The sequence below is a fragment of the Pan troglodytes genome, chromosome 1 (assembly GCF_028858775.2).
Source record: "Pan troglodytes isolate AG18354 chromosome 1, NHGRI_mPanTro3-v2.0_pri, whole genome shotgun sequence".
NCBI lineage: Eukaryota > Metazoa > Chordata > Mammalia > Primates > Hominidae > Pan > Pan troglodytes.
Window position 1 is genome coordinate 67,162,068 of NC_072398.2, and position 1,084,010 is coordinate 68,246,077.

Sequence of the window (1,084,010 nt, forward strand, 5' to 3'; positions counted from 1 at the left end):
CCTAAACTATAAGGGCTCTGGGTTTCAAGCACAAAACTGGGCAGCCATTTGTGCAGACACAGAGCCCAGCGATGTCTGGAATGCCAGTGAGACAAAACCATTCACTACCCTGGAAAGGGGGCTGAAGCCAGGGAGCCAAGTGGTCTAGCTCAGTGGATCCCACCCCCTTGGAGCCAGCAAGCTAAGATCCACTGGCTTGAAATTCTCAGCACCAGTATAGTGGTCTGAAGTCAACGTGGGATACTTGAGCTTGGTGGAGGGAGGGACAGCCACCATTACTGAGGCTTCAGTAGGTGGTTTTCCCCTCACAGTGTAAACAAAGCCGCTTGGAAGTTCCAACTGGGTGGAGCCCACCACAGCTCAGTAAAGCTGCTGTAACCACACTGCCTCTCTAGATTCCTCCTCTCTGGGTAGGGAATCTCTGAAAGAGAGGCAGCAGTCCCAGTCAGGGGCTTATAGATAGAATTCCCATCTCCCTGGGACAGAGCACCTGGGGGAAGGGGTGGCTGTGGGTACAGCTTCAGCAGACTTAAATGTTCCTGCCTGCCAGCTCTGAAGAGAGCAGCAGATCTCCTAGCACAGTGCTCGAGCTCTGTTAAAGGACAGACTGCCCCCTCAACTGGGTGCCTGACCCCTGTGCCTCCTGACTGGGAGATACCTCCCAGCAAGGGTTGACAGACACCTCATACAGGAGAGTTCCGGCTGGCAAGTGCCCCTCTGGGATGAAACTTCCAGAGGAAGGAAGAGGCAGCAATCTTTGCTGTTCTGCAGCCTCCGTTGGTGATACCCAGACAACCAGCGTCTGGAGTGGACCTCCAGCAAACTCTAGCAGACATGCAGCAAAGGGGCCTGTTAGAAGGAAAACTAACAAACAGAAAGGAATAGCATCATATCAAAAGAAAGGATGTCCACACACAAACCCCATGTGAAGGTCACCAACATCAAAGACCAAATGTAGATAAATACATGAAGATGAGGAAAAAACAGCACCAAAAGATTGAAAATTCCAAAAACCGGAAACCTCTTCTCCTCCAAAGGATTGCAACTCCTCACTAGCAAGTGAACAAAACTGGACGGAGAGTGTTTGACAAATTGACAGAAGTAGGCTTCAGGAGGTGGGTAATAACAAACTCCTCCAAGCTAAAGGAGCATGTTCTAACCCAATGCAAGGAAGCTAAGAACCTTGAAAAAAGGTGAGAGGAATTGCTAACTAGAATAACCAGTTTAGAGAACATAAATGACCTAATGGAGCTGAAAAACACCGCACAAGAACTTCATGAAGCATACAAAAGTATCAATAGCCAAATCGATCAAGCAGAAGAAAGGATATCCGAGATTTAGAGATCAAAATACACAAGTGTCAATAGCCAAATCAATCAAGCGGAAGAAAGGATATCTGAGGTTGAGATCAACTTAATGAAATAAAGCAATAAGACAAGATTAGAGAAAAAAGAATGAAAAAGAACACCACAAAGATACTCCTAGAGAAGAGCAACCCCAAGACACATGATAATCAGATTCACCAAGGTTGAAATGAAAGAAAAAATGTCAAGGGCAGCCAGAGAGAAAGATTGGGTTACCCACAAAGGGAATCCCATCAGACTAACAGCAGATCTCTCTGCAGAAACCGTACAAACCAGAAAAGAGTGGGGCCCAATCATTCTTAAAAGAATTTTCAACCCAGAATTTCATGTCCACCAAAACCGTGCTTCATAAGTGAAGGAGAAGTAAACACTTTACAGACAAGCAAATGCTGAGAGATTTTCTCACCACTAGGCCAACATTACAAGAGCACCTGAAGGAAGCACTAAATATGGAAAGAAAAACCGGTACCAGCCACTGCAAAAACAAACCAAATTGCAAATACCATCAGTACTATGAAGAAACTGCATCAACTAATGGGTAAAATAACTGGCTAGCATCTGAAATTCACATGTGACAATATTAACCTTAAATGTAAATGGGTAAATGCCCCAATTAAAAGACACAGACTGGCAAATTGGATAAAGAGTCAAGACCCATCGGTGTGCTGTATTCAGGAGATCCATGTCACATGCAAAGATACACATAGGCTCAAAATAAAGGGATGGAGAAATATTTACCAAGCAAAAAAACAAAAAAAGCAGGGGTTGCAATCCTAGTCTGAGATAAAACAGACTTTAAACCAACAAAGATCAAAAGAGACAAAGAAGGCCATTACATAATGGCAAAAGGATCAATGCAACAAGAAGAGCTAACTATCCTAAGTATATATGCACCCAATACAGGAGCATCCAGATTAATAAAGCAAGTTCTTAGAGACCTACAAAGAGACTTAGACTCCCACACAATAATAGTGAAAGACTTTAGCACCCCTCTGTCAATATTAGATCAACGAGACAGAAAATTAACAAGGATATTCAGGACTTGAACTCAGCTCTAGACCAAGCAGACCTAATAGACACCTACAGAACTCTCCACTCCAAATCAACAGAATATACATTCTTCTCAGCACCACATCACACTTATTCTAAAAGCGACCACATAATTGGAAGTAAAACACTCCTCAGCAAATGCAAGAGAATGGAAATCATAACAGTCTCTCAACCACAGTGCAATCAAATTAGAAATCAGGATTAAGAAACTCACTCAAAATTGCACAACTACGTGGAAACTGAACAACCTACTTCTGAATGACTACTGGCTAAATAATGAAATTAAGGCAGAAATAAATAAGTTCTTTGAAACCAATGAGAAAAAAAGACAACATACCAGAATCTCTGGGACACAGCTAAAGCAGTGTGTAGAGGGAAATTTATAGTACTAAATGCCCACAGGAGAAAGCAGAAAAGATCTAAAATTGACACCCTAACATCACAATTAAAAGAACTGGAGAAGCAAGAGCAAACACATTCAAAAACTAGCAGAAGGCAAGAAATAACTAAGATCAGAGCAGAACTGAAGGAGATAGAGACACAAAAAACCCTTCAAAAAATAAATGAATACAGGAGCAGGTTTTTTGAAAAGATTAACAAAATAGATACACCACTAGCCAGACTTATAAGAAAAGAGAGAAGAATCAAATAGACACAATAAAAAATGATAAAGGGTATAACACTACTGATCCCATAGAAATGCAAACTACTATCAGAATACTATAAACACCTCTACAGAAATAAACTAGAAAATCTACAAGAAATTGATAAATTCCTGGACACATACACCCTCCTAAGACTAAACCAGGAAGAAGTCAAATCCCTGAATAGACCAATAACAAGTTCTGAAATTGAGGCAGTAATTGATAGCCTACCAACCAAAAAAAAAAAAAAAAAAAAAAGTCCAGGACCAGATGGATTCATGGCCGAATTCTACCAGAGGTATCAAGAGGAGCTGGTGCCATTCCTCCTGAAACTATTACAAACAGTAGAAAAAGAGGGGCTCCTCCCTAACTCATTTTATGAGGCCAGCATCATCCTGATACCAAAAACTGGCAGAGACGCAACAAAAAAAGAAAATTTCAGGCCAATATTCCTGATGAATGTTGATGTGAAAATCCTCAATAAAATACTGGCAAACTGAATCCAGCAGTACACCAAAAAGCTTATCCACCATGATCAAGTCAGCTTCATACCTGGAATGTGAGGCTGGTTCAATGTATGCAAATCAATAAACATAATCCATCACATAAACAGAACCAATGACAAAAACCACATGATTACCTTCATAGATGCAAAAAGGCCTTCAATAAAATTCAATACCCTTTCATGCTAAAAACTCTCAATAAACTAGGTAATGATGGAATGTGTCTCAAAATAATAAGCTATTTATGACAAACCCACAGCCAATATATTAAATGGGCAAAAGCTGGAAGCATTCCCTTTGAAAACTGGCACAAGACAAGAATGCCCTCTCTCACCACCCGTATTCAACATAGTAGTGGAAGTTCTGTCCAGGGCAATCAGGCAAGAGAAAGAAATAAAGGGTATTCACATAGGAAAAGAGGAAGCCAAATTGTCTCTGCTTGCAGATGACATGATTGTATATTTAGAAAACCCCATCGTCTCAGCCCAAAATCTCCTTAAGCTGATAAGCAACTCCAGTAAAGTCTCAGGATACAAAATCAATGTGCAAACATCACAAGCATTCCTATATACCGATAATAGAAAGCCAAATCATGAGTGAACTCCCATTCACAATTACTACAAAGAGAATCAAATACCTAGGAATACAACTTACAGGGGATGTGAAAGATCTCCTCGAGGAGAACTACAAACCACTGCTCAAGGAAATAAGAGAGGATACAAACAAATGGAAAAACATTCCATCCTCATGGATAGGAAGAATCAATGTCATGAAAGTAATTTATAGATTCGGTAGTATCCCCATCAAGGTACAATTGACTTTCTTCACAAAATTAGAAAAAACTACTTTAAATTTTATATGGAACCAAAAAAAAAAGGCCTGTGTAGCCAAGATAATCCTAAGCAAAAAGAACAAAGCTGGAGGCAACACGCTACCTGACTTCAAATTATACTGCAATGCTACAGTAACCAAAACAGCATGGTACTGGTACTAAAACAGATATATACACCAGTGGAACAGAATAGAAGCCTCAGAAATTACACCACACATCTACAACCATCAGATTTTTGACAAACCTGACAAAAACAAGCAATGGGGAAACAATTACCTATTTAAAATGGTGTTGGGAAAAGTGGCTAACCATATGCAGAAAACTAAAACTGGACCCCTTCCTTACACTTTATAAAAAAATTAACTCAAGGTGGATTAAAGAATGAAATGTAAAACTTAAAACCATAAAAACCCTTAGAAGAAAACCTAGGCAATACCATTCAGGACATAGGCATGGGCAAAGACTTCATGACTAAAACACCAAAAGCAATGGCAACAAAAGCCAAAATTGACAAATGGGACCTAATTAAACTAAAGAGCTTCTGCACAGCAAAAAAAGAAAAAAAAAAAAAAAGAAAAACTATCATCAGAGTGAACAGGCAACCTACGGAATGGGAGAAAATTTTTGCAATCTGTCCATCTGACAAAGGGCTAATATCTAGAATCTACAAGAAACTTAAACAAATTTACAAGAAAAAAACCCATCAAAAAGTGGGCAAATAATAGAACAGACACTTCTCAAAAGAAGACATTTATGTGGCCAACAAACATATGCAAAAAAGCTCATCACTGGTCATTAGAGAAATGCAAATCAAAACCAGAATGAGATACCATCTCACCCCAGTTAGAATGGCTATCATTAAAAAGTCAGGAAACAACAGATGCTGGAGAGGATGTGGAGAAGTAGAAATGCTTTTACACTGTTGGTGGATGTATAAATTAGTTCAACCATTGTTGAAGACAGTGTTACAATTCCTCAAGAACCTAGAACCAAAAGTACCATTTGACCCAGCAATCTCATTACTGGATATATACCCAAAGGATTATAAATCATTCTATAAAGACACATGCACATGATGTACATGTATGTTTATTGCAGCACTATTCACAATAGCAAAGTCTTGGAACTAACCCAAATGCCCATCAATGAGAGACTGGATAAACAAAATGTGGCATATATACACCTTGGAATACTATGCAGCCATAAAAAAGGATGAGTGCATGTCCTTTACAGGGACATGGATGAAGCTGGAAACCATAATTCTCACCAAACTGACACAGGAACAGAAAACACTACATGTTCTCACTCATAAGTGGGAGTTGAAAAATGAGAACATATGGACACAGGGAGGGAACATGACACACTGGGGCCTGTCGGGTGGTGGGCTAGGGGAGGAACAACATTAGGAGAAACACCTAACGTAGATGACGGGTTGATGGGTGCAGCAAACCATCATGGCACGTATATACCTATGTAACAAACCTGCGCGTTCTGCACATGTATCCCAGATCTTAAAGTATAGTTTTAAAAAACCAGGAAAATGATCTTAACAGACATTTATCTTAAAAAGGCATACGAATGGCCAGAAACATATGAAAAAACACTCAACATCAGTAATCATCAGGGGAATGCAAATCAGAACCATGATAAGGTATCATTTTACCCCGTTAGGATGGCTATTATCAACAATACAGACAATAATACATGCTGGAGAGGATATGGAGAAAGGGGGACTCTTCTACACTGTTGGTGAGAATGTAAACTAGTACAGCTACTATGGAGAACAGTGTGGAGGTTTCTCATAAAACTACAAATAGAGCTACCATATGATTCAATCCCATTACTGGACATTTATCCAAAGGAAAGGAAAGGAAATAATTATATTGAAGAGACCCCATGTTTATTGCAGAACTGTTCATAATAGCCAAGATAACAAATCAACCTAGGTGTCCAACAACAGATGAATGGATTAAGAAAATATGACATGTATACACTGTGGAATACTATTCAGCCATAAAAATAATGAAATCCTGTAGTTTGTGTCAAAATGGATGGAACTAGTGGGCCCTATGATAAATGAAATAAGCCAGGAATAGAAAGTTAAACACCATATGCTCTCACTCATGTGGAAGTTTTAAAAAGTTGATCTCTTTTTTTTTTTTTTTTTTAGTATTTATTGATCATTCTTGGGTGTTTCTCGGAGAGGGGGATTTGGCAGGGTCACAGGACAATAGTAGAGGGAAGGTCAGCAGATAAACATGTGAACAAGGGTCTCTGGTTTTCCTAGGCAGAGTACCCTGCGGCCTTCCGCAGTGTTTGTGTCCCTGGGTACTTGAGATTAGGGAGTGGTGATGACTCTCAACGAGCATGCTGCCTTCAAGCATCTGTTCAACAAAGCACATCTTGCACCGCCCTTAATCCATTTAACCCTGAGTGGACACAGCACATGTTTCAGAGAGCAAGGGGTTGGGGGTAAGGCCATAGATTAACAGCATCCCAAGGCAGAAGAATTTTTCTTAGTACAGAACAAAATGGAGTCTCCCATGTCTACTTCTTTCTACACAGACACAGCAACAATCTGATTTCTCTTTCCTTTCCCCACACATCCCCCCCTTCCACTGGACAAAACCGCCATCCTCATCATGGCCCGTTCTCAATGAGCTGCTGGGTACACCTCCCAGACGGGGTGGCGGCCGGGCCGAGGTGCCCCTCACCTCCCTGACGGGGCGGCTGGCCGGGTGGGGTCTGCCCCCCACCTCCCTCCCAGACGGGGCGGATGGCCGGGCAGGGGCTGCCCCCCACCTCCTGGAGGGGGCGGCTGCCAGGCGGAGACGCTCCTCACTTCCCAGATAGGGCGGCTGCCGGGCGGAGGGGCTCCTCACTTCTCAGATGGGGCGGCCAGGCAGAGACGCTTCTCACCTCCCAGACGGGGTGGTGGTCGGGCAGAGACACTCCTCAGTTCCCAGACGGGGTCGCGGCCAGGCAGAGGCTGCAATCTCAGCACTTTGGGAGGCCAAGGCAGGCGGCTGGGAGGTGGAGGTTGTAGCAAGCCAAGATCACGCCACTGCACTCCAGCCTGGGCAACATTGAGCACTGAGTGAGCGAGACTCCGTCTGCAATCTCGGCACCTCAGGAGGCCGAGGCTAGCAGATCACTCGCGGTTAGGAGCTGGAGACCAGCCCGGCCAATACAGCGAAACCCCCTCTCCACCAAAAACATACGAAAACCAGTCAGGCGTGGCGGCGTGCGCCTGCAATCCCAGGCACTCGGCAGGCTGAAGCAGGAGAATTAGGCAGGGAGGTTGCAGTGAGCCAAGACGGTGGCACTACAGTCCAGCCTCCGCTCGGCATCAGAGGGAGACCGTGGAGAGAGAGAGAGAGGGAGCAAAAGTTGATCTCTTAGAAGTAAATAATAGAGTAGAGGATACTAGAGACTGGAGAGGCACAGATTTGTTAAAGGATACAAAATTACAAGCAGATAGGAGGAATACACTTAATTGTTCTATATCACTGTAGGGTGACTGTAGTTAACAATAATATAGTGTTTTCATGAAAAAATGCTTATCACTGGCCATCAGAGAAATGCAAATCAAAACCACAACGAGATACCATCTCACACCAGTTAGAATGGTGATCATTAAAAAGTCAGAAAACAACAGGTGCTGGAGAGGATGTGGAGAAATAGGAACACTTTTACACTGTTGGTGGGACTGTAAACTAGTTCAACCATGGCGGAAGTCAGTGTGGCAATTCCTCAGGGATCTAGAACTAGAAATACCATTTGACTCAGCCATCCTATTACTGGGTATATACCCAAAGGATTATAAATCATGCTGCTATAAAGACACATGCACACATATGTTTATTGCGGCACTATTCACAATAGCAAAGACTTGGAACCAACCCAAATGTCCAACAACGATAGACTGGATTAAGGAAATGTGGCACATATACACCATGGAATACTATGCAGCCATAAAAAAGGATGAGTTCATGTCCTTTGTAGGGACGTGGATGAAACTGGAAACCATCATTCTCAGCAAACTATCACAAGGACAGAAAACCAAATACCACATGTTCTCACTCATAGGTGGGAATTGAACAATGAGAACACTTGGACACAGGAAGGGGAACATCACACACCAGGGACTGTTGTGGGGTTGGGGGAGGGGGGAGGGATAGCATTAGGAGATATACCTAATGTAAATGACAAGTTAATGGGTGCAGCACACCAACATGGCACATGTATACATATGTAACAAACCTGCACGTTGTGCACATGTACCCTAAAACTTAAAGTATAGTAACAATAAAATTTAAAAAAACACACAATAATATAGTGTTTCAAATAGCTCAGAGGCAGATACTGAATGTTCCCAACACAAAGAAAGGATAAATGTTTGATATGATGGATATTAATTACTCTGATCACTATACATTGTGTACCAAAACACCAGTATATACCTCATGAATATGTACAATTACTATTTGTCAATTAAAAAATTTTGTAAATGTGCCGTCCAAATGTCAGCTATGATTATGGCTACATTTTGCTGGGCAGATGGATCCCAATGCTGCCATGTAAATATTCAGAGCCTGGAACCTCTTGTGAATTTTAACATCCTTAGCTTGGCTCATTAGTCTTATAGACTTTATTTTGAATTCTCCCTTCTGAATGAAATTTGGTATCCTAAGAAAAACTTTTTGGTCCCCCCTGAAAAACTCTGCTGATGCAAGGACCATGTCTTTCTCATTTCTTTAGTCCCCTACGGCATGGCATGATGTCCGATACATAGTACATGCACTAAGTGTTTGCTGACATGATGGTCCAGTCGCAACGGTGAATTTTGTTAGCAGTCATCATGCGTTCTCAAAATAATTCTTTTGTAATCATGGCTCACTAGAAATTTAGTGACAAATAGCTTAAATCCAGTAGACAAACTAAATTGTCTACTCCAAATATTACAGGGGAATAACGGCAGAGGATGAAGTCAGATGAATAAGGCTTCTCTCCTTAAAGATGATTCCTCTCTAACATATTTCTGAGTTAACACAATACGCTATTTGTTTTTCAGTACTACTTAATCAGTAGGTGTGCAATCTAGTGGATACTAGTTTATAGATCATTGGAGAAATTATTTCAGATATTTGAATTAAAGACTTTTCTATGTTAAAATGTTCAAAGCATGCAATTATGGAAGACAATCTGCTTCAGAAAACGAAGCATACACTCAGTGCTAGTGGCTCGTAAGAAAGGTTCTTTGTGTATCTTTCTCAGAGGTTGGTGAAGCTGGGACTTGAAGTTAAAAATAAAAATTTCCGCCTAATCTCCATTACTACAAAACTGAAAGTGCAAAGTGTAAGATACGAGAACTTTTACTATCATATCAGATATATATAACATATATATATAAAATGATACATATGTAAAATATATAACAATTGTCACAGTGAATTTTCACTGCCTCTTGCCCACAAGTCGGTACTATAAAAGCTAAGAAAGAAAACCTCTAAAATTAAAGGACCAAGTCATCTACAAAGCTGGGGTGCTGTGTGTGTTGGGTGTGTGTGTGTGTGTGTGTGTGTGTTTCTGACCCTGCATATTACTAGTAAATACCCCAACATGAGGTATAATTACCTCATAATTCTCACTGGCAATCTTGAGCATTGATCTTTGCTAAAATAGACCAACTAATATCTAATGATGAGGATGTCAGAGAATCAAGCAAAGGTAGCAAAAACTTCGTATAATTAAGAAGACAGCAAACTATGTGAGGAAAAGATGTAAACATATAAAAGTTCCTTTAATTTAGTTAACTTCATGAAACAGTTCTAAGTATCACTTATCAGCTTTCAATGTATCTATTTGTTACATAAGCTATGTTTTTGAAGACGCATCAATCCCAATGGATTCTTCTCTGTGGATTTAATAAAAGATTGACCTAGAGAAGCACAGAGAATAATAATTACAGTAAAAAGTAATAGCATTAATAATCCACCTTGAATTTATACAAGGACTTTCTTATGTCAAATGCAGAGCATTCCTCATATTCTCCCATAAATACACAAAATTTAGGCAACTTAGGAGCTAAAACAGTGTTTTCACAGATGGAATTAAGTTTAAATAAGTTAACTGACAACATTGCACATGGTGCCTGTGGATGAAATAGGACAAATAATTCCCAATTTTTTTCATCAAGCATCTTTCAAATAGGTTATACTTTTCTCTACTAGTACACTCCAATGCTTTGCTTCACTAACACATTTCTCTCTTTTCTTTTTTTACCCCTATTCCCTGTAAGAAATTAGGTACACATATCCTTTCATTATGTTTGTTGAACAAGCAATAGAAACTAAAGTATGCTGCTGGCATTAAGGTAGTTTCAAATATTACGTATATTTAAACAAACAAAAATGCAACCTTGGGATCCACTTGATTAGTAAAATTTCAAGAATGTAATATAAACACTCAATTTTACTAGCTCCAAATATTCTGATGGTGACCCTAAGTTATTTCTAAATTCTGAGACTATAAACACTTCCTCTTTCTGTCTATGTATATTTTTAAATGGCTGCCCCAAGTGGAAGTTAGCAGTAGACAAATTATGAATCAATGAAAAGAAAATGTATAACAGTATGTGAGAGACTCAAACGATGAGCATACAACTGTTGCAGGATTTAGAGGACTTCAGGAAGCCATTCAAGAGCCTTGAAAGTTAACATGAAGTCTATGAATTAATAGCAAAAAGTCACAAAGGGAGATAAGGTGAAATGAAAATCATAAAATGAGATTAAAAAGTAAGAATTTTGTAAGAAAATTGTAACACAAATATTATACATTAAAATTTACTGTCAGACGCGAAGAGCAGAATTGAAATTGTAGAGAACTGAATCAGCAGATGAAACGGAAGATTTTGGAATTCAGATTAAAAGGACAAAGAGAAAAATGCTGACCAAGAATATTTTGAATATAGATGGTGGAAAATAGCACAGTATGTGGATAATAGGTATTTTTGGATGAAAGACCAGAGTAAGTGGAACTGATGTAATTGTTCAAGAAATAGAGAAAAGTATTTCCATTATCTGGTTGTGGGGTAGGAGAGCACGTGTTTGCATGCAAGCTTTAGACAAATGAATCACTTTAAGAGATCATATCTAGATATAGCCTGACCAATTTCTTTTTAATTTAAGAAAATCTTACATACATCCAAAGATAGACTAAGAATAAAGAGAAAAAAATCAGGCTGAGGTTTTATTTTAAAAAATCTAGAAAACTCAATTTTGAAAACATTGTGGAGCTTCCAAGTCAATGAGAATTTGTGAGGCTACAATCTGGAAAGAAAAACTTAAGGGGATAAGCCCAGCATTTTGTGTCATCTTACTTCGTAAGATATTTGTCAATTTCAAAAGCAGCTGAGTTAAGATTTATACCCTATGGGAAATCATGAATTAGGAACGACTCCCAGAGAGACGTAAGACTACCTTTGAATCATCTAAATATCTGATGGTAGTAAGTGATCTGGGATTGTTAGTACTCCCAGAGTCGTGGCCCATGGGAAGAAAATATAAGCTGTTTTTGAAGGAAGATAAAAATATCATCCAAAGCCTCAACTATTTATAAAATTTTTCATTAATGGTTTTCAGAACTTAGTCAAATATAGCCAGGTATATGAAAACAGAACACTTAAGTGAAAACAAAGAGAAAATAAAAGCAGACAATAAAAACAAATCCATGAAAAATACATATAAGGAAGTTATAAGGGAAGTTATAACAGACTTTAAAATAGCTTTGATTACTGTGTTGAGGGAATTAAAAGACGAGGGGAATTTCTGAGAACCAGAAACTTTATTGAAAGTAAATGGAAATTCTAGAATTGAAAAACACAGCTGTAATTAAAATTCTGGGTTTAGATAACAACTGAAAAAAACAGATAAGACAGGTAAGAAAAACAAGGTAAGAGTCAAGGAAAAGTGATGAAATAATGGAAAACTTTAGAGTCACACAGGTTATGATGAAAAGTTTTAACATACAATTTTAATCTCAGAGGAAAATGAGGATGAGGATAGAGGTGATATTTGAAGCAATTATGACTGATAATTTTAGGAAACTGAAGACCTCAACCTACATATTGAGGAAGTACTATGAACTTCAAGCAAGATCAATACAGACAAAAATACACAAGGAACTTCAAAATATGCCAAGAGTTGATGATAAAGAAAAATTCTTAAAAGGAACTTGTGCGGGGGAAAATCAGGCTGAATCATAGCAAAGGAAATGAATAAAGGGAAGGACTGATAGACTTAATTATATTAAGATTGAAAACTTGCATGTGATGAAAGCAACATGAACAATATCAGAATACAAACAGGACATTGGGAGTATATATTTTATAACATATGACAGATAAAGTATTAGTATTTTCTTATAAAGAAATATTTCAAATCAGTAGAAAGTAGGCAGGGAACATAGAGAAAATATTCAAACTTAATAGACATCGAGAAGTGCAAATTAAAACATTTCATTTTCATCTGTATTCTTTTCTCATGCTGCTATAAAGAACTGCTTGAGAATGGGTAATTTATACATGAAAGAGGTTTAAGTGACTCAGTTCCACATAGCTTGGAGGGCCTCAGGAAACCTACAATCATGGTGGAAGGGGAAGCAAACACATCCTTTTTCACTTGATGGCAGGAAGGAGAAGTGCCACATAAAAGGGGGAAAAGTCCCTTATAAAACCATCAGATCTTGTGAGAACTCACTATCACGAGAATAGCAGCATGTGAATAACTGTCCCTATGATTCAATTACCTCTCACAGGGTCCCTTCCATGAAATATGGTGATTATGGGAACTACAAGATGATATTTAAGTAGGGACAGAGCCAAACCATATCATTTGCCCTGGGCCCTCCCAAATCTCATGTTCTCACAACTCAAGACACAATTATGCCTTTCTAACAGTCCCCAAAAATCTTAATTCCAGCATTAACCCCAAGTCCAAGGTCTCATCTGAGACAAGGCAAGTCCCTTTTGCCTATAGGCCTGTAAAATCAAAAGCAAGTCAGTTACTTCCTAGATAAAATGAAGGTATGGGCATTGGGTAAATATACCTGTTCCAAATGGGAGAAATTGGCCAAAACAAAGGGGTATAGGCCCTATGCAATTCCAAAATCCAATAGTGCAGTCATTAAACCTTAAAGTTCCAAAATGATCTCCTTTGACTCCATGTCTCACATCCAGGTCATGCTGATGCAATAGGTGGGATCCCACAACCTGGGGAAGCTCTGCCCCTGTGGCTTTGCTGGGTATGGCTCCACTCGTGGCTGCTTTCATGGGCTGGCATTGAGCATCTGCAGCTTTTCCAGGCACATGATACAAGTTGTCAGTGGATCTACCATTCTGGGGTCTGGAGGATGCTGGCACTCTTTTCACAGCTCCACTAGGCAGTGCCCCAGTTAGGACTCTGGGGACTCCAGCCCCACATTTTCCTTCCACACTGTGCCAGCAGAGGTTTTCTTGAGGGTTCTGCCCCTACAGCAAACTTCTGCCTGGACATCCAGGCATTTCCATACATCTTCTGAAATCTTGGCTGAGGTCCCCAGACCCCAGTTGTTGACTTCTGTGCACCTGGAGGCCCAACACCACGTGTAAGCCACCAAAACTTGGGCTTGCACCTGCTGAAGCAATGGCATGAACTGTACATTGGCACCTTTTAACCATGGCTGGAGCTGAAGCAGCTGAGACTCAGGGCACCATATCCAAAGGCTGCATAGAGCAGGGGGGAAACTATTTGGCCCAGCCCAGGAAACCATTTTTCCCTCCTAGGCCTCTAGGACTGTGATGGAAGTGGCTGCTATGAAGGTTTCTGGCATGTTCTGGAGATATTCTCCCCATTGTCTTGGTGATTAACATTTGGCTCTTCATTACTTATGAAGATTTCTGTAGCAGGCTTGAATTTCTCCCCAGAAAATGTTTTTTTTTTTTCCTACTGCATCATCAGTCTGCAAATTTTCTAAACTTTTATGTTCTGCTTCCCTTTTAAACATAAGTTCCAATTCCAAACCATACCTTTGTGAATGCATAAAACTGAATGCTTTTAAGTGGACCCAAGCCACCTCTTGAATGCTTTGCCATTTAGACATTTCTTCCACCAGATACCCTAAATCATCTCTCTCAAGTTCAAAGTTCCACAGATCTCTAGGGTGGGAGCAATATGCCACCAGTCTCTTTGCTAAAGCATAGCAAGAATCACCTTTATTCCAGTTTCCAACAAATTCCTCATCTCTGAGACCACCTTAGCCTGGACGTCATTGTTCATATCATTATTAACATTTTGGTCAAAGCCATTCAACAAATCTCTAGGAATTTCCAAACTTTCCCATGCCTTCCTGTCTTCTGAGCCCCCCAAGGCTCTAGGAAGTTCCAAACTGTCCCATATTTTCCTGTCTTCTTCTGAGCCCTCTAAACTGTTTCAATCTCTGCCTGTTACCCAGTTCCAAAGCTGCTTCCACGTTTTTGGGTATCCTTATAGCAGCATCCCACTACTTCCTGGTACCAATTTACTGTATTAGTCTGTTCTCATGCAGCTATAAAGAACTGCCCAAGACTGGGTAATTTATAAAGAAAAGAGGTTTAATTGACTCACAGTTACACATGGCAGGGAGGCCTCAAGAAACTTATAACCATGGCAGAAGGGGAAGCAAACACATCCCTCTTCACACGATGGCAGGAAGGAGAAGTGCCAAGCAAAAGGGGAACCAGTCCCTTATAAAACCGTCAGATCTTGTGAGAACTTACTATCACAAAAACAGCATGGAGGTAATCACCCCCATGATTCAATTACCTCCCATCAGGTCCTTCCCATGACAAATGGGGATTATGGGAACTAGAATTAAGATGAGATTTGGGTGGGGACACAGCCAAATCATATCACTATTATATCTACAATATAAAATGGTAAAACCAATTTTGGCATGGACATAGGAGAATATGAACTCATTTCTGGTCAAAACCATAAATTCAGATAAATTTTTTCGATAGCAATTTAGGCAAGGTGTATCATAAGTTTTAAGTGTTTAACTCTTTGCTCAACAATCTTTTAGGATTTTTACCTAAAGGAAATGTTTAAACAAGTATAAAAAGGTAGGTACAAAATCCCAATTGCAATATTAAAAAATAGCTCAAACTGTAAATATCAATATCCAATTTGGGTTGTTTATAATGAATTTCATAGACCTCAAGACATTCTTTTTTGTTTTTTAAGTTCAGGGTTACAAACGCAGGTTTGTTACACAGGTAAACTTGTGTCATGGGAGTTTGTGGTACAGCTTATTTCATCACTCATATATTAAGGGTGGGGGCTTAATACCTAAAGAAAGGGGCTATACCCTAAAAATAACCTAGTATGCATTAGTTATTTTCCCTGATCCTCTGAAAGACCCCCGTCTGTGTTGTCCCCCTCTATGTATCCATGTGTTCTCATCATTTAGCTCCCACTTTTAAGTGAGAACATGCAGTATTTGGTTTTCTGTTCCTGTGTTAGTTTGCTAAGCATAATGGCCTCCAGCTTCATCCATGTCCCTGAAAAAGACATGATCTCATTCCTTTTTATGGCTGTATAGTAATCCATGGTTTATATGTACCACATTTTCTTTATCCAGTCTATTGTTGATGGGCATTTAGGTTGATTCCATGTCTTTGCTATTGTGAATAGTGCTTCAATGAACATACGTGTGCATATGCCTTTGTAATAGAATGATTTATATTCCTTTGGATATATACCTAGTAATGGGATTGCTGAGTTGAATGGTATTTCTGTCTGTAGGTATTTGAGAAATTGCCACACTGTGTTCCACAATAGCTGAACTAATTTACACTCCCACTAACAGTGTATAAGTGTTCTTTGTCTCCACAACCTCGCCAGCATGTTATTTTTTGACTTTTTAATAGTAGCCATTCTGACTGGTGTGAGATGGTATCTTATTGTGCTTTTGATTTTCATTTCTCTAATGATTGGTTATGTTAAGCTTTTTTTCATAGGATTGTTGGCTTCATGTATGCTGTCTTTTGAAAAGCGTTCATGTCCTTTGTCCACTTTTTAATGGGGATGCTTGTTTTTTTTCTTGTTAATTTAAGTTCCTTGTAGACTCTGGTTTTTAGACTTTGTCAGACGCATAGTTTGCAAAAATTTTCTCCCATTCTGTAAGTTGTCTGTTTACTATGTTGATAGTTTCTTTTGCTGTGCAGAAACTCTTCAGTTTAATTAGATCCTATTTGTCAATTTTTGCTTTTGTTACAATTGCTTTTGGTGTCTTCATGAAATCTTTGCCCATGCCTGTGTCCTGAATGGTATTGCCTAGGTTGTCTTCCAGGATTTTTATGGTTTTGGGTTTTACATTTAAGTCTTTAATTCACCTTGAGTTAATTTTTGTATATGGCATAAGGAACAGGTCCAGTTTCAATCTTCTGCATATGGCTAGCAAGTTATCCCAGCACCATTTATTGAATGAGGAATTCTTTCCCCATTGCTTGTTTTTGTCAAGTTTGTCAACAATCAGATATTTGTAGGTGTGCAGTCTTATTTCTGGGTTCTCTATTCTGTTTCATTGGTCTATGTATCTACTTTTGTACCAGTACTATGCTGTTTTGGTTACTGTATCCCTGTAGTATAGTTTGAAATCAGATAGTGTGATGCCTTCAGCTTTCTTCTTTTTGCTTAGGATTGCCTTGGCTACTCAGACTCTGTTTTTGTTCTATATGAATTTTAAAATAGTTTTCTCTAGTTCTGTGAAGAATGTCAATGGTCGTTTAGTAGGAATAGTATTGAATCTATAAATTGCTTTGGACAGTATGGCCATTTTAACAATATTGATGCTTTTGATCCATGAGCATGGAATGTTTTTCCATTTGTGTTATCTCTGATTTTTTTGAGCAGTGGTTTATGTTCTACTCGTAGAAATATTTCATCTCCCTAGTTAGCTGTATTCCTAGGTATTTTATTCTTTTGTGGTAATTGTAAATGAAAATTTTTCCTGATGTAACTCTTGGCTTGACTGTTGGTGGTGTTAGAAATGCTAGGATTTTTGTACATTGATTTTGTATCCTGAGACTGCTAAAGTTGTTTATTAACTTAAGAAGCTTTTGGGCTGAGATGATGGGGGTTTTCTAGATAAAGAATCATGTCATCTGCAAACAGGGATGGTTTGTTTGGATGTCCTTTGTTTGTTTTTCTTGCCTGATTGCCCTAGCCAGAACTTTCAGTACTCTGTTGAATAGGAGTGGTAAGAGACAGCATATGTGTCTTGTGCCAATTTTAAAGGGGAAAGGGTTCAGCTTTTGCTCATTCAGTATGATGTTGGCTGTGGGTTTGTCATATATGGCTCTTATTATTTTGAGGTATGTTCTTTCATTACCTAGTTCATTGAGAGTTTTTAACATGAGGGGATGTTGAATTTTATCAAAAGCCTTTTTATGTATCTATTGAGGTAATCATGTGGTTTTTTTGTCATTAGTTCTGTTTATGTGATGAATCCCATTTATTGATTATGTATGTTGAACCAACCTTGCATCCTGGGGATGAAGCCTACTTGAGCATGGTGGATAAGCTTTTTGATATGCTGCTGGATTTAATTTGGCAGTATTTTGTTGAGGATTTTTACATCAATGTTCATCAAGAATATTGGCCTGAAGTTTTCTTTTTTAATTGTATTTCTGCCAGGTTTTGGTATCAGGATGGTGCCAGCCATCTAGAATGAGTTAGGGAGGAGTCCCTACTCCTCAATTTTTGGAATAGTTTCAGTAGGAACGGTACCAGCTCTTATTTGTATATCTGGTAGAATTCAGCTGTGAATCCATCTGGTCCTGGGCTTCTTTTCGTTGGTAGGCTATTTATTACTGCCTCAATTTCAGAGCTCATTATTGGTTTGTTCAGGAATTCAATTTCTTCCTGGTTCAGTCTTGGGAGGATGTATGTTTCCAGGAATTTATTCATTTCTTCCAGATTTTCTAGTTTATGTCCACAGAGATGTTCATAATATTCCCTGATGGTTGTTTGTATATCTGTGGGGTCAGTGGTAATATCCCCCTTGTTGTTTCTGATTGTGTTTATTTGCATCTTCTCTCTTTTCTTCTTTATTAGTCTAGCTAGTGGTCTACCTATTTTATTAATTTTTTCAAAAAACAAGCTCCTGAATTTCTCAATCTTTTGAACCGATTTTTTGTGTCTTTATCTCCTTCAGTTTAGCTCTGGCTTTGGTTATTTCTTGTCTTTTGCTAGCTTTGAGATTTGTTTGCTCTTGGTTCTCTAGCTCTTTTAGTTGTGATGTTAGGTTGTTAACTTGGTCTTTCTAACTTTTTGATGTGTGCATCTAGTGCTATAAATTTCCCTCTTAAGACTGCCTTGGCCAGGTGCAGTGGCTCATTCCTGTAATCCCAGCACTTTGGGAGACAAAGACGGGCAGATCACAAGGTCAGGAGATCAAGACCATCCTGGCTAACACAGTGAAACCCTGTCTCTACTAAAAATACAAAAAATTAGCCAGGCATGGTGGTGGGTGCCTGTAGTCCCAGCTACTTGGGAGGCTGAGGCAGGAGAATGGCGTGAACCCAGGAGGTGGAGCTTGCAGTGAGCGGAGATCGTGCCACTGCACTCCAGCCTGAGTGACAGAGCGAGACTCCATCTCAAAAAAAAAAAAAAAAAAAGACTGCCTTAGCTGTGTCCCAGAGATTCTGATACATTGTATCTTTGTCTCATTAGTTTCAAAGAACTTCTTGATCTCTACCTTAATTTTATTATTTACCCCAAAGTCATACAGGATCAGGTTATTCAATTTCCATGTAATTGTATAGTTTCAAGTGAATTTCTTAGTTTTGATTTCAAATTTGATTGTGCTGTGGTCTGAGAGGCTGTTAGAGTGGTAAGCTGGATGAGAAACCCCAAGATCCATTGGTTTGCTGTCAAGAAACCCATCTCACATGCAGTGACACACATAGGCTCAAAATAAAAGGATGGAAAAAAATATAGATAGCAAATGGAAAACAGAAATAAGCAGAGGTTGCAATTCTAATTTCTGACAAAACAGACTTTAAACCAACAAAGATCAAAAAAGACAAGGGCATGACATAATGGTAAAGGGTTCAATTCAATAAGATCTAACTATCATAAATATACATGCACCTAACACAGGAGCACTCAGATTCATAAAGCAAGTTCTTAGAGACCTTCAAAGAGACTTATATGCCCACACAATACTACTGGGAGTCTTTAACACCCCGTTGACAATATTAGACAGATCATCAAGACTGAAAATTAACAGATATTCAGGGCCTGAACTTAACACTGGATCAAATGGACCTCATAGATATCTACAGAGCTCTCCACCCAAGAAAACAACAATATACATTCATTTCATTACCACATGGCACTTACTCTAAAATCAATTACATAATCAGAAGTAAGACACTCTCAGCAAATGCAAAAGAATTGAAATTGTAAGACAGTCTTATATTTCCAAATTAAATGCATGCTACAATTGATATTGAAGGCCACCTACATTTGTCTGGTAGAATAGTAAATTATAATGTGATTGTCATTACTTTTACATGTATGAACCTCATTGAAGACTATAGTTTTACACTGAGTTGTCTTTTTAGTTAAGTTACTTGTCTTGGTATAACACTAACCATTGAACTTTAACTTATTTTGAAATGCCTCTTCATTGCATAAAACATCCCAAAAAGATGTCTGTATGATGACAACATTAAAATAAAAAGGTTTCCTGCAAATAGAAGATTGCATGTTATATGCTAAGCAATGTGATAAAAGATGGTACCATCAGATTTCTTGTACCAAATAGAATTTTCAAAACTAGGAAAGCTCTGACCAATTCATGTGTCTGGAAGAAGTGCTGTCACTCAGGCTCTGTCCAATAATATGATTAAGGAAATAATAAAAATTTCCAAATGGGAAATGTAGACAAAATCCTGGCATTACATGGTCTACTTTGAAATTATAGTATTAATTCTAATGTTGCTAAAAAGATCAATGTTATAAACATAAGTTATAAAAGTATATTATTCTTATGTATGATTGCTAATGACTAAAATGTTTCATAATTTTTTTTAAACTTCAGATGAAAAGACAACTTAAAGTTTTTATTTTAATATTAGAATATACTTATACAGACAAATGTGTTTTATTGTCTACTAGTAAACACAAAACCACTTTTATGTCCTTTAGTGTGATGTCCCTTTTTTCCCAATAAGCTGTTAATAAATTAATGGTAATGTCACAATCTCAACTTCATCTTATAAATGGAAAACTATATCCTAGGAATAAAAAAATCTGAAATTATTAATATTAAAGTATTGTGTTCATTGCTGGTAGTATTTGTATATTATTTTTCTTTGCCTGATAAAACAGGTTGATTTTAGATTCTAGAAACAGGAAATTCTGGAAAAAAATGGAATACAACCTAGAAAATTTTGTAACCTAAGAATTTTGTACAAAGCTAAGCTTTCTTTTCTTATGTGTCAGCAATTTGAAGATATTCTAAGATGTTTAGGTACTCAGAAAATGTCCTACTCATGTATATTACTTTTTATAAGCTACATGAATATTTTTTCCCAATGAATAATGGAGCAAAACTGAAAGCTCGAGGTTAGGGAGATCAGGATATAAAAAGAAAAGCAGCAATGACTACTTAAACCAGTTAAAATAGAGATGTCTAAATATTTGCTGTTTATATGAACATAAAATTTAATGAAAATTTCAGGCCGGGCACAGTGGCCTGTAATCTGAGCACTTTGGGAGGAAGGTGGGTGGATCATTTGAGGTCAGGAGTTTGAGGCCAGCCTGGCCAACATGGTGAAACCCTGTCTCTGCTAAAAAATACAAAAATTAGCTGGTCCTGGTGGCACGGGCCTAAAATCCCAGCTACTTGGGAAGCTTGAGGCAGGAGAATTGCTTGAACCTGAGCGGCTGAGTTGCAGTGAGCTGAGATCGTGCCACTGCACTCCAGCCTGGGCAACAGAGCAAGACCTTGTCTCATAGAAAAATTAGTGAAAACTTCAAATAATGCTTATCAAAAGAGATAAAGCATATAAAATAATTGCATAATAAAAACATGGATAGAAAAACTTGAAATGTAATAAAAAACGTAGAAGTTGGTGATCGAGGGGTAGGGTGGAAAAAATGGCATCAAATATGGTAGTTTTAAAAATATTGTTGAACTTCTTAATCTAATTTTAAAGAAATATAAGTTAACACAATGCTTTTGAAAAGCTTATGGGAAGCCAATGGCATAATTAGGAACTGCTTATACCCTTTGAAAACTATAAATAATAAATGCAGAGAAAATATAATTTATCAACAGAAAAGAAAATTTTAAAGTATGGAATGCTACAAAAGAACTAAAACCAAATATGAAATTTATCAAAATAAATGCAAATTATTAATAGATGAAGTTTTTCATTAAAATATAAAGACATTCAGATTGGGTTTTTGAAAAACCCACAACCTATATCCTTTATTCCTAGGATATAGTTTTTCATTTATAAGATGACATTGAGGTTGTGATATTACCATTAATTTATTAACAGCTTATTGGGAAAAAAGGGACATCACACTATAAGACAGAAAATTTGTTTTCATTTATTTGTTTTTACTAGTAGACAATAAAACACATTTGTATAAGTATAATATTAAAATAAAAACTTTAAATTGTCTATATCTTATTTATCTGATACTTATTTAAAGCAAAGTGGCAATAAAATTATGAACATGCCAAAAGCATTTTATGCAAATGCAACTAATAAGGAAACAGTGAACAATATCAATATCAGATAAAAAAAATTTTATACATTTTTACACAGAGAACCACTATATTAACAAGGATGTAGTTCTCAATGAAGCCGAAACTGTCATAAACCTTTATGTACCAAATAACATTGCCTCAATTTGTTTAAGGGTAAAATGATAGAAATACAAGAAGAAGCAGAAATATAGTAATATTTCGACATTTTGCATTTTTAACAGGCAAATAATAAGGATATAATTGAATAATATGTATATTGCAATGTATACCCTACATATCAGAGATCTTTATAGAAAACCATCACATTTTACTGAAGAACAAAGATTGTCTTCTGCAATTAAGAGAATATTTAATTGATCACATATTAAGCTACAAAGAAAAAATCACAATAAATTCTAATATTTGGCCACAATCTCTGACCAAAATGCAGTGGACTCAGCATCATAAGTCATTAAGAAAATGCTAATCATAACCACAATGAGCTACTCCTTCATACCCACTAGGATGACTAAAATAAGAAAAATATCAATTATTGGGCAGAATGTGGAGAAATGGTTGGACTATAGAATGATACAGCCACTTTGGAACACAGTTTGACAGTTCCTCAAAATGTTAAACATAGAATTGTAATATACCATATAATACAGCAATTCTACTGGTAAACGTATACAGCAAAGAGGAATAGTTTTTGTGTGTTTTTATTCATGCAAAAATTTGTGCACAATAGTTAATAGTAGCATTATTCATAATAACCAAAAAAGGAAACAATCCAAATGCCCATCAGCTAATGAACAGAGATAAATGCAGTAAATTCATACAATGCAGTACTATTCCAGCCATAAAAAAGAATGAAGTATTTATTCTTGCTGCAACATAGAAAAGCCTTGAGAACATTTTGCTAAGTAAAAGAAGCCAGACAGTAAAGGCAACATATTATATAATTCCATATATATGAAATGTCCCTAACAGGAAAATCTATAGAGATAGAAAATAGATGAGAGGTTTCTAAGATGGGAGTGGGGTGGGGGTCTAAGGAGATTAGGGAGTGATGGCTAATGGATATAGGTTTTCTTTTCAGAGTGATAAAAATGTCCTAAAATTAGATGGTAGTGATTATTACATAACTGACATACAAAAAACAATTATACACTTTAAAAAGGTAAATTTTAGGGTATGTGAATTATATCAATACAGCAGTTATAAAAATGTAATGCAACTAGAAATCAAGTATTTTTTAAAAGAATCATAAGAAACTTTTAAAAGCTTTTAATTTTTGGACAATAGAAAAAACTAAAACTTCAATAATTAGAATTTTTAAAAAATAGAACATTATATATAAAAACAAAGAATATAGCTAAATCTGTACCTTAAAGGGAAAATTCATGGTGTTAAGTAATTATAAAACAAGAAGTAATGAAATAAATTTATCCAGGAAAACAAAAATCAAGAGACTATAAAACAGAAAAATGAAAGGCAGTAGGCCTGATAAATAAGTCCAACAACATGATCTTTGAAAGATCACTAAAATAGACAAACATCTGGAAAAGCAATAAGTCCTTTTCAATTTACTCTCCTTTGGTTACCCCAGGCTGTAGATCACATTTTTCACACTAGCTGGGGAAGAATCAAACTACCTTCAGTTCTTTTACTGACAAGGCATCGTATAAATCACAACTTAAAAGATTGTTCCTTTAACTATAAAGTAATTAAAATGGACATTTATCTGATTTTTCTATATTTTGACAGGAGAGAAACACCAGACAGATCCTCTACCCCTTTCCTCTCATAAAGCACAGATTAGGTGACTCGTATCTGTCACAGAGTAGTCAGTGTCAGAGAGGGGATGAGTGTCAAGCCTTCTAGCCCCTTGGCTGTCATGCTCGCTTTTAAGTGGCTCCTAACCTTTATGGGGTTGGACAGCGTCATACAGAGCTTTGAAAACCAGAGGAAAGCTAAGCCTTCTCCCTAGAAAAAATATATCCACATCCCCTTGTTTACTATGCCAGTGAGGTTCTGTGCCACCCATGTGTCCCATTCGATACAGAAATGATGAGAGTACATAGTTGGACAGTCCAACTAAGCCTCTGAAACTTAAGTTTTTAAGTTTTCGGTTATTAAGTTTTTTAGTCTCAATACCCTTTTACACTCTTAAAATGAATATCCAGGACTCCAAAGAGCTTTAGTCTATGTGGGGGGGGGGGGGGGGGTAACGTCTCTCAATACTTAACCATATTCAAAATTAGAAATTTTAAAAATATTCATTAAAAATAACAATTCTTGGCCTGGCGCGGTGGATCACGCCTGTAATCCCAGCACTTTGGGAGGCCTAGGCGGGCGGATCACGAGGTCAGGAGGGCGAGACCATCCTGGCTAACACGGTGAAACCTCGTCTCTACTAAAAGTACAAAAAATTAGCCGGGCATGGTGGTGGGTGCATGTAGTCCCAGCTACTCCGGAGGCTGAGGCAGGAGAATGGTGTGAACCCGGGAGGCGGAGCTTGCAGCGAGCCGAGATCGCACCACTGCCCTCCAGCCTTGGCGACAGAGCGAGACTCCGTCTCAAAAAAAACCAAAAAAACAAAACAACAACAACAACAAAACCAATTATTACATACACATAATAACGTATTTCAATAAAATAACTGTATTTTCCAAAAAAGTAATAAATGACGTTTTTTAAATTTTGCAAATCTTTATAATATCTTGCTTAATAGAAGGCAGCTCCATTCTCATATCTGCCTCTGTTTGAGTCTCATATCTGCCTCTGAGGACAGTGTAGGTCACATAGCCCTGGGAAGACTCCAGTGTACCCTTATAAGGGAATAAGAAGCCAAAGGCGGAATATGTCTTAGTATTACTATAAAAATAATTCTGACTTTGCAAAATCCCTAAAAGGTTCTTGGGACTCCCTGGACCACACTTTGCGAACTGCTGCTCGAACTCTATAAAGCATTAAGCCTTCAAAAGGTTCATAGACATTAAACAAAAAGAAAGAAAAAGGCTGCATACTCAAATGACATTGAGAAAACAGGTTTCCTTTTTTTAACTTTTAAGTTCAGAGGTACGTGTGCAGGTTTGTTATATGGGCAAATTGCATATCACGGCGGCAGGGGGTGCTGGTTTACAGGTTATTTTGTCACCCAGGTAATAAGCATAGTACCCGATAGTTTTTGATCCTTTGCCTCCTCCCACCTTCCACCCTCAAGGACACAAGATCATGTCCTTTGTAGCAACACAGAAGGAGCTGGAGGCCGTTATCCTAAGCAAACCAACACAGGAACAGAAAACAGGTTTTTATACCACAGGACTTGTGAGGCTTCCTGTTCAGGAGCACTAGGAAAACTACAGGTGCAGAAAAGATGGAGGAGCTACTGCATTACACAAGATTGCCATTGGATGGCACTGCGGTTCCAGTCACAGGCAACCGGAGGCTCTGCATCAGGAAACGGCCCCTAGCTTGTGGAGGTCCACATGCCCCAGAGAGCTGAACTTACACAGGACACTGTTTTTGCTTTTTTTTTTTTTTAAATAGTGATTAAAGATTTTCAGAGAGGGCAACATAAGCACGTTTCTTCTCAGTCCAGTGGGTGTTTTCCCCTTCACCCCCAATTGTGGGCTTTCAGGTTGTCAAAATCAACAGTGAGGTTTGAAAGTACCTTCCAAGTTCATGACTCAGATTAGGAATCTGAGAAAGTCAAATGTGGAGATGACAGAGGCCCTGACCACAAAACATTAGTTATATGTAGAGGTCATGAAGAAACCAAGATGTTCTCAGCTAATATTCCCAGATCTGGCTAATACTGAGTTAATTTTACAAGAGTAAAAAATTAACTGGACTCCCCGAGAATATCTGCATTGAAGAGGGCAGCGCACATGAGGAAAAAGCTGTCCTGAGAGACCAAGGGCTCAGAGAGATGAGGGCTCCCTTCAGGTGCTAATAGGCTCTGCAAGAAGCCACTCAAATGATGGGAGAGCCTGATGGTGGTGGAGGAGTGACACACACTCTGGTCCATGGTGAGGCACTCAGCCTGATGGCAGTGTGGGGGTGACACATGTCCTGGTTCATGGAAAGACACAGAGAGAACCTGATGGTGGTGCGGGGGTGACACCCTGGTCCATGTTGAGGCGCTCACACAGAGAGCCTGTTGGCAGTATGTGAGTGATACATGTTCTGGTCCATGCTGAGATGCTCACACAGGCAGCCTGAGGGTGGTGTGGAGGTGACACATGTTCTGGTCCATGGTGACATCCTCACAAAGAGTAAGCCACTGGTGAACCATGAGCCGTCACTATTTTTCTGGGTTCTGCTGCTCTGTGCCAGCTGTCTAGCCTTGAAATTGGCTCTGGCTAGAACATCAGCATTCAGAGGGTGGAGAAGGCCTCAGAACAAAGGTCTGGAGAAGGTTAGTGGCTGGGATATTTTTCAGGGCTTCAGTGTAGCATCTGAAGAGTGTTGGGGGAGAGTGTAGGCTTGAGAGGCCAGCTCCTGGCAGGTCTCAAGGAAATCTAGGCAGGCTGTGGAAGTTGGTCTTTGTCTTAGGGGTGGTAGAGAGCTACTGAAGGGTTGTAAGTCAGTGCTCTTGGATTTGCTATGTTCCAAAATGTTAATTGCTGTGATATGGAGATACAATTCATAAGGTGGTCAGTGACTATTAAGAGAGACAGGTATATACGTATAACTGCTTATACTTTCCTTGTGCTAGTTATTAACATCAACTTATTTAATCCTCTTTTCCTCCCAGTGAGGTAGGAAGTATTATCACCTCTTTTCTCTAGATGGGGAGACAGAGGCACAGAGCATTTAAGGGACTTTCCCACCATCTCACAGTCAATAAATGGTAGAGCCAGGATTTGAACCCAGTGAGTCTGGTTCCAGCAGCTATTTAACTACCCCATTATACTTCCTCACTAATTAAAGGGGGAAATGGCCTTGGAGTGCTGTAGCTAGTTTGGAGACATCACTTGGGTACAGTGGGAACCCAAAGGAAAAAATGTCAAATCCTATTGGTATTGGGGTAGAGAAAGAGAGGGTGCAGTAAGACAAAAATTCATAGCTTGTGCTGAATCTGCCAGTGGAGTTTGTGTTGATTAAGTATATTGTGGGGTGGGGGAGAAAAGTGGGGGGACACTTAAAACACAAGAAGCAAGGCTTGTCTCAGTACTGTAGGTAGTTACCTTTTCCAGAGTCTAAGGAACTTGTAGCCACAGGTAAAGCTGGCCTGGTGATGACAGGGCGACATACCCCATGCAAAGGAATTCATATTTGTTACTAGTAAGCTTAGGTTGTTAGATTCAATCCATTATTTCATACATGTCAAGATCATTTAGAAGGCTGCCTTTTCCAAATATTAGCCTTTTTGGGGTTCTGACATGGAAACTTGATAAAAATGTCATCATCCAATTCATGGTTTAAAATACTGATTTGGGACAGAAATCAGTTAGGGCAGAACCCCTGAGCAAAGGACATAAACCACAGCTTATGGCTAATCAATCAGTTACATAGTCACCCCACCATATTGTCGCCTGGTCCACATCTTCGTCTTATTCATAGCAGCAGCAAGAAGACAAATATTTAACTGAAATAAAGAGATCCTGTGTGCTCAGCTTTCTTGTATCTTTCAATCTCATAATCACACTGGATAAGAAAGAGGGATTCTGGTGTAACTTCTTCATGAACCCATGTTGATTTTTTATGATTATTCCTTTTGTCAAAATTGTTCATTTTAAAGTCCATTCTAGAATTTTACCTCAACAATGAGCCATTGCTCTTTCTTCCTTCCAGAAACCAGACCAACATTTTTCCATTTTAATAGCCCAGCCAATCTTCCGTTTTCCATAGTTCGGTTTGAGACTTCTCACAATGCCCTGGGAAGTGATCCATCTGGGTTGAGGGCATGCAAAGCCCTTCATGATCTGGATTCTGCTGGCCTCTCCCAGGTCTCCTAACTCTTCCACACTCCAACGCCCTAGGGCAACTCTGAGTGTATTCCCCACTGTGTCACATGTTGAGTATTTGTAAATACTTGAAGATGATTTCTTCCTTCTCTCCACCCAGGGAAATCTTTTTAAATTTAAATGTTATATGGGTTCTAAGAAGTCAAGTAGTTGTAAGCCTTATTATGAAAAATAGCAGATTCCTGGCCTTCCCCTTCTCCATCCTTCTTTCCCACTTCCCAGAGGCAACCACTTTTGATTGCTCTTTGGGCATTTACCTCCAAATTGTTAAATAACATGTTTCTACTGCCGACCTCTTGATTTTTCATTTTAGGAATTATTAAATTCTCACTATGAAAGATGAAGAATTAGCTCTCTTTAACACCTCCCTCACCCACCTCCACATTTTTTTTCCCAAACCTCCCAGTAGGCTTATATCATCATTTTAGTTAGATCTGTATTCAGTGTTTACATAATTATGACTGTATTCACAGCATGTCCATGTAGTGTAAAGGATGATTACATTTTCTTTCTTGTACAACATTTAATATTCCTTGGAGTTAATAATTGTCTTATTTCTTCGTTTGTGCAGTTTTCTGTTCACCTACCACTAATTCCTACCTAGACATTCTTCCATATATGTACATTTCTTCTCAATATATTTAAACACATCAGATATTCCAAGAAGTTCATCTTCTTGGGAGCTTTCTAGATACTCTCTGTGCTTCCTCTCCAGTCTGTGCTACCTGCACTGCATGCCTGCTGAGCAGCTATCTTCCTGAGTTCCCTTCTTCATCATCTTAGAATTCTCTTTCCCCCTTCCCCTCTCCTATGTTAGATTCCCTGTTTCCTGGATCCCATGTCATCTTGTCTTTATTTACTCCCCGTCTTTGTCAAACCATATCCTGAAGTAGCCTCCTGAGAAAGATGTATGGGTGATAAATGTTTTTGAAAACTTGCAAGCTGAAAGTATATTTATTCTGTTCTGACTTTTGATTGACAGTTTGCCTATGTATAGAATCCTAGATTGGAAATGATTTTTCTTCAGAGTTTTAAAGGCATTGCCCCATTTTCTTTACTCACTACGAATCCACTGACAGCAGCTCCCAATGCCTTTCTCTTGGATTACGCACTTTTCTCTGGAAAAAAAGCGTGGATTAGTAGTAAGTGAAGAAATGAAAACTAAGCAAGTCTGATGCCTTTTTGGTTCTTGATCCTTTGTATCTGACTTCCCTGAAAATGTTTCAGGGGCTTCTCTCTGTCCTTCATGGTATGAAATTTTACAATGATGTGCTTTGATGTGAGCCTGTGTTCTGTCATTGTGCTGGTTGCTTGGTGCACCTTATAATCCAGAAGTTAAAGTCCTTCAGTTCTGGGAAATTTTCTTGAAATATTTAATAATTTCTATTTTTGCCATTGTTTCTTTTAGAAATTCTTTAGTATTCCTAGGCTGATTCCCTAATTTCATAATTTCCTGTTTTCTCTTTGTTTTTTTTATTCTATTCTCTGTTTTCTTCAAATTATCTTCCAAATATTTGTCAAGTTTTTATGCATTTCTAAGAAATTGTTAATTTTTGGTCCTCTGAATGACCTACTTCTTTCTAAATCATCCTGTTTTGTTTCATCAATAAAACTTTCTCTTCTCTTTAAGGATATTGAAAAAATATAGATAGATAACATAATCTATATTATATATATCAATACATATAACATATCTTAGATATTATGTATAATATATAATAGATATAATGTTACTATATAGCTTATATATAGTAATAGATATGTTATATATAATATATAACTATATATTGTAAAATATAAGATATATATCTTTTATATAATTATATATCTTATTTCTTCTCTATATGCTATATATATCTTTTATACATATGAGACCTATACATATATATATGAGACCTATACAATTTTATATATATGTAAATTGTATATATAAATATGAATATGTATATATAAAATTATACAGGCCTCTTTTCCCTGACTTGTCTTGATTTTCTTCTAAATTCTTTTTTTTCCTGTTTTTGGAGGGAGGGGGAGCTTTGCTTTCAGAGGCTTTTCTCCAACACCTGGAAATTCTGGGCTGTCCACTCTAAAGAACTCTATGCTTGTGAATGGGGCCTGTTGACTAGAAACAGCTTCATCAGCTGGGTGATGTGACCCTGCTGTTATATGGTGGCACCCTTTATGTCTTTTCTCTTGGACTAGGCAGTTTTCTCTCTTTTCCTAGAGAGAATGAGCCTGGTGCTGATGTTCTGATTGCAGAAGGCTCTGACAGTTCTATCTGCAGACTTTCCCTGAATCCCTGCTTTCAGGACAACACTTCAGCCCTCACTGTACCTGATGGCCCCAACCTGGAGTCCCTCTAGTTCATCCTCTCCCAACTTCTGCCATGGTTGAGGAAGGAGAGCTATCTGCATGTGTGGTGGGGAGGGTGGTTGTGGGGAGAAGGCATCATGGGGTCAACTTTGAGATGCTTCTGCTTTTAGCTTCACTTTCACCTTCATGATTAGAGACATCTTGTACCTTTCTGGGGTTCTGCGGTTCAGTCACTTCCACTGCCAGTTAAGATTTCAGTCTTCTCAGCTCTGTAGAGTCGTTATCAAATGCCCATCTGCTTTTCTTCTTCAAAATAAGTGTTTGGTATTGTTTCTTTTCCTGATCTCCTTGTCTTTAAATATTTATTCCTTAAAGAAAAAAATCCCTGTGTTGTTTTTTGGTAAGGTTTCAGGAGATAGTGGGGATAATGTGCATTCATTCCACTAACTCGAATAGGAAGTACACAGCTATTTTTCAAATTTTTGTGTGGCATGATCTCCTGTTAGGACACTTGACTGCCCCCACACCTGTAGGATCAATGGCTTCCTTCTTTATAGCACCTCTGTATCTGAACCTTGTACATACTTATTTAGTTGCATATGTAACATGATTACATAAGAAGTTTGGGTCTTCTTACTGGACGATAAACTGCTTGAGTGAAGTAGTCCTGTTATCTATTTTTACATCTTCAGAATCTAGCAGAGAACCAGGTACTTAAATGTTTGATACATGGATGTTGAATTGAGCAGAAATTGAATGGTATTTTCTATAAGCAGACTCAACTGCAAAGGAATGAGTGGCTCAGTTGTCCTGCCAGCAGGAAGCCCCTAAATGTGAGGGTATTTTCCTAGATCCTATTTCATCATTCTTAGGAATGGTGAGGAGCGGAATTGCAGACTGAACCTTTCCTAAGCGATATCCTTCAAACCTGGGACATGCATTGGGCTTAGTCACCTCCCTCAGGAACAGGGTATTAAAACTAAGGGCATTGAAACTAAGCGTGTCCTTGGAACAGGCATAAATTGAATTGTTTTTGTCTGTAAGTTAGGATAAGCATGGTGTCCTGGCCCTGGAGGGATGGTGTTTATGATCATCATCTCTCATGTATGGGAAGTAGAGTGTGAAAGAGTGGGTGTTGCATCTTCTCAAGGCTCCTTGAATGTTCCTTGTCCCTAAAACACACCTAGTTCATTCTAATAAAGGCCATATTTCCAAAGGCAAGGCCATTCAAAGCTGGGCTGTGTTGAAGAGCCTTGGCAGCTTATAAGGTCTGGTCTGCAGTGGCATAGACAGGGATCTTGGCTTCAGATTTCCCTGCTAAGAATCTAGCTAAAAATAATATAGTAGGACACCCTCCTTGCTCTGAGTTGGTCAATAACTCTGCCTCTTCCTCAACAGGCAGGTTCAAGAAATACAACTCAGGTCAGTGACCAAGAAGCCATCCAGCAACTGTGTCAATAAGTTGGACCCTGTTCTTTCAGTTGGAGACTCTAGGTTGTGGAAAGGTGGCCTGGGATAGTAGCCTGAACCTCTGGAAGGTACACTAAGTTAGGAAGGTCTTCAGAGGGAAAGGAAGCTTGGAGGGGCATAATTCCAGGCAGCATTAATAGGCAGTGGCAGGCTATAGGGCAGAATCAGAGACAAGAGACAGCAAAAGCACACCTGGAGACCAATTAGGTACATCCAATCTGATGGGTGAGAGGAGAATGGAATGACATTGAGCTAAAAGGAGCATGTCTGGACCAAACACCCAAGTCTTAGCAGTACTTCTCTCTTCTTAGCTATTCTGGCTTCAGAAGTGTTGTCTTAAGATCTCATGCTCCTGTTTGCAGCTAATGCCATCTGCATTATGGCACTTCTCTCTGCATGACACCTCACCATTCATCGTGGTGACAATGTTTAGTCAGGACCTGTTCAGGCAGGAGAAAGAATCTAAGAGAGAATAAGTAAAGAAAAAAAAAAGATACTATTTTCTGAGGAATGGGTGTGTTTATACCTCTCTCTGGGGGAAATAAACCTGTCAGGAATCTGTTGGCCTATTTGGGTCATTGATATGATGTTGAATGCTGACATATAATCCAGGCAGCCTTGTAGGCCTGGATGATTGACCATTTTGACATATACAGATATGCACATGCTGGAAGAAACTTGACTTTCATAGCCAGAATGGCAACATATGGGAGTGGGGGGAATGGCAGTTCTAAAATGGACAGGCACAAATCCTCCCTTGTCTCCTCTTCATTTGCTTATTTTCCTTCTTTCTTTACAATAAATTTAAACAATAAATGGAATTTGGACATGGATCTGGACATCACTGAATTGCAAATATGTGATTACCCTTAGAAAACCCAGAGAGTCTTGGAGAAAAGGTCAAGCAAGGCCAGGAATTTTTCCAGTGGCCTATGAGACAATCTGGGCTTTTGTACTCCTTCAGGTGATTCTTCCCCGTCAACTGTCATGGATGAGAATGGGGCATAGAAGTTAATAAGGCCCAACTCTGCCTCTTATTAACCATGATCCTAGGCAGGTGAACTCACCTCTCAAGGTGTTAGTTTCCACACTTTGAAAATAGGAACACCTGCCTCATAGGCTGATTATGAAAGTGATCAAGAACATGTAAATAGCAAGCTTCACACAGAGTTTGGCATCTCAGTGCCCAACATAGGCTATGAAATAATGTTGATTTTATTACTGCTCTCATGGCTAGAGGGCAGCAATGGTTTGCCTGTTGGCATTCTATCTTATGGTCAGGCAGCATGGGCCATTCCTTGGCCACTCTATGGAGATTATCTGAACTTGGCCAAAGAAGTAAGTCTTTTAAAAAGAGGGAGTAGAAACTCCCTAATAACATTGTAGGTGTTCTATAAAGAAGTCACTATGAAAGCACTTCATTAATGCTAACCTTAGCTATTGGTAATGTTTTCTGGGAAGCAGTGCAATGGTGCACACAAAGTGTAGACTCAGATAAACATGGGATCTGATTCGACCTCCAGCTTACAAACAGCTTCACTCCGATCAAGGGCACTTTCACTCTGTGTGGCACTGGGGAGTTTTAATCTGTTTAAATGTTACTATCAATGCTTTCCTTGTAGGTTGTCACTAGAATTAAAGGAGGTAAAATATATGGAAATACCTTCAGTCTGGGCAACATGATGAAACCCCATCTCTACCAAAAATACACACACAAAATTAGCTGGGTGTGGTGGCACACACCTGTGGTCCCAGCTATTCAGAAGGCTAAGGTGGAGGATTGCTTGAGCCTGGGAGGTGGAAGTTGCAGTGAGCTGAGATCGTGCCACTGCACTCCAATCTGGGTGACAGAGTGAGGCCCTGTCTTGAAAAATAATAATAATAAATATCTTGCCTAATACCTTGCATAAGGAAGGCATTCCTTGATCAATGTTAGCTTCCTTCCTTCCCATGGTTCCTCTTCTATTACCTACTCAAGAATCTCTGGTGCATAATTTGAAATTCAGACATCAGGGCAGACAAAAACACTGAGAGATGATAGAATCAAGATTAAATAGCATCTTAATAGGTTAAGAGATTGAGGCTGAAAAAATATAGAACAACATTTAACAAGGCTGTCTGTGAAAATGACATTTTGTATCAATATCCACTTAGTACATAAGTGTATGATGGATTTGTGTGAGTTTAGGTGTGTGTGAGCACAGCTCATACCCAAAGCTTTAGTGATAGAAGCACCAAACACTAATTACTGGAATTCCATGGGTCCATTGTCGTCAGCCCTGGTCAGGCCATCCAAGGGAATGTGTCACATCTGGGAGCCATGGTTTTTAAAAAGGAACCCTGATATGTCAGAGCCTTTCCAGGGACATGGCCAGAGTGAAGAGTATCCTTAGGAATGGCTGAAGGAACTGAGGAACTCTAGTATGAGAAATAGAAGATTAAGGGGAAACATGACAGCTATCTCTTTTTTCAATTGAAGGATTTTATAAAAGAGGGAATGAATGGGCAATGTGTTATACAAGGAAAAAAACATGAAATTGCAAGTCTCAAAAAGACAATTGTGAATCCCAAAAGCTTTTATTTGCTCATATGTTCATTCATGTATCCAGCAAATATTGATTGAATTGAGTGCATATTTGGTGTTAGACATGGTGCTCTGTAGGCAGGGATATGCTGGTGAATATTTAACAACCAGCTCTCCAGGAAAGGAAAAAATTCCTGATTTATATAATTTGCCAATTTCTGTGGTGTAAATACTCCCTCCATGGCTGATTACAAGCTACTAAAGTAAATGTGGAAACTGGGGAGAGCTGCTCAATTGGTTTTTCCAAGCTGGAGAAAGCTGGCTTCAGCACAATCCTGCCTATGTAGGCTCTGGGGATGCAGAGCTCAAAGGCACAGACTTTGCATTTAAGAGACCTACAAGCTAGTGGTAGAAACCACTTCATCCAGCTGTGACCTAGGAGTGCATTTGGTTCTGAGAGAAGACCCATACCTGAGTGGGAGGGTGTGACTTATTGGGGTTGGCTACAGGGAAAAGCAGAGGGAAGGGAATTCCAGACAGAATAGCTACAAACCTGTGCAGCTAGGAGGAGAGATGATAAACACGGCCATGCAAGTTGTCCAGTTTGACTGGAGCAGAGAGGACAAGGCTGATTCAGGAAGACTGACATGAGAGCTATGTGGTAGCCAGAACACAATCATGAATTTGGGCCTAATTTCAAAGGCAGTAGGAAATGGATAAAAGATTTTTAACAGGGAAGTGGTGTGATATTTACTCTGAGGGAAGCATAGAAAAATGTATTATGTCAGGTCAAGGATGGAGATATCGATTAGAAACATGCCCAGATAGCTGACAAAAAATAGTAATGGTATGAAGTATTGACTTAAAAGCATGAGATCTAAAATTTGGAAAAGAGAACTTTATTTCTTCTGAGGGGTTGCAACCTGCAGGCTGGGAAGTGAAGCCTCCTGCTGAGACCAAAAGCAGGCACTTAGAGGGGAGGAAAGGTAGAACAGGAATTTTATGCCAAACAGGAAATATACATATTCAACAGGTTTTAGGAGGAGCTATGAATATTCATAAAGGGAGGTCATGCAGGCATGGCAAGGAAACATACATGTTACAGACATCCCAAGTTCAGTTTGGGGTAGAGACGTAGCATTAAAATACAGTAAAATTAGTCTCTATACATCAAAAGGTGAAATTTAGGACACAGGTGCTTTGTTGGGCACAAGCTTCATAAACCAGCTGGACCTAATTTGTGGTTGGTGGTCATTTATCAGGAAAGAATACTTTGTGAAACTGATTAGTGTCACCAGGAAACTGCAAAAAGGGAGAGGAATTGGCCATAATATCAAGTGGTTGGCTGAAGTCAGCAGAGGAGTGAGTTTTCCACTCTTTGTTTTCCAAGGCTGGTTTCTATTTAACTCTTAGGGAAAAAAATCTGGCAAGTTAGCAAGGAAGGAGGGTGTACTGAGAGGCATGACCAACCTCCTGTCCTGTGATGGCCCAGAAATTTAGTTTTTAAAGTTTTTCTGGAGTCTTCTTGGCCAAGAGGGGTTCATTCAGTCAGTCAGGGAACTTAGGATTTTATTTTTGTTCCACAGAAGGTAGTGACATTGGAAAATAGGGAGGGTACACATCTAAGTAATGTCAGAAACATTAGATGGGACAAGGAGAGAGAAAAATAGGGCATGGTGAATAACCGGATCTGCAAAGTAAGAGGGAATGATGAGTTAGGATGTGCAGGTTGGTGACAGTGACATTCATCTTGTTAGGAAAGAGTTCCTACAATAACTAACTTGGTGAGCTTTTTGAAAATGTCAATTCCTGGGCTTCACCCTAGAGGCTGAGGTGGAGTGGGGCCTCTGAATCTGTATTTTAAAATCACCCCAGTGGAGTCCACTGCATAATTCTGAGCCCATACTTTCATTCCTTATGTCCCAGGCATTGTTCTAGGTGCAGGAGATGCTGTGGTGAATGAAAGTCCCTGTCTTTTACAGCCTTTAAGTAGGAGAGACAGAAAATAAAGCAAATATATACAATAATGTTTAGGTTCCAATACATTCTATGAAGAAAACACAGGATAAGGGGATGGAGATTGTTGGAAGGTGAGAATAGGGTTGCTATTTTAGATAAGGTAGTTAGAGAACCCTCTGAAAAGGTGACAAGGTGAGACAACAATAAGTAAAAAAGTTTGAGAAACACTGAGTTACAAAATATAGAAATAGTAACAATGGAATTGATCAATGGCAGGGATAAAGGAGTGGTAAGTTCTGTTTTGGGCATGAGTTAAAGCTCTCTGTTAGAGATCTGAGTAGAGATAACCAATAGATCGTTGCATAGAACTGTTCAAGGCTCATAGAACAGATCTGGTCTTGGGATCTAGTTTGGGAGCTATCAGGCTATGGGTGGTAGTTGAAGCTGTGAGAGTGTATGGAGTAAGAATAGGAGCTAAGAAAGAAACCCAGGGAGAGAATGCTCTTCTGAGGCAGGTAAAGGAAAGGACCCTGGGAAGGAAAATGAGAGGCAACAGAGAGGTGGGAAGAAAACCAGTAGGCAGTGCTGCCAGTGAAAAAGAAGGGTTTGAGGAGGGAGACGCAAACATGTTCAAGAGCTGCCCAGAGGTCAGATGAGATAGTGTTTGGCAAGTGAAGATAATTTTCCATCTTGATGAGCAGCTTCAGAGTGGAGGTGGTGGGACTTGGAATATAACAAACAGAGGATTCAACGGGAGGTGAAAAGTGGAGACAGTTGTGGTAAAACTGCCCATTGAAAAAGCAGAAGAGAAGTCATGCAGTGGTGAAAGAAGGGCAAAGGAATGAGGGAGAATTTTTTAAGTTAGACTTGGACATGTATATTTGTCAAGGGAAAAAGCAGGGCTGGGCCCAGTGGCTCATACCTGTAATCCCAGCACTTTTGGAGGCCGAGGTGGGTGGATTACCAGACCCCAGGAGTTCAAGGCCAGCCTGGGCAATGTGGCAAAACCCTGTCGCCTCAAAAAATACAAAAAATAGCCAGGTGTGGTGGCATGCACTTGTAGTCCCAGCTACTCAGGAAGCTTAGGTGAGAGCATCACTTAAGTCCAGGAAGTAGAGGATATAGTGAACCGAGATCATGCCCACTGCACTCTAGCCTGGGTGACAGAATGAGAATGTTTCTCAAAAAAAAAAAAAAAAGTCAATGAAGGAAAGATGATAGAGAGAGGGGGGAGATAATTAAGACACTGACAAAGCACAGGGACTGTGATCTCTTCCCTGAGATCAGAAGACAGGGTGGATACTCATGCAGATGTGGTGCTAGGTAGGTTTGGGAGGTAGTGGATTTCCAACCCAACAACCTTTATTTTACTTGACGTGAAGGTTAAAGCCATTTGCAAATAATGAGGCAGGTAGGTGGTCTAGGCAGGCGGGGGAGAGTGGCAAAAGTGTGGAGGGCGTGGACTTAAAAATAGGTTAGTGAGGTGGGAGGACCACGGTGTGATGGTTGGGTCGTGGCTGAGCCAAGTTGAAGGCCCTCACTTCGAGGGCCGCCAATCTGCCCAAGAATACGTGTTTATCCGACAAAATTCAGTATCTCAAGGAGTTTAAAAAGGTGGAGAATTAGATAGATCTGGTGTTGGGGTTTTGCTGTATGAGAAAGGACAAGAAAGGAGAGATAATTGACACTTTTTAAAAATTATACTTTAAGTTCTGGGAAATGTGCAGAACGTGCAGGTTTGTTACATAGGTATACAGGTGCCATGGTGGTTTGTCGCACCCATCAACCTGTCATCTTCATTAGGTACTTCTCAAAATGCTATCCCTCCCCTTACCCCCCACCCCCCAACAGGCACTGGTGTGTGATGTTCCCCTCCCTGTGCCCATGTGTTCATTCAAATGCCAATTATGAGTGAGAACATGTGGTGTTTGGTTTTCTGTTCTTGTGTTTGCTGAAAATGATGGTTTCCAGCTTCATCCATGTCCCTGCAAAGGACACAAACTCATCCTTTTTTATGGCTGCATAGTATTCCATGGTGTATATGTGCCACATTTTCTTTATCCAGTCTAACATTGATGGGCATTTGAGTTGGTTCCAAGTCATTGCCATTGGGAATAATGCTGCAAAAAACATAAGTGTGCATGTGTCTTTATAGTAGAATGATTTATAATCCTTTGGGTATATACCCAGTAATGGGATTGCAGGGTCAAATGGTATTTCGGTTTTAGATCCTTGAGGAATTGCCACACTGTCTTCCACAATGGTTGAACTAATTTACACTCCCACCATCAGTATAAAAGCATTCCTATCTCCAGCATCTGTTGTTTCCTGACTTTTTAATGATCACCATTCTAACTGGTGTGAGATGATATCTCATTGTGGTTTTGATTTGCATTTCTCTAATGACCAGTGATGATCTTTTTTTCATGTGTTTGTTGGCCGCATAAATGTCTTCTATTGAAAAGTGTCTGTTCATATCCTTTGCCCACTTTTTGGTGGGGTTGTTTGTTTTTTTTCTTGTAAATTTGTTTAAGTTCCTTGTAGATTCTGGATATTAGCCCTTTGTTAGATGGATAGATTGCAAAAATTTTCTCCCATTCTGTAGGTTGCTTGTTCACTCTGATGATAGTTTCTTTTGCTGTGCCGAAGCTCTTAATTTAATTAGACCCCATTTGTCAATTTTGGCTTTTGTTGCCATTGCTTATGGCGTTTTAGTCATGAAGTCTTTGCCCATGCCTATGTCCTGAATGATATTGCCTAGGTTTTCTTGTAGGGTTTTTATGGTTTTAGGTCTTGCATTTAAATCTTTAATACATCTTGAGTTAATTTTTGTATAAGGTGTAAGGAAGGGGTGCAATTTCAGTTTTCTGCATATGGCTAGCCAGTTTCCCGAACACCAATTATTAAATAGGGAATCCTCTCCCCATTGCTTGTTTTTGTCAGGTTTGTCAAAGATCAGATGGTTGTAGATGTGTGATGTTATTTCTGAGGTCTCTATTCTGTTCCATTGGTCTATGTATCTGTTTTGGTACCAGTATCATGCTGTTTTGGTTACTGTAGCCTTGTAGTATAGTTTGAAGTCTGGTAGCATGAGGCCTCCAGCTTTGTTCTTTTGGCTTAGGATTGTCTTGGCTATAAGGGCTCTCTTTTGGTTCCATATGAAATTTAAAGTAGTTTTTTCTAATTCTGTGAAGAAAGTCATTGGTAGCTTGATGGGGATAGCATTGAATCTATAAATTACTTTGGACAGTATGGCCATTTTCACGATATTGATTCTTCTTATTCATAAGCATGGAATGTTTTTCCATTTGTGCCCTCTCTTATTTCCTTGAGCAGTGGTTTGTAGTTCTGCTTGGAGAGATCCTTCACATCCCTTGTAAGTTGTATTTGTAGGTATTTGATTCTCTCTGTAACAATTGTGAATGGGAGTTCACTCATAATTTGGCTCTCTATTATCAGTGTATAGGAATGCTTGTGATTTTTGCACATTGATTTTCTATCCTGAGACTTTGCTGAAGTTGCTTATCAGCTTAAGGAGTTTTTGTGCTGAGATAATGGGTTTTCTAAATATATAATCATGTCATCTTCAAACAGAGCTAACTTGACTTCCTCTCTTTCTATTTGAATACACTGTATTTCTTTCTCTTGCCTGATTGCCCTGGCCAGAACTTCTAATACTAAGTTGAATAGGAGTGGTGAGAGAGGGCATCCTTGTCTTGCACTGGTTTTCGAAGGGAATGCTTCTAGCTTTTGCCCATTCAGTATGATATTGGCTGTGGGTTTGTCATAAATAGCTCTTATTATTTTGAGATATGTTCCATCAATACCTAGTTTATTAAGAGTTTTTAACATGAAAATATGTTCAATTTTATCAAAGGCCTTTTGTGCATCTATTGAGATAATCATGTGGTTTTTGACATTGGTTCTGTTTACGTGATGGATTACGTTTATTGATTTCTGTATGTTGAACCAGCCTTGCATCCCAGGTATGAAGCCAACTTGATTGTGGTGGATAAGTTTTTGATGTGCTGCTGGATTTGGTTTGCCAGTATTTTACTGAGGATTTTCCCATTGACGTTCATCAGGGGTATTGGCCTGAAATTTTCTTTTTTTGTTGTGTTTTTGCTAGCTGTTGATATCAGGATGATACTGGCCTCATAAGATGAATTAGGGAGGAGTCTTTTTATATTTTTTGGAATAGTTTCAGAAGGAATAGTACCAGCTCCTCTTTGTACCTCTGGTAGAATTTGGCTGTTAATCTGTCTGGTTCTAGGCTTTTATTTGTCGGTATGCTATTAATTACTACTTCAATTTCAGAACTTGTTACTGATCCATTCAGGGATTCAACTTCTTCCTGGTTTAGTCTTGGGAGGGTGTATGTGTCCAGGAATTCATCCATTTCTTCTAGATTTTCTAGTTTATTTGCATAGAGGTGTTTATAGTATTCTTTGATGGTAGTTTGTATTTCTGTAGGATCAGTGGTGATCTCCACTGTATCATTTTTTACTGTGTCTATTTGATTCTTCTCTCTTTGCTTCTTTTTTAGTCTGGCTAGTGGTCTATCTATTTTGTTGATATTTGCAGAAAACCAGCTCCTGGATTCATTGTTTTTTGTTTTTTTTTTTGAAGAGTTTTTCATGTGTCTATCTCCTTTAGTTCTGCTCTGATCTTAATTATTTGTTGTCTTTTGCTAGCTTTTGAATTTGTTTGCTCTTGCTTTTCTAGTTCTTTCAATTGTGATATTAGGGTGTTGATTTTAGATCTTTCCCGCTTTCTCCTGTGAGCTTTTAGTGCTATAAGTTTCCCTCTACACACTGCTTTAGCTGTGTCCCAGAGATTCTGGTATGTTGTGTCTTTGTTCTCATTGGTTTCAAAGAACTTATTTCTGCCTCAATTGTGTTATTTACCCAGTACTCGTTCAGGAGCAGGTTGTTCAGTTTCCATAAAGTTGTACAGTTGTATGCGTGTATAGTTGTGCAGAGTTGGCAGGCAGGAGCATTTAAATCTGCTGAAGCGGTGCCCACAGCCACCCCTTCCCCCATGTGCTCTGTCCCAGGGAGATGAGAGTTTTATCTATAAGCCCCTGACTGGGGCTGCTGCCTTTCTTTCAGGGATCCCCTGCCCAGAGAGGAGGAATCTACAGAGGCAATCTGGCTACCATGGCTTTGAGGCACTGTGGTGGGCTCTGCCCAGTCTGAACTTCCAGAGGCTTTGTTTATGCTGTGAGGGGAAAACTACCTACTCAAGCCTCAGTAATGGTGGGCACCCCACCCCTGATCAAGCTCGAGTGTTCCAGGTTGACTTCAGAATGCTGTGCTGGCAGCGAGAATTTCAAGCCAGTAGATCTTAGCTTGTTGGGTTCCATGGGGGTGGGATCCACTGAGCAAGACCACTCAGCTCCCTGGCTTCAGCCCCCTTTCCAGGGGAGTGAACAGTTCTGTCTCATTGGCCCTCCAGGTGCCACTTGGGTATGAAAAAAACTCCTGCAGCTAGCTCGCTGTCTGCCCAAATGGTGCCCAGTTTTGTGCTTGAAACCCAGGGCCCTGGTGGTGTAGGCTCCCAAAAGAATCTCCTGGTCTGTGGGTTGTGAAGACCATGGGAAAAGCGTAGTATCTGGGGCTGGATAGCACCATCTTTCATGGCAGGGTCCCTTACCACTTCCCTTGGCTACTGGAGGGAGTTCTCCAACCCCTTGTACTTCCTGAGTGAGGCAACGCCCCACCCTGCTTCTGCTCACCCTCCATGGGCTGCACCCACTGTCTAATCAGTCCCAATGAGATAAGCTGGGTACCTCAGTTGGAAATGCAGAACTCACCTGCCTTCTGCGTTGGTCTCACTGGGAGCTGCAGATCAGAGCTGTTCCTATTTGAACATCTTGCCTGGGAATTCCCAATTGACACGTTATGTTTTATTTTTTATTTTTTTGAGACGGAGTCTTGCTCTGTCACCCAGGCTGGAGTCCAGTGGCTCAATCTCAGCTCACTGCAAGCTCTGCCTCCCAGGTTCATGCCATTCTCCTGCCTCAGCCTCCCGAGTAGCTGTGACTACAGGCACGTGCCACCATGCCCGGCTAATTTTTTGTATTTTTAGTAGAGGTGGGGTTTTACCATATTAGCCAGGATGGTCTCGATTTCCTGACCTCTTGATCCACCCACCTTGGCCTCCCAAAGTCCTGGGATTACAGATGTGAACCACCGCGCCTGGCTCCCAATTGACACTTTTAAAGTAAGCTACCTGTGCTTCTGGAAGGGCAGCCTGTTATCATGGGATGGCCATTTGGTCCAACCCACCCTGTAGGTGTGTCTGGTCTGATCTGAGGACTGTTGGCATCAGAATCACCCTGGAGTTTGTAACATGAGCAGTGAATCTCTGAGGGGCAGAGCCTAGGAGTTTTCAATTTACAAGCTTCCTATACCATTCTAATGTATATAACAATTTAAATATTGCTGCTTTCTGAGTCCTAAAATCCCTCCCCAGCATCCTGATACATCACTAGCCCCATTGCAGTGCCCACAAATGAACAGCAGCAGGCAGTAGATGATGCTTCTGGCCAGCAACTCCAGAGGAAAGCCTCCTCTCCTCTCTCTCTCCTTGCAGTGTAGTTATGTCAGTCCCTCAGCTTGACCAAATGCCCCAGCAATGCCCTTGCTAGCTGCCAGGAGTGCTCTGTATCAATATCTATCAACACCAAGAGGGGATCCCCCCTTTCCCCTCCCCTGGCATCCTGCCCACAGGCCCCTCAGGTCCTTTGCTTTGTCCAGGTCTTCCCAGCACAGCTGCAGAAATGTAAGATGGCCCCACAAGTTCCCTGAATAGCTGAGGGGGTCCAGCCACTTGCCTTGCTCCTGGAAAGTCCCTTCCCTGGCTGTGCTCTTTTCCATTTTCCCACTGGCTCTGCCCCTGCAGCTTCAGCAAATCCCACTCCCCCGCAGCTCCCAGCCACCCCTTCACAGACCAGAGAGCTGAGAATCTAAGAGGCAGAATTAATTAGGCAAATGTCATGCGGGCATGAGTCACCAAGGCCCTGAGTATTTTAGTGGATTACAAATGGGAGCCCTCACAGCAAGAAGGACCCTGAGACAGTGTCCGCCACCCCCCATAGGTGCTGATCCCTGCTTGTGGATCAGTGCTGCAGGCAGTTTTCCGGAGACCCAGCAGATTTCCAGCCAGGACTGGGTGTGGGCAGGGGATGTGACCCAGCAACTGAGGGAATCCTTATCAGTCTTTTGGATCATTGGGTGCTGAAATATGCAACCAAGTGAAACCAGAAGCTTGTGTAGGCTATAAAACTGGGAGTATTCTCAGTGCCGAAGAGAAACTTCATGCAGGCTGTAAGGAAACCAGCAACCTGCCCATCCTGAATGTCTTTTTTGATAATTTTCTAGACTCAATGAGCCATATTCTTATCCAGTTATTCTCTAAGATGGGGAGCAGGGGGCATCAGGTAAGTGACTGCCATGTTCTCATGGGATCCCCTGGCTTATAAGAAGAGCTGAGACCTTTTCCCCCAGAAATCTGCCCTCTTGCACCCCATCCAGTCCTCCTGCCAAGCTCACCCTGCAGATCAGGCAATAATTGTCAAAGTAACATAAAGACCAGGAGGAATCTTCCAGATGGATTTTTCCCACCTTTCAATGAGTTTTATTCATTTACTCATTTAGCCAAATTATTGAATATGTAGCAGTATGCTACATACTGTTGTCAAATGAATCTGCCATGAATCCTGCTCCTGGTAGTTTTAATCTATGAAGGGAGTCAGAATGTGTTCACCCTAAACTATAATACAAGGTAGAGTGATGAAAATATCTAAAGAGATATAGGGGTTGTGTGTGGGAGGGGGCATGGTTATGACTGATCAGAAGGAGGAGAGATTATATCAAATTAGGCTGCACTAAGAATACAAACCTTCAGTTAAAGGATGAATGAGAACTGGAGACCAATAATATACAACACAGTGACTATAGTTATTAACACATATACCTGAAGTTTGCTAAGAAAGTAGATCTCAAGTATTCTCATCACAAAAACATGGTAACTGCTTGAGGCGATGGATATGTTAACTTGCTTGCTTGTATTAATTATTTCATAGTATAGACACATATCAAAACATTACATTGTATACCCTAAATATGTACAATTTTTATTTGTCAATCATATCTCAATAAAGCTGGAAAAAATTACTGGGAGGTCCCAAGGGAAAGCTTGCAGCGGGAGGTAGTGTTTGAAGCAGTTGGACTTGCAAGCATGGCTCTCCAGTCAGAGAGGCTGGACCTCATCTCTGAGTGCAAAGAGTTTGTGGCTGGCAGAGCAGGACGAGTGGTAGAACTTCATTCTCCTGAATCCCACTCCAGGGATATTTAGCCATTAGATGGTAAGTTTTGATCCAGCAGGCAATTCAACCTAACACAATTGATGAAGTATTTACAACACTCAGTACCAAGCTGGGTCTGATGAGGTATCTTTCCTCAAAGAACTCCAAGCCCAGAGCAATCAAAAACTTCTTGGTAATAGGCTAATAATAGTAATAGGCACCACCTTCTCCCTGCCCACACAAGTGAGGCCTTAGGAGTCTCTTTTTCTTCTTTTGAGACTCTCCCTTTCCTCCTTACTTCCTACATTGAATTTATCACCAATTATTGTTGGTTCTGCCTCATTAAAAATTCTATCAATATGTATTTATTGGACATCTCTGTTAGGTTCTGGGAAACAAAGATGAATAAGGCACAGTCTCAAGGAGTCCATGATTAATGATGGGGGCAGACTTGTAAACCAAAAATATGGTGCGATGTGATATGTGAACAATACATCACAGCAGAAGTGCTGTGGGAACACAAAGGGAGTCATGAACTCAGCCTGGCAGGGATTCAGGATGGGTGCCAACAAATGGTTTTCTAGTTCATCCCACCCCTCCAGCCCCAATGCCATATGTGCCATCACTCTAAGCTTTTGACAACTTGCAAATGTCTCTTAATGGTCTTCTTGTCTCCATACTGGCCCTCTGCCTATATATTCTCCACACTGCTGCTGGGTCTTTTTAAAGTGCAAACTCACCTGTGACACTCCTCCCACTACTTAAAGCTCATCAGTGGCTTAGGATAAAACCTGAATGCCTGTTCTAGTACACAAGGCCGGTAACAATATGGTCTCTGCTTACTTTCTCAAACTTTTAATAGATATTAATCCTTACCCCAGCAAACAAAACATCCCCACTTATTTATAAATACCTTTGCACATGCTGTTCTCTTGATCTAGAATCCTCTCCCTACTTATCCCCCTGAGGAATCACCACTTTTCTTTCAAGACTTCATTAAAGCTCACTTCCTGAACCCTGCCCTCTGGTCTTTAGGCATAATTCCTGGCTCCATCTTTTGTCTCTTCTTGGTACTTCAAACATTCTCTATTACCCTCATCTCTCTGTTCTGGACAGCAATGGTCCGTTAGACACAAGCTTATCCCCAGATAGTGAGCATTCTGTCGACAGAGGCTATGTCTTACACATCTTTATACCAGTCCGACACATAATAGGCACTTGATAAAAGACTGTCACATAAATGTAATTAAATAATCGGAAAAGAAGTGTGTTATCAGAGACTTTAGCTTTAAAGAAAATCATCTACAAATTAAATGGAAATTCTGTGGAAAGCAACTGGGAAACTAAAAGTATATTGAGATGACTTGGTCTTGGCATTACCGCTTAATTTTTACTTTAAGATTTTTCCTTCATCTATGATGAACAGCACATAACTTGAGACACCCATTTATTGCTAAAACAAGGCATTGGGTATTCCATTGCTTCAGAACATCCCAAGAGATATGATATGCCATGTCCTCTGTGTTCCAAATCTGGCACTTTCATTAATAGCTTTGTGATTTGGATGATTTAACCTCTCACAGTCTTGGTTTCCCTTATGTAATAAAATTGTCAGCCTGTGGTGAGTTCAGTAATGTTGCCTGTATTTGTCCGTTTTCACACTGCTAAAGAAGACATACTCAAGACTGAGTAATTTATAAAGAAAAAGAGGTTTAATGAACTCACAGTGACATGTGGCTGGGGAGGCCTCACAATCATGGCAGAAGGTGAAAGTCACATATTACATGGTGGCAGGCAAGAGAGAACTTGTGCAGGGGAAACCCCTTTATAAAACAATGAAATCTCGTGAGACTTATTCAGTATCATGAGACCAGCACAGGAAAGACCCACCCCCATGATTCAATTACCTCCCACTGGGTCCCTCCCATGACACATAGGAACTGTAGGAGCTACAATTCAAGATGAGATTTGGGTGGGGACACAGCAAAACCATATCACCCCCTAAAATATATGTCTACCTAAGACCTCAGAATGTGACCTTATTTGGTAAGGGCCTTTCTAGATGTAACTAAGATAAGGATCTCAAGATCATGATGGATTAGGATGGCCACTAAATCCAATGATAGGTTTCCTATAAAAGATAAGAGATGCAGGTACAGAGGAGAAACATAGAAAGACCTTATGAAGAAAGGAGAAATTGCAGTGATATACGTAGACGTCAAAAAAATGCTGGGATTCCCAGCAGTCACCAGAAGCTAGGAAAAAAGGATGGAAGAAATTCTCCATCATAGTCTCCAGAAGGAGTCCACCATGCTGGCACCTTTGTTTCAGATTTCTGGCATCCAGAACTGTGAGAGAATGAATTTCTGTCTTAAGCCACCTAGTCTGATAACTTATAATGGCAGCCACAGGAAATGAATACACAGCCTTACCTGGCCCACAGAGTCTTGAGAAGGTCAAAGGAGCTGGTGTACATGGAGATGCTGGGCCACAGAGCTGGGGGTGGAGGAGCTGAGCTCTGAGCCCAGCCCCAATCTAGCAGAGCAGCTCTTTTTTCTCTGGATCTGAAGGGAGTCTGTTCTAGGTCCCAGGTGACCTTTCCTCTGCAGAATACACTGGCCTCACAGGAGAAACATGCTCAGCTAGGCCTTTAGTGCTTCCTTGAGAAGTAACTCCCTCTCTTCAAAGTGTTTTGAGAGCTCAAGCCACAGGTGCCCTGACGACAAAGGTCTCAGGCTCTGATCCTTTTGGTTACTTCCGGAGGATGTTTCGTTCATCATCAATTTCTGGCTCTCGGGCCTAGGTTAAATTTATTTAGTCTATAACTTTGTTCTCCTGGCTGCTCAGCTGGGCCCCTCTGAGCACTTTGGCCTGAGTTGGTAAGGGACCTGGTTACCTCCATCCCCCAGGATGACTGAGTTTTCATTATTATATACAGCATCCCAGACTCAGCAGACAGGCCCTCTATAAATCGGCACAGTTATTATGTTGCTGCCAAGGAAGCCTGCCTCAGCACCAGCCTGGGCTTGGCCTTGAGGGTCAGGCTTGAGAGTACCATTTGCAAAGCAACCACTGTCAGCATAGTGCTGGTGTTGATGCGGGGTCTTGAATCCCAAGGAGGGGTTTGCAAGGGCAAGACAGGGCCGGATGCTCATAGGAGGGTCAGGGAGAGACCGCTTGCTGGAACAGGAAGGTTGGGGTCAGGGCTGAAGCATAAACTCAGTCATCCAAGCTAAGCATACAGCATAGAGGGCAAGGACAGAGATGGAGTAGACCTCAAGAACCCCATTATTAGAAGGGGGAATCTTGGGGAAATGGTACAGAGGAACAACCAAGCAGACCTGTGGTGAGCATTGATTCTAGGTCATGGTTGTCAGACGAGTGATTTGGAACCCAATGCAAAAGCCCATTGGCTGTGGTCATTGTGGGAGCAATGTCATGAAGTGAGGGGGTTTGTGCAGTTTCTAAACTGTACCAGATGGAGGCTAGGGAGGCCTGACAATACTTAAGTTGTCAGTCCTTCCACATACTGATAGTTTCTTTTTTACCCAGCTGATGTTTGTCCTCATCATTAATTGTTATGAGGACAAAGGAGAGACTACAGGCAAGGAGACAAGGAGAACCATTGAAAGGCAAGGGCCAGGCCAGAGATAATGGTGGCTTAAATTATGATAACAGTGAAGGCAGGGTAGAGAGAAAGAATAGTTGGGATATTCTCTGTGGGTAAAATGAATAAATAAAATGAAAAGAGGATTAGTTATGAGGTGTAAGAATAAGAAGGGCAACAAGGATGACTCCAAGAGTTGTCATAAGCACATGTGTGAATTGCAGGACTATTTCTTGAGCCAGGAAACATTGAGGTAGTGAAGATTGGTCTCCAGGGATATAACTTGAGAGTTTGGTTTTACGCGTGTTAGCTTTGAGATGTCTATTAGACATTCAAGTGTGAAAGTAACAATAAGCATTGGATACATGGGTCTGGATGTGTGGAAGAGGCTGGATTCTGAGGTGAAAATTTGGGAGTCCTTGATAGATAGACAGAACTGGATGATGTCATTCAGGGAGTAAAGGTGGGTACAGAAGAGACCCAAGGACCAGAGGCTCTCTTCTACATTTAGAGATGTGGAAGAACAGGAAAATCCAGTAAAAGAGAGTGTTATTTTATACCTGGTCTCCCTTTTTTCTCACCTGCCTAGCCCCTGTAGGCATTTGGGTGGTTAACAGCACCAGCCCTGGAGTCAGACACACTCAACTTAGAGACCCAGCACCATCTTTTAACAGTGTGAAAATGTTGGCCAGTTATTAACCTCTCTTCAATTTTTCTCCTTCTTTTTTCTTTCTTTCTTCCTTCCTTTTTTATTTCTCTCAAATTTGGATAGTAGCCCCTACTTCCAAAGGAGTTTGTGAAAATTAAAGGTGAAAATACATCCAAATTACTCAAAATCTGGCACACGAGAAGTGCTCGTTAAATTTTAGCTATTGTTAACAATGCTATGAAAAATGCTTTATAAATTATAATGTGCTGAGAGATTCTACTGCTACTACCATCATTATTTTACAGATTCTCAGAACCTGTATATTTTTTGGGTCCATGATCATTAAGATGACTTACCAATACACATGACATCTTAAATAAGAGAATCTGAAGATGTTCTCTCAGTGACCTTGACAAAGCTCATTTAATTTGTTCCTGGATACTTCTGTTTTCCCAATAATATGATCATTTCACATGCTTAAAAAGCAGAAGAAGGCTGAGGTAGACAGGAGAGGTTTTCCATGATCAGCCTCCAAAAGTACAGCCAAAATAGAGTTTCAAACTCTTTAATGAGATTTCTGAAACAGAAAATTCTGGAAGAAGGTTTACCAAGGCACCTCTGCAATTGGGTGTGGCATTCTCTGGGGACTATCCTACCCTCCCCAGGACTTTATGGAAAACTTGAGGATTCTTTAGGAACATCAGCTTCTCTTCCTGGTGCCTATGAAAATAGGAACAGCAGCAGGTCTCCGCTGATTTGAGTGAATGGTCTGCTGCTGCTGATTTCAATAATTAGAGTGCGAGAAGCTTGGCTAGGGATCTGGAAGGCTTACAGAGAACAGGCATCCTGGCCCAAAGTCAGATACCTCAATTCCTTCCTGGCATTCCACTAAATTCTGTCAGAAGCTGAGCCATGTCTCATGGCTGAAGAGTATCCAATTTGCCACCAGAATGGCAACTGGAAGTGAAAACATGCCTCTTGGAACCTATCATAGCCTCCGACGATCTTTTATTTTCACAGAGTAAGGGGAATAGAGGATATTCTAAGTCCAGTGGAGTTACCCATACAGGCAGTGTAAGGGAGAAGGCAGGCAGTTTTGAAGTCTGAAGCAGGAAGCAACAGACACTGAGTGCCTCAGACCCAGCTCTTCTATGGCAAGAATTCTCTGTTCTAAAAATCAAGATGGTTCCAAATTAACCCAGAGTTTTAATTTTACATTATCTATTGGCTATTAACCAGCTATTCTAATGACCCATTGTCAAATTGTTTAATAATTCAGTCAGTATGGAACAGTAGTTCTTATCCCTGGCTGAACTTTAGAATTTAATGGAGAACTTCTGAAAAATATTGTTACCCAGATCACACCTTCAAAGATTCTGCTTCAACTGGTCTGCTGCCAGCCCCAGTAACTGATATGTTTTTAAAGCTCCTCTGGTGATTCTGTTTTGCAGCTGGGGCTGAAAGGTACTAGTATAGAGAATACCTAGCCCAAGCCTAATTGTTGTAACTATTAAGATGACTGGCTTGATCTGGCTGCTGTTGGTTGATTGATTTCTCAGCAGTTGACCCACAAGAAACAATTGGCTATTCACACATGACCTGGGGATCCATAACCCCACCTTCAGCAGAGACTTAGAGACTTAGAAATCCTTCTTCGAAAGAGGAAGTCATGTTCAATCCAGGGAAACTAGCCTCACATACAAAGATGTGTGAATTCCAGATCCACTGCTGAATTTGAATATTTTAATTTTTAGATGCAAATCAGAGAAAATGGAGCATTCCCAGGATGAGTCAGAGCACCTCACTCTGAAAAAAAAAAAAAAAAAGCTTAAGGCAGGACCTTGGAGAGAGACATACCTCCTCAGCAGAGAAGAATCTAGCAGCTCTCTTCTATAATAATTACATTTTCTAGTTCTCATATTTGATGCTTTGAAATCTAGGGCTTTCCTCATCCTGTAGGGACTGCCCCTCCCAGGGTTAGCCAATTCCTAAAGATGGTAAAGGACTGGGCTGCAAGCCTGTGTTTTACATGCAAACCATCCAATCCAGAGCCCACATCCCCAACTATCTCCTCTGTGCAGTTCTCACATGCAATGCCACCATTCCCCTGCCCTACTCACCCCAGGACCAGAAGCCAGAAAACTAGGAACATCCCTAGAAACCACTAAAATTATTCAAACTAGCCCATTCTAAGGCTGCTTACCCTGCCTTGGCCGTTTCTTCCCAGAGAAATTACAATAAAAGCATTTCCCATGTTTTCGTTCCATTTCTTCTGTCTCTCTACTGACCCTGGTACATTCTTGCGTGACTCCTCCTTTTGCAGTATGTTACTATAACAAGTTCTCTTTTCAGTGGTAGTTGTCTCCCAATCTATTGGCCTTGCAATACCAGAATAATAATTATAATAACTTCTTTCTTAAAACACTTTCCCGAGTCTGGAAAAAGAAAAAAAAGGAGTCAAGCCAAAAGCAACTAGGAAGGAAATGACACTCTTGCTCTATGGGTTGCGGGGTTTGGGGTGGAGGGGTTGTGTTGAGAATTGCCTTGGAGATCCATGAGTTTTAAACTGTAAGAAGGATCCCAACATTGAGAACTTGGTCAATGGATGTTTACCTAGCAGAACACTGCCCTCTCTGGCAGAAGCCTTTGTTGCTTCTTTCCAGGTAGAAGTCAGTAAGTCAATGGTAAACCGCATGTGTCAAGGAATCATTGATAAATGTGGCTGAATTATACTGTATTCGTCTGTTCTCACACTGTTATAAAGAACTACCTGAGACTGGTTAATTTATAAAGAAAAGGGGTTTAATTGACTCACAGTTCCACAGGCTGTACAGGAGGCATGGCTGGGGAGGTCTCAGGAAACATACAGTTATGGTGGAAGGGTGAAGGGGAAGCAAGCATGTCTTCACATGGTGGCAGGAGAGAGAGAAGGAGGAAGTGCTACACACTTTTGAACAACCAGATCTCAGAACTCATTCATTATGAGAAGTGCAAGGGGGAAATCTGCCCCCATGATTCAATTATTTCCCACCAGGCCCCTCCTCCAACATGTGGGGATTACAGTTTGACTTGAGACTTGGATAGGGACACAGAGCCAAACCATATTATATGCTAAAGGAAGTGTGCCAAGGACAGGTCATCCAATTAGTACAAAACAACTGCCATAGCAAAGCCCTCCTTGGGGCAATTTTGGAAACTTAAGCAAATTGTTCTTTGTGAAATCCGAGTTCAATGACTATCAAGGGGAACTTTGGAGGTATGAAAACGGGGGAAAGTGTCCCAAAGGACTAGCATGCAGCTGGCAAGGTACATGTGGAAAGAGAGTGAGATTAGACTACTAGGAGCCTTCTCAGTTTCTCTTGAGGGCCAAGGGCAGGTAAGAGTGTAGTAAGTGCTATTAATAACAAGACATAATGCATTAGCATCTGAGTCATGTGGAAATGAAATGCTACCCTCTTCTTTGCCCACTGTCTCTCTGTGTTGCTGTTTCTAGCTACTTGGCACTTGGGATTTTAGGAGTCCCACACACACAAAAATTTGAAAAATGTGAGTCTTTGTCCCAACTTGGTACATAGCTCTGATTCAAATGATGTACTAATAGGTTTCCCCCGCTGAGAGTTGGTTTCTAGAGCTTCTCGTAACTTAATAAATCTGGTGCTGAGTCTGAAAATGTGGGCTCCCATTCCTCAGGACCTGATTCACACTAGATCAATCTGGCTTCTCGGTTCCTCATTTTCCTCATCTAGTAAATGGAAAATATATTTAATTATCTACTTATTATATTGAATATTGAATGCATTTATATATGCAAATATTAAGAACAATGCTTAGTGCTTACTACTTAGTAAGCATTCAATAAATATTAGCTCTTATTAACCACTAAGAAAACTAGAAGGTGCTAAGATGCTAAGAAGTAACTCACTTGATTTTGTGAAGGGTAAACTGTTCTTGGACCTCACATGAAAGGTGGAAATAATCAGTTATTTGTCTCAATTTCAGGAATGCTCAGGGTATGCCCCACAGGTCTCAGAAGCTATAGGTTAAATCAAGGTCTACTACTTTAGGAGTATTGTCAAAGTAAGATTGTTGAAGCTCATCTCACCCCCTGGGACCTGACTAGGGACACTTCACCTCCCTCAGAGTTAGCCCAGTTCTGGGAGCTCAGAAATCTTCAAGGCTGGGGTCCCGGTAGCTGTGGGAGTCCATTTAGAAAATGGACAAGAGCCAGGCTCAAAATCCATTCTGAGATATAGTAGCTCAGGACTCTGGAAAGCCTTCTTCCTCCCTTCTTTGTCCAGCTAATTCCTTTGCCCTTGAGAATGTGATTCAGGTCAGTTCCTAAGAGAAGTCTTCCATAACTGGCTCAGACCAAATTTGCTGTCCTTCTAGCCTTACTTCTGCTCTAATATTGCCCTGCCTCTCAGCTTGAATGGCACAGTTGAAATAAAACAACATATTACAGAGCACTGTACAGTCATTTTTCTGTTGACATATCTGTCCCATGAATTAGGCTGATTTGATCATGAGCTCCTCAAAGTCAGGGTCTTTGTCTCATTCATCTTTGTAGCCCCAGGGACTGTCAGAATGCTGACACACTGCACAGTAAACGCTGTACAGTAAATGCTAGGATAAGTGAATGAATTAGAGAAGCTACTCTGAGCATCAATCTAAAAGTGAGAGAAATAATACTTCACAGTATTATTGTGTGGCTGCAGTGAGATACTCTCTAATTGTGTACAGGATAATTATAGCCTAGGTGTATCCTAGTGCTCATTGTCTGATACCAGTATCCCTTCAATCAGTGGTTATTTCCTTCCTTTCCCCCAGGGTTCTTTTTTGAAGGTGACTTTGCCATCAGGGTCTCTAAGTCTGTCTTCCAGAGTATCTGGGAGGTCTGTATCCCCATGATTGGAAACCTGGCTGGGCACCTCACCCATAGTCCTCCAAGTGTGTGAAGACCTGCCTTCCTCCACCTCAGGGCAACTTTCTTAGACTCCTTAGCCACACATTCCCCAAATTATTATCTGAGACTTCTTATCATGGATACTTATCAAGGATTATTTCAGAGCCTATATTATTTCTTCTAAAAAATTGACGCTCCTCCTCCTCAAATTCAGTTAAATATTTTGGTGAAAGCCTCAGCGATTAGGAAGATGCTTACCAGATACAGCATGACCTCGCTAGCACTTTTTTGGGCTCCAGGACTATTTCTGGACAGAAAAAGAATCATTTACTTGCACTAAAGGGCACCCTGTTTCACTGTAGCTATTTTAACCTGTCAGAAATATGAGCATTACTTTTTCTCTTCCTACTCCTTTTTATCAAATAATTTCCATCATATATTTGACATGGCCACTTGTAATGGAGGCAGCCCCTGGCTGTGGGCAATGTTGCTTAGTCAGTCATCAGCTCTCTAACCCAGGAAGGATGATGGGCCTATGTGATGGATGGCGGTCTGGGGAAAAATCAACCTAACCATGCCCCTGGGCATTTCCAGATAATCAAGTATATTGTAGATGGCTCTGGAATGGGATCTATATTCCCTCTATGGACTGTCATACAATACTACTCCTGCCACACTAAGACCTTTGGAGGAATCTCAGGACTTAGCAGTTCTGCAAGAAGAACACAGCTGGAGAGCATTTGCCTCCATGCCTTCTACTTGCCATTTGATGCAGGCTTGTTGGCATGCTGAAGATGATGATGCTGATTTGCAGCTGTACACCACATAGGAAACTGCAATGAACTGCGAGGTGCTGCAGATGCTGAAAGTGCACCTAGCTTTCAAGTTTGCCTCAGGGCTCCAGAGGATGCTAGGAGTGATTGATTGTAACACAGTGAGGCAGTCACTGTACCTGCCAACCTGCCAAGCATCTGGGTGCACACTAAAGGGGGGCCTGCTGCCTGGTGGTGGTGTCAGGAGTTTGATGAAAATACTACCTAATGATCCCGTGACATGGCACAGGACATAACTCCCATGTCCCGGCTACATGGTAAGTGTGGTGCCACATGTGCTAACACCACCTAACTTCCTGGATTATACAAGGGCACCAGTAACAGAGCTCTTGTTCTACCCCTCCTAGAAACTAGCATTACACATCCCAGCATATTGAGGTGGGCTTCTCAGTGATTACTTGCAGCAGAATTCTGCTTTTTGAAAGACACTATTAAGGCAATAAAAAGCCACACATTGGGAAAATATATTTGCAAAGCCTATATCTGATAAATAACTTACATTTAGAATATATAAATCTCAAAACTCAAGAAGTAACCAAGTTTATAAATGAGCAAAATATTTGCACAGACACTTCAAAAAAGATACACAAATGGCATTTAAGCACATGAAAAGATGTTCAGTATCATTAGTCGTGAGGGAAATGCAAATTAAAACCACAATAAAATATTACTACACATCTTTTAGAATGGCTAAACTTCAAAAGACAGAATACCAAGTGTTGGCAAAAATATGAAGGAACTGAAACTCTAATCCATTGCTGGTAGGAATGTAAAATAATATAATGGCTGTGGAAAACTTAGTTTCTTAAAAAGTTGAACACATGCCTGCCATGTGATCCAGCTATTCCACTCCGAGGTATTACTCCAAACAAAAGCACATGTCCATACAACAACTTGCTCACTATTCATATCAGCTGAATTTGCACTAGCTCTAAACTGGAAACAATGCAAATGTCTACCAACAGGTGAATAGATGAACAAATTGTGGCATATCCATACAATGAAACACTACGCTGTCAAGCAATAAAAAGGAAGAAGTCATTAATACACACAACCACATGGATGGATCTCAGAATAACTATACCGAGTGATAGTAGCCAGGAAAAAAAGAAGTACATACTACATGATTTCATTTGTATGAAATTCTAGAAAATGCAAACTAATGCATAGTGACAGAAGCAGATCTGCGCATGCTTGGAGATAAAGATGAGGAGAAAGGCACAAGGGAGGGGATCGCAAAGAGGGATGAAGAAACTTTAGGGGGTGACACATATGTTCGTTATCTTGATAGTAGTGATGCCTTCACAAGTATTTAAAATGGCAAAATTTATAAAACTGTACATTCCACATATACACAGTTTTCAGTATGTTAATTATACTTTAGTAAAACTGGAAGTGGCATCCCATGGGATACTTTTCCTGTGCATAGTTAGCAACAGTGATAGCATAATATTCCTGCCATGGGGACTCCTGGGTGTTCTGGGTTAATGGGGCACCACATGGTGAATCTCCAGATCATTCTGAGCCTGCAGATTGTTTTTGAGGTAAGAAAACATCCATGGAATTATCTGTTGATAGCTTCGGTCACTCTGCCACACATGCAACCTAGTTCTGTGCCCAGTTCTCATGGGAACATGGTTTAGAGCCAAGCAGCTTCTAGTCCTTAAAGGAATGAAAGGGATCAGGATATGCCACCCCTGCATATGCTACTTTGGAAAAGGGATAGTTTTGAGATGAAGGCAACTAAGAACCTACAAATGCAGAAAGAGATTTCTGCCCTTATCTGCTTAAAAGCAAGGCATAAATTCTGTGAAGGTTTTCCCCTGTACCAGGAAAAGAAGAGGAGGGACTCTTATCACCAGAGACAGAGAGTTGACACCAAGATGAGTTTGCATAAACAGGTTTACTAAAATAACCCTTACATTCATTCCCTAATTTATTTCCTAAGTCACTTCCCCATGATTTATTGTCCCTCAAAGTCCAAACTCCCTTTCCTTTGTTAAAATTGTCTTTAAATCCCTGATTCTAACTACTTCTTTGAGTCTCACTTTTTTCTGTGAACTCCTGTGCATGTAAACATTAATGAAAATTATGTGCTTTTTCTCTTATTAATCTGTCTTTTGTCAGTCTAATTTGAAGGCCCCTAGTCATTAGTCATTGAACCTAAAAGGGTAGAGAAGTTTTTCCTCCCCAATAGGAATTATGAATCAAGTGGAAAAAGCAAATTAGCCTCAGCATATAATGATTCAACATAAAAAATATATTGCTTGGTAGACTTCGCTCTTGGTTCAATTCCATATGCTGATTGAAATTATTTCATGATGTATAAAAAGGGATGGAAATACTTATCCTGCCCCTTGTGGAGGTGCTATAAGCATAAAGTAATTAGATAATTGTCGGAATGTGTTTGATAATTACTCTCATTTCAGATGTTTTAGATGCATACAAAAAGAAGCAGGAGGTTGAAGACTGTGTGGTTAAAGTCTGTTGTGTCTGTCCAACAGCCTTCCCTTCTCATGGTACCAGCCTATCCTCTTCTCCTTGAAACTTTCTTTTCCAGGCACTCATGTGCTTATAGGGAATTTTAAATTTTCATATGTTCCCATAACCTAACTTCAGGGTCCCTAGTGATTTCTTTTAGAAGTGAGTGCTGGTCCAAGGCAACCCTGTCAGGGTCCTTCCCTGTCACTCTTCAAACTGGCGCTAAAATAATAGTGGTGATTATTTTCTGGAGGTAAAAGCTATGAAGTGTGAGGGCTGGGCACTATCCATGGCATCTGCACTGCTTTGTGGAGAAAGCTGAACTGCAATAAAAGAGAATACAGAGAGGAAAGAGAGAGAGAGATGCCGATGGCAGTCCAGGTTCTGTTTCCCGCCTGAGGCATCCCTGCCCCTCCTGTTGTTTGATTATTCAACTCTTCTTTTGCTTACATAGATTATTTTTGTATTTTCCCAAAAAACTCACCTTTTTGCCTAACAAGTTTGAGTTGGGTTTACGTCACTTGCAACAAAAATTTTTACTTCATAAAAACAGAGTGGGAAAAATTTTCACAAAGATTCATTTCAGTTAACTATTAAGCACTTACTATTTGCCTAGTGCTTTCACGTATATGTCATAAAATCTTCTTAGAATGGTGATGTTATTTCTCACATTTTCCAGATAAGGAAACTAAAAGTAAGAAATATACAGCAAATAATAGATAATAGAACTAATAACAATCAGAGGCCAGGTGTGGTGGCTCACACCTGTAATCCCAGCACTTTGGGAACCAAGGCAGGCAGATCACTTTAGCTCAGGAGTTCAAGACCAGCCTGGGCAACATGATGAAATCTCATCTGTACAAACAACACAAAAATTAGCTGGGCCTGGTAGTGTGCACCTGCAGTCCCAGCTACTTAGGGGGCTAAGGCAGAAGGTAGGATCGCTTGAGCCCAGGAGGTCACAGCTGCAATGAGCCGTGTTTGTGCCACTGCACTGCAGCCTGGGCAACAAAGCAAGACCCTGCCTCAAACAACAAGAAAAAATCAGATCCAGGACTCAGTCTGTCAGTTCCAAAGTCACTCACATTCTTCCCACTATATATACTATGCTGCTGTGAATAGGGCTCTTCCAGACCAAGTCTTACCTACCTTGGTATTTTCTACACCTTGCAAATTTCTTATGTGGTAGTTACTTTACACGTTGAATGAGTGAAGTGTTAAGCTTAATTAGAATTGTTCTGAATTCAAAGAGCTAGGATAGGACCAAGCAAGATTAGGTAGTCTCTGCAAATAAGGCATTCTATGTAATTGATGTATTACTCAAAATGAGTCTAAAATTAAGTTTCCCTGAACCTAGTAATATTTTAAACATGGAAAAGAACTTGCTTCTTAAAGGAACCTATGATAAATCTTTTTAAACAATAATTATGCCCTATTTTAACTTGTGAATAAATCTAGATTTTCCCATAATAGGTCTATTTAAATCAGAAATTGCAGACCAGTAGCCTGTGGGCTAAATTTGGATTTCAGATATGTTTTTTTTTATTCAGCACAGTGTTTAAATACTGAAATAATTGCCAACATTTAAAAGCAGGAGTTTTTACATAAAACTCTGAGTTTGTGGGGCTTTTTTTTTTTTGTAAGTGGGATGATGTCACACTAAGCCTGTCAGCATGTAGCATGTGACAGCAATCAGCTGAGTGAAGGAATGACCACCACCTTTGGTCAGAGCGAGGCCACAGTCCTCCTCTGATCCTCACACTGTACTTACCTCCCTGTGTGCATTTACATTAGAACTCTTGGATGAAGATGCGTTCTATCTCTCTAGGTCATGTAGAGCATGGGAAGAGCACATGTAGGTGGGAAGGGTTCTGTCCCACAGGTTTCCCAAGGAACCCCCAAATGAGGGACTTATCAGAAGTGCTAACAAAAGGCACATGTTTTCCTGACTACCTGGCAATCTGTATTTGGTAAGTGCCATAAGTTACTTCTCATACTGTTTCACTTGGTAAATAGTAAACTTGGCTTTCTCTCTGGCATATGCACCAGCAGTAGACTCATCGCCTAAATTTCTTTCCAGAAATCTTCCCTAATGGCATTGAAATGCAAATTAGAATAAATGCAAAACCAAGACTTTGGAACCCTGGCAATTAGCAAATTCATTTTTTGACTCGGCAAAAAAAAAAAAAAAAAAAAAATGCTGGTGGTGTAGGAAATTACTCTGTCACTTTTTTAGGTTTCTGGACTGTTCTTTTGTTTTGTTTTCTTAATTTGGCTTTGGTTTCTTGTGATGTATCCCTAATGAAGTTAGCAAAATGGATAAGAATTAAGATTTTTTTAAATTCCCTTCCTCTCTTCCATGAATTACTTCCCTAGACTGTGTTCAATGCCTACATGTCATATATATCAAAACATAGACATTAAGCCTGTGGAATCAGAGCCAGAATAATCAAGCTCTCACACCTACTAGAACACAGCTTATTGGTAAAGTTGGTTAATTCTTTGTATTGGCCTTCTTAGAAGACAACTCAGAAGTTAAACATGTAAGCTTTGATATCAAACAGCCTAGCTCTGCATTCTGACTCTATAATTTACCGTTCGTATGTTCTTGTGCAAGTAAGGAATGCCTCTGTGTCTGTTTCCTCAACTTTTGTACAGGAATGATGACTATAGCAATCGCCTCAGAGGATCATTGCAAGTATTATAATATCAAACTACATAATTTTCAATAAGTGAAATACATAATTATGCAAATATAAGGTACAAAATGTATCAAGGATTAATTTGAATTATTAATGATGGAACCAGGAGGATGATAACACTGGTGTAAAGGAAGATACAAGAAACTTGGAAAATAGAAGCACCAGAATAAGATTGGAACATTTTGACAGAAAACTGGTTAATGTCCTAAGTAAAAGCACTATGATCGTTAGGATTATCTTTCCTATCAGACAAAAATAATTTGCAAAAATCATTTGTAATGTTTGATTTTCTAAAAGTTAGAAACTAACTTTACAGAGCCTGGGATCTGATTAGTAGTAAATGGTAAGTCAAAGTTACTTTCTCTCGAGAATCATATGACCCTTATGCAAGTTTGTTGGACGTTGCTCTGTACGTCTTCAAAAGGTCATGATGTAGCCTTTTTACCTTACTTCCAAGTTTTTGGTAATTTTACTTAAAGGATTTAATGCAATAATGCTCATAAAGCCATTGAAATAGTGCCTATGTTCAGTAAGTATTAGATATTTTCATCATTACTTGCAAAATGGGGAAAATGTTTATGGCCCACATGGTGGTATTGTAGAAAAAACTGGGTTCTTGTCACACGACCAGGAAAGATTAGGCACGCAGACACTTTAAAGGGTGAGGGGTTACAGGATTTATTGGGCAGAAAGGAAAAAGACTGTCAGCAAAGCCAGAGAGGTTCCTGTTAACAGGCCGCCATCTCACAGATTGAATTCCAGGTCACCATCCAGGAACAGGAGAGGCCAGGCTCCTCCCCACTGCAAATGGCACGAATTTCCCAAGGCCTCACCCCATCCTCCCAGTGTGCCAGCTGGCCAGAGGTTCTCCAGGGGCCCCTTTTAATTACTTGGCTGTCTTGGTGGTGGTGGTGGTGGTTTTCTGTTTTATTGTCATTGATTTTTAACAAACAGGGTCTCACTCTGTCACCTAGCCTGGAGTGCAGTGGTGCCATCTCAGCTCACTGTAGCCTCAACCTCCTGGCTGGGCTCAAGAGATCTTCCCACCTCAGCCCACCCCACCCTGCCAATCCCACATGGTTGTTGAATTAATCTGTATAAGGTCTTAGCATCATGTCATCCACATAATAAGTACTCAATAAGTGTGAACTGTTGTTATGGTTGCTGGAATGTCAGAAACATATAATCATACTACAGTATAACTGTATTGGGAAACTATGATATGAACTTTACACATGATTACAAATTCTGGAAATTCTCCCACTATTAACATTTTTAAAATGTGCCACGTTCTAGTAGTTTCAATGCCAATGCTTTGTATTCAAGTGTCCTTAATTTTATTTTATGCTAAGAGGAACACCTTAAACTCTTTACAAGAAAGGCTCTTTTCGGATTAATCAGTCTGTCAATCAACCAGAAGTCCACTGAGTCATACTCTCCAATTTGGCTTCTGTGTTCTATTTTATGAATAAATTTTCGCAGGGAGAAAATGTATTATCCACTTTTTTGTAAATAATGTTGAGTGACTGCATCTATATCTAACTTTTCACAGAAACCTTTTGCATTAGACATGACAGATTTCTTGTCTCAAAATGTCTCATTAATGAGATCCATGATCTTTACTACCACTGTCACTACACCCACTCCTTATCTCCAGAGAATACCCAAGATCTGAAAAGTATCTGGTGAGAGATGAAATACCCAGATTAAATAATAAGAACACTTTTTTCACAGTCTGTGTTGGTTTCATTAGCAATATCTACACTTATTGAAAACTGGCCAATATTTAGAGCTATTTCTCAATAATGAATGAGTGTAGAGGCAAGACAGTTCTTTTACATTCACATCCAACTATTATCAAGCACCTACTCAATGCAGTATTCCACCACATCTGGTATCTCATTTAATTTACCCTGAGGGCAGAGACCATTCTGTGGGTGGACTGTTTCACACTCAGCACAGTAATAGGATTGAATATACCCTTTGGGCGTGCAAATATTGCAGCTTAGAGGTATTTGGGAAACTCCAGGAAGAAAAGAAAAAAGAAATAGGCCATAGGAGCTACTTTGAGCATCTTTACATAAGCTGGTTACAGCTATCAAGGATCATAAAGCTTGGAATCTCATACCTATTTAGAGAGGCTGGAAGGTAATTAAACACCTTTGCACCAAATCTACTTTCAAAAAAAAGTGGAGAAGCCAAATTGCTCAGCTTGGAGAATCTGGACTGCTCCGCCCTAAGATTCCAAGAAATTGACAAAATCTGTAAAATAAATATTTAATTATCTCCAAATTATGTGCCATTAATAGGACTAAGAAAGCCATTCAGCCTTTTAAGAAAGCAAACTAAGTCAATTGCTAAAGTCCTGGATCAATCAGCAAATATATTTGAGACCAGTTGCTTTCCATCACTCTCTTAGGCACCCTGTATCTTAGATTAAAAGATAAAAGTAGCACAACTGTAGAGATGCAGCATTTATGTCTATACTGAGCCTTTAATAGCTCCTCACTTCATATGTGTAAGGAAGGAAAGACTTTTCCTCTACCCTCTTGGGGTAAACCAAGGGTATATGAGACAGGTCTCAATCAACTTAGAAAGTTTATTTTGCCAAGGTTGAGGACACACCCATGACACAGCCTCAGGAGGTCCTGACAACATGCATCCGGGGTGGTTGGGACACAGTTTGGTTTCATACATTTTAGGGAGACATCAATATATGTAAGATATACATTGGTTTGGTCCAGAAAGGCAAGATAACTCAAAGCGGGGGCTTCCAGGTCATAGGCAGAAAAAAGACAAAAGGTTGCATTATTTTTAGTTTCTGATTAGCCTTTCTCTGAATACATGATTTATAGGAATAGTCACTTATGCCTTAGTCTGGCTTAGTGAAACAATAGAGCAAAGGAGACAATCAGATATGCATTTGTCTCACGTGAGCAGAGGGATGACTTTGAGTTCTGTTTGTCCTTTGTCCACAAGGAATTTCTTTGTGGGCAAATTGTGAGGGAGGTATGTAGCTTTTTATCTTTGTAGTTATCTTATTTAGGAATAAAATGGGAGGCAGGTTTGCCTGACATAGTTTCCAGCTTGACTTTTCCCTTGGCTTAGTGATTTGGGGGTGCCAAGATTTATTTTCCTTTCACATTAGTTTCTGTTCCTGGGCCTTTGAATTAAACAGACGTAAGACACCTCAGCAGGAGAAAAAGCATACAAATTTTATTTGATGTTAATATTTTTATGTGGCATTGGGGATCCATAGAAATAATTTAAAAATCCAAAGAAGAAGTTATACCTGTGGGCCTATATACATTTTAACAAAGAGTAATAGATTTTGCAGCCATGACAAGAAAAAGGAAAAAGGGACTTAGGCTGGAGGCAGTAAGTTGTAGGACAGCAACTAGGAAATATATAAGGAAACTAATGGAAGATAAGTGTGATTTTAGTGAGGTTTATTTGTACAGACTCATCTCTGTGTCAACTCCCTGTTTCTAGAGATAGGAATCTTTTCTTCCTGGCACATGAAGGGCCCCTTTCCCAAAGGAAATTTTTGCCCTACCTTTTAAGTAGAAATGGGGAGAGTTGAGAGCCCTTTATCCACTCTTTCTCATTGTCTTCAGCTCAAAGTAATCAATATGGCAAAGTGGCATATCTTGGGGTAGTGTATTCTGATTCCCTTCTAATGGTTTTAAGTTGCAGCATCTTTCTAGTCAATTTCTTCTATCTCCAACTTATCTTTATTACACCCAAAGCCCAGTATCCAGAAGTGACCACAATATTCCAGGTGTGTTATAACCAATATGGAGTATAGAAAAGCCACCACTTTCTTTTTTCAAATACCATAGTTCAGGTCAATGCTATCAAAGTTGAATCAGTTCTTTGGCTGACACAGCTCAGAGTACTGACTCATCCTCAGCCTCTTGTCACACAATTCCCAAAGTCTCTGTCACATGTGCTGTTGCTAAGCTCCTTCTCCTCCACCCTTGCTGATGCAGATGCTTTTTTTGGAACAAAGAGCTAACTCTGGGACTTAAATGGGTATTCTTAGGTGTGGCCTCTGTATTGTTCATTCAGGTAAACAATTTTTATGAGTACATTTGCTGAAAGAGAAAACATAGGAAGAAAAGCAGGTGTTTTCTTGGTTTCTTGGGTGAGTTATAAGTTCTATTTTGCACATGATAAACTTGGATTGGCAACAATGGAGACGTCAAATATACAGTTGAAAATGTTAATGCTAATTTGAAGGGCAGACCCAAGCTAGGATTAGAGATTTGGAAATTATCAGTAGATTGATGGGAAGTGAATAAAAGGGACAGGATGAGAGGTCCAGGGGTAAGAAAAGGGTGTAAGAAACTCCACCACATAGGTCTTGGAAGAGAAAGAGGACTCCACAAAGGAAGAAGAAAGGGAGTATCCCGACTTACAGATAGAAAACCAGCAAGGAGGTCTCAAGGATGGAATTGTCAATTGTTTCAAATGCTGCTTAGAGGTCCAGTGTATTTCTTTCATTACAATTCTATTATGCAAACTTTAGCAAGTATGTCACAATATTCATTCAAACAAATTTATATCTACATGCTAGGCATTCTTCTAGGTCCTGGAGCTAAAGCAGGTAATAAAGCAGACTTGCTCTGTGTAAGGCAGATTAAAATATTTCAATAAGACTGAGGTAAGACAGAGTACTCTCTTTCTATAGTTGGAAAATCAGCTTCCTTTTGTTTCAGCTAATTTTGACCATCTTAATAAATAATATCAAGTTTGCATTTTGTTTTCTTCCCCAAAAGGTAACATGAGAGACCTTGTCAAATGCTATATTGCAATCTGTGATGGTAATATTGTCAACTTGACTGGATTGAAGGATGCAAAGTGTTGTTTCTGGGTATGTCTGTGAGGGTGTTGCCAGAGGAGATTAACAGTTGAGTCAATGGACTGGGAGAGAGAGACCAACCCTCAATCTGAATGGGTACCATCCAATTGGTTGCCAGGATGGCTAGAAAAAGCAAGCAGAAGGTGGAATTAGCTGACCTGCTGAGTCTTCCAGCCTTCATCTTTCTCCCCTACTGGATGCTTCCTGCGCTTGAACATCAGACTCCACGTTCTTCAGATTTTGGACTCTTAGAGTTATACCAGTGGTTTGCCAGGGGCTCTGGGGTCTTCAGCCACAGACTGAAGGCTACACTATTGGCTTTCCTACTTTTGAGGTTTTGTGACTCAGACTGAGCCACTACTGGCTTCCTTGCTCCTCAACTTGCAGACGGCCTATGGTAGAACTAAACCTTGTGATCGTGTGAGTCAATTCTCCTTAATAAACTCCCTTTCGTATATACATATATCCTATTAGTTTCATACCTCCAGAGAATCCTGACCAATACAAAATCTAAATGTAGTAACTGTCTTGTATTTTCCTGATCTCCTGGGGTAGCAGTATCTATGGCTAATTTTTCTACTTTGTGGGGGATGGAATTGTCAGAAAATCAGTTTGAAATTTGTCAGATACTTGAATTTTAGTCAACTAATTCAGCCCACAAGTTATTAAATATTTACTGAATATCCACCTTTTGTCAGGCACTGTTCTAAATACTGGGATACTCTGGTGGACAAAACCAACAGGGACCCTAACTTTTCACAGAAGGTAGGGTAGTACTTAAGAGCATGGACTGGGTTTAAAGCTCTTCTCTGTCACTTACTAGTAAATTATTTCCTCTTTGACCCAATTCTATTATCAATTAGGGCTCAGTTTCATCAAATGTAAAATGGGGATAATGATAGTAAATCTATTACATGGTTATTAAAAGATAAATTTTAAAAAGGGTAAAATGATTCTCATACAAATGTAAAATGTAAAATGAACATGTATTAAATATTTATATCATAAATGAGGAAACTAGTAAGATGTTACACATAAGTCAAAAATATGTACACATGTATATATGCACACATACGCTGTGCAATATATATATATACATAATCAGAAATGCTAACGTTAATGCTAATTTGAAGGGCAGACCCAAGCTAGGATTAGAGATTTGGAAATTATCAGTATATTGATGGGAAGTGAATAAAAGATAAGAGGTCCAGGGGTAAGAAGAGAAAAGGGTGTAAGAAACTCTCTTGTCTGTAAAAAGACACAGAGCTGCCCAATATCAGCAGGGTGATAATCAATTGAATTTTACTGAACATGAGAAGTGACATCTGAGGCAGGTAGGAATTAACCAGATGATAGTGGAGAGACAGTAGAAAGGGGAAAGAGGACTGCTAAGTCTGGAGGTGAGTGTGAGTTTCAAAAATTTGGGGAATCGAATGCAGCTTAGTCTGATGGAGTACAGAGTTCAGGGTGAAGGGAGAAAATGGTCAGAAATTAAAATAGAAGACCTTAAAGAGCCTTGAGCACCATGTCTAAAAATTTGTGTTTTAAGAGCAAGAAAGAGATATTGAAAGTTTGGTATACAGAATTGGTAGAAAGTGGTGTGCATTTTAACAAGGTCTTACGGTTGAGGTACAAAGAACTGTGTAGAAAGAAACCAGACTGAAGGGAGGAAGACAAATTCTTTTTTTCCCAGTAATCCATGCTAGAGATGGTGATAGCCTCAACCAGGGGCTAAAAGTAAGAATATATAAAAATAGAATCAAAATTATATATGAAGTAGCCCTGACTTAGTGATAGATTGTGATGGGTGAAATGAAGAGAGAAGGAGAAATTCAAACTGCAACCCATGTTTCTAACTTGGGTACCTGAGGAGATCATGTTGTCATTCTCTAGGATAATAAAAAATAGAGGAGACAAGTTTTGGAGGGGAAAATAAACTGAGTTTTGGACATGTAGAGTTTGAACAGCCTATGGGGCATATAAATGGAAATGTTTAGTAAGTATTTCAGATATGAAGTTTAGGGCATTGAGGCAGTTTGGGGTCATTGCGATATAAGAAAGAATTGAAATAACGTTTGGGATAGCTCACCCAAGGAGACTGAGAAGAGAAGACCTAAGAAAAAACCCTGAGGAACATTAACATTTAGAGGATGGTAGAGAAATAGTACCTGCTAAGGAGATGAGAAGCAACACTGGACAGGTCTCTGGAAAGCTGGAGGAGTGCAGAATGGCTGAAAATAATGTTTCAGGAATGAAGAAGGGAGTGGTCAATAATAATACTAACACTTAGAGAGTGCTTACCCTGTGCCAGGCACCCCTGTGCTAAGTGCTATATACACAGAGCTCGTCACATCCTCCCAACAATCCTATAAGGTAAACACCATTACTAACACCCTCATATTCCAGGGAAGAAAACCAAAGCCAAGTGAAGTTAGAGAACTTACTCAAAGGTAATAAAAGGAGTAATCAGAGACAGACTGTGGCACTGTGGCTACAGAGTTCATGCTCTAACCACTATGCTATACTGCATTGTCACACACCACAGAGGCTGAGAAGGTAGGACATGAGAAGTGTTCATTAGATTTAGCAAGAGAGTTCCTGTCAACTTTGGTAATAGGAACTTTAATGGCATGAATTGGAAAGACATATTTGAGTAGAAGAGTGAGTGGGAGATAGTTGTGTTATGTGTGTGTTTTAAGAAGTTTAATTGTAAAAGAAAGGTGAGAGGGTAATATCTGGATGGGAAGAAGGGATAAAGGGAGAAGGTGTTATGGCTTTATATGTTGTTTCTGTGTTACACGGGAAGAAAGTTAACATCATTTAACAATAAATGGCAAGAAACCAGTAGGGAAGAGGTGGTTTAAGATACAGGGGGAGAAAAGGGTAACCTATAGGTGAAAACTTCTGAGAAAGAGGTCGCATAGGATCCAGAGACCTTTCCCTCTCTAGAAAGAGAAAAGTAGAAAAGAATGACTAAGGATGCAGGTTCATTTATGGATCTAGGGGCCAGAATTGGAGTGAGGTTACATCTGATGGAAGAGAGAAGTCCAGATATTTTGAAGGGCCAGAAATTGAAAAGAAGTAGAGAAGGTATGAAACAGCCTTGTGAAGATGGGGAAGTATAGAAGGAACCTACAGAAGAACAATTGGGAGGCGCTGAGAGTCCACTCATGGCTGGAGACTCAGATCAGAAAGTCCAGATCGCAATCGTTACAATAAGGACTAGTCAGCAGTTTCTCAGACCTTACCTTATCCAAAGCCCTGACCACAGGTTCCTCAGGCCTTCAGCTTTTTGCCCAAGGCCGCCACAAACCCTGAATATGTATCCCTAGGTTTTTCCTGGTGAAATCATCCCTGCAGTTGTCAATCACAGGAATGGGAGGCTTTTAGAGTTCAGTAGGTCTCTACAGGATCCTTATCACACCCAAACACACTTCTGGAAGACAGCACGTCCCTCCTACAATATTGTTCATGGAGAACGTTTTGGAGGGCAAATATTTGTCTTAGTATTTTGAAAGAAAAGAAAGACTAAATATCTACCTTGAGCTGGAAAACTTTGTCTTTTTCTGGTTTCCACTGAAAGAATAAACCATTTTCCATCCCTGAAAATTGCAAATGAAGTCTGAAGGGAGAGAATGTATGTATGCCTGTCTTACGGTTTTATAAAATATTTCCCACAAAAACCAAACATTTTGCAGTTTCACAATTCTAAATGTATTCTAGTCTGTTGCAGTAGGTATGTTTAGAGGATAGATGATAGCCAGATAGGTATCTAAGCAACTCTTCTATGACTGACTTAAATTGGGGAGCTGCAAGTGGGATTATAAAGAACACAGAAACATCCTAAAAAATTATCACAAGGTCAAACAGCATTGCCAGTGGCTTCTGGCAAGGGACTGCAATTGAGCACCAGAGCTGCACTGGAGATAAGACACCTCAAGGCCTCCACGTGATGTTGTCAAAGTGATCTCAGTTAAACTCTTTAGAGGGGTCATTCTTTCTCCTCTCCTAACCCATCCCCACTTTAAATAAGTGGTATTTCATTGTATGGATGTATCACTTTAACCATTCATCTGTTGATGGACATTTGGGTTTCTTCAAGTTTGAGACTATTCCAAATTAAGTTTCTATGAAAATTCATGTATAAGTCATTATATGGACGTATGCTTTAATTTATCTTGGATAAATGTGTAGGAGTGGAATAGACAAATCACAGTAGTTGTATTTTTTAACTTTTTAAGAAATTGTGAAACTGTTTTCCAAAGTGGTTGTACCATTTTACATTCCCAGCAGCAGTGTATAAAAATCACAGTTCCTCCCCATCCATCTTTCTCAGTAGTTAATATGGTCAGTCTTTTTAATTTGAGCTACACACACACACACACACACACACACACACACACACACACTCTTCAAGTTCTGGGATATAAGTGCAGAAACTGCAGGTTTGTTATGTAGGTATACAGGTGCCATGGTGGTTTGTTGCACCCATCAACCCATCATCTTATGTTAGGTATTTCTTCTAATGCTATCCCTACCCTAGGCCCCCACCCCCTCAACAGGCCCCAGTGTGTGATGTTCCCCTCCATGTGTCCATGTGTTCTCATTGTTCAACTCCCACTTATGAGTGAGAACATGTGGTGTTTGGTTTTCTCTTCCTGTGTTAGTTTGCTGAGAATGATGGTTTCCAGCTTCATCCATGTCCCTGCAAAGGACATGAACTCATCCTTTTTTATGGCTGCATAGTATTCCATGGTGTGTATGTGTCACATTTTCTTTATCCAGTCTATCATTGATGGGCATTTGGGTTGGTTCCAAGTTTTTGCTATTGTGAATAGTTCTGTAATAAACATATGTGTGCATGTCTTTATAATAGAATGATTTATAATCTTTTGGGTATATACTCAGTAATGGGATTGCTGGGTGTCAAATGGTATTTCTGGTTCTAGATCCTTGAGGAATTGCCACAGTCTTCCACAATGATTGAACTAATTTATACTCTCACCTACAGTGTAAAAGCGTTTCTATCCTCTGCAGCATCTGTTGTTTCCTGACTTTTTAATGATAGCCATTCTAACTGGCGTTAGCTGGTATCTCATTGTGGTTTTGACTTGCATTTCTCTAATGACCAGTGATGATGAGCTTTTTTTCATATGTTTGTTGGCCGCATAAATGTCTTCTTTTGAGAAGTGTCCGTTCATATCCTTCACTCACTTTTTGATGGGGTTATTTTTTTTTCTTGTAAATTTAAGTTCCTTGTAGATTCTGGATATTAGCCCTTTGTTAGATGGATAGACTGCAAAAACTTTCTCCCATTCTGTAGATTGCCTTTTCACTCTGATGATAGTTTCTTTTGCTGTGCAGAAGCTCTTTAGTTTAATTAGACCCTATTTGTCAGCTTCAGCTTTTGTTGCCATTGTTTTTGGTGTTTTAGTTATGAAGTCTTTGCCCATGCCTATGTACTGAATGGTATTGCCTAGGTTTTCTTCCAGGGTTTTTATGGTTTTAGGTTTTACATTTAAGTCTTTACTTCATCTTGAGTAAATTTTTGTATAAAGTGTAAGGGAGGGGTCCAGTTTCAGTTTTCTGCATAGGGCTAACCAGTTTTCCCAGCACCATTTATTAAATAGGGAATCCTTTCCCCATTTCTTGTTTTCATCAGGTTTGTTGAAGATCAGATGGTTGTAGATGTGTGATGTTATTTCTGAGGTCTCTGTTTTGTTCCTTTGGTCTGTATATCTGTTTTGGTACCAGTATCATGCTGTTTTGTCATTCAGGAGCAGGTTGTTCAATTTCCATGTAGTTGTGTGGTTTTGAGTGAGTTTCTTAATCCTGAGTTCTAATTTGATTGCACTGTGGTCTGAAAGACTTTGTTATAATTTCCATTCTTTTGCATTTGCGGAGGAGTGTTTTACTTCCAATTATGTGGTTGATTTTAGAATAAATGGTACGTGGTATTGAGAAGAATGTATATTCTGCTGATTTGGGGTGGAGAGTACTGTAGATTTCTATTAGGTCCACCTAGTCCAGAGCTGAGTTCAAGTTCTGAATATCCTTGTTAATTTTCTGTCTCATTGATCTGTCTAGTATTGACAGTGGGGTGTTAAAGTCTCCCACTATTATTGTGAGGGAATCTATGTCTCTTCATAGGTCTCTAAGAATTTTTTTATGAATTTGCATGCTCCTGTATTGGGTGCATATGTATTTAGGATAGTTAGCTCTTCTTGTTGCATTGATCACTTTACCATTACGTAATGCTCTTGTCTTTTTTGATATTTGTTGGTTTAAAGTCTGTTTTATCAGAGACTAGGATGGCAACCCCTGCTTCTTTTTGCTTTCCATTTGCTGGGTAAATATTCCTCCATCCTTTTATTTTGAGCCTGTGTGTGTCTTTGCATGTGAGATGGGTCTCCTGAATACAGCACACCAATGGGTCTTGACTCTTTATCAGATTTGCCAGTCTGTGTCTTTTAATTGGGGTATTTAGCTAATTTACATTTAAGATTTATATTGTTATGTGTGAATTTGATCCTATCATCATGATGCTAGATGGTTATTTTGCACATTAGTTGATGCATTTTCTTCATAGGTCATTGGTCTTTATATTTTGGTGTGTTTTTGCCATGACTGGTACCGGTTTTCTCTTTCCATATTTAGTGCTTCCTTCAGGAGCTCTTATAAGGCAGGCCTGGTGGTGACAAAAATCCCTCAGCATTTGCTTGTCTGTAAAGGATTTTATTTCTCCTTCACTTATGAAGCTTAATCTGGCTGGATATGAAAATCTGTGTTGAAAATTCTTTTCTTTAAGAACGTTGAATATTGGCCTCCACTGTCTTCTGACTTCTAGGGTTTCTGCAGAGAGATCTGTTGTTAGTCCAATGGGCCTCCCTTTGTAGTTAACCTGACCTTTCTCTCTGACTGTCCTTAACATTTTTTTCTTCGTTTCAACCTTGGAAAATTTGACAATTACGTGTCTTGGGGTTGCTGTTCTTGAGGAGTATCTTAGTGGTGTTCTCTGTATTTTCTGAATTTGAATATCGGCCTGTCTTGTTAGGTTGGGGAAATTTTCCTGGATAATATGCTGAAGTGCATTTTCCAACTTGGTTCCATTCTCCCCATCACTTTCAGGTACACCAATCAAATGTAGGTTTGGTCTTTTCACATAGTCCCATATTTCTTGGAGGCTTTGTTTGTTCCTTTTCATTCTTTTTTCTCTAATCTTGTCTTCATGCCTTATTTCAGTGAACTGATCTTCAATCTCTGATAGTCTTTCTTCTGCTTGATCGATTCAGCTATTGATACTTGTCTATGCTTCATGAAGTTATCATGCTGTGTTTTTCAACTCCATCAGGTCATTTATGTTCCTCTCTAAACTGGTTATTCTAGTGAGCCGTTCCTGTAACCTTATATCAAGGTTCTTAGCTTCCTTCCATTGGGTTAGAACATGCTTCTTTAGCTCAGAGGAGTTTGTTATTACCCACCTCCTGGAGCCTACTTCTGCGAATTCATCAGTCTCATTCTCTGTCCAGTTTTGTGCCCTTGCTGGAGAGGAGTTGTGACCATTTGGAGAAGAGGCATTCTGGTTTTTGGAATTTTCAGCATTTTTGCACATTTTTTTTTTCATTTTTGTGGATTTACCTACCTTTCATCTTTGAATCTGATGACCTTTGAATGGGGTTTCTGTGTGGGGGTCCCTTTTGCTGATTTTGATGTTGTTGCATTCTGTTTTTTAGTTTTTCTTCTAACAGGCCTCTCTTCTGCAGGTCTGCCGCAGTTTGCTGGAGGTCCACTCCAGATGCCGTTCATCTGGGTATCACCAGCAGAGGCTGCAAAACAGCAAAGATTACTGTCTGCTCCTTCCTCTGGAGCACTGGCCTGATTCCAGCTGGAGCTCTCCTGTATGAGGTGTCTGTCAACCCCTATTTGGAGATCTCTCCCAGTCAGGAGGCATGGGGGTCAGGGACCCAGGGACCCACTTGAGGAAGCAGTCTGTCCCTTAGCAGAGCTGGTACGCTGTGCTGGGAGAATCCGTCTTGTCAGGATCAGCTGCTCTCTTCAGAGCAGGCAGGTGGGAGAGATTAAATCTGCTGCTGATGTGCCCACAGCCAACCCTTCCCCCACGTGCTCCATCCTAGGGAGATGGAAGTTAATCTGTAAGCCCTTGACTGGGGGTATTACCTTTTCTTCAGAGATGCCCTGCCCAGTGAGGAGGAATCTAGAGAAGCAGTCTGGCCACAGCTGCTTTGCCATGCTATGGTGAATTCTGCCCAGTCCACACCTCCCAGCCTCCTTAGCACTGTCAGGGGAAAACCGCCTACTAAAGCTTCAGTAACGGTGGGTGCCCCTCCCGCTTCCAAGCTGGTTCGTCCCACGTCAACTTCAGACTGCTGTGCTGGCAGTGAGAATTTAAGCCAGTGGTTCTTAGCTTGCTGAGCATCATGAGAGTGGGACCCACTGAGCAAGACCACTTGGCTCCCTGGCTTCATCCCCCTTTTCATGGGAGTGAACGGTTCTGTCGCTGGGGTTCCAGGCACCACTGGGGTACAAAAGAAAAAAAAAACTCCTGCAGCTATCTCAGTGTCTGCCCAAACAGCCACCCAGTTTTGTGCTTGAAACCTGGGGCCCTGATTGTGTAGGCACATGAGGAAATCTCCTGATCTACAGATTCCAAAAACCGTGCGAAAAGTATAGTATCTGGGCAGGGTAGCACAGTCCCACATGAATTCTCTTGGTTGGGGGAGGGAGGTCCCCCTGGCTCCTTGCACTTCACAGGTGAAGTGACGCCCCACACTGCTGTTGCTCACCCTCCATGGGTTACACCCACGGTCTAACCATTCCCAGTGAGATGAACTGGGTACCTCAGTTGGAAATGCAGAAATCACCTGCCTTCAGTGTTGGTCTCACTAGGAGCTGCAGACTGGAGCTGTTTCTTTTTGCCCATCTTGGCCCCAGTCTTTTTTTTTTTTTCCTCACTCTGTCTCCCAGACCGGAGTGCAGTGGTGCAATCTCGACTCACTGCAGCCTCTGCCTCCTGGGTTCAAACGATTCTCCTCTTGAGTGAGTTTTTGGTAGTTTGTGTATAAGGAGCTTGTCTATTTCATCTAAGTTATGGAATTTATTGGCATAAAGTTGCTTGTAATATCTTTTTACTATCCTTTTAATATCTGAAGGATCTGTGGTGCTGTATTTTCTCCCATTTTTAATATTGGTGTTTTGAGTGTTTTTCTTTTTTCCTTATCAGTCTTGCTGAAAGCTTATCAATTTTATTAATATCCTCAAAGAGCCAGCTTTTGATTTTGATTTTTCCTTTTTTTGTTTTTGATTTTATTTATTTATTTATTTTTATTATACTTTAAGTTCTAGGGTACATGTGCACAACGTGCAGGTTTGTTACATAGGTATACGTGTGCCGTGTTGGTTTGCTGCACCCATTAACTCATCATTTACATTAGGTATTTCTCCTAATGCTATCCCTCCCCAAGCCCCCCATCCCACGACAGGTCCTGGAGTGTAATGTTCTCCACCCTGTGTCCAAATGTTCTCATTGTTCAATTCCCAACTATGAGTGAGAACATGCAGTGTTTGGTTTTCTGTCCTTGCGATAGTTTGCTGAGAATGATGGTTTCCGGTTTTATCCATGTCCCTACAAAGGACATGAACTCATCATTTTTTATGGCTGCATAGTATTCCATGGTGTATATGTACCACCTTTTCTTAATCCAGTCTATCGTTGTTGGACATTTGGGTTGGTTCCAAGTCTTTGCTATTGTGAATAGTGCCACAATAAACATATGTGTGCATGTGTCTTTATAGCAGCATGATTTATAATCCTTTGGGTATATACCCAGTAATGGGATTGCTGGGTCAAATGGTATTTCTAGTTCTAGATTCCTGAGGAATCGCCACACTGACTTCCACAATGGTTGAACTAGTTTACAGTCCCACCAACAGTGTAAAAGTGTTCCTATTTCTCCACATCCTCTCCAGCACCTGTTGTTTCCTGACTTTTTAATGATCGCCATTGTAACTGGTGTGAGATGGTATCTCATTGTGGTTTTGATCTGCATTTCTCTGATGGCCAGTGATGATGAGCATTTTTTCATGTGTTTTTTGGTTGCATAAATGTCTTCTTTTGAGAAGTGTCTGTTCATATCCTTTGCCCACTTTTTGATGGGGTTGTTTTTTTTTTCTTGTAAATTTGTTTGAGTTCATTGTAGATTCTGGATATTAGCCCTTTGTCAGATGAGTAGGTTGTGAAATTTTTCTCCTGTTTTGTAGGTTCCCTGTTCACTCTTAAGTCCAGGACCAGATGGATTCACAGCCGAATTCTACCAGAGGTACAAGGAGGAGCTGGTACCATTCCTTCTGAAACTATTCCAATCAATAGAAAAAGAGGGAATCCTCTCTAACTCATTTTATGAGGCCAGCATCATCCTGAAACCAAAGCCTGGCAGAGACACAACAAAAAAAGAGAATTTTAGACCAATATCCTCGATGAACATTGATGCAAAAATTCTCAATAAAATACTGGCAAACCGAATCCAGCAGCACATCAAAAAGCTTATCCACCATGATCAAGTGGGCTTCATCCCTGGGATGCAAGGCTGGTTCAACATACACAAATCAATAAATGTAATCCAGCATATAAACAGAACCAAAGACAAAAACCACATGATTATCTCAATAGATGCAGAAAAGGCCTTTGACAAAATTCAGCAACTCTTCATGCTAAAAACTCTCAATAAATTAGGTATTGATGGGACATATCTCAAAATAATGAGAGCTATCTATGACAAACCCACAGCCAATATCATACTCAATAGGCAAAAACTGGAGACATTCCCTTTGAAAACTGGCACAAGACAGGGATGCCCTCTCTCACCACTCCTATTCAACATAGTGTTGGAAATTCTGGCCAGGGAAATTAGGCAGGAGAAGGAAATAAAGGGTATTCAATTAGGAAAAGAGGAAGTCAAATTGTCCCTATCTGCAGATGACATGATTGTATATCTAGAAAACCCCATTGTCTCAGTCCAAAATCTCCTTAAGCTGATAAGCAACTTCAGCAAAGTCTCAGGATACAAAATCAATGTACAAAAATCACAAGCATTCTTATACACCAATAACAGACAAACAGCCAAATCATGAGTGAACTCCCATTCACAATTGCTTCAAAGATAATAAAATACCTAGGAATCCAACTTACAAGGGATGTGAAGGACCTCTTCAAGGAGAACTACAAACCACTGCCCAATGAAATAAAAGAGGATACAAACAAATGGAAGAACATTCCATGCTCATGGGTAGGAAGAATCAATATCGTGAAAATGGCCATACTGCCCAAGGTAATTTGTAGATTCAATGCCATACCCATCAAGCTACCAATGACTTTCTTCACAGAATTGGAAAAAACTACTTTAAAGTTCATATGGAACCAAAAAAGAGCCCGCATCGCCAAGTCAATCCTAAGCCAAAAGAAGAAAGCCGGAGGCATCATGCTACCTGACTTCAAACTATACTACAAGGCTACAGTAACCAAAACAGCATGGTACTGGTACTAAAACAGAGATATAGATCAATGGAACAGAACAGAGCCCTCAGAAATAATGCCACATATCTACAACCATCTGATCTTTGACAAACCTGACACAAACAAGAAATGGGGAAAGGATTCCCTATTTAATAAATGGTGCTGGGAAAACTGGCCAGCCATATGTAGAAAGCTGAAACTGGATCCCTTCCTTACACCTTATACAAAAATTAATTCAAGATGGATTAAAGACTTAAATGTTAGACCTAAAACCATAAAAACCCTAGAAGAAAACCTAGGCAATACCATTCAGGACATAGGCATGGGCAAGGACTTCATGTCTAAAACACCAAAAGCAATGGCAACAAAAGCCAAAATTGACAAATGGGATCTAATTAAACTAAACAGCTTCTGCACAGCAAAAGAAACTACCATCAGAGTGATTTGCCTATGTTAATCCAGCCTTGCATCCCAGGGATGAAGTCAACTTGATTGTGGTGGATAAGCTTTTTGACGTGCTGTTGGATTTGGTTTTTTGGTATTTTATTGAGGATTTTCACAATGATGTTCATGAGGGATATTGGTCTAAAATTCTCTTTTTTTGTTATGTCTCTGCCAGGCTTTGGTATCAGGATGATGCTGGCCTCATAAAATGAGTTAGAGAGGATTCCCTCTTTTTCTATTGATTGGAATAGTTTCAGAAGGAATGGTCACAGCTCCTCTTTGTACCTCTGGTAGAATTCAGCTGTGAATCCGTCTGGTCCTTGACTTTTTTTGGTTGATAGGTGATTAATTATTGCTTCAATTTCAGAGCCTGTTATTGGTCTATTCAGAGATTCAGCTTCTTCCTGGTTTAGTCTTGGGTGGGTGTATGTGTACACGAATTTGTCCATTTCTTCTAGATTTTCTAGTTTATTTGCACAGATGTGTTTATAGTATTCTCTGATGGTAGTTTGTATTTCTGTGGGATCGGTGGTGATATCCCTTTTATCATTTTTATTGCATCTATTTCAGTCTTCTCTCTTCTTTATTAGTCTTGCTAGCAGTCTATCAATTTTGTTGATCTTTTCAAAAAACCAGCTCCTGGATTCTTTGATTTTTTTTGGAGGGTTTTTTTTGTGTCTCTATATCCTTCAGTTCTGCTCCGATTTTAGTTGTTTCTTGCCTCTGCTAGCTTTTGAATGTGTTTGCTCTTGGTTCTCTAGTTCTTCTAATTGTGATGTTAGGGTGTCGATTTTAGATCTTTCCTGCTTTCTTTTGTGGGCATTTAGTAGCATAAATTTTCCTCTACACACTGCTTTAAATGTGTCCCAGAGATTCTGGTACATTGTGTCTTTGTTCTCATTGGTTTCAAAGAACATCCTTATTTCTGCCTTCATTTTATTATTTACCCAGTAGTCATTCAGGAGCAGGTTGTTCAGTTTCCATGTTGTTGTGTGGTTTTGAATGAGTTTCTTAATCTTGAGTTCTAATTTGATTGCACTGTGGTCTGAGAGACAGTTTCTTCTGATTTCTGTTCTTTTACATTTGCTGAGGAGTGCTTTACTTCCAATTATGTGGTCAGTTTTAGAATGAGTGTGATGTGGTGCTGAGAAGAATGTATATTCTGTTGATTTGGGGTGGAGAGTTCTGTAGATGTCTATTAGGTCTGCTTGTTCAACTCAGCAGAGCTGAGTTCAAGTCCTGAATATCCTTGTTAACCTTCTGTCTTGTTCATCTGTCTAATATTGACAGTGGCATGTTAAAGTCTCCCATTATTATTGTGTGGGAGTCTAAGTCTCTTTGTATGTCTCTAAGGACTTGCTTTATGAATCTGGATGCTCCTGTTCGGGGTGTGTATGTACTTAGGATAGTTAGCTTTTCTTGTTGAATTGATCCCTTTACTGTTATGTAATGGCCTTCTTTGTCTTTTTTGACCTTTGTTGGTTTAAAATCTGTTTTATCAGAGACTAGGATTGCAACCCCTGCTCTTTTTTTTTCTATTTGCTTGGTAGATCTTCCTCCATCCTTTATTTTGAGCCTATGTGCATCTTTGCACATGAGATGGATCTCCTGCATACAGCATACTGATGGGTCTTGACTCTTGATCCAATTTGCCAGTCTGTGTCTTTTAACAGGGGCATTTAGCCCATTTACATTTAAGGTTAATATTGTTATGTGTGAATTTGATCCTGTCATTATGATGTTAGCTGATTATTTTGCCCATTAGTTGATGCAGTTTCTTCCTAGCATCAGTGGTCTTTACAATTTGGCATGTTTTTGCAGTGGCTGGTACGGGTTTTCCTTTCCATGTTTAGTGCTTCCTTCAGGAGCTCTTGTAAGGCAGGCCTGGTGGTGACAAAATCTCTCAGCATTTGCTTGTCTGTAAAGGATTTTATTTCTCCTTCACTTATGAAGCTTAGTTTGGCTGGATATGAAATTCTGCATTGAAAATTCTTTTCTTTAAGAATGTTGAATATTGGCTCCCCACTCTCTTCTGGCTTATAGAGTTTCTGCTGAGAGATCAGCTGTTAGTCTGATGGGCTTCCCTTTGTGGGCAACCCGACCTTTCTGTCTGGCTGCCCTTAACATTTTTTCCTTCATTTCAACCTTGGTGAATCTGACAATTATCTCTCTTGGGGTTGCTCTTCTTGAGGAGTATCTTTGTGGTGTTCTCTGTATTTCCTGAATTTGAATGTTGGCCTGCCTTGCTAGGTTGGGGAAGTTCTCCTGGACAATATCCTGAAGAGTGTTTTCCAACTTGGTTCCATTCTCCCTGTCACTTTCAGGTACACCAATCAAATGTAGGTTTGGTCTTTTCACATAGTCCCATACTTCTTGGAGGCTTTGCTCGTTTCTTTTTACTCTTTTTTCTCTAAATTTCTCTTCTCACTTTATTTCATTAATTTGATCTTCAATCACTGATAACCTTTCTTCCACTTAATCAAATCGGGTATTGAAGCTTGTGCACATGTCACGAAGTTCTCGTGCCATGGTTTTCAGCTCCATCAAGTCATTTAAGGTCTTCTCTACACTGTTTATTCTAGTTAGCCATTCATCTAATCTTTTTTCAAGGTGTTTAGCTTACTTGTGATGGGTTTGGGGTTTGAGCATCTTTCTGTTTGTTATTACTGACCTTCTGAAACCTACTTCTGCAGCTTGTCAAAGTCATTCTCCATCCAGCTTTGTTCCACTGCTGGCAAGGAGCTGTGATCCTTTGGAGGAGAAGAGGCACTCTGGTTTTTAGAATTTTCAGCTTTTCTGCTCTGGTTTCTCCCCATCTTTGTGGTTTTATCTACCTTTGGTCTTTGATGTTGGTGACCTATAAATGGGGTTTTGGTGTCGATGTCCTTTTTTTTGATGTTGATGCTATTCCTGTTTGTTAGTTTTCCTTGTAACAGTCAGGCCCCTCAGCTGCAGGTCTGTTGGAGTTTGCTGGAGGTCCACTCCAGACCATGTTTGCCTGGGTATCATCAGCGAAGTCTGCAGAACAGCAAATATTGCAGAACAGCAAATATTGCTGACTGATCCTTCCTCTGGAAGCTTCGTCCCAGAGGGGCACCTGCCTGTATAAGGTGTCAGCCGGCCCCTGCTAGGAAGTATCTCCCAGTTAGGCTACACGAGGGTCAGGGACCCACTTGAGGAGGCAGTCTGTCCATTCTCCAAGCTCAAACACTGTGCTTGGAGAACCACTGCTCTCTTCAGAGCTGTCAGACAGAAATGTTTAAGTCTGCAGAATTTTCTGCTGCCTTTTGTTCAGCTATGCCCTGCCTCCAGAGGCAGCAGGCCTCACTGAGCTGTGGTGGGCTCCTCACAGTTTGAGCTTCCCTGGCTGCTTTGTTTACCTACTCAAGCCTCAGCAATGGCAGATGCCCCTCCCCCTGCCAGGCTGCTGCCTCGCAGGTCAATCTCAGACTGCTGTGCTAGCAGTGAGCAAGGCTCCGTGGGTGTGGGACCCACTGAGCCAGGCACAGGATATAATCTCCTGGTGTGCCATTTGCTAAGACTGTTGGAAAATTGGAAAAGCACAGTATTTGGGTGGGAGTGTCCTGTTTTTCCAGGTACCATCTGTCACAGCTTCCCTTGGCTAGGAAACAGAAATCCCCTGACCCCTTGCACTTCCCAGGTGAGGCGATGCCCCACCCTGCTTTGGCTCACCTTCTGTGGGCTGTATCCACTGTCCATCCAGTCCCAATGAGATGAACCAGGTACCTCAGTTGGAAATGCAGAAATCACCCATCTTCTGCATCAGTCATGCTGGGAGCTGTAGACTGGAGCTGTTACTATTTAGCCATCTTGGAATGGAATCCTGTTTTTTATTGTGTTAATAGCCACTGTAATATTTATTTTTATCTTATGCTTACTTTGGATTTAGTTTGTTCTTTTTATAGCTTCTTAAGATAGAATCTCAAGTCATTGACGCAAGATAGATCTCAGGTCATTGATGCGAGATCAGCTCATTGATGTGAGGCTATTCTAATATATGCATTTGATTTTCCCTATTTACTTCTTTAGTAGGATCTTAAATATTTTGATCTGTTATGTTATTTTCATTCAGTACAAAATAATTTCTAATTTCCCTTTAGACATCTTCTTTGTCCCATGGGTTATTTAGAAACTCATTTTTGTTTCCAAATATTTGGACATTTTCCAGATATCTTTCTGTTCTTGATTTTGTATTTAATTGCAATGTGGTCAGAGAACATGAGAACATGCTTTGTATGATTTTTTTCATTTCAAGTATACTGAGACTTGCTCTATGAGCCAATGTATAGTCTATCTTGGTAAATATTCCTCATGTACTTGAAGGGAATATTTACTCTGATATTGTCAGCCAGAGTATTCTATACATACAAATTTGTTTGAGTTGGTTGATAGTCAAGTCTTCTATATTCTTACTGATTTTTATGGGTTTGTTGGTTTGTTTGAGATGGGATCTCACTGTGTCACCCAGGCTGCAATCTCAGGTTACTGCAATGTCTCCCTGCTGGGTTCAGGTGATTCTCCTGCCTCGGCCTCCCAGGTAGCTGGGAATACAGGCTCACGCCACCACGCCTGGCTAATTTTTTTTGTATTTTTAGTAGAGACAGGATTTCACCATGTTGGCCAGGCTGTTCTTGAGCTCCTGACTTCAAGTGATCTGCCTGCCCTGGCCTCCCAATCTGCTGGGATTAGAGGCACGAGCCACCATGCCTGGCCTATGTATTCATATTCTATCAAGTTTTGAGACAAAGTATTGGAAGCTATTGCTACAATTATGGACTTGTCTTTCTCCTTGAAGTTTGGTCAGTTTTTGTTTTATGTATTTGAATTTGTTATAAGATTTATAAACATTTAGAATTGTTATGTTGAACTGACCCTTTTATTATGTTTAAATGGTCTTTTTATTGTTGGCTGCATGTATGTCTTCCTTTTAAAAGTGTCTCTTCATGTTGTTTTCCCACTTTTCAATAGGTTTCTGGGAAAGAGGTGGTGTTTGTTTACATGAACAGGTTCTTTAGTGGTGATTTCTTAGATTTGGGTGCACCTGTAACCTGAGCAGTGTACACTGTACCCAATTTGTAGTCTTTTATCCTTCACCCCCATCCCACCCTTTCCCAAGCCCCCAAAGTCCACTGTATCATTCTTATGCCTTTGCGTCCTCATAGCTTAGCTCCCACTTATGAATGAGAAACAGGTGATCTTTGGTTTTCCGTTCCTGAGTTACTTCACTTAGAATAATGGTCTCCAATTTCACCCAGGTTGCTGTAAATGCCATTGTTTTGTTTCTTTTTACGCCTGACTAGTATTCCATGGTGTGTGTGTCTATATGTAAATATGTGTGTGTGTTTGCAAATATGTTTGTGTATATATATATACACACACACACATATATATACATACATATATATACACACAAAAACATATATATATATACACACACACTTGTTGCTTGATGGGCATTAGGGCTGGTTGCATATTTTTGCATTTGTGAATTGTACTGCTATAAACATGCATGTGCAGGTATCTTTTTTGTATAATGACTGAGCTCAGACTCTCCTTGGGCAGGGCTTGCTACAGCTGCTATGGCAGATGGGGATGTGGTACCCAGGCCAATGGAGTTATGTTATGGGGAATTATGGTTGTGTCTGCTGTGTCACACAGGTCACCAGGGAAGTGGGGAAAAGCCAGCAGCCACAGTCTTCACCTAGTTCCCATGCAGCCTGCCATGTGAAAGGCCCATCTCACTCCCGCCATGTCCCCGCAACAGCACCAAGTTTATTTCCAGGCAGCCAATGAGCAGGGCTGAGAACTTGCCCCAGGCTACAAGCCTCCCAGCTGAGAAACCAAGCAGATTCACAGTTCCTTGGCTATCCCATGGAGCCTGCAGCAGCAGCTCACCTCCTTCAAAGGGTCTGTGGATTTTCTCAGTTTTCCTAGTATGTTCCTGTGGTAGTTATTAGAGTAAAAATTCACAATGTGAGTCTTCACATGCTGCTCTGTCCATCTGAGTGGGAGCTGCCCGTTAGTCCTGTCTCCTATCTGCCATTCCCTCCAACCCTTTCCCACTTTTTAATGTTTTTTTTTCTTGTAAATTTAAGTTCCTTATAGATGGTGGATATTAGACCTTTGTCAGATGTGTAGTTTACAACATTTTTCTCCCATTCTGTAGGTTGTCTGTTTACTACGTTGCTAGTTTCCTATGCTGTCCAGAAACTCTTTAGTTTAATTAGATCCTGTATGCCCATTTTTCCTTTTGTTGCGATTGCTTTGGTGTCTTTGTCATGAAATCTTTGCCCATTGTTATGTCTAGGTATTGCCTAGATTGTCTTTGAGGGCATTTATAGTTGTGGGTTTTACATTTAAGTCTTAATGCATCTTGAATTAATTTTTGTATATGGTATAGGGAAGGGGTCTAGTTTCAGTCTTCTACATAATGCTAGCCAGTTATCCCAGCACCATTTATTGAATAGGGAATTTTTTTCCCATTTCTTGTTTTTGTCAGGTTTGTTGAAGATCAGATAGTTGTAGGTGTGTGGCCTTATTTCTGGATTCTCTATTCTGTTCCTCTGGTCTATGGGTCTATTTTTGTACCAGTACCATGCTGTTTTGTTTACTGTAGCACTGTAGTATAGTTTGAAGTTAGGAAACATGATGCGTCTAGCTTTGTTCTTTTTGCTTAGGATTTCCTTGGATATTTGAGCTCTTTTTTGGTTCCATATACATTTTAAAAAAATTTTTTTTAGTTCTGTGAAGAATGTCAATGGTAGTTTAATAGGAATAGCTAACAATCATATGAAGAAAAGTTTTTCTTCATATGATTATAAGAATGGCTATTATTAAAAAGTCAAAAAATGACAGATGCCTGTGAGGTTGCAGAGAAAAAGGAATGGTGTACCCTGTTGGTGGGAGTGTAAATTCATTCAACCATTGTTGAAGACAGTGTGGTGATGCCTCAAATATTTAAAAACAGAAATTCCATTCTACCCAGTAATCCCATTACTGGTTATATACCCAAAGGAATATAAATTATTCTATTATAAAGACACATGCACGTGTATGTTCATTGCAGCACTATTGACAATGTCAAAGACATGGAACCAACCTAAATACCCATCAATGGTAGATGGGATAAAGAAAATATGGTACATATACACCATGGAACACTGCGCTGCCAGAAAGAACAAGATCACGTCCCTTTCAGCAACGTGGATGGAGCTGAAGGCCATTATTCTAAGCATACTAATGCAGGAACAGAAAACCAAATACCACATGTTTTCACTTTAAGTGGAAGCTAAATGATGAGAATACATAGACACATAGAATGGAACAACAAACACATGGACACATAGAGTGGAACAACAGACACTGGGCCTGAGGGTGGAGTGTGGGAGGAGGGAGAGGATCAGAAAACATAAGTAATGGGTGTTAGGCTTAATACTTGGGTGATGAAATAATATGTACAACAAACCCCCATGACACAAGTTTACCTATATAAGAAACTTGCATATATACCCCTGAACTTAAAATTTAAATTTAAAAAGTGATCTTCTTTATCTCTGTTAATATTCTTGTTATGATATTAAAACAATCCCTCCAACCTTCTTGTATTTTTTTTTCCATAGATTACTGGGGTACAGGTGGAGTTTGATTACATGAGTAAGTTATTTAGTGGTGGTTTGTGAGATTTTGGTGCATCCATCATCCGAGCAGTACACACTGCACCCTATTTGTAGTCTTATCCCTCACCCTCCTCCTACCATTTCCCCCAAGTCTCCAAAGTCCATTGTATCATTCTTATGCCTTTGCATCCCCATAGCTTAGCTCCCACATATCAGTGAGAACATACAATGTTTGGTTTTCCATTCCTGAGTTACTTCACTTAAAATAATAGTCTCCAATCTCATTCAAGTCACTGTGAATGCTGTTAATTCATTTCTTTTTATGGCAGAGTTAATATTCCATCATATATATATATACTACAGTTTCTTCATCCACTCATTGATTGCTTGGCATTTGGGTAGGTTCCATGATTTTGCAATTGCTAATTGTGCTGCTATAAACATGCATGTGCAAGTACCTTTTTTGTATAATGACTTATTTTCCTCTGAATAGATACCCAGTAGTGGGATTGCTGGATCAAATGGTAGTTCTACTTTTAGCTCTTTAAGGAATCTCCACACTGTTTTCCGCAGTGTTTGCACTAGTTTACATTCACACTAGCAGTGTAGAAGTGTTCCTTGATCACTGCATTAATGCCAACATCTACCATTTTTTGATTTTTTTATTTTGGCCATTTTGCAGGAGTAAAGTGGTATCGCATTGTGGTTTTGATTTGCATTTCCCTGATTATTAGTGATGTTGAGCATTTTTTCATGTTTGTTGACCATTTGTATGTCTTCTTTTGAGACTTGTCTATTCATGCCCTTAGCCCACTTTTCAGTGGGATTGTTTGTTTTTTGTTACTAATTTGAGTTTCTTGTAGATTCTGGGTATTAGTCCTTTGTCAGATGTATAGATTGTGAAGATTTTCTCCCACTCTGTGCGTTGTCTGTTTACTCTGCTGGCTGTTCCTTTTGCAGTGCAAAAGCTCTTTAGTTTAATTAAGTCCCAGCTATTTATCTTTGTTTTTATTGCATTTGCTTTTGGGTTCTTAATCATGAAATCCTTGCCTAAGCCAATGCCTAGAAGGGTTTTTCCAATGCTATATTCTAGAATTTTTATAGCTTCAGGTCTTAGATTTAAGTCCTTGATCCATCTTGAATTGATTTTTGTATAAGGCGAGAGATGAGGATTCAATTTCATTCTCCTACATGTGGCTAGCCAATTATCCCAGCACCATTTGTTAAAAAGGCTGTCCTTTCCCCACTTTATGTTTTTGTTTGCTTTGTCAAAGACCAGTTGGCTGTAAGTATTTGCCTTTATTTCTGGGTTCTCTATTCTGTTCCATTGGTCTATGTGCCTATTTTTATACCAGGGTCATGCTGTTTTGGTGACTATGGCCTTATAGTATAGTTTGAAATCAGGTGGTGTTATGCCTTCAGATTTGTTCTTTTTGCTTAGTCTTGCTTTGGCTGTGTGGGCTCTTTTTTGGTTCCATATGAATTTTAGAATTGTTTTTTCCAATTCTGTAAAGAATGGTAGTGGTATTTTGATGGGGATTGGGTTGAATTTGCACATTGCTTTTGGCAGTATGATCATTTTCACAATACTGATTCTACCCATCCATGAGCATGGGATGTATTTCCATTTGTTTCTGTCATCTATGATTTCCTTCAGCAGTGTTTTGTAGTTTTCCTTGTAGAAGTCTTTCACCTCCTTGGTTAGGTATATTCCTAGGTATTTTATTATTTTTGAAACTGTTGTGAAAGGGGTTGAGTTCTTGATTTGATTCTCTACTTGGCCACTGTTGGCATATGGAAGAGCTACTGATTCGTGTACATTAATCTTGTACCCGGAAACTTTGCTGAATTCACGTATCAGTTCTAGGAGCTTTCTTGAGGAGTCTTTAGGGTTTTTAAGGTAAACAATCATATCATCAGCAAACAGGGAGGGACAGTTTGACTTCCTCTTTACCAACTTGGATGCCCTTTATTTCTTTCTTTTCTCTGATTGCTCTGACTAGGGCTTCTAGTACTATGTTGAAGAGGAGTGGTGAGAGTGGGTATCCTTTTCTCGTTCCAGTTCTCAGAGGGAATGCCTTCAACTTTTCCCCATTCAGTATTATGTTGGCTGTGTGGTTTGTCATAGATGGCTTTTATTTCATTGAGGTATGTCCATTGTATGTTGATTTTGCTGAGAGTTTTAATAATAAAACGATGCTGGATTTTTTTGAATGCTTTTTCTACATTTATTGATATAATCATGTGTGTGTTTTTTTGTTTTTAATTCTGTTTATGTTGTATATCACATTTATTGATTTACATATTTGAAAGCATTCCTGCATCCCTGGTATGAAACCCACTTGATCATGGTGGATTATCTTTTTGATATGCTGTTGGATTCAGTTAGCTAGTATTTTGTTAAGGATTTCAGCATCTATGTTCATCAGGGATATTGGTCTGCAGTTTTCTTTTTTGGTTATGTTCTTTCCTGGTTTGGGTATTAGGGTGATGCTGGCTTCATAGAATGAATTAGGGAGGGTTCCCTCTTTCTCTACTTTGTGGAATAGTGTCAAAAGATTGGTACCAATTATTATTTGAATGTCTGGTAGAATTCTGCTGTGAATCTATCTGGACCTGGACTTTCATTTGTTGGTAATTTTTAAATGACCATTTCAATCCCACTGCTTACTATTGGTCTGTTCAGAGTATCTATTTCTTCCTGATTTAAGCCAGGAGGGTTGTATATTTCCAGGAATTTATTCATCTCTAGGTTTTCTAGTTTATGCATGTAAAGGTGTTCATGGTAGCCTTGAATGATCTTTTGTAATTCTGTGGTATCAGTTGTGATATCTCCCATTTTGTTTCTAATTGAGCTTATTTGGACCTTCTCTCTTCTTTTCTTGGCTAATCTCACTAATGGTCTATCAATTTTTTGTTTACCTCTTCAAAGAACAAGCTTTTTGTTTCATTTATATTTTGTATTTTTTTGTTTCACTTTTATTTAGTTCCGCTCTGATCTTTGTTATTTCCATTCTTCTGCTGGGTTTTGGTTTGGTTTATTCTTGTTTCTCTAGTTCCTTGAGCTGTGACCTTAGAATGCCAATTTTTGCTCCTTCAGCCTTTTTGATGTAGGTGTTTATGGCTATGAACTTTCCTCTTAGCACCATCTTTGCTGTATCCCAGAGGTTTTGATAGGTTTTCTCATTATTGTCATTTAGTTTGAAGAATTTTTAAATTTCCACCTTGATTTCGTTTTTGGCCCAATGATCATTCAGGAGCAGGTTATTTAATTTCCATGTACTTGCACGGTTTTGAGGGTTCCTTTTGGAGTTGATTTCCCATTTTATTCCACTGTCATCTGAGAGCATGCTTGATATAATTTCAATTTTCTTAAATTTATTGAGGCTTGTTTTGTGGCCTATCCTATGTTCTGTCTTGGAGAAAGTTTCATGTGTGGTTGAATAGAATGTGTATTCTGTGGTTGTTGGATGAAATGTTCTGTAGGTATCTGTTAAGTCCATTTGTTCCAGTATAGTTTAAATCCATTGTTTCTTTGTTGACTTTCTGTCTTGATGACCTGTCTAGTGCTGTCAGTGGAGTATTGAAATCCCCCACTATTATTGTGTTGCTGTCTATCTCATTTCTTAGGTCTACTAGTAATTGTTTTATAAATTTGAGAGCTCCAGTGTTAGGTGTATATATGTTTAAGATTGTGATATTTTCCTGTTGGACAAGGACTTTTATCACTATATAATGTCTCTCTTTGTCTTTTTAAATTGCTGTTGCATTAAAGTTTGTTTGTCTGATATAAGCATAGCCACCATTGCTTGCTTTTGGTGTCCATTTGCATGAAATGCCTTTTTCCACCCCATTAAATTTATGTGAGTACTTATGTGTCAGGTGAGTTTCCTGAAGACAGCAGATAGTTGGTTGGTGAGTTCTTATCCATTCTGCTGTTCTGTATCTTTTAAGTGGAGCATTGAAGCCATTTACTTTCAATATTAGCGTTGAGATGTGAGGTTCCATTCCAATCATCATGCTGTTTGTTGCCTGTTTACCTTGATATTTTTGTTTTTTGTTTTTGCTTTTTAAATTGTATTTTTGTTTAATAGGTCCTGTGTGCTTTATGCTATAAAGATGTTCTGTTTTGATATCTTTCCAGGATTTGTTTCATGATTTAGAGCTCCTTTTAGCAATTTTTGTAGTGGTAGCTACAAGAATTCTCTCAGCATTTGTTTGTCTGAAAAAGACTGGATCTTTCCTTCATGTATGATGCTTAGTTTTGCTGGATACAAAATTCTTGGCTGATAATTGTTTTGTTTGAGTAGGCTGAAGATAGGGCCCCAAACCCTTCTAGCTTGTAGGGTTTCTGCTGAGAAATCTGCTGTTAATCTGATAGGTTTTCCTTTATGGGTTACCTGGTACTTTTGTCTCACAGCTCTTAAGATTCTTTCCTTCAATTAACTTTAGATAACCTGATGACTATGTGCCTAGGTGATGATCTTTTGTGATGAATTTCCCAGGTGATCTTCATGTTTCTTGTATTTGGGTGTCTAGGTCTCTAGCAAGGCTGGGGAAGTTTTCCTCAATTATTCCCCCAAATACATTTTCCAAGCTTTTAGATATCACTTCTTCCTCAGGAACACTGATTATTCTTAGGTTTGGTGGTTTAACACAATCCCAGACTTGGAGGCTTTGTTCATATTTTCTTATTCTTTTTTCTTTGACTTTATTGGATTGGGTTAATTTGAAGACCTTTTCTTTGAGCTCTGAATTTCTTTCTTCTACTTGTTCAATTCTATTACTGAGACTTACGAGGGCATTTTGCATTTCTATAAGTGTGTTCAATGTTTCCTGAAGTTTTGATTGTTTTTTCTTTATGCTATCTATTTCCTTGAATATTTCTCCCTTCACTTCTTGTATTGTTTTTTGGATTTCCTTGCATTGGGCTTTGCTTTTCTCTGGTATCTCCCTGATTAGCTTAATAACCTCCTCAATTCTTTTTCAGGTAAATCAGAGATTTCTTTTGATTTGGATCCATTGCTGGTGAGCTAGTGTGATTGAGGAGGGGGAATGTTAAAGAGCCTTGTTTTGTCATATCACCAGAGTTTGTTTTCTAGTTCCTTCTCATTTGGATAGTCTCTGTCCAAGGGAACGTCTATGGCTGAAGACTGTTCAGATTCTTTTGTCCCTTGGGGTGTTCCCTTGATGTAGTACTCTCCCCCTTTTCCTATGGATGTGGCTTCTTGAGAGCCAAGCTGCAGCGATTGTTACCTCTCTTCTGTTATCTCTCTAGCCACCCACCAAGTCTACCAGGCTCTGAGCTTGTACTGGGGGTTTTCTGCACAAAATCCTGTGATGTGAACCATCTATGGATCTCTCAGCCATGGATATCAGCACCTGTTCCAGTGGAGGTGGCAGGGAGGTGAAATGGACTCTGTGAGCATTCTTAGCTTTGGTGGTTTAATGTTCTGTTTTTGTGCTGGTTGGCCTCATGCCAAAAGGTGGCACTTTCCAGAGAGCATCAGCTATAATTGTATGGAGAGGAACTGGTGGTGGGCAGGGCCCTAGAACTCCCAAGAGTATTGCCTTTTGTCTTCAGCTACCAGGGTGAGTAGGGAAGGGCTATCAGGTGAGGGCAGGAATAGGTGCGTCTGAGCTCAGACTCTCCTTGGGTGGGACTTGCTGTGGCTGCTGTGGGGGGTGGGGGTGAGGTTCCCAGGCCAATGGAGTTGTGTACCTAGGAGGACTGTGACTGCCTCTGCTGAGTCATGCAGGTTGTTAGGGAAGTGGGGGAAAGCTGGCAATCACAGCCATCACCCAGCTCTCACGCAATCCAAAGGGCTGGTCCCACTCCCACTGTGCGCCCCCCCCCCCCCCAACAGCATCAAGTATGTTTCTAGGCAGTGGGCAAGTAGGGCTTGAGAACTTGCCCCAGGCTACCTACCTCTCAGCTGCAAAAGAAAAGGGCTTTGGTTCTTCCCCCACCTATGGAGTCTGCATGTTGGATTCATGCCCTCCCCTGAGTTCTGGCCAGGAGGCTTCTTGCCCCATTCAAATTGTTACAAAGTTCAGCTGGAGACTTCTTCCTCCCTGTATCATTTTCCCCATGCCTCTGTCCACCCTCCTGAAGGATCCTTGTGGTGCCAGGAAGGAATGGCCTGCTTGGGGACCCTGCAAGAGTTCCCAGGGCCTTTCCCACTGCGTCCTCTGCCACTGTATTTTTCTCAGCATTCTAAGTTGACTCAGCTCCAGATAAGGTCAGAAACTTCTCCCACAAACTACACCTTCAGTTTCCCTAGTGGGGATGTACACTTGAGAGTGAAGGATCTCCCTTTCCCACTTTTGCAGTTTGGGCACTCACAGTATTTGGGGTGTCTCCCAGGTCATTCAGGAGCAATCCACTTCCTTCAGAGGGTCTTTGGGTCCTCTTGGGATTCCTGGTTTGTTCTTGCAGTTGTTCAGGAGCTAAAATTCACAATGTGAACCTCCACATGCTGCTCTGTCCATCTGAGTCAGAGCTGCAATCTAGTCCTACTTCCCATCTGCCATGATGATAGATGATTACCACACTCACACTAATCAAAAGAAGGTCAAGTCCCTCTGACCTTCTTTTGATTAGTGTGAGTGTGGTAATCTTTTTCCATCATTTTACTCTTAAGCTATTTGTGTCCTCATATTTGAAGTATATTCCTTGTAGTCAGCATACAGTTGGGTCTTACTTTTTATCCAATGTCATAATCTCTGCCTTCTAGTTAGGGCACTTTGACCACTTATATTTAATGTGATTATTAAGATGGTTAGGTTTGGGTCTATTATATTATTTGTTCTCTATTTGTTCCCTATGCATCCCCCTTCTCCCACCTTTTCCCCCTATATTTGCCACCTTTTGGAATATTTGAATAGATTTTATTATTTCATTTAATCTAATTTTTTGGATTATTAGCTACATCTCTTTTTTATTTTAGTATTTGTTTTAAGGTAAATAATATACTTCTTTAACTTATCAGAGTCTACCTTCACTTCATATATAATAGAAGAAATTTACGATAGTATATTACTTCCCTTCTGAACTTTATGCTATTTTAGTCATCTATTTTACTTTTACAGATGTTTAAAACTGTAATAAACTAAATACCACAATGTATCATTTGTGTCTAAGCAGCTAATTATTGTCAAAAGTGACTTAAATAATAATATATATATATTTACCTATGTAGTTACAATTTCCATTGTTCTTAATTCTTTTTTACAGATCTGTATTTCCATCTGGTATTACTTTCCTTCTGCCTGAAGGACTTCTTTTAACATTTATTATAGTGCAAATCTGCTGTAAAAGAAAAGCTGTAACATTCTTTTAGTGTGAAAAAATATTTAGCCTTAATTTTTGAAAGCTATTTTCACTGATTATAAAATTCTAGGTTGATAGTTTTTTTTTTTTAGTATTTTGAAGTGTGACATCACTGTCTTCTCAACTTGCATTGTTTCCAATAAGATGTCCGTTTTCTTTTTTTTTTTTTTTTAAGATGGAGTCTTGCTCTGTCGCCTAGGCTGGAGTGCGGTGGTGCGATCTTGGCTCACTGTGAGCTCTGCCTCCCGGGTTCACGCCATTCTCCTGCCTCAGCCTCCAGAGTAGCTGGGACTACAGGCGCCCGCCACCACGCCTGGCTAATTTTTTTGTATTTTTAGTAGAGATGGGGTTTCACCACATTAGCCGGGATGGTCTCGATCTCCTGACCTTGTGATCCACCCGCCTCGGCCTCCCAAAGTGCTGGGATTACAGGCTTGAGCCACCATGCCTGGCTTGTTTTCTTTTTTATCTTTGTTCCTCAGCCGTTAATGTCTTTTATTCCTCTGGTTGCCTTTAGGATTCTCTATCATTGGTTTTGAGCAGGTTTCTTATTCAATGTGGTGTAATTTTCTTTAATTTTTTGTGCTTGGGTTTTGTTGACTTCCTTGGATCTGTGTCTTATTGTATTTCTCAAATTTGGGAACATTTCAGTCATTTTGTTCTGTAAATATTTATTATAACATTTTTTTCTCACCACTCCTCCCTCTCTGTCTCTGTCTCTGTCTCTCTGTCTGGGTATTCTAGTTTTAAAAATATTAAGCTGCTTGAAGGTATCCCATAGCTCACTGCTGTTTTATTTTTAATTCTTTTTTTCCTGTGTGTTTCATTTTGAATAGTTTTTGTTGCTCTGTCTTTATAGTTTACTGATCTTTTCTTTTGCCATCTCTAATCTGCTATTTCCAACTAGTGTGTTTTTATGTTAAACATTGTCATTTTCTTCTCTAGAAGTTTTCTTTAAGCTTTTTTCATAGAAATATCTCTAGTTACTTTTTGACTTATATAGAGTACAGCCATAATAACTGGTGGTTCCATGTCCTTGTCTGCTAACTCTAGCATCTGTGTCAATTCTGGGTTATTTTCAATTACTTGACTTATCTCCTCATTATGAGTTATATTTTCTTGCTTCCTTTTATGGCCAGTAATTTATTTTTGTTGTTGAATGCCAAACATTGTGAATTTTATCTTGTTGACTGCTGGGTATTTTTGTATTTCTATAAATACTCTTGGGCTTATATACTCTGGAATATAGTTAAGTTACTTGGAAACAGTTTAATTTTTTTCTGTCTGATTTTAAGTTTTGTTAGGCAGGATTGGAACAGTTATCAGTATAGGACTAATTATTCCATACCACTGAAGCAACAACCTGTTTGACCTACCCATTGACCTTTGAATCTTGAGGTCTTCCATTCTGGGTATTAAGAATAGGTGCTATTTTTGGCCCTATGTGGATGCTGGATGCTGTCACTTCTAGTCCTTTTAGACAGTTCCCCCAACCCAGTCTTAGGTAGTTTTCTTATACATTTTCAATATTCAGTTGAATATTCAAGGGGTATATTTGCACATATCCAAAGTGCTCACACTTTCATTCTCTCTCTTTGTAGCTCTTTCTCTCTGGTATTCTGTCCTTAGAATTCTACCAGCTTAATCTCACCAGACTCTGCTTTCTCCTTCCAGCTCAAGCAGTCCACTAGGCTCCACTCTGCACCAGAGCCTAGAAGCTTTCTCAGGTTTCTCAGGTAGTAAGCTTGGGATAATCAATGCTTACCTAATGTTTTTCCCATGTCTCCAAGATTATTGTCCTTCCTTTTTTTTCTATGTGAAGTGCCCTGTAGAACATTGTTTTATATACTTTGTCCATTTTTGGCTATTTTAAATGGGAGAGTATCATGATCTGTTATTCCATCTTAGCCAGAAGTGGAGGTCTCAGATATTCTCAGTAAGTGTGGGATTGGGCTCAACGCAGTGACTCTGAGGAGCAATCAAACTTGAGAGCCACTGCTTCAGGTAAAGAACCACCTTAGTAAAAATGATATTTTCATTTCCATAATCAAACAAGCAACACAATATAGGCAAGCTTTATTTTCCTTCCTCAATTATCCAATATTAGAATCGATTTCCTTTCTGCTGCTATGGCCCTTTGTTTAGTCTAGAGAATAATCAGTCTTATATCCTTCCCTTTCAATGCTAAGATCCCAGGAAGTGCTTTTTTCATTGCCCACTTTGTTCTCTAAGTTACTGCTTTTCTCCCTCACATATAGTTATGGTAAAAACTCACCATAACTCTTTGAGGAAGATAGGTGTCAGTTATAAGTTGCTGTATTTTGCAGACTGAACAACTGATGCCACAGGGTTAGTAAATAGCACAGGTCCTGCTATAGTTTTGATATTTGACCCTCCAAACCTCATGTTGAAATTCAATACTCAATATTAGAAGTGAGCCTAATGGGAAGTGTTTGGGTAATAGGGGCAGATTCCTCATGAACGTCTTGGTGCCATCCTCACAGTAATGAATGAGTTATTGCTCCATTAGTTCTCATGAGAGAGAGTTGTTATAAAGATCCTGACACCCCCCTCCCATCTCTCTTGCCTCCTCTCTCACCATCTGCTCTCTGCACAAGCCAGCTCCCTTTTGTCTTCCACCATGAGTGGAAGCAGCCTGAGGCCCATACCAGAAGCAGATACTGACATTATGCTCCTTGTACAGCCTGCAGAACCATGATCCAAATAAGCCTCTTTTCTTTACAAATCACCCAGCCTCAGGTATTCCTTCATGGCAACAAATGGACTAAGAGGCTGAACCCCAATTAGAGGCAGATATAACAAGGAAATCTCTGGCTTCCCGGGGGAGTTCATAGATTTTATCAGAGGAAGGTATGCAGCCCTTGAGGGAAGACTCACTATAGCCAACTGCAGCTTGAGACCTGGAAACTAATGTCCTTTGTAATTTTGCCCAGGTGAGTATTGCTGCAAAAGCTATTCTTATCCTCAGGCTCTAATTTGAGATGAAAGCCCAGTGGTTTTTCTGTCTAGTTCACCACTTTAGCTGTCACTTCCCCATCTGAAATTCCAGTTAGAGATTTTTTTCACCTTGACTGAATTTGTGGGTAAAAAGCGTACCCCAAAAGAGCTTCATAATCTCCTCATTGTCCCACATTCCAGATTCAGGGGATTCCATTGGAGAAGGTGTGACTCATTCAGGCTAATATTTAAATTAAATGTTTATGTAATATATATTAAATGTTTATTAGACTTTTTTTATAAATGAGGACACTTAGACCCTGATGAATTATATGGCTATGCCTGTTCAGAGAAAGCTCTATGTTATGCAGAATTAAGTGCTTGCTTAAGACCTTGAAGTTGCAAAACATTAATCTCTGGCTTCACATTAGACTGCAACACAAGGTAAAATAAAAAATACCCCTAAGTGGGTGTTTCAGACACTATTATATAAAACTGCTAGAGGGGTTACCAAACTCCACCCCCTTATGAAAGGAATTCATTAACTGCTGGTCAGATCAAGTGGAGCACAGTCAAGTTAAGCTATGCTGAACTCAGCAATGTATGGAATAATTTCTAATTCTACTAGTCAGAGTTGTTTGTTGTTGTTGTTTTCAAGCTATCAGAACTTTGATAACTAAAATGAATCTAGTTATTTTATATGTATTAAGCACCATATATAATTTTTAAAAACTGAAGTATCTATAAGGTAAACTTAAATAAAAAACAAGCCTATGTTCATCATAAGTATGTCTATAAGTAGAAATGTGCAAAGGACAGAAAACTTGAATCAAGTTATGCAAAAACACAAAGAAGGAGGCGGTCTTTAGAGGAATGTTTTACCTCCTGTGTGAGTTTTGTCTAGGACTTGACTACTTCAAGTTACCTCTAATATGTGACTAGAAAGTTCAGAGCTAGAATTATCAGTTCTTGGTACTTAGTTGGGTGGCTGCCAAATACACACTGAATGAATTAATGAAAGAAGAAAGGAATGAGACTCTTCTGTCTGGTTTCTGCCTGAATCCCTGGACTCCTCACCTGTCTCCTCCACTGTTACCATCCTTTAGATTCCCTGTTCCTCTTGTTTTGTCTGAGTCATGACCACTCATTCTTGCTTTCAGGTCTTTACACAAGCTGTTAGCTTTGGCTAAGCAATTCTTCCCCAGATCTCAGATCAGCTGGAGCACAGTCAAGTTTAGCTATACTGAACTCAGCAATATATGGAATAACTTCTAGTTATTCTTTCTTGTTGACCTTTCCTAGCTTCCAAATCTAAAATGGTTCATTAGTCACCATATCACATAACTCTCCTGATTTTCACCTTAGTATTTTCACCACCTAGTATTTTTTCTATATATTTCTCTATCTCCTTTACTAAAACACAAGCTCTATAATAACTGATGTTTATATAGACCTTGTAACCTGGCACCATTCTAAGCACTTTACATATTATTTTTTTCCTCAACTTTTATTTTAGGTTTGGGGGGGTACACGTGCAGGTTTGTTACATGGGTAAGTTGCATGTTGCTGGGGTTTGGTGTACAAATGATTTCATCACCCAGGTAGTGAGCATAGTATCCAATAGGTAGGTTTTTTTTTTTTTTAAATCTTTACCCTCCCCTCACTCAAAGTAGGCCTCAGGGTCTGTTGTTCCCATTTTTATGTCCATATGCACTCAAGGTTTAGCTCCCACTTATAAGTGAGAACATGTGATATTTGGTTTTCTGTTCCTGTGTTAGTTTGCTTAAGATAACGGCCTTCAGCTGCATACATGTTGCTGCAAATAACATGATTTTATTTTTTATGGCTGTATAGTATTCCATGGTGTGTACATACCACATTTTCTTTATCCAGTCCATTGTTGGTGGGCATTTAAGTTGATTCCATGTATTTGCTATTGTGGATAGTGTTGTGATGAACATACAGGTGCATATGTCTTTTTGGTAGAACAGTTTATATTCCTTTGGGTATATATCAAGTAATGGGATTGCTGGGTCAAAAGAGAGTTATTTTTTAAATTATTTGAGAACTCTCCAAACTGCTTTCCACAGTTGCTGAACTAATTTACATTTCCAATAGCAGTGTATAAACATTCCCTTTTCTCTGAAGCCTCATCAACATCTGTTGTTTTTTGAACTTTTAATAATAGCCAGTCTGACTGGTGTGAGATGGTATCTCATTATGGTTTTGATTTGAATTTATCTAATGATTAGTGATGTTGAGCATTTTTTCACATGCTCATTGACCATGTGTATATCTTCTTTTGAGAAGGGTTTTTTCATATCCTTTGTCTTTTTTTTTTTAATGGGGTTGTTTTTTGGTTGTTGGTTTAAGTTCTTTATAGATTCTAGATATTAGGCCTTTGTTGGATGCATAGTTTGTGAATAATTTCTCCCATTCTATAGGTTCTCTTTATTATGTTTCTTTTGCTATGCAGAAGCTCTTTCATTTAATTATGACTCGTCAATTTTTTGTTGTTGCAATTGCTTTTGGAGACTTCTTGAAATCTTTGCCAAGGCCTATGTCCAGAATGTTATTTCCTAAGTTTTCTTCTAATGTTTTTATAGTTTTAGGTCTTACATTTAAGTCTTTACTCCATTTTGGGTTGATTTTTTTATATGGTGAAAGGAAGGAGTCCAGTTTCAATCTTCTGCATATAGCTAGACAATTATCCCAGCACCATTTATTGAATAGGGAGTCTTTTCCCTATTGCTTGCTATTGTTGAGTTTGTTGAAGATCAGATGGTTGGTTTTAGGTGTGTGGTTTTGTTTCTGGGGTTGCTAACCTATTCCATTGTTCTACGTATCTGTTTTTGTACCAGAACTATGCTGTTTTGGTTACTATAGACTTGTAGCATAGTTTTGAAGTCAGGTAGTGTGATGCCTCCAGCTTTGTTCTTTTTGCTCAGGATTGCTTTGGCTATTCGGGCTCTTTTTTGGTTCCGTGTGAATGTTAGAGTAGTTTTTTTTTAATTCTGTGAAAAAATGACATTGTTATGCTTAATAGGAATAGCATTGAATCTGTAAATTGCTTTGGGCAATATGACCATCTTAACGATATTGATTCTTCTTGTCTACAAGCATGGAATGCTTTTCCATTTGTTTGTGTTGTCTCTGATTTCTTTCAGCAGTGTTTTGTAAATCTCATGGTATTTAAATATAACAACATGTTTAATCCTAACTACAATGCTATGAGATTAATATACTATTATTATCCTCATTTTACAGATGATGAAACTGAGGCAAAGTTGCTGATGAAATGGAGGCAGGGAGAAATTAGACAGCCTGTTAGTAAATGGCAGGGCAGGGCTTCAAACCAGGCAGTCTGACTCCAGAGCCTGTTCTCTTAACCACTCTCTTTGCCACCTCCTGCACAGAGTTGGGGACTGCTAGTCAGGGCCCTCTAAGAAGCAGACATCAAGATGGGGTTAGAGATGTGATATAGTTTAGATGTCTGTTACCTCCAAATCTCATGTTGAAATGTAATCTCCAATGTTGGAGGTAGGGCCTGGTGGGAGATGTTTGGGTGTGGCTGTGGATCCCTCATGAATGTCTTGGTGCTGTCCTCATGATAGTGAGTGAGTTCTCATGAGACCTGGTTGTTTAAAAGTGTGTAGCACCTCCCCACTTCTCTTGCTCCTGCTCTCACCATGTGAGATGCCTGCTCCCTTTTTACCTTCTCCCATGATTGTAAGCTTCTTGAGGCCCTCACTGAAGAAAAGATGCTAGAGCCATGCCTATAAAGCCTACAAAACCTTGGGCTAATTAAAAATCTTCTCTTTATAAATCACCCAGCCTCAGGTATTTCTTTATATCAACACAAAAATGGCCTAATACAAGACACAATAGACATACTGGGGGAAACACCAGTAAGGGAATATGGGGAAGAAACCAGAGAAAGCTGGAAAACAGGTTAGACTATACTGGAGTTCTGACTCTTGTGAAGGAGGGAAAGTAAGAAAGACAGACCATGGATTGCAGTATAATTTTAAGAAAGTTTCTGGAAGGCCAAGGAGTCCCTAAGCCAAAGTCATTCATTATAGGAAGCCTACATCTTTCAGGACCTGGCCTATCCTAGTACCTCAGCCATGTTCAGTTAACAGCTGGAAGCAGATTATGGGAAGTGTAGCCTTGGCAGGAATATTGTGACAGATTTCAGAACACAACAGCTGGGGGTGTCAGTGACATTCCCTGAAATAGGAGATCTGAGAGGTGCATTTTCATGGTAGCCACAGGGACATTGTCTTGTTCACTACCATATCTCCAGTGCATATACCAGCATTTTACACATGGCCGGCACTCAAATATTTGTCAACTAAACAAATTTACATATTCCTTGGATTATGCAAAAAGTACTCAATGGCTGACTATCTGTGAACAAATAAATGAATAAATTAACACAAAAAATAAAAACAAGTCTCTTAACTCCTTCACAATTTTCCCACCACCATTGCTGCTCTGGTGGAAAGTAAGAGTGGGCAAACTGGGCTTAGGATCACAGGAGATAAAGTTTATCTGCTTCACTCTTTCTTCCTGGTGATGCCCCACTTAGGCAGTGATTTACGAAGACAAGTAGCTTCCCCCAAGGAAAAGAATGAGACTTGGCTGTTGTTTGGGCAGGTACATTTACAGACACTTCAGACCTGCACATTTTAAGCACTTAATCCACGTGAAATAATGATACTTCACCCTCCTGAATCCATTCCAAGCTGGCTAGATATATCGCTTTGTGTAATGTTTCACAGAAGCTTCAGATTGGGGCTCTAAGGCTCATGAGTTCCTTTTTTTCTTGGCTTAAAGCAACAAAAATTTATTCTCACAGTTCTGGAGGCTAGATGTCTGAAATCAAGCTGTCAGCGGGGCTGTGTTCCCCTAGGGCTCTAAAGGAGAATCCCTTCTTGCCTCTCCCCAGCTGCTGGTGGCTGTTAACAGTCCTTGCTTGGCATTTCTGGACTGCATCATTCTAGTCTCTGCCTCTTTTGTCACATGGTGTCTTCTCTGTGTCTTTCATCTCTGTATCCAAATTTCCTCCTTGTTTTTTCTTAAATTTTATTTTTAAATTGTGGACAAAATACTTAATATAAAATTTACCATTTTAACTATTTTTTTAGTGAATAGTTCAGTGGCGTTAAGTATATTTACATTGTTGTACAACCACCACCATCTATCTCCAGAACATTTTTTCATCTTCTCAAACCGAGACTCTATACGAATTAAACAGTAATTCCTCATTGTCTCCTCTCAGCCCCTAGAAACCACCATTCTACTCTCTGGCTCTATGAGTTTGACTACTTTAAGTATCTCATGTAAGTGGAGTCATTTGCCTGTCATAAGTGGTTTATTTTACTTAATGTAATGTCCTCAAAGCTTATATTTTAGCATGTTGTCAGAATTTCCTTCATTTTTAAGACTAAACAATATTCCATTGTATGTTGTGTTAGTCTGCTAGGGCTGCCATAACAAAATGCCACAGACTGGGTGGCTTAAAAAACAGAAATTTATTTTCTCGAAGTTCTGGAGGCTGGAAGTCCTAGATCAAGGTGTTGGCAGGTTTGGTTTCATTTGATGCCTGTCTCGTTGGCTTGAAGATGGCTACTTTCTCACTGTGTCCTCACATGGTCACCCCTCAGTCTGTGTTTTCTGTGCCCTAATATCTTCCTATAAGCATACCAATCACATGGCATTGGGGCCCACCTGTAGAATCTCACTTTACCTTAATTACCTCTTTAAAGGCTCTATCTCCAAATAGTCACATTCTGAGGTACTGGGGGACTTTAACATATGAATTTTAGGAAGATGCAAATTCAGCCTATTCTATATGGTACAGTTATCAAAATCAGGAAATTAACATCGATATGATTTTATTATGTATTTACCAGACCTTGTTCAAATGTTGCCAATTATCCTATCTCATTTTCCTGATCCAGGATCCAATCTGAGATCACACATTGCATTTAGTGGTTGTCTTGTCTCTTTAGTCTTCTTTAATCTGAAACAGTTCCTTGATCTTTCTTGTTTTACTTTAACATTTTTCAAGAATACTGTTCAAAATGTTATGCAATATTCCTCAATTTATATGATGTTTCCTCATGATTGGATTCAGAAAAGGCATTTTTTTTTCAAGAATTCAACAGAAGCAGTATCATGTCCTCCTCAGTGTATCATATCAGGAGGCACATAATGTTGACTTGTCTCATTGCTGGTGACATTATCCTTGACAATTGGTCAGCATAGTGTCTGCCAAGCTCTTCCACTGTATTTCCCCTTTTAAATAAGTATCTTATGGTAAGATACTTTGAGACTATGTAAATACCTTTTTTCTCATCATATTTTGTCTACTAATTATAGTTTCTATTGATGATTCTTGCCTAAATAGCTGTTACTGAGGTATTTGCTGAATGGTGAACTTCTCTTTTCAGCATTCCTTCTACATTTATTAATTGGAGTCTCATAAAAAAAGTGTTTTTCTTTCTTTACCATTTATTATTTATTTATATAAGCATGGACTCACAGATTCTTTTTATTCTATGAGTGATAATTCATCACCATTATTCATTTTGTTGCTCCAATTTTTCTGATCACCAGGAGCTCATTCAATTAGCTCCAGTGTCCTTTTGATATGGCCCTATCATTCATTGAGCGCTTTTAGATCTCTGGCACCCCAAGATGGTGGAGGCTCATCTTATACTTTCCCTGTCCTAGCCCTGGAGTGTGCCTTTTCTTCAAGGAGTCCTGGCTTCTTTTACTGACAAATGATATTTTATTGAAAGCATTCCTTTTTTCTAGAGAATAAGTGTTAGGTTCATTCACTGATATGTAGGTATAATTGCTCCTAGTCCTGAGAAGACAGGCCTATGAAATACATGTATGAATATATACACACACACATATTCCTATAACTATTTCTCTATCTAGATGCATTTTCAAACCTTGAGCTAGTACTGATACCTCCAGACAAGGTTTTTTCTAGCCTTCCCCCTTTTCTTATTCACAATGCCCTTCCCTAACAAAAACCAACCTATTATTATTATTAATATCATAGGCTGATTCATAGAATACATGCAAAGTAATTTCAGGATACGTAAGCCTGTGGAAAACAAACCTAACTAAAGTACAATATTTGTGCACAGTTTTTCTTTTGTCTTTGACCTTAAAAATTTATAGTCAAACTGATGTTTTTTAAAGTTAATTGGTTGGTTAGCTACAGGCACCACCCCTTCAGTGTGGTTATATTACAGTCACACACCACAATATGATGTTTCAGTCAACAATGAACCACATACACATCAGTGATCCCATAAGGTTATAATACCATATTCTTACTGTGTCTTTCCTGTGTTTATATATGTTCGGTAGGCTATACCATCTGGGTGTGTGTAAGTACACTCTATGATGTTCATGCAAGACAACATTACCATTTCTCAGAACATATCCCCATTGTTAAGTGACACATGACTGTATTTGTAATGGAGTGTGGCTCATTCTTTTCCATTATGTCCTATTTGAGGTCTCCTTCCCCAGTTTGTTAATTATTATATTTACTCCAAGTCTGTGAGAAATTACCATAGTTCTAAAAGTCATATATATATATATATATATTTTTTTTTTTTTTTTTTTTTTACTAGAGAAGTGTCACTCCCCCAGTCCCTTATACTCCATTCCCCTTCTTTTTCACCTGGTTTCTACCCACAGTCTGTAGCTAAACACTCTTATTAGTTTCTGGTTTGCCTTTTCTGTTTCATTTTTTCACAAATGAACAAAGTCATGTGTATTTTCTTATTCCTCCTTTCTTATACTCAAAGTAGCTTACCACTGGCACTTTTGTGTAGGTTGCTTCTATTCAACTAACATTCTATGCTAACAGTTACTCTTTATCAGTTCATAGATAACTCATTCTTTTTACAGCTGTATAGTATTGCACTGTGTGGATGTACCATAGTTTATTCATCACTTTGCTATATTTTATTCTTTAAGTTATTTCAAATACTGAACAATTACAAACAATGCTGCCATAAGTAATATTGTACATGTGTATTTTCATATTGCTGAGGTTATATTTTTAGGGTAAATTCTTAAAACTACTTCTCACAATTGCTTCGACTATTTTGCTGGGCCAAGAGGTAACTGCATATATATATTTTAAATTATGTATTGCCAAATTCTCCTCCAAAAGAATTGTACTAATTTATATTCCCACCATCAATGTAAGAGGGAGCCATTTCCACATGGCACCACCAACAAAATGCCTTTTGTTGTAGTTTTCACCTTTCTGATAAATGAGAAATGGTATGTCAGTGTAATATAATTAGTATTAAATTAATTTGCATAAAATCTAATGAGTGAACATTTTTTCATATGTTTGAGGGTCATTTTGTATGTTTTTGTGAGTTGCCTATTCATGCCTTGCCTATCTTTATATCAGGATTTTAGTCTCTCCTCTTAATTTTTATGAGACATTTACATATTAGGGATATTAGCTTTTATCTCTGATATATGTTGCAAATATTTTCTCTTGGCTTTTCTCTTTTGACTTCAGTTATGGTGCTTTTTTTGTCATGTAGTTTTTGGTTTATATACTAAATTTATCAGGAAGGTAGATTATTTCAAAACAGTACCCTACATGGTAGTTGAAAGAATTTCTAGGAAAGAGCTTGAGATAGAAAGTAATCCCTAATCTTCACTATTTAAATGACTGTCATGTTAAAGGAACAGACTTATTCTGTGTTTCTCCAAGGGAAAGCACTAGGTTAAGTGACTTGAAGTTAAAGGAAACACCTTCTGCCATTATGCAAAAAAGGGCTTTCAAGTTACATGTGACCCTTGTATTCACAAATGGCTTGTTCTGTATCACTAGGAGAATTAAAAGTTTCTGTCATGATGTCTGTTATTTAAATGATTAAATATTAGCACTTGGTACAAAGTGAGATGCCGGTTAGCTGGAATAGTGAGCCTAAAATAAATTTTCAAGAGCTGGGGGTGGGGGGATTATAGGAAATGTGACATTCAATAACAAAGCCAAACTAAGGTAGAAAAACCAAGGAAGTCCAGAGTTACACAAAGCAAGTCAGAATGCATAAATAGAAAGGAGGCTGGACCAGTTCTGGAAATGTGTGTTCATATCCTTTATGATTTACATGGGTTCTTGCTGCATGTCTGTCTAGGTGGGTTGAGAAAACCTAAACCATACCAATAGACACTTTGATTCATTTTCATATTCTTTCAATATTTCTTGAGCATCTTTATGGCCCCAACGCCGTCAGGGTGTTTGAAACATCGCAGAACAAGAAAACATTTTCTGTTTCACAAGGCATGCAGTCTTAGCAACAGTTGCTTACCAGCTGTGAATCTGCCTACTGGAACTTTGTCCTGGGCCAAATTTTTGCACCTAGCCCATAACAATATCAGGAAATGTCATTCCACGGAAATTCAGGTGACTTTCCTGGCTGGGCTGACCGGAATTAATTACCATACCTTTCATTCCAAATACTAAGAACATTTTGTATGATGTAATCATCATGACTATCCTAGGAAAAGTGTTTTCAGTATCTCCATGATAGTTTTGAAAGGAGGTGATAAGTTAGAGAGTAATAAACATCCCAGGTTTGGTGTGAGTCAGCAGAGGACCCAAAGCAGGACCAAAGACCTCGTACTCAGAATCTCCACTCAATGGCTATATCACACAGCAGGAAAATTTGGAATCCTTGTGCTTTGTTTCCATGACAACACACAGAGACATCCCTAAAATTCATGGAATAGGGAAAAATTGCTTGAGACATCATGCTATACTTTACCCTAAACTATACCCTATAGTGTACCTCTAGCTACATTTCTCTCAACCCTCAAATTTAAACTGTGGGCTTCTGGAACATGGAATAATTGAATGTCATACATTCTTTCAACCTCAGAGTTGGAAGGGTTCTTACAGTTCACCCACTCCAGTATCCTGTACTATGATGGCCCAAGGAGGTCTTCCCAAGATCATAGCTGTTTGATGTTATCTCAGGGTCTTCCACATTCTGCTCCTGTGTACCTCCTCTTCTTTGTCTCAGGATATTTTCCTCCTGTTCTCTATGATCTAACTCATCTGAACTTCCTTTAATTCCTCATGTGTGATGTTCTCTTTTGCCGCTAAAACTTCACCACACGTGTTTCCTACTGTTTGGATTACTTTTCCTTTACCTTTCCCTGGATAACTGTCACTTAACTTTCTCATCTTCACTTAACTCTCAGTAAGTAAAAGTCCCTTCATCTATGCCCCCATAGTATCTTTCATATCCCTCTTGGAAATGCTTATATCTGCAATTACATGTTTAGTGCTTATCTCCCCCAATGAATTAGTAAGCTATTTTTGTCTTATTTGCCATTGTATCTCCAGAATCTAACCCAACATTTTTGCACATACTGGTTACTCAATAAATGTTAGATTGAATGGAAACCAGGGCTCAAATTTAGTTTTTCTGTTCCTAGTACGACTTTATTTCCACACTACAGCCCTGCCTCCTGACTGAACATTCTTTTCTTATGGATATGTTAAGGGATAATTGACAAGGACTAAGTATTTGCTCTGAGGATCATATGGTTACTTATGGTACTTACTTGACTAAAGAAAGATATTTGAAAGATTAAGATGACTCAAAGTTAGATGGATGTGGCCTCACACAGGATTATAATGTAAACAGCCATTTTCCAATGTGTAGGGCAAAGATACACATTTAGTTTGGTCAAATCCTGGATTACAGCAAATGTCATCCTGGATTGTCTAGCTAACAAGATCAGTCCATCAGCTCTGTCATTCAATGGTGTAATAGTTTGCCCTTATACCCACGGGTTCTTGTGAATTCATGAATACTTGTAGCAATTCAAGAGTACTTGGGGGAAATTTGAACAAAGTTTCATTTGTTTACGGGCTCTAATAAATCAAATATGCTTGTTTAAAACTAAATGTTTAAACGGGACAATAAAATCTTAGGTAGAATATTAATACATTTTTCTATTTGTTTTTTCTTTATATAGAAGTTAAAAATAATGGAAGTTAATGAGATTGGATTGTAGACATTTAGTTCACTCATGCATTTTAGAGTACAGTTAAACAGTGTTCTGAAAAATTAAGCGACTTGCCTATGTCCACATGAATAGTAATAAAACTGTGCTGTTTTTCTCCTCAATGTGCTACAGTATGATCATGTTTTTGTGTATAGGAACATGTGCAGATTTAGATATGCAAAAAAATCTTAAGGAAGTTGATATCACACTTAGATTTAGGCACACATTCATACATGAAAAATAAACAAATAGACAATACCCATGGCTCCAGACTAACATAGGACATTTGACCTCATCATAATCATCAGAGAGGAAGCTAATGTCACAAATGATGCTTGTTACCTGTGGGATTCTTCTGGAGCAATGTTTAAGAAACCAAATTCTGTTGGATTGGCGGTATGGAAACATTCTGTGAGTCCTATAGGGAAACTTTCAGCTACACAGGCAGCCATTGGCCCTGATCATGATTTAGATAATATTCAATATTTCTGAAAGCACTTTTGCAGGCATCCCAGGACTTTTCATTGATTAGAAATTTGTTTCAACAGGCCCTGAGGTTTACTTTTGATTTACAAACTCTTCCTTCATAGAGAGAGAAATTCAAGTGTGCTAATATGATTTTTGAGGGGATAATCAGTCCATAAGTCAGGATAGCCCACTGACTTATTTTCATAGCACTTTGTATCTATAAAGCTAAATAAATAGCAAACATTTTTTCACTGTAGAGGAAGATAACATTGTTATTAAAGTAACGACTATTAGTCCCCTTGTCTCCAACTCTCTGCTACAGGCATAAATATGCTTGTTTCATCCACCAGTCACATATTTAATTAGAGGCATTTGTTATCTCTGATTGACACTTGAATATGTCCTAAATTTATCCTAATGAATAGTCACCAGTCTCCCAACTATTTGGGCCTTCCAAGCCTTCATCTCATTTAAGGAGATGCCAAGCTCATTCCCATAGGGCTAGACCAGCACTGTTGAATAGAACCTTCTGTGATGAAGGAAATGCTTTTTATCTGCACCATCCAGTATGAAAGTCACTAGATATGTGGCTGCTGAACACTCAGAATGTAGCTAGTGTGACTAAGAACAAAGTTTTGTTTGTTTATGGGCACCAATCTGTGAGTCAGCAGAGGACCCAAAGCCGGACCAAAGACCTCATACTCAGAATCTCCACTCAGTCTGCTTACCAGAACTTTGTCCTTGGCCATATTTTTGCACCTAGCACATAACAATATCAGGAAATGTCATTCCACTGAAATTCAAGTGACTTTTCTGGCTAGGTTGACTAGAACTAATTACCATACCTTTCATTCCAAATACTAAGAACAATTTTGTATGATGTAATCATCATGACTATCCTAGGAAAAGTATCTTTTAAATTTTTAGTATTTTTTATTTTTATAGAATTAGGGGGTACAAGTGCAATTTGGTTCCATAGATATATTGCATAGTGGTGAAGTCTGGACTTTTAGTGTAACCATCAACTAAATGGTGTACATTGTACCCAAGAGGTGACTTTTCTTTCTTTTTTTTTTAATTTATTCTAAAAAAATGTGATACATGTGCAGAACATGCAGATTTGTTCCATAGGTATATGTGTGCCATGGTGGTTTGCTTCACCTATTGACCCATCTTCTAAGTTCCCTCCCCTCACCCCCCAGCCCCCAACAGGCCCTGGTGTGTGTTATTCCCCTCTCTGTATCCATGTGTTCTCAATGTTCAAATCCTACTTAAGAGTGAGAACATGTGGTGGTTGGTTTTCTGTTCCTGTGTTAGTTTGCTGAGGATGATGGCTTCCAGCTTCATCCATGTCCCTGCAAAGGACATCATCTCATTCCTTTTTATGGCTGCATAGTATTTCATGCTGTATATGTATCACATTTTCTTTATCCAGTCTATCATTGATGGGCATTTGGGTTTGTTCCATGTCTTTGCTATTGTAAATAGTGCTGCAATAAACATACATGTGCATGTGTCTTTATAGAAGAATGATTTGTATTCCTTTGGATATATACCCAGTAATGGGATTGCTGGATCAAATGGTATTTCTAGTTCTAGATCCTTGAGGAATCCCCATACTGTCTTCCAAAATAGTTGAATGAATTTACATTCCTACCAATAGTGTAAAAGCGTTCCTATTTCTCCACAGCCTTGCCAGCATCTATTGTTTCCTGAGTTTTCAATAATCATCATTCTGACTGGCATGAGATGGTATCTCATTGTGGTTTTGATTTGCATTTCTCTAATGATCAGTGATGTTAAGCTTTTTTTCATATGGTTTTTGGCCATGTAAATGTCTTCATTTGAGAATTGTCTGTTCATGTCTTTTGCCCATTTTTGATGGTTTTTTTTTCTTGTAAATATGTTTAAGTTCCTTGTAAATTCTGGATATTAGACCTTTGTCAGATGGGTAGATTGCAAAATTTTTCTCCCATTCTTTAGATGGCCCGTTCACTCTGATGATAGTTTCCTTTGCTGTGCAGAAGCTCTTTAGTTTAATTAAGTCCCATTTGTTAATTTTGGCTTCTGTTGCAATTGCTTTTGGTGTTTTAGTCATGAAGTCTTTGTCTATGCCTATTCCCTGAATGGTATTGTCTAGGTTTTCTTCTAGGGTTTTTATCGTTTTGGTTTTTACACTTAAGTCTTTAATCCATCTTGAGTTAATTTTTGTGTAAGGTGTAAGGAAGGGGTCCGGTTTCAGTTTTCTGCATATGGTTTGCCAGTTTTCCCAGTACTATTTATTGAATAGGAGATCCTTTCCCCATTGCTTGTTTTTGTCAGGTTTGTCAAAGATCAGATGGTTGTAGATATGTGGTGTTATTTCTGAAGTCTCTGTTCTGCCGCATTTGTCTATGTGTCTGTTTTGGTACAAGTACCACGCTGTTTTGGTTACTGTAGCCTTGTAATATAGTTTGAAGTCAGGTAGCATGATGCCTCCAGCTTTGTTCTTTTTGCTTATACTTCTCTTGGCTCTACAGGATTCTTCTTTGATTCCATATGAAATTTAAAATAGTGTTTTCTAATTCCATGAAGAATGTCAGTGGTAGTTCGATTGGAATAGCATTGAACCTATAAATTACTTTGAGCAGTATGGCCATTTTCATGATATTGATTCTTTTTATCAATGAGGATGGAATGTTTTTCCATTTGTTTGTGTCCTCTCTTATTTCCTTGAGCAGTGTTTTGTAGTTCTTGAAGAGGTCCTTCACACCCCTTGTTACCTGTATTCCTAGGTATTTTATTCTCTGTAACAATTCTGAATAGGAGTTCATTCATGATTTTGCTCTCTGCTTGCCTATTGTTGGTGTAAAGCAATGCTTTTGATTTTTGCACATTGGTTTTGTATCCTGAGACTTTGCTGAAGTTGCTTATCAGCTTAAGGAGTTTTGGGGCTGAGATCATGGGGATTTCTAAATATAGAATCATGTCATCTGCCAACAGAGACAATCTGACTTCCTCTCTTCCTATTCAAATGCGCTTTATTTCTTTCTCTTGCCTAATTGCCCTGGCCAGAACTTTGAATATTATGTTGAATAGGGGTGGTGAAAGAGGGCATCCTTGTCTTGCACCGGATTTCAAAGGGAATGCCTGCAGCTCTTGCCCATTCAATATTTTATTGGCTATGGGTTTGTTACAAATGGCTGTTATTATTTTGAGGTATGTTCCATCAATACCTAGATTATTGAGAGTTTTTAACATGAAGGGGTGTTGAATTTTATCAAGGCCTTTTCCGCACCTATTGAGATAATCATGTGGAATTTGTCATTGGTTCTGTTTATGTGATGGATTACATTTATTGATTGGTATATTTCGAATCAGACTTGCATCCCAGGGATGAAGACGACTTGATCATGGTGGATAAGTTTTTTTGTGCTGCTGGGTTCGGTTTGCCAGTATTTTATTGAGGATTTTTACATTGATGTTCATCAAGGATATTATCCTGAAGTTTTCTTTTTTTGTTGTGTCTCTGCCAGGTGTTGGTATCATGATGCTGGCTTCATGAAATGTGTTAGGGAGGAGTCCCTCCTTTTCAATTGTTTGGATTAGTTTCAGAAGGAATGGTACCAGCTCCTCTTTGTATTTCTGGTAGTATTCAGCTGTGAATCTGTCTGGTCCTGGGCTTTTTTTGATTGGTAGGCTATTAATTACTGCCTCAATTTCAGAGCTTGTTATTGGTATATTCAGGGATTCAACTTCTTCCTAGTTCAGTCTTAGAAGGGTGTGTGTGTCCAGGAATTTATCCATTTCTTCTAGATTTTCCAGTTTATTTGCATAGAGGTGTTTATATTATTCTCTGATGGTAGTTCTTATTTCTCTGGGGTCAGTGGTGATATCCCTTGTATCATTTTTATTGTGTCTATTTGATTCTTCTCTCCCTTCTTTATTAGTCTAGCAAGTGGTCTATCTATTTTAATTTTTTCAAAAAAACACCTCCTGAATTCTTTGATTTTTTTGCAGGGTTTTTCATGTCTTTATCTCCTTCAAGTCTTCTCTGATCTTAGTTATTTCTTCTCTTCCAGCTTTTGGATTCGTTTTCTCTTGCCTCTCTAGCTCTTTTAATTGTAATGTTAGGGTGTGAATTTGAGATCTTTCTAGCTTTCTGATGTGGGCCTTTAGTGCCATAAATTTCCCTCTAAACACTGCTTTAGCTGTGTCCCAGAGATTCTGATATGTTTTCTTTGTTCTCATTGGTTTCAAAGAACTTCTTCATTTCTGCCTTAATTTTATTATTTACCCAGGAGTCATTCAGGAATAGGTTGTTCCATTTCTGTGAAATTGTGTGGTTTTGAGTGAATTTCTTAATCCTGAGTTCTAATTTGATTGTACTGTGGTCTGAGAGACTGTTTGTTATGATTTCAGTTCTTTCCCATTTGCTGAAAAGTGTTTTACTTCCAATTATGTGGTCAATTTTAGAATAAGTGCCATGTGGCACTGAGAAGAATGATTATTCTATTGATTTGGGGTAGAGAGTTCTGTAGACATCTACTAGGACCACTTGATCTAGAGCTGAGTTCAAGTCCTAATATCCTTGTTAATTTTCTGTCTCATTGATACTGACAGTGGGGGTTTAAAGCCTCCCACTATTATTGTGTGGGAGTCTAAGTCTCTTTGTCAGTCTCTAAGAACTTGTTTTATGAATCTGGGTGCTCCTGTACTGGGTGTATATATGTTCAAAATAATTAGCTCTTCTGGTTGAATTGTTTCCTTTACCATTTGGTAATGTGCTTTTTTGTCTTTTTGATCTTCATTGGTTTAAAGTCTGTTTTGTCAGAGACCAGGACTGCAACCCCTGATTTTTTTTTTTTTTTTTTTTTGGTTTCCATCTGCTTGGTAAATTTTCCTCCATCTCTTATTTTGAGCCTATGTGTGTTTTTGCATGTAAGATGGGTCTCCTGAATACAGCACACCAATGGGTCTTGACTCCTTATCCAGTTTGCCAATATGTCCTTTAATTGGGGCATATATCCCATTTACATTTAAAGTTAGTATTGTGTGAATTTGATCCTGTCATTATGAGGCTATTTGGGTATTTTGCACACTAGTTGATGCAGTTTCTTTGTAGTGTCATTGGTCTTTATATTTTGGTGTGTTTCTGCAATGGCTGGTACTGGTTTTCCCTTTCCATAGTTAGTGCTTCTTTCAGGAGTTCTTGCAGGACAGGCCTGGTGGTAATGAAATCCCTTAGCATTTGCTTGTCTGGAAAGGATTTTATTTCTCCTTCACTTATGAAGCTTAGTTTGGCTTGATGTGAAATTCTGGGTTGAAAATTCTTTTCTTTAAGACTGTTCAATATTGGCCCCCAATCTCTTCTGGCTTGTAGAGTTTCTGCTGAGAGGTCTGCTCTTAGCCTGATGGGCTTTCCTTTGTAGGTGACCTGGCCTTTCTCTCTGGCTGCCCTTAACAGTTTTTCCTTCATTTAGACCTTGGAGAATCTGATAATCATGTGTCTTGGGGTTGATCTTCTTGTGGAGTACCTTACTGGTGTTCTCTATATTTCCTGAATTTGCATGTTGGCCTGTCTTGCTAGGTTGGAGAAGTTCTCCTGGATAATATCCTGAAGTGTGTTTTCCAGCTTTTTTCCATTCTCCCTGTCTCCTTCTGGTACTCCAATCAATCATAGGTTTGATCTTTTATGAAGTCCTATATTTCTTGGAGGCTTTGTTCATTCATTTTCATTCTTTTTTTTCCCTATTCTTGTCTGCATGTCTTATTTCAGTAATGTAGTCTTCAAACTCTGATATCCTTTCTTCTATTTGGTCGATTCGGCTGTTGATACTTGTGTATGCTTCATGAAGTTTTCATGCTGTGTTTTTCAGCTCCATTAGGTCATTTATATTCCTCTCTAAACTGGTTATTCTAGTTAGCAATTCCTCTAACCTTTTGTCAATGATCTTAGCTTCTTTACATTGGGTTAGAACATGTTCCTTTAGCTCATCATAGTTTTTTATTACCCATCTTCTGAAGCCTACTTCTGTCAATTTGTCCATCTCATCCTCCATCCAGTTCTGCACCCTTGATGGAGAGATGTTGTGATCATTTGGAGGAGAAGAAGCGTTCTGGCATTTTGGGTTTTCTGCATTTTTTCATTCATTCTTTCTCATCTTCATGAATTTGTCTAGTTTTGGTCTTTGAGGCTGCTGACCCTCAGATGGGGTTTTTGTGGGGACCCATTTTGTTGTTGTTTTTGTTGATGGTGTCATTGTCACTTTCTGTTTGTTTTTCTGTCAATGGTCAGGTCCCTCTTCTGTAGGGCTGCTGCAATTCGCTGGGGATTCACTTCCAGCCCTATTCATCTGATTTGCTCCCATGCCTGGAAATGTCACTCAGGGAGGCTGGAGAGTAGCAAAGATGGATGCCTCCTGCTTCTGGGACCTCTAACCTCAAGGAGCATCAACCTGATGTCAGTAGGATGCTCCAGTGTAGGGTGTCTGACAAACCCTGTTGGAGGGTCTCACCCAGTTTGGTGGCACCAGGAGCAGAACCCATTTAACAAAGCACTTTGTGCCTTGGTGGAGATGATATGTTTCGCTGAGGTGAAACCCACTCATCTGGGCTTCCTGGATTCCTCAGAACTACCAGGAGGAGAGGCTAAGTCTGCTGGTTCACAGAGACTGCGACCACCCCTCCCCTAGGCCTAGGGAGATCCTAATTCTGTCCCTGAGCCTCTGGCTGGAGTTATTGGAGATCCTGCAGGGAAGCCCCACTCACCGAGGAAGGATGGGTCAGGATTAGAGCTAAAGAGGCACTCTGGCCACAGACTGCCACAGCCGGTGTGTTAGTTTGTGGAGGCAAGTCTTTGGACCAAGCCATCCAGCCTCCCTGGTTCCAGCAGGGGAAAAGCACAGCCTGCAGCTATAGAAATGAGTGCCACCCTTCACCCACCCAGGGAGCTTAGCACGTTAAGTAGTTGTGCATCCCAGTTCTGGCTGCTGCCTCTCCCCCAGTGAGCTCAAACGACTTAGACAGCTGGCAGCCACAGCCGGTGCTTGTTGCCCCTACCCCTGGGAGTTCAGTAGGCTCAAGCAAATTCCAGCTGTGAGGCTGTAAGTATCTGTGCATTCTAGGGTTGGTACGCTAGGCTCCAGTGGTGTGGGTTCACGAGTGGGGTCTTCCAATCCATGGGTTACACAGTAAAGCATAGTTTCCCTGGCTGGGTAGCAAGCTCACTCACTGCCTCTCTTGGCTTGGGAGAGAGGGTTCCCCTTTCCCATGTGGCTCTCACATGGGCTGCTGCACCACACTGCTCTTCCTTCTCTCTCTCAGTCATGCCAGCCTTCTAGTCAATTTTGATGAGAGAACATGGATACCTTTGTTGCCGGTGAAGGATTCACATGCTTATTATGGTTTTTTTTCAATGGGCGCCTTGGAACACCACTGCTTCTAGTGGGCCATCTTGGCCCCACTGACCAGTAGGTAATTTTTCATCCATCACCCCCTCCCACCTTTTGGAGTCTCCAATGTCTGTTATCCCACTCTGTATATCCATGTATACCCATTCTTTAGCTCCCACGTATAAGTAAGAACATGTAGTATTTGATTTTTTTGAGTTGTTGCACTTAGGATAATGGCCTCCAGTTTCATCCATGTTACTGCAAAGGACATAATTTCACTCTTTTTTGTGGCAAAGTAGTATTCCATGGTATATATGTACCACATTTTCTTTATCTAATCATCTATTGATGGACACTTAGGTTGATTTCATAACTTTGCTATTGTGAATAGTATTGTGATAAACATACAAGTGCAGGTGTCTTTATTATATATGTATATATATAAAGTGATTTTATACATACATAAAATGTGTGTATATATAGACACATGCACACACAACACATATATATACACACACACACACATACACACACACATACACACACACACACATCAAATGATTTATTTTCCTTGGGGTACTCAGCAGGGGGATTGCTGGATCAAATCATAGTTCTATTTTTAGTTCTTTGAGAAATCTCCATACTGTTTTCCTTAGAGGGTTCATTAATTTACATTCCCACCAACAGTGTATAAGTGTTCCCTTTTCTCTGAATCCTTACCAACATCTGTTGTTTTTTGACTTTTTAATAATAGCTATTCTGACTGGTGTAATATGGTATCTCATTGTGGTTTTAAGTTGCATTTTTCTGATAATTAGTGATGTTGAACATGTTTTCATGTTTTTTGGCCACGTGTATGTCTTCTTTTGAAAAAGTGTTCATGTCTTTTGCCCACTTTTTAATGGTTTTCTTTTTTCTCGTTTAGCTGTTTGAGTTCTTCCTAGATTCTAGATATTTTTCCTTTATCAGATGCATGGTTTGCAAATATTTTCTCTCACTCTCTAAGTTGTCTGTTTACCCTGGTTATTTCTTTTGCTGTGAGGAAGCATTTTAGTTTCAGTCCCATTTGTCTATTTTTGCTTTTTGTTAATTTGCTTTTAAATAGTTACCTGTGGCTAGGGGCCACTTTATTACTTATTGGTAACAGTGAGTATGGATGATCACTTTTATCCATATCCCACTTGCCAGAACCCATTCTTATTGTTCCAACATAACTGCAAATTATACTGGAAAATGCAGGCTTCTGTGTGCTTGAGAAAAACAGGTTTGGTAGTGGACAGCTAGCAAGCCTCTTCATGAACTGCCCATCTGATCAGAGAAGTCTCTTTCATTCTTGCTTTTATACATAGGACATGCTCTCCAAGGGCATCACCAAAACCCCCTCCCTCAAGTCCCTGCATCCAGCTTAAAGTTCAAGAATCCTGATAGTTGTACAGTCATCCTTTCCATCATATCTAAATGTTGCTTTTTTAAGCCTGGCAACTCATGAAATAAAAAAGTTATATTCCCTTCCCCCCAGTATACAATGATGGAACAGAGGTAGGATAACCACAATAAGTACCCTTCAGAAAGGGAAAAAGTAGAGACACTGTTCAGTTACTTGTTTGTAACACTTCTGGAATCCTGTTAGGCAGATGTCATAAGGGTTCCTTAGCTATGCCCTGACTATGGAAATAACTCTCTTGTTCGTTATTCTCGATGGCTCCTGATTTCTCTCAGAGGCCTCCTATTATATGTAATTTTTCTTAACCACATATGAAAGTACAGGGAGTTTTGTGACCAAACCTAGAAGTGATGCATATCACTTCCAGACACATCCCATTGGTGAGAATCTGATGGCCTCAATGTAATTCCAGAGGAGGGTGGGAAATGTAGCATTTCTTTGTGCACAAGAAGAAGTTGGATTGATGAGCATCTAGCCTGTCTCTGACCACTGAAGATGTTCCAGGAACTTTATCATTGTTATTCTCACAACAATACTATGCAGAAGGTGTTAGCCTCATTTTGTGGGTAGGAACTAGAAAGAGCTAACACTCTTAGTCATGCCACCTTTTGTTGCCCAAAATTAAGAGTCTCCATCACAAGGCAAGGTAGCTATCAGGGAAGGTTACCTGAATGCCCTTTAACAAGCTGACTTCACCTAAGTCCAGGTTTTAGCCATCAGTTTTGAACACCTGAAACCTGTTTTGGTTTTCTGAGAGTGAGTGAGTCTTTCAGGGGTAGCATTACGTTAGTCTCACATGAGTTAATGTACATATTACTTAAATTATTTATGAACTTATGAAAAGAAATATAATTGTCACATGGGTTTTAATATCATGTAGGTGTGATATACTCTTTTTCTGAAGGCTGGTAATATTCAGAAATGGGTGATGGCATGAATGCCAGGGTCACTGGAGAGGATTTCAGCAAACACATGGCCACTTGCCTTCATCGTGACACACTTGCACCTCCTGGAAAGTTTCCTAGGTGCGGACAACCTCTCTTTGTCGTTATCCAATTGACCACATTCATTATAAATAGGCATGTTTTTCTGGACAGCTAAGTGTTCCAGGATTAGGCAAATAGAACAGTGTGTTTCTTTAGATGGGGTCCCACTCTAGCTAAGGTGGCTTGAAACTCTTCAGTGCATTATGAAGGGTCCTTTACCAGTGGGAACTCTCCAGTTTGCAGTCAGACTTTCTTCTGTCCTAGACAGTGCTCGAAGACTCTGCCAGCACTGGCCTCTGGCTTTGTATTTTCTACCCCTTTTATGTAGTTGAAGTCATCCCTCTATTTATTTTTTTCTAAGTTTCTCTTGCTGTTCATCCCTATCCTGATTGCCATATGCTTTCTTGGACATCCAAGAAAGGTTATATATAACCTGAATGGACGTCCATTCAGGTTATAGTCAAATCTTGCTGTCTTTTAAGATGACTTTACATATCTCTGCTGTAACTTATTATGTCCTGTAGGCCGGACATGGTGGCTCATGCCTGTGATCCCAGCACTTTGGGAGGCTGAGGCAGGCAATATAGTGAAACCCCATCTCTACTAAAAATACAAAAATTAGCGGGACCTGGTGGCACCTGCCTGTAGTCCCAGCTACTCGGGAGGCTGAGGCAGGAGAATTGCTTCAAGCTAGGATGCAGAGGCTGTGGTGAGCCAAGATTGCGCTACTGCACTCCAGCCTGGGCAACACAGCGAAACTCCATCTCAATAGTAATAATAATAATAATAATAATAATGATAATAATTCTGTAAGGCAGCTTTACCTCCTTTCCAAATTCTGGATGGTGTCTTATTTTGTCTTCCTGACCCCTGTGCATTATAACAGAGAAAGCATGGCATGAAAGAAGTAAACAACTTCCCTCTGCTTTGGGATTTCTTCTCATTTTCTCTAATGCTATGATGATCAATTTTCATACATGGGGAAACCTGAGAGGAATATATTCTTTTAAGTCAAAGATGACAGATTTGTGGTGTTAGCACAGTTACTTGCCTCCCCTGTGTCCATGGCAGGTGGCACTGATGGATCATGGCTGAGTAGTCATCTGTAGTTTGCAGTCAATATAAAACATCCCTCTTTAAGTTTTGTTCATATTTGGAAAAGACATAGATTCTCAGTATATTTTAGGATTATCTGAGTCATAATTTTCTTAAGACATTGGTTAATTAAAGGATAGAGAAACTGAGTTGAAGAGAAAGAAATCAGTGAACTCCAGGGGACATTCAGATTCTTCTCTGGGGGAGAACATGGTCCTGGGTGGGAGGTAAGTCCAGATTAATCCCAGGAACTCTTCTAACCCTGATATTCTAGCAGCTTTATGGTTCTTCTTAGGCTTCTCAGCCACTCTTCCTGAGGGTAAATCTATGTCCAGCAGCAACTCCAGGTTTGTGATTTATTTTTTTCCCCCACTGGACTCCCTGCCCTCTGCTGAGATTCCCTTCCCTCTGAGAGCTGACTCTCACTTGATCTCTGCATACACCATCTTCATAAATGTCCCAGATGGAGCAGCACCCCTGGATTTTAGAAACCGTTTTTCATTTTATTTTTATTATTATCTTAGTGTTTCAGTAGAAGATGCTGTTTGTGAGTTGCCTGTGTAAAATGAATAATGGCTCATGGAATAAAGAGATAATCACTTAAGGCAGCCTGTTGTGCACACTAACCATACCAGCGTAGGCAGTTGTAAAGCATCAAATAAGCCGGAATAGACTTGTTAAAGAACTCCTCACTATGCTCAACTCAGTCATTCCTAGGACTCAGTAGCATACTGGAGCTTGTTGGCATTGGCTTATGCAAGCCAATTGTTCATATCTCTTCCCAAACCCCACATTAAGTAATCATGCTGGTTGCTTGAAATTGAACATAGTGGGAGGATTTGTGCTATGAGTAATGGATAATGCTATAAGTCGATGTGTGTTTGTTTCTTCCTTGAAGAGCCACTTGTTAGATATTTAGCAACACACCATTGTCCAAGGTTATGGTCATGACATTGCTTCAGTTCAGTGATTTCAGAAGAGACTAAAGATAGAGATCTAGTTACCTATATCTCACAGGGAACCACAAAAAAGATGCTTAATGAAGTCTTGTTGCATTATAAATGTATAATAACTATAGTGTGGATATAAACAATGTATAAATACAACATTGATATCTCATTTTTCTCTATATATTCCTATGATGTATTTTGAAGAATCTTCTTAAAAAATGTTTGAGATTGTATAAACTAACTTATAAAACTCCTCCTTTATTTTTCACAGTCAATTAATGAAATTCAAATTTCATTAGAATTAGTGGATGTTCCAGCTTCCCAATTTCCTAAAATGTGCTGCTATCTTATTTAAATAAAAAGTAATATAAAGGGACGTAGCAGTTATTAATATACTGACACACAGTTTTCATTAGAAAACTGGAAACCATATCTGCATCAACTAAAATATAATTTTCAAAAGTTGCAAAAATTAGTTTGGGAATTTTTTTGTTTTTTTTGACACAGTCATACTCTGTCGCTCAGGCTGGTGTGAAGTGGTGTGATCTTGACCCACTGCAACCTCTGGCTCCTGGGTTCAAGCAATTCTTCTGCCTCAGCCTCCCCAGTAGTTGGGATTACAGGCACTTGCCACCACACCCAGCTAATTTTTTGTATTCTTAGTAGAGACAGGGTTTCACCATGTTGCCCAGGCTTATCTTGAACTCCTGAGATCAGGCAGTCTGTCCGCGTCTGCCTCCCAAAGTGCTAGGATTACAGGCATGAGCCGCTGTGCCCAGCTAGTCTGGCAATTTCTCAAAGAATTTAGAACTACCATTCAACCTAGCAATCCCATTATTGGGTATATACCAAAAGGAATATAAATTATTTCACCATAATGACATATGTATATGCGTATTCATTACAGCACTATTCACAATAGCAAAGACATGGAATCAACCTAAATGCCCACCAATGGTAGATTGGATGCAATGTGGTACGTATATATCATGGGATACTACACAGCCACAAAAAGGAATAATATCATGTTCTTTGCAGCAACATGAACAGAGCAGGAGGTCATTATTCTAAGTGAACTAACACAGGAACAGAAAGTCAAACACCGCAGGACTTAAGAGACAAATTCTTTCTAGAGAAAAGGGGGCTACCACAAACAGACTGTCCCTTCCTTTGCCAGATATTGAAGTGGAATAAGGCAGGAGACTAAAAAGCTAAGCTTAAAACCTCTGAAAGGAATAATAGAAGCACATGCCATCTTTCAGGTGGAAGAAAGATGCTCACTAGACTACAAAAAGCCTTGGAGGGCTAATCTTGGGGTATAGGGACATACCAGAGGTAAACTGAGTCACAGAAAATCTTCAAACCAGACACTATTCAGTAGAAAGCCTGACCAGATTGAGATTATTAACCATATACTCAATAAGCCTAACAGACAAAAAGGGAGAACAATAGCTATAGAACTTATCATCTGGTGTCTTTATGGCTTATTTATGAACAATAGGTATATTAAAATTAAAAGTTACTGAAAATGCAAACAGGTTAGAAAATAGCCAAAAACAAGGAAAGAAGAAGAACAAGAAGAGGGAAAGAGGAAGAGAAAGAAGAATAAGGAAAGAAGATCCACAAATGATCCAGATATTGGTGTTAACAGACAATAACTTTAAAGTAACAGTGATTTATGGTAAACAACATAAAGAGGACCAAATGGATAAAACATGAAACATTTCATCAGAGAATTGAAAACCAATGAAAGTGTCAGGTGGATACTCTAGAACTAAAAAGTACAAATTAAAAATTCATTGATCTTAAAATGTCATTAGTTTCAACAGTAGACTTAGACACAGAATATAGAATTAGTAAACTGAAGATCAAGAGATAATACTCAAATTGAAATTGAAGCACAGCAGATTAAAAATTTTTAAAAACAAGAGAGTAACAGATGCGTGGAACTCAGTTTAAAAAAAAAATTGTAGTAGGACGGGAATGGTGGCTCATGCCTATAATCCCAGGACCTTGAGAGGTCAAGACAGGTGGAGGGCTTGAGCCCAGGAGTTCAAAATCAGCCTGGGAAACCTGGTGTAATTTCACCTCTACAAAAAATACCAAAAAATAGACTGTGGTGACATGTACTTGTAGTCTCGGCTACTTGGGGGCTGAGGTGGGAGGATCACCTGACCCTAGGGAGGTAGAAGCTGCAGTGAGCCATGATCACACCACTACACTCCAGCCTGGGTGACAGAAGGAGACCCCATCTCAAAAAAAAAAAAAAATCATAGGATTACATATAGGTCCCAGAAGAAGAAGAAAGACAGGTTGGGGCAAAAGTAATAACCGAAGAGGTAATGGATAAGAATTTTTCATTCATCAGTGAATGAAAGTCTTCAATTCTAAGATCAAAGCGTTTAGCACATCCCAAACAAGCTAAGTCCAAAGAAAACCAACTATAGCACATACATTCAACCTGCTGAAAACCAAAGACAGAGATAACCTTAAACATAGCTGGGGGCAGAGCGAAGTGGGAACTGCAGATATCACTTCCAATGTAACAACAAGATTAAGGGCTGACTCTTCAACTAAAACTCTTTAAGCCAGAGGCACTGAAATGACATCTTTAAAAAAACTACGTCCAGAGAGAATATCCTTCAAAAAATAAAGGTGAAATTTTAAAAACCCCATAAATTCACATTGATACCAATTAATAAATGACTAAGAAGGAAAAGCTGTTTCTGATGCTAGATAGCCAATGAATTTAGAAAGAAAAATGTAATTAAAAAATTATCATGGGGTATGGTGGCTCAAGCCTGTAATCCCAGCACTTCGGGAGGCCGAGGCGGGCGGATTATGAGGTCAGGAGATTGAGACCATCCTGGCCAACATGGTGAAACCCCATCTCTACTAAAAAAAAAAAAAAAAGCAAAACAACAAAGATTAGCTGGGTGTGGTGACATGTGCCTGTAATCCCAGCTACTCAGGAGGCTGAGGCAGGAGAATGGCTTGAACCAGGCAGTCGGAGGTTGCAGTGAGCCAAGATTGCACCACTGCACTCCAACCTGGCGACAGAGCGAGACTCTGTGTCAAAAAAAACCACAAAAAACAAAAAACAAAAACAAGAAGTGGGGCTGGGGGAGAAGACAGAGAGGGAATGATATGATAAATGCAAAGAAGTAATCATTTGAGGAATCTAGGTGAATATAGAAATTCTTTGTATTATTTCACCTTGTATTACTGCTTTGAATTTTTGAACTCTGAAATTCTGTCAAAATAAAAATTTAAAAGAAAATTACGGTAAAGATTTTTAGACAAATAAAAACAGCATTCACTGCAAGCAAATAAGCACTAAAAAAACAATAGAGGAGGTTCTTAAGGCTGTATTAAAATAATCCTATTGGAATCATGGAATTATTTGAAAGAATGAAAACAACAGGAGATGGTAACTAAAAATGCTTTTTAAAATGATGATGATGATATAAAGTCCTATGAATTTTATTACATATGTAGCTAAACTATATATCACAATAGTACAAATGGCAAGAGATTGAAGTTAAATACAGTTAAGCTTTTGTTTGGGAGATTGCAAAAGTACTAACTTAAGATGGATGCTAAATACGTAAAATATGAACGTTGAAATTTGTAAGGTAACCACTACAAGATGTTAGCTATAGGTTTTTCATACATGCTGTTTATGAGATTAAGAAAGTGTCTGTATATTCTTGCTAACAGATTTTGTCAGGAATGGAGGTCAGATTTTGTCATGTGATTTTTCTGCATCAACTGAGCTGATCACAGGGTTTCACTTTTATAGATTATTAATATGATTAATTACATCACTTTATTCCAACTTTTTATTTTGGTAAAATACATATAACATAAATTTACCATCTTAACCATTTTTAAGTGTACAGTTCAGTGGTATTGACCATATTGATATTGTTGTGTGACTATAACAACCATCCATTTCCAGTACTCTTCTTATCTTGTAAAATGGAAACTCTATAACCATTAAACCATAATTCCTCATTCCCTCTTATCCCTAGCCCCTGGCAACCACCATTCTATTATCTGCTTCTATGAGTTTGACTATTCTAAATACCTTATATAAGTGGAATTGTGAAATATTTATATTTTTGTTACTGGCTTATTTCACTCAGAATAATGTCCCCAAGGTTCATCCTTGTTGTAGTATTTGTCAGGATTTTATTCCTTTTTAAGGCTGAATAATATTCCATTGTATGTATATACCACGTTTTGATTATTCATCTGTTGATGGACATTTGGGGTTGGTTCCACATTTTAACTATTGTGAATAATGCTGCTATGAGCATGAGTATAAAAATAACTCGTCTAGACCCTGCTTTTAAGTTTTTTGGGCATATGCCCAGAAGTGAAATTGACGGTTCATGTAGTGATTCTATTTTTAATATTTTCAGGAACTGCCCTTTGTTTTCCACAGAGGCTATCCTATTTTACATTCTCACCAATAGTGCACAAGGATTCTAATTCTTCCACATCCTCACCAACACTTGTTTTTTCCTGTTTTTTTTTTTTTTCGACTGTAGATATCCTAATGGGTAAGAGGTGAGATATAAGCACAAATTTTATTCACATTTCTCTGATTATTAGTGAATTTGATCATCTTTTTATGTGCTTGGATATGAGGGTGATCTGGCTGCAGCATCTGTCTCCCCTTTGATTGCCAGTGTTGATTTGGCTGATCTGGCTGGCTAGGCAGCTATGTCCTTCCTCTGTCACTGCTCCATGTGCGTCCCTCTCGAAGCTGCATGCTCAGTCATAGAGGATGACCATCCCCGATAGAGGAAGACAGGACAAGGGTATATGAGTAGGAGTAGCTGCGCTCCCCTGCTAGAACCTCCAAACAAACTTTCGTGTGCTTATTGGCCATTCGTATATCTTCTTTGGAGGAATGTCTGTTCAAGACTTTGACCATTTTTTATTCAGGTTGTTTGATTTTTGTTTATTAGTTGTAGGAATTCTCTATATGTTCTGCATATCAATTCCCTATCAGATATATTATTTGCAAATATTTTCTTCCATTCTGTGGGTTTCCTTTTTACTCTGATAGAGTTTTTTGATGCACATTCAAATTTTTTTATGAAGTCCAATTGTTTTTCTTTTATTGCTGGTTTTTGTGATGTCATATGTCAGAAATCATTGCCAAATCCAGTGGTATTAATATTTTGCCTTATGTTTTCTTCCAAGAGTTTTATAGTTTAGCTCTTATGTTTAGGTCTTTGATTCATTTCACGTTAATTTTTGGGTATGGTGTTAGGTAACAGTTTACCTTCACTCTTTTGCATATGGATATTCAGCACCTTTGTTGGAAAGACTTTCCTTTTCCCATTGAATGGTCTTGGCACTATTCAATGTTTATTTCTGGACTCTCTATTCTATTCCATTGGTCTATATGTCTGTATACTAGTACCACAGTTTTGATTACTGTAGATTTGTGGTAAGATTTGACATCAGGAAATGTGAGTCCTCCAGCTTTGTTGTTCTTTTTTGGGATTGTTTTGGCTATTCAGAGTCCTTTGGAAATCTATAAATTTTAGAATGAGTTTTTCTATCTCTTCAAAAAATGTCATTGGGACCTTGATAGTGATTGAATTAAATCTGTAAAGCACTTTGGGTAGTATTGATATCTTCATGCTATTGTCTTCCAATTCATGAACATGGGATGTTTTTCCATTTATTTACATCTCCTTTAATTTCTTTCAGAAGTGTTTTGTAGTTTTAAAAAATTTTAATTGACAAATAACAATTGTATATATTTATTAGGTACAGTGTGATGTTTTGATACATGTATATATTATATAGTGATCAAATCAGGGTAATTAGTATATTCATCATTCAACCTTTTTTTGTAATGAGAACATTCAAAATTCTCTCTTCTTGCTATTTTGAAATACACAATACATTATTGTTCACTGCATACTCCTTACTGTATAATAGAACACCAGAACTACTTCTTCTTCTCTAACTGTAATGTAGCTGTTGACCAATCTCTCCCCATTCCCACCTTTTCCCTGCATTCTCCCATCCTCTGGTAACCACTGTTCCAATCTCTACTCTTAAGAGGTCAAATATTTCAGATTCAATGTATAAGTGAGATCATGTGGTATGTGACTTTTGCACCTGGCTTATTTCCCTTAACATAATGTCTTTCAGGTTTATTCATGTTTTTCCAAATGACAGGATTTCATTCTTTTTTATGGCTGAATAGTATTATGTTGTGTACATATATCACACTTTAAAAATCCATTCATCTGTTGACAGACACTTGATTTCATATCTTAGATGTTGTGAATTTTTGCTGCAATAAACATGGGAGTAGAGACATCTTTTTAACATATTGATTTTGTTTCCTGTAGATGTATACCCAGCAGTGGGATTTCTGAATTACATGGTAGTTCTATATTTAATTTTTTGAGGAACTTCCATACTATTGAATATAGTGGCTATACTGACTTACGTTCCCACCAACAGTGTATAAAAGTTCCCCTTTCTCCACATCCTTGCTGGCATTTGTTATTTTTTGACAGTTTGATAATGGCTCATCTCTTTAACCAGAGTGAGATGATATCTCACTATGGCTTTGATTTGTGTTTCTCTGATGATTAGTGATGTTGAGCACTTTTTCATGTACTTGTTGGCCATTTATATAATTTATGTGTCTTTTTTTTTAAATTGAGGCAAAGTATCACTCTGTTGCTCAGGCTTGAGTGCAGTGGCTTGATCTCGGCTCGCTGCAGCCTCTGTCTCCTGGGTTCAGGTGATTCTCATGCCTCAGCCTCCCAACTAGCTGGGATTACAGGCACATGTCACCACGCCTGGCTAATGTTTTTGTATTTTGAATAGAGACAGGGTTTCATCATGTTGGCCAGGCTGGTCTCAAACTCCTGACCTCAGGCGATCCACCCACCTTGACCTCCCATATTTCTGGGATTATAGGGTGAACCATCATACCTGACCACGTCTTCTTTTCAAAAATGTCTATTCAGATCTTTTATCCATTTTAAAATCAGATTTTTAAAATTAATTTATTTTTGCTACTGAGTTGTTTAAATTCCTTATATATTCTAGATATTAACCCCTTGTCAGATGCATCGTTTGCAAATATTTTCTCCCCTTCTATAAGATGGCTCTTCACTATGTTGATTGATTACTTTGCTGTGCAGAAACTTTTTAATTTGATATAATTCAATTTGTTTATTTTTGCTGTTGTCTGTGCTTTTGAAAGGTCTTATCCAAAAAATCCTTGCCTAGACCAATGTTATAAAGTGTTTCCCCCAGGTTTTCTTCAGTAATCTCATAATTTTGGGTCTCCCTTTTAAGTCTTTGATCAATTTTGAGTTGATTTTGTATATGGTGAAAGACAGGAATCTAGTTTTATTCTTCTGCATATCCAGTTTTCCCAGCATGATTTATTGAAGAGATCATTCTTTCCCCAATGTGCACTCTTGGTACCATTGTCAAGAATCAGTTCACTGATTCTTGCATGGATTTATTTATGCATTCTCTATTATGTTTTATTGGTCTATGAGTCTGTTTTATGCCAATACCATGCTATTCTAGTTACTATGGCTTTGTAGTATATTTTGCAGTCAAAGTCTGATGCCTCCAGCTTAATAATCAACCTTCTAAATTCTTTTTCTCGCAATTTGGGGATTTCTTCTTGGTTTGTATCCATTGCTTATGAGCTAGTGCAATCTTTAGGGGGAATTAAAAAACCTTGTTTTGTCATATTACCATGACTATTTTTCTGGTTCCTTCTAATTTGTCGTACTATGTCAGAGGGAAGATCTGGGGCTCAGGGGCTGCTGTTCAGATGCTTTTATCCCAAGGGGTGCTCCCTTGATGTAGTGCTCTCCCCGTTTCCTTAGGGATGTGGCTTTCTGAGAGTTAACTGCAGTGATTGTTATTTCTCTTCTGGATCTAGCCACCCAGCAGAGCTACCAGGCCTCGGGCTGGTACTGGGGGTGTCTGCACAGTGTCATGTGGTGTGAACTTATCTTCAGGTCTCTTAGCTATGCATACCAGCACCTGCTCTGGTGGAGATGGCAGGAGAGTGAAATGGACTCTGTGAGAGTCTTTAGTTGTAGTTTTGTTGATTGCACTAGTTTTGTGTTGGATGGCCTCCTGCCAGGAGGTGAAGCTTTCAAGAGAGCATCCACTGCTGTAGTATAGGGAAGATCAGGGAGTGGGCGGGGCCCTAGAGTTCTCAAGATATTATATCCTTTGTCTTCAGCTACCAGGGCAGGTAGAGAAAGACCATCAGTTTGGGGCAGGGTTAGGTGTGTCTGAGCTTAGACTCTCCTTGGGTGGGGTTTGCTGCAGCTACTGGTGGGGATAGGGGTATGGTTCTCAGGCCAATGGAGTTATGTTCCCAGGGGGTTTATGGCTGCCTCTGCTGTCTAATGCAGATCACTAGAGAAGTGAGGGAAAGCCGGCAGTTACAGGCCTTACCCAGCTCCCACACAGCCCAAAAGGCCAGTCTCACTCCCACCCACCCCCTACCTCCCAACAGCACTAAGTTTATTTCCAAGCAGTGAGTGAATAGGGCTGAGAACTTGCCCCAAACAACCAGCCTCCTAGCTGAGAAAACAAGCAGGGCTTCAGGTTTCACACCTCCCAGCCTACAGTGGCGTCTGTGCTGTGTCTGCACTCCCAATGCACCCCCTACCCCAAGTTCTGTTCAGGAAACTTTGTGTTTGGGTGAAATTGTTACAAAGTTTAGCTGGAAGTTTCCTTCTTCCTCTGGTCTTTTCACAGATCCTTTGGCAGCCCTTCTCAAGGACCTCTGTGAGACAAAATCAGAAATGGCTTCCCTGGGGACCAAGAGAGCCCACAAGGCTCTTCCTGCTGCTTCTTCTACCCCTGTATTTTGTTTGACTCTCTAAATTTGTCTCAGCTCCAGGTAAGGTCAAATCCTTCTCCAGTGACCTGGACCTTCGGGTTCCCCAGTGTGGGTATGTGTTCGGGGGTGAATGATTCCCCTGTCACATTTTTATGCTTTGGGCACTCACAGTTTTTTGGCTGTCTCTCATGGCCTGCAAGAGCAATCCACTTCCTTTAAAGGGTCTGTGGATTCTCTCAGCTTTTTTGTTATGTTCCTGCAATAGTTCTTGGACCAAAAGTTCATGATGTGAGTCTCCACACGCTGCTCTGTCCGTCCAAGTGGGAGTTGCAATTTAGTCCTGCCTCCTATCTGCCATTTTTCTTCCCTGCCTTTTTGTTTGTCTTCTTTTGATAAATGTCTGTTCAGATCTTGTGCCCATTTTAAAATCAGATTATTAACTTTTTCATAGTTGTTTGATCTCTTTATATATTCTGGTTATTAATCTCTTTATTTCTTTCTCTTGCCTAATTGCTCTGGCTAGGACTTCCAATGCTGTGTTGAACAAAATTGGTGAAAGTGAACATCCTTATCTTTTTCTGAATCATAGAAGAAAAGCTTTCAACTTTTCTTAGTTTAGTATGATGTTAACTGCGGGTACATCATATTTGGCCTTTATTATGTTGAGATATATTTCTTTTATACCTAATCTGTTGCAAGTTTTTTTTTATGATAAAAGGATGTTAAATTCTACCAAAGACTTTTCTTCCTTTATTGAGATTGTTATATTATTTTTATCCTTCATTCTGTTAATGTGATGTATCACATTTATTTGTGTATGTTGAACCACGTTTGCATTCCTGGAATGAATCCCACTTGTTTATGGTGAATGAATTTTTTAATGTGCTGTTGAATTTGAATTGCTGGTATCTTGTGGAAGATTTCTGCATCTATGTTCCTCAGGTATATTGTCCTGTAATTTTGTTGTTGCTGAGGTGTCTTTGTCTGGTTTTTGTATCAGGGTAATGCTGGTCTCAAGAATAAATTGGAAGAATGTCCTCCTCTTAAATTTTTTGTAATAGTTTTAGAAAAATTGGTATTAATTCTTCTTTAAATGTGAGGGAAGCCTTCAGGTCCTGGGCTATTCTTTGAGAAAAAGGTTTTCATTACTGCTTTAACATTAGTACTTTCTATTGGTCTGATTATGTTTCTATTTCTTTCTGATTCAATGTTGGTAGGTTTTATGTGTTAAGAAATTTATTCATTTCTTCTAGGTTTTCCAATTTGTTGGCATATTTGTTCTTAATAGTCTGTTATGAGCCTGTTTATGTGGTATTTGTTGTGGTGTTTCCTTTTTCATCTCTGATTTTGTTTGAGTTCTGTCCCCCCTTTTTTAGTCTAGCTAAAGGTTTATCAATTATATTTATGTTTTCAAAAAGCCAACTCATCATTTCATTAATTTTTTGTATTTTAAAAAATCTCTTCTGCTCTGATTTTTATTATTTCTTTTTTTTCCATTAATCTTCAGTTTAGTTTTTACTTTTTTAGTTCCTCTACATGCAACATTAGACATTTACTTATGGTCTTTGTGTGTCCGGGAATTGGTGGGTTCTTGATCTCACTGACTTTAAGAACCAAGCTGTGGACCCTCGCGGTGAGTGTTACAGTTCTTAAAGGTGGCGTGTCCGGAGTTTGTTCCTTCTGATGTTTGGATGTGTTCGGAGTTTCTTCCTTCTGGTGGGTCTCGCTGGCTTCAGGAGTGAAGCTGCAGACCTTTGCGGTGAGTGTTACAGCTCTTAAGGTGGCGTGTCTGGAGTTGTTCATTCCTCCCGTCTGGAGTTGTTCATTCATCCTGGTGGTCTTGTGGTCTCGCTGGCCTCAGAAGTGAAGCTGCAGACCTTCATGGTGAGTGTCACAGCTCATGAAGGCGGTGCGGACCCAAAGAGTGAGCAGCAGCAAGATTTATTACAAAGAGCGAAAGAACAAAGCTTCCACAGTGTGGAAGGGGACCCAAGCGGGTTGCCGCTGCTGGCTCGGGCAGTCTGCTTTTATTCCCTTATCTGACCCCCACATCCTGCTGATTGGCACATTTTACAGACAGCCGATTGGTCCATTTTACAGAGAGTTGATTGGTCTGTTTTGACAGGGTGCTGATTGGTGCATTTACAATCCCTGAGCTAGACACAGAGTGCTGACTGGTATATTTACAATCCTCTAGCTAAACATAAAAGTTCTCCAAGTCCCCACTAGATTAGCTAGACACAGAGCACTGACTGGTGCATTTACAAACCTTGAGCTAGATACAGGGTGCTGGTCGGTGTGTTTACAATCCTTTAGCTAGACACAAAAGTTCTCCAAGTCCCCACTAGATTAGCTGGACACAAAGCACTGATTGGTGCATTGCCAAACCTTGAGCTAGACACAGGGTGCTGATTGGTATGTTTACAAACCTTGAGTTAGACACAGAGTGCTGACTGGTGTGTTTACAAACCTTGAGCTAGATACAGAGTGCTGATTGGTGCATCCACGAACCCTGAGCTAGACACAGAGTGCTGATTGGTGTGTGCATATATAATCCTCCAGCTAGGCATAAAATTTCTCCAAGTCCCCACCCAACTCAGGAGCCCAGCTGGCTTCACCTAGTGGATCCTACACCAGGGCTGCAGGCGGAGCTGCCTGCCAGTCCCACACCACGTGCCTGCACTCCTCAGCCCTTGGGCGGTTGATGGGACCGGGCGCTGCGAAGCAGTGGGTGGCACCCATCGGGAAGGCTCGGGCCATTCGGGAGCCCATCGCTGGGGGACTCCGGCATGGTGGGCTGCAGGTCCTGAGCCCTGCCCTGCAGGGAGGCGGCTGAAGCCCGGCAAGAATTCAAGCATGGCGCCAGCAGGCTGGCAGTGCTGGGAGACCTGGTGCCACCTCTGCAGCTGCTGGCCCGGGTGCTAAGCCCCTCACTGCCCGGGGCTGGTGGTGCTGGCCAGCCGCTCCAAATGCGGGGCCCACCAAGCCCATGCCCACCCAGAACTCGCGCTGTCCCACAAGCGCTGCGCGCTGTCCCACAAGCGCTGCGCACCGCCCTGGTTCCCACCCATGCCTCTCCCTCCACACCTCCCCGCAAGCAGAGGGAGCTGGCTCCAGCCTCGGCCAGCCCAGAGAGGGGCTCCCACAGTGTAGCAGCAGGCTGAAGGGCTCCTCAAGCATGGCCAGAGCAGACGCCGAGGCCAAGGAGGTGCTGAGAGCAAGCGAGGGCTGCCAGCATGTTGTCACCTCTCAATCCCCCTTCTAAATAGGACACCCCAACTGCTGTTGTGAATTTGTCCGATGACCGCTCTAGCTACTTCCTGCTGGATGGGGCAATGAAGGGACCCTGCAGTTGTAGGGTCCTCCAGAGGGGAGCTCTCTAGGCCAGTGAAAGTGCCAGTGGGTCAGTCCAGGGGTCCTTGGTAGAAGTTGTTAGTTGAACTCATTTGGGGCTCCATTTGTAAGACTATCTGTGGCTTGATGGCCTTGATTCTAGAGGAAACAAATTTGAAAAGAAGGCTAAAAATACAGGGCTCAAAGGCGAGTAACAGCAAGATGGCTGCCATGGGACCTAGAAAGGGGAGAAGCCATGTTGCCCAACTCCAAAGGTTGGTATAAGAGTTTGAAAGGCATTGTCTGATTTCAGAAGGCTTTTCCTGTAAACACTGGGTGGCATCTCATACTATCCCTGACTGGTTAGTGTAAAAACAACACTCTTCCCCTAAAAAGGTGCAGAGTCCTCCTTTCTCAGCAGTGAGGAGGTCTAGGCCTTGGCAGTTTTGGAGAGTCATGGCTGCCAAAGAGTCTATTTGGGATTGTAAAGTAAGGATAGATTTTGCTATTTCTTGCAAACTGTCTGAGAAATCCTTTGAGAGTGTGTGGTAGTAGGAAAATGAAGTAGATAAAGTGGCTATTCCAGTTTCTGTAGCAGTAGCTATTCCTAACCCTATAAGTAGGGGTATTAGTTGTATGGCTCTGTGCTGACAGACTTGAGCTTTGAGGAGTACTGATAAGGTCTGATTTCCAGGGGCAATGTTAATGTTGGGACTTAGAAAGACTAAGGTGCAGGTGCCTGTCCAGTTAGTGGGGAGGCAGATATAGGTCGATGTTCCACATAAGAAGAATATACCTTGGCTGGGTAGACAGAACTAGTTATGCATGTTAAACAGGTGTGTGAGTTTGTTGTTTTCATTTTCCCATACTCCTAGAGTACTTGCCAAGGTAGCTCCAGTGAGTGGCTGGAAAGGGGTGTTGGGAGCAAACTGAGTGGCTCCCTGTGTTCTATTTTCCCACTGGAGAAAAGAAGTTTTGTATCCACTAGGAACCATTTGAGAGAATGATTGAAAGAGGGGATAAGAAGGCATTCACTAGTGGTGGGGGCGCTGCTGGAGGGTGGGGTCCAGGGGTGAATGGTCATGCAGGGAGTATGTTTGCCATTAGAAAACCTGGACTGTTTGTTAAGCGGGGAGGAGGTGATGATTTTGGGGGGCCCTGAGAAGCAGACAAGCCATCTGAATGGAGCTGTTTGGGTGACTCAGAAGTTACTATGATCAGTTGGGGCTTGAAGTCGTAGGATGTAATTACACTCATGCGGTAGTAGGTGCCCCAGGGGCAGGCCTGATAACAGGTTGCATTGGATGCATAAAGGGGCTTGGAAAGTTAAGATAGTATTCATGGTTACAGGGCCTTGTATGGGTTTTCATTTCTTGTGTAATAGGTGAGGTTGGAAATGTAAGAACGTAAAATTTGGATTGCACGTCATGTTAGGGTATTCTTGGTCCATCAGATATGGGGAAGTCAGCTAATGATTGCATATTTAGAAGTCAGAAAGGGTCTTTTTCCTTCATAATGAGGGTGATAGGTTAAGTTGGTAAAGACCCAGTTTTTTGTGGGAATGGGAGTGGCAATGTAGGCAGAGATTGATAGAGAGATACAAAGCCAACAGTCATTTGCCAGGGAAGGATTGGACTGGTTTAACAGAGAGCGAGTTAAGTTGAGAGCCTTGTAGAGGTAATTAGGAGCTAGTGGAAGGGGAGGGGTGATTGTATGAGGTATCCAAGGAAGCAGGAGGGACACATAGGCAAAGAGCAAATAGGAAGGTAAAGAGGGTACTCTGGAAAATGAGATCATTTTATCGAGTCTGAGTTAGAGGTAGGAGTAAATTGCTGTCAAAAGGAAGGAAGATAGAAAGAAGGTTGATGTGATTAGGATTTTCATCCTGGCAGGAGCTACAGTATATAGTCCTATCACAAACAGTATGGTTAGTATGCTGTTTTCACTTATTTTTTTTAAGGAGGAAGGGGTCTTTCCTCAGGATCAGTGGTAGGAGGCTTTTTAGTCTGGAATGTTTCCTTCCGAAATAGGAGGTGCAAGTCCTCTAACGGTTCACAGGTGTATGGAGGCTGGTCTGGCTGATCTTGGGATTCCTGAGCTGATGGTCCCGCAGGTTCCTCAGGGGATGTCCAAAGTTTAACTCGGGTGTGGTGAATCCAAGATTCCACTCCTGCCACCTTAACTGCAGTGGGAGTAGAGAGGATTACCAAGTATGGTCCTTCCCACAAAGAGTCCATAGATGGGGAGGTAGAGGGGAGAGATTTGACCAACACTAGATCTCCTGGTTGAAACAACTCTGTTCTCTTTTCTCTGTGACATCCTTCAGGTAGGTTTTTAAGGTTTTGTTGATATTATGCCAAATGAGTTATATCTTTGACCAAGTTGGCCATTTCCTGATCAAGTAGGAGGTCATTTGTGAGAAAAGGTGGTCCATACAGCATTTCATATGGAGTGAGCCCTATTTTGTGAGAAGAATTTTGGATTCTCAACAGGGCCATGGGCAAAAGAGTAGACCGTGGGAGATGAGTTTCTTGTGTTAGTTTCCTTAAATGCCTCTTGAGTGTTTCATTTGCCTTCTCGACCTTCTCTGAGGGAAGATTTCTTAGTTACGTATTTAACTCCTTACTAGTTATAGGTCTATCCAGATTTTCTATTTCTTTGAAGTTTCATCTTGGTAGGTTTTGCATTTCCTCAAATTTGTCTATTTTATGTAAGTTATCCAACTTGGTGGCATCCAGTTGCTCATAGTACTATCTTCTGATTCTTTTTCTTCGTGTAGAATTAACAGTAATGTCTTCACTTTCATTTCCAGTTTCAGTAATTTGAATCTTCTCTCTCTTTTTTCTTAGTTCATCTAGTTAAAGGATTGTCCATTTTACTGATCATTTTGAAGAACTCACTTTGGTTTTGTTGATATTTTTTCTCTTATTTTTCTGTTCTCTCTCTTTTTTTCCACTCTATCTCTGCTCTAATCTTAATTATTTACTTTCTTCTGCTAGCTTTGGGTTTAGTTTGTTGTCCTTTCCCTAGGTGATTTCATTGTAAAGACAGATTATTGATTTGAGATATTTCTGGCTTTTTTAATGTAAGCATTTATAGCTATAAATTTTTCCCTTAGCACTGCTTTTGCTGCCTCCTGTAAGTATTGGTATGTTGCAGTCTTATTTTCGTTCATCACTAAGTATTTTCTAATTTCCCTCATGATTTCTTCTTTGATTCATTCATTTTCTAAGTGTGTGTTGTTTAATCTCCATACTGTCCATTTTTGCTTCACATATTTGATGGTCAGTTATTAGGTGCATAAATGTTTATAATAGATATAATGTTATATCTATTATGAAATATATGTTATATTTTCTTGCTGGATTAAATATTATATACAATATCTTTCCTTATCCTGTCTTTTTTTGATTTAAAGTATATTTTGCCTGATATTAGTATAGCCATCCTTGCTTTCTTTTGGTTACTATTTGCATACAATATTCTTTTCTATTTTATCACTTTCAGCGATATGGATATCCTTATGTGGATAGCATATGGTTGGATTTTTTTTTTATTCTGACAATCTCTTTTTGATTGTATAGTTTAATCTATTTACATTTAAAGTAATTACTGATATGAGGAACTTCTGTCATTTTGCTACTTTTTCTTTATGGCTTATAGTATTTTTGTCCCTAGTTTCCTGCATTACTATCTTCTTTTGTGTTTAGTTCAATTTTTGTAGTGAAACATTTAAATTATTTCTTATTTTCTTTTTTGTATGTTGTTTAACCATTTTCTTTATGATTGCCATGAGGATTACACTTAAAATCCTAAGGTTGTAATACTTTAATTTTAATTTATACCGGTTTAACTTCAATAGCATATGAAAACTTTTCTTTTTTAACAGCTCTGTTCTCACCCCCTCAGTTGTTGATTTTATACAATTACATCTTTATACATTGTGTGTTCAGAAACATAAATCAGTCAAATTTTAAATGCATTAGTTTCATAAGTTAGATAATATAAAGTTATAAACTTAATAATATTAGCTTTTAGACTATTTAAAAATATATATTAGTCTCTTAAATCATGTAGAAAACAAAGAGTAGAGTTACACACCATTGCTTCAATAATACTAGCTTTTATAATTGCCCATGATTTGCCTTTGCTGTGATAGTTATTTCTTTTCATCACTTCAAGTTATTGTGTTGTGTTCTTTCATTTCAGCCTGCAGGATTCCCTTTGGCATTTATCCCAAGGCAAGTCTTGTGATAATGAACTCTCAGCTTTTGTTCATCTGGGAATGTTTTAATTTCTCCTTCACTTTTGAAATACAGTTCTGCTGGATATAGAATTCTTGGTTGACAGATTTTTTTTTTCCTTTTAGCTCTCTGAATATATCAGCCCACTGCCTTCTATCCTCCAAAATTTATGATGAAAAATCTACTAATAATGTATTGAAGATCTGTTATATGTGAGGAGTCACTTCTCTCTTTCTGCTTTCATGGTTCTTTGTCTTTCAGCAGTTTGATTATCATGTGTCTCACCATAGGGCTTTTTATCTTCATTGTACTTAGAGTTGGTTGAGTTTCTTGGGTGTTTATATCTTTCATCAAGCTTGAAGTTTCACCTACCACTTCAACTATTCTGTATGCCCCTTTGGCTCTTTCTCTCTCTTCTTCCTGGAACTTATTATTAGTAAATTGGTCTGCTTAATGTTGGCCTACAGGTCCCTTAGCCTCTGTTTACTTTCCTTCTGTCTTTTTTGCTTTCCTGTTGCTCAGACTAAGTAATTTCTATTGTTCCAACTTTAGGTTTGCTGATCCTTTTCTCTGCCTGTTCAAATCTGCCTATGGACCTCTTCTAGTAAATTTTTCCTTTCAATTATTGTACTTTTTAGCTCCAGAATTTCCTTTCGGTTTCCTATTACATTTTCTATCTCTAATATTTCCATTTTGTTCATACATAATTTTATTGATTTAGCTCCAGAATTTCCTTGGTTTCTTATGTTTTCTATCTCTAATATTTGCATTTTGTTCATACATAATTTTATTGACTTTCTCTACTTCTCCACATCTTCCTCTAGTTCTTTGAGCATTTTTAAGCTAGCTGTTTTTGCCTACAAAATCCATCATCAGGTCTTTTGACAGGGACAGTTTCTGTTGATATTTTTTTCCTTTGAAAGGGCTATACTTTCCTATTTCTTTGTATGCCTTGTGATTTTCTGCTGTTGAACACTGAACATTTGAATCTAACAATGTGGTAACTCTGGAAATTTAATTATCTTTCTTTGCCAGTGTTTGCTGTTTTGTTTTTAGTTATTGTAGGCAGTCTCTGGCCATAGTTCAGCCTGAGGTATAAACTTAAGGCTTTTTTGCTAATCCTTTGGGATATCTGTCTTTGGGAGGCATGGTGACTTTCTACTTATGCCTCATATGTATGGTTGCTTTTGAATGACCTAGTCTTCAATATCTGGGTCCCTGTCAGGGAAAAGAAAAAATAGAGAAGGGGGCACTGCAAATAAAGGAGGTGGCAAAGCAAAGCACTAGATCATTAAATACTATGAAAGTCATTTCAGCCAGAGGAGGAGGGTCTTGAAACAATGTAGTGGGGAGGTGTAAGAACATTGGCTGTCATCTCTTTGTCTATATCTCTAAGATGAGAACACAGATCTTCACTGTTGGAAGGACATTGTACTTTTGCCCACCTTGGCTCCCACAAACTGTGCAAGCTACTCCAGGAAAACATGCACAGCTGTCTCCTACAGGAATGAGGAGTGGAGAATTAGGAGTAGCTACTAATTTGCTAAGAGCTGAAACTAACTGAAATTAATTGTAATTTATTGTCTAAAGCTTCCTTTGGACGTTACATGCTGTCAATAGACTTCAGTTTCAACATTTTTACATCAGACAGATTCTACCAGTGTAATTGTTGTCTAGGTGGGGAGACAGATTTCTGGTCATTCCTACTCTGCATCTTCCCATAATTCTATGTTAATTGATTTTTGCATGATGAACTAATCTCACATTCCTGAAAAAATTTCACTTGATCATGACGTATTATTATTTCTATATACTGATGGATTTAATTTGCTAAAATTTTATTTATAACTTTTGCATTAATATTTATGAGGATAGTAATTGGTAGTTCACTTTTTGTAATGTTTTTACCTGATTTTAACATCAATTTAGTAATAACCTCATAGAATGACTTGGGAAGTAGTCCATCCTTTTCAATTTTCTGGAACAGTTTGTATAGTATTGGTATTACTTAACCAGCGAAGCCATGTGAGCTTGGGGTTTTCTTTATGGGAAGGTTTTTAACTACAAATTTAATCTAAGTTGTCAAATGTATTGAGATAAATTTATTTATAATATTCCCTTATTAGGTTTTTAATATTACTAGACTATGTAGTAATGTCTTCTATCTAATTATTGATACTACTTGTTCATATCTTTTCTCTTTCTTTTCCTAATCTGTCAAGCTTGAGATTTATCACTTCATCTCAAAGAACCAGCTTTTCATTTTATTGATTTTTTTCCTATTTTCTATTTCATTAATTTCTTATCTGAAATTTACTTTCTTCTACTTCCTTCAGATTTAATTTGTTCTTCTTTCTCTAGTTATCTAAGATGGAAGCTGAGGTCATTGATTTGAAGCTTTTCCCCTCTTCTAATGTTGGCATTAATGCTATAAAATTATGGCATCTCACAAATTATATGTAGTCTTTTCATTTTCATTAATCTCAAAATACATTTTAATTTCCCTTTTGATTTCTTCTTTGACGTGTTATTTAGAAGCATATTATTTAGTTTCCAATTATTTGAGTGATTTTCCATAAATCTTTTTGTTATTGGCTTTTAGTTTCATTTCATTGTAATGAAAGAACATACTTTGTGTTAGCTGAATATTTTTTAATTTCTTGAGGCTTTTTAATGGCCCACAGTATTGTCTATTTTGATAAATATTGCTTGTTCATCTGAAAATATCTCTTCTATTGTTGTTTAATCTTCTATGGTCTTCAACTACGTCAAATAATGAGGGAGGTATTCAAGTCTGCAATATCCTTACTGATTTCCTGTCAGTTTTATCAACAAATGTGAGAGGAGTATAGAAATATCCAACAATAATTGTGAATATGCTTATTTATTCTTGCAGTTCTATCAATTTTTGTTTTATGTGTTTTGAAATTCTGTCACATGGTGCATAAACCTCTATGATTATTTCTACTGGATGAAATGACCCCTTCAGCATTATAAATTAACTTCTTTCATTCCTAGTAATCTTTACTTTGCAATCTATTTTCTTTAATATTAGTATTACCACTTCAGCTTTTTAAAAACTATTATCAGCGTTGCATATTTTTCCTCCTTTTATTTTAAATCTACTTCTGTCTTTATATTTGAAATGTGTTTCTTATAAGCAGCATAAAGTTGAGCCTTAAATTTCATTTTAATCTGACAGTCTCTCCTTTTAATTGGTGTATTTAGACCATTTAATATAATTCTTGAGATGTCTAGTTTTAATGTATCATGTTGCTAGTGTTTTCTGTTTCCCATCTGTTTTTCATTTTCTTCTTTTTTCTGCCTTCCTTTGGATTAAGTTAGTATTTTTACAATTCCATTTAGTTTTTTATTGGTTTATTCACTATAACTCTTTGCTTTGTTATTGTAGTGGTTGCCTTAGGGTTTGTCATGTATGTCTTTAACTTATTCTTTGTCTATTTTCAAGTGATAAACCGTTTCTAACAGGATATAAGACACTTATAATACTACACTTTCATTTCTCCCCTCATTTCAGGAGAGGAGACTTACAGTAGACTTACACTAGTAAGTCTATTTACTTACAATAGACTTATAGTAGTACACTTTTCATTTCTCCCCTCCTGAAATGAGAAATGAAAAGTGTACTACTGTAAGTCTCTTGTCATAAATTTTACTTTTACAGATGTTGTAAAAATACATTATTTCTTTGATTTAAAACTTTATCTTTAACAAATATTTAAATAATAAAAATACTATATATTTACACATGTAGTTATTTCCAGTGCTTTTCATTTTTTTTGTGTGTAAATTCATATTTCTATCTGGGGTCATTTTCCTTTTGCCTGAAGGACCTCCTTAAACATTTATCTACTGTGTCTTTCAGCTTTTGTAAATCTGAAAGAAACTTTACTTAACCATCATTTTAAAAAAAAGTTTCACATTTTAAAAAATTTAGTACTTTAAAGATGTTAAGCCATCTTCTATCTTGCAATGCTTCCAATAAGAAATCAGCTGTCATTCTTTTATTTGTTACTTTGTCTATTGACTTTTTATTTGCTGTGGTAACAAATTACAAGAAACTTAGTAGCTTAAAACAGTACAAATTTACTTCCTTTCAGTTCTGGAGGTCAGAAATCTGAAATGGACTCATGAGCTACATTCTTTTCTGGAAGCCCTAGGGGGAAACTTTTTTTTTTTTTTGCCTTTCCCAGATTGTAGAAACCTTTCACATTTTTGGCCCCTGGTCCCCTCTTTTGCCTTCAAAATCAGCAACATTAGGCCATGTCCTTCTCACACTGCCATCTCTGGTCCTCTCTTTTGCCTCCCTCTTCCACTCCTAAGAACTCTTGTGATTACATTGGGCTCGCTCAAATCAACCCAAATAACCTCTGTATCTTAAAGTTAGCTGATTAGCAAACTTAACTCTCTCTTCTCCCTTGATTCTTTCTTGCCATGAAACCTAACATTTATAGGTTCCAAGGGTTAGGACATGGATATCTTTAGGAAGAAATTGTTGTGCACACCACACTCTGTATGTATTATGTCTTCTTTTCTCTAGATGCTTTTGAGATTTTCTTATATCACTGACTTTGAGCAATTATATGCTATGCCTTGGTGTATATTTACTTCTGTTTATTGTGTTTGTGTGGTTCATTTTCTTGTGTTTGTGATTCATTTAGCTTCCTGGGTGAGCTTATAGTTTTCATCAACTTTGGAAACTTTTCAACCATTATTTTAAAAATGTTTTTTCTGTCCCTCCACCTTAAAAAATTCAAGTTGCACTTTAGTTTGGCTTCATAAAGTTGGCCCAAAGATCACTGATGCTCTATTCATATTTTTTAATTTTGTTTTTTGCATGTTTTCTATTTACTATGTATGTTTTAAAATCACTAGTCTTTTCTTCTGCAAAATCTAATCTGCTATTAATCTCACCCAGTTTATTTTTCATCTCACACTTTGTAATTTTCATCTCCAGTAGCTCAATTTGGGTAATTTTAATGTCTTCTATGTCTCTTCTTAATGTTTTGAACATACATAACACAGTCATAATAATTGTTTCAGTGTCCTTGTCTGCTAATTCTAACATCTCTGTCAGTTCCAAGTCAGCTTCAATTTTACTAATTTATCTCATGAGTTGTACTTTTTGCTTCTTTGCCTCATGAAGATTTTTGATTAGATGTTGGAAACTTTACATTTTATTTTGTGGGGCACTGTATATTTTTGTATTTCAATTAATATCCTTGAATTCTGTTCTGGGTTGTTTTTATGTTACCTGGAAATAATTTGATCCTTTAAAGTTTTGTTGTTAAGATTTGTAAGGCAGAATTAGAAATGTTTTCCTAGGACTAATTGTTCCCTATTATGAGTTAAATACCTTTTGGGAAATATACCAAATACCCCATTAATCTGGTTTTTCATTCTAGTTTCTTGCATTGTCTTATCACAAGACATTGTTACCTGTAATCATTTGAAATGGGTTCTTCCCAGCTATGGTTAGTTTTTTCATATGCATGGGCTGATCAGTATTCAGTTCAATTCTCAAGGGGAAATCGCTACAGAGCTCCAGGGTTCTCTTTGAAGCTCTTTCCTTTCTGGTACTCTATTCTGCCAGTGTGAACTTCCATGGTCTCCCACAACCTCTCCTCTCCTCTCCTCAGCTCAAGGACTTCACTGGGCTCCATATGGGTCCCCTTCTCCCAGCCCTGAAACCACGGCCTGCAAACTTTCTCAAGAAACTGTGCTGGGGCTATCATAGTACTCACTTCATTTGTTTCCTGTGTCTCAAGGATTACTCTTCTTCATTGCCAGATATGCAGTGTCTTACAAACCATTGTTACCTATAGATGGTCCTTTTTTTTTTTTTTTTTTGGTTGTTTGAAGTTAAACATAGACCCTATTATTCCATCTTGGATGGAAGCAGATGTTTTTATAGCCTCACTTTTTGGAAGTAGAATTATTTTACATTTAGGGGTAGGGGAGAGGAATGAAATTCTAGAAGTCATATGGGCTGCCCTAGAGGAAAATACTGTTCCCTAGCATTTCTCAGCAGCAGACATTATTTGGCTTCTCTTTTACTAGCAGACTCTGTAGTATCCAGATTGGATCCTCCGTCTGCTTTTGTGTAATGCTGCAACTTTCTGGGAATCATGCTTCCTGGTTGCATATTGTGGGTAGAGAGCCAGAGTGAGCCTAATATTGATAACTAATGAGATAGCAACACAGCATTTCATTATAATATATCCTCCAGAAAGAATATTAGAAAAATCATTCAGAAACATCTCTTTCTGATATATCTGGATTACACAGGCCTGTAGCATAGATGAAGGGCAAAATTATTCAAATAGTATTCTTATAGTCCCCAGTGTTTTCCCCCTGCTCAACAATAGTTTATTCAATAATTGTATTTAAGGGATATGACCAGAGATACTTATTCATCATCCATGTATCCACTAAATGAATATTTATTGAGAACTTACAATGTGGCAGGCAGTAGCTGGCACTTTCACCCTCTCAGGTTGTATATATGTGCCTCTTTCTAGCATTTTAAACCTTATTACTCTTTCCTATGTCCTAGAATTATGTATATGAATGTTAATGTTCTCATCTGATTTGTAAGCTTATTTCATTCAAAGTCCCTTCCTTATTTGACATCTGTGAATCCCTCATAGCCCTTAGCACAGTTCCTAGAATCTAGAAAGGTGTCAATAAATTATTGCCATTTGAAATGAACTTTTTTAAAAAAACTTATTTCCATAGGTTTTTGGGGAACAGGTGGTATTTGGTTACATGAGTCAGTTCTTTAGTGGTGATTTGTGAGATTTTGGTGCACTCATCACCTGAGCAGTATACACTGAACCTAATTTGTTGTCCTTTATTCCTTACCCCCTTCCCACCCTTTCTCCCCAAGTCCGCAAAGTCCATTTTATCATTCTTATGCCTTTGCATCCTCATAGCTTAGCTCTCACTTATGAGTGAGAACATATGATGTTTTGTTTTCAATTCCTGAGTTACTTCACTTAGAATAATGGTCTCCAATCCCATTCAGGTTGCTGTGAATGCCATTAATTCATTCCGTTTTATGGCTGAGTAGTAATGAACTTTTAAATACACATCTGCATTTGTGGTTTTAATGTGTAGATATATACGCTACTTGTATGTGCGCGCATTTCCTACTTACAGCCTTATAGCTTTCGCACAGGAAACAATTTTAAGGAGACAGTATGGTTCTTTCTAAAAGTCATTCCTTCTAAACAGTAACAGTTGCTGCTCTGCAAGTTTGATCAAAACAAGGCAAGAGTGCCCTAAGAGGCCCTAGTTGGTGAGTTTAAAAGGAAGAGGGTTTTATTTCTTATAAATATGAATACTTGTAAAAAGGAAGTTTTTTTACAAGTATTCATATTTAATACTTGTGCTTGGAAATTATGATGCTAATCATTTACAGTGAAGGACATAGCCATCCCTATGGATGCACTACAGCTTTAGGCTGAAAGGTAGCAAGAGGAGTGCAGACATATACAAATATTACCCATTTCCCCCAATACATTTCAGCTCAGACTGAATGATAACAAATGAGAAAACTTTTCAGCAGAGGTTATTTTTACCTTTATTTAGGCCCTATTGACTTCTCCATTTAGTTATTTGATAAATTTTACCAGGGCTGGGAATCAGTTTTTGGTCTCTACCTTTATCTTTTCTGTAATACTCCTCTGCACACATTCAGGTCTATATCAATGAATCTCAGGCTCACAGGGAGGGCTGATCATTGTCCAGGATAAAAGGACTTTGGGGAACACCAGGATGGGTTTATTGCTTGAAACTAATTCTAAATCTATAGAGTTAGAGGTGCACATCAAAACCTCTCTCAAGACATGAGGCTGTCATTATTCTTATCTCCAAAATATTACAAGAAAAAAAAACTATAGACCAATATTTCTCATAACCATAAATGTAAAAATCCTTGATAAAATATTAACAGATTTGAACTAAGCAATTTATAAAATTAACCCAACAATATTTGATAGGATTTAATACAATCCAGATAATAATCATAACAGGCTACTGTTGAGGAAATTGACAAGGTGATTCTACAATTTATGTAAAAATACAAAGCACTAAGAATAGTCAAAACAATTTTGAAAAAGAAAATGTTGGGCTAACACTATTTGATTTCAAGATTTATTATAAAACTATCAAGACAGTATGGTTGGTATAAATATAAACTTATAGAATAATAGGACATTATAAATATTCCAGAAACAGACCCACATGTATATGGTCAGTTGATTTTTGTTTTAACAATCCAATATAATTGAATGGAATAAGTTTAGTCTTTTGCTTTTGTTTCTGTTTTAAGGGTGCTAGAACAACTTGATATCCATATGGGGTAAAAAGGAGCTGCAATTCTTAATACCATAAACAAAATATACAAAATGTTTGTCCTATAAGAAAATATAGGAGAAAGTTATCACGGTAGGCCAGCAAACTTTCATCTGTAGTCTCCTTGTGGTAGGCAGAATAATGGCCCTCTGAAGATGTTCACATCTAATTCCTCCAACCTGCATGTTACATTATTACATGGCAAAAAGGAATTAAGGGAGAGGGTGGAATTAAGTTTGCTTATTGGTTTACCTCAAAATAGGGAGATTATCCTGGATTATTTGAGTGGGCCAAATGTAAAACCAAGGGTATTTAAAAGCAGAAAAGGGAGGCAAAAGAGAGAACCAGACAGATAGCAGTATGAGAAGGACATGGCCAGATGTTGCAGACTTTGAAGACAGAAGAGCGGGCCATGAGCAAAAGAATGTGGGAGGTCTCTAGAAGCTAAAAAAGGAAAGGAAATGCATTCTCCCCTAGAGTTTCTGGAAGGGAATAAACCCTGCTTACTTGTTGACCTTTGCCAGGTAAGATCCATGTTGGCTTTCTGCTCTATAGAAGTGTAAGATAACAAAATTTGTGTCACTTTAAGCCACTAAATTTTTAGAAATTTGTTATAACAGCAATAGAAAACTAATATACTCCTGCTGAAGACAAACTATTGAGCAGATTCTAATACAGACATGGCCATGTTCTGTGCCATATGACTCCTAATCCCAATTTAGCTGCAGCTAATTTATGCATGAAAGACATCTCAAATAAAAGCTGCTCATCTATAGTTTGGCCAGTAGCCCATTAGATGTTGCTTAAATTGGGTTAATCAGGGTTTTTTTTACCCCCCCTTGAGCTTTTGAACTCTGCAATATGAGAGAATCAGAATTACATAAAAAAAAGAAGAAAGAAGTGGAAAGACCAGGGAGAATCAGCCATGGGGAGAGTAGCTGAGTCATGCTGATGGTGTGGGCTGGGGACACGGGGTTGCCTTGAATGGATGCCTGCTTCTAAGGGGTCAGTTGTTAGCCTATCTGCCAGGTCACCAGAATTCTGCAGACTACAAACTTTTTCCAGTCTCAGTGGCATCTGGTCATATGGTCAAGATTACTGCTATTCTTATGTCCAGAGATAGCCTCATGAAATTGCCTCCAGTACTAGTGCTAACCTGAGTGGATGTAGCTATTCTTTGCAAGCAATAGAGCTTAAGTAATGCTAGTATCTAGAATTTCAAAGGCTCTGAATGGTGGGTGATTGTTTGGAATACTTATGCTTTGTTTTTATTTTAGTTAAGGAAAGGCCTAAGAAGCTATAACAAAGACCTCAAAGCATAGGAGTTTGAACAAGTTATAGGTTTATATATTTCCTCATTTAACAATCCAAAGTTAGGCAGCCAGTCATCATAGGTCAGACAGTACTACCTTACCCTACACGATCATCCAAGAACTTTGTTTCCTTCTACCTGGCTGCTTCCCCATCCCTTGGGCATATTTTCCACCCTCACCTGCTCCCATTTGGCTTACCAGCACCATATCTGCCTTCTAGCCCAAATAAAGAAGGGAAGAGGAAAAAGTCGATTGTAAGCATTTCTTTTTAAGAAAGTTGTATGTATCACTTGCACTTTTGTTCCCAGACCAAAATGAGGGTCAGGCTGCTTATTCTTGTGGCCCAATAATGAGATGCAGATGAACTGGGAAAGAAGAGAGTTTATTTCTGTAACCAGGTACAGGTTACAGGGAGAAGGCCTGGAAAATACCGCCAGAAAAACTCAAAAATGACAAAGTTTTCCATAGCTTATATACCTTCTAAGCTATATGTCTATGTGCAAGTGTGCATTTATCTAAAGACATAGTGATTAATTTCTTTTAATCTATAACCAAGATCTGAGTCCTGAAGACCTCCTTCTGGATCCTTAGTAAATTTTCTTAACCTAAATGTGTCCAGGTGCTGGGGTGATTACCCTTATCTTGTCTTCTGCTAAATTATGGAGGTTTGGGGAGTTCCTTCAGACCCCCAGTAAACTTGTTCGTGGAAGTCTGGAGAGTTTTTTCAAAACCCCAGTAAAACTCGTTTAATTCTAAACGGGCCCTGTTAAGAATTCCTTCATTGTCTTGTTATCTTAGTTATCCTGTTAAGGCCCAGGAAAGGTGTGGGCAAAACTCTTGGTGGGCTTTTGTTACATTCCAGCCTTTGTGTAAGGGCACTGGCTCTATCAGCTTTTAATATTTAACTTAACCACTCAGTCAGTGCTGAATCAGTTGTTATGGAGGCCTGCATTAGTAAGACCAGGCCTGCCACACTTTGATTCCACTGGTGAAAACTTAATCACTGTCTACATCTAGCTCCAAGGTGGGCTGGTCAATGCTGTCTCTGGTTTGGTAGTCATGTGACCTAAAATACCAGTGAGAAAATTCTGTTCTTAGAAGAAGAAGGGAGAACAAATATTGGGAACAATCATCAGTTCCTTCCATGGTTTCTAATGTTCCTCTGAAAATATTATTACTCTATGCTAGGTCCCTGTTGTGTCAGAAATAAAAACTGTTGAAGCATTAACACAGTCCTTGCCTTTGTGTAGCTTACATTCTAGTAGAATGGATTGACCAATTATAATTTGGTGCGATTCTATAATATGGCGATAACAGGGAAAGTACAAGGTACTATGGGAGTACATAGAAGAAGTGCTCCACCCAGACTTATTTGCCATTGGGGAAGATTTTTTGCCTCAGCTCCTCCTGAAGGTTGAGTAGGAAGCTGGCAAAAGATAGTTGGGAAAGATTTTCAAGGTAAATAAAAATGCATGCCTCAGTCCAGAGGTGAGAAGAAAGCATGTTGCAATAAAGAAACTGAAAGGTCAGTGACTCTTTTATATCACTCTAGCATATTCTAAGTGAATCATCCATTTCCTTCAATTAAACATTTTAGTACCTATTATTTACTAAGTGCCATTATGGGCACTGGCAAACTTAAATGACAGAAAACCTTGTTTTTAAGCCAAGAACTGCCATTCGGTAGCTGTGTGAACTTGAGTGAATAAGTTACCTCTCTGAGCTTCTTTTTTGTTTCCTTTTCATTCATTAAATAAGATCAGACTATCTCTATTTTTTCTCCCAGGTAAAACATCCGATCATGAATAATTTCAAAGATATCTCATTCTAACCACATTCTTGATGCATACTGAACTGCTGGCAGAGTATATGTACAAATACAAAATCTCACAGCCTTCAGAGTCATGAAGGATTACCCTAGTAGAAGGTCAGAATATATAGGATTACTTTATATACAATAAGATTAGCAAACACTGATTGAGAACCAGCTCTGTCCTAAATATTGTGCATATTAATCTATTTAATCCTTGTAAGAATCATGTGAGGTAGGAACAATGATTGTCTTCATGTTTCACATGGAAATGACTTTCCCAGGGTCAGGAGGTAGTGAAAGCAATATTTGAACCCAGCCAGTTTGGCCCCAGAGTCTTTGCTCTTAGTTGCTATGCAAAATTGGCATAGTAATAAATAAATGGCATAAATAAATACATGGCATATTAATATTGTACACCAGGGTCATTTAGTCTCCAAGTAGTAAATCTCCCTCTTTATTCCTCATTCTTTCATATTGAGTTCTTATAATATTTAGTACTCACTGGACAGTCATTACTATACAAAGTAAATGTCCTGTAAATGGGTGAAATTAGTAAATAAATTGATTAGGACAATGCCTAAAATTTGATTATGTTTTTGAGGTGATGAAAACATTCTAAGGTTGTCAGTGGTGATAGTTGCACAATTCTGTATAATAAAAACCATTAAATTGTAATTATACATGGATGCACTGTGAGATATGTGAATTGTATCTCACTAAAGTTGTTAAAGGACAAAAATGTTAAGGCAAAACTCTACAATTCATGAATAAAGAATGTTTTATTGAAAAAAAAATGCTTTTCTTTGAAACATATGCAACCCAGTCTGTAGGAACTGTGGCTCAAGAAGTTGGTTATCATACTCAGCTCCAGCTGTTATAACACATTACCACAGACTGGGTGGCTGAAACAACATTTATTTCTCATTGTTCTGGAAGCTAGGAAGTCCAAGATCAAGGTGCAGTAGATACGGTGTCTGGTGAGGGCCTGCTTCCTGGTTTGCAGGTGGCCATCTTTTTTTTTTTTTTTTACATTTTTTCAAAGCAGCTTTATTAAGATATAATTTACATACCATAAAACCTATTTTATTTTATTTATTCTTTTTTTATTATACTTTAAGTTTTAGGGTACATGTGCACAACGTGCAGGATTGTTACATATATATACATGTGCAATGTTGGTATGCTGCACCCATTAACTCGTCATTTAACATTAGGTATATCTCCTAATGCTATCCCTCCCCCCTCCCCCCACCCCACGACAGGCCCCGGTGTGTGATGTTCCCCTTCCTGTGTCCATGTGTTCTCATTGTTCAATTCCCACCTATGAGTGAGAACATGCGGTGTTTGGTTTTTTGTCCTTGCAATAGTTTGCTGAGAATGATGATTTCCAGCTTCATCCATGTCCCTACAAAGGACATGAACTCATCACTTTTTATGGCTGCATAGTATTCCATGGTGTATATGTGCCATCTTCTTGTTGTGTTGCTTATGTGGTGGAAAGAGTACTAGCTACCTTTCTGGCCTCTCCTTGTAAGGGTATTACAGTGGTTTGATTGATGGTGCCACTCCAAAATTCATGTTAAAACTTAACCTCCAATACAAAAGTATTAAGAGGTGTGGCCTTTGGCAGGTCACATCTGCCATGAAGTCATGAGGGTGGAGCACCCTTATAAAAGGGCTGGAGGTTGAAGGGAGCACTCTCTTGCCCTCCTGCCTTCTGCCATGTGAAGACACAGCTATTAGATGCCATCCTGTAAGAGACAGCAGCCCTTACCAGGCACCAATGCTGGTGCCTTGATCTTGGACTTCACAGCCTCCGCAACTCCAAGAAATAAATCTCTGTTCTTTATAAATCACTCAGTCTATGGCATGTTGTTATAGCAGCACAAGTTGACTAAGACGGATACCCATCCCATTTATGAGGGCTCTACCCTCCAGATCTAATTAGCTCCCATTGGCCTCACCTCTAAATACCATCACACTGGAGTTAGAGTTTTAACATATGAATTTTGGGGAGACACAAACATTCAGTCCATTGCATCAATCATACCAATGTTTTGAATGGATTGTCTCCACATCTTCACTTGGCTTCAATTTATTGTCACCATTGCTAAAACAATTCCCAGTCCACACCTGGAAGGTAAGAGGAATGGATGCTTTCTCCCTCCATATTCTGGATGGGGCCCTTTTCACAGGGTGAAAGATTCCACAAAGATTCCACAAAGATTGTGGAAATCTTTGTGCTTTTCTGTGGGTCTGTGGGTCTCCTCCGTTCACCTCACCCAGTTCTAATGATAGATGCTGCATGGGAGGAGATGGGGTGGGGATGAGGATCTGGGTTCAGTTCTGGATGATGCACTTTAAAAAGACAGTAATGTTGTAAATCACACCTGGAGGAGAACTAGGAGTTTGGAAAGGGGGCTTGACACCTGAATAAATTAGGGATGTATAGCCTAGGTAGGTCTTGATAACTTTTTCCAAATATTTGAAGAATTGTCTTCTGGAATAGGAATTAGACTTAGGTAGCTCCAGAGGACAAGTCTATGAGCATTATTAGATAAAAGTCACATGGAGGAAGATTTCTGAAGACTAGCAGTATGCGTTCAGATATAAAAACAAAAAATAAAATGGGAGAAGACAGACACAGAATAAAACAACATGAAACGGGTCGCATCCCAAATTGCCAGCTTTTTAGTTAAAGCCAGCTTAAAATACCACATTAGAAAGCTTACCCTTTGCCCTGAAATTTAAGGACTGATTCTATATGCTATGGAAAAACCAGAGATGAGGCATACTGACATGAAATGCCTTGGGTCCAAATCTGTAAACTGCAAATTTGGGAGCCTGAATTGTTTTATTATGTCTAATCTCAGGTTCCTTTAAAATTAACATCCCCTGCCCTGGCTGAATCAGTGTGAGGTCTCGGAACCTTGTATACAAAAGCAGACTGGCTCAAAGCAGCTGGTGCTTCTAAGAAACTTCTCAAGAAGGAAAACAAGACATTACAGCTTCTGTTCCTTTGAAGCTGGCATCAGCTACTCACAGAAAAGAAATGCCAAACCCTATAAATATGGCTACATCTAGTGAAGTCTCTATTTTCTTTTTGTCAAATATTTTCTGAAATGATATTTTCGAGAAGGATAACATGATCAGACAGGCGCAAGGAAAGGGACCATGTAATCCCGAAATGCTATAAATGAAAATAAATTTGAACCAGGAGTGGAGTGCATATTTGAGGCGTTATTTCAGACCAGTTTGCAGTTGCGTATTGTGTGGCTTCAGGCAACATAGACTTCTTATCCATAAAATGAGCTGTAATTAAATCCCTGCTTTCCAAACATAGGTCCTTGGACCATGTATAATCAGAGTCATCTAAGGTGCTTATAAAATTGCAGAATTTGGGACCCTACCTAAGACATATGGATGGAATCAGATTTTTGCAATAGAACCCAGACATTTACATTTTCAATAAGCAGCCCAGGGGGTTCTGATACACACTGAAGTTTGAGAACTACTGGATCAGGTAGTTACTAATATCCCTTTCATCCTGCACATTTTCTCATTCAATGATTTTTCACCAACTGTGGAGAACCTGGAACATCATTCAAGCCAAAATTTGGCCTTGCATCTTACTCTTTGTAAGGAGAGCAAAGATGACCAATTGTTGGTTTCCAGTGAACTAAGGGGATTCCCAGGTTGTAGGATTTTCAGTTTTAAAACCAGGACAGTCTGGGTAGACTGAAAATGAATCAGTCACACCACGAGGACCCAGTTACGGTGGCTTCTTATTCCAGTGCAGAGACCTACCAGTTCACAAAAGTACCAGTAATTCTCTGTCCAGCGTGCATTCAAAACAAGCTGAGGATTATTTTCCCGGACACTCTGTTTAGCAAAAGGTCAAGCTGCCTTTGTTTACCCCCTGGCCTGAGGATCAAGTCAGAAACCATGTTGCTCACTCTACAGTCCATTTGCTCCCAGTGAAGATGGAGGTGGGTGGTCTTCAGTCTCCGAGGAGTTGTCAAGGAGGTTTTAATCGGCAGCTCCCAGCCATCTGTACAGCTCTTAAGATCAGCAAACGTGAGTCATCTCTGCTGCATCCATGCAAACCACCCATGGAGAGTTCGACCTCCGCCTATTTCTAGAGAGGCATTTAACGAAGACTGACCTAATTCAAGCAAAAATAGGTCTTGATTAGTGTGTGACTAACCTGCTTATTTCTCTAATTAAAAAAGAGCCTTTCTTCTATGCTTAGTGACTAGATTGTGATGCTTGATAATGGTAAAGTTGCCAGTTACCATTTTTCTTCTTTTTCTTCTCCTTCCTTTTCCTCTTTTCCATACCTTTTTTTCTCTCTCCCTCTCTTAAAAAAAACAAAACAACAACTTATGCTGGTATCCAATTATGCTGCCTGAGAACCTCTGTTATTTCCTCAATCTTGCAGAGCAGCTGCCATTCAGAACTCTAGTTATTGCCCAAGGTTAAAGTCATCTCTTCCCAGTTCAGATCTGAGTGGCAGCTGCTTCTCCCCACAGACACGAATTCAGTGTGCAAAGACCCACCTGGCACCAGGAACTCCTTGTTAGCTCAGCTACTCCACTGCTAGCCGAGGGAGCATTACCAATCTCCCCAGGAAGCACTCATGCCCATACAACATGGCTTATTTTAAATTGATTCTAAGAATCAGGGAGTTATTTAAAACTTCTTTGAAACTGTTCACAATTACAGTCTATCTATGGAGACCCTCTCCTTTATTTTTATGACGCACACCACACTGAACAAAAGAAAAGTGATTGAAAAAGATAGTTTCCAAATGCCTGGAAAATAAGAAAGGTGATCTGATAGGTCTGGGGCAGAAATATAACAGGGAAATAGAGTCCCAGGCAAAGGGACTTAATACAAGAGAGGACTTTAAGTAGAACTGGTTAACCAGTTTTACCACAGCCACTAGTTTGCTTCTCCTTAGACAAATATTTGAGGTGAGTTTCACTTTAAGATATGCTCCTGGAAATTGTTCATGCATCAATTTATTAACACAATCCTATTTTTAAGGGACCATTATTGTGTTTTAATGAAGCAAAGACTGCTTTGATGACATACATCAAACTTCTATAATTTATCTCAACCACTGGCCATGATTCTATGAGAGGATTTTCTTACTAGAAAATGAGACTGTGGTCTGATTTCTTTTGGTCCTTGGCTCATCCTGTGAGAAATGTTCTGAAGAAGCTGAAGATGTTCATGACAGAGCTGTATATGCCCTTAAGGGAAACTTGAAAGGTATCGTACGGACAGTCCCTTGGGTCTCTCAGGGCAGTGCAGAATCAGCAGGGAATGTCTGAAGGCTTCACTAGGGCTGGTCAAACTGACTGCCTTCCACTGGTGGGTATAGACATGTGGAGCTTATGTTGCTGAAAGAATTAAATGAGACCCTCTGTGGTAGGCTAAAAATGGGGGAGATAATCAGGTATCCAGAGGGTCTGGTGTGACCCTTACTCATTCATGTTTTCACTGTTAGCTGTGTACCCTCTCATGCAGAATTCAGTGGCCAGAAGCTTGTATCTTGGTCTTGGATAATACAGTTATTCTGTATTTTGAGTTTCTTCCTTATTCAGGTAAGTAAACCTGGTTTGGTTTATCGATGTGTTGTCTGTGCCTAGTCTCCCCATGATTTAATACTTGCCATTGCTGTTTGCCAATACAGGGATGGTGTGAAGGCTAAACTCTGAGAAATGGCTTGTAAGCTCTCCCTTCACTCTCCAGCCTGTCCTTTAACAAACTCTCTCAAAGATCTGCTCTTGAACTAGAGCAAGATACCTCCTCCTGCACCTCTACCTGACATCTTCGCCCCATCCGTATGGCCCAGCCAACCCCTGTTATTCTTTAGGCTTTGTCTCAAATAGCAGTTCTCCCTGGAAGCCATTTCTGACTCCCCAAGTTGCTTTGAGGGGCTTCCATAGTACCCTGAAAATTCCTCACCCTCACAAAGATTACACCATGGTGCAGTGGTTTGTTTTCTTATCTGTAGCTTCCATTAGGCTGTGAACAACTTAAGGACACTGCTTCATCTGGCTTGCTTATTAAAACCCTAGTGCTTGGCACCATAGTAAATGGTTAATAAATACATTCAATGAATGAGTGAACTAATAATAATAGCAGTCATGTTTTATTGCATAGCAGCTATGTGATAGACACCATGCTGGGCGCTCTCTCTCTCTCTTTCTCTCTCTGTGTGTGTGTGTGTGTGTGTGTGTATGTGTGTAATCCCTAATCCTAAATACAACTATGCAAGGTTAGTCTTGTTATCCTAATTATACAGTTAAGGAAATCCAGGGTTACAAGCTAAGTAACCTGGCTGGGGTCACTGTTAAATGCATAGCTAGAATTTGTACCCAGGTCTACCTAATGCCTTAGGCCAGTGTATTTACTGAGCTATATTTATATAAGTTGCCCTTTTCTCTTCCACCCCACCTCCCAGATAGCCACACTGTATTCCCATCATTGTCAAGCCATCTGATCCGGTCACAGAGGCAAGCAGTATTTCCAACATGCCAGGAAATCAGCCTGGATTCCGTCCTCTGTTTCCAGGCCTGAATAGTTTGATCCAACTGTCATAGCTCGCTCTTTGAATTACTTTGATGAAAATAGTTCATTTATGCCTGGTCTTTCCATGATACCACCTGCTACTGTTGCAGGGGTTATAAACAGGCTCGGTTTGGGACTGGAGGATGTAAACACTCAGATTTTTTGGTACCCTTTTCAAGGGAGAGGATACACAGCTTCCATTAGGTTCCCAAAGGAGTCTTCTGGACACATTAGCAAAAGAAGCCTCCTGGGGTGTGTTTCAGTTATTTTTTCCTTCTTTTTTGGACGGTTGTGCTAGGGTTGCTGAGGCTACCCTCAGGAGCCTAATATGGCAGTCCAGGTTCACAGGATACTTTCTTGGCCTCTGGAAAACCCATTTTAGAGTTTTTCCAAATGTCAGATCCCTCACATATGAAATAGACTCTGGCAGAATCAATACCTAGGCTCTCCCTTAAGCCAACATTCTGGGCTCTATGATTCCTGTGTGTTGTAGAATCATTTAGATCAGCAGATGAAGGCTATAGTTATTATTGTTGATTTTAAACACACACATGATTTTGCCTGCAGAAGCAGAGGATGGGGATCTGGAAGCAGTGCCCCGAGGCATGGGAGCCCTCCTTCTGGATGGATTTACAGTGCTTGGCTTCAGTCTCACATTGTTTTGCCTTCTGGTATCCTGAATATTCCCCTGGCGATCTCCTGGAAAGGGTTTCTCAATTTATTTATGTCCAGAGTTGATGTTTTATGAACTAATCATTCTTTATTGACCACTTAGGAATGGTCTTTAAACAGAATTATTATTATTTTTCCTTTTTTCTAATGGACTAACAGGCCACTGACCCTAAATGTATGGTTCACTTACATGTGCCGTCAATTTGTGAGTTACTTGATATTTCAAATTGCCTTGAATATTGCCGTGTTTATAGGTGTACAGTATTTTTAATGTTGCCATTAACTTTATTGCTACTTTTACAATTACTATCTCCCACTAATGTTTCTCCCATTTTGTTATTAAATGAATATGGAAATGAGAAATGAAGAATAAACAAAATTATGACTTGTTTCTCAGGCAAGAGTGGCGGCATTATTTTAAAATAGCTACATAGTAATGATTTGCTTTTTAAATGTATCCCCCTTTCCTTAGAAACTTGCCTAAGGATCAACTCGTCCTCTGTGTTTCATTAACAGAAGGGGAGCACCCACCAGTGTATTCTCAGCATGTGGCCCTGAAAGATTCAGTTTCTCAGATGTGGTGGGTTTGGGGAATGCACTTGTATGTGGTGCTAATGATGACAACGATGGTGAGACCTGACATTTATCAGATGCCTATTGTGGACAGACACGGGCTATTCTCTTCATACACAATAATTTGTTCACTCTGCCTAACCACCCTATGGGGTTGTCGCTATTATTGTTCCCATTTTAAAGGTGAAGAAAGTGAGTTTTAGGTTAAGTGGCCAACGCAGGGCCTCACAGCATGTAACTGGTGGTGCACAGGTTGGACCTCAGTTGGTTCTATTCCAGCGCTTGCATTTGTAGCCTCTATTCTTTTCTTTTTGTTGCAGGTGTTTAAGGAGTTCCCGGGCTATGTGTGCCTGTGACTAGTCCCAATATTTTGTGGTTAAATATTTTAAAAACTGAAATCCGGGTCTTTAGTTTGGGAATTTTCCCAGCTCATTAGCAAAGTAATGTGATAAGTAAAGACAAGTTTCTAATATCCCAGAGGCAGGACAGAAGATTTAGGAACGTAATGTGTAAAGGTAACCAATAGATGATCAGATCATAGCACAAAAACACTCAAGAGAAACTCAGAACAGTGTCTATTTTTCTTTATATCTGTTTCATAGTGCCATTAGCCTGTGGAAAACTGTGGACCTGAGTTCTAGGTTAGAAGAAAACAAGAACAGAAATCATCAATCCATGTAAATGGCTTACAAACCAACTTTTGCCCAAGAAACCAACTTATTATCTCATAAAAGTGTGAAGTTAAAGGTTGTCAGATTCTAACTCCAATGGTGATAGAAGCCACAGGAAAGAAATTATGATTGAAAAATAACATAAAATTTAAAAGTTGTAGAGAATCTTAGAAATTTCTAAAATCCAGCCTGCAAGGACCTAGACCTCCCTGAGAGATGACCACATATCACATTTTTGGATGTTTTTAATCATAAGAAAAATCCTAGCTAATAAAGTCATATATCTTAGGGCTCAAGAAAATATCTTGGCTCAAACTACAAACTTAGGGGACTTATTTTGGAATGCTGGTTTCTATCTAATTGATAAAAGCGTTGCTCAGATTAAAATAATTAACACTAGGATTAGGTGAAGATATCTCCCCAAGCAGAATGAAGCAGACAGTTCTCGGAGTGGCAAATCAAATGGAGGCCTGGGCCTGGGGCTTGCTGCTTTCCCTGTGGCAAGGGAGCGATTGCAGTTAAACGGGGAGTGATGTGGACAGGAGGAAGAATGGACAGTATCTCCTAAGAGTCTTGGGAATCAGCTGCTTCCTGAACTTGGCGGCTGAGCTGGTGCCCTATAATCCCCCCACCTTTTTTCAGAGGAGGCTGGTCATAGTTTTTCTGGTCACAGAGCCCTGTTGTTCCATAAGGAAGTTCTCTGCCTACCTTGTTAAACTCCTCGCTTGCAGATCAGGACAATGTCCTGATTAGAAAATCTGTTTATCTCTTTCAGGGAATGAGTTTGTATGGAATCTTTAAAAAAAAAAATGTTATCCAAGGCAGAGAACATTTTTTTTCCTTTTTTTTTTTTTAAGAGATGAGGGTTTCACTCTGTCATCCAGGCCAGTCTCGAATTCCTAGCCTCAAGCAATCCTTCTGCCCTAGCTTCCTGAATAGCTGGGGTAACACATACGAGCTACCACATACAGCACAAAGTGCATTTTTTAACAAAAGAAAACCTTTCAGAGCCAGGATGTCCTTGGGACTTTGAAAGCCTCCTGAATTCCTCCTGACTGGTCTGAGCAGACCCCAACTAAGCGCAGCTGCAGCGCCTGCTGCCAGCTTACCCTGAGGGTCCTGGCAGGCTTCACTCCCATGATTTCCCTTTCTGGTAGCAGCAAAGAAACACATCAAGTGAGGGAAATCAGGCCGATGCATTCTTTACAACAAGGTTTTATTTATTCTTTTCTTTTATCCCCCCCAAAACATTAAAGTTTTTCATCTTTCTTTTATTTTTAATGGTTTTCCTTTTGGATCCAAACGAGCATCTATATTACAGGATATCCGCCTGGTCAACATGCAGTGCTGAACTGTGGCTTTAGGAGAGATGCACCGATACTCTGGGTGGGCCAGCATCAGCTGCCATTCAAACACCGTGACTGCAGGGGTGTCAGGCTGGCACACCACAGTGGATGCTGCCCTAAGGAGGTGTCTTGTGGGGCATGACTTGCACGTTTTAGAATGCAGGTAGCAGCATTTTAACAGCCTGAGGCAGAGCACCCAATTTCCCTCCTGATCTCATCTTACATGCTCATCCTCTAGGAGCAAAACAAAGAGGGAATGGCCTGACCATGGACCCCGAAGGACAGAGGGTGTGGACCCTGTAGTCCACCTCCTTGCAATGTTGTTATTTGAGGCTAGAACCAGTGCACCCTGCAGAGTCTGAAATCTGTTCCTGATGAAGCTCATTCCCGTCCCACTCACTGGCCCTTCTCCCATCCCATGGTATTCTCACCACTAGGAAGTTAACATAATCTCTCCTTTATTGGTGCTACTATGTTGAAGAGTTGCTAAAGTCATAAAGATTGTCTTCGAGCCGCTTTAAAGCAAGAACCTCTTTCTCTCCATCTCCCAGGTCTGGAAGAAAATTTTGGGAATCTATTAATCCTCTGAGGCCTTCAAAGCCACTACCCTAGGTGAGTTTAACAGAAAGAACTTCTCTGAATCCAGTCTTGTGCTAAGAAGTTTACCCATATTCTAAGTGAAAAAGAGGATCCAAGGTTACACATCTCTAAGTCTGTCCTCTTCTGGGACCTGTTACTTTCTACCTCACTTTGCTTTTGTTCTACAGCTTGTCTTCCTACCCTCTACTCCATTGTCCCAGCCATGAAATGCCAAACACATGTGGTGCATTAGGCTTTTCTCCTCCATTTGTTTTTCTGGATGAATTCAAATCTTGGACTCAGTTTGAGCGGAGTTGGACTGCCCTCTAATATCATAAAGAGGCAAGTTCCTCTGCAATTGCAGCACTTAGGGTAGCTTTGTATAAATTTTGACTTGTTCACAAAACAACAGGATAGAAAAACACTGACTAAAGTTCAGCCTGCAGGCTAAGTATATATCCCAATTGGTAGCCATTAAAACTCAATACCTATGTTTTTACTAACTCCACTGGGATCTGCTTAATATTACACAACTCCATATCAAATGTAACTAAGACCACAACTACTGTCTACCTTAACTGGCAGTTATATTACATTGTTTAGCCCTCATTTCATATTACCTTTATTTTTAAAAATTGATTAATGGCACTTTAAAATTTTGGAGTGTGTTTTTCTTGCTCATCCCTTATAAAAATGTTCAACAGATTTGCTTTAAGTGGTGGTTCTTGTGCCATATAGGCCATTGCCATAAAAAAAAAATTAGAGTACTGGAAGGAAAACTATTGAGTCATCAAATAAAGTCAAATTTGGATTTGGTATATTTGATGATTTCGTTTCCTTTTCAGTTTTGGGGCCATCCTCTGAGTGAAGTGAAGAGGAAGTGGCACAGCCTGGTATAAAGTCTAGGGTCTGGTTGTAGAATGTAGACAGCAATCCATTCTCATCTCTGGCAAACTTGTAGGACAAAAAGAGAAAAGATTCGTTCAGATTTCCAATGCTGGGTTGGAGAATATGTCTGGGTGACAATCTATGACTGGTTTAAGTTTGCACAAAGAGAAGGAGACATAAGGAAGCTCAGATCATGAAAACCCAACTTTCTGGATTGAAAAAAAAAAGTCTAGGTTTTTTTTTTTTAATTAGAGAGATAGCAAGAAGAATAAGGGAAAATGGGAAGAATAGAGTGAAATTAAAGCAAATCCTGGATTCAGATTCCATTAAACAGGAAGTTTCCTTAAAAAAAAAATCAAATGCTTATAGCAATGCTGAGAATTTCATAGGTACTTCATGGGATCTAACAAGTGAAGATTTTTCTAAATTGCTTTGTGGAGACTAAGTGCTTTAAATTATGAATTATTAACTTAACAGACACTTTACATCATGAGTTAGCCAAACATTCATGTTTCAATTGACAAGGGAAAGAAAGTGAAGAGATGCTTGCTGAAGGCACAAGTTTGAATACAGAGAGCTGGAATATAAAAAACTATTGATTTCCAATAGTTTTCATTTATCAGATTACTACACTATTGTAAAAATTACCTTCCTAAGACATAAATTTTGTATTGGTTAAAGATGTCCTGAAAAAATTCTGTACCTCCTTGGCTTTCACTGAAGTTTTGGGGCAGTTTTTCATTAATTTGGGTTATATTTTAAGTCCTTAGGAAAAGACAGAGGCCAATTTAGACAGAAAGAGAAAGACGACAAAAAGGAGACCAGAGAGAAAAGACAGCTGGTACTATAACCTCAGATTTTTGACTCAAATATCATATCACTAAATTTGATGGCAATCACTTCCTAAAGAGAAACAGATTCAGAAACATTGCAGATCACCAAGGTATCCTTCTTTGCTATTCCAGAATAGGTCTGTTACAAGAAACCCAGCCACCAACCAAACCACCCCAAACAAATAAAAATAAACATAAATCCCCACACCTCTTTTGACTTGGTCTACTCAACTCTTTCATACCTCCAAAAATAAAAATGCAAACCTCAATAATGTATTTACAGGTAGCATGGCTTATGATAAAATCTCCTTTTGCATTTAGAAGTTCAAGATACTAACTCCCCTAACTTACAGCATGCGGAGAGAGGGTGGGTGGAAGAAAGCAAAACTACGAAAACAGAAGGGCAGTTTGGGGGTGTCCCAGCCTCAAAAGCCATCAATTGGACTTTGCTGTGAACCCCATTCATACTTCTCAGCTATCTTGAGTTTTGTTTAGAGAGGCTTTTCAGGCCCTTTGGGCAGGCTGGGACAATCTATGAATTTGTTCTCTTTGGCTTGGTGTGACCTCTCTGGGATGCATAAACCTCAGAAGTTTAAAGCAGAAAGGATTCAAGGAAAGAAAAAGATGGCCTCCGGAAAGCAAAGATAGTTCTGTTTGTCCTTTGTCCCTTAAAGCGCTATGTCTATGTACTCTGACTGGGTGGGCTGTAGCACCTAACAGCTGACAAAACACCATAGCTCTGCAGCCGAGCCCTCCCTCCACAGACAGCAGAGAAGCCATCAGCTGCTGCTCTATTTGGGGTAGACCTGGCTATGATGTACAGGGTGGTTCAGGAAAGAAACAACAAAAGACAAAAAGGCAAAGCTGGTGCTACAGGCAGTACTTATTAATGTAGGATCTCTTTGATCACCTTCTTACAAAGGTTAGGTCACAAGCCCTGAGTTAATTTTGTTTGGATTTTGTTAAAATAAGCGTCTCAATGTGGAGATATTTTAAAGAGAAGTTATCCAAACCTGAACCTGATTCCATAGAGACTCTTTCTGGAGTCAAACCATCATTCCCTGTCTGGCCACTTGCAAGGGACCCACTTCTTCCTTCTTTCCTGCATCATAAAGTCCTCTCCTGTACCTCCTGGACGGTGCCCATTGCTCTGGGATCTATGAGGGAAGGACTTGTAGGCTGGGGGAGAGAGCTAGTGGGGAAGAATTCACCCCAAGGCATGGCAACGCCTCTCACCAGGATTCTTGGCATACGCTAACCCTAGGCCTCTGAGGATCTCAAAACATAACAGACATGAAACTGATGAACAAAAATAGCAGTAAAAATTCCTTAACCTTCAAGTCTCAAAATCCTTGAAAGGTAGCTATTTGCTCCCCTTCTGCTGTACGTTTGCTCTTTCTTTACATACAACCTCATAATATTTATATCTTATAAATGAGCCGAGAAATATCCCTCAACCTGTCCCTGGCCCCAACCACTAAAGAAACACTTTGTCCAAAAAAATGAAACATCCAGAGGGCTGAGAAGTAGGATGTAATGAAAAATTGAGAACAACTTTTTAAAAATCAAAATTATATGAGATTTTTGTTGCATTATGCCAGGAGACCTCATTTTCCTGCAGTGAGCTTTTATCCAGTAGGTGGGCATTGTGTCCACCCCCACACCCTACACCTTGTGTCAGTTGTCTTGCGAGCAGCACCAGGTGAGTTCCAAACCCTATTTCATTAGAATGCAATATTCCCCCCATAGCTGAGAGAGTGGTGGAGTCAGTCAGGCAAGCAAATAAGCTTGGATTGGGTGGAATTAACCATCTCAGGAGCTGGATCAGCGCTAACATGCAGCAAAACAGAGGCTGGGATGGGAGAACAGAGGGAAGACGACCCTCATGCTCACCACATAGGCTCTATGGGGTTGGGAGGAATCTGTGCAAAGAAGGGAGATACTGGCTGAGAGGTGGATTATGGGGACTTCTCTTTGTGGCCCCAGAGTCAAGAGAGGTCAAAATCTAGAACATTTGGACTTCAGCTTCTGGGTAATGTTCTTGGTGATCTCAGTGCCCTATGGAGACATTGAATAGGAACTACAAGTGAAGCCCAGAAGAAAAACAGTTTCTTCAGCCAGAAGGGCAGCAGAGACCCCCACTGACAATTGTGTTCATGACTCATGTGGAACCAAGGGGATGCTAGCTGGTGCCAGCCCTTCACGGGGCAGGAAATTCTATGCTGACCCTGGCTCAGGGGCACCTTGGCTGGAGCCCTGCCCCTGTCCAAAGGTCGCTGGCACTCTGTCCTCTAGGAGATGGGGAGACAGACACAGAGAAAGAGACAGCATGCATTCCCTACCTGGAGTCTGTCTGGAGCCTTAAGTGAAATGAGGGGTAACTAAATGCAAACCTACTTAGAACATCTCCCTGCCTTGGTTTCCTTTCCTCCTCCTTTTACCTTCCTCTATCTTGGCTTTGCTCTTGTTTTGAGGAGATGGTGAAGACGAGTCATATATTAGCAAGAGAAACTGAATATATGACTCAAGAGTCTTCTGAGGTGGACCACCAGTGCCCAAATTTGATCTTGTGGTATATCTCAAACACTGGTTGTAGTCTTCTTTTGCATGGAATTTCTCAGATGCTGCTGTAATTAACCAGAGAAAAGAATAGGTGTTGGGGTCTATAGGGGCCTCTTTTCAAGGGAGGCAGACTCTGACACCCAGCAAGGGAAGGCTGGCATTGACTTTTGTTCAGAGGCAGCAGAAAACCAAACAAGATGATGAGTTTGTGACTCAATGGAAAATTATTTTATTTTCTGGTCTTAATAGAAGAGTAAGTGCAGGCTGAGGGAAAAGAAACCCAATTTCTTGGTCAAGGGAAGGTGAATAAAAGAAATTCACTGGTAATAGAAAACCCAGGTGGTCAGTCAGGTGACCGCATCTGCAGTGCTTTCCAACACTTTATTCAGGACTCAAATACCTGTGTGTATGAGTTCAAGGAGTTCAGGAAGATTTCCTGGCACAGTAAATTTAGTGTTGTTTATACTATTTGCAGGCAAATTCCATTTCTGGAAATTGCTCTGCCAGCCTGCATTTCTCCTCTTGAAATGGCATAAGGTGTCACTAAAATTCCCTTTCTCAAAACACCATGCAATAGACTCGCTGGCTCAGAATGGTCGTCCTGTTGTAGGCCTCCCCCTAGGGAAAGCTGTATTTCCGAGGTGGAAAAAGCAATTTTGTGCACACAAAGCAGCCCATAGCAGCACTTTGGCATGAAATGATGCTGAGCAGAGGAAACTTTAAAAGCAATACAAGGCCCAGAATCAGCGTCTTACGTAACGATCACACCTGTTAGGATCAGGGTGCTGTATATCACATTCCCAGCCACCCTCAAGCACACATGTGCTAAGTGGGAGAGGAAAATGAAGACAAAAGAGGGTCTGGGAGTGGGAGAGCTCTGTCTCTGCCTCACTGGCCTCCTCTGTTGGGACAACTTTGGTTTGGGGGCTGACCGTGGGTCATAAAGCTCCATCAGTATCAGAAGAGAAGGCGGGGCCATGACAAATGATTCTCCAGCCATGTGGTTGAATTTGGCTTTTCAGGGCTGATGCAGCTATTATATTTCAATTTAAAAAATAGAGGGAAAAGAGGCTCCTTCTAAGAAAAATAACAACTCTGGATTGCTCCTGCCCAAGAGGAGGAGTGTGTCTGGGCTGGAGGAGTGTTTATCCACTGAGTGCTCAGTGCAGGGCAGATCAGGATCCTGGGTGGCAGGCTCCATCTGTTCCTGGTGGGGGAAGGGGGGCCCCGTCGGGCACCCATTCACCTGCTGTGATGGCACTAAGGATGAACTTAAGGGAAAGGTACATTTCCACCAGATAAAGCCAGTGATGTGTCCCCTCCGATGGAGCTGTATGCCATATACCAAAAGAGCACTGGCTTGGCAAGAAAGGGCTCTCTTGCTCACTGCTTCTGCATTTGGGCCATTAGGAATGACAGAGTGGGACTGTCAGCCCCAGCTCTTACTCTGGGGAGGGGTGAAGCCCCATCTTGGCCCAGGGGCATATTCAAGGTGACCAGGGCCCCAGTCTTGTCATCCTGTATGATGAGGCCCCACTGGAGCCTGCTTTGCTAGAAGGAGCAGCCCAAGTCTAAGCTGAGGTATATTTACTAATCACCTTAAAGCATCCTGTCAAACTGACCTGAACCCCACACCAGCTGCAGAAGCTGCAGTCCCAACGGTCCCTCCTCAGGGGAGGTCCTCAGTAAATCCAGACTTTCACAGAAGCTTATTTCAATCTATCAGCCTTTCCCATCTTTACAGAAATCCCTACCCAGTGGTGGGTAGCCTACTTGGATATGTGTGTTCTGCCCTCTCAGAGGAGTGGCAGGGAAGGCTGGGCCTCTGGCACTTGGCCTTACTGGGCTTGGCACAGCACTGGCCTTGCTGCCTCATGGACCAGAGTGTGGGCTGACCTTCAGCCAGGAGGTGCTGGTGTGGTCGTAGCACTGTTACACATATTTAATTGCTTCCACACTGGTTGGAAAACAGACTCTGTTTTGAATCTCTTAGGTGGCCCCTGCTACTGTACCCACACCCTCAGGGTTCCCCCATGACTGGCATCTAAAGAGCCAATGGCTGCAATAGCATGGGCTCCGGCACTAGGACCAAACCCCACTTACATTGATGCCATAGCGGTTGTTAAATACTTTTATCTTCACCCTTACCAGAGCCTCAGGCACCTTTGTGGACCCTGGGGGACTTCCTGACCTGTCCTAAGTCTCAGCACCTACTGTGTGGGTGACAGGCCTCAAGGATGGGGGGCTATACCCCCCAGCACCACCAGTTCTGTTTCTCTGTCTCCCTCATGGTAGGGGCTGCCGGGCTATGGCTTTTCTTGTCCAGACCAGCCCTTGCTGCTGTTGCCTCAGCACCCTGACCCCTTTCGCTTCGGCTTTCTCCTCCCTCCCTGGCATCCGATGTTCCTGACTTAGCCTGTGCTGCCCTGGGGGAAGCAAGCCACAGGGTTATGCATGAGATGCTGCTGCAGTTGCCCTGGTGGCAGTGGTGCTGGCTGAGGCGTAAGAGCTGGTGAGGGAGGAGAGTCCTCTCCTATGGTCTCCACTACTCCCCAGTTAAGAGCCAGAAAGTCTTCCAGGCTTCTCAGGGCACTGAGTGTAGACATAGGCCAGCTAGATCCCTCCACAGCTTTTAGAAAAGTGGGAAGGGGCAAGGGGAAGCAAAGCCATCCTCGTGTCCCTTCTCCCGCAGTAATAACCCTCCACGTTCCTGGTATCTTTCCCCAGCAAAGAGGCAGAACTATGGCAGTGCCCATCTTGCAAAGGGGAATAAAGCAATTTGGTGGGTTTGACTGGTGTTCTGATTGTCCTTTACTTCCTCTTCTCTGATAATGCATGGTGTCCTTCCATCTTCCTTTTCCCTCTTCCTCCCCCCCGGGCCGCACTGGCTTCCCAATTCTGTCTTGGTTTTCTCCATGTGAGAGAAGAGCATGCATCGGAGGGGGGAGCAGCCTCTAGCATTTGTCATCTTCTTCCGTGTCACTTAGCAGGTTGTTGACAGCCCCACACATCATGCCTGGCCCAGGGCCCCCGCGCCTCCGCCGCCGATAGTGCCCGTTGGGCATCTGCCAGCTATGCCGCAGGGGTGGGGCTGAGCCGATGGTGTTGGAACGGCCCAGGCTAGTAGCCACGGCTGCTTCGAAAGTGAGCGTCTCCTCCTCACCACAGTCTGAGGCATGGGAGTCTTCGTGCAGGGCCAAGTAGGGCTCGGAGATGTAGCGCTGTGGGGAGGCATGTTGGCTCTGCTGGGGGTGCGGAGAGTTGGAAGACTCGGTCAGGCAAGCATTGTTGCTCTCCAGTGCTTGGGAGGTCAGCGGGGAGCCCTCCTCGCTTCCATCAGCAGGTGGAGAGATGCTGCCCGCGTGTCGAATCAGGGAGCTGTAGGAAAGGAGGGGCCGGGGCTTTGGCGGGACGGGTGGGAGCTGCCGACGACTTCTTCTTGGGGTGCTGGTGTCAGAGACAGAGGGGATGGAGCTCTCACTTAGGGAACCTGTGCCCTGTATAGCAGGAGAGACATGGCATGTTAGATTGGGCTTGGCATGATCCCTACTTGCAACTCTGTTAAGAGAGTCCTTGGAATCTGAATTCTGTCAGGGAGAGGCCTGAGCTGGAGCTCCCTGTAGTATTCACATCCACTCAGGGAAAAAGGGATTGAAGAGATTAAGGAGTCAAGAACATTTAGACCAGGACATCTCAGACTTTGTGCATACAAACCTCTGGGGATCTGGTTAAACTGCAGATGCAGGCTCAGAAGATCTGGGGCAAGGCCTGAGATTCTGCATTTCTAACAAGCTTCCAGGTGATGCTAGGGGTGGCAGGTCCGTGGAACAAGCACTTGGACTACTAAGGAAGCTCTACATATGTAACAAGGGGCACACTAAAAGAGAGACTTTAAACTTGAGAAAGACAACTCTGTGGAAGGTGAACAAATGCTGGAGTTGCTCTGTCTGGGAAACCCTTATTCCTGCCCATGTCTTCTGTGGTTTGCTGAACTCAGCTTCTGTACCTGATACACTCAGTTGTTGGCTCAGGCCATACTTGCCCTCACCTATTCCCAAGGGAAACTGAGCCCAGGTTTTGGGAAGTAAACCTCCAGGAGAGCATTTCTTAAGGTATGTGTGACCTACGAACCTCCTGCTGAGAATCCTACAGAGGGGTCTTTTCAAAGGCAGACTCCTGGGTCCTTCAGGCACCAGGAATGTGCAGTGCTAGTAAACTTCATGGGTTAATGCTGTTCGGCACTAAAATTTGAAAACTGTTGTTCTAGAAGGGAAACCTCTTGACTGCTGTGTCTCTAAAGGTTTGCATTAGCAGCCCTGCCTTTTCTCCGCTGATCGTTTCTGTTGAGGGGGTCTCCTATTATGGGTCAAAATGCCATGACTAGAGATAGGGCTGTAGTAAGGAGTAAAACAGAGTCTATGAATGTTTTCATACAGATCTGATAGTTATTCCTTAGGCACCAAGCTGGTGGTTCAGCAAAAGGCATGATCTTGCTGGGACGGCTGCAAGCTAGGTAAATGAGGGTGAACTGCTCTGACTTGTGAATCCTGGGCTGAGAGATGAATCACAATTCTCACAAATACTGAGGATCACAAGATGGTCAAAGGAAACTTTCTGGCTAAAGGACCATCCTCTCCTCCAAAATCTGGCTGTCAACCTATTTATATCTCTGGTTTCTGAAGGCTGGAATGGAATGACCTCTAGACACCATCTTTTTGGGGGAAATCTGGTTTTCTGTGAATTCAGATCATCTCTGAGTACACAAGCATTGAGCAGCTAACCTCTATGCACTATAGGTATAGCTTCCTGTGAAATTCCAGTCTTTGTGGGTACTTGAATGCGTTTGCGAAATGCTCACGACTTGCATCTAATGATACAGCCCACCCTCCCCTGTCCTTCTGCTGTAGACTGGCTTCCTCTCTGCGCTCACCTGTCTGTTGGGCGTCTGTGACCTGCCCTCACTGGGTGACCTGGATTGACGGCGCTCTGGGGACTCCCAGTCAGCCTGGGTCCCTCGCTCTTCTGAATTGCAGCGGGAGACATCAGGAGAGAGAAGATGCTTTCGCTCTTTTGACCGTCCCCGCTCCCTGCCCCCTGAGCGGTGAGTGTCAGACTTGTGGCCTGTGAGAGATGACAAAAGCACTTGGTTATAACTCTGTCCATTCTGACCAATGATGATGAAGGGACTTCTCTCCAAGTATCACATCACAGCCTGGGGTTGGGCCCTCAGAGGAACCACATGTTTGTGTCCCCCCCAAATTCAAATGTTGAGGCCTAATTTGTTCCTGATGGTATGGTATTAGGAGGCAGGGTATGAGGGTGGGGCCTCCATGATGAGATTAGTGCCCTGATAAGAAGAGGCCTGAGAGTGCTTGCTTCCTATCTCTCTGCTCTCCATCATGTGAGAATAGAAAGAAGACAGGGATCTGCTGGCACCTTGGTCTTGGATTTCCCAGCCTACAGAACCATGACAAATACATGTTATTGAATCCACCCAGTCTGTGGTAATTTGTTGTAGCAGCCTGAAAAAAGATAGGCCCCTAAAAGAATCCTGGCTTCTCCAGGTATGTCAAAAGATGATCTGAAAGGGAAGCAGGGGAGACAGGGGAGAAAGGCAGGCTAGCAAATTACCTATTTTGTAAGCAGGTAAGTTTGCAAGGTGCCACTAGAGACACATATGTCAAACAATGCAATCTATTCTGTTTCTATTTATGCTACACACAATATAGGATCTTGGTTAACAATATGGCTCAGGAACTCTATCATAAATATGGCTGCATAACTTTTTGGGGGGAAGGTGGCACCAGCAGAAGGGAATTAAGAAATTTCTATGAACTAAATAATAACACACCTAACATAATGCCATGGTGAGAAGTCCAGGATTGAAATGAAAGGATCCCAGTGCTAGTCCCAGTTCTGCCACTTAATGGCCCTATGACATGGGACAAGTCACTGCTTTTTCAACTTTGATTCCTTTATCCAATAAAACAAAATAGTTGAGCCAGACTAATATATATAGATATATATAGATATATATATATTTTTTTAAAGCAAAAAGCTTAAAAGAAATTCGGGCCAGGTGCAGTGGATCACGCCTGTAATCCCAGCACTTTGGGAGGCCTAGGCGGGCGGATCACGAGGTCAGGAGATTGAGACCATCCTGGCTAACATGGTGAAACCCCGTCTCTACTAAATATACAAAAAATTAGCCAGGCACGGTGGCGGGCGCCTGTAGTCCCAGCTATTCAGGAGGCTGAGGCAGGAGAATGGTGTGAACCCGGGAGGCGGAGCTTGCAGTGAGCCGAGATCACACCACTGCACTCTAGCCTGGGCCGCAGAGTGAAACTCTGTCTCAAAAAAAAAAAAAAAAAAAAAAAAAAAAAATCAAACACAGGAAATAACTCCAGGTAGCACTGTTTAGGTTGAAGTGGAATTGGTGGTTAAAGTTCAGTCCTCACAGTGGGTCTCTAATACAAGCCTAAAAAGCCCCAGTGGTTTTGTAGAAGGCTATTTGAAAAGCTCCCTCAATTCTAATGATTTGTATAGCCCTGCTCCAGAAGGAAGGGATTGCAACAGCCTTTCTGGTGAACACAGAGGAGGGCTTTGGCCTGTTTCAGGATGTAAGTCAGATACAGGAATTCCCTTTGGTAAGGAGCATCCTTCACTTTCTTCAGCCCTTGTCTCTGAATTCTTTTCTGGTTATCTATAGTCCTTGGAGAGTAAGTCCAGGGCAGGAGCCCACTGCCTGATGAAAGAGCTGGACACTGAAGACCTCCTCACCTGAATCAGAGTTCAGGCGGTGGGCTGACAGCCGCAAGGAGGAGTGGTAACTCCGGCGACGGGACTTGTAGGTATTTTCACTGCTTCGCTCCATGGAGAATTCCTCCAACCACGAGGAATTTGAACGCTTATCCCGAATAGTGGAAAATGAACGTCTCATGGAGCTAGGGTCTGTCACCACCTGGAAATACAAGCCCCCAGAAAAACACAAGGTATGGATTAACGATTGAAAAGATCTAAAAGGACAGAAGCACCAAGACTGAGACGTTAAGGAAGGCAAATTGTAACCCCTGGAAATGGTAACTTCCCTTGAATCTCTCTTGCTCAAACCTTAGCTGGTGGAAACTGTTCAAGAAAGCATACTTACATTATGTTAATATAGTCACTGGAAATGGTCCAGGATCTTTTCTTCCTGTAGCTGAGTGTACCAAGGCAAAGCCATGCGGAATGCAGGCAGGAACTGTGCAAGCTCCCATAGAGCCCTCTACCATGGGGCACAGCCAGGCTGCAGCAAATACTGTGCTGCTTTGAAACATGTGAGGGCAATTGTCTAAGAGGCCATCCCATCCATGAAAGAAGCATGGCTTTGCTTTTTTTTTTTTTTTTTTAAACGCCCTTGGCAGAGAAGGCCCTGCCCTGCAGCACTAGAGCCTAGGAGAGCTTGCAATTTAACAAGTGCTAAGAATGTATCACTCTCCCTCTGCTGCCATCAATCCCACCTAGCCCCGTTTTAAATTCTGGCATTTTGATTTGCCACAGATATTAAAACAAATCTACAAAAACTTCTTGTCTCTGTCAAAACCTGATGTAAGACAGACAGACAGGAAAAAGAAGCCAGGAAAACAGACAAAGAAATGAGGTGTGGCCTGCACTGGTTAGGACAGACAGTCCTGACACAGACCTGTGTGTGTAAGTAACTGCATATGTGCTGGAGGAGTCAGGAAACAAAAAAAGGATGGAGAAGTACACAGAGAAAATCCTGGAAAATATTTCTTGCATGGCTGGTTGAATCTTGAGAATGTTTAACCCGTCCAGAGTGAAGTATGCAATTTTGTTCGCTGGGTTGTTGTGGTTAGGGGGGTCATTGAAAACACCGGAGAAGCAGGCTCTATTAGAGACGACCCATGAGCCAGCTTTTATTTATAGGGAAGGGGTGCGGGCACGTCAACGGCTCACCTGCAAATATCAGATATTATTCCATAACCCAGCTAATACAGCCCGGATGCCACTGCATTAATGTAGGTGGTTGCTTTTTACCTGGGGATCCACAGTCAGACGTGGCATAGAAGATGCCCTCCCAGATCCCGCATGCTCCTGGGTGTCCGAAGGAAGGTAGATGCCATGGTTAGAGGGCTGCACGCTTTTTAATTCACTAACCTCTGGCTCCTGGAAATAAACACACAGCCAAGCTTGTGGGACTTGGTTCCATCTCATTGCTTCTCACGTCCAGTGGACAATTCAGCCTCCTCAAGAATGGCTTTCAAAAGAGAGACTTGCAGCTTTAAGGTCTCAGTTGTATGTATATGTGTGTGTGTGTTTATGTGCACCTATGTGCTATATGTTCCAGACAGGAAGCTCTAGCTGGGATTGAGTACTGAAGGTCACCTATTTTTCTGGTGTAGATTCCTCTTTTTCATCACTAAGCAACGATTCAGATTTTATTGTTTTCTGCAACAAACACTGTTTGGTATAATACTTTTCAGATATGTGAAGTTCGCTTTCTAAGAAGTGATAGCATTGGATTTATTCTTTTAATCTGAAGAAGCCTTTTATCAATTAAATAGAAACCAGTTTTCTAAGGGAAGTAAACAATTTCTGATGTCAAATACGTCTTCTCAAGCCTTAAGACACGTGACTTTAAGAGTTTTCTTTTGATTGAAACCATCCAAAGATGTGGTGGGTGGCTGTCAGGGATGCCCTGAGTGACACAGTCCCATGGAAGGATGATGCAAGCCACTTGCAGAATTTTAAATGTCCAAGTAACCATGTTGTAAAAGGTGAAATTTAATAACATTTAATTTAGCTGAATATATCCAAATATTAGCATGTCAACATGTAATCAATATAAAAATTAGTTTATATTTTATCTGGACTAGCCACATGTGGCTAAGAGCTATTGTTTTGGACTGTGCCAGCCTACAGTGTTATCAGGTTGGACTGGAAATCTCTAAGGTTCCGTCATTCTTGTTTGGCAGTTGTGCATGCGCTATACAGATAGCTAGTATCATTGCATAAAGAGCTGTATGAGAGACGTTTACGTGGGCTACCTAACAAAAAGACCTAAGAACATCTTGGGCAGATGGAGAGCGTACCAGAAAAAAGCTATTTTATATTTAGGATTTTATATTTAGGAAATGACACCCTAAAACATGTAGGGCATTGCCCAAAGGAAAGAGTGTCTGGGACCCCCACCTTAGCCTATGTGACCATTTGGCTGAGTGGTTTCTGGTGTGTATGGCAGGGGTACTTTCCCAAGACATGTGCTATGGTGCACTTGAGGGAGTTATAGTGTTTGTAGTACATGCTTTGTATAGCACACAGTTCTGACTCCGGACAGACGTGGTAACAACACTGCAGTCTACAGGTATCAGAGGTGGTGTGAGACGCACACTCCATATGCACACACACAATCATGGCCACGCCTGGGGACATGGAGCAGCAGCCCCGAGGGATGGGCAGAAGTACACAGTGTTGAGTGTGTAGCACAGGCCGACACCTAAATTGAATTACACACACTGGTACTGACAATGAGATGAACACATATCCAAAAAGTCCTGGCACTATGGCTCAGCCCTGGGGAACCCGCAGAAATGATGTCATAAAGTCTCCCTGTGAAAGAAAGGACACATTATTGCGATTTTTTTCCCACTAGACACATCGCCAGGCAGGCAAAATGCTGTGAGGTCTTTTTAAGAATCAAACTATCTATAGTTTATTATTCCACAGGTGTTGGTGCTAAGTTCCTCAGAGGGGAGGGCAGAGAATGACTCTACTAGTTCCTACCTGCCTCATCAAGAACACCCTCAGGCAGTCAATTGCTCAGCCCTGGGGGCGTCTGGACTAACTGTCTCCCCCACACAACCATGCACGATTCTCTGTCTCAGCACTCGCAGGAGATAGAAGCACGCATTTGTTTGAGCTACTGAGTGTTTTTCGCCCTCTGTGGGGGTGCCCATTCCATCACACATCATTCAGGGTGGCTCTGAGGTACACAGTAGCAGCGGGGAGGGATCAGGAGAGAAATGAAGGGGAGAGAAGAGCCACAGATGAATCAGAATTTAAATGATATGGAACTCACTTAGTACAAGCTGTCTGTACAGACTTTTGCAATGGTTGGGTTTTGTCTTTTTTTCTCTTCAGTCCAGTGACTGCTTGGGCTTCAATTCTAAGCTAAGGTTGGGGTGGGGGACCTTGAGCTCATGGCTCCTGAACTAGGAATAATGGTAAAGTCAATGATGTTTAGGAACCATATTTTAGCTTTGTATTAGCTAAGCCAAAACTTGAATCTCTCCTCTCTTCTTCAGGCTTTCACTTGAGTCAATAGGTCTCTCAGGAATTGCTTTTTTATTTGTTTTTGAGACGGAGTCTTGCTCTGTCACCCAGGCTGGAGTGCAGCAGCGTGATCTCAGCTCATTGCAAGCTCCACCTCCCAGGTTCATGCCATTCTCCTGCCTCAGCCTCCTGAGTAGCTGGAACCACAGGTGCCTGCCACCAAGCCTGGATAATTTTTTTTGTATTTTTAGTAGAGACGGGGTTTCACAGTGTTAGCCAGGATGGTCTCGATCTCCTGACCTCATGATCTGCCCGCCTTGGCCTCCCAAAGTACTGGGATTACAGGCGTGAGCCACCGCGCCCAGCCAGGAATTTCACCATTTATGCTAATAAACTCATTTTGGGGTCAGGGAAGTTACTTTAGTGGCCTGTTAGAATGTCTTTGAATTGTGACCAAAAGGGACAATGTGCCTGAACCCACACAGAGCAGAGGTAAGACAGTCTTCTGTGCCTCCTGGCAGGCAGCTCGTCACTGTGGCACATGCTGCTGCTAGGTTCTAGAGGAGGTGGGCATCACTAAGGAATGGCATGGGGCATTTGTGTGTCCCACAAGCAGTACCTAACTACACTAAGAGGCAGGGTTGGTGTCACTCATTCTCTGGTGATGCATCTTCAAGCTCCCCATCAAAGGCAAGATTTTATAAGTGACTTCCGGTCTTACACTTGATATTCGGGCATAAACTAAGAGGGCTTGGCCTAAAGCAATTTAAGTTCCTGCTGCAGGGAAGGGACCTCTGGGACTGTAAAACCTGAAGAGGGAACATTGTCAGAGCACATGAGAAAGTGGGCTAGAAAAGGGCTAAGGCAGGACACCTCCAGGGCAACTGGCTAAACTACCAGAATGGATTTTCCTGACAGACCATGACTATGTATTAAAATTAGTGAGAGGGATCAGGAAACCAAGGAAGTATTTTTGAGGTCATATAACTCATGCATTCACCAGAGACTGCCGTTCTTGGAACTGTCCATCATCGGCGGGGTCCATACAAGCCAACTGGAATATATCCTGGGGAGAGAGTGGACTCATCGAAGGGTATCCACTCCGGCCACTCCTGAAAAGCAATGTCAAATCCAGAGGTAATGAGGGACAGTCATGCCACTAGCAATTCCCACCCCAGCAGGGCAACACCCTTTAGCCTTGACTGGCTTTTGTAAACCTAGTAACTTACATGTGGCTAGTCCTGAAATTAAAAAAAAAAAAAAAAGCACCAGAAGAGACAGAAACTGATGTTTTCAACCTGCATCCTGCCTTTGGAACCATTCATTATTCTGCCGGGGGCTAGCATGTCTATGACATCATTTGTCACATTCAGCCATATGGAAGAGCAACACTAGATTGTAAACCTATTTCTGTTCAGTTTCCCCATTTGGCGGAAAAACACCCTAGTTTACACAGTGAACAGTTTGTTTAAATATTAAGCAGCCATGGACTTTTTAAAAATTTTCCCTACTCGCAGTAAGAATATGGTCTTATTTTGCCAACATCCCTGGCCAAACTAAACAATTCAGTCCAATTCCATTGCCATTTATTGAAGGACTACTTTGTACCATACATTAAGTCTGTTGGTTCATGAACTGAGAAGGATTTCAGAGGTGGTGGGGTTCATGAACTGAGAAGGATTTCAGAGGTGGTGGTGAGGAGTTGAAAACCTCTTGGTTGATGGCAATGTAGGAAGAGGTTTAAATGGTGGTGAGAAAAGAGGATGGAGACAAAGTCTGCCCAGTTGTTTAAGTTGTTTAGAGGCCTCCAAGGGAAAAGAATGCAGAACTGGCACAGTAGGCTTGTTATTAAACCACTGTCTAGTACTTCCAGACACTCTTAACCTGACGGGATCCACTGGGCTTGTTAGGAGAGAAAGAAGCAGCCAAGCTTTCTGGAGAATGTGGTGCCTGTTGCCAAATTATTGGCTGACTGCCACCAGTATGGTAATAGCTACCATCTGACCTGCTCAAGAATGCAGAGTGAGCTTCCAGATTATGGGAGGAAGGACTGGGGTCAGTGGTTGGGCAGCAGCTCTCTTTGTGGTGGAGTTAGGAGGGAGAGATGGGACACCATCTCTTTTAAGTCTACTGCTGATGACTCTGCATCCAATGGAAAACTCAAGGCATGAGCAAGGTTGCCAATTACTTAAAAACAATCCATAGGAATGTTTTTTTAGATTACAGGAGAAGATATGAAGAGCAGAGAATCACCTAATCTGTTCCCTTGCTTCCAATGAGAGCTTTTGCTGAGTTTTCACAGCTGCTACAGAGTTTTTACAGTATTTAAATGACCTGCCTAAATGTCAGTCATCTTCCCCACTTGTGGCATCTCCTGAGAACCACTGGGAACAAGATTGAGCACAGCTAGTATAAGAATGAGTTCTCGGCTTTGCACTGTGTTTCACACCTGTACTCTCAGCACTTTGGAAGGCCGAACTGGGAAGATAGCTTGAGCTCAGGAATCTGAGACCAACCTGGGCAACAAAGCAAGACCTGTCTCTACAAAAAAATTAGCCAGCAGTGATAGCACGTGCCTGGGGTGGTCCCGGCTGCACAGGAGGCTGAGACAGGAGGTTCACTTGAGCCTAGAAAGTGGAGGCTAAAGTGAGCCAGTTGTGCCACTGTACTCCAGCCTGGGCAACAGAATGAGATCATGTCTCAGAAAGAAAGAAATGGGTTCCTTTTTGTCCTACAGAGAGTAAATAATTATAGAATCCTCACTAGAGGGAGAGGACCCTTGGAATCACTTAATAATCTCACAGAGTTAAATAACTGGAAACCAGAGTGATCTCCTACTTTGAAAACCTTGTCAAGCTGGGGCATAAAGTCCAGAATTCTGAACACAGCCTCCCTCACGATCTGGTCCCTACGTCACTAGCCTCCTCTTGTACCACTTTCCCCTTTGCTCCCTGAACTCCAGACATGGCGGCCTTTTTTAGTTCATTGGATAGGCTAGGCTTGTTTCTGCCTCGAGATTTTAGTAGAGGCCACTCTAAGAGTGCAGAACACTTCTCTCCAACTCCCCTACCGCTCTGTAAACTCTTTCTAGCACTTATCAGAACTGTAATTAAATCACCGAAAATGCAACTTTTCTTCTTTCCAATAATCCTCTGTTTAATGTCTGGTTTTCCACCATATTTGAGGGAGTGACCCTATCTGTTATGTCTACCACTATACCCCTAGATCAACCTCTACTGAACAATGCATGGCTCTAGAAACACAGATGGTTCTGAGGAACCAGCCTGCTGTTCCACCAGTGTCCCCATGTCAGGAAATGTACCAACATGCACCCAAAGGCTTCACCCAGAATCCTTTGCTTCCTCCTTCCTCTTTAGTCCAAGTAGCAAATCAATCACCAAATCCTATCCAGTCTTATCTACCAAATATCTCACATCTGTCTTCATCTCTATCCTGCTAGTCCAAGCTACTATCACTGATAATTTACACAACTGCAGTAACCTACGAAATGGTGTTCCTGCCTCTAGAAATGCTTCCCTCCAATCCATTTAGCCTACACTGAATTCAAGAAAGCACACATCTGATCACAAGATTCTGATGCATAAAACCCCATTATCCAAAGACAAAATCCAACTTCTTTATCCTGCTTATAATGCCCCCAAAGTACTAGCCCCTGTGTATCTCTCCAAATCCATAACTTAACACATCCCCTGAGCTCTCCATGCTCCAACCATCATGACAGTTTTTAGGTTCCTTAAACTTACCATACTTTCTCTTACCACTCTTGAAGAGCTTGTCTTCAAGTCTCACTCAAATGTTACTTCCTCAGGAAGGCCTCTCTAAACCCTCAAACTGAGTGAGCTGTTTCCATGACATCACAACAGCCCACCCTTCAGCATTGTTTGCCTGTATTGCTCTTGTAATTTCTTCTTCCAGATTTGTCTCCATGGGGACGTGTTCTCTGCCGTAGCCCCAGTGCCTAAGTCAGCTCTGGGGACATATTGGCTCTTAATAAATATTGGTAAAAATCAATGAGTAAATGGATCAATAAATACATGGAGAAAAGCCAGAGTGATCCTATGGTGGTGGGTTAATTTGTAAAGCAAATTGTAGATAAACAGAGATTGCAATTTAGGGGGTGGTGTCCCCCATTTCTAAGCCAAGGACTGCCAAAACAAAAACAACTCAAGCACTTTGGGAGGCCAAGACAGGCGGATCATGAGGTCAGGAGATCGAGACCATCCTGGCAAACACGGTGAAACCCCGTCTCTACTAAAAATTAGCTGGGCATAGTGGCGGGTGCCTGTAGTCCCAGCTACTCGGGAGGCTGAGGCAGGAGAATGGCATGAACCCGGGAGGCGGAGTTTGCAGTCAGCTGAGATTGTGCCACTGCACTCCAGCCTGGGCAACAGAGTGAGACTCCGTCTCAAAAAAACAAACAAACAAAAAACAGCGTAAACCCTTCCAGTGAAGAGGTCCCACTCTTCCACTCATACTTCTTTCCCTCCCTCCCTCCTACACAAGCAGAAGATAAACACTGACTTGTTTTCTGTGGACAGGAGAATTCACACCCTGTACTTCATAACATCAAATTATTAAAAAAAAAAAAAATGACCTTGGTCATGACTCTCATCCTTTTCTTCTCTTCCAAGGATGTTGGACTTTGATCTCTGAAAACAGTGCTTTTCAAAAACAGTCCAGCCCCACAGGCAGAAAGAAATCAATGATCTGAGCAATTCCAAATGACTCGGACAGAAGTCTCATTCCCAAGCCCTAAGTATCACTCTCTTAGTAATTAACATAAGCGATTTGGTGTTTCCTGGTTTTGTAAGAACTGGGACTTTGTTAAACCCAATCACAAAAGCTCATTTACATTGAGTAGAAAGACTTGTGTTCTTTAGGTATGCACTAAATGCTTGCTGATGATCGAAATATAATGTTATGAGATACATATGCTATAGTAGATTAATTGGGGCAAAGGCTTATCACTCAGAAGGATGGGAAAATTCCTTAATTTGTGTTTTATTTTTACTCCTATTATAGAAAAAGTAAGTTCCCTTTCTGAATAAGGTCCCTTTTGTTCATTAAAGAAAACATGGTATAGTGAAAACACTCTGGGGTCAGAAATAAGGAACTTAAATTCCAGCTCCACATTCTACTAGCCAGGACTTTAGGCAACGTAGTTAACCTCAGTTAGTCTCCAGTTTCTTCATGTATAAAGTGGTGATATTAATATATACCTCCAGGGTATAGTAGGCTGCTAGAGTGGGAATCAAGTGAGATTCTGCAAATAGTGTCTCTAGAAGTGTCAACCTCAGGGAAAGCAGTAACTGCTGGTTCTATTCCCCTCTTACACTCAGCCAGCATGGCACCTGTGAGGGAGGCTCTATCTTCCAGCAGGACACTAGATCCACGGGGAAGCGATAATCAAGAATTAGTTGTAGTTCTGTTGTGAAGAAAAATAATCTCCTCTATAAGACCCAAGTATATTAAAAGACAAGTCAAACTCCCTTCCTCTATTGTTCATTCACAGTGATCGCCGATGTTGACCACAGTGCTAAGTATGCTTAGTCTGCTTTTCTCTTACTCCTGCTGAAAATCACTTTAAGATATTCAGAAAAAGGATCACTCAAGCTCAGAGTATTTGTTCTTGGGCCCTTCTGAGCAGTGAGTTTTGGGGTCTGCACAACAGCATGGGTGACAGATTGCAAGCAGCCATGCCAGGGATGTTTTGGTGCTACTCACAGGCCTGAAACGGGGTCCTGCTGGAGGTAAGGCAGGGCTTTGGCATTAGCAATGATCTCCTGAGGCAGAGATGAAGGCTCCATGCGCTGGAACATGGGGGCATTTTTCTGGGTAAAAAGAGGGAAGAAGAAGGAAAGAATTCCAATGACTACGGAGTTTGCTGTGGGGAAAATAAAATTAACATGGATAATACAGGCACATAACTTATCCCTTGTTTGACCATTTTAACCTTCGATCCACTGGGTTTCTAATTCCACGTCACTAGAAAGTTCTTGGGCCCCGCACCCATTACTGCTGCTTCTAAGTCCTTGCCGGGCACTATGCCCCAGGGAGGCACAGGCCTATTCCCTCCTGCAACCCCTCATGGCCCACCCACTTAGCAATGCTGGCATTGACTTTCACCTGTTCCTCCAGCTGCTGCCTCTGCTTCTTCACCTTACTCTGCTTATAGTAGTCCATGATCATCATTGCTGCATAGATTTTGCCCACAGTCAGGTCAGAGGCTAGAAACACAAATGTGGCATGATGGTGAACAGGGAGTAGATAATGGGAGAGAGTGAGGAACCTCTAAGCTTTGTTACCCACTCTCTGGAACAGGTCTGCGCTATCAGTCACCCATTCATCCAATGTATATTGAGGGCCCCCATGGTGCCAGGATCTGAGGATGCAGAGTGCATAGATCCCCTGATCTGTCCTCAGGGGGCTTGCATGCCCACCTAGTGATGGTGATGATACTGAGGATAAGCAGTACATGAGTAAGCATCACGCCTACCATTCTAAATCTCTATAGCTAAGTGACAACATCCTTTCTCCCATGAGGGTTTGCTGAGCAGTATTATATGGAGGGAGAGAGCTATACACCCAGGAAGTCTCATCCACAACCACAGTGACCTATCTTAAAGAACATGTTTTATCCTTAAGTCCCTTTTGTCCTTATTAATTGAAAAGGGCAAACTTTCCTTATCTCTTTGATCACTCTGGGTTCCCCCCAAAGACGTAGTCTTCACATGCTGGGCCCACAGTGACAAGGATACCCAGGAGAAGACCCGAACCTTTGGGCATGGGCACAAGCAGATCCAGCATCTTCTGGGATAGGTGAGGCCAGATGGCTAGGGTCTCCTTTTGTAGCTCTGAGTCTAGCTGCTGCCTGTCTGCACCACCTAGAATAAGATAAATTACTAATAAATAGAATAGACCCAGAAATAACCAGGAGTGAGGGAGGAGGTGAAGGTAGGAGCTGAATCAGCAGGGCACCTCATATTTTAAGAGGAAATCTTGGCCCTAAGTGACAATGGATCTTGCAATACCAGGTCTTTCTGCTGAAGAAGCAGAACACATTTTGGCTCCCTTTTTCAGTGACTCAGGGATATCCTGCCAAGAGATCTGAGGCCCTCAGACTAAGAGCAACTTCCTCATTCATTCTAAAAGCCTCCCAGGTGCTCAATACATCAGAGGAGAAAATAACAATAGCTGCAAGTACGTTCCTCTGCCTTCTTATCCATACATCAATCCCTCCAGCAACCCTAACTCCATAGTCTGAGTGACCTGATTTTAAAAAGGATTTAGATTGCACAAGAGCAGAAAGGCTAAAGGTCCACCTGGAAGTAGTAGTAAGCCTGTTCTCTCCTAAATCAATCATTAGAAATCAAGAGGAATAAAACACTCCCATGGCCTCTATGACAGCATCTTCTGCCACAGAAGCCTCTCAAGACTTCAGAGAAAATAAACCATATACAGAAAAAAAGGACAAAATTAACCTCTGGTCAATAAATATTTCTAGAATACCTATTGTGAGCCAGACACTGAAGATCATATACTTTTAAAGCTGAAAGAAGCCCTAGAGATTATCAAACCATTCACTGTACCAGAAGGAAAGGGCAATTATTAGTTATTGAGTCAGATACTTGATGTTCAGATGACTGCATTGTTGTGTCCTTAGCTGGATAGATGACAGTTCAAATATCTCCATCCTGTGCCACCTGCATGAGTTGTTCCAGAATTCCTCCTTCCCACCTCCCTTCCTAAGCTTACCTTTGGCAATTTTAATGTCCAGAGCTGTCCGGATCAGAGCCATAAGTGTGGAGGTGAAGTGGACCGTCATGTCCTCAGCTACTGGCATGTTCATCAGGACCAACCTCTGTGTGAAAGAGAAAAAAGAAACAGCAGGCAAAAAAAAAAAAAAAAAAAAATTGAAAGACATCTCAGTGAGAAAGGAAGAAAAGGGCAGAGGTCAAATGCACAGACGAAAAAGAAGGGCAAGGATCCCCATCCCCTGCCCCAGTCCTTCTCTCCCTGCTTCTCACTTAAGGCTCATTTGCTGCTGTTTTGTTGTTGTTGTTGTAGTTTGTTTGTTTTTTCTCCACCAAGGGAATGATGCCAAATTCCAAAGGGAAGGGGCTTCCCTAATCATTCAGTAAGGCCCCCCCATGGAGTCCTAAGAATGTCTTTATTAGGGATGGGAAGTGAGTTCTAAAAGAAGTGGCTCAAGGAAAGGAGTCAGCTCGGGGAGGTGGCTCCATTCCCTGTTCAAGGCTGCTCCATATTTCCACTTGTCCCATGAATACCCCCTGAAACTCATATGGAAATACAGTGAGAAATGAGATTTTGCTTTGCTTATCTAACTTGAAAGATGCATCCTGGTGCCCCCTTTTTGAGTCTTTAATAGATGAAATTTGCCCGCACATGGTTGAACATGCATAAGTCCAACTTGTCTAAAGGATGAGGTGGAGCAGGATGGACAAGGGGGAGAGTGCAAACAGGCTCTGGGGTAGGAGGATGGGGAGAGCGGAGGAGACAGAACGAGGAAGGGTGGCCCAGGCAGGAGCAGAGTGGGCAGGCCTTGTTCCCCTCACCCAAAGAAAGGGATCACACTGAAATGGCCAAATCCACTTTCCAGAGAGTATTTTGCTTTTGGAGCTCTTTAACTTTTCCTCCAATCCCCGCTCCCCTTCTCCCACCAAGCTTCATCCCAGAAGTACAAATTCAAGGCCACATTCTACCACCTGGTACTTTTGGATGTGGCCATCGTGAGCAAAAAGGATGCCAGCCCCTAAGCTGTGCACGAGGAGCCATGTACTGGGGGGAATGAGGGTCCCTAATGGCCATGTTCCAGTGAGATGCTATCTGGGGCCATACAACGTGAGGTAGCAGCAGGAGAACGTCCTCTGGCAGAACCACCAGCCTGGCAGAGAGGGAAGTACCTCTTCCCAAAGAAGGGTCTCTAATGTTCCATTGCAGCATCCTGCCTAAAGCTGATGCCACATGGTGTCTTAGAGTGGAAAGCCAGTTTCTTGTTTGGATTTGAGTTCCATCTCTCTCCCACTTCTTTAAACATCTAGAGAAGTGGAAACATTACTATGATGTGTTCCTAGGTGAATGAAAGAGCTCCAGAGTTCTGGGTCAGTCTAAATAGCAAAGGGGAACTAACAGTAACTATTACTAATGGGTGGCAAAACAACTCATGTCCAAAAGCTATGAGCACCCCAAGGGCAAGTGACTCCCAGTGTACAATAATCTCTAAACAGCAAGCCATGGGGGAATCCACCCATAACTCTGGGGCCAGGCCCCATAACTATGTTATGCCAGTAAGTCAAATTTAATGCTGAATACAACTTGTGCCCATTATTTCCCTTCCTTTTGAGTATTTCCAAGAGAATGGGGTAGCTGGGCTAGTGGAATAGAGCTGCATTCCTCAGTCTATCACAGGATGGAAGACAGGTTCCTCTTTTCTTCTTACACCTAGAAGGAACCTATGCCATTCTTCCTATGTCATGGGTGAAAACATTTGTTATGAGTTTTCCTCTCTCCTAAAAATTTCTTGTTTAAAGGAATTTTCCTTTCTCCTAACAATTCCATGTTTAAAGGAATTTCTGCATGATTTCCTTATCTGATTGAAGATATTTCTTTGCATATGAGCACTGATAGCTGTTTTGCTGTAGGCTTCCTTCTTGCCCATATATGCCATCCCACAGGCCACCACTCTGCCTCCTCTAAAAGGAAACACACCACTTAACACTGCTTGTCAGGTAACTCACTCACAAGAAGCCACACAGTTGTAGAAACACAAAATATCACATAAAAAACCATGTTGAACAGTATTAAAAACCATTCCTTGTATTGTCTCATGAGTTCGTCCTCCTGGGAACCTTCCTGACTCTTCAGTCTCATCGTGCCTTTCCTCCTTAGTTCCCTCCTCCGCCTCCCCAGCCTGGCTTCCTCCCCATGTTCTGGCCTCCCCACAACTAGATCCCATTTCCTGTTGGTCTCTAGCCCAGAACAAAGGAAGGGGTGGTCTACCTTATATGCCACTTTGGAGGGACATCTCTTGCCGAGGCCTAGCGGAGGTGACATGAGAGTCAGCATTTCATACATCTCAGTGTAATGGATGCGGCCACTGCTCATGGAGGGTGGTGAGTTGGGATGGGGTGGGTTAGCGGGGCAGTGGGGTGGCAGGGAAAGGAGAAGGAAGTGGGGAGAAGGATGCAGACAGGTAGGAGAGGAGAATAGGCATTCCCAGAGAGCAAAAACGAACAAAATACAGAAAACAGGAGAAGAAAAACAAAACAAAATGGACAAACGGGAAAAGAATAGGAAACCTGTTAATCAAGGCAAATCGTAGACATGACTCCATCCTGGTGCGGTTTATATCACGCCCCACACAGACCCGGGAAAACTGGTGGCAACCTTCAGTCCCTATGACTCTCCATGGGAACAGTCACGGGGTCTCATTTTCTCCTCGATTAGCATTCCCCTGACTTCCCTGTTCACTTCATCCCTCCCCAATACAACACAGCTTATTTTCAATTCCCAGGGCTGTGTGTGAGCGGTATAAACCGGATAGACGGTGCTCCAGCCATGGGTTGGAGTTTCTGACCCCGGCTGGGGCGCTGGCCTGGAAGTCAGGCTGTTCTCCACTGAACCCACAGGCAGAACGTCGTGTATCCCCCCTCTGGTGTGTGTGTGCAGCAGGAGGCGGCGTCTTGCACTGAAGGTGGTGGGCTGTGCTTGCTGCTCAAAGAGTTGGCCCCGTTGCTTCCACCTGGCTCTGTGGACAAGACTGCTCTTTATTCCCCAGCATGTGCCAGGTCAATGGCATGCTGGGGACAGAAGAAACAAAAACAGGAGGAGGAAGAGCATCTTGCATGCCATGCTACCCTCCCCAGCTCTCCCACATGCGGCTGCGGGTTTCACCAGGGTGGAGTTTAAAGAGTCTCAGCAGAGGCAGCTGTCCAGCCTCCTGAGTATGGAATCACCGTGTCACCATCCCAAGCCAGCTCTATCCCATTGTCCAGGCTGGCATCCTTCCTGAGCCTAGGTCGTCTTCCAGCTGCCTGGGCAGTGCTATGCCCCAGGGAGCCCATGCTTCCCTCCACTTGCACCAGGAGAGGGTTCCTTACCTAGCAGGCTTGGCCTTACATAGGGGCTTAGTAGAGCCATTGGGATACAGAGAATTCCCTGGGTATGGCAGATTTGAGCAGGGAGGTCCTACTCACCCCTGAACAATATCCTTGGTGTAACTGACAAGAAGTGACTTGGAAACTATGACAGCCCCCTCAGATCCCTCACAGCAACCCATGGCAGGACCCTAAGGTAGGGACTCTCTCAGTAGTGCTTCATTCACTGTGATCTTCCCAGACTCTCTGAGCTATTACTACCTTCTTCCACACAGCACCAAATCCATGCCTCTTTTACCTACTCTCACCTCTTGCCCTAATTCTTTGTTTCTCACCCCTTCTGTCCTATAGCTTTCATAGTCATTCTGACCAGACCATCCAGGAGCTGGGAGGGTGGGATCACTAGGATCATACTCCATACATTACATATGGGACGATGAGGCTCTTTTGCTAAAATGAGGCTTCTCCATCTCCAGTGAAAAGAAGCCAGAATTCTTTTGCTGGGTTAAAAATATTTCTGCATTCTATAGAGAAAGGAGAGGTCCCTCTGATTAACTATACAGACTAAGGTGGACCTGTGTGTGTGTGTGTGTGTGTGTGCGTGTGTGTACATGTGCATATACACACATACATGAGTGTGTGCATGTGAAGAGAGCGATCACACTGGTCTTCATATGAAGTTCTTAACTCTTCTGCCTTTTCCCCAAAGTATGCCCTTATCTTTATATAACAGCTGCTGGTTCTGGAAGGGTTTGGACCTCTTTAAACTCAAAGGAAAGCAACATGAAGGTTCCCTCATGTGGCGCAGTGGTGGTGGAGCAGAGGACAGAGAGGAGGGGTTAGATGTTGCATCCCACGGCAGATCATGGCTGGGGACTGGGAGGCAAACCTTGCAAGCCACCCTGTAGGGGCAGTTCTCTCCCAGGCCCAGAGGAGGCGAGATCACCCGCACTAATTTGTACATATCCTTATACGGGATCCTGCCGCTGTAAAGGAAGCACAGGTGGGTTAATAGGACACTCAGAGAAGGGTGGAAAAGAAATGACAGCTTAGCCATGAAGAGGATGGCTGAAAGAGGTCAGAGCAGCTTCTTTCCTTGGGCCTGGCAAAGCCAGACCAGGAGAGACTGAAAACAGTAAGCACCAGAGAACCATTACCTTGCCAAACTGCACTGCTGCAATTTTCTAAGGAAATCAGAGCCTGGTCAATGCCAAAGGGAACTGCCTAATGACCAAGAGCACCCCATTTTACCTATCTGGACCATACCTGGCCAGATGCAGACACAGCCCTGGCTCTAGCTAGGCTTCTAGGAACAAAGCCTGCCAATTCACAAATGACTCAGACCGCTGTCCAGAGCAGATGTCAGGCTGCCTTGAAGTGGACTGCAGAACTGTTTGCTTTTCACAGACACTGATTACAGTCAGTTACTCAGACCCACTTTTCAGGGGCAGTGGGAAGTCAGTGGCTTTCTGCAGTCTGGAAGAGACAAATTTCCCATTAGGCTAATTAGCAAGGAGCACAGTTGGCATGAGGGAAATCACAAAGGGCTTTGTTTCTCTTTGTGACAGATTTTTCTGCGTTCAGCTTGGGCAAGTCTTCTTTACTCAGTAGGAGCCTGCTGAGGTCTGTGTTCAGAGAGCAGCCAGGGAGGAAGCCATGGACACTCTCCCCGCAGCCCTCTTTCTGCCACTCAGCCAACAGCAGCTTGGCTGGAGCCAGTCAGAATTCTAGCTATCTTACCAACCCTTTTCCCAGGAGCCCATTAGAGAGTACCAGCTTCCTATGGAAGGGATAGAATTAATGATTAATTTTCAGTGGCTACAGCATCTTCTCTGTCAGCGTCCAGAAAAAGAAGCAACACCCAGGGATCTGCAGGTCTGTATACACCCTGGAACAGACCAGGGTTTCCGCTGGAAATTGTAAGCACAACATCTCCACCTCTGTGCATTCAGTCCTTGCTTGCAACTGTATGGAGACTATTGCTTCAGCTCAGCTTTACTCTTTCTAGGCTTTTTGAAATTTGAGGGTTGATTCCTCCTATTCTTCCAGATAGCAGCTCATCAGTACCTCCAAGTCTCTCAACTCTTGAGAGGAGGTAATTTAGCCAGTTGTCCTTTCATTTTGCCCTAGTGAGATTGGGAAGTAGGTGGGTTGGGAGTGGCTATAGACTGACATTTTTTGCAACTGGTTTCAGCCCCCCTTTTGAAGACATTGGCTCACATTACTTTTGTTAGTCTTCCTCACCCACCTTATAAAGAAAGCCAACCAAAGTCTAACTAGAATGAATTACACTGTGAATTACAAAGCACACAGAAGAAATTCTTCTTTGTCTTTATGCTCTTTCCCAGTCCACACGTCTGAGTCTCATGATTCATCCTCATGGAATCATTTCTTCCCAGCAACTGGAATAAGTAGGGAGGAGCATGTTTTATACACACAGCGTTTGGATCCCAAGATAAGTGAAACCACAAGAAGCTGGGGTTTCTGGAAGCCAAGGATACCTGAGTGAGCCCAGATGAACAATGGACTTTTTTGCTCACAGTTGGTTTCTCCTCTTGGGTGAGTGAAGAGGTCCCTTCTTAGGCTCCCAATCCCATAGATATCCATGGTAACAGAGGCTGATTTTCTAGACATTCCAATTAGCATTCCCGTGTGGTTATTGTCGATTATAATAACAGTTACACACGATTTAATATCATCCTCACAAACACCTTGCAAGTTATGTAGGTATCACGATCACCATTTTACAGGTAAAGAAGCCCAGAGTGGTTACGTGACTTGTCCAAGGCCATGGAGCTGAAGACACGCAGGCCTGGCTGCCTTCTCCTCTAACACACTGCCCATTGCTTTCTAAGATCTATTTATTAGAAAGTAAGACCAGAAAGAAAAAGCTGTTGCTCAGCCATTGTAATAGGAATGGATTTAGATAACTCTGTACCCTAAGTCATTAATAATTAATGAAGGAAAGAATTCTGATTCACCCTTCTAGTCTGTAAAACAGTGACCCAAGTTCAACAGCCTCACCAGAGGATAGATTTTTGGGAAAAGTCTCTGATTATGAAGGGGGTTCCAGGTGGAAGCAACTTGGTCCATGCCTGTAAAGGATAACATTTCTTGCAGTATTTTTCAGAGGGGGACCAGAATGGATAGAGGATTGGTGAGTTAAGACCCAAAAGCTAAAATGACCTGGAACAGAACAGTTCCTTTGGAGTAAGCATTCATAGAACTCTCACCTTGTCCTCAGCCATGAGGGCCAAAATGCTGCCTTTATACTCCAAAGCAGGGATTAGCAAATGTTTCTGGCAGTAAATTTTTTGACAGTAAAATATATAGGTTGTTGCAAAAATGGCCCACAATTACTTTTGCTCCAACCTAATATTTCTGTAGTAAATACTTTCAAATTTGAGGACCATACCATCTCTGTCACAATCACTCACCTCTTCCTTGTAGTATGTAAGCAGCCAGAGACAATACGTAAACGAATGGTTGAGCTGTCTTTCAATAAAACTTTATTTGCAAAAACAGACAATGGGCTGAATTTTGCCCATGGGATGTAGTTTGCCAATCCCTGCTCTAGAGCCTAGAAGGCACGCTATCACTTCAGAACTACTAAACAGCAAAAGAGACAGTAAAGAAGTTATCTTCACCAATTCCTACCATTTAATTTAGTTCCATGTAATAAAAATCCACAAATGTTTAAGGAAACAGTTGGAAGAACAACTTATTTGGTTTTTAAAAAATAATTTCAGAGTTATATCCAACTGTATCTGTTGAGAGGAACGAGAAAGAGAAAACACTCACAGTCACTGATCATGGTGGCCAGATGTCCAGCTGGCCAAAAACCCTTGTCAAACCCCCTGATAACTCAAAGGAGTCCACTAACCATTGGCAGAAAAAGATTATTGGAAAGTTCTCTTGGGATTGAGCCAAAATAATCTGAGGTGAGGACTGGATGATGAGACCAGCCCACAAAGGGAAAACCCTGTCACAGAAGGAAAGAGAGGGGAAAGGAGGATACAGAAGTCTTTGGTGACTGGCTTGATACCAGAGCCTCTTCTATGGGCCACAATCAAGAGGAATCTCCTTTCCTTCTGTAACAGGCAGGCATTTGGGTGGCTCCAATTCCAACCTCTTCCCTGGGAACTCCAGAGACCTTTGCTCTGGGCCCCGCTCGGGCGGCCGAGGGGCCTACGCACCATGCTGCTCGGTCATATTCTGCCCAGACGCGGACAAACTCGTCCAAGTGGTGAGGCCCCAGGATGGAGGAGTCCCGAGTCAGGTACTCAAAGTTGTCCATGATGACGGCCACGAACAGGTTGAGCATCTGAAGGGCAAGGGGAAGAAGAGGGATTAGGGGAAACCTAAAGCAGAGCTCAGGAAGCAGAAGAACAGGCTTCAGGGCAAAGAAAAGAATTCAAAAGTTTGTAGGCCTGAAGTTCCTAGCTCAAGCACCACTGATCTTGCTGAATGCAACACGTTTTCATTATTTGTACCACAGTTTCATTGTGTGAGCATTCTTACTTTACATTTCTATGCCACTTCATATTTGTAGAGTACCCCACAGTCACTTTTATTATCTGTTCCATTTATTTAATTGTTACTGTGGCAGCAGAGGGAACAGCAGCAGCCATAACATTCTTGAGGGCTAGAGGAAGTCAAGGCCAGATGCTAACCTTCCCTTCCCAGCCTCTCCCTTCATTCTTGCTCCACGAAAGCAGCCAAAGAACAACTGGTAAGATGTTTTACAGCTGACAGCATGGCCTACTGTTGTGATGACTTTAAGCTGTTCTTGGCTCTTAAGCAGTTTCTAAGTCCCTACTCTTCCACTTATTTGTTTAGCCAGCCTTTACTGTGCACCTACTATGTTCCAAACAGAGATTCAGGTGCCAGAGATGTGAGATAAGAAAGTTCTTGTCCAGAGGTATATTCCCATGCCCAGCACAGGGCTTACAGCACAGCAGGGCTTCACTAGATGTGGTTACTTGAATGCTCTTCAAGACTTCTTTGATACTGAGTAGAGACTGTGATGTAATGGAAACATACAAATGGACAAATTTTAAGAGCCATGAAAGAAGCACATGCAGGTTCCAGTGGGGACAGAAAAGAGTATGAAGGCAACTTCTCCTGGCTGAAGAAAAAATGTATAAGAGGGTTGATGTTTGAGTACTGTTCACCATATAGACATGGGCATGGAGGAGGGTGTTTTAGCAAAGGAGCCAGAACAGAGGTATGCAGGGACAGGGAATAGTCAGGGATCTGCAAGGAGGGCGGAGCAGCTGGATCCAAGTGCCGGATCACAGAAGCATCTCATACACTGAGCTAAAGAGTGTAGACCAGGATCAGTGAACTGGTCAGATAGCAAATATTTTAGGCTCTGCAGGCTGTGTGGTCTCTGCTGTAACTATTCAGTTTTGCTGTTGTAGCACCAGACAGACCATTTGTATACAAATGAACACGATGGTTCTGGTAAAGCTTTGTTTATGGACATTGAAATTTGAATTCCATGTAATTCCATGTCATGAAACATCATTCATCTTTTGTTTTCTTTCCTCAACCATTTAAGAACGTAGAAGCCATTATTTCACAGGCTATACAAAAACAGGTGGTAAACCTGATTTGTCCCAAGGGCTATAGTTTGCCAACCACTGATCTAGATTGTTCTGTAAGCAACAGGAACTACTAAAGGGGTTTAGAGAGGAGAGAGATAAAGTGACATTTGCATTCAGAAAGAACTCTTGGTAGCAGCATGTAGGGTGGGTGGGAAACCAAGGGAGGATGTTGCAGTACTCCTGAATCTACCAGGGGCAGGATGACAGCACAGACCAGAGTAGAGAGTTAACAAAGTTGGAATCGACAGGACTTGATGTTCAACAGCACTGTTTCCTTGTTTCCTGGCTGCCCTGCTCACCCATTCACTGTATTTCTGGCCCAGGTTCTTGGCTGTTCCCAGTTAGTGAGATTCAGTGGGATACCCTCCTGTGACCCAGGCCTCAACTAGTCATTAAACCCCATTTCCCTGGGCACAGTGGTTGGTGATCCCATCAAAACCAATAAAATGGTATTGAATCTTCTGGGCAAAATAGTTCTTCCTGTTGCTCTTAAATGTGTGAAAATGTGAGGTCTAGAGCTGCCGCTACAGCCATCTTGAGATGTTGATATTTGCACTCACAAGGATGGAGCAAGGTGGAGGCAGAGATCTGTACATAGAGAGAAACCTGGACCTGGTGATATCATCTGAGCCCCATATCAAGCCTGCTCTGCCCCAGGACTCCTCATTTACAGGAGCCTGTAAAATCCCACTTTACTGAAGCGGATTTAGCTGGGCTTTCTGTCTCTTGTAAGTGAAAGGGTCCTGCCTGATAGATAACAACTGGTGGGAAAACTGGAGTCTCTATTGTGGACCCCCAGGCCAAGTGGCCAGGTGCACAGAGGTGCCAGATATGCAGACAGGGTGTACAGGATAAGGAGACAGTGTGGAGGAAGGACATGGTTGGAGTCTTTCTACAATACAGAGACTGCTGGTCATACCTAACAGCCAGACTCTTCTCTTCCTTCTTTTCTCCTGCTGCCTAGAGTAGAGATGGATGGCTGGAGGTCTAGGTGTCTTCTCTTCCATGAGGATGAGGGACACACCACAGAGGTGATGGAGCAGAAAGCAGGAGTAGGTCTGGGGCCCCAACACCCCTTTGGAGCCACCATAACCAGACTGCCTGCCTTCCTCCAGACTTCACTGATGTGGAAGGGAAATCAGCATCCCTCCTGGTTAAGCCACTGTTATCTGGAGATTTCTGTCTCATGCAGGCGAACCTAATCCCAACATGGGCCTGTCTGTCTTTCCGCCTCTGAGGTTGGAGCCACAGTGAATTTGTTCAACTACTACCTGGGCTATAAAGGGTTTTCCATGTATCCAGACATTTCTTTTGTACACTTTTCAGGGTACCTATTATTAATGTCAATGAAAACTATTAGCACTGTTACTGCTTTTCATTTGAAGAGTCATTAAGAGTGTAGCGTGTGCAGTCACACCTATTACTTGTTGTTACGCTTGCTCCAACTCTTTGTGAGGCAGGTTTAATTACCATCACCCTTCAAGGACAGAATTGCTTTGGATTCACATTTTTGTTCTTAGCTTCCAGCACAAGGCCTCGGGCACATCGTAGAGGCATCAGTAAATCTCTGTAGAGTGGCTGGTTTGAGTTGAGAAGCTGTGTGACTTGTCCAAGGTCACAAAGTCAGTCTCATATAGATCTGAAAGCAGATCATCTCGTACTGAATATAGCCTCATTAAAAATAACAGTAATGTGAATTATGCAGCACCCTCTGTCTCAAAATTCCAAAAGTACCTTTAAGGTCTCTAATTAATTTCCAGTTATATCTTTGGTTTCTTTTAAATATTTATTATGAAACACTTAAACCATATAAGATAAAAGTAAGATGTCCACATGCGCTTCTATCTGCTCCATTTCACCCTAGCAGTGAGCACTGATTCCTGGAAGCTGTGAGCTGGTTTCACCCCTTGACTACGGGTGACTGAGGGATGGGCCTTGCTGAGAGTGAACCTCACAATGGCCACTCAATAAAAATGTGCTGAAGATGTGAATAAATGGAAAACTCCCATCAATAGCATTATTCTAAATTTCAGGGGGTTTTTTCTTTATACATTATACTTCCATATTTGTAAATAAGATACTGTTGTATATTCTTTTCTTTTTATTGAAAAACCTTTCATATACATAAGAAGGAAGTATATTAAAACACATGGATCAGTTCATTGTGTATAAAATGTTCCTATTATTAAGTCATTTTTTTCCTCCCATTTTATAGATGCTATAAAAGGGAAAGTGTCTTGGCCAAGGCTAGCAGAGGAACAAAGCCAAGACTACTGCGTGGGCTGCCCACATCTCCCATTAGCTCCCTCCCTGCCACACTGACCTACAGGCAACACTTAATGGTCTTTCTGTAGCCCACCCCCCTCACTGGAGAGCTGGACATGTGGGAAGTTTCAGTCCCCTTGGGATCACTTGCAAGGTAGCAATGCCTGGACATAAAACAATTAATTCACTTTTTGAAGCATGGCCATGAAATTGACCACTTTTCAGTGGCATCACTGTCTTAGTTTTAGGTTTTTGTACAGCCAGTGGCATTAGCAGTGTTGTTGAGCTGAGGAATTTCAGAGTGACCAGAAACACTAAACTGGCCCTTTTATTATTCTATTTATCACTGCTTGTCTGATATGCAGGGTAGAAGTTTCTGGAAGTGGGTGTGCTGAGTCATGCTTTCTCCAAAAGAGACTTCAGAGGCACGTAGGGCTTCCCACCACTTTATAGGTGGGTATGCTCCACATATACTACTCAATATTTACCAACACCCAAAGCAATCAAGCAATCTCATTCTTTCTCATCTATCAGCTGGTCAATTATCATCAAATGTAATAACATTACAAGTCAAGAGAGAACCACATTTATTCCATTACCATCATTCTACTCTTATCAATGCCATAACCTTGCATTTTCAAGGTACCTTTTCTCAAGCAGTTCAAAAATCTCCCAAAGTGAAGATATCCGTAGACCTACCTATAAGATAAAATACCTGAGGTATGATGACAAAGGATTACTCTGAGTGTCCATAGATTCGATATGAAGCGCAATGCACTTAAATATGCTCACCTTCCCTTTTCACAACAATCTTTCCCTAGAAGCAACAAAGACTTTTCTCAATCATTGAAAGTCACCCATCCAGGAGTCTGACAGGCACTCTAATCTCCAAGAGTTCTCCAGAGGATGATCTAGTTCTTAACCTGGGTGTGGACGTGAGTGTGAGTGTGTGCATGGTGGGGGTGTGGAGAGAGGAGGGGAGGGAAGCACAAACATACACTGAAGCAAACATCTCCGGTCTATGTATCAGAGGGTTAGGGGTAGGATGGGATGGGCCACATAGCAAGGCAAGAGCACAATGTTGCTCACCAAGAAGGAGCAGAAGAAGATGAAGGAGACAAAGTACACGTAGGCCAGATCGGTGCCGCAGCGTTCGTTCTCGTTCTGCCCTGATGGTGCGGTGGTGTCAGGCTCACAGCCCTTCTCCCCAAGGCATGACAGCATAATCTCCTGCCAGGCTTCACCTGTGGCACTCCTGAGCCCAAGAGACATTTTGGTTAGCAGGAGCAGCTCTGCAGATCCTATCACATTCTTGGTCCTCTTTCCCAATTTCCCCATCCTCGCTCTTGTCTGGGCCCAACAGGCTCCCATTTTACCCAGTTGACCCCTTCTAGTGCTTTCCATGCAGAGATAAAGAGTCCCACTGAGGTCTGTTTTGGGTTCTGCTACCCCATCCACTGCGTCTCCATCTTTTATGGGGTCTCTGCTACTAGTCATGGGATTCTCTAAGACCCAGCATAAACCTGGCTATCCAAGGTTTCAGCCCTTAAGTGGAATTTGGTCTGCAAACACTGTCCTGACATTCCCCCCTCCCAAACCCTTGCAGGCCATGTTGAAGTCAAAATTTGCAAATTAACTGCTGAGCCAAAGACATTGATGAAATTTTCTCCCACCCAAGTATTTAGCAGACCCAACCCTGCTTAGCTTCCAAGATCAGACAAGATCAGGCACATTCATGGTGGTATTGCTGTAGACAAGACAAAACTTTCTAATGTTATAGGGGCAGTTTGGCAAAGACATTGCCTGTTCCCCTTTCTACTGACAGGAGCAAAGGAAGTGGAATAAAGATACAAAGGGAAATGGGAGGAAGAGGCAGACAAACTCTCTCTCCCTCCATCAGGAGAACCCCAGCTATGACAGTTACGCATCCAGGTACCTGAAGAGTAGCATTAGGGACCCAAAGAAACTCCGGAAGTTGTTGTGCCGGTTGATGTGACTCTCCTCGTCTAATTTTATGTTTCCAAATACCTTGAGGAGCGAAACAACAGAAAACAATGAGCATTACCAAGCTGTGTGATGTGTCCAGCACATGAGGGTTGGCAAAGCCACTTGCATGGCTCTTCCCGATGACCTACCCCTGAAGCAGACAACTCAGACCCAGAGAGCTGCTGGATACTGTGCTTTTGGGCTGATATGCAAGAATAATTATCCTCCACTGCTCTAGTGCAGCAAAGGGGACCCATACAGCAAGGTCCGAGCATAACGTAGAACACAAGCTCTTTTGAAGTCATTCTGCCTGAACATAGTTCCTCCTACACCTAATCTGGTCTTTTATTTCCATGGTACCTGTCACCATGGTACTCAAGCGTCTGTCAAAGACATTATCTCACAGCAGGAGTGCACAGAAGGAGCTACCCCTCTCTTCCTGTCTCAGGTAGTCATGATGGGAGCATTCAGATTTGCAAGAAGACATCATTTATGGCTTGGGCAGATGCCACCCTGCAATTTACAAGCAGATCAGGTTAGAGAGTGGCATCTCTATCTTCCTTAGATATGTTTCTATCCATTGAGTCACATCTTAGAAGGTCTGTATGTCATTAATGTAGAATCTATGAGATTGAACACACATATATCCACATGCATATATTTATATATGTCCACATGTATCATCCAACAGACCCAAATCCCATCCAAAAGGAAACATTTATGCAGGAGCTAAAATGAAGTCCAGGCCAATAGGATGGAGAAAGTCGGGCCAACTGGGCACTTTGAAAAGGAAAACAGAAAATGGCTTTGGGCAGATTCTGGGTGACAGAATGAGATTTGCTGATCTGCTGCTGGCTACTGAGCTTAGAATGTAATCACTGTGAACATTCAAAAGAGGGAACACTCAGAGATCTTTATCCACAGAGACTGAGTAATGATGAACTCCCAGACACAGCACTGCCTGGAGCCAAGGTCAACCCCTCCACTCTTCAGATGAAAAGGAGGCTTTCACATGCACCCTCCTTCCCCAACCACATTTTGGGTATCAGGACCTATTCTCACAAGTCAATGTTGAGACAATCGAGGACTTACTGGGTTACTTTTCCAGTCATTTGAGACAATTTTCAGCCTGCATTGAACATGCTTCAGTTTATCCAATGTATGCTAAATGGAACACATTTTCCCCCTCACAGTTTTTAGAATGTGCAATTGAGGAACAATCTCTGCCCCCAGCTATTTTGCTCAAGTAACTCCCACTGACACCTGCTCTGGGAATTTGTTCTCAATGCTGTTTTTCAAAACCCAAATACTACTTGTCTCTCAGGGAGAATGGAGGTGGCAAGTGAGGCAGCAGCAGAGAAGAATGGAAAGAGAAGAAGAAGCTAGAGGGCCCCAAAGAGACAAATAGTAGCATTTAAAAAATCCCACCCAAGCAGTCAAATCTAATTAACTCTGGATACCCCAGGAGGGCACTGACATTTATCCTTGCCCTGTTCACATTTCCTGCCCTCTTCTTCCCTCTTGGTTTGGAATTCATGATTTATCCCTGATTCACCACAGACATACAACTTACAGTGTCTTTTTTCCCTATGACACTTCTGGAGGTATCATGAGTTGAATTCATTATGATTTTCTCAAACACCTCATCCAATCACAAACTAACTGCAGAGCACACTGCGATTTTGCACAAAGTATGTGTGTAATAGTCCAAGAAACCAAAACTATTTTGAATCTAAGATAATTTAAGTCAAGCCGGGCATGGTGGCTCACACCTGTAATCCCAGCACTTTGTGGGGCTGAGGTGAGAGGACTGCTTGAGCCCAGGAGTTCAAGACAAGCCTGGGCAACACAGTGAGACCTCATCTTTACAAAAAAAAAAAAACCAAAAAGCAGAACAAAACAAACATAATTTAAGTCAAAAACACATATTTATTGTGAAGATGTTCTTAAATTTTTTGTACTTTTTTTTTTTTCAACTTTTCACTTAGTCCTTGTCACTAACTTAAACCTCCATCAACAGGGTATGGAAGAGAAAGAATGGATGCTGAGACCTCATAGAAAAATCTCATGAGAGTATAGATTTAAATCCATTTCAGTTGGGATTACAGAACTTTAGAACTAGAAGAGACTTGTGAAGGTCTCTAACCAACACCTCCACTGTACTGGTGAGGGAGTTAAGGTGCAGAGAGATACAGTGACTTCACCAAGTTCACACAGTTGTTCAGTGAAGGAGCTGAGGCTGACAATCCCACTTCCTGACACCACGTAGCCACAGGGCTCTTTCTCATCCCCAGCAAGTTACTCCTCCTTTCTAACTTCCGATTCTTCTGCAAAGGTCCCTTTTTCCAAGGCGCCTTTGAAAGTTTGGAATAATAATGGTTTTTCTCATAGACATACCTTGTTGCTATTAATATTTTTCCAAAAGCTTGTCTCTGCCCTTGCGTTTATTTGTACAGATCCCTCAGTTTTGTTGTGACTATATTAGAAACAGTCTCTCTAGCAACAAGCTCAGGTGTCTGCTTTGTGCTTGGTGCTGTGTCTCTGTCATAGACCAGGATGGGGATGGCCAGCTCAAAGCAAGTCATAGCAGAAATGTCATTCATGTCTCTGTGGAATGGACATAGTGCTAATATCCTTTGGAAAGAAATCTGAGGGGAATAAGATGTTAGACCGTACAGTTATTGTGAAGACTACAATTTCATAATTGAACAACTTCTACCTCCAACTAGAGGGTAAAAATAAATACTTGTGTCTGCTTGTCTGGTGGGATGAGACACAGTATAGAGTTATGAACATGGGCTAGGGAGCAGACGGAGCTGATTTTACAACTCACCTCTTTCACTTACTGTCTGAGAACTTGAGCATGTTATAAGTTACTTAACTATGCTAAGCATCAATGGAGACAATGAAACTCACCTATAAACGTTTTCACATTACTCAGAAACATTAGTCATATGTCTTGTCTGGACATGCTCGCTCTCTCTTCCTTTCACTCCCTCCCTTTCTCCCCCCTCACTCTCTCTCTATGCATACATTTAGTACAGCGTCTTGTACACCAAGGAATTTAAATAATGATAAACAGCATTATCACCATTATCAGAATCAACAATATTCATACCAGATCAGTACTGGAGATGGTGTTATTCTAGTTTATTTTGTTTGAAGATGAAAAGGGGTAAGAACTATTTTGAGCATAGGCAAAAAGAACTTAATGATAACCAGACGAAAAGAATTATAATGTTTCCAACATAAATAAGATATAAATGTTTGAGGTGATGGATAAAGCAATTACCCTGATTTGATCATTACACATTGTATACGAGCATCAAAATATCACATGTACCCCAAAAATATCTACAATTATACATCAATAAAAAATAAATTTTGAAAAAATAATTTAAATCAAGCTTTCATTTGGCTCTTCAAGAATATTTTAATTCCAGAATCAAATATATTGGAGTTAGACAGGACTTCATGAACGCTACAAAGCCAATATGAAACTTCAGCAGGAATTCTATTTCCAACACTGCCAACATGATCATTAAATTCCTACTGAAATATCCTCAGTGAAGGAGAACTCACTACTTCTCAACCAAGTCTTACACATTTTGACACTTGACATTCTATTGTATTTTTAGAGAACAAAATTCTCCAGTAATAGAGTTAAAGAATGAAACCAAGAAGTACAGGCAAGAGAGAAGAGTGAAAGGAAGAGACATTTCAGAAAGGCTCCGGAAAAGGCTGCAGACACAGCAAGGCTGGGACACTCCAGCAGCAGCTCCAGGTGGCAACACAGTTGGGAAGGCAGCCGGCAGGCCCAAGGCAGCCAGACTGCCTGACTGCAGGAGGCTGTCACATAGCCGAAGTTCTATGCTGGGATCTAGTCACAATATCTCCAAGTCAGAAAGTTAGCCCTCTGGAGACAAGCAGAAAGCCTGTGTCTCCAACCAGATAGGTTCATGGGATGTGCTGCTGGTTATTTACAGTAGGAATTCACCCACCAAGAACAACCATCATCTTTGAAAGATCCTTTGGCTTCTTCTGCTTAGTAGGCCTCTGGCTACCTGCATAAATACCTGGGGTGGGAAAACAAGGGAACTGTCCAGGAAGTTGCATGGCCTAATTAGCTGGAATGTGGCCCTTGAGTCTCCCTGGGAATGAACGGGCTGCCAGGAACTCCATGAGTTGTTCACAGTAATGTATCTTAGGGCATAAATCTCAGCCAGTCAAGACTGTGTAAGTATAAGACTCTATAAGACAGCCATGACTATATGTGGTGATTTGGTGTCACCATTTACAGGAAGAACTAACATCTGACCTTCTTTTAGGCCAAGTCAAAATACCAGAGATCCTGAGAAATAGACTCTTAGTCTCCTGGGGGATCTTTCTGGCTAAGAACAATGGTGTCATCTTTGCTTTAGTTCTATGGCTGTCACCACAGAAGCCCAGCTGCTTATGAATTAGCACCATGATCTGACAACCTGAGATGAAGCCCCTGTACCAGACTACCCTGAATACTTAGGCAAGCTAAAATGGGGAGCCACTGCACATGTGAAATTCCCAAGGTCACACTGTGACAAGACCTCAGGGGAGCACCCTTAGGCAAGAAGGGATTCAAAGCATCTTCAAGTCTTGCATGCTTAGGTTGCTAAGCCAGAGATTATCTGGGTAACAGCTGTCCCCCACCGGGCCCTTGATTTACCAGCTCACCTGCATCCCAATGATGGCATAAATGAAGAAAAGCATGGCAATTAAAAGGCAGACATAAGGGAGGGCCTGGAAGGAAAGCAGAGATAAGACGTTAATCAAAGAAAAGCAGCACCCAAGCTCAACAACCTGCAGTCACCGGCAGTACAGGATCTTGCCTGGAGGCTAATGCAAACACAGACTGGGACTCCCTATTCCCTGGGGTTGTTCTGTTTTGAGGTGCAGTACTTTCTCAGGCATCCTTGTCCTCTGACAGATAGGTAAACAGTTGGCCAAAGGGAGGCTTAAAATTTACCTCTATCAGGAAGATTCACTCACCCATAAATATAGCCCATATCTAGAAGGAAAGCTGGGAAAACTTCCTGGGCTTGGGGTTCATCCCACTTGCCATGCAGAAAATTAATAACCTAGCAATTGTGATGCAAATTAAATATGAAGCACCTAGCTTTGGCTTCCAAATCCCTGTATTACCCCCTCCCACTCCCATACCCAAAGTGGCACCCATAATGAAGAATCTGGAATCAAAATGAAATGACTGGGGTCTCACTTGTTTGTAAGTTCCTAGAAAGGTCATTCATTTTCTGATGAAATGTCATTTCCCAGTGTTTAAGCCTCCTGACGTTTTATTATGTTTCATGCAAAAGCATGGTAAGTTAGCCACCAAAAAACTCTGCCATGAAGCCATGTGGCACAAAATTCCATACTGTGCATGCTTATTGCCACTTTGGGATAACATTTCAGTTTTAGAGGTGAGGGTCAAGGCAAGGAGATGTGAGGCAGGGAACTGGCCTTGGTGCTGGAGGAGGATGCAGACATAGGACAGTTTGGATTTGGGGCCAGAGTGGGACACTGTAATTTTGCGTTGATCTCAGCGCTGCCAGAGAAGTCCCTCTTCTTTACCATCCACTAAGCTCCCTGGCAGACAGTGCTACGAGGAGTCTCCACCCTGTCTTGATTGTGCACACCATGAATCCCAGGAGATCAATTGAGGCTTTCAGACTGCATGAGCAGGGCAGAGCTTTTCAACAGCACTAACAAAATGAAGAGCCCTATGAGACTATTTACAACTTGAAGAGAGGCTAAAATTAAAATGCAACTGAAAGTGGGTGGGAGAATTCCCTCTCCAATGAAGTGTTGATTCCTAGGCTCTGTGATGGGGGTTGACTACACTTTAATGGGCAATGTGGACCTCCGCTACAGAAAGCCAGAAGGAAGGACAGGGTTTCTTGTGCCTGCAGTGCTGCTACCTTTCATCTTTACCTTCTGCCCTTATTCTACTGTCTCCACTCTAGTCCCTAGTTTATCTCTCCCTACTCCCAATGTAGGGAGAAAAGCAAAGATTCATTCTGTTTTCCTTTCTTGTCATGTTTATACATTCTAACACAAAATAAGGGAAAAGAGGGAAGAACTCTAGAGTAGGGGTCAGAGGTAGAAAACTGGATGCTGTTTAGGGGAGGGTGGGGGAGGTATAGGCAATGGCGATGCTGTTTATATCATGTGGCTCTCTGCTTTCTATTTGCAGAGGTAGCCTTTGTTAATCTGACTTTTAAAAATCAAACTTCTATACTGTGTCACAGAACTGTTCTGAAAAGGAAACATCTATCTATAACACAGTGTCACCTGGAGGCAAATTCACCTGTCTTCCCTGTTCTCTGTAGTATTTGCTGGAATAAGCCAACCATTTGGCCATCAATTTTTGACAATATTTTCTTTGCCCTCAATAGTATATGGTTTCTCAGAGACTTGGTGATTGTGATAATATGACAGGATGACACATATTTCTTAAAAGACTAACCACTGAAGTTTGTTGGGCAATCCTCTAAAAAAAAAGGTTTTAAAAGCATCTTGTGTTTCCAATTCTAAATCCAAAATCACCTGAGACTCAGAAAATTCTCACTAAGGTTTTAGATTTATCCTCCATATATAACTTTAGAAAAATAGTTTTCATTGAAGTGAGGCCTCGTGGGAGTCATTACGCCAAACACTTGCTCTGGATATGATAAAAAATGTCAAGGTCGCTCCTAGGAGCCAGAACATCCTTAAAATTGATCTCACATCTCAAAATCCCAGGTCCTCGATGAAGAAGTAAATCAGTAATGATGGATGTGGGGAGAAATCCTTTTCCAAGTGATGAGAAACCATGAATTCACTGGCTTGCCTTCTTTAGCTTAATTTTTAATTAAACTATACATAATTAAAATAAGAAAGTCAATTTGGTGAATTCATAATTTCTCATCTTTGAATCACTTAATTCCATCAAATTTATTTTTAAACACATTCACTGAAAAACTCATTTTAGTAAGAACAGGCATTTGAACAACATTTAGGCCCCCCAAAGCTTAAAAACAACTAATTTATGATATTTGCTAGAGTCCAAAGATATTTCAGTATGTTTAAGAAACTTTTACTCAAAGTCTGGGTCTCAGCTGTCAATTTTTTACTTATATTTATCATATGTACACCTCTGTACAGCTCCACGAGACTGTGCAGAGGAAACACATCATATTAACCTGCCCAGATGTCCCGATTTATTTGTAGGACACAGAGGTGGCCATTAGTATACCCTGTGTTCAGTGGCTCAGGAAATAAACACTGATGAAGACAAAGGTGGGGCTAAGTATGAATCATCTCTCTATGAAACACAACTCAATGAGTCCTTTGAAAAACTTTCATGTGAAATAAAAACACCCAAAGTTCCTGAAAATGCAGAGGACATCTGACTACAGATGGCTGGCTCTTTACATGGATGGGGTTACTCAGGACTGTCTGGAATCTCTATGGATGAAGCACATCTTATAAAATGTGTCCCCTGCCTCAGCAGACAGAGAGGATGCCTGAGTCACAAAGTCAAGGTGTTTTTCTAAAATAAGATTCTATCCAGTAGACATAAGCTGATCCCAGTCAAGCCAAGCTGCGCTGTAACTAAGAATTGCAGTATTTACTGAATGCTTCTAACAAACACCCGTTCTACTAGCTTCAGCTTCCCAGAGGTGAAGGGACTTGGGTAATGATGCCAGTGTTGCCTGGCTGTACTGTCTGATATGACAACCCTCAGAGAGGATTTGCTGGTACCTCTTACCTTAAAGGACTGCACAAAGGTCCACAGCAAAATGCGTATGGTATAGCCCTGACGCAGGAGCTTTATGAGGCGGGCAGCTCGGAAGAGCTTCAGAAAGCTCATATTGAAGCCACTGGTGTTCACCAGCTGGTGGACCAAAAGGAAACATATAATTAGGAACATTATGGTGATTTGGAAAAATCTAAGCACTAGTATTTGTGTATTTATCCCTCATTCCAATAAATGGGACACAGTCTCTGTCTTTGTTAACCCCAATTCCAGCTGATGGGCTGGCCAGTGAGGCCCATCTCCTAAGCCTTCCCATGCCTGCTCTCTATCCCCAGGTAGAAGGGTAAAGGATGTACTGGAGAAGGGTACCCTGCACACAAAACCAGCCTCCCTAGTCTTCTACTGAGTGGCCTGAAGTCTGCACTTAGATGCCAAAAAGAGCAGATCTAGGAACCCCTCTAGCACACGCTGGCCCTCTAATATTCAAAGAGAGTTACCCTGAGCTCTCCAAGTCGTCTTTAGAAGGAACAAGTTTATGGAAAAAATACAGGTCTGTGAATTTTGAGGGCAAAGATACTGTGCCTCCTTTGAGAATCTAGTGCAACGCTATGCATGCTAGCTCTCTTCTGACACCGTCTATTCCACCTACCCCATTAGAGGTCTGCTGCCTGAGTCAGGCAAATCAACAAAGCCTTCCCGGAGATCCAGTGCCACTCCCAAGTTTGCATTCCCTGGCTGATGCCGAGCAGCAAGGGAGTAAATTCCCAACACTTAGAGGGGTACGCATTTGCTTTGGTGGGTTAAAAATGGACTGAATATACAGAGGAGTTTTAAAAATGCTACTCCAGGACCAAGCTTACAGACATGGATCTTATAAGCCATTCACCTTGCTGTCTGTCAGGATAATTTCTGTGATACTGCCAATCACGGTGATGAAGTCAAAGATATTCCAGGTGTCTCGGAAATAGTTCTGCCAAATGAATTCAGTCATAGGAACATCAGAAAAGGAAAGAAAAAAAAAGGAGAAAAGACATCTTTCATTATATAACTTTGTTTGTCCCTTGGAAATAAAACTTGTCAATTCATGCATAAGTTCACTCTTACTTTGGCTTCAGTTTCCCATTTCTAACCAGAGATGCCATTTCTCCTTTACTAATCTGGAAATTTCTCATTTGGAAAGCAGTTCTATCACTATTTGAAGACTTTATTTTTGAAACTGTCACCAAAAGCTCGTATGTAAAAAAATGTTTTTTTCAATTTTTATTTTTAACAAATATTTATGTATTTAAAAACCTCTATGGAGGCATGATTGAAAAATAAAAAGCTATCCATATTTAATGGATATATCTTGATGGGTTTGGGGAAACGTTTGTACCTGTGAAACCATTGCCATGGTCATACAGCTATAACTTTTAAATTATCTCTATTGCATCAAGTGCCCTATAAAATACAGTCTGACTTTCAACTATCAACAAAAGTCACACAAGTCATAAGTGACTGAAGGTTACAGATGTGTCAAAAATCTCCTTCTAACTCCATTGAGCCTTTTCAAACCAACTACTGATTGGTAATAGGATAAATAGACTTCATCTTTCCACTCTTTCTCTGCTGTTACATCTTTTGAGGAGATGTAACTAAGTACAAGGAAGCAGTAATACAATGAGTGGGCTGAAGGAGATATAAAGAGCCTGGAAAATCCACCAACCAGATAACACTCCATTTAACAGGAAAGGGTGGACTATGCATCCATCTCCTAGGCTCAGATGAACACAGACCTTAGACTATGTTCCTTTAAAAACAAACAAAAAGGACACTTGAATCTCAAAAACAATTCACTTGCTTGCCCCTGGGACATTTAAAGGGCAGTCTGTAACACAGAAAACAGAGATTTAAATCAACAGAATAAAGAAATTCAGAGGAGACAGAGAAAGTACAAAGAGGAGAAAATTTCAAACACCTGTAATTGATATCCTCAGCAAGATCACAGGACAATGGATTATTTTATTCTATCCTTGGAATAAAACACAAGAGACTCTCAGAGCACTGCAGAAGTATACTCCATCCCAGCCTCACAACTAGCATCATTGAATTCCTACATGAGCCAGACACTAGGCCAGGCCTTTGGCATTCTTTCAACTCATTTATTCTTCTCATGGATCCTAGAGGCAGGGAGTGAAAAATATCCCATGTTCATAGAGTCCTGAATGGAAGAGTTGGCAAGAGGAGTTGGGGGAAAATACCCAATAAAGAAAGAAAAGGAATGTGGAGAGAGAGAAGTTACATTTAATGAACACCCACTCAGAAGGTTATGAACATCACTTAATTGGATACATACAACAAAGTAGCTAAGGCCATAAGGTAGCTACTGTTATCTTCATTTTATGTATGAGAAAATGAGGCTGAAAGAGGCCTTATTACAAAGCCACATATACCTATGGGGCATATGGACAGACTGAATCACACAGTTTCATAAATTCACTTTCCATTAGAATATTTAGTCTATCAGTGGTGGAGCTAAATTAAGTCTCTGAATTCCTCAATTCTCAGGGCTCTCCTATTGTCCAACCTGGGGTGAACTTCCTAATTCTTGGTTTTAATTCTTTCTAAACCTTGGTGCATGGATCTAGGTCTCAGAGGACCAGAAGCTCTGGATTCCAGTTAACAATGCTTTACAATACAGAATAGCATGCTGTGGTATAGACTAGAACACTGGTATATGGTATAGAATAGTACAGTGCAGTGTAGACTAGATTATTGTGAGCTTTGAAGTCAGATAGAACAGGGTCTGAATCCTGGCCCTACCTCTTACTAATCTTAGCCAAAGTATTCAACCTTTCCGAGCTCCAGCTCATCCATAAAAAGGAGAAAATAAGAATGCTTATTTAATATATTGTTATGGAGAGAAAAGCAATATGTAAAGCATTTGGTACTTAATAGCCAACCAATTTTTGTTACATCTTTCCCTCTTTTTCTTTTTCCCTTCCCTTTTTATTCCCATTTTGCCTTGCAATTCTATTGCCTTTCATTGTGTAATCTTTAAGAAGCTATACGATTTTTCTGAACTTCAATTTCCTCATTTAAAATAACAACAACAATAATGGCAATTATGATAGTGACATCTGCCATGCCTATTTCAGAGTCACTGAGAAGATCTAACGAAATAGTATATATTACAATATTCTGAAAGCTTAGAGTGCCTTAACAATGTAAAGACTTATCAGAATTAGTGGTACCTTTTACAGAGTGAAAATCCCCCTAGACCTTGAATGAAAACATGGGGGTAGGGTGGGAAGGAGGCAGGCTTCAAGGGCCGAATCTAGTTAAGGCTGTGAGTATATATTCAGCACTCACCATAATTAGACACATAATGGGACTTAAGTCACAGACAATGTCAATACCACATACAAGTAATCAACATGCATAGAAAAAATTTCCCTGTTGTGGTGCTTGCGTCTCACTCTCTCTCAGCTCCCCCTGCTCAGGGCTAGACTGTATTATAAAGGCATCTTTGTTGGTAGTAGTTTCTTTTACTTTTTTATTTCCCCAAGTCTCAAAACACTCAAAAGGGAGCCAGGCAAACACAATGCAGCCAACTGCAATTGGTTCCCTTAAACTCTCCACCCAAAATGATCAAATTAATGGTTTTTCAAAGAACCGCTGGGAGACCAAAAGCAGCCCCCATAATCAACACTCACAATTATCGAACCCAGCCCAGAGTCTCTGTTAAAGCTGCTACCAGACAAACACTTATTCAGATAATGAGCAAAGTTCTCCTCCTTGCAGGGAAAGCCATACACACATGTAATTTGAAATGGTAGCTCACATCCTAAGTAAGTGTGAAACAGCTGTCACATGGGCTTGCATCCCACTGAACTCGCTGCACACACTGAAGCAAGTTGGGGGGAGGGTGGCCAAGGGGATTATCTTGTTTATAGGGCACTGAAGCAAAGGGCTAGATTTTCTTAACACTCTTGAGGACAGATGCAAGAATTTTCCCAACAATTATAATTATTAATAGTAGTTGAGAAGAAAAAAGAGGGCTCATGGCAGAAAAATTCATCATCCCCAAACCTCCTCAAACTTAATTCCAGAATCCTTCCCCTTGCACTCCATACACACACACACACAGACACACCCCTTAAAGGTCATAAGCCTTTATAGGCATAAGTAATAAACACCTATTTTCTTTGGCAGAAATTACTCTTCATGTTACTAATGGCAGAAGGACTAATAGGTAAAATCTATTATTTGCTATGTTTGAGGCTAAGAGAGATAGTTATTTTCCCATTTGTGTTATAAAACTGTTATACCTTTTACCAGTAAATAAGCACTTGAAGTTTATTAGTCCAATCTTTGGCTTCCTCCTTCATCTACACATAAATTGCAGTTCTAGTGAAACTCAATGATGGCCGCCTCTGGACTGCTGACAGAATTTCACAGGACCAGGCTGATGGCTGTGGCTTCCTTTGCCCTTTCTCCCAGCTTCCTCACACATCATCTTGTCTCTACGGCAGTTTACTGAGCAGTCAAAACGAGCCTTCATCTAGGTGGGTGATTTCTGGAATAGCAGTAACCACCTCCCCTTCAACAAAGACTGGGAAGGCACCCAACAGAAAGAGAAAAGCCCAGTGCTGGGAAGGATTCAGCAACATACCAAAAAGCCAAAAGCGATGACCTTCAGGACACATTCCAGGGAAAACACCATGGTGAAGGCGATATTCAGGTACTTCAGGGCCAGCTCATAGGTACAGGGAGCAGAGTAATACTGCCAGGAAGAAAAAAGAAGAGAGAAAGAATCACAGCCTTAAGGTAAGAGGGGGAATACATGTCCCTGAGGTTGGCCATCTCTCATTCCTGCCCTGTGGGACACTCTGGTGTGTGGTACAGGAGGAGAGATGGACTTCGAGTGCTGGAGAGGAGAACCACATATTCTACCCAACAAAACAAAGGAAAACACAGACCCACGCCCCACCAGACTTAATAGCAAAACAGCCAGTCTTCCTAGAGATGAGGGTGGGCAGGGAAGAAACATTTTCTAGAGTTAGTTACTGGAGTTAGTCATTTAGTATTAAATAGGATGAGCCTCTCTGAATACTCCAAGGCTCCTTTAGACCCCGTGATGATGGATCTCTGTCTCCTGATTTTTCCACCCTTGTCTGAAGCTGCCTCCCATTGCCATCTCAGGTCTTGGGAGCCCCTGGATGGCTACTATAGTCTGCACTGCATTTTGCTCAGTGGACCTCCAAAGCCCCAGAGGTTGGGTTATTGAACAAAATAAGATCACAAAAGGATTCAATGATGGAAAAGTAGGTAAAGCAGTGATGGGCTGGGATGTTGGGGTGTCTTCCCACTTGCCCTGGGAGGGAACCATCGCTGGGGCTCAGTCGGCTCTTGTGCCTCTCTCCTCTCACCTTCATCATCAGCACAACGGTATTCAAGGCGATCATGGCCATAATGGTGTACTCAAAGGACGGAGACACCACAAAGTGCCACACGCGGTACTGGAAGGTGTGTCTGTTCTGCGGCATGTAGCGGGTGAGAGGTTTGGCGCTGATGGCGAAGTCGATGCACGCCCTCTGCAAGAAAGTCATGGTTATTAGCACAAATTCAAATCCCCTAGATCTACCATGGCAGGCTCTGTTCCATGCTCAGAAGAGGAGGACGGTGAATGGGAAAAAGGGCAGGGCTGGGCAAGTAAAGATGGCAACTGGGGTCACTTGGACAAAACTACAGACAAGGCATCACCTTAAAGGAGTACACAAAACTGGAGGTGTTGCCACATGGAGTAGGGACTTCACGGTTATTAAAAAAGTCCTTTACACAGCATGTGGCTGAGCTATTTAGGCAGGAATCCTTCCTTGATGTCCTTAGTCAGAAGTAAAGATCTACCTACCTATGTATTTCTACAGCACTTTATGTCGCATTTCTCTTACAGTCCCTAACAGTTTCTAGTTCAGTTCCATCGAAAAAATAAAATAAAATAAAGAAATTTCAAAAACAGCTTTTGAAACGTTACGATGTGCCAGAACTATGCTTGTTGCTGGAAAAGCTGCGATAAGACACATTCCCTGCCCTTACAGCAAGTACATGGCATGGAAGGTCACAGTCAGATAAGCAGATATCTGAAGTTATCATTGTTTTCTAGACTATGTGCACACAAAGGTAAAGACTGCATGTTAAACATCTTACATATCTTCCAGATCTCCGTGCCTCATACGTGGGCCTTAAACAGTGCTTGGAAAATGTTTATTTAATGGCTGAATAATTACTTTTCCCATCTTCTCTCTATAATTCTTAATCAAGTTAAGAAAATGCAGTCCTCCTTTCTTACATTGCTGGCCCAAGAATCCTTTCTGGAGCCCCTGCTGCTCCCCACTTTAGACCAATTGTCATTACCTCATTCTTCTCCAGGCTGCACTCCTCCATCATCTTATCCCCTTGCTCCTGGAAGGTGATGATGATGAGAGCCACAAAGATATTGACAAAGAAGAAGGGGAAGACCACAAAGTAGACTACATAAAAGATAGACATCTCCATGCGGTTGCTGCGGCTTGGGCCTCGGTCTTCCTCTGTCACATCTACAGAGTGCTGCAGAACTCTATGGGGACAGAACAAGAGGGCACAGATGGTGGATGACAGTCTTGGCTTCATTAGGAAATGTGCCACCTATTATAATTTTTTATCTGACTTCTTTGACTTTGCAGATCCTCCATTAATTTTTTTTGAGTCCAAACCCAAGTTGTCATATCCTGCTATCAACAATCCACTTCTCTTTCTAGCCTCTGTTCCATCACGCACTCAACTCCTAAGCAACAGAAGGACACCATTTCATAGTTTAGGTTGTCATGTTCAATACAAAGAGACTCCCAGATTCCCATTTAACATTTTGCTGCCAAGTAGAACCTGTTGCCACCAGAGAGTGGTGTCTTAGTCATTGCTAAGTCTCTGAGAAATTAGCTTTCAACTACGGGCAGCATAAGACCTGCATTCTGTGGTCTTCCTCATGATCACAGGAAGTGCCTTTGGGTTTTGCCAACTCATTCTTAACCCTCAATCCTCAGGCTTTCAGGTGCTGGGCCCCCCTGGAGGATAAATCTGTCTATAACAGCTCTCAGGAATTCTCCTTATGGGTACAGGGCTGTTCAAAACTCATTTGTTCCATAGAAGTCAGATGGCTCCACTTGACTCCTCAATAATTGGCTAAAACATTAAGAGTTTCAAATATTTTCCTGATTTGCTCACCCACTTCTCTATTTTTGCCTGAAGAATTTTCATTCTTCCTCTTTTCTGCCTGTGTCACCTTCTCAAAACCCCTTACTTTCCCTGATACAGTAACAAAGCGTGAGCCTTGTTCACCTTGAGTCAGCTTCTCAAGGCAACCAGGGGTCCTATCACAGCCACAGACAAGCATGACAACTCAATCACTCACTGAGGCCATCCTTCCCCTGTGGAGACGGTGAAGAGGGTCAGCAGGGCCCAGATAATGTTGTCGTAGTGGAATTCATGGCGCTTCCATTCCCGGCCCTTCACCTCCATCTTGTTTTTCTCATGATCTACATAGTTGCCTCTAAAACCAGAGCAGAAATGAAAGAGAGCCTCCTCACTATAGCTCATTCTACAGAAGAGTCAGCAAATTCTACAGGCCGCAATAATGTGGGGGTAATAATGATCACCATACATGTGTAAGGCAAAAGGAATTTTATTAAAGGAAGGTATTTTTACCATGGAGCAAAACTGGGATTTGGTGCCCAATAGATACAGGAGTAAATCCTAACCCTTTCACTACTGGCTGTGTAACCTTGAGCAACTTGCTTAAACTTTCTGAGTCTTAGCTTCCACTTGTATAATAAGCAAATAAAACTTATTTCAATAGCTGGTTATAGGGGTTTGAAATGAAAACTCGAGTGTAAAATGTCATGGTACGAGATATTTTACACTCAAGTTTTCATGTCTGACACAAAAGAGGCACTCAGTAAAAAGTTGATTGATTCCATTTTGTCTTTTTGCTGAAAGAAGGGCAGAGATGGGTAAGATAGAAAGGAGGGAGGGTGGAGCTGTGGTGGTGGAGTGGGATCATCAGGACATGCTTTAGCAAAATCAAGTGGAATGTGCTGGTGGCACTTACATGCACTCCTTCTCTGTGTCCTTGGAACTGTCCGTGCAATAAAAGAACTTTCCCTTGAAGAGCTGAACTGCGATGACAGCAAAGATGAACATGAAGAGCTTGTACACAATGAGTATGTTGAAGACATTCTTCAAGGAGGTCACTACGCAGTCGAAGACGGCCTGTGGACAGAGCAAACAGCCCTGCTGTGTGAACCCTGTGATGGTCTGCATACTTGCCTAGAGCCGAGCTGGGCCATACCACCACTACCCAGCCCCACCAAGAAGTTGTCCCAGGAGAGAATTTCCTGCTAAGAGGTGAGGTGGTGCTCATGAGATTAAGGGCTGGCTTCTAAGCTGGTTATGACTGCAAGGACCTACCACCTGGGATGGGAACACATGTTCTGAAACTGAATGTAGACCCAACGCAGTAGAAATCAGATGATATCAAGCAAGGAATGCGGTCCTCTGTGTGATCCTGGTACGGGTACTCCACTTAGTGTGAAGCATAGAAGTGTATAGCTGGAAGGAATATTTGAGATCATTTAGCCCATTTTAGTCTTTAAATAGCTTGTGCTTTATTTGGTGACGTTCTTAGATTCGATTTATATACTGATTATGTATTGTTTTCTCCTTACCTTTCTAAAAGGATCAGGTAATAATACACTATCATCTTTGTTCATTTCACTAATATTTCATAGCAAGTTCATACATTTATGATTATATTCAGCACTTCATGTAAATGTTCTCTAGTGAAGGTGGCTGCATTTGGGATGAAGACCAATAGAAGTAATGTGGGAAAGACCAATACACACCTTCTCTTAGAGATGGCGAGGCTGGGTAGATAGAACTAGGGACTTACACTTCAGTTAAAAGGCAACAGACCTCCAGAGACCTCCACTCTAGGCCCTAAGCTGTGAGGAGTTACATGGGAATTCAATACATTGCAGGGCATTTTCAGGTTATTTTCTAGGTTTTTAGGTTTAGCTCACAGGACAATCTAGCCCCATGGTGGTGCTGCATTTGTGCAGTTGCTTCTTTGCAGCACTGGGTGAAGCACTGCTGGTTTAATTAGTTCAACACTGCAGGGAATGTAAGTGACAGGCACCCTTGTGGAATCATCAGAGCCACCTACGTCTCTCTCAGGTTATGGAGCTGCAGAGCGAGGAACTAGCCCTTTCTAATTTAACAGAATTAAGCCAGGTTGCAGGGTGCTTTCTCTGGCCTATTAACTAATCTCATCAAGCTTGTCTGCACTCTCCTTGAGGCCCACTGAATCCTGCCCTGCAGGATCACTGACAATACTGATAAGGGTCAGGGCCCAAAGCAGCCTGGCCACGCTCTGTGTGTGAGGCAGAACCCAATGAGCATTTATGGGCAGGAAGGTGGTAAGAAACAGCTGACACTGTGAGAAGTGCTTCCTCCAGGGGGGAAGGCGGGGTAGCCAGGGAGGACAGCAGTCGGCCAGGCCACTTCCTTGGGAGCATGGGTGTCTCTCTCTGGGAACCCACGCGGTGGGCCAGGGCCCTGGGCTCTGAAAGGTAGCCAGGTTTCAGTCACATCGGGGCCTCTCAGAAGTGACTTTTCTTCTGTTTCACAAACCTAGTTAGATTTGCCTCCTCTCTGCAGAGCTAAATGGCTGAAAGGGAAGCAGTGCTATGAGGCCTGAAGGAGGTCTGGGGTAGAGTGGGCAAAGAGCATCAGAGGTGATGAGAATTCAATAGGAAGTGGGAATTGAGAAGCAAGGGAGAGCCAAGTGCACAAGAGCCCTCCCCAAGCTGTGTCCTCCGTGGCAGGCTTGGGAGAGCAGGCCCAGGCATTCCAGAGGAACTGTTGAGTTTTCTAACAGGGACCACTCACGTCAGTTCATTTTCTCCACACCACAGATGTATGAGTTACAATGTGTCCTCATTTCCCACGTGAAAGAAAGTCAAAGAATAAGTAATTTGCCCTGGGTCATATAGCTTCTAAGTCCTAGAGCTGAGCCTCGCACTCAAGTGGGTTCTTTTTAATGTTGACAGGGGTTCTCAAACTACACTATATTCTAAGAGTCACCTGGGAAGCCCGTTTAGGAGGCGCACTCCAAGCCCCTCCCACAGGGAGTCTGGCTCTATTGTGTTGCGGTTGTCAGCAATCTGGATTTTAAGAAGTACCCAGGTGATCCTGATGCAGGTGGCCTATGACCCACACCTTGAGAAGCACTGCATGATTCCATGTGATGCTGAAGTTAGGGAATTGAGTCTGCTTGCTGGGAAGTATTCTGGTGTAGCCCCTGAAGATGGGGCTTGACTGGCTATGTGGCCTGAGCAGCAGAAAGACTTTGGGGCTGGAAACCAGGAGCTCTGGTCCTCTCCCTGGCAGTGGCTTGCTGTCATTCACAGGAATTCAGAGAGAAAGAACTTTCCTCCCATGGAGCCTCAGCTTCCACTAACAGCAAAGTATGCGGGGTGGGGCAGGTGGGCTCAACAGTCTAGCAGAATTGTGTGATAGAGTGCAGGAAGCTTTCCTGAGAGGCAGGGAGACTCGTGGAAGGTGGAGCCCCAGGGGAGTTGAGGAGGGAGCATAGTAGACAAGGAGAAATCTGGGTAAGATACCTAGTAAACGTCCTGGCAATAGGAAGAACTTAATTCATGTCAGCTCACTTCCCATTTCTTCTCTGCCTCTGCCAAAAATGGACTGCATGTCCTTGGACAAGTTACTGACCTATCTGTGCCTCAAAATTATGAAGGGTAGGGCTAGAAGAGCCTCTTCTCCTCTTGAGTTATAAGAAAAAGAAAATGTCCCAGGATACTCGGCCTTAAAAAATATGCAGACCAGAACACACAGAGGGATCCCGTTGCTTCCATTCTGGTGTTCTGGGTCTGCACTGGGGACATAGGAGGCCCCAGGACAAAGCCACACAGGATTCCCTCTTGGATGACATATCACACCGGAGAGAAGATACCATCTGGGTCTGAACTTAAAAGGAAAAGCTTTCTTATAGATTTCTTGGGATGTTGGTTATTTTCCTTTGAAACTAAGACCTTTAGCTCAGGCAGATGAAAAGAACTTCGATATCCGTGTGAGGAAAAGGAATATTCCCAGAACAAATTCTCCAAAGGCAGGCCAGCCATGGCTAAAGAGAGAAGACGGGAGAAGGGGATTTGATGGGAACAAACTCTGTAAACACTACCTTGAGCTTGGGCAAGCGCTTGATGGTTTTCAGTGGCCTTAGAACTCGGAGCACCCGCAGAGACTTGATGGTCTTGATGTCCCGTCCTTTGTTGGTTCTGCAGGGGAGAGGCCCCCAGGGAATCATATGGAATGGGGGAGAAATAAAAATGACATTCAAACTATGGCATTAGTAACAACAGGCTAAAAGGGGAGAGATGTATGGGAGAGATGGAGGCAAGAAGCCAGAAACTGAGTCAGATTTGACTCCAGGGACATCCTGCGAAAAATGCTTCAGGAATATTCTCAAATCACTTCCCAGTGTGCACGCATGAACACACATACACATGCACGTACACACTCATATATACACACACAGAGGAACATACAGGCACACAGAGGCATCCATGCACATATGTTAATAAACACTTCCTTCCCTAACTACCAGTCTAATGCTGCTGATTACCACACTGGCACAATGAAAACAGAAGACATATCCACTAGGGAACGTGAGCAGTAGCCCACTTCAGATCCCTACTGTGCCTAATCCAGTGCTTGTCAAATGATAGGTTCTCAAATGATATTCGCTGAATTGATGAACCCACAGTTGAGAGCAAGTCTCATCAGGGCACTAGACTTAATCTGGGTTTGTCACCGCTGCACAGTTCATTAGTTCAGGAGACAGCAAGGTGAGGCAGGGTGGCAGACATGACACTCTCACTGGGCCACGTGTTCCAGAGAAAGCATGTCATGCAGGCTTCTAGCCAGGACCTTGGCTCACACCCCAGTACCTCTGTGTGGCTGGCTGTTCCCGCAGTCCCTTCCATTGCAGATGGTGTGTACCTAGCACAGGCTGCAGAGAGCCACTCAACTGGAGGAGGCCCAAACTGCAGGCCCAGCCTACCTTTATCCTGGCCCTACAGCTATTGATCCTCCCTAGTCAGCCTCTTGGAAATGTTTACTCCTAATAGTGACAGTATGTTTCTCTTTTTATTTTTAGGAATAAAATGAACAAATAAATTTGCATTTCTCTTTCTTCTCTGTTCATCCCCTGAGATATTTGCATTCAATTCAAATAGTTGTCATTTATAAAACACACAAATGGTGGAAAACAAGACTCTAAATAGTGGAGTCAGGCTCTGTCTCTTTCTTCATGTTGACCCAGATTACTCTTACACCAACAATCTGAGGAAATGGGGTCCAGAACATCAGGTGGAAACTGCAAGGCTTCCGGCTGCTTTCCCCCCGACCTGCCTGTGATACCTACCCCCCACCCCACCCCCCTGACAGGGAGATAAAAGTCCATCCATTCTTTCACAGAAAACAAGGCCAAAAGATATTTAATCGAAATGAAGGAATGCTGACTTTGCCCAGAATGTTTATTTTAAGACTCTCTTAATGATTATAGGCCATGACCTACAAGTCACTTTTATTCAATCCCAGATCTGAATATAAATAATCCAAAAGCCTTGCACTGATATGGTCTTTAGCATCCAGAGACTTTGGCATGTTTTACAAACGATTTCACTGCATTAGGCTCATCTGTCTACATACCTAAAAGAGGCAACATATGAGCCGAATACATATCCAAACCAATAAGAATGACCATTTCCCAAGAAGGCTTGGTGACTCCTAATTTTGATCCCTTGGATATAAATAAAAACTGACCACTCTTTTCTCAGTGCGTGAGCCCCTCCCCTCCCAACCACACTTTCTCGCTCCTCCAACTCATTCCTTGTATCGTTTACTTCAAAGATAATCGAACATATTTACCCCAAAGCGTTCCTATGGAGGATCCAATCAGAGAGCAGTAGAAAATCAAAATAAAACAAAACAAAAAAATGGGGTTGGGGTAGAGAGAAGAAAGACAGTCAGAACACTTCAGGGAGAAAAGAGAACCTTACAATGATAGGGAATCAGAGCAGCACAGGCCCAGGGGACCCCACCCACAGCCTTGGCACTTAGAGTGTCCACACCTTTGTGAAAGGAAGGGCCAGCACACCATTTGCTCCATTGCCACTGTCCCAGCCTGCAGGGGCGAAGGCCCTCTGCCAGCACAAGGGACAATTCTACATAGACTTCTGGGTATTGTGTGTTATTTCCATGGAGTCTGGTTTAACTGCAGTTTTCTAAGTGCAGGCGTTTACTTTCATTTCCTATGCAGTCTTCAGACAAACTCTGTTTCCAGTGAATTTATAAGAAACCAGGCTGCAGGAACTATATGCCCACTCTGGGCCAGAAATTCTCTCACACACTGGCATAGTTATGCTTATAAAGGGTTTCATCTAAAGAGGGACACGCAACCACTCAGAGAGAGACTCACTGATGTCTCTTAGAAGCTCAGAGGAGCAACACCATTAAACCAACTTGAAATAAGGGAGGGAGGCATTTGTCTGTCAAGATCATGATGTCACACCAAAGTTTGCCTTTTGATAAATTAAATGACCGCCAGTCCATTGTGAGCATACTGTGCAGCTTGAAGGTGAAAAATCATCCCAGTTCTACTGGTGAGGCATTTAAAATAAGTCAGGGCATAAATATCTTCAAGATAGAAATAATGACAACTTCTAAATTTTTTGAATATTTATTTATTCTGGGCCAGACTCTGTGCTAAGCAATTTTAGTGCAAATCTTTATTTAAACCTCCTAACTTTAGCACATAGGAATCACTATCCCCATTTCACAGAAGAGATTCAGAGAGGTTGAGTGCCCGACATCAGCTGGCAGAGCTGGGACATGAACCCAAGCATGTATGATGATCAAAGCTCTTGCTCTTAACCACTAAGGCTCTGCATCAGCAGGTTTTAGTTCAAGGTTCTGTCAAACAGCACAGTGAATTTCTGAGCTGGCAGAGATCCCTGAAATCCACCCAACTGCACAGGAAACTGAGGCCCCAGGAGGAAGTGCCTTGCCTAAGATCATTCACTGAGTGAGTTTAGAAACATAGGTGAACCTGCATCTCATGATTCCCTATCCTGGCCTGCTGCTGAGAAGAAGTGCTCATAATTCAGGTTTTGGTTCTTAGTTGGACATTGTGATGAAGGTTACTTTTTTTCTTTCCTTTCTTAGTTTTTGCCAACGTATGGCAAACCTATGTTCCACTACTGTATGTCACAAGCAAAGACTTCTAATGGTTATTTTACTCAACAAATGATCCCATATTCAAAATTAAATTAATTTTCACTATAAATGCCAAATGAATGATGACTTGGGAATTAGACCCAAGGCCTTATAAACCTTAAATCCTTAATGTGATAACCTCTAAATGTTCAGAGGACAGAAATATCTTCCCCAGCATCTTCTCACATATAAGACAGGGCATATGGTAGGTCAGCCAAACACATCTTTATTCATCCATATACCAAGCATCTGTGGAGTCCTTAATATATGTCAGGCACTGTTCTGCATACTGGATATACAGTTGTGAACAAATGAGGTTGCCAACCTTTTGAAACTTACCTAGTCTAGTAGGGAAGATAGACCTCAAGTAAACAAGCACATAAATAAAAGTATAACTGCAAGCTGCCATAGGAAAAATGAAATCAATTAAAAAATTTACCAAAATAACCACAAAGGTTTCCCTTTCCCCAGGCTACATTTGTCTTAAGGAAGAACTAAGGGATAATCTTTCATATCTCTAAGATGTAAGAATAGGGTGGGAGATCAATATATGGGCAGGTGATCTAGGATCACACACCCCAAGCTTCTGCCTTCTGCTTAGCTCAAGTCCTTATCTCGGAGACCTTTCTATCCTGCAGCATCTGAAAAGGTTCTCAGAGGTCATGCTCATAGACATGCATCTTCTGCGGGAGGGCCCAATATTTCCTGCTCCTCCCACACACGTGGATAAAGGGTATAATTTGCTCTCTTGAATTAATTTCCCCCCAGAATCCTAGTAAAACATCATGGTATAATTCATTGTATTACTACATATACCATATAAGGCATGTTATAATGCAAACTCACCATTGTCCCTTGTTTTGGAAAACAGGGTTCCTTAATGGTACACTCTAATCTTAACAGCTGAACGTGGCTGCCAAACCACTGGGGGGGCTATTTGTCACATCCTAACTCCCACAGGTCTGAGCCAAGGATAGCAATCAGACACAGGCCAAAAGTAAAATAAAAAAAATAAAATTAGTCATTGCTCTATGCATCTTTCATCAGGTCTCTTACTGCAGAGGAGCCATTGAAAAGCTATGAATTGGAATAGCTGCAGAAAAATATGCTTTCATCCTCAGTTTTGTTAACAGGGGCAAGATTTAACTGATTTTAAAATTGCCATTTGAAATGAAAAGAGTACTGAATAACAAAGCCCTGGAGTCAAGAAAAGCCTCAACAATTTAGTCCCATTAGTTAAAATATAATTTACACATGGACTAGGCCAAAGTACTGCTCCCAAATCCATACATACAAGAGTGATTTAAGCCATTATCAAAGCCAACAAGATCGCAAGGAAGACATTTCACCAAACTAAAAGGATGAGCTCTTCAAGTACCTTAATTGAGGCACACTGTTTAGGAAATAATTCACGTGCATTTTACAAATCATTTAAATGTAATTGTTCGATAACACTTTGCTAGTCTCTGATACTAAATTATAATCAGATGTTTTTACACTGCCTCATTAATAAAATTTCTATCAGGTTCAAAAATTGACTCTAATGTTAAAATCTAAGGACAATTCCACATACTAGGATGCACTGGTCTCACTTTAATTGGGACTCAGTTGGGCCACCCATTTTACCATTTATTTTCTATTTATTTGGTAAGTTCCTGGCTGCTCTCCAGCAAAAAAAAAAAAGACAGATTTTTCTTGTTTCATCAGTAAAAGACGAGAATTTTCCAGCTCAATTGTCAAGCTGCCCTCCAGATCTTTCATGTGTAATTACTCATCATTCAATGTAATCCTGCTCTTCACCTCCCAGCCCCCTCTTCTCAAAGGACATGCTCTCAAGTTGATTTCTGCCAGGAACTGATTCTCCTCCCATGAGGGCAGAGCAGGGACATCAGGATCTAAAGAACCCTTCTGTCCTTTAAGTGCCATGGCCTTCTGCCCTACCCCATGAGTGGGGAATAGCTCAGGGATCTGAAGGAATCTCTTGCCTCAGGGAATGGCCAGGCTTGCAGGAGTGAAAGGTAGACGGAGGGGTCATGCTGTGAGGAGCCTCGAGTGTCTCACTAATGTGTCTGGACTATTATTTGGTAGGAAATAATAACTATCATTTATTATACAATTACTAAGTCCTTGGCACTATAGCAGACATTAAATACATTTTACCTTATTTAATGCTTATAGGACCAAAATATTATTTTGAATCCCCATTTACAGATGAAGAAGCAGAGGTTCAAAGTTAAGGCAGTTAATAATAGGGCTGGGATTCAGGCCTAAATGTGCCTGACTCTGAAACCTATGCTCTTATTAGTGATGTTAGAGTGCCTTTCAAATGGGAACCACTGGAGCGTTTTAACCAAAGAAGGAAACAGTAAAAGGACCAAGTACTTCCTGATCTCAAATACTAAGCTATCACACTCCCTGTAATCAGTTTAGGGTCTATGAGGGTTCCTAGGAAAAAAAAAGTTACAGATGAAACAACAAGATGGACAAGTTCAGGGATGACCTTCTCCATCTACCCATAGGTCTTGTCTGTCACCAGGTAGAGACAGAAGGATCTGTAGGTTGAGGAGAGATCTATACCAAGCCACTGCTCTTAGCTTACAGGGGTTAATTGCTTGGAGCTAACTAGAACATGATGTGTAGAACGGCGCTTAACATAATGGAGACAACACTGAACTTCAAATCAGAACACCAAGGTTGCTCAAGAACTGGCTTTGCTATTTACTAGTCAAATGAGTCAGACTAGTCAAACCTCAGGCAATCCACTTCTCAACTGTAAAACAGGACTGTTCGGTGATAAATAAAATAAAGAGTGTGAAAGCACTTTAAAAATTCTAAAGACCCATGGGGAAGTTTCCCCTTTTGCACTGGCAGTGCCTGTCTCTCTAGGATCTGCAGATAAGGATATGTTCATCTGCTTCTGTGAAAATTTTAAATTTACCACTTTGACATTGTCACTGCTTAGCGGCTATCATTTGGGGTTTATTTTTCCTCGTGGTCCATGCCTCAGCATTTCTTGGGGTCACCCTCGAACCCTCAATCCATTGTTATTCTGCCATCTTTCTTTGTCATGTGACCAGAGCACTAGCTCTATGCTAAGTGGTGCATAATCCTTTCCCTCTTGCACATGGACCTCAACGAGCTCCTCACACACACTCCCGAGAGCCTTTTGCAAGCTTTCTCCTTTGCTATACACAGCACCATACTCCAACTGACAGGTGTTTTTGTCCAAACACTGAGAAGCAGCAGGAGAGAGCAGAGCATCTAACTGTCTCCTAGCAGTTTTATTATTCAATCTGGTGAACAGTGGACTTAGTTGTCTCTTTTGTCTTATTCTAAACATACCCAAAGACACCTCATCTGCTGATCTTTCTAAGAAGGCCTTGGAGCTGGTGGAAGTCCACCCAATACACTTGTCCCACTGAAGACTAATTTGAAATGCTAGGCTGTGCCCCTGTGCATGTGGATTAGGAAGGTGGCTGGCATGATCTGTGTTGATGGTCCCCAAGTCCCATTATGAAGTCTTCCGACTCAAGTTACTCTAAAATCTACTTTTAAATCTGGAGGGCACTATGAGGAGTTTCCACTAATCCAGCAGTACTGGGCTCTTCCCATGGTTGTGAAGGCTCACAGGGTGCATTTTATATCTGGGTCTAGTTGGTTGTTGGTTACCGTGTGGATAGGGCAGTGTTCCCTGATTGGATCATTTCATTTTGCTTGGGTCTGTGGCCACGGGCTGAGATCCCATTTACAACCAACCATCTCCCAATTTCATGCTGTTAATTAAAAAAAAAAAAAATACTTGGGTGTTCACACCCATTGCCTCCATAAGATAAAGGTCTCAAAGTGAATATTCTACAGGCAGTTCCTCAGCAGTACCAATGTCACATGCAGCAGACAACACATTTTCCAGCGTTCACTAAAAAATATGCATGCTGAGACTTAATGCCAAGAGTAGGTAGACTGAGGACTTATCTCCTTTCAGACACTCACTCCCTCCATGTGGCTGCCACTCTGTCCCTCCTTACTCCCTCCCAAACTCCATTTTCAAGGCAGCTATGATATAGTAGTAGGCACCTCAAAAGTCCATGGGCATTGATCATCCTTAGTGTCCTTGTCTGGGCACAAAAATCAGATGTAGTCATTCTTGAGGTGACTTTTAAACTGGAGTGTCAGGAAACAACATCCTCCTATCTGCTTACAGTTGGAAATTTCCAATTCCTTTTCAGCTGGCCTCCTAAATCCACAGTTAACGGGCTACTTGACGGCTAAATTTAATTTTAATCCTTCGTTCTCTTCCACAGAACAGGGGCACTGGATGGCCTGTCTGGCTCAGTGGTAAATGGATCTTCTTTGCATGAAGCAGGACTTCGTCCACTTTTTTTGCCTCCAAGATTAATGTGCAGTCACTGCTTCCTTTGGAAGACTCCCCTTTCAGTTTGAAAAGAGGGAAGTTCTGTCAAGAAAGAAGACCCATAGGCAACGCTGGAGGTTTGAGGGGACTGCCTCAGACACAGGCAGGTAGTGAAGAATAGGAGAAAGAAACAGCCAGGTTTAGGGTGAAATGTTTGTCTGTTGTTTCTATGCTGTGCTGAGCGTGAGTGTGTACGAGCATTTTGGTGCTGAATAGCCACCTCTTTCTTACATGTGCACATTCTCACCTTCTAAAATACAAAATCCCACAAGCAAATCCAGAACCAGAGGACCATATTCTCAAACTCCCAGCCTTAAACAATCCTCCCACCTCAGCCTCCCGACTCGTTGGGGTTACAGGCATGAGCCACCATGCCCAGCTCCCAGAGGAACATATTATGTGGCTCCTTAGGATCCTTCCAAATCTAAAATTGTCCATGCCTGTGTATATAACTCTGCTGCTACAGCTACTGCTGAATGCATTCAATGGACCTTATCCATCTCAGTGACTAGGGCAGAGTGTCAAGTGTCAGGAAAGTGACATACTTCAATGAAAAGAATGTAATAAAAGCTAATGTGGGAACTCCAGTTCCTTCTGGCATCAAGAGGCAGATTGACTCATGTTTTTCGTTTCTGGCTAAGGACTGAATAATGAAAGGCCAAGTGCGGCTGTGAGCCAAATCTCCTGAGTGCCAGGGAGTCCTGACCTCACCCCATGCCCTGCTACAACAGCAAATGGCAATGGGAAGCTTTGGCGTCAGCCGCCGGAGAGCCTGTGTAACTGACTGATGCACAGGCCATGGTAAATTCCGAGGTGGGGGAGGAGATGGGAGCAGAATTGCTAGTTATTTTTCTATTAAACCATCTGTGCTGACGAGCAATTATAAGCTGTGAGATGACTACTTAGAATCCAATCCAGGAGAGCTCACCTGCTCATGTGAATTGAGCTAGTCAAGTAACGTGTTGTAGAGCAGTGGAAATGGAGAGGGTGAGAGTCCTGGGTTGGAGTGCAGGTGTCACACACAGAAAGACACACATGCACAGGTGTCCTGGTCCTCTCCTACATTTCTCCAGAGATGCTGTCCCTGCCCACCTGTTTGCCCAAGTCACTTCACTAAACATGAAACACATGAAACATGAGGGTTCTGTGAGGTTCATGAATGTAATCTGTGTAGTGGTTACGTGACCTCCCTACAAGGCAGCTGACTTTGGTTGGGGAGCAGGGTCCCCCAAAGCAGGGGAATGTGCCTCATGTGCAGATCCCCAGAAATGCCAAGGCTGTAACCATCTTTGCCTTCCATGCAGGAGTCTGGGAAGCAGCAGCGATGGCAACAGGGTGTGTGGAAACTAGACAAAGCGGTTTCTGGTCCTTTCACATAAAATCACACAAAAGAATCCCTCTTCTTTGGAAAGAAAAAAAGAGGAAGGTTTCATAGATCCAGCCACTCACCAGACTTTTCTTGAAACCTCAAAGTACAGAAGGCACAGCTCTGGACATTTATAGTCAGCAAACACTCTGTCTCCATGTGGCCCAGAAAGTGGGTGTTGTGAGGGCAGCGGAATAACGAAGCCCTGAACCCAACCTTTGCCAAAACTCTGCCCACCTCCCTGCAGGGACGCTGGGCTTAAGGAAGGAGACCTGAGTGTTCTTATAAATGCCTTATAATGTAAAAGTGAATTGGAAAGAACAGAAAAGTTGCAATGTGGGTAACTTTCCATTTATTTTTTTATCCACTGCTCTGCCCACACTTAAAATAAATCCAAGAAGAAAAATAAATAAATGAAAAAATCCCCTTCCCTTCCTCCTCAAAAGTCAATAAAGTTCCCTAATGGAATTTTCCAGGTTTACATTATAAACGTTCCCTTAACTTGATGTATGTAGCTGTGGAGAACAGTCTTCTCTTCAGCCACTGCATAAACAACATATATGCTTGTAGAAAACATACATGGTGGCAGGCACACGCCTCGGCAGGAGGGCTCAGGGGACACCACAGCTTTGTTTGAGAATTCAGCTAGAGGTCACTCCCCCCACTCGGTGAGGGGCTTTGCTCCTGGGAGTTGGGCCAGGGTCTGAGAAGGCTCTGGCTGGGTGGTGGAAGGAATGCCATGTCAGCCCTGGTTTCTGAGGAGCCACAGAAAGATGCTACCATGGCAACCACCATAGCTCAAGTCTATTAAGCAATAGGCTTCACAGAAGCCTCCTCACTAAGTCATGGTTCAATTTCAAGAAGGACAGAAAGAGACTGGGACAGGAATAAGGTTATTTGAATGGTGGACATTATGGGGCAAATATATGGGATATGATAACGAAAGTTGTAAACACAAGGAGAGAGATACTTGACAAGCCTGCAGACAACCCCACATTTGGCTTTCTGCTGGCCTGAGCCCCTGACCATGAGAAATCTAGGCTCAGTGACTTCTTTCACTCTCTGCCCCAGGCCAGGCCCTCTCTCTGCTGGCAGGTGGGACTCTGGCTAACTCCATCAAAGTGATGGGAGAGCTGAATTCTCTGGTACGATTAATGAGGAAAGGAACAGGGCAGAGTTAGAAAGCATGGGTGCATGAGTGAGAGAAAGCATTACCTGGACCTCCCTCAGCAAATGTGACGAAGGCCAAAGGAGGGGGAGTGGGAACCTGCTCCATGAGCGGAGAAAGGGGAGAGGGAATGGGCATGGCAAGCTTGGGAAGTTGAAGGCAAAAGAGAAAATGGATGGAGAAGGGTGAGCAAGTATCATCTATGTTTCAGAGAAAATGAAGAGAGAGTTCAAGAAGTAACATGACTAAAAGCAAGTGATGGATCATAACTCTCAATCCATCACATAAGTGTGGACCCCAGAACGAGGGGGTTCCTGGGGGCCCCTGCACTGTACCTGGTCTGAGGACCAACAGAGAGGCTTCAGCTCCGGGGCTGTTAAGGCTTCCCCTGCCACCAGCACCAAAGCCACCACCGCCACGTTTCAAAGGGCACAAAGAAAGAACAAGACAGATGACAGCTCTACCGCACATCATCACTGCTCTGGGTCTCAGGAGAGATGTCTGGACTGTGGACAATGGGCAGGCATGCAGGAGCTCCCTCTAAAACACACCTCCTCCCACACTGGCACCAACACACCAGCCTGGTTACCAGGCACACGGGCATAGGCGAGGGGGGTGTGTCTGTATAAAACAACTAGGTCTTGGGCCAGCCTGCACACATCTATCTGTATACATTGCGCATCAATATGTACTTGCTCCTATATTTGGATTTCACGATGTGATAAGAGAATGGAAGGATGAGGAGGGGAATCAACATGTATTGACTGTTCACACTACATCAGGCCCCGTCCTAAGCACTTTACACACATTATTTTATCTGCATTTCAGAGATGAGAACTGAGGTTAGGAGGGTTAATATTTTGCTGTGTGGCTCAAGGACACAAAGCTGGAAAGTAGAGGGGCTGGGATTCAAACAAGAGCCCGTCTGGTTCCACAGCCCAACCTTTCCTGCCACTCTGTCCTGTTATGCCAGTGGGCTCTGTTCTTCCTAAAGATCGGGTGGGTTCTTTCCTATATGCTTCTATCTCTTTGTCCTTTATACTTCAAAGAGAGACACATGATTTTTAGAGATCAAAATAAGAAGAATGATACAGTGAATAATCTATGCAAATGAATTTGTAAAATGAAAAGGGAACTTGACCTTTTAAAAACCTAAGGATAATATTTATCTCTAACAAAAAAGGTGGGTCTCCTTAGGGCAAAGGCAGACTTTAATCCTTCTTTCCAAGAAGACGGAAGAGGAGCTGGAAGTCCCTCTTTTGGAGCCAGAGCTGCCTTTCCTTTCATTGCACCATGAGAATCCAGACAGGGCCCAGATGCTTGAGAAAATACCCCATGCTTCTGTAAAATTTCCTCAAGAACAGTCCAGCCACATGTGACAGAAAGCTTTCTTTTTGTGGGGGACAAAGGTGACTGCACACAATGGAATTAACATGTGCACAAGGGGATAAGGGACACTGGAATTACCTTGATCACCAGCCCATTTTAGAGTCACAAACTATGCTCAATGTGGTTTTCTTTTGAAGGGTCTCTCATGGCTGAGGAAGCAGTGGACACAGTCCAGTTCCAGGGTCTGGGAGATCCTACACTCCTAGCACAGCTGGGAGTGTATCTTGTAACTCTCCTCAAGAGAGAGAGCCCTCCACTATCCCCACCCCCACCAGGCCACTTGAGAAACATCTGGTAATTTTTATCCCACCTGTTTTTCTGCCAGAAAGGATAAGAGACAGCAGCTGACAGTGCTTGAAGAGAAGCTTGGGGGAGAAGCACTGTCAGCTTCCCTGTGTTTCTAAACATTTAGAAGGGTAAACCCTTCCAAGGGTGATCTCTTTCTAAACACTTGGAAGGGCAAACCCTTGGAGGGTAAACCACTCAGAAGGGTAAACGTATGAAGATACTGTGTTCCTTTTGCAGCTGCCATCAATGACAGAAGCTCCTGAAAGCTCTCCTGCCTCACTACACAGTGTAGCTAGCCTTGCTTAGCCTAAAGATGAGGCTTCCACTTGTACTCAGAGAGACTTGAGGGATGGCTCTGAGAATTCTGTTGTGCCTCCTGGAAGAGGCTGAAGCTGCTCAGGGCGAACAAGGTACAGACAGAGCCCTGAGGATGTCATTCATCCTACTGGGACACTCTATACACCGGGTTAGGAAAAAGGCCCTGAAAGCATCCCATTTCCTAGTTAAACCCAGGAGGGCTAGAAGAGCCCTTTCCTTGGCTAGATTCCACAGGAAATGTCAGAATGTGATTGAAAACTGGCTAGAGCTGGATCCATGTGCAGGGGAAAAAAAAAATCCCACAAATATTATGAACATGATTTTGTTGCCTGAATGGTTTAAGACTGTTTTCCTAGGTATGTTATCAAGGAAAGTTTGGAAAGCCTTTCCTTTTGGAGATTAAACATATTATTAGGTTTGTGCAAAAGCATGGTTCTGGCATCCCTGGAAGAGCTCTCGTTTACACCTGCTATGAACAGAAAACCTCACCATGCCTAGGATTCTGTGATCCTCAACTTTGCTCTACCCTCTGCATCTTTCTTTCAAGCTGCTTCCTTGATTGACACACTCAAGAAAGAAAGGGCCCATAAGCTGTTCCTGGGTCCATTGCTGAATGCATGGAAACACTGTCCACACTGTGAGTGCCTGCCCATGCTTACTCATCTCTAGGAAAGGAATTCCTAGGGCCTCTGACTTCTCCCTCCTGACGCTCCCCTACTCCTGCTTCCCCCATTCTGCCACTCAGGTCACGTGAGCTGGAGCTGCAAGGCACTCAGGAGCTCTGCTGGGGGCGACTGGGGAGCAGATTTCCAGCGGGGGCATTCTTTGGCATCACCCTGCATGTTGCATTTCTGGAAAGGGCTTCAAATCAACTGGAGTCTCCAGGAAGAGGGGAAGGAAGGGAATCAAATAAGAAAAGAGTCACTTACGCCAGAGCAAAGGCCACCAGTGCGCCAACGACCACCACAAAGTCCAGGATGTTCCACAAGTCTCGGAAGTAGGACCCATCCTGCAGGATCAAGCCTTGGTCTATCATCTGCAGAAGGATATGAACAGCCACAGTGAGCCAAGAAAGTGTGGGCAACACTTGACCTGAGCTCTGTTCATCATGGCAGTGCCCCCACTGCCACTGTCTCCACAACCAACCCTACGCTAGGACCTGGAGAATGAGAGGTTAGGTCCAGCAGGCTTTCTCCACATAACTGAGTCCTGAGGCCCCCATCTCATAGTCACCCAGGGTTCACTAGACTCCTTGGTTGTCACAGAACCCTGCCACATTCCTCCTTCATTTATGGCTCAGAGCACTGGGCATTGCCACATATGCACAGATGGGTAAAATCCTGGATGGATGAGGCTGGGAACAAGACAGACTATGGAGTGTTGTGGTGGCTGGGACTAGATGAAGCCCAGGAAGACTCATCTCTACCTAGCCCTTTGCCTTGGCACACACCCAGGCTCAGCCAAGACAAGCACTGGGGAGGGGAGTGCAGGCCCCAACCCTGTCTGCATATCTGTTGCCTGCCTCCTACTTGGGCCATGTCCACAGGCCTGCACCAGTACAAACACATCCACGCAGCCATGTCTTGCTGAGACAGATTTCTTCAGGATTCTGAGGCCAGATAAGGGGCGGCAGAAGCTCTACTGAGGGCTGCCATTGGCTGGTAGGTGGTAACACTGAGGAAGGGCTCTAGCCTAAGGAGCAGACAGGTGACCCATCTAAACCCAAGAGCCCAGGTTTTCTCTAGAAGTTTTTACCTTTATAACCATCTCAAAGGTGAACACGCCCGTGAACACATAGTCAAAATACCTCAGGACCTGAAAGACACATATGGTGGAAGGAAATGACCATGTGTGGCCAACAGGCTACTACATGAGCTCCCACCTGCCAGGACACATGCATTCGTGCACGCCCACCCTGGCCCTCACCCACTGCACCCTCAGAACAAAGGCTTGGAATTAGAGCCACTAGCTGGACTGAGAGAGAAATGCCAGAAGGAGGGGCATGGGCCCTGCTGGAGCCATGTGACCCAGTGGCCACTCCTTGGCTGCTCCCTCTCATTGGCCAGAACTTAGCATTTTGGGTCTGAATTGCCCACATACCTGTCCCTTAGTTCAGGCTCGGGACCTGAAATCCTTGTCAGCTCCTGTCCTCCTCGCGTCCCTCAAGTCTCCTGACACATACCCGTGGGACCCCAGGAGAGGCCTTGGCCCCCTGTGGTGGAGCTGCAGCTGCCAGCTTCACACACACCATCCATGACCCTATATTAGACCCACATCCAAGCCCATGGGTGGCTGCAGAGCCCTGCAGAGCCCTGGCCGGTTTGGGGCAGAGCCTTGTAGTATGTTGGGCTAAGAAGGGGCTTGTCTGGGAATGGTTCATACTTCGCCCTGAGGAACAGGAGTGGGCAATTTCCAACCCTTGCTCATTCCCCAGAAACCTTGCTACCATCTCGGTTCACCTCCAGTGCTGGGATGGGGTGAGCACCAGAGCACTACAGAGGCTGGCACATGGCCCCTGTGTACCCACTTTGTTGCGCTCCGAGTTGGTCAGGACGGGGTCCTCTGCCGCCAGGGCGATGCTGCTGGCTGCAATCACCAGGAGGATGCACATCTCAAAGTAGCGCAGGTTCACGATGTAGTGGCAGGCCCTCCGGATCCTGCGGGCAGTGGGCATGGCTGAGCTGGCCCACTCCCCACCACGCCCATGCCCTTACTCCTCACTCCCGCATACACATATTGGCCCCTTCCAGACAGCCAGGCCCTTGCCAAAGGAAGCCGCCAGGGAGAGCAATTTAATTTCTCAGCCACCACCCTTGATTTAAAGCCCCAGTGGAGGAAGGTAATCAGATTGGTTAGAGGCTGCAGCACGCAAGCCAAGATACATTATCCACAGACACGTCTGAGCCATGGGGAGCAGCCAGCATCAGCCTACCAACTCAGGGCAGCTGCATAGCACCCTCTGCTGTATCTTGATGTCTACTCTCCCACTGTAAGGAAACTGGGACATCCCAAGGAAATTGCAAAGAACCAAAAAACATAAAAAGAGATATTGATTCTAAAATTCCTGACGAAAGCAGTAATGAGTTTTCATAAGCCCCAGGTTATTCTGGTTAAAGTAACTGTATTCTATATTCTGCATTCTAGCCATGGATGGCTCACATGCCTTAACTCAGGTTGCTCCCTTCCCAGAGCCCTGCTGGAACGCTCTTCCCAAATTCCATCTTTCCTGAATCTAACCTTCCAGACTCCGCTCTGTCACCCCCACTTCATGTCCCTGCCTCTGCTCTGAGTAGCATGCTCAGAGCAGACCATTTCAAAACTCCACATGTAGAGCAGTGTGACCAAAACTCTCAACTCCAACAGGTGATCTGGTCATTCTAGGCTCCACATTCTTGGCTCTATCCACTTCTGGAATATTTGGTGGCAAAATCTCAAGTAGATTTCCTTCCTCCCTCCACACTACCTACTGACCAAAGACTGGTAAAGAGTTCCTTTCCAATGACATTTCTCATGCTCTCCTGTCGATGTTACTTTTTCAGCTATGGGCACAGAGTTCAGAGGCTGACTAACTTACCAACCCACCTCACTTAGGGGGCACCTCAGATGCTCAATGTCTGGCCATGCTCCACCAGGAAGGCTTAAGAAGATGGCTGGGCCCCCATCCTTCCTCTCCCCTTCACCCTGCCCTGCCTCACACCTGGCCGTTTACCCTAGCACTAAAGAGGGAGCAACGCGAGGGTGGCTTACGGGTTGGTGGTGCTGAAGATGAACATTGAGCTGTGGGGCACCATGGCTTTGCCTGTCTCACGCTTCTCCTTCTTCTGCTTCTTCTTCTCCACCTCCTCCTCATCCTCTCTGATCTCTGCCTCCTTCAAGGGACTGGCTTCCCCATCCGTCTTGTTGCTAACTGCAAGAGGAACACGTTGAAATCTTCAGAAACCATGAGGCATGTGAAAATGGCACCATTTGTGTTTAGTTGGGGATGAAAGGAGAGGAGGAGAAAGGGCTCCAGGGATGTCCCTAACAAGGTGCCCTGCAGGCACTGGGGGTATTTACTACCTGACACTGAGTTAAACTCCTCTTCTCTTCTTATTTTTACCCTCCCCAAATGTTATGAGAAATAACCTTTTATGTCATATAAATGACCATGATCATGTTTCCACTTTTAAGGTTGAACTTTTACAGTCTGATAAACAACATGATGTTTCTGTTATAAAATTCACAAGGTTTAGATTTTATATCTAAACTCTGGATTCTTTGTACATGCTCACTTACTGAATTTTCCCACTGAGGGGTATACCCTCAGTGGCATGTATTATTACTCCCATGATACAGATGGGAAAACTAAAGTTCTGGCAATTTAAGTACCATTCCTAAGGTCATACAGCTGGTATGGGTTCCCAGTTCAAAATCCTATAGCCTTTCATTGAATCACCCTGCAATGGAAGATTTCAAGAAATCATGACTCTGTTTGCAGCAGGCTTTCTGGCTGTGCTTTTTTTGGCCATGATTAATGTAGAAATGAGAATGCAATATTCATGTGAGTATAGGTCCATGACTGCATCCAAGGATTGGGAGGACGAAGGAGCCAGAGGTCGAGGGGAGCTCTCAGCTGCTGCTCTGTTTCCATACTCAAGACATGGTGTAGGTTAAACTGGCAGGAGGCTGAAGCTGTCACAGTGGGGAAAGGGCCCCAGTCACCCTCGCCCACTGCTCCCTGCTCATTGAATGACTCCACCCTGGAACCCTGTGTCAGCAGTGGACCTCGGTGGTCCTGGCCCATGCCCAGGCCTCCTAAAGAGTAAGTCATAAGAAGTATCCAAAAGCCTTCCTATCACATGCTTTTACCTATGACCAAGACCAAAGACTAGCTCTGGAATTACAACAGAGGGAGAGTAAAGCTTTATGTTCTTTCTCATAAAAGAAGGCCCAAAACACTTCTTATGTATTAAAGCAAACAAACACCAAAAGAGCTGTGGGTCTGGGATCCCGAGACATGCCCAAGTCAACTGAAGCATGCACTGGACATGGGAGATTGCACTTTCTGAAGTAGCAGTGGCACGTTGACTATAGAGAAGATGCGGAAATGGAGAGGGAGCCATGGAAGAAAGAAAAACAGGGAGGGGAAAGATTGTCATGTGAAAGAGTAAATACAGAAAAAGTAGAGGAAAACAGCAAGGCTGGAACCCTGTGGTCACAATTCAGTGATTGCGGGGCAGCAGGTGGGATTAATGCACGGAGATCATGAGGCCAGAGCAGGGATGGGGTATGGGGTCAGGGCAAGGATAGGGTGTGGAATTCATAATGCAGGGATGAGGTGTGGGGTCAGGGCAGGGATGGGGTATGGGGTCAGGGCAAGGATAGGGTGTGGAATTCATAATGCAGGGATGAGGTGTGGGGTCAGGGCAGGGATGGGGTGTGGGGTCAGAGCAAGGATAGGGTGTGGAATTCATAATGCAGGGATGAGGTGTGGGGTCAGGGCAGGGATGGGGTATGGGGTCAGGGCAAGGATAGGGTGTGGAATTCATAATGCAGGGATGAGGTGTGGGGTCAGGGCAGGGATGGGGTGTGGGGTCAGAGCAAGGATAGGGTGTGGAATTCATAATGCAGGGATGAGGTGTGGGGTCAGGGCAGGGATGAGGTGTGGGGTCAGAGCAAGGATAGGGTGTGGAATTCATAATGCAGGGATGAGGTGTGGGGTCAGGGCAGGGATGGGGTATGGGGTCAGGGCAAGGATAGGGTGTGGAATTCATAATGCAGGGATGAGGTGTGGGGTCAGGGCAGGGATGGGGTGTGGGGTCAGAGCAAGGATAGGGTGTGGAATTCATAATGCAGGGATGAGGTGTGGGGTCAGGGCAGGGATGAGGTGTGGGGTCAGAGCAAGGATAGGGTGTGGAATTCATAATGCAGGGATGAGGTGTGGGGTCAGGGCAGGGATGGGGTGTGGGGTCAGAGCAAGGATAGGGTGTGGAATTCATAATGCAGGGATGAGGTGTGGGGTCAGGGCAGGGATGGGGTATGGGGTCAGGGCAAGGATAAGGTGTAGGATGAATACAGGGATGGGATGTAGGGTCAGGGCAGGGGTGGGGAAGTGCTTTTTTTTTGGCTGTGTTTCCCTTTAGGACACCATTGATTAACATTTGTTGCCTAAGGGAACTGTGATGGGGAGAACTTGTGGCTAAAAGCTCCTAGGAGAAAAAGAGTTGATAAGAGCAATAGAATCATATAAAATGTTAGTACAGGGAAAGGCCTCAGAGATCATCTAGTACAATGCTCTCACTTTACATATGACAAACTGAGGCCTCAAGAGATGCAGAGATTTTTCCAAGATCACTCAGTGAGCAGAGCCATGGTCCACTCCATCAGAGGCTCCCTAACTTGCCGGGGCAGCAGAGCACCTGGGAGACCCCAGACAACACCATCAAATATTCATACACCAAAGCAAACAGCTGAATATCTAACTGGGCACAAAGTCACAAGTGATCACTCTGAAGACTTCAGGGTGGTCACAGGAACAAGCCTGGGGAAATTTTATGGGAAAAATTTAAGATGAAGAGAACGCTAGCTTATTTTTGTTCTGCACACTGGGAGAAAACTGCCACTCATTTTTACTTCTTGAAGGATGATTTACTCCTCCTGGTGGTGCTTTCCATGTGGCTTTATTGTCATGGCCCCAGCCCCAGATGGGATAGGAGTTGGGGGTGGAGGGGAACAGGGACTGTGCTCTCACTGTGCACCACGGTTGAGTCCACCAAGGGGTCCACGTCGGGGATGGCGACGGTGACGCTGGTGCTCTCAGTGGTGGCCTTGTCCGTGTTGGCCGTGATGCAGGAGAGGTCGGGCTCGCTCTGGCTGATGACCCGGCCCATGTCTAGCTGCACATTCCCCAGCAGGGCCTGCTCACTGCTGCCTTCTGGCTCCTGCTCCGTCAGCACCACGTGCTTCCCCACTTCCAACTCAGGATGGGGCAGGACTAGGGGGGTGTCAGCCTCATCAAGGCCTCCTGCCAGCCCGGAGCCTCTGGACACCATCAGACTGTTGGTCCTGTGAAGAGAGAGGAAGAGAGAGCTGGTGCTCAGACGCTGTCCCCAAATGGCAGGTGTGCCTGGCACAAGGGGAAGGCGGGGAAGCTCAGGCAGCCTGGAAGGTACAAGGCCACCACTGCCTTCCACCCCACCCAGACAGGCAGAGAGGTGCTAAGACCCACAAGCCATGGCCACTGCCTTATTCCCATCCTTCTATCCACGACCCACTTCCAACAGGCCCTCGTTTTTGGGGGGACAGAGCCCGCTGCCTGTTATATTTATTCATACCTCACAAAGTGTGTGTCAGCATCATTTCCATTTTATAATAGGAGAAGAAACTGGAGCTCAGAAAGGCTTATATTGAGGAACACCTAACAGCAGTCTGTGTGCCATCCATCTGGGAGCCCTGTGACTCACTCACCTCCTTAAATCCTGGGCTCTCTCTTCTTGGATCGTTGGCTCCTTGGCACCATGGTTGCCCCTGAGCTCATGGTCCTTCTCCCCTTCAGTGGGCATGGCTTCATCCAGACTGCGTTCCTGGCTGGCAGACCTGCTCCGGGAGGCTGAAGAGGACTCCTTGCCTTCTGTCCTGACGCGGCGATGCCGGCTGCGCCGTTGGCTCTGCCTGTGCCTGGCCCGGTCCTCAAAGGTCACCACAGCCTCTCCTCCCCCTGCCTCCTGCTGAGTCGGGTCACAGTTTCCATGACAGGGCCTGGCCAGCCACGGTGGCTCCCGCTGGCCCAGGGACAAAGGGGTCCTCTGGTTGTCCAGGGCACTGGATCGGTCCCCTCCATCCCCCTTGAGGGACCCCCCACGGCTGATGCGCTCCTCCTCGAACTTCTCCAGGGCCAGGCCCAGGGCCAGGCCCTCAATGGCCCTGGGTCGCCGATAAAGGCTGGGGTGGGCATTGAGCGGGTTGAGGGAGCTGAGCGGGTTGAGGGGGTTGAGCGGGTTCATGGTCGGTGCCTCCTCTCTGTTGAGGGCCTCCTGGCTGGACATCTGCATGTGCTTCCTCAGCTGGCTGGTACGCTGCTCCCACACGGACATGTGGTGCCGGCGCCTCCGCTCCCTCCTGCCAAGGGGAAAGGGCAGGGCCGCAGTCAGAGCCCGGAAGCTGCAGGCAGGGAGGGTGGCCACAGGGGCCATGTGAGAGGGCAGGACACATGGTGGGGGCAAATGGGAGTGCCCAGGACCTGCAGACAGGAAGCACAGAAAGATGCGAGGAGCAGGCGGGCCACACGTGAGGAGCTCATCGGGCAGGTGCCTCCCAGCCCAGGTACTTTCCGCTCCAATCCCTGCTTTGTAGTAGCTGAGGGCTGGGTAGGCATCAACCCTGGGAGGAGTTCCAAGTCCCCAGGGCCTGCTGGGGCAGCCGTCCACAGGCTTACCACGTCTTCACTCCCCTGCTCTCCTTGCTTTCGGGGCATCTGCTTGTACACACTCAATGGCCCTTGATTCAAGGTCAAAGGTCTTTCCTCCTCCTCTCCCCCTCATCTCCCTTCCCTCTCAGGTTACAGCCCGGGATAATGAGGGCTGAAATGGTCAGATACCATTGAAGGGTAAGAAGAGTGCCAGGCAGACTTATTACAAAAAGTCTTGATATCACCCTCAAAAGTAAGAGTGCTAGGAGTCTCTTCCACAATAGCTAATAAAAGCCAGAGAAGGCTAAGTGCAGAGACCACCAGCAGCTCATACTCAAAACTGCGATCGAGCATTTCAGCCCAGGGGCCTAGAGGAGCATTCATGGGGCAGCAGGAAATCATGAACATGACAAGTGCGGGAGAGCACATGGGAGAGGGCTCGCTGGGCGGAGGGGGAGTTACCTCCTCCCTGCGCCTGTGCCTGTGGGCGCACACCTACAAACTGTGAAGGGGACACGCGCATGTACCCACACGCATCCTCGCTGAGGCCCACACATAGCTGTACACAACTACCTACGTGAGAGGTATAACCACCAACACTAACACAACATATACCCACTCACAGGCCAGACTGAAGAGCGAAAAACACACAGTTCACAAAGGTAGACACACGCTGATATAAGCAAATGTTGAGAGGTGCAGAGGGCATATCCACAGATCATGTGAACGGAACACACACACACACACCAAGCCACACACTGACATGCACACCCAGTGCCACTTTGTCTATGGCAAGGACAATGACACATTGTCCCACGCCCACACGTAACCACTCACAAACACGCAAACTGGTACACACATACAGGTGGCTGCTGCGTGGCTCCCACATCGACATGTGGTGTCTTCTCCTTCTGTCTCTTCTGGGGAAGAAAAACGGACAGGTTCAGTTCACCCCAACCTCTAGGAACCTCAAGCCCCACAGCCACCAGCAGATTTCCAGAGGGAGACAGGGAGTCCTCTGTGTGGCCATCAGGTCTCCACGTGCCTGCTTGCCTTCTGTAGACTCCCCACATTCGATTCTCCAATGGAGTGACTTTCGATTCCTTGCTATGTGCAAATACATGGATCTAGTTTTTGAAGCACACATGCAGAGGCACACAGGTTATGCCATTTCACATGATCCACAGCTCCAGATGCTCAAACACCATGCCTCATAGGCACGCAAACTTCCACCTACACATCCTTCAGATTCCTATTTTGGAAATCCTGTAGATGTTGCTGAGTAGTTTTCTTCCCCTCCCCCGAGTCATTTCTAGGGCTAGCATAGCACATTCATTGGGTGTGGCTCCCCAGCTCATGACTCCCATAGCAGACCCTGACCCAGCTTCACAAAACATGCAGGGGAGCAAGTGCTCTGCCATGCACGATGTCAAGGCTACGAAGTGGTCCATGGTCAGAGGCAGCACCATCTTTCCGTAGGCCACCATCCATGTACTCCAGGATGTGAGCAGTGACCTCTGCCTTTGAGCAACGCAGAGGCCCTGGCCATAGACCCTGTTCTATGTTCAGCTGGGCAGAGCAGAGTATTGACCTTCTTAGCTTTGTACAGAGAAAACTCTCTTCCATATGCATGTTGTGTCCTTACAAACACAAGGTTAGAATGGCAACGTATGAACTGTGCCCGCAAAAACAGACAGGATGCCTGGTAAATAAGCTGTCAGCACAGGTTCAGTGCTCAGCTAGAGGACAACACATCTGGGCTATCCTTGCAGTGAGCCTGCCCCAGTTACTGGCCTGATGAACTCAGTCCAGCCCAGTGGGCCCTGCTTGGACCTGGGATGTTGGCAAATGCTGTTCCTTTCCCGATAAAGCTGATGCCCACCCACGGAGAACATGCTAGGCAAATTAATCCCCCTCAACTGCCATCTTTCACATGTCTGCAGAAGAGCCCCACACAAGGGTGGGACTGAGGGAGCAGAGGCAGTTGGTCTGAGGCCCACTCTGGGTGTCTGGAAGATGCACAGTGCACATGTGTGTGGCCACCCAGGAGCACCCACTGATGCAGACATCATTGTGGAGAAGCCTGTGAGCTCCTCAACTGAATACAACCCTCAGCATCAGTGACCTGCAAAGCAACAAGGCACAGGTGGGGGCGGGAGAGCCAAGAAGCATGGGTAGATACAGAAGTAGAAGCGTACGCTTTAGACAGGCAGCATGCACACCTGCTAGGAAAAGCACATCACACCATCTATTTGCAAATTCTCAAATATTCAAATACCAGCTATCCAGAAGCATGTGTGTAAGAGTGTACATACGTGGAAGGATTCTTTCACACACACAAGCATGAGCATTCTCTCTACTCACATATGCACAGATTCAAACTTACATTCATACCTAAAATCATACAGAGAAGCATCCACATGTCTCCAACTCATATGAATGAGACCTTGTGTACGCCTCACAATAGCCCTTGTGGGATAGGAAGGGCAGGTGGCATTCTTCTCATTTCAAAGATGAGGAAATAGAGGTTCTGAGATCGGAGTGGTTTTCTCTCTGAGGTCACAGGGTATATTAGTGAGACAAATATAACTAGCACTCAGGCACTTTGCTTTTTAACAGTGCTTCTTCTGTGTTTCTTCATGGATAGCCATGTTTGCACTTAAAGTGTAGTCGGAAATCAGCAGTTTCGCCTTAACACCCAAGCAGGGCATGAACACCTGAGCAAGGCATATACAACTGAGCAGAGCACACACACCTAAGCAATGTACGCACACTGGTGCAGGGCACACACACCTGTGCAGAGCACACACACCTTAGCAGGGCACATACACCTAAGCAGTGTACACACATCTGTGCAGGGCACACACAGCTGAGCAGGGCACACACACCCGAGCAAAATGCACACACACCTGAGCAGTGTACACACACCTGAGCAGGGCACACACACCTGAGCAATGTTCACACATCTGTGCAAGGCACACACAGCTGAGCAGGGCACACACACCCGAGCAAAATGCACACACACCTGAGCAGTGTACACACACCTGAGCAGGGCACACACACCTGAGCGATGTTCACACATCTGTGCAGGGCACACACAGCTGAGCAGGGCACACACACCCGAGCAAAATGCACACACACCTGAGCAGTGTACACACACACCTGAGCAGGGTACACACACCTGAGCGATGTTCACACATCTGTGCAGGGCACACATAGCTGAGCAGGGCACACACACCCGAGCAAAATGCACACACACCTGAGCATTGTACACATATCTGTGCAGAGCACACACACCTGTGTAGGGCACACACACCTGGGCAGAGGACACACACCTATGTAGGACACACACACCTAAGCAATGTAGACACACCTGTGCAGGGCACATACACCTGGGCAGAGTACGCACACGAGCAGCGTGCACACGTCTTTGCAGGGCACACACATCTGTGCAGGGTACATACCTGAGCAGAGTGTACACAGCTGAGCGGGGCACACACACCCGGAGGTGGCTCACACCAGCAACGCCAACCTCACAGCACATGTACAGCACCAAAGCCCGGGTCTCTGCTGGTCTTGGATGTTTGCAGCACGTCCTTCCACCTCACTGTGCCCTGGTGCACACTCTGCTCAATTCCCACGGCCCTGCCTGTGCCTACCCACATTTCATTCATTCTTTCATTCCAGAAATAGTGAGTTTCTACTCTGGGCCAAGCGTTGTCCCAACTCACATCTCTCTAAACCCACTTCTCCCCCAGGCTTCCTCATCTCAGTAAATAGAACCACCCACTCCTAAGTGACAGCCAGTCCTACCCATCCACATTTTTGGATACCTGTGTGTATGTGTTTTTAACCCAAACTCATGAGTTCAGGGAAGGTGGAGTAGAAATTACTCAAGGCCCAGAGAATATTCCAGAGAGGAATATTCCCTATCAATCTTTGGCATTTCCCTATCAACCTTTAATGATTTGGAAGGGAATTTTTCTCTTTCACTCACAGAAGAGGGATCCAGGGGCCAGGCATTTGTTACGAAAGGCAAAGGCAAGATGATGGCCGTGCAGGAGGGAGGTCCCCCGCTTCAACACACAACCCTGGCATGCCCCACAAGGCAAGGAAGAGGCTGCCTGGGAGCCCTTCACTGGAGCTCTAGCCAACCAAGGGCTCCTCCCTTACTAGCTTCAAGTAACAATGACAGGGTCATTGCCAGGATAGACTTCCACCCCCTTGGGGGTCTCGGACCCTCCCACAGATGCCCCAGCACCACTCACCACTCACACAGTCCTCATGCAGGCCCCGATGCAACAACAGGAGTTATGTGGTTCTATGGTCACTTCCCAGCCTCTTCTCCAACACCCCTCTGTGTCACCACGCAGAGACCAGGCCACGCAGGGCCCAGGCCGACTACCTGTAGCTCTACCACAGGTCCAGGCTAGATCCCTGAAGCAGTGGACTCACCACTCTCCTTTATCACATCCTGTTCTCTCCCTAGTCCACTTCAACTGGGTTCTGTTCCAACCTGGCCACGAAAATGGCTCTTGTAAGGTCACTAACAGCTTTCATTTTGCCATATGCAGTGGTCCCTTTTCTGTTCCTCATTGTATGTGATTTTTCTACAGTATGTAGCACCGGCACCCACTCCTCCTTCCTGCAGTTTTCCTTCACAGGTTTCCAGCACACTATGCCTCCTGTTCTTTCTCTTGCCTCCCGGCTGCACTCCCTTGGTCTCCTTAGCTGGTTTCTCGTCTTAAGCAGGAGGAGCGCTGTCAGCCTCTGTCCTCAGCAGCTGGGTCTCTGGGTCATCTGACCCATACTAATGACTTAAATACCATCTAAATGCGAATAACCTTCCCCAATCATTGTTTTAATTCTGACTTTTCTGAGCTCCAGATGCAGGTAACCAATAGCCAGTTCAATACTTGGATGCCTTAGAAGTATCTCAAAATGAACTTTAGATTTCCAACAGTTTCCAGGGATACAGTAACTACCACCACTCCCCAATCCGTTGCTTAGTCCACAAAACCTTAAAACCTGGAATCGATTTTTGTTTCTTCCCTTTTATTCATCCTCACCCCTGCCACGTTTAATCCATGAGCTCATCCTATTGGCTCTCTCTCCAAACTACCGACTGAATGGGATTACTCATCTCCTTCACTTCCCCCACCCTAGTCTAAACCCCCATTACCTCTCACCTACTTTACTCTGAGAGCAGACTCTTTCCCTGCCTCCACTCTGGCCCCTACAGTCGGTTATGCTCCATAGAACAGAGTGACCTTTTTAAAAGTGTAAATCATATCCTATTCATCCTTCCACTTGAAGTCCTCTTGTGATTTCAGCTAGAATAAAAGCTAAACTCTTCCACCTGGACTTTAAGGACCTCCGAGTTGGCCCCTGCCCGCTCCCCGGCCCTTTCTCTATTTCCCCTCATTAATTACACACCAGTCACACTGAACCTTGCTGGGAAACACTCTTCCTTCAAAATGTCACATGACTGTCATCTACACACTTAGGTCTTGGCTTAAACAGCTCCCCTTCAGAGAATCCCTTCTGGCTTGACATAAGCTGCTCCCACCCAGCTCCTGTACTTCTCCACCACAGGACCCTGTTTCATTTACTTATAGCACCTGTCACTATCTGAAATGATGTGCATGTTTATTATCTATCTCACTCACTGAAATAACAGTTCCATGAAAACAGACTCTGTCTGGCTCACTGCTGTATTCTCAGGAACAGTTCCCAGCATGGAGTAGGTACACTGCTATAACCAATCGTTCTGTGAGTTGATGAATTGGCTGTTAGCACAGGAGCTCAGGGATCAGTGAAGGGGGCAGCTGACTCACTCGATCGAAGGCATGTTGGGTGCAGACATCGGGCTGACCTCCTTGGCCTTCTGCAGTGCATGTTTCTGGTTGAAGGCCTCTTCTTCCTCCTGTTCATCCTAGACACAAAGCAGAGATGGCTTTGCCTGGGATCCCCAGGAAGGAGAGTAGCTTCCCTTGGCTGCTCTCCTAAGGAGGAGTTCTGAATACCAAGTGAAGTGAGGAAGACACAGGAAGAGGATAAACAAGGCAGCGAGATGTTAGGTTGGCTCAGAGACTTCTGATGGCCAGAGGCCAGGCCCCTTGAGAGTCAGTAGTCTCACAGCTACAGCGTGGCCAGCAATCCTTGTCTCCATCTTGGAGCCATCCACAGGTTGCTCATGAGAACCAGGAGAAGTCTACCCCAACCCCTAGCCCTCAGTGGAGCTGGCTATGGCTGTGGAGGTCAGTGGCAGGAGCTGACACTTCTCAGATGTCCTACAGTGTCTGGAAGTGATGGAGCAGGGGCCTTCCAGGCAAGGACCCCGCCGAGTAAAGTGCTGAGGCTGAGTGCCCCATTGTAGTGTCTTCTCTGCACAGCTAAGTGGGTGCTTAGGCCAAGATCTCATCCCTTCAGCAGCATTCCTGCAAGTGTCCCCTCTATGTATGAACCCAAGGAAAACCAGCTCAGGTAAAATGACTAGAGCTAATAAGAGCACATACATCTTCAGAGCATGCTATGGTTTTCACAGACGTTATTTTACTTGATCCTCACAGTAATCCTGTAAGGTACACAATGCAGATATGGCATTCCTGTCTCATGCATGAAGAAACCAATGCTAATAGAGATCAGGAGTCCAAGCAAAGCCAACACAGCCAATGGCAGGTGTGGGACTCAGACCCAGTTTCTCAGCTACTAAAGCTGGTATTTTTCCTACCATATATGCAGATAAGAAGACCCTCAAGGATGTAGAAAGATCATCAGAGAATGCATGGAAGAAGCTCAGAAATGTCAGCAGGATGCTATGCACCTCTGCCCAAAACCAAATTGGCACCTTCTGTGAAGAGAAGGGTTTTTACTCATCTCTGTAGACCATCCCACTGCTGTTAATATTACCTCCCCACACTGGGGAAATTAATCAGAGAAAAGAAGGGAACAGTTCTGTGAGAAATTTAGTATCTGGCTTCATTGAAATTTCCCCAAAATGACCTTTGCCTACTGGAATATCCCAACAGCCATAGCCCAGGAACTGTGATGGCCCTGATCTCTCTCCCACCAAAACCCAAAAGGGTTAAGTCATGTGATTCAGGTCACACAGCCGCAGGTTGCAGTAGCAGAGGTGGAACTTAAAACCAGGGCTTTAGAATTTTCTTGACTCTCCATGATGATCCTGGAAAGGACTCCTTTGAGGGCTCATAGAAATTAAGATGTTATTTTCTGTGTTCCTTGAGGCCCCCTGGGCTAGGTTGAGGCTCACCAAACTCAATAAAAGTGAACCAGCCTTCCGTCATGGGTGTGTGGCTCTCCAACTGTCCAGAAGTTTCCAGAAAGGGCCTTCCTGGCAGGCCTGAGTCAGACAATGTAGACTTTGGGAGAGAGTTCCAAAGGCCAAAGGGTACCACCCAATGGCACTAGAGAAACATCAGATCCCCAGAAAACAATGCTTACCTTGGTCAGTTCCTGGGCGTTGGCGAGATTATCCACAGCGATAGCCAAGAACACATTCAGTAGCGTGTCTGGGGTGATGAATTAAGGATGGGCAAATAAGAAAAGCAAAAGTCTTCAGCAAGGCTGAGAGGCCACCTGATAATCTTTCCTTCCTGGGACACTAACAGGAACAGAAGCTACCCTGAAGAGTCACTTAAGCAGGGGCTGTGAGAACAGAGAGGGAGATGTTGTACAACTCTGTTGAAAGGAGAAAGAGGATATTTCTTCCCTCCTTCTGCATATCATCTCTTTACCCAGGATAAAGAAATACTTGAATCAAACCATCTGGGGGCCAGATGGGGTGAGGAAAATTACGATACTGTGAAAAATTATTATTTGGTCTTTAACTGTGTTTCCTGGCATACAACTCTTTAAATCCTTAGAAACTCCAAAGTGTTATCTGGTAGCCCCTAGGTAGCTTCTGGATGGGGGCTGGTCACCAAACCAAGGCATGATTAGAGAGTTGGAACTTTCAGCCCTACCCCCACAACCCCTGGGGAGGGGTGAGGGGCTGAAGGTTAAGTTGATCACCAATGACCAATGGCTTAATCAATCATGCCTATGTAATGAAGACTCCATAACAATCCAAAAGGACAGGGTTCGGAGAGCTTCTGGATAGCTGAACATGTGGAGGTTCCTGGAGACTGGCACTCCCGGAGAGGATATGAATGTTCTGTGCCCATCCCCCATGCCTTTCCCTCTGCCCCTCTTCAACTGCATCCTTTGTAATATCCTTTATAATAAACCAGTTAATGTGTTTTCCTGAGTTCCGTGAGCCATTCTAGCAAATTAACCAAACCCAGGAAGGGGGTTGTGGGAACCCCGAATTATAGCCTTCAAAACACAGGTAAAGTAACCTGAGGCATGCAATTGTCATCGTAAGGCAGGGGCAGTCTTGGGGATTGAGCCATCGACCTGTGGGATCTGATGCTATCTCCAGGTAGATAGCGTCAGAATTGAATTAGAGGACACCAATTAGTATCCACTGCCGGATTGCTTGCTTGTTGGTGAGTAAAAAAACCCACGCATTTGGTTACAGAAGTCTTCTGCATTAATTGTTGATGAGTAAGGGAACAGAAAAAACACTTTGAGTTTGTTCAGCCACATTCAAAAGGTCTTTAGACAGCTGTGGCCTCTACCCATAGCAATAACAACTAAGAGAATCACTGAACGAGATGTGTAGGGAGCTCAGTATGGGAGCTCATCTCCCCATTCTGGGAGGCTGGAATTGAATCCTACCTAGACCAATGGGCGTCACACCATTCTGTCCTTAACGACAAAAAGAATGAGATTCCAGAGCCCCTGTTACTGAGCATCTCCCAATAATGAGATGCTAACTTCTCCCATTCTTCTTGTGAGGGTCCTGAAGGGTTCCACATTTCATTTAACAAAATGTCACACAGCAGACATGATTCACTATGAAATCTATTCCTATGCCATACTCTAGTGCCTGAAGTCTCAATTTCCAACTCTCTTCAAAGCCTATGTGTTGTGGAACATAGAACTGTTCTAGCATCAAAGCCCAGCTCTGACTACCCCCAGAATATCAGGAAAATGATGGTGCCATTGGGACACATGGAGCTTCCATGTCTGTGACTTACTGCCTAGTGTTCTTTTCATGAGTTTCTCATATTGAGCTTCTAGTCTGTCCCAACCTCTAGATGTATTCAGGGCAGAAAACGTAAAACAGCATGTCTTCTCTATGAAACTATGGAAAATGCAAAAATACACCTGCGTCCCATGGTTCTGCCTTTCTGTTCTACTAATCCCAATTCATGGCCAACCCAACTCCCCAAAAGCATCTAACAGTTGTATAGAAGTTTGTAATTATAAATCACATGCAAATAAATTATCTCATTTAGTATTCACCACGAACAAAGGAGATAAATATTATTATTCTCCTTTCAGTTGTAAAAAATAGAAGCTTGAAGTCATTAAGTAACTTTCCCAAGGCCACACAGCTGATACACAGAGTTGCTGGGATTAAAACCTAAATTTCCTGTTCTAGATCTTGTGATTGGATAGGGCACTGGAGTTAGATGGAACTGGACTTTAGTCTCCCTTTACAATTTAGTAGTTATTTTACTCGAGATATTTTTTTCTCTGTCTTGTAAGGATTAGATGAAATAGTGCCTATGAAGCACTTAGTTTAAGGTCTCACGTACAGCCCAAATACAATACATATTTGCTATAATTAGCAGTAATAGCATTAATCCTAACACTAATTTTTTGGGATCTTACTATGTGGCAGGCTCTGTTCTACATTAGCATGTAATTAATTCATTAGTGGTATAATGTGCCTCTTTCAGCCTACAGTGATCTCTGCTTTGTCTAATGTTCCCCAGCTCATAGTACCTCCAACCATTCAATGTAACAGCCTCCTATGTTATTCTTTGCATACACTACAGATTTGGATAATACTCTATCTTGTTATGTTTGTATTCTTTACCCAACTAGTACATAAAGTCCTTCAGATCAGGATCCTTATTTACTTTAGTACACCAAACAATGTCCACGCCCCTGTCCCACCAACCCAAGCTCTAGCACCACCACCACCAATGCCTCCTCAAATGCTGGTCCAGGAAGGCAGGCAGCTTGAGGAAGTGCATCTTAAAAAGGATACAGTTGCCAAACAAGGTGAGCACAATGAAGTAGATGGCAGACCACATGCCTGAGCTGACCCCACCCTGGGAGCGGATCCCATTGTACATCACCTCATTCCAGTCCTCACCCGTCAGGATCTACACAAAGCAAATGACAGGCGCATCAGAAACCTGGGCTGGAGGAGAAAATGGGGCCAATGCCAAGGGCAAATTCTGGGCCTGGGTCTTTTGCATCTACCCCCTTGCTTGACAATCTTGCCAAGGAGTTAAGAAAAAAAAAGTCATTTCCATAAATAATCCTAAACTTTTTTTTCGTATGGAAAAGAATTTTAGGCATTGAAAATGGAAGGAGAGCATCAAAGGGAAAGATTCTGTTCCTCCAACTACAGAGTGTCTCCCACCTCCAGTTTTGCAAGGTCCTTGTGGAAATGACACAGATCAGGTGGTCTGGTCATTACCTAACTGTCCTCAGAGCTGCCCAGATACAGGGTCTGGAACAGCAGCATGATTGGAAAGAGCCTTGTGGGCTGCAGTTCAGGAAACGGGTTGTGGTCCAACCTCAGATTCTGGCCAAACAGTATTTTTCTTTAGGCCTAAGACACTATTGATTTTGAGTTTTCCCCATGATTTAAACGGTTGAGTTTTGGGGGGAGTAGGGATGGAAAAGAGACCTTGTTAAATAAACACCATTTAATGGATACCTCATTAAATGGGTTAGAAGATGCCCCTAGATTTCAGAAAACCATAGATGTGATTCTTGGCTGAATGCCTCAGACTCAGTGTCTCCTGCAAACTCACAGGTGTGAGAGAAGGACAGTGAGATGGTCCCAACAGAGCTCTCTTACTATTGGTAAGAACAAGCCACAGAAGTTCTAGGGATTATTGTAGTAATGACCGCTCAACTAGAAAGAGTGCCTCAATCCCCTGGGAGGAGCCTGGAAAGGAAAAGCAGAATTATCCTGAAACTCATCCTTGTCTTGCAGTGTGCAGTCCAAGGGACCCCATGCAGCACTTGTGAACCGTCAGCTGGCCTCATACCTGGAACACGGTCATGATGGCTGCAGGGAAGGTATCAAAATTTGCCGAAGGAGTCCCATCATTAAAGTTAAACCTGAAAAACAAAATTAGAGAAAATAATGAAATGAAAATCTCACATACCAAGTTTTCCATTCCCCAAGATCACAGCTTTCATCACTTCTTTTCTCCTTTCTTCTACAACCCCCCTCTTCCCTACTTTTTCCCCATTCCACATAACTTACAAAGACTGTAACAGTGACTACTACTGATAAACTATGCACTTTGAAGAATGTGCCCACGCTGCACATTTCAGGGACAGCACCAAAGAAATGGGTCCCCGGAATGAGAACCCTGTACAGCATGAAAGGAATAAAAGCAGAGACGTTTACTCCACCTATGAACTCACTCAGTGGTTAATTCAGGCCATGGGCAAAGGCAGACAGGATAGTAACATGGTGATTGAGTTAATGACCCTAGCCCAACACAGGCTACGACTGGGTTTTGAGCCTCCTTTGGATGGAAAGCTTCTGGGCACTTACCTGCCTCCAAATAACTGCATTCCTAGGAGAGCAAAGACAACGATGAAGAGGAAGAGGAGGAAAAGCAAACTGATGATAGACTTCATTGAGCTCATCAAGGAGACCACCAAATTCCGTAGGGAAGCCCAATACCTACAAAACCCAGACAATGTGACAGCTGTGAACACTGCATACCAAGTCACCCACCAAGCCCAGCTCAGCATATGCCTGGTAGTCTATGAAATAAGCTGCATTTGTATATTTGTAGGAAGTAAAGAGGGCAGAAACCTATTGCTCCCCTTGGGAATGTGGCACCATAGATATTTTTGGTTTAATCTTTGGAGAAAAAGGAAGAGCTAAAGAATAGAAAAGGGGTGGGGCAGGGAAGGGATACTTTCCCCCTAAGGGGGAAAGAGAAGATGGAAGAAAATACAAGGCAGAAAAAAGGTTCTACTCTCAAAGTCATTGGGAAAAGTCCAAATTCTGATCACTTACTTGGTTATTTTAAATATTCTTAGAAGCCGGAGGGCTCGCAAGACACTGATTCCAAAAGACGTACCAGGTCTGAAGATTGCCCAGACCACTTCAAAGATACTGCCCACTGTGACCTAGAGAGGCAATGCCAGCCACAGTGAGAGGAGGAGGAAGAGGAGAAGAGGGGGCATTCTAGCGCCCAGCACACCATCAACAGCTCTCAGTGGGGGATGGGGAAATAAAAACTCTCCTCTCCCACCAGCCCTACCTTCAGTAGAACTACCTATGTGGGAAGCTGCCACCTCTCTCCCATTGCTCTCCAATCCCCTTCCTAACTTTAATCCTTCACACTGTAGATTGGCTTACTGACTCCTGTCCTTGGTGAAAACTACAACAGCTAGTTGCTGCTTCTGCTGCTCTGACAAAGGAGTGGTACTCAAACGAAGGAAACTGATTAGTACAAGTTGCTTCTCAATACAGAAATCTCAGAGAAGGTCTATATTCTCTCATCATCCTAAAATTTAGTGCTAAAAAGAACGTTTTGGTCCTTGATATAATAAATATCTTTCAGTCATGGAGGTCTTGCATCCCGCAATGTGACAGTTCATGGTGATGTAGGATCTGATTGCTGCAAGATGCAGCAATTTCAGATGAACATTTCTATTTCCTTTATTTTAATTATATATTTATTGAATGTCCACTATGTTCTAGATATTGTGCTAGGAGAAACAACAACTATTAATCCTGACAGCAATGCCGAAAGGTACGGACACAAAGAAACTGAGGTTAAAGTGATCTCTCACTAGCTGTTATGCCTGAAAATTGCCCGTACTCAGAACCATATGTTCCAAGTTAAAATGTAGATTAGCAAGTGTTCAAAATCTTTAGCACCTAACTGAAGCTTTGGCAGAAAAAGTAGTGGGATTGACAGAAAGAGAAGTGGTTCAGGAGCCCAAAGTTCTGCGACCCAGTTCTGCTGCTAACTGGGTATATGAACTTGGGCACGGTAGCTTCTATTTATTCTTGTGTAAATGGGAAGGCTAACTCCTGAAATGAAATGTAGTTCATAGGACTCCTGTAAGCGGCAGGGGACAAAAATAAAAGATACGTGAAAGCACCTTGAAGTGTTAGCACAATGTATACATTTAGATATCCATACTATGTAGAAAGTAAACAGCTGACTGAGATATTCTCTGTGAGGACTTGCTAATATAAGGGTGTGTGTGTGTGTGTGTGTGTGTGTGTGTGTGTGTGTGTGTTTGAATGAGGGTCTATCTAGATAATTATCCCAATTTTAAACTGAAGTAGAAAAACAAATATATAAGCTTCTCTTTCCTACGGAACCACCTCTAAAATCAAGTCCTTTGTCCTTTTCAGGCTTCCCCCAAGATAATAAGTGGTTCAAAACTCTGGCTATGGGTAGCTTTGTAAACTCTCACGGAGCTATACACTTAAGTGTACCCTCTATAATGTATGTGTTACATTTTAATAAAAATATTGAAAATCAAAGAGCTCAGAAAAACAAACAAACCCTGCATGGGAAGGATTCACTCGCTTCTGAATTCCCTTTAGCTAATCTTATCTATTCCGCTTTTACATATTCTGATTTCAGTGCCTCATGCTGAGTAAGGAGCAAGCTGCTTATCTAAAACCAGGGCATATCAACACGAAGCAGGAGCAGAGGCAGGCTTCCGAGGACTTACCCCAAAATCAAAGCAGTTGAATGAAGAGTGAAAATAAAGGCGAGGCCCCATGCCATACATCTTCAGGGACATCTCCAAGAGGAAGAGTCCCAGAAACAGAAATTCTGCATAGTCTGGAAGTATTAAAAGTAGAGCATTGGTTCCACATGTGGGGTGGGCTCATGCACTTCTCAGCTAACACACCCACCTACAGAGGATCTCACAACAGCACACGTCAGGACATTCGGTGGCCACATCAGGCCAGGGCTGGACAGAGCCTAATGATGTCCGAGTACCCTCTGACCCAGGCCGAGTCCCAGGTGCACTCAAGAGATCAGCATTGCTCTCTTTCAATAGGTAGGCCCGTCACTGGTCTTTATATGGTAGAGGGCCCTCAGGGGGAAAGAGAGGACTTACTATGGCTTTGATCAAAGAGCTGGATTCCTCCCTACATGCCTGGCAGGGACAGGCCCCTGACCCTCACTCACACCCAGTGGCAGTCTAATCTGGAGCTGACCTATAAGCTCTTCTTCTGGTCTATTTGAGATCTCCATTGCCCTGAGAACTTCCTGCCCAGAATTTCAATGATCAAAACTCCTGATCATTGAGTCTCCTTAAGAAAGGAAGTGAAGGCTTTATGGTACCCAAAGGTATAACGTTATGCTATCTTGTTGATTCATCAACAATGATCTGTTTACCTAAAGAATGAAAGCTGGAAACAGTCATGAGATACTCCAGCCCCCTTGAGGACGATGTGGCCTCCCTCACAGCGTGAAGAGGTAGAACCTTTCCTAGCAGGGTGCTTTGCTGTCTTGCGTTCACACACACATCAAGCTGCCCCACATGGGGACCAGCAGAGGAGGCTTTAGAGAGAGGCTTTACTTACAGAGGAGGTGGGTGAGCCACTGGGGCTGGTTGTGATGGACAATGGCCACACAGGCAGTGTTGAGTGCCACAAGGCTCAGCACAATCCAGTAAAACACCTGGGATTTAACCATGTGGCGAATGGAGATGCGCAGAAGCCTTTCCTTGTGCCGGAAATAAGAGACCCCATCTACCTTTGCACTTTTGATACTGGCTCGGGCCAGAGGTGTGCCTAAGAGGGAGAAGTAAGGAAGAATGAGACTGCAAAATATCCTGTGGTCCGGGCCAGGGAGCATTCGAAGGGCAAGATGGGCTGCTCTAGTCCCAGGGCAAGGTGACTGCCACATTGCAGGTGTGGGGAATCCCCATCTTACGGGCTCAGTAGTTTCTATAGGCAGTGACCCTGTTTTTCCTCTCTGGGCACTCTCAGTCCTAAGAAATGGAAAGATTCCCCAGGCAGGACACCAGTGTCTTGAATCTTAATAGGATCGTGTTTATGTTTTTAACAGATTGGGCTTCTTTCTGCCCTTTCCTTTTAAAATAGCTTCAAGCACTGGAATTCTTCTGCTACACTGGTGATATTTCTACCACTGGTGGCACAAAACAGCAATGAACTTTGTAAGTCTCTTCTGCTTTTGAGGATGGAACAAGACCTTTCCCTTTTTCTGGGGAGGAAAAACCTGCCATCAGCCAGAATCTCTAGGAGCACCTGAGATGGAACACATAATGTTAAATAATTGCCAATCAGAATTAGTTTAAATTTCATATGATGGAAGTAGGTGGGGGCTACTGTTGTTAAGCAAATGGCTTCAAGATCTCACATCCGTGTCCCTGGAAGCAACAGGTCCTCAGGATCCTTTGAACAATGTCCCAAAGTGGGTTCTCATCATCACTCCCAGGAGAGGGTGGATACTTCTGCAAATGGAATACATCTGCCACACCTGAAAAACTTGGGTTGGATTCTTAGCCCTAAATCCCATGTTTCATGTGAATAAATAGCATCCCCAGGTCCTTTTTTTTTTTTTTTTAAATAAATCATTGTAATCTAGATTCGATTTCCACCCTTTTCCTTAATTACGTTCCTAAATTCTGGACCCTTTGGATTCTTTCCCTCCTTGTGGTGCTTCTCAAAAGACAGGATCTTCCTTTTCATGGGAGATTCAGAGCAGTAAAAGATCTAACTGGATCCACTCACCCACAGAGGAGATATCAACACAGTGCTCATCACTGGAGTCTCGAGTCATGGCCTCTGTCCGGCTCCTCTTGATGGTTGCCCTTCGAAGCACTGCACCAGGGAAAGGGAAGACCAGTGAGAGGCCACAAGTACACCCAGACCATTCTGGACAAAATTTTGAGGAATGCAGGCAAGATGCCTTGTGTGAGGCCCCTGTAACACAGGCATCTATCTGCCTTTAATACCTGAGCCAGGGTAACAGAAATCAAGGATGTCTACCGGACCGCAAATGCTGTGCTCACCAGCACCTTCCTGCAACACAAGAGCTCTGGAAGCCATGCTAGAGCCTATCTAAATGCAGGAGGTAAACAGGCACTCCGTATCCATCTGTCCTGGCTCTTCATCTACAATGCCACTTCCTGGTAATGAAAGTGGTCTCAAGGTGATCCCCACACATTTTAAGAGAAGGACCCTTTAGATAGCATTGGTTGTAGGATGGCCTTTTCCTTGCTCAGTATCAATCACATGCCCTGGAACAAAGCAACTCTTGGGTTTCATTTTCATCACTTTAAAAGGCATTTAAATCTGTGACTCAATTCCCTTCATTTTAAAGCATGAGGGATTTTATGACAGAAAGACTCTCATTTCAAATCCCAGAACACCGTCTTTCATTTCTTTCTCCCCTTTTGATCAAGAGAGATAGCCATCGCCTAAGAGGGGCAAATGCAACTGGAATAAGGCATCAGAACATTTCCTTACCTTCTAAAGCGGATGTTCCAGCATTTTTATTTTCTTCAGCGAGCATGACTTCCTCTATATGGAAACAAATGGTTTGGTAAATTATCTGTAAATGCCAAATTATTCTGCAAGATGAAAATCCCTCAGGGACAACTTCAGCTCAGGGCAACAGAGAGAGAGCAGAGTTCAGAGCCTGTCACAGGCACCAGCATCAGAAAGAAAGCAAGTGTCACAGAGGGTGCACAGAGAGCTCCTGAGAACAGAAAGGAAGCCTCGGGGAGGGGGTGTTTGGGGTAACAATCGGCTCTCTGTCTGATACTCCTGTTCAGGAGGATACCTGTGAGAAGAGAGGAAGAAGCTAAAATCCTTGATAGGAATGAAAAATTTCCATTTCTGTTTTTAATTCCACCCAGCTTCCTGTCTTTCCTAACTCCTTGAACTTCTAGCAGCAACAGCTTCCTTAGCTTCTCTTGCCAGTGGCCATGGGTTATAACATCTACACCCTCATTCAGGAGCTGAGCCCATGTTTTGGGCTTTATTCTATGTCTCTGAGGAGGAGTCAGAGGAAGATGCCCAAAGGTCCTTGGAGACAGGAGGGGGGCTTGTGAGTTTCCTCCTGTCCCCATCGCTTCCATCCTTTGTTGGTTGACCAGAGCCTGAGCCAAAGAGGCTTGGGCCAATCATGAATTTGTCCCTAAGATAAAATTTAAAAAGTATTTGGTTTTTGTCTCTGGTTCCTGGCAGTCTTTCATATGCTAATGAAATGACTCATGGAGGAGAGAGGGGCCCTGGATACGTTAGAGGAGGTAGCTTGTAGCCAGAACAAACAGCCACAGGACTGGAGGCTAGAACTTTCAGCCTCCCCCTACTCCCACTTCTAGGGAGGAGGGGCACTAGAGATTAGTTTAATTGCCAATGGCCGATGGTTTAATCGAGCATGCCTATGTAATGATGGGCATGCTAAATGTTGGGGTTCCGCATATTGGGGTTCAGGAGGCATCTGGGTTGGTAAACACATCAATGAGCTGGGAGGGTGGTGTTCTCAGAGAGGACATGAAGCTCTGTGCTCCCCACCACCATACCCTGCCCTATATACCTCCTCCATTGGGCTGTTCCTGAGTTGTATCCTTTATAATACAGTATGGTTTTTCCAAAGTTCTGTGAGTCATTCTAACAAATTACTGAACCAGTGGGGAGTGGGGTGACGGTTGTGGGAACCCCAGATTTGTAGTCAGCCAGGCAGATATGTTGGTTGCCTGGAGATCCCACTTTTGGCTGCCATCTAAAGTGGGGGCAGTCCTGTGGAACCGAGCCTTTAACCTGTGGGGTCTATGCTAATTTGAGGTAGTATTTAGTGTTAGAATTTAACTGATTGTTGAACACCTAGTTGGTGTTAGAGAACTGAAGGACTGGTTGATGATGAAATAATATATTTGCTTGTTGTTCTAAAATGACACCAGACAGTCCCCTGTACTCTTCCCACTTGGTGTCCCCAGGAGCAGTCCCATACTCTACTGAGGTGTCATCATCTGAAGGGGAATATTTTCTACTAAGACTTGTTAGACCAAACCTCACTAGCATCCCTCCAAGTGCATCAACAAAATAGCCCTTCTCTCCCAAGTCTGGTGGGATCCTGCATGCCCTATGAGGAGTGACGGGATGAGTTTGAGCTCAACCCATAGGCCAGGGAGCCAGAGGCCTCGTTAAACATTCCCTAAGATCCCAGCTGCTGGGGGAAAGCTAGCTTCAGACCCTACTAAACAATGGTTTAATTTAAACACTTTTAACAAGTAAAAGGACAGTAGGAGAGGTTAAAGTCATTACCGTAATTCCAGCTACAGATAAAACTGAGAGTACATAATGTATTTCCTAGGGAGGGGAACATTTTAAGGCTGGGATGGTACTCACCGGATGGCCATTATTACAAAGTCATAAATGTTTGCTTTCTTTTTTAAGTATAGCCTCTGGCAAAATGCTAAATTAACAGGTTAAGTGTTACTGGTGAGGCACTCCTTCCTGCAGACATAAAGGGTTTTTAAGTCATTTTATAGCACGTGTTTGGAGGGCATCATTTAAAAATTAGGAACTTGTTAAAATACCTCATAGCAACTTTAATTATCTTAGCCAGACAGTCACTTTTGCTGTGCACAGTGTCTGGGCTTTGGGGTGAGCAGATCTGGGGACCCCCCAGGACAGATGGAAGGTGTGTGGTGCTGCCAAGATCTCTGGGAAGCACTCAAGGGCTCTGGATTTGCTGAAGCCATCCCCCTTCCTCCTCACCCCATGCCTTTTGCCAAGTTCGCTTTAGAACTTGAGTGTCTTTCCAGGGAAATGTAACCCATCTGTCTCTGATTCACTGGTGCTCCATTTGTAAAGGGAAGGGCCAGGAAGCACACTTTGACGTCGCAGTGCGTCTTTTTTCTTAGAAGGAGGAGAGAGCTGGCTTTGCCAACTGGAAGAAAGGGAAGCCTTGGAATTCTGCAAGTATTTGAAAAGCAGAGCCCCAGCGAGCAGCATACCCTGCCACCTGACCTGTGTGGGGTGGCCAAGGCTGGGCGGGCTCCTTCCTGGGTCTGCTGCCAGCTCTCTTAGTGGTCTGTCAGATGGCTCCTCCGCCGAGAAAGCCAAGGACAGCTGGGACCATCAAGCTGCCTTCCTGGCCTAGAGGCAAATCTGCTTGACCTCCCATGGTAAGCCTGAATTACCATTCTGGGAAGCGGTAGGGGATATTCGTGTCCACTTCATCCCTACACAACAGCCTTGGAGGAGAAAGGGCGAAATGCAACTATAGTCAACACACATTGCTCATGTTTCCAGAGGCTACAAGGGAGTGCAGATCGTAATCATACAGGTACCCTCTCAACCCTTGGAGGTCACCAAAAGTTGACTGCAGAGCTTAGAGAGGGTTTTTGTGTGTTGGCAGTCACAGTAAGTGTTATAGTGTCATTCCAAAGCTCCTACAGAAGCATAAGGCTCAAGCAACTAAGCACTAAATCATACTCCAAATTTTTCCTCTGTGACCTCACTTTTGTGCTATGTTTTCTATTAGGAATAGAGAAAAGATACTGTCATACGTGTAGTTTTTATTTAAGAAATCACTTGTTCCTCTGGAAGAAAATGAAGATATATAATACTAATGCAAACCAACCTTTAAAATAATAAAGAAAGCAAACCCGTCCCTTTTATTGACAAATATGGGGGTGATTGATGCCCTTCATAAGCATCTGAGCCACAGCCAAACTTGAATCTGGTGGCTCTGTGGGTTAATGAAATCATGATAGGTTTGGACCTATTCTCACAGGCAGCTGAGAACTATTCCTAATGTTGAGTCGCAGGGTAAGAACTGATGACAGCTCAAGGCTTAGGAAAACACCTGTTCTCACCATTATCTCCTCCCTAGACGGCGGCACTACTAGTCCCTCTGCTTCCAGCCTTATCCTTCTATGGTCTATTCTCAATGCGGCCGGCACGTCAGTCCTCTGCTCAAAACCCTCCCATGGTTCTTGTGTCACTCAGAGTGAAGCCCATAGCCCTTACAAGGCCCCATAAGGTCAAACATGATTGCTGCCCACTTCCCCCATGACAGCCGTCACTCTGTCTCCTGTTCCTCCTCCCTATTCCTTCCCCCTTCTGCTCCTTGGGCACCCCAGCTCACTCCCATGTTAGGTACTTGGCGCTGAAATACTCCTCTCCCAGAACTTCCTCTGGCTCACTCCTTCATTTCTTCAAGTCTACACACCAATGGGCCCACCCTGACCTCCTATTTAAAACTGTGGCACATTCTATACCCCATACCCCTAACTTGATCAGTTTTCCCATCATATTTACCACCTTATCATTGTCTTATAAGTTACTCATTTATTATTTTGTTTATTGTTGCCTTAGCCAACTAGAGAGCTTTACAAGAGAAGAGCTTTGGTGAGCTGGTTGACTGTTTGGCTCACTGCCATATCCCAAGTGCTTAGAACAGGGTCTGGCACAAAGTAGGCACTCAATAAATATTTGCTGAATGAATGGACTGCTGTGAGCACCAGGAACGGTATTACAAAACGCCATCAGCCCAGTCTCAGCTCCAGGATTGGGTTATGTTACTTTTACTCAGTTCACCTTGCTAAGATGCCTGCCTTAAGGTGTTGGGACAGTTTGATAGACAGGACAGTTAGACCCCAGAGGAAGAAAGTGGGATGAGCAGGGAACCTTAAGAGCCAACCAGGCATCCAGAGTGTCTCTCTTGTCTTGTCTAGGCTGCCCCTTGAATGGGAGCATTGGGAGTGAGGGGCCAGCCCTGATGTCTCTGCAGCCCACTCACCAGCCTCCTGCAGCCCCCCAGGCCTACCTGCTTTGTCTATCCAGGCACGGTAGCCATTCAGCTCACGCTCAATCTGCTGCTGGCGCCGCAGCTTCATGAAAGCCCTTCGGTTCTCCACTCTCTCTCTCTCTTTGGCAAATTCCCTGTGGACAAGAAGGATAAGATTCACTGGGTTTGGATAGGGCCATGACTAAGGGAAAGAGTGAATCAAGCAACAGAGAGAGAGCATCTGAGCAAGTACCTCTATTAAGCCCATGTACCCTTTCCCCTGACCCAGGCTGCAAATATGACCTCCTTACAATGTTACACAGAAACACACCTCATTCAGCCTCACAAAGGAAGCCTTCCCAGACTAGCTGCATTCCAGTCAGGACCAACTGATTGCTTGCTCTGTTTTGAAAGGTATGTTCTTAGCCATGTGAGAAACTAGGTTTCAAAATGCCATGTTCCACCTCTTCAGCTACAACAAAAACCCTTAACCCTCTGAAGGGCACAGCTACTCTTTCTCCTTTTGATAACAATAGTGATTAACGTATATTGACCAATTATGATGTGTTGGCCCTTTATCAAGGTTTTTACACCCATTAACTCATTTCATCCTCACGACCATCCTATGAAGTATTAATACTATTAAAATTCCCATTTAACAGATGGGGAAGCCAAGGTTTATTGAGGTGAAATGCCTTGCTGGGATTTGAACCCTAACCACAATGCTGTGTTGCCTCTGCTGTCCTGTACTCTGGTGCTCAATAAAAGCTGCCACTGAAGATCAATGAGCCTGATGACTTCAAAGGCTAAAATGCTATTCAAAGTTGACTGATGTCAGTTAAATAAGAAAGGAAGGGACGTGAGAAGGACACCTGACTCCCATAAAGCCAGTGGGAAGGTGGTGGGGGTGGGGTGGAGGGGAGATCATGAGGCAGAGGGAACACTCAGGTGAGGGTCAGGGTCAGGAAGAAGATAGAGCCCATGACGGGCTCAGGGGGCCAATGCCACTCCGTGTGACAACAGGAATGAGAAGGCTACAGCTCCATGGGAGAAAGAGAAGAGAAGAGGACTAAGGGCTCCCTGGTAGAGAAGAGGAGGATCAAATTTATTGGGTGAAAGAATGGGGATAAATAAATCACAGTTTGCTAACAGGTTCCTCCAGAAGCCACCTCTAGCAATGCCTCTCTCATCACCAAACACCCTTCCAGGCTAGGATGCCCTTACCAGTGCAGTGCCTCCCAGCCATGGCTCAGGTGTTCTCCTACTACCTGGGAAGCTGTTCTACTTATTAAATGTGATCCCCATAAAGAGCTGCAGGCCAGGCACAGTGGCTCATGCCTGTAATCCCAGCACTTTGGGAAGCTGAGGTGGAAGGACTGTTTGAGCCCAGGAATTCGAGGTTACAGTGAGCTGTGATCGTGCCACTGCACTCCAGCCTGGGCAACAGAGCAAGACGTTTAAAAAAAAAAAAAAATAGAGCTGCAGACTGAATCTGAGGGAGTCCAGCACCCACTGTAAGTCCTGCCAGTTTCTCTGTCGTGTCTAGGAAAGAAGAAATGAATGAGGGGCTGGGGGATGGGCCCCAGCTACAGTGCAGGGAAAGGGAAGACGCCAGTCTACCATAATGCCAACAGACACCTGCTCGTGTCACACCTGGCCCTCCTGCCAAAATAGAGCTGGTGTCCTTGGGTACAGCCACCTGCTTACAATCAGGCAGAAGGTGTAGGGAAAGGCACATTGGAAGGACAAATTCTCCTGTGCTTGGCTTCAGGTTCATTGGGTTCTGCTAAAGGTGCTATGGGGGAAGGGAAGGAGAGAGTCAAAATGAAGAGCGACCAGGGCCAGTGAGGGCCAGGGTAACTGAATTCAAGCCCTGGGATGCCTCCTTTCTACTTTCTGAATTTCAGAAATTTGAAAGTAACAAGGGGCTGGCTTGGTTCATGACATCACCTTCCACCAAAATTCTTACCTTTGGATTTTTGCTTCTTTCAGTCCCTCCTGTCCAGTTAGTACCATTGTCCAGTTGGTTCTACCTTCATAAAAGCACTTGAATTCACCCTGCCTCTCCATCCTCACTATCTTGGTCCATGATCTCATCCTTCCCTGCCTGGACCACTGCAATAGCACCCGGCTGGTCTCTCAACCTCCTGTCTCTTTCTCCTCCTTTCACCCATCTCACACTATCAACGTTATCTTTTTAAAAGGTCATTCACTGGATCTTACCACTTCCAAACCTCCAGTACTAACCATGGCAAGTAACATGTGTACAGCAAATCTTAATTTACCAAGCACCTTCATACATTTTGCTCATTTAATCTTTACAACCATTCTGAGAAGAAGGTAGAATAGGTATTTTCATCCTTAACTTAAAAGTTATGCAACTTGATGGAGTTTAAGTAAGAAACAGAGCCAAGATTAGAACCCAGGCCTTTCTCTTGTAAGAGCCCAAGTCCTTCAGGCACCACATATTTGCCTAGCCCAATGGCATTTTTATATGTTACTTTACCTTTTCATAGGTCTGCGTCTTGATTTCTCAACCCTGGGGGAATCCAGGGAGGTTTAATAAGAAGGTGATATTTTGAGCAAGACCTTGAAAGAGGAGAATTGAAGCAGGCTATGACCGGAGGAACATAATCATCCTTGAGCATCTAGGATAAGCATTATGACCAACATATCCATTTTCCAGCTCAGAAAACTGAATCTAAAGGGACTTAAGTGGCCCTCTGAGAGGGCAAGTGTCTAAGGACACATAGCCCCTCAGAGGAACCACAACTCTCAGATCTTCTAAATTTCATCTCTTTCTACTCTATTAGCCCCTCTTCTATGGCTTCCATCACCCTCTGCTCAATGAAGAGGATGAAGCCTTCAAGCGTGACGTTCAAAGTCTTACACAGTTGGAGCCAAACCTTTCTCTTCAAGCCTTATCTCCTCCTGCCATCCCTATCCACCCCCTGCCTGCCTACAGCCCACCACAGCCACACTTCAACTACAGCACATCTCCCACACTTACTGAAAAGGCAGGATGGGCGTTCAAGGCTAGTGCACAATGCTTATCTGCCTGAGTCAAAATCCTTCTTCAAGGCCAGGCTGAAATGTTGCCTCTTCTGTTTGGGTCCCACCATCACTGCACCCCAACCTTCTGGCCTCCAGTCTACCTCTTCCCCATCCCTTTAGAGCTCATCTTGCAGTCAGACGTTTACTATGGTCAGCTGTATGTCTCTCCTTCTATGTAAGCTTTTTGCAAAAACATTGTGTGCCTTACTCAACTTTCTATCTTCCTAGACTAGAATAGGCCTACCACATAGTATATGTTCAGTAGATTTTTTTTAATGACAAATATCCAGGCTAACTAGGAGAAGTCATAGTTCTTCCCTGACTCCCAGAGGCTTAAAAGGAGGAGTACTCCATCTCTGCACTGACTCAAAGGGAGCAGGTGAACTAGGAGCAACTCCTGCACACTGCCACCAGTTTCTCTTCATTTGACTCCACTATAATCAGTGTAAATTAGACTATGAAGAATGGGGTATGTCATCTCTATAAGGCCCCCAGAATGACGATGTAGCTTGATTTCTGGTAGGATAGGCCAACAAACCCCCGTCTAACCTCCCTTTATCTAACCTCTTCTGGTTCCAGGTTAAGCGCTGTTTCCACATGCCTCCTTGTGTTTGGAAGTTTCCTGGATCCGGGTCTCACTCGCTGGGTTCCCTGCTCTTCTTCGCCATTGTAGGCTCCCTTTCCTCCCACCCTCCCACCTGGCATCCTAGCTGGAACTCACAGTCCCAGAGCCCAACCAATTTGGCCAAGCCTCTTGGCTAAAAGAAGTAAAGCAACAAATGTGCACCACTGGGAGTACCTCCTAAGCAGCTCCAGCACCTTAATGGAGGATGTGGGGGACCTTCTTTATGATGCTTTATCAAGCAGCCTTTTCTGTTTTGTTCTTTCATTGGGAACCTGGGTAGCAAGTCCAGCACCTGTGTCTTTCCTAACTCTTACAGCCCCTCTGCCCTCGCTGCTGTAATTGTTAGTACCCATGGCCTGTCTCCCTGACTAGTCTGCAGGCTTCATGAGGTCAAGTAAAGCCTTCATGAGGTCAAGTATCACATTCCAACAAGGGTCAGAGAAGCTTAACCCAGTGTCTGGTATGATAGATTCCATAGATTATAGAAATAAAATATCAAGAACAGCTAATGTTCATGTAACACATTTAAACTTGTTAAATTTACAAATCATTTTCATGTAAATTATTTCATTTATAGTTTCAAAAGCCCTGCGAGATTCAAAAAGATTACTTGCCCAAGATAATCCAATTAGCAAGAGGCAGAGACAAAATTCAAACTAATGTCTTCTTCCAGGTTATGTGCTGTTTCCACAATGCCTTAGCTGTCTTCCCTGCTATCTAGAAGTCAACATTTAAAATCTACAAGAGGGATTTCATTTCAGCCCAAGGTTGAGGAAAATAAGGATATTAAAACAGATGGGTTTTGTTTTTCTTTAAGGGACTATCCTTTTCATTGAGACAGTAGCATAAAAATCCATTGCTCTGTGTTGGGTTATTAAAGGCCTAGAATAAAATTCATAGCGTTAGTCAAGCTAGTGATATACTGCTTGATTTTGTGTCCATTTATTCATACACATATTGCATTCTGGAGAGAACAGGAGCAAATAAGATTCAGCTTCATAAACCTTAGATTTAACATGCCCATCAGGCTCATGGGTATATATGTGGCCAGACCTGCGAAACAAAGCATACTCCTTTAACTGGTCCCTCTCTCCTCTGAGGATCTGAGTACCCTGTCCTCTTCACAGAGGATCCTGGGGTTATTCAGATAATGATGCATATTACCGTTATTTAGTTTACCAGACGACTGCTGAATTCCCCCATTGAAAGGCAGCTCATAGCAGGGCACTATGAATATCTTAATTTATCCAGTTCCCTTGGAGCAAGGCATAGAAAATGTAAAAGGGGGAATCTGGCCTATAGAAGAAGAGTGTTCATATTCCCTAAGGCCGCTTGGCAACAGCCTGTGGCCTAAGGTAAGAGGATAGGTAATTGGCTCCTTTTCATTTGTTCTATCCAGGGTTTCTACACCGAGAGATGCAACAGAAATCAAGAAGGGATGCATCTAGATTTCAGAATTCCAAACAAGGGGAACAAAAACAAATCCCCATGTGATGCAGCAGAAACACCACCATTCTATTTTCAGAGCTGGGGATCTAGGTATCCTCTGCTGCTTACAAACTGGACAGTCACCTTGCTGTCTCAATTTCTTCATCAGTAAGAGTTGACATTAGGACCCACATAAACCCTAGGCTCATAACCAGAGGCAGGGATAGATCTGGTTGACTCTGAGAGTCCTGACTAGATTCCCATAAGAGATTGTACAGTGACACAAATCCAAGTTGTGTTTCATTCCCGATACTTCTCCTTACCCAATTCTGTCATCCTTAATTTTAGGTTGCTCCTCCAGCCCCAAACTAACCTGTAGGTCCCCTCACATACGGCTCTTGCATACAGGGAAGTAAGGTGAATTGGAGTTAAGCATGGATGAGCCTCTACTCTAGATGCTACATATGTATGCAAGGTTTGGGTTTCTAAATTTCAGTCATGGAAACTAAGAACAAGGTGGATCTCTTTGCCCTGCATGGTTGAGCACAGTTTTCTTTTATCCTGGTTACTACATTTGTATTTGTGACTGCTTTTTTTCTGCAGCAGTTTACATGAGAAATATAAATTGTAAAACTCAACTATTCATACACAGCTAATTCTATATAATTAATCAATAAGATGAAGTGGAAGAATTACATAATCTCATACAAGGTAGAATGCCCAAAACATTTATCATGCGTGCCTGGAGGGAAGAGGGGAGAGAAGACAGAGACTTCTTTGAAATCATTTTAGGTTATTATTAAAATTAGTATTTTATGAATGTATGAACCTATAAGGAGCCACTGCTACAGACAAATCACAAAGTGGCTAATTTCTGCCTTAATGAAGTAACTGGTTTTAGCCCATAGGCTGATACTAGGAGGGTCTTCGGTCATTCACATTTCTAGACTTGATTATGCTGTTGCTAACTCTTGGGGATTAGAAGTGAGGTTGATGAAAGCCTAGCTCCAGCCTGAAATGTCTGCCCATGTTATGTGACCCCAGAGTCAGTCACAGGGCACCTGGACTGGTATCTCGATGCTTGTCTAGCGATGAAGATGTTCTGGTAGGTCGGCTGGGGTAAGAAAGCCTCGGTTGGAGGACTGCTTGACTCATGTTTTAGCCTCTCGCTCCAGACCTCTCCTCCCAGCTCCATGCAGGGAGCTTTGTTTACTGATGCACAGCCCCTCGCTGCTGTCATGACAACCAAAAGGAAGACAAAGTGCCAGGATGGGCTGGCCTGTGTGACTCAAAGATCTGTTTATCCACACTACTGTACACACTTGCATGCTTCATCACACACATTGGCATGGAAACACACACTCATCCTGGCACAAGCAGCATATGTACACACACTCTGCCAAGCACACAAATGGCCACATGGTCATATTCCTATTAATCTTCAGAGTCCATGTTTCAGAGAGCTTTGCTACCCATAGGGAAACCTTGCCAAGGTTCCTGTAAAGTCTTTGCTTTAGGAAGGAGGAATTTGGGTTAGACATCAAGAAAAACCTCTTCAACCCTAAATGTTGTGAAACTAACAGAGAAATTGGAAGCAAGATTGGCAATTCTGTGTTGGCAGTGGTTTCATTTCAGTGCCATTGGAAAATGGGTTGGGGTTAGGGTGAGCCTCTTCAATGTTTCTATATTTTCAGTGTTCTTACGAGCCTGGGGAACCATTTCTCCCATTTTTCAGAGAAGCAAACACAGCCCCAGAGAAGGTAAACACCTTACTGAAGGTCATAGAGTTCAGCAGTATTAAAGTTATTTATGCTTTATCCCTTGACTTGTTCCAGAAAGGATTTAAGGAGACTTAGGTTGTCAATAAAGGCCAAAACAGAAGCTAGCCCTCTAAATCCTATCCATTATTGACTCTAATAAGCAGGATGGGTGATGCAAATGCTCGACGACATCATATGGGGTCATTCTTCCTTAGAATCTGGAGCTTTCGGAAGGCTCCTCCTATGAGCAGAAATCCTTCCCTAAAGTGGTTAAGGCAAATAAATGGCATTACATGAAGTGCTATATCCCACTCCTACTCCACCACCTTATGTCCACGGCAATGGAAGACAGACCAGGAGTCTCACAGACCAGGATATCAGGCGAGGGGAACCTGACAGATCACCTGTCCAAGACCGGCTTTCCATAAGCAGGGAAACTAAGGCATAGAGAGAGGTCAGATGACTTGCTATTTCCAAGGATTAGGGCGGTGGCGGCAGATCTAGAGCATCACGTTCCAAATCCAGTGCTATTCCACAGCTTCATGACATTTCAGTTATGAGAACTCAAAGAAGATTATTCTTTTAGGAGCTCAGGGAATGACTGGTCTTTTTTCTTTCTCTTCTCAATATTGAGATCTCATTTATTTGTTTGAGTAGACACAGGGGAAGAAAAGCATGACAATTAATGTAAGGGAGATAATGAAGGAACTGGAATATGTTTCCTGTTTCGGTTTTTAACCTTGAAGTTGGTGGAATCCAGAATGTTAAAGTATAATGATTAAAAGCTCTGAAGTTGTACAGACCTGGGTTTGAATCCTAGCTCCATCGTGGTGTGATCTGGGGCAAGTTCTTAAACTAAATCTTAGTTTCCTCATTCATAAAATTAGGAATAATGATCATACCTATCTCAAAAGGTTGTTGTGAGGATTAAATGATAGAATGTGCAAGGTATAGTAGGTGCTCCAAGTAGCTGTTATATTACTGACTTTTCTGAGAATGTATCATAATACAGATAAGCTATTATCAAGGCCTTTATTTTATATATTCATTCCACCTCCAAAATACAATTTATTGAGTGCCTACTACATGGTAGGTACTGTTTTAGAATATGAGGATATAGTAGCAAGTATAATTGGGCATGCTGGTATGCACCTGTAATCTCAGATACTTGAGAGGCAGAGGAAGGAGGATGGCTTGAGGTCAAGAGTTCAAGACCAGCCTGGGCCAGAGAATAAGACCCCCTTCTCAAAAAGAGAAGCAAATCTTTGTCCTCAACAGAGCTTACATTATACTGCAGGAGAAAAACAATAAACAAGATAAATAAGCATAATAAACAGAATGTTATAAACTGATAATTCCTCAGGGAAAAATAAAGCAGAGAAGTATAGTAAGTATTGGGTGTCGGGGAGCTGGAATATTTGGTTGAGTGGCCAGGGAGGGCCTCACTGAGGTGGCTTGAGGAATGACATGAGAGATGTGAGGAAGTGAGCCATGCAGACATCCGGGGAGGAGGATTCCAGGCAGAGGTGATGACCAGGGCAAAGCTGTGGGGCAGAAGCATCTCGCAGGAGCTTTTGAAGAACAGAAAAGAGCCAATGTGACTAGAGTGGACTGAATACATGGAAAAAAGGTCAGAGTGGTAGCAGGCAGTGGGGAAGTGGAGGGCCATCATGTAGGGCCATAGATACCCTATAAAGATTTGAGTTTTACTTGGTGTTATTGGGAAACGATTGGTCAGTTGCAGCAGAGGAGTCCCACAACTTAAGTTTGCAAAGAATGTCTCTGGTTGTCCTGTTGAAAAGAGACTGAAGGGGATTAAGGGTGGAAGCAGGGAGATCTTCCAGGTTGTATCCAGATGATGGTGGCCTTGGCGAGAGTGGTAAAGTATAGCTCATGAGAAACAGTGGGGCTCTGGATAGACTGTGAAGACACAGCTAGGAGGACTTGCTGGCTGGTGGACGAGGAGTGTAAGAGAGACATGCATCCAAGATGACCCCAAAGTTTTAAGCTACAGCAACCAGAAGAATGGAGTTAAACAAACCAGGATGGAAAAGATAATGGAGCACGTTTGGGAAGAGGGAGGATCAGGAATTCAGCTGTGTATATAAGTCAGCTGGATATCCTGACACGTTTATATTAAAGATCATTAAGCTCAATAGCACCAAATTCTCTGTCATCCACACAATATGTGCCAGCTGCTTCAAGGATTATCTGCTGTGAATGAAACAGAACCATCCTAGATGCTCTTTCTCTGCCACCCTCCTTCCCCTCTGCTGGCACATGCTAGAAAGATGTTAACTGATTATTCAGTAAAACATCATCAATAAATTGTTGTTGATATTGCTGCAAATAAAGTTTAAAACAAAACCAAAAAACCCACAAATATTCTTAGATGCTACACTATTTCATTATAACTGCTTCATGAATCCCTCCCATAAGTGGGATGATCACAGAATAGCATGTACTATGAATATTGAAAAGTTATGAGTTCTCACATGGTGGTCCTTAAAACCTTTTAAGAAAAGGGCTAGGGGACCACACTTTCATCTCTGTTTCGCAGTTTGGAAAAATAAAGGCTTTCAAGAGTGTTGAAAGACAAAGAGTTACATGGCAGAATTCAGATCTACTCTGTTTAATTCTCCGCCAGTCTGCGCCACCTCATTGTAGCACACAGATACTATCAAGGCATGAACTCAGAGGTGTACATGCTGCTTTCTCTCTGTCTCTGCATATAACACTGTATGTTTCAGTCACAATATTTCAGTGGGTTCAAAGCCCCGTGGTGCAGGAAGAATGAGCCACAGGGAAGTAAGAGCATTTCATATTCTTCTTTCTCCTCCATCTACACCCCCCACAGCACTCTAATTACAGTCTGAAAGAAGCATCCTAACAGAACAAATGGCTGTGTTCTTCTCAGAGACACATTTCGCACTCCTCTGAGAAGGCACAGCAACCAGCTCCCTCCCCAAAAGCTTTGGAGGTGTCTGAGGAGAGGTGCAGCTGTGTTCAAGGAAGAAATTGAGAGTTTATTACCAGGTTGAAGCTTTGTACACTTCACCCTGTGTGGGCATCTTTCCCCCTTGTAAAAAGTTTTGCATTTCCCACATTCCTTTGTTCAACATCCCCAGATAATTTAAACATCAAAGATTCCTCTCAGGAAGGCAAAATGTCATGGTTCATCACCAAAAGGTTCTTCCTTATGAAAACAAGTCCTTTTATATGCTTTGGGATGGTCAAGTGGAACCAAGGAGAAGGCCCAAAGCTCACAGAAATGGGATGGTGGAGATGGGAAAGAAGAGCCAAAATATGAGGGAAAATGGACCAGGGGGAGCTCCTGAGGAGAGACTCGAAGTGAGCGGAAGGAAGTTTAGAGGCTCGGTGTGGGCTAACGCACCAAACGTGACTCAATACACAGAAGGACTAGCCTGGCCTTTCCACTCGCTGTCCTTTCCAGGGATGCAATTAAAATGGGATGGGATGTATAGGAGTTTTGATTCACACAGTCATTAATTCACATCTTCAGGGTATCTTAGAAAGTCTCTTAGACTTAGTTCTATTTTTCAGGCAGGAAAATCCAGGCTTAGAACAGCAACTTGACTTACCCATATCACACAGTCTGTACTAGAAGCAGCTGTACCTCAACTATTTCCATTTCTTGGAATTGTCTCATTTCTCGTTGGTGACCCTATGATGCTGTAAGCTCTGCAAGGGCAGAAACTGTGTAGATTGCTCTTGTTCATGGTTATGCCTGAAGTCCCAGCACAGACAGGCTGTCTGGCAACTGTTTACATCATGAATAAGTGCACCACACACTACGGGCAGCCACCAGACAAGAAGCAGTTCAGATTTGGGAACAACAGGAGAGAATGGAGTGGAGGGGGCACACACCTGTGCCTTGACCTAAAACAACTGAGGTTAGCTCAATTCCAGGTCAGTCCTGAAGCTGTGTGGGTCCAGGGTCTGTGGACTCAACAGGGGTTTGGGGCTCAGTGGATCTTTAGACTTCAGCTTATCCTTCCAGGAGAGGCCTCTTCTCTTGGGCTTCCATGACACCCACTCTTTTGTTTGATTCTTCTCAATCTCCTTCACTCCTCCTCTAGACATTGGAGTGCCCCAGGGCCCAGGCATAGGTCCTCTCTTCTAAAACATTCTCCCTCCAGGTGACGTTGCACGGGCCCATGGAGACTTCCAACATCATCTCTATGCTGAAAGCTACCGAATTTTTGTCTCCAGCCCAAATTCACCACTGAGCTTGAAACCCAGTTATGTAACTGTCAACTTGACATCAGCTACTTGGATGTCAAATAGGCATCTCGGATGTAACATGGCCAAGTGATTTCTCCCCAAACTTCTCCTCTAGTCTCTCCCACCTCAGTAAATAAAACCACCCAAGTTAGGGGTCATTTTCCCTTCTTCCTTTCTCATCCCAACCTCAGCCCAATCCATAAGCAATTCCTGGCAGTCTTACCCCTTTTCTCCAAACCCACTGCTGTCACCCTAGTCCAGGCTACTGCTGTCTCCTGCCTGGATGCTTCTTGCCTTCAGTTGGCTGCAAGAGCGCAGTAGCCTCCCTTACTGACTTCACATTTCCATCTTTGTCCCAATCCCCCTATTTCCTTCATAGCAGGAAAACAGGGTGACTTGTGAATTCAAAATACATCATGCTATCCTTCTGTTTAAGACTTTCTGCTGGCTTCTCATTGTTAAAATACAAACCCTTTATTGTGGCCTATGAGACCCTCCATAGATCTGCTCTGTCTCTCTTCCCGACCACAGGCGTGGGATGGGGGAACTTTCCTGATCACAAAATTAAAATTAATGGCCCCATTACCTGCTGCACTCTACCACATTAACCTTTTTATTTCATTAATAACATCTGTCCCTAAAAGCTACCTTGTTCAGCTATTTGGTTTTTTGTCTTTGCTCAAGAATATAAGCTACACAAGAAAAGGATCTCTTCTGCCATGTTCACCATCATATCCTCAGAACAATGCCTGGTGCCTAGAAGGAATTCAAGCAATATTTGTTGCATGAATGGATAAAGGCATCAGAACATTCAGAAGTACATATTCTTTCTTCTGGAGGTTACCTCTATGAGTCACAACCACTGCAGATCATATCTACTGGTAATGTAGTCAATCTAAGAATTCTCTACCAGGACCTTCTGAAAACAAGCTGTACACCTATTCTTTGACACTCTATATGAACTTTCAAGACTATTCCAAAGCTGTAAAGCAACATCATGGCAGGAAATTCTTCACTATATTCAGCTTAAATATTTTCTGCTGCAATTGAGACTTTGTCCCTCTGTAGTCTCAGTATCATTTAAGTTGACTGTTATCATCCCTTACTTAGAAGTCTTTCTTAAATTGAGGATATTTAATAAATCACCAACTTCTTTAAGCCTGTCTTACAGTTAACCTAAGTTCTTCATTAAAATGCAATTAATTGTTACCTTATTGAAAATATCCTTATCTATTAGAGATAAATGAAACAAAAGCTGGTGACATACAAGCAAAGACATTTTCTTACTAGATGGCTGGCCTGTCATGGACACCAGTGCCTAGGGCTGTGGTAGGCTATGCACTTTTCCATGAGGATTCGTACAATACATATACAATGACAGTGACAAAATGCCATGAAAGACGATTAAACCTGTGGTATTGTAAAAATAAAAACTGTATTTGGACTCATTACACCTATCTTTGAATCAGACCACAGGCAAGTTATTGAAGCTTTCTGAAGTTCAATTTCCTAATAAATGGCATTGATAAAAACTGCAACTTCACTGAGCTGCTGCATCAGCAAGCCCATGTGAACCAAGGCACCAGTCATGGCGCCTAGTATGGTAGATCTTCAACAGATAAGAGTGGACTCTGAAATTCCTAAGGAGCTGCTCTCTTAAAGTACAAAGTACTGTCAGTTGACAACCCTTATTACTTTGTGACCTTGAAATATTAACTCAAATCAGACATTTGCATCAAGGATAATACAAATCAACACTGGAAGGGAAGGAATACTGGTGAGGTTTAGAGAGGAGGAGAGCGCATCTTTTGATAAAGTCTATGTTACTGAACACGTGTAGACTGTTAGACAACTTCTGAACTCTAGCTGTTCACCTCATAGATTCTAAATAACTCTACCACCTTCAGGAGAAGACATTTTTACATAGGACCTTTTATGTGAAGATTTCCTTCAAAGCAGACTCTCCAGAGTTTGGAGCCATCAGAGACATGCATGAGGGTGGAAGCTTCCAGCTTGGACCATAACCCCCACCCCAGCATAGACTTCTAAATACTCCTAAGTCCCTTGCCTTAGCAAAGTCCACCCTTATGTATTTATAGGCAACAGTAGATCTGCTCTTCACAGAGCAGTGTATGAAGTATCGGTCAAAGTGTGAACCATGGACCAATGCCTATCTGCAAACTATTTCCAGTCCATAAGATAAATTCAGAAATTAAAAGCACTAGTAACTTCTACAATAATTTTACAGATATTTGATGTCTACCAAATATAAGAATAAAAATTGATGGCTGTATTTTATATCTGTTTATATTTTTCATTTCAGTTTTCAGGTAATTCTTTTTATAAACAAATGCATTTTACAAAAGTATAAACACACAGTAGACTGGTAATGTTTAGAAGCAATTCTTCGACACGGATAGTTTGAAAAGCACTATCTGGAGCAAAACCATTTTTTTGCAGCTGGAAGATGTGGTATGGAGATCATCATACTAATGACCACTTATTTTGTGTTTATGATGTACCAGACGCTCTGCTGAAGTTTGTAAGCACTATCTGCTTTGATTTTCACAAAACTACAAAATACCTGATACTAGCTCACTTTTTAAATGAAGCCAAAGGATGTTTAAGAATCTGTTCAAGGTCATACATCTAAGTACTGACAGAACAAGGTTCTTCTGACCACAGATAGGTCTAGAGAGGCAAATAGAAGCCAGGGGACCTGTGCCACCTGAGGCCCTTAGGATTACATCAGCAACATTTCACCACAGCTTTTCAGTGTATTTTCCTCTTCTTTCTTCCTGTGTGTTTCCTCCCCTGCTTTTGTTATTCTTTTTCATCCTATTTTTCCCCTTCTGTATTCTCTTCTGCCTCTTGTCTCTGAGGATGTACTCAGATGAAAGGATAGGACCCGAGGTCAGAAAAGCCCCTGAACTCCACTACAGAGTATCTCTTCCTCATCCTGCTCTATGGAGTGGAGAAATGAGGCTATAAAGAAGGCATTAAATTCACATTCTTATTATGTGCAGGAAGCAGGAAATTCACATTACCCTTATTATCAAACAGTAATTACTAGAAATGGATTCCTATGAAAAACACTAGTTGTCACTAGCATAAATAAAATAGTCAAATTCTTTTGCAAGTAATCACGCTCTACCAATAAACACTGATCTTTTTTTAGATATCTTATATCCAAACATTACAATGAACCCAAGTTAAAATATTACTCCATTCTTATCTGAAAATACATCTTATCTGCAAACATTATCTGTGCATACACGTGTCTACATCTGCAGTCATGAAAATGTACATGCATACACATGTGTATACATACACCTGGTCACAGCTCCACTTACAGGAAGGCTGATGCCTAAAGAGATACACCAGGCCAACATTTTTTCCCCACAGGTTTAATCTACTCCTTTGCAATAACGACTCCTCCCTGGGAAACTAGTAAGTATAGGCTTTACTTCTGAAGGGGTAACTATAGAGAATTTGGTTATATAATTCTGTTTGTGTGAAATAATGTAATCACTATGATACTATAGTATATTTCTACCTAATGCTGCTCAGAAAAATGTCATATTTTGCAGAGAATCTGAAAAGTCAAAGAACTGACTTCTACTCTGGCAGAATAAAACACCAGTGTTCTGAAATAACTTTTACACAAAACACCCAGGTGCTAGATTGACAAGCATGATAATTAATGCATTCCTAAGCTTACAAAAAAGTGATGGAAATCTCCAAGGTCAAAAAAAAAAAGATACATGTTACGTAAATATTGTCTCCTAGTCTGTGTCTTGTTTTTATTCATTTTCTTAATGGCATCTTTTGATAAACAAAAATTGTTTATTTTGACAAAGCCCAACTTATTGTTTTGATTTCATTGTTTATGCTTTTTATATTGTATTCTGTCCAAGAAACATTTGTCTCGCCTGAATTCGCAAAGATATTCTCAAATTAATTTTAATCTACACAGAGAGATAAAGGTCTAGATTCTTATTTATTAATTTATTTATTAGAGACAGGGTCTAGCTCTGATGCCCAAGCTGGAGTGCAGTGGCGCAATCTCAACCCACTGCAACCTCCGCCTCCTGGATTCAAGCAATTGTCATGTCTCAGCCTCCCGAGTAGCTGGGACTACAGGCACACACCACCACACCTGGGTTATTTTTGTATTTTTTGTAGAGATGGGGTTTCGCCATGTTGGCTGGTTTCAAACTCCTGACCTCAAGTGATTCGCCCACCTCAGCCTCCCAAAGTGGGATTACAGGCATGAGCCACCACACCCAGCTGTAGATTCACTTTTTTATATGAATATACAGTGGATATAGCAAAATTTATTAAAAGACTTTCCTTTCCCCCTCTAAATTGAACTTGCATCTTTGCCACAAATCAACCACCAATATACATGAGGGGCTCTCTAATCTGTTCCAGTGGTCTATTTGTCTGTTGACAGCAATACCATATTGTCTTGATTACAGTAGCTTTACAGTGGATCTTAAAATCAAGTAGTGTAATAAGTCCTACAATTTTGTTCTCTTTTTAGAATTGTTCTGGGCTCTCTAAAGCCTTTGCCTTTCCATATCAAGTTTTGAATCATCTGTCTAGTTCTTCAAATTAACCTGCTAGAATTTTGATGGGGATTTTATTTAATCTCCATATTGATTTAGAGATAATGGATATCTTAATAATATTAAGTTTTTCAATCCATAAAGATACCATGTCTCTCCATTTTTCAAAAGACTAATTTACTTCAGCAATGTTCTGTAGTTTTCAGTAGAAAGGTCTTGACATCTTTTGTCAGATTTATTTCTAGATATTTGATTTTTTTGTTATTCCTTAAATATTTAACATCCATTTTTAGTTAATTTAAATTTAAATTTAACTTGGTCATTGCAAGCATATATAATCCAATTAATTTTTGTATGTTGACCTTGTATCCTGTGACCTGGCTGAATTCACTTAATTAGCTCTTGTAGTTTAGAGTCTACTGTTAGATTTTCAAAATACATAATCATGTTATCTGTGAAAAAATTGGTTTTTATTTTTTCCTTTCCAATTTATGTACCCTTTATTTTCTTTCCTTTCCTTATTAATATGGCTCAGATGTACATAACAACATTAAAGACAAGTGGTAAAAGTGAAAGTCCTTGCCCATTTCCAGATTACAGGGAAGAGGGATTAATATTTCATTAAGTATGATGCTGGCTGTAGGTTTTTTATAGATGCCTGTCCCAAGCTATTTTGTGCCACTATAACAGAATACTTGAGACTGGGTAATTTATAATAAACCAAAATTTACATGGCTCATTGTTCTGGTGGCTGAGAAGTCCAAGATCAATGGGTTGTATCTTGCAAGGGCCTTCTTGCTGCATCATCTCATGGCAGAAGGGTGTAATGGCAAAGCCTATGCAACAGAGCATGGGAAAGTGGGATGAATTCATCCTTTTATCAAGAACCCACTCCCACAATAATGGCATTAATCCATTCACGAGGGCAGAGCTGTCATGACCTAATCACCTCTTAAGGGTCCCACCTCTCAACTCTGTTGCACTGGGGATTATAACACATAAACTTTGGAAAACACATTCAAACAATAGCAATGCCATTTTATCAGACTGAGAAAGTTCTTTTCTATTATTAATTTACTGCAAGTCTTTATTATAAAGGACTAGTAAGTTTTAAGTTATTTTTGCACATGTTAAGGTGCTGTATGCTTTCTCCCTCTTTTACTGCTAATGTAGTATATTAACTTGACCGATTTTCAAATGCTAAATCAACCTTGCATTCATGAATTAAACATCACGTGGTAATGACATATTATCCTTTATATTTTGCCAGATTTAATAATATTTTCAAGGAAATTTGCATTTACATTCATAATGGACATTGTTATTTTCTCATTACATATTTGTCAGGTTTAAGTAATGGGGTTATGCTGATCACATCAAATGAGTTGAGAAGTGTTTTTCCCCCTGCCTCATATCCTAAAGGGGTTTGTGAAGGATCAGCATTATTTCTTCCTTAATGTTTGGTAGAATTGACTGGTAAAACAATGTGGCCTACAGTTTTCTTTGTGGGAAGTTTTAGAATATGAATTAAATTCCTTTAACAGATCTGTGTTTATTTAGATTTTAAATTTCTTCTCTTAGTTTTGGTAATTTTCTTTATTTCAACTTTTATTTTAGATTCAGAGGGTACATGTGCAGATTTGTTACATGAGTATATTGTGTGATGCTGAAGTGTGGGATATGAATGATCCTGTTGCCCAGGTAGTGACTATAGTGCCCAACAGTTTTTCAACCCTCTACCACCTCCAGTAGTACCCAGTGTCTATTGTTGCCATCTTTATGTCCATGAGTGCCCAATTATTTAGCTCCCACTTATAAGTGAGAACATTTGATATTTGGTTTTCTGTTCCTGCATTAATTCACTTAAGTTAATGGCCTCCAGCTGCATTCATGTTGCTCCAAAGGAGATGTCATTCCTTTTTATGGATATATAGTATTCCATGGTGTATATGTACCACATTTTCTTTATCCAATCCACCATTGATGAGCATCTAGATTGACTCCATGTCTTTGCTGTTGTGAATAGTGCTGCAATCAACATATAAGTGCATGTGTCATTTGGGTAGAACAATTTATTTTCTTTGGAATTATATACCCAGTAATGGGATTGCTGGGTCGAATGCTAGTTTTGTTTTAAATTCTTTGAGAAATCTCCAAACTGCTTTCCACAGGGGCTGAACTAATTTACATTCCCACCAACAGAGTATAAGCATTCCCATCTCTCTGCAGCCTTGCTAGCATCTGTTTTTTGTTTGTTTTGTTTTTTTTTTTTTTTTGCTTTAGTAATAGCCATTCTGACTGGTGTGAGATGGTATCTCATTGCGATTTTGATTTGTATTTCTCCAATAATTAGCAATGTTGAGCATTTTTTTCACATTTGTTGGTTGCTTGTGTATCTTTTAAAAAGTGCTTTTCATGTCCTTTGCCCATTTTTTAATGGGGTTGTTTGTTTTTTGCTTGTTGAATTGTTTATGTTCCTAGAGATTCTGGATATTAGACCTTTGTTGGATGCATAGTTTGCAAATATTTTGCATTCTCATTCTGTAGGTTGTCTGTTTACTCTGTTGATAACTTCTTTTGCCATACAGAGCTCTTTAGTTTAATTAGGTCCCACTTGTCAATTGTTTTTTATTGCAATTGCTTTTGAGGACTTAGTCATAAATCTTTCTCAAGGCTGATGTCCAAAATGGTGTTTCCTAGGTGTACTTCTTGGATTCTCATAGTTTGAGGTCTTATATTCAAATTTTTAATTCATCTTAATGTTTGTATATATTGAGAGGTAAGGGTCCAGTTTCATTTTTCTGCATCTAGCTAACCAGCTATCCCAGCATTGTTTATTGAACAGGGATTCCTTTCCCCATTGCTTAATTCTGTCAACTTTGTTGAAGATCAGATGGCTGTAGGTTTGCAGCCTTATGCCTGGGTTCCCTATTCTGTTTCATTGGTCTATGTTTCTGTTTCTGTACCAAGACCATGCTGTTTGGGTTACTGTAGTCTTATAGTATAGTTTGAAATCAGGTGGTGTGATGTCACTGGCTTTGTTCCTGCTGCTTAGGATTGCTTTGGCTATTTGGGCCCTTTTTTAGCTCCATATAAATTTTAGAATAGTTTTTTCTCATTCTGTGAAAAGTGACATTTGTAGTTTGATTGAAATAGTGTTGCTTTGGGCAGTATGGCCATTTTAACAATACTGACTCTTCCAATTCATGAGCATAAAATATTTTTCAGTTTTTTGTGTCATCTATGATTTCTTTCAGCAGTGTTTTGTAGTTTTTCTTGTTGGTAGAGATGTTTCATCTCCTTGGCAGATGTATTCCTAGGTATTTATTTTTTGTGGCCATTGTAAAGGGGATTGTGTTCTTGATTTGGTTATCAGTTTGAACACTACTGATGTATAGAAATGCTACTGAATTTTATATTGATTTTGTATCCTGAAACTTCACTGAAGTTGTTCATCAGTTCCAGGAAACTTTTCATGAAGTCTTTAGAGTTTTCTAGATGTAGAATTGTTATTGTTAGCAAAGAGAGATAGTTTGACTTCTTTTCCTATTTCAATACCTTTCATTTCTTTCTCTTACCTGATTACTCCAGGTAGGACTTCCAATAGCATGTTCAGTAGAAGTGGTGAGAGTGGGCATCCTTGTCTTGTATCAGTTCTCAAGAGGAATGCTTCCAGCTTTTGCCCATTCAGTATGATGTTGGCTGTGAGTTTGTCACAGCTGGCTCTTATTATTTTGAGGTATGTTTCTTTGATGTCTAGTTTGTTGAGGGTTTTTATTATAAAGCAATGTTGGATTTTATCAAAGGCTTTTTCTGTATCTATTAAGATGATCATATGGTTTTTTGGCAATGTTTTGGTATTTTGGTTTTCAAGAAACTTGCCATTTTATCCAAGTTATTGAATTTACTGGCACAACATTATTCATAATATAACCTTAATTATCTGATTTCTGTAGGATCTATAGTGATGCCCCCCTTTTCATTCCAGATTTTGATCATTTGTGTTGTTTTTCTTTAAAATTTAAATTTCAAAGATAGGTTACAGGACAGAGCAGATAGCAGAACAGAAAATGTATGTAAAATGTAGTACCTAAAAAAATTAAATAAGTAAAAATCTGACCAAATATGTACAATATCTACATAAGGAAAATGACAAAACTCTGATAAATAAAATCAAAGAACTAAATAAATATATATATATACACATATATATTTTTAATGCAGTGCATAGAAATAAAGAGATGAGAAAACTGAAAGTGAGGCTAATAGAAATGTTAGGTTGAAGATCTTAAATAAGTCAAGTCAGAGTTTCATAAAATGAGAAGAGACAAATGATGAGAGAAAATATTTGAAAAGATAATACTTGATTTTTCAAGAATGAAATACTCAGATACATAGATGCAGTGAGCACAATGCATATAAAAGCAGGATAGCTAAAAGGAAACCCATAACTAGCACCATTAGAGTAAACTCCATAACACCAAGATAAAGTCTTTAAAGAAGCCTAAGAAATTTAAAGAAGTCATCTATGTAGAAAATCCAAAATACTTGATAAAAAAAAAACTAGAACAAAGTCTCAGGATACAAAATCAATGTGCAAAAATCACAAGCATTCCTATACACCAATAATAGACAGAGAGCCAAATCATGAGTGACCTCCCATTCACAATTACTACAAAAATAAGAAAATACCAAGGAATACAACTTACAAGGGATGTGAAGGACCTCTTCAAGGAGAACTACAAGCCACTGCTCAAGGAAATAAGAGAGGAAACAAACAAATGGAAAAATATTCCATGCTCTTGGATTGGAAGAATCAGTATCGTGAAAATGGCCATACTGCCCAAAATAATTTACAGATTCAATGCTATCCCCATCAAGCTACCATTGACTTTCTTCACAGAATTGGAAAAAACTACTTTAAATTTCATATGGAACCAAAAAAGAGCACTTATAGCCAAGACAATTCTAAGCAAAAAGAACAAAGCTAGAGGCATCATGCTACCTGACTTCAAACTATACTATAAGGCTACAGTAACCAAAACAGCATGGTACTGGTACCAAAACAGATATATAGACCAATGGAACAGAACAGAGGCCTCAGAAATAATGCCACACATCTACAACCATCTGATCTTTGACAAACCTGACAAAAACAAGCAATAGGGAAAGGATTCCCTATTTAATAAATGGTGTTGGGAAAACTGGCTAGCCATATGCAGAAAACTGAAACTGGACCCCTTCCTTACACCTTATACAAAAATTAACTCAAGATGGATGAAAGACTTAAACGTAAGACCCCAAACCATAAAAACCCTATAAGAAAACCTAGGCAATACCATTCAGGACACAGGCATGAGCAAAGACTTCATGACTAAAACACCAAAAGCAATGGCAACAGAAGCCAAAATTGACAAACATGATCTAATCAAACTAAAGAGCTCCTGCACAGCAAAAAAACTATCATCAGAGTGAACAGGAAACTTACAGAATAGGAGAAAACTTTGGCAATCTATCCCTTTGACAAAGGGCTAATATCCAGAATCTACAAAGAACTTAAACAAATTTACAAGAAAAAAAACAACCCCATAAAAAAATGACCAAAGGATATGAACAGACACTTCTCAAAAGAAGACATTTATGCCGCCAACAAACATATGAAAAAAAGCTCATCATCACTGGTCATTAGAGAAATGCAAATCAAAACCACAATTAGATACCATCTCATGTTCAGTTAGAATGGCAATCATTAAAATGTCAGGAAACAACAGGTGCTGGAGAGGATGTGGAGAAATAGAAACACTTTTACATGGTTTGTGGGAGTGTAAATTAGTTCAACTGTTGTGGAAGATCGTGTGGCAATTTTACCCAGCAATCCCATTACTGGGTATATACCCAAAGGATTATAAATCATTCTACTATAAAGACACATGCACATGTATGTTTATTGTGGCACTGTTCACAATAGCAAAGACTTGGAACCAACCCAAATGTCCATCAATGATAGACTGGATAAAGAAAATGTGGCATATATACACTGTAGAATACTATGCAGCCATAAAAAAGGATGAGTTCATGCCCTTTGCAGGGACATGGATGAAGCTGGAAACCATAATTCTCAGCAAACTATCACAAGAACAGAAAGCTAAACACCGCATGTTCTCACTCATAAGTGGGAGTTGAACAATGAGAACATATGGACACAGGGCGGGGAACATCACACACTGGGCCTGTCGGGGGGTGGGGGGGTTAGGGGAGGGATAGCATTAGGCGAAATACCTAATGTGGATGATGGGTTGATGGGTGCACAAACCACCATGTCAGGTGTATACCTACGTAACAAACCTGCGCGTTCTGCACGTGTACCCCAGAACTTAAAGTACAATAAAAAATTATTTGCAGAAAAAGAAATTAAAAACACAGTGTCATTTTCATTTGTACCTAAACAATTAAATAAGTAAGAATCTAACCAAATATGTAGAAGATCTACATAAGGAAAACTACAAAACTCTGATAAATAAAATCAAGAATTAAATACATGGTGAGCCATTTCATGTTCATGAATAGGAAGACTTAATATGGTCAAGATGTCAGTTCTTCCCAACTTGATCTATAGATTCAATGCAATTCTAACCCAAATCCCAGCAAGTAACCTTATAGATACTGACAAACTGATTCTAAAGTTTATAAGGAGAGACAAAAGACTCAGAATGGTTAACACAACATTAAAGAAGAACACAGTTGAAGAACTGACACAACCTGACTTCAAGGCTTATTATAAATCTACAGCAATCAAGATCATGTGGTATTGATGAAATAGACCAATGGAACAAATAGACCAATGAAAGAGAATAAAGATCCCAGAAAAAGATCCACATAAATATAGGCAGCTGATCTTTGACAAAGGAGCAAAGGTAATACAATTGAATAGAGATACTTTCTTCTCTATGGTGCTGGAACAAATGGATATCCACATACAACAAAAATGAATCCAGACACAGACCTTACACCCTTCACAAAAATTAACTCACAAAGTATTATAGATACTATGATTTGAATGTTTGTGCCCCCTCCAAACTTCATGCTGAAACTTAATCCCCAATGCAACAGTACTGAGGTGGAGCCTTTAGGAGGTGACTAAGCCATTAGGGATCTATCCTCATGAATGGGATTAGCAACCTTATAAAGAGCTAGAGGAAACTAGCTAAGTCCCTTTGTCCTTCCATACCTTCTGCCATGTAAGGATATAATATTCATCTCATTTTTTTCTTTTTGTCTTCGTACCATGTGATAACACAGTGTTAGCGCTTTCTGCCATGTGATAATGCAGCAAAATGGCTCCATCCTGGGAAAAGAGATCCCTCAGCAGACATCAAATCTATAGGAGCCTTGATCTTGAAATTCCCAGCCTCTGGAACTGTGAGAAATACATTTCTATTATTTATTAATTACCAAATTTAAGAGCACATTGAAAGGACCATTCACCATGATCAAGTGGAAATTATTCTTGGAACATAAGGATGATTCAACATATACAAATCAGTAAGTGTGATACACCACATTAACAGGATGAAAGATAAAATCATATGATCATGTCAATAGATGTATAAACACTATTTGACAAAACTCAACATTCTTTCATAATAAACCCTCTAAAAAATTAGGTGTGGAAGAAATGTATCTCAGTATAATAAAGGCCATATGTGACAAGCCCACAGCTAACATCATACTCAATGGCAAAAAACTGAAAGCTTTTCCTTGAAGATCAGTAACAAGACAAGGATACCCATACTTTTGCCACTTATTTTCAATATATTACTGGAAGTCCCAGCCAGAGCAATTTGGGAAGAAAAAGAAACAAAAGGCATCCAAATTGGAAAGAAATAAGTAAAATTGTCTTCGTTTGCAGAAGACATGATGTTATATACAGAAAACCGCAAAGGCTCAACCAAAAAAACTATTAGAACTAATAAATTCAGTAAAGTAACAGGATACAAAATCAACATAAAAATGAGTAGCGTATGTATACACTAACAACTATCTGAAAAAAAAATTTTAATACCATTTACAATAGCATCAAAAAAATAAAATACTTAGGAATAAATTTAACCAAGGAAGCGAAAGCTCTGTATACAACACTGATGAAAGAAATGAAGAAGAACAAATAAATGAAAAGATATCCCATGTTCATCAACTGGAATAATTAATACTGTTAAACTATTCATATTACCTAAAGTGATCTACACATTCAATGTAATTCCTACTAAAATTCCAATGACACGTTTCACAGAAATAGAAAAATTAATTTTTCCATGTCCCTACAAAGGACATGAACTCATCATTTTTTGTGGCTGCATAGTACTCCATGGTGTATATGTGCCACATTTTCTTAATCCAGTCTATCATTAATGGGTGCAGCACACCAACATGGCACATGTATATATATGTAACAAACCTGCACGTTGTGCACATGTACCCTAAAACTTAAAGTATAATAAAAAAAAGAAAAAAAAAGAAAAATTAATTTTTACCATAAATACCCAGAATAGCCAAAGCAACCTTGAGCAAAAAGAACAAAGCTGGAGGCATCGCATTACCTTATTTCAAGCTCAGAAATAAATTTGCATATTTACAGTCAAGTGATCTTCAACAAAGGTTCCAAGAACATGCAATAGGGAAAGGACAGCCTCTTCAATAAATGGCATTGGGAAAACTGGATAGATATCCACATGTGGAAGAATTAAACTGGACTCTTATATACCCCATATGTAAAAATAAACTCAAAATGGATTAAAGACTTACACATAAGACCTGAAACTATAAAACTACTAGAAGAAAACATAGGGGAAAAGATATTTTGCATTGGTCTAGCAATGATTTTTTTGAATATGTCCCCAAAAGCACCAGCAACCAAAGCAAAAATATACAAATAGGATTGCATCAAACTAAAAAGCTTCTGAAACAGTCAACAGAGGAGACAACTTACGGAATGGGTGAAAATATCTGCAAACTGCACATCTGATATAGTTTGGATGTGTGTCCCTGCCCAAATCTCATATTGAAATGTAATTCCCCAATGTTGGAGGGGGGCCTGGTGGGAGGTGACTATATCACAGAGATAGATTTCTCATGAATGGTTTACTACCATCCCTCTTGGTACTGTCCTCACCATAGTGAGTTAGTTGTTGTGAGATCTGGTCATTTAAAAGCATGTAAGACCCCCAACTTGCTCTTTTGTGCCTACTTTCACCATGTAACATGCAAGCTCCCACTTCACCTTCCACCATGATTGTAAGATTCCAGAGGCCTCTCCAGAAGCAGATGGTGGTGTTATACTTCCCACACAGCCTGCAGAACTGTAAGCCAATTAAACTTCTTTTCTTTATAAATTACCCAGTCTCAGGTATTTCTTTATAGCAATGTAACAATGGCCTAATACAGGGGTTAATATCCAAAATATATGGGAAACTCAAGCAACTCAATAGCAAGAAAACAAATGACATGACTAAAAATTGGCCAAAAGATCTGAATAGACATTTCCCAAAAGAAGACATGCAAATGGACAATGGGTATATGAGAAAAGGTTCAATATAATTGACCATCAGGGAAACCCAAGTTAAAGCCACAATGAGATATCATCTCACAACTGTTAGAATGGCTATTATCAAAAAGCCAAAAGATAAATGTTGGCGAGGATATGGAGAAAACAGAGCTATTGTACACTAATGATGGGAATATAAATTAGTACAGCTACTATGGAAAGAGTATTAAGGTTCCTCAAAATATTAAAAATATAACTACCATATGAACCAGCAATCCCACTTCTGGGTGTATATCCAAAGGAAATGAAATTGGTATATCTGAGAGTTATCTACACTCACATGTTCATTGAAACATTATTCACAATAGCCACAATATGGAATCAATCTAAGTGCCCATAAATGGACAAAGAAAATGTGGTATACATTCAACAGAATACTATTCAGCCTTTAAAACAATAAAAATTCTTTTGCTGTGCAGAAGCTTTTTAGTTTAATTAGATCCCATTTGTCAATTTTGATTTTTGTTGCCATTGCATTTGGTATTTTATTCATGAAATCTTTGCTCATGCCTATGTCCTAAATGGTATTGCCTAGGTTTTCTTATAGGATTTTTATGGTTTGGGGTCTTATGTTTAAGTCTTTCATCCATCTTGAGTTAATTTTTGTATAAGGTGTAAGGAAGGGGTCCAGTTTCAGTTTTCTGCATATGGCTAGCCAGTTTTCCCAACACCATTTATTAAATAAGGATTCCTTTCCCCATTGCTTGTTTTTGTCAGGTTTGTCAAAGATCAGATGGTTGTAGATGTGTGGCATTATTTCTGAGGCCTCTGTTCTGTTCCATTGGTCTATATATCTGTTTTGGTACCAGTACCATGTTGTTTTGGTTACTGTAACCTTGTAGTATAGTTTGAAGTCAGGTAGCATGATGCCTCTAGCTTTGTTCTTTTTGCTTAGAATTGTCTTGGCTATAAGTGCTCTTTTTTGGTTCCATATGAAATTTAAAGTAGTTTTTTCTAATTCTGTGAAGAAAGTCAATGGTAGCTTGATGGGGATAGCACTGGATCTATAAATTACCTTGGCAGTATGGCCATTTTCACAATATTGATTCTTCTTAGCTATGAGCATGGAATATTTTTCCATTTGTTTGTTTCCTCTCTTATTTCCTTGAGCAGTGGTTTGTAGTTCTCCTTGAAGAGGTCCTTCACATCCCTTGTAAGTTGTATTCCTAGGTATTTTATTATTTTTGTGGTAATTGTGAATGGGAGGTCACTCATGTATTGGCTATCCTGAGACTTTGCTGAAGTTGCTTATCAGCCTAAGGAGATTTTGGGCTGAGACGATGGGGTTTTCTAAATATACAATCACATCATCTACAAACAGAGATAATTTAACTTCTTCTCTCCTATTTGAATACCCTTTATTTCTTTCTGTTGCCTGATTGCCCTGGACAGAATTTCCAATACTATGTTGAATGGGAGTGGTGAGAGAAGTCATCCTTGTCTTGTGCTGGTTTCCAAAGGGAATGCTTCCAGTTTTTGCCCATTTGCTATGATATTGGCTGCAGGTTTGTCATAAATAGCCCTTATTATTTTGAGATACGCTGCATCAATAGCTAGTGAACAGGCAACCTACAGAATGGGAGAAAATTTTGGCAATCTATCCATCTGACAAAGGGCTAATATCCAGAATCTACAAGGAACTTAAACACATTTACAAGAAAAGAGAAACAACACCATGAAAAAATGACCAAAGGATATGAACAGACACTTCTCAAAAGAAGACATTTATATGACCAAGAAACATATGAAAAAAAGCTCGTCACCACTAGTCATTAGATAAATACAAATCAAAACCACAATTAGATACCATCTCATGCCAGTTAGAATGGCAATCATTAAAAAGTCAGGAAACAACAGGTGCTGGAGAGGATGTGGAGAAACAGGAATGCTTTTACAGTGTTGGTGGAACTGTCAATTAGTTCAGCTCTTGTGGAAGACAGTGTGGCAATTCCTCAAGGATCTAGAACCAGAAATACCATTTGACCCAGCAATCCCATTACTGGGTATATACCCAAAGGATTATAAATCATTCTACTATAAAGACATATGCACACATGTTTACTGCAGCACTATTCACAATAGCAAAGACTTGGAACCAATTCAAATGCCCATCAATGATAGACTGGATAAAGAAAATGTGGCACATATACATCGTGGAATACTATGTGGCCACAAAAAAGCATGAGTTCATGTCCTTTGCAGGGACATGGATGAAGCTGGAAACCATCATTCTCAGCAAACTAACACAAGAACAGAAAACCAAACACTGCATGTTCTCACTCCTAAGTGGGAGCTGAACAATGAGAACACATGGACACAGGGAGGGGAACATCACACACAGGGGCCTGTCAAGGAGTCAGGGGGTGGGTAGGGGAGGGATAGCATTAGGAGAAATACCTAATGTAGATGATAGGTTGATGGGCGCAGCAAACCACCATGTCATGTGTATACCTATGTAACAAACCTACACATTCTGCATATGTATCTCAGAACTTAAAGTTAAAAAAATCAAAATTCTGTCATTCATGACAACATAAGTGAACCTCAAAGACATTATGCTAAATAGAATAAGCTAAGCACAAGAAGACAAATATTGTATTATCTCATTTATATGTGGAATCTAAAAAAGTAGAACTCATAGAAGCAAGGAGTAGACCAGCAGCGCCTGCTGGTTACCAGGTGCTGGAGTGGGAAGGGGAAATGGAGAGATGTTAGCCAAATGGTAAAAGTTGCAGTTAAACAGGATAAATTCTGGAGGTCTATTATATAGCATGGTGACTAATTAATATCAATGTATTGTATATTTGACAATTACTGAGAGTAGATAGCAAATGTTCTTACCACAAATAAATGAGAAGTATTTGAGGTGATAGACCAATTATCTTGATTTAATCATTTCACAATATATACATATATCAAAACATCACTTTGTACCTTGTAAATATGTACAAATTTTGTCAATTATAAGTTAAAAAGGATAGGGGAAAAGAGCAATTGGGCATTATCTTGCAGAGTTAAGCATGCAAATGTCCTATAGCCCCAGAAAATTTCCAGAATCTTCATAGCAGTGTCACCTGCATTAGCAAAATTCTAGAAGTGGAGAGGGGATAAATAACTTGCAATACACTTACACTTCTGCTGTGTACAATTCTGCACAGCAGCGAAAGTGAAGTGAATGAACCAACCTCTATAAAAACATACACTGTATTTTACAATTCATATAACATTTAGTGATATATTGCATAGGGAAATATACACAAGTAGTAAAACTAAATGATAAGCAAAGGGATAATAAATACTACCCTTGAGTGGGAGGGCGAGAGATGCAGGAAAGGCAATTGGGTTTCCCTGGCATCAGTAATGTTCTATCACTTAAGCTTCATTGTTAGTGCCCAGATACTCATTTCATTTGTCCCACATATATGGAACAAACCATATGTAATATATATATATTCTTTTGTGTATATGAAATATTTCAGACAAAATGATGTTTGTAAGTCAATGAACCATAAGTCACGAAAACACAATGCTTCATGGTTATGAGGGAATTGAGTTATATTGAATAATAAGAGAAAAAACACTGAACCAGAAGGAATAAAGCTGGTTTCAAGTTCTGCCTCTGGCATATTCTATGTGATTCTAGGTAAATCATCAATAAGCCTTTGTTTATTAATTTAAATAATGGGGGAAATAATTTCTTTTAAAGTTATAGTAGGAAAAAAATAAAATATATATATGGAAAATGCCCTGGAATCTGTAACAAACCATATACTATTGTAGATGAATACAAAGACCCTAAAAGCAAACAGGTTATAATTTTTCTTCCAGTCCAAAGAACTGCGTGTCCATTGGCTGTATCCTTTTATTTGTCCCAATGCCCCTTCTTTCAAAAGTCATAAAATCACTCAGAAGCCATCTTTATTTTTCCCTCACCATGTGCAGAGGTGAGCCTCTGGGGCTCTCAGACCCAGCTGCCTTGCATTCACTTAGTTAGAAACTTAGGCATGCCTTCTTCCTGAGCTGTGCGTGTAACACCTTCTCAGACTTAGCCAGCTGAGGGGTGAACTGGACAAGACAGAAGAAGTGTGGTGACAGCCCCCCAAGCTGTCTAAATCAGTAAATAATAATCCCAACTCCAAGTGGGGGTATGAAACTTGTCCTGAGTGACTCCCCAAAGCATAAAGAGTCATAGATCCTATTGTTCATTAAAAAACATTAAAAGGCAGGACAGAAAACATGAAAATCCCAATAGAAGACTTTTGGTGGGAAACTGCTGTTATTCCCCTTGCTCAGGCACCTGCTGCCCCAATGACTCCAGGGTCTCGGCTCCCATCTGCCACTGGAGGTTAGATGGTTCATTCCTCCCTTCAAATGAAGTCCTTCTGTGCTCCTCTCTTGAAATGTGTGAATTATGGGGAGCTTGAGAACCACCCCCACCCCACCAGTCTCATGTTCCCAATCACATCAATCACATTTCTCTTGCCAAGGACATAACAAAAGACAATATCTACAGAGCCAGTAGGAATACAATAAAAATTGGCACCACATGTCACCCAGGATCTCTGCCTGTCTTTGAGGTGAGCTACAGAAAAATCCAAAAGGTCAATGCAGTCTTTTTAGAAATCTCTTTGCCCCTCACCCACAAGCCTGTTTTCCAAACACCTCCATGCAGGGAAACTCTTCACATGAAGGTGCTGCAAGCATCCCCACCATGTCTTGGCCTCTGAACACCATGTCCTCACTGGATTAGGAGGGCCTTGTAATTCCTACTATCAGTGATCCAAGCTGTATTATCTGGATATCTATGAAGATTAAAAGAGCCTCATCACCTTGCTACGAGCCATAGCAAGTCAGTGTGAAAGGCCAAAACTCAGACATGAAGCCATCCCTTAAAACACTTGGTTCTGGCCAGGTGCAGTGGCTCACACCTATAATCCCAGCACTTTGGGAGGCTGCTGCAGGCAGATCACCTGAGGTCAGGAGTTCGAGACCAGCCTGACCAAACATGGAGAAACCCCATCTCTACTAAAAACACAAAATTAGCCAGGCGTGGTGGCGCATGCCTGTAATCCCAGCTACTCAGGAGGCTGAGGCAGGAGAATCGCTTGAACCCAGGAAGTGGAGGTTGCAGTGAGCCAAGATCATGTCATTGCACTCCAGCCTGGGCAACAAGAGTGAAACTCCATCTCAAAAAAAAAAAAACAAAAAAAAACCTTGGTTCTTACTGGCCTCCAAGCCTCTGTAATTGGATCTAATGAGGAATGACGACAATAGCTTAGCATCAAATAAAGAAAAAGGGATAACAAGGATGGAAATCAAATATCAAAAGGTTCACCGGACAAGGATAGGTAGACATAGGGTACTGACTAGGAGTCAGGGGCCTGGATTCTGGCCCTAATCTACCCCTCACTGTCTCTAGGTCTTGGTCAAGACTACCCTGGGGAGGCAGGGACTGGGGGGGGTGGGTGGCTTCATTTTAACTGCAAAGTGCTCCCTGAGAGCCTTTCTAGCCCAAGCACTCTACAGGTCTAACTCAAATGAAACCCAGTGTTAGTTGCATTTGATGGCTTTCAGGAAGTAAAACTTAGAGAACTAGGATGCAGGAGATAAAAAATATAAAGGACAGGGTCATTTTATATACAACATAGGAAACAAGTGGGGTACAAATGAGTAAGTATTGAGAAACCAGAAATAATAAAACTATGAGATATAGGTGAAGTATTCCAAAAGGTCTTCCAGACAAAGTTTGAGAGTGTGCCTTAACAATAGGTCTGTTTGTGCTTTCCCCACCAAAATTAACAGAGCACTTAACTCATAGTAGAAACTTTATGTTTATTGAATAGGTGAGATCAGGACTGAGAACATCTTCTAGAAATGGGTTTAAGATTTGCACAACTGAAAACACCTGGCCAAAACATGGCAATTTGAAATATTATTGAGAAAGTTCTGAGAACCTTCCAAAAGTAAAAAGGAGATACTCCAAGAGGGGCCCAGTCAGTGGGGTAAGGTGACTGACCTCCAGTAAGGAAGATGGTGCAATGAAACTGTTACTGGCAGAAGATAGACCACACTGGGTTAGTTATTCACATTCCAACTCGGTTCCCTCAACACTTGTACAAGGCATTCATAACATAATACTTGACTTGAGAGGTATAATATATATGGTTGCACAACAACTTGTTATGAGGACATGAAATAACACATATAAAAATCATTTAAAAACTTAATTCCGTCTCAAAAAAAAAATAAATAACTTAAAGGTGGGCTATGTGCTACCTAGGCAAGGCAAAAAAAAAAAAATGTTTCCTTTGTAAGCATGCTCCTGGGAGGAAAAATTCTCCATTTGTTCATCAAATTCTCCTAATTAGTATATACTATGCAGCAGACATGATGTTGGATGTTACATATAATACTTTCAAATGTCAGCCACTTTACAGTTTGAAAAACTTACAGAGAATCTCAAGAGTAACTCAGTCTTTACAATATATTAAGCCCCCCAAAGCCATATGTACTCCTTTAATTCAAAGGCTGTCCAATCACAAATCAGAATTACCCTGTTTATTTTCTGTAGCATGTCACTAACAAGGCAAAAAAAAAAAAGGATTTAAAAAATCCTTTATTTAGGAAGAACATCCATCTTGAATGGGAATATGGCATTATCACCAAACATGAAACAAAGCAAATCAGCAAACCAAATGAAGACAAGAGAGAAAGTTGACAATAAGAAGCAATAGGGAAAGACTCCATATTCAATAAATGGTGCTGGGATAGCTGGTTAGCCATATGCAAAAGATTGAAACTGGACCCCTTCCTTTCACCATACACAAAAAACAACTCAAAATGGATTAAAGACTTAAATGAAAAACTTAAAACTATGAAAACCCTAGGAGAAAACCTAGGAAATACCATTCTGGACATTGGCCTTGGCAAAGATTTCATGATGTAGACTCCAAAAGCAATTGCAACAAAAACAAAAATTAACAAGTAGGACCTAATTAAATGAAAGAGCTTCTGCACAGCAAAAGAAACTAACAAAAGAGTAAACAGACAACCTACAGAGTGGGAGAAAATATTTGCAATCTATGCATCCAACAAAGATCTAATATCCAGAATCTATAAGAAAATTAAATCAACAGTGAAAACCAAACAAGCCCTTTAAAAATGAACAAAAGACATGAACAAGCACTCCTCAAAAGAAGACATACACATGGCCAACAAAGCATATGAAAAAATGTTCAACACCACTAATCATTAGAGAAACGCAAATCAAAACCACAATGAGATACCATCTCACACCAGTCATAATGGCCATTATTAAAAGTCAAAAAATAAAAGATTTGACAAAGTTGCAGAGAAAAGGGAACGCGTATACACTGTTGATGAGAATGTAAATCAGTTCAGCCACTGTGGAAAGCAGTTTGGAGATTTCTCAAAGAATTTAAAACAGAACTACCATTTGACCTAGCAAACCTCAGCAAGTCATTGTCATACTTCCCCTAGAACCTGGCCTGAAGGAGCAATCTGTATATATACCCAAAGGAATATAAATTGTTCTACGATAAAAACACAGGCATACATATGTTCATTGCAGCACTATTTACAACAGTAAAGACATGAAATCAACCTAGATGCCCACCAACAGTGGACTGCATAAAGAAATTGTGGTGCATATACACCATGGAATAGTATGCAAGCACAAAAAAGAATGAAATCACGTCCTTTGCAGCAACATGTTGCAGTTGGAGGACATTATCCTAAGTGACTTCATGCAGAAACAGAAAACCAAATGCTGCATGTTCTCACTTATAAGAGGGAGCTAAACATTGAGTACACATGGACAGAAATAGGTTAACAATAGATATCAGGGCAAACTTGAGGATGAAGATCAGAGGACAGTGAGGAATGATAAACTCCCTATTGGGTACTATGCTCACTATCTGGGTGATGAAATCATTTGTACACCAAACCTCAGTGACATGCAATTTACCTATGTAACAAACTTGCACATATACCTCCTTGAACCTAAAATAAAAGAAGAAAGAAAGAAAATCTGATCTTAAAAAAGTCTCTTAAACCCAAGCATAAGAGCATGGAACACAATGCTGCAGGAGACTGAAAAACTGCAAGCTAAATACAATTCAGTAGTAAGTGACTGAGAACAAAAATAAGAAGTTCCAACTCTTCCACTGCCTGTTGTTGAACCTGTGGGAACTGGTTTTTTTCCAATAATTCAGACAAGAATTCTATCCAGTGCCATTGCATAAAGTGCCACTTGCTAGACTGGAAAATGCAAAGATGCATAAGATGCCCTTGCTGTACTCAAGTCAATCTTATCTACCAAGGAGCCAGACAAGTAAACCAATATAAAATGTCATATGCCATAAATGGGACATGGATAACATAGGGAAGGGAGGGGCTCCAATTCTATGGAAGGAACTGGGGAAGGTATTCAGGGAAGAGGACACTGCATGTTAAAGGATAAGTAGAGATCAATGGCAACACCAGTGATATGGTTTGGATCTGTGTTCCCGCCCAAATCTCATGTCAAGCTGTAATCCCCAACACTGGAGGTGGGGCCTGGTGGAAGGTGACCGGATCATGGAGGTATTTCTCATGAATGATTTAGCAGCATCCCCTTGGTGCTGCTCTTGTGATAGTAAGTTCTCATGAGATCTGGTTGTTTAAAAGTGTGTAGCACCTCCCCACTCGCTCACTCTCTTCCTACTGCTCCTGCCATGTAAGACGTGCCAGCTCCTGCTTTAACTTCTGCCACAATTGTAAGTTTCTTGAGGCCTCCCCAGAAGTTCAGCAGATACCAGAATCATGCTTACTGCACAGTCTGCAGAACCATATGCCAATTAAACCTCTTTTCTACATAAACTACCCAGTCTCGGGTATTTTTTTATAGCAAAGTGAGAACAGACTAATACAACCAGCCATTGAGGAAATATAGGCTGGAGGGTGGGATTTGCTGGGAGGGACAATGAGAGTTCAGAGGTGGCCATACTGAGTCTGAGATGCCAGCAACCAGCTTGGCAGAAATGTCTCACCCTTCTTGGTCCTCCAGTTTCCTCACCTGTGATAAGCAAAACTGACAAGAAGATAGTCAGCATTCCTTCTAGTTAGAGCATCTTGGAGGGTCAGTTTTTATCATCAAGTCCTAAATGTACTTAAAAGTATTGTGTATCCCATCCTCTTTGGAAGGAAGCTAAGAAAAACCTGACAAAGTCAACTGAACTATGGTCACACGGGGTCCCAGCGTCAGACCTTGACCAGGCAAGAGGCGCTCCAAAGGGCAAGGGTCTATACCCACTATGGGGTCATCGTTAATCGGATAGTCATTAACGCTGCTCACATAATACTTTTGGCTCCCAGCCTTCTTGGCCCCCAACATTGGATGTGGCCACATGACCAGTTCTGGCAAATACATTTAAGGGCAAATATTGCATTGCCAGGGTAAGGACCTCCAGAGCTCTTTCCCCTTTCACAGTTATAGAAAGTGTGGCTGAAGAGAAGTAGGCAAGAGAGTAGGAAGTGATGAGGTCAGAGAGAAGCTGCTTCCCCATCCCTGGTTCTAGAGGAAGAAAATGACTTGCCCAAAGCCCCCAGCCAACCAGATGATAGGCACAGAACACAGCAAAAAATAAAGCAACCCTGTGAGGTAGGTATCATTATCTTCCTTTTATAGATTGAAAAACAGAGTCAATGAAGTTAAATAACTTACTCACAGCTGGTAGGTGGTAGACCAGCATTCAGATCCTTGTCTGGTTCTGTTCAAATACAACCCCATTCCCCCAATGACTTGATGTGATTTACTTCATTCTGTGGGTTGTAGGAAATAGTCTAAGGTTTTTACATAAGGGAGTAACATGATTAGGTCTATTTTTAGGAAAATAGCTATGTTTTTGCCAAAAACTAAAGAGGAGGAAGGGACACCATTTGGTAGGCTATGGCAGAAACCTGGGTGTGACAGGATCAAGGATACTGGAAATAAACAGGAGGATGGGGAGAGCAACAGACATTTCACAGAATAAAAGGGAATTTGCAGACCAGATAAGGATGCTCCAGGAATTCCAAAGGCCCCCCAAGATGGCCAAGTGGGTTTTTGGTAGGGGAAATTAATTTGGTTTGTGGGATGCTAAGCTTGAAGTACTTCATTTGAATCTACCACACAGTTGAAAATACGGCTTTGCAGCACAGGAGAGGCAGAAGTTGGGGACATGGATCTGAGGGTCACAAGGACACAGAAGGCTTAGGGCAGTGGTAGGCAATCACGCTCAGAACGGCTCCCTGTGGAGAACCACCCAGAACCCAGAGAAAAAGAACACATCCAGTTCTCCTCAACTGTTCTTCACCCTTGAGGGGAGGCACGGCCACATGACTCATTCCCTAATGAAATGTGAGTAGAACTGTCACGCACCACCCTAAAGCATTTAACTGACAGTGCTCCCTCTGCAGCCTTTCCCTTCTCCCAGGGCGACTGCACGGGTACTTGTTGAAAAGGTAGCATTGGAAGACAATGGAGTGTTCCTCAGCCTGAGTCCCTGTGTGACACCTGGGAAGCAACTCTGACCTAGCACCTATGGCAACAGGGCTGAAGGTTTCTCCTACTGATGCTGGGAGGGAGTGGTCAGACACATAGGAAGTGAGAAATGAGAAATCTAGGGGAGAAGGAAGGTCTCAAGGAACTGGCCAACGTTTTCAAGCGCCCCAAGGAGGTGAAAGAGCTTCAAGGCTGAGAGACCACTGACTGGGAACACAGAGGATAACTGAGGACAGGGATGGGGTGTGGTGAAGTGTGCTGCTGCGTGGACCGATGTCTGGCAAGATGTAAAAAGCACTCTCGGGAGGTTTTCCCTTTTTGGCTCTTCGTTTCCGGAGGCAGGGCGTGTGAGAAGCAGGGTGGGCTGGGCTGGTCGGCATGTGCATGAGAGAACATGTGCGGGTGGAACACACAGTTCTTGACTTTCCCGGCCCTGTGGGTTGGCAGCCTACACGCTGCTCACTGTGGCAGTTTTCACTCACTCAGGCCCATGTGGTTGTCACATCGTTGGCTTGTGCTCTCACCCCAGATCACATCCTTCACCCTAATGGTTGGAGGCTCATGCATCATAGCACGTCAGACCTGGCTCCTTGAAAGTGCCTAGCCACTGTCACAAGAAGGACATAGGAACCACACTAACAGCCCATTCTCTGCCCAGGGAATACCTCTAGTGACATCTCCCAAATGCCCATTTTGATTCCCCTCATTCACTGCTTCCCTTCCACCCACTGGTTTCTCCTGGGTCTTGACTCTTGCTGTCTAGCTGCTGAGATTGGGGACTCTTTTTTTTTTTTTTTTTTTTTTTGAGACAAGGTCTCACTCTGTCACGCAGGCTGGACTTCAGTGATGCAACCACTGCAGCCTTGAACTCCTGGGCTCAAGCAACCTGCCTGTCTCAGCCTCCCGAGTAGCTAGGACTATAGGTACACACCACCATGCTCTGCTAATATTTTTTATTTTTAAAGTTTCTTGTCAAAATGAGGTTCCGCAATGTTGCCCAGTCTGCTCAAGTGATTCTCCCACCTCAGCCTCCCAAGGCACTGGAATTACAGGTGGACTTAACTTTAGAAGATCAGCCTCACCCAGACTTTGATGCCCTTCTGAACATGGATTTGTCAATTCTGCACACTTCTATGGCAAGTAACAGGTTGCCTGCCTGCCCTATGTTCCCAGGCCACTGTCCAGCCTGGCCTGCTGTTAGCCCAGCCACTGATAGGAGGAGGACAAAGATCTCAGAATCCCATCACTGCAGTGCCATCCTGATGGGTAATATGCCTTGTGAGTGTGGCCTCTCTGTCCTCCTGAGACCAAGCCAGCTCTAAGGACACTGGAAGTAACCGTTTGTGAAAGGATACCTTGTGGCCCATTTCCCTCTTTCACGTGTTTACATGGAGCTCCCTGGCATTATGTCCTTATCTGCCCCCTGGCTGCCCAGGAGCCCTGGCCCGAGTTTGCCTTCTTCTAATAGGACCGTTGCTCTGTGCATTTTCCGAGGGGCAGCAGAGTGTAGGACAAAGCACGTGAGCTTTGGATTAAGAGAGACCCAAGTGAAAAATCCTAGTCCCCAACTTACTAACTGGGGATCCTTGGGGAAGTATGCAAGGCTCCTGCAGTTCACATTCCACCATGGGTAATATGGGGAAACACAGCCTGTCATACTGAATTGTTATAAGGAAGAGATAATATACAAAACCTAGCACATTGTAGTTATCCAATACATTTTGTTAACTTTCCGGCTATTCTTTTCCAGATTTCTTCATCGTTTACGACTCTACTCCCTATCTATTAAAATGACTCTGTCCTGTCTGAGTACCTCTCTCCTGGGACTCTGTCATCCTTAGGTGCCAGTAAGTGCGTCATGCAAAGGTGTGAAAGACCATGAGGAAGAAAATGTGGAACTTTCACCAGATATCATATTTGTAGTTATCTAGAGGCTCTTAAAAAGCCTTAACTCAAAGATAAAAATGAATAATAGAAAATTCATGTTTCACAGGAGGCTAGTTTAAGAGGTTCTTAATAGTTATGTGTTACTGAACATCTCTTATGTGCCAGGCACTGTGCTAAGTTCTTTGTATTAATTACATCATTTAATCAACAAAAACTCCATGAAATATTATGATCCCCACTTTCCAGGTGGAGAAACTAAGTCTGAGAAAGGTTAGAAAATGTGCCCAAGGTGACACAGCTAATTAAATGAAGAATGAGGATTTGAGCCCCGTAATCCAAAACAATGCTAAATTGCCTCCCTCTTTTCCTAAGAGGTCCCTCCAAAACCTTCAAATCAGGGTTGTTTTTGTATGTCTGTATTTACCCCAGCCTTTTCAAATCCTAATACCAGTATTCAGTGTGTCCTTGTTAGTTCAGTATGTCCTTGTTAGATACATACATGTTAGATAGATGTGCAGCAATACAATAAGAAAAGTCCTAACAGGCGGTTAACACTTTATAAACAGTACCTGTTTTATTATCATTATTGTTATTATATATAGCCCATTGCTACTGCTCCCAGACAGTGGTGCCTTTTCAGGTGAATGGTGACTTTGTTTCTGATTTCTCATTTATCTAGAAGATAACAACAAAAAAGCTCTTTTAAAAAAATAACATGCATCCTGATATCCAATCTCAAAGCCATGGTCTGGGTAGAGTAAACACTCTCTCAGTCCTCTTTTAGAGACAGCCTATCCTAACTTCTGTGCTGGGCAAGTCTGCCACAGTTCAGAGTGGCTGGCAGAGGGGCACCACTAGAGCCCTCATGCTGGGGCCACTCAGAGTTCCTAGAAGATTAAAGTTGAAGAGGCAGCAGAGAACCCAGACAAGCAAGTGTCCTCATCCGCAGAACAGGCCTGCAAGCTAATCTTCCCCAAATACTATGTCCCGCATGGTCATCCTGCCCCCTCCATCCAGCACCCACAGTAACTCTCCTGCCTTAATTCCCTCTGCTGTGAGGCCCTCCATGATCTAACCAGACCTAACTAAACCAATGATGTTCCCACCACTCTCATATTCAATATCCTTTTTATCCCACAAATAAATTAGGGCCTGTCTCAAAGTTGGGGATCATCCTGTTATTCCTAAAACTTCTCCCCCAAAACCCACTCCATGACACCCCTGGGCTTATATAAGTTCCAGCTACCTTTCAAAGCCCTGTTCAAATCTCACCTCTTCTACAAAACTGCTCTTACATGATAGAAACCACAGTGGTATCTCCAGCCCAGAATGCCTATTTCAGGGATCACCCATATGAAAAGATGTGGGAGGTTTCAGCTTTCTGTGGGAGGAAATAAGCCCCCAAGACAAAGGACCAGGTTTCATACTTCTTTTGAATTCTCCTGTGTTTGGTGATCAGGAGATTGCACACTAGCCAAGTGTACTATGAACATAATTTGTGTTTTGTGACTACTCTTTTCCAACTGACCTGCGATATAAATATCTAAGGTGCTACAATTGCTGGATGTCTTGAAGGTGACAAAAATCACATCTGAGATTGTATTGTATCATTTAAAATTACATGTTTAAAGGGGGAAAAGACTTTCTAATCATGTATAGCAGTGCTGTGGGGATCAATATACAATTTTCCTTTTATTCCCCTCCTGATTATGAAACAAGCTGAGACACGGGATATACTGGAGTTAGATAAATAAAGACAAAAAATAATCAGTTTCATTTCTGATAAAGCAAGTTGGAGAACATGACTTTAGATCTATCATCTATCTTCTAGATCTATCCTGAGTGTATACCCCGGAATTTTGAACCATCCAGTCATAGGAACAACCACAGAAGCCCAGTCCTACCCTATTACAGGGCACTGTCCCAGAAGCTACAAGCAAAAGGGAGTAGAGAAGATATGTTCCTGGAGGGCCGGCCAGTTCTAAAGAGGAGGAAGAAGCTGAGAGGAGCACAGCCAGTTCTTCTAAATTCATCTATTACAATTCAGGAGGAATGAGCAAAGGATGAAGGCAAAGGCCTAAAAAGTGTTTTCTGGAGGAAGTTCTTCCACCAAGAAACATAACAGAGAAAAGGAGGTTCCCCTCACTGACTAATGGTTCTGAACTATAGGAAGCATTATGCAAATATTAACTACTTAAGTGGTTAACATCTGAAAGAAGCTAGAAACTTAATAGATTTAATCTTTGCTGATACACAGAACTCACACAATGATTTGCTTATTTCACTGAGAATTGCTGTCCTCCATAGGGGATATCAGTTCACTTATACATCATCCATTCAACTTGACATGTATTGCCAAACAGCTATTCGTTGGAGTCTAGCCGGAGCACATATATACTAAGGAGGGCTTCATGCTTCAGCTGGAACTAAGCACTCATTCATTCAACATATATTAATTACTGTGTGCCAGACACAGAGCTTGGTGGTAGAGACATCATAATGTACACCCTAGATAGTCTCGTGGGCAACAATATCAAACAAGCACAAGGGGGCAGCAGGATCCCCACATTCAACCAGTTCTCAGAACAAGTGCCTTAACTGATGGATTGGCTCAGATGCTGTTAAACACCGATTATATTATGGAAACGTATGTAGTGCAATGTCCTGGCCATTATAATGAGGAAAACATGAATACGACTTGAACCAGGACAAAGGATACCAAGGGATATCTTCATTAAAATACATTTTTAATAATAAATAATTCTATGATGCTGTGGGTGCATTTCCAATTTGAGTATGGTGGGCAAAAACATCATTACCTACAAATCCTTCTTGGCTTTCACATTCTGCACTTCTCAATGCTTCCTTCTTTTGTATAAGCCTCGCACAGCTCTGGGACACTTTGCTGGGGAGAAGAGCCTTATAGTTCTAATGAGTGCCCAATAATGGGGATTTTACCTTCTATACCATGGTGGTAAGAGTGACACAGCACACACTGTCACTTGGGCTACAGTGAAATTCATTGAAAAGAGTAAAGCTGAGCTATAAGAAAGGGCGGGTGGGAGGGAGGAAAGGGAGAGAAACAGAGCAGGAAGACAGCCTGGCTTGCAATGGGTTCTCAAGCACAATGCACTTCACACACAATGCATGAGGTCTTTTTTGTCAAAATCCCTTAGCTGCGCATTGTCCAGAGCCCGGGAGGCTGCAAAGGCATTCCAACCCCTGACGGCAATCCCGCAGGCTCTGCCCAGGTCAGCCAGGAGCAAGCAGCTTTGACACTCCCAACACACAGAGGGTGACAAGAAGGGCTCACAGCCTCTTCAGATGTATCCTTTGCTTCATGATCACTGTTTTATTATTTTTATTATTTTAATTCTTTCCCTTTTGAGCTTCTCTGCCTTCCCATGCAAAACTGGTTCAGAGATGCCACTTTTGGAGCTCATTATGTTGTCATGGCAACTAGAATTTTCAAAGTTTATTTCTCCTCCTCTTCTCTCCTCCATGAACTCTCCTTCCCCATCCCCTTCTCTTAACACATATACGTTTTGCATAAGAAACAAAACATGGAAGAAAATAAGACCTATAGCAGCACCATCAGGTAAATTTTTCTCACACGCTATTTTCTCACACTCTCTTAGCACAGCATGTCCCTACTGGGTACGTGAAATTACCCCTGTTCCCACTGTCTCCAATTAATATTCTTAGACTCCCAATCACCCATGATGTTTCGGAGCAAGGCCTTGGGTAGCAGCCATCAGCTGTGCCTCCTCCTCTTTTCCTCCTCCTCTCTTCCTGCAGAGAGAAGCAGATATATTCCTTCCTGCTTATATAAACCACGAACATGCTGTGTCTTATTTGTCATTTGTTAGTCCCTGAAAACAACAACAACTGTGGATGAGGGAAAGTGAAAACACCTCAGATGCACTTCACAGGGGATCTCTCTGGAGACTGGAGGAATTACAGTTGGCAAAACAAAAGGAAAGGAAATCCCCAAAGAAAATTTGCTAAATTGATTGTTTAATTATAACACTAACCTTTGCTATCAAAGACCAGGTGAGACAGAGAGGGAAAAGGAATCGAAACAGGAATGAGAGAGCCTGAACTTCCACACTGAACATAAGCCACCTAAGAAAGGCAGTCACCCTGCCACCTGGGGGACACTCATGCCCTGGCACGCTGAGCTGGCACCTGCAGGTGAAATGCTTGTTTGGTCCACAGAGCTGCTAGAGGGGTGGCACTCTGCAGACCTCTGCTCTCTCTGTGCTGGGGTGTAGAGAGAGACTTGAGAGAGATGGTCAGGTCAAGCCTGTGGCAGAGTCCCTCTGTCCCCCTGAGAGCCCACACCCCTGCTGCACTGCCCTCGCAGGAAGAGGTCAGATAACTGGCCCAGAAAACATGGGAATTCGCAGCTGAGGGGGCATGGAACATTCAGATGAGGCCTGGTCTGTATTAGGGGGACTGTGTCGAGGGGCTGTAAGACAGAATGACCCTCTGGCTACTGAGATCCAGTATTTTTAATTTATGGGTCTACTGAATTTAAGATTAAACTCTGTGACATCAGACATGATCAATGAGTATTTTAATTGAGACTCTGCTTATTCTTTTTTTTTTTTTTTTTTTTGAGATGGAGTCTTGCTCTGTCACCCACACTGGAGTGCACAGTGGCGCGATCTCGGCTCACTGCAAGCTCCGCCTCCCAGGTTCACGCCATTCTGCTGCCTCAGCCTCCCCAGCAGCTGGGACTACAGGCGCACGCCGCCATGCCTGGCTATTTTTTTTTTTTTTTTTTGTATTTTTAGTAGAGACGGGGTTTTACCGTGTTAGCCAGGATGGTCTCGATCTCCTGACCTCGTGATCTGCCCGCCTTGGCCTCTCAAGGTGCTGGGATTACAGGCATGAGCCACCGCGCCCAGCCCTCTGCTTACTTATTCTATCATTCATCATTGGTAGCATAAGGAGAGCCCCAACTGCTTAGGTCATAAAAGCTCCAGACTCTTGTATTGCCTAAATTGGCCCTAACAGGATTAGTTGTGTGGCTGGGGAACTGAACAATAATAACGGGAACATGGTACTCTACACTGAGGAGCAGGGTGAAGGGCAGCAAGGCTGTGCAGGACAAATGCACGCTGGGAGCTGGGATAAAATAAAATGGTGGTTATATTGAGGAGAAACAGGCAACGAACAAGAGCTGGCAGAGCGGGTGTTGGGGTGTGCACTGCTGGGTGGGGTTGGGAGGAGGAAACTGTGTTTCAGGAGAGGGGTGGGGTCATGTCGACTGTAATTTCCAGGACTCTAGCTGCCATGTGGGTTGGGACAGGAATGTCCTGCCCAGCCCATGGCTTCCATCCCCTGGCCCTATAAGGGATGTCCTCTTTCTGGGCAGTGGACCATCTGCTCTCCGGCTCACTCTAGTCCTGAATTCTGTTGTCACTCTGCTTCTTCTAACTCACTAACCTTGGAAAAGCTGTTCCTGGCACATAGTAGGTGCTCCACAAATGTTGAATGAATGATCTACTCCTTGAATGTGGAGCAAGAGCATATGCTCTGGATGCCACCCCATATCCCCTCGGGCCAACTCTGGGTTCTGCAGCTGCAGTGGACAGGCCTTAAACACTCACACAGGTATGTGACAGTGCCCACTTTGAGTGCTTACATCTTCCTGCTTCTCCACCTACGGAATTTCTCCAGGCACTGTTAAGTCCACAAACAGGGCAGCCCCAAAGTGTCATCACTCAAGGATGGACAGGGATTGATGGATGGGGGAAAAATACATACACACACACACACACACACACACACATACTCATATACATACATACATAAACATACAGATACATGTATCTATGTCCCAGTTTCCCAGCTGCTTGGTGGAGCAGGGCTGAGGTACGTTCTACATGGTTCCTTCAAGGGTTCCCAGTGGATTAAGCCTCAGCAGTTCATACTGACAACCCTCTCAATTAACACATAACTTTTTGGCTTTTTCCCCTTCTCTGCCTCAATTTTCTCACTTGCTCCCTTTTGCAGCCAATTCTTTTCTTGGGGTCGTCTTTCAGGGAACCCAGGCCAAAACCCCATATGTGAGCTAGTTAAGTCCAACAAATAACTCCTCCCTGACCGAAGGACAGGGAAGAGAAAAGGGGAACATTAAACTAAGGGACAGCAAAGGTGCATGATCTCAAATACAAATGCCACCAACTTCTCAAATTTTGCCAGGAGAAAACCTTGACCAGGTTTGAAAGACTCTATGGATAAGAAATGCCTAGAAAGCAGGGAAAATGTTTGCATTGTCTGTGAACATGACCAGCACAGCGCAACCTTGCAATAGGTATCTGCTACTGTTTCTGAGGGTAGTGCAGAGGAAAGGGGGCCAGAAATGAATGACTGAAGGAAGACCTTACTCTCTGGAGCCAGACAGTCTGGGATACAACTTGGCCTTGGCCTCGAGGTTCCCTCTGACCACTTTAGGTCCTTTCTTCCCTCCTATTCATAGATGTTTACAGAGGGAATTTAGAAGGTGAAGATATCAATAAAAGCACAGTCTTGGTTTCCAGATCATTACCTTTGGAAGAAATATTAAGTTACTTAATCCACTAGGGCAACTTTCCCCACTAGTTAATGCAAAGACATCCTTTTTTTCAAAAGTTACTTTATTTTAGGTTTGGGGTACATGTACAGGTTAACTCATGTCACAGGCATTTGTTGTACAGATTATTTCATCACCACCCAGGTATTAAACTTAGTACCCAATAGTTATGTTTTTTGCTCCTCTCCCTCCTCCCACCCTCCACACTCAAGTAGACCCCACTGTCTGTTGTTCTCCTCTTTGTGCTCATGAATTCTCATCATTTAGCTCCCACTTATAACTGAGAACATGAGGTATTTGGTTTTCTGTTCCTGCGTTAGTTTGCTAAGGATAACGGCCTCCAGCTTCATCCATGTTATTGTAAGTGACATAATCTTGTTCTTTTTTATGGCTGCATAGTATTCCATGAGTATATGTACCACATTTTCTTTATCCAATCTGTCACTGATGAGCATTTAAGTTGATTCCATGTCTTTGCTATTGTAAATAGTGCTGCGGTGAACATTCACATGCATGTGTCTTTACAGTAGAATGATTTATATTCCTCTAGGTATATACCCAGTAATGGGAATGCTGGGTCAAATGGTAGTTCTGCTTTTAGCTCACAAAGGCATCCTTTTTAACACCCCTGAGTGAAGAACGAAGTCTTCCACACAAGTTAATTATGCATTCAAGGTCCTATTGCTCCGGTTTTTGTTTGTTTGTTTGTTTGTTTAGCCCAGTTGGTTGGTAAATCACATCTTCAGAGTAACTGACACTGGCCACTAGAGAAACACAAGCATCATTTCTCCTGTAGGGAAATAGTGTGGGAGCCGTTATGTCAGGTGAGGGAAGCGTATCCATAGAATCACACGGGGTCAGATCAATGCAGACTGTAGAAGTCTGGCAGCAATTCTCTCAAGTCTGATTGTTTTTTCTTTCTAAGACAGGAATCAAAGTTGCTATCCAAAGCCTGCTCATTTTCTTCATAACATTTCCCATTATTTGTGTTATTTGCTTGCTTGTTTTCTGTCTCAGCCATGAGAAAAATAAAGTTCATAAGAGCAAGGGACTCCATCTTCTTGTTCACTATCAAACTCAGAGTGCCTGACATATTGGTGCTAACAAATGTTTGCTGGCTGGACGCAGTAGATCACGCCTGTAATCCCAGCACTTTGGGAGGCCAAGGCAGGAAGATTGCTTGAGCTGAGGAGTTTGAGACCAGCCTGGGCAACAAAGTGAGATCCCACCTCTACAAAAAATTAGCCAGGTGTGGTGATATGCACCTGTAGTCCCAGCTCCTGGGAAGGTTGAGGTGGGAGGATCCCTTAAACCTGGGAGGTCGAGGGTACAGTGAGCTATGACTGCACCACTGCACTCCAGCATGGGTGACAGAGCAAGACCGTGTCTCAATAATAATAATAATAATAAATGAATAAATGTTTGTGATTAGATATTTTAGTAAGTGATCCAAGAAGTATTTCTCCCCCTTACCACCTTTTACTTTAAAAAATTAGTCTGTACCTTCCTCCTTCAGCTCTTGCTCACTAAGGTATTAATTGCTCATAATTAGATCATCCCTTCCTCATATTATATTTGGTCACTGGGTACCTTGATCTAAATAGAACATACAATGTGAAAACACAGGGACAAGAGGATGGAGGAGAAACTTCTCTGTGAACAGCACAGAAGGTAGTGGGGTGGGGGCATGGGGAAGGGAAGTCATGTCCTACTTTAATGCCATTTCAGTCAACTCTGCCGAGGGTGGGGAGGCCTCTTTTGGTCTGGTCAGCTTCAGCCTGAGGACGTGTCAGCTGCTAAAAAGATTAGCTATCAAGTTGAGTCTAATATAGGTAAGAATATGTGGCCCTTTAACAGGTTTTGGGGCTCCTCCAGTTGCCCCAAATGCCCTCAAATGCCATTCATTTCCTAGGTTCTCTGTGGAACACGGCATCTCAGTGCTCTCTTGCATAGTAGAGTTAGTTTCTTCAACAGGAAAGAGTAATTTCAATATTTTGCTAAATGAAGAATATTTTGGGACACAATGATAATTAAGTGTTGAGAATGTAGTGATACACTTGACACCAAGGGGAAAATAACTTTTAATTCAACTACAACTCTAACAGCTTCTCAACTTAACAGCTAGAAATGCCAAGCACCCAGTATATAACCAAATTGTAAAGACTCTGATTATCAGCCGGGGAAATTGGGAGGTATTATTTCAGCCACCTCAGTGTATACATGTCTGCAAGTGCACAGAAAACATGTCTAATTATAGGGCCTCAGCTATGGACTATAACCTCAGAATGATGTGGGGCTCTAATGTTATTACAAATTTCCATGTGGCAAAGCCAATTATTATGAGGTTCTATAGACCAGAAAAAGAGACAAGTTTAAACAAAAACATATTTTTTTCTAATCTGGAAAAGCCCAAGATTTTGGTATCAAAGCTATAGTGAAGTGAATGTAGGAGATAAATTATCATGGGGAGGGGGAAAACCATTCAAAAGGCCTTCACAACAGCAACAATTACACTGGGATCACGTCCATCATGCTGATAACAAATATTCCCTCTTTCTCGATGTAATGGAGACGTTCTTGGAGTGGCACACTTCTTGGAGTCCTACTACAAGTGCCTTGTGCTCTGCTCTTCAGCTAATATTAAACTTGGGTTTCAGGGGAATTATACACACTGAAAACAATGCTCAAAATCTCAGGAAAATGTCTGATGAATACAGACATCACAAACAGGAAGTTGGCCTTTGATTTGTTCACTTGAGGCCATTTACTGGGAGCTTACTGTGTGCTTGTTAATTATGCTTGCTAAATGCTGGGGAAAAGAAAGTGAACTCACCATGATGCCCTTCTTCGTAATCCTGTGAAAGGGACAAAGACCTCCACAAATAACTATAAAATAATGTAACGAGTGCTCTAATAGAGGAGTATATATAGTGCAATGGGAACCCAGATGAAGAAACTTGACCTTGAAGGATGAGTCAGAGTTCCCCAGTCAAATACAGCAGTGGGTGGAAGTGGCTGTGGGGGTTGGTTATTTCTAGCCAAAGAAGTGATTACCTGGGAAATCCGGGAACAGTGAGCTGTGTGGCCAGGCTAAGGCAGAGGAATCTTTGAATTGAGGCTAGAAAAGTAGGTTGCAGCAAAGCTTTGAGAGGTCTTGCAAAACAAAGAACATTAATTTGGACCTTTTCTTTAATGAATTGATGGTGAGTGAAGCTAGCAGTTGAGTTTTTGTGATTAATCTATTTGTTTTAAAGTCTTTAACTGCTAAAATTAAAAGTTATTAACTCTGTATTCAACTTTTCTACCCAACCAATGTTGGTTTTGTTGTTTATTTTTTTCCTGAGAACTTACTGGTCCATAATTTTAAAAACATGATTTAATAATTATTGGTCTACCTTATTATAATTTTTTTTGAGACAGGGTCTCACTTTGTTGCCCAGGCTGGAATGTAGTGGCACAAACACAGCTCACTGCAGCCTCGACCTCCTGGGTTCAAGTGATCCTCCTGCTTCAGCCTCCTGAATAGCTGGGACTACAGGCACATGCCACCACACCCAGCTAATTTTTTTTTTAAAAGAGACTGAGTCTCGCGTTGTTGCCCAGGCTAGTCTCAAACTCCTGGTCTCAAGCAATCCTCCTGCCTCAACCTCTCAAAGTGCTGGGATTACAGGCATGAGTCACCATGCCCAGCCTGGGTCTACATTATTGTCTTATAACTTTGAGATAAATTTGTTAATTAATAAGATACTTATTAATGTTCATTGTATATTATTTAATTTTCTAAGCCCACAGGTAAGAATATGGAAAAACCAGAAGTCTCATGCATTGCTAGCAAGAATGTAAAATGGAACAGCCACTCTGGAAGACAGGTAGGCAGTTTCTTATAAAACTAAACATGCACTTACCATATGGCCCAGCGACTGCACTCTTGAGCATTTTTTCCCAGAGAAAGGAAAATTTATGTTCACACAAAAACCTGTACACAAATGTTCTTCATAGCAGCCTTACTTGTAGTAACCCAAACTGAAAAAAATTCACATGTCCTCCAAGGAGTGCATGGAAACAAACCGTGGTATATCCATACCATGGAATACTATTCAGAAATAAAAAGGAATGAACAACTGATACATGGAAAACCTGGATAGACTTCAAGGCAATTATGCTAAGTGAAGAAAGGTCAATTTCAAAAAGTTTTCTATCCTATGATTCCATTTATGTAACATTCTTGAAATGACAAAATTAGAAGAATGTGTTGGCAAGGGTAGAGGATAGTAGGTGTGGCTATAAAGGGTAGCACAAGGGGTCTTATGATGATAGGACAGTTCTGTATCTTGATTGTGGCAGTGGTTATGCAAATTTACACGTGATAAAATTACATGGAACTACACACACAAATGAGTGTATGTGAAACTGGTGAAATCTGAAGCTCTACGGATTGCACCAATGTCAATTTTCTGGTTTTGGTATTGTGCTACAGTTATGCAAGATGTTACCATTGGGGGAAACTGGGAGAAGAATACATAGGACCTCCCTGTAATTGTTTACAACTTCCTGTTGATTCTATAATTATTTCAAAAAAAAAGTTAAAAAAAAAAAAAAAAAGACAGACACGTCCTCCACATTGCCAGCTTCAACAGCTATTTTTTAGTCAACTGTGTATTGGATCTCTATGACTCATTCAGCACTTGGGGTCTTCTCATTCCTTTTTGAAACCCTGTACTTCTTCATCCTCTATGATGTGATGTTTCTGGTATGTCCTTTTGAAAATCTTAATATTCTCTTAAATGGTGTTTCTAGAAACCTCTATCTGTGGCTGTTTTTTCTTCTCTACCTCCCCTCCATGGATAACCTTATGTATTTGTACCATTTTCTCTATTGTGTTCTGATAGTGTATCATATCTTTCCTCCCTCTTTTCTTAAGACACAGATATTGGATGATCCTATCTACTTGTTCAGGCCTCTTGAACTTCAAACTTTCTAAGTCTAAAATTAAACAAACCTTTCTCTCGGAATAAGAGCTTTTTTCTTCTTCTATTATTCATGTCAGTAAATGGAACCAAAGTTCTCCAAAACATTTGCAACTGAATCTTGGGATCATATACTAGGTGATCTTCCCTACTGCTTACAGCCAGTCATTCATCATGTCCTGACTATTTTACCACTTAAAATCTTCAGCTGGTTTTCACCTTACATTTCAGCCATCAGTGCTTGAAATCCTCATTTTCTGTCTGGAACTAGAGCTTTATTACAATCTTATTACTTATCAATCATCTTTTTATCACCTTCCTGAATCCTCTATATAATCAATCTAAAATTCAAAACTAACTCATTTGTTTTTGGAAGTTATTAATAAATTATAGTGGTCAGTGTATTTTTATTTTTACAAATTCAAACATATCAATTATTTCCTTTATGGCTTATTGATTTGCATAATGCTTAGAAAGGTCTTCTCCCTTGAAGTTTTTAAATTGTCTGTGTTTTCTTTGAATCCTTTTATGATTTAATTTTTAAAATGCATGTACTAGCTCCACCTGCAGTTTATTTTGATATAAGATATAAGATGGGGCCCCAACTCAATTTTTGTCCTGCCAAGTAACTAGCCAGTCACACAATTCACTGAATGATTTATCTTCAATGATTTGAAATGACACTTTACACTTATATATACTGTAAATTCATATATATACACACACATACACAATATATGTCGTGTGTGTGTGTGTGTATATATATATATATTTGGTTCCTGTATTCCTATATTATATCACATCATTTCAATTATTGTAGCTTTAGAATATATTTTACTCCCTATATAAAAAGTTCCTGTTCCTCATTGTTCTTTAAGGAAATGTCTTGGCTACTCTTATACATTTACATTTTCAGATAAATTTTAATATAATTTAGTAAAAACATTGTTTACATTTATCAATATCACATTAAAGACTAAAGTGGAGAAAGCAGACATCTTTGTAATTTGAAGTATTCCTTTTCAAGAGCAGGGTTTGTCTTTTCATTTACCTAAATCAGAATATATGTCCTTAGACTCTCCCCATATTGGAAAGCAACTTTTATGAGGGCAGGGATTTTTGTTTTGTTCCCTGCTGTATTCCTAACATCTAGAATACTGCCTGGCACACAGAAGCTCAACATCTATTGAAAACTGGTTAAGTGAATACATAAGTGATTCTATCATTTAGGCAATGGGATCCCATTATAAATAACTAAGGTATACAAATTCTATAATTAAATGTCTGGTTTGTAAAGACTGTTTTCTCATGAATAGCAGGCTGCATTACAGCAGGGAGAACATTTAAAAAGACAATTGCTATAGTCCAGGACATAGTTTTATGAAACTTAATCAGTAGGTCTTGATGAGCAATTAGGCCCAGAGAATAAGTGAGGAGAAGATACCAGGATTAACTCAGGTTTCTATCTTGGATAACAAATGTGATAAAAGAATCACAGAAAGAGTAAAAGAAAACCAGAGAATATAGAAAGAATAGAGAGTGTGTTTAGTGATGAGGAAAAGAAGTTAAACAATGAATTCTGTTTGGGGCATCCTAAGCTTAAGACACCTAAGGGATATCTAAGTGAATATGTACACTTCGGAGCTTAGTAGCAGATTGGAACATTAAATCCAGGTCTGTCTCTTAGCAAAGCCATCTTTTTAAATTTTTTTCATTTGTTTTTATTTTTTAATTGGCACATTGTAATTGTACATATTTATGGGGTATAATCTGATGTTTCGATACATAAATATGTTGTTTAATGATTAAATCAGGGTATTTAGCATATCCATCACTTCATGCATGTATCATTTCTTTGTGGTGAGAACAATTAAAAGCCTCTCTTCAAGCTACTTTGTAATATATAATGCCTTACTGTTAACCATCATCACCTACTGTGCAATAGAACACCAGAACTTATTTCATCTATCTAAAAAGCCATCTTTTTAAACATTACTTCATGTTATATTTTACTAAGTAGAAGTTATCTCCTCCTCTGAAAAACAAATAAAACTAGATTTTAAAATGGAACATTCTTGAAATAAGTTTAAATGTAGTCACTGTGCAAGGCAAATTCAGAGAATGGCACAATCATCTATTGGGTTCCTTAAGTACTAAATGAAGGGACAAATCCTGGAGTATATGAATTGCAGTTTGCACATGAATAGAAAACATCATATACATGTGTGAAAATGTGTGTGTATGTATGCATATATGGGTGTATATATACACAGATATGTACATATGTATAGATGTATATGTGTGTGTGTGTGTGTGTGTGTGTGTGTATAGGTATATAGGTATACAGGTATCAGAGTGTTAGATTTACCTATACTAAGTTAGAGCATGGCTGAGGAGCTACAAGGATGTTTCAGTTACCTAAGAACTTGGTTAACCAGAAATTTCATGTGTGAAAAATTCAACAGAGAACGGAGGCATTTTTATATTTGGTTATTGTCTTCATATCCAAAAAGGCACCTAATGAAGTCCCAATCTAATTGTCAATGGTTTGCTTTAAAAAGGATAAATGCTTGTAAAACAGTACCTTGTTTTGATTATTTATGTTGATAGTTCTACTTACTGATTTCTCTATTCCTTTTCCCTCAACACCTTCACCCTGCCTCTCACATGCAACCGTTCTGGATAGGATTCTTGGCTTCTCCCAGCTATGACTTCACCTCTCCACCCCCGCCATACCTCTGCAGCCAAGGATGCTCTCACCTTGGCTGAGCCCCCAGAACCACCTATCCTGACACTGCCTCTGCTTCTCAAGGTAGATAACAGCAAGAGACACTAGAGATTAATTTTTGAAAGGAGACAGAATTTTAATTAATACAAGAAAATCAGAGCCTTTTTCCCCCCAAAAGCAGCTGCATTACATTTCACATTCACATTTCACAGCCCATAGCGTTATCAATACAGGGCAATTTCAGGGTGTTGGTGCTGATTGTACTTCTTCCTAATAATAAAGTCCTAAAATGGGGGTAATATTACATAAAATATAGATTACATGTGCAACAGAAAAATATAAGCTCCATGGAGGCAGGGATTTTTGAATCCCCAGCATCTAGAGAACAGTGTTTGGCACTATCTGTTGAATTAATCAACTCAAAAGAGCACTTTGTTGTTGTGCTGGGGCATGTGTGTAAATCACATCTCTGTTGTGAGTAGAAGCTGAGCAGCAAAGGTCCCATTGCAAATGCCCACTCCATAGGGGAAGCACTCCTTTGTGGAACAAGAGCACTGGACTGGGAGTCCTAAAATCACACTTACATTTGTCATTTAGGGCATGTCACTTGCCCACTTCGAGCTGCAATCTCCTTGTTTGTAAAATACTAATATACTTCTTAGGATTATTGTGGGAATCAAACACATGAAATGCTTTATAAACCAAATGCTCTAAAATAAAAAAGAATAACTGTTTTGTCTTTTTCTGCTTCCAACAGCCTTATTTGCCCACAATTGCCTATAGGATAACAGCTTTAACAATCCTTTAGAAGTGATTATTCTGAAAACATGCACCACATATGATATAAAAGGTTAATATCCTTACTATGCAAATAATCTAAATTCATATGAAAAAGATAAATATGCCAATTTATGGGAAAATGGGCAAATGGTATAAGGAATTAACTCAAAGAAAAAAATATTAGCAATGGCCAAGTGTAAAAATGTCCAACCTATCATAATTACTTGTCTGCAATGCTTGTAAGCTGGGATCAACATTCCAGAAAGCAAACAGCTTCTCTGCAGGTTTTTCGAGGATCTCCAGTACCAGTGATTATGCTCCTGACTTTTAAGATGCCAGCCTCTTCCTCAGTTCTCTGCAATACTATCCTCCAGGAGGTCATAGGGGGGCATGGCATTCCCTAAGAGGGTCCTGATGTTACTCGGTTTCCCTTCAATTCATCAATCATTTCTTGAACACAAAAACAAGGCACTAAGATATCAGGAGCGATCCAAATACATGGAAAGACATCCTCAGCAGAAGAAACAAAACTTAATGGGTGACAGAGACATCTGTGACTCCAAAGCACAGGAAGATAGTGCATCCAGGAGAAGGGAGGAGAGCTCTGCCTCTCATTAGACTGTGCACCCTTAGGCAAGACTCTTAGCCACTCTCAGTCTCCATTTCCTCAATTATAAAATGGGGTTAACAACAGTACCTGCCTCATAAGGCTGTTACAAAAATTAATTGAAATAATGTATATAAAGCATTTACCATGGTATCGGGCAGATGACAAGGTTTCAATAAATATTACATCTTATCTTTAGTAGTATTAAATTATATAACAATTCCATGATATTACTATGAGTGACAGATTCTATAACAAACAGGCATATAGTGCTATGGGAACATGTGGGAGAAAGATTTTAATACTAATTGTAAAATGAGATTGGGGGGTATAGACCTGGAAAGATCTTGTGAAAGAAGCCAAAGTTAAAACAAGCTGAGAGGGATGAGCAGGAATTTAACAAAGAAAATTAGAGGCTTACTCCAGATCACATGAGCAGAGAATAGAAAGCCCCAGGTACTCCAAGGAACTTCAAATGGTGGAGTGTCCAAGCTGATGGCCTCATGTGGGGCCCAAGGGCACAGTCTGTCTTTGCTGTTCCCTGTAGGGTGCCATGGATGGTCAGCTCTACAAGTGGTATCTGAAAACATCTGAGCTCATGCTAATTGACTCAATGGGAGTACTTGGTAGGTAAGAATGGCTCTTTCCCAGCCCCACCTACTGAGTGTAAACCAGGCTCTTGAGAAAGAAATCTGCTACTAACAGCTAACATTTATTAAGTAATTACTATCACCCAGGTATTAAACACTTAACATGTATTATCTGATTTCATTTCCCCGGTAATCTTATATGACAAACACCAATATCCTTATTCACAATTGGGTAACTGAAGGTACAGAAAAGTGAAATAATTTACCTAACATCATTGTCATAGCTGGCAAGTGATAGGAACAGAACTCAAACCCAGCTAGACTGTCTAGAGTCTGTATTTTACTACTAGGCTATACATAGGGCATGGAGGAAAAAGCACCCCAGACAGGGAGCCAGGGCAGCTAGCTTCTAGCCAAGGTCTAACACTAAATAGCTGTCTACAAACTGAGCAAGTCATTTCACTCTCCAGCCGAGTTTCCTCCACTGTAACAAGGAGGCAGGCACAAACGACACTTAGAGTCTTGTCTTCCTCAAATAATTTTTATCTCACCCTAAGATACAATTTTCACAACTGATACACTAAGCAGTGTCTTGGGGAAATGCAGATTCTCTCAGCAAGCTCCCATAAGCTTTTTATGTGACCCCCATGGTCACACAACTCACCCAGGAAAAGTCCTTCTCATCAGTGTAGGAATTATGAACACCCCACTCTGGTCATCATAGCAGGGTATCATACAGGAAATTTCTGTCCACAGGACTGGGAAGTTACATGTGCCATGGCCGTCATGGAGGACCTGTTCATTTTCATCAAGTTCTGCTGTACTAGATGACAGATAATTTCCTTCCATAAAGGTCATTTAAACTATCTGGAGGATCTGCTTAAAAGCATAGGTGTTTGTGCCTGGTAGATCTCAGTCCAAATTCTGAATCTACTGCTCATGAGCTTTGTTCACTTTGGCAAATTACCAAGCATCCCACAGTATCTCTATTTATAAAAGGAAGTTAGTACTTCCTCATATGGTCACTGTGAGGATTAAATGAGACAATATGTGTCATGTGATTGGCACAATGCTTGATGGGTAGCACAGTCTCAAAAAATTATAGCTTACAAGAAAAACAACTTAAAACAAACCCTACTCTACTCCTGTGAACTGGCCAAAAGTCATGAAGTGTGTTACGCTTTCTCATACTCAACAGGTCCAAAACCTGCCCTCTTTCCCTTAAGACCTACCCTTTGGCCTGTGTTCTCCCCCAGCCACCTACAGTCTCAATTCAGAAACCTAAAAGCAATCCAGAAGACTTCCCTCTGATTTCCACACCAAACCCACTCAGACATACCCACACAGTCCCGAATCCTGCAGATCCGACACCTGGCCCCCAACACCTCCTGGAGCTGTCCTGTCCTTTCCGTCCCCACCGCTGTACTTCAGCCCCGCTGCTTCTCTGCTTCTCCCCTGAACTGCTGCTCCTCTCTGTTTGCTTCCAGTCTTGCTTCTCTATGTACCTTCTCCAGGGTGATCATCTTCAAATGCAAATCTAGCCATCTCCTTATCTAACAATCTAAAACCTCCCACAAGCTTCTGGAATCAAGCTTAAACGTACCAGCTTAGCCCAAGAAGCCCTTCTCGATGAGCCTCTGCCTGTGCCTCTGTGCTAGAATGTGCTTCTCCCTTGTGCTCGCAAACTATCGCTGGCTCTTCAAAGGCACACACCACTGTCACCTGCTTCAGTTGGCCTTACCTGATCCTTGCCCCTTCTAATTTAAATGCTCCCCTGTTGCTATCTCTTCCTAGACTCAAACCCCTTGAGGGGTAGCAGCTCTCTGTCCTTGTTTGACCTGGTATCCCTAGCCCCTAGCAGTGAGTCACATACAACAAGTACTTAGTAACTCTTGCGTGAGTCAGTCATTGACTTTCTACTGGTTGATTCCAGTGTTAGAATCCCAGCAGAATTACTCTCCCTTATGTTAGCCAGTCACCTTCAATGTCAGCCAGCCTTGGGAGGAGCAGATGTACGTCAAACTAATACCCACCAATTCCCCTCAGAGATCTCATCTGGAACACTGAGCTGGGCATGAATAATTTCCTTCTTAAGACCAGGAGCCATTCCTGTCTCAGGTCAGGCATGGGAAACACTCAGGAACCACCTCCTAAGATGCAATGGCACACCCAACAGGAGATGCAAGGTTTAACACTGAAGTTATAGTTGTTAATATGCCCATTGTGGCCAAGACCTAGGTCTTATTCATCTTTTTATCCTCAACAATGCCTTGCAAGATAGTAGGAACCCAAAATTAGTGACCTGCATATATGAATCTCAAAAAAAAATTAGCTTTGGGGAGGGACTAGCCTTCTGGACTATTTGAACTTAGAGTCCCATTACATGTATTTTTGAAATATTTCCATAATTAGTCTACAATCTCCTCATTTTACCCATCTTTGTATTCTAAATGTCTAGCCAGGTATCTTTTGCATAGCAGACACTCAATAAACACTTGCTGAATCGCACAGAATCAGCTTGCACATGAGTTGCTAGCAAGGCAGACAGCTGTAGTTTTGCTTGTCGTGGGAGCCACTCTATGCATTCATGAGATGCAACCAGAAGAATTCCTCCTCTACTATGGACACTTCACCACTTCCCATTAGTCTTAGGGCAACAGGACCTTGACAGTGGGTCTTGGCATCTTCTGCCCTGTACACATACCGGGTCACATTGTATACGTGAACATCAGTGTGTGTGAATTAGTGTGTACGTCAATGCACATACACATTAAAACTTGCACCAAATCTATATGGTCAAGATGATATTCCAGGCTTACCACTGGCAGCATATCTCTGGGTATGCCACCTCAGGTGTCAGTATCCCTGAGTAGAGGCTACGTAGTGTACACTAAAATAAGCACTAACTAGAAGTTGAGAAATTGTAACCTCTGGCCCCACCTCTGCCAGTAAGTAGTTGGAGATTAACTAAACCTCCCTCTTCTCATTTCCAAATAAAGATACTGTCCACGTACTGCATGGAGTCATTGCAAAGAACAAATATGATCACAAAAGCAAAGGTGCTTTGAAAACTATGGCATGCTTTACACAAGAGAGCTCACATTGCTCCCCATACATATATGGAAGCAGTCTCTGGTCTGACTGTCCCTGCTCTGGTTTTGAGACAGCTCAACTGCTTCCCCATATTTACCTTTCCCTGTCCAGAAGCCCAGGCAACAATGGATGGAGACAGTGGGATGGCTCATGGTCATTTCTGTTTGTGTTAGCCGCTGCCCTGTAGCCCCTGATGGCATTTCAGGATGTGCTTATGCAGCCCTGCTTTGTTTCCATGGAGACAGGAAGCTCTGCTTCTCTTCATGCCTAAGCTAATGGTTTTCATCAAATCCCATTTCCTTTGAGACAAGTAAAAATGCTACAATGCTTCCATCCATACTTCCTCTTTAAATCTGAGCTGACAAACATGCCTCACAGCCTTCCTCCCACCAATGCCTGTGCCCCAGAGGCAGGTGCCCCAGTCATTTCCACACTTGGCATCCAGGGGTCCCTGAGCACCAGTGGATGTGGCCTGCCCCCTCTCACATGGACTCTCTCCCTCACTTGCCCAACCTAGGAGCCATGTGTGTTCCCCCTTTAATTTCTGTCTCTCTCTGCTCTGGGAACAGCCTTGGTACATAACATTCAGCTGCCTGCAGGTCACAAGAAATCTGCTCCCTAGGTTTCCAAGCTATTTCCCAGGCTGCTTCTGAATTAAATCCCAACTAAACCCCCACTCTAAGGAGAAAGCTCACAATCTTTCCAAAGGCATGTGAGAGACAACCAAGCAGAAGAGAGAACCCACAGCCCCTCCTGTACACAGGACTGGCTGCTGCTGAACCCCCTGCAGACACCAATAAAGCCCACCCCAAACTGTGCTGAGCTTCAGAATGAGAAAAAGAAACCAGGTCAGAATGATTTCAGTCCCAGCCTATAAGGCCCCTATTGTGAACACTCCTTAAAATGTCAAAATTTATTCATATCAGCTGTTTCCAGCTGCCACTGTCACTTCCTAGGCTTCTCCAGAAGTGCTAAGAAGGCATCTGCCATCCCAGTTCCATGACATCTAATCTGTGCAGGCCATCTCCCAGAGGAGCCCATGGCCCGATAGCTAGATCAATCGAACATTCACAGGCCGTTAAGCAGGTGATGCCACCTGGACCTAAGAGGCTGAGAAAATGTATGTTAATATTATCGAAGGATATAGGCAGCTAATAAGAGCTAAGGGCTACTCCATGCCAGACCCTGGGCTAGGGTTTTGTATATGAGAGAGCTATTGCTATCCCATTTTACAGAGGAGGAAGCAGGCTCAGAGTAACTTATCCAAATTCGCAATGCTAATAAGTGGTTTCTTACAGGGTTAGGCTTCTCACCCATGAATGTCAGATGCTAAAGCCCATGCCTCTTCCAATGTACAACTGTTTCCCATGCAGAGAAAGATGTAAGAGAATGAAAAGATGTGATTCCAAACCAGAGAGTCCATGTGGTCAGACACAAGGCACTGTCCAGTATGGTAGTGTTCTGTTCCATTTCCAGCTCTGTTAAGACACAACTCGAACCTATACTGGAGCCTCATCCAGAACACCAGTGGCTTTTGTTGGCACCACATCTACTTTTCTCCCCAAATATATAGTAAGAATCTGTCTTAAATTTTCCAAACTAAAATATATACACACTTAGGACAAAGAATATCAGATAAGATTACACAAACATGACATTATCCTCTCAGTAGAAATACAAGAGGAGAGCCTGTGGTCAGGCTTCTCTGGGGGCCAGAGTTATGGAAGGTGCACATTGGAGTTGTAGGTACTGGCTGGCTGGAGACAGTAACGTCTAGCAGTGCTTGGGCACGAACAAAGAATGCCAACAAACACTCACTGAATGAGTAAATATAGAAGAAATCTCTTATGTCTTAAGACTCTCCACTCAAAATAAACATTATTAAAGTTCTTCTTTACGATGTCTTCAGTTTTTTCACAAATTACCACCACAGGCTCTTAGTACCACGTCGTTGGATTACTATGGTTGTTTCCTGCTTAATCCTACTGAATCTGGTCTCTCTCCATGCCAATCCTTCCCCCACGGATGTTAGATGAATATTCTTATATACGCCTTTCGTCCTACACTTTTGTGTGTGTGCAATATTTTTACTTTAAAATTTAATTTCTATTTTTTCAAAGTAACACATGTAGAATTTAAAAAGTCAAATAATTTTGAAAGACTTCTAATGAAAAACTGGCAGCCCTCTGCTTTACCTCTCCTAACCCCTGAATTTCACTCCCCAGAGGCAACCACTTTCAACTCTTTTACCTGTTTCTTCTGGTATTCATTTCCAAATTTCTAAATATTATACTTAAAAACTGAAATGTCTTTATCTTTCCATTTTAGATATTGCCTAAATACTTCCTTACTGTGGAACCTAAGATTTCAGTCTTTGACTGAAATCTCCCCCTCCCTTTCCCCTCCCCATATTCAGCCTCCTCCATCCACTTAAGGTAATCACAGCACTGTAAGGGGCTATATCAAAATTCGGCATCAGCAACATAAATTTGGTTGACAACTGAGCTGAATAGAGGACCTACTTACTATGCTTATATTTCTTACTGGTAACAATTTCATATTTCATGGAATTAAATGCTTAGAGTGTTTTTTTGTGTATGTGTGTATATACAAATACATACATATATTCATACAGTCATGTATGGCTTAACAAAAGGGGTACATTCTGAGAAATGCATTGCTAGGCAATGTTGTTGTTGTGTGAACACCAGAATGTGTACTTACACAGACCTAGATGGTATAGCCTACTACATACCTAGGCTATATGCTGTAACCTATTGCTCCTAGGCTGTAAACCTATACAGCATGTTACTATACTAAATACTGTGGGCAATTATAACACATCATTAAGTATTTGTACATCTAAATATATCTAAACATAGAAAAGGGATAGTAAAAATATGGTATAAAAGATTTTTAAAAATGGTACACCGTATAGCACTTACCATGAATGGAGCTTGCAGGAAGTTGCTCTGGGTGAGTCAGAAAGTGAGTGGTGAGTGAATGTGAAGGCCTAGGACATTACTGTATGGCACTGTAGACTATCAACACTGGACACTTAAGCTACACTGAATTTATTAAAAACAATTTTATTTCAATAAATTAATCTTCACATACTGTAACTTTACCTTATAAACTTAGAAAAAATTTAACTTAGACTCTTTGGCAATAATGCTTAGCTTAAAACACACATTGTACAGCTGTACAAATATATTTTCTTTCCTTACATCCTTATTCTATAAGCTTTTTTATTCTTATGTTTTACTTTTTTTACTTTTTAAAATCTTTTGTTAAAAGTGAAGACACAAACACACACACTAGCCTAGGCCTGCACAGGGTCAGGACCATCAATATCACTGTCTTCCACCTCCATATCTTGTCCCACTGGAAGGTCTTCAGGAGCAATAACACACAGGGAGCTGTCATCTCCTATGATGACAATGCCTTCCTCTGGAATACCTCCTGAGGAACCTGCCTCAGACTGTTTTACAGATAACTTTTTAAAAAATAAGTAGGAATAAACTGTAAAATAACAATTGAAAGTAAATACCAAATCAGTAATATAGTCATTTACTGTCGAATACTATATACTGTACATAATTGTATATGTTCTACTGTTATATGATTGACAATTCAGGGTTTTTTTACACCAGCGTCACCATAACCATGTGAGTAATGCATTGCACTATGATGTTAAGATGACTATGACATCACTAAGCCACAGGAATTTTTCAGCTCCACTAAATCCTGTGGGACCACTGTTGCATATACATCAGTCATTGACTGAAATGTCATTATGTGGCACATGACTGTATATAGTTTTGGCAAAACCATGAGCTCTTTTGAAAATAATAACACACATTGGGGAATACATTAGTTTTATTTTTTCTTACAGATAGCATTTTTAGAGGCCTCTGTCACCCTACTCAAATCTTGATACTGCTTGATACTCTCTAGGCTTCTGTTATCCTAGACTTCCGTTCATCACCCTGGGAATCAATTCCTCTTCTTTCTCTCCTCCATCGAATCCCTTGTTTCCATGAGTATCACGTTCTTCTCTTTCTTCAATTACTTCCTTATTTTTAGTGACTCACATTCACCAGTAACTTTTTCAAAATAGATATCTAAAAATATTGTGATTCCATCCTAAAAAACAATTGGTATTCGAGCTAGGTATAGAATTCTATCTTGAAAATTATTTTCCTTATGAAAGTTTTAAGAACTTATCTATTTGTTACTAACTTTCAGTGTTGCCATTGAGAAGCCCAAAGCTATCCTGATTCCTATTTCTTTGTAGATAAATTCTATCTCCTTCCTAATTACCAGGCACTTTCAGAATATTTTTTAATCTGATACTCTGAAATTTCATGATGATTCACCTTGGGGTGCTCACTTTCCATTAGTCATGCTGAATTTTCAGTGTGTATTTCATTATTAATTAAACTCATTTGTTCTCTTTTACCTCCATACCTACCTTATATCACCCTGCTATAAAAATTATCATTAAATTAAAATAAAAATTTTAAAAAATTATAATATATTCAAAATGTGCCTTTGATTTGAATGTATTTTCACAAACTGTATATTTTGTGTGCATGTAGTTTTATGTAAATGGTATCATATCACAGTGATTCTTGTTTTCACTAAAATCTATGTTCTTAAGATATCTTATGTTTCTTTTTTTTTTTTTTTTTTTTTTTTGAGATGGAGTCTCGCCGTCGCCCAGGCTGGAGGGCAGTGGCGCGATCTCGGCTCACTGCAGGCTCCGCCCCCTGGGGTTCACACCATTCTCCTGCCTCAGCCTCTCGCGTAGCTGGGACTACAGGCGCCCGCCACCTCGCCCGGCTAATTTTTTGTATTTTTAGTAGAGACAGGGTTTCACTGTGTTAGCCAGGATGGTCTCGATCTCCTGACCTCGTGATCTGCCCGCCTCGGCCTCCCAAAGTGCTGGGATTACAGGCGTGAGCCAGCGCGCCCCGCCCAAGATATCTTATGTTTCATGTGTACACAGTATTTGTTGCTCTGTGCTACATAGGATGCCACAGTACATACTGCTACATACTGTGCCATGGTATACATCCAATATTTTACCTATATAATCTCCCAGTTATGGACATCCAAGTTGCCTCCAACTCCCCACTACCATGAAATAATGCTGGAAAGAACATCCTTGCATCTGCCTCAACACATCTTTTAATCTGGCAATGTGAGTCTTTTGGCTCTGGGAACATTTCTTAGATTTTTGTTAATTTCTTCCTTTCCATGTCTCTGTTCTTTTTATAGAACTCCTATTATAGTTAAAAGCTGGATCAATCCTATTTTGCTGTTCTGTTTTGTAGGTAATTTCATCAATTTTATATTCCAAACATGTATAACATTTATATTTTTATTACATTCTTATATTTTTACATTATTTCATTTTTATATTTAATGTAAATATATATAAGTATATATAGTACTTTGTAAAATGAATGTACATTTTACATTAATTTCCAAGAGCCCTTAACCTCTAAATTTTTTTTTAATTTATTGGCCTGTTATTCTGTAAATGAAATGGTTTCTCTTCTATCTCTAATAGCAGATACAGCTTTTAAATGTCTTCTACTCCCTGCATTGTTCATATTCCCTCAATTACCTTTTTATAATTCATGATTTTGTTTTTTGTTCTTTTGTGTTGGGCATTTTCCTCAAATGCTGATGATCCCTAGCTGTGTGTTCATATTTAAAAGCACGGCACAAAAGCCTCATTGGCAACTCTGTATGCAAGCTTGGAGCTTGTAGAATGGTGAATGTAATGGGATGACTGGGAGCCCCCCAAATGATTTGTTCACATCCTAAGTCCTGGAACATGTGAATGTTACTTTATTTGGAAAAATAATCTTTGCAGATTATTAAGTTAAGGATGTTCAAATAAGAGATCATCCTGGCTTATCAGAATGACCCTAAATCCAATGACAAGTGGCCTTATAAAACTGCACAGACATTGAAGAAGAGGCAATATGATCACAGAGGCAGAGATTACAGTGACGTGGCTATAAGCCAAGGAATGCCTGGGGCTGCCAGAAGCTGGAAGAGGAAGAAAATCAATTCTCCTTTAGAGCCCTTGGAGGGATCACAGCTGTATTAGTCCATTTTCATGCTGCTAATAAAGACATACACAAGACTGAGACATTTACAAAAGAAAGACATTTCATGGACTCACAGTTCCACGTGGCTGGGGAGGCCTCACAATCATGGCAGAAGGTGAAAGGCACATCTCACTTGGCAGCAGACAAGAGAAGAGAGCTTGTACAGGGAAACTCCCTTTTATAAAATCATCAGGTCTCGTGACAATCATGAGAACAGCACAGGAAAGACCCACCTCCATGATTCAATTACCTCCCACCAGGTCCCTCCCACAACACCTGGGAATTGTGGGAGCTACAATTCAAGATGAGATTTGGGTGGGGACACAGCCAAACTATATCAACGGCCCTACCAGATTTTGGGCCTGTACCCTTCAGAACTATAAGAAAATGAAGTTTCTCTCACAGTTTTAAGCCGCGGAGCTATGGTAATTAGTTGAAAGCAGCCATAGGTAATTAATACAGTGAGTCTTACCAAAGGTGATGAGGTAGGAACCTGTTTCTCTGGTCTCTCCCAAATATCAGTATAAATTTGTCCCTTCTCTTCAGACAGTTCCCCAAAAGAGGAATCCTCTCAACTCCTACCAGACTGCTATGTTTTTAAGAGTCAAGCAGGAGAAGTGGGCTGGACTATGCACATTCAGTTTGTAGACTTTCATTTAGCCCTCCTGTTTTCAGTACAACATATCAACCCTACCCTCAGGTGTATCTGATGGTACAATTCCAAGCTTCTCTGATTCCACATCTACAGAGATTAAGTCTCCTAACTTTTGCTAGGATGGGAGTTGGGTGAAGCAGGTATCTGTCAGCATTGCCTGGAGGTTATAGTGGGGTGGGGCAGGAAGTCTAATGTTCCTTACAAGGACTTTGCATCAATCCTCTTGTTTTTAGCACCATGCCTACCCCAGCTCTCAGACCTACCTGGTGTCTCCAATTCCTGAGCCTTTCTAGGGCTCCGAAGAACAATCAGTTTGCTTTTTTACTGGTATTCCCTAAACAATTAAACTTCAGCTTTCCTATCACTGTCTGTTGCCAATCTTTTCTATGTTCAAAAATGTTGTTGACATCTTTCATCTCTTGTCATTCCTCTTGTTCTCTTTGTCCTAGTGCCCTTCTTAAAATTTATTTTCTGTGTTAGTGGAGTTTCAAGAAATGACCAACTTAGTTCAATCTGCCATGTTTAAACAGAAGTGCCACCTTATAAATTTTCATTTGAAGAACGTATGCCACTCTGACAAAAAATTAAGTTCAGTTTTGCTTAGAAAAATATAAGAATCTCTAAAATATATCCCCGTCTCAGCTATCCTAAGATGTTACATTATAATTTCTTCACACTCCATGACAAGTCCCATTTTTTCATCTTTGCTTATGGTGTGATGTTCCCCTTCCTGAAATGTTCACTCCCATATAGTCTATGTAATCCTACTACATATTTCATAATCCAAGCAAAATCTCAATCCTTGATGAAACTATCCCTGATGACTTCAGATTACATAGATTTGTCCTTTCCCCAAAACAAATGATTATACCTTGTATAAGTCAGTAAAAGAACTCATATTCTCTGTTTCATGTGTATCATCCTCTTGGCAAAACATGTTTCCTAAGGAGAGGAACCACACCTTATACTTTGTGTGCTCCTGGCGATGCTTACCATGGTATTGGACCCCAAATAGTTGCAGATTTGTATAAACTAATTCAAGCCACAAATATGAGACTTGATGCCCAAAACACTACAGAGTAAGAAACTTCTGAGGCACAGCCTGTGTCTAGTTCAATTTTATTTCCCTAACAACCAGCACCGTGTTTGACATAGGTCTCTGACTGCTGAGTTACTGAATGAAAGCATGGATGAATAAATGAACTCTCACTACATACTGTGTTCAGTGTTGTGCCTGACGTCAAGACTTTTTAATTCCTGAGAATAATCAAGATTATTAGAATGACGGTTCACTACTGCATTCCCAGCATCTAGAAAGCATTTGGCACAGAGGAACTGCTCGGTAAGTGTCTTCTAAATGAAGGTTAAATGAATGAATCTGCCATGAGTCAGGAGGCATTAGTTTACAGTTAGCAGTCAGCAAATGAGTTAAGAAGAGAGAAACATCTGGCTCACCCGGAAAGCACTCCCAGGACTAGGTTGAGAACAAAGAAGGATCCAATGATGATGAGGGGGATGAAGTACAGCCAATTCCAGGTGGCTCCTAAGGCATCATTGGTCTGAAAGAAAGAAAAATGGTTCCTTAATACTTAAAGCCGTCTTCCATAAGTAAAGCTTACATTCTTGCAGCTGCACAGAGGGTGATGTAAAAACCGCAATGCAATACAGTTAAATATTGCCTTACTCCATTCCCAATTTGGTATTACCGTGAGTTAGCTCAAAATCTCCCACGTACATAATGAAGAACACAGCATCAGCCTCACCATAATATACTGAGTTGGAATATTCTCACACTCTTGCTTAGCACATGAGAAGACAATACAGAAAGGTCAGATAGTTTTCCAAGGTCACGCAAACAACCACTGGTTTTATAGCATTTGGTAATGTGGGTTCTAAGCCTCTGCACACAAAATTGGGCAAATTCTCAAAAAGACAAAGGCAGGCTGTGCCCAATCTATTCCATGGATGCTAGCAAAGGCCTTGACAGGGTTATTTGGAAGACATTTTAGGGTCCTCTGCGTCTTGCTCAGCCCTTGACCCACGCTCAGCTTGCTTTCTTCCATCATAGTACAATAGCACAGAGCTGGCCCAGGCCTGGCCCCAGCAAGGCTCTGGCCAGAACAAGGAATAAATCTGGATTTGAAGAGTGATCTCTTGCACTCTAATGTTAACACTCAGTGAATTAAAAAATGCCTGCAAATCCATATTCTGGATTCTCGAATCACGAATAGATGCAAGACCCTTGAATGGTCAGGGATTGAGGAAGAATTATATCTCATGACTTAAACAAAGAAGCAATTCTTAGCAGGATATCTTATTAGAACCTTGAAATAGAGCTTGGGAGTCTCTCTAAAAGCTGTACCACTCAACTAAGGGTTCTCAGTCTTCCCTTTGACTCTTCCTCCCCTGACAGCACCTCGAAGTCTTTCCAAATAGTCTTTCTGAATTGCATTTCACATATGCAGGGCTTTGAAATCCCTTCGACCCCCACTCCACTCTCTCACACACAAACTCTAAGACCCATTTGAAACTTACAACAGATATTTTATCTCTACTTCACTGGAAAAACAAGGCCAAAGTCAAATGCCATGCCTAAAACTCACAAGCTAAATTAGTAAAATTAAGACCAGAACTCAGAATTTCTATAGCAAAGTATTTCTTGTCCCTCCAATTTACCTTTTCCCCCTCTCACTACTAAATTCTGAAAACATATTTTGATTCATTGTCCCCATGCTTCCTGTGGACTTCTGTGACATTCTCTTGTTTTCTTCCAAATTATCTCATTTCTGTCTCCCATTCAAATATTGCGGTCCACAGAATATAGCCTCTTATCAGTCATGGAAGCTATCACTGTATAGTTGATTCATCCATTAACAACAGCTTAACTTTTATTTTAAGTTCAAGGGTACATGTGCAGGTTTGTTATATAGGTAAATTCATGTCAGAGGGGTTTGTTGTACAGATTATTTCATCACCCAGGTATTAAGCCTAGTACCCAATAGCTGCTTTTTTCTTGGTCCTCTTCCTTCCCCCACCCTTCACCCTCCAAAAGACTCCAGTGTGTTGTTCCTCTCTATATGTCCATGTGTTCTCATCATTTAGCCCCCACCTATAAGTGAGAACATGCAGTATTTGGTCGTCTGTTCCTGTGTTGGTTTGCTAAGGATAATGGCCTCCAGCTCCATCCATGTTCCTGCAAAGAACATGTTCTCATTTTTTTTAAGGCTACATAGTATTCCATGGTGTATATGTATTGCATATTCTTTAACCATTCTGTCATTGATGGGCATTTAGGTTGATTCCATGTCTTTGCTATCATGAATAGTGCTGCAATGAGCATATGCATGCATGTGTTTTTATAACTGAATGATTTATATTCCTTTGGGTTGTAAGCAAACCCAGTAATGGGATTGCTGGGTTGAATGCTAGTTCTGTTTTGGGGTATTTGAGGAATCACCCCACTAAAACAGCTTCTAAGGCAATCTCCTTTCACCACACTTGTGTCTTTTTTTTTGCCTCTACACTATTCAGAGAGAGATAATTGCAATTGAAGCAGAATAAAAGTTAAAAGTAAACAAGAAAACACTTTCTGAATGGGAAGGGACAGATGCAGGGACCTGCCAATTTCAGTGTGTAAGATGGAGCTCTTTGGTTCAATCAGGTCTGGTCAGTTAAATACAATCAGGGAAGATGTGGGCCAGACCTCAGAGAAAACTCTTCCTGAATATTAGTAGAAAGATCCAAAGGAACTAGATTCCAAGAGTTGTTGAGGGTTTTAAGGGAGGTAGGAAGCCGTTTTCTCTGAGATCGTTAAGACGTGGACCTTCCCTATGAGCTGAAAAATGAATTGCAATGATATTTGTATAGCTAGCTCTGTGTTTATTCGTGATTACAAATCAGTCCTTCTGTAAGGCTGGCTAGCTCTGATGATTCACCAGTAAAGCTCCAGATTAACAGGGTTTATTCACTCTATGGCTTAGCCAGTGGCCAAACCCCCCAGCACCCCAACATTCCTTGGCAACAAAAACTGAGTCTACACCCAGCACCCAGATAGGACTTTGTTGCCAACAAACATTAGCAGGTATCAGCAATAGCAATGATGAAATTGTGACTTTTAAGATAATTTTGTTCTTAAATAATTGAGCTACAGTTTGAGGGTGGCTCAGAGCAATTTCACTTGGGTGACTACTTGCCGGGGATGCTGTAAAGAGGATGTCCAAAATTACATTGTTCTCATTGCTAGAGATCTGTAAGAAGTTAGTGTATTTTGTGGAAAAGGGGCTTCTGTAACCAAAGAAATTTGGGAAACAGCAGATTATATTTTCTTCTGAGCCCATGAGAAGATCCACAAAAAAAGAACATTATTTACCTTGTTTATTCCACCATTTCATAAACACTTTTGATTATAGTGAAACCCTCATTTTCAGAGAAAATCTAGTAACACATCGAAGAACATAGCCTATGAAATGTAGGAACTACAGTGGGTCAGAATCTGGAATGTGTTTCTCAATTCTATAAAAAACCAATGACGAGCAGTGTCTTTTGATTCAGCATTTTGTGAGTATGTTTTGGTGTTGCTTCAACCTATATTCAGGCAGAAACCTTAACTGTCTGCTCATTTCTGTATCTGGCACCTAACAAAGGGTTTGGCATGCATAGATGGTCGACTAATCAAAAAACGTCCACAATTCTAATATGAAGATTTTCCTGTTAAAAATACACTGATACAATTCATTCTGATAGCCCCCTCTCAATCTGTGGAGATTTCTCTGAATTGCCGCAAACATTATCCACCACAGTGGGGCCTGCTGGATGAAAAAAGAGGAGGATGGGAACTAGAAGGAGAAAAGCATAGCTGGGAAGACACCAGCACCAGCAAGGCCCTGGGGGGTTCTTGAAGATGACTGACAGCTTAAAAGGTTCTTCTGGAGAAAGCAGCTTGACAGCTCCTGTAGGTTATTCACACACCTGTTAATAGGCTTGCCCCACCCTCTCCACACCTTGCTCCTCTCCCTCCTGTTTCATTCTTCCTGGCCAACTGGCTTCCACTCCCCTTGCATGTTTGTCCACGGGTCAGTGACACACCCCGTAGGACAAAGGGACACACCTCGGCAGGAAGCAGGCTAGCAAAGGAATGCATGCTTCCCTTTTTCAAAATGGCACGGTTCTTTCTGATGCCAGTTGGGGCTTCAGTCTCCTTCTGATTCATCATTATTAAAACAAAATTGTCCAGTGTAGGAGAGACAATGACTCAAGTGTCCTTTGAGATTAAAAAAGCAGCAGCAACCGACAACTCAAGGCAGCAAGTACCCAGAAAGCACGTGAAGTGGAAGTCGGGGTGAAGCTGCCAGTTCAACCACAGAGTTGTGACTGTTTTCTCTCTCGTGGTGTGCACGTGTCTGTCTCAGCAGGAGGTGCAAGAGAGGAGGGTTGCCTGTGAGAGGGAGAATCACTCATTCTCTCTCTACAGCATCCCCCCCAGCTTCTGTGACAGAGTGGCAGTTCTCGCAAACTCCTTTCATGTAAGACTTGCACTCTATTTTCCCCAGCGACTCTTCCTTCAGGAACACGGGACAGCCATGCTAAGTACTCCAATCAAGATTCTGGCCCCAGGAGAACCTTCACAGCCCTGACCTCTACTGTGGAGCAGCTAAGGGAAACCAGGGCCCTCCCTGCAAAGAATGCTGCCCAGAAAACGCCAGCCCCTCCATCCCACACCACTCATGCAACACCTACTATCAGTCAGGCATCACAGGAGAGTGCTTCTCTTTGGTCAGTGTCCTCTTACATGGGGCACTGATGCTCCTCCCATCTCCCAACACCCTCCCCACCCAGCCCTTCCCTAGACTGGCACGCTGGCTGCTCTCCATCTTCCTCACCTGCCGATCCCCTGAGTGACACACATGCACACGTGTGCACGACGAGGGTGATGACAGAGAAAGCAGTTCGGGGGCGGCAGCCCACCTGCACAGGAGTGCTCAGCGGGTACCAGTCCTGACATTGTGGGAATGTGTTCCTTTGGGAACCTGACTGATGGGGGTGGCGAGCTCACCCACTCCCTGCGTAAACAGGCACACATGGTAATTATCACATTAATCTCCAGGGGACTGGGGGAGATGCTGCAAGGTGGGGTGGGAGGAGGATTGGAGAGAAAGATGGGGATAGAGCAAGCAGGAGGAAAGGGGCCCCATGGGTCCCCTGAGCTGAGGCTATGCAGGCAGGGCCCAGCCCCCAGCCCCAGAGACAGGTCTCTAACAGGGTTCCCCAGGGCTCCATGGAAAACATTGTCCCTGTCTGTGCACCCTCTTCACAAAGCAGCTGTAACCTGGGAGGCTGAATTGCCTATGATTGAGTGGGGAGGCTGAGTGTGTTGGGGCTGGGAGTAAGGCAGATGCTGATTCCATGGTCCTTTCAGAAGCAAAGGGTCTCTGGGGAACACCTGCTCCAGAGGCTGTCAGCAGCACCTGCTGGTTAGATCAGGGCTGGCCTAGGCAGGGCTTCCTCCACTGCAGCACTGCCAGCACCTGTGGAGAGACAGTTCTGTTTGGTGGGGGCTCTTCTGTGTGTGCCTTAGCAGCATTCCTGGCCTCTACCCATTAGAGGCCACTAGTACTTCTCCAGATGCAGCAATCAAAAATTGCCAAATGTTCTGGGGGACAAGATTACTTTTGATTAAGAACTGCTGGACTCAAGGCTCCATCTCGAGGAGAGATCTTCGGCTTCCTTAATTATTAACTGAGCTCAGGTCAGGAGATGGTTGGAGCAGCCAACATAGGCTAGCAAAAAAGCCAGGCCATTCATCTCTGCAGAAGCATCTGTCCAAAGCCTCTGCTGACCACTCCCACGGAAAGGAAAATTCACAGAGCAGTGAGTGGGGAAGGAAAGAGGCCAGGAACTGATTCAACTGCTTCACACCTTCCCTCACAGACACATACCTGGCCTCCTGCACCTCACAGGCCAACACACCCTCCCCTAGGCTCCCATTTCCTCCAGCACCAAGTATGACAGCTCCTGTCCCACCCCGAGCGAGGGACTTGGATTCCATGTCTTGGAGCTGAAATGCCATATTTTTTATTCAACACATTCATGGGCCACCTACTATGTGACAGATAATTTTCTGTGTGTTCAGGACGATGAGCAAGACAGTCTCAGTCCCAGCTCTTTGAAACTTGTGATCTAATGGGGGAAACACCCATGAAGCAAGTGAGCACACAAATGTAACTTTAACTGTGGAGTGTGGTCAGTGCTATGAAGGGAGCACAGGGAACTGGGGCAGGTGGGCCTGCATGGGTCCAGGAGGTCAGAAAAGGATGTGCTGAAGTTTTCAGGGAAAACAATAACACGGGAGTCTAAGAAACTACCTTGGCTGAGACAGCAGAAGCCAGAAAGGCAGTGAAAAGATTAATTATGGAGGTAGAAGAAAGATGAAGAAAAAGATTAAGATGAAGACATGCCAAGAAGTGGGGGACCTATAAGAAGAAAAAAGAGGGTGGGGAACACCCTCTCAGAATGAACTGCTACTACCTTGCAGTAGCAGCCCCCTGGAGCTCTGTGTGGATGTTATGCTGAAATGCAAGTCATAAAGGTACCCCGGATTTTGTCAAAATATATATCACTGGACAACCAGCCTCTAGATAACCTTAAGGTCTTCCTCACATCCCTTCCTAGGCACTCTATCCCCCACCCCAAATGTAACATCATCCCAACTTTTAGAACAATCACTTAGATTGACCTAATTGGAAATCCCATCTGAACACTTTCCTGCATGTGCTGAGCCATCCACAGGAATCAGCCACCCAGGACAGCCCTCTCTCACCCTACTCCTGCCTTCCTCCCTGCGCAGCTCTCACCAGTAAGGACGTGGCAGGCTCTGTGAAATTCTGCCCATGTCTCATCCCCCAGCTGCTACGTAACTGTTGGCTGCTAATAACTCACACCTGCCTTGCTCCTGTACGCTTTTCAGATGCTTACCCTTGCCTGACAGACCAGCTTCACCTGGAATGTTATTCCTGCCTCTGCTGGTGATGATGGGGGGCTGTAACAGATAACTACCTAATGTAGGAGTTATCAATGGCCCGGCCCTTTTGCCACTGGGTAAGACAATTGCTGTGGTGGAATTCACACTTTGGGCTGCCCATGGAACCAGGCTGAGGCTTTGGCTAGTTTTTCCCTTGACCTATCCTGCTTCCCTCACATACCTTTAGGTAACTCCTAAGAGCAGTCCCTCATTAAAACACTGCCACAAGAAGCTCAGTTTCACAATCAGTTTCTAGGGAATTTGATTTAAGGCATTCTATCAGGGTTTTGACCCACCATACAAAGCTGGCAACACCCCTCCCCTGAGTCACACCAGTTGGATGGTGTTTCTACCTCAAAGCCACGGTATGATTCCTCTGACCACACCCACATTTTAGGAAAAGGATACAATGTACAGCATACCCCACACATCACTGGGCAATTAAATGCCTATAATGGGTTTCCTGCAGACTAGGAAATCCAGTCATACTCTTGGAAGAGGATGATGAGAACAAGTCATCCAACTCATCATTCCATAGGAGAGGAAACTGAGCCCCAAGGAAGCAAAGCGACTTCCCTGAGGATCCAAGCAACTTATCGGCAGATGTGGGGCCACAATCTAGAACCAAAATGGGTCAACTTCTTGCAAACCCTTGACTCTTCATGTCTGCTTTAGTTCCAGAACTCTTAAAAGCAATCCTACCCATACTATTACTACCTTCTAGGGCAGAACAAAAGACAGATAGGACAGTCACCACTAGGATCTTACAGCCAGAAAAATGAAAGCTGTCTTCTCAGCCCCCCAGGCAAGAGGCAAAGGTTGCGGAGCAGGGGAAAGAATGAGGACCTAGAGCTCCAAGTGAAACATAGGCACCTGCTGCCACCCAGCCAGGAGGCTGAGACTGTCAGGCCCAGGAGCAGGGCGTTTCACTGTAACTTGGAGTCCTGAGTATATTTAATAAACATACTAAGTCTCCCCACACAAACAATCTCCGGAGGCAGCATCTGGCTTAGCCAGGGGCCGTTATGAGTAAGCAAGGCTTCCCACACATTCTGGTCATTCAGAATCCTCTGGACTTGATGCAGCCACCATCTCCCCGCTGCCAAGAATGTCAGTGATTGTCACTGAGGATGAAGCAGTGCCTTAGTCCAGAACCACGTTTCACCACCTATTCTTCCCCTTCTTTTGCCAGTGGGAAAATGCAGCAGAGTGTTTGGCAAAGAGGAGGAGCACAGAAAGAAACACTCCTCCACCCAACCTACAAGCAGCCACACGATGCTACTGAGACCAGGGTCAGGAGCTCTGGCCGGTCAGCTGCAAGGGCTGGCATGGCCCACCCCAGATGTGGGCAGTCCTCACCACTGGCACTGGGCAGGCAGGTACCCGTGTGTCAGTGAAAACCCATCCACACTCCTGGGAGGACAATTCAAGAGCAAAGAGCGGTGCCACATAGGACTACGAAGGCTGCCGTGGCAGGGTCTGCAAAACTGGGCACCTCCAATATGGGCAGGGCTCAGGGTCCTGCTGTGCTTAAAATCCCTCTGGTTAAATCCTAGTAATTCCAACATTGATGTCATGTGATATTTATCCTGTCCCTCCCCTCTCCCTTTCTGAACTCTGACACAGAAGCCCAACAGGGAGATGCCAGATCCTCTAAAGACTTTAAGGTCTTCTTGTAACTGCTGGGGCTGATGTGGGTTACATAGGGTTTAATATTTTATTCTCTCTACTTTTGTGCATGACTGAAAATCTCTATAATAAAAGTTTTAGGGTTTTTCTCCAAAATAAAATTAGTTTAAATAGTTCTGGGTCATGGGTGGATTTTAAAAGAGAACATTTTTTAGTCAAAATAGTGAAAAATGTTATTAATAATAGTGATGATAACCTGTGGGGGGAGTGAGGGGGTAGAAATGAGTTATTCTTAAAAATTATTTTTATATTTTTGCAACTATCATGCAATAACAAAGTGTTGTTTTAGGGTTTGAAAAAACAATGATTATTAGAAAAAAATTAAAAAGAAGGCCCTCTGCTACTGCAGCCCAGGGTGCTGGGGAGGCAGATGCTCTGGGGGGCCAGGATGGAGGCAGCTGACCCTGTGCTGGGCCATCCAGGCTGGGATCCCGCTTTGCTTTGGGAAAAGGCCAGTGTGTTGCTCTGACACCACTCCCACTGTATGCAGATCAGCCAAAGCAGGTGAATTTAAGAGAGGATTAAAGAGAACGTGCCCAGTGGTGATGAGCTAAAGCGCATCACCCCTTTGCCCCTTCTACAGGGCTTGCTGATGAGAGATTTGTATTCTTTAAAGAGGGGCAAGCACCAGAAAGGGCTCTGAAAACAAGAGGGGAGGTGAGTATCAGAAAGGCAAAAGAGTACAGGAGGCTTCATATATCCTCTATTGTGAACGTTTTGTGCAGTGCCCATCCTATTCCAGAAAGAACATGCTGGATAATACCAAGGTAACTGCTCTTCAACCAATCCCTCTCTGATTCTCCACTTTGTCCTATGGTTGTCAGGAATCAATCCTTCTGGTCGCCATCATTTATTGCTTTTCCTGATGTTCCCCTCTCCCCTCTTACTAACAAATCACTATTTCCCACTCAGTCTAATATGAGTACTCTAACCTTTATCATCTTACAGATTCTAGAGCTGGAAGGAATCACAGCTTCTTGCACAAACCCCTCATTTTACAGAAGAACCAAGGTTCAAAAGCCAAGTGACTGCCAAAAGGTACTCCACTTATTGGTTACGGAAGTAGAACCAGAATGCAGGACTTCTGACCTCCAATCAACTCTGCACAGTTCTTCTGTTCTGTCTACTCTGTTTAGCACCTAATTATATACAGCCCTGCTCCCTCTTATTATTTTGTACATAATTAGTGTTGCCCCAGGCCAGGCGCGGTGGCTCACGCCTGTAATCCCAGCACTTTGGGAAGCAGAGGCGAGCGGATCACAAGGTCAGGAGTTCAAGACCAGCCTGGCCAAGATGGTGAAAGCCCGTCTCTACTAAAAATACAAAAATTAGCTGGGTGTGGTGACGCATGCCTGTAGTCCCAGCTACTCAGGAGGCTGAGGCAGAAGAATCGCTTGAACCCAGGAGATGGAGGTTGCAGTAAGCCGAGATCACACCACTACACTCCAGCCTGGGTGACAGAGCGAGACTCTGTCTCAAAAAAAAAAAAAAAAAAAATTAGTGTTGCCTCATGATCTCATTTGAAAGCTACCCGAGGTTGAAGACCATGATTGTCTCTCATTTCCTCTGAAGGTGAAGACCACTGAAATCAGACCTGCAAACACTGCCATTTAATGAAGATAGGAGCAAGGATAGAGATGTCATGTAAGGCTTCCTGAGACTGTATTTTCACCCAGATATGAAGTGGAAGGTGGATTCAGATGGCCAATCAACAGAGGAAGACATTCCAAGGAGAGAGAAAGAGGTGGGAATGCTAAGGCCACAGTGGGCTGCCTTTGGTGGCAGCAAGCAAGGCAAGGTAAGACCTGAAGGATCAGATCATGGAGGACCCTGAATGGTGGCATAAATTGTTTGGATTTGCTCAGTCCCCGTGAACTCTTCCTTCTTTCTTCTCCCTCCTGTCCCCTTACTCCACCAATTACGAGTCCTCTCATACTTGAAAACACTGCTAAGCCGCTATAAGGTTTCCCCTAAACATGTCATTCTACTTCACTCCAGAATTCCCCCAGCAATTAGGCACACCTCACAGTAGCATAAATATTCATTCAACACTTTTGAGTGTGTACTCTGCACAAGATGAACGAGAAAGGAAAACAGTTCTCAAGGGCTTTGGTATCCATAAGAAGGCTAAGTCGTGAGTATAAATACCTATAATAGAAAACAGAACATTAAGTGCTGCACTCAGGCATTTATTTGCACTTATTTATGGACCTTCTTTATATGTGTTCTGTCTCTTTTACATATTGGTCCTCCATTCCCATTAGGGCTGAATGTTTCTTAAAGACAGAACTGCATCTTGATTTCTGTGTTCACTCTACAAATGCCTATAATATTACTCCACAAACAGGAGATTCTCGATAATGTTGTTTACTAATAGGAGATTAGAAACCTGCTGGCATTCTTCTGCTTCACAAGCCTATATAAGTTTCCTTCTCTGGAAATAAATATATCACCTGTAAAATGTCATCTCTGTTGACATACAGCAAGTACACTTAGCTCACTCAAATATTCAGCACAGCCTACAAGGGCAGACGCTCAAGAAAAAAGCTTCAGATAATCATTTTTCTTGGCTTCCATTCTTCCCTCCTCAATGAATTCTGAGCAGAAGGTGAATTAATTTATCATTGAACATCTCTGTTTTAATTAATGATTGTGTATCAAACACTATATAAGTCTGGTTAGCCCCACTGGTTTCCTGAAGAAGCCCCAGGACACTTAGTTTCGTTTATTCTGTGGCCACAGGAAACACTCCTATTCCTTAATAAAAACAGGTTGAAAGCAAGGAATCATGGCTTGTAAGTCTTTGTATCTCCAGAACCCAAGACAGCATCAATGGAAGACATGCTCAATAAGTCTACATCAGCGTTGATGCAGTGATAATGAAATGTCAGTCCTACATGCCTATTAATCACCTGAAGGCCTGAGGGTACATGGGCGAGTCACTCCAAGATGGCCCTATGAGGTCAGTTTCTCATAGCACACTGAGCTACAGATGTGCACAAAATATCTTCCCATCACCTCTTTGACAGACCTTGGGGACAGTCAGTCCCCAGGCTGGTCAGTTCCATTTGTAAGTAGCCTCATCCACTTCCCGTAGTGCCATATAATTGTTATTTATAGAAATCACTGTGTCAGGCAACCATCTGTGAGGGACACTGATGCCGAATTCCTCCCTTGAGTAGGTGCCTGTATCAGACAACAGATGTGGGGTTCCTTCCCACTCAGACTCCATATTTCTCATTTTGCTTCTCTCTCTCTCATGGACTCTAACTCTCAGGTTCCAATTCTGCCATTCCCAACCCCCTTCTCTTTTCTCATCTCTTGATTTGTGATGATTTGTACTCTCTTATTCACTCTCCTGCTGCCCTCCTAGAAATTCATCTTGGTTTTCCTCTTTGCCCAAAGATACACAAAGCTCATTCCAAATGAGCATCCCCATTAGTTTGGGGCACAACAAGGTTAAAACAAAACAGAGATAATAAAGTAATCATGTTCATTGTTTCTCCAATCTAGGAAACATCGGAAAGAATCCCTTTTTACTTTGACCACTTTGCATAGCTCTCTCTGCCGTTCATTAGAGTGGAATGTAGGAAGAGCAGTGAAGATGGGAGAGCAACACAAGAATGCACGTAAGCTGTCGGAAGGCAGAGCTGACCTAAACCCATGCAGACCTCTTTCTGGAAGTACTAAGAAGACATAATTAAAACATCTTTATCTGAACATTTTCCTGTCACTTAGACCCTAAGGCTCCATGTATCAAAGGGGAGGAAAATAATAATGGTTTCCACTTGTTAAGCATCTACTCGGCTGGGCGTGGTGGCTCACACCTGTAATCCCAGCACTTTGGTAGGCCAAGGTGGGCGGATCACGAGGTCAGGAGATCGAGACCATCCTGGCTAACACGGTGAAACCCCATCTCTACTAAAAATACAAAAAAATTAGCCGGGCGTGGTGGCAGGCACCTGTAGTCTCAGCTACTCAGGAGGCTGAGGCAGGAGAATGGCGTGAACCTGGTCAGCGGAGCTTGCAGTGAGCCAAGATCATGCCAATGCACTCCAGCCTGGGAGACATAGCGAGACTCCATCTCAAAAAAAAAAAAAAGGCCTCTACTCTACTCTAAGCTGGACATTGGACCAGGTGCATAGCATACATTAATCTTCACAACCATATGCAAGAGAGGGGCTATTGCAATTGTACATGTAAAAAACTGTATTGGTTTGTTTTCACACTGCTATAAAGAACTGCCCAAGGCTAGGCAATTTATAAGGAAAGAGGTTTAATTGACTCACAGTTCAGCATGGCTGGGGAAGCCTCAGGAAACTTACAATCATGGCAGAAGGGGAAGCAAGGCACCTTCTTCACAAGGAGGCAGGATGGAGAATGAATGTAGGAGGAACTACCAAACACTTATAAAACCACCAGATCTTGTGAGAACTCACTCACTATCATGAGAACAGCATGGGGGAAACTGCCCCCATGAGTCAATCACCCCCACCTGGTCTCTCCCTTGACACGTGGAGATTGTGAGGATTATAGGGATTACAACTCAAGATGAGATTTTGGGCAGGGACACAGCCAAATCATATCACAAACCAACAAGCAACAATAACAACACAACCCAGGCTCAGAAGGCACAGGGTATGTGCCCAAGCTCCCACAATAAGCATGTGAAGCTGGGTGAAGATTCAGAATCCACACCCAGCTTGGGCCTCTCCTCAAGAAGCTATATTGTATTGCCTGGGTTAGAGGGCAAGGGGGTTAGAGATAAAAATAGCAATGTTTTAACTTACAATATATTTGAGAAGGGAGCGATGGATGCTGGTATTTACAACAATGCCAGCAGAGAAAATAGTTTCTAATTTCATATTGTAATCCTATTCCAATGTTGTGTTGCTTCAATTCCTTTGATATCTACACCCTAACTTGGCAATTCCTTCTCTGCTCTGGATGTCAGATAAGGTTGGAAGACTGTCACAGCAAATTCCCTGGCTAGTTGTACAACAGCCATTCTGTTGCCAGGGAGATCTTGTAAAGTGGGGCAAGTGATTCCCAGGCACAGCTGGTTTCATTCTTCAGAGCAGGGAAGAGTTGTCATTTCTAACCAACACATCTTGCCCTGTCTCTCCCCTGCTTAATACCTTGAAATGGGAATTTGCCCATGCCAATCCCCTACCATGACTGACCCAACCTAGCCTCTCTAGCTCATCTGTCTCTCACAGCATCTGCCTACCTGTATACCAAGTCACACAGCCACATCCAGCTTCTTGCAATTCTATGCCACATTCTTTCCTATGTCTACATTATTGCTCATGTTGTCCCCACTGCCTTTTCCACCTGAAGAGCCTCCACTCAATCCCTGACTGAATGTTACCTTCACTAAAAAACCTTCCCAGAGTCAGTCACTCCCTTATGCCCTGCACTGAATTCCACCATACCACTTAACTGCAACATAATCATTGTGGGCTGGTATGTTGTTCACTTCTACAATATTTGACACCCTCAAGAACAAGAAGCAGGTTTGCTTTGTCTGTTTCTGGCCCAGAACCCAACTTAGCTCTCAGTAGGTGCTCAGCAAGTGTTTGTTGAATGAATAAACAAATAAGTGAATAAGCTGAATGTATGGCTCCGATTAAATCTGAGACAAGCAGAAAGGGTGAAAGACAGAAAGACACAAAGACACACAGAAAGGAAGGAAGGAAGGCAGGAAGGAAGGAAGGGAGGAAGGAAGGGAGGAAGGGAGGAAGGGAGGAAGGGAGGAAGGGAGGAAGGGAGGGAGGGAGGGAGGGAGGGAGGGAGGGAAGGAGGGAGGGAGGGAGGGAGGGAGGAAGGGATTAGAAAGATTTCCCCAAGAGTTAATTAAGTGCCTAGGGTTTTGTGGTTTTTTTCCCACCACTAAAATGGCAAAACTAGTAGATGATTAGAGGGGCTTTATCAGGGATGATCACTTAATAACCCCTTCCCAGGTATATCTTGCCACAAAGAACTTCTAATCCTCTCTGTAAGAGGAAAGTCTCTATCACTCTTATCTCTGATGAGCTCAGGAAAGGATTAAAACAAAACTGGTAGATTCTGCTTTCTCATATAGCTACAGTCTCAGCTGTGAAGCTGGGTCTAAGAGACAGAAAAGAGAGACTTGACTCAACATGAATGTGGACTGTGGTCCCTGTAGAGCCCCAGACAAAGATTGGGAAACTCTCTCCCTGATTTCCAAATAACAAGAGGAAACCACTTCTCTCAGGGATGGGGGTGCATATCGAAGAGGGGAGAGGGCAGCCTCTTTGGAGAAGGTTCAGAAAACACAGCCTCTTTGCTGATGGGCATTGCTAGGAAACGCTCTGATAATGCTGACAGCACCAGCCCCGTGGCATTTGGGCCTGAAAGTGACCCTGGTTCTCTAGATGGCAAGACTGGTCAAGGCTAAGCTTGAAACTCTCACACCCCAGCCTGAGGGTTCTGCCTTCCTCAGCTGTGTCAACCAGAGACTGTAAAGCCTCAGTCCTGACAATCCCCCTCCCTCCTCCAAAACAAGTGTCATGGTCCAAATCCTGGCCATCCATCAGGGCCTTTCTTATATTCCATTGGGGTGCACTGATTCTCCGACAGCCAAGTAGGGCTGCTTCCTCTGACTGGTGCTCCAAGGGGTTTTCAGGCCTGCTTTGGAATTCTCTAATCCCCACATTGAGGTCCAGCCCCCATCCATTCTCTTGACAAAATCCTGGAGATTTATTTAGTCTGGAAGATATCAATTTCTCTAGGCCAATTCTGTGATATTCAGCATCAGGTCAAAATATGTTGGTAATAAGAGTCAATGTGTTTTGGAGTAATTACTATATATGTTTTGACTACATTATCACATTTCATCTTCTCAGTAATCTGCTGAAGCAGAAACTAGTACTATAACCTTTTCCTCTGATGAGGAAACTGAGGCACAGAGTGGTTAAGTAACTTGCCTGAGGTTGCACAGATAATAACAAGTCAGGACTATATCCCTAGCAGTCTGACCCCAGCACTCTTAACCAATATGCCTTGTATGTGGTACAGTATCTGAAACATAGTAAATGCTCCACAAACATTAGATGTTAATATTATTATTTAAATAGGTTAAGCTCAGTTCCCTTCAGGCAATTCTTGGCAAAGAAAGAAAAATAAATGAATAGGTCATTATTATTTATATTCCTATCATCTAAATATTTTACTTGCCATGAGCAAGGAGTTGGTTGTATACTTTTAAATCTCTTATTATTTGCAGGTTATTACAATACTTATCACCCCATATAATAATTACTTATTTACTGTGTCTTTTGTACAGATCTGTGAACTCTTAGAGGGCAAGGTTTTATGTTTCTCTAGGTAGCTAGTACCTAGTACAGTGTTTCACACTGAATAGATGCTCAGTAAACATCTGTTCTATGAATGGATGAATGAGCTAATCAAATACTTTAGAATCAAAATGCAGAGGAATATTCCAGCCACAACCAAATCGAATTGGGTAAACATAGTCTAGAGCAGTGGTTCTCAGAGTGAGGCCCCTGGACGTGCAGTGTCAGCATCATTTGGGACCTTGTCAGAAATGCACTTTCTTGGGTCCTAGTGCAGAGTCCAGATCAGAACTCTAGAGGAAGCTCAGCAATCTGTGTTTTAATAAGCCCTTTAGGTGATGCTTGCTAAAGTATAATATAAATAAGAAGTCTACCATGAGTAGCTTTAGCTGCTACATTGATGTATCATAACTAGGAGTAAAAAAAGAGAGAGAGAGAGATCTGGGGAAGGAGAAAGCTTGAGGTTGAGTGGGGAGGAGGAAAGATGACAGAAGGCTGTGGGGAGAGATGGAGAGGGAGGAGAAGAGGAGTGGGTGACAAGGAGATTGATTCACCTTGCAATTGCCTCTGAATCAAATGGGTTCATGATCTCAACTGGTTGCTGCCATAGCAACAGGTACAGCCCCTCCCACAACCCCTTCTCTAGGATGACCAGGCATCAGACACACCTACACTGAGTCCTGAAGCCTGCAGAAGGATGTAAGTTTCAGGAGTTGGAAAAACAGAGGGGAAAGCTTAAGGGAGGATCTTCCCACTTGGGCTCTGGCCCCAGTAGGGCTCCTGGAAAGGCTGCTTCATAGCATAAAGATAGAAGAAAGCTGTTCTGTCTCAACAAGCGATGAAGACATATCTGGCTGAAAGCCAGTGTAGAGGTGCTGGGGTGTGTCCTCTGAACGCCAGGTCATACCATAACCGAGTCTGGCTAGGATGGCATGGCTTCCCTGTGGGACTTCTTGCAGGAAAAGAATGATCGGCTTATGAGGAAAAGGAGAGAGAGCCCATCATAGAGGCAGGGTTAGAAGCAGAGGAAGGCACAGCGAAGTGGGGGTTCAGAGAACAGGGATAGGTTACTCCAGAAGCCAGGTGAGGGGACATACCTGGAGTAGGAGAACAGAAGCAGAACTCACACAAAAATTCAAGGTTGGAGGCTCTGATAGGCTCCTGCCTCTGTGGATAATGAGGAGCAGAAGGCTCACAACACTGTCACTGGCCTTTGCTGGAGTTTCTAGGGCACCCACAAGGCTAGCATACACATAATTGGCCTCCCGAATAAAGCCAAGATGGGGACTGCAAGAGGAGGACATCAAGATAAGCAAACTGCACAATGCTCTACATGTTCGATGGAAATAACTTAGTAAAAGCAAGTTTACAGCCAATTAGACATTAAAAGTAAGATATAATTGCTGTTGCTATGTTTGTTTCCAAGAAGAAATGTGTTATGATTAGACTAACAGGCTAGTGTTAGAATTCTGAGCAAACTGCATGGAAGACAGTCTTGCTTTCTCTCTTGCCTCTTGAGAGAGGGAAGCAAATGAGAAAATGCTGAATCAATAAACTATGGCTATGTTCAGAGTATCTGCCCTTAGATAATCTTTGTGCAGCCTTGAACCCTTTTGCCAGGGAGGGGAGAATGTGCTGAGAGATTTCTCATACCTGATTTCTTTTAATCCTCATAATGACCCAATGAAGTCATCATTATCACCCCCATTTTAAAGAAGAGCAAAGTGAGCTTAGAGGTGTGAACTGACACGTAAGTCATAAAATGAGAGCTAGAATTCAAACCCACATCTGCCTAACTTCAAAGACCACGCTCACTGACCCACAACAAAGGGCATGATCTGTCCACATTAATGGAAAGGGGTGCAAACTGGTGGGCCATCAATTACCCAAGGTCTGTGATGCCTTCTCCAGCCAAAACTGGGTATCTAACTGGACAGGTTATCTCTGTGAGACATCATAGGCTAATAGGAAAACCCTGGCCTTACCTCTTTCTTCTTTGTTCTGTGACATCGGGTAAATCCCTTAACCTCTCCATGCTTTAGTTTCTCAATTTGTACAATGGGAATGATAATTCCTATCATGGGATAGCGCTTTGAAAATTACATGTGAAGTACAGTTTGAGGCCAGGCACAATGACTCATGCCTGTAATCCCAACACTTTGGGAGGCCAAGGCAGGCAGATTACTTGAGGTCAGGATTTCAAAACCAGTATGGCCAACTTGGTGAAACTCTGTCTCTACCAAAAATACAAAACTGAGCCGGGCGTGGTGGCAGGCGCCTATATTCCCAGCTACTCAGGAGGCTAAAGCATGAGAATCGCTTCAATCTGGGAGGTGGAGGTTGCAGTGAGCTGAGATGGTGGCACTGCACTCCAGCCTGGGTGACAGAGCAAGATTCCATCTCAAAAAAATAAAAAAGTGTAGTCCGACAGTTATTAATAATTCCCCTCTCCACCTCTCTGCCTACCATGGTATTCATTGTGCAGTTCACTTCTCTGCCCCTTAACTGCCTTATCTCTACATTGCATGAATCAGAAACAGTGCAGCGAAAACACTCTGCTCAAGCTATGGCAAGCAGAAAGCATTCGGTAAGTATTAGCTATGGTGATAAGAATGAATTTGAATGCCTGGAGTGGATACCATGATATTATACTCAGGTTCTGCTTTCAGGGCAGACACTCTTATTCCCTAGCTGCTGCACCCTTCCTTGGAAACTGCCCCTTGCCTCGATTAGAGATACCTCTGAAGGGACATCCAGTTCTGGTGGTGCGAGTCAGCCTTTCCTCTGTTCAACTTTGGCTTTTTTGCATCCTCAGGTGTATCTTCCCAAAGCACACTTCGATAGACGTTCTGCTTGCAATTCTCTTTTGCAGACCTGACTTCCAGGGAAACCAACCTAAGATAATACCTATATCATATAGGGTGCTAATAAAAAGTAATTGACAACAGTAATAATATTCTCCAAACTCAAAAAGACTATGGTATTTTTTAGGAAACTACTGGAAGCTTTAAAACATTGTTGGCTGGACTGTGCATTCTTTGAATACATGGATTGTGTCTCGAATGTCTTTATGTTTCCTCCAAGTGCCCTGTAGATGGCAGATGCTCCAGAAACATTTGACTTGTACAGGTTCTATTTCCATTTAGCCCAGAATCAAATCAATCTGCATGGGTCCAGGGGGTACAAATTTCATTTCCACGGTGTTGACACATGTGACTCATAACTGGAACACACAGAGGCTCAGCAATAAGGAACTTTATAAATGAAATTCCTCTGACAGGACAACTTTGTAAAACTGGGCCAAACAAATCACATCAGGAAGTGGGTTATATATGGGCTATGACTGTCATTAATTCTTTTTAAATTAAATATTAAATATGTAACAAAGCCCAAATCTGTAAATACAGGTGTTACTGACCTGATCCCCAGCATCCTAGCAAGAGGGGCATAAGCTCCTTGGGGGCCAGCCAATCCCCAGCAGCAGGCTCCTTTCAACACCTGCTCCCACCCCATGCCTTGACCAGGGTGACACGGACAGCCAGTGGCAGCACTTGGAATAAAAGCCAGCTCCCTTACTCCCAAACCTGTATTCTTGGGTTACTCTATACCCTCTATAAACTGGCTCCTCTGGAAATGTATGGATAGAAGAAAAGAGGAAAGGCACAAGCATTGCTCATTCAGTGCAAAGAAACAGGTTAGTTCCCCACTCTTGCTATCCCTCAGGGATATCTCTGTGGAGACTACAGGGTGAAGAGAAGTTGAGAAAAGAGGTGTCATATGAAGAATGTGTAGCTGCCAATATTGCATCAGCTTATTCAATTCAAGGTGAATCTGGTTCAGTCTGAAGTCTTTGGGGCTACACTGGGATGAACTCTTTTAGAATATCAGACAGATTTGTTGCTGTTGATACCATCTCCTGCACTTCGTGCCCTAATTCTGAACTCCCCTGAAAATCTGAGTTCCAGTGGGATCTTGAGATCTACTTGAAACCTGAGGTAAATCTGATCTCCCTGGGCTTATGGAGTCTTCAAAGGGATCTAGGAATGCCCATGTGGATCATGTGTCTCCCACAAAGGATCTGTCAATGCAAAAAAGTGGTCAAGCCCGGGGTTCCTCAGCTCTCTACTTTCAGCTTGCAATGAGGGAATAAAATGGGCATTTTGCCAGTTGAGCTTTCAGTCTAGTCCCTGGAAGCTGAAGATCTATCTCCTCCTCTTCCTCCCTCAGGTGCTCCAGGGTTTACTTCACACTGACAAGCACCATCCCACTGAGGGGGCAGGCAGGAGGCCTATCTCACCACCCAGCCATACTGCAACAACGCCCTCTCCTTCTGGGAATACGGCCCAGGCACTCCTCTGGAATCCTGAACACACTCCAGGCACCTTTCTTCTTGCTGAACACCACCTATGCTCAGAGCACGATGCTGGGGGAGCACACTGTGAGAGGACACCTCTGGTATCAGGCAACTTAAGATATATTCAGAGAGACTGAAAACTGCAAGGATTCAAGGCATAGCAGATGATATACAGGCAAGAAAAAAGACATTTAGAGAGGGGGATAGAGCCTGAAGGTTTGAATGGTCCTACAAGACTTTCTCAAAAGTCATCACCCTGGACCTGAAACATCAGAGCTCTTTCCAGAGTAAGTCTATTCTCAGAGGTCTCCAACAACAGCCCAGACTAATCAGCACACGGCCTGGGCTGCAGGACTACCTATAGTTACCTAATTAACTGAGGATCATGCACCTGGCTGGCAGCTCGGCCACCCTGGGCACCAGGCCGAGAAAGCTCCCCTATTCTGCAGCTATGCAGCGTCAGGCCAGGTTTGTTTGTTCTTGGAGAGTAGGCCTTCAAAGAGCCCTGGGGCTGAGGGTGAAAAACCCAGGGCTCCTGCCAGCCAGGCCTTCCAGCTGCCTGAGAGCAATTTCAGAAGGTGCGGCCAGCCTGGCCTGGGAGGAATTAGGTCAGGGTCAGAAAAAACAACACTTGGGAGGTAAGCAGAACTTGAAACCAGTACACATGGACAGCCTCTGTTGGAGACCTCTGGCTGAGAATAGACTTACTCTGGAAAGAGCTCTAATGTTTCAGGTCCCAGGGTGACGACTTTTGAGAAAGTCTTGTAGGACCATTCAAGCCTTCAGGCCCTATCCCCCACTCTAAATGTCTTTTTTTCTTGTCTGTGTATCATTTGTTATGCCTTGAATCCTTGCAGTTTTCAATCTCTCTGAATACATCTGAAGCTGCCTGATACCAGAGGTGTCCTCTCACATGGTGCTCCAAGCATAGGTGGTGTTCAGTAAGAAGAGAGGTGCCTGGAGTGTGTTCAGGATTCCAGAGGAGTGCCTGGGCCGTATTCCCAGATGGAGAGGGCGTTGTTGCAATACAGCTGGGTGGTGAGATGGACCTCCTGCCTGCCCCCTCAGTGGGATGGTGCTTGTCAGTGTGAAGTAATTGACAAATGTTTTCTTTTTAAATAATAACCAAAGTAAGAGATGAATGAATATTAGGTTTTAAGGTGGGGGGGCATGTTAATTACACTGCTTTGTCCCATGCATGAAGACAAAGCCCTCAGGAAGAGGTGGAGAGTTCATCTCACCTGGCACCACAAAATTGTTTTCTAGCTGGTTTGAACAACACTATGGCAAGACAGTAGCAGAAAAAGTGTACTAATCTGTTCTTAATTTCTAGGTACTTATTTTGTCTTTGTACATTAAATTACAAAGGCAATATGTATACAACTGCATACAAAGATGTATATAGAAAAAGTTACTTGCCCCCACCCTCCCCCCATTCCCATCCTGCTGTGGTAAGTGCTTACGGCCCGATGTGTTTTCTTCCCACCTATCTTCAGGCACATTCAAACTTACACATAGCATTTTGCTATTTTTTTGAATGGGATCATACTATACACATTACTCTGTAAGTTGCTTTTCTTATTTAAAAAACACACTGTGAATGTGCCTCCAGGACAAGCACCTAGATCTAAACTCATTAAAGTAGACCCACACAGACGCACAGAACCACAGGTAGGCAACATTCCACTAATCTTCCTACTAATGTTAGCCAATCTGATGGATAAAGAATTGGTCCGATTTATTGCTTTAATTTGCATTTTTCTGAGTTTTAGCATCATTTCAGGTGTTTATTGGCCATATGGTTTGCCTTTCCTTTGAATCGCTTACTCTCTTCCTTTGTCCATATTTCTATATGTTGTCTTTTCCTTATAAATTTATAGAGGCTCTTTATATATACTTATATTAGAATTTTTTTTACATGTCATTTTTCTCAGTGTATTAATCATTTGTTGACATTACTTATGGTGTCCTTTACCATAAAAAATTTGTAATTTCTATATAATCATTTTTAATGTTACTAAGTCAAATATGAGAGTTCCCACTAAAACTGAAAATATTCATGTTTTTTCCCTCTCAATCTTATTTAGGGGTGCCCTCCTACTTCATGAATATAGATTGAACTTACAGATTGAAGTAAGACAATTCACACTACAGAAACTCCACAAGTGTATTTGATAGAAAAGTTGAGAGAGAAATAATAGTGAAATAACCCCTCCCTGGCCATTAGGGAAATACATGTTGCAAACAACTTTTCCCCACAACTCACTCCATGTAGAAGGCTAAGCAAAGATCATCAGCTGCTTCACTGCTTGTCCTGAGACTGAAACTCCTCAACACCAAAGTCCCTCCAGTTAGTTAATCCCAAACCTGCCTCTGATCCTGGTCTTCCTTGGATGGGCATCACCCAAGCAAGCACCTCCTCACATCTTCAGATCCTTCAGTAACCCCTGCCCTGGGAAGCCCTCCCCAGACAGAGGGACTCCGTGCTACCACAGCTTCTCTGTACTCCTAGGATTTGCATTTACCATTTCCTACGGTAATTGTTTACCTGTCATTCTTACTTATATTCCCAGTCCCTATCACTGGGCCTGAGACATAGTATTTACTCCTTAAGTAGTTGCTGAAAGAAAGTGAGCAAAGAAAAAAAGGCAAGAAAATCAAGAAAGAAGCACTAAAATCCAAATCTGAATGTTAGCAGTTAACTGCCAACTCAAGATCAATCAGTAATGAATGTTAAACACTGCTGAAATTACAGGGAAAGTTAATGAAGGAGAAAAAAGGATTCCATTTACAAAAAGCTGATTGACACACAAGATTTCAAGAACATGCCTGGTTCCTAAAGAAAGGCCCGCCTACACTTCGGGGTTGCAGGGCTGTCTTTCTCTCGCTACCATATTTCACTCTAGGACAAATGGGTTTTGGTCAAAGTCTAAATATTCACTTTTTAGACTCCTAATGAGTTTTGGAATGATCACTATCATTCAGCCCTAACTGCAGCCAATTTTCTCTGAGTTAATCTTGACATCAACACCCCACCTAAAAGCCTTTTCTATGATAAAAAGAAGATTCATGTGATAGCATTCACACTTCAAGCTCACATCTTCCAGAAGTGATATATTTTTGAATTGACTATAAGACTACAGAGAAGGCACTGGCAATGAGCTCCTGGGAGAAAGAATTTCAACTTTTTAATAGAAGAATGATAATCTAATTATACAGAGTCCTTCTTGAGAAACAGAGCCACTGTATCCACTCTGTAAACCCTGGACATTTACTCTGACTTGGTCTCATAAGGTCCCTGAGTGTGAGTTTGCTGACGAATCTAAGAAAATGGAAAGTTCTGAGGCACCCCCAGTGATCAGTCCTGAATCAGCAGCTGAACACGTGCATTTGCAGTAGGGCAATCGAGGTTCTCACTTAGGACAGGTTCCAAAGGTTATCGACATTGACTCAAGAGACACACAGTCCATCTCAACTTCTTCATCTCATTATCTCATCATCTTCAATAGCTTCTGGGTGATTTTTTTAGCTTTTAAAAAATATGACTTAACTAATCCTATTTTTTAAAACTCTAGCTTACAGCATTAAAGAATATTTCCAATGATCTCAAATGCCAATTTCACAATACAGAAATAATTACTTCACTTTAATACTAAAATGAATATGAACTAAATGCCAATAACACGGGGTGGGAGAAGGTTAGAAAGAGAAAGCAGAGGTGGGTGGAAAAGACATGACACTAAAACAATGAGATTATTGTATCACAATTCTAAAAAGTTTAGCAACCTGTAGCCTCACCCACTGAATAAGCATGTTAGTGACACAATTTAAACCTTAATCTTCCTAATTTGTAATAATTAAGAACACTTGGGAAGAAGCCTGGTGCTTATACAGCATTCCCTTACCCTGAACCACTGTGCTGCCCAGTGAATTCCCTCTGACCCTCCTGAAGCCAACATCAGTGTTCCCAACACACTGTTCTCATGGTGGCCTTCCTCTGCTTAGAACCCTGCAGTGGCTCTACTTTGCCCACTAGTTAGACACCATGACACAACAGTCTGGGCCTCATCCATTTACTGAGCCTTATCTCCCCCCACTCCTAAGGAGGATCCCTCTCAGAAACATTCACGGTCCTTTGATAATGCATTACATTTTCCAGATACAGGTACCATTTCCTCTTCCCAAGATGCCCCATTTTCATATTCTGTCAATTGATAACTCTTCCTATAAGACCTAGTTCAATAGCTTTCCCTTCTGTGAAACATCTTGCTCTGTGAACAGCTCTCCTTCTTGAATCAGTTACTGGTAACCCCTGCAGTACCTGTAACATTGTAAGTGGTAAATAAATATTTATTGAATGAAATGGATAAATGTTCACTGAAATGAACTGAATTTTGAAATTCTTCCTTGTTCTTTCATCTTGCTAGAGCATCTATCATTCTTTTTTATAGGATTTGTTTCTTCTAATTATAAAAGTTATATATGAACATTTAGAAGTACAGAAAAGCATAAACGGGAAAACAAAAATTACCCACAATCATTACCTAGAGATAACCACTCTCATTACCCTTTTAATTGCACATTTTACACCAATGCAATTAAGAAAATTTGTGTAGCATGGAAGTCCTACGCCCTGGGCATGTTTTCCTGAATTTAGATCAAGTAGCATACTCTACACTAACCCAGCATTTGGTTGACCAGAATCTCTGCTAATGAGCACTCCTACTTAACAGTACAATGAAAGCAAATGTTCTTGGTGATGACTACAGAGCCCCATAAGTTTCTGAAGTGCTTTCTCTTCATGGAAGAGAAAGTGAATCATAAATTCATAGAGCTTTACTGCTCGGAGGGACCTCAGAGAACGTCTATACTTACACTACCTATACTTCCTCCTCTGCATTTGCTGACATGACTAACAATTCCAGGTACTTTTCGTAGATGGGTTTGGACACGGTCTCAGAATCTTTCTCCAGTAAACCATGTCCATACACTGAAAACTGCATGCAAGGTAAATCCAGTTGTCATCTGAGAGTCCATGGCCTCACCTTGTAAATGGTGAAAGGCCCTGAGAGAGGCTGAGTAACTTCCCAAGGTTCAAAAGTCCATGAAAGGCACAGCAGAAAGCAGAACTCTCTAACCTGGCTTTAGTGTTCTTTTCTTTTTTTCACACATCTAAGACACGAGATTAGTTCTACAGGCATACCTCATTTTACTGTACTTTACTGCACTTCACAAATGTTGCATTTTTTACAACCCTGAGTCCAATAAGACTACGGATGCTATTTTTCCAACAGCACATGCTCGCTTCGTGTTTCTGTGTCACATTTTGATAATTCTTGCAATATTTCAAAATTTTTCATTATTATTATATCTGTCATGGTGATTTGTGATCAGCAATCTTTGACGTTACTATTATAATTGTTGTGGGGTGCCATAAGTCATGTTTATGTAAGTTGGTATGCTTAATTGATAAATGTTGTGTGTTATGACTGCACCATTGACCTGCCATTCATTCCCCCATTTCTGTCCCTCTTTTTTGGCCTCCCTATCCCCTGAGACACAACAATATTGAAATTGGGCCAGTTAATAACCCTAAAATGGCCTCTAAGTGTTCAAGTGAAAGGAAGACTCACACTTCTCTGACTTTAAATCAAAAGCTAGAAATGATTAAGCTTAGTGAGGAAGGCATGGCGAAGGCTGAGATAGACTAAAAACTAGGCCTCTTACACCAAATAGCCAAATTGTGAGTGCAAGAAAAAGTTGTTGAAGGAAATTAAAAGTGCAACTCCAGTGAACACATGAATAAGAAAGCTAAATAACCTTTTGCTGATACAGAGAACGTCTGAGTGGTCTGGATGGAAGATCAAACCAGTCACAACATCCCTTTAAGCCAAAGCCTAATCCAGAGCAAGAACCTAAGTCTCCTCAATTCTGTGAAGGCTAATAAAGGTGAGAAAGCTGCAGAAGTTGGAAACTAGCAGAGCTTGGTCCACGAGGTTGAAGGAAAGAAGCCGTTTCCATACATGAAAGTGCAAGGTGAAGTAGCAAGTGCAGATACAGAAGTTACAGCAAGGTTTCCAGAAGATTAAGATAATTGATAAAGACAGGTACACTAAACAAAAGATTTTCAATGTAGATGAAACAGCTTCATATTGCAAGAAGCTGCCATCTAGGACTTTCATAACTAGAGACGAGAAAATTGTAAGTAGAGAAGACGACGTTTGGCTTCAAAGACTCAAAGAACAGGCTAACTCTCTTGTTAGGAGGTTAATGCAACTGGTGACTTTAAGTTAAAGCCAATGTTCATTGGCCATTCCAAAAATCCTAGGGCCCTTAGGAGTTATGCTAAATCTACTCTGCTTGTGCTCTATAAATGAAACAACAAAGTCTGGATGACAGAACATCTGTTTACAGCATGGTTTCCTTAATATTTTAAGCCCACTGTTGAGATCTGCTTCTCCAAAAAAAAAAAAAAAAGATTCCTTTCAAAATACTGATAATGCACTTGGTCATCCAAGAGCTCTCATGAACATGCACAAGGAAATTAATGTTGTTTTCATGCCTGATAACACAACATCCATTCTGTAGCCCATGGATTAAGGAGCAATTTCAACTTTCAAGTCTTATTACTTAAGAAATGTACTTCATAAGGCTATAGCTGCCATAGTGATTCCTCTAATGGATCTAGGCAAAGTAAACAGAAAACTTTCTGAATAGGATTCACCATTCTAGATGCCATTAAGAACATTCATGATTCATGGGAAGTGGTAAAAATATCAATATTAACAGACATTTGAACAAAGTTGACTCCAACCCTCATGAATGACTTTGAGGGGGTTCAAGACTTCAGTGGAGGAAGTAACTGCAGATGGGGTGAAAACAGCAAGAGAACTAAAAATAGAAATAAAGCCTGAAGATGTGACTGAATTGCTGCAATCTCATGATAAAATTTTCATTGATGAGGAGTTGCTTTTTGCTTTTTGAGATGAAATCTACTCCTGTAAAGATGCTGTGAACGTTGTTGAAATGACAACAAAAAATTTAGAAAATTACATAAACTTAGTTGATAGAAGAGCAGCAGGGTTTGAGAGGATTGACTTCAGTTTCAAAAAAAGTTCTACTGTTGGTAAAATGCTACCAAACAGCATTACATGCTATAGAGAAATCTTTCATGAAAGAGTCAATGGCTGCAGCAAGCATCATTCTTCTCTTATTGCTATAGTTTGGAAATTTGACCCTCCAAATCTCATGTTGAAATTGGATCTCTAGGGTTGAAGGTGGGGCCTAATGGGAGGTGTTTGGGTCATGGGAGTGGATCTCCCATGAATAGCTTGATGCCTGGTGCCATCCTAATGATGATGAGTTCTCCATTCTTGCTCTATTAGTTCTGTCTAGAATTTTTAAGAGCCTGGTACCTCCCTCCCCACTCTCTTGCTTCCTGCTCTCACCATGTGGCAGGCTCCCCTTCGCCTTCCACCACGAGTGGGAGCAGCTTGACGCCCTCACCAGATGCAGACGCCAATGCCATGCTTCTTGTATAGATTGCAGAACTGTATGGCAAATAAAAAGCTTTTCTTTATAAAATATCCAGCCTCAGGTATTCTTTTATAGCAAGAAAAACACACTAAGACGTTTTCAGACACTGCCACAGTCATCCCAACCTTCAGCAACCACTACTCAGATCAGTCAACAGCCATCAACATTGAGGCAAGACCCTCCACTAGCTAAAGATTAAGACTTTCTGAAGGCTCAGATGATTGTTAGCAATATATTTCTTATTTAAGGTATGTAGATATGTTTTTTTGACACGATGTTATTGCACACTTAATAGACTACAATATAGTGTAAACATAACTTTTATATGCACTGGGAAACAAAAATTTGTGTGATTTACTTTATTGTCATTCACTTTATTGCAGTGGTCTGAAATCAAACCTGCAATATCTCCAAGGTATGCCCATATATTGTTTGAATTTAAAATGTATTTTATTGCTGTTCAATTTTTTCAAAATTTGTAATCTACGAAATCTATATAATGTTATTTTATTTAACAGTAATTTCTAAATTTATGGGCCCAAAAAATACCCATCCTCAAATTATTTAATCATTTAATCATTCAGCAAACATTTGAGAACTTTTTCTGTGCCTACTCTCTGTTAAATTCCAGCAAACAAAAATTATATAAAGTGTGGTCTTTTGTCCTTAAGGAACTTATTTTGTTATGTATATGTGTACATTAAAGATTTTAAGGTACACTATAATACATACCAAATAAGTAATACAGATGTCAAATGTTACACAAATTTTGAAAAGGGGTTTACCATTGTGGGCCAAATTAGTTAGGGAGAGCCTTCTGGAGATGGCGGTTTTAACTGAGGGGTTGCATAATTGGAAAGGTGGGAATGGGGTTGGGGAATGTTTGTTGAATGACCAAATGGACTTCAATTGCAGCTGATGATGATTAATAATCATTGTGTCCCAGTTATAGTATCTGATTTGAGAAAAAATGATTGTTTTTCTTTTCCTAATTAGCCTAATAAAAGAAATTAGAAAATTTCCTTCACCACAGGAAGTCCAACTGTGAGGGTGTGTTGCTGCTGAAAGGTGCCCAGAAAAAGCTCCTAAGCATAAGTGGGCTGTCGCGGTTTTTTTAAGCAACACTTCAGATCTCTCCCTTGCATCTTCTGGATCCAGGCTCAAATAGACTTCCAGAAAAGGTGAGGGAAGGGAAGTAGAATTAGGAGAGCAAGGACAACAGGACAATGAAATGTGGAGTGGGAAGAGCTTCCCCAGGATTATGATCGGAATTGTGTCTCCCACCAAAATTCACCCCAAGGCCATAACTCCCACTATATTTGGAGACAGGGCCTTTTAAAGAGGTGATGTGGTTTAAAAATCAGGTCAATAGGGTGGGCCCTAATCCAACCTTACTGGTATTATTACAAGAAAAGTAAACTTGTACACAAAAGATGCATGCACACAGAAAAAGAACATGGGAGGACACAGCAAGAAGGGGGCCATCTGCAAGCCAAGGAGAGAGGCTCAGGACAAAACAAACCTGCCAACACCTTGCTCTAGGACTCCCAGCCTCCAGAACTATGAGAAAGTAAATTTCTGTTTAAGCCAGTAGTCTGTGGTGTTTTGTTACGGCAGCCCTAGCAAATATACCCACCAACTACTCTGACATTACCTTCATAATCAGAAGAGGTTCCATCATGAAAGGGCCCTGACTCAGTGAAAGAACAGCCCTCTACTAAGCCAAAAGCTGGACTTCCCAGAGTTTCAAGCAATTACAGAAGACTCGCAGGGGAAGGAAATGAAAGATCTAGCCTTGGATATGCCAATGCTTCCTACAGCATAACCTAGGCATGGAAATAGGCATGAGGCAGCTCTGATGGACCAGTGCCATGGAGAGTTGGTGGAGTCCCTGTTGACCTAACTCATCCAGGAGCAGGGAGTAGGGACTCTGCTATTCTTGCTACTCAAGGACAGTTATTATGGCCAGGGGCATTCTTGGCAGTGACAAAGACCCCATACTGGATGTCTTAGCTCGGCAGGGTCTTGTATGCCCCTTGAGGAAGGGATGCACTCATGGCTGCATCAGGTATGACCCTCGCCACAGCTGACAAAGCTGGCTCAGTAACTAGAGGTTCCCCTACCTATGTATTGTAGAGATACTGAGCTTGGCACAGTGCAAGGCTAGGTAGCACAATAGGTCACTCAGTCTCTCGGCACCTTGGTTTCCTCATTGAAATTGAAAGATGGCTGATAACACTAATTTCATAGGGTTGTAGTAAAAAAACTCAAGTGTGATACAGTCATGCTTTAAGCCATTAAGGAGCTCCATAAATGCTAACTAGCTTGGCAGTTATTAAATTTATTCACCATATCTCATTCTGCTTATCTATGTTCTGTCCTCCCTTATTGACAGGCTGACTTGCAATGTGGATATGTGTTTTATATTCACAGATATACCTGGGATTATTACTGTTGAATTTTTTTCTGTCTCCCTTTTACATGTATTAGAGAACCACGGACACAGTAAGCATTTACCAAGCACCTAATTGGTGAATGTACAGTCGACTCTGTATGTTTGAAAATGACTCCATGTCTTTCTGTTAACCCATACTGAATTACCTTTAACACTCTCCACTCTTTTCCTGGTTTATGGTTTTCCTTCACTTCCCCACAAGTCACCCCATAACCCAAGCCATCTGGTGCATTGTTGCCAAGATATCCTTCTAGAACACTATTTTTAAAACATCAACCTCTCATCCAAAACCTTCTATACCTCCTGATTGCCCATGGGGCAAAGTCCTAAGTCCTTGGTTTGACATTCAAGGCCTCACATCGAATAGCAACAGCCCACACATTTTTGTCACTGCTTTCCTAAATGAATCTTCCACTCTGTTCAGTGTGATCTCAATGATGCCAGACGATAAATATTTCCTAAATAAGTAGATGGATATTTGACTAGCATCAGCCAAATAAACTTTCCATGTATTATGTAACTCTATCTCCTTGTTTTTTTCCATGCTTTTTTTCCCTCCTGGAGTGTCTTTCCATCTTGGGGCCATACACATGGATTGTGACATTTATGGTGCTGTTTAGAGTTGTTTATGTACAACCTGCACAACCACACTAGGAAGCCCTCTTCCTCTTTACTTATTTAAGTCTTCCCACTCCTCAAAGGTCAGCTCAAGCCCAATCTCCTATGTGAATGAGCCTTTCCTGACTTTATGGCACCTAGGATTTCACTCAGAATTTCTCATGACTCATATGAACTATTTCATGCCTCTGTTGTCTGGCACCTTCCATCTTGCATTACTATTTGAATTTTCATGTAAGTCCACCAGATAAGTTCCTTAAGGGAACCCTCCAAGTCTTCTACTTCTTTGCACCTCCATTACCAACCATAATGCCATGAGTATAGCACAATCCATTTGGGGCTCCTTGGAAAGAAACACCTTATGACAAGTTGAGAGCAGCTGTGTTCTCAGGGTTTCCTAAGCACATGATCTCCAGCCCATTGGTCAACTCTACCTAAGTCTCACCTTGAGGTGAATGTATCACAAGAAAAACAAGAAATGAATTCAATTGCACGTGTATGCCCATGTCTCAACATGTGGATGAGGAGTGCCTACATGGTGAAATGACATTATCCAGGTGAGTTTATCTTCATATCTATAATAGCAATCAGGATGTCTTCCCCTTCACAGAAAGGATGATAGCAGAGCTGACTCAACACCCAAGGCTGCTTTCCTGGCAGTGAGGCTGGCTTAAGCTGATCCACCCCCTTCCCTCACCAGCTCACCTGTAGAGTTAATACATACTTGCTCTACATGGCTATCTTGGATTAGTAGCCCTGAAGCTAATCAATGACCCCCAGAATATAATAGAAAACCCTATCTTGGCCATATACTAATAAAACTCATGACATCAGCTTTATTCACACCTAATTCTCATGGTCTTAAAAACTATATACTACAACAATGCAGATATATATGTATTTTTTTACCACAAACTTCTCTGAATTCAAGTCATTTTTCTACCTGCCTACAAAAGATCCTCTATGGATGTCTAGTAGCCACCTCCAACTTCACGTTTAAACCTGAGTTCCTGATCCTTCCCCCCTCCCCAAGAAAACACAAACCTGCTCTTCTCACCATTCTCCACAGCTTAGTTAATTACAATGCCATCCTACCAGCTGCTCAAGCCAAAAGCCTTCAAATAATCATGACCCTCCCCCTTTGTCTCGCATATCCCATGTCAGGTTCATCAATAAATCCATCAGCCTTTCCTTCCTTCAAAACCTACCCAGAATTTCACTCCTCCTCACCATTCATACTGCTACCCTCTGGGCTAAGCCACCATCATCTCTCACTCATATTATTGCAATTGCCTCCTAACTGGTCTCCTTACTTCCATCTTTGCCCCCTTTCAGTCCATTCCCAACAAAGCAGCTAGGGTGACCCTATTCAAATGTAAGCTGAATCATGTCACTGACCTCTTTGAAGCTCTCCAAAGGCTTCCTAACTCACCCCAAGTTAAAGTCAAAGTCTCATCATGACCTACAGGATTCTACCTGACCTGGCTCCCCTAGTTGATAAGCTCCATCCATATGGTTCTCCTAGCTCCTCCCTGACCTCTCTAGACACCCTCCTTCCTCAGGGCCTTCACACTTGCTGTTCTTTCTCAAAATGCTTGTTCCCCAGATGTTCATATGGCTTAATCCCTAGCTTTCTTCAGGTCTTTATTCAAAAGTCAACTTCTCTGTGAGGCCTTTCCTAACTACCCCATATAAAAGTACACCATCAGGCCCTCCTACCAAAACCGACCCCGTCCCCTTGTACTGTATCACCATCTAATGCACTATGTATATGATTTATCTGTTTTATTTTTACACTGTAAACAATGTAAGTTCCATGAGGGCAGGGATTTGGATTGTTTTGTTCCCTGATGTATCCCCAGTATTTAGACCAGTGCTTTGTATATAATATTGATACTCAACAAAAATTTGTTATATGAATGAACCCTCAACTAATAAACTGAAATCCATTTATTTTACTTGTTATCATGTATCTATGAATTTAAAAACTGATAATTTTTGTAGTACTTTAGGGCCAGATTAACCAGATGCTCTGGAGAACAACTTAAAGTGTAACATAAATGAATTTTCAGCAGCTGTAGGTATATATTTGGTGTTTACTCAGCAAATATTTATTGAGCACCTACCCTGTACTACTCACTGAATTAGGTGCTGGGAATACAACAGTGATCAACGTCAATATAGTCTTTGACCTTTGAAATTCACAGGCTAGCAGAATCAGATTCCAACTTCTTCTTCAAATAATGAAACATCTCTGGATTTCAATTGTATTGTCTATAAAATATGGATGAGGACACTTCATCTACTGAAGGACAAAGGACTCAACCAGATGGTTTCTTTTTTCTTTTTTTTGAGATGGAGTCTTGCTCTGTCACCCAGGCTGGAGTGCAGTGGCACGATCTTGGCTCACTGAAACCTCCACCTCCCAGGTTCAAGCAATTCTCCTGCCTCAGCCTCCCGAGTGACCAGGATTACAGGCACGCACCACCATGCCCAGCTAATTTTGTATTTTTTAGTAGAGACAAGCTTTCACCATGTTGGCCAGGCTGGTCTCGCACTCCTGACCTCAAGTGATCCACCTGCCTTGGCCTCCCAAAGTGCTGGGATTATAGGCATGAGTCACCACGCCCAGCCCAGATGATCTCTTGAAGTCCCCTCTACCACTGTGACTCTCATCTGCCATGCCCACCACCATCTCCTTCCCTGGTGTCTTCTTATTCTTCCCAAGAATGCTTCTCTCTAGTTCATCTAGTCCCCTTGTCTCACATATTCATACAAATACAGACATACAGCCAATTCATAGTTGGTTCATCTGTAACATTCAAAACAGCACCGTAGGCGAATTAAATGTCATGCAGAGACTCATTGTCTACATCTTTGGGCCTCTGAAGCAAGGCAGGGGGAAAAAGCCATATCAACTTTGGAGTCTTTGAAAAAAATAAAAGGAACCGACAGGCAAATCCAAAAAGCTTTTCTTCCTACACCGAAAATAAACTCCTTCAGCTCTGGGGCTCACCCAGCTAAATGTGGACAAAACAGCAGTCACCCAGATGACATGCAAAGCCCTAATGGCACATCCAACGGAGTCATTTTGCTAATACCACATCGCTCTGTCACTGTCATAACTTTGTGCCCCTTAAAATACCAGGAGTCATTTGGGCTCTTTTGTAATGAAGAGAGGTGTGGGAGGCAATCTTTCTGTGAGAGAACATTGAAAAGGAGGGGTTGTTGGGAATGTTGGCAAAGAACATGCTATATACTTAAGCTTGTGGCACCCCTCACTGCTATAATTGTGAGTGATGGAGGTGGGAAGAAGGAAAGCAGAAGTTCTTGATAGGGGGATTGGCATGAAACAGATAAGCATGAAGACTGGTTAAATCATCGTCAGATAGGGAATACACAGAGAACAAAAGTCCTCAAGGGAGTTGCACCGATTCACTTGTTGCAGGACAAACTCAGATTCCTGATGATCTCTGTCCCACCTTCCGCCCTTGACAAAGACCTCAGTGCTCATTCTCTCGTTCATTCAATATTTTCTGGTGGAAGACTTAGGATGTTCCAGCTACTATTCCAGGTACAACATACCATGATGAGCAAAACAAACACTAACAACTCCCACTAGGAAAAAAAAAAAAAGCTGCTCATAAGAAATACACCTTAAATATAAAGATATGCATGGAAAAGTTTGAAACAGAACAGCATATTAAACCCCTCAAATTTAGAAGGAAATAAAGAACATAAATAAAAACAAAAATAAATTTACAATCCAGAAAAATCAACAAAACCAAAAATTGGTTCTTTGAGAAGACTAATGAATTTGATAAACTTCTAGCAAGACTAATAGATATAAATAAATAAGAGGGAGAAAGCAGAGATTATCACCATCAGGAATGAAAAAAGGACATCACTACAGATCCTATGAATGTTTTAAAAGATAATAAGGAGACATTATGAGCTTTATGCAACTAAATTTGAAAATAAGAATGCAATGGATAAATTACTTCAAAAAATAACTTACAGTAATTGACACAAGAAGTAGAAAAGCTTAATGGTTATCTTTCAAAGAAATTAAATCTGTAACTTATAAGAGACATAAAAAAGACAAAACAAAGAAAGTTTGAACCTCATTAAATTTTTTTCTGCATTGATTCCATGATTCCCCCCACCTCCTTTTTTTTGTTTGTTTTGTTTTGTTTTTTTGAGATGGAGTCTTACTCTGTCACCAGGCTGGAGAGCAGTGGTGCGATCTCAGCTCACTGCAACCTCTGCCTCCCCGGTTCAGGCAATTCTCCTGCCTCAGCCTCCCGAGTAGCTGGGACTACAGGTGTGCACCACCACACCCAGCTAATTTTCGTAATTTTTTTAGTAGAGATGGGGTTTCACCATGTTGGCCAGGATGGTCTCAATCTCGACCTCATGATCCACCCACCTTGGGCTCCCAAAGTGCTGGGATTATAGGAGTGAGCCACTGTCCCCAGCCTATTCTTTCAACATGGTAAATAACAGATTGATTCTCCACTGTGTTAAATTACAACTTGGTAGAAACCACAATAAAAAACAAAAAATAAAAAACAAAACAAACAAACAAAAAACCTCCAAGCCCAGATATCTCCATGGGTGAACCCTAAGGAAGAAAATACTTCAATCTTACAAAATCTTCCAAAGAGTAGAAAAAGACAGCATATCTAGCTTGTTTCATTAAGGAAACCTAACCTTAATATCAAAACTTCACAAGAGCATTGCAAGAAAAACAAATTATAGGCCAGTTTCTATTGTGAAAACAGATAATGCAATCTTAAAAAATCAAACCCAATGATATAGAAAAAACATATCACAAGAAAGGTGATGTCACTCCAAGGTTGCAATGAAAAATCAATGTGATTCACTATATTAAAAGAATATAGGAGGAAAATCATGATCAATGCAATAGCTGCAGAAAAAAATTTTAGTAAAGTTCAACTTGTGTTTATTAAAAACACCTAACAAATTAGGAATAGAAGGAAACTTTCTTAGTCCTAAAAAGGGTGTCTATAAAAAACCTACAGCAAAGATCATGTTTAATGAGAAAACAGTGAAACTTTTCCATTGAGACTGTGAATGAGATAAGAATTCCATTATTGCCACTTCTATTTAATTTATAACAAGGTCCTAGCCAGTATAATAAGATAAGAGAAATAAAAAGGGCATAAGAATTGGAAATGAAAAATTAAACTACCATTATTCACAGATGACAGGATTATATATATAGAAAATCCAAAAGAATCTTCAGATACACTACTAAAATTGGTAAGTGAATTTATCAAGATAGCTGAATATGGCTAAATTAATGTGTATATTTATATACTGGCAACAAAAACTAGAAAACAGAACTTTAAAAATAATGCCAATTATGATAGCATCAAAATGAGTTTAATAAAAGATATATCAGCCAGGCATGGTGGCTCACACCTGTAATCCCAGCACTTTAGGAGGCCGAGGCGAGCAGATCATGAGCTCAGGAGTTCAACACCAGCCTGGCCAAGATGGTGAAACCACATCTCGACTAAAAATACAAAAATTAGCCAGGCGTGGTGGCAGGTGCCTGTAATCCCAGCTACTCCAGAGGCTGAGGCAGAGAATTGCTCGAACCCGGGAGGCAGAGGTTGCAGTGAGCCGAGATCGCACCACTGCACTCCAGCCTGGAGTGCAGTGACAGAGTGAGACTCCATCTCAAAAAATAAAATAAAATAAAAGATATATCAGACCTCTACACAAAATAGTATAAAACTTTAATGAGAAAAAGTATATAATGAATGGATGACTATATTACCTGCATGAATGAGAAAACTCAATATTATTATAAAGATGTCAATTCTCCCCAATATTCTATAGATTCAATGCAGTCCCAATCAAAACCCTAGCAAGAGTTTTTTTAGTAAAAATTGACAGGATAATTCTAAAGTACATACAACTGATCCTTGAACAACACATGTTTGAACTGCATGGGTCCACTTATATGCAGATTATTTTCAATAAATATATTGGAAAAAAAATTTGGACATTTGCAACAATTTGAAAAAACTTACAGAACTGTGTAACCTAGAAATATCAAAGTTAGGTATGTCATGAATGTGCAAAATATATGTAGATATTAATCTATATCATTTACTACCATAAAATATACAGATTATAAAAAGTTAAAATGTATCAAAACTTATCCACACATTTACAGACTGTACATGATACCATTTAGTTCAGAGAAATGTAAACAAATGTAAAGATGCAGTATAAAGCATAACTGCATAAAATTAACTGCATGTGTAACTGTACTACTGCCTGTATTTTTGTAGCCACCTCCTGTTGCTATTGCAATGAGCTCAAGTGTTGCAAGTATCTGCTTCAAACACCATGTGACAATAATCATCTCTGAGTGAGCAATTGTCTCCAGTAAATTGCATGCTGTAGTAAAAAGTGATCTCTCATGGTTCTTGCATAGTTTTCACTGTGTTTAGAGCAATACTGTAAACCTTGAATAACATCATGGGGCCCATAAGAAATGTCACTACTAGTGATGCTGGAAGTGTTCCCAAGAAGTAGAGAAAGGTCATGACAGTATAAGAGAAAGTTAAATTGCTTGATATTTGCCATAAATTGAGGCCTACAGCTGTGGCTACCTGCTATTTCAAGACAAATGAATCCAACATGTGGATCATTGTAAAAAAGAAAAAAAAGAAAAGAAAAGAAAATTGCAAAGTAGTTGTAGCAGCTACGTCAGCAGGTACAAAAACCTTATACTTTTTGTGAAATATCTTTTTATCTCATATTAAAAATGCAGCTTTTACATGGGTGCAGGATTGCTATAAGCAAGGCATACCTATAGACTAATTTGATTTGAAAAAAATTGAAGTCATTATATGACAAAGGAAACGGAATGTGAATTATCTAAAGCTGGAGACGTTAATGCCAGCAAAGGATGGTTTGATAATTTTAGAAAGATATTTGGCTTAAAAAAATGTCAAGCTAACAGGATAAGCAGCTGCTACCAACCAAGAGGCAGCAGAGGAGTTCCCAGGCACCAGTGAAAAACATCATCGAGGAGGAAAGATGTCTACCTTAAGTGGTTTTAATGCAGACAAAGTGCCCTATTTTGGGAAAAAAATATGCCACAAAGGACATTTATTAATAAGGGAGAGAAGTGAGCACCAGGATTTAAGGCTGGAAGGAATAGGCTAACTCTACTGTTTTGTGCAAATGCAGTTAGGTTTATGATCAGGACCTTCCTGATAAAGTACCCATAAAGTTGCTAACCCCCAAGCCTTGAAGGGAAAAGATAAACACCAGCTGCCAGTCTTTTGGTTGTACAATAAGAAGGCCTGGACAACAAGAACCACTTTTCTGGATTGGTTCCATCAATGCTTTGTCCTTGAAGTCAGGAAGTATCTTGCCAATAAAGGACTGCCTTTTAAAGTTCTTTTGACATCACATAAAGCCCCTGGCCAAGCAGAAACTCACAAATTCAACACTGAAGGTGTTGAAGTGGTCTACTTGTCCTCAAACACAGTCTCTAATTCAGCCTCTAGATCAGGGGGTCACAAGGACCTTTAAGGCTCATTACACGTGGTACCCTAAGGAAAGAATTTTCAATGCTATGGAAGATAACTCCAATAGATAAAATATAGAAGCCTGAAAGGATTATACCATTGAAGATGCCATCATTGTTATAGTAAAAGCTGTGAAAGTCATCATGCCCCAAACAATAAATATCCACTGGAGAAAACTGTGTCCACATGTTGTACATGACTTCATAGAATTTATGACAGAGCAAATCAAGGAAATCATGAAAGATATTGTGGATACAGCATAAAAGATTGGGGATGAAGGGTTTCAAGATATGAATCTTGGAGGAAATCAAGAGCTAACAGACACCACATCAGAGGAACTAACAGAAGATGACTTGGTGAAGATGAGTGCTTCTGAACCAGTGCCAGATCATGAGGAAGAAAATATAGAAGCAGCAGTCCCAGAAAACAGGTTGATATTAGACAATCTGGCAGAAGGGTTCTGATTATTCAAGACTGATTTTTGTCTTCTTTTATGACATGAGCCCTTCTATTACACAGGCACTGAAACTAAAGCAAATGGTGGAAAGAGGATTGGTACCATATAGAAACATTTTTGAAGAAATGAAAAACCAAAAAAAAAATTATGAGGTTTTTCCATAAAGTTACGCCATGTGTGCCTGCCATCCCTTCCACCTCCTCCACCTCTTTGACCCTTGAGACAGTAAGACCAACCCTTCCTTTTCTTCCTCCTCCTCCTCAGCCTACTCAATGTGAAAATGAAGAGAATGAAGACTTTTATGATGATCCACTTAGGCTTAATCATAGTAAATATGTTCTCTTCCTTATGATTTTCTTAATAAGATTTTCTTTTCTCTAGCTATATTAAGAATACAGTATATAACACATATATTATATAAAATACGTATTAATGGACAGCTTACGTTATCAGTAACACTTCCAGCCCATAGTAGGCTATTAGTAGTTAAGTTTGGGGGGGTCTCAAAAGTTATATGTGGATTTTTGCCCAGGAGGTGGTCAGCACTCCTAGCCCTCATGTTTTTTAAAGGCTAAATGTATACATAAATGCTGAGAAGAAAAAAAAATAACCAAGACAAACCTGAAAATAGAGAACAAATTTAGAAAAATTACATCACCACATGACTTTTATTATAAAGCTACAGTTATTAAGAAACTGTGTGGTATTTGATACAAAGAGATACAATGGAATAGAACAGAGTCCGGAAGCAAACTCATACACACGTGGTCAGGATATGGTTATGATAAAGGTGACAGACAGTAACAGAGAAAATAAAGACTTGTAATAAATAGTGCTAGGTCAATTGGATGTCCACATAAAAAAATAAATCTTAACTCCTGCTCACAATACACATAAAAATCAATTCCAGGTGGATTGGAAACTAAATGTGAAAAATAAACCAATAAAACTTCTAGAAAATAAAACAGGAGACTGTCTTTATGACCTCAGGATAGGCAAACTTATTCAGTCAACCTGACAGTTATATGTATACTCAAAAACTGAAGGAGGGGGTATCTTGTGTGGGATTGTAGATTGCAGTAGCTGTATAGCAAAGAGCCGTTATGAATATGATATCTCTGTGCATGAGTCTACCCTCCATGGAACTGTCCCAGCTGTCTTAAAGAAAACTCAGAGTCAAGTAGCACCAAACTGGAAAAGGAATGGCATCAAGGACTATTGCCTACAGGCCAGACAGCATTCTCCCAGGAAGCCTCTAGTGAGAGGCTTCCCTGAGTAAACTCTATCTACTCCAGAGTCCAACCCTCAATGTCAGTTGCTCACAAACCTGATTCATCAGCCCTGACAGTTGATTGTTTCTCAGGTCGAACTCACTACACCTGAGCATTCCGATGAAAAATAAAACCTTGCAAAGACCAGGGCCCACATGAGCTCAGGTGAACCCATCACCCTCTCACAGGCAAGCCTCCTGGGAAGTCAATTTGTGATTGGAAGATGGATCAGAGCAAGGAGAGTGCATCACATGACTGAGATAGTCAGTGGCATTAGGCTGCAGTAGCATGGTTCAGCCTGCTCCCCTCCAGAGAGACCTGAAAGTCCAGCCCTTGGACGGAGCTCTCTCTTCCCTACAGATGTTGGGATGGGTCCTACCTATTCTTTCCTCTGGTGCTCTTTCCCTTGCTTCCATACGTGGCCAGGCCATGAGAGGGTCATGCTTTGTTTGGGTATGGTAATCTCAAGTGTCGTGTTTTCTCCTGGGACAGGAAGACTCTGTAGGGTGACTTGACAGTCTCTGCTCTTAGGTGCATTGGTGCATTGGCCTTCAGATGGAAATCTTCTCTTGCGTGTTTTTTTAGAGAATATCTTTTTTGCCTTCTGTATGTATCAAGGGAAAAGTTTATTCTCAACTAGAATTTCATCAGAGATGATCACAGAGAGTTGGTTGCATACTAGAATGACCATATACAAGTGGTCTTTATCTAAGAACTGTAACATAAGCCTGTTGCCCAAGAAGAAATCTGCCAACCATAGGGTCTTTCAATATTATAGCTTTAAATACACTATAGTATCTATGGCAGTAAACATAACTCAGCCACAGTGCAAGGATAGGGTCAGAGGCTGAGATCTGCTTTCTAAGTCAGGAAGCACCCTTCCCCTATTGAATCTACAAATTATCTAGTGGGATAGGGCCTCCGGAGGTAGATCCACATCATGCATGAACTCACTTCTGTGTACCTCAGGTCTATCTTATCCTTGAGGAAGAATGGCAACTGTCTTGACAGTAGAGGTGCACCTGCCCAAAACCCACCATCTGCCTGCTGATGTCTCACATTCTTTTGATAATTGACAAGGTTTTTCATTCTCTGATTAGAGGTAAGCACTCAGAATGAATTGCTTCTGAGAAAAAAAAAACACTGACTTAAAAATCAAGCAAAAATGGAAGTAACTGAAATTAGAATCTTTCCTTAGAGCAGTGCCCACCATGGTACCTAGCACATAGTCAGCATGCAATAAAGATCAGTTGACGAAATGAATGAAGGAATCAATGGGGATAAGAATTTGCTAGTGGAGACAGTGAGAGGTAGAAGTGTGTTGATGGTGGTGATGGGGGTGGAGAATTTTACGAAAGGTTCTAAGGGAAAGGACAAAAGGGCTGGCAGCTAGAAGGCATGCCTTACTATCTCACAATTTTGCCAAGGCCTTGCTTGTTCATAATCATGGAAATGGATTAGTATCAGAACCATGCCCTGTTGGAACTACTACACAGCAGGAGGCATGTCTTTCAGAACTGGTAGAGGCTAAGATCATGGACTGAGCTGTGACTTTGGTGAGTTATTAACTCTTCTGTTTCCCCATCTTAAGAAAAAAAAATTGTAGTAATGTTAGATTGCAAAGTTGTAAGAGTTGGAAATAATGAACTTAAGCCCTCTACATAGTGCCTAGCACATATTATAATAGTAAAAGTCCAACAAAAATAGCTACTTCCATTGTTTTTATTTATATTAGAGCAAAGCTGCATGCTGTTGTGCATGGGGCTGAGCTGGTCCTCAAAATTCCTCACTGGAATCACCCAAGATGCTCCAATGTGGCTGAGGAGCTCACCACAATGCAAACAGGGATTTCTTGAGCCTCAGGACATCACTATTGACATTACTACCTGAGTAAGTAGATGTCTCTGCAAATAAGATCTTAGATGATCAAATTCACAAGGCCTGATTTCAAATTTTTCAACAAACTTAAGCATAAGCAACAATGTTTGGATCAGAACTTTTTGCTGTATTGCAAGGAATAATTAACAATATTCAGCATGTCCAACTTCAAAGCCAAAGACAGACCACACTGTATTCTCTAGCTGTCTTTTATAGACCATGCAAAGTAGAAAGTGCTGCAGACAAAGACATAGCACTTGGGCATCACCCAACAAGTCCTCATATACGTTCTGTAGATCATCCAATTACACAAAGATATTTGGGAGGAGTGTTCTCAACCTTAGTATGTTTAGGTTATTGGTTTATTATTGGGATGGGAATGAGGAAATAGCTGGAAAAATTATCTAATTGGTACTTATGTGCAGGGACAGTGAAAAGACTTGCCTTCAGGAAGTATGCACAGTCTACAGACTCTCTCTGTAATACTGGAGGCAAAAGGCTTTTATCCTTTCTCTTGTACAACATAGGGAGCAAACTGTCATGGCTTTTACAGTAAGAGGTCAGGAAGATGCTTTGTGCACACCAAATGGACCAGGCTTTTCCCACTGTTCTTCATCATCCAATGAATACTGTGTTGGTGTCCAGGGGCCACAAAACTGGATAACAAGACATGGGATGGGGAGACAGAGGAAGATGGAGATGTGCTCTGTCCTGGCAATACTTCTCTAACTCCAGCCAATATGCTGGGAGTTAATGCCTAGGAGCTATGTCCAGAAGGAACACTCCCTTGACGATCCTGGTTTTGCCCACTGGAGTTTCAGATCCAGCGTACTGCTTGTCAGCTGTATGGGCAAGTTACTCATGTTCAGCCTTAGTTTAGTCATCTACAAATCTAGGCAAATCATAGAAAATAGAGTTCTAGCTCACACAACTGCTGTGAGAATAAGATAATGCACGAAGGAGCTAAACATAGTGCTTAATGACATGAATAAATGATGATTTGCATTGGTTTATTAGCAATTTTCTCACAACTTGCACACAAATAGCCAAGCAAAGCCCTCATCAACTCCCCACCCTGTGTTTGAGCTCCTTCTGCCACACTGAAACCAGTGTGCCTTTTCACTCTGTTCTTTTCCTTCTCTTTCTACTCTGCCACATTTAGGGCCATTATTCCCAATCCTTCCCCATACTTGGCTGTTCTTCTGTTTAACATCCTCCCTCAAAATTCATCCTTCCCAAACATCTTGACTTCCTTCTCACACTACCAACCCATACAAAACACACACAAGCCTCTCCCTCTCAAAGCAAGAGGCTTGAAAGGAAGGGAGCAAAGAGGAGGAACAAGCAAGCCCACTGCCATTCTTTGTCTAGGGCCCGCCTTCCCTGCAGTTATGTTTTATTTCCTGTTCATCTTATTTCAGGCCTACGCCCAGGGGGCACCGCCAGCATTTCACTTTCTTTCCACGTGACCCTGATGGACCTTTTGTGTTTGGCAGACATTAAATAAGAATTGGCATTACAACAAAGGTAGAGACTGGCAGGAGGTAGCCCTGCTGGGCAAAGCATTCATTCAGGTGCTAAGGAAGAAAAATGTTCTCTCCCCATTTCTTCTTCCTAAGCTGAACTTTCCTTTGTGGATACTGGGGGCCCAGCTCTGGGTGTGGCCATCTCTTCTGATGCTAAAGCTGTCTGTGTGGTCCAGGCTGTGGCAGAAGATTGAAATGGTCAGGAGACACCCCTGCCCCAGCCCTGTAGGCCCAGAAACCTCTGACGGTCATTCATGAGTTGCAGTAATAATATACAATCAATAAGGAGAAATGTGGAAGAAACCTTCAGAAATAAGGGAAGAGGCAGCAGTGACAGTAGCAGAGATGTCCCAAGGAAAAGAACAGAAAAGCACGGGTCACAAAGCCCTGGCACATGACTAGAATAGAGGAGAGGGAGAAGGTGGCATCGAGCAAAGCAATCCTGCTCAGAAATGCCAGGCTTGGGGCTTCTCTGTGCCCTGGGGTCTCCTGTAGACATGCCCTTGCATTCAGTCTCATCCATTCCCAGTGGTTCTTGTGTTCACCCGGCGCTCTCCATTCTCACCGGTGGTCACAACAGTGTTCTGGTCATTCCTTGCCTCCCTCTACTCACATACCTCTGCCCAAACCATTTCTCCAGACAGTTTTCATAATGGACCTCCTCTGTGGAAACAACTGCTGTAGCCCCCCTTGTCTGCAGGATAAAGCCCCGTCTTCCAAGCCTGACAATCATGGTTTGGTCATTCCTGCCAACTTCTTAAATCCTATTTCCCACTAATTTCTTCAACTGCTCCATATTCTCCAGCCTTTCTGCTTTTCTCCCATCATTATCCTTACCTGGATATCCTCATCGTTCCTCACTCCTCCCTGTCTTCCCAAATCATACCCATCCACACTGGTTATTCTCCACTTACCTGCCCCTCCCTCACCTACTTTCCACCCTTCTCTGTGCCCTGAGAAGTGAGGCCCTACAAACTGCATCATCCGGCTCCCTAGCCCTCTAGTTTCTAAGAGGTGGCACCAGAAGCATCAGTGTGGCAATTCAGGCAGGTTGAGGTCCCTCTGTGGTCACAGTCAGGCAGCCCCTCTTCCTTCCTCACCAGGCTCTAACAACCTCATTTCCTCACCTTGCTCCTTCAGGTCCAGGACTAGAAATGACATCCCACAATAGCTAATCCCCAGGGTCTAAGTATGGCTTCTCAGTCCCATATTCCTGTCCACATCCCTGAAATGGTACCATTACTAAACCCTCTTCAAAACCCAGCTGAAGTTGCCTTCCGTTTCCTGCCAGGATGCTGCCTGAAACACCATCTTTCCAGCCTCATTCCTAATCTCCACCTCCTGCAGGAAACTTTCTTCTCTGAAGTTAAGAGCAATTGCTCATCTCTCGTCACTCCCTAGCATCCTTACTTAATTCCAACACTCTCATGGAGCTTTGTAGTTTTCAAAGTATTTGACATAAATGAACTCATCTTTTCCTCACAACAACCCTGAAAGATAGACAAGGTATTATTACCATTAATAATCTCATTCGCATTTTGCAGAAAGGCTGAAGCTTCTAGAGAATAAGAGCCATGGCCAGGAACGCCCAGCTCTTAGGCTGTCATAACTCAAGCAGTTCAGGCTACCGCACACGCTGGGATCGCAAGGATACAGACCAGTGGGAAGGGGAGGAAGGTGCATCCACCTAGACAGGGACTGAAAGGTACATACATGTCTATAAAACATCCAAGGAAATGAAACCTAGTGAGTGGGACAACAAAATTTAAGACGTAATCCTCAAAAAGCAACAATCTTTATTTGGTGAAAGTTTATATACACATAGCTGATAATCATAACACAAAACAGAACAGGACTAGGTAGGAGGGGCCTTAAGGACAAGAATTCTTTATTCTGTCTTTTAGAACATCCCACCCTGCTCCACTCTCACCTTGTGCTTGAATCAAAGCCCTAGGCACAAAAGTGTTTGAGATAGATTCACTCATTTATTCAACCTCTACGATGGACCATCTGGGGTGCCATATCCTGGAGACACCACAGTGAACAGGACAGACATGGCCCTGCTCTCATGGAGCTTATGTTTAGTAGGTAGAATGGTATTAAACATTCCAAAAACAACTGGAGTGTTACAATGGTGGTAAGTATTCCAAAGAAAAATTGAAAGGGTCATGAGTGTGATTTCTGAGAGGGACTGACTTTGTTTAGGGTCAATGATCAGAGTGGATTTTCCAGAGGATATGTCCTTTACACTGAGATGGAAACAATAAGTAGGAATTAGCCCAAATGGGAGGGGCCACTGAAGGAAGAAACCCTCATGCATGCAAGACAGCATGTCCAAAGGTTCTGAGGTTGATGGAGTCGGGTTGGGGGCTGATTCTGACACAAGCCAGCATGGGTAAAACAAGGGCAAGGCTGGAAAGGCTGGCAGAGGCCACTCGTCTTATGGATCATGTTAGCTTTGGGTCTGTATTTCAAATGAATCCAGTAAAGGGTTTTATAAAAAGGGAAGTGACATAGGACATTTGCATTGTTTAAAAATCCTTCTGGCCATGGAGTAGAGAATGGATTGAAGAGAAATAAGGAAGAAAGCTGGAAAGACAGTCAAGAGGCTGCTGCAGTCATCAGGGGCAAAGAAGATGGTGGCCAGGTCAGGGTAGATGTAATGGGGAGGGAGGACTGGGCGCAGCCGGGGATATATTTTGGAGGTAGCATCCATACGACCTGCTGTTTGATGGCAGACAGAAAACAAGAGGGTGAAGGAGTAGGGAAAAAGAAGGACAATGTGTGGTTTTTGGCTTGGGCAACTCCGTAGGTGGTAGAGCTGTTTTACTAGGACAGGCAGGTGGGAAAGAGAACAACAGAGGGATAAAGCCCTCAGTTGAAGGCTTGGTAGTCTCAGGTATTTAGAACGGTGCTAACAGTAGCTGATTAGATATGAGTCTGGAGCTCAGAAGAGAGTTCTGGGCTGGAAATAGAAATTCAACTCATTGGTGTATAGTCAAGAGACTTCAACAAGATCTCCTAGAAGGAGAGGGAGTGAGAATAAATGAGAGCCCCAAAGGAGAAGAAGCAACCAGAAAGATGGATGGAAACAGGATGGTGTAATGGCACCAAAGTCATGAATTTTAAAGAGAGAGAAAGCAACCGTGTTGAATGCCACTGAGAGATAAAGCAGAAGAGATTGATCCATATACTGTACTGAAGGTAACATGGCTGAGTTTTAAATTCCCGAATTACCCCCAAGTTTATATCCAGCACATTAGGATAAATGTCTATGCCAAAATCTCCATCTGGACAAATACCTACCATGTAAAGCCGGAAATCTCTATATGCTGAGAAGCTCCTCAAGAAGATGACACACCCTGTACCCCATTCCCTTGACTGGCTCAGCAATTCTTCCCACCCAAAATAGCCCAGGACACTGGAACCCAGGAACTGCCTCCCAGACTCTGGGCAGTGGCAGAGGTTGCTCTGAGGGCTGCTGGGGGGTGTCAGAAATAGCTGCATAGATAATACGATTTGTGCTTGCTCCCGACCTGCTAAGAACACTGGGTGTTGATTAAATCTTCATGCCTCCTTGAATAGATTTTTTTCCCTTTCTATTTTTTTTCCCTGTGTTTCTCTTTTGGTAGTTTTTATTCCTGTTTCAAAAACACGAAGAAAAGAAAACACAATACGATACTCTTCTCGTGTGTGTTTGGCCTGAGCTTGAGCTGCCAGTGCTGCCTTGGGCATGGCTCAGGCTTACAAAAGCACCTGGAAGACAATGCACATAGGCAGAACTTCCCAGCCCCACCTGCTTTCTCCCCCACCCCGCCCGCCCCTTTTTCTTCTGCTTCTGTCTCCCCACTTGCATGTGGTCCATTCACTGCTTCTTTAGGCAGGCTTTTGTCCATGTTATGCCCCTTTCTCCCCCATCTTGGAACTCTTCCTGCTTGTTCTAATTTCTTTCTCTCTGTTTCCTCCGAAATTGCCTCCTAAGTTAAGCATGTGAATGTATGAGCATGCATGCACACACTCAAAAGCACTTTCTTTTCTCTCCCTCTCCTCCCTCACTCAATCTCTGGACAGCTCTCCTTATTTCCATTCTCAGAGAAGAGCTATCAACTAGACAGCGTGGCTTTCTGAGAGAACACAAATAACTGCCCATTCCTCCTCCTGACTCAGAGTGACAAATGAGGCCTCTCTCATGTCTCCCACACTGGGAATTTGAGGTCACTGTCTTCCCCATGTCCTACAAATTGGACTTAGAAAGGGATAAAAGATTCACTCTGACCTCTGTTAAGAAACTCCCCGCTAGGTTAAGCAAGGCATCCCTGGGCCAAGTTCCCACCCTATGAGGATCAGAGTGGCTCTGAGAGGCCCCCGCTCCTCCCTCATCTCCTCCTCCAGCTAAGATATGGGATCAGATCCAGTCAGAGGTTAAAATAGGGCAAAGTGTGTAGTAAGCACAGTTCTACCTCAGTCCCACAGGAATTGTGACAGGTGACCCAATTTCATCTCAAGTGACTTGGCAGCAGCTTGCCCTTGTCAATAGAAAATGGCATTAGAAGCCTAATTACATGCAGTGTGAGGCCTGGCACTGTGCAGAGGACCTCCTAGTCCAGAGGAAAATACTGCCTGCAAGGGCCAAACCCAACTGCTCCTTCTCCTCCCACTTTCCATGTCCCAGTCTCATCCTAAGGAAAGTGTAGCCAACCTGGGCTTCTCTGAAACGATCCCTCAGCTGGCCCTTTTCATGAAAAACACCATCTCAAGCTTGCCCTTTTCATGAAAAACACCATCTCAAGCTTGCCCAGAAGAGGGGAAAGTTCTATGTGTTATATTGAACCCGGATATCTAAAAGCGGGGTCTGGGGGTCCTGGTTACTCCTCCAAAAGAGGGCTGACAAGCAGGGAGGGTTCCCCAAAAGCTCACGCCCTGGTGGTGAGTGGGACCCCAGTCTGAGACAAGGTTGGGGTGGAATTAGTCATGAGCCACAGGCCAGAGAAAGCAATGGAACTTGAAGACTGGACCCCTGGGTGCCATTCATGGAGTCAACAAAGACCTTCCTTCCAAGTCAGGATGGGTGCAGCAAACACAAGAAGCCTGGCCTCTCCCTTAAAACCAGTGTTTCCAGGATGAGAATGGCTGTCTAGCTCTGCCACCCACAGGGAAGGGCAAGGTACAGAGGGCAGTGGGTCACAGGGCAGTCGCCAAGCCTCATTTTCACTTAGTGGCACACTTCTCTTACCAAGTGAGCAGCTCGGCGGCAGCTGCACAGCCACCTCCCCATCCCCCAACACCTGACGGTGAGCCAGCACATATCACCAGAGACTCAGAGCCAGGGAGACAGGCAGGCGGAGGCAAGAACAGGAGGCAACAAGACAACTGGCCCCTCTGAGAACTATAGATTAGTCCTAGGCTATCAAGAATTCCTCAGAACAGAGGATCAAAGGTGAGAAATGCTCAATAGCATCTGACCAGTCTTCATATGTCCCAAAGCCTCTAGGACTTTCATCTAAGAGATGGCCCTACTTTAACATTCTCTCCTATGGGGAAAAAAAAATGTGTCACGAGCAAAGTCTCTGGGTAGGTACAGTGTTGGGGTGTTGGCGGGGGCGGGGGAGGGGGTTGCTTTTGTCTCTTGGAAATACTAATTACAGTGTTCACACATGCATGCCTCATGAAAAGTCCATTTCCACACACAGCTAGCTACTCCCCACAACAATACCACACATCAAAATGTAACACATAAGTGTATTAAACATCAGTGTATCATCCTAAATGGCCCTAGAACAACACTTCTTTTGAGACGGTTGTAGCATAATCAACAAGAGCAAAGACCCTGCAGACAGGCAGCCTTGATTTTCTCAACTGTAAAATGGGAATATAATCTTTCTACCTCAAAGGGCTATTGGGAAAATTAAGTGGGTTTATATCCACAGAGCGGTCTTAGAACAGCGCCTGGCATATAATATGTGCTTTTTGAATGTTTGCTATCATTCCTTACCCTCATCCTTTCACCACAGTAAATATCCCCAAGGATATAAGCAAGGGGCCTTCCAATTCTTAAGGCCAGTAGGTTTTAAGATTCATTTACCTCTGATTCATTTACAGATTCAAACCCTACCCAGAGGTGTTTAAGGCTTGCTACGGCACCTGAATGAGGTGTTTAAGGCTTGTTGAGGCTGGATGGAGGCCTCCTCATGAGGACACCCTTGGCAATTCCGATCCCCCACCTATCCCCCAGCAAGACACCCTAGAGTAATTTTCATGCTTAAGTATGGATCTTGTGGACTCAATGAATGGTTGTTTTTATTAATACAACCTCAATGAGCTCTTTTATGGATTCATCTAACCCTAAACCTTGGATGATCAGTTTGCCTAATAATACTAAGGACATCCCAGCAAATGGTTCAACTTGCTAAGGCCAACTGGCTTCTAGTGTGGCAATGCTATTCTGAGAACACAGCTTAGGTCCCTAATGGCATCCGACCATCTCACAAATGCAGCCCACTTGTCACCAAAGGGCCTAGTGCAAAGACTATGAGAGTAACAGTAACTAGAACAAATACAGTGCATTGACCACCCTCCCATCCCATGAACTCATGTTCTGTCATTTATTCATTCAGCAAATATTTATTAAATACAGGTTGAGCATCCCAAATCCAAAAATCTGAAATCTGAAATCTTTCAAAATCCAAAACTTTTTGAGAACCAACATGATGGCCCAAGAAATGCTCATTGGAGCATTTCAGATTTCACATTTTTGGATTTGGGATGCTCAACCAATATAATACAAATATTCCAAAATCTGAAAAAATCCTAAATCTGAAACACTTCTTGTCCCAAGCATTTCCAATGAGAAGTAACTCAATCTGTACTTACCTTCTGCCAGGTACTAACCTGAGCATCAACTGTTTGCAGCAGTGTGTGAGACAAAAGTCCTGCCCTCATGAAGCTTGTACTCTAGTGGGATCACTTAGCCAATAGACAAAATAAACAGGCAAAGTATATACTGTGGTCGCTAGTGATAAGCTCTCTGGAGAGAAATACATCTGAAAGGGAGTTAAGAGAGTACTGGGAAGGAGGAGGTTCGATTTTAAATACGATGGTCAGGAAAGAACTCACCGAGTAAAGACCAGAGGACGGGAAAGAGTGAGCCCACCCTGATAACTGGGAAGAATGTTGCAGCAAGACCCATGTTAGCAAGGTTCCATCCAAGGCAGAAGCATGCCCAACATGTCATCTGCAGCAAGAGGGCTACTGTGCTGGAGCAGATTAAGGCAAGAAGCAGAAGGGAGTGGAAGAGCAGATCATGGAGGGCCCTGTAGACCCTTGCAAGGGCTCTGGCTTTTACTCAGCAAGGGAAGAGGAGCTACTGGAGGGTTCTGTGCAGAGTGGGGACATGGTCTGATTTACACTGCCAGGATCATAAGGATGGTCTGAAGTGGGGCAATGATGCAATCAGGGAGAGACTGCACTAACTCAGGCAAGAGATGGTGGTGGCTTAGACCAGGGTGCAGCGCTGGAGGTCAGGATTGGTAGGCAGATTCTGGATAAATATTGAATATAGAGCCAAAGGAGCTACTGGTGAGTTAAATGTGGGGTGTAAGACAAAATGGGAAGACTGATTCCAAGACTTGGTAGCTAGAACATCTAATAATGATATAAGAGGTATGAAAAATGATGGACAGGTAGATGATGTAATAGCCATCAATAAAATGAGGACCAGGTGGGAGAGAGCAGATGGCTTTGAGCAGGAAAAGAATCACGGGGAGGAGCCGTGTGTTTGGAAAGGGAGCATCCCAGCACTTAGCAGTTCTGAGCAGTGTCTAGCACATGGCAGGCCCTCAATAAAGGTTTGTAGAATGAAAAGGAGTACAGTTACAGAAATAAAAATTAAGCTTTAAAAACATCAGCTTGAGGGAAAACAATTTTCACAGGAGAAGAACAGCAGACAAAAGGAAAATGAACCAAAACAGAACAGACTCAGACTGAAGAGCTCCCTCCATACCCGAATCTCTACCTGCCCTGCACCTTCAGCTAGCCCATGGGGTGGTAGTGGGAATTCCTATTTTCATCCCCTATGGCAAAGTAGCCCCTGTCATAATAACTTCCTAAAAGGAGCAACAACACTAAATTTGGGCTCAATTCCAGAAGAAATAGCCCCAAGAGAAGATGATCAAGTTCTCAGGGCCTTAGTAATAGACCTACTGCAGTGCTAATACACATTAAGTTGTAGTTTCTCAGAGCTAAGTCGTTGGTCCTCTTCTCTGTCTATGCCTTCTTCAAGACTAAGGGACATCAGTCCATCTCATGATTCAAAACACCATTAATAAATTAATGTTTCTCAAGTGTATATCTCTTGCTCTGACCCAGCTCCAGACTCAGATGTCCAGCTACTTACTTCTTATGACATCTCTAACTGGGCTATCTCATAGACATCAATTAGGCCACTCCAATTTAACATGCCTCCAGCTCAACTCTTGACCTTGCTCAACCATCCTGCCCCTTCTCTCGGCTCCCCTATCTTGGTAGATGGCACCGCTATTAACAGATTAATGTAGCTGAAGAGCCCTCCTTGATCTTCCCATCTCTCCTACCCCACATTCAACCCATTAACAAGTCCTGCCAGCTCCACCTTCAAAACACATCCCAATCTAATCACTGCTCAGCCCCACCAGCACAGCCATTCCAGGCTGCACCACCACTGCCAGCTGCCCGCCTCCACTCTTGCCCTGCCATGGCCAGTTCTCCATACAGCAGGTAGAGTGATCTTTCAGCATATACCAGATCTTCTACCTCATCTGTTCAAAGCACCTCAAAGACTTCCCATCACACTCGGAGTAAAATCCAAACTCCTAATCACAGTCAACGAGGCCCAACCTGATCTGGCCCTGACCCTCTCTCTGACCTCTTGCCCCTCAGAGTGCTCAAGCCTCCCTGGCCTGTTGGACACTCCCTGAACCTGCCAAGCAAACACTTTGGGTCCCTGCACTTGCTGGCTCTCCATCTGGAATGCTCTTCCACAGATATCCCAGGGCTTTTCCTCCCACTTCTGCAGATTTCTGCTCAGATACCACCTCCTTCCCAGACCACCTCATCTGAAGCATACTGCCTCCCTGCAACACTCTCTGCCCCTTCCTTTGCTTTGCCTTCATATGACTCATCACTACCTGACAGTATACACTTATTTTTTAAATTGTTTAATAGATATCATCACACTATAATATGAATTCCAGGTGGACTGATTTTGCTTGTTCTTCACTATAGCCCTGACTCCTAGCACAATGCCTAGCTATAATCGGTGCTCAACAAATATTTGTTGAATTAAAAAAATGCAATTGGAAATACCAACAAATTTGCCTCATTTAACATAGGCTTTGTGTTTTCACTGAGCATAAGAATATTCCCTGCTGATAGCTTGATCCTATATCATTCACTAATTTATTACTCCATCCATCCAGTAATTCACCAGATTTTTTACTAAGCACCTACTACATGCCACACGATATGCAAGGTTCTGGCAATAGTCACGAAATAATAGACATGCCTGCACCTACAGAGTTTACAGTGTAGTTAACAGAGCAGAAACTTAATAAATGGTCACACAAATACACACACAAGAGGTGATAAGCACTATGAAGGAAATAAGATTGTGATTAAAAAAATTATACCAAAAGCACTCAATTTATATTAGGATTAGGAGAGTGCTCTCTAAGGAAGTAACAATTAAGATGAAGCTTGAAGGATCAGTAGGCATTGGCCAGATGAAGAACACAAAGACATGGAATCAACCTAAATGCCCGTCAATGATAGACTGGATAAAGCAAATGTGGTACATGTACACCATGGAATACTCTGCAGCCATAAAAAGGAATGAGATCATGTCCTTTGCAGAGACATGGATGGAGCTGGAGGCTGTTATCCTTAGCAAACTAACACAAGAACGGAAAACCAAGTGCCCCATGTTCTCACTTATAAGAGGGAGCTAAATGATGAGAACACATGGACACATGGGAGGGGGGAACAACACACACTGGGGCCTATCGGAGGGCAAGAGTGGGGAGGGGGGAGAGGCTCAGGAAGAATAGCTAGTGGATGCTGGGCTTGGTATCTGGGTGATGGGATGACCTGTGTAGCAAATCACCATGGCATACGTTTACCTATGTAACAAACCTGCATGCACATCCTGCACATATACACCTGAACTTAAAACAAAATTTAGAAATTAAAAAAAAAAAATGGCGGAAACAGTGTGGCCACAGCCAGGAAGCAGGAAAGAGCCTAGACGGCTAGCAGTCATGGTGGAGGGAACACAGTCAATGGAGGAGGCAAGGGCGTGAAGTTAAGACAGAAGAGCAGTCCGGGGACAGATTATCAGGGCTATGTGGGCCACAGTAAAAGACCAAAGGAGGCATGAAAGGGATGAACTCTAGTTCATTAGACTAATTTCCACATTTGAGCCCTGGGGCCACTGAACAAGGACAGTGTCAGACAAAAAGATGTACAGATAAGTCATTGATAATTTCAAGTAATGAGATGATTTCCCTGATAGAAGGAACTCTGTAGTCATTAATGGACACTCAGTCCTTTATCACTCACTCCCAATCTCTTCCCCAGTCTCATCTCCAGGCATTTTCCACCCCAACTCCTTTATTGTGGCCACTTCCTCAACACGGCACACAAATGTCATACCTCCACCACGCTTCTGCCCAGGTCCTGATCTCCTTCTCCCCCTGGTGAAATTCTATCTCTACAAGGTTTCTCTATGAAGCCTTTCTTGGCTACCTCAGACAGAACACCGCCACTGCCTTTATACCCCACAGCAATGGGTCCATAATGCTCAAAGGGACCATAACACTTCCTCAAGGCATCCACTGAACACAAGCATGTCTTGTCTCCCTGAGGGCAGGAGCAAAAGCTCTTCCACCATCCAATGCCTAACACAGGCCCTGGTAATCGGTCGGCACTCCAATGTTTGGTATGTCCGTTAAGTTGAAGTGAATTGCCGAAATCCTTCATCCATCTCCTCTCACGTCCTCCTCTAACAGGGAGTAGTGGGGACAGCCTGGGCTTTTCTAGCTCACAAGACAAGGTTCCAGTTGGGCTTTCTACCTTAACAGCTGTATGACCTTGGGAGGATCCTTTAACCTCTGTAAGCCTTAAGCGCCTGATATAGTTTGGCTGTGTCCTCACCCAAATCTCATCTTGAATTGTAACTCCCACAATTCCCACGTGTCGTGGGAGGAAGCCGGTGGGAGGTGATTGAATTATGGGGGCAAGTCTTTCCTGGGCTGTTCTCGTGACAGTGAATGAGTCTCACAAGATCTGATTACTTAAAAAATGGGAGTTTTTCTGTCCAAGCTCTTATTTTGCCTGCTGCCATCTGCATAAAATGTGACTTGCTCCTCCATGCCTTCCGCCATGATTGTGAGGCCTCCCCAGCCATGTGGAACTGTAAGTCAAATTAAACCTCTTCCATTTGTAAATTGCCCAGTCTCAGGTATGTCTTTATAGCAGCATGAAAACGGACTAATACAGTGCCTCATTCATCAAATGAGGACCGATCCATCACCTTCGAGGCAGTCACACGTGTAGAGTGCCCAGCACTGTGCCTGGCACACAGTAGGTGTAAGAGGAATGCTGATGGTACGTTTATCCACGTTTCCTGTCTTTCATCTGTATTTTCGGTATTATTTAACATTCAAAGAGATCCCAACGAAGTGTGTTTTGTCCTGGGAGAGGAGAGGTAACACAATGCGAAACACAAAAAATACACATGGATAGAAGAGGCTTCACTCCCTGGTGAAGAAGAGGAAGGGGCAGACTGAGGCCATTGTAAACAAGATGACTTTGACAACAATAAGGGAGCCCCTTTCTCCTCTCAAATCCACCTCTGCTCACTACAGAACTGACCATGATGGCAAAAGCTACAGAGGGTCCAAGTCCCATGGAGGTGATAAACTCCTCTGAGTGCCAGGGTGGGTCTCATAAAAGAGATTGGTTGCCACAGCAGTCGAGAACATGCAAGCTCTTCCAAATTAGAACAGAAATTTAATTAAACCAGGAAAGGAATGAGAGATAAGGAGATGATTAAGGCCCCATGATATCTCTTTCCTTCAAAGGGATGGGAGGAGGCAGGGCAGAGCTAGAATTCACCCCCACTTGCAATCTGCACCCATTCTCCCTGCCCTCAGCCCCTTCTCCTCCACATCCCTATTTCTGCTCCTCCTGAGCATCTCCTTCCTCCTTTTTTGGACACCTAGGCCCCTACCCCAAAACCAGCCCTGTGCAAAGCTCTCCCTAAGGACATATGTACTGCTGACTCACTCTCCCAGCTTCTAACAACGTTGGAAACTTTTAATTCCCCAGTTATTATCTTTTCTTGTTCTTTCTACTTTATCTTGCTTCATGTTATGAATTATGTACAGTACTACAGTACTTCTGGTACTCAAGAAACACCCTTTATCAAGTCTGTACAAAAGAGAATTCATGAGTGATCTGGATGGACCAAGAGTCTCTTGGCAAAGAGCTCCCTGGGCCTGCAGGGCATCTGAGCTTAAATATGTGTGTGTACACACACACACACACACACACACACACACACACGTACATGGTGGGTGGAAGACTACTCTCTGGAGATGAGACTCCCTGAAACCTCATTTGGACAGGGTGACGATAAAATGCCCCAACGACGTTCTTCCTTGTACACCTGCCCTCTATTAGGCTGCACAAGTCCAAGGCAGGTGGAGGGGGCACGTGACCGTGACAAGCAGGCAAAGAAGTGGGGAGCTACCCTTCCAGGTGGGGTAGGTAACTGTAGGCTTTGTGCAATCTGCACTCCTAGGCTGTGCCTTAGTTTTTTATTTATAAATTGTAAAAGCAAGATATGTCCACAGGAGGCTGCTTCCCAAAAGCCTGAGACAGAAAGCTCTTCAAGATCCCCCAGCAAAGGGGATCTCTGTCTGTGAGCCACAGCACACCATGCCTTCCACTACCAAGGGGAGGAAAATAAGCCACGTTGTGTTTCTTTTGGCCTCTTTCTCTCAATCTCCCCGGCCCAATCTCCCATCTTTCTCCCTCCTCACCGCCCACTTCTCCACTTGCTAAAGCACCCAAGATCCAGTTTAAATAACCTACTTTGCAGTTTATTTAGCTCTAAATGGAAGTCGTAAGACAAATGCAATAAATAACCTGGATATAAAAGAGAGGTCCATACCTTCCTTTTCGCTCTGTCACCCACATGCACACACAGACTAAACACTGGCAATTACTCTCTGTGGTCACCTTCCCAGGCATGGTGTGCTGATAGGTACAGCTGCCTATAGTAGCGCCAAGTGGCAGGCAGGCAAGTTTAGTGTTCCTGGGTGGACTGAGGTCCTACAGCGTAGACCAAGGCTCCTGGCTCAATGAGGCAATGGAATCTGCAGTCCCAGGAGCCCTGGATACCCTCGCCTGTGGGGAGTGTTATCTTGGTGACCTGGCCAGCCACGGATGCCTCTCTGCTATTCCTCCCCAGCTTGGGCAGGTGGCATGATCCCTGAGGGACTGTCACACCATTCCAGTGCAATCTGCCAAGGAAAAAGAACCTGTCACAGAGAGAGGAGAGTGGGAGACCCGGGAAGGGGAGGATGGTGGAGAGATACAGGCCTGCTGAAAACACTAGGAGAAAGGGAAGCTTGTGACAGAGATGTGGCAGCCTTGCTGACTACGCCAGCCCCGCCTGTGCCTGGGGAACATGTGCTGCCAAGAGCTTAAATGTGTGCAGGGGACGAGGGAGGTGTGATCACCTGGGTGTGCATGTGCCTGCTGCCCTTTGGGCCTGCCTTTCCTTCCAAATTGTTAAGACAGCTGGTGGCAGCCACGAGAAGTACCTTCAGAGGCAGTGGGGGACACGCCTTGATCATTCATTCAAGGATGGCATCATAGAGACCCCTGGGGAAGGAATCAAGCTCCACACTCCCTTTCTTTTCTGCTTCACCCAGAAATCTGATGTTTTTATACAAACTACTCAGGCAGTGGCAGCTTTGTTTCATATCAAGAAAACACTTGAAAAGGTCATGATATCAGGATGCTTTGAGCACAAAGGAAAGAGAAATATCCTAACAATATTTTGAATATACGTTCTACCTTTCTTCTGAGGGATACCATTGACTGTATCTGTCAAAACATGTTTAAAAATGATACGTGAAAAACCTGTATTGTAAATCTCAGTAATAGAAATCTTCCTAACATGAATGTTCATAACTTTAAAGGATTTTTATAATACCTTAAATTCGTAAGGCACATCTTGATGCACAAAGCACTCTCACACATACATTTTTCTTTAATTCTTACAGCCATTGTATGAACTAAGTACTGAATTGGCATTCCTAATTAATAGAAGTGGAAAATGAGTCTCACTGAGGTCACATGACTTGCCTAATACCATGGCAGAGTCAGGAAGAATGGATAAGAAACAAAACTTGCAGCCAGGTGCGGTGGCTCATGCCTGTAATCCCAGCACTTTGGGAGGCCATGGCAGGTGGATCACTTGCAGTCAGGAGTTCAAGACCAGTCCGGCCAACATGGCGAAACCCCGTCTCTATTAAAATACAAAAATTAGTCTGGCATGGTAGCAGGGGCCTGTGATCCTAGCTACTCAGGAGGCTAAGGCACAAGAATCACTTGAACCTGGGAGGTGGAGGTTGCAGTAAGCCAAGATCACGCCACTGCACTCCAGCCTAGGTGAAACACTTGGCCCAAATACAGGTCTTCTGAATATAACCCAATGCCTGATACTACTTTATTCTTAGAAATGGCATTCACTATACCAGCCTATGTGATTTTCTAAAATACTCATTCTTCAATGACAGGTTACATAAATGACTACCAGTTTCTCTTAAAATTAATATAAAAATCTCAGTATCACTAGAATGGAAAAGAAAACTCAACCTGCTAATAGCAATATTATGCATTTGCAAGTAAATTATATAATTATATTAATATATTTACCTATTATATCTATTACATAGATAAAATATATATCAGCATAGATTTTTAGCCTTCACAGATCACAAAATTTTCACAAAACAAAGACAAAAATATCTATGCTTGCAACGATGTTCTTAACTTTTTATTTTGCCAGGAAAGGACACTAACATTTTCAATGTGTAAATCCAGTTTCAAGTTGAACAAGTTTAGTTTCATGAAAAACTACATTGCCATTATTTTTCCATTATGCTATTCTGGTATAGACCCTCTCATGGGCTCAGCCCCAGCCCATTCAGGAACACTGCCACAGATGAATGTCAGGTCTACCCTAACACTTGCAAAGGTTAAGATGTCCTTGGCCAGGCACGGTAGCTCACACCTGTAATCCCAGCACTTTGGAAGGCTGAGGCGGGGGGATCACGAGGTCAGGAGTTCGAAACCAGCCTGGCCAATATGGTGAAACCCCGTCTCTACTAAAAATACAAAAATTAGCTGGGTGTGGTGGTGGGTGCCTGTAGTCCCAGCTACTCAGAAGGCTGAGGCAGAAGAATCGCTTGAACCCGAGCGGAGGAGGTTGCAGTGAACCGAGATCATGCCACTGCACTCCAGCCTGGGCGACAGAGCAAGACTCCACCTCAAAAAGAAAAAAAGTTCTGAAACATGTTTGAATTTGGAAGCAACTGCAACATAGGTTTCACCAGTTATTCACAGTTTATGCAAGTTAGCAAGAACTATTAAAGTGCCACTTTTGCACCAAATATAGGTATGTTTTTCAATATGTACAAAATATAAATACTGTATTTCTAACCAAGATCACAGGACCTGAGCACGCTCATGACACAGAACAAACACAGCAAACTGATGCTAAGAGACAGAACATATGTTAGGATAATTTGTCTTACATGCTCCCGAAGCAACCAGACACCCACTCTGCATAAGCACAAAAAAACTGCTAACTTAGCAAAATTGAGTTTGTAAGTCCACAGCTCATAGCAGCAAAAAGTCATAAAAATAGTACACTCATATAGTGAGGGCTGAACATCTTTTTCAAAGCACTTTCATATACTTTTTCTCATGTAATTGCTATAAAACTTTCAAGGTAGAAACAGCAGGCAGTATTACCCCCATATTACTGATGAAAAGACTGATGCACATTTATTTATTCATCTATTCAATACTTAAAAAGAGGAGAACAGTGTTTTGCCTGCAATCATGGGGCTTATGGCAGGAGGGGATCAAGTGACTGTTCCCCTATCCCCAGTGAAGATATCAAAGCCCAAGCTTTGATGTGAACAAAAGGTTAAAAAAAAATGTGCCTTGTAAAAGGTCTAAGTCGAAGGTGGATTCACTAACAGAATATGACTCAAGAAACAAAAGTGTGTTTGTGTGTGTGTGTGTGCATGCATGGGAGAGTTGGGGAAAGAAGGAACAAGGGAGTCTTCACTTTAGTGGTTGTCCTTGGTCAAGCATCATCACCAAAGACAGGGCATGACATTTTTCTTCACTCTCTTCCCAAGTCCCCAGCACCCCTCAGATTGCCTAGGTATGGGTCTCTTTAAGAGCATTTCAAAGTCAGATTCCAAGCTGAGGAGGCCAGCTGTGTCACAGAAATAAACTGCTAATTACACGCAAACCCTCTGTAAACACTGAAATAAATTACCTTTCCCCTACTTTTCATTGTTTCCCCCCCCCTCACCCCCCACCGGTCACTGGAGGAGGGAGCTGAGCTGTAGTGAGGCAGGACAAGCAGAGGCTGCAGCAGCCATAGTCCCTGCGGACAGCAGCTCACTCTGAGAGCAGAACCTGTGCTGCATCTCCCGACAGCCTGGCAGTCTGGAAGCCATGGCATCTTTGGTGGGTTCCGACAGCCACTCTGTGAAATCAATCCATCAGTGGATATTTACCGAATACTTAGCCATGTCTAGGGGACTGTGGTTGATGCCAGGAGACAGAACATTTAATAAGGAAAAGGGATGTAAACACCTAGAAGACGATGAATGACACAGGAGAATCTGGGAAGGAATGCTAATAACATTTAGGTCTGGGGGAGAAGGCTCAGGGAAGCATCTCCTCTCTTTTGAATTTCTCAGGGATAGTCAGAGAAGGCTCTGTGGAGAAGGCGACATCAGAGTTTTGGAGGTAATTCCAAGAGTGTACATTCAAGGTTGGCAATGATGCAAATGGAAAGTGTAAAGTGGCTAGACTGAGAGACAGGAAGGACCAGTCTGAGAGGAGCAGGTTTATACAGTGGGCCAATGGAAGAAGATGCTTTGTCTATCCTAGATGGTTTTCAAAACTTTTTAACTAATAATTTCTCACATGAGTGCTATGTGCCAGACATGTGTCAAAGGCTTTATCCATGTTACCTTACTTCTTACTACAACTCAGTGAGGTGGGTACCATAATTATCCTCACATTACTGATAGGAAAATAAAGGCACAGAGATTAAGTAAGTTGCCAAAGTCACATAGATAGTAAAGTAAGACCAGGATTCCTAACCACTATGTTATAGTACCTTTGGCATCAGAAATCACTTTTTTCAAATAAAACTTTTATCAGAACATCCATGCATAAAACTTACAAAAATGAGACATCTTCTGGCATAAATATATTGTATATATTTAATATAAATATATTCATAATAAAGAACATTTATTCAATATCACTCAAAACATGAGGTTGTTTTCCGGAAGACAAAAATTTGAAACCAGGGTTATAGATGACTATTGCAGTCTTGAATCAGCTTTGGCATCCAGCTTATTTTTGTATTTTATTTTAGTTTCACAGTATTGAGAAAATCTTGAATCATACAGAAAGGTAATAGTGTGATCACTTACATCACTTTATAAAAGCAAACAAGCTGGGGCCTGATTCTTTTAAAAAGACTAACACAGAACTAGAAGCTTTCTAATCAATACCACATTTACACAAAGCTCAAATAAATGCAGAGATAGCAAAGGGAGCTTGACTCCAAGGTCTCCACAAAGAAAAGAATTAAGCCAGCATGACTGTGGGTGGTCTTCACGTGTGAAAATTTGTATAACACATGGATTACATGTGGCTTTTAAAATTAGTTTTATTCCTTCATTTTCTATTTCCTCAATTCTACAATATACCTTTCTTTACAGTGGAAGGTTTTGTAACTCAGAATATATGAATACATAATGCATAGAAAGCAGTGGCTTTTCTCCCGACAACATTTAATAATGCTTAAATTTAATAACAGAATTATTCAATTTTTGATAGAGTATATAATCAATGGCATCTTAGATTCAAGAAAATGTGGTAGTTAAAAGATATATTTTAAAAACAAAACTTGCAACAAATTTTATGGATGCCATCAAAGCCCATCCACAGATACCAGTTGACAAGTCCCAGGTTCGGAGTGAAGGCCGTGGCTTGGGGATGGTGAGTGGGGAGAGTGGGAGGGAGGGGTGGGAGCACCTGCAAGGCACCCTCAGGAGGACAGAAATTCAAGTGGTCCTCTCTGACTATCACAGGTGCTGCGACCCACCCACCAGCTCCTGGGGTGAGGAAGACTGCACACTGCAAGGAAGGGCCCCGCCTTGGGTCACTGCTTCTCAAGAAAAGGGGCACTAGGAGAAGCTGAGAGGACAAAAGTCAGAAGATATCCCAGGTCCTCTGGCATTGGTCCTGTCACTGTGGCTTCTTTATCTGATTTGAGTGTTGTGATTTCCCAAAACATCAAAGATATTCCAGTGCAGATGATAAACCAAAGCTGTACTCATCAGTCAAATACTATATATATATATATATTTTGTAATTGACTCCACTACTCTGCTGCCCCATGAGTGCACAAAATCCTGTTTCCTCTTGTGGACAGACAATGGGGCTTAAGGTGGAAGGCAGTGAAGAGTGGAGGTTCTCAGGAATCCCTTTTAAAAGAGCTCTCCAGAAGTGTAAATGGGGCCCCTAGTACCTGGCACCTTAAAGGAGAAAGGATCCTGTTCAATCCTTCCCTCTCTTTGGGAGGGAACTGAGGTGTAATTGAGGGCACACATGTCAATCAACAGGGAAAGCTGCAGCTGAAGCTTCGCTGTGGCCAAACAGCTGACATCTAACTGCAACATAGGGAACTGGAGGCAGGCAAAGGTCTGTAAATCTACGCATATTGTTTTCAACAGGCATGGAATGAGGACCAGCTAAGGAGAGGATGGTTAAGGGAAAGTTAGTACATCCAACCCTTCCCTCCCACCAAAAGGGTTGGGCAAACTAACTTTCAAGTCAGTTTCTGAGCCTTGTCCCTAAAGGAAGGTAAAAAGATAAAGTAGCATCTAAGCACCCAGTGGGTAAATGATGCCTTTGATGTGTTGTCAAGAGCTCTGACTCTTTGTCCAACAGGCTACAATCCAGTATCATGGGCTCCCCTTGAGTTCACCAGCTTTCACATTTCTACATGGGCTGTCCAGAGGCTCACTTTATTTTATTTTCTTTTTAGAGATGGAGTCTCACTATGTTGCCCAGGCTGACCTATGATTCATAGGTCAATCATAGCACACTGCAGCCTTGAACTCCTGGACTCAAGAGATCCTCCTGCCTCAGCCTTCCAGGTAGCTGGGACTACAGGTGTGAGCCACCAAGCCAGGCTCAGCAGTTCACTTTAAATTATCCACTCTCTCCTCAATCCTCCCAGAGATCTCTGCTTGTATATCTCCCAATTATTCGTTATATTTAGTTTGCCCTATTGTTACAAGTATATGTATGTACCCATGCACCTGACTTATTGCCCCTTCTTGACCTAAGTCCATAAATTAACTACTTCCTGAGAGCCCACTGTGTGTCAATCACTTTATGTTAGGCAAACGTTGAATAACGCATGACCTCATGGAAATTCACATAGTAGGCTTGCAGCCTGAAGGCAGAAGTGTGCCTTTTTCTTCAGTACTCTCCCATTTATGTGCCATGTCAACCTCTTACTGCCTGGCAATTACATTGATGTAGAACAGTGGTTCTCAAACTTCAGCGTGGCCTCAGAATCACATGGGAGCTTGCTGAAAATACAGATTCCTTCCTCCTACCTCTAGAGATGCTGGCCCACCAGATCTGGGGCAGGGCCCGGGAATCTGCAATTACAATAATTACCCCTGGATGATTCCAAGATGGACCACACTCTGAAGGGCATGAAAAAAATTGCTCGTAAGTCTTCGAGTGAATAATGAATTGAGGAACAGTGAATAAAGACTTATTGGCTTTCCTAGTGTGCCATATACTGGCACTGTGCCATCCCCACCTGGCTGAGATTCTGTCAGCATTTGGATTCCAGAGTGAAAAGTACCTGAAACAGCCATTGAGTCACCAACGCACCACCTCCAGCTAATTTCTGCCCCTCAGTCCTAAGGCCTGGTGTTGCCTGAGAACAGAAAGATCATAGCCCAAAGCTGCGTGACACATCAGGCAGCTGAGGCCTTTGGCCATGGATTAGAAATTAAACCGCATATTAGAGTAAATGAAACAAAAAGGAAAGGAACCCTGAGCCAGCCTAATGGCTATGCACAGACAAAAGACTAGGAGACTGGCCTGGTTCGTGGTGTGAAATTCAGGCACCAGATCAGGAGGCACACTTAGCACATTTGGAATAAATCCCAAACATGATGGCATCCTGGTTTGACAAACCAAGACAGAAATGCAATGAGTAGGAATAACTTCAGGGTGGAGACAGCTATGGATGGGAAAATAGTTAAGTGTGAGAAAGAAAGAAAACGCCGGTTTCTTCCCAGGGAGGGAGCGGTGGGGAGAAGGCTGTGGACCACAGGCCCCCAGCCCAGCAGACAGAGGCCAAGAAGAAGGCACTGTAGGGTTTAGAGAGGACAAGTATTAACAGAACAGGCTGCCAAAGTCAGCATCATAAGCTGCAACGTTAAGTGTGTTTAAAAAAAGAGACAGACACTCTGAGGAGGAAACCAAGATGACAGAGTACAATGCTAGTGAGGTAGGTGGGCGGGCCTGGTGGGTTTCAGTCCCCAAATGTTCCCCAAGTTCACATTCTGAATTGAGCTGAAACAGGACCAGACACCCTGGGAGTGGTGCCACAGAGGGCCCAGCGGTGCGCCGGCGCCCAGAGTCACAGCTTACTCTGCACATGTGCGGCACATGCACACACTCACTCTCCTTCCACTGGGGGCAGTGCGAGCATCAAATTAGAAATCAGAACATTTGGTTTCAAAACCCACTCCCTACTTCTATGCAGTGAGACAGGTTTCTCAACTTACTCCACAGACTGAATTTGTCCAGCAGATTCAAGAGTATATTTCTTTCTTTCTTTCTTTCTTTCTTTCTTTCTTGAGACGGAGTCTCGCTCTTTCACCCAGGCCGGACTGCAGTGGCGCTATCTCGGCTCACTGCAAGCTCCGCCTCCCGGGTTCACACCATTCTCCTGCCTCAGCCTCCTGAGTAGCTGGGACTACAGGCGCCCGCCACTGCGCCCGGCTATTTTTTTATATTTTTAGTAGAGACGGGGTTTCACCGTGTTAGCCAGGATGGTCTCGATCTCCTGACCTAGTGATCCGCCCGCCTCGGCCTCCCAAAGTGCTGGGATTACAGGCGTGAGCCACCGCGCCCGGCCCTAAGAGTCACATTTCAAAAACGGTCTATAATCCACGTACTCTCCTCCCTTTTCACGGTTTCTCCCCCACCTCTTTGCTCTTTATCCAGCTCAAATTCCATGGCTATGTTATAGTCACTCTCTTGATCTTCTCTCATTTTATTGTGCTCAACTGGCAAAACTATTCTCATAAAAGCCAAATCTCCACCTACTTCCCATATTCAGTGGCTGAATGTGACCAGAGGAAAACACACCAGGCTCACTGGTCTCACTTGAACTTCATCACAACTAACTCCAAGTGAGTCCATAAAGCTGTCCAGCAACCCAATGCATTTCCTACTCCACTTACTCCCTCAGTCTTCTGGAAAACTATGTTATACCTTCTCCTCAAACTTTCAACATTTTCCTCCTCCCACCCTCTGCTGATGACCTTACTTCCTCTTTCATTGAGAAAATAGAAGCAATAGGAAGAGAATTTCTACAAGATTCCAACACCACATCTACCCACGTACCAGCCTTTGCAGCCACTTGTTCTTCCTCTACTCCTAGTACTATGAATGGATGATTAGAGCTCCTATCTATGCCAATCCCTACATCTGTGGTCTAGACCTCCCCACACCACACACACACACCTGTTCAAGGAAATCACTCCACCAATTCTCCTCCCTCTCCTTCATCAACAATAATTTTTATCTCAAATGGATCATTCCCATCAGCATGTAAGTGGTATTTCTTCCACGCTGTTTCCATTGCTCTCTGAAATCCTTCCTACTCCACTCAAACTGCTCCTGGCATTCAGTGGTTCTTAGCCTTCACCTTCCTTGACCCATCTGAAGCATTTGATTCAAATGAGCAAAGCATATAGATAAGAGTTTTTGAAAGAGTAAATATGAATGTGAATTCAAGAGAATCTGTGGATGAATTTATACAAATGACCAAGAAATTATTTGCAAGATACTCTAGTAATAACCTTTTTTAACTGAATAATCATATGATAGGAAAAACACTTCTTCAGAGAACTGACTTGATCATCCTCTACTTTCTCCCTCTGCAGCGCGCTCTTCACTTGGCCCCAGGACACCAGGTTTCTAATTTTCCTCTCACCTCCCTACTGCTCCTTCTCAGTCTTCTTTGCTGATAACCGTTTTCCTCTTCACCTTAACATGAGAACTCAGTCCTGGAATCTCCTCTCTTCCCTGTCTATATTCACTTCCTTGGTGGTTTCGGCCAGTCTTAATACTTTACCATCTATACACTGAAAACTCCCAAATTTATTTCTCCAGCCAAGCCTTCTACCATGAACTCATTTATTCACCCCCTTCCCTATACTACCGTATCAAATGAGCATGGCAAATTTAACACATCCAAACTCAATTCTCCTCTTCCTCCCAACATACTTTACCTGTGTTCTTCCCCAGCTTAGTTAATGGCAACTCCACTCTTCTTGCTGCTTTCTCCCAAACTCATATTCAATCCATCGAAGAATCCCATGAGCTTTACTTAAAAATATATGCAGAATCCAACCACTTTTCACCTCCTCCACTGCTACCTCCCTGGCCCAAGCCTCTATCATTTTTTTTATATCCTTGCTATAACCTTGATTTGAATCCCTGTTTCTACTTTTGCTCTACCAAAGGAGGTGGAGTGATCCTTTTTCAAACACAAGTCAGGTCATGTCACTCCTTTCCTCAAAACCCTCCATTGCTTTCCCATCTCACTCAGAGTAAAAACCAGAGTCTGTATAATGGCCTTCAGGGCTCCACATGATCTGACTGACTATTCCATCTCCTACTTTCCACCTCACTCACTGCAGTTCAACCCACTGTGCTCTTTGCTGTTCTTCAAATACACCCAGCCCGTCCCCATCTCAGGATCTCTGCACTTGCTGGCCCAGCTATCTGGGACTCAGGAGACTCTTCCCCCAGATAACCACATGGCCCACTCCCTCACCCACCCACTTCAAGTCTTTGTTCGAATGCCATCTTCTCAATGTGGTCCTCCTGACATCTCCATTTAAAATTGCAACCAAGTTCTCCCTTTCCCCACATTTTTTTCTCCACAGCATCTATCACTATCTGATATACCATATGTTTTCCTTATGTTCTATATGCATTTTCCCACTAGAATATAAGTTCCATGAGGGCCGGGACTTTCCTATGTTTTACTCTCTACTGTATCACCAACATCTAGAACAGTATTTGGCACATAATAGCCACTTAAAAATTATTTGGTGAGTGAATGAGTTAGTGAATGAATCTATACTTATGTATGAATGTAAACAGAGGGGAAAAGCCTTTACTATGAGTTCAGGAAATAGTTTCCCTCTCCCTCTACTCTCTCCTCTCCATGAAAAGCCTGACAAGCAAGGTGTTCTGCCAATTAAAAAGAAGTTATCATAGCTCCTCACTAAGCACATACACCTCACCTCCCAGCCGTCATGGGAAAAAGAAAGTAACTTCCAAGATCCGCTTACCAATCCCTTTATGGATAAGTAACAAATGAACAGATACTAGTATCCAATTCCAAGTATCACCTATATTACAGGATCCCAGACTCATGCAAGGACATAAGAACAGGGCAGTCCAGATGGGGTTGTTTGAGGGCCGGGCGGGGGGGACCAGTTTATTCCAGAGCATGAGTGATCCTGGATACCAATTACAATTACAGTAACACTTACAGTATCTACAATACCAGTCACAATTACAGTGTCTACAAATTTTAGGAACTATACACCTGATCCTAGGTCAGTTGGTTCATCTTATCACTCTAGCACCATAAGATAATCATAGACTCCTGCCACCTATTTGTCAAATTAGTTTTGAGTAGTTCTACTATAATGTGGAGGAGGTGGTAGGAAAAGACTGAAGCAAAGATGGAAGCCACATTCCCTAGTCTCATGGATCTCAGAACCCAAAGCATTCTCTGTAGATACCACAAAATGAGAGGAACTTCATAAAGAGAATGGTAGTTTTTCATCAACTGCGAGATGGATGTTATGCCTCACCATGCTCATAGATGAACATAAAGCAAAATCTCAATGAGACAGAAAGTGAATAGCTGTTAACCATTTAATAAATCCTGACTATATGCAGCTGTGAAAAGGCAACTTAAAAGACAGCCACAGTCATTGTTGATAGACCAAAAGATTTCTGAGGAGTTGGGAAGACTCTCAGAAAGCATCCAGACTTTAAGTTGCCGCTTCTTGCCAAAAGCCAATGAAGTCCATAAAACCCCTTCCACCATAGCAGCTTGCAGCATCTTAAGTAGTCACAACAGATGCGGAAAGCATACCTGCAAAGCTGCAGAAACAGTACACCTCCAAGAAATTTCTGCCTCTACATGAGTTTATCAACAGTAAGTAAGAAGAGAAATAACTCCAACTACAGAAATACAAATGAAACATACTAGACTTCAGGAGCAAAGATGTGAGTAACTGCAGACAGGGACTGGGAACCTCTGCAATCTGGGAATTAGTCCTGATACAATAAAAGAGATAACTGAATCAGCAGATAACATAAAACTATAATGACAAAGAGAAATAAGACTCAGATCAGAATCAGAAGAAAGTCACTTCTCTCAGCCACCTCCAGCCCAGGTGAAGAGGGTTAGCGAGCCACAGTAACATTTGTTGAATGAAGAGCATTGATCAGAAGGAGAACACATTGTACTGTGGAAGACATACTTATCAGGTTAGGAGAAATAAGTAAAGAAGAGAGTTTGCAAGTCGAGGAGACCTTTGGGAGAGACAGTGCAAACAGGTAGCAATAGCCAGAACTGTCGACAGTTTTGCATTCCTTCCACCAGAGGAGGGAGGGAAGCCAAGAATATAGTTGGAGTTTGACCAAGCAGTTGACATTTGGATAGAGACTAAATGAAGCACAGGTGACTCCAGGTTGCCCTGACAATGGGAACCCTCCCCCTTACAATTCATTATAATGAGAAAAGCCACAAGCAAATGAAATTAATAGTAATCATTGGCAGAGCAACACAAGGTCATAGGGAGGCATCTAGGAAGAGTCTGTGCTACAGAAAAGGGAGGCAAACATGAGGGAAGCACTTACATTGCATATAAAAAGGTTAAACTGAGCCCACATGCTTGAGAGCTTCTTCCTACTGGGTAAACCTGAAGATTCTCCTACTGGTTTGGATGTAACTAACAACAATAAATCTTACATGTTCGTTGCACCACTGAATAGAAGGTGCATAGGGCTGGGAAATAGGGGATCCCCCTCTTTTAGTGCTCTTCATGAACAAATCGAGCAGCTGGGTGAACTGGGCCTTCCCAGAATGAGGAGTGGTAGAAAGGAAAATCAATACAGTTATATTTATATTTGCATCTTATTGGTGGTGGTTGTGGTGATGCTTAGTCATTTTTCTATATGCAGAAACACACACATATATATGTATACATGTATTTATAATACTAAGCTGACTAGTCATTCATAGTTAACCTCGTGGTACGCAACCAGTGTATATAAGTGTGTGTGTGTGTGTGTGTGTGTAGGAACAGTCCAAACAGGTAGCAGACAGTCCAAACAGGTAGACAGTCTTTGGGTGACAGTCCCCCTAGCCCTAAATCCAGCCATCAGAATAGCAGGAGGCCTTCAGTAAACTCAAGTTCAATGACAGGCTGGAAGTCAGAGTATGTCAGTCTGTGGGCCCTGGACACCCATGCAATAAAAGGTTTCAAAGTATCTGCAACTTGATCTCCTCCCCTCCCTCCTTCCCTCCTTAGTGAGCAAAACTAGAGAGAGGAGCAAGATCTCTGCCTGCGTGTAACTTCTAAACCTGTGGTTGACAGGTAACTGGAGAGAGACAGGGATTTGAAGAGAGCACTATGATAGCAGGAATCATGGCACTTTTTTCTCCCTATTTCCCTAGTGCCTAGGACAGTGCTTGGCATGTAATAGATGCTCAGTTAATAAACACTGAAAGAATGAAGGAATGAACAAAGAAACTAATGAATAAAAAATGAGTGGTTCTTCAGCTGTGCTCCTTCTCCTCTCAGTACCATCTGAATCTTGGCTAAAGAGGACCAACAATCACGCCTGTATCCTCAAATGCAACACTTCTCCTTTCAGGCTTTCAATGCATTTATCACATCACTTAGGTGAGTCTACACATGTAATTGAAATGCATCACTCTCAAAGCCCTCCATGTGACACCAGCCACTGCAGGGCCAGTGCTGCAATTCCTAGAGGTGCCTGGCTAATTTGAGTGGCATGGCCTCAAGACAACCTTTACATCTCAAATGAGCAGTGACTGCACTCATCAACCTTGCCTCCCCCTCCCCTCCTTCCTGCTGCCTCCCACAGCTGGTGAGAACTGCAGAGTGTCCTCCAGGGCTTTCTGGGTCACGCTTCATCCCTGGGCTTGCTGGGTGTAAGCTGGTCCTTGGGACTTCTTCACTGCCCTTTAGAGCTTTAGCATAATAGCCAGTGACTCTTTTCTGCAAACCTTCAGTCCTGCCTTGCTCATCCTATGTGGGAATGGATCCAGGTTAGCAATGGACCTCTACTAAGTACTTCCTTGTACAGGCCTTACACAATCCTTGCTCTTTGGGCATTATAGTCTAGTCGAGTTTCTTCTGAGACACAGCATTTCCTTTCCCTCCAGTGTAAATTATATCCAAAGCTCTTTCTAAAGGGTGCTTTGTATAAGCCACCTTATGTTCCACCTAATAAGTTTTATACAGATAGAATCAGGCTAAAAAGATCTAGAGAAGAACTGAAGGAAACAGAGGGCACCTTAAGGTAAAGGCAGATGGTGGGAGTGTACATAAGAGACATGATCATTCCAAAGTTACTGTTTTGGGGTGGGCTGGCTGAATGCAGGTAAGGGTACAGTCCTTCAAAAGCACCTGCCCAAACTGCTTTACCCACCTAGGATCCATGTACATCAAACCACATACCTCAACTCACTCTCATTTTTGAGCATACAGTCTGCACCAAGCCTTTGATAACTTATTAAAATTAGACTCTGGAAGATGGAAGAGACTTCATGATCACCCTACCTTCTGTCCCCATGCAGGAATCCCCAACATCCCTGACAGGCAGCTAGACCAACTCAGAACCTTCTCAACATGTCTGATCATGTGAATCACCAGGGCACTTGAAAAAAGCACAGCTCACTAGCTATACAAAGCTACACAAAATTAGAATCTCCAGAGAAGGGGTCTGTGAATCTGAATTTTCAACAAGCACCCCTGGTGAATCTCACAATTAAGCATGCTTTTTATATGTGTGTAATGCAGTAGTTCTTGACAGTGGCTACATACGAGAATCAGATAGGAAGCTTTTTAGAAAAGTCAATGACTTTTCTAAAATGACCTTCACCCCTAAATATTCCTACTTAATTGGTTTGGGATGGAGCCCAGTTGGTATAATTTTTTTTCTTTTCTTTTTGTTCTTTTTTAGTAAATTATCCCAGATCCTGAGGGGGTGATAAAATTTTTTAAGCTTCCAGCTAATTCTACTGGGCAGCCAGTATCATACATTAGTACCCTTCACTATACCCTACCACCACGTCCAACCAACATATTCTGTAACTATTAAGTTGATCTGACTTAACTAATTTGTTCACCTATCCAACATAGGATGTAATTTCCTAATCGTATTAAGAAGCTGTGTACTTGTACGTAGCAAGAGGCCAGACAAAAGAGGGTTATGAACTGCTAAGGCTTATCGCAGTTGAGTCTTCACCTCCCATTCCCAATACACCTATATCCATAGCCCTCCCTGTCCCCGGACTAGCCAGGCCAAACAACCACAGAAGCCTCCATCCAGGGTTCTTCCCTCCTCCTTCCAGGTCCCCACCAGCTCTACTCACATTGTACAGCACGGTGGTCCACCCTTCCATGGTGATGCACTGGAAGACAGTCAGCACAGCAAAAAGGATGTTATCAAACTGGGTGATCCCATCATTGGGGCCGATCCAGTCCTTGCATTCATAACCAGCTGGGCAGCCCTGCACACCACATGGGTGAGGGGGGTCAAATCCTTCTAGAATACCTGCAGACACATTTGGAGGGTAGGGGATAAATCACATGGTGTTTCGCATGAGCTGGAAATGACCCCAGGAAGCCACAGGCAAGCAATTCCATTCCCCCACGGAAAGAGGCCTGCCCTTTTTTGTCTCAGGCTCCCTCTCCTCCCTGGCCTCTCTGCACCTCCCAGCTCACATATCATGTGTTCAATCCAATGTTTCCCAGTCTCCTGAAAAATGGAGCCTCTCCTCCACATGGTCCCCTACTCTCTGCAAGCTTCATCCTCTACCCTCACCTGAAGTACCACAGGAATTAAGAGGACTGAATCACACGGCACACTTTGAGGAAAAGGCAAAGTGAGGTTTTCTGGCTTCAGACTCCAGGATGAGCCCTGAGTTCTTCCTGTGTTTCTTGGGGACAGTTATAAACTATGGTCCTTTTAGGGGGGTTTAACTCCTTGTTTTTCCAGCATGGATTCCTGGTTTTGAATAAAAGATAAAAATAAAAAATAGAAATCCAAGGTGGAAGGTGTTCTTTTAAGGTTCTTTTCATAAAAAGCATGGTACTTATTTGGAATTCTTCAGCCTGCCTCCCATCTCCTTTCCTCCTAGGATACTCAACTCAACTTGAAAAGAACAAATGAAATACAAAGATATGAGAATTTCGGGTTGTGTACCCTAACAATCTCCCAAGCACACTTGCAAACCAAGCTCAGAGCTCCCTCAGTTCTTCCACACCACGTGTGGGTCAAAACAGAGAGCGAGAAGATGGTGAGAAGGATCATGAAGGGAAAATGTCTCCACAGATCCAGAGGGACCCAACTCTGACTCTGGACTCCTAGATCTCACCAGCCTGTGGGCCAGAGAGGCCACTATACAAAAAGTACTTATTTATTCAGTCAGAGGCTGCTGTACAAAGAGTCAAGGGGTATTGATTCAGATATTCAGAGAGGCTGCACTTTTTTTTTTTGTAGACAGAGAGATAGGGACAGAGAGACACTAGTTGTCCAGGCTGGCCTCAAACTCCTGGGCTTCAACAATCCTCTTGCCTAAGCCTCCAGGGAGTAGCTGGAACTACAGGTGGGTGCCACTATGCCTGGCTCAGACAGATGACTTTTCAAGTTCATTCCCATGGCCCTTGACCATGGGATAGGGGAGCCAAGACCATCTATTTGAAATCTTCCAACTACATATTTGCTTTGCAATATTAATGTCAAGTGAGGATATCTAGTCTCGGTTGACTGTGCCTCAAAAGGCTGCTGACTAGAAGCTTCTGATTCTAATTCCAGGGTCAGAATAGGACATACTTTTCCAATGAGCCTCCAAGTGCCCTGAAATTACCCCAGTTAACAGAGGGGAGAAGGGAAAAGGAGAAGACAGAAAAGAACGACCCTACCTGAATTGTTCATGAAGCATGCTCGATGTAACTTGCCACTGTAGAACTCCAAACCAATGATAGCAAACATCAGGATGGCAAAGAAGAGCAGAAGGCCAATCTGCAGAAGAGGTACCATGGCCTTCATGATGGACTTCAACACAATCTGCAGGCCTAGAAGGAAGGACAGAGAATGACCAATGCAGCCGTCCCTCAGCACCATCTGATAGGGGAGGATTAGTTTCATTCCCTCATTGGTTTCATCCATGCTGCCTTCTACTTCTGATAGATTAAATTTATTAGAATGTGCTCCTTTCCTAAAGGAAATTAGGCCCAGCTCTGCTAGGCTGTAAATCCTTCAAGAGCTGGGACAAAGTTCATCTTCCCATTCACACTATCTCAGACCCAGTTCTCAGTCCCTGTTGGGGAAGCACAATTAGTACAAGCACTATTCAGAAAATGCCATATCCTTTGACCCACACATTGCATTTCTAGGATTCTAGCCAAGAAAACAGTCAGAGATTTGAATAAAGATTTAAGTAAAAAGGTGTTTGTTGCAGCACATTTATAGTTGGAGAAAAACTGGAAATAGCCTATTTTTATTTTTTATGCCATCCAGCAACATAAAACATAAAAATGGCTAAATAAATCATAACACATATAAGAATTTTTTTGTTTTGAGACAGAGTGTCGGTCTGTCGCCAAGGCTGGAGTGCAGTGGCGTGATCTTGGCTCACTGCAGCCTTGGCCTCCCAGGCCCAAGTGATCCTCCCACCTCAGCTTCCTGAGTAGCTGGGACTACAAGAGTGAGCTGCCATGCTCAGCTACCTTTTTTTTTACTTTTTTGTATTTTTTGTGGAGATGGGGTTTCACCATGTTGCCCAGGCTGGTCTCAAACTCCTCCTGAACTCAAGCGATCCACCTGCCTCAGCCTCCCAAAGTGTTGGGGTTACAGGTGTGAGCCACCATGCTCAGCTGATTTTTTACTTTTTGTGGAGATGGGGTTTCACCATGTTGCCCAGACTGGTCTCGAACTCTTCCTGAACTCAAGCAATCCACCCACCTCAGCCTCCCAAGTGCTAGGATTACAGGTGTGAGCCACCGCACTCAGCCAAGAATTTTTAAGGTTAGGAAAATAAAATACTTATTTCAGGATATAAAACTACAATCTACATAATGATTTCAATTATATTAAAATGCACAGGGGAAAAATGAAAAATATTGAAATTTTAACAAAAGTGATTTCTGAGTGATAAGATAAAGAGCACTTTTCTTTTTTGTTGTTTTCTTTACTTTCCACATTTTCTGTAAAGATTTTCTATTATCTTTTATATTTGCAAAAAGTTAAATGTAAAGTAAAATGTTACACCAGATTGCTCCATCTCCACTATTTATTACCACTGAGGCTTCCTCCCAGGAGGAATATTGTTTGTTTATCCCAAATTCCCTTAGACCTGGATCCAGCTGAGGACACATGAAGAAAGTTCTTAGCAGAGCAGAAAGAATGGCAGATGCTCACTAGGTATCCCTGACACGAGCTTCAAGGGCCGCAGGACACGCACAGCCCGGAGGGTCCTCAGGTCCACATGAGTATTGAAGTGGGTTCCTGCAGTGGCCAGGATGCTGCAGACAGAGACACAGAAGGGTCAAGGTTACCAGTCTGGTTTTCCCCTCTTGTTCCATGCAGGAAGCGGGGCTGAGGCAAGCTCAGCCTGGAAAGCACACAGCGCCGACGCCAGCTGTATGTGGGTGCACCTGAGCTTGGGTGAATCACCAGTGGCTCCAAGTGGAATTAAATTTAGCCATCTGGGTTTTACTTTGCAAAGAAGGAAAACTTATCATCATACCAGAACCCTAGTTCCAAATCCCAAGCAAAACACAAGGTCCACAACATCTGTCCCATTCCTGTCCCCAAACCTTGTCCCCTTTCTCCTCTCTGCCCTGTTTCAACTCCTTCCCCTCTTTCCAACCCACTAGGCCCTTGTATTTTTTTATTTCAAAATTTTCTTAGGTTCCCCTGTCTATCTCCTTCAGGAAATTTCTCTGGATTAACTGCAGTAAAAAAGTAACTCACTCATCTCTACCTTGACAGAATTTTTACCAAACAAATCAATTATGCTGATGCTTGCAACTGGAGAAGATTTTCAATGGTCTTCACATAGTATCAGTATTTTTATAATTGCACAAACCACTCTTTGACCATAATTGGATTTCTTCCTATTTTTCCATGTTCCACAGCCAAATCCAGAAATACACACACATACAAATCCATAATTCTATTAGATTGTGTCCACCAAGGAGACAACTTATTTCCTATAATCTCATGACATTGCAGGGACTTTGGAGAGACAAGGACATATATGTATTTATGAAAGACACAGCAGAAGATTAAGAGCAGAAGAACTGAGTTTAAGTCTGACTCACTCTGTTGAGAATGGGGTGACTCAACACAAGTCTCTCAACCTCTATGAACCCCACTTCTGTCATCTCTAAAATAAGGGGGTATCGTGGTCTAGTTATAAAAATAAAATGACATGGTATTTAATATTAAGAGTATTCTATAAACTGTAATGTACACACAGACATTGTGGCTAATGCAAAGCTTACTAATATTAATAAAATGTTAATTTAAAACTTGCTCATTTTATTCTTCTTCCTGTGAAGAATGAAAGGAAGTTTCTCCCCCATAATCCCTCCAGAACAATCTCAGCTACTCAGAACCATCAGGAAATGAGGCATTCAGAAAACTGGGTTCCTCTATAGTCAAATGGTGGCAAGAATGGCTTGTTTTGTTTATTTCTGATGGAACCTCTCTGAAATAGTTCAAGTATTAAAGAAGGTACCTGAAGTTCCTTCAATATTTGACGTGTCTTCAATCTCAGAAAAAGAACTGTATGGAAAGTGCATGCCCTATGGCCCTCAGAAGCAGACGTACAATCATTAGGTACAAATCATACAGACCAGGACAACAGAATCGCAAGCGGTAACTAACACAATTAGTACTGCCAACAGCCAAGCGGACAGCTTCATGTGCTGGCACCCTTCCCAAAACTCCAAGTAACCGGGAGCTACCTGTAGAGCATCATTAGGAAGTAAAGAGGGATCCTACATGGGGTAAAGGTTATTTAAACAACCAATAGAGATTCCTGTCAACTTTAAGATTCTCTGAGTCTACGTTCATACTACCTAAAAATAAGAAGCAGAAAGAAATCCTACTCATAAAGAATCTCAAGAGCTAGACAAGGTTTCTGAATCTTCCCCATCTCTCCTGAGTCACACTTCCATGCCATCGTCAGAAACGGGGGGACTTGGGGCAGTGGAGTCTTCCACACTCCTTTTGACTCTATATTCCAAGGCCAAGGAAGGACATTAAGGAGGGGGTCATATAATTTCTAATAAGTAGGGAAGGACTAAAGAGAAAAAAGAACGAGAAGCAACATAGAAAATAGAACTGAAAAATACGACAGAAATAGAAAAAGAGAAAGAGAGAGATAAAGAGAAACTTCAAGGATAGGTGTGGAGATAGAGAACCACAAAAAAGAAGGAATCATTGTTTGGCTGGTTCTTGTAATAAAGGTAAGGTGCACAGCACAGTCTCCTGTGCTACCGAGGTGGGAGACTCTCCTTTCATGATGATGTCTTTCAAACACAGTATGCAGAATATGAGTTAGAAATTAGACTTGTTTCCTAGGATACTCAGATACACATGACACACTCTTTTCATATCATAAAGAGCCCTGTTGGAAATGAAAATTTCCTCTCCAACCCTGAGTTTAACAGTTATGTTTCAGAACATGGTGATAGAGGCAGAAAGATAAAATTAAAAGGCAAAGATGGCTCAAATGTAGAGGGGAAAAATGGTAGAGGGAAAGAAGAATAAGATGATAGAAGAGTGAGCAGTAAAAGAAAATGTAGGGATATAAACAAGAAAGGAAATAAATAAGAACTGGGGGGAGAAGCAAATGTCAGAGAAATGGGAAAGAGAACAAAAGCAAAGCTAACTTGAAAGAGGGAAGGAAAAAGATGGCATTTGTTGCAGGGGTCTCACAGAGCCAGCTATGAGGTATGCGCATGTCACCAAGTTAGTCTTTGGCTGAAACTACCTGCTCCCCAAATTCTCCCAACCACACTGCAGCCAGGGCCATGCAGCCTGTGGCCTTGTGCTGTCCTGGGCCTCCAAGTGTTCTTTTCTGTCCTCCAGTGCAGGAGGGCTACCAACTGGGTCTTTAATTGAGGCACATTGGCCACTGGAAGCTTCCTAACTCCCACCGTTCCAATACTCCTTGAGGCAGGAATGACAGCCGGCTCCCTGTTCACCTGTTAGAAAGTAAGCAGGGACAATGGGATTCTTTTTTTTTGAGACAGAGTCTTGCTCTGTCGTCCAGGCTGGAGTGCAATGGCACGATCTCAACTCACTGCAACCTCCGCTTCCTGAGTTCAAGCGATTCTCTTGCCTCAGCCTCCCGAGTAGCTGGGATTACAGGCATATGCCACCACACCTGGCTGATTTTTGTATTTTTAGTAGAGACGGGGTTTCACCATGCTGTCCAGGCTGGTCTCGAACTCCTGACCTCATGATCTGCCTGCCTCGGCCTCCCAAAGTGCTGGGATTACAGGTGTCAGCCACCATACCTGGCCAACAATGGAATTCTTAGAGGAAAAAGACAATAAAGGAAAATAGCCCTATTCTGTGCTCCCATAATGTGTCCACCTCCATCACTGCCCTAACCACATCCTAGAGAAATTCTGTTTTCTCATCTGTCTCTCCCACTAAATCTGAAACACCTCTAATGGAGGCACCATTTTACTCATCTCTACCCCCAAAACCTAGCCCAGTGACTGGCAAGTAAGAGGCACTCAATAAAGGCTTGATGAATTGAACTTGAATTGCACTGATTAAATTAATAAATTTGTTGAAGCAGAGGTCAAAAGGAGAGAACATCAAGGAAATCCTAGAACTTACTGAGAATAGGGTAGCAAGCTGGGATACTATTCAAACATACATGTGTTTGAGTACACAGGAGAATACTGGGAATCTATACTCAAGCATTTAGAGTCTAATGAGGATCTTCTAATATTCTTTTTTAAAAATTTTAAATTCTGAGGTACATGTGCAGAATGTGCAGGTTTGTTACATAGGTAAATGTGTGCCATGGTGGTTTGCTGCACCTATCAACCCGTGACCTAGGTATTAAGCCCAGCACATATTAGTTATTTCTCCTGATGCTCTCCCTTCCCCTCTCCCCACACTTACCCATGAGAGGCCCCAGTATGTGTTGTTCCCCTCCCTGTGTCCATGTGTTCTCATCATTCAGCTCCCACTTATGAGTGAGAATATGCAGTGTTTGGTTTTCTGTTTCTGTGTTAGTTTGCTGAGGATAATGGCTTCCAGTTCCATCCATGTCCCTGCAAAGGACATGATCTCATTCCTTTTTATGGTTGCATAGTATTCCATGGTGTATATGTACCACATCTTCTTTATCCAGTCTATCATTGATGGGCATTTGGGTTGATTCCACATCTTTGCTTTTGCAAATAGTGCTGCAATGAACATACATGTGTATGTATCTTGATAACAGAATGATTTATATTCCTTTGGGTATATGCCCAGTAACGGGATTGCTGGGTCAAATGGTATTTCTGGTTCTAGGTCCTTGAGGAATCACCACATTGTCTTCCACAGTGGTTGAACTAATTTACATTCCCACCAACAGTGTAAAAGCATTCCTATTTCTCTACCATCTGTTTTTTCTTGACTTTTTAATAATCGCCATTCTGACTGGTGTTGAGATGGTAATATTCTTGAAAGACTCTTACTGAGGACTGGACAGATCCTGTCCCATGGGATCTTCCCAGTTCTCAGTAAGAGAGCTAGAGAGACAGAGGAAAGAATGGAAACTCAGAAGTTAAAGACTTGCCTCCTAGCAAAGCTTAAGTATTGAAGTACACACAGCTCAGCAAAACTATGGGCCTTGTAAGTACCAGGGCTTAATCAGGAGGCTACTGGAAAAGTAAAGAGTTGAAAATGGCCCTTGATTCTCAGTCTAGTGGAAGTAGACAGACACATAAAAGAAATAATTATAACACACCATGAAGCATTATAACAGAGTTAGTTACAAAGTGCTATGAGAATGGGAAACACCGCAGTGACAAATACAAGGTGCTTGCTGTCAGTTAGCATTTTCAAATGCTATGTCATTAAATCTTCAAAATTTTCCTCATATTGCTACTGTCTCCATCTCATAAAAGAGCAAGCCAAAGCTCAGAAAAAATTAAATTGCTAATAAATGGTAAGATCAGGAGTTAAAGTCAGTTATCTTCTGATGTCAAAGCCAGTCCTTTCCCCACCCTGCCATTACGCTGTGTAATGTTTGCCCAGTGCTGGGAGGGTCCACTGTTCCTTAGTCCAGTGTGTTGCTAAAAAATATCAAGGTTTTTTAGTTTTGGTCCCCAAATGGGCAAGTGAGCATTCTTCCCTTCATTCTAAGGCCACAAATTACCAAGCGCCACAGATCACTTGCCATATCTCACTCTCAGGACCAGACTCCACGCACCTCTCCTAATTACTATGTACAAAAGTAGCTTAATGGCAGGTGATGATTGCTGCAATATTTCTATATACACACATGGAGAGACACACACCACAAAATCAGAGTGGGGCCACTGAGAATAACTCCAATTTTGAGTTAATAAAAGCCTAAGCTCTCTGCTGTCCCAAGAGGCATATATCTGTGCTCCTCAAGAGCACAAGCGTGTTTTCCATTTGTTTTGTCACTATAGGCACACAGCCCAGTGGAAAGCTCTGTATACAGGGGGGTGCTTAATGCCCACTTTGCCCCCACAACAGAGGACAGTTGGAGAGTACACTCAGCCCTCTGACCACCACCAGCACAGGTATCATGTTCTGCACACAGTCAAGTTCAATAACTATTTCCTGTTAGAGATCATGGCTCAACCCTACCTTGAATGTTTTTACTTTTAGGTGTCAGCAAATAGGAAGAGAATGGAGATTGATACAATCCTGATGATGCAGCACAAGTCTTTCTCATTGTGGCCATAGTGCAGTGGCACAGCAGAACAGAAGACAGAGGCAATGCTCTGGGCAATGAGAAACAAATCATCTCTCCCCAAGTTAGTCACCCAAAGAATTCTCCAACCTTGCATTCCCTTTGACCTTGAGGTTCTTTCCTAGCCTCCTTGTCAATCCAGGTCTATAATATCTTTTCACAGGCACATTCACTGTACAAGTCTATGCCTGAAAATACCCTGAAACAGTGGTCATAGGTTCAGGGTTGCCAGCTAAAATGCAGGACACCCAGTTAAGTTTGAATTTCAGATAAATAATTTTTAGTGCAATATTTGTACAATGCACGGAATATTCATTGTTTATCTGAAACCTAAAATTCAAATTTAACTGGATGTCTTATATTTTCATTTGCTAAATCTATCAGTTACACTTAAGTAGTAACCAGAAAAGACCAGATAAAGAGCTCCCTTCTTAGTCATTGCCCCAGCCCTAGAAAAAAATTTCCAATTTCTCTTCTGAAAGGAGACACAAGCCAGAGATCTTTCACCATTAGGTCCAGGATGTCTTCCAAGCTCCAGAAATTACCCATATCGATACCAACAAAGAACCTTGTTAAGTTTTTGAAAGACAGACTGTTCATCAGCATCTGTGAGAAAAGGCTAACACTAGCAAAGGATGTTAGATGTTTAACCAGCCCATGTGATGAGGAGGCCATGAGGAGGCAGCAAGGGACCTAATACAAGCTGAATTTCCAACACAAAGTTGAGTCAGAATATCATTCCCATGGGTAGTTGACATAAATGAGTTGCTGTGTCCATTCAAAAGCATTCCATACGTGGTTGGTTCCTTTACCTGTCATTCCACTTTACCTGTCGTGCCCCTTCCTTTAAATCTCTTGGATTCACTTCCTAGGCTCCAGCCTCCCTCCTACCTGGAATGCTTCTCCTTTGCCTTTTCTCCCCTGCCTAAACAATTTGATTCAGACCTCAGGGCCCAGATGACATTCTACTTCCTCCTTGGAAAAGGTCTAAGACCAAAAGCTAGTTGAACTAGGATTCTGAGAAAGGGATAAGGCATACGCTCTCCAGTCACACTGGCTAGTTTCAAATCCCAGTTCCATCACCTATACTAGCTGTCAGGCTTTTTGCAATTGCCACTCTGAGCTACAGTTTTCTTACCTGGAAAAAGGGGATAGTGCCTTCCTAAGAAAGTTAAAACAAGGATTAAAAAAAAATAATGCTTGTAAAGTTCTGCACATAGCACTGATTTACCATGGAGGTTCCTGGTCATAAACAACAGAAACAGATTTCAACTGTCTTAAACTGCAGACCCATCAGCTCCCTCCCTCCAAAAAGGTATACTGAGAAGATACCAGGAACTCACAGAATTGAGGGGATATTGGAAGACCAGGCTGGGAAAAGAGGAAAGCAGAAACCTTGTTGGGGCAGGGATATCCAGGTCCTAATTGAGAAATCTGTGAACGTTACCTGTTATGGCAAAAGGGACTTTGCAGATGGGATTAAGGATCTGGTGGTGGAAAGAATAGCCTGGATTATCCAGGTGGACTCGAGGCACAATCACAGGTGCCCTTACAAGAAAAAGGCAGAAGATTGACTAGACAGAGAGAAGGCAATGTAAGGACAGAAGCAAGTTATTCTGCACCTGGCTCTGAAGATAGAGGAAGGGCCCAAGGGCCAAAGAACACAAGAATGCAGCTCTAGAAGCTGGGAGAGGCAAAGAAACGAACTAAAGCCTCTGGGGAGGAGAGATGGGAAGCACAACCCTGGATTTTAGCCTACTGAAAGTGATTTTAGACTTCTGACTTCCAGAACTGTAAGAAAATACACATGTTGCTTTAAGCCACCAAATTTGTGGTCATTTGTTACAGCAGCTGTAGGAAACTAATACACTTGGCAAAGGTCAGAGATTCTGGGAAATCTGATTCTTAGGCCACTGTGGCTATTGGTATGATTATAAACATGAACTGTCTTGCTGTTGTTGCATCATCAGCTTAAGAGTAAAGTCAGAAGAAGCATGTGGTCAAGGTTAAGTCCCCCTGCACCCAAATCCCCTACCACTTCCAAGGTGAGCAAGACTCCCCGCCCAGGAACACACAATAAGATCCTCCCAAAAGGGAAAACTGGTGCCACTGGGGAAGCTGAATGAGGAAGAACTTTAAAAAAAAAAAAAAAGTATACTACAGTTTGTCTCATAGAAAATAATTAGGTATTACAGAGGAAGAAGAGAAATAATATATCAGTTTTCTTATCTATAAAATGAAATGATCAGATAAACAGACCTCTCAGACCCCTCCTGGCTCTAACTCTGTGAGCCAACACCTGCCTTGATGGTGCTATGCTTCTGTAGCTCACACCAATCTCCCTTCCTCTCAACATCCAGAGAGCTGCTCTATGTTTAACTCCCAATTACATACAGTTCTTATATCTTAGAACATGGGTCTGATCATTAATGAGTTAGATCCTCGTAACTCAGTTCAAAACCAGCTTCCTGATGGCAGAAACCATCTTTCCCATTTCCACACACTATGGATCCTTCTGGAACAATATGCAAACAGTAATGCTCTAGAAATGCCCTTCGCTCAAGGAGAAGTGGGTGTTAATACATTTCCAATTGCAGATTAGTTGGACTCATCCACAGACGCATCCACGGAGCTGTGACTGGGCCCATGACACCTAATAATTGGATATCCAAATTAAAGGGGGTGTAGCCACATGTGTAAGTAATTATGATCTATCAAAAATCTACTGAATTACACATGATGTTTTGCTCTCCATTTCTTTTAAATTACTGAAGTGTGATTTGATTTGGGAATCAATTTCTGGAGACTTTACTTCATTTTATTTTTTAAAAAGTCCCTGTGTATTAAACTGTTCACATAGAGATAAGCCAAAGAAAATCAACTTGACCAAAATATATCTGAGGGAAGAGGACGAGGCTGGGAAAGGTGTAAAAGATGTCAAGCCCAGCCCAGATGGCTGCAAGCTGCCTCTTCCTCCCCACCTACTCTGCCGGGGCCCCTTGATGCCATCAGGCTTAGCTCCATCCCAGAGCCCAAGACTTACTCTACAATCGAGATACTTCTGACCATATGCCATGCAACAGGCCCTGGCATTATAGTAGAGAACAAGATGGTGATCATGGCTGTCCTTGCGATACTTAATGAAAGAGACATACATTAAATAGGTCTCAATTATGATAAGTGAAAGGTCAGGGAAGGAAGCTTCACTGTGGAAGTGGCAGATGAGCTAAAAAGTGAAGCTGGAGTAGGTCAGAGGAAACAATGTGGGAAGAGCATCCCAGATGCAGAAAAAGGCCTGCACAGAAAGTCTTGAGGCACAAAAGAAACCAGCATATCTGAAAAACTGAAACAAGGTTGGTGTGGCTGAAACCTAATGAATCAGGGGAGAGTAGACAGTAAGGAGTCCGAAGAGGGCCAGGCACAGTGGCTCACGCCTGTAATCCCAGCACTTAATGGAGGCCAAGTTGGAGGAATTGCTTGGGCCCAGGACTTCAAGGCCAGCGTGGACAACATGACAAGAACCTATCTCTACGAATCTCTATGAAAATAAATAAAAATAAGCTGGGCATGGTGGCATGTGCCTGTAGTCCCTGCTACTTGGGAGGCTGAGGTGGGAGAATCACAACCCCAGGAGATAGAGGCTGCAGTGAATCACGATCACGCCACTGCACTCCAGTCTGAGCAGCAGAGAAAGACTCTGTCTCAAAAATAAATGAATGAATGAATGAATGAACAGATCTGGAGAGACTGGGAAATGTCACAGAAGGAAAATTTTATAGGCTGTATTAAGGTTTTGGACCAAGCCTGGCAGTGTTCAAAGAACTCCAGGCTTAAATTTGGCAATGGAACACCAGGTTAACCACACTGCTACTCTAAGCTCAAAAGAATTTTCCTGATTAACTATTGGTCTTTTACCTTCTCCCCAAGCCCCAGCCCCAGTTGCCATAACTGGGTGTTTACCTTGGTCTCTGTACCTAAACTAATGCCACTTTCTCTATCCCCACAGGCCATTCCTGGGGCGGCTGTGCTGGCTGCCTTCTCTGCAGCAGCCTTCCCTGACAACATGCATGCTGGGGAGGCCAGGCAGCTCTCCAGACTCCCCTGTGGGTGAATGTAGGTTCGTATAAGCAAATCATCCACTGTCCTGGGTAGTGACTGGTTTAGGAATGAGCAGGTAAGCAGGTAATGAAACTCAGGCCCCTGAGTTAGAACAGAAAATACACTTCGGGCTTCAATTGACCTATGTTCTAGAACAAAGGTAAAAGCATATAAAGTGGTGATTTTCAAGCCTTTTGGATCATAGCCTACATTAAGCAATGTATTTTACATCACAAGCCAGATGTGTGTGTGTGTGTGTGTGTATATATATATATACATATACATATATATACATATATATACACATATATACACACATACATAAAATTACATAATGTTTCATAAAACAGTACTCTTTATTTGTGTGATGTACTCATGTTTTCTCTTCAATTCTTCCTTACTTAAGGTTTTAATCAACTAAATGCATTTCATGACCCTCCAAAGGAGCTGATCCACAGTTTAAAAAACCCACCTCTACAGAAGACAAGGCAGACCAACATGAATGGCTGCTTTAATAGCACCATGCAGCTTCTTGGTGTTATCCCAGAATGATGAAACAGTTTGCCTTGAAAGGTTTTGCTGTGCTTTTCCAAGAACCACAAACACAGCATTCTAGAAGAGAATCTGTTCCCTCTTATGCTACCTGAAGCAACAACATCTTGCTGCCCTCCAGAATGGACAGTCTTAAAGCTCTTTCTCTCTACTCTTTCACACACACTTCGAAACTGTCATGGGGCAGTGACCTGTTTCTGATTGGTTGGTTGGTTTGGAGTTTCTTTTGTTGTTTTCCATTTGTTCATTTGTTTTACAGCTTGGTGGGGTATATTGCTCAATACATATGGCTCTGAGTTAATTTATGGCCAAACTGGAACACAGACTTTCTTCTAAGACCACAGACAATATATAACAGATAAGAAGCCATGATATTTCTTAAGAGGATGAGAAGGGGAATAGAGTCACCTTGCGCTCTCCAAGAGAGATCTGTGCCATTTCTAGGAGGGAATAAAGAGTACTGTATTTAACAAAAGTAAGGCAACCCCTTCTGGAATTTAAAATGGCATTCATAATTAAATTTCAGAAAAATCCTAGTGGGTATGAAGTGGTCTCAATATATGCCTTTTGATGAGAGTAAAAATCATGGCCTAAAAATCCTTTCTCCTTCCCCACCAAAAGAAAGCTCAACAATCAAAACCACCACACTAAGAAGAAGATGTTGTATTGATGTTTGGGGACAGACAATTGGTGGTGGGGAGCTGCCTTATGCATGGTAGTAGTATATTTAGCAGCATCCCTGGCCTCTAACCACTAGATACCTGCGGCAACCCCTCCTGCCAACCCCCTCCCACCTCACCCAGCAATGACAACCAACAACGTCTCCAGACATTGTCAAATGTCCTCTGGGAAGGAAAAATCACCCCTAGTTGAGAACCACTGCTATAGGTGAACCTCTCAGATAGAGGTTCCTTCAAAACTGAGAAATGCTTAATAGCCTGATTAAAGGCAATGGCATATGTTTCACATTAGTCCCTATTCACACTGGGAGAACATACACATAGCTCCTCTCTCTTTCTTCCTGAAACAACTCCTCAGAGCATGAAGCTTGGCCTGAACGTGTATCCAAAGGAAGCCTTCATCTCACCTTAACCTCAAGAAGAGGTTCCCCAAAGGATGCCCGACGAAGAATACAGAAATAAAGAGTTTTGTTTGCTTAACCTCAGTATGATAGAAACAAAGGTCAAGTTCCTACCAATGGTCCTGCATTTCCTTCTCTTTTCTGAGAAAGTCCCTGATTATTCACTCAGACACAGCTAGGAGAAATGCCAAGAGATGGAGAAAAACTCTGTCATTCAGGCCCAGGTGATAACAAAAAGAAAAAGAAACATTTCTTATTGTTGTTTCACAGTTTATATAGCCCTGTTCCATACAGGTACCACTATCCCAATTTTATAAGTTTGAGAATTAAGGTTCAGAGAGAGAAACTAGCTAGCTCCAGGTCACTGAGATAATACATGATCAAGCTGAGACTCAAACCCAGAAATTTAGATTCCAAATTTGGAGTGCTTTCAAAAGCTACGACAGATAATGGCTAATAGCTAGTAATATATCCCAAAGGCACATATATTTGACAAATGCATTCTCTAGGACAACCAGAGTTGCCTCTCTGCAGAGCTTTATGGTATCCTATGATTGCAGCATCATATGAATGTTACCAAAACTGTGCTTCAGAGAGTTGGCAAAGGAAAATTGCTGGAGAGGGAAATCACACATTATAAGAAATCATCTACATAAATACGTGTTCTTTGAGTTGTTTTTCTAGTAGTGGTGAGGGATTTCTGTTGATCTACCACCCACACACTTTCTCTCCGCAGGTACCCCCCAGGACCAGGAACAAGCAGTTGTGAGATGGCTAGTCAGGGATAGAGTAGGACACAGCTGAAGACCAGGATCCAGCTAATTATCCATGTGGGAGCCACACCCCCAAAAGTGGCCTTGTTACAAGATGCACTAATGAACTCCAGTATCCAAGTCCCATGATTAGCTATATAATCCAGCACTGCCCACAAAGAATGTACACCTATTGTTTTTACTACTAGTCCCTCCTCTTCCTCTGACAACAATACTTCATCCCTAAGGTCTTTCCAAAAATTTCAGTGCTCTTACATGGCACTACTGGACACAGTTAACAGGATCAGGGGCAGGAAGTTCCTTCCCTGGATGTTTGGAGTTAGAACCAATAGAGTTTGGTTGATCTCTTCTGAAGCAGCTGAAGCCATAAGCTAAAAGGCTCAAGAGCTGTCACTATCCATGTTTTCTCTTCCAGAAGAAAACTGGCTACAGTGAGAGAGAAAAATAAAGCCACTCTTACAGGGCCAAGAGGGAATGAAAAGAGGAAATAATTCTGGTGGACCTGGAGCCCTATTTCTGCAATTCCCAAGGCCTATTTTCTAATTCTGCCTGCAGCGTGGCAGTTTTGTGAAACATCATTTCCCTGAAAAGTAGCTCCTTGCTCAAACTAGTCCAAGTTAGGTTTCTGTCACTCACAATAACCCACTTGCCTATTCCATATAGATAATACCATCTAGATAAGAAACCAAAGTGAAAGATGGTATAACTGGTGTGGCCAGACTTATAAGAGCCTCAAAAGACAGGCTGACTCTCCTGTTATGGGTAAATGCAGTTAGTGACTTAAGGTGATGCCAATGCTCACTGACCATTCCAAAAATCCTAGGGCCCTTAAAAATTATGCTAAATCTACTCTGCCTGTGCTCTATAAATGGAACAGCAAAGCCTACGTGACAGCACATCTCTTTACAGCATGGTTTCCCGAATATTTTAAGCCCACTGTTGAGACCTGCTCAGAAAAAAAAAAAAAAAAGATTCCTTTCAAAATATTACAGCTCATTGACAGTGTACCAAGAGCACTGATGGAAACAAAGATTAATGTGGTTTTCATACCTGCTAACACAACATCCACTCTGCAGTCCATGGATCAAGAAGTAATTTCGACTTTCAAGTCACACTATTTAAGAAATAACATCTCAGAAGACTACAGCTGCCATAGATCATGATTCCTCTGATGGATCTGGTCACAGTCAATTGGAACCTTCTGGAAGGGACTCACCATTCTACATGCCATTAAGAACATTCACGATTCATAGGAAGAGGTCAAAAGACCAACATAAACAAGAATTTGGAAGAAGTTGATTCCAACTCTTATGTATGACTTTGAGGAGTTGAAAACTTCAGTGGAGGAAGTAACTGAAGATGTGGTAAGAATAGCAAGAGAACTAGAATCAGAAATGGAGCCTGAAGATGTGACTGAATTGCTGCAATCTCATAAAACTTTCACAGTAGGAACTGCTTCTTATGAATAAGCAAAGAAAGTAGTTTCTTGAGGTAAAATCTACTCCTGATGAAGATGCTGTGAACATTGTTAAAATGACAACAAAGGATTTATAATATTACATGAAATTAGTTGATAAAGCAGCAGCAGAGTTTGAGAGAATTGACTCCAATTTTGAAAGAAATTCTACTGTGAGACAAATACTATAAACCAGTATCACAAGCAACAGAAAAATATTTCATGAAAGGAAGAGTCAACGGATACAGTAAAGTTTGTTCTTGTCTTATTTTAAGAAATTTCCACAGCCACTCCACCCTTTAGCAACCAGCACCCTAATCAGTCAGCAGCTATTAACATCCAGGTAAGATCTACCAGGAGCAAAAAGATTACAACTCACTGAATGCTTAGATGATCATGAGCACTTCTTAGCAATAAAGTATTTTTAAGAGATGTACATTGTTTTTCACATAATGCTACTGCACACTTAATAGACTACACTATATGTATAAGTTACACTATAGGGTAAACATAACTCTTATATGCACTGGAAAACCAAAGAATTTATGTGACTTTCCTGAGATATTTGTTTCATTGCAGTGGTCTGGAGCCAAACAACCATTCTCTGAGGTATCCTTGTATAGGAAAAACAAGGAAAAACCCAAAACTATGTAACTGGCATGGAGCCAGTATACCAATTGGAGAGTGTGCAAGCTTTTTTCTTGATATCATGTTAGCAAGTGTCTTAATCCCTAAGATACCAAAATGATGCTTCCTTTTCCCCTTCTGGAAGACTGAAAAATTTACTCACTCATGATCCTTGAGCAAGCCAGAGTCCTCTTCTCATGACATCAAACACTGACGAGTGTGGGTTAACACTGAATGGAAAGCTGGCCAAAGAGATCTTTCAAAGTATGAGGAAAAGAAAAACCCAAGCAATAAAACTCTACTTTCTCATAGTGTTGTGTGGTATGGGGGGACAGGGGCCCTTTTTTGGGCAGTCTGGGAAATATCTAGTTTAAAGGATCTGTTTGAGTTTATAAAAACCTTCTCAAATAACTCTTTCAGACAAGTCACAGATCCATAAATTTTAGACAAAAATATATATTTTTCCATTGTTCTACTTTCCTAGTTCTGCCTATGATGCCTGAAAAATTGATTTGCATGACAGGCATAGGCAATCCGCCTCCTAGGATGACAAGTATTTAAAAGAAAATACCCAGTTCCCCATACTTGCATAGAAGACAAACCTACAATTACAGTGCTTGATGAAGAGGCAATTATAAAGTTTTATAAAATATCAGCTGTCTGTCGAGCATCAAAATGAACGAGAGCTATTTGTCAGAGAAAACAAAATGCTTTTTATTTTTAGAGTTATTAAGTCAAAATTCATTCTAGTACTTCTGAGTCATATCACATCCCATACCATCTATTTGGAATAAAATAAAATATAAGCAATTTTAATAATTAAAAAAGAATTGTGCCTATATACAGGAACTGTTTGCTGCCCAAATCTATTTGATAGAGATATGCAAGCATGAAGTAAGTGCTTTTAATTGTACTTTCATTGTGAACACATAAAATGCTGAGTTGTTAGAGGAATCAAGAGGTTACTCTCACAACAGGGAAACTAAGTGGCATGGCCATTTTCTCAGAGAGGAATTTAAAAGAACACTTTTTCTATTTATTAGGAACAACAGAGAGATGTCTGCCTCTCACAGAAGTGCTGACACCCAGTGTCCAAGTTTAACTTGAGGGCAAAAATCTTTCTCTTCAACTCTTATTTTTACCTTGCCAGCTATGCAAATTAACTCGTGACCTCTGAAAATGAAAGAAACGAGGCTAAGACCAAGTTAAGATTTTATGAAAATACTGTAAACTGCTGATCCTGGCATGGAGCCTCACATACTGTAGAACTAATCCTGTAGAGATACAGCCATGGCAAATTTCTATGTCAATCCAGTAACAAAAAAGGCAAGGGATGATGACTCACAAAAGAAGGAACACAGACTGTTTAATAATTATATGAAAAAAAGTTCCATAGCATTATAATCAAACAAATTCCAATTAAGACAACACAATGGCCTGTCATGCCTATTAAACTGCCACCAGTAGGACAGTGAATTGGTGCAATGGTTTTGAAGAGCTGGTGGACTATGGGCATATAAGGATGGTGAAGATGTTCACTCTCTTTGATTTAGTAGCTTTAGGAAATTATTATAAGTATAGACCCAAAGTGAGGGCAATATTTTCACATACAATGTTGTTCATTGAAGCATTATCTATAATAGCAAAAAATTTAAAAATCATCTACAACTAAATAATAAAACATGCAACCTAACTAAAAAATGGCCAAAAGAAGTGAACAGGTCGCTTCAGCAATGAGAGATAAGGAGGATAAATAAGCACATGAAAAGATGGGATATTATTAATCATTAGAGAAATGCAAATTAAAACCACAATAGTTATTACTACACACTTATTAGAAGGCTAAAAACAAACCAAACCAAAACAATAAAAAGCCTGATAATATTAAATGCTGCTTAGAACGTGGAACAACTGTAACTCTCATATACTGCTGACGGGAATGCAAAATAAAACACCCATTTTGGAAAACGGTTTGGCAGCTCCTTACAGAGTTATATATATACTTACCATTTGACCCAGCAATGAATAGTTATTTATCACAGCTACATTCATAATTGCCCCAAACTGAAAACAACTGAAATGTCCCTCGATTGGTGAATAAACAAATTGTGATCATCCATACAACTGAATACTAGGCAGAAATAAAGAGAAATGAACTACAGATATATGCAGCAACATGGATGAATCTCAAAAGCATTATGCAAAGTGCAAGAAGCCAAAAAGGCTGTAGACTCCTCATCCCATTTATGACATTCTAGAAAAGGCAAAACTATAAGAACAAAAAATCGGCAGTTACTAGAGGCTGGGGATGAAGAGAAAAGATTAACTAGAAAGAGGCTGGAAGGAATTTGGGGGGTGATAGAAATATTCAATATCTTGATTACGGTAGTAGTTAGCCAACTATATACATTTGTCAAAACACAGAGTTGTATATCTAAGAAGAATGGATTTTGCTAAATGCAAATTATACCCCAATAAACCCAACTTCAAAAAAATGTCAGTATTAAGATTTTTAATTGTGGTAAACTATACATAACATGAAATTTGCCATTTTAAACCATTTTTAGTGTAGAGTTCTGTAGCATTAAGTACATTCATATTGTTGTACAACCATCACTACCACTCATCTCCAGAACTTTTTCATCTGCCCTAACTGAAACTCTGTACCATTAAACAATAACTCTCCCCTCCTGCTAGCCCCTGGCAACCATCTTCTGCTTTCTGCCTGTGAATCTGACCACTCTAAGTACCTAATATGAGTGGAATCACATAATATTTGTCCTTTTGTCCCTGGCTTATTTCACTTGGCATCATGTTTCCAAGGTTCTTCCATGCTGTAGCATGTGTCAGGCCTACCTTCGTTTCTAAGGCTGAATACTGTTCCATTGTATGTTCAGACCACATTTTGTTTATCCATTCCTCCATCAGTGAACACTTGGGTTGCTTCTGAAACCTTTTGGTTATTGTGAATAATGCTGCTGTGAACATGGGTGTACAAATCTGTTCAAGTCCCTGCTTTCAATTCCTTTGGGTACATACCCAGAAGTGGAATTGCTGAATCATATGGTTTAATTTTTATGGTTCAATTTGGTTTATATGGTTAATCATATTATGTTTAATTTTTTGAGGAACTGCCATACTGGTTTTCCACAGAAAGTCTTTAGTGTTTTAACAATAGGGGAATGGTTGAGCAAAGTATGGTGCACTCAATGGAATATTACACAACCTTTTAAATGCTATTAAATGTTATTTCTACAGAACTTTTAATACAATGGAAAAGGCATCATATAGTCTTAAGAGGAAAAGCGGTATAACTTTAAAGGGAAAATATTTTATCTAAAATATTAATTCAACAGTGTAAAATACATTCAAAAGGAAAAAAGACTAGAAGGAAATATACCAAAATGGTAACAGGGATTGTCTTTAGGTAGTGGAATTACAAGTTATCTGTATTATCTTTATGCTTATCTGTATTTTCTTAATTTTTTTCCAATGGAAATATATTCCTTATAATCACACACACACAAAAAAACTTAAAAAAAAAAAAAGCAAGCTTGTTTGCAGTATCTTCCTAACCTTCTGAAGTTGGCAAAAATATTGAGAGCTCTTCACAAAAGCAACTCTTTGTGACCCTGTCTAGGTGGGCCTGGATGGTGAGTTTACATTCATATTAAGAGCTGTAGTACATGTTCTGATTGCTAAACTTCAAATATGACTAAAGGTCAACAAATACAGAAAAAAAAATAGCTCTTCCATAATCATTAGAGATCCTTATTTTAAACAATCAAAACTTTCTAATACCAATGTGGACTGAAGTCTCCTAAAAGCTGGTGACCTTTTTTCTCACATTGCAGAAGAATGTCGATGCTCTGCATCCCACGCCTTCAGCAGCTCTGTGATGACCCCCTCTCCTGTTTCCTCAACTTTTTGTGTGCTCTCTTCTGACACAGCTCTTCCCTGCATCTCTGTGGCCCCTCCTTAGCCTCCTCACTTCCCTGTCCAGCTTCTGAAGCTGGTGCACATTTGTACCCTCTACCTACCCAGCCTGCTGCCCCTGGCTGCTGTCCTCCTCACTCCGTGAAAATGACTCATTACAGGGCATCAGCGGCCCGCAGGTCTCCAAATTCAAGATGTACTTGTCGGTATTGTATTGCAGCACTTTATAATAATTCTGTAGTGTTTAGTACCCTCTCCTTGAAATTCCTCCCTTTCCTTCTGAGTTATCCTTTTCTCCTTTGGCTACTCCTCTTCCTCCACTTCCCTGTAAAAGCCACATTTCCTAAAGTTTCATACTTGCCTTTCCCCACTTTTATTTTCAATCCACACTCACTCCCTAAAAGGCCTCACCGAAACGAAGTGCCCAACTATCACTTGGATGCAAATGACTCCCAGTCTTTATCTCCAGGACACATCTCTCTCCTTGCATACCTGGTACCCTGCTGGGCATTTCCACTCTCCAACAGCTCCCTACAAGGCCTCCAGCCTGCACATATTCTGTGCAATCCATTCCTTACACAGTGGAGTGAAATTTCTAGGGTGTAAGTCAGACCAATTTGCTTATAGCTCCCTAGCTTCTCATTACACTTGCAGTAACAGCCCAAACCTTTCCCAGGAACAGACCTCTCCCAGGCCCTGCAAGATTCAGGCTGTCTCCACTGATCTCTGTGATCTGGGCACAACAGCCTTCTCTGTTTCTTGAATGCTCCAGGCTTAATTCTGTTTCAAGGGCTTCGCTAGTCCTTCAATTTGGAGCTCTCTTGGTCTCACATCTACACGTGACTGTTTTATTCTCATCTTCCAGGTCTCAACTTAAATGTCACCTCTTCTGTCTTTCCCAAAAGACCATCTTGTAGGAACTCCATAGCTTTTTCTCTATTAACAGCTTCATTTCTCTATCCCTACTGCCAACGTCCTCATAATTTTTCACAAGAATACCTACTGGTTTCTCTCTGCCTCCCTGCCCCTTCCTCCCGTATTCTTCTCTCCAGACCATTACTAGAGTGATCTTTCTAAAATCCAAGTCTGGCTTGTAGCTTCTCATTTAAAATCCTCCAATCCTTCCATGTTGACTTTAGAATAATGTCATGATCTGTCTTCCACCTTGTCTTCCAGCCTCTTGCCACGCCTCCGCCTGCCACCCTCCAGTCACCTGAACTAATTTTGGTTTCCTGCAGGTGCCCAGCTTTCACATTTCAGGGCTCTCGCATGCACCTCGCCCTGGCTAGGTTTAAACTGCTCCTCCTCAACACTGTTCAGCATGCACTTGCTTCAGGAACGTTTCCCAAACCACCCTTTCCCTCAATCTTCTATCTTATAATTCAGTTTTCTTATCTGTTTTTCCCTACTGGACTGAGTTCTCTGAGGGCAAAGCCTGTGCTGCCTTTCCAGTATAATACAAACTAAGGTGCTTGGCATGTAGTAGGTACTCGATAAATGTATGTGGCAGGAAAGGGTGAACTGATAAACTTCAAGTTGGATATGATCTTAGAAAATCAAGCCCAAACTCCAGGAACACAGTGTTCCTGGGCGAAGCTCATCCCAGCATCTATATGAACTCTTGCAGTGAGGGCAGCACAGCCCATCCCTGAACTTGGAGCTACACAAAGTAACCCTCTCTTAGTGTAGCTTCAAGACTGCCCTTCAAGTGTTCCAAGACAAATGTCATTTGCTTCTGGAATTATTCTCTTCTCCAGGCCTATGTCCTCACTCCTTCTCTCATTTCCCGGTAACTCACTCTTTAGATCAAACCCTAGTTATTCTGGACAACTGTATCTGAGACTACTCCTTTTTGCTCTTCTAAGGTAGCACCCATTTCAAAAACACTGCAGAGGCAGTCTAGCCAGAGCTGAATTTAAAAATGGGACGGTCTGAATCTTATTCAAGGCCTGGAATCCCAGTCACAGCAGGCCCAGAGGGTGGGATCCCTTTTGGCAGCAATCTCACTTTCTTAACATAACCCGAGTCCTTTCCCAACAGAGTGCCGCTGAGCCAGCTCTGCCCCCTCCTCTCATGAGCACTGAGACCCATGGATGGTTTCTGCCCAGCGGATAACGTGAGCAAAGCTATGCTTTAGGAGGGTCTCCCAGCAGTGGTTGAGAAAGTAGACAGGAAGGGGAGAGATGCTGGGCCAAGGGAGCAAAGCAAGTTGGAGGCTCAGCCACAGCCTGATGCAAGGGCACAGAGTTCTGAACTCGGAGGCAATCACTGGGGTGAAAAGGAAGTTCATTATCTCTGTCTTCCCAGAGTCTGAGTACTTGGCATGCGAACAGGACACTCCTGCTCCACACAGCTGTCAGCAAGAGGACTGTTCAAATATCTAAAGCTGTCAGAAGGAATGGAGGCAGGCACTGAATGGCAAAGGGTGATCACAGTAAGGTTAGAGCTCCTGGTGGCATTTTCCAGAGGGCAAAACAAAGGCTGTACAGAAAACTTAGTAGGTGCTCCTGAGTAATACGCAGAGGCTCCACAGCAGCCCTTTCTATGGATCCCACCACATCTGTCACTGGCTCCTCCCCATGCCCTTCCAAGCAATCTCATCGTCAGGTACTTTGTACGGCACAGCCAGGAAAGTCCTGCTATGGACCTGCAGGGCTGAGCCTTCCAGAAGCCAGCACCCAGGTGACAGGGAGGAAGGTGGTGGGAATGGTGATCCCACACACTCCCCAACATGCTCCCCAAGATGACACCCAAACACTCCCCTAGCTCCCACCAAAATCCCTTCTCCCAGGGCCAAGGAGACAGAGACCCATGCCTCAGCTCCCCTTTCCCACACTGCACGATGTTCACAGCCTGCTGATCTCACACCTTCTCTGAAACAGTTACAAAAAAGGGAGGGAGAGAAAGTACTAAAAATTCTGTGTGAACTCTAGGAAAGGCTATAAACTAGCAAATTATCCTCGGTTCTCTTTCCAAACCCACATTTCACACCTCTTTGTAGCAGCAGCAGCAGCCACGCTGAACACACTTTGATCTTCACTCTGTTGAGAAACCTGAGCCCCTCAGAACTGGAAGCTTTAGCAGTCCATGACCTCATTATGACCACAGTGCCCTCCTGCCCCAACTTCTTCCCATCAGCCCCAAAATGTGGTCTGAGGCCATGCACCCTCTAAGCAAATGCAATATAAGAAGGAGATCCTCAATACAAAGTGACCCCTCTTTAGGGGAGAAGGTCCTGCTGGGTATCACGGAAGGGGCACAATCAAAGATCAATGCTCAGAGGATTCTTTGGGGATGTGCTACCCAGGGAGACAGGCTGGCCTGCTCCACCCTCTGCCTCCCCCTCCCACAGGGGCCCCTCTCTGAGTCCCTTTCAGCAGTTAACAGCTACTGTGATTGTAAAGAGAGCCTGAAATTTTGCTTTCTTATTTATATCCTTGCTCTAGAGGGGGTTGTTGTGGAAACATGAGGAAGCAAAAGTACCTTTCGGGAATACTTTGGAATAAAAATGTATGAGAAATTGCTGTCCTGGGGTCAGCAGTATTTAGTGTAAACCCCTCACCAAGGTGTGCTGCACCCCATCCACCCCAGAGGGACCAGGGGTGTCGCTGCCATGCTGCAAGACATCTAGTAAGAAGATGCCCTGGGCTACTCTAGTCTATAACGAATTTGAAGCCAGAAAACCCATCCTGCATCCTTACACTGCAGCATCCTTCACTTTGGCTGTATCCTCCAGTGAAGGAGGACACACGGTAACCATCACTGGCACAACAAAGGAGGTGACAATAGCTAGAGAACTAGGTACATCTTTGTTATCCCAAAATCATTTGCTGGTCTAGGCCCATGTTTTCGTCAGTCTCAGAACATTTCATGCCTTTATATAGAGTTTAAAGAATAAAGATGGGAGAAGCTTTTCTGAACTTCTTCCTAGCCTTCGTCTTCATAAAGCTTAAGAAAGGCTGCATGCCTTTCAGACTAGCAGGAGCCACAGTTCAGGTAGAAAAGAATTCTCCCTTCACTTATTCAGTCATTCATTCCTGCATGCACATATGATTACAACATATTACATTATATTTACATAAATACATCATCTTGTATTTCCTGCCCCTTAGAGCTTACAACATAGTGGATCACATCTTCCAAATGCCAAGACCAGGGATGGAAGAATGACTGCTGGCTCTGAGTTTATGCACCATTAAGTCCTAACCTATTCCTTCATACCTTAGTTTTCCCAATGAGAAAATGGGGCTGCAGGTGCCACAGGAGGAAACCTGGTTATTCTCTGTATGTAACCCTCCCTTCCACAGTAACATCAGAAGAAATCGCAGGTGGCACTGGATTAGCCTTCTGAGGCTGGGGGAGGGTGGAAAGAAAAAGAAGAAAATAGAACTCTATGTATACGGTGCCCTCTGACCAGGATCGATATGTCTTGTTCCTGTAATGATTTCTGCTGATTAGGAGAAGGTGGGAAAGATTCGCTCTAGATGAAAGACCTCTAGAAGCATACCTTTTCCTCCTGGAGTCTGCAATTCTGTTTCTTCCACCTCAAGCACAACTCAGTGGGCAAGAGCTGGTAGGTATACCCCTTTCTGGGTCTAGTGACCAACAGTCAGTAATACCTCTGAGTGTCTTATGAATATTTTTTAAAAATCTAAAAGGGGGAGGATAAATTCTGTTAAAAGTGAAACTTGGATAGGAGATAATACTAGTAGGAACACTTAACCATTTTAAATAACAAAAATGGCTCAAGTGTGTCTGCAACTGAAGTCTGAGAAGCACTTTTACATAAACATTCTCCTGTATGAGCATCTCAGCATCTGTGGAAATACTCTGCATAGGGATTATAATCTCCATTTGGAAGAGGAGAAGACCAAAGCTCAAGGTTGAGTGATTTGCTGTTGGTCTCACTGATAAAAAGCTGTCATAGAGCCAGACTTGAACCCAGCCTGCAGCTCCAAATTAAATGCTCACTTAGATCCAGCACTGATAAGACATCCAAACAAGCAGCTTGTGAGAAACTGGGGATAAAAACAGAGGCCTTAGAAACCTGAGCAAATGTCTTGATTCCAAACAGAAGACTCTACAGTGATAACCAGTAAGCTCATTGTCAATCCCAGGAGAATTCAGCCATATGTCAGTACAAGTGTGTGAGCAACGAGAAAGCAGGATGATCAAACAGTGCATGGGACAAGCTTAGCTCAGTGCCTGGCACAGGCTAGGGCTCAGCAAATGTGAGGACCATTAGTATCACTATTGGCATTGTTTCTTATTATTAGGAATTAGCATGAGATTTCTTGGAATAAACCGATCCAAGCTAATCTTGTTTCCTTTTTTAAACAGGGTTATTGGACAAACAGACTAGGAAAATGCTAAAGATATGGTACCCTGGATTTCAGCAAGCCCCTTGACAAAAATCTCATCTGCTACACTGACACAATGGTAGATTGAACCCCCGTGAGAGTCTGTGCCATTTGAACAATCATTCCCAAATTATATGGATTACTGAATAAAAACTAAATTCAGGCTGGGCGCAGTGGCTCACATCTTTAATCCCAAGCACTTTGGGAGGCGGAGGTGAGAGGATCACTTGAGCTCAGGAGTTCGAGACCAGCCTGGGCAACATGGCAAAACCTCATCTATACAAAAAATAAAACTAAAAAAATCAGTTGGGCATGGTGGAATGTGCCTGTATTCCCAGCTACTAGGGAGGCTGGGGTGGATCCCTGGAGTCCAGGAGGTCAAGGCTGCAGTGGGCTGTGATCTCACCACTGCACTCCAGCCTGCATGACAGAGTGAAACCCTAGCTCAACAAAAAACACTAAATTGAAATACTGACTTTGCTATTTAGAGCCTGTGTGACCTTGAGCAACTTATTTTACCTCTCTGTGGCTCTGCTTTCTTATTAGTAAGATCATGATAATGATAGCAATCATCTCAAAATACCAGTGACTATATCAAAAAACTTATCCACCACGATCAAGTCGGCTTTATCCCTGGGATGCCAGGCTGGTTCAACATACGCAAATGAATAAACATAATCCATCACAAAAACAGAACCAATGACAAAAACCACATGATTATCTCAAGAGATGCAGAAAAGGCCTTTGATAAATTCTACATCCCTTCATGCTAAAAACTCTCAATAAACTAGGTATTGATGGAACGCATCTCAAAATAATAAGAGCTATTTATGTCAAACCCATAGCCAATATCACACTGAATGGGCAAAAACTGGAAGCATTCCCTTTGAAAACTGGCATGAGACAAGGATGCTCTCTCTCACTACTCCTATTCAACATAGTATTGGAAGTTCTGGCCAGGGCAATCAGGCAAGAGAAAGAAATAAAGGGTATTCACATAGGAAGAGAGGAAGCCAAGTTGTCTCTGTTTGCAGATGACATAATTGTATATTTAGAAAACCCCATCATCGCAGCCCAAAAAGTCCTTAAACTGATAAGCAACTTCAGTAAAGTCTCAGGATACAAAATCAATGTGCAAAAATCACAAGCATTCCTATACACCAATAATAGACAAGCAGAGAGCCGAATCATGAATGAACTCCCATTCACAATCGCTACAAAAAGAATAAGATACCTAGGAATACAGCTAACAAGGGATGTGAAGGACCTCTTCAAGGAGAACTACAAACCACTGCTCAAGGAAATAAGAAAGTACACAAACAAATGGAAAAAACATTCCATCTTCATGGATAGGAAGAATCAATATCGTAAAAATGGCCATACTGCCCAAAGTAATTTCTAGATTCAATGCTATTCCCAATGCTATACCATTGACATTCTTCACAGAATTAGAAAAAAACTACTTTAAATTTCATATGGAATTAAAGAAGACCCTGTATAGCCAAGACAATCCTAAGCAAAAAGAACAAAGCTGGAGGCATCATGCTACCTGATTTCAAACTGTACTACAAGGCTACAGTAACCGAAACACCATGGTACTGGGTATCGAAACAGATATACAGACCAATGGAACAGAACAGAGACCTCAGAAATAACACCAAAATATCCATGTCCCTGCAAAGGGGCCTGTTAGGGGGTGGGGGCGAGGGGAGGGAATTTAGAGGATGGGTCAATAGGTGCAGCAAGCCACCATGGCACACGTATACCTATGTAACAAACCTGCACGTTCTGCACATGTATCCCAGAACTTAAAGTAAAATAATAAATATATAATGATTTTAAAAAATGTTTAGAGCAGCTTTATTCATAATCACCCCAAACTGGAAAACAACAAATGTCCTTCCATTGCTGAATAAATAAACAAACTGTAGCACATCCATACAATGGAAGGGAATACTCTAAGGAAAAAAAAAAAGATCAGTGATTAATTGGTTAGACAAGTAGATAGTTGGATATAAAAACAGAAGAAAAAAAGCTATGAATACTATTATAATTTCCACCTGCAGGGAGGCCTCTAGAGTTTTGCCACGGCATTCCATCACCATTTCTGTCCATTTCAACGTGTTTCTCAACAGCTTAGATGACAAAATCAAAAAAGTACAAATGTAGAGCCCAGCATCAGCTGCTCATATGTAAAAGATCTGGGAACGACAGAGAATCACAGCCTTCGTATCAGCCAAGGGTGTGAGGAGGGGGCTACAAAATCATCTCAGACTGTTCACAAACATGGGTGTCACCCTAAAGTCCTCTGCATTGGTCAGACCAGTCGAGTACTGTGGTTCATTCTGGGTGTTATATTTTAAGAGCAATATGGAGAAATATAGGGGATGGGGAAATAACAAGGGGTCTTGAAATAATGTCAGAAGTAGCTGAGAAAAGTATGAATGTTTTGTTGGGTGGCAAGTGGTTGTCACTTTGATGAAAGCTTACACTGCTTTCCTTCTTGGCATAACTTGAGTCAGTGAATCAAATTAGAAGGGGCCAGAATTTTGCCAAAAAAATGAAAGGATGCAAGGAAAGGAGGGGGGAAGGAAAGATGGAGAGAATGAGGGAGGGAACGAAAGAAGTGAGGGAGAGAGGAGAAAATGTAAAACCTATTCAACAATGGAGTGGTGCGCCTTGCCCGGTAGTGAGCTCCCCATCACAAGGAGAGTCCAAGCAGAAGCTTGGTGACCAGCTGTCAGGGATGTTGTTGAAGGTGTTGATGAACTGGACGATCTGAAGGGCCTCTGGCCTTCTGTTGTCCTCAGAGTCTATTATCCCAGCCCCTCTCCCCTGCACAGAACTTTTTCACACACCCCTTCCCCCATCAAGCTTGCTGTGGAGCTCCTAATCCCATGAGCGCCTGCCAAAATTTGGCCTGTGAGATGCATATTCAACAATGAAGGTTTCAGCTGGCTGAGCTGGCGGGTCTGTCTGAAGATTTCAACACCGCAGCAAGTGACCCTCTGGAATCCTAAACAAACTGTCAAAAGCTTCAGCAGCCTGGGCTCCAAGCAGCCTGCATTGAGGACCTCAGCTGCACAGGCCAAACGCTGCATCACCACCCCACCAACCACCCACCATCACCATGGCAACCACTGAGGCTGACTGCCTAGGCGAGGCTCTTCAATCCAAGCAGGGGGAGGCCCAGTTTTTCCTGCAATTTCCCAAAGTAGTGGGCCCTAAGGGGATGCAGGTGGGAGGACCAGAGAGGGAGAGTTTACCTTGCCCTTCCCCAACAGGATGCCCTGACACCACCTGGAGACACAGCCTGTCATCTATAACTTGACCTTGGCATCCTCTAACTCTAAGCAAAACACAGGAGAACGAGCCACTGGGGAATCTCATTATTTTTAGAAGCAAGCACAATCACTTAGCAACCTAAATGTCCCGTTTCTTCCCCACCCCTCCAAAAGCCCAGAGAAATAAATACAGTATTGAGGACTCCAGTGTTTGGTGCTGATACAGCGTAAGGATGTAATAATAATAATACTTTCAATCTATGTAGAAATAAAGCTTGCCTTCCAAGGAGCTCAGAGCCTTGCTAAAATTAAGGCACCGATCCTTCACACTCGGCCTCCCCTCCCTCTCAGTACGAACTGCCCAAAGATGACTGTTTCCCTGCTATCTGACAAGGGACTTTACATATGGATTCTGAGACACGGAACAATCATGATTCCATTCCAGTACATTACTGTCTGCTACCAAAAAAAAAAAGCATTTATTTCTAGCAAGGGAACAGAAAAGGTCAGGGCTTCTCAAACAAATGCCAGCAGTGAATTCCTCCCTCACATTTGAACCTGGTAACCATTCCCTTCTGGAAACTCTTTCTCCCTCATTTCCCTGCTAATGGTCTCAACCAATCTGCCCCCACCCCTCCTGCCAGCTCCCTCTCAGCCTCCATCCCAGGCCCTCCATATTTTCCATACCCATTTGATTCAGGGCCTCTTGGAGTCTGTCCTTGCCCTCTTCTCTGCCATTTCACTGGGACAATCTGACCCATGTCTATGGTTTCAACTACCAACCATGCAGTGATGAATCGAGGTGTCCACACAGACCTGTCCCAAGCTCCAGCCTTTCTATAGGGCACCACACCCAGTCCAAAAGACACACCCAACCGCCAAAGCCAGAGCCACCCTCATCCCCTCTCCATACCAGACTGCTCCTCATCCAGGGTGAAAAAAGCCACCCTCCCCTACACTTGGGATTCATCTTGGATTCTTCCCTCTCATCCCCTAAGTTTAAAGACCCCTAAGTATTTTTTGTATCTGTCCCCTCCTCTGGTCCCACTGACACAGCCCAGGTCACAGCCCTCAGTATATTCTAGACAGTAAAGATGGTGTCCTAACTAGTCATCCTAGCTCAGCCTCACCCCTTCCTCCCTAATTACCCCCAACACACACATGTACCACCATGGCAAGATTCCAAGGCTCTGAGTGCTGGGAGGTCTATGTAGCCAGGATTCTACCACCCCCTCACTTTAAGCCTCTTAATGGCCCTCTATTGTCTTCACAGTAGAATCCAGAAGTGTCACCACAGTACACAGACCTAGAGCTCCTGCCTGCCTGTTCACCCCCACTCTCCGCCATGCTCCACTCCACGCTCATTCCAGTGGTTGCCGTGACATGCATGCCATTCCCCACGGACACTGTGCTTGCTCTGGTCTCCATGCCTGCACCTGTTGCCTCACTGTGGCTTTCTTCCCAGCCCCACCCCACTGCTGACAAACTCCTTCTGAAGAAATCTGCCAACACCCATTGCTCCAGCAAGCACGATAGGAACCCATGGGCAACTCCCCCTCTCCCATCATCCCCCTTTAGACAGTCACTTCTCAGAAGTTTCCAGAAAGTTCTAAAAACTGGAGGCAGTATCATCATTATAAGGGAAAGAGATGAATGAATGTGAAAGCAGCCTGAAGGTGAGCTGTTGTGTCTACACCCAACCACCCCTGCCAGTCTGTGGCATGATTTTAGCCTTCTATTCTCTTACTTCTCTTTCCAAAAAGGGAAAGTATTCAGAAACAGAAGCAAATACGACTGATCCCTCTCTCTTCAGCCCTTCTTCCTCATTCTCACTCTGGCCCCTTGGTACCCTACATGTCCATTCTAATCCAGCCACTTCTGTTCCTTTCTTAATGCCCTCAAAGCCCTTTTGACAACCTGGTTGTGTGACATTTTTCCTAAGAACCTGATGGAGTTGTGGTGTTAAGAAAACCCACACCAGGTGGTTGTAGCAGCAGCCTAAGAGTCCAGAGCTCTTTCTGCCCATCCTGACGCCACTCCTTCACCATCCCTGTGGCTTTAAGCTACTTTCCTTTATGGGGCTTTGACTTTTTTATTTGTAAAATGCAGTCAGACCTTCCAGCTCTCAGAAGCTTGGGATCGATTAAGAATGATTCCCCTTTCCGGCTGGCTTTTCCTTTCTGTTTCTCCTAGACGTGCCTGTTCTTCCCAGACCATCTCAGTTTCAGGGCTTGAAAGGTGCTGCTGTGCCTTGTTACCTGGGAACTTGCTTTATTCTCTGTGCCACAGAGAAAACAATAAAAATGCCATCTCTTCATTATCCGGGCTGATAGAGGAAGAGGCTTAGCCAACTAAACATGATGGATAAGACGAAAGTCATTTATCATATTTGGTTTTGAGATGTGGTTAGAGACACATTCTGAGACACAAAACTATCTTTGCCCATCTAGAAACCATCCCAAACCCTCCTAGCCTGGCCTTAGTCCCAGTCTGGGGTTTGGCCACACTGTGGAAGAAAGCCCTGGGTTGTGTAGATAAACCACATAAGGGTAAGCTACTGTTAACTCTGTCATTATTCATAATATTCAATTCAACAACCATGTATGGGCACAACCATGTGCAAGACATTGTGTGGACAAAGCAGCCTACGGGCCATACAAAGAAAGACTTCTTATTGTCCCCAGAAACATAGGAGGAGGCAGGAGTCTGTTCATAATTATCCATATGACATGAGCAACAATAAAGATACTAATAAAGTGTTATGGAGGCTGGGCACGGTGGCTCACATCTGTAATCCCAGCACTTTGGGAGGCCAACGCAGGTGGATCATTTGAGGTCAGGAGTTCAAGACTAGCCTAGCCAACCTGGTGAAACCCCGTATCTACTAAAAACACAAAAATTAGCTGGGTGGTAGTGGCACGCACCTGTAATCCCAGCTACTCAAGAGGTTGAGGCAGGAGAATCGCTTGAGCCCGGGAGGCAGAGGTTGCGGTGAGCTGAGATCGCACCACTGCACTCCAGCCTGGGTGACAGAATGAGACCCTGACTCAAAAAAAAAAAGAAAAAAAAGAAAAAAAAAAGTGTTATGGGAACAGAGGGGAAAGTATACCTACCTCTAACCAGGAGGCTCTAAGAAGCCTCAGATAGAAAATTAAGGCAAAGCTGACAATGCTGTTAGTGGACAGGTCTTCATCACAACTAATGGCTCAAATGTGAGCCTTGCCTGGAATTGTCCTTGAAACCCAGTGAATTAACAAGTAGATAGTAAGTTCTCCTCTATGCCTAGAACTTCAGGAGATGCTGTGGGCTACAAAAGATATTTAAGACAGTTTTTAGTTCTATGTATGAGGTAATTAGCAAACGAGGCAGTGTTATATTCTAATAAAATAAAGGGCTCAATGTGTGGAACTGACAATAAGAATGAGAACAAGCTATAATAAAGTGCTAATTGCATCGCAAATGCAATGAATAAGAAGGCCTCCACAAACATTGTTATTTACTCCCGCTGCATCTCCGCCGCTGTTGATGACAACATCCCAGTCAGCTGTGGGCGAGAATGCTTCCTCTACATCTTTGGGCAGCATGGTGTGGTGGAAGGAGCGCTGGACTAGGAGTGAGAAGTCTGGTCCTGGAATAACCTGGTGTGTAGTCAGTGGCAAGTTACTGCCCCTTGCGGGGACTCTGGAAAGAAGCTGGACTCAAGGACCTCCAAGGTCCCTTCCAGTTCTAGTCAACAGAGGATCTGAATGCAAATACACCAGCCCGTGTCATCGTGAAAGGCTTTGAAAGATGCACAGGAAAGAGGAGAGGATAGAGGATTCCAGAGGAGGGCAGATCATGAACAGGGGTGAGAAATCCAAAGCGACAGGCATGAGCACCACTGGAGTTAGGGTGGCATCGGTGGCCAGAGTCAGGGGCAAGCATCAGCACTGCTGGAGTTAAGGTGGCATCGGTGGCCAGAGTCGGGGGCAGGCATGAGCACTGTTGGAGTTCAGGTGGCATCAGTGCTGAGGAAGGCTTCAAAAGCCACAGAGAACAGGGCAGAGGGGGCAATGGGAAAGAGGGAGATGTTTTGGGTTCCCGTTTAGGCATGTGCCTTGCTGTAGAAGGGCTTTAGTGAGATTCTCATGGCCGTTAACAGACTGAAGCTGGCGAGAAAATGACGGCAAGAAGCCAACCAGTGAGGCTTTAAATCATCTAAGTTATCAGGTAATGAGGATGTAGGCTGGTGGCTGGGAGGACATCGAAGGGAAGGACAGATCGCTTGATTTAAAAGGACAGGCACGACTTGAGAAACTGTCAGGCATAAAGAATGCAGGAAAGGGGTGAGCCCAGTGCCTGGGTCACTACTTCTTACCCCAGGCTAACACCAGACACCAAATCCCCTGGGTTTGAAATGGCCCGACACTGATATTCAGAGCACATCATGTCCTGAGAGGTGGACAGTTGTCATGAAGAGGCAGAACAGGAGCTGATGAATGTGCACTGTCTGCACGGCTTTTTTGTGTAGAGAAGAGGGTGTGTTTATCACCGCAGCAGCTGGCCCCAAGCTTGGCACAGAATGGGTGAGTGGTGGTGTCTACTAAGAGCCCCCTTCCACCCTAGCCCCAAACAGTTCCTCACATAACTTTAGAAACTTTCAACATAGAGGACAACAGGTCTGGGAAGGGAAAGGGGACAATTTGAGATAGAAAACAGAAGGCAGGGCCCCAGCAGGGACTTTTATGAAGAGCTCAAGGGCAGCAGGAAAATTGAGGGGGTGAGGAAGAAAGTCAAGGGGGCTGAGGCCTGGTGGCAACTAAAGGATTAGAAATCAGCATCTTCCAAGTGCCCTAATTCCTTCTCATCACTCCATAAGGCAGAGGAAGGGCACTACCTGCTCTCACACAGCAGGGCAGAGGTTCAAGGAAGGAAGAAGCTAGCAAGAGCCCAGGGCTCCTAACTTTCAGACCACAGTCCTCTCTTCCAGCCTCCCTCTTGCTCAGGGATGGCACACGCTGCCAGGCTTCCCAACTGGCCTGAGACTGCTGTGAAACTTGACGACCTGGCACACATCCCCTTCCAAACCATGCCTTACATCTGCTAGAGGTGAACACTCCATTTACAAGACTGTCGGGGCAGCTGCTGCTTCCCCACGGCGTCCCTGTCAACACAGGCCAGTCATCCCGCTCTCCTGCAGCACCCCAACCCTCTCCCCACATCTCAGGATGGCTCTCTAGGTTCCTTAGGCTCCTCCCCAGCCCCCTAGAGGCACACGTGATGCTCCATCTGCATATATTTCAACATAATGGGATCACAGAAAGAACACTCCTGAAGGAACAGCAAAGAAAGTGTTTGGACTTGGGGCCCCTGGGGGAGCCTTGGGCCAAGAAAAAAATAAATCATCTTTCCTGGAGACAGGGGGACATGAAAGGGGTCTTGAAAGCTATGAGGGAAAAGAAAGGCAGGCGACAACTATTGTGATCCAAATGTGGAATTCACCCAAACTCCCTGAACAGAAGTCCATCGGGGTAAAGCAGGCAGGCTGTGGTTTCCTCGTGCCTCCTCTCTTTCCTGTTCTCAGGGGAGAAATTCTATCCTCCAGCTTCTTGAGCTCCTGCCCCCTGCCCTAAGGGACAGCCTGTGTGGAGCCAGGAGTAGTCAAGACCACACCCTCACGTGGGAGGAGGAAATCTCCCACCTCAGTGTGGGGGGAGTCCAAGCTGGGAGCACTGCCATCCCCCCACAGCCCTGCAGGACACAGGGAGCCCACCAACTGGACCACTGTCTTCCCTGCCTCAGTGCGCTGAGTCCCTGGAATGGATGAACATCTAAAATGCCAAATATGACAAAATACTTTGAGATACTGCATTTCAAATAGTCAAAAAATAAGGCAAAAGATACAACAAACATGGTATTATATGTAACAGGGGTTAATATTTTCTGTTATTTCTTTCAAATCATGTTTTAAAAAACCTAGACATTTCAGACACAGGCAAGGCTCCACCCGACCTGTTTTCATCCCCTCCTTCTGGGAGTAACTACTGTCCTGGGGTTGGTTAGATCAGCCCCATGCTTATTTATGTACACCCCCAACATAGCAAGACTTTTTTTTTTTGGAGCTGAAATGTTTTTACCGTGGTCCATGAGCCACCTGCATCAGAATGATCTGAGTGCTTGCTTACCCTTACCCTCTGGGGGTAGGGCCAAATTTTTCATTTTAAACAAGAACCTCAGAAGATTTTGATGCACGCTGAAGCTTGGAGAGCCACCGTGCTAGCTTAAGGCTCCAAACATTCTTAAAATGCAAAACAACCAACCACAATGACCAAAACAAACAGCCATACCCTGGGAAAGGTGACCCTTTAAATTGCTATCTGTCATTTGCTGCCCCATGTAAATGACAGATTCTGAAACAGGTTTTACACTCTCTCTGATTAGCAAACCCTCCGGGGTCAGCCTGCTGCTTCCCCACCACGTCCACAGCTCACTTGGGGCCACAATAGAACAATAATAAACATTTATTATCTGCACGGGAATGAAGGAGGGGGAGAAGGGTGCTAAAACGCCAGCTACATCTAAATTTTCAGTTTGCACCAACCCACCACTGCCACCATTTGTAGTATGCCTCTGGCACCTTATAGGTTACAATAAAGTTAAAACGTATACTGCAATTGGATATTTGTACTTTTGTTGCCATCCTAATTTAGAAGCTATATGCATTTTTATAGCAGCTTTATTGAGTTATAATTTACAACCACATAATTTACCCTTCTAAAGCATACAATTCAGTGGGGTTTTTTTTTTAGTATATTCAGGATTGTGCAACCATCACCACTATCTAATTTTAGGACATTTTCAACGCTCCAAAAAAACTCCAAACCCATTACCAGTCAACTCCCCACCTCACTTCTACCAGCCTTTCGTAACAACTATCGTACGCCCTTTCTTTATGGATTTGCTCATTCTGAACTTTTTAATATAAATGGAGTCATAAAATATGTAGCCTGTTGTGAGGAACTTCTTTATGTTTTCCAGGTCCACCCACGTTATAGCAAGTATCAGTACTTCGTTGCTTTTCATTGTCGAGTAGTATTCCATTGTCTGACATACCACATTTTGTTTACCCATTCATCAGCTGATGGACACTTGGGATACTTTTTGTCTATTGTGAATGATGCTCTATGGACATTAATGCACAACTTTTTGTATGGGTATACGTTATGCCTCTTAAAATTTCTAGGGGTGAAATAGCTGGGTCATATGGTCTATGTTTAACATTTTAAGGAGCTTAAAAGAGGCTGTGCCATTTCACATTCTCAACAGCAATGTGTGAGGATCCAAATTTCTCCATATTCCTGCTCAATATTTGTTATTGTCTGTCTTTTTTATTGTAACCACCCTAATGGGTGTGAGGTGGTATCTTATCGTGGTTTTTATTTGCATTTCCCTAATAGCTAATGATGTTGCCTTGCTCAGTTCCAGCTGCTTTAAAAAATACCATATACTAGGTGGCCTCAACAACAGAAATTTATTTCTCAAAGTTTTGGAGGCTGGGATGTCCAAGATCAAGGTGCTGGCCAGTTAGATTCCTGGCGAGGACCCTCTTCTCAGTCTGCAGAGAACCATCTTCTTACTGTGTTCTCACATGACAGAGAGAGATGAAGCAAGCTATCTTATGGCTGTTCTGAAAGCACTATTCCCATCATAAAGTCTGTACCCTTATGAACTAATTAGCTCCCCAAAACCCTACCTCCAAATATCATTACATTGGGGACTGGGGTTTCAACATATGAATTTGTGGACAGGAACATTCAGTCCATAGCAGATGAACATCAGTTCCTGTGCTTATTGGCCATCTGCATGTTCATTCTTTAAGGTCTTACTCAGGAACCTGAAACCCTAGTGAACAGTGGTTCCCAAAGTGTGGTCCCCTCCCGACACACGCACCCATCAGCAGCATCAGCATCAGCAGGGATCTTATTAGAAATGCAAATTTTCAAGCCCTAACCCAGGTTATCTGAATTAGAAACACAGGGAGTGGGGCCCAACAATCTCGTTTTAAGCTTTCCAGATGATTCTGATGTAGGCATAAGTCTGAGAATCAGTGCTATAAGACAACATTTCTTACAGAGTATTCTCTAATATTTTAATATGTGACATTTGACTTTAAAAATTCCTTGGTTATATGAGTTTAGGAAACAATGGACTACACAAACAAACAAAAAATCCTTAAGACTTGTTTATATTCTTTAACATGCTTATGAGCAACGTGTATTTCCAAGAAGGAGATCTAGTATGCAGCATTTCCCAAACTAATAAACACATCAAACCGCTTATATATGGAGCATCTTGCAGGACTATTGTTCCACAAAAGTTACTTTAGGTAACATTACTTTAAAGGTATTCCATAAATCAAAAAATTAAAAGGCATGCCACTGTATTAGTCCGATTTCATACTGCTATAAAGAACTGCTCGGGACTGGGTAATTTATAAGGGAAAGAGTTTTAACTGACTCACAGTTCAGCATGGCTGGGGAGGCCTCAGGAAACTTAGAATCATGGCAAAGGGGAAGTAAGACACTTTCTTCACAAAGCAGCAGGAAGGAGAAGTGCTGAGCCAATGGGGAAGAGCCCCTTATAAAACCATCAGATCTCGTGAGAACTCACTCACTATCATGAGAACAGCATGGGGGAAACCACCCCCATTATTCAATTACCTCCACCTGATCTCCCCCTTGACATGTGGGGACTGTGGAGATTACAATTCAAGATGAGATTTGGGTGGAGACACAAAGCCAAACAATATCAGTCACTATTTCTTCATCAAGTCAAGTCTGTTGTTAAGAACATCCTTTAAACTAGTTCTTTACAAAGTTTTTTGCTTTAATTATCTATTAACACTTCTGAAAAGCAAGCTTCATGGCTTAAAACAGTAATTAGCATGTGGGGAATCTGAGAGTGTTTTTGTGGGGATCTTTTGCTCAAGATCTCTGATGAGGTTGCAGTCAAGAAACCAACCACAGTTGGAGTCAAACTGTCAGCTGGGGTTTGCAGTTATCTGAACACTTGACTAATCTGGGTTTCCAGGACGGCTTACTCATGGCTTTGGCAGGAGTCTCCAGTTCCTGATCATGTGACCTTCCATAGGACTCCTTGAGTGTCCTCATGATATGGTAACCTGCTTCTCCACCAAGCAAGTGATCCAAGAGAGCAAGGAAGATATGGCAATGTCTGCTAGGACCTAGCCTCAAAAGCCACACCCTCACTTCTGCCGTGTTCTCTTTGTCACCCAGACCAAACCTGATACAATGGTCGGGAGCAAGGGCCTACATGAGGACGTAGAGACCAAGCAGCAGTGATCACTGTGTTAGTAAGTGACAAAGCTGAGATTTGAACCCAGGCAGTCTGGCTCCAGAGTTCATGCCACTGTGACTGCTACTTCTCTATTATACGAAGAAACAAGATCTCTAATACTCCTTAAAGAATGTGTGACTCAAAAAGACGAGTCTTTGCAGGTCAAAACATAACATGTGCTCCTCTGCTTGGTGTTAGCATGTCCACATGCTTTAGCAGCTGCTGCTAAGCACTGCGGCTTGCCCAGAAACAGAGCCTTTCAGAACACAGGACTGGAACTGTTCATTAGCTAATTAGGCTGTTCTCAACTAATCTGGGAGATGAGCATCAATTTACTTCTGTTTTGCTGCTCTCAACGATCCTGTTACCATCAAACTGCAAATCATCCCCTTCCCCCCTTTTTTTTTTCATTGTCTACCTATCTAACTGGGAGATTCATAACTCCTAGTACCTCTAGCTCCTGAAATCCTATTCCTTAGAAATTCTATCTTTTTTTAAGTGTATCTCTAACTGTTATTATGTTAAACATATATAATGTTGGATATAAAGCTTCAACTTCTTTCTAAATGGAAAGTACAACATTTCTGCCTAAAAACCTGTTAAATCTTGAGATTTTTTAGGACCTTAAGAACATTCTTGCAATATTTTGCCCGTGCAGTGGAGGAAAAAACCTTTTCCTTTTACCCTTCCAGGTTCTCAGCTGTGGTTCTATAACAAAAGACAAATTAACAAAAGAAAAACATACAGATTTATTTAATTCAGGTTAAATATCCTTTATCCAAAATGCATGGGAGCAGAGGTGTTTTGGATTTCTTTGATTTGGGAATATTCATGTTATACTCGCCAGCTGAGCATCTCTAATCCAAAACTCCAAAATCTGAAATGCTCCAATGAGCATTTGAATACCACGTTACAAGAAGTTACAGATTTTGGAGCATTTCCTGATTTTGGATTTTTGGATTAGGGATGCTTAACCTGTATAACTTTTATATGACACAGGAGCCTTCATGAGGAAATGAGGACTCCAAGAAATGATTATACCTGACTGTTTTAATACCAGGTTTGATGAAGAGTGGAAAATTATGGAAAAATACAATAAGACAAAATGGTGTGGGCTAAGTACAGTAAACTAGGGGAGACTTTGCGAGGTCCGTTTGTTCATATCCCTGTCAGTGTCCCTCTGTCTTCAGGGATCACGATGCTCCTTTCCTCCAGGGATGGGAGGACACCTCTCACATGAGCGTTCTATGAGCTCTTTCAGGGGAAGGCCAGAGAGTCTTTCCTGCACACGTTGTTTTTCAAATTCCTTTAGCTTAAAACATTGAGTACACCAAGGTGACATATTTTGGGGAGCATATTCTGAACCTCATCATCTGCCTTCCTAATTCTCTCCCTTTCATATGTGTCATTCATTTGTTAATTTGTTCAATATTTATCAAATATTGCTGAATAACTACTAAGTGCCAGGCACACAAGGAATACACACTACCATATAAAAGCCATATAAAACACCATGTTGCCATAGAGCACAGAGATTAGGGTAGTAAACACAGGGGAATCAGCCCTGAGCCATGGTTTGGGAGATGAGGATACAGGGCATTCCTGATGATGAGGCACCTACTCGAAGCCCTCTGATGTTTATTGTGTGCATGTATAGAATTACAATAAATTCCACAAGGGATCTAGGAAATGCGTTTACATCGGGGGATTTTGTGAAGATTCTCCATCTCCCTTATTATAAACAATCTGAAGGGTCTAACTGTGCATCACAAGCACACAACAGGATGTCACACCCAAATAGGAGGTGTCCATTGAGCATCTGCTGATGGTGATGATAAGGAGGATAGAGACCAAACAGGACCTAAATAGGAAACATGTTTATTTGTTGTAAGACTGGGGACCTGAAATCTGGCATCCTGGTTTCTAATTTTACCTTTGTCCTATTTTAACATAAGACCTATAATAAGTAATACAGCTCCACTGTACACCACTTTTACATGTGGCCACTAAAAGCAAAGACTAAACTCTGGGTCTATCTTCTGTGGAGACAAGGCGAATTTTAACATGAGTCTTATCCATTAAGTAATGTAATGGTTTTATACATAATATTCAGAGGTTACTGCTCAGAGGAAGGATTTCTACTAAGAAAAATGCTTATCAGTTTTTTCAGGTTACTTTTACTCAACTTAAGAAAAGCTTCAGTGGGACTCAGATCTTGCGGGACACCTGGATTGAGAGGCTCATACAGAGCATTAGTAGTGGTAAAAGGACCATTAGAGAAGGGGTAAGCAGACCGGGAATAATATATTCTTCCTCCCATGAAGGTGATCATGTGACAAGGATTGGCTGGATCAACCTGCCATTTCTTCATTTGGCCTTAAAGGCATCCTTGAAATATTTTGCCTGTCTTCCTGAATTCTTCCCCCTTTCATATCTGCCATTCATTCATTAATTCATTAATTAGCTTGTTCAGTCATTATCTGTTCAGTTGGTAATATTTGCTGAATGACTACTAAGTGCTAGGCACACAAGGAGTTCAAATAGAATACAATACAACCCCTGCCTTCAAGCCCTTGGTAAGCAGCTATGTAGTGGAGGAGATACTAATGTCAACTGGGTGAGTGAAGTTTAGGGTGAGCCTAGTCAACGAGTAAGGGAAAATAGAAGGAAATGGGGAGGAAGCACAGTCAGGGAATAGTCACTTAGCTGAATAGATACCAGCCAGAGGGATGGCAGGGTTGGTGTTACAGCATGCAAAAGAGCACATTCAAAAGGAAGGAGGCATGAAATAGCACACAATTCAAGGAACCACAAGTAGTCCAGTATAGCTGGAGGGCAGGCTGCATGTGGTCAGGTCAGGAGGGATCTTGTATTCTGCTGCAGAAAACAGCAAACCACTGAAAGCCTTTAGGCAAAGAATTGCAGAATTATATTACATTTTGTGAAACCATGCTTATCATCTTCTGCATGATCTTTTTCAAAATTCAACAGAAGCCTTTTCAGATTAACACTGTATCACCGAACAGATTTTCACTTTGTAGATTCTCAGGACTTTGCTAGTCAGTTTGCTTTCCTCCACTTTCCCTGACTGAATGCCCTTTCCCATGTTCTCCTTGGCAATCCCCTACCCACCTTCAACATCCAGCTTAAATAAATATCACCTCTCTGTGACTCTTTTTTCCCAAACACAGTCACCTTCTCCTTCTTCCATACTCCCAGAATACATTCAACAGAGCATTAGTGCGGTGATGTACTGCAATTGCTTCTTAACAGTCACTCTCTTCCACTAGACTATGGGTCCCAGGAAGGCACAGATTTGCATTCCAATTTACATATACATGCACATTTACGTATAACACATGAAAAAGATTCCATTGAATCAGCAGTACTTTATTGAACACCTGCTGTGTGCCAGACAATGTGCTGGATGCTGGTATTCAATACAGAACCACCATATAAAGGACATCTTTCTCATGCAGCATGTATAAAAATGCATGTAATATATATGTGTATGGAAATTAGAATGTAAGTTCCCTTAAAGCAGATATATTTTTCAGTTCTCTGAACCTGAAAGATTAACCACAACTGATTTTTTAAAACTCATTACCTAATTTATTTGCAATCATATTATATGAGAAAGCAGAAAGATTTAAAATGGTTTCAAGCACCAATAACTCAATATGTAAAAATTTTAAATATTGAACTGGTAGGGTAAGAATCAAATGGCCAGAAACACACAGCTTTTATATTACATAAAAACACTAAGACAGAAAACACTAGAACAGGGCACCCTGTCCAACTAACTTCTACAAGATCTTCTGCAAACTGCATGGAATATAAATATTTGGTGATTTTGCATTCACTCAGTATATATTTATTAGTGCCATTTTTGTTGTTCCAATATATTTCAGGTACTATGCTAAGTGCTTTACATGTGTTAGCTTAATAATTCTCAAACTAATCCTATATAGTAGGTAGCCCCTTATCTGGGCAAATTATTTAATCCCACTGTACCTCTGTTTCTTCATCTATAAAATGGCAATAGTAATAGAATAGACATCATAGGATTGTTGAGGCATTAGATGTGTTTGCACAGGTAGAGTACTTAGAACAGTGCCTGACATACACTCCAATTTCAAATATTAACTGAGAATCACCACTACCACCCTCATGCTTCATCATCATCACCACCTCATTTTGAATGTGAAGTAACTGAGACTCAGAGAGGTTAGAAGAAAATATTGCCTCAACTTCTCTCTCAGACAGGTAGACTGAACACACACTGTGACCTCTCCCCCCTTCCACCAAATTCCTAGAAATCATTTTCTATATACATACAGTAACCACACTGGACAGCAAAAAGAGAAACAAACCCTCACTAGGCTAGATGTTGTGATGAATCCCCTCTGGACAGAAAGTAGCTGCAACTGATTTTTAAAAAGAAACCACAGGCCAGGTGTGGTGGCTCACACCTGTAATCCCAGCACTTTGGGAGGCCAAGGCGGGTGGATCACCTGAGGTTAGGAGTTCAAGACCAGCCTGGCCAACAAGGTGAAACCCTGTCTCTACTAAAAACACAAAATTAGCCAGGTGTGATGGTTCATGCCTGTAATCCCAGCTACTTGGGAAGCTGAGGCAGGAGAATCACTTGAATCTTGGAGGTGGAGGGTGCAGTGAGCCGAGATCGTGCCACTGCACTCCAGTCTGGGCAACAAGAGCAAAACTCCATCTCAAAAAAAAGAAAAGAAGAGAAAAGAAAAAGAAACCACAGCCCCCAGCCCTCAGAAGAGAATATGACCACTCAAATGTAGGCATGTCACCACAAGTGCTCCCATCTACAGAGGGTGGCCACTGGGATCTGATGGGATCCAGGTGACCAACAGGGTGATGGTTTGAATACAGTAGCAGGAAGATCGAGCACTCACTTTAACCCTCCTCCTTAACCCACCTTATCCCTCAGACCGGGCAGCAAAAAAGAAAATCTGCCCACAAGCAGGGGCAATGGGCATCAAAGTTGGGTGAGAAAGATGGGGAAGTGCTCTCATGCCTTTCCATGCCTGAGAGGAACAGGAAGTGCTCACTCCCAGGGAACTGGTCATCAAAGTGACCCATCCAGCAGCAGGTCTCACCACTTCTATACCCTTGCCAGACTATTAGCTTCATAGGTATTCTCCTTCCAAGAAGTTTGCACAAACAGACATGGTAGAAAGAAGATAATATTACAATCAAGAATCACCAAAAACTTGAGGAATTTCAATACCACGGAGAGAGAGAGAAGAAACTCAACAATCAAAGAACTTATACTCAATGAGAATGAAGACATATAATTATCAGCTTAGAAAAGTGTGAGAATATTGCAAGCATTTTACAAAATTACCAGAGATGGTGCAATTGAACATTTCGATAACTGAAAACTTTTAAAATGATTAAGTAGATTGAGTGGCAAAATAGGTGAATTTGAGATGTGAAAAATTGAACTGAGCAGTGTTCCCAGAAATCAACACAAGAGTAAGAAAAAGATGAAAAATATAAAGAAAAGATTAAAAATAGAGGGAAGAAATTCCAACATCATTTAAAACAAGTGCTACAAATAAAGAATAGATAAAATGGAGAGAAGCAAAATTAAGAAGTGGAGAAGCAGAGAATTTGTAAGTAAAAGAATCAATTCAAAAGTACTTCCCAGCATTGAATAAAAATAGAAATCTTAAAATGCCATAAAAATAAAAATAAATAGAAACCATCATATAAGACACATATTAGTGAAATTTTACAGCACCAAAAGTAAGGAAAAAATGCTAATGTTTCCAATGAAAGAGGAAACAAAAGTTATCTGTAAAGAAATAATCATGTTGGCCAGGCATGGTGGCTCATGCCTGTAATCCCAGCACTTTGGGAGGCCAAGGTCAGTGGACCACCTGAGGTCAGGAATTTAAGACCAGCCTGGCCAACATGGTGAAACCCCATCTCTACTAAAAATACAAAAATTAGCCGGGGTGATAGTGCATGCCTGTAATCCCAGCTACTTGGGAGGCTGAGGCAGGAAAATCGCTGGAACCCGGGAGGCAGAGGTTGCAGTGAACTGAGATTGCACTGTTGCACTCCAGCCTGGGCGACAGAGAGAGAATCTTTCTCGAAGAAAAAAAAAAAAAGAAATAATCATGTTGATATTAGAAGTACTATCAGCCACAAAGGATAAAAGACAACAATAGAGTGGTTAAAAATTTAAAGGTAATCATCTATATGTGCATGGGTATGGGTGTATTACATATGTATGTATGTGTGTGTATATATGGCAGAAATGTATTTTACATTTATACATATATACATAAAAATATATTTATATACACACATTATAGTTTTATCAAAAATTTCAAATACACAGAGTAACTGAACTACAAAAGTTTTGTGATGATGTTGGTGGTGAGTTTTTATAAAGTCAGAATTGCAGCATACATTTTTTCTCTTTGCTGCCCATTACCTTGTTCAAAACTTAGTTCAGGACCTCTAATGCCTAAGATTAGCCAATTTTAAAGACAAATGGGGGAGGGGAAACATTTTATAAATGTTTAAGCCTCTGAGGACCTGCTTTGTAAATCAACCTAAGTGCCCAAAATGATACTGAACTTTTTTATAAAGACCCCTAAATTTTTGTTGCATTTTGTTCAAAACCAGTTGGAAATCTCCTTACCTAATAGTTACCTTTACATTTTTAACAGACATTTATTCTGACGGTGCATAAGTTTTAAATGTCCTTCAATTATTTTCTTTTTATCACAGTGAAATAGTCACTATTGTTTCCTTTGATATTTTCACCTTGAATTTTTTTAATGTTATATTCACTTACTTTTGGTTGGCATTTGTCTAGAACACCTTTTGCCACCTCCTCTATTTTCAATTTTCTAGTGTCATTTTACTTAGCTTAGTCATTTAAACATAAGATCAAAAAATTAAATAAAGTCACAGGGCCTCTGACTTTTAAAAAATAAGTTTAATCTGTTACATTTATTTCAATTGCTATTAAGTCAGGACTTACTTCTACTTTCACACAATATGCTTGCCTCACTTTAAAATTGCTTCCTTTCTCTGCTTTCTTGCTTTTTGATGAACTTGCTAAATTTTCTTGTTACTTTTTCTTTTTTACTCATTCTATTTGCCTACTACTTCTTTTCTTATTTTTTATTTTTATTTCAATAGTTTTGGGGGTACAGGTAGTTTTGGTTACATGGATAAATTCTTTAGTGGGGATTTCTGAGATTTTAGTGTAGCCGTCACCCAAGCAGTGTATACTGTACCCAATACATAGTCTTTATTTCAAAATGCGGAATACCATACTTTGTGTGGCTGTGATAATGAATTCTTTGTCCATACAATTCATCCTATATGTTTCGGTTCCATAGGTTTCTTAATTTAGTAAAAACTTTGTTTATACAATAACATCATGTTTCATCAAAATTGTATGTATATTATCACTCCAAAAATAAGCTTATTGCTAATACTAAACTTTTAACTCAATTTTCAATAGCACCCACAATAATGTCAATGTTTAATCTTCTACAGAATGAACTTCCAAAACCTTTGAGTTTATGAATTAGATGAAAATATTGAGCTGTTGACATTAGTTTAACAATCATTCTTTACTTCCTTTATAAAGAGTATTCACCATAACACTATAAGGAACATCTGTCTTCATTGTTAAACTTTAAATAAGGAACAAAATAAGACAGCCTTCTATTACTGTCATTACACAACATTTTCCTGGAAGTTCTGTTTAGGGCAATAAGATAAGAAAAAGAAATATATACTAGGTGAATTAGAAAGAAACAAATACAATAACACTTGTTTGTAGTTAATACAGTTTTCTACCTATATAATCTAAAAAAAATCTACCAACATGATTTTAACTAATAAACTTTTACACGATTGCTGGATATAACATCAACGAATAAAAACTAACATTCCTATACATTAGCAACATTCTATTAGAAATAAAAAAATTAAATCATTCACAAGAGTAATAAAATTACAAGATACAGAAGAAAAATTATAACAAAGATGCGCAAGTCATAAGTGGAAAAAATCTCCAAAACTATAATAGGGTATAAAATATATCCCAAATAAGTGGAGAAATATTGGTAAGATTCAACATTGTGAAAATGTTAATTTTCCCCAAAAGTAGTCAATAAATCCACTGCATTTCCAAACAAAACCTGAAGATTTTGACAAGTTAGTTCTAATTCATATGAAACTATAATGGCTAAGATTAGCCAGTTTTAAAGACAAGTGGAGGGGAAGATTGGCACTACCAGTTATCAAAAAGTTTTATAAAAATATAGTCATTAGTCATTGCCAATGGGATAGAAAAGACAGCCTAAAAACAGACCACATATATATGGGAATTTGGTATACAAACAGAAGTGACATTACAAATCAGTGGGCAAATGTTGTACTATTCGTATTCACTCAGTGGAGTTGGGAAGTGATGGAAAAACATATAGGTATAGTCATACCTCACATACTAGATGCAAAGAAACACCATATGGATTAGGGACCTAAACATGATAATCATAACTTATGCTAGAAAATACATTTTTATGTAATATTTTTATGATCTTACTAAAAAAAAACCCCAAATGATCAATCACCAAACTGCCACATCTTCATCAGAGTCTTGGATTTTATTCATATCCTGTCTCTGTCTCGATTCCCTATTTAAAAATGTGGGATCTGACTGCCTAAGAGACAAAAAACTTGGTTCAGGACTTAATGTAACCAACTTATTTTTCCTAAGTCAGCTTCTAAAGACCAGGACACATTAAGAAGTCTCAAATACTGAGAGGTTTTGTAGATAGGGAATGCCACTCTTCCACAGGCTAGGCAAAAGTCCCATTGCCTCATGCAAGCAAGTAGGTAATAATAGTCTTCAAAGACAAGGGAGACCTATAAAGCGAATGGTAACCAGGTGTTCTCCATCTCCAGTGAAGGAGATAGACAAGGAAATAAAATTAGTGTAGTAGCAGGGAGTGTTTAGGTGAAGATCCAAAGAAAAAAGTGTCCCCTGCTTGGGAAGGTTTGAAGTACTGTAATGTAAAGGAAGACAGGCAAGAGATCTCCTTTCCTCAAATGCTTTGAAAATCAAATCAGTTATTCAGCTTGGGGAGAGTGAAGTGTTGGCTTAAAGGGGAAAGCTTCAGTTCACTGACAAATCCAACCCAAACCAGAATCACTGGTCTGGAAGTCACACACCCATAGAGAACCTTGCTTTTCTGGAAGAAGCTCCAACACTCTCTCTTTGAGAGAACATGAGAGAAAGACCATGTGCAACCTGCTCTGCCCCTGGAGGCGGCCTGCACAGCCCCTGCACCAAGCTCGGGAGAAGCTTGACCTTTGTAATGAGGTGCTGCTGCCACACACCCATACACCACATCATGCTGCCCCAGCACATGGGCCATGAATCATTCACAAAGCTTCTGAATCAATTATTCATCCAAACCAAAGACCAAACACTTTGCTAATTGTCCAGGAAGAGTGGGGAGAGGGGAAAAGAGACTGATTGAAAAGAAATCTGTGTCATGCAAACAATTGGCCATATTAACACATCATTTATTTTAAACAAAAAACAACAAACACTCAAACAGAAAATAGAGTCCTCCAACTTAATTGGCTAAGTGATGTGGGCTGCCTCTGAAACAGGAAGGGAGAAACACACCAGCCTCCTCAGAGTCCTGATCAAAGGACCCCACTCCATGTCACCCAGTTTTCTTTTCTTTTCTTTTCTTTTTTTTGAGATGAAGTTTCACTCTGTTGCCCAGGCTGGAGTGCAACGGTGCAATGGTGGCTCACTGCAACCTCTGTCTCACAGGTTCAAGTGATTCTACTGCCTCAGCCTCCTGAGTAGCTGGGATTACAGGTACGTGCCATCACACCAGGGTAATTTTTTGTATTTTTGGTAGAGACGGGGTTTCACCATGTTGGCCAGGCTGGTCTCAAACTCCTGACCTCAGGTGATTGACCCACCTTGGCCTCCCAAAGTGCTGGGATTGCAGGCGTGAGCCACCATGCCCGGCAATTTTTCTACCTTCAGCCTCAGTCCCACAGCTGGACTATGAGCTTAGAACCCACACTCTTACTGCTCCTGGGCCTAAGGTTTGGTTATAGCTTAGATTCTTATGCCTGCTACCTGGGCTCAGGAGCAGTAAACGCACCCTGGGCAAAGTATGAGTGAACATGGACGATAAGGCATAAGCTGGGCTCATGGTTTCCGTACCTCCCGCCCTGCCCAGCTCCATGGACGGGTTTGCACAGAACCCTGCTTTTCACCTCTCACTCATCTTGCATTTGTTGGGCATCTATTGTGGGTATAAGAATATATACACAAGTCTCCCTAGAGAACAGGGAAAGGAGAACATGACCCCCGCCCTCAATCTCAGTGAAGAAACAAGAGGGCCACGAGAATAACACAGAGGGGACACAAATGCCTGCTGATGGAGGGAAAATGCAGATAAGTGCTAAATGGGCACAGAGGAAGGGGGCTAGCCCCCTAGGAAGCCAGGTCTTAGACTGGTTCCCACACAACAGAACATCATGGCATGGATTGGTAAAAGGCAGAAAAGATACAAACCGAAAAGACAGGGGAATCCCATTCTGGAGCAGTTTATCCAAATAAGTTATGGTTTCTCCAAAGGAAGGAAAAGGCTTTTAAATTCTTTCAACAAAATCATTCATAAAGCAAGCAAGCTGCAAAGGAAACACCACTGCCACACAGTTCACATTCAAGAGTTCTCCTTAGGAGAATATATGGTATAGAGGATGAATATGAAATATAGATGTAGATGTACTTTGAGGTAATCTCAAGCAGGAATAAATACAACCCATAGGCAGGCATGCATACAAACAGATCATAAACCATAAGCCTGTGCCTTCCTTCTTCAAAAGCTGCAAAATTTCTGACTATTCTTATTTCTTATTCTTTCTCTTCTCTTCCATTTTACCTCTCCAGCCCAGCAGCTCCTGTGAACACCATCAAATTTTAATGAGCTCTCTTCTCTGCAGCACCCATAGCCTGAATATAGATAACTGCATATGGTGCCCCTCATGACTCATGCTACTGGCCAGCAGAAGGGATGGGAGGAAGGTAGACAGGTAAAGGTACCAGCAACAATAAAGTTACCAGACATTTTCACATATGCCATTCCATTCAGTCTCTTCAATGGTTCTGTAAGCTAGTATTGCTATCTCATTTTAAATTAAGATTCAAGAAGATAAAACAACTAGTGCTGCAGTCATACGACCAATAAGGACCACTACCAGGATTCTACTAATTTGGGTCTAGGTGGGCTTTCCACTATGACACACCATTTTTCACTGGAATCAACTGAGTTTCACAGTCAAACTGTCAGCTACACATAAGTATTAAAAATCTACTACATTCTCAGCATCAAATTTAGTGCTGTATGTATATGGATGCTTATAAGCCTGCAAAAAAGTTATATTAGTTCATTTTCATGCTGCTGATAAAGACATACCTGAAACTGGGAACAAAAAGAGGTTCCCCAAAAAGAGGCCTCCCACATGGCTGGGGAAGCCTCAGAATCATGACGGGAGGTGAAAGGCACTTCTTAACATGGCGGCAGCAAGAGAAAAATAAGGAAGAAGCAAAAGTGGAAACCCCAATAAACCCATCAGATCTTGTGAGATTTATTCACTATCATGAGAATACCACAGCAAAGACTAGCCCTCGTGATTCAATTACCTCCCCCTGGGTCCCTCCCACAACATGTGGGAATTATGGGAGATACAACTCAAGTTGAGATTTGGGTGGGGACACAGCCAAACCATCTCATTCCACCCCTGGCCCCTCCAAATCTCATGTCCTCACATTTCAAAACTAATGATGCCTTCCCAACAGTCCCCCAAAGTCTTAGTTCATTTCAGCATTAACCCAAAAGTCCACAGTCCAAAGTCTTATCTGAGGCAAGGCAAGTCCCTTCCACCTATGGGCCCGTAAAATCAAAAGCAAGCTAGTTACTTCCCAGATACAATGGAGGTACAGGTATTGGGGGAATACAGCCATTCCAAATGGGAAAAATTGGCCAAAACAAAGGTGTTGCAGGGCCCATGCAAATCCGAAATCCAGTGAGGCAGTCAAATTTTAAAGCTCCAAAATGATCTCCTTTGACTCCAGATCTCACATCCAGGACATGCCAATGCAACAGGTAGGTTCCCATGGTCTTGAGCAGCTCCACCCCTGTGGCTTTGTGAAGTACAGCCTTCCTCCTGGCTGCTTTCATGGGCTGGTGTTGAGTGTCTGCGGCTTTTCCAGGTGCACAGTGCAAGCTGCCAATGGATCTACCATTCTGGGGTCTGGAGGACGGTGGCCCTCTTCTCAAAATTCCACTAGGCAGTGCCCCCGTAGGGACTCCATGTGGGGGCTCCAACCCCACATTTCCCTTCCACAGTGCCCTAGCGGATGTTCTCCATGAGGGCCCTGCCCCTGCAGCAAACTTCTGCCTGGGAATCCAGGCATTTCCATACAACTTCTGAAATCTAGGTGGAGGTTCCCAAACCTCAATTCTTGACTTCTGTGCACCCTCAGACTCAACACCATGTGGAAGCTGCCAAGGCTTGGGGCTTCCACCCTCTGAAGCCACAGCCTGAGCTGTACATTGGCTCCTTTCAGCCACAGCTGGAACAGCTGGGACACAGGGCACCAAGTCCCTAAACTGTACACAGCACAGGGACCCTGGGCCCAGCCCACAAAACCAATTTTTCCTCCTGGGCCTCTGGGCCTGTGATGGGAGGGGCTGCCATGAAGGTCTCTGACATGGCCTGGAGATATTTTCCCCATGGTCTTGGGCATTAACATTAGGCTCCTTGCTACTTATGCAAATTTCTGCAGCCAACACGAATTTCTCCTCAAAAAATGGGTTTTTCTTCTCTACTGCATTGTCAGGTTGCCAATTTTCTGAACTTTTATGCTCTGTTTCCCTTTTAAAATAGAATGCTTTTAACAGCACCCAACTCACCTTTTGAATGCTTTGCTGCTAAGAAATTTCCTCCACCAGACACCCTAAATCATCTCTCTCAAGTTCAAAGTTCCACAAATCTCTAGGGCAGGGGCAATAGGCCACCAGTCTCTTTGCTAAAACATAACAAGAGCCACTTCTGCTCCAGTTCCCAACAAGTTCCTCATCTCCACCTGAGACAACCACAGCCTGGACATTATCGTTCCTATCACTATCAGCATTTTTGTCAAAGCCATTCAACAGGTCTCTAAGAGATTCCAAACTTTCTCACGTTTTCCTTTCTTCTTCTGAGCCCTCCAAACTGTTCCAACCTCTGCCTGTTATCCAGTTCCAAAGTCACTTCCACATTTTCAGGTATCTTTTCAGCAACACCCCTCTCCTGGTACCAATTTACTGCATTAGTTTGTTTTCATGCTGCTGATAAAAACATACCTGAAACTGGGAACAAAAAGAGGTTTAATGAGACTTCCAGCTCCACTTGGCTGGGGAGGCCTCAGAATAATGGCAGGAGGTGAAACGTACTTCTTACATGGCAGCAGGAAGAGAAAAATGAGGAAGAAGCAAAAGTGGAAACCCCTGATAAACCCAGCAGATCTCATGAGACTTATTCACTATCATGAGAATAGCATGGGAAAGTCCAGCCCCCATGATTCAATTACTGCCCCCCCCCCACCCCGGGTCCCTCCCACAACATGTGGGAATTGTGGGAGATACAATTCAAGTTGAGATTTGGGTAGGGACACAACCAAACCATATCAGAAGTGGAAAGATGGGGAGTAAAATGAAACAGATAAAAAATGGTCTTCACCATAAGAGTTTGATAATCCAGTAGATAATTATAAAAAACTGATTTAAAGATGCTGATCAATACAGAAAGAAGAAGAAAAATGAAGAAACAGTAATAAAGTCTAATAAATAGCAAATAAAATAAAGGAAAAGAATAAAAAACCATTTATTACAATAAATATTAATGTGTTATATTCTCTCAAAAGAGGAAGACTCAGATAAGTAATTGGAAAGCAACACAAACAACATAGAACTATCATGAGATTTTGATTATATAAGTAGGAAGGCATGGGAAGTAAGTAATGAACTAGAAGGGAAATAAAGAGGATCTATTTACTGAAGGTACATTTAAAACCAGAACTGGAATGAGAATTCAAAAAAGAATACAGAGAGAAAAAGAAGACCATATATATCAGCCAGCATTTTGTTCACAGCCAGCTGATACTGTGCCTTAAAGATATAGCCCTACTTTAATATTATCAAGTGAGTGTAGCTATTCAATTATATTTTGAAACCTGTATCAAGATAAATTAAGCTATAAATGCAGATCAAAGATGAAGTGATTCCAGGACTCTAAAGCCCACTGTAATAGACTGAATGTTTGTGTATCCCCAAAATCCATATGTTGAAACCTAATCCCCAATGTGATATTTGGAGGTTCAGCCTTTAGAAGGTATTAGGTCATGAGGACTCTGCTCTTATATGGGATTAGTGTCCTTATAAAAGAGACACCAGAGAGCTCCCTCACCCCTTCTACCATGTGAGGACACAGACAGCTGTCCAGCAGCCAGGAAAGGCGCCTTTGCCAGGCACTGAATCTGCTTTGATCATGGACTTCCCAGTCTCCAGAATGTTGAGAAATAAATTTCTGTTGTTTATAAGCCACCTGGTCTATGATACTTTTGATATAGCCGTCCAAATGGACTAAGAAATTAACTCAAGATTTAGTATGTTCTAGAAGCTAGCATAATCCAGCACAAGTAGCAACAGATTGAAAATACAAGGACAACAACTTCATCCCAGCTAGGGTAAGTTTTTTGTGGGGGCTAGAGTAACCCAGAGAATATATTTGTTCATTATATGCTTCCCTTTCCTCATCAATAAACTATAAAATAGTAGCAGGTACTATTGTTGAAAATCTACTATGTGCAGAGCACTGTTTCAAATGCTCAACATATATCATACCAGTTTAGTCTCATAAAATACTCAGAAATACCCTAAATCCTTCATTTCCCAATAAGGAAATTGAGGATGAGAGGTTAAATAACTTGCTCAGTGTCACAAAGCCAGAAGCAGACTTCAAATACAGAACTATGTCATGCCAGAGCCTTTGTTCCTTGCATCTTGCCAGGCTGTCCTGTGTTATAACTCTAATCTATTGTTAACAGGCTAAATGGACAATATTTCTAAATTGATTTCAAGATCAAAATGATATAGAAAAACCAATAATCTATTGTTCTCTTAATCCCCTCCAATAGAAGCCATTTTTCCAGTAACTAAAACCAAGTAGTGAGTTTTATATTCCCTTGGATGGATTTTGACATCCAGACCAACAGATACATCCTTTCACTTTTGTTAATTAAGATGCATCAGGAGTAAAAAAAAAAAAAAAATTCAGACCATGCAGCCACTAGATACATAAATTAGGAAGGCAGTGTAGCATCACGGTCAGAAACCTAAGCTCTGGAGTCAGGCTTCCTCATTGGAATCCTGACCCTACAAACTATTAGCAGCATGATATGGGGGAATTACTGAACCACCTAAGCCCTGGTTTCCTCATCTAGTAGTGATTATAATAGTACCTACCTCACAGGGATGTTGCCAAAAATTTTTTTTAAATCCTTTGAAATGTTTAATGCAGTGATTAGCACTGAACACCAGCTATTAATTACGTCCACAGTCCTGAATAACTAGGTAATCTCAGCTCTCTTTTCCATTCTTCCCCTCCCTGCCTCCTGACGTAGCATCCCTGCAACAAAGGCCAATTTCTGAATTAAGGAGACCTTTTCCAGAATTCTGCACTGGAAATATCAAGGAGGCTGAAAAATTTGGGCAACTGCTTTCTGAAACTCCTTTCCTTAGGGCTATAAACCTGAGACCAAACTGGCCCTTTTCCATGGAAAAGGATAGCTCCCCTAGATCCAATTACCCCACATAGAAGCCATGTCATAAACTGCAACAAGGAGCAACATAATTAACATCCTCAAGGACCACTCCAATCTATGGCCACAATAATAAATCCTTCTCCAAAGACTCATGACAACCATTTATTTACTACTGACTCTATTTGTTGTAGTTGTACACAGTTCATAACTAAACTTCTGACTTCTCAACCTTCTTTGTGCAGGCTAAGGATAGAAAAGAAATTAGTAAATGGAAAGGGTGGTTTTCCTTCTGAAACTGGCTCCTGATCCTCTGTTTTACTAGACTACAGAGTTTAGAGTTTGACAAATGTTAACCAGTAGTGATATCCAGGCCAACATGGACATTTTATAAACAGCCTCAGCTGGCTGACGACCCCTAGGCTTTGCTGTCTTGAAGAGGACAAAAATAAGCATGACAACAAAAATAAAAAAAATATGAAATACACTAATTGTTTCTCATTCTTATCTTCAAAGCTTGATCAAGAGAGGTGGCAAAAACAGTTCAATGGCTAGTTACACCAGCATGTAGTGTGTCAACAGCTGCTGCATTAGGGCAAAGTGAAACCACATTCCCAGTGATCTTCCATCTCTTCCTTATTTAATTCTACTGCTGTCCCTCCTACTGCTCACCGCTAGGCCTTGCACATGGGACCCATTCAATGAAAGGAGGATAGATGGACAGATAGAAAGCTGATTGCACAGAGTAGAGCACATTTATTCCCAGTTTTTTCTTCTGATCAAATGATGTCAAGCTCAAATGAAAATCATCTACCTATATACACTATCTACACATCAGACTTAAAGTTCCTTGGGGGCAGGTATCTTATTATTTATCTTTCTAGCCTCAATACTTAGCAAAATGTTTTGTACACACATAGCAAATATTTCTTGACTCAATGGATGTTACTAATAATTAGAAGAAAACATTTATTATATATCTCCTATGCATCTGACAATTTATACTCACATAGACAATGAAGAGATCATTACTGTCCTCCAAAATTGATGCTCTCCTTCCCACAGGGCAAGGTTTTTGCTAGAAGGCAGCTGCCCAATTAGGGATTAGATCTCCCAGTCTCACCTGCAACTAGGCTGAGCCACATGGCTGCTCCTTGTCAATGGGATGTGACTAGAAGTAATGTGTATCAGTTCTATACCAATACATTTAAGGAGTATGCCTTATCCTTACTCTCTCTTTCCACTTCTCTTGAAGGGACATAAACCATGAGATCATAGAGGACAGCAGAGCTACCAGATAGAAGGAGCCTGGGTCTCTACCTCACCAAGTGGAGGGAAGCCAGGAGCACTGTTCAGGACACACTGTCCTGTTCAAGGAGCAAGAGAGAACCTACTATGTTAACCCATTGAAATTTGGGGGGTTATTTGTTAGAGCATCTAGCCCTGTTTAATCTAGTACATAAATCTTGCAAGAGAGGTATTTTAGAGTTTAAAAATGAGACTCCTATAGCCTGGACCAGCCAACCTGGAACAAGCTCTGTACGGGTCACATTGTTCCCAGCTGCCTTAGGACCACACATACATTCTATTCCAATTAGATTGCTCTTTTTTAAAAAAGGAAACATACCATTTATTTATAATTATTTCACTTTATCCACAATTTCCCATACAAACATAAAATATAAAAAAATAAAACCACCACTTGGGAATGTGAGTGTCTCTTTCATAGTCTGGTTGAGGGATGAGCATAAGCCCTCTCACTTTATGAAAAGGAAAAGAGTTAGGAATAATGCCTGAGAAATGACTCTGCATGAGCAGCCTAACTCATACCACTGTGGGGTGGTGGGGCCTCACTGGCAAAGAGACTTGGGGTGTCACCTGCTGGGGACAGCATGGCTTCCCAAAAGGATGACAGCTGCTTGTTCCCAACTCCCCGACCTCCACTACCAAATACCAAAAATCAAACACGGGCCATATATCTCGTGAACTCCAATTAGACTGTTCTGTTCACAAGTGAAGCATTGTATCTAACTTCTACTTCTACTTTCCCCATCACCTCTACACAAGACTGAAGACCAGCTTGACTAAAATCAGGCTTTAGCCACAGGCAAAATGGGGCATACATTGCAGTTCTGGGCCTCATCTCCTTCTTTCATATCAATGGGTTAGTTACACTGAACTAGCAATTCTCATTCTTTCAAGTGTGAGGCTCTCTTTTTAATGCCACAAATTCAAGACCAACCCCATCCCTTGGAGGAGTTATTTCAATTACTATAGCCCCTTAACAACATGGTTAAATAATTGTTATTACCCAGAGCCATTCCTTTTTCTATGTAGATGGAGACATTGAGACTTAACAGAAGCTGGGTCACTTGCCCACAACCACAGTACTAGTAAACAGTAGAGCAAAGATATGAATTCAGGTTTGCTTGTCTATGAAGCCCAAATTCTTAATCACTATGCTATATTGAATAAATTAAAAAAGAAAACAATACTACTCATTCAACAATACTTTTAGATGTATTTATATTTTATAAATCACAACAGCATCCACACACTACAAAATATACTATGTTACATATTTGAGGGAAACTTTATTCAGGAAACAGCCAGTGCTTGTAGGTGATTTCTTGTTGCTTAGAGTTCAGACCAGTCACAGCTGGGGGGAGTGGAAATCATCGGAAGTTCCTCCTCCTTTATTTGCAGTACTAGCTAGTCAAACTTTGACCTGATCAGATTCCCAGTAGGGAGATCCCACCCCAAACTTGAATTTGCTTATTGGAGAAGAAGGACTGGAGGTCAGAGTCTAATAGACAAAGTTCTAAGAAGGTCTTGGTCAGAATGAGTCTCTCATACACACCACAACCACAACACCACATACTACCCTCTGTGGCATCTACCTCAAACTCCCCAAGTCTTGTATTTCAGAACAGAATGTAAAATGAAAACAGGGAAGGATTAGGGAGACTAAGAAAAGGACAACAGAAGAGCAGGGAGGAAGAAGCTAACACGTTAAAGAGCTGGCTGCACTCATCTGAAGAGGGGATGTGGGATGGAAGTGGGCAGGATAAAAGACCGGGGTGAGCATTTACTCCCTTCCCGTCTCTATCACCAGAGTCCATATGTGAAGGATCCATCTGGGTGACCTGTCTCCAGAACAGAGAATATGACACTTACTTGGAAAGGGAACTGGGATTCTCTATTTCCCTCTTCCAAATGAGTGGGTAGAATGTAACTCACAGAGCACTTTGAGCTCCCCACTGGAAGGATGTAAGGGCCCCTAAATCACAAAATGTTATATTTACAGTGGTTATTAACCAGAGTTCAGTTAGGATCCAGATTCAGCATCATGATGTGTCATGGGCTTTGGGAACAGGGAAAAGAGAAACATCCCATAAACAAGCATGTGGGTTGGCTTGATCTTTTGACTATTGTTCTATCAGAAAAATAAAAATCATAATAATCATATAGCAATGTTCTCAGCAAAGCATTTTTAAAATAATTTCTCTGCTGAATATAAAAAATAAAAGCCCACACACTCATCAATTCTTACCCATTATTTGAATCAGTAGGAGATGCTCAGAGTATAATCTCAGAGGGCCAGGGACTATGTCTCTACTCTGGGCAGATTAACAAATCTTTAACATGTGCTCGGCTAGATTATAAGGTCTGTAAACTGATTTTTGGTACAGCTCCAATAGGTTAAACAAAATTATAGTTGAGGGCTGATGTTGGAAGGAGGAGGCAAGAAGGAAGAAAGGGACACTGAGGACTTTAATCCTATTTCCCTAATTCTGAGGAGACATGGAGTCATTTGGGCAACTTGTTCTATCTTCTTCTCTGCAAACATCGTGCCTCTCCTGCAAATCTGTTCACTTTCCTGTTTCAAACCATTCAATGGCCTCCCACTGAACATGCCTGGACATGCCAACGAGGCCCTGAATGATGTGAATGATGTGGTCCCTGCCTACTTTCCAACCCCTCTTAGATTACAATCACTGTGGGCCCCTCCAGCCTTCTTTTTGTTTCTCAGATCTGCCATGGCCTCCCCCATCTCTAGCCCTGCACAGCTGTCCTACCCTCTGCCCGGAACTCTCCTCATCCTGTCCCCTTCCCTCTTCTCGTCTCATCCTAGCTAAGTATAACTCAGTCTTCAGGTCTCAAGTTAGGTTAGGGTCCCAGTGAAAAGTTATCCTAGCACCCTAACTCTTCTCCTATGCAGCATGTTATACACTATTAAATTAAAGTAAATATCTGTCTTCTCTGCTGGACAGCAAGCTATGAATAGAGGCTATATCTCCATCCAGTGCTGCATCCCTAGCAGTCAGCACAATGTTTGAACACAGGATGTGCTCAACTAATACCGGCTGCCTCTATACTTCCTTCCCTCCTGTCTTCTCCTGACTCTGTCCATTTTCCCCCACACCATAGTTCAGAGCTCATATATGGGTATTAGGGATGCTTAGCCCTGAGTGGGCTTCTTTCTGGTTTTCTCTCCCTCACCCAGAGTTTTGACTAAGATTCAACAGCAAAGATACCCCAAACCAGGTCAGTTTCAGTTCCATTTCAGATTGAGCTCTCCCATGGCTAGTCATGCCAACCTGGACTAGGTAAGGACTCTCCAAGGCCAGCTGGGCCCCAGAGAGCTGGTGGAGAGGAGGTGAGATGCAGGGACCCCCACAGTGATGTAAATTGTTTCCAATGCATCTGACACGTGAAGCAGCCACACTTGTCACTCTGCCTCCTAGTCACTGTTCCAGTGCTGGAGGCCAGGGAGAAAAGCCATGGCCCTGAGCCCCCTTCCTAAATGTTCTGTCACCAAGGTCCAGGCAACTGACAGAAGAGTGGCAGCCAAGAAGGAAGGAAATGAAAGACAAGAGGGAAGACGTCAGACCTCAGGCTTCTTTTCAGCCCCTCCTTTGTGCAAGGGCTCTGCCTGGACATTCTTCCTGGAGGAGAGAGGGCATTGTCAGCCTTCCTGGGTCACATCCAGATGTGGGCGGACAGGGGCTGACCCCTCTGGCCTGTGTATGTTTTGTGAGAAGTGGGGAGGATAGAAGACAAAGAAAGGGAAGACCAAAAAAATGGAAATCTAGAAAATGTAACATTTTCCTTGTTAGAAAAATTTTAAATAAAGGCCTTTGTTCCAACTTTTACTCTTGGAACTTCTTTGTTGTTCTTATGGGTAATGACTGTAGCAGGATTTGACTAATTTTGATAAAATTAGATATGCTGCCGATAGGAAATAAGATATATCCTATGTGCGATATGTAGTAAACTTCTCTCTTGAGGCAAAATTATAACTAATGGAAAATTTTAAATTTACCATAGTTTTAAAATTTGCAATAGGTTTCAGTGAAATTTGTTTCTGTGGTTGCAAGTTTTATAGAGATAAATGACCATTCTTAATGAGGTCTACAGAACCATAGTATTTTGAGTACTTTCAATTTTTATATGCTGGTTTTTTTCAAGGCACTCAGGGTGCTTTATGTGTATTTTAACATTTATCTTTATAATATCACTGTCCTGGAGGGAAGGTATTATTGTTCACTGATTTGGTATTTTGCTTTATTGTTTTGCAAAACACTTTGGCAGTGGAGGCTGTGCTGTACACTAGATGTAGCAAGGGCTTTAGAATTGTTGATAATAGAATTAAAGGGCCAATCTCTCCCCTTAGTAACTGTTTGACCTTGAGCAAGTGACTTTGCCTCTTTAAGTTTTGGTTTCCTCATCTGTAAAATGGAGATAATATCACCATTGCCTTACATTTCTATATTTAAAATAATATGTGCAAGTGCCAGTATAGAATATGAAGCCTTCTGCATTTAAAATAAGACATGAGCTCCTGGTTAAATGGGAGCTGTCATTATCAACATCATCACTATCCTATTTGCTTGTCATGAAACCTGGTGGAGGTAGCTACAGCAGGTTTTACCTTCACTTCATAAATGAAGTTTCATAAAGGAAAGCCAAGCTGAGATGGGTTACATCATCACCAGTATGACAGAGAGAATGTATGTCAGGATCAGGACCAGAACCCAGAGCCCCCAGGTCATTCAGTCCATGAGATTAAACTCTGTTTCCATGTAAGTTGCACATATATATTCCAGCCAAATAACAGAAAATCTTATTTCTTAATACCTCCAGCTTCATGGCCTAAATACAACCAAGAAGCAGCAGATTCTCATCGCCAGGGGTAGTAAGGCACCGCGGCAACAGAGTCCTAGATTTGGAATTACACAGGATCCAAGCCCCAGCTCACCACACCCCATCTAAAAGACCCTGGACAAGTTTCTTAGCAACATGCACTTTAGTCTTCTCTTCTGTGAAAAAAATAATAAGTAAGGGAAAGTTAGGCAAATTAATTATTCTCCTAGATCTAAAATTCAGTGATTGAGCTTTAGTAACCTTAGCCTTACCTTGTCTTCATACGTTCTTTCTTAAACCAGCACGCCCTCATTTTCCTCTCAACATCGGCTCTGCCCCCCCTTGCCCCTTCCCTTTGGTAACCACTCTGCACTCATTATATCTGCTATTTCCTGACTTCAGTGACACATACATTAAATAGTGCTGCTGCATTTTCACATTTCACACCAACACAGTTATACTTAACTGTGGACTATATTTACAACATAGACACAAGTGCACAAATCTCTACCCAAAGGAGGAGACATATTTCAACCACAGAATGGAAATGTAAACAGTTCCTTTAATTCTCAATTCTTGTAAATCTATAGAGTTCGCATTTATGCCATATCCACCTCTGCTTTGAAAACATACCTGGGAATTTTCACCCCACCTCCCTCTTCCACATACACTCATGCACAAGCACAAGAATGCACGCGTTTAACTGCCTTCAAATGAGAGCTCCAGGCCCAGGAGAACGGTCTGACTTAGAAAGCACCTTGCCATAATTTCTTTCCCTGTATCACCCTGAGTGAATGCAATGCCAGGAGACAAATAAAGTCCCAAACCAAACCACCCAGGGATTTTGAAGCTTTCTTCACTCCCTCTGGCTTTTCCTCCTCTTTGGTGATATCAAAGCCAATTCAGGCCCCACTCAGTTCTGTCCATATGGAGCTTCTGTCAATGGGTGGGGGTGGCAAGAAGAAGCCTTTCAGGAAACAGAAACCATCCCAACACCAATGTCTTACATCTGGAACACAGTGTATATTCAATATATATCTGTTGAGTGAACCAATGGTGCATCTCAATATAGAAAAAAGACAGAGTGCATACATGAGAAAAAATTCCCTCCCACCCAAGGCACAATCCCAACTCAGCTGCCCATCAACTACTAACTGGCACTCTCACTCGGAGTCTCCCTGAAGTAACTGGATTTATCAGCAGCACAGAGCTAAGAAGAGACCTTTAAGCTTCACATTTTGTCTTTTGCCCACCTCTCCCTGGAATCAAAATCCTATATTCTAACCTTATCTTTTCCATCATTTGCCCATCTGGGGGGAAATGCAATTGGAACAGAAATAATGTTCTGATAAAAGGAGATGCTGCAAGTGGCAGCTGTGCTCCCCAGTGTGGAGCTAGAAATGCACAAAAAGCCAGGGAGGAGGTGGAGATCTGTCAGAGGAGCAGCCAGCAACGATGCTGAGAGGAAGAACTGAAAAGTGGTAAGGCTTACAGGCTTGCAGACCTCCCCAACATCAGCATTAATAATGCTGATGCCAGGTTTAGTGCCTAGCATTAAGGCACTAAATAAATATCTGGTCATCTAGCAGCTCAGCTAAGTATCTCTGAGTCCCTTGCCTTGCTCCACTCAGCCTCGGTTTCCCCATCTCCTAAATAACAAGTTCTCATGTCTCCTCCCTCTACCCATTCTGCCCTTGCTCCCCATCTGCATCCTTCACCTGCCCAGAACAGTAAGGACAAGTAAAAGACAGGTCTCTGAGGTCCCGCCAGGCTCACTGGCCTGGTGATGCTATATAAATACCCAGTGATATCATACTATTACCACAGGGATTCAAATTGGGCTGGGGGCCCGAGGACTGCATTCACAACTCTTCCCCCACATTCTCAGCCTCAGAGAGACAGTGCTGAGGAAAACTCTGCTTTCCTCGATCTTTAGCTGCTCAGGAAACTCTTGTATTAGGGCAGCCTCCTTACAGAAAACCCTCTAAAAATACCTATCAATATATATTTAGCTCTAGATAGCATCCTCCTACCAACAGGCTTCAGGCTAAATCGTTCTGCATGTGCCACTGGCGAGAAGCTGGGGATGAGGACGGCAGCTCCCAGCTTTACTGCAGCACTCCCTGGCTCTCCTCTCCCCTGCTCCCTTTTCCTCTGCCTCCCCTCTTTCTGCTTGGCTCTGCACATTCTCCCAAACTGCAGCTAAGGATGTGGAGATGGCTCCAACTCTTTTCCATGGCTTTCCTCAGAGTTGATTCCAGGGTAAAAAAGAAAAAAGAGTTGTGCCACATCCAGAGCAGACTCAGAGTGAAACAGTGAAATAGTGAACCCCCTGCTCAAAGCCTTCCGTGGCTCCCCACTGCCCTCTGGTTAAAGTACAGACTACTCAGAATGGCCTAGACTGGCCCCTGCTGACCTCTGCAGGTCTCTCCCCATGCCACCTGCCAGGCTTCCAGAAGTGTCCTGTGGTCTGTCTGTGTGCCTCTCTCCATGCGCCACCCCCACAGGGCATTTGTACATAGCATTCTTTCTCCCAGAAGGGCTCTTCTCCTTCCCTGCCCAGCTGAGTTCCATCTGTCCATCCTTTCCACTTGTTTAAATGTGACTTCTTTCAAGAAGCTTTCCCCAGTGCCCCAGGGCCAGGCTGGACACCCTTTCAGGTTCTCATGTTGCGTGGCTCCAGCCCCCACCACCATGGAAGACACTAGGCCCCATTCCACCCACACCAAACACAGTACCTGGTACAGAGTGGGTATTCAGCAATAGCTCTTGAGGGGCCTCCTAGGCCCTGGGGTGATGACCTTGGCAGAGGAAGGAGGAAGAGCCAGGCACAGACACACCTGCCCCTCCCCAGAGTCTACACCATGTGCTCCGCAGTAAAGGGAAGAGCCAACGCAGGTCACCTCCCATGCAAGGCTGACAAAACTCAGGAAAGAGCATATTTTGAGCTGATTTGGGGGTTTTCTTAGGAAAATAGACAATATTACCAACACTCACGACTAGCTCTGTAATGTCACCAATATTTTAACATACAATGGAAAACAAAGACTTCCTAGATGGAAAGGGATAACACACTTTTCTCCATTTGGCCTGAACCCAAAGAGACACAAGGGAAATAGTGAAAGGAGACTAAATTGCTCCAGCAGCACAGGAACAGCTGGTGCTGTCGCTGAGTCTGAGGCAGTGACATCACTTGGCCTAGGGAAGGTGCCCAGGTGCTAAAGGCAAACCGGCCTGGGTTCAAATTCTGACTTTACCTTATACCAACCATTTGGATTTGGACAAGTTAAACTGTCTGTGCCTTGGCTTCTTCATCTGTAAAATGGGACTGGGTAATAGTCAAGCCTAATGATTCTCAACTCCTGGTACATTTTTAGGATTAGAAATTGTGTGTGTGTGCGTGTGTGGTCTTTGGCACACGGTTCAATAAATGACCATTTTTATTAGATGGTAAATGCTAGGTGATGTGATACCCCTGCTTTCTCCTTATCCACCCCTCCAACCCCCACCCCATCCACAGCCACTTCAATGAGGTTAGGTCTTCAATATGCAGTGCTGACTCTGCTCTCATCACCCAGGAAGCAATTCTCAGGAGATAACACTGACAACCTGGTAAATAACCACAGATGACTGGAAGCCCAATATTGCTTAATGGCCTAGAAATTGAGCTCCCAGCTTTCATTTTCCTAATAGAATGACCAGAATATGAGCAGCCTGGCAGAGGTAGATAGAGATGAGAGAGACATAGACACTGCCTGGCTCAGCCAGGCCAAGGGGGAAGGCTGGGAACAGACAATCCCTCTTTACCCCAGCCCCAGCCTTCCCCCAGCACTCATTTTTATATCCTATAGACAAGAGAATCTGGGGATAGGACAGCAATTCAATTCAATCAGCATTTACTGAGTACCAACTATATGCCAGGCACTGGGCATATAGAGATGAGCGGGCATCTAAGACACAGTCCTCGCCTTCATTTCCCTGTTGTTACCCATGGTTTAGGAGTACCCTTGACTCTCATCCTCCCATCTCATCTGCCCATCTCTTCCAGGTACTATATTTTTATAACTCACTCTTGACTAATGTGTAATAGTGACTTCAACTAATTTGGAATTCTCCAGGTGGCCTGACAAGTGTTTAAAAATTGCCTGAGTTGTTCCCAATGCAAGAGAGATCCCAAGTTCTGTAAGATAAGAATGTGTTAAAAGAATGGCAAATTCCACTGTCTTTTAGCAGGTGGGAAAATATAATAACGTCCACGTTTCTCGGTCCCAGCATTGCCTTCTGCCTTCACCAACACAATACTAGTTTCACTGAATTAATGAATTGGTGAGTGAATGAGTGAACAAACAAGCCATTTAATGAAGAAATCAGCTGGAACTCTGATCCACTCTCTACACATCAAACCATGCTATGCTGACAGTTAAAGTGACATGCCTTCTTTACCACAGAGCAGGGAGTCTCATCCCAAGCCCACAGAGAGAAGTCTCAGGATGGACACATTGGGCCCCTGTCCCCTTCAACTCACATGTGAAGCCCCACCTTTGAGAGTGAGCATTTGCCTGATCATACCTCCCTGAGCTCATCCCACACTGCCTCACGGGGACTAAAGGAACCTGCAACCACAGAGCCTTAGAACCATGGGGCCCTTGGGGTTATGAAGTAACTGACAGTATGGGGAAAAGTCAGTGAAAGAAGGAACTTGGAGCCAGGAGATGTGGGCTCAAGTCCTGGATCTAGTGCCTGCTAGCAATTCATGTGCCCTCTCTGATCCTCAGTTTCTTCATCTGTAAAATGAGGCTAGCACGGTCTTTTCTATGGCATTATGAGGACAAGATGAAGCAATGTACATAAATGCGCTTTCTAAACCATGCACACCCTCAACTTATAGGCCAAAGAACACTAAAGTTTAGGAGGTCAGAGGTCACAGGCAGAATGTGGTAGCCCAGGCCCCCCAACTAGTCATCTCTTAGCAAAGATCAATAAGAGCAGGTCTTACACTGAGCCAGCTGACTGACACCTCAGCACCCACTTCCCTCCTGTCAGCACCGAGAGCTGAGAAGTTGCGCAGCCTCAGCCCTGAGGCACTGTGTCATGCTCCAGCACCTGTCATTCCTCCTGTGCAGAGGGGAAAATGGGAGGTGACACCTGGAGATGAGGTGGGAAGGAAGAGCTGTCAGCAGGGACTGCTGTGGGTGCAGGTGTCAGGAAGACAAAGGGGGATACCAGGTGGCCTGGTAAGGAGGCTGCACAGGGCAGGGGTCAAAACACCAGCCCTGGATCAAAAGGCACAATTCTGACTCCTGCATCTGCCATTAAGAGGCAGGTGTGATCTTGGGCGAATAACTTACCCTCTTTGAGTACCAGATGACTCATCTCTAAAGTCCACTTTGCCTGCCTCCCTGGTTGGTATCACATGTCATTGAATCTACAACCCCAACAATTGTAAGATGCCCCGTAATTTTATGTAGCACTAAGAAAGAAAAACATGCTGTCAATTAAACTATATCATGCCATTATTGTAAGACACAGGCTGATTTCAGCAATGTTCCAGCATGAAAAACGTGCATCTTAGAGCCACACAATGTGGTAGATGAGAGCATCATGTGACTGTAAGACTAAATATGATCATGCATTCCTGTGGGATAGAACCGCAACCCTCAGCCCCTCAGCGGGGATCTCAAGAGGACCAAGCTCTTTGCCTGGAGCACATTCACCCATGAATTGAGGAGAAAGGGAATGGTCCATGCTGAGAAGAGGGCTAAGCAGCAGGTCTGGAGGAGGAGCAGGAGCAAAGTCCTGTGAGTTCATATGGAACTCAGGGGCCTGTGAAGGCAATTCACAAAGCCAGGGACATCTGAAGAGCCACTAAGAAGGGAAGATGTGAGGGATGGGAAAGAGAGCACAGAGAGGACAACTGACTCAGCCAAGCTCAGCACCTGCACTGACTCTTGAGCACCCCCTGGACATGCAGGCAAGGACCCAGGGGCCCTTCTTGGCTTCGCTGACAAAAGAACCCTATGGGTCCCTATGAATCTGCTTCTTCAACAACCATGTAGCAACCCTTATTTGCAGAGAGATTAACATCTACTGGAAGTCTTCTCTCATGCAGTCAAACAGTCCAGTTTCTCCACCTCCTCTCAGCCATTAGTTCCCAGACCCCACACCAGAACAGCCGTATACTCCTCCAGAAGTACTTCTTCAACCTTGTAAAATGTCTCATAAAATGTGATATCCAAAAGACGTACGTTGGAGCATCTTTAATAATTATTTATCAGAGCCAAAAAACAGAAAGAATCCAAGTGTCAAGTAACTGCAAAAATGAGAAGCAAGATGTGTACATCTACTTAACAAACTGCTGATCAGTCATTACAGATTTTTACCAAAATATGCAATAACATGTAATATGCTCATACTATATTGGGAAGAAAGCAGCAAAATTACAAGCATTTAAAAGACAGCTTGCTTAGCATCGAAGGCCTGGAAGGAAATACCACAAAACAATCAGGAATTTTTCTGAATCAGTGAATTTTTTTTTTCTTCTTTTGACTTTTCTGTATTTTCCATATTTCTTTAATGAACATATAATCATTTAAAACAAAAATAAATGGACTAGACAAGAAATTTCAAATGGATTCTGCCACATATAGAGCTGAGCAGGACCAAGAATTTACACAAACTTATTATATACACATTACAATACTTTTCTTTTTTTGTTGTTCTTCTGTAGTGACTTATACAACACTTTTCTTCTAGATAGAATCATAACATTTCTAAATGATTCAGATTCTCATACGGGTCTCTTCTAATACAGCACATATTATTTATTTTAGGGACATTTGCAACATTACCCAATATACTTCTGTAATACTATGTAAAAACTATATCTTCATATACTAATTCATATTTAAAATGTAGTAGAATTTTCTTTTAGAAAACTAACCTCCAGAAAATCCTTTTGTAAGGCAACAGATATTTTTAAACATGAATAGTCATCCCAGTCTATTTATCCATTTCCCATATTGAGGGGCTGGCTGCTTACGTGCTTCCATTTACATATTCCAGTCCATTACATCTTCAGTGTTTTCTCTTTCACGTAATCCCAATGGTGTAAAGATTAAAAAATAAGAGTATTTTGTCTATTCCACAAGACAACAAATAGATGCAATCATTCCCAAGCCCTTACCCTTCCTTCTAAGACTTTATCTACCTTCACCCCTCCTCTGACTCCTCCCTGGAAAACAATTCCTCTTTTCTCTCCTTTCCTTTTGGTCAATCACAGTAGTAGCTAATATTTCGCCTTCCCTGCCATTCTAAGTCACTCTCTTCTTTTCTTCATGGGTTTGAACCCTGTCTGCCAAGCAGTTGGGTAAGGGAATTTCCAGACCACATCACTTGCTGCCACATCCACACAGGACCACTCCTCAGTGCCCAGCTTTGCAGGTACCAAGAGCCACCTGACACAAAGACCAATAGGAAGCCACAAAAGCCCAGGAAGGCCTGCCCGTCACACCATTCCCAAGGCCAACACATTTGCTGCCAACGGCACTGGGTCAACCCAGCTTCTTCATACTATATTCATTTCCAAAAGAATGATTTATCAAATATTTAACTAAATATACTGCCATCATATGTGCTGCTGTGACACTGGGTCAGCCCCAATGTCGTATGGCTATATTAATTTCCACAGAATGATTTATCCAACATTTTAATATGATTTGATTTTATACTATTAACAAATATGCAAATGATAAAAACTTCTGTTGTCAGAACACAAGTCTCAATGATCAGTTTAGAAAATACGGCTGGGGTCTTCTCCAACGCCCAAAAGAAGCTGCATTTGACTACATCTTTTGGCCCGTCTCGGAGGTGCCTCCCAGGCGGGGGTAAGCTGCTTGCTTTGGTGAAAAGGCTCATTGGGAAACGTCACCCTCCCCAGAGAAGTGGGTGTTTAGCCACTGAGCCAAGCACAGAATGGAAAACCAGAAGTGGCAGCTTCCAGACCTGGCTGAGAGTCCCATGGTCTCTGCCTAACACCACACGCATCTCCACACAGTACTCATCCTCCTCTTGAGGTGGCTGACCTATGGTCCAGCACCCTGGGGAATCTTAGCCTTGAACTTTTTCTTCTGCCCCTACTCTACAGATTGCTGTCTTTCCACCCCAGGTTCCCTGCCCCCAGCCACCTCATGATACCAACCCCCTTCATACACACACACAGACAGAGAGAGAAAGTGGACTTACCCACTGAGGACCACGATGAAGTCCATGACATTCCAGCCATTGCGGAGGTATGAGCCCTTATGGAAGATGAACCCCAGGGCCACAATTTTGATCCCAGCTTCAAAGCAAAAGATCCCAATGAAATAAGGTTCTGTCTTCTCCTGTGGGGATGAGGAGCAGAAGCACCAGTGAGAAGAGGACTGTGCTTTATGAGACACAGGCAAAAGCACAGCCTGGCCCTTCCTGGATGTCTGTGCTGGGCCTGCCCATGTGTAGGTGGGAAGCAAGGGTGCTAAGGGACCCTTGCAGGCTGTCTGTGACTCAGGAGTGCACAGGGCAAGGGAGACCCAGGGGAGCCAGCTGTAGAAATGGATAATGTGAGGGTCACACCCAGGGGCTAGACTTCCTTCCCAGAAAGGTCCCTGATGGCCCTGGCTTTGCCCTGAAGGAGTTTGCTGCTCTTCACATAAGTTAGAAGCTTGAAGGTCATCATCTCAAGTACACACGTGAATTTTAGGCAATTTGTCTGCTCTTTTTAGGGGGAATACGTTAGATGTGTGACTCATTTCTTTAAGGAGAATAAGGACGTAAGCATTGGGAAGTTCATAACCACAAATACACACAAGCACTGAGCATCCTTCATCCTCTCCCCTCTACTCCCCACCTCTTCCTCTCGTGTCAGAAGTCCCTTAGGAAAGAGGAGGGAAGAAAATGGGCCTGTGCCTGCCCTTTCTTCTTCCCTGGCTGCCACGCAGCACAGACACAGTGTTTGTAATCTCTTCTTTTCCGTGTGAATCCCCATGGGGTCTGTCATTAGCTTGTCCCCCAGCAAAGAGCAAACCCCTCCCAGAACTCACAGGCAGGAAGGGAATGGGAGAGTGATAAAGCAGAGGAGAAGAAACCAAGAAAGACAAAAGGGGCAAAGGGGAGAAGGAGGGGAATCACATACCAGTCTTCGGGACATGGGGGTCTTGTCATCCTCAGGAAGATGCTGCTCCAGGGCCAGGACGATGCAGTTGGCAATGATGGTGGCCAGGATCATGTACTCAAATGGCGTGGGAAAGTGGAGTTAAGGAACAAATTCACCAGAGAGGGACACAGCCTCCAAGATGGCCGTGCCCATAAACACACAACTCTATCAACCCGCATTGTGTCTGTGCAGTTTGCATGATTTTTATTTGTAAACAGGCAGGCAGGCAAGACAGTGGATGGTCCTTAGCATGTGAAACCAAAAACATTTGTGCCTGGTCTCTGAACACAAAGCATCTTCTCCAAAAAAAGAACGTATATAGCCAATACATAATATAGTTGGGCATATGGCAGACACTCCAGCTACTGAGTGAATTCAGTAACAAATCCAATAACCAAGGCTGAAAATGGAAGGGGGAAGAAAGGAGGAAGAAACATAATTAATGCCATCGCAGACCCCTTGTTCTCCCCAGTCTTCAAACCACTGAACTGGGTAACGATGCTTGTGCACAGATCCAGCTGCTGCAATCCATTGCTCTCCTGGGCTCACAACTGGAGTCCTCTCTTCTAGAATCTCTGCACCACTGAGTAACAGAAGAACATCTGGAAAATAAACAATTCTCTCCATGTGAGCTTCCTTCTATTTTAAAATTCCACTCAGCAATGTACTTCTGGGGGAAGGAGAGGCTTGCTTTGTCCCACCTTATTTTCTTCTAAGTGTCTGCATCTATATGAAACAGAGACTGATCACGAGTCTGGAATCCTGGACAGCAAAGTCCAGTCCTGTAAGAACCACACTACAATGAATGAATGCAGGCTTTTTTCTGTTAGATATTTTTGAAAACAGGTGAGGTGCTCCCTGTGCCTTTTCAAAAACAGGACTATGACCCCTGCAGGAAGGTTTTGCCACATGCTCCGAGGGAGGTGGGAAGGACTCTCAGAAGAGAAAGAGGGAATCACCAGCTCCCAGCGCTGTCATTCTGCATGTTGGGATTTCATTCTGTGATTACTGTTACAACAAACACAAGTTAGCTACTGCAGCTGGTCTTGCTGAGCAACCTGTGCTCTAGAAGATTCTGGAATCCAGGCAGAAGAGAGGAGCAGTAGATCTGGCAAAGTGGAGGGAAGGAAAGGGACTGTTCTTATCTCCCCACATACCCAGACAGGCTGTGTAGGGTGCAGGGCCTGGAACCCTCTCGTGGAGTTCAGGAGGGCAAATCACAGCTATCCCTGCAATGCCCCCCATCCTGCCAGGCTACCTGTGGCAATAACACAATGTTAAGTTAGCACCCAGGGCATCTCTGGGGAGGGCAAGGCAGTGTGTGCAATGAGATGTGAGCTGCTCACCAGTTGCTCTGGTCTTGGTGCTGGCATCGGGGGCTGCAGGGCTGAGATGCTGGCTGTGTGTGAGCCCCTAGTCCTTCTCTTAATCCTCATTTGGCAGTGCCTTCTCCTCCCCCACCACCATGCATCCCTGAGTCACACTGTAGAGTCACACTCACTCGCCAGCAGCTGACCGCCATCGTTCCTTCCCACGCACCTCTAGCACTCACACAGCACACAGACCCCAGAGACCATTCCATGGGCCTCTGCTGCCCTGAGGTTCAGCCACCGGAACTAAAAACAGACCTGGCCTCAAGGGACTTCAGAGCCTGTCCATTGCCTCCACACCCCACTGTGCCTGCTTAAACCCTCCCACTCAGAGGGGCGCCTCCCCACATGGAAAGTCCCTCAGCACCCATGGGCATTCCTCTTCCTTCAAACACTCCGGGTGCCAAGCCCCTGAGAGCCAAACATGCCAGCAGTCACACATCACAGACGCCCACCCAGCTAGCATGCCCACCTTCTAAGGACTGGCCCCCAACATACAGCCTGCCAAGGGCCACCCATGCCCACTGATCATAGGGGGAGTGCTCCTCCCCTCCCATCATGGCTGTAACCCAGACCTCTGAAAAAATGCAGAGCAACCAGGGACCACACAAGGACCCAGTGTCCCATAAGCCTTCTGAACAGCCTAGGTTGCCCTGGGCCTGGCATAGGCACCCGGAATCCCAGACTCATCCTGCAAATTAAAGATGGGAACCCAGCAGCAATGGTGGTCAAGGAATCCATACCCTTTCCTGAAAACATGCTTGGGCGATGGGTCCAGAAAGGGAACTGACAACACGCATACAAGTCACTGACAAAAGACAACAGAAGTTGAGAGCGTTGAGAGTGGTATTCCTAAAATGCAGGCCATGAAATACTGGTGCTATAGGAACTTGCAATCAACCAATGAGAGAAAGCCTGGGTTGGGTAAAGTTAAGCAGGTTTCTCCCCAGCAGGACTTCTTGGGGCCCTAATACTTTTGCATACAGTGGGCACACACCCCATCACACACACACACACACACACACACAAGGCGTTTGGGACAGCACACAACATTTCCCAAACTTGCTTCACCTTGTAACTCTTTTTTTCAGAGCATCTCTTTTGAACGGTGTTCCCAGGAACATACCTGGGCAGCCTGACACAAAGTGGCGGTCTGTCTGCCAGTCCCCAAGAGCTGGGGGAGGAGGGCCGATGGATCTGACTGGAGTGAAACCAGGGCCTCTTCCATGTCATCCCCTGTCCTGGTTCCTAACAAAAGTGTTCACAACAGTGTGGGGCTCACCTGGTCACTCCTCACAGCTGGAAACGTCTCATGCAATTTCAGACACCTGCTCAGCAGATCCAAGAAGCCCAGTGCCTGCCCTGGGAGGTAGGACTGGGCACGAGTACTTTCTCGTTCAAGCTGCAGACCTCTCGCATTCTCATGGGTCTATGTGGGGTCTATGATTGTTTTGGGGGGTTGAATCTTCTTCCCCTGAAAACCTGAAAGTGATAAGCACAGGCTTCAAAGTAGATGGGTTCTCAGTGCTGAGCCTGCAGGCAAGACAGGTCCTGGCAGCCATGTGCCTCCAAGGCCTCCCCACTCACAATACCCACTTGGACCATGGCAGCTCCTCCACTGCCCCTGACTCCCCACTCACAATATCCCCTTGGACCATGGCAGTTCCTCCACTGCCCCAGCTCCCTGCTTCCACACCCATACCTGCATTTTCCTAGCCAGTTAACCCAAGTATATTGCTCCCTACAAGGACCTTTAAGCTCAACTAGCCCAGAATGTCCAAGGGCAGATATGTGAGGTTTGTGGGGACACAGGCTAGCTCAGGAAGGTGTAGCCAACACCACCGGAAGATGCTCCAGGCAGGGGAATGGCTCTTGGCCCAGGTGCTGATGAGTCAAACTCCCAGTGACTGGCCAGGTATCTGGGTGGCTGAGAATTCATGAGGTCTTGATGGCTGGTGCTACCCAAGGCCCTAAAGTCTAGAATCTAAAGGTGGGAGTTTGGTAATTCACAGGTTCTAAGAAGACCCTATTCTCACTTCCTCTCCAGCCAAATCCTCTTCCCACTATCTGATGTGAGGCCCATTCAGAGCAGCAATCTTCTGGCTTAAAAATATTTTTTTTTGCTTTACATTTTTAAAATTGTTCAGATATATATGCCCTTGAGAGGGATGTCCCTTTCGGCCTTATAGGGCATCTAGACCTCAGGATGAATTCATGGCTGCGGTAATGAAGAACCTGCAGTGAGAATGTGGAGATTCTGTGTAACTGTGGGCTAGGGGAAAGAATGGATAGTGGCAGGGAAATCTCAGGGGAGGTGACCAGAAGAGACCATCCAAGTCTGCCTAGGCCCCAGCCACTCTCCCTTACAGCCCTGTTCTTTAAAGTCTTTTCCACTTCCCTTTCTGAAGAAAGCACAAAGAAGAGGCATTTACATCTAGGTGCTTCTGCCACCACATGCAATGGCGTTTCTTCTCTTTTCCGGTCATACATCAAGACCAAGCTGAAATGCCACCTTGTCAGTGAAAGTTTCTCCCCGTGCCCCACAGCTCTTTGAATTGTGTGACTGTATTATTTCTTCTCCTATTTAAATCAAGAAACTGTATCTTGAAAGCAGGAGTTTTGCTCATGTCTCTACTGGCAGTGCTTAGCAGAGCCCATGGTATACAGTAGGAGCTTAGTCAATGTTCAATGCAGGTAGGAATGAACATGAGGCATTCACTGAGGAGCCATTATAAAGACAGGGCTTTGCTCACCCACTCTGGCCTGAGCCATGGCTCCTGCTCACTCCCACCCTTGCAGGCTGCCTCCGAGGCACCACTCCCATTTCTTCCCGACAGCAAAACTTCACACCCCAAAGCAATGGCTCTGCTACATCCCCAAAGAGAAGAGCCTAGACGGCAAATAACACCCACCCACCAGTCAAGCTAGTGCACCTCAACCTGGCAGACTGGACAAAGACATGACTTAGAAAGGTCAAAGGGAGCTCCGAGTCGCCACGGCCTCAAAGACCATCACCCTTCATGGCAACTACAATCAGGGACAAGATGGAAGGCTGTCCAGGACTCTGACTCTCTGTTCTAGAATTCAGTGACACTCATTACACTCTGTGCCTGACACTGTGTATATTTTAGGGAAGAATATCTATCCCTGGTATCCAGATTGCTTGTGTTTTGAAATCTTGAACAAATGGAGATGATGGGGCAGTAAGGACTGGGAGCCCCAGGGCAGGACCTTGCCTGCCTCACTCACCACTGTGCTTGGCACACAGTGGGGCCCCAGTAACTGTTATTTTATTAATAAATTAATACTCAATTGATAAATGAATCATACAGGGAAACTAGAGCCAAAGGTATCCTTACAAAAGGTACCCACACTCTCCACACTGTATACCCATTTGAACTTTTTATACTGTCCACTGTAGACACACATGACCTATTTAAAAAAGAAAATAAACCAGCATACATGGAAGATCCCTTTCATGTTTAAAAAAAAAAAAAAGAGAAGGCCAGGTGCAGTGGCTCACGTCTGTAATCCCAGCACTTTCAGAAGCTGAGGTGGGCAGATCACGAGGTCAGGAGATCAAGATCATCCTGGCTAACACGGTGAAACCCCATCTCTACTAAAAGAAATACAAAATGTTAGCCAGGCATGGTGGCACGCACCTGTAGTCCCAGCTACTCGGGAGGCTGAGGCAGGAGAATGGCGTGAACCTGGGAGGCGGAGCTTGCAGTGAGCTGAGATCGTGCCACTGCATTCCAGCCTGGGCAACACAGCAAGACTCCGTCTCAAAAAAAACAAAAACAAAAAAAAAGAGAAGGGAGAGAACGAGAAAAAATTCTGTCTTGCTGGAAGGATGATGAGTCTTCTCTCAGTAGCAGGGTTATTTTCACTTTCTTCTTTACTCCTCTAACCATTTTCTGAGTGTTCAAATGAGCATGTGTTCATTTATCACTACAAAATCAATTAAAGCTATATGTATCCTGAAAAGAACAAATCAACACAAAAACCCATCCCAACCTGAGAGTGAGGAGGAATGCGATGGCCAGAGAAATCAGAAAAAGACTTCGGAGAGGATTAAATGCAAGAGAATGAAGGGACCTGGCCAAAATGAGGAAATGACCATGAAAGCACTTTGAAACCTGCAAAAGACATCTTCCTTCCTGCCTTCCCTCCTGTACCAGCTCACTGCTCACTAGAGGCCTCATTTCATAAACTTTACTGGCAATCTCCTCAAACACCCCTTCACTCCTTGCTCCCTCTGAGCCCATTAATGAGGACCTGTGTCGCTCCAACTCTCTTTCTAGTCTAGCAGTTTCAAGACAATCATTAGGGAAATGATAAAAATAGGTTCGCTTATTGATTTATCTCCTTTACCCAATGCTCCTTCCTTTGAATGGTTGACTTGTTTCCTTAGCAACATGGCTAATTTGAGCAGCACGACGTGGCCTGCACACCTGCCATTTGTTCATTTCCTTCTTGAAGCACAGAAAGCTGGGGCAAGGGTGGTGATGCTGGTTCTGCTGTCACCGGAGCCCTGGGGGCCTGGCCTGGAGCTGAGCTCTTCATCTGCCTGAGCCTGAAGAGCCTCCTCATCATCACCTCTCAGGTACAGATCTGCAGGTACATGCTTGGGAAGGACTTAGGCCTCAGGCAGTAAATATTGGGTGTCCCCAGGCAAACATGCATCTCTATCACCACCAGGGGGCTCATCCTGAAGACTTCTGTACTCAGCTGTCTCCTCCCAGAGCCTATGACATCCGAACACTAAGAAGGCCATGCTCTGAGGGGTAAGGGGCCACCAGGGACAGGCAGGCAGATAGAATGCTGTGCACTCTCCCAACTTCAGCCTAATGCGGAATATGCTTTTGTGGGGAGCAGTCGGTGGGCACTCAGGCACTTCCTGGAAACTCCTCGGGGGGTATAGAAGAGTCCACAGTCTGAGGGGAGGCATTCCTCAGCCTCCTTTACCCATTTCCACCCCTCACCTCAGACCCTACAGGAAGACCTGTCTCCTTTTCTCCCTTCAGTCTCATGTTTTTGGATGTCTAAATCCAAGAGATGTAACAGCCTCAGAGGATGGCATGGACGCCTTCATGCATGTCTTTCCACCTCTTCCTCATGTGCACATAAATATCATCCTAATAAGTGGACTTTGACTCAAAGACAGTAACAGAGAAAGAGCCTTAACTAGTCTGTGATTCCCTATTAGCATGACACCAAATAGACATTTTACATATGAACAGGAATGAAATACAGCTATCCAAGCCTTCCGTGTAACTTCAGAATCTTCTTCAAGACCTGGAATGCAATGGAGAAAATGTAGCTTGGTAAAGGAAACCAGAGCCAGGCCTCCGACTGCAAAAGCTGTCCCAACACAGTACTCAAGAGTCAATGAAGGGTTATGACCATCCATTCCCACAGAACCAAACAAGAAATACAAAAGGACTGAAGCCTAAAATGATACCGGAATCTGAACTCCCTCTGAAAACTGTAAAGTGTTGCACAAATACAGTTACTTTCAGTATCCTACTAACTCAATCTTTCAGCATCTACTGTGGCTCAATACTTTGGGGAAAGCATCTGTTGGTGGTCACAGCCTCCAGCCCTCAGGAGTGGGTTGGCTGGCTGTAGCCATGGACTGACACAGAGGAGACCAACTCCAATAAAGGATTTAAAAGAAAATTATGGTAATGGGCCTCCGGGAAAAGAGCAAAGACATTTGGCCCAGAACCTCCTGAGAATATGGAAAGCGCATCCAAACACCAGTCCCCAGAGGAGGATTTATGAAGCTGATGGCTCTGATGCAATCTCTCCCAGTGATTAGAAGGGATATTAATCACACCCCAGGCCAGGGCTAAGAACAGGAGGGGTTGAACCATCGCAGAAGTCTGGCTCCAGTTCCCACAGACCCTGATGGAAATGCAGTGAGATCATGCTGGTGAGATCATATGACCCTCGTCTGAGCCGACTGAGAAAGATACATCTGTCCTGGAGGGACGAGTAATGCCAAAGACATAAGACCTTGTGCCTAAAACCCAGACATAGCAATAGTTATGACCATCACTTCAACAGTGTGTCTGCATCCCTCATGGTCTTCCTTACCTTCCTAGAAGCAGACATTCTTACAGAAATCTCTGCTTCCTAACCTGTCTACACAAAAGGAAAATTCAAACCTGCCCTGTTCAAACAGGCCTGGCCTGGCCAGGCACAGTGGCTCACGCCTGCAATCCCAGCACTTTGGGAGGCCGAGGCGAGTGAATCACTTGAGGTCAAGAGTTCAAGACCAGCCTGGCCAACATGGTGAAACCCTGTCTCTGCAATTAATACAAAAATTAGCCAGACATGGTGGTGGGCACCTGTAATCCCAGCTACTTAGGAGGCTGAGGCAGGAGAATAGCTTGAACCCAGGAGATGGAGGTTGGCGTGAGCCGAGATCGTACCACTGCACTCCAGCCTGGGGGACAGGGTGAGACTCTGTCTCAAAAAACAAAACAAAACAAAACAAAACAAAAAAGAACAAACAAGCAAAAACAGCCCTGGCCAGTCCAGCTCCCTTCCTGGAGGGATGTTTCACATTTTCTCCAGATCATGGCATAAAGTAGAAGTGAGTATGAGGTAAAAAGATGGAGAGCCAAGAGGGCTTTCTAATGCCTCTCAGCAAGCCGCTCCACCCTGCCCAGGTGAGAGGGCCCAGGTTAAGAGATAAGCAATGGTGCAAGGAGTCTTGGCCCAGGGCTCCTTCTGGACTTCTTTGCACTCACTCCTATGGCTGCCCTGGCAGGACATGGCAGCCCAAAAGAGACCAGCCCAGAAAAGGGAATAAACAGACAGAACTATTCCTGGAGATTCTGAGGAGCTATAGATGAACTTTTCAATTCTCTGAAAATAAATGTTAACCTTCCAAATTTATCAATATATGGACTATTTTCCTATTTGGGTAGTCCATACTTTTAGGTTTCCTGTGTCTGTTCTGGGCTGATCAACAGAAGGTGAACCACACATCACCTCCAAAGGGCAAGAGGGCTAAACCCCTGTGTTTCTCCATGTGACAGTTAGCAGTGCACAACTCTGGCTGCAAACCTGGAAGTCCACCCTGCATATCCCTCCCCTCCCCTCTCTAACCACGGCAGGAGACATGCACTGTCAACAAGCAGAAAAACATGAAAGAAGGCTCTGCCTACTCCATACTGTCCCATGTCATCATCTCATTGCTTTCCTTGTGCAATTTTTCTCACCACCCAACCTCGTCTTAAAAAAAAAGACTAAAAAACCAAACCCCTTTTCTTTTTTTAAAACAAAACAAAACAAAAATGCATCATGTGACTTCCAGCCTTAACATCAGTTTTTTAACTTTGGTTTCCATGGTGGTGGGATGCAACCTGCCATCGCCATGACAACAGCTGCCTCTGTTCAAATTCACCATCTGACAGGCAGTCCTGAACAGACACACACCTCTCTCCTTCTTAATCCCTCTCTCTCTCTCTCTCTTCCCCACTCCTGCTGTCAAGAAGATGGAAATGCCATCACACCTACTCCTAAAAACCTAATGAATGAAAGACAAATAAAGCAATATTGAGAACATAACAAAGAGGCAGAGAACTCCTCAAAACGCCTTTTGTTTGCCAATACAATCCTGCTGCTCTCTCTTGGAGGTCAGTGGACTCAGTTACTCAAAGCAAAAGATCCTAAGCATTACCCATTTAATGCTGGCTGTGAAGGCAAGTCCAAATTCTCATTACTTTAGAGCAAAGAACTCCCATCTGACTCCCAGGACCCTGCCCTCTGGATAAAATGGCTGAAAGGAAGTGCACATGATTGCTACTTTGGTGAACCAACACTGAGGTCAGTTCCAGACTCATCTGGGCCCTGATTCCCAAAGGATGGGGAGTGCTGGTTCTGAGAAAATAAGACAGTACTGTCTCCCTCCCTCCTCCCACTGCCATGCCCCTTGCAGTTACAGACAGCTGGATAAGTCTTAACAAATTCATTTGTTTTGCGTGTGACTGGATCCTGGACTCAAAACGCTGTCATTCAACACACAGCTTTGGTGAACAGCAGACAAATGATTGAACGCTAGAGAAAAGGGAAAAAAGAAAAGGGGAGCATTAAAAGCCTCTGGAAGAAAACAAAACAGCAGTGGGAAAATTACCTGTTTCAGAAACGAGAATTTGTGTTTTGATGACACTCTGATGAATTGGAGCCCATCAAGAGTTCTGGCAGCAACGTGCATTTCAGGGAAGATGACTATGAGGTGCAATCAGCAACCCCACCCAAGACTACACCCCACTTCATATCAACACCAGCATCATGGAACTGAGACAGCAAAAGAAAAATGAAAAGCCTTTTGTGAAAGAGTCCATAGATCACCTGTGGGAGAATGTTTGTTTTCCTCTGAAAACTCTGCAACTGTGCCCTGGCATTCAAAGACACCTACTGAGCCTGCAAACCACGTGAGATAATGTTGAAAGAACTAGGGATACTCAGCTTGGAAAGGGAAGACGAGAAATACATCACAGCTGCTTTCAAATATCTGAAGGGCTAGCTTGTAATAAGGGGCTCAGATGTTTTCTAAGTTATTATGGAGGCAAAGACTAAGACCCAATGTGCAGAGTACCCATCCGAAGACAGATCTGGAGCAATAAAGAGAAGAACTTCCACTGTTCCACAAGTGAATGGACTATTTTGTTAAGTAGAAAACTAAGTGTTGTGCTAATAGATGTTTAACATCAGGGGAAAAGCCCCAATGTGTAGCATTTGCAAATTTCTGGGGTATAAATACTCTCTCCATGGCCAATTTCAAGCTACCATCTTGATATCACTGAACATGGAGTCTAGAAGAGACACACAGAGAGGACACTCAAGAGCTGGGACAAGCCAGTTTCAGCACAGTACTTATTGTGAGTTCCACATATCCAGGGGAGTGTCAAGGATGTTAGGGAGGTGACTGCTGTATTCAATGGTAGTCATGCTGGATCAACCTTCATACGCATAAGGGGTGAACCAACCAGGTAGGAAGCAAGGTCAACAACTCTTAGTCACCTGCTCAAGGGCCTCCTGGGTGAGCCTTACTCTGTCCTTCAGCCTCAAATGGCCTCCTCAGCCAGACCTGCATTCAGGATGTCTGGTCCATCCCCCTCATCACAGAAGGCTGTTACCTGTGCAGCTGGAGGTGTGTCGGAAGCAGCCACAGGTGAATGGCTTTGTCAATGCAGTGAAACATAAGAATTAATCACCCCATTCTCTCAGGCTAAATTTCAAGACACCCAGGCGGCTCCTGCTATTTCACCATAGCCTGCAAGAAAACTGAGAGGGAGCAGCCAAGACGTAATCAAAGTACACTCAAAAGAAACAGAAGGAAGTCAGGTAACTGGCTCCCCTCAGTCTAGAAGATCAGTGGATCTCAGCCATGGCTGGACCATAGAATCACCTGGAAAGCTTTTCAAAATTAAGAATACAGGGGTCCTATCTCCAGAAATTTGGATTTAATTTGTCTTGGCTGCAGTCTAGGTGTCAGCGTTTCTAGAAGTTCCCAGGCTTATTCTAATGTGCAGCCAGGCTTCGAATGCTGGAGACCAAGAAAGTTAATCGTGTCCTCCAATCAGCTGAAATAACAATGATGGAAACTAGAATCCCAGAGTCTCTACAGTGGGAACTGAAAGGCACCTTAGAGTCTTAGTAACTATTCCAACACACTCATTTTACAGATGTAGATGCTGGGACCAGGAAAGGAATGAGATTTTTCTAGAACCAGGGCTAGAAACCTCTCTGTACTCTCAGCCCTATACCCTGAAAAGCTTGGAAAACTATTATCAGAATAATCAAATAAAATTCCCTGGTCTCTTAGCTCCAATTGAGAATTCTAAAAGAAAGGGATCTAAAGATCTTTTTATTTGAGCTGCTTCCTCCTTCCCAGGAGTACTCAATTGTTCTCAAAGAGCTACCTCTTAAGGCAGAGTCTGGATAGTTTGCCTTTCTTAGGGCTACTGAAGAGCCCAGCAACCATTCTGAGATGAGTGCTTGCCTAAGCATCCATCTATTCTCCCATCTGCTGAGATCTGCTCTTGGTTTTACACTGGGTAGAAGTCCATTGCCTATTGAGTTTTATATTATCATTTCACAAAGTTCTCCAGCAACATATTTGGGAAAGAAGAATATTAACCATTTTTCTGAGTCACTGTTTCCAATTCTCACTGGATCTCTGCTGGTTGGCTTCACCTCTATGAATATCTTTCTCTTATCCATTCCTATTTTTTCTTACGTAAGTCCTTTCTTATTAGTCATGATCCTTATATCCAGCCTCCTATGCCCCAAACACCAAAAACATATACTTGCTAAGGATGAGGAAGCCCCAGAAGAGAAAGAAGGGACTAGAGAGAAGATGGTTGAGCACAGAAAGGGTACAGAGGAAAGAAGAGAAAATGTGACAAAAGGATGCTGGCACTTGGTCGGGGCCCTGGGTTCTAGGCTCTGCTCTGCCACTTATTGAGGCAAATCATTTAACCTCTATGGCCTTCAGTTTTCTTATGGATAAGTGTGAGTTTGATTCAAGTTTCTTTTTATTCTCTATAAATCTAATATTCTAGTATTCTGTTACGCTAATGAGGAACATGATGGGAAGGGAAACGGAGGAGAAAGAAAGAGCATACATGATTACAACTGAGAGAAGCCATCTTTGGTGAAATTACTAATGAGGAGATCCCACAATAGCATTCAAAAATGGAAATCCTGGCACACCCAGGGACATCTTGAAAGGGTCTAGAGTCCATGGAAATACTTCTAAATTGTCAAGCATAGGAGCTCCATGACCAGTTGGATTCGCTAGCAGCTTCTCTAACAGAGTTAAAGAAAAGCTAGAATCTTCACAATGGCGGCCTGGGAGTGAACCATTGTGGAAAAGCTGCCCTTTTCCACAAACCTACTATAAGCCTCTTCTATAGTCTTTATCAGGATATAAGAGTCTTTCTGCAGTCTCTCTATAACCCAACCCTCATTTCCTTAAAAAGCTGCATTCAGTATGTAAAATTTCAAGAGAAGGTCATGAAAGCTGCCACCTCCACACTATGACTCACACTATGGGTACCCCAGAACAGAAAGGACTGAGGGTAGACTTCTCTGAGAACCGGAAAAAAGAAAATGGACTTTCCATGCTAATATTGAAAGGGGAACTGGCATTTCCAAACCAAACGCACTCTGCAGACAGATAAAGGAACTGCAGCAGTGGAGTTTTGGGGGGGAAAAGACAAAATAGCAAAGATCTCAGATTCCGACTCAAGCTCGCATTCCAGTGACCCAGGCCAGGATGTCTCAGGTCCATTTCATGATGACCATAATGATGGGAAAGAGATAGTTGCTCTTCTTCCATCTACTGATCCTTCACTCCTTCATGAGTTAGCCTCATACCCAGTGATGCTGCAGATGCATGCAAGTAGTTCACAGTGTCATCCTAAAAAGATACTCTGTTAGGGAAGAGTACCTGCTGGTCTTCTGGTCTAACCCAAGGCAGCATGAAACAATGGAAAGAGAGCAGCCAGTGGCAGCAGTCAGACCACATCTATCTGTGACCTTAAGCTAATCATCTATAAAATGAGAACAATATCCACTTCACCCTGGGTTGGAGTAAATGATACACTCCTCTAGAGCACACTGTAGAGTGCCTGTCATACAATAGGCATTCATTAAAGGTTAGTTTCCTCCATCCATTCTCAGGGATGCATATTGAGGAACAGAAAGCTCTCCAGGCCTGGAGGGAGGTCCCTATAGAATGGTGGTAAAATTATATGATAAAAAGACATGAAGGTAAGATAAAAAGAGAAATGGTAAGGCATATGATTATGCAGGTTGTTCTGCACCCAGCCTTTTTCACAGTGGAAGTATAGAAAGCTGTTAGAAGTTCTAATTTCCTAGAATCTATTCCTTTGCTTTGCTCTCCTGAGCCTGTCTACTGATGTTTGTGACAGAAATGAGCTCAGTCTTTCTCAGCCTGTACAGTCTTTCTGAGTGGGCATTTGTTACTCTTTAATCATCGCCAGGGAAAGAGGTTACCCAGAGATGTAACATCCTTATCCATAGAACTTCAGGTGGGGGGAGGTGGTGGGGCAGATGGTGATCTCAAAAATAAATAAATACCTCTCTATGAGAAGGGAGGGTGCTCTTGCCAAAATGCCCAGATCCTCGGATTGACATAGGCCCATATTCCTCAGACCTGCTCCCTCCTCATGTTACCACATCCACCTACTCACCCCACCTCCAGACAAGCCCACACCCTTCAACTGCTCCTCATATCAACAGACTAGAAGAACACATGCATCCTTGTGCATCCATATGGCTCAGTTATTTCACAAATACAAATTTCCATGCAAAAACAATCCAAAGTTAGCAGAAAGGAGAGGCAGTTCCTTTAACTTTTTAGGCCCACTCCTTAATTTCTTTTGAGTGCTCTGTCTGGTTTCCGGAAGCCAAGTGGTGCATCCTAATTCTCCATTCTCGTCCACACCAGTAAACATTTCCCACAGGTAAAATGCCCCTAAGATCCCTAGCAGAGGACCTTCACCAAGCTCATTAGGCATATTTCCAAGAGTCCCAAGCAATGCAGGTTTCCCCTTCCCCCCACAGCACCCTAACCCTTTCAGAAGCTTCCTCCACAGTTAATGAATTCCAATCTTTTCTCTCTTATCTGATAGAACAAACATAGAGGCCCTAAATACCCAAGAAGCCTAAGCAGATAGGAAGTAGTTAGCCAGGAGGCTGGCAACCCCCAGGAAGAAAATCTGCCCAGATGCCAAGGATCTAAAGGGGATCCTTCTACATGCCATCCATCAAGCCATCTGAAATTTTTTGCTACCATTTTTGTTCAAACAAAGACAAAATCAAGTGAGTCTGTTAAGGTTATAGATCATTTTAAGTATCCTATCTGTTTTTATCAAAAGCTTGCTGGGAAAATTCTGCATCATTATTGCTCCTGAAGATATTTTTTCTGATTGTAAATCCAAATGTGTCCTTAGGTACAATACTGGTATAAAATCAGCATTAGAAACATATAAAGGAAACAGGTTTTGATGTAGATATTTTAAATTTTATTTTTAAAAATGTAAACCCAATAACTTTGAGAAGGAAGAAAAAAAAGTCTTATGGAAAGACTATTTAGCTTCAGTGATTAAGAGCACGAGTTCTGATCCAGGCCTCCAGCTCTTACTGTGCGATCTCAGGGAAATGAGTTAACCTCTCCACACCTTAATCCTTCTAACTATGAAAGACAGAAAACAAGAATGCCTATCTCTGTAGGATTGTCATGAAGAATCAATGCAATAACTCATGGGCAGCACTTAGCACAGTAATCTGACACATAGTAAATGTTCAATAAGTGTTATATATTTATAAATTCTGTCAACATTAACACTAATACTAATACCTAATATGTTTGCAAAGGGCTTTCATACACATTAGCCAATGCTAACCTCACAACAGTCTTATAAGGTAGGCAAAGCAGGGAAAGTGACCTCCACCTCACATCTGAAGACACTGAGGCTCAGGGAGGTGATGAAACCATTGCAAGGTCACGTAAACATTATCTGGCAGCACTCAGGTTAGAAACTTGGTAAGAGCCAGGAGGAAGTAGGACAGCATTGTTGGAAAGAGAAAACATAGCTGCAGAAGTTTAATGTTTATGTATCTGAAATTAACCATATACTAATAACCAAGATTTATTCACAGCTTACTATTTGCCAAACATTGTTCCAAGCACTTTGCATGTATTATCTCATCTGACCTTCACAAAAATCCTATGATACACCCCAGAAGCAAATTACTATCTCTGTTTTACATTTGAAAAATCCAAGGCACTGCAAGGGTAAGCAGGTTGCCTGAGGCACACAGCTATAAAGTGACAGAGGTGATACTGAGATTTGAATCCAGAGGTCATTTTTAACAACGACACCCTAATACCCTAATGCTTCCATGCAGAGACTGGTAAATCCTGAACTCTAAGGTGAAGCTTTCATCAACTGGGCATTGGACTAGATGACATCTAATATCCCTTCAACTCCTGAGATCTAGGACACAACACTTTTATTGTCTAAGAAAGAAATAAAATATTGTCTGAGTCTCTGAAAATGATACCTAAGTGGACTTTGGAGAAACCAAGATGCTACATCCTGCTTAAAATAGACATGAAGTAGTCATGAAAGTGTGTACTGATTTCAGTAAAGCATGTGACAAGAATATCGCGTACAATATTTTTACAGACAAAATACAGAAATGTCAGTAGGCTAAAGCACAGTTCAGAATACTTGAGAAAAGCTGAACGGTCAACACACACTGACTAATACACTGATGATAAGCAGAAAGAGGGTCCCTGATTCCAAATATATTTTTATCAATTACTCAAATGAAAGCATTAAGTATTTGCTTATAAATCTGCAGATGACATAGCACTTAGGGTGGGGAGCTCACTCATGAAACAGCAAAGTCCATAGACAGTGCGGTGTAGAAATCACTTAAACTTTGGATTCGGACCACTTGTTCAAGCTCACCGGTGGTGACCTTGGGCAAGTGATTTAATCTTCTTTAGCCTCAGCTTCCCCATATTTAAAATGTGGATAATACACTTGTTTGAAGTACAGCCTGAAATTTGGTAGATGCTCAATGAATGTTAGTTCTTTGTGCTCAATGAATGTTAGTTCTTTGTTCTCAATTGAAAAGGATCTCTACAGGATAAACCATTGGAGCAAAAGCAAGGAGATAAAATATACTTGATATAAACACAGAGTCCTGAATCTAGATTCAAAAATTAAACTGAATGAGAACAGAGTGAGAGAAAACTAACTCTGTCATCAATTCATATAAAAAAAAAGATTCAGAGATTTTAGCTGACTATCTCAAGTCAGAAATGGAATGCCACTTCTTTAAAAAAAAAAAACACCACTTTAAAAAGTATTTTAATTCAAACTAATGTGTTAAATGCTGATGTTAATAAGCATTGCCTTATTATCTGGTAATTAGATAACGTCCCCCCTCCCTTGCAGGGATTTTAAACCAATACTAAAATTATGTGGTATGTGATACAACAAAGTAATAAATAAAGCGCCCTATGAGAGCCCAAAGGAGGAAGCTGGTCTTATTCGGCCAAGAGAAATCAAGGAAGGCTTTACAGAGGAAGTGACCTCTGAGTACAATCTTAAAGCCAGACTCATTCCAGGTGGAAAAGCAGCAAGTGCAAAGGCACGGAGGCCTAGAAGAGGATGGTGCCTTCAGGGATCAGCAGCCACTGAAGCAGCTGGAGAGACAGTGATTACAGTGGTCAAGGAAAGCTGGGGCAATGTGCAGAGTGGCTCATGAGAAGCCCTGCATACCAAGCCAAGGAGACCCTGCCCAGTTACAAGGCTAACAAATGACAGAACCAAAGGGGAGCTTAAGCTTTCTGACTCATCATGTATTCCCTCTGCCTGTGCCATCCTGTACAGTAGCCACTAGCCATATGTGGCTATTTAAACTTAACTAAAATTAAGTCAGTAAAATTTAAAATTTAGTTCTCAGTCACATTAGCCACATATCAAGTCCTTAAGGGCCACATGTGCCAAGAGCCATGTCTATCATCACCAAAAATCCGCCAACTGTGCTGTTCAATGCCATAGTATTGTCAAGTGAAAGGAAGTAGACTGAGTCTATATTGTTTTACAAAACAGAAAACAGGAAGGGAAAGAACAAATGGAAGCTATAAGGAGGAATATTTCCACTTCCTATATCTTAAGTTTTTTAACAACAGAAGAGCACCCTGTCACTGGAGGTATTCCAGCTTGACAGTCATCTTTCACAGTGATGTAGAAAGAGTTTCTGTATTGAATTCATGCCCTTTGGTTAGAATGTTTGTGTTCTTTCATAGCAGCCTGGCTGACAGCCCAGTGCAACCGTATCTCTCTAGTTCCTTCATATAAAGTTCCTGTCGTACTTGCTCATAAAGGCTTTGATATTTGGTTGAGAATCACTACTCCTGATAGCCCAGCATCCCAACATCCCAAATTGTGGGAATTTTTTAACATGATAGATGTTTTTAAATTGTGATTCATAGACCTCTAAAATTGAATGCAAAATTGTATGTGTATTTTTCAGGAGAGACAGGTCTATAGCATCAACCAGATGTCAGTAGGATTTGTGATCCCAGTATAGAAAGCAAATGAACAAACACTGTACTAGAGGGACTTAATGGTCCCAACACTCCAAAAAGAGTCATCTAGATGCCATCTAGACACTTACTGAGGTCATCTAGACACTTACTCAGGTCACTACTCAGACATTTATTCAGGTCATACTCTGAAGTTCCATAGAGTTTCAAACTGACCCTGAAGAACCTAAAGACCATCACCCTACAACAGAATCATTTTAGAGCTCAACATCTCCTGACCTTCAGGAAGGAGGGAAGTGGGAGTAAAAAAGAGCAGGAAAATAAGCCCAAGGCATAAAAGTTGGATAACTCAGAGTCAAGTTGGGGAAGGTATCATCTGACAACCTCTTGCTTAGATGCTTATTGAAAGCTCTCTTGGAAATCTTGGTGGTTCATTTTCAGTGTTAGCCTACAGAAACAAACACACCCAGTTAGATGTAATACCAGCTTACCAGCTGGGGAACTTGCCCAGTAAATCTAAAGCCTGCTGAGCTATTAGTCCATTTTTGAAATAATGACTTTGTTCTAAATATCACCTGATACATGACAATTGCACCAGGATTCACCTCCAGCTCCTATAATATTTCTAGAACTAAAAGGTCTGATTTCTAGAACAACATACCAATTCCTCTGTCATCTGGTACAGCTGGAGAAGAACACTTTGGTTAATTGAACAAAAAAAGTGGTAATGAGCTACTTATATAATCAATATGAATTATAAATCACACAAAGCTCAAAATACAATGAAGTGCACACACCATTGGCACTGTGTTGAATATAATGCAATGAATGCTCTTCAGAAAGCACTCCAACATTCTGTGGTACCTAGGGGGTCACCATTACAAATCTCAATTGTCATTATACTATATGCCAATTAATAAAGAGTTCCATGTAACAAAGTGCCAGATAACAAATACCCTGGTTTTTGTTTTGTTTTGTTTTGTTTTGTTTTCCGTGAGAAAGCCTGCATCAAGTAATACAGAAACTGAAAGAATCCTGAGGAAAATTATGAAGTAGCTAAATCTTGTCCTTTACAGCCTCCCAATTCCCATGTGATGATCCTTCACTCCCCTCCCAGCCATCCACTGCCCTCATACCACCTCCTGGCAACCTCCTGTCCCCTCCCTGGGGCTACACCTGGTCTTACAGGTCCTGGTCAGGGCAATATGAGGCACTTTGTTGATGCTTGTTAACTCAATAGTAGCCAATTTGGGTATAAATCATCCAACAAAAGTTTACTGAATGCTCACCATGTGCCAGCATGTGCTAGGTGCTGGAATTAAACGGGTGCATGTCCCTTCTCAGAAGAGCCTGCTCTCAGTGATAAGTCCTGAAAGAACAAGATAAACTAACTCAAAGTTGATAATGACATATATTTTGCTTAATATGTCCCTGGTCTCAAGGTCATCAGCATTTTGTTAGAGAAGTCTCAAAGCCTCCTCACTATCCAAACCCAAAGCATAAGCTTTTGTTAGCAGCAGGGCTTTAGCTGGTAAATGAGAGAGATTTGGGATGAGGAAATGCATCAGCAATTTGTAAGACTGGCCTTCTAGAAAGGCATTGCCAGGCAGATAACAAAACCATGTACAGCAATGGTTCTCAAAGCATGATGTCCAAGACCAGCAGCATGAATATCACCTGGGAAATTGTGACCAACAAAAATTCTCCAGCCCTACTTCAGACCTACTGAACCAGAAACTCTGGGAGTGGGGGGTAGTAATCTGTATTTTAACAAGCCCTCCAGGTGATTCTGAGACACAGGTTGACAGCCAGTAGTGTAGATGAAACGGGCAGACCGCCTATGTCTGACATCAACACAAAGGAACTAAATGAGGAATTAGCCTTGATGTTGATGGAAATCACCTGCTGAAAGGAATGGTCGCTGATAGAAAAGCAGCAAAACAGTTCCCCGGAGAACACAGCTGGAAATTGCCAGGACGTTAGTGAGTGACTGTTGAAAATCCATTTCATGCTTTTTGGCTCTGACCAGTCCCATGAGACAATGGTGTGGAAATTGAGAAAGAGGCACAGAAAGTTTGAAAAACTTCCAACCTACAGCAAAGCTGAAGGCTGAGAAAGGCTCGAGAGTATTAATTTTCCTCCTAGTGCTGGTTTTCAGAGCCTCCGCTCTGGATCCAGAAGGCCACGCACGATGTCCCGCATCTCAGCAATGATGCCATAATAGACTGAGTATCATCAAGGCTCCACCCATGATCTACACCAGAGCACTTCTTCCTTTCCCCTCTAGCCTGCTACCTACCATCCAGCTACATCCTTTTTAATCCCTCCCCCAAAGGGAAGAAAGATGACACCCCCCTTTAATGACACAAGTCTTTGGAAAGCTCAGGCATATATCTGAAAGAGGCTTTCCGAATTCTCCACAGATGAAGAGAACCGATGCAGCCCAAATGCAGCAAAAATGCAGCAAAAGACAAAATGCAGCACACACAAAAAAATATAGCCTCAAGATTATGCAGAGTTGCAACAGTGATTCAAATCAACCACCCACAGGCAAAAAAAAAAAAAAAAAAAAAAACATGCTTGGCACAGGTGCCAGGCAGGGCCTCTCTCTGAAGCCTCACGTGGCTGGAGCGTGGCTGGAGCCTAGCTGGACATAGCATTCCCAAGCCCCACCCACCTGCTTCTGGGATTAACTACTGCTTTACAAATGGGTCTATTTGAGGCTCCTTTTTTTTTTTTTAATAAGTAAGAGGATTAAGGGTGGAACTATCTAGTCCTACAAATTTGGAGCTCAAAATACAATAAAGGAAGCTCCTAAGAAGTGCCCACTGCTCTGGGAGGTGGCAGGGAGGATCTCTTGGATAACTGACACATTTTAAAGTCATTCATTGCTGTTCCCCTTAATCTGGCCCATCTTCACCTTATAAGAACACATCTTCTAGCTGCTCCCTGCTTTCCAGAGATGAGGACACTGGGGCTCGTCAAGCTTTATAAGGAAACATATTTGGGGTGCTCAGTGAGCAAAGATACACCATAAACATCTCTCTGCAATAACCTTAACACTAAGAAACCACGAGGTTGGAGGAGTCTAAAAACTTTGTGCTATACCTTCTGTCCTTAATTAAGATTGATGCTGGAAACATGACTGATGGGTGAACCCACACGTGCATCCTCTCTGTGCATGTTTAGAAGGCTTGGGAAAAGTAACATTGATCCAAGCCCCTCATGTTTCTATCCCTCTGTGGAAGGGACTGCTTTAGAAGCCACATCGTGGTGGTGGTAGTGGTGGCGGAGTGTTAGACACTAATTTCCACGCCTGGTCCCCATAACTACCCCTGCTCCCTGTAATTCCTATAAAAATTCACACTGGAATTTGAAAAGAAATGGTTACAGGGGACTGTTCCTTAGCCTAGTCGTTCGGCATTCATCAGTGTGAAAACCCAAGATGATGAGAGGATTCAGAGTGACATGTACCTTCCACTTAACCACAGTCTCTGAGTAGAAAAGGCTAGTAGTTGCATACTTTGGGGGCACTCAAATGTAACAGGGCTGGGTAGGAGGCAGTCATCATAAAAATGACAAGAAAAAGCAGGTTACAAGATTTCTCCCCAGCTTCCTTTCTGTTGTGTGACAGTCCCACTGCAGAAAACAAAGGTCTTAGAGAAAAAGTAGATTCCTGAAGTTGGTCCTCTGTGAGAGACCTTAATAATCCTACCCAAGAGGAAGACAAATAACCTTCCTTTTCTGAAAATCCTAGGAAAAACCCACACATATAATGAATTATTCACAAAGGCTGAACCTAAAAATGAGAGAGGGAGAAATATAGAAAGATGAAAAGACAGGCAGAAAGAGAAAGTAAAGACCTGGTCTCTCTCTCTCTCTCTCTCTCTCTGAATAAAAGGATATTAATTAGAGTTGCATTTAGGTTTCCTCTTTTATGTCTTTGTGGTCAGTGATAAGCAAAATAAGATCAGCAGAGTCACCATTGATGGACTGGATTGCACATCTGGGCTTTGGTGTCTGGTGAGCTGTAGCTTTCCAGGCAGCCCTGTGCATGACATAAGGGAGGTAGCTGACCTGCTCATCAAACACATGGAGTCAAGGGTTTGCAAGAGTTCTGAGAGCTTAGCAAAGCTTCACTCAGTTTTATTTTCACTAAGAATATGAAGATTGAAAGAAACCAGATGTTCCTATAAAGAAGGGGGAAAGCAGCAGAATTTGAGGGGGAAAAACACCTACATTTTGTACAGCAGTGCTATAAAGAGATAAGTAATTTTGGATGGAGCTAATAATTTCAGAGTCTGGATGTTTCAGAAGAAAAAAAAAAGCAGGCCTGTTCTCATTACTTTCCTCTTCCTCCTTTAATTCATAGCATGCACTGCGCCTATTGCAGAAAAAGCAAGTGGAGGGAAGTGGAGAAATAATGACATGCAAACCAACAGACAAAACTATCACATTGAGGATATTTTTGTCTCTATCCTCAAGTCATTTCATTTCTGTCAAATTCCTTCACTCCAACTCATTTTCCAGGCTGCATCCCAATTACAAATGGTCCCCACAACAAGTCATGGCCTGGTTTCCACATGAAACATTACCCACACTTCATATCAAAAGCAAAGCCAACAGGCAATTCAGAGATTGTCCTGGGATGCTCAGAAAATGAAGAACTTTCTCCTACAGCTCCAGTACCAGCTCCAGTCACTATCTGTTTCACCATCTGCATCCACGCACAGGTACACAGAAGATATGAACCCCTCTGCATTATCTGATCATAGGATATAATTACAGACTTCATCCTTGTTAGCTGCCATCATCTTCCCTAATCAAGGCATCTTGACTCATGATTCACTAGTTACATCAAACCTGAAATTCTTACGGGGACCTCAGTCTACTATCCTGCAATGTGCTATACATTTATAGGCAACAAAAGCAGAAGAAAAGAAGACATCAAAATGGGAGATTTAAGAACTAAAACTTTTGGTAATCCTCACCAAAATCCTCCAAAATAAACGGACATTTTACAATGGGAGATTCACAGTAATAAAGCATACAACCTCTGATCCATAGCCAGAGTGCTTTGGGGATACAGTGAAATTCTCTACAATAAGAAATCATGGATTAATGTCCACAGGTTCATTGTGATGAGCTTCATTATCTCAGGACTGCAAACATATTTGACCTTCCTACTGTAAGCCATATTCATTTCCACACGAAACATGTGCTCCCCTGCTGAGACAACCAAGGCGATGGAGTTGTGGGGGGAATATCCTATTGCCCAACTCTGGCATAGAGTCTCCAAGCCAGACACACTACTTCTTGCCTTCACACCCGTGACCTGGAAAAGTTCAAACAAGTGTGGGGCATCCTGCAAACCACATGAGAGATGCTGTATGCCCACAGGGTAATGGGCCCTGGGCATGAAACAGTGAGAGCTGGTAAGCGTGAGGCACGGTGAACATGGGAGGGCACTCAGAACAGCCAACTGCCAGAGAAGATCTATTAGATGAGCAAAAAAGAAAACGAAAACGAGGAATCGTATAGAATGTAACATCACATTTTAAATCGCATTAGCATTTTTAAAAAGAGTATGGTATCCACTGCAGAGGAAAGTGCCATAAGAAAATAAAATTATCTCCCTATGCAGATGTAGCTTCCAAGAAAAATGAAACACATTCAGAGTAGGCTGTTGACTTGCCACCATCTTTCATGCCAAATCTGGGTTATCTTAAGCATTTCTTCCCATAAGAACTAGACCTCCCCTATTAATAACTGGATAAGATTACCCTCCCCCTCCAAGGCGGGGTGATCCTAGAAGCATAAATTAAACCATTCCTTTTACTTAACCAATCTTTTCAGACAAACATGATTAAAGACCAGTAATGCACAGCATGATGAGACCACTAATGCGGCACATAGAAGTGTGCATTATCCCCCTCGTCCTACAGTGACTTTCTGCAGCCAATGAAAGTGTAAGTCTCAAAACGTGTTGTAACACAAACAAAATCCTCAAGCATGCTAAATGTGCATATGTCAATATGAAAGCAGGTCTTGACATGTTTTCTGAACAACTGAACAACCTTCCTTTCTTTAAAAAAAAAAATCTGGCACTTACAAAGAGCAAAGAAGTATTTCCTAAACTTTAATGAGCATATTAATCACATAGGGATCTTATTACAATGCAGATTCTGATTCAGCAGGATTGAAGTGGGGCCCAGGATTCTGAATTTTTAGCAAGCTCCCAGGTGATGTGGATGCAGCTCCTTGCTCTCTTTGAGAGGCAAGAATCTAGAGGACTTCACCTGAACTAAGACCCCTCCCCACTTCAGGCATGCTGAAATTTCTGAAAGATGCCATTAATAATAACAACTAGTGATTACTGGGTAATTAGATAATGTTTTAGGCATGTGATATATATTAAGTCATTTAATTCTCCCAGTATTATTATTATTATCCTCATTTAACAGGTAAGAAGACTGAGTCACAGAGTAATGAAGTAATTTTCAAGGTCAGAAAGCTGGTGAAGGAACTAGGATTTCAACCCAGGCAGCCTAGCTCCAAAGCTTTATGGGCAACCACTACCCAGACTGACTCCCAATAAGACAAAGCAAGATACTTGGGAAGTTGTTTGTTTAGAAAGGAAAGGAAGGTGAGACTAGGAATTTAGGTGCGTTTCCCACGGAAGCCCAATGTTTCCACGTGGTCACCACCAGAGGGAATATATTAGTCAATTACATTGTACATGGTGTATTTTATATTTTCCAACAGGGCTCCACTAAACACCTTAGCAGATGTTCCCTGAACACTGTTACCACAGCCTACATGCTGTAGAACCACTGTGAAATTTCCCACTACGCAGACAGAAGAGACCATTGGGACAGGGCTCGGGGCCAAGGCACTGAGCATGATGCTGAAATCAACTCCCTCGAGAGTCTCCCGTTTGACTCTCTTTGGTCCATTTTTGGCCAAAGACAAGGAAAGGGAGGAGTAAGACTCACAGCCGCACCTTGCGCGCTCGCAACGCCTGGTGGAAAGGCGGTGTCTTTGCAGCGGAAGAGAAAACGTGAAAAAAGGTGACCGCGTGGTGTAGGAAATGTGCCTGGTTTCTCAGCTCCAAGGCTGGGCCCGGCCAGAAGTACCCGAGGTGCTGAACCCGGGTAACTGGGGAGCCCCGGGCCGCCGGGAGTTTCAGCGGCGCTGTCCGAGGTGCCAACGATGGCTGCTGGCACACTTTGCCACCCGCGGGGCGGTTGGGCGGCTTTGTCTACCGCAAAGAAACGGGAGGGCGCCTGTCTGAATAAACACGCCCCTAAGAGAGGGGCACAGCAAGGCAGCACCTGGTGGATGGGAAGATTTAGAGAACCGTAGAAGCCGAGTGAGAAAGGAGGGCCCAGCTGGGAAATCCGTAGACTGCCTAGAGGAATATTTGCAGCCGCAGCACACAACACAATGAGATCTGTCCGCTTTGTGCAGCGCACCGGCAGGCGTGACTGCAGGGACCCGACCCCTCCCCCGCCCGAAACCTCCACCCTAGCTAGATACGTTCAACTCAGGCAATGGATGGCCTGGGATCACTCTGTGAGAGTGGAGCAGGGGAGCGGGATGCAGAGAGGAGAGAGGGAGAAGCCCAGCCGGGGTTGCTGTGGGAGGATGCGAACAGCAGCAGGAAGAATATCTGCTTAGAGATGCTCCTTCGTTTCTAATGAGGGGTGCTGCCTAGAAGCACCATGTGCCAGCCAATCACCGAGCTGCTGAGGCAGGGAACTAGAGAAGAAGGGGAAGGCCAGAGACTGGGGTTGGGGGAGTAGGGAGATGCCCAGGCCCTGGGGGAAATGAGCCGCGTGTCTGGCTAATACTAGAGACCCAAGGCAGCTCCAGCTGCCTCACTGCTGCACACCTGGACGGTGGGGGTGGGAAAGAGGGAGAATAGGGGAGAAAAGAAGGGGCCTCCATTGCAGATGCATCCCTCCCAAATCTCCCTCCCAAAGTCCCATGTCTCCAACCCCATCCCCATATTTAACGCCAGACCACTAGCTTGCCTCCTACTAATCCCCTTCACTGCCTCACCACCCCCAATTCCCAATGGCCTTGCCAGGCGTCCAATCCTTAGTGAAGAACAAGGCAGTGAGCTGCCTAATCAGCAGCCTGCATTTGGTGCACTTGATTAAACCTGCAAAGAAGCTCCTTCCATGCCTGTTCACCCTGACACCACCACCATCAGAGATGGCCCCCACCAGTGCTTTGGGGAGAGCAGTTCCTTTGGAGCTAGGGAGAGAGAGACTGCATGCACACCTCTGGCCTCAGCGGATGAATTCAGGCCCAGCCGATCCACCTGGATCCTGGATACTGGGAGAGCAATCAGCTGGGTCAAGCACTAAGAAGCAAGAGTACCCAACCAAGGACCAAGGACAGGACAGGCCTGATGAGCTGCTCTTTCTTGGCTGAGAGGAGAACTCCAAGTTTGAGCTCCTTGGGCTGTGGCAACAGAGATCACCTCTCCTGACAGACACTCACTCATGCCACTTTCAGTGGAACTTAAACTTAAGTCCCTAGAGTTAGCTGAGTCCCCACCCAAAAGCCTGTTTTATTTATTCATTTGTCTATCTGTACACAGGGTTTTGGCCCTGGGAACTTCTGAACTGATAAATCCCCTCATGGGGCCTTGACTTCCCTACAGGAAGACAGTGCGGTGTCTCCTGGCTGGTGGGGATACGGGCAGAGTGGCTGGCTTAAAGAAAGGAAAATGAGAATTGATTATGAAAGGAAGCATTGGGGCAACCCAATCTATGTAGAGGGCGGTATGTGAAGGGAGTAGGGGTGGGGAGGGGGCTGGGAATCAGACAAAGCCCAGCCCAGAAAGGGATGCACCCAGGGACACTAAAGATTTCCACATAGGAAAAATAAAAAACCAAAAGTCTTACCTTGAAAAACACTAGTGCCCAAACGGGTCTCCACGGCACCAAGCTTGCCCCTTAGATGCACCGATGAGTGTGCTTCAGCAAAGGGGCAAATTGGCACCAGGAAGGGGTGGGGGATACATTCCATGCTAGGTACCCCCCTTCACCCGAAGAAATGCAAAGGGGGAGAGGGAGTTATGGTGGGCAAGAAAGGATATGGCCAATCGATGAGCTTCTTGGCATATTTCCTGACAATGTTATCTTCTCCGAAGATGAACAGGGATCTGTTGACGGTGAAACAGTTCTGCCGGACGGGAATGGGGTTGTACAAAGCCATAGTCCGCGCCCTCTGCGCTTTCGTCTGCTTGTAGGCGGCCGCCTGCCCCGAGGCCGGCACGGGGGTTCCTTGCCGGTTCCTGCTCTGGTCCGAGTCTCCATCGCCGGACCCTGGCCTGGCGACCACCGCCTCCCCGAAGCGAGCCATCCTGAGGTTTAAACAGACAGAAGACACACAAAGGTGATCGCGGCCGAACACCCGCACACAGCAACAAGCAGAAAGACACACGGAGACTCAGAGCCGCATCCAGACAAGCACGGGGACCACCGCCTCTGGGGAGCTCCGCGAGCTCTTCGGAGAGGCAGCAGCAGCAGCCCGCCGCTGTGAACTGTTGAATCTAAATGCAACCTCTGCGAAGCTCCATTCCTCAAGAAGGGGAAAAAAAAAAAAGAAAAAAGAAAAAAAAAGCGGGTGGTAGGGCTTGGGGGTGCTCAGTTTCTGGAGGAAAATATTTTTTTCAAAATGCCAGTGTGTGGTGGTGTTCAGGGACCAGAGAGGAGAGGGGTGGAGTAGGCTGCTCTTCAAACATAGCTCCTCTTCTGGCAGACGCACCACCTAGTTCAGGGAGAGAGGCAGGCACCGGCCCGCTAGGTAACAGTTTGGTGATTTATTGGTTGGGGGAAGGGGTGGGAAGGAGGGGAAAATGAAAACAAAAGAACTTTAAAAAAAAATAAACAAAGACGAGGACGGGGTTACGATGACATGCTTTATAACGCCAGCCCCTGCAAGTCCATCTAAGAAATTCCACCGCGAAGACTTGGGTCTTTATATCTGCCAGCAGAGACGCATCCAAAGGTTGGAGAAAGAGGGAGGGAGGTGGGGAGAGCGATATTGAGGTTCCTGCGTAAACCGCAATGCCCAAAATCTCAAAATAAGAAGTCGATCCAAGCGAAAAGGGACAAATGACTTCAAAGCTCCTGCGCTTGGGCTAGAAGTTGAGCAGCATCCAGAGAGCAGCGAAGCCTGAGTGCCAGCATCCGCCCGGAGCGCTCGCCACCGCCGCCTCCCCGGATCAGCATGCAACAGCGATCCGCGGCTGCGCCGCCGAGAGGGCGGGAGCGCGAGCGGGCGGGCGGCGAGCACCGGCGGGCGAGGAACAGGTTGCAGCCGAGCCTCGCGGCGGCCTGGCACCACACTTGTCCACAGACCTAACTTCCTCACTAACGGCTCAGTCTCCCTCTTCCCCGCAGGCAGCGCCCTCGGCGGAGCACTGGAGAAGATGCGGAAGGAGAAGGGGGAGGCGAGGCCGAGGACAGCGAGCGGCGCGCAGAGGCGCAGCGAGGCGCGCAAGAGCGCTGGGAGAAGCGGGGGAGGAGCTGGCCAGGCGGGAGGGGCGGGGACGCAGCCGGAAGGCTGGAGGTTCCTGGGAGGTGAGGCTGGCTTGCTTTCTTGATTTATGTGGCCAAAGGGTAGCAGCCACCTCTGCAAAGGTCCAGTGAAGAGTCCCCTTTCCCCCAAGTAATGCCGAGAAGAGAGAGGCAGGTGCAGCCAGCGATGCGGCGGAGTCTCCGCAAGAGAGCGAGGGCCTGGCGTGGGGCGCACACGCACGCGCGTCTTGGGTCCCTGCAGAGAAGTGTCCCCAGTGCTGTGCCCTGTTCGGTGCCGGGAGCGGTGCCACGGGCCCGCCGCCGCCCTAGTGAGGTGTCGGGGCCTTTGCGCGCCTAGCGCCATGGCCGCGTCGCCGCTCCTCCGCACCTCCCAGGCTCCACGAACACGGCCAGGGATTTCCAAGTAGAGGGCAGAACCCTCTCCCCATCTCCCCACTTAGCACCTGGGAGGCCCCGTGGAGGAGGCTAGGACCTCTGGGGGTTCCACACTCTGCTGGTGGTGCTGGCTCCTGGCGGGAGCTTCTGCCCTCACGGGGCGGCCTCCCGGTTCCGCTGTAGGAAAGCCCTGCCCGACCTCTCCTGGAAGGGCCCTCCATGGTGAGTTATGGGCTAAAACTACCCTTCTCGAAATGCGAACAATCAGAAGGATCCTCCCGCCCCCCATCCTTTACTCCCAAATAAGCTCCACGGACTTTCTCAAACCCAACCCATTAATGTAGAAAAAAAAAATAGAATTGGTATCTGAGCTGCAGAGGTGGGAAAGGTGGACTCCAAGCCCCAGGGAAAGAGCTCCTGTTTAGCCGCCAAGCCCTTCCCCACAGGTGACTGGTGGTTTGAACTGAGGGCAGGGACCAGCTGTCCCCTCCCATGTCCACACTAGCTGGGGCACACCGTCCTCTGCGTTTTCCTGCCTTGGCTCAACACATAGGCCTCTCCAAATCCTCCCAACCCGAACAATGGAAGGGAAGAAGGAAAGGAGGGGCTGAGGAAGGAAACAGACACTGACCAAAGCCCAGAGGTTGGAAACCATGGGTGAGTACGGCTTCACGCCTATGAAGTGAGATTAACTGTTGAGAAGTGAGGTGATGTCTGAGTGCATGGCATGTGTGTTTCTACGGGTATGTGTCTGTCTGTGGGCAAGGCCCTGTGAGCACTGACATGTGTCTGTTGTGTGAGAATGTATGTGAGTGTGTGTGTGTGTGTGTGTGTGTGTGTGTGAAGGAAAATTCTCTACTGGAAATCCAAAGGAATGGTCTCAACATGTCCAGCCTGCTGCCCTTGGGGAAGGCATCTGACCTTTGGATTCAGGGGAGCCCATTTCAGGTGAAATTACTATTCAAGGTGAGTCAGCTGTAATTGTTACTTTGATTTCACATTACTGCCTTACTCTGTCCTTCCTCCTGCTTTAATCAGAGGGTCCTCTTCTGTCTGAATACCTAGTCAGTCGTGAAACGGAGGGAGGATGGTGCTGTGAACCATGAAGTCCCATCAGCCAGTCAGTTAGAACTAGTCCCAAGTGGCTATCTCGGTATCCCTGTAAACTACATAGGGTTAGAAAAAGGGCTTTCAGAAATTATTAAGTGTATGTCGCTGCTTTCAGACAGTACCATAATCCATAGCACAAAATTCATTCAAATCATTAGAGAAGTATCTTTGAGTCCCTTCCAGGTGCCAGGCACTGTTTTAGGCACTGAGGATACTATAAGGAACAAGACGGGTGATGACATAAATCATGTAGCTTTTTACACTAGATTATACTAGATTGTATAACCTCGCAGGCCAGAAAGCTTCATGAACTTCACTCTCATGCTGTCACCTCACCCCTTTCCTTTGTGGTTCTGCCTCAGCAGGCTGGCGGCATACCTTCTCAATGCCCAGAATAAGCAGGGCTCACTAGCCTTTTACTTCCCAGACTTAGTTCTTGGAACATCAGAGATCCCCGACTTGTCTCTTCAGTGTTATCAGATGTCAGCAGAGATCCAGTATTCCACGTCCTGTGTTCTCTTTGGCTGTTGTAATTCTTCAGAGACCTAGAATACTCAAGATGGGATACTACATGTGCAAATGCGACGACACACTGGAGTTGATATCTGCCTTCTTGCCTTCCAAGGAGACAGGAATCATAAATGCATAGGTTGGGAATTAATGTGGAATACCTTAGGGAGTTTCAGCACCTATGTGAGTTAAAAGGGATAATTCTTGGAGGGTGCAGCCAAAAAGGAAAGGGGCAAACATAATGGCATAAATGGCTTTGTGAAGAGACTTGGCCTAAGGGCAGCAGTGCTAGCAGGAAGACAGACTCTCATCTTCCACCCCCACCTGGCTGTCATAGCTCTTGAGAGCTTTGAGATCTATGAATTTCTATACTGGTTTCATACTCTCTAATCCCCCATTCTACCAGCCCCCAAGGCAGCTACAGTTGTTGTTTTTATTTTTTTTATAGAGACGACGGTCTCACTATGTTGTCCTAGCTGGCAACTCCTAGGCTCAAGCAGTCCACCTGCCTCAGCCTCCCAAAGTGCTAGCATGAGCCATTGCGCCCCGCCAGTGGCTACAATTTTAATGGTTGAATAATATATGTGTTTAATAGTTTTCAGTTTACATAAGCCCCACAGCTGAGCCTGACTCCAAACTTCTGAGGTGAGCCTGGTAACACATGTATCACGACCCTTGACAGACAAAGCAGCAGAGTTTCAGCAACGTTAAGCCATTTGCCCACATCTGATAAGCGGCAGAGTGTGGACTTCTAACACATCTGACTTCCAATCTGCGGCTCTTTCTAAAACCCATGCTGCCCTTCAGGACAGCAATAGGGTAATTCTAAATTGTTTATCAAGAGAAGAAACTATACAATGACACTAAGCCTATGGAAATGCTATGCTTACCATCCTCAAATTGAATTTGATCAGAGGCCAAGTGTTCCTGGCACCATGCCCTCAAGATCCAGGAGGATCCTCAGAAAAAGTTCATGACCAGAATACTGTAGTCATGCAGTATTGCATGACTTCATATGGGAATTTCTTCATATGGGAATTTGGTGGGCATTCTCCTTCCAGTGCCCCGAGTTCCACTGTCCTATTAAGGATCCACAAATGGAAATGTGGAAAATCAGCAATTAGTCATAACTCTGATTGGAAACCAGTTTGAAGACCATCTGAAAATCCCTTTCCAGTCTCAGAGGGACAGTAACTGTATTTTCCTGTTGTCAGAGCACCATCTACTGGTCACTGAGCACGAGTGCTTGGCAGCCCAGCACCCCATGCACCATGCCTCAGAGCTTAGATATTCCTAGGCTCTGACCTCTTGTCAACAGCCCTCTACTCCCCTATGGGACTTTGTTGAGGTACTAAATTTCACCACAATGCAGCCAGCCCATCTCACAGTAGTTGGAAAGTGCAGCCCCACACACACCCTCCCAAGTTAAGATGGGGTTACCAAATGCTCCACATGTTTTTCTGAAAGCAATGACCTGCAAAGTGGAAACCCGACAGGAGCTAAGGAAGCAAGTGGAAAACTTTCCTACTTTATAAAGCCCATGAAGACTATTACATTTCAAAGCATTTATCCTGCAGCCCCTCTACTGCAGTGTATCATCGAGCTGCAATCAGGTGTGAAGGGGACTGGTAGGTAGTCCCTCCAGCCTCTTCTGGAAAAGGCAGAAAACAAGGTGTCCACACTGCCCCAGATCAGGCAGCCTGTGGGAGTTTGTACTAAGACAGATGGACATGAGTGGCAAAGTTGGAGAAGCAGTTGGCCTATTACCCTCATTCTTAAGCTCTTCCCAGATCTGTCAGGCCTTGGGCCATCTTCATAAGAGATTTTTCACCCATCACTGAGAAGTCTGTGAATGTGGGCTTCATCCAAATGGCCTGTGCCCCTCCCACCAGGCCTGCTCCTTCATCTTCCCCCACCCTGCCAGTTACACTCAGATAGCTTATGCTTAAGTTATCAGAGCCCCTTTTGTTCTATTTTTCCTCCGTTGAGCTTTTCCAAGAAATAGACTCTTATGCAAAGCAGTGCTCTAAGGAACATAATGCAGAGAGGATTTGGGAGTGGGTTCTTAAGAAAAAAGTTGGCAGGAGACCATGTGCAAATACATAGTGGAGCAGAGGAGCATTATGGCAATGCAGACATCTTGCGAGTCTGGTGGCTTTCACAATACCTCACAGCCCTTACTTGGGTGAAAACATAACTTCACATCCTTATGTAATGTCCGTCCCTAGAATCAGCATCTCTCAAACCTAAGCCTGAGAAGCCCCACACTCCAACATGCTATCAGCTAACCACAGGTCAGCAAAGTTGGTTTTAAAATGTTTTAAAAACCATTCATTTATGACAACCCATCACTTCCTGGGTGCCAACCGTAATGTTTTCTCATTGCATCTTTGCAGAAGGACTGTGAGGCACATCCTGTTATCTGAACACCCAGAGGGTCAGGGACTTGTCCAAGTGCACAGAGCTAGGAAATAGCAGAGCTGGATCTCCTAATAATAAGGACAGGATTCTTCACAATATGTGACCATTATTAACATACTGCATGTCAAAATAATATTTTCCTTGCTTAAGAGTCAAGTTATAGGCAGGATCTTGAGCTTTAGAGAGGTAAGGCATGACTTGAACCAGAGAGTCTCCCAGTGGGTTTAATTGTTAAGAATAATACCATTCTGCTCCACTGGGCTGTTGTGAAAATTAAGTTAGTTTATATGCATAAAGCTCTTAGATCAGTACCTTGCACACAATAAGTAAGTGCTACGTAAGTACTTGTTATGTACATTTCACCTTCAGTAGCTGTGACCACGGTAACACACTGGAAACACTGCATGTCTACAGACTGTTTCTGAAAGCCAACTTCAGAAGTGCAGCCAGGGATGAACACACTCTGTTGTGCGGGGGATGGACAGAGGAGCAGAGACATGTAAGTGCCTGAGATCAGGTCAGAAAGAGGAATGGAGGAAAAAAGGAAAAAAAAATAGTAGAGACCAGTGTCTGGAGACCCAAAGGCCATGATACCTGAGAGAGCTGTGTGTTTGTTTACTTATTCATGAATTCATAAACCCATTTAACAAATACTCATTAATCCCCTTTGATGAGCCACACATTGTTCTCAGGGATTCTGGGGCTCAGAGATAAATTAGACACAGTCATAGCCTCTAAAAACTTACAGTTCACAAGAGGAGAAGGGAAAACATACCCACAAAGGGCTCGAATACAAGGCGGGATGTGGAGAGCACCACAGGAGAGTACTGGGAGAGAACAGAGCAGGGAGCCATCCCCTCCCATTGGAGGCAGCTGGAAAAGGGAAGAATACAAAAGAGATCTCTTTGAAGAGCTAGTTTATTGGAGGCATGGAGCAGCAGCCTGGAGCATGAATGTTTAGGATGTTTTGGGGGGTGGGGAGGGGGGCAGTACACAAGATGCATGGAGTTAATTAGTCAATCAGCATTTTTATTTTCTTTCAATGTATCTAGGATCACGAAGATTATAGCATTACCACTTCAAGCCTTTCTTTCCCATAAGATGAGGTCACTTTTCAGCCCAGAGAAAAGCCAAAAATACGCTTACCCTAATAGATATTAAGCTTTATTGGGAAAGTTGATTTGGAGGTTCGGAGTTTAGCCCCAGACAGCAAAGGAGCCCATGCCCATCACTGTCTACCTCCCTTCCCACCCTCAGGGCCCAACCTTGCTGCTTAGCCAAGGCAAAGTGCAGCAGGAGGACTCAGCAGCGCCCCAGCTCCCACTGATGGGGGTGAGCAGAGGGTGAGAACAACCGGCAGGAGCACATCCATCCATCCACCCCCACGGCCTCTTGACTCAGAAAACACAACACAGCCCACACCTTGCAAAGCTCGTTCAGCCCGGGTGGGCTCAGGCCGATTCGTTCATTTAGCAGACATGCAGTGAGCACCTTCCACGTGTCAGGTATCATGTCAGGGGCTAGCCCAAAGGAGGCAGTGCCTAGGAGAAGGTGCCCAGGTTGGATTCGTGTCTTGCCTGGTCTTGATCCACTCCCTACATTTCACTCTTGAAGATAATGCCGCAGTAACAGAAAATGCAGCTCACAGCTGCCGTCAAGCCTAAAGGGGCCCTGAAGGCCCAGAGAAAGAGAATAAGATTCCACTGCACCCACCAATCTTGCCTCTCCAAGAACCCTTTGTGTTGGAATCATCAGCAGATTAAGCCACCACCTGTCCATCACCACACCCTCTCTCTCCCACTCTCTCCTACACTGAGCAGCTGGTTACACCCACCTAGTATAAAATAATCAAAGTGAAGAAGGCATTCCCATATGATATGGACTTAAGGCCAGTTTTGAAATATACACCTGGGCAGGCCATTTACTAGCTCTGCCCCTTCCACTCCACAGAAATTGCTCTAAGACTCCCACTGAACCCCTGATGGTCCCTTTTTTACCCTCCTACTTGACCACTCTGCAGCATTTGACACCACTGACCTCCCCCTCTCCTCAGAGGTCATCGTTCTTGGCATCCCAGCCACCACATCTCCCAGTTTCTCACCGTTTCCTTCTCTTCCTCTTACTGCTCTCACCTGTAGGGCACCCATGGGTCTGTCCCCAACCCCTTTCCTCTGTCTGACTTCTCTCCCTTCAAGATTATATCCTTACCTGCCATTTCAACTACCCCCTCCACACCACATCTAGCTCCTAGACCTCACCTTTCGCCTCATTTCCAGACCCAGGTGTCCAATGAAGTTACGGGTAGCTGCATATGGATTGTCCCTCATCCCCAGACTCAATATGTGTAAAAGTGACGTCATTGTAAATCCTTCAAAGCAAGCTCCCCCTCCCAAAATGCCAGTTGCTATGCATGTTACATTGTCATCACTTCGGTGGCTCCCCACTGCCTATAAAATGGCCAGACACCTTAGCCTGACAATTCAAGGCAATCAGAATTCAACCTATCTTTCCAACACTATCTCCTCACGTACCATAGTATGAGGTACATAAACAAACGTGTCATGCCCACTCCTGCCTCAAAGCCCTGCTCACAGCGCCTGCTTCACACTGCCCCAAAAACATTCTTCCTCTTTTCTGCTTCTCCCACTCCTAGGCATCCTTCTATGCATGGTTCAGTTCAAATCTGCTCTCCCACAAAGCCTTTCATAATCGCTCCAACACTGACCTGTACCTCCTATAAACTCACAGAATTTCTGTATCGTTCATAGTACTGTTTTATCACTGATATTGTCATAACTGTAACTTTGCCATTATATTCATATTTAGTTTTTCAATTATGTATGCCTTGTCTCCTCAACTATGGTGTAAGCTTCTCAGGAGTAGAGGACATATCTTTCTCTTTGTTCTTTTACCTAGAGTGCCTGCATTATGTTATCCTCATAGCAAGCCTTTGCAAAATAAATTGTCAGTGAATGCATGGATCTCCTGCAACTGTTATTGGTGAAAAAGAGCTTGGGCATCAATCAGGTATCTGGGCCCTGTCTGAGGAGCTACCCTTCCCCTAACACATTCTAGCTCTGACTAGAAGCCTCTCTCTGCTGCCAGGTGTTCCCAGCTATTTCTTGTGAGTTGAGTGGACATCAACCCAGATGATATAAACAGGAATAAATATATATCAAAAAGGGGTACTTAATTCCCTTGTAGGAAATTAAGTGCCTCTAACTCAGGGGTAACTTCTCCAGCACACTAACTGCCCAAGCACCATCTTATCAATCATTAAACAATAGGGTTCATTGTCTTATGAGGAATATTTCTTGCTCTTAGAAACAGAGTTGAAATAAGATCTGAGGAATCAGTTATTAAAAGGAAACAGCTCCCCACCTAAAGAATATTTTGAGATCCCTTTCCACAGAAAATTAAACATAAGATAATAAAGTCCTGCTTCAAAAAAAAACCCATATCAACTACAGTATTAATTCGTTCTATCTCTTCTTTACAAAAAGGCAAATGTCATCATGCCTATTTCTCTTATGAAGAATTACATATGAAAATGACACACACGTTTGCAAAGACATGCACTAGATTCTGATATGATCTCACGTTCTGCCAGCCAAGTGTACAAACATGCAGGTTATCTTCCCATGCTACGGGAAGTTTTCAGACAGGCTTAATACAGTACATTCAAATGTGAAGAACTACAGGCTCTTTTGCAGGTTTCTGAATATTCCTAATGTGCCGTTTACAAATTGGAAAGGTGGAAATGTAATTCCCAATCAAGAGAGAATTTCTGAAATACTTCTAACACCACTGACAAGCCAGCTCCTTGGACACACACATATACATGCACTCAAGATTTAGCTTTTTCCTTTAAAGACTTGTATTTTTTCACAAAACCACCCCATCACTGGATCATATTTTTCAATAATATTCTTCCATATGTAGTCAAGTATTAATAGAATAATTCAAAGTTTCCAGTTATGCTACTTTCCTTTTGTTTAAATAATCTCTATTTTCATATTGCAAATTCTGGAGCTATAAAAAAAAGAAAAATGGACATGGATCAAACAAATAAAGAATAATTACAAGGAAAAGATAGGTGATGCTGTTTATAATATTATTTGTCCTAGGTATTAAATACTTATACGTACAATGTGCAAGGCTCCATGCTAACCAGATTCACTTTCCTTATTTCTCAAAATAAGCCCATGTGGTAAGTGCTATTATAAACCCCATTTTACAGGAAGAGAAGCAAGACTGAAAGGGACTAAGTAACTTCCCTGATGGTCACATAGGTGGTGGGTGACATAGCAAAAGATCAATCCTAGGTCACCCTGACTTCAAAACCCATTAATTCATCTCGCTGATATCATTAATAGAAATTTGAGCTAGAGAATAGAGATTTCATGATTATTCTACAGTTCCAAGAGGCAAGAATATATCCAGACTCTACAGATGGTGCCGAAGGGCCTCAGAATAAATGAGTTATCAAGGTGGAAACAACACCAGGAGGCTTGCACCTCAGTCCTGGTTGGGTTTATATCCTTACATGCAAAAATGGCAAAAGTAGTACCTGCCCTCTGAATTGCATGGGGCTACTGATAAACCAAATGTGATGATACATTCGTAGCCCAACCTGCTGCTCCTACTGCTGCTGTCATTTTGCATTGCAATATCCCAGAGCAACAGGAGTCAGATCAAGAACTGAGTGCTAATTCAAAAATTATTTCAACCCTTCAAAACTCTCAAAATTCAAAGGGTATGATATTGCCCATAATTTATGCATAATGAGCATGGTTTTACACCATTTACTTGTTTTTCAATGAATGGCTAAGTCTATCCAAAATGTCCCAACCCTGAGCTCCCTGGTAGGTCAGCCTCAGTTAGCTATCTGCAAAAGGTATCAGCCAAACTCTGGAGAGGTCAGTAAGGGAGGGAAGGGAGCAAGGGGGGAAGGATAGTTGTTCAGTCATAGAAAACAAGGGTCTGCTGCACCATCGATACAAATATTATGCAGTGTTCAGCAAATCAAAGGGTAGCACTGTTCCTACCATTCAGGAACATCGATCCTGATCATTAGTTCTGGCTTTAATTTTTTTTCACAAATACTTCTGCTGCCAGCCCATGCCACTAAAGGACTCAGCAAATTTAAATCCTCCTGCATCTCAACTTGTTTTCCTGCCTGCACTCCAGCAGGTAAAACACCCACAGACTCACAGTGCTCTGGGCTGTAGAATTCACAGGAGTCTATAATGTTCAGGTTATTTTTAAACTTTCAGGCCACTCTCCCTCCCCACGAACAGCAGGCCTGCCATTTAGAACGGTGTTTAACCCACACCCCACCTGCTTTGAAACTTCAGCTTTTTGTGTTAAAAGAAGCAATACCTCAAGTGCGCGCGCACACACACGCACGCGTGCATCTAAAACCTGAAGAGTCACCAGCTCACTGGGGCTGAAAGACCCAGCTCACAGAATGATGTTGAGATGGTAGAGATGATGTGTATTAAAATGCTTTGTAAACTCAGTGTCATGCCACTGTAGGTGGTATTACTATTATATTTACAGGTACAGATACCAGGCATTATAGGTGATGTCAAAAGACAACTTCCTTTTTTAAAAAATAAATTTTATTGTGTACATTTGAGATTTACAACAGGATGTTATCGGATACATATAGATAGTAAAATGGTTTACAGTGAAGAAGATTCACATCCATTATCTCACATAGTTACTTTTTTTGTAACAAGAGCAGCTGATATCTACTTATTTAACACAAGTCTCTAATACAATACAATTTTATTAATTTTATTCCACATGCCCCACATTAGATCTCTAGACTCATTCATCCTACATACCTACTTTGTATCCTTTGACCTACGTCTCCCTACTTCCTCCTCCAGTCCCCACCCCCCACCCACTGGTGCTAACCACTGTTTCATTCCCTTTTTCATTCTACATATGTGAGATCATGCTGTGTGTATTTCACTTAGCATAATGTCCTCCAGGTCCATCCATGTTGGGGCAAATGGCAGGATCTACTTCTTTTTTACAGCAGAATAACAATCCATTGTGTGTGTGTGTCTACATACGCCACATTTTCTTTATCCATTCATCCATCAATGAACATTTTGTTTTTTCCATATCCTAGTTATTGTAAATAATGCTGCAATGAACATGAGGGTGCAGATACCTTTATGAGGTGGTGATATCAGAAAAGGGATTACTTTCACTGAGGGTGAAAGACCCAGTTTACAGAATGATACTGAGATTGTTGAGATGATATGTATGAAAATTCTTTGTAAACACAGAGTGTCACACCACTGTGGGTGGTATTATTGTTATATTTGCGGGGACAGACACCAGGCATTATAGATGATGTAAAAAAACAAACTTATTTCCAAAAGGGAATTATATCACTATAATCAAAGCATTCACGGCCCTTTATTTCCCCAAAGAGCCGCACAGAAGTTGGCTAAGAGGTGTTAGGTTATAATTTTCTTCAAATTAATTACATTTTTTTCTTAATTGAAAAACATTGGGAGAAAAGGGAAAGAAATTCTGAAAGCAACTCAACCAAAAGAGTATTAAGTTAAAAAAAATCAGAGAAACTCTTCAAAGCATCAACAGTAACCAACATCTGTGGAAGGCTGAAGCACTATATATGTGTTGCCTCATTGATCTGCGCAAGAATCCTACAATGTAGGTATGGTTAGCTTCAACCATTTCCCAAATAAGGTGAATAAAGATCAGAGAAACTAAGTTCCTACACTAAGATCACACAGAACTACACTTGGAGCCTGGGCCTGCCAAATGCCAGAGACTACATCTTACTACTGCCCTTTGCTATGGTTTGAATGTTTGCATCACCTTCAAATTTCATGTTAAAACTTAATCCCCAATGCAGAAGTATTAAGAGGTAAAGTCTTTAGGACATGATTAAGCCATCAGGGCTAATCTTATGGATGGGATTAGTGTTTTATAAAAGGGCTGGAGAGAAGTAGCTAGGCCCTTTTTGTCCATCAGCTGTCTGCCATGTGAGGATACTGCCATCAGCTACTCTGGAGGAAGCAGCATTCAAGGAAGCAGAGACCGTGTCCTCGACAGACATTTAACCTGCCAGCACTTTGATCTTTGACTTCCCAGGCTCCGTAACTGTGAGAAATAAGTTTGTGCTGTTTATAAATTACCCGTTCTAGAGTATTTTGTTATAGGAGCAAAAACAGACCAAGACAACCTTATTGCAAGAGACAAGCTGAAGGAGAAATTGTAGCCTGGAACTTAAGACTAGATGAGGAGAGTTTCAAGGGCCTAGCGCAGAAGAGCAGGGGGTCACTCAGGACTTGATAAGAGCCAAGCAGTAGGCCCAAAGCCTTCTCCAAGCCATGGCCAAAGGTGAAAAGATAAAAAGTCCCTTTACCTGGGAACTGTAGGCTTTGCGTGAACTACAGATCCCCACATAGCCACTTGGCCATCAAGGCTATGGGGAACAGGATGGCACAGACAAAAATCAATCATAGAAGGTCCCCAAATGTCCTCTCCTTGGTTGTATACCTCTCAGGGGAAAAGGCATTGTTGCCACAGTGCCCTAGGAACCTATTAGAAAATAAATCAAGGCCAGCACTTTGGGAAGCCGAGATGGGAGGATCACCCAAAGCCAGGAGTTTGAGATCAGCCTGGGCAACATAGAGAGAATAGAGAACATAGAGAATCTGCCTCTACAAGAAATAAAAATAAAAATAAATTAGCCAAGTGTTTTGGCACATGCCTATAATCCCAGCTACTCAAGAGGCTGAGATGGGAGGAATGCTTGAACCCAGGAGTTCAAGGCTGCAGTAAGCTGTGATCACAGCACTACACTCCAACCTGGGTGACAGAGATCCCATCTATAAAAAAAAAATATTTTAGAGACTCCATCTCTTAAAAAAACTAAAATAAATCGAGCAGCTCGCTCACGCTCACTTGTGCGCTCTCGTGCTCTCTCTCTCTTGCTCTCTTGCTCTCTTTCTCTCTCTCACACTCTCTCTCTCTCACTCTCTCTCTCTGTAAATCTTTTAACCAAAACTCCTAACATGCAGGAGGGATGACTCACTGGAAAGCCTCCTCCACTCCCCCTCCCTCCTCACCCTCTGGCTGAAGCACTAAGAAGTGATAACATGATAAGGTGGCTCAACACTTTTACAGCTAAATATGTTCCAGGGAATTTTTTCACCCCAAAGTCTGTTTCCCTGGAGGCTATTAGGGTGTGCACACATTCTTATATATTGGGACTCAGCATGAATTGGCTTTCCTCTTCCTGCCTCCCTCAGGAGCATTTCCAAACTCCTCCTTCTACCTCCCTAACTGCCCCTTCATCTTCTTCACCTTTCCTTCTCCTGCCTCCTAAATGTGAACATTCCTCAGATCCCGGTGTCTGCCTTCTTCACTATGTATGCACTCTCTTGGTGATCTCATTCATATGGATGGCTTCAAATAAAGCTAATATCCAGAAGACTTCCAAACCTTTATCTTTGGCTCTGTTTTTTGTTGGTTTTTGTTTTTGTCTGGTACTATATTCACCATGGCTCAAATGGGCACCTCCACCTGGACGGCCTGACAGCACCGTGAATCAGTTTGTTTAAAAGCAAACTCATCCTCTTTCTCTACAAACCAGCTCCCTCCTAGGTCTCTAATGCTGTTTGCAGCATTGCAGTCTCCCCCTAACTCAGGCACAAAACTTTGGCTGCATCCTTGACTCCAACTCCCACAACAAGCATTCCCCAAGCCCTGTCATTTTTCTCTCTATGCCACTGTCACAGTCCTCCTGTCCTTGCCATTTGCACCACCACCCCTCAAGTCAGCATTACCTTCCATTCAGGAGATGGGCAGAGTCTCCTCATCCATCTTCCTCTTCCAGGTTCTACCACAAAAATTCATTGCACAGCTCAACTCTGACCCTATCTCACCTTTCAGTGCAATAAAATTGAAGCGCTTGCACAATGTTGTATCCCCAATGCCTAGAACAGTATCTGGTTAAAAAAAAATTTTTAATAAATTTTTTGTTGTTGTTGAATGAATGAATGAGTTTTCTAGTGCCTATCAAATATAACTATCCAATCATAAGATCTTATCATCTTAGGGTTGAAAGAAAACTTAAATGTCATCCAGTCTAAGTCCTTATTACCTGCCATTATGCTCCTAGCAATATCTCCTACTACTGCTCCAATGAAGCAGGACTGTTAACCCTTCCCTGAGAACACCTTGTAATTGACCTCCTCCATATCATTTCTCATTTTCTTTCTCCCTTCCTTACCCCTTCTTCCATAGCCACCTGCCAAAAAATTATTTAGACTTAAAAGCCCAGCCCATATGCTACCTCCCTTATGAAGCAATTTGTGGTCATATGACAAAAGTGATCTCTCTCTCCTCTGAGTACTGCTGGCACTTTATGTCACCCTGCCTCAGATACTGTGGTGTACACATCTTGGCTCCCCGCTATACTACAAGGGGCTTGGCTCATTCATCTTTGCATTCTCCATAGTAACTAATGCACTGCCTTATGTCTAGTGGACTCTGAATACATGTTTATTAAATGAATGAATAAATGCATAAATAAATGAATGGAAACTATAAACAAAGCCAAATGGACACAAGCAGGACATGGACTCCTTAGGATCTGCACCATGTTGGGAAGGTGCTGTGGGAGAAGCTACAGCTGATAAAACCGTTCTGGAGACAATCAGTTCAGCTCAAGGAAGCCTGTCCTCAACCCTCCCTTCACAGGTGCAAGTGCAGCTCACAAACCTAACATGACAAGACCAATGACCCAATGCGTGGAGGCAGACACAGTGGTCACCGTGAACCTGCAAAGCTCACATCTCGAGTACAATATTTTGTTCTTTGGTAGAAAATTGGGGAACGTTTTCAACTAATTTCATTTCCTCCATGTATCTAGAGATGTGATGTGGGTTGAAGTGCTCTCTGTTAGACAGATGGGTAATAACCTAATCTAGCCACACACGTCAACCTCTTCTTCTAACCCCTCCATGTTGCAGATAAGAAAAGACATGTAGAGAAGGGTGTCTTAAGCTCAGCATTATTGGCATTTCTGAGTCAGATAATTCTTTGTCATAGGGGATGCCCTTGCACTGTAGGGTATTCAGCAGCATCCCTGGCCTGTAGCCACTAGACACCAGAGATACTTCCCCCACTCAGGTGTGACAATCAAAAATGTTTCCAAACATTGCTAAATGACCCTTGGGGCCCAAATCACCTCCCAGTTGAGACTCCTGATGTAGAATAATTAAATAGATTGCTCTAGCTCATAGGACTCATCAACATCATGACCAGGAATGCAGGAACCCCAGTGGAATGCATTTGCCTCACTATGTACACTTTCATTTTCTCCCTCATATCTAGTAAGTCACAGCCTTTGAGAGTTGGAGTGAACTCAGAGCTGCACCTCTGTTTTTCTGATGGTCTCATAGGCCTGCACAGGGCTCCATGCCTTAAGATAAAAGAAACTGAAGGGACAGAAGAGTCTGAAGGGACAACCCAAGCTGAAAAGAAAAAGTGACCTCAACCTGACATAATCAGCTTAAGGCTTATCAACTAGATTTCAAATAAATAGGATTTCTCCTGACACTTTGGATCCTAAGAAATTTGGTCACAAGCCCTGCAAAACAATGTTTCCCCCTCAAATCAGCTATGTCTGCAGTGAAAACTCCTACACTCATGCTTTCAACTCAACCCTGTGTACCCTCATCCCCTGCTTTTCCTTCTGTTTTCTTACCCTTCTTATTTTTAAAGCTACAAGAAAGCTTGAATCCTTCAGCTTCTCTGGTCAACAACACCCTTTGAAAGCTTTTCTTCTAGAATTTGTCTTCACTAGAATTTGAGAACCATCTCCTTGCTTTCTGAATCTGATCTTTCGTTTCCTAAAAAGGCTCGATCACTTCAGGCAAGATATTTTTGGGAGCTGCTGGTAAGGACTTACCAATGATCACTTTTCTAAGTGAACTGCCATTAGCTAAGCACTCACGTACCATCTGAGGGGGCAGAAAGTAATTGCCCATTAATGCACTGCTGTTTCTCACCCACTTCCTTCCTCAAATCTTCCCCCTGTGTTGTGTCCGGCACTCTTACTAACCTCTCCATTAGGAACATCTAGTTTCAAGTCTTAGAGGACTGTGTGTATTTCCCAGGGACTATTTTATGCTTTCCTATTTTATTCTCTTTGTAAAAGTCATTCAAGGATTCAGTACTAGAAAGATGGCAGAATAAGAAAATCTCTTGCTACACATTTCTAGAAAAACTGATAAAGTACAGAAATATATTTTCAAATATATTTGAAAAGATATATTGCTGAACTTGAAAGATATAAAAGGAAATCCCTAGGAGGAATTGCAATACAAAGGAGGAAGTGTGTGAATTGAAACTGCAGCTGTCCCATAGGCAGTAACTAGTCCTGGTAACAAAGATTTAATGGGTTGGGTTTTTCATGTGTTTTGTTTTGTTTTGCTTTGCTTTGCTTTGTTTTATTTTTTGTTTTGTTTTGTTTTGTTTTAAGACAGAGTCTCGCTCTTTCACCCAAGCTGGAGTACAGTGGCCCCATCTCAGTTAACTGCAACCTCCACCTCCCAAACTCAAGCGATTCTCATGTCTCAGCCTCCTGAGTAGCTGGGACCACAGGCACACGCCACCCACACAAGGCTTAATTTTTTTTTTTTTTTTTTTTAGTAGAAATATGGTTTTGCCATGTTGGCCAGGCTGTTCTCAAACTCCTGGCTTCAAGTGATCCACCAGCCTTGGCCTCCCAAAGTGCTGGGATTATAGGCATGAGCCACCATGCCCAGCCTAATGGGTAAGTTTTAATGTCCACTCAAGAGAAGTGATAAGGTCTTCAGACCTTATGTGGACAGAAGTTGGAACTAAGATTCTGCGCTAAGCTATAACCCTTAAAGAACTGTACCTTCAGTTAAATAAACTGCATGAAAATCAACTCTACAGCAAAAATAGATAACAAGGAAGCTTCTGTCTCTGAGTGAATGAGAAAAAGCAAAACCCTGAGAAATCAAAACTCAAGATTGTGTGTGACATGGATTTATGGGCTGAATTTACACTACATGTTCAGCGGGATTCAGGAACACTTAGGCCAAGAAAATAACACCCCTGGGTCAAGTAAGAAAATCAAACAAAACTACTCTATTAGGCTACTCTCACAATCCCGAGTACACTGCATTTCCATGGGGAAAACAAGCACTACTAAACATGACTTGTAATCAAAATTTTTGAAGCACACAAGGAAATAATCAGCATAAGGATAAGTTAGCTAATACAAAGAACAAGAAGATTAAAGCTCCAGTACTTGAAATAATAGAAAAGATATGTAAAGAAATAAAATAATAGAATGCAATGAAATGAAAAAAGATAATTTGAAAAAGTGGCAAATACAAAATTTATTGTAATAAAATATATAATCATTGAAATTAAAGGCAATAGATAGGTTAACTATTAGATTATATATAACTAAGGAGAGTGTCAGTAAACAGGAAAACACATATGAGGAAACTCCACAGTATACAGCCCAGGGAGATAAAAATAGAGAAAATATGATTAAAGTTAACAGACATGGAAGACAGAATGAAGAGACCCAAAATATATCTAATGGGACTTCTATAAAGAGATCATAGAGACTGCAGAAAGACAATATTTGAAGATCTGTAGGATAAATTTTCTAGTATTGATGAAAGATATAAATCCTCCAAGTCAAGAATTTCAATGAATTCTAAGGAGGATAAATAAAAATAAATTCAACCTATACACACATATTCTAGTGAAATATCAAAAGATCCAAAAATATGAAGGAAAAAAATCTTAAAAGCATCCTGAGAGGAAAGACAGATTACCTACAAGAAGCAGCAATTAGATTATTAATTATAATAATAGAGGCCAGGCCAGAAAGTGATAGAATAATATCATCAAGTGTTGAAAATAGCTAAATTATGACTCGAAATAAAGACTTTTCCAGGAAAATAGAGAGTTTACTATACAAGTTCAGGGGAAATAAGTACTATAAGACATTTCTTGGGGAGGAAATTTAAATGGAAGAAAAGAATGGTCTGCAAGAAAATGGTGTGAGGAGCAAAAGATAATAGTGGATATAATGACAATTTTATTTATATATATATAGTGTCTAATTTATGAATACATACACAAAAAAGGAACTAAATTACTAATCAACAATGCCATGTAAAGTGGGCAGGATGGTCAGAGGTAAGGTGGTGTTCACAGGGAACACAGACTAAGTCAAGACATAGCTGTAAAGTGAAGTATCAGTCTAGGACACCCACTAAAACTCTTTCTATTCAGTATTGGACTTGAAGTACTGGTTAATGTAATAAGTAAATAAAAAGAAAGAAAAGGCATATGGATTATAAAGGAAAAAACAAAGTTATCATTATTCACAGGTGATGCTGCCTGCATCCAAAATATAAGAGTTGCCTACAAAAAAAAAAAAAAAAAAAGCCACTCACAGTAGTAAGAGAATTCTACAAAGATGGTGGACATGAAATCAGTGTACAAAAGTACAAGTTCTGGTACACCTAAAACAAAGAATCAGAAAATGTAATGATAAGAAGACACCATGCAAAAGCAACAAAACCATAAGGTACCTAAAAACAAACCCAATCAAAGATGTAAAGAAAAATTTTCAACTCTCTTGAGGGACTTTAAGAAAGCTCTAAACATAAGAAGAAATAAGTCATGCCCAGGGACTAAAAAAAAAAACAAAAAACAAAGTAGCTTAAATATGGCAAGGCTCCCTTAGGTTAATCTATCCATTTATTCCATTTCAATTAAAATCTAATCTTTTTAGTGAAATGTGACAAGGTGATCCTAAAAATCATATGATGAATAAAGAGCCAATAGGCAAGACAATTTGGGGAGAATTAATATACCAAAACTGCAAAGTTATAAAAACTAAATTAGTGAGACATGGGTGAGAGGGATATACAAATAGACCAGTGGAATAAAATAAAGTGCCCAGAAACAGCAGATAAGAATTGCCTACTCACTAAATGGTGTTGAGTCAAAGGACTAATCATAGCAGAGAAAAAATAGATAAAATTAGAGCCCACCTCACACTATACACAAAAATTAGTTCCAGATAGATTAAAAGAGCCAAATGTGATATGCAAAACTGTAAAAAAATGTTATTTAAAAAATATAAATGACTTCTTTTTTATCTCAGTATGTGGAAGGAATTTTTAAATGAGAGAAGATGAACAAAAATCATCAAAAAATGCAGATACATTTTACCACACTAAAATTAATAACTCTGTATGACAAAAAGCACCATAAACAAAGTGAAAAAGACAAGTCATGTGGGGGAGAAGATACTGACAACTCACGAATTCTATCTAGAACATATTCAAGGATTCTCAGAAATCATAAGAAAAACACATACTACCTGATAGAAATATGGGCAGAGGATAGGAATCTACAATTCACACAAGAGGAAATCCAAATGGCCAACAAACATATGTTCAGTGCTCAATTTCATTAGTAATCAGGGAAAGTGCAATTAATGCAATAATTGGATTCCATTTCACACCCATCAGATTGGCACACTTTAATAATTCTGAACATCTCAAGTGACGTTGAAGATACATAGAAATGGGAGTTCTGCATATGATATGCAGAGTGGAAATGACACATTCACTCTGAAAAGCAATGTGTTAGATAATACAGTAGTCCCCACCTTATCCACAGTTTCACGTTCCATTACCCTCAGTCAACCAGAGTCCAAAAATATTAAGATAATTTTAGAGAGGGAGAGAGAGCCCATATAAGTTATGTGAATAGCTTTCATTACAGTATATCACATAATTGTTCTATTTTATTAATAGTTATTATTCATCTCTTCCTGTGTCTAATTTATAAATGAAACTTTATCATAGGTATGTATGTGTAGGAAAAATATAGCATTTATAAGATTTGGCACTATCCACAGTTTGAGGCATCCACTGGGGGTCTTATCCCCTGCAGATAAGGGGGAACTACTGTACCTAATAAAAGTTGGAAATGTGTATTCCTAAACTCGGTAATTCCACTTTTAGGTATCTTTCCAGAGAAAATCTCACACATGCACCCAAGAGACATGGACAAGGATGATCATTTTATCTGTAATAACAAATAATTATAGCAACCTAGCCTCCCCTCAGAAGGGAAGCGAATTAAGAACCTGTGATTTATTTATACAATGGAGTTCTATGCAGAAAGTGAAATAATGAACTCAGTATGCATGTAATAATACTGGTAAATCTTAAAAACAAATGTTCATTTTGCTGCAAAAGGACACATTCTATGTATCACGTAAATAAAACTTTAAAACTCAAAAAATTCATATACATGCTTTTTCATAAATGCACATGTAGTAAAATTACAAAAATGCACATGGTAATGAAATATCAATTTCAGAGGAGTGATGACTTCTGGAGCAAGGAACAAAGAATGAGCATACAAAATGCATCTGTAACATTGTATTTATTTGAAAATGGGAGAGGGATGAAGCAAATATGGCAAATATTATTATGTATTTAATCTTGGTAGTGGGTACGTGGGTGTCTCTTGTTTTCTATACAAATGTTCGAAATATATCATAATTAAACTGTGTTTAGGAGAAGTTCAAGAGACATTCTTACTAATTGAAATACCCAGAGTTGGCAAAGATGAGTGCAATCTCATTCACTGTGGGTGAGGTTGGAATTAGCACAACCTTTCCTGAAGGAGGTAGGGCAATACTTCTCAAGAGTCATAAATATGTGCACAGCCTATGCCCCAATAATTCTAATCCTAGGAATTTCTCCTTATCAGATCATTAGACTTGCACATGAAGATGCATTTATAAAACTGGTCATTGGATTGTTCATTTGAATATTAAAAACTACAATCTTTTTGTATTGTAAGTGAAAAACAATAAGGAACTTGTTATCAAATCATAAGAATCACATAAGAGAATTCTTGCAATTATTCAAAATCACATGGTAAAACTATATTTAATGACACAGTACACTGTTCATAATATATTATTAATCAGTAAAGCTGGTTACAAAAGCAAGATGTGCACCCTATAATCCCCATTAGTATAATAAGCTGTATGTGGGTATATGTATGTGTGTGAATATACATACAGGTGTGTGTGTAGGGAAAAAAAGCCTAGAAGGATATTTATCCATTATTAATGATCAGTTGTACATGATGGCATTACGGATAATTTTCATTTTCTTCCATATGCTTTTCCATATTTTCTATAACAAATGTAAAATACTTTTGTAATTTCCCAAAAAAAAAAATCTAAGATGGGCCTGAGATTCATATGAGTTGTTCACATCAGCCACCCTCAGAAATTGATGATTTATTCTGCAAGAGCTGGTATTTTTGGTTGAGCAAGTGAAGAAGACAGCATCAAGGGGAAAAATGCCCCAGAGTTTGATTGCAGAGGGAAGGCACAACTGCCTGAAGTATTAGAAACTATCATCTATAAAATGGATTGAACAACACTTTTTTTTTTTTTTTTGAGATGGAGTCTTGCTCTGTCGTCCAGGCTGGAGTGCAGTGGTGCAATCTCGGCTCACTGCAAGCTCCGCCTCCCAAGTTGATGCCATTCTCCTGCCTCAGCCTCCCGAGTAGCTGGGACTACAGGTGCCCGCCACCACGCCCGGCTAATTTTTTGTATTTTTAGTAGAGACGGGGTATCACCGTGTTAGCCAGGATGGTCTTGATCTCCTGACCTCGTGATCCGCCCGCCTCGGCCTCCCAAAGTGCTGGGATTACAGGCGTGAGCCACTGCGCCCGGCCCAACACTTCTTTTAAACTATCTCACAGGGGTACTATCATAGTCATTCATAAACCAATACTGTTTTGACCCTCTCAAAAGAAAGGGCTCAGTTCTAGTCTCCTGAATAACTCCAGAGGAATGTTTTGTAATGACCTGTTACCTCCCTTAATGGCAAAAACTCCAGTATCTCCAGGTTAAACTCTAGAAGGAAGTCTACCAGGTGAGGGCTAAGGTTGCACCCACCTCAATTCAATCCCCACCGTACTTCAGCTTCCCACAGGATTTATTTACTATGAGTGGAGTAAAGAGGGTATAAAGAGCATGTATCAGATATTTTATACACCCAAATCATTTAACTCTCACAACTCCAGGAAGTTAGTGTTAATTCCCATACTGCAGATGAGAAACTTAAAGGCCACATACCTAGAAATGGGTCAAACTAGAATTCAAACTCAGGGCTGGCAGAATCCAAGATTCAGACTCATCTTATTAAGCTAAATTAATTTTCATTAATGGAAGCAGTAGTACATTTTTAGCCACGCATCCCTTTCTGCAAAAGAAATACTACTCTAAGTGTAAATGAATTAAACAGATGAAGGCAGAGAGTTACTCTGATTCAACTAGGAGCTGAACCCAAGCTCCTTCCTCCTGAGGGAACTCCATGGATCGGTTTGAATAACAATGTCCTGAGGTTTCTGTAAAGGTCTTCAGTTCTCCCCAGCTGAAGTCTCTCTATGTTCAACAGGTGATGAAGGTCCTTGGTAGGTTGTAATTTGTTGTCTTGCTGAACCACATATTTGAATTTCAACCATAACAGCTGCTGTGCAAAGGTGTGGGTCCTGTTCCTGGCCCACTACCCAGTATGCTTCTCAGTACAGCCTTGTCTTATGGTTGCCCTTCACAAACACACAGGCTCATGACCACCACTGCTCCCACTCTGGTTCATGCCATCATCCATCTCTCCCCTGAACTGTGATAGTAGCCTGCCCACTGCTCATCCTGCCTTCCTTCAATCTATTCTCCAAACTGCAACCAGAGTCAGCTTTTTTAAAAGTCTAACAGACCATATCATTCTCCAGTTCAGTATTCTCTAATAACCTCCCCTAATTCTCAAAATGAAATGTAAATTCCTTATCATGTCCTACCAGGCCCTATATCAGCTGGTGCCTGCCTCTCCGTCTAAGTGTGGTTTCCCCCAGAAAGCAGAGCCTGAGGCAAGGGTTCAGGTGCCTTTATTAAGGTATGCAAACGCAAGGAAGCAGGAGTGAGGGAAAAGGGAAGTAAGGCAGGCAAGGAGGGAGAGCCAATATGATGGTGCATTAGCTAGCTGGCCATTGGTAAAAGACAACTGTGCCTCAGGACAGTCCATCTGAAGACAGAGAAGAATTCATCTGCTCAATCTCTCACTGATCAAATGTTCATCACTCAGGGAGTTAATTTCCTCTCCACCTTCCAGTTGCCCAGGAGAGTCCTGTGCATCTCGTGAGTTGGTGTCAATAGGGAAGCTCCAGGGTAAGAGGTGGGAGGTACACCTTCATGAGGTGAAGTGCTGTCGGGTTTTACATGCATGGAGTTGGTCAGTCACTGCAGTGACAACTGGAACCTGAACAAGCAGCCAAAAGTCCCAGAAACAGTTGAGGCCACAAGGCTGTGACGTGGTGCAGGCAAGGTGTCTGGCACACTAACCCTCTGACTGTATCTTCCACGTCCTTCCCCATCGCTCCAGTCACAGGTGGAGTAGCTCCAGTGTTGGGGACAAGAGGGCATGGATGATGGAGTCTGAGGCATTACTATGACTGGTTTACTTGGCACTGGCCAGCGTGGGCAGCTTCTACAGAGGAAGCCTCACAGAGTTCATGTGCTAGACACAACAACAAGCAAGGCTGGGAGCCATAGCTTCTCCCTACCTGAACGTATGTAAAGGGCAAGTTCCCTCAGAGCCTGCTGCCTGGTGCTGACTCAGCCCAAGTGCTCACCAGCTCACCTATCTCAACTGCCCTCCTTGAGGTTTCTCAAACATACCAATCTTGCTTCTGCCTTAGGGCATTAAGCTAGTTGTTCCCTGTACTGGGAATGTTCTTCCCCATCCCCCCATAGCGGTTGCTTCCTGGCTTTCAGATCTCAGCTCACATGCTACCTTTGCAGAGCCTTCCTGGACCATCCACCCAGTCACAGTCTGTGACATCACCCCAGGTTAATCTTCCACTCTTTACTATCCTGTATTTTCTTGTCTATTTGTTATTGATCTATCTCAGATGAATGTAAGCTCCTTGAGAGCAGAGACTGTCAATATTGTTCACTGCTATCTCCCCATAGTTGGAACAGTACATAATATATAGTATGTAATCAATGGTTATTTCTTGAATATTTGTTGAATAAATGGATGGATGGATGGATGGATGGATGGATGGGTGGATGGATGGGTAAATAAATGATTTAAAATGTATCATGTGAAAAGTAGCCATCAAATGTGATAGAAACCAAAGTGAAAGATAGAAAGACAAACAATAATGCAGTGTGCCCAAATCACAGGAAACTTCACAAAAGTGAAGTCAAGGGCCCATACAAAAGTTTCTATATTCATAGGCATGGAGAGTCCCAGCTGCCAGATGCTTAGCTCATAGGTGTCAAGGGCATTCAGTTTATCTTCGTGTTTCTTGGAAGTGGCTTTTCACAGCTAAATCCTGCCTTGCTGTCTGCTGCCTTCTTTTCTCTTTCTAAGTGTTGATGGGACAAGTGTTCCCTTGCGGTTCTTGCCCAGACAAGGGTCCCATCTTAATTCTGCCATAGCTCAATCTTGAAAGGGGCAGTCTATGCCTTGCCAGGCTTTTTCTGAAATGGCCGTAACAAAGGCAAATATTACACTTGTTTCCTCCTCTGTTTTTGCCTTCTGGTGGGCATAGGAAACTGTGGGAAATGCAGAGGGGTGGGAATGGGGAGCCAGGAGGTGGTCTGTAACACCAGGAGTCCCCGAAGCACCAGCCTGAAGTCACCCATATCTTCTTCTGCCTCCGTGGCCTGCCAGCAAGATATTCCCACCCAACTGGAGACGACCCCTAGCCAGCTACCATGGCAACAACAGGACAAACTGGGGCATGAGAAATCATGACACATAGCATAAAAGAGCAGTTTGAAGAACAGGAATAGACTTTCTGGAAAACTGCTAGAAAGGCAGGAAAAGGCACTGGAGAAGTGAGTGGAGGAGCCTCCAGCCGCTATGGGCGCTGGCTTACACACACAGATGGACTTAGACCTTGTGTGGAATCCATGCAGGCCAACATGCCCACCCACTCCCGGCCTCAAGGTTCTCCTTTTCATCCCTGCCCCATCTCCCACCTGTCCCTTCCCCCAGCATCCTGGAGAGGGATGATCCTGTCCCATAGTGGGAATGTACCAAGGTCTTAGAAATATCACCAGTTACTCTTTTTGTCATGCGCAAACCACATTGAGCTGAGACATTTTTCCTATTCCTGGCCTCAGACATTCGTTCAACTTCATCTATATGTTCAACTCCTGGCTGGTGAGCAGGTAAGCACTTGGGCTGAGTCAGCACCAGGCAGTGGGCTCAGAGGGAACTTGCCCCTATGCACATTCCCTGCAGGTAGGGAGAAGCTATGGCTGCCAGCCCTGCTTGTTGTGCCTAGCACATGAAATCTGCTAGGCTCCCCCTGCAGAAGTTGTCCAAGCTGACCAGCACCAAGTAAGACCAGTCACAGTAATGTCTCAGACTCTGTCATCCATGCCCTCTTGTCACCAACGCGGGAGTCACTCCACTTGTAAGGAATAGTATGACAGTATTCCTTGGCTGACATTTTCTCCCTTCTCTGCAGCATGTCCTAAAAGCCCACCAATCTCATCTTCCTCCTTGTTTTGATGGACTGAATGTTTATGTTCACCCAAATTCATATGTTGAAATCCTAACCCCCCATGGGGATGGTATTAGGAGGTTGGGCCTTTGGGAAGTGATTAGGTCATAAGGGTGGAGCCCCCATGAATGAGATTAGTGCCCTTTTAAAAGAGGCCCCAAAGAGATCCTTTGCCCCTTACACCATGTAAGGTTACAGTGGAAAGAAAGGTATCCATCAGGCAGAGGGCCCTTGCCAGACACCAAATCTACCAGTGCCTTGATCTTGGACTTCCCAGCCTCCAGAACTATAAAAAATAAATTTCTGTTGTTACAAGCCACTTGCTTTGTGGTACTTTATTATAGAGGCTCACAGACTAAGACACTTATCTTTCAGTAGAAAAGTGAGCACAAGACCCCTTGACTTTTCTCAACAACATCTGAAATCTCAAACAGGCAGTCTTAAAGATTAAAATTAAAATTTTTCCCTTTTCAAATCTCTAGGGAAAGACAGGTGGAGGAGGAAGGGAGAAAAAAGTCTTCTCCACCTCCAGCTGCCACATCCCACAGCCCCACAGCTAACACTACAGGTAAATATTAGCTCCCGTTGGAGTTGAAGAATACCAAAGACAGAGTGAGAGAGAGAGGGAGACAGAGGAGAGGGTGAACATGAATTTCTGCTGCTTAGTGCCTTCCTGGCAGCGTGGGAAGCTGGTTGAATAAGCAAAATATGAGCTCTCAACTCCAGGCACATAAATAAGCTCAAACAGATCTACTGCTCTTAGCAGCCCCAGAGGGAGGCATAAAAAAAGATGGCTCCCTTGGCCCCAACCCTCTCCATGACTTGCAGCCAGTCAGTTACTTGAAGCAAGGACTTCTTCCCCCTGAGGAGGAGGTATGGAAAGATTGAAGACACCAAGCAAAGGAGGTGGGTGTCTGAGTATGTGCCAAGGGAATACCTCAGATCACATGGAGGGTCGCAGAACAGGCACAGCCTCTCCTTACCCTCAGGCTCTTCACCCATAGTGAAACACAACTCCTCCTAGTCCAGAACACAGGAGTACCCCCTACAGACACAAATGGTATGTTCTCTAGGTTAATGGACTCTCTTATCTTGTCCTCTGTGACCTCCCCAGCCTCCTACTCACCTGCCCATCCCTCCTGCACTAATTTCCAGCCTTCCTGTGAGGCTGAACTCTTTTCAGTTTCCTCCTCACTCACTGGTACCTGCAGCAATGATGCAGTCTCTCTCCAGAAGATCTTGACCATGACTCCAAATGGACCTGGTCCTTCTCCTCATCCTCCCTTCACCTCCCTCCAATTTCTTACCAGTTCTCCCTTCCCATTCCTGGGCTCAACATCCCTGAAACCAAATTCTTCTCCTCCAAACAGGCTCTCTTCCCATTTTAGTCAATGGTAACCATCCGAACCTCAGTCCCACAGGCATAGGCCACCAGTTCCTCCCTCTCCACCCAGTAAATGCATCCTGTTGAGCCTTCTTCCATTCCCTAAGTCCCCTCTGTGATGCATCTGGCACACTACTGCTCGTGGGTCCTCCTCAGAGAGATAGGGACACATTCAAGGGCATGGCCTAGGGTGTAGGGCCCAGAAATGAGGCCAGAATGAGCAAAGACCATCTAACCCATTAATGAGTCTAAATTATGGTCAAGGATGAAAAAAAAGAAGTCAGAACTGGAGCTGAGTTACTGAGCATCAGATGCTCTTGTATGCCTGTTTTTGACCTTGCCTTGAGCAGATGAAAGACTAGTTCTGGAATACAAGGTGAACTGGGGCATTGATTCAGTGACTGGGGCAAGTAGTTCAGGACTGTGACCTGGTTAATTGAAAGGAGCCAAAGATCAGTTTTTATTGTGGTAACAACTAGGTGAATTTTTTACGAGCACAGCAGGTAAAAAGACAAGGCATCCAAACTTTTCTCCCTATTGCCCTCAACAGACCCTCCACACTTGCTCCCAAGGCTCTTCTCACGTTATCCTCTCAAGAGGAAGCCTCCCCAAACCTCTCCACATTATTGAATCCTCTCATCCTTCAATTCCTTATCAATGTTTGTCCTTGTCCTTGGAGCTCTCCCTGAGCACTCCACTCCTCAAAAATTGCTCCTCCCCTTCACTCTGGACTTTTGTGCCCACCAGTGGTTGTCTTAGCTTTAGATTTCAAGGATGAGCCAAATTTCAAAAGAAACCAACATAATGTGGCCAACTTTCTATTTTTTTAAGTATGGGCTTTCAACCACCACTATTTATGCTCCAGCATCTCATAAAAGAAAGGACATTTTAGCACTAAAATGTTGGAAGGATATAATCTCAGAAAATCCTATTAAATAAATTTAGCCTTATGAAATAATCACACCTTGCCCTATTTTTCTCATTTCACAGAAAACTGATGAAAATGTTATCATCAACAAGTACAAATCCATAAATTAGCATTTGGGAACCACAGGCATAGATTTCTCATTCAACATTTAATCATATAGTGCTTTGCATTTTTGTTCACTTTTGTTTTTCCTGTATTGTTTATCCAACTTTTCAACTTTGCATGTCTTGGCTATGAAGTCCCTGTAGTACGCAAAGCCTAGTACATGTGGAATAAATACCAAGTGAATGAATATCAGGTCAGAGCAGGAAAATACTTAGAGGAACCAAGGGGCAGGAGGGAGTTAAGAAATTAAAACTGGTTTAGGGGGAAGACAGCATATTTTCACTACCATTTCTTGCAGCCTTTATGCTATGAACCTTGAATGATGCTAATAAAAATGGATTTGTCTATAATATACGTGGTCCAGCCAAAAGCACCTCAGATGCAATAGTTCATGAATGCTCCCAAACTCTCAAGCCACCACCTACTTGGGTAGCAACTATGTGAAGGGGAGCATTATATTGGGAGTCAAGACAGGGCCACCCCCTGATTTGCCTTTGGAGCTTCATTTCACCTTGTCTAAGCCTCAACTGTCTCTTCTACTAAATATGCCTATTGCATATTATATTGGAAGGTCCCTTTCAATTCAGAAGGTTGTGATTTTTCACTTCCATTTTATCAGTGTTTGAATAGGAATAATGTACAGAGAAGGTTAAGAGTCTTGTCCAAGGTCCCCTGGAGGCTCTGGGGAGCAGGGTGGGGATGGGGGCCTGATCTCTAGACCCTCACTCCACCATACAGCATGGCTTTCCTGACCACTCACAAGAGTAAAATGCAACATCTGTGCTAGGCCACCACAGCTGTGGTCCTTGATCCCACCATGAAGCCCTTGGATTCATAACAAAAGTAATGAGGTACTATCTAATGAGTGTCTACTGTATGCCAAGCTCTTTCCCTGCACGCTCTCCCACCCTTTCAACCACCCATCAAGGTAGGTATCATTTCCCCTCTGCACTGTGAGAACCCTGAGGCAAGAGAAGTTAAGCAACCAACACAGTAAAGTGAGAAAGAGAGCAGTAACCTGTACCCAGTCTCTGTCTGCAGAGCCTGTGTTCTCCCTGCTGTGGATCTGGTGGGTGACCAGCCTATCAGGGGCTAAGGGCTCAAGAGCTACTGGCAATCAAACAGATTTTGCAAAGCATACAACTGAAATATCTGAGTTTGTCTCAGCACCAGAATTCCTCTGGAGCCCACAGCTCTCTATCATCAACCACACCAGCAGCTGGGACTAGATTTATCAGGGTCAGCTCTCCTTGCTAGACCTTCTGTCCAGTTGGCTTCTGGGCCTCTGTCCACTGTGGGATTCTGCCACCAACCCCTACACTTCTGGAGCAGGATATAAAAGAGAAGTTACTTAGCATAATACTCATGTTCTCATTTGGAACCCCGAAATAAACTGATTACTTCCATTTTCAGGCCACCCTCAGCACTTACTCCATCCACCCCTCCCTGCCTCCTCCTTGTATTACTTAGGCACATGCTGGGACCATTAACTCCCTTGAAGGCAGAAACTGTTTGTTAAAATCCGTATCCTTTACAGAGCCTAGAGCTAAGCTTTGCACCTATACTGTAGGTGCTCAATAAATATTTAAGAAAAGGAGAAAGGCTTAGGCCTAGGTTTCACAATTTGTAAGTCAGGAAGTTATCACTAAATTCTAGGCAGTTCTCAGCAAGGGAAACTACAGAAATGCTAACTTGTAATGTCACTGTATGATTAGGAAATAAAATTATTTCCTTTGCCCCTGGGCCCTTTGTCTTTAATCTCTAACTCATGCCTACTGGATACATCCAGGCAAACTGTAGCCTTTATAAAAAGTAACTTAATGGACAAAGGATTGTTTTAATGAACGTACAATTTCTGAGAACAAAGGAATTATTAGATCCAACTACTTGAGATGCACTGGTTTCAGAAAAACACTGCCACAAAGTGTCCAAATACAAGTCCATCAAGATTTGAAGACACTAAAACTGTCCAGCTGATGGTCACAGGGTCAGCAACAATGGATGTCTGGGAAAGGATCCAAGCTGGTAAATATTTATACTCGTTCTTCCAGTGTCTGGAGTGCCAGGAATCTAGAAAAAGGTGGTAGGGTGTTGGGGCAGAAACGAAACAGACATTGTACTGAGAAGAACCACCAGACAACCTAGAACAAGATCCAGAGGGAAGAGGCTGGAGCTAGAGCTGAAGAGTTAGGGTTAGAAAAGAAGAAGTGTTTTGCTAGATCTTGTATGTGGTTAAGCACAGGAATTCACACCAACTTTGGAGGAGGGTTTAGGGACAGGCCTACCTAGAGATAGCCTTGAAGACAGGATACAGTAGGTTTTTCCACATTGGGAAATGCTTCCTTGGGGGAAACCTTCCAAAATTGGCTGACATAGAAAACTGGAAAATTCCTGAGAGCCCTGGCTGAGGTAGGGCTCTGGGAGCAGAAGCCCTGCTCCCTGAATGCTTCCCATCCCCTCCCCATCACCTGCAAGCCCAAGGCATCCCTGAAGGGCTCCAAGGAACACAGTTTGCAAACAACTGGAGAAGTGTGAAAGAATCAAACTTTGGATCTAAAGACCCAGACATGAAGACTGGCTCCATAACTTATTAATTAACTTCTAACATCTCTGGGCCTCACTTCCTTATCTCTGCAATGTCCTCTAACTTACTTGTTAAAAGAATGAAATGAGGTAGCAGACATCAAAGGGCTTTGTAAACTGCAAAGTCCCATAAAAGGCATTCACTTTTATTAAGAACCCTTCCTAGTTATCCAAGTGTCTAGCCTTTAAAAGGAACTCAAAAGTCTATTTGTCTTCTCACCCAAGGAGCAGCCTCTTCTATTCAGGATTACCACAAAGGCAAATTGATTGACTAAGCCCTCATCTGGCCCTAACCATACGGGCTCCAAGTTATTTTGTGGGAAACAATTAGCCCCCTTACTCTCTGTGCTACACACCTGCTACTTAATCATCACACCTGGCATGACCATTACTTTCCAAGAGACATTTATCTCATCTACCCCAATTAGTTCATTGAGGGCAGCAACCTTGTCAGACATCTCTGGCACTCCCTTTAGTCCTGCAGGCTTCACCAGTTGCCTCATGCCCCTGCTTAAAATACATTATTGGCTCCCCACTTCTCGTAGGGTAAAGTCCAAATTCCTTAGCCCTGGGCCCTGTCTTCCTTCTTGCTACACTCTTCCTGAAGACTTCCATCCACTCAAAGGCTTTACCCTTTAGGTGGTGACTCTCAAATAAAACATTGCTAGCTATGACTTTATTTTGTTTTGTTTTGTTTTTTGAGACTGAGTTTCGCTCTTGTTGCCCAGACTGGAGTGCAGTGGCATGATCTCAGCTCACTGCAACCTCTGCCTCCCAGATTCAAGTGAATTCTCCTGCCTCAGCCAAGTAGCTGGGACTACAGGCATGCGCCACCATGCCCGGCTAATTTTGTATTTTTAGTAGAGATGGGGTTTCACCATGTTGGCCAGGCTGGTCTCGAACTCCTGACCTTAGGTGATCCACCCACCTCGGCCTCCCAAAATGCTGTGACTACAGGTGTGAGCCACCGTGCCTGGTTGGCTATAACCTCTTTCTCCTCAGCTCTTGTCTTTTTACAACCAACTGCCACAGGAACCCTACCACAGGAACTGTCTCCACAGAAGGGATGTTAAAAATATTGATCTGGTATGGCAAGGGCACTAACCAGTCAGAACAGGAGACCTCCTGCTATGTCACACAGTAACTGTTCCATTTCTAGATCTTGAGAATGCCCTAGGGACTGGGTTAGTTAGGGTGAGCGAGGCAGTGGAAGAAAATATATGAGTGCCTGCTAAGGGCCGACTATTCGTCAACAGCACAGAAGTATTTCTATACCTCCACATGCCCATACAGCTCTCATCTTTCCACCCCATGCCTCCACACTTGTGCTGCCTTCTCTGTCTCTGTAGCCATCAATGGCTCCACTATCACCATCCAGTTGCCTAAGCCAGAAATAGGGGTATTCTTATTGCCACCTCCTCTCCCTCAATCCTATTCTTCAATCACAAAGTCCTACTCTTTGCAATTCCTAAATATCTTTCAGATTCACCTGCTTTCTCCATTCTAGTCCTTAGGTCAGGCTACTGCTCTTATCACCTAAGACCACTGCAGTGGGTCTCCCTGATGCTGGTTCTGCCTCCTCCAAGCCGTTCTCTGTATCACAGCTAAAATCATCTCCTTTAAAGCCAAATTTGATCATGAAACTATTCTACAATTGTTCAGTAGCTCTGCATTTCCCTAAGGTTAAAGCACAAATTCCTGCACCTCGCCTATATATTATTATCTCGTTTTTTAGTTCCTGCTAATCTAATCTCTCCCCATACCTCCATCCATGATATTACTGCGCTCTAAAAACCACCCATAATCTCGGTTTCTAATTCTCTCAATTGCCAAATTATCTTTGGCCTCTGGGTGTTTTCCCATGCCATCTATTCTGCCTAGAACTTGTCTTTCCTTCTTCTTGAACCCCTTCTACACACAAACACACACACACACACACACACAATCCCCCTTCACCTGAAAATCTCCACTGTTTTTAGGTTTAGCTTGTATGTCAGTTCTTAAAGGAAGCTTTTCCTGACCATCCACTACCAAGATGGGGTTGGGCACTCACTGATATGGTTTGGCTCTGTGTCCCCACCCAAATCTCATATTGAATTGTAATCCCCAATGTTGGGGAAGGGCACCTGGTGGGAGAAGGTTGGACCATGGGGGCAGACTTCCCCCTTGCTATTCTTGTGATAGTGAATTCTCATGAAATCTGGTTGTTCGAAAGTGTGTAGCCCTTCCCCCTTTGCTCTCTCTCTTCCTCCTGTTGCAGCCACATAAGACATGCTGGCTTCTCCTTCGCTTTCCACCATGATTGTAAGTTTCCTGAGACCTCCCCAGCCATGCTTCCTGTATAGCCTGCAGAACTGTGAGTCAATTAAACCTCTTTTCTTCATAAATTACCCATTCTCAGGTATGTCTTTATAGCAGTGTGAAAACAGACGAATATAGGCACCCTCCTATGTGCCCCTGTGCCCCTATAATACCTTATATTTCCCACCCACTCCCCATAGCAATGATAACACTATATTGCATTTGCCATTTTAATTGAGAAATAAGTTGGTCATTTTTTGTCTTTGAATATCCAAAATAGATGTTTAATCAATGTTTCCTGAAATAAAACAAAGGAACTCACAGCCTAGCACCTTCACATAAGGTCGTCTGTGGATAGGCATTGGCTGTGCAACAGAAAGAAGCCCCAGATGTCTGCTCTCCTGGGGCCTCCCACCCTCCTGGATACAAACAGAAAGAAGCCAACACCACTTCATGCACACTTCTGACTCTCAATGCAGAAGCTAAAGGGGAGAAGAGATCCCAATAGACATTATAAATTCCTCAGGAGCCAGGGCCTAAAAGCAAGTTAGTAATTTGCAATCCTGATATGTCAGAGTCAGGTCAATCAATGTGCAAAGACAGAATTGTGGTGTGCTGCCAGCCTGTCAGAGCAGTACCCAAATTGGAAGAAAAGAGCAGGAATACTGAAGCAGGACATAAGCCGATCACATTATTTAAAAGTGTGTACGTGAGCACACATATATGTGTATATGAGACTGAAGTAACTGCAGCCTCCATGAGTTGGTACTGTGGCAGGCATCTCAGGGATGGAACGGCATGTATCTTGAGATTTTTCTCATTCAGACACAAATGAAGTATCTCTGGCTTGGAAACGTGAGCTTCCAAAGTGCCACAGCATCAATAGTCTACCCACATCCAAACAAACTGCACTCAAAATAAATCAATTAACACACTGCTGGGGTGTTTCACAGAATGGGAGGCCTCCAGATGTGGCCCTGCCAATGGCCCCACCAAACTTGCCGCTCATATCTGCCCCATCCTATCTCCTTGCACCCTCAATTCCTGGAAGGTCTTTCTCTGCACAGCTCCTCCCATTATGACTGAGTTGGCACAGCCACTCCAGGCCGTTCTGTGCCAGTCAACCGTGCTGGCTAGGGCAGCTTGAATTGACCAAAGGCAGCCTCTTGGCAGAGTCCCAGGCAGCTGAGATGAGCAGGACAGAGGAGGCTTGGACCAGCTTTCCGACTGGTATGCCCTCCACCTGTCACACCCAGGGGAGGCCCTGCAGGGATAAGATGCCTGGTTCCACTTTAAGCCACTTAGTTGACTTAGAGCTCAGCCCCACCAAAGGCCTTGAGACAAAGTCTCTTCACTTTATCAGTTGTCTCTCTTTTCCCAGGTTGTGGTAATATACAATTGGTCTGCTGCTTATCAGAGGCTGGAGTAGAGGAAATGAGTAATCTATCTACGTCAAACTCAGACTTCAAACAGACTATAACGAACCTGGAGGAAACACATACATTTAAATAAGTGATTACTTCTGAGGCTTTTAGTTGAGATCCCAGGAGAAAAAATATGATGTGGTAGAAAGAGAAACATTCAGATTTGGAATCTTAGCCACCTGAGCTTGAGTCCTGACTTCTACGTTTACTAGCTTTTGGACTTCAGGAAAGTTAGTTAATTTCTCTAAACCTCAGTTAACTCATCATCAAACAAGGATAGTATTTATCTCATCTGGTTGTTGAGATGTTAGAATGAGGGGATGCATGTGCAGATCTAGCATGAGGTTTGGCATACAGTAGGTGCTCAAAAAAAGCTAATTTACCTCCTCCCCATTGTAACCTCTAGAATTTAAATTACATGTATTGTGTTTAATGAAGAAATCATATGTGGTACACAGAATAATGTCCCCCTCAAAGATGTCTACATCATAATCCCCAGAACCTGTAAATTACGGGAACTAAGACTGCAGATGGCATTGAGGTTGCTAATCAGCTGACCTTAAAATGAAGAGATTTATCATGGATTATCATGGTCTGACTAATTACATAATCTCTTATATAATCACACCAGCTCTTAAAAGCAGAGATGAAGAGAAAAGAGTGAGTTCAAAAGACAGAGCATGAGAAAGACCCCACCCGCTATTACTGGCTTTGAAGATGGAGAGAAGAGGCCACAAGCCAAGGAATGGCAGCAGCTTCCAGAAGCATGAAAGAGCCCTTAGGTTACAGCCAGCAAGGGAAGGAAACGGCGACCCTACAGCCACAAGACTTGACTTCTGCCAACAGCCAGAAGGAGCAGGAAACACGTTCTCCCTGAGAGCCTCCAGAAAGGAACACAGTCTGCCGACACCTTAATTTTAGCCTGGGGAGGCCCATACCAGGTCTCTGCTTTACGGAATTGTAAGATAATAAATTTGGAGTTTTTTTAAACTACTAAATTTGTGGTCATTTGTAAAGGCAGTAACAGAAAAACTAAAACACTTTACTATCTATACGTAGATTTAACTGCTTTTTTTTTTTTTTTCTTTTTAAGAGATGGTCTCACTCTGTTGCCCAAGTTGGAGTACAGAGGTGCAATCATATCTCACTGCAGCCTTGAACTCCTGGGCTCAAGCCATCCTCCCACCTCAGGCTCCTGGATAACTGGGACTATAGGCACACCACCATGCCTGGCTAATTTTTTTTTTCTTTTTTTTTTTTTAGAGATGAGGTCTTGCTATGTTGCCCAGCTGGTCTCAAATTCCTAGCTTCAAATGATCCTCCCACCTTGGCCTCCCAAAGCTCTGGGAATGAAGGCATGAGCCACCATGCCCAGTCTAGATTTAACTTTTAAATACAGTTCTATTTTTATAGGGGGGGAAAATCCCAAAATAGAATAACAAGCAGGTTTTCTTTTACTCAGTTAACTATTCCTAAGAGAAACCTTGATATTCTGGATATTTGAACCCTGAGACTAATCCAGGCACCCTTTTCTCCTGGTAGCAGCTTGTGCAATGAGGTACATTTGGGAAGAATGTAAGAACCTTGGAAGTGCAACCTTACCAAATCACCCTACAGTGAAGGATAATATTACAAGCTTAAAAAACAATGGCCCAGATTCTTCGGGAATTAAGAAGAGTCCAACAGGTGCAGTTCAAAAGAACAGCACTCCTAAGAATACTGTAATTTAAAGATAGGAAACAAACCAGGTACCATTTACACCAAACACAGGATCTGGAAATAACACAGTGATCTAGTAGGTGCCACAGCCCCACCAGCCACCAGAAGAGCTTTCTCAGTGAAACAAATGGCACATTTCATGATGTCTCCCAGCATGTGAAAATCTGCTCTACAACCAGACAACAAGATACGAGAGTGTCCAAGGGCACGTGCTGGAAGGCAATAATGGGATTGAGCAGACAGCATTTGAACCAAGACAAATTCTTCGCTTTCAGTCCCAAAGACTTCTAGATTTCAAGAGCCCAAGCCAAGAAGCTGTAAACATGAATTCAGCATGGCACTTGATCATCTTTTTAAATGCCTCTGAATCTTCATATAGTACATTAGCCACCCCAACACCAGGAACAAGAAACTGATGGCAGTACCTCTACGCATTGTGCACTGACAGAGTCCATAGCCCCTGTAATGAAACAGCAGTCTGCTGTATTAATTAGATAATCTATAATAGCTTTATCCATTAGGCCGACTGTATGCTGACGTGCTCAGAATGAAACCCTTGGCACCAAGCAAGCCTGGGACCTTTGGCAGAGATTCACTTCATCCTTTATTACAGACCAAGGCAAAATCTAAGCTGTGCTGCAAGGGCAGGATGGCACCCCTGTGATGACCTCACAGATATTGGGAGACTCCAGAACAATGGCCCCTGCCACATCCTCTCCCAGTCCTGGAAGTCCCCCCAAAGAACACCACAGTCTGGTAAGGTACCTAAGACTTCCCCAGACATCTGAGGTCAGCCCTGCTAGTGAGCATAGAAGAAGCCAGCCTAGAAAAATGATGCTATTTTACCTGGAAAGCAAGTTGTCAGGTGGGCTCCAAGATGAATGAGTGACAGTCATTTGCAGAAAAAAAAACATGCATTCACCCTTACATTCCTCTGCTGTCCATAAGTGCTGGGGTGCCCAGTGTGGTGCGCTGTTAAGAGCAATTATCTCCTGAGACTGGGGTTGCTGGGGATTCTTTTGAACCAGTGGAAATTCTGGAGCCATGTGCAAAGGTGAAAAGATGCTCTCCCCATACTGATGCCTCCCTTTTTGGAATCTGAATGATCTTACTGCATGAATCACTAATTTAGCAAGTCAGGTGAGCTTGAGACCAGATCTTTCAAGAGCTACAATTTTTAACTCTTAACTTAGAATGCTCCCCAACTGCTGCCTCTGTGTCAGGCTGATCCACCCAGTTCATTGAGGGCAAGGCCCTTGTGTGCTACATCACCTGTTGTACCTCATACTCCTGGTGTAATACCAATTACAGGACAAGTATGCAGCAAAGACATGAAGTTGGGGAGGACTGACAGAAGCTCACCTACCAATCAGCCAGCTACACAAGGCACTTCCTCTAGGCCAGAGAATCACTTCCATCCTTCATCCTCACTTCCTATCCTTCATCCTCTCCAGCCCTGAAACCCAGAAGCATGGGGAATAGCAGGGTCATCTGGTGTGTTCATGTTTTCCACTTTTCTACATATTTGCTTAAATTCATGCTAAACACAGAAGAGGCACTCAGGAATAGTGTTGACTTGGAAATATATGAAAAAACAAATCTTGAATTGGAAGACTATGTATTGTATTTTAATCTTTGTTTTCAATTACAAAAGAAGTAGCCACAGAATTTCCTAAATACTAAGTTCCCTACTGCATGGAAAAGGAGAATTGGTTAGTGCTCAGAAACAAAGGGATTCCTGCCCTTAAGAAATTCAAAGTCATGAAGGGGAATGAGACATGAAAACAAACAAGTATAGAAGTGTTGATCAAGAAAGTAGGCTCAGTACATATCTCTCTTTTCCTCCATTTTGTTGTGTTTTGTTTAGGAACATATCTAAAACTAGTACTGGAAAACAAGAATGCCATCAGTGAACCAGAGATGTGAGAAATTTCTGAAAGGTCAGAAGTCAAAAAATTTACAGAGAGAGAAGACAGAGGAAACACGTGGGGAAAAATGGAAGAGGAGACCCCAGAGGTGGGAGCAACCCCAGGGGACTCCAAACAGAGTAAGTTGTCTACGGAGCACTCATCATGGCGGTGAGCTGGGGAATCACATTCTGAGCTCCTGAGCTTGCTGGCTGCTCCCATTTCCCCAGCTGGTGCTGGCCTGAATCAGCAGATGAATCAGCAGATGACCTAAAACTAAAGCAAAAAGTGCATCTGCTGGGGTCAGACAGGAGGGGCAGGGTCCCAAGTAGATAGCAAGGAAGCCCTACATTCAGAAACTAAATTATCTTCCCCAAACTATTCTTCTTCTCACCCATCTCAAATCCATTTTTCTTCCAGAATTCTCCATCTTACTCTACCCTGCTGCTGTAGTCAAGTACCTGGGAGTCCTCCCTTCTCTTTCCTTTCTCTGCTTCTCCAGATAATCACCAAGTCCTGTAATTCAAATTTTAATGTCCCCTATCAATTCCCTCCTCCCTTTCCCCCCATAGCAGTTCCAGTACCTTACACCCTCTCTTTTACCTCTCCTTCTCCATCTCTCCCACATCACACAATATAAAGAAAAATCTTATTTTTTTTTTTTAATAGCACAGTCCACCTTAGCCTTGGAGGACACCTGCTCTGTTGAGTGAATGCTTTGGTCAGCCCCACCCGGGGACATGCCAGAATAACCCAGATGCTCACTGGATTGCTATCAAAGGAAGGCAGCTCAACTAACTGCAGGGCTTTTTCTCGGCCACCCTGCCTATGCTGCGGGAGGGAAATGAATTACTTGGAACAATGGAGAAGATACCAAGTGTTCAAAGCAAAAGAGTGAGAAAAAATAGATGAACCAATCCTGGAAGTAGAGCTGAGAAAGAAGCATTAGAAAGAAGAACAGAGATGCTAAGAATGAATTCAAGGAATTAAAGGAAGTTTGTTTAGATGATGTTTAATGCAAAATGTCTTCTTCATCTGGCGCCAGAAAAATCTTCAGTAAAAGCTCCATTTCCCATCAGTGTACTATGAAACTAAATTATTTTGAGGATTCATCAAAGCACTAAGTCCTGCTGTGAGGCAGATACAGGATGAGAGCTGTCACATGTACATTCTATGCATAATCAAATTTATTGTGCTGCAGGGGGAAGAGAATGGATCCTGGAGTTTGACGGACCTGGGATCAAATCCTGGCCTCACCATTGGAGAGACCTCTGTCTGCTCACAAAGCCTCAGTATTACCTTATCTGTAAAACAGGGATAAGAAGCCCTGCCTTACACAGTTGCTGCAGGACATGCCACCTCAGAACCTGTGTGTCTTTATAGCTGTGTAGTGGGGTGATAAGACTGTGGTCCTGCCTGCAGCAGGCTATCTGCCTCCTTTTAAATCTGCACCACCCTTTGTAGTTTTCCTCAGCAGCAGGCTTTGTTTTAGAATATCAGGCCTCAAAATACATTTAAGATATTTTCTTAGTCATCTCCAACATCTCAGACACAAAGAGAGAGCACATTTTCTGATCTCTTATCGCCATGGGGAAAACCCAGGGAAGAGACAAAGAAACCATGAAGTATGAGGTTGAAATTGAGACTATGGAGTTCGTGTCAAACATCTACTGGAGGCAGACAGCAGAATGGACCTGGATCTTTGGTTGAGAAGCCTGAGGCTGTACAGTTCTGTCCATCACCTTACTTTCATCTGGTATTTCATATTTTGCATAGTGGTTTCACACATTTTTATATTAGTTCTGTAAAGTAGAGAAAGTGGAGATTTTTTCCCATAGTTTACAGAGAAAGAAATTGAGTATAAAAAAGTAAAGTGGTGTGTGTAAACGTACACACTTTGCAAAGCCAGAGCCAGGACTCGAACTCTAGCCTAGTGCTTCCTACTAAGTTATGCTGCTCCTCTGCACTGGGCCAGCTTATCTCCATTTGGGCTTTTCTTCTCCTCGGTTTAGAATTCTGCCCCTCCTGCACAATAAGCCAGAGAGGCCGGGTGACCAGGGCGCTCCTGACAGCAAGGCTGTTCTGCAGAGATAGACTTCCTGCAGAGGGAGCAGCCCACGTATGGGACAGTGGGCACAGCTGCACTAAGATGCTTTCTCTCCCATGGGGTGGAACATCACCTATGGAGCCCATTGACTCACCAATCACTGTCTTCTGGGGAATGGAAGGAAGAAAGGGACAGGATGTGGAAGGGCTTGGAATTGAGGGCCTTTGAGTTTATCTGAACACAAAGAACCAGGACATGGTCATGTCCTCCAACTCCTTCTAGGATATTATAGAACCAGGTCACTGGGAGGCTGTTTTGAGACCTGCCATCTGGGCAATAGGCTGTGCTGGCCTGCCCCCAACAGAGGAAGTGGGGAGGTGGCCCACTGGAAGGCACTTTGTAACAGCTGGAAAGAGAAAGCGCAAGAACAAAATGAGGAGCAAAGATGAAGCTCTGTGTCCTTCACATCTGTGCCCTTCACACCTGTGTCCCCCACATCCATTCCCTTCATACCTGTGCCCCTTATACCTGTACCCTTCACACATGTTCCCCCACACCTGTGCCCCTTACACCTGTGCCCTTCACACCTGTGTCCCTCATACCTGTCCCTCATACCTGTGCCCATCACACCTGGCCCCTCACACCTGTCTCCCTCATGCCTTTGACCCTCATACCTGTGTCCCTCATACCTGTGCCCTTCACACCTGTGCCCCTCACACCTGTGCCCTTCACACCTGTGTCCCTCATACTTATGCCCCCATACCTGTGCCCCCCACACTTGAGTCTCTCATACCTATGCACCTCATACCTGTGCCCTTCACACCTGTACCCTTCCTCCCTAAACCCAATCCTCCTCTCCCCATGCCCCCAGTGAGATGGGAAGCAGAGCTGCTACTTTTTGCAGCCTATTACATGGCATGCCAGAGTCCAAGGTCCATGTGGGCTATAAAATGCTGTGATTGTGTTGACAACACAACCTGCAAATGAGTAGACCTGGCAACTTCTGGCTCTGAGCTGTCAGATGAAATGAATTAAGGCTTTTCTAACTCTCGGCTCCCCTCCTTTCTTCCCTCACTCTCTCCCAGGCTGCTTCACATTCTCAAAACAGAGGCTCTGTTACTGCCAGCCACTTTCTCTGGCCCCTTTCCTACTATGCTATGTAGAATCAGGCTAAAAAGACACAAGAGTTTGCCTCCAGCCCAAACACACTTACAGCTGCCCGCAAATCCCAGCTCCCATGCAAACCCAGCAAAGCAGGAAGAGAAAAGCAGAGGCGGCGCTTGATAAATTCCTTTGAGGCCCAGTTGTCAGTGAGTCTCCCATATCCGATATGATGGCTTTTAAGTTCTGAGTACTAGAACACACAGTGATTCGAGTGTCTGCATTAACCAGATGCGATGACAGAGCAAACTTGGAATTTCCAATCTGGGTAGGAAAGAAAAAGAATGACCAATCATTGTGTTCTTAAACCTATAGCAGCCTTCCAGTAGCACTTTCTGAGCATCAACAAATGTTAAAAGTAGTGAATTGGGCCAGGTTCGGTGGCTCACGCCTGTAATCCCAGCACTTTGGGAGGCTGAGGGAGGCAGATCATGAGGTCAGGAAATCAAGACCATCCTGACCAACATGGGGAAACCCCGTCTCTACTAACAATACAAAAATTAGCTGGGTGTGGTGACGGGCGCTTGTAGTCCCAGGTACTCTGGACTTCTGCTGAGGCAGAAGAATTGCTTGAACCCAGGAACTGGAGGTTGCAGTGAGCCGAGATTGCGCCACTGCACTCCAGCCTGGGTGACAGAGTGGGACTTTGTCTCAAAAAAAAGCAATGAATTGTTAACTTAGCCGATTAAAGATGATAAGGATAAAATGAAGCCTTGCCATCCACTGTGGAACACAGATTTGACATAGCCCCTAGGGGCCAGGAAGCCTGCTTTTCCAGACTTTGGGAAGAGCTGGGCGCTTTTTTTTTTTTTTTTTTTTTTTGAAACAAGGTCATCTCGCTCTCTCACCCAGGCTGGAGTGCAATGGCATGACCATGGCTCACTGCAGCCTCGACCTCCCAAGCTCAAGCAATCCTTCCACCTCAGCTTCCTGAGTAGGATCATAGGCATGAGCCACCACACCCAGCTAATTTTTTAAAATTTTTTATGGAGACAGGGCTCTCACAAGGTTGCCCAGGCTGGTGTCGAACTCCTGGGCTCAGGCAATCCAAGGCCTACCCAAGCCTGGATCCACCGCAGCCTCCCGAAGTGCTGAGTTTACAGGAGTGAGCCATGGTGTCCAGCCAAGCTGGGCATCTTAATAGCAGTGGCCCCAGGCAGGGCATCCTCTGTTGAGAGCATGATGTCATTCTGGTCACCCACAAAGCTATTTCAACTTTTTCAGTAATCAACATCAACCCTTTCTGCCTCTGCCTACCCTGCAGGTGCAAACACAGACCAATCACTCCCCCAAATTTGGGGGAGTTTCAGCTTGCTATTGTTCTTTGGTGGATTGACAGCTTCTTTGACACACACAACTTCCAGTCCACCTCCCCTGGGCCACCCCTGCCCAGAAGCATTGTGCTATGCAGCATATCTGTGGATTTTAAAAATTGAAGTGAATTACAATTAATTTCCTTTGAAGAATTTCAAGACACCCCTGGGGCATCAATAAGCAGGATTGGGTATCACTGATGTAAGGTTTTACTCCCAGGGATGGGAAAATTTCCATTCTTCGCTCCTTCTTCTCCTTCTATGGAAGCATATGACAATTGCCTCTTTCCCCCGCACACTCATGCAACCTAAAAAATATGTAGCCCAATGCTGGAGATCATTTTCCAAAGAAAACATCTACCTGATCACAGGTGCTGCCTGAGATTTGGTCACCAAACCATACTGAGATAATTGACACGAAAGTACTTTTGAAAGGTCTAAAGCATTCTATAAATGTAGGTCTTTATTATTTCCTATTATGACTATTATTGCCGAAAGGATTATACTCCACATACCACGCTCTGTTTACCACTTGATCTAGAGCCTTCTGGCCATCTTGATGGAAATGCCCCCTAGACTTCTGTCCCCTGGCACTTGGTAGGATTCAATGTTTTTGCGATTGGATTAACTTGAAAAGCACTTCCGAAAGGTACTTCTTAAGTAGAAAAGATGCTGCCTCCCTGTGGGGATAAATTTGGCCATCACTCGGGAAAATCCATTTTATGTTTTTATACCTGTGACCATATGACATGTTATGTTCTTGGAAGTTAGTATTATACTGTATCTGTGGGAGAGGCTTGCCCTTTTGTGGGGAAATGCCTTAGATGAGCCTCTTGCCAGTGCAAGCACATACACCAAAAAGACTACAAACACAGTGATGCAATTAAAGGTGACAAATAAGTACAGATCACTGCTGGTCACTGTGCTGGGTGATGGGGACACCAGGATGACTGAGTTGCAGCCCTGTCCTTAAGGGGTTCATCCTCTAGAAAGTAAGACAACTGATTGTGTATACCGGTTTCACACCACAAGCAACTCGGAGCAGTTTGGGAGCAGAAAAGAGGTAGAGTCTAGCTCTAACTGCCATAGACAAAGTCATGGCCTACTCAAGCAGGGCATGAACCTTGGTTTAAAGGCAGTTCTTTAAAAAAAAAAAAAACAAACTAAATTTGGGAAACTCTAACCTTCTAAAATTTACAGGGAAAATATCTCAAATTTGAAATTTCTGTCTTTAATTTTAGACATATTATTATTCTCTATGTCTGAATTGACTCCAGAGGCTACAGGGCTTTTTTCCCCTTCAACCCCCTGCCCTAGCATGGGTACCATCTCTGACATATTTAACATACACACTTAAATATTCAAATATCCAAATCAAATAGGAAAAGTTTGGTAGGTATGTTTTTAACTTAACATATAAGTCATAATATGTTATAAATCTCATCCAGTTCCTATTGTTTTTTACTCAACATTGTTGTGAAAATCTAACCATGTTGCTATATGTGTTTAGGCTGTTGCTTCTCCACTGCATATCCCTCCCATAGATGCTCCACCACACTTTAACTATCTATTCCCTTGGAATGGGCACCTAGGTTGCCTCTAAGTCCCTGCTATCACAAGTAAAATACTACAGTGAAATCTTTGTACACATCTTTTCAGAATTTATCTAGGACATATATACCCAAGAGTGGGATTGCTGGGTTATAGGTCATGCACACGTTTCACTTCACTAGATTCTTCCAAAATAAGCGTACCAGTTATGCTCCCACCAGTGTACGCGTGCAAATTTCCATCTCCCTCATCAGTGACAAGAGTGGTATGATCCACCTTTCTGAATTTTGCCATTCTCATAAATAAATTTCTGCTAATTGTTTATGTTTGTATTTCTATATTGGGGATTTCTAGCCTAAAATACCATCTGAATGACAGTCTTTGATTTAGACTTTCCCACTCCCCACCTGATGATTTAAAAAAATAAAAAGGCAAAAGCAAATGGTATTTTTAAAAATGAGAATGGAATTGGAACAAAACAAACCTACTGCCCTGAAAGAATTTCCATAAGTGCACCATTCCCCATTCACAATTCCAGCTCCACATCATATGGACCCAGGGATTATACTACCCAGAAAACCAGGAAGTCAACTTCTCTTGCATGAATATAATTTTGGAAGTAGACAGAATACTTTTGCCCACTCTAGCCTTCAGTTCCTCTGCTTCTAGAGCCATTATGAAACCAAAACTCCTAAGAAAAGGGGCCGGAAGTGAAAGCGGTGGATGGAACTGACCGTGCATATCACGTTCTGAGACATATGCTACTAAACAAGGAGGGCTGAACTGGGCTCAAGACTGGTCCTGGTGACAGCACCCCAAGGGAGTATGGCCACCATTCTCACCACACACCTCCCTTAACTCTTTAGTATAATCTGGAATCAGAGCCACACCATAGATGGTAGTGTCATTTGTGGGGAAAGGAAGACATGAGGAGGAATAGACTGGAGGATGGCATAAGTCAAAAGTTCCTTGGACCTGTTCAGTTGAAGACTCTCATTAGACACCTGAGTTAAGATGTCAAGGGAACAGCTGGATTTCAGCCTCAGGAGCTCAGAGGAGAGATGAAGGCTGAATCTATAAATGTGGGAGTCATTTACATGTGGATTTATGTAAACCTACAAAAATGGGTGAGATCCTGGGAGTGAGCATAGACAGAGAAGAGGGCCCAGAATCCAGCCCTGGGGCACACCTACATCAGGGGTATAGCAGAGGAGCAAGAACCAGCAACAGAGACTGGAATGGGACAGCCAGTGAAATAGGAAAACTAGAACAGCATGCTACCACAAAAGCCAGAGAAGCAAATGCTTCAAGAATGAGAGTATAAGTACCCTGAGAGGTCAAATCAAATAAAGACAGAGAAAGAACCATGGGACTTAGGAATGTGGGCATCACTAATGACCTGAACAAGAGCAGTTTTTGTGAGCAGACACCTGTTAGAGTGGTTAGGAGGGGCAGGAGATGAGAAAGTGGGGACAACATTCGCCACTTTTCTGAGAAGTTTTGCTATACAGGAGAGCAGAGAAATGGGACCGAGGATAAAGAGGCATATGAGGTAGCAAGGATTCTTGTGTTTTGTTCTTATATGTGACATTCTATTGCATGTTTTTACACTGGTGGGATGATCTAGTAGAGCTGGAGAAATTTATAGCACAGAAAAAAGAAAGAATGAGATCAAGAGCAAATGTGGAAAATTTTAAAAGAGAATATAAAACTGTCAGAAGTTAGTCTACACATATTGGCCATGCAGTGAGCACAGAAGCCTGTGGCAATAAGAGGGTGTTGCATGGGCTCCAGGGTGACCACATGTCAGAGAAGCCTCTGGCAAGTGCACAGAGAAATTGCTGTAGTCTCACTAGAAACATGCAGTTATTGACGGCTCTTGGTTTTTCGTGTTTTAATGGATAACATGCTTTTTTGGGGGTTTTCTATTATTTTAATTCATTTTAATTGACATAATAATTGTATATATTTATGGGGTTTAATGTGATGTTTTCATAATATTTACATTGTAGATTTTACATGATAAAATCAAGCTAATTAACATATCCATCACCTCATATACTTATTTGTGGTGAGAACATTTAAAATCTACTGTTTTCACAATTTTGAAATACGCAACCTGCTATTATTAACTATAGCAAACATGCTGTGCAACAGATCTCTAAAACACATTCCTCCTGTCTAACTAAAATGTTGTACCCTTTGAACAACCTCACCCCTTTCTCACCCACCCCCTCTTCCCCAGCCTCTGTAACCACCATTGTACTCTGTATGTCTGAGTTCAACTTTCTTGGGTTCCACATATAAGTGAGCTCATATGATATTGGCATTTCGGTGCCTGTTTATTTCACTTAGCATAATATGCTCCAGGTTCACCCATGCTGTCACAAATGACAATTTTCTTCTTTCTAAGGCTGAAAGTATTTCATTGTGTATACACACCATATTTTCTTAATCCATGAACCCATTGATAGACACTTAGCTTGCTTGCATATCTTAGCTATTGTGAATAATGAGACAATGAACATGGGAGTGTGGATATCTTTTCAAAATATTGATTCATCTCCTTTGGACATATACCCAGAAGTGGGACTACTGGATCATATGGTAGTTCTGTTTTTAGCTTTTAAGGAACCGCCATACTGTTTTCCATAATGGCTGTATCAATATACATTCTACCAACAATACATAAGAATATCCTTCTCTCTACATTTTCACCAACATTCATTGTTTGTCTCTTTTATTATAGCCATTCTAACAGGTGTGAACTGATAACTCACTGTGGTTAAATTTGCATTTCCCTGATGATTAGTGATTTTGAGCATCTTTTCATGGATCTGTTGGCCATCTGTATGCCTTCTTTTGAGAAATGTCTGTTCAGCTCCCCTGCCCATTTTTTAATAGGGTTATTTGTTTTCTTGCTCTTAAGTCGTTTGAGTTCCTTATATATTTTTAATATTAACTCCTTATCAGATGTATGGTTTGGAAATATTTTCTCTGAATCTGTGAGTCATCACTTCACTTGGATAACAGATGTTTTAAAGCTGCATTTTATTGCAAAATATCTTGTTATGATGTTAGGTTATTGCACAGTATTTTGTTATCAATTATTGAACTCTTTGGACTTAATATACCTCAACTCCAGAAATATCATTAAGCTGAAAAAAGCCAATCCTAGACATTCCAAGGAAAGGAACTCCTTTGACTGTATTAGGTATCAATTTGAGAATTCAGAAAGGTAGGCAGATGCATTCATTCATTCAATAATATATATTGGGAGCCTACTATGTGGCAGACCCTGTCCTAGACATAAATAAATGGCCATGGTTCTGGCAAATAAGTAATTACAATGAAATAGAGTGGTCAGGAAAGTCCTCTGAGAAGAGAGATGTGAGACCAGACCTGAAGGATTAAAAAATAAATAAATAAATAATCAGCTACACATAGAGAACAGAATGCAAAGTTCTAGATAGAAGGAACATTCTATGGGGGTGGCTAAAGCTAAGTGTGAGTAAGAGTACAAGGAAATGGTACCTTGCTGCTAGTGGAGGTATAAATGAACATTTTCAGTAGGGGGAGCAATTAGATAATTTTCTGTAGTAATTTCACTTCCAGTAATTTATCCTAAGGAAATTCTCAAAACTACAGTCAAAACTGCATATTGCCTCCCTGTAATTCATTCTTCACAGAGCATAGGCAAAGAGAATTTTTTAAAACCTAGATTAGTTTGTTCCAGTGGTGTGCTGGTAAACATTTAACAACTGGCTCTCTAGGGGAAGAGTAGCATCTGCTATAAACTCCTGTGTTACAAATATAGACAGTCCTGGGCTTATGATGGTTTGACTTATGATCTTTTGACTTTATATTGGGTTTAGATGGTGTTAAATGCAGTTTTGACTGATGATATTTTTCACTTACAATGGGTTGATCAGATTGTGTCCTGATAAATTGAGGAGAATCTGTAACTGTCTGCAACCCAGATCAAGCCACTTATCAACATGATTTCACTGAATAAGGAGCTGGGAAGAGACGTGCCAAGAGGCTCTCAGAAGCTCCCATGAGCCCGCTCCAGCACACCACTGAGTCGGCATCCCTCCGCTGCACGGAAGCCTCCAGTGCATGTCTCATACCTTGCAATGAAGTCCACAGTCCTCACCCTGAGCTCCGAAGTGTTCCCTGACCAGGTGGCTCCTGCCCACCTCCCGTAGCTCCTCCCACCACACCAAACCCCCTGCACTCCCTGCTTCTGAATTTTGATTGAACTCCTCAAGTTCACTTCCACTTCAAGGTCTTTAACTTGCTCTTCCCCTGATCTCCCCCTTGTCATTCAGATGTCTGCTCACACATCACCTAACTCAGAAAGCTCCTCGCTGCCCACCCTACCTGAAGCTCAGGGCATCATCTTGTTGTATGTGATTGATAGCCTTTTCCATATCCAAACTTACCCTGCTTATTGATCATGTCTCCCATTAAAATTTAAATTCCATGAGATCAGACACCTGTCTGGTCTTGGTTACCCCTGTAATTTCTGTATTTAAAACAAAAAATTTGGCCAGTAGTAAGTACTCAATAAATATTTGTTACTGATAAACTGATTAATTTATAATAGTAAAAAAAATTAAGCCACTTAAGTGTCCAAAAATAGGGAAATGGTAAAACTAACATTTATGGATCATTTACTATCTGCCAGGAACTATGATAAGCACTTTATATGCCTCTCTCATTTAATTTGCACAACAGACCTATGAGGTGAGCACTGTTATAATCACCACTTTACAGATAAGGACATACCCACAGCGGTTAAGCAATTTGCCAAAGCCAGTCTGAGCCAAGTAGGAAAGTCAAGGCCAAGGTTGCTCCACAAGCCCAGCTCATCTTAGACTCCAGGGATGGGGACCAGGAAGCCTCACCTAGACCAATGAGCGTGGAAATGCAAACATGCCGGTCTCCAGTGCTTGCTGAGCTGTTAATAAGGTAGTTCTTTATTTCACATTTGGCTACTGCTTTTTACATTGGTCAAGAGCTCTTCAACAAGGAGGAATGAGAAGCAGGGCAGATACTAAGTTTATCTAAGTCCCTAGCTTAACGGTGACATAATATTATCAAAACCTCTCCCTGAACCTCAGCCATTAGCAATTACAAATGATGTTTTCAAACGATACTTAATGATATTGTTATAACGCTCATAGTATAATGAAAAGTGAAAGAAATAGAATAGAAAACTATATATTCTGTAAAATCTCCAGAAAAAGAAATTTAAAACACATTTACATGTATACGTAATGCTTAGAAAAAGACCAAAGATAAGCACATCAAAACATTAGCAGTGGTTGGGTTGGAGTGAGTGGATTATGAGTGATTTTTATATTATTCTTTATAAGCTCCTATATTTCCCAATTGTTTCACAATGAGCACGTCTTTTGTAATGAAAGAAAAAAATGTATATTATTACATTTTTAAGTGGTTGAAGATTTTAAAGGCAATGGAATGCAAAATTAAGAGAACATGAAATGGCCTAGACAGAGCAGGAATGGGAGGCTGCAAATGGGTTACCTCAGGGACCAGGCAGAGATAAGGCAAGCTGGGAGGGCTCTCAGCCTGAGAAAAAGCGAGGGAAGTGATTCCAAATCAGGAAAGCACAGGACAGAGAGCAGACAGTGCAGAAAGAAATCATGGAGTGGGGGTGGCCCTCAGGGTTTTGATCCCTTCACCCCATGCCTGAAGAGAAGTAAGCCCCAGGTTGGGGGATGGAAAAAGAGGCCAAGACACTCAAAGCTGAGTCAAGAAAAAAAGTTGACAATCCTCAAGGGTCAGGACTGGAAGAAACCTTGGAGCTCTGGAGGGCAGCACCATTCAAAACAGTAGCCAGGAGAGGTGTGCAGCTGCTGAGCGCCTGACACTGTGCCAGTCCAAACTGAGATGTGCTGGAAGGGTAAATTATACACAGCATTCAAAGACTTAGTGCAAAAAAATGTAAAATACTTTCTCAATAATTTTATTTGTTTTGTGTTGAAATGATAATATTTTTGGTGCATTGGATTAAATAAAATATATTGATTTTACTTGTTTCCTTTTGCTTTTTTAACATGGCTACTAAAAATCTTAAAATTATACAGGTGGCTCAAATATTATTTTTATTGGACAGCACTGATCAAGACCAATCCTTTCATTTTACAGATGATAAAACTGAGCTAGTGAGGTTAAGGGCCTGGAGTTGTTTAGTGAAAGCCACACAGCTAGTTAGTGAGAGAGGGGAGACCAAAACTCAGACTTCCCACCACCCTATCCAATCCTGTTGCCTCCTCACCCAACATACACATCAAATGTTTAATTCTGGAAGCATTTAAATGACATATTTGGTTTCTCTGTGGAAAATTGACGTTATTGTTATCTGATGTTCTGTACACTTGGAACAACCAAAGGATTTTTTTTCCCAATGTCCTTTGTTACTTTGAAAACTGTCTTTGTGAAAACTTTTTTTTTGTTATTTTATTTTATTTATTTATTTTTATTATACTTTAAGTTTTAGGGTACATGTGATTCAGTTGAAACGATACATGAATGAAAACATTAAAAAATTTTTTTATTAACAGACATGCCAGTGGACCTGGGTGCTTGATGTTACTTAACACAGGTATCATTTCCACTTTTTCCCTCTGCTCCAAGCCACAGGGAAACTCAGCCATTTCCAGGGCCCTTGGCTTCAGGAAGGTCTCTTGATAAAAATTAAACTAGATCCCACCATTTCATTTAGGGGCATATTCTTTGTTTGCATTGGTTTTGTGTTGAAATGATAATATTTTTGGTGCACTGAATTAAATCAGGCCAACGAGGTATCATCAGAAGTTACTAGGTGGGCTGTAGGGAAAGTTCTTCCAAAGGGGGCTGACTCCAATATCAGGCTTTCTTTTGCCCTCAGATCTGCCACTTGGTCGATCGGGGATGCAGGAAGCCACACTAAAGATGGCAGGATGGGCAGACCCTGTTGACATCAGAGAAGTGCCCCACCAGGCCCAGGCTGCCTCCTCCTGACTTGCTGTAATGAGAAAAATAAAACTACAATTTGTTCTTCAGGTCACTCTACTCCAAAAGTCAAATAAAATTTCTGATACAGGAGCCCTGTATCTCTTATCTGTCCATCACATAAAATGAAAGGGTTTTAGGAGAAGACTATTTTAAAATGCAGGAATTTGCCCAAATCTCTGATTTGACCCAGTCAAAATCCTTGTACTAAAGAATCCTGCAGAATGCCAGGCAAAGCAGGCTCCATGCAACTGCAGAGACCTTCCTGAAGCCAAGGGCCCTGGAAATGGCTGAGTTTCCCTGTGGCTTGGAGCAGATGGAAAAAGTGGAAATGATACCTGTGTTAAGTAACATCAAGCACCCAGGTCCACTGGCATGTCTGTTAATATGCTGGACCAGGTCATGAAGGAAGTAGAAGCTACCCCACTTTTCTTTAACTTTTAACTGTCTGCAACCCAGATCAAGCCACCCAGCCAATCTCTGGCATCCATCACCTTGGAATATACCAATGCCATCTCAAAAGAACTCCTATTTTGGGAACCACCTTTGAAAATGTCAAGAGCTGTGGGTGTCTTCAAAATGGTGAAATTACTTACCTCTGAGTTTCATGGTCAGTATCTGTTGCCATCAAAACTGAGTCAAAACAGCTGGATAACCAAGACAGCGTACACACTGCCACATCAAAACTCACTCCACAATTTCAGCTTCTTACTTAAAGAAAACAACAACAATCTTCTATTGAAATTTACTTTAAAGCAGAGCTCCAATTTACCTTTTGTTTTACTTGCACAATTTGAATTCTTTTATTTTTTTATTTTTTAAACATTTTTCCTAAAAAAAATTGAGAGGTATAATTCTTTGGAATATCACTTTTCTATTTCATATATGTAAAAGAAATCAATAAGATAAGTTATAGGAAAATTTGTTCCTGGTGTTATGCATGTGTGTGTGTTTCTAGAAATCTAATGTTATTATTGCAAAGCACATATTGTCCTATAGGTGGTGAAAGTGAGGTTCAGGAAGGCTAAGCAACTTATGTAATATCAGACAGCTAAGAATTACTGGGTTCAAATCCAGATAATGCCCCCTCTACATCCAACTATCCCAGGACTCAGCCTCAGAGTCATAAGTTATGATCCAGTTGAGGGAGGAGAAAAGGAAAAACTAGTTGGGCAGGCAGCTAAAGCTTGTCTTTGGTAAAATTCTTTCAAAATGAAAGACAGCCTGAAAAATCAAGCTACAGGCACAAATAGAGCAGCCTGGGGGAAAACTCAGGCTGCAGCTGCACAGATAAGCAAGTAAGGCCCAACATAGCAGCCTTTGTTCTTGGTGTAATCAGTGGGCTCCCACAGAAAGGTTTCCTCCTCTTTTCGGGCATGTACACAGTGGGCTCCATGGGAACTTGCACAAGGAGGTGGGGGGCTTACCCAAAACATAACCACAGTAACACGAACAAGAGAAGCTGTGCTTTGTGCTTGCCTAAGGACATGCCCGCAGCTGCATAGATAAGGGGAATTACACAAACAGCTACAGAGATGAGGGGAGTTTCTTATAAAAGCTTTTGAATTCAACTGTAAAAAGGCAACCCTCTTTCGGGTCCCCTCTGTGGCAGAGGACTTTCTTCTTTTGCTTATTAAACTTTCGTTCTAACCTCACCCTTTGTCCACACTCCTTAATTTTTTTGGTCATGAAACGAAGAACTCCGGGTGATGCCTTACAACGAGAGACTGCTACATTGTGGTGCATTGGTAAGACTGTCACAGAATGAGCTCTGTCCCCTTACTGTACGTGCACAGAGATCCAGAACCTTTCAGAGATGTTCCAGTTGCCTTCTAACTGATCCAGAAAGGCAGCTTAGCCCCAGAAAAGAGTATGTAGAGGTCATCAGATGATCTCAGACAGTCTGCTGTGTCCCAAAAGGGAGATAGGGGGATTTGCTCCTGAAAAAGGCTGTGTCTGGCTGGGCAGGCCCCATGAGCACAAGGTACCTGCCCACCCAGTTGCCATGGGTCTCAATCAATGGTTCTTAAACTAATCAATCACCTGAAGAGCTTGTAAAATATATACATCTATATACATCTATATACATCTTCCTGTTAAAACTTCACCTAAGATGAACTGATCTGAATCTTTGAGGGTTGGGGTCTAGACACCCATATTTTTTAAAAGCAGACTGGGAATTGGAAAGGCAGGGTCACTGGGCAGCTTACTGTGTAAATGGCTGTTCTGTCTTCCCGGCCACAGCCTGGGGGAAGCAGGACAGAGCCTAATAACAAACATGAGTAATAATCACACTAAGCACCTCACACACAACCCTGAATGCTGGTGTCCTCAGCCCCAGAAAGGTTGAGAGATGTGCCCAGGCTCCTGAGCAATAGACCAGGCAAACTAATTCAAATGACTTTTCAGCTTCCACCAACTCTGCTGCCTGAAACTTCTTGAGAGGCACCTGAGACGGCAGAGCTACGCATAGATGTTGGTGGAGATGAGGGCTCAAAGTAGGAAAGACTCAGAGCCTCCACTGTGTGGAGAGAGATTGGGCAGAGAGGCAGGCACCGCAACAGAGGAGCACCCTTGGGGAGCAAGTCCTGGCTGGTGTTCTAGATGGTTCTGGCTGCTCAGTATGGAGCAAACCAAAATAAGGACCACCTCTAATCCACATTAAAAAGGGCCCAGAGAGGTGAAGAGGCTTGGCCAAGGTCACGCAGCTTCCTATAGGTAGTTTCCTTTACAGAAACAATTATTTTTTGTTTTTTTTAAGATGGAATCTCACTCTGTTGCCCAGGTTGGAGTGCAGTGTTGTGATCTCGGTTCACTGTAACCTCTGCTTCCCAGGTTCAAGCGATTCTCTTGCCTCAGCCTCCCAAATAGCTGGGATTACAGGCGTGTGCCACCATGCCCAGCTAATTTTTGTATTTTTAGTAGAGATGGGGTTTCACCATATTGGCCAGGCTGGTCTTGAACTCCTGACCTCAAATGATCCACCCACTTCAACCTCCCAAAGTGCTGGGATCACAGGCATGAGCCACCACACCCGGCCTCCTTTACAGAAACATTTCTTGAGCAACCCTATGTGAGCCTGACCATGCACCAATGCCAGATTTAATGATATCCTTTCCAGGAGTGTGCATGTTATGAAAGAGGGCCATGGGTTAGAGTAATATTGATATGCAAGCAGTCTTCCTGGGGTCAGTCCTCCCCATCAAAGGAACTTTGGTTTGAAAGCAGGCACCTCCCTGAGACAACTACACCCAACACAGCTTGGTGAGTGTCACTGTCCTGCAGCAGAACCAGAATCACAAACCCACCACTGGGGCCCAAGAGCAGCACACACCAACCATCACCACCACCTGGACACTAAAACTCCCATTCCTGCCCCCACTCCCAGCCTGTTTCTCTCCCCTACCCCACAGCAGGCACAAAGGGATCCCTGAAGGAACTTCTGAATTCACAAGCCTCTTGCAAGCGCCCCTCCACCCCACCCAGAAAGGCACCAGGGCTCTCCACTCTGTGCCGGATGCCCCTAGCTGAGCCACAGTGTCCCCAGAGCCTTGCCCTGGCTCTGGATAAAACCGAAGCTGTCAGCATGCTAAATTAGGACCTTGAGAGGGTGGGCTCATGGACTGACAATTAATAACTCCATCTCTCTGTTTCCTGCTGGCATATTATTAATTCATCGGGCCTCTCCAGTGGGGCCAGAGAGATAACACAGACTGTGAAAGTTCACACTTCAATTTGAGGCTGAGATGCAGAGGAGGGGTGTTGAGAGAAGTGCCAGTCCTCCAGAGAGTGAGGGCATAGCGTGGGAAAGACTTGTCCACAGTCCCACTTCTAGGACTTGACCCTACAGAAATGAAAGTGCACGTCCTAAAGGCATGTAGGGGAAGCTTACTACAGCACAGCTGGTAACTGCAAAGCAACTGGGAACATCCATTGATAGGGCTGCTGGAATAAACTGTGGTTCAGCCATGCTGAGGAATACTCTGCAGCATGAAAGAGATGTTATGGACATCTTTCCAGAAATGGCCAAAGAAAGATGCACACCATATCCTGTAATTTTTTAAAACTAAAAGAATAAGAGCAAAACAAAGACCTATATGTGTAATATAATTTCATGTTCATCACAGAAAGAGGGAAGGGGAGGAGGGAGGGAGGGAGGGGGAATTTTTCCCAGCTTAAGTATAAACACAGGGGAAAGAAGCAACCATAACAGATGGCAGCTGGGGGAGGGGCTGAGATGAGAGAGGAGTTGAGATGGGGAGAGGTTGAGGTGGGGGAGGGGTTGAGATGGAGGAGGAGTTGAGATGGGGGAGGAGTTGCAATGGGAGAGGAATTGAGGTGGGGGAGGGGTTGAAGTTGGAGAGGAGTTGAGGTGGGGGAGGGGTTGAAGTTGGGGAGGGGTTGAGATGGAGGAGGAGTTGAGGAAGAGAGCAGTTGAGATGGGGAAGTCTTGAGATGGGGAAGGGTTGAGGTGGGAGGGGTTAGGATGAGGAAGAGGCTGAGATGAGGGAGAAGTTGAGGTGGAGGGGGTTGAGATGGAGAGGGATTGAGGTGAGGAGGGGTTAAGATGGGGGAGGAGTTGAGATGGCGGTGGAATTGAGATGGGAGGGGTTGGGATGGGCAGGGGTAGAGATAGGGAAGGAGTTGAGATGAGTGAGGTTGAGATGGGGCAGAGGTTGAGATGGGTGAGGGTTGAGATGGGTGTGGTGAGATGGGTAGAGTTCAGATGAGGTAGGTTTGAGGTGGGGAGAGGGTGAAATAGGGAGGCATTGAGATGAGTGTGGTTGAGATGTTGAAGGGTCAAGTTGGGGAGACACTGAGATGGAGAGGGGTTGAGTTGTGAAGGGGTTGAGATAGGAAGGGATTGAGTAAGGAAGGGGTTGAGTTGTGAAGGGGTTGAGACGGGAAGGGGTAGAGATGTGAAGAAGCTGAGGTGGGAAGGGGCTGAGATGGGAAAGGTTGAGATGGGAAGGGGTTGAGTTGTGAAGGGGTTGAGTTGTGAAGGGGTTGACATGTGAAGGGGTTTAGATGGGAAGGGGTTGAGATGGGAAGGGGTTGAAATAGGAAGGGGTTGAGTTGTGAAGGGGTTGAGATTGACAGGGGTTGAGATGGGAAGGGGCTGAGTTGTGAAGGGGTTGAGATGGGAAGGGGTTGAGTTGAGAAGGGGTTGAATTGTAAAGGGGTAGAGATGGGAAGGGGTTGAAATAGGAAGGGGTTGAGTTGGGAAGGGGTTGAGATGGGAAGGGATTGAGTTGTGAAGGGGTTAAGTTGTGAAGTGGTTGAGATGGGAAGGGGTTCTGTTGTTAAGGGGTTGAGTTGTGAAGGGGTTGAGATGGGAAGGGGTTGAGTTGTGAAGGGAATGAGATGGGAAGGGGTTGAGTTGTGATGGGGCCATGATGGGAATGGGGTTGAGTTGTGAAGGGGTTGAGTTGTGAAGTGTCTGAGATGGGAAGCGGTTGAGATGGGAAGGGGTTGAGATGAGCTGGGTTGAGTTAGGGAAGGGTTAAGATGAGGAGGAGTTTAATTGATAAGGGTTGACATAGGAAGGGCTTGAGATGGATAGTGGCTGAAATGGGGAGGACTTGAGATGGAGAGAGGTTGGGTTGGGGAAGGGTTGAGATGCGGTAGGACTGGGTTGGGGAATTGTTGAGATGGAGTGACAGGAGGGGGATGGAGTTAGACCTGACCACCTGACCCCAGTGCACCCAAGCTGGGTGTGTCCAGCCAACACTGTCTCCACACCAGGAGCACTGTCCCCAGAACTGACCACTGGTCTGTCCTACTCCAAGAGCAGAAAGAGAATTTACTGAATTCCTCTCTGTTTTCTTTATAAATTTGGGAAGGGTTGCAGGTTCCTCATCACCTGATCAGCAGGCAGTGATGCTGCCTTTTTAGAACAGCAGTGAGGCTGAGTAGCGGGATGTGAGCACAGCTGCAGAGGGTCTGCAAGGAGATCCCCAGGAGAGGCGGGGGCAGGAACAGAGGGGAAAGGAGGACGAGCCCTCTTCCTCACTCACACGCCAACCCTGCATGCCTTCATTCCCTCCCTGCTATGGGCTTCGAGAGAAAAAGAGGAAGAGAAAGATGGTTAAAGGAGCTAAAAGCAGAAGAGAAGGAGGACAGTGTGGCTGGGGTATGAGCGGCTGAGGTGGGGTCCTCAGAAGGGTGCCCCACGCCCACCTCCTTCTCTGCGCCTCAGCCTTCTCACCTGCACCTTCAATGAGAAGTTATGTGCGATTAATTTTAAAGGTCTTTTCATCGGTGCCTGGAATTCTATAGGTGTCTAACTCTGCTTGGGGTGGGGTGGGGGGGGAGCGGGGGTGTACAGCAATTTCATAAATTTTTTTTCAGCCAAAAAGGCCAAAGCAAATTCCTCCAATTATGTTCACCTCCTCCACAATGAGCACTTCCTTTTCTGCACGTGTCTTCACCCATCCCCTCACATCCAAGAGGAAAACGCCTTTGGCTCATTTGCAGCCATGGGTCCAGGCAAGCCCTTAAAGATGGCAAGGGGTTGCCAGTGGTCAGGGAGGGGGAAGGCCCTGGACTGCGGTGGGAGTCTCGGGGCGCTCATTATGCCCTGCCAAGGCCCTTCTCCTCCTGGCTTCGCTTTCCTTTCTTGTGATGTGAGTGCTGACCACCAGGCTGCCCCAGTCCCTCCAGCTACACAGCGGAAAACATCCCAGTGAGACTGCGGCTGCAATACACAGAAACAACCACTTGGGGGCACCATAAAAGAAGAAAATAATATCTCTTCTGAAAAAGAGGGAAAACAAATTGAGCAGCTGGCGCTAGAGGGCGCCGCTTTTCCCATTTTCTTCAAAAAGGTGGCTGGGGGCAGAATTTCCGAATCTTGACATGTTCAGAAGACTGAAGAGCCTCCTTCTACAGATATGGCCATGGGAGCAGAGTGGAGGCAGCCCAGCGCAAGCGCAGGGTGGGAGAGAGGGGACTGATTCACCTGAGCCTCCAAACAGGGAGGAGACTCTGATGGTGCCACAAAAGGAAGCACAGAACGGGCCGATCCGGCTTGAGCACCAGGCTGCAGAGTCTTGGGGGAGAGTCCTCCCCCAAGGCCTGCCTTAGAAGGGAAGAACTGGGACAACAGATCTCCCCCAGCCCTTGCTCCCAGCACTGTGCTCTGGAAAAGATGGAAACCCTCTGCTTTCTCTCAGGGCATCCAATGGCTTCAGAAAGAGAAAGGGAGTGGCAGAGAGGTTATGCATTCGTTCTCTGCAAGAGATGAGAGTCGCCAGGCACTTAGCAGGGGGCCAGTCCCCCTCCTTCCCAGTACAGGACCCTCCTTGTCACAGGCGGTCTCCACTGCAAGCACAGAAAACCGCGCTGCTCGCGCACCACCTTGTTTATTCTCAAACCCAGTTCTCTAGGGAAGCATTTCTAGAACTGCGGAAGGTTGAAGGGAAAGGCGAGTCACCAGAGACCAGATCTAGAAACAGCCTCTTTTTTCTAATCCCGGGAGGATAGGTAAGGAAAATTCAAGGGTGTGTGCTGAAGTTCCCCAAAGGATCATCTTAAAGCAAATCTCTAGAAATCACCCAAATTGTGTCAGTTCCTAAGGGAAGCCCAATTCTCAGGATTCTCTGCACCTTCCTGCTCTGCTCAGAATTCCAAGAAAGCAGGGCATGTGCTCTAGGTCTCTTCTTGGCTGGTGGTTTTCAAACTTGCTGTTGGTTAGTGATAACCCAGTGTGTTGAAGGCTCATGATTTCTGTGTTCCACTGGCATATGTTCTGGTTTCTGCAACCCTGTTATACTACAGCCCTAGGATCCTGAAATGCCTCGTCTCTGAGTGAGAAGGTTGGATTTTGCAGACCTGCAAACTCAGGTGCCTTCAGGACCAAGTCAGTCCTCTAATAGCCCTAAGGCAGTAGGGAATGGTGGGGAATACAGTGACCTGGAGACTTCCTGCCCCCTCTAAAAACATACACATTTAAATAAAATTAAAATATCTGATAATTCAACAAAGCACTCATATATAAGAACAAATTCTGCCATGCACCCTTTTGGCAATAGTGGTTCCACAGATTCCTGTATTCTAACAACCCGAGTGATGTCTGATGCTGGCAGCAGGTGGCAGCATGTGGACTGAGGTCTCCACTTAGTCTCACTAGATCTGCAGGAGGCTGGCCGCCTTTCAAAAGGCCAGCAAAAAAAAAAAAAAATTGGCCCAATGGCCCTTAAATTCACCCATAAAGCTTCAAGGTTGAGGCAGGTGTTGCCTTACAGAATATGTTGCTGATGCTGAATGCGGTGTGAATGCCGGTGAGACTGTTGTTTGAATGTGATCACCCCTACTAAGTCAGCATAGCTGCAGGGCACATGAGACAGAAGTGGGTGGGACTTCCAGGACTGGTTCCTCCTACCTTGTCACTCACCACAGTCCACTGACCTTCACATAAAGCACCAGCAGTCACCCAGGCTCTCAGGACCCCAGCTTCCTCACCTGTAAATGAAGCAGCTAGACCAGATGAATAATAATAATGATCATAATAATGGCTCATATGCACTGACTGTTGACCTAGTGCCAGGCACTGTGCATTCCCTCCTGTAGTCTCCCACATGCTGCTGTGGTCCGTTGATGTATACAGCTGATCCCAAGCCTAACTACAACCTCTGCACCATGGGCTTCGGCAAACCTCTGATGCCTGTCAGTTTGAGATAATGACTTCTTGATCTGTACATATAAACGTTGTAGGGATGAGGCTGATGATGAAGGCACATGCGATAGATGTTTTTACATAATTTGGATATGAACCTTTTTTATAGGGGTTGGCTAAGGTAGTAATGATGGGTAAGATTAAGGGGATTAGGGTTATTATGGTAGTGGAAAAATACATGTTTGCTACTTTTATTTGGAGTTGCATCAATGTTTTTGGTTCCTAAGACCAACGGATGACTCTAATCCTTTCAAAGTTGAGAAAGCCATGTTGCTAGGCATGGGGGCATAAGTTAGCAGTTCTTGTACACTTTCTCGGTAGATAAGAAGTTGCAGGCTTCTATTGTTAGATTCACAATCTAATGTTTTGGTTAAACTATAAGTGATAGCAAGTGACAGGCTCCTGAAGGTGAGGAACCAGACATCAAGGAGAAAAACAACCAAGCATCGGACTAAGTACTTTACATGCTGTTTTTCCTTCATAACAATTCAAAAAGGTTGCTGTACTCATCCACAATCTAGCAAAAGAGCAAAATGAGGCCCACAAAGGTTGGATATCTTACCCAAAGTCAAATAAGACATGGCTCTGTGGTGATCAAACAATAGCTTGAAGGAGGACAGTTCTCATACAACCTGTAAGTTAACCAACCTGTGTTTTACAGCTCATGAATCTCCACACCCCAAGGGCTGACCCTGGTCTAGACCTAGAGCCAGTGGTGTCCTGAGCTTCCTGGACTAGACTGTTTGGTATGGCTAGGGCTATCAGAGGCCAGGTGAACACATAGATCGTAACTATAACCATAGCCACTGTTACGGAACATTCATAAATATTCATTCACAAATAATTACTGAGGGCCCATATGTCAGCATTGCCCTCAGCACTGGGGATATGGAGTGAATGAGGCAGTCAAATCACTGATCTCACGGCACCAACATTCTTGTGGGGGTTGGTGGTCAATTGCATAGGTGATATGGCACAGTGACCAGGTGTCTATTTTAGACTGTGTGATGAAGGACAGCCTCTCTGAGGAAGTATCATTTGAGCTAAGGTCCAAATGGCAAGAATGAACCAACCCTGTTGAGATCTGGAGAAATATTCCAGGCAACGGCAGGAGCCAGGGTAGAGACATAAACAGGCATAGCCTAAATAAAAGGCGAGTGGGCAGGAGCACAGGGAACAAGGGAGAGAGTAGATGAGGCCAGGAGTTAAGCAAAGCTCAGGTCGGGTAGGGCCTTATGAGCCAGCAAAAAGAGTTCATATTGTCCCTGCCTGTTGTGTCAATAGATCACATTCTCTTATTCTAGGGAAACAAAGATGCAAAGACACGTTAGGAGGCCATTGCAATGGTCCAAAGGATAGTGGCTTGGAAGAGATTGGTAGCAGTGGGGATGGAGAAGTGTTTGGACTTGGGATATGTTTGGGAGATGTTATTGACAGGGCTTACCACTGATCAGAAGTGAGGAAAAATGGAGAGAAATAAAAGATAATGAGAATATTTGGCTCGGACAACTGGAGAAATAGTGGTGCCATTTACTGAGATAAGGAAAAATGAGGGGCCAGACAGGATCAGAAGAGGATCAGGAGTTTTGTTCTAGCCACATTATGTTTTAGAAGCTGATTAGATAGACAACAGTGCAGAGATGCCAGACAAGCATTTGGCTTCAAGAGTCAAGGGTTCTTTGGAAATTTACATTTGAGAGTCATCTGCAGATATGTGGACCTGGTGAGGTCACCCAGGGAGGCTGTAGGCAGAGAAGAGGCCCAGAATAACCCTGGTGCTCATCAACATTTTGAGGACCCCCCACCAGACTATATGATCTAATAAATGTGGTCAAAATTTGCAACAGGCTTGCAAGGTAGGTATTATTTCTCTCCTCTACTCAAAACATGCGGAGGTTACAAAGTGCCCAAGCCCACAATTTACAAGTAGCATTGCAAGAATTCAAGCATGAACTGAGTTCCCGTCATTTACCCAGTGCTGTGCCAGTTACTGTAGGGACACCAGTGAGTAGGATGGCTCAGTAGAACAAACATGGGCTTCGGAATTAGACGACCTGGAGTGAATCCTCACTGGCTCTGTGATACTGGGCAGGTAACTTAACTTTATCAAGCCTCAGTTTCCCAATATGAAAAATCATGTTGTTGCTGTTGTTGTTGTTGTTTTTCATCTGCAAATGTCTACTGAGTGCCTATTATGTGCCCAACACAGTACTAAGTAAAGGAGACACAATGGGGAGCAGACAGACTTCTCTGCTTACAATCTAGTGGGGGACACAGACATGTAAACAGGCAATTACAATGTAGTGTGCTAAGTACTATGATTATGGAAATACCCCCTCCCTCTTTATAGAGTAAGTCATACCAACCTACGCAGACTTTAAAGTTACACATAATTTCCTTTCTTCCAGACCCATATGCAATAATAGTGCCATACAAAATGTTTCTGTTCTTCATCATGGTACCTATTATTTCCATTAGAATAAATAATACATGCAAATCACCTACCATATAGCCAGTGCTCAATAAATGGTGGCAGTCATTATCAAGACATAGGTTTTTGACCTAGTACCACCTCTAACTTCGGAGCTCGTTTTTCTCTCCTGTAAATTATAAATAATAACAGCTAATTCATGAGGTCATTGTGAGGCTCAGATGAGATCATGTGTATGAAAAATGTTTTAAGCTGGAGAGAACTATATTAAAGTATTAGTAAAACATTGTGACATGCCCATTGCTAAAGTTATAAAACTTAGTACACAATAAACACTTGGTGCTAACCAGGAGGTCCTCATCACCTGAAAAGTAAGCCTGAGGAAACCTTTAAATAGGTTCTTAGGAAAACAACATTCTGTACAAGAAAATCTGCTTCATCTGAAATCACCTAAAGTACTCCTTCTCCCATCAGTATTTGGCTTACCCAGCCAAAGACAAAAAAAAAATGCAGGAGACCTCCCAGGTTGGTTTCTAGTCTGTTTCACTATCACCAGGGTCCTGACTCAGTGTCTAGGAGACAGGATTTGTAAAGCTGGTGGTATGTGTCCCAGGCTTTCACCTGTATAAGCAGTGGACAGGGCCTTGGGAGGAGCAAGATGCTGTCAGGGCTGCCCACAGAGAACCCTGCCTGATTTCCCACTGCAGTAAATCCAAGCCCTGGGAAAGGACAAGACTGCCCCTGTCCTAGAGCCAAAGGGATCCTGTCTAGAGAACATAAGTCAGGAGAAGCTGAAAGGCAGGAAACAGAAGGGAGGAAAAATTTCCATCTCTACAAAGTGCATGCAGATCCTGGGCAGCCCTGAAGTGGGGCAGAGAACAGACTCCCCACTTCCACTGCTGACTGTTCAACTGGAGGACTCTGCAGTCAGCAACCTGTACAACCACACAGTTGACACAGGGAACTCAGCTGCCTCCTTCCCTGGAACTTAGCTGATTAGAATGGATATCAATTCCCCTCAATATGTTTATTTCATCATTCTTTCAGCAAACACTTATTGTGAGTCAACTGCACACTAGGCACTGTTCTGGACCCTGAAGGTAAGACAAAGGCCCTGCTTTCAAGAAGCTTGCACTCCAGTGCAAAATATCTGTGCTTGTATGTATGTGTGTGTGTTTGTGTGTCCGTTGGGGAAACAATAAGGGCTATGATGAAAAATAAAGCAAAATAAAGAGGGAAAGAGAGTGACAATGGGGGAATGCTATTTAAATAGGGTGATCAGGAAGCTCTCTGAGCAGAAACCTAAATGAAATGAGAGAGGAGCCATCCTGATAAATGGGAAAAGCATTCTAGGCAAAGGGACCAGTAAAAGGCAGAGGCCTGATGTGGGAGGTCTGAGTACATTCAAGGCATAACAAGGGACCAGTGTAGCCAGTGCAGAATGAGTTAAGGGGAAAGATGAAGAAATCAAACCAAAGACATCCATGCATCTTTAGGAGGCTGGCTGGGCAGGGGGAAGAGGGAGAAGATGGAAATCATGCACTGAGCTAAGGACTGATATGAAATATTTCTTAAGACTCTTGGACAGAAACTACTTGTTCTACCTTTCTAAATACTTTGTAAATCAAAAAAGAAAAAGTAAGGATCTTTAGCTGCAGTTGGGGAAACAGAGTCTAGCAGGGAGGGGCAGAGGCAGGGAGGCGCATTAAGAGGTGGTTGACATTATGATCTTGGGCAAGTGACTTAAACTCTCTATCCCCCAAGTGCAAAAATGGGGACAATAATGGTAATAATGGTACCAGCTTCGATCAATTATTACATGGATAAATTAATTGATATTTATAAAGTACCTAGAATAGTGCTGGGCATCTAGTATCATATACATGTGTTTGGAATAAAAATAATAAAAGATGCTTGGACCAGGGAGACAGCAGCAGAGGTGGTGAATGGTGATCTGATACATTTTGAAGGGGGAGACACTGGGGATTGGCAAGAATTGAGTGTCAATGTGAGAATCAAAATGACTTCAACATTTCTGGCCCCAGCAACAGAAAAAATATAGGTTTAATGAAAGAGAAAACTACAAGAGAAGTAGGTTTGGAGAGAAATCAATATTTTGATGTTAGACATGTTCAGCTTGAGATGTCGATGGATGTACAAGTAAAGATGGTGAATAAGTGGTTGGTATCTAAAATTCAGGGAAGAGGTCCTGAGTACAGACACCAATTTAGAGGTCAGCAGTATATGATGTTAACCAAAGGTCTGGGACTGGGCAAGAGCACTAGGAAGTAAGCACTGGTGAGAAGAGAACAGGCTGAGGACCAAGCCCTGGGACATCCAGTGTTTAGTAAGGATTGGGAAAAGGAAGTGGAAACTAGCAAGAGATTGAGAAGCAACCCGCAACATAGGAGGAGAACCAAGAGTGGGTATCGTAAAAGCCATGTGACAAAACACTTTCACCTGTACTCCTAGCTCAGGAGGCTGAGGCAGGAGGATTACTTGAGGCCAAGAGTTTGAGATCAGTCTGGGCAACATGGCAAAATCCTGTCTCTAAAAAAATATAAAATATAAAAAATAAGGACAAAAGAGTTTCAAGAAAGAGGAAGTGATCAAATGTTGCTGCTAGGTCAAGGAAGATGGACACGAAGGAACACCCATTGGATTCTGCCTTGGGAAGGCCAATGTCACCATGTCAACAGCTGTTTGTTTGCCTGAGACAAAGACCTGATTGGAATGGGTTCCAGAGAAAATTGTAAGAAAAAAAAATGGAGACAGAATAAACAAAGGGGCTCATTTTTCTCTACATGGGCAACAGACTCCACATGGAACCTGAGGGGTAGTCAGTCCACAGTAACAGAAGGTAAAGGCCTGGTACCAGGGCCCAGACGCAGCAGGCGGTCAGTGCAGTGGATGGAGCCTGTACACGCCTCTCCTGATTGCTGCTATTTTCCCAGTGAAATAGGAAGGCAATTGTAGTCATGAGCTAGGAGCGAGCTGGCAGGAAATGATGGGATTTGAGAGTTAAGGGAAAAGCATGTGAAATAATCTCTAGAGGAGTGTGAGAGTGAATAGAAAAGGGAAAAGTAGTAAGATTTCTGGGCAGGACTAAGGGCCAACTGGAGGTGGCAGTCACCAATTCACAGTGAGGTCAATCAGCGTGGCTGTGACTTTTTCTATAGCTATGGTGACCTGCCCATATGTACATGAAGAATAGGGGCAAGTGGGATTTAGCAGGGCTGAAGTTTTGCCAGACAAGGTATAACAAAGCAGCAGAGGGACAACAAAGTTGAGGGTGAAAATAAGGAGATTATAATGATGGTGAAGCATGAAGTACACTAGAAACCAACTTGAGCTCCAGCATTCTTGCCCTTTGTGGATGATTCATTCTATCTTAGAAGTTGGTAGAAGAAAGAGCTTGAGAGGGTAGGAGGAGACTTCAAGTGAAAGGTCACTATTTTATCTGGAAAATACGTTTGGTGCTTATGATGGAATTCAGTTTGATAAGATGGGAAATGGTGACATGACTGGGGAAGGGGATAGTGAAAAGGTAATAGGATCAATGTCTTGTGGATGCAGTAAGATTAAAGAATCTTGGGAACTGAGCACTAGAGGGAGTGAAGTGGAGAGAAAAGAGGGGGTGATCACACAGTGGGATGCTTGAAACCGAGATTATGGAGTAATGCAGTTATGACAATGTCCAGGCAGACCATGGAGGTGAGCTGTCAGCAGGAAGCAAGAAGGCAAAGTCACCAAACAGAAGGGGCTAAGGAACCAAGAGGTCAGGGTGCAGGAAGGGTCATCTACGTGGATACTGAAATCACTAAGAACTGCCAGCAGCTGAAGACGTGGGGAAGAGAGACAGTAAACCCAGGGCTAACCCATTCTTCCTGGAATGAAGCAAGTGACTTGGGAGTTTGTAGATGGTGGCAACGAGGGGTAGTAGGTGGTATTATCTGATGACATGCACGCCACAGCTGGCATTTTTAGGACAGGAGAGGGGAGTAATGGTCTGGAAGCAATAGTGAGGAGCAAATTGCTTCTCTAGACTCCAGGGTCCAAGGCAGCATGGAAGGGAAAGCAGCTGTCACATGAGGCAGCTGCAGAGCAAGCCGCATTCCTGGGGGCTCCAGGCTCCAGCAGAAATAAGAGAGTGAAGGGGACTTCCAGAGAAGACGAGGAGGATGAACAGGATTTTGCTGATGATGAAACATGAGTGCCAGACAGTGTATTAGTGAAACCGTGCCCCAAAGAGTTAAAGAGGCCAATGACTACATTCTTTGGCTTACAGGATAGCAGATAAGAAAAGAAACAACCTGCTGAAAAGCTGAAGCTGAAACTGTGCCCCAAAGAGTAAGAAACCAATGACTAACAGATATTCTTGAGCTTGCAGAATGGCAGATAAGAAAAGAAACAACTTGCAGAAATGCTGAAATTCCCCACAACGTGAGATCAAGAAAAAACTGGCTGACATCAGTTGGAACCAAGATGGCCTGGCCTACTGGCGTCTGCAGAACAAGCTTGCTGACACCACAGCCTGAACTTCCATGACATGTTTCATACTAAGTCCTCAAGAATTTTCACATGCAACCTGTGAGGTAGCATGAAGAGATAACTGAGCATGTCCAAGGACTTTCCAGACCTCCCCTTTCCCTCCACCAATCACTTACTAATCCCTTGAACCTTTTCTAATGAAAATACTGCCTTGCAGCGAGGACAGAGAGACAGATTTGGGCTTGACATCCCGTCTCTTTGTGAATTGACATGCAATAAAAAGCTTCTCTTCTCAAAAACCCAGTGCTGTAGTATTGGCTTCTAGTGCCCCGAGCAGCAAGCCCTCTTTGCTCAGTAACATTAGGGTTCGTAGAACTGGGGAGGGGTGTGGAGAAGATCAAATTAAGGCACGTACAGAGCCATGAGGCTAAGGAATTTGGGTGGTGAGGGGAAAAGCCATGATGAGGCTGTGAGTGTTGGGGAGCAGAGAAGGATGGGGCAACATCACTGTCTCTAGCACTTCCCATTTTCTTTTCAACCCACTCCAACTGGGCTACTGACCCCATCGCCCTGTGGAAACTACTCCCATTCAGGTCATCTCTGTGTTGCCAAAGCCAGTGTTTCCTTCTCTATGTTCATTTTATTTGACCTCTCAGCAACATTCCATGGAGATGATGACCTTCCTTCTGAACACACCGTTTTCCTTACTTCTTTGCCCCTATACCCTCTGGTTACCCTCCCACCTCCTTCCACTCCTTCTCACCTCCTTCATGTGCTCTTCCTCCACTGCCACACCCCTAAAGGCTGACATTCCCCAAGGCCATTGATGTGTGTTCCCTGGTTTACCTCTTCATGGACCTGCCCAAGTGAAAACAGTCTCCCAATCATCCCCACCGGCACCCCAGGTAGGTGGCTGGTACTAGATCTTGACATCCTCCAATCAGTAAAAGTTTAACTTAGTGAAAGACATAAAAGTTATTTCCACATTGCTAGTCATGGTAAAGCTAGTTTTTCATTGAGTATTGTGGGATTTTTTGGGTTAGGCCAGATGATAGGCATTGAGTGACATGAACAATGTGCATGACAGTCTCAGCCCTCAAGTTGTTCAGGGTCCTCTCAGAAAGATAAGACGGAGGTGCATTAAAAAACAGTACTTCTAAATATGAAGAAAGGCCAGCTATCAGAGCTGCACTGTATTTAAAGGAAGTCTATTCCCTCCTACTTGTTTTTCAAAGTCATGATGAGGTGACTTACTCAAGGTCACACCACTAATTAGGTCACCCTGGGAATTAGACCCAAGTCTCCAAACCCCCACACCAGTGCTCTTACTGTGGCATCTCAATAGGTTGTTGAGAGAAGTACTTTGAGAGTTAGAATGAAAGGCACTGTGCCATCACGGTTAACGGCATGGATTCCACAACCAGACTGCCAGGGTTCAAATTACTAATTAATATCAAATCACAGTAACAATGCGGTTGTTATCCACGTGACCTTGAGAAAGTCACTTAACTTCTCTGTGCCTCATTGGTTACATGTGGCTAATAACTGTACCTACCTCATAGTTATGGTGAAGATTAACATGAGTGGATATATGTAAGGTGCTTGGAATGTTGCCTGGCACTTGAAGACAGGTATGCAAGGCTCTAAATACTAATAGTGCTGAGAGATGAACAACCAAGAGATTTGTCGAATGCTGGCTGTGCCCAACTCCTCTCTGAATCCCAGGAGCCCGGCATACATTCGGACTCACTGAATGAATGAGCGAACTAACAAACATTAACATCCTTATGAAACAGAGATCAGCTCATTTACCCCTACTTGTATCATCCAGAACATTCACTGAAACCAAGTAGGTAAATCCCACCACGACCACCACCATCAAAATACATCTGTGACTAATCTCTTTGTACTTGATGACATCTAGCAAGTCAACAATCTAAAGCAAGAAGAGATAAAGACATACAGACCACAGGGCATGCCAGCATGCCGAGTAAACTCCGGCATCCACAGGAGAAAGCAAAGTCCTTCTATGGAGCAAAAACCTGGGGCAACCGAGAGAATTAAGTGAAATCCCATCTTCCTTTAATTTAGGACTCCTAAGAAGAAAAAGCCAAAATTCTCAACAGGTGTGAATTAAAGTTGGCCTTTTGCCCTACACAAACAGAGCAGAAATAAAGCCAGGAGTGGCCACACAGATCTTGGACATTTTCCTCCATCCACTGGAGATGTGCCCAAAATGTAATCATTCATCCAAGGAGGATATTAAAAAGGCAGGGTTAGCTGCAGTTCCTGAAGTAAAGATGAAATAGATGATCCACGTTGTGAAGGATTCTCCCTGGCTTTCAGGAAAGCTCAGAGAATGAAACAGACCCCAGTTCTTTCTCCACAGGCTCTTAGTAAAACAAGTGAGCCTTGGGGGCAAGCCTGATTCACCCACATCTGACAGCTGAACGCCTCAGTGAGGCTGGACGAGGCCTACAGCCGGGTAGTGAGATCAGCGACTGACCACGAGGACCTCATACAGAGGGTCCAGCCTCTCGTTAGTCGCAGCACAGCGAAAGCATCTCCCGACCCTCCAGGGCGGCCTCACGGGGCCCATCAGCTCCAGGAACCCACCCCGACCTCAGGCCCAGCCAGCCTCGCCCGCCCCCGCGTCCCCGCCATACTCACTCCCATTCCTTGCGCCGGGCCTGCGGGGTGCTCTGCATCTTGTGCGCCTCGTGGGCCTTGATGATGTCGCGCTGCTCGATGAGGCCCCCGCGCCGCCGCTTCATGACCTCGGGGCTCACCGGCAGGAAAGGGCTGGAGCCCGCCTCCAGTGCCATGGCGCCCTCCCAGCCCTGGCCCTCGCCCTCCTGCACCTGGAAGAAGCTGTCGAAGCCAGAGGCGGCGCGCGGGGAAGCCGGCAGCATGCCCACCTCGTCCGAGGCGTCGGCCTCGAGCAGAGCGCACTGCTGGGGCCGCCATGCCTCTTCTTCCGGCAGGGCCAGGACGTGGCGTTGGCGGCGGCCCGCGGACCTGGGCTCAGGGCTCCCCGCAGCCGGGCAGGGGGCGGGCTCGGGCAGCCTGCGGTCTGGGCTCAGTCCACGCATCTCGGGCACCATCACAGAACATTGCTCTGTGGGAGGGAGAGGGCAGAGACAAGGAGTGGGGAAGGGAGGGAGGGAGGAAGAATGGGGCCAAGGTCACAGGGAAATAGAGAAGAGAAAGAAAGAGGTTAATGGCATTGCTTTCCAGGCCAAGGCTTCTGGCTTGCTCAGTGCTACATCCCGGGCCTGACCCACAAACTGGCACACAGTGGAGCTCAATAAATGATGTTGAAATTAGGAGCATCCGCGGTGGACCAGGCTGGGCCCCCAGGTGTCCAGAATTTAACAAAGTGGACTGGATTCTTGCCCTCATAAACTTACAGTCTACTGCAGAAGACACAGGTTAAAGAAATAATGATATGCCGCGTTGGTAAGGTTTAGAGGTGCTGCAATAAGGAGAGAACTCCGAGGGCCGCACATCTCAGCCCCACCTCGGACAGCTAGCTGGCTGTTCCCTCCCATTTTTGGTGGAAGAATCCCTCTAATCCCTTCCCCAGGGCCCACTCTGGGGGGATTGCCACCACCACCTGCTGCCCTGCCTCCCAAGTGCGTGCCTGGGGGCACCAAGCCACAAGGTGGTCTCTCCTTTTTTTTTTTTTTTTTTTTTTTTTTTTTTGAGATAGGATCTGTCACCCAGGCTGGAGTGCAATGGTGCAATCACGGCTCACTGCAGCATCAACCTCCCAGGGTCCGGTGATCCTCCCGTCTCAGCCTCCCGAGTAACTGGAACCACAGGCACACACCACCACATCCAGCAAATTTTTTATTTTTTGTAGAGATGACGTTTCCCCGTGTTGCCTAGACTAGTCTCAACTCCTGGGCTCAAGCGATCCTCCTCACTCAGCCTCCCAAAGTGCTAGGATTACAGGCATGAGCCTCTGAGCCCAGCCTAAGGAGAACTCTTCTTGAGAACTGGGTCCTGTATGCAGGTTCCTTCCTCCTTTTTTAATGCCTGTGCCTGCCTCAGGACCTGGGGCCATGTGTGACTCAGATGCCCCTGCTGCTCCCCTTGGCATCATTCTCCTTTTCCATGCCAAGGAGGACATAGCCAGATTGGCCTCTGAAAGACGTACGTATTCAATCAGCGTTGACTGAGAACTTACCATGTGCAAGGCACTGTGCCAGGCACTAGGCACAACAACATGAGCTGGACTTAGTCCACATCATCCTCATGGAAGAGGCAGGAAGAACATCGATTGTGACCACATCACAGAATGTGCTATGATTGGCGTAGGCCTGATTGCTAGAGGAGCACATGAGAGGCACACCTGGCTGGGCGCAGTGGCTCACGCCTATAATCCCAGCACTTTGGGAGACCAAGGCGAGCAGATCACTTGAGGTCAGGAGTTTGAGACCAGCCTGGCCAACATGGTGAAACCTAGTCTCTACTAAAAATACAAAAATTAGCCAGGTGTGGTGGCGTGTGCCTGTAATCCCAGCTACTTGGGAGGCTGAGACAGGAGAATTGCTTGAACCCGGTGGGCAGAGGTTGCAGTGAGCTGAAACCGCACCATTGCACTCCAGCCTGGGTGACAGAACAAGACTCCATCCCAAAAAAAGAAAAAAAAGAGGGGCACCTAGCCCAGCTGGGGTTGGTCAGGAGGGCTTTGTGAAGGAAAGGACCCTGGAGCCGGGTTAAACAGAGTTTGCCAGTTGAGGAACAGGAGAGGAAAACAGGCAAAAGGAAGAGCATGTGCATGAGGGAGGATTTAGGAAAACCAAAGGTTTCTTCCTGCCTCCCTGGTCACTCCTCTCTCCTCCTTTGTGCACTGCTCCTCCACTACTACACCCCTAAAGGTTGAGTCCAAAGCCATTGAGGTGTTTTCCCTGTTTTACGCCTCATGGACCTGCCCAAGTGAAAGCAGCACTCCAGGTGGGTGGCTGGTACTAGATCTTGACATGCTCCAATTAGCAAAGGTTTAACTTAATGAGAGACGTAAAAGTTACTCACACATTGCTAGTCCCCATAGCAGGTCTAAGTACTGGGGGGAGTCCTTGTGGCTTGAGAGGGCCTGAACTTACCACCTTTTCAAGATACCTGCTTATTGCCTCCCTCCTAGCCAGGAGCCCAAAACCAGAATTCCTCCCAACCACACGTCTCAGTGACCACAGGTGGCATCTAAGAAGTGTCCCGTGCTCTACATGCTCAGAGGAACCCTGGCCTCCAGATCATTCAACCAGTGTTGGATGGTTGAGCACCCACTATGTGTTGGGAGCTGTACTGGGCCCCCAGGGTGGCATCCTCCCAGAAAGTTGCCCTCCGGACACCATCTCCCACCCCGCCTTCCCTGGGTTGGACGGCAAGTCAAATTGCAAGTCACAAAAACAAAGACTATTTCAATGGTTAGGAATTATAATGATCTAACCATATCATTTTATGGATGCTGAGGTCCACAAAGGTAGAGAGCCCCGCCCAGGATCACACTGCCAATAAAAAGCAGAGCTGGGAGAGAACTCAGATTTCAAGTCCTAGCTTATGGTTTTCTCCACTATATTGATCACAGTGTCTCTACCACATGAAGCAGAATCCATAAATGCCTCTCCCAGCCCCCCTCCTCATTATGCTAAGATAATAAATAGAAACAAAAAGTCTGGATGAGAGGATGATCTTAGCGCATACATGATAAAGCCTGATGGGAGCATTCAGTAGACTCGGACGCCCCTGGAGCCCTAAGATACCTTCTCTATTTGTCCCCTTCTCCATCTCCAGCATCTGGACTGGTCTTCCTTGCCCTACCAGCACCACACCCTAAGGCCTCAATGCTTTTGAGCTTGAAGCTCCCAGGACATGGTAGCCAACACTAGGTACTTGGCCACCAAGGCCAGGTCAAGGGATCAGGGAGAAGGAAGATAAAGAGTCCAGAATGAGCTTGGTAAGGAGAAGAAAATGTATTCCAAATCATGCCAACAGCTGGGTGGGTCCCTAGAAAGAGTGATTCATGTTCCTCACGTTGTCATTCTGTCTTAACTCCCCTTGAGGGATTTTAAATTTATCCTTCATTCCTACAATGTTTAAATGTCTCTCCCTCACCACATGCACGCGCACACCCCTCCCCTGCTGCTCCCACTCCCTCCCCAGGCCTTAGCATCTCCAGCAACTCCAAGAATTCTCAGGCCCTGCTGGCTGCAGCCTCCTTTCCCTCGTGTCTGTCTGTGACAAAGGCTCCTGGGCCACCCTCCCAGCTCTCACCAGGCCACCAGTACCTGGCTCCCCACCTCTGTTTCCTGACCCATCCCACCCTCTCTCCTTACATGATTTCCTCTTCCCAGACACTTTGCCAATTTGAATCACATCTTTGCCAAAATTACAACAGCAATAATATGCACTGCGGAGCTCCAGCTTTATGTTATGAATATCAAAATATGAAATTATCTCATCTTTCCTGTAAGAACTTCTGTTAAACAACCCTTCTATTATTGATACAAATGTTCACCAGGAGGGTCTGTTGCCCCCACTGCTTGCCAAGCCGACCAGTCCCCAGTTCTGGCTAGCACCAAGCCGAGATCTCAAGCAATTCAGACAAGCCAGTCTATATCTTCTAGGAAAGGACACTCGAATCTATACTTAGCCTTCCCCCTCCAATCCCCAAATTCTGGCATTCCTTAAATTCCTTGAGATCAACAATTTTGTCTTGTTCTTCTTTCTATACCCAGCACCTAGTACTGAGTTCAATTCATATTAGGTGCTTATGGTGACCATTAGTGCTGTTTGCCAAATATTCTGATTATCCCCTTCTTGGGCACACAGTAGGACGTACTTCCTGGCCGTCTATGGTTGAGTGGGGCCATGTGACCATTTTGGCCAGTGAGTTGTGAGTGGAAGTGATATATGTTACTTAAAGGTAGCATTTAAATGCCCATACAAAACTCTCTAGAGCAAGGATTGGCAAACACTGCAAAGGGCCAGAAAATAAATATTTCAAGCTTTGCACGCCATATAATCTCTGTTGCAAAGGACCAGAAAATAAATATTTTGAGCTTTGCGTGCCACACAATCTCTGTTGCAACTATTTAAACGCTGCTGTTGTAGCATGAAAGCAGCCAGAGAATATGTAAATGACTGGGAATGACTGTGTTCTGATAAAACTTTATTTATAAAGTCCTGTAAACTTTGGTCTTTCATCTGCATCTCTTGGACTCCATTATTGTCATTCAGCCTACGCCCATGGAAGCAGGTTCTACAGAGAACCTGGAAAAAATAGGAAATGGAGATCTACAAAAGAGAATGAGGGGTGGACCCAGGTGAGCAGCTTCCTGAGAGCAAAGTTGCTGTCCTGTAGCTCACACTCAACACTCCTGAAGGGAGGGAGAAGAGGGCCTGCTTAGAAATTAAAAGTTATAAGATGAGCTCTGCAAAACTTGCCCAAGAACGAGCTAATGAAAGCTTTGAGAGCACCAGTCTGACTCTAACCCTTGCTTCCTACCTACTTCTCTTCTTATTCTTCATTGCTAAGTTTGGTTAATGAGCAGAGGGTGTGATTTTAAATTATGGGGATCCTGGGGTGGAAGAGGGTTTAGTGTAATCCAGCAGCCCCAGAAAAACCCTTCCCTTCCCTGTCAGGGCACAGTGGAATGGCAGAATAAGGGCTCTCTTCCTCCACCCCCACACAAGCACCCTGCACTGCCAAAAACACTTGAGCTCATAGCCTACTTCTGAAATTGTCTTCCCTGTCACCCTTCCAGAGTCAAAGTCACGATCTTTGTCCATGAAGAAATATTATGTCCTTTGCACCATCTTTCCCTTTATACCCTATCAAGAGTTTTACTTCTTAATTCATCTATTTTTGACTGCTTTAGAAATAATGGTCCATGCACCCCTTTGGCTTATCTGTGCCTCTCAGACCCTTAAAGATGAGTCTGTCACATTGAGGACATTCATCTTCCTTTCCTTGGGTGCATGCCCATCCTATTCCCACCCCTCCACCACTCTCTTTCTGATTCCTCCAGAACATGTGCATCCTCCAACTTACCTTGTGAGAAGTGGATACACCAGCAAGTCAATGAAACTCATGCTTTTCTAAGTCTACTATCTTTATTCCCTGAAAGTTCTGAGTTCAGCAAAGAAATCTCCACTGCATAGACCACCAAGCACATTGGCTAAGAGATAGCGGACAGAAATGGAACTGATGAACACTATGAGGTGAGTGGTAGGCATACAAGTGTCCCCAAGCTGGCCCTGAGCTATCTTGGCTCTGTACCCTCTGTCTGCCATAGGCTGGATGAGGGTAAAGATGTCCTAATTCCCACCTGTTAGAAATTAAAAGTTATAAGATGGAAACAAATTTTCAGATATGATACTCTACAACTTATATATCATGTTGAGTTAATTCTAAAAATGATTCTCTTGAGAGAGAACTGATACAGTAAAATGGGTTTCCTGCCCAGCAATAGGAATGGCAGGGAATGACCTACTCAGCATACTCACCCGCCTACTCTGAGAGGAAACATTCCCTGTGCAGAAATAAATATTCATCTAGGGATTTTTCTTAGCTGAGCCAGCCTGCTACCTGACTGCAAAAGGAGGAGTAAAAGCTGGGCATGATTTTCATTTACCATGACTTCCTAAGACCGCACTTCTCAATCTCTAATGTACATCAGAACCATCTACATTGCTGGTTAAAAATGCAGATTCCTGAATGTCTCTTCAGAGATTCTCATGCAGTAGATCTTGGGTGGGTTCAGGAACCTACATTGTTAATAGACACCCTTTCCCCCTAGGAATCATGTCTTCAAACACTGTCCTAAAAGCAGTGTGTCAGCCTGAGAGGTTGTGCTAAGTTGGTAAGAGGTATTGTCCTGGATGAGTCAGGTTGCTAAAAGCCACTAGAACAGTGTCCTTCTCAATCATTTCCAGTCTATATCATGAAAAGAACATAGCAAAACACACCCAGGAAGTGTTCCCTGACCCACCCCCACTCCCTGCAAAGTTCTATTCTCCCCTGGACTGGCATCAGTTTTTGCCTACCCCACATTCCTCTCCATGTGCCTATGTTGTTATGGTGACTGTTCAAGGATGGGCTAATGTCCAACAGCAATTTAACAGGCTGGTGCATTCTGAATGTAAACCAAGACTCAAGGAAAACACAGCTTCAAATATGGAGTGTGCACTAAGTCAGTCTGAGTCTCTGCGGAGGAGTTGAAAGAGTCCGTATTCTGGTATCAGAAGCTCTGGGTTCAGGTTACATTTCTGCCACTTGCTAGTCAAGCAACCTTTAGCTTGACTTCTCTAGGTCAGTTTTCTCACATAAACAATGAGGATAATAATATAACCTGCCCTACAGAAGCCTGTGATAAGAATCAACATAGTATCTGGGGAGGAACTTGGAACTGTAAGTTAGGTAAATATGGGGCAAAAAAATAGAAGTTAGGAGCCTACACTCTGGAGCTGGGTATGAATCCCAACTCTACTCTCACCAACTGAATCCCTCGGCAAATTACATAGCCTTGCATATCTTAATCTGTAAAATGATCATACATCATTTTACAGATTAAGTAGATACATGTAAAGTAGATACATCCACTTTGGGAGGCTGAGGCGGGTGGATCAAAAAGTCAGGAGTTTGAGACCAGCCTGGCCAAGATGGTGAAACTCTGTCTCTACTAAAAAGACAAAAAAATTAACCGGGCATGCTGGCAGGTGCCTGTAATCCCGGCTACTCAGGAGGCTGAGGCAGAGAATTTCTTGAACCCAGGAGGTAGAAGTTATAGCGAGCCGAGATCGCGCCACTTCACTCCAGCCTGGGAGACAGAACGAGACTCCATCTCAAAAAAAGAAAAAAAAAAGGTAGATACATCATAAAGTTGTGAGAATTAAATACAGAAGCTCATAGAACAGCACCTGGCCATAAAAAATGCCCAGTAAATATTAGCTACCATTTTTATTATGTAAAATAACTTATGTTTGTATTAAACAACCTCAAAATATCTATAGCTTAATAAAATAAAAACTTATTTCTCTCCAATATCACTGTCTAATGATGCAAGTTGGCCTGGAAGATGGGAAAGAGAGACTCTGCTCTACATAGTCATTCAGGGAACCAGGTTCCTTTCATTCAGTGGCTCTGCCATCCCCTGGGGAAGGGTTAAGCAAATTTTTTTCTTAAAGGGTTAGATAGTAAATATTTTAGCCATTGCAGGCCATAAGATCTTAGTTGCAACTACACAACTCTGCCTTTTCAGTGTGAAAGCAGCATAGACAATATATAAACAAATGGATACGGCTGTATTTCAATAAAATTTTTTATTTACAAAAACAGGCACCTGGTCCTGCTAACACCCAAGCCCTGGGCCTCAGAGTCTTCCTAAACTCTTTTTCTCTCCAGCTGGGAGACAAAGAAAAAGACTAAGCACTTGAAAGATTTTGCATGAGGCTTACAGGCAAGGCCTAGAAGTGGTGTATATCAACTCTCCACATTCCATTAGCCAGAATTCAGTCACCTGGCCCTGCTTAACCACTGAAGAGCAGAAATGTAGTAATTGTAAGCATTCAGTAAGTGCTTATAAAAGGAAGGAGTGAGGGGAGGAGAGAGGGAGAAAGGTAAACAGGTACGGAGGAAAGAAGATATTTTGCAGTTTCCCATACTTTTCTAAGGAACTTAAGGGAGGTAGAAAACTAAGGACAGAAAACTACTCCTTGGATAGTCTCTGGAAGGAAAAGTCACTAGGAGTCAGTAATAGTTTACTGGAAAGAAAACAAAATGCTACAACCCCTTGGACTCGGAGAAACAAATTGAAATGCCAGTTATCTAGACTGGGATAGAGAAGGGCTAGGGGCTAACTTCCAGAAGCCTCTATATAGTCCCTGAAGGGTGTTTGTCCAAACCACTGCAGCATCAGGCTCAGACAATGGCATCTACAATGCTGCAAAATCTTCTCCAATAGCCTCTTTTCTATCAAAACATTTCTCAAGTATCAATCCCAGTAGCACTGGGGATCTCCAATTAGAGCCTCGTAATATCCCTCCCACCCACTCAGACCAAGATTACCTGAAGTGATTTTCTTGGAGGTGATTGTCTTTTAAAGGGAGTACGTTGGTACTGCAGTAAAGTTATGGACAGCACTGTTTGTGCTGGCAGATTAAATCTCCTCTCTGAGTAGGGTCATAACAGCAGCACAGGCTTTCAAAGGTACTAGCCCAGGGGCAACCCCTCATGCTGCAGCTCTAAGTAGGGAACACGGTTTGGACAGGGAGAGCCAGTCTGAGTTGCCACCTAGGGAAACAAGAACAAAGCCCAAAGCTGGGCATATGGGGCCTACAATGTGGTCTTCATGGAGGACACCTCACAGCCCTCGAGTGCCTCACATGTTGGCCAGTTGTGAACCTCTGTGCTGGTGGCCTGAGCTCTTCCCCATCTGGCTGCCAGGCCTGGCCCCTTCTGGTCAGATTCCATCTGACCTATCTCAGAACCCAGCCTTTTTGCACACCTCAGCTGTGATCAAACACGTGGGAAGTTCAAAGAAGCTTGACAATGAGTGGGAAGATCTTGGGTTAGGATCTGGATACTCAGGAGCTGATGGACATGGAAGAAGGGCATACCTGTGCCTCCAAAGCGTGTCTGATCTCTGAAAGCTTTTAGGATCTTTTCTTCATTCCACTCTCTTCTCTGTGCCCTCTGACTTCTGTTTTATGCTTTTTCTTTCTGGTCATTTATTACATATTTTATGACATGATTACCAACAATTATGTTATAATTAACCTGTTTTTTAAGCCAAAGAATTCATTGAGAACAAAATTCACATTTCTAGAGATAATGTGGCCTGAAGGATTTTTAGCTCAATAAATGCATACTGAGCACGATGTTGGCAATTCCAGGTGCACAACTCAGACAGGTGTTCCCTGACGTTCTGCAATAAGACACAAGGCACTTGTAAGATTAGACCAACAATTACAATCCAATTGAAAGTGCCCACATCTCTCCAATGATCTAAAAAGGAAAACTCTAGTAGGCTTTATGTTTACCTCCTCAAGATCGTTCCATCCCCCAACCTTGTGCACCGTCCGTACAGTTTGGGGGATGGGCTCCAGCTCCATAGCAGGTTCTAATTAGACTAATCCAGTCAAGGTAACCACATCCCTTTGCCAGTGATTAGTTAAGGAAAGGGCATGTGACTCATTTAAAGCCAATGAAGTATAAGGTAACATTTACTAGGGTTTTGGAGGGAAAATCTCCCAGCTTTTAAGGGAAGGCTAGAAAAAGAAGTGGCCCCTCTCTGCCTCTGGACAGTGTGCTGCACAGATGCAAACTGTGAAACCGCTGCCACCACATCACTGCCAGCTGAGGATAAGCCTGCCACATGGAGGAGAGCAGGGCCAAGAAAATCACAGGAAATGGAGAGGGAGCCCCAGATTCAATCAACCCGGAAGCCACCCCACCTTAGACCACCAGCAATATGAGCCAATACAGCTCCTATTGGCCAAAGCCCATTTGAGTCAGGTTTTCTGTTACTTACACCCCAAAGCACATTAGTTGAGGGAGTTCCCATATTCACCTGAAAAATTATAAGATTTTAAATACTCCACAGTCTACAAAGCCATTTAATTGTTCTGATCACAGCAGGAGGGAGTCTTCTTATCCCTCTCTATGTTTTTTGGTTGTAGTCCATCCTCTATAAATGGACACTGAGACTTCACTTTTGCATAAAATTCTTGGTCAGTATTCTAATTCTAACAATCCTCAGAATAATGGAAAAGTGACTCAATCTAAACTGAATAAAGTTAAGTTCAATTGGGCAAGCAGTAAGTTTGAGGTGGGGAAGTGAACAGTGCAATTGGGTTATATGTAAAAGGCCTTTCTGCAATTCAGTAGGGTAGAATGAGGATGAGGGGTCATACTAGACACCACCTCCACCACCATCATCAGTAAAAATAATGGTTAATATTTATTGGGTTCTTAATTTTATACTAGATACTATAAGGGGCTTTTATGCAACAAATCCTTTAAATTTTTACTTAATTCTCGAAAAAAATCTTATCAAATAACTATTACTGTGAACTCAATTTTACAAATGAGGAAACTGAGACTTAAAAGGATTAAATAATTTTCCCAAGGTTAGGATCACATAGTCATTAAATGGAAGAGCCTCTTATCCAGATCTGACTGACTCCAAATGCCATGCCACCATCTACTGCACCATGCTGGCTCTAATAATGGTATTGGTTCCATTTCTTGAACTCAAGACCTGAAATTCATGTTTATTAACCAACCTATTGGGTAAGTACTTTTATCTTTCCCATTAAGTAAATAAGAAAACAGGGCACAGAAAGTTACCCAAGGTCACATAGCTAGTAACACTGTACCTAGAATTCAAAATCTGATTCCTTACTTAATGTCTCTCTGGAAGTTGAAGTAAGGATAGTATAGGCTGTACTTTGAAAGTAGATGGGCCCTCAAATAGTCCTGTCCCTTGGGTATAAGACTGTGTGTTTCAGTGATGGCATGTACATATGTACATGTGTGTGCAGGGGGGTAATAAGTTCATACATGTTTGTGCCAGGTTCCACCTGACCCATCCCCCAGGCCTGGCTCCTTGTCTTTATGCAGGTCCATGTAGAGGAAGCAGAGCTGTTGTCAGCAGCACTTTCTAACTAAGGACAGTACTGCATGGGGACGGAGTACACTCTGGCTTGGCACAGCAATCCTGGGCCTCTCCAAGCAGCATCATCACAGAGCAAGCTCTCAGACTGCCCCAAGAGGTAATGGAAAGAAGAGGTGAATCATCCTTTGTGATCTTGTGATTGCCTGATGGGAATGAAGTGATGGCTCTGCTCTGGGAGGAAACTAGGAGGAATGGGAAAAATGAGTCTTGGGACCCTTCCCACCTCTTTCCCTGGCCCCTGGGCTCTCTCTCACCACCTATACCTCTGTCCCCCAGCTGCCAGGGTCTTCACACCACCCTCTAGCTGTTGCCAAATTCCTGTCTTCACCATAATATTCTACAAAATCCCCCATGATTATGGCAACACTACTCTTCAATCCAAAAAGGAAGATAACTGGTCTGAAAAGAATATTTTTTCTGATTCGCAAATTTATATATAAGAAATATCTCATCTGGTTATAAAAATTAGTATACCTTTAGTTGTGTTAGCAGATCACCTTCTTTGAAAATATGTAATGATACAAAACGGGAGTGAGAGAATGTCTGGGCCATCAATCATCACACACAAGCTCCAAAGTGGCCCATCCTACCTTTCTTCTACTTCTTCTCAGACCAAACACAAGTGCCCCAGGGCCAGGCTCTTCATTGGAGATGAAAATCGCTGACATAAATAGGCCCCCTCTAAGGTGTCGGTATTCTAGGGAGCTGGGCCACTTAACAGCCAGGCAGTAATTCCAAGAGGAGTCAAGAAGAGGGGCCTCTGCTAGCAGGCATAAGAAAGACCCAATGCTTCAAAGTGCAGGGCTGCCACTTCCTCCTGCCACACATCTTTCAAGCATTTTAGCCTGATGTTTCCTACACAAAAATCCGTGCGATTTTCACTGAAACTAGTTGAATCACAGACAATACAGAAGCTCTGTGACAAGAAGCCCTCCTTTATCATAGGAATTATAAATATAAACTTCCTTTTCTTGAGCCAAGCACCATACTGGAGGTTTTACAAGCCTTACTAGCCAATCTCCTCAACAATCTTCAAGCTTTTTTAAAAGTGAACTGAGTCATTCACTCATTCATTCAACCATTTACTTATTCAATACATTGACAATAAGCACCTATTACTTGCCCAACATTGTGCCAGCCACCAGAGCTTAAAACAGAAAAATAAACAGATTCTAACATGAACCTTGATTTGTGCTCAAGTGGAAAAAACAAATAAGGTTCTCTGGGAGGCTATAGAGGGTCTTGGGGAGTTGGGGAGGCTGCCTGGAGGACAGGGTGTTTAAGCTAAGAACTGTGCATCATGTCAGGGTCAGCAAGGCAGGAAGGATGGGAGTTAGGGTGGACTGCAACTGAAACAGTGTGGTCAGAGTAGGCCTCACCAAGAAGGTGACATTTCAGCATATTCGAAATAAGTGAGGAAGTGGCAATTCTGATATAGGGAAGACAGAAAAAGCTGCACAAAGGCCTAATGAGGGAGCATGCCTAGAATGTTCCTTGCTAGGAGCAGCAAGGAGGCCAGTGTGGCTAGAACAGGAGTAGCAGCAGATGATATCAGCGATGTAATGTTGGGGGACAGATCACAGAGGGCCTTTGCCTTTTGCTCTGAGGTAAGTGGGAAGCCTTTGGAGGGTTTTAAGCAGGCATGACACTCCTGTGTAGCTGCTGGTGAGGACAGACCGTGGGAGAGCAGGCGAAGAGGCAGGGAGACCAGTTGGAAGCCATTGCAGCCATAATACAGCAAAGCGTGACCCTCTCAAACCCTGGACAGAGACAGCTTTGCAAAGTGCCTGATCAATAGGAGCTCAATGTACCCCAAGGGAAAACACAGGCCATCAGGACTGGGGAGAGGCAGAGAGAGAGAGCCCGTGATGGCCACTCCCTATCCCTAAAGCTCCTGTGTCTCCTGAGTGGTGCAGGAGGCTCTCTGAAGATTTCCTGTCTTCAGCACACAACCTTGAGCCAAAGAGGGGCATGGGGATCTTGCCAATGGTCCTAAAGGGGTCTCAAGGCTTGGGCAAGGAGACAGGGTTCACGTATCAGGAGACAAGAGGCTTGGTAGGGCATGGGGATGCTTCAGCAACTGAAGTGGTGGGGGAGAGGTGTCAATGCCCACAGACAAGGAGGGCCCTCTTCCCTGCAGCCACGGCCAGTCTGCAGCCTCCCCAGAGGGTCTGCAGCCCAGATGCCCCACCCCAACGTCAGGCCACATAAACTTCAGGAAAGGAGGGGTAGCAGGCAGCTGACTGTATATACATCAAAGGAATGATGTATATAATCAAAAGAATGATAAATCATCAGTTAACTAGAAAACCTCTGGCTAGAAATAAGGTAAAACATAAATTTAAAAAGATCAAGTTGTTTTCCACTAAAGTGGCTGGAAACTCAGAAATCTAGCAAGATTCTGGAAATAATGAATGCTAGATTTTTATAACCTGAGTTTTGTGAAGCAAATTCAAATCTGCTTCACGATGTACCCCTGGTTGGGGGGAACACTGAGATATAGCATAGAACTACAGTAGATCAGATTCCCTATTATTTATCTGGGTCACCTGTACTATTTATCCTTCAAAACATTTAAGGCTAAAATTCAGCAATGAAGGTCTTAAATGTTCAAGGTTACCACTTAGGGCCTCACCTGTAATTTTTACAGTCTAAATGTCCATTACTATGGCATGGGTTTTGTTAGCTTCATCCCAGGCAATGATATCCATGAAATTGTGATTTGTTGTACTAATTATATTTTTACTATTTTAACAGTAAATTCCTTACCAAAGAAAATCATCAAGCATACCACCCTGTGGGAAACATCTAACAAGTCACACTTTGGGAAACACTGTCCTCACTGGCATGTAGTATCTACATAATATTAAACAGTCATCTCAGGTGTTAATGCTGAACATGAGGTGAGAACATTAAAGATCCCCTGAGCTATCTTCCCAGTCCTGCTGGAGTCAGCTCGATCACATTCCCTCCACAGTCATTCAGTCTTTGAACACCTCCATTGACAGGGATTTCACTATTTCATTACCACCCTCCTTCCCCCACCACCCAAGCAACTATTCCAACTTTAGATAGCTAGCTCTATTAGGATGATCTTTCTTACTCTGAGCTGAAATCAATGTGTGTCAACACAGAAATCAGTGGTCTGTAAGGAAACACAATTCATTCACCTGTGGCCACCTGGGACAATCTAGAAAAAGAGGATGTAATCAGCATTAAAAACAATGAAGAGAGGCCAAAAATCAATGTATCTCCTGTCAGAATAGCTCGACGGAAATAACTCAGTGTTTTCTAAATTGACTTGGAAGACCACAAGATTTTTCATTTGCTTTTTTTTTTTTCCTTCTACCTCTTTTCCTTTAAAAGAAAAAAAACTCTCTAAGCTTTCTTCCCTGTGAAAAGCTAATTGTAACTTTCCTGCAAGCCATTACTCAGGTTATTTTGGGAAGAATCAACTCCTACAACTTCAGAGGAAGGACAGAAAGGTCACAATACTGGGAAGAATCAAAGGATTGAGGGGATATGGTGGGGGGACTCACTGAAGGACCCAGGTTCATGTGAGGCAGAGGAGATTCTCCCTAATATTTACGTCCTCATAGTGTAGACAGAATTTCTGAAGTGACCTTCTACACAGCAGCATTGCCTGGAAGGGAGGAAGGGAGCTCTGTTTCCAGTTGGATCTCCATTGCCTTTTGCCTTTTGATTCAAGCTGAAAGGCTGATTTTTAGGGATGGGGCTACAGATTTCAAAGGGGTGTTGGTTTTCGCTAGATGAAGTCAAAGCCAGTGGAAAACTATGACTATAGTAGGTCCAGCTGCACTGCTCAGACCTCGTTCCTGAAAGTGAGACAGGATGGAAAGTGGTCATAGTGAAAGGTGACCAGGTTGGGTGGGGGTGACAGAGCAATGCTGGTGCTTCATGGAAGCCAGTCCTCCTTTAGCTCATGGAGGGAGGGCACTCCGCACACCCTGCTCCAGCTGCCAGGAGGTGCCTCCAGAGTTCCTGCGCTTTGAATCAGCTTTTCTGGCCCTTCTTGCCCTTCTTCCAGCCCTGGCTTTGCGATTTACTGGCTTAATATCCTTGAGCAAGTCAGCCAACCTCTCTGGGCCTCAGTTTTCTCATCTGTACTATGGAGATAATTGTCCTTTCCTCCAGTAGATTTATTATGAGGGTTAAATAAAATAAAGTGTGAGCATGCACTTCCTAAGCTACAAAGCTTATGGAAGAAATTGATGTGATCTTAATCTAATTTAAGGTTTTGGCACCAAAAATAGGTGCAAAGTTTTGTTTTTATTTTGTTTTGCCTTGTTTCTGTTTTTCTGGAAATGGTGATAAAGGGAGAACTGGTCTTTGCACGTCAAGACTCTTCAGAGAAGGAAGGGAAATTAAACTGCCCCTCCTCTCAGCCAAGGCATCTGGGTAGAGCCTGTGGCTTTCATAGATGTTCATATGGCAGCAGTTTCATTTTACAATTGACCTCAGAAGAGACAGAGGTTGAAGCAACAGCAGAGGGCTGAGCTTCAGGGTGGGGACAGGAGAAAGAGGCGGCTTCCCCAGGCAGACACTAGCTTAATAAGGTGACATTTGCACATTAGCAGCAGGCTGGCTAATTGATTTGTTCCTGTTACAGGAGCATCTGTCTCTGCAAAAAGGCGATGGCCACCAGCTCTGGCACAGTTGCTAGGAGAGTGTCCAGGATCTCTCAGGTCATTTTTTGCCCTAGCCAATAGGGTAAAAGCATTTTGAGAACCAGGAGAATGCCAATGAGAACTGACTGGAGTACAAGAAGGGTAAGGGCTACATGTGGAAGCCCCAGGGCTGCGGAGCTCAGCAGGGAGAGGGAAGGACAAGACGGGATGAGGGGGAGGGACACCAGGTCCTGGAGCTGGATTCTAAGCATCACCGATGTAGCCCATTCAAAAGTTTTTCTCACTTTCCTCCTTTTTCCTGGAGTCTTCCTAGTGACTTGATGAGAGGCTGAAACACCCCACCCTGGCCAGGCGCAGTGGCTCACGCCTGTAATCCCAGCACTTTGGGAGGCCGAGGCAGGCGGATCACTCGAGGTCAGTTCGAGACCAGCCTGGCCAACACGGTGAAACCCCGTCTCTACTAAAAATACAAAAATTAGCCTGGTGTGGTGACGCATGCCTGTAATCCCAGCTACTTGGAAGGCTGAGGCAGGAGAATCACTTGAGCCCGGTAGGTGGAGGTTGCAGTGAGCTAAGATTGTGCCACTGCACTCCGGCCTGGAAATAAACAAAAAACTCACCCAGGCAGGGGCCTGGGTTTTGTAAGGGTTCAGGACAGAGTTCCCATCCACCATTATTGTGGTGAGACATAGTAATAGAAGAGAATTCTATAATGTGAGGCCTGCTGGGAGCATGGGAGGCATCAGTGAGGACTGATGCTCTTGACCCTCCCAGAGACATTCTGAGAGCTCCTGTAGACCTCTGCCCTTTTTTACTGTGAAGGTCTGTTTGGTTGCTTCTAGAATTCCCTCATCTGGTGGCAGAAAACCCACCTATCTTCAGGGCTTGGAACTACCCTACAAAGCAGGTCTGCAGCTTGCAAGGGAGTCCCAGCTGTTCCATTGGCCAGGTTCGCTGCAGAGGTGTTCAAACCAGGCATCTTCTGCAGGCTGGACAGATGTGTTCTACTCCTAAAATAAAGTAGCTCCAGTCTTTACCCAAGTCCCAGAAGAAGAAGTAGTTAATGGAAATAATTTTCCCAATTTTAAGATTTCTCTCCTGTGATTTATTTTCCTTAAACTCTTGAGATCTGATACCTCTTGTCTCTATAAGAATGTAGTGGGTAATTTTATCTGTTTTAGCATAAACTATTTCTTCTGGGTTGAGGGAATATCTGTTTCTATGTTATTCCACATTGTTCTACTCAGGACCAGGCTCCAGCAATTACCTTTCTCTTCTGTGTCATCAATTTTTCACTCGTTGGATTACTCCTATCAATGTGCAAACATACTGTTGTTTCTCTCATCTTAGAAAAACCACTTCCTTCATCAGCTATTTCCTGATTTCTTTGTTCTCCTTTGTGACAAACTCTTCAAAAAAGTCATCTCTATTCACTGTCTCAGTTCTCCTCCTCCCATCCCTTCTTACACCAACTTTGATCAAACTTTTCTCCCCACGCTTTTGTTAAGGTTATCAATGCCCTCCACATTGCTAAACCCAATGACCAATTGTTCTTGTCATGCTTGATGTGGTAGCCAGCTTCCAAGATGACCCCACCTCCTGGGATGTTCACCTTTGTGCGGTCCCCTCCCACACTGTACCAGGGTTGGTCTGTGTAACCAAGAACATTCAGAGGTGATGGCATGACACTACCACAGTTAGGTGCAAAAGACTGTGGCTTCCGTCTGGGGTGCTCTCCTGCAGTCTGTCTTCCTCTTGGGCCACTTGCTGTGGGGGAAGCCAGATGCTATGTCATGAGGCCACTCAGATGGCCTACATGGCCAGGAAATAAGGTGCCAAGAACTGCAAGAGTGAGTTTGGAATGGGATTCTCCAGCCCCAGTTGACCCTAGAGATGACTGCGGCCACAGCTAACAACTTAATTTCAACCTGCAAGAGATCTTGAGTCAGGACTAGCCACCTTAGCAACTCCTAGATTCCTAAGTCTTGGAAACTTTGTGAGATAATACATTTTTGTTGTTTTAAGCTGCTAAGTTTTTGAGTGATTTGTTACACAATGATAGATAGCTAATACACTTGACTCATCACATTATTTGACATAATTGATCACTCTTGCCCCCTTGAAACACTTTCTTCATCTGGCTTCCATGACATCACACTCTCCTGGTTTTCCTTCGACCTCATGGATCACTTCTCAACTTCCTTTGCTGGCTTTTCTTCTTCTGCCTCGATTCTTTAAGCTGGAGGCCCTCATGCCGCTCTTAACCCCAGCTGCTCTTCAAACGCACAAACCCAGGAAGAGGTTCTTGGTACCTGCTTGTTGAAAGTTGCAAATATTTTTTCCAAATACTTGAAATGTAATGGTTTTTAAGGTCTTGAGTCCAAATGAGTACTCACTGCCCCCATCAGAAAAGATGGTGACCTCATCCAGTCATGTGATTTGAATTACCATATATGTTGTCAACTCCAAAATTTATAACTCAGCTCAGACCTTTCTCCCAAATTTCTGACTCATATAACCAGGTGCCTCCATGACTTCTCTACTTGGATATATAACATACAACTCAAATTCAACATGCCCAAGTGTGAACTCCTAACTTTTCCCATCCAAGCCTGCTTCACAATCTCCTTCTGAATTGATGGCAGCTCTATCCTTCTGGTTGCTCAAGCTGTCCTTGACTCCTATACTTCTCATTCCCCATATCCAATCATCAGTGAATGCTATTAAATCTACCTACAAGATATATAAAAAGATCGAGTCACTTCTTACCATCCACTGCTACCATCCTGGTACAAGCCACCATCATCTCTCATCTGGACACAGCAACAACCTTCTAACTGGTCTCCCTATTTCCACCCTTACCCCTCTACAGTCTATTCTGAACACAGTAACCAATGTGCAGTGTGAGCCTCTTAAATAGGCAGAGCACATCATTCCTCTCTGCATAGCATCCTGCAATGTACCCTCCCTTCACTTAGAGTAACAGCCACAGCTGACCTCCCAGTGGTCAGCAAGGCCCTGCACCATCTGGCTTCCTGTTACTTCCCAGACTCTACCTCCTTCTAGTCTCTCTTTCCTCTGCTCCAGCCACACTGGCCTCCATATTGTTCTCGGAACATGCCAGGCTCACTCCCACAGCATTTGCACTGACTGTTTCTTCTGTCTGGAATGCTCTTCCCCTAAATATCATTCTGGCTAAGTCCATCATCTTCTTCACATATTTGCTCAAATATCACCTTAACAATGATGGCCTGTCTTAGCCATCCTGTAGAATCCTGCACACTACCCCACCCTCAGCACTCCCAATCCCCCTTATCCTATTTTCCCCTTTTCCCCCATAGCACTTATCATCTTTCAACACATTAGAAGCTGTATTTGTTTATGATAGTGTATTGTCTATCTTTCCCTGCTAAAATCTAAACTAGAAAAGGGCCGGTATCTATGTCTGTTTTATTTGATGAGATACCCCAAACCCTTAAGGATTTTTGGCATGTAGTCAACACTAAAAATATTTTAGTGAATGAATAAATTATCTGAAATTGTTACAAAAGCCTCACAAAATGTTCTGTATTATCCACATTTTACAGATGAAGAAACTGAGAAAAGGGAATTCACATTTATCAGTCTTACTATGTGCCAGACACTTTAAATATGCTATCTTATTTAAACCTCCCATTTTACAAGGCTCAGAGAAGTTAAGTGGTTTCCAAAAGTCACATAAGTGGTGAGAAGGCAAACTCTGATTTGAACCCAGGTCTGGCTGGAGATAAAGTAAACTCCCCCACCACTCTTCCCATTCTTGTATCAAGCACCTTCCACACACCTGGACTGAGTCAGCAACCAACCGTCCCCTGAGAAGCCACCTTTGGCCAACTGAAGTCACCACATCACACTCTTGCAGGGTACCTTACAGGCCCTGTCTAGAGACTAGGAGCCAATCCCTACTTTTCTTCCTATCCCCAGGTTCAGGCACTCAGTCCCATTCAGTCCCACGGTGGCTGACAGTCACACAACATAACCCGAGCTGCTCTTCAAAAGGACAAACCCAGGAAAAGGTTCTTGGTACCTGCTTGTTGACAGTTGCAAACATTTTTTCCAAGTACTTGAAATGTAATGGTTTTTAAGGTCTTGAGTCCAAATGAGTACTCACTGCCCCCATCAGAAAAGATCACCAGTCCTTCTTGGCCAGGCACGGTGGCACATGCCGGTAATCCCAGCACTTTGGGAGGCTGAGGCAGGTAGATCACCTGAGCTCAGGAGTTCGAGACCAGCCTAGGCAACATTGCAAAACTCTGTCTCCACCAAAAATACAAAAAATTAGCTGGACCTGGTGGCATCTGCCTGTGGTCCCAGCTACTCAGGAAGTGAGGTGGGAGGATCGCTTGAGCCTGGAAGGCAGAGGTTGCAGTGAGCCAAGATCACGCTACTGCACTCCAGCCTGGGTGACAGAGGGAGATCCTGTTTCAGAAAAAAAAGAAAAGAAAAGATCACCTACCCCTCCAACTGTTCCATCCTCAAAGCCTTGAAGACAACATAAAAGACAACTAATGGTAATAATAACTAATGTCCTATCAGCTTTTACAATAAGCTAGACACTCTTGAATCCTTTACATCTTGTTTAATCCTATGACAATGCTGTAAGGAAGGTACTATTATTAACCCCATCTTACAGATGAGGAAAACTGAGGCACAGGTTTATCAACTTTCCTAAAATCCCATAACTGGTAATTGGTAGAGCCAGGATTTGAACCCCGGCAGCCTTCCCCCACAGCATGCATTTAGCTGATAAGCACATTTCAGCATGAAAGCATGTGGAACATGTAAACAACACCTGCAGCTGTTTATGCCTCCAGCACTCCACAAAGAAAATCCATTCATACTCATGGCAATGCCTGCATTGGCAAACTGACATTATAACTTTCAACACAGATATCTGCAATTAACTCCTTATCATTTCACAGATCTCATTCTTACCTCCCTGAAGAACCAGCCCTACATTTTCCACTAGATCAGTTATGTATTACTCATTGCTAAACATAACATTTCAAAATTGCCAACATCACACAATACCTCCATGCTAAGCTTCCTCAGCCTGCTCCCCATCTCAGCCTCTCTCTTGCCACTGTCTTTTTTTCCAGCTTCCTGTTAATTAGGGGCAGCCTCCCTTCTCTTCATGAGTCACAGTCTCACATTTGGTTCCAATGACTGTATTGCTCTGTCTTATTTCTAAAGCACCTTTTTGGGGTTCTGAGATCACTGATCACACATTTCTACCTGCTCAGCTTCTTCTCCTTTGTTTTATTGAACACTGACTACTTGATCTTTAGGACTGAATACATTTCCCTTCCACAGATGTTGGTCAGGCATCCACTGTGTTCCTGCACACAGTGATGACATCTCTGGTGAATACAAAGACTTAATGACTCCCTGCCCTGGCCGTGGAAGAGCCTGAAATATTTTTGGAGAGGTAAACTATCCTTCTTTGGCAAAACTATGATCTTACCAAGTAGTAAAAGCAACCTTAACCCTTTTAGGAGCTCTGAGAAGGAAAGCAAGATCCCTGAGTGCTGGAGGAAACCAGGAAGGCTTCCTGGAAGAGGTGAGGTTTGAACCATTCTTGAAGAATGATAGGAATTGAATGAAAGGAATCTTACATGCAAAGGCATGGAGGGTGAAATTAGTAAGTCTTGAGTTGAGCGTCAGGAAAAATATTCCAGTTAGAGAAACATGGAAGGTAAGATTGGATGAGAACCTAAAAGGCTTTAATGCCAGATTAAAAGACACTGGGATTGTATTCTGGAGGTACCAAACTGCCTATTCCTTATACTTTCTGGGCTGATCTACCACAGACCTCTCTTAAGAATATTCTGTGCTTATCCTCCCAGGCTCAACAGGAGGCCAAGAGAGGCTCTTCCTCATTCACCAATCCCTGGCCCAAAAGAGGTCTGTCCTTCCACTAAACACACACACACACAGAGAGAGAGACAGAGAGAGAGAAAGACAGAGAGAGAGACAGAGACAGAGAGAAGATCTGGAGTGGCAGACCAGATTCCTGTGCTATGGTACTTTCTGACAGACAAATCCAACAGCCTTCTATTCCACCTACGAGCCAAACCCAGTCTGCATAAATAGTTCAGCCAGTGCCTGAAATTTACTGCACCACACTCCTGTCACATCTGTTTCCACCCTTCAGCATTCCCCAGACTCCCTAGAGAACTGGCTCTAGCAAGGTTTGACCACTGGGAGGCCCCAGGGGGAGACTAGAAGAAAGAAAGAAAAGAGGAGCCCGAGTATTTCCCCTCTCCCTCTTGGCTCTAGCTGGCATTCGTTGGCCATGGTGGTGTCTCCTTTGCCACTGGAGCTTCCCCCCCAGACAGCCCCTCCCACTGAATTCCCAGCTACCCCAAGGCAGGACTCACCATGGTTGAGTAGGTTCCGGGTTCCAGGGCTTGGGTGCCTCCAGTGTAAACATGGTAATGGCTGCCTGCCCTGGGTTGCCTTCCATCTCTATTTGTACCTATGCAACCAAATCTTTGTATTAATATTCCCTGCTTGAAATACCCAAAGTTGTTTCACAGCTGGATCCTGACTAATACAGAAATCTACAAAGGTTTTTAAGCAGGGGAGTGGCAGGATCTTAGATTATTTTTTGAAAGATTACTCTGGCTGCTGCAAAAACTGCTGATAAAAGAGGAAAATGAGTAGAATTTTAAACCACCCTTAGGTGAGGCTTTTTCAGTAGTCTCAGCCACAGGTGATGTGCCCAGGGCTCCAGTGGTGGCAATGAATAAAGAGTAAAATTGAGAGCGTTGAGCTCTCTTTTTAAGACAGAAGCTAAGCAATTTGGTGATAGATTGGATGTGGGGAAGATTAAGAAAAGGAGAGAACTGGTGATAACTCCTCCAGATTTTTGGCTTAAGTAACTGGGTGGAAATTACAGAGATGGAAAGGTAAGGGCAGGGGCAGTTTGGCGGCCAATCAGCACATCAATCATCTCCTCCTTCATGAAGCCTCGGGCAACTTTCCAACAGGAAGCAATTTCTCCCTCCTTTGTAATCACACAACACTGGAGACACACTATAATTACATAGTTACATGTCCATCTGACTTTTTCCCCTGCTAGAATGCCATGTGTTATAGCTCACTGTATCTCCAACTCTCTGACCTCCACAGCACTTACGGTTCTAGGATGTTGAGCCACAGGGCAAAAGCACTGAGCTGACAGCCTAACAGAACAGAATCATCTCTAGGCAACAGATTTCAGGCTCAAGCCTCGTACTACACAAAAGCATATGGCTTTCAGCAACCACTCTGAGCCCTCGCTTCCAGTCCTTGATGTGCTTCCCTGACTCATGGATTAAATCCACTCTCCTACTTACGGGCAGCTGTCACTGACCTCCATGCCCAGAATTCTTCTCTGTCCAGCCCATGATTCCATCCTTTGTGGCAGGAAGGACACGCAGAAGCTCAACAAATGTCTATTGAACTGAATCAAGCTGTCATGACCAAGCAACAAAAACAACACCTCTCCTTTTACAGGTTCTCTCGACTTCTTTCACTTTCCTAACTTCTCATAAAAAATAAATAAATAAATAAATAAATAAGGTGTCTCCTCTCCTCTCCTGGGTGATCACTGCATTCAGCAGAAGCCCCTCCTAAGGCGGTCAGGTTAGCAACAGTGGGAACCCTGGCGCCATCACTGATCCTGTTCCCTTGGGAAGGTGGCTTAAGCCCCCTCCCACTTTGCTCTTCTGAACAGTGGACACATAGCCCTGCCTAGGCTCAGGGGCACTGTCACGAAGAACAGCAATCAATCACACGGCAGCAAAGTCCTCGTGCTCTCAGGAAGGAAAGTCCTTCCTGGGAAAAGGAAAACAAGCTTCTCACCAGTCCCATGCCAAAGCACAGTCAGCCTCCTCTAAAATCATCTGTATTGTGGCTGCAGCCACGTCAGTCTCCTCCTTCACTTTCTTCCACTGCCTCTTCATTGATTTTCTGAATTAACCTAAATCTCTGTGTCTTCACTTGAAGTATCTCTTAGGACCTATGCACATCTCTTGTCACATTTCATTCTCTCCCTCAGCTCCTTCTGCTCTAAATCAGCACTGATCTCCTCAGCAGCCCCAGTAACAAAGATTTGCAAGTGCCACTCTGGGTGAAACACTGTGCCAGACATGGCTGATGGAAATGAGAGGCTTGTCCAGCTGGAGCTGAGAGTCCATCTGAGGACACGGGACCAAAAGTAAAACACACACAGACACAAGCCACTACTTGGGACCTCCCTGCGACACACGCATGCATGAAATTTCTGCTATGGCACTATTCTCCACATCCTGCATGAAGCCAACCACTATTTTTCTACTTCCTTAGGTTCATGGTACAGTCCATCCTCATTAATTGCAGATTCCGTACTTGCGAATTAGTCTAGTCACTAACATTGATTTGTAACCCCAAGACCAACACTCACAGCTCATCTGTGGACCTATGCAGGGTGTGAAAAAATTAGTCACCCAACACACTCTTTCTCAGTTGAATTCAGACAGGTAACACGAAGTCTCCTTGTTTCAGCTCTCATGCTGTACACAAGGGACCCTTTTGTGGTCTATTTAGTGCCATGATTTTTGCATTTTTGCACTTTCTGTTGATGATGGTGCTGCTAAAATGGCCCCAAACATAGTACTGAGTGCTGTCTAGTGTTCCTAAGTGCAAGAAAGCTGCAATGTGCCTCACGGAGAAAATATACGTGTTACGTAAGCTTGGTTCAGGCATGAGCTACAGGGCTATTGGCTGAGAGTTCAATGCTAATGAATCAAAAATGTATATTAAAGAAGATGTCTTTAAACAAAAACATACATGAAACAAGCTTATGGATTGATCATTTGATGAAAATGTTGTAAGCAGAAGCTCACAGAAACCTAACCCTATACAGTCATGCACCACAAAACAACGTTTCCATCAATGTCAGACAGCATATACAACGATGCTCCCATAAGATCATAATACCTTTTTTTTTTTTTGAGATGGAGTTTCACTCTTGTTGCCCAGGCTGGAGTGCAATGGCGCCATCTTGGCTTACTGCAACCTCCACACCCCAAGTTCAAGCGATTCTCCTGCCTCAGCCTCCAGAGTAGCTGGGATTACAGGCATGCACCACCACATCCAGCTAATTTTATATTTTTTTGGTAAAGACGGGGTTTCTCCATGTTGGTCAGGCTGGTCTCAAACTCCCGACCTCAGGTGATCCGCCCGCCTCGGCCTCCCAAATTTCTGGGATTACAAGCGTGAGTCACCGTGCCCGGCCTATAATACCATATTTTTATTGTACCTTTTCTATGCTTATATATGTTTATTAGATACACAAATACTTACCATTGTGTTACAAGGGCCTACAGTATTCAGTGCAGTAACATGCCATACAGATTTGTAGCCTAGGAGCGATAGGCTATACCATATAGCCTGGGTGTGTAATAGGCTATATCATTTATGTTTGTGTATCTGTGATGTTCACACAATGACAAAATCACCTAGCGATGCCTTTCTCAGAATGTATCCCTGTCATTAACTGACACATGACTATATTTCCTCTTTGTCTAGAAGCAATGGCTCAGCATTGGCTAATTGAGGGCTCACGGCGACCTTCTAGAACGTTACCGCAGATAAGGAGCACTGACTAACTGGAGCTCTGTAGTCTCCCACGGTTCTCTTAGGCTGTGTCAAAGGAGTGGAACATCTAGAATGATGTTCCAGCGATGGCCGTGCTCTGGCTGCTCTGCTAAGACCACCGCTGGGTGCTCCACTCTCCGGGGAGAAACAAATATCTATCGGCCAAGGTGACCACAGGAATTGAGACCTTATCCTCAGAGAAAATGTTGAAGGAACTCTTAGCTATCATCAAATACCAGTTCACATGAAGGAGGGATGATCAGGCTTGCTTTATAGGGTCCCAAGGGGGAAGGTTGGGACCCAGGAGTGAACACTACAAAGGGCAGATTTTAGCTCAACCTAGGGAAATGTGTTGCAATAGTTAGAGGTCCTGAGGTCAGGAGGGCAGCCTCATATGGTAATGTAGTCCACATCGCTGCAAGTGACAACCACCAGAAAGGGACACAAAAAATGCAAGCACTGACTAAATTACATTTGAAAGTCTGTTATTCTATGAAAATACGTTCCCCAAGTAGGAACCAAGACTCTGCCAGGGCAGGATCCCTGTTCCAACACTAAAATTACCACGTCTCCAGTCTCCGTGTACTCTGAAAATGGGGCAACACCATCTGCACTTCCAGTTAGAGAGAACTAGCCCTGGGCACCATGTCGTGGGCCTTCTGCTGCCACACAAAAGAACGCACTGAGGAGCAGCTCTCCCTCGGGGCAGGAGCTTCATACACCTTTGGCTCCTGTGGCTGAGGGGAGCTGGGGAAGAGGCAGATCATCTATTACCCCCAAATCCATTCAGAGCAATTACTATGAGGACATTTCCTTTTATGCCTCAAGCTGAGCCTAAAACATAAGCATGGAAATAGGCCCTTTTTTTAATCATTTTAAAACTAGAAGCCTCAGTGGGAAAGTGATTTGACTGTCCAGAGAAAATACAGGAATGGAAAGCAAGCTCCCTGTCACTGTAAAGCACTCAAAGGAGCAGCCCAAGTGTTCAGGGTGGTGACAGGTGCCTGCCTTTCTGCAGGAAAGCTGAGAACTCCCTCCACCTCACCCCACTCACAGCACAGAAACACCCAAGGGCTGGGCAAATGAGACTCTGGAAGGGCTCCCAGAGGTCACACGGCTTGGCTTCTCATGGACAGACGTCCCCTGCGTACTCTCGGAGGGCTGGGGCACACAGACCTCACGGGCAGCCCATCTGCAACACTGGTATCTGCATCCTTGCACTTTCTACCCATCAGCCCAAGGAAATCAGGAGTCAATCAATCGAACAAAAGTTATTCAATGAACTCAGGCCATGTGGCCTGCGATGAGGCAAAAACAAAAGCCCAAGAGCGGTCCCCACTCAAAGCGTGTGCAGACTCATTGAGGAGAAATGGGAACACACATAGTTACCCAATTAACCAAGAGATTCAGTCAGTACAAGAGGCTTCAGTGTTTGGGGAAGGCTTAAGAGTTGCAGAAGGGCCTACATGGGGGTGCAGGAGGAATTTGATTGTATTCTGGATATGATGAGCAGACAATACTGATTTGTACTGTCCATTATGCTAGCTACTAGCCACGTGGAGCTATTTACATTTCAATAAAATACAATTTAAAACTCAGTTCCTCAGTTATACTAGTCACAATTCAAGTGTGCAATAAATAGTTTCCATGGCTAGCTGCTGCCATGTTGGCCAGAGACCAATTTCCATCACTGCAGAAAGTTTTATTGGATGGCTCTGATCCTGATTGTCCTCACCCCCTTCGGTGTCCTTCAGATGACCTAGAATAAACCTCAAACTGCCTACCGTGGCTCAGACAGCCCCTGCCTTGCTCTCAGGACTCATTTTTGCCATTCTGACCTTACACGTGATGTGTGCCAGCCACACTGATTGAGCTTCTTCCTGACCTTCCACAAGCTGCTCCCTTCAGCAGCTAGCTGGACCACTCCCCCTGCCCCTTTTGTTGCCAGGCTAACTTCTCACCGTCAAAGTATCCCTCCCCTGGGGTCCCTCCTGACCCCTTGGATAAGAAGAGGTCTCTTGCTTTGCATTCTCAGAGAAGTCTGTACTTAGACCATCAGAGCCCCACTATCAGTTGTTCACTGATTTATACCAAGTGCCTAGAACACTGCCTGGCTCATAGTAAGCTCTCCTTAATGATTTACGAATGAAAGAATGAATGAACAAATAACACTTTGTTAGAATTCCTTGTGTTGTTGATTGTCAACCATCATAGTTTGCAAATTACATGAGAACAAAAATCTTATTTACCTCATTTGCTACTTTATCTCTACTCTCTTCAGTATATATATGGTAGATGATCAAAATTATGAGGAATAAGAGTAAAATAAATGAAGGAAGGGAGGAAGAGAGGGAGGGAGAGAGGAAAGAAAGGAAGGTAAAGAGAGGAGGAAAGGAACAAAGGAAGGAAAGAAGGGAGAAATGGAGGGAGGGAGGTAAGAGAGGAGAAGAGGAAAGAGGAAGGAAAGGAAGGAAGTGGAGTAGGGAAGGAAATAAAAGTAAGGAAAACAAAAGGAAGGAAGGGGTAGGTGCAGAAATGACGGATTCAAAGTCCCTGCCTTAGGAAACAGGAAAAACAATAGTAATTAAGTAATAGAACAGCGGGAGAGTTCATGGCAGCAAGCCGTCTAGCTTTGGCTATTTACAATGCTAGAACAATCATCTCCCCATCACCAATTCAAGGATGCACTTACAAAGCTTCCTTGAATATCCCCATCCCTGTCACCTCCACTCCCCAACCCAGTGAAATGAAAAATAGATAGAAGTGCAAATTAAGCTCTTTATTACAATTGGCAGCTGAACACAGGCATCACCTGTCTTGCTGTAATGTGATATTCCATCGGAGACGTTCATAATCATAACCCAATGAGGGAGACTGTGAACCAATTCACTGCCTGTTTTTCAACAGCTTTATATGAAATGATTTTTATTACTTGCACTCGCTAGCTATCTCCAAGGAACTCAAGGCAATTTACAAACTTTTAATTCTCATGACACCCTGGCAGTGTAGGAGGTAAGAGTCTAGAATTTATAGATGAAGGGAGAAGAGCCATGCAACAGGATTAAGTGTCTTCCTCTGCTGAGACAGGAGAGACTCACCCTGTCCCCAGAGCCCGCCCTTTGTAAGCTGAAGGGAGGGTATTTACAGTGATATTCCCAAAATCCATCTCAGCAGAGACATCAGGGCAAAATCTAGGCTGGAAAGAGTGAAGGTAAGTGAAATGGGAGGCAGTAGTGATAGCAGGTATGGGCTTAATCATTGGTAAAGAGGAAAGAGGCAGGAAAGCAGGAAAGATTCTTTTTTATGTTATCATTATTATACTTTAAGTTTTAGGGTACATGTGCACAATGTGCAGGTTAGTTACATATGTATACATGTGCCATGCTGGTGTGCTGCACCCATTAACTCGTCATTTAGCATTAGGTATATCTCCTAATGCTATCAGAGGGCAGAATGGAACATGGCAGGGTCTGGGAGGGGCTTGTACCGGGAACACCAGGAGTGAGGATCGTCCCTTCCAAGATAGGAGGAGAAGCACAAAGGGTGCAGAGAGAGAGCAGATATTTGAAAGGAGCATTTTAGAAAAAGAACCAAAACCAGAAATCGCAACTTTAAAGATGAGGAAGCCAATAATCAGAGAAGAAATGTAACTTGCCTGAGTCACACAGTGAGCTATGATGGAGAAGAAACGAGAACCCTGAGTTCACTCTGCTACCCTACATGGAAAAAGGAAGTAGTGCTTGCTTGGAGGGCCTCCATTTTTCCCCAATAAAATAGGGTGAAGAAAGATTGGGAGCTCAAGAGAGGCAAAAGAAGAGTAGATTTTCCTTCTAAGAATGACACTGGATAATTGGATTTGACATTAGATACTGGGTTTGTCCAGCCACGTTGGTATCTAGCTGAGATGTATACTATATGAATTTTTAGTATAGGTGAATCAGCAGGTATCCCTCACTTTATGGCATAGATATCGCATCTCCGTGTCTTAACACCATACTGATTTCTCATGTACTTCACTGCGCAGTGCAGGTAAACAGGAGATTCTGCTCCATCCAGTCACCCAGGAACCAGACTCCTTGCATCAAAAGCTGTGGTGCCCAATGTGGCAGCCATACCCACGTAGGGCAGTTTAAATGAATTAAAATTAAATAAAGTAAAAAATTCAGTTTTTCAGTCACATTCGCTCCATTTCCAGCGCTCAGTGAGCACATGATTATCATAGTGGACAGCAGAGGCATGGAAAGTTGCATCGCCGTGGAAAGTTCTGTTGGGCAGTGCTGCCCTCTGCCAGATCTCTGGCATGCAGCCAGCAGGAAATAAGAGAAAAGGCCTGGATGATGATGTAGGAGGTTTTATGGGTCAGGTCTGGAGGTGCCACACATCCCTTTTGCCTACGCTCCACAGCCAGAGTTTGGTCACATGTTCATACCCCGTAAGGGAGGCAGGGAAATATAGTTGAGCTGTGTGCCCAGGAAGAAAAGGAAATGGGTTTAGTGAGCATTTGCCAGTTTCTGCCACAGTATATTCTAGCAAATTCCTAAAATAAAAACCTAATTTCCCAACTGAGTTCTGGAACAAAATCAGATTGATGATCCTAAAAGGAGAGTATCTCCCCACAGACCGTTTTAAATTTTAAATGAGGAAGAGTTAAGATGGTGGTCAGGCTCCTGCTCAGTCAGAGTTTTCTAAAGGCATTTGCCACACACATACTTTCTTAGTTCTAAGCACTCCCAACTGCTCCGTTTACTACTTCTGCTTCCTTTCTGCCCCCGCTTGCCTCATCATCATACCTGTGTAGAGATAAATGAATCAGCATTCACCAGGGAATCTTAGCTCCCTTCTAATTTTTCTGTGCACCTACCACGTCCAAAGGATGTATTTGACCTTGAATGAGTTCAATTAAACAACCTTCACTGGACTGTGCTATATGCATGAGCTACATGCAAGTGGGGCTGTGGGGAATAAAGAAGTGAAAGACACTATAACTCAAGGAAAGTTGGAAGTAAGTATAACAATTGGGCTGAGATAAATGCCTGAAAAGAGATACCAATGGGGAAGTTCAAAGGAATGAGAGATGCGGCCCCGGGGGGAAAGCGGAGAAAGATCCCATTAAGGAGAACACATTACAATATGGACTGTGAACACGGCCTGATTTGAACAGGCTGGAATGTGGGGAGGAGGTCCCCAGAAGAGGAGGCAGCTGTCCTGGCCTTGTCTTAAGACAAGATGGCTGGCTGTGTACTCAGAGCCAGTCTCTGGAGAGGAGTCACTTCTCCAGCTTCATCCCACCACCTGAGCCTCCGCCCCTTCTGCATGAGTCCCACTTTACAACACAGGAACCACCATTCCCTGCATCTGACTAGCAAGATAAGACCAGATCAGCTGGAGCAGAGCACCTGAGCAATGGGCTGAGCTAAAGGTTGGGTCAAGCCATGCCCTTAAAGGAAACATTGATTATGAAGCACACGGGAAGCTTTAAAGTACCACACACATTTGAGAGAAGATTGTTATTGCTATTTGCTAAGGTATTTGTACAGAGCAGAGTGGAAAATAAGGTGGTTGGTCAAGGAGTAATATTAGGCCATCCCTAACTCACTTCCAACTCTAAAATTTCAAGGCCCAAATGATTTGGTCATCAACAAGATTCCTAGACACACTGGGTTTTATCAAATCCTGCTCTTTCTACCTTAAATTCTTCCTCTCCACTGCCATTAACCTAGCCCAAGTCACTGGATGCACCTGAACTACTCAAAGAACATCTTAGCTGATTTTGGCTTCCACTCCTCCCCACTCCACAGGCACTTGTTCGCTTGCAGCCAGAGTGACCTTTCTAAAAACCCATTGATAACTTTCTATTGTCCTGAAAATAAAATCTAAACTCACCACAGCCTACCAGCCAAACCCAGTCTCACACTACCTTCCTCTCCCTTACCAGCTCTAGCCACACTGCCCTCCTGAACTGTTCCGAGAACAGTTTGGGTCTTTCTCATCTCGAGGCCTCTGCAATCACTGTTCCTCAGCCTGGAACACTTTTCCCCTCATCTTCATATGGCTGGCTCAGCTCAAAGGGCACCATTTTGGATGACCTCTAATTGCCCTATCCCAAATAGCCCCTTCCCTAGTTACTGTTCCAGCCTAGGGGCTGTCCCCAGGCTTCTCTTCCCTTGCTCCATGCTGTCTGGCCAGAGATCTCATCTACTCTCCTGCCTTCTGCTCTCACCTCCATGCTCATGTGCACATTTTCGTGGTAGCATTCACCTCTCTGCAGCTGTAGTTCCACATTCTCAACTAGCTCTTGGGTTTTCTCAGCTATATGTTCCCAACTATATGTTCCCTACATAGATTTGGGAAAATAGAATTCACAATCTTTTACAAACCAGCTCCTATTCCTTTCTTATTTCTGCTGATCCGACCACCACACTTCTAGTTTCATAAGCTTACAACCTCACAGTTATATGTAATTAATTCCTTGTATAGAATTAATAACTATTCTATAGTATTGTACAGCACATAAAGGGCTTTCATGTATCATCTCACTAATCACTGAAGTTTTCATTACTATGTTAACAGCTTTATTGGAGTAGAATTGAGTACAATATGAAACATTACCAAAATCAAGATAACGAACATAGCCATTTTCCCAAAAAACTTCTTTGTATGTATCCCCTGGCAATCTTCCCCTCACCCCTCCCCACTTCCTCATCTTCTCCACGCAATCATTGATATGCTTTCTGTCACTATATATTAATGTGAATTTCCTAGAATTTTATGTAAGTGGAATCATATATTACATACTCATTTTTGCCTGGCTTCTTTCAGTCAGCATACTTATTTTGACATCCATCCCATGTTGTAGCTCATATCAATAGTTCATCCCTTTTTATTGCCACATAGTATTCCATTGTGTTGATATATGGGTTTGTTTATCCATGCATCTGTTAATGGATATTTCAGTTGTTTCATTTTTTGCTATTATAAATACTTCTATGAACACTTGTGTACAGGTCTTTATATGGACATTTTTTTTTTTGAGATGGAGTCTCACTCTTGGTGCCCAGGCTGGAGTGCAAGTGGCACAATCTCAGCTCACTGCAACCTCCACCTCCTGGGTTCAAGCGATTCTCCTGCCTCAGCCTCCCGAGTAGCTGGGATTACAGATGCCCATCACCACGCCTGGCTAATTTTTGTATTTTTAGTAGAGATGGGGTTTCATCATGTTGGCCAGGCTGGTCTTGAACTCCCGACCCCGTGATCCACCCGCCTTGGCCTCTCAAAGTGCTGCTGGGACAGGCATGGGCCACCGTGCCCAGCCTATATGGACATATACTTTCATTACCCTTGGGTAAATTATTTTGGGTAAAATGGTTATATCATTTTGTAGGTATATGTTTAATTTTTTTTTAAAACTGCTATACTGTTTTCCAACATAATTCTATCATTTTGTATTCCCATTATTAGTGTTTCAGAGTTCCATTTCTTCCACATCCTCACTAACACTTCATACCATCAGTATTTTTAATTTTAGCTTTCCTAATAGACATGTAGTGGTGCCTTGTTAAGGTTTTAATTTACATTTCTTAACAACCAACAATAGTGAGTGTATTTTAATGTGCTTATTTGCCACTTGTTTGAATTCAGTTTGCTGAAATTTTGTTTCAGCAAACGAACTATTTTTGCAACTGTGTCCATGGGGGATGTTGATTTGCAGTTTTCTTTTCTTATTATATCTTTTGTCTGGTTTTGCTATCAGACTTTTCTGTTTTCTATGTAATTGATTTTAGCTTTGATCTTTATTATTTTCTTGTACTTACTTTGGGTTTACTTTGCTCTTCTTTCTTTTATTTCTTAAGATGGAAGCTGAAGTCACCACTTTGAGATGTTTCTTCTTTTCCAAAATAAGCATTTAGTACTATAAAGTTTGTGTCTTTATTATTTGCAGTATGTTTCTTGTAGGCAGGATGTAGTTGGGTCTTGTTTTATCCAATCTGACAATGTCTCTTTCAACTGCGGTATTTATTGATAAGTTTTTTCCTCTTTTTCGCCTTCTTTTGGATAAACTGAATATTTTGTATTGTTCTATTTTATTTCCATTATTGGCTTATTACCTACAACTCTTTGCTATTTTAATGGTTGATTTAGGATTTATAATATATATATCAAATACATATTATATTTAAATATATATTAAATATATGTACTTTATGACATATATAAATATATATATATATCTTATGACAGTCTACCTTCCCACTACTTTAAAGATGTTGCCACTGCCTTCCCATTTGCATTGTTTCCAAAAGAAATCTGCTGTCATCCTTACCTCTGTTCCTCTATCCATAATGTGGCTTTTTCTCTGGTGGCTTTTAAGATTTTCTCTTTATCATGTGCTATGATCTAAATGTTTCTGTCCCCCTCAAATTCATATGTTGACACCTAATCATGAATCTGATATTAGAAGGTGAGGCCTTTAGGAGGTGATTATATCATAAGGGTAGAGACCTTATGATTGGGATTAGCCCTCTTATAAAAGAGATCCCAGAGAGCTAGCTAGCCCTTTCCATCAAGTGAGGACACAATGAAAAGGGCACTGTCTATAAGCCAGAAAGTGGGACCTCACCAGACACCAAATCTGCCTTGATCTCACGTTTACCAGCCTACCAAATTGCAATAAATAAATGTTGTTTATAAGCTACCCAGTTTGTGGTATCTTGTTAAGGCAGCTCAAACCGACTAAAACATAGTGGTTTTGATTTGATATGCCTTGATTATGCAATTTGATTATAATGTGCCTTGGTATAGTTTTCTTCATGTTTCTTTTGCTTGTGGTTTGTAAGCTTCTTGAATTTGTAGATTAATAGTTTTCATTAAATTTGGAAATTTTCAGCCATTGTTTCTTCAAATATTTTTTCTCTCCTTTCTGTCTCTTCCTTTGTGGATTCCAGTTGCATATATACCAGGCTGCCCAAAGTTGTTCCACAGCTTACTAATGCTCTGTTCTTTTTTTAAACACTTTTCCTTTGTCTTACTTTGCATATTTTTATTGCTATGGACTTGGCCTCTGTTTATTTCCCATGTCTCTACTTAACTTTTTGAATGTATTTAATACAGTTATAATAATGATTTTAATGTCCTTGTCTACTAATTCTTACATTTACCTCAATTCTGATTGACTTATGTCCTCATTATGGGTGTATTTTCCTGCTTCTTTGCATGCCTGGTAATCTTTGACTAGATGGTAGACATTGTGAATTTTACTTTATTGGATGCTGGAAATTGTTTCCCCATAAATATTTGTGAGCCTTGTTCTGAGATCTAATTAATTGGAAACACTTCAGTCCTTTTGTATCTTGCTTTTAAATTTTGTTTTGCAGAATCAGAGTGATGTTTGCTCTAGACATAGCTTTTCCCCACTACTGAAGAAGATCTTTCTGTGTACTCTACCAACTCTCCTTGAATCTTGAGGTTTCCAGTCAGCCTACTGAGAATAGGCACTATTTATGTCTCTGTGTGAATTCTGGGCACTGTTACCTCTAATCCTATCCAGCAGTTATTTCCCCAGCCTTGGGTAGTTTCCTCACATACATGCACTTTTAAGTACTCAGCTGAATACTTAAAAGGAATCCTTTCCAAATCTTATCTGTCACTTTGTCCTGTAAACTCTAATCCCTTTGGTCTCCCTGGGCTCTCAGCTTTGTCTCCTCAATTCAGGGAGTCTGCTGGAATCTACCTGGGTTCCTATTCCCTGAAATGCAGCCTGGAATCTCTCTCAAGACAGTAAAGTAAGGCAATCATGGAGTTCACCTCATGTGCTTGCCATCGCTCAAAGATTACTGTCCTTTTTTGCCTGATGTTCAAGATCTTGCAAACTCTTATCTCATATACCATGTGTGATTTTTTGTTATTTCAGGTGGGAAGTTCAATATGGTCCTTTTTGCTCCATCTTGGCCAGAAGCCAGATCTCTGTCATTATTATTACACCTATATCACAAATAAGTAAATTGAAGGAAGGATCAGCCCAAGCTTCCAAATTGTAAGTGGTCTCAAATCCCACAACAAGTCTAGCACTAAGTTCTATCAATTACTCCCTTTTTACCCATTTCTATTACCATCACTATAGTTAAAATCTTAATGGTCATCTGAATTACCAAAATAATTTCTGATTAACTAAATGATGAAGGACAAAACTATGTGCATTTTATTTATGTTTAAATGTTGCTAGCAGCTCCTGCATGTTGTTAGGGTTCAATAAATACAAAGAGAATGGATAGTGTATTATTAAGAGTATGGAATGCTGGAGCCAGACTGCCTGAGTACAAATACTAGCTCATTGTATTTGTTTATTGGCTATATGATCTTGGGCAAGTCATTTAACCTCATTATGCATTCATTTTTTACTGTAGCACAGGAATTATTATAGTATCAATATCAGAAGTTATTGTGAAGATTAAATGATTTAACATAGGTGAAGTGCATAAAACAGTACCTGATACATAGTAAACATTATTTAAGTGTTAGCTAATATTATGGGCTTGAATTGAACTGGTTTCCTTGCTTTCAATTTCTCCTCCCTTTAATTTATCCTCCAGAAGATAATTATTTTAGAAGATGCTTCCTGAATTTTAAGTTTTATCCTATTTCATCCCTGCTGTAAAACCCTTGATGGCTCCCCACATAAACTCCAAAGTGATCCTACTCTTTAACCCCAGCATTCATCTCTAAACACATCTCTCTACCACCACAAATACCATATGAACTCTTTGCTACAATAATATCGATTCATTTGCCAGACCCCAAACAGGTCTTTATTCTGGCCTTTGCTCACACAATCACCTCCACTTAGAATTCCAGAATTCTAGCATCTCCCCTTCCACCCAACTCTACCCCTGATCAAATTCCTATCCATGTTTAGAAGTCCAACTAAAACTCCACCTCTCTTATAAAGTCTATTCTGATTACTCAAAAAATATTTAATCTCTATGTCCTCTCAACTCCTTTGGTAACAACTGTCCATGATTTTCATGTAACCCCTTTTTACATTCTTTATAAGTGCTTGTTGTCATAGACCTAGGCACCTAGAAGGCACTCAGTAAACATCTATTCAATGAACAAATACATGAATTTGACTCATAAAACTAGTGGGGGCATTCAAGGTAAGGGACCATACAGTAAACTCTTTCCTTAACCAGTTCTTCTTCCTGGGAGAAGCTAAGTTCCTCATCATGCAAATGGTAGGAGGAGCTGAGCTGAAAACAGCCACATTATCCCTGACAGCCTCAGGGGTACAGAAGTAGCAAAGGCCACAAAACTCCAGTTGCCAGTTTCCAGACTCTTTAATGTGTCTAATTAACTCACCTTCACTGAGTCGAATGTGACAAAGAGAAGCAGAAAATCCCATCAAATATAGATTCAGCCACCATCCTCCCCTGGAAATAGAAAACTAGGAGACAGCAGCTTAGGATATAGAGGAAGAGTGACATGATGTCAAAAAACTAAAACCAGTTCCCATCCCTGCCAACCCTGCAGCAAGACAGACAGTGGGAGCCACCCCTCACCCCCTCCTGCCCCAAGCTGTGAGGGGCCTTCCAAAAATGGGAAACAGGGAACAAAGGAAGATGTAACACAAGCTGCCTCCCAGCATGAGGTCCTCTATGCCTCTATCTCTTAGAGACTCAGGGAGGAAAAGAAACTTAAGACATAAAAATGTGTCCCGGCATATTCTGCACTGCTATACTGGTTCAGGAAACATGCAATAGGCCAATGCAATCGTAGAAGGAAAAGCGGCTCTTCCAACTCTCCTTCCTTCTTTCTTGCCTCTGCGCCAGAAAGGCAAACAGCTTACCTTCCTGGGTGGGTAATTCTGGTCAGAGTTTACTTTAAGGCAAACAAAAACAAAAAAGGAGGAATCCACATAGATGGTATGATTTGTGGAAGGTTTGTCCTAAAATATCTCCAAACCCCATGCCCACTCTCGTTCCCAGCCACCTTAGGTTTCTACCATGAATTCTTCCTATAGCTCAAGCCCTATCCTGGCTCCATTCACTTAAAAAATATTTATTGAGTGCCTTATGTGTGTCAAACTCTTGCACTAGAGATCAAATAATGAGAAAATGCATGCATAGTTTCTGCCCTAATGGAGATTACAGTCTACAGGGAGAAACAGACATTAAATAACTTTTATTTATATGTTATAAATAACGATATGTAATAATTAATTATCTAGTAAGTAATAAATAATTTAACAGATTGAATGAATAATGTACATAGATAAATTTGTAATCATATAATGTGGTAAGTTCTAAGCAGGGCAAGTACAGCATGCTGTTAGAACACGCAACCAGAAAACTCAGCCTCATCAAGGGAATCAGGAAAGGTCTCCCAGAGAAGACTGGAAGGATGAGTAGAAGCAAATCCCTCACGGAGGAGGGGAAGGGGGGCTCCATTGCTTGCCATTGCTTACCAGCTAGGCAATCCACAGCATGATGCCTGACTTACCTGTGTCTGAGTTTCCTCATCTGTAGAATGGGGACTATAATAGTACTACCTGCTTCACAGAGCTGTTGTGAATATTAAAATAAGCTAACCAACACATTCGATGGAAAAGTGTTTAGAATAGTTCCTAGAATAGACGAAGTAAGCACCAAACAAAAGTTTGCTTTTGTTATCATGGTTGTCCCTGATCCTCCAGGAACCAGCTCAAGTTTCTCCTCTTGGCAGACTCTATCAGATATCCCCAGAGGTCTTGGCTCAAACCTTGCAGCTGGGGGTTAGATTTCAACATATGAATCTGTCGGGGGGACATAAACATCAGTCCATTGCACATCCCCAGTACCTGCATGATAAGCATAATGTGCACATTCTATAAATATTTCTTGAAAAAATTAACAAATTCCCATCAAGTTGTTTCCCACAGGTGTTATTTGTCTAATGCATCACTAAGCACCTCATGGTCTCCCCAACTTCAGTGTCTAGAAATCTTCTTCAGAGCAACTATTTTTCTTTCACCTTATAAAAATGTGACACCTGTGACTAATTGTGTTCTCTTCTTATTCTAGCTGCAAAGAAGTTCAGAGCCAAAACTGAAGCCCACTTCATAACTGAGAAGACATTTATGGCATATAGTGTACCCACTTTTTGATTCATCTTAACTATGTTGTATTATTTTGTTTTCACCCTACTAATCCTAATCCTTTTGTATCTTTTACATTTATTATTTGATATATGTAGAAATACAAAAATTATACGTATGGCTCAGATGTGTAAAAAAAAGTTTTACCTTTTTTAAAGCCAAATTTAGTTTTATTATTGAGCCCTAAATCTCTCTAGGCAGTAAGAGAAGGGGCTTTTAAACATGCCGTTTAAAGTTGCTTAAGACCCTGCTGACTTAAAACAGTTTTTCAGCCATGCTCAGTTGCTCACACTTGTAATACCAGCATTTTGGGAGGCTGAGGTAGGAGGATCACTTGAGCTCAGGCGTTCAAGACCAGCCTGGGCAACATAGCAAGACCCCATCTCTAAAAAACAAAATTTTTTTAATTAGCCAGGCATGATGGTACATAGCTATAGTCCCAGCTATTCAGGAGGCTGAGGTGGGAGGATCACCTGAGCCCAGGAATCCACGGCTGCAGTTAGGCATGATCGTATCACTGCACTCCAGCCTGGGAGACAGAGCAATAACCTGTCTCAAAAAAATTTTTTTTTCTTTTGGGATATCTCAGCTTTTTAAGAGAAAAAAACTGAATCAATTCAAAGTTGAACTTCCTCCAAAAAAAAAAAAAAACATAAAATAATGCCAAGTACTGTCTTGGACAACAGTGCAACAAAAATAGAAATCAGCATTAAGGACATCTCTCAAAACCATACAATTACATGGAAATTAAACAACCTGCTCATCAATGACCATTGGGTAAAGAAATAAATTAAGGCAGAAATCAAAAAATTATTTGAAACTAATGAAAACAAAGATAAAACATACCAGACTTTCTGGGACACATCTAAAGCAGTGTTAAGAAGAAAGTTCATAGTGCTAAATGCCTACATCAAGATCTCAAATTAACAACCTAACATCATACCTAGATGAACTAGAAAAGCAAGAGCAAACCAATCCCAAAGACAGCAGAAGAAAATAAATAACAAAATCAGAGCTGAACTGAATGAAATTGAGATGCAAAAATCTATACAAATGATAAACAAAACCAAAAGTTTGTTTTGTAAAAGAATAAACAATGTTTATAGACTGCTAGCTACATTAATAAAGAAAAAGAGAGGACTTCTGGGTCTCAGACAAGAGCATTTTCTCCTCCTCTGTGTCTGCCTCTAAAATCTACCTTGGGCCAGGCACGGTGGTCCATGCCTGTAATCCCAGCACTTTGGGAGGCCAAGGTGGGTGGATCACATGAGGTCAGGAGTTTGATGCCAGCCTGGCCAACATGGCGAAACCCCGTCTCTACTAAAAATACAAAAAATTAGCCGGGCATGGTGGCAGGTGCCTGTAATCCCAGCTACTCGGGAGGCTGAGGCAGGAGAATTACTTGAACCTGGGAGGCAGAGGTTGCACTGAGCCGAAATCATGCCATTGCACTCCAGCCTGGGAGACAGAGCGAGACTCCATCTCAAAAAAGAAAAAAAGAAAAAGAAAAAGAGAGAACATCCAAATAAACACAATCAGAAATGACAAAGGTGACTTACCATCAACCCCACAGCAATACAAAAAAACCATCGGAGACTATTGTGAACAATCCTACTTATAAAAACTAGAAAACCTAAAAGAAATGGGTGAATTCCTGGAAACATACAACCTTCCAAGATTGAACCAGGAAGAAATTGAAGTCCTGAACAGACCATAATGAGTTCCAAGATTAAATCAGTAATAAAAACCTACCAACCAGAAAAACCCCTGGACCAGATAGATTCACAGCCAAATTCTACCGCAAATACAATGAAGGAGCTGGTACCAATCCTACTGAAGTTGTTCCAAAAAACTGAGAAGAAACTCCTCCCTAACTCATTCTATGAGGCCAGCATCATTCTGATACCAAAATCTGTCAGAGAAACAATGAAAAAAGAAAACTTCAGGCCAATATCCCTGATGAACATAGGCACAAAAATCCTCAACAAAATGCTGCCAAACTGAATCCAGCAGCACATCAAAAAGATAATTCACCGTGATCAAGTAGGATTTATTCCTGGGATTCAAGGTTGGTTCAACATATGCAAATCAATAAATGTGATTCATTACATAAACAGAACTAAAAACAAAACCCACATGATCATCTCAATAGACACAGAGATGGCTTTTGATAATATTCAATATCCCTTCATGTTAAAAAAAAAAAAAAATATATATATATATATATATATATATATATTCAACATCCCTTCATGAGCTAGTAGCTCAACAAACTAGGTATCAAAGGAACATACTTCAAAATAATGAGAGCCCCCTATGACAAACCAGCATCTTACTGAATGAGCAAAAGCTGGACGCATTCCCTGTGAGAACTGGAACAAGATAAGGATGCCCACTCTTGCCACTCCTATTCAATTTAGTACTGGAAATCCTAGCAATAGCAATCGGGCAAGAAAAAGAAATAAAAGGCGTCCAAATAGGAAGAGAGGAAGTCAAACTATCTCTCTTTGCAGACGATATGATTCTATACCTAGAAAACCCCCTAGTCTCTGCTTAAAAGGTCCTAAAACTGATAAACAATTTCAGTAAAGTTTCACGATATGAAATCAATGCACAAAAATCAGTATTATTTCTATACACCAATAACATCCAAGCTGAGAGCCAAATCAAGAATGTAATCCCACTCACAATAGCCACAAAAAGAATAAAATATCTAGTAATACAGCTAACCAGGGAGGTGAAAGATCACTACAGTGAGAACTACACAACACTGCTGAAAGAAATCAGAGACAACATAAACAAATGGAAAAAGTATTTTATGCTCATGTACAGGAAGAATCAATATCATTATAATGGCTATACTGCTCAAAGAAATTTACAAATTCAATGCTATTCCTACCAAACTACCAATGTCATTTTTCACAGAATTACAAGAAACTATCCTAAAATTCATATGGAACCAAAAAGAAGCCCAAATACCCAAAGTAATCCTAAGCAAAAAGAACAAAGGCATCACATTACCTGAGGTATCACGTTACCCAACTTCAAACTATACTACAAGGCTACAGTAACCAAAACAGCATGGTACTGGTACAAAAACAGATACATAGACTAATGGAACAGGTTAACGAACCCAGAAATAAAGTCACATGCCTACAACCATCTGATTTTCCACAAAGTTGACAATAACAAGCAATGGGGGAAGGACTCCCTATTCAATAAGTGGTGCTGGGATAAATGGCTAGCCATATGCAGAAGATTGAATCTAGAGCCCTTCCTTTCACTACATAGAAGAATCAACTCAAAATAAATTAAAGACTTAAATGTAAAACCTAAAACTATAAAAACCCTAACAGAAAACCTAGGAAATACCATTCTGAACATAGGCCTTGGCAAAGATTTCGTAATGAAGTCTCCAAAAGCAATTGCAACAAAAACAAAAATAGATAAGTAGGACCTAATTAAACTAAAGAGCTTCTGGCCAGATGCAGTGGTTCATGCCTCTAATCCCAGCACTTTGGGAGGCCAAGGCAGGATTGCTTGAGCTCAGGAGTTTGAGAACAGCCTAGGAAACATAGTGAGACCTTGTCTCTACTAAGAATAAAAATAAATAAATAAATAAATAAATAAATAAATAAATAGTCAGCTGGGTGTAGTGGCACATTCCTGTAGTCCCAGCTATTCCATAGGCTGAGGTGGGAGGATTTCTTGATGCTGGAAGATTGAGGCTGCAGTGACCTAGGATCACACTATTGCACTCCAGCTTGGGCAATGGCAAAAAATAAAAATAAACTAAGTTTAAAAATAAAATAAAGAGCTTCTGCACAGCAAAAGAAGACATCAATAAACAGACAACCTACAAAATGAGAAAATATTCATAAACTATGCATTCAGCAAAGGTCTAATATTCAGAATCTATAAGGAATTTAAACAAATCAATAGGTGAAAAACAACCTCATTTAAAAATGGGCAAAGGACATGAACAGACACTGCTCAAAAGAAGACATACGTGCAGCCAACAAGCATATGAAAAAATGCTCAACATCACTAGTCATTAGAGAAATGCAAATCAAAACCACAATGAGATACCATCTCACACCAATCAGAAAGGTTATTATTAAAAAGTCAAAAAATAACATGTTGTTGAGGCTGTGGAGAAAAGGGAATACTTATATGCTGATGGTAGAAATGTAAATTAGCTCAGCCACAGTGGAAAGCAATTTGGAAATTCCTCAAAGAACTTAGAGCAGAATTATTTGACACAGCAATCCCACTACTGGGCATATACCCAAAGGAAGATAAATCATTCTACCAAAAAAATGCACTCATATGTTTATCACAGTGTTAGTCACAATAGTGAAGACATGGAAACAACCTAGATGCCCACCAAAGACGGACTGGATAAAGAAAATATGGTATGTATACACCATGGAATACTACACAGCCATAAAAAAAAACACAAAATCATGTCCTTTTCAGCAACACAGATGCAGCTGTAGTCCATTATCCTAAGCTAATTAATGTAGGAACAGAAAACCAAATACCACATGTTCTCACTTATAAGTGGGAGCTAAACATTGAGTACACATGGACATAAAGAGGGGAACAACAAACACCAGGGCCTACTTGACGAAGGAGTGTGGGAGGAGGGTAAGGGTTGAATCAGGTACTATGCTCACTACCTGGGCATGAAGAAATCATTTGTACACCAAACCCCAGTGACATAAAATTTGCCCATGTAACAAACCTCCACATGTACTCTCTGAACCTAAAATAAAAGTTGAAAGAAAAAAAAAAAAACTATGAAACAATACAAGTGTGAATAGTTAGAGTATCCTGGAACATGAGATGATTTTCTGAAACAAAGAGGAAGGCAACACTAACACAGTGTCCAAGTTGGAATGCAGCTTTTCAGGGTTCATTATATTTTAATTTTGTTTTTTTTTAACCACACCCCTGAATGTCCTAGTCTTTCAATTTTGCAAATTGATTGACATCAATTAATAATTTTGAAAAATTAAAATTCTCAACTGTGAAAAAAATAAACAAAGTTGAGTACATATGGACACGAAGAAGGGAACAGCAGACACCAGGGCCTACTTGAGAGTGGAGCGTGGGAGGAGGGTGAGGACTGAAAAACTACCTATTTGGTTCTGTGCTTATTTACTTGGATGACAAAATAATCTGTACCTCAAACCCCCATGACACACAATTTGCCTATATGACAAATCTGAACATGTACCCTTGAGCCTAAAATAAAAGATTTTTTAAAAAGACGAAGTCGAATTTCCTACCAAGGGTGTTTTTCCCCTCTTCTCCTACTAATCAAATGGTGTTTGAGTTTCAGGAGGCCCATAGGGCATCTTGACGGCATACAGAAGGGACTCATTGGTCTTCCTGTGTCTCCAGGGCAGTGTGGTTAGTCTGGCCTGGGCCTGAGCAGCTGGAGCCCCTTGGTTCTTTGGTGTGTCATGCTTCAGGCTGGCACCAGCTGCTAAAAAAATGTCTCCTGGTATGCGGTCCCCACCTTTGAGGCCTATGTATTAAAACTACAGGATGGCTTTCATTCCACAAATTCACTCGAGAGAAAGCTCTGTGATGTGGCCTTTTGAGCTTCACAAGTCCCTTAGTTAATGTCTAGAAAATTAGCTTCCCTCCCAGGGGACTCTGACAGCCAGAGCAAGGCTCATGACACCACAGACATTCGTTTTCTCCTGTGGCCAAGTCAGACCAAGAAACACAGCCCGAAGATGCAGCCATTAAAAAGACTTGGTAGCAAGCCAGGTAATTTCTCCAGTTTCCAATCTCCACACTGCATTTTGTACAAAGCAAGGCTTCAATTAGTGGAAATTTCCAAGCTAGAAATACCTTGGAGCCAACTAGCTTTGAAATGTTGACACAAAACTATTCACTGGTATACTTGCAGTCCTGCATCATGAAGTGACGAATGTCCTGACCTGAACTAGTGGAGTCACTTAGACAAAAGAGTCTACCCTCTTCCACAGCATGCGCTTCAACCCTCTGGACTGTGCTTCTTCTAGCATAGTCATCCTCCTGATAGAACATCATTCATACAAATCCTAGCAGTAATTTTAAAAGAATTTACTGTGGGCCCAGTGCTTTGCATATATCATCTTTACTTACTGAAGAATACGTAGGGAGAGTATTCTGAGATCCATTCTAGGGAAGTGGAACTGAGTAATCTGACTCCAAAACCCATGCTCATTTACCCTGCTGCCTCCAAGATACTTCATTTGTCTCCTTTCTTGGAAAGTTAGAAACAAATTCAGTATAAATAAACACCAAACAAAATCTTTTTGTGGAGTGCGAGGGGCTTTCTTTATACAACTTTTTCAAAATCAGTTCCATGGCCACTCACACTGAAGCCGCTCATGTTAACTATGGGCACAGCACTGCCCCCTCCTCCCTGGTCCTGCCCCCCAACCCCATCTCCTTTTCTCCATCCTCACAGACAGAAGAGGGAAAATGTCAGATGGAAATTTTGAAAAGCAGTTGTTACTACAGCTCCATAGAGATGTCTGAATTATTTGTTACACAACTCAACCTTCTCTCACATAAATTGATATTCTTATTTCAAGCTAATTGTGATTTTCAGCTTTGATCATTTCTAATTCAATTGTCTTTAATAACTTTTTAGAAATCTTTTCAACAATAAGATTTGTACATAGGTTCTCTGCGAAAATAGTTTTCATTTGTCACCCTGTTATAAATACCTTCTTTCTGGGTATTCTGGTAGATTTGTGATGTATTTTTTTTTTTTTAGACACAGTCTCTTTCTCTGTCTAAATGATACATTTTCTTTTTATTTTACTTTTTTTAGACAGAGTCTCTCTCTGTCACCCAGGCTGGAGTGCAGTGGCATGATCTCAGCTCACTGCGGTGAGCCTCCCAGGCTCAAGCGATTTTCATGCCTTAGCCTCACCAATAGCTGGGATTACAGATGCGCACCACCACACCCAGCTTATTTTTGTATTTTTAGTAGAGATAGAGTTTCACCATGTTGGCCAGGCTGGTCTCGAACTCCTGGCCTCAAGTGATCTGCCTGCCTTGGCTTCCCAAAGTGCTGGGATTACAGGGGCAAGCTACCATGCCTGGCCAATTTTCTTTTTGTCAACTACTTCACAAGACAATCTATCAAAAGCATTGTTAAAGTTATTCTGAAGACTATATGAGAAATAAAGCATTATTTTCAAAGAAAGCAAATTATAAATAAATTGGCATATTTCTATGACTCTGGAATAGAATTATATTCATTGCATTTGAAAATGATTAAAATATAAAAGCTACTTTACCATATCTTACCCATCTCTTATGAAACATTTTTAAGTAGTCAACTAGTTACTCTCTGCTATTTTAATATCTAATTAAAGTTATAATTAGAAGTTATTCATTAGTAATAATTTGTTATATTTGATTAATTATATATTATATAATTATATTATAGTTATATATTATATATTATATAATTATATTATAGTTATATATTATAGTATTATATATTATATTATAGTTATATAAATATAAATAATTATTAATTCAAATCAAGTTCATCTGGAAAGTTTCAAGCTTTATTTTTATTAATTTCTTCTACAACTCCAATGTCTATACCCCTTTGAGATGACAAGCTAGAGATCCCTAAATGTTTTGCAAGGTTATAGTGCACAGCAAAAATAAATATCCAGGAGGTCCTGGGAAAACCTGAGAAAAAAATTCCTGGAACCCAAACAGGAAAAAAAAAAAAATTAGTTTGAAAGGAGAGATGAGACGGTGCCAACTCAACTCAAAAAAGAGCTTCTTAAACAGCACTTTGGGTGAGGCACCAGGCCAAAGATCTTTGACAAATTCTAAATTTTGCTAAGAACCTGCCTTGATCCTGATGAGCAACAGGGCACCCAAATGCAGAAGGTGCAACCACAACACTCTTTTGTGTGGCAACCTCCAGGGATGGGAGAGGTAGGAGATGCAGAGGTGTCCCAGGAAGCCAGGTGTCCAGGGCCCTCTCTGGGCCCACCCGTTGGTAGCTCCCAAAGTAGCTAATAGGACACGTTAGGCAGGGAAGGCCTCCTTCACCACAGACACAGAATCACAAAATGGAAAGAGGAACAAGTTTTAAGGGATGCAAAACTCCATGCCATTGTCCCTTTACTTATGAATCACAAAATGGAAAGAGGAACAAGTTTTAAGGGATGCAAAACTCCATGCCATTGTCCCTTTACTTATGAATCACAAAATGGAAAGAGGAACAAGTTTTAAGGGACGCAAAACTCCATGCCATTGCCCCTTTACTTATGAAGTGGAAATAAAAGTACCCCTAGATGGCTGCTTATGAGAATTATAGATCATACAGGTTAAGTGCCAAGCACCACAGGGGTCTTCAAAGGATGATAGCTACCACTATTATCAGTATTAATCTATCACTCTTCATTTACCCAATATAAAGGCATATATGCTTCCTCTTCATTTTTGTGAGGCAGGTCTCAGGTTCAGAGAAGTGAAGCAAGTTGTCTGGGGTCACACAGCAAAGAGGTAGCAGGATCAGGGCTCACACTGCTAATCCTTGCAATTGCAGTCTGCCACGTAGCCCACTAAAGTGCCAGGATGCTCTCCCCTCCTACAGCAGCCCTTATGAAGCCTTGGCTCAAATGTTATCCCCGCAAGTGTGGCCTCACCTTGGTAGGCTGCTATTTTACTTCTCAAGTTGCAAAAAAAGAGGGATAAATGAGAAAAGCAGAGGAAAGTGGCAAGATTACAACAGGACCCCTCAAAGTGCCTCAGGTCAAATCAGTTAATAAGATGTACTTATTGACTCTTACCTTGAGACAACTAGGTCTTGTGCAACCTGCAAAGCAAGTAAATCCAATCAGATTCTAGCACAGTGCATTGCCTTGAGCCAGTGTCTGATACCATGGACCAAAGGCCATCACAGACCCCTGTAGCAAGAATAGGAGAGATGGAAGGAAGGATGCAACACCACAGAGGTCATGTGTAAGAGGTGCTTCAGTACTCTCCTCCAACCCTAAAATGGAAGGTGTCAGATAGGAATAGCCATTCAGAGAGGATAGTCAAATGAGAACCAGGTCCCCAAGGGGAGTCCTGTTCTCTGGAGGCCCCAGGCCCAGGTTCCATTCATCAGCCTTTCTCCACCTCTCCCCAGCCCACAGATGTAGAGTCAGAGTAACAGAACACCTCAAGTTCACAGGCTCTGGCAGGCCTTTGGTCCCCTGCAACATCTCCCCAGTTACAGCAGAAGGTCCCCAAGAACCATCTCACTTGTGCTCACCAGCCAGTTTGCACAGTACATCTGCCCTAATCCTCCTCTCTACCCTAGCCCCCTTGTCCACTTCCTCTGTGAGGATGCTGTAGCTACCAGCACTTCCATCATCTGCCTTAAAAGACTACCAACTGTGCCTAGGTGCCATTTCCTGCTAAACGTCAGGACACCAGAGCAGGTCCGTGGCCCCAGCCACAGAGAAGAAGGCCTGTGCCCAACAAAGCAAATACAGCTCCTTGAACTTCTTGCTGGGATGCCCCTCCCTGTCCAGACCCTGGCTTCAGGTTAGAAAGGGAGAACAGTGTCTAAGGCAGCCACTGAACTGACCACGCCGGCTCAGGCCTCCCCTTGCTACTTTTTCAGTAGAACAACAACAAATCAAGCCAATAGGCTGCAGCTGCCCTGACCCCATCATCAGATTTACCCAACTGTCTCCGGAATGCCAGGTAACCCTCAAAGGCTAGGATCGGCCAGGTGCAGTGACTCATGCCTGTAATCCCTGCAATTTGGGAGGTCAAGGCGGGAATATTGCTTGAGGCCTGAAGTTCAAGACCAGCCTGGGCAACGTAGCAGGACCCTGTCTTTACAAAATAAAAATTTTTAAATTAGCGAGGTGTGGTTGTACATGCCCATAGTCCCACCTACGTGGGAGGCTGAGGCAGAAGGATCACTTGAGCCTGGGAGGTTGAGGCAGCAGAGAGCCATGATCGCGTCACTGCACTCCCACCTGGGTGACAGAGTGAGACGTTGATTCATAAAAATAAAAAATAAAAAAAAGCTAGGATTGCCATCCTGATAGCAGGCTGTCCTCACCTTCATTCACAGTCATGCACACTCACTGGGAGTGTTAACCAGCACTACCTCCCAAAGCACGTGCTCAGTGCTGCTACCCTGACATGTCCAGGGTGAATGAGACCTCCCAGGCCCCTCAATGGGACAGGGGTGGCTTGGCTAACGAACGCTTCCAAAGGCTTGTACAGAGGAAAGGCCAGGAAACCACTCATTCTCCCAGCAGCCCTGCTGGCAGGAAGGGGGCCATGGGCAGGGGAGCAGGAAAAGCCTCCTGCCCACTCCTATCGAAGCACCTGGCTTTCCCTGCAGAGGTGGAAGACTGGAGCCCAAGAGGATCCAAAGCAGCTACTTTCTCCTCCCACACCCCATGGCACCCTCAAGGGAAAATTTGCTCCCCAGAACCTCACTGTATTGTATATCCCCTCAACATGCTGCTCCACTCGGAATTCTGTCCCCTCCATGCCACTACATCAACTACCTGGGCACAGCTACTCACCAAGGACACAGCATCATTCTACCTTCCTTTGTCCAGATCTTCGTAATCTTTCTTGTAGCTTCCTGCAATTCAACCCCTGTGTTGAACCATCCATCCCTGTTATTTCTTCTGTATAAGATCTCTGAGGTCTGGCCTTCCAATCTGGCTCCTTCTGGGATAGCCTCCATCCCACCTCTGATCACAGTGATTCATTGTACAGAATGTTTACTGCGTGCCTGCCATGAGCCAGGCACTCCTGACCCACTCACGATGAATCGGTGAGGAAAACAGTGATCCTGCCCACACAGAGCTCACATTCTAAGGACAAGAGACAATTAACGACGGGCATCATAAACAAGTGTGGTGTAAAATACAATGGCAGCTGACCAGCACTATGGAAAAAGCTGGACAAAGGAGCTTAGGATGGTGAATAAAGAAGACACACAATGTAGAGTTCAATGGAAGAGTCAGGGAAGGCTTTGATGCAAAAGTGAAATCTGAGCAAAAACCTGAAGGAGGTAAGGGAGGGAGCCAATCAGAGTCACGGGGAATAAACATTCCAGGCAATCTGGAACAGCCAGTACAAAGGCCCTAATGGGAAGGGCATGCCTAGCCTGACTTGCCTCCAGGCTCCGCCACCTCCAGTCCCCGTGAATATCACTGTTGGTTTCATCTTTCTCTTTTCCATGTGCCAGTCACCTCCTCAGGAATTCATAAGGGCTTATGGTGAACAGAGGACCAAGTTCAGACTTCTAACTCTGGTGATGAAGACATCCCATACTCTGGCCCCACCTCTCCTGTCCGTAGTGAAGTCTGTTGCTGCCCTTCCCAGAGCTCTCTCACCACTTCCATGCACCAAACCACAGCTTCTGCACGCCTTGTTTCTGATGGCTGGCACCTGCAACCTTATAGGGCTTGGCAACTTCCCACATCATCATGCAGAGAGCCAGAGACTAGGGGAGTCTCTTTCTGCCCTGCAGCAACCTATATAGCCAATGACTGATGGACAGGGACCATGTCAACCACCCTTGCCTACTGGTTGACAAACTGTTTTGTGCAATTTATGCTCCAGAGCTCCCTGAGGGGTCAGGCTGAGGCTGGGATGTCACCTGAAATTGCACCCCTACTTGTTGTTCTCCTCACCTTGTCCTGCCCCTCTAGTCCCTTACCTCTGTCTCCTCGAAGCACTTCCTTGGTAAGTCATTTGCATATCAATCTTTATTTCGAGGTCTGCATTTAGGGATATGACCTAAAACACCATCCAAATTTAGTTTCCACTATTTTCAAACATGGATTCTCTACTTCCTTCCTTAGCCATGCTGGCTAGGACTATTTCTCTCCTCTGAGGTATTATAGTAATAGACATCCCACACGCGCATTTTGGCAGGTATTCACAAGCGGGTTTGTTTCTGGTTTTTGGTTTGTGTAATAGTTTTCCCATATCTACTTCTCATCTTCCTAATGAGATTGTGAGTACCCTTGAGAGCAGGGATGAGATTTTAGGCTTCTTTATAACCTTCAGCACCAGACTAGGCACAAAAATCTGCCCTCAAGACTTAGGGGATGGAATCAGAAATGATACAGGTCTATTTGTCCCCTGTAGATGGTCCCCCAGGGGGAACTATGTCCACAGAGCCCTTGAGGGCCTATATGGGGCATGATGTCAGACCTATGATGGGACATTTATGTCCTTTCACAGATACCTCCACCCTCTCTCCACGCCTCTTGTCTTCAGTAAACTTATAACGAGATCCTAAGGAGGACTCCCAGAGGGAGGGTTACAGCCGAGGGGTCAGGTCAGCCCAAGGCAAAACTGCAAACAAGTCTGTAAAACAGGAAAAGAGTCTGGTTTTCGTTTCTCCCATCTCCTCTTTCACATTTGCTCCGGTTCCCCCGTTTCCCTTCCTTGATGTTTGTTTCTAACTCTTATTCCCATCATATTTCACTCTAATTCCTGCCAACATGAGGTCCCCAGTAAGCTGCCTCTGGGAGACATTTGTGTTTCCAAAGCATTGGCAAACTTTAGATAGTCAGGTATCCCAGGAGAATAATCCCTTACAGCATTTTACAGAGCTCACAGTATTTTCACATTCATCATTCCATTAGTTTCAAGCAACAAGCCTGTAAGATGTGTGAGGCAAACAGTATCATCATCTCTATTCTACAGACAAGGAAACTGAGGTCTGGAGAAGCTGAGTTCCTCACTGGAGACTACATACCTATGGACCAACAAAGCCAAGGCCAGATGAAGCCTGTATCCACGTGGGAAACAGCAACAAAGGCAAGAACTCATTCCCGTAATGAGGTCTTGCTGCCATCCACAGCAGAAAGGACTCACACATACCAGTCCATTCTTCCATTTCTGCACCTACTAGGAAAACACAAGAGACTTTGGGCCTCCAGGGAGAAAGAGTCAGGAGTCTGACAGACACAGAGCTGTGTGCTCATGATTGGGACAAAGCACTTCTCCTTTTGGGCTCTGATGAGGAAGGATTGGAAGTTGCTGGAGAAAACAGCTGGATCAGAAGTTGCTGGAAAAAGGTCCATTAAGGTTCATTTAATACCTACTGGATGCCAGATGCTTCAAAATAGTCCTATGAAGGAGGTAATATTAGCCCCATTTTACAGATGAGGAAACAAGCTCGGAGAAGGCAAATGACTAGCTCAAGACTGCAACCTAGTAATAATAATCAATGTGATAGCCATCTAATGAGCTCCTGCTATGTGCCACATACTATGCTGAGTAGTATGTACACTTAACAAATCTAATAATCATTAATGTCTAGACTGGAGAGGCTGTATAAGCTAAGGAATCATACCACCATTTATAGATGTGGAAACTGAGTCTTGTTAAGTAATTTGCCCAAAGCTATTCAGCTTGTAGATATCAGAACCATCCAAGGGACTTAAAGATCAAGTCTAATCCCCTTCCCCCTTACATCCTCAGATACAAACAGAGCAGTGACAGTCACAGGCAGAACTTGGGGCACCAAGGCAGACACCTGTAGGAGGGGAACAGGTTGAGGAAGAAAGCCTTGCAGGAGAGGTGGGAAGAGAATAAACAGCTCTCTCAATGGGGTGATTATGGGGGCATGAAAAGGCCCCTTTTCATGTTGCCTCTGCCCAGGGCCAGCCCTCTAGCAACCACTCCATCTTCTTCTAACAATAATCTGGGAGTTCTCCCAGTGAGTCATGGGAAAAGGAGTCTAGCAGCCAAATCTCCTGCCTTGTGAAACCTCTGAGACCTTCCCTGCTACATCCAGGAAAGGGGTCCCTGCCCAAAGTAGAAGACTGAGCCACATATGGTAGTAGAACAATATTTTTAAATATTAACCATTTTAAATACTTCCAAGCCCACCTCCATATTTCCCTATGCTCCTCTGTCCTTCCCTCATTGAGTCTGCTTACGACAGTACATTGCCTCAGGGAAGGAAAACACAGAGGAGTTACAAAGGAAGAGAAAGAGTTAGATTTGGCTTTTGGGTTTTCAAAGCCCAGCCCTCAGAAAGGAACAGAGAGGATTCAGCGTCTAGGCCACAGACTGAGGAGACCACATGAAGAAGGCTCTCAGAGTGGTGAGTGGTGAGGGTGACTGGGAGTGGTGAGATGCCACCTGTGAAGCAAGGAGTGGAAAGATGTACTAGGTCCCTAAGAAAGAGGAACCCTGTGCCCTGCCTCCCACCCTTCAAAGGTACTAGAGTCACTCTCCCCACAGGTTTAGGGGATCTGAGAGCATTGTGGGTCCTTGCCCCCTTTCCTAGGTAGAACCCTAGGGGGCAACAAGATCTTGGAGAAGATATAGTTGTAAAGGGTGTCCAGAAAGATTGTGAGGGTTTTTTTTTCAGTCCTCAAAATTGAAATATAATTCACTTAACATAAAATTCACCACCTTAAAGTGTACAATTCAGTGGTTTTTAGTATATTCACAATGTTTTACAACCATCACCACTATCTAATTCCAGAACATTTCCATTCCTCACCCTCTAAAAGAAAGCCCATACCTGTTGTACCCATGAGTAGTCACTCCCAATTCTCCCCCACCCCTAGTCTCTGGTCTACAGATTTGCCTCTTCTGGACATTCCAAACAAACAGGATCATGCAGTATATGGCCATTATGTCTGGTTCCTTTCACCTAATATAATGTTTTCAAGGTTCATATCTATGATACAGTATGTATCTGTACTCCCTTCCTTTTTATGGCTAAATTCTTTGTATGGATATGACACATTTTGTTTATCCATTCATCAGCTAATGGGCATTGTGTTGTTTTCATTTTGGGGCTATTAGAAATCATGCTTCTATGAACAGGCATGTACCAGTTTTTGTGTGGTTATATGTTATTGATTCTTTGGGGTATATGCCTAGGAGTGGAAGTGCTGGGTCATATGGTAACCCTATGTTTAACTTTTTGGGTAAACCCTATGTTTTTTAGGGTGAACCCTATGTTTAACTCTTTTCTGCTAAAGGCTGTACCAGAAATAGGGTTTAGATAGCCCTGTGGTGCTGCCCCTATGGCCCGAGGTGTCATGGAAGCAGCAAAACCCTTATGATTCCCGTGCACCAGAAGAGAGGGAGCCAGACCTAGAGCAGCCTTGCACTGAGAGAGGGAGAGTCAAAACTGCTCCGCAGTGAAATGTAAGGCTGGGCAGCAATGTAGACATTTCAGCAACTGCCAGTGTGAATTCATGACCGATGCTCCCCCACGCACCCCAAGTTAGCTACAATCGTAAGGAAAGGAGGTGATCCCAAATTCAGTGAGGTTAAGTTTCTTCTCTAGCAGAATAGGAACGTATTATAGAAATAAGTTGAATTATAGAAAAATAAATAAAATTACATTTCTTACACACCTAAATTTGTGACTAGAGATAAGTACCCACTACACAGTTTAATCTTAGAAACGTCTCAGAGAAAAGACCAGAGAAGCTCGGGAGGAATTTTAAAACCCCCCATCACCCACACTTCTGGGTGGATATCCAAACTAGCAGAGTAAGCACAGAGCCATAGAGTATCGAAAATACTTCTAGCTTCTTAGCGGGAGCAGAAGCCCACCCGCTTGCAATGGCCTAGTGAACTCATTTAGCTGGTTTCAGCTTCCTCCCCAGCATCACCTCTCCCTTCAGCCACACTGGACTGCTTGCTAAGCCCCATATCCATGCCATGTTCAAACTTCTGTGGTTTTGCCCACGCTGTTTTTTTCTGCCTTCTCACCTTGTACACTAAAAAGATCATATGTTAAGGCCAAGTGCAAACGTCACTTTCTTCAGTGTGTCATTTCCGAACCCTCTCAGGCATAATTACTCCATCTCTCCCCTCTGTTGCCTTAGCATGCTGTACACTTTGCCTTGTACTTATTTGTTTATATGTCTCTGTCTTCTGTCCAAACTCCATGCCCCTCCCCCAGCTAAAGGACAGTGTCTTATATCAATATGATTGTACATGCTATGCATTTAGCACATACCCAGTGTTCCATAAATACCTGTTCAGTGAATGATCAGGCCAAGCCTCTATTTTACAAACAGGGCACTAAACCCGAGAGAGGTAAAGGATTTATCAAGGACTCCAACAGTTAGTGAGTGGCTAAGCCACTGATCAAACATAGCATACCCAAGGCTCTTTCCAAGGAATGGCCAGAAGCTGCACCAAATAAACATTCTGGTGTCATCCAAAATTCCTGTTAGTCCCACAACCACTCTCTGAGTTGCTGATAAAATGATAAAAGTAAGGAAATGTCATAAGTGAGGAACATGGATGGCATATGCATTAGACTGGTATTTGAGGAAAAACATATGGGGGAAAATGTTACGGGGACATTATGTAGCATGCTGGGTGTACTTCTGAGGGAGGACAGTTTATAGAAGCCTGCTTTACATTGATGGGGAATGATAGTTCATTATGAATAAATCAGAGCTAACACACAGCTCTGTGATGGCCAGATTCCACACTCACTAACACTCCTCCTGCAAAATCGAATATTCACATTCAACCCATTCCAAAACAGCAGCTGTCTAGGCTTCTCCAAGAAATCTCCATGCCTAGTTCCTCAGTTCATCAGAACACCAGCCACAATAAAGAAGCTCTTTATAGCAAGACTCCGTCTCAAAAAAAAAAAAAAAAAAAAGCTCTTTATAATATCCAAAATATAAAATCTCTCCTGCAACCTAGTAAATTTTCATAAGATTATACATTGAATAAGATTTCACCAAATACTCTTTAAAATGTCTCTTTATACAGTAGAATAGAAATCAATACAAATCTCATTGTTGCATCTTCCAGCAAAACAAAACTGAGTGTGTGATCTTAAGCATGATTTCACATACTTCCAGATTCCCAGCTAAGTCTCCAGAAAAAGTTCCTGACCAAGGAATAGGAGTAGTAGGTATAACTCACCTGCTCCAAACAAGAGAAAGACTACTGCTAGCCTGGTCCCCCTGAAAGTAGAGGAGTGAAGACTGCTTAGGCCATTGTAGTGAGGAAGACCTGGCCCCTTCCACGTGGAGAGCTAGCTGTGGACACGGCCGGGTGTGTTTGGGTAGGCAGCACTCCCCATTCTCCTGCAGGAGATGTCAAACCCCTCTACTCTCCTCAGTCTCCATCCTACTGCCTCCCCTGACACTAGAAGAGGACCAAACCTCCCACTTTCTGACAGACAGAACGCTCCACCAGCAAATCTCTCACCTCCTTTTCATGGCAAATGTCATGAAAGGCTCCATCCTCCCTTTCCTCCACTCACCGCGAATGAGCAGCAGAGAAACACCCCTCACTGGAGTAGAAGTGACCTCCTTGCCATCCTCATTCATGATGCTAACAGGCAGAGATTCCAGGCATTGTGTTCAACCAGGGTAGGCACCAAGGGTACCTCAGGTGGCTGGGTGTTCATGGCATCTAGATGTCAAATGTCATTCAGCTGTTTGGAGTTAATCTATATAGCTTTGAAACCCAAGAAAAACCAAATACCCTTTAGTTTGTCTAAATTGAACAGTGATGGTTTAGGCAGGGCTGAATTTCGCCAAAGAGCAAGGAGGAGGTTTTCTTTTGGTCACATACAGGCAATCCTATCTAGGACTTTTCATCATCAACTAACCCTGAACTCACAGAGGCTGCCTGGCAGCATCCTTTCTCTCAAAACAAGAAACAAATAAAAATAGGGAAACAAGAACAGGAGTCTGTGCTCACTACAAAGGGTGGTAGCCCAGAACAGGGGACAGAGGGTCCAGCTCTGTTCACTAGGTGACCTGAGAAGAGACTAACGCATCCATCTCCATTTTCTCATATGGAGATGGGAATAAATCATAGTTTGAATATTGAAAAATTCCCAAAATGCCCCCCTGAGGACTTCTAAACATGGCAATGGTGAGGCAACACCCATTCTGGGGGGTCTGAGCTGAGAACAGGAGTGGGAGCCACCTCCGCTGGAGGGGAGGAAGCTGACAACCCAGCCTTCCAGAGACCTGCCCCAGACCAGTGAGCCTCTGGGGCTGATCCAAGAGCAAGAACAAGAGCAAGAGAAAAGGCTCCTTTCCAGCAGTGGGTGGGGGAGGAAGCAGCAGGCAGGAGGGAGGAAGGGAGCGAATTCAATGGAAGCAATCACATTCGCTGCTAAAAAGGAGAAGAGGAAGCCCGAGAGAAGGCAGCTCCAATTAGTGGTAAAATAATCAGAAATGAACCGTCGTTTACCCAAGCACAACTTCTCCGTACCCTCTAGCTGAGCCTCTTTGCTGCCGTGGTTATATTTAGAATCCATTCAAGCAACCAGGTTATTTTGTCCACTGGAGCCAAAGAATACTCTAAAAGCTCCTACCAGGGCTCAGGAGAGTGGGGAGGAAGGGACTAGAGCATAGAGAAGCTAACCTCCCCGCACCTCACATCCCAGGACAAGGAAACTCCCAGGATACAACAGGAGCCCGCCCTGGTAGGAAGAGATGCACAGCAGTAGAGCCTGGAACAGCCTCCACTGCCGCAGCTTCCTCCAAGGTGGCAGAGAAGTTTCAACAAGGCTGAGGCCTGCAGAGCCTAAGTGCCCTTCAGAGCAGACCTGGCTCTCTTCTCCCTGAAGGCCTGCTGGCAGGCTGTGGAAAGGCAAGAGCATGTACGTCTTCTGGGAACAGCAGAGCCATGAGTGGGTCCAGCTGCTAAGGGACCAAGTCAAACCAAGAGTCTTTCTTGCATCTTTGTGTCCCAAGTGTGAGGCATAAAATCTTATATTAAACTGGGGGAAGGGGAAATAGTATGGGTTAGATGCAGAGCAAACAGTTGATATAGGGACTATCTTCTAGGATCTCACAATCAACTTGAACACACACACACACACACACACACACACATGAATAGAAGGCAACAGCCAGGGAATACAGTGGCTGGAGAGAGTCCTGCTACTTTTCTTCTCCCCTGAGTCCTCGTGTTCCACTTCCTAAAAATTCAGAGAAAAATACCTCTGCTCCAAGTACCTCTAAGTCATCTAGAATATTCCTAATAAATCTGTCTTCAGGAGCACTTGTTCGCCAGTGAGCCTAGTCTAATGGAGCAGTTTTCATGTCTGCTACCGCAGGGCACCAGGCACTGTGATGGCCCTGAGTCAGGCTGTGAACCCTGGGAGGGGGTGCCTTTATGGTGTTCATGAAAATGTTTTAAAAAATGAGTATTTTTTGAGCCAAAAAAAAATGAGCAAAAAAGGAAAACAGGAAATGAAACACTTAAAACAACTTTAATATTATATGAACTTTTGGATCACAAAGTAGTATGCAAATTAATTGCCTTACAAATTGGGTCTTCATTCCCCATTGGTTTGCTGCACAGTCCCTGAGATGCTTCACTTTCCTGTCTGATGCCTCCACTCTCAGTATCGCCTCCTATCAATTCAGCTTTAACATCCCCTGTCCTCCAGTGACTGTCACACAGCTGCTGCTCTGTAAACAAGCATTGCAGTGCAAAGCTCTCTTTTAAAGGGGGCCTTTGCATATTTTTAAAAAATTATCAATAAAATGAGCACTTAATCATGGGCCCTGGGCTAAGTACTTTGTACTCATTGTCTGGTTTGGTTTGTCTTGTTTTGTTTTGTTTTGTTTTGTTTGAGATGGAGTCTCACTCTGTCACCCAGACTGGGGTGTGTTGGTGTGATTTCGGCTCACTGCAAACTCCCCATCCCGGGTTCAAGTGATTCTCCTGCCTTAGCCTCCCGAGTACCTGGGATTACAGGCACGTGCCATCATGCACTGCTATTTTTTGTATTTTTAGTAGAGACAGGGTTTCACCATGTTGGTCAAGCTGGTCTCAAACTCCTGACCTCAAGTGATCCATCTGCCTGGGCCTCCCAAAGTGCTGAGATTACAGACATGAGCCACCATGCCCGGCCTGTACTCATTGTCTAATGCAACCCTCATTGCCACCCTATGAGGGAGGTCTCATTATTTTTCCACATTTTTCTGATGAGGAAACTGATGCTTAAAAGGATGAAGAGTTTGCTTTGGGTCTCCCAGTTAGTTCACGGTGGGACCAGGATCCAAGGATCCAAACCCAGGCAAGCAGACGGGCCCTGCCTGGCTTAGGCAGCCCACTGGGCTCTTTCCCCAGGGACTATTTTATGTATATTGAGAAATTTGCACCTTTCTCTGTGTTTTCTGACAGTGGGTCTCAGCTTTCCTTGTGGGGCAGGCACCAGCAGGCTCTGCCTGTGTGCTGGCCCTCTTTGCTCTCATTGCACAATTGAGCACAGCCTGAGTTCCTGCAAGCATTGCTAAGGTCCTTAACCTCGCTGGTTCATGTTACTCACTAGGCTTGGGGTGGGCCATTTTAATTTTCTGGTTTGGTTTCTTCATAGGCAAAATCCTCTTTTTTTGCCTCCCTCTCTTTTCCCCTTTCCACAGTGGACCTTGGCACCCCTGCCCTCACCCATTATCCCCCCAAACCCTCTCCTCCCTAAAACCTTCCCGGAACCAAGGCTCTACTGCCCTTTTCCCTGTCTCCCTCCATGAAAACTACTCTGCGGGTGGGAACTGTAGCAAGACCTGCAGCTCAGTGTCCCTCTGAAGGGATGGAGCCATGTGCACTGTGGGAAGGTGCAGACAACCTGAACCATAGAGAAGAATCTCTAATTAAGACCCTTCTAACCACAGGAAACTGGTACAGAAGGTACTGATTCTAACAAGGTGGACTCCACAGTGCCCCCCACACTGATCAACTGTGTAAGCCCATTCACTCATTTCTTCAGGTGTTCACTCAAGTCACCTTCTCAGCAGGCCATCCCTGAGCACCCTATTTAAAAGAGCAAGTCCTTCCTGCCACTCCTTGTCCTCGGCCCCAGATTTTCTCCATAGCAGGAGTCCACATCTAACATGCTGTAGATTTTACTTATTTATTTTGCTTATGATCTCTCTTGCTCTAGGCCCAGAATGTGCCTGGTTCATGATGGGTACCCGATACATATTGGTTTCATTCATTTATTCAAATGCTGATTGAGTGCCTATGATGTGGCAAGCACTGTTACAATAGACTGTTTAAAAAAAAAAAAAAAGTCCTCTGCCCTTATTCAGCTGCCAGTCTGATATAGAGATAGATATTCAATGTAAATACTATATAAATAAAGTAAGATTCCAATTTGTGTGTCCCAGGGGAGGAACCGAGTCAGGCAGCAGGGCAATTAGACCACACTCAGGGGCTCAGAGAAGTGGCTGTTTACTAAAATGTGTGGAAACCTTTCTATTTTTAGCAACCCAGTATGGCAATACAGGTACATAGCAAATAATTATTAACTCTAACAGACAGGGAATCTCTTCAAATTCCTTGCCTGTGAGTAAGAATAGTCTTGCCTTTTACAACCTTCCATTACCTTCCTTCCTCAGTGTGGTAGCCACAGATATGTTAGCACTCCCTCTTTCAGGAGGTAAAATCTATCTATGTTCCCACTCATCCCTTGAATCTAGGTGGGTGGATCTGTGACTGCTTTAGCCAATGGGATGCATTGGAAAGAATGGTTTATTTACACTGTTAAACTCTCTCAGAACCCATTTCCTTAATGCCCCATCCAAAGTGTCTAGCATGCATGGTTCACTGACATCTCTTCCCACCCCCATCCATCACCCAACAGCATATTCATGCCAGACTACTAATGGTTCCCCAAACACATCATGCTCTCTCTCTCTCTCAAGAGCTTGTCAATGTTTTTTCCTACTATCTGGAATGTTCCCCTTTCATTTGGCTAATCCCAAGTTATCTTTCAGACTTCAGAGCAGATGTGACTTCCTCCAGAAAGCCACCCTTAACTCTCAGCCCTGGGTTTTGTGTTCTCAGATCCCCCTGCACTCAGGACTGAAGCACTCTGTAGTGATTGCCTAACACTTGTCTGTTTCTCCGACTGGACAAACTTGGGGACCAAGCCTGAACCATGTTTGTGGTATCCCCAGAGCCTGACCCACAGTAGGCCCCCATTAAATGCTGTGGGATATATAAATGGGCCCCTCAAAGGATCTCAGGGAGATGATGTCCTGCAGGCCCATCAGGGTTAGTGGAGGAAGTCATTGGTTCATCAGAAGCCAGGTAACCAGTCATCCCATTAATTCCCAATATGTGTGGGCAACGATCTGTGTTAGATACAGCAAATAGCAGCACAGCCAATAACAAGCAGCTGTCCAGAAGCCGGGGCAGCATGACTGAAGCCCACAGAGGCCACACTGAGTGGGCACTGAGGGTCAATCCAAATCCCTGACCTGCCCTCCCTCAGGTCAGAACTAGTTCACTAGTTCTTCCTGGAGCCGGCCCATCTGCTCCTCTCTTGCAGCCCACACTAAGCCCTACTCCCCAGCCCAATCAGGGAGTCGATCTTATTTGAAAGGTCTCATCAACCTGAGTCCTGCACTGAGACAGATCAAAGAGACACTGGCACAGTCCCCCAGGCACTTACAGTCAAGAGCCCGCACCCTCCAATCACAACCACCACCTCCACCCACAAACCAGGCAAGCAATTTAGTTGATGTCTCCAAATTGCCTTGCCACTTCTCTGATCTATTTCTTTCCTCTCAGCACCTTAAGATGATCTAGACACTAACAAGTGGCAGAGGAGGCGGTGAAGAGAGAGACCAATGCATTAATTATTCAAATTTATTCTTGTTTAACTTCAGAAATAATAAAGAGAAATTCAATATTTCTAGAAAGACTGTCTAGGTAGGAGACCTTATGGTTTCTTTGACAGATCTAAGAAAAACAATATTCTTTGCTTATTTACTTGATCTTGTCTCATAATTATTTAACTCCATCAATTCTTAAAACCTACCAACAAGTAACTCAGAACTAAAGCCAGCCAAGGACCCTGTTATGCCAACGGAAGTACTCACCCCTCCCCACCCACTCTCACCACCACTCACTTGGATGCCGTCATTTCCCACTGCTCTCCGCCCTTTTACTCCTCGTCAAAAGGCTTTTTATAAGAGTCAATGCTACTGAAAGGCCCAGGGCTTCTGCCACCCCAAACTTCTCATCCCTCTTTCCTGCTGATCAAATCCTCTCCTGGGAATGACAGGATTAAGATGTTATGAAAAATTAAAATATCACAGCTGGTGACATAATCAAGTATAGGCCTGTCACCTCCAGCTGATGGCAGGATTCTCTGATAGCATTTTACCAGAGCATATTGAATGTCCAGCACTATCTACTCCAGATGCTGCAAGTGCATGGACTATGCCCTCACTGCCCCCACTCACCTCCTCCTCCTCTTCCTTTTATCATCTCATCTGTGGCAGGCTGAATAACAGCCAACTATGCTCTCATTCCAGTCTCCAGAATCCATAAATGACCCTAATATAGCAAAAGAGACATTGCAGGCGTCATTGAGTTGAGGATCTTGAGATGGAGAGATTATCCTGGATTTATCTGGATGGGCCTAAATGCAATCACAAATATCCTTACGAGAGAGGCAGAGGCAGATATGACAACAGAGGAGGAGACAGCAATGTGACTGTGGAGGCAGACATGGGAGTGATGTGGTCACAGGCCAAGGAATGCCAGCAGCCACCAGAACCTGGGAAAGCCAAGGAACACATTCTCCTCTACAGCCCCTAGAGGGAGCTTGGCCCAGCTGACACCTTGACTTCAGCCCAGTGATACTGATTGAGGACATCTGGCCACCAGAACGGTGAGAGAACAAATTTCTGTTGCTGTCAGCCATGAAGTTTGTAGTAATTTGTTACAGCAGACACAGGAAATGAATACAACATCCAAATCACTTTATCTCCATACTGGAAAACCAAAGTTCTGTCACTCTGGGGAACTTGTGGCCATCTTCCTCCACCTCAGAGAGTCCAGGGTAGGACCATTCTTCTCCCCACCATATTCCGTGATACACTTATGGACTCTGAGCACTTCTTGAGCCGTGGGGCTACAGCTCTAGATGCTGAGGTGGCTGAGACTCAGCACATCCACTCCCCACTGTGTGAGCCACCTATCCTGCCTGGATCCCCCCACGGCTCAGGAGTAAGGAGCTCAGACCTACCCGTCCTCCTCAAGGTATTCCCAGCCCCAGCCACTGGCTCTATCTGCAATCCTGCTCCTACAGCTCTTCACATGGCTGGCTCCTTCTTTGGTCTAAACCTAAATGTCACCTCTGAAAGGGTCTTTTCCTAACCCAGTCTCCAAAAGAGTCCCCTCCTGTTTTTCTCTGCCTCTGTGTGTTTTCTTCATAGGACTTACCACCATTTATCATTGTTTTACTTATTTGCTCATTTACTTGCTCAATCATTTGCTCATTGCCTTTTTTCAGTTGCCTCCTCCCACCCAAAGCACAGGGACTGCATTTGTCTTGTTCACCCCTGCGCCCTCAGCACCAGCACAGTGCCTAGTAAATGGTGGGCACCCAACAAATACTTGCTCAATTAACTAATTAATCCCTTAACTATATAAGGTTGTAGGTGGGAAAAAATTGGGAGAATATGAGGCAAAGCAGGGTGGGCATTTCTGATGATTTCCAAGTTTGAGTCATGGGGCCACGACTCTGTTGAAACAGAGCCCCAGTCTGGGTGGAAATGCCTCCTGTAGGAGTGCTGACTAGAGTTACTTTGACCCCCAGGGGTCAAGGTTAGTGCAAGCACATGACCAATGCTGCCAAGGGACTCATTCCGTCTAACATTGTCTCAGTCCTGGGCAAGCTGAGCTCTGCGAGTCCTTGTGAGGTTCCATTGGAGACGTGGAGCCAGCTGACACTCCCAAGTCTCCCACCCTTGGTTATAAAAGGAGAGAGGAGAGGAGAGGAAGCAGAAAAAGAGCAGTAGAAAAGAGGAGGGGTGCTTAAAGCCCCAGAGGAGCAGGGCTCCACTTGATCTCCTTTTTGCCCTGTTCTTGGAGAGCAGCTGCGGGAACCACCCAGCTCTGGATGACGGAGGGCTCTCAGTGCCAGGACACACATCCTCCGCCAAGGCTCCACGGGAGTGATTTCAGCCTGACTGATGACAGATCAAGAGAAGAAGAATATCACTTGCGTGAGTTTCCCAAAATTAAAATGGAGAACGGGGCCTTAGGGAAGGCTGCCTGGATAATTAAAGCATTAATTCAGGCTCTGGTTTGCTGAGAGCATCAGGCTCCTAAGAGCCCACTAAATTTCCCCCAGTAAACACAAGCAGCTCCAAGGCAGCTTCCTGGCCAGGGTGCAGGGGTCACAGGGTGCAACACCCTTCCTCTCCACACTCAGGGACAGCAAAGTTGAGGAGGCGAGGTTCTTTACCCAGAATATCTCAGAAGTTGAGGCTGGATCAGGTCTGAAAGGCCAACTACACCCCAGGATACTGAGTGCAGAGAAGACAGTGACTTGCCTGGGGTCACACAGTTGTTGGTAAGAGTGGAGGTCAGAATTCAAATTTCCCAACTTTGCTCCATTTCACATTTCTTGGAGGCTCGTCCACAATACCCCTATACACACACACAGCCCTGATTCCTCCCTACACAACCCTGAGTCCCCTCTACACAGCCCTGAGTCCTCCCTATGCAGCCTGGAGTCCTCCCTACAGGGGCCTGAGTCCTCCCTACACAGGCCTGAGTCCTCCCTACACAGCGTGGAGTCCTCCCTACACAGCCCAGAGTCCTCCCTACACAGGCCTGAGTCCTCCCTACACAGCGTGGAGTACTTCCTACACAGGCCTGTCTCAGTAACTCAGGCCCAGCCCCGCCTCTTGCTTTGCTGCAGGCACTCCCACCCTGGCAGCCCTCACCCCCTCACTGTCTCTCTCATTTCACCTTCCTTCGGGCTTCAGTTCAAGGCCTCCCTTCTCTATTGTCTTCCCTTTCAATGTCACTGCTTCATTCCCCTCTTTGAACTCCTCCAGCACTTGGGAGTTTTCATAGAACACAATTTAGCCCTGAAATGTACCCTGTCTCCCTTGGGGCAGGGCTGTTCTTCCCAACAAGACTGGGGCTCCCCGAGGCTTCCTCTCAAGTCTCCCCAGCCCAGTACACAGTGAGAGCAAACGTTGCCTGCTCCTTGGCAAGCCAAGATTTGAGTCCAGGTTTAGTTGACCTTTGTGGCCTTGGACAAGCCCCACAGGGGACCTGTGTTTCTGTCCCCACCCAAACAGAAAACAGGCATCAACTCCACCAAGGGCCAATTTTATTCCACATTGTGATGCTTCTCTGCACCTTCTCTCTGTCCCATAACAGCAGCCCACCCAAGCCCGCCCTCTCCCTGCTCTTCCTGTGGGTCCCCAAGAGCTCCCCAAGGATGCTGCTGTCTGAGGAGCCCCCTGACTGCCTACTAACCATTCTGCTGTCTCTGCCCAGGAGAACGGCATGGCTGGTGGGACAAGCACTGGATAGGGAGTTTCATGCTGGGTCCTAGGTTCCAGTCCTGCCCCTACCACTGTCTGGCTGTAGGACCTGGCCACATCCCATCGTGCCTTCACTGAAGGCTCTTCCTCTGTGAAATGAGGATATGAGAACTCACTGCTGCTCCCCACAGGCTCTACTGCCCAGTGCTCTCCTAAGTTGTAAGTAGACATCGATGTCTCCAGGCACAGATGCCCAGTAGAGCAGCTGAAAGCAGAATATGGCTTTCAAGTCTGGAGCATGTAAGAGGAGAAAGGAGAACTCACCCTTTTCCTGGACATCTGGCTTGGATCTCCTAGAAGAGAGTATGCAGTAAATACTAGAAGGCACAAAAACCACTGAGGCAACAATACACTCACCCAACACATACACAGTTGATCACCACCTCACACAGCTTCCCAGGAGCACGGCAATGGTTAATGAGATCTGGAGACTCAGTGGCTTGTATCAAGGCTCATCACCAAGATGATAACAGCAGAACTGCCATTAGCAAACCATACTGACCCTCTAAGTCAGCTCCTCAGATCACTCACGCTTTCTTTGACTGTGAAATGGGGAATGCACTAGATGTGGGGAAGGGGAGGGAAAGGTGAGATGCAGACTCACAGAGACCTCAGGCTTGGAAGCTCTAAGTTTAGATGCGACCTGATTTGATACCCTCCCCCATGCTGACCTTGGGCATGCTGACCAGCCCTGCTGACCCCCATGACAAAGCGTGCCCACATCTGGAATGAAATGACCCCCCATCTCAACTGCAAGTCCATCTGTCCACCGAGACCCCATCGAAGCTCCCAGGATAGCTCAGTGCTGAGCTGCAACTGGCATCAATACCACCCTCCATGAGACACATGGCTTCAAGGAATGGGACTAAGTCTGTTGTCAGGATGTTCAGCTCCAACTGCTCACTTCAGGAACCAAGCCTGGGTGGAAGGCCTGGCCCTGGCTGCACTCCCAGAGAGGATCCTTTGTGTTCCTGGCTGTGAGCCACCTCTGGATGGTGCCCCAAGGAGAGCTGCTGTGCAGCCTCAATAATTAACGCCTATGCAAATTGCCTTTTACACCTTCAACTGGGATATTGTTATTTCTTGATAAAAAGGGGAAATATTTACTGTCTTAGAGCACTTCTCACCAGAAGCCTGATAGGGCACAACACTCAGAAAAACTCCTCGTGGTGAAGGGGCTATCCCCCATCCCACCCAGCAGGCTGAGGCCCACTTGCTGTCACCAATTCCATCACCCACAATGGCTGACACAGTCATTGAGTTTAGACTGTCACAAGCCCCACAAATGACTGAAACACGCAATGTGAATAAAGGCCTGAGTCACAACAAACCCCGAGTCACTGGTGGAGGAGGAGTGGGTGCAGAGGCAGGCATGGGCCTTTCGAATGGGCAATCCCAGAGCCTGCAGGGTCTGGAGTTCAGGGTGGAGATGGAGGGAGGGGGCCCTGATGCTCTTTGGGCAAGAGCTTCTCTAGTAGGAATTCTATCTGCCTTGCTGTGCAGAAACAAGCTGCACATTGATTCATAGACAAAAACACCAAACCACCATCTGGGGATGGGAGGAAAAAAGAAAGACAGGGAAGGAAGAATATGCAGACAGATTTTGATTCTTTCATTGCCTGCTTTGTATCTCTTCAGCTTGGGAAGGTTCCTGGGACTTTCTGGCTCCATGAACAGTCATGCTTTATAGAAAATTAGACAAACCCTAAGAGAAATCAGGTTAGAAGCGAAACAAACCGTCTGTGGGACAAGCCTGCGGGAGGCTGCATTTCTGTGATCCTGGTGCGCATACAGTAATGTGGTGGCCATTCTTCGAAGTGATGGGGGATGGCACGGGATCTGAATGCAGGAAGCGTGGTGAGTGAAGATTTCCTTGGTGCTAACAGGAAGGCAGTGCTGAGATGAGATGTTTTCATGAAAAGGCGTGGTCCTCCGTGATTAGCCCAAGACTGTCAGTCAGTGACTGAGCACCTACTAGGTGCCTGGCTCTGCTCTCAGGAAGTTTTTAGAGGACTCTGCACCTCAGATGCAGGGCATGCTCTCCTCAAAACACACCACCCGGGGTTTGCTTCCATAGAGAGACTTCCTTATGGTCCAAGCAGTGGCCCCAAGGCAGGAGTCAGCAGCTACTTCGTCCCAGTATCTAAGAGGCAACCCAGGGAGGCTTGATGCCAGGTTCCTCCCTGTCCCTGCCCATGGTGCCTCCAATTCCCGTCATTAAAGATCCAGCCCTTTGCATGAAGGGAATGTGATCCCAAGAGCCCCTGGTTAAAAGGTAATAAAGGTAAAGACATTGACACACCTGAGATTGGCTGACTCTCCTTAGAGAAGGGTCCTAAGGGAATGGAACCCTGCCCCAGAGAATTGCCAGGAGGGACTGAGAAAAGGTAAAGTAACCTGAATTGATTAGGAAGAACAGGGACCTACAATGTAGCCTACAAGTGATGGGGAAGTGACAAGGTCTCAAAATAAATTCAGGCTGCGTCCATTGATGGCCTTCTCCCTTCCACTGGGGGCTGCCCACTGTACTGGCAACAAATCAGACAAAATCCCTATCCTTCTGTAGCCTACATTCTCATGGAGATACAGACAATATGGGAAATGTTTTTAAAGTACAACAAATGGCACTTTACATGGTGATAAGGACTAAGGAGAAAAACTACAGCAGAGAAATGTATTGGAGAAAGAATGACCCAGGAAAATCTTCCAGAGAAAATGACTTTTGAGAAAAGATCTGAAAGGAGTTGGGGACAGAACTATGGAGACATCTAAGGAAGCACACAGAGAGAAGTTCTGGTGTGGGTGCCCTCCAGAGGGAACCCTCGGCCCTCGCTGACCTTCAGTGCCCCCCAGCACTCCTGCCGTCCTGCTGCGCCCCTTCAGCTGTGCAGGGGTCTCCATTCCACATCCTGCCAGAGCGTGACAGCCTTCAATCTTGCACGTCCGGTTGGCCATCTATGGTCTGCCCCTCAGAAACACCTGGTCCTGCCTGAGACAGAGCTGTGAGGAGACTACCCTGGACACGTTGTGGGGAGCTGAAGCTCACCCTCGGTGCCTGCAGCCCCTCCTTCCTGTGGCCACTCTCTCCCCTCCTCCCACAGTACTCAGTAATCCTGGAGCCCCGACTCCTGCCTCTGTCAGACGGTCCTTGGCCAGAAGGTAGAGCTAGGCACAAGCCTGGCTCAGCCACTCAAGAAGCGGGGAAATGAGCAAGTCATCTGCCCTTCCTGGGCCACAGTTTGTGCATCTGTAAAATGAGGGTTGTTGGATAGCTCATCTCGAACACCTCTTCCAGTCCTCGATGAGCCCCGCTCTCCACTGAGAAGCCCAAACTTGCCAGCGTGTTCATCTATGTCTCCTCTCCGCCAGTAGACTGACCTGACATTCTAACAGCAGCCCTGCAGTCACACAGCCACATGCCCAAGAAAGACCCAAAGCCAGCAGACCCTGGGGAGTTATTTTAGGCCTAGAGCCTTCTCGGTAGCCACTCATGCCCCAGGCGCAGCCCCCTGGCCCCCCAACTCAGCAACTCGGCATGTGGCCACATTGAACCATAAGAAGAAATGCAGCAATTCCATGTGCAGCCAGCCCTTCATCCGCCAGTGTTTCCTGTCACTCAAATTCACACTGACTGTGAGATCATCTCACCCCAGGGTCTGTGGCACTCTTATTAGGAGGCTTTACAAGCAAATAGCTACCAGCACTCCAATGCAATCAGCATCAATCAGCATAGCCGATGACGGCTCACCCTGCAAAGCTGCTTCTCCCTGGCTTTGCCTTCCAAGGAGCAGAGCCCAGCTAGGTGTGCAGACCCTGCTGAAGGAGGCACCCAGGCTGCAGCTGAGGCAGGGGGCTTCTGGCGCTGGCACCTCTGTTGAGGTGGGTAACAGGGAGCTGGCTAAGACTGCAGGAGTCCTGCCTGCCCCACTCACTGTCTTTACCTCCAGGGTCTGGCCTGGATCACCTTTTTCTGACAGGCATGAAATTCAACGTATCATACCTTGGCCACTTAGGAATGGTGGGGCGGGGGAAGGGATGTGGCATAATTACAAGAATGGCCTCAGAGCTGGTTAGCTCCCTGGGCTAACCCAGCCAGTGTAAACCAGAGGCAACTGGGGCTTTGCCAGCAGGTAATTAAAAGAAAGACTTCAGGTTCCCAGGCCGATGGCCAGCCCGGGGGCCTCAGTGCTATCAGCCAAGAAAGGGCCCTCTATCTTGCACTCTGGGTGGTTCCTTTTCCACTAAGGACTCCTCCAACATTCATGTCAAGTGGAGGTGGGCTGTTAGGCAGGGATGATGCCACAGTGTAATTCCACTGTCCTTGCCAAGTGTGTCCCTAGGGCAAAGAGCATTTCCAGCTGCTTAGACCCCTGGTTTTCCCCTGAGGCAATTATTCAGTCATTTTTGTCTCTGAGGGTGGCAGAAAGGCAGAATGTTGTTTCTCTTTCCTTGCCTCCTCCTTGGTGACCTTTCAAGACCCTGAGGCAGGAAAGCATCTGCCATCTCAGGAGACTTTAGAGACAGCACCAAACTTCCCATGTCCTCTCCCTGCCGAGGGTTTGCCTTAGCCTTTCAGCCCAAGACAGGATCCTTGTAGACGTAGCAAGACCAAGCATGTTTTGGGTGGAGAGAAAGAGCAGTGCCTGGAATGTGTACGGAGGTACGTTTGATGTACTGATTTAGCAAGCAGTGTTAGTGGAAAGAGAGTTTGCCTGGACAGGTACGTGCAGCTGCTTGGAATCCAGCTGTGAACAGGACCCAACTGTTGCCCTCAAGTAGCTTACAGTTGCACAGAGAAGATGGAAGTGAAGAGATTCTTCCAGAGCAGTGGGGTGACTGCTAGCTAACAGGAGAGCTAACTAAAAGGAAGTTTGAGAGAACACAGGAGGGTACCTGACTCTGTTTGTGGGGCTGAGAAAGGCTTCTTGGCAGGAACAACTTCCTGTGGAAACAGGTATGCAAGCTGATTTGAAGGGTGAGCAAGAGTAGCCAGGTGAGGGGGGTAGGGACAAGGGAAGGGCCTGTTGTCCTTTTATATAGCCAGGGAGGGGAGAGGAGAAGCCGGGGAGGCAGACCACCCAGGCACAGGCTTGGGGCCACAATGAGGAATTTGTTTTCTATCCTTTGGGTGATAGGGACAATTCTGAGAGGAGACAGGGCATCACCAGGTTTCCTCTTTAGAGAGGTCATGGGAACCATGGGGCCAAGGATGCAAGGATGCAATGCAAGGGGCCAGGCTAGAGGCCAACTAGCCAGTCAGAAAGCTGTCGCCTCCTTGATTTCTCCACTTAAATGCATAATACACATCTGGGTTAGTCCATTTTTTGCATTGCTATAAAGAAACAGCTGAGGGTAATTTAAAAAGGAAAGAAGTTTATTTGGCTCATGATTCTGCACTCTGTACCTGAGGTATAGCACCAGCATCTGCTTCTGGTGAGGGCTTCAGGAAGCTTACAGTCACGGTAGAAGGGAAAGGGGCAGCCAGTGCCTCATATGGCAAGAGAGGGAGCAAGGAGGGGAGAGGTGCCACAGTCACTTGGACAACCAGATCTCACGTGAACTAGTAGAGCAAGAACTCACTCATTATCATGAGGACAGCACTAAGCTGCTCATGAGGAATCGATCCTTATGACCCAAACATCTCCCCCTACGCCCACCTCCAGCACCGGAGGTCACATGGCAACATGAGATTTGGAGGGGACACCATCCAGCCCATATCAGCCTCTCAAACTTGACAGAACGAAAGCAGCATTCTTTCTCTCTCCCTCCAGCCTCCTCCACCCCAGTCTTCTCCTTGTCAGTGAATGGACCCCCATCTACCCAGTTGCTCAAGCCAAGTTCCAGGAGGCATCCTAATTGATGCCTCCCTCATCACCACCACCAACCACAGCCAATCTGTGGGCACGTCCTGTGGCTGTCACCACCAAAATACCTCCCAATATACCACCCCCTGTCCTGTGATTTTGGCAGCCCACTAAGGGATAGTCCTCTCCCCTGGCTCTTGATGCCCTGCCACCCATTTGTCACACAGCAGCCAAAGTGAGGTTTCTATACCTTTTTGTTGTGAATATATAAGCAGGAAAGTGTACAAAACAAAACCATACAAAGTGAGCCATGTGGAAGCACCCACAAGGTCAAGAAATAGAACATTACCAGTTCTACTCTGAAGCCCACTTTGTGTTCTCTATCAGTGGTCCTCTTTCTCTGCCAAAGACAACCACTATCCACGCTTTCGAGGTAAGCACTTCTTTGACTATTCTTATATTTTATCACCCAACCATGCATCCCTAAAAGCACCCAAACATGCATCCCTAAAAGCTCTAGTCTGGGTTTTGGCTGGAACTTGAAGTCTCCACAAATGGAATCAGACGGCAAGGATTCTGTTCTGTTGGGCTTCTTTCCCTCAGCATGATATTTAGGAAATTCATCCGTGTGTGTAGCCATAGTTTGTTCATTCTTATTGTCATATGACAATCTATTATTTATCCATTCTACTGTTGATGGGCATTTGAGTAATTCCCAGGGTTTTTTTTTTTTTACTATTATGAATAATGTTGCTACAAGCAGTTTGATATGTCTCTTGGTGCCAAAATAGTCTTAAACATAGATCAGAGCCTGTCACTCCTCTGCTTAAAATTCTCCAAAAATCATCTTATCATACTGAAAATCCAAATGCTTTAGAAGGCTATGCTTCCTCCTCTGACCTCCTCTTCTTCCCCTTGCCCCCTTGCCCAGAGCACTAATGCCTCACCAGCCTCTGGAACATGCCACGCCTGGGTCAACCTCTGGGCCTTTGTACCTGCCCTTCCCTTTGCCTAGAATGCTCTTCTGCCAGGTCTTGACATAGTTGGCTCCTTCTTACCATTCAAGTCTAGAGTCAAATATCACTTCCTCAGACAACTCCCTTGACCACTTCATTTGGAAGACACTCCCAAATCTCCCTCTTCCACACACCCTTGTCCTGTTTCCTTCCAGGAACTTGTCACTGTGGGAAGAGTCTTATTTACTTGTCTAGTTACTTGATTGTTGTTTATCTCCTCCCACCTTTATCTTGTTCACTGCTGTATTCTCAGCACCTGGAATCTTGTCAGACACAGAGTGAGCGTTCAGTAAAACTTTTTTGAATGAATGGATGGATGGATGAATAAATGAATTCCCAGGAAAAATAGCCATGTAAGTAGTCCAGTGGCAGTTGGGAGAAGGGAGTAGAGTAGAGAGCAGTGAACATTTTTGAGAACAACAGAAAAAGAATAAAGGAAAGAAGAGAGGCAGGAGATTAACACTGATTGAAACTCTGTGCCCTGTGCCCTAGGCCAAGGGTTTCATGTTGGGCCCATGCAGGGCTGGTCTCTGGTGTGCTAGAGGGCTGTGTGCCCCTTGCAGGCTGGTTGAGCTGAAGCCCAGGAGAAGGTTCCCTGGGAGGCAGAGAACACTGAACCCTCTTCAGAGCACAGCCAACCCTTGCTAAAGTGGGAGAATAAGGGAGGCTGCCTTTAATCCTCGTCTAGACAAGGGAGGAGGAAGGTGGGGGTGTTTCATTATTCTCTAAGAAATCAAGGCAGCAGCATGAGACAATCTGGGTGTCAACCTGACAATGCAACCTCTAGGAATGACAAACTCTCCTCACTGCTGCTGCAGTAAACATCCAGAGAGCAGCAGAAGCCAGCACCAGACCTCAATATCTTCCAGCCGGACTGTGGGGTGTGCTCCAAGCATTTTGAAGCACTTCCCTGCACAGACCCAGAGCAGCAAGGCCAAGGCTTTGGGGAGGGAAGACTGGAATAGGAGCAATCATAAAAGGCAAGGCAGGAAGGTGCTCCTCTCGGAGGTGGAATAGGAGGGCAGGACCACCATCAGGACACAGGAGTAACTTTAAGAACCTGGACTGGAAGGTAAGAGGCCTGAGTTCTTCCTGGTCCCTCCTTACCTGTGTGATCTCAGGCAAGCTTCTTAATCTGCCAAGGGTCAATTACTTCCACTTCAAAATGGACACAAAGAGACACCCTCTTTGTCAACATCTCAAGGTAATTGTAAGGATCAAATGAAATCACATATATAAAATAGTTTGTAGACAAATGTAAGATGATATTGATGGGCCTGAAACACATTCACTACTCAGAAAGTAAAAGCAGATAGTAAATCATCAGCCAAATTTGGAGTAAGTGGCAGGATTTGGGGGAATTTTTCCTTGAGGGACACTCATAACATCCTAGGCCAGGAAGGTAGAAACTAAGTTTCTATCAGCAAAATAAGATCTCTACTAGTTAACAATGTGGAACCCTGTAATAAAAAATAAAAACAAAACCCTAGGAATGAATTTAATAAAAAATATGCAAGATGGATGAAGAAGCTTTTAATTTAAATACTATTTAAAGACACAAAAGAAGAACTTGAACAAGTGGAAAATCATACCACATTCAGGAATAAAGAAACTTTATATCATAAAGATGTAAATTTATTCTCAAAAAAATTACCAATAAATTTTGTGGAGGAGCTAGGTAAGTTTAATTTAAAGATCATGTGGAAGAATAAATAAGTAACATTATCCCAAAAAATTCAAAAAAGAAATGTATCAAAAATGACTAGCCATACAACATATTAAGGCATATTATAAAATCGCATTAATTAAAACCTGTATTCTGGCATATGAATAAACAAATTAATCAACAGAATAAAATAGAAAATGCTGAAACAGACCCATATACCTATAAGAAATATTAAATTTGAGATCACTGAGGAAGAGATGAATAATTCAATAAATAGTATTGGGACAAGTGAGTAGACATGTAAAAAAAATTATGTAGGATCCTTCCCCCAAGTCTTCTACCAAAATTAATTATCAATGAATCAAAGATTTAAATGTAAGAAATAAAGCCATGAAAAGTGCTAGAAGTAAAAAAAAAAAAAAGTATAATTTTTGTGTTTGTGAAGGCCTTTGTAAGAATAATATACAACCAAGACACAATAATAAAAAGACTGATACATTCAACTGTATAAAAGTGTAAAAACTGTCATAAAAACATAAACACCTTCAAAAGGCAAACTACAAACTAGGAAAACATTTTCTGAATTTATACTACAAAAGCCTAATTTGCTTAATATACAAAATAGTCTACAAATTAATAGGAAACTGTGCAAAGGATATAAACAATCATTCACAGAAATGGAAATATAAATGGTTTTTAATAATTTTAAAGATGTTGAATCTCACAGTAAGAGAAATGCATATTGAAACCAGGAGATACCATTTTTTATCTCTCAGATAGTCAACCAAAAATGTTTGGTAACACAGTATATTAGTAGGGAGGCAAGGAAATAGGTACTATGTCGGTAGATGAATAAACTCTACAATTTCCTTGGAAGGTTATTTGGGACTATATTGCAAAATTTTAAACTCATACCACAAAATGTGGTATATACATACAATAGAATATTATTTAGCCTTAAAAAGGAAGGAAGTTCTGACGATATAACATGAATGAAGCCTGAAGACACTATGTTAAGTGAACAACAGTATCAAAAACAATAAAATACTCAGGAATAAATTTAACCAAGGAAGTGAAAGATCTGTGCACTAAAAACTATATAACATTGATTTAAAAAATTGAAAAAAAGGCATAAATAAATGGAAAGATTTCCCATGTTTCTGGGTTAGAAGAATTAATATTGTTAAAATGGTCACACTACCCAACGTGATACACAGATTCAGCACAATCCCTATCAAAATTCCAATGGTACTTTTCACACAAATAAAAAACAATTCTAAAATTTGTATGGAATCATATAAGATCCTGAATAGCCAAAGCAATCTTGAAAAAGAAAAACAAAGTTGGAAGCATCATACTTCCTGATTTCAAATTATATTACAAAATTATAATAATCAAAACAGACACATAAACCAATGGAACAGAATAGAGAGCCTAGAAATAATTCAAAGCATAGACAGTCAACTAATTTTTGACAAGGCCACCAAGAATACACAATGGAGAGAGGACAGTGTCTTCAATTAATTGTGCTAGAAAAACTGTATATCCACAGGCAAAAAAAAAAAAAATGAAACTGGACCCTTAATTTACACTATACACAAAAATCATCTCAAAATGGATTAAAGACCAAAACATAAGACCTGAAATCGCTCCCTCTCCCTCTCCCTCTCCCACTCCCTCTCCCTCCCCCTCCCCTCCCCCTCCCTCTCCCTCTCCCCACGATCTCCCTCTCCCTCTCCCCATGGTCTCCCTCTCCCTCTCTTTCCACGGTCTCCCTCTGATGTCGAGCCGAAGCTGGACTGTACTGCCGCCATCTCTGCTCACTGCAACCTCCCTGCCTGATTCTTCTGCCTCAGCCTGCCGCCACGCCTGACTGGTTTTCATATTTTTTGGGTGGAGACGGGGTTTCCTATGTTGGCCGGGCTGGTCTCCAGCTCTTAACCGTGAGTGATCTGCCAGCCTCGGCCTCCCGAGGTGCCAGGATTGCAGATGGAGTCTCGTTCACTCAGTGCTCAATGTTGCCCAGGCTGGAGTGCAGTGGCGTGATCTCGGCTCGCTACAACCTCCACCTCCCAGCCGCCTGCCTTGGCCTCCCAAAGTGCCGAGATTGCAGCCTCTGCCCGGCCGCCACCCCGTCTGGGAGGTGAGGAGCGTCTCTGCCTGGCCGCCCGTCGTCTGGGATGTGAGGAGCCCCTCTGCCTGGCTGCCCAGTCTGGGAAGTGAGGAGCGCCTCTTCCGGGCCGCCATCCCATCTAGGAAGTGAGGAGCATCTCTGCCCGGCCGCCCATCATCTGAGATGTGGGGAGCACCTCTGCCCCTCCGCCCCGTCTGGGATGTGAGGAGCGCCTCTGCCCGGCCGCGACCCCGTCTGGGAGGTGAGGAGCGTCTCTGCCCGGCCGCCCCGTCTGAGAAGTGAGGAGCCCCTCCGCCGGGCAGCCGCCCCATCTGGGAGGTGAGGAGCGTCTCCGCCCGGCAGCCGCCCCTTCCCGGAGGTGGGGGGCAGCCTCCGCCCGGCCAGCCGCCCCGTCTGGGAGGGAGGTGGGGGGCGGCCCCCGCCCGGCCAGCCGCCCCGTCCAGGAGGGAGGTGGGGTCCGGCCCCTGGCCGGCCAGCCGCCCTGTCAGGGAGGGAGGTGGGGGGCAGCCCCCGCCCGGCCAGCTGCCCCATCCGGGAGGTGGGGGGCACCTCTGCCCGGCCGCCCCTTCTGGGAAGTGAGGAGCCCCTCTGCCCGGCTGCCACCCTGTCTGGGAGGTGTACCCAACAGCTCATTGAGAGCGGGCCATGATGACGATGGCGGTTTTGTTGAATAGAAAGGGGGGAAATGTGGGGAAAAGATAGAGAAATCAGATTGTTGCTGTGTCTGTGTAGAAAGAAGTGGACATAGGAGACTCCATTTTGTTCTGTACTAAGAAAAATTCTTCTGCCTTGGGATGCTGTTGATCTGTGACCTTACCCCCAACCCGGTGCTCTCTGAAACATGTGCTGTGTCCACTCAGGGTTAAATGGATTAAGGGCGGTGCAAGATGTGCTTTGTTAAACAGATGCTTGAAGGCAGCATGCTGGTTAAGAGTCATCACCACTCCCTAATCTCAAGTACCCAGGGACACAAACACTGCGGAAGGCCCCAGGGTCCTCTGCCTAGGAAAACCAGACCTTTGTTCACTTGTTTATCTGCTGACCTTCCCTCCACTATTGTCCTATGACCCTGCCAAATCCCCCTCTGCGAGAAACACCCAAGAATGATCAATAAAAAAAAAAAAAAAAAAAAAGACCTGAAATCATAAAAGTGCTGGGAAAAAAGAAATAAGGGAAAAGCTCTTTGATAGTGGCCTTGGCAATAATTTTTTGAATATCACACCAAAAGCTTAGGTAACAAAAGCAAAAATAAACAAGTGGTACTGCATCAAACTAAAAAGCTTCTGAACAGCAAAGGAAAATCCAACAAAATTAAAAGACAGCCTACTGATTGGTAGAAAATATTTGCAAACTACGTATCTGACAAAGAGTTAATATTTAAAGTATATAAAGAACTCACACAACTTAGCCGCAAAAAAAAAAAAAAAAAAAAAGTGGGTAAATGACCTGAATAGACATTTTTCCAAAGAAGACACATAGATGGCCAAGAGGTGCATAAAAAGGTGCTCAACATCACTAATCATCAGGGAAATGCACATCAAAACCACAAGGGGACCAGGTGTTGTGGCTCACACCTGTAATCCCAGCATTTTGGGAGGCTGAGACGGGCAGATCACTTGAGGCAGGAGTTCAAGACCAGCCTGGCCAACACGGCGAAACTCCATCTCTACTAAAAATATATAAATTAGCCAGGTATGGTGGCGCACACCTGTAATCCCAGCTACTTGGTAGCCTGAGGCAGGAGAATCGCTTGAACCTGGGAGGCAGAGGTTGCAGTGAGCCAAGATCACGCCACCGCACTCCAGCCTGGGTGAGAGTGCAACACTCCATCTCACAAAAACAAACAAAAAAAAGCCCACAATGGGGTATAACCTTATACCTGTTAGTATGGCTATTAACAAAAAGACAAGAGACATGTGTTGGCAAGGGTGTAGAGAAAAGGAATGTCTTGTACGTTGTTGGTAGGAATGTAAATTGGTACAATCATTATGGAAAACAGCATGGATGTTCCTCAAAAAAATTAAAAATAGAACTACCATATGATCCAGCAACCCTTCTGCTGGTTATATAGCCAAAAGAAATGAAATCAGTACCTTGTAGAGATATTTGCACTTTCATGTTCACTGTAGCATTATGCACAATAGTTAAGACAATGGAAACAACTTAAGTGCCTACCAATGGATGAGTGGATAAAGAAATTGTGATATATATACAGAATGGAATACTACTCAGCCTTTAAAAAGGAGATACTCTCATTTTAGACAACATGAATGAAACTGGAGGATGTTATAGTAGACAAAGAACCTAAACACAGAAAGAAAAGTACTGCGTGATCTCACTTACATGTGGAATCTTTAAAAAGTCAAACATGTAAAAACAAAGAGTAAAATGGCGGTTAGGGGCAGGAAGGAGGAAGAAAAGTGGAGCAGTAGGTCAAAGGGTAAAAACTTGCAGCTATATAGGATGAATACATCTACAGATCTTAAATGTACAGGGTTAGGGCTATAGTTAACAATATTGTATAGTACACTGAAATTTTGTTAAAAGGGTAGATTCTACCATCCTGGCTAACACAGTGAAACCCTGCCTCTACTAAAAAAAAATACAAAAAATTAGCCAGGCGTGGTGGCGGGCGCCTGTAGGCCCAGCTACTCGGGAGGCTGAGGCAGGAGAATGGCGTGAACCTGGGAGGAGGAGCTTGCAGTGAGCCGAGATCATGCCACTGCACTCCAGCCTGGGCGACAGAGCGAGACTCCGTCTCAAAAAAAAAAAAAGAGTAGATTCTAAGTGCTCCTACCACACAAAACAGGAACTATGTATGGTGAAGAATATGCTAATTTGTTTGGCTGTAGTAATCATTTTACTATGGATGTGTATATCAAAACATGTTGTAACACCTTAAATATATGAAATACAGATATAAAGAAAATTAAAATATAACTATATTTATTTTAATTTTCTTTGCATTATATCTATGTAATAGATATAAGACATTATATAGATGTAATATAAAGAAAACTAAATTCCAAAATCACTTCCTACTTTAAGAAAAAAAGACATTATGCTAGATGAAATAAGCTGATCACAAAAGCACAAATACTATATGATGTTACTTATATGAGATACCCAGAGTAGTCAAATTCAGAGAGACAGCAAGTAGATTGGTGGTTGCCAAGGGCTGGGGGAGGGAGGAATTGGAAGTTAGTCTTTGATGGGTAAGCAGTCTAGTTTGGGAAGATGAAAAAGTTCTAGAAATGGAAGGCAGTTGCAGTTGCACAACAATGTGAATTACTTAATGCCACTAAACTGTACACTTAAAAATGGCTAACATGATAAATTTTATGTCATATATATTTTACCACAATAAAATAAATACAGAGAAAAAAGAAACCATAAACAATACACAAAGAGTACGAATTCTAAAGTCAGCTGTGCTAGGCCTAAATCCTTGCTCCTTCCTTTAACAGCTATGTCACCTGAGACAAGGTACTTAACATTTCTAAGCCTCAGTTTCATCATCCACAAAACAGTAATAATAGTACTGCGTTGAGTTGTTTTGAGGCATGTATAGGGCTTAGAGTAGTGCCTACCACATCATAAGAGCTTGATAAGTAGTACTTTCTTATTTATCATTATTATTAACAGTTATTGAACACCTCTAACATCTGGGCATTTTGCCAAGTACTAGGAATACAGAGATGAACAGGATGGGTTCCTGCCTTTAAGAACCTCACCACTTAGTAAATGGTCCCTTAACTGATTCTATCTTCACTCAAGCCCTCACTGTATGAGCAAATGTTGAAAAGTCACAATGGAAGTACCCATCAAGAGGAAAAACAGGAGACTCAACTAGATTGAAGGTCTAAAGTAAGTTCTATTGATTAGACCTGTCTGAAATAGAAGGGACTATCCTGAAAAGTAGTGAGGTCGTCTGGATAACTACTTATCAGGCATACTGCAGAGAAACTCAGAAGTTGGACTATGAGATCTCTATGGCCCCATATGGCTCAGACAGTCTGTGGTGCTCTAGGGTGGGGGCCAAGGACTGGACTATGAGCAGCTTGGCTGGGGAAAGGCTCCAGGGTGTCAGCCTCACAGACATCTCTGCTTCATGACATCATCCAAATTCCCCCCAGCAGGAACCTGAAGTGTCCATATGTCAGGTGTGAATTCAAGTTCAAAATTACAGACATGATTTCCACATAGACGAATGGAGATGAACCAAGGCACAATGGTCCCTGGATGGCAGACAGAAGGGTAAAAAGGCCCAAAGAGAGGGCCACCACTGCCTTTTTCTGGGCCAGGGCATGCTCCAGGATGCAGGCCTTGGATTAAAACTACAGCAGCATGCACAGCTGAAAACCTGAAGACAATACCCCAAGGCCACCTGTGAATCCAAAGAGGGTATCCCACTCCCCAGATTCAGGACAGCACAGCTAGGCCAGCAACCAGAGGAGTCTGAAAGCTTAGCATTTAAGGAAAAGAAAAACAGGTCTCTTTCTTGGAGGTTTGACAGTGTCCTGCACAGAGACAGAAGGAAAGACAAGACTCCCGTTTCAGTCTTGGGACATTATGTGCAGTCAAGACTTCAACTGCAGCATCCACTTAGGGCTAAGGATAAGGAAGGGCAGGGCGATATTCCCTACATGGTCTGCAACCAGGCAGCTTTCCTGAGGGTCTCAGAGGAAAGACAGTGTGGATCCTGTTTGCTAGAGATCCTGACTTCCTTTCTTGGAGTGCAGGGTTGGTAGGAATAGCAATGTGATCAGGGAAGGCCTCACTGATACAGTGACATTTGAGCAAAGACCTGAAGGTGGTGAGGGGCAAGCCATACAGAAACCTGGAGAAGAGCATGCCAGAGGGAAGAGCAAGTCTACAGGGCCAGAGGCGAAGTGTGCCCAGCACATGTGAGGCACAGCAAGGAACCTGTGCAACTGGAATAGAGAGAGATGGGGAGAGCTGTAGACAGTCCAGGGAGATAAGCGGTGGGGCAGCTCTCAGACTCTGCAGGGCTCCATAGGCCATTTTAAGGCTCTAACTTCTACTCTCAGTAAGATGGGAAGACACTGGAGGGTTTCAGGCAGAGGAGTGAGACCCCCTGACTCAGCTTCTAAAGGATCCTTTGAGCTGCTGGGTTGAGAACACACTCCAGGTAGGGCAGCATGACCACCTGTGTCAGTTACGGGAGGCTGTGACAGTAGCTTGAACCAGGCTGGTAGCAGTGGAGGTGGTGAGAAGCAGATATATTTTGAAGACAGAGCCAACAGGATTTGCTGACAGATTGGATGTGGGGAGTGAAAGAGGTGTCAAGAATGATGCTGAGATTTTTTGGCCAGAGCTATTAGAAGGATGGTGTTGTCATTAACTGACATAGGGAAGATTGAAGAAGGAGCAAGAAGATCAAGAATTCATATTTAAATATGCACAGTTTGATATGCCTGTCAGACATCCATGTGGATACCTCTCATAACAATTGGATGGACACGTGTAGCATTCAGGAAGAAGGCCAGCTATATGTTTAGAAGTCATCTATATTGGGTGGTATTTTAAATCTGGACTTTGGATAAGTGATTATAGATAAAGAAGAGGCCTTAGGACTGCACCCTGGGGTATCCAAGGCTCACAGCTGGTTGATGACAGAAAATTAACAAAGCCCTGGAAGGAGTTAGCAATGAACACGAGGAGAGGGCGTGTCCTGAAAGCCAGATGAAGAAGTGCTTGCCCATGTCAAGGACTCATTAGGTCAAGTATCTCAAGATGAAAACTGAGAGTTGACCACTGGATTTAGCAATGGGAAGGCCATTTATGATCTTGGAAAGAAGAATTTTGGTGAAGTGAGGGGAGAGGAGAGCCTCATTAAAGAGGGTTCAAAAAGAATGGAAGTGGCCAAATAGTGCAAGGAAAGTTTCTCTTTATAAATGTATTCCAACTAAGAAATAAAGAAGGAATGGCTGGGCATAGTGGCTCACGCCTGTAAATCCCAGCACTTTGGGAGGCCAAGGTGGGTGGATCAACTAAGGTCAGGAATTCGAGACCAGCCTGACCAACATGATGAAACCCCATATCTACTAAATACAAAAAATTAGCCGGGCATGGTGGTACATGCCTGTAATCCCAGCTACTTAGGAGGCTGAGGCAAGAGAATCCCTTGAGCCTGGGAGGCAGAGGTTGCAGCAAGCCGAGATTGTGCCATTGCACTCCAACCTGGGTGACAGAGCGAGACTCCGTCTCAAAAAAAAAAAGAAAGAAAAAGAAATGAAGAAGGAATGACAGGATTAGAAAGCATCATTTTGTAAGCCCCTAATGAAACAAATGATCTCAGCAGGAGCTAGCAAACTATGGCCCTTGGGCTATACCTGGCTCACTTGCTTTTATAAATAAAGTTTTATTGGAACTCATCCATGCCCATTGAGTTATGTATTGGCTGTGGCTGCTTCTGAGCTACATTGGAAGGACTGAGTAGTTGAGACAGAGACCACATGGCCCACAGACTAAAATATTTACTGTCTGGCCCTTTGCAGAAAATGTTGCCAACCCTGATGTATGTAATGGGTGTGGGCTTGGAGGAAGTGAGACCCCAGAAGATGGGCACAGAGGAGAGGGCAGGGCAAGTCAGGAGGAGAAATAAAGTGAGTAAAGGCTGAGGCTTGTGAGGGGAAGCCTCTTCCACAGACTTCTAGTGTGTTCATGCCAGAAGGGACTGGGGACTGATGTAGTCCACCCTCCACTGCCTCACTGTGAATTGCTTCCTGTGGGCCTGCTCAGTGGCGTCTGGGCCCACAGCTGATGAAGGGAGCCCCTTTCCTTCAAGGGGTAGGTAGCATCCTCAGAGAGATCCAGTTAGCACACAGAGGATGGAAACACCCCTACCTGCATGACTCCCATACCACCAGATGTTTCCATGAGGGCAAGCCCTAGGCCTGCCTTTCCACCTAGTAGTATCTCTGTCCTCTGCGTTCTGCACGGACCTCTTCTGGTTGACTCACGATGGATAGCCTTGATCGAGGGTGATCCACCCAGGCTCCAAGTAGAATGACTTTTAGGAGACTTTGGGGTCCCAGATGTAATATCAGCATTTGGAGTGTGCATTTTATCAGTTTGAGTCCATAGCTTTCATCAGATTTTCAAAGGGTTCTATGACTACAAAGGTTAATAATCACCACACTCAAAGTTTAATAATTGTTTGATGTACTGGATTTAGGAGCAAGTCTGGGATATAATTACATCTGTCAAGTCTCCTTCAAAAGTCAATATGTGCTCCCCACCCACCAAACTAGAAGACTTTTTCTGGATCAATGAAAATAAGAATTAAAATTATTCAATGGCAGGCTGATAACAGTGCAAATCTCAAGAATCCTCTATGTTCATAGGCCGAACAAAAGAGCAAACTTATCAAGAGCTAGTTCCCATGTAATAGCTGACATTATACACACTTAACAAGCCATGAATACTTAGAAAATAAAAATGGGATACAATGTGTATCTTTTAAGTGAATTATGTTTCATTATCTCTTTTTTTTTCCAACTTTTATTTTAAGCTCAGGGTAACATGTGCAGGATGTACAGGTTTGTTACATAGGTAAATGTGTGCCATGGTGGTTTGCTGCACAGATTGTCCCATCACCTAGGTATTAAGCCCAACATCCATTAGCTATTCTTCCTGATGCTCTCCCTTCTCCCACTCCCCAGTCTTCGACAGGCCCCAGTGTGTGTTGCTCCCCTCAATGTGTCCATGTGTTCTCATCGTTCAGCTCCCACTTATAAGTGAGAACACGTAGTATTTGGTTTTCTGTTCCTATGTTAGTTTGCTGAGGATAATGGCTTCTAGCTCCATTCATGTCCTTGCAAAGGACGTGCTCTTGGTCCTTTTTATGGCTGCATAGTATTCCATAGTGTGTATGTACCACATTGTCTTTATCTAGTCTAAATTGATGGGCATTTATGGTATTGATATAAGAACAGACACATAGACCAATGGAACAGAATAGAGAACCCAGAAATAAGACTGCACACCTACAATTATCTGATCTTCGACAAACCTGACAAAAACTAGCAATTGGGAAAGGATTCCCTATTTAATAAATAGTGCTAGGAGAACTGGCTAGCCACATGCAGAAAACTGAAACTGTTTCATTATCTTAATGGTTTGAATGACCTCTACAAACTAGCATCACCCGAGCCCTCACAACTTTACATGCTGTGATGGTTAATATTAGGTGTCAACTTGACTGGATTTAGGAATACCTAGAGAACTGGTAAAGCATTATTTTGGGGTGTGTCTTAATGGTGTTTCCAAAGGAGACTGGCGTGTGAGTCTGAGTGGAATAGGTGGGGAAAGCGTACCTTTAATGAGGTCAGGCACCATCCAATTACCTGAAGGCTTGCATAGAACAAAAACAGAGAAAAGACCCTCTCCTGGAGCTGGGATACACTCTTCCTCCCCTCTCCTTGGACATCAGAACTCAGGGCTCTCCACTCTTTGGATTCCAGGACTTATACCAGCCACCGTCCTTCCAGGTTCTTAGGCCTTTGGACTGAGCCATGTTACTGGCATCTCAGGGTTCCCAGCTTACAAATGGCCTGTGATGGGCCTTCTCAGCCTCCGTAATCACGTAAGCCAGTTCCCCTAATAAATCCCCTAAAATAGATAGATAGAAAGATATTGTCTATCTATCTATCTATCTATCTATCTATCTATCTATCTATCTCCTATTGATTCTCTCTCTGGGGAACCCTAACTAATACACTTCCCCACCATAGCCATGCCTGAAAGGATATAAGATCCAAGGCAATCTGCACCGTCTGCCTCCCACAAATACTTTATATGCTTGCTTAATCTACTTTTACTGGGCTTGAGGCTCTGAGATGCCATAAGACAGCAGATTAAGAGGGCCAGCCACAGGTACTATGGTGGTGCCCAGCTAGAGCTCTGCTTGCCACCCTGCCCTCTTCCCTTCCCCCAAGAGCTCAGTACAATCCCTTGCTCTCAAACAAGCCCAGATCATCTCTAGCTAATATTTGTTGATTGTTTCTACTGATTCAATCTTTACACAAATCCTGTGAGGTTAGGTACTATTCCTACATACATCAAGGAAACTGAGACTCAAAGAAAATAAGTCACTGTATGGAGCCACTTAGCTAATAATTGGGAGAGCTAGGACCCAGTCTGAAATTTGCTGCTGTGAGCCCTGCCCTGCAGCACTGACTCCCTGGCTGCTTAGCTCTTGCTCTTCTGACACTACGTTGGACTCACCTGCCAATAGGAAATTCTGTCACAGGGACTTGGGCAGCTTTATGTTTCAGCAACAGAATTTCAGCAATGATTTCTCAGGTGCCAGCAGGCCTTGCCTCACCCAAGGGGGACAGAACATGACAGAATCTGGGGTCGGAGTTGTGGCAGCCACACACGGAACTCGGGCTGTGTTTGCCCCGTTCCCCAGGCACCTTCCCCAGGCTGACCCTCTGGCACTCTCCTCCACTTATGCCCAGCACAGCCAGCATCACCAAGACCCCTGTTTTGACATTTCTGAGGTGCTTCAGCCTATGGTTTCAGCCATAAGAAACTGGAGGCAGGCAGAGAAGAAGGGGAGAGGGGGCTGGGGGGAGGTGGCCATGGCAGGGAGGGGTGGTGGTGAAAGCCAGAGGAAGCAGGAATCAGAACGAAATCAGGGAGCCGGGATGCCTTCATAGGTCAGGGGTGAGCTCAGGAAGGGGCCTCAGCTTCTCTGTCCAATCCAGGAACAGCTGATCAGCCCAATTCCTTTGAGACACTGCGTCTTCAGTATGACAATATCCCCAAAATGAGGGCACGGAGAGCATGAGGCTGGTAAGGCAGCAAGGAATGTGCAGGGAGAAACAATGCTACGTCTCGGCTCACACGCTCAGAACCAGAGCAGCTTCAGTTCCTCCTGAGTCAGGGACTGGGAGGGGCAAATCCCTGCAAGACCCATTCTCCCCTACTCCCCTCCACTCCCTTGGACCTGTATCCATTCAACCAACAGTGATTGATATGCTGCTATATACCAAGCACTGTGCTGGGCTCTGAGACACAGCCATGAACAATGCAAACACAGTCCCAATACTTAGGGAACTTTCTGCCTGGGAGACACAGATGCTAAACTAACAAGTAACTAAGTATACACACATGAACTGGGATGAGAGCTATAAAACTGTAGGATGCTATAAGAGAGTGTCATAGGGGAACATAAATTAGATGGGCTAGGGTGAGGGGTGGCAGTTGTCTGTGAGACAGAAGATCTCACTGAAGAAATGACAGTTAAATCAAGAACTGAACAATGAATAGGCACTAACCAGGTGAATGGGGAGTGAGAGGATGGGAGATTATGGGGAGAGGGAACAGCATGTGCAAAGGCCTGCAGTGAGAAAGAGTGTGGCGTGTTTTAAAAGAGGCCAGAGTAGCTGGAAGGTGGTGGGTGATAGAGAGCAATGTAGGCATTGAAGCTGTGGTGGGGTAGGGGCTGGAGCATGCAGGGCACAGAGACCATGGCTAAGATCTTGGAGTTCAAGCTGAAAAGTGGTATAATCATGTTTATGCTTCAAGATCATGCAGGCTTCCTTGTGGAGCTTGGAGCTCCACAAGGGGACCAGAGAGGAAGTGGAGAGATTGGTTAGGAGGCTGTTGTGATTGTCCAAGGGAGAGATGAAGATGGTTTGGTCTTGGTAATGGCAGCAGAGCTGGAGAGAAGAAGACAAGGTCGAGACATATTGAGGGATAAGGTGGACAGGCTTTCATAATGGATCACCTACAGGAATACAGAGATGCAAGTATCAACAATGACTCCTGGACTTGCGGGTGGATGAAGACGCCACTCACCAAGACAAAGAAAGCTGGAGGAAAAACAGATTTGGAGGCAGAGATTAAAAGTTCACTGTGAGATGCCTCTGAGACCACCCAGTGGAAAGATTAAGAAAGCCATTGACTATAGAGGTCTAGAGCTTAGGAGAGAGGTCTGAGCTGGAAGTATAAATTTGGGAGTTGTGATAAATTCTTTGAGTAATGACACTATGGTGGCTGTGAGAATGTGCCTAGCAGACCTCTAGGAGACACAGGACTCCCTTGATAGCCAACTTTGGCGTGAGGGCCTCCCAAAAGCCTTGCAATCCTCAGATTGCACAGCAGGCAGGGACCCTTGAACTCAACTTACCTTCCCTCAATCTGTCACTCAGGGTTAGACTTGCATGGTGGTCTGATGGCTTTTCTAGCCTTTCCCAACTCCTTCCCCATTACTCTCATCAGTTTTTCTCCTAATAAAAATCCATGTACATTTCACCCCATCTTGGTGGCTACTTCTCAGAAGACCCAGGCTAACACAAATCCCAATTCGTTCACATTTTCCTATATCCACGCCTTGGGTAGTCACTTCCTATACTGAATCTAGCTTGGCCATGTGACTTGCTTTAGGCAATGGAACAGTAGGAAATGTGACACAAGCAGAGAACTGAAAAAGGCTTGCTCACTGGGGCTTGCCCTCTCTCCTTGCTATTGTCTGAATGTTTGTATCCTCCCCAAATTCATATGTGGAAAGCTATTCACCATTGTAATGGTATTAGAAGGTGGGGCCTTTAGGAGGTGATTAGGTCATGAGGGTGGAGACCTCATGAATGGGATTAGTGCCCTTACAAAAGAGGCCCCAGAGAGCTCCTTACCTTTCCACCATGTGAGGACACAGCGAGAAGACACCACCTATGAACCAGGAAAAAGGCCCTCACCACGACTAAATCTGCCAGCACCTTGATATCAGACTTCCCAGCCTCCAGAACTGTGAACATTAAATTTCTGCTATTTATGAGCCACCCAGCCTATGGTGTTGTGTTACAGCAGCTCAAACAAAGACACTTGCTTCTGAAACCTTCTGCAACTATGTGAAGACATCTGGGCTGGCCTCTCTGTGGACGTGAAATCGTGAAGAGAGAGGCTCCAGCATCCCAGCTGTCCCCCTGCCCCTGCCTCAGCTGATGACCCATAGATGTCAGTGAGGCCAAACCAGACCATCCAACTCCAGCCAGGCCAGCCTAGGACAAAGGAACCACCAGCCAACCCACAGAATTGTGAGAAATGCTAACTGTTGTTTTAGGCCTCTGAGATCGGAGGTGATTTATTATGCAGCAAAAGCTAACTGCTACAGGAGTGTGGGGCATAAAGATGATATTCAAAGCCATGGGACTCAGCTGGTCTGATCATGGATTTGTAGGTCCTGCCCTCATTCTCCCAACCCAGAACCTTTCCTAGAGTTCTTGCCATTAGCCAAAGCTCTTTCTGAACATTTATTTAGCACTTAACTGTGTTCTAGACAACATATTGAGGAGCTGTGGGTATACAGTGATAACTGAAATACAGTCTTCACCCTGGGGGGAAAGATGGGGGTTGGGGAGATCAGAGAAAACTCTTCTTTGATTTTCTATAAATTACAAATTGTTGGATATAAAGTTGGCAGGAATATGAAATCTGCCTGGATTCTTCCACTTCAGCTTCATGGCAACACTTTCTACACAGATATATATACCACATACACACTCCGTAGTATTACTGCCTTCAGTCAACTCCCTGCTTTCTCTGAGAGGAGTTGGTGGGTACTCACTGTCACTTCAAAGTCAAGTGTTAAGGACCTGGTCAAAGTCATAGTTGGTGAGCACAATGACCCCATCATAGGGGAGATTATACTGCAACAAAGGGAAGGAGAATCAGGATTTGCCAAAGGTTCCAGAGTAGCTTCTTTACTTGTTTATATATTCAGTAAACTTATCAGTCACCTACTAAGGGCAAAGCATTGGAGACACATAGATAAAAGACACAATCTTCGCCATCAAGGATCTCAGCCTAGGAGAGGCTGACGGTTACAACACTACCTAAGGAGTACAGTGTCAGAGGTAAGCACGGGATGCCAAGGGAGTGCAAAGGAGAAGAACCCAGGACAGCCCAAAGGGATCGAGGAATCAGGATGAGCAACTGAGAGCCAGGCCCACGTGGGGTGGGTGAGGGCAGGTCAGGTGATGAACGTCAGGGCAAAAGGGAGGAACAAGAGTCACAAATGACTCCCAGATTTCTGTCTGGGGCAACAGGACGGAGGGCGGTACCATTTGCTGAAAGAGGCCATGTGAGAGGAGGACAAGATTTGGGAAATGAAGATGGGTTAGGTTTTAGACAAGGTGAGTTTGAGACACTGTGAGGTGCTGAAGTATAAACATCTAGTATTCAGTTGGAGAGAAATCTCAAACTCAAAAGAGAATCCTAGGTTGGAACAGAAATTTGGAAGTCACCAGCATACGAGCGATGGCCAAGGCAAAGGGAGGGATGTGTGGACCATAAATAGCTGAAAGGGCCAGGGTGGACTGGGAAGCACCTGTGTTTAAGGATCAGTCACTCAGTCCCATCTGGAGGAGGAACTCAGCCAGAGCTAACCACAGGAGAAACTGCCAAGCAGTGGGAGCACCCATGAGACACCATAAGGTATCCAGGCCTCCTTCTCAGGGCTGTTCCGCTCTCCTCTCAGCAGTCTATTGTGAATGGCCAGGACAGGAATTAGCACTAAGAGCACTAAGATGTTACTGATTAGTAACAGATCTCGTCAGAAATATTTGCATTTTAATTAGGGGTCCAAACCTCACAATAATTCTGGTTTCGAAGTCAAGACTGGATTCAAACTCAGGATCTACCACCTACTATGATCTCGGGTTCTGCAGGCCTTTCTGCTCATCTATAAAACAAGAATGACAATTCCTGTACCTCAAAAAGGTGTACATACAATATAACTAGTTTCTGGGGAGTTGTTAAATGACTTAGCATATGCAAAAATCGGAAGTGAGGAGCTGGGGAAGGAGCTGGGATTGGCAGCGGCCTGGGTGTGGACAAATCCTCCAAGATTTAACTTCCAAGGAAACCGGCGGCGGAGCTGGTGGAGGAGGCGAGGATGTGTGGCCAGTGCACGCAGAGTGCAAGGCGGTCTAGTTGGGAGCCGCAAGAGCCTGCCTGGTGTGGCAGGCACACGGAACCCAATCCCTGTCTGTCCGCTGCGGCCTGGGAGGGGAGCGCCTGCCTCACCAGAGGAAGGAGCACAAAGGGAGGAGTTCCGAGAGGAAATAATTAGTGAAATATTTGCAGAAGATGCTGGGATGTGGATTTAATTCCGGATGGACAGTGGTGCTTCTGATTCCCTCAATCTGTTTCCCCACCCACGATCTCCTCTTTCCTTGGCCTAGACACACCAAAAATAATTCAATAAAATAAAAATAAAAATTTAAAAATAAATTTAAAAAAATAAAAATAAATAAAAAACTAGTTTCTGGCACATGCTGGATGCTCCACACTCAGTTATCCTTCTAACAGGGGTTCCCAAACTAACGTGCATGAGACTCCCCTGGAGGGCTTGGCCCCGCCCCTAGAGTTTCTGATTCAGGATATCTGGGACTGGGCATGAGAATTTGAATGCCTAAGAAGTTCTCGAGGGTGCTATGTGGCTGGTCCGGGAACCACACCTTGGGACAGGATGTTCTTCCTAAGGACCCCTCCCGTGTGAGTGAATAAACACTCCATGTACCCCCAGACTGGTCTTGTGGCCCTGGGGAAGGGCCGTGAGGTCTGAGCTCTAGGGTCTAAGGGCAGGAAGCATGATAAACCCAAAGGGAAGTGAGGGGCAGGGACACACACACAGCCTTCTCCCTCAGCTGTCACCCAAGATGTCTCAAAGGCTAGAAGTTGAGTGATTCACACCTCCGTGTTTGAACAACTGTGACTCACAGCTCTGGGTGCAGGAGGTGGGCTGTGTTGACTCCACTCTTCCGGCAGGCAGGTAGCAGGGAGAAGGGGAGCAGGTCTGCAAAGTCTCAGTCAGCAGTCCGCGGAGTGGACTGAGAGCCCCTCTGAGCACGATGGGCTCCACCCTGGGCTGGAGAGAAGAGAGAGCTGTGGCAGCACTGGAGGAAGGCAAAGGCTATGAAGTCTGCATCCTGTGCAGCATGGGAAAAACAGCCACCCTCCCAGATGCAGGAGATGGAAGGAGGCCTGGACATCTCTTCCCAATTCCTGCTAAGCTAACCTCTGTCCGCTCTGGGTTAAGAAGACCCTGAAAAGCAAGAAGAGCAACCTGGAACTTACTCAAGAACACTACTCCCTCAGTATTGCCTGTCCCTCTCCATCCCTCTGTACCCTGTAAACCCAGGGAACCTCCACTCTCCCGGGGCTTCATGGATGCAAACCTCCAGGAAAGCCCAGTAGTGGCAACAGTGGAAGGAACAGGATCTTCCTTCCACAAAGGCCTGTCCTAGGCATCATCTAATTTATTTCTTAAACATTTCCTTTGAACTCCCGATTTACATTTATAATTTAATTCATCCTACATTCACTACTATGCTAGGTACTGAAACTGCAAATATTAATTAATCACAATGCTCAACCTCAGAGAATTTTGCTCAATGAGATATAAAATGTGCTGCATTCATTTCATAGTCTCAAACACTTCTGCATACAATTTAACTTATTCCTCATAATAGCCATAGAGAATCTGTGATATAGATCCTATTTCATTTTTATCATTCTGATCTTCGGCTTAAATATCACCTCCTCAGAAGCCTTCCCTGATGTTGCTATCTAAAGTGTGACCCTGCCACTGCCACATCACCCTCTATTAATTCTCCAAATGCCATTCATTACGGTCTGATTTTTTTTTTTAAATCTACTTATCTATGTATGGTTTCTCTCTTCCTACAATATAATATAAATTCCACAACAGTATGATATCTGGCTGTCTTGTTCATTGCTCTATTCCCAGTATCCTAGTCAGTGCCTGGTCCAGAACAGGACCTCAGGACACATTTTCAGAAAGAGGGAAGAGAGGAAAGGTGAGTAGAAGAAAGGAAAGGGAAAGCAGGGAGAACTTAAGTGATTTTTCACCCAGTGACAGAACTGAGCTCACATAAGGGGCTTTGCCCCCCCAAGCCCAGGCTCCTTCCTCTCCAGTCATCATGGGAGCTGCTCTGGACCAGGGCTCAGGTTCTGAGGTTGGAAGGCTGGCTTTCCTTGCCTGGATGAACCTAGGACTCTCAGACTTCAGCACCGAATAGCTCATTAACCCAGAGTCTGAGATCCAACAAAAAAAGAAGGCGGAAGTTGGATGTGTGTTTACCTGTCATTATGAATCCCTCACTAAGGAAAGGGTGGAACTTTTTTGTATTTAGGATCATTACTTTCAAGAAAACATCAATCAAGGACTAAATAAGTCAAGAGTAACTCAATTTACCTTCTTTTCAGAAGCAGAAATGTAAAATGTTCCTCACAGCTTTTTAAATTAAGAACAAAGAATAAAATTCCTATTCAGTAAATATAGCAAACAAAAAAATCCTATTGTATGACTAGTAAAGGGTAAGAGAGGGAGATAGATAATAGAAGAAGAGAGAGAAGGGAAGGGAGACAGAATCATATGACAGTCAATGATCCTAACATGGGAAGGGGCCTCAAGTGGCCATTGGCTCCAGTTCCCCTTCTCTGAAAGACAGTTCTGTGCCTGTGTATTAATAAGTGGAGACCCAGCAGGTTTAAGTGCTTTTCTTGTGGTCATATAGCTAGTATGGATTGGAACAAGACCAGATCCACTATGCCAGCGTCAGAGAATATATAATTTGATAAAAGAAATACTTTATTAAAGTACTGGACTTAGAGCTAGACACCAATCACTTAAGAGAAAGAACCATGCATCTTTATTTTCTCATTCCTTCTGGAAAAAGCACATGTACACATTTGGTTCATGAGAAAGGGGAAGGAACCCCAAAAGGCACTTAAGAGAGGCATACACACACTCTCTGCAAGACAGCAAGGCACAGAGAACTACTTTGATACCAAGTTGCATTTTTGCAACTACAGTGATATTTTCATCAATAAGAGGTGTGGCCATCGGTGCAGCCCTAGATTTTTTTTACCCAGGTTAGAAATTATATGAAAACTCACAGGGACAGATGCACTCCCGTGCCATATGCAGTTGTGCCCAAGACAGCATCACACCTTCATCCTGGTGCTCCCAGGGGCTGTGCCCTCCCTCAGCCCCATTCAGCTGCTGCTGTCACTACCAATCCTGTACTGAGAATCTAGAGCACTCTCTCTTCACCCCAAGCCCAGACTAGTGTTTATGGAGGAAATTTTATTTTTCAACTGTCATCCACATAGTTACAAAGGCCCTGTGATTCAGAGACTGAATCTTCCAGAGCAATAACACATGAACATAAATGGGAAGGCCTTTCCTTGAAGGAGCCCCATTCTATAACCTCATTCAGTGCAGTTACCCCCAAGTCCATGCATGTATTGCAGACAATAGAACCTTCTTGAATCCTCATGTCAGGGATGAGGATGACGTTCATAACACCAGTTTTCCAGGTTACAATGAGAAAGGTACCACACATCTTTGCTTCTGCCAGGAAGGTACTTTATTTGCACATAAACAACTCTAACTATTTGTTACAACTGTTTGTAAAAATGGTTTTGCAAGGGGCTTTTTGGTTCTGAATGGCTTTATAGTTTGTAACATGTATACTTGGTCCAATGGCCTAGTTCCAAGCTCTCCCCACACTGTCAGCACCAGGAGGACAAAGACCATGTCTCTCCTTCTCCCTTTGTCCTGTCTCTCACCCCCACCCTCTTCCCCCACTGCTCAGATAATCATTCAGGGCATATTGTAGATGGTTGTTAGTATAGTATTGTATTTCCTGCTTTTCCCAATTCTCCCTCACTTGTTGGGAATGCAAAGTAATATATGCCAGCATCTCATCTACTCATCCCTGACCAGCTGAGCTACCCAATTTTTCCAGACCAGAACTGGGCTGAGGCCTGCCTACAGGAGACCAAGGGCAGTCGCTGCTCCACCCAGAAGGTTTCTTCCATGGCCCTCCATCTAACTCCTGTCCATAAGCCCCATCTGCCCCGCCTACCCTCCCCCAGTAGAAGGGAAGAGAAAAGGCGTGGTTCTGCCTCAGATTTACAGAGCACAGAGCAGAAAGCCACCCTGAATTGTGGGACTGCTGAAGCTAGAAAATATCCCAACCTTCATTTTCAGACAAGTTAAATGAGGCCCAACTAGGTTACCGATTTGCACAAGGTCACATGGCTTCTTAGAGAGGCTGAGTTGGGTAGAAATGAAGTCTCCCACGCAGTACTCTTTAACTACCCTATCCTGACCCAATCTCCGTCCTGCCTCCTTTCCCCCCAGCCATGCTGTTCTTGGTCTGGTAAATTATTGTGCTGCAGGGTAAGTGGGAATGACAATGCCTAGAATTATCTACATGAGCCTCTATTTTTGCCTTTATGATAGAGAGGATCTGAGGGACCCAACCAACACACTATCAACTAGTGATGGTCTGGTTCCCCTACTAGTCTACAGAACTATTTCTGGGGAAGCCAAGGAGTGAGAAGGCCTTTTCCAATCTAGGCCATGGTCAGTCTCTGAGACAACTGGATTCACCTAACTATGATCCTGAGAGAAGCAGGCATCAATAACTAAGGTGCAGACAAACCCTGAAAATCAGATGGTGACATGTGCTCTGCCTTTCCATTAGACAATTCCACCACCCCAGGTAGGATTCATGAGCTCACTGGACTGGGATCCACAGATGAGATCCCTGTGGTGAGATCTAGGTTGCCAGGCAAAAAGTGGAAGACACACAAAGTTTGGTTGTTCATCCCTTCCAAATCTCATGCTGAAATGTGACCCCCAGTGTTGGAGTTGGGGACCTAGTGAGAGGTGTTTGGGTCATGGGGGCTGATCCCTCATGAATGGCTTGGCACCATCCTCGAGGTAATGAATGCATTCTCTTTCTATTAATTGCCACAAGATCTGGTTGTTAGAAAGAGCCTCCCTCCTCTCTCTCTTGCTTCTCTCTTGCTTCTCTCTCATCTTGTGATCTGCACACACCAGCTCCCCTTCCCTTTCCACAAAGAGTGAAAGCTTCCTGAAGCCTTCACCAGAAACGGATGTTGGCACCATGCTTCTTGTACAGCCTGCAGAGCCATAGCCCAAATAAACCTCTTTTTTTAAAATAAATTATCCAGCCTCAGGTATTCCTTTATGGCAAAGCAAAATGGACTAAGACGGACACCAAGCAAGGACACTGTTGACAGAAAAAACGGGGGTAACATGAGTTAAGGACCAGTCAGGATGGCCGAGCAGACTGGCCAATCTACCCCACTCTGGAACCAGCCATCACCCCCCAGGCTGAGCAGCTGGGACTAACTCTGTGAGTCAGATGCCATCAACTTCAGCACAAAGGGTCAACCTCGTGTGCAGGGAGTCAGCTAGCCTGGGTTCAAATCCCAGCTCTGCCTCCTACTAGCTGTGTGAACTTGAGAAAGATAGTTAACTTTTCTGAGCATCAGTTTCCTCATCTATAAAATGGGGATACCTACTTAATAGGATTGGTTAACAATTAATTATGAAAATGCCTGGAAGCTGCTTGGTATAATATTTGGAAAATATAGCAATAAGCAATCAATCAATGGTAACTACACTTTTTGAGGCCCTGCAGGAACTTAGCTGTCTGGCAGATTTATGGGCTGCAAGGGGGATGGAGGTGTGACTGACACATCCGTAAGAGTCCTCATCACTCCCTCACACAAGCAAGGAAGTAAAAAACAGACATTTCTCCGCAATAGGATGCTTCTTGAACATGAGTTTCTCAGTTTGAAATTCAGACATGTAGGATTTTTTTTCCTCTTCCTTCTCTCTCACACTCAACACACACATCCTAGCCTTCAAGGAGTGGAGGAGCTGTGACAGCGATGATCCAATAGCTCAACCATGTGACTCTGTGGGTCACTGTATATCATGCTACCATCACCACAACACTCACAATTCCTGGCAGAAGGACAGCCTCCTGGGAGTCCCAGACTCATAAATACAACCAAGAAGACAGAGGTATAGATGTAAATCACTCTCAGTTTGTCATCCCTGCAGAGTTAGAGCATGAAGCTCCACTCCAGGAATGGGCATTTCAGAGGGACTCATGTAATTGGAGAAAAGGGTGTTCATCAAAGGAAAGAGATTTGTATTTGAGAGCTGGATTTTCAGAGGGAACTGAAATAAAGTCCATTAGAAATCTGAGTCAGGAAAAACGATGCAAGATCCAAATGACATGAAACCAACGTATGTTGCCTCTTGAATTATCCCTACCTCTAACCTAGCATAAATACAGTCACTCTTAGGGCAATCATTTATCTCTATCTGCATGGGAGTCTTCATTGGCCATGTGTAATTATTACCAACATCTCTGTCCACTCTCAGAAATGTCCCAGCTTGGACAATCAGTCAATCATAAATGATATGATTACACTATACTACAAAGTGGTAAAAAACTTCTTAGCTGGTCAGAAACTTAGCATGTGAGAGAACAGTAGAATGGAATCAAACAACAAGAAATGGTCATCTTAGTTTAGATGGTAGAAATCGCTGCACCATCCTACAAGACCCACGTATTTACAGTGGAAGTTCTATATTTTCCCATTAGCAATTTATCTTGGAATTGCAAATGGGAAGTTTTTTCCTGGTGTCTAGCCCAAATCCCAACCCCAGGAGAGAAAGCCCCTTTTCCTCTGGTTCTGACCTCAGTGGAGATAAAGCAATGCCCTTATTTAAGCATCAGAAACATCCTTTCCTTGCAGGAAAACACTTCTCTGAGTTCAGCCTGCTCTGTGGATTAAGCTTATCCTGACTCCCAGCCTTTCCTCTATGACACAGTGTGATTCTCAGCCAAGAGTAAGTACGAATCAATGTTCCAACACGGTGAACCATTACGACAAGCCCCCAGATCTCTGCACGCACCCACAGCCTGAATCATCTGCTCTGAGCAGCCAGACTCACAGACACGATTGCAGCAAGTGACCTCAGTCCCCTGCGCAAGGAGGAAGCCGCGATCTCAAGGGAGACGTCGGTGGGTTAGTGTCTCCCATTATTCTCTCCAAGACATGGGCACAAAGCAAAAAAGCACAGAAAACTGGATGTTCCATCCCTGGGAAAGGACGCACAACCACTCTCGCACAAGGAGACTCAAGCCGGATCAAAAAGCAAGTCACCCTATGCAGCCTGGCTTTCTCTGTGCTCTTTCCTCGCCTACTTCGAGCCCCAATTACCAGTCTTGTCCCAGGAAAGGACCCACCCTACTCGCTCTGACCCGCAACTCCATAGACACCCAGTCCACCCTACAGCAGTCCCGAGTCGCCTCCAAAGGCACATGCAGCTTCCTTCACGGAAACTTCGCTGCAAGCTCAGCCACTGGCCCGCGCGCCCTCCCCACCAGCGATCCGCGCACAAAACTTCCGGAAGCCGGGGACCTGCTGAGCCGCCCGAGCCGGAGGCATGGAAGGGCGGCCGGAGGCCCCAAGGCTTGCGAAAACCCAGCGGCTCGAGCCTGCTCCCTTCTCGGAGCCTGGCTCCGCTCCCCGGCGGCGCGAGAGCCCCACTCACTGCTTGGTGAGAACCCTGCATCCTCGAGCGGGATGCTGCCCTGAGCGCTGCGGCAAGTGGCGCAACACGCACACCCTAAGCGCCAAAGAGCGCGGGGGCTTTCCCACGCCAGGACAATTCCCACGGAAGTTGCAAAGGAACGGACAGAGCGTGCAGAGGAGGAACAGGCAGCGCGTGCAGAGGAGATTCCGAGAAGGTTAGGGCCAACTACGGATCTCCAAGGTCCATGCATCCCCCCAACACGTAGAAGCGCGGGGGCCAGACCCGTGGCGCCGCCGGGGAGTGCAGCGCAGCCCCGCAGGCAGTGCATGCGGGGCGCAAGACAGACACATCTCTGGCAGTAAAAACCCGGGGCTTACCTTGAATTAATGCACAGTCCCGCGCTCAGCTGAATGAAGAGGGTGTGCTAGTATTCCCGAGACATCACTGAATTATTTTAAAAGGGGAAAGGGGTGGGGATGGGAGGGCGAAGACGGGGGAGGAGAAATGGTGAAATTGAAGGGGGAAGAAGGAGGAATCCACAGAAAGAATGGGGAAGGAAGGCAGGCGGAGGTGAGGGCCACACACGGAGAACAAAATAAATAAAAGAGAAGAGAGACAATTTTAAAAAATCTATCTCTTGCTCACACTGTGGAAAAGAAATTTCTGGCAATCAGAAAGAGAACTCGCATACATGCCCCCCCACCCCCAGACGGCAGACCAGGGACTAACAAAGGAGGAGGGAAGAGAGCTATATCCAGACAGCAGAAGATATCGCTGTCCAGACACGGGCGGCACGCGCGAGGCGGCGAGGGAGCGGCGGGAGGGTGGGAGCTGAACGCCGGCGTGAGCGCGCATACACCCGGGGCTGGGGGCGGCGGGCGGGGGGAGGGGGGCGCCACGAGGCTTCATTTAGGCGGGGATTTGTGTTGTAAACCGCCTGAGGTCAAGAATTTAGGTCAGGGTTTCTGTGGAAAAGTTCAATAACCTCAAACTTCCGCGGGCGATTTCCACTGGAGTACCCGATTCTCGTTTGCGGGCGGGATGGCCCCTTCCTGGGCTCCAGCTCTGGACCTCACAAGGGTCCTTGCCGCTGGCCTTACTGGGCAGGGAGAGGAAAAGCATGATTACATCTAAAAAGAAACAAGAGAACTGGGGGCTTCAAGGACCAAGTTAAGGGGGAAGGAGAGGTGTGGGGGACCAGCCCCTGAGCCAGACGCTTCCCAAGGGAAGCCCCAGCCCGATGCAGAGCCTGTTCGCTGCCTGTGGACTGATCCAGAGGCTCTCTGAAGGTCTCCAGGGGCTAGCTGGGGGCTCTAAGGGAGACCCTGTTTCCTGTGGGCAGTTAAGGAGCACAAAAAATCAACAGCCCCAAAACTGAGTCAAACTGGCGTTTCCAAAGCTTCCTAGACCTGAATCCCTCTAGGGTATCCTCTCCCCCATTTCTCTGGCTCTCTGCATACCTTTCCCTCAAAAACAATAGAAATGTCTCCCAGAACCCTGCAGGTAATGACTTTCCGTCCCACCCACCCATCTTTACAAGGCCCAGCAGGGTCCCTAGGGAGGCTTTGGCAGGTGGCTTATAAACAACTGCCTCCTGTCCTCCAGGAGCTCAGAGTCAGAGAAGAGAGGGGCTCCAGAAAAAGAGAGAAGAGGAGGCAGTGGGATTGGAAGGGACAAGAAGAGAAGGGAGTCACAGGGAAGGAGGAAGGAGAGAAAGAGAAGCATTCTCTCCCTCTCCACTCATTGCTTTGGCTTAGCCTTGGCCCAGGTGGGTCAAGTCCTCAGAAGGCCTCGCTTGAGGGTGGCCAGGGCTGAATGACGACAGCTGGCCCTCCTACTTGGCCATGAGTTTCCATGGCTGAGGGCAGAGCCTGGCACACAGTGGAAACGTGCACTGAAGGGAACTAAATAGCCGCCATGCCAACAGCTCCTCTCACCTTTCCTCGGCTGTGGCAGGAAAAGGGTGGCTATGTACCCTCCTTCGCTAGTTCCCAATTTACCCCCAGAAGGTCTGCTTGAGAGGTTCATGCTGTGAGGAGCCAAGACGTTGGCCCCGGGGCCAGGTAAGTCCTGAAAATTCTCACCAAGCCTGAAAAGAATTGAGTCAATGAATCAGACTTTCAAAAGCTGGGCTTTAGCCTGACATTAAAAAGAAAAAAAATTGTTCTGGCAGGGCATTAGGAAAAAAATCAGGGCTACACCTCAGTTTCTCAGAGGCTGATAGATTTTTAGAACAGTCTTGGAGGTCTGGTTTCCCATATCAAAAGGTTGTTTGGTTGGTTGGTTTTTCTGTTCAAGCATAAGAGTGCAGTGGGGGCCTCTCCTGAGCCCTTGAGAAGAGCCTGGCCGTAGGATTCAAACCCCCAGGTCAGAAGCACAACATGGGGAAGGAGAGGAGGAGATTTTCCCCACTTTAAGAAATTACCTCAGAATCTGCTGGAGCTCGGGGGAAGGAGAATAATGCCATGAACCCCAAAATATACTCTTCATGCCCCCACCACTACCCCAACATACACACACACACACACAGACACACACACACACACACACACAGCATAGTTACCAGCCACCCAGGCCTTCTCCCCTCAGCCCATAGCAGGAGCATTCACTCTACTATGTGTGGGTTTTTTTTTTTTTTTTTAATGAAAAAGTTTAAAGAGCTAGGATACCAGACAGCTGATGGTTTTCCTGGCTTGGAATCTCCTAAAGAGCAGAGCGTCCATACCCACTCCTCTCCACCGTCAAAACAAACAGCAATTGTACCCACAAACAAGACTATCTCTGACAACCCATTCATACAATTGGGAGCATGGGATGCTCACCAACAAGATGATCCCACAACCCATTCCCTTTACCTATCCATGCAGGGGGCTTAATGCCAGATGCCCAAGTATGATCCCCCGGACATACCTGCCATTTTATTTCTTCCTTCCCTGGCCACAAGTAACAACTACTTAGAACGATATGGTGTCCTTTCAGACATAACAAAAAGATTGGTTTTGGTTCTTGTCCCATTTGAATGAGTTGTGGCTGCTGCTCTAGATAGAGGAGATAGGGGAACCAGGCTGGGATGCAGGAATTCTTCTCAGCAGCACACAGGGCCTGTCTCCCTCCATCCCTCCACCCGCGCTGGTGCACCTCCCCCCACCCCCAGACCTCTATACATCTAGCAAGGGAAAGAGCCCAGTGCCCAAGATGCCCTCCCTGTCCTCTCGGTTTTCAGCCAGACCTGCAAGAAAGCACCCTGGCTCAGACCTATGCCCCACATGACGCCCCCTAACGGGACTTCATACTGGGACCAGGGCTTCAAAGAAAAGACCCTGGTTTAATAATTCAGCTTGCACGTATGCTATTTAGTAGCCATGGCAACCAGTTCCCTGACATCTAGTTGTAGGCAAGATGTGGTTGGAAAGGGAAAGAGAAAGTGAGAAAGAGGAAAAGGTAGAGGGGAAAGGAAAAGAAAGAAACCCAGCTGAGTTGTCATCTAAACTTTCCCTGCTTTCACTCCGCACCATAATCCTGACAGTGAGACGCCAGTGAATCTCAGCCAGCCGTGCTTTTACCTAGCTTTCTTCCCTCCATCTCTGACTTTGCTCTCGCCCTACGTGTCTCCCTCTGTCTCCTCTTTCTCCAACCCACTGGAAGCTGGAGATCTAGTTTCCTCACTCAGCATTCCAACTAAACACCTTTGGGACTCTGGCAAATTATTTAGCCTTTCTTTGCCTCCATTTTCTTATCTTTAAAATGAGGGGCTTGTGGATGTCTGCTCTGGTTCCCCCTGGCCCTAACAATGCATGATTCTGTGGTCCTCTCTCTGTCTTGCCATCTCCCGACCATCCAGCTTTTCCTCTCTGCCCATCTGTCTCTGTCTCTCCCTCTCTCTACGTGTTTGTTTGCTTCCTGTACTTCTCCATCTCTCTCTCTCTCTCCCCCCGAACCCCTCGTTTTTTATCTGTCATGAATACCATTTGCTATGAGGTTTCACCTGTGAAGCAGTTATGTTTCTAACAAATACTTCATTCCCCCTTGCTGGAAAGCATCCCATTACCTCCCTTTACCCAGATAATTCCCCTTCACCCTTTAGATTACTGATCAGACATCAGCTCTTCTAATAAACCTCCCTGCTCCCCAAAACAGGGCTAGTGCCCCTCTTAGAAGCTCCCATAGTGTCCTGGGTTAACCCCTATTGGATCTTATCTCACTGTATAGTACTATAACTGCCTTTTTATTTGTTGGCACCTTGACTAGCGTGTGAGCTCACTAAGGGCAAAAAGAGTGCCTTCTTCATTGCCGTATCTCCAGAATCTACCATTTGGAATGAACTTAAAAAGTAGATGAATGAAAGTGTAAATAAACTAAAGCCACAGGTTTCTGAATCATTGCTTGTTAAACACTCAAGACATGCCCTGGAAGGAGCACAGGGTAGGAAGCCTGGGCAGGAGCCTCCCCCTGTACTACAGCAGAGAGAGGGAAGGAGACCTCCTCCTCCCTGGACTGTTTTGAGGAGGTGGGGGGCCAAGAGCAAAGGTATCTTTCAGACATTCTGGGTGGACAACCCAGCTCCTGAAGGAAATGAGGATGGGCAACAGCAGGAATGGGGAAAGTGATCAATGCCAAGTGGGTGGTTGTCTTCAGCCCATCTCTGGGGTTGCCCTGGTGCCATTTGGGCAAACCTAAAAGGTAACTTTACACATCCAGTGCTAGGAGTTCCTTTCATGGTGTCAGAGCTACAAGCAACTGCCTAACATCCAATGTCTCCCAGCCTTTTAGCCTGGCCCTTTCTTCCTGGGAGCAGACGGAGGCTGGGATAGTGCTACCAGAGGCACATGGGCCATGTGGGCAGTGTTTCAAGCCGCTGCTGGGAGATGCCAATGTGGATTTCAGTCATCCAGGAAGCAGCTTGCTTTAAAAACAGAAAATAAAATATTCTTTTGGTAATCATCTTTTTATGGACAAATAAGACCTCTGTACTTTAAAAACCCTCAGCTATAAATGTGAATGAAAGGCAAGAATTCGAAAGACAGGGTTTCTTCCCAATGCCTCCTAATGAATTCTCTTTCATTCATACATCACACAAAGCGGGAGGGACAGAGCTGGTAAACATGTACACATAAGCCCTTATACTTGTGTGCACAGAGCTACCATTAAGTAGAGACAACCTCTAACACAGGGCCAGGTTTTGCATGGTGTGTGCCCCCCCGCCCCATTCATCACTCAGAAACCTAGGAATGCCTATCTGAAGTCCCAGTCTTCATATAGCTACCCCCACACACACACAAATAATTCTTAATCCAGACGGAGCTGCCTTACACTCAAAGATCTGCCAAGTGACACACAGTCTTCTTGATATTGTGCACATACTGAGTGACATATTTCATTAGCAGATGTTCATGAGTTGTCCCTACCACCCCCTCCCCAAGTGCAACATTCACATATCCCTCAAGCAATACGCAGCTAGCCCCAAGCTTAAGAAAAAGGATGAGGTTTAAAGCAGGAAGCTAGAAAAGAGAAAGAAATACAAAAAGACCAGCAGATGCCTTAAAAAAAGACACTGCTTTGTAAAAATGATACCCCCAAACCTGGATTTATATCCGCATTAGATTGTTTGAGAAGTTCGATATGGATCCACACTGAGTTTCCCCATTCCACAAGAATATACCTCCCAGCTGGTGAAAAATTCAGTCCTGTACCCTTTTGTGCAATAGAAACCTGACATGGGAAAAAAAATAAGTTAAAAGCCTTCCTACATGCCCAAACCCTGCCACCACATTACCCTCCACTAAACTGAAGTTGCACGTCCTCTCCCACGTTCTAACCATCTTTGAGTGCAGCACCCAAACACTGGGACAAATCTGCACTCTTTCACCACCTCTGAGAACAGAACCGGAAAGCATGGCAGCAAATGCCCATACTAATTCCATGTGATATACACACAACGCAAACTGTCAAGTATCACACAAACACACCCCTCATACACAATAACTGAAACATAGGCACATGCACACATACGCATACATACATACTGCCCTCTTGAGGCATGCGTGTGTGTGTGTGTGTGCGTGTGTGTATGTGTGTGTATTTTGCTCGGAGACTGGTGATGCTTTGGATTATGAGGTTTCCATGGTTACCTTCTGCAGCGAGAACTAGGGTAATTGAACTCTTGGGGTTCACCATTCAACAGATGCTGCTTGCTCACTCCTGCATGCTCTCTCGCTCACTTGCTTGCTCTGTCTGCAATTCATCACCATCATTTTTAGTTACAGTTTCAAGTCAAGTATATTGTAATAGAGTCGTACCCTTCCTAGGGCTCTGGCTGTACCTTGGAAAGAGATAAAATTCTGAAATGGACAACTCTGACTTCAACAGATGGGTTACCCTGGAAAAGTCTCAGGCTAATTAAGGTCTAGGAGCAGCCAAGATCATATACACCCATCCCCTCTCCTCTATGCAAGAAAGACAACCACCCTACAATGGGAGAGAAAAACCATATTTACTAATTCATAAGAATCTCCGAGAGAATAAAATCTAAGGGCCCAGACCAGCATAAGCCCACAGGAATGGGGACAGGGCTCCAACACTGGTATCTCCTCTCCACTCCATGTCCCTTCCCAGGGGACCTTTAAATGGTTATTGCCTTAGTCAGTTCAGGCTGCTATAACAAAGTACCATGGACTAGGTGGCTTATAAACAACAGAAATTATTTCTTACAGCCATGGAGGCTGGAAGTCTAAGAACAGCATGCCAGCAAAGTCAGGCAACCAAGCTTGTCAGCACCTTGATCTCAGACCTCTAGCCTCCAGAAGTGTGAGAAAATAAATTTCAATTGTCTAAGCCACCCAATCTGTGGCACTTTGTTATGGTGTCCTGAGACAAAACTGCAGAAGGTACACCAAAGCGAGACCCTGAGGAACGGCTCCCAAGCAGTGCTCTAGGCTCAGGCTCTGGAGTCAGATGCCAGGCTCACTGCCAGAGCAGCCACTAAGTAAACAACACGTGGGTTTGGGCAAGTGATTTAACCTCTCTGGGCCTCGGTTTTCTTGTCTGTATAATGTGGATAATAGCAATACCTTTCTCATAGGGTGATTGCAAGGATTAAAGGAGATGATGCCTGTCAAGAACATAGTACATAGAAAATATTCAATAAAAATTATTATAAAAACAAGCCAAGCAATTTTTTAAATGGAGATTTTTTTAAATGGGCTGGAATTGAGTCAGGTGCCTTGGTTGGTCTTTCCTGAAGACAACGAAATAGGGAAGATAACTTCCCATGCACCCTCCTAACACTGCAATTACACAGAAGTCTGAGTACCACCTCCCTACCTTTCAGGGAAGCTTGCAAATTTTAATCCTGAAAATCCACACATATTGACTATTTTAGAAAAAGTAACCATAGTTTTCCAAAACCATCACAGTCTGTGAACTGTTTTGCCACCGGTGCCCTCATGCCTCCCTAACAGCCCACCTGAGGCTTTTCTAGTTTTCATTTTCCCATCCCTGTTTACACATCATTCCTGACAGATCTCTGACAGGTCTCCACTCTGAGGACAACTGATCTGAATCATTATTTATTCTGTCCCTGTGGGATGTTTAGAGTAAAAGGAGGGGGAAGTGGGAGAGTTCATCTTTGGCACCAGACTAGAACAAGCAGGAATGCATTTCCATTGATCAGGAAGGGATGGTCCTGGACTACAGCAGGCAGTGCTCCCAGCAGCCTCTGCCCGAGCCCCATGGATGCTCTGGTGATGACTCACCAAATGTTCCTTCGCTTTCCATTACCTAGGACCACAGGCAGCCTTGTCGGTTGCCCTCCTTGGGCCTTTGATGTGGTTGCTGCTGGGTCTGTTCTGCAATATTTCTATTGCTCTGCCCTCAGGAACCATGGCTGGACACCCAGGCCTATGGTTCTTGGGACTCTGGTCGTACCCAGAATTTCATGAGGCTGTATTTGCTTGAGGGAAAGGCCAAGACCAAGGAAATAACATTTAGTTCCACATCTCCAGGGAACGCAGACAATGGTGGTCTGTCTATTCAGAGAGCCTAATGGTACCCAACTTGCCAAGGCCCAGAATTCTCAAGCAAAGACCACATGAGTCATCAGAGAAAGAAAGTGGCTCATGTCTGTAATCCCAGTACTTTGGGAGGCCAAGGCGGGTGAATCACAAAGTCAGGAGTTCAAGACCAGCCTGGCCAACATGGTGAAACCCCTTCTCTACTAAAAATACAAAAAATTAGCTGGGCGTAGTGGTGGGCACCTGTAATCCCAGCTACTCAGAAGGCTGAGGCAGGAAAATCACTTGAATCCGGGAGGCAGATATCGCAGTGAGCCAAGATTGCACCACTGCACTCCAGCCCAGGCAACAGAGTGACACACCATCTTAAAAAAAAAAAAAAAAAAAAAAGGAAAGAAAAGATATTCTCATCCCAAGCCCATGCTGTATCCTAGAGGCAGGTCTAACAGCAGGTACAACTAATTAGACAATGTACTGCTTCCTCAGCATGTGCCAACCCTGTCCTCCCAGGTGGATACCCTAAAAATGTTGTCACATAGAAAGGTGGCCATTTAGAATCTCTCTCTTTCCAAGTCCAGGGAGATAAGGGACAGAAGAGACAGGGAGAAAACAGAAAACAATAAAGGCACAGAACCTTTGCACAAAGGAAGTCCTCTTCAGTTGTCAAGGTTAAAGACAAGCGCCTCCTTCCTCCTTCACCACACTGAGATATCAATGTCATTGGCATATTTCTGAAGAGCATATTTGGGAAGGAAAAAAGGAAAAGCACATATATTTAGACAGGTGAACCTACCTCCTTCTACACCAGAAGCTGGTAGGTTTTGAGGCACCCATTAGCTTTCTCTTCTCAGAAAACACACTAATAGTCCAACTGTCATAAGAGGAAGGTTTGGGCATCTCTCCCATCAAAACCTTGCGTAGTCCCAGATGACAAGTGCTTAATGACAAGCTCTGCAGGTGTCATTAAGCACTCATATTGGCTTCATTGTTACTTTGCTGGCTTTATTGGGTCCACCATCCTTCCCCATGCATCTGTTATGTTACCCATTTAACAAAAGGTGAGAAAAGAAACCACAGTCTCGTTAGTCCCCAGATTCCCCTCATTTTACCTCCTCAGGTGCTGAATCCTCCCATTTCCCAGGACTTTTCGTATACAAGCTTGAGTCAGTTTCTACAAAGTGAGCAAACTTCTAGCCTGGCCAAATGGATTTAATTCTGCAAATAAAAATTTCATAAGCATATTTAATCCAAATATTTCAGACCTGAGCTTCCTTCTCTCCTCATCTTTGAGACACACAGGCTTTCATACTAGAATGGATGGCAGGATCTTCACACCCTCTCTGCACATCTGACACCCCAGGTCTCTCTGAAGATCTGATGACCAAGCCAACATAAAATATACATAACATAAAACTCACCCTTTTAATCGTTTTAAAGTATACAATTCGTGTCATTAAGTACATTCACATTGTTCAACCATCACCACCCTCCATCTACAGAACTTCCATCTTCCCCAACAGAAACTCTGTACCTATTAAACCATTACTCCATTCCCCCTGCCCCCAGCCCCCTAACCACCATTCCACTTTCTGTCTCTATGGATTTGACTACTCTACGTACCTCGTGTTAAGTGGATTCATACAGTATTTGTCATCCCACACATATCCCTTGTGACTGATTTATTTCACTTACCATAATGTTTTCAAGGTTCATTCATGTTGTAGCATGTGTCAGAATTTCCCTCCTTTTTAAGACTGAATACTAATCCATTGGATGTATATACCACATTTTGCTCATCCAATCATCTTTCAATGAACATTTGGATTGTTTCCACCTTTTGGCCATTGTGAATAATGCTGTAGTGAACACTGAGGTCCTAGTGTCTATATAAGTCCCTGCTTTCCATTCTTTTGGGGATATACCCAGAAGTGGAATTGCTGGATCATATCGTAATTCCACATTTAACTTTTTGAGGAACTGCCAAACTGTTACCACATTCTCTTTTAAAAGGACCTCATCATGTAGATAAACCTTTCCCAGGGACTATGAATAACAAAAACCTGTCACCAAGAATTCCAAATAGCAGCTGGCCCTGGGGATTGCTTGTCTTAATGTCTTCAGTCCTCCAGCCCTCCCTGTGTCCACACTCTTTGCTGTGTAAACTGGCAGCTCCTCCCACAAGAAGGCAGGGAACCGTCCCTGGCCTTTGAAGCTGGGCTCAGCCATGTAACTTGCTTTGGCCCAAGGGATGCAGCAGACACGAGAAAGCAGGGGCTTAAGGTGTGCTTGCACATTAGGGCTGTCCCACCTGCCCCTGTGACTCCACCATGGAAAGAACATGCCCAGCTTGGCCCACCAGTCCCAGGAGGAGCAGGAGGGATGCATGAAGAAGAGCTACGCCACCACTGTAGCCTGAAGGAAAGCTGCCCCAGCTCACCTGCTGGTCCCTGAGAATAAATGATTGTTGTTTTAAGCCTCTGAGTTTTGGGGTGGTTTGAGCTGATGGCACAGTAACAGGCCCACTTACTGTTTGTCCTAAATATAGGTGAGAATGAGATTTCTGGAGAATGAGATTGTTTGATAAATGGTAGCAAATTCTCATTGGCTTCAGGATTTTTTTCTAACTGGAATCTTCCCTCACCTGAATTAAAAGCCGGGCATCCCCTTTGTCTCACAGCTGTCTAGGATTGCCTCGGGGGTCCTCTTGGGCTGTTTTTGGGCTGATGTTGTAATCAAGCTTTGTGAGTACCAAACCCAGCCTGTGAAAGTGCCTTAGCTCTGCATAAAATGGGGCGTACCAAACGGAACCAGAAATCAAGTAGCTCATCGTAAAACTGTGATTAGCTGGCCCACTTGCAGTTCGTAAGACAAGCCCTACAACACAGTCATGGCCCAGCAGAGCCATCATCAGTGAAGATCTGATCTCGGCTGAGCAACTTCTAAAACACAGTTCTGTCTGTCCCCTCCAAATTAACCAGTCTCAGGGGATAGTTCACATAAGCCAAAGTTTCCAGAGACTGAGAAACTAGAATGCCGGTTTATTAATTTACTCAGGGAGTTATTCTTTCCGAGGCCTGAAGTAATGTACTCAAATTCTCCAGCCAGCTTACCTCCTTCCTATCAGTGTATCTGCAAGACCACATGAGTCCTCGGAAGGCTGCTTGGTAAGCACAGAGGCATAACAAGGGAAGGAGGACAGAGTCGGTACAGTCTCTCTGGGCCATGGAAAATCCTAATAAGTGCTCCCACCCAAAAATAGAGCTTACAATTGAACCTTTCCATAATGTAGACATATTTCAAAACATCATGTTGTGCATCACAAATACAATTTGTTAGTTTTTTTAAAAAGACTTTTTTGTAAATAGAGCTCAATTCTAGGGACCAAATATTGTAAGAACTGGCCCTCTAACCAAATCAGTACTGTCTTGATAGAAGTAAAAAATAATAATAATGTAATAAATGAGGCACAAAGCATTATACAAACATACCACATTATTATTTTATTATTATTTCTATTATTATATGTTTATAATAGTAAATGTGAGCAGTGCCATGGAGGTGGAAGCATACCAAACTGTGAAGACTCAGATTCTAATCACAATTTTGCTATCAAATTACTGCATGACCTTAGGAAACTGACTATGGCACTCTGGGCCTCGGTTTTCTCATGTGTAAGGTGAGTGAGTTGAACCAGGTGGCCATCAAAGACAAGACATTATGACTTGATGAGTCCGTGGGCAGCATGGACGATAAGTGCTAGGACTTCAGTGGAGGGAGAAATCAGTGAGGATTATTCACAAGATGGATCAGGAGAAAAGGCCTATGGAACATAACAAGGCCGATAGCACTCCCAGCAAGACAATGTAAACAGTATATCCTGTTAGGTCAGGAAACAAACTGATGGACACAGAATGTCTAAAAACCATCTGTGACTAGAATAACAATAATGTAACACTCGTTGCTGATCTGGAGACACCCTGCTCAGAAAATTCCTTGGTCTCACAGAATCTTCCAGGAGAAAAAGTCAGGCTGACATTTTGTGAACAGGATGACACTAAAGTGCCACTCTTATTCAGTGCTGTGTTCTTACTTCATTGATGTTAAATTTTAATTTCAATTAAAATGCCAGGATCATGCCCCAGGATTTAACTTGGTTAAATCCTGTTGAAATAGCCATGTTTGCTTTCTTGATAATCCTCATCTTGGCTTTAAGCCCTTCTACTTAAATTGAACTCTTCAGACACACAAGTCCATCATTTACTTATTTTTTTTAAAGATTTACTCCTAATACTCTGCACTGCAAATTTGGAGCCCTCGACTCTTAAAATTGCTCTGTAACCACCTACAGTGAAATTTACAGACATAAATTCACAGACATTATTTTCTACTGCAAACCCAGAGCTCTGAGCTGTCAAAATGTGTTCCTGGTTTCAAGTTCAAACCAATTCTACTCTAATAACATGTCCTATGTTAGGCACTGATAGGTAGATAAATTGTTCAAGAAATGGGATCCAGCCCAGAAGATTATTACAGACTGATAGAGAAGACAGGACATGTACATATGAAATTATTAGAGGACAAAACAGGGGATAACATAGTCCACAAATACTCAGTTCTTGGAGAGATTTTTTAAGTGAGATTAGTGACAATTTCAAAAGGCTTTATGAAAGAAATGGTATTTGAAAGAGACTACAACTTAGTGTGAAAGTTACACGAAAGGCAGAAAATATGGCAGGATCCAGTGATTGCATTTCCCAGGATTCAGGAAACAGACCTCCATTTTTGATCCCTTTTCCCTGTGCCTTTGTAGACACAATATTCCCCCGCTGGAGGTAAGGTGGTCCTCTTGCTGTCAGACTGAAGGGCAATCTCATATATGGGAGATTTAAGAAGATGTTGCCATCTCAACTCTACACCTGCTCTGCAGACTGGGATGCTTGCTGAGCACAGTCCTGTGGGCTCATAGATGGGAGATGTGACACCTGACACTGCCCTGATTCCATCTAGCTCCAGGTGGCTAGCAGTGGCCATAGTGAGGCTCAGAACCTAAGAGGCAGAAAATTCTCCTATGGAGAAGTACTCATCATTAAAACGTGAGCTTCACCATCAGCCTCAACCCAGAAAAGGCAGGCTTTGCTATAGGGGAGTAGAGAAATCACTGTTGAAGGATTATTAGGATCAAAACTAATCCCATCTGGGCCTGCTCCAGAGGCTGGACTTCCTCCTGAACTTGACACTTTCAACATTTTTTAAAGTACAGGTTGAGGATCCTTAATCCAAAAATGCAAAATCTAAAATACTCCAAAATCTGAAACTTTTTGAACACTGACATGACACCACAAGTGGAAAATTCCACACCTGACACCTTTGCTTTCCAGCAGTTCAAGGTACAGGAATTTTGTTTCATGGACAAAATTATTTAAGTATATTGTATAAAATTACCTTCAGGCTAGGTGTATATGAAACATAAATAAATTTCATATTTAGACTTAGGTCCCATCCCCAAGATATCTCATTATGTATATGCAAATATTCCAAAATCTGAAAATATCCAAAATCCGAAACACTTCTGGTCCCATGGATTTCAGATAAGGGATACTCAACCTGTACTAAGAGAAGTTCCGCTTCTGGTATAAAAGAGTGAACTCTTGCCAAGTCAAACAGCATCTATAAACTCTTAGAAAATGAATACAATAAAAAGTTACCTGAGAACTCTGAGGACTGAAACAAAGGCAGGCATATTTTGGAGGGGAGTGAAATTTGAAGCAAGTGGCCAGGCCAGCAAGTGGAGCGAGTTCCTTGCTTATTGTGGCTTTACCCTGAGGGAGACTACATTTGCAGCAACACTGGTGCAGAATGGCTTAAATTCTGGTAGAAAGTCCATCATCTTTCTAACCTGAGGAACCAGGACAACCAAAGCTTCTGGAAAATAAGAGTAAACCCCAGAAAGAAGAGAACAAGAACAAGAGAATCTCAAATTGTATGTATAGACCTAGCCCAAGTCTCTGACTGACTTCTGAATCACACATACATGGAACAAACTGAAAGCAGCTGACTGACTGCTGTGACTTCAAGAACTGATCACAGATCTGAGCCACTACCTAACACAGGCACAACAGTTGGCATTCTGAGTCTAAATCAAGTTAATTGTCTGCTAAAACAAAATGTCAACACTCCTTGGAGAAATATAACAGAATGCAGAGTCTTTACAACATAATATTCACAGTGTCCGGGCTACGATCCAAAATTATTCAACAAATAAGACTCAGGAAGATGTAAGCCATTCTCAAGGGAAAAAAATAATCAACATGATGCCAACCCTGAGATGACCCAGATGTTAGGATTCTCAGGTGAGGAATTTAAAGCAATTTTATACAGTATAACTATGCTCAGTGAGGTAAAGGAAAATATGCTTGTAATGAATTAAGAGGTAGGGAATATCTGCAATGAAATAGACATGATTGTTTACGTAGAAAGTTTTATAGGAAACTATAAAACAGTTGTTAGAACTTATTAACAAATTTAGCAAGGTTGTAAGATACAAGGTCTATATACAAAAAGTAATTCCACTTTTATACTTAGTAGCAAACAACTAGAAAATAATTATTTAATATTAAATGTGGATTTATTAGTAAGACTCTGACTAAATTATAGTTACAAGGGAGAACACATAAGAATATGAAAAGTAGTGTGTTAAAGCTATGTGACAATTTCCATGTGATACAACAATTAAAAAACAGAAGAATGTTGGAAAGAATATGTGAAGAATAAAATAAGCTCACTGATTGCCTTATAGGAATTTATTGGGAGTAAATGACTATTACTTCAAAATAGATTCAGTGAAAGAAAAGGGAGAGAAAAGAGGGGGTTATAGACAAACAAAGGAAACCAACAGACAAAAACCCAAATCCAGCATCTTACCAAATGGAAACAACCAAAGGTGTTTCTACAAAAGTCGGTAACAAGACAAGACAAGCACTATCTCTTCCTCTATTTAACATTGTGTTTAAACTAATCCAGTTGGATAAGAGAAAGAATCTAGAGGAATAAGAATTGAAATGACAGAGGTAAAGTCTATTTACATATAATATAATCTCAAAAATTGCAAAGAATCAATAGAAAAACTACCAAAATTATAAGAAAACTTAGTAAGGTAGCAAGAATTAAAATTATTATATGCAAAGAAACCCAATTCAAAGTCTAATGAAAGAGAAAACCTCATTTTACTATAGCAAAAATAAAATACCTAGGCCAAAACTTATGTGAGGAAAACTACAAAACAACCTGCAAGAAACAAAAGTAGACTTGAATAAATGAAATGAGATATCATGTTTTTCAATCGGAAGACTTACCATCCTAAAAATTCCATTTTTTATGTCTTGTAAGTGTAATGCAATCTCAATAACAAATATCATCAAATAATTTTTTATCTTGAGTTAGACAAGTATAATATAAAGTTCATTTGTGGCCGGGAGCTGTGGCTCACACCTGTAATCCCAGAACTTTGGAAGGCTGAGGTGGGTGGATCACTTGAGCTCAGGAGTTTGAGATCAGCCTGGGCAACATGAAGAAAGCCTGTCTCTACTAAAAAAAAAAAAAAAAAAAAAAAAAAAATTGTCCTGGCATGGTGGCAGGCGCCTGTAATCCCAGCTACTCAGGAGGCTGAGGCAAGAGAATTGCTTGAACCCAGCAGGCGGAGTTTGCAGTAAGCTGAGATCGCACCATTGCACACCAGCCTGGGCAACATGAGCAAAACTCTCAAAAAAAAAAAAAAAAATGTAAGAACAAGCAAGAATCACCAGGAAAAATCTAAAAATTAAGAACAATGGTTTGAGGTGAGTGAGAGGGGAAGAGTAGTCCTGTTAGAATTCAACCCTACCATAAGCCTCCATAATTAAAATTCACTGGTATTGTCACATGAACAGAAAATAAAATCTGGAAAATGACCCCATTGTGTACGAACATTTAATATATGCTAAAGACAGCATCTCAAAGTACCAGAGGAAATGTAGACTTTCTACTAAGTAGTATAACTGTATAACCACATGGAAAAAGATAAGATCGGATCCATTACTATGCCAGAGGTTGCAATTTTTTGAATTTTTGCATGAGTGAAAAAGCAGACCTTGGCAATGACCTTGAGCAGTAGGATATAAATAACTCCCCCATGCTTAGTGTTCCAGTAATGGAACACTAGGCGTAAATGGGTTAACCTGTATTCCAGAATGAATTCCAAACAGATCTGAGATTTAAATATTAAAAAATGAAACCAACAAATATTTGAAGAAAACATGGGTGAATTCCTCTATAATCTTGCAGTAGGAAAAACCTTCCTATGACTCAAACCCAGAAGTAATTTTAAAAATTGATAAATTTTATTACATAAATTTTTTTAACTTTTGCATGGCAAAAAAAACATAAAGAAAATAGACAAATGGCAAAATAGGAAGAACTGTTCACAATTTATTCATAAACAAAAGGAGGTTACTGTTCTTAATATATGAAGACCTTCTAAAAATAAAGAGGCCAAAACATTTTTATTTAATATACAATATATAATAAAATGTAATGTATAATAAAGATATGAACTGATAGTTCATAGGAAAAAATGCAAATAGCTCCTAATATGAAAAGATGTTCATCCTCAGTCATAATAAGAGAAAAGCAAGTTAAAACTACACTGAGATATCATCTCTCACCAATTAAATTAGTAAAAATCTAATTTCAAAATCACATTCTGCTGGAAAATCTTGTGGGAAGGCAAAATGATATAACCTCCCGGGGATAAGAATTTAACAATATCTAGCAAACTTCTCAGAAAGTAAGACTTCTATATTCATGTCAAAGGAACTCAGGAGCCAACTTGAATAGTTTCCTGCTAGCCAAGGAAGGGGCAATTTGAGAACCATTAAGGAAAGTAACTACAGTTGATTGAAACACATTAAATTAGTTTAAATCTATGAATTCACTATAATACTTGTTTTAAAAAAATTTCATTGATTACCCTTGGAAATCAACTCATTCTTTTAAAAACTGTTAAGAAAAAGAGTCAAGCATTTATTCTACTTTTCCTACACAAACTGATGAGGGAAAGTTGACGAACAAAAGTTTCCCTTTCAGTAGTATTTCAGCTAACAAACAAAAACAGACATGAGAAAACTAGGTTATGCTCATTTTGCATTTTCTAATGAATTAAATATAAAGAATGACCATTAAGGGCTACTCACAGCACAAGACAACTAGACGTCACATCCCCTCTGATGGAAGGACATGGTTCTACCTATAATGCAGTCTGGCCTCCCCTACATTGAACCTAAATCTGGTCAAACCTCCAGATCTAACTTCTAATTTACAGAGGAGACAGAGGAACATGTCAGGCACTATCACAAGGATGCAATCAACAAAACAGTTGTTAGAAACAAATAGACAAATGACTGAGTTTCTTTAAGAATAAAAAACTGCCAAAGACAAAAAGGAATAGAATGGGAACCTATAGGCTAAAAGAGATTTAAGAAATATGTTAACCAGTTGTAATGTATTGGGCCTCCTTTGGTTCCTGATGCAAAGTTTTCAAAAGGAAGAGTTTTTATCTTTTAGAAATACATACTGAAATATTTATAGATTAAACTATATTATATCTGGGATTTGCTTTAAAAATCTGGAGAAGAGTAGGAAAACAATATACAGGAAAAAGAAATTAGCCATGAGTTGATAATTGTTGCAGCTGAGCGATAGGTACTTAGAGATGCATCAGGCCTTCCTTTTTTGTAAATGTTTTAAATTCTGCATAATTTTATCAAATGCCATATATAGAAAATGCACTATTCCTCACAGACACATGCATACTCAAGGCCACAGATTGAGCACTCCAGTGCTGGTTAGAGAGATAGGAATAAGGACCTGAATAATGAAGAAAAAATAAAATAATAATACAAGAAAATGACTGCAAAGAATGATGATAATTATACTCCAGGAACAGAGGAGGATGATTAATGCTACTCTCTAAACCCAAAGGCCCCCCCAAATTAAAGAAATAAAATACATGACTGAAATTAAAAATCATGACTATGCATTCAAAAAGCAATTTGATACTTGGGAGGTTAATGCAGGAGGATCCCTTGAGCCCTGGAGTTGGAGGTTACAGTTGGCTATGATCGCACTATTGCACTCCAGCCATGATTACGAAGGGAGACCTCCATCTCTTTTTTTTCTTAAAGGTAACTTGGGGAGTTATATGTAACCTACTCATTAACAGCATAACTGTAATTATTTATCTGAGAGCCTCATGAGTACCATCATCATCTATCAGAGAGTAGAATGGGTAAAGGTTCTTCTGCCCCATCAAAACTCCATCCCTGCACTGTTCCCTTAGGATGCTGAGGTCATAGAAACGGGGATTAATCAATCCCTGCTAATGTGCTGAATCTTTCTGAATCTATCCCTTCTCCCCTTTTTTTTTGTTTTTTTTTTATTGTTTTGTTTTGTTTTGTTTGTTTTTCTTTTTTGAGACAGTCTCACTGCATTGCCCAGGCTAGAGTGCAGTGGCACGATCTCGGTTCACTGCAACCTCCACCTCCTGGGTTCAAGCGATTCTCCTGCCTCAGCATCCCAAGCAGCTGGGATTACAGATGCACACCACTACACCTGGCTAATTTTTGTATTTTTAGTAGAGATGGGGTTTTGCCATGTTGGTCAGGCTGGTCTCGAACTCCTGACCTCAGTTGATCTGCCCACCTTGGCCTCCCAAAATGCTGGGAATACAGGCATGAGCCACCATGCCAGGCCCATACCCTCTTAACAAACCTGCTCCACAAGTCAAATTTCCAGAAGGTGAAACCCATAATTCAATCAACAGTCTAGGATCTGAGGATGTTCTTTGAATTTTACAAAGATCCAGGAAATTAGAAAGGGAAATCCAGTTTCTCCTAATGGAGGGAATCCCATTTTTTCATAGAATGTAAAATTGAAGCTCAGGGAACCACAATTGAAGGTCAAGCATTAGGGGGAGAAAGGTGAACAGAAAGAAAAGGGAAGGGAAAAGCAAAAGCTAAAAGCTAGCACAGATAAGGAAAGGGGGGAAACCTCAAAAAAGGGAAGATGCTCCTCATGACAGAGCTCAAAAATCCCATTCTTTTCATGGAAATCTTTCTTGATCTGGGAAACCAGCTTACAGATAATTTTCTTATTAAATTTCACAGGTGATTGCTCAGTCATCAGAAGGAGAAGTGGGTTTGGTGGCTTTGTTAGAGATATATGTATTTGGCTCTTTCATGATACTTTGATTCAGAACGGCCTTCTGTTTCCCTGTTCTCATCAGCAGACCTTTTAGGAGCAGAGAAAGCCTCAGTGATGTCTGGGTCTGGCCCTATTGGGTCATGCACAGTACCTGGAGAAGCACAACTGTCACTTCTCCATGTCATATGTATGGGAGTCATTCTCACAGCACTAATAGATGGCTTTGCCTACTCAGAGCTAGGAGTGTTGGGAGAGGCTGAAGCCATTCTTGGGTTCATCATGATTCTCTGTAAACAGCTATTTGAGGGCATGACAAGAAGCACCAATTAAACAGATCAATGTGTCGGAAAACAAAAGTTGGCTGGGGTCTGATTGCAGCCCTCACTGTGCAACATGCAACATCAGCATGCTTTCTCCCATTCCCAGGCCCCTCTTGGAAACTAGTCAAGTTCTCATCATTATTAGCTCCTATGTGCCTTGAGCTTTCTTCCCCTCTCAAGGTCTCTACATTCATCTCCTACTCAACTTCATTTTGGTGTCTTCACCCCATCGAGGCAAATCTGTATGACAAATAAAATTGTGCAACCATAGACTGCACAAAAAGCACAATATTTTTGTTGTCTATAACAGAACTTAGCTCATGAGCCCTCATTTCCTTCTCTGTAGCAGAAATCATAATCTTTCCAATTCAAGGTTACTCAGTCTCTTTTGAACTTATTGATAAATACAGTTAATGTGACATGTACACTCTCCATCTCTTTTCCTTCCCTTCCTGCTGAGGATGCTCTAAATTCCTACGTTAGGGAAAGGTGGGTGTTGTCCTGGCTTCTAAGAAAGACATCTGATTGTTGACTTGTCCTCTGTCCTGGCTAACTCCACAGAGGGACATCTCATCTTCTCTGGTCCTCACCATTCATCATCCTGCCATAGCTTCTCACCAGGAGGCATGCATATTCTGCAGCCTCCTTGTAGAAACCAACTTGAGGCTCGTAGGGCCTCCCAGCTTGTTACCAGCCCCTTCTGCAGCCATTGCAGGTGCCGTGGGAATTCTTTGCATGCTCTCTGCCTTCACCCTGGAGAGTACAGAACACTCTATGGGACTCCATAAGGCTGTCCTCAGACCTGCCAACTTCAACTTTCCCCGGTTGTTGCTACTCTGCAGCCCAAGTGCCATGCTGGGGAAAGACTATACTATTTGGTCTTTGGCCACAGACCAGGAAGAGAGGCACAAGTGTCTGCTGTTCTTGGAACTCTTTTCAATCCATTTATTGTTTCAATCACCCAGTCCCACCCCATGTCCCCTAATTCATCCCAGGGGAATGGAGATTCTGAGCTCCTTTATGGAAACTCAGGCAACACCTAAGTTCTAGCAATATCCACTTTGGTTCTCCTCTTTCCCCCAGTTTGTCACATTTTTCTCTCCTTTCAGTGGGAAATAAATTATATCATTCTGCTGTCTAAAATCTCAGCTATCTAGACTTTGGCTCTTGATATTTAAAGCCAAGCTTTTTAGAATTAAAAAATATATATTTAAAATCCTCAACTTATTATTTATGTTAGGCAAGAAAGAATATTCCATCAAAAATCCAATGGGCTTGTTTGTTCCAGCTCCATCCACCCACCCCCTGAGTGCTGTGTAATAAAAAGCTACAGGTGTATTTGGAATGTGAGGGAGAAGTAAAGAGAAAAGGAAGCATGATGACAGGAGCAGGGGCTCAAGTTCTAAATATCTATCACCATCCCCAGAACACTTGTTTGCCCCCTCCCTTCTGATGCTTCAGTCTTGCTCAATCCTGCTTTCTTCCAGGTCTCTCTCTACCCTCTGCCCCCCAAGTAAAGATACTCACCACTGGCAGAACATTGCTGACAGCACATCTCCTCCAGTGTCTTCCCTTGACAACACTGTGGTCCTGGGTGATGGGTCCCTCTTTGTGTTAGTAGCCCTCCCCACAGGCAACCTGCCCTCAGCTGTTGACATCCACACTGGGTGTCTAGACAGGGCTTCTCTGCAAAACCCTCTTGGGGCCTCTGGACTGTGTAGGCAGGCTGCAGGGTGACCTGTTTGCATGAGGGCCCCTAGGCCAGGTGAGAAAAATAGAAAAGAAGGCTTTGGGATTGACAGGCTCTAGAGACAGAACAGTTTTAAGAAGACTTAAGAAACAAGCAAGGAGAAAGCTAGGCTACTCCAACCTGTGGTGAAGATGGAAAGGTAGAAAAGACCCGAGACATGGAAGGCCATCCCTGGCCTGCTGTTCAAACCCTGCTACTCCTGTCTAACCTCTCATGTGCTCATAATTTTTCTGTTTTTATTTTCTATCTTGACATAAAAATATGATTTTTTAACAAACACTGCTGTGTAGCAAATAGAACAATGTTGACATGTCCCAGTTTTTATAGCTCCTTTCATATATTTTTGATCCTTCTATCATTAACTCTAACAATTCTAATTCTTTGTTCTTTGGGGAAATGGAAATCAAGTACGTTTTAAAGTCAAGGAGCACGTGCCTGTGTTCCTTTGTATCTCCTTATACATTCTCCACAGAGGCAGTGCTCAGGAAGTGTTATCTACTTGCTAAATGTTAGAAGAGATATTTGGGTCTTACAAAATAACTTTAGAAGCTGGCTAGGAATGACCACAAAATACAGACTTATCCCTTAGAGAGCTTTGAAACGGAGAGTGTATTCTCCTAACAAGAGGAGCATCCTCCCCTCCACTGTCCGCTCCCTTCCTCCAGCCTAAGATTGCCATGAGCATGAGCTGTTGCTGCTAACTTTCCCTCAGAGTCCAAGGAAAGAGGTCCTGCTGCTTGATGCTCAGTTTGCCATTTCCAGTAATCCCATAATAGCAACACTACAAGAAGCCAGCTGTGCACCTGGGGAAGCATTCAGCTGCTCCCTGGGGCCCCACAAATTAGACCCTGAATTAGCCACATAGAGCCCAGATTCCCAGTCCCACCCACTGATCTGTCCCAGGCAATCCCCACCATGGCTAGGAAAAGACACTCTCAGCCCATGCAGAATGAGGAGAGGGGCCCTGGAATTCGCTGCCAGAAATTAATATTCTGTGCAAGGAGTACTAGGAAGGGCTTAAAGAGGAGAATGGCGTGGTCTGACCAATGGTTTAAAAAGATTTGGCGGGATCTGGCAGCAGGTTTTGTTTGTTGTAGTTTGGAAACTGTGTGTATCTGTGTGTGTGTGCGCGCGCGCGTATGCATAATCTTTGGAACTTTGTGAAAATTCTGTGAAGTCCGGGTTTCCTCTGAGAGGATTTGCATCTCCTTCCAAGTAGCTCTTAGAGACACAACCAACCCAGGATCATTTTAACCTATACGTTTGGATTATAATTTTGGAGGTTAGAAAGAGGATGTGAATTCCAGCCCTCAACCTGCAGGAGGGTGGGCATGTAGATACTCCCAGAGGGACTTTTTTTCTTTTTTCCATTCCACTCAGAACCAAGACTGGGAGAGGAACTTATTCTTCCCTCCACCTCGCTTGGCAGGGTGGGTTTTGTTTTTTCACTAGGAACCAAGCCTCTGAGGGTTCTGGTGGTTTCATGTGGGGGCCTCCAATCCCAGCAAGGGTCTCCAACCTCCCATCTCATTCACTCAACTTTGATCTAAGATGGTTTTGACTGAGTCATTTCACATAGATTTCACGTGAAACCCAAGTTCTAGACCATCGAGGATCTGCAGCGGCCCCCAATCTCACACCAGATTTAGCACGAAGTTAGCTTTCCCTAGTCATATTTCTTGTCATTTGAGGCCCCGAGGAATTTCTACTACTTCCCTGCTAGTTTATTCATGTGTTTACAAGACATATCTTTTTTACTATATCAGCATTTTTTAGGTATTCTCTACCAAGAGACATTTAGTCTATCATATTGCTAGAAACAAATAGTAACTTTAGCCTTTTCAGTTAAGATAATTTATTGCAAGTATAAAAAAAACTTACCTTTAACACATACTCACATTAACAAATTAATAAAACATAAAGGAGTATGCTTTTACTATGTCTGATAATTCAGAAAAAATAGACATACATATGCACGCGTGCATGCGCGCGCACACACACACACACACACACACACACAGTGGCAGATTGTATTTTCCAAAGATGACCACAGCAATATCTTCCATTCCACATGCTTCTTACAATGTAGCTTTGGTCCTCCTCCCACCAAAAGGTGGGCTCTTTGTGCACTCACCTTGGAACTGGGCATGCCTTGTGATTATTTCAAACGATAGAATAGAATGGAATTGATGCTATGTGACTGCCAAGGCTAAATTTAAAAAAATGCCATATGCTTCTGCTTTGCTCCCTTGGGACATTTGCTTTTGATATCTAGCTGCCATATTGTGAAAAAGCCCAAACTAGCCTACATGGAGAGCTGAGTTCTCAGTTGATGGCCAACATCAACCACCAGACAAATGGGTAAAGATTCCTCTAGATGATTCCAACTCCCAGTCATCAAGTCACCCTCCACCTTTGCATCTTCCCAGCTGAGGCCCCACACATCATGGAGTGGAGATAAGGCATCTCCACTGTGCCTTACTGTGTGAGTTCATTATCCACAGAGTTTGTGAGCAGAATAAAAAATGGCTGTTTTATGCCAATAAGTTTTGAGTGGTTTGTTACACGAACATGAAAACTAGAGGGGCAGGGCATGTGTGTGTGTGTGCATGCGCGCACGTGTGTGTGTATTTAATGAAAGGCATAGAATATGGAGTTAGACTTACCCACTTCACAGCTTCATGATTTTGAATAAATCATTTAATATGTACCTCTGTGCTCACATCTGATTGAAAACGATGGTGTTGGTGGTAATAATGATGGTGATATTAACAATAATACCAGCTCTACCTACCTCATAGTGCCATTAAATTAGCCATGGAAAGCAGTTTTGTAACTGTAAAACACCATAAAGATATGAAATGTTATTATTATTCCAATTTCTGACACAGTCTTGGAATACTTTATTGAAACCAAACTAAAATCTATCTGTCTGTAACTTTCACCAATAACATTCTCTGAAAGCTAACACAAGCCTTCTTCCACATGACAGTCCTTTAAGTATTGGGAAATAGTCCCAATAACATTCCCAAGGCTTCTTTCCAGGTTAGTGATGGTTAGTATTCTTTGTTCTCCCAACCACATGCCATATGTCATAACCTGCCATGTCTTGTGGCCTTACTGGGCTCCTGTGAAGGCTCCTTTGGTTTCCTCAGGTTTCTGGTTGCTGAGATGGAGGCTGAAGAGTGCTGCCATCTCAGACAACTCTGCACTTCAGTGAGGGAGGCGGGTTCCAGCTGCAGCCTGTGCCCAATGCCAGGTCACTGTCCCACCCTTGAATCCATACTCCCCACCCCTAAACCAGCTGGCTCTCCTGCTCTTTCTTGTTATAGACCAATTAAAATGGGCCTTGAACAGCACACACACACACACACAAAAGAAATTTATACCCCCAAACATGAACACCAGTAAGATCTCATTTTAGCCTATGGAAAGTATATGAATTAGAATGTAAGAGGAATCATTTATGCATTCCATTTATATAGTTTGTTTCCTCTAAAATGCTCAGGGCACTGTACTGGGAAATGTTAATCAATTAACATACAGGGCTCAGCTTCTCAGGGCTTTGCAAATGTCATTTCACTCTCTTGACTCAACTCTCCCTCTGTTTCAGTGCAACCGTTTCTTGTCTGCTGTGTACCCATGGTGCCCTATGGTATGGAGCATGAGTGAAGAATGCTAAGCTGGAGCAGAATCACAGATGGTAGGGCCAAAGGAAAATTTCAAGACAATCCAATTCATGCCTTCATTTTAAAGACAAGAAATCTTTGACTCCGAGAAACAACTTTCTCAAGGTCACAGCTAGTGAGGAACAGCACTAGGCAGTTTTTTTACCTCTCTCATCTGGAAAGCAGAAGAAAAATTATGCAAGTCTGTTCAGCACTCCTGAGAGAGATAGAACTTGAAGCAACATGACATTTCTGCACAGTTATCTTAGCCTTGGCCATAAAAAATCTCCAAGTTTCCCAGAGAAGAGCAACTATAATGATTAGGTAATACAAGAACCAACTGAAGATGAACAAATAACCCATCCAGCTAGGTTAGTTCCATTAGTAATTATTTAAAAGGCTGTGACAAAACAATGATTTCATGTTTTACAATTAAGTGTTGGGGGTGCAAAATAACTTGAGTGGCATAAGGGAAGATAATGGGCAGCAGGGATGAACATGAAATTAAGAAGTAAAAAATTAAGGTTGAGTATCATGAGAACATTGCCCAGCACAGATTCCCATAAGGAACCCCAGTTACTTTTTCATAGATATAATAATAATCTTTGTTTTGGCAGTAAAATGAGCCTTTAATATTTCTTTTTCCTCTTTAGCTTTTGTGATTATTTATAATCATATATACATGTATATACATGTATATACGTGTATATATGTATATACACGTATATATATGATTATAAATGATTATAAATTATATATGTATATATGTATATTTACATGTATGTATACATATATGTATGTACACATATATATGCATATATATGTATATACATATATGTATGTACACATATATATGTATATATGTATATACATATATGTATGTACACATATATATGTATATATGTATATACATATATATACACACACACATACACACACAGAGAGAGGGGCGAGAGAGAGAGAGAGAGATAATGTTCAAACACTCCTACAGTCATAAAAATCCCTCCCTGAAAGCCTGTTCTATCCTTTTTAATTAATGCCAAAAGCAATTAAATCACGGTGTGCTTCCATTACCTGCCAAGTTTTGTTATTTTTAAAATACAGGAATACAGTTTCAGATTCTATTATTTCGTCCACACGCAGCCTTTCAAAGGTGGTTTCCTTGGTTCCCCCACATATGAACTTTTAGCCAGGCAGCTGAAAAAAAAAACACCCCTGCTTTGAGATTTCTTGCTTTTGTTTGAAAAGACTCTCCTTTAAGGGGTACCAACCTGTCTGCCCTTTACCCAAGGCCCTCTCCAGAGGCAGTGAGAAAAAGGCCAAAGAGATGTTGTGTGCAGGGTCACCATCCCCACTGCCATGCGCACATAAGCCAGCCTTGATCATGGCTCCAGCTGCCCTCCAATAGATTTCTCTTCCTTTTGAACATTTAGGAATTAAATAGGCATGTGTGGCTTCCTGAAAAAAATATTCTTTTTGTTCTGCTAGGAGAAGTAGCTACCCAAATCATGGGGTGAGGGGAGTGTATTGTTGACTTTGGGCAGACTCATGTCATCATTAGCAGAATCCCAAAAACTTGCTCTAACAAACAGAGCTAAACAGACCTTGAGGGTGATCTTCAAATGCTGGGCCAGGAGAGACCTCAAGGTGTTCAACACCTTCCCCGCCTGCAAGAATTTTCAAATGACATAAGCCAGTATACCTAAAGGGTTTTTTAAAAAGGGAAATATCTGGCATTCAGTGATTAATATTCATAACGAAGAGTGTACAACTTTCCTAGATTAAAACTAGCTAACATCATCTCCTTCAAGCAAAAAGATCTACTTTGACAAGTTGACATTCATTATTAATACTTCAGTAAGCACCTGCATTATACAAGAGCACTGGGCTAGGTGCTATGGGGGACACAGAAAAGTATGAGCCAATCCTCGCCTGGAGAATTTTATAATTTATTGGAGATACAAGACAAATACATGTGAAAAGAAAAACGCCAAAGGCAGTGAATGAAGGATGTGTTAATGTCAAGTGAAGGCATTAGCAATAAACTCTAAAATACTCACCTTTGCTAGTGAGGAGGCCCATCTGTCTTAGAGACCAAGAAAACACCCAAAGCCAAAGGGAGAAAAAGCAACTGAGACTTTATCTTAGTGTCAGGAAAGACCAACTACAGCTTTGGGGTTGGTATACACTGTATCTCCTGTTACTGGCAACAGACCTACCCTCACTTCACCCACACCCCAGAACCAAATTACCTCCCAGAGGTAGCTCAGAGGTTGCCTATGATCAGCCACTTGCCTTGGGAAGTACAGACAGGTAGAGAAGCCAGTGCACCAGGGAACACCCTTTCCCTTGTAGGGCTGCATTAAGTGCTGTGTTTCAATGTTTGCCAAGGGCAACGGAAGATGTTTTCCCTCTTGGAATTTATTTCTCTTCCTCCCTCTGTTCTGTCTCTAAGAGTGGCTCAAATATGACTCAGAAGTGGGGCCTCTGGAAGTCACTCTCTTTACCCACTCAGCCAAGGTTCCTGGTTCCCATTAGCTCTGCCTCTCCACTCAGAGGGCATTGGGGTGTGATGGGATTTGTTATAGAGTACAGAATTGTATAATCAAACAACCCAAGCATCTTTCAGATACTGAAATCCTTCCACAACATTTTCCCCAAATGTTCATCAAATTTACCCAGTGATGGAGAACTCACTGCCCCAACAGACAAGCTATTCCATCTTGAAACTGTTCTCATTGTTGAAAACTGTTCCTTCACTTGTATTTCCCTGATACTTCCTTGAGTTGCTCTTAATTATAACTCTGGGGTCTGCCCAGATCCAATCTAATAAATACAGTTCTCAAGTCCTTTTTGAGTCCTCACTTCTGTGACAGCAACATACAGACTTCCTTCGGCCATTTCAGATATCGCTTGGTTTCAAATCTTTCATTTTCCCATTTTATCTCTTAGTGCTTTAAGATATCAATTTGTCTACATCTCTCTTAAAACCTGATCTCTACAGATGAATAAAAGATGAATAAAAGACTCTAGACATAAACTGACCAATGTAAAGTAAAACAGAAATTCTTCATTTCCGATACTTAGACACTATACTTTTATTAACACAGTCGAAGGCTGCATTCAACTCTATGTGTGGTCACGTGGCATGGCATGTGCTTACTGTAGACTAAAAACCTTTCGCTGAAAGGGCTTCCCACCTACTGATGAAATAATTGATTTTCATTTATTATACCTGCCTCACACAGCTGGGCATTATCCCAGAAACTATGTAAGAAAGTGACATCTTTCACGATCTTTTCATCCTTTCTACTTGAGCCCCAATTATAGATTCAAATGACCGTCTTAAAAATCTAAGAAAAGAAACACTGTTTCTGACCAAGAAATCTCCATGGAAAGATGTTGAGAACGTCAATGTGGAATTCTGTGATATGAGAATAAAGGCTGCAGCAGCCCCAGAGGACCCCAACACTGTTCCTGATTTCCATCCTGCATCCTCCCTTCTTGTATCGCTAAGCCAATCAGAATGCCCTGGGGAGAGGCCCTGCAGGACGAGTGAACTTCTATGGTAACAAAAGGAGAGGAGAGGAAATCTGCATTCAATCAGTCATTTATTTTAGTCCTGTGTGGTCACTAGACTTTAAGACACGGAAGGCATGGACCATGTCCTATTAAGCATCATAAGATATTGACTGAATGAGTGAATGAACAAATGCTAAAACTTTGTATCTCTCTCAGTGTCTCAAATTATGTCTGGGAGAGAAAAGATGTTCAATTACTAGTTTAACATGTTAACTCAGTGGTTATAGTCCTAAAATATTATTACAGGTTTTTGTGGAGAGGATCAACTATATAGTTTGTTAGAAAAATAAAATGTAAGCATAAAACTGATTTAAAAATTGTATCACTATCAAAAACAAATTTTAAAATAAGCTCACATGAAAGTGGAGGAAAGGAGTAGAAAACAGGGCAAAAATTTCTGTCACTTTGCTGCAGAAGAACCTCCTACAGCTCCCTCTTCAATTGCAGCAGCAAATCCACATGCCCCCACCCAGGCTTAAAGACATTTATTATTGGGGGTCCTCCCTTTATCCCATAATAGCTCCCAAAGTCCAACTTCCACCCTGTTTGGGTTAGCCTGAACACCTATGATATTGCCCGAGAGGTTTCTGTAGTCCAAAAGATCTTACACCTCTTCTTGAGCAGGCTCCACTCAGCCTATCTTTCAAGACAACACTCAGAAAACCTCTTCTGTAAAGTCTTCTCTACCTAATACCAGCCCACATTGACTATCCTTTTTTTCCAGATAACATATAAACAATCTTCGAGAGAGTATGTTGCTTATCTCTTTTACTGAAGGTCATTCTTCAGCGGTGAAAACTTACCAAAATAGTGAATTATTATGATTATTTTTCAACTTATATTTGTCTTGCCTTCCCAAGGGCTGGAGCAGTAGTCTTTACTTATTTTGTATTTCTTTAAAATGCAAGATAAAACAGTTAAATAAATGCTGATTAAAAAAATGAATGAATACATTTCAGCATGTGAGTCAGCCTCACTGTTGGAGCTGTCCAGGGTTCTGGTGAAGAGATTGATGATAAGGTTAGGCACAACCAGCTAAGCAAGTGACTTAGGACAAATTTTGCTGACCCTTAACCCTGAAAGAGTTCATCAACTGGTTATCATAATGACCATGAAATAGCTTGCTGTCCCTGTCACCCTCCCATACATAGCCCTCTCTACCTCAAACACCTAAATCGCCATTTCATCATGTCAACTCCCTGCTCAAAAACCTGTATGTCAGGGCTCCCTATTGCCTGCAGTAACATTCAAACTGAGCAGCCCTAACAGAGTAGAAAGTGAGAGTTTTTTCATTTAGATACTAAAGCACATCTTAGAAGAGTGGCTAACACCAGTTGAAAAAGTAAGTAATGAGATATTTCTGATGAATGTATGTTATGGGCTGAATTGTGTCCCCCCCAAAATTCATGTATTGAAGCCCTAATGCCCAATGTGATGATTTTTAAAGATGTGATCTTTGGGAGATAATCAGGTTCAGATAAGGTCATGATGGTGGAGTCCTCATGACAGGATTGGTGCCCTTTTAAGAAAAGACACAGGAGAGCTCTTGCTCACTCGCTGTTTCTCATTCTCTCTCTCTCTCCCCAACCTCCTTCCCTCCCTCTTTCCCTCTCTTTTGCAGCCATGTGAGGACATAGTGAGAAGGCAGCCATCTGCAAGCCAAAAAAGGAGACCTCACTAGAACCTAACCATCCTGGTAGCCTGATCTTTAACTTCTAGTCTCCAGAACCATTAGAAAATAAATTTCTGTTCCTTAAGCACTCAGCCTATGGTATTTTGTTACAGCAACTCAAGCAGACTAAGAAAAGTGACCCTCAATAACTATATGAAGGCACAAACATAAAGATACCTGATCACATAAGCTCAAGCACACACATTGATAAATATTGCTCTAGACTGTTGCTTCTACCTATGAATAAATAACTGCTGTAGAAATTGCCCTGGCAATTCATACAAATAAAAATCTAGACAAAACAACTATCTTCAGAGATTGAACTACAAGCAATGCAGGAGTATGAACCCTGAGAAAACTGAAATAAATGGGATAAGTTCTATGTTCACTTTGACTAGCTGCCTAGATGCAATTTCCAGATTGCAGCACAGGAATGAGGAATCCAAACAAATCCTGGTAGTCTTGCCAAGTTTAGGAGACAGAGATTGAGGTTTGAGAAGGTCAAGGCAGTCAAAACTTTCAGGGTAGAATACTGAAAATGAATGAGCTACATGAAGAAAGGGCTCCAGATAGCTGCATAGGGATCCCCTTAAGTCTTTGCCTGAACACTAATCTGTACATGCATAGGGTGAAACCTCATAATACTGAGAAAGAACAATTAGCAAAGAGCTGTAAGCCAAGAGATTTCAGAGCACAAACAGATCTGAAAATCATTTGAGTTTCCATCAGCCAAAGTGGACAGACCCCAAAGCATTTACAAATCATTCTTTAGAGACGCCAGAAGTATCATAGTGTGGTAATGTTGCAAACAAGCCCTAGAATAAGGTATACTCCATACCTACCTTAAAAAAAAAAGAACTTTAAAACAAGCCTCAAGATCAATCTTCAAGTAATTTAACTACCTGCCAAAACAAAGCCAATCACTCTTTAAAGGAATACAACAAAATCAAGCAGTCAATGAACTAAATTTATAACATTCACCTTCTAATGCAAATAGTTATTAGATATGCAAAAGCACAGAAAATTGTGATCCAAAACCTCAAGGAAAATCAGTCAATGAACACACACTAAAAATGACAGATTAAATGAGGAATTTGCAGACAAGATGTAAAACAAAAAATTTAAATGTTGCAACTATGTATAAGCATTTAAAAGTAAACAAGAACATTTGAGGAGAGATATAAGTAAAAACAACATGAATCATCCAGAGATTTCAAACACATTATTTGAAATGAACAGTTCATTGGATAAGATTAAGAGAAGATTAAACATTGCAGAAGAAAATATCAATTAACTTGAAGACATGAGAGTAGAAATGATCCTAATTAAGTACAGAAAGAGAAACTTTTTAAAATACTAAAACAAAATACCAGCACCTTAGTAACCAGTAGGAAAATACCAAGATGTCTAACATAACAAGAAGTTTGGGGAAGGGCAAAAACAAATTTGAAGATATAATAGATGAAAATTATCCAGATTTTATAAAAATTGTAAATCCATGGATCAGACACTGAACAAACAGTCTAAGCACATAGTCTAAGAAGTCTAAACACACAGAAACCTCACCACAACAACTCATAATCAATTTTTGAAAACCAGTGACAAGGAGAATATCTTTAAGAAGAACCAGAGAGAAAAAAGACACACAATACAGACAAACAAAGGTAAGATTTTTTTTTAATTTTTAAGGGAACATAGTAGGCATATATATTTTACAGGGTACATGAGATGTCTTGATACAGGCATGCAATGTGAAATAAGCACATCATGGACAATGGCGTACCCATCTGCTCAAGCATTTATCCTTTGAGTTACAAACAATCCAGTTACACTCTAAGTTATTTTAAAATGTACAATTAAGTTATTACTGACTACAGTCCCCCTGTTGTGCTATCAAATACTAGGTCTTATTTATTCCTCTATTTTTTGTACCCATTAACCATCCTTACCTCCCTTCTACAGCCCTCACTACCCTTCCCAGCCTCTGGTAACCATCTTTCTATTCTCTATGTCCATGAGTTCAATTGTTTTGATTTTTAGATCCCACAAGTAAGTGAGAACATGTGATGTTTGTCTTTCTGTGCCTAGCTTATTTCACTTAACATAATGATCTCCAGTTCCATCCATGTTGCTGCAAATTGACAGGATCTCATTCTTTTTTATGGCTGAATAGTACTCCATTATGTATATGTAACACATTTTCTTCATCCATTCATCTACCAATGGACACTTAGGTTGCTTCCAAATCTTAGCTATCGTAAACAGTGCTGCAACAAACACAGGAGTGCAGATACCTCTTCAATATACCAATTTCCTTTCTTCGGGGTATATACCCAGCCATGAGATTGATAGATCATATGGTAGCTCAATTTTTAGTTTTTTGAGGAACCTCCAAACTGTCCTCCATAATGGTTGTACTAATTTATATCCCCACCAATAGTGTACAAGAGTTTCCTTTTCTCCACATCCTCTCCAGCATTTGCTGTTGCCTGACTTTTGAATAAAAGCCATTTTAATTGGGGTGCAATAATATCTTGTTGTAGTTTTGATTTGCATTTCTCTGACAATCAATGATGTTGAGCACCTTTTCATATGCCTGTTTACCATTTTATATCTTCTTTTGAGAAATGTTTATTTAAATTTTTTGCTCAACATTTTGATTGGATTATTAGATTTTTCCCTATAGAGTTGTTTGAGCTCCTTGTGTATTCTTGAAACTAATCCCTTGTCAGATGGATAGTTTGCAAATATTTTCTCCCATTCTGTGGGTTGTGTCTTCACTTTGTTAATTGTACCCTTTGCTGTGTAGAAGCTTTTTAACTTAATGTGATCCCATTTTTCCATTTTTGCTTTGGTTTCCTGTGCTTGTGGGATATTGCTCAAGAGATGTTTGCCCAGACCAATGTCCAATGTCCTAGAGATTTTCCCCAATGTTTTCTTATAGTACTTTCATATTTTGAGGTCTTAGATTTCAGTCTTTAATCCATTTTTATTTAATTTTTGTATATGGGTGAGAGACAGTAGTCTAGTTTCATTCCTCTACATATGAATAGCCAGTTTTCCAAGTGCCATTTATTGAAGAGGCTGTCTTTTCTCCAGTGTATATTCTTGGCAACAAAGGTAAGATTTACACAGACTTCTTACCAGAAACAATGCAAGCCAGATGACAATGGAATGCCATCTTTTTTTGGCTCAACACTTATTTTATTTTTTGTTTTTTTAATCAACAAATTAAAAATTATATATATTTATGGTGTACAGCATATCTTTTTTTATGTATACCTTGTGGAATACCTAAATCAAGCTAATTAACATATCCATTACCTCACATGTTTATCATTTTTTTGTAGTGAGAACATTTAAAATCTACTCTCTTAGCAACTTTCAAATATACAATAGATTGTTATTAACCATAATCACCATGTTGTACAATAGTTCTCATGAACCTGTTCCTCCTAACTGAAATTGTATAAGCTTTTATTCATACAGACTTATCAGAAACAATGCAAGTCAGAGAACACTTAAATGAACCCTTTAAAGTGATGAAAGGAGAATAAATTTGTCAATCTAGAATTTAAAATCCAGTGTAAATATCAAAATGAAATAAAAAATGAAGTCAGGATAAACATTTTTCAAAGATTGAGAAAATTTGTTGCCAGAAGACCTTCATTACAAGAAATGTAAACTTATTCAGGAAGAAAGAAAATAATACCATATGGAAACTTGAAACTACCCCAAGGATGAAGAAAGTTGGAAAAAGTAAATGTGATGATATATGTAAAAGTCATTTTTTCTCATATTTTAACTTTTTTAAAGCTGGCTGACTATTTTTAAAAACTAACAACAACAACGTATTGTGGGGTTAATAACATATGTAGAAGTACAATTTATGACAACAATAACACAGTGAGATGCCATCTCAAAAAAAAAAAAACAACAAAAACCTAAAAATTAGCCAGGCATGGTGGTGTATATCTGAAGTCCTAGTTACTCAAGAGGCTGAGGTGGGAGGATTGCTCAAGCCCAGGAGCCAAGATTACAGTAAGCTATGATTGTGCCACTTCACTCCAGCCTAGGCAACAGAGTAAGACTCTGTCTCTAAAACTAAATAAATAAAAATAGAAACAAAGCAAAGGATAGGAGAAAGAAATACAGAAGTATATTAAAGTTTTGATATTACATATGAAGCAGTATAATAGTATTCAAAGATAGACTGTCTTTAGTTAAACATGCATATTGTAAACCCTAGAACAAATATCACTCTCTCTCTCTCACACACACACACACACACACGCACACACTATTAAGCTAATGGTGGGGAGCAAATAGAATATTACAAAATAACCAAGAAAAGGTAGGAAAAAGAGGAAAATATGAACAAAGAACAGATAAAAACAATTTTGAAGAGAAAACATATAGAAAAATAATAGATTTAGACCCAACTATATCAATAATTACATTAAATGCAAGTGGTCTAAACAGTCCCATTAAAAGGCAGAGATTGTCAGTCAAAAAAAAAATTGGAACACAAAAGCATGTGCTGTCTATAAGAAATAAACACTAAATATAAAGTCAAAGATAAGTTAAAATGAAAAAGATGTAAAAAGGTATATATGATGAAAATACTAATCAAAAGAAACCTGGAGTATCTATGTTAATATCAGAACAAGGAATAAAACCCAGGATAAAGAGGCACATTTCATAATAAAAAGATCACTTCCTCAAAAAGATATAGTAGCTTTCAATGTGTGTCACATAACAGTTTTAAAGTACAGGAAGCAAAAACATACAGAAGTGAAAGGAGAAATAGATAAATCCATAATTAGAGTTAGAGGTTTCAACACCCCTCTCTTAGTAATTGATAGAAGTAGACTAAAAATTCAACAAAAATACAGAAGACTTGAACAACACTATCAATCATCTTGAGCTCATTGATATTTATAGAACATATCACCCCACTCAGTATCTTCTACTCAGAGAACTTACAGTGTACTCTGACCATAACAGAATGAAATTAGAAGTCAACAACATAAAGTTATCTGAATCAAAATATGTTGAAATTAAATAAAATTCTTCTAAATAATTAAGGGGTCAAATAAAAATCATGAGATAAACTTTGAAATATATTGAACAGAATGACAAGGAAAACACACATATCAGAATATATAGCATGCAACTAAAGCAGTTCTTATTGGGAAATTAATAGCTTTAAATGCTGATATTAGAGGAGAATAAAAGTCCACAATAAATTATCTAAATTTCCACCTTAAAAAAACTAGAAAAAAGAGCAAATTAAAACCAAATGAAGCAGAAAAATGAAATCATAAAAAAGCAGAAATCAATGACATATAAATGGATAAAAGTAGAGAAAGTCAATGAAAAAAGTTGCAGTAGCATTAAAAAACTATTTAGGGAGAATTTAAATAAAATATGTGAAAAACCTCTACACTGAAAATACAAAATATTACTGTGTAAATAAAAGTAGGCCTAAATAATTAGACAGATATACCATGTTTACGGATTGGAAAACTCAATACTGTTAAAATGTTATTTCTCCCCCAACTTGATCTGTAGATTCAATGGGACGCATATGGAAATATCAACAGACTTTTTTATAGAACTTGAGAAGTTGATTTAAAAATGTATATGGAATTTCAAGGAACTTAGACAAAACAATTTTAAAAAGAATAAGATTGGAAAACCTACACTACTTGATTTTGAGAGTTACTATAAAGCTACAGTAATCAAGAGAGTACAGTATCAAGAGAGGATACACATGTAGACCAATGGAATTGAAGTGAGGGTCCAGAAATAGATTAAGGCATATATGGTCAATTGTCACTTTTGACAAAAGTGCCAAGGGAATCTAATAGGGAAAAGATTGTTGTTTCAATAAATGCTGCTGAAACAGCTAGCTATCCATATAGAAAAGAATGAATTTCAACCCTTTTTTCACATCATACAAAAAAACACTAATTTGATACAGACCATAGACTTAAATGTAAAAGCTAAAACTATAAAAGTTCTAGAAGAAAACATAGGAGACAAATCTTTGTGACCTTGGAGTAACTAAAGATTTCTTAGAACGAATACAAAATTCATGAACTATAAAAGGAAAAATTGGTAAATTGACCTTCATATAAAATTAAAACTTCTGCTCTTCAAAAGACAACTGTATCTCTCTGAAGAAAATTACAAGACTATATAGAAAAAGGGTAAAAGAAAATTCAAAAGTGTGAAAGCATAAATTAATACATTTAGGATATATCTGATCAATATCTTTTTTTATTTTATTATTAAACTTTAAGTTTTAGGGTACATGTGCACAATGTGCAGGTTTGTTACATATGTATACATGTGCCATGTTGGTGTGCTGCACCCATTAACTCATCATTTAGCATTAGGTATATCTCCTAATGCTATCCCTCCCCCCTCCCCCCACCACACAACAGTCCCTGGTGTGTGATGTTCCCCTTCCTGTGTCCATGTGATCTCATTGTTCAATTCCCACCTATGAGTGAGAACATGCGGTGTTTGGTTTTTTGTCCTTGAGATAGTTTGCTGAGAATGATGGTTTACAGCTTCATCCATGTCCCTACAAAGGACAAGAACTCATCATTTTTTATGGCTGCATAGTATTCCATGGTGTATATGTGCCACATTTTCTTAATCCAGTCTATCATTGATGGACATTTGGGTTGGTTCCAAGTCTTTGCTATTGTGAATAGTGCCACAATAAACATACGTGTGCATGTGTCTTTATAGCAGCATGATTTATAATCCTTTGGGTATATACCCAGTAATGGGATGGCTGAGTCAAATGGTATTTCTAGTTCTAGATCCCTGAGGAATTGCCACACTGACTTCCACAATGGTTGAACTAGTTTACAGTCCCACCAACAGTGTAAAAGTGTTCCTATTCCTCCACATCCTCTCCAGCACCCGTTGTTTCCTGACTTTTCAATGATCGCCATTCTAACTGGGGTGAGATGGTATCTCATTGTGGTTTTGATTTGCATTTCTATGATGGCCAGTTATGATGAGCATTTTTTCATGTGTTTTTTGGCTGCATAAATATCTTCTTTTGAGAAGTGTCTGTTCATATCCTTCGCCCACTTTTTGATGGGGTTGTTTGTTTTTTTCTTGTAAATTTGTTTGAGTTCATTATAGATTCTGGATATTAGCCCTTTGTCAGATGAGTAGGTTGCAAAAATTTTCTCGCATTCTGTAGGTTGCCTGTTCACTCTGATGGTAGTTTCTTTTGCTGTGCAGAAGCTCTTTAGTTTAATGAGATCCCATTTGTCGGTTTTGGCTTTTGTTGCCATTGCTTTTGGTGTTTTAGACATGAAGTTCTTGCCCATGCCTATGTCCTGAATGGTATTGCCTAGGTTTTCTTCTAGGGTTTTTATGGTTTTAGGTCTAACATTTAAGTCTTTAATCCATCTTGAATTGATTTTTGTATAAGGTGTAAGGAAGGGATCCAGGCTCAGCTTTCTACATATGGCTAGCAGGTTTTCCCAGCACCATTTATTAAATAGGGAATCCTTTCCCCATTGCTTGTTTTTGTCAGGTTTGTCAAAGATCAGATAGTTGTAGATATGCGGCATTATTTCTGAGGGCTCTGTTCTGTTTCATTGGTCTATCTCTCTGTTTTGGTACCAGTACTATGCTGTTTTGGTTACAGTAGCCTTGTAGTATAGTTTGAAGTCAGGTAGCATGATGCCTCCAGCTTTGTTCTCTTGGCTAAGGATTGACTTGGCAATGTGGGTTCTTTTTTGGTTCCATATGAACTTTAAAGTAGTTTTTTCCAATTCTGTGAAGAAAGTCATTGGTAGCTTGATGGGGATGGCATTGAATCTATAAATTACCTTGGGCAGTATGGCCATTTTCACGACATTGAATCTTCCTACCCATGAGCATGGAATGTTCTTCCATTTGTTTGTATCCTCTTTTATTTCATTGAGCAGTGGTTTGTAGTTCTCCTTGAAGAGGTCCTTCACATCCCTTGTAAGTTGGATTCTTAGGTATTTTAGTCCCTTTGAAGCAATTGTGAATGAGAGTTCACTCATGATTTGGCTCTCTGTTTGTCTGTTATTGGTGTATAGGAATGCTTGTGATTTTTGCACATTGATTTTGTATCCTGAGACTTTGCTGAAGTTGCTTATCAGCTTAAGGAGATTTTAGGCTGAGACAATGGGGTTTTCTAGATATACAATCATGTCATCTGCAAACAGGGACAATTTGACTTCCTCTTTTCCTAATTGAATGCCGTTTATTTCCTTCTCCTGCCTAATTGCCCTGGCCAGAACTTCCAACACTACGTTGAATAGGAGCGGTGAGAGAGGGCATCCCTGTCTTGTGCCAGTTTTCAAAGGGAATGCTTCCAAATTTTGCCCATTCAGTATGATATTGGCTGTGGGTTTGTCATAGATAGCTCTTATTATTTTGAGATACGTCCCGTCAATACCTAATTTATTGAGAGTTTTTAGCATGAAGGGTTGCTGAATTTTGTCAAAGGCCTTTTCTGCATCTATTGAGATAATCATGTGGTTTTTGTCTTTGGTTCTGTTTATATGCTGGATTACATTTATTGACTTTCGTATGTTGAACCAGCCTTGCATCCCAGGGGTGAAGCCCACTTGATCATGGTGGATAAGCTTTTTGATGTGCTGCTGGATTCGGTTTGCCAGTATTTTATTGAGGATTTTTGCATCAATGTTCATCAAGGATATTGTTCTAAAATTCTCTTTTTTGGTTATGTCTCTGCCAGGCTTTGGTATCAGGATGATGCTGGCCTCATAAAATGAGTTAGGGAGGATTCTCTCTTTTTCTATTAATTGGAATAGTTTCAGAAGGAATGGTACCAGCTCCTCCTTGTACCTCCGGTAGAATTCGGCTGTGAATCCATCTGGTCCTGGACTCTTTTTGGTTGGTAAGCTATTAATTATTGCCTCATTTTCAGAGCCCATTATTGGTCTATTCAGAGATTCAACTTCTTCCTGGTTTAGTCTTGGGAGAGTGTATGTGTTGAGGAATTTATCCATCTCTTCTAGATTTTCTAGTTTATTTGTGTAGAGGTATTTATAGTATTCTCTGAAGGGAGTTTGTATTTCTGTGGGATTGGTGGTGATATCCCCTTTGTCATTTTTTATTGCGTCTATTTGATTCTTCTCTCTTTTCTTCTTTATTAGTCTTGCTAGCAGTCTATCTATTTTGTTGATCTTTTCAAAACACCAGCTCCCAGATTCATTGATTTTTGAAGGGTTTTTTGTCTCTATTTCCTTCAGTCCTGCTCTGATCTTAGTTATTTCTTGCCTTCTGCTAGCTTTTGAATGTGTTTGCTCTTGCTTCTCTAGTTCTTTTAATTGTGATGTTAGGGTGTCAATTTTAGATCTTTCCTGCTTTCTCTTGTGGGCATTCAGTGCTATAAATTTTCCTCTACACACTGCTTTGAATGTGTCCCAGAGATTCTGGTATGTTGTGTCTTTGCTCTCATTGGTTTCAAAGAACATCTTTATTTCTGCCTTCATTTCGTTATGTACCCAGTAGTCATTCAGGAGCAGGTTGTTCAGTTTCCATGTAGTTGAGTGGTTTTGAGCGAGTTTCTTAATCCTGAGTTCTAGTTTTATTGCACTGTGGTCTGAGAGACACTTTGTTATAATTTCTGTTCTTTTACATTGGCTGAGGAGGGCTTTACTTCCAGCTATGTGGTCAATTTTGGAATAGGTGTGGTGTGGTGCTGAAAAGAATGTATATTCTGTTGATTTGGGGTGGAGAGTTCTGTAGATGTCTATTAGGTCCGCTTGGCACAGAGCTGAGTTCAATTCCTGGATATCCTTGTTAACTTTCTGTCTCGTGGATCTGTCTAATGTTGACAGTGGGGTGTTAAAGTCTCCTATTATTATTGTGTGGGAGTCTAAGTCTCTTTGTAAGTCACTCAGGACTTGCTTTATGAATCTGGGTGCTCCTGTATTGGGTGCATATATATTTAGGATAGTTAGCTCTTCTTGTTGAATTGATCCCTTTACCATTATGTAATGGCCTTCTTTGTCTCTTTTGATCTTTGTTGGTTTAAAGTCTGTTTTATCTGAGACTAGGATTGCAACCCCTGCCTTTTTTTGTTTTCCATTTGCTTGGTAGATCTTCCTCCATCCCTTTATTTTGAGCCCATGTGTGTCTGCACGTGAGATGGGTTTCCTGAATACAGCATACTGATTGGTCTTGACTCTTTATCCAATTTGCCAGTCTGTGTCTTTTAATTGGAGCATTTAGCCCATTTACATTTAAGGTTAATATGGTTATGTGTGAATTTGATCCTGTCATTATGATGTTAGCTGGTTATTTTACTCATTAGTTGATGCAGTTTCTTCCTAGCCTTGATGGGCTCTACAATTTGGCATGTTTTTGCAGTGGCTGGTACCAGTTGTTCCTTTCCATGTTTAGTGCTTCCTTCAGGAGCTCTTTTAGGGCAGGCCTGTCAGCACTTGCTTGTCTGTAAAGTATTTTATTTCTCCTTCACTTATGAAGCTTAGTTTGGCTGGATATGAAATTCTGTGTTGAAAATTCTTTTTTTTTTTTTTTTTTTGAGTATTGAACATTTATTTATTTATCTATTTTTTTTTCTTTTTTTTCTTTTTTTTTATTATACTTTAAGTTTTAGGGTACATGTGCACATTGTGCAGGTTAGTTACATATGTATACATGTGCCATGCTGGTGCGCTGCACCCACTAACTCGTCATCTAGCATTAGGTATATCTCCCAATGCTATCCCTCCCTCCTCCCCCCACCCCACCACAGTCCCCAGAGTGTGATATTCCCCTTCCTGTGTCCATGTGATCTCATTGTTCAATTCCCACCTATGAGTGAGACTATGCGGTGTTTGGTTTTTTGTTCTTGCGATAGTTTACTGAGAATGGTGATTTCCAATTTCATCCATGTCCCTACAAAGGACACGAACTCATCATTTTTTACGGCTGCATAGTATTCCATGGTGTATATGTGCCACATTTTCTTAATCCAGTCTATCATTGTTGGACATTTGGGTTGGTTCCAAGTCTTTGCTATTGTGAATAATGCCGCAATAAACATACGTGTGCATGTGTCTTTATAGCAGCATGATTTATAGTCATTTGGGTATATACCCAGTAATGGGATGGCTGGGTCAAATGGTATTTCTAGTTCTAGATCCCTGAGGAATCGCCACACTGACTTCCACAATGATTGAACTAGTTTACAGTCCCACCAACAGTGTAAAAGTGTTCCTATTTCTCCACATCCTCTCCAGCACCTGTTGTTTCCTGACTTTTTAATGATCGCCATTCTGACTGGTGTGAGATGGTATCTCATTGTGGTTTTGATTTGCATTTCTCTGATGGCCAGTGATGATGAGCATTTTTTCATGTGTTTTTTGGCTGCATAAATGTCGTCTTTTGAGAAGTGTCTGTTCATGTCCTTCGCCCACTTTTTGATGGGGTTGTTTGTTTTTTTCTTGTAAATTTGTTTTAAGCTGATAAGCAACTTCAGCAAAGTCTCAGGATACAAAATCGATGTACAAAAATCACAAGCATTCTTATACACCAACAACAGACAAACAGAGAGCCAAATCATGAGTGAACTCCCATTCACAATTGCTTCAAAGAGAATAAAATGCCTAGGAATCCAACTTACAAGGGATGTGAAGGACCTCTTCAAGGAAAACTACAAACCACTGCTCAAGGAAATAAAAGAGGATACAAACAAATGGAAGAACATTCCATGCTCATGGGTAGGAAGAATCAATATCGTGAAAATGGCCATACTGCCCAAGGTAATTTACAGATTCAATGCCATCCCCATCAAGCTACCAATGACTTTCTTCACAGAATTGGAAAAAACTACTTTAAAGTTCATATGGAACCAAAAAAGAGCCCGCATTGCCAAGGCAATCCTAAGCCAAAAGAACAAAGCTGGAGGCATCACACTACCTGATTTCAAACTATACTACAAGGCTACAATAACCAAAACAGCATGGTACTGGTACCAAAACAGAGATATAGATCAATGGAACAGAACAGAGCCCTCAGAAATAACGCCGCATATCTACAACTATCTGATCTTTGACAAACCTGACAAAAACAAGCAATGGGGAAAGGATTCCCTATTTAATAAATGGTGCTGGGAAAACTGGCTAGCCATATGTAGAAAGCTGAAACTGGATCCCTTCCTTGCCCCTTATACAAAAATCAATTCAAGATGGATTAAAGATTTAAACGTTAGACCTCAAACCATAAAAACCCTAGAAGAAAACCTAGGCATTACCATTCAGGACATAGGCATGGGCAAGGACTTCATGTCTAAAACACCAAAAGCAATGGCAACAAAAGCCAAAATTGACAAATGGGATCTAATTAAACTAAAGAGCTTCTGCACAGCAAAAGAAACTACCATCAGAGTGAACAGGCAACCTACAAAATGGGAGAAAATTTTCGCAACCTACTCATCTGACAAAGGGCTAATATCCAGAATCTACAATGAACTCCAACAAATTTACAAGAAAAAAACAAACAACCCCATCGAAAATTCTTTTCTTTAAGAATGTTGAATATTGGCCCCCACTCTCTTCTGGCTTGTAGAGTTTCTGCTGAGAGATCAGCTCTTAGTCTGATGGCCTTCCCTTTGTGGGTAACCCGACCTTTCTCTCTGGCTGCCCTTAACATTTTTTCCTTCATTTCAACTTTGGTGAAACTGACAATTATGTGTCTTGGAGTTGCTCTTCTCGAGGAGTATCTTTGTGGCATTCTCTGTATTTCCTGAATTTGAATGTTGGCCTGCCTTGCTAGATTGGGGAAGTTCTCCTGGATAATACCTTGCAGAGTGTTTTCCAACTTGGTTCCATTCTCCCCATCACTTTCAGGTACACCAATCAGACGTAGATTTGGTCTTTTCACATAGTCCCATATTTCTTGGAGGCTTTGTTCATTTCTTTTTATTCTTTTTTCTCTAAACTTCTCTTCCCACTTCATTTCATTCATTTCATCTTCCATCGCTGATACCCTTTCTTCCAGTTGATCGCATCAGCTACTGAGGCTTGTGCATTCATCACATGGTTCTCATGCTGTGGTTTTCAGCTCCATCAGGTCCTTTAATGACTTCTCTGCATTGGTTATTCTAGTTAGCCATTCGTCTAATTTTTTTTCAAGGTTTTTAACTTCTTTGCTATTGGTTCAAACTTCCTCCTTTAGCTCGGAGCAGTTTGATCTTCTGAAGCCTTCTTCTCTCAACTCATCAAAGTCATTCTCTGTCCAGCTTTGTTCCATTGCTGGTGAGGAGCTGCGTTCCTTTGGAGGAGGAGAGGTGCTCTGATTTTTAGAGTTTCTGGGTTTTCTGCTCTGTTTTTTCCCCATCTTTTTGGTTTTATCTACTTTTGGCCTTTGATGATGGTGATGTACAGATGGGTTTTTGGTGTGGATGTCCTTTCTGTTTGTTAGTTTTCCTTCTAACAGTCAGGACCCTCAGTGGCAGATCTGTTGGAGTTTGCTGGAGGTCCACTCCAGACCCTGTTTTCCTGGGTATCAGCAGCAGTGGCTGCAGAACAGCAGATATTGGTGAACTGCAAAGGCTGCTGCCTGATCGTTCCTCTGGAAGTTTTGTCTCAGAGGAGTACCCGGCCATGTGAGGTGTCAGTCCACCCCTACTGGGGGGTGCCTCCCAGTTGGGCTACTCGTGGGTCAGGGACCCACTTGAGGTGGCAGTCTGCCCATTCTCAGATCCCAAGCTGCATGCTGGGAGAACCACTACTCTCTTCAAACCTGTCAGACAGGGACATTTAAGTCTGCAGAGGTTACTGCTGCCTTTTGTTTGTCTGTGCCCTGCCCCCAGAGGTGGAGCCTACAGAGGCAGGCAGGCCTCCTTGAACTGTGGTGGGCTCCACCCAGTTTGAGCTTCCTAGCAGCTTTGTTTACCTACTCAAGCCTCAGCAATGGTGGGTGCCCCTCCCCCAGTCTCACTGCCTCCTTGCAGTTTGATCTCAGACTGCTGTGCTAGCAAAGAGCGAGGCTCTGTGGGCATAGGACCCTCCAAGCCAGGTGCGGGATATAATCTCCTGGTTTGCCATTTGTTAAGCCCATTGGAAAAGCACAGTATTAGGGTGGGAATGACCCAATTTTCCAGGTGCCGTCTGTCACCCCTTTCTTTGACTAGGAAAGGGAATTCCCTGACTCCTTGTGCCTCCCAGGTGAGGCGATGCCTCGCCCTGCTTCAGCTCACGCATGGTGCGCTGCACCCACTGTCCTGCACCCACTGTCCAGCACTCCCCAGTGAGATGAACCTGGTACCTCAGTTGGAAATGCAGAAATCACCCATCTTCTGCATCACTCATGCTGGGAGCTGTAGACTGGAGCTGTTCCTATTCAGCCATCTTGGCTCCACTCAATCTGATCAATATCGTAATGAAGCATTTATTAACATGTTATATTTATTAAAGTTTACATAGAAATAAAAATGCAAAGGCCAGGCACAGGGGCTCATGCCTGTAATACCAGCACTTTGGGAGGCCAAGGCAGGTGGATCACCTGAGGTCAGGAGTTCGAGACCAGCATGGCCAGCATGGTGAAACCCCGTCTCTACTAAAAATAAACAATTAGCCGGGCGTAGTGGCAGGTGCCTGTAATCCCAGCTACTCAGGAGGCTGAGGCAGGAGAATTGCTTGAAGCCGGGAGGCTGAGGGTGCAGTGAGCTGAGATCGCACCATTGCACTGCAGCCTGGGGGACAAGAGCAAGACTTCATCTCAAAAAAATAAAATAAAAATAAAATGCAAGAGAATAGCTTTAAAACTGTTCAAAAAGGAAGTATTATGAGGAAGACATATTTTAGCAGACATCAAAAACATTCTAACAATAAATATAGTAATAAATGTCAGCTCAGGTCACTCAACAGCATGAGAGAGTCTACAGTCAGGCCAGTGAATCTCTGTCTAGACCTCTTATGTTTAGAAGTGATCCTATCCCTAACCCCAGATTTACAACTTTACATGCCTAAGGATTATATGCTGCATTGTTTGTAATAACAAGAAGAAAAACAACCTTAGTGCCCATCAAATAAAATTGAACATATGGATCTATTAAAAAGAATGAAGTAGATCGTACATATTCTGCCCTGGAAAAACATGCACAGTATATTGTTAGATTTTTTAAAAAATCAAGTTGCAGAACAATATGTATATTATGTTGCCATTTTAAAAATAAACAATAAAGGAAAAATTCAAAAAAAGATACCATCATGAAAATGAAAAGGCAAGATGTACAAGAAAATATTAATAGTACATATGTGTGACAAAAGACTGATATCCAGAATATTTAAAGCATTTCTCCAGCCCAGTATAAGACAAACAACCAACCCTAAAAATGGCAACATATTTGAACAGAGACTTCACAAAATAAGATATACAAATCTCAAGTACAGGAAAAGCTGATTATCATTAGTCATAAAGAATATGTAAATTAAAACCACAAGGAGATACCACTTCATACCCACTAGAATGGCAAAAACTTTAAAAACTGTATTGGCTGTAAGGATGTGCAGCAACTGGAATTTTTATACGTGACTGAGGTTATATAAAATGTTGGAACCTCTTTGGAAATTGTTTGGCAGTTTCTTAAAAAGTTAAACATGCTCTTACCATATGACCCGCAATTCCACTCTTAGGTATTTATCCAAGAATAAGGAAAACATATTTCCACAGAAAGAGTTATATACGAATGGCTATAGCAGTTTTATTTATAGTAGTACAAAACTGGAAACAACCTTAATGTTCAATAACAAATGAATGAATAGCAAATTTTGGTATAGCCGTGCAATGGGATATTATTCAGTAATTTATTAAAGCTACATTCTACATATAAAAATAAATAAATCTCAAAAGCACTATGCTGAGCAGAAAACAACAAGTCTCATAAGAACACTTAACTATCTGATTCCATTTGTATGAAATTCTCTAAGAGGCTATTCTATGCTATATTTTTTGGTCTAGGATCATGGGTGGCAGGGGTATTGAGTGCTAAGAAATATGACATTTTAGGGTCATAAAAATGTTTTATATCTTGACTGTGCTGGTGTTTACTCAGGTGTATAAATTTGTCAAAATATATCAAACTACATTTATAATGGATGCAATTTATTTTATGCAAATTACACCTCAAAAAAGTTGTATTTTTAAAAAAAGTACTAGTCTGAAGCAAACAAACCAAGACCTTCTCAGACTTGCATTCAGGATTCTTCATAACTTATCCCTACATTTTTTCCATCCTTATTTCTCATATGCCCCAGATTAAATAACCCTCAGATTCAAACAAATTGAAGTACGACATATCCTCCCCAAATAAGATTATTCACCCACTCCTACTCTCAGTTTCCTGGGCCTACATAAACCCTCTTCGTTCTGCAGATCCCAGGTTTATCACCACTCATTCCACAAAGCCTTCCTCTAGCATGTCCTGATTTTTCTAGTCTTTGTTATTTGTACCATTTTTAATATTTAGGTCATTCTTTATGTGTTTTCTGTGTGTTCCTCTCATCTCTCAAGGTTGGCTATCACCCTTTGATATACAGCTAACTCCCATTGTTCCCAGTAGTTATGTTCTATAAAGTTGCTGGGAACACTGAATTAATGAATACTGAACCATTGCTCCTAGGGGAAACATAGGGTTAGATTCCTGAGAGCCTCTGGTCACAATATTTTCAGTGATCAATCAATCCATTACCTTGTTTTACGTATGTTTCTGTTTTAAAGACTTCTTATTGGATATACATTGTTGATTCATTGAACTCATGGCCAACAACACTCTAACTCATGCCTGAAACAAACCTCACCTAACACACGTGTTTTTTCCACAATGCATATCACAGTCTCCATGTGCTTAGGAACATTAGAGCACACTTCAGCAGTATGCTTGGGAGCTATTTCAAACAATGAAATCACCAACAAAAAGCAAAAAAAAAAAAGGCAAAAAAAGGCACTAAAGGGACACACCACAAAATGCACACATTTAGAGTATGAGAGATGAAACAGAAAGGCACAGGATTGTCTTGTGCAACCTCAGCTGGGAACTGAGCTGGTCACATTGGGCGACCCACATTTTTCACCATTCTGTGCATGTCCATGGATAGCCAGGAAAGTGGCATGAGTATTGATTTGAGGGTCACAAATAAATTTTAGCAGGTAGGCAAATTCATAAATACTGGATCTGTGGAAAATGAAGATCATCTGTACTTGACAACGTCTAGTGTAATGCAAAACTCTTAGCAGGCATTCAATAAGTATTACTCTAGATAATTGGAAAGACAAATAAAAGAAGAAACTAACTCATGGTTTCACTTAAATCTCTATCAAGAATGCATGTTTAAAATTCATTTTACAATGCATGTTCAGGCTGGGAGACAAGCTCCCCAGAAGTAAGTTTTTGATATGCTTGCACAGACAAATGGGAGGTCATTACTAGGAAAAAGTCACCTGGAACCATCTGCTATTTGCAGCATCCATTAAAGAAAAAGGGTTTCTTGTTCTTTATTAGTAATCTGAAATTTCCTTACTTCTGACTGGGCAGAGGGTGTAAAAAGAAATTGATTGTTATGTTTTGAAAAGCAAAGAGATATTTGCCATTTTACTTCTTGAAAAGAAAACAGAGAGATATTCATGGGATTTAATTCACTCCATTAGAAAACTCTAGGAATAAGCCAGAAAAGGAGCAATCAAGGAAAAAATAATAAGAGCACCAATAAGTATTTTAAGTTATAATGCCCAGTGTTGGCAGACATGTGGGGAAATGAGCTTGCTTGTACACTGCTAATGGGAGTATAAATTGATACAAGTTTTCTACGGGTGGATTAGTCATGTATATTAAGAGACTTAAAAACATCCATATCCTTTAATCCAGTGATTCCACCCCTAGGAATTTATCCTAAGATAATAATTCAAGATGCAGGCTAGGATTTATATGCAATAATGTGCACAACATTGCAGTGTTATAGAAAATAGAAAGATCCTGAAACAAACCAAATGTCTACAGAGAAATTGTTAAATAAATAAATTATGATGCACCTCACAGCTCAGGTGTCATGCTGTCCTTCTTCCCCACCCGATCCCCACCCTTTATTTTCAAGGTCATCTTCCTCTACTACATGAGAAATGAGAATGTTTCACCTTAAAGATACTCAAGGTGCTTATCTTGCCATTTCCAGCTGCACTGTGGACCATCATTCACTTCATAGGTGGGCTCCATGTAGAACTCCTAGATACAGCCATCTCCAGTGACACCATGGAGGCTGGATTTGGGGTCAGCCACACTTCCTTTTACTGACATTTTACTTTATTCTTCATATATCTAGCCATAGGCTGTGAATGTAGCAGGGTTTTTTTGTTTGTTTGTTTATGAAAAGCTTAGATTAATTAAAGGAAGTTATAAGTAGGAATAGAGAGTCTAAAGCTATATGCTGTATGAAGTTTCTCCAGCCTATGGGATGAGCAAGCTAAAGTTTGAGTTCTTCATGGAACTCCCATGGATGGGAAGAAGGTTTCTTTCATTGATACATCCCATTTCCTATCTCTGCTCCCCAATCCCCATGTCTGTCCTCTTTTCTAACCACCTTCTTTGAATCTCCACACTAGTTTTGAAAAGCCCTCTTCCAATCTATAACAGAGGGTCTCCCTCTCTGAGTAGCACATGACCCTCAATTTGAAGTAACCATTCCAGAATAAGGTCCTGTTTTTCAAGGGCGGGAGGGCAGAAAGGGAAGGAGGAGAAGAGACTTCAGCAGAATAGTCAACAATGGCTTTGACAATGCAATCTGGAGGAAATGGGCAAAGGTCAGCGGTTGGCAATCTAAGACCCATAGAGCAGAACAGGGTAAATATGGACATTACATATCTGATCTGTCTCTCTGTTTTTGTTTGTTTGTTTGGTTTGTTTTGTTTTGTTTTGAGACAGAGTCTTGCTCTGTGGCCCAGGCTGAAATGCAATGGTGCAATCACAGCTCACTGCAGCCTCTATCTCCCAGGCTTTAACAATCCTCCTGCCTCCTGCCTCAGCCTCCCAAGTAGCTGAGACTACAGGTGCACGCCATCACACCTGGCTAATATTTTAAATTTTGCTATATTGCCCAAGCTGGTCTTGAACCCCTAGGCTCAAGCAATCCTCCCTCCTTGGCCTCCCAAAGTGCTGGGATTACAGGCATGAGCCACAATGCCCGGGCAATGATTGTCTGGGCACTTTTGTGACTCCCACTTCAGTAAGCAGTCCCTTTTGTAATTCCTACTTCAGTAATAGTTGACAAATTGGCCTGTTTGTTCTCCTAACTTTCCAGCAAGAAACTGTTGAGCTAAGTGCACAGCCTCCCAAGAACAAACAGCCATTCTCTGAAATAATAGTCTAAGTCCATGGCTGTCAACCTGATTGCACATTAAAACTACCTGAACTGAGGAGCATGTTCTAACCCAACTCAAGGAAGCTAAGAACCTTGAAAAGAGGTTACATGAATGGCTAACTAGAATAACCAGTGTAGAGAAGAACATAAATGACCTGATGGAGCTGAAAAACACAGCATGAGAACTTCATGAAGCATACACAAGCTTCAGTAGCCAAATTGATCATGCAGAAGAAAGGATATCAGTGACTAAAGATCAACTTAATGAAATAAAGTGAGAACACAAGATTAGAGAAAAAAGAGTGAAAAGAAATGAACAAAGCCTCCAAGAAATATGGGACTATGTGAAAAGACCAAATCCATGTTTGATTGGTGTACCTGAAAGTGACAGGGGGAATGGAACCAAGTTGGAAAACACTCTTCAGGATATTATCCAGGAGAACTTCCCCAACCCAGCAAGGCAGGCCAACATTCAAATTCAGGAAATACAGAGAACACCACAAAGATATTCCTTGAGACGAGCAACCCCAAGACACATAATCGTCAGATTCACCAAGGTTGAAACGAAGTGAAAAATGTTAAGGGCAGCCAGACAGAAAGGCCAGGTTATCCACAATGGGAAGCCCATCAGACTAACAGTGGATCCCTCAGCAGAAACCCTACAAGCCAGAAGAGAATGGGGGTCAATATTCAACATTCTTAAAGAATTTTCAACCCAAAATTCTTTCATATCCAGTTTCATATCCAGCCAAACTAAGTTTCATAAGTGAAGGAGAAATAAAAGCCTTTACAGACAAGCAAATGCTGAGAGATTTTGTCACCACCAGGCCTGCCTTACAAGAGCCCCTGAAGGAAGCATTAAACATGGAAAGAATCAACCAGTACCAGCCACTGCAAAAACATGCCAAATTGTAAAGACCATCAACGCTATGAAGAAACTGCATCAACTAACGGGCAAAATAACCAGCTAGCATCATAATGACAGGATCAAATTCACACATAACAATATTAATCTTAAATGTAAGTGGGCTAAATGCCCCAATTAAAAGACACAGACTGGCAAATTGGATAAAGAGTCAAGACCCATCGGTTGTGTGTATTCAGGAGACCCATCTCAAGTACAGAGACACACATAGGCTTAAAATAAATGGAAGGAGGAAGTTCTACCAAGCAAATGGAAAGCAAAAAAAAAAGCAGGGGTTACAATCCTAGTCTCTGATGAAACAGACTTTAAACCAACAAAGATCAAAAGAGACAAAGAAGGCCATCACATAATGGTAAAGGGATCAATGCAACAAGAAGAGCTAACTATCCTAAATATATATGCACCCAATACAGGAGCACACAGATTCATAAAGCAAGTTCTTAGAGACCTACAAAGAGACTTAGACTCCCACACGACAATAGTGTGAGACTTTAACACCCCACTGCCAATATTAGACAGATCAATGAGACAGAAAGTTATCAAGGATATCCAGGACTTGAACTCAGCTCTGGACCAAGCAGACCTAATTGACATCTACAGAACTCTCCACCCCAAATCAACAGAATATACATTCTTCTCAGCACCGCATTGCACTTATTCTAAAACTGACCACATAATTGGAAGTAAAACACTCCTCAGCAAATGTAAAAGAACAGAAATCACAACAAACTGTGTCTCAGACCACAGTGCAATCAAATTAGAACTCAAAATTAAGAAACTCACTCAAAACTGCACAACTACATGGAAACTGCTGCTCCTGAATGACTACTGGGTAAATAAGGAAATAAAGGCAGAAAAAAAGATGTTCTTTGAAACCAATGAGAACAATGACACAACATACCAGAATCTCTGGGACATATTTAAAGCAGTGTGTAGAGAGAAATTTATAGCACTAAAGGCCCACAAGAGAAAGCAGGAAAGATCTAAAATTGATACCCTAACATCAAAATTAAAAGAACTAAAGAAGCAAGAGCAAGCACATTCAAAAGCTAGCAGAAGACAACAAATAACTAACAGCAGAGCAGAACTGAAGGAGATAGAGACACGAAAAACCCTTCAAAGTATCAGTGAATCCAGGATCTGGTTTTTTGAAATGATCAACAAAATAGATAGACCACTAGCCAGGCTAATAAAGAAGAAAAGAGAGAAGAATCAAATAGATGCAATAAAAAATGATGAAGGGGATATCACCACCAATCCCACGGAAATACAAACTACCATCAGAGAACACTATAAACACCTCTATGCAAATAAACTAGAAAATCTAGAAAAAATTGATAACTTCCTGGACACATACACCCTCCCAAGACTAAACCAGGAAGAAGTTGAATCTCTGAATAGACCAATAACAGGTTCTGAAATTGAGGCAATAATTAATAGCCTACCAACAAAAAAAAAAAAGTCCAGGACCATACAGATTCACAGCCAAATTCTACCAGAGGTACAAAGAGGAGCTGGTACCATTTCTTCTGAACCTATTCCAATCAATAGAAAAAGAGGGAATCCTCCTTACTCATTTTATGAGGCCAGCATCATCCTAATACCAAAACCTGGCAGAGACACAACAACAAAAAAAAAGAAAACTTTAGGCCAATATACCTGATAAACATCGATGTGAAAATCCTCAATAAAATACTGGCAAACCAAATCCAGCAGCACATCAAAAAGCTTATCCACCATGATCAAGTTGGCTTCATCCCTGGGATGCAAGGCTGGTTCAACATACACAAATCAATAAATGTAATCCATCACATAAACAGAACCAATGACAAAAACCACATGATTATCTCAATAGATGCAGAAAAGGCTTTTGACAAAATTCAACAGCCTTCATGCTAAAAACTGTCAATGAACTAGGTGTTGATGGAACATATCTCAAAACAATAAGATGGAATGTATCTCAAATAATTTATGACAAATCCACTACCAATATCATACTGAACGGGCAAAAACTGGAAGCATTCCATTTGAAAACCAGCACAAGACAAGGATGCTGTCTCTCACCACTCCTATTCAACATAGTATTGCAAGTTCTGGCCATGGTAATCAGGCAACAGAAAGAAATAAAGAGTATTCAAATAGGAAGAGAGGAAGTCAAATTGCCTCTGTTTGCAGATGACATGATTGTATATTTAGACAACCCCATCATCTAAGCCCAAAATCTCCTTAACCTGATAAGCAACTTCAGCAAAGTCTCAGGATACAAAATCAATGTGCAAAAATCACAGGCATTTCTACACCAATAACAGACAAACAGAGAGCCAAATCATGAGTGAACTCCCATTCACAATTGCTACAAAGAGAATAAAATACCTAGGAATAAAACTTACAGGGGATGTGAAGCACCTCTTCAAGGAGAACTACAAATCACTGCTCAAGGAAATAAAAGAGGACACAAACAAATGGAAGAACACTCCACGCTCATGGATAAGAAGAATCATTATTGTGAAAATTGCCATACTGCCCAAAGTAATTTATAGGTTCAATGCTATCCCCATCAATACCACTGACTTTCTTCACAGAATTGGAAAAAAACTACTTTAAAGTTCATATGGAACCAAAAAAGAGTCCACATAGTCAAGACAATCCTAAGCAAAAAGAACAAAGCTGGAGGCATCACGCTACCTGACTTCAAACTATACTACGAGGCTACAGTAACCAAAACAGCATGGTACTGTTACCAAAACAGATATATAGACCAATGGAACAGAACAGAGACCTCAGAAATAACACCACACATCTACAACCATCTGATCTTCGACAAACCTGACCAAAACAAGAAACGGGGAAAGGATTCCCTATTTAATAAATGGTATTGGGAAAACTGGCTAGCCATATGCAGAAAACTGAAACTGGATCCCATCCTTACACCTCATACAAAAATTAACTCAAGATGAATTAAAGACTTAAATGTAAGACCTAAAACCATAAAAACCCTAGAAGAAAACCTAGGCAATACCACTCAGGACATAGGCAAGGGCAAAGACTTCGTGACTGAAACATCAAAAGCAATGGCAACAAAAGCCAAAATAGACAAATGAGATCTAATTAAACTAAAGAGCTTCTGCACAGCAAAAGAAACTATCAGCAGAGTGAACAGGCAGCCTACAGATTGGGAGAAAACTTTTGCAATCTATCCATCTGACAAAGGGCTAATATCCAGAATCTACAAATAACTTAAACAAATTTACAAGAAAAAAACAACCCCATCAAAAAATGGCCAAAGGATATGAACAGACACTTCTCAAAAGCAGACATTTATGCAGCCAACAAACTTATGAAAAAAAGCTCATCATCACTTGTCATCAGAGAAATGCAAATCAAAACCACAATGAGATACCATCTCATGCCAATTAGAATGGCAATCATTAAAAAGTCGGGAAACAACAGATGCTGGAGAGGATGTGGAGAAATAGGAATGCTTTTACACTGTTGGTGACAGTGCAAATTAGTTCAACCATTGTGGAAGACAGTGGGGATTCCTCAAGGATCTAGAACTAGAAATACCATTTGACCCAGCAATCCCATTACTGGGTATATACCTGAAGGATTATAAATCATTCTACTATAAAGACGCATGCACACATATGTTTACTGCAGCACTGTTCACAATAGCAAAGGCTTGAAACCAACCCAAATGCCCATCAATGATAGACTGGATAAAGAAAATGTGGCACATATATACCATGGAATACTATGCAGCCATAAAAAGGGTGAGTTCATGTCCTTTGCAGGGACATGGATGAAACTGGCAACCATCATTCTCAGCAAAGTAACACAAGAAGAGAAAACCAAACACTACATGTTCTCACTCATAAGTGGGATCTGAACAATGAGAACACGGGGACTCAAGGCGGGGAACATCACACACCGGGGCCTGTTGAGGGGTGGGGGGGTGGGGGAGGGATAGCATTAGGAGAAATACTTAATATAAATGACAAGTTGATGGGTGCAGCAAACCAACATGGCACATGTATACCTATGTAACAAATCTGCATGTTGTGCACATGTACCCCAGAACTTAAAGTATATTTTAAAAAAAAAAACTACCTGAAGTGCTTTTCAAAAATTCCAATGCTCAGGCCCCACCTCATAGATTATGATTGTATTGGTCTGGTGCAAATGTTCAAGTCAAGCTCTGAAAATTATGTGCAATGATTGAAAACGTTCTTGAATAATACTTTGGGACCTGTTCTGGCAAAGTTTGCTCTGGAATCTAGAGCCTAGATAACGTTTCTTAACAAGAGCTCAAGGGACATTAGTTCAGCAAGATTTTTAACAGTTATTACAGCCCAAAAAGAAAAATTTTAAGTTTCTTTGCTCAAATAAGCTTTAGAAAAATCTAAACTCTGACAGAAGATAAATATTTATTTGCTGCAGGATTCTCAGAGGCCTTGATGTGTCAATACGCATTATGACTTTCCAAGAGGGGGTTATATGTATAGAATGCAGCATTTTCTGAACTTATTTGACCACAGAAACTTTGTTTTCTTTTTGTTTTATAGGATGACTCTAGGAATAGCTAAGAAATATAACTTGAGAAATATTACCTATATCATTTATAGTGTATTATTTGTCAAGCAATTTTTTAAAAAATATTTTTAAAGGAAATGGTGACAAAAGCAAATTATCCACATTTTATTAACCATGTATTTGGCTTAATCTTTGAGTTTCATTTCTCTATATAGTGAACAAACCTCCTAAATCTTTGATAATCAGATATATCCTTTGATACTCTTCCCATTAGAGTCTATATCGCTTCCCTTTGGATATGAATGGAATTGTGACTCCTCCAACCTAGAGTATTCTGAAGGCTGGGTCATCAGGCCATGCGGCTTTTCCTTGGTTGCTGGAACACTTGCACTTGGAGCTCTGAGCTACCATGTACATAAGAAATCTGACTACCCTGGGGACCCAGGCCCAGGGAGAGGTAGGTATATGGAGGCGTTCCAATCTATAATCCCAGCTGAGCTCAGTCTTCCGGCTATCCAGACATGCATGTGAATAGCCACCAAATGTTTCCAGAACCCCAGGCCTTTCAAGTCACTCGCATTTGTTATATCTTCTCAGCTGAGGCACCAGACATCCTGAAACAGAAACAAGCCATCCCCACTGTGCACTGTTGAATTGCTGATTCACAGAGTCTGCGAGGATAATAAATTTGAGAGCAGTATATTAGGCAGCAGTAGATAACCAGAGCATACTCTAAAATAGGTTTTAAAAAGTATCGAGCCTCGATCACAATTTTAATGAAGCACATTGAGTTCCATTTCTACAAAGAGGAGAAAAGATTGAATTTCATGAGCCTGACAATAGTTCCATCAGACAGTAATATCCACAGCACTAATAGCCAACATATGCTGAGCACTTACTGTGGCCAGGTGCAGGCTAAGCACTTTATGTGTATTTTCTCATGAGAATTATAGAAAAAGAAGCTATCCGGATTGAGTGTCACTCTTAGAGCCAGTACCTTATGGCTCACACTGCTCCTGCACATGTCACTCTATGTGCCTCAGTTTACTCATCTGTAAAGTGGGATAATATTAGTTCCTTCCTTAGGAAACTATTGCAAGGATTAAGTGAATTAATGTGTGTAAAGCACTTAGAACAGTGCCTAGCAAGGAGTGAGTGCAAAGCAAGTGTTTGCTTTTGCTATATGGGTTCCAAGGAAGAAAGGAAATAGAGCACAGGATGGGTATGAGAAGAAAATTTCTGTCCTTTCGGTAGCAGTGGTTCCCCTGGCCTCAGCAGGCCTGTATCTGTCCACCTTCACATCCCAGTTTCCAGCACAGTGCCTGGATCACAGCAGGCTCTCCATAAGTGGCTGCTGGATGCTGAGTTTCTGCCCATGGTTTCATTCCTCACCCCTATCTAATCCTAGTTAATACCTCCATCTGTGGAAACTGGGTCTTTGAAAGAAAAAATGACCCATGGAATGTCCACTGGTAGGAACCTCCAGCTCCCCACTGCCTGTTTTGCCCTGCACTGTCCTGCCCTGTCCTGTCCCATGCCCTGCTTTCTCTAGCTAGCCTGGCCCCTTTGTTCAGACTGGCATGATGATCACTCTCACCAACCCCTGCTGGGCACTGACCCTTTTCACCTGCCCCTCCAGGGAACTGCGCTGGTGCAGGAAACAAACTCCTGCTGGTGAGCACATCTCTAGCTCAGGCTCAGGGGTACCGAGGCCCCCTGGAAGAAGACCAAGTTGCTGAAACAGGTTGTGGGTTATGGTTTTCCCACTTTCAGATGAGGAAACAGGCTCAGGTGATTGGGTGGTCCAGTGTTACTCAGGTGGTAAGCAATGATGCCAAGACTTGCACCCAGGTGTGTCTGATTACAGACTAGAATTCTTCCCATTGCGAAATCATTCCCCTGTTCTGCACCTCACCTACCTCATTCCTCATCACTCAACTTTCCATGTGGCAATCTGGCCCATTCCTTCTAGAAATTCATCTTCCTGCCTTGGTTGTAAGGAGCAGCCTTACATCCAAGAACTTGGAATCTATGAACATCTACACACCCCACAAATGTCCTCATCCTCTTTTGTCCTCTGAAAGCCTGCTAAACACACACACACACACACACACACACACACATACACACACACAATGCTTCTGTTTGTTGGGGTTTTTTCCAGTTGTCACAATTTTTTTTAATCCTACCAAATGGACTGGGGGTGGGGAAGTCAAATAGTTACTATATTTACATGGTGAATGGATTTAGGTGATAATAAACGCAGATGTTGCTATAGCAACTAACATTCTAGGATCCCGTATACATCTTTTTGCCTTTGTGCAAAGTGCACTGAGTTGTAGCTAACATATTCCCTAATGGTTGGTGCAGAGCAGGACACACTGACCACTGTGGTCAGGTCAGAGTCTGCTCACACCTGTGGGGCTCCTTAGCCACCAAAGTGTCCACTGCAGCTCCCGGCTCCAGGTAGACCTGAACAACCACTCAGCCTCAGGGAAAACCATCCAGAGGCTGCCCTGTCTGTCTCCTGGGCAAACTCTCTCTTGCTCACCTTTTCTTTCTCTCTTTTTCATGCTGGTTCTAAATTATGCTAACTGGTTAAAGACAGCCTGGGTTGTTTTCTGAACACCACCTTGAGGTACAAGGGTAGGGTGTTCACTCTGACAATAACCAGGTGAGAGGGAGGTGCTCCCTGTGTGCTGTAGTGGGAACAGCCCGGGCCCCTTCCCCTAGGACTCCTTCCCTGCTTGTGGAGGGTTCCTGCCCGAGGATCTCCCACACCTCCTCCTCATCCCAGGTACCCAGAACTGCACATGTGCTCCCTTACTCACCCAACCAAAGCCAGTCCTTGGGGTATCACACGAAGGGGAAAAGATAACTGGAATGTAAAGGGTGTGGTTCCAGACCCAGCTCTGCCACCTACAAGCTGCATGACCTCCCAGAATCTCAGTCCCTTCCACTGTGAGACAGGGCTGCACAAGTGGAAAAAGTGCTAACCTAGTCAATGCATTCACAAGTCGGTGAAAATGACCACATGTGGCAAATTTGCTTCCCATGGTTATTTTGCCTTTTTCACAAAATAGGAGCCTTAAACCAAAAGAATAAATTTCAGGTGCTCAGTCTGCCAGACATTATGCTAAGTTAAATTAGCCAGATACAGAAAGACAAATACTATATTATCTTACTTATATATGGAATCTAAAAATGTTGAACTCATAGAAGCAGAGGATAGAACAGTGGTTGCCACGGGCTGGGGGTGGGGAAAATAGGGCAGTGATGATGAAAGGGTACAAAACTGCAAGTTCTAAGATGACTAAATCCTGAGGATCTAATGTACAGTGTGGGTGGTGATGGGTGTGTTCATTCATTTGGTTGTGATAATCACTATATATGTATATCAAATCATTACTTGTACACCTTGAATATACACAATCTTTGTCAATTAGTCTAAAAATTTTTTTAAATTAATAAAAATTTAAAAGGAAAATTACTTCCAGAAAAAGAATAAATTCCAAATTGTAGAAACCCAGGCATCAGTTAACAGTGGAAGATATTCTCTTATAGCAATGGGCTCCTGCGATGACCATCTACACACAGGGCCATCACCCACCCACCCCAAAGCAACTGTGTGCTCATAGGCTCAGAGTTTGGTAGGGGAGGCAGGCAGGTAAGAGACTGTAGACACACGTTGTGATGGACACCACTGGAGGTGTGCTCTGAGGAGGGATGAAACCAGAGGGAAATAACAGGTGTGTAAACTTAGGCAAGCTACTCAATCTCTGAGCCTCAGTTTCCACATCTGTGAATTGGACACAATGTCTGTCTCAGGGGGTTGTTTCTATATGATCTTAACTACTCCACACTTTGGATCATCACTATTTCTAATGGCTCCCAAACATCTTATATCCCAATACCCAGCCCACAACTTTTCCTTGAGCCCTACGTCCACATGTCAAGGTGCCAGCTGGCAGCTATGTGTCCCTCAGACACTTCAAACTCAATGTATCCCCAGCTGAGCTCATCATGGCCCCCTATAGTCTCTGCCTTCCCCATTTTCTCTATCTGGGTCACTAGTGCCATCTTTTATTCTTGCCTCTCCTTACACACCCATGGGGCCAACCAACCATTCAGTTCTGTGGACTTCACCTCCCAAATAGTTCTGGGTGCCTTCTCTCCAATCCTTAAATAGTTGCTCTGGCCTGACTCTGTGTCTTTAGACTTTAATGGGCCTTCTTCTCCCAAGTCTTGTCCCATAATCTCATCCTCCCCTCGCACTCTAGAGACGACCTTTTTTCTTTTTCTTTCTGTTTATTTTATTTTATTTTATTTTGAGACAGGGTCTCACTGAGTGTCCCAGTGTCCCAGCTAGAGTGCAGTGGTGCCATCATAGCTACTGCAGTATTGACTTCCTGGGCTCAAATGATCCACCTGCTTCAGCCTCCCAAGTAACTGGGACCACAGGAGCATGCCACCATGCCCGGCTATTTTTTATATTTTTTGTAAAGACAGGGTCTCCCTATGTTGCTCAGGCTGGTCTCAAATCCTGGGCTCCAGTGATCCTCTCACCCTAGCCTCCCAAAGTGCTGGGATTACAGGCATGAGCCCCGCACCCAGTCAAGAGGCCCTTTTAAATGCAGAGGGCCTCTGCATTTGCTCCCCATCATCTACTGATAAGTCCAAACCCCTCTATGAGGCTTTTCACGATGCAGCACCACCTTCCCAGCCTCACTAGCCTCCACCACCCACAGTCCTCACTCCAGGCTCACAGACCTGCTTACAATCCCCTGCAAATCTGTAGCATTCCTCACCTTTGTGCCTTTGTGGAGTTGTGTGTCCACTCTGCCTGAAATGCCCAATTTCCCAACATCTCCTTCCTAACTGCTTCCCCTAGTTTCCCTATCCATTCATAACCAGGCATTGCCTCCTCCTGGAAGCCTCCTCTGACTTCCCAGGGCTGGGCTCTTGAAAGCCATGTGCGTAGCACTCTTGTGGCACTCGCCACATTGTCGTCTGTGTATGTGCTCATTTCACTCACCAGACTTCGAGCTCCCCTGCAGCACAGACTAACCACAGCTTACTCACACATATACCTCTAGTTCCTAGTGCAGTGCCTGGCCCCTAGCAAGTGCTCCAAATATATCTGATGAAAATGTAAATGAATGAAATGTTTGGAAGAAAATATTCCTCTTAAAATTGAACTGAACCCCATGGACTTTCTAGCACCAACTGAGCCAAGCACAGGCAATAGTGCTAAATGGGATGGCTGTCTCTAGATTGGAGCCATGATGGTTAGTTTTGTGTGTCAACTTAACCAGGCTATAGTACCCAGTTATGCAAATAGCACTAAGGTATGTGTTCTTGTGAGGGTATTTTGTAGATGTGGTTAACATCTACAGTCAGTTGACTTTAAGAGAAGAATATTATCCTCAATAATCTTGGTGTACATAATCCAATCCATTGCAAGCTAAAGAACTGAGCAGAACTGAGGCTTCCCCAAGGAGAAAGAAATTGTGCCTGTGGACGGCAGCTTCAGCTCCTATGTGAGAGTTTCCAGCCTGCCCTTCCTGACAGCTTGCCCTGTGGCTTTCACTTGCCTAGCCAACCCCATAATTGTGTAAGTAAATCCTTTGCAATAAATTCTACTGGTTCTATTTCTCTGGCAGAACCCTGATGGATACACCAGCCTTCAAATCCCTGCTAGACCCCTGAACTGAACACTTATCTTTGGACCAAAGCTCTTCCAGAGAGGAGCACACTTAGGGCCCTTTGGATTTTGCCACTTTATGGAAGCTCTGCAGCATCCTGGAGAAGTGGGTGGGTGGTGACGATCATGCCCCTGTACTCCAGGAGAGGCTCAGCACAGGGTTCAATGTCTTGTACAATATGGCACAGTAGGACTGATCATCAGTATCCTGCCTCCCAGTCTGGGCTCCCCAGAAAACCAAGTCCGAGGCATCAGTAATTTGTATTGACGAGAAGAAAGGGCTACTAAAATTATTAAACTTGGACAATTAACAAGTAAACAAACATGTAATTGCAAGCCAGAGCCCTGGCTAACCCAATGTTCTCTGCTCATTTAATTTGACATGAGTCGTTTAGTTTTAATGAGGACAATGCGTCACAGTATATTAGTAGGAGTTCTGTAGTATATGTTGTGGAAATAATGAAGGCTTAGCAACGAGACCTGTTTCAGTGCTGTGCTATTAAACCTTCACTGAGAAAGGAAGTGAGGCTGCCAGGCTCTTTGTGGAAGTGACTGGGTTTGGAAATTAACACTGTTAGAAAGAGCTAAGTGAGACAGAACCTGGCAAAGCCCCCAGACTTGAGCAAACCCAGGAATGCTCAGCTCACAGACCTGAGCACCAAGCCCACTGCTGAACCTCATGACCACCCAGCTCCAAAGATCCCAGTAAGGTCTGGAATATGCCCCACCTCCCACCCCCACCACCAGTGGCCAAACAGGCAAGACAAATGCTGCCCAGGCAGTCCCCAGAAGGAGAATGGCCCCACTCGGATCCTATGTGGTCACCCTCGGACTGCACTAACCCAAGCCTTTCTAGGCAGATCATTTGGCCCCTTATAGGAGCAGAATTGAGATTCAGGCCTCACTCTGTCATTGGTGGGATGAAAACTGAGCCACTGTGGCTTTCTTCTGCCTTCTCAAGGGTGTGCAGTCAGGTCGATTCATCATGAAATCGATCCCTTCATGCTCAGAAAGCAAATAGCAAATTTGTGCTTCTCACTCAATTTCAGTTTGAATTCCACAACTCTAGCCTTCCCTTTCCTAAATCCTGATTCCCTACCCCTCTCCTAAGGAATCGCTGTCAATTAATCCTTAGCAGAGAAGCAGCCCCACCTTTGTTCTGTCTCCATCGTTTGCAGTTTTAGCCTTTCTCATTTGTGGACAAGAAGGCTGTCTTTTAAAGCAGTTCTGGGTATTACTGAATAAGTAGAAGATATTCACCTAAGAGGGATACAACTATTCCTTTCCCCAAAGTCACCACCAAGTTATAAAGAGGACACTGAACTGGGAGACACAAGGGATGCATTCTAGGCCAGCCCTGCCACACAGCCACCTCTAAAATCATAAGTCACTCAGTTCTCTGAGCCTCAATTTTCCTTTTGTAAAAATGAAAGTGTTAAGCCAAACCATTTTTCTGCCCCAAGTTTCTGAGATGCCAGAGGAAAAAAAGCTAATTTTCCTAAGGTCGCCTCTTTTATGCTGAGCCGCTACCCCTGTCTTGGGTCTCTTTCCCTCTTCCTCTCCCGATCTGCTCTCCTTTCTCTCTTCTTTCTCCCTCTCATCTCCTCTCCTCTCCTCTCCTCTCCTGTCCTGTCCTCTCCCCTCCCTTCCTCTCCCCTCCCCTCCCGTTTCCTTCTCTCCCTCTCTCTCCCCGTCCTCTCTCCTACCCCCTCAGAATTCAACAGGTCACCACCAAGGCAGACAATGTATAAATGTATCTCCACAATTCTGAAGCCCTATTTCCTGGTACCTAGGTAGCTTGGCCAGAAGAAATAGTCCCAGAGTGTTCAGCATGATAAGGGAGAGGATTGTTGGTGGGGGCACTGGCTACTATAAAAGGAAGTCTTAAAAGAGTCTTCAGGCCCCTGGAAGGTGAAAAAAAATAGAGAACCTCAGCTAGTTGAAACAAATCTGGATGTTTGGGCAGTACATGGGGTTGGTGCAGGGGGGAGGTGCGCATCCCCTTGGTTGAGTCCTGTGTTTTGTGAATTTTGTTAACTTAATACCACTGTATGCATGGCATGAGCTCAGTGTCATTAACAAGACACAATCTTCAAGGAACTTGGGGTACAGAGGGGGAGATGGATGTGACAGAAGATAACTACAATACAGAGAATCAGCAGTGGATGTGCAGGAGTGCAGGAAAAAGCCAAGGGTCCACTTTGAGGGGCTAGAGCAGACTTCTTGGAGGAGCAGCCTCTCGGTCTCCTAGCAGCATCACAGCAGGTGACTACTCCCTCCTCCTTGAAACACTTTCTTCACTTAATTCTCCTCCTTCATCCACCCTTCCTTACCTCCCTTGCTGGCGCCTCGTCCTCCACACCTTCGCATCTGGGAATGCCCCAGTCCTCAATCCTCACACCTCTTCTGTCGCTCTTACTCCCTCAAGGAGTTCACACATGTCTTGGCTTTAAACACCACTTGCAACCAGAAACCACCAAATTTGTATTTCTAGCTCTGACCTGTTCCTCTAACCACAGCTCAACATCTCCCCTTCAAGTTCTAATGGGAATCTTTAACTAAATCTAAACTCGACATCTCCCCTTTAAGGTCTAATGGGAATCTTTAACTAAATATGAGCAAAACTGAACACTTGAGTTCCACCCTAATCTCTCAGGAAAACTGCATCTCCCTCAGTCTTCCCATTTCAGGCCAAATCTCTGGAGTTCTTGAGTTCTCTTTTCCTCTCATGCCAACATCCAACCAGTCAGCAAAGTTTGTGTTATCTCCACCTTAAAACTAAGACCCTAATTTATCACCTCTCACCAACTCCATTGCTCTCACCTTGGTCTAAGCCACCAGCTTCTCCCTCTGAGACTTTTGCATCAGCCTCCTAATCAATCTCCTTGCTCCATCTTGCCCTTAAAATCAGAACTATCCTTTAAAATTGTAAGCCAGATGATGTTCCTCATGGCTCAAAACCTCCCAGTGCTTTCCTGTGTCACTCAGAATAAAATCTAAAGTTTCTCTCATCACCTAGAAAAACATTGGTGTAATCTGGGCCTCTGCCTCTCTGGCCCTGATTCCTATCATTTCTCCACCAGCTCAGTCAGCTCTGGCCACGGCCGCCTTGTTGCTGTTCCTTGAATGTGCCAAGAACCACTTTCCCACTGCTAAGGTCTCCTTTCAATCTGAACCATCTTCCTTCCCCACTGCAATACCTGCCTGACTTTTTTTTTTTTTTTGACAGGGTCTCATTCTGTTGCCCAGACTGGAGTGCCACAGTGTGATCTTGGCTCACTGAAACCTCCATCTCCTGGGTTCAAGCAATTCTCTGTGGATGGCAGCTTCAGCTCCTACGTGACAGGAGCAATTCTCCCACCTCAGTCTCTCCGGTAGTTGGGACTATAGGCACATGCCACCACACCCCGCCAATTTTTGTATTTTTTGGTAGCAAGTAGGGATGGAGTTTCACCATGTTGGCCAGGCTGGTCTCGAACTCCTGACCTCAGGTGATCCACCTGCCTTGGCCTCCCAAAGTGCTGGGATTACAGGCATGACCCACCACACCCAGCACCTGCTTGACTTTCTCCCTCGCTTCAAATGTCATGTCCTCAGAGGGGGCCTCTGTGACACAAATCCTTTGACCTATTATATTTGAGGGTCCCAGCAAGAAGTGGCTAGAACATTCAGCAATGATCTTTGGAGAGATCTTTCCATGAATATTCTACTCAAGGAGGAAACCAAGAAGAGATTTTAAAGCCCCTCAAAACTAGCCACACTAGGAAGCCAATACCATGGTTAGTCCTGCAAGAGGAGAAACTGGTGTTACCAGAGCCCCTCTGAGAGCCAGAGCCATGGAAGTGAGAGTGCTTGATGGCGCTGTGGCCTGAGGAAAACAATCATTGCAAAACTGTGGCCAAGCAGAGAGCAACAGAGCAAGCACCTGGCTCCCTTCCCACCCTTGAGTCTCCTGATGATGCCTCCTTTAGGCCAAATACAACTGGAAATCAGAGGGCAAAGAGCCCTGATGATGCAATCCATGGAGTTCAGGCTCAAGAGCACAGAGTGGAGCAGATCTGGAGCAAGCAGAGATTACTAAGCACATCAATATCCCTGGTTTCCCCTCTTCCAACATGAGTCATCACATTCCTCCTTCTGCCTGCTGTAATGACTGGTGATAGTCCAGAGGATGAGGACTCAGTGAGCCTGGATCACAGAGTGAGAAAGATGCAGAATAGAGCCCGCCTGCCCACCCGACAATTAACATGGAGCATGAACAAAAAAAATCAGCCCCTGAGATTTGGGGGTTGTTTGTTACTGCAGTTTCATCTAGCTTCTCCTGACTGATGCACTTCCTCTATCATCTTAACATGCCTTGTTTTCTTCATCAGACTTATCACCACCTGATAAACTTTCAGACTTGTTAATTATCTGTCTCCTTCCTCTAAAATGTAAACTATGGGGACAGGACTTTGTTTGTTTCACTACTAATTCTCTGCATCTAGAACACGACCTGGAAAATAGTGGATGTGGTTCTTTGTTTATCAGGGGAACCCGCCCCCAATATTTCAACATAGGTTCTATTTTCCATAAGTGTCAGCCGGCTGAGAAATAAAGAGAGACAGTATAAAGAGAGGAATTTTACAGCTGGGCCGCCAGGGGTGATATCACATATCAGTAGGACCGTGATGCCTGCCTGAGCCTCAAACCAGCAAGTTTTTATTAAGGGTTTTAAAAAAGGGAGGGAGTGTAAGTACAGGGAGTAGGTACAAAGATCACATGCTTCAAAGTGCAAAAAGTGAACTACTAATAAGGTTCTAAGAAAGATCACAAGACAAAGGTCAAAAGCAGAACTACTGATAAGGGTCTATGTTCAGCAGTACGTATTGTCTTGATAAACATCTTAAACAACAGAAAACAGGGTTTGAGAGCAGAGAACTGGTCCGACCACAAATTTACCAGGGCAGAGTTTTTCCCCACCCTAGTAAGCCTGAGGGTTCTGCAGGAGACCAGGGCGCATCTCAGTACTTATCTCAACTGCACAAGACAGACATTACCAGAGCGGCTGTTTATAGACCTCTCCCCAGGAATGCATTCCTTTCCCAGGGTATTAATATTAATATTCATTGCTAGGAAAAGAATTTAGCAATATCTTCCCTACTTGCACGTCCATTTGTAGGCTCTCTGCAAGAAGAAAAATATGGCTCTTTTTGCCCGACCCCATAGGCAGTCAGACCTTATGGTTGTCTTCCCTTGTTCCCTAAAAATTGCTGTTATTCTGTTCTTTTTCAAGGTGCACTGATTTTATATTGTTCAAACACACATGTTTTACAATTTGTACAGTTAACACAATTAGCACAGTGGTCCTGAGGTGATGTACATCCTCAGCTTATGAAGATAACAGGATTAAGAGATTAAAGACAGGCATAAGAAATTATAAAAGTATTATTTGGGAACTGATAAATGTCCATGAAATCTTCACAACTTACGTTTGTCTACCGTGGCTCCAGCTGGTCCCTCCATTCGGGGTCCCTGACTTCCCATGACACCTCTCCCTTTATTTTTATATAAATGTGCCATGGCGATGAAGACTTCTTCGTTCTCTCGGTTTTGATGCAAGATTTTTTGACTGGTCTGGCACACTAAAAACAAGCCGATTAAACAGAGAAACATGATTCCAAAATGTACTACAGTGGAGCCCCCAACAGACTTAATCCAAGTCATGGGGTTTAATCCAGAAAGACTTTCTGCCACCTGATCTAATGCCTCAGCTCCAGGCATAATAGGTAAATGAGCTTGAGAGGTTTCAAAAATTTGTTTCTTTAATTTAGTTATGTCCAAGGATAAATTATCTTCCCTACCCAGAAGGTGTCCTTTGACCATTTCCCATGAATGATCAGTCTTGTTGTAGGAATATGGTGTGACACAGAAATCAGAAGTATTCCAGTCACACTGCATTTGCATGCGATGTTCAAGACTCATTAGCCGATCTCCAAGCCAAATAACAGAATGTCTTAAATCATTAATTTGATTAGCTAATTTTTGATCACTGCCCTGTTGAGAATTCCACATTTGGGTGTAATTGGCTTGCCAATCATTAACAAAATGAGCCATTTGAATAGATTGGTGTAATGCCACTCCGGCAGTGGTGGCCAGTGCAGTGACTGTAATTAGGCCCATGGTCACAGTCATTAAAGTGAAAACAAATCTCTTAGATCTTCTGAGAATTCATTATAATACTTCATTAATTAAACATACTGAGGGGAAAGATTCCCAAGGTCTGGGTAAAGTTACCAGTATCCAGATTCCTTCTCGAGCTCGAATCAACATTACACTTTTCCTGAAGTCAAAACGGGAATTAACACAAGTGTGTAAATGACAATTAATGCATTGGACAGTTTGATTGTTTGTCCAAATTTTGATATTTCCCACTAACAGCATGTAAGGAGGCTTAACACAACTCTGTATAGGAATATTCAGGCTGGAGGTAAACAAAGCAGAATGTTTGAATCTACATTGATACTGAGGGAGAGGAGCGGTGGTGGCAACGCCCGATGTTCTCCACTGTAAAGAAGCAATCCGAGGTGCCCGGGGATGCCAAAGAGGTAGAGTTAAGTCAAAAAGAATTATCATAGAGAATTATCAGAATTATCAGTCAAGAAGAATTATCATAATGCCAACTGGAGTCCCATAAAGGAGGATCAGCATCAAAAAGAGGAAAAGCGTTCAAAGGAGATTTATCACAGGGTTCAGAATCACGGATGCAAGGGGTGGTAGTGGGGACAACAGACAGAAAAGTTTCCCCATCCCATACTCGCAGTCCAGACATGGCAATAGCCAGTTTCCAAAGTTCTGGGTGTTCTGGGCTCAGAATGGGAAATATAATATGAGGCCTCAGGGGAGTAATGCCCTTATCTTCCCATTTTAAGGGAAAGAATGAGCTGAACCTCCTATGCAAAGTAGGATGATGATCCTTGTCCTCCCAATAAGAAATAAAATAAGTAGCCTGCAGGCATTCCCTCCTACCAGAGGAGCAATTGTTTTTTAAATAGCCCTTTGGTGCCCAGTCTATTACTAAACCATATGAGTCATTTTTTAATAGCACTGCATATGAGTTAACACAAGCTTCCCAAATTTAAGTTTTAGATGGGCCCTCAAAATTTTTAGGACATGGTTTTCCTACAGGTTTATATTGAAAGTATGGGGTATATCCTATTACTCCCCTTTTCATTTGTCTTAAAGGAGAAAGGGAGAGGCCAGAGACCAAATGTCCCTGTTCCCCTGTAGCTAATCTCTCCAGAAGATAAGCAGCCCAGACTTGAGTTTCTAGATGGATCCAACCAGGTGCATGTCCAAGGCACAGAGGAGGTTATTTATAACCCATAGTAACATTAAATGCAGTGTTTTCTTCTGGTTGAGTGGGGCAACGGTCATCTGTAGCTCCAGGCATCCACACACTATCGTTAGTATAGATTTCTGCAGGAGCATCCATCCAGGGGAGAGGTCGAATAAGTGGAGGAAAAGGCACATAAGCCCAATAAGAATAATTTTGTTTAGCAGGTAAATCAGTATGAGGGGAAACTGGTGAGACAGAAAGTATAAGGAGGAGAATTATTAAATAAAACCTATTGTAAGTGAGATCCAGTGCTGAAGGAGGAAGAGAAGAACAAGGGGATGTTATTTTTAAGCTAATAGAAATGGTAAGATTTTTAGGTTCATAGGGAGAAAAAGAAAGGCAATTAGGAGAAGTGGGATTAGTTAGAGGGGTCTCCGTTGCCATTAGAGAGGATTGAATCAGACTTTCTTGATTTGGTGTGCCAGTTTCTGAGGAGTCAGCACAGATCTCACCAGGTATGAGGGCGGTCTCTGATGCGGATGTCTCTTCCCTGTGGTTTTCATTGTTAGTATTCACATGAAGTTTCAGTCTCTTAGTGGGCACCCAGACAGGGGATTGATGATCTCCTGGTGAAACATAAACATAACCTCTTCCCCATGTTATAATTGTTCCAGGTTCCCAGGTATTGGTTTGGGAGTTTTTCCATAACACTGGCTTGCCTTCATTTAGGGAGAATTTTTTGCCTGTGTAATGGCGTTCAGCTGCGGTCAGAGTATTGTCTTTAGGAACATTTAGAAAGTTTAAAGTAACAATGCTAAATGTAATTGGGATTGGGGAGTGGTTAAATTATGCTTTTGTTGCTCAGACTGTTTGGACAATTGAGTTTTTAAAGTGCGATTGGCCCATTCCACCACAGCTTGTCCCTTAGGATTGTAAGGGATTCTGATAATATGGGAAATTCCGCATTGTTGCATAAATAAATCAAAAAGCCTTACTAACATATCCAGGGGTGTTGTCTGTCTTTATCTCATATGGAAGCCCCATAACTGCAAAGCAAGAATACAGATGTCTTTTAACATGGGGTGTGCCTTCCCCTGTTTGGCAAGGAGCCCAAATAAAACCTGAAAAGGTACCCACAGAAACATGTACATATGAAAGTCTGCCAAAGGAGCTAACATGAGTCACATCCATCTGCCATAAATCATTAGGAGTTAGGCCTCTGGGATTAATGCCAGGTTCCTGATTTGGAAGTACAAAAACTTGGCACTGAAGACAGCAGTGGACAATAAGCTTAGCCTCCTTCCAGGTGAGAACAAATTTATCTTTTAATCCAGCAGCATTGACATGAGTGAGATTATGGAACTCGTGAGCCTCTTGGATAGCAAAAGAGACCAAACAGTCGGCCTTATGGTTACTAGCAGACATGGGTCCCGGTAAAGTGGTATGAGATCTAATACGTGTAATATAGAAACGGTGTCCACATTGGTGAACCACCTGTTGTAACCTTGAAAATAAAGAAGCCAATTCAGAATTATTAACATGTTTGATAGTAGCAGTTTCTATATTTTTAGTGGCATGTACAACATAAGCAGAATCAGAGACAATATTTAAAGGTTTGGGGAAATCCTGTAAGGCAGTAATTACAGCAATTAACCCTGCCTTCTGAGCAGAGGTATAAGGGTTAGAAATAAGCTTGTCTGTAGGACCCACATAACCAGCATTTCCATTACTGGAGCTATCCGTGAACACTGTAACGGCCTCAGGAATGGGCTGATCTTTGGTCAATCGAGGGACCACCCAAGAAGTCATTTTTATAAAATCAAACAATTTGTTTTTTGGATAACGATTGTCAATAACACTGATAAAATCAGCCAAGTGAATTTGCCACAGTATGGAATGTTGAAAAGCAGCCTGAACTTTGAGCCGATTTAAAGGAACCACAATTAAATTCGGATCAAATCCAGAAATTTTAAGTATTCTACACCAAGCTTGTCCAATTAGGGTGGCCATTTGGTCCAGACAAACAGATAAAGTTTTTGACACAGAATGAGGGAAAAAACACCGTTCCACTAAATCATTATGTTGAACTATTAGCCCAGTAGGGGAGTGCAATGAAGCGAAAACCAGAAGTTGAAAAGGCTGAGATGGCTGTACCCTAGACAACTGGGCAGTGTGGATTCTTTCCTCCATGAATTCCAGTTCCAGTGAAGCCTCAGGGGTCAAAGTCCTGGGACTGTGGAGATTAGAATTTCCACACAGTGTAGAAAACAAGTTAGACAGCGCATATGTTGGAATGCCTAAAGTAGATCTTAAATAATTAATGTTACCCAAAAGTTTTTGGAAATCATTTAAGGTTTTTAAAGAATCTCTCCTAATCTGAACCTTTTGAGGTTGAATACATTCTTTATTGACCACCATTCCTAAATACTGAACAGGAGTGGTCTGTTGAATTTTATCCTGAGTGATGTGTAAACCAGCCTTTGTAACACGGTGACTCAAAAATTGATAACAGTCAATTAATTCTTTATCAGTGGGGGCAGCAATTAATATATCATCAATATAATGAAGCATATAGGCCTGGGGAAATTGAGCTCAAACTGGTGAAAGCACCTGTCCAACATAAAGCTGGCAGATGGTAGGGAGTCTTTAAGATCAATAACTATGAGAGGCCAATTCTGAAGTATTAAAGCAGGGGCAGGCACGCCAGGTTGGATGGCGCCCATAGGTTTAATTACAGCATTAATGGCCCTTAAATCAGTTACCATCCTCCACTTGCCTGATTTCTTTTTTACTAGAAACACAGGAGAATTCCAGGGGGAAAGAGAAGATTCCACATTTCCAAGTTGTAACTGTTCAGAAACCAATTGAGTTAAAGCCTCCAGTTTTTCTTTAGAGAGTGGCCGCTGCTCAATCCAAACAGGTGTTTCAGATTTCCATTGTAGAGGAACAGGATTAGGAGGCAAGCAGTGGCCGTCATTGAAAAGGATAACCTAAACCAGCCCTGTCTTCTTTTACAGTAACTTGAAGAGCTTTAGTAATTCCTTCATGTCTTGGACTGAGACCAAGTCTGGGAACAAACCCCAGGTTTTCCATTATATGCTGACTGGGAGCACCGTAAGAGTGATGTGGAATATTAATTTCAGCCCACCATTGTGCCAGCAAATCTCTACCCCAAAGATTAATGGGGATTGGTGTGATATAAGGCTGAATTTTACCCTTTTGACCATCAGGGCCAGTGCAAGGCAAGATAAATGTGCTCTGGTGAACTTCATCAGCTTTTCCAACACCTACTAGTCCCATGTTGGTGGGATGTTTAAGCCAGGAGGAAGGCCATAAATTAGAGGAAATAATAGAAACATCAGCCCCAGTATCTACTAGGCCCTCAAACTTTTTTCCTTGAATGTGTATGGTGCAGGTGGGCCATTGTTTAGAAATTACATTAATCCAATAAGCAGCTTTTTCACTGCCGGAGCCCATCCCAAGGCCCTGTGTCTTATCTCCTTTGTTTAAAACAATATTAGGTAGTAAAAGTAATTGAGCAATTGACTCACCAGCCAGAATGGAAACAGGAACCTTGCAGACACCATAAGTTTAATCTCATCAGAGGAATCAGAATTAATGAGACCAGTATGAACTGTGATCTTAAAAGCTAACATACAAAGGAGAATACCTTGAGTGCACTCATCAGAGACAGATTTTTCAACAGCATCTTGTAATTTACCCAAAAAATCAAGATATAATTCATTGTGACCCTGTTTAAGAGTAGTAAAAGAAACAGGAGCTTGGCCCAGGGCACTTAATTTATCTCAAGCTCTCATACACACCTTTGTTACTTGTTCCATGGTGAGAGCATCAAAGCCTAACTGGGCGGTAGTGTGAGAGTAATTATCAGAGCCTGTGAGCTGAGCCTGAGTAATTGGAATGCCATCAGCCCAATTTAGCTGAGCCTGCAGACATGCCTCCTCTGATCACCAGATACAGAATTGTAAATGCTGAGATGGAGTTAGAACAGCTTTTGCCAAAAGGTCCCAGTCTCAAGGAAGCAAAATGAACTCAGTACAAAGAGTCTGTAATACCATTTTAACATATGGAGAAGTAGGACCATACTGAGTACAAGCATCCTTGAATTCTTTTAAAAAGGTAAGATTGAGCAGCGCATATCGATGCACTTATACCCCTTGAGCATTGGGAGGTTCCAGCACAACTGGATAAGCCCATGCCTCTAATCCACTTGTTTCTTTGTTCTAGTATAATAAGCGTTGCATGGAAGTTTCAAGAACAGGCACATGAGATGGAATCAGCATAGAAGTGACAGAAAAAGTATGTGTAGATAAGGGAAACTGAGGTTGAGGAGGTCAGACCAGTATGAGAGCATGAGAAAGGGGCACTGGAGGAGCAGAAGAGGCAGAAGCATACTGGTGATTATTGTCCCAATCTTGTGCAACCAGAATAGCAGGGGTGTCCCTGCATGAGGAAGGGTACAGAGAAGCAGGTTGAGTGGATGGCAAAGTGACCAGTTGAGGGACCGAAATGACAGGAGGGTGAGGGGCTGTGGTGGATGGGGGAGGGCCTGCAGAATTACAGGTAAATTGTAGTCTGGTCCCGGAGCCATCAGATGGCTCTGGAGGCAAAGGCTGCAAAGGTTTGGAGAGGGAAGAGTTAGCATAGATATGGTCCCAGGCTGTCCAAGTCAGGGCCATGGGAGCTACAAGTACTGGCTTCTCGTGAAAAGAAATAAGATCATCAGGGGGTGATGTTAAGCCAAAGTCACCAGAGTTAGATATTAAATCTTCAATATCTTCAGGTGGGTGAGGAGTAGGCAAACGGAGAGGCTGAGCAGATAACGAAGGCCGAGTGGGAGAGGGAAACTGAGGAAGAGGTAGAGCGTTGCCAGATTCAGAAAACTGTGGTAACTGCAGGGGGTCACAGGATTGGTATGTCATTAGAATGGCATGTGCCAAGGCCCAATCACCCAAACAGTGACGGGAACATAATTTTCTGTCAGGACCAGTTCCCGGAATTTTCCACCAACATGATCCCATAGTTCCACATTTAACATTCCCTTTTCAGGAAACCAAGGACAGTGTTCTTCCACCGCCCTGAATAGGGTGACAATATTTTCCATGGGTACCCGAACTCCTCCCTGTTTTAACAGGAGTTTAATATAGCAGAGATAAGCATAATGTTTAGACTCCACATGACCCATAGTTACCCTAGACAATACACAGACAACTCACCAATCGTCAGGGAGCTGAATAAGCGTTTCTGTGGACCAGACCGATGAAAGTTTCTCCGCACCTACCAAAGGGAATCAGGTTCCCACATGCACTTAGGAAAAAGAAAACCATGTTGGCGTGCCAGATACTGGGGGAACCTGCCCCCAATATTTCAACGTAGGTTCTTTCTATTTTCCATAAGTGTCAGCCAGCTGAGAAATAAAGAGAGACAGTATAAAGAGATGAATTTTACAGCTGGGCCACCGGGGGTGACATCACATATTGGTAGGACCATGATGCCCACCTGAGTCTCAGACCAGCAAGTTTTTATTAAGGGTTTCAAAAAGAGAGGGGGTGTAAGAACAGGGAGTAGGTACAAAGATCACACACTTCAAAGGGCAAAAAGCAGAAATACTAGTAAGGGTCTAACAAAGATCACATGCTTCTGAGGGAACAGGACAAAGGGCAAAAGCAGAACTACTGGTAAGGGTCCAACAAAGATCACAAGGCAAAGGGCAAAAAGCAAAACTAATAATAAGGGTCTATGTTCAGCGGTACGTATTGTCTTGATAAACATCTTAAACAACAGAAAACAGGGTTCGAGAGCAGAGAACCGGTCTGACCACAAATTTACCAAGGCGGAGTTTTTTCCCCACCCTAGTAAGCCTGAGGGTTCTGCAGGAGACCAGGGGGTATCTCAGCCCTTATCTCAATTGCACAAGATAGACATTCCCAGAGCGGCCATTTATAGACCTCCACCCAGGGGTGCATTCCTTTCCCAGGGTATTAATATTAATATTCCTTGCTAGGAAAAGAATTTAGCGATATCTCTCCTACTTGCACGTCCATTTATAGGCTCTCTGCAAGAAGAAAAATATGGCTCTTTTTGCCCAAACTCACAGGCAGTCAGACCTTACGGTTGTCTTCCCTTGTTCCCTAAAAATTGCTATTATTCTGTTCTTTTTCAAGGTGCACTGATTTCATATTGTTCAAACACACATGTTTTACAATCAATTTGTACAGTTAACACAATTATCACAGTGGTCCCGAGGTGACATACATCCTCAGCTTAGGAAGATAACAGGATTAAGAGAGTAAAGACAAGACAGGCATAAGAAACTATAAAAGTATTATTTGGGAACTGATAAATGTCCATGAAATATTCACAATTTATGTTCCTCTGCCGCAGCTCCAGCCGGTCCCTCCGTTCGGTGTCCCTGACTTCCCGCAACATTTGTTGAACAAATGAATGAATAAAGGAGCTAATAACATATATTATTAATTATGTCCAAGGCACATTCTCAAGCTGAAGCAGTGGAAAATTAAGCAACTCACTTAAGCTCACCCAGCTTAAACAATGGAGTTAAGTCGTGAAGGCATTTTGACCCCAGAGCCCAAGCACTTGACCTCTGTGCCATGCCTCTTCCAAGTATCAACAGGGCTTGATGGAGAACTTCAAGAGAGACCATTCCAGGCACAGGCCAGAGGCTGGAGAGGGCCAGAGCCTCCTACATGCTGCAAAGTGTTAGTTATGGCTGGAACCGAGGGAGATAACCAATAAACTGTACGGGGTAACAGTGAAAATTAAAAACTTTGATCACGTAAAAATAATGCTAATTAGTCATTTATGTGGACTGCTTACCATTGCTGCCTAATTACTAGGCAGCACAATAATTAGGTAGATCTTTAACTAATCTCAACCAAACTTTGTGGTAGGTTTTATTTGATTATAACTGTCCAAGTTCAAAACAAGAGCTTAGAGCAACAATGAGTTGGTTGCTCATGGAGAATGGTTCTCTCCCCAGAATTTAAAATTAGAAAAGAATTACCTGGTCCTTACCAGATACTGCCTGTATTATTAGTGATCCTCCAGGTATAAGAATTTCATCTGGATTAGGAGCTCCTTGAAGCAGGAACTATCTAGTTTTTCCTGATACCATTATTCCCTCCTCACCCGGAGTCCAGCTCAGCCCTAACTACAGTGGAGTCCCCTTCACCAGGGATTATCTGTTGGTGCTCACTCTGTACAAAGATGGTCCTGGTTCATGTGTTTCTGAGTCTCTTCTCGCTGCCTGGAGGCAGGGGATGTGGGAAGCCCATGAGTGTTTTGAAAGCATTGGCTGGAGGGTGCCACCTCTACACCAGCTTGGACAATTCCAAGAGCCTTCCTGGAGACGTGCAACAGGCCTTCAGAAGAGTTGGGATGAGGGAGTAGGGGACTGCTTGGTGGCCTAGAAGCTTAGTAGAACCCTTGAAATGTTAGAGAGGGCCAGCTGTCCCCTAATATCCATTCTTTCCTTCTAGAGTTAGAAATGTTTTAGCTGGGCACATGGCAGCCCTGATGAAGACTATATTCCCAGGCTGCTTTGCAGCTAAATGTAGCCATTAAGGTAAGAGAGCAAAAGCAATGTATGCAAGGTCAAGACCATGCATTTAAAAGAAAAGAAGGGACCCTCCCTCTCCTCTTTCCCCTTTTTCCTTGGTCTAGGGTGCAGGCAGGAGTTAGAGCTTAGACAAGCCTCCTTGGATGCAGGATGGAATAAGGTGTTGAGATACCAGAGCAGCAGGATCAAAGGAGACTGGATGGTCAGAACCCAGAGCTGCAGCCTCACCCCATTACAGAGCATTGCCCCATGCAGACATGATACATGCGAATCACTGCAATAGCATCGAGAAGAGTAGAATGTAGTCAAGGAATTAGGAAGGGGGGAGTTTTGAGTATTCATTACATTGACTTTTAATATATTCACTTTTAAGTTTATAAAATTTAATTGTTAATGATAGCTCTGTGTAACAATCAGATCCCAAGACTTCTGAAAATGTATGGCAGCTCCAGCTTTGGGTCTTTGTCAGAGTAGCAGAACCTGTATCCTTACTAACACAAAGCTGTTGTAGGACATGGGAGCACACTGGGAGCATGTTCTTGGGGGTGCGTGATAGACCACTCAGCCCGAGGATGAGCTGGCGTCCCCTGAAAAACCATGGTGCCCCCAGGGATAACTGTGAGCAAAAAATTCTCAAGTTTCTATTATGTTTTTAAAAAGCAAAATACTTCTTGTGGCCTAACTCCCACATGAACAGCCCCCTCTCTGTGGAGAACTGCTGTTCTAGATGATTGTGAGGGTTCCTGCTCCAATGCCCAGGGGTCCTTCATGACCCAACTCAGCATTTCTGCCTCTTTCCCATGCTGCCTCTCTTGAGACCTTCTCTTACCAGTTTAAGGGCAAAAAGACATCTCTCTGGTGTGAGGCATAGCCCCTACCCTAACTCTCACTTTCACAAAACACAGGATGAAAGGCAGGTAAGCCATTCATCCAATAAATCTGCATAGATTAACTGGAAAAATACAAGTCTCTGAGTAATGTGTCTAGTAGACTTCCACTTTGTTAAGAATCACAAAGAAGAAGAAGAGAGAAGAGAAAAGAAAAAGAGAGGAATGGGGAAAGGAAGGAGGAGAGAGAATGAGGGAAGGAAGGAAGAGAGAGAGGAGGGAAGGAGGAAGGAAAGAATCTGTATAGGCTCCTTTCTCTCTATTTATATTTATATATTTATACACATACACACACACACAGTATAAGAATTTGCATGGGGGCTGGGTGTGTAAGTGTGAGCCTATAGTCCCAGCTACATGGGAGGCTGAGGCAGAAGGATCACTTGAGCCCAGTAGGTAGAGCTGCAGTGAGCCATGATCACACCACTGCCCTCCAGCCTGGGCAGAAGAGCAAGACACTGTCTCTTTAAGAAAATGCATGGGGATAATAAACCTAAATTTATATTAAGGGCTACTTCTAGACAGGGAGGACAATGAGATCCAAAGGAACATCCAGGTTCTTTCAGCTGATCTGCAACGCACGTGCGTGTGTGTGTGTGTGTGTGTGTGTGTGTGTGTGTGTGTTTTCATTTAAAGTAAGTTTGGCCAAATTTACAAGAAAAAACAAACAACCCCATCAAAAAGTGGGCAAAGAATATGAACAGACACTTCTCAAAAGAAGACATTTATGCAGCCAACAGACACGTAAAAAAAAGCTCATCATCACTGGCCATCAGAGAAATGCAAATCAAAACCACAGTGAGATACCATCTCACACCAGTTAGAATGGCGATCATTAAAGTCAGGAAACAACAGGTGCTGGAGAGGATGTGGAGAAATAGGCACACTTTTACATTGTTGGTGGGACTGGAAACTAGTTCAACCATTGTGGAAGACAGTGTGGCAATTCCTCAAGGATCTAGAACTAGAAATACCATTTGACCCAGCCATCCCATTACTGGGTATATACCCGAACGATTATAAATGATGCTGCTATAAAGACACATGCACACGTATGTTTACTGAGGCACTATTCACAATAGCAAAGACTTGGAACCAACCCAAATGTCCATCAATGAGAGACTGGATTAAGAAAATGTGGCACATATACACCATGGAATACTACATAGCCATAAAAAAGGATGAGTTCATGTCCTTTGTAGGGACATGGATGAAGCTGGAAACCATCATTCTCAGCAAACTATCGCAAGGACAAAAAACCAAACACCTCATGTTCTCACTCATAGTGGGGAATTCAACAATGAGAACACTTGGACACAGGAAGGGGAACATCACACACTGGGACCTGTCTTGGGGTGAGGGGATGGGGGAGGGATAGCATTAGGAGATATACCTAATGTAAATGACAAGTTAATGGGTGCAGCATACCAACATGGCACATGTATACATATGTAACAAACCTGCACATTGTGCACATGTACCTTAGAACTTAAAGTATAAAAATAAAAATAAAGTAAGCTTGGCAAATGTTTGGCAAGATCTAGTAAGTTTGGTGACAGATATTCATTATAAAATTATTTGTATTTGTCTATATGCTATAAAATAAAAATAAAAATGACCTTAATTTTTTTATTTCAAAAAGTGTATTTACTAAAATGAATTCAACCCTAAAAAAAGAAAAATGTTCACATTATACATACCTCTATTAAAGTAAGTGTCTCATTGCATTGTCATTATATAGTTGTATGCCCATATCCCCTTTAGACTATGAGTACTTGAGGGCTAGATCTAAATCCTTTAATCTATGAATCCCCAGTGCCTGTCCTAATGCCTGGTTCAACATCTCCTGAGCCCCTGTTATGTACCAGATGTTCTACTGGACTCCAGAGATACAAAAAGGTAATTTGTATTCAGCCTCTGTTTTTTAAGAATCTTACACATAGCAGGAGAGACAGATAAATAAATAACTCATTATAATTAACTAGGTTTGCTCTGTGATAGACTTGTTGCCCTGGCAGTGCCTCTTCCGCTGACGGAAACAGTAGCAAACAGGTGTGGAGATGCATCATATCAGGGTCAGGGGAGGGAACAGACTTCTGCTCACCTCCCAGCTGCACCACTCAGAGACATGGGACATTGAAGAAACCCACAACTTCGCTAATACTACTCCTCATCCATAAATTCTTTGCAGGATTGTCAGTGTTCAATGAGATAATCTAATTGAAAGTGCCTGGTACCTTGCTGGGGTGGTGAGTGCTCAATAACTATTAGAAGACATGGAAAAACTAAGGGTCAAGAAAGCTGAATGATTCATTCAAGATCAAATTATCATAGATAACCAATCCAAGACTCCCAACCATGTGTAGGCTCCCCAGGGCACCTTGAACACAGTAAAAATCTTGAGTTTTCTGGGTCCTCAATAAATGCCTGTTGACTTGAGACTTAATTTTGAATTTGAAACCCCATCTCTACTAAAAAATATAAAAATTAGCCGGGCATGGTGGCGAGCACCTGTAATCTTAGCTACCCAGGAGGCTGAGGCAGGAGAATCACTTGAACCCAGGAGGTGGAGATTGCAGTGAGTCGAGATTGTGCCACTGCACTCCAGCCTGGGTGACAGAATGAGACTCCACCTCAAAAAAATAAAATAAAATAAAATAAAATAAGTAAATCCTTTAATCATAGAATCATATCACTTTAAAGCTAAAAGAAATTTGAAAGAATAAATCATTGAATCACCCCCTCTGGTCCCCATAATTGTAAGGAAGGCCAAGACAGAGATGTCAGCCGTCATCTCCAAGACCCCACAGCAGGGCATGGTGGACTTCAGGTCTCCCACCTGCCATCACACTGCATCTCCCAGGTTGAGAGGCACCCTCTGCTCTCCCCTCACAGCACATCTCCCCTCTCTCTAGCCTGTGACACCAGCAGTCACTCCTCACTCATGAGAATCTTTTCTCTCTGTCTTTCAAGGAAACACTCGCCCTTGGTTTTCCTCCGGCTTCTTTGTCAGCTCCCGCCAGTCTCCTGCCTGGGCAACTCCTCCTCTCCCCGTGTGGTACTGTGTGGCTTTGGGGATGTCTAGGACTTCTTTGTGCCTCTGGAAAGGTAAGGCAGGCCAGGGTTAGGGCCTGTAGAGAGTACCTGGAAGGTGAACACCAGCTTAGGCCACCAGAATAGGAAAGGTTCCAATGAGGATGCTATGATACTTACTGTGGGCCAACAGTGTTCTTTGCTCACATCATTTCACTGAAACCTCAGAATCATCCTGAGATAAACCCAATTACAATTTCTGCTTCACAGAGAAGGAAACTACAGCTAAGAAAAGTTAGAGGAATTGTCCAAAGTCACATAGAGAGTAAGTGGTACAGCCAGGACTTGAATGCCTAAGGCCAAGACTTCACCACTGTGTAACTACCTCGTTGGACGAGGATGTGAGGCACATCCACAGGGTTCTATCCTCCCAGCAATGGTAGCAGTCAGTCCTTAGCTTGACATAAACCTACAAGGAGGGGAAATGAATCTGCACATGTATTTACTTTCTTGCATTAAAATTCAAGTTCACAGCCTGGCCAACATGGTGAAACCCCGTCTCTACTAAAAATACAAAAATTAGCCAGGCGTGGTGGTGGGCACCTGTAGTCCCAGCAACTCGGGAGGCTGAGGCAGGAGAATCACTTGAACTTGAAAGGCAGAGGTTGCAGTGAGCTGAGATCGTGCCATTGCACTACAGCCTGGGTGACAAGAGTGAGACTCTGTCTCAAAAAAAAAAAAAAAATTCAAGTTTAAATTGTTTCAGGCCCACACTCTGTGCAGTTGGGTCTGAAGTCTACAACCATGTCCCCAACCCTTTCCTTCTCATTTTCACCTGAAAAGTAACCACTGCCTCCATACGGCTCCACCTACTAAGGATGGTATTGAGCTTTATACTTCCTCAGGGCATTTTTCTCTACAGTCTCAAATGACCCTTTAAAGTCCATCCTATGGAGCTGGAGACCATAATCCTTAGCAAACGAATGCACGAACAGAAAATCAAACGCCTCACATTCTCACTTACAAGTGGGAGCTAAATGATGAGAACACATGGACACACAGAGGGGAACAACACACCTGGGGCATATCAGAGGGTGGAGGATGGGAGGAGGGAGAGGGAGAGGATCAGGAAAAATAACTAATGGGTACCAGGCTTAATACCTGGGTGACGAAATAATCTGTACAACAAACCCCCGTGACAAAAGTTTACCATATGACAAACCTGCACATGTACCTCTGAACTTAATAAAAGTTAAATTAAAAATAATACATAAATAAAGTCCATCCTGAGGATGGGTTTGGCAAAAGCATTCAGGCCAAAACCCCACCCTTCCTGGGTTGCCACTCCATTCCTGCAAGCAACCCGTCACCCTGGTGTGTCACCTCCACCAACCTTATACTTCTAAAACCCTCCCCAGAGCCAGCTGCTCATAGCTCACGGCCCCCTCTCTCTTGCAAAGTCTCAACCTTTAACAGGAAGGAGAGACGAAAACTCATGAGTCCTCAAGTCCTTCTATTTCCTACTCAAAATCTCAAAGTCTGTAGAGACACATTCAAGGTTTCGTTTTTTCACCTTGACTAGATGATTTTTCCTGTGTGAATCAGCAGAAGTGGTCAGTCATGGGAGATTTGAACAAGCAAGCTGAGCCCTATCCATGTCAAATTAGGAGATGAAGGAAATGAGAGTGTTTTATAGGTGGCAGAGCACTAGTCAGATGTTAGATGGTGGCAGTTATTTGAGATGAGCCATCCAAGAGGACAGCAGCCTGTCTCCTTCTTAGTCCTGTCTAATCAGACACATCTGACCTCACACCCCAAGACAAAGGGTCACCAACCCCCTGCCTGCAGGCAGCCCACCAGGATACCTTCTAACTTCCAGATAGTACCTGTGGATATAGTTCTCCTGGGGGAGCATCTGTTCAGCCAGGCAGACAAAACTGCTCTTAAATGCACTGATTTGCCACTCTGAGGACCTTGGGCACCTACCATGTCACCAAAGTCCTCCCCACGCCCCATAACTGGTTAAATGGCCAAGACTTTCCCTTGAGAGAGAGTCTTGCTTCTTGCCCAATGACTCCACTCCATGTGTTTGCAAAATAAAAACATGCAGCTAACATTATTAAACAATTTATACATCTTACCCCATTCCATCCTTTCAACTATGTCTTGATATTTCTAACACATTACATTTTGGCAACTCGAGACTAAGAGAGGTAACTAACTTTATAAAAGCCCCAAGCTGATCAATGGTAATGCTGGGATTTGAATCCATGGCTACATAGTGCAAAAGCCTACTCTCTCAATCCTTTGGATAGCGACCCTCATCCTCATAACCTAAAAATAAAGAATATAAGTGTTTACAACTGACTAAAAACTGAGGCCTTGTCTTTTATTCTTGGAAGACTAGGTAAAGGGGCAAGCTGCCCTGCTCATAAACACTTTCTTCAAAAATACCCCAAATTGGAAAGACATTGAAGCAACAAACCCCTCTTAGGTAACTCACAACATCTGGTGCTTCTCAGATTTTCCAGTGCCAAGTGACAAAGGGGGTAAACTTTTTTGATTGTTCTCCATGTGTCCCCCCAAGTCCCTTCTCCACCTTCTGTCCTGCTTTGACCTCAGAAGGTTGGCCCCCATAGGCTGCTACACTGAGGGGCTCTTGCCCTCCAGTTTCTGGTTTAGCCAGTGCAAGTCACCAGCAAGTCAAAGGGTCAAAGGGACAGGTGCTGGGTGTTGATTCCCCCTGCTCCCGCCATGCCTTGCCACAGTCTGGGCAGTGGTTGCATCTCTCTATAACTATAGCTTCTGAGGTGACCCCTCTTGCCCTCTTCCAAGCTCCCGCTCCCCAGGGCTCCAGAAGCATAGTCCCTTCTGTTGGCCCTGAGGTCTCAAGGTGGCCACAGCTTCCCACTCTTGCTCATCCCTGGGGCATCACTACTGCACATGGGCATCCCAAACCCTGATCGCAGATAAATAGACCCCTCATTGGATTTTCTTTGGCTAAACCACCTGTCTTCCACTGGGAACTGAACTGATAGACATGGCATGGTAGAAAGACAGTGAGATGAAGGAGAAGGAGGTGAAGACGGCCCAAGGCTTGCTGACCATCAGCTGAGATAGAATGCTGGAGAGCATGTGTGTCTGCCACGTGTTTTCACACACATACCATTGGCTATCGGCTTCTCATCCTCCCTCAGATCTTTTTCTTCTGAAGTCACTAAAGCAGATCTGGGTTTTGCCTGGAAAATCTTCTTAGAGGAGGTAGGAAGCTTCTAAAAGAAAGAAACAAAGCAGTAAAATGGAAGTACACAGGGTCATGTTTATCTGCCCCGTGGAGATTATCACCAAGGGCTGCTGTGCTGGTCACAGGAGGTACCAGTGTGGGCAAACACTGCATCCCCTTCCCCTCCCAAATAGCTGAGAGTGTCCACTGGCCAGTCCAGCTCCTGGTCCACCCATGCCTCAGCCCTAGGGACAGTGGCAATAATTCACATTGGAGACAATTTATTCAAAGACATTCACTCTACACAGGCCATGCCCCCTTTCGCTCTTTCATCCATTCCCTGCCCTTTCCCTGCTCTGTTCTGTTCCACAGTAGACTCATTTCCCAAGCTCCTTTGCCATCCTGTAGGTTCAACCAAAGGGGGATCAGGGTAAGATTGGAGGAGAGAGTAAGGGAGATGCCAGGGTATTTCTCTTCATTTCTTTCTACCCCAAATGACATCTCTCAGATCTGTCTTCCCCATGATTCCAGCTCCTCCCCTGGCTCCAGAGCCCTGGCTCACACTGGGCAGCCCCTCCCACTGGAGGGCCCTTGGCTTCCCACCTCCTGCAGAATCCCTCTATTCTGGGCCTGTGCTCTCGGTCCCCGTTTGGCCCCCGTTTGGCCCCCGTTTGTCTCCTCAGCTCTTCCATTGCCTGTGTAATTAAACACCCTCTGTGGAAAGACCTGGGCCTGTTTCTGTTTTCCTGACTGGCAGAGTGATTTGTGCAAGATCACATGGGTTGTAAGTGGCAGAGCAGAATCAAACCAGTTCTCCTGACCCCAGAGCGCCCACTCTCCCCAGTCATACCACGCTAACCACCTCGGAGGACTCCAGGTCTTGGGATCTCACCAGGCCTTCTGCTTCCCACTGGACACTGTGCCTGGGAGTCAGGGTTTTCATATGTGGATTCGAGGCCATGACACTGGTTACCTGATTTGCCTGGATCAGAGCTCACTCAGGACCTAAAACGTAGTAGACAGCAGGCCTAGAAAGAAGGCCCCTCTTTGCTTTTGTTTGCTTGCTTCTTTGTTTATTTGTGTGCAAGAAAATCGTAAGTCAATTTAGGAACTCTCTCTACCCCATATACAAATGCCCCTCAAAATCTTCTGGCTGGAAAGAGAACTTACTTACCCAAGACTTCCAAGCAAGGAAAGCACACTGTCTTGGCAGCACACCTCTGGGACGCTGAGGTCTGCTTCACTCCACTGTCTCCTGGAAAATTATATAACAGCCCAAAGGGCCTGACCATAATTGGTTTAGGTGTAGCTCTCTCTCCAGTTCTCTTGCTGGGTGAAAATGATGAGAAACAGCACGTTCCCAGCTCCTCTCAGGTAGCTCAACGTGAAACAGACCTGATGTGCACAGCACAGTAAAATAATGAGATTTCATCCAACAGAGAGGAGGTTACATAACTGGAAATCAGCCCACCAGCAATAACAAAACCATCAGGGGGGTCAGAAAGACAGACAGCTCCATTCTCAGCTATCGGTCTGGGTTCTGATGGGGGCTGGGCTGGAGATTAACAGCAGGGCCCAGTAGAGATGCAATTCTAAGTAACTCAACTGGACAGTTTCCCTAGTAGTGCCGGGAGGCTGGAGGGCTCTCAGGACCGGCTTCTCTTCCTCCAGAAACCAAGCCAGCCTTGCTTTTCCGCTTCCTTTCTGACCTCCTAGAACAGCTATTGTCAGTCCCACTGGCCCTCAAATATTTCTACCTGACTCAGAAAGGGATGTGGGAAATGGTCAGAAGGGCATGTCATTGCCATAACTACATTCCCGCATACCTACTGCATACAGAGCGATGCAGGGAGAGAATGGGAAAGCTCTCTACTTGACAGTGACATACAGGAACAAATAATGATCTTTATTCACCCACCTGACAATGGAAAGAGCTTTGATACAAAAGTATCACATCCAAACCAATCATTACAATAGCTCTGCCAGAGCAAGTGGATTACAAAGGATTATCCCCCACACAAACACACTCACTCTCCACAGACTAAAACAAAATAAAACAGGCAGAAAAGGCAAATCAGCACTACAGTGAGTTCCATAGCTAGTTATATATCAAAATCTCCTGAAGACCTTTTTTCATTATTTGAGATGGGGTCTCACTATGCTGCCCAGGTTGGCGTGCAGTGGCTATTCATAGACATGATCATAGCACACTGCAGCCTTGACCTCCTGGGTTCCAGTGATCCTCCCTCCCCAGCCTCCTGAGTAGCGGGGACTACAGGCATGTGGCACCACCCCTGGCTCACTGAGGACCTTTTAAAAACTCATTCACTGTTCCCATCCCCAGAAACCAGGACCCTGTGGTCTGAGGTGGATTTTGGAGGTCACACGCTGGCCAGCCTAGCAACCTGGCTCAGAGACGAGCCTGGGTAACCACTGATGAACCCCCACAGAAGGCTTGCCTAGACTTCCTCTCTCCTTCACTCATACAAAAGGCGTGACCTTCAGTCCTCAACTGCTCAGCTTCGTTTCACCCAATCCAGAGTAGCTGCAAGAATCGAGAAAGAACTTCATAAGATGAGGAGACATCATCTAAGATTTCAAGCTCCATGTTTTTATAGGTCTCAAACACCTATACAGTGCACCTGCATGTTCAGCACTGTTCTAAAAACTTTACAAATAGCAATTCATGTCATTAATGCAACACTTCTACCAATTCCCTGGGATGGGTACTGTGGTTATCACCCCATTTACAAAGAGGAAACAGAGGCACCCTGAGAGGTGAGGTGGGGAGCCATGCAGATCTTTGGGGGAAGGACATGTGGGCAGAGGGGACAGCAGGTGCAAAGGCCCTGAGGTAAGTCCACTTCTGGCCCATGCAGCTGGCTCAGAGTGAATGAGGGCAGGAGCAGTGGGAGGTGTCTATGTCAACTCAAACTCTATGTCCACCTGCCACAAACTATTTCAGTATTCTTTTTTCCCCAGAATATAATTACCAGAATAAACGGTTGTAGGAGCCTTTGAAGGAAGGAATGGTAGAATCATTAACATGTATACCTGCAGAGATGTCCTTCTTCCTGGGGACTTTGCCTCTCCTTCAGTGAGTCCGGGAAACTATCTCACGTCCAGAAACCAGACAAGGAACTATGACTTTTTATTGGGTGACTGCACTTACAGTCCTGATCATCTACTCTTTTTTGTTTCTTTTCCTTTACAGAAATCCTTCCTTCTAATAATAATATTCTTTTATGATTACTTTGAGACATTGTAATTGCACGTATTTATGGGATACAATTTGATGTTTTGATACATATATACATTGTAAAATGACCACATCAGTGTAGTTAGCCTGACGGTCACCTCACACATTTATCATTTCTTTGTGATGAGGACGTTCAAAAGCCTCTCTTCTAGCTATTTTCTAATATACCGTATCTTACTGTTAACCATGATCACCCTACTATGCAATAGAACACCAGAACTTATTCCTCTATCTAATTGTAACTTTGTATCCATTGACCAACTTCTCCTCATCCTCCCCTCTTTTCTCTCCTCCCCAGTCTCTAGTAACCACTTTTCTACTTGCTTCTAGGATGTCAGCTTTTTATTTTTTTAGATTCCACATATGAATGAAATCATATGGTATTTCTCTTTCTGTGACTGGCTTATAGACTGTCCTCCAGGGCCATCTATGTTATCACAAATGACAGGATTTTGTTCTTTTTATGGCTGAATAGTATTTCATTGTGTATATATATGATTTTTTCTTTGTTCTTTCATCCATTTTGGGGCACTTGGGTTGATGCCATATGTTGGCTATTATGAATACTGAACCAATAAACATGGGAGTGCAGATATATCTTCGGTATACTGATGCCCTTTTTTTTTTCAAATACATACCCAGGAGTGGGACTGCTGGGTCATATGGTAGTTTCATTTTTACTTTTTGAGGAACCTCAGCACAGTTTTCCATTGTAGCTATTCTAATTTATAATCCAAATAGTGCCTAAGTGTTCCCTTTTCTCCACATCCTCACCAACACTTATTTATTTTGTCTTTTTGATAATAGCCATTCTAACTGGAGTGAGGTGGTATCTCACTGTTGTTTTGATTTGCATTTTGATGTTGAGCATTTTTTCATGTGCCTGTTGGCCATTCAAATGTCTTCTTCTGAGAAATCTCTATTAAGGTCTCTGCTCACTTTTTAATTGGGTTCTTTGATTTTTTGCTGTTGAGTAGTTTAAGTTCCCTATATATTTGATATTAACTGCTTGTCAGACGTAAAGTTAGCAAATATTTTCTTCCATTCTGTAGGTTGTCTCTTCACTCTGTTAATTGTTTCCTTTGCTGTGCAAAAGCTTTTTAGTTTGATGTAGTCCCATTTGTCTATTAATGTTTTCATTGACTGTGCTTTTGAGGTCTTCTTTAAAAAATCCTTGCCCGGCCCCAGGTTGTAAAATGTTTCACCTATATTTTTTTCTACTAGTTTCATGGTTTTGGGTTCTACATTTAAGTATTTGATTTTTGTATATGGTGAGGGGTAGGAGTTTAGTTTCGTTCTTCTGCATGTGAATATCCAATTTTCCCAGCACCATTTCTTGAAGAGACTGTCTTTTCTCCAATGTGTGTTCTTGGCTCTTTGTCAAGAATCTGTTGGTTCTAGGTGTGTGAACTTATTTCTGGACTCTCTATTCTGTTTCTGACAATCTATTCTTGATTTCTTCTGCTGGTACAAGTTGAGTAGTACCCTTGTTTGCTACCCATATATTTTGCCCCTAAGGACACTGCCTTCCATTAATCATTTCCACAACTATCTGTGAGTCAGGCCCCCTTTGGCTATCACTCTGAACTTGCAGCTCACTATAATAATTGCCTCCACGATAATGGATTCTGCCATGCATTACAATTATTGCATCCATAAATGGCTTCTGGACGCTAAATACTGCCACCTGGCTTCTATTGTATTGGGGTCCTTTTCCTTCTGCTACTAGTGACCCTAGTTTTATCTCGAACTCCTTATCTCTGGTGATCCACATGCCTCGGCCTCCCAAAGTGCTGGGATTACAGGCAAGACCCACCGCGCCCAGCCTAGTGAGCCTAGTTTTATAATGGTTCCTCCTACCATTAGCTCTGGTCCACAGAGGAGAGCCACAACCAAACTTTGTGATGTTGGTGACTCTCTCAACAGTGCATTCCTTAAATTGTGTAAGCTCATCTAGTGGGTTTCCTGGACTCATGTGGTATATGCATCGAGCATACCTATGACCCTGAGTCTTTTAATTCTTTCTCTGCCATTTGTTTTGGCCACTATGGCATTTTGACCTAACTTAGGTGGGCACGGTTCTAGGAGCCACTCTAGTTTTGGGTTCACACCATCTGATTAAATCATGTGTCTTGTGAACATATCCAAATCAATACACTTTCCATTATTTGATCTTAAGCTCTGGCATTCATGATCAAGCACTCTCAGAATCCAGTCTAAAGAACTCCTCCAGTTCCTGCCAGTAAATGCTGGCTAGATTTGGGGAGATAGATAGTTCCCTTCCTCCTTTATCAAGCTCAGCATATCCCTGGCTGGACTGTGCTGTGACTTAACCCTAGTTACATATCTAGTGGCCAAAAGGAGGCAGGACAAATACTGAGGGAGGAGAAACGCAATTTATCCTGCAGGGAGAGGCCTCTGCATTGTCTTCAAGCAAGAGGGTGGAGGTAATCCTAGTTTTTGTTTTGTTTTGTTTGAGACGGAGTCTCACTCTGTCACCAGGCTGGCGTGCAGTGGCACGATCTCAGCTCACTGCAACCTCTGCCTCCTGGGTTCAAGCGATTCTCCTGCCTCAGCCTCCCGAGTAGCTGGGACTACAGGTGCGCACCACCACACCCAGCTAATTTTTAGTAGAGATGAGGTTTCACCATCAAAACCAGGATGACTTTGATCTCTTGACCTCACGATCTGCCCACCTCAGCCTCCCAAAGTGCTGGAATTACAGGCATGAGCCACCACGCCCAGCCGTAATCCTAGTTTTTAATAGGGGGGATGACCAACTTCTGCAGGCTCAAAGAGTTCAGGGAAATCTGAGAAGTCAAGATTTTGGAGATTTGGCCCAGATATACATGTGTCAGGATTGTATCCTCTTCCAGCCAGGGCCCTGGCCTTGGCGTAGAAGACCTGCCTTGTTTGGGAGTTTAGACTTCTTTGGACATCAACCACTCTGACCACTAAGGCCTGGACCTGGCCCTCTTTTCCTGTCCTCCCTCTGTAAGACAAGACAACCTGTTTACATGCTGCCAAGGAGGATTTAACCCTTGCTTTAAATTGGCTGATAACCACTCTCAGCCTCTTGTTATCTTTCTCTATCTCTTCATAAAACTCAGCAATATCCATCTATGAATGGAAAATAAGGGTCCTCAAAGATAGCCATGCTCTGATCCTCAGAGCCCATGGAATATGTGACCTTACATGTCAAAAAGGACTTTGCAGATGCAATTAAGGTTAAGGACCTTAAGGAGGGGAGATTATCCTGGATTGTCTGGGTGGGCCCAATCTAATCACATGAGTCCTTAAAGGCAGATAACTTTTCCTGATTGCAGAGAACTAGAGAGATAGCAGCATGAGAAGGATTCCACCCATTACTGCTGACTTTGAAGATGGTGGAAAGGGCCATAAGCCAAGGAATGCGGACAGCCACTAGAAGCTGGGAAAGGTAAAGAAGAACACTATCCCCTGGAGCCTTCAGAAAGAATCACAGTCCGGCTGACATCTTGGCTTTTGAGACCTGTGTCAGACTTCTGACCTACATATCTATAGGATAATAAATTTGAGTTGTATAAGGCACTACATTTGTGGTAATTTATTATAGCAGCAATGGAAGACAGATATCACCCAGTCCTATTGTGTCTATAGCAGTATTTTTCTCATTTTTTCTAACACCTGATGGATAGCACCAGCTAATGTGTTTTCTTCTACTGGTCCACCATTCAAACCCACAATTGATGAAAGGTTGAACCACTAGACTAGTACCAGGGACTGTCTGTGCCCCACCCAGCAGCAATGATGGGGTCATTATTCTTGGGAAGGCAGGTGAATGATCCAGCTCCAAAGCCCCATCTTATCATCTGCTTTTATGGAATGCTCCTCAAGAAACTGCTGCAAACTGGGTTGCCTAGAAAGTGGACTATGAGACAGAGTTTACCACACAGGAAGTCTATTAGGGAGTACTCTTGGGATCAGCACTTGAATAGAGCTGCAACTCAAGTCTGACAGCTTTAGCCAACCCTATGGAGTCTCTAGAACTGAAATTGGCCCACATTGGGCCAATAGAACTGGCCCACATTGGGCCAAAAATGCCAGGCATTTATATCTCCACCTTAATCAACCATTGGATGTGGGACAACACCGGAAGGACCTTGGGCAAGGTGGCTTCCTGCAGCTCGGATATCCATAAAGCATGACATCTGAGGGCCCGTCACTAACAGCAATCCCAGAAGCTGGCCCAACATGTCCTTTTTCGAAGGTGGAGATCCATCTCCACTACAGACCCTTTCCCCTTCTGAGCAGCCACTGCTATACTCCAAAGCAAGAGAATGAAGGATTTCTCTGTTGGGAACTGGGCCATAAAAAAAATACATAGGGATACTGACCTTTGGGAGCCTGCAATGTATTGGCTTTAGGGAGGCTCACCAGTCAACAAACCTCTCAGAAGTTCCCAGGAGACTTAATACCTCTCTCTTAAATATAAACAGCCAAGAATTGCCAGATATTTGGAAGAAATTCTCAAACATGACAATGAAGGGCCAAAACAGAAAAAGAAAGAAACTCAGAGGTAAAAGAAATAATGCAATAAACAGAAGAAAACATTTCTTTAAACTGTAATTTTATCCTCATGGAGATAAAAGAAGATACCATATTCGTGAACCAAGGATACAACACTGGGGGAAAAAAGTAAGATTGATCGATTGATTCAAAGAAAAAAGAGGACTTCTGAGGCCAGGCACAGTGGCTCATGACTTTATTCCCAGCACTTTGGGATGCTGAGGTGGGAGGATTGCTTAAGCCAGGAGATTGAGACCAGCCTGGACAATACAGTGAGATCTTGTCTCTACAAAAAAACAATTAAGGCCGGGCGCAGTGGCTCATGCCTGTAATCTTAGCACTTTCGGAGGCCAAAGCGGGTGGATCAATTGAGGTCAGGAGTTCAAGACCAGCCTGACCAACATGGTGAAACCCCGTCTCTACTAAAGATACAAAAGTTAGCCACGCGTGGTGGCACACACCTGTAATCCCAGCTACTCGGGAGGCTGAGGTAGGAGAATTGCTTGAACCTGGGAGGTGGAGGTTGCAGTGAGCCGAGATTGTACCACCGCACTCCAGCCTAGGTGATAGAGTAAGACTCTGCCTCAAAAAAAAAAAAAAAAGAGTATATATTAGATGGAAAACAAGAATATAAATTGTACAAGAATATAAACCAGACATACAAAATTTCTTCAAATTTACCTCTCATGTACTCTTTTTTAGAAACTACTGGAAGATCTTTTTTGTTACAACAAAACAAAGGAATAAATAAGGAAAAATTAGGACGTAGAATCCAGAAAACAGGCTGCAACACAGGAGAGTAGCAAAAGGAATTCCCTAAGATGACAGTAAGCGTTAACAGCTATACAACAGACCTAGCAAGAAAACAGATTAGAGGAGTTGAGCAATCCCTAGAGGGATTTCCCAAAGAAATCGCTGGGACTGATACATTAGCAAGCAGGTTTAACTGTGCTGCAATGAGATTTAGAGTTCTGTAAGGTGGGGATCAATTAGTGACAGGCACTGTATTAGGTAGAGTAAGCTGATCTGTAGAGACAAATATAACCCTCCAAAGTCTGCAGCTTACAGTCAACATGTTTATTTCTTTTTGGTGTAATGGCCTTGAACAGACATTCATACTGGCAAGTGACTCCCCCATCACATTCATCAGGGACCCTGGTTGACAAATGCTCCCCCATCTTCAGCACCTGTCTTCCAAGCTGCTTGTTGTCACCCTCCCAAGCACACAGAATGGGGCAACGCACAGAGAAGCCTGGGGGAGGCTTTTATGAGCCAGTCCTGGAGGCAGCATACACCATTGCCGCTCACAGGGTCACACTTAACTGGAAGATAGGCTGGGACATGCAGTTTAACTAAGGTCCAAAGGAGAGGAGAGTGGATGCTGGTGGAATACTAGCAGTCTTTACCTTAGATACTGGGAGGGATGGGATCCAATTTTGGGGCCCTGAAGCTTATATAACTAGAGGGCTTCCTTAATGAAAAGAATACAGAACTACAAACACAAAATGACTAGGGCTCCTTCCAGGGCCCTGAAAGGGGCCTGGGCAAGTGAGAGATCCTGAAGCTTGAGCTTCATTCACCTCATGGAAAATCTGCCCACAGGTACTATCATGGCTATTAATACTAGGCCCCACACAGACCCAACAGTATAGGAGCTCAAACAAGATAGCAGACATCTTTCTTTCTCATGGTAACACAGGCATCTTGTATTATGTTGTCCTTCCTTCAACATGCAACTTCTACCCTATGGTCTAAGTTGGCTGATCATACTCCTGCCACCACATCTGCACTTCAGTCCGCAAGAATGAAGAAGGAGAAGTGGGATGGTACATGCCTAGCCTGTTATGGCAAGATCCAGATGTGGCCACATTACATTTGCCCACCTCCTGTTAGCCAAACCTCATCACAATGACTGTAGCCAGCTATCAGGGAGGAGGATAGGAACTGTAGCTTTAGCTGGGCACCAATAGATGCAGCTAAAAATTCTTTTACTACAGAGAAGAGAAGGAAGGATGCTGGGGCACAGCTAGCTGTCTCCATCGCAGGTACATGGAAAACAAAGCCAATAAAAAATAAGCAATTACTATTCTAAGACACACCTAAGTTATATCGTAAAAGATATGTAATCATAATACACTAAATGGCTTAGCTGTGAATAATTTTACCTAGAAAACTAAACACTCATTTTTATTTAACCAAAAATTATGAAAAGCTTTGCAGGGAAGATGGAGGGAAAGAACTGGGTCTGTTGAGAGGGACAGGGATGAATGGAAAAATTAATCATCAACCTGAGGGGAAAGTTGGGAGATAACACCAAAAATTGAAACATCAGGAAACAGTAGTACACATGTGTCATTTAAAAATATGGAGGCTAAAACCCAGAATAAATATTAGCTAAAAGAATTGAAAGAGGTTGCCTCTGGGAATATGAAAGAGGAAGATAGGAACTGATGATTTTTATTATAATTGTTATAGTAGTTTTAGAATTCTTAAATTTATATTTTTTTAAGAAAAATAAAAATTTAAGGTATGGTGTAGGTCTAAAAAAAATGCTGAGGATGGGCGCGGTGGCTCATACCTATAATCCCAGCACTTCAGGAGGCCGAGGTGGCGGATCAAAAGGTCAGGAGTTCGAGACCAGCCTTGCCAATATGGTGAAACCCCATCTCTACTAAAAATGCAAAAATTAATCAGGCGTGGTGGCTCATGCCTGTAACCCCAGCTACTCAGGAGGCTGAGGCAGGAGAATTGCTTGAACCCAGGAGGCAGAGGTTGCAGTGAGCTGAGATCACACCATTGCACTCCAGCCTGGGTGACAGAGCAAGACTCTGTCTCAAAAAAAAGAAAGAAAGAAAGAAAGAAGAAATGCTGCATAAATGTCTTCTTTTGAGAAGTGTCTGTTCATGTCCTTTGCCCACTTTTTGATGGGGTTGTTTGTTTTTTTCTTGTAAATTTGTTTGAGTTCACTGTAGATTCTGGATATTAGCCCTTTGTCAGATGAGTAAGTTGCGAAAATTTTCTCCCATTTTGTAGGTTGCCTGTTCACTCTGATGGTAGTTTCTTTTGCTGTGCAGAAGCTCTTTAGTTTAATTAGATCCCATTTGTCAATTTTGTCTTTTGTTGCCATTGCTTTTGGTGTTTTGGACATGAAGTCCTTGCCCATGCCTAAGTCCTGAATGGTAATGCCTAGGTTTTCTTCTAGGGTTTTTATGGTTTTAGGTCTAACATTTAAATCTTTAATCCATCTTGAATTGATTTTTGTATAAGGTGTAAGGAAGGGATCCAGTTTCAGCTTCCTACATATGGCTAGCCAGTTTTCCCAGCACCATTTATTAAATAGGGAATCCTTTCCCCATTGCTTGTTTTTCTCAGGTTTGTCAAAGATCAGATAGTTGTAGGTAGGCGGCGTTATTTCTGAGGGCTCTGTTCTGTTCCATTGATCTATATCTCTGTTTTGGTACCAGTACCATGCTGTTTTGGTTACTGTAGCCTTGTAGTGTAGTTTGAAGTCAGGTAGTGTGATTCCTCCAGCTTTGTTCTTTTGGCTTAGGATTGACTTGGCAATGCGGGCTCTTTTTTGGTTCCATATGAACTTTAAAGTAGTTTTTCCAATTCTGTGAAGAAAGTCATTGGTAGCTTGAGGGGGATGGCATTGAATCTGTAAATTACCTTGGGCAATATGGCCATTTTGCTCATCATCACTGGCCATCAGAGAAATGCAAATCAAAACCACTATGAGATACCATCTCACACCAGTTAGAATGGCAATCATTAAAAAGTCAGGAAACAACAGGTGCTGGAGAGGATGTGGAGAAATAGGAACACTTTTACACTGTTGGTGGGACTGTAAACTAGTTCAACCATTGTGGAAGTCAGTGTGGTGATTCCTCATGGATCTAGAACTAGAATTACCATTTGACCCAGCCATCCCATTACTGGGTATATACCCAAATGACTATAAATCATGCTGCTATAAAGACACATGCACACGTATGTTTATTGCGGCATTATTCACAATAGCAAAGACTTGGAACCAACCCAAATGTCCAACAATGATAGACTGGATTAAGAAAATGTGGCACATATACACCATGGAATACTATGCAGCCATAAAAAATGATGAGTTCATGTCCTTTGTAGGGACATGGATAAAATTGGAAATCATCATTCTCAGTAAACTATCGCAATATCAAAAAACCAAACACCGCATATTCTCACTCATAGGTGGGAACTGAACAATGAGATCACATGGACACAAGAAGGGGAATATCACACTCTGGGGACTGTGGTGGGGTGGGGGGAGGGGGGAGGGATAGCATTGGGAGATATACCTAATGCTAGATGACGAGTTAGTGGGTGCAGTGCACCAGCATGGCACATGTATACATATGTAACTAACCTGCACAATGTGCACATGTACCCTAAAACTTAAAGTATAATAAAAAAAAAAAGAAAGAAGAAATGCTGAGTAGTAAAGCAAATAATATTTTAAATTTTGCTAATTTGAGAGAATAAAGTTAGTGTGACTGCAATCCACTCCTTCAACTTTCTATCTCAATGGTCCCCAAACTCAGTGTTTCTCAAAATGTGATCAGCGAATCGCCTAAATGAGAAGAACCCAGGGAGCTTGTATTACACACAGATTTCTTGGCACCACTCCTCTGGCATTCAACACACTGAAGTTTAAGAACAATCTCCCTTCATAAAATCTCAGCTCCAGACAAGCTTGTTCATGCTCTTGTTTCCCAAAAATTTTGGACACGTTTCGAGCTCCAAACTTTCACCTGTTCTCTCCAGGGAATCCATCCCCTTTCCATCACCCACTTCTCCCTGCTTCTATAATCCCTACCACCTTGAGTTCTTCTTGACCATCATGTGACCAGCAAGGAGAAAACCAAAAAGGTTGCTAACCCCAGTCCTGACCACACACCATGTCACTGCCCATCCTGCTTGGTAGTTGCCATTGTATCCAGCATTGGGCTGGTCCCCTGGTTAATAGTAGTTGACCAGTTGGCTGAAGGATTGAATTCAGTGGGTTTTATGCTGGGCTAGGGAATGCAGGTAATTAGCCCATAAAGGGTAACCCTGACCTAACATTTCACATGGCCTCTCATGAAGGGCAGTGTATGAGTCTCCTGTGGCTGCTGTAACAAATTACCATAAACCACATGGCTTAAAACCAACACACATTCATCTCACAGTTCCAGAACCAGAAACCAGAGTTTGTTTCACTGGACCAAAAGCAAGGTGTCAAGAGGGCCACACTCCCTCTGGAGGCTTTAAGGGAAAGTCCATTCTTTGCCTCCTCCAGCTTCCAGTGATTTCTAGAATCCCTTGTCTTGGGATCCCTAACAAGCACTCCGATCTGCAAGGCCAGCCTCTTCACATTTCTCTCTGCTCCATTTTCACATCGCCTCATCCATGGGTGTGAATAGCACCCTCTGCCTTCTCTTATAATAGTTCATGTGATAGCACTTAAGACCCACCTGGATAATCCAGGATAACGTCCCCTTATTAAGATTCTTAATGTAATCACATCTTCAAAGACCCTTTTTCCAAATAAGGTAGTATTTCATAAAGTAGTAAGTTCCATGGGTTCGGACATGATATCTTTGGGGGCCATTGTTCAGCCTACTACAGGCAGTGTCTTAACTCACAGGGCTGCCTCACCAGCAGGTGCCCCCAACACCATCTGGTCAAAGAGCTCAAGGGTGGTGCTTACAGATTCACCTCTGGAAGCAGTGCTTCCAATGCTGGCTGCATATGAGAATCACCTGGGAGTTATAAAAACACCTTGCTCACCCCCAAAGCTTCTGATTCTATTGTCTGAGGCATGGGTATTTTTTAACCTCCCAGTTGATTCTCATATGTACAGCTGGGCTGGAGAACCACAGCACAAAATGCCTTGGGGAACCAGGAGGAGCTGCAAAGCTCCCTTCAGCTGCCTGTAGCTCGGCCTCTCTTTCCTGACTAGTCAACCAACCCAGGAATCCCAGAGGCCTTCTTCTGACACCTGGAAATAAGATGAAAAGTCCAGGCTGACAGGCAGGGGCTGAGCAGAAGGGTTCAGGTAGAGCTTGTTCTCTTCCAGTCTGGCTGCCTGGGGCTCCACACTCGCTCCCTCTTCCCCTAACTGGGCTGCAATCGTGATTCTCCCAGCACAGATCTAATTCCTGCACTTCCAGTAAGAAAGGATTGAAAAGGCAATGAGACGAGCAGGGGCCCTGGGCAGAAAAATTATTGAAGAGTACAACCATAATCCAGTAAACCCATTATGTTCTCTCCAGGAATAAAGAGAGCTTCACAGACTATAAACACACATACACACACACACACACACACACACACACACACAGAATTGTCCCGCCCCAGTCTCACTCCCCACATACACATACACACACACACATGCACACTTATACTGTCAAACACATGCGCATACACACAAATGCATAGTAAACTCACTCTAGCTGCCTGTCAGGAGTTGGCACCCTAGCCCACCTCTGGGAAAACAGATGTGCAAGAAATGAAGCTGGAGCAAAGGAAGGCACAAGCCAGTTGTTCTCTCCTGTGCCCGGTATACAAAGATGTTTCTCAGGCTCCAAGGGCAGGGCAATGCCAGTGCTTGGAGTATAATCTAACTGCCTAAATAGGCTCAAGGCCACGTCACAGTTTTCTGGGAGCAGGACCAATTTGGCATTGCAGAGCTCAAAAGTGACCTCTGGGGTTTGGCAGCAACTGGCTGCCATTTGGAGCCAGGAGACCCTTAATGAAAGGTGGAAGGGCCACTCTGAGGTCTGCCTCTTGCTGTAAGGCCTCAGACACAGCCTCAGACCCTGGAGCGATGTGTGGAGAAAGGCCAAGAGGCAGCAGACTATGGAGGTTACAAGCATGGCTATGGAGCACACCTGGCTTTGACCTTCACCCACATTCTCAGGGTCCCCATCAGCTCAGTGCACCCGTCTTCCTGAGCTAATCCCTTCCTGAGCTAAGGTTTGGTCAACCAGCTTTCTTACTCTTTTTTTCCTGTTTCTACATAATATATTTAGCTAGTTCTTCAGATTCTAGTACTTTCCTAACCCTTAAAGTGCCTCTGTATCTATTAGCTATTATCAGTAGACTGCTGCTTAACAGCCACAAAACCCCAGTAGCATACAAAATTAAATAATGACAGCTCACACGCCTGCATGGAGCAGCTGATGTGGGCTAAGCTCACTGCAGCATCTGTAGACCTGCAGGGGCTCTCTCTGGGATGCTCAGCTGGGGTGGCTCTGCCCTATGTCTCTCATCCTCCCCATCTCTGAGGCCAGCAGACCAGCCCAGGCACATTCCTTTCAGGGACAGCAAGACAGCAAGCAGAAACGCACAAGGCCTCTCAAGATCCAGGCTGGAAGCCTCAGACTCCCTTCCACCTTATTCTATTGACCAAAGTGGGCCACATGACTAATCCCAGATTCAAAAAATAAAGAAATCAAATCCACAAAGTCACATGGCAAAGGGCATGGATACAGAGTAGGGGAAGAATAGAGGCCTTTAGTGCAATCTACCACAGCCTCTCTGAGACAAGGAGAAGCACCACCCAAGTCAGGCCAATGATCCATCTTCCTGGGCCTGAAGGAGGTTTCGTTGGAATCAGGTACTTCCTACAAATGTGCAGGCTCCTCTTCCCCGATGATGCAGCCTGAAGAGAACTCTGGGCTCCAGAGACTGCTGCCTTGCTCCACCCCAAATGCCACAGCCTCTGGGCTTCCTAGGGTCCTGGGTCCAGGGTGAAAAGTGTCGCCTCATGGGGTGATGGAGCAAAGCAGCAGAACCTGCCAGGCTTGGAACTCAAAGGCTCTTGGTACCTGGATCTGACTAGAACTGAGGAGGAGGAGGCTCCTGAGAGACGGGTAGGAGAACCGGGAGGTAAGGGGTAGGCACAGCCTCCAGGGACCTGCAATGCTGACCAAACACCTGACCAGGGTTTGATCTCAGCATCAGAAAACCTGATTCAAGTCCTGGTTCTGCCCTAAATAGCCAGGGGCCTCAGACAACTCATTCAACCTCTCAGGGCTTGTCTCCATATCTAGGAAATGGAGATGGTGTTATGTTCCTTACAGGTAGGGATTAGGCTATTTACATGAAATGGACTTTACTAAGTGCCACTAAATGTCCTTTGAAGCCCAGGCATCTTTGACCATCCTGCTCTGGGAGGGTAGGGGAGTGACATTTTCCATCTCCCTCCGCCTCCCCCAGACACTGCCCCATCTCCGAGCACTGCCAGTTCTCAGGGTGGGTTGTGGTACCCTCTACCCACTTCCCTGGGCACTGCCTGGCTGGCTTTCCCACTGTGGCACCCACTGTTTGCAGGCCTCCACAAAAGCCCTCTCCACTCACTGGGCTTCTTCCTAACGTTCGATTACTGGCTTCTGGATTTCTTTTAATTTCCCGTTCTCTGGCTGCCCTTTCTACAGGCTATGCCCCTGGCCACTCCGCCCTTGACTGGTTTAAATTTGCCATCAGCATCTCTTGGCTTGATTCCTTTGGTCTGTCCCAGCACGCTGGCCTCACACGCCCACATTAAAGGTCACCTCTTGGATGGTATTATAGCTGAGCAGCTGGAAAAAGTCTCAGAAGCTGATTTCCCTTTTTCTAGCTACGAGATCATCCTTTTATCCACCAACTCCCAGGTGAGCCCCTGGGCCTCAAAATGGGCTGTTCCCTGTTGCCTCAAACAATGGCTTATTTTAAAACCTCATCTGGACTCATCTCCCTGAGTGATCTCCACCTCCCTTGAGAACACAAACTGCCAAATCTATTCCTTGAGGCTTGCTCAGTGGCAAATGCTCACCATTGGAGGCCTCAGGAAAAGACGGAGCCATGAGGGACAGGAGGGGATCTCCTCGACCTCATTTTCCCAGCCATTCAGGCAGAACCAGGTGCTCACCAGCTCCCTGCTGGCCTTCTCAAAGCTGGTAGGCAGGGGCCAGAGGGAAGGACAAAGGAAATGCTTCCTGACTTCATGAGTATATGCACAGGGCCCAGAGCAGAGGGAGAGAAGGCCCTGTCCTGCCAGCCAAACCAGCTGATGGACTTGATCCAGAGATGGGCACCTATCTTCAGGGCGCCTCCTGCCCAGGCCTCTCAGACTTGGGTGAACCTCTTACCACCAAACTCTGAGGGGTATGTCCCGATCTCTCCTCTACCCCAAGATTAACAGATTGGATATTTCTGTCCTCCAGTTGGCAAATACATATTAAAACGCTGCCATGTGACAAGTAGGGGTGGGGCTGGGGTAACACCACACTCAGTAAAACAGACAGGGTCCCTGCCCTCATAGAACCTACATCTAGTGGGGTCCCAGAGATCATAAACAGCTAGAGCAACTGATGACTAAAATTATTTCAGACTATGAAACATTCTGTCTAGAAAATAAATATAGTGCTGTGACAGAGTCCAGCAGAGCAGGAGCCTACTCATGATGGGTCATCCAAAAGGCCTATCAGAGGAGGTTAGTGATATTTAAGCAGAGACTCCCAGGATAAGGAGCTGGAGGAATAGCAGGCAGAGGCACTGGCTGCACGCACAAAAGTCCTGAGGCAGAGAGCACTTGGTGTGTCCTAGGAAGTGTAAGAGGAGCCCTGTGTCTAGAACAGAGTGAGAGAAGTGGAGGGCAGAGACTGCTGGGGAGGCAGGCAGGACCTGCTCACCAGAGTGGTGAGTCACAGAAGATTCTGGGTTTCTTTCAACTCAACGGGGAAGCAGTCACTGAAGGGTTTTAAGCAAGAGCACCGACATGGTTAGGGTTTTGAAAAGATCTCTCCAGTTGTGTATAGAAAAGACAAATAAACCTTAAATCAGAACAGAGGAGCCAGGGTAGCCAGAAGAGAAGTCTTCCTGATAAACAAGACCAGCTAGTAAGGAACTTGCTAGAAATTTCTACTTTCTTGAAAGAACTTAAATAAGATGGAAACATTTATGTAAAATGGTCTCTAATTGTCTCACCTTGGAACAATGGTCTAATTCTGGTTCCTACATGAGCTGTGTCTCAGCTGAAATTTTTGATTCTATAAAGCAGAGAAAATATCTACCTGTTCTGCCTTTTTAAATTGAATAGATAGCAAATTTTTAAAACTTTAAAAACATTACAGGAATTATGTTCAAATAAGCCAACAGATAGGTGTTGAGGCATTTCCTATGAACCACGCTTTGTGGAAAACCAGTCACTGTCTTCAAGAAGCTTACACTCTGATTTGGGGAGGGATGACAAAATATGTATACAAGACGTTTAATCACAATCTGGTATTGAAGTTCAGTTCAAGACAAACAACAGAAGAAATATGATAAAGTTGTGCCTGAGAACTTCTAAGTGGATTTTAAAGAAAATGCCCAGGACTGTTGGAAGGAGGAAAAAGTCATGCCAGGCCAAGCATAGCTGACTTTGAGCCAGGCTCTGGCCCCACCATGAGGACTGGGAAGGACACGCCAGTGGGTGAATGATCCAGACAAAAGCACCAACAGCGTGAAGTACAGGGTGTGTTTGAGGGACTGCTGGACATAGCCCTGTCTGGTCCCTGTTTCTACAGTCTTTGTGCTCTCTAAGCACAAAGAAAGAAAGAAAAGAACGCAGAATTACTAAGATAAAATTAGGTGTGAAAGAACATTTATTTAGAATAAGATAAATGATGACAAATTATTACTGGAGCCTTGGAAATTCAGGACCTTTTCTACTAAGATCTCTTTAGGCAACTTGCCAGAAATGCTTACATAGAAATTCTCCTTTCACTTAGAACACTCTGTCACCCCCACCATCCCCCACCGGCCACAGTGCCTCCTAGAGCCTGGAGATAAAGCCTCATGAATTCCAAGCAAATCTTTCCCTGAGCATAAGAAAATGAGAAATTGATTTGGATTAAATTTCCAGAAAACAGAAGGAGTGAGTCAGTCTATGGGACAGATCCTGGGGATGACCCTCATATCCCGTTGAGGACGTGGAAAACACAGAGGACAGTGACCGATGTGACCTGGCACATAAAAACCAACTCTGATTCATGTATGCACTTGGGTTCCTGCCGTCATGGGCATTTCCCTCATGTGAACCCCCATGCTGGGCCCCCCAGTGGGGCCGGTGGCTCTTCTGCTTTGGCTGGGGCAGTGCCTTTGAAGAATACTGACAAAGCTGGAGAGTTTTGTGGCCCAACAGGTCAAACGTGAATTCCGTAAATTTGCCGGAGTGCTTCCAGTTATCAGTAGATCAGCGCTGGTTTGAGCAGGGTGGGACCCAGAGTCTCCAACCATGCCTCCCAGAGTCTCACGTGTGCTCCGTGAACTACATCCACATTGGTAGTCCACATTTTACTCCCCAGCCATGGCTGAAACTATACCGTTTTCACAGGTGTGCCCCCTGGTGCACGGCAGTTCTGGGGAGGGGAGATGCAAGAGGAATTCCCCTAGTTTGGGACATTACCACCCTCAAGCCACCATTAAGGCTACCATGTCATCAAGTATCTATTCCAGAAAGAACCTTAGAAAGAACCTTAGTCAGTACAGTGGGTTGCAAACGTGTAGTCACCTTTCCTCCAAAAGAACTCTTATCTAAAGGCCAAACAAACAGAGGATTCCCCCACATCATTCACATTCTTTATTCTTCTAAAGTGCCTTAAATCTGGCCCCAGTCTCTACCCATCATGGTAGCCAAGAGGTCCAATATCAACCATGTCCAGTCTGTAAAGCTACCTCTTTCCCAGCTCACACCTCAGTCACCAGGGAGGGGGCTCTGCTCTTAATGCCATCTGCTGCTGCTCCTCATACAGGGAGGACCACCCTCCTCAACCCTCACCCATCTCTTAGACCCTGCTACTCAGGAAGACACAGAAATGCCTCTTTTGGTGATTCCTTACACCAGCACATGCTTGATGACATTCCCACCCGTGACTATTCTCAAGGCCACAGCATTGACCTTCAAAATCACAGCAGCCAACCACCCACCAAACACCACCACCTTGGCAGGAAAGGCATGGACCTCTATCCCTCATGGCCCCTGCCAGCCCCTGTCTTCCAGGAAGGAACACTCTTAGCCCCAGACTCCTTCTCCTCTCCTCCAGAACTCCCCACCTCCAAACAAAACCCAGCTTGGTCCCTGTGCATCGGTTTTTCATCCTAAAACTCAAAAGTTGTTCATAAACCCCTAAAGCAAGAAGGTCAGAATTCCAAATGGGAAGGTTTGGCTACTTTCTTAAGATGGAGGGAGAAAAAAGCTCACTTTGATCTTTGGAGTCTCTCATGGCAGTCAGAACAGAGCATGAATTAATGGATGAGCTAAAACCTCAATGGATTACCCCACTACGCAAATGAAATAATGAATGCAAGACTTTTCAGGCAAAGGAGGCCAGGACCCTCTGACCCCATCACTCACCTTTATGATCCCTGAAGGCCAGTGGTTTGAAAAGTATTGAGTGCTCCATCCTCCCACCTGGACCCCCGACTCACAAACTTTGTTTTGTTTGTCTGTTTTGAGATGGAATTTTGCTCTTCTTGCCCAGGCTGGAGTGCAATGGCATGATCTCAGCTCACTGCAACCTCCGCCTCCCACGTTCAAGCGATTCTCCTGCCTCTGCCTCCCGAGTAGCTGGGATTACAGGCATATGCCACCATGCCCGGCTAATTTTTGTATTTTTAGTAGAGGCAGGGTTTCTCCATGTTGGTCAGGCTGGTCTCGAACTCCTGACCTCAGGTGATCCGCCCGCCTCTGCCTCCCAAAGTGCTGGGATTACAGGAGTGAGCCACTGTGCCTGGCCTCACACACTTTGTTTTACAGGTGAGGAAATTCCAGGGGCTGGCCCAAGGTCAATCAGACCCTGAGACAAGCCAGAGGCCCCTTCAGCTCTAACAGAATCTGACATTTGACACCAGCTCTGGTGCGTGAGCAGAAGCCCCTTAGTCCTTGGCAGGTACCCTGACACCTCCCCAGGAGCTCTCCAAGGACAAAGAGAAAGAAGCAGCAGGACTTCCTCCTCTACCACTAGGATAGAGGGGAGCTCCTTTACCTATACGTGACTATTTGTCTGTGTGGGTGGGGGTTGTCTGCTTTAGGTCTGATCCTCTCAATTCAGAGCCTGCTGAATAATTGGAAGAGCTCAGGGCCTGAGAGGGACATGCTCTCTGCCCTGAGATCACCTAGGAGAAGTCAAAAGGGTATGTGAGACATTCCAGGAATCTGCCAAGCAGAACTCCTCTTCTAGAAGCTGTCAGAAATGTCACCAGGGGCTGGAAGACATTTACTTAACATGAAACATTGCTCCTGGAGGAGGGGAAGGAAACTGTATCTAGAGACCAATGCAACCAAATGTTGGCAGAAGAGGTGGTGTCTGAAAATCACTGGTGGGATGCCTGGAATGCTTAATACAAATCCCAGAATGCCTGAAGCCATCTGGCTAGCAGGTATGAATTTAAAAGGAAATAAATATTTTGGTTGGGAGAAAACTGAATTGTGAGGAAGGTCTAACATGGTGAAAGAGTATTAGTCAGGACAATCCATAACATGCTGCAGTAACAAATCTTGAAATCTTAATCAGATTAATTTTAAATCTGAAGGCTTAATATAACAAAGATTTCTTTCTCATTCACAAAGAGGCTGGTGCATGTCAAGAGAGCCTCCTCCATCTTGCAACTATGCCCTGTGGAAAAACATGGCCATCAAGGTAAGGAAAGAGATTTAAAAAGTACACTGAGGCCAGGCGCAATTGCTCATGCCTGTAATCCCAGCACTCTGGAAGGTCGAGGCATGAGAATCATTTGAGCCCAGGAGTTTGAGACCAGCCTGGACAACATGGTAAAACCCTGTCTCTACAAAAAATTTGCTGGGCATGGTGGTACGCACCTGTAGTTCCAGCTACTCAGGAGGCTTAGGTGGGAGGATCGCTTGAGCCAAGGAGGCAGAGGTTGCAGGGACCGGTGATCGTGCACTACACTCCAGCCTGGGTGGCAAAGCAAGACTCAGTCTGAAAAATGAAAGATAAAAATAAAAAGGCATACTCCATCTTAACTGTGTCTGCCTGGAAATGGCTCCATTACTTCCATTCACAGCCCGCTGGAGACAGCCAGGCATGGCCCTGGTGTAATGCCCAGGGAAGCCAGCGTATGCGAGGAGCATGTGGATATTTGATGAGCACCATCTCAGGCACATTAGATTTAAACTCCCAGCTGTTTGCCAAAATATCTCATCTTTTAACTGGGGTACTGAGCTCCTGGCCTCCAAAGAGTCCATTCATTTCCCTTTTGTCCAGAGCTGTTGTCAAACATGACTAAAGCATATTGTCCCATGGGTTTGACTCAGCCCGGGTCTCACAAAAGCACTGCCCAGAGAGCTACCAAAAGAAAATATGACTTTTCCTCATTTGAGGCCCCTAGTGGCAAATGAGACACCCAGAAAGGCTAGGCAGTGGTGATGGGTGACAGCTTCTCATCCAACACGTTTGTGGAGCCCTCACTATGTGCCAGGCACTGTGCTCTGTGCTCAAGGAAAAACAGAGGCCGGGCACGTTGGTTCATGCCTGTAATCCCAGCACTTTGAGAGGCCAAGGTGAGCGGATAACCTGAGGTCAGGAATTCAAGACCAGCCTGGCCAACATGGTGAAACCCCATCTCTACGAAAAATACAAAAATTAGCCAGGCATGGTGGTTCATGCCTGTAATCCCAGCTACTTAGGAGGCTGAGGCACAAGAATTGCTTGAACCCAGGAGGCGAAGGTTGCGGTGAGCCGAGATCACGCCACTGCACTCCAGCCTGGGCACAGAGTGAGACTTCATCTCAAAAAAAGAAAAAGAAAAAGAATGAAAGAAACAACAGGGACTCAAACAGACATGGCTCCTGCTCTCAAGGGACTTAGAGTCTAATCAGGAGGGCAGCCACTAATCAAATCACTCCCCAAATATATAACTACTAGCAAAGGTGAGTGCTATGAAGGAAGAGAATAGGGAGTGATGGCCGAATGCTAAAGTGGACCCAACCTTGCCTGGGTCAGTGAAGACTCCTCTGAAGAAGGGAGGTGGAGCCGGGTAGGAAGGGTGAGTAAGGGGAAGCCAGGCAGAGCATGAGGCGAAGGGAAGAGGGCTCCAAGGAGCAGCCCTAGCAGGTGCCAAGGCCCTGAGGAGGGAAGCACGTGGAGAGTTTGAGGAGCTGCAAGGCGGCCAATATGGCCAAACTCAGAGGGTGAGAGTGCCCCTGGGTGCCACAGCCTTGGGGTATACAATGCATATGGAAAACCATGTGTTTTATTTTTTGTTTTATTTATTTATATTTTTTTGAGATAGAGTCTCTCTCTGTCGCCCAGACTGGAGTGCAGTGGCGCAATCTTGGCTCACTGTAGCCTCTATCTCCTGGGTTCCAGCAATTCTCCTGCCTTAGTCTCCCAGATAGCTGGGATTACAGGTGTGTGCCATCATGCCCGGCTAATTTTTGTATTTTTAGTAGAGACGAGGTTTCACCATGTTGGTCAGGCTGGTCTCAAACTCCTGACCTCAGGTGATCTGTCCACCTGGGCCTCCCAAAGTGCTAGGATTACAGGTGTGAGCCACCATGCCTGGCCGTGTTTTATTTTTAAATGAGAGGAGGTTCCTTCCAAGATTGCTGAGGTGCACAGTGGTTACAGTTTGACATTGGTTCTTTAGTCAGTGTGGGACATGTGTGTGGGTCCTTCCTGGTGCTGGCACAAAATGGTTCATGATCAGTCCCCTGACCCAGCTCCCACGTGCCCTTCCCCCACAAAAGCAAGGGCTCCCGACAAACCCTCAGCCACATTTCCAAGGAAAACATGCAGAAAAAAAAAAAAAGACACAGGCTTACTAGAAAAAGAAGACTATAAAGTTCCAAAAGGCTTCTATGCTGTCAAACACCCTTGATGCCTCAAACCCCACTGACATGGGAAAAAATTGTTTAAAAAAAATAGAAATTAGGGAAAAGAGTTTAGCATGGAAGGCCAAATGCAAAAGGTATCCCAGCAGCCCAGAAGGCACTGAAAGCCCGAGTGAGAACTGAGGGGAACTGAACTGGCTGAAGGAGGCTCTGAACTTGTGACTCTTCTGTGGGGAGGAACATGCTCCCTCCTGCTCTTCCTCACCCTTCTCTCAGTTCAGCCTTCTCCTCTCAGGGAGATGCTCCCTGACCCTCTCCGACTGCACTATGACAAGGATCCCTTACTGTTAGTCCTTCTTCCCTCTCAGACCACAGGCTTCCTAGAATCTAGCACAGCCCACTTCTACATGGGCCACCACTGTCTCTCCAGTGCCCAGCACAGTGCCTGACACATAGGAGGGGCTCAACCACTGTTTCCTGAATGAATGAACAATCCAACTGCAGAATGAGGGCTTACATTTCTCAAAGCCGGGAGTTAGTGTCTGATTTATTCAGGGCTACATCCCCAGCCCCTAGAACAGATACTTGTTCTATGAATGTATGAACTTCTAAGCCAGGATGGGCAACTCGGAGGTTAGTCTAATGCACTGTTTTTCCATGTGAGGAAACTGAGGCCCAGAGAAACCAAAGACCTGCCCATGGTTTCACAGTTCAGACAGCTGGACTGGGCTCCCAGAGCCAATAAATAAAGTCATCTGTAACAAACCGCCTGTCCTCCTCCCTCCATTCTCTGCCCCCACCCACATTCACCAACCAGATTTATTTGGAGGAAAACACATTCAGGTACTGATCCCTCCTGGAAGCATCTGCCTAAAGTATTTATGTATATGTGAAGGTATTTATTTGCTTATTCCCTGCCCTGCTCTAAAAAGAACTGGAGGCAGTTTGCCCACTGCAGCTGATGTCAATGCTGTATTTTCCAAACTCAAGAACAAAACAGAAAGTTAAAAAAAACCTGTTCAGAAGGAGGGCTGATAGCACCTCAAACAGAATCAGCTTCCTTGTTCAGAACAGAAAAGCTCCAACAGAGAGGGTTTTCTCTGTAATCAAATTACCAAAATTAGTGACTAAGAGGAACACAGCAGATGTGGCAGATTTCAATTTTGCTGAAGGGTTTGGCACAATGTCTCAAGGAACTGAGTTTGCAAAATTCTTGTGTAAGGACAGTGTCACATGTAATAAAAATCTGCCTGCAGGACTACAGATGCGGGCAATACCAACAGCCAAACCCACAAAGTGATGTGATCATTGGCATGAGCCTCAGTTTCCTCAGTTGTAAAAAGAGGGCATTCTCAGTTGTAAAAAGTTGCCCATTCTGGCTTAGAAGTTCATACTTCATTTAACAAGTATCTCTTCTTGGTGCTGGGGATATAGCCATGAGTAAATCAGACACAAGCTCCAGGCTTTGAGAAACGTAAGCCCTAGTTCTGCAGTTGGATTGTTCATTCATTCAGGAAACAGTGGCTGAGTCCCTCATATGTGTCAGGCACCGTGCTAGGCACTGGGGAGAGAGTAGTTGCCCCTTATCTGAAAGGGGCAGCAGGCAGCTCCTTGGAGGACCTGCAGCCACAGTGACAACAATCAACACCTTATATTTTTACATCACAGTCAACTTTCTAAAGCCTTTTCAGCCACACAGTCTTAGCCAATCCTTGCCATCAAAAGCAGAGATGCAAAAGTGATCCCCTAAGTCCCTGGGGCACCTGGGTGACTAAAGTACCTGCTCTGAGGTCCACTGTTTCCCATCCACTCGTGAAAACATCAGTTATCCCACTTGAGGGAGTGACTCATTGTGGGAAGGACATTTAACTCTTTCAGGACAGAAGGGCATCATATTTTTTAATGACTGCAAGTTACCATTACACTAATAAATTAGTCTCCCAAATAAGTATTTTTAAGTGATCATTTCTCATGGAGGTATGAATGGACACACTCAGGGAGGGGAAAAGAGACAGAGAAACATCTCTGTCAGTGGTTTGTCTCTGAATCTAATCTCTGAATGCAGAGATGCTTGGGGAAAAAATGAATGAATAAAACATGGACACAGCCAGAAGGGGAAACTGAGTCATCACTGGGCTGAAGGGCTTTGATGAAGGATGTAAAGTATAGCTAGAATTAGGCAGACCATGGACACCATCCAACATCCAGAGATCTGGTGAATATGCCCTCCCTAAGTTAGAAAATGCTACTCTTCAGCAGGTTCGAAATTTGGGAGAAGGAAACTGCAAAACACAAACAACATCAGACCTAGCAGTAAGAAGGGCTGGCAAGGGAGGCTCCAGCTCTCCATCTCTTCCCCATTATCCACCCAATTAAGGCTGGATAGCCCATGGAAGAGTCAGAAGCTGGAGCATTCAAGAAAGCAAAGAGTAACTTCAAGCCTATGATGTTATGAAGGGGTGTGGAGGTGTAGGGGATTGATCCCACCCTGATTATAGAGTTGGTAGACTCCCTGAAGCATCATCCACTCATTAAACAATTATTGAGAGCTAACATGTTCCCACCTGAAAGACTGGTGGAAAAACACAGTCTTTGACCTCATGAAGCTCAAGACTAGAGAGGAAACAGGTCTGTAAATAGATCGTTGCCATCTAGCAGGTAAGTGCTAGAATAAAGGTATGTCCAAGGTGCTGTGGGGGTCCAGAGGAAAAACAACTGACCTCCAGAGTGAGATGGGGAAAGGGCTGCTCAGAGACAGTGCCACTGAGGGCTGCATCTCACCAGGCAAAAAAAATACATCCTGTTCTCAGCTTGCTTCCACCAAAGGTTAGGAAAGCTTCCATTGTCCCGCAGTGACACAGGGAAACAAAATAACCAGAAGAGTGATGACTGTCACCAAGGTGGCCCTTCAAGTGGCCAAACCAAGACCAGAAGATCATAGTGCCTCCTCTTCATATCCAGAGAGCTGAAGAAGTAAAAATGCCATTCAGAAAAAGAAAACTAAAGGCAGAAGTCAGCAGGACAGCGAATCAGGGTACTTAAGAGTCAGAGGGACATCAGAACTCAGCCGGAGCTGGGTGCAGTGGTGCACGCCTCTATTCCCAGCTTCTCAGGAGGCTGAGGCAGGAAGATTGCTTGAGCCCAAGAGTTCAAGCCTGCAGTGAGCTATGATTATGCCATTGCACTCCAACCTAGGCAACAGAACAAGACCTATCTTAAAAAAAAAAAAAAAAAAAAAACTACAACAACAATGGAAGAAATCAGCTTGGTCCCGAGGTTTTAGCCCACATGCTACACTGTGTTGACTAATGATCCTCTAAAATCCATGTCCACCAGGAACCTCAGTATACAACCTTATTTGCAAATGAGGTCTTTGCGGATGTAATCAGGTTAAGATGAGGTCATACTGGCTTGGGGTGGGCCCCAATCCAATGATTAGCACCCTTAGAAAGGGACATGGACACCCAGGGAGAATATGGACCTGTGATGATGGAGGTAGAGTTGGAGTGATGCATCCACAAGCCAAGGAGCAGCAAGCATGCCCCCGACCACACAAAGCTAGAAAGAAGCAAGGAAGGGGTCGTCTTCCCCCGAGCCCTCAGGAGTGGGTATGGCCCTGCTAACACCTTGATCTCAGACTTCTGGCCTCCAGAACTGTGAGAGAATAAACGTCTATTGCTCTCAGCCACTCAGTTTGTGGGAATTTGTTATGGCAACCCCAGGAAACTAATATACATGCCTAGAGAACCAAATAGGTAAAATTACTGAGTGACCTGGCATGGTAACAGAAGTGGGCCTGATAGCACATCCCACAGCCAGGGGCAGCAGTTACTCAGGTCCAGCCAATGGCCTCCAAGAGGCCCTGATGATGCCAGATATGCCAATCTTCCTAGAGAAGGAAGAAATCTATACTTATTCTAATTCTTATTCTTGTAGAGACTATACCTCGCTATGGTGCCCAGGCTGATCTTGAATTCCTGGCCTGAAATGATCCTTCCACTTCAGCCTCTTAAAGTAATGGAATTAGAGGAATGAGCCTGGCCAAAATCCGTACTTTTATATGAAACTTTTCAATGTTAGTACAAATGGGGTTTTTTGTTGGTTTTGTTGCTGTTTATTGTTTTTTGGAATCAGGGTGGGCCAGATAAAGCCAAACCAAGCTTCTCATTTACAGATGAAGAAACTGAGGCCAGGCATGGTGGCTCATGCCTGTAATCCCAGTACTTTGGGAGCCTTAGGTGGGAGGTTTGCTTGAGTCCAGGAGTTGGAGACCAGCCTGGACAACATAGTGAGACCCTGTCTCTACAAAACATTTAAACATTAGCTGGGTGTGGTGGAGCATGCCTATGGTCCCAGCTACTCGGGAGGCTGAGGTGGGAGGATCACTTGAGCCTCGGAGGTCAAGGCTTGATTCTGCCAATGCACTCCAGCCTAGGCGACAGAGTAAGACCCTGTCTCAAAAAGAAAGGAAAAGAAACAGAGACCCATGAGGCAAGGTGATTTATGTCTCACAACTGTTAAGTGACAGCCAGGACTGAAACCCCCGCTGCCTTCTACCATGCTGCACCCCTGCCATCCACTGTCCATTCAGTGTTTCCTGCCAGGCTGGTTTCCCAGGAAGAATCTACACTGGTTCACAGCAGAGAAGTCCTCAGCTACAGAGAGAGAAAAGGATAGGCTGAGGCTTAGAGAAACATGGGGTATGGGGATGGGAAGGCCGTGTTAGTAACAGGCCTGGCATCTCCAGAAAGTGGCAGAAGGCCTCACCGGGCAGCATCTGTGATTCTACAGCAGGTGTTTCACAGCAGGCTATGGGGCAGCCTGGCCAGATGGGGAGAGCCTGTTCTCAGCAGTGTCCATGGAGACATCCTGAGCAGCTCCACTGGTTATTATAGGAGAAAGGACGTGGAGGCAAAGCAGCACAAATAAGATGCCAGGACAGGCAGACCCAGAAGCCCTTCAGAAGCATGTTGCTAGCTCTACCCAGCACACCTTTTCAGATAGGTTTTTGCTTTCCTGTGCAGGTTCTAAAAGTTCCTGGACATGAGGAGAGGGGCCTATTCAGTTCTGTCTCAACAGTGCCTATTGTGGCACTAAAGGCCAACAGCCCTGCAAGATACTCCTCTTAAATAATGAAGATGCTGACACCAATGCTGGAACCACACACTCAGAGACCTTATACCATCAAAGTCCGAGCACCAACTTCTCTTGTTGTGATGGGGGAAGCTTCTTGGGAAAACCAGCAAGAAATGAAGAGAGTGGTTTTAATATTTTGGCAAGATGCAACAGAACCTCTGCTAAAAGTTTTTCATGGAGACCAGAAATGAAACTTACAGCACTGTTTGGATCTAGCAAGCACATTACACTGTACAGTTCAACAGCTTCTGCCCCCACCTTTACCAGTCCTCACAGAGCTCAGTGAGGCCAGACACAAGACAGAGGTGGGCAGAACCAGCAGAGTACGGGCTGGCCTATGACTCCCACCAGGACCTCTGGCTGGTGGAGATGCCCTCATGCCAGTGTAGCTTGGCAAGACCCCCAAACATGCATACACAGACACACAGCCCGCACAGTGGCTGTTAAAGATGAATAAGAGGGCAGGCTCCAAGGACAGCAGCTCTCATGTTAAAACATGAGCCATATGCAGAGGCACGCCTCTCTGCTAAGCCCTCATCCCCCTGGCATCTGTGCCCTGCTATTTGCATAAGTAAATGGCAGCTCATTAAGAAAACATTAGTGGTTCTGCAACCATGTAAGGAAGCCAAGCTAGCGAACCCTAAGCCACTGGAGATTTCTCTGATTCCGTTTTACACCCTTGGAGGCATGAAGCAGACGCTGTCATCTGCCGTCTGTCTGTCCACCTAGAAGAGAAAGAATAGACCCTTATGAAAACACAGAAGAGAATTAATAAAATTTGTTGAAGCATGAATGATGGTAGGCCAGGGTTGCAAAGGGCAAATCTTGCTAAAAATAGGGAAGTGTTTGGACTGGCCTGAGGAGACATTTCTCCCGGTGTCTAGCCATCCACTAAAGGCTTGAGGATAGTGGTTGCAAATCAAAGTCATGCATCAAATCACCTGTTAGCTGTTTGGACACATCATGTAATTACTCTGATTCAGGAAGTCTCAGACAGTGCCCAGGAATCTGGAACTTTCAAATGCTTCCCAAGGATTCGTATTTGCTTCCCTGTTTGAGAACCATTGCTCTCAAGCTTTCCTTCTCACGGTGTTGCTCCAGAGAAACGCAACATGAGCATCACCTGGGGGGTCCTTAGGAAGGCGGAATCTCAGGTCCCACCAGGCCTGCGCAATCAGAAACCGCACTGCAACAGGAGCCTGCGGTGACTTTAAAGGTGGGAGGAGCACCCACCTAAAGGCAGTTAGGGTCGCCTGGTGGGTCGTCTGACAGCCAGGCAGTCCCCTGCTTGAGCACTGCAGGGAGGCGGCCTGTCACCAGGTGTGTGGCCCTTTAGTCACAGTCTGAGTCTCCACATTACCGTCCTACAGGGCTCTGAGGTTGTAGCAGTGGCCCCAGAGGTCCTTGTCAGAGGGAGTTTCCTAGATATCAGAATCCCAAGACACCTTCAAACCCACAGCACTATGGGGTCAGTACCACAGTGAGGGCCTAAGCTCTTGCCACACATAAACTCAGAATGAGGGCTGCCTTCTGAAGCATGGACTGGCAGCCTGGGAGCAGCAGAAGCTTGCCTTCTCGGCTTCAGTGCACTTCCCTGCAGCACGTAACAAAAGGAGCAGGAGCCGCAGGCTGGCAAAGCTCAGAATGGCCCAGGCCCAGGGTCTGCAATGACCCAGGAGGGCCTCCTCAGCTCTCTGTGGCCACGAGGGAGGGAGGGAGGGCGGGTGGGCAGGAGACCCTTCTGTCTCCTGTGTCTCCAGTGCCCCCAGGAGCTGCCAATGGTTTTACGGGTTTAAGCAGGCTGCCCAGGAGTTACCAAGCTAATGACTTCCAGCGAGGTAAAACAAGGCAGGCCCTGTGTCTGCCAGGGAGGTAGCTGTCCTTCTCTTCACACCGCCCTAACTCAGGCCTCTGCACCTGCAGCCAGTAAGGTCATCGTCAGTTCTCCAATGTGCCTGCCCTCCTCACCCTCAAGCAGTGCCAAGCCCTGCTCAGAGGAATCAGAACACAGCCAGGGCACAGTTTCTGACACACAGATGCAAGGCAGAGGCCTCCGAAACCATGCGGGTGTCAATTGTGGGGTATTTTTAGCCTGGATCCCTACAGAAAAACAGCTCTGAGATCCTACTGTCAGCACGCCCTTCCTCCTGTGTCCTGGGCGGAGCAAGGTTGCCTTGGTAACCCGGCAGCGTGGATCCACCGCTTTGGGAGACACCTGTAACCCACCCACAGGTATCAGGCAGAGGCATCCAGAGGTGTTCTCACCCTCAGGCACTGACCTCCTTTTCGGGACAGAGTCCCTGGGGAATACAGCCCCGAGGGCTCAGGGGTCCAGGAAGCCCCCACAGATGTCACAGTGGCCTCCATGGGAGACCTTGAGGCTTTGGGTTTTCAAAGATATTTAAGCCACCATGAAAACAACATGCAGAGCCTGCTTCAACTCAGGTCTTTAAATTTTCATGAAATCTCTGCTTGCTGAAAGTCAGTTCTTCAGCCTGCGGGGGGTTAATTATTCACAGGATGTGATTCTGCAGGAAAGCGAGGTGGGACTGTGGAGACAGGCCCTGCCAGCCTCCTCCTCCACCACACTTTGCTCTGCAAAGCCCTTTCTACTCTTTCCTCGAAAGGGGTTGGTGCAAGGGGCCACGGTTGCTCTGCGGCCCAGGATTTCTAGGTGGTGGTGCCGCTCCTTCCTTTTTCACTTCTTCACGCCCATCAGTTGCGGGGTAAAGTTCAGCCCTAAATCTGCAGTTCGCCTCCTCACAGCGTCCACCTCTTGACAGTGATGAGCTTGGACTGAGGCAGATAGGCTGCTTGTGAACTTGCAGCATGGAAGGGAAATGCTCTGAATGGAGCAAACAGGAATGAACCACGCAGAAGCTAAACCACCACAGCTTCCAATCAAATTTAGCTCTTTGACCCACTGGAGAAGAAGAAATCACCCCCATCCCCATCCAACTAGTTCCATCCTGTTTTTGAGTTGGTTACTTCAGTTGGTTTAAAAATAAGTAAACAATACAGACTGTATTTTTAAAATGTATTACCTGGTATCATAGATATAAGGCAATAAATGTAGGAAAATTCAACTTCTTTTGAACTGTAATCTAGTTCTACATTTTAACTGGTGAGAAGGTTAAATGTATCAGCAGAACAAAACACAAATCCAGTAATCGCCCTGAATCTTTCATTCTTCCACCAGGAAAGTGGCTCTGCTGGCTGGGCACGGTGGCTCACGCCTGTAATCCCAGCACTTTCGGAGGCCTATTGAGAGGATCACCTGAGGTCGGGAGTTTGAGACCAGTCTGACCAACATGGTGAAACCCTATCTCTACTAAAAATACAAAAATTAGCCAGGTGCAGTGGCGCACGCCTGTAGTCCCAGCTACTCAGGAGGCTGAGAGAGGAGAATCGCTTGAACCTGGGAGGCAGAGGTTGCAGTGAGCCGCGCCATTGCACTCCAGCCTGGGAGACGGTGAGACGCCATCTCAGAAAAAAAAAAAAAAAAAAAAAAAAGTGGCTCTACTGAATTTTTTTCTGGCTATATAAATAATACCTGCTTCTTGTAAGAATTTAAAAATAAGTAATCAATACAGAAATATATTTGGAAAAAAAGAATCACCTGAAACCTGCCACCCAGAAATAACCACTGCCTGTTTTTAATGACCAGTTTTCACACACCTCGAGTACTTCTTACATACATACATGTGTAATTTTACATAAATGGAATTGTACCGTACACACTGCAGTTTTCATAGCCACTTTTCTTTTTGTCAAGAGTGCTTTCAAGTTTATTTCAAAGCCTCCCCCTCCGACCTCTCTCCCTAGGTACCCGATGATTCCATCCATGTTTCTCCATGCTCAGGCCCAAATTGAAGGTATCCTCACCTGGGCCTTCCCTTGAGGAACCATCTCACCATGCCCCCAGAGCTAGAGGCCAAACACTGTTTCAGTCTCTCTTCAGCATCCTGCAAAAGCCATCCTGTAAAACCTGAAGTCACTCCTCTGCTAGCAACTGTCCAGCAAAGGCTTTGAGGCAGCCCACACAGCGCTGCATGACTCAACCCTCTTCCTATACCATCTCCTACCTGTCTCCCTTTTGTACTCTCTGCTCTGGCCTCACTGGCCTCCCCTACCACAGGGCATTTGCACCTGCCATTCCTCCTCCTTGTTCTACTCTTTCTCTAGATAACCACAAGGCTCATTCCCTCACCTCCTTCAGGTCGTCATGTAAATGATGTCTTCTCAGTGAGGCCTTTATTAGCCACTCCATTTAAAGTTGTACAACCTTCCCCCAACACTGCTTTCCTGTCCCTTGTTTTTCTCCAGATGCTTCTCTCCAGCTAGTATGCTGTGTATTTCACTTGTCCATTGTCTAGCACCACTAGAAGGCAAGCTCGATGACAATAGGGTTACTGATTCCGTCCTGCCTGCTACTCTGACTCCAGCACCCAGAGCAGTGCCTGTCGCAGGTAAGTGCTCACCAAATGATTGCTGAGGGAGTGAACCTTGGGATCTTCAGGGCTCAGCAAGGTGCCAGAATAACCAACCAATGTGTATTCAGTAATTGCAAGTTCCTTCTGGAGTCACACCTTCAAGGTCAAACAGTATCATAGGCCTTGCTGTTCACCAGAGCAGCCACCTGACTTTTCACCCATAGGGAAAACTCTCTGCTCCCTGAACTCCAGCAGCAATGGCTCACTCCTCCCCAGCTGCATTAAAAGTCCAGATAGATGCTCCAACACGTTCTCCACATGGGATCTGGGGGCATTCCTGCCTCTGAGTTCTTGGGAGGAGAACGCTTCCATGGGGACAGGCTAGTCAAGCTTTCAGCTCAGCTTTCAGCCTCAGCTGGGGGCTGCTGGCAGCCTGGACTCTTGAGCAACACTGCAGCTCACCATGTGCCCTCCTGCTCCCAGACTGCAGAGAGAGATCCAGAAATGTCAGTCTCCTTCCTGAGGCACTAGGGAAGGGACTGCAGCAGATAGCGTGAGCCTTTGATTTGTTTATTTGTCTTATGTGTTGCCTATTTCTTCTTTTTGCCATTGATGATTATTATGTAACAGGGACTGTATTTTTAAAATGTATTACCTGGTATCACAGATATAAGGCAATAAATGTATGAAAATTCAACTTCTTTTGAATTGTAATCTAGTTCTACATTTTAACTGGTGGAAGAAGGCATGCTTGGGGGTGTGGTTGGGGAGACAGTTGATCAAAAACTCCCCTGCACCTGGTTTGAGACCCTCTGACATCTGGCTGGAGAGTCTGCCTATGAACAGACACACACACAGGGACACACACATACACACACAGCACTCACAACCCAGATGGCAGGAGCCTGAGTGCCAAGCTGTCTCTGGCTAAAGGCTGTCTGCCTCCCCTCACTACCCCATGTCCAGGATCAGAAGCACAGGGAACTAGAAATTTCTAAATACTGCCCTTGGCCTTGCTGTTGGAACACTCCCTAGAAGTCAATACGTATTGCAGCTGCCCCCAGGGCCAGTCCAACCTGGCTTCTCCTGAAGCTCTCCCCACTACTGCCTCCCTGGAAAAGGAAGGGACAGCCACATCTGAAGCCTCCTATCCCTTTCTTCCAGGAAGAAGCAGCCCAGCATTGTCCACCGCAAGTTCAGGAAGGTAAGGACACTAAGCCAGTCCGTGGTGACCGAATCCCTGCCATCCGAAAGGCAGATGGCTCCCTTGATCACAGGAAGACAGTGATGGCCAAGGTGGACATCAGCTCCTTAGTCAGTTCAACACTTGGAGGATTCGCTTGTCCCAGGGTACAGTGAGATGAAGGTTTTCAAAAATGAAAACATGACTGATTTGGAATAAATGTGAATGTGGGAACACTAGTGAAAACTTTAATTCTACCACTAGTAGAATTTCAAAATATAATTATGTCTCTTTTAACTACACAGAGTAATATGAATTCAAGGCTAGACATTATACATAAAACAGCTCATTTAATACTTGCAGGCAGTCTGTAAGGCAAATATTAGAGATGCTATCTTATACAGGTGAGTGAATTGATGTTCAGAGAGGAAAGTAGCTAACAGCTGGTAAGTGGCGTCCCTGTAGCTGTTTACATTGTATTGATCTTGTCCACGGATAGAGGGGCAGGTAAATGGATGGACAGACGAAGAGGTGAAGAAAAGGCAACTAACCCTCATAGCCCCTCAGTTAGCTAAAGAAGGAGTGGAGCTATTTAAAAGAATAAATGAGAGTGAATGGTAATTTCCTTTTCCTGGTAACTGCTTTTAAGCAGTTACCAGGAAAAGGAAGAAGGAAGAGAAGGAACTACTATCATTAGAACTTGTGCTCTGAAGCCCAGCTGCCTAGGTTCAAAGCTCAGATCCACATTTACCAGCTGGATAAGCTTGCTCTAATTATTTAACTTCTCTGGGCCACAGTCACCTTAACTGCAAAATGAGAATATTATAACCTGTAAGGTTGTTGTGAAAATTAAATGAGCTACATAAAATAATGTCAAGGATTTAGAACTTTGTCTAGTGCCCAGCAAGTGCTCAGTGAGAGTTGCTATCGTTATTCCCATTTTGTATGAGAACACCAAGGCCCAGAGAGGTAAATAATTGTTTATTCTGTACCTCTCTCTCTTTTTTTTTTTTTGAGACAGAGTCTCATTCTGTCACCCAGGCTGGAGTGCAGTGGGAACCTCCGCCTCCTGGGTTCAAGTGATTCTCCTGCCTCAGCCACCTGAGTAGCTGGAATTACAGGCATGCGCCACCATGTCTGGTGAATTTTTGTATTTTTAGTAGAGACAGGGTTTCACCATGTTGGCCAGGCTGGTGTCAAACTCCTGACCTCCAGTGATCCACCTGCCTCGGCCTCCCAAAGTGCTGAGATTACAGGAGCGAGCTACCACACCCAGCCTCTGTACCTATTTCAATAATGCCATTTTGGTACTGATAGTTGGCATCCCTTTTATTCAGCCATGGTGATACCAGAAGATTTGACCCAACTGTTGCCAAATGATTTTCAGTTACAGTGAGGATCTAGATTTGAAGCAAGATTTTTCTTTTTCTTTTTTTCTCATGAACTTTTTTTTATTATTATACTTTAAGTTCTAGGGTACATGTACACAACGTACAGGTTTGATACATAGGTATACATGTGCCATATTGGTGTGCTGCACCCATCAACTTGCCATTTATGTTAGGTATTTCTCCTAATGCTATCCTTCCTCCAACCCCCCACCCCCTGACAGGCCCCGGTGTGTGATGTTACCCACCCTGTATCCATGTGTTCTCATTGTTCAGCTCCCACTTATGAGTGAGAACATGTGGTATTTGGTTTTCTCTTCTTGTGTTACTTTGCTGAGAATGATGGTTGACAATTTCATCCATGTCCCTGCAAAGGACATGAACTCATTTTTTATGGCTGCATAGTATTCCATGGTGTATATATGCCACATTTTCTTTATCCAGTCTATCATTGATGGGCATTTGGGTTGGTTCCAAGCCTTCGCTATTGTGAATAGTGCTGCAATAAACATACATGTGCATGTGTCTTTATAGTAGAATGATTTATAATCCTTCAGGTATATACCCAATAATGGGATTGCTGGGTCAAATGGTATTTCTAGTTCTAGATCCTTGAGGAATTGCCACACTGTCTTCTACAATGGTTGAACTAATTTACACGCCCATCAACAGTGTAAAAGTGTTCCTGTTTCTCCACATCCTCTCCAGCATCTGTTGTTTCCTGACTTTAATGATCACCATTCTAACTGGCGTGAGATGGTATCTCATTGTGGTTTTGATTTGCATTTCTCTGATGGCCAGTAATGATGAACATTTTTTCATGCCTCTGTTGGCTGCATAGGTGTCTTCTTTTGAGAAGTGTCTGTTCATATCCTTTGCCCACTTTTTGATGGTGTTGTTTTTTTCTTGTAAATTTGTTTGAGTTCTTTGTAGATTCTGGATATTAGCCCTTTGTCAGATGGGTAGATTGCAAAAATTTTCTCCCATTCTGTAGTTTGCCTATTCACTCTGATGGTAATTTCTTTTTCTGTGCAGAAGCTCTTTAGTTTAATTAGATCCCATTTGTCTCTTTTGGCTTGTGTTGCTATTGCTTTTGGTGTTTTAGTCATGAAGTCCTTGCCCATGCCTATGTCCTGAATGGTATTGCCTAGGTTTTCTTCTAGGGTTTTTATGGTTTTAGGTCTAACATTTAAGTCTTTAATCCATCTTGAATTAATTTTTGTATAAGGTGTAACGAAGAGATCCAGGTTCAGCTTTCTACATATGGGTAGCAGGTTTTCCCAGCACCCTTTGTTAAATGGGAATCCTTTCCCCATTTCTTGTTTTTAATCAGGTTTGTCAAAGATCAGATGATTGTAGATGTGTGGTGTTATTTCTAAAGGCTCTGTTCTGTTCCATTGGTCTATATATCTGTTTTCATACCAGTACCATGCTGTTTTGGTTACTGTAGCCTTGTAGTATAGTTTGAAGTCAGGTAATGTAATGCCTCCAGCTTTGTTCTTTTTGCTTAGGATTGTCTTGGCAATTCAGGCTCTTTTTTGGTTCCATATGAACTTTAAAGTAATTTTTTCCAATTCGGTGAAGAAAGTCAGTAGTAGCTTTATGGGGATAGCATTGAATCTATAAATTACTTGGGGCAGTATGGCCATTTTCACGATATTGATTCTTCCTATCCATAAGCATGGAATTTTCTTCCATTTGTTTGTATCCTCTTTTATTTTGTTGAGCAGTGTCTTGTAGTTCTCCTGAAGAGGTCCTTCACATCCCTTCTAAGTTGGATTCCTAGGTATTTTATTCTCTTTGTAGCAATTGTGAATGGGAGTTCACTCATGATTTGGCTGTTTGTTATTGGTGTATAGGAATGCTTGTGATTTTTGCACATTGATTTTGTATCCTGCGACTTTGCTGAAGTTGCTTATCAGCTTAAGGAGATTTTGGGCTGAGACACTGGGGTTTTCTAAACATACAACCATGTCATCCGCAAACAGGGACAATTTGACTTTCTCTTTTCCTAACTGAATACCCTTTATTTCTTTCTCTTGTCTGATTGCCCTGGCCAGAACTTCCAACTCTATGTTGAATAGGAGTGGTGAGAGAGGAAATCCTTGTCTTCTGCCAGTTTTCAAAGGGAATGCTTCCAGTTTTTGCCCATTCAGTATGATATTGGCTGTGGGTTTGTCATAAATAGCTCTTATTATTTTGAGATAGGTTCCATCAATACCTAGTTTATTGGGAGTTTTTAGCACGAAGTGCTGTTGAATTTTGTCAAAGGCCTTTTCTGCATCTATTGAGATAATCATGTGGTTTTTGTCATTGGTTCTGTTTATGTGATGGATTACATTTATTGATTTGCGTATGTTGAACCAGCTTTGCATCCCAGGGATGAAGCCAACTTGATCATGGTGGATAAGCTTTTTGATGTGCTGCTGGATTCAGTTTGCCAGTATTTTATTGAGGATTTTTGCATTGATGTTCATCAGTGATATTGGTCTAAAATTCTCTTTTTTCTTGTTGTGTCTCTGCCAGGCTTTGGTATCAGTATGATGCTGTCCTCATGAAATGAGTTAGGGAGGATTCCCTCTTTTTCTATTGATTGGAATAGTTTCAGAAGGAATGGTACCAGCTCCTTTTTGTACCTCTGGTAGAATTCGGCTGTGAATCCATCAGGTCCTGGACTTTTTTTGGTTGATAGGCTATTAATTATTGCCTCAATTTCAGAACCTGTTATTGGTCTATTCAGAGATTCAACTTCTTTCTGGTTTAGTCTTGGGAGGGTGTATCTGTCCAGTGTCCAGGAATTTATGCATTTCTTCTAGATTTTCTAATTTATTTGCATAGAGGTGTAGTATTCTCTGACGGTAGTTTGTATTTCTGTGGGATCTGTGGTGATATCCCCTTTATCATTTTTTATTGCATCTATTTGATTCTTCTCTCTTTTCTTCTTTATTAGTCTTGCTAGCAGTCTATCTATTTTGTTGATCTTTTCAAAACACCAGCTCCTGGATTCATTGATTTTTTGAAGGACTTTTTGTGTCTCTATCTCTTTCAGTTCTGCTCTGATCTTAGTTATTTCTTGCCTTCTGCTAGCTTTTGAATGTGTTTGCTCTTGGTTCTCTAGTTCTTTTAATTGTGATGTTAGGGTGTCGATTTTAGATCTTTCCTGCTTTCTTTTTTGGGCATTTAGTGCTATAAATTTCCCTCTAGACACTGCTTTAAATGTGTCCAGATATTCTGGTACATTGTGTCTTTGTTCTCATTGGTTTCAGAGAACATCTTTGTTTCTGCCTTCATTTTGTTATTTACCCAGTAGTCATTCAGGAGCAGGTTGCTCAGTATCCATGTAATTGTGCAGTTTTGAGTGAGTTTCTTAATCCTGTGTTCTAATTTGATTGCACTGTGGTCTGAGAGCCAGCTTGTTGTGATTTCTGTTCTTTTACATTTGCTGAGGAGTGCTTTACTTCCAATTATGTGGTCAATTTTAGAGTAAGTGCGATGTGGTGCTGAGGAGAATGTATATTCTGTTGATTTGGGGAGGAGAGTTCTGTAGATGTCTATTAGGTCTGCTTGGTCCAGGGCTGAGTTCAAGTCCTGGATATCCTTGTTAACCTTCTGTCTCATTGATCTGTCTAATATTGACAGTGGGGTGTTAAAGTCTCCCATTATTATTGTGTGGGAGTCTAAGTCTCTTTTTAGGTCTCTAAGAACTTGCTTTATGAATCTGGGTGCTCCTGTATTGGGTGCATATATATTTAGGATAGTTAGCTCTTCTTGTTGCATTGATCCCTTTACCATTATGTGATGGCCTTCTTTGTCTCTTTTGATCTTTGTTGGTTTCAAGTCTATTTTATCAGAGACTAGGATTGCAACCCCTGCTTCTTTTTTTTTTTTTTTTTTGGCTTTCCATTTGCTTGGTAGATCTTCCTCCATCCATGTATTTTGAGCCTATGTGTGTCTCTGCACGTGAGATGGGTTTCCTGAGTATAGGACAGTGATAGGTCTTGACTCTTTATCCAATTTGCCAGTCTGTGTCTTTTAATTGGGGCATTTAGCCTATTTACATTTAAGGTTAATATTGTTATCGGTGAATTTGATCCTGTCATTATGATGTTAGCTGGTTATTTTGCCTGTTAATTGATGCAGTTTCTTCCTAGCATCAATGGTCTTTACAATTTGGCATGTTTTTGCAGTGGCTGGTACTGGTTGATTCTTTCCATGTTTAGTGCTTCCTTCAGGAGCTCTTGTAAGGCAGACCTGGTGATGAAAAATTTCTCAGCATTTGCTTGTCTGTAAAGGATTTTATTTCTCCTTCACTTATGAAGCTTGGATATGAAATTCTGGGTTGAAAATTCTTTTCTTTTTTTGTATTATTATTATACTTTAAGTTTTAGGGTACATGTGCACGATGTGCAGGTTAGTTACATATGTATACATGTGCCATGCTGGTGTGCTGCACCCATTAACTCGTCATTTAGCATTAGGTATATCTCCTAATGCTATCTCTCCCCCCTCCCCCCACCCCACAACAGTCCCCAGAGTGTGATGTTCCCCTTCCTGTGTCCATGTGTTCTCATTGTTCAATTCCCATCTATGAGTGAGAACATGCAGTGTTTGGTTTTTTTGTCCTTGCGATAGTTTACTGAGAATGATGATTTCCATTTTCATCCATGTCCCTACAAAGGACATGAACTCATCATTTTTTATGGCTGCATAGTATTCCATGGTGTATATGTGCCACATTTTCTTAATCCAGTCTATCGTTGTTGGACATTTGGGTAGGTTCCAAGTCTTTGCTATTGTGAATAGTGCCGCAATAAACATACGTGTGCATGTGTCTTTATAGCAGCATGATTTATAGTCCTTTGGGTATATACCCAGTAATGGGATGACCTGACAAACTTCCCAAAACAGGTCTAAAATCCCATATCAGAAACCCCTGGAGCCAGATGCATTTCAGAACTTAGAATTTTCCAATCTTAGAGAGAACTGGAGTGCATATACTTTATACTCTGTAATCCCCAATAGGGGTCTGAGCTAGCATCTCATAATTAAACAGCCTAGTAGTTCTGCAGAGAACTGCATGAATATTCACACCAAGTATGATAAAGACTATAAACAGGCCAGCATCAGCTCAGGTCAGGTTTTGCAACCAAAAAAGTTTCTTGCAACCAAAAAAGTTTCTTGCAAACAAACAGAAAACTTCAGAATCTGGAGATTTTTGGACTTCATAATGGCAGATAGGGGACTGTGACCTATGATGAATGAAGGTGTGTCCCCTCCTCCAGGCTGCTATGGGGTGTTTGGATTTGTGTCTCACTAATATTTTCTGAGCACTCACCATATGGGCACTGTTCTAAGCTTGTTTACATGAGTTGTCTCCTTTAGTTCTCAGAAGTAGATCGAAATAAGGCCTAGAGAGGAAAAGTAAGTAACCTAAAAAGTTGAGCTGGAATTTAGCCTAGAGTGTCTGCGATTGGCTGATAAAAGTTTCCCAGCCAGTGGGGCATTCCCAGTGTTTTTTTCCCTTCTACCTCAACTTTTTATTTTTTGGTTACTCTTTTTTTTTTTTTTTTTTAAGAGACAGGGTCTTTGTCACCCACGCTGGAGAGCAGTGGTACGATCATAGCTCACTGCAGCCTTGAACTTCTGGGCTCAAGTGATCCTCCCACCTCCCAGCTTCCCAAGTAGCTAGGACCACAGGCTTGCACCACCATTCCCAGCTAATTTTTGGTAAAGATGGGGTCTCCCTATATTGTGCAGGCTGGGGTCTCAAACTCAAGCAATCTTCCTGCCTTGGCCTCCCAAAGTGCTGGGATTATAGGCATGAGCCACCATGCCCAGCCACAATCATACTTTCATGACAAGGTGTATTAGTCTGTTTTCATGCTGCTGATAAAGACATACCCAAGGCTGGGCAATTTACAAAAGGAAGAGGTTTTTTGGACTTACAATTCCACATGGCTGGGGAAGCCTCACAATCATGGTGGAAGGCAAGGATGAGCAAGTCACATCTTATGTGAATAGCAGCAGGCAAAAAGAGGGCTTGTGCAGAGAAACTCCTGTTTTTAAAACCATCAGATCTCATGAGACCCATTCACTATCACAAGAACAGCACAGGAAAGACCCACCCCTATGATTCGATCATCTCCCACTGGGTCCCTCCCACAACATATGGGAATTATGGGAGGTACAAGATAAGATTTGGGTGGGAACACAGAGCCAAATCATATCATTCGGCCCCAGACCCTCCCAAATCTCATATCTTCACATTTCAAAATCATTCATGCCTTCACAACAGTCCCCCAAAGTCTCATTTCAGCATTAACTCAAAAGTCCGCAGTCCAAAGTCTCATCTTAGACAAGGCAAGTCCCTTCCACCTATAAGCCTGTACAATCAAAAGCAAGTTAGTTACTTCCTAGATACAGTGGGGTTACAGGCATTGGGTAAATACAGCCATTCCAAATGGGAGAAACTGGCCAAAACAAAGGGGCTACAGGCCCCATGCAAGTCCGAAATCCAGCAGGGCAGTCAAATTTTAAAGCTCCAAAATGATCTCCTTTGACTCCATGTCACGCTGGTGTAAGAGGTGGGTTTCTATGTTCTTGGACAGCTCCGCCCCTATGGCTTTGCAGGGTACAGCCTCCCTCCTGGCTGCCTTCATGGGCAGGTGGTGAGTGTCTGTGGCTTTTCCAGGTGCATGGTAGAAGCTGTCAGTGGATCTACCATTCTGGGGTCTGGAAGATGGTGGCCCTCTTCTCACAGCTCCACTAGGCGGTGCTCCAGTAGGGACTGTGTCGGGGCTCCCAACCCACTTTTCCCTTCTGGACTGCTCTAGCAGAAGTTCTCCATAAGGGCGCTGCTCCTGCAGCAAACTTCTGCCTGGACATCCAGGTGTTTCCATACATCCTCTGAAATCTAGGCAGAAGTTCCCAAACCCCAGTTCTTGACTTGTGTGCTCTTGTGGGCTCAATGCCGCATGGAAGCCACCAAGGCTTGGGGCTTGCACCCTCTGAAGCCATGGCCCAAGCTCTATGTAGGCCCCTTTCAGCCATGGCTGGAGCAGCTGGGATGCGAGGCACCAAGTCCCTAGGCTGCACACAGCATGGGGACCCTGGACCCAGCCCACGAAACCACTTTTTTCTCCTAGGCCTCGAGGCCTGTGATGGGAGAGGCTGCTGTGAAGACCTCTGACATGTCCTGGAGACATTTTCCCCATTGTCTTGGGGATTAACATTCAGCTCCTTTTTACTTACACAAATTTCTACAGCCAGCTTGAATATCTCCTCAGAAAATGGGATTTTCTTTTCTATCACATTGTTGGGCTGCAAATTTTCCTAACTTTTATGCTCTGCTTCCCTTATAAAACTGAACGCCTTTAACAGCACCCAAGTCACCTCTTGAATGCTTTGCTGCTTAGAAATTTCTTCTGCCAGATACCCTAAATCATCTCTCTCAAGTTCAAAGTTCCACAAACCTCTAGGGCAGGGGCAAAATGCCACCAGTCTTTTTGCTAAAACATAACAAGAGTCACCTTAGCTCCAGTTCCCAACAAGTTCCTCATCTCCATCTGAGACCACCTCAGCCTGGACCTTATTATTCATATCACTATCAGCATTTTTGTCCAAGCCATTCAACAAGTCTCTGGGGAGTTCCAAACTTTCTCACATTTTACTGTCTTCTACTGAGCCCTCCAAACTGTTCCAACTTCTGCTGTTGCCCAATTCCAAAGTCATTTCCACATTTTTGGATATCTTTTCAGCAGCACCCCACTCTACTGGTACCAACTTACTCTATTAGTCTGTTTTCACACTGCTGATAAAGACATACCCAAGACTGAGCAATTTACAAAGGAAAGAGGTTCAATGGAGAACTCACAGTTCCACGTGAGTGGGGAAGCCTCACAATCCTGGCAGAAACCAAGGAGGAGCAAGTCACATCTTACGTGAATGGCAGCAGGCAAAAAGAGAGCTTGTGCAGAGAAACTCCTGTGTTTAAAACCATCAGATCTCATGAGACCCATTCACTATCACAAGAACAGCACGGGAAAGACCTATCCTGTGATTCGATCATCTCCCACCCAGTACCTCCCACAACACATGGGAATTATGGGAGCTACAAGACGAGATTTGGGTGGGGACACAGAGCCAAACCATATCACAAGGACGTTAAGTTCTTCAAGAAGTTTTAAGGATATAGCAGAGTCAGCTTCTAGCAACAGTAACAGCAAACACTTATATAGGACATACCAACACAATTTCTAGGGAGGTAAACAGAATCCTACTTTGATTAAAGCTTGGACAAAGACAATGAAGAGGCAACTCCCAGGACCTCAGGTGGTTAGATCAGGAGACTCTTAGCTCAGTTTTGCAAACAGAGGGCCTCCTGTGGTTTTCCCAGTCCATCAATCCCATTTGAGTCAATGCTTGTTAGGGAGCACCAGCCATGTGCGAGGCACTGTGCAGGATGCATTGGAGCTGGAGGCCAGGGAGTGGATGGAAAGGTAAAGAAGGGCACTCCAGACCTAAGACATTGCATCATGTGTTTAGAGAAGGCAGAGTGGTCAGCAAGGCCAGAGCTGAGCTCACAGGCAGGTGATGGAAAACAAGGGGCTGCAAAAAGAGTCCAGGACTGATACTGACATGCTCCAAATGCCAACCGAGGGATGTGTGCCTTAGCCCCATGGTTCTGGAAACCCCCAGAACGCTATGGACAGAGGTTGCCCCATGGACACTGGAGATCCTGTCTTGCTCACAGCCATCTCCCCCGTGCCTGGAACAGTACCTGGCACGTTTATTGATGGAAGTAAAGAATAAACGAATGATTTACATTGAAGAACATACTTAAATGTAGAGCCTGGGGAAGGACTAAAGACAGGAGGACCCCATTAAGAACTCACAGCAATATGGAACCCAGGAGGCAGAGGTTCCAGTGAAACGAGATCGCCCCACTGCACTCTAGCCTGTGTGACAGAGCGAGACTCCATCTCAAAAAAAAAAAAAAAAAAAATTCACAGCAATCATCTAGGTGAGAATTGACCAGGGAAATCAGTGGTGATGGGTACAGAGAGAAGGGCACACAATCAATCAACAGTGAGGGTGGGCACAATAGGACTTATAGACTAATGGGATACAGTGTACAGAGGGCAAGAGGTGTTAAAGACACCTGGCCAGATGAATGAGGGAGAGGGGAATGGGCTGCTTGGGAGAAGAAACCTGTAGGGCTTGGAGATGTGAGATGCTCCAGGCCCACCCTGGAGAACAGCATTTGCATCCTCCACTGAGCAGATATTGTGGGGAGGAGCTAGCGCGGGTGGTGAGAAGCAAATAGCATGGAAAGTAAGAAAGAGCATGGTTACTGCAGCCTCCTGCAGAGAGCTGACAGCCTCCCTGCAGCTCTTTTCTCTGCTCACCAAGCCATGTAGCCCCTTACTCAGGGACACAGCCCTAGAGACAGAGGAGTGGCTGGATAACAAGAAGGGAAGCAGGGGTGCAAGGATGTGCAACTCGTGGTGGCAGGGTGTAGTGCCAAGCTGGGGCCTGTGGCAGCAGCTGAGGTGTCAGGGAACACAGAAGATGTGAGGACAGCCCATCTCACCAGTGGAAGCTCACAGGGAGGTTTTCAAGCCGCATCCGAGCTAGGGCTGGCAGGACTGAGGATGGATTCTGTGTTTCATGGAGAGAGGACCAGGGTGGCTCCTTTCCCATGTATAGGCATATGTTTTAGGTTTGGGTGATGACATCATTACCTTGGTGTTCCCTACACCCTGTTCCAGAAACTTTGAGAAGCTGGGAGGAGCCAGGGACCTGCTCATGTCTGTGATACAGACCCCACCCCTAAACTGTCCTCTACAGATATACAGCCAGGGCAGGGGGCTCCAGGTGCCCAGGGGATGTGCTCAGGGTGATCCTCCAACAGCCAGCCCTCAGACGGCACATGGTTCCCAGGAAGGACTTTGAAAAGCTGAAATCTCAACCAGCCATGCAGGCTCCTTGGGAAGGATCCGTGCAAGGGTCCACAGGTCCACCCTCCCCAGGCTCACAGAGAAGGCCCAGGCTGAGGGGTGGACCACATGTTTCACTCGCACAGGACTATAGCTTTGGGTTTGAAAGGGACACATTTATTGAGTACCTACTATGTGCCAAGCTCTGTACTAGACACTGGGGATACAAAGATAAATGTGACATAGTCCCTGCCTTCAAGGAGTTCGCAGTTCATTGGAAAAAACTGACATAAAACCAAATAATTAGAATGCGTAAGGCCATTCTAAGGATTAAATGTAATTAATTGTAATTAAGTGGGAGACAACACTAAGTCATTTAATCCTCACACGAACAGCCTGGGAGAGGTGGTGTTGGCCCATTTTACAGGTGAAGAAAGTGAGGTTACATTGGTGAAATCACTTGCCTCAGGTCATACAACTAGGGAGAGACACCGCCGGCAGAGTGCGGGAGTACCACACAGCCTGGTGAGAGTCACTTCTGGGCCTCTCTTCCCAGCTGTTTGCTCTGTGGTATCTCACTGGTGGCTTGAAACCTACCAACAGATGGGTCACAGAAATCAGCAAACACTACAAAGCAGGTGACAGCCTGGATTCAGATTCCAGTTTGAAACTAAAGACTCCCTCCAGTCTCCCCTAGAACATTCTCTGATTTGAACCGCCCACTCCTTCTAAAAAGTCTGCCTCCCCAAGAGACTCACAGCAGCTTGCCCTGGACAAGACCAAAAAAGACAATGGATGTGGTCCGCCTTGGGAGTCCCCAAGGGCTGTGCAACAAAGTCAAGTCACCGTCCACCCTTCAGCTCTGAGCTAGAATCTCAGCAGACACATCTGGGCCAGGTAAGCCAGTGGGCCTGGGATGGGAGGGACAGAGTGGACCAAGAGGAAGAGGCGGCTGCGAGGGAGAGCGCGTTCATTTCTCTAGAACGCTCATCTGGAGAACGTGGTTAGTGTGATTAGTTGAGTAATCTCTGTCTCCCCCACCAGGTCCACAAGGACAAGGACTGTGGCTGGCTTCACTAACCACGGTAGTGCAAGCACCACACCTGGGCAGCAGGAAGCCCCACACCAAGATTTGTTGAGTGAATGAATGAGGTAGTGAATGAAGCAGGAGGCCATAAACGCTGAGGGTGTACACCTGCCTCCCTCCCGCATCTCCTACCCACCCTATGAGGAGGGAGGGGAGGCAGCAGGAGAGCTGGGCTACCTGGGGTAGAGTCCAGGTTCTGCTACTTACTAGGTAACCTGTGCCTCTGCGTCCTCCGCTGTAAAACGGGGTCTGTGGGGTTGTCCTGAGAATTAAATGAGTTAACATTTGTAAAGTACCTGGCACGCAGTAAGCGCTATATGTGCTAAACAGATAAGGAAGACACCCCCGCCCCCCACCCTCCACTCCCCAGATCACTCTGTGGGCAGAGACCGTTTTCTCCTCTGCTCTTCCAAGGTAACGGTTCAGCCCGTTCCACCCCGAGAGGGTTTCCCTGGGGAAAAGAACCACCGCCTTGTCAGAGCTCCGAGCGTCCTCCCCTTCCCCACACCCCGTCCCACCTCCAGCGTCCCCACCCACCCACCTCTGTCTCTCTGTAAGTGACCCTGAGCCTCGTCCAGCTCCGCCAGGCCCCCAGGCTCGCGGAAGGGGCCCCAGCAGCCCCGCTGCGGGCTGGGGGTCCGGGAAGCTGCAGGCTGGACGCACCGCCCCAGTCAGCGCCAAGGCCCGGCCCGCACGCCGCGGGCGCCACCCAGTGGCCATCTGCGGAATCGGCGGCGGAAGGCGGCCTGCAAGAGCCTGGAGGCCCAGAGGATACCCGAGGTGACAAAAGGGAGAGAAGGTGGAAGGAAGGGCGTATCACCGAAGGGACTGCTAGTCTGTAGGTCACAGAGCAATTCATTCAGTCCAGGAACAGTGATCCGTGGGCAGGGCTGCACGGGCGCCGGTGCGCAGAGCCTGCAGGGGCCCTTTTCTCCCTGTGGGTTAGATATCCCCGGCCCCAGGTGACCCCTCCTGTAGGACAATCTCTGGCATGAGTCTGAGGTTCCTGCTCCTGGAATCCCTGGCTTCCCTGTGCCAAGCGCATTACACCCACAGCGCCACAGCTCTGGGCTGATGAGAAGACAAAGACGGGACTCTACACCCTGACGTTGGAGAAGCGCCTCGCTCCCTGGCTGAGGTCTCTGGGGAATAGCATTTGGCGGAGACTCCAGGTTCTAATCCCAGCTATGCCCTGACTCTACGTGTGCCCCAGCCCATCTGTGCCTCGATGTTCCCATCTGTGGAAAAATGATGATAAAAATAAAAATCTACCCAACCTCCTTTCCGGAGGTGGGGGAGGTGAGGCTTGCACGAAATAATGCTGACGAAAGCATTTTGAAGACCAAAAACCATGGTATTCCAAGTTTCTGATCTGTGATAGCTTTAGTAACCAGGTGAATACAAGAAATTACAAATACACTTACTTAAAGAGTAAGCCCCTCAAGTCCTGACATTAAAAACTCCTCAAACAGGAGACTTTTGTTTGGAGGGGAAAGAAAGGAGCATGCAGTTGAGATCCAAAAATACGAAGTTCCATATGGGAAATTTAAATGATCTTAAGGATTTTACTATATAAAATTTAGAAGGCAGCTCACTCTTCAGGAAACCAGTAGAACAGACATTACAATCCCCAAAGACATTTGGAGGACAAAGGAAAAGCCAAAAGTTAACTAGGATCCTACTTGATCTACTTCAAAAGCACAATCACAGAACCTCAGAGTGACCTAGGACATCCCAACAGCCACCAGCATCTATTCAGAGTGCACATGAACACCTCCACCTGCCCACTTGTATGGGGCTATTCCTTGTACAAGAACAAATCCACCTGCAGACCCCATTCTGATAGCCACAGCAGTGGAACCCAGGCCCCTGACTATTGGCCCAGTATCATAAGAATGAAGCTGTCCCCCATTTCAGAGTTCAGACCTGGAATCTCAAGGCAGGATGAGAATTGACCCCAGAGTGAGGAGAGAGGCACCCCTGACCCAACCTCTACCCCCGAAACAGAGCAGCGAGCCAAACGGCATTCCCTCACTGACTGGGTACCATGGGTAGCAGCTGCGGAGAAAGCGAGACCACCTGCTTCAGGAGACAGGATTGGGGCAAGCTGAGCAGGGGCCCAGCACCAGGCAGGGCAGACCCGAATGAGGGATTTCAGCTCCTTTGATTAACACATCTCCTCAAAGTCCTTTTTATTTTATTTTATTTTATTTACTTATTTATTTATTTATTTTGAGATGGAGTCTCACTCTGTAGCCAGGCTGGAGTGCAGTGGCACGATCTCAGCTCACTGCAACCTCCGCCTCCCGGGTTCACGCCATTCTCCTGCCTCAGTCTCTCAAGTAGCTGGGACTACAGGTGCATGCCACCACGCCAGGCAAATTTTTTATTTTTTGTAGAAACGGGGTTTCGCCATGTTGGCCAGGATGGTCTCGATCTCTTGACCTCGTGATCCGCCCACCTCACCCTTCCAAAGTGCTGGGATTACAGGCGTGAGCCACCTCACCCAGCCCCAAAAGTCCTTTTTGACATGCAGGGTCCTATGCAGATCCTAGCAGCCTCCTCCTCCTCCCTTCCCCCTTTCTTACTGTCTTCCTTCCTAAGTAGAGAGGGTCACATACACCATCACAGCCTGTGTATTTCTGCTTCACAGTGTTTTTTCCCCAGTTTGTTCTGTTTCTCAGGCTTTTCTTCCCCCTTGCATCACATGGTGCCACGCAATATCTGTTTCCTCTGTGGTCCTCCAGAGTGCCAGAATCTCTGGGAGTGAGCTTTGACAGACATCTCCTCTGAGTTCTCCAAGCCCCGTGGGTTGCTGGATTTTACTGAGCTCCACTGTCTAAGTGCACTTGCACAGAGGCAGGCAGAGGGATGAGATGCCTAGCAGCCAAGTGGACAGCACTCTGATGTCAATTCTCACCCTGTTTAGAAGTTCCACGTCCTGGATTCTGAGGTGAGAGGCAGACCCAGTCTCATGGTAGCAGTATTGGTTTCAAATTAATTCAACAATTCCCTGTTGCTCTTACTCTGGCTTCAGCACTGTGCTGGGTATTGGGGGATTTCAAAGGCAGGATGAGAAGATGTCAAGACTCCCTCACCTCGCCTTTCATTCTGACCCAAGGAAGAAGAGCACTCATCTGGTTGGTCAGATTTCAGGACATTGACATATTTGCAAGTGGGTGTAGTCACTATGCATAAAAGATAAGCTGAGGATGTAGCTGCAGAGGTTCTCTGTTCACCCGGCAGATGCACTTCACTGGCCCAGGCTGAGGCACTGTCCTTGTCCTTCCATGTGGCTGGCCAGAGAACAAGAAGAGCAGAGATTTGGGGAGAAGAAGGCCCCCATACTCAGCCCAGCTAACCCCAGTTCACTGCATGGGGTTTATGGTCCAAGCCCAGCTACCAGCAAAGGTGATTCTGCTTCCTCCTCTGTTTGTTCTTCCTCTAGGGCTCCCTTTGGGACTTTGCAGGCAGTGGTTGCTACAGTCTAGGTCTGCCTGGATGCCCTAGCCCTTACACATGGCTTAGCACCTCAGTACTGCCAATAGCTTTGATAAGGAGCCATCACCCTCCAGCTCAAGAGAGAGGCTAGCACAGTGCTGAGGAAGGAGGGAAGAGCTAGAATATGATTTCATCAGGGAGTTGGGAAAGGCTTCACAGAGACAGCAGAGTTTAACACTGGCCTTGAAAGACACATAGGATTCCATAGAAATTTGGAGGCAAAATTGACAAATGGGATCTAATTAAACTAAAGAGCTTCTGCACAGCAAAAGAAACTATCAGCAGAGTGAACAGGCAGCCTACAGAATGGGAGAAAACTTTTGCAATCTATCCATCTGACAAAGGGCTAATATCCAGAATCTACAAGGAACTTAAACAAAATTCAAGGAAAAAACAAACAACCCCATCAAAAAGTGGGCAAAGGATATGAACAGACACTTCTCAAAAGAAGACATTTATGCAGCCAACAAACATGAAAAAAGCTCATCATCACTGGTCATTAGAGAAATGCAAATCAAAACCACAATGAGACACCATCTCACACCAGTTAGAATGGCAATCATTAAAAAGTCAGGAAAAAACAGATGCTGGAGAGGATGTGGAGAAATAGGAACACTTTTATACTGTTGGTGGGAGTGTAAATTAGTTCAACGATTGTGGAAGACAGTGTGGCAATTCCTCAAGGATCTAGAGTCAGAAATACCATTTGAACCAGCAATCCCATTACTAGGTATATTCCCAAAGGATTATAAATCATTCTACTATATAAAGACACATGCACACGTATGTTTATTGCAGCACTATTCACAATAGCAAAGACTTGGAACCAACCCAAATGCCCATCAATGATAGACTGGGTAAAGAAAATGTGGCTTATATATACCATGAAATACTATGCAGCCATAAAAAAGAATGAGTTCATGTCATTTGCAGGGACATGGATGAAGCTGGAAACCATCATTCTCAGCAAACTAACAGAGGAACAGGAAACCAAACACCACATGTTCTCACTCATACATGGGAGTTGAACAATGAGAACACATGGACACAGGGAGGGGAACGTTACACACCAGGGCCTGTCGGGGGGTGAGGGGCAAGGGGAGAGATAGGAGAAATACCTAATGTAGATGATGGGTTGATGGGTGCAGCAAACCACCATGACACATGTATATCTATGTAACAAACCCAGGAGTTCAAGGTTACAGTGAGCTGTGATTGTGACACTGCACTTCAGGCTGGGTGACAATGAGACCCCATCTCTTAAAAAAAAAAAAAGAAGTTTTCACCTAATTTAGTAGATACCTGGGAGCCGCTGAAAGCTATTGAGCAGGGGAAGGATCTGAGCGCTAAAAGGATGACTCTGGCAGAAGTATGCAGGATGAATTGGAGCCAAACAAGGGGTGGGAGGACCAGTTAGGAGACAGAGACAGCAACCCAGGCAAGCAGAACGTGAAGGTGGAGTGGTGGTGCTAGACCAGAGGCCCCAGCTGGAGCGAGCATGGAACCTGGAGGGCTTCATCCCAAGGAAGAGACAAGCTGGACTGTGGAGGATTGCTCTAACGGCTCCAGGACAATGAGGGTGCCCACCAGAGAACCAGGGAAGATGGGGAAGGTGGGGCTGGTTTGCAGAAAGATGAGCCTGGCCACCTGCCCTGGACCTCTCCACCTCACCTACTACTACTGCTCCCAGAATACACCTGCAGTGGTGTCCCTGGGCTGCTGTTGTCAAGAGCTGGAATATCCTTCCCCCAACTCCCCTCCCCTTCCTCACCAGGCTGTCTCTCACTTATTCTTCAATTCTCAGCTCCAGCATTGCCTCCTCCTGGAAGCAGCCCCTGAGTCCCACAGTCAGACTTAGTCAAATGCCCTTCTTCTTCCCCAGTACAGCTTCTTACTCACCTCCATCCTAACATTTGTGCTGGGTGAACTGCAGTTACTGGTTCACTTCTGTTTCCCCAATCTTCCCAAAGCCTTTTGAAGACAGGTGTTTAGTTTATCCAACATCTATGCAACAATATTTATTGAGCACCTACTATGTTCTAACTCCCAGGTGCTGAGAACTCGCTGTGGAGCAAGGAATGCTTGGTCCAGTGGAGGAAGGAGGTGGCCATTTGAACTGATGCAGGGCTAGCTCTTCTTTGACTCTTTATTCTTCACCACTAGCAAGGCCTGGCATAGAGAAGACTCTAAATAAATGGTGGTGGAGTAAAAGGAGGACATAATGATTGGGACGTGTTGCAGGACATCCAGAAAGCAACTAGGAACAGAGGGCTGGAGCTCAGGAGAGGTGACCGCAGAGGGATATTTTTGGAATTCTGCCCTGCTCATCTGTAAGTTCATGTGAGTTGCATTAAACCTGATGTGGAGAGTGCATGGGGGTCTTGGAGCTTAAAGGAAATATGAAGAAAATGAGCAAGCTCCCATCCGCATTGCCTCTGCACTCCCAGCACTGCTTTTGCATGAAAAGGGGACAGACACATCCCTGGCACAGGGAGGCTGTTCCCACTTAGAGCACATCTGTTGAAGGAATGAGGACACCAAGTCTGCCTGCACCCTAAGGCCAAACATCAGCTGGGCATCCAACACTTACACTACCAAAAGCTGCTGTCCAAGGAAGCAAGAGAGACTGGGGAAAAGCGCAGCTGCCTGCATGCAGTGTCCCAGCAGCAAATCATGTCTGCAGGCTCTAGACCCACCAATGATTTTTCTTCTCTTCCTAATTCAACGCAAGGTTTCAGCTCCATCTGAGTGCCTGTGGCACTGAGAAAATTAAAGGTAGACTTAATTAATCCCAAATGATCTTGGCTCACTGCAACCTCCGCCTCCCGGGTTCAAGTGATTCTCCTGTCTCAGCCTCTCAAGTAGCTGTTCATGCAAAGCGACATTGAAAATGGAAAGACCCTATTCTGGGCATCATTTCTGCTGGTCCTAAAAAAGAGTTATCCAAATTCCCATTCAAGAGCTCCCCGTCTGGCTCCCTGGTGGAAGCCAGCCCAGGTGAGGGCTCCTTCACTCTCCCGCAACTCTAAAATGCACTGTATAAGTTCTTGTGGACAAATTGCCATTAGGAACAGCTTCCAGTTGTCAGAAAACACTTGCAAGTAAACAACCCCATCCCAGTCAAACTGTATGACTTAGCTTTGGAGGTTTCTGAACTTCAGAGCCCTTTTGCCATCCCAGCCCTATAGTGCCTATGACCTTCAGCTCCTCCTCCGATGAAGATTCTAGACTGAAAGCTCCATGAGGAAGGGGCCGTGCCATGGTTCACTATCAGAGCATCTAGTACATCTCCTGGAACATAGTAGGCCCTTGCTAAGGATTTGCTTTGTGGATTCAACACCTCTCTTGTATAAGATACAAAGATGTATAGGAGGCCGGGTGTGGTGGGTTACACCTGTAATCCCGCCACTTTGGGAGGCCAAGGTGGATGGATCACCTGAGGTCAGGAGTTTGAGACCAGCCTGGCCAACATGGTGAAATCTCATCTCTACTAAAAATACAAAAACTAGCTGGGTGTGCTGGTGCACACCTGCAATCCCAGCTACTTGAGAGGCCGAGGCAGGAGAATCGCTTGAACCCGGGAAGCGGAGGTTGCAGTGAGCCAAGATCATGCCATTGCACTCCATCCTGGGCAAGAAGAGCGAAACTCCATCTCAAAAAAAAAGATGTATAGGATACGTTTCCCACCTTCGGACCCATCCTCCTTCTTAGGACACATTCTGGAGAGGGTGGCTGAGGTCTCTTCCCACCAACAGTCCTTTCTCCAGATGTGCCAGGGCTGGCCAGCCCCAGCAGTGAGACATACTCCTGGGTGGCACCAGGGTCAGAAGAGCACTGGTCTAGCCATAGTGGCTCCTTTAGTCCTCCACTCAGGACCCTTCCTCTGAGCCTACAAATAATGCAGGCTGGCCTCCCCCATTCTCGACCCTCATTCTCCCCCATCAGCCCAGCGCTCCCTGTTCCCTCTAGGATGCTTCCAGGAATATACAGCACCGTTTCAGAGAGGATTGAATTGCATGGCTTCTTGAGCAACCTGGAACACTTGAGCCAGCCAAATTTCTGCTTTATTTCAGACCACCAGGTATAACAGCAGAATTCTTCATCCTCATTAGAAAGGTTTTAGTGTGCTGTCCATAGAGAGAGAGACATCATGGTTAAGAGGCAGGTTCAAGAGCCTGGATACCTCAACTCCATCCTGGCTGTGCCACTTACTTTCTGGTGATGGTGGGGAAAGTGCTTCATCTCTGTTTTCTCACCTCTAAAATGAGGCTGATATTAATAGTTCCTACCTCACTGGGATGGTATGAGGGTTAAATGAGATCATCCATCTGAAGCACTTAGAAAAGTGAGTATGCAATACAAACCTTCATTATTATCCGTATTTACAGTTTACAGAGGGCCCCACCAGAAGTGTTAACTCTAATTTACAAATATAAGAGGGTGCACACACACTGGCTCCCTTTTCTCAATTTAGGATAGCACTTTCCACTTCACCTTTCTATCTCCAGGAGGCTCTTCTCTGCCCCCTCATGGAAACACTTCCACCAAATCCCACTGCCTCTCCCCCAGACCACAAAACTGATCATTTCCCATGCCCTCCTGGCCACTCCGTATTAATCAGCACAGCCTGTTTCAGATGTCCCCCAAAACTTAGTGGCCCAACACAACAAAGGTGAGTTTTGCCTTCAGAGTCCAATACAAGTTGAGTGTAGCAGACATTCTGCTCCACTAAGGCATTCGGGACCTGGGCTCCTCCCAAGTAGCTCCACTGTCTTTCAGGGCCTTGGAGTACCACCCTGGGTACCCTGCATCCAACAAGCAGACGGGAAGAAAACAGGGGGAGGATGGTATGGCAGGTTTTAGGACCGAGCCAGGCAGGGCTGCTCATCCCTTTAGCCCACCTTCCACAGGCCAGAAAACCAGCCCCATTGTTAGCAGCAGTGAATCTGCAGGGGTGTGCAGCAACTTGATTCTTGCCCTCTCAGAGGAAAGAATTCGGCTGAGGGGGCAGAAGTCGTTTTAAGGCAGAGGGAGAGACCGAGGCAAGTTTTAGAGCAGGAGTGAAAGTTTATTAAAAAGTTTTAGAGCAGGAACAAATGGAAGTAAAGTACACTTGGAAGGGGGCCAAGCAGGTGACTTGAGAGATCCAAGTTTGCCATTCGGCCCTTGACTTGGGGTTTTATATACTAGCACAGTTCCAGGGCTTCTGTTTCTCCTCCCTTGATTCTTCCCTAGGGGCAGGCTGTCCAGGGCTGTCCACTTGCGTGGTGGCCTGCGGGCACTTGGGAGGGGCCACATGCACAGCATGTTTACTGAAGTTGTGCACATGCTCATTTGAGGCATTTCTCCCCTTACCAGTCGAGTGTTCCTAGAAGAAGGTCATATACAGGTTAAACTCTGTCATTTTGCCTCTTAGTGCCCAGGCTAGAGCCCACTCGCCCAGCTCCTGAGATCTTACCAGGAAGCGGCTGCTCACCAGCTTCAGGTGTTTTCTATTAGGAGTCTTCCTTTCCTTGGTGCCAGCTATGCCCTATTATTATTTTAGACTGACAGTTAACAACTGCCTGACCATCACCTGATGGTTGCCTGACATTCCTGTGGGCGGGGGGGTGGGGAGTCCTCTCCTGTCCTGCTCATGTCTGCTTAGCTACCTACTCTAACACTATGACTCCACCTTACAGTAGTGGAAGCTCAGAAAGATAGCCTTTCCAGCCGGGTGCAGTGGCTCACGCCTGTAATCCTAGCACTTTGGGAGGCCAAGGCGGGCAGAGTTCAGGAGTTTAAGACAAGCCTGGCCAACATGGTGAAACCCTGTCTCTACTAAAATACAAAAATTAGCCAGGCATGATGGCGGGTGCCTATAATCCCAGCTACCTGGGAGGCTGAGACGGGAGAATCGCTTGAACCCAGGAGACAGTGGGTGCAGTGAGCAGAGATCATGCCACTGTACTCCAGCCTGAGTGGCTGAGCGAGCCTCCGTCTTAAAAAAAAAAAAAAAAGATAGCCTTTCCATGTGTCCAGGAGGGGAATCAAACCTGTTTGATGAACATATTGTATTTTTTCTGCTACCTGCTCCTGAAGCAGAGGCTTTTCTGGGAGAAAACTTGAATCTATTCTCTTCAGACCATTCTCTTAGAAAATAGGCCCAAAGTGATGCTCCATGTTTCCCTGCAAATCCTGTAGCAGACGATGTCTCATCATCAAATCCTGCAGGCAGACATGGGAGAAAGAAGGTGGTGTTCGGGAGAGACGGAGCTGGTGCTGCTCTCAGCTCTGCCACTCCTTGGCAGCTCAGCTTCCTCCTTTGCAGGATGGAAGTGGGGGCATGGAGGACTTTGAGCATTGGTGACTACATATATGAAGAGTGGCCAGGGATATTACTGTCCTTGGCCCTGCTTCCCTGTTCTCCCATCCCCCAACCACCTCACACCACCCCACACCACCTGTCCGGAGTCAGGGCTGCCGGGACAGGCACAGTTCTTCTGGCTGCCCGGGTGGTCTGTTTTCAGCCGGTCAACCCCGCTGACAGGGCAGAAACAATGGGGAAGGGGAATGAGGATCAGGACAGCTTGCGAATGTAATTAAGCGAAAGAAAATCTGAAAACCCAAATCCCTCTCCCGCCCCAACCGATGCCAGCTTGATCTTTTTTGTTTCTGGACCCCACCCCCAATGCACGCCCCCACACTTCATGCTCAGCTGATCCAGATGGTCTGTGGATGCTGAGAGCCAAACAGTGTGGGGAATTGGTTGTTTCATAAGCTCCTACAGACTCTGTCACTAATTGTAAACCCATTTGGGACACATTCTGAAACAAGAGGCTTTTCACTAACCTCTAGTTCCTGAACAAACAAACACAAATCAGGGTTCATGCTTTCTCTCATTCTACCCCTCCCCAGGCTCCTCCTCACCTTGCTTTAAAACAATTACTTGGGAAACAAAGGGCAACACCCACTTTGTGCGCCCCTGGTAATACCGCAGTCACCTACCAGCTCTGGAAGCAAGAGAGTCATTGTTCTCCTAGCAACACGCACTACCCCAGCTGCACGTGTTTGGTGCTTGGATTACACCAGCCAGCAGCGGGGGTGTGCATGTTGCTAGGAGAACTTGAACTTGATTCTAAATTTGCAACCTCTCCTCACTGCCACAGCTTTCTTTCAGCTGCAAACAGACACAACTCAACTGCAGAATCCACAACGCTGGGCCCAACGGGGAAATCCCCAGCCTCAGATAAGACCAGTGTGCTTTCATCCTTTTCTTTTCTCATGTCCTTCTTTCTTGAATTTCAGACAGATAACAACCACGCAAATAAGCAAGAATTATGAAGATCCATTGTACAATATCGACTGAGCACGTCCTATTGCCGGCTGCTGTCCTGGTCACTTCAGACACAGCATGAAGGAAACAGACAAAAGATCTTCCCCTTAGAGAGCCTGCGTCTGGGGTAGGGAGGATGATAAGCAAATAAACACATCAGTATCAGTCGGGGTTCTCCAGACAAACAGAGCCAGGAGGAGCTAGATTAGCTCCAAATCTAGATGACATAGATGTGTGTATGTGTACATATTACATATATGTATAAAGGAATTTATTTCAGGAATTGGCTCATACAGTTGTGGAGGCTGGCAAGTCTGAGATCTGTGGAGCAGGCTAGCAGGCTGGAAACTCATGCAGGAACTGATGCTGCAGTCTTGGGGCAGAATTTCTTCTTCCATAGGGAAACGTCAGTTTTCCTCTTCAAACCTCTCCACTGATTAGATGAGGCCCACCAAGCTATCAAGGGTAATCTCATTTACTTAAAGACAACTGATCTTGTTTACCATATCTATAAAATACCTTCACAGCAACACTAGGTTAGCGTTTGCTTCAATAACTGGGTCTTGCCTGGGCGCGGTGGCTCACACCTGTAATTCCAGCACTTTGGGAGGCAAAGGCGGGCAGATCACAAGGTCAGGAGATTGAGACCATCCTGGCTAACACGGTGAAACCCCGTCTCTACTAAAAAATAAAAAATAAAAAAATTAGCCAAGCATGGTGGCGGGCGCCTGTAGTCCCAGCTACTCAGGAGGCTGAGGCAGGAGAATGGCATGAACCCAGGAGGCAGAGCTTGCAGTGAGCCGATATCGCGCCACTGCACACTAGCCTGGGCCACAAAGTGAGACTCCATCTCAAAAATAAAAATGAAAAAAAAAAAAAAAAAAAACTGGGTCTTATAGCTTAGCCAAGTTTGACACATAAAACCAAGCATGCCAAATGCATGTCCAATGTGTTGGGTAGTGATAAGTAAGTGCAATGGGAAAAAAGAAAGCAAGTGGAGAGGGACAGGGAGCCCCAGGCAGTGGGGCACAGGAGACCTACCATGTGAGATATAATACGTCGTTCAATACAAACTTGAAAGAAAAATAAATGAACATACCTAGGCACTGCATTCAAAAAGCACAACAAAATCCTCACTTAGTGACAGATCTGCTTAATCATGACCCTGTAGCACTGGAATTGAGGACAGGAGAGAGGCCGTTTGCAGAGCTCTAATTAATAGCAGCACAGCCAAAGCAAGAAGCAAGTGTTTAGTCTCCGGTCTTGATGGATCTTCAGAAACAGATCCCTGTCTGCAACCGCCTCCTGGCTGAATTCCTGCTTCCACGCTCGCCCCTCCCTCCACTACTCTGCTCCCACCCCTGACAGTGGTTGCAGGCGCTTGGCCTCTTCTGCCCGCCGCCCCCCCACCCCATCCCTTCACCACCCCCTCCCACTGCAGCTGCAGTCCCGGTAGCCTCTTGCTGGTTCCCCAGCACTCCTTCTCGCTTCTGCCCCAGGCCTTTGCTGCTCCTCCTCCACATCCTGGAAGGGTCTCCTCCCAGCCATGTGCCTGGCTCTCCCCACACATCCTCCTCAGAAAGGCCAGCCTTGACCACCCCATAAAATAGCACCCTCGTCATCACTCTCTGCCTCCTTAGCCCATCTTCTTGGTCTTCATAGCGCATATGTTAAATATCTATTTCTCTGTTGATTGTCTTCTCTCACTCTGTTGTTTTTTTAAAATTGTAGTAAAATTACAAAAATTTACCACTTTCAATTGCACAATTCAGTGACATTTAGCACATTCCCAGTGTTAGACAACCATCACCACTACCTAGTTCCAGAACATTTTCACCACCCTAAAGGAAACCCATACCCATTAAGCAGCCACTCCCCATTTCTCCCTCCTCCAAGCCCTGACAATCACCACTCTGCCTTCTGTCTCTGTGGCTTCGCCTATTCTGGGTATATTACATGAAAGGAATCATACAGTATATGGTCTTTTCTGGCTGACTTCTTTCACGCAGCATCATGTCTTTGAGGTTGGTCCATGCTGTAGCGTGGGGCAGTACTTCATTCCATCTATGGCTGAAGAGCATTCCATTGTGTGGGTGTGCCATGTTTTGTTTCTCCATTCATCCACTGAGGGACATTTGAGTTGTCTGCACCTTCTGCTATTGTGAATGATGCCACAGTGAACATACATGTGTGGTGTTTGTTTGAAAGGGACTCTGTCTTGATCATTTTGTGTCCCTGCCTGTGAACGGACCTGCAGATTAACCTGTGGACAGCTTAATCTTCAGGCAAATGAATAAAAGGCAAAGTTCAGCATCTAATATAATTTTCCCCAGGCCCCTTTATCAACCTTCTCTGCCACAGCAAGGACCAAGACTTTGTATCCACACCTACCCAATACCCACACCCTGAGCCAAACCCATCCAGCAGAGGGGCAGGGGTCCAGCTAGGCTCCTCCCAGCTCCCTGCTTCCCAAAGGTAAGACATCCAGGCCATTGAGCCAAATGTGCCCTTCGGAATTCCCATACAGCCCCAGGATTCCCCCAAAACAAAGCACTTTTGTCCTCAGGTAAAGGCTGACTAGTAGGCTAATAAGACTTCGGATATTTCTTTGAATGGGATAAAATCTCAAATTTTATGATTAGAAATCAGACCCTAAGAAACATCCCTGGGACTCGTTTCCAAGGCTGCCATAACAAAGTACCACAAACCAGGTGCCTTAAAGCAACAGAAATTCATTTTCTCATTATTCTGGAGGCCGGAAGCCTGAAATCCAGGAGTCAGCAGGGCCACGCTTCCTCGGGAGGCTCTGGGGAAGAGTCCTTCCCTGCCTCTTCCAGCTCACAGTGGTTTCCAGCAATCCTTGGCCTTGTTCTTGGCATGCAGCTGCCTAATCCCACCTCCACCTCCATCTTCACATGGCCTTCCTCCCTTGTATCTCACATCAGCTTCTTTTTTTTTTTTTTTTTTTTTTTTTTTGAGACAGAGTTTCACTCTGTCACCCAGACTGGAGTGCCGTGGCACCATCTCAGCTCACTGCAACCTCTGCCTCCTGGGTTCAAGTGATTCTGTTGCCTCAGCCTCCTGAGTAGCTGGGATTACAGGTGCCCATCACCACGCTCAGATAATTTTTGTATTTTCAGTAGAGATGGGGATTCATCATGTTGGCCAGGCTGGTCTCGAACTCCTGACCTCAGGTGATCCACCCGCCTCCCAAAGTGCTGGGATTACAGGCATGAGCCACCACACCCAGCCCACATTATCTTCTTAAAAGGACATCATTCATATGGGATTAAGGGCCCATCCTACTCCAGCGTGATTTCATCTTAACTAATTCATCTACAATGACCGTATTTCCAAATAAGGTCATATTCTGCAGTAATTGGGGGTTAGGACTTCAACATATCTTTTCTGGAGACATAATTCATCACTTTGGAGAAGGGGTCATGGAATGCATAGCCTTGATTTTACTAAAGTGTAAATCATTGGTAAGGTATTGGGGAGGGCAGGGAGCTGTGTGCAAATAAAGAAGACCATGTACAGGCAGGGTTCCACTGATGAGGAGAAATGGGCAAGAAACAGGAGAATGGAATCTTCCTCTCTCTTCCTCTGTCTTCCTTGCAATTTAGCTGAGGGCCAAATCTGTACCTTGCAGCCAGCGCAGCTGCAGAACAGGGCAAGGAGGTATCTCAGGTCTCCTAGAGGGACCCTTGGAATGCACAGAGCAGCTCACTTCTCTGCTCAGAACCCTCCAAGAGCTCCCCTGTGAGCCCGGCTAATGCCCACAGGATCCCAGGCCATCTTCCCTCCCCATTCCCGCTCCTATCCCTTCCCCACCTCTCACTCCACACCAGCCACATTGGGTTCCATCCTGTCCTTGAAAATGCCCAGTATGCTCCTGTCCTGGCACCTGTGTCCTCCTGGTCCCTATCCCTGGAATGTTCTTCCTTCCTTCAGAGATCTACGTGGCTCAAACTGCATTCTATCTGGCCCTCCCTGCCCACCCTATCTCCCTTCCATCCTACCACTTTCTCTGCCCCTCTCTTGCTCATTTTTTCCACAGCCCTTGCCACCACCTGATGTACATATATTTACCTACTTACTGTCAGTCTTCCTCCACTAGAATATGCACACATGACAGAGGGAACATCGTGCTGTGCTCCTCATGGCCATATTCCTGGCCTCCCAGCAGGCTTGGCCTGTATTAGCTGGTCAGTGACCTATCATCAGATAAAGGAAGCTGCTGTGCCACACCAGGTGCTAGAGGAGCTCTGCAGCTGCTGGAGGGCCCCTGCACTGGGGCTAGTGTCCTGAGGGTCAGGGGAGGGGCGGCTGGGCTTTAGATCCCTTCCTGCCTTCGGCACAGGGAAGGCCCCAACCCTACCTGGAAGGGCTGCTGTCCTCAGCAGGCCCCACACCGCCTCAGCAGGCCCCACACGGCCCCACACCTCCCAGAATTGCTTACCTCAGGCTGGGGAGGGAGTGGCCTTGGGTTCACCTGTTTTCTGGCTCTTCCTGGCAGCCTCTGCCGCTCCAGCCTGGGTGGTGGGGAGTCAGAGGGTCCATCTAGGCAGTGCATTTTCTGTTTCCTGCAGCTGCCGCAAAAAATCACCACAAACTCAGAGGTTTAAAATAACACAGTATTATTCTTACAGTCCTGGAGATCAGAAGTCCAAAATAAGGCTAATGGGGCTAAAATCAAGGTATCAGCGGGGCTGGTTCCTTCCAAAGTGTGGGGAAGACAATCCATGGCCTGCCTTGGCCCCTCCTCCGTCTCCAAAACACAGCTCTCCAGTCTCTGCAAGCGCATCAGTTCAGTCTGTGCTTCCCGGATCTTCCTGCCTTCTCTGACTCTTGACTCCTGGGTCCCTCTGATGAGAACCTTTGTGATTACCTGGGCCCCACTTAGATAAGCCAGGCTAATCACCTCAAGATCCTTAACCGCATGGACAAAGTCCCTCTTGATACATGTTAACATTCCTAGTGCCAGGGATTAGGGCATAAACATATTTGGGGGCTGTTATTTAGCCTCCCTCAAGCAGGAATGGGGCAGCCCTGCTCCCCAACCACTGTCAGGATGTTACCGGAAAGAAGTCCTGATCCAGACCCTAAGACAGGGCTCTTGGAGCTCACACAAGAAAGAATTTGGGGCAAGTTCACAGACTAAAGTGAAAGCAAGTTTATTTAAAAAGTAAAGGAATAGGCCAGGTGCAGTAGCTCACGCCTGATCCCAGCACTTTGGGAGGCCGAGGTGGATCACCAGAGGTCAGGAGTTTGAGACCAGCCTGGCCAACATGGTGAAAACCCATCTCTACTAAAAATACAAAAATTAGCCAGGCATGGTGGCTCATACCTGTAGTCCCAGTTACTCGGGAGGCTGAGGCAGGAGAATCGCTTAAACCCAGGAGGCAGAGGTCACAGTGAGCCGAGATCACACCACTGCACTCCAACCTAGGCAATAGAGTGAGACTGTCTCAAAAAAAAAAAAAAAGTGAAGGAATAAAAGGGTGGCTACTCCATAGGCAGAACAGCCCCGAGGGCTGCTACTGGCTATTTTTATTTCTTGATCATATGCTAAACAAGAGGTGGATTATTCATGAGTTTTCTGGGGAATGGGGCAGAGATTTCCCTAGGAACTGAGAGCTCCTCCCCATTTTAGACATACATGGTAACTTCTGGGCATTTGTAAACTGTCATGCACCGATGGGAGTGTCTTCAGCATGCTAACGCATTCTAATCAGCATATAATCAGCAGTGAGGGTAACCAGAGGTCACTTTTGTCACTATCTTGGTTCTGGCAAGTTTGGGCCAGCTTCTTTACCACATCCTGTTTTATCAGTGGGGTCTTTGTGACCTGCATCTTGTGACCTCCTGTCTCATCCTGTGACTGAGAATGCCTAACCTCCTGGGGATGCTGCCCCAGCAGCTCTCAGCCTCATTTCACCCAGCCCCTATTCAAGATGGAGTCACTCTGGTTCCAACGCCTTTGACAATGACGTGTCAGGCACCTGTCCCACCCTGCTGAGGTGGGACCTTGCCTCCCAGAGTCCTTCTATCAGCTCCTCCTCAACCCCAGCTTCAGATCCCCCAACACCCAACCCCAGGCTTTCCCACAGTTCCAGGACAGCTGCAGCCCCTGGTTACACCTTTTTGCTAAGGCTGACCCAGGGCTGGGCAGTCTCAGGAACTGGTGTCTCTGAGGCCAGGATGGTGGCACCTCCTTCAACTTTGCGGGGAGGGGTACAGAGGTAAGGCAGGGATGAGAGCGGGATAGGTTAATGTCCCAAGGTCAGTTTCACACTTTTTTCTTCTGTTCTTTTGCCTCCTGCTTCCTCTCTTCCCCAGAAAACACCCTGGCTTTTCTCCCTCTAGTTCTCCATCCTCCCCTACCTTAGCTAGTGACACTCAGTGCATCCAGCACTTTCCATAGTCAGTGCATGGAGAAGGGCATTCACGGAGTCTATGCTGGGGCTCTCGCTCCCCCCACCCCACCCCACACATGGGAATCACATTCTGAATGATGTTCGATGGGAAAAGAGGCCAAGCACATGGACACTGCCCCACCTCAGCCCAGTGTGACCACAAGAGCTGCAGAGCCAGAAGGGCCACTCCCAGTGCCACCATCATCCCTGATGGCTGTGAGACTCACCCCCACAGAGACTCAGTTTTCTCTTCTATAAAATGGAGATCATCCCTTTCAGGATGACCGTCCCTACCTGTGGTCCCCAAACTCCTGTCATAACTCACAAAATATCCATGATGTGGAAGAATCGTTGTAACAGCAGAACAAGGAAGAAACAGAGATCATGGCTGCAAGAACCTTAGACTGCATGGGCACCTGGGGCCAGAGGTCAGGGGAACCTACAGCATCCAAGACCAAACCTTAACCAGGGAAAGCACCAACTTTCACAATGGTTTTATACGCTGGAACAGCCCCCAGGCCCCTTCCATTGTCCCCTCTCAGGCCCCAGCACACCCCACAGGGCCAAAGAAGAGGTCCTGTAACGCCCAAGGGGTTCACCTTGCCTCCTGCCTAAACAGAGCCAATTTATCAAGACAGGGGAATTGCAACAGAGAAAGAGTAATTCACGCAGAACCAGCTGTGCGGGAGATCAGAGTTTTATTATTACTCAAATCAGTCTTCTGGAAAACTCAGGGATCAGAGTTTTTAAGGATAATTTGGTGAGTCAGGGGCCAGTGAATCAGGAGTACTGATTGGTTGGCCAGGGGATGAAATCATAGGGAGTCAAAGCTGTTCTCTTCTGCTGAGTCAGTTCCTGGGTGGGGGCCCCAGAACTGGTTGGCAGGTCCAGGTGGGACCATCCAGTTGTTAGAAATGTAAAAAACTGAAAAGACATCTCAAAAGGCAGATCTTGGGTTCACAATGTTGATGTTACCTTCAAGAGTAACTGGGGAAGTTGCAAATCTTACGACCTCTGGAATAATGGCTGGTAATATTTAGAATTCTAGCCACTGTCGTCTTGACTTCATAGCTGGTGGCCTTTCATTTGTTTTACAAGAACAGTTTAGCCTTTTGGGAAGGGCTATTATATAAACTATACACTAAAGTCCTTCTCAAAGCTAGTTCAGCCTATACCCAGGAATGAATAAGGACAGTTTAGAGGTTAGAAGCAAGATGGGGTCAGTTATGTCTGGTATCTTTCACTGTCATAATTTTCTCAGTTATGATTTTTGCAAAGGCGGTTTCAGTCTCTAGAGCAATCCTGTCTCTTATTGCCACACACTGGTGAGGCCAGCATTGTCCTTGGAAGAAACAACTTCCCTAGACGTTCCACATCCCGTGCAGGCTGGTTCCAACAGTGACAGTCCTTCAGGTGGCTGAGTAGCCCGCAGAGACAGGGAAGTGAGGCAGGAGAGAAAGCACACTTTTTCTAGTCATAACTGCCTGATTCTTCCTATAATTCCTCAGCTGGCTGTGGGGGCTGCGAAGTGATGTGAGGAAAGCACAGAAGGGGCCCTCGGGAATTGCTGGTTCTCTCCCCACTGCTGCCCTACAAGGGGCCCCTGCACAAGGCCCTCAAAGCCTCTGAGCCTCCGTCACCTGTTAAACGAGTTGACAACTGGCCCTGCTGAAACTGCCTTTGCAAAAATTATAACAGAAAATTATGACAGCAAAAGAGATCTGATCTAACCAACCCCCATTTTGTCTTTAACCTCCAAACTTTCCTCCATCATTCCTGGGCATGGGCCAAGCTACCTTTGGGAGACATTTAGTTTACAGTTTAAATGGTAATAGCCCTTCCCCAAAACTAAACTGCCTTTGAAATGAAAGGTGGTTTACTAATGAAAATCTATGAATGAAAGGCCACCAGGTTAAGAGGATGAGAAGAGACTAGATGCTGCTGAGGTGTAGACATAAACGATTACTGGCCATTATTCCAGAGGTCAGAAAATTTGCAACCTCCCCAATTAATTCTGCAGATCACAGCACTATCACAGAACCTAAGACTGGTCTTTTGAGATCTTTTTCAGACTTACCCACCTGGACAAGTGGCTCAAGACTCAGCCAGCCTGTGGCTCCCCGACCCAGAGGTAGACTCAACACACAAGGACTGTTTTCCGCAGCCCTAGGATTGCATCCCCAACCAATCAGCAACACCCATTCCCCCTGCCTGCCAAAATAACCTTGAAAAACTCTAGCCTCCAAAATTTGGGGGAGGCTGATTTGAGTTATAATATAGCTCTGGTCTCCTGTTTAGCCATCTCCACGTGAATTAAACTCTTTCTCTATTGCAATTCCCCAGTCTTGATCTTCAGCTCTTTCTGGGCAGCAGGCAAAATGAACACACTGGGTGGTGACACCATTACCTCATGTATGAGGGCCACCTTGAAGTGACCTGGCACAACATACAAATGTGTTACATAAAAGAACAACAAGAAATAAAGAAAAGAATTGGTTAGGCAGTGCACTCATTTCCTAGGGCTGCCATAACAAACTGCCACATACCAGGTGACTTAAAAAAACAGAAATCTATTGTCTCACAGCTCTAGAGGCCTAAAGTCTAAGACCACGTTGCCCTCAGAAAGGAGCTGTTCCAGGCCTCCCTACAGGCTTCTGGTAGCCTCAGGCATAGATGCCTCGCTCTTCACAGGGTGTTGCCTCTTCACAGGGTGTTGTCTTCACAACATCTTCCATGTGTGCGTTTGTCTCTGTGTCTAAATTTCCCCTTTTCATAAGGACACTACTCATATTGATTAAGGCCCACCCTAATGACCTTATTTTAACTTGATTATCTTTGTGAAGACCCTATTTCCAAATAAGGTCACGTTCTGAGGTACTGGAGGTTAGGACTTCAACATATCTTTCTGTGGGGACACAGTTCAAGGGTTGGTAAACGTTTCAAGGGTTGGACACAGGCAAGGGTTGGTAAACATTTTCTGGAAAAAGCCAGATAGTAATATTTTAGACTTGTGAGCCACTGTCTCTGTCACAGCTACGCACTTCTGCTGTGGCAGCCTGAAAGCAGCCATAGACAATACATAAATGAATAAGCCTGGCTTGTTCCAATAAAACTTTATTTATAACAATAAGTTGTGGGCTAGATGTGGTTGGCAGGCCATAGCTGCCAATCCCTAGGTTAGAACACCAATTTTAAAACAAGGAAAAAGAGTTTCTGCAGCCTTTCTGAAAGAGGGGACTCAGTCAGGGAACCAGAGATTCGGAGCAAAATCTGAGTCCCCAGAAGTGCTAAGAGGGGAGTCAAGGAAACTCCTGGGGTTTAAGAACGTGGACTCAAAATGCGGGAGGAAGACAGGGCACCCTGGAGGAGTTCCGCACAAGGCCCTTGGCTTGCCCACAGGCACTAAAGGCTCATCTTACAGCTGAGGAAACTGAGGCACCAAATGATCAAGTGACTTGCCAAAAGACACAGCTAGTAGAGGAAGGATTCCATCCCAAGCAATGTGATTCCAGGGGCTGAGCTTGTAACCACTAGCAATTACTCCAGAGGACAAAGAAACAACAGAGGACCAGGCACTGGGAGCTGGGTGTCTCAGGCCGAGTTCTTCAGGGGTTGGAGTCACAAGGGTGGAACACAAGAGGGCCAGGGAGTTAGAAAGGGCCAGTGGAAAGCAGCAGCATGTCAGTCATTAGAATGTGCGGGCATCAGCCTTGCTGTCTAAACATCATCAGGAGGGGCTTTACCAACACCCCCATGAAACAAAGCTATAATACCTCTCCCGCAGAAGCAGTGGAGATGGGCGCTCTTACTCTGAGTTAACAAAGGTCTTATGAGTTGTGTTCAACATAAACTAATAAATAAATACTCAGGGAATCAGTTCACCAGGATTGTAAAGAAATAAAAATAGAAACAAGGTCAGGTACTAATGGGAAGATGCTAATTGTGCTCTGTCATGGAACCTCACCCTTGTTGGCCTGTCATCTTCACACTTCATTGAAAATCCATTAAAACAATTGTGAGGCCATTAACCCTGACTTTCAGGCAGAAGCTTCCCTTGGGCACAGTTGTGTGACTAGGGTTCTTTCATTAATATTTAGTGTAATTGCTTGAGAGCTGGATAATTGTGATTACAGACCGCCACTTAAATATGGAAGGGGAGCATGAAGATGGGATCTTTTCTTTGCATCTTTTTTATTTTTAATATGCGTGGAATCATCTCCCTCAGGCAAGATAATATATTAAAACTTGAATTTTTAAAACAAAGAGAGGGCTGATTACTCGGTCTACAAAAGAATTCACCACAGGATTCCTTAAATTGTGAGCACCCAGAGCAATCAAAATTATTTGATTTACAAAATTTCAGTCTGCTGGCATCTTTTCCATATTATGACTCTACCATAAAGGTTATATTTGAAAAAAGAAACACAGCTACTAATGAGTGCCGTAGAGGCTGCTGAGTGGAGAATTAAGGCCTGCATTTATAAACAGGGTGACCAGAAGACATACCTTAAGGACACCTTGAAATTCAGCCTTGATGCCTGGGATAGAACTGTGACTTGCTAGGACATGCAGTCAGACAGATGAACCAAGGGGGACACCAATTAGAGATGAGAGGACCCTGAGACCAGTCTGCAACTTGGAGCAACTGCAAGAAGATGCTCCTTCCAGAGTACAGAGGGGAAAACTGCTGCTCCCAAAAAAGATTCTTCCCCCTCTGTCCCTCAGCCCCATGAAATGGGACAAACTGATCCAGTACCACCTCAGATTTAGGCCTGTTAAAAGCCTGGGAGGATATTAACGACCTTCCCCATAAAACAATGGCTTTCTCTTCTTATATTTTATCAGCTTCCATTGCTCTGCATTTAAAAGGAGGCACACAAAATTGCAATGCCATCCTCCAAGGTGTGTGGCAACAGCCAAGGTGAGTGGAACAAACATGAACAATGTTTCTTCTGCTCTCACACCACCAACAACATGAATACAGAAGACTTTTGGCCGGGCTCAGTGGCTCAAGCTTATAATCCCAGCACTTTGGGAGGCCAAGCCAAGCAGATAGCTTGAGGCCAGGAGTTCGAGACCAACCTGGCCAACATGGTAAGACCCCCTTCTCTACTAAAAATACAAAAATGAGCCAGGTATGGTGGTGCACACCTGTAATCCCAGCAACTTGGGTGACTGAGGCATGAGAATTGCTTGAATCCAGGAAGCGGAGGTTGCACCACTGCATTCCAGCCTGGGTGACAGAGCAAGACTCTGTCTCAAAAAACAACAGACTTCTGTGACCAAATACTCAGTGGTTTTACCCCACCAACATGCAAGCAATCAATTCAGCAGCAGACGTGAGCTGCAGGGGTATCTTCCAATTCAATTCGGACACTGTCTACCTGGAGATAGCATCAGATCCCACAGGTTGAGGGCTCAGTCCCACAAGACTGCCTCCCTCTTCCTCCAGACACCAGCCACAGATCCTCAAGCTGGGCTTTCCACAACATTTCTTTCGGTTTGATTAATTTGCCAGAGTGGCTTACAGAACTCAGGGAAACATGTTTACCAGATTATGAAGGATATTACAAAGAATATAAACAAAGAGAGGCATAGGGCGAGGTATGAGGGAAGAGGCGTGGAGCTTCCATACCTTCCCTGAGCACGCCACCCTCCAAGAACCTCCACATGTTCGGCTATCCGGAAGTTCTCTGAACACTGTCTCTTTGGGTTTTATGGAAGCTTCATTATGAGGCACGATTGATAAAGCCACTGGCCATTGGTGATCAACTTAAACTTCAGCTCCTCTCCCCTCCCCGGAGGTTGCAAGAGCAAGGACGGAGTTTGGAAACCACCGCCCTTGACCTTTGCTGTCCAAAGCAGTAGCCACTAGCCCCATGTGGCTACCCGCAATTGCAGTGAGGCTGGTCTGAACTGAGATGTGCTATAAGTGTAAAATTCATACCAGATTTCAAAAACTTATCAAGAAAAGAATATACAATATCTGGTGAATAATTTTTACATTGATTACATGTTGAAATGATAATATTTTAGATATATTCGGTTAAATAAATTATATCATTAAAATGAATTTAACATGTTTTTTATTTTTTAATGTGGCTACTAGAAAATTTTAAGTTACTATGTGGCTCATGTTATATTTCTGGGGTTTTTTTGTTTTTTTGTTTTTTTTGGAGACGGAGTCTCATCACCCAGACTGGAGTACAGTGGCACAATCACGGCTCACTGCAGCCTAAACCTCCCAGGCTCAAGTGATCCTCCTGCCTCAGCCTCCTGAGTAGCTGGAACTACAGATGTGCACCACTACTGCTGGCTAATTTTTTTATTTTTTGTAGAGACAGGGTCTCGCTATGTTGCCCAGGCTGGTCTTAAACTCCTGGGCTCAAGCAATTCTCCTTCCTTACCCTCCCAAAGTGCTGGGATTACAGGCATGAGCCACCATGCCTGGCCTCAGCCCTATGTGATATTTCTATGGGACAGTGGTGCTTAAATGATCAACTTCAATGGGAGAATGTGTGTACCTCTACATACAGAGGTAGATATATAGTTTCTGATTATATAAATAAATATAATATATTTGGCTTTGAAAGACCAAATAAACAGGACTTGAACTATTTTTTCCATGAATGGTAGGAAAGTTATGACTATGAGAAACTTAATGTTTGCTATGAACAGCTTGGGGTGGCTTTACTCACTGTTCCAGACTACAGAGTTGATGCCTGGGTTGACCACTAGAGAGCAGTGGCGTATATAAAATGTGAGCGTTCACACAGCCATTAACTGTGAAGACACCCCGCCCAGCCCACATGCAGAGCCACTACAGGGTCGGCACTAAGTAATGATTAAAACCCATGCTCTTTCCCTCCCTTTTAAGTGCCATATGCCTGGGGAAGAAGAAAAGACTACAGAAAACTGGGTAGAACTAGAGCTGACCCTTAAACTGTGAGGCTCAGACAGCAGCAAAGCAGGAAGGCCATTCTGCGTGAAAAACATCAGATGTTCAAAGGCAAGTGTTCAAAGACCCAGGCATGGAGTCACGTTTACCTTCCTGGCTCTGAGGCTAACAAAATGCGGGGCCTGAAGCAAGCCACTGGGCCTTGCTTCTGTAAGATGAGGTGGAGCTAGGTGAGCTTTAACATGTCCTCCAACGTCAGCATTGCAGCCATTCCAGAGTGAACCCCGCGGGCCTGCTGTTCCAATAGGTTTAATGGGGGACACAAACACCTTCCAGGCACAATGGTACTGTAAATCCATGCTTTAAGAGCCCCCCACCACTCCAAACACCTAGCAATAATACATAAGATACAAAAATTTTAAAAATGAAAGTCCAAGCCTTGCTCCGGAAGATCAGCATCTTGGCCGGGCGCAGTGGCTCACGCATGTAATCCCATCACTTTGGGAGGCTGCTGCAGGTGGATCACCTGAGGTCAGGAGTTCGAGACCAGCCTAGGCAATATGGTGAAACCCTGTCTCTACCAAAAATATATAAATTAGCTGGGTGTGGTGGCAAGTTCATGTACTGCCAGCTGCTCAGGAGGCTGAGGCATGAGAATCGCTTGAGCCCAGGAGGTTGCAGTGAGCCGAGATCACGCCATTGCATTCCAGGAAAAAAAAAAAAAAAAAGATCAGCATCTCCAAGGATCAGAGAAACACAGAAATACAATTCTACAGCAGAAATGGTGCTATAGGTTCTCCAGGTCACCACTCAGGCAGAGGTGGCCAGGAGCTTTTCTCTTCTCTTGTGGTAAAAGGGGAACTATACATGGCCAGGGGTTCCCAGTCCAGAAACTGGGTGGGGCTTTCACACCCAAGAACCAGGAATATAAAATGCTGGGGCTGAGACTTATACAAAGCTTCTTATCCCAGTTGAAGAGGAACCTTGCCAAAGAGGTCCCCTGGCTCAGTGTTGGGATCAGCAATGTCCCCAAATCATGGCAGTATGGATACCTGAGCTGACAATTGAAAATCTGGTTCTGAATTGGGGGCTGTGAGGACCAAAAAGAAGCTACTGCAAAACCACTAGGTTGAAAGGGAATGAGCATAGAGAGAGACTAAAATTACTAATAATAACTCCCACAAGAGAAAGACTAAAAAGGCAGTCAAAAAATGTAATTTAAAAATGTAATGGTAGGAATTGAATTCACTTCAGAAGAAGTGAAAATGGTAGGGCAATGTGACACTGACTTTTTAAGGAATTGATTATTTATTTAGCAAATATTCTAAGCACCTACCATGTCCTAGACACTGTTTTAGGTGCTGAAGATACAATTATCAACAAAACAAGACTGCTGATATGGTTTGGTTCTGTGTCCCCACCCAAATCTCATCTTGAATTATAATCCCTTATAATCCCCATGTGTCAAGGGAGGGACCAGGTGAGAGGTGCTTGGATCATGGGGGTGATTTTCCCATGCTGTTCTCATGATCATGAGTTCTCACAAGATCTGAAGGTTTTATAAGGCAGTTTTTCCTGCTCTTGCATGCTCTCTCTTCCCTGCCACCATGTAAGATGTGCCTCCTCCCCTTCCACCATGATTGTAAGTTTCCTGAGCCCTCCCCATCCATGCAGAACTGTGAGTCAATTGAACCTCTTTTCTTTATAAATCACCCAGTCTCAGGCAGTTCTTTATACCAGTGTGAAAACAGACTAATACAACTACCTTCTTGAAACTTACATTCTATGGAAGAGACAGAAAATTTTTTAAATTATGTAATACGTCAACTATTAACAAGTGCTTGAAGAAATGTTTAGGATCCTCAAAGATATAAAGGAATGACTAACAACCATTTATAAAAACATAAACTATGAAACAATAAATAGGCAAACTAAAACAAAAGCAAGTTATAAAAGAGAACCAATTGAAATGAAAAATATAGGTATTAAAATACATAAACTCAGGCCAGCCACAGTGGCTCACTCCTATAATTCTAACATTTTGGGAAGCTGAGACAGGAGGATAGCTTGAGCCCAGGAGTTTAAGACCAGCCTGGGCAACATAGCAAGACCCCGTCTCTACAAATCATTTCAAAATTAGCCAGGCATAGTGGCGTGCACCTGTGGTCCCAGCTACTTGGGAGGCTGAGGTGGGAGAATTGCTTGAGCCTGGGCAATCAAGGCTGCAGTGAGCCATGATCACACCATTGCACTCCAGTCTGGGCGACAGACTGAGATACTCAGTCTCAAAAAAAAAATACATAAACTCATAAGTATTGGATAAACTCTATGTTGTCATGGTAGAAGAGAGATCCACTAATTAGGAGGCAGTACTGTAGAAATCACCCATAATGCAACACAAAGAGGGAAAATGTATTTTTTTAAATATGAAAGGGCAGCTAAGAGATATAGAAGATACACTGACGGGCATCAACATACAGCTAATAGGAATTCCAGAAGAAAAGAATAAAAGGAATGAGAGAGAAGTGATGTTCAAAGAGATAATATCTGAAGTTTTCCAATATTAAAGTTAGAATTCACTAGATATGGATACATAGAAACTTGTATTTTCACTGTGATATATCTAAGTGTCTATATATTACAGTGAAACTGTGAGACATCTCAGGATAAAGAAAAAAAATCTCATTGGAGAAAAAAAGATTATCTACAAAAAAAAAGAAAACTGATGGGAGGAACATCATCAGAAACAGATGCCAGAAAACATGGGAGGAACTCACAAAGTGCCAAGAGAAAGTTACTATCAATATACAATTTTATACCTAGCTAAACTGTTACTCATTCAAGAGTGAGAGGAAAATATATGTACTTTTTTATAATAATTAAAAGAAATTATAGCCCATGTTCCAGGTAAAAAATTTATGTGGAATGACATCACAGTGAAAATTACAAAAGTTTAGAACTAAACCACAAAAGCACTAAATATCTAAGCAATAATGACTATTGCTACGATGTATTGCTTCCAGCTATGAGCCAGGCATTATATCATATTAGACGTTTCCCAACTAGCATATCTCTTAGCCCTCAAAGTCATGTTATTAACTAGATAGTGTTAACTCCTTTGTAAGAATTTTAAAAGCTTTTGGGAGAACAAGGTAACTATACTCTTGTGAACTAAATGTTTGTGTCACTCAAAATTCATATGTTAAAACGCTAACTCCCAATGTGATGGTATTAGGAGGTAAAGGCTTTGGGAGGTAATTAGGCTTAAATGAAGTCATGAATGTTGGTCTTTCATAATGGGGTTAGTACCCTTATAAGAAGAGGAAGAGACTGTAGAGTTTCCTCTCTCTCTCTCTGTCATTTGAGGATACAGCAAGAAGGTGGCTGTCTGCAAGCCAGGAAGAGAGCCCTTACCAGACCTGAACATGTTGGTATCCTGATCTCAGACTTCCATCCTGAAAAATTGTGAGAAACAAGTAAATGTCTGTTGCTTTAGCTGTCCAGTTTAGTATTCTCTTATAGCAATCTGAGCTAGGATGCATGCACAAAAATCTGGGTCTATATGAAGATAAGGAGCCAGTGAAGGTACAGGTGGAATTTTATTGACACTTGAGAACAATAATAGGGGGCCTGAGCCAGGTACACACAGCTGTTTGACAGGGAGGAGGTGGACAGCATTCTAATTCAGAGGTATTTCATGCTAATGATTACTTTTCTCCTGCTTACCTTTCTCTAAGTCTAGCCCAAGCTTTCCTCATTTGAAATACAGTTGACCCTTAAACAACATGGTGTTAAACTGCTTGGGCCTACTTATATGCAGATTTTCTTCTGCCTCTGCCACTCCAAGACAAGACCAACCCCTTCTCTCCCACCTCCTCAGCCTACTTAATGTAAAGGCAATGAGGGTAAAGACTTTTATGATGATCTACGTCTACCTAATGAATAGTAAATGTATTCTCTCACTTACAACTTTCATAATAACATTTTCCTTTCTCTAGCTTACTTTATTGTATGAATACAGTTATAATACATATACAAATTATGGCCAGGTGTGGTGGCTCATGCCCATAATCCCAGCACTTTGGGAGACCAAGGCAAGTAGATTGCTTGAGCTCCGGAGTTCAAGACCAGCCTCGGCAACATAGTGAAACCCCATGTCCACAAAAAAATTAGCCAGGCATGGTGGCTCACACCTGTGATCCCAGCTACTCAGGAGACTGAGACAGGAGGATCACTTGAGCCCAGGAAGTTGAGGTTTCAGTGAGCTGAGATCATGCCACTGTACTCCAGCCTGGGCAACAGAGCAAGATCCCATCTCTAAATAAATAAATAAAACAAATTATGTGTTAATTGACTGTGTTACTAGGGCCTCTGAACAGCCAGGCAAATACTTTAGCAAACCTCAGAGGTGCTGTTCTGATAGGTCCCGGAACTGGCTCCCCCTTCCTTGGAGGAAAATGTACCCCTTCTCTGAAATCAAAAAAGAGCACAGGGTGCTTTTCAGCATAACTAACAACCCCCAGGACTGGAAGAGGGGAGTCTTCTTGCTTCCTAACATTGACAGAATTAAGGGTAATGAGGAGACACTTCATTTCTCACTTGCACAGCCTCATGTGGAAATGAACTGAACAAAGTAAGTTTGCTGTTAAATCTTATTCTCTTGGATCTAGGATGCATTTCTCCTTATCCCCTCTCCTTCTCCCCCTGTCCCTTGCCCCCACTTCTCCACCCCCAGTGTCCTCTAAATCCTGGGCACACCTTCCCCACTCCCAGCCTGCAACCCCAGGCATCTGGCTGGTGATGCACCACACAGCCTCGTCCTTCCCAGCCCAGCTCGTCTGGTGTCCCAGCTGCTCATTTTCTCAGCCACTACCCAGGCTAGCACCCGAGTTTGCAGCAGACCTTGTGTAGACCATCCTGCCCGGGTGACAGCTCTCCCCAGGCCTCCTCACAGAAGACGCAGCTGTCTTCCTGAGTGGCCACGTGTGGACTGCATCATCTTCCGGTGCTCATGACTCCCAGTTGCTTATTACATAAAACCCAGCCTCCTTAGCAGAAGCTTGCGTCTTCTTTCAGCCTCACCTCACCCCTTCCTTCCCCCATCACTGTTTTTCCTGGGCTGTGCTCTCCACCCCACACATGATGCAAGGCCACCAGCGCCCTCCCTCCTCTGATAGCTGGCTTCAAACTCTGACCCCAACCCGCTCCCCGCCTCTCCTTTGCGACCCCCTCGTGGCTCCTCTGACATCCCCTCCAGCGCCCCCTACACCCAACATCTAGGTCCTCGGAGCTCTCCAGAAGCATGGACCATCTGCCTCACTCTTCTCCATGCCCCTTAATTCCATTGTCAGTCCCTAATAGGAAACAGAAACTGAAAGAACCACGACTGTGCCCAGCTTGCCACAGGCCTCAGCCCACTGTGCCCAGTACCTCACCGGTACCCAGGAGAGAAAGCTAGCAGATTCTGGCTAGCAGAAACTGCCTGTCCAATGTGGCCCAGAGCCCAGGCCCTGCTTCCCAATGACAGTCTGCTGCTCAAATATCCACCTGGATATACTCGTGACAGTGAGCCACAAAGATCTGGGGACCCCTACAACCTTCTAGGGAAGTTCTTTCCTTCATTGCCAGACCACTTGCTAAATGCCAGGCCCTGCACAGAGCAGAGGCGCAAAGCTAGAAAGACAGAGCCGTCCTTCACGGGACCCCCAAGGCAGCAGGGTGGACCAGCAGGTATACAGCTGTGACTGCATGGTGGGAGGAAAGTGGCCTCTGGGAAATTGGCTTTCAGAAGGCCAGAGGCCTGCTCCCCAGTGGGAGGTTGTGGGGGTCTGTCCCACAGACCCTGACCCAGCGATGGATGAATAACGTACAGTGACACAGATATTCTGCTTGTCAGTCCAGTTAAGGGTCTGGGCCCCTCACAAACACCAAGGAAGGTGCTGTAAAGAGTAGCAGCCATGGCCTCAACTAGCTGGTCCTGCCAGCATTTATCCAGCACACATTAAATGACAAAGGCTTTGAGTCAACACACCTATGGGTAATTAATCTGGTCGCCCTCCCCCAAAGACAGCCATCCTGCCCACGAATGGTCAAAGGTTAGTCTTAGGACCACATGTGTAAACATGCTATTTAGATAAACTCCCTTATATGCCTTTGTATCTGCACCCTAAGCTCTTAGGCTCCTGAAAAGAGAATCTGGCTGCCTTCAGCCAAACTATCTGAAGCTATGCAGAACTTCCCAGCCTTCCAAGAAGATTTGTGTCTATATCCTATAACTCCATCTAAAATTTTTTCCACCAGCCTGACTGAACTCCCACATGAGGTGCCACAGAAAATGAGAACTGGGACGAGAGGAAAACAAGCCTGTTGCTCCCAACCCCTTTACACAGGGAGGCCCACTTATTCTCACAGTTCGGAGCCAAGCATCTCAGGGCACCCACTGGAAAAGGAAACTAGAAAGAGCTTCCATCCTTGAGGGCTTACAGCCAAATTGACATGGAAGTCCTCAAAGGATCACACCTTCCCTCCAAGGAGCAAGCTCTCTGAGCCAAAGACCAGCCCCACCCATTCCTGCCTGACACTCTTCGGAAGTCACCCAACCTCCTCAGCCTCCACTGATCTACAGCAGGAGGCTGCGGGACTGCATCTCAGGGTCTTAAGTGAGAGCAAAGTACGCATTTGGTAAACAGTAGCTAATGGCCACTGTGGATGTGTGGTTGTGCGGGTGTTGTGGTTGCTGCTGTTGTGGCTTGTGTGGTTGCTGCAGTTCTGGTAGTTACTGCAGTTGTGGTGTGTGGTCAAATGGCTGTGGTTGTTGCAGCCATGGTTGTTGTGTGGTTTGTGGCAGTTGTGGTTGTGAGGCTGCATGGTTGTTGCAGGTATTCTGGTTCCTTCATCACAGATGGAGGAGGAGGCCAGCCACTGGGGAGGGGTGGCCTCTGAACACCTGGCACCAACTCATCACACAGCAGCGCCAGGCTGTGCCCAGATAAGCAAAGAAAGGGGAGGGCAGAGAAAGGAAATTCTCTTCAGATGAGTGTATGTCAGAAAGGAAGTCCCATAGCCCTCTCTGTGGCCATGGGTGACTCCCTCGCACTGCTGTGTAGGCCTCTTATCTGGAGCTGAAGCGAAGTCCAAGTGCTTGAAAACCTGAAGGTGCTCCTGCTTGCAGCACCTCTGTTCCCAGGAACATGCTCCTGTGCAGGAACCCATTATGGGCACCACCAAAAATAGACCCTGCCCCATCCCATCCCACTGCCCTGAGATTCCCAAGCAAGCCCAGCAGGTAAACTGATAGCCCCGGGGTGTGGGGACAATGGCCTCGGATCACACCAAAGGCCCAAGTGGAGGGTCCAGCCTGCTGACCACCTCCTTGACCCTGGACCCCAGAGTCAGAATAAGACAGGGTGGGCTGGCACAGCCCTCCAGTAGGCAGGACCTGGGCATCTCCTGGCTCACCTTCACCCACCATTCATGCAAGAGCTCCATGAGTGGATCAGAGCCATGGTGAGGCCACACAGTGTAGCCAGCGCAGCAGGCAGAGACCTTCTGCCCCTGGTACCCAGGCTGGAATTTTACAACTGCCTTAGGGAACTCAGGTCCTAAGCAACATATCCCCCTCCCCTGCACCCTGCTCCTAATCATATGTTTATTGAATTTTAAAAAAATATATAGATAATATTTCATGTGACCCAGTAGTCATATGCACAGAAGGAAATACAGTGAAATATCCCCTTCCCATAGTTTCTCTTAATCACCCAGAGATCGTTTATGAAAATACAAACAAATATGCCCAGGTATGCATACAAAGGAACATGATGTAGTAATGAGAATATAAATTCTGAAGCCAGACTGCCTGAGTTCAAGACGTAGCACTGCCCCTCACCAGTTAGTATGTGACCTTGGACAGCTTCTCTGTGCCCCAGTTACCCTCATCCACAGAACAGGACATAATTGTGGTACCTACCTCGCAAGGGAGGTTCAACACTATATATCAGCTCTCACTGTCACATATGTTCTTTCCCATTCTACAGAAATGATAGCACACTTTTGCACACACTGTTCTGCACCTTATTTTTTCACTGTGAAGTGTATCTGGGAGGTTATTCCCATATCAGTACATAAAGAACTTCCTTCGAGGGCCGGGCAAGGTGGCTCATGCCTGTAATCCCAATGCTTTGGGAGGTCGAGGTGGGTGGATCATGAGGTCAGGAGTTCAAGACCAGCCTGGCCAACATGGTGAAACCCCATCTCTACTAAAAAAAAAATACAAAAATTAGCTACTCGGGAGGCTGACGCAGGAGAATAGCTTGAATACAGGAGGTGGAAGTTGCAGTGAGCTAAGATCATGCCATTGCACTCCAGCCTGGGACAGAGTGAGACTCCATCTCAAAACAAAACAAAACAAAACTTCCTTTTTTTTTTACTTGCATTAAAGATGAACTAATCTTAATTTTTTTAGAGCTGCATAGTATTACATTGCCTCAACATACAAGAACTGATTTAGTTGCTGCTTTTTTGATAGACATTTAAAAGGTATCCAGTCTTTTACTCTTTCAAACAATGTTGCAGTGAATAACTTGGTACATACTTCATTTTGTCCAAAAGTGACTAGGATAAATTGCTAGGAGTAGAAAGCTAAACAACAGGTGTGTGCATTTGTCATTTTTGTCACCTATATAGGCTGTATAGATTTAGTGTCCCATCGGCAACGTATAAGAGTTTCTGTTCTTCATACCTTCACCAACAGTATATAAACAAATTTTTAATCTTTTGTCAATTTGTTAAGTAAAAAATGATAAATCCTAACTCTGTTGTTTTATTTTACTATTTCTCTTACTATGAGTAACGTGAAGCAGCTTTGTATATGTTCATAAAACACTTCTGTTCCTTTTTCTACGAACTCTCTGTTCATACCTTTTGCAAATGTTCTTACTGTATAGTATGTCATTTTTCTTGTTGATGAAGAGAAGTTCATTACGCATTAGGAATATTAGGATAATTTTTCTGGTTTGACATTACTCTTCTGAATTGACTTTTGTTCTTTTTCCCATGCATAATTTTAATGCAATAGAAATTATTGTTTTTTTCTCTATGGCTTCTGTTTTTAGTGTCATACTTTGGAAGTTCTTCCCTGTTCCAACATGGTCATTAGATCCTTTTTTACTCTCCCAAACTTGTTTCTATCATTTTGAAACATTTCAATCACTGACTTCTCCTGGTATGTATCCTGATATAAGAAGTGAGATCTGAATCCAACTTAATTTTTTTCCAGATGGCTACCCAGTTGTCTCAACACCATTTATTGAATAATTCATTTCTTTTCCTGAATGATTTGAAATGCCATCATTATCAGAAGCTAAACTCCCAATAAGTTTTGGTCTATTTCTGGACTTCTTATCTCATTCCAACTCCAAGATGTCCTACACTATTTTATTTATTGTAGGTTTATAATATGCATTACAGTATATCTTGTAGGGCTCATTTCCCATTGATTTTCATTGCTTCTTTTTTCATATGAACTGTTAGGTTTCTTGGGATTTCTTTTAATTTATAGGTTAACTAAGGCAAAACTGATATTGACTATGATGTTGAGTCAGTTTTTGGCAAATTATATTTTCCCAGAAAAGTATCCAATATGTCGGGCTTTACAAAGTTGAAACTGACCACCCTCAGTTTCAATAATTTGCCAGGACTCACATAACTCACTAAAAGCTGTTACATTGTGGTTAATGGTTTATTATAGACAAAGGATACAGATTAAAATCAGGCAAGAGAAGAGGCACGTAGGGCAGACTCCAGGAAAGTTCCAAGCACAATGCTTCCAGTTGCCCTCGCCCTGCGAAGCCATGGAAAATGCTGCTTTCCCCGGCAGCAATGTGTGACAATACACACAGAGTACTGCCAAACAGAGAAGCTCACCTGAGCCTTTGTGTCCGGAGTTTTTATTGGGGCTCGAGAACACAGACATAATTGACTGTCCATGGGGCTGACCTTTCCTCTCTGGACCCACAGGAGGTAGAACAGATACCATGTGCCCCCAGCTCCCATCATAAATCACATGGGATTTGACTATCCAGGGTGGCCTAAGGCTCCCAGGTAGACAAAGATACTCTTATCAGGCAGGACATTCCAAGGGTCCAGAGCTTACCTTCCAGGAGCCAGGACAAAAGCCAAACCTCTCTTTGGGTAAGGTTAATTCTTAACTACATAAGTTTTTAAATTTTCTTACATGTAGTTGAGCAAAATAGTCCCTAAGGATTCTTTTAATTTCCTTTATCTGTAGTTATTGTCCCGTTGGTATTTCTTTTTTTCTTTTATTTTTTAAGAGCAGGGTCTTGCTCTGTCAACTAGGCAATAGCATGATCATAACTCACTGCAGCCTTGAACTCCTGGGCTCAAGTGATCCTTCTTCCTCTGCCTCCCAAGTAGCTGGAGCCACAGTCACACACCACCACACCTGGCTATTTTTTTTTAAATTTTTTTAGAGACAGCATCTCGCTGTGTTGCTCAGACTGATCTTGAACTCCTGAGCTCAAGTGATTCTCCCACCTCAGCCTCTCGAGTACCCCTTAGCATTTCTTATTTGTGCTTCCTCTTTTCTTTTCTCTCGAGAGGGTTAGCTGACAATTTAGAAATCTTACTGTTTTTTCAAAGAATTTTATTTTGAATATATTTATTATGTATCAGTTTATCAATTATAAAATATTTTTGTTTTTTAATTAATTGATTTCTGTTTTAACATTTATTAATTCCTTTCTGCTTTCTTGACATTTATTGCCTTTTTTCTAACTACTTCCATTGGATGCTTATTTCATTTTCTCATTCCTGTTTAATTTTTTATTAATTCATTATAAGACTATGCATATTAATCAGAGTTATCCAGAGAAACATAACTAATCGGATATCTATGTAGATATGTATTAAATTGTTATGAGGAATTGGCTCACACAATTATGGAGGATGAGAATTTGTAAGATCTGCAGTCAGCAACCTGGAGACCCAGGAGAACTGATGATGTCATTCCAGTCCAAGTCTGAGGGCCTGAGAACCACGATTGCTTATAATTTAAGTTCCAGTCCAAGTCTGAGTCTGAAGACAGGAGAAGATTGATGTTCCAGCTCAAAGATAGGTAGAGAGAGAGAGAGAAGATTCTCTTATTCTGCCTTTTTGATCCATTCAGGCCTTCAATGAATTGGAAGAGGCTCACCCACATCAGGAAGGGCAGTCTGCTTTACAATCTACCAATTCAAACACTAATCTCACATAGAAACACCCTCAGCCAGCATGGGGGCTCACACCTGTCATCCCAGCACTTTGAGAGGCTGAGGCAGGTGGATCGCTTGAGCCCAAGAGTTCAAGACCAGCCTGGCCAATGTGGCAAAAACCTCGTCTCTACTAAAAATAGAAAAATTAGCTGGATGTGGTGGTGCACACCTGTAATCCCAGCTACTCGGGAGGCTGAGGCATAAGAGTTGCTCAAACCTGGGAGGCAGAGGTTGCAGTGAGCCAAGATCATGCCACTGCACTCCAGCCTGGCTGACAGAGCAAGACTCCATCTCAAAAAATAATAATAATACAAAAATTAGCCAGGTATGGTGGCATGCCTGTGATCTCAGCTACTCAGGATGCTGAGGTGGGAGGATCACTTGAGCCCAAGAGGTGGAGGTTGCAGTAAGCCAAGATCATGCCACTGCACTCCAGCCTAGGTGACAGAGCAAGACCTTGTCTCAAAAAAATAATAATAATAATTTTTAAAAAGAAACACCCTCACAGACACACCCAGAATAATGTTTGACAAAATATCTGGGCACCCTGTGTCCCAGTCAAGTTGACACACAAAATGACCCATCACACTACGCATTTTCCTCTGGACACTGCTTTAACTGTACCTCCTAAGTTCTGGTAAGTGATGTTTTCATTATTGCTGTTTTACAGATAATCATTCCATCTTGAAAATGTCTTGTGGCTTACAGCAGGAATATTTTGCTACTAAATTTTGACCAACAAGTAGGTACAACGACTTGCCTTTTCATATGAGGTTGACCTGATTCTTATGAGGCCAATATGAAGGTGAACCAGAACCTTCTCAGGGCCCAGAAGTTGCTTTGAAAAAATTCTCTCAACACTTGAAAAACTCATTTAAATATCAATGGAAACACACACCTACCTGCCTAGATGGGTTTCTTAACAACCAAGGTCAAAAGTTTCCCTATTGGATCTTGAATCTAAGAGGAAAAAAAGAAACCAACTCTTTCTCATTCAAATGTTCATAAATAATAATATTATTAACAATAATTATAATAGCTACCATAAGGCTGGGCACGGTGGCTCACACCTGTAATCCTAGCATGCCTGTAATTCTAGCATTTTGGGAGGCCGAGGCAGGTAGATCACCTGAGGTCAGGAGTTCGAGACCAGCCTGGCCAACATGGTGAAATCCCGTCTCTACTAAAACTACAAAAATCAGCTGGGGGTGGTAGTCGGTGCCTGTAATCCCATCTACTTGAGAGGTAGAGGCAGGAGAATTGCTTGAACCCAGGAGGCAGAGGTTGCAGTGAGCCGAGATTGTGCCACTGTACTCCAGCCCGGGCAACAGAGTGAGACTCCATCTCAAAAACAAAACAAAACAAAACAAAAAAATAGCTACCATAATGCCATCTGATGTATGTTTTCAGTGCTTTACATATGTCATCTTATTTACATTTTACAACAGTTCTAAGATGGAAATATCACTCTACGTTTTAAAGATGAGAAAACCAGGCTTCGAAGGGGTTACATAACTTACTTAGGATCACACTTCTTTCTAAGTGGAGAAGCTAGGATGTCACACCAGCTCCGATTTAAAACCTGTGTATTTTTTCAGGATAATACCTTGCCTCTTTTGCACACTCCTCTGCCCTGACTTACAGCAATAAGATGGTTCTGCCTCCCATGACAAAACTTATTTTCTAGGCAGAGCAAGTACGTCTGCTGTGGTCCACTCTCAATTAGGTAGAAGTCCAGCCTGGAATTGTGGCACTGCAATGCAGCAGGCCACCTGGCCACAGAAGGCCTTTGCCTGTAGAAGCCATATGGATGAAGAAGACTCTGAGCCAAGCGCTAATGCAGAGAAAGGGGATGGAACAGGGGTGGGGGCTGGGGAAGGAGGGAGCTGGCACAGCTGCTTCCGAAGGGGACGTCATGATGGGCCATCAGTACTGACCACTAAGCCTGAATGTGCTGGACACACCAGTCACCCATGCCAAGCCCATTAAGTTCATCTCAGCTGTCTGGCAACTGCCCTCTAATGAAACAAGCCAACAACTTCCTATATTTGAGGTTTCAGTTAGTGTCGTTGGCCAAGTTTCAGTGGGAACCAGAGAAGACGACCACACGGGGGCTGTAGGCCCTGAGCGCAGCAGCCCAAGCCGACCTCAGAGCGCCTGCCAGCTGGGCAGATTATCAGCGTCCTGCTGCAGAGAGATAAGGAACGTTCTGATCCAGCCCCGAGAAGTGCAGGGCTTTATATAGCAGCTTGAGTAGGCTGCAAGGGAATGTCCTGGCCGAAGGCTTCTCCGTAGCCAAGAGAGAGGGGAGTGGGTGGAGAGGAAGGCGGGAGCTTTATAAATAACCCGATGTGTGCTGATCTGCTCAGCGGCCTTGTCTTAGCAAAGCCTGAGGCCTGGGGGAGGAGAGGGACATTTACAGATGACTTTTATTTTCTTTATCACTTGTCTATATTTTCTAAGTTTTCTACGATGAACTTGAACTCCTTTTATAATCAGCAAGTATGAATACAATTTTAAGAAAGCAAAAAAGAGAGGCATAAAAAGAATTCCTTTGGTTGGAGATTTTAGTGACCATCTTTACCCACTCAGAGGTTCCCAAACAAGCCCCAGTGCTCTCCTCCCTTCTCTGGTCTCTCCCATTGGGCCCCCTGGGGTGCCTGTACTCACCTATGATGCAGGATCTGACCAGTTTTCTTAGCTCCTCCCGGGTTCCCGCATTCCCCATACTCTCCCCCTGCTCCCACTAATCCAAATGTGGCTGTCCTTGGCCTTATTGTTTTTAAAAAAGGTGTCCAGATCCCTCATCTCTGCTAGGGTACATAAGGGTTACTTGGGTATGTCCCCTGTGCCTGCTACACTAGCTTAATAATGGGTAAAAAGCCATGGAGTCCCTGTACAGAGTGTGGTTTACTCTCTGTGCCTCAGGGTCCCTTTTCTATAAAATGGTGATAATAAGACCACCTACTTCATAGAGGTCACATTAAGATTAAAATAAGACAGTGGATGTAAACTGGCTGACACATTGGAAATGGCCAATTAAATATTAACTAATTACCACTCCACTGAGCATCCCTCCTCACACTCAGGCCCTGAATGACCACACCTACCAAATGTGACCAGACAGATTTTCACTGTTTCCAAAAATAACTCCTCCCAGGAGGTGTGAAGATTCACCACTGCAACTCTGGCACTGATTCAAAGCAGGAGTTCCAAAAATGTTTTGCGAGGTGACAGGCTCCCAGAATCACAGTCAGCCTTCACAGTGCCCCTTATACGGCTGCAATCCTCATTTGGATGTGTGAGTCATGGTAGGGCTACCACATAAACAGATAAATGAATAAACATGTTGTGACTTTGTAGTAACGACCTCATGTAAGCTAAGTTCAGCTCATGACTCTGGGGCAATTTTTAGGACACAAAAGTAGATAAAATATCAACCGATTCCTATTTTTTGAGCAAGCGCTATGTACAAAAAGGCACGGCGCTAAAATGCAAAAATGGAACATTTTAAAAAGATGAAAGCTTCTGCTTGGAAAGAGATTACACCCTAATCGAGGAAGTAAAATGCAGATACAGGAATAGAAAGCACACTCAGCAAAGCAAGATATGATCCATGGAGGTGATAAGGTGGAGAGTTCAGAAGAGCACGCCTGCTGGGTTCTGGAGGTCAAAGCAGCCTCGTGGAGGAAATTAATACCCTTGATAAGTGGATGCCAGGCCTTGTAGAATTCTGATGCAATCAGGATAGAGTCTGAGAGAAAGGGTCTCACATGTCAATGTCAACAAAGCATGGTGCTAGGTACTCATATAAGTACATCATCTTTTTTTGATCTTGACAAGAATCTAGTGTGATGTTACCATTCCCATTTCACAGATAAGAAGACAGTGGCTCAGAGAAGCTCAGAGAGGTTAAGTTATATGCCCAAGGTCATTCACAGCAGAGGCAGGATTCAAACCAGGTTCTACCCAGCTCCACAGTCCATATTCTGGCTTCTACCATCTGGCACTGCTATGGCCTCCCTTAAATCTGGCTCCCAGAACAGACTTGGGCTGTCTGTGACCAGGAGCAGGGCTTTCATTCCATGGCTGTGGCCTTTTAGTAGAGAGGACACTGCCCAGTGTGGCTGACAAATTCTTTGGCAATATATTGACCTTACATTGCCTGCCAGTAACATGGGATAAGGTGTAACAACTTCTAAGCCTAGATCAAAGTCATAATTTTGATCACAGGTTACAATTTTGTATATTTAATCCCCTGCTTCTACTTTGTAGTATTTTTGTCAGTTCAGCAATTCACCTCTTTTATCACCACTACAATCTATAATAAGCACATGGACTTTTCAGGAATGACATAGGAATAAGATAGAAATAAGCTTTCAGAGGTGACCTTTGCCCCCAATTTTCAGTCACGTGGACTTGGAGGATTTTTGTGATATAACAAATAGCACCTGTTGGTTAGCATTGGAAAAGTCCCCAGATGCATCTGGGAGCAGCCAACATCAGCACCAAGATATTGCTCATATTCACTGGTGTCTTGCCGAAAGCCCACCCAACACCAATATCACCCAAGCCTAAGCTTCACATTCCCCAGGCCAATAAATAGTATTTATTGAGTACCAGGTTCACGGTTCTTAAAACCAGCTGGAAATCACAATCCAGTAACCCTAACTCAATCCCAACTCAGACTGTATAACCATATTCTAATCATGAAGGGAATCTGGGAGGCTCTCTAAAAGAACAGTATTTGTCCCCTCTGAAACTCATGTTGAAACTTAATCCCCAATGTAACAGTATTAACAGGAGGGGCCTTTAAGAGGTGATGGGTCAGGAGGGCTCTGATTAATAATTAATAGTTAATGTGATTAATGGATTGATGGGCTAATGGATTAATGGGAAATCAGGGGAGTGGGTTTGTTATCACAAGAGCGAGTCTGTTATTAAAAGCCAGTTCAGGTCTCTCATGAGCCCTCCACCATGTGATACCCTGCACCACCTTGAGCCTCTATGGAGAGTCCCCACCAGCAAGGCTCTTGCTCAATGTGGTTTCTTGACCTTGGACTTTCTAGCCTGCAGAACTACAATAATTCCATAAATTTATTTTCTTTATAAATTACCTAGTCTGAGATATTCAGTTATAGCAACAGAAAATGGACTAAGACAAACGGGAACTCAAGCTGGGAGGGAGCCATAAAACCACTCCCCAGGGAACCAGGGCAGGGTCATTTCAGCCATGAAAAGCCCATTGCAGACATCTTTCCTTCAGCTGGGAGCCCAGTATTGGGGAGAGATTGAAATAGATACCATCCCTCTTTCATGAACATATGAATAACAAAACTGATTCAGGAAATGTGACTTAGGGACACAGTAACCGTGTGCTTTCTAACACTGCATCCCAGGATCAGGCAGACTTGCCCTCCCATGCACTAGCACAGCTGCATCCCCGAGGCCTCCCACTGTGAGGCCTGCCTCACTAAGCACCTGGCTGAAAGCAATGATCATACTCTCTACAGGCAGGCAGATCCTAAGAGAGGGCCCGGAAGGGGCTGAGCCACATACCCACAATTTCCTTTACGGGCTCACTAAGCAGTTCAACTACTAAAGAAAATAGAGTAAGAGACAGAGAGAAGCTAGGAATGTCACCCTAATCAAACTCCCTCATACGGAAATGTGAAAAGAGGAGAAAGTAAGTTCCTCCTCAACACTCATCCCAATTCCATTCTAAGTACACATAAGCCCCTTTTCAAGCCTCTCCAAAATAGTATTATGAGTCGGGCTTTCAAATGATCAATAAAATTCACAACTTGCATAGAGCCACCCCTCATTACACACATACACGTACACATAAACATACACATACACATACACATACACACACACACCTACTTAAGCAGGCCTGGGAAGCCTCCTACATGGAAGGTGAAAATGTCCAGTTGCTGAAGATAGGTGAGCTCCTCTGTGGCCCCATCTCAGAAGTGGATAATAAAGATTTCTGAGCCTGGTCTGCTCTCTTGCAGAAGTCTAGGTCCAGTCACTGTCTCTTTTGCTTAAAGATGAGTCCATTCATTCGTTCATTCTTTATTCAGTAGATATTTATGGAATGCTCACTATGTGCCAAGCACTCTGTGAGGCTGATTGTTCAGGAAACTGAAAAGCCAAAGGTGTTGGCAAACAGCAGCCCCAAACCAACCATTTGCCCAGGCCAGATACCTACTCATCATCTTTGACTCCTCCCCATCCTTCAAACCCCTTATCCAGTAGTCAGCCACCAAGTCCTGACATTCTAGGATTCAAGCATTTGAAAACCTTCCACTTCTTTCCATTCCTTCTGCTGTTCTTTGGTCCAGACCACCATGTTCTCTTCCTTGGATTGCTGCAGCAACTAGCAATTGATTTCCCTGCTTCTAAACTTGCTTTCATCCAGTCTAATTGCCACACCACAGTGTGTAGTAAGGAATCTGGCCTCAACTAAGGAGAGATCTGGCATTTGTCCCAGCTCCTGGGAGGTAACCTCTAAATCCTTGCAATTTCCCAAGTGATAGGAGTATCTGTGTTATTCGTGGCGGGTCCCTTATTTAGTATGAGAGGACTCAGTGTATGGGTTGACCATGCCAGAAGGACCAACCATGTGGTTAGGGGGTTGGGGCTTTGGGCCTCATGATATCAGCCTGACCTCTGGGAAGGGGAGGAGGCCTGGAGATCAAGTCCACCCACAAGAGCAAAAATTCGATCAATCACAACTACCTAATGAAGGCTCTGGACTTCATTATAGTCCAGTAAAAACTGTATGCCAAAGCTTGAGTGGACTTCCTTCATGCTTGTTGTCACATACAATGCTGGCAGGGCACTGTATCCTGAGGACACAGAAGCTTCATGTTTGAAACCCTCTCAGATTCTGCTGTATGTGTCCCTTTCTTTGACAGGTTCCAATTTGTATCTTTTTATTATAATAAAACTGTAATCATAAGTGTAGCTCTTCCCGGATTTCCATGAGTTATTCTAGTGAATCATCAAACCTGAAGGTAGTGTGGGAACCCCTGAATTTCTAGGCAACTTGTCAGAAGAGAAGGTGACCCTGAGGACCTCCAAACTTGGGGCTGATGTCTGAAGTGAGGGCAGTCTTGTGGAGACTGTGCCCTTAACCAGGAGTATGGCTAACTTGTTGTACACAGTCAGGGAGCTTTTCTAAAATGGGATCATGATCATATCACACGTCTACGGATCACACTTGAGGGATGTCTCGCTCTCCCTAGGACGAAGTCCAAATGCCTAAATACGGCTTCCAAGACCTCTGATGATCCAGGCCTGCTTAGCTCTCCATCTCACCCCGACCCCATTCCCCCTCAAACTTGACATTCCCACTTGCCACTGGCCAGGCGCTCCGTGCTCTCTCACTTTTCCAGACCTTGGGACATGTGGCCACTCATCCCGTAACATTCCCTCCACTCCCTTCTCTTGGCTGATTCCCATGAGTCCTTCAGGTGTCCACTTAGCGGTCACCTCCCTGGCACACCTTTCCACATACCTCCACCCAGTCAGAGCTAGATGCTCACGCCTCTCAATGCACATAGCTCACATGCTGAAGTGCCCTGGTCACTGTCTCCCACTCCAGACCATGAACTTTCTGACTATGAGGAATGTGTTTTCTTCCCTGTTATATCCTCCAGTGCTCAGCCGACTGACATACAATTCCAAAGAGATAAATAGCATTGTTAAAAGGGAAAACACGGCAGACATCAAGGTGAATAGTGTTGAATGAATGAACTACTGCAGAGGAAGATTTTGGAAGGCTCTTCATTCTCCTTCATGGAGATGTGAAAGATGCCTGGAGTCAATTATAAGTCATCTTCCAAGACAGTTCCACCCACAGGTAGTTAATCTCATTTATTTGGGGCTGCTTTTTGTTGGCTTCAACCTCAGAGGATAAACAAGTTTGTTTTTGTTTTTGTTGCTGTTGTTGTTTTTGAGAAAGGGTCTCACTTTCTTGCCCAGGCTGGAGTGCAGTAGCGCAATCTCGGCTCACTGCAACCTCTGCTTCCTGAGCTCAAGAGGTTCTCCAGTCTTAGCCTCCTGAGTATCTGGGACTACAGGCATGAACCACTAATGCCCGGCTAATTTTTTTGTATTTTTGTAGAGATGGGGTTTTACCGTGTTGGCCAGGCTGGTCTTGAACTCCTGAGCTCTAAGTGATCTGCCCACCTCAGCTTCCCAAAGTGCTGGGATTACAGGCATGAGCCACCATGCCCACCAGGATAAGCTATTTTTAACTTTGTCTCCCAAATTTTGAGAAGTGCCCTGTTCTGAGGCCTGAATGCAACTCTGAATTGCCCTTTGGGCATTTCTTTGACTCCTGATCACATTTCTGATAATTTATATTTCCCACTCCACCCCATCTACAAGGTTTTAGGGTATTTGTGAAGAAAGGGGTATCAACAATGTACTACTTTTAAACATAAATAACTAGATTATGTATTAAAGTCATATTCATCACTGATTCATACATGCATGAGCATATACTTTCTTATTGATATCTGTACTTTCTTATTGATCAATACTTGACAAAGCACTTGCTGGCATAGGCAAAATGGCATCTCCTTCTTCCTTTTGGCATTCAGTTAAAACAATCCACACAGGCTTCATCTTCCTTTCTTCTCTTTTTCCTTCCCCTCCCTTCCTGGCCTGGAAGAGTCACATAGGGCCCCTATGGGGTACTGACAGAGAGGGGGCTGCTGTGTGGAGTTCACTGATGATATGCCTGCTGGCACCTAAGGATACAGGGCACTAGAGGTGGGGACAGGGAGTAGAGGTGAAAGACACAGCTGCTGTCATTGGGAGATTGATTACATTACAAAAATAAGTAAACTTCTTGAGCAAATAAGTACATATCTTGAGGATAATGACAGTCAGGTTTCTTACTGTTGGAGAAGAGAATTACAAATATAGAAAAGACGGAAACTATAAAGAACACTGAGGTGGATTGGAACTGGAGGTGTGAGTATCATCGACTTACTGTTTTCTGATATATAAACACAGGTAGATATGGAAATAGTTCTAGATGTGTGTATACACCTGTGAGTGTACATATGCACACATATATTTCCTAGATCTGTCCACTCAACAGGCCTAGAAGCAATGACACCTCAGTAACAAGAAGCACACTAAGGGCTCAGATTTTGGTTCCTAAACACCATCCTCCACTACAAGAAGGCAGGGCTCCTTGGAGAAAGAGCTAATTCCAGGCTGGAGAAGGAAAAGTACCATGATGAGCCTTGGTCATTTTGTAGTGCCAGAAAGTAAGACAGTGCTGAGAATGGTGGAGATGTGTCAGAAGGAGGCAGGAGCCAAGCTGAAGGGACTCCACTGGCCATATCTGGAGCAATGTGAACATCAAAATAAACAAGGATGGCAATGGAATACAATCCATTGAATAAAACAAGATTCCCTACTGAAATAAATATGCAAATGAACATAGAAAATGGGAAAGCTTTGTATTACAGTAGCCCACCAACTAATAAAATGAAAAGGAATGATGGAAATAGAAAACCATAATTTGGAAACTGTCATAGTTGTGGTTGATTCTGGCAGGAGACATCAATGGAGGCTAAGATTGGGAGATGCAAGTTTGATAAAGAACAGGATTATCTCCCCACAAAATGCCATCAATTTAAAGGGGGTAAATGGGGTCTTTATAGGAGAGAAACCTGGCAGACAAATGTTGGTACGTGACTGGTGATCAAAATAAACAGTTCCAGTTGTGGAATGGATTGACATCCTATGTCTCCTCCTTCCACCCCACGCAATTCGCTGAAATGAGAATAGCATCATTTCTGTGGTGTTCTTATCAAGGGAGCATGACCCAAGTCTGGACACCAGGACATTAGACAGACCCAGGGACGTCCTGCAGAATGAATGGTTTGTACTCTTTAAAACAGCTGATGACATGAAAGACAGGGAAAGACTAAGAAACTGTTTCAAATTGGAGAAAACTAAAGAGGCACAAGAACCATGCAACTTGTATTCCTGGATAGGATCTTGGACTAGAAAGGAAAAAGAGACATTGTTGGGACAGCTTGAAAATTTTGAATGGGGTCTGTGGATTGGATGGCAGATGTGTCCAAGTGCAAGCCCTGACTTGAAAGGTTCTATGGTGGCTATGTAGGAGATTATATAGTCCTAGTTCTGTAATAAATGATTTAACATGGCCAGGTGTGGTGGGTCATGCCTGTAATCCCAGCACTTTGGGAGGCCAAAGCAGGCAGATCACTTGAGGTCAGGAGTTCAAGACCAGCTTGGCCAACATGGTGAAATCCCCGTCTCTACTAAAAATACAAAAATGGCCCTGGCATGGTGGCGGGTGCCTGTAATCCCAGCCACTCAGGAGGCTGAGACAGGAGAATCGCTTGAACCCAGAAGGCAGAGGTTGCAGTGAGCCAAAACTGCACCACTGCACTCCAGCCTGGGCGACAGAGTGAGACTCTATCTCAAATAAATAAATAAATAAATAAATAAATGATTTAACAGTTTGCCAAGGACCAAGGGAACAGCTTCCTCACTTCACACAACAGGACATCTAAAGATACATTTGAAACATCTTCATCCTTTGTTTATTTTCTAATATAATATGCTGAACTCTATCTAACATCATGGCATGGCCCCAACATCCTCATTGGCCATTTGTCTTTCAGTCTATCGCTAAGAATTTATCTTCTTCCTGACCTGCTACTTCCTGGTTTTCTAACTTCAGGAGCTTTTTGTTCATTGAGGGTGCAAGCTTTTATTCTGCCTTGAAGCACTCTCCCCATTAGCTAGGAGATTTTTTGACAAGAAAGGTGTATCTAAGCCCATTTTCTGTAAAATCTGTCATTGCCTAAGTGGTACCCTGCTGCTTGAGTCCTCATTCGTCTCCATGGCAATGTTCTGAAACTAGTCTGCTTGTGTAAGTTCAAGGCCCATCAAATTATTTACCCTAACAGAGTCTTTGTATCCCACCAATGCACACACAGACACATTCGGTGCATCATAGCAGCAACCTTCAAAAACGTAGCCACAGTTTGGTTTATATTCATTTCAGAAACAACCTCATCTTTTGAACTGGATAGTCCACTCATCAGCTGAGCTTCGTTTACTCATCCATTCATTCATGTGTGTGGGCTTAGTGAGGGTTGACATAAAAACTTACCTCTTCCTTGGGGGCTGGAGTAGGAATCAGGGATGGCTTCATGGAGGAGTAGTTAGCTGACCACTGAAGGAGAAGGGCTTTCCTGACAAAAACAAAGCACAAAAGCATGGAGCTGTGAATGAGATGACCAGGCTGGGGAATGGGGTGAAGGAGGGTGGTAATGAGAGGTACAGAGGAGAGGCAAGAGAGAAGGATGGGAACACTCTCCTAAGTATAAAATACTGAGAAATTGGCACTTTTCTTTAAGGCACTGAGGAAGATTTTAGGAGGAAATGCAGCATCCTCTGATTCATGTTTTCAAAAGCTCTCATTTGCTGCTGCACTGAGGTTTGATTAAAGGGTAAAGTCTCAGGGGCAGAAACACACTGACGAGGGCCTGAGCACACCACAGAGTGAGGGTGCATGGTGGAGATTCAGGCACCACTTCAGAGGCAGGCTGGGGAGGACCCAGTGACCATCAGATGGAGGAGAGAGGGACACTGCAGGGATTTCTGAGCCTGTTTAATGTCCAAGAAGGGAGAGTGTGGGAGAGAAGATAAAGAGTTTCATTTGGTACAGTTTGAGGAGTCTCTGAGACATTTAGTAATAAAATTAGATTTTGGCACACCCCCTGTCCTCCAATTTCCCCACACCCTTCATTCTCTATCACAGGGATGAAGCAACCTGATGAGCTCATCTCCACTGAGGTTGAATTAAGATTTAAAGGTTTAACCTGTGACTCCCCAACAGGAATTGCATTTTCATTTAACAGGAGTACCACTTAGCCAATCTTAATCAAAGGAAGGACTCTCTTACAGCAAAATTCCAGGCAATGTGATGAGCAAGTTGGGGAGATGTTTTCAGGCAGGGAGATCTGCCAAACACCCCTCAAATCACATGACAGAGGCTACAGCTACAAACTGTCTTAGTGAAGAGAATTCCCTGTTGAAGTTTCCCCTTCATTCCAAAAAACCCAGATCATCCCATAGACAAAGGGATCTTCCTCCAGGCAGGACGATGATCTCTTATGGTGGGGTGGCGGGACAGCAGATGTCACAGAGGCCTGGGGTCACTGAGTTCAAGTCCTGGGTCTGCCATTTATTGCTGTATAATCTTGGGCAGTTATTTAATTTTTCTCTAAGACTCGACTTCACCATCCATTAAACAGGAGTTCAGAGCATTTGCCTCTGAGGCTGTTGTGAGCCCAGATTTAAATCACATGGTCACTGTAAACACTAGTTCCTTCTTCTCCCACCCTCACCTCCCCCAACTTATTACTTCAGACTTGAAACACCATCAGTCATTCTCACTGCCTCCACCATTTATTTCAGTGTCTTTCAACACCCAATTCACTTAGAGAAGCCTAATTTTCTTCCTGTTCATGCGCTATTAGCTGCTCTGACAACTCTAGGTGATGAAAACCCATTTGTGTGGCACAGGCTGAGCCTCCACACCCAGCGGAGCGGGCTGTGTCTGCGAGCCGCCTGCAGGGGGCAGCATCGGGCAGCGTAAGGCAACGCCAGGGCTCCCTTGTAAAACGCTGGGGTCGGTCTGGGGAGGGCCGCAGAGAAGGCGTTTGAATTCAGACTCCAGCTGACAAAGGATCCATTTTACTCCATGCGGGTCTGACGCAGTCTGTCAGAGAGTCAGGTCTTTGGTAAACAAGAGTGCAGGGAGTGGCTATCCAAAAGCAACCCCGACCCGCGCAAGTCCAGCAGCGTTTTTCCCAAACCCACACCGGGACTAGGTTACCTTTTAATAAGCACGGGTGAGAGAAGCAGAAGACATCTCCTTATGGACTCACGGGGCCCTTGTTGCGGATGCGCCTTTCACCCCCAGTGAAGTAGTGGGAGAGAGCCCTTGACAAGGCAAGAAGGGGAGCTTAACCTCCCCCTCCCCATAAGCATTTTTAGATTTTCCCACACACTCAGCCCCTTCGAGGAGTCCTGGAGAAAACAAAAGAAACAGACACAGATGCTGATTCTAAAGAAGCTATTAATATTGTTGAAAAGACATGCAGATGTGAAGCTGGGACGCAAGGGTACACATGATCATGCTCTGTTTCTGAGAAAGCCTGGTGGCTCCGTGTCCCCAAAGCCCCAGGATGCACAGGCCAACCTGGGATGAATTTCTATGATTCGTGAATTTGTTGACGTGGAAAAACAAAGGGGCAGAATGTTTAAAATCAATCAAGCCTGCCCTGGAAGTCCAGAATATGGGATCGCCGAAGGGACAGATGATCAGAGCTGTAGGAATTTGAGGAAGGGAGCTATTGATGAATGTGGTGTTAAGTGGCCTGGACAAGCCAGTGGACTTGGTCATTCCTGAGAGCCTCGGGCCTCTGTGCCAATGAGAGACACTCATCACCCACTCTCCTATTGACTTTGGCTGGGGAGGGGAACTGCTATGTCACCATGACATCATCACCTTCCAGGAATCATCGAGTCAGCCTCAGTCCTCGAGGCCCCGGAAGTGGAGGCCCCAAGGCAGGACCCACTCACTTCCTCCTAGCCAAAGGCCAGGGGAGAAGGGGCTGCTCCCCGCAGAGCTTTGGGCCTGTTTTTCACCACCCTCTCCCAGTACTCAAGGCAGCCAGGACCTGACCCAGGGTAGGTCAGCTTTGCAAAGAGACAGACATCAGCATGCTGCCAGCTGCACCACGCCCACCCACACTCTCACACTGTGGGAGAGAGGCCCCCAGTGGAGAATGGCAGTGGCTGAGAGTTGAAATGCAAGCATCCCTGGTAGAGGTCGGGCTTGTAGCTTTGCCAGTCCTTCATACCTCCTTATGTACATGAGCTTCTAAGGGAAAAAATGTGATGGAGGAAGGAATTAGGAATGAAGTAAGAGGGAGTGGGGGCTGGCAGGAACAAGTGCAGAAAGCCGAGGTGGGGAGGGCTAAAAGGAAACCTGTGCCCACTTCATAGCTGAAGGTCACTGCAGATCTGGTGTCACCTGCAGATAGTCATGGGGGGAGGCAGATCGGTCCAGGCCCATTCCTTTCCCGAAAGACAGTGAGCACCACACAGCTCAACTCATCCCATGGCCAGAAGCCCAGGTACAGCACCAGAGGGTATCCACCTGTGGCCCTCAGGGGGTGACTTCCTCTTGCCCTTTCCTCCAGCATAGTCACAGGTGCCTCCCCCATCTTCCCCATATCAGAACTTTCCCTTCTCTGCTAAGAGGATTCAAACCAGTATCTGTCCACACCACATCAGCATCTGTTTCATCTTTTCATTAAACTCAGTGTTCCGTTGCTCTGTAAGCTGGTCTTAGGAAAAAGAAAATTAACCAGTAGGCAATAATAAGATTTGCTAGCATGGCAAACATCCTATACTCCTCCTACCCCCACTAACACACACACACACACATACACACACACACGTGTGCACACACACAATTGGCCATGTTTACTACATTGATTCACTTAATGCCAACAACACCCTGCCAGGTAAATATCTCCATCTTCCAGCTGAGAACACTGCAGTTCAGAAAGGGAAAGGAAGTTCTCCAGGGCACACAACTAGTGAGTGACAAAGCCAGTCTCAGAAGCCAGGTCCGTCTGTCTCCAAGGAGCTGGGATCTTTGCATTTGGGTACTCTGACTCAAAATAGGAGCCTCCTCTGCCTCTGAGTCAGAAACTTTAAAATTAGAATTTCATTCAGCGATTCACAAAATCTTAAGGTTGGAAGAAATGTTGAAGGTTGTCCAGGTCCATGACCCGGCAGACATCTGCCTCTCCTGCATAGCAGTGTTCTGGCTTCTGCTTGGATGCTCCATATCCAGGAAGTGTCCTGGTTCAGCCCATGCCGGTTTAGAATTATTAGATGGTTCTAGTGGTTTTGGAGCTGAACTCTCTCCCTATAACATCCATGCATTGGGTCTCCTCTTGGGAACATACAGAACCTAAGCAGTGTCACCCCTAAATTCTCTTTCACCAGACTGTGTGTTCTCGAGTCCTTGCAAGCTGCTCTTATGTGGAGGTTTCTCCCCACTCTCCTCTGTATGGGGGTCTGGTTTGTCTGTTCAGTCTCGAAGGGAGACCCAGCATGACTGTAATTCTCCGGAAGGGAGCTGACCAGCCCTGAGAAGAATGGGACCAGGTTCCACTGAGGAGACTGTAACTTGTTCATTTATTTACAGATCTTAATACACTGGGGACTCATTTTGACCTTATTATGAATGAAAACCCTTAAATGCCTTTCCCATATGCTGTCCCTAAGCCACACCCTTTCCTGCCCCTGTGCGGCTGGGTTTGAGATGCTTATAACCTGTTCTCTCGGGTTAGGCAATGGCCTGAACATGCTCTTGTATGGTCTGACCAGCCCCCTGCTGCCCGGGCCTCTCCTCAGTGCTCCCTGGCACTGCTGACCCTCTAGGGCCCAGCCACATCCTCCCTCTGGCCCTGCTCTTGTTGTCCACTCTGAGGCTCAGCCATGGGGCCTCCTAGGCCCACCTCTGCAGCACGCTGGCTCTTAATTCCCAGCCTCCTTATGCCCCACAGGGGGCACCTGGGAAGTCGCGGATATACCTTCATGCAGGTCGTGGAGAAGCAAGGGCCACTGTCTCAGCCCTTCCTCTGACAGGACACAATTTGCCAGCATTTCCACCATGCCGGGGCTGCCCTGCAGACACCTGCAAGGGACTCTCTTCCCAGATATCCAAATGGGAAGTAGGCGGCAGGCCCCTCTACTTTCTACCTCCTATCTACCTATGTAGGCTATTTCTACCACCTTGCCCCTACCCTTAGTTCATGGGTGGTGGGTGGGGCACACAGCATGGTACCCTGCTCCCTCATTGTGTCAATCTCCCTCCAAGCCTCTCCCAGCACCAGCTGGGTTTTTCTTCCTTCCTGTGGGGCAGGCACTTCCTTTGTATGGAATCCTCTGTTCTCTCCACTGTGGCTTCACACATCAAGCCATGCTCAGATCCCCCCAGCTCTGCTCTGGATTTACAGAAGGGATCTTCTTGGAAAGTAGAAAAAATATATCCCTCTTATTAACCAGGCTCTCAAAATTATTGACTATTAGCTTGCTATGGACTTTTTAAAATCTAGTTTGAAGCACAAAACTGAGGAGGGCTTCTCTGTTCTAGGATGTTTGGGGCTTCCCTAAAGCCACTAAACCCATTGATTCAGTGAATAGGAGCACTTGATTACTGAGAGTGAAAATCCATTGTTTTCATATCTCAGAGATAATACTTGACTTCTTTCTCACGGCCCTAGACAAACACCTAAAATAACTTGCTCTTTTTGCCTCTTATATTCATACGTTCTTCTCCCCTTACCACCAAGTCCTTCATGTGTCCTGAATCTGTTTCTCCCAGGACTCTACTTGACTCTTCATAAACATACCCCTAACTTATTTTAGGGGATTCTCTTTCACTCATTAGTCATCCCACCATGTGGCACAAAGGTCACACCTCCAAAGGTGTGCCGGCATCTGCTCACATCACCGTGTTTTCAACACAGGCATTAGCATATTTAAAACCAATTAAACTGTGATTATTTTCACCCCAGCCACATTACTCTCAATCCACTTAAGATGGGTGGGAAAGTGGGGTTTGTTTGTGTTTAAACCACATAGCCCAATTTATTACAAGCATAGATGCAGCCCTGGCAACATAGTGAGACCCCATCTCTACAAAAAAATTAAAAGTTAGCTGGGCATGGTTGTGCATGTACCTGTAGTCCCAGCTACTGAGGAGGCTGAGGAAGGAGGATCGCTTGAGCACAGGAATTCGAGGCTGCAGTGAGCTATGATCATACCACTGTACTCCAGCCTGGGCAACAAAGTGAGACCCTGTCTCAAAAAAATAACAATAAATGAAAAATAAAATAAGCGTAGATGCAGCAAGGTCTCCACCAATGGCTATACCTCCCCTGTGATCCTCCTGGAAGCATCATCCCCAATGGCATGTCCATCCTGGACACTGACTCCAGGGATTGGGCTTCTAAAGCTCATCCTCACCAAACCCAGCAGGGCCCTCTAACCACTAAGGCCCTCACACAACTCTGCTTGTCCTCCACTTTGAGTCAGTCACCAACCAGTACGACTTGGCAGGTTCTATAGCATCCACCTCCCAAAATCCCTTCACGCCATAACGCTTCCCGACCATGGGAGCATTTTGTCATCAATCTCTTTAATGTGCTTCATTCAACAAACATTTATGAACAGCCTCACAGTCAAGCACTGTTCTGGACTCTGCAACTATAACTATTAACAGGCTTCCAAAATTACATTCTGGTGGAGGAGACACAATGTAAAAGGACACACATGAAAAAACAGAGCACTGTGGATTGTTTTTTTGCTCTCTGAAGGAACAAATGGGATCAGCCAAGAGAGTAGAGGGAGGCCACTTTAGGAAGGGACATCAAGGAAGATGTCTCTGAGGTGGGGGCCAAGATTTAAACTACACCTGACAGGTGCATCCTACAGTCTCAGGACAGCCACAGAAGGAGCCCAGAGCCAGGAAGGAGCTGGATGTCTTCAGGCAGCCCAGGGCAATGTGGTGGCAGAGAAAAGAGAAAGGAGGCGAGAAGCAGGAGGAGCAGAGGGACAGGGACAGGCTCAAAGCCGGGGGTTTCACTCTCAAGGCTGGGAAGCAGCATGGCCTGACAGACAGTTCAGCGCTCACTCCAGCTACCAAGAGGGGAATGGAACCTGGGGTTGGCGCAGGGGTGCCAGTGGGGAATCAAGAGTCCCATAGGCGGGTGGGGTGTGGTGGCTCATGCCTGTAATCCCAGCACTGTGGGAGGCCGAGGCGGTCAAGGGGTTCACGACCAGCCTGGCCAACATGGTGAAACCCTGACTCTACTAAAAATGCAAAAATGCAAAAATTAGCCAGGCATGGTGCTGTGTGCCTGTAATCCCAGCTACTCAGGAGGCTGAGGCAGAGAATTGCTTGAACCCGGGAGGCAGAGGTTGCAGTGAGTTGAGATCACGCCACTGCACTCCAGCCTGGGTGACAGAACAAGACTTCATCTCAAAAACAAAGAGTCCCATAGGTGATCACCTTGTGTGGATGAGAAGCAATGACTCGGGGTTGGCAAAGAAGACGGAAGGCCCTAAAAGGATGGAGATACAATCTGAAGGGAGGTGTATTTTGGAGGCAGGACTAACCATTGGCATATTGTTGTTGTCAGACTTTAGGACAGTGTGTGAAGGAGATCTCACCCTGGGAGTCAGAGACACTGGGGTGAGGGAAGTGGTCACGCATCCACAGAGGTGAGGAGCTGCTCAAGGCAGGCCCCGCTGTCTGTGTGCGTGCTCCGTGTCCCTGTGTGTGCGTGCTGTGTCTGTGTGCTGTGTCTCTGTGTGGTATGTCTGTGTGTGGTGCGTGTCTGTGTGTGGTGTGTCTGTGTGTGGTGTGTCTGTGTGTGGTGTGTCTGTGTGGTGTGTCTGTGTGTGTGGTGTGTCTGTGGTGTGTTTGTGTGTGTGGTGTCTCTTTGTGTGTGTGGTATGTCCGTGTGTGGTGTGTCTATGTGTGTGGTGTGTCTGTCTGTGGTGTTTCTGTGTGTGTGGTGTGTCTGTGTGTGTGTGGTATGTCTCTGTGTGTGGTGTGTCTATGTGTCTGTGGTGTGTCTGTGTGTGATGTGTGTCTCTGTGTGTGTGGCGTATGTCTGTGTGTGTGGTGTGTCTGTCTGTGGTGTGTCTGTGTGTGTGGTGTGTCTGTGTGTCTGTGGTGTGTCTGTGTGTGGAGTGTCTGTGTGTCTGTGGTGTGTCTTTGTGTGTGTGGTGTGTCTATGTGTGTAGTGTGTCTGTGTGTATGTCTCTGTGTATATGATATGTTTGTGTCTGTCTGTGGGGGGTATGTCCGTGTGTGTCTCTGTGTGTGTGTGCACACGTGCGCACAATTGAGGGAAGAGCTAAAAGCCTTCCAGAAAAATCCAGTAGGGGTTGGGGGTGGAAAGAGGCAGGCTTCACCAAATACTAACAACCTGAATATTAAAAGAAGCTGTGCCTCTGGCCATGACATCATCGCTCCCTTCACAAAGTGTCCAATGGGGCATTTCCTGGTCATAGCAAAGGAATGGTGAAAATCAGCTGCACATCACAGCTGAATTGCTTTCTCCTATTGTTTTCTCATAAATATGAGGTTCTGAGCTATAGGTGGGCATTTCCAAGCTAGCTTCAGACTGTGCCTCCATTCCCACAGTAATTCTGCAAGGCAAGGGGTTCTGCGTTCCTAACAAGTGGCCTAGAAATAAAGCCTTGGGAACAACTCAGAGTAAGTCACTCGGCCTTACACAAATTGCAGGGGGAGGACAGGGGAGGACAGTTCCCTCTTTTGCAGATCACACTGTCACAAATCAGCTTTTTCTTATAAATCAGCATCTCTGCTGCTTACTCATGTTCAGCTTGTGGCCAACTATGACACTCCAGGAATTGTTTTCTTCTGTAGTTTGACCCAGGAGGGTTTGAGCTGTTAGTTTTTATGCCAGTTCGTAGTAGTATGGCTCAGAGGAGCCATCACAGGCAGCATTCTGAAGGAGTCTTTTAGAGAAAGCTGCACCTCCTTATGAACAAAGGCTAAAGAAAGTTTATTATCTTGGAATCCAGGGTGAAAACAATTCAGTTTTTTAAAGATCTATAAAACTTACCCAAGGCTTCTTAGACCCTGCCAGTCTGAGACACAAAAACAATAGAAATCCATATTTGCCTGGCTCTGAACCACACCGCTGCAGCTCCCCCACCCCTAGAACCCCACCCAGCAGTTCCAGATGTCCCCACAAGGGCTCTCGAGGTCTCCAGAGAGGACAGTAGTCAGAGGCTCAGACAGGCAGGGACTCCAATGATGACTGGTGACGTGAGCCTCAGTTTCCTTATCTGTAAACTGCAAAATGTAAAATCTGAAAAGCGGAGATAAATCTCACTTCATGGTGTTGTTCTAAGGACTAAACGATCCAATATATGTAAAAGACCTAAGCCCAGTGCCAGGCATCTGGTAAGTAGTCAATAAATGCTACCCACCACTACTACCAGCCACCCCCATTACAGCCTCCTCATCAATACCCATCCCTGCTCCGGCTCGCCTCCCGCCCCTGACTCGGGCGTTCTCTCCATGCCTCAGATCCAGTCACCTCTCCCAAGGATCTCCTTGGTCTTCTCAGGAACCTGGCCAGCCTGCCCCAGCAGACATGCCCGGGCATGCCTCCCTCACCCTCAGCCTCACGCTGGGCTGCTGCCACGCAGATGCAGACACCCAGGGACACACAGGCAGAAACACCCCACTACAGTCTCGCTGCTCTCTGTCCTTGCCTGCCCCTCCCGTGGGGCACACCCATCCCCAGGCTCCCAAGCTGGGGGACCAAGGCTCTGAAGAAACTAGCGCCTGGCAGGGATGGCACTGTGAAACCACAAGGCTGTTTAAGAGTCACGGTCACTGTCAGGGGGCCCACAGGAGAAGTCAGTAGTGAAAGCCAAACACAAAACACCCAGGATGAAATCAGGCAAATTGGAGAAAGTAGCTGGGGGCACAAGGACACTTGGGTGGAAGACAGAGGAAAGATGCGGGTCACATAGCAGCTTCCCCTAATTCCTACGCTCCTCCACCCCGCCTTGAAAATCTGGCATTGTCAACACAAAGCCGGAAAAACCCTGGAGGCAACAATCTCAAACCTGAGACTTAATAAATGCCAACTCTGTCATTTACAGAATGACCTTTGACAAGTCTCTCTTCTTCTGAGGGAACCACAATTTCCTCTTTTTTTTTTTTTTTGAGACGGAGTTTCACTCTTGTCACCCAGGCTGGAGTGCAATGACACGATCTGGGCTCACTGTAACCTCTGCCTCCTGGGTTCAAGCGATTCTCCTGCCTCAGCCTCCCAAGTAGCTGGGATAACAGGCATGCGCCACCACGCCAGCTAATTTTGTATTTTTAGTGGAGACGGGGTTTCTCCATGTTGGTCAGGCTGTTCTTGAACTCCCGACCTCAGGTGATCTGCCCGCCTTGGCCTCCCAAAGTGCTGAGATTACAGGCGTGAGCCACCACGCCCGGCCCACAATTTCCTCATTTTAAAACAGGAGAGTAGCCCAAATGGCATGAATATCTGCAGCCAGGCCCTGGCCGCTGCCCTTACCTCAGCTGCACTCATTAATTCACCTTCCCTGAGCGCCTGCTCTGTGCTGGGGGCCACTAGGCCTGGGAAGCAAAGGCTGAAGGCTGCTGGAGAAATCTGGTCTTAACCATTCCCACGCAGGCATGTGGGCAGGCAGTGCGGGCTGGGTGTGCAGAGAATGCACTGCATTCACCTACAGGGGCTGTCGCCTGAGCCTCTTGAAGGAACACAGGGAATTCAGGTAGAGAAGGCAGAGAGGACATTCCAGGAAGGGAAATGAAGGTGGGGAGGGAATGACAAGTGTGGGGTTTCTCAGGGTAGAAGAAGTTGTGAAGCGAGGGGTAGCAGGTGTGAGGCTGGAGGATTACGGCCATGTGCTCTCTCAGGAGCCTGTGGGAGGTGGGCGTATCCCATCCAGGCCAGGAGCCGCAGGAACCTGTCTGTGCCTTGGGTCAAGGTCATGCTGACTGCCTGAGCAGCAGAGGCCTGGTTGGGCGATCCCTGGAGAGGCAAGGGGCCAGCACAAGGTGGTGGCAGTGGGAACAAAGAGATGGAGAGGAAGGGAAATGGGGAGAAGCTGGCTCTGTGTAGAGAGTGCCACTGGCTCAGTCAGTTCAGGGATGCAAAGCAGACTCATTTTAAAGACCTGCTGTTCCCTTCTTCCCACTATACTCAGCAGCTTCAACCCCTCACTCCCTTGAATATGACCAGCCTGTAATTAGCAAACCTCAGTAAACAAACCAGTGGTAGCATCCTCAGCCCAGGCTGCAGGTTAGACTCATATGGGGAGCTTGGGAACTTTTTAAATGCCAGTGTCCATGACCTTCCCCAGACCCAGGGAATCAGAACCTCTAGGGATGGGGGACTAGACTGCTGCATTTTTTTCAAGCTTCCAGGTAATTCTAATGTGCAGCCAGGGTTGAGACCTACTGGGCAGGCGTCTTTAGAATCGCTGGTTTCCTTAAGCTGATGATCTTCTAGTGCCTTAGTAAGGTGGGGATGCTGTCTCATCCAGGCCTTTGCTCCTGCTGTTCTCATTGCAGAGATCACTGTTGTCCCTTTCCTTCTGCCTGGGTCAGTTTCCTACCTACCTCAGGTCTCAGCTGAGGCAACATTTTCTCTGCAGAGGCACCCCCAAGCTCCCCAAATCTGGGTCATGGGCTGCTCCTATACTGTTCTTGCCTGTTTACGTGTCTGTACCTCCCAACTCTTACCTCTTCTGGGGTGGGGGGGATTTTAGCTTAGCTATCATTTATCTGACATGGAGTAGACATAATATACACACTTCTTGGGTGAGAAAATGAATGAATGAATCTTATTTACAATCTAATTTGCTTCTTCCTAGAATTGGAATTAATTCAAGTCCAAAATTTGAGTTCAAAAAGTTTTTCCCCTGTACCAGTAGAGTGTTTGAAAAGAGGAGGGAAGACCGGGTGTGGTGGCTCACACCTGTAATCCCAGCACTTTGGGAGGCCAAGGTTGGGTGGATCACCTGAGGTCAGGAGTTTGAGACCAGCCTGGCCAAACATGGTGAAACCCCGTCTCTACTAAAAATACAAAAATTAGGCCGGGCGCAGTGGCTCACACCTGTAATCCCAGCACTGTGGGAGGCCGAGGCAGGCAGATCACAAGGTCAGGAGATCGAGACCATCCTGGCTAACACAGTGAAACCCCGTCTCTACTAAAAATACAAAAATTAGCGGGGCGTGACGGCGTGTGCCTGTAGTCCCAGCTGCCAGGGAGGCTGAGGCAGGAGAATGGCATGAACCCGGGAGGCGCAGCTTGCAGTGAGCCAAGCCACTGCACTCCAGCCTGGGCAACAGAGCAAGACTCTGTCTCAAAAAAAAAAATACAAAAATTAGCCGGGCGTGGTGGCAGGCGCCTGTAATCCCAGCTACTCGGGAGGCTGAGGCAGGAGAATGGTGTGAACCCAGGAGGCAGAGCTTGCAGTGAGTCCAGATTACGCCACTGCACTCCAGCCTGGGCAACAGAGTGAGACTCCATCTCAAAAAAAAAAAAAAAAAAGGAGGGGAACAGGTGGGTGGAGGGGACAGGATACTTACAGCCAGGACAGCCACTCCAGCAGCAGGAAGCTCCCTCCTCCATCTGCCAGGCAGTGCCTTTGCCATGGCCCCTTGAACCAAAATGTCTCCCCCTTCCCCTGCTGCCACTGGATCCAGGCACGGCTGTCACACCCACAACAAGGCCTGGAGCTTCGGAAGGATGGAAGAGGTTTTTCCGGGGAAACACAGAGAAGGCCTTGCTGGGTCTGGGAGGGGGACTTACCCCCTCTAAGGAAATTCTTTATCAGCAACTTCCCTGAAGGTCTGAGGGACACCCCCGCCCCTGGAGGCCTTGCACAGGGGAGCACCTGCAGACATGGCCTGCACAGTCACAGTCTCTGACCCTCAGCACCAGCTGGCGACTGGGGCCCTGCAGCTCCCGGGGCATCCAAGGTTCCAGTGCCACTGGGAGGTGCAGAATGTAAGGCCAAGAATCACAAATGGTGAGCTCAGCACCTGGCGGGGTGGGAGGAGGGTGGGCAAGGAAGAAGCTGAACATGTTCCAGACAAGGTTTTAGGGCTGATTATCAGGGAGCCCCTGCTGTTCACTGCTGGCCCCCCCGAAGGTCCAGCAAACCACTGACAACCACCAGGTTCAAAATAAAAATCCACTCCCTCCTTCTTCTTCCCGTCCCCTCCCCGACTCAAAGGCACCTTCTCTCTGTGACTTCCCCATTTCTATAAATAACCCCTCCATCATCATTTCAGTCACTTTTGAATCCTCTCAGGCCCCGACTCTCACCCACTCATCCCCTGTCCCCACCCAGTGTCCCTGTAGATGCGGCCTCCTCACCACCCCTCCATCTTTGTGCCCCCACAGTGCTCTTCTGCCTCAGCCCTGCTGCTCTTTGTTCCCCTGCATTCCAACCCCTCAGGCCACCGCCAGGACAGGCCCACCCATGGGACTCCCCTCATCAAAACCATCATGAGACCCCACCCCTATGAAGAAAATACAGCCTCCCCGAGTGGCATTAAGACTTCATACAATGAACCAGGTGAGGTGGCACAGGTCTGTAATCCCCGCTACTAGCAAGACTGAGGTGGGAGGATCACCGCATCCCAGGAGTTCAAGGCCAGCCTGGGCAACATAGTGAGACCTCATCTCAAATAAATAAATAAATAAATATATAAATAAATAAATAAATAACAGGAGAATGGAAAAAAAAAAAAAGACTCCACAAATGGACAACATGCCTCCCTGGCCTGACTCTTCCAAACAGCACTCCACAATCTGCCCTTTTCTCAGATTCTCAGATCCCAAAATAGGCCCTGTGCTTTGGTACCTGCTATTTTCTCCATTTGGAAGAAATGTCACCCTTCCAAGAGTCAATGTCCTGCTCATTCTTCAAGGCCTCCTCCATGCAACCCTCCCTGACACCCCCACCAGCTGTGCCCCTCCTCCACTGCACTCCTTCAGGCCCAGCCTTTGTTGACCCCTGGCCACAGTTTGGAGAGCAGTTTTGCCCCTTATTGGCTGTGTGATGGTGGGCGAGTCCCTTAGCCTCTCTGGGCCACGGCTTCTTCATCCTTCTCAAGGGTGCTGCAAGGACTGATTGGGACCACCTGCCGTGCAAAGCCCTGCACGTCGTAAGTGCTCGATACACAGCAGTTGCTGCAAGTCATCTCTAGCCCTTCTTCAGGTGGCTCAGCTGTGAGCCTGTCTGCAGATGCACACGAACAGACATCTCCCGAGATCTCTGCTTGCTGTCAGCTGTCCGCTGGCTGCATCTGGTGACCTTGCTCAGGGATCTTCTGAGCCGCAGCCTGCCCTTCCTCAAGGTGAGCGTGCCCCGCTGGCAGCAATTGCTTCCCCCGTGGCCTGCCCTGCTCCCCGTGGCTCCTCAGGGAGCATGTCTAAGGCACATTCTCCTCCAGAGCCCAGCAGGGCTGAACCACTGCAGGGACATTTCGAGGCAGGATGGAGCACCCCCACACCAGCACTGGAGCTGCAAAGTGCTTCCTAGAGCTGCCAGCCTGTGATCTTCAAGTGAACTTAATGGTGGAAGAAAAAAATCTTGGCACTTGGTTGATGTTAAATGGACCTACATGCACTAAATCAGTCACACTCAACTTTCTCATGCCTAGTGTGCTCTCCCAGTGCCTCAGTCGTGCGTTCATTTGCAAAGATTTCCCACTTCAAGGACAGTACTTTCCAGATGGGACCGGAAGACAGACCCTGATAAGGCCTTATGCAGATGACTTGGCAGATTTTGGGCTAACCACACCTCAGGGCCAGAGTGTAGAGGGAGGGGGCCACTGCCTGGAAGAACTAAGCAGGGAGAGGAGCTCAACTCTGAGTGGGCTCCAGGAACAGAGCCAGGGAAAGGCAGGCATTCAACCCAAGGCCAGTCTGTATTGTCCTCAGCAGAGAAAATAGCCCATTCTCTGTGTCCTCTGTGACTACACCAAATGCAGACCGTGAGCCCAAATGAACATGGTACCAGAGAAGCACAAAGCCACACGCTTTTATTGTTATTCCTGTGTCTGCATCATTCATGCCACGCCATTGGGACCTGATGGAGGACACGGGATGTTCTGCCATCCGGCAGGGGACAGGTGCTTCAAAGCCTGTAAAATCCCAAACGTGACATTCTTTAAAGTCATGCCTCTGATGCCCTCAGGAATGCATTTTTACTCCCCAGGTGAACCCCATCAAAGGGGTATTTGTCAGTAGGAGACGTTTTCTTCCCACCCCTAGGGAATCCGCAGTTGGTGCCTGCCATGACTGGGAACCAACCTGCATGGCCACTGGGCAGGGCCAGGCTGGGCCCCAGGCTGCTCTGCGGAAATTCACGCTGCAGGTCTCAGCCGCCCCTCCCTTTCACCCTCAGCCTGACCAGGGAAGGGCATCTGACCCACACACTCTCACTTCCTCTTTCCAAGAACAGAAATAAGGCACCAACTTAACACATTGTACTTGGAGAGAGTCTTGTACCCCTTTCAACTCCTGGACATCGTTCTTTCCTGAGTGCTTTTCTTCCCTCTTCTGCAGGACTCCCTTTCCTCTCCACACAGCATTCTGGTTCTGGCTTGCTCTCTCTGCTCTCTTCTCCCTTTGAGCTCTCGTACCCAGGATCCTAGAGCGTCCATTCCTTCTGGGCTTTCTTTCTCCCCCCATCTCTCATGTCTCCCTCCTCCTTTCCTCCTAAGTCCCAAGCCTAGAGTCCCCTCCACCTCTTTCCCAGGCCCTGCTCCCCTCTGTCTCAAACTCCTCCTTCTCCTCAATTCAGAAGAAAGCTGGCCAGAGAGATCTCCTGTCTCCTCCCCCTTCACTTCCCCTCCTCTCCCCGCAGGCACACAAAAGGGGACAGAGGCACCAGATGGCCCGGTGCTAAAAGAGGGGCTCAGGGAGGCTGCCGCCCACAGAGGCCCCTGCTGGGCCTTCAAGTTAGTCCAAGCTGCTGCCGGGCCCAGCCGCCCAGCTGGCAGAGGAGCAGGGCAGAGGGCCAGCATCCCCAGTACGAGGCCAGCTCCCCCTGCCCAGCCTGCCCTGGGGCCAGCCTGGAGAGGGGGCACGCTTGCCAGCTGAAAAGCAGAGGGTGTCACCATGTGTCCAAGCCTCAAGCGCCAGGGGCAAGGGTCCGATGGCCTGTGGGGACACTGGGCTTCCTCAGGAAGAAGGAGAGGAGTGGCTGGCAGTCTGCTCTTTCTATGGAATAGGCTGTGCCAAGGAGGGGGCCTCAGCAATGGGTGAGCAGACCACAGGGGAGCCAACAATCCCCCAGTCCCCTCACAAAAAAGAAGATTTAATGACGCATTGGTTAATGTTAACAGCTACCATTCATTCAGTGGTTAGCTGGGCCAGGCATTATGCTAAGTCATTTCCTATAACATCCCTAATCCTTCAAGAGTTCTGCAGGGTAAACATTTTGATCCCTATTGTACAGACAAGAAAACTGAGGCTAAGAGAGGTTAAATGACTTCCCCAGGCATCATAGCTGGAAAGTCAGTTAACACAGTTTATTCCAGGGTTCAAGCGATCCTCCCACCTCAGCCCCACAAGTGATTAGGTCTATAGGCACGCACCACCCTGCCCATAGTGAGACAGGATCTTACTGTGTTGCCCAGGCTGAGCTCAAATGACCCCCCAGCCCCACCACAACCACCACCTTGGCCTCTCAAAATGCTGGGATTACAGATATGAGTCACGGTGCCCGGCCTAGTTAACACAGTTTAAAGTTTCTTTTCCAGTTAAGATTCTGTAAGTCCTGCTAAGGTGGTGTTGCAAAAGCAGGCACCTAACAATGCCCCCACTAAGGCCTTCAATAAAGCCACAGGCAGGCCAGGCGCGGTGGCTCATGCCTGTAATCCCAGCACTTTGGGTGGCCAAGGCAGGCAAATCACATAAGTTCAGGAGTTTGAGACCAGCCTGGCCAACATGGTAAAACCCCGTCTCTACTAAAAATACAAAAAAATTAGCTGAGTGTGGTAGCACATGCCTGTAATCCCAGCTATGCGGGAGGCTAAGGAAGGAGAATTGCTTGATCCTGGGAGGCAGAGGTTGTAGTGAGCCAAGATTCCACCACTGCACTCCAGCCTAGGTGACAGAACGAGACTCCATCTCAAAAAAAAAAAAAAAAAAAAAAAAAAAAGCCACAGGCAGAAGCTTCCAATTCAGTTCTCCATTGCACATGCCTGTGTTGCTTTTTTAAACATCAAGCTCCCAAGTCCCCTCCTCTGGAGGTTCTGATGTACCCCAGCCTCTCCGGAGACACTTGTGCAGGAACAAGAGCTGTGAAGCAGGGCAGACTCGAGTTCCCAGTACCAGTCACGTGACATGGGAAAAGCTACTTCCAACCCTTGGAGCCTGAGTTTCATACTATTAAAAAAAAAATGGAGATAATAATGTTTGCTTTACCCATGCGTCATGAGGAGTCTAGGCTGCTTGGCACAGTGCCAGGCGCTCCATAGGTGCTCTGCTGACGTCAGCTCCCCTTTCCCACCCTTCAGAAACCTGATGCTGCAGCATCCACACTTCAGAGAGCTAAAAAGAAAGGGGCATAGCCCATGGATACTACTCCAGTTAAGCTGACCTTTGGTTCTGGCCTTAATCGAAGTCCGTGCACCCTGCCCCAGGGTCAGGCAGCTCCCACAGGGCTGCAGGACAACAACAAGCCGGGGTAGGCTGGGGGATTTCCAGGGGTGGGACCTCTGCTTTCAGAACTTCCACGGAAAGGCCTCAAAACTGACCAGCTCCACCTGCAAAAGGTCACTATCCAGGCTGGCTGAGAGTCTCTGGAAACCTATCAGTCCATCAAACTGTTCCCCAGTCTTCCTTCCATCATCTGCCAGAGCCCGTATTTCCAGAGCCACCTCTACCAGCTGCCCCTCTGGATGCAACAGGCCCGCCCCCAGGTTCAAGCCCTCCTGCCTGGCCCAGCCGCCATGAGCCCCTCAGGCCATTCTCTCCTGCCAGCCCTAAGCATTTCCCAACCCTTACCTAAAACCCATGTCCCAATTTAAAAGGCAATGAGTGGCTTCCAAATACACCCTTACCTGTTTACTCAGAGTTGACTTTGAGTTACCTGGAAGATGCGCCCACTCCCAATAGCCTGGGTGACAATCTTTCCTTTCCACCTTTTTAACAGAGGACAAGTGAGTTCCAGGAAATGCCTGGAGTGCCTAGTTACCTCTCTGGAGTACACTCGAACCCACACTCATTCTCGCTAAGCAACTTGGCGGAGGCCCTGTTTCACAGGCACCATGCTGGGCACATCTGCCTTCTTCAGCTCCCCTTCTTGAGAAACTGGGAGGTAGGTGCCGTTATCTTTATTTTATACATGAGGAGACTGAAGCATTAGGCCATCTGTATAAGCTCCCACATCTGATGAGTGGTGAACTCAGGATTTAATCCCAGGACTTCTGGGTCCCAGACAAGAGCATTTTCTACTCCACTGTGTCTGCCTCTAAAATCTACCTCCGGCCAGGCGTGGTGGCTCATGCCTGTAATCCCAGCACTTTGGGAAGCCAAGGCAGGTGGATTACCAGCGATCAGGAGTTCAAGACCAGCCTGACCAACATGGCAAAACCCTGTCTTTACTAAAAATACAAAAATTAGGCCAGGCGCGGTGGCTCACGCCTGTAATCCCAACACTTTGGGAGGCCAAGGCAGGCGGATCACAAGGTCATGAGATTGAGACCATCCTGGCTAACATGGTGAAACCCCATCTTTACTAAAAAAAAAAATATATATACAAAAAATTAGCCGGGCATGGTGGCAGGTGCCTGTAGTCCCAGCTACTCAGGAGGCTGAGGCAGGAGAATGGCATGAACCTAGGAGGCGGAGCTTGCAGTGAGCTGAGATCGTGCCACTGCACTCCAGCCTGGGCGACAGAGTGAGACTCCGTCTCAAAAAAAAAAAAAAAAAAAAATACAAAAATTAGCCAGTGTGGTGGCGCCGCCTGTAATCCCAGCTACTCAGGAGGCTGAGAAAGGAGAATGGCTTGAACCCAGGAGGCAGAGGTTGCAGTGAGCAGAGATCGTGCCACTGTACTCCAGCTTGAGCAACAGAGTGAGACTCCATCTCAAAAAAATAAAATAAAATAAATCTACCTCAAATCTATTTCTCACCCTCTTTGTTGCCCCCATCCAAGGGGGCACCTTCCAAGCCACCATAGCCGAGGGCTGGGTGACTATAATGGCCTCCCAACTGGTCTCCCTGTTCTCACTCTTGGTCACAACCATCCATTTTCCACAACAGCCAGGATGGTCCTTCTCATGAAGTGATCATGTTGCTCCCCTGCTGCACAAAAAATAAAATCAAACTCCTCCCCATGGCATATAAGGCCTGTGTGATCTGTTCCTTCCCCCTCCTCGCTGTCCCTGATACCCCTTCCATTCTTGAAGTCTTCCTACTCTGGGATCTTGGCACTTGATGTTTCTTCTCCTTTCCTCTTGTTGCTCCGTATATTACTTAATTTTATTTTCTTCATAGCATTTATAACTATCTGAACCTTTTAAATTTATTTACATCTTGGGTGTTTGTCTGTCTCCATTGACCAATGTAAGCTTCACAAGACAATTTTATCATGCTTTCCATGGCACCCTTGTGCCTGGAACAGCACCTGGCCAATAGTAAGTGCTCAATAATTATCCACTGGATGAATGAATGAGGAGGTCTCTCTAAGGAGACCTCAGAGATGATGGGGCTGAAAGACATCAGAGGAGAAGAAAGCTGGGGCAGTTTCACCTGCAATATGTTCAACAGAAATGGCCCCGCTGAGCCTCACAGTCAGCCATGCGACAGTGCACCTCATGTCTGGGACAGAAGAAAGATGGTCAATGTGTGCCCCAAAAGAGGGAACTATTTGGAAACTGGGAGGGTAAAGAAATAATAAAAATGTTGGGTTTTGTAGTGGTGGCTGTTATTTTTTAAGCCCACTCAAGGGGGTTTTTCTGCAGTGGCTCAACATGAGCAAACACTAGAACTAAAAAAAAAAAAAGAGGAATTAGAAAACTGGAAAGAACTAAATGCTGCAGCTAAAATGGAATAGGTTCCCCAGAGTCTGATCTCATGTGTGTGGGCTAACATGACTCTTAGGGAGGCCTCCTCCAGAAGAAAAGAAAGCAGAAGGAGGAGGAGGAGGAGGGAGGAAGACGAACGAGGAAGGAGGAGGAGGAGGAACAAGGAAGGAGGAGGGGGAGGAAGAGGGGAGGAGGAGCGGGGACAAGGAAGGAGGAGGGGGAGGAGAAGGGGAGGAGGAGGAGGGACAAAGAAGGAGGAGGAGGGGGAGGAGGAGGGGGGAGGAGGAGGGGGAGGAGGAGGAGGGGGAGGAGGAGGAGGGGAGGAGGAGATGGGGGAGGAAGGAAAGGGGAGGCAGGGAAGGGGAGGAGAAGAAACAGCAGCCACCAACAAGGCAGCCCAGTGACCATAACATGGGAGTAGTCCATTGACAGAAGTCCTTCACACTGATGGTCACATGGGGAAGTCTCTGTCCATGTTCCTAGCATGCACTCTGACTTCAGAGAGACACTAGTATAAATAGGGTGAGAGGCTGTAGGGTGGAAAGCAATCTAGCACCCATGTGAAAACTCAAGTCCCTTCTTCCCACCTCCTGCAGCCTGATCTGAGCCCCTCCTGTTCTGAAAGCTGTGCTTGGCTGGGCTCTCCCTGCTGCAGACTGTCTCTGAGGATACTCAGTGCCTCAGAAGACATGGGCCACATCTCTCTGAAGCACCGATTCTACTTGATTATTTGGTGGAAGTTATTTTTATTAAACAGGGATTTTGTTTTGCCATAGATGCAAAACATACATGACTTTTTTGGTCATGTGGCCCAGGCTGGAGTGCAGTGGCACCATCACAGCTCACTGCAGCCTCAACTTCTGGGCTCAGGTGATCCTCCCACCTCAGCCTCCCAAGTAGCTGGGATTACAGGCATGCACCATCACGCCCAAATTTTTATATTTTTTGTAGAGATGGGGTTTTGCCATGTTGCCCAGGCTGGTCTCGAATTCCTGGGCTGAAGCGATCCTCCTGCCTCAGCCTCCCAAAGTGCTGGGAATTACAGGTGTGAGCCACTGTGCCCGGTCACAATGAACATGAGCTTTTAAGATAAGATGTGAGTTTTTCATACATTTTACACCTGTAGTACTTACTACAAATTGCCCAAAGGGCATTTACTCTCTCCTGTTTCTCAGCAGTATTAGGAAAAGCAGTATAGTGGTTAGGCGCATGGGCTCTGGGACTGCACTGCCTGAGTTTGAATCCAGGCTCTGCTTGTATGACCTTGGACAAGTTACTCCACCATTCTGTGCCTCAGTGTCTGCATCTGTAAAGTTGGGATGATAGTAATAGCACCATCCTCATAGAACTAGGTGAGTTCATGCATGTAAGGTGCTTGTTCAGAACAGAGCCTGACTCACGGTGAGCACTAAGTGTCAGTTATTTTATTACTCTGGTAGACAGGCTGAGAAGCTGTCAGAGCCCACAACAGCCAGACCCTTGCCACCTTGAGCTACCTTCTCTCCCCAGAAAGAGTACTGGTAACACGGCGGGGGGGGGGGGGGGGGAATGGTCTGGCTCTTGGGTGTGACTGATGAGGTACAGGCATTAACTAGCAGCTGTCCCAGACACACGGCGCCCCCTCCAGAGGGGTGGACATGAAGGAACCATGGGGCTCACTTCAGGCCTCTGCCACAAGCTGCTTCCCTTACCTGGAAGGCACTTCCCAGCTGTTCACCATCACTGTCTTCCCCTTTCCCACCAACCCCAACCCATCCTCAGGACCAGAGCTGGGACTAAGGACACAAAGTGTAAGGGGGCACTCACTCCCAGGGTCATGCAAGTGCTCAGGCCTCGGCTCAGCTCTCACCTTCTCCAGGATGCCTTCCCTGAGTCCCATCCATCCAAGTCTTCCTGGTGTCCCTCACTGCACTCACCTCCAGTCAAATGCCATTGTAACCCATCGCCTTGTCTGGCTGCCCCCTGTGCATGAGCTCCTGGGGGTCAGGCGCATTTCCTCATTCTTTTTCTACCTATAGAGCCTCACACTTGGCAAGCACAGAGAAGGCACCCGATAAGTGTTTGGTGAATAAGTGTTGAATGGATCATTCTCTAGGGGATCTCAAAGCCAGCAAAAGTAAAATAATATGTTCATCTCCCAGGTAAGAGACTAGAAAAGGGGCCAAGGAAGGGAGAAGAGAAGGAGGGGAGCGTGGAGAGAGCGCTAGGAATTGGATGATGGTAGAAATTCTCCTGACCTTAGGAAAGACACCCAAGAACAAGGGAGAGCACTCCCTTCTCCTCCTTCCTGAGAAGCATGGCATTCTGGAATGCACCCAATCATTCCCTCATTCATGCAATAGTCCTGTGCTGGGCACCAGCTGGCACCAGGCACACTGCTGAGCAAGGAGACAGGGAGGGGAGGGCCCTGCTCCAGGCTCCTGGGAAAACCCGGGGCCCAGCTCTGTTTCTGCTTCTCTCCATGCTGAAATGAGCCACGGGGGCATAGGCCCAATGTGCCTGGTCATGGAGTCACAATGCTGTCAGCCTTCAGGCCACTTTGTGACAATCCTACCGTAGGAATTGTGCCTCTGGAGAGACACAGTAAGGTGTGATGAAAACGCACCACAAGACCAGGCACAGTAGCTCCTGTCTGTAATCCCAGCACTTTGGGAGGCCAAGGTGAGAGGATCATTTGAGGCCAGGAGTTCAAGACCAGCCTGGCCAACATGGTGAAACCCTGTCTCTACTAAAAATACAAATATTAGCTGGGCATGGTAGCACATGCCTGAGGTCCCAGCTACTCAGGAGGCTGAGGCAGGAAAATCGCTTGAACCCAGGAAGCAGAGGTTGCAGTGAACTGAGATCATACCACCGCACTCCAGCCTGGGAAACAGAGCGAAATTCTGTCTCAAAAAGAAAAAAGAAAAAGAAAAAAGAAAACACATCGAGTTGTGGGGACTTGGGCATCACCGATCCTCTTGTCCTGGTCCCCTATCCCTTGTCTACTCCCTTGTCAGAGTCCTGATAGGCCTCCAGATAGCTAAGAAAAGAATCCCCACACTGGATAGCCTGCCTGTAAATAGGAGAGGCCAGAGGAGGCAGGGAAGGAGCAGATAATTCGCCTGGACTTGATCCCTAGGTGTGGCCCATAACCGCGGAGTGACTGTGGGTCTGCCATCTAGGCTTTCTGTGCCTCAGTCCTGGCATTGTGGGTTAAGTGACATAACACATGTAAAGGGCCGGCATAGAGTGTAGTAGGCTTCAACAAATGCTAACTCTCTTCCTTTGAATAATGAACTACACAAGATATACATAGTTTTCTAAAATTTATTTTATGTTGCAGTGTCTCCTCGACTTAAAACACTATTTTCTAAGGCTGTTCATTTGTCAAACGATGACTACAGTTGCCAAGCATCCAAAACTCCAATTCTGGTCAGCAGAGCCCCACGGTCTGTTCTGGGGACAGGTAGCAGAAGCGAGGGGCAATACCTCCACCTGGGGCATCTGGAAATGCTAACACAAAGGGGTGAAACTGGGGCTAGGTTGGAAGACACAAATAGAAGTTGGGGGGATGAGCAGAGATGGGTGAGAACAAGGGAGGCCAGAGAGAAAGAACAGCTTGAGCAAAGCATGTGGCAGACAAGAGGTGTGGCACACTCGGGAAACCACACACAGGTCACCTGCCTGGGGGACAGTAATGTGCAGGAAGATTGGATAGGAGATGTGGCACTGCAAACAATCAGAGTCCAGTCCAGAAGGGCCCTTCAACGAACATAATGGGTTTGCATTTATCTTGACAGAGAGGTACCTGCAGCAGCAATGTGGATGGGAGAGGGTGGGGAGGCTCCAGGCAGGGAGCCCAGGCTAGAGGCCATTCTGATAACCAGGCTGATACATGATTCAAGCCTGGATTAGGACAGTGGCCCAGGAGGGGAAAAGAGATGTTTAGGTGGTAAGAGAAACAGACCTAGAGAGTAGGAGCAAGAGAAAGGGAAGTATCTAGGAAAACATCCACATTCCAGGCTGCTGCACTGAGACTATTTACTGAGACAAGGGAACCCTGGAGGAGTCAACAGCAGTGAACTTGGTTTTAGATAAAATGAACTTGAAATACTTAAAGGAGGCCAGGTGTGGTGGTTCACACCTGTAATCCCAGCACTTTGGAAGGCCGAGGCAGGTGGATCACCTGAGGCTCACCCCGTCTCCACAAAAATACACACACACAAAAATTAGCCGAGCATGATTGCAGGTGCCTGTAATCCCAGCTACTCAGGAGGCTGAGGCGGGAGAATCGCTTGAACCCGGGAGGCAGAGATTGTAGTGAGCCAAGATCACGCCACTGCACCCCAGCCTGGGTGACAGAGCAAGACTCCATCTCAATAAATAAATAAATAAATAAATAAATAAATAAATAAATAAATAAATACTTAAAGGACATCTAGGTGGTGTCCCATAGAACCTGCCAGCAGGATGAGTTGAAACCCAAATCTGGTGAGTATTCACTGTGTACTCTTAGGCCTTCACAGTTCTGTTTTCTTATCTGTAAAATGAGGCTGCTACCTACTTCATAGAATTATTATTTTTGAGCCAGAGTCTCACTCTGTCATCCAGGCTAGAGTGCAATGGCACAATCTCAGTTCACTGCAACCTCCGCCTCCCAGGTTCAAGCGATTCTTGTGCCTCTGCCTCCTGAGTAGCTGGAATTGCAGTCATGTGCCACCACACCTGACTAATTTTTGTAATTTTGGTACAGATGGATGGGGTTTCACCACATTGGCCAAGCTGGTCTTGAACTCCTGACCTCAAGTGATCTGCCTGCCTCGCCCTCCCAAAGTGCTGGGATTACAGGAGTGAGCCACCTACTTCATAGAATTATTGAGAGAATGTGGGCTAAAGAAGATAGCTGTGGAAAAGCACCAAGCCTCTTAGCTGGCACACGGTGGGAACTCCATGAATATTGGTTGAATCTGAAGATGACTGTGATCATGGATATTTCTGTGTTAAAGTGCTGTCACCACGAGTGTGTGGGCAGCTTGGTTCTTTTCATCACACGCCGTTCCAGCTAGGTGGAGAGGACTGTGGTCAGGGTTGCTGGGTGGCCAGCTGCTCCTACTCTCTCGTTCTGTTTTTCTTACCACCCAAACATCTCTTTTCCCCTCCTGGGCCACTGTCCTAATCCAGGGAGTTCTTCATGTCCACCTCCTCAGCCCCCACCCCTGGGACAGGCCTTACCTCTTCCAGATCCCCTGCAGCCACCCTGCCCAACAGGATTCCAAAGACTAGAAGAACCTCCCCAGCCTGACTCAGGCAAACTGAATGCCCTGTCTCGAACAAGCAGGGGCCCTGAGGCAAGTCTTGCTCTGGGAGAACAAACAGGTTTTTATTACCTCCACCTTAAGACAAAGCCTCAACCTCTGGCTGCTGTGAGACACTCATTCCCAGGAAGAAAAATGACCTCTAATTGCAGTAGTACATGTGACACCTCCCTGGTAGACTGTGAGCTCCCTGAGGGCAGGAACTGGGTCCTACATGTCCTGATTTTCCTCCTAGCCCCTAGCACCTGCCAATCTGAGTACATGGTCAAGGAAGGTTTGTTGGGTTTTCATGCCTGTGTGTTTGGTTTCTGCTTCTGAGCTAGAGTCTCTTGCCAGGTAAGCAGAGTAGATGCACTCCTCAAAACTCAATAGGAAAACGTCATGCTGGGTCATGGTGAACAGGATCCAGGACCAAAGTCCCTGCTGCTTTCTTCTCCTCCTTCCCAACTCCACACCTGCCCAATCTTATGACAAAGAGACCGAGTGTCTTGGGAGTAGATTCCCAAGTCATGCCTAAAACAATGCATTAGGTCCTTGAATAGATACGATTTGGGTTACTAACCTCCAAGTCACATCCCCTTCATCAACAAATCAAGGCAGCTCCAAGAACTTTCTCCTCCCCTGTGGTCTCACACACTGGTCCATGGAGCTCTGGAGTGGAGCAGAAGACACTAGGGCCTGTTCCCTAACACACTCACGGCACTTTCCACTAAAAACAAGCCAGCTTGGCTGGGCACGGTGGCTCACGCCTGTAATCCCAGCACTTTGGGAGGCCAAGGTGGGCGGATCACCTGAGGTCAGGAGTTCAAGACCAGCCTGACCAAGACAGTGAAACCCCGTCTCTACTAAAAATAAAAAACAGGGTGTGGTGGTGCATGCCTGTAATCCCAGCCAGCAACTTGGGAGGCTGAGACAGGAGAATTGCTTGAACCTGGGAGGCAGAGGTTGCAGTGAGCCGAGATCGTGCCATTGCATTCCAGCCTGGGCAACAAGAACAAAACTCCATCTCAAAAAAAAAAAACCAAGCCAAATAACACAAGTTCACCTTCCAGCCCTCTGAGTCTTCTCTTCTTCTGGGTCACCTCTTAGGCTTCTCTGGTCAGTACAAGGTGGACACCTGTAAGCTGCTTCTCATCCCAGCCAGCTAAGCCACAGTACACAGGAACCAGCCCCGTTCCCTAAACAAGTCATGGGATTCAGCAAAAGGCTTTCTCCCAGACCAGCCTCTCCTCCCCATGTGCCCTGGGCTGGCTGGGTCCCTCATTCGGTTACCAGACGGACTGCCTTTGCATCTGGACGGGCCTCTGACCTTCCCAGGTGAGTGGTCAGTCATTCAAGGCCTCCACTTGGAGAACAATCAATTTCGAGTTCAGAGATTTGGGGGACCTAGGGAGATTTTCCTAAATGAGATCCCCTGCTTCCAGCACAGACTCCCAGTTGCCTAGCAACTGTAGAAAGAGATCTGGGAAATCTGGAGCTTACTCCACAGCCCCCTGTGCTGTCATGAGCTCGTGTGGCCCACCTAGGGCGGAAGGCACTGCAGCTGATAATTATCAGGAGTAACAGCCATAATCCCAGACCTGCTATTACTGTGTTTACAGAGGAGCAATTACTGCAGAAGCTCACACCACTGGCCTTTCCCAGGCCCTCACCCTTCCCGCCCTGTGCTGACTAAGGGAGTAGAAATAGCCTCCAGCCTTTCCCAGGAGTAGAAGCTACAGCCTCACAGAGCCCCGGGGTGCTCTGATACCGGTTCTGCCACTTAAGCTGCTCTCCAAAGCTGTGAGTGGCCCTTAAGGAGGAGGGACGTGAGTGAGGCTCAGGGCACACACCCTTGGCCTGGCTAAGGGCAGAGGTGTCCAGTGGCAGGAGAGCCAGAGATAGTGCTTGGGGAGGCAGGAATGCTGGTCTTCTAAGAGCATGCTGGGCTTTTTCTCTTTCCTTCCTAAAGCCAGTGGCCTGCTCACCGCCCTTCTTTCTGAGCAGCTCTCTCAAGGCCAGGCTAAGGACAAGGCATAGATGTGGAGCTGAAAGGTTAAGCTCCCTACCCTCCACCCCTGCTGGTCTCCAGAAGGGGACAATTGGAATTCAAATATCCAGTGTCATGAAGCCAAGGAGAGAGGTGGCATAGGAGTCTATGAAGCCAGCCTACTAGCTTCTCTCTCCTGGGAACTCCCTGGTTTATAAGCTGCCAACCCGAGCTTCATGGGTGAAAATAGCACCCAGACTTCCAGAAAATTGTCTGAGAATGACAGCCTTCCAGCTCTGCCTTCAGTCTCCATCCCCCATGTCCTGCATCCTGGATCTAGCAACAATATTCTGATGCACACCATCTCTTTTCTTTGGCTTCTCTCCCTCCATGACACAAAGGCCAGAGTATGATAGCCTGCCTAGAAATCAAGACCATCATAACTAATTAAAGTCATAGACTTCCAGACTGTTAAATCTTAGTGTGACATTAGACATGATCTAATCTAACATCCCCATTTTATAGATGGGGAAACTAAGGCCCAGAGAGAAAGGCAGTTGATGTACAATCACACTGCTGGTTAGTGGCAAAACTGAAATCAGAGCTCAGACATCCTGTCCTTGCTCAACTGTTATTTCCAACATATGAACCTGCCCTTTGACTCTGCTTGCCCTTTGGGTTCAGGCCACAGAGAAGATTATTTTTAAAAAATCGGTGGGGCATGTTGGCTCCACAGTTTGGGAGGCTGAGGTGGGCATATCCCTTGAGCACAGGAGTTCAGGACCAGCCTAGCCAACATGTCGACACCCCATCTCTACAAAAAATACCAAAAAAAATTAGCTGGGCATGGTGGCATGACCTGCAGTCCCAGCTATAGGGGGCTGAGGTGGGAGGATCACTTGAGCTCAGGAGTTCAAGCCCAGTGCAGTGAGCTGTGAGCATACCACTGCATTCTAGCCTGGGTGACAGATCAACACCCTGTCAAAAAAAAAAAACGCCTCAGTGCAGTGGCTTATGCCTGTAATCCCAGCACTTGGGAGGCTGAGACAGGCGGATCACTTGAGCCCAGGAGTTCAAGACCAGCCTGAGCAACATAATGAGACACTGTCTCTATAAAAAGATTTTGGTTTTTTTGTTTTTTGGGATGAAGTCTCACTCTATTGCCCAGGCTGGAGTGCAGTGGTGTGATCTCAATTCACTACATCCTCCTTCCACCTCCCAGGTTCAAGCGATTCTTGTGCCTCAGCCTCCTGAGTAGCTGGGATTACAGGCACCAGCCACCACGCTCAGCTAACTTTTGTATATTCAGTAGACACAGGCTTTTGCTATTGTCCAGGCTGGTCTCAAATTCCTGACCTCAAGTGAACCACCCATCTCAGCCTCCCCAAGTGCTGGTATTACAGGCGTGAGCCACCACGCCCAGCCTCTATGAAAAGTTTTAAAGTTAGCCAGGCATATTGGCGTGTGCCTGTAGTCCCAGCTACTTGGGAGGCTGAGGTGGGAGGATTGCTTGAGTCTGGGAGATCGAGTCTGCAGTGAGCTATGGTCACGTCACTGCACTCTGGCCTGGGAAACAGATGGAGACCCTGTCTCAAAAAAAAGAAACAACAACAACAAAAACTAGTATTGTGGGACTAGATACTAAACACTTTTAACTTTCCCAAAAGTTTTTACAACAGGGTTCTTATCCCATCCTCAAAGCATTGTTTTCAGGTAAATGGAGTTAATAATATTACTCTAGCTGCACAGGTTGGGAAACTGGCCAGAAAAAGTCCCATTAAGTTGAGAAAGATATGTTAAAAGTGGGTAGAAGAGTTCATGTTTCCTGACTCCTTATCCAATGCTCCTTCTACTATACTCCTTGCCTCCAAAAATTCAGCCTTGTTACTCAGAAAAACCTAGCTAACCAAATAATACTGTCACAGAGGCCCCTTCAGAGAAAAGACGTGGACACCAAGTCAGAACCAACACTGCATTTTAATGCTGAGCTAACATGTTTCCTCTTGCAAGTCACTGGTTCCTTGCTGGTCTTGAACTCCTGACCTCAAGTGATCGACCTGCCTTGGCCTCCCAAAGTGCTGCGATTACAGGCGTGAGCCACCATGCCCAGCTTTTCCCGTATTCTTTCCCTATTTCTCTTTCTCTTTTCACTGCCCCTTTCTCCCCCAGCTTCACCACATTCTTGGGGAAGAGCGTTTCTACCTCTGTTGAATACCACTCCCAGTTAGGAGAGATGTCAGTGAGAACTGTCCACTCAGCATTTCTGGATGCCTCTGTTGTAGTTGTTAGTGGGTGGGACCCTCTAGCACCTGTTGCAAGCTGTACGGTGTTCACCAGGAAGTCTGGCTTGTTAGAGCAATTACCCACTGCTGGCCTTGGCCTCTCTGCCCTGGACAAAGTATTCTTTGCTCAGATTCTTGCAAACATCATGAGAAAGAGTGGTTCTCACACCTTAGAGAGCATCAGAATCACTTGGAGGGCTTGATGAGCAGATTTGCTGAGCCCTATTCTGAAAGTTTCTGACTCAGGAGGTCTGAGATGGGCCGGTAATTTGCATTTCAAGTCCTCAAGAGATACTGATGCTGCTGGTCCAGGAACCACACTTTGAAAACCACTGTGATAAAGGACACAATTCATACACTCGGTGGACCGTGGGCCTGGAGTATGGGAGGATCAGATAGCTGGAAAGGAGGGTTGGGGCTGAGGATGAGTGTGACCAAATTTGGCCAGCCAGCTACAGCAGCTCCTCCTGGCTTTCTCCGTGTACTCTGGTGTCCTCCCACATCCCAAAGATGCACGTGTTGGGTGAATTGGCATGTCTCCACGATCCGAGTCTGAGCGAGTGGGGATGTGAGTGTGCCCTGCAATGGAATGGCGGCCTCTCCAGGGTCAGTTCCTACTTTGTGCCCTGAGCTGCTGGGATAGGCTTCAACCCTAAACTGGAAAGCAGGTTAATAATTGTCTTATTTTTATTAATCTTTCTTAAATGTATGCATAGCTCACATTTATTTCAGTGTTTAATATTAGAAATGTTTTGAGTCTTTATTAAGAAGTTTAGTGATGGCCAGGCACAGTGGCTTATGCCTGTAATCCCAGCACTTTGGGAGGCCAAGGCAGGTGGATCCCTTGAGCCCAGGAGTTCGAGACCAGCCTGGGCAACATGGTGAAACTCATCTCTACAAAACATACCAAAAAAATTAGCTGGTCAGGGTGGCATGCCCCTGTGGTCCCAGCTACTTGGGAGGCTGAGGTGGGAGGATCACCTGAGCCCAGGAGACAGAGGCTGCAGTGAGCAATGATCATGCCACTGCACTCCAGCCTGGAAGACAGAGTGAGACCCTGTCTCAAAAAAAGAAAAAAGAAAAGAAAAAGTTTGGTGATATTTTTGTGACCAGAAATATTCCATAGGAACTTAACTCTTGTTTATATCAATTAGTCTGTGGTAAAATTGATTTCAATATGTCATTTTGCTTAAAGTCACAGTTTCCAAGAACCCATCGATCACGTTAGCTGAGGACTTACTGCACACTGAATGTCTGCATATGCAAGCAATATATACGTGTGACTATTTCAATGCTCATCCCCAGATGAATGTAACAAATTGGGAATTGAGCGCCTAGAGATGATTGGTCCTGGCAATTTAGGCCACAGTTCTCTCACTGCCGGTCTCCCTTTCAGTTTTCACTCTCTCTCCCCACCCCTCTCAGCCACTTCCCTCCAGAGAAAGTTCCCAGCTCTTCGGATTGCTCTGCTTGTGCCTGCACAGCCAGTAGCTGGCTAGGGGGCAGGGAAGGGAGGTCCGCGGGGGGCTGCAGTGAGAGGAGCCTCAGGTCTCTAAATGCAACTGACCACAAGGCGCAGAGACCTGACAGTGGGCATGTAAGGAGTTCAGGGACTTGCTAGCCAGGTGGGAGCAGGCCTTGGGCTGCCACCAAAAGGAAGGAGCAGGGCAGGGACAGGGAGGTGGAGGGGCTGTGGATACAAAGGCACAGCACCAGCTGCGGCTATCATCTGCTGACAATTGCCTCTTTCCCCTCCCGGGCTACTTCAGAAGGCCCAGTCAAAGCCAGATGTCTGCCAGATTTCCAACAGGGCAGGAATCTAGTCCATCGGGAGGTGCAGGAGGGTGGTTCTGGGAGATGGACCACCTCTGTGGAGGGGGAGGCACCCAACCATTCACCCTGGCACCAACCTCCCCTTCCCGTGCTCATCTTAGGGTGGTGGAGGCTGCAGAGAGAAAGAGAATCCCTCTGCAAATCAGTGAGCATGACTGTCCCCAGCTGGCTGCCGAGGCTGCCAGGGAGGGTGGGAAGCAGAGGTCTCACTGCTCAAAGATAAAACACCATGAAAGCTGACCCAGCCCTTCTGAGTCATTTCCCAAGGATCTTCCCAGGAGCCAATGGGCTTAATGTGCCTAGAACCAGCCTTACCTGTGGGCTGAGGAGGTATATCATATATAAATAAAGGGGGAGCCAGGCAGCTCCCCTTCCCCCAAATCCCTCTCTCATCTCCCATAGGAAGGCCAGAAATTGTACTCTCACTTTTCATGGCTATGGGCTGTAAGCTACTTTGGACTTGGGGTGCATGAAGATTTTTTCTCTGCAGCAAAAAGACGCCACCCGGGAAAGGCCATGGGGTTGACAGGAAAGAAGCAGGGGACAGAAATAGAACTTGAGAAGTCACCACCCCATCCTCTCCCCCATTGAAAACATTTCCTACCAGCATGCTGCAGGAGCATCTTAAACATGCTGCCCTCGGCCCCTGTGAGCAACATGTTTGGCCTCCTCCCTGCCTCCACATCCTCCACACCCTTGCTCCTGCCCGCCTCCCACCTGTCAGGCATGTTGCAAGATTCCATTGACCAATGTTTACAGAATGCTCTGAAGAGAATGATCCAGTTGCCAAACCCCTGAGTCATCTGGCCTAGTCACCCTTTGCTCCTCTGGCTTGGCTTTCCCACCAGAGCAGATATCATGTTCAGCAGCATTTGTTCACAAGGCCTCACCAGCCAGGAGGCCAAGCAGGCTTCCCAGACCTGCCTTTTTATAGCAATGGGAGGGAAGAAAAGAAAGAAACCTTTAGTGAATGCCTGCTATATGCAGGGACTGAATCGGACACTCTCACATATATTGAATTATCAAATATTACAAAAAACCTTGTGTGGTAGGCAATGATATTCATTTTTCAGCTGAAGAAACAGAAGCAGACAGGTGAAATGGTTTTACCCAAAAATAGAACTAGTTAGTAGCAGAGCCAGGAGTGGAACCTGATTGTCTTCACCTGAGTTCCCCCGAAAAGCAGAACCTGAGACAAAGGCTTACGTGCAAGCAGTGCGTTTGGGAATATAATCCCAGGAGGCAGAAACAGGGGACAGAGAGTCAATAGGATTCATTATGAAGCTGTCTATGGCTAAGGATCAACTGGTAACCAACCCTGCAACCCTGCAAGACCGTCTGAGGAAACTGAAACTCATCTTAAGATGATCCACCAGGAGAAGAATGGGGGGAAGCATTCATCCACAAGGTACGAACTCCTCCATACTTCTGAGTTGTACATGCACAAAGCTGGGAATCCTGCACAGAACTGGCCACAGGAGCGGAGGCTGGAAGATTTCAGACAGAGAAGACTTGAAGTGGTCCATAAGGCTGTGCACTAAACACAGGTCCCACCACAACTCCCCCCACACACGCACACCATCCTAAGTACACTGAGGAACTTACACGAGGTCACTGGGGCACTCAGGGGAGGAGCCAAATGTGAATCACAGCTCATGACTTCCATGCATTCATTCAACAAATATTTATTGCAGGCCCACTATGTGCTAGACATTGGGGTTTAGCAGTGAATGAAGAAGACAAGATCTTTGCTCTCATGGAGCTTAAATTCTAGTGGGGGTGGGGAGGACACGGACAACTGGCAACTAAACAAATAAACAAGTGATGATTCTGTATCAGGCACAGTGCTAAGCACTGAGAAACCCCAGAAGAAATTGTTTGTTTCTTAGGAAGACAAAGGAGTTTGGCCAGGCACAGTGGCTCACACCTGTAATACCGACACTTTGGGAGGCTGAGGCGGGTGGATCACCTGAGGTCAGCTCAAGACCAGCTTGACCAACATGGCAAAACCCCATCTCTACTAAAAATACAAAAATTAGCTAGGCATGATGGCACATGCCTGTAATCCCAGCTACTTGGGAGGCTGAGGCAGGAGAATCGCTTGAACCTGGGAGGCAGAGCTTGCAGTGAGCCAAGATCGCGCCACTGCACTCCAATCTCGGCAACAAGAGTGAAACTCCATCCCCCCAACCCCCGAAAAAAAGGAAGACAAAGGAGCAAACGATCACAATCTAATAGATAACTGCTGTGACTGGGTTGACTGGGAGAACAGAGAAGGGACCTCTTACCCCAGAATGGGGAGACATGGGGCATCGGGAAAGTAACTCTGGAAAAGACGAGCCACAAGTTCTTTCAAAGGCCTCATAGGAAGAGCCAGGCATCTCTGGATTGGGAGAAGGGAAGGATATGCTCCAGGGAGAGTGAACAGCATGGGCAAAGACACAGCAGAATGACAGTAGACCATCCTCTGGAAAACTACAAACACCTCCATGTGTTTGGACTAGAAGGTGCCATGCATGTGGGATGGTGTCAAAAGATGAGGCAGTAAAAGTAGGCAGGGAATGGACCACAAAGGCTTGAATATCTAGTACTGGAGAATTTGAATTTAATCCTGAAAGTGAAGGTGAGCCTCTTTTCACCCTCTAAGCTCACTTAGCTCTTGAACGTGTCAGCTAAGGATGAAGATAAAACCAAACAGTCCAACACAGAGGTTGACAGGTGGAGATGGGAAATGCAGGGAACCTCAGGAGGAAGGCTCAGTGGCCTTGGAGTAACCAAAAATGGCCAGATCTGAGTTGCCAGAGTTACACGTTAATCACTCAGCTCTCAGAACTTGATCATGCATGCGGGCATGGGGGCTCCCTCTTGGTCACTCTTGACTAGTGCAACAGGCTTAAGACCAGTTCCTCTGGGGCTGAAGAGTCCATCCGCTGCCCCATCTCTTTCAGCTTCCAGCTCAGCCCCTCCCCTCCACTGCCTTACCCTTTGCAGGGGAACTCCCAGGTGTCTGGCATTGAGGACCCTGGGTTCAGGCCAGGTGCCTCTGGCCCTCGTTTGGTTTGCGTATGATACCTGCCAGGGCTTTCTAGCTGAACCCCACCAGTGAGAGCTAACACCAGAAAAGCAACTGGCATCTGGCTGCCTCTCTTGCAGAGGGTTGTCACATCCATCATCTGGGCAGGAGAAGGGCTCCCTGCAGCTCACAACCACATCCCACAATTCCCCCGCAGAGCCCTTGTCAAATGGAGCCCCTGGCTTCTGTTCATTCTTCAAAGCAAAGAAAGCTGAGGTGATCTGAATGCAGACAGGAGCAAAACTCCCAGAAGTAGCCTTCCTATTCTCATATTCAAGGTAGAATAAAATCTCACTCCAGCCCCCATCTACCTCACGGAGGTTCCCAGATATCCCAGGCCACAGAGTCAGGTCCACAGGCCCTATGGTTCAGAGATGGCTGAGCACCTCTATCCTGCAAGCCAGGACCCGGGGGCAGCTCCAGAGTCCTTCAGCTCACCAGAGATGAAGCGCAGACAGCAAAGAAGGCTTCTAACCCTAACCCCCGTGTTTATTTGTTTTTTTCCTCCCTGGATCTGTCCCCATCCCCATCTTCCCTGGTCCCAGATCCCATTCCTTCAGGCTCTTGGTCTGTGCTGGGTGGCCCTTTTCTGTGCTTGCTGCTCTGCTCCTTACAGCACACAGTCATCAGGAGTGCAGAGGCAGCATTTGCATTTCAATGGGTACCCAAAATCATGCCTCAAAACTAGACCAATGTCCCCAAAGAAGCTACAGGCTAGTAGGAGACATGGTTAGGGGCATGTGAGTGCCTGCCCCTCCTCCTGAGACCCTTCAAATCACACCCAGGTCCTTCCCAAGCTACAAGAAATGATCCCCTGAAGGACATTCTGGGCATAAGAGTCTGAGAGTGTCCACAGCTGTGGTAGAGGGAGGTTATTCCAGGACACACACAGACATAAACCAACAAAGCAGAGGTTTGCATCCCTGAAGATGCTAAGGAGTCTAATGAAACTGATTCCTGAGTTGCTCCCCTGAACAACCGAGCCAATCAGAATCCTTGAAAGGGACACATTCATTTCCCCAGACATTCACCATTCTGCAGTGGTCACCTCCACCCCCTCCCCACAGCTCTCTCTGGCTTACAAATCCTGAGAGTCCCTACAGATACCTGGACTCTTCCCAGGGGACTGCTGATGGGGATGGGGGCACTGAGCACTGGCCAGGGAAGGAGTTCTTGGGGTTCAGCAGGACTCCTTTTGCCAAAGATGGTAAACGAGAGATGGGCCCCAGGGCCAATTCCAGGCTGCCCAAGTATGGGGATCTTACCATTTTGCACAGCAGCTACAGCAAGCTCCCACCCGCTCCATCCCTGGCGCCTGGTAGATCTGTCTTCATGAGTCCAGGTTCTCAAATTGACACATCTCATCTTTAAAAGGACCAAGAGAGAGTAAACCTCCCAGTCGCTTCCTGGATCTCAGTGACAGATTTTTCTGATTCACCTCATTACCTCCTCCTACAGGGACCCATTCATTTCCACCTCATTTTCTTCCCGGTTCTCATGCCTGCCCCATCCCGGCACATCCTGACAGGAGGGACTCTATCCTCACTCAGCGTTCACCCTTAGAGACACAACCCCACATGCTCTGCCTTTCTCTCTGGATTAACACGGTTTCTCTCTTCTGCCCCCGTCCTGCAGATCAAAGTCGCTGGAAATCTTTGAAACCAGCATCTCAGGAAGAAACAAATCACAGGGCACTGGTGTTAAGAGAATGCTGACTGTCTGGTTTTGATGGGATGGTAATGTGGGGCAGGACCACTCATTCTGGCCTGGAACCCCCCCCCTTCCTGCCTCACTGTATTCCAAGTGTTAGCGGCCTCTGCAAAGATCTTAAACCCCATTGTTCATACCTCTGAATCTCCTACAGCATCTAGCAGAGCTGCAGTACAAAGTACACACTCAATAAATATTTGATGAATGGAATCCCTAGTAAAGCTCAAGCTATTCATCACATGCTGCCTAGGATCATTAGTATATTTCAAAATTGCAGAATCTTGAAGTCAGACGGGACCATGTGGGCCATCAGTTCACCCCTACCCAGCACAGAAACACAACGCTGCAGAATTTCTGACAGGCTAACTTCCAGCCCAGGCTCCTCGACCATCTCCATAACTAGGAATGCCTAAGGAAGCCCAGCTCCCCCTCATAGTTGAGACCTCTGTTTATGAGAAAATCCTGTCTTCTATTTACGGGGAATCTGCCCTACCTACCTCTGCATCCCACACCTGCTCCACACAATGACCAGAGAACTGTTTGCAGGGCTTGTGTTTTCTGGGAGAGTATAAGCTCCCTGAGGTGCCCCAAACTCAGTGCCCTAAGTGCCCAGGCAAACTGGCTTGCAGGTCCGTTTGCTGATTGAAAGGGATAGCAAATTCCCTCTAGACCACTATCTTCCCCTCCCCGGGGAAATGAGCCAGTAGGAAAGGAAGCCAAGCCCCACAGCTCTGCTCATACTTGCCCCAACTCCAACAGCCAGGTGTCCACCCTTTCATATCTTCCCATCACCAAGACAGCAACTTAAAACAGAAAACAAAAGAAAGCCTCCTAAAGTTGTTGGCCCCCTTCCTGACCCCCACCCCATCCCACACCATGGAAGTGTTGATAACACTCTCTCCCCAGAGCACACACTTGCAGAGCACAAGAATGAGCTTCCCCAGGCTGAGAAAAACAAAACCCCACTCCCTCTGGCCTCTGCTCAGTGTTCAGGACACAGTTAACTAATCCAGAAGGTTGGATGACCTTGTCTGAAACCTAGTGTAGGTTTCAGACAAAGTCTTCCAAAGCACAGCTAATTTTTTTGTCCTTCTAGGGCTTTCAAGGAACAAGACACTGACAATGAACCAAAGTCTGGCTGGCAGTTTTCTAGGTATTCGGGTATTAAGTGAATGGAGATGCAAAGATACACTATGCAAAAGAATAGTCATACCACAAACTTCTCTTCGTTCATAACTAAGCATCTTTGGTACTGGATCACATGCCTAGAACGGACAAAAGCACTTCCTTGCCTGTGTTCTTGGGGCTTGCATTTGGCCCTAAGCCTAGGCTACAAAAAAGGTGGGGAAATATTGGAGAGCAGTATTGATGAGTATTTCGTTTTAAAGAGCTCCCATTTCCACTACTTCATCTCAACCCTTATCGCAACCCTACTTGGTTCCTTTTACCCACTAACTTTAAAACTCAGCCCTTTCCCTTTAAAACTCAGGGAAAAAAGCCCTATGTAAATGTAAAGTATTACAGAACATAAGAGCAGATTCACATGTAGAAGGTCCTCAGGAAATGGTAGATACATTTTCCTTACCTGAGGCATAATTCTACCCTGGAGTTTTTGGGGTTTTTTTTCCCCTGGAGAAAAGGGAAGATAAAAGCTGACTTTGTTGGACAGAAAAGAAACAGAAGATGGATACATTAAAAATGTAAGTGCTTACAATTTGCAGCATACATGAAACTCTGCCCACTTCACTTAAATATGTCCACCAAAACCTCAGCCCCCTCCAGCCTCTGGCAAGGGAGTCCTAGCTGGGGTTCTGGGAGATGGCAGCAGAACCTTGGTGAGATGGCCTTGGGCTTGACTTTGCAGAGCTAAAAAGGAAAGACGTTCAAACAATGAAAAGTCCTCCCACCGGATTCCACCTTCTGTTGGCCACTTCCTTCCTTCCCTCCTTTTTCCTTCCCTTCCTGCGGGAGCTACTCTGCCCCACCTTCCTTCCTGGAGAGGAGGACCTACCCTTTCCTCTCTAGGGTTGGTGCCAAAGGGATGAACAATGTGATTGCTGGGGGGGCGGGTAGGGGTGCAGGGAGTCAAGAAGTGGGAAGCAGCAGCCGGTGTTTGAAACAAACCAGAGTAACCAAGCAGAGATGGAGGGAGAGAGATGTTTAGTCCTCAAGGTGCATTTCAGGAGTCTTTGACCAGTTCCCAGAAATTTCCTTCATTTAAGCTTCCAAGCAAAGAGACTGCTAATGGCAGCAACGGCAGTAGAATCCCCAAAGCCTCATCAAGGTGCCCAAATAATGTGACCTCAAGGTGACAGAAAAAAGGATGGCGTCAGTGAGGTAAAAGGGGCACTCAATCTAGGTAGCCATTTGCAATCTCCCTTCTGCTGTCCCACAGCCCAGAGAGAAAAGAAAAAGTGGAAAGGAAACCGTGAAAAGAGGCAGAGACATCAAGAGAGTTTCTGGAAGAGTCTTGAAAAGGGCAAGGACAGAAAGAAGATGCCAATAGGAAGGGGAGAGGACAATACAAAAGGTAATGTGGAGCTGAAAATAGGAGAGGGGAGAGTCACCCTTCCATCAAATGTATGATAAAGCTACCAAAGGAGACCAGAGAGTGGCGGAAGGGGAAGGTCAAATGGAGGCGTTCGTGAAGGCAGAGCTTTGGAGAGAGGGCCAAACGTGAGATGGCGAGCACACAAAAAAGGCGCTCCAGGAGGCAGTTGAGGGGGCTGGAACGAAGTGAGAGAGAAGAAGGAAGAAATCAAAGGGTTCATCGAGGGAAGGGGGCGCCTAGGAAACACGCCCGGGAGGGCCCCGCTTTGTCTGGCGTGGGCAGCGGCGGGGGCAGCACGTGCAGCCGGGAGCGCGCTGGGCCGCCAGGCTCCGAGCCGACGAGCGCCGAGGAGGCACGACGCGCGGGGGCGGCCCCAGCCTCTCAGACCAGCGAGACCTCTCGCCGGCGGGCCCAGCGCTGCAGAAGGGGCGCATTGTTATGTCCCAGGTCGCAGCAGATTGCCGCTGTCCTGCAATACCCTCGCATCCTGGCACCGCGCCACTGGCACGGCCCGGGGGCTGGAAATAACTGCGCCGTTCCCATGACGACGAGGAAGCTCCTCCCGCCCCCGCCCCGCCCCGCCCCGCCCGCTGAGCTCCGCCCGCCGGTACCCGCCGCGGCCGCCTCCCCCCGACGGAGCTCCCCCGGTCACCCTGGCAACGGCGGCCGCGGCGCGCGGGAGGTGACTCTAAAAGCGGCGGGCCCCGCCCCCGCCCTCCAGCCCGCAGCGCCGCGCCGCGCGCCCAGCCCCCGCCTGGGCCTGCTCTCGGGCGGGACCTCACTGGGGCAGCCGTGGGCGCCGGCGCAGGAAGCCTCCCTTCCCCCTCGGCCCGCCGGGCCCGGAAAGGCGGGAGCTGGGAGGAAGCTTCGCGGCGGCCGAGGCTGCGGGAGAGGACGAGCGCGCCCCATTTTCTCCGCGGAGCCGCCCCCAGCCCTCCTGACCTCCGCGCCCCTTTAAATCCTCCGCGGGTCTCCCCGCCCTTCCTGCTGGGATGGGAGGAGACCTTAGCGGACGGTGCTCTGCCTGTGCGGCCAGATGAAAGGGGGACTGGGAAAATGAAGCCAGCTCTTGCCGGTGGGCTGGGGGCGGGAGGAATCCGGAGCTCTGGCCGCTGGCGGCACTGGGCTTGAGGGAAGCGGCGGCACGGGAGGCGTCCTCGGGAGCCGGGGTCTCACGGTCCAGGGAACGCCCCCGCCGCCGGCTTGCTAGCGAGGCATCCCGTGAACAAAGAGGCCTGCTTCACCCTACTGGGGCGATCGCCCCCCGGAGGGAAGGGTTTCCACCTTGCACGGCACTCGCGCGTTTTGTCTGTTGGTTGTGGTGAGGAGGGTGTATTGCAGATCCAAAAGGAGCCTCTCGGCCTCCCAGGGTGTCTGGGTCAGAATTGAGACGTTCTGGGCGAGGAGGTGTTGGGAGGGGAGTAGGAGGTCGGAAGGAGAGAGGCCGACCCAGTTAGCTCTGTTCACACCGTCCCTCTCTAGGAGCGGAGCCTACACCTGACTTGTTTGGAATGTGAGCTTCTGCAGGGGACAGAGGCCCTGGCACGTAGAAAGTTCTAAACTGTCTGGTGAATTGCTGCAATTAAAACCAGAGTGGCTCCTTCAGTTGTCATGGGTGGGCAGGGCATCCCAAAGAAACACAGTAAGAAAGTATGCAGGGTCCTTTGAAAATGGTGCCCATATCAAACAAAATATTAATACTTCGCATTTGTAAAGTCCTTTCCTCTAAGAATGTTGTCTCGTTCCATATATATTTTCCACTCCATAAAATTCTAGAGCACAAAGAAAGGATTCATATGGGAGCGAATAGAACAAGTAAAGACGGTCAGCTGTGGTCACAGTGGAGGAACTAAAGAGTTTAGACTTCACCAGCTCTTAGAGCCCTGTTTTCTTTGAAGTGGTTACAACCGAGTACTTTGGTGTGGCCTAAAGAGTTTGAAGGTATACAGTTAAAGGACCTGGAAATAAGATTGGGCTGGCCATTGGGGCCTTGCTTTTCTCAACTGTGAGATGATAGTTGTGAAAATGAGATTAGACTGTATGAAATATTCTTCGTAAGCCATAGGATATGTCATACAAATGCTTTAGTTATTGAAACATCTATAAATTGGTATACAAGTCATGATTACTGTAGTTGCAATACGGAGTTGGGGTGCTTCAGATTTGCAAGCTGTAGGAGGTGGGAACAGGACTGAAGGGCTATGTGCTGATGAATCTCCTTCAGCATTGCTGTGGAATGGATATGCTTCCCCAAAATTCATATGTGTTGAAGCTCTAACCCCTAATGTGACTATATCTGGAAATAGGGTCTTTAGGAGCTCTCTCTCTCCTCTGCCATGTGAGGGTACAGCAAGAAGGCGGCCATCTGCAAGCCAGAAACAAAGCCCTAAACAGAACCTGACCATGCTGGCACCCTGATCTCAGATTTCCAGGCTCCGGAACTATGAGAAATACATTTTTTTGCTTAAACCACTCTGTGGTATTTTGTTATGGCAGCCAGAGCAGACTAAGACAAATATGTCTTCGCTTGGAGCTAAGCGCCCCTCCTACCACCTCCACCACCTGGCGTTTTGTTCAGCACTTCCACAGTTGTCTCATTTTTAATTTGTAACCGTGTAAGTTGGAATTGGCAAGATTTATTTTAAAATGAAGAAGCTAAGAAACAAAAAGATTAAAAGGCCTGCTGAAAGTCACACAGATTGTGAATGACTGAACCAGAACTAGAGTCTCCCCAGACAACATCTAGTCCCTAGCATCTGCCAGGTTCTGGGCTAGATTCGAGGGATAAGGAGATGAATGTGATTTAGAGGTGGAGAAGGTACAGTCTGGTCAAGCAAAGAAACGTGAACAAACCATTACATCAAATAGAAAAGTCTGCAAGGATTCATTGGCCCAGCAGGTAAATGGGAAGGGTGGCCCAGGCAGGGGAAGACTGGGAAAACATGGCTTTGGGGGAGCCACAAGTGCTGCTGAGGATAGGGTACAGTACAGAGAAGGAAGGGGCAGAGATGTCCCAGATGCCATTGGAGATTCAGCTTTGCTTTCACTTTCCCAAGGACTCATGGCCTCCCTAAGGCCCTGGCCAAAAGGGAGACCTGAAATTAGAGATCAAGGCTAAGAGTCCTTAAGGACCTAATGTGCCTAAGGAAAAGCAATAGTAAACTCTTCCATTAGTTTTATGTTGACCCTTCTATAGAAAATTATCTTTGTTTTTTGACCTAGCTAGGGTCTCCTAAGGGGTTAGTTTATTAAAGCCCTAACCATCTGTAAGTAAGTGATAATGTGCTTTAATTAGAAGATATGAATTGCACACCTATGACTTTTTCTAGCAAGGTCCTACCCCAATCAATGTTTTCGCAGAATCTCTGTCTCCAGAGGCACAGAGTCATACTTAAATGAATACATGATCATCCCTCACCATAGAAATGCAGATAAGGACCTTAACTAATGAAGGGGCTAATATCTGTCTCCTTTTGGGAACATTTGTACAAGCTCTTACCAGTTATAGTCAGATAGGAGGATTTATTTGTCTACTGTTTTCTTTATGGGTACAATATGCATATTTGTGTTTATCATATATCCTTACTCTGACTTTTATTATTTATTAAATCACAGCACTCAGATGCTCTCTTGGGGAGGGACTGTAGGTTAGGGACAAAATAGGCCCAGTAGGGCCCTTGCACTTAGAGCCCCTCTCCCAGAAACCAGGTTCCAGAAGCTTGCCCACCTCCCAGGGGTACTCATTCTGAGCACCAGGCCAACAGCCAATTTAAGGGCTGGTTCTGGGATTTCAGCATCTCTCTGCCTGGTACCAAATGAAGACTATCATCTCTGCCTCACTGGAGACCTCATTAGGACTTGAACTCCGGTCTTTGTTCCTTCCCAGTAGGTTCTATACAGTGGAGAAGGTGTGGGGAGGAGGGGGGTCAGGTAAGCCCACAACTCCCAGAACAGCAGGAGTCCAGCAGCCTCTGAGAACCAGGAAGTGAGTAAACAAGCAATTACCAGAAAGACAGGGAAGAGCCCGGTAACCCGAGAAGTGGTTCAAATTATTTGATTCCACTCCCTGCCTTCCCTCAAGCCCTCCTCCCCACACCTCCCACCCAGCTTCTCAAGGCTAATTTCACCCCCCTCTGCCTACTCTCCAAGCGAAATTCCACCCCAGTGGAAGCCGGGTCCCAGGGGTGAGAGGTGGACGTTACATTCTGGCTAGGGTCTTCAGGGCTTGGCCATTGTCAGTATCGCTGCCGTTTGTCTGTATGGCAAGAAGGGGAAAGAATCAGATGGTGCTGCCTGCTATCCTTCCTACTCAGTACCCCTCCAGCCTTCCAATCCCTTTGGGGAAGAGGGGAGTTTAGGAAGAAAGGTGACTCAGACCTTGCTTCTCAGAAACTAGAGCGGGAACCCAGCTGGGCTGCAGGAAGTGTGGGGTCGGAGTGAAAAGAAACCTCACATTCCTTTCTCTTGGCTTGGGAGCTCCCTCTTGCCTACTGCTTCTAGGCTAGTCCCCATTTTTTCACTGTCTGTGGTTCTGCTGATACCAGAGCAGATCCTGGCAGAAAAGGTTTTGACATAGAAAAGATTAAGGTCCAGCACTTATCTTCAAAGAGTTTACAACTTGGTGAGAATAAGAGAGGTAAGACATTTCAGGAAATTTTTAAATATGTACACAAATAACAAGGCAATGTACGATAGATGCCTCAGGAGAAGTGCCACTGTTGCTATTGGCCCCAATCATTTCTCACCTGCATTATTGAACAGCCCTCTAACTGGACCATGCTCCCCTGCCCCACTTAAAAGCCTTCCTTGGCTCCCTCACATCTTTTAAGGTGAAACCAAACCCCCTTCCATGGCATGCCCAGTGTTTTGCAATCTGACCCCTCTTAATCCTCAGGGCCATTCTTCACACCCGTGCTCCAAACAGAAGGAAGGAAGCATTTGTGATGTTCAGCTCCTACCAGCTCTCAAGGCCTCAGGGCCTTTGCACATGCAGCTCTATCTGCCTGGAATGATTTCCCCCTTATTCCCTACTTGGCTAAGTCCAATTTGCCATTTGCGACTCAGCGCAGAAATAACCTCCTCTTCGCAGGAACCCTTCCCTGACACTCTGTCTGGGTTAAGTATTCCTCATCAATATTCCTATATCACAGTAGTATTAACCCTGGATTGTAATGATCCATTTTTCATCCCTCTTCCCTCTAGATATCAACTTCCTTACTCATCTTTGTACCCAGTGCCTGACACAAAGTAGACAATAAATGATGGCTAAATGAAAGGCTGACTGGCAGGCAGAGGAGTTCATAGAGAATATGGGAAGTTATTAGAGGCTTTTGAGTCAGAGACTGATAACATCACCAAAACTGTACTGTCAGATGAGTAATCCATTAGTTATAAGGTAGGGCTGGGGTGGGGGTGAGGGGGGCTTTGATGCGAAATGGAGAACAGACTGAAGTAAGAAGTGTTTGAAGAACGAAGATGGTACCAGTGGGAACTAGAAAGCAGGAATAGAAATGAACTACATTGTGAAGATAATGCTGTGAACTTAACGAGTGTTTAGATGTGTTGGTAAGAGGTATGGGGGATGGGGGGTGGAGGTAGGGGGTAAGGCCAAGATTTGCAACCCTGGTACCTGAGAAGAAATGCAAGTGGAAGAATCAGACAAGTCAGGAGAAGGCACTAAATGCAGATAGCAGTGGGGCGAGGGAATCTGTGAGACGAGATATCTGTTTGTTTTTAGAAATAGCTTCACTAATTAGGACAGAGAGCAAACAGACTGGAGGAATTTTGAGCCCTGGGTTGAGTTTTGTCTCTGGGTGGTCTAGGCATGCAAAGACTAACAAGTTAGAGCCTCACCTTATCTTTTCAGCAAACTGTGACAAAGGTCCAGTAATGATGCCGGTTTGTAAATCACTTTCACACCTTTAGCATGAAAGGATCCCACTACCAAGTGGAGCTATTAATTCTTTTGCATTCCCCCCGCCCCCACGTTCCAGAGGAGTTTGCTGGGGGATGATGCTGTTTTTCCATCTGAACGGGGCTATGTTTTATCAAATACACTGCAGTTCTCAGTCCATTACCTTTTTCTCCTCACATTCTTCCTGTTTTCTGACTCTGAATTTATTTTAATCTCGTGTTTCTCGTTAAATCATCACAGACATCTGTCTCTCTTGCCTTCCCTATCCGTCCACTCCACTCTCCGCTCTTACTCTTAACTTTCTTCTCCTGATCCTCTTGTCAGTTGCCTTAAGAGACCTCAAACTGCTTGGCTTCTCTCCCTCCTCTCTTGGTATCCGGAGCCTCTTTTTTGGACATGTCTCAACCTGTTTTCAGTCTCAGACTAATCCTCCATAACACTGAAAATGACAGATGAGGTCAGACTTGGTGGGGAGGGAAGGAAGAGAAAATTTTTACCCAGGAAACCATGCTCATTCATAACTGGCTTTCCAAATGAGAACAGACTACAAGTGCGCGTGTGCACGTGTGTGCATGTGTGTTTTCTGCTGGCAAGAATGACAAATCCTGCTTTCCTCATAGCACATGTTTGCATTCCAATATGTTTTAAACTCCTAATCTATAAAGGGGATGAAGCATCAGAAATCTCTATCTTTAGATTAGTAGCTGGCAGCACTAGGGTTTCAGGAGTGATCCTTTTATTCTCCAGGATCCCTTAGCAGTTTGTTACCTTGCCAACTGGTATGCTGGAGTTTCAGCTGCAGGGTTCTTCATGAACTGGGATTGAGGAGGGGAATGCAGACTGCTGATACTAACAAGGTCCCTGGAGTGATTTATTAGTGTCTCTTGTCTCCTTTTATTTGACAGGAGAAGAAAAAGTGTTTATTCCTCCTGATAAGAGACTCATATTTAGGAGTTTATGTATTCAAATCCCATTCACCGTCACTCTAGCTGTTTCTGCACCCAATGGTTCTGCCTTAAGACATGTGCAGGCCCTTTCAATTGACCCCAGATCCTTTCTAGCTGCCACCTGGTTCTTTTCTGCCTTTATGCCAAATTTCTTGGGGAAGGAGCTACAGCCAGGGCCCCCACATCTTTCCACTCACTTATAATCTAGTTTTCTCTCCCATCTTCTACAGAACCTCTGTCAAAATTCACCAGTTAAAACTTAGCTGAGCATAGAGGCGTGTGCATGTAGTGCCAGCTACTCGGGAGGCTGAGGCAGGAGGATCACTTTGTCCAAGGAGTTCAAGGCTGCAGTAAGCTATGATTGCACCACTGCACTCCAGCCTGGGCAACAAAGACCCTGTCTCTAAAAGAAAAAAAAAAATGTGGCTGGGCACAGTGGCTCACACCTGTAATCCCAGTAGTTTGAAAGTCTGAGGGCAGGAAGATCCTTTGAGGTCAGGAGTTCGAGACCAACCTGGGCAACATGGCGGCACTTCATCTCTACAAAAAATATAAACATTAGTTGGCATGGTGGTGCGCTCCTGTAGTCCCAACTACTTTGGGAGGCTGAGGCTGCAGTGAGCTGTGATCGTTCCACTGCACTGCAGCCTGGGAGACACAGCAAGACCCTGTCTCAAATAATAATAATAATAATTCACTAATGGCAGTCTTAGTTCAAGGACATTTTCTTTGCCCCATCTCCCTTCACAGCAGCCAGACTCTACTCCTACCTCTCTGCAAACTGTTCCTTTTAACAGAGCCCTCTTCCTATTCTAGCCCCTACCTCTAGGCTTCCTCATCACTAGGTCTTAGCTTTCTGCTCTTTTTCCTTCCCTGTAGTTTCTTTATTCTCACAGTTAAGCTGTAAACTTGACCATGCCTCTCTAGGAAGCAGCACGTGAAGAGGCCCAGAAGCCTGCAAATAAGTTACCTAAACTGCAGATAGTTCGTATGGCTGGAGGCAGCATGTGAGAGAAGAAATAACAAGACACAGCTGGACCTTGAGTGACCTAAAGCTGAGAAATTCATGCTTGATTCTGAGATCAGTGGAAATATCTGCTCTTTAAACTTTAATGTGCATATTGATCACCTGGGGATCTTGTTAAACTGCAGATTCAGTAGGTCTGAAGTGGGGCCTGAGATACTCTCCATTTTTCATAAGCTCCCAGATGATACCCATGGTCCCTGGACCATACTTTGAGAAGCAAGCGACTAGCCGACACTTAACATACTATCAAGTTTTGGGGGGGTTCTATGTTGTTTTGCGTCTTAACTGGAATGTAATGGTCGTGAGGGCCAGGGTCCTGTTGTCTGCATCTTTGTATTCCCTATTCATGAGTTTCTTCTGGGTGTTCCTGTCAATGCTTAATTGATGGGATCCAGGAGTGAGTTGTTTATATCTTTTAGCTTTGCTTTACAAACACTAATTTATCTTCTAATCACAATTGTGAGGCAAGTGGATACTTTATTTTAAAACTGTAAATAGAAACCAACAAAGATGAATGACTTTCCAAATCGTGAGTCACATGTTCAGAGTCAAGACCACAGCCCTTTGCCCAGAGAGGTCTCAAGGAATCAGTCCAGGGCTGATTCTAACACTGCCTCTGCTTGGGTCCTCACTTGACCATTCATGATGACCTGCTGCTCACTCTCTGGACCTCATTTAGTCTTTTCTGCCTGGTAAAGTAAGAGACTCCCCGCTTCATCTCCTGAGGGCATTCAGGAGCCTTAGCAAGCTGCCAGCTCCATGTTAGGCAGCCAGATGCCTGATGCTGAGGTGACTGAAAGGTTGGGAAGCAGACAGCTGGGCCAGCCCACGCACCAGAATCGCCCCCACGCTGCATCTTTACAGCTGCTCTCTGCAGTGCAGGCTAGGAGCGCCTTTCAAAATGCATTCTGAAGAGGCAGGGGGGTGCGGGGAGAAACCGGCAGGAGCTGTAGAACATAATCACCCAAGCAGAGCATCCCATATACCTCAACTTCAGTTTCTGACACTGAATGTTTGCTTTTAGGGATTTCTCCCATGGCCCTAAAAAGAAAAGTCACTACACAGTCTCTTAAGTAGGTCACACAGAGTGCTAGCTGATAAATGCAGATGCCAAGGCACTTTCACCCTTTTCCAAACCAAAAATAAAACTTGGAAATTGTCTGAAGAAAACAGGAGGTTGTGATGCAGTTTAAGAAAAGCCAAGGAGAAAAAAGTGGGTGGGGTGCTCCTGCCCTAAATTCACTCGGCCCATAGCAGACCTTCTTGAGCAGAACTTGACTGAGTGGCAGTTCCTCCTCCACCTCCCCACATCACTTCACAATCCTGTAGCTCACTTCCCGCTGGTCACCTCTGCTGCACGACCCCCAGGGGGTCATGAGGACTCCCCACTCCCACTTTAGTGACTCTGTAAAAAGTCTCCATTAATCAATCAAAGCCTAGAAGGGGGAGATAAGGCAAAGAGGCACTTTTGGATTTCTCCATCTGAGCAGCTCTGTGATTCATTATCTGTTCTAGAAAGCAGCACACGCAGTTCCAGCAAAAAAAAAAAAAAAAGTTGGGGTGGGGAGCGGAAATGCCGTGTAACCCACGTTCGGGCTCCCCTGGCTTTGCCTCTCCTTTCCTGCATCTGGCCACAAGCCAAGTTGGGTTTCAGCTGCTGCTCCTGTTTCTAGGATGTATACTCCCCTACCCACCCCCTGCTATTATGATGGAATTGGCGGTCTGGTGAGACAGTGAGAGGATGATTTCCAGCTAACACAGCTGTGGCTTGATCTCCAGGGCCCAGAGTCTCTGGAGATTCTTTGCAAGTCTCGTGGTCAGGAAATCCAAATCTCTGCTCCTTCTTAGCAGGCTGTAGCATTCCCACTCACAGTTCTCTCCTTAGCAGTCAGATTCTTCCCGAGGAAAATAATGAACATGAGCGTCCTCAAGAGAGGGTGGAGGGAGGGGAGACAGAGAAAGACCCAGACAGACAGAAATGGAAAGACAAAACAGCTACAGCGCTGAAGGAAGTATCTGTGCCACAGAAGACAGGCAGATCCTGTGACTGGCTAGAAAGAACGAACCAGATGTGGATCAACATAGAGAAAAACTCATGGATGGTATCTTGGATTCTGGAAGAGGATCAAGTGTAGAGAGTACCAAAGGAAATCCTACACTTCAGAGACAACATCAGTGTTTGCACAGAGGGAACAAAATGGTTTTTCTTTTACCTCACAGCATGCAAGTTTCCAACAGCTGCTCTGCCCCAAGACTTGAGAGGTGGAATGGGTTGAAGAACAAGCAGGTGGGAACACATGGCTTTCCGCACATCCCTGAATTCTAGAAAAACTGAAAGGAGCCTTGTCTTGGCATCTGGTGGAATGATTGGGCTGGGGCAACCTTGCAGAGGCCCCATTCATAGGGAAAAAGCAGAGGGCTGGGACCAGGACTGCCTTGGTGCTAAATGGATGGAAAAGGGGCAGCTGTCTCACCATCCTGTAAGTTAGGGATATGGCTTACCACACAGGCCTAGAGGCTTCTTGTGACCAGGTCCCAGAAAACTTTATTACATAAAAAGTAGATTTACTGCAAATATCCCAGATGATAACGGTTTGCCTCTATGTCCCCACCCAAATCTCAAGTTGTAATCCCCACATGTCAGGGGAGAGAAGTGATTGGATTATGGGGTGGTTCCCCCATGCTGTTCCCATGAGTTTTATAAATGGTAGTTTTTCCTGCGCTCACACGTGCCCTCACCTGCTGCCATGTAAGACGTGCCCGCTTCCCCTTCCGCCATGATTGTAAGTTTCCTGAGGCTTCCCCAGACATGCGAACTGTGAGCCAATTAAATCTCTTTTCTTTGTCAGTTACCCAGTCTTGGGTATTTCTTTATAGTGGTGTGAAAACGGACTAATATAATACACCAGGCCAGTTCTATGCCAGTCCCCTAAAAGAATCACCTGCTAGAGATACTCAGTGGCAGTGCTGGGTACCAGCCCTTCTTCCTGCAGCTTCCAAAAGCTGATAGCCAATACTCTATTTCACCTGCCCATAAGTGGGCAGCATCCGGTGATAGAGGCTGCTGCTGGTCTGGAGAGGAAAGAGGAGAGGCCCTTTCAGGAATGCAGTCCCTGGAGGTTTCTCCTTCCCTGCCTGAAGGATTCCAGAGGTCTGAGATAAACCCCAGGCTGTAGTCCAGCAAAGAGCTTTGGGCTGTATTCCTCTGGGAGACAGCAATTGCTAGAGAGAGATTTTATTTTAAAACCCCCATTCCCACTGGGGGAGGGAGCAGTGGTAGCAGGCATTGGGAAAAACTGTTTGAATCAGGAAGGAGGCATTCAGCTAGATGTGCGTATCCTTTCACACTTTCTGCTCTTCCACATTTGTTCCCTATCGTACCCTTAAGAATTATTACTGAAAAACTCCAAGGGCATGCGTTAAGATCACAGTGATTCCTAACATCAACTCTCCTTCTATGTTTTTCCTCCCAAGGCTTTCCACTGGGTTGAATTTTAAATTTGAACAATGGTTCAAAGGCTGAGAGACAAACTGCTCATTACTGGAAAGAGTGCCAGGAATCCTGGGAAGCAGGCCTCCCTCCCCACCGGAGCACTGCACCTCATAGTAATGGCCTCTTTCATAGTCATGGAAAGGTTGGATCAGCGTTTCTTTTCATTCCTGTCTTTTTTCAGGGACTGCTGGGATAAAAGGAAGTCTAGAAGAATAAAAAATTCACAAACAGGAGAAGAATAAAATATTTAGGGCAAGAGATCAGAAATCCTTTGGTTATTCAGTGAACTGAACTAACTCTACTTTTTTTTTTAAAAAGTACAAGGAATTAAATGTCCATCAAATGCCATATCACAGTGGGATTAGCCTGTCGACCCCATCACACAGGATCTGAGGCTAGGTTATCATGCCTAGTAAGTTGCAGTACGAGAAACTCAGACTAACCCAGTGATAAGATGGAACAGTTTTATAATTATTAATTTCATTCCCAATATTTCTGACATCTTTATTCTGAGAAGCTTTCCACCAAAGTTGTCAAATGACCCATCTCCTCTCACTTCACACTCCCAAATCCAATCAGTGATGAGTAAAGAAATGGAAAGGTTATTTGGTGCCATAAAGAAAACCCAGTCACCTTGGAGGAGCAATTCAGGCTTTCCATCATTAGTTCCCATCGCCAAGAACAAATGATGGTTTCTACAAGGGAAGACAGGGTTAAAACAACATGGTTGAGAAGTACATACTGGGCCGGGGGCAGTGGCTCACGCCTGTAATCCCAGCACTTTGGGAGGCCAAGGCAGGTGGATCACCGGAGGTCAGGAGTTTGAGACCAGCCTGGTCAACATGGTGAAACCCCGTCTCTACTAAAAATACAAAAGTTAGCCAGACGTGGTGGTGCATGCCTGTAATCCCAGCACTTTGGGAGGCTGAAGCAGGAGAATCGCTTGAACTAGGGAGGCAGAGGTTACAGTGAGCTGAGATCACACCACTGCACTCTAGCCTGGGTGACAGAGCAAGACTCTGTCTCAAAAAAAAAAAAAAAAACATTACTAACATTTATCCCTTTATTCTCTTTTTTCCCACCACCACACCCGGCTTATTTTTATATTTTTCATAGAGACAGGGTTTCACCATGTTGGCCAGGCTGGTCTTGAACTCCTGACCTCAGGTGATCCACCTGCCTCGGCCTCCCAAAGTGCTGGGATTACAGGTGTGAGCCACCGCACCCAGACTTTATTCCCTATTAATGTGATCTTCTTGGAGTACTTGTTGGAAAGCACTTTAAACATCTGGCTTTTACGCAGCAGTCAGAAGGTTTTTTTACACCCCAGAGCTAAGGTTAATTTGATCAAGAGACTAGGTCCCTCCCAGAGTGGTCAAGAAGTGGTTAGGTACTAAAACCATGGCATCGTTTCTAGTCACACTGCATCTGATTTGGTTGTGTGATAGCCCTAGGTTGGCATTGGGAAGGCTCTTGTCCAGGACCTATCAATAAGCATGTTTTAAACATTCCATGCGCAAGTAATTCAAGCAAAAATAACTTTATGGGCTACTTTTTTCTTTACTCATCCACAGAAAGCATTTGTATGTCAACAAGAACTTTGCTCCTTGCCTGTTTTCACTTCAGCTTACTCCTCCCTGAAAATAGAGTTGTTTGATACAATTGGAAAAATCATCCGGTTGGTGAGACATTCACAGCAACAAAACTACGTTGGTAGAACAAAGCTTCCTGACTGCCAAGTGTCCAGAGAAAAAGAGGAATAAAAGAACCCAGCATTCACACATAGGACCACTTAAAAATAGATTCTCCATTCTCCTCTTTTCTTACAAATACACACAAATCTTTGACCACAGTGTATCTGATTTATACACAGAATTAACTTCTACATTAACAATAATTAACAGTTACGTGCTTATTACATATGAGGTACTCTTCTAAGAGCATTAACTCATTAATTTTCACAACCCTATGAGACAGATCCAATTATCCCAATTTTACATTTGAAAAACCTGAGGCACAGAGAGATGAAGTAACTTGTCCAAGGTCCCACAGCTAGGTGGCACAGCCAAGGTAGAAAAACCCAAGCAGGCCAGGTTGTGGTGGCTCATGCCTGTAATCCCAGCACTTTGGGAGGCTGAGGCAGGAGGACTGCTTGAGGCCAGGAGTTCAAGACGAACCTGGTCAACATAGCTCACTTTATATTTACTTTTTATAATAAAATAAATAAATAAATAAATAAAGGAAGACACCAAGCAGCCTGGCTCCAGGGCCCATGCTCTAACTACTATACTATACTGCTTCTGCAACAAAAAAGAGAATGATCTTTTCTAATTCCTACAAAGCTTTATCCTCCTATCAAGTATGCCAATTTACATTCTTTAAGCAGACACATGGACCCAGGTTCATCGTAATGTAAAACCAAGGATCAACTTTAGTCTCATCCAAAACACATCAGCTCTCTTAAACACACCAAATGTTACCCCCTTTAAAACATAAAATACACTGAGATCGCTGTTCAAGCATCATACTTTCTAACAACAGGAAATGTTTGCAGAATTAAGGCCCTGGACACCTTCTTCAGTTTAAGCAGTCAGCACTTGATGGATCTTTTGTAGCTGTAACACAATTTAAGTAGCTACTTTCTGAAAGAAAAAGTCAGTTTAACAAGACCCTAATTTGAGAATGTTTAATTCTATAAATACATTATTATGGCGACAGAGCATAAAGTAGAAAGTTCCCTATGCTTAAGGAACCACTAATAGATTTGCCGAAATATCAAGGCACGAGGCACTGGCCTATTCAGCTAAAACAGAAGTTCATATAATTGGGAGTTAAGGCCAAGACACCATTCATATGCCTCTTATGCTCGAAGGCTATGACCTTTAAACCTTTGTCTTTCTTCAATCTCTCCCATCTTTTAAACACCCTATATACTCATAAGTTGTTAGAAACCAGTACCATCTTTTAAAGTCCTGGCAACTGTACCGTATTTTAATAAACACCATTCCCTAATTGATTTGCTTCTGAAATAGATTATTGAATACCTTTCAAACATTGAACATGAAGAGACAAAAAACTCTCTTAATGGCAGTGATTTTAGTAAAATCGATGGATGTTTTGGCTATCATCACCTAAGTGTCTACCATGACCAAACACTGATGTCACCATTTAAGTAACAAATCAGGAAGTTTTGCTAAATGAGAATTAAATTTGCCTAGCCCTCCTTCCTTATCTGGTTTGATGCAAGCAATTTCCCTCTCAGCAATACATTTACTTTCTAGATGTAAGAGAAAAACTGAAAATTTACATCCTGACATCCACTGTGATGCAGAGGTGGACCTGACAATTTGGACAAGTCAGTCTCTTTCATCTTCCTATGTCAGTTCGAATGGGCTTTTAAGGTAAACTACTATCTAAACTTTTTTTTTTCAGTTACAAAGCTAAAAGATGACCCGTATTAATAGCTTAACAGGAAACAAAGTTTTGCTGAAAAACATTTTTGTGGATAAGCGGGGCTTCAAAAGTTGGTTAAATTAGTTAGTATTAGACACCCACATATTGGGTGACAAATTGGTCTAAACTGACCTTAGAAAAGGCAGTTGTAGTGGCAGGTTTCTAGAACCTGACAGGTCGCTGATATTAGTATCTAATAGCAGTCCTCTGATCTAGGAGGAAAAATTAAACGTGTCTCTCTTGATACTTAGTGGAGTCAGTAAACAATGTCCTCAGTCTGCGAATGACTGATACTAAGAACCACACCTTCAATTTTCTAGCTCAGGCCCTGGTTTCCCTCCTCCCACTTCCCTCCCAACCCAGGCAGGTTATTACAGACAAGCAGGCAGTTACGTTGCTTCAAAATATTTAATACGTGTTAGACACGTAGAAGTTACATTTTTATACAAAAATCAATACAACGAAGGAGAAAATACTGTACAAAAACCTTATCAGCTCCCCCAACCTTTATACAACAAAGACTGGAGTCACCATATCTACAAAACCATAAGGTCTTTCCACTTCGGGCTTCTGTCTGTAAACTCTCATTTAACACTTTTTAAAAGCACTGTGTAGTACTTCTGACCTAGAGCTTTTAAAAATATATCTTTTCTCTATAAACTCCATTATTTCCAAGCTTGAACTCTTCTGTGAAGTTCGTCAAGCTTTTTCTCCCCTGCGGGGAAGCAAAGGACCGTTAATACGCCCCTTTCCTAGAGTAATCACAGGATATAAACGTTTCTTCATTGGGAGAGAAAGGTGGGGAGGGACAGAAGGAATCCAAGTCTGTGCTCTTGGCTAAATCCCTCTCGTCTTAGGAAATCCTGTGCGGAAACGCCACTCCTGGCCCTGAAGCGGGTCTAGCTTTCCGGTGAGGGGTGGGTGTAAAGTCCCTCCCTCCCCGGAGAACGAATGGGGAACTCCCCGACCCAAACCTTTTAGCCGCTTCCTTCTCCACGCAGCCGGCAGAGGAAAGTCCCTGTCTGCCCCCAATCTCTTAAACCCTGGGGAAGGAGTGGTGCATTCCAGAAGAGCAAAATAGTCTTAATGCCACAAGACAAACTTACATACACAGACATACACAAACACAAAAGTTAACGATCGTCCTCTTCCAATGAGCCTCAAGCTCCCAGGTCTCCAGATAAGCCAGATGCGCCCGGGGGCAGTTTGCGATGCCCAGAGGCAACCAGTCTGCCCAACGCGCTCAGCGCCCGCGGTCTCTGGGCGTCCTCGCAGCCGGGAAGGGCCTGGCCCTCACTTCGGGGACGCCCGCTGCTCCACCTCCTCCCCGCAGGGGGGCCAAGGGCTCAGAAAGCCACGATGGCTGTGCTCCAGGGGTTCATGTCTCTCAGCACCGGCTTATCGCAGCAGATCTGCCCGGGCTCGGCGGCTTCCGGACCGCTCTCCTCTCCCTCCTCTTCCTCCCTGCCGCCCCCGGGGCTTTTCCGTAGGAGTCCCGAGAAACTGGAACCGAAGATGCTGATGAGGTTAGCCACGTTCCCGGTCTCCATCTCCTCCGCGTCGTCGTCCTCTCCTCCACTCGGCGGCTGCTCTAAGTTCCGGCGGGGCTTCTTGAGCGGGGTCGAGCCGGGCGCCGGGCAGCCCGCTGGGCCGCCGCCCACCCCCGCCGCGCAGCGCTTCCTGGGGCACACCGCGGGCGGCGCGGGGGGCTCGTCCTCGGCTGGTCGCGGCGCGCAGCAGCAGGCAGCGCGGGGGGTCGCGGCCGGTGTACCCGGCGGGTCCTCCCCGCCTAGGGGGCAGCCGCAGGGGCGGCGCGCGGCACGAGATACCTCAGGAAAGACGCCCCAGCCTCCGGCGGTACCCTCGGCTTCTCTGGCTGCCGCCTGGCGCGGCCCCTCCACGCGGCTCCAAGCAGCTTCCGTCGCGTCCGCCTCTCCGCCCTGAAAAACGTCCCCGACTCCAGTCACCGTGGCCACCGGCACCTCGTCCCCTACCCGCGGCGCGTCTGAGACGGAGGAGCGCTCCGGCTGCGGCTCGGTCTCCGGCCAAGAGGCACGAGCGGCGGGCGGGGGCGGCTCTCCCCAGCCGGCGGGTGGCCCGGCCGCCGGCTCCCCGGGCTGCTGCTGCGGTGGCGGTGCCGGGGTCCCAGCGGGACCGGCCAGGTAGAGGCCGGGGCACGGGTCGCTCAGGTAGACTTGGCGGGCGCTGCGCAGCACCAGCGAGACCAGGAGGTTCTTATGCAGCTTGATGCCGCCGCGCTGGACCCGCGAGTTGTAGATCTTGCCCAGAGAGATGCTGACGATGCGGTGAGCCTCCAGCTTGAACTCCATCCTGCTTCCCCTGCACAGGGCCGTCGGCGCCGGGGTGACACGTTTGGAAATTGGGAGGGAACGGGAGGCGCAAACAAGTCCGCCCCCTGGGCACACCCTCGATCACCTAAGACTCCGAAGAGAAACGACTCTGGTGACGCGCGCGCAGATCTACTAACCTCTCCACACAAGACAACTTCCCCGTTTCGGGTCCGGTCGCTAAACAGGGCAGCCCGGCAGCCTCGCGTCTTATATAGGCTCCTCGACCGCCAATCACGAAGGGCCGCCAACCGTTCCGGGGCTGGCCGGCGCGCCCTCGTGCGCCGCGCACGGCCAATCGGAGCCCGAGGAGGGGCGCCAGGGCCCGTTCGAACGTTAGTCCCGCGGAGCAGGCTCTTAAAGGGGGCGACGGCTTGCGGCCGCAGACCAGGCCCGTGGGGAGTGAATGTTGGGGACGGTGCTCGAGAGCGCTACCGTTTGGAGTTACAGATTCTGGCTTGTGCGATGGCTTGCCGGAACCAAAGCGAACAAAATATTCGAACTTTCTTCCGAACACGGTGGTGGACTCTGTTCTGCCATAAAGTCCTGATCCTTCCCGGATCGACTCCGCCCTCACCAGCCACGCCACCGTTTCCAGGCCGGCCACACCTGTAAGCGACCCCCCTCAACCCTGGCAAAAATAGAGATGGTGGCCATACGCGGCGGAGGACACCCCTGGATAACAAATAGTATTACTGCAAAGTATTTGGCAATCATTATTTTTGGATGAGCCGCTTTCCCCGCTAGAGTCACATACACTCTTAGCAGCTGTCAGTTCTAACCCCAAAGGAAAGGGGGATTCCAGAAGTTTTTGGCTAGGTTTTTGGCTTCTTATCAAGGAATCGTGTCTAGATACAAAGTTATTGGTTGTCCTCTAAAGCTGGCATCTTTCACTTTGTTCTCTAGATTCTAGAACAAACCCAGTTATCAAATAAGTTAAATGGAAGATGTTACAGGTTCTCCACAATGATTTTTTTTCCTTTTTTTTTTCATTTCCATTTTTCCATTACAAGGACTGACCCAGTCCACCCTTGGAAAAATCGAGCAAGTTCTGAAAATAAAAAGAAAGAAGTCCTGTGTTCCCATGATGATGTCATAATTTCATTTCGTGTCAAGGTAAAAATATAGTGCTAGGGAGTTCCAGAATTTTCTGGTCAGTCAACAACTTAGTCCATCTACTGGTCCTTATAAGTATATCAGGACACAATTACCACGGGGTTGCCCAGGGTCCTGGACTGGAAACATGGAGTCACTTCCAGTTAGTTCCACCGAAGCTCCACCACAGACCTGCCTGAGGACTCTGGGTAAATAACCTCAGGCCGCTTCAATGTCTCCACTGCTGAAAAGGGGGAAGTCACATACACATCTGCTTTATTGTACAGACGATAAATGACAACTTCTCAGCCACAATCTGAATGAGAAAACTAAGCACTGCTTTCTTGGAGTCCATGTGGAACCCTGGGCCTGATCCTGCCCCGGGGTTGGTCAAGCAATGAATTTATTTAGGAAAAATACCAGTGAAGAGTGGGCTTGATCATGACCAATTCACAATCTCCAGAGGATGTGATGGCTCAATAGCATTACCTGTGCCCACAACTGATGGTAACTGAGACAGCAGGCTCTGAGACCCAGAGTTCCTCCCCTCTAGGAATTTTCAGCCCACGTAGAGGAAGAGATAAAATAATGACACAAATAATTACAAAACCAAATAGCATATATTGAGTAATGACGCAAGAATTTTTCTCTTCTCTTTTTCTTTGCAAGTTATTAGTCACTATAAAGCAATGGCTAAGAGCACAGGCTGAGGAGGCTGGCTTCCTAGGTTGGAATCCCAGCTTCACCTTTCACTTGCTGCATGGCCTCTGGAAAATTATTTCACTTCTCTGTGCTGCTGTCTTTTTTATTACAAAATAATCAGCCGGGTGTGGTGGCTCACGCCTGTAATCCTATCACTTTGGAAGGACAAGGTGGGCGGATCACTTGAGATCAGGAGTTCAAGACCAGCCTGGCTAATATGGTGAAACCCTGTCTCTACTAAAAAAAAAAAAGACAGTAATTAGCCTGGCATGGCGGCAGGTGCCTGTAATCCCAGCTACTCGGAAGGCTGAGGCAGGAGAATTGCTTGAACACAGGAGGCAGAGGTTGCAGTGAGCCGAGATCACACCATTGTACTCCAGCCTGGGCAACAGAGTGAGACTCTGTCTCAAAAAATACAATAAAATAAATATAAATATAATAATAATAATGCCTACCTCTTAGAGTTTTTGTGAGGGTAGAACAAGGTAGCATATGCAAAGCTCATAGAACAGCACCTGGCATATAATAAGCTATCAATGTAGGCTAGTTCTCAGAACACACTACCCCACATACTACCCTGGGGTGGGAGAAGAGGCTGGGAGAAGAAAGGAACATAGATGGGAGAAAGTTTCACCAAAGAAGTTGTATCTGAAGAGGGTGCTGAAAACCTCTGAGGTAGGATCCACAAGTTCCAAGCAGCAGGAGCAACAGAGTCCAGTGTAGGGAACATCTTACTTTGCAGTTGTGCTGGGTACATGCCCAAAAGCAAGTGGGAAAGGCTAGAAACAGAGGCCGAGGCTGCATGATAGTGGGTTGTGGGTGCCTTGATGAGGAGATAGGACCACAGGGACCTTACTAAAGGTTGTTCAGTAAGGGAAGCACAGAATAGATTCTAGAACAGTTGGTGCATAGAAGAGCACATAAAAAGCTCTTGTGGAAATTTAGGCAAAGGGTTGTGAAGACCTGAACTAGATGGAGGCAACAAGAATGAAGAAACTGGCAGGGCGTGGTGGCTCACGCCTGTAATCCCAGCACTTTGGGAGGCCGAGGTGGGTGGATCACGAGGTTAGGAGTTCAAGACCAGCCCAGCCAGCATGGTGAAACCCCGTCTTTACTAAAAATACAAAAAATTAGCCGGGCATGGTGGCACGTGCCTGTAATCCCAGCTACTTGGGAGGCTGAGGCAGGGGAATTGCTGAAACTCAGCAGGCAGAGGTTACAGTGAGCGGAGGTCGCACCACTGCACTCCAGCCTGGGTGACAGAGCGAGACTCCATCTCAAAAAAAAAAAAAAAAAAAGAGAATGAAGAAACTGAGAGACAAAAGAACTTTAGTGATGATCTGGGATGCCCCCACTCACCCATCCAGGCAGGTTATTGCTAGCGTCAGCCTCTTGCCTTCCATGAAGGCTTTCTGACCCGCCTGAGCTGAGCTTTTCCATCATCCACCACTGTACTCAGCACACTCCTTCATCACTGCCCTCATCACTTTCTCCTGTCATGCCCAGTGTCCCTCCCAGACTATGCCTTCATTGAAGGCAGGAGCCCAGCTCATATTTGTAGCCAGGATATGGTGAAAATACATAACAACTGGTGCAGTACAGGCACTAACCATCAGAACAGGGTCCTGGAGGCCCTTACAATGCTAGGGGTTTGGAGGGCTCCTGCAAGAGGGGCTGCTGGCCAGTAAGGGGGTACTCACGGGCTTAGGGCAGAGGTTCTATCAACTGACATGGAAACATTTCAATACTTTAACAACTGGGTTGGCTGTACCAGTGCATACTGAGTGATTATGCACTTGGATTAATGAATTCCTAATAATAATAATGTTTACCAAGCACTGTGCTAGACATAGTACATGCATTATTTAGCGCATTTATAAAGTTCTGAAAGTAGATATCATTATCTTCATTTACATTTAACCTACTTAAAGCTCCAGTGTGGGGTCATGGGGCTAGATTGCCTGGCTCCTGTTCTCACTGCTGTGTGAGCTTTGGAAAGTCATCTCACCTCTAGGTGAAATGGGAAATCCATATTTTAGTTTGCTTATATAGGCAAGTTATTTAACCTCTTTGTGCCTCAGTCTCCTGTGAAAAATGGGAATAATAAAAATAACTAAATTGCTTAGTACAGTTCCTAGCACCATATAAACACTTATAATTCTTAGTTATTGTTGTTATTATGGTTATTGTTATCACACCAGTGCCTAGCACAGTTCTGAACACATAGTAGGTACACTCTTAGTACTTGTTGAATTTTTAATGCTTTTTCTGCTGTACCACATAATAGGTGCTTAATAAATGTCTGATGACTTTCAAGTTGCACATTATCACTGTCATTATCAGGATTTTCTTTGATCCTGAGCGAACGAAATGGAACCTTTAGAACTCATGTCTGGAGGGCCCGAGTTCTTATGATCAGGAAACTTCACCTCCACCTACCAAAAAAAGCAGGACGATAGCATATTCTTTTCAGATTCAGCAAGCAGGAACTGAGTTAGAATTTGCCATCATCCATCTCTGAGATTTTGTCAGTTTAAAAGAGAAGTTCGCAGCATGATCAGAAACAGTAGGGTTGTCAGAAGAACAGAGGAACCAACTGCTCTGGAAGAAAAGGCCAGAGCACCTCCCACAGGTCTGTTCTGTCTTTTCACCCCTCTGCTGGGCACAGGCAGATTAGTACAAGGAGCTTTGGGCTCTGCTGTTTCCACAGCTGTCTGAGGTCACTCAGGCGCTATCTGGGCTCAAGCCTGTGGATTCCTGTCAGCACAGGCTGCTCTGCCCACTGCTGTTGACACTATTTACGCCCTTGTTTACACAACTAATTGAAGGCTAAGTATTATTATCAGATGATTAAAGATCTTAACTTGCCTTAAATTACGTCTAGTCTGTGCAAACCCACTACAGATTATGCACACGGTAGCTATGTGAGAAGTAACAATTAGTAAGAAGGGAGTTGGTGAAAGAAAAATAAGTTATTTGCACTGTCCCTACCTTTCAATATTAGGACATTTTCAATTGGTGGGGGGTGAGGGGCAGTGTCAAAGTTGCTTATGCAATCAAATAGTCATTTGTATGACATACTAAATATTTAGGGGGAAAAGATCTATAAAAATACATTATTAGCACTTTGTGTAAGTGATACTCCTTTTTTTCTTCTGAGAACAGACAAATCCCCTTTTTTTTTTTTTTTTTTTTTTTGAGACAGAATCTCACTCTGTTGCCCAGGCTGGAGTGCAGTGGTGTGATCATGGCTCACTGAAACTTCTGCCTCTCAGTCTTCCAAGTAGCTGGGACAACAGGCGCATGCCACCACAACAGCTAATTTTTATATTTTTAGTAGAGATGGGGTTTCACCATGTTTGCTACGCTGGTCTCAAACTCCTGACCTCAATTGATCCACCTGCCTCGGCCTTCCAAAGTGCTGGGATTACAGGTATGAGCCACTGCACCTGGCCCAAATCCACTTTTTAATTTGTTCCTTTTCTCTCTCACTGTTCTGGATATTGTACATCTTTTTTTTTTTTTTCTCTCTCTTGGCTGCTTGATTTTCTTTTTCATTTTTCTTTTTTTTTTATTTTTTTTTTTATTTTTTTTTTTGAGACAGAGCCCTGCTCCGTCGCCCAGGCTGGAGTGCAGAGGCACAATCTTGGCTCACTGCAGCCTCCACCTCCTGGGTTCAAGCAATTCTCCTGCCTCAGCCTCCTGAGTAGCTGGGACTACAGGCGTGCGCCACCATGCCTGGCTAATTTTTGTATTTTTAGTAGAGACAGGGTTTCACCATGTTGGCCAGGATGGTCTTGATCTCTTGACCTTGTGATCCGCCCGCCTCAGCCTCCCAAAGTGCTGGGATTACAGGCGTGAGCCACCTTGCCTGGCCCTGGCTGCTTGATTTTCTATATAATTTTTAAATTTTCAAATGGCATTTGACTAGGAATGCACATCAAAACCTGTCTTTTTCCCTCCTCTCCATTTTCATTCCTAAACTGCTTACAACCCTGCCCACCTTCTTGTACTAAATTTTGAATCTTTGTTCAGATAACCTTAAATTGTTTTTTGTTTTTTCTGTTTTTTGGTTTTTGTTTTGTTTTTGTTTTTGTGTTTTAGACAGAGTCTTGCTCTGTCACCCAGGCTGGAGTACAGTGGTGGGATCTCAGCTTACTGCAACCTCTGCGTCCTGGGTTCAAGAGATTCTTGTGTCTTAGCCTCCCTGGGATTACAGGCGTGCGCCACCACACCTGGTTAATTTTTTTGTATTTTTAGTAGAGATAGGGTTTCCCCATGTTGGCCAAGCTGGTCTTGAATTCCCGACCTCAAGTGATCTGCCTGCCTTAGCCTCCCAAAATGCTAGGATTACAGGCGTGAGCCATTGCACCGGCCACTAGAGAACCTTAAATTGTTTTTATGATCAACTTTTTCAGATTCTGTCTCCTTTAAGACTCCTAAGGAAAACAGATTCTTCAATAAGGGTAGAGCAATCAAACTCATTAAAATGAGCCTAGGATCGTATCAAGCTGGAGAATGAGAAAACACCACCATATAAAACCCTAGACCTGTGCTGTTCACTACATTGGCTACTAGCCACATGTGGCTAGTGAGCACATGAAATGTGTTAAGTACAACTGAGGAACTGCATTTTACATTTTATGTAATTTTAATCCATTTAAATTTAAAAATTGAAGCAGAATACGTGTTTCCTGAAACCCAATCTTATTGTGTCATGTTTTTGAATTTTGAAAATCTAGCATCTCAGTTGATATGTGCTGTAACCGTAAAATACACAGCAGGTTTCAAAGACATAGGATGAAAAAGAGAATGTAAAATATCTCATTTGTATTTTTATAATGGCTATATGTTGAAATTATATAATTTAGATATATTGGGTTAAATAAAATAGATTATTAATATTAATTTAATCTGTTTCTAAAATTTTACGTATGTGGCTCAAATTATATTTCTATTGGACAATACTGCCCTGGGGACAATAAGGGGAGAGGGAGGTGTAGACATATAAATATGCATGAGCATATTGTGGGCAATTAACAAATGTCCTTGATTGGGGAACAGGGAAAGGACAGAACAGATAAATTTTAAAAGAAATGAAACATAAAACAGATAGTTGTAGCGTTAAGGAGAAAATCAAAGAAAAATGTAAACAACAGAACTAATTGGCCAGAAGAAAGTTCTTTCTAAACAGACAACCACAAGTTCGAGGAACACAGTTCTCCTTATTTGAATGCCATGACATAGAAATTATCACAATATTAGTTTTTAATTCAAAATATAAACATGAAAACTTAAATTTCAGAGGAGTATTTACATGGATAACATCAATCCCCTGGGTTGTTAGGGTGCATTTATTCCTTTCAATTCTGATGTCTTTCTAGAAGTTGCAGGACCATTTGTTTTTAATGTGCCATTTTCCTGCACAAAAACCCTCAGTGGCTTCCCATGACCTTTTATGGCAAAAATCCAATTCTCTGGCGTGGTCTCCAGAGTACTACACAATACATTGTCAAAGACAAACAACCGAGAGTGGTGCATAGAGCTGGGGCTCATTGGGTGTCCTGGCAGCTCTTACCAGCTGTGTGTCAGCAAATTTGAAGGTGGTCCTTTTCTCATAATACTGGGGAGTTGGACTAAATCAGTAGACCTCAAACTAAGGCTGTACGTTAGAATCACCTGGGGAACTTTTAAACCTCCAGACACCCAGGCCTCACCCAGATCAGTTAAATCAGTCTCTGGGGTGAAACCCAGCACTGAAATTTTTAAAAGCTCCGTGAGTAATTACAACGTGCATCCACATTTGAGAACTGGTGTCCTAGCTGATTGTTTTAGAATCATTTTAGGTCCAAAATTCTATGATTCTATGAACCTAGGCTAATCTTTCCAACCTTTCTACTATCCTGAACAACATAAATGCCCTCTTTCTCAGCTAGACAGATCTAATCAAAAGTATGTATCTCGGCCGAGTGCGGTGGCTCAGACCTGTAATCCCAGCACTTTGGGAGGCTGAGGCGGGTGGATCACCTGAGCTCAGGAGTTCGAAACCAGCCTGACCAACATGGTGAAACCCTGTCTCTACTAAAAATACAAAAATTAGCTAGGCGTGGTGGTGCGTGCCTGTAATCCCAGCTACTCCAGAAGCAAATCACTTGAACCCAGGAGGCAGAGGTTGCAGTAAGCCCAGATCACGCCATTGCACTCCAGCTTGGGCAACAAGAGCGACACTCTGTCTCAAAAAAAGAAAAAAAAAAGTATATATCTCATCTAGTTTCTTAAGAAGAAATCATCTTCCCTCCCGCCCAAATTCTGCACATCACTTCCTCCAGGAAGTCTTCTGTGCCCATTGATGCTTATTGTGTGCTCACACACACACTCTCTCTCTCATAATCCAACAGTTGTTTGTTACTTAAAACCACAGTAGCACTCACTATCTTGTGGTATCCCTTATATTTCTGTTTTGTATTATATTTTGTTTATTCATATTACTTAACTTTTATGTGGATATAGTTCTCATTTCCAAATAGCATTAAGTGCTCGGAGACAGCACTTTGGGAGGCCAAGGCGGGCAGATCACCTGAGGTCAGGAGTTCAAGGCCAGCCTGGCCAACATGGTGAAACCCCGTCTCTACTAAAATTACAAAAATTAGCCGGGTGTGGTGACGCATGCTGGTAATCCCAGCTACTCACTCGGGAGGCTGAGGCACAAGAATTGCTTGAACTGGAGAGGTGGGGTCAAGATCACACCACTGCACTCCAGCCTGGGCTACAGAGCAAGATTCTGTCTCGAAAAATAAATAAACAAAGTGCTGGGAGATGCTCCATTACACTTTTTTGCATCCTGCCCTCCCTGTAACCAGCACCCTGAATATTGCTGTGTTTGTATCAGGGGATGAATGACTATTAAATAAATGGATTAATTAATGGGTTCCTAAAATTTGAGGCCAGAATATTTAAACGCAGCCAACTAGAGGATAAAAAAGAGTACTCGACATAAATTATTCTAGTGGTAGATTAACCAAATATTACTGCAAATACATTTTAGCTCAGCCTAGCTCATAATTTTTCATGATTCTACATTATACCATTTCCCTATAAAAGCTATTTTTCACAAAAAATAAGTTGATTTTAAACAGTTTCCTTTTCCTGCCATGGTGTTTACAAATGTGTGATTTTTATCACTGAGCTAATTGCTTGCCCACTCTGTTCTGATTAAACGTTTATTGTGGATTACTGATGCACTGAAAACCTTGCAGGGTATCAGCAGCTCATTTAGGGACCACCTATATATTTCTTTCAGCCAATAAGAAAATCTTGCCCCCTTCCCCCTCCTCCTATTCTAACTGTAGTGGCTAATAGAACATATTCTAATTCATTAGTCAAGTTCACTTTAGATCAACACCGCTGATCTAAATTCTAACATGAATGTTCATTCAATTCAAAAACCCTAAATCACTAACCCATCGTATGCTCATTTTGACTAAGCAGATTCTGAGTAAGTATTTATACAAACACATCCTCCAGTGCAAAAGGAAGTTTCAGATCTGCTGGCTAACCAGGAGCTAATGTGTGGCGGATTAGTAGATTTGTGTTTATAAGGCAGTCTGAGCTCTTTTGAGGAAAAATGTAAAATAGGCATTCTCTCATATCCTTCCCTTTATCATTATCACTTACATAGTTCTCTGAGCCCAACTCCTCTATTAATAAGAGATCATTCCATTTGGAGTTTCCTGAAAATGCTGAAAGATCATTGTATTAAAAAAAAATGTAGCTGGGCACAGTGGCTCATACCTGTATTCCCAGCTATTTTGGAGGCTGAGGCAGGAGAATTGCTTGAACCTGGAAGGCAGAGGTTGCAGTGAGCGGAGATCGCACCACCGTACTCCAGCCTGGGCAACAAGGGTGAAATTCCGTCTCAAAAAAAAAAATGTCAAGTAGGATTAGCCATGCTTCCACATGAGCATTGGTCTAGGAAGAAAACCAAGTAGTTATAAAGTGATTGGTGGTGTTGCCCTATTAAGAAGCATAAGATTTTGGCCTGTGCGGTGGCTTACACCTATAATCCCAGCACTTTGGGAGGCCAAGGCAGGCACATCACTTGAGCCCAGGAGTTTGAGATCAGCCTGGCCAACATGGTGAAACCCCGTCTCTACTAAAAATACAAAACTTAGCCGGGTGTGGTGGCGCATGCCTGTAATCCCAGTTACTCTGGAGGCTGAGTCACAAGAATTGCTTGAACCTGGGAGGCAGAGGTTTCAGTGAGCCCAGATCACATCACTACACTCCAGCCTGGGCAACAGAGCAAGACCCTGTCTCAAAAAAAAAGAAGAAGCATAAGATTTGGGTTCCCGGTCTTTGCCCCTTCCCACCCATTTCCTTCAGGGGCTGACTAACTCTTGGAAAGTCTTAGAATCACATGGGGGCCTCTGAGGTCACAGTCCCGAGTAGCTTTTTCTTAGTCTGGGACTTTTTCTGTTTGATTTTGAACTTGTCTGTGCTGTGATGGGGTGAGTGTGTGTCATGGTGAATTATCCCATTAGTGTGCCTGGCTAGAATTGTTTTCATGTGTGTCAGTGGGGTGTTGGCGGGGCTTGGGGATCTGCTTAGTCAGTTTGGCTGCAGTAGTTTGATCAGAATGGACGGCAAAACCCCTGGTGTTTCATTTCTGTTATGAAGGGTTTTTGCTTGGCTGTTTTTGTTTTGTTTTTGACGTTATAAATGATTTTTAAACTATTTTGATTGGTTTCTTGGACAATATTATGTTTGTTTATGTCTTTCCATTGGGTAGAAGAATGGGAATTTTGTTTTTTTTTTAAATTAGTTTGGGTGCCTGTGCCTGAAAAGGACAAGGAGTCCTCTTTTCCCCTCCCTTCTCACAGATGCAAGAGTGAAATAGAGTGAAGGCAAGGGCACTGCTCTGCTCTTTTTCTTGCCCCCCCATGGAAGGGTTTGACAAACAATTAACAACCCTCCCAACTCTGCTGCTGTTTCCCAAAATAGCAGCTCCTTTGCTGCCATGGTAGATGGAGGCCTTCAGGGGAGGAAGACACAAAAGTGCCCTCTTTATGAAGCCTGAACGTCTGTGAGATCTTGAAGGCAGAGGGGGAAGCCCAGGGGATTAAATTAGCAGGCAGCCCAACCTCCACCTGGAAGGGAAATAGATAATAGGCTTTAAAGACAGGAAACAGCTTGTGCTCCAAAATAATAATTTCCAAAAGCAACACATGATGGATCCTGAGAGAGTTTTCTTTCCCCCGACTTCATAATTTTGAAGCGAAATCGTCCTTTAAGATGTCGCTCAGCAAGTGAGTCAGGTCTTCGGTATTCCTGCAATTCTGCTTCACCTTGCCCCCATATTTGGAAGGACTGTTGCAGCCAGCCCTTCTATAAGCCTGATTCTCAGTTACAGAAATTGCTCAGCATCAGGTCTTGAAGAGATCTGGTTAGAACCAAGGCTGCTACTGCAGCCGCCTCTCCTTCATTGTCGGCTTTGTCCTTCCTCCCTGTTTCCTTCTCTCCTTTTTCTGCTCTCCTCGCCTGCCACTTTTACTTCTTCCTCTTCATTGTCTATGAAAGACTCCCTCTCACACTCCTCCATGTCAACTGGTACTGCCAGCCCAGGCTCTGTGGGTCCTGAAATGTCTCCTATCATGACTGGGGATGTGGATGGGAAGGGAAAGCACACGATGAGCTGAACGAGGGGAACAGACCCACAGCACGCCTTTGAGAAGGTCCAGAGCCGCAGGTGAAGAAGGACCATGGAGAAATGGAAGGACCAAACCGTGTCCCCAAAGTATCAACAGATTATACATATCAAATTGGAATCTGGATTTTGCTGTTTCTAAATTTCCTTGCACTATACCTAAAGGGAATTAAAGCAGCCATCAACAACAACAACAAAAAGAAATCTGTTTTATGAATGAATCCACAATCAGCCTCAGCTGCTCAAAACTACGATCTTGATTCCTTAGCATTGTGTGCATACCTCTACTCTAGCAATGACATTCAAGTTCCTACGTGAATCATACAACTGTGTCTTGATCATACAACTGTGTCCCTCTGGACTGGGACTTCCCTGGGGGCAGAGGGCAGGTCTTGCCCTGTGTGTATCCTCAGTGCCTAGCATAGTACTTGGTCCAAAGGAAGCACTGAAGTTGGAAGGGCCCTTTAAAGTGTTGGGGTGAGTGGATGGATGAACGGATGGAGAAATTAGATAGTGGAGGAAGACATTTGGAATACTCATAAATCATCTCCTTTTCACCCAATAGCCAGAAAAGGAAGTATAAAATTTGCAAGCTTTCTTCTGACAGGTAGGCAAAATGGAGAGATCCTGTTATCTTTGATGTTCCAACAAGACTTGCTCCTTGTATCTCCTCTTCAGCACCTAGCGCAATAGATGGCATGCACAGGGTTACTCTCAGTGCACATTTGTTGAATTAATGATTTAGAGAAGAAAACCAGCTATTGTCCCTTCAGAAGGAGGTTTCCAGAAAAGGGAATGGAGGAGCTCTGTATAGTGATGCAAATATAAAACATTTTACGACATTGTCTTTCCCAGTCTTGACTCTGAAACATCTTAAAGAAGAAAAAAACCTCATGAAGAGAAGAGATATTTTTGGAGACCTTGGAAGGGCTCTTAAAATAAGGAGAGAGGAATAGAAATATATATGTGGTGTGATATTTCCAAAAGATCCTCCTTTAAAAGTGTCTGTGGCTGACTCAACTGTTAGATGTTTGGATCCAGAGATGCTTACCTTCTTTTTACTTTGGCAAGGACTCTGCATGATACATGGATATTAAGTAGGGAGGAAGGTCAGCAACGAACAGTTGGCAAAATAGAAGCCCAGCGAGCATGGCTTCTGCTCTGACAGAGACCAGGGTCAGGGAAAGGCTGTGTGAATCCACGAAGGAATGGGGTGATGCTAAGGAAATACATGATTGTGCAGGTATATAACCAACATTTAGTGTAATGACACAAGAACTCAATCTGGGATGTGCCACTCAGCTAGCTTTAAGGTTATTCATTTACCCAACCTGCCCCCTACACAAGTCAAGCCCAGAAAAAAAAAAAAAAAAAGTGTATGGGAGCTGAGATTTACATAGGCCAGGAGCTGTACCAAGTTTTGAACGCAGAAATTTGCCTGGGAGGTATTAGAAAGGACAGTTAATTGGTTGGCTCCTGAATGTGTTAATCCTGAGCAAAGCTGTGTTAGTACCTCATTAGCACATTAATTCTACAGACTATTCTTTGTAGTTCTGTGTCACTTAATATCCTGAGCATTTCTGGAGGTTTTTGTTTTTTGTTTTTTGTTTACAAAATCAGGTTGTATTGCAAACCGAGAGTCTTGGTTCAAAAGTCCTTGTTCAGGAACATTTTAGATTAAGAAAAGATAAGGTTGTAAATATATGTCTGAAATACTGAGCTTGGTTCTTTCTTTTCTGTTCAGAAAACCTGTGGCTGGTCTGGGTATTGTCATGGTTCCTCATCTCTTCTGGAAGCACACAATGAGAGGTGAGCAGCATTCCAACCCTGCCAGCTGTGCCAGAAATGGCATCCAGGGACGCTGAAGGATGCCGTGTCCTCATCTCCACACACCCATACCCTCTCTCTCAAAGGAGAAGGGGGTGCTCACAGTTCTCTTTTCTTTTCTGAGACAGTGTCTTACTCTGTTGCCCAGTTGGAGTGCAGTGGCACGATCATAGCTCACTGCAGCCTCGATCTCTCTGGCTCAAGTGATCCTCTGCCTCAGCCTCCTGGGTAGCTGAGACACAGGCATGTGCTACCACGCCTGGCTAATTAAAAAAAAAAAATTCTGGAGGCAGGAGTCTGTGTTCCCTATGCTGGTCTTGAAATCCTGGGCTCAAGGGATCCTCCTGCTTCAGCCTCCCAATGTGCTGGGATTACAGGTGTGAGCAACTGGGCTGGTCTGCTCACTGTTAAGATACCGCCTTTACTCCAAAGTGATCTGCCAGTTCTTCAGTTGGAGCTCATTACCTCCACGGATTTTTCCATGTACCTTATTGTATTAGTCCATTCTCGCATTGCTATAAAGAACTACCTGAGACTTGGTAATTTATAAAGAAAAGAGGTTTAATTGACTCATTTCCACAGGCTGTACAGGAAGCATGGCTGGGGAGTCCTCAGGAAATTTACAATCATGGCGGAAGGTGAAGGGGAAGCAGGCATGTCTTACATGGCTAGAGAAGGAGGAAGAAAGAGCAGAGGGAGGAGCTACACACTTTTAAACAACCAGATCTTTTTTTCTTTTGAGACAGAGTCTGGCTCTGTCGCCCAGGCTGGAGTGCAGTGATGCCATTTTGGCTCACTGCAACCTCTGCCTCCTGGGTTCAAGTGATTCTCATGCCTCAGCCTCCTGAGTAGCTGGGACTACAGGCATGTGCCACCATGGCCGGCTAATTTTTATATTTTTGGTAGACATGGGGTTTCACCATGTTGGCCAGGCTGGTCTTGAACTCCTAGCCTTAAGCGATCCACCTGCCTCAACTTCCCAAAGTGCTAGGATTACAGGCATTAGCCACCGTGCTTGTCCTAAACAACCAGATCTTGTGAGTTGAGAACTCACTATCATGAGAACAGTAAGGGGGAAATCATCCGCCATGATCCAGTCACCTCCCACCAGGCCCCTCCTCCAACATTGGGGATTATAATTCGACACAAGGTTTGGGCGGGGATACAAATCCAAGCCATATCAGTTGTTTTTTACATATGCGATATTTTCTACCATTTTCTGCCTGCATGTCTTTCTTGATCATTAGATTAAAACTGATTCAAGGTAGGAATCTTCTCTCTTTTTTTTTTTTTTTTTGAGATGGAGTCTCACTCTGTCGCCCAAGCTGGAATGCAGTGGTGTGATCTTGGCTCACTGCAACTTCCGCCTCCCGGGTTCAAGCAATTCTCCTGCCTCAGCCTCCCGAGTAGCTGGGGTTACAGGCACCCGCCACTACGCTCGGTTAATTTTTGTGTTTTCAGTAGAGATGGGGTTTCGCCATGTTAGTCAGGCTGGTCTTGAACTCCTGACCTCAGGTGATCCGCTTGCCTCGGCCTCCCAAAGTGCTGGGAGTACAGGCGTGAGCCGTGGCGCCCGGCTGGGAATCTTTTTCTCAACCTGTATCTCTCCAGTAGAATCCAGCCTACTGTCTTGTATCTAATAGGCACCCCACAAATATTTGTGGCTTTGAATGTTTGCCAGATGGCAGAGGATAGTGGAATGAACAATGAGATTCGCATGTGGAATTCTACCACTCGTTAGGCATGTGACCCTGTGCAAACCATAGCACTACACAGTCATCGGCTTCCTAATCTGATAAAAGAAAGGGGTTATCTAAGGTTCTTTCCACTGCTAACATGCTAGAAAAAGGGGAATGAAAACGACTTTGAGTAGCCCAACTTTATTTGCCAAATTACTGTCAGTAGAAGAATATCTAAAGGAAAAAGGAGATCAGGCACAGCGGCTCATGCTTATAATCCCAGTGCTTTTGGAGGCCAAGGTGAGAGGATTGCTTGAGCCTAGGAGTTTGAGGTTACAGTGAGCCATTGCACTCCAGCCAGGGTGACAGCGTGAGACCCTGTCTCTAAAAAAATAAAAATAAAAAATAAAGGAAAAAGAAATTAAGATGTTTCCTGTATGTTTCCATTGCCTATTAAAATCCCTGCAGTTCAAGTTCTAAACCAACACAATATAAGCGAACAGAAAGAACCATCATAATATTCCAGATGGTTAACTTAAAAAATAATTAACTCTCAACTTCAACCACCCAATAAAGATTCACTGATTGTCTACCATGTGCCAAGCACTATACCAGGACCTAGGAATACTAAGACAAGTAAGGCCCCATCCACTGGTGCCTTCATGAAGCTCATCTCCTTGTAGGGGAAATGGACAGGTGAGGTTATAATAGAAATACATTTTAATCAGTCCTACAATATGACTATGTACAAGGACAAGGGTGAGATCAAAGAAGGCAAAGGTAACTCTTCTATGATGCAGGGCATGGGGACAAGGGGAGAGCTGGGGGCCAAGGCTTATGGTATCTGAGAAGGCAGCTTGAGCTGTTTTTTCTTCTATTAGTTGCAGAAGAGAATAATGTATAGAAAGATGGGAGTGGGTAGAGAGAGTTCCAGTCACCATTCAATCCTTAATGAAGTAGCATCTGCCCCCAAAACATGCTCAGGGCACCACATTTGTTATGTTGCTCACTGTGGTACCTCTGGCACCTATGACAGTAGCTGGCACATAGCAGGGGTAAAAAAATATTTGTTGAATATATGAATAAAAATAGTACATTAAGGTATGGCATGGTGGCTCACGCCTGTAATCCCAGCACTTTGGGAGGGCGAGGTGAGTGGATCACTGGAGGTCAGACATTCAAGACCAGCCTGGCCAACATGGTGAAACCCTGTCTCTACTAAAAATACAAAAATTAGCCAGGCGTGGTGGTGCATGTCTCTAATCCAAGCTACTCGGGAGGCTGAGGCTGGAAAATCGCTTGAACCTGAGGCGGAGGTTGCAGTAAGCTGAGATCATGCCACTGCACTCCAGCTTGGGTGACAGAATGAGACTACGTCTCAAAAAAAAAAAAAAAAAAAATTGGTTGCACCACAGTGTGAATGTACTTTACTGAACTGTACACTTAAAAATGGTTAAGACCTTAACAGTGAATTTTATATTATATGTATTTTACCACAGTGTAAAAGAACTTGCTTAAGATCACACAGCTAAGTAGGCTGGGTTTGGTGGCTCACGCCTGTAATCCCAGCACTTTGGGAGGCTGAGGCGGGCAGATCACCTGAGGTCAGGAGTTTGAGACCAGCCTGGCCAACGTGGTGAAACCCTGTCTCTACTAAAAATACACACACAAAAAAAAATTAGCCAGGAGTGGTTTTGCGTGCCTGTAGTCCCAGCTACTTGGGAGGCTGGGGCAGGAGAATTGCTCGAACCTGGGAGGTGGAGGTTGCCGTGAGCCGAGATTGCAGCATTGCACTCCAGCCTGCATGACAGAGCAAGACTCCATCTAAAAAAAAAAAATCACACAGCTAGTAAATAGAGGGGGAATCCTTGGCTGGCTGGCTGTGAAATCTCTGCTCCTTTCTTTTGGTATTGTTTTTCATTTTGTTTTGTTTTGTTTTTTGACCTTAGATAATGAAATGTTATTTCAAGGATACATGGAAATGTGAAGAGATACAGTGTGTCAATTGTATTATAAAGGATATCCCTGGCTGCAAGTAATAAATAATAGTGACTTGGGCAGTAACAAAGACATTTATTAGGCTGGGCACGGTGGCTCATGCCTGTAATCCCAGCACTTTGGGAGGCCAAGGCGAGCAGATCACGAGGTCAAGAGATCGAGACCATCCTGGCCAACATGGTGAAACCCTGTCTCTACTAAAAACACAAAAATTAGCCAGGAGTGGTGGCTCGTGCCTGTAGTCCCAGCTGCTTGGGAGGCTGAGGCAGGAGAATCGCTTGAACCCGGGAGGTGGAGCTTGCAGTGAGCCGAGATCGCACCACTGCACTCCAGCCTGGCAACAGAGCAAGACTCTGTTTCAAAAAACAAAACAAAACAAAACAAAAAAACAAAGACATTTATGTGGCTGGTCGTGGTGGCTCATGCCTGTGGTCCCAGCACTTTGGGAGGCCAAAGTGGGCAGATCACCTGAGGTCCTGAGGTCAGGAGTCTGAGACCAGTCCAGCCAACGTGGTGAAACCCTGTCTCTACTAAAAACACAAAAATTAGCCGGGCGTGGTGCTGTGCGCCTGTAATCCCAGCTACTGGGGAGGCTGAGGCAGAAGAATTGCTTGAACCTGGGAGGAGGAGGTTGCAGTGAGCCAAGATCACGCCACTGCACTCCAGCCTGGGCGACAGAGTGAGACTCTGTCTCCAAAAAAAAAAATAAAAGACATTTATTCATCTTTTATAATAAGGAATCTGGAGGTAACTACAATGATGTAATCAAAGACAAAAATCCTGTAATCTTTCAACTCTGCCATCCTCAGAGTATCTTCACTAATGGTTACAAGATGGCTATTGCAACTCTGAACATCACATCTTCACATGAAAATGTGAAAACATAGGAAGAGAAGGTGGAGGTACAAGGAATTCTCTCCTCACACAGTTCTTCCTCATCATGGAAGAAAATGTTTCCCAGAAACCCCTAAAAGATTTTCCTTTATGTCTCATTGGCTAGAACTTGGTCACATGTCTATCCCTAGACCAATCACTGGCAAAGGGGAATGGGAAGATACCAACATTTGGCTTTGACCAGTGATGATCCATCTCCTGTGGCTGGGCACCTTGCCACTCAAAGGAAATATCTGTTGTTAAAGGTAATCTGCTATGGCAGCCCTAAGACACTGATACTAGGGTCATTCAAACTGGCTGTGATCTCTACTTTTTTCTGTTCATACGTATGGTAGTCTATGAGGCTGAACTACAGCAGAGAGAGAGGAATAATTGGGAAAGATCTTGGGAGAGTCAGTAAAAAATGGGACCTAGAGTTTTAGGTGGAGGCTAAGGCCCCAGCCCAGGACAAAAATAGAACACCTCTACTGAGATTGTGACTGAATGGAAGAAGATAAAGGGAAATGGGATACAGGTCCATTTGTGGATGGAGGAGCTAAGGGACTTCTGAGAACCTCAATTATCTTTGTAAAGTTGGAGGTAAGTGGGGTACTTTGTAAAGTAAGCAGGGAGCTTGAAGGGAGTGAAGAAACTTTGGAATAGCTGTTGTGGACAAAACTGACCAGGGTTAGACCTATTAAAATGCATGCCAAGAAAATTGAGATTCTGGCCATCATGTCTAATCAATATATGAATAAATTCCATGGGGAACTTCCCCTAAGGAAATATGCAGTGACTGAAGTTTGTTCATTAGATTGACTGGTACAGTCACAATGGGAAAGAAACGTTAGTTACACATCTTAGATAACATAAGCCCCCAAAAACGGGAGATTTACCTGTAGATTCAAGGTGCAGCCATGAAAAGCTAGACAAGAGCTGCTGCAAAGAAATCATTTTAAAACCCAACAATCAGAGTAATTGAAGTATAATCAGTCTTAAGTGGTAGCCCTCCTGCCTGTGCAAAAAGAGCTTAAAGTTCAAATCATCTCATTGAGCTGCTCACCACCAAGTGATGAGAATTTTCAGTCACGTAAGTAGATGATGGTCACCTTAGGTGGTGACATCTTCAAATTATGGAAGATAGGAGCAAGATCCAGGAACCGAATACCTTGGGCTTTTTCTTCTATAGAATCTTTTTTTTTTTCCTTTGAGACAGAGTTTTGCTCTGGGCTCACTGTAACCTCCACCTCCCGGGTTCAAGCAATTCTCCTGCCTCAGCCTCCCAAGTAGCTGGGATTACAGGAACCCACAACCACCCCTGGCTAATTTTTGTATTTTTAGTAGAGACAGGATTTCACTATGTTGGCCAGGCGGGTCTCAAACTCCTGACCTCCAGTGATCTGCCCACCTCGATCTCTCAAAATGCTGGAATTACAGGCGTGAGCCACTATGCCCCGCCTAGAATCTTAAACCAGTGGAAACATCCCCCAAAATCCCCAAACAAATGATATTTAATATTATGATAGTGCCAAATTTTAATAGGACAACCTTTTCAGATTATTCCACTGTTAATGGATCCACTTAAGTATTTTTAATTTACAACTTACTGATTGCAAACTAAGTGCAATTTTTTAAAAAGAAGTTTTAGTTAGCTATAATAGACACAGGTCACTTTAACTGGTCAATTTTATTATTTGGCTAGTCTTTACGGAACACTCTATAGCAATTAGTTTAATGTATTTAGTTAAACCAGATAATTACAAATATCCTAACAGAAATGAGGAGGTGCATTGTCCTTTAATTAAAAAAAATTTACTAGCCAGGTGCAGTGGCTCATGCCTGAAATCCCAGCACTGTGGGAAGCCGAGGCAGGCAGATCACCTGAGGTCGGGAGTTCGAGAGCAGCCTGACCAGCATGGAGAAACCCTGTCTAAACTAAAAATACAAAATTACCTGGGCGTAGTGGTGTATGCAAGTAGTCCCAGAGACTGAGGCAGGAGAATCGCTTGAACCCGGGAGGCAGAGGTTGCGGTGAGCCAAGATTGCACCATTGCACTCCAGCCTGGGCAACAACAGCAAAACTCCATCTCAAAAAAAATAATAATAATAAAATAAAATAAATTTACTTTGAAATAATTATAGATTTGCAGGAAAGTGCAAAGACAACACAGAGAGGTTCCATGTACTGTTCACCAAGTTTCCTCCATGGTTATATCTTACATAATTATGGTACAATATCAAAACCAAGAAATTGATATGGTTCAATACATGTGTATAGTTCTGTGTCATTTTATCACACATGTAGATCTGTATGACCACCACTGCAATCAGGATGCAGGACCATCCCATCACCACAAAGCTCTTTCTCATGCTACCCCTTCACAGTCTACTCATGCCCTCCCCTGAGCCATTCCTAACCCTGGCAACCACTAATCTGTTTTTCATCTCTATAATTTTGTCATTTTGAGAATGCTATATAAATGGAATTATATGGTAGGTGACCCTTTTGAGACTGGCATTTTTTACTCTGCACAATACCCTTGAGATTCATCCAAATTGTTGCATGCATCAGTAGTTCATTCCTTCCTATTGCTGAGTAATATTCCATGGCATGGATGTACCATCGTTTAACAGTTCACTTATCAAGGGACATTTTGATTGTTTCTGGTTTGAGTCTATTACAAATAAAGCTGCTATGAGTATTCATATACAGATTTTTATGTGTACATATTTTTTCATTTCTCTAGGGTAAATGCCCAGGCATAAAATTGCTGGGTAAGTGTATATCAAGTTTTTAAAGAAATGGCCAAACTAATGGGTACAAAAAAACAAAGAATGAATAAGACTTACTACTAGATAGCACAATATGGTGACTATGTCAACAATAATGTAATTGTATATTTTTAAATAATCTTTCTTTCTTTCTTTTTTTTTTTTTTTTGTTTTTGAGACGGAGTCTCATTCTGTCACCCAGGCTGGAGTGCAGTGGCATGATCCTGGCTCACTGCAAGCTCCACCTCCCAGGTTCACGCCATTCTCCTGCTTCAGCCTCCCGAGTAGATGGGACTACAGGCGCCCACCATCACGCCCGGCTAATTTTTTGTATTTCGTTTAGTAGAGACGGGGTTTCACCGTGTTAGCCAGGATGGTCTCGGTCTCCTGACCTTGTGATCTGCCCGCCTCGGCCTCCCAAAGTGCTGGGATTACAGGCATGAGCCACCACGCCCAGCCATATTTTTAAATTATCTAAAGAATGTAATTAGATTGTTTGTAATTTAAAGGATGAATGTTTGAGGAGATGAATACCCCATTCTCCATGATGTGCTTATTTCACAGTTCATGCCTGTATCAAAACATCTCATGTACCCCATAAATATATACACAAAAACTTTATAAAAAGAAATGGCCAAACTGTTTTGAGTTTTTCCACATCCTCACCAGCATTTGGTATTATCACTTCTTTTTGTTAAGAGACAAAGGTCTCTCTCTCCCTCTCGCTCCCCTACCCTCCATACCCCAAGCTAGAGTGCCGCTCGCCCGACAGCACAGGCTAGAGTGCTGTGGCACAAACACAGCTCACTGTATCCTTGACTTCCTGGGCTCAAGTGATCCTCCAGCCTCAGCCTCCTGAGCAGCTGGGACTACAGGCAGATTTCACCATGCCTAGCTAATTTTTTTTTTTTAATTTTTTACAGAATCAGAGTCTCACCATGTTCCTTAGGCTGATTCTGAACTCCTGGACTCAAGTGATACTCCCAAAGTATCACTTTTGGACTCAAGTGATACTCAAGTGAGCCTACCAAAGTGCAGGGATTGTAGGTGTGAGCCACCGCACCCAGCCTTCTTTTATTTTAGCTGTTCTTAGAGATATGCAGTGATAGCTCATTGTGCTCTTAATTTGCATTTCCCTAATGACTAGTGATGTTGAACATTTATGTCAAGACATGAGGTTTATCATTGGTTTCAGGGTTTCTTTTGGCAAATCACTTTACTCACTCTAGCCTCAATTTTCTCATATGTTAATGAGAAAATTGCCGGGCGCGGTGGCTCACGCCTGTAATCCCAGCACTTTGGGAGGCCGAGATGGGTGGATCACAAGGTCAGGGGTTTGAGACCAGCCTGACCAACATGGCGAAACCCCGTCTCTACTAAAAATACAAAAATTAGCTGGGCGTGGTGGCGGGCGCCTGTCATCCCAGCTACTCAGGAGGCTGAGGCAGGCGAATTGCTTGAACCCGGGAGGCGGAGGTTGCAGTGAACCAAGATTGCGCCACTGCACTCCAGCCTGGGCGACAGAGCGAGACTCCGTCTCAAAAAAAAAAAAAAGTGAGAAAATTGAACTATATGACACTCAATGGGCCCTCCAGCTCTACAATTCTGTGTGCCCATAGATCTACCCTGGGTGAGTTGCTTTTGCAAGGTGAGGGAGCTTATACTTCTTCCTTTATGCACCAGCATCTCCATATACTAAGAATCAACAAGTAGCGAATGTTATCCACGGGTTTCACTGACATGTCCATGAAATGTGTGGTAACTTGCTTCATTTGGCCCTTTAGGCCTTGTTCAGCCTTTAAGTCACATCATCAAAGTCAGAGGAAAAAGATTCAAACTTTCCTAAATTTATCAGGGCCTTTATTAATTTTTGATTCATTGCACAGATGTTTGAACTCCTTTGTTCCCAAGATTAAGTACAGAACATAGTGTCGGCGAAAAGAATCGAACTCTGTAAAATATTTGAAGAGATTTATTCTGAGCCAAATGTGAGTGAGTGACCATGGCCCAGGAGGTCCTGAGAACATGTGCCCAAGGTGGTCAGGGAGCAGCTTGGTTTTATATATTTGAGGGGGGCATGAGACATCAATCGAATGCATTTAAAAAATACATTGGTTTGGTCCAGAAAGACTGAACAACTCAAAGTGGGGGCTTCCAGGCTATAGGTGAATTTAGACATTTTCTGGTTGACAATTGGTTGAGTTTGCCTAAAGACCTGGGATAGATAGAAAGGGAATGTTCAGGTTAAGATAAAGATTGTGGAGACCAAAGTTCTTTTTAAGTCTTACAGTGGCTAAAGACAATAGGGGACAAATGTTTCCTATTCAGATCTTAGTTAATCTTTTTAGGATTGGGAGGGTCTGGAAGAAAAAGATCTAGCTATGTTAATAGAGATTCTTTACAGATGCAAATTTCCCCTGACAAAGAACAGCTTTGCAGGGCCATTTCAAAATAAGGCAAAGAAACATGTTTTGAGGTTTAAAATATATATATATTTAAATTAATATTAATATTTAAATTACATTAAAATTGATATATTTAAATTAATATTAAATATATTACATATCATATATATCTATGTTTTTTTGAGATGGAGTCTCACTCTGTCACCCAGGCTGGAGTGCAGTGGCGTGATCTCGGCTCATTGCAACCTCTGCCTCCGCTGGGTTCAAGTGATTCTCCTGCCTCAGCCTCCCGAGTAGCTGGGATTACAGGTGACTGCCACTGCGCCCATCTAATTTTTGTGGGTTTTTTTTTTTTTTTTTTTTTTGAGACAGAGTCTCGCTCTGTCGCCCAGGCTGGAGTGCAGTGACGTGATCTCGGCTCACTGCAACCTCTGCCTCCTGGGTCCCGGTTCAAGCAATTCTCCTGCCTCAGCCTCCCAAGTAGCTGGGATTATAGGCAGACACCACTATGCTCAGCTAATTTTTGTATTTTTAGTAGAGACGGGGTTTCACCATGTTGGCCAGAGTGGTCTTGAACTCCTGACCTTGTGATCCGCCTGCCTCGGCCTCCCAAAGTGCTGGGATTCAGGCGTGAGCCACCATGCCTGGCCAGGTTAAAATATTTTGATTTTCTTCTTTGTCTGGTAATGTTATGTCAGAGTCAAGTTGGAAAATAAATCATGATATGTAGGGTTAAATAAAACCCATCTGATGAGAATTTATGATTTGTAGAGCATGACTCCCCACTCCCCTTAGATAAGAATTTGGGCAAGATAAAAAAATCAGAGTTTAGTCCTCAATAGTTTTAAGTGGATGACACCTCACAGTTTTGGTCAGGCATTGATGGAGTGGGCCTACTGTGTGCAGATAGGACAGTGCCCTGTGTGCAGATAGGACAGTGCCCAGACTCAAGACACTGTCTTGAGTCTGAATCATGCCTCTGCCACTTATTAACTATATAACCTTGTCAAGAAATACAATTTATCTGAACTTCAACAAAATAATAATAATAATACCTGCTGCCAACGTTGTTATGAGGAATAGAAGTAATATATGTGAAGTACCCAGTGCATAGTAAGCACTCATAAATGGTGGCTGCGATTATATGGGACATGGGGAGCAGTCCCTGGAGAGCACGTAGAGGAAGACACATCCCAGATGCCATTTCTTTGCAATATGCTTGCACACACACATCTCCTTTAATCCCCACGTTGACACTGGAAGACAGGTATTGACTAGCCCTGGGTTTTATAAAAATGAGGCTCAGAGAAGTTAAACAACTTAAGATCACCCTGATACTAAGTGAAGGACACAGAATTCACATTGTGCCCTTAAGGGGTTTATAGTCCAGCCAGGGAGATAAGCCGTGCAGAAACAGATAAATACCAACACAGAATAGCTAAGTGTCAGTTGAGTGGCAGAGCTGAAAAGCACTTAGGCATTTAGTAAGGGAATTATTTCTCTGAGGATAGGCTATCAGGAAGACAAAAGGAAACTAGAGGATTAGAAGTTCCTCTGTCTCACTGAACATCTCTGAGTTCCTTGCTGTCACCATCGCCACTGCCTATGGGTCCTCTTAGCCCAGCCCAGCGGCTGCAGGGAAGGAGGCAGTGCTGAGCCCTTCATCCTCCCCATGTCCTTTGTTTCATGGCATATTTATGTGCAGGCCCTCCCATCTCACTTGAAAGTTTTATTCAACCTGTGTCTTCAGTATTACTATGAAAGCTCACTGTCAGAGTTGTATTTCTTTCTTTCTTTTCTTTTCTTTTTTTTTTTTTTTTTTTTGAGACAGAGTTTCGCTCTTGTCGCCCAGGCTGGAGTGCAATGGTGCAATCTTGGCTCACTGCAACCTCTGCCTCCCAGGTTCAAGCGATTCTCCTGTCTCACCCTCCCAAGTAGCTGGGATTATAGGCACCAGCAACCACACCCAGCTAATTTTTTTGTATTTTTAGTAGAGACGGGGTTTCACCATGTTGCCCAGGCTGGTCTCGAACTCCTGACCTCAAGTGATCTGCCCGCATTGGCCTCCCAAAGTGCTGGGATTACAGGTGTAAGCTACCGTGCCCCCAGCCAGAGTTGTATTTCTTCTGTTAGCAGAAAACCCAGGGACTGTTTTATAGAAATGCATTCTAGATTACAATCTCTAAAATTATTTTCTGTGATGTGAGCTTGATTTTTCTATAAGCATATGTCTGGGCCATTTTTGTACTTGCTAATTTTCAGAACATCATTGTGCTGTGTTGCCTACAGAGTCTAGCTTGTAGGAGCAGCAGTTCATTTTGTCAATATGCATATGTACTGAGTGCCTACTATGTGCCAGGCACTGAAGTATCAGGCCTTATGGCGCATACATTTCATGAATGGTTGATTAACTAATGAAGGCCATAAGAATTTGATTTAAATATCAATATTTGTGGCAGATTATTAATAAGAAACTGGGGTAAAAAAAACTCTGTGGCTTGAATGAAAATATGGTGTATACCATGCCACACAGAAAAAACGAATAATTCCTTGTGGCTGGGGGCAGTCTCTAAAAATGTCATCATTAGGCCCAGAAACATGTCATCTTGTAGACTAATTTCGAGTCTGTGAAGCTGCACTAGTTTACAGATCTTTGAAATTTGATCTCAATTTCAGTTGCAAAGACCTAAATTGGATTAGAACAGCTTGCCTGTCTTCTTCAGGGATCCTCAGGGACCAATGACCATTCAGTCTTTTAACAGTAAGGTGAAGGGCAGCCCATGTGCTCAGCCTTGGTGGGTTACATCTGGTTTGGCAACTTCCTGTTGTGTGTAACACAGGGACTGTGCATTCGTAGCTGTTTCGTGAGTAATATGCAGAGTGCATGTGTTGGGTATTTTAAAGTACGTGAGAGGGTTGTGTTTCAGCAGCTGATGGGATGCCAAATGTTTGACTTTTTATTATTCCAGCCCTTCAGATTTCCCCAGAATTGTCACCTTCTAGAGCGTGTGTCTTGCCAGTGTGTTCCAGGAATTCTCTATTTATGCCACTGTGATGTTGCTCAGAAAACAACAGAGCTTTCAGTTAGTTCAAGTAAACTTAGAATCTGCGCTGATGCCTCAGAAAGGAAGAAAGGCCAGGACGGCTTCAGCTTGGGTGGCAGTCTTATTTCTCCCTTGGTTTCACTTCCTTATTTTCGTGCCTTCCCATTTCATCCTGTAGCCTCCTCTCAGAGGCTGTTTCCCCCCTTCCTACTCCCTTCCCACCCCCGGGTTGTTTCCCCGGTTGTTCCCACACTCTAACCCATTTGTGTCCTCAGAGGTCTGGCCGCTGCCACTGTACCTGCCTCAGACCCAGTGTCACCTCGCCAGGGCTTCAGCCAGCCTGGCCTTCCAGCTGCCACCCAGCAGCTCAGCTTAGCGACTCAGAACCTTCTGGCCCAGACCTTCATACCCAACTCCCGCCCAGGGGCAAATGCAGAAGCCTCTGCTGGTGCAGCCAACACGGAGTGGGGGCAAGGGGGAGAGGAAAAGCAACAGCTCAGGGTGTGGTAAGAGTGCTCAGGGTGCTTCCCAGCTCAGGGCATTGGTAAGAGTGGGTGGAATTTGCATGTTAAGAACTTTCATTAACCAAATACCCAAATGGTGACAGAAAAGCAAATTCAGACTAGTTACATTTCTGGAAGGTTTCAGATATTTGGGCCTCCAAGATGGCTGAGAACTCATTTCTCAGCACCTCTTCTCATAGCCTTCAAGAAAAACAGTACCTCCCGTAAGAACCTCCGAATTCTATCTTTGTATTTAATATGTATGTGTTGGGTGGGGTGGGGGTATTGATGGAATGTTTCAGATCACTAATCTCACAGACAATGCAATGACGAGATAAAGTTTATTAGATGGAGAATGTTAATACAGCTGAAACCTTTGAAGAATTCAGACCAGTCCTCAAACCATTCATCCTGAGTACCTGGAATGTTATACGATCTTGAGTGGGATATTTCCCCTCTATGACTTCAGCTGTAAGATGACACTGTTCTTTTGTACCAGTACATGAAGACTAGCTAATTAAAATACTGTACTAGTTCATTCAAAAAGTATTTACTGAGTTGCTACTATGTACAAGGCATCATGCAAACAGACTGTGCAGTATTACATAAAATTTTAAAAATAGATTTCCATAAATAAACACCATGATAGGATTATGTAACATCTTCCAGGGAATTTTAACCGTTTGGATGTACTACACAGTGGTTCTGGTTCTACCAGTCTAAATGAATTGACTTGTTTTTTTTCCCACCATCACTCCTCCCTTTCAATTCAATTCATTCATTCTGGTGTGCAGCCCATTTCTGTCTATTTTCTAATGATATGACCAGAGCCACCATGTAAGCTTGTGCCCTGCACAAGGATAGATACCCCACTGGGGAACAAACGGGACCAAAATCCACTCTGTGTTCTGCTGGCCAAGCCAGGTGACCTGGCCTGGGCTGGCGTCCTCCCAGAAGAAGGGTTCATTTTTCCAGTTTGCACACATGTGCTATTTGTGGGTTAGCTGAGGCCCTGCTCATGTCTTTGGTTGGTTCACAAACCAGAAACAGAACAAATGGCCATCATTTGATTACAAATGTAATCAAACTAGATTTACAACCAAGGCTTGCTGAGTGGCATTATGGGTTTTATCCTGTTGCATGGCAAGCCGCTCATGCACGGGCTGTGCTCAGTGTCCTTTTTCCTCAGCCATGCCAGCCATGGGGAAGCAGGAGGGGAGCTTGTTGGAGAAGGCGGCCTCAATGAGAGCCTTGGTGCATTCCCCTGAAGCCACAGTTTGGGGCTTCTCCCTCAGCAGGGGTCTCCACAGTCTGAGTGTTTTCAGAAATCTTATATCCAGGGGACCCCAAATCTTATGTCCAGGCCCCAGGGTCTGAACTCATATTTAAGTACTGAAAGGCATCAGCATCTCCCCTCTGGTTGAACTTGACCTTCTTACTGAGAACCAGCCAGGCAGGCATCAGAAGCCTCAGGCTCCAGAGGAGAAGCTGGTGGGCAAATAGGTCAGGAGCAACTGCTTTCACCATCAGGGATGAAAGTTGAAGACCAAGAACACTTCCTTGTCCTGTGGTGCAGGGGTTGGGATGGAGGGGTGAGTCTTATAAATGGAAGAGAACTAAGTGTTGTGATTTAAAGGAAGAACATTTGCCCCCTGCCCCCAAATGCTCCCAAACCCTCCAAAATTCCACAGATTCCTTTGGCTTAACTCCTTTCACAGAGGTAAGCTAAGGTAGTCAGTCTCACTGTAGTTGCGGTGAATTCATTTAATGATCTTGGTTTCCTAACTGCTAGATAATCCAGTGGAGCCAAAAAATTTTGGTGGATTGAGGGAACCTACAGAGGTTGGGTAGAGATGTGTTAGGAGTTGAATTGTTTCCCCCCAGAAAAATTCATGTTGAAGTTATAACCTCCAGTACCTCAGAATGTGGCCTTCTTTGGAAATAGGGTTGTTGCAGATGTAATTTGGGAAGGTGAGGTCATCCTGCAGTAGTAGGGTGGGTCCCTAATCCAGTATGACTGATGGCCTCATGAAAAAAGGAAATTTGGACACAAAGCCATGCATGCAGGGAGAACACCAAATGAAGACTAGAGTTACGCAGCCAGAAGGCAAGGAACAACCAGAAGATAGGAGGGAAGCCTGGAACAGATCCTTTCCCAGTCCCTTTAGAGGCAGCATGTTTCTGCCAACACTTCATTTTGAACTTCTGGCCTCCAGAACTGTGAGACAATACATTTCTGTTGTTCCAAGCCACCCAGTTTTTGTGGTACTTTTAAACGACTACCCTTGGAAACCAGTACAAGGTGGAACGGGGAGACGATGGAGAACATGACATTGTGATATGTTGCATCTTTCCCAAAGTGGCCACAATGATATCTCCCAACTACATGCTCTTCTTACAATGTAACTCTGACAATCTTCCTATTGAGTGTTGGGTTCTATACACCCTCTTTTTGAACCTGAGCAGGATTTTATGACTTCCTTCACCAATGAGAGTATCACAAGAATGACACTTTGTGACTTCCAAGATTAGATTATATAAATGCTATGCACTTTGACTGTGATCTCTTGGGATACTCACTCTGAGGGAAGCTAGCTGCCATGTAAGCAGTGACTGCCCTGAGGCCACCATGTTGTGAGGAAGCCCAACCCACACAGAGAGATTACATGGAGAGTTCCTGAGACTACATGGAGGAGATGTAGCTGATGCCTGGCCACCACCCCTGGCTGCCCCATTTCTGTTCCAGCCACCACTTGCCTCCAACTCCATGAGAAGCCAGAACTGCTTACCCAAGCCATATCCAAATTCCTGACCCATAGAAACTATGAAAGAAAATAAAAAGGGGATTGTTTTAAACCAATAGGTTTTGGGTTTTGTTACACAGTCTGTGGGGTTTGGGGCAACCAGAAGCTAGAAGGACAATGGAGAAAGGGAGGCCAGAGTGAAAAGGAGATGCAGAGATGTTACAGAGACATACAATGCTCAAAGATGGCAATTTCCAAAGAAAGAGAGGTGAAGGCAGCTCAGGCAGTGGAATCATCAACCTCTAAAAAGCACAATGTACTGAATGTCCTGAAGCTATTGGGGAAAAAAAAAAAGATGAAAAGGGCAATGCAGTTAAGTGGGAAACACCTGGGCTGGGAGATGCCTGTGCTTCTTCCTAGCTCTGCTGCCCACAGCACATGGCTATGGGCAAAGCCCCCTGTCCTCCTTGGAGAACATTCTGTGAACTAATACACTGTGTGTGAGAAAATAGCAAACTCCAGAAAGCAGGTGCTAACAAGCAAGAATGTGTCCCCTTGCACCAATTCTGGGGTCATCAAGCACTCTACAGACTGTGATTTAGTTGTTCTTATGTAGATTTTCCTGCTGGAAGGTGTACTGACCAGCTGAGACAGATATCTGACCCACTTAGCAATTGTGTTTCTCACAGTAAATTAATACATTGGCACTCCACTTTATATATCCATCTGATCACTTTGTGGGGACACTAGACCTGCATATGTGAGGACAAAGACCCCAGACAGTGGTTTTCAAAATAAGGTGTGACTGCTCTGTGCGACTCTGGCAGAAAATGATCAGCTGGCCTCCCTAGTGGACAATCTGTTCCTCATAGCTACAAGTGCAAAAACATCTTCTCTCAGGCCAAAAAAAGAAGAGGAGAAACCAAGTCATTCCTCAGAAATAAGGAAAGGATCACAACTTGGAAATCATGGGAGTAAGAGGAGAGAGGAAAGGAGGACTGGCCCCTGATGGGAGAGCTCAGAAACTCTCGATGGAGTCTTGTTGGATTTTTCACCCTGCTCTTTAAACTGCTTTCTCTCCCTTAAATGTACCACATCAAAAACATCTGCCATTTAAATGTACCACATCTTGGTCTATATGCACATCAAAAACAAACAAACAAAAAAAACAAAAACAGGTAATAAATATAGTGGAGTTAAAAAAAAAAAGAACAGAGTTGAACAGGTTTCTCATCTAGTGTTCTTGATCCAAAATATTCAGTAAAGAAAATTCAAAGCCAAAACATAACTGTGGCAATAGCACAGTTATTTGTTTTTAATGTTTAGATCATGGTATCAAATATTTCATAGGTTATGATTACTGAGCATCTATACTCAACAACCATGAAGTAATGAAGCAATAACAAGGCTAAAACAATTAAGAAGTAATATAATCTTCAACCATCTATAGTAAAATGAAGGTTGCAGAATTTTAGGTATTACTTACTTATTTTATTTTTATTTTTTTGAGATGGAGTTTCACTCTTGTTGCCCAGGCTAGAGTGCGATGGCGCGATCTTGGCTCACCGCAACCTCTGCCTCCCGGGTTCAAGCGGTTCTTCTGCCTCAGACTCCCGAGTAGCTGGGATTATAGGCATGCGCCACCATCCCCGGCTAATTTTGTATTTTTGGTAGAGACAGGGTTTCTCCATGTTGGTCAGGCTGGTCTCGAACTCCCGACCTCAGGTGATCTGCTCACCTCGGCCTCCCAAAATGCTGGGATTACAGGCATAAGCCACCGTGCCCGGCAGTATTTTTTTTTAATCATCTCTTTATATTATGATTCTTTTAGTATTATAAAATCCCCCAGGAAGAAACATAAATGCTACAAGTGCATAACAGAATGTTTTGTCATCACATCCTTGTCCTTGCCTCCTCTTCATCCATTTGGACATATTATGTGTTAGGTGTAGGGCAAGGCCTTGGAAACACAGAGGCTTTTTATCTGTGTCTTTGATGAGAGTATCCTGCAGTTGCAGAATCAAAAGGCATTTACATAGATACATTATCACCTGTGTCTATGTAAATATGTACCTTTTCACTTTAAATGCCCACCCAAAAATATATTACATCCTAACTATTCTGATTGTAAGAAGAAACCATTCCAGAAATAAACTTGCCTACATTCTCTTCACAGTGCAACACTGCTTACAAGTGGCACGGAAATTGCCCATGGCAACCCTAAAAACAAAATAAACACAACTGTGCTTCTATGCAACTCAACAGGCACCGGTAAAGAGAGATGTACAGTGGTAGCTTCATATATGGAATTACATGGGACAGTGGAGCAAGGAGGAAGCCTGGCAGGTGAGCTCTTAGAGGCCTGGCACGCTGAGGGTATCTTTCTTTTTTTTTTTGGAGACAGAGTCTTGCTCTGTTGCCCAGGCTGGAGTGCAGTGGTGTGATCTCGGCTCACTGCCACCTCTGCCTTATAGATTCAAGTGATTCTCCTGCCTTAGCCTCCCAAGTAGCTGGGACTATAGGCACATGCCACCATGCCCAGCTAATTATTTGTATTTTAGTAGAGACAGGGTTTCACCGTGTTGCCCAGGCTGGTCTTGAACTCCTGAGCTCAGGGAATCCGCCTGCCTCAGCCTCCCAAAGTGCTAGGATTACAGGCGTGAGCCACTGTGCCCGGGCTGAAGGTACCTTTATCTGAGGCTGTAATGATTAAAGCCAAAGGTCAAATGTCACAGTCAAGGTCAAGGGAGAGCAGAGGTCAAACCTGAGGTGCAGGACAAAAGCCACTTGTCAAAGTTCAGGTCATTGAAGTAAGCATTAGGGCTCAGGTGCAGAGTCAAACGGGGTCAGAGAAGTAGGACCGAGGAATGTGTGACTGGCAGGCCCAGGGCAAGTAGCTCCACATGGCAGGGCAGTAGGTGAGGCCTCAGGGGTTGGGGATAGTAAGGAACATTAAGGGGATGTTCATTCTCACCGTGGGCTTTTATTGATTCCCAGTGCATATGTATGAAGACAACCTATGTAGGAAGGCAAGTCATGCCCAGCTACCATGAGCCAGCACAGGAAAGGCAGAAATGAGAATTGAGCCCTCTCCTGACACCAAATATACTGTTATTATTATTATTATTATTATTATTTTGAGATAGAGTCTCACTCTGTCGCCAGGCTGGAGTGCAGTGGCGTGATCTTGGCTCACTGCAATCTCTGCCTCCCGGGTTCAAGCAATTCCCCTGTCTCAGCCTCCCAAGTAGCTGGGACTACAGGCACGCAACACCATGCCCAGCTAATTTTTTGTATTTTAGTAGAGACAGGGTTTCACCATATTGGCCAGGATGGTCTTAATCTCCTGACCTCGTGATCCGCCCACCTTGGCTGATCAAAGTGATGGGATTACAGGCGTGAGCCACTGAACCTGGCCATACTGTTATTTTTACATTAAAATGGTGCAGCTGGGTCCAGGTCTCTGTAGTTCCACTGGAGTTGATGATATGTCTGATAATTATTTCTCTTAATTTCCCACAAAAGACAAAAAGGGTGAGACTACCTCCATAGATCCAACCGGGCAGATTACCAAGATTCCAAGCTCCCAGGCAGGGTTGCTGTGAACAGCAGGGGACTTTGGCTTTCTCTCAGGCCAGAAAATGTATAAAAATAATCAGTCCATTCCCAGGCCATTGTAGAAATCTGCCGGCTACTCTCATGGAGTGATCCATTCCTACCTGTAGGGTCATAGTCATGGTGCCCATGATATTCAAAGCGCTTGTACAATAAATGTTCCCATGAAAGATGAATGAGAAAGGCCATTTTATGAAGTACTGAGGTTCCCTTCACATGGTGTTCAAGTGGAGGCTGGAGGCTCAAGTCCAAGGCATTGCAGAAGACAGTTCCTGCTCTGGTTGAAAAGATTCCTTCCTGCTCTGAGAATCTCCAACTAGTTGCAAATCATCATTGACAAATAGAATGTAGGGAAGCGTTGTGTCATGAGACAAGCTGTATTTAAAGTCAACTCTGATAAAACAGTCCATCAAAAGAGACTGAAAGCTGACAGTCTTTTTGGAGCCAAAGAACAAAGAACATTTTGTGGCTCCTCTGTTGCTGCCATAAATGCTCAATCCCATTACTCTCATGTATGTTGTGGGTGTCGTCAGGACCTTCAAGCACTAGGCTTGACTCTATGGGGGACAGAGGAGAACATGGCTCCTAGGGGAAGGAGAACTGGAAAAGAGGGATCTGCAATCATCGATCTGGTGTTGGAAGGTAGATGGCTCCATTTTGCTCTGAAAGGAAAGGGGTTTTTAGTCAGATTACAAGAATGTTTCCTCACAGCTCAAAAATAAAGTATGCAGTGTTCAGCAAAATCTGAGAAACAGGCATCGACAGTTTTAGCTTGCTTTGTCAAGATTCTCTTAGTACTTGACAAACTTTAGCTCAAATTTGTAAACTCTATAAGATAAAAAGCAGGAACTCACAGTCTGTATAATTATTGAGAGAGGGATGTCATTGTAAAAAAATTTTTTGTTTGTTTCACTATCATTTATTGGATTAGGATTAGTGCTGTACTTTATCTATAAAGAAAACATTAACAACCTATTAACTCTCTGAGCTGATTTTCTTTTCTTTTCTTTTCTTTTTTCTTTTTTGAGACAGAGTCTCGCTCTTGCTGCCCAGGCTGGAGTGCAATGGAGCGATCTTTGCTCACGGCAACCTCCGCCTCCCAGGTTCAAGTGATTCTCCTGTCTCAGCCTCCTGAGTAGCTGAGATTACAGGCATGTGCCACCACGCGCAGCTAATTTTTTTTTTTTTTTAATATTTTCAGTAGAGGCAGGGTTTCACCATGTTGGCCAGGCTGATCTCGAACTCCTGACCTCAAGTGATCCGCCTGCCTCGGCCTCTCAAAGTGCTGGGATTACAAGTTGTAAGCCACCACGCCCGGCCTCTGAGCTGATTTTCTAGTAAAGGGGTTGGTTTTACTTTGATCTAACAACATGCTTTTGTACAGTTATCATCTGAATTGGAGTTGAGGTCTATGTCTATGAAGGAAAACCAAACTTCTGGTCCACTTTGGGTTCAAAGCATGGTCTCATCGGTACTATCCTGTGATCAATTTGAGCAATTAGTGAAGCCAGAGGCAGGAGATAACCTTACCAGGCTCTATTGTAAGCTCTATGAAAACAGGGATCGTATCTGTCTTGTTCATTGTTATATCCCAGCAACCAGTACAGTGCCTGGAGCACAGTAGGTCATTAATGTATACTTACTGAATGAATTTATGTTATTCCACATTATCAAGAGCCTATATATCTCCTACTTCTCCTCCCCTTTTCCTTACTCTAAGTCCCATTCCCTGAAGGTATCTACTCTTACATATTTAATGTTTTGAATAATGAATTTACAAGGAAAAGGACTTTCATATGCTTGGGATGAAAGAATGGTGGTCAAAATGGGAAAACTGACTGAAGTCTTGAAACAAAGGGCACTGCCCCAGAAGTCAATAGTAATTAATAATAAAAAGATGGTTTGGAAAAAGACAAATCAAGATCCCCATATCTTCTCTGACCCAACTTCTAGGGGGACAGTTCCCCTGGACAGATGTTGTACTAGTTTGTTGATGTCAGGCATCACCTATGAAAAGAGACCACTCTCCCTGCAAGCTTTATCCATGCTTTGTGTCCCCTACATGGTGGGAGGGTTGTCCCGGGTCCTTCTGTGATCCCAGCCTGAGAGCCAAGCCATTTCTGAATGGAGGATGGAGCAGCAGGTGCAGAAAATAAAACTGGAGAGATGCAGGAGAGTCTGCAGCCCCCTGGATCCCTTCCATGTGCCTCTCACCTCGGGGCCTTCTTCTCCAGACTAGAACACCAACTCCAGCCAGCACAATGACAAGGACAATGGACCCAGAGACAGCTTTCATCACAAGAGGGATAGTTTCTGATTCTGAAAGCAAGCAAATGAGAAAAAATCCACAAGTCCCCTTTCCCTTCTGTGTTAACTTTCTGGGACTTTTGTCCCTGTGATCATCAGGAAACCCAACACCATTTTCCTTACTGTTGCTTCTCACTCATCAATCTGACCACTAATGGAATATCTGCTTGTGTTTTCTTGTGTTTAATTTTTTTTTTTTTGAGACAGCGTCTCACTCTGTCGTCCAGGTGGAAGTGCAGTGGTGCCATTATAGCTCACTGCAGCCTCAACCTCCTGGGCTCAAGCGATCCTCCCACCTTAGCCTCCTCAGTAGCTGGGACTACAGGCACATGCCATCATGCCCAGCTAATTGTTGTGTTTTTTGTAGAGATGAGATCTCAGTATGTTGCCCAGGCTGGTCTTGAACTCCTGGGCTCAAGCAGTTCACTCGCATCAGCCTCCCAAAGTACTGGCATTACAGGAGTGAGCCACTGCGCCTGGGTTGTGTTTTTTTGTTTTTTGTTTTTTGTTTTTTTGAGAGGGAGTCTTGCTCCCTTCGCACAGGCTGGAGTGTAGTGGTGCGATCTCGGCTCACTGCAACCTCCACCTCCCAGGTTCAAGCGATTCTCCTGCCTCAGCCTCCACGAGCTGGGATTACAGGCATGCGCCACCATGCCTGGCTAATTTTTGTATTTTTAGTAGAGATGGGGTTTCACCATGTTGGCCAGGCTGGTCTCGAACTCCTGACCTCAGGTGATCCACCTGCCTCAGCCTCCCAAAGTGCTGGGATTACAGGCATGAGCCACTGCACCCATTCGTGTTTAATTTTTAAATTTTTAATTTGTAATGTAGTAAATAGCAATAGATATAACCCACATCAACAAAAGCTCTCTGGGGTCCTCAATAATTTTTTAATAGTATGAAGGCGTCCTGGTTCCAAAAAGTGTGAGAACCACTTATTTAAAAGACCCATTCTAAGGCACACTGAGTGAGGCAGTGATCTATCCTCCCCTCCCTGGCAGCGAGCATGGTTTCCTGCTCACCCCTTTCTCCAGGCTCTCTCCCTGGACAGCCACGATCCCCGTCCTTACCCTGGGGGACCTGAAGAACCATGTGGACACCGCAGTGCTCCACATGACAGGAGTAAAGGTTGCTGCTCTGAGGATCAAGCTCAACTGATGCCCACGTCTGATAGGTTCCATCCCCACTGGGAAGAATGTCTCCATAATCAATTTCTTGGACAATTTCTTCCCCGTTTTTCATCCATGTCATGTAAATTTCTGGGGGGTAAAAGCCATGAGCTTTGCAGAAGAGAGCTGTAACCCCTGGAAAAGTTTCTTTGCGATTTACTCTGACCAGTGGGGGCTCTAGGAAGAAGAAGCTAAAGTTAAATCAAAGTGCCTTATGTACTGAGCATATAATATTAGAACTTGGCAACTGGCTTTCCTAATTTTTCTTTATTGCAGAAAACTTCTAAAGCTAAGAATGACCCAGAACTCAGGTTCATCAACAACAAACGTATTTACGTGTACCTTCCATGATGGCAAGGTGCTAGGTAGTGAAGAATGTGGAGTTGGCCCATGCTCCATCCTCTAAGGGGGGAAAGTCATACAGCTTTGACTGTTTGGAAAGTGTGCTGGGGTTGTTTACTAGTAACCTTTGAAATACCTTTATGTGTCAAGGAAAACTGACCCACAAAATGTGTAAGTGACTGTTCCCTATAAGTAAGTCAGCAATGGATTGGAGATTAGAACTCCTTGTTCTCATTTCTGTGTTTAATGCACATAAATAACACAGCCATCCCTACTCAGTTTTGGCTCCGAATTGCCTTGTGTACTTCCGCTGGCATTTTGATGACTGCCATCAGGTACAAACATATGTAGTAGATCATGCCATGGTTGTGCCTTCGAAGAAACTGATATCATAGAAGGGCTCCAGCAGTGACACCAAAGAAGTACCCACGTGTGACCTTGCTTCCTCATGACTACTCTTAATTTTCCATACAGTCCTGTCCTTAATGTTTCTTGCTGAAATTGGGTCAAACAGCCATACTGAGACCAAAGGCACTATCTGGGGGGACTGCTTCCTGCTCATCTCTGACTTGCCTCCTGACCCCCACCTTATCATCGGCCAGCCCAATACGGAGAAGAGCCTTCACTCCAACAATGCTTTCCTTGTCTCTTTACCGAGGCATGATATTTGGTAGTAGAAAAAGGCTTTCCAACATTAAAAGTAAAATAAATGCTACTAGGAGGGACTGTGCTTTTTGATAGGGCCTGTAAGAAATTAATCCAAGATCCTTTTCTAGGAATGTGTTTTTTCTTTTCTTTTTTTTTTTTTTGTTTGTTTTTTTAGGAGTGTGTTTTGACCAAAAGGTTGAAAATCCATTAGGACACTGAATGTAGACAGAGGCCTGGAGAGGGGAGCTTCCCATACTCTTCCCACACACATTGTATCTAGGAGTTTCCTGTAGCATCATACAGGCATGATTAATTTTGAATAACAAGATCATACATGAAAAGTTCTGTATGAACTAAAAGTTGACCAACTGAATCATATCTTTAAGGTATAAGAGGAGCTCTTTGCTGAAAGGAATCTTATCATTAATACTTTTTTTTTTTTTTTAAATAGGGTCTTGCTCTGTGACCCAGGCTGATCATGATCATGGCTCACTGCAGCCTTGACCTTCCAGGCTCAAGAGATCCTCCCACCTCAGCCTCCTGAGTATCTGGGACTACAGTCATGTGCCACCATGCTCAGCTAATTTTTTTTTTTTTAATAGAGACAGGGTCTCACAATGTTACCCAGGCCAGTCTTAAACTCCTGGCCTCAAGCAATCCTCCTGCCTCAGCCTCCCAAAGTGCTAGGATTACAGGCATGAGCCAACAAGCCCAACCTCATTAATCCTTTAGTAAAGCAGAGACCTTCTGTTTGTCTTGGTAAATCCAGATTTTTACTCCTACTGGTGGTGTGTGAGCCCTTTGTTAACTAAACAGTTTGTAAGAATTGCTCTATCTCCCAAAGAATTTCCCAGCTTATCATTGATGGAATGGAAGAATTTGCCTCAATAGATCCCCAAAAACAAGGTGCCCTTGGAGGTACTCCACTCTGTCAAGGGGAACTGTCAAATCTTGTCAAGATGCCGCTCAAAAGTAACCAGGGAAAGTTCTCGTGGGGGCTCTAGCCATGAGATCACAATAGGCCAACTAAAGAGATGGCTTTCAGGATACAGTGGATATAACCTAGATTAAAAGAGTTACGTATAAAAACAGTTGTTCAGGCAATGTGGGAATGAGGCCTTCTCTTTCTCTTTACCTGTTCTTTGTAGGGTGTCTTTCCCATACTCCAGGAATCTCTTTAGCCAGGCAATACATTCTTCTTCCAGCCAATTCTTTTGATACAGCAACTCATGCTGATTGGCCTCCCATGCCTGCTTGATGGTGTGAGCCACATTATCTACAGCCAGCCAGGAAAGGGTGTCTTTATTGAAGATCAGGAAATCCTGCCCGTCATATGCATACTGCAGAAATCCTGTGGTGCTTCCATCCTCCAGCAGCTCACAGCCAATCATTCTCTGGTAAGTGTGAGACCCTGGAACACACACACAAGCCCAGAGGGGTCCACACAGAGACAGAGGTGGGCTCTCAAGTGCTGGGAGCAGGGGCATGGCTGGAAGCATCCTTTGGTCTACATTATGTCACCCCCCAGGCCTGCCGTGGCATCGCTGAGTCCCCAGGAGGTCCCCCTTATGGAAGCCCACCTGTCAGCAGGTATCTGTGAAGTAACTACTGCCTGTCAAAGGAGTGTGCTAATTCCTGCCTTGGGGAGTTATCCTGTAATGGGAATGACTGATAAACTTTGTGGCTATTCTGACTGCAGTGGAGGAGGGAGAGAGATGCAGGAGCCAGAAATACCCCTGGGAAAGTTACTGTCGATACGCATAAGCAAGTCACTAGGCCTGGCTACCAGGAAGTGAGACACAGAATGGGCAAATTTAGAATGGAAAAGGAGATGCATATCAGAAGCCTGAGTGGAAATGGGATGCGGATACGGATACAGAGATGGGGAAGAGTGGGTGGGGCAAATGACAGAGTGCTCCTGGGGGAGAGAGGGACAGTCCAGAAGATGCACAGGCAGATGGGAGGCCCTGAACTCCACCAACCTGATTTCTCAGGCTTTGCCAAAGCTACAGCAGGTGCAATTCAGCATCCGCTTATTGGAGGCCAGCCAAGGGGTCTCTGCGGGTTGGGGTGGGATGGGGGAAGCGTCTGTCTCTGCCGCATGCACACCTGAGTGATTGTAGTGCCTCTGCAGGCGCTTCAGTTCCACCTTGAACATCTGCTGCCAGCCCCTCAGCAGCTGAGTGTACCTCTCCCAGTGATCAGGCGCGAGGTTCTCTGCCATCCATGGGGCCCGTGGCTCCTTCTGCCGAGTGACACTGTCATATGTGGTGATAGGGTGCGAGTCCACGTACCCAACCGAAATAAATTCAGGGACCCCATGGATGGGATCCGAAACGCCCAGGCGAAAATATCTCAGAGAGTGCGTCCCTGGAAAGAAGGCAAAGAAGGAAGACGTGTAGGGTCCCAGATGATCCAGATCCTTCAACTGCATTCATTTAGCCCCACACGAGTGCTCCCTACTCAGCTGTACCCAGGCCTCCACGCCCCAGCTGCTATTTCCTCTTACAGAACCACAGAACCCAGGAACCGGGGCCTGGACAGGACGTTAGAGCTCCAGACCAGTGACTTGGAGCCTTTCTCGTTCAGGTTTGCAAATGCAGGATGGAATTTTATAGGTAATCTCAACTTGTGGACAAAATATAGAGTGCTGCTATGGTTGTAGGGGGAAGGGAGAAGACCACTCATTGGGGATACAGGGGGAGCTGTCCCTGCGGGAGCCCTCGGGAACTCTGAAGGCTTGAAAACCCTGACAACGCAGCCTTCTTCTTTTACCAAAGAAGCCTCTGGTGAATAAATGAGGACCCCCACTCCACCTGTGTGTGTGCACGTGTGGGCATATACACACAGGCACACAAACACATGCACTGAGCATTTTTTTTTTTTTTTTTTTGAGATGGAATCTTGCTCTGTTGCCCAGGCTGGAGTGCAATGGCACGATCTCTGTTCACTGCAACCTCCGCCTCCTGGGTTCAAGTGATTATCCTGCTCCAGCCTCCCAGGTAGCTGAGATTACAGGCACACACCACCACTCCTGGCTAATTTTTTGTAGTTTTAGTAGAGTCAGTGTTTCATCATGTTGGCCAGGCTGGTCTCAAACTCCTGACCTCATGATCTGCACACCTCGGCCTCCCAAAGTGCTGGGATTATAGGCATGAGCCACTGCGCCTGGCCAAAATTTATTTATTTATTTTATTTTATTTATTTTTTTGAGACAGAGTCTCACTCTGTTGCCCAGGCTGGAGTGCAGTGGCGTGACCTTGGCTCACTGCAACCTCTGCCTCCTGGGTTCAAGTGATTCTCCTGCCTCAGCCTACTGAGTAGCTGAGATTACAGGTATGTGCCAGCATGCCTGGCTAATTTTTGTATTTTTAGTAAAAACAGGGTTTTGCCATGTTAGTCAGGCTGGTCTTGAACTCCTGACCTCATGATCTGCCCACCTTGGCCTCCCAAATTGCTGGGATTACAGGTGTGAGCCACCATGGCCGGCCAAAAATTTTTTTTTTTTTAAAGCACAGTGCTTTTCCTATTATGTCAAACCACCGCTGTTAACCATTTTCTTATTCTTTTTCTACTTACTAGTTATAAGGATTGTAATAAGGGTTAAAAGTAAACCAAAATGAAAGAAAACTGTTTGGCCCTCCCTGCTGCTCCCACATTGAACTTCTCTCAGCTTGTCCAAGAAGCTTAGGGCCTGATGGAGACAAAGTGGTTTCAAGGTGGCATTATGGGTGGTGGTGTGTCCAGAATTGGTGGGTTCTTGGTGTCACTGACTTCAAGAATGAAGCCGCGGACCCTCGCAGTGAGTGTTACAGCTCTTAAGGTGGCGCATCTGGAGTTTGTTCCTTCTGATATTCGGATGTGTTCGGAGTTTCTTCTTTCTGTTGGGTTGGTGGTCTCGCTGGCTCAGGAGTGAAGCTGCAGACCTTCGCAGTGAGTGTTACAACTCTAAAGGCGGTGTGTCTGGAGTTGTTCGTTCTTCCCGGTGGGCTCGTGGTCTCGCTGGCTTCAGGAGTGAAGCTGCAGACCTTCGCCATGAGTGTCACAGCTCATAAAGGCAGTGTGGACCCTAAGAGTGAGCAGCAGCAGGATTTATTGCAAAGAGCGAAAGAACAAAGCTTCCACAGTGTGGAAGCGGACCCGAGAGGGTTGCCACTGCTGGCTCGGGCAGCCTGCTTTTATTCTCTTATCTGGCCCCACCCACATCCTGCTGACTGGTAGAGCCCAGTGGTCTGTTTTGACAGGGCACTGATTGGTGCGTTTACCATCCCTGAGCTAGACACAAAGGTTCTCCACGTCCCCACCAGATTAGCTAGATACAGAGTGTCCACACAAAGGTTCTCCAAGTCCCCACCAGAGTAGCTAGATACAGAGTGTCGACTGGTGCAGTCACAAACCCTGAGCTAGACACAGGGTGCTGACTGGTGTTTACAAACCTTGAGCTAGATAGTGCCGATTGGTGTATTTCCAATCCCTTAGCTAGACATAAAGGTTCTCCACATCCCCACCAGACTCAGGAGCCCAGCTGGCTTCACCCAGTGGATCCCCCACCGGGGCTGCAGGTGGAGCTGCCTGCCATTCCTGCGCCGTGCGCCCGCACTCCTCAGCCCTTGGGTGGTCATGGGACTGGCGCGGTGGAGCAGGGACGGCGCTCATCGGGGAGGCTCGGGCCGCACAGAGGCCCATGGAGGGGGTGGGAGGCTCAGGCATGGCGGGCTGCAGGTCCCCAAGCCCTGCCCCACGGGAAGGCAGCTAAGGCCTGGCGAGAAATCGAGCTGCAGCGCTGGTGGGCTGGCACTGCTGGGGGACCCAGTACACCCTCCGCAGCCGCTGGCCCGGGTGCTAAGCCCCTCATTGCCCAGGCCGGCAGGGCCGGCTGCCCCCAGTGCAGGGCCCGCCAAGCCCACGCCCACCTGGAACTCCAGCTGGCCCGCAAGCGCCGCCCGCAGCCCCGGTTCCCGCTCGCGCCTCTCCCTCCACACCTCCCTGCAAGCTGCGGGAGCAGGCTCCGGCTTTGGCCAGCCCAGAAAGGGGCTCCCACAGTGCAGCGGTGGGCTGAAGGGCTCCTCAAGTGCCGCCAAAGTGGGAGCCCAGGCAGCGGAGGCGCCAAGAGCGAGCGAGGGCTGTGAGGACTGCCAGCACGCTGTCACGACTGCCAGCACGCTGTCACCTCTCAGTGTTATGGGATCCAAGCTGGTGTGGGCCCTCAGGAGAGACTTCCAGAGAAGGTGATGTCTTAGGGAGGTCTCAGGGACAGGTAGGAGGTGAGTAGGCAGAGGGGCTGGGAGGGGATGCAGGACGGAGGGCAGGGGGAGCAGGGCAGAGACCACATGTGCAAGCAGAAGGTGCGAGAAGGCGGGGCGTGCATGGGAACCAAATGGCCTGGGACGTCTGGAGCACAGCGACAGGTGTCACGGGCAGAGGCGATGCCTGGGAGGTGGAGCCCAGGCTGAGAAGGCTACGTACCCCATGCCATCCCCAAAAGCTGGCAAATAGAAGGTATGCAGCCACAATGGCTTTCTTCCCCTACTCTGCCTGCCGGTGTCTGCAGATGCCCATGTCCAAGCCTTTTGTCCTGTTATCTCCTGCCATTCTGACCTATCTAAATCCTTCCCAGTCCTCAAAACCCACCTCCAAAAACAGTTCATCCCTAAAACAGGATCATCCCTAAAATTTCATGGCTAAATTGAGATGACAGATGGAGGCTCACATACCAGAGATCCAGATATTTAAAAGGAATAAATCAATCTAACAAACTGTGAAATATGTTCTATCCCCCCACCTTGAGAGATTGCCCTTTGTATGGCTTCGAAGACCAAGTTCAAATTAAAAAATCTCACACTGTGTGAAGTTCTGGGCCTGAATGGGGTGGCACAGAGAAAGCTGGTGTCTCCCTCCAGTCCCCGGCCCTCAGCCTGAGACTCACCTCTTTTTCTTCCTGTTTCTTGCTCCTTCCAGCACTGCCAAGGGCCTCCCACAATTAAACACCTCTACTTTTTTATTCAGGCTCAGCCACAAACTGCCTCTTGTCTGAGCTTGTCCTGGGCTTAAGTGATCCTCCCACCTCTTGGCCACCCCTCAGGCCTAGCAAGGCCCTCAAGGGCAGCCAGTCCACCTTTAGGAGGATGGGCCAAAGTGAGAGTTTGTTGTGTAAACCTCAGCACCTCTGAGTCAGCTGAGTGGGGAACTCCAGGTTCCTGGGTGCCTGGAGTCTGGTCTAGAGTGGAGGGGCCCAGACACAGTGTTACCACCTCCCCTCAGCCTCACTCACTCCTCGCTCTGTGGGAAGGGATGTGGGTAGCAGAGGGCCAGAGTGGGGCTCTCTGAATGTGGGGCGATATCCGGGGGCTTCTCTTGCCTGTGTCTAAGAGCTGTACTACACAACACTTCCCCAGTCTTTCCAGATTGCCCACCCTGCTGCTGCCATCACCTTTAGGACCTCCCCTACATTCAGATCTTCTAACCCGGCCCTTGCCACTATAGAGAATCTTGCAAGGGTGAATACCACTTAATGATAATCATTCCTTCCTCCTCATTTATAAGCATATAGTTAAGAAAAAAGATCAGGCCGGGCGCAGTGGCTCACGCCTGTAATCCCAGCACTTTGGGAGGCCAACGCGGGCGGATCATGAGGTCAGGAGATCGAGACCATCCTGGCTAACATGGTGAAACCCCGTCTCTACTAAAAATACAAAAAATTAGCCGGGCGTTGTGGCAGGCACCTGTAGTCCCAGCTACTTGGGAGGCTGAGGCAGGAGAATGGTGTGAACCCGGGAGGCGGAGTTTGCAGTGAGCCGAGATCACGCCACTGCACTCCAGCCTGGGCAACAGAGTGAGACTCTGTCTCAAGAAAAAAAAAAAAAAAAAAAAGATCAGACAAAAAAAAAATCAGCTCACAAAATAGTTGGATTAGCTTCTGTGCTACAAGTTTGTTTATATATTTTTTTTCTCTAAAACTGCTTATGAAATAACTCATAATGTGCAGGTTATCTTTTAGAATTGACCACCCCAAGGCCAGGGTACCCTTACCTTGCGTACTAGGAAAAACAAGAGGCCCTGAGAGGTATCTCCCAGAGCAACTGACTGTACTAGTTAGTGTGTGTATGTGTGTGCATATGTGTGTGTGTGTATGACAGGGTTTTGCTCTGTTGCCCAAGCTGGAGTGCAGCGGCATGATCACAGCTCACTGTAGCCTTGAATTCCTGGGCTTAAGTGGTCCTCTCACCTCAGCCTCCTGAGTAGCTGGGATTATAAGCACATGTCACCACTTCTTTTTAATAGAGACAGGGTCTATGTTGCCCAGGCTGGTCTCAAATTCCTGGCCTTAAGTGATCCTCCCACTTTGGCCTCCCAAAGTGCTGGGATTAGAGATGTGAGCCACCACGCCCAGCAATTAAAATCATTGTTAGCACTTCTTTCTCCTTGCTTCTGGAGCTGGGGTGTAGCAGTTTGGCAGGGTTCAGAGTAGGTATCCCCGCCCCATGGGCTCCTCCCTCGCAGGTGTTATCCTGCATGTCAGCTGCAATACTGAACAGGATGGAGGCTGGCCTCCCACAGGCTGGGGCAGCATAAGGTCCCAATGTCCCTCTGTATTACTTTGACCTTTTACTTCCCCCTTCCCTTCCTGTGGTGGGTGAGGGCTTGGGTTGGGAGGGAAGACAGTGGAAGCCTCTGGGGTAGTCATGAGAGCCTCTTCATAAAAGTGTTGGTTCTTATGCAAACAAGAGCCAGAGATTGCATCAGAGCATGAGTTCTGTCGTAAAACCAATAGCTACCAGATTCTGCCTTCTGTTTCCCTCTGCTTACTACCTTCTACCTGCTTCTCAATCTTAAAGCACTTAAGAACAGGGACTTTGCTTTTTTCCTTTGTATTTCCTGCAAAGCTTAGCACAGGGAGCTTGGCACATGGTAGTAGCTTGGTAAATATTGGGTGAATTAAATTGTTGGTGAAACACTTTATTTCTGTGGTTTGGAATAATGAAATATGCTGAAATGAATATGAATCTATTTAACCTGGATCTTTTTTGAGACAGAGTCTCATTCTGTTGCCCAGGTTGGAGTGCAGTGGCGTGATCTCAGCTCACTGCGGCCTCTGCCTCCCTGCTTCAGGCAATTCTCCCTGCCCCAGCCTCCCAAGTAGCTGAGATTACAGGTGCCCACCATCACGCCCGGCTAATTTTTGTATTTTTTTTAGTATAGACGGGTTTTTGCCATGTTGGCCAGGCTGGTCTTGAACTCCCGACCTCAGGTGATCTGCCTGCCTTGGTCTCCCAAAGTGCTGGGATTACAGGCGTGAGCCACCGCACCTGGCCTAAAAAATATTTTTGATTTGGCCGGGTGCGGTGGCTCACGCCTCTAATCCCAGCACTTTTGGAGGCCGAGGTGGGCGGATCACCTAAGGTCAGGAGTTCAAGACCAGCCTGACCAACATGGAGAAACCCCGTCTCTATTAAAAATACAAAATTAGCCAGGCATGGTGGCGCATGCCTGTAATCCCAGCTACTCGGGAGGTGAGGCAGGAGAATCGCTTGAACCTGGGAGGTGGAGGTTGTGGTGAGCCGAGATCGCACCACTGCACTCCAGCCTGGGCAACAAGAGCGAGACTCCATCTCAAAAAAAAAAAAAAAAATCATCTTTGATTCAAGGGAAGGCTGGTGAATGGAGAGTTGAACTGCAATCTGGGATCTGCAAAAGGTACTATATATATTCTGCAATTGATTTTGAAATAGTTCTATTTTTTCACATCTGGAAAGTTTTGTGGCTACACTGGAGGTACATAACTGTCTAAAGAAGGAGGCCCCAAAAGGAGGAACAAGTTGTGAATATTAGTTCTCACACTTCCTTAATATTCATTTGTATATCCAATGCTTCTTCTGTGCCAGCCACTCTTCTAGGCCCTAAGCTTGTACCAGACCAAACAGATAAAAATGTCTGCCCTCATGGAGTCTACACCCTAGTCGGGGGAAGGGGAGAAGACAGACTAGAAAATAAAATATATAATTTTTTTAAAGTACAGTGAAGAAAAATAAAACTGCAAAGAGGAATGGGCAACACTATTTAAAAAAGGAAGGCATATTAAGGAAGGTCTCCCACAAAGCTGAATTCTGAGCAAGTGCCTGCAAGGAGTCGGGGAGACAGGCAAGTGTCTGGGGACAGCAGTCTGAACAAGAAGGGCCACGCAAAGGCCCCTGGAAAGAACATGCCTGGCACATTCCAGGAGCAGCACAAAGGCCTGTGGCTGGAGTTGAGGGAGTGAGGGGAAAAGAAAGAGGGAGGAATCACTTCCATAGTTATTCATGGGAAAAAAAACCCCACGGAGAGCAGACTCCAGACGGAGAATGTGGAGAGAAGAAAAAAGAAGGAAGAAAAAAAGATGCTGTGTTGCTGAGCTAAGCTGGGTTGGTGTAGAACATCCCCTGGAATCTGGGTTTTCTATTTTTATGATCTCTGAGGTCTACATTCCTGATAGATGCCAACAAGCAAAAAAACCTCCAGTATTAACAACTTGGGGCATTAGTGCCCAATAGCAGGATTTATTCCAGTTAAGTATCACCAGCATCATCTCCAAACATAATATTTACAATTCATGTAACTTTGCTTTCTTATAAAAATGTAATTTTCACAAGAATTTGCACTATCTGAAGTTAAAAGAGGTAGACAGAGAGAAATATGGTCTGTTGACAATACTGTCCAAGTAAGTATTGTGTCTTTATTTATTTATTTATTTATTTATTTTTTGAGACAGAGTCTCACTCTGTCACCCGGGCTGGAGTGCAGTGGCACAGTCTCTGCTCACTGCAACCTCTGCCTCCCAGGTTCAAGCGATTCTCCTGCCTCAGCCTCCCAAGTAGCTGGGATTACAGGTGCCTGCCACTACACCCAGCTAATTTTTTGTATTTTTAGTAGAGATGGGGTTTCACCATGTTGGCCAGGCTGGTCTTGAACTCCTACCTCATGATTCCCCCTGCCTTGGCCTCCCAAAGTGCTGGGATTACAGACATGAGCCACCATGCCTGGCTGTGTCTTTCTTTCTTTCTGGTTTTTTTTTTGTTTTGTTTTGTTTTTTAACTTCAATCTAATTCTGATTCCTGGTTTTGAAACAGTTGTTCTCCACCAGCCAGCCTTGACTTCAAAGTCCAGGCACCTAAAGGCTGGACTTGCTTTTTCAGTCACACCCATCCACCACTGGTTCAGCCCAGCGTGGCTCTGCTCCAGGACATCACAGTCCCCTCCTCTTCATTTGCCATGGGCCCAGTTACCCATCTGGTGCCTCCACAGGAACAAGTCATGCTTGCTCCTTAGCTGGGCCTTTAAAATGTTACCTCTGCTGTGGTGGGAAGTTGATTGACACATGTTCAGTCAGTAACTCACAACAGAAAAGATGAGGAAAAGTCCAGGTACCCTCTCTCTCCTAGTACATTAAAACTTGTGATAATTTATATCCCACCAGGATTTGTTGCAGACATAATCAGATTTCGAATCATTTGGAAAGGCCAATATTTGACCATTTTTGACCTATAAAAATGGTAATTTCATATCATTTGATCTAATCTTCCATTTCTCTTTTCTCGTCCTAATAATTTTGAAATTAAGTCTCTCCCTTTCCATGAACAGATAGATCATCAGCATCAACTCACTTATTAAGCTGAAATATACAATTTAGAATTTGGTATTCTGTCTAAACCAGTCAAGCTACTTCTCAAAGGGCATCTCCTGCCCAGTCTCATCAGCTTCTGACAGATAGTGCTGGAGAACCTGAACGACACAACCAAAAACTCTCAGGCTAGGTGCAATGGCTACTTGATAGTTCTAAATCATGTTCCCTTTAACCTGTCCATTAACCAGTTGGGCCATTCTTACAAAAGGCTGTGAAAATCACTGGATTGTAAAATAATTGATGAAGTGTTTTCACACATTCATCCATGAGGGCAATTTTTCTTTTCTTTTTTTCTTTTTTTTTCTTTTTTTTTTTTTTTTTTTGAGATGGAGTCTCACTCTGACACCCAGGCTGGAGTGCAGTGCCATGATCTTGGCTCACTGCAACCTCTGCCTCCTGGTTTCAAGCGATTCTCCTGCCTCAGCCTCCGGAGTAGTTGGGATTATAGGCGCCCACGACCACACTCATCTAATTTTTGTATTTTTAGTAGAGACAGGGTTTCACCATGTTGGTCAGGCTGGTCTCGAACTCATGACCTCAGGTGATGCACCCACCTCAGCCTCCCAAAATGTTGGGATTACAGGCGTGAGCCACCGCGCCCGGCCTCATGGGGGGCAATTCTTATTTATTTAGTGTCTACTATGTACAAGGAATTGGAGGCAATGTTAGGAAGAGAAGAACAAATCAAATACCAGCTCTTTCCTCCAGGAACTTACAGTATTATTGGGGAGCTAAAGCACATAACAAATAAATGCAATTCCACCACACACGGCAACGAGCAGCAAGCGCTAGAAAAGAGTACCAATGGAGTGCTCCAGCCACTAGGAGAAGAGAGACTGTGGTCCCATGAGAAGGGATCCACTGGGAAATATTCCAAGGAGGTGGCAGATCAGATGGGCCTTCAATGAGGCATAAAGGGCAGCAGCATCTTAATCATAGTCATCACAACTGTATTTGTTTATTGAGCACATACCTTGTGTTAGGTACCATTCTAAGCCCTTGATAAGCATGGGTTTCACTTATTCTTCTAACAAACTTTTGAGGTAGGTCTTATAATTCCAACCCACAGATAGAAAATAGGTGCAGAGAGGCCAGGTGTGGTGGCTCATGCCTGTAATCCCAGCACTTTGGGGGGCCAAGGCGGGCGGATCACCTGAGGTCAGGAGTTCAAGACCAGCCTTGCCAACACGGAGAAACTCTGTCCCTACTAAAAATGCAAAAAATTAGCTGGGTGTGGTGGCGCATGCCTGTAATCCCAGCTACTTGGGAGGCTGAGGCAGGAGAATCGCTTGAACCCAGGAGGCAGAGGTTGTAGTGAGCCGAGATCACGCCATTGCACTCCAGCCTGGGCAATAAGAGCAAAACTCCATCTCAAAAAAAAAGAAAAGAAAATAGGTGCAGAGAGATTAATTGCCCAAGATCATCCTCAGAATCCATAAGTGAAGGAACCAGGAATCACACTGTGATCTCTCCATGGGAAGTCCCTCTACCTTGAGACTACCCAACCCTCCCTAGTGTCGGGGAAGCTTCCCAGGCCAGGCTTCTAGCCCCTGGATTATCACTGCTCTCTCCCGCCCCCTTGTGTCAAGGATGACTCACTGCCTCTGATTTCCCAGTCCCTGGGGCCACAGGCTCCAGACCTTCCTACACACAGGTGGCCGTGAGTCCTGATTGGATAACCAGGTCAACACAGTCTGATTATTTATTGGCTCTCTCAAGTAGTCCAATGTCTTAATAAGGTCAAAATGATTATGATTCCTGGGAATGACTCTTTGGAATTTCGAGCATCGTGGGAATGAGGGGAGAAGTAGGTGGCAATATTTTTAGTTAAGGGGACCTTTGGACACATCTCAGGCCATGTTCATGGATGGTTCTATGTGCAGCAAGAACCATTAGTCCCCTCTCCTAATGACATGTCTAACTAACTACAGGAACTTAGAGCATAAAAGTGGCGACTGTGACAAGTTTGGCTTGTGAGCTACTCTACTGAGGCTACCCTTTTGAAGGTTGCCAATGTCTCACTTCATATAGGTATATTCTTTTCTGAATGTCCAGTAAGCACAGTCCTAGCTGCTGGAAACACAGCAATGAACACATGAAAGTCCCAGGCCTCTGAGATAATTTCTAGACAGGAGATTGGCAATAAATACATATATAATACAAGGTCAGGTGGAGATAAAGATTATGAAGAAAAGTAAAGCAGAGAAAAGAGAGTGTGGAGAGGAGAAGGCCTGATCTTTTAGATAGAGGGACCACAGCAGGTGGCATTTGAGCAGAGATGTGAATGGAGTAAGAAAGTGAGCCCTGTAGGACTATGTGGAGTTTTGGAAAACGAATGAATGAGCTCTGGTGTCTTTTTTCCCTCAGTACTCTCTGTACACGATGATGACTATATGTCTCATGTTTCCCAGAAAATCCCGATTTTATAAATTTTATTCTTCTAAAATGATCCTTTGAAGTTATAACAAAATGTGACTTAATATGTATACTCTTGAAAGATTTTCCCCGATAAATATAAATTCAGACATCAGAAAAAACATCCTTTGTCATCTTTCTCAATTTGAGTTCCCTAAAATAAGTGTTCAAAGAGTCATGTGTTTGATCTTTAACTTAGGCTCCTTTCCTCCAGCTCTTAGCAATACTGTGGGGTAAGAGGATTGAGGTCAAGTGAGAATAGACAGATATTTCAACTAGTCAAAAGAAAAATCTACAAATTAGTTGAATTTCTCAAGTTTAGATAGATTCAACGCCAATTAAGAAGAGGGCCTTAGGGGAGTGAAACATTGTCTTGGAGAAATTTCTATGGCATGTACCTTGGCAACAGCTCCATGGAAACAGACTGAAGTCTATCTAATAAAGTCTACAGAAAAAGCCCATATTTTGTCATGTTAACTCTTTGAACTCAAGGTCACTTCTAAGCAGATAATATGCAAGTCTGTTTTTTAACACTAACCCAGTTGGCAGCTTAGGGAGCTTATCCATCATCAGACCTCGCCTGTGAAGGACTCCACCATTCATGAAGTAGATTGATATAGCAGATTTATACAGCCATAAAATTATGAGTAATATCAAGAGACTGACCTTGGTTATGTCGAGATGAAACACACAAATCACATATGGCAATGCATGAGAAATCTCATGCCAGCCCCCAGTCTGATTACACCCACCCATATCACCAATTCACAGTTTCACAGAGGCTGAAATGAAGAACAAGATGAGTTGTAAAAGCATGAAACACTTTTTAATACAAATCCTGCAACTACAGTAAGCCACAGTTTTGAATTTGCAGTCGTTATTACTGCCCGAGCTCTCTGTGGCTCCCAGTCAAATAACTGTGATTTCTTAGGGACATTACCTCCGAACATAAATTCACCCAGCAAACATTTACTAAGTGCCTGTTGGGCACTAGGTAGTACCAGAGAAATAAGAAAAAAATGAAGATATCTCTTTCTGTCTTTAAGGAGAGCCTCAAAGGGAAGATTTTTGTAAATGGAAAATTATAGAACTGTGAACAGGAGCTATGGGAGCACAAAGGAAGGAGGAGTCAACTGCAGGCTGTGGAGTTGATGAAAGCAACACACTGGAAATGATATTGGAGTTATGTTGACATTTCCTGGAGTAATGACCCACAACCCTGCAGTATCTCTTCCCTGTGTTTCCCCATCTGTTACTGGTATATAGCTCCCATTCAGGGCTAGCACTAGGCATAAATATCAAGTAGACTGAGTCTTTTTTCATAATCTCTCATATCCTTTTCCAGCCAATATCCCTCAAAGCCCAGGAATGTTCAGTTAGGGTCCTAGCAGGAAACAGCCTTCAAGCCAGATTGGTCACATGAGGAGACCTTAATGAAGGGACTCCTTGCAGAGATATGGTCAAGGTTAACGGAACAAACAAGGATGATGGGCATCTGCAGGCTAACAACTATGGGAAGCCATTATCACCCCTAGGGCTTAAGAGATAAGAATAGCAAATACCGTTACTGAAGCCCAATGGGAGCTAGAACCGTGAAGAAGGGGTTATTCAGGGAAGACAGCATTACAGAAGAACACAGCTACTGCCAAAGACATCACAGAAAGTGGGGAAGGAGCAAGAAAGATGTATCCCAGCCTCTCTTTCCTCCTTGCTCTCTGACCTCTCTCCTTTCAGTGTCTCCCATTGTATGAACCCAAGCAGAAATCAGCTTGCAAGAGAGTCTAGGTGATGCAGTCTAGCAGTCAGCCTCAAGGACACAGAACAGAACAGAGAAGGATGCACTCTAAGGAGTCAGAAGGAGAACAGCCAGCACCAAGTGACCTTCCCTTGCCTTTATAACTTACTTGTTTTATTTCCTGTCCCCCCAATTATCAAAGTGACAAGTCTTCACACCCAAAGGAGCAATGACATTGTGGAACAGCCCTGGACCGAGGGCCAGAAGATCTGCAGTCTCCTTCAGGTTGCTCCTTACGTGAGCGTGGTCACTCTCTAGGCCTAGAGAAAAATCTAGGCCTCATCTTTAAATGGGGATATTTTCTTCACCTACCACAAATAGTCAGTGAGATTGTCATAGGAGATAATATGTTTAAGGAATATTATTCCATATTATTGGAGAGTTCTTTGAGAATCATATGCAGGTAATATATAAGTTTTATTATTTCCAAAAGTATCACCCTTTACCTCTCTCCTCCTTTCCTCTTTCATCTTCTGCCTCTTACCCTCACCCCCAATCTTTCCCATAAATGATGACACTTTCTGGATTAAATTTTCATGGAAGCAGAGACTATGTTTGTCTTGTTCGCTGCCATATCCCCCAAAGTGCCTGGCACATAGTAGGCCATCAATCAATATTTGAACAATTAATACATGGATTTTTTTTTTTTGAGATGGAGTCTCACTCTGTCACCCAGGCTAGAGTGCAGTGGCATGATCTCGGCTCACTGCAACCTCCGCCTCCTGGGTTCAAGTGATTCTCCTGCCTTAGTCTCCCGAGTAGCTGGGATCACAGGTGCACACTGTGCACAGCTAATTTTTTGTATTTTTAGTAGAGATGGGTGTGCCGAGCTAATTTTTTGTATTTTTAGTGAGATGGGGTTTCACTATGATGGCCAAGCTGGTTTCAACCTCCTGACCTCAAGTGATCCGCCTGCCTCGGCCTCTCAACGTGCTAGGATTACAGGTGTGAGCCACCACTCCCAGCCGTATGATTAAAAATTTTTTTATTTGTATAAATTTATGATGTACACATGCAATTTTGTTATAGCATAGATTGTGTAGTGGTCAAGTTGGGGCTTTAAGGTATCCATCACCCAAGTAACACACATTGTACCCATTAAGTAATTTCTCATCATCCACCCACCTCACCCTTCCAAATCTCCATGGTCAGTCATTCCACTCTCTATGTGCATGGGTGATTTGAAAGAACTCCTTCCTCTCATGTTCATCAGTCACACCTATGGTGGTGGCCAAGTCTAAGTTCTGGACACTGCCCACCAGTACCAGTCCTCAGCCCAGAGAGCAAGTGCCTAGGGCAGAGAAGCCTGGTGGTTCTAGCCCATGGGCCCTTTCCCCTATTTGAGGCAACAGGAGGCATTTGCTTCCCCAGTGACTTGAGCTCCCCGAATAATGAAAAACTCTCCCTTCTACTTGATTAATACTTCTCACAGTCAGTAAACAAACCCAGAGCCATGGTTTTATCTTTCTTGGATCTTTTGTTACAGGTAGGGCTTGTGTTGAGGAGGAAAAACATAAATAAACCTGAACAATGGATCTACTCCACTGTTAATGCCCCTGAAACTCTGACTACATCCTCATGAGACTCTGGAAGTTAGAAAAGAGGAGAAACAAAAGTAAAAGAAAAAATATGAGCAGAAAAGAAAGGAGGCCATGCTCAGAGGGAAAGTGAGGAAGTTCCAGAGTCTTTCTAGAACGGCTCCCCCTCCCTCAGAAGGTGGTGACATCAAAATCCTACAAATATGAACTGGGAAACTGTTCAGGTAATCCATTGCTCCTGGAGTCCTGAGTGTAATACATACACGTTTCTGCCCCTGGCTTCTATATTTTTCACCACAAGTTTTAGGAAGAAAAGCTGTGCCTTCTAGGCTCCCTCGCCTCGACTTTGGAGTTAGGAGAGAAGAGGACGTGGGATACTCACGGGAATCGCTGTGCTTCACCATTAACACAATGATGAGAGGTAACAGGAACGCCATCAGTTCCCCCACAGTCCTTCTCTTTCCGGGTTCTTTTAACCAAAAACTGACAGGTCCCTTCTGAGAACCTCTTGGTGACACACAAGGCCTTCTCCCAATAAGAACAGGGGAAAATATGCAGTGTCATCAGTTGCTAGGTTAAAAAAAAAAGATAAAATGAAAGCATGAACATCTTCTTCGGTAACTTTTAAGTCTTTGCTGGTTTCAGACACTGCTTGCTCCTTTTGGTGTATCTATCTTCACCCTATTCCCAATTTTTAAATATTTATGGAGCATAGTCATGTTCAAAGCACAGAGAAACAAAGATTAATCATATCTGGTCAATCAGGGAGCTCAAGCTGCTGCCTCTGCTTCCCTGGAGCTTAGAATTTTGCTTAAGGGTCAGTAAGAAAGAGTCACACAGTTCCCAGGGCTTGGAACTCCCTGCTCTGGCTCCCTATGATGCTGTAGTCTCTGTGTGAGATAGCAGGTGTCACTTAGATTGTCCCATAATCTTCAACTTAGGTCTGTCCTCCCTGCTACTCTAGCACCCAGCACAATAAGCTCAAAACACTTACTGAATAAAAGAAGGCAAGAGAAAGGCCTAACAGAAGATTCTGAGGGGCAGCCACTCAGCTTGCTCAGTCAGCAATCCCCCAGATCAAGCTGTGGCTACACTGTCATAAGGAGCACATGACAAGCTGGAAAACAGCAGCTTAAGCTTGTCCAGGGAGCTAGGGAACAGGCCCAGACAGGAAAGAGGAAGTAGACATGAAGGGGAGAGGTGAATGGAGGCATGGCCATGAGGCAGGCAGGCTTGAGCTGGGTTCAGGGACCTGGGTTTGCCTCCCCACTATTTGATCATGGGCAGAATCCCAAATTGCACCAAGGCTTGATTTCTTCAACTTTAAAAGCAAATCCTGTCATATATTTCACAGAGTTGTTGAAGGATCAGAAGTTCTGTTTATGATGCATTTAGTAGGTAGTAGAACCTTAAGTACTGGTTTTCTTGTATGGTATAGGTTGAGAACTGTCTGCCCCAAAGATGTCCACAACCTAATCGCCAGAACCTGTGGATATATTACCTTAAATGGCAAAAACAAAATAAAACAAAACAAAACCCTTGGCAGATATGATTAAATTAAGGATCTTGAGACAGAGAGCTATCCTGGATTATCTGGTGGACCCAGTGTAATCAGAGGGGCCTTATTAGAGGGAGGCAAAAGGGTCAGAGTCAAGGAGATGTGACAATGGAAGCAAAGGTCAGAGTGATGCCATTGCTGAAAGAAGGACATGAGCCAAGGAACGTAGATGGCCTCTAGAACTAGAAAAGAGAAGGAACAGATTGTCCTTAGAGCCTCCAGAAGGAACACAACACTTTGATTTCAGCTGATAGGACACATTTTTGGACTTCTGTCCTCCAGAACTTTGAAAGAATAAATTTGCATTGTTCGAGCTACTAAGTTGGTGGTAATCTGTTATAGCAGCAACTGGAATCTAATAGGTCTACCTTTACCCAGAATAAAATAAGAAGCCAAATAATGAAATTAACATTTGGCAATCTCTCAGTGGCCCCTGGCACCTTCTCTTCTCAGATCTTTGTATTTCTCTCTTCCTTTCCTTTCTGTTTCTTTACATTGTTTTTCCTTTTGTTATTCATTTAACAAATACAGTCACCTGGATTTCTCTTTTGGAAAACTCCCCCAATATTCCCAAATGTCTCTCAGCACTGGAATTCCATGGCCATGTATTTGTTCCTTTGAATTTTTGTTAATACCTTGTTCCAAAATGCATTCCATACCATAACCTGCTGTACTGACATTAAAAAGTAGGTATGAGGCCAGGCGCGGTGGCTCACGCCTGTAATCCCAGCATTTTGGGAGGCTGAGGCAGGCAGATCACGAGGTCAGGAGATCGAGACCATCCTGGAACATGGTGAAACTCTGTCTCTACTAGAAATACAAAAAATTAGCCAGGCGTGGTGGTGAGCACCTGTAGTCCCAGCTACTTGGGAGGCTGAGGCAGGAGAATGGTGTGAACCCAGGAGGTAGAGGTTGCAGTGAGCTGAGATTGTGCCACTGCACTCCAGCCTGGGCGACAGAGCAAGGCTCCATCTCAAAAAAAAAAAAAAAATGTAGGTATGTCAACGATGTCTTTCTTTTTTTTGAGACAGAGTCTTACTCTGTCGCCTAGGCTGAAGTGCAGTGGTGCCATCTCAGCTCACTGCAACCTCTGCCTCCCAGGTTCAAGCAATTCTCCTGACTCAGCCTCCTGAGTAGCTGGGATTACACACCCAGCTAATTTTTGTCTTTTTAGTAGAGATGGGGTTTTCCCATGTTGGCCAGGCTGGTCTTGAACTCCTGACCTCAGGATCCACCCACCTTGGCCTCCCAAAGTGCTGGGATTACAGGCGTGAGCCACCACACCTGACCGATGTCTTTCATTTTTAAGTCATTGTATTCTAATTGCAAATTAGTAAATTTAATCCAGAGTACAGGGCAAATACATATAAAAAACCCAGAGAGCGATAAGATAAAAATCACCCATCAGAAAAAATTGCTGTTGGCCGGGCATGGTGGCTCACACCTGGAATCCCAACACTTTGGGAGGCTGACGTGGGCAAATTGCTTGAGGCCAGGAGTTCGAGACCAGCCTGGGCAACATGGTGAAACCCCTATCTGTACTAAAAATACAAAAAATTAGCCAGGTGTGGTGCATGTGCCTGTAGTCTCAGCTACTTAGGTGGCTGAGGTGGGAGGATTGCTTGAGCCTGGGAGGTCAAGGCTGCAGTGAGCTGAGACGCCACTATACTACAACCATGGCAACAGAAAGAAAGAAGGAAAGAAAGAAAGGAAGGAAGGAAGGAAGTAGAGAGAGAAGGAGGGAGGAAGAAAGGAAAAAATTTGCTGTTAACATATTTTAGTGTATTTCTTTTCAGTGGTTTTGCTGACTACATATGTCTGCATATAAGCATACCTTTATTTGTTCATTTTACCAAAAAAGGGTTTTACGTCCTAATAGTATTTTGTAAATTCTTTTCAAATTGATATTTTCCAATATTAATATGCAGTTTTTAATAGCATAGCTTTAATAGTCCTTAAAATTTTTAATAGATTTAATTATGCCAAGATCTTCAAGGACAGGTAAGACTGCCCCACTAAGCTGGGAGGCACTGAGGTAGGGAGAATCCGTCGCATTCTTTTTGTGGAAAAACAAGCCTCACCTCTGAGCAATAGTCTAAACTTAAATCTCAGGCCGCACTTTTCAGAGTGGGTTGTGCTTATCCTGTTCATTATAAATCCCTTTATGTGTTTGGCTTTTTAATACCTGATTTATTATATGTATTTTAAGGCCTCTCTGAGGAATCTGACTCATTTGCAGTTAGTGCAATTCATCCTTAAAAACCAAATGATGAATTATCAAGTTAGCAAAAGGGTCTTGTTTGTTAAATAATGTTGTTTTCAACATAATATATTTTATTACATTTAATCAGTAGTTTCCCCTCGGCTATTTCTTTTTTAATTCAGTAGAAGTGTGTGTGTGTGTGTGTGTGTGTGTGTGTCTGTGTCTGTGTCTGTGTCGAGTTTGATTGGAGCCATTTTCTGTGGGTAGGTAAAATCCATTTGCCAATTTTTGGCCAAGGCTAGTCCTTGTACAAATGGGAGTAGAATACTGTAGCAAAGAACATGGGTTCAGGAGTCAAACTTATTTTCAAATGAGGCTCTGACATTTCCTACCTATGTGACCTTTGACCAAATTATTAACTTCTCTGAGTCTGGGATTTCTCATAGAAAATGGAGGTAATAACCAATTCTGCCTTACAGTATTATTGTGAGGATTCAATGAAATCAGCAGTGGTGGAACCAAGAAGTCACTTGTCACTTGTTGGGGCATTAGAGTACTTTTACTACACACGCATAATTGCCATCAGCTGTCTTAAGCAATCCCAAATAAACCTATAATTTAAGAAAAGAGGCTGGGCGCAGTGGCTCACGCCTGTAATCCCAGCACTTTGGGAGGCCAAGGCGGGCAGATCATGAGGTCAGGAGATCGAGACCATCCTGGCTAACATGGTGAAACCCCGTCTCTACTAAAAATACAAAAAATTAGCCGGGCGTGGTGGTGGTCGCCTGTAGTCCCAGCTACTCGGGAGGCTGAGGCAGGAGAATGGTGTGAACCCGGGAGGCGGAGCTTGCAGTGAGCAGAGATTGCGCCACTGCACTCCAGCATAGGTGACAGAGTGAGACTCCATCTCAAAAAAAAAAAAAAAAGAAAAGACAGGGGTCTCCCATGCCACATCAAGTCCCCTAGCCCTGCTGTCCAACCAAATTACATTCTAAAACCTGCCCCATATGGGGATTCTGGAGCTTCTAAAGATAATGCATGTGTATCACTGTATTTGTCTGTTTTCACACTGCTGACAAATACATACCCAAGACTGGGCAATTTACAAAAGAAAGAGGTTTATTGGACTTACAGTTCCACATGGCTGGGGAGGACTCACAATCATGGCTGAAGGCAAGGAAGAGTAAGTCACATCTTACGTGGATGGCAGCAGGCAGACAGGAGCTTGTGTAGGGAAACTCCACCTTATAATACTGCCAGATTTCATGAGACTTATTCACTATCACGAGAACAGCACGGGAAAGACCTACGTCCATTATTCAGTTACCTCCCACCAGGTCCCTCCCACCACAACACATGAGAATTCAAGATGAGATTTGGTTGGGGACACAGCCCAACCATATCAGTCACTTAGCACAATGCCTGGTACATAGTATGTAAATATTAGCAATCACTAGTACTATTATTGCAATGAGCCAGTTTACCAACACAGATTGATTTTTCTTTCCTTATACATAGTCACATTCATAAAGGATGGTAAAGAACATACCTCCCCTTCCTACAGTGGTTCAAATCCACCGTCTTGTCAAGAAATTCACTGAATTCTAATAACGTATTTCAGCTTTTTAGTACTCACCAACTTCCATTCATTCAGACCCTCCTAACTTGCCTTATTCTAAACAGGATTTAAAACTGTTATTTATTTATTTATTTATTTATTTATTTATTTTTTTTTGAGACAGGGTCTCACTGTCGCCTAGGCTGGAGTGCAGTGGCGTGAATATGGCTCACTATAACTTCTGCCTCCTGGCTCAAGTGATCCTCCCACCTCACCCTCACGAGTAGCTGGGACCATAGGCATGAGCCACTACACTTAGCTAATTTTTGTATTTTTTTTTTGTAGAGATGGGGTTTTGCCATGTTGCTCAGGCTGAAAACTGCTAACTTCTGATGTACTTTTTCATATGTGGTCACTTGGCTTTTCACTTCTCTTTTATTACTTTTTCTCTTCTTTTTAAAAAACTTTTTGGATTTCTGACTATCCAAGTAAATATTTCATTGTAGTAGTTGACAAACTTTAAATACATTTCTTTTTTTCTACGTGTAAAAATTTTCTATGTACCAAAACATTTTAATGTATAAGAAAGAACAGAGCTGAAATTGTATCATATGTATAATTTTGTGTCTTGCTATTTTTACTCAAGCCATTCCTATGTCATTACATACTTTTAAACAACATTTCTAATGACCACCAAATGGATGTTCCACAAATTCTCCATCATTCCTTAGTGCTGAATATGTAAATTGACTGGAATTCCTCCTTGTTTATTTTAAATCAGTGTGTAGAGGGTGACAGTGGTGGAGGTGTTGGTAACAAACAAGAAGAGGAAATAAATCATGGCCAGTGTGTTTTGGATATGTGTATGGATATTTTCTGTGGTTGGAGGTAGGAAACATAGACAGTCATAGCCAGATCAATGGAACTTAAGTGGAATGTTCTGGAACATGTACATGTATATCAGGGTTTCTAAAAGGTTGGATAATGATGAAGAGTATGATATCCTATATCTATGTTAACACTTTTCTCCCTTTCTTTACCTTGTTTCAAGAAGGATTTAGGGTGAACTCAACAAAAACAAAACAACTCAATCAAAAATGGGCAAAGGACTTGAATAGACATTTCTCCCCACCCCCCAAAAAAGATATACAAATGGCCAATAAGCACACGAATAGGTGCTTAACATCACTAATTATTAAAGAAATGTGAATCAAAACCATAATGAGATACCACCTCACACCTATTAGTACAACTACTATAAGGGAAAAGAAAACCCAGAAAATAACAAGTGTTGATGAAGATATGAAGAAATTGGAATGCGTGTGTCTTTTAGCAGGAATGTAAAATGGAAAACAATATGACTGTTTTTCAAAAAAATTTAAAACAGAATTACCATATCCAGCAGTTCCACTTCTGGGTATATATCCAAAATAATGGAAAGCAGGGTCTCAAAGAGATATTTGTACACCAGCGTTCATAGCAGCATTATTCATTATAGCCAAAAGATGAAAGAAAGCCAAGTGTCGTCCACTGATGGATGAATGGACAAACACAATGTGGTATATATACAATGGAATATTAGGCTTACAAAGGAAGGAAATTCTGCAATATGTAGAATGAATGAATGAACCTTGAAGATATCATGCTAACTGAAAGAAGCAAATCATAAAAAGACAGATCCTGTATGATTCCACTTATGTGAGGTACCCAGAGTAATCAAATTCATAGAGACACACAGTAGAATGGTGGTTGCCAGAGATTGTTGGGGGAGAATGGGGAGTTGTTTAATGGGTATAGAGTTTCAGTTCTGCAAGATGAAAAGAGTTCTGGACATTGGTTGCACAACAAGGCAAATATATTTAACACTACTGAATTGTACACTTAAATATGGTTAAGATGGTAAATTTTATGTTATGTGTATTTTACCACAATTAAATTTTTTTTTTTTTTGAGATGGAGTCTCGCTCTGTCGCCAGGCTGGAGGGCAGTGGCGTGATCTTGGCTCACTGCAACCCCTGCCTCCTGGGTTCAAGTGATTCTCCTGCCTCGGCCTCCCAAGTAGCTGGGACTACAGGCACCCACCACCAAGCCCAGCTAATTTTTGTATTTTTAGTAGAGACGGGGTTTCACCATGTTGGCCAGGATGGTCTCAATCTCTTGATCTTGTGATCTGCCCGCCTTGGCCTCCCAAAGTTCTGGGATTACAGGTGTGAACCACCATGTCCGGCCTCATAAATTTAAAAAATAAAAAATTTAAAAAATAAAAAATTATTCCCATATATGATCCAGTTGTTCCTTACAACAGGCTAGTGAAGGAGCAGGCTGAATGTCATTATTTCAGAGTAGGGGAGATCCCCTTGTAGGGGTGTCATGGCATTCCTGCAGCTTCTAGGGGCAGGGGGTGGCTACCCACTGCAATCCCTCTCAGGTCTATCCTGGCATCCCCAGTGATATGGTTGGCTCCTTTCTGATCCTCAGCTCATTTGGCTGCCTGTGCCTTATTCTCTGTGTTGCCATCTCCTTATTTCTGCAGAAGATGCATTGCAGGACCCAGTGTGCTCCCTTCCTCATTCACTCTCCTAACTTTGGAGACTCACTCAGGAACCAGAGGTTCTCCTGGCTGCCCACTCAGAACTCTACGGAAAGCTCAGAGTTGGCATGTCAACCTCCCCCAGAAAAATGAACAGAAGTTAAGTCCAATTAAGAGTTTCGGTTTGAGGAATTCTGAGAAATGATACTCTCATGTAACACACACTCCATCAAGATACAGAGCATTTCTAGTACCCAAGAAAGTTTCCCTTCCCAGTCAAACTCTCTCCCCCAAGACAACCACTGTTTTGATTTTTTATTCCCTGAGAAATTTAAATTGTTCTTTTGGGTTGGGGGTGGGGTAGGGGTGGGGGTGTGGGAAGAGATGGGTTTTTGCTGAGTATTCTTCCCAACCTATTGTTTATGCCAGGACGTGGGTCCTATTAAATGGAAAAAAAAAAAAAAAGAAAAGAAAAGAAAGAAAGAAATAACCTCCTTTGTTTCTCCTTGCATTTTAGCCATAGCTTCCCTTTCCTTGTGGGCAGTGGAGGCCAAGGTCTAGTTTGAGAGAGGGTAAAGGAGGGTGACACATTAAAGAAAGGAACACCTACACACAGACACACACACACACACACACATTTTATATCTTGACACTCCACTATCTCCATTGTTGGTGCTTTTTCTAATCCCCTAATTATGGGAACCCAAGCCCCTGTCCTCTATCTTCTATTACTACTTATAAAACTCTGACCTGTCACATGTGGTCCAATTAAGAAATTCATGGAACAGATAATAAGAGGCCGTGTCAGGCACTTAGGTGATAATAACATTAACGTAGTATCCTGTCCCTCCAGGAGTTTACTGTTTGGTGGGGACAACTGACATGCTAACAGCTAATTTACATTCACCCTAAATCAAATCCTCCTCTTGTGTTCTCTTTCTTGATGGTTGGAACCAACACTACCCATTTACAACCCCAGAAGCCTTCCTCCCTCTTCTTTCATCAATTCCCCCATACCCTGAACCAATCAGTCACCGAGTCTACTAACTTTGCCTCTAAAGTATGTCTCAAATGCATCACTCTTCTCCACCTTAGTTGTCACAAGCCCAGCTCAGGATACCCTCATCCCTCCTCTGGACCATAACCTCCTAGCCACTGAAGCATCTGTCTCAAATGCCAATCTGACCCTGTCAATTCCCTCAGTCCCCATGGGGAACTGTCCATAGGAAGCATCCACTATTCTGAACATTACAAACAAGGGCCCTGATAATCTGACCCTGTCCACCTCCAGGCTTAGCTCCTGCTGTCCCCATCCTTTTCCTTCTACTCCAGCAACATGGCCCCCTTCTCCTGGCTGCTTCTAGTCACTGCTTAGGAACCCCCTGCCCCAGGCCCGAAAACACACAAATATACTGGTATCTTGTCGCTGTGTTTCTATGGCAACCTGTGCCCTTCTCTCACTGTGCGTCTCTCCCACCAGTCTGTCTCTCCCACCAGTCTGACAGTTCCTTGAAGGCAAGAACCAAGCCTTGTTCATGCCTGTGTCTCAGTGCTTAGCACACAGTAGGAGCACAACATGTGTCAGGCACTGTTTTAAGCACTTTTCACACATCACCTCATGACACTCTATAAGGAAGCTGTTATTACGGTGTCTATTTCACAGTTGAGGATAGTGAGAGATGAAGCGGCTTGCCTGAGATGCAACAGTCAGGAAGCAGCAGAACTCAAGCAATCAGGCTCCAAGGATGGTCTTCAACACCATGCTCACCTGCCCCTCAATTTACATGTGCTTGTTGAATGAATGAACGATGACACGTTTTTACCTCCCCAGCTAAGTAAATTAAACAGTTATCTCCCAATAAACATTAGCAATCACTAGTATTGGACACTGCTTCCTTTCCCCACATCTGCCTTCCATCATTCGCTCCTCCAGGGATTTTGGCTTTCACCCCTCTCTTCTCTCCCCTCCTGAAACCCATTCAGCCCCTCATCATGTCTAGGTGTTTAGTCTTGTTTTCCTTTTGAAACATCTGTCAGATTCACTCCTTCTCTGTTCTCAATCGCTGTCATCCTGGTCTGGACCTAATCCCTTCAGGCCACATGACTTTAGCAGCATCCTTACTGGTTTTCCTGACTTCAGTAACTTAGTCCTTTGGGATCTTGAGGTTTACACACATTTTTATTTAACCATCACAACAACCCATGAACTAGCTATTATTATTTATGTTTTATAGATGAGGAACTGAATGATAGAGCCAAGGTTTAAACGGGGTTTGTGTTGCTCCAAGGACTGTGCCAGCTCCAGACTGGTGACCTTGGGCAAGTCACTTAACCTCCGAGTCTCAGATTTCTCATTTATAAAATGGGCATGATAGCAGTAATTATCACATTGTAAGAGCAACTGAGATAACACTTAACACCCTGCCTGACACACACACAGTAAGTGCTCAATGATTTTCAGCAATCAAAGTCCACAATCCCCATCCACAAATTTCATAGCATATCTAGCATATGAGTTGGTTAATGGTTCTGGGCAAAATGTTTTCTCGAATAGTTCTTGAACCACAGTGAGAGGAAGTTGTCATACCTGGCCCCTTCTTTATTCCTCGAAGGTGTGCTCTCCTGGGAAGCACCATATGCTGTATGAAAAATTACTTTACATGGTTATTTGCAGAATGTACAGCAACAGAAAGTACACCCCATCTGGTGGAAAGTGCACAGAATCTGCAGTTCTGCCCTGTCCAGGCTGTGTGACTACAGGAAGTCTTCATGCCTCTCTGAACTTATTTTCTCATCTACAAAATGAGAAAAATGGATGGTGTGGTGGCTCACGCCCATAATCCCACCACTTTGGGAGGCAGAGGCAGGAAGATCATGTGAGCTCAGGTGTTCAAGGCCAGCCTAGGCAATATACTGAGAGCCCTATCTCTATAAAAAATTTAAAAATTAGCCGGGCATGGTGGCGCTCACCTGTAGTCCCAGCTACTCGGGAGGCTGATGCCGGAGGATCGCTTGAGCCCAGGAGGTCAAGGGTGCAGTGAGCTGTGATTGTGCCATTACACTCCAGCCAGGGTGACAGAGAGAGACCCTGCCCCCCAAAAAGGGGGAGGGGGGAATAATACTTTCCCCCAAAGGATACTGAGATGATGCATACACAACCTTTAGCACACTGTCCAACACAAAGCAAGACCTACTTAAAGGATCTGTGTAACATTATAATCAGATACTATGCTTCATTTTAAGTCGAGGACCAGATAGATTTATAAATTACATACTGTCAAAATTAAGTATTAAAAGTAGAGGAAAGGTAAGAGGATTCTGCAAATCAGGTACAACTACAGCTTATCCTGAAAAGCCGACTGCCTACCTCTGAGGGAACAAGCCACTCCTCACCCTCAAGCTTGAGGAGAGGGCTGTAGAAGCCCGCCCACCTCCACCGCCCCGAGGGCTCCGCCTCCAGGGCCGAGGGACGCAGGCCTAAGCCCCGCCCACTGGGGGGCGGGGGAAGAGATGCCCTGGTCACGTGAGCGGGGTGCGGAAGTCGTGTTTCAGGCGGCGTTCGTGATTGGCCGCGGCCGAGGGTCCCGGGGGTGGGGTCAGGCCCTCCGACGCTTCGGGAGGAGCCGGGACTGGAGGCTGCCGAGGGGGCCGGCGCCCGAGTCCGGGATTCGGCCAGTGGTGCTGAGCGAGTGCTGGACCAGCGGCCGTCCTGTGCACCTGGCCTGCGCGCGTGCCCGCTGCTCGGCTTCCCCCAGACTAAGGCGCGGGCAGCTGCGGGAACAGGCGGGGTGGGCGGAGGGAGACCGGGAGGCACGGGCGCCCTGTGCGCGGAGGAGGTGAAGGCGGCCGGGGCCGGGACGCCATGTCCATGGAGGACCCCTTCTTTGTGGTGAAAGGGTGAGTGTCGGCCGAGGGCTCCACCGGAGGAAGAGGTGGCGGTGCTGCCTGCCCGCACCTCCTAGGTCTCCTCGCAGTAGGGGGAGGGGAGGCAAGTTGGAGCTGGGGAGGGGGGACAGTGGAGACGGCTTAGTCTTGAGGGCCATGACCAAGCGTCAAGAGACGTTCCCTCCATCCCTACCTGGACCGTGAAGCCACTGTCCCCAGCCAAGCCCCTGGTGGTGGGGGGCCCTTTTTGGCCTGTGCGCTGCGGTACAATTTATTTGGGGGCCGAGGGGCTCAGCAGCTCTGCAGGTGGGGAAGGAGACAGGCGGGTCCTGGCTCACACTGGCCATCTAGTCGAGCATGGGATCTTGCTTCGAAGGAGCGAAAACAGCATCTGGGCAGGAAAAGGGAAATGGCCCTCCTGAGCTTTGTAGTTCGCGTTGACGGGGGTGAGCTCCATTGTCCATTGAGTTTGGAGCGCTCGTCCGCAGACTGGCGAGACCACAACAAGCCCAGAGGCGTCTGAGCACGTTTGCTGGGAGGGAGGCGGGGGCGGGGGCCGTTCTGGGAGGCTGGGGAGCAGGGCACCGGAAGACAATTCAATGGGGGAGTTTTTACTGAGTAATGTGAGGAGAGGAAAGCAGTCGTTCATACTCAGTGATGATTTGGAAGGAAAACAAAATGAAACAAGCCAAACCAAACTTTCCTCAGCTTTCTATTAGCAACCGGAATTTTCTCACAGTGCTAAAGGAAATGAGTGTTGCTTGTTAACTCCTTGATTTCATCCAGGTTGTTTGACAGGTTTCTCCCATTTCTTCTGCCTTTCAGAATAGAAAGGACTGCCTTCTGTTCCCTTATAAGCTATCCTAGCTCATCTTTGATTGCTCGATTGTTTCTTTGGAGATAGAGTCTTCAACTGCACTTTGTAATATCCACTTCGTAGCCATTAAACACATGCAAGAAGATCAATTCTGATGTAACTTTTAGTTTCTTATTAGAAACTTGTCAGTTTTCTGTTTTAAATGTCAAACATGAAAAATCTGAAAACTGCAAAGTTCCCAGGTCAGTACTGATCACCACAGAATGTCCCTTGCTTTTTACTAGTTGCTGCTAGCTTCCTATTTCTGTAGTGGTGCAAGCTGGCCGTTGTATAGTCAAGTGTTGTAGAAAATTTAAATGGTATTTTAGGTGAAATACTTTATCGATTATGCAGTAAAATACATTTATACTACTTAATATTTCCCTGGAAAGGTTTTTTTCTTCACCTTACTCTAATTTAGATGGGAAAATGCTGAGTTGTAAATTTACTGGTAATATGTGTATCCCTACCTAGAAAATGTGATATTTATTAGAAGGATTGATTTAGGGGTTAATTTTTAAAATAGATGTTTTTTCCTTGATTGAAAGTTATTAATGCTTAGGTTGGCAAAGGTTATCTCTGGCGGTAGAGATCAGAGATGATCAGAAATTTTTTGTTTGACTTTTTATGGAATTTGTCAAAAGCCTAAATTCTTCTGTCTTGGCATTTTTTTTCTTGATGGTATCCTATACAGTCTACTAATGCTTGCTCACTGATTAAATATCACTACTTTATCGGAACATTGGCTTGGAGTTTTGATTGATTTTTACATCATTTTAGCTCCTGTCTTTAAGGTTCTTGAAGGAAAAGAGATTCTCAGTACCTTCTGCTGTGGAAAGGTAAAGTCACCCATGAAGGTGTATCCAGATTTTTGGGGAGTCATGTACCTGTGTTTATTAAAAGTATCAAAAATGCATTACACAGCATGCAAAAATTAAAGGTGCCTAAATTATGGCCCTTAGCCTAGGAGCTTCTGGTCTAATCTGAGAAACAAATTACCCCAAAATTAAATAGAAATGACAGGTGGCAAATGAATGAGTGTTGAAGTGAATGCTACAGATAAGTGCCTCAGGAGTTCAGAGAAAGGTAACTCCTTGGGAATTGTTAGGATTAGGAGAGCTTTTGGAGGCAGTAGTGTATCTTGAATTAGGTTTTGAAGATGGGCAGAATTTAGATAATCAGGCCTGTCTCTCTTACCTGGATGCTTATCAGAGTCTTTTTAATTGTTCCTCCTGCTTCTGGTCTCATTTCCTCTTTCAGCTGTCCTGGGATCTATTGGATCATTGCTGTCCAATAGAAGTATAATGCCAGCCATGTACGTCATTTTACATTTTCTAGTAGCCGCAGTAAAATAAAAAGGAACAGGTGAAATTAATTCTAATGTAATCTCTAATACATTCAAAATATTCAACATGTGATTAAAGATTATTGATGAGATATTTTACTTTTGTACTAAGTCTTCTAAATCTGATACATATTTTACACTTACTGCACATTTAAATTTGGACATTAAATTTTCATCAGAAATAATTGATCTGTATTTAAAGTTCATTAAATACTCTTTTTTTTTTTTTTTTTTTTTTTTTTTTGAGACAGAGTCTTGTTCTGTTGCCCAGACTGGAGTGCAGTGGTGCAATCACGGCTCACTGCAACCTCTGCCTCCCAGGTTCAAGCGATTCTTGCACCTCAGCCTCCTGAGTAGCTGGGACTACAGGTGTGTACCACCTCACCTGGCTAATTTTTGTATTTTTAGGACTACGGGCGGGGCACCCACCACCACGCCCGGCTAATTTTTTGTATTTTTTAGTAGAGACGGGGTTTCACCATGTTAGCCAGGATGGTCTCGATTTCCTGACCTTGTGATCCACCTGTCTCGGCCTCCCAAAGTGCTGGGATTACAGGCGTGAGCCACCGCGCCCGGCCTACATACTCTTTAATTGTTCCAAACATACATAAAAGGTTTCTGATAACTGAATTGCTATCAGTTACCAAGTTTACATTAATTAAAATTTAATTTCTGTCACACTAGCCACATTTCCAGTCAGTAGTTGTATGTGGCTTCCGTGTTGGACAGCACAGTGTAAGCTTTTCTAGAGTCCTAGGCAGGTGTACCCTACTTAATATTATTCAGTGGCTGCTGCTGGCCTGCAGAATAAAGTGCCAACACTTCCTGACCTCACTGATCTAGCCTCTGCTCTCCCTTAGCCTTAGTACTCCAGCGGTGCCAGACTCAATACAGTGACTGTGATTGCTGTACTGGATGCTCTTACTCTACATGCACCCACACTGCCTGATTCACCCACGCAGCTTTCTGGAGTCAGTGTAAGCATCTCCCTTGCCTCCAGGAAGTGCTTCCTTTGTCACCCCTAATTATTGGACCTCTTCCTCTGTCTCTCTTTCATTATTAGACTATGAGCTCTGAGGTTTGGGACTGTTTTTTTTTTTTTTTTCTCTGTATTTCCAGCCTACACCTTGAATATATAGTGTAAATGTTGAACACATACTCTTTGTTGATGGTGGTGATTGTGATGGAATGGTGCCTCATGGGTGAGAACACCACTAGCCAAAGGCCTAAGTTGGGCAATGTGTGTTAGAAATGATCTAGAAGAGCAGCCCAGGTGGAGTAGACAGTTTAGGGAAGTAGTAGTAACAGCTCACATTTAAAGGATGCATCTCCAGTGCCAGGCATACATGTAAAGTGCTAAGTAAGCACTTTATATGAATTTTCACTCTGTAAAAACACCCATATGATGAATACTAGCCACATTTTAGAGATGAGAAGCTGAGGAAGTGTTAGAGGGGTTAACTTACTTGCCCAGGGTCACACAGCTAGTAAGTGGTGTACTCAGGCTTCAAATTAGAACAACCTGATTTCACACTACTGTCAATACTTCCCAGTGCAGGTAAAATAGGGTCAAGTTATGTTGGCCTAAGGAGAATCTCATCTTGAGGCCATTACAGATTTTTAAAGCAAGGAAATGACATGAAATTAGGATTTTAGGAATATTGATTTGGTGGTAGTGTTGGATGCATCAATGTGAGGAAAGATGAAAAAGGAGACCAGTTAGAAAGCTGTTGTAACTTACACATGCAGTGGTTAGTGCTTGGAAGTTTGAAGCTCCTTTTGGGAGGTTTTGACATTGTCAATGTCCTGTTCAGAACAGAATCCCACAACAGGGATTGCTCTTTTATCCTTATGAAGTAGGTACTATTATTGTCATCATTTCACAAAAAGGAAAATGAAACTTAGTAAAAAACTTCAACTTTATAAGCTTGTACGTAGAAGGGCCAGGATTTATATATTTATTATAAATATATATTATATATATAATATGGTCATTTTAAAAATTGGGATTATACGTTATATATGGTTTTATCACTTTTTCTTTTCTTTCTTTTTTTTTTTTTTTTTTTGGGACAGAGTCTTACTCTGTCGCCCAGGCTGGAGTGCAATGGCGATGGCGTGATCTCAGCTCACTGCAACCTCTACCTCCTGGGTTCAAGCGATTCTCCTGCCACACCCTCCCAAGTAGCTGGGACTACCAATGTGCGCCACTATGCCTGGCTAATTTTGTATTTTTAGTAGAGATGGCATTTCACCCTGTTAGCCAGGCTGGTCTTGAACTTTGACCTCAGGTGATCCACACACCTTGGCTTCCCAAAGTGTTGGGATTATAGGCATGAGCCACCGCGCCTGGCCTGTTTTATGACGTTTTCATCTGTATTTCTTTATATCCTTCAGACTTCTGGGTGGCAGCTTTTAATGACTGCATTGTATTTTGTCATATAAATGTTCATCCTGGAAGATACATTATATTTATGATCACACTACAATTACTGTGGTGACAAGCCTACTTGTCATAGGTCTGTATTGCTGCTTCTGATTTTCATAGCCTGTATTCCTGGAGCATAATTGCTAATTCAGAGGGCAGGCACAGCAAAGCGTTTGATGCATACTACCACATTGTCCTCCAGAATATTCCCCCCTGCCCCTCAAAGTGTTTGAGGGACCCAATTCCCTTGATTCCAGTACTGGGATTTTCATTTAAAAAAACTTTACTAATCTACCGGGTGAAAATATCATATTTAAATCTTGTAGTCTTCATCTTTGTATTCAGTAAGGATGTACTCAGTGTTTGTTGAGTGAACCCATTTTGATTGTTTAGTTCTGTAGTTTTTTTCCTCCCTTGTTGGCAAGTTTTTAGAATTAGCCTTCTTTTAGAATTTGCACCTTCTAATCAGACAAACCCTGAAGAAAACCATGTAACTGAGCATGTGGAGACAGAGTATAAGTGAGCCACTCCTGTGGATAAAAGGCACGAATACCATGGCTCTTTGCTATTTTATTGCTGTGGAGGTTTTGTGTGTCTGATGAGGATAGTTTTTTGTTTGTTTGTTTGTTTGTTTGTTTGTTTGTTTTTGAGACGGAGTCTCACTCTGTTGCCCAGGCTGGAGTGCAGTGGCGCGATCTCGGCTCACTGCAAGCTCCGCCTCCCAGGTTCACGCCATTCTCCTGCCTCAGCCTCCTGAGTAGCTGGGACTACAGGTGCCCGCCACCACGCCCAGCTAATTTTTTTTTTTCTTTGTATTTTCAGTAGATACGGGGTTTCACTGTGTTAGCCAGGATGGTCTCGATCTCCTGACCTCGTGATCCTCCCACCTCGGCCTCCCAAAGTGCTGGGATTACAGGCATGAGCCACCGCGCCCAGCCGAGGATGGTTTTTTTGTTTGTTTGTTTGTTTGTTTTTGAGACAGAGTCTCATTCTGTCACCCAGGCTGGAGTGCAGTGGCGCGTCTTGGCTCACTGCAACCTCCGCCTCCCGGGTTCAAGCACTTCTCCCTGCCTCTGCCTCCCAAGTAGCCCGCCACCACGCCCGGCTAGTTTTTGTATTTTTAGTAGAGACAGGGTTTCACCGTGTTGACCAGGCTGGTCTTGAACTCCTGACCTCAGGTGATCTGCCCGCCTCGGCCTCCCAAAGTGCTTGGATTACAGGCATGAGCCACCGCACCCAGCATGATAACAGTTTTATTTCCAGGTTTTTGGCTGTGGATTGATGTTGAAATAATGACATAAGTAAGCTGATGAGTAAGATGGTATATGTTATGTTGTGTTCTTTAACCTTCTCTGTCTGCATATCTAGCTTTATTAACACTAGATTATGAGCTCCTCGAGGGCATCACGCATTCTATTCACTGTTGAAAAACTGTATTGGTATAGTCACTGTGAAAAAAATAACCCTTGTTTGTTAATTTTGGCCCAGTAAAATTGAATGTAAATCAAATTTAATGCTTTCTAAAAAGCAGAATCCAGTGTTTCGTTGTAAGAACAAATTTGCAAGCCTTTATTATAAATTTGAGTGTTTAATATTATTTAGCTCCTTAGTTTGGAGAACACTATGCAGATAAGTGAAAGATATATTGTGTAAGATTTTGCAGTAGAGTTGAGATGCTGTGGAGATTGAAAAAACAAGAAAGACCCATGCTGGGAATGCTGGTCAATCTGGGCCTTAAAGGAAGTGTCTGCTGAGGTGTAAGGCTCTTCTAGGCTGGGGAAACAACTGAGTGGAAGTCAAGAACCAGGAATGAGAAAGATAAAGATGGGAAGAAGACCTGCCAACTGAAACAGAATTTGTTTAGTCAGAAACCATGCTTGATACTAAAGTCAGCCAGTTTGGGTTAGGAGGAGGAGTGGGAGGGGGTTTGATTACCTGCCTGAGGAGTTTAAATTTAATCTGATATCTATCATAAATTCTAAGTCAGGAGGCAGTTTTTAAACTAGCAGTTACTATTCACTTGCTTATAGTCAGCTTTTAAGGGTTCAAACCCAGATCTTCTGATTCTACAAAGAAAACAGATTTGTGGGCCAGGTGCGATGGCTCATGCCTGTAATCCCTGCACTTTGGGAGGCCAAGGCAGGCGAATCATGAGGTCAGGAATTCGAGACCAGCCTGGCCAACATGGTGAAACCCCATCTCTACCAAAGATACAAAAAATTAGCTGGGTGTGGTGGTGGGCACCTGTAGTCCCAGCTACTTGGGAGGCTGAGGCAGGACAATTGCTTGAACCCTCTTTTGCAGTGAGCTGAGATCACGCCACTGCACTCCAGCCCTGGTGACAGTGCAAAACTCCCTCTCAAAAAAAAAAAAGATTTGTGTGGAAGCTTTGGAAAAATGCAATTAAATAAGTCTTGGTAATAGAAAGTGTCTTATAATCAGGGTTGGAAGAACTTGAGGCAAGCAGCCAATATGTCTGAGCCTCAAGGTCTCTTATTTATGTTTAATGAGCACAAACTAGATTATCTTGAAAGTTCTTTCCAGATCTGAAAATTCAGTGATTGGATTTAAGTAGAGGTTGTGCAAGGTAAGGAGGAGGAGGAGTCAAAAATGACTCTTGTCTAGACAAGTGTTGAAACTTGGAAAATGGTGGCACTATTGGCTAAAATGAGGAAGCTAGAAAGGGAAGCAGATTTTTCTATTTTGTTTGTTTTGAATACATTATGTTCTGTAGGGAGGATATGATTAATTTGGTTTTAGGCAAATGGAATGATCCTATAGGCAGCTAAAAATATAGGAATTAAGCCTGGCTGAGTGGTTAGGGTTGGAAGTATAGTGAGGGAGTCATCAGCTTAAGAGGGGTGCTTTGAACTTGTGAATGCTGATGAGCACATAGAGGCCACAAAAAGAGTACTGAGAAACATTGGGATCCAGTGGAGGAAGAGGAAGGAGAAAACTGGTAGAAAACTAGAACAGCACAATGTCACAGAGACAGAGAAAGTGAGAGTTTCAAGCAAATAGATATAATGGGCCATAGTGTCAAGTGCACCAAAAATGAGGACAAGTTAAATTCACTCGTGACTTTGACCTGCAGTGTCATTGGTGGAGTTGTGGAAGCAGCAGTAAGTTAGGGTCAAAAATTGTATATAATTGTAGGTAACTGAGTAAAAATGATGTTTCATTTTCACAAGAGTAATTACAAAATATGTCACAGTGTGGTTGAATTTGGAAATGGCAATAAAGTCAAGTAAAGGGTGTGCATGTGTTTCCTTTCAAATACAAACGATGTGAATGTAGAAGTCAAGCAATAAAAAGAGTTCCTCTCTTTCTGGAGAGATGAGTGGTGAAACCAGGTTTGTGGGGTATGGGGCAGGAACCAGTTGGAGAAGAGTGAGGAGTGGGAGTCTGATGTGTTGCAGAGGCTCACTCAACCTGAATTTTTCATGTTTCATTACTAGAATGGAAACTTTCAGCCTTGACTAGCCTCTTTTACTGTATTGATGAAATGGGGATCCCTCTGTAAAGACTTGCAGAGTAGGTGCTGTCCCAGATAAAGGAGTTGTGGCAGATTGTATTTTTTCCATTGATGGCTGCACCAATAAGTGTTCTGTCCTGTGTTGCTTTTCTTTCTTTTTTTTTCTTTTTTTTTTTGAGATGGAGTCTTGCTCTGTCGCCCAAGCTGGAGTGCAGTGGTGCAATCTCGGCTTACTGCAACCTTCGCCTCCTGGGTTCAAGCGATTCTTCTGCCTCAGCCTTCTGAGTAGCTGGGTTTACAGGTGCGTGCCACCACACCCGGCTAATTTTTGTATTTTTAGTAGAGACGGTTTGACTGTATTGGCCAGGCTGGTCTCGAACTCCTGACCTGGTGATCCACCCACCTCGGCTTCCCAAAGTGCTGGGATTACAGGCGTGAGCCACCACGCCCGGCTGTTTGTTTTTATTAAATTGTGAAGCTGGCATTCTTTTATCAAACTGGAGTTTGTATTCCCTTCCTTTGAACCTGGGCAGACCTTTATAAACTGCTTTGACTGGCAGATTGAAGCAGAAGTGACGCTGCTTGACTCCTGAAGCTTAAGACATAAAAGACAACCACTATACCTTCCGTCTGCATCTTTCATCTTGGGACACAAGTATAGGCTACCCTGAGCTAACATGTAACAAGTCCAGTTACATTGAAGCCACTCTGTTAGAGCATGCGTGCAGACTGTGGAGAGATAGAGAGATGTGATGCCTTTACAGCCCCAGCCTGTTTAATATTTTCAGCTGAGGTCCCAGACATTGTGGAACAGGGACAAGTCAGCTCTGCTGTGTCTGATTCCTGATCTACAGACTCCATAACATGATAAATGGTTGTTTTACACCACTAAATTTTGGGGTCATTGTTAAACAACCACGATAACTAGAACATGCCAATTCAGAGTCTGCCAGCATGGGCAAAGAAGAAAGGATAAATCAAAACGATGAAGGGGGAGGCCAAGGCAGGAGGATCACTTGAGGCCAGGAGTTTGAGATCAGCCTGGGCAACAGCGAGACCCTGTTTCTACAATAAATAAAAAAAATTAGCTTGGCATGGTAGTGTGCACCTGTAGTCCTGGCAACTTGGGAGGCTGAGACGGGAGAATCCTTTGAACCCAGGAATTCGAGATTACAGTGAGCTGTGATTGCACCACTGCACTCCAACCTGGGTGACAGTGAGACCCTGTCTCAACCACAACAGGAAAAAGGATGATGGGGGTTGTGGCTACACTTACGCAATTTGTTGGTACAACTGAATGACAAATACTGGGGAACAAAGCTCCCTAATGGCTGAGATACTCTTTCTTCTCATTTTACTTCGCAAACTTGGTTAGATACAAGTAAGAAAACTTTGTGATTTTTTTTTTTTTTTGGACATCTGAATGTATTACTTGTGGCCCCAGAGGCTAGTTTGGTGATGTACCAGATTGGGAGGTTGTATGGAAGAGGCTCAACTATCTGACGAGGGATCAATGTTGGGCTAACTTCAAAAATAAATGAGGTTGGTTTGCCAGAATCAACTTTTTATTTATGAAGAATGGAAGAATTGGCTGGGCGCGGTGGCTCATGCCTGTAATACCAATACTTTGGGAGGTCAAGGTGGGTGGATCACCTGAAGTCAGGAGTTTGAGACCAGCCTGACCAACATGGAGAAACCCCGTCTCTACTAAAAATACAAAATTAGCCAGGTGTGGTGGTGCATGCCTGTAATCCTAGCTACTCAGGAGGCTGAAGCGGGGTAATCGCTTGAACCTGGGAGGCGGAGGTTGCGGTGAGCTGAGATTGTGCCATTGTACTCCAGCCAGGGCAACAAGAGTGAAATTCCATCTCAAAAAAAAAAAAAAAGAATGGAAGAATCTGGATGCTTGGATGACTTTATTTTGTTTTTCCCAAAAGATGCATTCTTCAAAGATGTGAGCAGTGTTTCCATTTTTGACAGCTACTTACTGGGAAAGCTCTGCATTGCAAGTGGTCCTGTGGGTATTGTGGTGACTTGCCATGAAGAGCCTTCATTCTGGTGTCTGTAGGGAGTTTAATCCTTGAGAAGATGACAGGTTCCATGATTTTGATGGGCTGTTTTGTAGACAGCAGGGAGGAAAAGCCACATCCCTAGAATTGCCAACACTGGCTCTTGGTATCTACGAAATGCTACCTGTATCAGATGAGACTGATTTGGGCAGCATGTGTGACGGATAGCACAAGATTTGCTTGATGTGTGGAGATAGCCGTCTTTCTCTTTCAAGGATTTGAAAAAGGCTTCTCTGGGTCAGCAGCTAAAACTATAATTCCTAGGAAAGTCATCAGCAAGTTTTCAGTGAAATGCTGCCAGATGTGATTCTCCAAGCTGTGGGTGAGCAGATTGTTATTTACCAAGAAGTTTGCTAAGCTGAAGAACTCTGACAATTCAAGGTATACCTGCTTCAAGGTATATACTGCTTCATGGTATATACTCTCTCATGGAAAGTTCTGGTTATCAAACTTTAATTTTTCTGATTACATAGTTGAGGAAAAAATAGCTAAATCAGACATAAAGATAAGGGATAAAGAAGCACTATCTGTGATTGTCACCTTTCTGGAGACAGACAAAAATGGATCTCTGTTGCCTAAGCAGTCAGCAGTTGTATCTGCTCACTCAGCGGGAAGTGCTCCTCAAAGTGAAGTGCTCCTCCCAAAGTGAAGTGCTCACACGGGCTAGTTGTGTAGAACAGACAACAGTGGTGGGTAGACATTTGTGGGTCATGCCTCACTAGCCAACTGATACTGAAACAACTCCCTTGCCTTTCCTGAGAAAGAAATGTGAATCAAGTAGATGGGCACTTCTCTTATAAAAACCCTCACAAATCTCAAATAGGTGACATGATTATATGTTACTGTTTTATGAATTGACTTACTTGGAATGCCAAGTAATCTTCAGTTTTTAGTTGCAAGTACTTAACAAGTGGTTCTGGATTGAGAGGGTTGTCTCCCTGGTTAGATTTGTACATTATTAGGTGTGTCTTGTGGCTCTTGAAGTTGTTAGAAATCCCACATGCTTTAGAAAATTCTGGTTACCATTAATAGTTGGCTTCCAAATAAGACTTGTGACCAACATTGTTTTCTGCTTCCAGTTTATGCCTTCTTTTTCAGGCTAACACTGAAATGATATTGGAAGAACAGTTGGGAGGTTTTCCACTTAGACCTCTTTGCTTGCTATTGAGTTGGGATTCCCTGATACACCGCAGATTCTGGCTGTCTTTCAAGATCTGAGCCATTGCTGGCAGTTTCCACCTTTGTGATGCCTTAAAATATCCATCTTAAAAATGTAAAATAATGACTAGTTTACCTTTCTTATGTCTGTGTTACTAAATGAAAACTAAACATGAATCCTCTTTTTAAAAATAAGAGCTTTAGAGTGGAATAAGCCAAGTTGCTGGTCAGGCCTGTAGGGTGCTGAGCTTTATTCTGCAATTGCTTTGTAGCATTTTTCTAATTCCTGCCATTTCTTTCATTTTTTTCCTCAGGACATGCTTTGCTTCTTGCATACTTAAGGATTCCTTGGCTTCACACACAGTGCTACTAGAATCCACCCATGCACACTCCTCAACTTCAGTCTAACAGTGTCTTAAGACATTGTAGATCTGAAAGCATGGTCTGTAAATCACAAGGGATCCCCAAGATCCTTGCACAGAAAGATCCACCAGCTCAAAACTCTTTTCATGATAATATTCAGATATTATCTGCCTTTTTCACCATGTTGACATTTGCACTGATGGTGCCAAAAAAAGCTGTGGTGGCTAAAACTCCTGGTGCCTTACCAAAAATCAAGGCAGTGGTGTCGTGCCATGCTTTCTGTGGTATTCCTCATCAGCTTGTACTAACAGTAAAAAAAAAAGAAAAAAAAGAGTCATATTCCCCTAAGAATATTCTTCATGAGGCCGGGCGCAGAGGCTCACACCTGTAATCCTAGCACATTAGGAGGCTGAGCCGGTTGGATCACTTGCGGTCAGGAGTTTGAGACCAGCCTGGCCAACATAGTGAAACTCCGTTTCTACTAAAAATATGAAAATTAGCTGAGTGTGGTGGCGCGTACCTATAATATCAGCTACTCGGGAGGCTGAGGCAGGAGAATCAATTGAACCCGGGAGGTGGAGGTTGCAGTGAGCTGAAATGGCACCACTGCACTCCAGTCTGGGTGACAGAGTGAGATTCTGTCTCAAAAAAAAAAAAAAGAATATTCTTCATGAAACAGTAAAAATTAATAATTTTATAAAATCTTGACCCTCAAGTATAATTTTTCTCATTTTTTTAAAGTTATAATTTACCTACAATAAAAAGCAACCTTTTTGGTGTACACTTCTGTGAAATTGACTAATTCATATAGTTGTGTAATCATCACTTCCACAAGCAGGATATAGCACAGATCCATCACCCCAAAATGTTTCTCTGTATGCCTTCTTGTCCTTCCCCCATGTCGAGCACCTGGCAAACACTGAACTGTTTTCTGTTCTTATAATTTTGCCTTTTCCGGAATGTTATGTCAGTGAAATCATATAGTACATGGCCTTCTGAATCTAGCTTTTTTCACTTAGCCTAATGCATTTGAGATTCATCTATGTTGTTGTATGTAGCTGTAGTTTGTTCCTTTTTATTGCTGAATAGTATTCTGTTATACATATATACTACAGTTTATCCACTCATTAGTTGAAGGACATGTGGGTTGTTTACAATTTTTGGCTGTTATTAATAAAGCTACTATAAAAAGGTGCAGGCTGTGTGAACATAAGTTTTCATTTCACTTAGGAGTGGGACTTTGGGGTATGGTAAATATATGTTCAAGAAACAACCAAACTCTCTTCCAAATGGCTGTACTATTGTGCTTTCCACCAGTAAGGTATGAGATTTCCAGTTACCCCACCACCTTTCCAGCATGTTGCATTGTCATTTTGTTTTCATTTTAATCCATTCTAAATATGTAGTAGTATGTAATTGAAGATTTAATTTGCATGTCATTAATGATATTGGGCATCTTTTCCTGTGCTATTTGTCATATGTATGTCTTTGGTGAAGTGACTGGTCAAATCTTTTGCTTTTTTTTTTTTTTTTTTTTTTTTTTTTGGAAACAACAGTCTTGCTCTGTCACCCAGATTGGAGTGCAATGGCACGATCTTGGTTCACTGCAACCTCTGCCTCCCAGGTTCAAGTGATTCTGCGGCCTCAGCCTCCTGAGTAGCTGGGATTACAGGCACCCACCACCATGCCCGGCTAATTTTTTTGTATTTTTAGTAGAGATGGGGTTTTACCATGTTGGTCAGGCTGGTCTTGAACTCCTGACCTCAAGTGATCTACCTGCCTTGGCCTCCGAACATGCTATGATTACAGGCATGAGCCACTGCACCTGCCTTTGTTTAATTGGGTTTTTCTTATTAAGTTTTGAGAGTTTTAAAAAAATATATTCTGGATATGTCATTAATCAGGTATATAATTTATAAATATCTTCTCCCTTAGTATATATTTTAATATTCCACTGGCAAAATGGAAGTTTGCGTGAAGCATTTTTGTGATGTATTGTTAAATAAAATGGTTGTCTCTAGGAAAAGCACTTATGTGATTGAGTTGTGAGTTGAAATAGCTGTTTTCCCCCCCCCAGCAAAATCTCATTTTTACTGGAGAGAATGACAAACTGGTTTCTCAGACTTGCAGGCTTTCTCAAATCTCAAATTTATCTAAAAAATTCTCGAGATATTTTCTCACAAATGAGTGAGGTGAACCTGTCACTTCATGGAAAATAAATGACAGTATTTTTACCAGTGATAAAATTAGAGCCTTTTGTTTTTAAAAAAAAAAAACAAAAAACAGAATTTTGGAAAGCTTATATCAACTACTGTGCTCTTACAGATTGCCAATACTTAAGTTTTTCTGATGAAACTGGTGGTGATAATAACAAATATGATTTTGGATACTGTGTATTGAAATGAGCTGGCATTTGGAGGTTCTGCAATACTCAGTAGACTAATACTTTCCTAATGACCAGTATGTGATGTTATAAAATCATCCAAAAGTAAAAGATCCAAATTACAGGTTGAGCATCTCAAATATGAAATGTTCCAAAATCCAAAACTTTTTAAGCACCAACAAGATGCTCAAAAGAAATGCTCATTGGGGGCATTTTGGATTTTGGATTTTCAGATTGGGGTGCTCAACTGGTAAGTACAATGCCAATATTCTAAATCTGAAAAAATCCCAAACATTTCTGGTCCCAAGCATTTTGGATAACGGAATCTCAGCCTGTACAAGATTGACCAATGGATCGTAGTATAAGGGAAACAAAGCGCCCTAATGACTGAGATACTCCTTCCCATTTTACTTGGTAAGCTAAGAAAAACAAGAAAATTATTACTGTAAAATAAGAAAATCTAAAAAGTTCTTTAATACAGTTTTAGGATCCACATTGCAGCTAACCTTTAACAGCCAGTTGTCAAGTTTTGGTATACTATCAAAAAAGTATACTATCAAAAAAGTACATCCACAATTGTCCGAAAAGACTATTAAAATTCTCCTCCCTTTTCCAAGTATGTATCTGTATGAGGCTGGATTCTCATCATATGCTTCTACCAAAATGTATGTCCACAGACTGATGGTAGAAGTGGATATGAGAATCCACATTTATTGAAGAGATTTGCACAAATGCAAAACAATGCCATTCTCACTACATTTTTTTTGTTTTAGAATTTTTAAAATAAGAACATTAACATGTAAGCTCACATTTTAAAGTTGACAAATATTTTTAAAATGTCTGTTTGAATTCCTAATATAGTAAATAGATGAGATACATAGTATACATAACTCTGAGCTCTTCGGGGTCTTCAGTAATTTTGAAGAGTTCAAAGGAGTCTCCTGAGACCAAAAAAGTTCATAGATTGCTACTTAGAATTTAATTCCAGCATCATCATTGTGTACTGGTGGTGGAGAACAAACCTAAGCCCTAGCCCAAGGCTTCTTGGTTTGAGGCTTCTAGTTCTCAAGAAGGAATTCATATTTACTTTACAGAATTGATATATTTTATATTCTTTAAAAGATGTCTTTACAGATAACCTCTTTAACTCTGTCTTCCATTATCATAAATGATACTCAGTACTTACAAATAAACCAATGCAATCAGCCCTCCATCTCTGTGGGTTCCAAATCTGTGGATTCAGCCAACTCAGGATTGAATGTATTCAGTAAAAAAAGAATGGTTGCATCCCTACTGAACATGTACAGACTTTTTTTTTCTTGTTCCCTAAACAATACAGTATAACAGCAATTTACATAGCATTTAAATACATTAGGTATTATAAATAATCTAGAGATGATTTAAAGTATGTAGGAGGATGTGCGTAGGTTATATGCAAATACTATGCCACTTTATGTAAGGACTTCAGCATCTGCAGATTTGGTATCCTGTGGAGGTCCTGGAACCAATCCCCTAAGGATACCAAAGGATGACTTACTTTGCATTAAGGAATGATACATAGCTCTTTCTCCACTAAATCACCCAGATCCCATAAAGAGTAAAGAAAGTAGATTTTCACCTCACTTAATTCTTCCCCATTTTATCTTAAATAGGGTTTCTCATTAGCACTGAAAGTCTAAAGGCTGACATGAAAGGAACAATGAGGTAACTTGCCTAAGCCTTAAACTAGATGAATAGACCTTGGTAGATTTGTTGTCCATATAGTTTGCTTATTTACTCAGCCTGCACCTAGAAGCTGTATTCTCTGTTTAACGTTCAGCCTCGTAGCTCTCATCAGTATGCCATAGACCTAAATATTGTAAGGTGCTTTTTTTCATTTTTGTTAGCGCTTTCTTTTTTCCAATACTTGAAACATCAGAGGGTATAGGATGCGTGTGAATTCTGTTTTAAAGCCATAGACAACAAACACCCTAATCAGCTAGAACATGTTTTTGTGGTCTTTGTTCCAGAAGAAATCATAGAAGGATCAAAACAGTTCTTATAGTTCAGGAGCAGTGGGATTATCATCTTTGAACATGAGAGACCATATGATTATAAAATGACTCCTTTTTGGCTTTTATATGTGATAGTATTAGATTATAACATTTAAATAGTGGATATTGGCCCAATGGTGGCGGTAAAAGTTCTTAAAATCTTGTGACTATATCTAATCTAAAAGCATGCTAGATCATAGCACTTAATGGCCTAGTCTCATTCTCTAAACAAGAAAAACACTAATCTGGCTGGGCGTGGTGGCTCATGCCTGTAATCCTAGCACTTTGGGAGGCTGAGGCAGGTGGATCACCTGAGATCAGGAGTTCGAGACCAGCCTGGCCAATCTGGCAAAACCCCGTCTCTACTAAAAATACAAAAATTAGCCAGGCGTGGTGGCGGGCGCCTGTAATCCCAGCTACTCGGGAGGCTAAGGCAGAAGAGTCACTTGAACCCGGGAGGTGGAGGTTGCAGTGAGCCGAGATCGCACCATTTCACTCCAGCCTGTGCAAAAGAGTAAGACTCTCTCTCAAAAACAAAACAAAAACAAACACTAATCTGGTATATGGTATTGCTTAATTAAGGAAAGTAGGTATATTTAAAGCTAATAATGTTTGGAAATTGAATGAGATTTTGGGTTTAAGAATTTCTCGGATTAAAATACTTAACCTATAATAAAATGGTAGCTATGTAAGAGTAACCTTCCCTCCAGCATTCTCGTTCCTCCCACACCAAGAAAAGAAAGGCCATATTAGGACTTATCATCTGAGTATAAATTATTAATACTATCACACCAAGTGGAAGCATGTGGGAATGCTCATTGCCCTTTAGTTAATTTGTAGGATTGCTTCATTATACTTTTACGTATAGTCTGTTCAGAGAAAAATATTAAATTTGTCCTTCCCCAACAAACTTGATATTGTAGCTGCTTAAATAATGGCTATTGTATTCCAAGCATCAGCTGAGAACATAATACTCAGACTGTGTATCAAAGTTTTGAACTTTGATATTTGTCTGTGAAGAGCCTTCTGTGGGAATGGTGGTTGCTGAGGATGGTGTATGATCATAAATGTTAACCTAAATCATGCAGTAACTTGACCATGGAATGTTGTCTGTGATTTCTCTCCTTTGCCTCATCTTGATTACAGAGAGGTACAGAAAGCAGTCAACACTGCCCAGGGATTGTTTCAGAGATGGACAGAGCTCCTCCAGGACCCCTCCACAGCAACAAGGGAAGAAATCGACTGGACCACCAACGAGCTGAGAAACAACCTCCGGAGCATAGAGTGGGATCTAGAGGACCTTGATGAAACCATCAATATCCTTTTCTGTGGTGTCTGTGCCATTTGGGATAAATAGACAAATGGACAAGTTTTTCTCTAGTTGTTTCCAGTATGTAGATGAAACATTTTATAATCGATTAATGTTTGTTGCTCTTACTTGTACCATGACATGTTTAAAGTATTTGCCCAGTAACTTAAGGTACAGTAGCCAAATTCTTATACAGTGTGTGACAAATCCTGTACTATAAATGTATATATATATAAAGGCAGCATAGTGTAATGATTATGACTCTGGACCCTGGAGTCAGATTTCTGGTGTTCAAGTCCTGGCTCCACCAATGTAAAGGGAAAAAAAAAAACCCTTTTTTTCTTTTTTTTTTAAGTCTCTACCCTCACACTCAAGTCGGTAGGATATTTCTGACACTGTCTACTTGGAGATAGCATCAGGTCCACAGGTTAAGAGCTCAGTCCCACAAGACTGCCCCCACTTCAGATGCCAGTTGCAAGCCCTAGGTTGTGACCAGCGCTTCCAACTGACCACGTGTAAATTGGAGTTCCCACGACCCCCTCCATAGATCGAATTAATTTAATTTGCAAGAGCAGCTCACAGAACTCCGGGAAACAGTTTCCTTAGGTTTATCCATTTGTTGTAAAGGATATTACAAAGGATACAGATGAATGACCAGATGGAAGAGATGCATGCAAGGTATGGGAGAAAAGGTGCAGCACTTCCAGGCCCTCTTCACGTGCCTCCAGGAACCTCCACATGTTCACCTATCTGGAAGCTTCCTGAACTCTGTCCTTTTGGTGTTTGTGGAGGATTCATTTCGCAGGCATGATTGATCACATCAGTTGGCCATTGGTGATCAACTCAGCCTTCAGCCCCTTTCCCCTGGGGTGGGGTTAAGCAGGGGGCTGAAAGCTTCAACTGTCTAATCACATGGTTGGTTTCTCTGGGGACCAGCCCCTCGTCCTGAGGCTATCTAGAAACCCCCAGCCATCAATTATTCCATTAACATACAAAAGATACTCATCTGGAGATTCCAAGGGATCAAGGAGCTGTGTGCCAGAAATGAGGGGGCAGAGACCGAATTTGCATTTATTACAGTATCACAACCAGTTACCATGTGACTTGGGCTCATCACTTAACCTCCTGTGCTTCAGTTTCCTCTTTAGTGGAAAGTTAGGATAACAAGAGTACCTAGCTCATAGGATTATTGGGATTATACAGGTAAAGAGTTTAGAATGGCACCTGGCACACAGCTTATGTAATAGTGTTAGCAGTCATTATCATATAGAGGTCCATACAGGCCAGTGTTACACTTCGGTAATTAGAGATCAAAAAATCTTTTTGTAGACTGTCTTCATGTTTAAGAAGTGATGTTACAGTGCTACTGTCCATTGAAGAGATGTCTTGTTCCATGAAACTGCATTTAGTAAAAGCAGATCTGTTCTGCTAATTCATGGTATTGATGTGAAGTAAGTCCACTGATCTGACTCATGCACTGGAGAACTGTAAAAACTTCATTATATAGCCTTTTTTTCCAACTGGAAATCCCACTTAACCAAAACTTTAGATGGAAGATATGCCACTTGCATGTTCTGAGTTCTGTTCTGTTTTTTCCCTAAGTGAGATAAAACATCAAGGAAACCAGCTTCTGTCAGGATCACCTTATAGTTAGCACAGGTTCGTATGCAGTTGATACATGGAGTAAATAATTTTTGTTATTCATGATGACCCTGGTACCTTTTACATTATTAAAAGGCAAGTATGTTCTCTAAAATTAGTGGCAAATATGTGAGGGGGCAGGATCAAAAGCACAATTACAGGGAGATAATTCTTCCCTTGAGAAAGGAGGGAAGGAAAAAAAGTTAGGGGAGATAGAGAAAATGTGAGATTAAAAAAACAAAAGTTTTAATAGATACTCATCATTCAACCAGCAAATGTTTATTGAGTATACTATGTGCCAGGCATTTTGTTGGTTACAGAGATTAGATTAATAAACACTATACCAGCCCTCACAGAACTTTGAGTGGATAGGGATGGGGGACAGATGGTAATCAAGTAATAACACAAATAGATACCTGCAGACTATGAAAGAGAAGTATAGAGAGCTATGCAAGTGTCTGACATGGTGCGTCGGACCAGGCTAGAGGGTAAGGGAATGAGGGCAGCTTCTCTGAAGAAGGCCTGATCTCTCTAGATTAAGAAGTAGGGTTAGCATCTTGGCATAATGGGAAGTGGTTTGGAATGGCAGGAGAAAAAGGCTTGCAAAAGCTGTCTTAGTAAAGGTGATCAGGAGTCAAAAAAGGATAGACACAAGTGTTGGCAAACAGGAAGAGCCCAGCTCACCTGTGGTCAGATAGCCCTAAGTGTTTGCAGTGAAGCTCATCAGCAGGGGCTATGCTTCCTAACCAGACAGATCATCTCTGTCTTGGAGCAAAGGGATCCTCCCTCCTGTGGCTGTGGGCAGAGGAAGTCTGAGAATGATTGGTGTCCAGCTGACTGTGTTTTCAGAAAGTTTGAGCCAGATTTTATTTGTTTGCATGTGAGAGATTCAGTGAGTTAACAGGATGTTGTCAGGCTTTGATGATGAAATTGTTTTACCTTGACTTTTTGACCTACGCATAGTTGAAGCAAATCCTAGAAAATTTAACCTTGATGCAACTGAATTGAGTATAAGAAAAGCCTTCATTACAAGTACTCGGCAAGTTGTCAGGGTAAGGAATATGATCTTATTGTGTTATCTGTATAAGAAATAGCCAGACTTCTTAGAGCTCTTTCCCTTAATTGTAAACTAATAGGTCACCTCTGAAACCACTTTTTAAATATGAATTAAATGTGAGCTTCCCCATATATAATTTCTCTGATTGGCTGCGCATGGTGGCTCATGCCTGTAATCTCAGCACTTTGGGAGGTGGAGGTGGGTGGATCACTTGAGCCCAGGGGTTTGAAACCAGTCCGGGCAACATGATGAAACCCTGTCTCTACAAAAAAAATATATAAAAATTAGCTGGGCATGGTGGTGCACACCTGTTGTCTCAGCTACATGGAAGACCAAGATGGGAGGCTGAGGTGGGAGGATCAGGTTGAGGCTGAGAGCTATGATCACGTCACTGTACCTTAAAAAAAAAAAAATTTCCGTGATTGAAGAAAAAGAAATCTGTTTTTAATCTTTCTTTTTTTGACACAAGGTCTCACTGTGTTGACCAGGCTGAAATGTAGTGGCACGATCTTGGCTGACTGCAGCCTCCGCCTCCCAAATAGCTGGGACTACAGGCGTGCACCACCACACCAGGCTAATTTTTTGTAGCGACAGGGTTCACCATGTTGCTCAGGCTGGTCTTGAACTCCTGAACTCAAGTAGTTTGCCTGCCTCAGCCTCTCAAAGTGCTGGGATTACTGGCGTGAGCCACCATGCCCAGCCTGTCAGGCTTATTTCCGAGAGCAAAAATGAGACAGTAATCTGCTGGCTTTGGGCAGGATACATTCAAATGGTGTCATCCTGAATGATTAGACCCTTGTCCATACCTCTAGTTTCTTTAAGCTAGTTATCTTTCTCACTTTTTATTTCTTAGTGTACTCTATTTCTTGATGAACAAAGCAATTGCTATTGTAGAAACCATTTGGTTTTTTGATTGATTGGTAATCACTGTGCATTGTTGAAGAGTGACTCTTAGTGGGTTTGGATAGCGGCCTCTTCCGCCATCTGAATTGCTTCTGGAACTCTTGCAACCCAAGATACTGACATTTCCATATGTAACTACTTGACAGCCGTTCCAGAGTTATCCAGAGCAAACAAGCATCTATCAGAGTGTAAAAAATTGATCCAAGTGAACAAATCTTTAGTTCTAAGTTATTTAGAATAATACCCATTATTAAAGAATCTAAGAAAAAATATTAAGTACAATCTTGTGTCATTAAAATGTTTCATATTTTGAAACTATATGGCTAAGCCATTTGATTAGCATAACTAGATGTAAGAGAACCAGCTGTCTTTAACATATGTACTAGAAAGCAGCTTCCTTGAATAAAAAGACTTGGGATCATACCAGTGCTAACATACGGCTTTTTAAGAGTCATCTTAGGCAGGAACCTTAGTTTGTGTTTGCCAAAGTCTTTATATTATGTGATATCCTTTTGAAATTATTTCAAATGGTAGATTATCACTGAACTTTATATATTCTTGTTACTTGTTTTATTCATTAGTTGCCTTTCTATATACATATATGTAAATTGTTTATAGATAAACCCACATTTTAATGAGGGAGAAACCTTTCTGGACCTCAGATGCCCCATCCACAGTGAGTGTTTGGATTAGACATTCTTAATTTCTAGCCAGTTCAAAATACTGTTCTGATGAGGAAGCCTTGTTGTTAGGTGACATATTTTTTGTAAGATAAGTAAATCCCCAATTATTTTGTATAAGCTTTTTTTTTTTTTTGTAGTAGTAGGTTTTTTGAAGGATACTCCTATAGACGTTAATATTTAAGTGGGGCCTTGCAGTGAAGCATATGTCCTTAACCTTAATCATTATATTTATTTCTGCAAGGTAGACTTAGGAAGTTTGCAAATTGAAATTTAGAGGTTCATATATTGAAAATTAAGTTCATTGGTATAATGGAAAGAAGAATCCAAAGTTCATTTTCTAAAATCTGAAAAGCTTTTTAAAGTACATTCTTAGAAAGAGGTTGATATGATTTAGCTGTTTCCCCACCCAAAATCTCATCTTGAATTGTAATCCCCATAATCCCCATGTGTCAAAGGAGAGACCAGGTGGAGGTAATTGAATCATGGGGGCAGTTTCCCACATGCTGTTCTCATGATAGTGAGTGAGTCTCATGATAGCTGATGGTTTTATAAGGGGCTCTTCCCACTTTGCTCTGTCACTCTTCCCTGCTGCCTTGTGAAGAAGTTGCCTTGGTTCCCCTTCTGCCATGATTGTAAGTTTCCTGAGGCTTCCCCAGCCATGCTGAACTGTGAGTCAATTAAACCTCTTTCTCTTATAAATTACCCAGTCTTGGGCAGTTTTTTATAGCAATGTGAGAACAGAGTAATGAGAGGTATTCCAAATCAAGTCAGTACTTCAAAATCTTACTGTCCTTTTAGAGTTGAGATCTAAACCATACTCAACTATGGGATCCACCTGAATATTTTAGGGTTTTAAATCATTCTTGTTTAAATTTATGACCCCTTTGGGGGAAGCTGTTAGTATTTACCAGTGGTAGGCTAACAGTACCTAACTGAGCTTTTGCTGATCTGATTGTAATAAATTCTAGTTGAAAGTCCTATAGAAGAGAAGGAAATAGCAATGGTGCTAACTCGATTAAAAGTAAAATACACCTTGTATAATTCCACATTACCACATTTAGCTAAACAGTGTTTGTATGTAGAGATTTCTGGGCTCTGGGTGGAAGAGCTCGATAGAGAGGGAGCAGAGGGTTAGCAGATTTGGAAAATGAGACGAAATGAAGTTCAAATTAGGAATTTGTACAAATTTATGTTAGTTCTTCTGTTACTATTACTAGTAGGCTTTCATTTAATATTGCTCCAAAATTTTGATTGACTTTATCTTTCAAACAGTGTATTCTACTTATGCTTTCTCTTTTGTAGGCAGGGGAGTCAGTGATACTCTATGCATTTTGTGTTTTTTTTTTTTTTCTTTTTTTGCTTCAACCTGAAGAAGTAAATCGCCTGTTTCTTCTTGATTAATGTCCATTGGTTATGCCTTTAGTAAGCTTTCCTTGTTTAGAGTTTTGTGTATGTTTTTCCAAGCATCTTTTAAGTCAGTACAAATTCAGTTTTGCTGGCAGTTTTTAGTGAAGAACCAAAATATTCACATTTTTGTGTAAATAGCTTTCATATTTTTGAGGTAATCATTTTTACTCTTGTGGAGTCACCTATACATCAAAGATTCCACATGTGAAATTTTTGTGTTTTAGAAATATATCCTAGAAGTGACTTTGGTTTTACTTTAGGATCAAGAGGTTTTGCAGTATATGGCAGAATAACGGTGAATATAAGGGGTAAGGGAACCTGAGTTCTAGGCTAAGCTGTGACCTTTATAAATCTTAACCACGGTAAGTCATTCAACCTCCCTGGATCTCAGTTTTATCTATGAAATAATCCTCACTAACATTCTCTGACTTTAAAAGTTAGAACTATTACCCTCTCCATGAAAAAAACTGAACCTGCTCCAATGTAAGAATTGTTTACAGTCAATTGTAAGTCAAGATGGAAATGGCTTTGGTTAATCAAAAAGGGTGAAGTATCCAGTGTGAGCACAGATGACCTTGAAATGTAAGAGTTATGAGTGGGAAGCACTGGGGTTTATGATGTCTCATTCATTCAGTTTGGAAGACTGTGTGAAATGGGAACAGAAGCATAAATAACCAGGACATTTGTTGTTCCTTTGGCAGATGAACCATATTTTATTGGGACTTGTTGCTTGACTGCTGGTTCTAAACGTCATGTGTTAGAAAGAAGATGAGTAATTATGTTTTTGGCATGATAGATTGTTATAAAATGTTTAAAACTATTTAGTAACATAGTTTAAGATCCCGAATTCCAATATGAAGGTGTTGTGTGGTATCTGCTAACTTTTGACCTACACGGATAAAGTGCCATCTTAGAAGTGAAAGCTGGCGGGGTGTGGTGGCTCATGCCTGTAATCCCAGCACTTTGGGAGGCTGAGGCAGGCAGATCACTTGAGGGCAGGAGTTTGAGACCACCCTGGCCAACATGGTGAAACTCTGTCTCTACTAAAAATACAAAAATTAGCTGGGTGTGGTGGCAGCTGCCTATAGTCCCAGCTACTTGGGAGACAGAGGTGGGAGAATTGTTTGAGCCGGAGACAGAGGTTGCAGTGAACTGAGATTGTGCCACTGCACTCCAGCCTGTGAGACAGAGTGAGACTCCTCAAAAAAAAAAAAAAAAAAAAAAAAAAAAAAAAAGAAGTGAAAGCCATAGATCCTTAGATCCTTACCCGCGGTGGTGGTGGTCACATACAGGATGCCTACCCACAGGGCTATTGGAGGAATCTGCCTCATCAGGGCTAACACCCATGCAGGCACACACATAACCCCACATGGTTTTTATTAAGCATAAAACTTTAAAAACTGCAACTTTAAAATACACATTTAATTATGATAATGCAAGCTCAAAGAAAATTAGAGAAAATTTTCAAGAAGTAAAAGTAGAAAAAGGAATCTAAACTCAGAATAATACATAGCACAAGACTTTGCGTTTTCTTCATAATTTTCCTCCCAATGCAGGGCAGTTGTATTTTTACATAGTTGTGATCATACTGTTATGCAATCATAGCATTTTATTTTCTTAGGTTAAAAATAATCTGTACTTGGTATTTATAAAATGCAAATAATTCTGATGAAAAAACTTTGAAGAAAAGAGAAAATGCTTCTTCGTTCTCTAATTTCACTCCCTAGAAATAATTAGTGTCAACAATTTTATTTTTCACAGCCATTTTATGGACATTGAAATATGCAAACTTTTAAAAAGCAGTGGCATGATAATCTGTAACTTTTTTTCTATGAAAAATTACATTGTGGACATAGTCTTACAATGACGCAGATAAATCTAGAGAAGTGCTGTTCAGTAGTAATAAAATGGGAACCTCTTGGTCATTTTTAATTTTCTAGTTGCCACATTAAAAGAGTAAAAATAGGTGAGCTTAATATATTTTATTTAACCTGATATATCCAAAACATGATCATTTAAACATGTAGTCAATATAAGAGATATTAATGAGAGATTTAAATTTTTTAACTGTTTTTGTAATAAATCTGGCATGTATTTTACACTCAAGCATATCTCAATTCAGATGTGAAATTTTCATTGGAAATACTTGATCTGTATTTAGAGTTTACAGAACTTACAATTGAAAAAGTAGAGTCACAAACCCAATTTTTTCCAGACATACTTCAAAGTTTTCTGATAACTGAGTATCAATTAATTAAAGTAAAATTCAGTTCCTCGGTTGCACTGACCACATTTTAAGTGCTCAGTAGCTAGTGGGTCCTGTATTACCCAGGAGCAGACTATCCTTTTTAATAGTTGCATACGTTTATTTGCTGATAATGTTTATTTAGTGCTTACTATATTGTTGGCTACTGTTAATCAGGCTTCATGTGTTACCTCTATGAATCCCTACAATGATTCTAAAAGATATTATTCTAAATGTACAGAAGAAATAGAAACTTAGTGAAGCTATTAAAAAGCATAACTAAGTCTTAAACCTAGGTCTTTGACATGAAAGATCATGCTGTTTCCCTCTCCTTTAATGTGGCTCTGTTACGATTTATTTAATCATTGACCTACCAGTAGATATTTTGGTTATTGTTTATTAGTGGAAATTGCAAACCATGCTTCAGTGACCATCTTTGTGAGCATAACTTACATAATTGTTTCGTAAAAAATTCAATGAGAATACACATTTTAAATATTCATTGCCAGTCATGATGGCTCATGCCTGTAATCCTAGGACTTTGGGAGGCCAAAGCAGGAAGATCAGTTGAATTCAGGAGTTCAAGACCAGCTTGGGCAACATAGTGAGACCTCATCTCTACCAAAAATTTAAAAAATAAATAGGCATGGTGGCACGTGCCTGTAGTCCCAGCTACTTGGGAGGCTGAGGTGGGAGGATTGTTTGAGCCTGAGAGGTTGAGGCTGCAGTGAGCTGTGATGGCACCACCGTACTGATGATGCCTGGGCATCAGAGTGAAATCCTGTCTCAAAAAAAAAAAAAAATTGTTTTCAAAGTATCCTACAAAAAGACCTTATCAGTCATATTTCTGATAGAGTATCAGAATATACCTTCACTAAGTATTATCAATCTTTTTCATCTTTCTTGGTCTAATTGGAGAAAATGTCTCTTAGCTACACTTCTTTGATTACCAGTGGGTTATTGCATCTATTCATGTTTGATCATTTGTGGGGTTTTTGTGAATTGTCTGTTCACTGAACTCTCTTCATAAGCACAATGCCTAGTACATAATGCCTAGTATATAATACTGCATTGTGTGGATTGTGTTGCTGTTCCCTTATTTGGGCTTGCTGCTTATTTCTACTTTTTTTCGTATTATAAATAATACTGCAGTACACATCTCTGCATGTCTTTTTTTGTATCTATTTTATGTTATTTCCTTAAAATAAATTCCTGTTAGTGGAATTACTGGGTCAAGGCAGTGAATATTTTGAGACTCATGGTATAGAATGACAAATTTATTTTCAAAGTGCTGTTCTAATTTACCATCCAGCCATTGTTTGGGACCAGTAGTATTAAAAATACATATATTTACTAAAATATAACGGTACAGAAAAGTGTAATTAACCTAAACATATAGCTTAATAAATTTATAAACTGAACACAGCCATGTCAACAACACCCAGAAGCATTGCAGGGTGTTACCAGCACCCCCAGAAGCGTGCATGTGCTGCTTTTTAGCCAATGTCTCTACCCCCCACTGCACTGACTTCTAACAGCAAAAGTATGTTGTACATGTAATGTTCAAAGGCTAACATGTCACTTTCCCATACTTGCATGTTGATATTTTTATTATGCAAGTAATGTGTTGTTTTAAAAAAACACTATTATAAAATGCACTGACTATATTTTTATTTTATTAATTTTGTAGAGATGGGGTTTTGCTATGTTGCCCAGGCTGGTCTGCAACTCCTGGCCTCAAGCGTTCCGACTGCCTTGGCTTCCCAAAGTGCTGGGACTATAGGCACAAGCCACAGTGCCCAGCTGAGTATATTTTTAAAAGCATGTATTATCCCCCTAGTGAATGTTGCTCTGCATAGTTTTTAATAATATTAAATAAATCGGGCTGTTGGATTGACTATCAGAATGTCATCTTAAACTCTAATTGATAATCAGAAAACGAATCCTGCAGTCCAGGAGATACTAGCATAGTGATCAGTTTCTCTTGAAGGCTTCTAGATTTCCATTGTAAGACAAGGAATGGGGATGGGGAGGGGGCTTGTTAAAAATGTGCCGTCAAGAGTCTGACTTCGTAGGTCTCACAGGGGCCTAGGGAACTACATTTAAAAAATATTTTTAGGCCAGGCGTGGTGGCTCATGCCTGTAATCCCAGCACTTTGGGCGGCCGAGATGGGCAGATCACAAGATCAAGAGATCGAGACCATCCTGGCCAACATACTGAAACCCTGTCTCTACTAAAAATAGGAAAATGAGCTGGGTGTGGTGGTGCGTGCCTGTAGTCCCAGCTATTCAGGAGGCTGAGGCAGGAGAATCACTTGAACCCAGGAGGCGGAGGTTGCAGTGAGCCGAGATTACGTCACTGCATTCCAGCCTGGTGACAAAGTGAGACTGTCTCAAAAAAAAAAAAAATTTTTTTTTAATTTCTTGATACATAATGGTTGTGCATATTTTTAGGGTACATGTGATATTTTGATACATGTATATAATGCGTAATGATCAAATGAAGGTAATTGGAATATCCATCATTTTAAACATTTATGCTGCAAACATTTGAATTATTCTCTTCTTGCTATTTTGAAATATACGATAGATTATTGTTGAACTATAGTCACCCTACTGATCTATTGAGCACTAGGTCTTATTTCTTCTAACTGTATTTTTTACCCATTAATCAACCTGTCTTCATCCTCCTTTCCCCCTGCACTCTTCTGGCCTCAGGTAACCACCTATCTATTCTTTGTCTTCATGAAATCCACCGTGAGTGAAATCTCATCCACTTATGAGTGAGAACATGCAGTATTTGTCTTTCTGTGCCTGGCTTATTTCACTGAGCATAGTGACATCCAGGGGAACTGCATCTTTAACAACACTCACGTGACTGACTCAGGCACGTCATCATGATGTGAACTCCATGTGGGCAGGGGCCTAGCTAGTATCATTCACTGCTGTATGCCTGGCCACATAGTAGACATCAGTGAGTGTTTGCTAAATGGATAGATGAGTGGTTTGAAAGTTGAATCAGATGGTTCTCACTCACATTTACCACAGTTCTGGGATTGTAAAAGCGGTGGCACTGTCTCATCTGTTTACTTGTCATGGGTCTTTAAAGAAGTTTCTAAAAGTCTTACACTTTGATGTTTGCATAAATTATATTTTGACGACCTTTTAAAAACTGTTGTTGCAGTCATGCATTCAGTTCAAATCATTCTATAGTAGATTGGATTGTAGCTAAATAAGCAGAATGACTCATATTTAATAAAGTGTTTTGCTTCAGATAAAGTAATGGATCTATTCACTTTTCATTCCATACAAAATTATTTTTGACACCACTCTGGAAATTCACTCTGATGTTAGGAATAGTCTATACCTTTCATGAATCCAACTCAGAAATAAAATAAGTGACCTGTTGTACCACTATTTGGAAGTATTCTTTGGTGTTTAATGGTAAATGTACTTTATACTAAAAGCACATGTTTTTTTACATATATTGTAAAAAAGATGCAAGACCTTGAACACGTGCTTTTGTGTTTGTACCCCAGGGATGTTCTTTATTAGTGATGAGACTTTGAGAAAGTATCATCGTCTTTTTGGACCTAGGTCTCCTCAACCTTAAAATGGAAATAGTACCAGCTTCACAGGGTCCTTGTGAAAATTCAGTGATAATGTGTGTATGTGTTTAGCACTGTTTCTGACCTGTGGTAGGTACCTGGTAAATGTTAATTCCCTTTCTCTTTCCTCCTATTCAAATTAGTATCCAGGTTACTTCTTTTTAAGGGACCATCTTTCTTTTTATTTTATTTTCTTTATTTTTGAGACTGAAAATAAAGCCAAGAAATGCGGTCTTCTTTTTAAAAAGTTATAATAAATTGTGTGTTTTGCTAATGTATGAAATGTTAACTGTGATTTTGTTTAAGGATATTTTTCATTTGTTTTCGTATCTTCTTTCTCATTAGGACATGAAAGATCAGATGTCAACTTCATCTGTGCAGGCATTAGCTGAAAGAAAAAATAGACAGGTGAGAAAACATCAGAATATAATTATCAATGAGAGAAAGCATACAGTTAGATATTTGGAATTTAAAAATGCTGACCATCCATGGATCATGTAATCAAGAGGAAGACTTCTGCTTGCAGGCCCTGGTGTGACCATGGGAGGTTTTGTGACAGTCCAGGCAGCCTGTCCCAGCACCCTGTCAACATTTCCCTCCCCTCCTCTTACCCTTTGGTCTTCTCCTCTGGGCTCCATAGCACCTTTTGCCTACCCTTACTGTAGCACTTATCACAGAGTACTTTTACTTTTTTAATGTGTTTATTCTGTACCTATTGAACACATTTTGTGTGCCAGGCTCTTTGAAGGGCTATAATTACTGTCTTTCTCTCTGCTGGGCTCCAGGCCCTTTGACAGTGAGGAGAGATGTGTGTCATGGTTTTTTGTTTCTTGTTTGCTTGTTTGTTTTGAGCTCTCTAGCAGTTACTACATTGCCTACCCATGGAACACATTAGACATCTAAGGATTGACATTTGATGTAAAGACATTAGAGGAACCTTAAACTTGTGTGTTAAATTAAGTTTCTCTTTGTTTTAAGTAGTTTTAAAAGAATTACATACTTTGGCATATTGATAGAAGCTCCTTTCTAATTGTTAAAATACAGTCCTTTTAAAAAATGTAGAATGATCATCTAGAATTTGGACTTTCATTTAGATTGAGATTTGATTTAGACTTTTTTTGTTGGGATAGAATGTTTTTGCCTGTTGCTAAACTGTTAGGTAATTTTTTTGACAGAAGTAGTTTTTTAAATTCTGTGGATATCCATTTTCCTTAGAAGTAAAAAAGACTTCATGAAAAATGATACTATTTGCTTTAAATGACTTATCTTAGTCTCATTTTATTAAGATTCCAGAAAGTTATGAATTGTCCATTTAGTAGGCTCTTGAGAAATTTCACTATTTATACTAACTAGCAATCAGTACTTCATACCTGTGGGTATTTGTCAAGACACTTAATTTTGAAAACAAATATTATGGAAGCTTGAAGAAGGGGCAAGGTTCTATAAATATCACCTAACTTAATTTTCCTGTTTCCTTTTCTTGCATTCCATTTTTCAAGTCATTGTTTTGTTTTTGGCTTTTTAATCTTATTTGCCTCCTTTGCTTTCTTTTTGAGCAATATAGCTAGGAAAAGCCACTAGCTGGTCCATTCCATCTGGCTCCCTCTCTTGAAAGAAGCTAGTGAATGCCCTCAAGTTGGCTAGTTTTGGAGTTCTCTTCTCATTTGCACTTGAGCTTATAGGAAGTGGAAGTACCTGAAGTAGTTGTGACAGTGAGGTCAGTAACACCTATGCTGTTACTCTTAATTTGAATGTTTTATTCTCTAGATAGTATAGTTGGGCTAATGTAAATAAAATTTATATTTATTTATAAATATATATAAATATATAAATTTAAATATATATTTATATAAAGTATATATACATATATGTATTTATATATTGCCTATCTGGTTATGGCTTGGAATTTTGTTTTAGGCTATGAGTGAAATGTCAAGTTGCAAATTTTCAAGGAATAGCAGGATCAGGGCTCTCTAAGCACTCCAGCAGGCATGGGCCTTGCCACGTTGTGCCAGGTGCCAGGCTCTGTGCTGCTCCTTGCCTCACCAGCACCCCTGCTCTGGCACCCACACACAGGTGCATCTTCCAGTCCTTGGGCCCTCTCTCAATCTCTATCCTATTATCACAAACCTTTGGGATCAGATTGATGAACTTTAAGCTATTTTACAATAAAACGTGGATGATTTGCCCTATACTTAGCTCTACCTAAGTGTACACCATGGAAAACGTAGGAAAAATAGCCCTGTGACCTCAGGAGCACACAAGGCCCTGGTGGTGTCCCAGTTCTCTGTCCTTAGGCCAGTGATGCATTATAGCCTTTTTCTGACCTAAAAAAATTGTCACTATTTCCTCATGTCTTCCATAGAGGTCCTTAGCGTGTGGATCATAATGAGCAGGATCTTTTCAGTCTTGATAGCCCTAAGACCAGGTCAGGGCAGAGCCACCCACAAAAAGCCTTGGATCTGCTTTACACCAGAGACAGTCACCATCCAGCTGGACTGAAGCTCTGGGCCTCTGGAAGCTCTTGTAAGAAAAGCTTCTAATAACTGAGCTTCCCTGATCCTAGCCCCTGAAGTCTGGCCATTTGATGGAGTTCACCCCTCGCAGTCTGAGAAGAGGTCAGTGTCAGTATGGAGGAAGGTCATGGGGCTGTTGGAAGGGTTTTCAGACAGAACCAAGTAACCAGGCAGGCTTTTAATAGTGCCTGAGATTTTTTTTTAATTACCCGATAGGAAAATTTGGCAACTCTACGAGGAAAAAGAGTCTTAGTTGCTAGCGTCTTCTGGCTCTTGCTGCGGGGCTGGTGTGAGCAGTTACTTTGACCAGTCAGGAGGGCTTGTGGGGATCTGGTCAGAACCAACTGCCGAGATGGAACTCTCACATTCCTGCCTGTCTTCTTCGTGTGAGGAAGACATACCCATTTATGGCTGCAAACTTCCTTGAATTCATACTTGGGAAACCCGACCCTTGTGTCTGGGAGCCCTGGTGGAGAACTCTGACTTTAGGGCAGCCCTTGCCTAGGTTGCCAGGGTCAGGCATTCCTTGTGGTCGTACCTGCCTGTAAAGTAACCCCCAGTTGTCATCTGGAAAGCCTGAAGGACCCTGGATTCTATTCATGGGTTAAACTTAACAGACATTGATGGTTCTTGTGCCTTTGTGTGTGAAGGGCTATGGCTTACCTTCTTGTCATTCCAGGGAACTCTCCCTTTCCCCCCACCAAAAAAACCCACAACTTCCCCTGGGTCACACTTTTCTCAAAAAAGTACTCTAGATCTTCGGAATCAGGTTGACTGGAACCTATGGGTTGCTGAAGTTCCACAGGTACCAGGAAGAGCTCTTTTACAAGAGATTGAATGCTTTTCAATTATAACACAGTATATAGATGGGTGTTTGTTGATTTAGCAGGCATTTATTTGCACTTTAAGGGGACAAAGCCCATTGTGAGGCCTATTGGGAGAGCTTAAAGACATAGAGGGCCCTTCCTGGAATTCCTTAAATAGTACCACCCAGGCACCAACCTACACCACTACATAAAAGCCTTGCCCAGGGGAAAATAGACAAGAAATGTGAAAACTCTTTATATTACTCTTGATGCATCACTTGTTCAGAGATAGTAATTGTTTGTTTCTCCTGACTCCTCCGGTTGTTCTTCTCACACAGGCACTGCTGGGAGACAGTGGCAGCCAGAACTGGAGCACTGGAACAACAGATAAATATGGGCGTCTGGACCGAGAGCTCCAGAGAGCCAATTCTCATTTCATTGAGGAGCAGCAGGCACAGCAGCAGGTACCCCAAGGACCCCAGACTTAGGACGGGCCAGTGGGAAACAAGACACCCCCTTAGTTCCTTTGCCAGCCATGGGGTCTTGTGGCTTAGTGACAAGGAGGGTAAGCCAGAGCTTGTCCTGTGTTGATTGTGTTTAATAATTGCATATGTAAAGGGTTTCAAAATCTTCACAGCGTCACTGCTTCAAGAGAACCAAGCTCAGCCAGGCGTGGTGGCTCACACCTTTAGTCCTAGCTACTGAGGAGGCTGAGGCTGGAGGATCCTTGAGCCCAGGAGTTCAAGGCTACACTGAGCTTCGATCATGCCATTGCATTCTAGCCTGGGTGACAGAGCAAGACCCTTTCTCTAAAAAAATAAAGAACCAAGCTCAGTTAGTTCTCTTAGAAAAAACAGACCTTTGTCCATCTCAGCAAAGACACTTTCAGAAAGATCTCTCATTTTTTTTTTCTTCGAAAATTATTGGTTGGTTTCTTTTTTTTTTTTTTTTTTTAGACGGAGTCTCGCTCTGTCACCCAGGCTGGAGTGCAGTGGCACCATCTCGGCTCACGGCAACCTCCGCCTCCCGAGTTCAAGCAGTTCTCCTGCCTCAGCCTCCTGAGTAGCTGGGACTACAGGTGCACGCCACCACGCCCAGCTAATTTTTTTTTTGTATTTTAGTAGAGACGGGGTTTCACCTTGTTTCCCAGGCTGGTCTCTAACTCTTGAGCTCAGGCAATCCACCTGACTCGGCCTCCCAAAGTACTAGGATTACAGGCATGAGCCACCGCGCCCGGCCTATTGGTTGGTTTTGTTATATGTAAAGTTGACTGCTTTTGTGTAGGTTAAGGGGTAGGAGGAAAATGAAATTGATTATGTCTGTTGATGCCTTTGATATGTAGCTGTATTAATAAAAGCAAGCTAATGATAATGTGTCTGGGGATTTGAGGAGCATGTACCCATTGAAACTATTGATTCTTAAATATTGTGTTTTATGTATACATGTAGTTTATGTGTTCTTTTGTTCTTTACGTTAGTATGTCTGCTTAACCAGTTGTCTACTTAAATTGCTATTAAACCCAGGAAATTTTTTTTCTATAGAAAGTGAGAAGAATGCAACACAACTAAAAGTAAATATTTGTCAGTCAGTAGTTGTCCTTGAGGTAACTTATTGCCACAGGGCATCCTTTCGTTTGTCCTTGAAGAGAGAGGAAAGACTGCATAGTTTCCCCACATCCAGAGATTTGCCAGACTCTCTTGTATTTAAGCTGTGGCAGTCTGTTGTGGATTGAGACCTTGATCTTGGCAATGGGCTTCTTCCTCCCAAACATCCCCATGTCTCAGTGGTCATCTGCACGTGTGCTTTCAGCCATTGTCTGCTCCATTATTGGACGTCAGCCAACCAGAGTAAATCTCTCTTGGTGGTTTCAAGCCCCGCTGACTGTTCACAAGTTGGATCAGCAGGAGATATCAGTAGCTTGACAATCCAGCCTTTTGAGCAGTGTGTTCTCAGAGGCAACGGTCTGGTCCTTTGATTTCTGGGCTTTGCTTCTGAATGTGAATTGTCCCAAGTTGGCAAAGAAACTAGCAGCTGCTAGAGTGCTGGGCTTGGAACCAGGTAAGATGGATTTTAATTGCTTATTTCCCATTTCTCTGGCACCAGTTGATCGTGGAACAGCAGGATGAGCAGTTGGAGCTGGTCTCTGGCAGCATCGGGGTGCTGAAGAACATGTCCCAGCGCATCGGAGGGGAGCTGGAGGAACAGGCAGTGTGAGTATTGAGACACCCCTCTCGCTGCAGTGAAATTGAGGGGCAGAGCCATCCTATGACACCCCTAAAAAGCCTGGCAGCTACATGGCTGGTAAAATCAAAAGCTATTTTATTCATAGCTGCATTTTTATTCTGTTTTACAGATTAGCCTCCCCAAAAGAAGCAATTCTACTTCGTAAATTTTACTACAGGCTTTAGGTGAAGTTGTTATTATTTTTAAACACCTCCAAAAACAGACACAGATTTCTCTGAGCAGATACTCGAAGTATAGTTATGAATGGGAATATGAAACAGAGAAGCCTCTGTAACCTGTGGGAATTTTTGTTCCAGAGAGGATAGGACATGAGCTGACTTTATCATCCCATGACTCTCCCGCTATATTGAACAGACACGTTTTGCTTTGAATCTTAAATTATTGTACCTTTGTTTTTTTTTTAAAAAAACTTACAAATTTAACGCCAGTTAACAAAAACTCTTTCCTCTCAGAAAAATAAATAAAAACAAAACATAACCTCAGTTTGTTTTTCCTTATGAACAATCCCTTTTGCACCCAGAAGTTCGATGGCAAAAACTGCATTCTTAAATGCTGCCACGTCATTTTGTAAATCTTTTGAAAGAGAAAAATAAAAAAACAGTCCACCAGGATATTTCAGAAACTTTCCTGTCTCGATATTACGTTTATCATGACACATTGATTCATTATGAATTCTTAGTGGGCCCCTGTTCTACACCGGGCCTTCTGGAAGCCAAGGGATATAGAAGGGAACAGAGCAGACAAGACAACCCATCTCTGCCAAAGAGTTTGCCACTTGCAGGGTAGAACGGATATTGGGTAAGTGGTGAGGGGTCATTAGGTGATGGCAGTGAAGTGGGAGGGCCCCTGCGATGGGGCCAGTGCATGCTGCCTGGAGAGCCCTGACTTAGCCCAAGGTCCCTGAGGAAGAGGGGTTTAACTGAAATCTGAAGGATGTGTGGATGCTAGCTAGGTGAGATGAGAGTTGGTGTGGAGGCAGGTGGTGTGGGGTGTGTAGACCAGGAGGAAGAAAATGCACCTGTGAAGATGGAGAGGTGCACACGTGCATGGAGCAGAGAGGTTCCATGTGTCTGGAGGCAGAGAACAAACCAGGGAAGGCCTTGTCAGCATGGTAAGGAGGTACGACTACTTATTCTCAGCATGATGAGAGACCAGTGGAGGTGAGGTGAGGAGTGATGGCGTGATCAGGTGTGATTTAGATGATGTGCTGCAGTGGAGTCAGGTAGGGAGACCAGGTAGGAAGCTGGAGTAGCCAGAATCTGTTTCATGTCTATCTAAAATGGGTCCTGACCCTAAAGTTCAGTTTGAGGAGGGGAAAGGACTAATGGCCTGAGCTTCTCTGTTGATGAGGCAGCCTGGCTGGGCAGTGGGTAATAGAGTCAGAGGGACTTCCAGTTAAAGATGGTGCATTGACACACCCCTACCTCCACTCCCTCTCCACAGCTCACTAGAACAATAGTAAAGGGGTTTGTTTTTAAGGGCATGAAACCGCTGGGCATGGTGGTTCACACCTGTAGTCCCAAGTACTAGGGAAGGAGGCTGAGGTGGGAGGATTGTTTGAGCCCAGGTGTTTGAGGCTGCAGTGAGCTATGATGGCACCACTGTACTCCAACCTGGGTGACAGAGGAGACCCTGTCTCTAAAAAAATAGAAATAACAGATAAATGGGAAAAAGCATGGGATTTGGACTTAGACCTGTGCCATCCAGTATAATAGCTACTAGCCACATGTGGCTGTTGAGTAAGTGTTATGTGGCCAGTCTGAATTGAGATGTGCTCCAGAGGTAAAATGCTTACTGGATTTTGAAGACTTCATATAGAAAAATATAAAATAGCTTATTAATAATTTTTATATTACATGTTGAAATTATAGTATTTTGGCTATATTAAACTAAATACAACAGAATTAATTTCACCTGTTTCTTTTGAAATTTTTACAAACATGGCTACTAGAAAATGTAAAATGGCATATGTGACTCATATTTTTGTTGGATGGTACTGAGATAGATTTGGGCTAGCAACTTGGTTGGTGAGTGTCCATGGACTGAAGGTCGGATGATGTGCCTGATGATGTGCCTGTTTTGTCTTCAGTATGAAAAGTCATACCTAGCGCAGAAAGGTAGCTCTTGCTTTTCAGAATTTGGCCCTGCCTGGATAGGCCTGCCAGCTGCAGCGCCAAGATGCTGCCAGGATCTAAAATGAGCTAAATATTTTTTAATTTGAAAATTTAGGTAAGGGACAAAGACTTGTTTTAGTTGTCAACATGTATGTAACAGTTGATTTAATGAAGAGTTGGTTGCCCTGAATCCTGCAAGGCTGTCAGGTGTCTATTGTGGGCACAGATCAAGACCAGGAGTTTCTAACTGCCATTGATGCTGTCAGAGTTAATACAGCCTTTTTAGTAAGACTGTTAGTACTAATTGGCATATTATATTCTAGCCTCAGAATAATCATTTACTAATCAAAAGTTGAAAAGTCTGGAATATTTAGTGACTTATGAAATAGGCACTGCTGAAATAGTATTTTGGGATTTTCTTTCCCAGCTGCACATTGGACAGCAAATAGTGTAAGCCTGCTGGAGTCAGTTTTCCTAGTGGGAAATACTGGTTTCTCTGTGAGGACAGATGGGGAAATGCGCGTGTGCATGCACAGACACACTGTCACATACCCCATCAGGGATGTTAGTCCTGAGGCCTTCTGGGTTTATAATAAAGCACGTAGTGCCTTATAGGAGGTTATTTTATTAAAGTACATTCCTTAACTCATATTGACATAAAGTGCTTTTGTTTATTACCTGGTTCTCACAAGAGCCCTGTGAGGGAAGTTGAGCTGATAGGATTGCCCTATTTTACAGGTGAGGAAAGTCCCAAAGAGTTATAGAGTATGTTGTCGAAGGTAGCAATGTAAACAAGTGGCAAAGCCTGGTTGTCTGCCTCAGATAGCATTGTTTCTACCACATTGCACTCACTGCCACTGAGTTTGTGTTATTGTATAGACAGGTCTATAGTCTTGCAGTTCTGAAATCTAGGAAACTCTAAAGAAATCTCGTTGTTTTTTTTTTCTTTAAATTTGCAGCAAGCTCATGTTACAGAAAAACCTTACCTGAACTGACTCCAACTGTGATTCCTCATAGTTTTCTCTGCAGAAATATTAAGTATCTGATTATGGGGACTGCCCCAGACCCTCCTGGTGGTGTCCTCCTGGTGGTGTCGACTAATACAAAGCATATGTAATTTAGGCTTTTTTTAATCCCGAGAATTCCAAAATCAAAATCCTATCTTGTCCCAAGGATTTTGGATAACAGAGTGAGGTCCTGAAACCCAGTGTTGCCTATTTTGTTTGCTAAAATGGAGGCCTGGTCCTGTTAACCCAGTGCAAGTGCACTGCCAAGGCTTTGTGCTTACCAGCGACCTTCTGTGTCTGCTTCTCTCTAGTATGTTGGAAGATTTCTCTCACGAATTGGAGAGCACTCAGTCCCGGCTGGACAATGTGATGAAGAAACTTGCAAAAGTATCTCATATGACCAGTGGTATGTATGGCATTTAAAGCTTAAGCATTTGTACTTAATTCTAGAACTCTGTCTTGGGGGTGTTGTCTCATAGTTATGCCCATCCAGATCCCTTTCTTATTTTTTACAGATCCCTTTCTCTTTTTTTTGAGACAGAGTCTCACTCTTTCACCCAGGCTGGAGTGCAGTGGTGCCATCTCAGCTAACTGCAACCTCCACTGCCTCCTGGGTTCAAGCGATTCTCATGCCTTGACCTCCTGAGTAGCTGGGATTACAGGTGCGTGCCACCACACCCAGCTAATTTTTGTATTTTTAGTAGAGACATGGTTTCACCATGTTGGCTAGGCTAGTCTCGAACTCCTGACCTCAGGTGATCCGCCCGTGTCAGCTTCCCAAAATGCTGAGATTACAGGCATGAGCCACCGTGCCTAGCTGATCCCTTTCTTATGGCACATTTTTTTTTTTTTTTTTTTTTTGTGATGCCTTGGAATCAGAGAATGGAAGACTTGTATGTGCAGTCTTTATCTTCTCCTTGTAGCTTTAACTTGGGAAAAGTTAAGGCTTTGTGATCCCCCACCGTGTTTGGTTTTTTTCCCAGTAGAGTCACTTTCGTTGTGTTTTGTTTGTTTGTTTGTTTGTTTGTTTTTTGAGATGGAGCCTCACTCTGTTGCCCAGGCTGGAGTGCAGTGGCGTAATCTCGGCTCACTGCAAGCTCTACCTCCCAGGTTCACGCCATTCTCCTGCCTCAGCCTCCCGAGTAGCTGGGACTACAGGCGCCCGCCACCATGCCCAGCTAATTTTTTGTATTTTTAGTAGAGATGGAGTTTCACCGTGTTAGCCAGGATGGTCTCGATCTCCTGACCTCGTGATCTGCCCGCCTCGGCCTCCCAAAGTACTGGGATTACAGGCGTGAGCCACTGCGCCCAGCCCAGTAGAATAACTTTCTTTGCAGTTACAAAATCCTTCTTTATTTTACTGGTTTTTTAAGATTTCCTTGCCAAAATAGGGAACTTATGTAAAACAACAGTTAAGCCAGTTACTGTTTCTCCTGAACATTCTTTCATTGATAGAAAAATACCTACTACTTCAGAATAAGATGGCATGTGTGGATCTATTTTAAATTGTTATGTTTGAATCAATACTGAAATATTTCAGCAAATTTGCACCAGGATGAGGATGAATAAACAATTTTCATAATAGTTACTGTATAAGATATGTTCCAGTGACTCTTTACATGGGAAATAATATATTTTAAATTTTAAAAAATCCAGTATCTCTTCTTTATCTGGTGGGGGTTGCTTGGTGGAAGGAGAAACTGAGATGCTCCTTGAGGTAATCTGAATGTTCCCTGACTGTAGAGCACCTCCCTTGTGTTAGAACATGCCCTGTTTCTTGACACCTTTTCTTCTGTTGGTTTCCTACTGTCAGGTACATGTTATAAGGTCTAATAGGTTAGCTTTTTGAGCAATATTTAAATACATATGCAGGTTTACTTTTCAGAAGTTTAACTCATAGGTTACGTAATAGTTCTCTGGGGCTCAGTTTCTTATCTGTAAAAATATGTTGAGTCCTACCTCTCCAGGTAATTGTGAGGATTAAATGAAATACCCGTAAAGTAGAAGTGCTTAACTGCGTTTACCATTTATTTATTGGTACTTAGTAAATGTTTTTAAGAAATTGTAAGGCAACAAAAATTGTAATGGCCCCAAGGCGCAATGGAACTGTTACATCCAAAACAAAGAGAAGCTCCTATCTAGAGTCATTTTCTTCTTTCTCTTTAGGGACAAGTATCTTTGTTTCTAGCGGGCTCTTCATTGCCTGAAACTGTGCATATATGGGAAGCAGGCACCAGCTTAGTTCATCTGTCACACATTTAGAGAAAGGTTTGCAAAGTCTTTTCTGATTCCCTCTGTTCTCTCTTCTGCCTTCTCCCCTCTACTTAAAAACAAAACAAAACAAAACAAAACAAAACAAAAGGTGTTTTAATGAAGAATTGTATAACCAGTTTAAACTCCAGGCCTGTCACTCATGTATGTAGTAGTCGCAAAGTCAAGTAGCTACTTCAGCACCAGTTCTGTTTGGGGAAGAGCAAGTGAACAAAGATGCACTGTCTTTGTTTCCCAGCATTCTGGGTATGAATAATTTAGAAAAGTACTTGCATTGTGAGAAGCGACCCAGTGTGTATAAATAGCACTGAAGTTTGCTTATGCTTTATTCTACTTTTTCCCAAAAGAAAAATTGGGGAAGCAATGTAATAACTTTGGTTATATTTGTATAGGAAAAAGAGCCAGGAAACAGAGCATTTATCCTGAACGGTGCTTCACTTTTGACAGGTTGCTTGTGTTTTCATTTTAATCTTTGCTTGCTACCCAAAGAAATACTCCCTAAGGACCTCTTCCTGCTTGGTGCTTTCTGCTTCAATTTGACAAACAAGCAATTTGTATTCGTCTCTGCTCTCCTCCATAATTTTTGCAGAAGTTCACTGCTTTAGTAATCAAACCTGTACATAAAGGAAGCCTATGGAGGCACAGCGAAGTGTGATTAAGTAGTTACAGGCACACAGGCGGACCATCTCCGCTCCCCGTGGCTGTCTGCTTCATGGGGAGAAACCAACCAAGACTCCACATTTACTTTTTTGAATGACCCAAGAGAGACACTAATTGTATTCTCCTACCCACAGAAGTATTTTATTTTAAGTAGATACTGAGATTTTTTTCCCTCTTACTTTCCAACATTCCATTCATCTTTTCCCTTTAGGGGAGAAAAATATTTTGAGAGAGAGAAAAAACTACCATTGGAGTTCTTTTGTTCCCCTCTGACTTTTTGAGGCAGGTCCTGAGCTTGCAATGCTGCTTAAAACTTTCCACTTGAGGTCACAAAAGCCCCTGTGGTTAGTACCCGTTCCTTCTATGCATGAAGCCTCTGCGGGAAGTGCTGAGAAGTCTGCTGGGGTAACAGCTCCCTGGGGTTACCTAGTTCATGCTTCATAGAGGCAGCTTAGCCACTTCAGAGGAAAACGGCTTTAAAAGAACATCCTCGGGTTGTGCTGGCTTGTGTGGTATATGCTTCTCCTTGGTGAAAATTCCTACTTAATACAGTTGTGGAAGAGAAGGTGATTGGAGGGTGGTAGGAGGCATGAGTAGAGGCTGATGGAAAGCCAAAAAATGGAAATCTGGTTCAGTGTTGGAAATCTGGTGCTGAGAATAGCGAGATGCCTGAGGGAAGAGGGTAAACATAGGAGTGTGTGAGGTTGAGGGCGGGGTTGGAGAAGGAATACTTTCTCCGTTTTTGTCCTGAAAGAATCGCAACTAATCATTTTAGCAAAGTGGTTTTAAATTATTGTAAGCATTTTAATCTTTTTAAAAAATTAATAAACTATTTTTAGAACAGTTTTAGGTTCCTAGCAAAATTGAGCAGGAAGTACAGAGAGTTCCCATATAGCCCCCTTCCCCCATGCATAACTTCCCTGACTATTGACATCAAGCATCACGGTGGTACGTTTGTTACAATCAGCCTACGCTAACACATCATTAATCATCCGCAAAGACCATTGTTTACCTTAGGATTCACTCTTGGTATTGTACATTCTCTGGGTTTGAACAAATGTATAAATGACATGTATCCATCATCGTAGCATCACACAGAGCTGTTTCACTGCCCTAAAAAATCCTGTGTTCCACCTGTTTATCCCTCCCTTCCCCCAACCCCCGATCTACTGATCCTTTGACTGTCTCCATAGTTTTGCTTTTCCAGCTTGCATATGGTTGGAATCATATATCACAGATCCTTTTCAGATTGGCTTCTCTCACTTAGCAATGTGCATCTAAGTTTCCACTGTGCTTTTTCATGGCTTGATAGCTTATTTCTGTTTTAACACTGAATAATATTCTATTGTCTGGATGTACCACAATTTATCCATTTACCTACTGAAGGACGTCTTGGTTGCTTCCAAGTTTTGGCAATGATGAATAAAGCTGTTATAAACACCCATGTGCAAATTAGCCAGGCGTGGTGGCGTGCGCCTATAACCCCAGCTACTTGGGAGGCTGAGGCAGGAGAATCGCTTGAACCCAGGAGGCAGAGGTTGCAGTGAGCCGAGATCACACCACTGCACTCTAGCCTGGGTGACAGAGGGAGACTCTGTCTCAAAAAAAAAAAAAAAAAAAAAGTGCAGGTTTTTATATGGACATAAGTTTTTAAGTTCATTTGGATAAGTAACAAGGTATGTGGTTGCTGAATGGTTATGGTAAGAGTATGTTTGGGTTTTGTAAGAAACTGCCAACCTGTCTTCCAAAGTGGCTGTACCAGTTTGAATTCCCACTAGGAGTTAATATTGCTCCACATCCTTGCTAGCATGTGGTGTTGTCACTGTTTGGGGTTTTGACCATTCTAATAGATGTGTATTGTTTCTTGTTTTAATTTGCCTTTCCCCAGTGACATCTAATGTTGAACATCTTTTCGTATGCTTCCCTGGCAGCTCTTTCATGGTTTTTTTTTTTTTTTTGAGACAGAGTCTGACTCTGTCACCTATGCTAGAGTGCAGAGGTGCGATCTCAGCTCACTGCAACTTTTGCCTTCCAGGCTCAAGTGATTCTTGTACTTCAGCCTCTCAAGTAGCTGGGATTACAGGCCTGCGCCACCACGCCCAGCTAATTTTTGTATTTTTAGTAGAGACAGGGTTTCACCATGTTGGCCAGGCTGGTCTTGAACTCCTAGCCTCAAGTGATCTGCCTGCCATGGCTTCTCAAAGTGCTGAGATTACAGGTGTGAGCCACCTTGCCCAGCCCCATCTCTTTTTTGATGAGGTGTCTGTTCAGGTCTTTTGCCCATTTTTAAAATCAAGCTGTTAGTTTTCATACTGGTGAGTTTTAAAAATTCTTTGTATAATACATTCTGGACAACAGTCCTTTATCAGATGAATCTTTTGCAAATATTCTACCCCAGTCTGTGGCTTGTCTTCTCATTCTTTTGACAGTGACTTCACAGAGCATAAGTTTTTAATTTTAATGACATCCCAATTTCAATTATTTATTTCATGTATATATAGTGTCTTTAGTGTTGCATCTAAAAAGTCATTGCCATACCCAAGGTCATCTAGGTTTTCTCCTGTGTTTTCTTCCAGGAGTTTGATAATTTTGCATTTTACATTTAGGTCTGTGGATACATTTTGAGTTAATTTTTGTTAAGGTGTAAAGTCTGCCTCCAACTTCATTTTTTTGGCATGGATGTCCAGTTGTTTCAGCACCATTTGTTGAAAAGACTCTCTTTGCTCTGTTGTATTGCACTTGCTCCTTTGTGAAAGATCAGTTGACTGTATTTATGTCAGCCTATTTCTGGACTATCTGTTCCATTGATCTGCTTGTCTATTTTCCTAATACTACATTATCTTGATTGATGTTATGGTAAGTCTTATAGTTGTTCCACATTTCTGGAATATTCTGTGCCAGGTTTTTTTTCAGTCTTTTTTTCTTTTTTCAGGTTTCTGTTGACAAATTGTGAAGCTCAGAGATCCTTTCCTTAGCTGTGTTTAGCCTACTAATGAGCCCATCAGGGGCATTCTTCATTTGTGTAGTCTTTTTGATCTCTATTTTTTTCATTCTAGAATTTCCATGTCTCTGCCTACATTATCCATGTGTTCTTGCATGTTGTTTACTTTTTCCATTAAAGCCTGTAGCATATTAATCATAGTTTTAAAAATTCCTCTTCTGATAATTCCAACATTCCTGCTGTATCTGACTCTGGTTCCGATGCATATGCAGTTTCTTCCTACTGTTGCTTTTTCCTTTTAGTGTGCCTTATACCTTTTTGTTGAAAAGTGGACATGATATACTGGGTAAAAGGAACTGTGGTAAATAGACCTTTACCATAGATGGAGTGGTGAGGCCGGGGGGTGGCATTTTCTAGTCCTGTGATTAGGTCTTAGCCTCTGGTGAGCCTGTGCCCCTGGCCCGTGAACTTCACTAGTGCTTCCCAGTTTTTCTACTGTTAGGTGGAACTGGATGGCTAGAGAAGACTGGAGTTGGGTATTTTCCTTCCCCCAGGTTAGTCAGACTCTGGTTAGTTTCTTTTGAGGGCAGACTTTGTTTAGAACAGAGTGCTCTGGAGTATTTCGTAGTGATTCTTTTTCCCCTCCGCCTGCTGGAAGCATGAGGGGATTTTTCCCAATATTCGCTGAGAACCTGGTCAAGCTCCTGGAGGTAAAACCCACAGAAGTGTGGGGGTCCCCTTCGCCTGGGTCTCCCCTGGAGTGTTTTTGTTTGTTTGTTTTTCATCTCAGACTTGTCCACACTGAGCCTTCAGCGACTCATCAATTAAAGCTAAGGTTTTCCTACCAGAACACTGGTTCCTATGGAGTTTGTTGCTTCGTGGGTTTCTGCTCTGATAAGCTGTGATTCTCTGTATGCATCTGTAGGTTTCTGCAGTTTTAGGGGCAGCAGTTTACCATGTGACCTCACTTCTCTGATGGATCTAAGAAGAGTTTTGCTTTTTCAGTTTGTTCAGCTTTTTACTTGTTACGACAGAGTGATGACTTCTAAGCTTCTTACATACTTGGCTGGAAATTAAAAATTTAACATTTTTAATCAGATGAGAGAATGCCAGTTATAAAAGTTTTCTTGACCATTGAAGTAATAGTTAAACAGGTCAAAGTGTGACCTGCAGTAGGCCATCTCTGCCTTCCCTAGACCTTTGGAACAGTCCTACCTGAGAACAACGAGTGATGGACCTGGGGTCTTTGTCCTGCTCAGAGTTAACTAAATGAGTTTCTAGTATGTCTGAGGTAGACCAAGGTGATCACCACTTAGAAGGTACTTGCTTTACTTATAATTTGGTGGCAGTTCTCTTGTCCAGTTCTAAGACTTTGATATCCATAATATTTAAAATAATTTTAAGTACATGTTTTGCCTTGTGGAGAGTTTAGCAGTTTATTTTCATAGATTGAGATCTTTTTGCAACGTGATTCTCAATAACTATAGTGTGCTAAAATCAGTGGGCTTTCAAAGAAACTTTAGTGAATCAATATGTCTTTATATTTCTATTTAAATGGAACTCTTATTCCTAGTGGTTGTACTGCATTTTCATACGCTAGTGAATTCTGTTATCAGTCGGGCCCTTTGTGGAAGATGCCAAAACTCATCAGTGGAAAGACTGCTCATTTTTTCTACATGTCTCCAAATTAAGGAAGCATCCTGATGTTGACAGCATCCTCTGTGCCCTAGGTTTGGGTATTGCACAGTGTGTGTATGACAGGGTTGTGTTGTTTAATTCTCACAACAGCCCTGCGGGGCAGCTGTTGTAGAGTTGGGACCACAGGATTGTGAGCTGCAGCAGGGCTCCCCCAGGGCCTGTCTGGGCCCTTCTGTCTCACAGGGCCTCCCTGCTCTCAGCCATTTGGATGGACTCTAGTCAAGTTGTTTCCTGTGCCTGCTGTTCCAAATTGTTGGTAGGGCAGAAAGTTTCAGAAAAAAACATTCCACTTTCATTTACAGAGGAGCTGTACAAGGTACTTTAACACAGTTACTAGTTAAGTAATCTTACTTGACTAGGTGTGGTGTGAAATTAATCATGCTGTCTCACTGGAGCTTGCTTTTTCAGCTGTATATTTCCTGAAGTGACCAGCAGTAGCTTTCATCTCCTTTCCCTCCTCCCGTTGTGCTCATTGAGAAAAGAATGTGATTATTGTTTAATTAAATGACTTGACTTTTATGGGAGATTAAAGCAGGCAGGCTTTGATCTGTAACACCATTGCCAACACCTTTTTTGAGGATATGCTAACTACCAGCAGAAAGCTAAGATCCACAGATTTTAATTAAAGACTTGAGACACAAAGCATGTAATTATTACGAGACATTTTCAGGGGACTGGCAAAGTTGTGACTGCATGCGAAGTGCAGGCCAAGAACAGAGCAGCATTAGAGCATCAGGCACCTAGGCAGGTGTAAGATCATGGCCCCGTCATTTGCACGTTCTGCCCCTTTTCTGCTTCAAAGGGTGCCATAAATTCCATATAACTGTATCTTGGGGAATGTGGAGTCCCTGTGAGAGCTAATCCCCATGTCCTGCCTTCCAGATCGGCGCCAATGGTGTGCCATAGCCATCCTCTTTGCAGTCCTGTTGGTTGTGCTCATCCTCTTCTTAGTGCTGTGACGGCGGGGCCTCTGGGTGCGAGTTCCTCCTGCATATGAACCGAGGGGAGGAGGAGAAGCTGAGCACGTGTGACATTGCCGTCTACTCACATTCCTATCCTGGAAACATACTGCTGCACTGACTTTTCTCCGTGTGACCCCACAATTGACATGGCTCCTCCATCCCAGCGCTGGAAGGGCCAGTGGGAAGAGGAAATAGATGTCTGCACTCCTGGCTGCAGCTGGACAACAGAAGCCCCATGCCGCCTGTCCAGTTCGGAGGAGAACTAGCTGCTGCCTTGCCTTCCGGGACCTCGTTTGCTGAGGAGGGACTTACAGACTCCACTGGTGTTTTGCTGTTGCTCATTCCATGCATCTTTGGCAGCTCTTTTCTTCTGCTCAGACCCTTCCCCGTGCTCAGACAGTGCACCGCTGTCCCATCTAAAGAAACCTGTCAGGAATACGAGCTTTTGGGTATGTTTCGTTTCCCATTGCTGTAGCATTTCTTATCCCTTGAGAGCTGATGATTATTGAGGACAGAAGGCTCAGAAACAGTTTGTGACAGAAAATGCAGTGTTTCATTTTTCAGGGATAAATGCTAAGATAAAATTGCTTTTCCAGGTCGTTTTTTTTTTGTGGTAAGAATAACTAATGGAAAATAATGAAACACCCTGGGGTTTGGGGATGCTAACAACTTGTGGCTTTAACTGACAGGAGCAATTAAAAAGAGCAAGAGGGTTCTGCATTGGCATAGCTTAGGGAAGGGTTAATGATGTCGCCACAGGTCAGCTCCTGATCCTTGCCGACTTGATGTTGCTGTACCAGGGCTTCCTCCCCAGAGGTGCAGCTTGCGTTTTGAGGGTGATTGCTACATATGTTGTTGCTAAACAGCTCAGTAACACACTTGAATGAATTTGGATACCAGATTGTCCTCATTACAGTTCTTTTACTCCTAGGGCACTCTACACTGGGGGTTGGGGTTGGGAGTGGTTAGTACATTTATTACATTTATTCAGAAACGTAATGACATAAAAGGTTAGCTCTGGGCCAGACTTCTCTTACTCTGTGGGTAATGGTAAGGATGTGTAAGTAAACTTGGTTCTTTTTTTTCCCTAAGATGACGACTTGATTTTATCATCTGCAGTCAAATAACTGAGCCAATCCAAATTTAAATGATAGATGCTTTAATTGAGTTTAAGTAGCTGAAACTGCTGAGACACTAAACTTTAACCTTCTGATGACTTTTTAAAATGCCTCAAATGTGCACATGTATATAGGATATTTTTATAACTTCCCTGATGAATAATCTGATATTAAAGTAGTATTTGGACCCAGAGCCAGAACTCGGTGGTGGAGGCTGCTGGTCTCTCCTCACCACCTTCTTTTGCACTTGGAAAGAACAGCAACATCTGGATAGAGTTCTAGCTTTGACTTCTCATTTCCTTGTCTTTTTGGGTGCATTCCTCAGCACACTTTTTTTTTAAACCTTTTTGTTTTGTTTTGTTTGTATTTCATGTGGTTTTATTTGGGGGTTTTGGTTTTTTCACCCTTTTTTGTGATTTGCAATGATGTGCTTGCCCAGCTAACTTTTGAATTGCACTTTTTAATAAATATTCTTAACAATTTTTGAAGAAGGATATTTTATCTCATTTGAGATCATGGTAGGTTAAGAAAATATGCCTGTTGATGAAAGCTAAAAGCAAATTTACGAAACTAAAAGGGTGATTGACATCCATGTTTACACTCCGCTCTAATGTTTGATATATAAATAAGTTATTTTCAAATTAGGAAAAAACAGTGAGTATTACAAAGGGCTTCAGATGTTTAGAGTACTAGGTTATTTATGTTTTACAAAGTTTGAATCTTCTATAAACTAAGAAAGGGGATGATCCTTAGATTTGCATTAAAATATAGAAGTCTTTTAAAGTAAATGTGAACCTTGTCTAAGTACTGTAATCCACACAACACATTATAAGAAGCAAACCAGCATCTTAAGGAATTATAAAATTACCCTATTTAAAAGCCATGCTATTGTTCTGCTATTACCAGATTTATTGTGCCACACAAAAGGATCATGTGTGTCAGCAGGGGCCGTTTGGAACAAACCTAGTCATTAATGAGTAAGATACTCCTGTTAGTTCAGGGACCAAGTTTTATGACCCAGAGGCTTAATGATGTTTGGATATATTTCAAATCGGCATGCTTACCTCACTGATTTAAATTATTTTCTAAATAGTGGCCATTGTAGACCTGACTCAGGCTGAAGCTAAATAGAGAACAATTTAGAAAGTTAACTAAAAACACAGTGCATTCTACCCGTAGGGCCACCATGCCCTTCTGCCCCTGGCTGACTTGATCCTGTGTCTGATCCCATTGCACCCTGACTGGGCAGTCCCTACAGAACCAGTGTTAATTTGAAGGGCCTCCACTCAGGCTCCAAATGTGGCAGCCAAAGAGAACAATCCAGGGAACCTACATTTATTTTTAAGGACAAATATTTCCTTCTCAGTGGTCCTCATGTTCAGGGCTTTAGAGGGAACCCAGGTGGTCTCTTCACCCTGTGTCCTAGAATGGGAGAGTAAGTAGACAGTGGTGATAACCCCACACTGCTTTTAAGTGCATCTTTATAGTATTTGGGGCTTTCTTACCCCTTTAGCCTTCTGTACCTAGTACCATATTCCAGTTTTAAAGAACTGGCAGAATGTGATGGATAACAGAGGAAGAGCTCAATTTATGTTTATTGGAAGAACATTTTACTTAAATGATTTGAGGGGTGGGAGGGAGTGAACTACTGAGTTTGCCAGAGTGAAAATCCATCTGAAAAACTCAACTACCTTTAGTTTTTAGTCCTAATTTTTGGTCTTGTCTCTGTGGACTGTGAAGAATCACAATGCTCTATATGCCCTGGACTGTGTGGCAAATGCAGGTTGCAGCGTGTGTGTTACATGAGGATCTTCCACAATTTCAGAATGCACGCCAGAGCTGAAGGGGGAAACTTGGTAACTTGCCCATTATTCTCTGCTTTTAGCCAGAGTTAAACAGACTGATGGGTCTGGTAGCCAACAACTTGGCAACTTCCACTCCTTCTCACCTCGTGAGATTAAGGGCTGTGAAAAGAAATCTAGTCTAACTCCAACAGAAATCTGTCTCTGTTAAGTGTTTTACCTTCTGTAAGTAGAGATGGTAGAGCCAAGATTTTTCTTTTGGTAATTTCCCTGTCTATAAAGTGAGACCAAAGGGATATCTGTTCCCTGTTACCTTTTTGGAGAATTCATAACATTTGAAGATCAAAAAATTGAATGATAAATATGAATGGCTTTTCAATTCTGTGGACTTTGTACCATTTGGCTTCACCTTGTACTGCAAGATGAATTTGTAAACAAAACAAAATTGGACTGTCTGGAAAGCTAAAGTTCTGAAATATGGAATGTACTGCCTCTAATTTTTCTTTGTCTTCCTCTCACTGGCATTTTTTTCTCTCCCAGGTTTCTTAAGAATAATGTTTTTTAAAGGAGGCTTTTTGCCCATCAAGAATAAAAAGAAATAAAACCAAAGGGTTACCGGACTTAAGCCCCCGCAGTCACTGTGCGCCATCCCTGAGCAAAGTCCGCCCCTGAGGACAGTGCCCCTGCCCCAGTGACAGGCCTTACTCCTCCCAGGGCCTTTGCTTCTAATAGGGGGTGGTCTTTCTTTTCTTTCTCTCCTTTTTTTTTTTTTTGATTAAAAAATAAAACCAAACCAGAATTTGCTGAAAGCAGGTACCTTTCAGTAGCTCCGATTAGAGTAACTCAGCTTAGAGATACTGTTACTCAGGACAACAGTATGTACAAAAGTCTCCGGAAAAGGAAAATAAAACAACCTGAAAAGAATTCAACTTGAAAAGGACTGAATTACTAGAATGATCATATTGCAGAATAACACAAAATGCAACAAAGAGCCACCCAAGCCTGAGGGTAAGAACTCTACTTCCCAGATTCTTGGATCATAGCCCATGACTTCTTGGGGCACAGAGGCTGGCTTCAGCATGAGGATCTCACCACTAACTGCATGTAACTCATCCATGCCTTGGGCAGAGGCTAAACACACAGAACGAGGCCACCAGACAGGTACACATGAACCCATGAGAGCGGTGCTCTCTGTAGAGTCTATAGACCTGGCAGGGACCATGGATAACTTAGAGGTACTTACTCTGCAGCTGGTCACATAAGACCCTAGACTGGCCAGGCGCGGTGTCTCACGCCTGTAATCCCAGCACTTTGGGAGGCCGAGGCGGGCAGATCACGAGGTCAGGAGATCGAGACCATCCTGGCTAACACGGTGAACCCCATCTCTACTAAAAATACAAAAAATTAGCTGGGCGTGGTGGCGGGTGCCTGTAGTCCCAGCTACTCGGGAGGCTGAGGCAGGAGAATGGCGTGAACCTGGGAGGCGGAGCTTGCAGTGAGCCAAGATCGCGCCACTGCACTCCAGCCTGGGCGACAGAGCCAGACTCCGTCTCAAAAAAAAAAAAAAGACCCTAGACTGACCTAAGCCCTACAGTTCCCTTATCCAAATTCCCACTAACCAGTGAGAGAGAGGGACAAGACTTGGAAGCTGCCTCCAAACCAATTTTTGGTCTACAGTAAACAAGGATAAACATAAAACACCATTCCACAGGCCAGCTTCAAAAGAACTAGTGTGCAAAGAAGGTGAGAGATCCCAAAGCCCCATTTAGTAACCCCCACCGAAGGAGGGGGATGGGTGTGGGTGGTGAGATGGCCTGTTCTGCTGCTGTGGGCACCCCTGTGACCTGTCCTGCTCTGCCATCCGGCCTTAATTCGTACAGTTACCCCCACTTCCTAGATGTGCACTCTCATGGCCCAGAGCTCTCACCTTTCTGAGCCTGAGCCTCCCGGCCTCCAGCGTACACAGAGTGGAAATGCCAGATCCTAAGGGTTCTCTGAGGAGGGTGAGGTGGCAGTTTTTCTGAGAACCTGGGGTCCTTCCATGCCACATCAGTTGTAGGTGGGGCAGGCCAAAGAGGATGCTGAGTTACTGGAGGCAGAGAGCAGTCGGTCAAAGAGCAGGGAGGAGAATACAGCTGGGAAAATGATGAGAAGTTTCCATTGCATGGACTCAGCAGGCAATTTCTGGGGTCACCTCGGTTATGAGGCGTGAACAGCAAAGCTTTAAAACTGATGTGAGAATAGTGTGTCTCCCTTTTTCCAAATTCCCCAGAGGAACACTACTCCCTGCTCTGGAACTTCACATCAAAGAAACAATACACCTGATGGGAAGAAGTCTTTTCAGGACCCCAGAAGTGCCCATTGGAGGCCCATCAGAAAAGTCTGGCTGCTTCTCGTTTTTGGGTCCGCAGATTTTGGGCAAGATGGCTAGAGGGCTGGAGGTTTCCCAAGGCCTCTAGATGCAGTTGTGCAAAATCAATCCTCCACAAATCACTGGCCCTTGGTAGTATGCTCGTTCCACTACCCACTGGAAGTGAGGAAGATCTTTTTGCTGTCAGAGGGGGCTGTCCTTCACTAACACCATAAATCTGCTCCCTGGCTGCTGGAGTGCACAGGCCAAGGGGGTCTTGAAGATCCTCGTGTCAAACTTGAGTGTCAGGCTTGCAGTTGGTTTCACCGTAGATAACCCTTGTTGCCCTACAGCTTGGGTAACTGTTATTGTGTTTTGACCTTTTGCTCTTCCTCTTCCTTGTCTGAACTGCGTTCCCTTCTTAGATAAAGGACAACTTTTATGTTTATTTTCTTCGTCCACTGTCATGTCACCCACTTGCACAGGAGTCCCACCTTATCTGCGGTTTCACTTTCTGAGGTTTCAGAAATGGGTTGCACTGGAAAGCACTGTGCCTATACAAAGATTTCAGCAAGAGAGTACCTATGTATATAAGGGAAGAAACAGTTTATCTAGTCAGTACAATCTGTGGTTTCAAGCATCCACTGTGGGTCTTGGAATGTATCCCTGCAAAAAGGCGGTGGGGCAGGGGGCACTTCTGTATACTTCAAAACATGTGCACGATGAAAACATAGTGTTATCTGTCAATCTGAAAACAAAATCGCCATGACTTCTGGGCACTGTAGTCCTACCTGTGGACTGGCTGCCTGACTGTGGAGCGTCCTTGTATTGGACACTGAGGGACTGTCTAAGATGGCGACTTCTCATTTGGCAGCCTGTGGCAGCTGAGTTTGAATTTGGTGGTGGCCGTCGCATGTTAGGGTAGCCATAGAGCTGCTCGCTGTCAGCCGGAGCAGCAAGCACAGTTTCACTTGACCCATTTTACACCTGTTGTCTCCACCCAAGCACCATGGCTCCAGTTTGGAAGGGCAACCGTTGGGTGGCCAAGAACAACTCGTTACGGAGCCAGAAGCTGACCTCCTTTCTTAAGGATTTCAGCTGTGAAGTGCAAATACTATGGAAGCCAATTCAGTCAGGCAGAACCTCTCCCAGAAGATTGATAAGATGCATGACCAGGCCACTCAGCGGCTTCCTGAGGCACAGTGTGACATGAACTGGTAATGCACAGACTGTGCATTCGTAGCTGTTTCGTGAGTAATATGCAGAGTGTGTGTCTTGGGTATTTTAAAGTACGTGAGAGGGTTGTTTCAGCAGCTGATGGGATGCCAAATGTTTGACTTTTTATTATTCCAGCCCTTCAGATTTCCCCAGAATTGTCACCTTCTAGAGCGTGTGTCTTCCCAGTGTGTTCCAGGAATTCTCTATACCACTGTCATGTTGCTCAGAAAACAATAGAGCTTTCAGTCAGTTCAGGTAACCTTAGAATCTGTGCTGATGCCTCAGAAAGGAAGAAAGGCTAGGACGGCCTCGGCTTGGGTGGCACTCTTATTTCTCCCTTGGTTTCACTTCCTTTTCCATTTTTTGTGGCTTCCCACTTCATCCCGCAGCCTCCTCTCATAGGCTGTCCCTCCTTCCCCCCACTCCATTCTTCCCACTCTCTAGCCCCTTTGTGTCCTCAGAGGTCTGGCTGCTGCCACTGCACCTGCCTCAGACCCAGTGTCACCTCGCCAGGGCTTCAGCCAGCCTGGCCTTCCAGCTGCCACCCAGCAGCTCAGCAACTCAGAACCTTCTGGCCCAGACCTTCACACCCAACTCTCACCCAGGGCAAATACAGAAGCCTCTGCTGGTGCAGCCAACACGGAGTGGGGAAAAAGGGGAGAGGAAAAGCAGCAGCTTCCTGTGCTTCCCAGCTCAGGGCATTGGTAAGAGTGGATGGAATTTGGCATTCTGCTTCTACCATTTTGAATGAATTGGCCTATTCTTTTATACCATCACCCCTCCCTTCCAAATCATTCATTCTGGTGTGCAGCCCATTTCTGTCTATTTTCTAATGAAATGACCAGAGCCACCATGTAAGCTTGTGCCCTGCACAAGGATAGATACCCCACTGGGGAACAAATGGGACCAAAATCCACTCTGTGTTCTGCTGGCCAAGCCGGGTGACCTGGCCTGGGCTGGCGTCCTCCCAGAAGAAGGGTCCATTTTTCCAGTTTGCACACATGTGCTATTTGTGGGTTAGCTGAGGCCGTGCTCATGTCTTCGGTTGGTTCACAAATCAGAAACAGAACAAATGGCCAGAGATTAGTGTTGTAATCAAACTAGATTTACAACCAAGGCACGCTGAGTGGCATTATGGGTTTTATGCTGTTGCATGGCAAGCCGCTCATGCACGGGCTGTGCTCAGTGTCCTTTTTCCTCAGCCATGCCAGCCATGGGGAAGCAGGAGGGGAGCTTGTTGGAGAAGGCGGCCTCAGTGAGAGCCTTGGTGCATTCCCCTGAAGCCACAGTTGGGGGCTTCTCCTTCAGCAGGGGTCCCCATAGTCTGAGTGTTTTCAGAAATCTTAGGTCCAAGGGACCCCCAATTTTTTTTGTTTGTTTTTTTGTTTTTGAGGTTGAGTCTCACTCTGTCGCCCAGGCTGGAGTGCAATGGTGCGATCTCGGCTCACTGCAACCTCTGCCTCCCGGGCTCAAGTGATACTTGTGCTTCAGCCTTCTCCCTAGTAGCTGGGACTACAGGTGCATGCCACCAAGCCCGGCTAATTTTTGTATTTTTAGTAGAGACGAGGTTTTACCATGTTGGCCAGGCTGTTCTCAAACTCCTGACCTCAAGTGATCCACCCACCTCAGCCTCCCAAAGTGCTAGGATTACAGGTGTGAGCCACCGTGCCCAGCTGATGGGACCCCAAATCTTATGTCCAGACCCCAGGGTCTGAATTCATATTTAACTACTGAAAGGCATCAGCATCTCCTCTCTGGTTGAACTTGACCTTCTTACTGAGAACCAGCCGGGCAGGCATCAGAATCCTCAGGCTTCAGAGGAGAAGCTGGTGGGCAAATAGATCAGGAGCAAGTGCTTTCACCATCATGGATGAAAGTTGAAGGCCAAGAACACTTCCTTGTCCTGTGGTGCAGGGGTTGGGATGGAGGGGTGAGTCTTATAAATGGAAGAGAACTAAGTATTGTGATTTCAAGGAAGAACATCTGTCCCCTGCCCCCAAATACCCCCAAACCCGCCAAAATTCTACAGATTCATTTGGCTTAACTCCTCTCACAGAGGTAAGCTAAGGTAGTCAGTCTCACTGTAGTTGCAGTGAATTTGTTTAATGATCTTGGTTTCCTAACTGCTAGATAATCCACTGGAGCCAAAGGAGTTTTGGTGGATTGAGGGAACCTACAGAGGTTGGGTAGGGGTGTGTTAGGAGTTGAATTGTTTCCCCCAAAAAATTCATGTTGAAGTTGTAACCCCCAGTACCTCAGAATGTGGCATTCTTTGGAAATAGGGTTGTTGATTTAATTTGGGAAGGTGAGGTCATCCTGCAGTAGTAAGGTGGGCCCCTAATCCAGTATGACTGATGGCCTCATGAAAAGGGAACAGAGCCCTACAGTTTACACAGTGCTTTTATGCACATTTTTCCTATCCATTTCTGTGGGGTAGGCATTATCATACCTGTTGATTTTACTCTAGTTTATTGCTTTTTTGGCCTACCATCTGTTAGCCTCACTTTTTCTAACAACAGGAACCCCTTCTGCCAAACACACAACATATTTTGGAAAGTTACCCTATCCCATTCCAACATGTGCTTGTGTTGAGAGGTACCAATCTTAATCCTCCTGCCCAGCCCTAGCCTAAAAAAGTGTGTGTGCTGGTTAGGCTCTCCCCATCAGCCCCCAGCTAATCTCATCTCTGCCCTTCCGTGCCCCAGGAGGCTATACGCATCAGATTGCACTTCCAGAGCCCCCGGCCTCTGGTTGGGCTTGGCCACTGCGATGAGCATCCTCAAAAAAGACCAGAGAGCTGGAGGAGAGAGAGGCTGGGGCTTCATTCCCCAACCCACCTCACTGCAGTCCCGCCAGGGGCCACGGTCACAGCTCTCACAAGGAGCATCCTCTGCCAGGGTAGCAGCTCTTGCCGGACTATGATAACAATATTCTCTTTTACCCTTCAGCTCTGGTGGAGGTAATAGCTTCCCTCTGTCACACGTCTCTGGACACTTCACCATCCCGTACTGGTTTCCTCAGTTCTGATTATTCCCTTACAGATGCTGTCTGTTGAATTCATTTAAACCATATTGAGTTGTACCATTTAGTTCTTGCCAGGACTGTTAGCTATGGCTTGTCTTAGAGGCTTATCCTGATGGTCACGGTGATTAGGCCCAGAGGTGCCACATGATCCAACGCACGTCAGAGTCCTCCTGTGACTTCCTTTTCCTTTTAGTAACCAGAGCTGGGAGAGAGACACCCATTCTTATGGAGTGGTGAAGCGATGGAGGATATGAGCTTTGTGCTGGCAGCCACATCCCTACCTCTTGGATAAAATCATTCACATCTTGGTTTTGATCTCTCGGGTCCCCACACTGCCCTGATTCCCACCTTTAAAATAGCATCCCCCTTTGTGCTTGAGCCGGTTTACATAGGTTTCTGTTACCTGCAACCATTAAGAGATAGTTTTTCAGCTAGTGAACAAGAGAGTCGAAGCTCAGACTCCAGGCATCTGCCTCCAAAGCCTGTACTTTTAGCAGATGCTCCATATTCATAACTGTGGCCAGACACCTCCCCTGCTGTTGGCCACAGCTGAGAAAATCCCTCCTACTCCTGTGAGGAAAGGCACGTGTGTCTGGGTATTTCCCGTAGCATGATACAGGGGTAATTCATTTTGAATAATAAGATCATACACGAAAAGTTCTGTATTAACTGAAAGTTGACCAATTGAATCATATCTTTAAGGTATAAGAAGAGCTCTTTGCTGGAAGGAATCTTGTCATTAGTCCTTTAGTAAAGCAGAGACCCTCTGTTTGTCCTGTTAAATCCAGATTTTCACTCCTACTGGTGGTGTGTGAGCCCTTTGTTAACTAAACAATTTGTAAGAATTGCTCCACCTCCCAAAGAATTTCCCAGTTTATTGATGGAATGGAAGAATTTGCCTCAATGGATCCCCAAAAACAAGGTGCCCTTGGAGGTACTCCACTCTGTCAAGACAAGGGGAACCGCCAAATCTTGTCAAGATGCCGCTCAGAAGTAACCAGAGGGCTCAGAAGTTCGCAGGGGGCTCTAGCCATGAGATCACTACAGGCCAACTAAAGAGATGGCTTCAGGATAGGGTGAATGTAACCTAGATTAGAGGAGTTATGAAACAATTGTTCAGGCAATGCAGGAACAAGGCCTCCTCTCTTTACCTGTTCTTTGTCGGGTGTCTTTCCCATATTCCAGGAATCTCTTTAGCTAGGCAATACATTCTTCTTCCAGCCAATTCTTTTGATATTGCAACTCATGCTGATTGGCCTCCCGTGCCCTCTTGATGGTGTGAGCCACATTATCTACAGCCAGCCAGGAGAGGGTGTCTTTATTGAAGATCAGGAAAGTCTGCCCATCATATGCATACTGCAGAAATCCTGTAGTGCTTCCATCCTCCAGCAGCTCACAGCCAATCATTCTCTGGTAAGTGTGAGACCCTGGAACACACACACAAGCCCAGAGGGGTCCACACAGAGACAGAGGTGGGCTCTCAAGTGCTGGGAGCAGGGGCATGGCTGGAAGCATCCTTTGGTCTACGTCACCCCACAGGCCTGCTGTGGCATCGCTAAGTCCCCAGGAGGTCCCTCTTTGGAAGCCCACCTGACAGCAGGGTTGTTTTTTAAATTTTTTGTGGTTCATATAGCTTTAGGGATACAAGTAGTTTTTGATTGCATGGATGAATCGTGTAGTGGTGAACTCTGGGCTTTTGGTGTATCTGTCACCCGAATCGTGTATGTTGTACTCAGTAGGTGGTTTTTTTCACCTCACCCACCTTCCACCTTTCCCCTTCCTGAGTCGCCAGTGTCCATTATACCACTCTGACAACAGGTATTTGTGAAGTACCTACTGCATGCCAAAGGAGTGTGATAATTCCCTTCTTGGGGAGTTATCCTGTAATGGGAATGATTGATTGATAAACTGTGGCTATTTGAGTGCAGTGGAGGAGGGAGAGAGATGCAGGAGCTAGAAATATCCCTGGGAAAGTTAATGTCATTATGCATAAGCAAGCAGGTCACTAGGCCTGGCTACCAAGAAGTGAGACACAGAATGGGCAAATTTAGAATGGGAAAGGAGATGGGGATATGGGGAAGGGGGATGCGGCAGAGGATAAAGGGCTCCTGGGGGAGAGAGGGACAGTCCAGAAGATGCACAGGCAGATGGGATGCTCTGAACTCCACCAACCAGATTTCCCAGGTTTTGCCAAAAGCCACAGTAGGTGCAAGTCAGCATTGCTCATTGGAGGTCAGCCCAGGGGCCTCTGTGGGGTGAGGGAAGCGTCTGTCTCTGCTGCATGCACACCTGAGTGATTGTAGTGCCTCTGCTGGCGCTTCAGTTCCACCTTGAACATCTGCTGCCAGCCCTTCAGCAGCTGAGTGTACCTCTCCCAGTGATCAGGCGCGAGGTTCTCTGCCATCCATGGGGCCCGTGGCTCCTTCTGCGGAGTGACACTGTCATATGTGGTGATAGGGTGCGAGTCCACATACCCAACCGAAATAAATTCAGGGACCCCATGGATGGGATCCGAAACGCCCAGGCGAAAATATCTCAGAGAGTGCGTCCCTGGAAAGGAGGCAAAGAAGGAAGACATGTAGGGTCCCAGATGATCCAGGTCCTTCAACTGCATTCATTTAGCCCCACACGAGTGCTCCCTACTCAGCTGTACCCAGGCCTCCAGGCCCCAGCTGCCATTTCCTCTTACAGAACCACAGAACCCAGGAACCAGGGCCTGGACAGGACTTTAGAGCTCCAGACCAACGACTTGGAGCCTTTCTCGTTCAGGTTTGCAAATGCAGGATGGAATTTTATAGGTAATCTCAACTCATAAGCAAAGTACAGTGCAAGCTTGTCCAACCCACGGCCCAGGACGTCTTCGAATGCGGCCAACGCAAAATTTGTAAACGTTCTTAAAACATGAGGGTTTTTTTTTTGTGATTTTTTTTTTAAGCTCATCAGCTATTGTTAGTGTATTTTATGTGTGGCCCATGACAGTTCTTCCAATGTGGCCCAGGAAAGCCAAAAGATTGGACACCCCTGGTATAGAGTGCTGCTCTGGTTGTAGGGGGAAGGGAGAAGACACAGGGGGAGCTGTCCCTACGGGAGCCCTCGGGAACTCTGAGGTCTTGAAAACCCTGATAATCCAGCCCTCTTGTTTTACCAAAGAAGTCTGTGGGTGGATAAATGAGGACCCCCCACTCCACTTCTGTGTGCACGTGTGAGCACGCACACATAAGCACATGCGCATATACACCAGGTCGGTCAGAGCGAGATCCCTGTTAGGATTCAGGCCTAAGTGGGCAGGTAGCGTCAGTAGTGTGGAGATGTTGGACAAAGGATGATTCATGTTCTGAGTGGGACCATGTGAGATTTCTTCATGCTACCAAGAACAGTGCGCAATTTAAAACTTATGAATTGTGTATTTCTGGAATTTTCCATTTAAATTTGTGGAACCAGTAGCTGAAACCATGGAAAGTGACAGCAAGGATAAGGGGCTACTACTGTCCATAAATTGTGGAATGGTTAGATCTAGCTTCCTAACAACTGCATAACCTCACATCATTCGCATAGAGATGATTTTTTTTTTTTTTTTTTTTTTTGAGATGGAGTCTCTCTCTGTCACCCAGACTGGAGTGCAGTGGTACGATCTCGACTCACTGCAACCTCCACCTCCTGGGTTCAAGCAATTCTCATGCCTCAACCTTCCAAGTAGCTGGAACTACAGGCTTGCCCCCCAACACCTGGCTAATTTTTGTATTTTTAGTAGAGACGGGGTTTCACCATGTTGGCCAGGCTGGTCTGGAGCTCCTGGCTTCAAGTGATCCACCCATCTCAGCCCCCCAGAGTGCTGGGATTACAGGCGTGAACCACAGTGACCATCCAAGATGGTCTTCCTTTAATGTCCAACTGCCTGCACCCAACTCCCAGCCTTAAAAAAATATATGCTTATACTTAAAATAGTGAGGTCTTATTCTTGTGGGGCTCCCATTGGTCTGCTGTATGTAAACAGGATGCCATTCTCACTTGTTTATTTGGCAATTAATTAAGGGCTCACTGGGAAACTGTGCTCTCTGGTGTTGAATCCAGAACAGTAAGAGAGTTTTGAGTAGAGGAGAATGATCCCTCAGCCCTGAACAGCATTGCTGTGAATCTCATGACGGAAGCCCATGCTTGGTAACCCAGGGTGGAGGTGAAACTCCAAAACAGCTGACTTCTGTAGTTATCATCTTTAAGGGCAGACTCAGAGGGACTTGGGATCATTTAGCTCAGACCCTTATTAGCTATGAAAACAATTACAGCTCACCCCAACATACATGGTAGCCATTTGGTGCAATGCATTTTGGACTTGGCCATTAGGAACTGCACCTTCTCTGGGACGACCCTAAGGTACTTACCTGGGGGCAGACTGATGCTAACTTGTCATGCGTCCTCCTCACCACTGGCGACTTGAAGTGTTTTGCCTTTTGCAAACACTGAAGCTCTGAAAGTTATAGTGGCACCTTGGTCAGGTTGCTGCAATCTAGATAAATTTGGGAGTTCTTTATTATATTAAAGTCTCTTTATTAATACAGATTGAGGGGAAGAGGAAGAAAGAAGCAGCTTGGTTTTTCTCTGCCATAAACAAACATGTTGGTGCTGTTTTCCTTCAGACAGGCCCTTTGTGCAGAGCTGCCCTTCCCTGGGGCTGTGTGGGCGTTAACTGTGCTTAGACAGCGATTGTTCCAGCTGCCTGCCCTACTGCTTGGGTTTCCCATGAACATTTCATGCAGTGCACCTGGTTTGCCAACTGCAGCCAGACTTTGTGCGAAATTGTATTTTACCACTTTTTAAAAGGTTATGAGCTGTCAAACCTGGAGGCCACTTGGTTATTCAGGGGTATGTTTGGACTAAGACCACCCGGGTTTGTTCTTTGCTGACCAAGGCCCTGTTCCCTGGCATTCGTGGCAACCCAGCACTCCGCTCCAGCCAAGCTTTCTGTCAGCCCTGGGGTGGGACCAAGTTCAGGGTTTTTTCCTGCTCTGCAGAAAGCAGATTTTAGCTGAGATTGCCCTACTGAAAGACAACTGTGACCCTGCAGTTAAAGATGTCTTCATCTTTAGGAAAGTAGAGTATCTTTGCCCTCTCATCTGTGTGGGGCGAGGAGAGGACAGCCAGGTGTCCTGCTAATACGTTTTTGGAATTGCTTTTAGACTCCATGTGATTACTTCCTAACTGACACAGGCTGGGCTCAGCTCTCAACAAACAGACTTCAGAGAATGCTGGGGGTGAGGGGTGACCTAGAAGCCATCTAGGAAAGGGCCAGAGAAAACAAGCTGAAACCGATTATGGGTTCTGTCTCTCTAGCTGGAACTATCCTCTCATGGGCTCATTCGTAATCAGAAATTAGTGTAATTCAAAGACAGAATGTGTAATATGTGACAAAAGTCAGCAGGAATAAACCATTATGTTTTTTTCAAGGATAAATAACCTTATGGTGTTTTCATGTTAAATAACTAGAAGATACAAACCAAAGAAGTGGGATCAAGAATTAGAATTACAAATCCCTGGGTGGTTTCCAGATGGTGCCTGACTCCTCTACATAAAGAGAGGAGGGCCAGAACCCTAGTGCCATGGTTTACACTCCTCAGAAACAGGTAAATTTTTGTTTCCTCTGTATGGTGGGTCTCCAGGTGTGGTGTGGGACCAGCAGTCGCATCTCTGCATGGAGAACTTGCTGGAAATGCAAGGAGAGGCCAGCAGTGTGTTTCACCACGCCCTCCCGGGGGTTCTGTTTCATGTTCTAGTTTGAGAACCACTGCTACGTGGACTTTAGGGTACAGTAAAACAACAACCCCTACAAAATGAAACATTATCCATGGCTTTGATTGTCATCATAATGTGAAATAAAATCTGATGACACTATAAACTTAGAACCCTAATCCCCCCAAAATACTGTGTAAAACAAAAAACTAGCCATCCTTAAAAGTAATATTTTTACACCATGAAGTCTCAGTTACTCTTGAGATATTACAACTATATAAAGAATATTGTTCAGCATTAGAGAAGTGCAGATGCCATGAGCCTTGGCCTGGGTGTTTTTTTGTTTGTTAGGTTGTTTCTTAGTTTTGTTTTTAGTTCTTTTCATACCTAAGCACAGCTCCGTTCTTCTCCTCTCACCCCCTCTGATAAAAGACATGTGCATCTGCCTGGGGTAGGAAAAGTATGTAACTGCTGGAAGATCTGAATTATAAATTGTGCTTTCTCTGGCAGAGCAAGTTATATGAATTCTTAAACCCCCGAGTAGCCTGATATGGTTTGGCTGTGTCCACATTCAAATCTCAACTTGAATTGTATCTCCTAGAATTTGCACATGTTGTGGGAGGGTCCCAGGGGGAAGTAATTGAATCATGGGGGCTGGTCTTTCCCATGTTATTCTCGTGGTAGTGAATAAATCTCATGAGATCTGATGGGTTTTATCAGATTTCCACTTTTGCTTCCTCCTCATTTCTCTCTTGCTGCTGCCATGTAAGAAGTGCCTTTCACCCTCCGCCATGATCCTCCCCAGCCATGTGGAACTGTAAGTCCAACTAAACCTCTTTTTCTTCCCAGTCTCGGGTATGTCTTTGTCAGCAGTGTAAAAACGGACTAATATAGTAAATTGGTACCAGTAGAGTGGGGCATTGCTGAAAAGAAACCCGAAAATGTGGAAGCGACTTTGGAACTGGGTAACAGGCAGAGGTTGGAACAGTTAAGAGGGCTCAAGAAAACAGGAAAATGTGGGAAAGTTTGGAACTTCCTAGAGACTTGTGGAATGGCTTTGACCAAAAGCCTGATAGCGATATGGACAATAAGGTCCAGGCTGAGGTGGTCTCAGATGGAGATGAAGAACTTGTTGGGAACTGGTGCAAAGGTGACTCTTCTTATGTTCTAGCAAAGAGATTGGCTGCATTTGCCCTTGTCCTAGAGATTTGTGGAGCTTTGAACTTGTGAGAGATGATTTCAGGTATCTGGCAGAAGAAATTTCTAAGCCGCAAAGCATTCAAAATGTGACTTAGGTTCTGTTAGAAGCATTCCATTTAAAAAGGGAAACAGAGCATAAAAGTTCAGAAAATTTACAGCTTAATGATACAGTAGAAAAGAAAACCCCATTTTCTGGGGAGAAATTCAAGCCGGCTGCAGAAATTTGCCTAAGTAGCAAAGAGCCTAATGTTAATCTCCAAGACCGTGGGGAAAGTGTCTCCAGGCCATGTCAGAGACCTTCACAGCAGCCCCTCCCATCACAGGCCCGGAGGCCCAGGAGGAAAAAGTGGTTTCGTGGGCCAGGACTGGGGTCCCCGTGCTGTATGCAGCCTAGGGACTTGGGGCCCTGTGTCCCAGCCACTCTAGCCATGACTGAAAGGGGCCAATGTACAGCTTGGGCTGTGGCTTCAGAGGGTGGAAGCCCCAAGCCTTGGCAGCGTCCATGTGGTGTTGAGCCTGCAGGTGCACAGAAGTCAAGAATTGAGGTTTGGGAACCTCCACCTAGATTTCAGAAGATGTATGGAAACGCCTGGATGCCCAGGCAGAAGATTGTTGCAGGGGCAGGGCCCTCATGGAGAACATCTGCTACAGTAGTGCAGAAGGGAAATGTGGGGTTGGATCCCCCACACAGAGTCCCTACTGGGGCACTGCCTAGTGGAGTTGTGAGAAGAGGGCCACCATCCTCCAGACCCCAGAATGGTAGATCCACTTACAGTTTGCATCATGCACCTGGAAAAGCCACAGACACTCAATGCCAGCCCGTGAAAGTGACACGGGTGGCTGTACCCTGCAAAGCCACAGGGGCAGAGCTGCCCAAGACCATGAGAACCCACCTCTTGCTGTCAGTGTGAATTGGATGTGAGACATGGAGTCAAAGGAGACTATTTTGGAGCTTTAAAGTGTGACTGCACCGCTAGATTTCAGACTTGCATGGGGCCTTGTAGCCCCTTTGTTTTGGCCAATTTCTTCCATTTGGAATGGCTGTATTTACCCAATACCTGTATCCCCATTGTATCTAGGAAATAACTAGCTTGGTTTTGATTTTACAGGCTCGATTGATGGAAGGGACTTTTCCTTGTCTCAGATGAGACTTTGAACTGTGGACTTTTGGATTAATGCTGAAATGAGTTAAGACTTTGGGGGGACTGTTGGGAAGGCATGATTGGTTTTGAAATGTGAGGACATGAGATTTGGAAGGCACAGGGGTGGAATTATATGGTTTGGCTGTGTCCCCATTCAACTCTTAACTTGAATTGTATCTCCCAGAATTCCTATGTGTTGTGAGGGACCCAGGGGGAGGTAAATGAATCATGGAGGCCAGTCTTTCCAGTGCTATTCTTGTGATAGTGAAAAAGTCTCACGAGATCTGATGGGTTTATCAGGGGTTTCCACTTTTGCTTCCTCCTCATTTCTCTCTTGCTGCTGCCATGTAAGAAGTGCCTTTCGCACTCCACCATGATCCTCCCCATCTATGTGGAACTATAAGTCAAGTTAAAGCTCCTTTTCTTCCCAGTCTCAGGTATATCTTTATTGGCAGCATAAAAATGGACCAATACATAACCATACTGTGTATGCAAAATATTACACAGCACAGAGTTTCAACTGAGACAATGAGCTTGGGAGAACAGACAGACCAGAACAGAAAGGAATTGAGTCCTTCATTCCCCTGCTCACTGAAGTGCTGGCAAACAAGACTATTGTCCAAGCAAATTGGTAGTTGAGAGAGCCTGCCCTAAATTCTATGTGGGATGAGGTGATGAGGCTACGTAAGGCCCTTAAGGGCAGAGAGATCTTGATCATTCCATTTGCCATCATCATCCTCACTGATATTAATTTCTATGTGCCAGGCACTGTTCTAAGTACTTTGTCTGTACTAACACATAGAATTCTAAAAATGAGAAGTTTCCTCATCTATTACCTCAAATCTGCAGGTAAGGAAATTGGGACACAGAAAAGTCATTTTCCAAAGGTCACACAGGTGGTGAGAGGCAGAGCTGCTTACTGTGACCCTCATGCCTAGCACGGAATGTGCCATATCAGAGCTTGCTAAGTCCTTAGCTTGATTTCTCCCAGACGTAATAGCTAGGGAGAAAAGGTGATGGCAAATAAACATACTGACCAGCCTCGCCAGAGAAACGAGTGCGTAGAGAGTTAGGGTTATATGTATCCTCTAATAAAAGTAGATCATCTCCCCTACCCGAGGGAGAAACATGGACTGTGTCGCTTTGGCAGAGGGACACAGTTTGCAAGGCTGAGGGGTCCAGTTCCACAGGTGGACAGTGACTCGATTCTACTCACGGCTTTGCTGTGCGGCAAAACTCATTTGCCATCATTCCAAAGGTCCCAAAATGTTAAAAGGCAAGACCTGAGGCAAAAATGAAACTCACAGGAAGGGAAGGCCTGTCCATGCCACCATAATAGGTCACTGTCCTAGAGGACAAATTTCAAAGCAGTAAATGATCCTTGGCACCTCCAGATGTCAGCTGTATGCCCACCTGCCCAGGTGCTGCTACACGGAGCGTTAGCAGCAGCTGTTTGTGCAGGGGCAGGCTGAGCCTGAGCAAGCATCACCACAGATGCACCTCAGAGAGGGGGCAACGGGCTCCAGAAGCCAGTGTGGGCACGCACTTCCGATTCCAGCCTCTTTGGATGGTGTTTTCTCCCCACCTCCCTTCCCAGCCCACTTGCTCACATACCATCAGATGCTTTCTCCTGGCACAGTAAGATTGGCTGGCCTTCGATGAGGTCAGTAACTCTAAACTTCCTGAAAGTTTTATCTAAACAGTAGCCAATAGTTCTGGCCAATATTTGATGCAAATCTGATGTGTGGGGTAGGTCTTTGACCAAGGCTGTAGGGATGCCGTGAGGAGCAAAAGATTTTCATTCAGTTCTCAACCCGATGAGGGAAATACTGTTGAGGCCAATTTTACACCTGAAAACTGGGGCATGCAGCAATAAAGAAATTTGTCTAAGGCTACAACTAGTAAGTGGTAGAGACAGAATTGGAGCCCAGGTTGGCCTGGACCATACAAGGCCTCCATGAAGAGAAAACACAGTGGCCTGACTTCAGTGGTGGCAAGCAGATGTCTCACTAAGCCATCCCTCTAACATAAGAAGTGGTAACATAAGGCTGAGGAGTGGGGAGAGGGGTCACAAAAGCGGTGCCAGTTAGTGGCAGATTAAAGCACTGAACTAGAAGTACCTGGGATAAAGCATGGGTATCAGTTGCCTTGGATTTGACCGCATTTCAAGTCCACTGTAGGGTTCAAGAGATCTACTGGCTCAGGGTTTCACACAGGTCCGCCTTGCTGATAAATGTTTTGGAGCTTTTGTGTATTTGGCTGGAAATAAGCAAAAAGTAAATGAGCCAAACCCCTTACTGTATAAACCCAGAAAAGCCTGGAGACTTAGTCTGGGGAGCTCAGGATGAGAATGAAAATTGTGGCCTCTGAATGCCACTCCCATGGCTGCCATCACCCCTTGTTCCTGAGTTAACACCAGAGCTGGATGGAGGCTGGTGAGCTTGGGGTCTTGGGGGGCATGGGGTCCTAGAGCTGGCTCTCCTGGGAGCCTTTCTGCTCCTTAGGTAGAGTGGGGCCTCCTGCCTTGGGGCTTCCATTGTAGCCCTGCACGCTGGCCTTTTTTCACAACCAAAGCTGTGTCCATCCTGGGGATGAGGGTATCCTAAGGGCAGGACAGGCCCCTCCCCAGTGCCTGGCACTGGGCCAGAACCCTAAGGGCAGCTCCACACTGTGAGTAGGGGCCTGAGCCCAGACTGCAGAAGGACAAGACAAAGGCAGGCCCGGCAGGCAGCCTGGCAGCCACAGGAGAGCTCCGGATACCCTCCAGGACTGGCAGGGCAGCTGTTAAGCCCTGGCTCCATGGGCACATATCAGCGCCAGTCCCCGCAGCCCCTTTCCTCAGGGTCCAGCACTCCGACCTGGCCAACCCACAGCCAGAGAGCGCTGGGCAGAGCTTCTTGCCAAGGAAGGCTCTTGCCATTTCTAAGCAGGTGCTCTGGCTTTGTAGGAAAGAGGGAAACTTCTCTGCGGATATGTGGGGGAGGGAGGGAGAAAGGGGAAGGCCTGTTCATGCAGGTGCAGCAGGGCCTTTTGAGTCGCTCCTGAACTAGTCTGGGGACTTGGGGTGGGAAATGGGTTGGGTAGATGAACTAGGGAAGTCCCACTTGTTGCCAGGTAAGTTTAGTGGAGGATAAACAAGCAATTCTACCTAAAGAGCCCTTGCTACAAGATCCTATGGGATTTAAGGGGAGGAGCCAAAGTCAGCATGCAGTATCGGGAATGCTTCCAGAGATAGACACCTCTAATATTTTTGAAGGCTGCCACGGGGTTTGTGGGTGGACAGGGAAAGGGCATTCCAGCCAAGGCACATGCATAAGCATGAGAGAGTACGTGGGTGCATGGATGGGTGAAGTTGGGGCTAGTGGGATCCAGGAGCCAACAAACAAAGCTCCTGCCAATAATACCCACACGAGAATCCTGTGCCCAGAGGCAGTTTGGAAGACTAAGAAGTCCACAGTCGCATCATTGCCCTCCTCTCCTGGGTCATAGGCCTCTTCTTGGCACACCCGGAAAAGAGGTGGAAACAAACAGCTGCCCAGAACACCTGGGCATCTAGGATGGAGGCCTCTTCCCCACTACCCCAGGGGCCAGGCCATAGCCCTGAGGGTTTCTTCTGCCTCCCCGCAGAACAGAGCCATAACCCACTTTAAATTACAACTTGGTACACACTTGCAGAAGCATTTCTCAAAACCTAACCTACCCTTGGCTTGTATAAAGCACTCTAATTTTTATTTTAATTTAATGTTGGTCTCAACCCACAAAATTGCTTTTATAACCCATGAGTGAATCGTGCCTGCAGTTTGGAAACACTGCCCTGGAAAGGGATCTGCCTGCTCTTCTCCAGCCCCACTTCCCAGAAGAAAAACCGAAATGAGAGCCCCTGCGTCCTGGTGAAGGTCAGTGGCGGGCAGGCCAAGCAGGGCCTCCAGAGCTGCTCGAGGGCCTCCAAGGGAGGTGAGCTGCAGAGGGACCCAGGAGGGTGGAAGGATGCCGGCTGGAAGTCACAGAGGGCCAGGTTCAAATCCTGCCTCCGCTTTTGATTGGCTCCCAGACCTTGGATCTATCTGTGAATTAACCTTTGAGCCTCGGACTCCTCGTGCGTTAGCCTGGTATAATAGTCTCTCTCTCGCAGTGTTGCCGTATGGATTCAGGGTGATTTAATGACCTCAACGGAGCTCTGGAACATTTGCGTAGCTGGCAGGGCAAGGCAGGGACAGCCCAACGAAGGCAGGTCCTTGAAGTCCTGGTTAACACTGGTTTCCAAAATTCAAGCCGGCCTGCGGTTTTTCCAGCACGCCTGAAAGCTGGGGACACTCATGCACCAGGTACTCATTCCTGCACACCCCGCCCCCGCCCCACGGACGTGAGGGTCCATAGGTCGCCCCACTTCCTCCCCATCCCTCCGGCCAGCTCCAGCTCATCCTCCCAGTCTGGCTCGGCGCGCCGCCTCCACAGCACCTTTCAGCAAGGCCCGGGACCGTGCGGTGCACCAGTAGGCCCCGTCCGCCTCCCCAGCCGTGCGTTTCTCAAAGGCAGGGTGAGCCCAGCAGTGTGTGTGCGTGTACGCGTGCGCGCGTGTGCTGGGGGCGGGGTTTTCAAAACCCCCGCGAGCCCGCCCTCCCTCCACCCTCAGGCTGCAGGCCCCCGCGGCTCTAACAGCCGGTGCCCTGCTGGACACACCCCGCCTCGCGGAAGCGGCCTTGGCACGAAGGCCCTGGCGACCCCCAGGCAGGGCAACGGGCCGCTCCCCTCTCACCCCCGCCCGCGCGAGGCCCCGCGGGAGGACGCGGACAGAGGCTGTTGGCTGTGCTGCCTGGCCCCACGCCTCCTGTCTGCGCGGCGGGAACACTCCGCGGGCGGCCGCGTGGCCGGGAAGGCGCGGCTGGCGCGGAGCCTGTGGGTGCAGAGCAAGCGGCCGCCCGCTGCCTGCCCTGGCCGGTAGGGACCGCCCGCCCTGCCGGGGAGACTTGGGGGGGCACCGGAGTCGCTGCGAGGTTGCCTCTAGTGGCCTGAGGGCGGGGCGGGCGCGGGGCAGCTGCTGAGGGCACAGTCGCCTCCTGGTCGCAGGGCCCGCGACAGACCCCGATTCTCCCTCCCGGGACACTGGGTGCCAGCTGCGGATATCTCTCGCCGCCGCTGCACCCCGCAGCGACAGAGGGGCCCCCCGGGAAAGAGGGGAAAACCAGCCGCCGCCCGGGACGCTGGTTCTGCGGGTGGCTTCTGAAAATGCCCCCAAGCCCCGAGGAGACTGAGGTGCCTGAGGCAAAGGGGTGCCACTTTCTGCTCCGTGTAGTCCCAGTGTCAGGGGCCTTCTGTGAACCGCGGGAGGGACATAAGTTAGACACCGGGAATACCCACACCTTTGCACGTGGCTGTTTCGTTTCTGTGCCTGAGCCACTTGGCCCTTGCTGTAGCTTCCTACTCGTTTTACAAAGCCCTGCTTGTGCTCACCTGCCCGGTTGGCGCCCTTGCCAACTACCCGGCCAACCACGAATCACGGCCCCAGGCTGTCCACAGGCTACCCACAGGCTACACCGGCTGCAGCTCCTCTTGCAGCATACCCTGCATCCGGCGCTGTAATGTGTGTGTGCCTCCCCCTGGGCTGGGGCCCCTTGAGGCTGCGGGTCTTTCTTAAGTCCGGGGGCTCTTGCCTGGCCTAGGCCTGGTTCCTGGTTAATAAGCTCTCAGTAAGAAGGTTCTGATGGCCCAGGCACTATGGCTCAGGCCAGCACTTTGGGAGGCTGAGTCGGGCGGATCACATGAGGTCAGGAGTTCGAGACCAGCCTGGCCAACATAGTGAAACCCTGTCTCTACCAAAAATACAAAAATTAGCTAGACGTAGTGGCAGGCACCTGTAGTCCCAGCTACTTGGGAGGCTGGGGAAGGAGAATCACTTGAGCCCAGGAAGCGGAGGTTACAGTGAGCTGATACTGTGCCATTGCACTCCAAGCCTGGGCAACAGAGTGAGACACTGTCTCAAAAAAAAAAAAAAAAAAAGGTTCTGATGTTCCAGTGTGTGAGGCAGGGCTGCCCTAGGCCTTCGAGGTCAGCAGCTCCCCAGGCAGGCAGATGCAGGCAGTTGGGGAAGGTCAAACAGGAGGCTGGAGGAACCAAAGCCCCCTCCCATTTCCACACAAGGCAGGGCCTGCACATCAGGCTGCCCCAGGGAGGAGCTGGGATGCCAGCGCCTTTGCCTCCTTGGAATTAGGTCACCGTCCAGAGGCCTGGGAGCCTCCAGTGTCCTGCGTGCCTCGTGCCCTTCCCCTAGCACCAAGCCTTTTCTGGCATGGGGAGGCAGCTGCAGTGGGAAAAGTGGGCCCCAAGTCAGAGGGGCAGGATTGCATGCCCTGTCACTGCTGCTGAACTTGGTTCCCCATCTATGCAAAATGAAGACAATGAGCAGGACATACCTGGCAGGACTATTTAAGGACTAAGTATGTCACCAGCCCGGGAGGTGATACGCCTGAGGCCTTTTCCCGTCCTCCCAGCCCCAGCCACCCCCTTCCACCTCCTCCCACCTGGGAAGGCAAGTTGTCCTTTTCAGAGAAAAGTGGAGCTGTCTTTGGCCCCCAGGAGCTTTTCTCAACATGAAATTTCTCCAGTTTTGTGACCTTAGGCCAAGAATTGCAGTATAGGAGGAGCCAGGGTTTCTCCACACTTGAAGTTTCTTGCTGTGGGCTCATTTCTACACTTTGAAGAGTGCCAGTGCCCTCTTCACAGCCTGAAGCCCCAAGCACTTGTTCCTCTGGCCCCTCTGCTCACCTGCCAGATCCCCCTAATTCCTCCTTCACCCCCCTACCCCATTCTGTGAGCCATGGGGCTCAGCCCCTCCCTCTCCTCCCATGGGCATCATGAAGACAGGGTTCTACCTGGCTCCTGCTGCAAAGGCCCTGGGTGGGGGAACACACTCCCAACACTGCACAGGACTGCCTCCCCACCCCCACGACCTTGTCCCTGGGCCACAGGCCTGCTTCAGTGTTCTTGCCCAATGAAAGCTGCCCTGACACTCTTTTAAACCCGATTCTGCTGAGGGTTGGGTTTCTTGGTTCCAGGATTTTTTTTTTTTTAACCACAGCTGGCACCCTGGCCAGTTCTAAAACAGCCCTGAACCTCCTATTCCACTCCTCAGTTGTGCCCAGCTAGAGTCCCTTGGCTTCTTCTCTCCTGGTCATAAACCTTGTCCAGGGCTTTTCTTTTGCCAAAGGACGGTCTGGAGGCTTCTGCATCTACCCTGGCTGTCACCCTAACCCGTGGCCTCCCCAGCCTTTCCTCTGGCATGCCCACCACCAGCACCCCACTCCCTGGTCCTGCCCATGGCTAGTGAGGGTCAAGTGAGTGTCCAGCCGAGAATTTAGCAACTCAGAGTGAGAGAAGCTTTAGCTTTGCTTTTTAATAAGTTAAGACTGACACATGGCCATCCACTCCCAAAGAGTCCCAGCCCTCCAGGCAGCATTGAGGCCCAGGCAGATGGCCCAGCCGCGCTCTGCAGCTTCCCTGCTGCCCACCCACCCACCTGCCCACCGACAGCACCGCCAGGAGGTCTGGGCAGAAAGCATGCAGCTGTGATGGCCAGGCACCTGCTGCAGCCCTGTCTCCAAGCTGGACAGAACTAAGATGGAGGCTGCCACAGGTCAGGTTGCAGCAACTCTTGCCTCCACCTGGGCAGAGGCAGCGGCCGGGGTGGCATGGGGCTGGTCTGGCCGGTCCCACTAGCTGGATCCTGGCTACCACAGTAGCACGTCCTGAAATTGGTCTTTGTTGTTGTTGTTGTTGTTTTCAACTTTATGTATAAAAAAATTTTCCTAGAAATTTTTAATATTCTGGCTACCAGATAACATCTCCCAGAATTCCCACACCCCGAAGGGGCATAAAACTCCTGCCAGACCACACGTTCTGATTTTGGTTTGGCATATATGGTCAATGGCTGTAAGGCTGGTACTCTGGGACACTTTGCCCATTTCTGGATAAAGGGCAAGGGCAGTGAATGGAGTAGGGAGGAACGTGGCTGAAATAGGGAAGGGTCAAGGCCAATATGGACATGTGCTTTCTTTGGTTCCACAGTGTTGGAGGCTGTAGCCTTTGACCAGGCGTGGGACCAGGAGGTGAGGCCGGCTCTCAGGCATCAACCAAAGGATCCACTGAATCTCCCTTCTCCCCCTGCCAACAAAGGTACAAGTAGATGTTGACACCCCCTCAGACATGGAAGGAGACCCATTTTTTTCTTTTTCTAGTTCTGGATAAATGGCCTTAAACAAAATATGCAAACAGGCTCCTTGCGTCTCCCAAAGGCAGCCCACCACAGAAGCCCTGCCACAGCCCAAGGGGTTAGATGCTGCCAGGATCTGTTTCCGCCACAGAACAGCTCTGTGCAGCACGTTCCTGCCAACCACCCTGAGTGCTTCAGGGCTTCCGAGGCGGTGACAGTGAGGGCAGCAGCACTTCTGGGTCACCGTGGGACAGGTCTCTGCCTCAGGACACGGATTGACAAGCTCTCTGAGTGGGCCAGGAGCTCCTTAATGTGAGCCAAGCCCAGCCCTGCCACCTTGGCCCCGTTCACCTCAAGGATCTCATCGCCCACCCCCAGCAGCCCTGAGTACAGCTTGGCCGTGTTCACGTCAGCCATCTCCTGCACGTAGATCCCTGCAGAGGAAAACAGGAGAATTTCACAATGACACCCAAATCGAAGAAGTGCATCTCTGGAATGCTGACCATGTTGATGAGGTGCTGTTTGTGTGGCACAGGGAGGAGGTGCTCATACCAGGCACTTCTCTGTGCGCATGCACACATACACACACCCCTTATTATTCCATCTCACAACCACAACTGGCTTTAGACATAGATACAGTGCGCCTCCTCCATGGTCTAACTCCATTCCACTGTCTCTGCTTTTAAAGTGGAAATGCTCCTAGTGCAAATAACGCGTTAAACTGTTGTCATTTATTTATACCTGACAGTGAGTGAGCTAATCTTTTTCTGAGATGAGCTTTTCTTGTAGAATTGGGAGGAAAATAGTTTTTAAAAATTAGGAACCATACCTACTCAGTGCCTGGCACTATGATCCAGTTGCTGCCTCAGGTCACCCAGGCCCAGCGTAAAGGCCGGGGTGGTGGGAAGGTATCATCGGAAGAGCAAAAGTGGCTGAGCCACATCCAAGCCTGGTTTGCTGCACTCTATTGCCAAAGACTGACACTGGCCTCAGTCTTACTCAGATATGGCTCCTCAATTGGGATGGGGAAGCATCTGAGCAAAAAACCCCAGGAAAAATAAAAATTCTAGCCACATATTTCAAAGCTGCGGTGGCTCCCTCTCCTCTTCTGCACGTGCCCCCTCCTCCCCACCCCAAAGAGGCCCTGCCTGGGTCTAGAAGGTGCCAAGAGCCAGCCTGCGGGAACTAGCTTCTCTGCTTCTTTCCCAGGCTCCGGCTCTCAGGGAGCCCCCCGTCAGTGGGGCAGGCCCTGTGGGGCTTGGGCTGGCTGGGCTGGGAAGCGTCCAGCTGAGGAGGCCCCCTGCCCCCAACCCCCGCCCGCCGGCCTCAACCGCAGCTGGAAACCTTTCAAATTCCCCTCCAGCTGCTCCCACCTGGGAGAGTAAGTGAGGTGCTGGCTCTCCCAGGGCAGGCTGGACCCCCTGATGCCCATGCTTCATGCTGGGTGGACACAGGGGCTGAGACACAAGCTGAGTTTGCTGGAGGGACTGCGGGGCACACCCCTGGTGTGGGCATCAGCACTGGCGGAATTCAGGCTGCTCAGCGCAGCCTTTGGCACCCTCGCTGTTCCCAGCCCAGCTCGGCTCACTCTGCATTTCAGACATGAGGCCACTGCCCACGCGTTACTGTCTTCACTTCCTTTTCCTCCAATCAGGTTCTTAGCAGGGGCCCGAAAGGGCATCAGGTCTGCTCCTCAATCTCTGGCTTGAAACTAGTCACCACATCTTGGACTAGTGGGAAGTCCTCTCTCGGATCCCCCAGCCCCGTAGGAGCTTTGGGCAGCCCAGCCTGTGGCCCTGACAGAAGTCAGGCGTTTTAAAGCCTGCCTCTGAAGTGTGGGTTTGAAAGAGCACTGATCTTCACCGAAGTACCTGAAAGTCTGTGGCTCTGAATTTAGTAAATCCAATCTTTGTACACATTCCCCCTCCCTGGTCTGAGGTGTAGAATCCCTTTTGTTGCTTCTTGGCCAAGCCGAGCCTTTTCTGTGGGGCTGTCTTCCCTGACAGAGTACATCTGCCATCCTGACTGTACAAGGCGTTTTCCCTCAGCCCTGTCTTTTACCTCCTCTAGATGGACCTTTCACTGCTTGCCCTCCCTGTCTACGGGTTGGTGGCACGGGGAGGGGGCAGGTAAGAAGGGGCCCCTGGGGCAAACCCAGAGAAGTGTCTGATGTGCTGTGGGAGTTGCAGGTGGGGACTAATGATAAACCCTGAAAGAATGCTGCCAGAGCTAGGCCAGACACTGACGTCACGCCTGCCATTTTGGGGAGACTCGGGTAGGTTTCGCAGCTGAAATTCGTGACACAAATATGACAGCCTGCTGTCATAGGCATTTATTGTCTGCTGGAAATGGCCTTTGTTGAGGATGTGTGATCTCTATGTTGTATCCAATTAGAAGCAGAAGGCAAAGCCTGCTGTTCTCACAGGCTCATATAGAGTCGGATGTGAAAGCCAGCAAGTTAATACCAGCATCCTGCCGGTTCAGCACGGGGCGCAAGCCAGCCCTCCTCACAGCCCCTTGGAGCCTGGAAGAAGCGACCCTCTGCTGTTGGAGGATGGCCTGGGACACGGAGGCCCCAGCACTCGCCAGGCTTCATGTGCGTGGGGACCCCTGTGTGCCATCCAGCGCCCATGACGGCAGCAGGACCAGGGAGTGCCTGGGCACAACGGGGAGCTGGCACCAACTCAGGCGAGGGTGCCGGGGGCCCTGGGTCACTAGAGACCCCTGCCCATCAGAGCTCCCTGACGGGTGACGGGGAGGGGCTCCCACTGCCTACAAGGGAGCCAAAAGGGACTCTGGGGGAGGGTGGGCGGCAGAGTACAATGACCTGTTGTGTGTGCACTCACATCGACAGGTGAATGCGGATCACGCTGGTCCCTGTCTGGGGTTCTCTTCCCCAGACTTTCTCTTTCTGAAGGGGAGGGAAGAAAAATGCTAGGCCCTTTCCTGTGTGCCTTACCAAATGCTCCTTATGACTCTTCTAGGTAGGTTTTGTCATCCTCATTTCACAGATTAGGGAACTGAGTGAGGTTCAGTGGGGATGTCGCCTGCTCTAGATCACATAGCCAGCAGAGGTGCTGGAGCACAAACATGCTGCGTTGTCTGCCTCTGCCTTCACACCACCTGTCCGGGGGGCCTGTCCTGCTCCCCTAACGGGAGAGGAGGCTACGGGAAGGCCTGTGAGGAAGGACTTTTTATCCTCCTGAGGTCCAGAGTAGGCAGAGACCTGTCCTCTCTTCCTCTTACATGTCCAGCTCATCAGCAAATAGTCAAATCAACCAGAATCCAACCCCTGTCCCCTCTCCCCTCTCCCCATCTCCACAGCCGTTCCCAGTCCAGGCACCACTGTCTCTGTCCTGGACTGCTGAAATAGCTTCAACACAGGGCTCCCTGGCTCCACCCGTGTCCCACTGGGGTCTATTCTCATAGACATTAGAGAGTCTCAGTGCTCGCTCCGAGCCCTCTAGTGGCTCCCATCTCATTCGGCATGAAAGCCAAAGCCCCTTACAGTGGCACAACCCCATCTTTCCAAACTCTGCTCCTCCCAACCCGTTGCCTGCTCTGCAGTGTCCAGCCTGACCCTCACAGTTCTCACAGGCCAGGCTCGCCCCTCCACCAGGGCTCCGCACTTGCTGTTCAGTCTGCCGGAATGCTCTTCCCCAGACACCCATGGGGCCCCTTCCTCGCCCCATCCACGGCCCTGCTCAAGTGTCATCTTCTCAGAAAAGCCTCCCCACACTCCTGTCTATACCAGCACCTGCCACACCTGCTTTATCTGTATGTTTCTCAGAACTTTCTTTTCACCATCTGACATACGTAGCACATTATACATAACAAGAGTACACATTTTATAGATACAATCTAACTGCTCACTGGGTAGTATATTCATGAGGATAGGGATTTGGTCTGTTCCATTTACTGCTGTATCCCCCGTATCTATAACACATAGTAGGTGCTTAGTATATATTTGCTGAAACAATGATGGAACAGACATGAGAACTCATGCTGTGGTCTGCAAATGTGGCAGCAGGCAGACTTTTTTCCAGGCTAAACAGCATTGAGCTAGGAGATCAAAGCACAGGACTCAACCCCCCATCGGCAGAGCCCGGCCGCAGCAGGCTTCTGTGCTCGTCTTTCTGTATCTGTCTCTCCCTTTCTCTCTCCTTCCTTCCCCTCCCCTCCTTCCCCACCCTCACATACGTGTCTTCCTTCCCTGATCCTCTGGGGAATGTCTTTTATGGGCCCTTGAGATGCATTCTGGACCACAGACCTTGGGCGTGGGCTTTGGCAAGTCACGTTGCCCTGAAAGACTCATGGATGGGGTGGAACTGAGAACTGGTCAGAGTGCAGAATGATGTCCAGGACTTCTCCCTGCCCTTGCCTGGGTTGAATTGAGACCCAGAGCACACCCCAGTCAGAGGCCTGCAGCCAGGATTCATCTGAACATAATCATCGGGCACAGGCCTGAGGGAGGGACGGGATGCAGAGACAGACAGGCATGCTCCACGTGCCCAGACATACTCCACAGCCAGAGGAAAGGAACCGTTTCAACGCAGCCACATCAAAGGGACTGCTGAGAACCAGCAGGCACAGACAGTTTCCCTCTGGCTCTCCTCTGCAAAGATGGCCTTCAAAATTCTAATTTATTTATTTCTTTTTTTTTTTTCCTTTGAGATGAAGTTTTGCTCTTGTTGCCCAGGCTGGAGTGCAATGGCGCAATCTCGGCTCACTGCAACCTCTACCTCCCGGGTTCAAGCAATTCTCCTGCCTCAGCCTCCCAAGTAGCTGGGATTATAGGCATGCGCCACCACGCCCAGCTAATTTTGTATTTTTAGTAGACATGGGTTTCACCATGTGGACCAGACTGGTATCGAACTCCTGACCTCAGGTGATCCAGGCGCCTCGGCCTCCCAAAGTGCTGGGATTACAGGCATGAGCCACCGCGCCCGGCCTAAGATTCTAATTTCAAGATGTCATCAGACAGCAGGGAGACAGTGGAGTCAAACCTGCCAACTCTACCCCCTCCCGCACACTCCCCACCAACGCACTCTCAGCTGCAGTTGCCCAGGGCAAAGGCTCTGCAGGTGCAGACTCCTAGAGAGCCCTGGACAATTCAGAAAGAGCCCCTGAGGGGAGAAGCCTAGTCCTGTAGTCAGAGGCTTTCTGAATTCCCAGAGCTGCACGGCTCAGCCAAAGACCAGAAAAGCCTCTGACCACAGCCAGAAGGCCCTGCCTTGTTTGCTAAGGCCGCCCCAGCCATGGGGCTGAGGAAGAGGAGAGGGCATACCTGAGTCTGGGCGCCCATTCCCAGAGGCCACGCAGAAGCCGAATGTGCCCCCCGGGGAGCGCTGCAGCTGCAGCTGGCTGGTGCCGTCTGGGAACACCTCCACCAGGCGGCCCACGGTGCGAGCCAGGCTGGGAGCACCCACGTCCTCCACACTGAGGGCACGCCGTGGTGAAGTCTTGGCCGGCCTGCGAGGGAACCAGAGACACAGTGAGGGCAAAAAGCGTCAGGCACTGGGCACAGCTCTTCCCTGGCTTACAGATGACCGATGCCTCACAGACTTAAGAGCCTGGCATTGGAGGCTGGGGTTCTGCTGACTTCAACCAGCAAAAAGAGCCTGCTAGGGCCAAAACTGGTGGGTTTCCGCCACTGTGCAAGGCCCCCCAAAGCCTGCTGTGGAACTAGAAACCCCACCCTCCCAAAGCAGTGGTTTCAAATTTTGGGGGGTACAGAGACCTTTGTAAGAATCTGACAAAAGGTATAACTTTATGTCACATTTCCAGGAGCTAACATACACCCCGAAGTACATCCACGCCCCAGGAAAGAGCAGCCAGCCTACAGGGCCTCATCGGACAGGGTGGGATTTTCCAAGCAGGTCATGGGTCACGGGCCTCTTTGGGGGCCTCTGTCTCTATGTGTTTATTCGGATCTTTAGCTGGGCTAAGAAAACTCTCTAAACTTTCTGATTTCAAGATGTCATCGCACAGCAGAGGGACAGCGGAATCAAACCGGCCAACTCTAGCCCCTCCAGCAACCCCAGGCCTTCTCAGAGCCCAATGCACCGAGGGTCCATGCAGGGCACTGAGGTGCTGAGACTCCTGTGGCAGCCTCGTCTCCACACATCAGATGTCCTGTTGCTTTCCCTTCAAAGGACCCTGCTCAGAGCCATGATGCTGAGGCAGGAAGGAGTTAAGCTTTTGGCTCCACTGGTCACTCTCTGAGTTTATCCTCCAAACCATGTGTGCCCCTCATACCTGCCAGCTGCACTGTGGTCCCCTGGCCCTGCTACCAGGTAGAGGCTGGACCGGTCCCCCTTGCTGCTCAGCAGAGAATGGAGGTTCTGAAAAGAGGCAGCTTTCCGACGCTGGTGAGAGGGTGACACCTGATGAGAAAGGGACAATATTGCGGGTGAGAAAAGCTACCTGGGAGGTGCTGACGGAGGACTTGGCCCCACCATGAGCCTGAGGGCCCTGTAAGAAAGTGACAGCACAAGCTTTTATCATTGCTTCCAAGAATTCAACAGGAACCACCATGACTTACTCAAGGACATCATGGGTCTACATAGGCCATCTGAGGAGTCAAGGGAGTTTTTGTTTTGCTTTTTAGCTGAAATAACAACTTTAGTGCTATACTAATTTCCTCATTGATTAAGGAAATCTAATGTACTCATTAAGGAAGAAATGAAAGTAAGTTTATTATACAGTAATAAATACCACTTTAGAGTTAAAATTCAAAATATTTTGTGATTCTTTAGTATGTCTTTTATGATTGCTTTCGTGCAAAAATTTAAATTGAATATTGCACCTTCAAACATCGTGGATAAAAAGACAAGAAATCATTCAAGGAGTTCACAAAATGATGGGGGCAGGGCTGAGCACAGGTAAGTTAAAAGGTTTCAGTGCACATTAAAAAGAGATGGTGTGTGCCGGGTGCAGTGGCTCATGCCTGTAATCCCAGCACTTTAGGAGGCTGAGGCGGGCAGATCACCTGAGGTCAGGAGTTCAAGACCAGCCTGGCCAACATGGTGAAACCCTGTCTCTACTAAAATTACAAAAATTAGCCAGGCATGGTGGCGGGTGCCTGTAATCCCAGCTACTCAGGAGGCTGAAGCAGGAGACTCACTTGAACCTGGAGGCGAAGGTTGCAGTGAGCTGAAATCATGCCATTGCACTCCAACCTGAGTGACAGAATGAGACCCTGTCTCAAAAAAAAAAAAAAAAAAAAAAGATCTACTACCATTCAATCCTACAATCCCACTACTGGGTATCTACCAAAGGAAAGAAGTCATTGTAAGAAAAGTTTGGTTCCATATATTTGCAATTGCAAATTGTGCTGCTGTGTACATGGTGTGCACATGTATATAACAGCACAATTTGCAATTGCAAAGATATGGAACCAAGCTAAGTGCCCATCAACCAACAAGTGGATAAAGAAAATGTGGTATATATACAGCCGGGCGCAGTGGCTCATGCCTGTAATCCCAGCACTTTGGGAGGCCAAGGCAGGTGGATTACATGAAGTCAGGAGTTTGAGACCAGCCTGGCCAACGTGGTGAAACCCCATCTCTACTAAAAAGATAAAAATTAGCCGGCTGTGGTGGCCTATGCCTGTACTCTCAACTACTCAGGAGGCTGAGGCAGGAAAATTGGTTGAACCTGGGAGGTCGAGGTTGCAGTGAGCAGACATTGCGCCACTGCACTCCAGCCTGGGTGACAGAGCAAGACTCCATCTTAAAAAAAAACAAAAAACAAAAAACTAAACCTCCCAGCAAACACACTCTTGGTAGCACCACACACCAACAGCAAGTATTGGAATGTCACAAATACTGCAGGGGAGACAGATTCTTCCTTTATCTTCTTTTTTATTTTCTTGAAAATTTCTTTTTTCAGTTCTTGAAAATTTATCTCTGCTGCTCATCCTCCCTGCTCTGCCTCCCTTTCTTGCCCAGTAGACTTCCTATCTCTGTCCATTCAGCTCAGATTGCCCATGAACCTCTCCATGACACCGACGGGGGTGGTGTTTGCCTTGGAGGGCTTACAGAGATGGAAGTCCTGATGACAATAAATCTGGGTGCCACGGCTCAGACACGCTTTGGATAAATCTAACTTCATAAGAACAGTGAGTTTCTGGAGCACAAGTCACCGCTGCTGATTCCCCCCAGCTTCAATATCTGTGGTGGTTTCTCTGCCTTCCATTCACTCAACCAGCAAATATTTGTTGAGCACTGGCCACACGCCTTGGACAGTCTTTGGTGGAAGACAGTCAATGGGACCTTCATTCAGTCCGCATCCTCTTCTCGCCTGCAGCCTGGGAAATGAAAGGCGCCAGCGACGCAAACCGCTCTCACCTGCTTCACTCTGCCTAGGAGAGCGGGGAGGGAATTAGGAGAAACAGACCACCTGAACTCCCTGGAACAGAAGGGGTGTCCGAGGGGTGCTGCTCCTGGTTGCAGAGCGTGGGGCGCTTGGTGAGGGAGAGCCTGAGCGAGCTGCCCTGCGCTTCCCACCCACTCACTACTCGGTATGTATTGTGCGTACTGTACTAGCTTGCCTAGTAAGTACCGGAATACAAAGATCGAGCGGTGTTCCCTCAAATAACTCACACTCCAGTGAGGGCTGAGAGACAAAACCCAACTAAACGTGATGCCTCGAGTTCCACAAAGGAGGGAGGCACAGGAGAACTGGGGGGCAGGGGGTGGAGCCCCAGTTTGGCCTGAGGCAGGATTGGGAGCGGCTCCCTGAGGGGCATGTGCCTGCAGTAGATGGATGAGCGGGCGTTTGCAGGTGGGGAAGGTGGGAGAAAAGAGCCCTGAAGGTTCAAAGTCAGACTGTGTGTGATCTGCCGACAGAACTGCAAGGGGGTCAGCTGCAACCGGGGTCAAGCGTGTTAAAAGAAGAATGAGGAGGGATGAAAGCAGACAGATCCCAGAAACTCTCTGGCCATGCCAAGTGGTCTGAACTTTGTCTTGAAGGCGATAAGGGACCAATGACAGATGTTCGGCGAGGGGGTGGCGTGGTCGGATTTGCATATCAGAAGGACCACTCTGGAAGCCACATGCAGGACCATGGCAGGGAGGCCAGTCAAGGGGCTGCTGAGGGAATCCACGTGGGAAGTGATCTGTGCCTGGGCTCAGAGTCACTATGACCATGGAGAAGTTTCCAGAACCATCAGGCTGTCAACTCTCCGAGACTTGGCTGAGGTGGCAAAGCTGAGGAAGAGGGAGTAGCCTAGAGTGACCCCAGGCCTGGGCAGCTGGCGGGGAACAGCAGTGTGAGGAGCTGCTGACTTGGTTCTAGGGGAACCCAAGTCTCATGGGTCAACCATGGGGATGCCAGCAGCTTCCGTCTCCCTACTGTGGGCTCCTTGGGAGGCATCCTCAGCACCTCCTCCCTCCTTTCACTTTTCATTCTGATGGTGGTTGCACTGCTGCTGGCTTCACTCCCTGGGCTGGGGCCCCTGGACTCACCGGGTGCAGGGATTGTAACGATGGGGCCCTGGAGTGTGACGTCAGGCCAGGCGGGGTGGGCTGCAACTGCTCCACACTGTAGCTGCGGGACTTGCCCAGCTTGGGCCGGGAACTCTGGCCCAGGGCTGAGAAGAGCTTTTTCAGCCCCAGGGTGGAGGCTATGCTGCTGCTCCTTTTCTTGTTCTGGTCCAAAGGGGCAGCCGAGGGGGAGCCAGGTCCTGTGCCAGCTCCTGCTGATGCTCTGAAACACAAGGGTGGAGGTGAGGGGGCGGGGGAGGGCCGGGAGGCTGGCCAGGGCAGACTGTACCCTGGGGCCATCTCGAGGGCAGCAGATGGGCCAGCACCAATGCCTCTGGCACATTTGGGGCCAGGAACTAACAACCAGGCTGTAGAAAGAAAGGCCAAGTGGAAGCCGAGTGTGGTGGCTCCTGTCTGTGGTCCCAGCTACTCGGGAGATGGAGGCGGGAGGATCACTTGAGCCTGGAGGTCAAGGCTGCAGTGAGCTGTGATCACGCCACTGCACTCAACCTGGGTGACATAGTGAGACCCAAAAAAAAGAAAAGAAAGAAAAAAGGAAGAGAAGAAAGAAGGAAAGAAAGAAGGAAGGAGAGAGAGAGAGTAAAGGAAAAGAAAGAAAGAAAAGAAAAGAAAGAAAAAAAAGACTGCCAGATACTCTGCTTGGGTTGCTTTTGGGGAGAATAGCTCAGGCAAGCCCCCCGCCATAACACTCAGCTCAGGGCCCACCCAATCATTCATTCAGTGTATGTTTTTTTTCTTTTTTGAGATGGAGTCTCACTCTGCTGCCCAGACTGGAGTGCAACGGCATGATCTTGGCTCACTGCAACCTCTGCCACCCAGGTTCAAGCTATTCTCCCACCTCAGCCTCCCGACTAGCTGGGATTGCAGGCACACACCACCACGCCCGGCTACTTTTTGTATTTTTAGTACAGACAGGGCTTCACCATGTTGGCCAGGCTGGTCTCGAACTCCTGACCTCAAGTGATCCACCTGCCTCATCCTCCCAATGTGCTGGGATTATAGGCATGAGCCACTGCCTGGCCCATTCATTCAATACTTCTTAACGACCTACTATGTGTCAGCCTCTTCTAGGTCCTGGGGTGTGTGTATGCAAGACAAACAAGGTGCCTACTCTCAGGAGCTTATGAACAACAGACCATGAAAACCAAGGAGACCCATCCCATGTGGGTGAAGCAGACTGTGACCAGGCACTTCTTTGAAATGGAGTGGTGGGGAAGGTCTCTCTGAGAAGAGGAGCTTTAAACTGAGAGTTGAAGAAGGAGCCAGGGCTGCGACGCCTGGAGTTGAGTAGTCCAGGTGCGGGGAACAGCTGGTGCCGCAGCCTTGGGGCAGGAAGAGCTCTGGGTGTTTAAGAACAGAAAGGGGCCAGGCCATGAGGCTTGGGTGTAGGTGATGAGAAAGGGGGAAGAGGCAGGACAAGATGAGGTCAGACAGGCAGGCAAGGCGGATTCCACAAAGCAGGACCAGCCACAGCCGGGGTGTGAAGTCTACTCCAAGTGCAGGGAAAAACCATTGCAGGCAGGGTTTTCAGTAGGAGAATGACACCATTTAATCCAAGTTTTAAAAAGCGACCCTTGACTATTGTGTGGAGAAGGAAATGTAGGGGCAAGAGTGAGGGCAGAGAGCAGGTAGGGGCGACTAGAATTGTGTAGCAAAGAAGCCATGAGTTCAGGCCAGGAGAAGTGGTGGGAGGCAGGGGGTTCCGGAGCTGGCAAGGACTTGCAGAGGGTTACAGTGGGAGAGAAGGAAGAGGAAGCAGCCCAGGACTCCTGGATTCGGGCTTGTGTGCTGTGCAGACAGACAGTGATGTGTTTGCCGGGAAGGGGACATGGGGGAAGCAGTTGTTGAGCTTTTTGTTTGAGAGGCCCATCAGACCCCCTGATGGAGATGTCCAGGAGAAACTGGGCATGCAGCTCTGAAGTTCTGGAGAGCAGATGGTGCTAGAGATGGAGAGCTGGCTCTGGTGCCTCTTCAGGCTTAGAGCTGCCTGCAGCCACCAGGCATAGTGTGTCACAGGGAAGAGAAGGCCCTGGCCAGAACTCCGGGCTCACCAAGGCTTTGAGGCAAGCCAAGGAGGTCCCGAGGGCCAGGACTCGGCGCCCACCCTTCCCCCACTCCCCCTCTCTCCCCCCAGCTCCGCCTGAGCTGAAGGAGAGAAGGGAAATGTGATTGCATCTGGTTACTTTCGAGCATCCAAGCACAGAGCAGGAGGAAGCCTCTCAGACAGGTAACCCCATTCTGGGCCCCTCCCCAGGGCTAGGGCTCTGCTAGCTTTGCCCCAGGCACCGGCACAGTGTCTGCAGCTAGAGGCCGTTCAATGGATGCTCCATGAATGAATGATCAGGTACATCAGACTAAACGACACTGGGAGAGGAGTGGGAGGGCTGCCAGGCTTGTTCACAGTCTAGGGATCCTCTGAAGACTAGGAGCAGGGAGGTGGGTCATGCCACCACTCCAGGGGGTCTCTGTCCCCTCCCAGAGCCCCCATTCCCACCTCCTTCTGCAATCTGGCTCTTTCTCCTGTCACTCACCTTGACAGCACATGTCCTCCAGATCCTGACCCTGTCCTCTGCAGGCTTCCCTCTGATTCCTTGCTGGACTCTGACTCCTCTGAGGACAGGGAGAGGGTGATGCCCGTGGAGTTGATGGTGGCAACATCTGCTGAGCCAAGAAAGCCCTGGGGTCCTCCTGAAACAAGCACAGCATCCCACCTGAGTCAGACCGGCTCACCCCACAGGTCCTGTGGGGGAAAGGGACATTCCCAACAACAGGGGGAGGGTGAGAAGAAGCTGGAGAGGTGGAGCTCAAGGAGAGCAGTGGAGAGACCTGGGAAGCAGCAAGGGAAGGTGGGGTGGCCTCTTAGATGACCAGGGCTGAGGACCCCTCATGAGTGTCCTCTAAGCTGGAAACTATTTGAGGACAGGGACTGAGTCTTGTTGACTGCTGTAACCTCGTCACCCAGCACAGCATCTGGTCCACAGTAGATGATCACTGTTTGTTAAATGAAACGGTTGACTGTGATAAGCCATGTCCCTTCTATATCAAGGGACACAGTGGGAGCAGGGGAAAATTTTGTATTCCTGGGACAAAACCCACAATCTTGTCAGTTGTGATTTCTAAGAGCTTTAAAATAGCCATCATTTCTGGAGATCTATTATGTGCTAGGCAACAAGTGGAATCCTCTCCAGAGATGAGTTCACGGAGTCCTAGAAGATGGTGCCATCATCGTCCTCACTTTATGGAGGAGGATGCTGGCAGGCTAAGGGATTGAGGGACTCGCCCAGGGCCTCACTCGCTCTGCTTCAAGCTCCAAGGTAAAGGCTCAGGTTGCCCAGAGAGGTCAGCAGGTCTCAGAAGGGAAGCCCTGCAGGAAGTGGTTAGGGGCAAGCCCACAGCCTGCCTAGAGCCCACCAGAGAAGGAAATCGCCACTCAGCACAGGGTGGGAGGGACCCCAGGGGGAGGCGGTTGCCTCAAGGTTTGTGTAAGCAAGGGAGGAAGAGGGACCAAGTCTGTGTGTCCCTGTGCAGTGGAGGGGACTTTGCATCCACATCCTCAATAAGGTCTGTCATCTCTCTGCCCTCTCTCCCTCCACTCTGTTGCCAAGCCCTGGGTCCCTCTTGAGCCATCCCAGCCCCAAGACTGTCAGAGCCGTGGTCACATTAGAGCAAAAATGTGTGGAGTGAGCCTGTTATCTCTGCCTAAAAGTGAGCGGCAGAGTTGGTCACCTGGGATCACAACACTAGGGATCAGAGCCTGAGCCTGCCAACCCCTAGGATTCTCCCACAATATGAGGACCCCTTCCAAAGGCAAAGTGGTGAGACCCACACCCTTCAGCAGCCTTGCCTGCTGAAACCTACTGGTCCACCAACAGGCCCAGGGTCCTCCGGACAGTGTGTCTGCCTGGCCACAGAATGCCTCAAGGGCAGGACTCCTGCTCAAGTATTCACATGTGCATTCCCCACAGTGCCTAGTATAGTGCCTGGCACATAACAGGTGCTCAGCCAGTGCTGAAGGAATGAATGAGTGAATGAAATGAAATAATGATGCTGGAGGGGCAGGGCCTCAGCCATGTGATTAGTGGACATCTACTGTTCTAAACAAATAGTAAATCCTGGAGCTGTTGCCTCTTCCTGCGCTGTTGGGAGTAAATCCCTTAAAGTCCAGGCCTCCAGCAGCCATGGAGCTTGGAGCTTGGAACCTCAGGGTTCCCAACAGGAAGAGGACGTCTCCATCACCTTCCCCATAGTTCTGCCTCCCCCGGGAGGGAGTTGCTTAGTCTGCCTCCAGGCCAGCGGTCAATCCTGCATCCAGCCTCCACCAGCACTCCTGACACCTCAGAGCAGCTCCAAGGAGCTGCCGAGGTGGTGTGTGACACTGCCATCTGACTATTGAGATAAAAGGGAATGACTCTGAAGGCCTGGGTGTCATGGATTGGGTCTGGGTGTCTGCTGTAGAACCACACCAGGCCTGGGCTGGGCAGGAACCAGCGGCAGCCCCTTACCATCTCTGCTGTTCTCCAGGGGCGGCTCCGGTTCCCGGCTGCAGGGGCCCCTCTCCACCCTACCCTCGTGGACGGCTCCCCCGTAGGGCTCCTGCAGCCCCCGAGGTGCGCTGTTGTTGCAGTTGTTGGTGGACAGGGCCAGCAGTGGGTGCCTGACCTGAGGGCAGCTGGGCTGGGTCTGTGATGGGGGCAGCTCACAGGTCCTGAGAACCGCGCTTCTTGAAGGAGGCCGAGGGATACCCACAGGCTCTCTCTGGTCACCCGGCCTGAGCAGTCCAGCCAGGGCTGCCTTCCTGTGAGACACTGGCGAGGTGGTTTTCCTCGAAGGGGGAGGGGTTGGCGCCCAGCCTTCAGGACAAAAGGAAGCTGTTGGCTGCCAGGCTTGGTGTGGGGCAGAAGGCTCTGCATGGCTCTGTTGCAGGGAGGAAGGAGAGACAATTTCCAGGGACTCGTGGCTTTCTGTAACCTGGGCCTGGCCTCCTGGCCCCGATGATTCAGGCGTCATGGGGGAGGTGGTGGCATAGGCTGTCCTGCATGGAGTCCGGGAATCCAAAGGGTGAGCCTGGTGACTTCCCAGCCCTGGTCCAGGCTGCCACTGGGGTCCCAGGGACACCCGCTTCAACTCCAGGTCAGAAGGCTTGGCATCTTCTCTCAAAAATAGAGTTCCCTCAGGCGTGTGTCCTCTGCCCTCCTTCACCTCATTTTCCACCTCCACATCATCAGCCCTAGGCAGGTGTTGCTGGGCCTGAAGGCCCCAAGGGAGCTCCGCCTCAGCCTTCTTGGACCACCTGTGGCCTCGAGGCCTGGAGCCCCGCAGTCGCAGTCGCGGGCTGCTGCCTTGGGTCCGCCCACACACCCAGCCAGCCTGAGAGGTCCCCGCCTCCTCACTGTCGGTCCTGCAGTTCTCAGAGTTGTCTGTGCTGTCCAGGGCAGAGTCCACCTCCGCAGGGCACACGGTGTCTCCGATGTGTGTTTCCCGGATCCATTCCATGTGGAGCCGGGGCTCTGCAGGAAGGAGCCGGAGTGGGGAGCTCAGGCCACCCAGCACCCTCTCCATCCCACAGGCAGCCTGGAGCTCCTGGAGGGTCCTGGGGTCGGGGGGCGCCTTCCTCTGGGCGGGGCGCGGGTCGTCGATGCAGCTGCCGCAGGCCTGGCACCTCCTCTCGCTGCCCGGTGCCGGCGGTGCCGGGTGTCCCCTGCGGTCCAGGCTGCCCACAAGCCGGTGGAATGTCCCCTGCCCCGCGTCCCGGAGCCGGGGGGCCCCGTTGATGTAGTCGGCGAGGTCGGGCTTGGAGCGCAGGGGGCCCTGGTCCGCGGCCTGCAACACGGTGCTCAGCACCTGGCGCTGGCGCTGCTGCAGCCGCTCCAGGTGACGAAACTCGGCTTCGCGGGCGGACTCATCCTCAAAGCGCACGTGCGACGGCGAGGGGCCCCGCCTCGGCCTCTGCCCGCCGCTGGACTCTCCGCTGGAGGAATCGCTCGTGTGCCCGTTCTGGAGGCTGTCTCTGCAAGCAGGGGTCGTCCTGGGGTCCCGGGCTGGGCTTCTGTGGCCATCTCTGATGAAGAGACAGGAGGAGAGAGGTCAAGGGCAGAAACCTGGGGAGCTATGGACACGCATCGGCCCTACCCTCTTCACCCTGGGCTACAGTCTCCCACCGTGCTCTGTGGCAACCGCAATCCACAAGGTTACTCCAGAGAGGATTTCTGGGGGCGTCTCGGCAAACCAGAGTAGCTTGCCAGCCCATTCTGATCCTGAGACAGCGCTAAACAAAACCAAGGCCACCTTCCGTGCTTTTGGCTTTCTCTCTCTTGCATGGCTCAGCCTGAGTTAAGATGAAACACTATTGAATGGGAAGATGCTGAAGTCCTCACATGTGTGTGTTGCTGGGGTGAGGGTGGGGCGGCGTCTGTGTGTGTGTGTCTGTTAGGGAGAGGAAGTGAGCCTGACCACCATGTATTTTTGGTAGTGATTGTGGAAATATGTATTTGCTGTAATGCTGTCACGGGAACAGGATATTTTAAGTCTCCACTTAAAGGAGAGGCTGTGTGAGAACTGAAGTCAGAGATTCTTTTTTTGTTTGTTTTAGTGGCAGGATCTCTCTATGATGCCCAGGCTGGAGTGCAGTGACATGATCTCGGTTCACTACAGCCTCAATCTCCGGGGCTCAAGTGATCTTCCCACCTCAGCTTCCCAAGTAGCTGGGACCACAGGTGTGCTTCACCTTATCTGGCTTATTTTGATTATTTTTTGTACAGATGAGGTCTCACTATGTTGGCCAGGCTGGTCTCAAACTCCTGGACGCAAGTGATCCTCCCACCTCGGCCTCCCAAAGTTCTGGTATTACAGGTGTGCACCACTGCGCCCAGCCTGAAGTCAGGGTTTCTTTTCTTTTCTTTTTTTTTTTTTTTTTTTGAGACGGAGTTTCACTCTTGTTGTCCAGGCTGGAGTGCAATGGCGTGATCTCAGGACCGCAACCTCCGCCTCCCAGGTTCAAGCGATTCTCCTGCCTCAGCCTCCCGAGTAGCTGGGATTATAGGCATGCGCCACCACGCCCGACTAATTTTGTATTTTTAGTAGAGACGGGGTTTCTCCATGTTGGTCAGGCTGGTCTTGAACTCCCGACCTCAGGTGATCCGCCTGCCTCGACCTCCCAAAGTGCTGGGATTACAGGCGTGAGCCACCGCACCCGGCCTTAAAGTCAGGGTTTCTAAGCAATTGCTCCCGAAGTTTCCACACAGGGTTCCACATCACCTTGCTTATGCAAAATTCAGACAAGGCAACAGTGATGTTTCTCCTTGGCCCCTGAGTCTTGACTGTTCCAACCCCCACTCCAGGCACTGTCCCTCCCCAGCCCTCACACACACTCTCGTCCTGCTTTTGCTGGGGATGGCACTGCTGTGCTGGGTAGTCTGTCCATCTGTCATCCACTTTGGCTCTGGGAGACACTGTGGCGAATAGTCAAGTCCTGCTCAGTTCCGGAAGACACCTGTACACATCTCACACCAGGGCCACCTGGAGCCAGGTAACCCGAGTTTCAGGCCACTATGCAAATGGACCCAGGCCCACAGGCCATTTTCTATCAGAAGGCACCCAAGAAAGGACCATAGTTCTCCCTTTCTTTTCCTGGCAGTGGCCTCCCCACCAATCCACTGCTAAGTGTTGGGATTCCATTTCTTGTTTCTTTCATTTATCACTTCTTTATCACTCACACTGGACCCCTGCAGTGGCCTCTTATCCAGCCTCTCCACTGCCTCCTGTCTGTAGGTCCAACTGGAGCACAGCCTTTATCACACCAACCCAGAAGAGGGCACAGGGTCAAGTGCATACACTTTGGAGGGAAAATGCAGGCTCCCCACATTCCTTCCTGCTTCCTCTTACACTCCCAGGCCTTCAGGGCCTCCAGGCCTCCTTCCCTGACCTCATGCAACCCTCCTGCCTCATTTCCTGGATCTTTCTTCTTAGCCTACTAGCATTTGACTTCTATTTATTAGATGCTGAATGCTCACTGGAATGCAAAAGGCAATGGACAATGGGAGCTCCACACCTGCTCCTACCCCTGACTCCAGTCATTTCCCCCCATAAGCACTGCTCCAGAACGAAATTTTTTTTAAAAAGAACTCCTGCTGGCCAGGCGCAGTGGCTCACGCCTGTGATCCTAGCACTTTGAAGGCCAAGGTGGTCGGATTGCCTGAGCTCAGGAGTTGAAGACCAGCCTGGGCAACACGATGAAACCCTGTCTCTACTAAAAATAGAAAAAATTAGCCGGGAGTGGTGATGCGTGCCTGTAGTCCCAGCTACTTGGGAGGCTGAGGCATGAGAATTGCTTGAACCCGGGAGGCAGAGGTTGTGGTGAGCCAAGATCGTGCTGCTACACTCCATACTGGGCAACAGAGCAAGACCCTGTCTCGAAAAAAACAAACAAACCAAGCCAAAACAAAACAAAAAAACATACACAAACTCCTCCTAAGCAAGTAGATCTGCCTGCTTTGAGATTTCAGCAGATCCTGTGCTTAAAAAGGCTGCTCTGGGGAACACTGAAGAGGTGTCGGTCAGCCTGTTTTCTGGAACTCACATTCAGCCAGGGCTACTCATTCATCAGGCACAACAGCCGCTATGCCAAGGACACACAATATGGACAGGGGCCCAGGAAAATGTTGTAATTTCTTTTAAAATCAGAAGAAAATAAACTTTTGGGTCAAAGAAAACATTTTAATGTAGAATGACATATTTGTCTTTCAACCAGCATGGTCATGAAATATATATTTTTTAATTTTTTTTTATGGAGCAAGAGGCCCACGAAGGCAAAAGTGCCTAGGGCCCCCAAAAGTCATATTGCAGCCCTGCTTTCAGAGAGGGATTTGTAGCCGAGAGATGTAGGCTACTGAGCAGGACACCTCGCTGCTGAAGACGGTGCAGGATCTCACTACTCATCTCAATATGGTCGTGGGGAGGCCCCTCTGATATTAATAACTATGGTGGTGATGATTTTCTTTTGGGGATTGTAAAGCACTGGGACTCTGAGCCCCAGAGAACCCACACGAGGATTCTGGGCCCTACCTGTACTTGTATCTAGGTCAGCTGTGGGGTCCCTGTTCCTGTGGAGCTCATGGTGAGCTCTTCAGAAGCACGCTTCCCTCCCCATACCCCCCAAAAAGAAGACTCCATCCAGAGAAACAGCCTAGCCCACTGCACAGAAAGGACGCCCTCCCAGCCCAGCCGACCCAATGCAGGCAAAGGCCCACAGGGAGATTCTGCACACAGCTTCACACAACGACCCCTCCACAGGCCCCAAAAGCTAGTGCCCTGTCCGCTGGCAGGATGTGGGCTGTAATTTCTAGGGAGGAAAAGAGCCTAGCTTTAAAGGCGGTGCGGTCCTAATCTAACAAGGGAGCCCAGGTCCCATGAGCCACATCAGTGGTCTTAACTTTCACACACAGGATGGTGAATTGAGCAATCCTGGAATTCACTGCAGAGGCAGACATTTTTGTTCTAAAAAGAGAAATTGAGGAGCGCTTAATCACATAAGGTGCTTTCAGCCCAATTATTCAAACCCAGAAAGCCCCACTAGCAGTGTCAGCAACTGTGCATAAAGGCAGGATGAAGATTTTGGAGACAAGTGCAGGACGAATGAGGCAGCTAAGCGTTGAGCAAATCCCACGCCTGCCAAGTTCTCAAGGTGATGCTCCACAGAAGCTCCAGTAGTCACTCCTCTAGGGGAGGATCCTGCTGCAGTCCTGGAGACATATGGCTTCGCAGGGACCCCTTTCCAGAGTCCCACTTTCCATAGCATTGCTCCCCTAACCACACAATCAATGTGATGTACACAAGCTCTGCAGTCTCAACACAGCCACTCTCTCTGACCCAGGACAGTACCACTTACAGTGTCACCCTCCCAGCCCTGCCTCTTGCTGACATGTCCTGTCCTCCTGCCATCAGTAACACCAATCTAGGCATGTCTATCCCCAAAATGGCAAAATCTTGTGCTTCCAGGAGCTGCTCCATTTCTGTATTAATTATTTGTTTCCAGAAAAATGCAGCTGCTGCTACCTCTTCACCTCCTGGAGTCCCTGTCTGTTCAGGCTTGCCCCAGCTGCCTCTAGCCAGACCTAGGATAAAGAAGGCCCTCTGAGACTGCTCTGCCTGCCCCTCCTCTTCCGTCACCTTTCACCAAGCTGCTCTTTAGAAGTGATGCATCTGGGCTGGGGATGGGGCCTCCTGCATCTAACTGAGGCCTGGGGCCTGTGTGCCATTGCCATGTTAACTCAGCATGGCCCTCCAGGGTGATTTGATGGAGCGTAACCTTTAGAAGCATCTGCAGCAAGCCATCTGGCGTTGATTTTTCAGCTATACCCTCTGAGGATTCGCCAGCGCTGCCAAGTCATAGTAATTCTTTTCTGGACACAGCAGCTGCTAAAGTGGGTCACCTTGCAATTCTATAGCATTTCTATGGCCTGGAGACAGCCTGCAAAAGGGAGCCTACTTTAAAGTTAGTGATTGGGGTTGTTGTGAGCTGTTAGAGTGACGTGAGGAAGAAGTGTCCAAGAGGACCTTTACACAATGCAATCTGTTTTGCAGATAGTCTTGACTATTTTGAGGCTATCCGACCTAACCTAAATGCCTCTACAAAGTAGAACAGGAGAGTTGCTTGGAAGTCTAAGATTTCTCACCATATATTTATATATGTGAAGAAGAATAGTTAGGATGCCCTGAAGAAGTCATGCCCATTCCTTTTTTTTTTGAGATGGAGTTTTGCTCTGTAGCCCGGGCTGGAGTGCAGTGGTGTGATCTCGGCTCACTGCAACCTCCGCCTCCTGGGTTCAAGTGATTCTCCTGCCTCAGCCTCCCAAGTAGCTGGGACTACAGGTGCCTGCCACCACGCCCAGCTAATTTTTTGTATCTTTAGTAGAGACGGGGTTTCACCATGTTAGCCAGGATGGTCTCGATCTCCTAACCTCATTATCCGCCCGCCTCAGCCTCCCAAAGTGGTGGGATTACAGGCGTGAGCCACGGTGCCCGGCCAACCATGCCCATTCCTAACAAGTGCCCTCCATCTAGAGAGAGAGGCAAGGCCCAAAATGTGGAAATACAAGGGTAGTCTGTTTGGCACCCCTTGCCAGGATTTAGGGTCTTCTGAGCCCCTCTCCTAAGGGTCACAATGACCTCTGCTCATGAAGGAGTCATCTCAGTGGTTCCATGAAGGTCCTTAGCCTTTAATGAGCAGTTCGGCACCCTCCATCAAAGAACATGTGGTCCAGTTCCACCAAGATCCCTGTTCCCTAAGAACCCCTGCTCCCTCCACTGCCACGTGGTGATTCAAATAGGCTGATGCAGCATGTCCACCATGCCAGTGAAGCCACAGGCTTTGCTAGCTGCAGAAGTGGTCTTGCTTGGGCCTGGTGAGACCTGGCATAGCCTGGTGGCCTCATCTCAGGCCCAGGTGCATGACTGGAAGACAGCTCTGTGTGGTGGTGAAGTCCACGTGTAAGTGATTCTTCAAAGTGCACCATCGGCGGAACAGGCAGGAAGATGGGGATGCAGTGTGTTGCTCAGGGGGCAGTCATGTGTGTGATGTGCTGGTCTGAATGTCCTTGACCTTGTTGTTTTCCTACCTTACCATGGCTGTAGCATTATGAAATCAGGGATGACATCCAAATCTTCAGTTCTGATCTCTCCTCCTCTAAAGATCCTGTATCCAACTGCCTGGTGGGCATTTCCAGTGGATGTTCTGGGACCACCTCCCCCTCCAATGCCTGACCCTGCACTGAGGCCTCACCCCTCGGCTGAGGCCCCACCAAACACACAGACACCGAGTCAGAACCCTGGGCTCATTCCAGATGCCTCCCTTCTCACACCTCCCACACCCCTGCAACTAAATGAGGAGTCATTAGAGCTCACAGTCCTGCAGCACTCACTGCATGGCAGGCGCTGTTCTAAACTGTACACGTATTAGCTCACATAGCTCCACAGCAACCCTGTGAGACAGGCACTGTTACAGTTACCATTTTGTGGGTGAGGAAACTGAGGCACACAGACTTCTGCAGAGGCACCCAGCTAAGTGCCAGAACCAGAAGTCAAGCCCGCATGGTCTGGCTGTAGGTGTTGCGCTCCTCTGTCGCCTCACTAAGCCTGCTTGCCAGTGCCTATCTTGCACTGCTTGCCAGTGCATATCTATACTTCCGTCAAGCCTCAGCTAAGAAGTCACCTTCTCTCAAGAGCCTCACCTGTCCTTTCCAGGTGGAGTTAACAGTTTCCAGTTCAGCACACACACTTTCCCTCTCTCACACCACAGTCCACATAATTGAATATCTGTTTGCCTCTCTCCCTGGAGACTGTGACCTCCATCCCCCCAGGGATCCAGATCATGTTTCATTCATCTTTGTATCTCAGTGCCTGACTGTAGGCCCTCAGGAAAGGTGTGTTGACTGACTAAATAATCAAAGCAAGAGCCTTATATGGAAAACACACAGACACACACACACACAAGGAGCGAGCAGCAGCATTTGGCTAGATCCCACTTCTTCCCACTGCTGACTGTTTCCTGCTATGGCCCTCCCAGGCTAGCCTGGCCCAGGTCCCACTCACCGGCTGCCCTGGGTAATGGTGGGCACGATGTCATGGCTGGCACGGAGGGGCCGGGTCCTGGCCTTCATGCGGGCACGCTGCAGCAGATGCGTGGCTTCCTCATGCCTGGGGCTCAGCACAGGCTCCGGGTTGGGACCAACGGTCCTGCAGCGTGGCACACAGGCCAGGGTGGTGGGGGAGGGATTAGAAGAAAATAACGCAGATTAGGAGGGCTTTAGCAGTGTCAAGCACTGGCTGTGCCAGAAAAAGCCCTGCATGTGCAGCCTTCCTCCTCTAGCACCCACGCACAGGGAACCCAGCCTGGGGGCCTGGGGCCTGGGGCTGGGAAATGGCCCTGCGTGGCTCTGGATGGGGGCTGGGGAGCTGGCCCGGCCTTGGACATCTGCTCAGGCACTGGAGGCAGAGACCTCAAGAGGATCTAGAAAGGGTAGGAGAGTCTCCAGATTATTCTATTGTTCCTTCCCCAGGCAGACAGCAGGAGCTATCTGGGAGGAGGAGGGAGAAAGGGCCCGGGGTTGTTGAGCTGGGCCTGTGCCCAGACAGATGGTCTCTCCACGCATCACCTCTCTCTCCTTCTGTCTCTCTGCACCCACACACAGCACCACACTAGTACCCACTGCAGATGCAAAGAATCAGGGCTCTGTCCAGCATAGATTGGGCCCTTTGGGGGAATGGCATTTTTATAAATCCTGGTGTTTTCTTGCCTTAGTCCCAATCCAAAACCATCAGGCACCAGCTCAGGGCTCACAGGCTCAGGGCTGAGAGAAATTAAGCTGGACCCAAACCAAGCCAGCAAGTGGCTCGATTTTCATAATAAGGGTCCTCCACCAGCCCCCACCCCCTACCAGATGTGCTGCCTCCCTGGCCAGTCCAGAGTGGCAGAAAATGACAGCAGTCTGTTTTCAAAGCTGTCTCTCAGCCAGTGACATACAGCCCGCGCTGGGTTACAGCTATAACAGCAACCCACAATCTCCCACTGACAAGACGTTGTTCTCCACGGAGCTTGCTCTCCCCAGCCAGGCTGGCCGAGGGCAGGTGTTCTCTCCACTTGACAGATGAGGGTGTCCAGAGCAGAGAAGAACGCTGGCAGATTGTTCAAGGTCGAACGTCAATTGCAAGCCGAGCAGAGCACACGACAGCCAGCCCACTGTCTCCAGCATTGTTCCGCACCCTCTGTCCTCTCCTGCCTTGGGTCTCAGGGCAGGCAGAGGATGTTTGTGGCTGGGGGCAGACACGCTCTTTGGGGTAACTTCATCATCCCCACTGGCTGCCCCTGTCCTCGCCATCACATATGCTGGGCTGTCCTCAACAGTGAGGGTCCACAGGGCTCTAGCAGGTCCTGATCTCAGACCTGCAGCCCCTCACCATGGTCCTGACTGGGGGAAGGGACCAGGCAGTTTCCTGGGTGACAGAGATGTGAGTGGAAATGGCACAGCTCTGAGGCCTCCAAGGAAGCCTTCCTTGGACATCCTTGGACAAACTCTGGGCAGACTATGATTTCTTTTCTTGTTTCCTTTTCTTTTTCTTCTCACTATTTGCATCAAACCCTGTTTTGGGGCTGCTGGGGAGCAGGAGGAGACTGCTAGAAGAAAGGCACCATCTGTGCCTGTGAACCCTGGCAGGGCCCAGGCATGGCTTTGGAACAAGGAGGGCTTTACTGGAGTGATGTGAAAGCGAATCTCCAGGCCCACTGCCCCGTGAAGCCTCCTTTGGCAGGAGAGGCCTCCCTCTGCACAGCTTCCCCAGCAGACAGCTCCTCCAAGGCGGCTGAGAGCAGCTGTGCTCCCTGGGGCTCCTGCTCTGACAGCAGAGATAATGAGGTTACCAGCCCGGAGAGGCGCCCCTGCAGCCGTGGGCCTCTGGCTGCCAGCCCGCACACTCGGAGCCTTCCGGTGACAGCTGTGGTTCCACGGCTGTCAGAGGGCATTTGTCACAAGACCTGGTGGGCAGGCAGGAGGGCCCCCAGGCAACTGGCCAGATGCTGCCAGGATCAGCCTTGCCCCCAGGTTTTAAAGCCATTTTCCAGCTTTGCTATTTCCTTTCTGCTCCCTCCTCTTGGAGCTGTTACTTTTTTTTTTTTTTTTTCTCATCAGCTGTCTTGCTTCAGTTCCTGGCAGACAAAGCTGGTTCTCCACTGATTAGAAAAGCAGGGCTTTTTAGGCGCCTAGAGGCATCCATGCAGTACCACACTGAGCATGGAGGAGTGGCAGTCACCTTCACAGACTGCAGCCAAGGTCAACGTGCACCCTGGTGAAGCGAGGGCCTGACCAGCCCTGTGGAGGGAAGGTGGTCTTTCTCTGAGGCAGGGAACAAGCAGGCAAAATGGGGTGGGTGCTGAGTCTGTCCCATCTCACTGTCCACCTCCCAGCTCCCAGAGTTGCTCTGGAAAATTCCTAGAAGGGTTGGGGTGGTCAGTGCCATGGCCAGGCAGAGGCAATTCCTGCCTAAGAAGAGACGGCTTTTTGCCACTGTCTTGAAAGTCTGCACTTCTGGAGCTCATTAGCTCAGAGGGTGGAGCATAGGAATAAAGTAGCTGAGTGCTTTTCCTCCCTGGGCCTCAGTTTCCCCATCTGCAAGCAGGGGGGGCTGGAGAGGGGAGAGGACTCACAGTGCTACCATGTGAGCCCAGATCTTTGGCCACATAGTCTGATATGCCATAAGGTGGGGTGTGGGATTTCGAGGTCCCCCCTTGGGGGAGTTCCCACCACAGATGTTTGGCCCTGACCGAGTGGCAGAGCCTATAAAGAGCTCATTGTTGGGGAAAACTAGAGTTCCACTAGAATATGCTGGCCCTTCCCCCACCCCTCCAGCCACCTGTGTCCTCGACTGGTTCACAAGGACAAAGGGCAGCATGTGGTCCCCTCCTGCTCTGGGCACTCCCGTCTCGGCCAGTTTCCTGGTGGGACAGGCTTAGCTAAGGCTTTGCTCTCCCTCCAGCCAGCTGGGGCAGGAGAACCACCATTGCTCTCCTAGCCAAGGAGGTCAAGGGGACAGAGTGGCCTTCTTCTGCAGCCATCATAATCCTGGATTAAAATAATAAGCTCAGCGAGTCTGTGTTTAACCCTTTCAACTCAGGTACATGGATGGGGAAATAACTGGGAATGTAGAGGGATCTGCCGCTTCCCAGATTCCAGGATGCACCCAGTAGAGGGAGAATATGGAGTGTACAGAACATAGAGAAACTTTTCTGCTTAGCATTTGTTCCATGTTTGCGTATTTGAAAGCTTTCTGATGACCACGAATAGAGCTCTCCTACTGTGATTCTGTGTGCAATTTTCTGAATGAGGGGAAGTGGAAAAGGTGCACCTGGAACTGATTCTGGGTCATGTGCTCCATGAGGGCAGGGACCTAGTCTCAGACTGTCATGCTTGCTTGCACAGGTCCCTTCTTCCCAAGTCTGCAGGACATGGACAGGACACAGCCTAGAGTGGCGGGGAAGTGTGTGGCTTGGGGGCAGCCTGCCTGGGGTTCTAATCCCTGGACAGCCACTTCCTAGCTGTGTCACCCTGGCAGGTTACTTAGGAGTTGAGCCTCAGTTTCCCTATCTGCTAAATAAGGGCTCAGTTGTTAAGATAAGTGAGAGTGACTCCTTTAAAAGAGATTAGCACAGAGCTGGGCACTTGGTAAGAGTCCATAAATGTTAGCATTTATTATTATTATTATTATTATTTTATCATTAGCACCATTGTTTTGTTAAATTACTCTCACCCCCTTACTAAGCAAAGGATGGAATCCCCAAATATGTACTAAAGTCACCTGTGACGAGATCACCTTGTCGTCAGCAAGGGGAAGGCATGTTTGAAATGACAAACACCATCTTGTAGCTGGAGGGGACCTGGTGGCTTTGCTCTGGACTTTGAAAAGCCCTTGACAGGGCTCCATAGAAAAGGTGGCTTCCATAGGATAGAAAACAGGAGGTGGCCAATTGGTCATGGAGGAAAGCTGACTCCCAGACAGTCAATAGGCCCTCCTGTCAATGGAGAAGGAGGAGTGGGAGTCCTTAGGAACGGCAGCTGGGAGAACCCAACTCCTTCAACACCTTCAAAAGGATCTGTGTGGAGGCCTGCAGTGCACGCCTAAGATGCTGACTTCTGAGGAGAGCAGAGCCACCCTGCCCCTGCCTTCCTGAAGATGAACAGATTCCCTGCTGAGCCCCAGAAGGAGGCTTTGGGCTGCCCCTTTGGTGAGAACCTCTTGGCCTCAGGTGTGGGACCTGGGTGGCCACAGAGGAGGCAGGTGTCTGAGATGCCCTCCGATGGGGGACCAGTGGCCTGTTCAACTCTGGCAGGCAGAGGAGAGGGCTTTCTTTCCTAGAATTTCAGACTGGCTCCCACCAGATGAATTGCCTTGGGTAAATTGACTTTCTCAAGCTCCTTGATTGGTAAAGATTGGGACCATCATGAGATTTTCATGTGTGGTGTGTATGTGGGTGTGGCAATGACGCAGCATGGGACAGGGTATCTGGAGGATCCAGGTGGCACTGGGTTTGTGTAGGGCTTCCTTCTCCACCCAGGGTGAGACACTGGGAGCGTGTTAAGTATCCTAAAACACTGTTGAGTGGTTACATTTAATTTTTTCTTTTGCTTTAGTCTCAGTGGGGCTGGGAGTGGTAAGGGGGCTTTCCTTTGTGCATGTATATCAGTGGGGCAGGATGGGAGCTGGGGGTTGGTAAGGACAGGCAGGGGCTCAGCCGTTCTTCCGTTCTTGGTTACACCCGTGCCCTGGGGTGTTCTCAGGCACCTCTACAGCTCTGGGCATGCTGGGGTGGTGCCGGGATGGTGGGAGTGTCTCTTCTCCCGCACTCAGCCGGGACTCCCCATGCCTCCTTGCTGAGCCCTTACTCACACTCTTTACGACGTGCCTCTGCCAGACGTTTCTGAGAGCCTTTCCCTGCACACACTTGCAGGCACTGGGGCCCGGAGACAAGAACAGCACAGTTCTTGCCCCAGGAGCTCAGGGAGGAGATACACCAGTGCCAGCTATGGCTGCAGCCGGTGCAGGGCACGGTAAGAGCAAAAGTGGCCAGTTCCATGTGAAATTGCACTGGATCACACCCAGTGGCCAGCTCGCAGGGGAGCTCTGTGCTTCTGTGATCTAATAAATAAGGATTTGGTCCCCACTCCTGGCACCTGGCACACAGCTCCTAAACCCTTGGAATCTCAGGAATGAGCAGAGTGTCTTTTGTATGGTAATGAGACGGCTGGTGGCTGAGAGTCCCTAGATAGCTTCAGGATGTGGGCTGGTCACCAGAAACACCAATCATTTTGAGGGTTGGAACATTAAGCCCCACCTCCTAACCTCTGTCAGGGGAGAGGGGCTGAAGTTTGAGCTGACTCGCAGTGGCCAATGATGTAATCAATCATGCCTACATAATGAGGCCTCCACAAACACCCAAAGGACTGGCAGGACAGCTTCAGGACAGCTGGGCTTGTGAAGGTTTCTGGGGGGTGATGCCCCATCTCCCATACCTTGCCCCATGCCTCTCCTCACATGGCTGTTCGTGTCTTTTATAACATTCTTCATAAGAAATGGGTAAATGCAAGTAAAGTGTTTCCTTGCATTCTGTGAGCCGTCCTATAAAATTAAACCCAAGGAAGGAACAGTGGGAACCCCGATTTATAGCTGGTTGGTCCGAAGTGCAGGTCACAACCTGGGACTTGCAATTGGCATCTGAAGTGGGCGCAGTCTTGTGGAACTGAGCCCTCAACCTGTGGGGCCCGATCCTATCTGCAGGTAGACAGTGTCAGAACTGAGTGGAATCACAGGGCAGCCAGCTGGGGTCTGCCGGAGAATTGCTTGGCAGGTGGGAAACATCTGCACACGCTCTGGTGGCTCGAGGTGAAGTGCTCTGTGCTGTGTTGAGTGTGTGAAAGTAGGAAAAACATTTTGGTTTTTTCCTATCTCAGTTTCCAAAAATGCTAATTAACATATTAAGCTTTAAAAGCCTGAGATTTTTCTCACAGCTGAGGGCCTGACCACTTGAACCACAGGCCAAGCCCCTGAAATTCTTTAGGGCTGCCTGTCTTTAACTTAGAGTCTAGAAACTGCTTGAGGGGAGGGAGTTTTTACCCCCCAAGGAATCCCAGCAGGGGCCTGAAGATCGGGACCCGCCCTCCCCTTCCCCTCGCCTGTGTGAAGTGTTTTGGTCCGCGATCACTCACAGGGATTTCCTGAAGGGTGTGTACACCAGGGACTGGGCTTGTGGATCCCCACAGGGGCACGACTCCATCACAGGGATGAGGGGAAAATAAACAACCTAGGATGTTCCCTGCACTTCCCTCATCACTACAGCACACATAAAACAAAACCGAGACCTTCTCTGCTCCCTTCTCCCTGTAACTAAAGCCCCTGCAGACACACTCAGGACCTGGGGCCTCCCAAATCACACACACAGAGAAGGTCCTGATTTGCACCAGGGTGTGCCTGGGCCATGCAGAAGCACCGCCTCTATGGAGACGGCGGAGGAGGCCGAGGGCCTCGGGCTGGCCGCCCTGGCGCGGGCTCCTGAGCCTCCGAAGTGGATTTGGTGCGGGGTCTGGAGCCAGCGTTGCCCTGATTGCTGTGCTCCTCACTGTCACACCCTTTCACTTGTGCTAGGTTACCGGGATCCTAAGGCGATCTGCGTTCCCAGTATGTCTCTCAGAGGCTCAAGGAAGGGAAGGGGCCAGAGCTGGTACAGAGAGAGCCTGAGCGCGGCCCCCTATTTCAATGTCCTCCCACTTCTCTCTTGTGAGTCCTTCCAGGCACAGATCCCTTTTGCCCTCTGTGAGGCCCAACGTCTCACCTCATCCTCTCCCCCAAAATCCAAACCCCATTTCCTGAATCATCCTAATAGTGACCTAGGAGAAAAATAAGCGTATCCCATGGAGTCCATCACCTGCCCTTCTTTGCCCACACCTGAGAACAGAGCAGGCTGGGAGGGGAAGGAGACCCCCAGATCCCTAGCCCAAGGGGTGGCCTGTGGGGGCAGGGACAGCGCGGCTTGTGGCAGTGCTGCACGATGGCAAGAGCGCAGCCCTTGGGGCCGGCAGCCCTGAGTGCAAAACCTGGCTCCAATACTTGGCAGCTAGAGGACCTGGGCAAGTCCCTTAACTCCCCCCGCCACAGAGGTCTCTCTGTCAGTGAAACAGGAACAATAAATACTGTCAGGCCTCTGAGCCCAAGCTAAGCCATCGTATCCCCTGTGACCTGCACCTTTATGTCCAGTTGGCCCGAAGCAAGTGAAGAATCACAAAAGAAGTGAAAATGGCCGGTTCCTATCTTACCTGATGACATTACCTTGTGAAATTCCTTCTTCTGGCTCAAAATCTCCTCCACTGAGCACCTTGTGACCCCCGCCCCTGCCCGTAAGAGAAAAACCCCCTTCGATTGTAATTTTCCTCTACCCACCCAAATCCTATAAAACGGCCCCACCCCTGTCTCCCTTCACTGACTCTCTTTTCGGACTCAGCCCTTCTGCACCCAGGTGAAATAAACAGACTTGTTGCTCACACAAAGCCTGTTTGGTGGTCTTTTCACACGGACGTGCGTGAAAAATACAATTTGTTATTAGGATAAAATGGGAAAGAAGGAACAGCACTTAGCATAGCTCTTGCCACATAATAAGAGCTCAAAAATGGCAGCTGCTGGCATGGGCTTTTGCCTGCCACTAGGAGGCTCCAGTCCTCTGCAACTGAGCCTTCTCTTGGCCCTCATTAGATGGGGGACAACCCTGGGGTTGGGGGCCAGGGGTCTCTTCCACATCTGACCCTTAGCCTTTAAGGTCCTGGGTCGTTGCCTCCCAGGCTGACTCCTGGTGACTGCCCCACACAAGCCAGGCCAGCCCCAGCCCGCCCCCAGCCCGCCCCCAGCCTGCCTGCTGTGTTGAGCTCTGCTGTCACCATCATGTCATGAGCTACTCATCCCATTGCCTGCAGAGCAGTAACCATTATGGACACCATCAGATGCATGCTAGGTTAACTTGGTTGTAATGGTTATTTGATTGCAACACTTGACTGAATGTGAAGCAGCACCTTAAACCCTCAGAAGATCCAAGGGGCTCATGACCTCATGAGTGAGGTCCTGCGCTTTCCTCCTGCCAGAGCACGTCCTGACTGATGTCCTGGGGCCCCCTTCGGGGTGGCCATCAAATGGTCTGCCACAGCCTCAGCATTCTGTCCCCAAAGTCCTAAGCCCCTTAGAACAGACACTAAGCCCCAGGACCCTGGCTTCGAGTGGCACTCCCGGGGCATAGAGCCGAGGGAAGCATGCCTTACTCCAGAGGTCTCTTGGGAAGTTCATTGATACAGAAGTAACATCAATCACTCCATCCTGCTCCGGGGAGAGAGGGAGCCCTGCAGGGTCTTGGGGACCACCTTTAATGTCTGCCCAGGAGACTCGGGGATAGAGCCAGACAGGGAACCCTATCTGAGGGGCTTCAAGACATGGCCCTATAGCCTGGGCGTCTACTCAGCAGGGACCTCACTGCAGAGCGCCAAGCGAGGCCAGCAGGGTACTTGGAATGACTCCCAAACAATGCGTGTTTCCCCACAACACTCTTTGCCCTGATCTCCAGGCACTCTAAGGGGACATTTTGTTAACAGTCTTTGAACAGGGTCCTAAAACTCACTAAGAGACCTTCTCTCTCTCTCCACACACACAGGCACACACCATACAGTACACAGGTACGCACACCCTGCCTGAACTCTGAAATGCAGCCCATGGATGCTGGGGGCCTGGCAGGTTAAACAATGGCCCAGAAACCCCAGTCCTGAGGATTCTACACAAATACCATCTCCTCACAGCACTAAGGGAAAGTCCCTCCTTCCCCCATGGTTGAGGTCTCCCCCTTGAAAATGAGGGGGCCTTATTCCTTAGTATCCAACGGGCTGTCAGGAGCTTTGGCTTCTCCTTTCAGCAGTGACCACTGAGCAGAATCCCCAGTGGCTGCATCTCCCCACTGGGCCCTTCCCTCATCGAGGGAGGAAGTGTGCAGGGGGTGGGGGCAGCTGCAGGCAGAGGCGGCACCACCTCTGCAGCAGAGGGCATCTGCCCCAGCCCTCTCCTCCAGGGCTCCGCACAGAAAGAGGGAAAAAGACAGAAGGCAACTTGAACAGGGGGCAGACAGGGGAGCAGAGCCGGCTGAGGCCCCCGGGCCTTTCTGTAGTCACGCTCCTCAACACTGTGGCAGGGCCAGCTGGGGACCAGAGGAGGGTCTGGAAACAGCGGCCAGGGAGGTAGGGGAAGAGATTCCTGGCAGAAGGGGAGGAAACTGTGATTCCAAATCATAAATAGCAAAGGATGAAGGAGCCAGACATCCCCCTCTCCATCAGGCCCTTAGGCAAGCAGAAGCCCAGTCACATGAACCTGGGCTGCCCTCACTTGGTTAAGGCAGGTGCGGGGGTGGGGGACTACGGTGGACTCAGTGTTTGTGTCTCCCCAAGATTCCTAGGTTGAAACCATATCCCCAGTGTGAGGGTGTCAGGAGGTGGAGCTTTGGGAGGTAAGTAGGTCATGGGGCATGGCCCTCATGAATGGGATTAGTGCCCTTCTAAGAGGCCCCAGAGGGCTGCCTTGCCCTTTCCTCCACCTGAGGGCACAGCAAGAAGGCACCATCTATGAATCAACCAAGAGCAGCCCTCACCAGACGCTGAATCTGCTTGTGCCTTGATCCTGGACCTCACAGCCCCCAGAACTGTGAGCAATAAATTTCTGTTAGTAAGCCACCCAAGCCTCTATAGGCTTTTTGTTATAGCAGCCCAAATAGACTAAGACAGAGGTCTGTCCACGTTTTCTGGAGGTGGTTCTAACTGAGTGGGATTTGTGCAGGAGCCGCCTTACACCGGAGCAGCAACCGTGTCGACCTCTGCCCTCCGCAGAAACCACAAGGCCTCGCAGAGGCTGACATCACCAGACAGCTGGGAAAACGAGAGCTCCAGGACCTCTCAGCCTTGTGGACCAGGAGCCTCGCAAAGACTGAGGCTGGGTTCAACCTCTGTGCAGGTGCCAGCTGCAGTCAGGCCTGCCGATGGCCCCACTCCCACCTTAAGTGTACTTTTCTCACCCTGCCTGGCTCAGGACACTGACCATGAAGGACAGGCAGCCCCAATTCCCCCGCTACACCTTGGTGGGTCCAGCTTCCCCAAAATATTTGGTGGAGGGGCTGGAGCGAAGGCCGTGGGATAGCATGGTAAGGTTGGAGATGAAATCTTTGACATGATCCCAGCACAACCTCTTGACTGGGAACGGAATTGGGGTAAGGCTTTGTACATTTTCCCCAATGATTTTCACAACCATGATCTCACTTCGGCCTCACAATGGTCCTGTGAAATGAACCAGACAGATGCTATTTCCCCAACTTTAAAGATAAAGAGGCCTGGGCAAGGGAAATGGCTCCATGAACATGGAGCAGGTAGTTAGCAATGCGCTTTGTTCCCTGGTGGTTTTGCTCAAGTAGCAGGGAGGCACCAGCCTGGGGGATGTGGCGGTGGGGGTTACTGGCAATTTCTGCAGGGTCTCAGGGATGATGACGTCCACTGGTCTGCTGGTGCAGGAGTCTGCCTGCCCTCTCACTTTGGGAGGTCTCTTACTGTCCTGATGCTGAGTAAATAGAGGGACCATGGTGAGGAGGGAGGGAGAGAAAATGTGGGCTCTGAGCTCTTACCTGTTCTGGCCGGAGTCCTGCAACGAGGTGCCCGAGGCCCAGTCCACATCCCCCACTGGTCGCTCTAGGATCCAGAACAGAAGCAGAGATCAGGACAGAGCCAGAAACAGGGCTCTCAGCTGCCACTTAGTGAACACTGAGGAGAAGAGTTTCTCCAGAAGCAACTTACTCCCCAGATAAATCCAACACCTTGCCTGAAAATTGGAGGCCGAGCCTGTCACGATGACTGCTGTGGGCACAGCCATATGCTGAGAGGACCACATGCCTGGGCTCAGGCATGCGGTGATGAATGAGCTTGTGAGATTTTGGAATGAGAAGGCAGGAGGGGAAAGAGGCTGTCCTCTAGGGTTTGGACACTTGTACATCCCATTGGTGCTACCGTCTGAGTTCAGCCCAGCTGCTAGAACGCCCAGCCTCCTTTTAGGAAGGGGTTCCTGTCTGCTTGCCCCACCAGAGGGCCCTCACTAAGGGGTGAGGGTATGTCACTTGAGGGAGAGGCAAAAAGCCACTCCGGAAAGGAATCCAAGCCGCAAAGAAGACATCATAGTGGCCTCTAACCCCAAGCACACAGGGTGGCCTCCCATTGGTCTGCAGGGTCATGGGGGGCTTCAGCAGACAGGCTGCCTGTGAGGCTGCAAAGAATCTATGTCACAGCCAAGAACAAGAGGCCATCCTGATGATTTTGATGACAGGCAACTGTCAGGCTCTCCCTCCTTTCCTGCCCCACTCCCTCTGTGGGACCCCCTCGTCCCCTTTTCCTCCCTCTGGATTCCCTCCTGCTCCCCCCACCACCTGGACCTACACAGTGAGCTTCACCTGGTGCAGCTGTGTCCCAGGATGGAGTCCAGGCGGGGGTTCCCACCTTGCGGGGGCTCTGCCCAGAAACGTTGAGCATCTCCTGCAGCAACAGGCGGTTTCTCTCCACCCGATCAGACAGGGACAAGACACTGCTCCCAGCGCCCAGAGCCTCCAGGTCTCCAGCTCTCCAGCGCTCACCCAGCAGGGCTGTCCTGGGGACAAAGTCCTCCTCGGAGGTCAGGGATGTGCTATCCAGATCTGCCTCTGTGACCACGCCATCTGGAAAATGGTAGGACCTTCCTGTCCTTGGGCTGGGAATGTGGATGATTTTGTTACAATGACCAGGACCCCCAGGCCGTCCGGGAGTAACTCCATGGATGGGGCTCTGTTGCAAAGAGCTGGGCCCCAGCAGCGGACCTCTGTCATGGTCAGGAAGTGTCCATTCGGCTTCTGGAGGCCACAGGCTCCCCCTGTTGCAGTACTCACGCCCAGGGGCAGGCGGCCTGGGAAGCCTGGGGCCTCCATCCCTGGCGGGTTGCTCCTCATTGATGCTGCCGTCCAGCTGCCCATCAGGCAGGTTTTGGGTATGAGGAGCCACCACAGCACCTGGCAGGAAAGACCCCTCTGATGGAGTCCCGGCTCTCCCTGCCTTGCCTCGTCTGCATTGGGGTTTCTTGGGGGATGACCACTCTTGGGAAGCAGAGCAGGGACTCACTCCCTGTTTAGCCACTGTCATCTTCTCCTTCAAAGCCCTCACCTTGGATTCCAGCACAGAGGGGCCTTGGAGCTGTACTCCCCATACCCTGGGAGGCTGGGGGGCCATCGGGCTGGATGTTCTGTTTTCCTGAGGGCAAGGCCAGGGTCTTGGGGGGTGTCCGTTATCCAGTTGTGGCTCAGGACCACTCCACTCCACAGCTGAGGTCCCCTCCATGGGGCTGGCTGTTCCACTCCCTGTCTTGGGCCCTCTGGAGGAGAAAACAGACAGAGTTCCTAAGACCCAGCACAGGACTAACCCCCACAACCTCCCGGGGCCCCAAAGTGTCTTGGTGTTGAGTCCTGTCCAGATGAAAGTAACCTGGAGACAGAGCAGGGGATGCTCTCTTGATCAGTGGTCTCCAACCTTTTTGGCACCAGAGGGACTGGTTTCATGAAAGACAGTTTTTCCATGGATCGGGGGCGGGGTGGGGTGGAATGGTTTTGGGATGAAACTGTTCCACTTCACATCATGAGGCATTAGATTCTCATAAGGAGCTTGCACCCTAGCTCCCTCACATGCGCAGTTCACAATAAAATTTGTGCTCCTATGAAAATCTAATGCCACTGCTGGTCTGACAGGAGGCAGAGCTCAGGTGGTAATGCTCACTTGCTCGCTGCCACTCACCTCCTGCTGTGCGGCCTGGTTCCTAACAGGCCACAGACTGCTATGGGCTGTGGACCGCTATTGGTTCGTGGCCCCGGGGGTTGGGGAGCCCTGCTATAGATAACGTGAAAGCACTTTTAAAAAAATGCAAGTCATTGGAGAGTGCAAATAAGTTATTGTTGAATTTTTTCTTCCAAGTCTCAGTAGTGTTCTAGTTTTTCTATCCCCATTTTATAGACGGGCAAAATGAAGCTTCAGAGGACAACTAATCCTATGCCAAATGTGGACCAGAGTGAAAACCAGGGTGATTTCCCAATCCCTGGCCTCTTACTTTGCTGAAGGGTAGTTTCAGTGGAGGATGCCCGCATCTGCTAACAGGCAACATGCTCTTCCCTCTCCAAGGGGAGCCAATGAGGATGATAGACATCAGGAAGACACCAAGCAGGATCTGACCTCCAGTAGAAGGTGCTGCTTCCAACCTCACCCCTGACCCCTGATGCACAAGCCACAGGACCACAGCATGGGGTTGAGCTCAAAGGGAGACCTTGACCAGTCAGGAACGCCGATTAGGCATCTGCTCTATGCCAGGCGGGACTGCAAGTGCTTTCAAACACACTCCCCCCAATAATCCTGTCCCTAACACAATGGCATTATTGACCAGGAGCGGTGGCTCACACCTGTAATCCCAGCATTTTGGGAGGCTGAGGCAGGTGGATCACTTGAGGTCAGGAGTTCGAGACCAGCCTGGCCAACATGGTGAAACCCCTCCTCCATTAAAAATACAAAAAATTGGCTAGGCGGTGGCTCACACCTGTAATCCCAGCACTTTGGGAGGCCGAGGCGGGTGGATCCTGAGGTCAGGAGTGCTGCTCACCTGTAGTCCCAGCTACTCAGGAGGCTGAGGCAAGGTAATTGCTTGAACTCGGGAGGCAGAGGTTGCAGTGAGCCAAGATTGCACCACTGCACTCCAGCCTGGGCGACAGAGCAAGACTCTGTCTCAAAAAAAAAAAAAAAAAAAAAATACAAAAAATTAGCTGGGTGTGGTGGCAGGTGCCTGTAGTCCCAGCTACTTGGGAGGCAGAGGCAGGAGAATCACTTGAACCCAGAAGGCGGAGGTTACAGTGAGGCGAGATCCCGCCACTGCACTCCAGCCTGGGCGATAGAGCGAGACTCTGTCTCAAAAAAAAAAAAAGAAAAGAAAGAATGGCTTTATTATATACTTCTACAGATGGAGAAACTGAGGCACAGATTACAATACACAGGTGCCAAGAGGAGGCCCAGTTTGGAATCCAAAGCTTCTCATTCCAAGCCCAGGCCTTTTCCAAAACATGTAGTGATCACTTAACCCTACTCCCCTTATTCTGTAAATGATAATGTTCCATCCCCAGAGGCTAGGTGGCTTGTCAGCGCTGCACAGATCCTTAGCAGCATGGCTGATGTTTACCCCTTCACAAGGAATGAAGGTGAGCAGGGGTTTGACTCAGGGTGTTGCATGCATATCTACGTGCCACAGCGTTTTAATATTGATTCTACCTTCTGAGAAAAATACAACTTTAATATCATACATCTAGATGTGCCCCACTTGAAGTAAACTTTGTGCATAAAAATCCTTATGTGTATACACTACAAATTAGGAGTTATCCACTTCATAACACGGACCAAGTATTCACCATAAAATTCTCTTAAATGGCAAGTCTCTCTGTAGTCGTTTATTACAATTCAATTTATACACAAGCTTTCAGGAATGCACATATTTTATAAAGCAAACTACACATATAATGCGAAATGTCACACCAGTTTTAAGCCAGTAAAGTTTAAGGATTATCTTTAGGAGGACAGAAATAATTTGTTCTATGAGTTAATCTAGAATGCAGCAAGTTTCTCTTTGCATCTCCTTCTTCTCCTCTAAAGTCCAATCCAGAAAACAGGGGATTAGAATGTAATATGAGCAATTTCTGTTAAGTTAAAATAACTTTTTGTTTTGGGGGAGGCTGAAGCCAGAGGAGGCCGGGCTTGAGCCCGGGAGGTCGAGGTTGCAGTGAGCCATGATCGCACCACTGCACTCCAGCCTGGGCGACAGAGCGAGACCCTGGCTCCAAAAAATTAAAGTAAGAATTGTTGATGGGTAAACTCTGGAACAGCACGCCAGAGACCTTAAAGAATGAGACCCTCCCACTGGAGTCCCCTGGGCACGGGCTTTCGGGAAGATCGGTCAGCTCGGAGCTGCCTGGTTCTATGGCCCAAGCACTGTGATGTATTTCCCCTAACTCAGAGGGGCCAAACGAAGATGGACGTGAAGGGCGGGCCTCCCCACGACCCTTCCAGCTCCGAGCCCGTGGGAGGCCCGCTTCCCAGTGGCCAGGGCGACCTGGGCTCCCCGCTCCTCCGCCCCGCCGGTCCGCCGCCCCCGCCCGGCCGGCCCGGCGCTGCCTCCTCTATACTCACTGGGGGCTGCCGCCCGCGGGTTTGGCCGCCGCCGCCTCTGTCCCCTCCATCCCTCGGAGAGGCCAGGCCCTCTCCAGCCCCTTCTCCCTCCCAGGCCAGCTGCTGGGTTCGGGGAGGGACTTCCAGCCCCGAATCCCGGGCCGGAGCGAGTGCGGCCCGCAGGCCTCGCCCCTCGGGGCGCGGCCGACCGGGGGTCCGGGACGGCGCCGAGGCCGGGCCAGCTCCCGGCTCTGCGGGCAGCCCCCGGGCCCCGGGTGGGTCTGGCCGACGCAGCGCCCCACGGGCCGCACTCCCTCCCGGCGAGAGGACGGGAAGCGGGGTCGGGCAGGGAGGGCGCTGGCAGGGAAGGAAGTGGCATCAGCTGTCCGTTCACGGCTTTGCCGTGGAGGGGAAGAGCGGCCAAGCCCGCGCCTTCCCGGCCCGCGCTGGGCAGAGGGAGCCGAGCGCGGAGAGGTGGGGCCGCGGGAGGGGCTGGAGGAGCCGGGCCTCGGCCTCCCACCCCGCCCGGAGCCCCGCGGGGCCGCCTCTCCTGAGCCGCGGCCCAGGGAGCGAGTGTCCCCGGCCGTCAGAGGCGCGGGATGGAAGTCCAGGGCGGCCCCGAGCTTGGGGACGACGGGGCGGCCGCCAGCCTCGCAGGGCGGTGGCCCCTTCCCCGCGGGAAAGCGGGCGCAAGAGCGGAGGCGCGCGGGGCGCACGGAGGCCGGGGAGCGCGGGCAGGAGCTGGGGGCGCACCACGTTCTCGCCGGGCTCCGCGCGCCGCTGGTAACCCTACACCCAGGGCTCGCCTTTCGGGGTGGAAGCTGAGGAATGCCTTTTGTGTGGACAAGTTTTCCAGAGGAGCCGGCCGCCCTCTCTGTGGGGCCGTCCATCGCTCCGTAGAGCCGTTTCCTCCGAGGCCAAGGTCGTTGGTTCCCGCTCTCCAGAGGCGTGAGGGAAACCCGGAGGGAACGCGGTCCGCGCATCCCGTCTGCCGCGGTGCCGGAATTGCCCGCCGCCGCCTTGGGTGGGGACCGGTTCTCAGGGTCCTGGGGACTCTCGAGCAGATCACTTTCCCCAGCGCGGGGCGGGGGTCGCAACCAGGGGCATTCCCTGCAGCCGCGGCCCAAACCGACGGAGCTTGCTTTCTCCTTCCACCCAGAGGGGGTGACCGAGCCTCACCTATTTCCAAGCCTATTTTTTCACAAAGACGGGAAGCAATAAAAGTGGCCTCAGGAGATTCCGGAAATCTCTACAAAGAGAAAGTGCCCGTTCATCTTTCCTTCAGCCGACTGGCTTCACTGTGAAGCATGGGGTAGTTGTGCACCTCCAGATGACAGGACAGACACAGCAACAGTAAGGGCCGCGCAATATGTACCCGGGCAGGGGAGGAGGGGAAGGAAGTTTTCTAGAGGGGCTGCCTCTTGAGTCAGGAGGGGGTTACTCTGCACAAGGTGGGGGAAGGGGCGTCTGGCAGGGCAACAGGAGAGCGGAGCCTGGGGAGCTGTGAGTGGACTGGCGTCTTGGCAATCTAGGAGCTTGAGAGATTATCCAGTGCAAACCCTCTGTGTCACAGTACAGGCCCAAGGTTACGTCAGAGGCTTCGAACCAGAGCGACTCCATCTTGTGTGAGGGCGAGGAAAATGACGCTGGGACTTGCTGGGCCACATTCCCAGTGAGTTAGCTATACCCAGCTTCTAGATATTTACGGTTAAGAGAACAAATTAATAACGTTTACTAAACAGACCCAGATTTAGGAGTGTCCTGATATCCTGATATCTTGAGAACAGACTCATTTGTAATTATGCTTTAAAGTTAATAATATCGATTATTGCAAAATATAGTAATTAAGAAAATTAATCCTTTATCACAAACCCTTGTAGCACAGCACATCTCCCCATGATCTTTTTTTATCCTGTGTAAGCGAGTATTGTACCCAGGGTGGATGCGTTCCTCCTCGTACTTTCCAGAACTCCCTCCTCTGTCTATGGAGTAGCTGTACTTTCACCACTTTACTTTCTTACTAAACTTGCTTTTGCTTTGCACTGTGAACGCACCTTGCTTTTTTTTTTTTTTTTTTTTTTTTTGAGACAGAGTCTTGCTCTGTTGCCCAGGCTGGAGGGCAGTGGGGCGATGGATTCTCCCACCTCAGCCTCCTGAGTAGCTGGGGCTATAGACATGCACCACCACGCCTGGCTACTTTTTGTATTTTTAGTAGAGATGGGGTTTCACCATGTTGGCCAGGATGGTCTCGAACTCCTGGCCTCAAGCGATCCACCTGCCTCGGCCTCCCAAAGTTCTGGGATTACAGGCATGAGCCACCACGCCCAGCCTTGCCCTGAATTCTTTCTTGCGAGAGATGCAAGAACCCTTTCTTGTGGTCTGGATTGGGACCCCTCTCCTGTAGCAGTTACACAGCTCTGGTGACAGGTGGTCTCCAGGGTCCTGGGTGGCCTCTTCCCTCCCCTAAACTCACCATGTTCCCAGAACAAGAAGTTCCTTTAACAAAGCATTGACTGCTTTTGCTTTTTAGTATTGATCGCTTCACAGAGTGGTGCCTGCACTATTTGCAGTGGGCATACTGGCACCAGGCATTGGCTAAGCGGTTTAAATTCATAATCTCGTATTTCAGCCTTAAGAAGTAGGCAGTGGCTATTGTCTCCTTTCTTTTTTTTTTTTTTTTTTTTTTTGAGACGGAGTCTCCCTCTTTCACCCAGGCTGGAGTGCTGTGGCGCTATCTCGGCTCACTGCAAGCTCTGCCTCCCAGGTTCACACCATTCTCCTGCCTCGGCCTCCCAAGTAGCTGGGACTACAGGTGCCCACCACCATGCCTGGCTAATTTTTTGTATTTTTAGTATAGATGGGGTTTCACCGTGTTAGCCAGGATGGCATCGATCTCCTGACCTCATGATCTGCCCGCCTGGGTCTCCCAAAGTGCTGGGATTACAAGCGTGAGCCACCACGCCTGGCCTATTGTCTTCTTTCTATAGACACTGAGTGTAAGTGAACGCCCCAGGATCCACAGCTGGGTAAGCTGCAGTCCAGCCTCCCAGAGTCCAGGCCCTCATGCCAGTACACTGCACAATGCTGTCGCCAGCATCTGCCTGTTCAACATGGAAAGATTTAGTTTTAAAAAAAATCAAAAGATTTGTGAAAAAAATCATGAAGTGCTGTGATACTGAAAATGTGCTGGCACAGTGGCTTGGCCCTTCCTGGCTTTCTTATTCCTGCCGTCTAAGTTAAAAGCCCCTCAAGACTCCTTCTTCTCCTGCATGCCCAGTGTTAAGCCTGACAGCAGCAACACTGTTACTATTATTGGGGGCATCCTATGAGCTAAGGTACCCCACATAGGATCTTTTACATCTTTACAACAACCATGCAAAATAGGTATAGTGTATCTCCACTTTAGTGATAAAGAAATCGAGCTGCAGAGAGGTTAAGTAGCTTGCCCAAGGCCACACAGCTAGTATAGCTAGAATCTGAACCCAGCTCTGTCTGGTTCCAAGATTTTCTGCCTTGCTTCCTCTTTTATAGAGGCACCTCTGAATTCAGACTCCACGGCTTCTGCTCCCACCCTCCCCCAGAAGTTAATGATCTATAAGGCAAGTTTCTGAAAGTTCCAGCAAAGGTTTAATGTTTAAAGAAAACCTGCCTCCCCCCAATCTTTTGAGATGCAAATAATCACTTTCAGTTTATTTGGGTTAAAGTTTTTTTTGTTTTTTTGTGTTTTTTTGTGCGAGGGGAGTAGGGTGTTACATCCATATTGAGGCCTTAAAAGCCACCTGTCCTAAAGATACCCATGAGCATGAGCAAACCCTTAGAATGCTGTTGAATTGTGACATCTACATGTCGAGGGCATTCTTGTTCATCTGGATTCTGTTTGGTTTAGCAGATATATGTTGAGCTCCTATGATATGTCAGAGACTGCAGAGACAAAATTTAGCACCACAGACCCTACTTTTGAGGAATTGGGGAGTTGGGGAGGGGCAGGCACACAAACTTTCTATATACATGCTCCCAACCAGGTCAGCATAAGGTGGTGTAGGTTGCTCACAGAAAAGGCTAGATTGAGGGGTGTGTGTTGGGTGAGAAGGGGTACCACGGAGAACTGGGTCTTGGAGAATGAGCAGGAATTAGCCAGACAGAGGGGGAGGGGTGAGAGAAGACGTTTCAGGTAAAGAGATGAGCATAGATGCAGGCTCAGAGGTATGAAACTGCCTGGTTTCAGTGTTACTAAGTGTAAAATTTAACCCAGGAAAGACAGGGGAAGGATGAGGCTGCAGAGCAGGGGAGGTTGGGTCTGGGTGAGGAGCTTGGACCCCACCCTGTGACTGGCAGCCCCTCGGGTGTGGTCTTGACCAACACCTTAGCCCTTGAGCTGGGCACATAACAATCTTATTTATTTCCTTATGCGTCAGACACTTTCATTATCATCTTCTGGAGGGAGTTCTAGGAGGAAAACAAATACAATGTAAACAGTGATCACAAAGCCCCTTCCTCTGCTGAACAACTAGGGAAATGGACCATCCCAAGAAGCCCCTTTGACTTACTGTGAGTGAAAACACAAGCCTCATCCTTCCTCCCAACTTTCCAATGTGCTCTGAACGCTGGAAATACGGCACCATGTGAGCTGTGGAAACCAGGTTTCACTCAGGATGAAGGGAAAAGTGAGGGAGATGGTCCTTCCAGCTCACACCATTAGAGCAAAGTGGGGCAGGAATGGGGTGGGGGCACACTTCTACCATCCCTCGACTGTCCAGCCTAAAGGAGTTTGTCCAAATGGAAACCTGCATTTCCTGGTGGCTCCTGTCTTGCTCACGGGAACATGGTCCAAGGAGGCAACTGATCTGAGCAGCAACTGCTGAGGATCCCATTGCCAGCCCCAGGCCTGCCCTCATCACTTCCTCCAGCAGAGGAGCGAGGGCGCGTGCAGGGTCTACCATGTAGCTGCTTCCCCCCTCCCAAAACCCTCCCGCGGCTCCCCTGTACTCCCCACCGCGCTGCTGGGAAGGCTGATTCTGAGGCCTCACCTATGCAGATTCGGGTTCCTTAGGTTGGAGCAAGGCCCAGGAACCTGTTTCCTTCCAAGATTCCCAGGTGATGTTGAGGCCCGGTCAGTCTGGGGAAGCACAGGGCCTCGAGTTAAAACTCAAAAGCCTTTGCATGGCACATGGGTCACTCCAGCCTCATCTCTCATCCCAGCCCCGAGAGCCTGCCCTGCTTCCTCAACATATTGAGTTGCTTCTAGTTCCCTGACTGGTGGCACCGAGTCCTGTCTCCTTGCCTTTGCCCAGGCATTCCTTCAGCCTGAAGTACCTGCTTCACTCCACACACACACATCCTGCTGTGGACTGAACTGTGGCCCCCTCCAAATTCTTATGTTGATGCCCTAAACCCTCCGTGGGATAGTATTAGGAGGCGGGGCCTTTGGGAGGTGATTAGGGTTAGAGGAGGTCATGACAGTGAGGCCCCCACGATGGGATTAGCATCCTGACAAAAAGAGACCCCAGAGAGCTCTCTCCCTGCGCACTCTCCCCACCATGTGAGGATATAATGAGAAGGCAGCTGTCTGCAGGCCAGGAGGGGAGCCCTCACCAGCACTCCACCGAGCTGGCATGTGACCTCAGACATTTGCCTCCAGAACCGTGGAAATAATTTCCTGTGTTTTAAGCCACCCAGTCTATGGCGTTTTGTTATGGCAGCCCGAGCAGACTGACATCCCCATCCCAACTTGGCTGTCTCCTCCTAGACCTTCCACACTCAGCTCACATGTCACCTCCTCAGGGAAGCCTTCCCCCACTCTCTCCATAGCCCTCACCTGTCAGAGCACCTGCTTCTATCAGAGCACTTGTCCACAGTTGTGCACATCTAAGCCCGTGTGTCTCCCACTTCACAGAGACTTCTTTCGAGCAGCACCGTGTCTGATCCTTCCTGTGTCCCTGGCCCCTAAGAGGTGCCCACCACAAAAAAGTTGTGGACCAAATGCCAGGTGATTAAATAAAATAAAAAATCCCTATCAGATAGCGATGCCTAAGAGAGAGAGGGGCCACAGCTTGCTAAGAGAATCAAGGTCCTCTCCAAAGGATTTGGTTCGTCCACTCAGTATGGCCAGTCCTGCCCCAGGCCCTGCGAGAAAGTCAGCCTTTGGCAGGGCCGGGAGCTGTGCCCAGGCTTCCTGACTGAGCCCTGCTTACGTCTGATGCCCAGGCCTCCTTGCCCGTGGCCCCCTTCCCTCTTTTCTTTTCCCCAAAATGCCATCCATCACCGACAGAAGCATTGGCCTTACACTTCAATTCTAAGTGAGCCTGGAAATTTGGAAATAAAATGCCTATCAGAAGAAGAAATGGATGGGGGTGGGGGAGAAGAGAAGGTAATGAGAGAAAAGTGCAAAAACAGGCTGGGAGAGAACACTAGGAGAGATGCTGTCAGAGGACAGTTGGGCACCTCCAGACTGCAACCGCTGGTCTTCCTGTCACGCCTCGCTGCATGCTGCAGCACACACGGGCACACACACTCGCACACATCAGCTCTGGGCGCTGCACCACCCTGAATCTACAGACGCCCAAAGGAGAACAGATGTGTGGCTCTTACCTGGTCGGGGTCAGCCCACGCCACTCCCCCAGGCTGGCAGGCAGGAAGCCCACTGGGATGGGACCAGGACCCTGGCCAGGGATTTTAACTGCAGACTTCACTATCTCTGCCCGCTCACTCTGCATCAACTCTTGACTCTGCCAGGCATCTGTTTTCATGCCCGACTCCAGTTGCAGCTTTTCATTTCATAATCCTAATCACAGGGAAATGACTGGGATTAGGGATTTTTTTTTTTTTTTTCTGAGACAGAGTCTTGCTCTGTAGCCCAGAGCTGGAGTACAATGGCGTGATCTCGGCTCACTGCAACTTCCACCTCCTGGGTTCAAGCAATTCTCCTGCCTCAGCTTCCTGAGTACCTAGGATTACAGGTGCGTACCACCACGCCTGGCTAATTTTTATATTTTTAGTAGAGACGGGGTTTCACCATGTTGGCCAGGCTGGTCTCGAACTCCTGAGCTCATGATCGGCCCACCTTGGCCTCTCAAAGTGCTGGAATTACAGGCGTGAGCCACTGCGTCCAGCCGGGAAATACTTTAATACTCTCCCTCCTAGTCTACCATGCTTGCTCTGCAGGGGGCCATCATCAGTATGAGGGAGGTCACCCGGCTTTAACCTGTCTGTCAACAGTCACTGTCAGCTTGGCCAAGTCAATTTTCTCAGCTACGAATGAAAAGAGACTCAGGGAGAAAGATCTTGGAGGATGACTAAGACCTGAAGTCATGTTTGTGACCATTTTCAATCTTGAGAAAAACAGAAAATGTCTATATTATATTAATGATTGGCTTGAGAGACTATGAAAACATATATTAGCATGATTCTCACCTCAATAGTTCAATAAAAAATTATGATCATTTCAATGGAAGCTAAAAAAAGTATTTGACAAAATTCAACACTGTACCTAGAAGTAGAAGCTTTCCTTAATATAATTAAAATACTATATCTCAAAGCCAACATTTAACAGCCAACATAGTTACAGCCTAGTGAAGCTTCAGCACAGTCCCACCTAAGTTAGGAACAAAACTGGAATGCTTCGCATCACCATATTAATTTAACAATGGGATTCTGAAATGTATAATTATTAAAAGGGAGTTGCCAAAGTCATTATACTTTGTAGATGATATTATTGTTTACGATGAAAAACCCAAGTAAATTGTACTCAAATTGGACACAAGATAAATGTTCAAATCTAGTTTACCAGGCCAGGTGTGGTGGCTCATACTTGTAATCCTGGCACTTTGGGAGGCCGAGATGGGCCAGTAGTTTAAGACTAGCCTGGTCAATATAGTGAGACCCTGTTTCTACAAAAAAATAAAAAATGAAAAAAGTTCTAGTTTTCCTAAATACCAGCATTAATCAAATAGAAGACAGAACTGAAAGAACAAAAAACCTCAGCCAGAAAAATAATAGCCCATTTAGAAAAAACCTTCACACTAAAGACATTTACAAGCATGTTAATAGCAACATTGTTTATAATACAAAATAATTGAAAACAACTCAAATAGTCATTGATGGTAGAAAGGATAATTGTGGCATATTTGTAAAATGGAATATTACATAGCAATGAAAATATAGCTACAGGCCAGGTGTGGTGGCTCACACCTATAATCCCAGCACTTTGGGAGGCCGGGGTGGGTGGATCATGAGGTCAGGAGTTCGAGACCAGCCTGGCCAACATGGTGAAACCCTGTCTCTACTAAAAATACAAAAATTAGCTGGGCATGGTGGCGGGTGCCTGTAATCCCAGCTACTCGGGAGGCTGAGGCAGAATTGCTTGAGCCTGGAAGGCAGAGGTTGCCGTGAGCTGAGATCGTGCCACTGCCTGTCAGCCTGGGTGAAAGAGCAAGACTCTATCTCAAAAAAAAAAAAAATTAAATAAATAAAATAAAATATAGCTACAGGGAAAATATCAGTGATTATCACTAACAAGTTGAACAAGCAAAGCGAGTCAAAAAGAAACACAAAATTAAAAGATGCATTATTTTGGGACACATACATTTGGAGTGAAACTGCAATAAAAAGCAACAGAATTATTAACACAGACAGTAGTGCCCTACTGAAGGCGGGAAGATAAAAGGGGGATAGAAATTGGGTAGAAGGACATGGAGGGGTCCAAAGGCAAAGGCAATGCCTTCCTATGTTGGGTGATGACTGTGTGGGTGTTCATGTTATTCTTAACATTGTGAGAGATATATATTGATAAATATATGTACAGGATAAATATCTTATATGTATACATAACAGATCATAATTTTTTAGAATGTGGAAATCACATGAAAAATCTTTACCATGTATGTTAGTCCATTCTCACGCTGCTAATAAAGACATACCTGAGACTGGGTCATTTATAAAGAAAAGAGGCTTAATTGACTCACAGTTTCACATGGCTGGGAAGGCCTCAGGAAACTTATAATCATGGCAGAAGGGGAAGCAAACACATCCTTCTTCACATGGCAGCAGGAGAGAGAATGAGAACCCCTTATAAAACCATCAGATCACGTGAGAACTCATTCACTATCATGAGAACAGCATGGGGGAAACCACCCGCATGATTCAATTATCTCCATTTGTCCCATCTTTGACACATGGGGATTATTACAATTCAAGGTCAGACTTGGGTGGGGACACAGCCAAACCATATCACCATGTATATGAAAGAAAATCTGGGTAAATGGAGAAATATTTATTCAGTGCTCCTGGATACTTATTAGATATTACAAAGGTGAAATTTTCCCCCAAATTAATTTAAAAATTTAGTGTAATTTCAGTCAAGATCCCATAAATAGGCCAGGCCATGGTGGCTTATGCCTGTAATCCCAACACTTTGGGAGGCCAAAGCAAGCAGATCACCTGAGGTCAGGAGTTTGACATCAGTCTGACCAACATGGCAAAACTCCATCTCTACTAAAAATACAAAAATTAGCCGGGTGTGCTGATGTGCACCTGTAATCCCAGCTACTCAGGAGGCTGAGGCCGGAGAATCGCTTGAACCCAGGGGGGCGGAGGTTGCAGCAAGCTGAGATCGCTCCACTGCACTCCAACCTGGGCAACAGAGTGAGACTCCATCTCAAAAAAAAAAATCCCATAAATCGGCAAAAATATTTCATAACAGTTTTGCAAAAGAAGAAATATGGAAGGGGACTTATTCTATAAAATATAAAATTGTATCATAAGGTTATAGTAATTAAAATAGAAACTAATACAAAAATAAACAACCAGAGTAATGTCACATAATAGAGAGTATAAAAACAGACCCTAACTTTTGTTCATCTGATAAAGGGTAGCTATTAAAAAGCCTATAGCTAACATGATATTCAGTGGTGAAATATTGGACACTGATATGGTTTGGCTGTGTCCCCACCCAAATCTCATCTTGAATTGTAGCTCTCATAATTCCCACGTGTCTTGGGAGGGACCTGGTGGGAGGTAATTGAATCACTGGGGTGGGTCTTTTCTCATGACAGTGAATGTCTCATGAGATCTGATGGTTTTATAAAGAGGAGTTCCCCCGCACACATTCTCTCTATTCTGCCAGTATGTAAGACATAGCTTTTGCCTTCCACCACGATTGTGAGGCCTCCCCAGTCACGTGGAACTGTGAGTCCATTAAACCTCTTTTTCTTTATAAATTACCCAGTCTCGGGTATGTCTTTATCAGCAGCATGAAAACTGACTAATAGAGACACTTTCCCCAAGTTCAGGAACAGGGAAAGGATGTTCAGTGTGCCACTTCTACTCAGGGTTGTCACAAAAGTTCTAACCAGTGCAATAAAGCTAGAAAAAGTGGGGGAAAGTATAAAAAATGGAAGAAAAAAGTGTTATTATTTGCAGATTGCATGATTTTGGATGTAGGAAAATCCAAAAACATCTCCACACTCTCAAAATTAAGAACTAAATTGAGCAGGGATCTGGATACAAAGTCAGTATATAAAAAGAAGCCCAAAAATCAAGATGCTGGCAGGGCCATGCTTCCTCTGAAGGCCCCAGGGAAGGATCTGTTCCAGGGCTCCGTGCTAAGAGCTGGCTTTGCTTGGTTTGTGGAAGTGTGACTCCAGCCTTCACATGGCATTCTCTCTGTAGTGTCTGTGTTCAATTGCCCTCATTTTATAAGGACACCAGTAGTATTGGACTAGGGGCCCACCCCACTATATTCATCTTAATTTATTGCATCTCTAATGATCCTATTTCCAAATAATGTCATTTTGAGACACTGAGGACTTCAACATGAATTTTGGAGGGACACAATTCAACCCATAACAGGATTAAATGCATTCCGATAAAAAATTACAACAGATTTGTTTTTGTTTTTGTTTTTGTTTTGAGACAGGTCTCACTTGGTCACCCAGGCTGGAGTGCCCTGGTGCAGTCATGGCTCACTATAGCCTCAACCGCGTGGCCTCAGTCTATCCTCCCACCTCAGCCACTTGAGTAGCTGGGACTACAGGCGCATGCCACCACACCCAGATAATTTTTTTGTATTTTTTGTAGACGTAGGGTTTATTCCATGTTGCCCAAGACTGGTCTCAAACACCTGGGCTCAAGCAATCCTCCCACCTCGGCCTCCTAAAGTGCTGGGATTACAGGTGTGAGCCACTGCACCTGGCCAAGGAGCATCTTCTGAACCCAAGAGCTCCATGCTGTCCATCCCCATGTGTGAAGACTCGTACTTTGTCACCTTGGGCTGCCATCCCTGCTGAGCTGCAGCCTAGACCCCAACCATATTCATTCAACAGGTATTTATAAAGTTCCTACTATGTGCTGTGTAACTGAGTATCTCTATTTGGGCACTTAAATTTTGACATGTTGGGAACTGAACGTGTCACCTTTCCCTTCTCTGAACCCTCTCCCAGTGAATGGTACTATCAACCACCCATGCCAGCAACTTGAGTGATTCCCTCTCCCTCAGCCTCCACAGTGACACCGCCCAAGTCCCAGCTCTTGGAGCCACCTCTCCACTGCCTCTACCTCAGTTCCGAGCCCAGGATCCTCCACCACAGAACAGAACCACCTCCTACCTGGCCTCCCTGCCTTCAGGGTGCCCTGCCTCCTTCTCTTACAGCTGGCGAAATAACCTTTCTAAAACCCAAAGGTGATCGTGCCTTCCCAGCTTGTAGCCCTTGTGATCACTGAAATGTGGTTCACAGCTTTGGCTCAGGGCATTGAGCCCTTCTCAATCCACCTCCTCCCACATTCTGTATATACCTCACGCTTCCTTTTCATCCCCCACCCTGCTTGCAGTTCCATGAACACATGTGCAGCCCATACCTGGATGGTTCCCTCCTTCCCCACCTGGGGGGTGCTTCGGATCACCCCCAGCCAGAGTGAAGTACCCATTTCTGATGTTCCAACAGCACTCACTGCCTGCAACTCCTGACGGGTGGGTTTCTTTGTCTCTTCCATGAATCCATAAGCTCTTTTCATTGGTTACAGCCTTGAGCTTTTGGAATTGGGCCAACACTGCCTACACCACTTAGCCTGATTCACAAGGCAACGCTAAGAGTTGATTTTATCATCCCTATTTTATAGATGGGTAAACTGAGGCTTAGAGAGGCCAACTATTTTGCCCAAGGTCCCCCAGTTGTAAGTGGCGGTCCCAGGATTCAAAGGCTGGTCATGTGTCTCCGAAGGCTATCTCTAGCTAGACAGGGATCTTGTCAATGGGGTGATGTGACCAACCAGCTTCTATTTGAAGAGAGCCTGTTTGTTCATGTGGCCCATGTATTTTTTTTTTTTTTTTTTTTTGAGACAGGGTCTAGCTCTGTCTCAAAAGTGCAGTGGTGCAATTCTCATGCCTCAGCCTCCTGAGTAGCTGGGATTACAGGTGCATGTCACTACCGCCCGGCTAATTTTTGTATTTTTAGTAGAGACGGGGTTTCACCACGTTGGCCAGGCTGGTCTTGAACTCCTGACCTCAAGTGATCTGCCCACCTTGGCCTCCCAAAATGCTGGGATTACAGGTGTGAGCCACTGTGCCTGGCCTCATGTATTCTTATTTCACCTGTCCCTGTTGGTGAGACCTGAAATAGGCCCTCCATCAGCCCAAGTGTTTCCCTCCTTATCTTTAGGAACCAAAGGAATCCTAAGCTCAAGTAAGCTATGTCCCTCACCCCTTTTCCTTACCCTACAGTCTCCAAGAGGTCCCAGATTGGCTGGAGACTAATTTGGTTGAGGGTCTAGCTCAGGTCTGGGTATGAACATGATCAAGTGGGATGAGGGTGATCAGCACAGTAGAAATGCACTTTGCTTGCTGAAGAAACTGTCAGAGGAAGTTTTCCACTCAGGACTAATGTGCTGAGATCTTGGGTTGTGGCACTTCTCCCCACATAGCGCCCTCCATGTCCACAGGGACAGCAGTGAAAACACTGCCATCCGCCTCTGTCCCCGCGTTGTGAAGGGCAGATACCAGAATATGTTAGAACAGCACTAAATCACCTCCCAACAACCCCCAAGTCAGAGTTCACAGATGAAGAAGCCAAGACCCAGGAGGTCTCGGAATTCACCTCCAGTCACCAGGCTGGAGGGCGACCCTCCCCCACCATCCGACTCAGGCCTGGAAATCACATTTCCAGCTCTGCTATAACGGGTGAGCCTTCCAGAGAGTCCCGCACGCTGCTCCACCAGACCACTGCTCTCAGCTGGGCACCCCCAAAGAATGCTTCACTCTCAAATCAGAACCCACCTGCTAATTAATGTTCAAAGGGAAACAGAGCCAGTGCTGGAGGTGGTAACCACCAGCAGGGAGGACAGCTGCTTGCTGTGCCCTCCCACACTCTAGGGGCAGGCGGAAAGGAGGAAGGTCTGGCTTAGTCAACGGAGTTCCTAAGCTGGCCAACCCGTGCCATTCAGTGTTTGGGGAGAGGGGGGTCTCCTAAGTGGCAGAAGCTGCTTTAGGTGGGAGGAGAGGCAGGGCATCTTAGATGAATGGAGGCAGCGCAATGGCACCAGAGAGTCCCAACTCTGCTTTTTTCAATCTTTTCTTTGTCCTTCCTCTGTGCTGGCTCAGGGAGGCCTCTTTGGAGATGGAGCCCCGTCCCATCTCTCTTGCTGTGGACAGCCCCTTGAACACTGCCTCAAACAAGTGGGAGGTCAGCTTCTGGCTGGGGGTGCTGTGTGTCAAGCTCTGAAGAGCAGTCAGGTCCTCTCTTCCTCTTGGGGACTTTGTCCCTGCCACAGTGGGGACAGACACCATGGAGCCTCACCAGCATCTGCAGGCCAGATGGCCTCCAACCAGCCCAGGCTGTGGGACATGAGCTTGGGGGAGCGCCTTCCGGAGGAGGCCCTGTCTGCAGTGTCGGGGGTGGGGGCTGTGCTTGTGTGTGTGTGGAAGCTGCCCTCTGGGCTTTTCTCCTGCAGCCTGGCTCCCTCTTGGAAGCCCTGTGGCCCCAGGCTGTGCAGCCATGTCCGTGGGGACTCCTGCCTCCTCGCTCCCTCCTGCCTCCACCAGCCTGGGGGATTCTGCTGAAGACACAGATGAACCTCAGAAGCAGTCTCTATCCGAGCAGAATCTGCTCCATTTCTGTGGCCCACTGGAAAGTTTTTTCCTGGGTTAAATCAAGGTGTGTGGTGGGTGAAGGATGGAGGGAAAGACCCAAGTCTGAACAGTCCAGGCTGAGACTCCACCGTCTGGCTTCAGCCCTGGCTGGGCCACATCCAGCTGTGGGACCAAGTGCTGGTCATTCCACTTCCATGGAATTCTGTTTCCTCATCTGGACATGGTGGCTGGGACAAACATTTCCAAACCACGTTCCTCTTGTTCATAGCTTTCCTATGAAAAAGAGCATTCAGGTCCAATAAGTGTGGAGATAATGGACGCCACCTCACCCTCTTGTCAGAGACTTGGGACCAAAGGCATTTTAAAGGCTCTGGGAAGGCCTGAAGTAAAAACAAAACAAAAACTAAACTCAACCAGTTTACCTTTGTTTAACTCTGTCTTTCTCATAAGTAAATGACCACAGAAGCCTTTTCCCTCAAAATAGCAATTAGCATCCCAGGAAACACCCTTGGGACAGCCTAGACCAGATAACCTCTCAGGCTCTGTCTGCTACGTTACTCCACACTCTAGCTGCAGGGAGCTGAGGCAGCTGCTGGCCAGCGATTCCCAAGATCCCGGGGGAAGGGCCAGGCGGCGCCCAGAGAAGGCTCCCTCAGGGAATGGTGGCAGCTGATTGCAGCTTTCTTATTTTTATTTTTTGGAAACAATAGTGCTCTGAGGAGTTAGGGACCAAAAAGGGGGAGATTTAAAAAATCTGTTTCCACTCTGATTCTTTGTCAATTTAAGCTAACTCATGTCAAAACAGCTTGGTTTGCCCATCTGTGAAAAGGGAGAACCATGGAGATTTGGTGGGCACTCAAAGGTAACCCTCAGAAAGAAATTCCCACCCCAGGGTCCCTGGATGCCTAATGGGAAGAAGGGCAGAAGCGATTTCCAACATTTAAAGAAGAAGTCTAATGGAAATTATATGTTTGCCATGAGAAATGTCTTTGCTTCTGACTGGTGTTGTATCAACTCAGTTTGATAACATTGGTTGTCATGGGGACAAGAATTATTATGCAATAAATATGGCTGGCTAATTAGACAAAATCTTTAAAAACATAGGGTTCAGGGAAGTGATAAAAGGGTCAGTTGGCAATGAAATGGTAAGGAGCTGTTGACTCAGGAAATCAGCTGCAAAACCAGTTTAAAAGTGTCATGGTTCCGGGTGCGGTGGCTCATGCCTGTAATCCCAGCACTTTGGGAGGCTGAGGCAGGCAGATCACGAGGTCGGAAGATCAAGACCATCCTGGCTAACATGGTGAAACCCCATCTCTACTAAAAAAATACAAAAAAAATTAGCCAGGCGTGGTGGTGGGCGCGTGTAGTCCCAGCTACTTGGGAGGCTGAGGCAGAATGGCATGAACTCGGGAGGCAGAGCTTGCAGTGAGCCTAGATCGCACCACTGCACTCCAGCCTGGGCGACAGAGCAAGACTCCGTCTCAAAAAAAAAAAAAAAAAAAAAAAAAAGTGGCATGGAGGGGGTGAAGGGGCCGGAAGGAGGTGAGGGTCTGCTGAGGCAGCTGCTCTCCCAAGGAGCCCCTGGGGACGACGGGGGTTGTGTGCAGAGTGGGTGTTTAATGTGTTAAGTGGCTGCAACATAGTGGTTCTTGTCACAGCATATTAGGGAAGGGTGTCCACGAGCTGAGACAGGGTGCTGGGTGCCACCTTTACTGTGCCGAGCAGAGCAGAGCCCTGGGGGGCCAGTGGGCTCAGGGATCCCCGATGTGTCTTCCACAAGTTGCTTAGAAGCCTTCCCGAGTGACACACACTGAGGGTTTTTCAAGCTCTTCAGAGCTCTGGTTTTATATTGTATGCGTAACGCCCTGCCCCACTGGGCCCACAACCCTCATTCAGCAGCTGCATCTGAAAGGTTCATGGGTGTTCACTTTTCTCTCCAATATGCTGTTCACACAGAATCACCTCTCCAATCCCTTTCTGTCCCTTAGACCTCTCCACCAATGCCCCATTCCATTGTGGTAGCAGCCGTGGGAGCTGGGCCCAGGAGACTTGTCTCTGTCTCCTAGGAGAGCAGCGGTGACGATTATGGCTGCTAGATCCTTACAAATCACCAAAAAGGTAGCCTCTTTCCTTTTCATTTCTTTCCCTCCCTCCCTCCCCCCCCCTTCCTTCCTTTCCTTTCCTTTCCTTCCTTTCCTTTCTCCCTCCCTCCCTCTCTTCCTTCATTCCTTCTTCCCATGTGTCCTTCCTTAGGGGACAGTAGCATGTATGAGTCTTTGATCCAATGCATTACTGAATCCTGGAGGATGTCACCCATGCTCACGGAGTATTGCCTTTGATCTGGCACTTTAGCTATGTCTTCAGCATACCATTCCAATGCTCATTCAGGCTGGCAGCTTCTAGGTGATGCATTATGTGCTACCATTAATGAATCCCATGGTCTTGGGTTCTCTCCCACTCCTCCTTTGCTGTGAAGTTGGTCCTCTGGTCTAAGGTGATATATGGAATCTCACGCTAGCGGATCAAACACTCTCTGAGCCTTTGGATGGTGGTGCTGGTTGAGACTCTATGGTTAGGAAAGGGAAACCCATACCCTCCATATGTGCCTATTCCTGTAAGAACAAACTACTGGGCCTTCCAGGATGGAAAAGCCCCATTTTGCCAACTTGCCATCAAGTAGCTGGTTTTCTTGAGGAATGGGTGCCATATTGGGGACTCAGTGTTGGTCTCTGTTGCAGGTAGTTTGGGCCTTGAAGCAGCAGACAAATTATCTTGATTGAGACTCCATGCTGTTGGCCCGTACAAGAAGAGCCTCCATCTCTGCCACTTTGTTCATGTTGCCATCATGCCAACACTGGCGAGCCTGGCTGGCTGAAGTTGGTGGGCTGAGTCACCCGACTGCCTGGCTGTTTAGTTGTCAATGGTGGATGCTCTTTGGTGGTTGTTAACATGTGATACAAAGATTTGCCCGCCTCCTTAGGTCCATTCATGTGCCTCTGCCCCAGCCTCCTTATCCCTGATCTGTTTTTTCTGACCATCTGGGCCAGGCCATTTTCCACTATATACTCTAACCTTAGATCACTTCTCTTTCCCACACTAAGTGGGTAACCAGGTGCACTACTCAAAGCTCTGATCATTAGGAAGCTTTTCCTTCACTACTGTCTTTCAAGACTACCCGTGTGAGGCTGCAGTGTAGCTACCATCTGATTTCAGCTCGCATCCATATGTGGAGCTGACCCATCCATGCAACAAGCTCAGGCTTTCCCCTCCTCTTTCAACTGGTCTTATAGGATCCCCCGTACAGCCACAGGTGTGCTCTGAAAGGGGAGCTGTGGTACAATGTAGCAGATGACAGGGGGTCTGGGTTTTCTGCTCATGCAGCCTGCTTGTGTCCTCTGACCCCACTTGTGCTCATTTCTGGAGGTACCACATCCATCTTACAATGGATTGTTGCTGGGGCCATCTGACTTATTGGGCTTGATAGGACACAGTACCTTTTGGACAGTTCTAGCCACATTGTCCATGGTGACCATGGTCACTCTTTCTCCTCTACCAGGGCTCGCTGGCAGGGTAGTTGTTTTTCAAAGGTATGCAATTCTTCACTGAAGATGGCGGGGTCTTTCTCTAGAGCCTCAACGGCTTGCATTCTGATACCCACTGGGGCTTGCCACAAACTCTGCACAGTATCTTTTCCCACCACTGATACTGCCATAGAGTCTGTCAGATCATACAGCCTAAGCCACAGGATTGCTTGCTTGATAGCCTGGGCTGGTTGCAGAGCCCTTTCCTGCTCTGGGACCCACTCAAAGATGGCAGTCTGTCATGTCACCTGATATGAGTTGTAGTAGTATCCCCAGGTGCAGAATATGCTGACTTAAGAAACTGAGGCTTCCAGGCACTCTGCTTTCTTCTTCCTTAGGAGGTACAAGATGCGATAATTTGTCTTTTACTTTGGAGAAGATGTCTACGGCTACTGGACTTGATTACTGAACTCCTGAAAATATTACAGATGTAGCAGGCTCCTGAATCTACTCAGGATAATCTCCAACCCTCGGGGGAACACATATCTTACCAAGGTCTGCAGTGTGCCAGCCACTTCTTGCTCATCCAGCCCAATCAACATGGTGGCATTGTTGTAATGGATCAATGTGACGTTCTGTGGATGTCCAGCTGGTCCACACTTCTTTGGACTTAGCATGGCCTTGGAGCAAAACTGTTAATGTGTATTATCATTTCCATGAAAATGTGAACTGTTTCTGATTCTGACTGGAAGAGAAAAGAATGCCTGCACTAAATCAACAGCTGTATACCATATACTTAAGGCAGTATAGATCTGGTCTAATGAAGATACATCTGGCAGCATGCAATTGGGATTATACTTGATTGAGCTTGTGATGGTCTACAATGACCCTCCCTAACCCATCCAGTTTCTTCAGGGGCCCAAGTGGTCAATTAAACAAGAGTGGAGAGAAGAGGCATAGGATGTGGCAATAGTCTATATTCCTCTGTCTCCCCACAATATGGTCTCCCTCCCTCCTTCCCTCTCCTTTCCTTCCCTTCCTCCATTGTCTCCCATAGAAATTCTGGAATTTTAACTTTGTTCAACATGGGCCATCACTTTTTCCAGCTTTCTAGAAGCCATGCTAGCAGCAAGTTTACACCAACACCTGGGATACTTATGCTAGGGAGTTAAATTCTGTATCTTAGAAAAACCCTTTCAAGTCAAAAATTGTCCTCTCTTCTACCTTATGTTCTGGTCCCCCTCTTCAAGTGCTCTCAGAATCTCCTCCAGCTCCTGTCAGTCCATGCTGACTACATCTTACAGTTCAGTATAGTCCCTATTCTCCCTTAGCAAGCCCAGCATGTCCCCAGCTGAGTCATGGAGGACTCTGAAAGGTGCACACATTGTCTTGCACAAGAAGGGCCAGTGTAATATTGGGAATGGAGAGTGCTAGCAAGGAATGGGGGAGGCATATGTATAGGTTCAGAATGTTCTGAGGGGTTCAGGAAGTAAGAGTCTTTGGGGGGGATCCAAGCAGATATTGCCATCTCATGCGTTAGGTTTCCCAATTGGGTCCTTGACCTTACATATCAGACCTGCCTTGGTTGGGTGTTTTAACTTCTGAAATTCTGCCACTCTATTAAGCCCTGGGCTTAGTCCTCACTTTCTCTTCCCTTCCACTGCAGATGAGAGATTCTCTGTATGCAACTAGTGGTCCTCGGGCTTCCACATCTGGCTTCCAGTTGCCTGGTACTTGCTCTCTGATGTTCATTATCCTTCTTGAGGCATCAGTGGCACTTAGCAATAGCCATCCACCCTCATTGCCCCATAGTTACTGTCTCCTCCCTATATCTCAAATGCCTGACACACTGCAAGTGCTTGCCTTACTGCAGTACACCATCCTCTCACTGGTGAAAGTTTTAACAACCGGAAGGAAGGGGAGGGGAAGGGAGGGAAAATAAGCGCTTAGGGAAAGTGGGTGGCTGCTTCAAGGGAGAGGAATCCTGTGAAAAGCAGCCAATAGGGAGTTGTTTGTTGTTACTGTTTAATTTTTTACAAAATGCTAGATTTGTCTTCCATGGAGGGACAGAGGACAAATTTCCAAAAAGCCGTAGTCAGTGCGACCCAGGCTTTTAGAGAAACCTATATTTATGCATTTGTGGGAGGGAGGGGGATGTTCTTTGATTTTCTTTAAAATGGTTATATTCAGACTCAAGCAGGCATAACTTTAGGAAGAAGCAGTAATTCGGCCGGGCACAGTGGCTCACACCTGTAATCTCAGCACTTTGGGAGGCCGAGGTGGGCGGATCATGAGGTCAGGAGATTGAGACCATCCTGGCTAACACGGTGAAACCCCATCTCTACTAAAAATACAAAAAAATTAGCCGGGCGTGGTGGCGGGCACCTGTAGTCCCAGCTACTTGGGAGGCTGAGGCAGGAGAATTGTGTGAACCTGGGAGGCAGAGCTTGCAGTGAGCCGAGACTCCGTTTCAAAAAAAAAAAAAGGGAGTAATTCACAAGGCACTTCCTAGTCTTGTCTGCCAAGCAGGGAAAAAAAAAAAAAAAAAAAAAAAAAAAAAAAAAAAAAAATTCCCCCTTCCTTCTTTTTTCAAGGGAGAGAGTATGTGGGCTACGGAGCTAGTTAGATTTGGGTCCTCCTCCAGGTTCAGTAATTGTTGGTGTCCAGAGCCAGTTACTTTTCTCCTCTATACACGGGATGGGCACCACACGACATGCACTAATGTGAGACGTGTCTCCCCTGCAGCAGCCAGGAAGGGTCAGCTGTGATTACACTGACCCTGGGATAAAACAAAGTCCACAGAATGAAGAAGCACCTGCTATTGCAGTACTGGTGAGGGCAGCATTGGAATCAAGTTTTCACACAACCTGACTTCACACAAGGATCAAAGTGAGGAGCCTGGCAAGTCCACCAGTGATGAAGCACCAGTTAGAGGCAGCAGTTGATCAAAAAAGCTGATTAGTTAGAGGCAGCAGTTGATCAAAAAAGCTGATTACCTCCTAAATTTACTCAGCAGCTCATCTACTGATAGACTCCTGAAGTTACCTTTCAGTTTAATAAATATTCCTTAGGCCCCAACTATTTACCAGGCATTAAAACATTTAGTCAATATGATTTTGTGTGACCTCCTGCTGACAGTGGAGCACCTTTGGAAAAAGGATGTCTCCTTTCCTCTGAACTGTGTTCCTATTAGGGTTGCAGGCTGGTTAAGACTAGGGCATTGCCACAGAAGGAAACCAGGCTATGTCCTCATGGACGGTCAATAGCTAGCAGCAGGCACACATCCAGCCCGGCAAGTCTTTTGACCACGGCTGCCTAGGGAGGGGCTAAAATTTCCTACGGTATCTATGAAAGTGTAGAAAAAAAGTTTAAATCCAACAGTCGACAGGAATAATATTTGAAGAACTCATGTTTCTAAATTATCTTGTGTATTTCCTTGCCAAAGGGATACAAAAGCCCTGATTAACTGAACTTTAAAAACTGTATTGGCCCATCTAGTCAGAAGACAGGCTTTGAGTAACCACAAATAAGCAAATTTGTTTACTTCAACCACACAACATAAAATATTGTGATATTTAGAATACATGATAATTTGAAATTTAGTAAAAGGGGAGAGGGTTTGGGAATTAGTATTAATATGCTTCTCCTTGGTTCTCTTCTGTTACCTGCCTGTTCTCTTGAGTTACTTGGTTTTCTCCTTAACCTAGAAACTGACCATAAGGAAGCAGAGTAGCATAGTACATGTATCGCCAAATATCATACCTTGACTTTGATTATTCACATAGGTAGAATGGAAGCCATAGGTGTGCTCTAGGTAGAGCAAGGCAGAATACTATTACTATCATTCCCATTCAGCTAAGCAGTTAATATAAAATTTATTTAAATAAGGGGAAATTTTCATTTTATAAAGGTAAGCATTGGTTGAACTTTGGTGCTAATATGTTACTCAGTGACAAAGTGAGTGAATGATAAAATAGATTATAAGAACAGTTTTTGGCAATAGAAGATTCTGAAGAAACAACTCTTGACAGATCTGATACTTTTTAAAGGAAAAAAACAGAATAAGAGACTTTAATATCTGCTTGGGAAGGGGTGAAGAGTAATCTCTAACTTGAGATAGAAAATTCAGATTACCCTGAGGCAGTGATACCTAGTAAGAGGACGGTCTAGCTTTTCTGGCAGTGGTTTCAGATAAGTATGTAGTTTAGAAATAATTTTATCACCTTTCCCTTCTTGTCTCCATAAAACTAACGATAATAAAACCAACTTCAACTAAAAGTATTAAAGTAATGCCTAGCATATGATAGGATTAACACATACTCAATAAACACATATTAATTTTTAAGAATACAGGAACTCCACAATTCTTCTAAGGGAAAAGGTGGGACACTACAAAAAGAAGTCAATCAAAAAGTATAAGGCAGGCATGGTGGTGCATGCCTGTACTCCCAGCTATTTGGGGATCACTTGAGCCCAGGAGTTTGAGGCCAGCCTGGGCAACATAGAAAAAGACCCCATCTCTTAAGAAATAAAGTATAAAATAGGTCATTATTCCCATAACATTAAAAAATATCGACTAAAAGTTATCCATATAAAGATGCAGGTCACTAAAACTCTAAGGATTCTTCTGGATATGTCTAGGATGGATACAAGACAGAGTGGCTTCCTAGAACCACCTGGGATTGTGGACTGCTGCTCTAGCGAGGTCTCTGTCTCTTCATCAACAAACTGAGATGACTCATTAATCTACATATTTCTGAGATGCTACATATTTGGAAAAATATAAAATAGTATAGGCATACAAATGTTGAGTATGTATTATCAAATTGTAAAAGTAGTGTTGAGTATCTAGTGATTCTTATATATTCATATCCTATCTTTGACTTTGGCCTGGAAACTCCATATTATCATATTCTGATTTAGCCTACACAGAAATATAGTAATAACAGAGTTTGTGGCACTAAAGTAAGATGAAAAGGCTTTGATGCTTTAGTCAATAAATTATTTTTCTCTTTGTATTGTGGGTATATTCATCTTAGGGTCAGTTAATTTTGTAATCTTTCCTAGATATACATAAGGAATAATAATTAGTCCAGGAATTCTGCAGAAAAGTCCTATGTTCCATCACAGGGCATGGGTATGCAGTGATAGCAGTGTCCACCTCTCCAAAATGTAATTGGACACATCATTTCACCTCATATTTGTAATATTTGAGATTCTTTGTGCGAGTAAAAGAAAGACTTGTTACAACAATCCCATTGCTTTAGAGTCACACCTCATATATTACCTGAAGATAAAAGGCCATTTAAACTTCTTTTAACTTAGTAGGATAGTTTAAAAATTTCACCACTGTAGTCTGTTTGCCCTAACCCCATATGAAAATTAGTCCTAAGGGGAACTATGTTCAGGAATTCAAGAAACCAAGAGAGAAAAACAGTCACACAAACCATTCACCAGCGACAAAGGAGTCAGCAAACTGTTGGAAAACAGAGAGAACTTGTAATAATGAAAAAAGGACAGAGTTTAGTAACCAATCACTTATTTTCTTTAAAAACACATAACCACATTAACTTTTTGCTTTATACAACCATCTAGAAACTATAAAACAGTACCACATTGTGCATTTAACCTACTTATCAAGAAGGGAACTTCATAAGTCATAAGAATTCTACCCATATAGGAAGGAAAAAGGAGACAGCTAATAGCATAGTCACAGATACAACATGAGTCCAAGCAAGCATCAATTCTTCGACATCACCTTTTCCATTTACCAGAGTGGAGACTGAGAAAGAGAGTGAGGGAGAAAAAAGAGGGAAGGAAGCACCCACAGAGGACTAATCACAATCCATAGTTACTTTTGACAACTATAGCTCAGGGTTTCATAGAATAGTATCATTTGACCAACACAGTGTGGTGGAGGGAGAGGGGTGAAGGAAACACAAACAGAAGGAGAGAGTTTGAACAGAAAAATACAATTTTCACCCTATTCCCCTCCTAAATACTCTTCATTGATACAAGCTTCTGTGCCAATCCAGAAAATGGCAAGAAATTAATCTTCACAACGTGATTAAGAGTTCTGTTCTTTTTGTAATTGAAATGTGAGTGGCTCACAATTTTACAATTCAAAATAACGTCATGAACAATGACCCTTTAGGGATTTTCCACAATCTTTCCCCCCAATTCCCACCATGCTGGTGTTGTTACAGGGCAATCAGGGAAGTGCAGGTAGGGACTTCAGAGATAATGATCAAGGGATAGTGAGATGGAAGCCTGGCTCTTTCTTAGAAGTCCACAACTTTCTAGAAGTACTGCAGTCTTTCCCTCTGATTTGTGGTGGCACAGAGGAAAGGGCATAGGAAGAACTAAGGTAATATGGTGGAAGTTTAGTCAAGTAACTGGTTTGAAGGTATACGAGACTGTGTACTTAGTAGATACACTGAATCCAAGGCAAACAATAGGTTATTTGATTGTCCTCCTTAGGTTGATGGCACCATACAAAAAACTGAGGGTGGCTTTGATTTGAAGATAAAATAAACCAAAGGTTTGCT

General features: G+C 44.0%; 7 protein-coding genes and 2 long non-coding RNA genes across 36 annotated transcripts; 3 read left to right on the forward strand and 6 right to left on the reverse strand.

Annotated features, from left to right (window-relative positions):
• Positions 1-160,934: 160,934 nt before the first annotated feature.
• CACNA1E (calcium voltage-gated channel subunit alpha1 E) lies at positions 160,935-653,772 on the reverse strand. 12 transcript variants are annotated; one of them, XM_063794987.1, is made up of 50 exons: positions 653,691-653,772; positions 556,448-556,895; positions 486,191-486,457; positions 459,571-459,676; positions 458,643-458,782; positions 392,294-392,397; positions 390,796-390,948; positions 389,244-389,425; positions 317,648-317,751; positions 252,387-252,502; positions 248,072-248,125; positions 247,334-247,423; positions 246,161-246,370; positions 245,296-245,408; positions 243,614-243,726; positions 243,140-243,271; positions 242,622-242,694; positions 241,604-241,721; positions 238,942-239,009; positions 237,315-237,412; positions 232,341-232,397; positions 230,538-231,188; positions 229,822-230,135; positions 226,839-226,998; positions 225,619-225,748; positions 224,847-224,906; positions 224,021-224,127; positions 212,805-212,816; positions 211,054-211,150; positions 207,904-208,064; positions 207,208-207,345; positions 206,175-206,376; positions 205,190-205,354; positions 204,433-204,543; positions 200,665-200,748; positions 199,791-199,916; positions 196,715-196,780; positions 191,955-192,046; positions 191,108-191,273; positions 186,341-186,468; positions 181,048-181,144; positions 178,783-178,888; positions 177,804-177,911; positions 177,154-177,254; positions 176,752-176,858; positions 172,007-172,118; positions 168,772-168,900; positions 167,515-167,695; positions 165,665-165,855; positions 160,935-164,231 (listed from the first exon to the last, which is right to left on the reverse strand). In XM_063794987.1, exons 2-50 carry the CDS (start codon positions 556,879-556,881, stop codon positions 163,689-163,691), a joined length of 7,377 nt encoding a protein of 2,458 aa, XP_063651057.1. In that variant the 5' UTR covers positions 556,882-556,895; positions 653,691-653,772; the 3' UTR covers positions 160,935-163,688. The 12 variants fall into 12 exon arrangements, with proteins under 12 accessions (XP_063651057.1, XP_063651068.1, XP_063651061.1 ...); XM_063794998.1 differs by lacking the exon at positions 181,048-181,144 and adding an exon at positions 183,034-183,130; XM_063794991.1 differs by lacking the exon at positions 653,691-653,772 and adding an exon at positions 578,531-578,611.
• Positions 488,586-522,167, forward strand: LOC134808538 (uncharacterized). The gene is made up of 3 exons (XR_010151716.1): positions 488,586-488,669; positions 519,993-520,088; positions 522,089-522,167. It is a non-coding gene; the product is annotated as an uncharacterized LOC134808538 (long non-coding RNA).
• A 137,749-nt stretch (positions 653,773-791,521) lies between the features above and the next one.
• Positions 791,522-793,065, reverse strand: LOC129143241 (uncharacterized). Its single transcript, XR_008546467.2, has 3 exons — positions 792,544-793,065; positions 791,933-792,004; positions 791,522-791,842 (listed from the first exon to the last, which is right to left on the reverse strand). It is a non-coding gene; the product is annotated as an uncharacterized LOC129143241 (long non-coding RNA).
• Positions 793,066-883,056: 89,991 nt separating this feature from the next.
• Positions 883,057-885,212, reverse strand: IER5 (immediate early response 5). Its single transcript, XM_016933680.3, has one exon. The coding sequence runs from the start codon at positions 884,995-884,997 to the stop codon at positions 884,014-884,016; it is 984 nt and encodes a 327-aa protein (XP_016789169.1). The 5' UTR covers positions 884,998-885,212; the 3' UTR covers positions 883,057-884,013.
• Positions 885,213-917,323: 32,111 nt separating this feature from the next.
• MR1 (major histocompatibility complex, class I-related) lies at positions 917,324-950,112 on the reverse strand. Of its 11 annotated transcripts, none has more exons than XM_063788006.1 (8): positions 950,063-950,086; positions 939,229-939,416; positions 926,021-926,510; positions 924,551-924,811; positions 923,577-923,852; positions 921,353-921,628; positions 920,190-920,294; positions 917,324-918,637 (listed from the first exon to the last, which is right to left on the reverse strand). In XM_063788006.1, exons 4-8 carry the CDS (start codon positions 924,663-924,665, stop codon positions 918,597-918,599), a joined length of 813 nt encoding a protein of 270 aa, XP_063644076.1. In that variant the 5' UTR covers positions 924,666-924,811; positions 926,021-926,510; positions 939,229-939,416; positions 950,063-950,086; the 3' UTR covers positions 917,324-918,596.
• Positions 950,113-950,234: 122 nt separating this feature from the next.
• On the forward strand, positions 950,235-1,023,630 carry STX6 (syntaxin 6). 4 transcript variants are annotated; one of them, XM_514037.8, is made up of 8 exons: positions 950,235-950,592; positions 967,837-968,006; positions 970,598-970,692; positions 979,889-979,951; positions 983,204-983,329; positions 984,969-985,075; positions 988,542-988,636; positions 996,683-1,000,302. In XM_514037.8, exons 1-8 carry the CDS (start codon positions 950,558-950,560, stop codon positions 996,757-996,759), a joined length of 768 nt encoding a protein of 255 aa, XP_514037.2. In that variant the 5' UTR covers positions 950,235-950,557; the 3' UTR covers positions 996,760-1,000,302. The 4 variants fall into 4 exon arrangements, with proteins under 4 accessions (XP_514037.2, XP_063651158.1, XP_063651174.1 ...); XM_063795088.1 differs by lacking the exon at positions 996,683-1,000,302 and adding an exon at positions 1,022,402-1,023,630 and having other exon boundaries at positions 950,257-950,592; XM_063795104.1 differs by lacking the exon at positions 970,598-970,692 and adding an exon at positions 969,602-969,658 and having other exon boundaries at positions 950,282-950,592; positions 967,837-968,080.
• On the forward strand, positions 996,998-1,004,980 carry LOC129135609 (putative uncharacterized protein encoded by LINC00269). The gene is made up of 3 exons (XM_054656461.2): positions 996,998-997,211; positions 1,003,744-1,003,750; positions 1,004,650-1,004,980. The coding sequence occupies exons 1-3, from the start codon at positions 996,998-997,000 to the stop codon at positions 1,004,963-1,004,965; spliced, it is 537 nt and encodes a 178-aa protein (XP_054512436.1). The 3' UTR covers positions 1,004,966-1,004,980.
• Positions 1,007,385-1,008,985, reverse strand: LOC741592 (major histocompatibility complex class I-related gene protein-like). The gene is made up of 2 exons (XM_063795107.1): positions 1,008,564-1,008,985; positions 1,007,385-1,007,701 (listed from the first exon to the last, which is right to left on the reverse strand). Exons 1-2 carry the CDS (start codon positions 1,008,886-1,008,888, stop codon positions 1,007,472-1,007,474), a joined length of 555 nt encoding a protein of 184 aa, XP_063651177.1. The 5' UTR covers positions 1,008,889-1,008,985; the 3' UTR covers positions 1,007,385-1,007,471.
• KIAA1614 lies at positions 1,021,711-1,061,111 on the reverse strand. Of its 4 annotated transcripts, none has more exons than XR_010151718.1 (10): positions 1,059,886-1,061,111; positions 1,056,099-1,057,045; positions 1,055,283-1,055,346; positions 1,044,641-1,044,784; positions 1,036,715-1,038,113; positions 1,034,587-1,034,743; positions 1,032,017-1,032,257; positions 1,028,805-1,028,932; positions 1,027,834-1,028,018; positions 1,021,711-1,022,980 (listed from the first exon to the last, which is right to left on the reverse strand). XR_010151718.1 is itself a non-coding variant. In XM_009439275.5 (10 exons), exons 1-10 carry the CDS (start codon positions 1,060,845-1,060,847, stop codon positions 1,022,787-1,022,789), a joined length of 4,578 nt encoding a protein of 1,525 aa, XP_009437550.4. In that variant the 5' UTR covers positions 1,060,848-1,061,111; the 3' UTR covers positions 1,021,711-1,022,786. The 4 variants fall into 4 exon arrangements, 3 of the variants coding, with proteins under 3 accessions (XP_009437550.4, XP_016789113.3, XP_063651155.1); XM_009439275.5 differs by having other exon boundaries at positions 1,036,558-1,038,113; XM_016933624.4 differs by lacking the exons at positions 1,021,711-1,022,980; positions 1,027,834-1,028,018; positions 1,028,805-1,028,932 and adding an exon at positions 1,030,647-1,030,907 and having other exon boundaries at positions 1,036,558-1,038,113.
• Positions 1,061,112-1,084,010: the final 22,899 nt, after the last annotated feature.

Excerpts from the sequence above, each read along its gene's own strand:
- LOC741592 (XM_063795107.1), bottom strand. The coding sequence starts at position 1,008,888 with ATGCAGTTGAAGGACCTGGATCATCTGGGACCCTACATGTCTTCCTTC. Across the intron at positions 1,007,702-1,008,563 it reads GAGGCACTACAATCACTCAG|GGTCTCACACTTACCAGAGA; the intron begins GTGTGCATGCAG and ends TGTGTGTTCCAG.
- KIAA1614 (XM_009439275.5), bottom strand. The coding sequence starts at position 1,060,847 with ATGCGCGGACCGCGTTCCCTCCGGGTTTCCCTCACGCCTCTGGAGAGC. Across the intron at positions 1,055,347-1,056,098 it reads CTGGGACACAGCTGCACCAG|AGCGACCAGTGGGGGATGTG; the intron begins GTGAAGCTCACT and ends TCTGGATCCTAG. Across the intron at positions 1,034,744-1,036,557 it reads CCTGGAGAACAGCAGAGATG|GAGGACCCCAGGGCTTTCTT; the intron begins GTAAGGGGCTGC and ends TGCTTGTTTCAG.
- STX6 (XM_063795088.1), top strand. The coding sequence starts at position 950,558 with ATGTCCATGGAGGACCCCTTCTTTGTGGTGAAAGG. Across the intron at positions 950,593-967,836 it reads CCCTTCTTTGTGGTGAAAGG|AGAGGTACAGAAAGCAGTCA; the intron begins GTGAGTGTCGGC and ends TCTTGATTACAG. Across the intron at positions 983,330-984,968 it reads AGCAGCAGGCACAGCAGCAG|TTGATCGTGGAACAGCAGGA; the intron begins GTACCCCAAGGA and ends CTCTGGCACCAG.
- IER5 (XM_016933680.3), bottom strand. The coding sequence starts at position 884,997 with ATGGAGTTCAAGCTGGAGGCTCACCGCATCGTCAGCATCTCTCTGGGC.
- MR1 (XM_063787926.1), bottom strand. The coding sequence starts at position 939,283 with ATGGCGTTCCTGTTACCTCTCATCATTGTGTTAATGGTGAAGCACAGC. Across the intron at positions 921,629-923,576 it reads AGACACCCTACAAAGAACAG|AGCCCCCACTGGTCAGAGTA; the intron begins GTAAAGAGAAAG and ends TCTTCTTCCTAG. Across the intron at positions 920,295-921,352 it reads GGTTCTTCAGGTCCCCCAGG|AATCAGAAACTATCCCTCTT; the intron begins GTAAGGACGGGG and ends GCTTGCTTTCAG.
- CACNA1E (XM_063794987.1), bottom strand. The coding sequence starts at position 556,881 with ATGGTGCCCGAGATGCGTGGACTGAGCCCAGACCGCAGGCTGCCCGAG. Across the intron at positions 389,426-390,795 it reads ATGCTTCATGAACAATTCAG|GTATTCTAGAAGGATTTGAC; the intron begins GTAGGGTCGTTC and ends ATGTGTCTGCAG. Across the intron at positions 165,856-167,514 it reads CCGCCTGAACTCTGATTCAG|GCCACAAGTCTGACACTCAC; the intron begins GTGAGGAGGTCT and ends CATCTCTCACAG.
- LOC129135609 (XM_054656461.2), top strand. The coding sequence starts at position 996,998 with ATGCCGCCTGTCCAGTTCGGAGGAGAACTAGCTGCTGCCTTGCCTTCC.